Here is a 1,153,433-nt window from a genome sequence, read left to right as displayed (position 1 = left end):
GTTTTATTGTTCCTGTTAGTACATAACGCTAAACAAGACGTCGCATAAGACGTAACGGTAAACAAACCGTTGACACCAGACGTCGCTTGAAAGTCGTGATGAAAAACATTTTTTTGTGCTGACGCCAGCTACACACAGTAAAACAAAATTTCAAATATTTGCCAAAATACCACGGAAAATACGACTGACGATTCTCACGAGAGACACCTGTACATCATTGTCCATCGATCCAGGGAAAATAGCGAAACTAATATTAATTCAAAGGCTATGCACCGAAATCGATGAAATTTATTTGCGCTATGAAACTTTTGCCATGAAAGAAATAAAAATATTAAAAAATATTTTTGCAGATAAGTAATTGGTGGTAAAATCAGTACTCGGAATGTGAAGTACAGAATGTATGTGTGTGTGTGGTATAGCAAACTAAGGGCCATACAGAGAGTCATTAGCTCGAAGACCGATACAATACATAAAGTAACTACGATGGTTCCGCGGATATTGAGTATGAGCTGCATCGATGAGAACTGAGTGTCAGTATTTATTCAAAGCCACTGAACATGTGCGAGCTCAACAAGAGAACTATACTTTCTTATAATTTCTTTGTTATTTAAACGTTGCTTCACCAACATCAGACTGTGAGTGAGCACAGAAATTTGGTTTTTTGCTAGATCAATTTCAGGGCATCTACAGTAACTTTTGTGTGCAAATACGAATTAATTTCGACTTTACGCGAATTTTTCTGAGTTACCTATAGCTTACGTATCGTTCACTAGGAAATGGCCATATAAGCCGGAATCGGCTGACTTGTCACAGGTATAGTTTTTTGTCCAACAATTGTCGAGCCTGGTGGTCTAGTGGGAAAGTGCGCACGTGAAACCAGAAAGGTCGCAGGATCGAATCCTGGTCGGACCACAGAATGGTACAGTCTGATTGTAAAGTAGCCTTCACTTCGCAATGATATAAAGATCCGTCATGAATGACATGTGGTTCTGATTCCTGATTTGCAGGTCCCTTTTCCCCAGTAGGATTGCTGGGGTAGGCAGGGGACACACAAGTCGCCGAATTTGCATGCACCTGAAAGACTTGCACAAGGCGGTTAAGGCACATTAAATTATTATTGTTATTCTGCAATACTTCAAGTAGTTCTGAGCACTATGGGACTTAAAATCTGAAGTCATCAGTCCCCCGGTCCCCTAGACTTAGAACTACTTAAACCTAACTAACCTAAGGACATCACACACATCCATGCCCGAGGCAGGATTCGAACCTGCGTCCTTACCAACAGCGCGGTTCCGGACTGAAGCGCCTAGAACCGCTTGGCCACAGCGGCCGGCTGCAATACTTATATACATCCAAATGAATGAAAAATTACTTCGCTTCATAACTGCATTCTCAAAGATCATGTTAAAAAATGAATTAAATTGATTTACAATTGCGAATACGATTACACTTAACCTGAACAAAGGGTTAATGACAATGAAAATTTGTACTGGACCGGGATTCGAACCTGGAATTTCGACTCATCGAGAGTGGACGCCTTATTTATTTATTTATTTATTTATTTATTTATTTATTTGTTTATTGTTCCGTGGGACCACATTTAGGAGAGGTCTCCATGGTCATGGAACGAGTCAATACATGAAATTATAACACGATTATAGAAACAGATAAAATGAAATATCAGAAACATATTCAGGCGACAAGTCGTTAGTTTAAATAAAGAAAATCAAGAATGTAACACTGGAATTTGCTTAATTTTTTAGCTCTTCCAGGAGCTCCTCGACAGAATAGAAGGAGTGAGCCATGAGGAAACTCTTCAGTTTAGACTTAAAAGTGTTTGGGCTACTGCTAAGATTTTTGAGTTCTTGTGGTAGCTTATTGAAAATGGATGCAGCAGAATACTGCACTCCTTTCTGCACAAGAGTCAAGGAAGTGCATTCCACATGCAGATTTGATTTCTGCCTAGTATTAACTGAGTGAAAGCTGCTAACTCTTGGGAATAAGCTAATATTGCTAACAACAAACAACATTAAAGAAAATACATACTGTGAGGGCAATGTCAAAATTCCCAGACTATTGAATAGGGGTCGACAAGAGGTTTTCGAACTTACACCATACATAGCTCGAACAGCCCGTTTTTGAGCCAAAAATACCCTTTTTGAATCAGAAGAATTACCCCAAAAAATAATACCATATGACATAAGCGTATGAAAATATGCGAAGTATACTACTTTTCGTGTTGAAATGTCACTTATTTCAGATACTGTTCTAATGGTAAATAAAGCGGCATTCAGTTTCTGAACAAGATCCTGAACATGGGCTTTCCACAACAGCTTACTATCTATCCGTACGCCTAGGAACTTGAACTGTTCCGTCTCGCTTATAACATGCCCATTCTGTCTGATTAAAATGTCAGTTCTTGTTGAATTGTGGGTTAGAAACTGTAAAAACTGAGTCTTACTGTGATTTAGCATCAAATTATTTTCCACAAGCCACGAACTTATATCATGAACTACATTATTTGATAATGTTTCAATATTACACACAAGATCCTTCACTACCAAGGTGGTGTCATCAGCAAACAGAAATATTTTTGAATCACCTGTAATACTAGAAGGCATATCATTTACATAAATAAGAAACAGCAGTGGCCCCAGCACCGACCCTTGGGGAACGCCCCATTTAACAGTGCCCCATTGGGACTGAACATCATTACCACTCTCAATATTGCGGAGGATTACCTTCTGCTTTCTGTTCTTAAAGTAGGAGGCGAACCAATTGTAAGCTACTCCCCTTACTCCATAATGTTCCAACTTCTGCAGTAATATTTTGTGGTCCACACAGTCAAAAGCCTTCGTTAAATCAAAGAAAACACCTAACGTTCGCAACCTTTTATTTAATCCGTCCAAAACCTCACAGAGAAAAGAGACTATAGCATTTTCAGTTGTTAAGCCATTTCTAAAACCAAACTGTACATTTGACAGCAAATTATGTGAATTTAAATGCTGCAGTAACCCTGTATATACAACCCTCTCGATAACTTTAGCAAACACCGATGGCATAGAAATAGGTCTATAATTGTCAACATTATCCCTGTCTCCCTTTTTATAAAGTGGCTTCACTACCGAGTACTTTAATCGGTCAGGAATCCGACCACTCCTAAAGGAAAAGTTACAGATATGGCTAAGTATTGAGCTAACATACGTGGAACAATACTTCAGTATTCTGCTAGATACCCCGTCATATCCATGAGAGTTCTTGGTCTTTAGTGATTTAATTATTAACTCAATCTCCCTCTTGTCAGTATCATGGAGGAGCATTTCAGGTAACAGTCTCGGAACACTTTTTTCTAAGAGCGCTATATGATTCCCTGTTGGGACTAGGTTTCTATTTAGTTCACCTGCTATATTCAGAAAGTGATTATTAAGTACTGTACATATATGCGACTTATCTGTAACACGGACATCCCCACTACACGCTGATTCTATATTCTCGACCTGTCTCTGCAGACCAGCCACTTCCTTTACGACTGACCATATGGTTTTAATTTTATCCTGAGACTTAGCTATTCTATCTGCATACCACATACTTTTTGCCTTCCTAATAACTTTTTTAAGCACCTTACAATACTGTTTGTAATGGGCTGCTGCATTTAGATTTTGACTGTTTCTAACGTTTTGATATAATTGCCACTTTGTTCTACAAGATATTCTTATCCCTTTAGTCAGCCACCCAGGCTGCCTGTTTGTGCTAGTACCCTGTTTTGAACGTTCTAACGGAAAGCAACTTTCAAAGAGCACGAGAAAAGTCTTGAGGAAGGCATTATATTTATCGTCTACTGTATCAGCACTATAAACATCTTGCCACTCTTGTTCCTTGATAAGGTGTACAAAAGTCTGTACAGCAACTGGATCAGCTTTCCTAAAAAGTTGGTAACTATATTTAACATGTGTTGCAGCACAAAAATCTTTTAGACTTAAAATTTGTGCATCATGATCTGAAAGGCCATTCACCTTTTTGCTAACCGAATGCCCTTCTAATAATGACGAATGAACAAAAATATTGTCTATGGCTGTTTTACTGTTCCCTTGCACTCTCGTTGGAAAGAATACGGTTTGCATAAGATTAAATGAATTAAGGAGGTCTACCAGCATCCTTTTCCTTGCACAATCACTTATACAATTAATATTGAAGTCACCACATATAACTAACTTTTTGTATTTCCTATAAAGTGAACCAAGAACCTCCTCTAGTTTTAGCAAAAATGTTGTGAAATCGGAGTCTGGGGATCTATAAATAACAACAGTAAGAAGTCTAGCTCCACTAAATTTAACCACACCTGCACAACATTCAAACACCTTTTCAGTGCAGTACTTTGAAACATCAATTGACTCAAATGGGATACCGTTTTTCACATACATGGCTACTCCCCCACACCGCAAAGAGCTCCTCGAAAAGCTGCCAGCCAACCTGTATCCTGGTAAAGGAAGCCTCTGAATTATCTCCTTATTTAAGAAGTGTTCAGATATACCAATAATTTCAGAGTCAACATCTATAAGCAGTTCACTAACTTTATCTCTAATACCTTGTATATTTTGATGAAATATACTAATTCCCTCATTAATCGGATACCCAAGCTTTGCAGAAAGTGGTTTCTTTGTTAGAGAGACTTCCCTTAAGCAGGAATACCTATCAGCTGACTTCAATCTAAAAAAGGTACAGCTCTAACACACACAACTACCGGAATTTTCCCATGAGTGATCCCACCACCCCCACCTATGCTGTCACCTATAAGTTTTGCCAACCTCCCCTTCCCATACCTGTTGAGGTGCAGGCCATGTCTAGTGAAACTCATCCTACTGATAGACTCCACCGACACCACTGAGATGTGACTCATGCCTTCTGTCATCAGCGCACCCACAAGTCTCATGTTATTACGCCTGATGGCTGTATTAAGATGAGGCCGATCGTGACGCTGAAACAGTTCCACGAAATGCACATTCGTGTTGCCAGTCTGAGTGGCTATCTTTTCCAGGTCACCATCTATGTCATACTCCCCATCCCTATCAATACTATTACCAGCCCCACCCTCAATCACTACCTGATCCTCTTTAGTAAAATCCCTACATAACCCCCCTATGTTAAAAGTCACCTGAGCCAATCCTGCATTAGGCTTCACAATGCTGTTGACCTGGTACTCACTCCCCAAAACTTCCTGCAACTGCTGGCCTACACCTCTACCATGAGAACTACCTAACAGCAGAACCTTCTTCTTTCTCTTAGACTTTGCAACTGTCCTAGCCACCGTAACTGCTGAGGTCTGCTGCATACTTCCTACATCTGCAGCTACTAGAGATTCCTCTCCACTAGACTCTGACAGTTGGTCATATCTATATGTTGTTGTTGTTGTGGTCTTCAGTCCTGAGACTGGTTTGATGCAGCTCTCCATGCTACTCTATCCTGTGCAAGCTTTTTCATCTCCCAGTACCTACTGCAACCTACATCCTTCTGAATCTGCTTAGTGTATTCATCTCTTGGTCTCCCTCTACGATTTTTACCCTCCACGCTGCCCTCCAATACTAAATTGGTGATCCCTTGATGCCTCAGAACATGTCCTACCAACCGATCCCTTCTTCTGGTCAAGTTGTGCCACAAACTTCTCTTCTCCCCAATCCTATTCAATACTTCCTCATTAGTTATGTGATCTACCCATCTAATCTTCAGCATTCTTCTGTAGCACCACATATACAGATTGAACAACATCGGGGAGAGGCTACAACCCTGTCTTACTCCCTTCCCAACCACTGCTTCCCTTTCATGTCCCTCGACTCTTATAACTGCCATCTGGTTTCTGTACAAATTGTAAATAGCCTTTCGCTCCCTGTATTTTACCCCTGCCACCTTTAGAACACCTTTACCTTTAGAACATCTATAACAAACACCAATAGTAAAACTATCTGAAAATCCCCTTCTCCTAGCAGATCTATTGCCAACAGCCAGCTCCCATTCCCCAACCCCCTTCTCCCTCCTCATCCTATCTAACTCCTCCTGTGCGTTTTTCAACTGCACCTGAAGGGCACAGATCTTACGCTCCTGCTCCTCTATCAACTTACTCTTGCTACATAACCTGCAGTTCCAGGAGAGGATCTCACCAGAATGCCCACTGGCTTCCCCACTGCATTCCCCCCAGTGAAAATACTTCGAACAAGTCTCACACCGCAATCCACTACTCACGAACCTACGCCAAAGCCCACACTTCTCACTCATGGTAAAATTTTACAATTATTGAAACAAGAAAATAACTTTATCTAAGTTCCGCTACTACAATAAGAAGATGTTAAAAACTGACTACAATTATCACAAACTTGCTCTACAAGGGAAGTAACTACTATTATTGACAGTATTAATCAACAACAAATGAGAATATAACAAAATACTAACACAGAAAGAAAATCAAACGTCTAATGACAGTAACGAAACTGAAAGCAGTTCGCAAAAATTTCTTCTGAAGTTATTTCACCGGAAAACACCAAGAACACCGGTTGAAGACTACTAAAGTTCCTAAATAAACTACTATACACAAACAATTAATTAATACTTAGCTTTCGATGCGCCGCTACAGCTGCAACTGGTCAGCGCGGAATGTAAACACGGGTAAGAGGTTAAGTTGCTCGATACGAAACACTCACAAATATCAGGCCACAACACAACAAATGCAGAGGTGAATGAAGAAACCACTAATAAGTCACTTATATAGTAAATATTATCACAAAAACAGTTAAAATATATATCTGAAACCTAAAAATAGATGAAAACTTAGAGAGCGATCTCACACGCAGTCACGCGCTTATGACGTCACACCAAAGGCTACCCCACTCGCTTCCAGCACCGCTCCAAACTTCCTTGTATCACTGTGTGTCTGCGTACTGAACTTGCACAGTAAGTTTCTGAAACTACCGCACAAGGAGAGACTTTAGTATGAAATACTATGTACAGTGTCTTTGTAACACGATGTACTACGCAATGTCCTTCAAATATGCATACATCCATCCTGTGCAGGAATCACAGCAACACAACTATAGGTCCATACCTCACATCTCAGTCTTTTGTGGAATTTTAGAACGCGTTTCATGTTCGCATAATATTGAAGCTTCCCCTTGAATGTAAAGAGTGGTTCAAATGGTTCAAATGGCTCTGAGCACTATGCGACTTAACTTCTGAGGTCATGAGTCGCCTAGAACTTAGAACTAATTAAACCTAACTAATCTAAGGACATCACACACATCCATGCCCGAGGCAGGATTCGAACCTGCGACCGTAGCGGTCGCTCGGTTCCAGACTGTAGCGCCTCGAACCGCACGGCCACTCCGGCCGGCAATGTAAAGAATGACTGTGCTGGTAAACTTCCACGTTATTTGATACAGAAACATCTGAGTAAAACTGAACGTACTCAGACAGTTTTCTCTTTACTTATTCTGATGATTTCTAAACTGACACACAGTATTTTAGCGCAACGCAACCTGACTTTTAATAATCCCTATAAAAGAATAGCCCTAACTAACAATAACCTATACCCTTCATGAATCACTTAGCTCACAAAAATCTTCGTTACTCGAACTACTGCAATACAGCGAGCACCAATACTGGCAGCAAAATAAAAGATTCTAACTACTGATAGGCATATAGTTAGTAAATGAAAGAATTTGATAGAGAACAAACAATGTATTTACCTTAATAGTGTTCAGAAGTCATTATATAAATTCTTGACGTTTATTTTGACAAATTTCCTTTTTCAGACGGACACACATCCAGATCGTCCACTCATATTAACATTTCAAAACTCTGGCATCTCTCTCCCAACATCCACCACTGCTGGCGGCTCACCCCCAACTGCCCAACGCTACGCGTTGTCCACATCCAATTGCCCAACACTACACTAACGAATATTCAAACAATGAGTCCAGCCAGCCACAGACTGCACACAGCGCAGTGAGCGATTTTCATACAGAGCGCTGTATAGCGTCACCAACTTGAAAACGTAAACAGCCTACATACAATATGACCTTTCTGGAGACCGAAAATGTCCTCCGTAGGCATCAAGATGGAGTACGCGAACAATGGTCGTGCGGAAACCAGACTGTTCTGTTCGTCCACGAGACCCAAGAGGCAGAAGATACAGGCGTTGGTGCTGTGTTCCTTACCGTACGGAGGCGTTCAACAGACTGCTGCACTTTCATCACAATACGCGCGTATGGAATATTACATCAGCCTTGTGATCGCATTTAAGAATTCCTTGGAGACAGAACATAGCACTTCGGTTCTTGACACACAGAAATCATCTGTCTTAAAAATAGATCGGTGGATTTAAAATTTTAAGAATTTTATTGTTGTAGGGGTCCACAGCCTCAATTTTAAGAAAGAAATTGTGGTCCAAACAAGCTTTAATACATTTATTGTCCGTTGCATTACCTAATTTCGAGTATTAGTCGTTTTCAAACACTTGTCACAAGCTTTAAATTACGTCTGAGTAACTGGTCACTACACAATTATGTAAACGCACACGTCGCTTTCATGTGCCAGCACAGGCAATAAATACATAATCGCCTGTTTAGACCATGTTTTCTTTCTCAAAAGGATTTAAAATTGTTGGACACTAGACAACTCGGTCATGAACGCCCTTTCTCAGGATCCTGGTTCGATGTACAAGTAATTATTCTTGTTAAAACGGAAAGTGAAGGCCATATGCCTGCAGCCACAGTTTTAAAAATGTTCACAGGCTCTCTAGTATATTTATGCATGCCGTTATCATACTTTAATAGTACTAACAAAACAGTATGCAACTAGCCACTGTGAAACTTGTTATCGAAAAAAATTTTAATTCAAAACTGTGTGTCTTTTAAATTCCGATTACAATGTCGCCCATGTATTCTGAGAATAGCATTTGCTTCCCTGCTTTTGAATGTGAACATTAATCGTGGAAATTGCTTTCAATACATGCAGTGCCAATTACTCTAAACTGAATCTGGTTATCTGTAAATGAAATTGAGTACGAAGAATGGCTGTCAATAGTACTCAAAATGGCTTCCTCATCAAACGTTCACAACACATTGGCTAACTGTCGCATATTGAAACTGTGCCCTGTCAGGAAATGCGTCAACTGAATTATGTGAAAATTGGCAACGTGTAACTCAGCTCTGCTCAGTCTTGCTTACCTGTAAGAACGTGAAGTGCAGAACTGCATCATACCGCAATAAATCACAGCATGCCTAAGTCCATCAGTACGTTTTAAGCTGCTTTTGCCAAATGAGACCTTTAATATCTTTCCAAAAATGCAGCTAAGTGTCCAGGGAATAGTGCGAAGCGTGGCAGTGTAGTAATGTTACCATTTCCATTCGAACTTTGAGGATAAATTTAATCAAATATTGGCAAATAAACTAAAGGTATTTTTAAATCGAAATGATATTAAAATCCTTTTAATGTTACAGAAGGGAATTGTACTAACACGAGACTATGACCTTTCTTTGTACTATCATAAACAATGAACAATGAAAACTAATTCAGATAAACAGTGCTTAATTTACTCTTTAATTTCATTACAAAATACTTTCAACTGAAAGTGGAGGGTGACGAATAATCAGAATTCTAAACACATAATCGACAATTAGCCTTGGATACCAAAATGTAGATATTGTTGAATAAAACAGAATCTTTAAATCACAATAATTACACGTCTAGCGCTTACAGAAAATAAGAATTCTTTTTACTCTCTGAAGTTAGCTCAAAGTCTTTCTCTATGTTCAAGTACATCAGGGAGCGTATGAAATAAAATTCATACCCTGTTCAGTAGGTCTATCATCAAAGCTTCGGACTCACGAGCCGCACGACACTGTCTCGCGCAGCAGACGGACTCCATCTCTCGTCTACTCGGAATACAATCTCTGGTAGCCAAAGAGAAACATATCACTCTTGTGTTCAGTCATGCGAAGAATCTCAAAATGCCACAAATTTCAAACAAAAATGCAATCTCTCATGATATAAAAACCTCTCAAGCGGATGGCATTAACATAGATGGTTGATCGCAGAAATAACAGGATGAGGCAGTCACCCAAAGACACGATAAAACTATCGTCCAGCTATATTCGGTAGAAGTTGTGATGCCACACAAAATTCTGTTGCACACATACAACTCAGATCGCTATAAAATTGTAGCGAAATGCAAGAAAACATGCAGAAAATTGCTACTTGGTTCAGGGATGGCAGTTCTCCCTCGACATAAACATGTGCGCTGAGCTATTTGAAGTAAAATCACCACATGAAACTAATCGTAGGAAAGACAGATGCCACACTGAGACTTATTTGAAGAGTTCTCCAGTCTCGAAGGAGGTAGGTTAAAAAGTTCTCGTTCGACTGACACTGGAACATTACTTGTGACCTGAGGTCCTCGTTGAGAATTACTTTGAATTTATAGAGGAAACAGAGAAGAATGAAAGAAGAGCAGTGCGTTTCGTCATCGGCTCGTTTATTACTCGCGAAAGCGTCACGAAGATACTCGTACCACTCTAGTGGCAGACGCTACAAGAGAGACGTTGGGCATCACGGTATGGTCTGCTGTTGAAACTGCTTTAGCGTTAAAAATATATCGGCTCAACCACTTGTTTATAGTGTAAACCACTAAGATTGACGCGTTTCGGAAGTCAAGCTTCCATCATCAGAATAATAAAACGTAAAAGAACCTGTTAAAACTCGCTAAAATGGAGCATGCACAAGCCACAATAAAACTGATAATAAAATTAAAACATCGTGGCTACTTTCCTTGTTGCAGCCGTGTCTTCCAAGATGCATTTCTGCATAGTCGTCAAAATATTAAAAAAATTCTAAAATGCTGTCGCCTATGGTGTTCAAAATATAACCACATGGCTCTCTCCTCTATCGTCGTAAACCGCCCGTGCGTCTTCGTTGATACCACACACCACGTAGCCAAACACGTGTCGTAACCAATGGCACCCCATACCATCACGCCGGGTCATACGCCAGTATGGCGATGACAAATACACGCTTCCAATGTACGTTCACCGCGATGTCGCCAAACACGGATGCGACCATCATGATACTGTAAACAGAATCTGGATTCTTCCGAAAAAATGATGTTTTGCCATTCGTGCACACAGGTTCGTCGTCGAGTACACCATCGCAGGCGCTCCTGTCTGTGATGCAGCGTCAAGGGTAACCGCAGCCATGGTCTCCGAGCTGATAGTTCATGCTTCTGCTAACGTGGTCGAACTGTTCGTGCAGATGGTTGATGTCTTGCAAACGTCCCCATCTGTTGACTCAGGGATCGAGACGTGGCTGCACGATCCGTTACAGCAATGCGGATAAGATGCCTGTCATCTCGACTGCCAGTGATACGAGGCCGTTGGGATCCAGCACGGCGTTCCGTATTACCCTCCTGAACCCACCGATTCCATATTCTCCTAACAGTCATTGGATCTAGACCAACGCGAGCAGCAATGTCGCGATACGATAAATCGCGATAGGCAACAATTCGACATTTATCAAAGTCCGAAACGTGATGGTACGCATTTCTCCTCCTTACACGAGCCATCACAACAACGTTTCACCAGGCAACGCCAGTCAACTATTGTTTGTGTATGAGAAATCGGTTGGAAACTTTCCTCATGTCAGCACGTTGTATGTGTCGCCACCGGCGCCAACCTTGTGTAAATGCTCTGAAAAGCTAATCATTTGCATATCACAGCATGTTGTTCCTGTCGGTTAAATTTCGTGTCTGTAGTACGTTATCTTCGTGGTGTAGCAATTTTAACGGCTAGTAGTGAATAAACCTCTGAAGCGGATGGCATTAACATAGCTGGTTGACCGCGGCAATAACAGGATGATCCAGTCACCCAAAGACACGTTAAAACTGTCGTCCAACTAACTATGGCAGAAGTTCTGATGCCACACAAAATTCTGTTGCACACAGAAAACTCAGACGGCTATAAAATTGTAGCAAAGTGCAAGAAAACCTGCAGAGAATTGCTGCTTGGTTCAGGGATTGGCAGTTATCCCTTGACATAAGCAAATTAACTCCTGGGAGTATGTGCACTGAGCTATTTAAAGTAAAACGACCACATGAAACTAACCGTACGAAAGACAGATGCCAGACTGAGAGTCATTTGAAGAGTTCTCAGAGTGTAGTCCAGCCCCGGAGGTTCAAATGGTTCAAATGACTCTGAGCACTATGGGACTTAACATCTGAGGTCATCAGTCCCCTAGAACTTAGAACTTCTTAAACCTAAGTAACCTAAGGGCATCACACACATACATGCCCGAGGCAGGATTCGAACCTGCGACTGTAGCAATCACGCGGTTCCGGACTGAAGCGCCTAGAACCGCTCGGCCACAACGGCCCGCCGGAGGAGGTAGGTTAAAAAATTCTCGTTCGACTGACACTGGAATATTACTTATGTATTGAGATCCTTGTTCAGACACACTTTATAGAGGAAATAGAGAAGAATGATAGAAGAGCAGTGCATTTCGTCATCGGTTCGTTTACTACTCGCGAAAGCGTCACTAAGATGCTCGTACCACTTCAGTGGCAGACTCTACAAGAGAGGCTTTGGGCATCACGGTGTGGTCTGCTGTTGAAACTGCTTTACCGTGCTTTTTCAAAGAAAATTCAGTCAGCATATTGCTTCCTCCTAAGCATTAAACTTTCCAAAAGAAAGTGTCCCTTCTCTGTAGTACACAATCCACCTAAAGTTGGACACTTCTACAGCTTTGAATCTGCATTTTCAAGTCTTGAATCTTCGTTTGAAACCATAACTGCAGATGGAGATATGAACATCAATTTTCTAATATCATTGCTTAGGCTTCCGCGGCCAGAGTCAGTCGACATAAAGGTTTTCTGGATATGCTACAGCGTCGTACTGTATAAAACTACTACTGCTGGAGCAAAATCAACGTTTCGGCCGCGGTTGCAGCGGCCTTCTTCTGGGTCTAATGGTGCATTCTAGGTATGCAATTTTCTAAACAATAGTTCTTGTACAACAAAATTCACGTGCATATTTTCCTGCTCAAACCTAACATTGATGCCACCTGGGCCCACTCGCCTTACAGCTCACTCTCGTACGCTTATGGGTATTTTCGCAACCAAATCTCCAAACAGAGAAATTCCCACGGATCAGATCTCTGCACCTGCCTTGTCCTCTCACCATGGAATATTCATGACCTTCTAATTGCAGTGCCTAATAACAAACAGCAAAATGCGACTTTTAGAGATTTTAGGTGCATGGATATGTCGGAACTTACAGCTAACGCCGTGGCGGACAACGGCAGGAAATAACTTCGACATAACTAATGAAGTATCTAATTTAAACGAGAGCCTTAATAACTTATTCGATAAATACGCTCATCTAAAAACAGCAAGAGTAAAGAGAAAACCTGTACCGTGGCTCACAGACTACCTCAAACGCCTCATGACTGTCAGAGACGCAGCACACTGGACTTGCAAACGGCACCCGGCCTCTGATAACCGTCACACCTACAGGCAACTACACAACTGAGTTAGTCAATCTGTGAGGATTGCAAACACCAGGTGTGCCCACTCCTAACTGAGGACTTTCGCAGACCCGCCGTCCTGCGCAAAAATCTACGAGGTCTAAAAATAAGCAAATGTTAGTCTGCAGCTGAATTACTATTTCCTATTGACTCTTTCGCAACCCCGACAACTTTATTTGACGAAAGCATAACGGCACAAACCATCGACTCATTTAAATCCATCAAAAACGCAAGCAGTCTTATAAGTCGCTCACAAAAGACTTGTTGCCATGCAGTTCACAGAATCTGTTCCACCCTTAATCCTAAATGGTACAGAAATAACCTTTTCCTCTTCTGCAAAAAACTTGAGGCCAATTCTGGACCATTACTTAGACTGGTCTGAAAACGCAACTGCAGTCTGTTAGCAGGTGCCATCGTCACTTCATTCACTGCAGAAATACAAACAAGTACTTCCTTTTGAACTTATAAAAAAGCTCGTAGAGTCACTGGTACCCCACATACTTGACGGTGGTGATGGTATTCTTGAATGACTTTCGTACAAAGCTCATATAGGCTAGAACTGTCGATGAATGCCTGTGTGCGATACGTTTGTGACGTACGCTATTTCGACCATATCACTCCTGCCTACAAACAATTGTCACGGCTGGCTGCCCGCCGATAAGAGTAGAGACTATCATACTCTGTTCCATCGTCTTCTCAATCATTACAGCCCCTCTTATTCAGTTTCCACTCTTAACATTACTATCTGAACAGCACAACAGAAATACTCGTTCTCAACAAAGTGAAATCCTCTCTGTACCACTAGATAACACTCCTATGTTTTCGAAATCATTTCTTCCTAAAAAAGGCACAGAAATTAAATTCTTCTCACACTCCAAGAGACAGTTAATGGCCCACCTTCTATCGTAACAGCCATCTTTCCCATTACTATTCAATCCCTCCACCATGTTGGCAGAATTCTTTATTTAAACTCTGTTCTCTCCTAACAGCCACTGTCACTGTCCCTTCAGTCTTCTCCTCTTTCTTTATCCGTTCCTCTTCTATAATACTAAACATGTATTCAACGGCGTTAAAGCTTATCCATTACGGCCGTTTAAGAACCCGTGACTGTTTATTCAATGCAAATATTGGAAACTGCAACCAGTCACTTTTTTAAAATAGTTGTTTATTCCGTAAACCGGTATTTGAACCTTTTCAGCTTCATCTTCAGATGATACTCAGGAAGTTATAAGACTATTTCAAAGCGTAATGCTGAGCAGAAGCTGGTGACTGTATGGGTGGCTTTGTTAATAATATCCTTCTATTAGCTTCCATTGTGATTGACAATTGGTAACACATCACTCACTTCCCACAGAATATGAATTTATTTATCGATAGTTACGAAATACATATCCTGTAAAAAGTGACTGATGTGTTACCAACTGTCAGTCGCAACAGAAGCTGCTACATGAATATTAATTACAAAGCCGCCCATTCAGTGGCAAGACAGCACCCAGCATTATTCTTTGAAATAGTCATGTAATGTGCTGTGTACCATCTGAAGATGAAGCTGAAAAGGTTCGAAAACCGGTTTACGGATTACGAGTACACAGCTATTTCAAAAAAGTGACTGGTTGCAGTTTTCTGTATTTATAATCTATATCATTCCTAACGCCCTTTACTATTACAGTCATCATTATTATTACTATTGTCAGCTTTTACTTTCATTATTATTGTTGTCAATTATTTATATCATTATTAGTGTCGATTATTACTATTTTATTATTATTATTACTGTTATCATCGTTTTATTATTGTTATTATTATTATTATTATTATTATTATTATTACTATTATTACTGTGAATTTTTTATAATATCTCTGGTTTGTATTGCGCCCGATCAGATGAAAGAGAAGGCCTTAAGGCCCTAATATGACCAGGCTAAATAAGTTAAATGAGTAATAAATAAATGAAACAAGTAAATGTATCTCGCGAAAGGACCATTCCAGTAAGATCTGAGAGATGCGAGCTCACACAGAGGCTGTTCCTCCCACATCATCTGGAACAGGAAACAGGGGATGTGACACTGGTACTTAGGGAACATTCACCACACGCCTTAAGGTGACTTGCGGAGTACAGATATAGAAGCAGCAGAAAGTAGCTGTGAAATCCAATACGAAGAAATGCCAAATCAGCGTTGGTAACTGGGAGAGTAGTACCTCTACTCGCACAGCAAGCCGTCAATTTGTCCACCGAGGTTCACAGTGTACCGAACTATGTGAAAAGCACGAACCTGGTAAGCTGACAGCTGGGAAAAAACGAATGCGCTGTCAGCCTCATCAAGCGCACGTGTAGCCAGCCGTCAAGTGTCGTGACGCTGGACAGAAATGAAAGCCACAGTGACCTGGCGAGCTACGGGAGAAACGAATGAAGGTGAGACGTTGCCCAGGACTGTGAAGAAGTAAGACTAGAGTTTAACGGTCCATCAACGACGAGGTTATCAGAGACGTTCAAGTCGTTCAAGTTCGTAACTGCGTAAGAAGTAGCCCGTGTCTTTTCAAAAGGGACCATCGTGTCATTTGCCTTAAACGATTTAGGGAAACCACGGAATGGCCGGATGGCGATTTGAACAGTCTAACATACTCTTTTTACCAGGTTCTAGCTAAAAATGTTCGATTAACACACTCGTAGATTACGAGTTTATGCTAAATTCAATGAAATGCTTGCAGTGTGCACTTACCTTAGTCGTTTCGACGACTTTTCTCCACCAGTTCATTGTTAACTGGGTTGCATAATATTAATTGCTTCACTGCATAAATCCCAGGAGTCAGTGTGAAAAACTAATGATATTAAATATTTTACGCCAACACACAGTTTGCATTTTGTTTTAATGTTTATATTGCTCCATAACATTCGTACAGTGTACAGCTCAAAGAAATTGACTTCATATATCGTGTACTCGAACTAACTGAAAACAACTGCCACTCAGTTGCTGTTCCCGAGCTCTTAGACTCACTATTTCTTAACAACACAAGTTTTTGAAAGTATTCTGATTTCTGATATTGCTTTTTCAAATTTAGGATCGAAATTCTGCTTGAGAAGCATCACTAACAATAGTTGATACAAAATAATTAGTATCTCGTTAATTACAACAGGAATTTTGATGCTGACTTATTTTGGAGTACTTCACATAATGCGGAAATAGATTTTGAGGTTCAAATTTTACATAATAGTTTCGTTTTGACCAAATTATTGAAATAATAGTTTGTTTATGACAGAATTTTCTAGAGCTCGTAATAATTCTATTTTGAGTTTTTACAGAAACGTAATCTCTTGAAAGTGAACGTAACTTCCAGTGAATCAGTTAACCAGAAATGTACTCAAAATATTAATTTTCACGTTTTATGAAATAATCAAATTTTGACAATTAATTTACGATTTAATGACTTAAATGATTTTAACACTAACATTTCCACGTGCTTATTGTCTGATGACTTAACTGACTTTAACACTAACATTTCCACGTGGTTATTGTCTGATAGTTACACAAATAATATGCTTCTCTGTAATTTTCGTAAAACTGATGATTACAGTAAGATATTCTTCCGCTAGTTAAAGGTTCTTGTTAATTGTATTTAAATGAGCTGCAGTCGACCAAATGGGTGTGTTACATTTTATATATCTCGTGTAAAATGATATTTGACACAATCCAGAGCACCAAACGTTGTGTTTCAACATTTGATATACTGTGAAATGTGTATTGTATAATACGTGAAAGATGTACTTCATACAAGGTTCCCGACAGTATGTCCTGTCACCACCACCAGTCCTGGGGTTCCATTGTCTTATCCGTCCTCGCACGGGCCATGTTTCTCATCACGAACCACACAAAATGTGGTTTGCAACGTCGTCGGCACACTCTCACAAACGATCTGGTACATCGCAGAGAACGGGGTCTCTACATAATTTACTAGGGCGCCGCTCTACAGGGGCGGTTGTCGCCTTCGAGAATATCTAGCACGCAAACCACGAAGTCTGTTTACAAAAACACATGTCTGTAAATTTACTACGTCAGCTCTGTTAACGACACTCGAAGATGAACAGAGAAAAAGTCGAAAACGAGCGGATAAAATCGCAAATAAGTTTCAGAACGTGATGGATTTAACAAAAGTTTTTTTTAAAAATCTACTTTGCTCTTTCTTTGGGGATCATTAACTCCGGACTAACGCGTTTAACCTTCTCAAATACGCGGGAAAGCGCTTCGGCTCGCAGTGTTTATTATCGTAATCATTACTCTCAACATTATACCGACAGTGCTCCAGTCTCACTGCGTCTATTAAAACCCATACTTGCACCAACCAAGTAACTCCTGAATTGAGAACGCTATTATTTATACATAACATCGAATATCCTAGAAGATGTTCTTCTATTAAATTAATACGGAAGTGTAAAAATATTTTAGTAAACATGTAGGAGCATAAATAAAAATTTTCAGAAAGGAAGATGTGAACCATCAACCTTTCCCCGCTGAATCCGTGCCTCTATGCACTATACCACCGTTTTTTCTCGCACACGTAATAATTGTCTTCACCTGATGACTTTATAAGGCAAATATTCTCGTCATTTTGGATAATTCGTTTTCACTACATGAAAAACATCTTTAGATATTTCTTTTTAAATCTGCTAGAGCTACGTATTAGCCCCACGTTCCATTAGTCATATGCTGTCCACAAGAGTTTTACAATCTAGATCCGCGCCCAACAGCTGTGAAGCTCCATAAAATTCCTTTATCAGCCCCTGAGCTTCAAGTATTTTCTTTCACATTTCGATCCTTTTTTCCCACCGTTTACTACTCTTTTCCTCGGTCAACCGAAACGCGTGGCAGCATCTCCTGGGGTCTGTCCATACAGTCGCCAGGTGTTATGTAAGCCTCTATCATTGAAGATATGGTGTCATAAAAGCTGTAACTGCCAACATTCAATGTGATGGCAGTAAACCTTACCAGAAATAATACGTCTGTGGTAAATCTTTCACGCGGGTGCATCAAAACTGAATACTTCCGTAGCACGCAAGTCATAGTACGAAACTCACCAACTAAAATAAAAAAACCCATACCGCGAATATCTCAGTTCCTGTCATTTTATTATAACAAATCGTACCAGAAACCGCATTTTCTAAAAATCCCCAAAGAGCCACTGCTAAGAAATAGCATACACTACTGGCCATTAAAATTGCTACATCACGAAGAGGACGTGCTATAGACACGAAATTTAACCGACAGGAAGAAGATGCTGTGATATGCAAATTATTAGCTTTTCAGAGCATTCACACAAGGATGACGCCAGTGGCGACACCTACAACGTGCTGACATGAGGAAAGTTTCCAACCGATTTCTCATACACAAACAGCAGTTGACCGGCGTTGCCTGGTGAAACGTTGTTTTGATGCCTCGTGTAAGGAGGAGAAATGCGTACCATCACGTTTTCGACTTTGATAAAGGTCGGATTGTAGCCTATCGCGATTGCGGTTTATCGTATCGCGACATTGCTGCTCGCGTTGGTTGAGATCCAATGACTGTTAGCAGAATATGGAATCGGTGTCTTCAGGAAGGTAAAACAGAACGCCGTGCTGGATCCCAACGGCCTCATATCACTAGCAGTCGAGATGACCGGCATCTTATCCGCATGGCTGTAACGGATCGTGCAGCCACGTCTCGATCCCTGAGTCAAGAGATGGGGACGTTTGCTAGACAACGACCATCTGCACGAACAGTTCGACGACGTTTGCAGCAGCATGTACTATCAGCTCGGAGACCATGGCTGCGGTTGCCCTTGACGCTGCATCACAGACAGGAGCGCCTGCAATGGTGTACTCAACAACGAACCTGGGTGCCCGAATGGATGAATCCAGGTTCTGTTTATAGCATCATGATGGTAGCATCCATGTTTAGCGACATCATGGTGAACGCACATTGGAAACGTGTATTCGTCATCGCCATACTGGCGTATCACCCGGCGTGATGGTATGGGGTGCCATTGGTTACACGTTTCGGTCACCTCTTGTTCACATTGACGGCACTTTGAAGAGTGGACGTTACATTTCAGATGTGTTACGACCCGTGGCTCTACCCTTCAAAAAATGGCTCTGAGCACTATGGGACTTAACTGCTAAGGTCATCAGTCCCTTAGAACTTAGAACTACTTAAACCTAACTAACGTAAGGACATCACACACATCCATGCCCGAGGCAGGATTCGAACCTGCGACCGTAGCGGTCGCGCGGTTCCAGACTGTAGCGCCTACAACCGCTCGGCCATCTACCCTTCATTCGATCAATGTGAAACCCTACATTTCAGCAGGATAATGCACGACTGCATGTTGCAGGTCCTGTAGGGTCCTTTTTGGATACATAAAATGTTCGACTGCTGCCCTGGCCAGCACATTCTCCAGATCTCTCACCAGTTGAAAACGTCTGGTCAATGGTGGCCTAACAACTGTCTCGTCACAATACGCCAGTCACTACTCTTGATGTACTGTGGTATCGTGTTGAAGCTGCACGGGCAGCTGTACCTGTACACGCCATCCAAGCTCTGTTTGACTCAATGCCCAGGCGTATCAAGGCCGTTATTACGGCCAGAGGTGGTTGTTCTGGGTACTGATTTCTCAGGATCTATGCACCCAAATGGGGTGAAAATGTAATCACATGTCACTTCTAGTATAATATATCTGTCCAATGAATACCCGTTTATCACCTGCATTTCTTCTTGGTGTAGCAATTTTATGACCATTAGTGTAATTTGCTAGGGCGCCGCTCTCCAGGGGCGATTGTCGCCTACTAGAATATCTGGCGCGAAAATCACGAACTCTGTTTACAAAAAAATTTGCCTGTCATTCTGCTACGTTAGCTCTGTTAACGATAGTCGAAGACGAACAGAGAAAAAGTCGAAAACGAGCAGATAAAATAGCTAATACGTTTCTGAACGTGATGGATTTAACAAAAAAAATTTTAAAATCTACTTTGCTATTTCTTTGGGGATCATTAACTCCGGACTAACGCGTTTTACCTTCTCAAATACGCGAGAAAGCGCTTCAGCTCGATAGTGTTCATTACCGTAATCGTTACTCTCAACATTATACCGACACTGCTCCATTCTCACTGCGTCTATTAAAACCCGTACTTGCACCAACAAATAAAAAAATTTTCAGAAAAGGAGACGCGAACCATCAACCTTTCACCGCAGAATCCGTGCCTCTATGCACTATACCATTGTTTTTTCTGGTATGCGTAATAATTCTGTTCACCTGATGACTTTATAAGGCAAACATTCTCGTCATTTTGCATCATCCGTTTCCACTATAGGAAGAACATCTTTAGATATTTCTTTTTAAATCAGCTAGAGCGCCGTTTTAGCCCCACGTTCCATTAGTCACATGCTGAGCACCAAAGTTTTACGATCTAGATCCGCATCCAACAGCTGTGAAGCTTCATAAAATTTCTTTATCAGCCCCTGAGCTTCAAGTATTTACTTTCACATTTCGATCCTCTTTTCCCACCGTTTACTACTCTTTTCCCGGGTCAACCGAAACGAGTGGCAGCATCTCCTGAGGTCTGTCCATACAGTCGCCAGGTGTTATCTAAGTCTCTATCTTTGATGATATGGTGTCAGGAAAGCTGTAACTGCCAACATGCACTATGATGACAGTAAACCATACCAGAAATGATACGCCTGTGATAAATCTTTCACGCGAGTGCGTCGAAAATTAATAGTTCCGTAGCACCCAAGTTATAGTACGAAACGCACCAACTAAAACAAGCCTCTACCGCGAATATCACATTTCCTGTCATTTTATTATAACAAATCGTACCAAAAACAGCGGGTTTTCTAGAAATCCCCAAAGAGCCACTGCTAAGAAACAGCATACACTACTGGGCATTAAAATTGTTACACCACGAAGATGCCGGGCTACAGACGCGAAGTTTCCAACCGATTTCTCATACACAAACAGCAGTTGACCGGCGTTGCCTGGTGAAACGTCGTTGTCATGCCTCTTGTAAGGAGGAGAAATGCGTACCATCACGTTTCCGACTTTGATAAAGGTCGGATTGTAGCCTATCACGATTGCGGTTTATCGTATCGCGACATTGCTGCTCGCGTTGGTCGAGATCAATGACTGTTAGCAGAATATGGAATCGGTAGGTTCAGGAGGGTAATACGGAACGCCGTGCTGGATCCCAACGGCCTCGTATCACTAGCAGTCGAGATGACAGGCATCTTATCCGCATGGCTGTAACGGATCGTGCAGTCACGTCTCGATGCCTGAGTCAACAGATGGGGACGTTTGCAAGACAACATCCATCTGCACGAACAGTTCGACGACGTTTGCAGCAGCACAGACTATCAGCTCGGAGACCATGGCTGCGGTTGCCCTTGACGCTCCATCACAGACAGGAGCGCCTGCGATGGTGTACTCAACGACGAACCTGGGTGCACGAATGGCAAAACGTCATTTTTTCGGATGAATCCAGGTTCTGTTTATAGCATCATGATGGTAGCATTTGTGTTAAGCGACATCGCGGTGAACGCACATTGGAAACGTGTATTCGTCATCGCCATACTGGCGTATCACCCGGCGTGATGATATGGGGTGCCTTTGGTTACACGTCTCGGTCACCTCTTGTTCGCATTGACGGCACTTTGAACAGTGGATGTTACATTTCAGATGTGTTACGACCCGTGGCTCTACCCTTCATCCGATCCCTGCGAAACCCTACATTTCAGCAGGATAATCCACGACCGCATGTTGCAGGTCCTGTACGGGCCTTTATGGATACATAAAATGTTCGACTACTGCCCTGGCCAGCACATTTTGCAGATCTCTCACCAACCGGAAACGTCTGATCACTGGTCGCCGAGCAGCTGGCTCGTCACAATACGCCAGTCACTACTCTTGATGAACTGTTGTGTCGTGTTGAAGCTGCATGGGCAGCTGCACCTGTACACGCCATCCAAGCTCTGTTTGACTCAATGCCGAGGAGTATCAAGGCCGTTATTACGGCCGGAAGTGGTTGTTCTAGGTACTGATTTCTCCGGATCTATGCGCGTCGTGTAAGTGTAATCACATGTCAGTTCTAGTATAATATATTTGTCCAATGAATACCCGTTTATCATCTGCATTTCTCCTTGGTGTAGCGATTTTAATGGCCAGTAGTGTATATTCATAGCACGTAAGTTGTAGAAAGCATCAAATAACGGCCTTTACATAGTGACGCAAAAAAAACACCAATAATGAGTTTTGCGACATAAACGAAAGTTGGTAGGCGTGTGTATACATATGAAATATGATGTCTGTTGAAATTTCGGCGCCAGTCGCATAAGATTGGCGCTAGTAGCGCCGCTATAAGGTTGCAATTCAGGTTAGCTTTAAGTACACGCTGTAACGGTTGTCAGCGTTAGTTACCTTTGAGCTTCGACATGTTGGGTTGATGTTATTCAAGAATGCCTTTAAGGCGACGTAGGTCCATTGACAACAACTCACTGAGTTTGAACGAGGTCGTGTACTACGGCTACGAGAAGGTAGATGTTCCTTCTGCGATACTGGAAAGACTTGGCAGGAATGTAGCCACTGTACATGATGCTGGCAGTGGTGGTGACGAGAATGTACGGTCGCAAGAAGACCGGGCTGTGGACGGCCACATGTCACTACCGAGAGAGAAGAGCACCATGTGTAGTGTAAGGCTCTGGCACATCGCACTGCATCTGCAGCAGCAATTTGAGCAGCAGTTGGCACCACAATGGCACAACGAACTGTTACAAATCGATTGGTTCAATGACAACTCCGAGTCAGAAGCCCTGTAGCTTGCATTTCATTGACCCCAAACCACCGCCATTTGCGACTTCATTTGTCTCAAGTGAGAGCCCATTGGAGGGGAGGGTGGAGAACTGTTGTGTTTTCTGACGAAAGCTGGTGATGTTTATGTGTTGGTTAAAGAGGATCAGTTAAAGGCCTACAACCAACCTGCCTGCGTGCTAGACACACTGCACCTACACCTGGACTTACGGTCTGGGGTGCGATTTCATACGACAGCAGGAGCACTCTCGTGGTTACTCCACGCACCCCGATTGCAAATCTATATGTCACTATGGTGATTCAACACGTTGTGCTGCCATTCATGAACAGCATTCCACGGGGATACCGCTCGTCCACACACTGCTGTTACAACCCAGCATGCTCTTCAGAGTGTCGACATGCCGCCTTGGCTTGCTCGATCATCAGATGTGTCTCCAATCGAGCAGATATGACACGTCATCGGACACAACTCCAGCGTCACGCACAAACAGCGTTAACAGTCTCTGTGTTGACCAACCATTTGCAACAGGCGTGAAACTCCAGCCCACAAACTGACATCTTGCACCTACACAACACAAAGCATACACGTTTGTATGCCTGCAATTAACATTCTAGCGGTTACCCGGTTATTAATGTACCACCATTTCACATCTGCAGTGGCGCATCTCGCGCTTACGTTCACCTGTGATCTTGCAATATTAATCACTTAAACAAGTTTCCTAGACAGTTGTGTCCCCGAAATTTCATTACTCTACATTAATTATTTTTTCGTGTTGCGATTCTTTTCCGCCACTATATACACACATCAGAAAAAGTTTTGCATCACCCCAGTTCCCAGAACTCCTGAAGATAGATGTTGACTGTGGATATTGTATCACAGTCACAGACCCTTTACTGTTCAGAGATGTCACTATACCAGTCCAAAGATGTAAACAACCATGCATGAGCAGAGCTTATTAGACGGAGCGGGTCCGACAGCCGATCATTTCGCCATCCACCAGGAAGGAGGTACACGGCTCGTGTTGTCTGTAGTTCAACCATGCTTAGACGGTCAATAACGCGGTTCGATCGCGTCCGCATTGTTACTTTGTGCCATGAAGGGCTCTCAACAAGGGAATTATCCAGCCGTCTCGGAGTGAACCAAAGCGATGTTGTTCGGACATCTCGATGACATGGCTCGCTCAGGCCGCTCAAGGGCTGCTACTGCAGTGGATAACCACTACCTACGGATTATGGCTCGGAGGAACCCTAACAGCAACGACACCATGTTGAACAATGCTTTTCGTGCAGCCACAGGACGTCGTCTTACGACTCAAAGTTTGCGCAATAGGCTGCATGATGCGCAACTTCACTCCGCACGTCCATGGCGAGGTCCATCTTTGCAACCACACCATGCAGCGCGGTACAAATGGGCCCAACAACGTGCCGAATGGACCGCTCAAGATTGGCATCATGTTCTTTCACCGATGAGTGTCGCATATGCCTTCAACCAGAGAATCGTCGGAGACGTGTTTGGAGGCAATCCGGTCTGGCTGAACGTCTTAGACACACTGTCCAGCAAGTGCAGCAAGGTGGAGGTTCCCTGCTGTTTTGGGGTGGCATTATGTGGAGCCGACGTACGCCGCTGGTGGTCATGGAAGGAGCCGTAATGGCTGTACAATGCGTGATTACCATCCTCCGACCGATTGTGCAACCATATCGGCAGCATATTGGTGAGGCATTCGTCTTCATGGACGACAATTCACGTCCACATCGTGCACATCTTGTGAATGACTTCCTTCACGCCGTCCGCTGTGGCCTAGCGGTTCTAGGCGCTTCAGTCCGGAACCGCACTGCTGCAGCGGTCGCAGGTTCGAATCCTGCGTCATGCATGGATGTGTGTGATGTCCTTAGGTTAGTTAGGTTTAAGTAGTTCTAAGTCTAGGGGACTGATGACGTCAGATGTTAAGTCCCATAGTGCTTACAGCCATTTGAACCATTTTTGAACTTCCTTCACGATAACGACATTGCTCGACTAGATTGGCCAGCATGTCCTCCAGACATAAACCCTATCGAACATGCCTGGAATAGATTGATAAGGGCTGTTTATGGACGACGTGACCCACCAACCACTCTGAGGGATCTACGCCGAATCGCCGTTGACGAGTGGGTAAATCTATACCAACGGTGCCTTGATGAATAGTTTGTGGATAGTTTGCCATGACGAATATAGGCATGCATCAATGCAAGAGTACGTGCTACTGAGTATTAGAGGTAGCGGTGTGTACAGCAATTTGGACCACAACGTCTGAACATCTCGATGTATGGTGGTACAATATACAATGTGTGGTTTCATGAGCAATAAAAAGGGCGGAAATAATGTTTAAGTTGATCTCTATTCCAATTTTCTGTACCGGTTCCGGAACTCTCGGAACCGAGGTGATGCAAAAGTTTTTTTGATCTGTGTATATTATAACAGTATCAAGGATGATGCTGTTATATACAGACATATCGCAACGCTAGGAAATTGTAGCGAAATGCGGGACGACAAGCAGAGGACGCTACTCAGAGCCCGGATCGGCAGCTGTCCATAGACGTAAATAAATATATACGCGTGACTGGCGGAAAGACCCGTACTGTATGATTACACGATAGCAGAACAGCGACTGTAATCGGTCACATCTATTAATTGTCTGTATGTGTAATGATCGGTTTAAAATAAAACGACAACATAAAACTAATGGTAGGACAGGCAGATGCCAGACTGAAATTCCTTGGGAGAACTGTCACGGAAAGAGTAGTTAATTTTAAGAAGGAACTGCCTACGGAATAGAAAAAAAATTCAGTTAATAGCACGAACAGACGTAATTGATTCATAAAAACACACACACGCCTCAAAATGGAAGATCTCGGTATCTCGTAAACTATTGTGGTAAGCAACAGGATAAAATTCTTGGTAGTGCACTCAAAACGCAACCGTTCTGTCATCTCGACGATAGAAATGAAAGAAATGATGATTAGAGTTTACCGTCCCGTGGTTGACAAGTTCATGAATAAGCACAATCTCTAATAGGGGACGGTTAGGAACGAGATTTAAAATATCCTTTTTATGGAAACCACTCTGGTGTTTGCCTTCAGAGACTTAAGGAAACCATAGGGCACCTAAATCTGAAACGTCGTCTTCCCTCCAACGACTCCACTGTCTTATCACTGTGCCATGTTTTTAACCTGCACTTTTTAAACTATTTTCCTTTTGTACTTTTTAACAGCGTACATTCCAAGGGTTTTTATTTTTTTATAAAAAGGAACTACCGCTATCTTATCCCAAATGTTTCCAACTAACATAGCACACGCCACAAACTTAAATCTTCTTAGACAGAAAGAAACGAGACTGGCTATGTAATTCATCAGCAAATATTTTTAAACCGATGGGAGCTACTTCACTGCATAATTTCGATCTTTTAGTGAAACAGGAACTCGTGGCTCGCCTTTTGTGTGCAAGTCATTGTAGCACACTTCTCTTTATCTCCTTCACATTCCTCTTCTCCTTCACCTCAGACTATTCCCCCTTCACCTCCATCATCTAATTCATACTCTCCTCTTTTCTGTACTCGTCTCCTTGCGCCTTATCCTCCTCGCCGTTACTGCCTTTAACTTCTGATTCTGCAGTACTTTCTGCCTTCTTATCGCTTCCTGTTACTTTGTAGACAGCCAATTCAGAGTTATTTTCCTTTGAACTCACCTTTACCGGAGAGATTCTAAGTGTAGTACGTGTAATGCACTTCCAACAAACTCTGCGATGGTCGTGATGTCCGACTCAGCCGCAGTCCGGTACAGGGTAGATGAGACACGAAATCTCAGCACGTTCGATCGGACCTGACCACCGTGGCTGTATAGGTCGCCCGGTCTTCGAAGCAAACCAAGGACTCCCCGAGGCGCCTCAGCAACTGATGTTTACTGGTATGCACTGGAAGCAACAGGACAGAGACCGCATCCCAACTATGGCCCGACCTCGCTGCAGCCACCGGATGAATGACCTCACTCAGCACAGCGCGAAGAAGGCTTCGTCGAGGCGATGTGTATGCAAGGCAAGTAGACAAGGCAAGTAGCCACAGATGTCGTCGTCATCCGTCCGAGCGAGGTGTTGCAGTTGTAGACTCGTCCTCACACGGAGCGCGAAAGCGAACGTGGACGTGCTGCTGATCGAGTTTCGCGACGTCGCGGTGTGCAGTTTCAAGTTGTAGGGCATTCCCGAGGTGAAATGCAGAATCTTGACACATTAAATGTTTTCTTCGTGGAGAGGAACGTGGCAGTGAGATGCAAGATAGCTTTTTCTTTACAAACAGAGTTTAGGGGGATGCCATATCAAATTACGTCTTTTGCAGTTGAGGCCTTGACTTGGTGATTTCTATATTGAAACTTGCGTGCTATGGATATATGCTATTTCTAAGCAGTGGCACATTGGCGATCTCTCGAAAACAAGTCGTTTTTGGTACGATTTCTTATAGTAAAATGAGAGGAAATACCATGTTGGTAGTAGAGATTTTTTGTAGTTGGTGCTTTTCGTGCTATAACTAGCGTGCTATGAAAGTATGCCGTCATGAGACACCCACGTCAAAGATTTATCGTAAATGAGTCACTTTGGTACAGTTTACTACAATTATATTTCGTACTGACAGCTACAGCTTTCATAACACCATATCATCAAAGATACACTTACATAACACCTGACTACTGTGTGGCGAGACCCTAGGAGATGCTGTCACAGGTTTCGGTTGACCCAGGGAAAGGTAATAGATGGTAGAAAAAAAAGGATGAAAATATGGGAAAAAAATCTTGAAACTAAGGAACTTATCAAGAAGTTTCACATCAGCTTTGTTTGCGAAATCCAGAGGAGATTTTCGAGCGAGACTGAAACGTGTTCTAAATTTTTACAAAAGACCGACATCTGCCATAGAGGACTATAGATGTGTGGTAATAGTACTTATGGGCCGATTCATTATGGCTGGTTTACCAGCTTTCAAAAGAGACGTGTGTTGTGACTCGTCTCGGCGCACAAATCTGATTATATCTACAGGGTGTCACAGGAGGGATGGTCGGTGTTCAAGAATCCGACAGTAACGATCATTCGAAGCAAAAAAGTGTTGTAAACTTGAGCTCTAAATGTCATGCCACAGGAGCCATGAGCATTCTTTCATCTTCGAGACAGTGCAACAAACCTACCATACTAAGAGCTCTTTGTTTTCTATATTTTGGGAGGAGGTGCCATGGACTAAAACAAGAAAACATCGTCTATTAAACATGTGTTCTACAATGCATACCCTAAGATCTATGTGTACTTGATCAGTAGAAGACATGTGTTTCACAGTAACGAAGATGAACAAATGCTCTTAGCTCTTAAGGTATGGATTTATTGGCCTTTTTTCCTGTTTTGGTTCATAGTACCACCTCTAAAAATAAGGAAAGCAAAGAGCTTGCAGTAGAAGAGATTTTTTTGTTGCAGAGTATCGAAGATGAAGTGCTCACAGCCCTTGAGGTAAGGAATTTAGAGCCCATGTTTACAACATTTTTCTCCTTCGAATAATAGTTCCTGTTGTATCCCTGAATATAAACCATTTGTCCTGGGACACCCTGTACAAATAAAACTAAAACCATGGCTTCTTTAGGCATTCACCCAGTATGAACAAAAATAGTCCGCAATAATAAACGAATAAGAAAGGTAGCACATTTACAACATTTAGGACGTGATATGTCATATGAAGAAGATGTCTGTAGACAGAAAAGAACTAATACTTACCAGCTTATATGTAACACAATAAGGATAGTACTTAAGGCGTAAACAAGGGAAGAAACACAAGTAAAATTTTATAAACTCATGGCAGTCCCCGCTTTATTATACGTGGCGGAAAGTTGGACGCTGAGTAACCACGATTTATGACAACTAGTAGCATCAGAAATGAAATTTCCATAGTTTGTGAAAGTCTGCTCAAGGGAAGACAAAATAAGAAACGAAGTATTTTGATGTTGTTCACAAGCTGCAATATCTTCTAAGCTTTTCACGCTAATGAAGGCCATAAAAGCCAGGTCTTTTCCGAATGTACATCTGACCAAAAAGAGATTCTGGTAGCTGGAGTCCACAGTTTTTCTTAATCATGCATTTTGCGTTCTGCGCAAACATTTCATCCCCTATCAAATATTTCTTTATATCTAAACGAGAAGTAAAATACAAATTTTCATAAATTTAGCTTTAAAATTTTTTTAATGTAACGAAATGCTTTCTTAAAAATTTTCACCCCCTATTGCACTCTCTTAGGGATTGAATTTGCAGGAACACCAGTTGTCATAGATGTAGCCTTAAAAATCCTTTAGTAGGTCTTTAGGAATTACCTATTTTCAAAAACTGTTTCACCCACAGTTTTACCCCCTTATTGGTTGAATGTCCAAAAATGCTCAAACATGATTTTTTAATTTTCTGACTGAGAAACCAAGCATCAGTTTTCATAGTTCTAGCTCCAAAATTCCCTTAATAGCTACATGATTTTAAAAGGCCTGTCATCCCCTATTTCACCCACTTAGGAGTGGAATTTCGGACAATCCCTTTTTAAACGATGGCTACGGTGTAAGATACACCCCCTCCCCAAACTTCAAGTTTCCGTATTTTTTCATCAGTAACTGGGAAGCTAAACACTAATTTTCAAAGACTTCGTTTTAAAAATGCTTTCGCAATGAAATATTTTAGTAAAACTTTTCACCCCGTATGTCACCTTCTTAGGGGTTGAATTTCCAAAACAGTGACACCTGAATGCTTTATTTCTAACAGAGAAGTCAAATATAAATCTTCATAAGTTTGCTCAGTGAAATATTTCCATAAAAACTTCCATCCCCCTATTCATCCCCGTAGGGACTGAATTTCCAAAAACAGTAAACAGTTGAACACTTATTTTTATTTCCAGCTGAGAAGCCAAATTTAAATTTTCTTAGACTTAACTTTAAAAATGTTTTTATAATAAAATATTTTCATAAAAAAATCTCATCCCCTATTTAACCTCCCTTAGGGATTCGGTTTCCAAAGACACTGATACACTTTTTTTTAATTTAATTTAAAACCGAGAAGTCAAACACCAATGTTCATAGATGTAGCTTTAGAAATACTTGAGTTGTTCTATAATAATCATATATTTTCAATCAGTACTTGTTGAAAGGATGTCGAGAGCAGTACTAGTTCAGAGGATGTCGAGTGCAGTTGTTGTTCTGTTGGGCGAGAGAGTAGATGCTGATCGACTGGTGTAATATATAGATGGAAGATGTTGCAATAATCACAGTGTATTTTTCGTCAATATATGCTGAGGTAAAAAAACCGAGAAGTCAAACACCAATGTTCATAGATGTAGCTTTAGAAATACTTGAGTTGTTCTATAATAATCATATATTTTCAAAAAAAAAAAAGCTTTCACCCATTGTTTCACCACGTAGGTTAAATTTCCAGAAATGGTAAAACAAGTATTTCTTTATATCTGACGGAGAAACCAGTTACCAATTTTCGTAGGTCTGGCTTAAAAATTGCCTTAATAGCGACAATAAAATAATTTGCTCCTCTGTTTCACCCCCTTGGTGTCGGAATTTTGAAAAATTTTGAAAAATCCCCTCTTAAACGACGGCTACAGTATAATATCCACACCTTCTCCAAATTTCAAGGTTTTATCTTTGGCGGCTTGGGCTGGACGCTGCTGAGTCAGTCAGTCAGGGCATTTCCTTTTTCATACAGAGATGACCAAGAAAAAAACAATGGCATGACGATAAGGGTCCGTGACTACGCGTACGTAAAGTACAAGTTTTCAAACACAAAATCAACTACGCCATTGTAAATGACTATCATTGTAAATATTTACCACTATAACGGTTTAACAGTGCATAGTCCCGCAGCTTTCCTTCATAACAAGACTTGAAATTACGTCTTTATTTGTTCGTAGGCAAACCAGCTGAAAAATCAACCATTTATTGTACACCCACGTGTTTCGATGTAAATAAAATCTCCTCCAGGTCCACATACTCCCGTGAAATAGAAATGTTGTACTAGCTTCGCGAGCAGTTACATGAGTGTAAAGAAAAGTATTAAAATACAAATTTTGTACTTCTTGCGATGCAACGTTGTCTCGACTGCCCAGCATGCTTGCTCTAAATGCTTCATTGTTTGACAGAGGGCGATTACAACCAAGAAATGAAAGCATTAAATAACAGTATAAGTTCCGGGGTTTCCCAAGGAAGTGTTATACGCCCTCTATTGTTTCTGATCTATATTAACGGCATAGGAGACAATCTGAGTAGCCGTCTTAGATTGCTTGCAGATGATGCTGTCATTTACCGTCTTGTAAAGTCATCAGATGATCAAAACGAATTGCAAAATGATTTAGACAAGATATTTGTATGGGGCGAAAAGCGGCAATTGACTCTGAATAAAGAAAAGTGCGAAGTTATTCACATGAGGACTAAAATTCAAATGGTTCAAATAGCTCTGAGCACTATGGAACTTAACTTCTGAGGTCATCAGTCCCCTAGAACTTAGAACTACTTAAACCTAACTAACCTAAGGACATCACACACATCCATGGCCGAGGCAGGATTCGAACCTGCGACCGTAGCGGTCTCGCGGTTCCAGACTATAGCGCCAAGAACCGCTCGGCCACCCCGGCCGGCATGAGTACTAAAAGAAATCCGCTAAATTTCGATTACGCGATAAGTCACACAAATCTGAGGGCTGTAAATTCAACTAAATACTTAGGGATTACAATTACAAATAACCTGAATTGGAACGATCACAAAGATAATATTGTGGGCAAAGCAAACCAAAGACTGCGATTCATTGGCAGAACACTTAGAAGGTGCAACAGGTCTACCAAAGAGACTGCTTACACTACGCTTGTCCGCCCTATTCTGGAGTACTGCTGTGCGGTGTGGTATCCGCATCAGGTGGGGCTGACGGATGACATCGAAATAGTACAAAGAAGGGCAGCTCGTTTTGTATTATCGAGAAATAGGGGAATAGTGTCACAGACATGATACGTGAATTGGAGTGGCAATCAATAAAACAAAGGCTTTTTTCGTTGCGACGGGATCTTCTCATGAAATTTCAATCACCAGTTTTCTCCTCCGATTGCGAAAACATTCTGTTGGTACCCACCTACATAGGGAGAAATGGTCATCACGGAGAAAGCAGAGCTCGTACGGAAAAATTTAAGTGCTCGTTTTTCCCGCGTGCCGTTCGAGAGTGGAACGGTAGAGAGACAGCATGAAGGTGGTTCATTGAACCCTCCGACAGGCACTTCATTGTGAATAACAGAGTAATCACGTAGATATATATTTATTTCATTTATTTAGCTTATGGCAGTGCACATCATTTTATGCTTCTTACAAATGTTTAAACAAAGATATACATAAAACAACACAATAAAATAGGCTATATAAGAAGTACAAAAAATACAGATAATGGGCAATAAATTAAATGAAACAAGTTTACTGTTACCAGTCACCGTTTTATTTATTTCCACGACGCGTTTCAAAGGTTTAAACCTCCATCAAATATGTGTTTACAAATGTGACAGTATACATGTGATGTGTTACGACAGCGAATAGGAACCTGTGACCACTGGAGGCAGTGCCACAAGTTCCTCCAAAAATCGTAACACCACACACACGCAAATGTCATACTAAATAATGTAAATCCACCCAATGATGGAGGTTTAAACCTTTGAAACGCGTCGTGGAAATAAATAAAACGGTGACTGGTAACAGTAAACTTGTTTCATTTGATGTCAATAACAGTCACGGTAAAGCCTAACCTAAAATGTTCTACAGAAGCACAACACCAAGTGAAACAATCTGAAGTTCTTTCCCATGAAGTATTAATCAGTGTAGCCAAGGCACTGAAATGTAGTAACATTCCACGTTATCATTTTGGTAGTACATTAGGTACACCAAACAGTGGGACCATAATATCTCCATCGCTCAAGGTGGTGGACAGCTTGTCGTGTCAACACCACGTTCTTGTAAGGTACACCAACGTAGAATTAGTGCGAAAACCAAATATAGTGCTCCATCAGCATGAGGATAGACAGGACAAACGGATATTGTAGTAATTTCTGGTAATTAGGTCAGAAGGTGAAGGACATTAAGTCTTATGCCAGTCATCATTGATAATTACACTAGTCTATCAACTGATTTGAGTAATTCGTGGCACTCGTCGCCCAGTTACTGAACATTTCTGTACCATGTATGAAGTATTACAGAATAATGTTCATAAGTCATCTGTTTACAGAGAACATTGGCACTCATTGACCAGTTACAAACCATCAGAAGTCATAATTCAAAACAGGAGCTAATGAGTGTAGCATCAAGCTACTGGTATTCATATATATAGCATGAAAGTGACATAATATAAATTTAAAATATAAGAAACAGTGGCATTCATTGGCCAGCAAGTATTGAATATTACAAAACATTTTTCATCATTCAAGTGACATACAACATATTTAAAATAATTATTGGCACTCATTGGCCAGTTACAAAACATCAGAAATCATCAGTCAAAACAGGAGTAAATGAGTGTAGCATCAAGCTACTGGTATTCATATATATAGCATAAAAGTGACATAATACAAATTTAAAATATAAGAAACAGTGGCATTCGTTGGCCAGCAAGTATTGAATATTACAAAACAGTTTTCATCATTCAAGTGACATATGACATATTTAAAATAATTATTGGCACTCATTGGCCAGTTACAAATCATCAGAAGTCATCAGTCAAAACAGGAGCTAATGAGTGTAGAGCATGCATGCATTATTACAAAACATCATTCACTATTACTCAGAACTCATCATTCAAGTGACATATGACATATTTAAAAATGTAACACTCTGTAACTATTACTCAAAGTCTGTGATTAGAAAACATCATTCAGTATTACTCATAACTCTCTTAAATTGGTAGCATTATTTGGGACTGCTAATAATTTTTTTTGTGCTAGCAATGTATTGCGTTGGGATCGATAATTAATTGCTGGGGCATAACAATATTTGCATTTGACTTATTGCTGCAAATGAAAATGTGTAACATCATTCGTCATGAGTCAGCTGTAGCAAGGTTATGAAACAAATAGAGTATATGTGATCACATTCATGAATGACACAGTTTGAATGACCAACTGCCTATAGCACATTATTTTCATGAATAATTTCTCCTGCAAAAAATACAAAATGGATTATTAAGCTGAAAGAAGAAACTCATATTATGCTGAAAAGTAGTGAACTTCGAATTAACAGGTAATGAAATGTGTATTAAATATATATGTTCTCTAGCTGTCCTTTCCAAAACCTTCAGTCATCATACCATGCGACATAAGACATACTGTCAAAACGAACTGCAACAAATACTTAAATAACTACATAGCATAAATACATAAACTTCAACATTATCCTCATCTGCAAAGAAAAACTTCATTATCATTACTATCATCACCTGCAAAGAAAAACTTCCATATTAGCATATTCTTCATCACTATTCATCATCATTCATTATCATCTACAAAAAAGTCACTTCATTATTCATTATACAACTATTCATAGTACAAAGTTCCTTATTTCTAGCATATTTCATCACTAAAACTAAGATGTGTAGTTCTGTCTGACAGCCTGCATCAATCGCCTCGTATTCTGAAAGAAAAAATTAGTTAAGACTGCTATCATACGATGTGTATAGTATATTCTTGTTAATGTTTGTTAATTCTGATCCATTTACTCTTCGTGACGAGGTATTGCATCTTCCTTCGTTCATTCCGAAGGTGAAATTCCCGTAATTTACTTCTTTTACACATTATTTCTTTCTGAAAATGATAAACAATGATTAATGTCTTGCATTTAACCCACATACCCATTAAATAAAAACTGATTTCTAGTGACATAATTGAGCATACAGCATTGCATGACAGAAAACGTAATATGTCAATAACATAGACAGTGTACAGGTGCAAAAATGTACACAGAGTATCACAATGTATCTGTTCTCCTGTTACTACTTGGAATGTTCTGGCAACAAGCATGGCATCTATAAGTCTGGTAGTCTTCAAGCAGGGATTGTTTGGATGAATTTGTACAATAGGCCATCACTGCGGACAGTGTCGTAGGCAGCAGACAGATCTACGAAAACAGCTAATGTTTTTAATTTCCTTTGGTACCCAGCCTCTATGTACGTAATTGGTGACATAACCTTGTCTGTACAGCTGCGCGCAGGGCGGAACCACGCTTGCTTCACGGGAACTGACTCCAGAATTTTGGTAGCAATGCCGTTATAGAGAAGTCTTTCCAGGAATTTATAGACAGAGCTCAATAATTCGACTGGGCGGTAGCTGTTCGGTTCGTTACTCGGTTTCTCTGGCTTTTGCAAAACAACGATGTTTGATCGTTTCATTTGCTGAGTGACTATGCCGTGTGTTATAAAATCTGTAAAGAATTATGATAACCATCTTCCCGCATATTTTCTACAGTTCAGAAGAAATTCCGGCTGGACTCCATCAAGTCCAGGTGCTTTTCCAGATTTTACGTCTTTGAGAGCGCTCGTTATGTCTTCTGCCGAGAATGGACGGGAAAATTCCGTTTGGTCGTCGCAGAGAGATTTGAATGTTGTGAGCTCATGCGTAATCTGAGTGGTGTGAGCTCTATCTCGATGAGTTTTAGAGGTTGATACTATATGGGAGGCAATCATGTTTGGATGTATCGGTGTTTCTTTTTGGACGATCTTAATGCCGTCATTTCAATTCCTTAAAGAGAGACCATGCTTTTCTACTAGACGTTTTGAAGTCTAGCTCTTGAACGGTTTCCATCCATCGTTCTCGTCGAGCCACATCAGGATTGTGCAGTAGGTCATCAGCAATTTCCTGGTCGTTGCTTTTTTCCATCCTGGGATATATTGTTTACGGTACGCGCTCTAGGTATTGTCTTTTTTGAGGAGCTTATGACCGCTCCAACAAACCTCTTATAGCTCTTTAGCTTAGGAGGTATCCATCGAAGGCACTTATCCAGGTTGTTGGAAAAAATTTCCCAGTTTGCTTTCTGGAAATTCCACCGCAGGCGAGGAAAGGAAGTAACCAGGGACTCTATTAGAGCGGATGGATGTTGGCTGTGTGGGAAGTCTGGTAGAATAGTACGAGAGATTCTCAGCGGCATGTTTTCCTTGTCTGTGGTCACGACGCTTAGGTCCGGGTTATATCCTCGTCTCCATGCTGCCGAATAGAAGGAATCCGTATCCTTTGCGTCAAATAGGAGGTACGTATAGTTTTCATCCGCCGAGTTTGCAAGTGCCTACCAGTGTCATCGTTCTCTTTGTATTTCCTTTGGGTGTGATGACTGTTGTAGTCTCCTACATAGACAGGTGGGTGTTGCAGTAGTGGCAGGAGGTTTGTGTGTGTTACTTACGGTGTACCCTCCGATTTGAGAGCTGTTGTTGGTAGATGTTGAATGCAATTGAACATTTTCGATATTGGATCTCACATAAGTTGCCACACCATAAGCGTGGTGGTATGTGGTACCAACTAAGTCGTAACCGTATATTTTACCTCTTTTTCATAGTTGTTCCTCGTTCTCCGTGTGTGTTTCCTTAACGGCATCGACGTCAATATCGTTTAGAACCTTTTGCAGGATATCACTCTTTGCCCTGCTTATTCCTTCTATATTTAGCTGGCAAATCCTGAGGCAAGGTCCAAGTTTTCTTGTCAGCTGGCCATGAGAATGACCAATGGGTTTCGTCTGTACCATTTCGGTTAGGATGTGCTATTAAATAGCCAGGAGATCAATATGATTGTCTGGCTGCCAGTTAGCGCTTATTCATTTAGTTCACGTCTATAATTAGACGCTATCTAGAGTGCACGCGTAGTATTCTACTACGGGCGCGAACTAGCCTTACACCCCACAGTTTAAGTTGAAAATATATTTCACAATTAATAAGACATTATACACTCGTACAGATCTGGAAGACGCAGAGTAATCTTACAACAACGATAGAGTCAGACAAAGAGCGCCACAGAGAGAGAATGCCAAGTAGAGAGACCTTACCACAATCGCGCTTCTATATATATACTGAAGCGCCAAAGAAACTCGTATAGGCATATATATTCATATACAGAGATATGTGAACATACAGAATACGGCGCTGCGATCGGCAACGCCTATATAAGACAAAAAAGTGTCTGGCACAGTCGGTTACTGCGACTACAAAGGTAGGTTATCAAGATTTAAGTGAATTTGAACGAGGTGTTGTAGTCGGCGCACGAGCGGTGGGACACAGTATCTCCAAAGTAGCGATGAAGTGGAGCTTTTCCCGAGCGACCATTTCACTAGTTACCGTGAATATCAGGAATCCGTAAAACATCGAATCTCCAAAACTTCGCTGCGGCCGGAAAAGGATTCTGCGAGAACGGGACCAACGACGATCGAAGAGAATCATTATCGTGACAGAAGTGTAATCCTTCCGCAAACTGCTGCAGATTTCAATGCTGGCCATCAACAAGTATCAGCGTGCAAACCATTCAACGAAGCATCATCGATATGGGCTTTCGGAGCCGAAGGCCCACTCAAGTGCCTTCGATGACTGCACGACACAAGGCTTTACGCCTCGCCTGGGCCTATCAACACCGACAGTGGACTGTTGATGTCTGGAAACATGCTGCCTGGTCGGTAAGTCTCGCTTGAAATAGTATCGAGCGGATGGACGTATATGGGTATGGAGACAACCTCGTGAATCCATGGACCCTGCATTTCTGCAGGGGACTGTTCAAGCTGTTGAAAGCTCTGTAACGGCGTGGCGCGCGTGCGGGTGGATTGATATGGGACCACAGATACGTCTAGATGCGACTCTGACAGGTGACACGTACGTAAGCATCGACTCATATTCATTGCGCATTCCGACGGACTTGCTCAATTCCAGCAGGACAATGCGACACCCCACGCGTACGGAATTGCTACAGAGTGGCTCCAGGAACACTCTTCTGAATTTAAACACTTCCGCTGACCACCGAACTCCCCAGACATGAACATTATTGAGCATATCTGGGATGCCTTGCAACGTGCTGTACAGAAGAGATCTCCACCCCCTCGTGCTTTCATGGATTTATGGACGGCCCCGCGGGATTCATGGTGCCAGTTCTCTCCAGCACTATTTCAGACATTAGTCGAGTCCATGCCAATTCGTGTTGCGGCACTTCCGCGTGTTCGCGGGGCCCCTACACGATATTAGGCAGATGTACCAGTTTCTGTGGCTCTTATATATATATATGCTAAATCTTAAGAGTCACAAATATAAATACACTGCTTTGTAGCACATTATATCAAGTCTATTGTCAATGGTTTTCTTCAAAGTAACATTTCGTAGAATTAACACTCTTATAATCCATGTTCATTGATTTTCTCTTTCTCACTAGTTATTACAGTATACAGAGTTTCATTTATTTAAGTCACTCAGTTCATTAATTCGTAACAAATATAAAAATGTTTGCGACGCTATACTGGGAGTATTGTGTTGTAAGTAGAGAAACAGTAACAACAGAATGGCTGGGCCAAGAGAGTTCAGTGACTTCGTGCGTGGACGAGCCATTGGCTGTCACCTGAGTAACAAATGTATGAGGGACAATTCAATCCATCTAAAGTTGTCTAAGTCGACTGTCTGTAATGTGATGGAACAACCACAGATAAACCAGAACCTGGCAGAACTCATGTAATGACAGACAGGGACCGTCGAGTGTGGCGCAGGATGGCTGCAAAAAATCGCATGAAATAATTGGAAGCAGTCGGTCTTGATTTCCGAAGTACTACCAGTAGTCCAGTTGACACAATGACTGCGCGTAGGGATTTAAAAAGAAAGGGTTACATGTTCGAGCACCCCTCATAAGCCACACATTTCCGTAGTGAATGCTAAGCGACGTTTGAGGTGGTCTAAACAGCGACGCCACTCGCCAGTGGATGACTGGAAGCTACTGATAGAAACAATAGGGCCTTGAAGCGGATGCGGGCGGAAGGGTCAATATAACAGCACTACTGATAAAATTTCAGAGGAACACGTGTCTATTGGAAGTTTACCATGTGAACTGCATGCGATAAATATTCACAGTAGAGCAGCTATTTCAAATCCATCTATTACACCATGTAGTACCTTGAAGCGGCGTTTTGAAACGCCGATAAAAAACCTCTATCCTCCTGTGAAGCATGAATGGAGTTCAGATATGCATTTGGGAGAGATGTCGCACAGTGGTTCTGCCCCACTAGTTGCTTCGCATGGGCATGTTGTAACCTCCCCACAGAAATATTAATTAAAATGAACCAAGTGTAACCTACCCACGGAAATAATAATTAAATGAATTTTAAATATTGTAACCTCTGAACAAAATTTGTTCCCTTTTATTATCTACGTGCAGAAATGCATTCACATTTGATGTACTCACAAAATTCAATTCCTGAACCCCGAAATAATAAAAAAGGAAAATTCAGTAACCTGGTAAATTTTATGACGACAGCAGCGCTGCGCCACGGCCCTCTATTCCGAATTAAAAAAAAGCAAAAACTCTTACCTCAATAAAACTGCGAATATATCTGCACTTACCTAATTTTTTTTTTTTTTTTTTTTTTGGCACAGCTCCGTGCAATGCTGGCCTATGCTTTTCTGATTCGTGAAAGGAATGATCATGCATTGGATAAATTCTTTAAATTGAAATGAATGCTTTTTTAAAAAAAAAATACTTTACATTATAAAAATTATTATTGGGGCATTTTTAAAAAATTGGAATGACAATTCACATACATTGCTAGATATGCGCAAGGCTGCTTCTTTACCTTAAACAATAATACTCATCCTCCAGAGTCGCGACCAGAGCAGACTGCAGACAAGCGCAGACACGCGCAGACTCACGCAGACTACTGCCGACTCACGCAGACTACTCAAGACTACTGCCGACTAGCGACAAGCGAGACTCTCCTCTGCCTTGCCTATTGCAGGCAGCGCATACATCGCATACCTCTTACATAACCCTCCACTGGGGGGGAGGGGGGGGGGGGCAAAAATTTGGCAGCGATGGTGAGTCAATTGGACTTATCAGGGTGCCCCAGGGAGCTATAACACTAAGAAGAATCGCTTCTCGGCTTTTGGCAAGATCAATGTGTAGTCTTTATTAATGATAATAGAACATACAATCTCCAACAAATTTACAATCTTCCATATTAGAGGTACCACTTATTTTCGACCAAATATAAATTTTTTCGTCGGAATTAATCTTACGTCTAGACCTACAATTAAGAGACAATGAACCATAAGGCACTAAATAAGAACCTTCATTAATAACAATAATTTCTGACAAATGTACAGTACGAAATGACAAAACTTCACGAGATGTAAAGCTTTCCAATCCAGTCCTAGAAGCATCATGACAAACAACAACAGCGAATGTAATCCAACCATTACCAATACTACTTGATTCAGATGATTTGGAAATAGAAAAATTCAGTTTCAGACCTAAAAAGTATTTAGGACCTGACAATACAGATATACTGGCAATCTTCTTCAGATTGGTGACCTTCTTACTGGTACCAGGGGCTGGAACGGAACCATAAGTGCCAGTAATATTCAACTGTACATTTGTCAGAAATTATTGTTATTAATGAAGGTTCTTATTTAGTGCCTTATGGTTCATTGTCTCTTAATTGTAGGTCTTGCCATGAGCAACAAATTTTTCCTAATTAACTAAGTTTACAATCACAGAAAATATACATATATATAAGTACAGAACATGAAATAAAATATAGTGCAAATGCACTGAGTACAGAACATATCAAGTAATGACAAAATGTATACGTAATGAGTACAAAACATATTAATAAATGACATAAAGTGCACACGCACTGTAGTTCAGACATATCTGGAAATCACAAAATGTATACGCAATGAATACAAAACATATTAACAAATGACATAAAGTGCACACGCACTGTAGTTCAGAACATATCTGGAAATCACAAAATGTATGCGCAATGGATACAAATCATATTAACAAATGACTAAAGTGCAGACGCACTGTAGTTCAGAACATATCAGCAAATTACAAAATGTATACGCAATGAATACAAATCATTCGACATAAAAGTTTTCTGGGTTTGGTACCGCGTCATAATGTAAAAACTACTGCTGCTATAGAAAAGCCAACGTTTCGGCCACGATTGCAGCGGCCTTCTTCTGGGTCTTTTCTATGGCAGCAGTAGTTTTTACATTATGACGCGGTACCAAACCCAGAAAACTTTTATGTCGACTGACTCTGGCCGCGGAAGCCTACGCAATTATCATACAAATCATATTAACAAATGACATAAAGTGCACACGCACTGTAGTTCTTTACTATTTTACAAGAACTGGGATAGGAAAGGGAAGGATTGCATCATGGTTGTAGCACATTAGGTTGCGCGCAGCTGCACTGAAAGTCCATATCTTTCTACAGAAGCACAACACCAAGTGAAACAATCTGAAGTTCTTTTCCCTGAAGTATTAATCAGTGTAGCCAAGACACTGAAATATCGTAGTAACATTCCACGTTATCATTTTGGTAGTACATTAGGTACACCAAACAGTGGGACCATAATAGCATCTCCATCGCTCAAGGTGGTGGACAGCTTGTCGTGTCAACACCACGTTCTTGTAAGGTACACCAACGTAGAATTAGTGCGAAAACCAAATATAGTGCTCCATCAGCATGAGGATAGACAGGACAAACGGATATTGTAGTAATTTCTGGTAATTAGGTCAGAAGGTGAAGGACATTAAGTCTTATGCCAGTCATCATTGATAATTACACTAGTCTATCAACTGATTTGAGTAATTCGTGGCACTCGTCGCCCAGTTACTGAACATTTCTGTACCATGTATGAAGTATTACAGAATAATGTTCATAAGTCATCTGTTTACAGAGAACATTGGCACTCATTGACCAGTTACAAACCATCAGAAGTCATAATTCAAAACAGGAGCTAATGAGTGTAGCATCAAGCTACTGGTATTCATATATATAGCATGAAAGTGACATAATATAAATTTAAAATATAAGAAACAGTGGCATTCATTGGCCAGCAAGTATTGAATATTACAAAACATTTTTCATCATTCAAGTGACATACAACATATTTAAAATAATTATTGGCACTCATTGGCCAGTTACAAAACATCAGAAATCATCAGTCAAAACAGGAGTAAATGAGTGTAGCATCAAGCTACTGGTATTCATATATATAGCATAAAAGTGACATAATACAAGTTTAAAATATAAGAAACAGTGGCATTCGTTGGCCAGCAGGTATTGAATATTACAAAACATTTTTCATCATTCAAGTGACATATGACATATTTAAAAATAATTATTGGCACTCATTGGCCAGTAACAAAACATCAGAAATCATCAGTCAAAACAGGAGTAAATGAGTGTAGCATCAAGCTACTGGTATTCATATATATAGCATAAAAGTGACATAATACAAATTTAAAATATAAGAAACAGTGGCATTCGTTGGCCAGCAAGTATTGAATATTACAAAACAGTTTTCATCATTCAAGTGACATATGACATATTTAAAATAATTATTGGCACTCATTGGCCAGTTACAAATCAAAGAAGTCATCAGTCAAAACAGGAGCTAATGAGTGTAGAGCATGCACGCATTATTACAAAACATCATTCACTATTACTCAGAACTCATCATTCAAGTGACATATGACATATTTAAAAATGTAACACTCTGTAACTATTACTCAAAGTCTGTGATTAGAAAACATCATTCAGTATTACTCATAACTCTCTTAAATTGGTAGCATTATTTGGGACTGCTAATAATTTTTTTTGTGCTAGCAATGTATTGCGTTGGGATCGATAATTAATTGCTGGGGCATAACAATATTTGCATTTGACTTATTGCTGCAAATGAAAATGTGTAACATCATTCGTCATGAGTCAGCTGTAGCAAGGTTATGAAACAAATAGAGTATATGTGATCACATTCATGAATGACACAGTTTGAATGACCAACTGCCTATAGCACATTATTTTCATGAATAATTTCTCCTGCAAAAAATACAAAATGGATTATTAAGCTGAAAGAAGAAACTCATATTATGCTGAAAAGTAGTGAACTTCGAATTAACAGGTAATGAAATGTGTATTAAATATATATGTTCTCTAGCTGTCCTTTCCAAAACCTTCAGTCATCATACCATGCGACATAAGACATACTGTCAAAACGAACTGCAACAAATACTTAAATAACTACATAGCATAAATACATAAACTTCAACATTATCCTCATCTGCAAAGAAAAACTTCATTATCATTACTATCATCACCTGCAAAGAAAAACTTCCATATTAGCATATTCTTCATCACTATTCATCATCATTCATTATCATCTACAAAAAAGTCACTTCATTATTCATTATACAACTATTCATAGTACAAAGTTCCTTATTTCTAGCATATTTCATCACTAAAACTAAGATGTGTAGTTCTGTCTGACAGCCTGCATCAATCGCCTCGTATTCTGAAAGAAAAAATTAGTTAAGACTGCTATCATACGATGTGTATAGTATATTCTTGTTAATGTTTGTTAATTCTGATCCATTTACTCTTCGTGACGAGGTATTGCATCTTCCTTCGTTCATTCCGAAGGTGAAATTCCCGTAATTTACTTCTTTTACACATTATTTCTTTCTGAAAATGATAAACAATGATTAATGTCTTGCATTTAAATCATACACCCATTAAATAAAAACTGGTTTCTAGTGACATAATTGAGCATACAGCATAGCATGACAGAAAACGTAATATGTCAAAAACATATACAGTGTACAGGTGCAAAAATGTACACAGAGTATCACAATGTAGCAGCAAAAAAAACGTAAAATAGTCACGATGTTGAGATATCATAAGGCAAAATCTCAAAGTCAACTGGTGTTTGTGACATCTTAAATATTTCATAGTGCACACAAACAAAACAGGAAAACAATCATACATACATGAAAAATGGAAAATGTGCATGGTCTGCTATGTAACGACAAGAAAAGCGACCTGCTAACCTTACCTTGCCGGGCACTTGCCAAGAAAAAATATGACAATCATCAGTAAGTAATCACATAGATATAATTGCATAAGTGGTCACAAAATGTGTAAGTTCATCTGGAAAAATGTGCACGGTCTGAGGTGTAACGACAAGAAGAGCGACCTGCTAACCTGACCTTGCCGGGCACTTGTCAAGAAAAAATACGATAATCATCAGTAAGTGTTCATTTGAATGTAATTGCATAAATGGTAATAAAAAATCAGGAAATGGCATTACTGTGTGATAAATCATAAAGTATGTTCATTCAATAAAGGGTTTGATGTTGGAGATATGGTGATTGCCTTTGGTTTTTCTGGTTCTCATAGTTTCGACGTGTACTACATTGGGGTGAGGAATGCTGCGAATTCGATATGGACCTGCGTATAAAAGCTAAAATTTACTACATCTACTTTTTCCTCTATTAGGTAAATAATGTGTGCGTACTAATATCTTCTGTCCAATGTGAAAGTCACGGCGTGTACAAACCTGTTTTTGCTGTCTTCTCCGGCGCTCTGCGGCACGTTTGATGTTGTTCAGCGCAACGTCAATTATTTCATGGTGTCGTAGTCGACGAGATGTAGGAAATGTTACTAATTCTTTAATTTTGTTAGGTGGTTCAACATTTATCAGTATAACAGACGGAGATAGCATAGTACATTCATTTGGTATGGAATTAATTACATCCTGGAATGAGAGTATGTGTGTGTCCCAATCAATATGTTTTTTATGGCAGTATATTCTGCACAGTTTACCAATTTCTTTCATTAATCGTTCACAAGGGTTCGAAGAAGCATGGTACCTGGATATATAGATTGGAGAAATGTTTCTAGCTCGTAACATACGTGTCCATATAGCAGATCGAAACTGTGGTCCATTGTCGGAAATTACTTTCAATACATGCCCTACATGAAATAGAAAATGTTTTACAAATGCTTTCGAAGCAGTTTTAGCAGTAGCTTTGCGTAACGGAGTGAAGGTAACAAATTTTGAAGTGAGTTCAACAGCGACAAAGATGTAGCAAAAACCTCTATTAGTTCTGGGAATCGGACCAAAAATGTCTACAGCGGCCATGTGTCTCAATTTAACGGGTACAATGGGATGTAATGGAGGAATATGTGAAGTTGTATCTGACTTAGCTTTCTGGAAGATTTTACATGACGGTAAAACTCGTCGAATACGTTTCTCCATGTTGGTAAAATAACAGTTCTGTCTCAGTATAAGAAAACATTTTCTGGCTCCGTAATGTGCTTAACTTAAATGAGTATACCAGATTAATTTGTTAACAAGCTCGTCAGGAATGCATAATAACCAATTATTGCTGTCAGGGTGAGAGCGGCGAAACAGAATGTCATTGCGTACAGTGTAATGGTTTCTAATCGTAACATTATTCCTATCTTGCCAAAGGTGTTTAATCTCTTTCCATACGTTGTCTTTACTCTGCTCTTGTGCTATGTCTTGTAATGACGACGAAATGAAATTTTCAAATGCAACTTGTTGAATGTACATGACGCTGAAATTTGCTTTGCAGAAGTTGGTTGCGATGTCTTGCTGACTGTTGCTGAGAGAACGGGATAGTGCGTCTGCTACAATATTTTGTGTACCGGGAATGTGAACAATTGTAAAATTAAATTCCTGTAAATAAAGTTTCCATCTGCTTAATCTGTCGTGAGTAAATTTAGCGGAAAGTAATAACTGTATCGCTGTATGATCTGTGTAAACAGTGGTATGTCTTCCATAAAGAAAATACCGAAATCTCGTAAATGCCCATACAACACATAATGTTTCAAGTTCTGTAACAGAATAATTGCGTTCAGCGGGTGACAGAATGCGACTCGCAAAGGCTATGTTTTTAATTACTGTAGTGCCATCTTCTTCAATTTCCTGAAAAATGTATACGCCTAAATCGATGTTAGAACTGTCGGTTGCAATGGAAAAATTTCTAGTAAGATATGGATGTGATAAAAGTGGTGCATTCAACAAAGCTTGTTTCAGGTTCACAAATTCAGAATGTGCTTGCTTATCCCAGGACCAAATAGTGTTTTTACCTGTCAATTGACATAATCTAGGGGTGTCTAAAGCAGAGTAATGAGTAAATTTACGAAAAAAGTTAATTAAACCCAAAAAGCTGCGTAGTTGTTTCTTCGTCGTAGCAACAGTAATGTCACGTAAAGCTTGAAGTTTTTCCGTGTCAGGCGCAATGCCCTCTGCTGAAATTACATGTCCAAGAAATTTTATAGAAGTTTTGCCAAAGTGCGATTTACTGAAATTAACTGCAAGTCCTTGTGCACGAAAAGTTCGTAACAGTTGTTCAAGAATCAGATTGTGTTCAGACCAGTTAGCTTCTGCAATAAGGATGTCGTCTACATACGCTGTGATTCTGTATTTAAGTTCTGTCGGAAGTACTGTATTCAAACCGCGAATAAATGCTGCTGAAGAAATAGTTAAACCGAACGGTAATTTACAAAACTGATAACAGCCACCAAAACAGAGAAAAGCCGTGTACTTTCTGCAGTCCGGATGGAGTTGAATTTGCCAAAATCCCGATTTCAAATCTAATGTGGAATAAATAGCAGTACCATGAAATTCCTGTAGAAGTTCTTCTAGTGTCTGTGGGCGATCTGTTTCATTAATAATAATGTCATTGATGTGACGCGAATCAAGTACGAGGCGAAGTGAACCATCCTTTTTCTTAACAATATGGAGCGGGTTTATGTACGGACTAACTGCCGGTTCAATAATTCCTTGGTCAAGCAAAGCTTGCAATTCTTTCTTAACTTGTTCTCTGTGAATATACGGAATGGGATAATGTTTGGCTTTAAATGTGTCGTGCTGTTTAACTTGAAATTCATACATAAAACCGGACATAGTACCAGGAACGTTGTCAAAAACTGGAGCTTGCTGTAAAAGAATTTTGCGTAGTTGCGTGCGTTCGTCGTCTGTATTTGCACTGCTCTGTTTAACTTTATCAGAAATCATCTGTATAACGTCATAGTCGGCTTCGTCTGGAGTATTATAGTTGTGTACGTACGTATCTGTTAACAATGTGGAATGACAGTCTATGTTACGTGATGCGGAAAAGACCTCTGTACGATTAATTGTTTGTTCTTCTGCAGATAAAGAGTGCTGAAATTCTAAAGCCAGTTGTACATTTTCATCCTTTAACATTAAATAGGAGTTTTGAAAGTCAATAATTGCGTCGTGTTGTACCAGAAAATTCGTACCTAAAATAACGTCTGTCGTCAATAAGGAAACAATCCAAAAATTTGAGTGAAATGTATGACCTGCAATACAAAATGATAAATGTGTCTGTAATTTTACATCTACTCCTTTACTAGATACTGCTCCTTTTACTTTAGTTCTGCCTAATGGTAACGTAGGATAGGTATTCTCTTTATTACATTCGTTGAAAGTTTCCTCATTTATGACTGACATAGGAGATCCAGAATCGATTACTGCTGAAAATTTGGATGATCCAATTTTTACTTCGATGGCAGGGTGTGAAATGGTTTTTTGAATGACTGTTCTTTCCTGCAAAAGAGTGTCTCGGATGTCGTCAAAAGTAATAACATTTTCGTGAACAAGTTCTCTGTGTCAAAAGTATTGCTTGCGTTACTGGAAGATGCAACCTGTACTGTATCTAGTCAAACTCTATCTGACGTGCTTTTATTTTCGGTAGGATGCTGTGGCATTTCAACTATTTGTACTGTTCTGTTATTTCTTCCTGACGTATTACGTTCGGGATGATATCTACTGTCTGGTTCATTCATGATAATATGCTGTTGCGGATGATTTTGCTGCTGATAAGACCGACTGTTATTAAATGTACGCTGAAAATTGTGCTCATTACTTTTACGTCTGTCATGATAGTCATTTCTATACGGTGCATTGCGATAAGAATTGAAATAGTGTGTTTTCTGTACGTACTGATTCCCTTGTTGCTGTGCATTACTATTTGTTGGGGCTGACGCTATACGCGTAGGCGGCGAAACGTTAAAGTTTGGTTGACCTTGCAGACTGCATTGTTGGTTAGGTATGCTAACCGGCTGGCTTTCACGCTGTTGCGGTGAAAAACGTCTATTGTTGCCAAAATGTGGTTCCTGTTGCTGATAATCTTGACGATACTGATAATTAAAATTTTGTCTGTTATTAAAGTTCTGGTGGTTGTCGTTCCTGAAGCGTCTATTAGCTTTGCTATTGAAATTGCGTGGCTGATCGTAATTGCTGTATGTTTGTTGACCTTGGTTATTATATGAAAAACTTTTGTTTATAAAGGAATAATCCGATTGCTGCACTTCCAAAAGCTGTAACAGATTTCTGAATGCCGAAATATTTTCTTTCTGCTGACCCGTTAAAAATGACACTCTTAATGATAGTGGTAATTTAGAAATGCATAATTGAAAAAGTGCAGATTCACTGTATGGTTCACATAAGTACTGGTTTTGTTGGACCATGTGTTCAAAAAATTGTGTGACAGTGGAAAAATTTGGGTTCTCATAATTCGGTAAACTAATTAATTGATCCTTGATTCCGCGCTGTGTCGTCTTCGACCAATACGCTGACAGAAAAGAATTCTGAAATTCTTCTACCGAGTAGCATTGTCTCGCGATCGATCTCATACGAGTTGCCGGTTCGCCTTCCAAAAAACTGGAGAAATAAATTCAAGTTTATGTGTTACGGGCCAAGCCGGTGGAAAAGCAAAGCTAAATTGTTGTATCCAATCCAATGGGTGAATCTGTGTTCAGTCATTTTTAAATACTTTAAATTTTCTCACTGATAGAAAACGTTTATAATCAAAATTATCGTCTCTGTACGTCTGAACAGGTTCAGGATTGTATGAGAATCTATTTGTCTGTGATTGTTCGGAATCTAAGTCACGTACTCTTTATAAATTACCTAAACTATACTGGCTGTGTGAGTGTGACAAATGTTCGGAATGTGCCGTATGCTGTGACGTGTTATTGACTGAAACATTTTTCATCTCTGTCACTTCTTGCTGTAAAGTTGACAATTTTCTACGTAATGTATTATTGGACGAATCTATCTCTCCGATTGTCTGCTGTAAATTTTGGAATTCAGGTGTTTGATTAAACGAAATCGGTGAAGTATCGTCTGATTTGCTGTCATTATTACTTTCAATAACATCAATACGACTGGCCAATTCATCATATTTTTCAGTCAGTATTTTTACCTGATCATCGTTTTTAGTGTCACAAGCATTAATTTGTTTTTGTATTTTACGTTTGGTTTCGTTCAATTTTTTAACGTCTGCTTTGATGACGTCGGAATCTTGTATTAGTTCTAATTGTTCAAGTCTGTCGGTCACTGTCTGAAAGTCTACTGTGTGTGTATCTGTTTTTGATTTAAGATCGGAAATTTCATCACGCAATTCGGTGTTCAACTGTTTGATAGTATTAATTTCGTCTGATACTGTAGCAATATTGTTGTCTACGTATGTTTTTGCTTTCGTAAACAATTTACGCATATCTTCTTGTCTCTGTGCGGTAATTGTTTCCATGACTTGTCGTTTTACTTTATTTTGTTCCTGTATGAATTTATGGTAACGCGTTTCACTGTTTTGTAGGTGGTGATTAAAACGTTCGTCAATTTGACTGTTCTGTTGGTCAAATTTCGCGTCTACTTTTGCATCCAGTGTGCGCGAAAGTTCTGCTGACATTAATTTAAACTCGCCGCGTAACTGTGTTGCGTTTTCAGAACATTGTTTAGCGACTGCACTAATTTCATCTCTAAGTGATTCTGATGTAGCTGCTTGCGTATCCCTTAATTCTTGAGCAACAGATCTAATTTCTTCACTACTTTTCCTAGCACAAGCCTTAATTTCCTCACGCAATTGTTCTTTAGTATCATGACATTGCGCGGCATCGGCTGTAATCTGTTCACTAAGCTGTCTGGAATTGTTGTCTAGTTTTTCATTAATTTCATTAATTTGTTGTTTGAGATTTTCACTAAGTTGTTTGTGATTGTTGTCTTGTCTATCATTAGACTGTTTAAGACTTTCATGAATTTGTTTGTTCGATTCATTGAGTCGTTTGTAATTGTCGTCTTGTTTTTTATTAAGTTGTTTGTGATTTTCATCAAGTCGTAGCAATACTGCCATAATTTGATCCAAGCCAATATTACCTACTCTATTCTCTGTGCTGTTTGATGGCATACCTGCAATTATCACGTTTTGTGTAACCATTTGGTCATTCTGTGATTATCGAAAAGGTTTCCCAATCGGATGTGCACTGTTAGTCACTACCTCAGAATCAAATAAATCTGTCGTACTTTGAGTACACTGTTCATTTTCATTAGAAAAATTTTTCTGTTCACTATGCAAATTTTGCAAACTGGGTGTGTCGAACTGGGCAGTGTTCATTGTAATGAAACGTGCCGCGTCATCAATTGTCGTTAAATTGACAGACGACACAATTGAATTTATTTGCTCATCATTAGGATCAAATTCATTACTAGTGGTCGGTACGCGCTGATTGTCTACAATTAGGGGATTATCATCACTACACTGATTGTTGCAAGTATTATCGGTCAAGCTATTCGAGTCGGCTATTTCACTCATTGTACATTGCGATGTACTGTTAACAGTTTTTCGCGGCATTTTTCACTAATCAAAATTAAGCACAAATGCAACAAGGACAATGCAAAAATGCAACAAACGCAATTACAACAAAGAGCAACAAATTGCCGATGATCTGTGAAAAAAAAGTGACAAATTAGTAAATGCGTTGCGCCAGATGCAGACTACATTTAAGTAAATAAGAGCAGATATATGACTACTTATCAGAAGATTCACAAAGAAATACGATCCTCGCAGGGTCGCCAAGTGTAACCTCCCCACAGAAATATTAATTAAAATGAACCAATTGTAACCTCCCCACAGAAATAATAATTAAATGAATTTTAAATATTGTAACCTCTGAACAAAATTTGTTCCCTTTTATTATCTACGTGCAGAAATGCATTCACATTTGATGTACTCACAAAATTCAATTCCTAAACCCTGAAATAATAAAAAAGGAAAATTCAGTAACCTGGTAAATTTTATGACGACAGCAGCGCTGCGCCACGGCCCTGTATTCTGAATTTAAAAAAAGCAAAAATTCTTACTTCAATAAAACTGCGAATATATCTGCTCTTACCTAAATTTTTTTTGGCACAGCTCCGTGCAATGCTGGCCTATACTTTTCTGATGCGTGAAAGGAATGATCATGCACTGGATAAATTCTTTAAATTGAAATGAATGTTTTTTTTAAAATACTTTATATTATAAAAATTATTATTGGGGCATTTTTAAAAAATTGGAATGACAATTCACATACATTACTAGATATGCGCAAGGCTGCTTCTTTACCTTAAACAATAATACTCATCCTCCAGAGTCGTGACCAGAGCAGACTGCAGACAAGCGCAGACACGCGCAGACTCACGCAGACTACTGCCGACTCACGCAGACTACTCAAGACTACTGCCGACTAGCGACAAGCAACAACTAACTACAACCTGCTCTCTGGTCAGAGACTCTCCTCTGCCTTGCCTATTGGAGGTAGCGCATACATCGCATACCTCTTACAATGTTACAAGGTGAGATTATGTCAGTGTACTAGGCGACAATCCTTAACAAACGCTGCACACTGTGACCTCTGATGAATGACTTGTGTACTACGGTTATAATGCTTCCATTCTCACTCTGCATTGTCCAAGACTGGTTTAATGATCACGATGATGAAGTCGAACGCATCGTATGGACTCCTCAGTTCGATCATGTCAATATGACTGAATCTTTGTGGGTTGTTTTCCTTCAAGAACGATTTCTGAAGTAGCGACCTGTTTTCAGGAGGAGTGAGTATATACCACTCTAACTCCTGAATTATTTGAATTAGGTCCTCCCTCGTTCCTCGTCTCATACAAAATATAATTCCTGTCAAAGAAGAGTCAACACCTTCTGACTGATTTTGTCTCTCCTGCGTGACGACCTCTGCCTGGGGATTGTATGTTTGTGTTGGCTTCATCGTTTCATCATCATCATTCTTGACAGTGGTCAGCTTGGACTGTGTACCAAAATTGGGCTGTGTAAAAATTGTGAATTTGTACCAATCATCATCATCATCCTGCGTAACGGAAAACATTGCTCCGTATTAGATGATGGATACGAAGATACGCAAGTATCACTTTGTATGAGGAAGAATGAAAAACAAAACTGATATGGGATGATGAAAACTGATCCCACAATTAGAACATAATTCAGTAGCAATGATAGCTGGTACTAAACTTTTCCTCTGTTATTGTATAATGAAATTATACTGTTGATGACTGTAACCGAAGTGGGGACGATATAAAATGCAGGGTGCCAACGGCAAGAAAAGCTTTCCTGAAAAAGAAGTATTTGTCAACACCAAATATAAATTTAAATATTAGGTACTCTTTTGTGAAGATTTTTGTGTGGAGCATGACCTCGTTCAGAAGTGAAATGTGGACGATACCCCGTTCAGACAAGAAGACAATAGGTGCTTTTGAAATATGGTGCTACAGAGGAATGCTGAAAATTAGGTGAGTGGAATACAATGGAGGAGAAAAGAAATTCATGGCACAACTTGACTAAAAGGAGACATCGGTTGATTGGACACATCCAGAAGAATCAAGGAATCGTCAATTTGGTAATGCAAGGAAGCCGGGAAGGACAGGAAGGGACTATAAATTGTAGAGGCAGACCAAGATTTGAATATTTTAAGTAGGTTCATATGGATGTACCTTGCGGTAGACATGCAGAGTTGAAGAGGTTTGCACAAGATAGACTAGCACGGAGAGCTGCATCAAATCAGTAATTGTTTTCTCGAGCGCATACGGACACCTGCGGTTATGAGAAAGATACGCAGTGGATGTCAGACCTGCTTCCTTATATTAAGACTCTGCCTAAAGGCACCAGCGACGTGGGCACTCGGCCTTCCGCGACAGAAACGCCATCGTCTGACTAACGATGCGAGTCTCGTAGGCAGGTCACGGCTGCATTGCAGCAGCGCCCCTAGCGACGTTTCACCGAAACTGAGGCTTCTGTGACGTCATTGCTGACGTCAACCACGATTACGTCATCGTCTGGTGTTCTGGGAAAGACGTCGATCGCGCGCTGCGTGGGTGTCTGTCGCGCCATTACAGACCGGGTGCCGCTGCGATCGCCAAGACGGAGTGAAAGTGGGATGGGAAAATGAACGAAAAGGGAAAAAGAAGATGGCTAGCAGCAGTTTGTTGCGATCAATATGCAGCTTGCGCTGAGGTACTCCTACACCATGCTCCAACTCATAGATTTTGTGGTTTAGAAAGGGATCCGCGCTAGAGGCACTCAACGGATGCTTATTAATCACACACTACCTAATCTCTTAGTTAATATACAGTATTTAGTAAAGAATTAGTGTTGGGAAACAGGATTTACGTGTGCACCAACCTGAAATTAATAACTGCAGGGTGAGTTATGAAATACTGCTGACTTCCTTACACGCGTCTTCAAATTTTAGAACGTGTGATCAGTCAGACAAGAACTAATTTCTTAGCCATCACCAATTTGAATATTTAATCTCTCCTACGATAGGTATGGATGTAAAAAACCTAAGTAGTCCTCTGGCGTACGCCGATCTATCGATCTATTCGATTTCTCCTTTTTTTCAACAGCCGTATACAATATCATTTACCCATCCGTGTGCTGTCCTACTGGCTTTGACGTAATCGACATCTAGCTCCCCGCATATTTCGCGACAGCTTGGCTGTACACCATGCAGAACAACAATATTACGTCTGCACACTGGGTATTTACAGTTTCATTTGAAATTACTATATCTGTTATACTGTACAAAAACTTTTTTCCGATTGACGGCGCAAGTACTGCCATTATAACTGGGGCCATTTTTATTATATTTATTTATTTATGAGGTGGTCTATATTAGAGTTACACTCTGGACACTTATCCAGTTTCACTTTTTTAGTCACAGAATATCAATGAAGTGATTGTTGCCTTATGTTTAAGTATTCTGAATAATATGTTCGTGTGGTGGTTCAGAAGTTTAAGAAGTTGATTCTAGAAAAACGACTGACAAAAATGAAATTCTCTTTGGGAGAAGAACAGAAAGAACAGGCTTTACTCTAAAAATTTGCTTATTATGAGGTTTTGATGAAAAAAAGGAGTGGAAAAGGAGAGGAGTTGGAGATAAGTAAACTAAAATGCTATAGCTAATCATTGATCGTGATGTCATAACGATCAGAACAAGATGCGGGCAATCCATTCGTCTCTGCAGCTTCCTTGGCACTCTGAACTGGCCGCAGAACCCACAGTTTCACTCTGGGAGATTAATGCACATCTTGAGATGAATAAAATTTGTATCCAATCAGATGGGGACTTAATCGAGAGGTTTACATTTCAAACACTTTTGTACTAACTAGGAGAATATTTCATACTGAACTCAGTGGCGGCTCGTAAACACACATTCGCAGTTATCTCGTAAATATCTCCATTTCGGAGTCTTGTTTACCGAAACTTTTTGTTTCTATTATCGTGTAATTCGTAACGACAAGGTTGTTTCAAGGCATTAAAATACACTACTGGCCATTAAAATTGCAACACCAAACGGAAATGCAAATGATAAACGGGTATTAATTGGACAAATATAGTATACTAGAACTGACATGTGATTACATTTTCACGCAGTTTGGGTGCATACATCCTGAGAAATCAGTATCCTGAACAAAGACCTCAGGCCGTAATAACGGCCTTGATACGCTTGGGCATTCAGTGAAACAGAGCTTGGATGGTGTGTACAGGTACAGCTGCCCATGCAGCTTCAACAAGATACCACAGTTCATCAAGAGTAGTGATGGCGTATTGTGACGAGCCAGTTACTTGGCCACCATTGACCAGACGTTTTCAATTGGTGAGAGATCTGGACAATGTGCTGGCCAGGGCAACAGTCGAACATTTTCTGTATCCAGAAAGGCCCGTACAGGACCTCCAACATGCGGTCGTGCATTATCCTGGTGAAATGTAGGGTTTCGCAGGGATCGGATGAAGGGTAGAGCCACGGGTCGTAACACATCTGAAATGTAACATCCACTGTTCAAAGTGCCGTCAATGCGAACAAGAGGTGACCGAAACTTGTAACCAATGGCACCCCATACCACCACGTGGGGTAATACGCCAGTATGGCAATGACGAATACATGCTTCCAATGTGCGTTCACCACGATGTCGCCAAACACGGATGCGACCATCACGATGCTGTAAACAGAACCTGGATTCATTCGAAAAAATGACGTTTTGCCATTCGTGCACCCAGGTTCGTCGTTGAGTACACCATCGCAGGCGCTCCTGTCTGTGATGCAGCGTAACCGTAGCCATGGTCTCCGAGCTGATAGTCCATGCTGCTGCAAACGTCGTCGAACTGTTCGTGCAGATGGTTGTTGTCTTGCAAACGTCCCCATCTGCTGCCTCAGGGATCGAGACGTGGCTGCACGATCCGTTACAGCCATGCGGATAAGATGCCTGTCATCTCGACTGCCAGTGATACGAGGCCGTTGGGATCCAGCACGGCGTTCCGTATTACCCTCCTGAACCCACCGATTCCATATTCTGCTAACAGTCACTGGATCTCGACCAACGCGAGGAGCAATGTCGCGATACGATAAACCGCAATCGCGATAGGCTACAATCCGACCTTTATCAAAGTCGGAAACGTGATGATAAGCATTTCCCCTCCTTATACGATGCATCACAACAACGTTTCACCAGGCAACGCCGGTCAACTGCTGTTTGTGTATGAGAAATAGGTTGGAAGCTTTACTCATGTCAGCACATTGTAGATGTCGCCACCGGCGCCAACCTTGTGTGAATGCTCTGAAAAGCTAATCATATGCATATCACAGCATCTTCTTCCTGTCGGTTAAATTTCGCCTCTGTAGCACGTCCTCTTCGTGGTGTAGCAATTTTAATGGCCAGTAGTGTATATTTAACACACATACTTTCAACACATAGAGACGCAGCATAATTTTTGTTCTTTGATTTGTCAGACTGATTTAATAACTTTATTCCTTGTTATTTGTACGATGTATGCTCTTAGAAAAAATCTAAGTAACTTACGGAAATCAATGTTGTTCACATGTCAACGAGAACTCTATTGGTTAGGCCAAAGAGTTTATTATTTTAAAGGGTAAGATAATATTAATTTTTGGCTCACAGTCGGTCTATGTGGAAGAAGCAGTATGCATGAATACGGATGTATATATCACGTTGCTTGGAGGAAAACGTGTAGAATAATACGTTTCTAGTGGTATTTCTTGGGATGTCAGGAGAACAGTTGGCACTATGAACTGTTAAACATCACTTTGTCACTTAAATACTGAAGGGAAAAATGAGAAAATGTCAATGTGCCATTACACTCTCGATATCCACGGCAAATATCCACGTCAATTGACATCTTCTTGCAGAATGCAGTTTCTGGATGACTCTCTTTCGTACTTGTTCTGACTCTGAATAATTTGCAGACAGCGTAAGGAATTTAGTTTAGTTAATAATTTATTCAACAACCTGTTATCACAGAACAGCAGCAGTAATTGTTTGATAAGATAAAGTTGACATAAGTATTATTTTGGTTCTAAATTTGAACAAAGTAACTTCACGAAAAGCTTTTCTCATAACGTCTAAAAAGCCATTGCAGTAGTATAGTAAGTGTCGTTAGCTGCACCATATCATTCGTGTAAATACTGATGTTGTTTAGTGCATAATTGTCCGCAGTCGTACAGTAGCTGATCAATCGGCGCCGCTGACTGCCACGTGGAGGACCCGAGTTCGATTTCCGGCGCTGCCAGGGATTTTTCCTTGTTAGGAGGTTTGGTACGGGCTACACTCAGCGTTGTGAGACCGACTGAGTAGTTACTCGACAGAGTAGTAACGCTTCTGAGGTCAAAAAAGCCGGCAACGACCGGGAGAGCGGTGTGCTACTCATGTGCCTCTCCATACCGCATCTAATGACGCCATTATCACAGGACGACGTGGTAGTCGGTCGAATCCGATTGTCCCATCTAGGGCCAGGGCGCGGAAATTCACCTATACCTTTAGTGCATGATTAGTACTGTAATTTTTGTATATGAATGTGTAAGTGCTTATTTATTGATATTATGCCACAGTCGCTACACAGATTACATCATTCGCAGTACCTGCACCATTCTTCGCCGGCCGATGTGGCCGTGCGGTTCTAGGCGCTGCAGTCTGGAACCGCGAGACCGCTAACGGTCGCAGGTTCGAATCCTGTCTAGGGCATGGATGTGTGTGATGTCCTTAGGTTATTTCGGTTTAACTAGTTCTAAGTTCTAGGGGACTAATGACCTCAGAAGTTGAGTCCCATAGTGCTCAGAGCCATTTGAACCATTTTTTGCATCATTCTTCAAGTTATCGTCAATGTTTTCTTCTTAATTTCAAATCCTCATTTTCGTCCACGTAAAATTAAAATATTATTACTACGCGTGCTTGAAACTTCTGTTGTAATATGGTGTTGGAGTCGGTCATTTGTCTCCATGAAAAGGAGTAATTAAATAGTAAATCCCGACGGGAATGTTAAAACTATTGCCGGTGTAAGTTTTCGCTATTAATTGTGATACAGTCTGCACGCTATGCATTATTAGCAATACTAACATCGACGTTGTCTCGTCAGCACCCCACATCCTTATAACAACATTGCGTTTCATCCTTCACAGAATGCGTACTCTGCAAGAAACGAGTTTTCATGGTGGTGTATTTACAAACACCGTTCGCCGGCCGCTGTGACCGAGCGATTCTAGGCTCTTCAGTCCGGAACCGCGCTGCTGCTACGGTCGCAGGTTCGAATCCTGCCTCGGGCATGGATGTGTGTGATGTTCTTAGGTTAGTAAGGTTTAAGTAGTCTAGGGGACTGGTGACCTCAGATGTTAAGTCTCATAGTGTTTAGGGCCATCTGCAAACACCGTTCATGTTATGTCAGTATGGCCATGTAAAACGCGCTCTCTAGCGATGCAGTAGTACCATTGTTCACAAGGTAAATGTCAAAGGCCGATCTTTCTGATTCCAAGGCAGTATTGACAGGCTCTGCAGAAGGTGAGTTCCGACAGAGGCCAGAGGGGCCCACTTCATATTGCGTCTTCAGAAGCCGGAGAGCCTAAGCTGCCCCTAAGCCGCAGATAGCGAAAGGCCGGATAACTCGTCAGCCACTTTTTCGCTGAATGTCTACTACATGAAAATATTCTGCAACAGCGCGTAAAGATACGAGCGAACTAATTTTTCAATAACATTAATACACACACAAAATTACAGGCCAAAGAAAATCGCTTCTTCGTCATCCTTTTCACCTCTCAGATCACACGCTTTTCAGACTTATAGACTTTTAGCAGATACGTAATCAAACTGGTAGACATGCAAATTAGGGACACTGTTGCTCCTGGGGTATCGGCGAGGACCATTCGCAACCGTCTCCATGAAGCTGGGCTACGGTCCCGCACACCGTTAGGCCGTCTTCCTCTCACGCCCCAACACCGTGCAGCCCGCCTCCAGTGGTGTCGCGACAGGCGTGAATGGAGGGACGAATGGAGACGTGTCGTCTTCAGCGATGAGAGTCGCTTCTGCCTTGGTGCCAATGATGGTCGTATGCGTGTTTGGCGCCGTGCAGGTGAGCGCCACAATCAGGACTGCATACGACCGAGGCACACAGGGCCAACACCCGGCATCATGGTGTGGGGAGCGATCTCCTACACTGGCCGTACACCACTGGTGATCGTCGAGGGGACACTGAATAGTGCACGGTACATCCAAACCGTCATCGAACCCATCGTTCTACCATTCCTAGACCGGCAAGGGAACTTGCTGTTCCAACAGGACAATGCACGTCCGCATGTATCCCATGCCACCCAACGTGCTCTAGAAGGTGTAAGTCAACTACCCTGGCCAGCAAGATCTCCGGATCTGTCCCCCATTGAGCATGTTTGGGACTGGATGAAGCGTCGTCTCACGCGGTCTGCACGTCCAGCACGAACGCTGGTCCAACTGAGGCGCCAGGTGGAAATGGCATGGCAAGCCGTTCCACAGGACTACATCCAGCATCTCTACGATCGTCTCCATGGGAGAATAGCAGCCTGCATTGCTGCGAAAGGTGGATATACACTGTACTAGTGCCGACATTGTGCATGCTCTGTTGCCTGTGTCTATGTGCCTGTGGTTCTGTCAGTGTGATCATGTGATGTATCTGACCCCAGGAATGTGTCAATAAAGTTTCCCCTTCCTGGGACAATGAATTCACGGTGTTCTTATTTCAATTTCCAGGAGTGTATCTTCAGCATGCAATACATCGCCTACATCAAATACGTAAGAATCACCACCCAAAATTATGTTTAAATTTCCAAAACGGCATTCGACGATAAACCGTTACAGTAGGTATCACCTTTTCAATTGATATGTTGTAATACTGTAGTGCTTATGAGAAAGACATCCCAATAAATTAAATACGTGGCATAATACAAAGAACAATGGGTAGCAAAACAACGAAGTGGATAAGGCTAAAACTTTATAAAATAAAGGCTGCCGTTATAATAACATAGGGAAAAGAATGTGAACATTGACACAGTACGTCAAAAGAAGAATACAGTAGGCTTCAATGAAATTTTTAGAGAAAGCAGGAAGATGTACCCTCAGAGATCAAACTCACAAGAATGCTATAAGTGAATAAGTTAACAAATAATGCAACAATGAAAAAATAGAGCAAAAATACATAAAACTGTCACGATGTATCAACAAAATGAAGATGAAATATACAACAAATTATCAATCATATAGGAATAGGAAAGAAATAGGTTATCTGGGAAACATATGGATTCAGTAAAGATTAAACAGGCTATTAATCCACTCCCTGGAGTGGAGAATAAGAACCTGAAGAAGGTATAAATAAAACAAACGCAAGATTTGGAAACGTAGCTCTACTACGCACATAATTACAGACATTAATAGAGAAGTAACTGAAATCCGACAAACAAGTGGAGAGCTTCAAAGTCGGAAAAAAGTGCAGAAACACTGTTTTCTAGGCAGTGCAGACGCTTTATCTGCAAATTTATTCTTTAACACAACCACAACCTCAACGCAGATTCGGGTTGCTTACACAATTACAAATTCAATGGTAGTAGGCTCTGGGTTGCACACTTCTATATTAATAAGACGACGAATTTAATTCGCTTGCTTTTGCATTAACATTTTGCTCTGGAAGGAATCATACAGTGTACGAGGACCAGAAATAACAAAACTACAGAGAGACGCCCTCTCAATCTCAGTTGGTTGCAGTGCTTGGTAGCCTCGGTTTGTGGAAGTGTATTCCACACTTTAGTTCGTGACCAGCAGTCGCGCAGTAGTGGAAGTACCAGCCATTTTGCGATTCATATGTTTCTTTCCACTGCCTAAAAACCAACTATACACAGCTGCGGTCTGCCGTTGTGGCCGAGCGGTTCTAGGCGCTTCAGTCTGGAACCGCACGACCGCTACGGTCGCAGGTTTGAATCCTGCTTCGGGCATGGATGTTTGTGATGTTCTTAGGTTAGTTGGGTTTAAGTTGTTCTAACTTCTAGGGGACTGATGACCTTATATGTTAAGTCCCATAGTGCTCAGAGCCATTTGAACTATTTGAACACAGTTGCGCTCAGTTTTTACCAAATCATTCGTGGTAGAACGCTCATAATAAAGTTGACCGTGTTTAAGAAGTGATTATTTGGTTTGCACAGCAAGAGATGAGCCTCACGGTTTTATCAATGTTAAATTGGCGGTCTTTGTCGTGCTAGGCTATCCGTGTGCTTGCAACGTGTTTCCACTTACAGCTTTTTCTTCGTAACTGGAGGTCATCTTTGTTAAGCTGCATCAGAACTGTCTCCAGGGACTGGAATAGTTATCGTTACTTTTGTTCGTATATTATGTCTCTCCATGTGCTTGTGGCTTGCCGGATCGCCTGTGTAGCCCGAAATTGTGGACTGGCTACCTACCACGTATCTGTATCGAGACTGCCTCTCATTTCAGAGCGTTTATGAAAATATATCTACCTTTCTTTTAGCTGCCTGTTACTGGTCTGCAGTCTCTCCCTGTTCTCTTCATTAACCGGTTAATTTCAATCAGCAATTGAAATCACTGCAGCACGTCAAGAAGAATCCAACGCTTTCACGGTCCATAGAGCAACTGACCTTCAGGTGAGGTTCTTCTAATCTGATGGTAGGGAAGACGGTAACAGGCAAAACTCACTTATTTCTTTCATTTCGATATCTCCGAAGCCAAAAGAAACGAGCAAGCTGCAGTGCGATCCTGCGCTCTTCTCCGCATCTTCTACTGAAACACTTCTGTCTCAGTTCATTCTATCTGTTGCAGCGAGCCTGTTAGAGCTTTTTCCTTTCCATATAGTCTGTGTCTTATAGGTACTAGTGTTGCGTGTGGTGTTATATTTTCCCAGATTGGTTACCTCGCAGCTTGTTAAACCTTAGCAGTCGTTTCTTATCTCATATGTTGTTAGTTGCATTTCTCCTAATCCTCAGTAAAATTCTGCGCTACTTAGCGTACCCACACAACTCTTTCAAAGACGACGACATAATAATCATACCATATTTTCAACACAAATGGCATCTGAGCACTATGGGACTTTGAGATGATCAGTCCCCTAGAACTTAGAACTACTTAAACCTAACTAACCTAAGGACATTACACACATCCATGCTCGAGGCAGGATTCGAACCTGCGACCGGCTTCTTCAACACATTCTCGGAAAGTAGCATGGTCGCGCGTCTTCATGACCACCATCATATCACATAGTTTTGCTATTACCTTTAGTGTCATGATGAACCATTATGATCGTAGTGCCACTGCAATCTGAGAAATGACTTCCACCAGCCGCGAGCGGCGCTCCTGCCTGACTTGGTGTATTCAAAGGGCTTTCTCGCTGATGTGTGATTTTGGGAAGTATAGGGATTTGACAAAAATATAGAAATACCGCGAGAAACTCATGCTTCAAAGTAAATCCAACTCTAGCCGAGTTTGTAAGTTGCGCTGTTGTATTTGATCACGAACGGAATCTGTGCAATATCCTCAATACGTTGCAAATGTCAGTCAAGCTCTGGAAAGCGTTATGTGTAATTGTGAGCGCATTATGTCGGAAGTAAGTGATTTCAAACGTAGGTAAATTGTTGGTACTCGTTATTGTTGTTGTGGTCTTCAGTCCAGAGACTGGTTTGATGCAGCTCTCCATGCTTCTCTATCCTGTGCAAGCTTCTTCATCTCCCAATACCTACTGCAACCTACATCCTTCTGAATCTGTTTAGTGTATTCATCTCTTGGTCTCCCTCTACGACTTTTACCCTCCACGCTGCCCTGCAATACTAAATTGGTGATCCCTTGATGCCTGAGAGCATGTCCTACCAAGCGATCCCTTCTTCCAGTGAAGTTGTGCCACAAATTTCTCTTCTCCCCAGTTCTATTCAATACCTCCTCATTAGTTATGTGATCTACCCATCTGATCTTCAGCATTCTTCTATAGCACCACATTTCTAAAGCTTCTGCTCTCTTCTTGTCCAAACTACTTATCGTCCACGTTTCACTTCCATACATGGCTACACTCCATACATCCATGGTGCTCGTATGGTGAGTATTTTTGTAGCAAAGGTAGGCGAAGTGTTTGGTGCTTCAAGAGGCACCGTATCGAAGATTTCCACCGCATGCACGAAGACGGAAAAACATTATTCTTTAAGTCACAACGAGGACGAAAGAGTGTGTTGAGTGATCGTGATGGGTGGTTATTGAAGAGGATTGTGACGAAAGATAAGAGAAGTACGACTTCAAAAGTCACTGTGGAACTGGATGTCGCACTCACGAATACTGTCAGCGCCAAAACAATACGAAAGGAGCTATTTAATGCTGAGCGAGCTGGAATTCCAAAACCACACACCAGTGATGCAAATGACAGTAATAGGAAAACGAGGTGCTGAAGCCATAAAACCTAATGAATCTTGTTGCCCACTGTTTCCAACTTCTAGCCGAGTTTACGTCTTAAGAGTGAAACAGGTTGGGGGTTCGGTGATGATTTGGTCAGCCATATCGTGTTATTCCACGGGCTTGTGGTTACTCTGCAAGGTCGTATTGTTGTCAATGATATGTGACTATTAATATTCTGGTTGGTCAGGTCCGTCGCATGATATTATGTTTGTACCCCAATGGTTATACTGTGTTCCTAAGGGACAGTTCCCCGGTTTCCAATACTTTCACCAGGACTGGTTTTGTGAGCACGATGATCAATTGTCGCATTTATCCTGGCCATCACAGTCAGCAGATCTCAATATTACTGAGCCTTTCTGGTCTACTTTGGAGAGAAGGGTGTGTAATCGCTGTCCATCTCTATTTTCGTTACCTGAAATTGCCACGATTTTGCAGGAAAAGTGGTGTAAGATTCCCTTGAAATCAATAAAGGACGTGTATTTATCCATTCCAAGATGACTGGAGGCTTTTCTCAATTCCAACGGTTTCCTACACCCCATTAGTCACGGTAATGTGTTGTGCTTTTGATGTTTCCATATCTCCGTCCACCTCTCTAGCGATAAGACGTGTGTCAGTTATTACACCCTCACCGTTATTATTCAGCGTTCTGAACCTTAGTATTTCACGTGCTACGTTTTCGTTTCCGACATGCTAGTGGAAGAATTTTGCCTAAGTTTTCTTCATAACCTAACACGTAGTCGATCACAAGTTTTTGAAGTCGGGCGATGATTTTTGTACTTGTTTCCTCCTTCTTGATCTGTGGCACTCTATTCACATGGACTGAAGCTATATTTGTATTTTCATACAGTTAACCCTTGTACAACCACAAACCGTCGTCCTCTCTGGCGTGTGTTTTGAACAAGACATGTCTCTTGCGAGGCATGCTATTTGTGGCTTATTACCTGCGCCGCTTTTTATGGTTTTGGAGATGTCTCTGATGCGTCTTTTCTTGTTGCTTGCAAGATTCTCACACAAGTGGTGAAAAGTGAATTAACTCTTGATTCGTATTTTTATTTTACGGGTCGGAAAATACAAAGTGGCATCTAAGCTTTACCACCCGTATTCAGTTGAGATCATTTAGAAGGGACAAGAGCTGTAATACAAATTTGTTAAAAATTACTTAAATAAGAATAAACTTTATTTACGCTACTTTGATAATCAAGAAAATTGTCAAAAATGTTGGAGGATATTTGCATTCATAATTGTTTGTAGAAATCCTGAAAACAAGAAAAGATGCATCAGTAATACCTACAAAATCATGAAGAAACACTGTGATGGTAATAAGTCAGAAACAGCATGCATCACCAGAGACAGGTCTATAGGGTTCTAAGAACATGCCGCAGTGGATGAAAGTTGGTTGTTGTGCAAAGTTTAGCAGTAAGAAAATCCAAGGACGGACTCTGTGGATGTACGTGGAACGCCATAGACCAACAAAGAAGAAACAAGAACACAAAACGTAGTACCCTTTCAGACAACATGTGACTGGTAACGTTCAGGTTGTGAAGAAAATTTACGCAGAACTCTTCCATTAGCATGCTGGAAACGAAAACATGCCACCTGAAATACCGCGAGTCATAACGCTGAATAACCAACGTCTCTTTTCACGAAGTTCAACAAATACGAAAGTTGTACTTCAAACAGTTAACAATTGTTAAGTCTTCCTGGATTTTATTTCAAAAGTCAAAAGCATTCATATGACTTAACTTAGATCTAATTCTGTTATTCTTTTTGATCTTCCCGAAATTTACTCCGCCGGCCGGAGTGGCCGAGCGGTTCTGGGCGCTTCAGTCGAACCGCCGTTACGGTCGCAGGTTCGAATCCTGCCTCGGGCATGGATGTGTGCGATGTCCTTAGGTTAGTTAGATTTAAGTTGTTTTGAGTTCTAGGGGACTGATGACCTCAGATGTTAAGCCTTATAGTGCTGAGATCCATTTTGAATTTACTTAATTTCTTCTGTTAAACTATAGAATAGTAAACCGTGTCACTGCGTTACAATCTTTTTAGTGTGCGCTACATATCGCAATGTTAGACTGAAGTAATAATTTTATTCCTCTGGACATTACGAGAGCTATAGTAACCTATACATCATTTAACCGCAAGTGACATTGAAACGGGCAAGAAAATACCTGTATTGAAGGACCAGTGGTCTGCCGCTTGTTGACTAGTGGTCACAGGCTTGTGTGATTGATATAGGACTGCAACAGGGAAAGTTGAAACTCTGAGCTGGCAGACGCTCGAAGAAATGTGTCTAATACCTTGTGAGCAAATGTGTAGGAAACTAGAAAAATACGTTCTTAATGCACAGTCTACATAAGACCGTATCTGTACCTCACTGTCAAGAGGAGCACGTAGGTTCAATTGGCGGTACTGTCAGGATTTTTCCGTAGTTGGAGAAATAGAAAGGGATGCACTGAGCCTTGTCATGCCAATTGAGGAGCTACTTCAAAGCGAAGTAGTGGCTCGAAAGTTTAGAAAGTTAGTAATGGCTAAGAGAGAGGTGCGCTCACCCCATGTATCTCCATAGTGTATGCAAATGAGGCCGTTGCAGAAGACGGCACATCGGGCGGCCGACATCCACGGTTCTCAGTGGCAGAACGAGGAGTAAATAAAATATTCTCTTCGATCTTTACGACACGCTCCAACAGAGATCGTCCGGCTGGTATAAGGTTAACAACAGCACATAGGGGAGCATATAAACAAGTCGTTCTTCATGACGGGGCTGTGGACGGGTGGTGGTGTTCGAGATACTCGTAAGGCCAAACGCTCACTCGTGAGCCGCCAACTAGACTGACGAACCAAAACATTATGTCCACCGCCAGACTGAATCCCGCCTGGTGGCGTTACCGGCACGCGACACCGTAAGCAACGTGCAGTAGTAGAGTAGAAACAAATGTGGAATCATTCTAGCGACGATACGCGCCTCAAATGGGAAAATCCACCGATATGAGCAAGTTTGATGAAGGGTAGAATGCTATGGCCCGGCGCCTGGGAACGAATACCTTAGAAATCGTGAGGATGGTCAGCTTCCCGCGTGCTTCTCTCGTGAGTATCAATGTAAAGTGGTTGAAGTATGGTGAAATCACGGGTAGGCAACAAGGTGTTGTACGGCCACGTCTCAGGTGGCGGTCGGATGTTTGCCCACTCCGTAAAGCAGGATGGGGCGAATCTTTGCCAGATTTGACAACAGAGTGCAATGTTGGTGCAGGCACAAGTTTTTTGAAGTGCACCATTCCTCACACATCGCTGAACATGGAGCACTGCAGAAGATGACCCTACGTGGTTCCGTGTTAATCCAACGACAACGACAATTACAATTGCAGTTGGCATGGGATCACCGATACTGGATTGTGGATCAATGCAATCATGTTTCATGTTACACCAGATCGTCGGTTGTGCCCAGACACAACATCTCCTCAGATGAACAGCTGCTTGAAACATGCACTGTGACACAGATTCAGGCTGGTTGGAGGAGTATTATACTATACCTTCATGCCTGATGTCTCCGCCGACAGCGAAAGCATCTGTCAGATGACCAGAATCGTGCTACACTGGTTTGAGGATCATGGTAGTGAACTTATGTTCATGTGTTCGCTGTCAAATTCTCCTGATGCAGACCCTATGGAATACGTCTGGGACGCTATCGGGCACCAGCTCCTCACCTACAAGCCACTCGCCCATAATGTACAGGATTGCGTAACCCGTGCTTAGACACTTGGTGTCATACACACACTACAATGTACAACCGCTAAAGTGCCAAATGAATAAGCGTGAGAGGTAGCTCAGAAGTCTGTGTTTCCTGTGACCTAAGTCACCAGCAGACGCATCTCCTAGCATCAGAGAAGCAGAGAGTGACTGCTGTTGTGGACGAACCAGCTTCATCCCCACGTATCTTCCACCAATCGATCTGCTGCAACCAATAGGATTTCACCAAATTACAATACTTCGAGGGAGGGTATACGCGACCAGCACCATTGTGTTGCCAAGCAGCAAGATGCTGGAACATCATGATCCAGGCATCGATCCAGTAACAGGCTCCTGATGCCTCTGTCATCAAGGGGGTAAACCAGCACGTATACGTAATTACGCAGAGCGTTTTCCCTCTGATTACCAGCCAACGAGTTTAGTCGTAGACTTGTTTTCTATACCGCAATCACATTTCCACAACAAACTTCGGCCTCTTAGCTATCAGGCACATGCAGGAACACATATCAGCTAGAATTAACCCTCGCGCACAGTCTCAAAAAGTCGGGAAATCATCTGATGGAGATGAAAAAACTAAGAGGAGACTGTGCATCATCCAGGAGCGGAGCGTAGGTGGACGGGGATAATGACCCACACAAACATTTTACTAAAGGTATTTACATTTTTACGTATTTTAATTTATAAACTTATCAGATAACTTTCGTAAAATGCAATATCGTCTCGGAAATAGCCGAGTCGATTGATTGCCAACCTAAGTGATTGTAGAACACATTTCAGCTCATAAGAAAAGGCCCCAAAAGTTAAGCTTACCAGACCAACAGCCAATAACAAGTCCAGTGCGGTTCGTGAGTTGACAGGTTGATCCGCAAAACCAGAGGAAGTTGAGAGAAGGCAGGATAGAAAGGAAAAGATACTCCACTAAGAAAAAATCATAGGGAGAGTGATTGTCTTACTTAGGTGAAAAGGACAGGAAGATACTGGTTTTCACGATCCCACAGACATAGTCTGTCGATGTTTGTTCACAGTCCTGAATCTACGTGAAATACTGATTATGGTAAGTGCACACTTCGATAAATTATGAATTTCTGAAAGTCCAGCCGCGTGAGGTAGAAGAGCGATCTAGGGCGCCTTGCCACTGTTCGCGCGACTCCTCCCGTTGGAGGTTCGAGTCCTCCCTCGGGAATGGGTATGTGTGATGTCCTTAGCGTAAGTTAGTTTAAGTTAGGGTAAGTAGTGTGTAAGCCTAGGGAGCGATGACCTCAAAAGTTTGGTCCCATAGGAGCTTACCACAAATTAAAATTAAAAATCCTCAAAGTGTGTTGCTATTATAGTTCTTAAAACAATTGCGTGTCATACGTACGTCTCAAATTATAAAACTTTTTTTTTTCAGGCGACGTACATTATCTGGCCCTTGTGTAAAGTGGAATTGACGACTAGATGTCGCCAGAAGCGGACCTGTCAGTATGAAAGGGGGCGGGGAGCACTGTGTCGTCAGTAGAGAAGTAGTGACAGCAGAACATATCTGTCGGGAGAGTTCACTGACTCCGAATGCAGACTAGTCATTGGATGTCACCTGAGTAATAAATCCACCAGGGACATTTCAATCCTTCTAAAGCTGCAGACTGTTGGTGATGTGACTGTAAAGCGGAGACGCAAAGGAAGAACTACAGCTAAACGACTGTGCGCAAGGAGTTAAAAACATCTGGGTACGGTGGTCGTGTAGCTCCTCGTAAGCCACATCTTTCCGTAACCAGTGCTGAGCGACGCTTGAGGTGGCGTGAGGAGCGACGACAATGGACGCTGGACGAGTGCAGACGAGTGATCCGGAGTGAGGAACAACGCTATGTGCTGTGGCAGTCCGACGGAAAAGCCTGTATTTGGCAAATGCCTGGAGAACGGCACCTGCCATCAAGTGTACTACCAACAATGGAGTACAGAGGAGGTGGTGTTGCGGTATGGGGGTGTGTTTCATGGTTGTGGTTGGATTGTCGTCCCCTTATTGTGCTGAAGAGAACGCTAAATGCGGAAGGGCTTGAAAACGTTTTACAGCGTTGTTTACTGTGTACGGTAGAACAACCATTTGGTGACGATTATTGTCTGTATAAGGCATTCCGTTATAAAACAGCACCTGTGCGGCAATGGTTTGTGTGTAACAATATTCCTGAAATGGACTCACCTGCCCGGAGTCCCGACGAGGAACACATATGAGGTGAATTAGACTGTCCACTTCACTCTAACTGCAGCGTCCAACATCACTACCTTATCTGATTTTGCTCTTGAGAAAGAACGGACTGCAATTCCTGCACAGACATTCAGTCACCTCATTGAAGGTGTACCCACGAGAGGTCAATGCGTCATGAAGGCGAATGAAGAACACACTCCATATTAATTCCCTGTAGTAGATTTTCGGATATTTTTGATCAGACAGTGTATTTATCTGAATTGTAATTCTTTGGAAGTTAGGCTGATGAGACGTAGTAAGTGCTGATGTAAATAAATTGAAGGGCTCTGAGAGATATAGTCATAAGCCACAACTTTCACGAAATTGAGTTTTTCATGTTGCGGCATTCTTAACAATGTCTTCTTCACAATGTGTTGAAAAATTTCCATGTTACTGCAACAGATGGCAGCCTATGGCGGAGTGCAGTTATATGCTGTGCCATCTGGAGGTGGTTTCTGAAGATACATAGTCAGAAGCCACGGCAAAATGGCAGGTGGGTCAGGAACTTCTGAAGCGTCTTCGGGTCTTCAACGCATATTTGACACAGACAGTAGTGGAAGTGAAGAGCTTCACTCTTTGGAAGCTGACAGTGATGAATCTTGGCATCCATCGACCAACAGTTCCAGCTCAGATGATGTTTCAGTAAGTATATAAAACGGTTTATTTCTGGTGATTAATTTCCTGTGGCTTGTGAGTTTGTTTCTCTCAACACTGCCAACGCATTTGACAGCCATCCTGTGTGTTAATGATGAAACTTGATGGATACATTTCTATTATTGCTTACTGGTGCAATAATGTAGTTTCAAAGGCAAAAGATGTGTAAAAAATATTTTCTCATTAATATGATTTCAGCGAAATTTACTGTTTTGTGTGGCTTATGACTTATATCTCACGCAAATTCTTAGACCATTTTGCTCTTCATATTATACATTTAAATAAGTAGAATAATTGAAGAATCACCCAAAAAACCAAAGCCTTCACGGAAAAGAAAGCGAAATATTGATCACTGGAAGAAAAAGAAGGCAAAACGTCGTCGAAATGCTGGTCAGCAGTATAAGTCTTTAAAAACCCATAAGACTGTTCAGGCTGCTACTATAGGAAGTCCCTGTACTTGTTTAAATAAATGCTTCACAAAACTGCTTGGAGAGGAAGAAAACATTTTTCATTCACTTTGAGACATAGGAAACTTTAACGCCCAGAATACTTAGCTGATGAGCTGTATGAAAATGGAACCGAAAAAGCGGAGGTTTGTTTATTATTTAAATACAAATGGTTTAATATTTTGTATATTTATTTCATTTTGTTATATTTGTCATAATTTCTTTCAAATCTATCCAAAAAAAGACTTCCAAGAAAATATCATCCAGGGATGTTACATATTCTTATAATGTGAGGGTATGCAGTATAGAAGTCATCATCTGCAAGGAAGCTTTCCTAAGGGTTCATGGCTTACAGATACATGCACGAAGAGTGAGGAATTTGCAACATCAAATGGAGCAGGGATTTGCAGTGCCAAAAGAAGATGGAAGACATTTGTATGTTACTCTGTGCTATAAGGTAGGGATCTACTCAAACTTCTATTAGGAAGAGGATATACGCTCATCTGTTTTTTCTTTCAGGAAAACATGGAAACTACCCACATAAATTTCAAGACGAAGCTGTACAAAGTGTTAGAGAGAATTTCTCAACGCCATATCGAAATACAACAGTCATCACAGTAAGCAACAGAACCCCAATAAAGTGTATTTGGATTGTGGTCTCACAATTGCTTCCTTATTTCGAGGTAAATACTCAGAATACTGCAAGGAAAAGCAGGTTCTTGCAGTATCTGAAAGTAAATTCAGAGAAATTTTCGTATCTGAATTAAACGTGACACTTGTTCAAAATGTGATGGATTTCTAATTGCATTAAGTAACCCAGAATTATGTGCAGAAGAAGTCACAGAAAAGAAACAACAACATTAACTGCCTCTCAAAATGACTGACAGAGGACAAAATATGATTGAGTCTTTAACTGCTCTGGCTAAAGAAAATTCGAAAGAGCATCAAGTGATAGCAATAGGCATGCAGCAAACGTTCCCAACACCTAAACTAACAGTTGGTCCAGCATGATACAAGAGGAAAATATGGACATACAACTATGGTATCCACGACTGTGGATCAAGTAAGGGTTATATGTTTCTGTAGAGCGAGAAAGATGGAGGACGGGCTTCAGATGAGGTTGGGAGCTGCTTATTGAAGTACTTGGAGATAACTAATCCTCAGACAAAACATCTCCACATAATCACAGACAACTGCAAGAGTTCAGGTAAAGAATTGGACTATTATAGCTTTGGAAAGGTCCCTTGTTGCTAACAAAAGATTTGATTCTGTCCAGCATTACTTCCCTGTGGTAGATCACACCATGCTACCTTGCGATAGTGATTTTGGTTGCACTGAACGCTATGCAAGAAACAGACGTCCAATAGTGTACACTCCAGATGAATGGGCAGAAGTAATAAAATCTGCGAGTCGAAAACATTTAATTGTAACTAAAATGGAAAGAGAAGACTTCAGAAGTTTGGAAAGCCTGAAGACACTGATCTCAAAACGTACAGAATCCACGTCTGGAGATCCCCACCATTTCAGTGAAGCTACTCAATTTAAGTTTGAGTCTGAAGATCCCTTAAAGGTAAGTGTAAAGCACTCTTATTCAGACATAGGAACTTTCATGTCAATGGATATTCGTGTCAAAAAGAAAGGAAGGCTAGTTGAACCAAATCAAAATCAGCTGCCAATAAAGTACGGAAAGCCACTACCAATTAACCATAAAAAAATTGATGATGTACTGTCTCTTATGCCACACATACCTGCAGCAAATCAAGATTTCTTTCGGTCATGGACTGGAAATAACGTGTTCAATGATGAGGTAGAGGAACTTCCTTGATGTAACTGTATCAATGAAAAAGTAATTTATACATCTCAGATACCTGATATGTATATATTAATGTGTAAAAATTACATATTCTGCTTGCTGTGTAAGAGTAGTTAAAATAAATCCTTAGAAATTCATACTTTATGTTTTAAACAATTTTTTGGGAGATATAGTCATAAGCCACTGTGGACTACATCTTAATTAGAATAATTCTAAAATTAATATTTTATAGCATGCAGAGAGTTGACTATTTAACAACATGCTTCGCAAGTATTAAGCAAGTGTTTGCAGTGGAAATAAGGCTTCTATTTTGTATTAAACATTTTCAGGCCTCTGTGGCACTTTAAACTAGCTGTATCTCAAAACTATTTCGATGTGGCTTATGACTATATCTCTCCGACCCCTTCAATTATATAAAATATTTTAGTAGCATAATAATATGTTGTCACTAATTTTAAAATCTTAGGCATCTGTGTCCCGTTGAAAATAACAGTGATGTAGTTATGTTTGTTGGGTAGGGTCTTAATAAATTGAAAGTCCTCCCCTCTCCCAAGCACCGAACCCTAGATCAGTACCTGGCATTACCACAATAAAAAAGGTAACGGCAGACAACAACACATATGCTCGACGCGGCGATCTGTAAAAATCGGCTTCCTTGCGAAAGACGATTGAACAGAAATTCGGCGAAGCGATTGCTGAACCACCTATGGCGTAAAATTAAAACCGCTGTGGTCGAACACAGGGCTGGAAAAATCTCCATGCCCTGACTAGGGAGCGACACAGGCTGGCACATATCGCAACCTATAGTTCATCGAAGCTAAAAGATATCGCCGCATGAGAACAGAGAAGATTTTGTGAGAGAGCCAGATATAAAGTTAACGCTTCAGCGGATATCTCTGGCGCGAGTTCCACCTCCATCGGCCAGTTAAGGGACTCAGCGGATATACAGCAAGTAGAGAACGACGGAAGAAACTTTAGACATATAGCTGCAATGGGGCATTGAGCGACAGATGAAAATATATGCCGGACCGAGAATCGAACCCGGATTTCCCACTTATGTACAGAGCGGCAGAATAGGGGAGAGTGTTGTACGTAGAGGATAGTGTACCCAGGAACACAGAATGGCCGGCCGGAGTGGCCGAGCGGTTCTAGGCGCTACAGTCTGGAACCACGCGACCGCTACGGTCGCTGGTTCGAATCCTGCCTCGGGCATGGATGTGTGTGATGTCCTTAGGTTAGTTAGGTTCAAGTAGTTCTAAGTTCTAGGGGACTGATGACCTCAGATGTTAAGTTCCATAGTGGTCAGAGCCATTTTGAACACATAATGTTTATTGATTGATCGAGTGACTGATTTTTGAATCACATGAATCAATGCGTACTAGAGACCACCGTTAGCAGTGTTTTTCTCATATTTAAACCAGGAAGTAGGGCAGTCATCTACAGGCCAATGGAGGCAGCGTGGGCGGGGGTCGAAACCCGAAACCTGGCCACAATGCCTCCCCGTTCCCAACCCTGAACCATTCCCCTCCGGTTATTTTTTGGTGTGTAGAGCGGAAAGCAGGTTAAACAAAACGTCTTTATTCTTACAATGGTGCAGTTCTAGGGGCAAAGAAACCAACTAAACAGAAAAATTAAAGCATTAATACAACGCAAAGGCTGCCCTTCCAGCGGAACCAACATCTGACACTACATCCGTTGCTACCGTGGATCACATGTCCTTCTAACGTCCGTTAGAGCCAAGATCGTCTTCACGAAAAAAGGGTTCATATGGTTCTTCGCTTGTTCTCATGTGTTTCGTAAAATTAACATGCACATAAGGTTAACGTCCCACACCTGGCACATCCCAAGTGTGGGGAGGGTCCAAGAAGACAGTACCCAGATAATTAGCAAAGTATTGGCGGCAGCACGGGTGGCATTGCAGATGAGTGAATCGTTCCAATAGGAAGGTAGAAAAATCGAGAAATTGTTTGTCGCCATAACGGTAAAGCTATAATATGGTCAACCCTTGATCCATTTCACTTCATTTAGCTTAATATGTGGATAAACGTCATATATGGGATAAAAAGGGATGTAGGAGTCACTGCTGCAGTGGTCATTCGCTGAATGAGGGCCAACATCAGTCTTGTCAACCTCCGCGGCAGCCCCACATTGCAGACGGTGTTCACCTGTGTCAGGTAGACGGCACTAGGGCCATAACGGAGAATCGGTCATACATATGTAACGGAGTATCTGACGATCCATATACCGGGTGATTCATAAACCTGGTGGTTATAATTAAACTTTTCCTATTTAACACGTTATAACACGGAAACTAATTACCATACGAGTACCAAACTTGGTAGTATTAATGACAAGGACATGGGGAAGAGAAATAGTGCAGAATCAATTCAGTTAAAACACTTTTGATGTGTTGGTACGTTATATCATACCATTACATACCGGTACCGTTACTGCTACAAAAAGGGGCTCAATATGGCACCTATCAGCGTCCAGAAGAGCCTGAAAACGCAGGACTGCATTTTGCACAGTGGATCGAAGCATGTCCGTAGGTATGCTGGCTGCCTCTCTTGATATGCTGCACTTCAGACCAGCGCATGTGTGAATGTTCCTCTGGTAAATGTCCTTCACGTGGCCCTCAACCAGAAATCACAAGGAGTGAGATCAGGTGATCGTGCCAGCCAAGCATTTGGAAATGATCGGCTGATAATTCGGTCGTTTCCAGATGTGCTTCGGAGAAGCAGGTGGTCTTCAAGAGCGATGTGCGATGAGGCCTCAACCTACATGAAAACTGTTGAGTTCAAAGCGTCTCTCTCCTGTAGGGCGGGTATGACACGCTGGCGAAGCATATCGCAGTAACGCTGGCCAGTCACACTGCACGTCTTCGGTCCTTGAGCGCCAACCTGTTCAAAAAAGAATGAGCAATGAAGCCACACCAGACAGTGACACGTTCACCATGCAGAGGAATTTCATGCACAATGACTGGAGGAGAAGATCCCCACAGCAGCCAATTCTGTATGTTCACTTCACCTGTCAGAGAAAAACAAGCTTCGTCCGTCTATAGGATGGTCCAGGGCCAGACATCGTCAACTCCAATCCCTGCGAGAAAGTGAAGAGCGAAGTCAACACGTCGTTATTCCTCCTGTGGTGCAAGTTGCTGTACGATATGGATCTTTTACGGATACCATTTGAGACTGGTTCGAAACACCTTCCGTACAATGGCTCACAGGATATTCAACTGTCGTTACACAGCGTGCACACTGCCTGACGACTCGGAACTGTGGGCAGTGTTGTCTGCCATAGCAACAGCGATTTCATCAACCACCTGTGGTGCAACTGGTCGTCAGACTCTTCACAGAGCGAAGCCTAGTTCTCCAGTTGATTTGAACTTCTTCATCGTGCCCCGCACAGTAAGTGGAGAAAGAGGACTCTTCCGTAAACCTTTCAGCTGGCGATATTCTCGAAGTACAGCTGCAGCATTACTATTGTTTTGATAATAGAGCTTCACCAATAATGGCCTGCACCTTTTGACCAAGCTCATGTTGACACATCAACAAGTGCACTGCAGCTGGTCAGGTATGTGGGACTATGAGTCACGATGACTGATCACGGCACTTGGTAGCCATAGTTGGAACTGACGCTGTGACACATGGAAATCATGCACCCCATACTCTGGACATTAACGCTACAAAGTTAGCTACTCGTACGTTAATTAGTTTCTATGTCACAATGTGTTAAATAGGGTAAGTTTAATTATAACCACCCGGTATTTGCGGTTGACGACAAAATACCAGGCCGCTCTAGCATCGGAATCGAGAAGAGCGCCATGCACTAAACGCCAGACCACCAGCCAAATAATCGAGGGTAGACGGCTTTCAATCCTATTTCGGGCATGGCCTCGTATAATATGGCAATAAACATCACGGGCCCTCTGCAGCTGCTCACTCGGAAGATCAGTGTTGACATAACTTAAGTCCACAAAAAACGTCTTTAGGTGAGATAGTGTCAGCGACATATGCGCCACTGCTATTGGAGGTTCGTAAGGCGTGGGGGCCAATTCTTCAATCAGAGTTCTTGTGAAGCTGTGCTGGCTGTGGTTCCACCTCTTCATCATATAAATCAGCTGCTCTAACTAGCACAGTGACCATTCCAAGACTGCCCTTTGTGTTAGGGAGGGTGAGCATGTAGTAGTAGACTTTGAGAATCATTCCCACATTGGCAAAGTAACCAAAGACTACATGTAAACTGAATACTATCGTCTTCAGCATTGGGAGGACTGGGCAGATGGGTATCCTGGCTGTCAGATAAATGTCGAAATAAGCCACCCGCTGGACCATGTTCAGAGATCCAAGCAAGTTGCTATAGACATCCATAGGAGTCGAGTATAGGTAACGTCTGTCATCCATCGACTGTCACATGTAAAGATAACCCCCAAACGTTTCATCATATCCCAGAGTGGGTAGGGTCCAAGCTTCCTTCTAGGAAGCCATTGCTGATGACCATCGCTCCAGACTTCTCCAAATTCAAGTGGCTTCCGGCTGTGGCCCAAAATTAGGCATTCCTGTCGAGTGCTCTTTGGACTTCACCTGGCATATGTACTAAAAACACCAGATCGTTTGTTTATGCACATCAGACAAAGGGGGGCGGGGGGGGGGGGGGGGCAGGGGGTCTCTCAACGTAAGTCCCTGCAGCCGCCATTGTAATGTGTGTAGCAGTGGCTCCATGGAAACGGCATACATAACCACCGACAGGGGACAACCTTACCTCACAGATCAGGTGATAGGGATCTTGGCCACTATATGTCCATGGATTATAACCTGTGAAGTCGCGCCATACAGAAGGTGCATGATGGTGTGTATGAAAGACTGGAGACAGGTTAGCTGTCGCAGTACCTTCACAAGATAATTGTGGCATACCCTATCAAAAGTGTGGTAGAAGTCCACTGACACTAAGGCTATATATATAACATACCTCTGCCAGTGAGATGACATCGTGGCAATCACTAAGCGCCATCTCTACATTGCTGTTACCACCGAGACACTTCTGATCTGCAGAGACGACTTGGTGCAGGACACTCCAAATGTGGGCAGCCAGAATTCTCGTAAATATCTTTAAATCACTGTTGAGCAGTGTAAGAGTCCATTAATGGTCGCCTCCCATTCTGGCAGACAAAGGTAGGTGGCATCTGCACTACAGGTTTCAACAGTTCTTGATACATTGAAACCCCTTGGGGCATCATAATACCACGAACTTGTGATAAAACTCTGTCGGGAGACCATCTGGGCCTGGAGAGAATTTGGTCGCCCCTTTGCTAAGGGCATCGGCGACGTCCTCGGCCGTTTTGGATTCCGTGAGGGTAGCCACCGCGTTTTCATCGAGAGTCCAAGGTAGCAAGTGGAGGACTACACCCATCGCCGTAGCATCCTGGTCTTCCGTAGTGTAGACCCGCCGGTAACGATCGAAGAAGTCGTTGGTTGCATCCTTCTTGGCCATTAGGTGCTGGCCATATCCAGCATGGGGATCAATGCTCTGCAACATCTGGAATGTTCACGGAAAATGTGATGCATGGTCGGCAGTTCATCCCCAATCTGCTCTCGACTAAGCATGCGCACAAGTGTGCCCTCATGACGACGTCGTGTAAGCGTTGTGACCCTTGACAGCAATCGATGGACCTCAACCTGACGTCCTGGTGACAATGGCTGGGCGGATATCTCCCGCCGTAGCATAAAATAATATTCCATGTGGTGCCATTATCATACATAGCCAATCGATTGCAGTTCATCATCACACACTACAGTGCAGGTTTTACGCAATCGAGACACCACTAGATCGTTGAAGGAAACGTCATATGCCGCCTCTCACAGTTCGATCAGGGCTCCACAATCCTCTGCTGTTACTATGGATCAACGAGGAGCACTACATTCATCTTCCATAGGCTCTTGCTCTGCCACACTCTCCGTCGTTGGAGGAAGATCGTGCAGAGGAAGGTATCATGAACCCTAAGGACTGCCAGCCATATCTCAGCATCTTACATCGTTGCTGTGGGTCCATGGGAGACATAGATCAGGTCATGGTGCCGAATGCCCGGTAACGTATGTGTATCCATCTCTGTTACCATGGATATTCCATTTGGTGTCGATGAGACGAAGGTCTTGCACAAGGTGTTGCAGTTCCCTGCATGTGCTAAAGTGTGGTAATTGATCCTGTGGTAACATTACACAGTTAAAGTCAGTCCCTAGAACGATATGATCGTAGTATTTCTCGAATAAGGGCGCAACCTCCTCTGCATAAAATCTCAAAAGGTCTGTCCTCTTGTCCTTATCGGAGGCATACACATTCACAATCCTGACACCCTGATATGTGATAGCAAGTCCTCATGCTAACAGAAGAATTGTCACACCATCGATGACAATGCCTTCCATTACAAGAATGACAGTGGCAGTGCCATTATCCATGCATGGCGCCTTATAAACGTCATATCAGAAAATAGATGGGAACTAGTTGAGATGCACTTCCTGGAACAGTGCGACGTCGATATTTGTCGCCAGCAACAAGTCAAGAAACATCTGCAGCTTGATCTCAGAAATGATGGTACTGAGGTTGATGATGCCAATCCGTTAGACCTGGCATGCGGAGGTAGTATTTTTGGCACCTGTTGGAAGAGGTGGAGGTGGGAGACCTGAAGAAGGCCCTTCTGTTAACAACATGCCCCCTCCTATGTCCACTGGCATTTAACTGTCGTGATGTGAAGCAACTGCAACCACTTTAGCTATGGCAGCAGACGTCACGTCCTCGAGATTTTCAGCCCACACACCCCTCGAAATTAACAGAATGGCAGAAAGTTGCAGTGCAACCCTGATAGGTTCAGATACTAATCCATCCACTGTCCATCATCCAAAGGCAAATCTGCTGCTGATCGAATCCCATCAGGGGAATCAACAAGCATATCTTCCTGCAGGTGATGGTCGTCACCATCGAGATCTTCATCTTCATCGTCCTGCAGGTATCGGATGGAGCCAGCCGAGGTTTCTTCCATGACTTTGGAGCCTTTTGTTTTCCGACATGAGCATCAATATCCAACAATCACTGGGGTTTGTTGCCATCAAGGACAAAAGTGTCTGATCTTATCATTAAATGTGCAGTGGTCAACCTCTCCTGCGGGGTCATTCCCCCTTTTCATTGCAAAACAAATGCCAGAGTTTGCTCTGGCAGGGCAGAACGTGCATCTGTAGTTCCCTGCCGCCACATCAGAGGCTGCTCAGCGTCAGCTGAAGACGATGTTTCTGTGAACAGTTGATGATTAGAAGGAACAGATTGAAGGACCCCCACATATGTCAACTGGAGCACCGTTAGATCAGCCGGCCGCTGTCGCCGAGCGGTTCTAGGCGCTTCAGTCTGGAACCGCGCGACCGCTACGGTCGCAGGTTCGAATCCTGCCTTGGGAATTGATGTGTGTGATGTCCTTAGGTTAGTCAGGTTTAAGTAGTTCTAAGTTCTAGGCGACTGATGACCTCAGATGTTCAGCCCCATAGTGCTCAGAGCCATTTGAACCATTTTGAACCGTTAGATCAGGAAACATTTTCTCCTCCCCTACTGACAGTTTTATGATGTGATGGTGCATACATGTTGATCTCAGATGTTTTGCCTATATCCTGAACAGGTCTTTGGCTGGCCATCATACATTACGATAGTCCGGAATCTGCCGATGCTCAAACAGGATGGGACACATGTATGTGCACCTGGTGCACCCTGTTCAGAACTGGGTACAAGGTAAAGAGTGTCCATTTTTCCACTGTATGGCGTATCAAATTGCCACAGGGTCTGAATGCTGCAATCACTATCTCTGCTGGCACTTCAAATGGCAACTCTAACACATGGACTGTCCTCCGGCCTATACCTGAATGTTCTACTTTCACAGGGCCAATGTGTCCATCCGAAAGTCTGAATTGTAGGTCAGTCATTTTTTTAGAATCCTTTCACAAGCTGCGTCATACACCAGTTTCATGTAGACCACGCTGTTCAGGATAGAGAGCTGAATCCCTGTTAGTTCGTGATAATCGACGTGAACGTCGTCTCGTAAAAACTGTTCAACTTGCAGTGTTTTTGGTCGTGCTTACTCGGTCATAAAACTGAACTTCAATGTCGATTTTCATTGTGAATACATCATGGTGCGCCGAAGGAAGTAAGCTGCACAGAGACTGCTGTAAATCGCAACACCGTGCGTACTAACGCGGCAGGGACGTAAACAGGACATCCAAACCGCTGCCCTGCCGAAGGCAGACTGCATCCGACTCTCCGATCACGTACCCCGTCCGACCCAAATCCCCAGATGCCGCGCGCTACAGAGTAGCGCCTCTATCCATTAGTCTACTCGCTCACAACCTAAGTGTATTCCTGCAAGGGTTCGGACACGGTTTTGCAGTCACACTGAAACATCACTAAACTGTCTGGCGTATACAAACATTACAGGAATGATGTCTGTTCTTTCAGGTATGCAGGTGAGATAGAATACCAATTTCGCTGTCTTAATAGCAGGACCTGACCAACCACCATCAAAAGCAGCTGCCTTCGAATGTACCCAAACGATTGCAGCTCTGTTCATGCTACTGGTCATCGTCCAGGAGGATGGAACACTTGTGTGGAATGACACTCCTGTTGAGCGTGGGGCTCTTGCTGGAATAAGCGGCTTTCTGCATGTAGCATACAGGTAAACTAAGAATTTGTTCCCTGTCTAGCATACTGTAGTCAAGATAAATGTTACTAGGAATAAGTTTTCATATATCTTGGAAAGTTGAAAAAGTTGCTGCCAGTTCCTTTTTAATAATAATTTATCTTGCATTCACCAGTATCAGGCTGGTTTTTCCATCTTCAGTCGAGGTCTAGGTTATGTTCGAAGTTGACAGTTTAGTTATGAGTCGGAAAAACCAACGAATATGAAAACAAAACACCCGTTTGTGATGCCAGACTGATCTGTAGCTTAGTGTGAGATCTAAATTCTGACGAAACCTACAAGTGTGAACGCAAAAAACTACCTGAAGTGCATTGGGCTCTGCAGGAATGTCGTCACATTCCGTCTCCACACAAGTGTCACTCCTCACGACGTTCACGTATTCCTATCCAGAGATGGGAAACATATCGATCAATGGCGGGCAGAGACTCCTCTTCCAAAAGAGTTATCGATTTATCGATCTTTCACTCCATTTCCAGCTGTCTCCAAACTATCTGAGAGGCTATTGTTGAACATGTTGAAAGCACTGCTTCGTCAAGCGCAAGTGGAACCCAGTATCCACTTGGAGCAGGTGAGGTTGCAATGATAGTACTCCACTACTTCTGCGGAAGGTAGAGGAGACAATGTGCGCAACAGAATCTGCATCTACACCTACACTCCGGAAGCTACCTTACGGTGTGTGGCAGAGGGTAGTTCTGTAACCATTATCTTCCTCTCCCTACACCGCCCCTCTGCCCTCCTTTCCCTATTCCATTTGCGTTTGGCGCTTTAGAAGAATGACTGCCCGTTTAGCCTTAATTTCTCTGATTTTCTCGTGGTGCTCACTTCGTGCGATGTACGAGTACGTGGAAGAAAGTAATACGTTGCCCGAATCTTTCTGGAACGTACTCTCACAGTATTTCAGTAGTAAACCCCTCTGACATCCAACCTGGTGAGGATCCCAGACTGACGAGAAATAGTCAAGAACTGGTCAAATAAGTGTTTTGTAAACCACATGCTTCGTAGAGGGATTATATTTCCTTAAGATTGTTCCAATATATCTCAATCTGGCATCTTCTTTCCTGCAGTTTACTAGTCAAATGATTTAATTTTGCGAAACGAAGACCCTTGTAAATTACATATGAGTTTTTGTCAGAATTTTCACAGACAAATGAAGAGTGGGATATGTAAAAATGGGGAATAAAATTTAACAGCTCGAGATCTAGTTCTGATTCATTCAAAGTAGTCACGGTAATTAAGAAAAAATTAGCTAGCGATTTAAGGAAAAACTGAAATATTTCACGAACAGCTGCTGCTAGCTATGTAAATGAAGTGTCAAAGTTAATCTCTTCAAGGCTTTGCTATTTTGGGGATAAAGTGATATTTAAGTGTCAAAAAGGCTTCCTTCGAATCAAGTACTAAACTCAGGACATTTCGAGAATAGAAGACGCTAGGAAAGCAAAGAATGAAAAATCAAAATGAAAAATTAAAGAATTCTGTCAAGTGTTTTGTGAAACGATTTTTCTAAAAGTAAGAAATAAAACTCATTAGGGAACATTTGACGAACCTTTGAATGATGTTCAAAATCATCTAGAGCATATGAGGTGCAATAAAAATGTATCTCTATTTAATTTCTTACTTTAGACTCACAAAACTTTTGATCGATTTTTAAAAATATTTTATGTGGTCATTCCACTTCAGAGCGTTCCTGATGGTTTTTATTCAGTGTTCTATGGTAGTTATTGTTTCGAGTGATTTGTTGCTTGTTACCGTACAGTACGTCTCATTTATTTACGTTCAGTGTCAGCTGCCAGACCGTGCACCAGTCATCGATCCTCCAATTTACTACAGTCCGCTGGTGTTACTCCGCCCTTACAGATAACATGTACCATCGGCAAATAGTCTCATGGAGCTCCCGATGCGATTCACTGCCCATTGATGTATATAATGTACGTAGGCAGGTTGATGCGATGAACGAAAATTTGTACCAAGGACGGGATTCGAACCCTAGTCTCCTGCTCACGAGGCATATGCATTAACTACTTACCCCTCCCCAGCGCAGTGGCTTTGCATAACAGCACGAACGATCTGAGCACTCCTTCCTCCTCAGTCAATATTTCCATTCACTTGACCAGGACGGTGCAGTGGTCAGCTCATCTGCCTAGTGACCACGAGCCCCAGGTTCGAATCCTGACCATGGCACAAATTTTCATTCTTCGCTTCAGTCTGCATATATACATCGTAGACCCAGAAGAAGATTTTCACTCTGCAGCAGAGTGTGCGCTGATATGAAACTTCCTGGCAGATTAAAACTGTGTCCCGGACCGAGACTCGAAATCGGGACCTTTGCCTTTCGCGAGCAAGTGCTCTACCATCTGAGCTACCCAATCACGACTCATGCCCCCTCCACACAGCTTTACTTCCGCCAGTACCTCGTCTCCTACTTTCCAAACTTCACAGAAGCTCTCCTGCGAACCTTGCAGAACTAGCACTCTTGGAAGAAAGTATATTGCGGAGACATGGCTTAGCCACAGCCTGGGGGATGTTTTCAGAATGAGATTTTCACTCTGCAGCGGAGTGTGCGCTGATATGAAACTTCCTGGCAGATTAATCATTTCTTCCAGGAGTTCTGCAAGATTCGCAGAAGGGCTTCTGTGAAGTTTGGAAAGTAGGAGACGGAGTACTGGCGGAAGTAAAGCTGTGAGGACAGGGCGTGAGTCGTGCTTGGGTAGCTCAGATGGTAGAGCGCTTGCCAGCAAAGTTCCCGAGTTCGAGTCTCGGTCCGGCACACAGTTTTAATCTGCCAGGAAGTTTTACATCATAGATGTTTGAGACTTGAAAATGTCTCTGGAACCACATCATTTCATTTGATTTATACATATTATAAACAGTAGCAGGCTACACGCTTCTTATGCGTACTCCTGAGATTATCTGCAAGGAAGTTCTGAATCCCATCACAAATCTAATCCGATCCTCGGTTAGCTCGTATTCACTAAACGACAGTGCGTAACTGCCGGCCGCGGTGGTCTAGCGGTTCTAGACGCTTAGTCCGGAACCGCGCGACTGCTACGGTCGCAGGTTCGAATCCTGCCTCGGGCATGGATGTGTGTGATGTCCTTAGGTTAGTTAGGCTTAAGTAGTTCTAAGTTCTAGGGGACTGATGACCGCAGCTGTTAAGTCCCATAGTGCTCAGAGCCATCTGAACCATTTTTCAGTGCGTAACTGTATAAAATCACTTCCGGAAGTTAAGAAACACAGCATCAATCTTGGCGCCGATGTTTACGTCGCTCAGGATTTCATGGGTGAACAGAAGGATATGAATTTCGCAAGACCTCTGTTTGCGAAAGCCAGGTCGATTTTACGTTCTTCAAAAATATGAAAATATCTGACCATATAACATGTTCCATCATTCTACTTCAGATTGACGTCAGTGGTATAGCCGTATAATCATGTGGATATGTCCTAAGACCGTCCTTAAAACGGGAATTGGCTTCGCTTTTTTTGTCCTGAACGGTTATTCAAACGGTATTACGTAAATCCCCTTGCTTTCGAGAGAGTATGTGATGACGGCCTCCTCTTCAGACGTGTTGATCAGGGGGTCCCTGTGTTCCACTCCTGTCATACCTCCAAGGAGTCGCCTCAAATATGGGATCCTTATCAGAGCTGGTGTGTCTCAAGAGACACTGCTGGAGCAATCCTCAACAATCTTTTCACTGCCGACATTCATCCACAGACAACATGCAGCTGGCACTGTAAACACAGGACACTAAAAACTAAAATCCGTCGGAACAAACCATGAAGGCCAATCGGTCACCGACCGACCGCCACGTCATCCTCAACCTACTGGCGTCACTGGATGCGGATATGGAGGGGCATGTGGTCAGCACACGGCTCTCCCGACCATATGTCAGTTTACGAGACCGACACACACGACACAGTAGTTTTCGCATATAGCATGAATGCCTAGAACATTGACTGACGGCTCCCCTGCAGTCGAAAGCCAAGTCATCATTATCAGGTGTTGGCTCATTCTGCCTGTCCTACAATTCGACCACTATCATGCTAACCTAATACGACGACGGAGCAGATCAGTGCATTTCTTCTCAAGCGGTACCAGTACTTCCAGTAACTGCGTCGGAAGCCGCTGAGTTGCTTCGAGCGCGTCTACTCCCTCCTTAACCCTACATCAGTGTTGCTAGAACACGTCGTTCTTATCCTGTACGAGTAGCTGATCCCGTCGGACCTGGAGTACGCCTCGATAGCGTGATGTAAAGCAGTGGACTCACCCATCGAGCTAACATAGAGTGTCCAGAAGGTGGCACTGCGGACGGTACATTGCCTTCGAGGGGATTTTCTCAAGGCACAACTGCTGCAGTTCACAACAGCCAATTCCCCCCAACCTGAGGAAGTGTTTGCGAGAGAGCGTAAAAACCGCAGCCCCAGTACGTTACATGCAGGCGCTTCCACAGGGTTCAAAAATTACACGCTACATCTGGGAAATGAAATGGGAGGCGACGTCGGTATATGGAGCAATACAAAGTACTCACTTCCACGCATTTGACAATGGCTTGTAGACAACAGATGTGCATGTAGATGACGACTGCAGTTCTCTTGGCGTGAACGCTGAACGCTACAGTACCCCGTAATCAGTGGGGCATTTTCTGACACATGAGTGCAGAACAGTCGCCTTCAACTCTAAGCAGGGTGAATGATTGGAGCAGGGCCTAAGGTACCATTGTTCCTCTGCGCAGTATGTCAGATTTACTTATAAATTGTGAGATCTGGTAAACAACCAATTGTTCCTTATTATTTTTCACTCCTCCAACAGAGTCGAAAATAGTAAGAACTACAGTGTTCCGTTTTTAAATCGTACATTATCCACTAATACCTCCAAGTGTTTCCCTCCGAAACACATCATCGAATTTCCCAGCACGCATTTGTCTTGCACATTTAATACGACTTGGACTCTTAGTACTTCATACTGTTTTCATTTCTTAATCGGAATTTCATTTCCGTATTTTACAATCCGTTTTGACGGTGTTCTCACAGCGTTGCAACTGTCACAAAGAGGACTGTACTTCATTATCGCGTATCAACTGTTCTTTTTGCCGAAGAAATCAATCAAGTGTAATAATTTCCATAAAACTGACATTTTATGACTTAATGTCTCTGACACATGGCCTATCAATCGTTGAATATCGCGAGTGAGATCCAGATAAGATGTGATAACGTGGCTCTTGGACTGCCTAATGGCAGTCGTATCACTTTTCTGTTGCTCCGCCACTATTTCACAATATGAACAAAGACATTGTGAAGTAATTATCAGGTCGACGTTGATCACGTCACGAAACACTACGTATATCGAAATTATCCCGAAACATTGCGGTTTCACTTCTGTAACATTACGAAGTCTGCCCAGCGGAAACATTTGATTTTAGCAATTGTGAATGACATCCAACAGTGCATAGACGACCGTAGATATTTACCCAACAGGCGACAGATTTTAAAATTGTAATTTTTATGTAACTATTTCAGTGAATTTGTCGACGTATCGTACCGCAAAAACAAAATTTGGCAAGATGAACACAAAACTTACTATATCTCAAGCGTTTGATAGTTATCAAATGATTCAAATGGCTCTGAGCACTATGGGACTTAACTTCTAAGGTCATCAGTCGCCTAGAACTTAGAACTACTTAAACCTAACTAACTTAAGGACATCATACACATCCATTCCCGAGGCACGATTCGAACTTGCGACCGTAGCGGTCACGCGGTTCCAGACTTTAGCGCCTAGAACCGCTCGGCCACCCCAGCCGGCCGGATAGTTATCCATTCAATATATTTTTAGAAGATAGATTACTCTGATACCACATTCATTAGTATATGCAAAGTACATCTCCTTATATTCCTAACACAACTATGGATAGACCGCTACGGTCGCAGGTTCGAATCCTGCCTCGCGCATGGATGTGTGTGATGTCCTTAGGTTAGTTAGGTTTAACTAGTTCTAAGTTCTAGGGGACTAATGACCTCAGCAGTTGAGTCCCATAGTGCTCAGAGCCATTTGAACCAACTATGGATATCAAAATTGTTGACTTAATAATCTAAAATGACGTTCTGCTCACATGATTCAATCAAGGATATCGAACGAGTTAAGAAATGAAATTAGAAGTATTTACAACGGCCATTTCCATTCATAGATCATTAGTGTTGAGCTGAACTGAAAATTAAATATCTGCAATAGAAAAAAATGAGGACGACAGAGAAAATCCTACTGGGTATCAATAAAAATATAAAGCAAGAAAATGCCTTAGATTGAACCGCTTTAGGATGGAGACACAGAAAATAAAATTAAGGAAAACGCTCATACGACTCTGACGTCATTTAGAACATCTTATCAACAAAATCTCGCACCTGATAATGTTGATCAGTGTACTGCGTTATTTTCATGACTTCTGTTTTTTAATATTGACTACCATGATTAAAACCCTACAAGGAAGGATGGAACCTTGTCGATGCTAAATCTGTGGTTCAGTAGAACCGTAGGAGATCATTTCTAGAAGCGCGTGAGAATTCTGCCCCTCAAGATCACAAATTCCAGGTGAGGGCAAGTGATTACCCGCCCTGACCCTCCCCTCTCCCCCCTCCCCTTTTATGGGCTCTCTTGCATTAATGGAAACTGGCTGTGATTGTAAATAAAATATTGGAGCTGTATTTCTACAAAAACGATACATTGTTATAAATTTTGTTTGAATTAAGTCACAGATCTGTTTTAGGATGTTCACCGCATTATAAATAAAGAAAAAAATCTTTTAGGATTAATTACACTACAAAACTAGGCTGGTGAAGGCCACGCGTTTCAGCTCAGCTCCTCCCCCCCCCCCCCCTCCCACCTTCGCCAACTACTGTACCATGTCGCCCTGTCCAGCGCCGGCTGGTCAGTCAACACACTAAGCCACTATGGTGGGTCGATTTTCGCTTTGTTCCGTGAAACTAATCAGATTTATAGTTCAGGATGAGTGATACTGAATAGCAACGGTCTGTGCATAGCACAGGATAGTTTCATTATAGTCTTAACGAAGTTATCGCTGGAAGTTTCTACGAGGCGCAACAGATCACCCATTCGTCAGCAACGCCTTTTTCGTCACACAGGCAACATATTTCCATATTCCTTACTTTTTTGTGTTGGAAGACCCATACATTTTTTATCTGGTGCATGTCCTCTATGCATCTGTTAACCTTTAAGAATATCGAAAGAACTTTTTTGTATCACATTTGCAATGCCATTACCTTTTCCTACAGGGAAGGAAAATTTTTTGTAGTTTACCTCTAACGCAATTTTCACATAGCTTTGAATTTCGTTTTGCAAAATAGTCCATCGCATTCTAGAAAAGAATGACGAATAACATTTTTCGAAATTTTTATCAACACTTTTTCGAGCATTCAGACGAATTATGGATTTCACTTTTTCTTGTGTAATTTTTCGTCAATCCGCTCTGCTCTGTCCCTCAGACCGCAGTAACAACGCTGGTTACATTCGCCACCTGCACTCTACCAGGCGTGCCGGGTCCAGGTGGCGCACTTACCCTGTGTTCTGCACCGGAAAAGTACCAGCCGTTTTCTCTACCCTCGTTGTGAGGTGTGTGAATTCGAAAATTTGGGGATTGTGATGACAATGTTATTTACGGTATTTTAAATTGTCGGATGAATGTCAGTTAAGAAATAATAATTAGCAAACTCCTTCTCAGTGTTCGTCTTTGTATGTTTGTAGGAATATACGTCATCTTATTATTCAGTGTATTTTCCATGTTATCCAACGTACTGTATTAGTCATGTGAAATAAATGATAACACAACGAACTTTTCGATACGTTAGATAACCCTATTGTCAATCTTATCTTTATGCTCATTAATATCTACAGGATATGTTCGCAATGATAATCTCTACGTACTTGTTCCAAGAAAACACGTCGTTAGTTTACTCACCGTCACTTAAATATTTCCATTGAATACGGAGATATCATCCGAGAGTCGTATGTTTCAATATCTTTTATTCATTTCACAATCAAAGTTGTCAGAGTACTTCCTGCGTCATAAATTATACCTATACAATTACTTGTTCCGGAATTTTGGAATTACGAGTGAGGAAACTGCGTTAGGTAACCAATCGAGGATGTAAAGGCAATCGAAAAGCTTAGAACAGGCAAAATCAATGTTCACGCTTTTACTGATCAAGAAAGTTTTCTCCCCATACGTGAACGTGTTACGGGCACGGTAAACGTGTAACTCATATATTTACAATTATAGTGTTAGGATCATACAAACTCTGGTAACCGTGCACGTTAGCACGCCGCTCCCGAGATTCGGGGAGGCGTGCCGGCCCCGGATTGAAACCGGCCGGCGGATGTGGTTTTTAGGCGTTTTCCCACATCCGACAAGGTGAGCACCAGGCTGGTACCCAAGTCCCACTTCAATCACACGATTCAAAAAATGGTTCAAATGGCTCTGAGCACTATGGGACTTAGAACTACTTAAACCTAACTAACCTAAGGACATCACACACATCCATGCCCAAGGCAGGATTCGAACCTGCGACCGTAACAGTCCCGCGGTTCCGGACTGCAGCGCCTAGAACCGCACGGCCACCGCGGCCGGCAATCACACGATTCGCAAACATTTAGAAAACGTTCGCAGGCTTTCACATGGGGTAACACTAAGACAAGAGAGTTGGGTTACACAAACTCCGTTACTGGGGCGGGAGGAGGAGGGAGGGGGGGGGGGGGTGACCACAGGAGGAGCATCTGGCCAACCTCCATCCAGCACTAACGTTGTCAAATCCAAATTAGCATGCCAACCCTGTAAAGATAAGGGATAAAGACCAGAAAAAAGAAGATAGTCTTTGGATGTATAAATAAACTGCTAACTAGAGTGCCTCACGTGAGAAGTGATATACAGGCTGATTCAGTTGCCTCTGCTCACAAGTTTTTATGCAACCAAAAAATGGCTCTGAGCACTATGGGACTTAACTTCTGTGGTCATCAGTCCCCTAGAACTTAGAACTACTTAAACCTAACTAACCTAAGGACATCACACACAACCATGCCCGAGGCAGGATTCGAACCTGCGACCGTAGCAGTCGCGCGGTTCCGGACTGAGCGCCTTAACCGCGAGACCACCGCGGCCGGCATTTTATGCAACCCGTCACGGCTTCAAATACCACGTGCAAATTGTCATATTCTCTCGCTCACTATGCACAAACTATTAGTCATACAGAAAAAGTAGACAGTACGTTTTTGTAGGAAATTTAATGAGTTCATCGTTTCTACAAGGAGCAGTCTACCACTGTCAGCCATGGAACACGGTGAGAGAACAACGGTCCTCAAAAGATCTTTACTGAGAGGTATCTGAGACGAGTGTCACATCTTGTCAATGGCAGTCGGTTTCAAATTCGACAGGAACTGCTGCTGTCAGGAAGTGCAGGCCCATCTCAACCAGTATCCAAGCGAACACTGAGAAGAGCATTTCATGCAGTGGACGTTTGTAGTCGGATACCTCACAAAGGAAATTGCTCACAGCGCCACATAACGCTGCACCTCTTCAGTCGGCCAAACAACACAGAGGCTGATTAGAGGCTAGTGGCCAGTTTGCCTCTTACCAAATGACGCAAGGTGTCGAGTCCGCCGACGGCTCATTGTCGCTTTTTAGCCGCAGCTTCTGGAGGGTGTAGACCAGAGATTGTCTCTGATGTTTAGGGGATTTTTATGATTCCGTGCCTGAATCTGTAGAAACAGTACCCTTATAGGATAGCTTTGTTGTCCGTCTGTCTGTATGTTCGACTGTTACGTACCGAGGTCAATTTTACGTCACATATTGAGGTCTATGTTCTCTTGGCAGTGTGAAAATTATAAGGCTCTAAGTCAGTTCAATAGAAAATTACGGCCATTTATGTCACATGTGTCGAAAATCAGAAACTCTCTCATCAAAATCTACGGGTTACTTCCTATTGACCTAGGATCGCGAAATCAGGCAAGAAACAAGGTTTTACAACTCAAGAAATAGAAAAAATTTAACTCGTTAATTTGTAATTATATCACACAAAAAATATTTCCGTTGTCATTTCTTATCCGACGTCAAAACGGTCAGTAGTTCTTCATTCAGGCTGACTGGGTCGCAATGGTAAAAGTCAAACATCAGGCAAGGAATGACTTTATTGCTCATATGACGCGTTTCGGAATTTATTTATCATCAGATCATCGATAAATTCCGAAATGCTTGATGTGAGCGATAATCTCATTTCTTGTTTGACGTTTGACTCGTACTATTGCGACCCAAAATGGTACAAATGGTTCTGAGCAATATGGGACTTAACATCTGTGGTCATCAGTCCCCTAGAACTTAGAACTACTTAAACCTAACCAACCTAAGGACATCACACACATCCATGCCCGAGGCAGGATTCGAACCTGCGACCGTAGCAGTCACGCGGTTCCGGACTGCGCGCCTAGAACCGCTAGACCACCGCGGCCGGCTATTGCGATCCAATCAGCCTGCAGGCAGAACTACTGATTATTATCCAAGATGCTACTCCAGGCGGGTGTAAAATGAATGTGCGCAACGGAAAATATTGGACGTGAAAATGAAGATTTGACCCTATCTGACTATCCCCTAAAGCAGATCTTAGGATCTCTTAATGGTGATATTATCGCCTCCTTCTTGCTCTTTAACATATAAATCATAACATAAACATAAATGAATGATTAAGGGAACTAGTAACTACAAAATGATAATCGCTGTTTCTGCTTATACATTTATTGTGATTAAAACCCCTTTATATATTACAAATCTTTATATATCGATGTCCAATGGACATAAAGAGACACAAATGACTTTCGTAACTAATATTAGTGATCAATTTCCCAAATGTTCCCCTTTTTATGGCTCTGCGACCTAATATAAATAACGCGAAATGGCTGACATCATCCACGTACCAAACACTAGAAGACACTACCTTCAAAGATGATCTACAGTGGTGTGGAACCTCAGTGGAAATAAACTAACGTGATCACAGCTGTTTAGTTTTATAGCCCTAATAAGCCGAAGCAATTAGCAATATCAGCGAATGTACTGCGTCCTGTGCGTCGCAGTGCTGTTTCTCGTCCACGTCTGTAACGACGGAAGAGCTCCAGCCACAAAATATAAAAACAACTCATTCAAACACTAGGTCGGCAGAAGACTGTCCTCTGACTAGTATAATCTAACACTGTCTTCTCCTCTCCATGAAACGCGAACTCACAGCCACAAGGACAGAGTTCAGATAACGTCTCAACGTGAGTATAGGTAGAAGAAGTGCTCTTAATCACTGAACGCTGCATACTCAACAACGACTTCCTACCTGGAGGCAAAGTCCAGAATCGTATAAGTTCGTAACAGTACAGTGCCTAACCGTTCTAACTATAAAATCTCCTGAGAACAAAGACAGCAAGTCCATCTGTAGAAACCATGGTGATACTGAGTGACCGTCAGACACAGGCGTTCAAAACGGAAGACCTCTTTCTCTCCACCGCTGGCTTCCCAGTAAAACTCGGCTCACCTCCCTCGTAAAAGCATAAGGCGAATCATATTCTCGAAACCACGGAATATTCTCCCTCTCTACAGATTCTTCTGATCTCCGACCAAACATATTTTAGTATTTTGTTGTCCAGCATGGAACGTTTGAGAGGAAATATTTATCCTTGTTCATTAGGAATACATACAACGGTACGCTTCTCAGAGTAAAAATCCTCGGAAATAACCCAACCTGCGTGATTTCCGAGGTAACGCTTACTCGTTCCTCTCTGCTGCGTCCAAGATTTTCAGAGTTTCCAGAGTATTATCCGGTTATCCTTCCGGCCCCACTACAACACTGGCCGGCCGCTGCTGTATTGTGCTTCAGCGTTCAGGTGCCCCAACCGTCCGTCTTGCCTTCTTCCTGTGTTAAGCAGGACTAACACACCTGTGTAGGGTTTTCCACCCAGGGCTTGAGTTACGCCTGCCACTTCATTTCCACTGGCATTCCAACCTCTACTAGTATAGCCAGTCATTCAGTATGCCATTTTGATAATAAAGACACTCCATCACCTTTCATGCAATAAGCGTTGACAGATATTTACAACGTGTATGTGACAATGTCAACCTTCTTTAAATATTCATATATATGATGTAAAACCAGCGAAGTATGTAGATGAGTGCTTGTAAGGTGCAAAATTACAATTATAATAATGGTTCCTGCGCCCTGCAAAATTTGTCACATTTATATTTTTGAAATTAAGACATTCATGAAAATCTTGGAATTCCTAGGACAGATGTCATGCCAGTATCAATGTTGATAACAGTCAAAACTGGTCGAGATTCTCGATTTCTGGAATGGATGAACTGTCTATAGGCATAATCATGTTCGTATGGAACTCTTAGTACACGAGTCCTATTCACATCTGGCCAATTGTTCATGTTGAGTCTGCTGTGGATGCTCCCGTCCTCCAAAATGATAGCACGCATTTCTAAAGTGCTACATGCATATTTACACGCTTTGACTAACACTCAGGCCTCTATCCGACATTGACTGTACCGGTATATCAGCCCAACTTAAACCCACAGAAAATATCTGAGACTATGTGAAACAGCGAGTGAAACGTGGCAGTCGACATCGCCCCAAACTGGTTGATGAATTCATCAATTAATTGCTTCAGCCGGTTGTGGTATAAGTGAACAAACTTGTATACTCTCTTGCTGGCAGAAATGAGTCCATTATGGCGCCTAGAGGCAGTGTTACACGGTGTTAGTGCGATCTCTCCTTAGAGTGTTAAATATTTTGTCCTATCTGCCTATCAACAGTGAATTTACAGTGTGTTAGTGAGAATGTTCTTGATTTCTGGAAATAGGAAGGTTAACAAGAAGTTTAAGTTTCATCATGAATCCTGAACTACTTCTGCTGATACTAAATACGGTTACAAGACATTAAACTCCAAAAAAAAAAGAAAAAAAACTGAATGTTGTTAGTATTCACAGTTGTGACACCTGAAGTTGATGAACTTTTTTTTTTAATTGTACGACTGGCTTCGTTCAGAGACCATTTTCCAGTATCTGTTGTACAACGTTATGGATAGATGAAAGGTATCATGCAAATAAGAATAGTTGAAAATTGTAATAAAATATACGCAATGCATAGAGTCTGTTAATAACAATTGTCAAAATACAACATTTACAAATAATATTTTGTTAGGAAAAATAAGGTGCACTGGCGGCTACTGAGTAAGAGCACAAGATCACGTGAACACTCTAGCTTAAGACACCTTGTGGGATTATTGGTCATTTATCTTTGAATGCTGTGAAATATAACACAGGTACTGCAATCTGAAAGATACGGCACTTGAATCTACCACGCAACCGCGCCTGTACATGCTGTGAGGCTTCGTATCAGGGTCACGAGCCCATCTTCAGTTGTGCAGGTTTTAAAGAGCTTTTGCGCATGTGCAACTCGCGTGACGTAATTGCCTTATGGGCCAAGTATACACGGATTCGGTAAACAACATGCTCGTCCTCTGTTATGCCCATCCCACCTGGATCGCCACCCCTCCTGCCTTCTACAAATCCCTTCAAATCCTGGAACACAGTGCACGCCACCTCGCCTATCGCATATCGCATCTGCCTCCCCTCCCCCATAAGGATCCTCTACGACTTAATTCCATTCCCACACCTCCACCTTTTCCTCCAACGTATACAGATCCTTTACACCTCCCACAAACTTGATAACTTGATCCCCCTCACCCGCTTGTCTCTCCCATCCTTTCCCACCCTCGTCCGCTGCCGCACCTGTACTCCCACATCTCACCCGCTCTCCATCTCTCCACACTCCATATCCTTGGCAAAGGTGGCTTCTGCCAACTCCCCCTCCCTGATGATGCCTTCATCCCCTCCATCTACCCCTCCTACCAACTTTGATCCTCCCCTTCCTCCCTCTGTGTTTTTCCTCCAAGGCACCCTCTTTCCCTTCACTCCCTTCTCTCTACCTCCCTCCCTCCCCTCCCCCCCTCCCCAGGCTTCCACACACACCCCCTACTCTCTCCCCTCCCCCTCTCCCTCCTACCCTCACCTCTTCCCTCTGGCAGGCCCCCGGCTTTTTCGTGTGAACGGTGCATCTTTGTGAGCCGGAGATCGTCGCCAGTGCTCGTGTTTGTCTTCGCGCCAGTGCTTCAGTATCTCTCCGTTTGTGCTCCTCCGTTAACGTGCGTAAACTCTGTCTTCTCCGTTGTGTACAGTGATGAACGTTTTTTATCCAAACAGTGCGCTCGTGAACGGCTTCATTTATTTTACTATGTCTGTCTCCCGTTTTTATCCACCACGTTTGTTTGTTTTTCTGTCTTTCTGTTTGCTGTATGTGTTCTCTATGGCCGAGAGCGGCATAGACAGGCCGCTGCCAGCCTACTTTTATTGTAAAGGTTTCAAAATAACAATAAAGAAAAAAAACCCGCTCGGTTCACGATGAACACAGCTATCCCTTACCATTCAGCTAGAAGTTAATGTCTGTGCCACCAGGTGGCAGCGCACTGTGGCACACTTTTACTGACTTTCGCTTAGTATAAATTCCATTAGATGATAGCACACTCCTCAGATATGCTAATTCACTCACTATATACTGTACTGTAGTAAAATTAGATTATACGTCACTATATGTTAAAATCGTACTGACAGTAAACCTATTTTGTGGGTTTCTGTATTAGTTATATAGGGTGATTAACTTTAATTATAAACCTTCATAACGCCATAGAAATAACACTACTGGTCAGAATGACATCAGAGTGTAACGGAATATTGTCGGAGAATGGGGAAAACGAATGGCAGAAGAAAAAAATGTAAGAATTGATCAATAGATGGCGCTGTATGTGTCAGCATACGTAAATGAAAACATCTGTCATGCACTCTACCAATTGAAGTTCGTATAAACAAGCCGGGTACACGGCTTTTCGTCCTTTCGCGTCTGCGACGTTCCCCTTGCAGGATCGCGCTCTGCTTGTAAAGCTGTATTACAAAAATGATGACTGTGCACACGTCGCTCTACAGAAGTTCTGGGCACTCAAGGGTTTGAAAAAAGGCGTTTGTCCAATGACTGCCGTGGGTCTGGAGAAAATGATTCGAAAATTCAAAAAGACGGGTTATTTTGGTGTGCAACCTGGTAGAGGAAGGAAACCAATTGATTCGACGTCAGTGGAAGCAGTGGCCACAGCAATGTAGGAAGAGACGAGTGGTGGTGTGCAAACGTGTAGTGCACCGAGAATTGCCCGAATATTGGACATACCCATGAGCACGGTGCTTAAAATCCTACAAAACATCCTTCTTTGCTATCCGTTCAAAATTACCCATGCGCACGAGTTGCTTCCTGTTGACCTGCCAGCAAGAGAGACCTTTGCTTTAGAATTTCTTGCTCGCGTGGAAGTGGACAATGATTGGCTGTGGAGGATTTTGTGGACAGACGAAGCCCACTTCCATCTGACAGCATATGTCAATACACAGAATTGTCGAATATGAGCAAAGGTGGATACATGCAAATCAACCAGTAATACTTCATCCTGAACAGGTGACTGTGTGGTGCGGGTTTACGGCATCATTTATCATAGAGCCATATTTTTTGGAAGAGACAGGTGCTTCCGGTCCTGTTATCTGTACCGTCACTGGTAAGCGCTATGCCTATCTTTCACGCAGCCACGTCGTTCCAGCTATCCAACAGCGTGGAGTGTGGATGGGATCATTTTTATACAAGATGGCGCACCTCCGAACACAGCAAATCCAGTTAAGCAGCTGCTGAAGCGCCGTTTCGGAAATGTTAGAATTATCAACCGCCGTTTCCCAACAGCCTGGCCGTCCTGCTCACCTGATCTTAATCTGTATGACTTCCGGTTGTGGGGCTATCTGAAAGATGTTGTGTTCAATGTTCCGATTCCAAACTTAGCTGCATTCATGCACGCACTGCGCAGCACATTTTGAACGTGACCCCAGAAACACTTCGATCAGTTGTGGAATGCTGTTCCTCAATTTCAACTTGTTGCAGAAAACGATGGACAGCACACGGAAATTAATAATCCGATTTGATTCTGAATGATACTTTTGATGCGATTTTTGGCCTCAGGACAACTAACAACCGATGTGCTTGGTGATTTTTATGCGGTTTTTGGCCTTAGCATAATTAAAAACCGACGTGAGGGATGCTTTTTATGCGGTTTTTGGTCTAAGAACAATTAAAAACAGATTTTTTCCATCCGATGTGATATGACCTTGCTGTGGTGGATGGGCTTGCGTAACGAACAGTAGAGCACCTGTACGCCCATCCACACTGAGTAGTACAGTTTGTTTAACATCAAACGTACGCCTTAGGCATTGTTGTATGATTTATTTGTCATTTGTAGTCGACCACTATCAAATTATGATGCTTACAGCGCCACCTATTGCTACATTTAGTAACTATTTATTTTTCTTCTGCCATACGTTTTCCCCCTTCTCCGATAATATTCCGTTGCAATTTGACATCATTCTGACCAGTGGTGTTATTTCTATGGCGGTTTGAAAGTTTAACTTCATAATTAATCACCCTGTGCTATATTGTTATGAATTTTATCCCAAAGTAGTCCATATGAGTAGCTGAGAATCATAATCATCTAAAACACATCGCCATCGAGTGTGAGATTTTAGTATTTTTTCATGCTTCTGCAATCTGTTGATCTTATAGCGAGTCAGGTTTATCTGCGCTATAGGACCACACTGTACATATGAACACTCACGAAAACCTGTATCAGTGGTTTCTCTGACATTCACCTAAATGTGGGTTCGACGGTGGTGTGCTTTAGGCCCTTATGGATCTCAGCCCCTCACTTGTATTCTAGTCAAGTGATATGTTGGCAGACATTGCTACTTGAGTTTAATCATTTTCACAAACGGCACTTTGTGTCTGGAGTTGGTTGCGTACTGTGCGGGAATCGGCTTTCGTGTGCAGTGTAAACATGAACTATGTTGAATCTGTTGTAAATTCTAACAGAAAACTAAGTCTGTGAGTACGGGTCTCAGTCAGGCTTAGGTAGCTCAGTCGGTAGGGCACTCGCCCGCAAAAGGCAAAGGTCCCGAGTTCGAGTCTCGGTCCAGCAAACAGCTTTCATCTGCCAAAAAGTTTCATATCCGCGGACACTCTGTTGCAGAGTGAAAATCTCATTCTGTGAACAGGAAAGTAAATTACCAGCAAACGTTAGCCGCAAAGGAACTAGGGCCTCTGAGAAGAAATTCTCTGATTGAGAGAGTGACGAAATCAAATAAGCGTGACTAGAAGGGAACATTTAACAGGGAAGTGTGCAGCTAGCACGAGTTGTTGTGTGGGTGCAGTGTAGGAACATCTGCTTTTCAGCACAGAAGTAAGTTCGTGAAACAGAACATGTTGGGGTTCTTATGCATTTGTCCGAAAAAACGGAAAAGCACCAAAAATCCCACTTACACAAAAACGCGAAATGGAGAGTTGCGAAAGCTTACACATCATTTCGTTATGCCCTGAACTGTATTTAATTATATGCAAAACAACAAAATTCCACAAAAACAATTCTTTCTTTTGTCAGATAAGTTATGCATATTATTATTATTATTATTATTATTACTGTTGTTATTATTATTGGCAGTGGCTGTAGTTGTATAAACTTGTTGATAAGCGTAACTGTTATACAACAGATACTATTAATTTCTCAAATTTATCTGAATCTAAAAATTTGAAAACACCCAGAACATGTACTGACGTGACGCCACTGGTTACACGTATAGAGTGTACATTACACACCTACCGAAAGAATATATATTATGTCAGATAATTGCTGTTATTATCAGTATTATATTTGTAATACAATATCACAAAAATTTTCAGTTTTTTCTTTCAGTTCATGTTGTCCATTAAACTGAAACTTGGTTCTTTACAGTGGACAAACAGGCAGAAAAACATTTACGCGACATAAAGAACATTGTAACACTCATTAAAGCAACCCATCGACAGTTGCAGGAAGTTCGAGTTACGAGCGCAATTTTTATATCAAATTGATACACAAATTAATTAAATTGATCAATTAATCACCCCCGCCCCCGTCCACCCCCACCCCTGACCAGGAAATCCCCCACCCGCAGATGATGTCACGTGTTCTTCTCAGCTGCACGTGTGTCCCAGCCCCTCCCCCTCCCCTCCGCCACCAACCCTCTCCCCAAACCTACCCAACTGGTAGAAATTTTAAATTTTGGTGGGAATTTCGAATTTTACTGGGAATTTCGAATTTTGGCGCGAATTTCTTTGTCCCAGGGCTGTGCTGACATCCCAACCCACCCCCTGCCCAGGAATTGATGCGAAATTAAAAACGGCACTGCTGTCTCCAGGACTCGAACCATGGTGCACCTGGACAGAAAGCCCAATTGCACACCCCAACACAATTAAACCACCAGAGGTTCTTGGAATTGACGTGAAGTTAAAATTGGCGGTACCCTTTCTGGGACCTGAACCCCTGTCCTCCTGGACGAAAAGCATCATTGCACACCACTAACACAACTATACCACCAGAGGGGCTTGCAACAGACAGGAAATTAAAAAAAATGGCATGTCCTTTCTTGGACTTGAACCCTGATTATACTGGATGGACAGCCCAAGCGCATCCCCTCCCCCCCCCCCCCAATACATAGAAACAGTCCAGATGTGGGAGAGGAAGGTTAGGTCAGTGTACTTTATTTACTTTGGTCGGGAAACTGATGCAAAGATCGATCCTAATTATGTAATTAATCACAAAGATCGAACCTAATTACGCAACTATATGCATAGTGCTACATAAGGACAGCATAGAAGTGCAATACAACTCAAAAAGGCGACACGATACAACTGGTGTTATCCTGCTGGGAGAAAATATCGCAGTACCACTCGAAACTAGCGACAGACGGACTCAAGCTTTACCCTTCACCTACAAGCTGGAGCAAAAAGGCAGGGGTGTAAGGTACTACCTTTATTCTTTTTGGCAGAAACAATGTTCAACTCACGACATGCTGGTGTTGGACAGAGTGGTGTTTAAAAAGTACATTTCCTGAAGCATAAAGTGTCCATCATTGTTAGACGTCAGAGTTTGCTACAGATGCCTGCTCAAGAACCACATATGCGCCAGGCCATCGAAGCCAATACACTCCGCCACAAGTCATGGAGAAAAAGGTGTCACAGATCTAATTACACTTCGACACTGTCATGGAAAAACCAGCACTCTTAATGAACAGGTCATAATGCAGCACATTCACTGGGGAAAATCGTCGTCCCAAAAGACTGCAGAGGGGTAGGTAGTTGAATGGGCGTTCTCCTCGGTAGGTGTCCGCAAACTGCCGAAAATCGAGGCCCTATTCCTAGCTCCCTCCACCCCTCTCTCCATACACCTACAGGGGGACACAGGCTTCTTGAGATGGCCAGCTGCTCTGCGGAGCGTCTCGTAGTTTCTCTGCACCCTCCCTGCCCGCACTTTGCTGCCACCATCAATGGTCACTGGCGGCACTCGGCTTTCCACCATCTGGCCGCCATCTAGGGGCGATGCTCCTACGCTACACAAAAAGAGCAACTTGTTCGTCTAAAATATAACAACAGAGCATCCGCGGACTGCCCCCTAGGCAGAGAGCAGCTGTGTCCAGCAACCACTCACAGCAGACGCGCCCCAGATGTCGCCCTCTTTGCGCCACTCGGTATATGCGGCATGCCTTCAGGTGGCGGTGCTAGACAACACAAAAAGGAAGTTAAGTAGCATAAGCCCGCCCATCCAGAGAATGCTACAGATGGCCATTTCAAAAGTCAACTGCGTGAAAAACAGGAAGACCCTGCTTTCTAAGGCGAGCGCATCCTCACGCCGGCAGCCCTCAGAACCGTGATAAATGACTGCTATCCCGACCAAGAGAGACCCTTAGCCTGTTAGGGAATTCGTCCGCAGCTCCCCTTCATTCTGCGCTGGAGTATTTAACATCGACTCCTATAATAAAGCATCTACACTCCTGGAAATGGAAAAAAGAACACATTGACACCGGTGTGTCAGACCCACCATACTTGCTCCGGACACTGCGAGAGAGCTGTACAAGCAATGATCACACGCACGGCACAGCGGACACACCAGGAACCGCGGTGTTGGCCATCGAATGGCGCTAGCTGCGCAGCATTTGTGCACCGCCGCCGTTAGTGTCAGCCAGTTTGCCGTGGCATACGGAGCTCCTTCGCAGTCTTTAACACTGGTAGCATGCCGCGACAGCGTGGACGTGAACCGTATGTGCAGTTGACGGACTTTTAGCGAGGGCGTATAGTGGGCATGCGGGAGGCCGGGTGGACGTACCGCCGAATTGCTCAACACGTGGGGCGTGAGGTCTCCACAGTACATCGATGTTGTCGCCAGTGGTCGGCGGAAGGTGCACGTGCCCATCGACCTGGGACCGGACCGCAGCGACGCACGGATGCACGCCAAGACCGTAGGATCCTACGCAGTGCCGTAGGGGACCGCACCGCCACTTCCCAGCAAATGAGGGACACTGTTGCTCCTGGGGTATCGGCGAGGACCATTCGCAACCGTCTCCATGAAGCTGGGCTACGGTCCCGCACACCGTTAGGCCGTCTTCCGCTCACGCCCCAACATCGTGCAGCCCGCCTCCAGTGGTGTCGCGACAGGCGTGAATGGAGGGACGAATGGCGACGTGTCGTCTTCAGCGATGAGAGTCGCTTCTGCCTTGGCGCCAATGATGGTCGTATGCGTGTTTGGCGCCGTGCAGGTGAGCGCCACAATCAGGACTGCATACGACCGAGGCACACAGGGCCAACACCCGGCATCATGGTGTGGGGAGCGATCTCCTACACTGGCCGTACACCACTGGTGATCGTCGAGGGGACACTGAATAGTGCACGGTACATCCAAACCGTCATCGAACCCATCGTTCTACCATTCCTAGACCGGCAAGGAACTTGCTGTTCCAACAGGACAATGCACGTCCGCATGTATCCCGTGCCACCCAACGTGCTCTAGAAGGTGTAAGTCAACTACCCTGGCCAGCAAGATCTCCGGATCTGTCCCCCATTGAGCATGTTTGGGACTGGATGAAGCGTCGTCTCACGCGGTCTGCACGCCCAGCACGAACGCTGGTCCAACTGAGGCGCCAGGTGGAAATGGCATGGCAAGTCGTTCCACAGGACTACATCCAGCATCTCTACGATCGTCTCCATGGGAGAATAGCAGCCTGCATTGCTGCGAAAGGTGGATATACACTGTACTAGTGCCGACATTGTGCATGCTCTGTTGCCTGTGTCTATGTGCCTGTGGTTCTGTCAGTGTGATCATGTGATGTATCTGACCCCAGGAATGGGTCAATAAAGTTTCCCCTTCCTGGGACAATGAATTCACGGTGTTCTTATTTCAATTTCCAGGAGTGTATTATAAAAGAAAAACACATTCACGACATAATAAAGTTCCTCTTTCTACGAAGATAGGTGAAGTCCATTTTCTTGTAGTTTCATGAGCAAAATCGGTACAGTTTTTACCTTTGACTTCAGTCGCATCTCACTATTTTATGACGTCCCACGAAGTGCAGTGCCACCCATCACAAATGATCAGTGGAGACATCCCCACCCTGTATAAAATCAGGAAAAAAAAAAACTTCAACTATTTTGCTGCGAAAACTACCGATCACCAGTGAATGTCCTCGTTATTTCAAAACCGTCATCATAGTAAAGGAGAAGCGATAATTTAAACCGCAAAGAAAAAATTATATATATTGTGCGATTTCTTTCAGCCTGTTGAACAAATTACAGACCTCAGAGCGTCTCTTGCATTCAGTGTCTGCAAATGAACTGTCATGCACGGGAAATATCATTAGAGAATACAGTCTTTCATGCCATTGGTTCACATGTCGGAAGAAACACAATCATTTAACATTTGACAACAAGAAGCTATAATTAACACCATGTGATGTCTAGTTTCCTGGGGGTGTCAATGGACCAAACGTGTTAATGTCACTTCAGAATCTGACACAGGCGTCGAAGTCGTGGCGGAAAAATAACATAATGTATGGCAGTGTACAAAGTGTGTTATAGCAAAAAAAGCACTTTATCAAACAATGAAACAAGGACCCTCTCCTGCGACTGATAACATGTGGGAGAAGGTTCTCAAACAGTACAGGTGATGAAACTTTACACCAGTCTGTGCAAGCGACGTCAATCAATGGCCACCTGCTCCAATGGATAAATACCTGTATGTTTAATAGGGTCTGGAACCCGCCATGGTAGCCGAGTTGCACTAACGCGCTGCTTCCTGGACTCGGGTAGGCACGCCAGCCCCGGTTCGAATCCACCCGGTGGATTAACGATCAGGGCCGATGTGCCGCCCAGCCTGGATGTGGTTTTTAGGCGTTTTCCCACATCCCACTAGGTGATTATCGGGCTGGTCCCAATGTTCCGCTTCAGTTACATGGCTCGCAGACATCTGAAGACTTTCGCACTATTCCGTGTATTACACTCGACGCAGACAGTTGGGGTACACAAATTCCGTCCCGGGGGGTATGGGGTGGCGGCAGGAAGGGCATCCAGCCACCCCTTAACCATTAACATGCCAAATCCGATTAACGATGGCTGACCCTGCGTAACTGTGGGACAAGGCTCAAGCGATAGAATAGAATTTAATAGGGTCGCGAACATGCTCGATGCCGGCATGTAGACAGTATTCGTATTCGATATATCGGAAGAGAGAGATGCAGTAAAAATCTATCAGATAAAATTAATGGAACTTTTATAGTTCGTAATTTTTCTCCGCTGGATGGTACAGAATAACGATGATAGAATGTTTGGGTGATAGACGTGAATGGACCTCGAGGGACGCGGATCTGCTTCGGAGTGCAGTACTTGTATGATGTTGAGTCTTCCTAATTTCCCCGAAAAGAAACACCACCGTAACTGTTCGCACTGTCATTATGTTGCAGGCTTCGTTTGGCGCTGTGCTTACACACCGTACACGGCTAGTGGAGCTACGACAACATGATCCCACTTCCACTGAGTAGTCAAAACACGGTCCTATAACATTAACTCAGCTCACTCTGTTTCTACACATGTTGCAGAATGTTGTAGACATTACTCCCTCCGACTTCTGGGTAAAATTGATCTCGCTATCAACTGTGGTGTGTATTACAGTACATCGCTCCATATCAATGGCGTTTTTCCCATTCCGACCGTCCGCTGGGTACACTGTTGATTACCTCATAATGATTGACTGACACCACTCCATTGCGATGGAGGGAACTATGGGAGATCACTGGATATCTGCTTCTTGTCGCTGTGGAACATGGGATTAAATGTAGATGTCACCACCTTAATACAGGTGTTTGGAAGCGTTCCTCATTGCTGCAGACTCGTCCTATTTCCGTATGCTGCGATGCCCTCCAAATGTTTTCATTTTTTTTTTCATCAATAAGATAACAGTATCTGTTTTTATTTGTGCTACCTCACGTGTGTTGTAAATAGCACCTTTCCGGCGATGGTCAAAACCGGAACAGTAATCATGTACATGACTGCAATATGAACTAACAATGCTTTTCGAAACAGAGCACCGAGACATCGGCTACCCTATCAATGGGAAGATGAGATTAACTGTAGAGGTTAATAGCTGTTGGAAGCGCTTTACAATACCGCAAACTCTTCCAGTTTCCATATGTTGCGATGTCTTCCACATTTTTGCCAATGAGAAACGTCACATTTGTGTTTTATTTCTACCAGCCTGTGTTGTTGTAGCTGTATAGTTTATGCCATGCGGTGTTCAGTTTTCTGTGAGAGCCAGAGGATCGAAACGTGTAATGTCGGTTTAGCAGGGGCTTACATGGATCTCTAAGTCATGGTAGAAGAAACAGTGTATGGAGGTGTACAATGATTGGGTGTGTTACAACCGAAAAAGAACAATGTATTATACTGCTTATGAAGGAGCAATACAGGAACCCTCTCGTGTGATTGATAGTCTGTTGGATATGGTCATCCTACAATACAGGTGATGAAACTTTACACCGGTCTGTGGTAGCGACTACAGTCACAAACCACCTGCTCCAATGAACCATTACCTGCATATTTAATAGGATCGGCACATACGTTTTGGTGATAGACATGATTGGACCCTGAGAGACACATATCTCCTGTTTGTAGTTTGGCGATGTGTCACAGTGCAGTAGCAAAATCTTCGTCCTTCCTCCATGCCTTGTATGACGTGTAGTCTTTCTAATTTTCCCAACAAGAAACGCCACCATAACTGTTTGTACTATCTCTTCCACTACCTCATGTTGCAGGTGTGGGGCGGCGGTTAATTTGTAAAAAAAAATCTAATTGCTGTCTAAATGCTTGCAATACAAATGTTTGAATGTTGAATCAGTTTCAGGCTTTTAGAATGTTGTTAATGCTGTCTTTCGCCGTTCTCAACACTGGCTCTCTATTTACTTTTTAGCACCCAGAAAGTGATTTAACAAAACGTGAAGCCTGTAAATAGAGTTCCTAGTGCCCACTTCATCTGAGAATACCATTATAGCTGCAGCTTATAGCTCTGAGGAATTAGGAGATTGTCCGGGATTTCTAATCAAAAAACGATTTTCCAAAATAGTTGAGTATATTCTGAAATTCACTGATAAAAAACACAAGTATCCCTACAACCTAACTAACAGAGCAGTTCAGAGTCTAATGCGCTGATGCAACTATAAATGTCCGAATTAAATGTTAAAAAGAATGCTCGCCATAATTTGATGAAAATATTTCATCAAACGCCACGCTAAATATTTGGTAGAATGTCTGTCCCGCGACGGCACGTGAAAATACGACAATACGCAAACTGAAGCTAGTTAATGAAAATCATCCCAGAATTAACACTTCACTTGAAATGATTTCATGGTTCCGCGTATCTCTAGTAACTTAATACGGCACCCGAGGCTGTTTGTCGCAGTGGCCTTCCTTCTGCGCGCAACGTTCTTATATATAAAGCCGCGGTGCGGACGGCTAAGGGAACGCCTAATCAAATCGGCTCTCCCGACTAGCCGCTGGGCTAGTAACGCACCACTTCAAGTTACATAATAATTTATAGCTTCTTTTGCTGATGGCCGATGAAGCTCTTAATTTAAACGTGCATTCAGCACGCAGGTAAGTATTGATAATAAAATTTTGACGTGGCTAAGTTTAATATTTTAGGCGAGAGAATTAATTAAATTACACTGCACGCAGTAGATGAGCTCTGAACTGGCCCTTTTGAGATCCGCTATCGCTATAATTTTATAGGTATTCAAAAGAAACTTTTCACATCTTCATAGTCATAGCGGACCTCCAACCTATTTAAATCTAAACATCCTAGCCTTATTTATTAGCCTACTTAATCTATCTTGCTTCCTTCAGTTTTGAGATGAAAACCACAAAATCATGAATTTCCACTAAAATCTTAATTTGTGAAATCCAAAGTACTGTTTTTATTAAATCATTCTGAAAGATGAATCTAAATATAAATTTTGAAATCTCTAGCTCTTTTCTGTTGCGCCAATGATTTTTTCAGAAAAACGCCCAAATTTCGAAAATGGCTGAAGTTATCGAACTGATATTTAACACACATTAATTTAGTATTATTCCTGACATGCTAGAAAAGTTTTAGGTCATTTGCTTGATTTTATAAGGTATTGCGCAATATTTATGACATCAGAGCTAGTTACAGCAGACTGGCTGGCACACAATGGAAACTGATGTGAATTTACTACAGCGTGAGTAGGCTGCTTCCCTACATCACCCTCTACTTAAATTTTTAGTTTATGAATGTTAATGAATGAAAAAATTTAATTACAAAAAGGGAAGCAAGAGTACAGTTTAACTCCCTATGAAAAATCAAAATTGAAATATAAACCTGTAGAAACATTAAAGAAAACTGATTACCTACATTAATTATTTAAATTGTAGGCATGTTCACTGCCTTTTAAACAATGTCATTACTCAAAATTTTAAGCAAAGTCAATGAAATATTTTGGCATACATATTGCCTTTGACAAACAAACACATACAAATTGAAAAATTATGAAAATCTTAGATCCATTAAATACATTAAATACCTTTTTACATACACAAATTCAAAGAAAATAACATGATACATAAACAGATGATTATCTCTTAGCAGTCTTTTCTAAACCTGAAGGAAAATTTCACAAATAATTTTTACACACGTGGTTGTAGCCGCTTTGGCTGGCGTCCTACACTTCCATTCACAAGGGTAGAGGAGGGGAAGTTGCTATGGTGTGCGTCCTTCACATTCTCTCTAAATTACATGGGGGAAAGGGGAGGGGTCACTGTGAGTTGTGTCCAAGTCACTCCACGCTTTCACGCAGCTACCAGGCTGCCATTATCTGGTTTGTCCTGTAGAACAAACAAAAAGAGTGCCTCAGACACTGTTCACTTAATATCCATGGGTGGGTCACAATGAAATGGGGATATATACATTTTATCCTTCAATATTTTGCTGGAACAAAGTTAACAGAGCTTTTTCAGTATTACTCTCGCGGTTACTTAACTGTCATAAAATCGTTAAACAAATGGCTCAAAACGCCTTTAGTCATGTATTGGAGAAAATTTATGCTCCTAAGGCATACAATCATAAATCATATTTAATCTGAATTTATTATTTCTGGGCCGGAACACTGAACCAATGCTCGGTACATTCCTGATACATTTGTATTTTAAGCACTTAACTGACTCATCTTTGATTACCTTATTCTTAGAGATAGTATGAGGATGATTAGTGGTTGTTTTCTCAGCTTCTTTGTACATGTGAGTAACTTTTGGTAATAATACAGTTGTGAGTGTTCAAAACACACTACGTTTAGTTGACTACTAAATCCACTTATTGGTCCTCTGCTGTTGTCAGTTCCACATCTGCAATTAGGTACTTACTTACTTTAAAGTGTATTTATGCTGAGCTAAAATAATGTTTCACGTCTGTCAGTATGTTATTTATTTATTTTGCTAGTGTATGTACTTATTTAACACTCACTCTATTAATATTTAAAGCATAGGATAGCACATTTATTTCGTATTCATAGTGTATTGCAGCTGATTAGTTTGCTCACGTGGCAATCCATTTCCACTCAATCGGACGCTGAAACCTCAGGTAGTCTCTCTCAGACCTACCACTAAAGTGCATCAAGTAATTATGGACGAGCGTAATGCTAAATTCCTTAAACCTATAGGACACCATGAGCTGCTCTGTCTCATCTAACATAAGGGTACCTATGGTCGCATTCACGCCTCCAACTCATAACCTCAATACGTGTAGGTGTATCCTGTCACACACTACACTAAAATAATGGCCAGCTCCAAACTTATAAATACTTCAGGGACGTGTCCTTCACGTCTCAACCACAAACACTGCTCAATTCTATTACACTGCCTTTCCTTGCTACACCAGGTGAGTTTAATCTTACAACTTATCTGCATATTTTTCCTAACACTAAGCAATCTCTTTTACTATTTCTTAGTTAGCTCTAATGCATACACTAGGTTTCACTACCACTTCAGATCCTGCTTGTACATGAATTCATATATCTTTTTAAATTACTGTTGGTGGACCATTTCTAATAAAACAACACTTTGTACTTACTATATTATCAGGGTACTATACATAATTGTTACTCAAATACATTTGTATCTTAATTACGTCATACTTCTCTATTGTTTGTCACTATTAGGTTTGTCACATTAGGTATTTTTCTTCACTAATCGGTAGATAGAATGGTCACATAACTCTTGGCTTGATAGCCATGACAGAAAATTTTCATGTCTGGAAAGAAGAGGTCGAAATTTTTGTGGATAGGAAAGATGAAGACTGAGTGAGATCTGAAAGGGAAAGAAGATCTCACACAGCTGGGACTGCACAGCTGCCACACCGTGTAGAGGTTACAGAACAACCTCCTCTCTACAGCATTCATTAGCTTAATGCTGGCTTGATAGTCATAACGGAAAATTTTAGTATTTGGAAAGAAAAGGTCGAAAATTTTAGTGGATAGGAAAGAGGAAGAATGAGTGAGACCTGAAAGGGAAAGAAGATCTCACACAGCTGGGACTGCACAGCTGCCACACTGTGTAGAGGTTACAGAACAACCTCCTCCCTACAGCATTCATTCATAACCTTTGACCACGCCACGTCGATCTGAAAATACTTTATGATGCCTTTTTAGAACCTGTCTCAGTTCTTCCTTTTGCTTGTCTGAAATCTTACAGATTTCCTGCAATTTAGCTTTTATTTTGTCAAAAATAATTGCTTTTTCTTCTTCTTCTGTGTTTAGCTTACTGTTACTAAGATTAACACCTTCGTCCCAATACCTCCTATTTTTCAGAACTCGTATAGGCAGCTCCCAAGTTTCATGATCAGTTACTACATGTTTATCACTAAAAGGTACTATAATTACTCCGGTTATTGGCAAGACCATTTTTAACTGGCTTCTTTCAAAGTCAACAACACTCTGATATTTTGACAAGAAATCTATGCTTATTGAAACCTCAATACTGAGATTATTTACAATTAAACATGGATGATCAATTAAATTACCATTAATGTTAAAGGGCAGTAAAGCTTCTTGCTTTACTGTTTTTGAAACCTTGCCAGTAGCACCAATTATTCTTAGTCCTGATACCCTCATTACTGTAAGCTTGTTCTTACCAGGTAATGCGTCAAAGAAGGACTGAGATATTGCACTCACCTCACTTCCACTGTCTAAGAGACAACGTACATTGATACCCAACATATTCACTATTATTATAGGGTGGCTTATTCTAGGTTGTACAGGTGGTTCCTCAAATTCATCTAATAGTTCCTTTTGGATTTGTCTCCAACTAAAGTGATCAACATCTGTCTTCATTACATTTAGGTGACAGTGTGTAGGGGTTTCCTGAATTACATTTTCAGCTGCCTTTTCCAGTCGGTCTATTAATTTTAAATCGAAACACCGCACGACTTCATTACATTTAGTTTGCTGAACATAACCCAAATTACTGTAGTCTGGGCGATTCTGCGCCTCCAGACCGGGCATAACACTAGTTACAGCTAAACCACTTTCACCATTATCGTCGGTTTCCTTCTCCAGTGACAACTGGTCACAGCTACTGGGTTCATCGAGCCTCAACAGCTTACCCTCTACATTCTCACTTATCTCCTGTCCTAAATCTATTAGTACATTATCAACATCCTGCACAGGCACTTTAGATAAGAGCACATCATCCTCATCGTAAATATAAGCATGAATTTCTTCTGCTTCTTCACCTGACAATTCAATATTTTGTAGCTCCTCCCTATCGTTACACTACTGCGCCTTCTCTTTCTCTTCCCACTTAGAAAGCGTCTCTAACACGGTATCTATCAAATACTGTGAGTGATCTAATATTTCTACTGTATTCTTAGGTGCTACCGACTCTTCATCCACATGTTCAGTTTGAGTATTCTGATCTGTCTTACCAATTCCCGTAACTACTGGCTTAGGAAAAGTAACCGCCTGGTGAGCGCCAGTGTCCTCATAGACGGGAACTAGTTTTCCTGCCTCGGCCTACTACTGTTTCCTTTATTTTCATTATAGTTAACTGACATAGCATTGCTTCCCGCGCTGTTGTTTACATGCGTATTTCTGTTTGGAACAAAATTATTATCCCTTGGACGCCATTGTTGGTTCTGATAATTATTTCCCCAATTCCTACCTCTCTTAGGATGGCGAACACCTACTGTTCTGATGTTTACATTGCCATTTTGCTCGTTCCTAAAATTACTATTATTGTTATTGGCATTTCGGTTATTACGTGCTTGCTCCTCATTGGCAGCAACACGTTCTACACGTTCCAAATATTCAATGAAACGATCCAGATTGTCTCTAGGGGCAGATATAATTCTAGTTTGCCAATACCATGGCAGTTTGGCTTCAAGACCTAGTATAATCATTTCTGGTTTTAGTTTTTCCGCCAAATGTGACAAACGTGAGATCCATGACCTAGCAAACTCTTTAATTGATTCATTGCCTGCATTGAAGCGTTTTCCACTCCAAAATTCTCTCAACATTTCATTTTGCTTATTACTAGACCAATACTCATTAATGAAAGCTGTTTTAAACTCCGCTAATGTTTTACACTTCAACATAACATCAGCTGACCAACGCATAGCGTCACCTGCTAAATGGCTTCTAATAAATGAGATTTTCCCTCGTTCAGACCAAGTTGGTGGAATCACATCTTCAAAATCGTTCCAGAAATCTAGAGGGTGGATATTTTTATCTGGATCAAACCGCAAGAACTGCCGACACCCGATAAAAGCGGCGTTTGCAGCTACAACTTGTTGTATATTACCATTACCAGAAGTTACTGAAGCTACTTTACTCTCAATGTTAGCAATGTTGGTACTAATATTTTCTACTTTCATTTCAACATTATCTACTCTTTGCACAATATGAGTAGTATCACTTTTGATTGCATCTACGTCTGCTTGACATATGTTTACTTTTATATTAACATCTTTAAATCTATCTGAGCACAGTTCAGATTCCGCCTCGATCTTTTCTGTAAACTTGTGCTCCAGCTTCGCATCTTCCATTTGGAAGTCCTTGCGAACCTCAGCAACTTCGGATTTTACTGTTTTATACATTTCAGAAAGCTGTTGAGCAACCTTTTTCTTAATATCTTCATGATTGTAATCAATTTTATAATTCAAACTGTCTAGATCCTCTTTCAACTTATTGCAACCAGCCTTGAAGGTATCGTCCATTACCTCCAATAGTTTATTAAAATTAGTTTGGCTGGCCATAATCTCATACTTTAATTCAGCATTATTGGATTCTAATTTATTGTTCATTGCCTCAAACCGCATATTAAAATTTGTTTGACTGGCAGCTATTGCTTGTAATATAACATTTAGATCAACAGCCCCAGCATCTTTGGGTTGTTCACTAGCTGGCTTTTTATCACACTCAGGTGACAAAAAACTAGCTCCAATACCAGAATCATCAAAATTAAATGAAACTTCTGACTGATTAGTCATATCTAACTTCTCCTTCTTAAACTCTACCATTTCTGATGATTGTTTCATTTTTAATTCATCAGAGAAACTATCATCCAATAAATTTACAATTTCTACTTTCTGCTTTACTACAGGGGTCTCTATTGTTGAATCATTGCCCCTTCGCACACTACTGTCAGGAGACAATACTTCATATTTCACTTTAACATTACTACTTTCATGCATATTTACACTTGAACCATTGTCTGGATTTACAGTTCCCTCAACAGACATAGGTTCTGATTTAAGTTTAACCTCAGCTTCTTTTGGCGGTTCCATCGCCAACAGTCTTTTAGTGCAGGTTAGTAAAATTTTTAACAGCTTTTCACTTAACTTAGTTCCTTTTGCACGACGTATGGCGTTGCCGGCGCGGCGTACCAGGATTCCTGATGCGACGTGGCACGTCGAACTGCAGACGGCTCTCCGACGGCTGTTGTGTGTTTGCGTGGCCCGTAATTGCAGGCGCTGCGCTGGCTGCTCCAGCGGACGACTGCGGTGCGGCGAGACTGGCTTCTCGCGATGCCGGCAGCACCGCTAAACTCAGTGCCAGCTCCGTCAATCCAGATGCGTTGTTAATCCAATTGCGTCGTCCACATGCACACGTAACACTTTCACTGTTCTATTACTCAGCTGCGTGTCGCATTCCACTCGCTAATCCGAATAGTAAAAAAAAAATCACTTTCACTTAGTTGATTTCCCGGCCGATGCACCATATGTGGGGCGGCGGTTAATTTGTAAAAAAAAAATCTAATTGCTGTATAAATGCTTGCAATACAAATGTTTGAATGTTGAATCAGTTTCAGGCTTTTAGAACGTTGTTAATGCTGTCTTTCGCCGTTCTCAACACTGGCTCTCTATTTACTTTTTAGCACCCAGAAAGTGATTTAACAAAACGTGAAGCCTGTAAATAGAGTTCCTAGTGCCCACTTCATCTGAGAATACCATTATAGCTGCAGCTTATAGCTCTGAGGAATTAGGAGATTGTCCGGGATTTCTAATCAAAAAACGATTTTCCAAAATAGTTGAGTATATTCTGAAATTCACTGATAAAAAACACAAGTATCCCTACAACCTAACTAACAGAGCATTTCAGAGTCTAATGCGCTGATGCAACTATAAATGTCCGAATTAAATGTTAAAAAGAATGCTCGCCATAATTTGATGAAAATATTTCATCAAACGCCATGATAAATATTTGGTAGAATGTCTGTCCCGCGATGGCACGTGAAAATACGACAATACGCAAACTGAAGCTAGTTAATGAAAATCATCCCAGAATTAACACTTCACTTGAAATGATTTCATGGTTCCGCGTATCTCTAGTAACTTAATACGGCACCCGAGGCTGTTTGTCGCAGTGGCCTTCCTTCTGCGCGCAACGTTCTTATATATAAAGCCGCGGTGCGGACGGCTAAGGGAACGCCTAATCAAATCGGCTCTCCCGACTAGCCGCTGGGCTAGTAACGCACCACTTCAAGTTACATAATAATTTATAGCTTCTTTTGCTGATGGCCGATGAAGCTCTTAATTTAAACGTGCATTCAGCACGCAGGTAAGTATTGATAATAAAATTTTGACGTGGCTAAGTTTAATATTTTAGGCGAGAGAATTAATTAAATTACACTGCACGCAGTAGATGAGCTCTGAACTGGCCCTTTTGAGATCCGCTATCGCTATAATTTTATAGGTATTCAAAAGAAACTTTTCACATCTTCATAGTCATAGCGGACCTCCAACCTATTTAAATCTAAACATCCTAGCCTTATTTATTAGCCTACTTAATCTATCTTGCTTCCTTCAGTTTTGAGATGAAAACCACAAAATCATGAATTTCCACTAAAATCTTAATTTGTGAAATCCAAAGTACTGTTTTTATTAAATCATTCTGAAAGATGAATCTAAATATAAATTTTGAAGTCTCTAGCTCTTTTCTGTTGCGCCAATGATTTTTTCAGAAAAACGCCCAAATTTCGAAAATGGCTGAAGTTATCGAACTGATATTTAACACACATTAATTTAGTATTATTCCTGACATGCTAGAAAAGTTTTAGGTCATTTGCTTGATTTTATAAGGTATTGCGCAATATTTATGACGTCAGAGCTAGTTACAAGCAGACTGCCTGGCACACAATGGAAACTGATGTGAATTTACTACAGAGTGAGTAGGCTGCTTCCCTACACAGGGGAAAGCTTTTTTGGCGCTGGCCTTACACACTGTACACGGATGGTGGAGCTATGACATCATATTCCCATTTCCACCGAGTAGTCAACACGCGCTCCAGTCGCGTTAACTCAGCTCGTCCTGTTTCCCCACAGGATGCAGAAGCTCTTAGATATAGTGCTCTCCGACTCCCGTACAGGTCAGACTTAAACTGGGACGATCACATGGACTAAGCTGCAGGGAGGGCGGGGCAGAGACTTAAGAGCAGGTAGAAGATGGACAGGGACTGTCTAAAAAACAGCGATGGAGTTCTTGGTCTATGGGATTCTTAGCAGATAGCGAATATGATTCACCAGTGGTTGTAATAATTAAAAGACGTCTACAGGATCTAACGCAAATATATGGTTGAATGGATAGACTTGATTCCAAATTGTGGACAACATTTCTGCCTGAAAGCATAACACTATCAGCGACCCATGTGCTTCTGTAGACTCAAGACTGCTATTGACGCAGGGTGATGGTAACGTAAGCGTTACCATCGTGTTTTTAATAGCGCGGTCCTCAAGCGAAATGTATGCTGTGAGCTGTAGAATCACTCTGTGATCAACTTTAGACGTCATTTCTCAATAGTGTTCCTCAAAAAGAACTTTGCGTTCCCTCCATGGATTCCTAGTTGTCCTACTTGATGAATGTATTCTGACTCCTGAAAAAAAATTATTCCCCTCGCAAAGTGACTCTCATGATCAGTTTAATTAATTAGCTTATCAAATTGATATCAATGACGTGCCACCTGACGGGCGGGCAGAAGAGATGGCACAGGTGCCATGGAATGATAATTTCCAAGCGTTTCTTTTCTTTTTTTTTGTGTGATATCTTGTAAAGAAATTTCAAACTCCTGCCTCCACGTGGCGAGACAGGCTCTCACGATTTGTTTCGTAAACGCTAGTATGATACAGCATCGCATTGGTAAAAGGGGACCTGTCATAGTGTACAAAACAGCTAAGTTCTCTTGTGTTATAGCTTCTTGTTATCGAATGTTTATTTGCAGACACTGAATGCAAGAGACGCTCCCATGTGCAATTTGTTCAATAGGCTGAAAGAAATTGCTTAATATAGATAATTTTTTCTTTGGAGTTTAAATTATCGCTTTTACTTTACTATGATGACGGTTTTGAAATAACGAGGACACTCATTGGTGATCAGTAGTTTTCGCAGCAAAATAGCCGAAGTTTTTTTCCTGATTTTACACAGGGTGGGCATGTCTCCACTGATCATTTGTGATGGGTGGCACTGCACTTCGTTGGACGTCACAAAATAATGATATTCGACTGAAGTCAAACATAAAACTATACCGATTTTGCTCATAAAACTAAAAGTAAATGGACTTTGCCTATTTTCGTGGAAGGAGGACATTTATTATGTCGTGAATGTGTTTTTCTTTTTTAATAGATGCTTTATTGTTGTTGTGGTCTTCAGTCCTGAGACTGGTTTGAAGCAGCTCTCCAAGCTACTCTATCCTGTGCAAGCTGCTTCATCTCCCAGTATCTACTGCTGCCTACATCCTTCTGAACCTGCTTAGTGTATTCATCTCTTGGTCACCCTCTACGATTTTTACTCTCCACGCTGCCCTCCAATACTAAATTGGTGATCCCTTGATGCCTCAGAACATGTCCTACCAACCGATTTCTTCTTCTAGTCAAGTTGTGCCACAAACTCCTCTTCCCCCCAATTCTATTCAATACCTCCTCATTAGTTATGTGATCCACCCATCTAATCTTCAGCATTATTCTGTAGCACCACATTTCGGAAGCTTCTATTGTCTTCTTGTCCGAACTATTTATCGTCCATGTTTCGCTTCCATACATGGCTACACTCCATACAAATACTCTCAGAAACGACTTACCGACACTTAAATCTATACTCGATGTTAACAAATTTCTCTTCTTCAGAAACGCTTTCCTTGCCATTGCCAGTCTACATTTTACATCCTCTCTACTTCGACCATCATTTGGTTTATTATAGGAGTCGATTGATGTTACATACTCCAGCGCAGAATGACGGGCTGCTACGGGCGAATTCCCTAACAGGCTGCGGCTCTCCCTTGGTCGGTATAGCAGTCATTTACCATGGTTCTGAGGGCTGCCGGCGTGAGGATGCGCTCCCTTTAGGTGGCAGGGGCATCCTGTTCTTCACGCAGTTGACTTTCCTCCATCTGGAGCATTCTCTGGATGGGCGGGCTTATGCTACTTAATTTCCTTTTTGTGTTGTCTAGCACCGCCGCCTGAAGACATGCCGCATGTCCTGAGTGGCGCAAAGAGAGCGACATCTGGGGCGCATCTCCTGTGAGTGGTTGCCGGACACAGCCGCTCTCTGCCTAGGGGGCAGAGCGTGGGGGATCTGTTGCTATATTTTAGACAAACAAGTTGCACTTTTGTGTAGCATAGGAGCATCGCATCGCCCCTAGGTGGCGGCCAGATGGTGGAAAGCCGAGTGCGGCCAGCGACCATAAGCGATGGCAGTAAAGGGCGGGCAGGGAGAGTGCAGAGAAACTACGAGATTCTCGGCAGCGCAGTTGGCCATTTCAAGATACCTGTGTCGTCCCTGTAGGTGGATGGACGGAGGTAGTGGTGGAGGGATGGAGGGAGAGGGCTTCGATTTTCGGCTGTTTGTGGACGCCTACCGAGGAGAATGCACATTCAACTACATCTGTAGCCTTTTAGTATGACGATTTTCCCTGGTGCATGTGCTACATTACGAACTGTTCATTAATAGTGCTGGTTTTTTCAAGACAATTTAGAAGGTTAATTACACATGTGACGCGTCTTTTCGCATCAGTTGTGGCAGTGTGTATTGGCTTCAATAACCTGGGCTGTATGTGGTTTTTGTGCAGGCATCTGTAGCGAACTTTGACGTCAAACAATGATAGATACTTTATGCTTATAGGTAATGCACTTTTTAAACTCCTCTCTGTCCAGCACCAGCACGTCGTGAGTTGAAGATTGTTCCTGCCAAAAAGAATAAAGATAGTACCTTGTACCCCTGCCTTTTTCCTGCCAGCCTGTAGGCGAAGGGTAGAGTTTGAGTGTGTCTGTCGCTAGTCTCGAGTGGTACTACGAAATTTTTTCCCAGCAAGATAACAGCAGTTGTATCGTGTCGCCTATTTTTGAGTTGTTTTGCGCATCTATGCTGTCCTTGTGTAGTGCTGTGCATATAGTTGTGTAATTAGGCCCAATCTTTGTGATTATTTACGTAATTAGGATTGATCTTTGGGTCAATTTCCCTACAAAAACAAATAAAGTACACTAACCTAACCATCCTCTCCTGCATCTGGACAGTTTCCATGTGTTGGGGAGGGGTAGTCCTTGGGCTTTCCATCTAATAGAATCAAGGTTCAAGTCCAGGAAAGGGCATGCCATTTTTTAATTTCCTGTCAGTTCCAGGCGCCTCTGGTGGTATAGTTATGTAAGGGGGCGTGCAATTCGGCTTTTCAACCATGAGGACCATAGTTCAAGTCCCAGAAATGATACAGCCAATTTTAATTTCCCCATCAATTCCAAGCGCCTCTGGTGGTTTAATTGCGTAATTGCGTTGGGGGGGGGGGGGGGGGGGGGCGCAATTGGGCTTTCTGTCCAGGAGTACCATGGTTCTAGTCAGGGCACTGTCAATTTTAATTTCCCGTCAATTCCCGGGTAGGGGGTGGGGTGGGATGTCAGCACAGTCCTGGGACAAAGCAATTCCTGGCTAAATTCGAAATTCCCACCAAAATTAAAAATTTCCGCCAGTAGGGTATGTTGGGGGAGAGGGTGGTGGGGGAGGGGAGGGGGAGAGGCTGTGGCGCACGTGTAGCTGAGGAGAAGACGTGACGTCATCCGTGGACGGGGGTAGCCGTGATCGCGAGCGGGGGTGGGTTGGGGTGGGGGTGATTAATTGATGAATTTAATTAATTTGCATAGCAATTTGATATCAAAATTGCGCTCACAACCCCAGCTCCCTACTGCTATCGACATTTACTACACATTTAAGGAATGAAAAGCACGTAGAAGACAAAACTGAAAACAGTGCTACTATTCTTGCTCCACAAGCTATTAGAATGGGAACAAACCTCAACATTTGGGACCGTGTTAAGTACCCTCTGCCATGCACCTCACAGTGGTATGTATGTATGTATGTATGTATGTATGAATATGTAGATGCAGATATATTGTAACGGAATGAATTCGCGTTTCACAAGGGCAGCTTGTTGTTTGTGAATAGGAATGTATTTATTACGCAAGAGGAACGGAACTAACAAGAAGACATATATACGTATTTGGATATGGTGTCTGTTCTTTCGGACATGTCCGAAAGAACAGACACCATTGATGACCTGCAGCCGTGTAGAACGAAATTAGAATTATATACTAATACCTTCAGCTGCTGACGGGCGTTGATATATACCAACGGGGAGAGGTGAAAATGTGTGCCCCGACCGGGACTTGAACCCGGGATCACCTGCTGACATGGCAGACGCTCTATCTTCTGAGTCACCGAGGGCACAGAGGATAGTGCGACTGCCGGGACTATCTCGCGCACGCCTCCCGCGAGACCTACATTCGCAGTGTCCCTACCCAACACACTCATTACTCGTGCAAGACATTCTTACCAAGTCCCGTAAGAGATCGGGTAACATGTGTGCATCCGCACAGAAGTAGAAGGTCATGGCTGGTATTGCCAGAACTATACTTATATGGATATGGTGTCCCTGTTGATATACATCAACGCCCATCAGCAGCTGAAGGTATTAATATGTAATACTAATTTTGAACTAGAAGACAGGTACCAAACCACATTTCAGTTCGTCCCGCTCATCCAACATTCCTTCGTGCTCATTCGAAAAAACGAGAAACTGCCAAATAGTGATGGGTGTTACGTTCAATTCTGATATTATTCTGGTCTAGAGGTGTTATATTTTAGGCTAGTGAGTGTATATTTTCCTTGGCACTGCGAAGAGATACTTACGATTTCAATGAATGTGACTTACACGAGGCAGCGTCTTTGAGATGAGTGAAGAGAAAAGTAGCTGGCCGGCATACATTGTCTTCTAAGAACGTCTTCTTTTCTGCAGAAATCAGAATCTAAGTTCTCGTTTCCTGTAAGGGGTTTGTGTTGTTGGGGGAAGGAGACCAGACAGCGAGCTCATCGGTCTCATCGGAATAGGGAAGGATGGGGAAGGAAGTCGGCCGTGCCCTTTCAGAGGAACCATCACGGAATTTTCCTGGACTGATTTAAGGAAATCACGGAAAACCTAAATCAGGATGGCCGGACGCGGGATTGAACCGTCGTCCTCCCGAATGCGAGTCCAGTGTGCTAACCACTGCGCCACCTCGCTCGGTTTTCCCTTAAGATACAATGATGTTTCCTACTGGCTCTTGTTAGGTAATTCCAAACATTTTTCACGATTAACATCCAGAATTTGCATTGTGAACAGAAGTCATATCCTGGGAAACATCGAGAGATATGTTTAGCAGTCTACACTGAAAAGTTTTCTTTCTTCGGAGATATTGACAGCCCAATGTCGAGAGGAATGGGCGTTGCATTTAACCGTATCAGTTTACTGTAGCCGAATATAACAAGTGTGCTATCGTGTCTGAGTTTGTGTTGGTTGAAAGGAACGGGTCTAACAGTTTCAGGTTAGGAAATTCCATGACGAAGCGTTCTTACGTTTAATAACAAATTTAACAATATTAATACTCACATTTTACGCGTCACCAGATATTAATTAATAATCCGTCCATGGAACAGAAGGAGTTTTAGCAAACCGAAGTTTAATTTTAAAATTTGCTTTCTGTATGCCATATACTTTGTTTTATTTAGGAAGTTTGTACGGATTTTGGGGCAGTAAAATGGGTCGTATTTTGAGCCAAATACATCTTACGCAAAGTTTAACGGAGACCATTTTTTCATGGTATATTATTTTTGGATATAATTGTGGTAGCTGAACGGAATGGATAGAGTCTTGAAAAAAGGGCAATGAAATGAGGATGAATTAAATCAACGGTTCTGAGGAAATTAGATTAGCAAATGAGACATTAAAAGGAGAAGACGAGTTGTACTTTTTGAGCAGCAAAATAACAAATGATGGCCAAAGTAGACAGGAAGTAAATTGCAGACTGGGCAGTAGCAAGAGACACACTTCCGAAAAAGAGGAATTTGTAAGCATTTAATACAAATTTGACTGGAAGGACGTCCATTCTGAAAGTGTTTGTCTAGAGTATAGCTGAGTACGGAAGTGAAATCTGGCAGATAAGCATCTGACAAGAAGAAAATAGAAGCTTTTGCAAAGTGCTGCTACTGAATAATTTTGAAGATTAGATGGGCAGATCGAATAATAAATGAGGAGGTATTGAATGGAATAAGGATAAAAGAAATTCCTTTCATCCTATCGGTTGATAGGATATCCTGGGACATCAAGGAATAATCAGTATGATAATGAAGGGGATTGTGGGAACTAGAAATTGTAGATGGAGACCAAGGAAACGATACAGGAAGCAGGTTGAAATGGATGTATGTAGCAGCAGTTATATGGAGATGAAGAGGCGTCCACAGGATAGGCTATGGTGAAGGGCTACATTAAACAGGCCTTCGGGCTGTAGACCACAACAACAAAAACATAAGTATCGGTTATATACACTACTGGCCATTAAAACTGCTACACCACGAAGATGACGTGCTACAGACGCGAAATTTAACCGACAGGAAAAAGGTGCTGTGATACGCAAATGATTAGCATTTCAGAGCATTCACACAAGGCTGGCGCCGGTGGCGACACCTACAACGTGCTGACATGAGGAAAGTTTCCAACCGGTTTCTCATAAACAAACAGCAGTTGACCGGCGTAGCCTGGTGAAACGTTGTTGTGATGCCTCGTGTAAGGAGGAGAAATGCGTACCATCACGTTTCCGACTTTGATAAAGGTCGGATTGTAGCCTATCGCGATTGCGGTTTATCGTATCGCGACACTGCTGCTCGCGTTGGTCGAGATCCAATGACTGTTAGCACAATATGGAATCAGTGGGTTCAGGAGGGTAATACGGAACGCCGTGCTGGATCCCAACGGCCTCGTATCACTAGCAGACGAGATGACAGGCATCTTATTCGCATGGCTGTAACGGATCGTGCAGCCACGTCTCGATCCCTGAGTCAACAGATGGGGACGTTTGCAGACAACAACCATCTGCACGAACAGTTCGACGACGTTGGCAGCAGCATGCACTACCAGCTCGGAGATTATGGGTGTGGTTACCCTTGACGCTGCATCACAGACAAGAACGCCTGCGATGGTGTACTCAACGACGAACTTGGGTGCACGAATGGCAAAACGTCATTTTTTCGGATCAATACAGGTTCTGTTTACAGTACCATGATGGTCTCATCCGTGTTTGGCGACATCGCTGTGAACGCACATCTGAAGCGTGTACTCATCATCGCCATACTGGCGTATCACCTGGCGTGATGGTATGGGGTGCCATTGGTTACACGTCTCGGTCACCTCTTGTTCGCATTGACGGCACTTTGAACAGTGGACGTTACATTTCAGATGTGTTACGACACGTGGCTCTAACCTTCATTCGATCCCTATGGCCGGCCGGTGTGACCGAGCGATTCTAGGTGCTTCAGTCTGGAACCGCGCGACCGCTACGGTCGCAGGTTCGAATCCTGCCTCGGGCATGGATGTGTGTGATGTCCTTAGGTTAGGTAGGTCTAAGTAGTTCTAAGTTCTAGGGGACTGATGACCTCAGATGTTAAGTCCCATAGTGCTCAGAGCCATTTGAACCATTTGGTAAAAAGATTCTTCTACCTTCTCCGATTTAGGATTTCTTGTGGATGTGATAATCACTCCCAAAAAAGTGATGAAAACATAACGGACGGACAGATAATAATTGTCTGATAATAAAAAATTAAAATATTTCACTAGAGGGCACTCTTGAACCAAGGACCTTTGGTTCCACAGCTGCTCACGCTAACCACGCGGCCACGGGTCTCCTGCGCTTACAAACTCCTTAATGTTGCATATCTTGTGCATGGACTAATCAGTTTGTATATTTTGCTTATTTTTTCGTAGTTCCACACAACTTCTTCCTGTTTTCTTGATTGATCTGAAATCAGTTTTTCAAGGCCTATCCACTGTGCAACTTATAACTAAATCTGAGGGGGGTGCGATGGGGAGGTTCCCTTGTAAGTTATGAAACAAGGTCTCTGCGTCAGTATTTGAGCCGTTAACTGTAGGAGAGACGAGCTGTCTGGTAGTCGCAGCACAATGGAGAGGACACACGGCCAAATATTAGCGCACAGTGTCATAGCACACCGCAAGTGCACGCGGTCTCAGGTGTACAGTGGCTGCGATCACGGACTGTACTCTAATTTACACTTCGTGAGCTGTGAGATTAGCGGGTGACTGCAACATCCATCGCTACACCACGAACGATAAACGACGATTTTCTGGTACGAGCAAATTTGGTGCCCTGCGAACGACGGTTGTGGGCTGCAAGGTGGGTCAGACGGTCGCTACGTCAGTATGCGAAACGCAACAGGTTGCTGGCGTCACGAGAGTTATCGCCGCGACTGGCGGCGTGCTACTTACGCGAACGCCCGAACAATGAGGCCAACGTACGAGCCTAAAGAGATTAGTGTCGGAAAACTTTCACAAGGCCATATTTGAAACTGTGAATGGTAACCGTGCGGAAAAGTCTGTGCCACCTCTGTTTCAGAGGACTTATTGTAACGGAAAATGCTGATAGAACATTATTTTGTGATGCACACCCCATCTGCAGGCGTCAAAATCAAAGTGTACTGAAGCTACTGCACCCTTGTATTTCGTGAGTTACAGCTGAGGAAGAGAAACTTATTGCAGTGACAACCTACACGAGAGAATAGCTGTCTACATCAGGCACCCCTAAAAGAAGGCGCCACGATTGCAGGTGGAAACAGACTGAACAAGCGATTTGCCAAGAATAAAAGGCCAAAGTGGAGAAAAGAATTTGTTGTGTCTGACAAAAAATTTTACATAAGCTGCACATATTGCTGGGGGCGATCTGATCTTTAGTGTTAAATAAGAATTTTTTCAACCAAGATCGCATGTTGTACTTTTTAATTACTCTGTTTATGTATTTGACAAGCCAATGTGGTGCCTTTGTTTTATACATGGAATGTACTCTCGTTATTGTTGTACGAATCATGCACAGTAATATTGTCTCCACAAAGTATGTAAAATATTGTGATCTGGTTATTATGTGATGTTCACATTGTTTACTGGCTGTACAATTATGCAGAATGTCATAGTAATGTTCTTCTTGTGACATACTGTACAAGAGAGGATGACAGCTAGACTTGTCAAATCGGTCACTGATGAAAACAAAAATATTTCGACACGCGATGTTGTCTGTAGAAACTCTTACCACAAAAAGTTTTTTCATTAATCGAGAAAATGGCATACGGCATATAGACTTCGACATATATATGAGGATTTTTTTTTTTAAGTAGGCACACTTTTAATAAATTTCCGCGCAGCGCTGCCGTCAGTGATACGTGGATGTATGCTGAGTACTTGCTTTCTGTTTGCTACCCACAAAGGTCATAACGGAAGCAGTTGCACGTATTTATATTTTTTTTCTTATTTAAAACGCCCCACTAAAATGAAAATGCCGCCGAGTATGATACGCGCAGTGATTTGTTTTCTGTGTACAGATAACATGAGACAAGTCGAAAGCCATTGATGGATAAGTGAAGATTATGGGGAAAACGTTGTGAGCAATGAAATGGTAAGAGAATGGGTTTAAAGATGGTCGTACTAATGTTCGTGATGAAGCCGCCAAAGAACAGAAGACTTGGTGCAGAAAGTTGATTTAGAAGTTCGACAAAATAGACGCTTAATAATTTCGGTCTAATCGAATGACTTTTTTCGTGTTTCAAGGAGTGTTCTTTATTAAATTCTTGCAAAATGCTTAAACTACCGGATGTTGTGTTCACGATGGGTACCGGAAATCCAGACTAACGTGCACGAAACCTGTCGAGTAGCGTTTGTCCCGATTATCACTTGTTCCTGCACCTGAAGAAAATACTTTGTCTGTCAACGTCTCGACAACGACGACGATGTCGGGATGGCCGTTTAGCTAGGCAGAAGCCTTTTACGAGAGTGGAATTCAGAAGTTGGTTGTTCGCTATGATAATTGCCTTAATATTGGTGAAAGTTACGTGTAAAAGTACTGGGCTATTCAAAAAGAAGGAACAAAACTACAAAAGATAGAAACACAATTTCAACGTTCCTGAAAAGAGAAAGGTTGACATTTTTATGCATTCAATACGAGCAGACGACAAATATGCAAACGACGGCTCATTTCCTGCCACGCACGAAGCAGCTAGTCTTTCGTTATCGAATTCACAGATTCAACAATGCGATGTTGCAGACTTTCAAGGGTATCAGGCGTAGTGGGGATAAAACGCCGTCTTTTACGTAACCCCACAGATAAAAGTCACAAGGTGTGCTATCCGGAGACCTGGGAGGCCACCGGCGGTGAAGTTCGTCTTCTGCTCCTAATCTTCTAATCCAGTGTCCTGGACTGGTGTCAATCATCTAACATCGGATGTGCTAGAGAGCAACAAAAAATCAACTTTAAACTCCAACAAAAGTTTCTTGACACGAATTAACGTGCAGTCATCGTTTTGTTTTCTCTCATTACTGCACATGCATTGGGAATGTGTCCCTGTTGTTTTGTAGTGGAATAGAACAACAGTATGAAATCCAGTATGGTGGCAAATGCAGTCAAATCGTATCGCATTTGGTGTCAGTCGTACAGTATATAATAAGACATCAACGATTCAGGTGGAAGAGGGTGGAACTCGTTATAAAGGCACTCGAGTCCGAGCGGTGCCAGTGTATGCGTACGTGTCTTTGCTGCAAATACGAAGCAGACATCATTAGTAACACTGCGTGTTGTACACATGAACCACGATTGTAACAGTGCCACGTCGAATACAGTTATCATGTTATTAAACAGGAAAAATCGGTGCATACAAGGAAATGGCGCTCTCGTCAAATCGCCAAAACGCTGAACCACTCAAGTATAATGATTCCTAACTTCGTTAGACTGGGCGCACTATACGGACAGAACAGAATATATGGGCAAAATTATCTGAGGCATGTAAAGCCATATTTTTGCATAAAAAGGGCCACAAATCGTTATTCTCCTCAATTTGTTGCTGATTTACAATTGCCATTAACTGCCAGACGTGTGCGACAAATTTCGCCACACGACGAACATCTAGCATTCAAGAAAATAGTGCAGGAACCCGCTGTAACACCCAACCATAGAGAGGCTGGATTAGAATTTGTTGAAAAACATACAGACTTCAGAATGGGATAAAGCCGCGCGGGGTAGCCGAGGGGCCTAGGCGCCTTGCCGCGGTTCGCGCGGCTTCACCCGTCGGAGGTTCGAGTCCTCCCCTCGGGCATGTGTGTGTGTGTGTGTGTGTGTGTGTGTGTGTGTGTGTGTGTGTGCTTGTGTCTTGTCCTTAGCGTAAGTTAAAGTTAGATTAAGTAGTGTGTAAGCCTAGGGATCAATGACCTCAGTAGTTTGGCCCCATAGGAACCTACCACAAATTTCCAAAAATGGGATAAAAATATCTTCAGCGATAGAAGGAAGCTTGATTTGGATGGATCTGATGGCTTTCAATATTATCGGCATGATTTGAGTACAGAGCAGCAGGTAAGAGCGAGCAGAACTTTTGGTGGTGGAAGTGTTACAATCTGGGCAGCCTTCTGAGCTGTGGGCAAATCACGCATTGCTTGGATGAACGTTAGAATGAAATCTAACATGTACACTGAGTTGCTAGAGTCAAAATCGATAAGAATATATGAAGACCTAGGGGACGGAAGTCTAATGTTTCAACAAGATAATATATTTGTGCCTTTTTCTGCTAGAATCAAAACGTGTTTTCAAAATAATTATATCGATATCTTACCCGGGCCTCCATGAAGCCCTGATATGAACCCTGTGGAAAACCTGTTTGGAATACTTGCAAGGCGTATTTATCGCAGTGGAATGCAATTTGAGGCTGTACGTCGGTTGAGGGGAGCGAAAGGGTGACAATTCCACTGCAAGAACTACAAACTCTACCAAAATCAATACCAAAGAGAATTTTTGAGGTAATTAGTAAGAACGGAGGTTGTACGAAGTACTAATAATTCCATAACACAACAGGACAGTGAATGCCTTTATATCAGTTCCCGCCCTGGAAATTCAATCAATGTTGTTGCTGTTGTTACGAAAGAAATTATTTAATTCCGTCATGACTTTTTATGTCTTATAAGTATCTACTACTTCCATACCAAATTCGGTATATGTATGCTTAGACACTACTATTGCTTTTGTAGGAGCCCTGGCTTTATACTGATTTCCACCACTGTGCAAATAGGTGTGGCTATCTGTGAGTAAAATATCGCTTTATTTTCACAACCTACACCTCGAAACAATTTCAGGTTCATCTTGAAATCAGGTGCACACAATTTAACAGTCTAAGACCTAGAGAAATATCCTAGACACTGAAAGTTGCTTTATTATGTAAAACCTAGGAAAACTTTCAATATACTACTCTGTTTGGTACTCATTTGGTAAATTATGTCGAGTTTATTTACTTACTGCTACCATATGGGCCGTAATGGTAGGGTAGAACCTCACCGGTATCTGTCATTGTCTTTCGTAGATTTATCACAGTGTCTTGTCTTCAGTGTGGATACTGGAACCGGCGAGCTAGCTCACCTGGAGAAGTACGGAGACTCGGAATAGCTGTTAATATTATATCTAAAGAAAGAGACAGGACAAAGAGATAGGACAAAGAAAAGGAGAAAGGAAGAAAAAGAAAAAATTAGGCTTAATTTGTGTTCACCTTGTGTTCATCTTCTATATACAGTATGCTAGACAGAAATTGCCACGCTTTATGAGATATCATTACACGATTGTTTAAGATTTTGACTTATTCTTTGGAGTAACTAAAATAAACAGAAATCTATCAAACCTACTCTGGAAATAGTTAAGGTCTTTGAGAATGAATCATTGTATCCGGTCGTAGTCTATGCTCTGTCTATAGTGACTTGGTTATGGACAGAACCTATTTTCCCTCGTACCTCTCCTTTTTTTTCCTTTTAACAAGTATATTTAAATTCTTTTCATTGTTGCAGATGTGCACATTTCACTGCTTCCTGTTTATTTCGAAGGAGCATCATGTAGTCTTACAGAAGAGGCGTAGCTCGGCGCCGGCAGAGCCTCGGCTATCGCCAGATCTGGAGACGTGCTGCTCTTTTCGCGATAAGATAAGTTCTTGTTGGCACAGTACACGTACCGTTACTGTTACTCAACGTCAGAGGCCATCTTATCACAATCTGATACGCTAATGAGGACGACAAACAGCTACCAATATAAAACAGCGCGAGAAAGCTCTAAAAGTCCGCAGCTTTTCACTGTTCCTTCTGAATCCAATCTACTACCGTTTATAAGCGGACTGCTATTGATCTTAAGGTCTAGCTTAATTTTCAAAAGTCGTAACATTTTAGCAGAACTGCTTCTATTATTACTGTCAAGTGAAATCGAATAAACGTCTGAACAAGTGACAGTGTGCCTACAGAAAAATAGCGGTATCTACAGAAGTTCTTTGACGAAACATAATACGCTGACTTCTGTCCTTACGTGCATTCAACAGGGCCCCTGCGGAACACTGAATGATACAAGGCATCAGAAGCGATAACAGTTCGGATTTCAGAAATGCTGTTCCACTGAGACAATATACAATTTCAGTGTCCACATAATAGAGTCTTTAAATAGTAAAATGTCACAAGTAGGAATATTCTGTGACTTATTCAAAGCATTTAATTGTGTGAACCATGATATTATGTTAAAGAAATTGCAATTCTATGGTATAAATGGAACAGCATATGAGTGGTTTAAATCATATCTACAGAACAGGAGGCAAAAAGTCTCTTTATATGCTTCAAGTGTTTCAAAGGAGTTCGCCACTTCATCTAACTGGGGTGAAATTACATTAGGTGTTCCACAACGTTCGATCATTGGTCCCCTCCTGTTCTTGATGTATGTGAATTACCTCCCTTCTTATGTGAAACAAGATGCTGAACTGACACTGTTTGTTGATGATACAAGCATAATTATTAATCCAGTAAAAGAAAGTCCGATAGAAAATGATACAAATAAGGTCTTTGGAAAAGTTATTAATTGGTTTTCTGCGGATAGGCTTGCTCTGAACTATGAAAAAACACAGTACATCCAATTTTCTGCTGCAAAAAGTATAATTCCTTCAACAAACATAACACATCAAAAGAAGTCAGTAGCCAGGGTAGAACATACTAAGTTTTTGGGTGTACATATAGACGAGAATCTTAATTGGAAAATTCATATTTTGGATCTCCTAAAGTGACTAGGTTCAGCAACTTTTGCAATCAGAATAATTGCCAATTCTGAGGATGTAGAAATTAGTAAGCTAACATACTTTGCATACTTCCATTCTTTGATGTCATACGGAATAATATTCTGGTCAACTCAACACTCAGGCAAAAGGTATTCACTGCTCAAAAGAAAGTAGTTACAATAATGTGCGCGGTTCATAGTCACACATCCTGCAGGCATCTGTTTAAAAGGTTAGGAATTCTTACAACTGCTTCACAGTACATTTACTCAGTAATGAAATTTTTTTCAACAACATGGACTAGTTTAAAATCAACAGCGACATTCATGATTACAATACCAGAAAAGAGAAAGACCTACACTATCCTTTACTTAACCTATCTTTGGCACAGAAAGGGGTAAAATATGCTGCTATAAAACTTTTTGATAAATTACCAGATAAAATAAAATGCCTGACTGACAGCAGTAATAGTTTCAAAAACAAATTGAAATCATTACTCCTTGACAACTCCTTCTATACCATAGATCAATTCTTGAATATGAGTAAATAAATGTGGAGATATAATATATGCATTTTGTGCCATTTAAGGGAATGGGATAGATAATAGAAATATTTAGGTATAACACTATAATATAAACAAGAAAAAAAACTTTTTTCCTGTGCGCATTTCTTGTGCATTTGAGACGTTCCACATCATAACGGTTTTCCGTTCAAATGGTTCAAATGGCTCTGAGCACTATGGGACTTAACTTCTAAGGTCATCAGTCCCCTAGAACTTAGAACTACTTAAACCTAACTAACCTAAGGACATCACACATTCATGCCCGAGGCAGGATTCGAACCTGCGACCGTAGCGGCCGCGCGGTTCCAGACTGTAGCGCCTAGAACCGCACGGCCCGGTTTTCCGTGCTATTGATCAATGTAACACGTAGCTAACTAACTAACTAACAGGGAAAACGATAGAACAAAACTCGAAATACCAAGTTGTATCTTCCGAAATTACTACCGCAAAGAAGACCACAATGCAGTTTGTGCAATGGGTAGGAACATGGATGCGAAAATGACAAATATACAAATACAGTGTTAGCCTAAATAATTCATCAAGTTTGAAAGTTCTGTTTATTGACAAATATTGATGTATAAAGCCGGGTGATACATGAAAAGACAGATACACTCTTGGCTACGTGAACGCTAGATGGCAAGCCTGTGACGGCATTCCACAAGATGGCGACAATGCAGGAGATGACTTTACGTGATATATATAACTGCCTGGATACAGTATGTCGAAATTATGCTTGTTGCCACAACTGATTGATGACTTTTTGACTTTCATCTTTCAACAGGATGGGGCCCCAACCATACTGGAGCACAAGCGCCCGCGCCTTTCTCAACAGAGAACATCGCTGGTTCTCTGGGTGATGTTCCTCTGTTGCCCTAAGCGCTCATGTTGCTAGATCACAGGCCATAGGAGTTCTTTCTGCGTGGCTATGTTAAGGACAAAGTATATGTACTCATAATGCCAACAACGCCGAAAGAACTATAGCAATGCACAACCACTGCTGTGACAGACACTGACGGAAACGTGCTGGCAAGCGTATGGACGGAACTACTTGATTGCGATTTGGACTTGTGCTGGATGACCAAGGGCACACACATTGCACATTTACAGAGTGTACAAGAAACTTGGTGAGCGTGTGTACATTTTCATGTACAAACCATCTCCATACATCGTACACCTCTAAATAAACAGTGCTTTGAAACCTGATGAATCATTCAGGCTAACCCTATAAGTGAACATGGCATCAAAAAAGAGAGGTTAAACAGTTTGATAAAAGAAATAAAATCTACAGGACAAGATGGGGTGACTTCCAGTTTTTATATTTAATATATGGAGGAACTAGCCTCTCTTCTACGATCAGTTCACTATAGATTTTAAGAACACCACAAAGTATCATGTGACTGCAGATTGGTAAAGGTCGTTCCATTACACATTGACGTAAATACATAACAGCTATCGAATAATTATTGAACTTTGTGGAGATGTTCATTACGTGATGGGTATCAAATGGATAAACTTTCATTCCATTCGGAACTGGTATCGGTTATCAACATCAGTAGGGAAAAGTTGGGGAAGAGTTCGCCCTTAGTATTTAACCGCTCATATCTAGTAAATGAGATGGTTAAAAATAACTTTTGTAATAATACATTATTGCTGGTTTATTTAGGAAGAACATATATCAGTTACAGCTGCCTAACTATTAACAAAAACCTTAAATGTCAATACATGTAAGAGACTGCTCGTTCCAACTCTTAACCATATCGCCTGTTAAGAGTACGCGATATGTAGTCACAGAGTATGCACTAATATAAATCACAAGAAAATTCACCATGTCCTTCATAACCTGTGCATTCTTCATGCCACGACTAGGAGCAGTTATCAGACTTAATTCAGCCTTCCGTGATAGGTTCCTTGCAGACTTCACCACACCTTTAAAACATCAGACCCCACCTTAGATTTGCACCTGGCTGCTTCTGCAGTTGATGGCGCGGTTATGTCCAGATTAGCCCTAGAGATTCTGCCTTGTTCGGTACTGGTCTTTTGTCTCTTCTTGGTTTTGTTTGTTTTAGCTTGTTTTTCTAACAGTGTATCTAACCCGGATAAAATCTCGGATTTTTTTGCCATTTTCTTTTTTGTCCTAGACTGATCACATTTTGGCAGAGGATAAATCTTGGATGGGCCTTCAGCTGCCCATACATCAGAACTCTGAATTTCGTTTGTGTCACGTTCTTGGCTTTTTCGTGGTGGATTTACAGACAGATTATCTGTCACTAAGGAGTAGCATTTATTCTTGGTCCCTGTTGTACTACTTGCCTTGTTCAACTGTTGGAAATTCGGCTCCCTCAGTGACTTTTGATGGAGCAAAGTCTTCTGCTGTGAAGACATCCAGATTAAACCGGAATATTGCCGTTGACTCGACGGATCTCTCAGCTGTTTGGGTTGCGGCTACTCTGTAATATACAGCTCGAAATAAAGCACTCACATCTGTCTGCCTAATGGGCCTTCCTGGATTAGTAACCATGAACATAACAGCTTCCATTGCATATACTGATTTAAGATGACCTTAGAACCCCTTGTCCAGTGGTTGTAACTTGTTGGAATGGGGAGGTAGGGAAAGAACAGTTATGTTATTTTCTCTGCAAATCGTAATAGCTTCAGGCTAACAATGGGAGCCGTAGTCGTCTAAAATGAGGTGAACAGGATCATGAGTAGAGGGTTGCATGTGGTGAGCAAAGTGTTTCAACCACTTCACAAACAGTTCGGAGTTTATGAAACCAGAGTCAGAACTCAGGGCTTAAGTCCGTACTGGGGCTTCAAAGAAGAGGGAAAATCAAGGCTGTTGGGACATAGATTCCTGTTGGGCCGAATCAGCAGACTGCTGTTGCAGTTTCTCCTCTTTCACCTGACACTGCCTTGCAGACTCTTTTCTTGCCTTTCGGAAACAAGAGTTTACATATCTTGTGCAGTACTGTTATCAGTCCTGCCTCGTCCACGTGAAGACCCTGTTATGTTGAAACTTCGTCTCACAGTAGCACGACTTCAGATTATTAAAAAATCGATCTACTTGAGTTTCCTTGAAACCCAAATTCGCCTCAAACTGCACTGCTCAGCACTGCGAAAACATAAGGCCTGTATCTTGCTAAAGTCAATCAACCAATCCTTTCCTGCCAATTTTGTAGCTCAGTTGAATCTGAGATCAAGATAATTCCGTTCTGCAAAATCTAACGCCAGCCTCATCATTTGTCTTCCGGTCAGACCATAAAACAGGCAGAGTCCTGCAAGTTCTTTCTCTATGACTGGGCTGAAACAGGCAGAGTCCTGCAAGTTCTTTCTCCATGACTGGGCTGAACGTCTTTTTGAATTTGCCTAGTGATATGGAGGTATAGCCCTGTAAGGATAAATGAAACTTTCTTTGGACTTGGGTGCATTGGATTACGCCTAGAAACCAACAGAGTAATAGAACATTATGTGGGTATACAGTAACAATAACAATAAATGGTTCAAATGGCTCTGAGCACTATGCGACTTAACTTCTGAGGTCATCAGTCGCCTAGAACTTAGAACTACTTAAAACCAACTAACCTAAGGACATCACACACGTCCATGCCCGAGGCAGGATTCGAACCTGCGACCGTAGTGGTCGCTCGGTTCCAGACTGTAGCGCCTAGAACCGCACGGCCACTCCGGCCAGCCAATAATAATAATGAGGAAATACATACTGCATTTAGTCGCTTCCTGAGCGTACGTTCGTTTGTTCTCACAGACTTACCAACGTTTGCTTTATTTTTCCCGTTAGCAGTTCTATTTCTTGCCTCTTCAATTATAGACGTCGCAAAAATGGGCCTCCTTTTCTGGTTCGTACGTATTCAGAAAAAAAATTGTTTTAAATAAAAGAAACAACATTACATCAAAATACATATTATTTTCTACTTAATTTTATAAATAGGTAACAGACATATTTCGGTCACGGACACGCATTCACAAGAACAATTGTTTTGATGCAAGGAAAATTCATAGACAGCACGTTAGAAAAAAAGAGGGGGGGGGGGGGTTAAGAGTACGCGCGTAGGCTTTCCCGCCACCTGATTGCGTACTCTTAACCGATGCGCCACACTGTTGAAAAAAAATATCAGGGATGCAGTCACTGCTTGGTTCCGCAGTTTGTCGCGCCGTGGTTTGTTCCTCACAGAACGGTGGTCATAGGCTGTGTTCCAAAAATGAACAGCATTGAGACAGAAGTGATGACACTTTCTGCGGGACCTTACCATCATTTTACAGGACAATGCTCAAGCTGTTACAGATTTGTTTGACTGATGGGGCTGCTAGGTGCTATACCACCTACTGCACTCCCCTGACTTAAGCCCTCGTGAATTCAACTCGATTTCTAAATTGAAGGAAACACTTCACGGAATTATCTTCAGAACTGCTAGAAGTTGGTCGGGCAATAGACCGCGCCGCTCGAACTGTCAACACAACTGGCACTGCTAAGAGTATCCTACGACTTCCACATCGCTGGCAACGGGTTATACACAATGCTGGTGACTACTCTGAAGGTCAGTAAAACTTTGAAACACGTGTCTATTTTGTACGAGCTGTAAATAAATAGTTGCCACTATTAAACTTCCAACCCTCGTATTTCTGCCATACATCACCCAAATATTTTCCACGTGGACGTCCATCCACCAAGCACCGATATATATGCACATACTATTCCACTCAGACAGTATCACCGGAATCAGCAGTACCTCAAGACAGGACCAGGACCGCGTCTACAATCGTCTCCGAGAAAAGAAGAGTTGCACATTCTGCAAGTGATCGTAGTTATGATTCACTGGATTCTGGACTAAATGCAAATGAGCACTGAACTTTTGCCATCCACCATCTTCATACTACAGTTAAGTAATGAAAGTTTCTATTAATAATTATTGTAAACTGTTGCTAATTTTTGTTGCGATCTTTTTGCCGAGGCTACACTTTAATGACAGCGACTACTTTCGGTGGTAAGAGGTTTTCTTCCTGCCACAGCTATCAGTTTGACTCCAATTCACACTTCACGAACACAGTACTACCTTGTCCGACATACACCTCGTGTAATGTGTGAGTATAGAATTTTATGGTGTATACTGATGATTTTCAGTATATCGTGCAATGACCGGGAGAAGAATTCTGGCCGATGCAGAGAGGTACCAACAGTCTGTCGCCTACTGTACCTTCTGCGACGTGTAATGTGGAATGGAGAAAATGATACTGCAACACACTGTAATATGTATCCGCCACTAAGCACCGTATGATACCTTGCGGCATGCAGAGAGAGACATGGTGTAGATGTAGCGTAGATGTAGATGTAAATGAAACGGTAGAAAAATGGTTCAAATGGCTCTGAGCAATATGGGACTTAACAGCTGGGGTCATCAGTCCCCTAGAACTTAGAACTACTTAAACCTAACTAACCTAAGGACATCACACACATACATGCCTGAGGCAGGATTCGAACCTGCGACCGTAGCAATCGCGCGGTGCCCGACTGAAGCGCCTAGAACCGCTCGGCCACCGCGGCCGGCGAAACGGTAGACCTCGATTGAATTCTGTTCTGTTCTATCTTCTTCAATATACAGTGCGCAGCACAATTAAAGGATCTTTTTTCCGAAACCTCATAATTGTTTCCCATTGCGACGTAGAACTTCGAAATCTGGCTCACAGTTGCCTACAACCTTCCTTTGTAACGGTGCAAAAACGTGGAGCCCTGCGACGTCACTCCCGCGTTTGGCGGCGCTTCAAACAGCAAGGCACCGATACATGCGAAGAAAAGGCCAGGGCTCAGAAGTTCAAGCGAGGTGTAAGGCTGACTAATGATGCAACATTGGCACCAAATTTTGCCAAAAATTCTGCCCAAGGCCATTGCGGATTTTTCAGATGGTGGGGAGGTCGTCGTACCCCCGCTTAACTACATTTCATCACCGCCTTTGAACGTCCGCCCCCTGTAGCTGAGTGGTCAGCGCGACAGAATGTCAATTCTAAGGGCCCGGGTTCGATTCCCGGCTGGGTCGGAGGTTTTCTCCGCTCAGGGACTGGGTGTTATGTTGTCCTACTCATCATCATTTCACCCCAACGACGTGCAAGTCGCCGAAGTGGCGTCAAATCGAAAGACTTGCACCCGGCGAACGGCCTACCGGACGGGAGGTCCTAGTCACACGACTTGCATTGAAACCTCCGCGACGGATGTTAGACCTGTGACATCCACCGTTGAAATCGCGCGGTTCTCTTATAGGTGGCTGAGGAAAACATTTCACACAAACTGCCGCCGTGAATAGCATGAAGAGGCCTCAGGGGGTGGCACAAAGGGCGTCAATGAAACCACCCCTTCACCTGAGGCGTTGATTTCCCCACATTTCGCGCTCGAAAACTACAGAATGCAATATGACAAGCAAACACGACGGCGTTCTCGAGAATCTTTGACATTCTGGCAACCCGCCTACGCTTCAGTCCTTCTCTTAGGACACTGTGGGCCAGCAACCGCACTGCACGTGACCGCACGCCTTCGGAGTGCAGTGCCGCCGCAGTTTAAGCTCTGGTGTACGATGTGGAACCACTAGGGACCGCGCCAAACCAGCCAACGAAATTTTGAACAAGATCCGAGGAAGAACATGCTGCTTATGCTTTTGCAGCCCTTCTGTTTCGCGCCCTTATGTGGCGTGATCACGGGTATGCGTGACATTCACAAGAGTGTGAATAGAACAGCAAAGGGTCCCTCCAAGACGACCCAGTTCGCCAACATTCTCCGTACTACCAGCCCAAGCTTGTTGAGCATTTTAAGAATGTATCCCTGCAGAGAAAATCCGTCAGGGAGTCGTGGTCACCTACTAGTAGGAACGCAGGATCGGAGGAATGGCAAGGCGTCGTCTGCCTAAGGGCACACCGACTCTCGTCATAGTTTTTCTCTGTACAGGTACATTTTTAAAGCGCTCAGTAAGTGTGGTTGGTTGGCACTGAGGGTGTTGCCGAACTGAGGAGTCTTGGAGGGACCCTCTGCCGTTTTATTCACTCATGTGTCAATGTCGCAATCCTCTTTAATCACTTTACAGGCAAGGGCGAAACAGCAAGTCTAAAAAAGCATAAGAAGCATTTGCTGCTTCAGATCGCTATCAAGTTTTGTCTAATGGTTTTGAACGGTCCCTAGTGGTTCCACTCTGTGCACCAAAGCTTAAAATGCAGCCACACTCCACTACAAAGGCAGCCACACTAACATTCAGTGGGGCTGCTGCCCGTTGTTGTCCTTAGAAAAAGTTTGAAGCGTCTGTGGGTTGTCAGCAGTGTCAAAGATTGTCAAGAACATCGTTCTGCTGCTCAATGCGCTGCAAACTGTCGTTTTCGACTGCCAAATGTGTGAGAATCAACGTCTCAATGGAGGGGTGGTTTCGTTGATGCCTTTTTAAGCCACCCCCTGCGGCATCTTCGTGTCGATTTTGAGTGGCGTTAAGTGTGAAATGTTTTCCTCTGCCACCTATGATAAAACAGCGTGATTTCGACGGTGGACGCTACAGGTATAACCTCCATCGTGGAGGAGAGGAAAGAATTGGTGAAATGTGAGTAAGAGGTTGTGCGACGACCTTCCCGTCGTTTTACATGTCCACGGTGGAGGTTGGCAGAGTTGTGGTCAAATTTGTTGCCAGTGTGAAGTCATTAACGCACCTTACGCCTGATATGAGCTTCTGAGATCTGGCCTTCTATTGCACGAGTCGACACCCTGCCGTTTGAAGCGACACCGAGCCTGAAAGTGAGGTCGCAGCGTGCAACGCTTTTGCACCAAGGCAGAGGAAGGTTGTAGGCAACACTGAGCCTAATGTCAAACTTCTACTTCGCAATGGGAGACAATTACAGGGTTTCGAAAAAGTGATACTTCGTTTTGCACAGTGTATTTATTCGTATAAATCGAAATGCTCCACTGCAGTTTCTCTCTGTACGTTCGAATATTCGAGCTATTCTCAAGAACTACCGTAAAGATTTTGACATAGTTTTCTCTGACATACTGACTGATGAGTGAGGAAGGTTTAGGTATAAAATTTATTGTTTCTAATTATATATATTATATATATTACCTGTTCCATACTGAGCTCGCATTCTGAATGAAAATTCGTGGCAATGATGAGGACTACGAGCCGGTTAGCTAGAGAGGAGGCGGTATCTGGTGGGAAAAACAGTAAAATAGTAGCCGCCACAACTCCAGAATGGCAGGAGTCCTTCAAACCATCCATACGAGTACATGCTAGGGCACTCAATCGCTGCGCCAGACCGGCGAAAACTATCGCTATTGGAAGGCCGACACGAGCTACCGCCGACTTCCTAAACAATCTGGGATGCAGGACGTATCAAGTATTGAACTGATGAGAGGATCTGACAGAGCTGTAGTAGCGGTGCAGTCAGCCAACAACCGGCCATAGCTCGTGCCAAACCGGCGCTGAAGACTGGGCGGCGCGGCGTCTCGCAGCTCAGATCATTTCAACGAGTTGCCGCTCCCAACGCCATTTAAATATGAAAAAGGCAACACCCATCCCTCCTAAGAACTTTACTGGCATGTACCGCTTAAATAGTTTAAGCTATATGATGTTCGAGACTTGAAAAACGTCACTGGCACGATATGGTTTCATTAGATTAAAGCCCCTATGCTTGGTTTTCGGGCATGATCCCCAGTTTCTTTCGATGCTGAGGTGCTATTCCAATACAGCTGGAGAGCCTCTGCAATTCTGTTCGAGTTTAGAGCGAATACCAAGCAGGCTGAGGCGTGAATGGGAATTTGGACTGAGGGTAGTCCCTTCAGTTGTGCAAAGCCACTGTACCAGGGAGGCGTAATGGTCAGAGCATCTGCCTAGTGAGCAGGACACCTGGGTTCGAATCCCAACCTTGGAACAAACTGTCATTCTTCGTTTCAGTCTGCATATATACACCATAGATGTTTGAAACTTGACAAATGTCTCTGGAATCATACAGTTTCATTTGATTATATGAAAGTGATGATATTCAGTTACCTAACGTTCTTCTCTGAGTTTTAATCGCAACCCTACACTGTGGCCTATCAACAAAGTTACTGCTGTGCCAAACAGATCATCCGTCCATGGGTACTTAGTGCTTCCCGTGCAAAGCACGGGTGGACCAGAAGTTGGTGATAAAAGATGGCAATGCTGTCAGTGGACTCACCCATCAAATGATAAGATTCATGTGTAGCTGCGGTTTCGATTTCGGAAGAGCAGTTCTACTGAAACAGCTGTTTATACACACACTTGCGACATGTAGCTACCATTTCTAAATATTAAAACGTCAGTATTTATGACTTCCTATGCTTTATACTTAGGCATGTGAATGTATCAATCTAGGGTTAGTAATTTTGTTCCCCTTACCGCTGAATGCCTTCACACTGGCTGGAACGTGTCCTATCTTAAAAACAGATATTATGCGATTTTCTCACGTGGCCAGTCACACTACATGCCAAATGAACATCAAAGTACAGGTAAACAGACCTAATAATGTGGATACCTCAATACCAATGGACGCACTTCACCTTAGAAAACGTCGACATAATTATTTTCTGTAAATTGTCCTTACAGAGAAAAAATGAAGCAATAGGTATCTGTAACTGCAAACCATACTTAAATCGAAGCTATTGTTGCCGCGGTCACGATTTCTCCACAACGTGTGGGCTCGGTGCCATTCGCGAGGTGATTTGTTTCAGTGATACCCGGAAGTTTGCAGACTTTCCTGCTGTTGTTGTGTAACTCGTAACCGACTGCGACTGTAAAAGCCGTTTGCCGGAGTACATGTTTGAATTCTGACTTTCCTTTCTGTATTAGGTTTCCGTTTGTTTGTGACAGGAGTTTTTGTGTGCTTTAAGTGCATGGAACGAACAGTTGACAGTTCGTCAACGTACTGATATCTATTTTCAGTGTTATTCAGTTATTTATTTGACAACCATCAACATATAGAAAATTACACTTAGGTGTCAAGAGCCACGGGATACATCCTAATATCGTGTCGGACCTCGTTTTGCCCGACGTACAGCAGCAACCCGACGTGGCATGCACTCAACGAGTCTTGGAAGTTCCCTACCGAAATATTGAGCCATGCTGCCTCTATAGCCGTTCACAATTACGAAAGTGTTGCCGGTACAGGATTTTGTGCATGAACTGATCTCTCAATTAAGTCCCATAAATGTTCGACGGTAATCTTGTCGGGCCATTGGATGCCCAAAACATTCCCTCGAATTGTCCAGAATGTTCTTCAAACCAGCCGCGAACGATTGTTGTCTAGTGACATGGCGCATTGCCATCCATAAAAATTCCATCGTTGCTTGGGAATATGAAGTCCAACAATAACCATTTCCAGTCAACGATTGGTTCAGTTGGACCAGAGGACCCAGTCCATTCCATGTAAACTCAGCCCTCACCACTATGAAGCCACCAGCAGCTTGGACAGTGCCTTGTTGACAACTTGGGTCCATGGCTTTGTGGGGTCTTCGCCACACTCGAACCGTACCGTCAGCTGTTACTGAATGAAATGTGGACTCATCTGACGAGGCCACGGTTTCCCAGTAGTCTAGGGTGCAGCCGATATGGTCACGAGCCCAGCAAAGGCGCTTCAGGCGATGTCGGTGCAGTTAGCAAAGGCAATTCCTTCGGTCGTCTGCTACCAGAGTCCATTAACGCCAAATTTCGCATCACTGTCCTAACGTATACGTTCGTCAACGTTCCATGTTGATTTATGCGGTTATTTCACGCAGGGCTGCATGTCTGTCAGCACTGACAACTCTACGCAAAAACCACTGTTCTCAGTTGTTGAGTGAAGGTTGTCGGCCAATGCGTTCTCGTTGGTGAGAGGTAATGCCTGAGATTACCTTGACACTGTGGATCGAAGAATATTAAGCTGCCTAACGATTTCCGAAATACAACGTCCCATGCTCCTACCTCCAACTAGCATCCGCGTTCGAAATTTGTTAATTCCGGTTTTGCGGCCGTAATCACGTCGGAAACCTTTTCACATGAGTGACCTGAGTACAGATGACAGCTCCGCCTTTTTATACCTTGTGTACGTGATACTACCGCTATCTGCATGTTTGCATATCGCCATCCCATGACTTTTGCCACCTTAGTGTATAACTGTTAAGCAAAAGTAATAGCAATTACTAAATCACGACACGTTGACATAGCGTTATTATCGTCGTGAACATAATACTGTGGAAGTTTAGATATCAAAAATGTTCCATCACGTAAGATAAGAGTGACTAACGTTTAAAGATCGTCAATGCCAACACAGAAGGAGCTCTAGTTCTGTTGGGCGATGATGCGGAAGGAAATCTACTGCTTAGTGTATAACTGTTAAGCGCAAGTAATAGCAATTACTAAATCACGACACGTTGACATAGCGTTATTATTGTCGTGAACATAATACTGTGGAAGTTTAGATATCAAAAATGTTCCATCACGTAAGATAAGAGTGACTAACGTTTAAAGATCGTCAATGCCAACACAGAAGGAGCTCTAGTTCTGTTGGGCGATGATGCGGAAGGAAATCTACTGCGGCCTTTTTAAATGGTCCACAGTGGTGCTCCCCTGAAATTCTTTAGAAAAACTGCGGAAAACCTAGATTAGGGTAAAGTTATATGGATTAGAAGAACGTACCTTCCACCGTTTTGGGCGCTGCACCACCTCTCTCAATTTGATCTAAGGAATCGTAAGTCTTACTTGCAAAATTCTTCGCCACCGCGGGGTAATTCTGGCACCCGTAGTCGTTCGATACAAGTGATTTCAAGAATAGATCGTCCTTGAATCCACATTTACACTTGAGAGCTGTTCGTCGTTTCAATGCTCCTTTCGTGTAGTTCGACTAAAATACACAACTCAGAGCACGGAACTACTGACGTGGGTTCGTTTTATGGATTTTGTTCGACTCAGTACACGGCATACATAGATACGAAAAGAATGTAACTGAAATATAAATTCACCAATCACGTGTTGGTGGCGCAAGGCTAGAAGAAGAAGTACTATTAGCAATATTTTTTAATGATTGTCATACAAACGAAAAAGTTCGATGAAGTACAACTGCCAGCAACAGGCGTCCAGGGAAAAAGTTATTCCTTCAAACTTGTATTGACATTACGTAACGTCTTTGTTGCGGAACGACCGACGGTGCTGAAAAGAAGTTAGATCTGTGTTTACATTTTATCACCCTTGTGTATATGTAGCCCTCCTTCTCTACGTTTGCTTTCGAAAAATTGTCAGCTCAAAGAATTTGTCGTCCTGGCTTCTAAACTTGTGACAACGAAAATGTATGTACTACTTCTTTCTACAGCTCCACCAAGACGTTTTGTAACTTTTCAACTACGTACAAAACGTGCAACTACTTTTACGTATTCCCTTCTCGTTACATGATTCCACTCAAAATGGCAAGTGAAGTGAAAGTTGCGTTTCAACACTAAAACTATCATAAGAAAGCGTGAACATGCGTCAAAACGGCTTGAAATGGATACTTGGACAGATCAATTTATAAAGTACACTGCTCAAGAGAATCAGGAGAACATGACTTCGGGCGACTGACATACTTCATTGAGCAATAACTGACGACTGGGTACATCACCAAATTATGCTACATCTTTCACAAATTAAGTACACAACAAAACATTATTACGTTCTCGATTGTTTGCTTAAAAAGAATTGAAAATCCTACAGGTGTCGAAAACGAAATGGAAACAATCATTAATCCCGGGTGTTTTTCAATGGACTTTGACAGCTTCATGTAAGATGTATCCCCTATGTAAGCGTTTATCACGGCCTGACACCTACTTGGCATGCTCCGTATAAGCCTACGGAGGTCACTCTGTGATATCCATTCCCATTCTTCAATGAGAGATCATGAGAGTTCCTGAAAAGTGTGTGGCGGAAGAAGACAACCACGAACACGTCTTTTGACGCCCGCCACATGGAGCCTGGCATTAGAAGGAATTCTGGGCTACCACCGTATGCAGCAGCCACCACAGGGTCCGATAGGACAAGTTCGATGTAATGCCTGGGTTATGGCAACCATGGACAACGATAAGATCCGTATTGCTGTCAACTCTGAAGCCTTCCCACGCCATCACAGAACATTGAAAGGACGTGTCGACTTCATGGACATCATCTGACAGGTTCCGCTCACTACGGGTCTCTTTACACTAACATGGCCATCACATTGTGTCAAAGGCTATCTGGACTCGTCTGTGAATAACACGTTTCGCCAGTGACGAAGTTGTCAGTTGAGATGGGTATGGTAGAACTGAAGGTGAGCTGAAGATGATGGCGTGTCAAGTGGGGTACTCGAACATATCGTTTCTCGTAACATGTTCACTATAGGCTGATCTCACACAGCAGCTCCAGTGACCCTTCTGAGATCGTCTTGCAGTGCTTTGGCGGTAGCCGTGCGACGCTGCAGCGCAGAGATGACCAGATGTCGGTCTTCACGTGGGGATATAATATGTCGGCGACCTCGTCCAACACTCCTACTGTGCTGACCTGTCTCCCTGCACCGTGTCCATAAACTACGGACGACACGGAGACGCACTGGCATCTGCAGCGACACGACCGAAACTCCAGCATTTTTTGGGTCAAACAGATCACCCTCGCAACTTGCACTGCACTAAATGTCGCATTGCTTGTGCTTTGTTGAATATAACGTCCACAAATAAAAATGGTTCAAATGGCTCTGAGCACTATGGGACTCAACTTCCGAGGTCATTAGTCCCCTAGAACTTAGAACTAGTTAAACCTAACTAACCTAAGGACATCACACACATCCATGCCCGAGGCAGGATTCGAACCTGCGACCGTAGCGGTCTCGCGGTTCCAGACCGCAGCGCCTAGAACCGCACGGCCACTTCGGCCGGCCCACAAATAACTACGGCCATCTGTGAACCTCACTAGAAAAACATAGGGACGGCGGCACTCGCTTAATACTGAGGAGTCACCTGACACTGCAATATATAACACCGCCAATAGATGGTGAATGATTTTAATTGTTGCCTACATTGAAAGCGAAGATCTCAAGCAATGCAATAAGACAGCATTTACCGCCTGTAACAAAACAGATGTAGCATACTCGACGCTAACACATATGTTCCCCTAAGTCTTTCGAACAGTATATTAACTATCACATGGAAAAAAATCAAGTTTTGTAATTATTTTTCTCTTTGTGGTTACATATCTGCTGCCTCGCGCCACAGTACCGTAACACGCCGCCAGAGGATACAAAACGAAATGTCGCAGTCCACTGATAAAACGGAGAAGCATGCAGCAATACGTTGTATGCATTTGAATGAGAACAACGCTACGGTGAACCATGTTTAAATGCTGGATGCGTATGGTAACACTGGGCCATAACAAGACGCAGGGGTTAGGTGGCAGAGACGTTTCTAATGACGTCAGACAAGTCTGAATAAAGGAAGGACCAAATGGCTTACCATCTGTCTGTGAGGAACCGGAAATCACAAGAGAAGTCGGACCCTGTTAATACAACACCGATTTACCACAGTCAAGACGGTTGTAGAAAAGATGAAAATATGCCACGGATCCGTTTTCAATGTCTTGCACATAATCTAGAACATAATAAAGGTCGCCTCCCGCTGGGTGCAGCCCATTTCAAAAGCCCACCAAAGCGAGGGAGCTACGCAAATCTTTAATCTGTGTCAGACCAATCCAGATGACTTCCTTAGCCGTCTAACCCCATGGATGAGCGCTGGGTGCACGTGGGGTTGGAAGAAAGTAAAATACCGTGTGAAACGCATGGTTGAACATAAATGCACATTGGGCTGTAGTATTTGACCTCACGTCATCCGTGCAATGTCCTCAACACATTCAGAGTGTCAGTCGTGCTCAGTTCAGTGTTCTGTGTAATTGTGATTGTGCTATGTCAAGGCTAAGTGAATTCTAACGTGGGCAAATTATTGGCGCTCATATGGTGGACACTTCTGTAACCAACGGAGCCGAAGCATTTGATGTTCTAAAAGGTACCATATCGAAGATTTATACTGCATACTGGGAAAGCGAAAAAACAGCATCCGCTAAATCACAACGCAGACGAAACTGTGTCTCGTCACAATCGTTTTCCTCGGCGCCAGCAAGAAACAAACATTCTTCTCCATGAGAGTTCTTTTAACTAACGATAAAACTCGTGCAGTTGCCTTGACAACTACGTATTTGAAAAGTTGAATTTTTCTAATGGAACAAGAATACCTCAGGGAAAGTTGTCATCTTAGATGTTATGGACAAATCGCAGTGTCATCTCCTCTGGTGACGGAAAAAAATATAGACATGAAACTCTTTAGTGGTGGTGGAAATATGGAACTGAGTATTATACACAACAGACTTTAACAGAACAGCCCTTCTGTTTTACACGTACACCATGTAATCAAAAGTATCCGGACACCTGCCTGAAAATGACTTACAAGTTCGTGGCGCCTTCCATAGTTAATGCTGGAATTCAGTATGGTGTTGGCCCACCCTTAGCCTTGATGACAGTTTCCACTCTCGCGGGCATACACTCAATCAGGTGCTGAAGGGTTTCTTGGGGAACTGCAGCCAATTCATCACTTAGTGCTGCACTGAAGGAAGGTCGGTCAGTGACGGCTGGCACGAAGTCGGCGTTCCAAAACATCCCAAAGGTGCTCTGTAGGATTCAGGTCAGGACTCTGTGCAGGCCAGCCCATTACAGGGACGTTGTTGTGCATCACCCTCAGCCGGCCGGAGTGGCCGTGCGGTTCTAGGCGCTACAGTCTGGAGCCGAGCGATCGCTACGGTCGCAGGTTCGAAACCTGCCTCGGGCATGGATGTGTGTGATGTCTTTAGGTTAGTTAGGTTTAATTAGTTCTAAGTTCTAGGCGACTGATGACCTCAGAAGTTAAGTCGCATAGTGCTCAGAGCCATTTTTATCGCCCTCCATGGAAAACACGACCACACCATAACACCACCGCCTCCGAATTTTACTGTTGGCACTACACACGCTGGCAGATGACCTTTACCGGGCATTCGCCATACCCACACCCTGCCATCGGATCGCCACATTGTGTACCGTGATACGTCACTCCACACAACGTTTTTCCACTGTTCAATCATCCAATGTTTACGCTCCTTACACCAAGCGAGCCGTCGTTTGGCATTTACCGGCGTGATGTGTGGCTTATGAGCAGCCGATCGACCATAAAATCCAAGTTTTCTCACCTCCTGCTTCCCTTTCATACCCCTCGACTCTTATAACTGCCATCTGCTTTCTGTACAAATTGTAAATAACCCTTCGCTCCCTGTATTTTACCCCTGCCACCTTCAGAATTTGAAAGAGAGTATTCCAGTCAACATTGTCAAAAGCTTTCTCTAAGTCTACAAATGCTAGAAACGTAGGTTTGCCTTTCCTTAATCTTTCTTCTAAGATAAGTCGTAGGGTCAGTACTGCCTCACGTGTTCCAACATTTCTAAGGAATCCAAACAGATCTTCCCCGAGGTCGGATTCTATCAGTTTTTCCATTCGTCTGTAAAGAATTCGCGTTAGTACTTTGCAGTTGTGACTTATTAAACTGATAGTTCGGTAATTTTCACATCCGTCAACACCTGCTCTCTTTGGGATTGGAATTATTATATTCTTCTTGAAGTCTGAGAGTATTCGCCTGTCTCATACATCTTGCTCACCAGATGGTAGAGTTTTGTCAGGACTGGCTCTCCCAAGGCTGTCAGGTGTTCTAATGGAATGTTGTCTATTCCGGGGGCCTTGTTTCGACTCAAGTCTTTCAGTGCTCTGTCAAACTCTTCACGCAGTATCATATCTCCCATTTCATCTTCATCTCCATCCCCTTCCATTTCCATAATATTGTCCTCAAGTACATCGCCCATCTTTGCTTAGAACTGGGTTTCCACTGTTAAGTCGGGTGATGCTGAGGAAATTAGATTAGGAAATGAGACACTTAAAGTAGTAAAGGAGTTTTACTATTTGGGGAGAAAAATAACTGATGATGGTCGAAGTAGAGAGGATATAAAATGTTGACTGACAATGGCAAGGGAAGCGTTTCTGAAGAAGAGAAATTTGTTAACATCGAGTATAGATGTAAATGTCAGGAAGTCGTTTCTGAAAGTATTTGTATGGAGTGTAGCCATGTATGGAAGTGAAACGTGGACGATAAATAGTTTAGACAAGAAGAGAATAGAAACTTTCGAAATGTGGTGCTACAGAAGAATGCTGAAGATTAGATGGGTAGATCATATAACTAATGAGGAGGTATTGAATAGAAGAGGAGCTTGTGGCACAACTTGCTCGTACTGTCCTCAGTTGCCATCCATTTAGGGGCATAAAAATTCACCGAGGCAGTGATCCATCTGAATCGGAACTCCTATTTGCAGTTTAGTGGCTAATCAGAATAACTTGTAATGGGCTTGTCTCTAATGTAACCACATCACCTCGGAAAACGTCGATTATGCGAAACCCAACATGCGATATTTACACGCGACTTTCTTACAAGGGAAGCATCTCTGCTCCAACGGCTAAAACTCTAAGAGCATTTTATACTGAAGAGCCAAAGAAATTGGCACACCTGCCTAATATCGTGTAGAGCCCCCGGAAGCTCGCAGAAGTGCCGCAACACGACGTGGCATGGACACGACTAATGTATGAAGTAGTGCTGCAGGGAATTGACACCATGAATCCTGCAGGTCTGTCCAGAGATCAGTAAGTGTACGAGCGGGTGGAGATCTCTTCTGAAGAGCACGTTGCAAGGCATCCCAGATATGCTCAATAGTGGCCAGAGGAAGTGTTTAAACTCAGAAGAATGTTCCTGGAGCCACTCTGTAGCAATTCTGGACGTGTGGGGTGTTGCTCTGTCTTGCTGGAATTGCCGAAGTCGGTCAGAATGTACAATGGACATGAGTGGACACAGGTGATCAGACAGGATGCTTACGTACGTGTCACCTGTCAGAGTCATATCTAGACATATCAGAGGTCCAATTTCAGTCTAACTGCACATGTCCCACACCATATGGAGTCTCCACCAGCTTGAACGGTATCTTGCTGACATGCAGGGTCCATGGATTCATGAGTTCGTCTGCATACCCGTACACGTCCATCCACTCGATACAATTAGAAACGAGACTCGTCCGATCAGGCATCATGTTTCCAGTCGTCAACAGTCCCAGGCGAGGCGTAAAGCTTTGTGTCGTGCAGTCATTAGGGGTACACGAGTGGGTCTTCGGCTCGGAAAGCCCATATGGATGATGTTTCGTTGAATTGTTCTCAATCTGACACCTGTTGATGGCCCAGCACTGAAATCTGCAGCAATTTGCGGAAGAGTTGCACTTCTGTCACGTTGAACGATTCTCTTCAGTCGTCGTTGGTCCCGTTATTGTGTGTGTGAATTGCTAAGGTGCCTCTAATATGGTGCCTCTAACCGTGCGGCCCCTGTTCTTTCAGGATCTTTTTCCGGCCGCAACGATGTCGGAGATTTGATGTTTTCCCGGATTCCTGATATTTACGGTACAGTCGTGAAGTGGTCGTACGAGAAAATCGTACTTCATCGCTACCTCGGTCCGTCCCTGGTAGCTGAGTGGTCAGCGCGACAAAGTGTCATACCTAACGGCCCAGTTCGATTCCCGGCTGGGTCGAAGATTTTCTCCGCTCAGGGACTGGATGTTGTATTGTCCTTATCATCATCATTTCATCCCCATCGACACGCAAGTCGCCAAAATGGCGTCAACTGGAAAGACTTACACAAGGCGAACGGTAAACCCGACGGGAGGCCCTAGCCACACGGCATTTCCATTTCCATCGCTACCTCGGAGACGTTGTGTCCCATCGCTCGTGTGACGACTCCAACACTACGTTCAAACTCACTTGAATCTTGAGAACCTGCCATTGTAGCAGCAGTAACCGATCTAACAACTGCGCCAGACACTCGTTGTCTTATACAGGCGTTGCCGACGGCAGCGCTGTATTCTGCCTGTTCTCTGTATGTGAATACGTGTGCCTATACCAGTTTCTTTGGCGCTTCAGTGTATTACGACGGCATCAATTTCCATTTCGTGTGGCTGCGGAGCTATGCGCCGGCAAAACTTTCAAGGTTCTACTGATGTCTCTATGTGCAATGTGTCAGACCCACTGTGGTAGACTCTCGTTGTCGGCAAAGTGTAAATACCGTTCGTTAGTGACACTGGATAGATGGGCCACATTTCAGATCACTCGCCAATACACACATGGACGAGTAAAGTTGGTGAGCAATCATTCCTTTTAGAAGTATCTCTTCACTATGGAATTTAAAAAAAACATTAACACATGAAACTTTGCGCTAATATCGACGAACACAGATACAATTCTTTTGAAATAGGGAAATGTGTCTGTTCTAACACCCATAGAGGACCTTGAAACTTAACTCTTCCACTTCGGTGATGAATTAGGGAAGTACGTACAATACAGGACCTTTTATTTTGCAAAATATGATTCTGCCAGTACTGGATGTATTAACATAAAGTATCTGATCAAATGTATCCGGAAACTACCATGTGTTGCGGAACTGACCACTAGGTGTCATGAGAGGCGGACTCGCCAGTATAAAACGAATCAGGGATTATTGTACTATCAGTGGAGAAATGGTAACAGCAACATGGGTCTTTCATGAGAGCTCAGTGACTTTTAACGTGGAAATTTCTTATCTGAAAAAGAAATCCGTCAAGCAGCTCTTCTAAAGCTGCGCAGGTTGGCTGTCGGTGACGTGTTTCTGAAATGAAACGCGAATGAACGACCACAGCTAAATCAAAACCAGACAGACCTGATGTACTGAAGGGCAGCGACCGAGGAGCTTTGCGAAGGGTTATTGTGAAACATGGCATGCAATATTACTGTGCGCGGGCAGTTGAAATGGTCGAAAAACTCTTCATGAGCAACAGATTTCTGTAGCCAGTGCTAAGCGACGCTTGAGGTGGTGTGGAATCTACGCCACTGGGCAGTGGATGACTGGAAACGAGTCATTTCGAGTGCTGAGCGACGCTACACCCTGTGCCAATGCGATGAAACGGATTGGGTTTGGCAAATGTCTGCCATCAAGTGTGCGAACAGTGAACTACGGAGGACATAGTGTTGGGGTATGAGGGTGTTTTTCGCAGTCAGAATGAGGACCCAACACTATGCTTAAGAAACCGCTACATGTGGAAGGATACGAAAACATGCGAGAGCGTTTTGTACAGTGTACGGCAGAGTAACAGTTCAGAGACACTGATTATTTGTATCAGCATAACAATGCATCCTGTAACGAAACAGCATCTGTGAGGCAACGTTGTGTGGACAACATTCCGGTCCAGAGTCTCGACTTGAACTTGGGGAAGAATGGGCTGTCATTCCTCCACAGTGTGAGCTGGCTTTCGTCTCCGCTCATTAAATGAATACCGAGGCACTAAAATAATTATGTTGGGAGCAGCGCAAGTGAAGATGTTGAGCAACGGAATTTTCGAAAATGCAAACTAAGTATCGCGATATGAAAATCGTTCTATGCTATGTGCTTCATTGAAATTCTCAGAGGACTTCCTCTTCGAAGGACTGCAGGTTCAGACTGTACGATACGATCAAAAAAGATGTTGAAGATTATTTCCAAAGTCACGCAAAAGGGCTGGCCGCTGTGGCCAAGTGGTTCTAGGCACTTCAGTCCGGAACCGCGCTGCTGCTACGTTCGCAGGTTCGCATCCTGCCTCGGGTATGGATGTCTGTGATGCCCTTCGGTTAGTTAGGTTTAGGTACTTCTAAGTCTAGAGGACTGATGACCACAGATGTTACGTCCCATAGTGCTTAGAGCCACTTGAACCAAAACGCAAAAGGCGGATCGGTGCCACACTGAAGTGCTGCGTCTCTCCCACAAGAAAACTCAAAATGAAAGTAGCAGCACAATGATTATTAACGTAAATATGGGACTCGTAATAAAGTATTTAAAGATATTTTGAATGAACGTTAGCTCGATATATTATAAATAATTCAGGATTACAGACAACGATACTTGCATGACAAGATCAAAGGGATAATAGACGAAAGCGAACAGTCACGCATCTCCTACCTGCCCTCGAAGAAAAAAAATTGAAGTTCGTGTCCCCGTTTGTTTGTACAGCTAGTATAAGTATTGCCATAGGGACTCCTTGGTCTTTAATTTATACATCGGTTATAGGTTCCTTTACACAAGCATACACAAAATTTTATACACAAAATAAAATTGATAATAAGGAGGTCTTACGACAGACGTTCAGACACCACATTGAAAGTATACCAGCATAGTTGTAACAGTCATAAAGACTGAGGGTGGACACTACCCATACTAATGTCGACTGGCAGGGGTCCGCATGCTTCTGATCAATACAGTATGTACTGTTACAAGCGGAAGTTTAAGTATCTCATTTATGACTTTTGTGGCTCATAAATAACTGTTTCACCTTCCAAAATAAACATGTTGGGGAATCTCTTTTAATGATTTAACTAATTATTTTAGTTACTCCAAATCTCGTTATTGTGTTCTCAGTTGCTTGTGACTTAGTAATAAATTATTTTTCTGTTCTTCTAAAAAATACAAAGAAAAATTGTGCTTTAGGTAGCCCATATGGGGTACAGTTAGGTTAGTTTCGTAACGAAAACAAGGGTAGGCACCGCTTGATGCTAACGTTGGTAGTGAATGAGCGCCAGCGCTCCCGTTTGCTGCGGGCTCCCGCAGAATCTCTGCCACAAGGGTCGCCGTTCGATACACGTAGCTGTGTTTCAGCAGTCAGATCGCGCACTGAAAGGCTTACAGCCAGTGTGGACCTACTGTATTACAGGCGATATCTAAATGATTACTCTGTAACTCACAATTAAGTCCCTGGCACCACCTTTAAGCTACTTCTTTACTTTTCCAATCTCAAACAGTGCGATGGTAAAGTGACACTTAAATCTTTCCGTGCGGGCTCTGATTTCTCGTATTTTATTATGAAGATCATTTCTCCCTATATAGGTGGTCGCCAGCAAAATATTTTCACACTCTGAAGAGAAAGTTGGTGATTGAAATTGCCGCAGCGAAAAACGCCTTTATTTTAATGACTGCCATCCCAATTCATACGGTGGCATTCTCTCCCCCATTTCATTTCAGTACGGAAGGAGCTGCCCTTCCATGAACTTTTCCGAAGCCCTACGTCAGTCCTCTGTGATGCGGATCCCACACCGCTCAGCAATACTCCATAAGAGGGCGGACAGGTGTAGTGTAAGCAGTCTCTTTAGCAGACCTGTTACATTTTCTAAATGTTCCACCAATAAATCGCAGTCTTTGGTTTACACTCCCCACAACGTTATTTATGTGATTGTTCAAATTTAAGTTATTCGTAATTGTATTCCCTAAGTATTTAGTTGAGTTTGCAGGCTTTAGATTTGTGTATTTTTCGTGTAACTGTAAATTAGCGAGTTCTTTTTAGTGCTCATAAGGAGGACTTCACACTTTTCATGATTTAGAGTCGATTTCAATTTTTTACACCATACAGATATCTTGTCTAAATTATTTCGCAATTGGTTTTGATTATCTGGTGATTTTACGTGAAGGTAAATGGCAGCATCACCTGCAAACAATCTAAGAGGACTACTCAGATTATCTCAAATCATTTGTGTAGATCAGGAACAACAGAGGTCCTACAACAATTCCTTGAGGAACGCCAGATATTACTTCTATTTTTCTGACGACTTTCCGTCAGTTATTACGAACTGCTACCTTTGTGTCACAGAATCAAGAATCCAGACACACAACTGAGACAATGCTCCACAGGCACGAAATTCGATTAGAAGTCGCTTGTGAGGAACTGTGGCGAAATCTAAAACTGTGGAATCAATCTGACGTCCTCTGTTGACAGCACTCAGAGCGAGAATAAAGAACTAGTTGTGTTTAACAAGAACGATATTTTCTGAATTCGTGATGACTATTTATCAATAAATGTTCACTTTGAGGTGACTCATAATATCTGAGCACAATATATATTCCAATATGCAGTGCAAATCGAAATTAGTGATATTGGTCTGTAATTCAGCGGATTACTCCTGTTTCCTTTCTTGGATATTGGTGTGACTTGCACACAATTCCAGTCTTTGGCCACAGATTCTCAATGAGCGATCATTTGTAGATGTTTGCTAACTACGAAGGTATAGTACCAGCATATACTTGAGAGGAACCTGAGTGTTTTAAGCTGTTTCGCAACACCGAGGATTCTACTTCTAAGTTACTCGTGTTGGCAGTTGTTCTTCATTCGAATTCTAAAGTATTTACTTTGTCTTCTTTTGCGAAGGAATATCGAAACACCGTGTTTGGTAACACTGCTTTGGTGGCGCTATCATCAATAACATCACCAATGTTATCGCGCAGTGAAGGTATTGTTTGCATCTTGTCACTATAATGTACTTTACATTCGAAAACAATCTCTTTGGGTTTTCTGCCAGATTTCGAGGCAGAGTTTCGTTGTGGAAACTGTTAAAAGCATTTCGCATTAAAGTTCGCGCTAAATTTCGAGCTTCTGTAAAACGTCGCTAATCTTTGGTATTCTGGGTTCTTTTAAATTTGGCATGCTTTTTTCGGTGCTTCTGCAGTAGTGTTCTGACCTGTTTTGTGTTCCATCTGTTATTAATTTATTTGGTACGTATTTCTCAGTTAGCGTCGATACTACTTCTTCGATTTAAACTGGATCTGGTCTGCGCTTGTATTATATAGTCGGACTGAAAGGAGTAGAGACTGTCTCTTAGGAAGGCGCCAAGCGAATTTTTATCTGCTTTTTTGGAAATTTTTGGTAAGGTCTTATGGGACCAAACTGCTCAGGTCATCAATCCCTAAGCTTACACACTACTTAATGTAACTTAAACTAACTTATGCTAAGGGCAACACACACACACATCCCCGAGGGACGACTCGTAACTCCGACGGGGTAGCCGCGCGGACCGTGACAACGCGCCTTTGACCGCGCGGCTACCCCGCACGGCGTCTGCTTATTTTTTTTAATAGATGCATTTTGCGTTTATTTTTGTTGGGTTTGTCTGTTACAGTATTCAGTCTGGCTACGACAATCTTGTGGTCATTAATTTCTGTATCTGTCATGATGCTTCTTATTTATTTGTTACTACGAGTCCAAGTATGTTTACGTCGATACTTACACTTCGAGTGGGCTTATAACACTGTTATAGATATTACCTGTAATTCTCTTATTAAGTTCATTGTGTGTCTTTTTTTAATTTAATGTGACTTCTGTGTAACCATGCTCTTTGATCGAACGTCTATGTAAATGTTTTATTCTTTATTTATAATCATTTATGTAATTGCAATTAATCTGTGGATGTAATTTCAGGAATAATATACTGTAACACAATGGAAATGTTAAAACTTTACTTGTAATACGGATTCACGAATAGGGTTCAAAAATGGCTCTGAGCACCATGCGACTCAACTTCTGAGGTCATAAGTCGCCTAGAACTTAGAACTAATTAAACCTAACTAACCTAAGGACATCACACACATCCATGCCCGAGGCAGGTTTCGAACCTGCGACTGTAGCAATCGCGCGGTTCCGGACTGAAGCGCCTAGAACCGCTCGGCCACAGCGGCCAGCGACACATAGCCAGCACGTATTCATTAAACATTGTTCTTGTGAAATATAACTAGTTCTTTATTCGCACGAAATAATAAGTGCTGTCGACAGGGGATATCAAATTGATTCCATATTTCTAAATTATCAGAAGGTTTTTGAGACCGTTCCTCGCAAGCGACTTCTAATCAAGTTGGTGCTCCTGAATATCGCTTCAGTTGTGCAACATGATTCGTGATTTCCTATCATAAAGGTCACAGTATGTAGTAACCGCCGAAAAAATTTCGATTAAAACAGAAGTGATATCCGGCATCCCGCAAATCTCCCAAGGAAGTGTTCTAGGCCCTCGGCCGTTCCCGATATATATGAACGATTTAAGAGACAATCTTAGCAGCCATCTTAGATTGTTTGCAGATGATTCTGTCATTTATCGCCTAATAAAGTGATGAGAAGATCTAAATCAACCGCAAAATGACTTAGTCATGATATCTGTAAGGTGCGGAAAGTGATTGTTTCTATGTAACGAACACGAAAAGAAATCCGCTAAATTTTGGTTACAGGATAAATCACACAAATCTAAAGACTGTCAATTCAACTCAATAACTAGGAATTACAATGCCGAACAACTTAATCTGGAACCATCACATAGATAATGTTGGAGGGAAGGCAAATCAAAGGCTGCGTTTTATTGGCTAAATATTTAGAAAAGTGATAGATCTACTAAATAGACTGCCTGCACTACGACTGTGGATCCTCTGCTAGAGTCCTGCTGTGCAGTATGGGATCAAAAAAATGTGTGTGAATTCTTATGGGACTTAACTGCTAAGGTCATCAGTCCCTAAGCTTACACACTACTTAACCTAAATTAACCTAAGGACAAACACACACATCCATGCCCAAGGGAGGACTCGAACCTCCGCCGGGACCAGCCGCACAGTCCATGACTGCAGCGCCTTAGACCGCTCGGCTAATCCTGCGCGGCAGTATGGGATCCTTACACAGGCAGGATTGACAGGGAACATCGAAAAAGTCCGAAGCAGGGCAGCTCGTTTTGTATTATAGTGCAATAGGAGAGACAGTGTCAGGGATATGATAAGCGAGTTCAGGTGGCAATCATTAAAACAAAAGCGTTTTTCGTTGCAGCGAGATCTTTTGACGAAATTTCAATCACTAGCTTTCTCCTATGATTGCGAATACATTTTACTGTCGCCTATCTAAATAGAGAGAAATGATCATCGTAATAAGATAAGAGAAATCAGAGCTCGTACAGAATGTAGAACGAAAAACCAGTCCAAAGGTGCAAATTTTTACTTTTTATTCACTAGATGACTAGTTTCGGCCCCAGACCCATTTCCAAATCATCATAACATAGTCGAAAATGGCATTTCCGAAGATGTCAAAAATGTGCAGTGAACATTTACAGTGCATGCAGATAACGCCTTGGAAACTTTTACTGACGACTAGTGTGGCCTCTCTCCGCGATGGCAGCACTAATGGTCCACAGAAGGAACTATCAGACTGAAATAAAAGACAAGGTACTAGATTTGTAGACCAAAAGTCATTCTTTAAGCACTGACATTATAAAAAATTATTAGTCTCCATATAAGTGAGGTAACAATAATGCTACACGTTACATAAGACAACTCGAAAACAAAACATATTTTACTAAAAAAATAACGTAACAAGCTTCCTGTCAATCTCACTGACAGCAGCGGAGGTGTACATCAGAATTAGAGTGAGCACTTCCCAGCAGGCAGCAGTGCTAAATAAAAATGTAAATGTCGTGTGACTAGGGCCTCCCGTCGGGTAGACCGTTCGCCGTGTGCAAGTCTTTCGATTTGACGCCACTTCGGCGACTTGCGCGTCGATGGGGTTGAAATAATGATGATTAGGACAACACAGCACATAGTTCCTGAACAGAGAAAATCTCCGACCAGACCGGGAATCGAACCCGGGCCCTTAGGATTGACATTCTGTCGCGCTGGCCCTTTTTTTTTTACCTGGTCTCATTTTGTTCGTTGTATATGTTCAGGACGGACGTCTCATGAGACCCGTTCAGGTTGTTCGCTGATTCCTTGACTCAAGTTTTTTTTATTACAGAGTGTAGCTAACCCTCTGACCGACCACGCTGAGCTATCGTGCCGGCAACCACTCAGCTCCCGGGGGAGGACGGCAGCAGTGCTGTTCAGGGGAAAAAATCTATAAGTATTTTTGTTTGTTACTGAGCAAGAAAAATACCCTACTAAGATTCTCTTAACGTTAGTTGACGGTTTTGGAAGTTGCTGTTCGTTGCTTGAAACACGTTATTGAAATATACGGCTCAGAATCGCGGGCCGCACGAAAACTTGATTCGCGCCGATTAAGGCCCACGGGCCGCAGTTTGACGACGACTGTTCTGGGTGCCCGAGAGGTGTTCTTTCTTCTGCATCTTCATGATAAGTATTCTGTGGACAGACCCGTCTTCCAAGATGACATCACTCACACTGGCGGGGACCAACGTATGCGTTTCTTGTTTGACGAACATCCAATCGGTCCTCAACTGTCCCGCGAATCACCCGATGTTCATCGCATAGAAAATGATTGGGACTATTTGGAACAGCGGGTGAAACATAGTAATCAACACCCACGAAATTTGATAGTTGCGTGGGATCTAATCATCAATGACTGTCTTCGTTTGGATAAGGCGTCGAATTCAGACCATTACAAGGCTAGAGATGGTGTCGCACGGTGTCAGCGCGATCTCCCTTGGGGTTAATTATCTTTAATGCGGCGTGCGCATCAGGGTGGCAGTAGCGCCAGCGTGCGTATCAGGGTGGCAGTAGCGCCTAGTCGAGTTGCTCGGCTGGTGCGAGCCGGGGGACTGCGGGCCGCGAGTGCAAACAATGAGTGTGGTTGCGCCACGGCGCGGACGTCTCGGGGCGACCGAGGCTTGCGCAAGGCCGTGGCGCCGCGCCGCGCCGCGCCGCGCAGCATGGCTTATCAGGAGCCGGCCAGGGGAACTGCGGCCGCGCGGGCTGTCGAGTAATACCCCTCAGATATGACTCACTTGCGCCAGCATTTCTGGAACTCACTTTTCGTTATGTTGTTCAGCTCCTTCAGCGATTCTGTTTTCATCTCATCGATGGTAGCTAAACGACATCCTTTCCTGGTCTTTTCAGCCCTGTGAATAGAAAAAATCGCAGGCGGCCATGTTCCATGAATATGGTTGCTGATACAACATAGCGGTTTTGTTTGTTGCCAAAAAATAACGAACTATCATTCAGTTGTGAGCGGGAACATTAGCGTGATGCAATTTCTGTTAGTGGTTTCGCCAGTTTTCTTCGGATTGACTGACGTAAACGGAGCATAACTTCCAGGTAGTATTCTTAACTGACTGTACGATCTTCGGGCAGCAACTCGTGATGCACTATCCTGTTGTAATCGAAGAAAACAGTGAAAAGAACCTTCACATGTGATCGAACTCGTCGAAGTTTTTTCCGGTCCTGGCTCTTCAGGCAGTTCCCATTGGGACGATTGGTCCTTGCTTTCGAAGTCATGCCCGTATATAGATGTTTCGTCACCTAAACGTTTAGATATTCTGGTTTGTTGTGTTTTCATTCGGCAACTCTGACCAATGTCCGCAAGACATCGTTTTTGGTAAAAATTCGATACTTTCGGAACAAATTTTGTTACTACACGTTTCATGCCCAAAACATCCAAAACAATTGCCTGGCGTGAGTCTGAAGCCACAGTCAACATTTCGAATGCGGTGCTGCACTTTATTCCATTTTTCAAGCAAAATTGAATGCAAATTCTTTGATCCATCTTTTTCGAAAGTAAAAATTCGCCGAGCACCCGAAAACACGTATAACTTTTTCGACTGTGAACAATAAACTAAATATTCAAAACAGCTGAATGGAAACATACATCAGGAACATGTGTATTAATAAGATAAAAAATTTGAAAATCGGATGTATAAAGGTCGTGAAATTGAAAAATTCCAGTTACTTTTTGATCACATCTCTTATGTATTTGTTACTGAGTAAATAACATTCCACAATACTCGAAGTATCGTTTCATTATTGCCAGAAACTACAGCTGACACGACGCAGGAAAATCCCTGGAGGCTGCAGGCGAAAAACAGTAACCGTCTACAGAGCTGTGGCAAGACTGAGGCATAGCCCTAGAGGCGTTTGCCGACTCAACTATAGAGAGCCGTATTCTCTCTCTACCTGAAACGTTTCGTTAGTCGCGTGTTCCCTTCCCCGCAAGCTAGTTCCTCCAGTTTGTATCTCAGTGAAGTCGCAGTAACGGAAATATTTCGTTACCCACAGTCTACTGCTCTGCGCGCTTCGTGTCCACTCGTTAGTTTTCGTATTATTCTAATTTCTTATACTCAGCGCAACAAGTCTACAGTGACTCGTAGTACAGAACACATCTTTGCAGCCATAGTTTCTTTCCCCCTTGTAATTCGTGTCCAAACCTGGCAGCCGGCCTCTGTGACCGAGCCTTTCTAGGCGCTTCAGTCCGGAACCGCGCTGCTGCTACGGTTGCAGGTTCGAATCCTGTCTCGGGCATGGATGTGTGTGATGTCCTTAGGTTAGTTAGGTTTGAGTAGTTCTAAGTCTAGGAGACTGATGACCTCAGATGTTAAGTCCCATACTGCTCAGAGCCATTTGAACTAAACCGGGCAGAGTCGGCACTAGTAGGACAAAGTTGCTCAAAATTACCTTCCTATGGAAAATGTTTTTTTCTGATATCATATCAGACATAAGGAAATGAAATACAGGGTTTTTCAAATTAAATATACGGGTTTTAAGGCTTTGTAGCATTTATCACATATAGTTTACAATTATAAATAATACATTAAAGAAAGAGCAGCTGAAACAGTTTTTGTTCCAAGTGTTGAATGTGAGCACCATTCGTCATACAACGAGTCGATAGGCGAGTTCTTCCCAAGCCTTGATCTGTGTGTCTGGAGAGACTGAAGCAATAATGCTGTTTCTAAAGTCGGGTGGATCAGGTGGTAGAGGATACACATAAAGATGATCATTTATGAACCTCCAAAGACAAAAATCGCATGGCGTCAGATCGCGTGCGAACATAGAGGACATGCAAAACAAGCTGTCATCTGTCCCCTTGTGGCCAATCCAGCGGTCGGGTACAACGCTGTTTAACAAATCGCGTACTGAGTTACGCCAGCGAGATGGTGCACCATCTTCCTGTGAAATAAAGTTCTGTAGTTCAGCTTCTTCCAAGTGAGAAAAGAGCCATAATTCTAGCGCATCAAGAAAAGAAACACTAATTACAGTTGCTTCACCGAAAAAGAATGGCTCATAAACTTCACGCCGCTATATGGCACAAAAAAACATTCAGCTTAGGGGAGTCTCGTCGCAATTTTACCACCTCACTGGGATTTGCTGATCCCCAGATGTGCACATTATGTGTGTTCACATTTCCACTTAGTTGAAATGTCGACTCATCACTAAAAACGACACGAGCCAGAAAAATCTTCATCGTCATGGAGCAATATTTCGTCTGCACAGCTGGCACGTAAACCGTAATCTGCAGGCTTTAAAGCTTGTAACAGCTGCAAACGATAAGCACGTACTTGTAAGAGCCTCAACACAGACGTCACTGCAATGGCTAATTCACGCCTAGCCTGCCGAATTGATTTCTTGCGGTTACGCATGAAAGACACTCATACGTTCAACATGTTCTTCAGTCACCCTTGCTCTTCCCTTTGCGCACAGGTATACAGACAAAACTGACCGAGTTGCTCTTTCGTTTGATGTATTGGCTCTGAGCACTATGCGACTTAACTTCTGAGGTCATCAGTCGCCTAGAACTTAGAACTAATTAAACCTAACTAACCTAAGGACATCACACACATCCATGCCCGAGGCATGATTCGAACCTGCGACCGTAGCGGTCGCTCGGTTCCAGACTGTAGCGCCTAGAACCGGACGGCCACTCCGGCCGGCTGTTTGATGTATTATTTGTAACTGTAAGTTGACTGTCATAAATGTTACAAAGCCTTAAAACTCGTATATTCAATTTGAAACACTCTGTAAATCTGTATAAACTGTATACATTCCATAATAATAAAACAGTTGCATTATTATTTTGATTTCTTGTGGTTATGTGTGAAAGACCCTCACGCGTTCAACACGTTCTTCAGTCACCCTTGTTCTTCCCTTTGCGCACAGGTATACAGACAAAATTGTCCGAGATGCTCTTTCGTTTGATGTATTATTTGTAACTGTAAGTTGACTGTCACAAATGTTACAAAGCCTTAAAACTCGTATATTCATTTTGAAACACTCTGTATATCTGTATAAACTGCATGCATTCCATAAGAATAAAACAGTTGCATTATTATTCAAATTGTCCATTTGTAGCAGAAAAGTGAGCTTAAGTGAAAGTCTCCGAAACGACTACTTTGCTCTATAGGTTGGGAAAAGTGGCTAGAGACAGAGAAAAGGAGTAATACAACTCAAATGAAGTGGAATATGGTTTTGTAATGATTATCTTTGGATGTCTCTTCCCTGAACTCTGTCACACAATCCTTACCCGCCATCTTTTTATCTTCGTTCCATGTTAAGAACATGGTTAAAGAGTTCGTCCTCTTACTCTTGATTGAATACACACCTGAAGTTTCCATGAGTTTATTTGTCTTCAGTAGCATCACAGTTTTTTTAATAATTCTTCTTCTGAATGTAATTCTGGAGACACTGAATAATTTGGCTGCTGTAACAAACGGCATATGTTCTTTTCTTACAGCCTCCAATGCCTATCGCATAGCTTGGAAATTCCACTATTAATGTAATTTTCTTAAATAATTTGACAGGATGTTAAATATACCTGTAATAAGAGAACATAGCTTTTCACCAAGTTATTAGTGCACTAATGCCTCCTGTTATGTGTCCCATTATCAACTGCGTAGTCTTGAAGCATTGTAAATACGGTGCAAAATACATGGTCACTTGCCCACTTTGGCCCGTCAGGGGATTGGTCATTATTCCCGACTGGACTCCATTATGCTAAATGTTGTTTGAGTAGGAAATTACATAATGTGAGCAATTCATAAACACGTAGTTTCGAAGTTTTACCAGCTTTTTTTTATCAGCTTTGCAGCAGTTAACTTGCACGATACACTGAGGTGACACGAGTCATGGGATGCCTCCTAATATGGTGTAGAATCCCTTTTTACCTGGTGTAGTGCATCAGCTCGGCGTGCCCCCCTGCAGGAATAGTGAACCATCCTGCCCCTGTAGCCGTCCATAACTGAGAAAGTGTTGCCGGTGCAGGATTTTGTGCACGAACTGTCTTCTCGATTATGTCCCATATCGGGTGATATGGGACTGTCCTGAAAGCTCTTCAAAGGAATTGTGAACAATGTCGCCCAGTGACATGGCGCATTGTCATCCATAAAAACTGTATCGTTTTTTTCGTTTTTTGGGAACATGAAGTCCACGAATGGCTGCAAATGGTCTCCAAGTATCCGAACATAACCATTTCCAGTCAAAGCGCCAGTCCATTCCATGTAAACACAGCCCACACCATTATGGAGCCACCACCAGCTTGTTCTGTGCTATGTTGACAACTTGGGGCCATGGATTCGTGAGGTCTGCGCCACACTCGAACCCTACCATCAGCTCTTACCAACTGAAATCGGGACTCATGACCAGGCCACTGCGCCGGCCGCAGTGGTCTAGCGGTTCTAAGCGCTCAGTCCAGAACCGCGCGACTGCTACGGTCGCAGGTTCGAATCCTGCCTCGGGCATGGATGTGTGTGATGTCCTTAGGTTAGTTAGGTTTAAGTAGTTCTAAGTTCTAGGGGTCTGACGACCACAGATGGTTAAGTCCCATAGTGCTCAGAGCCATTTGAACCATTTGAACCAGGCCACTGTTTTCCAGTCGTCTAGGATCCAAGCGATTTGGTCACGAGACCAGGGAAGGCGCTGCCAGCGATGTACTGTTAGCAAAGGCACTCGCGTCAGTCGTCTGCTGTCGTAGTCCATTAACGCCATACTTGGCCGCATTGACCAAACGGATACGTTCATCGTATAAGTCCTACATTCATTTCTGCGGTTATTTTACGAGGTGTTATTTGTTAGCACTGACAACTCTACGCAAATGACGCTGCTCTGGGTCGTTAAGCGAAGGCCGTCGGCCACTGCGTTGTCCATGATGAGAGGTAATGCCTGAAATTTGGTACTTTCGGCTCACTCTTGATAATATGGATCTCGGAATACTGAATTCGCTAACGATTTCCAAACTGGAATGTCCCATGCGTCTAGTTCCAACTATCACTCCTCGTTTAGTATTTGTTAATTTCCGTCGTGTGGTTATAATCACGTAGGACACTTTTTCGCGTCAATCACGTGAGTACAAATGACAGTGCACTGCCGTTTTATACCTTGTGTAGCGATACTGTATATGTATCTGCATATGTGCACATCGCTATCGCACGTCTTTTGTCACCACAGTGCATATTACATATTTTTACTATAAAAGCAACTGAATCTGTAGCTTGTCTTACATCAGGGTAGAGAAAACACAAAATATTTCCCCGCAGAGGAGCGTGAGCATGTACCGCCACGAAACTCGCTGACAAAACCAAAGAAATCTTTTTGAATAGTTTTAAATGTTCGACATTAGGCTGCAGCAATCCCAAAGAGAATAAATCAAAGTGGCCACTTTAACCGACCTGGCCGTGAAGCACTCCTCATTCTGTTCAGTAATCCGCCAATTCCTTACCCCCATATACGTTAACCGCGTGCAGAACTTGGCGTTTGAGACTTGTGCGGGAACTGTGTGTCTCTAATGTCATTTGCTTCAACCTACCAACGGTTTTTTTATAAACTGTTCGTTGCAATTATAATATTAAATTGTGATCTGCAGTGAGTCCAGATATTAGTTCTATTCTACAACGACTCGTAGTATTCGTATAAGTTCACATTAACGGTAATTTCACACGCTTTATTCGTAATGGCATTTAGTAACTAAAGTAACACTCAACGAACCGTTTCTAACGAGTATGTGCCTCGACAATACCGAAAGCATACGATACAAAATTTAGACGTTACTTTTACAAGACTATACTCAAGTGACCATACCAGTCGCATTTCCTGTACAAGTGGTGTCCAAAACGGAAAAACAGGCGCTAGAGGATCCTAAACTGGTTATTTCGAGATACTGAACCACTAGCAGGAAATAATTATCTCTAGCGGTATAATGAACAGGTACTGAGCAGAGAAAATTTTGCAACATACATGATCAAAAAAAAGGGAAAATATATCGCACTGCATCTCTGTGCATTTGTAAATCTGTACACTGAGCAAGCAGAAAAGAAAACCGACGACAAAACTGAATCACAGTTAAAGTTCAGACACAAAAAATTTTAACGTTTAGGTTTTTACCAATAGCACTGTAATTGTTAGAGGCTGCAAAGGACCTGGAAGATAGCTATGGAAAGAACGTTGGTAGATGAACATCTAAATACGTAAAACAAGACTAATGAATGTAACTGAATTAAATTAGGAGGTATCGAGGGAATTAGATTAGGAAATGAGACAGTAAAAGTAATAAATGAGTTTTGTTATCTGGCCAAAAAAGTAACTGATGATGGTCGGAAAAGTAAAAAGCAGACTCGCAGTGGCAAGAAATGTGTTAACGGAAAAGAGAAATTTGTTAACAACGAATAAATGAAACCATTTTTAAAAATGTCTGCATGGGGTGTAGTCTTGTACGGATGTCTACATCTAAATTTACATCTACACTCTGTAAACCACCGTGAGGTGCATGGCAGAGCGTACGTCCCATTGAACCAGTTTTTAGTTTCTTCCTATTCCATTGAAGTATGGAGCGAGTGAAGAATGATTGTTCGAATACATATGTGCATGCAGTAATTAATCTAATCTTATTCTCACGGTCCCTATGTGAGCGATTCGCAGGAGATTGCAGTATACTCATAGACTCATCATTTATAGGTCTACCTTGAAGACTCTTCCAGTCCAGTTCCTTCCTCATCTCTGTGACACTCTCCCAAGGAGTAAACAAACTCATGATCATTCGAGCCGCCCTTCTCTTTATACGTTCAATATCCCCTGTTAGTCCTCTTTGGCACAGGTCCCACACACTTGAGCATCATTCTAGGATGGGTCGCATGAGTGATTTGTAAACAATCTCCTTTGTAGACTGATTGCATTTCCCTAGCATTCTACCAATAAACCAAAGATTGCTACCTGCTTTACCCACAACTGAGCCTATTTGATCAATCCATTATATATCCCTGCAGAGTGTTACACCTAGGTATTTGTATGAGTTGACCGGTTCCTACAGTGACTCATTGAATTTATAGTCATAGGATACCATGTTTTTTTTTCGTTTCGTGAAGTGCACAGTTTTACATTTCTGAAACATTTAAAGCAAGTTGCCAATTTTTGTACCATTTTGAAATCTTATCGAGATCTGATTGAATATTTATGCAGCTTCTTTCATATAGTATTTTATTACAGATAACTGCATCATCTGCAAAAAGCCTGATGTTACTATTAACATTGTCTGCAAGGTCATTGCCGACCACTGTGGTCGAGCGGTTCTAGGAGCTTCAGTCCGGAACCGCGCTGCTGCTACTATCGCAGGTTCGAATACTGCCTCAGGCATGGATGTGTGTGATGTCTTTAGGTTCGTTAGGTTTAAGTAGTTCTAAGTCTAGGGGACTGATGACCTCAGATGTTAAATCTCATAGTGCTTAGAGCCATTTGAACCATTTGCAAGGTCATTAATATACAACATGAACAGCAAGGGTCCCAACACACTTCCCTGGGGTATACCCGAAGTTACTTCTACATCTGACGATGACTCTCCATCCAAGAAAACATGCTGTGTCCTCCCTCCCAAAAACTCCTCAATGCAGCCAGAAATTTCACTCGATACCCCATATGATCGAACTTTTGACAATAAGCATAGATGTGGTACTGAGTCACATGCTTTCCGGAAATCAAGAAATACTGCACCTATCTTATAGCCTTGGCCCAAATCTTACAGAATGTCAAGTGAGAAAAGTGCAAATTAGGTTTCACATGATGGATGTCTTCGGAATTCAAGTTGGTTGGCATTGAGGAGGCCATTCTGTTCAATATACCTCAATACGTTTGTGCTCAGAATATGTTCTAACTTCCTACAACAACTTGATGTCAATTATGTTGGACTGTAGTATTCTGGATCACTTCTACTACCCTTCTTGTAGACAGGTGTGACCTGCGCTTTTCTCCCAAGAAAAGGGCACGGCATTTTGTTCAATGAATCTACGATAGATATAGTTAGAAGAAGAGCTAACTCAGCCGCAAATTCAGTATAGAATCTGACAGGGCCCTGGGGCTTTGTTCAATTTTAACTATTTCAGCCTTTACTCGGCACCACTTACACTAATACTACTCCATTCATCTTTTCAGTGGTACGGGGATTAAATTGGGGCAATTCTCCTGGGTTTCCTTTTGTAAATGAAGAGTTGGAAACGGAGTTAAGCATTTCAGTTTTTGCTTTGCTACCCTCAATTTCAGTTTGTCTCCGATTCGCGAGTGACTGGACACTAACTTTGGTGCCACTAACAGTCTTTACATATGATCAGAATTTCTTTGGATTCTGTGAAAGATCTTTTGACAATATTCTGCTACGATAGTCATTGGAGGCATCACGCATTGCTCTGTTGATGGCCAAACGAGTTTAATTCAGTATCTCTCTATCTATAGCCCTACGCTTTGTTTTACACCTATTATGCAGTAATCTCTTTAAAAGTTTTTTTTTTTTACAGTGACTGTATACCAAGGAGGTTCCCTCCCATTTTGGACCGTTCTACTAGTTACACATCTCTCCAGTGAGTGGTCAACTATTCTTTTAAACTTGAGCCATAGTTCCTCTACATGCTGAAAGTTTCAAGTTCCTCATGAGGTATGACAGTACTGACTTTTTATCTAGTATACTGAACGTAAATATCTTTCTGCTTGGTTTATCTGTCCTTTGTACTTTTGCAATCATTGTTGCCACAACCGCGTCATGGTCACTACAGTGTGTTAACTGTAAGACGGCAGAGTTGTGAGGGGAGTGCGGGGAGAGGAGGAGGCAAGCATTGGCTGGCGAGGGGAGAGGAGCCGTTGGGGGGAGGGGGGGGGGGGGCTGGCACTACAAATTGCGCCTCATACTTACACGAAGGTAAGGAGGTAGAATAGTCCCCCATTCGGATCTCCGGGCGGGGACAACTAAAGAGATACCAAAATCCAAAAGCATTAATGTAAGAAGGATAGCAACATGGAACATCAACTCACTTCTTAAATGTGGTAAACTGGAAAACTTGAAAATGGAAATGAAACGAATGGATACTGATATACTGGGAGTCTCAGAAATGAGATGGCCAAACGCTGGCGACTTTTGGTCAGGGGATTAGAGAATCATACAAACTGGAACAGCACAAGACAGTCCCGGGATTGCAGGAGTGGGAATTATCCTCAATAAAGAGATGGGGTTAAGAGTAAAAGGATTTGTTCAACATAGTGAGAGGATAATTTATGTCCGATTGGAAACTAAACCAAGAGACACAATCATAAACCAAGTATACATGCCAACTACGAGGCACGAGGATGATGAAATCGACATGATGTATGACCACCTTGAAGAAGTAATTGGCAGAATTAAAGGAGCTGAAAACCTTGTCATCATGGGAGATATGAATGCCTTTGTTGGGGAAGGTAAAGAAGAGGATGTGGCAGGGAATTTTGGATTAGGATTAAGAAATGAAAGAGGGGATAAACTTGTAGAATTCTGCCAAAGAAATAAACTTTGCATTACAAATACCTTCTTTAATCATCATCCAAGAAGAAGATATACTTGGAAAATGCCTGGTGACATTAACAGATACCAAATTGACTTCATATTAGTGAAGCAAAGATTTAAAAACCAAGTTAAGGACAGCAGATCATATCCAGGCTGTGATGTGGAAAGTGACCACATACTCGTTATGATGACGACTGAACTAAAATTCAAGAACATTAAAAGAAGAAGTACATGTAAATGGGATTTGACAAACCTGAAAAACGAAAATACACTGAAGTACTATCAACTAGAAACAGACAAGAAAACAAATACACATCCAAAGCAGCTGGGAAAAAATAAAAACTGGTATTTTAGAAGCAGCAGAAGAAGTAATAGGAAAAGAAAGGACAGAGAAAAGGAAGGAATGGATCACTAATGACCTACTAAATATGATGGAAGAAAGAAGGAAATTAAAAAATTCTGTGAAGAAGGAAGACCAAGAGAAATACAAGAGTCTGAAAAACAGAATCAACAGAGAGGCAAAACAAGCAAGAGAAAAATACCTTGATGATCTCTGTATTTCAGTTGAGGACAACATGAGCAAGGTAAATATCGACAAGGCCTATAAATGTGTGAGACATTGCTTTGGAGACAGAAGAAACAAGTGTAGGGCTGTGATGGATGAAAATGGCAATATGTTGGATGACGATGATGAAGTTACAAGAAGATGGAAACAATATATAGGAAAACTGTACAGCAGACCAGACCTGTCTGAAAACATCATGGAAGAAGAAACAGAAGTAGATGCACACAACATAGGTGAACCTATATTAAAGGTAGAGTTTGAACTAGCTCCGAAAAAATTGAAAAACAACAAATCGCCTGGTATAGACAATATCCCAGCCGAACTTCTGAAATCTGGAGGAGAAAAACTGAATCAGGAGTTGTATAATCTTATTTTCAACATGTACGAGCAGGGTAAAATTCCTACAGACTTTGAGAAAAACATTATGATCCCCATTCCAAAGAAGGCAAATGCTACAAGATGTAAAAATTATAGGACACTCAGTCTAGTTAATCACGCCTCAAAAATATTAACCTCAATTATCCTAAAACGCATAGAACAAAAAGTCGAAGCTACACTCTCCGAAGACCAGTTTGGATTCCGGAAAGATAGAGGAACCAGAGAAGCAATATTTGCTCTAAAACTAATAATAGAGAAACGACTAGATAAGAACCTGAAAACATACATAGCTTTCGTAGATGTAGAGAAAGCCTTTGATAATGTTAAATGGGATAAGATGTTTGAGGTACTCAAAAAAGTAGGAATAGACCATAAAGGTAGAAAAATGATATGGAACCTGTACAAAAACGAGACAGCAGTTATCCGTGGACGGACAAAATAAGAGGTGCAGATATGGAAAGGTGTCCGACAAGGTTGCGCACTATCGCCTGTTATCTTTAACGTATACATTGAAGAGGCGCTGAAAAAAGTAAGGGAAAATTCACAGACAGGTGTAGTAATTCATGGCCAACGAATAGATATGATAAGATATGCCGATGATATGGCTGTCCTGGCTGAAAGTGAAGAAGATCTTGTAGTCCTACTGAATAGAATGGATAAAGTTATGGGTGAAGAATATAATATGAGAATTAATAAAGCAAAAACAAAAGTAATGGCATGCGACAAAGAAGATCAAGTGAAAGTCCAAGTTCATGTAGGCAATGAACTGCTTGAACAAGTTGATAAATTTACTTATCTGGGCAGTAATATTACCAGGGATGGAAGGAGCAAGGCAGAAGTGAGAAGTAGAATCGCTCAAGCGAAGGCTGCTTTTAACAAGAAGAAAAACATATTAACATCTAAGAGCATCAGCCTGAAACCAGGAAAAGATTTTTGAAATCATGTGTGTGGAGTGTGGCATGCTATGGGTGTGAAACATGGACTCTCGAGACAGAGGAACAGCAGAAGCTAAATTCTTTTGAAATGTGGTGCCATAGACGCATGCTCAAAATAAAATGGATCGACAAGGTCACAAACGAAGTGGTTCTGGAAAGAGCAGGTGGGAAGAGACGCTTCTGGAGTTTCATTGTTGAAAGAAGTGTGCAATTTACAGGCCATCTATTAAGACATAAAGGACTCCTGAACACAATCATAGAGGGATATGTCGAGGGAAAAAGACCAAGAGGAAGACCACGACTGAGGTACATGGATCAAATCGTGAAAGATGTGGGATGTGACACCTATAAAGAAATGAAGAGAAAAGCTGAAAGACGCACAGAATGGAGACAAGCTGCCATTGTAGCTGTTGCAAACCAATCCTTGGATTGACCACTACAGAAGAAGCAGCAGCTTACACGAAAGCAGGCGAAAGGCTTGGAAGTAAAACTCGCTTTAAATGTTGTTCGTAAACGAAATTGAAATCGTCATGTACATTAAAATATATATATATATATATATATATATATATATATATATATATATATATATATATATATATATACTATGCGCTCACAAACCATTCATCCGATTGCGATAAAATTTTGGTGATTTGTTCTCCGTACGCACACGAAGGTTCCTAGCCGAAAAAAAAAGAAAAAAGACACATTCTTGAGGAGATATGACGTCATAAACAATGAGATGCCACCGCGGGAAAATACCCAGATTTATGCATCCACTATTTGAGAATGAGAGCACTTAGCGACTAGCAACAAACGTTACATACAATTTCAAACCTTTACGAAAACTTTTCTCGCTGACACCCCCCACAAAATAATGAAAGGAGAAAAGGTTGTCGCTTACTACAAAAGAACTTTTCTCAGCGAGACAATATTCCACTTCCAGCCTATTTTGTCGTGCAAAACTGGAGGCAGTGTTCGTAGGCTCGGCACAATTTTCGGCACTGAATAAAATTCGGCTATCGTGTCGCGAAAGACACGCTGGTTGAAATCATCGATCATTACTTCGATTTCTCCACTTCTTTTCCTAATTTAAAAGAGAGAGAAAGATTTATAAGAAAATGCCTTCTGCACTGCATGTATTTTTTTGAATTTGGAAATGTACTGTAATATGAACGTGTTGCGAAGTAATACAGTAACCAGTGGTGTTTCCATACAAAGCAATACGGTAGCAAGGAAAAAGGAAATATAAAGTAATTTGGACGAAATAGGGGCCTCTTTCAAAGTGATCGTGAACAAAATATCTGAAATGGAAACTCACCTTTTCTTGCCAGGCGTTTGTGGTGATACGCCAGGATGATTCTGGGAAAACTGTTTGAATCTTCCAATGCTACGCATGCTTTGTCCTGTGTATGTAGCAGCTCTCACTGAAGATTTGTAAATGGGGTGAAGCAATTTTTTCTGCTCCCTTTCCCTTTCGCAGCATTCAATCACACGCAATACAATTTTGCGAGCATCGCTACGTAATACTGGTTTCCTTCTAACCGTAGGCCTACCGGTAGGGGTTGTTGGCGACTCCCGAGTTGGACCAGCAACTGCCTCTTCACTCATTTTGCTAATGTTTAGCACAACTGCACAATAAAAACACGCAGAACAGTACAGCGCAAAACAATAACGAAGCAGACGACAATGGCTACCTTGTACAACACAGTCAGCTACGTAATGTTGGCAGCAGTCGAAAATGCGTGCCTACCGAAGCCTCCCGACGTTTACCGACTTCTACCGATTCAGGACTAGGGAGAGGTCTGCCATCTAAAAGTTTACACACCGTAGTAGCAGTTTCGATATGGACGTCCTAAAGGGGTCAGGTCTGTTCGTTGCCATTAGATCCAATATGTTTCCATCATAAAAGGGGCCCCTAACTATCTGTTCTAGAAAGATGGCATTTAGTACCATTTCACAGTTTGTCTTTTCACGCCCTCCACTAACGAAACTGTAATTTTCCCAGTTAACTGTTGAGTGGTCTCCACCAATGATTACAGTATGATTGGGGACTTACGTACAAGTGAATTGAGGTTTTCTCTAAAGGTTTGGATTACATCAGGAGACGAGACTGGTGGGCGATAGAAGGATCCAATTATCATTTTATGGCCATCTCTGATACTTAGTCTTGCCCAAACAGTCTCACATGCACCTTCAATTTCTATCTCAGTGGCCTTGTGTTTCTTCTCTTCTGCGACGAATTCACCACCTCCGTTCCCCATTCGCCTATCCTTTCGATATACACTTAAATTTTCCCCCAAAAATCTCACTGCTATCAGTTTCAGGTTTCAAGCATGGACGATAAACAGTTCACACAAGAAGAGAGTACAAGTGTTTGAATTGTAGTGCTACAACAGACTACCGAAGATTAACTTGGCAGATCGGATATCTAATCAGATTCAAGGAACTAAATCTAATTTGAGAAAAAAGAAATTTATGGTCTAACCTGATTAAAAGAATGAATCCATTCATGGGACACTTTCTGAGGTATTGAAGAATATTCAGTTTGATAGAGAAGGGAAGTGTGGGAGAGTGAAAATTGTAGATGAAGACCAAGACTTGACTGCAGAGAGCAGATTCGAAAGGACACTCATAAGTTGTAGTAGTCACGTAGAGATGAAGAGTCATGCAAAGGTCAGACTAGCGTAGAGAGCTGCGTTAAATAATTCTTCGGACTGAAAGCTGCAGCAACAACTTAACAATAATCTGATTGATTTAAGGCACTTTGAGCTGGCCAAACTTACCCATGAAATGCATATTTCGAATGATAGAGTGTGGGAAGTACTGGTGTAGTATGTGTATTTTTTTTTGTTGACATGATTAGAATCGCACTTCATTCAATGTTAATCCATTGTGTATTTTATATCCTTACAGAAAGTTTACAAGCAGGTAATGCGGGTACGACCTTAAATGACCAAAGCTGCTACGAAAACTGCCGCATTGGACACTTACTTATAATAGTCTATGGAAGTCAACAGTAGTTTTACAACTCTAATGAAGACCCACGGTGGTATTTTCAACTGTCGCAGTAGTGACGTCTGGGGTCATCAATGTCCACGTGGCCACGTTCGCCCTAGATAACCGGGTAAGACTGTCTGACTTTGGTGCTAAATTGTACAAGATGAAGTAATAACATCTCATTACCTGCCGCGCCATTTAAACTGAGCATATTACATTCTGGTCATTCGCGACTCAGTCACAGTTGTTGCAGAGAGTACCTCTTCTTGTCAGCGAGAAGATGTGGTTTCAACACAGCAGTGCACTATCGCATTTCGGTATCAGTCTCTGTGAACAACCAAACAACAGACAGATTCATCTTTGGATTGGAAAAGGAGGTCCTGGCGCACGGCCAGCACGATCGCCGGATCTCACTCATATTGATTTTGTCCCGTGAGGTTGCATGAAGAAGTCGGTATACGATACCCCAGTAAAAAGTAAAGAGGAGCTGGTACTTAGCATCCTAGCCGCCTGTCTCATTGTACAACAGACAGCGGGAATAACTGACAATATCAGAATTTTATCTACTGTTGTAACGAATGCATTGCAACTAGAGGTTATCACTTCGAGCAATTCCTATGAGTTTCAGTTGTGGCTAAAATGTGTATGTTGTCAATTTATATATGAAACCACAGCTGTGATACATATGATGAAAACTAAAGGTGGAGAGGGGAGGAAGGAAAGGGAAGGGAAGGAACTAATATCAGCTGCACCGGGACTTCATGCGGAATCAGCGGTGATGAGTGTTTGTTTATGTCAATAATGACCTTTACGATCTATAATTTTGACTCCAAATGTTTATCATACCTTACAAAATGACGACCGAACACATTATGACCACTTACTTAATAGCGTGTTGCTCCATCTTTGGAACGATACACAGGGTGTTCCGAAAATATTCGTTCAAATTAAAACAGAAGGTAGAGAACATCAAAAGAAATATAGTTCGATAAAGAACATAATATGGTCTCTGAAATCGCTTAGTAATACTAGGGAACATTTTGTTAGTGGTGCTGTCGTATGCTGTTGCGTCGGTGTCGCTGACTGGGTATGTCTATTGGTATTAAAAACTGCTTTGAGTACGGATGGTTGGCTCTGAAATCCTCTTGGAAATACGACTCATTCGCAAGGATGTACATGTATTTCCAGCACAATGGGGCGCCGGCCCATTTAAGCGTTGCCGTGAGGAATCATCTGAAAGCCACCTTCAGGAATCGATGGATCAGGCCGAGGTGGTCCTCTGGCCTGGTACCTAGCTCACCTGACCTCACGTGTCTGGATTTCTTCCTCTGGGGGGCATATCAAGTAGCTGGTGTATGCAACCGTAGTGGAAACAGAAGAAGACCTCGTCACTATGTAACACCATAGCTCTAATGCTCTACTGATTTATTTTGCCTTTTATTTTATGTAATGTTACATCGTTGAGCTTCTGTAAATGTGTTTGATTGGATTGATAACACAAAATTGTATACTCTTTTCTTTGTAAAAACTTTGATGTCATGATTTGATTCTACGCAATGTAGTGTATCTGTCATTTTAATTCTTTGTCCCAATTGGAGGGAGACAAAACTTACTGTATATATTTGGAATTTGTTTAAATAATTTTTTATAGAAATGTCAATATGTGCAAAGGTTCTGTTTTATTTAAAATGTTTGTTCTCTGTTACGTAAACTGCTGACCTTCACTTAGGATTCTTAGTTATGTTGTATGTAAAAGGTAGTGTGGTTCCCCTCAGGAACGAAACTGTGTAGCGCAAATTGTGGTTGGCCTAGGTAGAAAAGGTGGAACCAAGAGTCAGTCGGGGACGAGCTACCAAACGGTGAGTTGCTCATGTAAAGGCTGCATATTGTGCTGGTGCCGAGAGAGGCTTCCCGTGCCAATTTCCAATGCCTCGGATGGATGGATAAAGAACTGGAGCTATTCTGGAATTGATGTCTATCATCACCACCAAGATATGACAGTTTCCGGCAATTCTACCTGCAAATCCACCTGCTAACATGCAATCGCCACCACATCACTGTAACGGAACACTATAATAATTTACAGTGAAGGATCAGCTTATTGGATGTGTTAGTGTGCTCAAACATAAGGCAATTCATAACTGAATTTATGTACCTACCTTGATTTTTTTCCTTATCATAACACCTCTCAGGTTCCTCTCCGTTTGAACTAAAGTGATTACCGAGTGTCCTTACTGAAAGAACATTAAAGCCCAGTGTTTTGCTAATTAATGCCTCTTGAACATATTAAAAAGAAAGTTAAAGTTAATGTGGCAAGACAGTGAGTTAAAGTAAATGATGCTTGCTGAAAGTAATTTTCCTTTTAAAACTGCTTATTAATATGTTGTTGGCAACTTCAAAATTAAAAGTTCTTAAGACTGAGGCTTATAAAGTTTTGCTTTGTAAATGATCACATTGCTGCCTGTTGTAAATAGCAAAAGGTGAGTCAGTATCTTACAAATATGTTAATTTTGTGTCTCACTGTAGTAAATGTGGAAAACTGCAGTTGTGGAAAGTTATATACTCATGCTTGCTAAGCACTTGTTTCTTTTGGGTATTGAAAGTGTATTGATAGTGTAATAGGATCCACAGGTTATCCTTTATGCTCATGACAAATAACAATTAATAGAAAGATCACTAATTCATGAAAACAATAATTTCTTTATTCAATAAAACAACGAGAAGTAACATGTTAGTGAATTCCATTTAACTTTCATTCTAAATAGAAAAGTATTTAGCTGAGAGATGCTTAACCTGTGACCAGTTCATAATTTTGCAGTGAACTACATTTATAATTTTATGTCCGCTAGGAAAATGTTTGAACAATAATACTGAACCTATGTCCAATTAATGATTCTGCAGTGAATATTAATAGTAATGTTATAAAGACCAATCAGTTTGAATAAGCCCTGAAAGTAATAGTGCGTTTCGTTAGCTGTTATATTTTTGCAAATAGTTTGTGCTGCTCTAGCTGTTAGTTCCAACCTTAACGTTAACATATGCAAGTGTCAGACTTCATTCCACTCGCGTGTGGTAAAGTATAGGTTGTGTTTGTCCGTTAAAGTTACTAATAACTATTTTCTTGAACAAGTATGTTAATCATTCTATTGCCTAATTAGGCTGGCGACCGTTTTCTTTATCCTTTGAACAATGTGGATAGGTTAAATATTATTAAGTACTGTTTAAATATTTACGTATTTCTGACTTTCACTTCCGATAAGCTACCTCCGTTAGGTATATCACGGTCAACATAACAAAATTCCTCTCAGAGGTTAACACTGCTCTGTTGCTTTATACCATAATTACTTCAACAGAATAGTTCCATTTTACAAACTGCCTCCAGCTTTGAGGTTATGGTATAGCAGTAGCGGACGGTAGTGTTATACGTGGCTTTTCCGTGACAGGACGAGTTGTTCTGTTGGGGCATAGTACGTAAACCAAATTTTTTATTTCGTAGCACAAGCTACGTAAATGCAGTTGCAGTGTTATAACCAGAACTGCCGTCGCTGCTAGTAGCTTGTGGACTTGTCACGAATCTTGGCACGGACACGACAATCAATGGTCCGACGGTGTATTGCGTGCATACAGGTCAGCGGTCGTGCGTTCGAGCTATAATTAGCTAGCTAAACTACCTTCTGTGTAAATCGTCCCTAGCATTAGACACTGCCGTCAGCGACAATATGTACCATAACTACACACATTTCTTTTGGTGTTCTCTACCTCCTGTATTTATTTGAACGAACAGGTCTACAAAGGTATGTGGCACCAGATATCTACCCATAGATCATGCAGCTAACTAGCTAACCAACCCCGTCCGAACAGGCCTCAGAAGACCCAACGGTACTCATGACTGGAGCCACTACTTCTCAGGCAAGTAGCTTCTCAATTGGCCTCACAAGGGCTGAGTGCACCCCACTTGCCAACAGCGCTCGGCAGCCCCGGACGGTCACCCATCCAAGTGCTCGTCAAGCCCGCGCTTAACTTCGGTGATCTGACAGGAACCGGTGTCACCACTGTGGCAAAGCTGTTGGGACCCACAGGTAATGTAATTCCCGTACATTACGAGCCGGAGGTTTGCAGACGTAGAAATGGCGCCCGATAGCATCCGAGATGTGTTCCATCATGTTCTAATCAGGCGAATTTGGTGGCCAAGACATCAACGTGAGTTCACGGTCATGTTCTGAAAACAATGATTCAGAACTGGAATCATTCACGTTATGTGACAATTTAGCATCAGTGTTGCTTGAGGCTATACTGTATTGGCAGGGGCGTAATGAGGATGGGGCATTGCCTTGAGGCCCCCGAGAACAAAGGCCCCTGGCTCCCGAAAGAAGGAAATGAAAAAAAAAACAAGCAATAATCAAAATGGAAAAATTAGTAAAGATCCATTGGTGAAGTGAAGTACTTCGTTATTTTAAAATAACCAAAGTTGGTTTTGGAAACCCTTCAGAGGATCTCTTTAGAGAAATGCGAATCATTTACATCCTTTACCCAGGCTGAATGTCAATCTGCTTCATGACTCATACATTCATTAATTAGAACCATAGAACGAAAGAGATTAAACCTGAGGAAGGATTGTGGCCAAGGCTACGACGAAATGGAGGACTTCAAGAAGTATTTGGGAAATTCCGACTAGAAGTACACATTTGGCGTGAATGAAAAATATTCTGTAACACAGACATGGGCTACTAATTTTGAAAAAAGCTGTCCTAAACGTTAATGGTTGTAGATTAAATGCTTCTAAATCCCGGGCTATAAATACTCAGCAAATCACGCAGAATATGCATCAGTATACTTGGAGGAGTACAGACAATTTTAATTGTACTCGCAAAATTCGAAGCAAAAGCATCATAGATAGAACCAAAATGTAGGTATTTTCCCGTCGACGACGAGGAGATTTAGAACCGGAGAACAAGACAGAATTGGGGAAGGACAGGGAAGGAAAGTGGTCGTGCCCTTTCGCCTTAAGCGAATTAGGGAAATCACGGAAAACCTGAATCTGGCTGGTCGGATGGGAATTTGAAACGAATACAAGTACACTGTTTTAGCACTGCTTGCATTTTCAAGGAAAATTAAATTGTTTCAGCAACCTAAAACTATGTACAACACAGAAAAGTGAGGTATGGAAGTGTCAGGAAGAGTTTTAATGCTTCGTATGAACTGATTAAAGATATTACCAGAATTGTGGGCACTGTTAGTAAGGTTTTTTTATGTAAGCATCGTAACACTGATAAACCGAAACATTATGGCCACTGTCCGCCGCGACGTTGTATACCGCCTGGCGGCTCTGCGGGCACGTGACGCGGTAGCAAAAGCATGTAAGCGGAGCAGACACAGACGGGGGATCACCCTTGCGAACATATGGGCTGCAAACAGGGGAACCCATTGACATAAGCGACTTTGGCGAAGGATCAGATTATTATTACGCAGATCCTGTGAACGAGTATCTCGAAAATGGCGAAGCTAATCGAATGTGCACGTGCTACAGTCGTAAGCAGCTACGATAAAAGGTAAAAGGACAGTGAAACTACCACTAGGCGTCAAATCGTTGCAAGTCCACGACCCTTCACAGAACGTGGAACTCGGAGGCTTGTCTGCGCGGTAAAGTAGGATAGATGGTGATCTGTGGCGTCTCTGACGAAAGAACCCAATGCTGGTGCACGCCGTTCATCGTACGTTGTCGATCTTGGAGCTCCCCATCAGACCACCACTACTTCTTCACATGTTGACCCAACGACATCGCCAATTACGAATGCCGTGGCCACGGGACCATCGGGATTCGATCGTTGATAAAAGGAAACGTGTTGGTTTCTTGGGTGAATCACATTTTTGCTGCACTAGGTCGATGGTCGTCACCACAAATGTCGTCATCGAAGTGAACGACGGCTCGAAACGTGCAGCGCGCGACGGACGCAGGCTGGTGGGAGCAGTATTATGGTATGGCAGACATTCTCCTGCGCTCGCGTAGGACCTGTGGTAGTAATCGAAGACGCGCTGACAGCTGTGAACCACCTCCATCCCTTCATGCTTGATGTTATCCCCGACGGTGATGTCATCTTTCACCAGTATAATTGGCCGTAACTCGGGGCCAGAACCGTTCTACAGTGGTTTGAGGAGCATTATGGTGAACTCAGGTTGGTGTCTCGGCAAGCAAATTCGCCTGATGTAAATCCTATGGAACCCATCTCGGTCGCCTCGGGCTCCATCAACGCATACGCAATTCAGCGACCCGTATTTAAGCGAATTACGCGACCTATGCGTAGACATCTAATTTATTTATTTACACGTCACGTTCCGTAGGACCAAATTGAGGAGCAAATCTCCATGGTCATGGAACGTGTCAGTACATGAAATTACAGCATAAAAGTAATAACAGATAAAAATAAAATGTTTATCAACTCGAAAAAAGTCAAGCCATAAGTTTAAGTAAACGCAGTCAACAATACAACAAGAATCAGCTTAATTTTTCAAGGAACTCCTCGGCAAAGTAGGAGTGACCCATGAGGAAAGTCTTTAGTTTCGATATTAAAGCGCGTGGATCACTGCTAAGATTTTTGAATTCTAGTGGTAGCTTACTGAAAATGGATGCAGCAGTATATTGCACACCTTTCTGCACAAGAGTTAGGGAAGTTCGATCCAAATGCAGGTTTGATTTCTGCCGAGTATTAACCGAATGAAAGCTGCTTATTCTTGGGAATAAGCTAATATTGTTAACAAGAAATTATAGCAACGAATATATATATTGAGAGACCAATATGAAAGTACCCGGACTCGTGAACAGGGATCGAAAAGAAGTTCGTGAACTTATTGCCCGAACCGCCCGTTCTGTGCCAAAAATATCACTCTAGAATCGGAAGAGTTAGCCCAAAATATAATATCATACGACATAAGCGAATGAAAATAAGCAACGTAGACTAACTTTCATGTCGAACGATCACACACTTCAGGTAACGTTCGAATAGTAAAAATGACAGCATTAAGTCTTTGAACAAGATCCGGAATGTGCGCTTTCCACGCCGGTTTACTATCTATCTAAGCACCTAGAAATCTGAACTGTTCAGTTTCACTAATCATATGCCCATTCTGTGAAATTAAAACGTCATGTTTTGTTGAATTGTGTGTAAGAAACTGTAAAAACTGAGTCTTACTGCAATTTAGCGTTAGCTTATTTTCTACAATCCATGAACTTACGCCATGAGCTGCACCATTTGAAACCGAGCCAATGTTGCACACAACATCCTTTACTACCAAGCTAGTGTCATCAGCAAACAGAATTATTTTACAGTTACCTGTAATACGAGAGGGCACATCATTTATATAAATAAGGAACAAGAGTGGCCCCAACACTGATCCCTGGGGCACCCCCCACTTGATCGTACCCCACTCAGACCCCACATCACAGCCATTCTCAACATTGTGAATAATGACCTTTTGCTGTCTGTTACTAAAGTAAGAGGTGAACCAAGTGTGAGCTACTCCCCGTATTCCGTAATGATCCAACTTCTGGAGCAATATTTTGTGATCAACACAATCGCACTATAAAGATCCTGCCATTCTTGTTCTTTGACAAGGTTTAAAAAACTCTCTATTGCTGTTGGATTAACTTTCCTACATAGCTTGTAATTATATGTGACATTTGTTTGAGTACAAAAGCCTTTTAGTGTTAAAATTTGTGCATAATGGTCTGAAAAGCCATTCACCCTTTTACTAACAGAATGCCCATACTAGTAATGAAGAATGAATAAAAATATTGTCTATGACTGTACTACTGTTCCCCTGCACCCTAGTTGGAAAAAACGGAGTCTGCATCAGATCATATGAATTTAAGAGATCTACCGACATCCTTTTTCTTGCACCATAATAATGCCACATACCTCCACAAGTCTACCAAAAAACTGTCGGATCCCTGATGCGCAGAATTAGTGACGTATTTCGTTCCAAAGACGGACAAACAAGCTAGTAAGCAGGTGGTCAAAATGTTTTGGCTCATCACTGTGATTTAAGATGAACACTTTATTAGTGGATACGTTACCAAAAACTTTCCAAAACAAGTTTAATATTTTCAACTCTTATTTTTTACGAGCATTAGTCGACATATGGAACGGAATGTAGTCGAATTAAATCAGGTGGTGCTGAGGGAATTAGATTAGCAAATGAGTCACTTAAAGTAGTAGACGAGATTTGCTATTTGGAGAGCAAAATAACTGATGGCGGACGAAGCAGAGAGGATACAAAATGTAGACTGGCAATGGCAAGGAAAGCGTTTCTGAGGAAGAGAAATTTGTTAACATAGAGTATAGATTTAAGAGTCAGGAAGTCGTTTCTGTCAGTATTTGCATGGAGTGTAGCCATGCATGGAAGTAAAACATGAATGATAAATAGTTTCCACAAGAAGAGAATAGAAGCTTTCGAAATGTGGTGCTACAGAAGAATGCTGTAGATTAGAAGGGTAGATCACATAACTAATGAGGAGGTATTGAACAGAAGTGGGAAGAGGGGGGGGAAGGGAAATTTGTGGCACAACCTGACTAGAAGAAGTGATCGGTTGGTAGGTCATGTTCTGAGGCAGGTTGGTAGGTCATGTTCTGAGGCATCAAGGAATCACCAATTTAGTATTGGAGGGCAGCGTGTAGGGTAAAAATTGTCGAGGGAGACCAAGAGATGAATACGTTAAGCAGATACAGAAGGATGTAGGTTGCAATAGGTACTGTGATACGGAGAGGCTTGCAGAGGAGAGAGTAGCGTGGAGAGCTGCATCAAACCAGTCTCTGGACTGAAGACCACAACAACAGTCGACATATGCAGTTTTGTTAAACGTAGCAGATAATTTTCGATAAAACAACTCCTTGGCATAATGGCGTTCGAAAAATTGGTTAAAATTGTGTGCTCAAGCACTAGTGTGTGACCGATTGCAGGTGATAGTAACTCTTCGACACTGCCAGCGGCACTTCACTCGTGTGTGGAACACTTAATGTGAGAGGTGGCATGAGCCCCCTCTCATATTTCTATCTTATGATTTTCCTCTCTAATTGCATGCGGTGAAAAGTTGCTATTCCTTCACACGCGGACTTCCCACGCAGTGTCTCTCGTCACCCAGGTGGTCCAGTGACAGGCAGGCTCTGCCGATCTTGAAAGGGTAAGCCGACAGGTGTGAGGGAGTCGAGTGAATGCTTTCCAGACGCCGACATTGTCAAAAGACACGCCCGGAGGGGCCTGAAGTAGCGGCTGGGCTAGAGGTTCCGTTACTTCGCAGAAACTTAGCGAAAACACTTTCTGGCGGGCTACCAGCGAGGCGTGGGAATGACTTGTGTTCCCAAGCAGCCTTGGCGCGCAAATTCCCGCGTTTTCTGTCGTATAGTAACTGTGATTGGCTTGCTCAGGACATAGCTCCGTGACGTAGCAAAATCGGCGCAGAAATTGGCGCCAAGAATCTCCATTGGTGGAATGGTAGTGCTCCGGCAATAGAGTGGAATTTTCCGCCGGTTTTCGAGTTGCTGATTGGAATGGTTAACCATGGCCACTGTCGTGGGGGCTGGAATGTTCTGTGTTCGGTTTGTACGGGTGCTCTGGTGAGTAGTCGGCTCTTGCCTTTCGGTCGGAGTAGGTTACAAGACTGAGCCCTCGCCGCTCTGGACAGCCGGCCTTCCGTTGGCTGTCTAATATACTTTTATTTAATTGTAACTGTTTGACGAAGTTGCTGAAGTTTCGACTTCAGCGTAACTTTCCGAGTACAGTTGGCAATTGAGCGTTCTGTGTACAAGCGGCCTATGTTGTCTGTCTTGAGCAATTTTGGCTAAAGTTGACTGTATCGGAGTTACAGTGTGACTTTGCTTGATAAAATCAATCACTGTACTGTCAGTGATTGTGTGGCGAGCCTTCTTCGTCTCCCTCAGAGGCGCATTTGTATTGCTAGGAAGTCTTTAGTCTGGAACAACCAGACCAGGATAATTAGTTTCGGGCTATACTCGCGACATTATCATCACCACGACGGGACGTCGAAGCAACCAGCCATCGCCTCCGGTACGCCAGATCATGTTCTTGCAGTGAAGAAGACAGTTTGGTAATGTATGTCCGCAGCACTGGCAGATAGGGATTTTCCTAGGTGATAATCAGAGCTAAGCAGAGCGCGCCTGTTCGTCTTTCTCTAACTTTGTTCTGTCTTGGGTGTTCATCGTCTGAGTTCTCACTAATGTAGCAGCAATTAATGTTGGGTTAGCTGTGTGTCTCTCTTAAGATTTGAGTGGCAAGGAATTGGTTCCACATGCCACTTCGTCATAATCCTCACAATCTAGTTTAGGCACAACTTCACCTTCACAGCGTTTGTTTGAGTATCCAATTTGAGCCAATTTGATGTATTTTAAATGTTTCATGTGTTTTTGTTTATTATTTTGTGTTTAGTCTTAATAAATCATATTGTTATTTTGGACAGAACTTTCATTCTGTTAATCGGTAGAGCAACCCTATCATTTCTCACTACGTTAATGAAACCTTCCTTTATTTAACTTATTTATCAAATTAAACTATTGCAGATGCCAAACTCTTTTCTACTCCACTGGCAGGGTTGATTACAGTCAGTTCGAGTATTTTTTTTAATCCATGTGCAACAGCAAAAGTCGGAGTTAGAATAGGGGGGGCTTAGAGCATCATTTACATATGTAGATTCTAGAAGAATTTAGTGTTAAATACACTGCTAGCCCCGGCACCTCGCAAATGGGCTCATCGTCGACGGAGCTGGCGCACTTGTGTCAGACCAGGAGGCATACTGTGATGCAAGAGGTCACACGCACATGATGCTCACTACAGTGAAGTAGGTATCACCGACATGAAACACGCAGTTAAGCAGTAAGGACTGTAGCGTCAGTTCTATGGCGCACAGTGTGGCTGAATCACCAAAGGTGGTAGCGAGGTGAGTCAACTTATTAGCAGTTCGAATTCCAGAGACCTCTACCGATTCAGCGTACAGAACGCGAAGTCAAGAACATGTGGGGGCATTCTTCTGGATCTGAGGATACCAACTGCACTGGCACTGAGACAATTATCTAATGGTACGTAAGGAGAAACAACAATTTCGAATCGCATTTCATTCCACTAAGACAAATGGTTCAAATGGCTCTGAGCACTATGCGATTTAACTTCTGAGGTCATCAGTCGCCTAGAACTTAGAACTAATTAAACCTAACTAGCCTAAGGACACCACACACATCCATGCCCGAGGCAGGATTCGAACTTGCGACCGTAGCAGTCACTCGGTTCCAGACTGTAGCGCCTAGAACCGCACGGCCACTCCGGCCGGCCCACTAAGACACTTGTGATTTAAGAGGCAAATTAATTTTCTGACAACAATATAGTATAATGCAGGAAATCAGTCTGTAATGCGTCCATCTAAAAAATGATATTTCATATGATAAGCGCACAGAAAACATTTGTTCCCAGACAAAGTAATGATATGCTCAACTTGTCGAACATACGAGCGGATAGAGAAAGCACTTGGCACACAAGCCAATTTTAAAGGAGACTGTATCATTTGTACTATCCCAATTTTCCTGTAATAATAACATTTGTAAAGTTCATGTTCCCCCAACACAAACTGCCTCATAAAAACTGGGATCAATAGCCACGATGATTGCAAAAACAAATTATCCTCAATACGACGGCAGTGTCGGATATCTCCATATTTATTATTCATACAAGTCTGTGGGAGTTTATGTTATGCGTCCGCAGAAAGATGCAATCGATTGTACGCCTGTATTTTTGGCTACAAGGATTGTCAAAAATCAAATTACAGCCAATGGCTTACCTTTCGACTGCTGTCGTCCTTCCGTCCTCTTGGTACATTTTACGGTGGTTTTAAGATTTTGCTGAGTGGGGGCAGAAACATTCGTGTCGTTCACCATTCGATTCGTCTCATGCCGTTGCTAACCAACGGCAGATGTAGTTGGAGAGACTCCTGTATTGTTGAGAACTGTCTCACGCGAAGATTTCTTTTTCTATCCTAAGACGACATGGGGAAAATAATCATTTCACAGTTAAGGAGACAATCGAGCGAAAGTAGCAGGGGTGAAATTAGTTGGGGTGACCGGGGGATGAGGAGACCGAAGGAAAGAAAGGAAAGAAAGGGTAATTAAAACGTGAAATAAAAAGAGGAAAAATTAGGAAAGCTGATTAGTCAAGACAAGTCATGCGCTATGCTGCAGAACCTAAGATTCTTTTTGAAATCCTTGTAAGTCTAAGATAAGAAACTCATTTAACTCCTTCACCCATGTCAAGGATCAGTCTCGAACTTAAATTAATTGAATCTATAGAACGAAAGGGACAAGATGTGAACACGTTTCGGCCAAGGTTACGGTGGGATATCCATCGTGGTTGGCTTATATAAAGGGCGTGCTAAAAAATTATCAAGTCACAATTTGAATCTAGTTCTTACAGGAGTTGTAGGGGCCAGAGATTAATCAAAAAGTAGTTTTGTTTTTTGAATCAGGTGAGAACGTCTACAAATTTTTTGGTCTCAGCATGATAAAGTCATGAAGATAGATTTGTGGGTGAAGTTTTGGTGAGCTTCGTGATGGGGAGAGGTCATGCGTGGAGCAGGAAGAGTGGGCCGCTAATGACTGTAGTTACACTCCTGGATATGGGACATTTAAATACCGGTAATTTTAGTGGTTCATTAACATGAGCAGGCTCCACTGATGGACAGGGCACTGAGAGACTGCATTTCCTTTGCACGGGTCTTGTTCTCGAATGTGGCATTGCATGAATCGGTTCGCCTTCCCGAATGTGGTATTCCAGGAATCGGTTCACCCAGCGAATGTAATATTCCAGGCATCGGTTAACACTGAAGACGCTCGCATTGAGAACTTAGAAAATAAAAATGTCGAATTAAAACACCTTCAGCCATCTAAATTTACAGTAGTTGTTTTATTTGAGCAAACCAGTTTCAGCGCTACATTAAGCCGTCTTCAGGCCCCTTATCGACGTGTAAGAAGAATCCCACCTCTGGTCCAGTCACAATAGGGACCAGCATTTAGTTGCTGTTTATCAGTAGATTTCTTCTTAATACAGCATTGCCTTCGATCGTAACTTGCTGACTCGATTCGATATTTTATACTGAACAGCCAAGGTCCCGCAACCATCTGTATAAAGATGGAATTACAGAGATCTGAGAACTTGCAGGTTCTCAGATTGCCCATCACTGGTTGATGCCTAACATCAGTATCATGAAACATGACGGTAAGTTTGCATTTCGATCGTATCTTCAGTCTTTCTTCCTCGCCCCAAATATTTGCCGTCCCCGACTGAACGCGGTTTTACAAGCAGGAACAGTGTGTTCAGCCAGTTCAAAGCCGCCCATGGTCCACCGGCAATGCGATACAGCTGTCGTGTGCCGCGGGTCGTTGTAACGCCCTAACAGGTTGTCCTGCCTGGCGTGCCACGCTGCCAGTACAGCCAGAAGAATGTAGGTCAAGAACCAGGCGCGCCGCTGGGGCCATCGCGCTCTGGTTCACCGGATCGTCACCAGGCAGCGCCGCCACCGGCCAAGCCATTGACGTGGCCAGAGTGGGCGGGGCAGCCTACACATCGCGTTGTGCGCACTCGCCGCTGTCTCTCGGGACTGTCGCCGACTGGAAAGCATTACAGCAGTGAACTGCCGGCAGAAACTCACAACGTAGCAGGAACTAGTAGTCCCACATTGAATCTGCATGCACAAAAAAATCGCACTACATATACCAGCACTATAGAAATTTGACAATTGATGATGTACTATCTATCAGAAACACTATGACTATTCTCAGAAACTGCTCATGGACACACTGGTCAGCCTCAGTGTGTTACTTTTCAACGATTTATTACACTCGTGTGCCAACACTTCTGCTCCCTAATGACAGTCGTCACTAATAGTAAGAGTGAATTTAGGTTGAAGTATGAAAATCACAAAACACATTACTAAAAGTATAAGTACCTTTCACATAGGCAATGTCTCCTGTCTAGAGTTCAGAACAGAGTTTTATATTCTATAACATGTTGGCAGCAAACGTCACGTAGAAAACTGGAAAGCCCAGATATTCAAAAACAAAGTAAAGGCCACTCCCTTTTTAATGCACCAGAATATTTGAACTTGGGCATGCAGATTCAGTTAACACGATGTCCATACTAAGTAGGTTTCCACTTCCCCATTACATCGGCAATTGATAGTGTTCACTGAAATCAGAAAAGTTATATAAGTTTTTAGTATGAAGAAGTACATGAAAAACAGCAATGAAGAGGGTAACTGTTAATCTATATACACACACACACACACACACACACACACACACACACAAGGCAATCTATAAGTACATCCCATAATTATCAAAGCAGGTGGATTGGTACTAACTGAAGTTAATTGTTAGTAATGCTTCTGCATGCTAATGTATAAATTTACTCACTCAGCATTCCTAATGGCTCTTCTTCATGGTGGTATTTGTGGGTCATAATGACTGAATGACCTAATTAATTACAAACATCATTTGCTTCTTTAATGATGTTAGTACTTATGCCAGTAATCATTCATATATGGAAAAATGGGGTAAGTCCATTTAATTAGGAAGCGAGTTTATGGCACATTCTAATATATGAGAGTAATCATTCATATATGAAGAACCCATGGAAAAATGGGACGAGTTCTCTTAATTGGGAAATGAATTTATGGCACATTCTAATATGTAGTCATCAGTACTACAAGACAGTTAAAATGACTTTCAAATAATGTGGCAAGTCACTGAGATACAAGGGATTTCAATTTTGGTAGTAACGGAAAGAATGTTCTAAGCCAGTCTTTTCAAGGTAAGAATGTGGCAAGTCCAAGGTTTGCTTCTGCTGTTCACCTTACATCTGTTAGATCAATTGGGTTGTGACTGCAAACATGATCAATTGAATTTCTTACTCTCTGTTGTTTCTTTACATTAAAAGTGTTTAGTTTGAAGTGTGATAGTACTATGGTCCTCATAGGAATTTCAGAATGTGTGGATCATTAAGGGACAGTGAGAAACTGTCTGTTAATCAATCAGCTAAAAAGAGAAAAAGTTACATAGAATGAGTAATGTCTGTAGGGACCTTGGAGCAATGTTTCAAGAGTTAGTCACTGACTGAAAATGCTCAGTTTGAGTGTTTCAAACAAGTCAAACCCCACCTTGAGCAATATTCTAGGATGTCTCAAACAGATGTTTCTTATATAATCTCCTTTGTAGACTAATTGGATTTTCCTCGTATTCTACCAATCAACCATAGTATGTCACCACATTTACCTACAACTTTGACTATTCCAGACTGATGCACCCAGGTATTTGTATGAGTTGACTGATTGCAACTGTGTCTCACTGATATTATGGTCATAGGATATTATGATTGTTTCTTTTTTTTTTAAGTGCACAGTTTTACATTACTGAACATTTAAAGCAAATTATTAGTCTTAGTGCCACTATGAAATCGTATCAACATCTAACTGAATATCTGTGCAGTTTCTTTTAGACAGTACTTCATTATAGATAACTGCATCATCTATGAAAAGTCTTAGGTTACTATTATTATCCACAAGACCACTAATATACAACATGAACAGCAAAGGTCCCAACACACTTCCCTAGGACACCACCAAAGTTATTTCTAGATCTGTTGATGAATCTCCATTCAAGATAACTTGGCGTGTACTCTTTCCTAAAACATCTTCAACCTAGTTAAAAAATTCACATGATGCTTCATACAATCATACTTTGATAATAATGATAGGTGTGGTACAGAGTCAGGTGATTTTCAGAAATTGAGAAATATTGCACCTACCTGACTGCGTTAATCAATGACTTTCAGTAAATTATGTGAGAAGAGTCTGCATTGGGTTTCACGTGAATGATATTTTCAGATTTCACACTGGTTGGCATGGAGGAGTTCATTCTGTCTGAGGCACCTCATTACATTTGAACTCAGAATATCTTCTTAGGTTCTACAACTAATGGATGTCAAGGATAATGGACAGCAGTTTGCGAAACAGTTGTACAACACTTCTCGCAGATGAGTGTGACCCATGCTTTCTTCCAACTACTGTGCACAGTTTTGTGTCTGAGGCACTTATGGTAGATTCTAGTTGAAAGAGGGGCTAACTCATCTGCAAAATCAGTATAGAATCTGATAGGGATTCCACTGAGCTCTGAAACATAGTACAGTTTTAACTATTCCAGCATTTTTAATGCCACTGGCACTACAATATATTTCACGGATTTTTCAGAGGTATGAGAATTAAATTGTGGCAATACTACTGGATTTTCCTTTGTAAAGAAACAATGAAAAATGGAATGTAGACTTTCCCAGTGAATACTGCTGAAGAGCCCCTCTCAAGCTTTCATACAGGTGGAAGCTTGAGAAGATTTCATTATTTGAAAATGGTGTTAACCATTTCTGGTTTTTCTGCAGTATTCAGGCAAGTCAGTGGAACAGGGAAATAATTTTCTTTCGAGATTATGAAAATTAAAATGATAGTTTTCATGAAGTTGGATGTTGGGTTCATAGACTACGACAGAGTATGACTTTCTGCAAGGCATGCCTGCCATTCACTTACACCATAACATATTCTGACACTAAAATAAATGGTTGGAATTCTGTCAAAAGTGACATTAAGAAGTATCCTTTATTGAGGGTCACTAGTATCAGATGTTATATCCATTTTCAAACCAATGATCTTCATAAGTAATTAAAATACAGATATGAGGCTGCAATTTAAGGTATGAACTCGCAACGCCTATGTTTTGATTACTGAAAGATTGTACTCTTTTCCATACATACATTAAGTTCTCATATGAAGGCACAGAATCAAAAAGTGTAGAACACATCCTTAATTTCATTTCTGGTGGTCTGTGTTTTTTTAATTAGACACAAGAAATTTATTTCACTCAGGAACACATGTATTCTGTGCTGTATTCTTAAAATCAGCTATCCACATAATGAGAACAGTGCTCCATGATGTATACATGAGACACACAGTGAAACCTAAATATTACCTTCGCATACCATGTCAAAAGAGTACTTGTTAGTAGCCATCCTCCGGAAAGTCTATGCCTGCAGAAACTCATTAAATATAGTTGTAACATATACAGTATTGTAGAAAAGGTGTCCAATGACACTGTATAGCTTTCATATGGTGCTGTACTCTCTCTTCAGTGTACTCCTGTACTTTTCTGATGAAGCACTGAGGTCAGTGAAGAGAAATCAGTTGTCTTGTTGAGCTTATATCTAAGACAGATGTATTTCTGTGCTGCATTGTTATAAAGGCCCTTACAAGCTGAGAGTACGATGCCAAAAAGTTATTCTCTGGACTAATGAATGTAATGCAATATTTTCCACATGTCAATTTCAGCTGGTATGCTTTCACCTAGCATCATCACAGGAAGTTCACTCCACATGGAGAGCTTGCCAGCTCCTCTTCTTGTCCCAAAAGTATTATCTAAAACACAAACCTTGCCAAGTTTATCAGACAGTCCACTTATAACACTATTGTCTCCCTCACAGCATGATGAAATCTAGATGCAGATCATGCTACACTAACAGATACAGATTTTGTTCTACACTTGAGCTCTAGGAGGGATAAAATGTTTAGAGGGTTGACTAGTAAGGCTGGTTTTGTACACATGGGGTGGGTGGGTAGTTATTTCAAAGTGCGGATCATGCTCTTTTGTCAACTGTATAACTAATGAGTGCTAAATTGTACTACCCTTGTGCAAGAACATTTTGATGGTTCAGAGCAATACTACTGTAACTATACTTTGGGACAAAATGAAGTTACAATGCTACTGTGTTGTCCAAGCTAATGTCTTGTATGTGAAATAAAATTGTAAGTGCTCTGCTTACTGATACATCACACACAGAAGATGTCTGAACATCATAACTATATAAACTTTGCTTATTTTCAGTGTAATACCATTGCCACTGCCCTTACAATCCATTTGTACGCATATGTTCAGCAGCATGCATGGCCTTTTATTGTAAGTAATTTTACAATTTTGTTTCACTGAGCAAAAACAACAAGTTTGTGTACCATGGCAGAGTTATGGTATGTTTATATCACTGAGCCCTTTTGTCATTGTAATGTGCAGGAAAAATGGCTGACTGAAGCAGCAAATCACGTTTGAAACTTTTTATCTAATTTGTGTTTTGTTTATGGTCTAATATTACCCAGTCATTAGTGCAGTAAGTATGACTACTGTAGTAAATGTGCACCATTTCAGTGCAGTAATGTGTTCATTGTAAATTAGTATTGTACTAGTTCTATTATATGTTTATTATCTTATAAATAAAAAAAGGACGATCATTCCATTTGGAACCTGTGGAAGGTACATTAGCTTATTTGTTTCAACTGTAAATATTTGTCATGTATTATTGTTTTTCTGACATGTCCTACATCCTGAAGGACCTCCTCACTATGGATCAATTACAATGAAAGTAAATCTAATCTGATCTCTAATCTAGTAATAAAAGTTGAAGACAAAATCCACCCTCATACCAGCAGGAAGAAGTATTTGAAAGGCAATTCTATTTGCAACATATAGTCTTAAACTAAATGAATGTGCTACTTTGGAAGAAGAATGTGAAACACCTACAACCAATCAGTATGAAATAAAGTAAATTTCGTGACCTAAATAATTACGGCTTGCTGTGAGTCCTCTCCTCGGCAATGGTGTTTTACTGTCAGAGTGCTTATCACTTCACTCTAGATAAAAATTAAACTTAGTTTAGTTTGTAATCTTCAATACTTGAAACAAATTTTCTTTCTATTGTCTCTGATAACACTTGCTATTGTGCTGCATTAATAATGGTGTAATATTTTATTTCAGGAGAAAATGTGAGCTATCTTTTGATTTAATAGTGACAAATATTCATAGAGAGAAAAAATTGCTATGTAGCACTGGATGAATAACTCTATTTTCAGTTATCAGTACACAGAATTACTGTATTTCAGGTACACTTGTAACACAAACAGCGGTTTTTATATAAACCCAAATAATTTCAACATCTTTGTGCCATCATCAGTGAGTACTTTTACTCAATTCTGTAAAATGTGAAATTATGCCTGCAAACAATTTTTGTCTGTTGTTGTCATTACCTTAATTTTTCTACATTGTTAGGTTGTGAAGGCCCCTCTGTACAACACGGTATATTGGTAGCTTGTCATATGCAATTAAAAGATGTTGCTGTTAGTTCAGTTGGTAAATTAACAAATCATTTTAACTATAAATGACATTTGCTTGTCTTACATTTCAATAACTGATGGGAATGCAGATGAGAGCAAATATTTTGAAACTAATTGAAAGTAATACAAAAAAATATAGTTAAAAATTAGTTTCAGCCAAAAAATTACTTTATAGATAAAATGATTTGTTAATTCAACAACCAAATGCAAAGTAACATTATAAATTAGCACAGGGTCCTACATAACACTACTACATAGAAAAATTAATGACAACAACAGACAAAAACTGCTTTCAGGCTTAATTTCAGTAGAATGGTTATTAGAGACAAAAAATAGAAGATACAAATACACAGTACAGAAGAAGAAGAATGGGTAAATTATTGCAAGAAATTATGGTATGATGATACAGCATAAAAAACTGAAAGAGAAATAAAAGATGAGAAGGGATTCGATAAAACACAGTCTCACAAAATAACACCTGTTTTATCATCGCTTAGGAACTGGAAAGATATTAATGCCAAACTGCTAAAATATGGAGGACTGAAGCTACATCTACAACTGCTACAGCTCTTAAATGAATGTTGGAAGAGCAAGAGTATCCCCAAAGACTGTAAGACTGCTAGAGAGATAGCATTTTTTTAAAGGGAGATAAAAGCCTATTTATTTACTGGACTCTCCCTATAACATACACACTAAGATTTTAAACACAAGACTTAAAAACATAACAGAAGTAGTACTGCAAAAGAAACAAATAGGTTTTAGGAAAAAATGCTCTGTGAGAGATGCAGGTTTTATTTTACAGCAGTTAATATAAAAACAAAAAGAATATAATAATAAAATGAACTTTGCTTTTATCGATTTTTGACAACCTTGTGACAGTTTCAATGGACAGAAAGTTTGGAAGACAATGATGAATCACAGATAGCGACAATTTGATATAAAGATTGTATCAGAGCATGACTATCACTTTAGATCTGAATGGAAAAATAACTATGAGATACGAATTAACAAAGGAATATGGCAAGGCTGCTGTATCTCCATCTTTGTTCAACATTTATGTACATGAAATAATGTATAAATGGGAAACAGAATTTCACAAAGGTATATATCTACACAGGAGGACACTTTCAAATAACTTACTACAAGCTGAAAAAGCAATGATCCTAGTGGATGAAGTTGGGGGCCTTAAGAAAGGAATGTCCTTACTAAAACAAGTACGAGGTGCATTCAAGTTCTAAGGCCTCCGATTTTTTTTCTAATTAACTACTCACCCGAAATCGATGAAACTGGCGTTACTTCTCGACGTAATCGCCCTGCAGACGTACACATTTTTCACAACGCTGACGCCATGATTCCATGGCAGCAGCGAAGGCTTCTTTAGGAGTCTGTTTTGACCACTGGAAAATCGCTGAGGCAATAGCAGCACAGCTGGTGAATGTGCGGCCACGGAGAGTGTCTTTCATTGTTGGAAAGAGCCAAAAGTCACTAGGAGCCAGGTCGGGTGAGTAGGGAGCATGAGGAATCACTTCAAAGTTGTTATCACGAAGAAACTGTTGTGTAACGTTAGCTCGATGTGCGGGTGCGTTGTCTTGGTGAAACAGCACACGCGCAGCCCTTCCCGCACGTTTTTGTTGCAGTGCAGGAAGGAATTTGTTCTTCAAAACATTTTCGTAGGATGCACCTGTTACCATAGTGCTCTTTGGAACGCAATGGGTAAGGATTATGCCCTCGCTGTCCCAGAACATGGACACCATCATTTTTTCAGCACTGGCGGTTACCCGAAATTTTTTTGGTGGCGGTGAATCTGTGTGCTTCCATTGAGCTGACTGGCGCTTTGTTTCTGGATTGAAAAATGGCATCCACGTCTCATCCATTGTCACAACCGACAAAAAGAAAGTCCCATTCATGCTGTCGTTGCGCGTCAACATTGCTTGGCAACATGCCACACAGGCAGCCATGTGGTCGTCCGTCAGCATTCATGGCACCCACCTGGATGACACTTTTCGCATTTTCAGGTCATCATGCAGGATTGTGTGCACAGAACCCACAGAAATGCCAACTCTGGAGGCGATCTGTTCACCAGTCATTCGGCGATCCCCCAAAACAATCCTCTCCACTTTCTCGATCATGTCGTCAGACCGGCTTGTGCGAGTCCGAGGTTGTTTCGGTTTGTTGTCACACGATCTTCTGCCTTCATTAAACTGTCGCACCCACGAATGCACTTTAGACACATCCATAACTCCATCACCACATGTCTCCTTCAACTGTCGATGAATTTCAATTGGTTTCACACCATGCAAATTCAGAGGACGAATGATTGCACGCTGTTCAAGTAAGGAAAACGTTGCCATTTTAAGTATTTAAAACAGTTCTCATTCTCGCCGCTGGTGGTAAAATTCCATCTGCCGTACGGTGCTACCATCTCTGGGACGTATTGACAATGAACGCGGTCTCATTTTAAAACAATGCGCATGTTTCTATCTATTTCCAGTCCGGAGAAAAAAAATCGGAGGCCTTAGAACTCGAATGCACCTCGTAAGTCCAAAATTTGACATGGAGATCTCAACAGAAAAATTAAAGCAATGGCCTTCATGGACAAAGAACGCATTAGAAGCAAAACAGTGATAGACTATAAGATTTTAGAGCAAGTAAGCCACTTCCATTACCTAGGATGTGAGGTGACATGTGGCTACAGCAAAGATATAGAAAGTAAGTTTTGTAAATTCAGCTAGGTATATGCAACAATTGACAAAAATCTTGAAAGTAAAATTAGGAGAGCTACTCAAATTAAATTCTACAAAACTGTTGCAGTTCTCAAACTGTGAGAGCTGGGCGATTAGCAAAAAGCAAGAAACACGTATTCAGGCCCACGAAATGAAATTCCTCAGATGAATTAATGGTTGCACAACAGAAAACAGACAAAAAAAATCAAAATATTAGAGAATAATTACAAACATTTTAAGTCTAAAAGATAAAATTCTAGATTATAGAAGAAAATGGAATGAGAAGCTAGAAAGAATGGAGAGTGACAGACTTCCTTAAAGGCTAGAAATTACAGGTGCAAAGGAAGAAGAGATAAAGGATGACCCTGGGAAAGATGAGTACCATAATAAGCAACTTTGCCTAATACTTGAAGAGAAGAAGTGGAAGAAGGAAAAGAAGATAATAAAAATAATGATGATGATGATGATGAAATAACCTGGCAACTATCTGGCATCTTGTTAATTTTACCATCCAGCCAGACATCAGATAGTAGGTCAATATCTGCAGAATACCAGATTTTCAATAAGTTATGAAAGTTCCACAAAAACTGATTTCATTTAATTCACCTGTAAGATATACTAAGCACAAATCAAACCACAGTCCCTTCAAATCAAAATATCATTTATTGTTATTCATTTTAGCAAAATCACAGATAATTACTTGTACAGACTGTAGGCAAATTATGGTGAACGAACATCAATTTCTCTGCATTAAGAGGTAATAACCAATTTTGCTTGTCTTCATAATCACAGCCAGCTTTAGAGTACAGTTTTTCACCATATGCACTACTGTATGAGACTGAAAAATAAATTCCGGCAAAGTTTGTCAAATTTGGTCTGAGATTGTGATCAACTTGAGCTGTCTACAAATAACAATCAAGCTGGCTATTGTTATTTACATTTACCATCTCATTAAAGAAATCCCAAAACGTTTTGTGAGCTTTGTGAGTCACAGTTGATTCAGTTTTGTCTTCTCTACTTCTTTTAGCAGGCACTGGAGATGAACTATTACACAAGCTGTATGTGTGGATGGATATGTGTGTGTGTGCGAGTGTATACCTGTCCTTTTTTTCCCCTAAGGTAAGTCTTTCTGCTCCCGGGATTGGAATGACTCCAGATGATGTGACTGATGATGTGACTTACCGAACGAAAGTGCTGGCAGGTCGATAGACACACAAACAAACACAAACATACACACGAAATTCAAGCTTTCGCAACAAACTATTGCCTCATCATGAAAGACGGAAGAAGAGGGAAAGACGAAAGGATGTGGAATTTAATGGAGAGGGTAAGGAGTCATTCCAATCCTGGGAGCAGAAAGACTTACCTTACGGGGAAAAAAGGACAGGTATACACTCTCGCACACACACACATATCCATCCGCACATACACAGAAGAATGTAAAAGCACCTACTTTCATGAAAAGGCCCAAAACAATGTTACCCAGTGTAATAGCTCACTGTCCAGTACAATCATTTTTGCTGTTAAATAATGGCATTTCTTGGCTTTTGTATTGTTTACATCCCAAAACAATTTCCTTTCAAATGACTCTGGCACAATAAACTGATTTTCTATCCACCTTGAACATGACTGTAGCTTTAGCAACTGTTTGAAATTTATGAGTGAGTTTATCTGGATATATCATTCTTTAACAACTTTCCATAGCTGAAGTTCCTGTTAGACAAAAAACCATTTGGTTTAAGGTAGGTTATGTATTTTCAATTAAACTGCACAACAGAATTAAAGGATCACTTTTTCAAAACTCTGTAATTGCCACCAATTGTGATGCTTAAGTTTGAAATTTGGCTCAAAGGTGCAAACAACTTTCCTCTGTAATGATGCAAAAGCATGGCGCCCTGCAGTATCATCCTTGGGTTCAGTAATACTTCAGACAGCAACGTGCTGACGTATGTGAAAAAAATGACCGGAGCTCAGAACTCCATATGATGTGCAACATGGGTTAATAATGACTCATGGCAGCCAAATATCACCACAACTCTGCTCAGTGCGATCATGGGCGTGTCATACTATGGGACGGTCATCACATCCCCTCTCACCCACATTTCACCTCTTCTTTGGACGCCTCTGTGATGGAGGTCTGAACTACAATGCCCAGCATTGAAATCATACAATATTCTTATGAATCACCAAGGAAAACATTCCAGACATACTGCCACTCAGAATCAGCATGATAAGGCAGCAGGGGATGGCATAAAGGGTATCAATGAAACCACCCCTTTCCCTGGACATAGATTCCCACACATTTCACGGTAGAAAACAATAATTTGCAGTGTGATGAGGAAGACATTCTGTACAATCGCTGACATTTGTGACACATGTGGGCAGTTAGTTAGTTAGTTAGTTAGTTACATGTTCTGCGGATTACTTTGGATGAGACATCGTAATGGTGTTGTTCAAATGACTCTGAGCACTATGGGACTTAACATCTGAGGTCATCAGTCCCCTAGAACTTAGAACTACTTAAACCTACACACATCCATGCCCGAGGCAGGATTCAAACCTGCGACCATAGTGGTCGCGCAGTTCCAGACTGAAGCGCCTAGAACTGCTCAGCCACAGCGGCCGGCTAATTATGTGGAATGAGTCTCTTTACAGTCACATTGCACATTAATTTGTATATGTTACCAGCCAAACCCGATTTTAGGACAAACTAGTTTTGCTTAGGTCAAACTCGTTCATCCTGTTACTGATAGGATAAAACAGTTTAGCCTTGGTCGAATTGGTTTATCCTAGTTAGACTTTACATGCTTTAGGATAAACTGGTACGTCCTAGTCTGAACTAATTTCACCTAGTTTGTATCTTCTATAAGCTTTTCAAAGTAAACTGAATAAAGGAATAGAAATAAAATAGTCAATATGATTCATTAAAATTATGTATTAACTAATCAGTAATTTCACATCTGTCACTAGATCAACTTACATATATCCATTCACAGAACTCACCTTTTCTGCAATTTGCTTTTCTTTTTTTTTTTTCTTTTTTTGCAAGGTTTACTTTGGTGGCACTTAGAACTGCAGAGTACTTTATTTTTCTTAGAATTGCATTTGTTTGCTGTACAGTTTTTCATGCAACTGCATTTCACAAAGCCTTGCCCTGATTCAACAGAGTGTTTTGAGGCTGCAGTACTTAAAGATATTTCAATATCCTGGTTAATATCTCCCACATCTAAAAACTTCTGAATGCAGATGTCGAAATCAGTTCTAAAAAATAAAAAAGAAGTTAAAACAATTTTTTAAAATATTTTATTACAAAAAATTATGGAAAATTTTAATAAAATTATACCTGCAATAATGTTTTTTAAGTATGCCACATTTGGTGCCACCTTTGTAAAGGCCCTCACGTCTTTTTAAGTATTACTCCAATTATGTTTCGAAGGTCACCTCTGCCTTTATCTACATCTGGAATAGGTATGGTTACTTTGTCTCCAGTGTCACCTGGTGGATGGGATTTGTCTTTTAGCTTGTTTTTAATTTTCTGTCGCAATTTTTCTAGCATTTTGAATGTCATTTGTGTCAATTTTCACAATGTTATCATCATCACTGTCTTCATACTGTTCAGTATTGCTGTCATCTTCATCCTGAATCCCATTTACGATCTCTTGAGGCAACAAGGAAGTGGAAAGTTCTACTCTAGGTTCGATTCTGAATAATGCTTTGTAAGGTGATTAGTTAATGCCAGAGCGGTAAGCTCAATTTTTCATTAATTGGACATACCTTAATCCTTCCAACCACTTCATCAAATTGTTGTCCATTAACCAAGAACTTACCATATTTACAATGTCTTGTTTGGCACGTTCAACAAAACCCTGACTTTGGCTGTGCCTTGGTTTTCCACGCACAATTTTCACTTCTGACAAAAGCTTTGCGAGTTCACTTATAACATTATTGACAAATTCTCTGCCATTATCAGATTGAAGAATGTACGGCGCCCCTGCAGTTAGGAATATGTCATTCAAATGATAAGCCACTTCTTCAGCCCTCTTTGAAATTAACACATGAAGAAGAACAAATTTTGTGAGATGGTCTGGGTAAACTAGAATGAATTTTTAATTCCCATCTGGTTCTGTTTGGAAATCAATCAAATCGACTTGGCATCTGCTTATCATTTCCGGATGGAGAATTGGATTTGAAACTAGTCCTCTTTACTTTTTTGTCTTTTCTTGTTGACAAACAACACACATTGATGAATAGAGGCACATCATTTCCTTTGTGATAATGGCTTTTTTTTTTATGTCTCGGCTAACATCCTATCGTGACCACCATGACACACACATACATGAGCTGCATCAAAAACATCGTAAAGTTCATCAGCTGGAAGAAAGTATTTTATATGCCTTTCACACTTTGCAATGAGTTTTTTCACATCACCAATTTTCAAAACAGCAAACTGTTTCAGTCTTCTTTTTTATAATCATGTTCTTTTTTCCAAATTTTGCGCGTCTTCTACTTGTTTAACCAAATCTGCATATTTGTCTACTGATAACACATTAAAATGAGATGACTTTTTGTTTTCACTCTGCAAAATTTCCTCCAGAAACTTTTCTCTCTACAGCCTTTGCTTGGCTTGTCTACTACATGCTCATCCATGACGAAACATCTCATAATAATTATACTAGGATTATAATAAAATCTTTTAAATGCAACCAGCAACTTAAAATGCACACTTGTCAATGCAAACTACCGTTCAAAACAACGAACAGTGTGAGCGAAGAGCAGTGGAGAGGTGAGAGGGGTAAGCCAGAGATGATTCGGGGATTTCCTGTTCGTACAGGCAGCGACATGCATTCCGACTAGGCAAAATTAGTTCAGACTAGGGCATACCATTTTATCCCAAAGCATGTAAATTCTAACTAGGATAAACCAATTTGGCCAAGGCTCAACTGTTTTATCCTATCGGTAACAGGATGAACGAGTTTGAGCTAGGTGAAACTAGTTCATCCTAAAATCGGGTTTGGCCAGTAACATATACAGGGTGTTACAAAAAGGTACGGCCATACTTTCAGGAAACATTCCTCACACACAAAGAAAGAAAATATGTTATGTGAACATGTGTCCGGAAACGCTTACTTTCCATGTTAGAACTCATTTTATTACTTCTCTTCAAATCACATTAATCATGGAATGGAAACACAGAGCAACAGAACGTACCAGCGTGACTTCACTTTGTTACAGGAAATGTTCAAAATGTCCTTCGTTAGTGAGGATACATGCATCAACCCTCCGTCGCATGGAATCCCTGATGCGCTGATGCAGCCCTAGAGAATGGCGTTTTGTATCACAGCCATCCACAATGCGAGCACGAAGAGTCTCTACATTTGGTACCGGGGTTGCATAGACAAGAGCTTTCAAATGCCCCCATAAATGAAAGTCAAGAGGGATGAGGTCAGGAGAGCGTGGAGGCCATGGAATTGGTCCGCCTCTACCAATCCATCGGTCACCGAATCTGTTGTTGAGAAGCGTACGAACACTTCGACTGAAATGTGCAGGAGCTCCATCGTGCATGAACCACATGTTGTGTCATACTTGTAAAGGCACATGTTCTAGCAGCACAGGTAGAGTATCCTGTATGAAATCATGATAACGTGCTCCATTGAGCGTAGGTGGAAGAACATGGGGCCCAATCACCAACAATGCCTGCCCAAACGTTCACAGAAAATTTGTGTTGATGACGTGATTGCACAATTGTGTGCGGATTCTCGTCAGCCCACACATGTTGATTGTGAAAATTTACAATCTGATCACGTTGGAATGAAGCCTCATCCATAAAGAGAACATTTGCACTGAAATGAGGATTGACACATTGTTGGATGAACCATTCGCAGAAATGTACCCGTGGAGGCCAATCAGCTGCTGATAGTGCCTGCACACGCTGTACATGGTTTGGAAACAACTGGTTCTCCCGTTGCACTCTCCATACAGTGACGTGGTCAATGTTACCTTGTATAGCAGCAACTTCTCTGATGCTGACATTAGGGTTATCGTCCACTGTACGAAGAATTGTCTCATCCATTGCAGGTGTCCTCGTCGTTCTAGGTCTTCCCCAATCGCGAGTCATAGGCTGGAATGTTCCATGCTCCCTAAGACGCCGATCAATTGCTTCAAACGTCTTCCTGTCGGGACACCTTCGTTCTGGAAATCTGTCTCAATACAAACATACCACGCCACGGCTATTGCCCCGTGCTAATCCATACATTAAATGGGCATCTGCCAACTCCACATTTGTAAACATTGCACTAACTGCAAAACCACGTTCTTGATGAACTCTAACCTGTTGATGCTACGTACTGATGTGCTTGATGCTAGTACTGTAGAGCAATGAGTCACATGACAACACAAGCACCGAAGTCAACATTACATTCCTTTAATTGGGCCAACTGTTGGTGAATCGAGGAAGTACAGTACATACTGACGATACTAAAATGAGCTCTAACATGGAAATTAAGCATTTCCGGACACATGTCCACATAACATCTTTTCTTTATTTGTGTGTGAGGAATGTTTCCTGAAATTTTGGCCGTACCTTTTTGTAACACCCTGTATATGGTTACATTCTGAACATTTCTAAGGTTTTTTATTTTATTTTGAGGAAGAAATTCTTCTACAGAATAAAAACAGTTGGCATGGAGAAACTTTCACACTTTGTTTTCAAATTTTACTTAACTGTCTATCAGATATTTTATACCACCGGTTAAGTAATCAAAAATTTTTTTTGCAGCATTGTGCACCCTTTTTTGTTCATAAGACAAACTTAATGTTAAGTAATGAATGTTGTTTTTCCTTCTGGTATTGTAATTATGTACCTCTCTGCTCCTTTTGAACTGTAGTGAATTATTTACAACAAACTTCATGAGGGAATAAATATACTGTGAAGCAGTAGTTGAAATGCCAACTTCTTACACAGATGTCTGTCTACAAGATGACAGTGGGTGAAAACCACATACTATTCTTACAGCATATTTTTGTGCAATGGGGATGGACTTACTTTTTTAAAGATGAGTTACCCCAGAAAATATGCAAGATATGTTAACTTACCGATTTGTCTCCCCCCCCCCCCTCCCCCCCAGGAGTTGCAATGAATGTAAGTGCAAATGTGGCTGAACTAAGTTGTTTTAGGAGTTCCAAAATGTGTTTTTTTCCGATTTAAATTCTCATCAATATAGATCCCTAAGAATTTTGAAGTTTCCATTATATTCTCATTTTGGAGAATGATGTCAGCAGAGAAACAGGTCATTAGTTACTGACATCTCTCGTCACCTTTCTTAAAGAGGGGTTTAACAATGGAATATTTCAGTCTGTCTTGAGTTAGTGAAGCATTACATATTTCAGATAAGACTGAGATTATTAAACGCAGGAACAAATTTTTAGTTCTCTATAGGAAACACCATCAAAATCAAATGAGCTTTTATTTTTTAGAAACTGTATAATTTTCTTAATTTCAAAAGGAGAAGTTGGTAACACATTCTCATAACTGAATTTTATGAAAGTTACATTTTCAACTCACCGCTGTGCTTTGCTCTTGAACTGTTTGCCATTATGTTTACTACTACAGTTAAAAATGATTATTAAATGCATTTGCTACTTGTAACTCATCATTTATAGCCCTTCCATTCAGTTCAAGTGATCTTTTATTGTTCTGTGGCTGGTTGTCACTACGTTCCATATAGCCTTAAATCTGTTGTCAGAAGTACTAATTTCTTACATCATGTGAATGTTCCTCGATTTATTAATAACATTTCTTAATAATTTTAAGTAGTTTTTGTAGTGCGCAACTACTGCAGGTTCCTTACTACTTCTTGCCAAAAGATACATTTTCATTTTCCTTTCACAAGATACTTTAACGCCTCTAGTGGTCCATGATTTTTTACATGGCTGTGTGTGTCCTTTCTGATTAGCTTATGCGGAAAGCTATTTTCAAATAATGGTTGAAAATTTCCTTATTCCTAGCCAGAACCCAGTCCCACTTACTGTTCCTGCATTGTTGCTTGGCTCATGAAATCCCCCAAATTGCCTTACCATCAAATTACCCATCCCAGCTGCCACCCTTCCTTCCACAATAACCTCCATGTGTTCAGATTCTGCCAATCCTTAGCCCTCACCAACATAGTCCTGCAAAACTATATCAATCAAGCCCAAAGCTCCTTACAATACCTTCTCTCCATCTGTAGAATTCTCCTGCAATGCAATCCCAAAGTCCTGAAACTCGTAACACATACTAAAACTCTTACCCTTCAGGAACTAGAGCAACATGCACAATGCGACCTCAAAAAAACTCTCCACCCTGCTCACTTCCTACTCCCACCTTGAAGTACCACTGTCCATCACCTCTACAACAATCTCCAAACCTCCCCCAACACCTCACAGCTGACAAACCTTGTCTTGCACACCTACTACACTTACCCCACCCTCCAAAACCCCCTCCCACCAACACACAGAAACCAGGCCCTAAACAGACCTGAAACACAGTCATGAACCCTTCATCCAAAAGCCTTAGCCCCGCAGAAATATCAGTCCTTTCCAAAGGACTCACCTTTCACCCCTCTCCCAAATTCAATCACACATTACTTATTAAAGATCTTCTCTCCTTCTCCCAGTCCCTACAGTAGAAACACTTTTTCACTACCAACCCTACCAGTCAGACTCAACCAAAGTCCAATGTTACACCTGCATGACTCAGTTCAATCCTCTATCAAACCATGATACACCCAAATCACCCCGTTAATGTTCCAGAATTTCTTAACCTTGAACCTTGCCTCACCATTGTTATCCAATTTCCTCAACATGGGAACTAAACTTATACCCACAGAAAGAACCACAATCCACCACTTACAACCTGATCCCAACCTTATAATCCTACCTGCTGACAAAGGCTACACCACTGTTAGTCTGAACTGCAAGGATTACCTGATTGAATGACTGCCAGATGTCAGATACATCCACCTGCAAACCCTGCCACAGTGACCCTATTCCGGAAATCCAGCAGGATCTCCAGTCTCTCCTCAAATCCTTAGGCCCATCCCAGAACCTCTTCCCGAAGTCCATCTCTCTCCTCACCCCTACCACTCCTACCTTCTACATGCATCCTAAGGTCCATAAACCCAACCACCCAGGACATTTCATTGTGGCCAGTTACTGTGACCCACTGAGACAATCTCTGCTCTGGTAGACCAAGACCTTCAGCCTGAGGTGGATGCTCGGGTGAGATACACCAAACAACACCTTATAATCAGGAGTTCATTTATTCACCTCTTTACACAAGTAAGGCTTACAAAGAACTGGATGGCGGAACTACACAAACATAATGTTTTGCTTAGTTCAGGGATGATGCTCAGATCAATACTACTGGTGTCGACCTCATCGGCGCCACATAGCGCCTGGCGTGAGGCAAAGCTTGTGAACCGTGCCATTGGTGACGACAGAAATGTTGCCGGCGGCACGGGAGGCGGTTTGTTTACAATGTGAGGCCAGCGGGCCAGGCGAGGCGAGGTCGTGGTGTTCGGAGCCACTCGGCAGATCCGACGGGAGCCGAGGCGGTGAAGTGTCCCAGGAGTCAACATGACAAGATGGCCGCCGGCCCGAAGCAGTGGCACCGTGGTCGGGTGAGCTCGTGAAGCGTTAGTGAGTCCATTGTCCGAGGGCGTGGCCTGTGGCAGCACGGTAGCGGGCGAAGTGCTAGGGGCGAGTACACTGTTTGTATTGTCAGTGGCGGTCGCACAGCGGCGCGCAGGAGCCGAAGTTGCATAGTTTGAGGTGCTGTCCTCGAGGGGAGGGGTAGGAGCTGTCAGTACGGGAACACGTTATGCTCGTCGTGCATGCGCACTCGTGTCCAGCCGAGTATCAAATGCTGCCGTGTTAGGGGGGTGTGGTCCTGTGGAACTGTCAGTACACGTTATGGTAGACTTGACAGCACAGTTGTGACGGGTAGCGGGACGTAAGCACACGGAGGCTCGATTGCTGGGACTACAAGCAGACTCGGCACACTTACTGAGCTTGCTTTGTCCTTGCCGCAGTGTCTGTAATTCCTTTGCTGCATCGGATAGCTGGAGCTGAGTTTCGTGGAGCCGGAGGGAGAGCTCAAAGTTTTCCTTGTGTAGGCGAGTGACGTTTTCAAGCTCGACAAGGCACTTGTGCGTCGTTTCTTGTAACGTCGTCGACAGAGCCGAGCATGTACGGATGAGATGAGCCCGAACCGGGGGGTTTGCTCGACAGAGCACAGAAGGAGTGTGTTTTGGACGGGTGATGAAACACAGTGTTTCGCACTAGGTCCCGTGAAAGTTTGCGCTGTCGCAAGAAGTCAATGCCTAGTATAGGTTCCTCAATATTGCACACTAAAAAAGTCCAATCAAGTTTGCAGCTTGCGGAGAGTGAGACGACGTGGGAGGTTGAACCCAAGAATTGTAGTTTAGTAGAATTCACAGCTTGCAGTGAAGTATGATGAGGGCAGATGTTCGACACTAAGGACGTAGGCAGCAGCGAAACATCGGCGCCAGTATCCACTAGGAAAAAGTATCCAAACGAAATGTCTTTAAAATAAAGTCGTCCGTAATTATCCGATTGTTCCTGGACAGAATGGAGCACTGGGAGGTGCCTGTCATGTTGCGCGCACGAGGTGGCACCCGGACCTACCTGCGATGTGCATTTGGGAAGCAGCAGGATGGTCTGCAGTTTCGTGCCGCCTCACCTAACTGTGTGTGGAAGTAACAGTATGCTTGAACAGAGAGAGACAGCATTGGTCGTATATTTTTGTTTATTATCGCAAAATCGATTTTCTGTCACTGAGTGACCATCTTCAGTGCTGTATTATATAACTTAAATTAGTAAGCACTGGTGTCAATAAGCTTACGGCGATCACATATACAGCACTGAAGATGGTCACTCAGTGACAGAAAATCGATTTTGCGATAATAAACAAAAATATATGACCAACGCTGTCTCTCTTTTCAAGTATACCCATTATCTGGTCGTAGTGCACAGGACACTATGGAGTCGCCAATCAGTAACAGTATGGGTAGTGCGGCTGCATTTCCTGCAGAAAGTTTGTTGCCAGAGGCGGTGGCTGAGGTTCGGTGGTCGCAGCCGGTTCGGTTGCAGGAGGGGGCGTGACCGAGGGCGGAGCTGGTGACGTCCCAGCTGTTTGTATACTGCATCCCAGAGCGAGCGGAACAGTCGGTACAGTGCAGCCCTGGCCGCGGGACGAGAAGCCTGAACCTGAGACTTGCCAGGTAGGCAGTGGCTAGCGAAATAGAGCAGTGATGCATCATGTAGTTTGTCAGCAGTTCTAATTCGTTGCTCGACAGGTTCAGGAGACCTCTGAGCCAGAGCAAAGCAGATGTGGGGAGTTAGTTTATCTGTCCAGATGGTGAGGAGAGCTGTGTCAGAGAGTAGATCGTCACTGACCAGGACCTGTAGACATCTCCAAAGTTGTGAAGGTTTGTCATTGCCTAGTTGCTCGACGTGGAGCACTTGCCGGATTGCTGTCTCATTTGAGCGCGCAAGCCGACGTAGCACTGTCTTTTTGGCTTGAGTGTACCGGGTAGCTGAGTATGGGGCGTCGACCAGGTCAGCAATCAAGTCCTCCTGGTCATGCAGGTGGGTGATGAGGCACAGAAACCTGGTTGACTCATCGAGTTTGTAATGGTCGAACACTTCATCCACAATTTTGAACCAGGTTGTTGCCCTGTCGGGATTGAACGGCGGCAGCGTCGGTAAGTGTTGTAGAACGTTTGGAAGAACAGGGTGACTTGAATTCGTCGGGGCACTGCCTGAAACGAGCTGCTGTTGCTGCAGCATTCCAGGAGAGTGAGTCTCCAGGGTATGTGGTGACGACGGCCGGTTGGGTGGCAGCATGAAGGTGATGCGTTGTGGTTGAGCGCGATCCGTCGCGACGCGGAAGGCCGACGCGGGTGAGACACCGTAATGTGTCAATTGCGGTTGCGGAAGTTCGACATGTTACGAGTGTGTTCGGATTGACGTGTCACGGAAAACCGATGCGGATGAGGAACCGAGATGTGCTGAGAATGGGAGCAGAAGCTCGACTGGAGCCGGCACGGGGGTGACAGGTGAGAAAAACTTCAAAGTTTGAAAATGCGTGCCAGTCCGCAGAAAACTCGACATGTGATAGGAGTCGGAGCCACCTGTGTTGCAGGGAGGCTGCGGAAGTGCGGGCTGTCCTGAAGCATAGTGAGGAAAATGATGTCGAACGTTGAGTGGAATGTGTGAATGTTCACTGTTCATAGTCACTTCACTCAAAACGGTGTGCGGATAAGGTGACTGTCGTGGCACAAAACACTGTGGCATAGCAGTAGGACGGAGATGGAGGTCAGGCACAGATAACATGCCATTGTTCCTGTTGCAGACTGAGGTATTGAAGCAGGAAGGCATGTGCTGATGCTAAACCGAGGCAGGCGTGGGTGTGGTCGGATGCTGAGGAGGTTGACCTGTGAACAAAGCAGTTCCGGCCACGTGGCAGGAATCCGTGTGGTACTGCATGGATTGCAGCGTGGCAAACCATTGTCCTGGCGGTGGTAGGTTATCCAACGAAGCATTTGCAGAAATCGGCATTGATTCCGCACTGCATGGAGATCCGTAAGAGGTAACTGCACCATCGATGAGGGAGGGCACATGTGACGGGAACAAAGGCGTCTGATAACTGGAGTCATGCACACTCCTAACCTCACTTATTGTTGCAAGTACAAAAACATCCAGCAAAATCGGCGTAATCGACGAGTGAGAGGCATCGTGTTGCAGTCCTGGTGGGTGTACATCGCCCGCTACACGATGCATGTCAATCACAAAATCCTGCATTAGGCGTTGGGCCAAAGCCATTGTTCGAATGTTGTGTTGATGTAATTCACGTGAAAATAACTGACACGGAGGCCGCAGACACAGTAAAACAGTGAAAACGGAAAACATTACAACTCGGGGTCACCAGTGAGGTTGATGCTCGGGTGAGATACACCAAACAACGCCTTATAACCAGGAGTTCATTTATTCACCTCTTTACACAAGTAAGGCTTACAAAGAACTGGATGGCGGAACTACACAAGCCTATTATACGGAACCTACCCTCCTACATAAAAGATACCATCCATTTCCTCCACCAACTCTCCACAGTTCCTGTTCTTTTACCATTAGGTGCCCTGATTGTCACTATTGATACCACCTCCCTTTACACTAACATCCCTAATGCACATGGTCCTACTGCTATTGAACACTGCCTTTGCCAACAGCCGACGGATTGCTGGAACTCGCATGGCACCATACTATGCCAACCTATTCATGGACCATCTAGAGGAATCCTTCCTAAACATCCAAAATCAAAAACCCATCACCTGGTACAGATTCAGTGATGACATCTGCATCATCTGGATTGAGGGTGAGGACACCTTATCCACATTCCTACAGAACCTCGACACCTTCTCCCCCATTCACTTCACCTGGTCCTACTCAACCCATCAAGCCACCTTCCTCGATGTTGACCTCCACCTCAAAGATGGCTATATTAGTACCTCCATCCGTATCAAACCGAACAACCACCAGCAACACCTCCACTTCGACAGCTGTCACCCATTCCACACCAAGAAGTCCCTTCAATACAGCCCAGCTACCCGTGGCCGTCGCATCTGCAGTGATGAGCAGTCCCTCTCGAAATATACCGAGGGTCTCACTGAGGCCTTTACAGGTCTTGTACACAAACAAACGTCCCATGAATTATTTTTCCAGTCACCCACCACCTACAAAAGCCCCACCATCCGGCCACAGAGCAGCGTTCCCCTCATTAACTCAATACCACCCAGGACTAGAGCAACTGAATTACATTCTCTGCCAGTGTTTTGACTACCTCTTCTCGTGCCCTGAAATGAGAAATGTCCTACCCATTATTCCCCCCCCCCCCCCCCAATCCAACACACACATACAATGGTATTCTGCTGACCACTGAATCTACCCAACATCCTTGTCCATCCCTACACAACCCCTTCTGGCTCATATCCCTGTAATAGACCTAGATGCAAGACATTTCCCATATATCCTCCCACCACCACCTACCCCACTCCAGTCACAAACATGACCTATTAAATCAAAGGCAGGGCTACCTGTGAAAGCAGTAATGTGATCTACAAACTAAGTTGCAACCATTGTGCTGCATTCTACGTGGGCACGACAACCAAGCTGTCTGTCCGCATGAATGGTCACCGACAAACTGTGACCAAGAAACAACTGGATCACTGTGTAGATGAGCACGCCACACAACACGACATTCATGATTTTAATGACTGCTTCACAGCCTGTGCCATTTGGATCTTTCCCACCAACACTAGCTATTCTTAATTGCGCAGGTGAGAACTCTCCCTGCAATATATCCTATGTTACCGTAACCACCCTGGCCTCAATCTTTGTTAGTAATTTCCCATTCCATTCTAGTACTACACTGCCCTCATTCCACCAATGCACCTAGTCTTTTTACTTTTCTCTTTTTCCGCCATTACCTACTGCTCCCCCCCCCCCCCCCTCTCAATCCAACTTCCCAACTGCATCTAGCTGCCCTACCCTCTCTCCACCTCATCCCTGCTTGCTCTCTAGCAGCACTTTACTGTTCCCCACTCCTACTTTGCTATCCCCCCTCCCCTCCCCACTTCAGCCTCCTCCTTACCACCACCTGGTTGCCTCTCCCATCATACACTGAATTTATCATGGACTAGATCAAATTTTATGCTACCATTTGGTTCATTAAAAATTACATCCTGTGTCATTACCTGTAAACTATTCTTAAAAAAAAGCATTTGTCCTGGAGTCATTAATTATACAAACTGATTTCCACTGAGGAGTATCCATTTTGTAAAATGCTATGTTATTTATCCTAATTAACTGTGCATCATTATCAAAGAGGGTATTTGTTACCGGTTAAAGAGTTTTTTCTTGCTTTGAGCTTCGTCAAAGGAAACATTATCAATTAGGGTCTAATGTCTTTAGCCTCTTGTGTTTGAAAGATAATTACTGAGAGCATATTTTAAGATCCCTATCAGAATCCCTTAGGAAATCTACACTGAAGTCACTGCAGACTATTAACTGCTTGCAGCTGTCTGACAGATAGTGCAGTAAGGAATCTTAGTGGGGATCTATATACAGTTACAATTAAAAGTGAACTATTTTTCAGTATTAATTCACAGGCACACCCTTCTGTGAGCTGATCACTACAAAATCTGCTTGTCTCAACAAAGATGTAGCCAGAGGGGGGTTCTAGGTGGTCTGGACATTACACATGATCCAGTTGCCGTGCAGTGAAATTGAAAGATATTTTGATTTTCAATCATACAACAAAAAAGGGATACATACTACCAGTAGGAAACATCACCACTAATAGATTTAAATATCAATAACACTATCAGCTATGGCCCACTCCTTTGTTGGCCTTGTTTTGTTAATCAGTTCAGTTCTTACTTGCTGTAGAATTTAATCAAAGTACTACTATTCATTGCTTTTGTGTGGTTTGTAATTATGGGTAAGTCTATAACAAGAAAGAAAAGGAAAAGTGTTTTTGATTCATCTACTAGTGTTAAGGTAAGTTAAAATATGTATTTGCTACTATAATTGTCTAATTACCTCTCTTTAGCAGTTTAATGTTAGCGGTGGAGTTGTTACTTCGATACTGGTAGAAGTTTGGGGTTGGAATATTTCGCTATTTCACAAGGCAGCGGAGTGGTAAACATCATTACAGATAACATTACATTAAATTAAATGCATAAAAATACATTCAGATTTGCCTGTCACCCAAAAATTACACAAATAAGAGTGGTTGCATTTGAGAAGCACCCCCTTCAAATGCAGATTGTAATTTTACCACAAAATGATTTATCTTCTTAGCCAAATGAAATATGTCAAAATTCTCAACTGCAGGATCAAAGTATTTAGACTATGTTCCAGAATCAATCATGATCAAGATCACTTCCCACTGCATGGAGGCACCGTTTCAATTTTTAAACTGCACTTAATATGCTTTGAATCAATTCACTTAACAAAATATGTTTTGATTGAATCATGTTTTCACATACTATGACTTGAAACATTCTTTCAATTTTTTATTGATGTACACAACCCATGAATAATGTGTTGTTGACAAAAGATCAATGTGTCACAGTCTCATACAAGTTGTTCTTTCTCACGTGAACAGTGTCATCCACTGACCTCTATAGTTGGCGAACCAGTTTCAGCTGATGTCACATCAATGATAAGTGCCGAAACATAAAACTGTAAACTATCTACCCCTTTTCAGTTGTCCCCAAATCCAGACTCTTAGCATCATGAAATTCGGTTTATCAATGGAATTTCAACTGCGCATTTGTGCTAAAAGTTTTTTAGTTCCTCGTCATATAACTGAGCCTTAGATCACGTTCCACTTAGTTCTGCATGATATAAACTTTATTTTTTGCTTTCACCAGGTAGAATTCCAGGATTCTTCCACATTTGAATTTGCCTTCTTTGTGATTATAAAGTGGCTCAAAATTATTTTTATGTGGATCCCAACTGAAGTACTTAAAATGAAATACACCTCATCATGTACTAACTACAGACAGTAAAGCTCAATCAAAGTATAAAACCATGCATTTCTGCAATCTTTCCCACAATAATAACACGTCAATGCACTGTCATTACAAATTTCACAGAAAATTATCATTTGTAAAACACATCAAGTGTTATTACTTACTAAACTTCTTTTTCACATTACCTTTTAGTTTTCACAGGCCTAATTCTCATTCTACTTAATTTTGATCGTTCTCCCACAGGTAAATTTCCCCCCATGGTTACAAAACAGCACAGTCAAGAAATCAACACCACACTCTGAGGTATAAGAAGAAAATAAAATATCAGAAACAGCAAGCAAAAGGGCAGGCTAATAACGCAGGCTGTGGAATTTTCCCTGAACATAATACATTTTGACCTGTCGGCTGCGATGCACACAATACAGTTTGATCAGATTCATGTTTTTCAACACTAAATTACTATGGGAAGGAATATGAAATGATATGATCTAACTCAACAGTTTTAAAGACAATACCACAATCTTTTGAAAATGCATCAAACTGTATTCTGAACCCGACTGCATTTAACACATTTTGAAACGATGCTTCTCATTTCTTTAAAACAATTTTAAAAATTCTGTCATTAGCAGTCCAAATGGCAAAATATTGCCCTATCTGGTCGCCTGTGTGGAACTCAATTATGAAAACCAGGTCCGATACAGAATGATGTGGAGGGGTTTCTCAAGAGCGGAAAGGGTATTTTAAAAAAGCTCACTATACAGCTTGTTCGTTTCTTGATTTCTAAATCAAACAAATGAAAATCGAGGATGGAATGTAACAATATTATGAGAAGGAAAGTTGCTACTCACCATATAGTGAAGATGCTGAGTCGCAGATAGTCACAACAAAAGATTTTCACACTTAAAGCTTTTGGCCAATGGCCTTTGTAAGTGACACACACACACACACACACACACACACACACACGACTGGAGTCTCAGGCAACTGAAACAACACTGCGAGCAGCAGCACCAGTGCATGATGGGAGTGGCGACTGGGTGGGGGAAAGGAGGAGGCTGGGGTGGGGAGGGAGAGGGATAGTATGGTGGGAGCGGCAGACAGTCAAGTGCTTCAGGTTGGGCGGCGGACAGGGGAAGGTTGGGAAGTAGCAGAAAAGGAGAGAAATAGAGAGAGGAAAAAAAAGAGAGAAATAAATAAATATAAAATAAATTAAATAAATAAAAAAAGGCTGGAAGTGGTGGTGGAATGATGGCTGTGTAGTGCTCGAATGGGAGTAGGGAAGGGGCTGGATGGGTGAGGACAATGACTAAAGAAGGTTGAGGCCAGGAGGGTTACAGGAATGTAGGATGTATTGCAGGGGAAGTTTTTCAGTGAGCTGCTTCAATCCATTCGAGTGCAGTTCCTCCCCTCCCCCCCCTCCATCCCCCCATCTCACCCCCCACCCATTGCCCAACCTTCGGCGAATTGGCAAAAATCTTTTTACACTTTTGTAATACTATTATAATTGACGCCAGGAATTTCATGCACAATTAAATCTTAAAATATGCATGGAGTATCAAATGACCAAACACATACAATTAAAGGAAATCAATGCAATATCAGAATTCCAGCTTTTGAAATAACGTACAACAAACCATTTTTTCAAAATTCTCCAATGACCGGGGTAGCTCTGGACATTGGGTCACTGAGCCAGCACCTTATATTAGAAGACTGAACTGTGGTTTATTGTTTTTAGGAAAGAGGCAGTACGTTATATTAGAATGTTAATTCATTTGCCAATAGAGTGAAATATTTAATCATCATCTGGATATTTCCCAGACTATATATAACTGTAAAAATGAAAAACATACCCCTTCCCTTTGGCTCAATCGGTGTGTTCTTGGTCTCAATTTTTTGGAAATTGTGTACTCTTTTAATGTATGTAACAACTCCCCCTTTTCCAATGTTCGCTCTGCGTCAGTAAGCTGCAATAGAGTAATCTTTTATATGTAACTTATCTAACCCTGTAGTTATGTGGTGCTCAGACAGGCACAGAATGTCTATCTTTTCTGAGCACTCTAAATTTTCCAAATAGACAAAAAGCTTTTCTACTTTATTACTCAGACCTCTAATATTTTGATGAAATTAGCTAACCCTACTTTTCTATGCATCAGCAAGAATTTTTGGAGCTCTTCTATTATTTTAACTTCTCTCAAAACAGGGTGCCTGAATTCTGATTTTAGACCTAAAAAAGGTGGCCCTCTGACATAAGTAACCAGAGGGATCTTGCTATGTGTGATGGTGGCACCCCATATATTATCTGCAAGATGCTCAGGCAACCCACCTTTCGCTCTCCTACTCTGATGTAGGCCATGTCTAGTATATTTCCTATCTCCCAATCATAGCAATTGGCACTGCACTCATATGATATTTTGTTTCAGTCAGCTGCAGCCTGTTAAACTCAGTGTTCACACATGGCTCACACAGCAGTGTTTACCAAGGGCTGGTCATGGCGCTGCAGGGCCTCCACAAAACTCACATTTGTGTGTGCAGTTGTGACATTGACGCATGTGTAAGACCTGCCAGTTCGGCAGAACCCTTAGTGGCACTCACCCACCCTTATTGAGATTTTTAAAACTGTACCTGCACAGACAGAATTCATGACAACATCCAACAACCCATTCGACACACTCCAATTCTGGATGGCCTACTATCGGGTGCAAAAGCACCAATGTAGCAGTGAAAGGGCAGCAGTATAGTCTGCCTGCAAGAACCTTGTACTCTCATCGGAGGTCCTGCCTGCACAGATAAATTTTTAAAATTCTCATTACAGGTGGACGATTGCATTGACGGTTACACTGAACTATGGGGATCTTATAGGAGTCCTTTGCCATTTTACTTATGCATGCGTTCAATGTCTCCTCCTGCCATGATCACGCCAAAGGATTACACAAAACACAAGCACCAAAACAGCATAAGCACCTTTGGCATGTTCAGATTTCATCAAATGAATGGTTCCTTGTGGTTCCAATCTGTACAAGAGAGCAATAATTGCAGTTGTGCTGTGCTCCAAATGGGTGTCCAAAGCCCACCCAAAGTCTTTAGAGGAGGACTGAAGTACCACAGGGTGTCAACAGTGTCAAATTTTGTGAAGAACGTCTTCCTGTTGCTCATCGCACAGTGAACTATCATTTTCGACTGTGAAATGTGTAGGAATCAATGCCCCAGGGAAAGGGATTGTTTCACTGATGCCCTGCCACCCCCTACGGCCTTTTTGTGCAGATTGTGAGTGGCATTGTGTCTGGAAGACATTCTGCCCCCAGCTGCCGGAATTGACAGTCAGGTGTGCATGAGGTGTGCTTGCTTATGTGAATGAATGGTGCATGTTTCTCTTTTTCTGATGAAGGCTGTGGCCAAAAGCTTATACATAAGTGTGGGTAAGAGGGGCTGTGACAATCATCCAATCGTGTGACATGTCCACAGTGGCATTAGGCAGAAGTGTGGTGAAATTTGTGCCAATGTGCCATTCTTGTCACAAGTGTTGACAACTTGCTGTTAGAAGCATCATCGAGTCCAAGGGTTATATCACATGGCACCCTGTTTTTGCACCATTACGGAGGAAGGTTGCACACACCTTTGAACCAAATTTCAAATTTACGTGCCGCAATGTGTGGGAATTGCATGGTTTCAAAAAAGTGATCCTCTAATTCTATTGCACACTGCAGTTTATATGGTGTTTTATAACAATATTTCACAAAACGATTCGCACATCCCAAACATGTTTAATTAACCAAGTATTCAATATACTCAACGATATTAATGATCATACCTATGGTTAAACACTTTGTTGATCCATGTAACGAAACAGTTCAATGAAAAAGAACAAAAGACAAACTAAAGCTTTGCTACATACTAGCCTTTTTTTCTCCTCTTCCAAGAGAAATTAGAACTCGGCACAAGAAACAAACGGCATACTTATTCAAACTTATTTCTGTCACTGTTTACATAAAAATTTTCTCAAATTACTTTTTTATAATTTAGTTTTAAATTAAATAATTATTTCCAGTAACAGCCTCAACTTACAACAAGTGAATGTGATTGCAATTCACAACAGATAAAGTAGTCAAGTCAGTCAATCAATCAATCAACCAATCCAATCAATTGCCACTTGCTAGCTTCACTCATGAATGATGTTGGCCAAATTTATCCAATTCGATGAGATCGTCCACACCTGACCTATGCAGGCTTGCTCAGAACTGCACATTACGGCTGCTCTGTGGCAATGTTTGGCTGATTATAGGCCACCTGATACCTGGTTACCTAGCTTACAGGATGGCTGGACAGCCAGAATCCAGCCAAACAGCTATGTCTTTCATCTCTAACAACTATTACTTAAGGCTTGTTTACATTTTACACAACTGAATAAGTACCCAAGGACAATGGCATATATGTTCTGGAGCATGTTTAGGTTTATATTTAAAAAAATAAAAGAATAAAAAATAAAAGAAAAACAACAATTGTTTGTGTAACAGGCAGACCTGAAATCTTATGGTTTTGTCTGCAAACATATCTCCTGCAAAAGCTTCAAAACCAAATGATGAGTAATTAGTACACTGACTTGTATGAACTAAATCATTCTTTTTACTTTTCAATTTATTTTTATTTTTATAAGAAAATGATGGAAACACTCAGGGATTTCAGTTATTTTATTTACAAACTCACAACTGACAGTATTTTGTGATGAGCTATGACATGTGATAGATACATAATCCTTTGGCCATGATATAAACATATATTATCATTGTTGAGATGTCTCCTGTATTTGAAAGATGAACTAATGAAAGTATTTAAGTCACAGCCAAATGCCTCAGTGTTTTTCCAAAGCTAGAGTCAGCAGCTCGTTCATACTTGTAACTAGTGTTCTTGGATCTTCCATCAGACCTGCTGAGACCATTGCATTGGAAAACAGCTGTAAGAAAATGATTACATTTAAAATGATATCTTTACGAACAACAAACAATTAATAATTCATTTGCGCACTTTTTGAATGCTGCCAAAACCTCAGTTTTATTATTACAAACCCACATGTTAACAAATTGGCAATACGTGACAGAAAATAAGTTCACCTATAACGTTTCAAAACAAAAACTGGAGTAAGTGCAGTTATACTCTACTCTATGTATCATAATTAAACAACAAACAACCCATCCACACAAACCTGTACAGCCCTCCTCCTAGCGCACTGAATGCCTTGCCAAGGTCTTTTACTAACAAGCAGAAACTGGCTTGGTTCAAATGGCTCTGAGCACTATGCCTAGAACTTAGAACTAATTAAACCTAACTAACCTAAGGGCTCACACACAATCCCGAGGCAGGATTCGAACCTGCGACCATAGCAGTCGCTCGGCTCCAGACTGTAGCGCCTAGAACCGCACGGCCACTCCAGCCGGCAAGCAGAAACTACCAAGCATTTTCTATAAACATATCCTCTGTGACATATCCTCCAATTCTCTTAACCATTTCACTGCTTCAGACATGATTTTTGAATCCTGCGCTGAGGCGGCTTTTATTATGGCCATACTGCTCGACAAATGCTGGTATTTGTGCTGAGAGATGGTGTTCTGGCCAATATGAAATACTAATCTTCTGACTTTCCAAACACTATTACATGAAAAAATTTTATTTTTGCACATCTTACAGTGTGATATTTTTGCTTGATAATGTACTGAATTTCTTTTCATTATCCGCCATACTTACTGCACTATATCAAATTAAATAAGGCATTACATGAAATTCTGAAGATTGTGCAGAGGTAAAGATACATTACATAAACTTTGGGTAAAGCTGATTTTAGCTCATACACTGGAGTGAATGAAATATTAATAAGATATTGAAATTTTATTTAAATTGAAAGCGGAAGGTATCTCATTTCATTCTTGATAGCTGGATTTTATATCCAAAGGACAGTCACATAAAGTGCCCACTCATGCCCTTGCACATTGAAAATTATGCTGACACAATTGTCATATCTTAAACAATTCAATACATCAAAACAAGGCTTTTTTTAATGATAGCATGCAATAAGGCACATATGTTGTGAGATAAATACTCAAAACATTTTGATTCACGAAGATATGGAAGTAGCTCATCCACAGCAGTGAGAAGTTGGCAGCTCAGGATACATTCAGACATCTATAGCCCTTTAGGGAAGTGTACACACACCCACAGCAGTGAAAGGATTAATATGCTAACCACATCCCCTGACCCTAGGAGCAAGCGTCTGAAAATCCTCCTTACGTTTCACTGCCTACTCAGATAACTCAATCTATTCTTATACCACTGCTGGTTCCAACACTTTATTAAACGAGTCATTTCATGACCAAGAGTCATGTGGAAGATCAGTCCACCGAGCATTTCATATTCCAAATCAGACACTGATAAATCCCATCCTAACTGTAAGAGGGACTCCTAAAGCATTTCCACTGCAACTACTGCACAACATTTTAGGAGTGAATGGCTGTGGGAGACCACTGAGGTGAGATTGGGAGTAAGTATCTACTCAACAACTGCCAACTTGTGTGAAGAGCCACTGCCCAACTGTGACCACATGTAAGTTGCATCAACCACTGACAGAGCATGCCACTGAACACAACATATTCTTTTAGTTTATTGTCCAGCATGTGGAGCATGATGATGCAGGTTCAGGTGTCGTGCTGATCTGAATTAAAATGACTACACCGGTTTCACATTTACTTTTGTTTTAAATACCTGTTTAAATGACCTGAGTCAGTCCTGAAGGCCATTATCCAGTGGTTATGTGTAGGACATCCTGAGAGAATACAGAATGACCTGACAGAAATGTGCAAGAGAGGCACGCAATGATAAGAATATAAGTACAGTGCTTTAAAAACGAAATAAAGTACAGAATTATATGCTATTTAAAAGATTAAGACAGACACATCTACATCTACATCTACATCCATACTCCGCAAGCCACCCGACGGTGTGTGGCGGAGGGTACTTTGAGTACCTTTATCAGTTCTCCCTTCTATTCCAGTCTCATATTGTATGTGGAAAGAAAGATTGTCGGCATGCCTCTGTGTGGGCTCTAATCTCTCTGATTTTATCCTCATGTTCTCTTCGCAAGATATACGTAGGAGGGAGTAATATACTGCTTGACTCCTCGGTGAAGGTATGTTGTCAAACCCCTGTCAAAACTTCAACAAAAGCCCGTACCGAGCTACTGAGCGTCTCTCTTGCAGAGTCTTCCACTGGAGTCTACCTATCATCTCCGTAACGCTTTCGTAACGCTTTCGCGATTTGCTAAATGATCCTGTAACAAAGCGCACTGCTCTCCGTTGGATCTTCTCTATCTCTTCTATCAACCCTATCTAGTACAGATCCCACACCACTAAGCAGTATTCAAGCAGTGGGCAAACAAATGTACTGCAACCTACTTCCTTCGTTTTCGGATTGAATTTCCTTAGATTCTTCCAATGAATCCCAGTCTGGCATCTGCTTTACCGACGATTAATTTTATATGGTCATTCCATTTTAAATCACTCCTTATACCTACTCCCAGATAATTTATGGAATTAACTGCTTCCAGTTGCTGACCCGCTATATTGTAGCTAAATGATAAAGAATCTTTCTTTCTATGTATTCACAGCACATTACACTTATCTACATTGAGATTCAATTGCCATTCCCTGCAGCATGCGTCAATTTGTTGCAGATTCTCCTGCATTTCAGTACAATTTTCCATCGTTACAACCTCTCGATATACTACAGCATCATCCGCAAAAAGCCTCAGTGAATTCCCGATGTTATCCACAAGGTCATTTACATATATAGTGAATAGCACTGTCCCACGACACTCCCCTGCGGCACACCAGAAATGACTCTTACTTCAGAAGACTCCTCTCCATTGAGAATGACAAGCTGCATTCTGTTATCTAGGAACTCTTCAATCCAATCACACAATTGGTCTGATAGTCCATAGGCTCTTACTTTGTTCATCAAACGACTGTGGGGAACTGTATCAAACGCCTTACAGAGGTCAAGAAACACGGCATCTACCTCGGAACCCGTGTCTATGGCCCTCTGAGTCTCGTGGTCGAATAGTGCAAGCTGGGTTTCACATGATCGTCTTTTTTGAAACCCATGCTGATTCCTACAGAGTAGATTTCTAGTCTCCAGAAAAGTGATTATACCCAAACATAATATGTGTTCCAAAATTGTACAACTCTTCGACATTAGAGATATAGGTCTATAGTTCTGCACATCTGTTCGACGTCCCTTCTTGAAAACGGGATGACTTGCGCTCTTTTCCAATCCTTTGGAACGCTACACTCATCTAGAGACCTACGGTACACTGCTACAAGAAAGGAGGCTAGTTCCTTTGTGTACTCTGTGTAAAATCGAACTGGTATCCCATCAGGTCCAGCGGCCTTTCCTCTTATGAGCGATTTTAATTGTTTCTCTATTCCTCTGTCATCTATTTCGATATCTACGATTTTGTCATCTGTGCGACAATCTAGAGAAGGAACTACAGTGCAGTCTTCCTCTGTGAAACAGCTTTGGAAATAGACATTTAGTATTTCGGCCACATAAGGGGAAAGACGTGTGAATGGCCACTGTCCAACTGTGGCCACATCCTTATATCAATAATTTACTCAGAAGTACTGAATTACATCGCATTAAAACAAAAAGAATTACTCTTATCTTGCATTTAAGAACTGTTTCTTGTAAGTCCTATAACATCTAATATCCCATTATAGGCAATGTAAAAATCAGTGATAAAAACAAAATGCAGAAAATGCAATTGATATTATCCCAACCTAGTTTCTGTACGATAATAAATAGTTATTAAAAGTTACACTTTGACTATCATTAAATGCTTTTAGTGTAGTCTATTCATCAGTCTTGGTAGTCTCATTTTATTAACCAAAGTAGACATATAACTTACGTACTTGTTTAGTAACTAGTTCAGCCAGCTTTGGGTTTGAATCTCTAAGAAAAGCAAGCTTCTTAATGATGGGATGCCGAGGATTAATTTCTAACTGTGGCTGCAGCAGAGTGTAGCGAGCATCCTCAGGTAGTTGATGTGATTGGGTCCGAATGAAGTGGCGTGCAGCTGCCATCTCTTCAACTGTGACCACACAAGGGTGTGAGTCCAAACGCTGTGTCACACGGACATTATGCACTTTTCCTGCTAACACACTCTTCACCCATGGTAGCAATGCTTCAACTGATGTCCGAGACAGGCTATCAGATCCTGAAAGCAATATGACGTATAATGGCATAATATTTTATTAACTAATGATTAGAGACAAAAGTACTTTAATGCAGTATAATAAACATGCATCACATTAATTAGACCATCTTTACGAAAGACACATATGCTGAACAAATTAATTTGAGAATCTGTTGAGAAATCCAGATATATCTTATCTACAGTGATAGTAGCTTGCGAGATGATGGCCTGAAGTTAAACCACTTAATGCTGGTACAGAAAAGAGAGAAGAGTTTTCCACTCACAAAAAAACATCAACTACATGTTGCTTTGATAAGTGGGTCATCACTGTTTGGTGCTTGTGTTCACTCAAGTAAAGGTGGTTCAACTGTGTTTGCGTGAAAATGTGACACGACATGTCATCTGTACGATAGGTGATATGGAATGACAACTGAATGTCCCAGAGTGTAAATTAATGATAGTGGACTCATTTCATATGAATAAGGGCATTAAAAAAGTTTCAAACTTGATAACATCATGTCACACACAAGGGCCACATATTCACATAAAAACTAAAGCCTAAAATTATAGGCAAGTGGTGTTCACCAATAAACATTTTGAAAGTTCTGGCAGGTCATGGCTGCTATATCAACAAAAGTTTCAAAATAAAAAAACAACTTTTTGGAGTTTGGTGTGGTCATTTACAACATAAGTCTTTATGTAAGTTGTGCTACATAGTCATAGAAGGACTGGTTTTGGTTTGAAATGCCTGTTGCATGTCTTACCCACCGTAACAAATGGGCTCTCACACTCAACTGGAATCTTTTCAAAATGGCTGAGAAATTTGAGACAGACTCATAATTGCTTTTTCTCGCCATTCAACAAATATAGCAAGTGTCCACAAAGCTTCCTCACAGTTAATTCTTCATGTGATATGAACTCTTTCTTCTGATATATTCACTGTGTTTGCTTCTTCACACACCTTTAATAATGGGATACCCAATACCATTTACACCACTGTGTCAATGTTTCTATTTGTGGTTGCAGTTTTAGGATGGACTTTATGTGAATCATTTTCAAGATAAGTACAGCTAAATTTGACCTAGCAGTTGAAAATGGATCAGCCTTGTAAAACTTTTAATGCTTAAGTACTTCTGCAGACAACCTTGTAGGTAGAGCAACCACAGCTATGAATAGTCATCTTGGGTATTAAAAAACGCTTCAGCTGTATTTAGTCCTTTATTATTGGATCACTACCGGTCTTGTGGTACTAAAAGCCACATCTTCAGGTACTGGGTACAAATTTCTGAGCATTTCACGCTCCAATGTTTTGGTTATGAATTCACCTGAAGATGTGACTTTTACTGCCACAAAACCATTAGTGATCCAATAATAAAGGACTAAATACAGCTGAAGCAGTTTATTAATACTTAAGGTGCTAAAATACTTGCTTACTAGAATATTTCAACTCTCAAGTGCACGCTGCGGCAGCATGTCATAAGGTATTTAGCTATCATAAGGTTTGTGCACTGTCTTACAGAGTGATAACCAAATTACAGGGTCTATCCTTTGACTGTCAGTTCCAGTGTACTAACCATCAAAGTAAACAGATCTACAGAGCTTCCTCATCAGAGACATGATTCTTGTACATTCTGCAGATTAATGACTCCATAATGATCTCCTTAAACTCAAGAATCCCACGTTTGGGATTTGTCTCCTATTCATCATGACTTTTGAACAATCCTCAGCAATACTGCATGACACTTCACAAGTTTTTGTGCCTGCTTGACTTGCTGGACCCAACCCCAGCCATACTCTGATTCACCTTTGGCTGGCGAGCCCTCTACCAATGTGTGTCACCTGAAATGGTTACCCTCATGCAGCAACAACAAACATTGCTCAGAAAGTAAAGCACCACATTTTTTCTTCTTCAACAATTCTTTATTGAACATAATGAGAGTTACATGGTGGTTTACCTACACACCCTATTTATCCATATAATCTCTGTCCCCTTCTATGGTCTTCCTCCAGTGCGAAACAAGGGCATGTATGCCCTGCTGGTACTAATTCTTGTCCTGTGGCACAGACAGTGCTTCACTGTGCGTATCACCTCCTTCTCAATGACAGATGCCGCACCAACTGCCGAGTCGTAATGCATCTGTCCTCACAAATGACAACATCAGCTTGCTGCAACATGTCAAGTGTTCAAGTGTGCCAGCTGTGGATGGTCTCCCTGACCACTGCACATCGTGGAGCTCCACCGAACTGCCTTCTGATGCCATCACCCTCCATGCCCAGCGACTAACTGTACTTCTGTCAACAGCAGATGCTCCATAGACTTTGCACAGGTGCTTGTGAATACCCCCCACAGTTTCTTTCTCTGCAGTGAATAATTAAATGACGGCAAATTGCTTGTAATGTTCATCACCTATAGATGCCATTTTGAAACTATCCTGCAGCTACACTATCTGTCGGAAGTGACGGAAACTTGGTGCGCTCGCTCAGGAGACTTCAAATAATACATACGTAATGCTTCACATACGTAGCACTGTTTTTGGCTTAGAAAAAAGATGCAGTGCATTACTTTCTGGGCAACCCTCGTATTTTACCACTACCCACGCCAGCAGTGTTATGATTAGATTAGACTGTTTTTATTCCACAGACCCAAAAATGGGATGATTATCACGGGTGTAGAACAAGTCAGAAAGTATGATATAAAAAGCATGTAACTGGAACTGCTAATATTTACAGAATTAATACATTGTCACCACAAAACATAGTTATGCACTTTTAATAAATTTATCATACACAGAATACCTAATCTGGACTGTTGTGAACATGTGCAGTCAAAAACTGAAATCTAACAGACATTTTTACTTGAGCTGGTCTAACAGTCCCTGTTAAGATATTCATCTATAGAGTAGAAGGAGTTGCCTGTCAAAACAAAACTCAGTTCAAACAGTGCTATATCTGAAACCAAGTTTTTAATGGTTTCTGGCAATTTACTGAAAGTGTGTTCCTGAATACTGGACCCCTTTTTGAAGCAAGGTAAGGGATTTTAGGTCTTTATGTAGATTGTTTTTATTCCCAGTATTAACAATATTATGAAAAGGGCAGATTGCTACTCACCATATACTCATATACTGGAGATGCTGAGTTACAGACAGACAGACATACGGTCAAAAAAGTAAGCTTTTGGTCAAAAAGGCCTTCATCCAAATTTGACAATACACACATGCATTTGCGAGTGTGTGTGTGTGTGTGTGTGTGTGTGTGTGTGTGTGTGTGTGTTGTCTAATTCTGATGAAGACCTTTCTGGCCAAAAGCTTATTTCTTTGACAGTATTTTTGTTGTACTTATCTGCAACTCATCATCTCCCCTATATGGCGAGTAGCAATCTATCCATTTCATAATACTGTCATTATTTCTTCCTGGATTTTCCACTTTTATATTGTTAGTTGATGAAGATTTATGTGTGTAAATCAAACAACATTGTATAATAGAAATCAAGCGAATGAGGGAGCGCAGCTGTTAAAGCACTGGCCTCCTATTCAGGATGATGGGGTTCACTCTGTCTGCCCAATCCGGTTTGGGTTTTCCATTGTTTTCCTAGATCACCTCAGGCAAATGCTGGGATGGTCCCTTCATCAAGGTGATGGCTGACCATCTGTCCTATCCTAGTAGAGCATAATTACAATATGGGATGATCCTTGGATGAAATAAATAAAACTCTGAGATGCAGGATTAAGACCTTCATGTAGTTAAAAAAAACTATTACTGTGCTTTCACTATATTTAATCCTCCTGTACAAGTAGCAAATTAAATTAGTTATCATTTACCCATGTCACCATAAGTAAACGCTTCACTGTCTCATCAAAGTGAATTGCCTCACTGATCCAGTTTACTTCATTCAGTTACATATATTTGTAACAGTTTGCACATCCTATCAGCTGTAGTGCTGAAGCTAATGTGAGTGGTAAACATCTTCCTTTTTCATACATTACAACACTGCTTTGCCACTTTTGTCCATTGTAAAACATATCAAACAACCATCAGAACACAATGTCTGCTTGTTTTAAGTGATAACGTAGCTCTTAGAGCATATACTTCTCTATCTGATATCAATTACTATTGTGTCTTCATTAGAAAAGTCAAATTCAACATTAATTTCACATCTGTCACTTTCTGTGAGTGTTTGTTACATTCTGAACAACAAAATTACAATTTCCACTACATATTTGACCAACATGACCTAAGCACTTTCAGTGTTAATTTATTTATAATTCCTTTTAACAGCCATTGTCAGTTTATTGTCAAATGAAGAATTTGATCTGGTTTCTATCTCAAAAAGCCACCTTTATTCCACATTTTACCCAACATACGATAATAAATGTTCAAAAATGTCCAGTGATCTCCATAACACCTTTCTGCATTTTTCTGAATAGATGCTAGAAAGTGGATGGGGTCCACACAAACTATTAATGACTGGTCCCACAAACTACTGAATTACTGTCTTGGTTGTGATTTCTGTTTGGGCATGTTACTGCATGACTCCAGCCTTATATAAAGTACCTAGGAATTTCCTTGTAGGCATATTTGTCCGTGGAGACTATCTTTTCTTAGATACATGATTACAAAGATAACTGTAATAGTGAGTTATAGAATCTAAACTGAAATTCTCGGCTTTTCAAGAAGTACTGCTTCTGCTTATGTAAATCAGACTCTGTCACTATTGTGCAACAAAAGAATACAAAATTTAAATAACTTTTCTTCACGGTCTATTACATACTTCTAGAATGTTATTTAGAGGTTTACAAGTCATGATCAGGACATAAATTGGAGTCATAAGAAGTTTAAGTTGAGATTACATCTCAACTGGAGCATCATCTATGTTGGTTCCTTCTCTGAAGTGACTAAATCTACAATATTTGTAATCGGGTCAGTCTAACGATTTCAGCTTATCTTCACTAAAAAATGAATTTAGCACTTAGAGCAGAAAGTTTTGATGACAAGCTGCACCATACTTGGATGACAAGTTAGCATAATACATGTTTGTGTAGCTGAAAATAGACCAGTTACTGTTACTTAGTACCTCCTCAATGACAGAAAAACAGAGAGAGAGAGAGAGAGAGAGAGAGAGAGAGAGAGAGAGAGAGAGAGGAGTATTTCAACCATCTTATAATGCCATAGAATATAAAAAAGATACATGAAACCTTTTACTGTTCAGTTCAGAACATAAATTATGAAGCACGCGGATGCGTGCGCGCGCGCGCGCGCACACATACCCACACACACACAGACTCTAACTCCATGCTCTCAATTACCATGGTTTTTCATGTTTATCATCTCTACAATTGGGAACAAGAAAGACAATTAATTCACTTGAATCACAGAATTTTACATACCAAGATTTGAAAGATCATCAGGCTCCTTATCTTGACGCATCTCTTTTTCGACAGATGTTAAGTTGTGGCGGTCAAACTGTCTGAGTTGCATTAGAACCAGCTCATCATATGGTTCATAGCAAAATAGTACTTCTACATCCTTTTGTTTCAGTGCTTCAAAATATGGAGAGGTTTCTGCCAAAGCACGACTGAAGTTTGGAGAACAAAACAAAATGAGACCAAAGAAAGAAAATATATAAGTGTGAAGTTAACACACCTTGTATATAATTCACAATGTAACAAACAATATAATCATCTGTTTTTCACTAATCCCACAAAAAATAATATGTACAAAAATGACGACTCATTTAAAACTAAAACTAAATACTGAAATGTACTACACTGAAAAAGAAAATTTTGTAAATGAGATAATTAATAATTAGGTGGAAACACCTCACAATGAGGACTAAATAAATGTGAAAGACACAAAAGGGTGTAATATATGCATGTTAAATCATGAAATATGTGTGATTTCAGGGAAGAGTATAGGAAGTTTTGAGTTTAACACAGGAGGGAGACCAGACGACAGACCCTCACCAGCACTATTTAATTTAGCTTTAGAAAAGATAATTTGAGAATGGAGATAACAATGCCAGAAAGAAGGTGCAATAGGCATAAGCCTCAGTTACGTGGAGGAATTGCAATTCAGACTGCTTCACCTTTGCTGATGGCTAGTGGTCTGAAAAAGACTTTCAGGAAGAGACACAGCTGCAAAATCTACATGAAGTAGCCCAGAAAACAGGCCTGAGAATATCATTAAAAAACCACAATTAATGAAAGTGACAACAGAATTGCAAACAGGACATGGAATAATCAATGTAGGCAAATTCAAATATGTGGGGAGCAAGAAAAATGGAACTAGTTTACAACCTCATGCAACATATTTACAACGAAATACGTATAATCATCAAAACTAAACAGGACCTAGGAGATGGCAAAAATAGAGAGGAAAATATTACAAAAGATATTGGGCCCTAAAAAGAAAAGTGAAATTTAGAAGAAAAGGGGAAAAAACAGGGACTGTACACACAGATCAAAGTGTAGGGAAGCAGCCTACTCACGTCTTATAAAATTCTCATCAGTCTTTCCATTGTGTGCCAGCCTAGTCCGCTGTAACTAGCTCTGACGTCATAAATGTTGCGCAATACTTTAAAAATCAAGTAAATAACCTGAAACGTTTCTAGCATGTCAGGAGCAATAGTAAATCAACATGTGTTGAATGTCAGTTCAATAACTTTTAACCATTTTCGAAATTTGGACGTTTTTCTGTAAAACTCATTGACGCAACAGAAAAGAGCTAGAGACTTAAAAATTTATATTTAGATTCCTTTTTCATAATAATTTAATAGAAACAGTACTTTGGATTTCACAAATTAAAATAATAGGGGAAATTCATGATTTTCTGGTTTTTGTCTTAAAAATTAAGGAAGCAAGATAGATTAAGTAGGCGAATAAATAAGGCTAGGATGTCTAAATTTAAGTAGAATGGAGATCCGCTATAATCATAAAGATGTGAGAAGTTTCAACTGAATAACTATAAAACTATAGTGATAGCGTATCTCCAAAGTGCAAGTTCAGATCTCATCTACTGCGTGTAGTGTAATTAAATTAATTCTCTCGCCCAAAATATTTTACTTAGCCACGTAAGACTTTTATTATGATTACTTACCTGTGTGCTGAATGCACATTTAAATTGAGAGCTTCATCGGCCATCAGCAAAGGAAGCAATGATTTATTCAATAACTTAATGTGGTGCATTACTAGCCCAGTGGCTAGTCGGGAGAGCCGATTTGATCAGGCGTTCCCCTAGCCGTCCGCACCACGGCTTTATATATAAGAACGCTGCGCGAGGAAGCAAGGCCCCAGTTCTCTCCAGACACTGAATAGCACACCACCTGTGCCAGGAGTCGCGTCGCGTCGGTATCATTGCTATAAACAGCCTCGGATGCCGTAATAAGTTACTCGGGATACGTGTAACCATGAAATCGTTTTCGAGTGAAGTGTTAATTCTGGGATGACTTTAATGATCTATCTTCAGTTTGCGTATGTCGTATTTTCACGTGCCGCTGCGGGACAGACATTCTACCATTATTTAGCATGGCGTTTGATGAACATTATCATCAAATTATGGCGAGCATTCACTTATACATTTAATTTGAACAGTTATAGTTGTATTATCAGCACATTAGACTCTGAACTGCTCTGTTAGTCAGATTGTGTGGATTCTTTTTTTTTTTCATCTGCGACTTTCAGAATATAGCGAATGTTTTTACACGATCGTTTTAGATTATGAATCCCAGACAATCTCCTAATTCCTCAGAGCTATAAGCTGTAGCTATAAGTGTATTTCTCAGATGAAGTGGGCACTAGGAATTCTAATTACAGGCTTCACGTTTTGCTAATCACTTTCTGGTTGCCAATATTGTAGTTAGAGAGCCAGTGTTGAGAACGGCAAAAGACAGCATAAATAATAGGAACATTTATATAACAATTAATTCCACCCGCCGCCCCACAAATGGTGCATTGGCCAGGAAAAGCATCTTTTCTTTTCTACATTCCATCATTAATTAACAAGTATTAATTCCACCTGCCGCCCCACAAAAGAATTGTCAGATGTAATAGGGAAAAGTTGGTTGAAGTTGGCTGGACATAACCAGGTTGTCGAGAAGGCCACCACAGCACAGATAAAAGAAGTTACAGAAGACTTAAAGGAACTAGGCAGAACCACAGAAGACATGACGCTCAGGGACAAAGCTTCGTATGCAACATCTTGACATTGGAATATGATTTGCAACATGATTACATCTTACTGGTAAAAAGGGTAAGTTCTCACTGCTGCTGGCAGTATCCAAATCCCTTGATAAACAATTACATCATTAGTTTTAATGTTATGTTGCATTTACATCAAAATTCTCTCAACCAAACCTCATAAAGATTCCTTTTTGTGAGCGGAGATGAAACGTTGGTGTACAAGACACTGCAGAAAAGCTGGTAGCCCATTTGGTTGAAGCTGCAGCTATTATTCATAAAATGCTACATTGTTCTGGTGTATTATACAATCATTAGCACACATGTCAGTTGTGCAGTAATGTAAACAAATAACATTTTTCAGCAACATTTCTATAATAATATATATATATATGAAAGATGTGATTGAACACTGTCACTACCATCAAAACCTTAATGGCCTGCTCTTGGGAAAACAGTGCACCTGTGCCACTTTTGCCACACAAAAAAGTATTCTTTTTTTATCTCCTCTAAACACGCAAAAATTTTGTATACATTGTTTTTATTACCATGTATGCATATGAAAGCTTGCATTTTTTTCTAAATTACTCACATTTACTTAAACAATTACATGTATGAAGTATCAATATAACTAAAAGGACAGTTGCTACTCACCGTATAGCGGAGATACTGAGTCGCAGAGAGGCACAACAAAAAGACTGTCGAAACGTCGAAACAGCCAACAAGGCCTTTGTCAAAAATAGGTAACACACACACACACACACACACACACACACACACACACACACACACACACAAAGCACAGTCTCTGTGGTCGCGCACGCGTGTGTGTGTGTGTGTGTGTGTGTGTGTGTGTGTGTGTGTTTTTGACAAAGGCCTTGTTGGGCAAAACCTAACATTCTGAAGTCTTTTTGTTGTGTCTTTCTGCGATTCACACCTCCATTATATGGTGAGTTATATTGTCACATTCCATCCTCAATCTTCCATTCATTCATAAATGAAGTATGTTAGAAAATAAACAAGACTGATTATTTTGTATCTACTAATTTTATTATTTCTTCATATGAAGGTTGTCTACTTCAAAGTAGTTGCCTTTAGCAGTTACACAGTGATGGCTGTGTTTCCATTCTTCACACCTGTTCAGGAATGTTTCTGCAGGAATACCTTTCAATTTTTTGGTTATGCTCTTCTGGGTATTATTCAAAGTATCCAAATAACAGCCTTTCAATTGGTTTTTGAGCTTCGGGAATAAAAAGAAGGCATAGTGACTGAGATCCCATGAATAAGCGGTTCAGAAACAACATGATTGCTATTTCTTGGCAAAAATTCTTTGATGGAGATTGCCATGTACCTGGACATACTGTTGTGGTGCAGCATTTACCAAGTAAAGGGTGTGATTCAACCTAGCAGCCATGCAAAGCTGGAGGCTACAGTGCCCCCATGCAAAGGGGGAGGCTACAGTGCTGTTTGCTCATGCACAGGGTTGCCAGCATAGTTATTGTTCTAATATTCTCATTCTCAGTTAATAAATATCCAAATGTAACCAATGCATTATTTAAGACCTGCTTTTAAATCATTTGTATCATTTCATGGTGTCAGTTACCTGGGTGCAGCAAGATAGAATATGTCCCTCTGAGCAGGCTTAAGGCGACTGCAGTACTCGGGCAATGTCACCTTCTCACCAGCTGGCTTTGAAGATGATTCAAATCTCAGCAGTTTCGCAATCTCCTCCTGTAATAAAAATCACAGTATTTCTATAAAGGGTTTCAAAGCTGAATGTGAAGCTATGTGACAAATGAAAATTCGGACTGTGTTAGAAACAATAATTGCTGATATAAAAATAAGATTTACTCAACCAAATGCTATGATGGAAATGACTGGGCAGACCTGAGAGGAATCTAAATTAAAAGAAGAACTGAATAAGTAGTTGTTCAGTAAACTCTGCAGCAATATGTTGCACAAAGAAAACGAGAATAGGTTTTCTTCTTCATACTATTTGTACAAGTAGCATAAAGAAGGAATACGACACAACACCAATAATTGTATCAGGTTCTCTAGATACCCAAACTTCATGAGCATCTGTGCTCTGTAAGATATGAAACTTGCTGTAACATGTATGAAGAGCAAACATGCTCCTATCTATGGAACCAGATATAATTATTGGTGCCTTGTCTTATACACAAACGACTGGTACCTGGTGTCATTCATGGAACAAGTTGGTAGATGACATAACTGGAACATCAAAACTGGTTGCCTGGTAAAACAATATCAACATAAGAGTTGTTGGTACAGTATTATTACATTTTACTATTACTTAAGGATTCTTTCTAATTTTGGAGGAAATCTAATATTTGAAAATTCAAGTGTTTAATTAAATGGAGCTAGAAGGCATGAGATCTTCAAAGATGAGTGTTACTACAAGAAACAATAGCTGTATTTTGATTTCCTTTAAACTCTAAACGACTGATTCCAGAAAACAGAGGCATGTTGTCTTTTCCAGCTATACTGTACTTCTGTTCTAGATGCAACTGCTTAAATAAGGATGTGTCTTTTCTTTCATCACTTGTGCTTCAATATATTAGAATGAATACGAAATGTTTTATCAACTTACCAAACAGCAATTAAGATAAGCACACTAAAAAGAAAACACAAAAATTCCAGTTTCCAATCCATGGTTCCTTCATCTGGCCAAAGGGATAACAATGACGGGCAAAGTAAAACTAGTAAGGGTTGATTAAGTAAATGTTGGTGAAGGACAGTGTAGGGTATCATTAGATCAAAGGAGACAGAGCATTGGAAGAGCAGGAAGAAGAAGAAGAAGAAGAAGAAGAAGAAGAAGAAGAAGAGGAGGAGGAGGAGGAGGAGGAGGTGAAAAGGATAATCAACAATGAAATGCTATGAGATCAGACCTGAAAACCTGAAAGTTAAAAGTGATCATAATTCACAAGGCAGAGGTATGGAAAGGACAGTGATTAATGTAGCTTGAGGTGAAGTTAGTAACATGAACCAAACACACGTTTGAAAAGCTATAACGTATTGCAACTGGAAGGTAATATTCAAATTATAAATGTGGTGGAAGTTGGCATGTGGGTCACATTTCTCATCATAGCATTTGTCATGTCTTTGTGATAAGTGCGTCAAGCATGGCTAGTACACCCAGCCTCTCAATCTACATTCAGCCTCAATGAAGACAAAGGAAGCATAACTGTGGTTGGATGCCAGCCAGTATATGATGCCACTGTCTCACCTTTTGGTTTTAACAGTGATGATGTGAGATAATTAGTACTAGGAGTGTGCATAAAAATGCTGTAATAGTGACAGTCACAAAGGTATTCACAATATAGCAAAAAAATGATTTAAAAAGAAGCCCTAGATCTTTATACAATGTAGTAGAGGTTCTGAGAGATTTCAAAGGAAACGTAGAAGAAAGCTTATACAACAATTCTTCAGTGGGAAGGTTTGGACATAACATCAGGAATGATATGTTGGTAGAATTTTCCATGTAGAAGAACACTTTTGTCCTTAAAACTTTCTTCCAGATTTCTTTAAATATTTATATTGACCATTAACATGTTGTGAACGAACTACTAAAACAGAGCAATGAGTATGAAGACCAGTTTGTTTGGGATTAATAGATTTCAAGCATGTGTAATGTCCTCACAGAAAATACCCTCTACCACGCACCAATTAATCATTGTCAATCAAACCATCCACATTCATTCACTTTGGAAAAGTATCTGATCTGTTTTTCTCGTAACATATGCGGCGACAGCTCGACGATGCCAAAGTATTTTCTAGTGTGTTTATTCTTTGAAATAACAGAGATGCATATATGCATTCTCCATGGTTGTTAGAGGGGTAACGAGGACAGCTTCTGGAGTATCGGTTGAGGGATTGACGAGTTTCTGAGAGATACATATTCTGCTTTTCTTCTCGCTAAAGCGAGCCAATTAACATTTGTGCCGCTAGCGGTTTGTTTGAAGAGAAAGAGACTGTAAACGGAAAATAATTAAGACGTGGAATCACCAGAGATCTGGACATGTAATGGAGATGGATTTAATACACAATTTCCTTCATAAATAAGGTTTGTGACTTTTTGTTCTGGAGTGAATGAACGAATGAGTTTTTTCTGAATCATTTGATGATCACGTTGGCCCTGTAATTAGTGGGGAAGTTTCAGCTGTGTCGAAGAGAGCCTGCAATCACTGAGTCTGTGTTAAATCATCCAAAAAGGCTTCGTACACATCTGGAATTCGCAATCTTTCGTAAAAGGAACAAATTGTCCACACGATTGATTCTCCCAACTGAATGCAGTGTTTAACAGTAATAATAAAATGTTAAAATGGCCAATCCATGACAGGACACGTTTTTGGACATTTCTAAAATAATTTTGTTCTCTGTTTCATGTCAACTACGATGAGCTAACCTAACTGACGCTTGGAAAAGAGAGGAAAGACTCGCAGGTGATATAATTGGATCTACAAATAAAGGCGCAGAGAAAAGGCCAGATCTATATTTTTATTATTAAAGCTTGCTAGTATAGTTGAAGTATACGCTTTTCTGTTTAGTGTTATTTGATATTTGAACATTGATTAATTGTGTTCATGTTAGATGTGTTTTGACTGACCTGTCCCAGTTGCATTTATCTGTATATGCACATTAAGAAAGTAGACACAGAAGTACTCTTGTGTGAACGGAGTTACATACAGTGACAGTAGAAGGGAGTTATATATAGTGACAGTAGAACATTTATATGGTTTTAACTAGGGCAATGTTTAGGATGAGTCAAGCAGAGCAAAGCAGCACGCAAGAGCCTTCATCTGTTAGCACTGATAATAATGATGCAGTAAGAAGTGTTGTAGGACCGATGGCTACAGATAGCGCAATAGAACACCCTTTAGACACGGCTGGAGTTGTAACAGCAAGTACGCAGCAGGGATTAGATCCATTGGTAATTATCATGAAACAGATGCAGATGATAACCGAGAGCATGAATACTTTGAAAACCGACATTAACGCGAAATTAGCCTCAGTTACTGAAGGGCAAAATGATTTGAATACGAAATTAGCCTCAGTTACTGAAGGGCAGGAAAATCTGAAAACCGATATTAAAGCACAATTAGTGACAGTCACTCAAACACAAGAAGAAATGAAATTAGTCCAGACTGAGATTAAGCAGCAGTTACAAGACAGTTTTTCCGAATTAGAGCAGCGGATAGAGGTGAAGACCAAAGAACTCAAAGATCAGGCCGAAGAGACGGAACGAAAATTAACTGCACAAATAGAATTGGTGAAAGCACAATGTGAGGAATCTACTCACCGCGTACGTGTCGAAATGAAGGAGTATGTGGCTATTAAGATAGATACTGTACGAGAACAAGTGGAAATGGTTCCGCAATTAGTACAAAAGCAAGACGCCATGTAATTTGCAATTGCGCAACTTCCTGAATTGGCACGTACACAGGCTAACCTAAAAGAAAGCGTTGAACATCTGACAGAGCGTCAAGACATTATAGACCACCAAATTAACGTACTAACGGGTAAATTATCCGAAATCACATTAGAAAACAAAAGGCTAATGTGTGAAAACGTTGAGCAAAATGTTAAGGCACCATTCCAGAGTTTATCTGGCAAATAGGAAGAGAATTTGTTTGTGAAAGGACTCGAGGAGGTGCGACAGCAGTTAGGTGCTGATTTGGAGCATTGGAAACAAACGATAGAAGAGTCGATGCGCGCTTCACAACAAAGCTCAGAACAAATGAATACAGGGCAGCAGCAGAAGTTGCCAGCGACTATAGAGCCAGTTACTGCCCATTCGCACACAATACCGACTTGTGTAACTAATTTAAACATTAAATTGCCACAAGCTGGTTGTTCGCGTGAATTCTTATCTAATGGAGATTACGAAAGCCTTTGCCATGCCGAAGAAAAAATGATAAAGCATCGGCAATTCCAGATTTTTAACCCTGACAAAAGGGGGCTCCATCCAATTGTTTTTATTCGAAGTTTCAGAGGAGTGCTACCCAGAAATTGGTCGGAGTGGCAGAAGATCAGTTTTGTTACAGGATATATACAAGGTTCGGGGGTGATCTGGGCCTCGGACATGACTTCTGTTTGCCCGACATATGACGAGTTTGAGAAGGCGTTTTTACCAAAGTTCTGGTCAGAAGGGGTACAGGAATGCCTAAGGCAGGAGGTGCTCTACCCAGAGCCTTTCTCCTTTTCGAAAGGAAGCCTTAGAAGGTATTTCGAAAAATATATAAATAAAACGAGATACTGGGACAGATCTATGCCCTTGCCAGACATAATAAACATACTTAAGGCAAGACTACCAACTAGCATCCGGAATCAATTGATTTACGGCAATGACAAAGACTTGGAGTCGTTCCTCACGACGTTAGACCATATAGATATTATCGAAGAGAACAACCAGAAAGCCCGTAATAACAGATTCCAATATAGGGAGATAGAACCCCCGCCAAACGGTAGGCAAGGTGGAAGTATGTGTTATACCAATGGCGATCAATCGACACTTAGAAGGAATGAACAGAGATCATTAAATAATGGAGAAACCCCTCAAAATCTCAATAGTAATCCCGGCAATGGTCTTGCGAGGGGCTATTCAAGGAACAACAGGAATGGGAAAAGATACAATCCCGTGTGGGGGAACGAAAGAAATTTCAGACTCCAAGCCAGGAATAATAACAATAATAGAAAGTGGAATCAACCGGGAGGAATGAATTCAAATAGCCAACATCAGTGGGGACGGACATCTACGAATCAACTGGTACTTACCGAAGTGACGGATGATGTCAACCAGCAGACAAATCAAAATCCAACAAACTTGTAAGGACCCACTCATGCCCCGGAGGAGCGGTCAACAATTGGTTGAGGGGCAACAGGATATGTGTACCCATGCTAACGTATAATGATGGACGATTACTGGCAGATGAACTGACCGAGGACTTAGAACCACAAGATGAGGATAAGGAACAGGTGGCAGTAGCCGAAGTGCAAGTCATTACGGAGACCATACCTATAGTGGCGGTTTTAGACACAGCTGCAACCACAAATGTTATTTCGGAGGCACTATTCAACAGGATCAGAAATATAAGATGAGTACCAGTATTTCCAGTTCAAGATTGCAGAATAATAGGCGCCGTTGGGGCTCGATTGGCTAATGTAAAGGTGCAGTCACTACTTGGTGAGGAATTCGGAAATGTAGCAATATTAAGCACATTCCTTGTTGTGAAAAATTTGGTGGTAGATTGCATTATCGGAGTCGACAGCCTACGTCAATACGGATGCAGAATAGATTTTAAAACAGGAAAAATTTGGTTGAATGTTAATAAACAAGAAATTGAGTTGGAGTTGTTGGAAAAAAAAAAAAAAGCCTTATGGGAAAATATAATTGTGGGATCAGTGTGCAAGTAATCAGGATGGCCCAAAATTCGAAAGAGCACGTAATTAATGAGTTCCAAGTCAAAGAAGATTTCGGTCAATTAGTGTTTGAAAAGTTAAATGAATCTGACTGCATTATCGAAGATCAGAAGAAGCAGCTCAATGAATTATTATTAATGTATGAAAACATGTTTGATGAAAGGCCAGGAGTTATTAAGGGATACATATGCCATCTCTACGTTAAGCCGCACGAAACGTATTGTAGAACTTTCTATCCTGTTCTCTGGAGGTTAAAGACTCAAGTTCAAAAGGAAATAGATCGCATGTTGAAATGGGGTTTGATCGAACCCTCTACAAGCCCATACTGCTCTCCATTGTTAGTCGTGCCAAAAGCAAATGGGACTGTTAGACTGGTACTCGACGCCAGAGAAATAAATAAAATCATAATTCCAGTGAGAACACATCTGGAAAACATAGACGAACTTATACAACGGTTCCAGGATGTCCAATATTTGACGAACATTGATTTGCGGAGCACTTATTGGCAAGTCAAGCTGGATGAGTTCATCAAGGAAGTATACGGCTTTCATTTACTCTGGAAGAAGTTACCAGTTTACTGTAGTTCCTTTCGGACTCAACATTAGTGCCGGAATCTTTATAGCAGCTCTAGATTATGCACTAGGCCCAGAACTCAGAAGCAGGATAACAGTGTTTGTTGATGATTTGCTTATTGCATCGAAAACTTGGGAGGAGCATATTACCTTACTGAACCGAGTGTTGGATGTGTTCAAAATCATGGGAATAACTGCTAACCTACAGAAATCCCATTTTGCAGTAAACAGAATCAAGTTCCTGTGGCATATAATTGACGCAAAGGGAATTTTTACCAACCAAGGAGAAGCTAATTGCGATTAGTAAGTTTCCAACACCCAGGAATAGGAGGCAATTAAAAGGGTTTATGGGCCTGGCCTCATTTTTTAGAAGATTCATAACAAATCAGGTGATGAACGCAGCAGCTCTAAATGGTCTGCTGAAGAAGGATGTGCCCTGGCTCTGGACATTAGAGTGTCAAGAAGCATTCGAAGAGATAAAGAAGCAATTAGTAAATGCACCGCTTTTGTACCATCCGGGCATGCAAGAAGAATTTTACTTGTCAACAGATTCGTCGAATGTGGGTATTGGAGCGTGCCTTTTCCAAGTATGCAAGATAAATGGACAACTCACCTTCTGTCCTATTGCGTTTGCTAGTCGTGTTTTGTCCAACTGTGAACGAACTTACACGACGACAGAATTAGAGGCTCTTGCGGTCATCTGGGGATTTAAAAAATTTCATTATTACCTATATGGGTCAAAGACTATCGTATATTGCGATCATCAATCATTAATGTTTTTACAAACGTGTAAACTGTTACACCCCAGACTGGCTAGATGGACTCTCGCTCTGCAACAATACCAATTTAAGATCGTGCATGTCTCAGGACAGCAAAACATTATTGCTGACACTCTATCAAGGTCACCACAGAGTTTGACCAAAGAGATTGAAGTAAATAATAACTCAGAATACCCTGTATTGCTGCTGCAGGAAAATCCATATAAGACGTACTACGTCAATTTGTGTGTGCATATGGCTTAGTTACAGAAAAGAGATGCTCAATGGGGAAGTGTCATTCAAAGGTTACAACAACTAACTTCGGATCAGATGGCTTATCTGTTAGCATACCCGGGATCTAACAAAATTAAAGGGTTATTTTCCCATAACAACTTGAAAAAATTTAATGAAGATTAGAAGATTGGGAGGAATGGTGTTGCGAGTGACAGAGATGGACGCTCGTAAAAACATAACAATAAATTGTGTGTGTTTAGTGTTAGAAAACTTTAAACTGAAATAATTAATCTGTGACACAGATTGTAGAAATAGAGACTAACTATTACTATCGAGTGCTGCAAAGAAGATAGTGGAGATAGGCTTCCCCTGTGTTTGGGTAAACATGGAACTTTAGCATTGCTAATGTCGTCAAGATTTATAAAGGATCTGAATGACCTTCAAGAAGAAAGAAATGTTTCCCGAAAATGACACTGCATAATCAAAAGAGGTTCCCAGTGAATGTTCATATATAATTTCAAGTGCATGCTTAGATGTGTAAACGTGTGAAGTGATGCGTTTAGGCAGTGAATCATGAGTGACGGTTAAAGCCGCAAAGATAATTTCCCGCGCAAAACAATTGACGTCGGTGCGAGAGTTAGAATCGATATAGACGACACAGATATGCTTTGTAAGAGAATTCGCATCAAAGCAAGGGGAAACTGATTGATGTTGAGCTTCAAAAAAGTGTCATAATTAGACGTTAAGAGTTCTTGATTTATTGTTGAATGTCAAAAGAAACTAAGATTCATAGAATTAGTAGTTATTTAATGGGTCTTGTTCACTTTGGAATTGTGTTTGAAAATCCATTTCCATATATGTGCATGTATGAATGCCGGATGAATCAGAGAATAAATGAAAGAAGTGAATCCACATTCCTCACTACTAATAACTTTTACATTACAGCAATCAAGCGGAGAAATATATGTATTTAGGATAAAAATTTTATGAGTATAGATAAATGATATGACTTTTCAAGGAAATGATGGATTATGTCTTTGTATAAAATGAACCACACTTTCCATTATTCGATGATTTGAATCCAAAATCTACTGCAAGTTGCATGAATCCTTTAAATTACGAAGAATAAATCATTGACAGAAAATGTGTCAGAATTTTTGGACTTACAAGCACAAGTGGTGATGCGAAGTCCAAAAGAAAATTCAAACTAGAGTAAATATTATGTTGTTTTCGGCAACAGCATTAGTCAATGGATAAATGGAAACTTTAAGTCAATGGCTAAATTCCTTGCAGTACATCGTAAGAAAAATGGTGTATGAAGCCATAGGGATTTCGTTTTCAAAAAGGAGAATCTTGGACAGTGCAACCTAACCAGTTCTTTTACAGGAAGAGTTTCCCTTTCAGTCATTGCTAATTCTTTTGGAATGAATGTTGCATGTGAATCTGGTATCCCTGTCCCTTCTACTCTTCCCATTGTGGGCCGCGTAGAAGACCGACTACAAATGTGGACGTCGGGGACATGCAAGATCCGGGGGAGTTTCAGCACCACAAGATATTGTCCTGGGAACAAGATTGTAAAAAAAAAAAAAAAAACCTCGAGTTATTTATTGTACATTTTTTTTTGCTAGAGGCACAAATTACTCTTCTCCAAATCATTATATAAATCGATCCCTATCTTTCCTTTAGAGATCAATTTCAAAATTATTTTTTCTCTTCTGTAGGCTTTCCTATCTTCTATGTACCGTAGGCTGGGGGTCTAGGCTTAAGAGGTTTTCCAAGGTTTCCCTGCTTAAGAAAGTTCCCAAATGGGTAGACCCTGATAACAGTTTCATGAAAGATCATCTTCCTTGGTTGTACACAGTAAACATAACACCTTAATGCACGTAAAAGCAATACAGCCGCGGTACCTGTCTTTTCATTTCTTCTGTTATCAATGTTTCTTTTCTTCGTCTGTCTTAAACATAATTAATTTTTTTCAGTCGGAGGACTGACACTCATCACTTCCGGGTTACCCACACTAATAGATAGCTCGCGAAGTGTGTTCGGTAAACCAAAATTAGGCTCACAAACTTTGCTCGCTGCGAGGGGCATTGTAATGTCCCCACAGAAAATACCCTCTACCACGCACCAATTAATCATTGTCAATCAAACCATCCACAATTCATTCACTTTGGAAAAGTATCTGATCTGATTTTCTCGTAACATATGTGGCGACAGCTCGACGACGCCAAAGTATTTTCTAGTGCATTTATTCTTTGAAATAACAGAGATGCACATATGCATTCTCCATGGTTGTTAGAGGGGTAACGAGGACAGCTTCTGGAGTATCAGTTGAGGGATTGACGAGTTTCTGAGAGATACATATTCTGCTTTTCTTCTCGCTAAAGTGAGCCAATTAACATTTGTGCCGCTAGCGGTTTGTTTGAAGAGAAAGAGACTGTAAACGGAAAATAATTAAGACGTGGAATCACCAGAGATCTGGACATGTAATGGAGATGGATTTAATACACAATTTCCTTCATAAATAAGGTTTGTGACTTTTTTTGTTCTGGAGTGAATGAACGAATGAGTTTTTTCTGAATCATTTGATGATCACGTTGGCCCTGTAATCAGTGGGGAAGTTTCAGCTGTGTCGAAGAGAGCCTGCAATCACTGAATCTGTGTTAAATCGTCCAAAAAGGCTTCATACACATCTGGAATTCGCAATCTTTCATAAAAGGAACAAATTGTCCACACGATTGATTCTCCCTACTGAATGCAGTGTTTAACAGTAATAATAAAATGTTAAACATGTTTTTCACTAAGTTTACACAATATCCATATTAGCAGCCTTTTAGAAATTAGGCACTGATTCCGTGTATGCTAAAATACTGATTAACATATGCAAAACTTTCATTAAACTTCACTGCGATTGTCAGAAATTTGAAATTTTAAGAAAAGGAAGAGTAAGTCAAGGAACTTACACATCATGAAAACTGTTCTTAGCAGCCCTTGAGAAAGTCTTGAATCCGGAAACTATTAAAAAGAAGAAGGAATGTGTTTTAAGCAACCATTTATGAAATATCTCTATTCTTGCTGATCAAAGTGTACTGTGTTCCTCTTGTACATAAACTCAAACCATGAATGGAAAATCTTAATAGAGCAAATCTGAAAATAATCTTAAAACTTAATTACTATAAAACTAAAAGTACATCCAACAGAAGGAAAAGAAAATAGTAAAAATTAACAATGAAGTCAGAGAAACAGCTGATGAGCTTATGGGAACAGGATACGAATAGTGGTATACGGAATAAACTGTACCAACTAATATCTGTACATACATATACTTCGACAATTATCATACATGTGCACACAGTACTAAGTATAAGAACAGACTGAATTAACATGGTGGCTCAGATGAGCGACCTGAGTCCCAAAGATTAATGTTATCTATGGTCAATATGGCCTATCGACACCACACAGCCCCCCCCCTCCCCCCCCGCCCCCCACCCCCCCCCCCACAGTACGGAGTACATGTGAGTCTTGAGGGAAGACCATGTGGCCATCAACACTGTTGGTGGTCATACGAGATGGTAGACAGATGACCGGGACCTCCACCTCGACTGGGGCAGGGTACGGAGGTGGAGCGACAGGAGGCAGGTCCACCTTCAAGTCGTTAGCGACTGAGGACAGACGATGCGGTGGCCAGCCTGAGAACAGGCGGGTTGAACGGCGGATGGTGGGGTGTAGGTGAGGCAAGCCCGGATGCTAATCGAGCCGTCCGGTGAGATGAAGGCGCGAACTGTCATCGGGTCACACTCACGAGGAAGGGTGAGGCAATGCACAACACTGACGTTTAACTTGTCAGTGGGTGGTGGGGCCACTGTGTCTGTGAGTAGAATGAGAACTCAGCCATCAAGAGTGGCAACTGAAATGTCATCCACGTGGTGTGGGGGTACGTTGCAGAGCAGGGTGACTATGGGACAGGGTGTTTCTGTTGTCGATGAGATAGCAGCGAAACCCGCACATGGGGGTGGAGGGTGACGTGTCTGAGAAACCCACGAAGGCGACGAAGAGGCGTCGGGTGAAAAAGACCGTGTGGTGGCCCAAGGAGAAACATTGTCGGAGGTAGACTGGCGGGAGAGTTATTAGGAGAATCACACTAAGCCAGCAGAGGGATATTGGGATCCACGAATGCTGGTTTGAGTCAGTGTAACGAAACAATTTGCTGACTGTCTTTGACATGATTTCGAAAGTTGAATCGCCCCACCAGAGGACTTTAAAGGGGTCAAGATAAGGTGGTTGCAGAGGTTGTTGGACTGAATCGTCTCTCAGCATTACATGGGAGCAAGTGTTGAGACCAGTTGGCACATAAGTGTCCGGTGGGGAGTGGCTGATAGGTGGATGCAGGTGTGGGGGAGGTGGGAGTAACAGGTGTAAGGTACCGGTAGGAGAGTCCCACCACACCTCGTCCACAATGCTGGGGAATTTAGCTTTAGTAAACACAAGGGAGTTTGAGGGTCCATGAGCTTGAGATTCCTCATCGGAGGCTTGTAGGGCGGCCAGGTTGGATAAGCCAATGATGCATGAAACAGTATTGATCGGCAGAAAAAAATCTGCGGTGATGTTGTCCGTGCCTTTGATGTTGTGAATGTCAGTTGTGAATTGGGAGACTAGATCAAAGTGACAGAAACGCCGAGGGGTGGGTCCTCGGGGGAAGGGGGTGGGGGGTAGCAGAAAGCATCTGCTGCAAGTGGTTTGTGATCCGTGAGGATGAAGAACGAGCAACCCTCCGCGGCGGGACGGAAGTGTTTGATGGCATTGTAGACCGCAAGGAGTTCTCTACCGAAAGCGGAGTATTTCTTCTGAGCTGCTGATAGTTTTTTAGAGAAGAAATGAAGAGAGGAAACCGTGTCTGCCTTGCATTGCTGTAGCAATGCTCCCACTGCGATGTCACTGGCGTACATAGTGATGAACAACTCGGCTGAGAGGTCGAGGTCGGCGATGTCACAGAGGGAGCTAAAGAAGCCTTTAATGCAATGGAAGCCTCCAGCATAGGTGCAGTCCAGCGAACAGGTTTGAGTCCTGAAGTCTGTTTACCAGACAGTGAGTCTGTCAGCGGGGCCTGCACGGCGGCGGCAGAAGGCAGGTGACGACAGTAGTAATTTATTGTGCCCAGGAAACATCAAGAGTTCTTTGTAAGTAGCCGGGGGCGGCAGTGAAGTGATGGCACGAATGTGAGATTTGGGAGGCTGTATTCCATCGGTGGAGACAGTGTAACCCAAGAAAGTGATGGAAGGCTAACGCAACTGCAATTTTCCTTTGTTGACCTCAATGCCGTTGGAGTTCAAGGTCTGGAGGACCATGGATAAATGATTTTCATGTTCCTCAGCTGATTTGCTGAAAACGAGTATACTGTCGCAAAATGGAGTCAATGAAACGCTGCCACATTTGTGCCGTGGTTTTTAGGTCGAATGGCATGAAGTTGTATTGGAACAAACCAAGCAGTGTCATAATAGCTGTTTTAGGGACGTCAGCCGGCGCTATATGAATCTGGTGGTAGGCGCGTTTACAATCAATGACACTGAAGATTGTAGCGCCCAATAACACATGAGTGAAATCATTTATGTCAGGCACGCGGTAATTGTCCACAACAGTACCAGTGTTTAAACATCTGTAGTTGCCGCACATTCAGAAAGAACCATCATGTTTGAGGACAAGGTGGATCGGTGAAGACCAGTTGCTGTCTGACGGTTGCAGCATACCTGTTTCCAAAAGTTCGCTAATTTGCTGCCGGGCTGCGCGCAACTTAATAGGGTTGAGGCAACTAACCTTGTGCCTAATAGGAGGGCCGGCAGTGGTAACCATCTTGTGTGTCATTCCATCAGTGACGGAAGAAACTGAGAACTGCACACCAGACTGATCAATGTCCTGACACGAAGTTTTTGGATGGGTAGGGCGCGACAAGGCATAGACGTTTGTGCAAGTGGGAAAAGGGAGCACGAAAGTCACGTGTCTAGTACGTGAGCATGGTGTGCGCTTGTTTGGAGAGGGCGTCTGCACGTGCGGTGCGGAGCAGGTCGGAATGCGGGGCAACTGTCTGCTGTCACCCTTGCACTTGGTACCTGGCGCGGGCGAGTGCAGTGTTGGCATTGCATGTGGAACACCGATGGCTGCCGAGTCACGTGGCTGGTGCGCGAGAGAGGGGGAATGTTTATCAACATGCAGGGCAGCTGCCGAGTCGTGTTCTGACAGTAGGTTAGTGACGCAGGTCACAATGTTGCCCACGAGGACGGAGCACTTGTGTACCAACTCACATGTCACGAGAGAAACAGAACTGAAAAATAAGTGTGGGAGCACAGTATCTGAGTGTTAGTGGGATGATGTAGCACTGAGCCCTGAACTACGTTCGGAGAGAGTTTGTAATGGAACAAAAAATCCATACTGAGAATTGGTTCATCGATGTCAGCAATGTAGAAAGTCCATGGAAAACACAGAGAAGGAGATAGGTACACCGTAACTTTGACAGGGCTGAGGTTTGTAACATTGATGTGATGACAGCTCGTAGAAGTGACTTCGTCAGCGAAAAGTTGGGGGGAGCTAAAGATGTAGGTATGATGGACACGTCAGCACCAGTGTCAACTAGGAAAACAAGCCATGATGAAATGTCAAGTGGCTTCGGTGTCCCTTGGAAAACCAGCTGGTCTGTGGCAGGAGAGGCCGTACAGCAGGCTGGCACAGTTGGCGTGGATGTGTTACTGGCAAGAACATCCGTAGCAGCAGCAGGTTCCACTGACCTTGACGTGTCGTGAAAACACGGTCGGTACCGTGGGAACGAGCAGTTGCGCAATACGTGTAGGGGTCCCGGAAACTGGACCATAGGTTACAGGTACTGATTTGAATTTACCCACCTTGGAAATAATGCAGAAGGCCAACAGGGCAGACACAGACCGAGCTGTGGGACAGGCGACCGGCTGAGCTGTCTGAACCAGGGCATCCTGCGAGTGGGAGAGGGGGTTGGTAACTCGTGTGACAGAAGTGTAAGTTCTCTGCACGCATTGAAAACATGCCCCATGGGGTCAGACTATAAATTACCGGTGGAACTTGTGGAAGATCACTGCGGTGTGGTAAGACGCCCCTGGAAGGTGAAATGCCAAAAGATGTATTTAAACCCACGTGGTCGAAAAGTTGAGCAACAGGTCTTTGGAGTGAGCAAGGAGAATTCTGCACATGAAAATGTCCATCGTTAGTCTGCAAATGAGGAAAAACCGTAACAGGTCGCGATTGATAGTGGCCAGGTGCGTTTTGCACAAATGGCGGCATTGCACACGGCACGACAGTAACTGTTGTTGTGGCCCATTGAGAGTCAAAGTACATGTGCGAATGTAGATCGCTTTGAACATTATACGACCGATCGGTAGGTACACAGTTCTGAATATTATCCATTTCACATTTTGGCGAGCACAGTCTGGTGACATGAAATCCGAGTCCATTGTCTGAGTTAACGGTGTAGCACTCGACCATTGTAGAACAACAAAGTTTGAAGTTAACATGGTTGGAGAATGTGAATCACTATGGAGTAATGGAGAGCCGGCCATTGGCGAAGGATTGAAGGGGCCCAGCGGTCGTAGTTGGGCTTCCAAATCTTCGAACAAAGCGTTGGGTGAGGTGGCCATGGTGGCATGCGCATAACCTGTTTATTTACAACACCCAGCGCGGAAGTTGTGGAAGACATAGAAACTTCGGGGTCACCAATATGGGAACAGGATACAAATAGCAGCATATGGAATAAACTGTCCCCACTAATATCTGCACATACATATATTTCGACAATTACCATACATGTGCACACAGTACAAGGTATAAGAACAGATGGAATAAACATGGCGGCTTGGATGAGTGACCTGAGTCCCAAAGATTAAGGTTGTCTATGGTCAAAATGATGACCTATCGACGCCACAAGCTTTTGCAGTTATGGCAGTTGAAGATCACTGGGTGGCTGCAGCAGAAATAAGCATAAAGAGTGAAAAATGGCCAGGCATTATTTTGGTAAATTAAGTAGGGTTTTCAAAATGAGGTTTCCATGTTTCTGCAATGAAAAATTTACAACCAGTATGATTGCTAATATACTGATTAAAATATGCATAAGTTTTACTTATGGCAGCATGACATGAACCTTTAATCCAAAAACCGTTCAAAAACTGATAGCTATGAAGTGAAAGATGGAAAGGTGCATGTTAGGAACTACTAAGAGGTTAAGGAAATTGACTGGGTGCAAGATGAAATCATGATGTAATATTAATGAAGAGGAGGTGGATGAGACACATAGTTTAGTGAATGGATGCTAAGTTCTTTACTAGATTCCAATCATCATCATCATCATTATCATCATCAATGGCTTGATATGTACAACACACATCTGTCACCTGTGCCAAATTTATCACAGATCCACAATTTTCTTGCACAAAGTACTGAAGGAGTTTTGGGAAGGAATACTACTGAATTTCTATGCAGTAAATGATGTTGCATTGTTCATGAAAGCAGTGAAAATATTTCACTACGCATCAGGTTTATCTGCCAGAGATTACTGCTGGTTACAATTTTGACCATCATACTGAGCAGTTTTTGTGCTTAACAACATAAGAAACATTGATACTGGTGCCGAGGTTAAAAACAAGAGTAGATATTATTTGCTACTGAATGCAAGAAAGCACTATTTTTAAACATACCCATTTTGTATCCTCTACATGTTTTCAACAACTCACATTTCTTATGAATAAGCAGCACGACTAATCTTTTACTCGGATGAAACTCTCAAACTTTACTTTTCTTATTTTCTCAGTACATTTAAATAGGGATCCTTCCATTACTATAATTTATGGTTTAACATGTTCCATTACCATTTTGCTGTGACATGATCAGATTTAAATTACTGGTCTGTATGTACAAGTTTTCTAATGTTTCTAATCTCTCCTTATATTTTCTCTTCTAAGTAACAAAGATTAATTTGAAATAATGGAAAGTTTTCTTTTGAGAAGACAATGCAATATGTAGTAGCAAAAATTAAAATTTAAGGTGGAACAAATGCATATTGGTAGGTTACTCGTGCTAGCAACAAAGATGCAAACTGATGTGTGGGCCACTCAAAACAGGTTCATGGTTCCTTTATTTTCCACTTTTGTGAGAGGAAGAACCTGCTTATATGACTACTATAAAGAAAAGGTGTTTACATAAGAAGATGCAAAAACCACACACTCTGTCAAATGTACATCATAACATTTTGTTATGATGCAATATGTCTTTGTCACAGCTGCAGGTTAATATTTTACTGGACATATTTTTGTGTTAGTCTGCTTTGCAAATGAACAAAGTAATGCATATAGTGTAATTTACCAACAAATTTGCTTATAGAGTCACCATAATTTCTGTCTGACCCTGCCCATTCAGAAATTCCTCAAAATACAAACCTTTTGAAGCTGTTCCTCACTGCTGACAATACCTTCCTTCAGAAATAGACCATAGTCTTTGTAGAAGGCATCAAACTTTTCAACATCTTTTGTAGAACGGTCATGCAAAAATCGGAGGATACGATTTACCAGAACAGTACGTAGTTTCCTGCAAAATAAAACTGTGTGAAGCAGTCAGATACATAAAAGGATTATCAAGAAGACATGTACCTCCTGGGAGAAAAAATTCTGCACAAAATTTCTCAAATGTTTCATGGACTACTTCAAATCATTTCAATCTTGTAGTATCTAAAACAAGTCCAAATCACTTACAACAGAAAAAGTTGCATGCAGAAGAATACTTTCTAACCACTATTTTGGGAATAAATACTGTTAACACACAAGGCAGCTGAGAGAAAAAAATAAAATAAAACACAGATCACCCCCACAAATATCAGTCATTTGTTCTACACATATTTAATATGCTGCTTTACTATATTTCCTAAATTTTACTCTGTTGTTGACACATTCAGGTCAGGGTTAAAAGCAACATCCTGCACGTCAGGCTTGATGTTGTTAAGACCACTGGTTTGTCAGTTTTCATACAACTGTAAACCAGCTGGGTCAGACTGAAGATTGTTTTTCATTACCTGTCCATACCAGCAAAGGCGAGCATCCTTTACTTTATCCACAATTGGAACAATGGAAATTCTCTTTCAAATATTCTCATTTCTTAAAACTGGAAATTATCATTTCTTACTTGGTCATATCAAGTCAGTCCGCGAGTCCTTCAATGCATATTCAACTTGATCATATGATGATGACTTCACATACTTTTCCTCACTGGGCAGTATTCTGCACCAAAAATGGGTGCTGTGAATATTGTGGCAATGTAAATTTTTGTCTTGATATTTTGCAGAACATTTTAATCACAAAGGACTCAGGTAACTTGTCTGCATTTAATGCCAAGCTACATTTACTGTCATCCAGTTATCAGAAGTAGCATCACAGTCTGGCAGGTGTTTAAAATGTATGGTCTTTGGCTGCACTTGATAACCAATTACTGCAGTGCCACTGGTTTGGTGACCATGTTCCACATATTCAGCCTTCTTGATACTGAGGTCAACTCATTCTCAGCCAGTCTGTCCGTCCAAATCTGTACCTGATTTTTGAATACAGGGATGTTTCTTGTGTTAGGATTGTATGATCCATGTAAAGAAGTATCTAGGTGTGTGGTGTCTGTATGTCAACCATTGCTGTATGCATGTGAAGAAAGTGGTAATACGGCATAGCCCTGATGAACACCAACAACGATATCAGATGGTGGAAAAATTCCAAATGGGCCTGGGTCACACTAGTGGCTTTGTGATAAAGAGTCTGTACCCAACTCACAGAGGTCTCTGGGATTTCATGATAACAAACAGCTTGTCTAATGAGGTCATGCAGACTCAGTTGATTGCTTTTAATGTGTTTGGAAATTTCATGTGTATACACTTCTATTTCACCTTATGCTTTTGCATTAACAGGCATGTCGCATGGATTGCACTGATGGTGCTACCCTTAACGAAACCACACTGGCTAAGAGTGTTTCAATGTTTCTGAGCCCATTGTTCAAGGCTTGCTAAAATATTTTTTTAACAGCTTGGCAAGTTGAGCAGTTCAGAAACATCAATATCCAGAATTAATCTTTCACTCTGTACTGGAGTGTGCACTTTTTAGAAATTTACTGTCAGATTAAAACTGTGTACCACATTAGAACTCAAGCCTGAAACTTTGTCTTTCACATGCAGTGCTCTTGTTATTGTAGACTGACATCTTCCTATGCCAATCTCTTTATGGGTCAGCTGAATGGATCTTCCTTATCCACGCAACACCATAAACACCTTGTCTGATTCAGATTAACTGACTATGCCTTCACAATATGGGCCCCAGGACTGATCAGCTTCAGCTTGTTCTTCCAGAACCACAGCACTACTCCCAAATCCTCTTCACTTTGCCCTTCTTGACTGAACAAGCTATCTACCTCAATGCTGAGTCCCATGTCTCTGGTGTCTCCATAAAAACCCTTGTCCATATCAGAAACAGTACATTCATTTTGATAGACTGTGAGCACTCGACAACAATGTAAAGTGCGAGTTATCCAAATATTCTTATAACCTCACCAGAGGCTTTACAGTCCAGCTAGTGCAGAAATGGATTTCCCTCGTTGTTTCCTCTGAACATCAACAGTCCCATGGCCATTGTGATGGCCAGTAACACTCATATTATCCAACATAAAACAAGCATTTTAAAATTCAATCACATCCTTCACTAGTACTGTAAAGCCACATTTGAATGAAATTATGCCATACATCAATTTTGCTGTAATTACTGTGCAGCACTGTATATGGGTACAGCAAGTAACCAAATCTCTACTCTCGTGAATAGCAACAGAAAAACATTGGCTAACTATGAACCTGACCACGCATTCATTGAACATGATGTACATCACTCCATTTGATTAGATTCCCCTATCATCAATTCAACTGGTGGAAAATATCCATGCAGCATCTCCTCCGATACTGCAATACCTCTGTCCTAAATCTCACTAGTCCCCAACATTGGCCTCGACCTCACTCTTTCCTATCCCATCTCATCTATGCCCCCCCCCCTTCTCTCTCTCTCTCTCTCTCTCTCTCTCTCTCTCTCTCTCTCTCTCTCTCTCTCTCTCCCCACCCCTTCCTCCCTCCCCCTCACCCCATCCCCTCCAACTTCTCCAAGATCTTCTAATAACTCATACCCTTTGTACATCTTCCTCTTCCCAACTGCCATGATCCATTCACAATGTGTGTGTGTGTGTGTGTGTGTGTGTGTGTGTGTGTGTAAAGAATTTTTCTCAATCATGAGCTACAGCAGAGCATCAATTATCCGAAGTAATCGGGGGACATGGGTGTTCGGAAAACTGGTTTGTTCGGATAATCGAACTGTACATGTTTATTTGCCAAAAAATTGGAGAAAGTGGTTGCAGATTCACCTTCTTCTAACCTTTTAATAATCTCATACTTGTCCCTCATAGAAAGGACAACACATTTACATTTAAGCATTTTGTATTGTCAAGTTCACTTCTTCACGCAGCAGCACACAACTGGTCATAACAGTGAACAGAAGGTGACTGGCTGCACTGTGAGAAGCTCTTCTTGGGGGTGCGCAATCCTTCAAACTGCACAGAGCGGCACGCCTCAACTCTAAGCTGGCGCAGCTGTTGCTGTGAACAGCTCTGATACTGCAGCTACTTCTACTGCCAGTGCCAAGCAGACAGAAGTGTGCTGATTGTTGAAACACAGCGACTGGCGGCTTGGCCGGTCAGCAGCACCTTGTGAAGGCCCCTTTAAAAGCAATGTTCCGCCAGCGGTGGCCCAGTGCAGCAACTACTGTGGGAAACTTGGTTTGGGAGTGAGGGGGATGAGTAACAGGTGCGAGCGAGTACACAGTTCGGTTAAGCGGTCGTTCGGTTGACCGACGTTCGGATAATCGATGCTCTACTGTACTTTGAAAAAGAGAGTGTAAAGGGGAAAGAGCAGAGAGTGTGCGTGCACATAGCGTGAGAGATTTATCATCTGTATTACAGTGAGGGATTGGAAACATTCCCCTGTTGGCTTCTTTGGATTAACTCTGCTTTTCCTCAAAAATTCTACACTGAAGCCATTTGTAGAGAAACTGAATGTGCTACTGAGGTGGAAGTTTGAATAAAATTTTCGCTTTCTGAAACCTTTTACCTTCTTAGTTCACAAGATCCCAAAAGTTTTAAGACTGCAAGTTCAGATCTGTTATTGACATTAGCTTCAGAATGACACATTATTTTGAATGACCATAATAGTTTTACTTTAATACCAATTAACTGTGTTAATTTCTAATGGATAATGTACCAAAAAACAGCATGCAATGTGATATATACTTCTAAAGAACATTACTTCACAGATACATGCTTTTATAGAATTACTAATGTAATAACAGCTACATTCTTACCTTATTAGGGCACTATTCTGTAGAAGCTCTCGACTAAGATTTAGAGGAATGTCTTCAGAGTCAACAACACCTACAGATGGGAGTGGAAAATCAATATTAAACTTATTATTATTTTCACAACTTAAATGTCTACCTGTATTCTAAAATGAGTACTCTGTAATTCTAACAAATTACTTGAAAGCTGTAATGATAATGCAATGATACATGAAAGTGGAAAACTCCTGTGATTTATATTAACAGGTGTCCACAACATCAATAACTTAATAACTGACATGAAAGGGCAATACTTTCGGGCCTCACCCGAAAAGAATAAGGATTTTAAACTACTGTGTCTCTGTTTCGCTTTGATTTTCCACCCTCTGTTAATATTCAGCTGGATGCTGTGACAGAATTTACAATCAATATTTTGTGCATAATTCGAAAAGCAAAATGAAACCAAACAAGATGTGAATCAGCGATATCTGTATCCAAAAACTACTCAGATAAGAATGTGTACAAGCATTTATTTTTCATGACCTCAGGGCCCTGGCAAACATGAATGATACCTACCAAGCTAAAGAAAAATTATTTCATCACTTTACACTTTATCATCACATACAGAATTTATTATTTAGGTGTTTTACAAATGGTATTTGATCTCTTCACTCATGAAATTAAATTGGTACTGATGAGAATCATTGTTCTAGCTCTCAAATAGTCTTCAGCTGCCCAAGCAACATCCAAGACAATTGTTCTTTTGGCTACAGCATAGCTACTTGTACCTACTTGATGCATTCCTCTTATACGAGTCAGAAACTTCATTCTAAAACTTACCAAATGTAAGGCTGGCAAAAAACATCCAACCAAAGAAAGGATGACACCAACAGTACACAAATGATCTAACAACAAATTAGAAAGTGTTGACCACTATCTTACATTTCCATGACCATTATCATTCAGTCAATAAAAACAAGTGGGTACAAAAAACTGTCAACAGCAACAAAATCAAAGATATCCAAGAATCTACAGCTGTGATGCAATACTGTGTCAGCACATTCTCAATTTTGACTTTTTCCTGATATGATTTCCCTTTTGTCTTATATTTTGTCCCTTCCCTCTCGAATCATATTTTTCATACTACTTCTGTCTTTCTATGCCATTTTCACAGCTTAGTTTCTTTCTAATTGACCTCTCACACTACAGTGCATCTGTATCTACATCACACTCTGCAAGCCACTCAAGAGCGTGAATGGTGTGTAGGAAGAATGAATCACACTTAATAAAATATTCCGGGCTGTTATGTGTGGTCAAATGGATTTCACCTTACACCCAAACATTTCTTTCCCATCTGTGGAGGACATTTTCAAGGGGGATTGTAGCTACTTTGAATGTCCAATTCATCCCCTGGCTCAGTACTGACTACAGTAAAATTCTGGTTCCGTGCAGTCGGAACATGCTTTGCAGTCAGGAGACAACCACATTCATTTTGACAGGACTCAAGCACTGGCAGCCACAAGCGGATACCATGAAAGTTATACAGAGTGACCATAAAGATCATAAAACACTCCAGGAATTTCAGTAGGGAGGAAGAGGTCATGAAATTGATTGACATCTGGATTCTGGTGCTGAAGAAGATGTGTACCAGTCTTCCATCATGGGGTGATAGCAACACCACACGATGGCGCATTCAAGTCATATGACATCTTGGCACTGTGCAGAAGCACACAGAAATAGAATTTCGCTGTAGTCAGTAGCGAGCCACAATGTGAACTGGACATTCAAAGTAGCTATAATCACACTTGAAGATGTCCTCCGCAGATGGGGACGAAATGTTCGGTTTAAAAGTGAAATCCATTCAACCACAGCATAATAGCCCAGAACATTTTCTTAATTGTGACCTTTCTGACTGCAAAAGTTTACATTTTATGGAGGAATGATTGTCAGTAAGCAACCAAAGATATTGGGACACTAACACAAGTTAAGAAAAATACTAGCACCAAATGCAGTTTAAATGTTGTACTTTGCACTTATTATAGTTTTCCACATGCATCTATTCGGAAGTATGCAGCAAGATTTTGACTTAATTTCTTTACATCTTTTCCTCTTTAGAGGAGTTACATTCGTTAGTGGATACAGCTAGGGATTCTGGCCTTTGCAGGATCTAGAAAGAGTTAGCTGCTACCTGTCAATGGCTGGAATATGCACTGGTGGCAATGTTGGGTTCATGGGGACACTGCAAAATTATGATAGTAATGCAAGCGATATGATGGCTGCCATCAATCACAAATGTGGCACTGAGTTTGCAAGCTGCTCCTGTAACAGACCTAGTCCATAATGAATCCTGATCCAGACCAAGTTGTTACTTGATGGTGACTGCAAAGTCATGCCCAAATCTGAGGATTTTCATTGGGAAGGTTTCACTCAGCAAATGGTCAAATGGCTAGTACCATGCTTCTAACAAACAGGTTTGAGACATTGCTTTCCACTGATAATCAATTAGAACCTGTGGGCCTCATGTCTCCTGCTTAATCGGTTGTCTCTTCTCTGACAAAATCAAGGCAGTTACAAAGGGGAAAGAAAGTGTCGTTAAGTTGTAGGCAGTTCAATGTTTAGCACATGATGATTCCTCTATCAGGAAAAACACACGATGGAAACAAATTGAATGTGTATTTTATGTGTATCCACAGAGCAAGCGTCCACCAGGTGGAAAAGGCCATTCTGAGAGTAACTGAAAGTACGATTGAGAGCACATGTTGCAGTCAGTTGTAGATGTTTATATCAACTAAGTCTGCCACCTGAGATCTGAGACATTCTCTATTCTTCCTGCATCCTACTGAAAATGGTGAAAACAGATAGCTCATTTGAGGACCTCAGTGAAGCTGTCAGTTTGAAGCGATTGAGATTTGTTGGTTGGGATTAGTGAAGATTCTAAATCTGAAACTTTGTCGATTCTGTGATGAGATCAGACTCCTCAGCTTGTGGCACAGGGCGAAGATTTCTGAAGTTGTATAATGTCAAATGTACAGTAAATGCTGAGATGAGCAGTACAAAAACCAGCATTGGATAAACCAGTTACTATAACACATCATTTATAAAATGCAGAGAATGTGAATCTTGAGATGTTAGTTGCTAAAATTTTGGAGCATTCACAACCAAGTGCCAGAACCCACGACACTCCTATAAAGCAACTGGCCCCACATTTTACTAGGAGCTGAGAGTTGTTTACAATGTGGAACATCTATCAGAAATAATAGATGACATATTGTCATTTATATATCAAGAAGGTTAATTAGGTCCCTCCGGAGGAGGATTGGTGTATAACAACACGCACAATAACTCAGTCTAGCAAAATACAAAACAAATCTGCTGGCCAATAAATTCAGAAAACATTGTTTGCACAGTCATTCAACTATAGCCTAAACTCAATCATTTGGAAATACCCCAAACATATGGTAATGCTAACTTTAATTTGCCCAGTATCAGCTGGGAAAACTACACATACATTATTGGTAGCTAGGGCAAATATTCTTGTGAAGTAACACTGGAAACTTTGTCAGACAACTTCCTCAAATTGTCTGACAGCCCTCACAATACAGAAATTTTTTAGACTTTCTGGCTATGAAGAGATCCAGTGTTACCAATGAGAGAGGTGATACTGACCAAGTTACTATAAATGGATGATGGTCACTGAAAGCAATAAAGTGAACAGGATACCTAAGACAATATTTTTACTGTGTCAAACTAACAGACTATTGACATCATACCCCATAGTCAAGATAAGTATGTACCACTGAAAATATAAAAAAGGTGACAAAGATATATCTTGGTTTCACGTCACCATCCAGAGAATGCTGCAAAAACCAGACAGTGCTATACTCTTGCAACAAAAGAGACGGCAGGGGAAGTGACAGGGAAACTTACTGGCAATATTTGCATTCACAAGAACAGTTGTGCATGAAACCTACAATAATTTTAAGACACATTCTCGCAAAAGGTTCATAAATGATCCTAATAAGGTCTGATCACTTATAAAGTCAATAAATGGGTATAAAGCCATCCGTCTAGTCTTTCATGGAACACTCAGATGTTGAAACTGAAGATAGCAGACAGGGAGCTAAAATGCTGAATTAAGAATTTAAAAATGTATTCATGGATGAGGATATTGCTGTATGTATCTTGGCCTCAACAACACAATCAAAAATGATAGATATCGGAATAAAAACTACCAATACTGAAAAAATTAAGATTATTCAAAGTAAACAAGGCACTAGACCCTGAGAGACCTTATTCTCTCTCTCTCTCTCTCTCTCTCTCTCTCTCTCTCTCTCTCTTTCTCTCTCTCTGTTGTCTACAGAAAGGTGGTTGTTGTTGTTGTTGTTGTGGTCTTCAGTCCTGAGACTGGTTTGATGCAGCCCTCCATGCTACTCTATCCCGTGCAAGCCTCTTCATCTCCCAGTACCCACTGCAACCCACATCCCTCTGAATCTGCTTAGTGTATTCATCTCTTGGTCTCCCCCTACGATTTTTACCCTCCACGCTGCCCTCCAATACTAAATTGGTGATCCCTTGATGCCTCAGAACATGTCCTACCACCCGATCCCTTCTTCTGGTCAAGTTGTGCCACAAACTCCTCTTCTCCCCAATCGTATTCAGTACCTCCTCATTAGTTATGTGATCTACCCATCTAATCTTCAGCATTCTTCTGTAGCACCACATTTCGAAAGCTTCTATTCTCTTCTTGTCCAAACTATTTACCGTCCATGTTTCACTTCCATACATGGCTACACTCCATACAAATACTTTCAGAAATGACTTCCTCACACTTAAATCAATACTCGATGTTAACAAATTTCTCTTCTTCAGAAACGCTTTCCTTGCCATTGCCAGTCTACATTTTATATCCTCTCTACTTCGACCATCATCAGTTATTTTGCTCCCCAAATAGCAAAACTCCTTTACTACTTTAAGTGTCTCATTTCCTAATCTAATACCCTCAACATCACCCGACTTAATTCGACTACATTCCATTATTCTCGTTTTGCTTTTGTTGATGTTCATCTTATATCCTCCCTTCAAGACACCATCCATTCCGTTCAACTGCTCTTCCAAGTCCTTTGCTGTCTCTGACAGAATTACAATGTCATCGGCGAACCTCAAAGTTTTTATTTCTTCTCCATGGATTTTAATACCTACTCCGAATTTTTCTTTTGTTTCCTTTACTGCTTGCTCAATATACAGATTGAATAACATCAGGGAGAGGCTACAACCCTGTCTTACTCCCTTCCCTTTCATGTCCCTCGACTCTTATAACTGCCAACTGGTTTCTGTACAAATTGTAAATAGCCTTTCGCTCCCTGTATTTTATCCCTGCCACCTTTAGAATTTGAAAGAGAGTATTCCAGTCAACATTGTCAAAAGCTTTCTCTAAGTCTACAAATGCTAGAAACGTAGGTTTGCCTTTCCTTAATCTTTCTTCTAAGATAAGTCGTAAGGTCAGTATTGCCTCACGTGTTCCAGTATTTCTACAGAATCCAAACTGATCTTCCCCGAGGTCGGCTTCTACTAGTTTTTCCATTCGTCTGTAAAGAATTCGTGTTAGTATTTTGCAGCTGTGGCTTATTAAACTGATTGTTCGGTAATTCTCACATCTGTCAACACCTGCTTTCTTTGGGATTGGAATTATTATATTCTTCTTGAAGTCTGAGGGTATTTCGCCTGTTTCATACATCTTGCTCACCAGATGGTAGAGTTTTGTCAGGACTGGCTCTCCCAAGGCCGTCAGTAGTTCCAATGGAATGTTGTCTACTCCGGGGGCCTTGTTTCGACTCAGGTCTTTCAGTGCTCTGTCAAACTCTTCACGCAGTATCGTATCTCCCATTACATCTTCATCTACATCCTCTTCCATTTCCATAATATTGTCCTCAAGTACATTGCCCTTGTATAGACCCTCTATATACTCCTTCCACCTTTCTGCTTTCCCTTCTTTGCTTAGAACTGGGTTTCCATCTGAGCTCTTGATGTTCATACAAGTGGTTCTCTTATCTCCAAAGGTCTCTTTAATTTTCCTGTAGGCAGTATCTATCTTACCCCTAGTGAGATAAGCCTTTACATCCTTACATTTGTCCTCTAGCCATCGCTGCTTAGCCATTTTGCACTTCCTGTCGATCTCATTTTTGAGACGTTTGTATTCCTTTTTGCCTGCTTCATTTACTGCATTTTTATATTTTCTCCTTTCATCAATTAAATTCAATATTTCTTCTGTTACCCAAGGATTTCTACTAGCCCTCGTCTTTTTACCTACTTGATCCTCTGCTGCCTTCACTACTTCATCCCTCAAAGCTACCCGTTCTTCTTCTACTGTATTTATTTCCCCCATTCCTGTCAATTGTTCCCTTATGCTCTCCCTGAAACTCTGTACAACCTCTGGTTCTTTCAGTTTATCCAGGTCCCATCTCCTTAAATTCCCACCTTTTTGCAGTTTCTTCAGTTTTAATCTACAGGTCATAACCAATAGATTATGGTCAGAGTCCGCATCTGCCCCTGGAAATGTCTTACAATTTAAAACCTGGTTCCTAAATCTCTGTCTTACCATTATATAATCTATCTGATACCTTTTAGTATCTCCAGGGTTCTTCCATGTATACAACCTTCTATCATGATTCTTAAACCACGTGTTAGCTATGATTAAGTTGTGCTCTGTGCAAAATTCTACCAGGCGGCTTCCTCTTTCATTTCTTAGCCCCAATCCATATTCACCTACTACGTTTCCTTCTCTCCCTTTTCCTACACTCAAATTCCAGTCACCCATGACTATTAAATTTTCGTCTCCCTTCACTATCTGAATAATTTCTTTTATTTCATCATACATTTCTTCAATTTCTTCATCATCTGCAGAGCTAGTTGGCATATAAACTTGTACTACTGTAGTAGGTGTGGGCTTCGTATCTATCTTGGCCACAATAATGCGTTCACTAAGCTGTTTGTAGTAGCTTACCCGCGTTCCTATTTTCCTATTCATTATTAAACCTACTCCTGCATTACCCCTATTTGACTTTGTGTTTATAACCCAGTAGTCACCTGACCAGAAGTCTTGCTCCTCCTGCCACCGAACTTCACTGATTCCCACTATATCCAACTTTAACCTATCCATTTCCCTTTTCAAATTTTCTAACCTACCTGCCCGATTAAGGGACCTGACATTCCACGCTCCGATCCGTAGAACGCCAGTTTTCTTTCTCCTGATAACGACATCCTCTTGAGTAGTCCCCGCCCGGAGATCCGAATGGGGGACTATTTTACCTCCGGAATATTTTACCCAAGAGGACGCCATCATCATTTGATCATGCAGTAAAGCTGCATGCCCTCAGGAAAAATTACAGCCGTACTTTCCCCTTGCTTTCAGCCGTTCGCAGTACCAGCACAGCAAGGCCGTTTTGGTTATTGTTACAAGGCCAGATGAGTCAATCATCCAGACTGTTGCCCTTGCAACTACTGAAAAGGCTGCTGCCCCTCTTCAGGAACCACACGTTTGTCTGGCCTCTCGACAGATACCCCTCCGTTGTGGTTGTACCTACGGTACGGCTATCTGTATCGCTGAGGCACGCAAGCCTCCCCACCAACGGCAAGGTCCATGGTTCATGGGGGGGGGGGGGGGGGGGGGGGGGGGGTACAGAAAGGTGTCACAGTTGAATGATTGCTAAGCAAATGGAGAAAGACTTCCCACTTCATGTAATGAATAGAAATTTCCTTTAAATGTGTATAACTGCAAGCACATATATTTAGGGCTAATACTAGTAAGCAGTATGAAATATAACGATCACATAAAATCTGGAGTAGTGAAACTGAATGGAAGACATATTTTTTGGGAGGATTCTAGAAACATGCAGTGTGCCTATAAAGGGAGCTGCGTGCAAGACTCTTGTGTGAGTAGTTCTGGAGTGATGCTTCAGTATTTGGAGTTGGCAGGAAACAGGCAAATGCAGAAAACTGGCAATGTGATAGACCATACGGGAGTATATCAGATGTACTTTGCTAACTTTGCCCTTTATTGCTTGATGTTGCCATAGTCTGCCTCCATCAAGCTAGACTTTGTTTAGCATCATTCTGTTGGCAGAAACAGCTGAAAATCAATCATAGGTTGAATGTACATAAACACGTGCAAAAGCAGCTGAAAGAGTGAAATATTTCTGTCACTTAGATCACATCTAGTTAGATTTTTAATGTATGTAAAATGAGGCTTAATGATGGCAAAGATTATGTTCCCATGTCTCTTCAACTAAATGATTAACGATTACTCAATATTTTCAGTTTGTTGCCATATGTCAACAAATCTAAAATACTGAGTAAATCAAAATTAAAATTTCTATATTCAACCCATTACATGGTATTTTGTGTGACAGACACTAACCCTAATATTTTTTTCACTGAAACAGGCTTCCTCCTGAAGAAAAGAGAGAGAGAGAGAGAAAGAGAGAGAGAGAGAGAGAGAGAGAGAGAGAGAGAGAGAGAGAGAGAGAGAGAGTCAGGCAATAAAGGGTGAAAGGGGAATCTTGAAAGAAAGTCAACAATTGTCTCATTAAATCCTGTTGGATAAATTTAGAGAAAGATTGCGAGACAGTTCTGCTGACACCACCATATTCCTTGTAGAAGGATCATGAAAACATTCTTTGCTCAATAAATGATTGGAACAGGACAAAAAATTGTTAGTATTAGCAAAAATATTTCCTTCCCTTTGCACTAGGCAATGACTTGTGAGGTGTATGTGTAAATGTAGATGCACATACAGATTTCCACTAGGTCAGAGTTAGCATACTAAATGAAACTTTACCTTCTTTCCAACACCTGAACATCTTTATCTATTCCTCATTTACTATATTTTTGTTTCTTCTGATAAAAGGTCTATTTTTTAAAAAAAAGGAAAAAAAAGAAAAGAAAAAAACCAGAGATTTGATCACTTTCTAGATACAACCAAAAATTTGGTTGTAGCTGTGATTAAGGTTTTGTAATGTAACATCCCACCAACAATGAAAAACTTCATAATTTTATTCAATTTGGAAGAATCTCGGTAACAGTGCTACACAGAAGATGAAAGCTACCATTTATTTATAAAATATTTTAACCCAGTCTTTACTTCTAACATGGGATTATTTTTTGTACTTTCTTATAGACAGGTCCACAGCTCGTGGCCGTGGGGTAGTGTTCTCGCTTCCCACGCCTGGGTTCCCGGGTTCGATTCCCGGCGGGGTCAGGGATTTTCTCTGCCCCGTGATGACTGGGTGCTGTGTGATGTCCTTAGGTTAGTTAGGTTTAAGTAGTTCTAAGTTCTAGGGGACTGATGACCATAGATGTTAAGTCCCATAGTGCTCAGAGCCGTTTGGACCATTTTGAACCTTATAGACATTAATGGCAGCATGTCACACACATGAAGGTGGTTTATATTGCTGCCACAGGAACAGCATTCTGTGAGACTGCATTTTTCCTCAGTTTTAATTAGTAAAACTGTCTGCTTCTTAAGTTCCTAACCAGAAAATGAAAAGGAAGAGAATAAGCAAAAGAGTAATCTTACCTTTTACAAAACGTAGCCATTTTGGGAGTATGTTGTCAGCCTTACTTTTAATAAGCACCTTACGTGAGTATAGTGCCACTCCAACATCCATATCACGACTCATTTCAAATAATCCTGGAATCATAAATGTATACAATTAGAAACCACACACACACACACACACACACACACACACACACACACACACACACACACACACACACACGGCCACTGTCTCCAGATACTGGGGTGCGTGTGTTTCAGTTGTGGTTGTGTGTGTGTGTGTGTGTGTGTGTGTGTGTGTGTGTGTGTGTGTTTGTTTTCTACTTCAGAAAAATGACTTTTTTGTCCTATAACTTAAATTCTTAGTAGTCTTTCTCACTATGCCTGTCAGCAGGACATGTAACTATGAGGTGCATTCAAGTTCTAAGGCCTCCGATTTTTTTTCTCCTGACTGGAAAGAGATAGAAACATGCGCATTGTTTTAAAATGAGGCCGCGTTCATTGTCAATACGTCCCAGAGATGGCAGCACCGTACGGCAGATGGAATTTTACCACCACCGGCGAGGATGAGAACTGTTTTAAATACTTAAAATGGCGACGTTTTCCTTACTTGAACAGCGTGCAATCATTCGTTTTCTGAATTTGCGTGGTGTGAAACCAACTGAAATTCATCGACAGTTGAATGAGACATGTGGTGATGGAGTTATGGATGTGTCGAAAGTGCAGTCGTGGGTGCGACAGTTTAATGAAGGCAGAACATCATGTGACAACAAACCGAAACAATCTCGGGCTCACACAAGCCGGTCTGATGACATGATCGAGAAAGTGGAGAGAATTGTATTGGGGGATCACCGAACGACTGTTGAACAGATCGCCTCCAGAGTTGGCATTTCTGTGGGTTCTGTGCACACAATCCTGCATGACAACCTGAAAATGCGAAAAGTGTCATCCAGGTGGGTACCACGAATGCTGACGGACGACCACATGGCTGCCCGTGTGGCATGTTGTCGAGCAATGTTGACGCGCAATGACAGCATGAATGGGACTTTCTTTTTGTCGGTTGTGACAATGGATGAGACGTGGATGCCATTTTTCAATCCAGAAACAAAGCGCCAGTCAGCTCAATGGAAGCACACAGATTCACCGCCACCAAAAAAATTTCGGGTAACCGCCAGTGCTGAAAAAATGATGGTGTCCATGTTCTGGGACAGTGAGGGCATATTCCTTACCCATTGCGTTCCAAAGGGCACTACGGTAACAGGTGCATCCTATGAAAATGTTTTGAAGAACAAATTCCTTCCTGCACTGCAATAAAAACGTCCGGGAAGGGCTGCGTGTGTGCTGTTTCACCAAGACAACGCACCCGCACATTGAGCTAACGTTACGCAACAGTTTCTTCGTGATAACAACTTTGAAGTGATTCCTCATGCTCCCTACTCACCTGACCTGGCTCCTAGTGACTTTTGGCTTTTTCCAACAATGAAAGACACTCTCCGCAGCCGCACATTCACCAGTCGTGCTGCTATTGCCTCAGCGATTTTCCAGTGGCCAAAACAGACTCCTAAAGAAGCCTTCGCCGCTGCCATGGAATCATGGCATCAGCGTTGTGAAAAATGTGTACGTTTGCAGGGTGATTACGTCAAGAAGTAATGCCAGTTTCATCGATTTCGGATGAGTAGTTAATTAGAAAAAAAATCGGAGGCCTTAGAACTTGAATGCACCTCGTAGGTGAATGAATTGTTGATGGATTTTTTTTTCTTACTCAGAATAATTTTCACAATTATTTCTATCAGACAACAACTGTTTGTCAACAGGTATTTTTTTTAATTCAACCAAAGTCTGTACATACTGTAGTGGAACATGTTGCTATAATGCATAGCAACACATCCCACTTTCCTTTTACTAGACCGATGAAAAATGTTTGTGTGAAAAAATGTGACTTTAATTAGTAGTAGTATAAAGAGCATCTATTGTGCCCGGGTTTGGGGAATTTATGTGCAGACAGGGGAAAGAAAAATGCAGGCACAGTGCATAAAATGATGACGGTTGTGTAATTCAAATTGGCCGGTGATGGGTAACTTGCACTTTGCAGTCATGCTTTGGGGCTTCTGTGGACTCCACAGAAAACAGGAAGGAAAAACGAATCCTATTACACAGACTCTAGGCTATGCTATTCAAGTTAAGTACGAACTTATGGTTTTGGTCAAGCACTGAAGCATCATGCATGAACATGTTGTCTGAAATGCTTTGTTAATTATCAACTGTTGTGAGGTGAGAACTTATTTTAATACAGAAGAATTATGGAATCTCTGTTTTGTGATTTTGAAGTGAATTGTTTAAATGTAGAAGCTCTCTTATAGCCCTTGCCCCTCTACAATTGGAAAAGAAGTCAATAGTCAAATACGAGGCACTGCATAATAGGACCACAACATCAATAGTAAACAAGACAGTGCTCAGGAAATTCAGAAAAGAAGGTAACTGTCATTACAGACAATGAGTAAAGACTTGGCATCTCGCAATATACTGATCACATAAAACCAACCCACAACAAGGAAAACACCTCAACACTTCAGTGTACATGAGGACAAATGTGTAAGAAGGGATGGATAGGGGGAACTAATGACAGAAGTGGCAGAAAGTGAAGGATCTCCTAATATAAGCACGTATTTCCTCACTGGTTTGGCAACTTTGTTATTATAAAAGACTTATTGCGCATTCATCATCACACGCTTTAATATATTGATGGTCTATGAAACAATAATCAATGAAAAAGAGAGCAATCAACAAATTCCAATATATTTACAAAATTATAATAGTTTACATGTGATGTGTTATGATAGTGAAAGAAGCCTGTGACCACAGGAGACAGTGCCCCAAGTTACCCCAAAATCGTAATACAACACACACGCCATACTAACACTTGTAAATTCACCAGATGATGTAGGTTTATATTTCAGAAAACGCTATGTGTATAAATAAATCAGTGACTGGTAACAGTAAACTCTTTGTCCATTTGATTTCAACAACAGTCGCGGAAAAGTCTAACCTAAAATGTTAACGTTTAAAATTCCAATATGTTAGAAAATTGGTCTTATTCTGTAAGGTTAACAAAAGTATTAGTTTCTTAGCATATAATAAATATGAACAATGTTATGAGGAAAGACAACCTCTCACAATATACAAAAAGAAAGGTTTAGCAATGCACATGCACACTACCAAGATGATAATGATTATGCTCAGCTATTCCAGGTGCATTCTGAAGAGTTTCTCTGAAACGAGAGTAAAATGAGGCTGAAAGGTAGCAACAATAATTGACATTTGATATTGTGTACAATAATTAATTTATATTAATTTGTAAATTATTATTTATTTAAAAATTTGACTCACCACACACAAGAGAAGTATAACACTTCAGTATTTCATTCCACTGTAGTTTATTTTTCACCTGTAAAGTTCCCATCTTTGTTGTAAGATCTAATTTTCTGTCTGCTGCTAATATGTCAATTTCTAATCACATCGACAAAACAGTCTCTTATCCTTCTTTACTGTTGCAACACTAATTTCAGATCTTCATCCAGCATGCACAATCCCACTCCCACTTTGTTCTCCTTTCTGCCTGGCTACATCTATGTAAGGACCAGATCATAAAAATCATATTTTTGTACAAAGATGTAATTATTCTCCTTTTTCTTTTTCTCCTTCTTCAAGTCCCTTATGCTTTCAAGCATTGGGTTAACCTCACTCGATGTACAACAAGGAAAAATAACTGATAATCAATACTGAACTCCCACAATAGCTTTTCACTTACAAAGAAAGAACATACTGAACACAAAAGCTAGCAGTAGGATGATGTATCTCTCAGTTTACAGTTCTGATACAGCAGCTACTTGGTCCACAGGTGAGTACATTGCAGACTCCATTCCACCATGACGGGGTTTTGCCATTATGCATAGCTTCAAATACTGTGCCATCAAACTACTAAAATTAAATGATTAGTGCCACATATCAACTTGTACTGTTTTCTGTGTACCCACCTGGTTTTCCTTCTGGGAAGTAAATCAATGCACGGACTGACAGAGGAGCATCTGTCTTGTAATGGAGTGTGAACCTTGGACGATCATATGCATTTCCCACAAATCGGTAGAATTCATCATGCATCTGGGGTGTGATTTCTTTTGGGTCCATCAACCACAATGCCTAAAATAGCAACGTAATAATGTGCGGAATGATAGAAAAGTGTGATCAGAGGTAGATGTGAGTTTAAGTAATATTGCACAAAACTGAAAGCAAGATAGATAACACTCATAAACAATTTAAAAATACATGCAGTACATATAAGGAGAAACTGAAAATGTAACATTTTTCTTTCTATACAACCATGACCACCATCACTTTATATAAATTTCCCATAAAATTGTAAAACTCTCCTTCTAAAACTGCATGTACAGTGAACAGAGTTTTTTATTTTTCAATACTTTGTGTACTATTTTGTAAAAATCCTATTGTCATATACATAGAGAGTATTTTCTTCACACTGTTTTAAGTTCCATATTCACAAATACTGTCGTCACTCTCATAGTGTTCAACACCAACAAAAAGTACACAAATTATTTAACTTGTTCAGGGAATGGTTTATTTTCTGGCACATTCACACACAAGCCAGACGGGAGGTTGACTGAGGGGTGGAGAGATGTAATAAACTGAAGAGCCAAAAAAAATGGTACACCTGCCTAATATCGTGTAGAGCCCTCGCAAGCATGCAGAAGTGCCGCAACAAGATGTGGCATGGACTCAACTAATGTCTGAAGTAGTGCTGGAGGGAACAGACACCATGAATCCTGCAGGGCAGTCCATAAATCCATAACAGTATGAGGGGGTGGAGATCTCCGCTGAACAACACATCCGCAAGGCATCCCACATATGCTCAATAATGCTCATGTGTGGTCGTCAGTGGAAGTGTTTAAACTCAGAAAAGTGTTCCTGTAGCCACTCTGTAGCAATTCTGCACGTGTGGGGTGTCACATTGTCCTGCTGGAATTGCTCAAGTCTGTCAGAATGCACAATGGACATGAATGGATGCAGTTGATCAGATAGGATGCTTATGTACATATCACATGTCAGAGTTGTACCTAGACGCATCAGGGGTCCCATATCACTCCAATTGCACATACCCCACACAATTACAGAATCTCCACCAACTTGAGCAGTCCACTGCTGACATGCAGGGTCCATGGATTTATAAGGTTGTCTCCACTCAATACAATTTGAAACAAGACTCGTCTGACTAGCCAACATGCTTCCAGTCATCAATAGTTCAATTTCAGTATTGATGGGCCCAGACGAGGCATAAAGCTTTGTGTTGTGCAGTCATCAAGGATAAACGAGTGGTCCTTTGGCTCCATGACCCCGTATCGATGATGTTTCAATGAATGGTTCACACACTGACACTTGTTACTGGTTCAGCATAGAAATCTGCAGCAATTTGTGAAAGTGTTGCTCTTCTGTAAAGTTGAACAATTCTCTTCAGTCATCATTGGTCCCGTTCCTACAGGATCTTTTTTCCGCTGCAGCAATGTGTGAGATCTGATGTTTTACCGGGTTCCTGGTATTCACGATACACTCATGAAATTGTTGTACAGGAAAATCCCCACTTCATCGTACCTCGGAGATGCTGTATCCCATTGCTCATGGGCTGACTATAACACCACATTCAAACTCAATTAAATCTTGATAACTGGCCATTGTAGAGCAGTAATGAATCTAACGACTGTGCCAGACACTTGTTGTCTTATATAGGCTTTGCTGATTGCAGCACTGTATTCTGCCAGTTTATATAATCTCTGCATTTGAATATACATGCCTATACCAGTTTCTTGGGTGCTTCAGTGTATGTCTGTCACCGTTTATGTTTAATCCATTTAAATATTTGTATAGAATGGGAAAGGAAATTTGCTTTACCCTCTCAAATGAACCATTCTAGCATTTGCCTTAAGCCATTTACAGAAATCACAGAGAAACTAAATCCGGACAGCTGGAGGAGAATTGAACTACCCCCTCCCACATTCAAGTCCAGTGTTTACCACCGAGACCTCACCTGGGACTAGTCAATAAGAAAAAAGCTGTGTCATCCAAAGAAGAGCTGTGACTGCACATTAAATTTTGGGTATCACCATAACAGCCTTGGTGAAGTGGTTCACAGGACACAGGAAAACATTGTATCACTTTTGTGTCAAAGTTCATGTTGCTTCAAACACTGATGTCAAAACTACTTTTCTATCCCATTTTACTGTTGGTTATATCACTTCATTTATTGTTTAAAAACAGTCTGTGATTTTTCAATTTGCCTCCTTAAAATATAAGATAGTAGTCCGATATTTAACTTCCAACATACTTGTTTCTTTGCAATTTTGTTTCTTGCTCCAAGGAATAAGAATTAATACAAAGGAATTTTTGTACATATTAACTGTTAGAAACAAAGGAAACAGACTGAGAAGTGAGAAGAAGGAAAGCTTTTATGACGCCCAATTGCTGGACACAAATTTACCTTCGGAAGGCAAAATCCATTGTACTACCAAAAGACACATCCGATTGTAAACGAATACATTACCCAGCTTTCAAAACTAATAGCTTTCCCTTTGGGAGGAGCGAGGGATATGTTGGTGATACTTAAAAAGAAAGGGGGCAGATCATTCAGATCACAGGATGAGAGTCAACTGTAGTGTAGGCAATGGTAGGAGGAGGAGTCAATACAGACAGTAGGTCAGAGTTGGTACATTGGTAAGTACTATGCAATGGTCTGTCCAGAGATGATAGTGACAGAGGGAGAAATAATGACAGATTAAAGGTGAATGACATTTACCTTTCATACAAGAAACAAAGATTGATGGAATTGATGGCGTAGAAGATAACAAATAAATAGTGATGATTAAAGAAACTGCTTTAACCAAGCTGAGAGAAAAGTTTTGAGAAGTAAAACATATTTCTGGACCATCAATTAATGCTTTTTTTCTACTTACAAAGTAGAATGTTTAAGGTCTCAAATCTAAGATACTCTTAACTTTTTTATATTAGTGTTGAATTGCTGCAATACCAAAATTTCAGTAAAACAACCATTCTTGTATCATTATCGTAGTATGAGGCACTGCACTTCATTAGTATTTGTAACTGTATATTTACAGATTTCTGTGTTCTTAAAAAATCGTATGATAATTTAATGTTTTACTTTATTTCCCATTGAGTTTCATACAGTCAATAATATTTATTAATCATTCAGACTCAAACCACGTGACATAATTCCAATAACTGCATACTGCCATTACACACTGTTCCTAGTAGCAAACAAGCTGTTCATAAGACTATTTAGAACACGAGTGTTCATATACTACAGTGTGTGCATTTTCCCAGACTAAAACCAACCATCAGAGGCTCATACAATTCTTGGATAGACAAACAATCGAAAATCCAGGATTAAATGTAATAATATAGGGTGTATCAAAAAGAATCCCCTGACTTGGCATGTCTATATTTCTGAAAATAATAAACATAAACAATGAATTTTGTTTTTTGGTGAACGGAAAACTCAAAAAGTTTTTATTCTGACCTTTTCATTGGTGTTCAATATGCCCCCCCTTGAGATGCACGGCATATGTCAATGTGGTATTCAAATTGTTCCCACAATGCAGTGAGCATGTCTTGAGTTACAGCTTCCACAGCTGTTGTTATACAATGTCTTAGTTCAAAATTGTTGAGGCTTTCGTGCCCACTTGTTGACAAACTGCCTATTGGCTTCTGTCTCGGGTTCTTCGGCCGAATTTCATCTAATGATTTTTCTGACATTTTGCCAGCACGAGTGGCTGGCATTGTCAAAGCTTCACCCTCCATTGCTGGTGGTGAACTGGAGCCGAGCTCGCGGGCGCAGACTTTATGTACCTGGCGCGCCAACATCCGAGGGCTTCTCCGCGGTCATTTCCGGTGCGGTTCTCCTCTTGCTACCTGCGACGGTCGTTCGCGGGAAGTACGGGAAGCCAGGATCCGTTTACCTTAAGGCTTTCCTCTTTCTTGTTCAAACTGTTCGCGTGTTTTTGTATTTCTACAGCTTCTCTGAACAAGCGCGTGTGATAATGGTTCTCTACAGCCAGAACTTCCGTGTCAGCGAATTTTATTACATGGTCGGTCTCATTCAGTGCGTGTTCTGCCACGGCCGATTTCTCCACCTGCCCCAACCTGCAATGTCGCTTATGCTCATTGATCCTGGTGTTAATGGATCGTCCAGTCATTCCGACAAACTTTTCCGCATGTGCATGGTATGCAGTATATTCCCGACATTGCCAGTGGGTCTCTTTTCTCCTTCGCCGATCTAAGACACTCTTTGATCTTCCTTGTCTGTTTGAAAATTGTCTTTACGCCATGTTTGTGCAATATACGGCCGATTCTGTCCGTCACTCTGGGAATGTATGGCAGAAAAGCTGTACCCGACATTTCTTTTTCTGGTTCCTTACTTTGCCGAGTGTTTGGCTCAGTTACACTTTTAATATAATTTGTGGAGTACCCATTGCTCCTCAGGACAGTTTCCAGGTGTTGCATTTCTCGTTTGAAGTGTTGCGGCTCACATATTCGTCCTGCTCTCATTACGAGCGTACTAATCATGCCTCTTTTCTGGCTCGGGTGGTGGTTTGACAGTTTGTGCAGGTATCGGTCCGTGTGAGTCGGTTTTCGATACACGCTGTGTCCCAGGTTTTCGCCGTCCCTTGTGACCAGCACATCTAGAAATGGCAGTTTCTTGTCCTTTTCTACTTCCATGGTAAATGTTATGTTGGCATGGAGGCTGTTCAAGTGTCTTAGGAAGTCACCGAGCTGTTCTTCACCATGGCTCCACACCACGAAAGTATCATCGACGTACCTGTACCACACCTTAGGTTTGCAAGTCGCCGAGTCCAGTGCCTGTGCTTCGAATTGTTCCATGAAGAAGTTGGCCACCACTGGACTGAGAGGACTACCCATGGCGACGCCTTCCAGCTGTTCGTAGAAACCACCATTCCACGTGAAATAGCTTGCGGTGAGACATGCATGGAAGATCTTTCTGATGTCTAGCGGGAAAATGGAACTGAGGTGCTCCAGAGCGTCACTGAGTGGCACTTTCGTAAATAACGAAACAACATCAAAGCTGACCAGGATGTCGTTTGGTGCAAGTTTCAATTTCTTCAGCTTCTCAATGAAATGTCCTGAGTCCTTAATGTACGTGTCGGTCTTCCCCAGGTGTGGCTGGAGCAGAGAGGCCAAGTGTTTTGCCAGTTTATATGTCAGTGATCCAGGAGCGCTAATGATCGGTCTCAGTAGAACGTTGTTCTTATGGATCTTGGGTAATCCATACAGCCAAGGTGGTAGGGCTTCTGTGTTGCGCAGGTTTCTCTGTATGTCCACCGGCAGAGAAGACGCCTTGATTAATCAATTCGTATTCCGTGTGATACGTTGCATCGGATCTGCGCTTAGTTTTCGGTACGTCGTCGGATCTAATAGGTCTCGGATCTTTTGGTCATAATCTTCGGTCTTCATTACGACGGTCGCATTCCCCTTATCGGCAGGCAGTACCAATATACTCTTGTCGGCGCGGAGAAACCCTCGGACGTTGGCGCGCCAGGTACATATAGTCTGCGCCCGCGAGCTCGGCTCCAGTTCACCACCGGCAATGGAGGGTGAAGCTTTAACAACGCCAGCCACTCGTGCTGGTGAAACGTCAGAAAAATCATTAGATGAACATCAGCCGAAGAACCCGAGACAGAAGCCAATAGGCAGTTTGTCAACAAGTGGCCACGAAAGCCTCAACAATTTTGTATTACGCCTCTACGGGGAGGAGATTTGTAGATTGTACCGACGCCTTGACCAACGACGGAAGAAGAAAGTGCGACTGATGTCCTCTCTCGCCTATCTGTCACGTTGCCGAGATGAATGTGCTACAAGCGCCTATTCACCACCGCCCAAGCACATCGTATCTATGACAGAATGGAACGAGCTTTTCTTCATGAGCGAATACATACAACACGGAGAGAGTTGGCAAGAACGGATCAGGAACTTCTGGACATTTTCTATCAACTAAGTAGCAGAATGCATCGAGATGACTGGGACAAGATCGACAGCATCACTCACAGGAGCATGCAGAACGAACTCGAGCGCTGCACCGAGCGACAGAAGAAAAAGTTTGAAAGATGCCGGAAGCAGATCGACAAGGCGACTCCCGACATGTCACACACAGTGGTCAACCTCACTGAACGACAATTGACTGAAGAGGAAGTGCCTGTTCTTCAAAAAGGAGGGAATTTCGCTATCATCCCGAGAACCATACCTATGGAGGACATCATTGTCAACACTGAAGCAGCCATTTGTGCCCTTCCTTGTGAAAGGGCAGAGGAAATACGCACGGAAACAGCCAGGATACTGCGCCGAGCAAAACCACCAGCTTGCAACCTGAAGAAAGAAGAGGTACAAGCCATTGAGAATCTCAACGCCGACAAGAGTATATCGGTACTGCCTGCCGATAAGGGGAATGCGACCGTCGTAATGAAGACCGAAGATTATGACCAAAAGATCCGAGACCTATTAGATCCGATGACGTACCGAAAACTAAGCGCAGATCCGACGCAACGTATCACACGGAATACGAATCAATTAATCAAGGCGTCTTCTCTGCCGGCAGACATACAGAGAAACCTGCACAACACAGAAGCCCTACCACCTCGGCTGTATGGATTACCCAAGATCCATAAGAACAACGTTCCACTGAGACCGATCATTAGCGCTCCTGGATCACCGACATATAAACTGGCAAAACACTTGGCCTCTCTGCTCCAGCCACACATGGGGAAGACCGACACGTACATTAAGGACTCAGGACATTTCATTGAGAAGCTGAAGAAACTGAAACTTGCACCAAACGACATCCTGGTCAGCTTCGATATTGTTTCGTTATTTACGAAAGTGCCACTCAGTGACGCTCTGGAGCACCTCAGTTCCATTTTCCCGCTAGACATCAGAAAGCTCTTCCATGCATGTCTCACCACGAGCTATTTCACGTGGAATGGTGGTTTCTACGAACAGCTGGAAGGCGTCGCCATGGGTAGTCCTCTCAGTCCAGTGGTGGCCAACTTCTTCATGGAACAATTCGAAGCACAGGCACTGGACTCGGCAACTTGCAAGCAAGGTGTGGTACAGGTACGTCGATGATACTTTCGTGGTGTGGAGCCATGGTGAAGAACAGCTCGGTGACTTCCTAAGACACTTGAACAGCCTCCATGCCAACATAACATTTACCATGGAAGTAGAAAAGGACAAGAAACTGCCATTTCTAGATGTGCTGGTCACAAGGGACGGCGAAAACCTGGGACACAGCGTGTATCGAAAACCGACTCACACGGACCGATACCTGCACAAACTGTCAAACCACCACCCAAGCCAGAAAAGAGGCATGATTAGTACGCTCGTAACGAGAGCAGGACGAATATGTGAGCTGCAACACCTCAAACGAGATATGCAACACCTGGAAACTGTCCTGAGGAGCAATGGGTACTCCACAAATTATATTAAAAGTGTAACTGAGCCAAACACTCGGCGAAGTAAGGAACCAGAAAAAGAAATGTCGGGTATGGCCTTTCTGCCATACATTCCCAGAGTGACGGACAGAATCGGCCATATATTGCGCAAACATGGCGTAAAGACGATTTTCAAACTGACAAGGAAGATCAAAGAGTATCTTAGATCGGTGAAGGAGAAAAGAGACCCACTGGCAACGTCGGGAATATACTGCATACCATGCACATGCGGAAAAGTTTATGTCGGAATGACTGGATGATCCATTAACGCCAGGATCAAGGAGCATAAGCGACATTGCAGTTTGGGGCAGGTGGAGAAATCGGCCGTGGCAGAACACACACTGAATGAGACCGACCATGTAATAAAATTCGCCGACATGGAAGTTCTGGCTGTAGAGAACCACTATCACACGCGCTTGTTCAGAGAAGCTGTAGAAATACAAAAACACGCGAACAGTTTGAACAAGAAAGAGGAAGGCCCTAAGGTAAACGGATCTTGGCTTCCCGTACTGCAGCGAACGACCGTCGCAGGTAGCAAGAGGAGAACCGCACCGGAAATGACTGCGGAGAAGCTCTCGGACGTTGGCGCGCCAGGTACATATAGTCTACCCTTTCGAGCTCGGCTCCAGCTCACCACCGGCAATGGAGGGTGAAGCTTTGACAATGCCAGCCACTCGTGCTGGCGAAACGTCAGAAAAATCATTAGATGAACATCGGCCGAAGAACCCGAGACAGAAGCCAATAGGCAGTTTGTCAATGTCTTAGTTCATTCATTGTTGTTGGTAATGGAGGCATATAAAAGGAGTCTTTCATATATCTCCACGAACATAATCACATACAGTTAAGTCCAATGACCTTGGAGGCCAGTAATCTAAGGCTGAATCATTCACCCCAGTGCAACCGATCCATCATTCAGTAGTCCTTTGATTAAAAAATTCCCGTACTTCCACATGCCAGAGTGGCAGTGCCCCATCCTCTTTGTTAATGAAGTTGTTCGAATCAGTCTCCAACTGTAGGAAAAGAAAGTTCTCAAGCACGTCGAGATATGTGCTTCCTGTAACAGTGTTCTCAGCAAAGAAAAACGGTCCATGCACCTCTTCCCGTGCAACTGCACAAAACACATTAAATTTTGGAGAGTCCCTCTCATGTTGCAGAACTTCATGTGGTTGTTCTGTACTCTATATTCTCATGTTATGATGTTTCATCTTTCTGTTTAAATGGAATGTTGCCCTGTTACTAAACCCTAAGCATGGAAGAAAACTGTCCTCCTCCATCTTGCGAAGAACAAAACTACAGAACTCTTCACATTGCTATTCATCACCTTCACAAAGAGCTTGCAGTAGCTGAATTTTGTATGCTTTCATGTGTAAATGTCGACACTACACATGCCAGATGGACATCAGGGGGGGAGGGGGGGATGTGAGTTGTCAAGCTGCACAAACAACCTGTTTCTCAGAATTGTTCATGCCATCGTCTAATGCTCTGTGCTGTAGGAAGATCCACACCATACCTAGCATGAAAGTGACACTGAACAGTTATTACAGACCCGCACTGCACAAAACGCTTTCTGTTGTCCCAATACCATTTTTACTACCACTGAAGTGGGCGCTCGCTGCTGCTACCTTGCGGGAACCATGTAAAACTTGAGAGTTTGCTCCTTCCAACAGTACATTTTTTATGCATGTATCTCAAATAACATAATAGTTATAATTTTTTGTAATTGGATGATTCTTTTTGATATACCCTTTATTATGAAAAGGATAGTTGCTACTCGCCATACAGCAGAGATTCTGAGTTGCAGATAGGCACAGCAAAAAGCGCGCGCGCGCTCACACACACACACACACACAAACACACACACACACACACACACACACACACACATTCTTAGATACAGATTTCTCAACCAACACTATTGGCTATGAACTAACGCAGGAAGTGACTATTAAAATAGTAGAATGTGTGTGTGCACCACTCCTGACGGAGGTCCAGCGTGAGCTATAATCACTGTGTGCCAGCGAAACTTTGTAGTTATGCTAATGTGTTAATGTGGAACTGATTTACACTATAAAGATATTAGTTTGAATTTTTTCAACCATGTGCATATCTGGCACAATGAATGCAAGGGAGACACATAGAAATGTTTCCATTTATAATGAAATGAGAATGGGACACAGGCAGAAAAGGTCAAACAAGTGAGGAAGGTATACAGCTGTTTTTATTATTAATAGCTGCTTATGCAACTTATTCAGTATGGGCACCAGAGATGTCGATGAGATACCACATCTGTAAAACAACAGGAACATCTGTTGTTTGCATCAGTTCCCGTGGAATTTGAGCAACATGTTCCTGTGCAAGTTGGTCCCAATACTGTGCAGATGTTGTGGTACACCTGACAGGCCTTCTGGGTATATTCTCTTCAAAGAAGAATGGACCAAGAATAAAGGCACTTGTGAATCCACACCACACAGTCACATATGGTGAGAGCAATGGCTCCTCGTGCACGACATCTTCAGATCAGGTAGGACCAAACATGCCCTTGGCAAACGCATTCTTTTATTATATCCCCAGGACCCACTATCTATATAACAGTTTGCGGGCAGTATTATTACTAATACAATCAAGAATGTGACAATGTGTTACCAATTAGAATTTTTTGTTTCTTGTAGCAAATAAATAAATAAAAATAAATATCCCCAGAGCCAGCAGTCACAGGGATTCAGACCCGGTGATCTTGCAAGCCATGCATCAGGAAAACCTCTGAAGATAACACATTCATGAAATGTTGGATTAAGGCAATCTTTCACTGTGTGAGTGACATGAGGTCTTGCCCTACATTGCGTGAAAACATTTATTTCCACACAGTTGTATTCTTCCAAAGCAGGAATTACATGCTGTGCAAGTTGGTCCCAATACTGTGCAGATGTTGTGGTACACCTGACAGGCCTTCTGGGTATATTCTCTTCAAAGAAGAATGGACCAAGAATAAAGGCACTTGTGAATCCACACCACACAGTCACATATGGTGAGAGCAATGGCTCCTCGTGCACGACATGTGGTTTATCAGTATCTCAAATTCAATAGTTCTGCATATTCACTGCTCCCTGTAGTGTCAAATGTGCCTTGTCACTCCATAGAATATTGCTTGACCAAATGTCATCAACTTCATTCCATAAACTGAAGAGCAAATTCAGAACACTGCTATGGATCATGACTTTCAGTTGTTGCATAGTATGGATCTTGTGAGGGTGCCAGTGCAAAACAGACTTCAAAACTTTCCATACTGTTGGCTATGGAATGGACAGTTCTCATGATGCTACTAGAGCACAAGCACTACACAGAGCACAAACTGAATAATCAGTTACAGCATCAACAACCTCTCCTGGGATAGGATACATTCCAGGAGAAACACCAAGCTCACCCATGTTTTCAAATTTCATCATTGTCTTCGTTAAACCATTCAATGACAGCAGGCCTCTCTTCAGACCTTTCAGTCAGTGATATTTTCTGAATGCACCGCTGTAATTGCTGCTGTTCACATAAAATAGTTTCACTAACAGTGCACGGCCTCTCTTCTAGATAGCTATGCTGTTCATTCACATTGTGGCTTGTAAAATGACAAACGTAGATGCCACATCATCATACAAACAGCGTACAGTGCCAGATTTTCATCCGGTGATCAAAATTGGGCTTAATTTTTTCCTAGTGCAAATCTGTTCTGCATTAATGTATTAGCACATCTACCAAGTTTTGCCCTCATACAACAACTGCAGCCCACGCTGGACCTCCATGACTAGCTAAACTTTAATTAAAACCACGTGGTAGTACTAGGAGTATATAACCAGTGGTATTAGGTGCATATTGGTGGCTGAAACCAGAAGTGAATATAATACTACATCCTGATCAGAATGTATATCACAATGATAGGCTAGACACCAAATGGTGGAGGCACGGCTATAGCCATAAATAATACAATAATATCTAGTGAGGTTAATACTCATTATGAACATTTACTAATTAGGATGAATATAAGTGTTACAGGTGAGTCAAACATGGCAATTGGAACATTTCATATATGCCCAGCTTCAGGACCCTTACTAGTAAGAAGTTTCAGAAGTAACTTGGAAAAGATTGTTCACAAATTTCTTGATAGTATTATAGTACCGTAAGAGGGTACCTTGAAGACTGAAAACACTTAGTATAAATTACAAAAAGTATTGTACAAATATGCATTACATAGATATATTCTAAGAAAAGTTGTGAGAGATGGGAAAGATTTGAAACAGCCTTGTTACAAAATTGCTGTGGAAGCAAGGGGAATGTCACTTCATATTTAAAATCGGCCAAAGCCTTGCTGATACTTAAAAACTCAGGCAAGGCAAATGGAGTGTAAGGAAAGATATGCATCGAATGTTTGACAAATATGAATGTAGAATTCTATAAAATGGTTTGACAAAACATTATAAGCTGTTTTGGTCTTAAGTCAGTAAACAGGTGAAAGAAATTTAGCCAGTTACTCAATGACTATGATGGTACTGAAATGGAAGATGAAAGAGAAGAGCCCAAAATGCTAAATTCTGTTCACTGAAACTGTTTCACTTAGCGCAGTCATACTACGGTTCCTCCCTTCAACTGTTGCAAAATAAGAGATATCAAGATAAGTGACCACAGGATAGAAAATGAACCAAATGTAAAATGATTAAAAAACTAGTTGTTGCATCTTTACAATTCCACATCAATTATACAAAAGAACTTTGTCCAGGTTTAGCAGCAGTCTGTTATAGCTTGCTAGAGGAGCAAAGACTTTAAATGATTGGAAAAATTCACAGGTCATACCCATTTTTAAGAAGGGCTATTGAATAGATGCATACTGCTATAGGTCTACACTGCTGATGTCAAACTGTTGTAAGCTTTTGGAATATATTTTATGCTTGTGTATTATAATATTCTGCAGACTAAAAACCTCTTTTGTTGAACTAATATGTATTCAGCAAACAACAACCTCATGAAACCTAACTTATTCTGTTCATCCAAAAGGTCTCAAAGGAAGTACATACTGGTGCTCATGTTGGTGCTATGGTCCTAGACTTTCTGAATATGTTCTACAGTTCAACACTGTTACCTAGTTAGGGGAAGGAATGGGAAGAACAGGATGAACAAAAGGAATATCATGCAACTAAAAAGCTTGTCATTCTTCACCAAGAAAAATTTCATATGGAAGCTTCTCAATAGTCATTCCATCCACACATTATTCACAACTGGAACAGGAAGGGGGAAAGTGACAACACTATGTTAGGTATCCTCTGCCAGACATTGAAATGTGCAACATGCTGACTAAATGTCGATTTAGATGTATTTGAATAAGTTTATGGGTTACTCTACTTCAAAACAACAATATCAATAGTAGCGACAAAATTTTCCAGTTTTAAACTGTATAGCATACCACATATAAGGAAACCATAAGTTAAATATGTCAAGATTTAAATTTTACTGCAATGTAATATCATTGGTGTCCATAGATGGCACTAAATGCATATCTTGAAGCCTGTTGTTTTAAGTTCTGTGTTATCCACCATACAGTAAACTATGAATAAAGGTTTTCAGTAATTACATGTTGGGTCTGAAATTAAAACCACAACACAACAGGTTATGGACCCAGGTTATGCAAGCTTAAAGTCATAAGCTCGAAAGGACATAAACAAACCAGTTCACTCAGATGATGTATGTGGTGTATATGACTGCTGCACATGGAGTTTGACTGTAAGCTCTCTCATGCAATAATTACAACATAAGGACAACCCAGTAGAAGCACTATTCATCAAAAACGACGCTTAGGAATATGTATGTGGTGACTGGTGATGGTGAAAAGCTCAGTGCTACAGTAGCTACATACAAAGTATGACTAATGGCAGAGAGAAAAGCAAAAGCAGACTTGATTTTATTCACCAGTTCTGAAGCAAGTAAAGAACTGCCTTAGAACACATCAGGTATGGCTTAAATTAGACTCAATCTATGCATCCAAAGAACCTGCTTGCAGATCAGCACTGCTCAAATGCCTCACACTTCACAAATTCCAATCTAGGGATCAGTAATCGCACCTTATATAAGAGTGACAGTCCAAAAGTGTTCACGTGTGTGACAGAAAAGCATGATAAATTAATGCCTGCAGTCCAAAATGTTCACAAGTAACAACTAAAGGTGACGTATACATTGCAACTGAAGCTAGTGATGCCAACTCCTTTACACTGAAAAACATATTGTATGCCCTGAAACTCAGAACCAGTCTCATTTCAGTAGCAAAGTTGTGGACAATAACCACACAGTATCATTTGAGAAAACCAGTACAGCTACACGAGATACACCTGATGCACCATGTGTATTGAATGTAAAATGAAGTCCACTCTCTTCACCAAATGAAAGGGGGACTCAAACTTCTAGAGTTAACTCACACTGCCATCTGTAGGCTAATGAGATAAACATCTCTAGGTCATGCACAATTTTTTCTTATCTTTTTCAATGACCACAGCAGATGTCGTCACACCTATTTTCTTCAATATAAATGAGAAGTTGTAAACAAATTTGCTGAGTTCAGAAACCTAGCTGAACCGCAGATTGGTCATGAAATTAAAACCTTCCAGACAGAAAACAGTAAGGAGTAGTGCAATGAAAGAATGGACTTCATCCTCAGAGTGGTAAGAATAAAGTGATGGCTAGCAGTTCTATACACACTGCAGCAGAATGGTGTCTCCAAACACAAGAGCCAGTCATTGGCTGATGTGGTTCGTAGCAGGCTGCTTGAGTCAGAACAACCACCATCATTTTGGGTCAAAGCCATCAATACAGCTAACTACATTCAGAATTGTTGGTTAACTAAAGGACTATCTGTGTGAATTCTATATGAGAAAACCTGACCTATCTCGTATTCGTACATTTGCTCTAAAGATTGTCTTCTTGGATAACCTATGAAAGAATGAAAATTTTAATTCTAAAGGCAAACAACGTATTTTTGTAGACTATTCTGACTGACAGAAAACCTATCATGTATGGGTAATGAGAAATCACACGATTCACATGTCAAGAGATGTGCAATCCCTTGATCACAACAGTTTTGAACCCAAACAAACTTATGTGAACTTCTATGAAGATGAGTCAGACCACCACCAATAAGGAGGCATCAACATGAATTCTATGATTCTATAGGAGGAGATTTCAATGTTGATACAAACAGTGAGTTTTAGATTAGATTAGATTAGATTTACTTTCATTCCAATTGATCCGTAGTGAGGAGGTCCTCAAGGATGTAGAATATGTCAGAAAAACAATAATACATGACAAATATTTACAACTTAAACAACTAATGTACCTTCCACAGGCCACACGTGGAATGGTCGTAAACTTTTTTTTTAATGAACACTATATGAAAGGATCATTTTATAACACTCATTTACCAAGATTGCATTAATGCAATGAATTTAAAATTTAAAAAAAATATTTATAAGATAATAAACATATAACAGAACCATACACACACACACACACACACACACACACACACACACACACACACACACACAGAGAGAGAGAGAGAGAGAGAGAGAGAGAGAGAGAGAGAGAGTTGGTTCCAAAGTTATGAAAAATGTGTGTTCCTGAATAGTGCACACCTATTTCTACAAGAGTAAGTGACTTTAAACCCTTGTGAAGATTATTCTTATTTCTAATACTGGTTCCATGAACTGAGCTGTTGGTTTGAAAAGAGATATATTTTTAATGACAAATTTCACTAAGGAATAAATATACTGGGAAGCAGTAGTTAGTATTCCTAGTTCCCTAAAAAGGCCTCTGCAGGATGTTCTTGAGTTCACACCACATGTAACTCTTACTGCATGTTTTTGTGCCCAGAAAACTTTAGTTTGGCTTGATGAATTACCCCAAAAAATAATCCCATATGACTTTATGGAGTGAAAGTAAGCATAGTATGGCAGCTTTTTCGTTTTTATATCCCCTATGTCTGACAGAATTCGCATTGCAAATAGGGATTTCTTTAGACACTTCAGCAGTTCTGTGGTGTGCTCCTCCCAATTGAATTTATCATCAAGCTGTAATCTCAAGAATTTAACACTGTCCACTTCTTCCATCTGCTTGTCATTATATGTTAGGCATGTACTCGTGGGACACCCCATACAAGTTCTGAACTGCATGTAGTGTGCTTTTTCAAAATTTAGTGACAAAGAATTGGCTAGGAACCAGTGATTAATGTCTACAAAAATTTCATTAGTCAATCTCTCTAAGACTACACTTGATTTGCTATTTATTGCAATGTTTGTATTATCAGCAAACAAAACAAACTTGACGTTTGGTAATGTTATTGATGAAAGGTCATTGATATACACAAGGAAAAGTAAGGGGCCTATGATGGAACCCTGTGGAACCCCACATGTAATTAGTTCCCAGTTGGAAATACGTCTTGTCCTAATAACACCCTTTGTTTCCTGCCAAAGATATAAGATTTGAACCATTTTGCAGCATTTCCTGTTACACCATAATATTCTAATTTACTTAAAAGGATATTGTGATTTATGCAGCCAAATGGCTTTAACAGATCACAGAATATACCAGTTGCTTGCAATTTTTTGCCTAATGAATTAAGTACATTTTGACTGTATAAATGTAGATAGCCTTCTCAATATCAGAACCCTTTACAAATGCAAACTGTGACTTTGACAGTATGTCATTTGTGATAAACTGGTTATAAAGCAGATTGTACATTACCTTTTCTAAAATTTTTGAGAATGCTGGCTAAAGTGAAATTGGACAGAAATTTAATGCTATTTCTGTACCTCTCTTCTCAAACAGTGGCTTAACTTCAGCATATTTCAACCACTCAGTAAATATTCCACTGACAAACAACTCGTTACACAGATAGCATACTATGTTACTTAACTCAAAATCACATTCTTTAATGAACTTTGTTGATATTTCATCATACTCACTAGATGTTTTTGATTTTAAAGATTTTATGGTGGACATTACTTCTGCTGGGGTAGTGAGGGTCAAATTCATATTATGGAAGTTACTTGAAATGTCTGGTAGGAGCTATCCCATGGCAGCATATACAGAACCTGACAACCCCATATTTTCAGTAACAGTTATAAAATGTTTGTTCAAAAGTTCTGCAACACTATACACATATGTCACCAATGTATCATTTACTCTTAATGCTGTTTGCCCCTCTTGAGTCAGAGCCATCATCAGACAATGAATTAATCTATGCCTTTGACGGAGTTATTCCGCCTACACGCAACTGCATCAACATAATGACAAAATGGAAATGTAGCAGACCAAAGTTAGTGTGAAGCAGCAAAGGAATCAGTTCACCTGCCAACAGTCATGAAGGAGCTGGGTTTAGGGAACTCAATGTATCACCTTGTTCAGTGACAGCCAGTCAGGAGGAAAATTACCATATAACCCAGTTTTTCACTCAAAGACAAAGCCCATTCACATAAAATATCATTTCATACACTAAGCTCTACAAGAGTACCCACTGAGACTGGGATATCAGTGAACAGAAGATATGATGGCTGATGTACTGACAAAGTCTCTTGCTGCACCAAAGCACAAGAAATGTGTTGAGGGACTTGGACTTCAATCCTTTATCCACAAACTTAAGATTTGGTTCTTGATTTTACATATCATGCCTGTATTTTCAAACCACAACAGAACAAGATACAGTGGGAGGGAGGGGGGGGGGGGGAGGAGATAGAGAGAGGGAGAGAGGGAGAGGGAGAGGGAGAGGGAGAGGGAGAGGGAGAGGGAGAGGGAGAGGGAGAGGGAGAGGGGGAGAGAGGGAGAGGGGGAGAGAGGGAGAGAGGGAGGGGGAGAGAGAGAGAGAGAGAGAGAGAGAGAGAGAGTGTAACTTCTTCTCCTTCTTCTTCTTCTATTGCCTTCACAATTTCAAACATAAAACAATTCAGTCACGATACCAGGTACACATTCAGAGCAACATCTATTAAGTAACATGCAACTAAATCGTTTAGGAACAGTCAAAAAACACACTTACCTGAATTGTATTAGCTTTCTTTCCATTAACATAAATTGGGCTTCCAACAAAATTGCTGTATTTTTTAATTATATCTGAAATTTATACAAATAAAACATTTAAATATGTGAACAGTGTGTGAGTCCTTACTCTGCAGACACAATATTATATCAACTTACTGTTAACTGTGTCTTCATCACTGAACTCACGACATTCGGTTTTTAAATGGATAATTATCTTAGTTCCTTGCTGCACACCCTCTGCTTCTTGGATGTCATAAGTTCCTGATCTGCAAAATAGAAATGCGTATGATGACTGAAATAAAATACACCAAGCACATAGACAAACTGTCTACTAAGAATGTAGTCTCATTCTGTACTCATGGCATAGTTTGAAAAGTGTGAATGTAGATAAACAACTGTCTGCATCAGATAAAGAACTATGTGGTCAAATTTTTCTGCCCCCCCCCCTCCCAGTGCTTAGTCTATTACAGAGAGACACTCATCTTTATCTTAATTGCAGTCTTCACATTTGAGAAGCAAGCAATAACTACACAGTACCAACCAAACAACTAGTTAAAAGTCAATGGTATAAGGTAACTGACTAGGACAGACAAATAATTTACTAAGAGGGTTTGCACTAGCTGTAAAGAGGTAGTACTGAGCAGGGAGGAGACAAATTTAAAATGTATGAGGGCCTTTCATAAAGTAATCTTTGTTAGGCTGTGAATAATTTGAATAGTTAAACCAAATTTATTACAAAAATCTTAAAACTACACCTTTTTCATTCCTTCATTACATAATCACCTCTCAGGTTTAAGCACTGAAAATCTCTCTTAACAAGTTAACAAATTCCCTCTCCATAAAAGTCTGCATAATACGATTGGAGCCCATCTGTGACAGTATCTTGAAGCTCTTCATTGTTGGAGTCTATACGTTGGGAGCCCAGCCACTGTTTGATGTGCATGAAAAGGTGTACATCACTGAAGCAAAAGTTAAGAAATATCAGCATCAAGAACTTTTCAGCTTACTTTGAATAGCTACTGTAGGCATCTAATGCAGTGGGGCTTTCACACTGTGGCAGCTCTAAGCACACTGCCCTATTGGGTGTACATGTACAGCATATGTCTCTTTTCCTCAATGTTTCCCAGGCTACTTGAAAATGGAAGCTATTTTCCAAAAAGCTCTTGTACACAGAGAGAAAAAAAGCATGCTATGATCAATGAGTATGATGATGTCACTGGACTTTGACCTTCTCCAGAAAATATACACATTTCATTTAACAGAAAGCACAAAAATCAAAGCCATTAATTCATGGAATTGGAAACTTCCTGGTCTTAGTTGCTGTTTTCATGTCCCTCTAATCACAATTTATCCTTATGGTTGCTTATACTTTCACAAATTAAATAGTCTCTCATTCCAGCTGAGACAATAAAAACTTGAAAATGTTGTTGATGTGTTCTTTTGAGAATCTTATCACTTATTCACAGAAATAGCAAGTAACAGCGGTATCTTTAAATGTATTTTTTTAACCACTCTTTTTTGTTACCTTGCGCCCCCCCCCCCCCCTCTCCTCTCCCGCCCCCCCCCCCCCCCGACACAGAAAACGCTATACTAACTTACTTTTTTGCTGAGGAACAATTTTTATATTATAAAGAAACTTGGTAAACAACTTCTATTTTACTTTATTACACATATTCCGTTAAAATCAGACATACTGTCCAAGTATTCAAAAAAATTAGGTTCAGCATAGGGCTTCAAATTATTGCACTCACAAGCTGTCCCCCTAACTGCAACAAATAATGCTTTCTGAACCATTTCTTTTGCCCCCACGCCCCCCCCCCCCACCCCCTTCCTCTCTCACACACACAGGGCACAGGACACACAGATGAAAGTGATACAGTGTCACATAATTTTGTTCTTTGTAATAACTATTGTTTAGCATACTGTGAAGCGATGCACGCTGAAACATACCCATCAGATGTCCACCGCAAACCAGGAGAGCCAGGTTCACAGGAGCGTGTGTAGACTTCCACCTTCTCTGCTACCATGAAGCAGGAATAGAAACCCACACCAAACTGCCCTATGATGTTGGAGGCTTCACTGCCTTTCTCTTTCACTTGTTCCAGAAATGCCTTTAAAACAAGAAAACGGAGTTGAAAAACACACATCACCTTTAACATGACAACAGTCAGAAACAAATATTCTTTTGCACAGAAGATGTAACAATGAATTTTTTGTCAAGTAATACAATATAAGTACAAACATAAACATTACCACCTATCCACCCATTATTTTAAACATTTCTGTAAATGAAGAGAAAAATAGTGGAAAAAATGGTGGGCAAAATGGAAAGATCTTGTTGAATGCAATATTGTCAACTTATTCTGAACTTTGGAAGTTTTGCAAAATCACAAGAAAAATCTCATAAGCCACCAAACTGGTGACATTTATACGAGCAAACAACTCATCACTATGGTTTAGAAGGTATAACCTTTTAAGTAACTTCTCCAATTGCCACTGATGCTTCCTTTATGTGAATGTAACTTTTTTTTTCTTTGATCTCATAGTGTTTACACGTCTATTTCAGTTGGTTTTTGCCTTTCACTATCAGCCTACTACCTCAGATTTCATCTTGTTTTTACATACTTCATTCATTTCATCATGGCTATATCAGTACCTCTCTCTGTATCAAACCTACCAATCACCAGCAATACCTTCACTTCGACAGCTGCCACCCATTCCATACAAAGAAGTCTCTCCCATACAGCCTAGACACCTGAGGCCGTCGCATCTGCAGTGACGAGCAGTCCCTCTCGAAATATACAGAGGGTCTCACTGAGGCCTTTACAGACGATAATTACCCTCCCAACCTTGTACGAAAACAAATTTCCTCTGATTTATCTTTCTAGTCATCCATCACCTCCCAAAGCCCTACTGTTTGGCCACAGAGGAGAATTCCATCGTGACTTAGTACAATACAGGGCTGGAGCAACTGAATTACGTTCTACACCAGGGTTCTGACTATCACTCATTGTACCCTGAAATGAGGAATGTCCTACTCATTATCCTTCCCACTCCTCCCAGAGTGGTATTCCACTGCCCACCACACCTATACAATATCCTTGTACATCCCTACACAATACCACTCTCAACCACTTGCCTCATGGCTCATATCACTGAAGTGCCGCTGGAAAACATGATCGTCATGAAGGGGGGTACGTGGTCTGCAAACAGTGTATGATACTCCTTGGTCATCATAGCGCCTCGCACGAGCTCCACTGGACCAATGGATGCCCACGTGAATGTTCCCCAGATCATGATGGATCCGTTGCCAGCTTGTCTCCGTTCCGAAGTAAAGGTCTCAAGGAGCTGTTCCCCTGGAAGACGACAGATTCGTGCCCTCCCATCTGCATGGTGAAGAAGGTATCAGGATTCATCAGACCATGCAACGCTCTGCACCTGCGCCAAAGACCAGTGACATCGGTCACGTGTTCTAGTCAGTCGTAGTTGCCGAAGGCACGTGCATGGGCTGTCGGTGCGGAAGCTCATCGTTAGGAGTGTTCCGTGCACTGTGTGTCCAGGCACGCTTGCACTCTACCCAGCATTAAAGTCTGATGTTAGTTCTGTCACAGCTGGCAGCCTGTCCTGATTTATCAGTCTGCCTACCCTGTGACGTCCGACATCTTTGATGAGGGGTGGCCGCCCCACCCCATGACGTCTGAACATGGTTTCACACGTGTAGAAGACAGTCACCACAGAACTCCTCTAACACTTGACAAGTCGTGCAATTCCCTAATACTCGTGCCGAGCCTCCAGGCCATCATAATCTGCTGTCAGCCAAACTCAGATAGCTCACACGCCTTCCTCATTCTACATACGGACAGCACGCTCACTGATATTACATGCACCATGCCTGTATTTGACTTCTAGTTAATCTTCGCCAGGTGACGCTGCTATCGCCTGGAGGGATTTATATCGATAGCACGTCAGTGGTCATAATGTTCTGGCCGATCAGTGTATATAAGAATATGATTGTCAAAACTTCCTGGCAGATTAAAACTGTGTGCCGGACCGAGACTCGAACTCGGGACATATGCTTTCGCGGGCAAGTGCTCTACTGACTGAGCTACCCAAGCATGACTCACGCCCCGTCCTCACAGCTCTACTTCTGCCAGTACCTCTTCTCCTACCTTCCAAACTTTACAGAAGGTCTCCTGCGAACCTTGCAGAACTAGCACTCCTGAAAGAAAGGATATTGCGGAGACATGGCTTAGCCACAGCCTGGGGGATGTTTCCAGAATGAGATTTTCACTCTGCAGTGGAGTGTGCACTGATATGAAACTTCCTGGCAGATTAAAACTGTGTGCCGGATCGAGACTCGAACTCGGGACCTTTGCCTTTCGCGGGTAAGCTGTGAGGACGGGGCGTGAGTTGTGCTTGGGTAGCTCAGTCGGTAGAGCACTTGCCTGCGAAAGGCAAAGGTCTCGAGTTCGAGTCTCGGTCCAGCACACGGTTTTAATCTGCCAGGAAGTTTCATATTAGCGCACACTTCGCTGCAGAGTGAAAATCTCATTCTGAATATGATTGTCGTCTGGAATGTATGCAACCCACGATATTACTGCAGCAGAAGTTGCTGAATACAATGTCTTGACAATATTATTTGGTGCTTCTGAAAGCTAGCTTCATAATCATATTAAAAAACTGGAAGACAATCTCGTAGATCAAGTGATAAGCTTATACCGTGAGGTAATACCTATTCTGTTACTGATGGGTATTCGAATCCCCTCCTGCGACGTAATTTGATTGTCAGCTTTCCGGTTTCAAGTAGAAGATGATTAATAATTGTGGCATTTAGTAGGATAAATTTGTCAGGTAGTAATTTCCTGCTTGGTTGCTATTATTCGGTGTGGAATCCACTGCACTACGACACATCCTAGTTACTCTGAAGTGTATTTTGTCCAGTATGTGTAAACACATTGAGGTGCAGAACCAAACCAAATACTGCCGTAGTCAAATAGAGCCACTGGGACTAGTAACACTTTTCTCCTTGTATTCTGACGCTCAGTCAAAAAGGTGGCATTACAGCTTGCACGCAACACTGCATGGATTTTCAAATATCGATAAATGAGGAACATGTTGCGTTCGTAAAGAACTGTGGTAGTTTCGTTTGACATGGGTGCCACAAGAGATAAAGCCACCAAATAATCAATATATTACATCATAACAGCTGGAGTAAATTGAAAGTGATGTAAAACATCTCTCCTATTTTTTGTAAAAAGTGAATTTGAATCTATACTATTTACGAGTTTTTCAGTAATTTCCGTTATTTTGAAAGTTTATAGTTTGCCTTTTATGGCAACAGCCATGATTTAACTTTTGAATAAGAACGTATCCAACAGGCACTTAAAAAATAATAGAAATGCCTACTGATACTTACGCCGTCTTTGCGTGAATTTGTGGTGCTCTCGTATTCACATGAAAACTACATCGCATCTGTTGGCTTTACGTTGATGATTGCAAATGCAGTGTGAGTGAAGTGCAAGCTATTTGGCTGCATTTTTTTTATGATGAGCTGAGGCTTTTGCTTTGCTTCTAACTATGTGCAAAGATTGTGCAGGGTCTGAGGAATGCGTTTCTCGTGAGCACGGCACAACTAAGCGCCAGAAGGCCACAATAATTAGGCAACACCATTCTTTTTCAACTTTCTTAAAAAGTCTGAAGTGCGGCCAGCTCCCGAATTGGCCGGCCATTTCTCACTTTGGCGAGAGGTGTGACCACGGTCCGATTACTTAAAAGTAACACTGTGTATGCCACTTTGACAGGCCATTTCGTGCATTCGCTGGAAACCTCTGGCCCAAGTTCGATCTGATGATACAGCAATGTGCGGTCGGCAGCACTTCTTCCGCTTTCAGTGTAACGTGTGCCGTGCACATAGTAGCTGCTGCTTTTCGGATAAGGTCCCGCCTCTGAAACTGCGATTTGCTCTTTTATGACAAATCGACTTCGTTGCGAGTACTATGATAATTCCTGGTAGTTGTGTTTCCTATGTGACTTGTTCTTACTTAGACAAATCGGTTTCATTGTGAGTATTGTGGTGATTCCCGGAGTTTATATTATACACTGAGATAACGAAAGTCCTGGGAAGTGATATGTACGTATACACATAGAGGATGTATCGCGTATACAAGGTATAAAAGGCCATTGCATTATCGGAGCTGTCATTTGTACTCGGGAGATTCGTACGAAAAGGCGTCCGACTTGATTATGACCGCACGACGGGAATTAAGACTGAGCGCGGAATGGTAGTTGGCGCTAGACGCATGGGACATTCCATTTAGGAAATGGTTACTAAGTTCAATATTCCAAGATCCACAGTGGCAAGAGTGTGCTGAGAATACCAAATTTCAGTCATTACGCCTCACCATGGACAACGCGGTGGCCAACGGTCTTTACTTAACGACCCAGAGCAGCGCCGTTTGCTTAGAGCTGTCAGTGCAAACAGACAAGCAACAATGCGTGAAACAACCCTAGAAATCAACGTGGGGCGTACGACGAACGTATTAGCCAAGACAGTGCGTTGATGGGCTATGGCAGCGGACGACCGATGTGACTGTCTTTGCTAACAGCACGAAATCGCCCGCAGCGCCTTTCCTGGGATCGTGACCATATCAGTTGGACCCTAGGCCATTAGAAAACCGTGGCCACGTCAGATGGGTCCCGATTTCAGTTAGTGAGAGCTGATGGTGGGGTTTGAGTGTGGCGCAAACCCCACGAAGCCATGACCCTAGTCGTCAACAAGGCACTGCACGAGATCGTGGTGGCTCCATAATGGTGTGGGCTGTGTTTACATGGAATGGACCGAGTCCTCTGGTCCAACTGAACATATCATTGACCGTAAATGGTTATGTTCGCCTATATGGAGATCATTTGCAGCCATTTATGAACTTCATATTCTCAAACAATGATGTCATGTCACCGGGCCACAATTGTTCATGACTGGTTTGAAGACCATTCTGGACAATTCGAGCAATGATTGGGCAAACCAGATCGCCAGTTATAAATCCCAATTAACATTTATGGGACATAATCGAGACGTCAATTCATGTACAACGGCCAGCACCGACGACGGTTTCGCAGACGATATAGATACAGCTTGGCTCAATATTTCTGCAGGGGACTTCCAGCGTCGTCGTAATTCCATGTCAAGTCGAGCTGCTGCACTACACCGGGCGAAAGGAGGTCCGGCAGGATATTAGAGGTACCGCATGACTTTTGTCACATCAGTGTACTATACCATACAGTAGAGCCCCATTTATTCGACCTGAACAGGCCGTGGCCAATCCGGCTGAGCAGGAAAGTCGAATGATGCGGAAATTGACAAATACTACTTTTAAAACTGACAAAATACATTAATTTGATGATTTCTTACAGTTTTTTTCCGCCGACCTGTTCGATTTAAATGAAATGTCGGATTAGCGAAAGTCGGATGACCGGTCCTCTACTGCGTTTTTATGAGTGATATTGATATGCTTCCTGATGTTTTGCTATAAATGTAGTAAATCAGCAACCGAATATAATTATTTGGACTGTCCCATTTAATGATACGTCCATTTCAAAATTTCAATCGTATCATTTTCCCGTAGGCTGTCCCATGGCTACTTCACACGGGAGTAAACAGCAAGGCGAAGTTCGCATATATACAAATGCGGAACCAATACTTGATACGAAAAGCAAGCTTCGCACATTTTGAGTACTCTGCTGAAAGGAAAAGCAAATAATAGCGGAATCTTCACAAGAGATAGGTATTGCTCTGTTACAGAGGCTGTAAAACGAGCCAAGGCAAGGCAGAGAAAAGAGAATGCTGACTATCTTCGGCTAGGAAAATATGACGTTATTGACTCTGAGGAGAAAGAAAAACTTACTACGCCAGTAACAGGAGACAATAGCGTTATTTTGTACTACGTTAATGCAGAATAATAGTTCGGCGTACTGCATGACACTCACTTGAATATTGGACATGGACGTCGCAGATGGATGGAAAAACTACAAACTAAATACAAAAATGTCACCAAAGAAGTCATTATATTATATTTCCGCTTACGAAAGCGTTTTTAAGACTGACATACCAAGAAAGCATTAGTTTAAAAAACTCGGATATTTAAAGAATTTAACTCACGGAGCCAGGTAGATCTGATATACCTACACAGTAATCCTGACGGTGAGTGCAAGTTTATCCTCAATTACCAGGATCATTAACCCAGGTTGATATTAATGCGACCACTGAAAAGAAAAAGAGCGGAAGAAGTTGCTTACCAGCTGGTTGATACATTCACCACTACAGGTGGTCCAAGTGTGCTTCAGTCAGGTAACGGGAGAAAATTTTCGAACAAGTTATAAATGAACTAAAGAACATGTGGCCTGAACCGAACTGGTACACGGAAAACCTAGACACAGCCAAACCCAAGGGTATATCAGACGCGTCAACCAGGCTGTCCAGAAGATGAGAATGACACGGATGCAGACGAAGCAATCAACACGTTGGGCTGAGTGTCTCCGATTTATTCAAGTCATGAAAAACCATTCGCTTCATCCAGGCAGTCAGCAATCGCCATATGAGGACATGTTTGGTTCCAAAGGAAAAGTGGGTCTGTTTACCTCAGATCTGTATAGAGTGGTTATGGATAACATAGTGACAAATCAAGACCTTGAGAACGGTGAACAAGAATTAGATGATGATACAAATGCAGAAAAAATCCCCCCATAAAGAAGCTGCGGCCGTGGCGATGGAACTATCGGAACCTACAGATCAGTTGTCTTACCAATAAAATGCGAAAATATAGTGTGTGATGTGTCAAACAGAGTTTAGTGCGGCCCATTGTTGAGTATCCCGCGACAAATATGTCCGTGCAATATGTGGAATAAGTTCCGAAGCGGACGAAGAGTATGGAGAGAGAATTACTTGTAGACTATATCAAAATAAACACGAAACCAGGAAAAGGAGGTCAGGAGCTCACGTCAGTTTGCAAACACAAGGTGTAAAAATGTTTAAAAATTCGGATGCAAAACCCCCACCAGCAAAAGTTGAAGACAATGTTCACGTCCGTATACCAGATGTTGACAGGGGTCGTGGTGATCCCATGAGCGTTCTTGCAGTTGTCTTGAACGTCGAGGGTGTTTCCTCCAAGCTAAGAACAGAGAATGGTGTTCTAAAGAACTGTATTCAAGAAGTAAATTTTCAATTCTGTACGAGAAACTGCTCACGCTGGAATCCGTGTTTACAGAAGAAAAATCATTGACAACCATTTCTTCTTCACAAATCACTGACCGGCGGCCAAGGGTACACGCGATGCAACTTCACTACTAAATGAGCAACAAATAGCTGAAAATGAAGAAATAAACAGTTGTGCGATTCAAAATGTCATAAAAGTTTATCTCGTTGTAATAAGTCATGACTAACTGTGATAAAGTGATGGATTGTACAAGGCTAAAAATAATATAGGTTTCACTTATCGAATTGAAACAGTTGTGCAATTTAAAATATCGTAAAAATTCATATAGCAGTTTAAGTAATAACAGAGATTGATAAACTCAACAGCTTGTATAAAGATTGAAATTATACAGACTCTTCAAATTGGCTCATTTTTGTGTCTTCCGACTTTGGCCGATGGTTCCATGCCTTTCGCTAAACGACCGGCCAAATCCCGAAATAAGGAAAAGATCGGACACTGGCCGTTTCATGATTTGGCCGGCCACTTCCCGCTTTGGACGATTTCGCTCTCAGGTCTTAAAACACACACACACACACACACACACACACACAATCCTCCAGACGTAAACAAGACGGGAAATCCTCAACCACAAGAAACTTTAACGGCAATATTTTTACAGTGCAAAATAATAATATCATTAGTCGCTCTGCAAATATTAAAATAATAAATGGCCTATTCTACGGCAGTCTCCTGGATCAAACAGATAAAGAGATGTATGTGAGAAGAGATATAGAAAGGAAAAGAAAAATGAATTTATATTCGTAACTATGAAAATGCCCGCAAAGGCGCTATGTCCAAGGGAAAGTGAAGGATTTAAAGAATGAATTATCTATACTACCGCACTACTCGTCGTTTACCGTTGTTACAAAAAAGCTCGAAATTTTTTCACCGAATTACTTAAACAACACAAGTGCATACACTGGTTATTTGGTTTCTGACCAGTAACGAGACAACACGTGGTGTTCAAAATGACCACTGGCAGCGGCAATGCACTCTTCCTGTCTGGTATGGAACGACTGCTGCTGCACACGTGCTAGCATTTCATCGGAGCTGTCCGAGCACGCTGCAGTTGTACTTCGTTGCATATCACTGAGTGTGGTTGGTACGTCCTTGTACACAGCGCCTTTCAGATTTCCTCGCAGAAAAATGCATACAGGCGTCAAATTCGGGGAACGGGCCGGCCAAGGCACAGGTCCTCCACGTCCAACCCAGCGATTTGGAAACAATGCGTGAAGACAAGCTGTAGTACTTCGTACACTATGGGCTGGACAGCCATGTTGGTACCACAGGTTCCACCTAGTCTGCAGAGGAACATCTAGTAACCGTGGAAGATAGTCTGTTAGGAGGCTGCGATACTTGTGCGCGTTCAGTGTTCCGTCTATGAAAAACGGCCCCATGAGCTGATGGTTCACTATCCCATATCACACGTTTATACTCCATGGGCGCTGACGTTCCACCACACGAAGCCAACGGGGATTGTCAACAGACCAACAGTGCATGTTTTGGCGGGTTACATGGCCATGATCGGTAAATGTGGCTTCATCACTAAACAAGATACATGATACATCAGGAGTATCGTGTCTTAATGCCCGTGTACAGATCGTTTCGATGCAGCTCTTGATGGAGAGAGATGTGAGAGGAATGGAACCTATGTTAAATGCTTAGAACACTTGCCTGACTCATGCCACTTCCTCGAGAGACTGCGCGGGAGCTAACATGCGAATCAACTGTAGCATCAAGAACACTGATTTCCCCTCTTCTGTCGTCACTTGTTTCCTTCTGTTACGTTGTCTAGGTGTTACCCTACCGCTTTCACGTATCTCGTTGAATAGGTTGATAAGCGCTGAGATGGTTGACGACTACTGGGACATCTTGCCGCATACCCAGCACAAGTACGAACTGTATTCTTCCAACACTCTCCATACACCATGCGCTTGCTATCTTTTCTGCACAGGGAACCTATTTACTCTTTCACTTTTGAACTTCATCATATTTGTGAAAATACTTTTGTTCGTTGATATGTTCTACGTAATATGATTCAACGTAATCAATACAATGCTTATTCAGTTCTCAACATGTTTAGTCAATACTTTCATACTAATACCACAATTACTAACTGCGAAAGTTACTCACTCAGTCACAACTCTACTGCTCAATCGATTCCGATACTACTTAGTACGGAGATAAGTTGAACCATGAGGAAGACCATACGCTACTTTAGAAAGTTGTATCTTTTAATTATTATAACATTCTTAAATATGATATACGTTAGTTGCATGCAGAGAGGCTGGCGCAATGGTCGTTGAATCTTAGAGTCTATATATTATTTAAGAGCGCAGATCCTGTGTTTTGTGCTCATGTTTTATGATACTGAGTTCCTACGCCATCTGCCATACCTGGAGAGTTTTGGTGGAGATACAACAATAAAATCGGACAGTACGTCCGAGAACCATATCTGATTCTACTTGCTCACCATTAGAAACTGCTGATAAGTGGGCGAAAAGAGGGTAATAGACAATACTGTAGTTAAGTGGAAACGCTGTTAGCAGAATTCCCAACAAGTTATTGACCACCTTACTTCAACTTCTTACACCACACTCTAACAAACATTTGGACGGACATAGGCTAAATATTTTGTAATAAACGTACATATACATTGCATATGCATGCGTATATAATATGCAGAGTGGCTCACCTAAATCTGCCACATCAAATATCTCTGGAACAACAACAGATATTCAAAAACGGTTTTCACCAGCATGAACGTAAGGCACGGGCTAAGGAAACCAAATACTACGCGAAATTTTAAAACTTAAACAAATACTATTTTCAACACAAACTTGTGTATTTTTAAATGGACACCCCCTATTACTTCGTATGCAAACGATAGCATGAAAAATCACAAAAATAATGGCGTTGGTTGCACCGCAATACGTCAGATATGTCTCGAGAAATTGCGAAGCGAAGTTGATGCCTGAAATAAATGAAGAGCAGAGCTAGCCCACGTCCTGAGACTCAAGCGTGACCCTCACGCTGCCTGTGTCAGAGCCTCACACAATGTAAAGGTATGCACAATGCATAAAAATAAGCAAGTAACACGTCCAACGCAAAGTTATGGTTTTCAAATTGAAATGTATGTTTACTCTAGCGAAATGACAACTAGAGCTACAATTAGAGATGAAACACTTGAATTCACTTTGCTAAACACATTTACTAGTGCCCTGTCGCCCACAGAAACTGTACTGTTGTGCATTACATCCAGCGTACAAAATACACTCATCTTGACCAATGAAACTGTGTCACGTCGACATATGTTCGAAGTGCCCTCCGTTTGCAGCAGTACACGTTTGCAGACGGGTAACGAAATAGTATTGCAAAGATCGTAGAGTTTCTACAGATATTGGCGCACAGGCCGCAATAATACGATGTTGCATATCCTCTACTGTAGTTGGAGGTTCTTGATACACTCAGTCCCTCAATGTGCCGTAGAGAAAGACATCTAGTGGCGTCAGGTCGGGGGACCGTGCTAGCCATCGCACAGTACTTTCCCGCCCCATCCACCTACTTGGAAATGTCGCATCTAGAACGTCTCTGGAAACTTTTGAATTGTGTGCGAGACATCCATCATGTTGGAACGACATTGATAGACGAATTTCCAATCCTAGATCCTCCATGAGCAACGCTAGCGTGTGTTGAAGAAATTATGCATATCGCTGTCCATTCAATGTTCCACGGTAAAAACAGGGACCTACAATACAGTTAGTAATGATACCGCACCAAACATTGACACTCCACTGTCGTTGATGAGCAACTTGGCGAATCCAGTGGGGATGTTGCACGGACCAGTAGTGCATGTTCCGCAGATTCACATTACCATGTTTTGTACATGAAGCCTCGTCCGAAAACAACGAATTGCTTAGGAATACTGGATTACCTTGCAACTGCTGAAGTGCAAAACGACAGAATGAAATGCGGGATTCAATGTCATTCCCGTACAGTTCTTGATGCAGTGAGGTTTAAAAACGTGAAACCAAGTGTGTTATCACTAACTGTACTTCTAGTTGTCATTTCGCAACAATAAACATTATGTGCAGGACATCCATCATTCAGATACCGGATTATTTGACACATTATAAGAGGTGGACCGATTCAAGTAAGGTACAGCTCAATGGACTATGCCATCCCCTTTTAGGAGTGCCACCAATGAAATATGGGCCAATGATGTGTTGTCATACAATACCACACCATATATTAACACTCCACTGACGTACGTAAATCACATCACGATTACCGGCAGCGTGAGTTGCACGCTTGAGTCTCAGGACTTGCGCTAGCTGTGTGCTTCATTTATTTCAAGGGTCAGCTTCGCTTCGCAATTTCTCGGGGTGTAACTGAAGTATTGCGATGCAACCAACACCATTATTTTTGTGATTTTTCATGCTATTGATAGCATACGAAATAACAGGGGATGTCCATTTAAAAATACACAAGTTTGTGTTGAAAATAGTGCTTGTTTACGTTTTAAAATTTCGCATAGTATTTGGTTTCCTAAGCCCCATGCCGTACGTTCATGCTGGTGAAAACCGTTTTTGAGTATCTACTGTTGTTCCAGAGATATCTGAGGTGGCAGAGTTAGGTGAGACACTCTGTATATAGACGACACGTTGATAGCAAATACCTCGAAAAGTTTTTGACCGTCTTCTTCAAATTTTTACACGCTGCTCTAATAAATATATAGATCGACATGGGCTATTTTTTTAAACACGAAAGTACATGTGTTATGCTGTGCTGTAAAAATGTGTTGTTTCATTTTCTATTTCGCCGTCAGTATTAACTGCCATAGCAGGGCATTTGAACCACTAGACAAACTGTTTAGCAGATTTCTATTCTTTCTCCTTATATACAATTTTAAACAAAAAGTGTATATATAGTTGTGTGTCATTTTGTTTTTCCCTCCCAGTCAGTGTTATCAGAAAACAAGAAAGTTTTATTTATTGCTAATAGACTTACAGGTAGAATTATTACGGAACATGAATCGTCTGAAACTTTGTAATCCTACCCGTTTGCAGATTAAAATCAGAGTACTGTCACTGAAGTTACTATCCTCACAGATTCAGCAACAGGAGAGATCTCTCATAACCCGTATAATAACTAACCCCCAACCGACTGCCCAATTCATTTTAAGTTACTTCAATTCCCAATCAAGGTTTCGTTGGCAATAACAATAAGCAAGGTTCAAGGTCAGCGGGGGGCGGACGAGGGGAAGAGGAGATGGATAGAGAGGGAGGGGATGAGGTGGAGAGAGGAGGAGATGGACAGGGAAGGAAGGGAGAAGGCATTTTGGATGTATATGTAGTTCCCATATATATTTAACAATTGAGAAGCATTGCAAGGTTGGCTAATTGGGAAGCTAATTGGGATATACAACTTTCTCGCCAGATTTGATATCCGCAGTCTTTCATCACAAAGAAATTTGTGAGCGTTTGATTCCAATGTCGTTATGACAGTTTCAGATTATTATTTTGCAGACTTTCCAGAACGGTGTTTCATGGATGAATCTCCTGGCTGGAAAATTGGAGGAATCACACTGACGTAGAAGGAGACTTAATCTTTATCCGAACTGAATGAACACCCAATTCAATGAAGTGGCTTAGGTAAAAACACAATCAGCGATACAAATAACGTCTACTTGTAGAAAATGTTTTGCAAACCAGAATACAGCAATACAAATCAATTCATTTAGCATCGAGTCGATAGTTGCCCAAAGAACGGTTGTGATGCCATCCATCATGTGTACAGATTTATTTATTTATTTTAACTCGCAGATGTGTAACCACACTATCACCCACCGAATGTCGATCACTATGGGAAGCCTTTGTCACGAAATTATTACATTTAGTCAGTGAAATAGATAACGTAACGAAACCCGAAATTGTATCAGTCTGGTTGGTAAATGTAACTGATCACATTCCACTAAAATAACGTATTTTTATCATTTGGACACCGTAATATGCCATCTAAGAAATCAGTTTCATTATCGTTATTAGCGAATAAGCGATTAGGACTAAGGGAAGTACTGTACTTACAGGCTACCATCTGCCTTCCTTTGTGCCCACATTTCTTTCATTCCCCTCCTGTGGGTTTCCTTTCTCTCTTCAAATCATGTTGTTCCAGTCTTTCCTCTTAGTCGCCTTGCCATGTCTGAATTTTGGACATGAAGATTTCGCGGTTTTGCGTATCTTATCGTATAATTTATGCAATTTCACATCAGTTTTGATCTCTACAATCCATTTCATTGGGTCCAATTTGGCTTTACTCCACTTATCAAAGAATTCGACTAGTTGTTTTCTAAGTCAGTTTGGTTCAAATGGCTCTGAGCACTACGGGACTTAACTTCTGAGGTCATCAGTCCCCTAGAACTTAGAACTACTTAAACCTAACTAACCTAAGGACATCATACACATCCATGCCTGAGGCAGGATTCGAACCTGCGACCGTAGCGGTTGTGCGGTTCCTATGTCTGTCTGGGTTCATTCTTTTAATGTGTGCATGGAATCTTAACTTACGTTTTATAATGTCACTATGGATATTTGTGCATTGTTTTTATTAGTATTATTATTATTATTATTACTGAAGCCCGCACGTTACCGACAACCATGTTTTCCTGACAAGAAAAAAAATTAAAACTGAAAGATTTTATATTGACTATGCTACAAATATAGCACCATTCTTATCCATCATCTATCAGAGATCATTGGAACAGCGGAAAGTTCCACGGGACTGGAAGAAGGCTCAGGTCATAGCAATCTATAAAAAGGGTAGAAAATCGGATGCACATTATTACTGGCCAGTTTCACTGACATTGATTTGTTGTACAATCATAAAACATATTTTGTGTTCAGACCTTTCTACATTCTGAGAAGCTTATCTGCATAAACCAACATGGTTTTAGGAAACAGCGGTCATGCAAGACACAGCTGGTCCTCTTTGTGCATGATATACAACAGGCTCTAGATACCGGCTCCCAGGTTGATGCCATATTTTTCTACTTTCGAAAGGCGTTCGACTCAGTTCCGCACTGTCGCTTGCTACAAAAAGTGCGCGCTTAAAGTCTATCCGATGACATATGCGGTTGGATAGAAAGAGTTTTCTAACAGACAGGGAGCAGTTTGTCGTCCAGAATGGGGTCGCTTCAACAGAAACAAACGTAACTTCAGGTGTGCCCCAGGGCAGCGTAATAGGTCCACTGCTTTTTACGTTTTACACAAACGATCTGGTTGATGGTATTGACAGCGGCCTTAGACTGTTTGCCGATGATGCTGTGGTCTACAGGAAAGTAGTATCACACGAAATTTGTGACCAAATCAATGAAGATTTGCAGAAAATAAATGCGTGGTGTAATGACTGGCAGTTATCTCTCAATATTAGTAAGTGTAACCTACTAAGTATAACAAGGCGAAAATCCCCATTAATGTATGAGTACAAAATAAATGATCAGTCTTTGGAAGCGGTAACATCCGTCAAGTATCTGGGTGTGACTATTCGAAATGGTCTCAAATGGAATGATAAGATTACACAAGTAAGGCGGACTCTAGATTGCGGTTTGTTGGTAGAATCCTGAAGCGATGCAGTTCTTCAACAAAGGAAATAGCTTACAATACGTTAGTTCGACCAGTCTTAGAGTATTGTTCGTCGGTTTGGGACCCTTACCAGTTGGGTCTGATTCTAGAGATTGAGAAGGTCCAAAGAAGAGCGGCAAGATTCGTGACTGGTACATTTAGCCATCGCGAGAGCGTTACAAATCTCATAGAAAGTTTGAAGTGGGACACACTTGCAGGTAGACGACGCGCTAAACAGAAGGGGCTGCTCACTAAATTCCGAAATCCGATCTTCACCGAGGATGTAGAGCATATATTATTACCACCAACTTTCAAATCGCGCAATGATCACCATTCAAAGATAAGGGAAATAAGAGCTCGTACTGAGGCGTTCTGACAGTCGTTTTTCTCTCGCGCGATCCGCGAGTGGAACAGAGGGGCGGAAATATGATTTTGGCGCGAATTGTGCCCTCCGCCACACACCGCTGGGTGGCTAACGGAGTATATATGTAGATGTAGACGTAGACATCGGTAAAGTGCGACAGGTATCATGCTTTACACTTTTTGCCACTGACTTTTCTGCTGTAACTTCCATGTATTTATACCATTTCATTAACACAGATCTATCTGGAAACGATCATAATTGATCGAAATTGATAACCACATGAAAAAAAACCTTGTGCTGAAATACTGATACAAATTCCACAAATCAGAACAGATTACTCGCTTAAAAAAAGTTTATTGAAAGTTCAATGAATTACAAATATCAGCTGTGTACGGGACTTTGATAGAAATCAACGGGGAGAGTTGAAAATGTGTGCCCGACCGGGATTCGAACCCGGGATCTGCTTACTAGGCAGGCGCTCTAGCCCCTACACCACCGAGGACACAGGAATTAGCGCGGCTACGCGGACTTGCTCCCAGTAGATCCACATTCTCAACTTACTCCACACACTACGAAAGTAGTGCTCCTTGCCCATTAATCTCAACGCTCGTGGCATCCGCACAGAAATGATCCTTGGCTTGTGATCACCGTAATGTCGGACATTTCCGAAAGAACAGACACCATACACATACAGTTTATTGACTAACATGCTTCCGCTTGTGATTCAAAAATATCATTTTGCTGTAGTATCGAGTCGGTCGTATTGTCTTGAAAAATGTGATGCTGTTTTCCACTGTTTACTGTTCACAACTGTTTGTCGAAGATGGACCATCACTCGCTACAGGAACTTTCAAACATGAATGTAATGTGTTTTTATCTAGAAGACCAAACGAATGAACAGAGAAAAGTTTCGCAACATACATATTCCTAATATGGAAGAAATTTATCGTCGTGGGAAGAATCCACAGACAGCTGGTCAAAGTTTCACAACAAAGAACAGCCAGTCTGAGGAAGCCGTGTTGGATCTTGTGCGGGAGGATTTGCCAACAAGTGCTGACCGTAAACTGCACTGAGGAGAGCACTGATGGAATAGCTATTACAATCCTATCTCGAAGGACATGTGCAGGCAATGGTGCTACACGATGGGGTCATTACAAACCCAGACTTTAGGTCTGTTAATGGATTATTCTGCATGATACAGCAGTGCTTAACTTCCTGCAGATTGTTTTGTTCACGGAAAAGGCCTCTTTCAATTATGAGGGTGTTGTAAGTGCCGCAACATCATCTCAAATCAAATAGAAGGATCTTACTTTCTACCATCACTACTGAACGCTGCACGATACTTGCTATTCACTTGAAATGTGGTGCTGCAGTTGTTGGAGACTGTACCTCTTGTTAGTATCCAATTTCTGACATAAAGCCGTCGGCACACGGACCATGCTGTCGAACGTTAACGTTGAGCGTGCCAAGTTCAACGTGCTGCTGAACGCTTAGCAACGATGCGACTTGTGCTTACGGTACGTGGGCCCCAACGTGCTATACGCGATCGCAACACACTCCGCGGCAGTTGACGGATGTTTCTAGTTCGTTAATCACACTGTTTACTCAACGGACACGCGTAAAATTCCCACGTTAGCTGTATTAAAACGCACATTTCCTCCATCTTCCACGAAAAGCAAAATACCATGTCGAATCAATAAGGACACAGGCTTATAAAAGTTCCATTACAAACAGTGTGTGACAAATTTGGAATATTTCTCCGCATAAGATAAACGTTATTTCATCATTCCCACATTTTAGAAAAACCCCAAGGTCAGATTTACTTGATCACTGTTCCTACCCAGTAGCAGAATCTTTGCAACATGTGAATTACGAAGCGTAAAAGAAAAAGGAGCAAAATATCTTTATACAAGTAGCACAAGCTGTTCTGTAGATTAAGCCAATCAAACAAAGTCACCCCTCAAAAAAAGGTGAACTTATATTTACATAACGTCAGATACATTATATACTTATATTAAACTAATAATAATGTATCAGAACCTAATAAAAACGCGAATGTTAGGAAAAAAACTTGGAAGTTTCAAGACGGGAACTACTGCCCCCCCCCCCCCCCCCCCCCCAACAAACAACACAATACTGGACAGTGGGGCTACTCATTACGCTAAATCAACATCACACCCCTCGCGTCTAATCATTTTATGTTACCGCTTGCTGAAAACCTTAATCGTAGATATGTTACTACTTGAGATTTAATTATAACATATTGTACGAAGAACATTGCGTTTTGGGTGGATCTTCAGTGTGTCGCTGCCCTCAAATAGCCTACTCACATAGTACGGAAGTTACAATAATTCTTTTGCCAGGAGTATGATGTTTCTCATTATTTTATTGGAACGAATCACACAGTTAACAACGGGTTTTCCAGTGATTCTCAAGTTGCTGGTGCTCAGAAGCAGCATATATACATATAGGCTTGAAATGAATGCCAATATGGCGCCTCACAACTTTGTACTGAAGGGAGACAGCGTGCTTATGACGTAGGTGGCGTAGTGCCATCTCATTGGTCAACACTCAGACGCACGCTCAGAATATCTGACATGCCAGATATTGCTCTGCACGTTCGGAAAGACTCCCGAGCGTGCTATTCCACGCTATGACGTCAGAGACTCGGCACGCTCAACGCTCGGATGCGCGGTCCGTGTGCCGACGGCTTAAAAAATGGCTCTGAGCACTATGCGACTTAACTTCTGAGGTCATCAGTCGCCTAGAACTTAGAACTAATTAAAACTAACTAACCTAAGGACATCACACACATCCATGCCCGAGGCAGGATTCGAACCTGCGACCGTAGCGGTCGCCTGGTTCCAGACTGTAGCGCCTAGAACCGCACAGCCACTCCGGCCGGCCGACGGCTTAAGGGAGCAGCACCTTACTTTGGTGTTTTAGTGGTCACACGCCCCTGAAAAGACAGCCTCAACGCTGGTTCGGTATGGGCGGTCCTTTGCCATGGACAGCGTGATGGTCGGATCACATTTGCATAGATTTTTTTTCCTGAAATATTTGGATGTATTTAACCCCACTAGAAACTGAGCTGCATCTGTTTAGTGCGGTCCTACCTGCCTGTTCCACTGCACAACAGGGATTTTGCAGAGAGTGCGACAAAATTGTGTGTGTTACCTTAACACATGCACTGAACTGACGGTCATCATTTTGGATGGCTGCTACAAACTTAAAAAATCAAACACTATATCCAGTCACTGGTTCCTTATCTCAAAACATTCAGTCTACGATCTTCTACCATCTCAAGAATAGACGCCAAAGTTTTGGAACTCCCAGTATCGTTTCCCACTATTGTGCAGCACGTACCAACGAAACAAAAACAAAGTATCGTTGACATAAACGCCAACCCTGTACCACGTTTCACCTAGCCCTGCCAGGACTAAGGATTAGATAAAGTCAACTCAGATAAGACAAAACATTATGAGCAGTGCCCACCACAAGACTGACAATATACAAGGTGTCCAGGAGAACTGATCAATATTCAGGGATGTGACAGGAACGACCGTTCGAAGCAAGAAAGTCTAGCAACCATAACCTCTAAAATGCTAACCTCAAGAGCTATTAGCAACTGCTCATCTCCACATGTCTCTTCTACTTGTAGAAGTGCTCACAGCTCTAAGGTATACATTTTAGAGCCCATGTTTACTAGACAATTTTTCATGTTTTGGACCACACCAGTCGAGGATCAGTCTACGTTCCGAGCCGATAGTTGCTGGTACTAAGCGTCACCAGTAGCAGCAATCAGCTGGACAGAAGCAGTCTGACATTAAGTATCTGTCAATTCTTTTTGCTATTAACAAAGTCAGTTTTGCGTGAGAACACTAGATAACCTTGAACTACTGCTATGCACGACTTAGAGAAATATTGCATATGCAGACATACTGACCCATTTTGATAAATCAACAATGTTATGATACCTTATTTAATAAGTTCGTCTTTAACTGCCATTATTTTTATAGCCCCCTATCAGGTGGTGGAATTTAGAGACAATATGAGAGAGGTGGATGGTGGTCTGTATCCCATAATACGCACACTATGTAATCTGGACGACCATTGTGCCCTGGAGTGCCAGCAACATAGGTGAGGGGTGCACAAAAGATTGGCGTGTTCTGTGTAATATCACAGTGTCGCATCATCGGACCAATTTTCTTCGAGTCTACTGTGACAAGTGCAGTTTACATCGAAATGTTTCAGGAATTTGTGATCCAGTTGGATGATAAAGAACTTATCCTCGGCTGGTACCAACAGGATGCCGCCACGTGTCTCGAGTGACCATGGCTGATGTCGAATCATTTTTCCGCGGAAGAGTAATTTCGAAAGGACTGTGGACCCCAAGGCCATCTGATTTAACACCATCTGACCTTTTCCTCTGGGGTGCCCTAAAAGCAAGGTCTACAGGAACAAACCACATAACTAGGAAGATTTACCAGAGAACATCATCCGTGAAATCCAGGCAGTTATACCAGAGCTACTGGTAGCAACGTTCGAGAATCTGCAGCATTGTGTTCAACTGTGTTTACAAGTCTGGTCGGTCACTTCCAGCACCTTTTGTGATTCCACCTTTATTTCCCAATGAGCACGGTATTTGCTGATTTCTATGCAAAGCCTTCAAGTGTAATTTAAGAAAATGTTTGCTTATGGGGCCTGTTTCGAGTGGAACACCCTGCATTATGTGTGTCTTCATATCTATTTAGGTATTTGATTGTATTCAATTTTTTTAACAGTGATTGTGGGTGTACATGTGTGCAGAATTGACGACTGCGTCAGATGTAAAGAGAAAAGCAATCCGACGGATAATCTCATGTATAAAGCGGACCAGATTAAAAACGTTTTGCATTAAATCGTATCTGACAGGAGGGCGTGGTCCTTTGAGTTAAATTTTGATCAGCTAGAAGATTTTGTGGCAACGTTGTCCACTGACACATTAAATATCTGTGACCTAAAATCTAGCTATCAGCGCATTATATACAGCCTGGAGTAGAGAACACTGATTTCATTCATATACATAATTGTAGTCGAGGCTATTGTAAAGCACTTGAACGTTTTGGAAGTTCTACAAACTTTTGTAAAACTATCTTAAACAGTAGTAATAGAGATGGAGTCAGGCAGCAGCAGGAAGAGTACATGCTGGAAAAAGTTACGAGCGTTTCAACCTCAGCAATTTTTTCCTAGAATATGATGGACTACATCTGAAAAGTAAATTCTTGGCTACTTGTTGCGAAAAATATAAAAATTAACTTTTTCTTATTTAAATACAGGAAGTATCAACAAATGTGAACTGAGAAAGAAATTCATGGAACTTCTTCCAAGGGTTACACATGACTGCAATGAATACTTCATTTTGAAACTGTGCAGATCTATCAACATCAAAAATAAAATAATGACGGACATGAAATTATTTTGCCGGTGTGATGTAAAAAGAGTCGTTCATGAATTTGTGCTCTCGTGCAAACCTGCAGGGCGGAAGTTGTTGAGAAAATAGTGAGACCAATTTTGGTGACACCGACACATTATTACCGTATCGTGCCACCTGGGAACGCAATTTATTCGTGGCAGATACCGTCAACGACAAGGCGCGCGGACTCGTACAGCATTGGCCTCCAAACATTTTTCGATGGAGCGCCTTTAGAGCTGTGATAAGCGTGTGCAGGTAACAGCAGTCCGTTAAATATACAGAGCAAAAAGAAAGAAAGAAAAAAAACGTGAAGAAAGAACGTATCTCATGTATAAAGTGTGATTTTATAATCTATCCTATACAATACTCAGGCTGCTTCTCTTCGGTTCTGTCATGTTGAACAATAAAGCATAAAGATTTCACAGAACAAAGCTAAATTCGGCAACATGCAGATGGCGGACTGCGCTGCCTGGCCAGCTGGAGGGAAGTGGGCTGCGCGGCCTTGAGCCCCTGGTTTCGCGGCGGCGACTGCAGCCTCAGCGGCAGTAGCGCCTGGCACAGTTCTGCGCTGCTCCTGCATTGTTGGGACGCCGCGCCGGTGGACGGTGTGGGCCCCGCGCCCCCGCACGCCAATTAGCGGCGGCTGGCCGTGGCGGGATCAATACGCACCGCGTCATCTGGCCTGCCGCCGACGCCGACGCCGCTGTGGCCACCCACGCGTCGCCTCGCTGTCGCCCCGTGTCGATACAAGCACACCGTCAACGTGGCACTGTTTATAGCCCAACAAGTGTTCCCACAGCACCTTATCTGTACGACGCCTAGCCATCACACGCGAGTTCGCCAACTAATTCATCCCAGTGAAGGCGGCTACATTGCAACGGCAGCGCAAACTTGAAGCCATACGGCACAACTTTTACCTAAGATTTCATCACTCTTGTTGAGAGCCGGTTTCCAGAAGGTAAAATAGTCTCAAACTGCCACCTCCGCTTCAAGTATTTTCGCGCTAGTCGCAGGGTGTCCCTTTTAGTCTCGAATGATCTACAATGAACTGAGAAAGTCACACGATAGCGATATGCATATATACAGAAGATGGTACACCACGCGCAAAAGGTATAAAAAGACAGTGCGTTGGCGAAGCTGTCATTTGTACTACGGTGATGCATCCGAAAATGTTTCAGATGTGATTATCGTCGCACGACGGGAACTGACTGACATTGAACGCGGACTGGTAGTTGGAGCTAGACGCATGTGGCATTCGATTTCGGAAATCTTCAGGGAATTCAGTATTCAGAAATCTACAGTCTCAAGAGTGTGTCCAGAACATCAAATTTCAGGCAAGACCACTACCACGGACAACGCTCTGGCCGACGGCATTCACTTATTACTTAATGACCGACAGCAGCGGCATCGGCGTAAAGTTGCCAGTGCAAACACTTAAGCAACGTTGCGTGAAATAACCGCAAAAATCGATGAGGAACGTACGACGAACGTATCCGTTAGGACTGTGTAGCGGAATTTGTCGATAATGTACTATGGCAGCAGACGACCGACGCGAGTGCCTTTTCTAACAGCACAGCATCGCCTGCAGCCTCTCTCCTCGGATCGTGACAATTTCGGTTTGACCCTATACGACTGGAAAATCGTGCCCTGGTCAAAGGAGTCCCGATTCCAGATGGTAAGAGCTGATAGTAAGATTCGAGTTTGATGCAGACCCCACGAAACCATAGGCCGAGTTGTCAACAAGCCACTGTGCACACTGATGGTGCCTCCACAATGCTGCAGCTGTGTTTACATGGAATGGACTGGGTCCTCTGGTCCAACTCAACCGATCATTGACTGGATATGGTTACGTTCGGCTACTTGGAGACCACTTGTAACCATTCATGCATTTCATGACCCCAAACAACCAAGAAATTTTTATGGATGCCAATGCGCCATGTCACCGTGCCGCAATTGTTCGCGACTGGTTTGAAGAACATTCCAGACAATTCGAGAGAATGGTTCGGCCACTCAGATCGCCCGACCATGAGTGTACCTTGAATATCAAGAACCCGGTAAAACATCAAATCTCTGACATCGCTGCGGCCGGGAAAAGTTCCTGCAAGAACGGGACCAACGACGACCTAAGAGAATCGTTTAACGCGATAGAAGTGCAACCCTTTCGCAAATTGCTGCAGATTTCAATGCTGGGCCACCAACAAGTGTCAACGTGGGAACCATTCAATGAAACATCATCTATATGGGCTTTCGGAGCCGAAGGCCCACCCATATACGCTTGATGACTACACGACACAAAGCTTAAGCCTCGCCTGGGCCCGTCAACACTGTCATTAGATTGTTGATGACTGGAAACATGTTGCCTGGTCGGACGAGTCTCGTTTAAAATTGTATCGAGCTGGTGGACTAACTCATGAGTCCATGGACGCTGCATGTCAGCAGGGACTGTTCAAGCTAGTGGAGGCCCTGTAATGGTGTGGGGCGTTTGCAGTTGAAGTGATATGGGACCCTTGATACGTCTGGATACGACTCTTGACAGGCGACACGTACGTAAGCATCCTGTCTGATCACCTGCATCCATTCATGTCCATTATGCATTCCAACGGACTTGGGCAATTCCAGCAGGATAGTGCGTCCAGAATTGCTACAGGGTGGCTTCGAGAACTCTCTTCTAAGTTTAAACACTGCCGCTGGCCACCAAAATCCCCAGACATTAACATTATTGAGCATATCTGGGATGCCTTGCAACGTCCTATTCAGAAGAGATCTCCACCCCCTCGTACTCTTACGGATTTATGGACTGACCTGCAGGATTCATGATGTCAGTTCCTTTCAGCACTACTTCAGACATTAGGCGAGTACATGCCACGTCGTGTTGCGGCACTTCTGCGTTCTCCCGGGGGCCCTCCACGATATTAGGGAGAGACGTACCAGTTTCTTTGGCTCTTCAGTGTAATTTACTCATGTTTGGAGCTGCACAACATGCATTACGGGCGGGGGAGGGGAGGTCAGAAAGTTGTATCGCATCGAAGAACAAAATGACGTAACTAATTGTTTGTTTGGTTGCTGGTGAATGTTTACAGACCTGGTACATGCTGAAATTCCCGCTTCCAAGTACGGCGGCACGCCGACAGAGAGGCCAAAACAAAAGAAAATGTCGCAGACCATTTATAAAGTGGAACAACAGTCCATGCTGAGTTGTTAGGCTGTACAGCAATAATGTACCATCATATGGTACAGTAGGTAGGTGGCGTAAACGTTTCCAATCTAGACAAAAACGTCTGGAGGGAGAAGAACGAAGCGGCGAATCATCTCTCAGTGAAAAATCGGTAATCGCTTGAGAATTGGTGGTCCCGGTGCTCGAAAGCCTATGTATCACAATTGAGGCCACAGTGCAGAACGTGACAGTCAATCACTGATCAGTTTGCAACCTCTTCCACAAGATTTTGAAGATGACAGGTTGTCGCGCGCTCAGTTCCACGACTGCTCACACCCAGCTCGCCGAATCGAGGAAGCCGTGCAAGTGTTGCAGCTACGTCTGGCCAATCTGGATGACTCCTTTACTAGGCTACTCGCCATAGACGAGTGCCTCGTGTGTCACTGTGATCCCAAGTCAAATGACCAAAGCGAACAGCAAGAAAATGTGGATTTATCATCGGTGTAACACCATCGGGGACAGGAGTTTACTACCGAAATCTCCTGACGAGGTCACAGGAGGCACTCAAAATAAATTGCCTTGGAAAGCTTAAGGCGTGTTTTGGTTCCACGACGAATCTCCAAGTCATTTTCCACACGACACAGTCCCGCACGCATGCAGCACCTCTGGACAGTTAAATTTTGCCCCAACCCCTGTATTCTTCTGAGGTGGCACCCAGTTACTTCTTCCTCTTTTCTCCGTTAAAGAAACCATTCCATTGCATGCATTTCCAGAATGACGGCCAAGTCATTTTAGAGGCGGAATGTTTCCTGTCGCAGACTTTCACAACCAAGGATTCCGCCAAATTATCCAGAGTTGCGAAAACTGGAGCATGTGAGGGTGAAGTGAAGAAAAGGACTAACACGACCATAAGGTTTCATGATCGCAGGTTTACGTGATAATTAAAACTTTATTATTTCTCACCTTACTCTTGTTGGTTGTTTTTCTGTGCAACGAGTCGAAGTGTAAAAGGCTACACAGTTGTCTCAAACAATACACTCAAAATAAACTCAGATTACTACTTCCATCAAATGTAAGGGCAGACCCTTTATTGCATCTGATCGTAAAAGTAGGATCTTGTGTTTGTGTTCCAAGGAGAACATATAACAATGGTAGATGGTTATCGTTGGAGGTTTGATGTCTCTTTTTCCTTATTTTTTATGACATGCTATTACTTTTATGTTTAAGCACTTCTGCACTCACCAAGTTTTGGTTTCACTCAAAGATAAATTTCCTCTACAGCGTCTACATTTTGAAGTATTTGATTTTACTTTTTTTCTTTAGTTTCCGCTCATTTAACTGACGTGTAGAAAACAAATGATAAGAGAAATCAATTTGTTCATAAAAAACCCCTGTGATGAAAGACATTACTCGTCGAAGGACCAAGGAACATTTCTCTAATTGTGTGAATACGTCGAAAGTTCCAGAAACTGTGTGTTGTGAACGTAATGTCGTTGAAATAAAAGACATGTTCATGTCACCTTTCTTCATTGGGGTGGCGTGCTGAGCATATGTTAGTTAGGTGGCCTTGTAATACTTCTGGTTATATAATTATCTATTTCGCTAATCTTTGTCGTGTTCATTATTTAATGAGAACAACCATCCTGTCTTCTTATTATATACATAATCTGAATTGTATTTTTAATGTTTCACGGCAGCCAGATAGGAGAGGTTGGCGGTGGATTGTTCGAAGGTCAACGACCGACCACTGTCTCTGCTCATTCGTTTACTGCATCACTCAACCCTCCTGAGATATTTTATCCATCATTTCCCTTGATTTACGTAACGTTTTATTGTGAAAATTGTGTCAATCTGATGGTTCTAGACCCTATTGTAAAAGACTATAAATGATGATGGACTTCTACATGCGATGTGTATACCACTGTAGCAGATATTTAGTAAATTACGCCATACGGTACTGTCATGAAGCTAAATGTCCATCATTAATATAGGTTGCTTCCATGACGCGGAAATTCATTTATGTAAAAACGACTTATTTTATTATTTGCTAATCTGTGCCCTCTTTAGATGAACTCAGTTGAGCCATCTGACTGACATAGAGGAAACGCCCCAATTTGCAAATCGGTTCTGTATTTTATTTTTAGAAGGTGACAGCGTGAATCTCTGCAATGCCTTCTAGCACTCTCGTGATTCGGAATAGCCTTCTGACACCACATACTGTGAATCCGCTTTTTGTTTTCTTTTCTTTGTGCTTACGCTTTCATTTTTCTCCTTTTTTCTATGCCAGTTTCAATTTTAAAAAATTAAATACTTTTCGGGGATTTCAAAGCGATCAAACCACGAAGTAGCAAAACTGAATGGAATACTACCCGAAATAATATGAATATAATTACAACCGTACACGGTTGAAGCTGGGGTAGTAATTGGTGCCCCTCTGACCTGAATATAGAAAAAGATGCATGTATAGTTCGATTCTCAAAAAAATGGAAAGGTCCCACCCACAACGAGTCATTACAGCTACAGCATTGCTTAAAATGCTGAAGGGCAAGGATGAACGAAAATCGGCCATGTCCTTTTCATATTAGCCATTTGCCTTAAACGGTTCAGGAAAACATTAATCGCGATGGCCGAACTAGGAACTGAACTCTGGTGCTTCTACACGTGAGTCCAGTCTCTTTAAAAAAAGCGTGAACTACGATGTCAAAAACCTAGCTTAATTTTAATATGTAATTATAACAAAGTTATAAATTACCGGTCGTCGATGCTAAACGCCGTTCGCAAATAACTTGAAATTGCGATTTTGAGCAGATTTTGAAATTTAACAAAAACGGGCGAACACAATAAGCGAAAGCAGCTATAACTCTGCACTGAACGAAGAAGGATGGAACTGGAACGAGGGACCAACTGAAAAAGAATGAGACCGACGCGAGATCGCAGAACGCCGCAACTAGAAGTGATCAACTAAAAAAGTACGAGATCGACCGAAGGAGATGGACCTGAAGTGAGCGATGAACGACCGTTCCTTAGAAGTCGTTCTTCGGTTCTTTCGTTCAGTTTAGTGAGCCTTTTCCTTTGTATCAGTTTCTTTGTGTATCATTCAGATCTTGTAGCCGCTTACAATGACAGTGCACTGCCCTATGAATGTGTCCCCCTCAATTTGGGTGGGTAGGGGAGAAGGGGTGACACCTGGATCGGATACATGTGAATGTGCAAGTGTAATACGTCTGCCGTGTTGAAACCTGTACAGATTGAGAACCTGGGATACCAATGACATGATCTACGGTAACCTGGACTCAACAGTGGATAGGTCTGGCCGACTTTGATCCTGACGTAGATTCACACATTCACGGAACAGTTACTTCCGTGGCACCGACTGTCGTCATTGGTCGGCGGTTTGTTGTTGGATTTGTTCCTCTCTTGAAGGTCTGGTCCGTGTGACACACACACGCACACATACACACACACACACACACACACACACAGAGAGAGAGAGAGAGAGAGAGAGAGAGAGAGAGAGAGAGGGGAGAGAGAGAGAGAGAGAGAGAGAGAGAGAGAGAGAGAGAGAGAGAGAGCGCATTTCAGATCTAGCCAAGAGCGTCATTATCATCACGTATGAACACAGCGTCGATCTGTATTTAACTAGTTCAGTTACGGAAGCTTGAGGATGCCTTAGCTGGAGCGTAATATAAACTAAACTGATTTGCTTGGTCTAGAGTTTAGTTGCGCTTCGTAATGCCGGTTGACACTATGCCAGTAATGTAGTGGCTCTACTAAAACGTAAAAGTGGCGAGTGTGGGACCACACACTGCTTTGTTGGTGGTCAAGTGTCGACTTCCGTGAAGTAAGCAAAAATGGTTCAAATGGCTCTGAGCACTATGGGACTTAACATCTGTGGTCATCAGTCCCCTAGAACTTAGAACTACTTAAACCTAACCAACCTAAGAACATTACACACATCCATGCCCGAGGCAGGATTCGAACCTGCGACCGTAACAGGCGCGCGGTTCCGGACTGAGCGCCTAGAACCGCTAGACCACCGCGGCCGGCGTGAAGTAAGCACTGAGAGATGGTTCGGGGAGCGACGGAGAATCAAACAATGTATCTTGCAGCAAAGCTTATCCTGGAAGGGGTGAAAGACAAGATTAAAACGGCAAAAACGAAAAAATGAGTTCAAAAAATTACTAGCCTAGCAGATATACATGCAGCACGAACTGGGACGTTCAGTTCTGCATGCACCCCTGTTCAGCATAAGCGTCACGAATTAGATCGTTGTAGAGTCACTGCAAGGAGGCACGTTGCTGATCCAGAAGGAAAGAGAGAACGGAACGGAGAAGGAAACAGAACAAGTGGTGTTCACTCCACTCAAGTAGTTAAGTGAATCGACGCGGACGATGCTACACTGCTACGCATTAAAACTGCAACACACTTCAGCAGCAAGCAACAAGCGTAAAAACGTCAAACTGGTGTGTAGTGTACAACGTGCTTGAACGCACAAATTATCGGCATTTAAAGACAATCGCACAAATTAGGTAGGAGTGACGTCATCTACATTCTGTGCGTAAGGAAAGATTAAGCAGTGGGTGGGTGCTTCAGGAACCGCACTTCAAAGTTGCTTGTTTGTCGGAATTTGGCAGCGGCTGGATAGAGGCGTGTCGAGAGTGCGGTCTACTGTTCCGTGATAAAGATAATCGGGTTTGTCGGAACCGCACTAGTATCAAGTGAATAGAGAATCGACGGGTTCAGGAGATCCGCACTCCACCCCATGCAGGATCTCAACAGCCATACGTGACAGGTGCTCAAGGCGATACTTATTGACTTGGCTCAGCCGTGCATGATCGTACAGCCACGTCACGTACCTTCAGTCAGAAACAGGCTTGTCATGCGCAAGACAAGTATCCTTACGGACAGGTTGGAGCACCACAGAGTGACAGCAGCGCGACCATCGTTTGCAGCTTGCCTTGACGCGGCGGCAGAGAGAGGCGCGCCCACAGTAGTATGACCAGCGACATTGAATTCAGGACTAGTACGCCACGTCGTCTTTTCAGGCGAGCCCCAGTTCTGCGTGCAGCATTACTCGAGTATAGAGCTTCCGGAGAGAATGACCGTTGCCAAATTGAAGTCGTCATCGACACTACCTCCCGTGCCAGTATGGGGTAGCATTAAGCACAAAACTCAATTACCTCTAATTCCCTTAGCCGGTAGTTTGGACAGCAGGCGTTAGATTTCTGACGAGTTGAAGTCGGTGGCTGTGGCTTATCTTGGAGGTCTCTATGGTGTAATTTTTCGACAAGATTATGCAAGACCGTTTTGTGCCTGTGCAGTTCTCACCCACCTCGATACTTTTACGTGGTGTATTCCAAACTAAGGTCTGGTGACCAAAATTTAACTGACGGTACCCCTGAATGAAGTTTCGCGCTTGCAGCGCTATCTACTGATTGTTTAGGAAACTACTGCAGTATTGGTTTGACTCAGTAGTCGTTTGCCAGTCGGTGGGAGAAGAGCAGATTGGCCGAGACAATCGCAGATCGCTCGAGTTGTGAAGTGCGCGGTGTGATTAGATTTTTGCTGCCGAAAGGATCTTCAGCTGCTGAAATCCATCTAGTGTTTGGACTTGAAATAATGAGTGACAAACAAGTTCGAAACCGGTGTCGAGAATTTCAAAGTGGATGCACTCATGTTCATGGTGAACAGCGGAGTGGCAGGCCCAGTATTCGGACTTACGACATCGACAAGATAGAGATGATTTGTTTTCTCACACAGTAACGGGGGACGAGTATACCAACGCAGAATCAAAACAACAGTCAAGACAGTGGCGCCAGTTTAAGCAATCTCCGTTATCACATCGAAAAATGCTGGGAACCGTTTTTTGGGACGAGAAGGGCGTCCTTTTGACTGATTTCAGGGCTCGTGGGTCAACAATTACAGCTGACGTATACTGTGAAATGGTAACCAAACTGACACTTGCTATACAAAATCGACGCCACGCGAAACTGTCGTCTGTCATATTCCTCCTCCGCGACAGCGCACGGCCTCACTTCGCTGCCGAAACTAAGGAGAAGATTCAAGATTTTCGTTGGAAACCTTTGGTCCCACTCCGTGCAGTTCCGACCTTGCAAAAGCGAGTATTTCCTCTTCTTGCATTTGAAACAGTGGCCGGGTGGACAACGATTTCAAAATGACGATCAACTAAAGACTAGCGTTACCAGCTGGTCCAATTTCCAGGCAGCAGACTTCTATGCAGATGACTTAAAGAATTGGTGCAACGTTACAGAAAGGGTATAGAGGTGAACGGCGATTATGTGGAAAAGTAAAGAAGATATGCAGTAAAATACTACTGCCAATAAAAACCTTTACTCATGAGCGTATTTGATTTCTGACCAGTGTATCTTAGTTTTGGAAAACGCCTCATATGATACATGATTTCTGCCCTGCCCAGCACGATCTTCAGACCTCTCTCACAATAGAAGCAGCTGGTGCCGGGTTGCCAAGGGATCGACAGCGCACCACTTGCCAGCCACTACGATTGATAAACTCTGCCAGAGATTTGCAGAAGCATGGAATGATGTTTCTGCATCCATCATGCAAGCTCACAATCATCTCGACTCTATGCCCAGACGGATTAGAGCCACTGATGCTGCAACCGCGGCAGCTCTGTGAACTAAATTCCGCACCATGAATACCTCCAAATCGTTTACAAATTTTAATCATATATTCTTCCTACTACACTGTATACATACGGTAATTAAAATTTCGTTGTTTGCTATCCTTGCTGGTGTTGTAAGCAGTGTAACTGGCTGGTTACTTCTAGACTTACTGGATCATGCCCACTAAACGCTTTTACTAAACTACACGACTACACAATGTCGTCCACACACGTTCAGCCGCTAAACAGCTTGTCGCTCGACTTAATTACTGGGCAAAAGCGAGCCAGGTGCTCCCACAACGAGCCGGCGCGGCGCCCGCCGAACCCCCGCCACGGGCAGCCTACTGGAGCTGGAACTCGCACTGTGAGGCACTACCCTGCTGCGGAATCGACCATCGTCTCTCTACGGAAGGCAGCGACAGGATTACGCGCGTTCCACACTACGGGCTTCATTATTCCGCAGCTCATTTACGTTACTGAGAACGGACATGACCGCCTCAGGGGCTTTCAAGTGCTATTTTAAGCTTGCTCTCTTACTTCGTTATCGCAGCCTGTTCCCTAGACGAGGACGACGACTTGGGACGCCATGGTCAGGACAGGAACTTCTGCAACAGGACCATCTAACAAATTCATTACAAAATTAATTAAAAAGTGCGACTTGCAGAAGGTAAGTTCAATTTACACAGTTTCAGATCATTGGGAGAAGAATATTACCTTCTCTGTCAGAAAGTAGTGAGGGAGGGTAACGCCAGGATTCATTACGAAGTTAAGATTTCCTTCATTTGCAAGTCATTCTCCACTCCACATTCACTATCCAGATGAGATATCATTAAACAGTTTTTACTATTGTTATAACCAACCTAACACATTGCTATGAAGTTGTGCATGAACTGAACAGCTTCACTATCTTGCAGCATTATACAAGTTTATTAAAAGTAGAACATTGCTCCCTCGCAAGCAATATTTCTAAATTATATTGTTTAGTTTTCCATTTAGCATTTCTTACTCTTTCATACAGAGTATGGCTGTGTATCAATGTGAGTACGTAATAGCAGGTCAAATATTACCTACCTGTTGGAAGAAAAACAAGATTATGTCGCTAACCGGCAACAGAGGGTACACTGTGAGCCAAAGTGCTGTGCAGCGGTGTGGAGAAAGGTTATTCTCATCATTCGATTAATGTGTGAGTACAGTATAAAATAATCGGATTACAAAGTTATGCTGAGCGTCCGCGTCGGGAATTGACACGCGATCTAGTATTTCGGTGAAATGTGACATTATCACTCTGGAGGACATAGCAACCCGTTGTGAAATACTTGTAGAACACTAAAAAGTCTTTAGTTGCAAGTGTTTTTATTTTAATAGCAGTTGCGATTTATAGGATCTTGGTCAGACACTATTTCCATTCTAAACTATTATTTCCAACATAAGAAACTAATAGCCAAGACAAGGCACCGCCAAAAGATGTAAAGGTCACCGTCAGCATTCTGCATGTAACCCCGTCGGTCCAAAAAGTTTCGACACGTAGTCAATAAAAAAAAATTGATTTGAGATGGTGGTTTCAAAACCTCAAGTGTTTTACATAGTCTCCACCCACTTGAGTACAACGCACAGAACGTTCATAAAAGCAGGTGAAACTGTCAGAAATGTTCTTATTTGGAATGATGTTCAATCCACGCGTCACATTGGCTCGAACGTCGGTTACGTCGTCAAAGCGTCGATCCTTAATGTGAATTTTTATACTATGTCGTTTTGTGGTAGGTTCATATTCATAACACTAACTCTCGTCACCCCTGACGATTTTTTCCACAAAAAATTGTCCGCGTTTCACATTTCAATCGAGTCGCGGCAGGCGTCCACCGTCGTCGTTCTTGTTCTAGAGTCAAGGTGTGCGCGACAAACTTTGCATACATTTTTCTCTTCTGTAAAACATTCTGGAGAGTGTAAGGAACCCTTGATTTAGAATGATTCTCCACTGCGATCTGAGGGACAATAAGGCAGACACCCACGGTCGCACCCCGCCACTTAACACTGCCTGCTCACAACTGACTGGTCAAATGCACATCCCTCGATTCTAGTTGTTAGTTCAACCTGACGCTGTAGTTACTGCACTCATATCGATCATACGCCAGGGATAATATCAGTCTCGCAACATCCTGGGCGCACGGTGTACGCTGATGGTGGCCTCACACCACTGGTAGACTGTGTTTATTACACTTTTGTTACATCCTTACACCTATTAACGGTGCCTATCTTGCCTACAAGTTCTTTTTTATGTTTTATATATTACCTGAAGAGCACAAGACATATCTGACGATGATCAAAATGTTGGAAATCTGTATTAAAATAAAGGAAGAAATTTGCTACTGAAGACTGTTCAATATCCTACAAGTATCTAGCATTTCAGTGTGAAAAGTTTTAGTAGCACCTCGTCGTGCACAATCTATTATGCCTTCTTTAACTTGCCTGGATGTTGGACGATGAACAAATAAATAATGTTCATGATAGTAAAAATCATTGTTCACATACTGGTAGCTTCATGAACCACTCATTAATTTGATGAATGTGGAGATATTACTAAGTCAACAGGAGTAATTTTGTAACATGAAAAGAGATGCAAAAGATGGCCCAGAACGTCGAGCCGTGGCGTAGTGGATGGTTTAGTGGAATAAATGAAAGCAACTTAAGTTGCAACTTCAGTGGCTGCCTGTCTCTACTTCAGCCCTACATATAAATCTTGAGCAGAAACTCAGTAGTATGACCAAAAAAAATCTGCCGGCGTTGCTCCAAGAATATTTTGCTCTTTGCCAGTATTTGTGACACACTGGAAAGAATAAAGAGTGTTCCACGATTTGCAATGGCGCAACTCAGATATCAAGATTTAGGAGTTCTTGCTGCTCTTTAATTAAACTCTAATGATACAGCTGACACATTTGCAAACAAAAACGTATTCTGTAACGATCTACTGCCGGTATGTAATCAACTCTATTACAATGATGTATAGCACTGAACAGTTGCGAATTACGTGCAACAATATATGAGAAACTATGCACTGCTCAAACATGCTACGGTATGTAGTGTAAACACTATGATCTACATGCTTTTTTAATATCTTAATTGCTTGCTGCAGACGTACTGTTATAGTGAAATGTCATGCTACGAAATAGAACAGAGCTTCGTTTGTTGAAATTACTGCCTCACAGCCGACTTAGTGGCCTTAAAGAATGTCACAAATATACACAGTAGGCCCACTTTTGGTGGTTAAGTGAGAGAGCCCGGCGAGACTTATCCCATGGCCCGGACTGTCCACGAGGGTGTCCTTGGATCCCGTCACGAGAGAACCTCCCGGTATGTGGCTTGGGGATGAAGATGCGTCTGTCTGTACCCCCCGCAATAAATCCATAGACATTCCAGTCTATACTCGGCAGGTTACAGTCGCCTCCAACTAGTTTTGCATTATCTAGATATTTCCGCGCTATTGGCCGTAGACTTTATGTGAATGACTCTAGAAATTCACAGCGGAATCGGGTAGCCGGTAAAAACATCCGACAATTAACTTAGTTTCAACCTACACCTGTTATGCGCGACCAGATGACTTCACTTTCACACACAACTCCGACCTCAACAGTGACGGTATTTTTGTCAACTGCAATGAACACTCCCCCTCGTATGGCTCCAATCGGTTGGATTGAAGGAAGACATTGACACTTTACAGAGGCGGGCTGCTAGATTTGTTACGGTAGATTTGAACAACGGAGACTTTGGGAACTCAAATGGGAATCGCTAGAGGGAAGGCGACGTTCTTTTCGAGGAACACTATACAGAAAACTATAGAGAACCGGAATTTCAAGGTGATTGCACAATGGTTCTACTGCCACCAATGTACATTTCCCATAAGGACCACGGAGACAAGAGAAATTAGGGCTCGTACGGAGGTATATACAATGTCGTTTTTCCTCGACCTATCTGCGAGTGGAACAGGAAAAGAACTGAATAGTACAGGTACAAAGTACCCTCCGTTACGCACCATACCGTGGCTTGCGGATTATGTACGTACATTTAGGTAAATTCAACATGCAACATAGAATCGAGAAGTGCCAAGAAATTGAAAGCAAAATGTACAACGCGATTGTTCACTGTCCAAAAGGATTTGAATAAATTACAATACGAAAGCTATGGCAAATACTTTGGCAAAGGATTTCCAAACGCTATCACTTCTCTATACACAAAAAATTGTGTGTGTACACACAGACAGGGGTGACCTTTAAAGATAAATCTGTAACGCCTTCCGCGACAAATCCATCGTTGTCCAAATGAAATGCAATAACTCTGTAACGAGCCACTGGAGACAGTGGGCCCATTGTAGCAAAATACTCAGAAGAGATCCTTGAACAAACTCTGAAAGTTTGTGGAGTTCTGGTTCACTCTGTACATGCTCCACAAGCCATAGTACAGGGCACGGCGAAAGGTAGATCGTACCAGCATTCTCCAAGATTACGCGACAGGGTTTCGAGAGAACTACGTCGTCTTCCTCCCACGGATTCCTGTTTAAGCTTCCGGAACATTTCTGTTACACTTTCGTAAGGGTTATGCCGGCCTATTACTTGATAAGGACTCCACACACCGCAACTGTGCTCTTGCATTAGTCTCAAATCCTCAATTTCCTTTACTGCGAGGCTGGATGGTGAAAGTGTCTGATATTTCACTCCACTAGGATGTAATTGAGTTGTAATTGGGAAGTAGGTAATGCGAAAAACAATTTACGTATTTAAACGTGTGAATAAATTACGTTTTTCACGCTATGGGCATCGTGTATTACGCTGTAGGAATATTAAATATCTTTTCCTATTTAATATAAAATGGTTTTTGTAAATAATTATATGATGATCATGAAGTCCAATTCTCCGTAACAGAGCACAGGGGACGATGCAGGAGACCCTCACCGCCGTACTAGGCAAGGTCCTAGTGGAGGTGGTTTGCCATTGCCTTCCTCTGACGGTAACAGGGATGATTATATACAAAGCATTTTTGTTCAATAGATATTGTGGTACTTTAGTTGTGCTGGTGCTGTACATAGGATGTATGAAATGTATTCTCAGTTGCGAATTCGAACAACGATCAGCTGTATAAGGAAATGACGATAGTGAAAATCTGCGACGGACCAGGATTTAGGCGAGCGGTCGCTTTAACCGATGGCTACCCGTGCACAATTCACGGCCAGACCCAAACTTCTACAGGGTGTTACAAAAAGGTACGGCCAAACTTTCAGGAAACATTCCTCACACACAAAGAAAGAAAATATGTTATGTGGACATGTGTCCGGAAACGCTTGCTTTCCATGTTAGAACTCATTTTGTTACTTCTCTTCAAATCACATTAATCATGGAATGGAACAGAACGAACCAGCGTGACTTCAAACACTTTGTTACAGGAAATGTTCAAAATGTCCTCCGTTAGCGAGGATACATACCCTCCGTCGCATGGAATCCCTGATGCGCTGAGGCAGCCCTGGAGAATGGCGTATTGTATCACAGCCGTCCACAACACGAGCACGAAGAGTCTCTACATTTGGTACCGGGGTTGCGTAGACAAGAGCTTTCAAATGCCCCCATAAATGAAAGTCAAGAGGGTTGAGGTCAGGAGAGCGTCGAGGCCATGGAATTGGTCCGCCTCTACCAATCCATCAGTCCCCGAATCTGTTGTTGAGAAGCGTACGAACACTTCGACTGAAATGTGCAGGAGCTCCATCGTGCATGAACCACATGTTGTGTCGTACTTGTAAAGGCACATGTTCTAGCAGCACAGGTAGAGTATCCCGTATGAAATCATGGCAGTGAATCGAGGAAATACAGTACATACTGACGAAACTAAAATGAGCTCTAACATGGAAATTAAGCGTTTCCGGACACACGTCCACATAAAATCTTTTCTTTATTTGTGTGTGAGGAATGTTTCCTGAAAGTTTGGCCGTACTTTTTTGTAACACCCTGTATAGCTCGTCGTTCCTGCGTCACAGGCCGTACTCGTGCAAACATTATATTATTCCCGCCCAGTGAAGGGTATTTTTAATTGAAACTCGCTGCCTTGTATCAACAGCTAATACGATATTGCAGGCCCTGCGTTGCAACATCGTACATATGGTGGTTGTAGATGTATTATAAAGATATAAAACGTTGATTAAGTCTATAATAATTCGTAAGTCTCATGACAAATGATTTTAATTCCAATATGAAGCTGCATAATTCCGAGCAAAAATCAGTATAGTAGAATTGTTCTGAATCAATAAATGTCAGTTTTAATAGGAATTTCAATCTCTCGGTTTTTACTCTCCGGTTTTAATACTAACGTTTATGTGCTACATATGTATTTCTATTTGTATAAAGGGCAAGTAGTTGTGGAGAAACAGAAGAAATAATTAATTGAATTAAAATCGAAGCTGACAGTTATGCCAAAATTAGAAACTAATGGATTTTTAATCTTCCAGATAGATTGTCCTGAAAACTAATTATCTTTATTAAAACACGCATGTGACCTCATTTGAGCAGAACTTCACAAGAATTTTTTTTTTTTTTTTTACCTTCGAAAAATGAACAGTTTTTCCTAATGACTGCGAAAGGTAAAAAAATTAAGAGGTGGAGGAGGGGGATGCAAGCGCAAGGGGGAGAGAATTTTTCTGTTTCTTACAATCCTATCCCCTATGAGTATTTTCTCTAAGTTTCAAAACTTTATAAATTATTCCCACGCTAACCCTCATTTGCCTGTCGTAGGTGTTTCATCTAGTGTCTTCCAAAGGGAAGATAAGATCGTTGCTCAAATCCAACAGAATAATTAGCAACATACTGCATCTACCTTCCCAAAGCAATCACGAAGCATGCTCCACCATAGTCGTATGTACTGAACAACAGATGCAACACTAGCGAAAACCTTTGTCGGAATAGAGAAGCAATGGAACGATTTTAAGGGCCGAAAGTCTGATTTAAATTAGTTGGCACTTGATAGTAATGTGAAAAACATGTTGGTGCGACGATGATCACTCTCATACTTCTTGCCACATGCGCTTACGACCGCTCTGCTTAATGAAGGAAGGAAGATTACAGTTTAACGTCGCGTTCACATCGAGGGTATTATCGACGGAGCAAAACTGACAGTTGACGTGCGCTGGGCGCGGAAGCTTCGCGCTCCTAACTCAACCAACCACGCAAGGGGATTTTATACACTTTTCTACGCCAGCGCCTCAGTGTTGTCACAGTTCTGTAGACGATTATTGTTTTCGACTGCAGCCGTTTGAGCTTCACAGCTGAAAGCTGGCAACTGTGCTGCTAGCTGTCAAGGTACTTCTTACGCAAACTCGGCTACAGGAAATGTTCGTGTACAAAGCTACATTGACATCCGACCATTTTTTCTGAGTGCTTCACTTTTCTATGAAGTATTGTAATTTTAAATCAAATTACATTACGCCGTTAAGTACTTGTTCATGTGTGTAGAAGAATAACTCGACCGACATGTTGGACGTACCTAGCTATCGGTAGCACGAGTTTCCTGACAAAACGGTGGATGTTTCACGACAGCTGCGTGCAGTCCCTGGCTAGGAGCAGCAGCTAGCTAGCCAGGCCAGCCAGCTACCTGCAAGCCCCGCGCGGTGTGACGGACGCCTTTGTCCGGCCGCAGATTGAGTCATCTGTCTGCCGGAGTCTGGCCCCGCCGTGCAGATCTATAGCGACAATCAGCCGAGGGGAGAGGTATAGCCCCCGCCGCCGTCTCAACACCCGCGCCGAGGGGAGAAAAATTTCCCTACTCCTCGCTTTAGAAAACGTCTCGGACAATCGGAACACTTTGTTCCACTCTGTCTTTACACATAAGTCATCTCTTGATACCAAGGAACCACAGACGTACCAACCTTTTCACTGACACTGCTGGGAAAAGCAACATACTGTTCGTCGACCTTTCCTTCAGTCGAGTTTGCGTAGAAGTACCCTGACAGCTAGCAGCACTGTTGCCAGCTTAAACTGTGAAGCTCAAACGGCTGCATGCGAAAACAATGACCGTCTATAGAACTTTGACAACACTGAGGCGCTGGCATAGAGACGTTTAAAAAATCGCCTTATGTGATTGGTTGGCGTAGGAGCGTGAAGCTTCCACGCCCAGCGCACTGCGACTGCCAGGGATCAACTTAAGCCGTCTCGACTACAGGCATGGTAGTGATCTTGTTCCGATCTTTGAAACAACTAACCTAGCCTACAGTTTTACGTGGATTCCCAACAATGGTGCTACTCGACATTTTCACATTTTATGTATTTAACGAATGATGACGTGGGAAATACTAGATAACTATTTAAAACAGATATATACATTTCTATGCAGATACAATCTCAAGTTCGTAATGGGTTTATACCTCTTAAGTCAAGGTTTGCGATCTAGTCAGAAGTTTCTGCAGATAAATTGTGAAAGTTTTCTACTATCTCTTTGAATCTCCTGAAGGGACATTACACTGTTTGCAGTCTTCGTCAAAGTCATACTGGGGGGCAGGACTTCTACCCTCTTTGGCGCAGTAATGCTCCACATCTGTCCCAGTCGGTTCTGGTCTGATTCAGTAAGCACAAGTGTCGTCAGGGTAGATGACAACCTGCTGGTTGCTTCCACGGAGTTTTGATCAGTTGGTGATGCTTATTGGAAGATTGTTCATACCATTGATTGCCTCAGGCTTCTTGCATGTTGACGTTATTGTCCTGCAGAGTGATTGCTGCGTGCCACGATGCCTTTGTAGACCCAAATCGCTAGGGTTATCATAATATAATTTTTGAATGAACTGGTAATGCCTGCCCACATTCGTTCCCTTTAATGTGTGTCAGGGCGCTGATGACCTCGACGTTGAGCGCCCATAAGCCCCAACACACACACACACACACACACACACACACACACACACACACACACACAAAATACCGTTTTTTAATTATTTTTGTTTACATGATCAGCAATGACTTATCTCTTTAATGGTGATGGCATATTACTAAGGATTCAGTAGTCATTGTGTGTTTGTGGAGCGAATACACCTTGTGATGCGGCGGGGTCAGTGATTTTCTCTGCCTCGTGATGGCTGGGTGTTGTGTGATGTCCTTAGGTTAGTTAGGTTTAAGTAGTTCTAAGTTCTAGGGGACTGATGACCATAGATGTTAAGTCCCATAGTGCTCAGAGCCATTTGAACCATTTTTGAACACCTTGTGATGATGTGCACTCATTGACTGAGCTGTGTGTCAACTTTATTAGTGTAAGCACTGTTTAACAAAGTAGAACAGCAATATTCCGCGACTGAATATGGAAGGGCTAAAGCTGATAATCCGAGGACAGTTACAGTGGCACCCCAGGCGGATTCTGGAGTATTGTTATGAGTTTTGATTTTAGTTGCCACATTCTGTATATGGATTTTGTATGTCAAAGACCTGTCTAGGGTCACTCCAAGCTATTTTGGAGTGTTGGGATATTGGAGAGTCTTATCTCTTAAGTGTGATCTTAGTTTTGTAATTTGCTTGTTTATTCCGTAGCTGGAAAGTTGATACAACTATCTTTCGAGGAGAGAATTACGTTTGAAGAATTCAGCCATTATCTTCAGGTCTGATGTTTGGTTTTGATCTGAGCGATCCCAGCAATATCATCAGTGTAAATAAATTTCCTGAACTTTGTTTCTGGAAGGTCATACATAAATTAAAAAGGAATGGGACCATAACGGAACCTTGTGAGATACCATTATTTATTTTGTGAACTAAGCTTTTAGAGTTCTCTGAGAACACCTGGAAGTATCTACTGTTCAGCACGTTTCCAATTAGAGTGGTTAGTTTCCGACACGGAATGACACTGATGAATTTGAGCAAGCGTCTGTCATGCCACACGGTATCATCTTCTGCTTCTCAAAGCCGTTTTCGATATGAACTGCTATTAACAGAACCTTTTCCTCACCTCCTCTTCCCCGTCTTAGCTTGATCTATGGGTTTACGGTTGTTGATGGCTGAGCAGATTCTATTATGAATAAGTCTCCCCAGGAGCTTGCATTTGGCACTAAGGAGAGCAATGGGACGGGATCTTTGTTTGGCTTGAGTCAGCAATTATCTTAGTTTCCTTGAAGATCTGACTCGTAATATGTTTAAAAAGAATGTGTTCCTCCGTTTGACAGAAGCAGGATCATTGTGGAACAGAAACTCAGGGTGAATACCATCAATGCTTGCTGTCTTTGTAAGCTGCATGTTCTTCATAGCTTCTATGGTTTCTTCCAAATGAAATGGGATGGAAAACTCTGATGTTTGTGGAGCCGACTGTTTCTTATTATTGTCGGATGGTGGTGTTTGCTGTATCCAGCTTCCTCCTTAAGAACCAGGCCTTCTTCATGGAGTGAGTACGGCCCAAGGAGGCTACTGTTTCCTTCCATCTGATTGCTCACATTTGGTGATTGTAAAAGGTCGAACGTAGTTGAAGGGTCACCAGTGTCTTCAAATTCCTTGAGAAGCCTTTCGCTGTCTTAGTTCCTGCCTGGAACGTATTCTCTGTGGTAACCCCTTGGTATGCATAGTTTTGCTGCGTTTTCCAGTTCGCTAATCAATCTGTTGTCGTTTTTGAAGGTGAGTTTTATCCATCTCATCCATTTTCGTAAAATTCCTTACATCCCCAGAGTATACAGTGGCTTTTGAAGCCAGCAGCGACGATACTTTCCTGTTGTGTCGTGAGCAGAGGTGGTGAGCCGTGGATGGCTCATGTTATGCGTTTTATTAAACCTTGGTTGCTATTCTGTGTTTAGTCTCCCGCGGTTATCGCGATTATGCTGTTATGCTCTCTCTCCGCGAGTGGCAGCAGCGGTGTGTATCGATATTCGCACCTTGTACTATCTTTGGCCTGGCGCTTACGGTTTCCGGCTGTGCTGTGTGCGGGCAGTTGGTCGGTTGGCGTGGAGCAGCGAGGAATCTCCGCGGCGCGTAGTTTGGCCGGCGCAGATTGCGTCGTCTACGCGCGGTCGGAGTGTGTGGTGCTGTTCCCATTGCTACGACGTCCGTGGTTCACTGATCCTGGACACGAAAGTTGAGTTTTGACTTCATCTACCAGCAAGTCTCGACTGTTCACATGGTGTCGTTTGGATTTCGTTGACGGTTGTTGGGACATTCCAGCGAGCAACAACGTGAATTTTCAAGTTGTCAAATTTTGGCCACCCTCCGGTGGAGTTTAACTGTACTTGGTTATTTGAATTGAAGTGCACCAGCGGAATCTCCTGCCTCGTGACCGTTAACGTTCCGGTTACCTGCCTTGGCCGTTGGCGTAAATTCAGGCAGTGTATTTTCCTCATCGTGTTGTCGCTGTCCAGTACGGTGTGTAGTTTGACAGCTCAATGTATAATTGGTTGTGGGCGCCAATACTCTCTACGTTGTTCCACTGAACCCTCTGTTGTGAGCTGGTCGGGTGGAGCGGAAGTTATCTTGTCGGTGGGTCCGTTGACCGTCTGTCGGTTGGGTTGTCGTCGGATCGAGAATGGTTGAGTCGACTGCCTGTCTCACCTAAGTGAGCGTTAGTGTTTGAATTCCAGGCCGACCCGCGGAAACTTCTGAGCGCCGTTGGGTGTAATGCCTTTTCTTATTTGTTCTTGTTGTTTGTATGGCTTCTAGACGATTTTTAAATTAAGATCGTTTTGCCCTTAAAGTGTAAGATTGATTGAGCCTTCAGCCTAATTTAAAGAACTGTTTTAAGTAAGGCCTTTGGCCTTTTCAAAAATTTAATTTTGTTGAGTCTTAAGTGATGGGCCGATTTTGAATTAAAGTTGTTTTGCTCTTAAGGTGGGAGATCGTTTGAGCCTTCAGCCTAATTAAAAGAACTGATTTAAGATAAGGCCTTCTGCCTTTTAAATTTCTGATTTTGGTTTGAGCTTTAAGTTATTGGCTTTGAGCCGATTTTAAATTAAAGTGGTCTTTCCCTTAAGGCATGAGATTGTATGGCGTATTCAACCGGTTATTAAGTTCCAAAAATTAATGCTGTGTTTTTTTTGTTTTTTTTTTTAATTTTATTGGCTCTTGTAATGTTTGGTCAAATACATAAAGTTGTATGTTCAAGTCCTGTCCAGTGGGTTTAGCACGGCGTCTCAGGTGGAGAAGGCTAATTGCATCCTGGTGGTTTGTATAAATTGACTATCGTCGAGTTCCCCACTTCAAATGTAACTTTGAGAACGTTGTCATCTGAGGTTGAAGGCAACACTTCATAGCTGCTAAGGCTGTTTCTTAGATAAGTTGGCAGTCCGTATTCAGGACGGTTGTTAGCAGTTGCCACCTAAAAGCCTGGAATCTCCGCTGCTGTGAAATTGTACATCGTCTTCTACGCGGATTACTTTGAGTAAGACATCATTTTGGTGTTCTTTGTGTTCTGGATAAACGTCCACTCATTGCTCTACTTATGCCTTCTTTGGTGTCACCCGTAGAGCGAGGTGCCGAAACAAGGTAGGTATTTCGTAACGCAACCACAGGAGGACATAGTCGCTGCAAGCCGCATCGACGAATACACCGGCGTAACCACTTCCAGAAACGTTTCGGTAGGCCACCGAAACCGCTCCTCCACTTACAGCCGAGCACAGGACCGCTCAGCCTCAGTCCGCGATCATGGGCTCCTAGTAGGCCAGCAGTGCGATCAATGCTTTAGGGAGAACCCTACGTGAAACGTAACGTCAAATGTACTCTGGGTGAGAAACTTGTACTGAGTCTGTATCAAGTGATACGATAACGTTCTGAGCCACTTGTAAATAATTATACAGTTCCTATGGAAATCAATTGTACAAAGTTAACTAATTCTTATTATCTATGTTGTAATAAAGTTATTAACATTTTGCCTGTTATAAGTATCCATTCCGCATCCTCCTGGGGCAAACGACAGAATCTACCGTGGTACTGACGAGTGTATTTTCGTCTTGTGCAATCTCTTCTACGCTCAGCTGGTAAACTGATACTGAAGGTCCAATCTTATGAACTTAAGGATCCCAAGAAAGACGTCTTCGGGTATTTTTCCTCAGTAGCCACTGACCAAAAGGTCGTTTAAGACAGTTCGTTCTCATCTTAATAGTTGTAGTCGTGAGCAACAGTGGTTTTCACATTAACAAATACCGTCATAACGAAAGACTTGATAAGTGACACGAAAAAATCCTAATACCGGCATGGTGTCGAATACGCGATCTTGAGATCCGTGGTCTAGAGCACTTTATGAATGAGCTACCGAGAGGTATACGACGAACTCAATTAATATTATGTGCAAGAAGCGAGAAGACTTCTTTCTAGAGGACCACAGGTAAAGAGCGTTGCAATCGCAACGCTGTAACAACGCAGGTCAACATTACACTACTATTTGTAAAAAGTGTACCACTCAGAAGCGTCCGCAGCTCGTGGTCGTGCGGTAGCGTTCTTGCTTCCCGCGCCCGGGTTCCCGGGTTCGATTCCCGGCGGGGTCAGGGATTTTCTCTGCCTCGTGATGACTGGGTGTTGTGTGATGTCCTTAGGTTAGTTAGGTTTAAGTAGTTCTAAGTTGTAGGGGACTGATGGCCATATATGTTAAGTCCCATAGTGCTCCGAGCCATTTGAACCACTCAGAAGCAATGGTCTGCAACACGCCACGATAAGACGGTATGTAGAACAGCACAATCATAATAAGTGATTTAAATGGCACAGTGGTGGCGCGCACGTAGGCCCACTTTTGTGTGACCGGGCAGGTCAGTGTTACGCAACGCTCAGTCGATGCGGAGCCGTCATACGAAGTGGAAATTTGTAACCAAGTGCCACTATGACCCGCCGACGTCACAGGGTCGAATATCGGCGTGTGAGAGCGTTCGGATGGGACAGAATGATTGGTCTCCGGTACGCGATCTGTCGTTCCGTGATACTGCGGCTAGTACAGGGTACGTTGCTTCAACACTGAGGCGTGTATGGGACCAGTGGAAAGAAGAGGGCCGTACACAGCTCCGAAAGGGTACTGGGGGACACAATATGACCACAGCGCCATCTTGTCCACTTGGCCGTAACGGACGGTACAGCTTCGTTCGCAGTGTTGGTGCGACGCTGGAGCACTGCAACGGGTGTCGGACATGTCTGCGTCGACGGTTCGACGCAGTGTTCCGTGGCCTGGACTGGTGGCATGCATGCCATTGCGTCGGCTTCCATCGGCCAACCCATCACCAACGCTGCAGACTGCAAATGGCATGTGAACTGCGACACTGGTGGGCTGAGTCCCGCTTCAACTTGTCCTACAGTTACCGCCATGTAAGCGTTCGATGTCGTGGTGAACGCAATCGGGCAGACTATATTGCTGAGCGTCATAGCAGACAAACGCCAAGTGTGATGGCATTGGGAGTCATTGTCTGTAACACGCAATCTCGCCTCCTACGTCTTGAGGGCAATCTGAGTAACTACCGCGACATCAAAAATGTTTTACAGCCCGAGGCACTGCCCCTCCTGCAGGAAGTTCTACATGCCGTGTTTCAACAGGACAAGGCCTGGCTGCAAGTGGCGAGGAAAGTGCAAGCCGTCTTCGACTAATGACGGTTACCACTGCTCTCTCCTGGCCTACCCGTTCACCTGACATATCGCCAATCGGACATGTCTGGGGATACGGTCGGCCGGCAACTTGCTCGTTCAGGTCCTCCTGCAGCCACTCTTGACGCTCTGTGGACGCTCCTACAAACCGCGTGGCAGAATTTTCCCCAGCAGTGTATTCAGGCGCTTTTTGATTCCATGCCACGACGTCTAGCGTCTATGACTGCAACACATGTGCAGCTACTCCTTGGTGAATTTCCACAGTCATAGTGCATGTATAGGTCTGTAATGCTAATCATTTGTGTAGCGTCATGTCCCTGTTTATTGAAGATTAAGAACCGTGGTACTGCTCGGCACATTTCACATTAACAAGCACTGGCTAATTTTTAGGTACTAGGGATATAGTAACTGCTGTCGCCCCATATTCTATGGGAAGATGTATGTACGGAGAACACTTCAAACGTGACAGAACTGAAAACTGACAGACGAAAATCACAGGGCTGAACGGGGATCGAACGAGGCCCTTCAATCTCTAGTATGTTCTTTTACCGTTTAGCCATTGACCCTCTACTCCCACTATAAAAAAAGAAAAACCTACAAGCGCAGCAACGAAACTAACACGCCTGTTCGCGTAAATTTGCGAGTTGCTCGGTATTGGGAGATTTTAGTTACTGGTCGACGGTGTGTGTACTATCGGCCTTAAAATACACAATGACAGTGACCAAAGTATCCGGACACGCCCAAAAACATATGTTTTTCATTTTAGGTGCATTGTGCTGCCAACTACTACCAGGTACTCCATATCAAGGACCTCAGTAGTCATTAGACATAGTGAGAGAGAACAATGGGGCGCTCCGCGGAACTCACGGACTTCGAACGTGGTAAGGTAATGGGCATCACTTGTACCATACGTCTGTACGTTAGATTTCCACGCTCCTAAACATCCCTAAGTCCACTGTTTCCAATGTGATAGTGAAGTGGAAACGTGAAGGGACAGCACAAAAGCGTACAGGCCAACCTCGTCTGTTGACTTACAGAGACCGCCGACAATTGAAGAGGGTCGTAATGTGTAATAGGCAGACATCTATCAAGACCATCACACAGGAATTACAAACTGCATCAGAATCCAGAATGAGATTTTCACTCTGCAGCGGAGTGTGCGCTGATATGGAACTTCCTGGCAGATTAAAATTGTGCGCCGGACCGAGACTCGAACTCGGGACCTTTACCCTTCGCGGGCAAGTGCTCTACCGACTGAGTTACCCAAGCACGACCCATGACCCACCCCACAGCTTCAAGTCTGCCAGTACCTCGTCTCCTACTTTCCAAATTTCACAGAAGCTCTTCTGCGAACCTTGCAGAACTAGCACTCCCGGAAGAAGGGATATTGTCCAGACGTGGCTTACCCACAGCTAGTTCTGCAAGGTTCGCAGAAGAACGTTTGTGAAGTTTGGAAGGTAGGAAACGAGGTACTGGCAGAATTAACGCTGTGGGGACGGGTCGTGAGTCGTGCTTGCGTAGCTCATATGGGAGAGCACTTTCCCGCGAAAGGCAAAGGTCCCGAGTTCGAGTCTCGGTCTGTTGCACACCTTCTGCCAGAAAGTTTGCATCTGGATCCACAACAAGTACTATGACAGTTATGAGGGAGGTGAGAAAACTTGGTTTTCATGGTCGAACAACTGCTCATATGTCACACATCACGCCGGTAAATGCCAAACGACGCCTCGCTTAGTGTAAGGAGCGTGAACATTGGACAATTTAACAATGGAAAAACGTTGTGTGGAGTGACGAATCACGGTACACACTGTGGCGATCCGATGGTAGGGTGTAGGTATGGCGAATGTCCGGTGAACGTCATCTGCCAGCATGTGTAGTACCAACAGTAAAATTCGGAGGCGGTGGTGTTATGGTGTGGTCGTAGTTTTAATGGAGGGGCTTGCACCCCTTGTTGCTTTGCGTGGCACTTATCACAGCACAGGCCTACACCGATGTTTTAATCATCATCTTGCTTCCCACTGCTGAAGAGCAATTCGGAGATGCAGTCTCCATCTTCCAACACGATCGAGCACTTGCTCATAATGCACGGCCTGTGGCGGAGTGGTTACCCGGACAATAACATTCCTGTAATGGACTGGCCTGCACAGAGTCCTGACCTGAATTCTATACAACACTTTTGGGATGTTTTGGAACGCCGACTTCGTGCCAGACCTCACCGACGGACGTCGATAGCTCTCCTCAGTGCAGCACTCCGTGAGGAATGGGCTGCCATTCCCCAAGAAACCTTCTAGCACCTGACAACGTATGCCTGCGAGTGTAGAAGCTGTTATCAAGGCTAAGGGTGGGCCAACACCATACTGAATTCCAGCATTGCCGATGGAGTGCGCCACGAACTTGTAAGTCATTTCAGCCAGGTGTCTGGGTAGTTTTGATCACATAGTGTATCTTCTTCAATATTGAGTTGATTGAATGATCCTGAAATATTTTGCTGTGCTTCGAGTGGCACAAACAAGAATTGTACCGTACGCAACACTTGTTCGAAATATTTGTGCCTGTGACAAATGGAAGGGAAAACAGCTACATATCTCGATTGTCAACGGTATGGAGGGTGGTGAGAAACAACTTCGATTACGTCTTTTGTTTGTTGGTGTTAAATGCATAAATCAAAGTAATCGTGATCTGCGTTCAACCAGTGGGACTTTTAGGACTTTTACGCATCCTGATCTTGCGCCCTTTTCCACTTCTATACGAGCTGCAAATCCACATCCTACAACACATTAGTCACTCCGGGCACATCACGCTAATACCGTGTAAGACTGCCTCTGCCATAAATTCGTTGAGGATGAGAGTCCTCAATTTCTTTAGATATGTGCTATCCAGCTAAGCCTGCTTACTGAAGAGTACATCCCTTAGAGGTGCCGAATTGACAGGCTACATTTCCCCCCATTTTCGTCAAACCACGGACGTATACCTGTAGCCCTATCCAAACGGATGTTGCCATCTTGGAAGACGAGAATTTCCACAATGTAGGCTACATATCAAGACAATATAGAAGAAAAGTCAACACTTGGTCATAGAGAATGTTGAAATAAAGATCCTGGTTGATGTTCACTGTAACCTGAATGAGCCCAAAACATGGTACCAAAAACAACCGCAATACATCACTGAACAATCTCAGGCGTGAAATACAGCGTCCGTATACGAGGGCTATGCCGAAAGTTTTTAGCAGAATGTGTGAAAAAAAATTTATTTGCAAAAAAAAGTTTACAACTTTTCAAAATACTCTCCATTAGTATGTATACATTTTTCCATTCTCTGAAACCACTTAGAAAATGTGCCAGTCCAAGCTTCTTTTGGGATGTCACTCAGTGCACTCTCGTACGCTGCAATGGCCTCTTCATCTGGTGAAAACCGTTGCCCTAGAATTTTTTCCTTAGTCTTAGGGAACAGAAAGAAGTCACAGGGGGCCAGGTCAGGTGAATAGGGGGGATGGGGTTACGCTCGTACTCTTTCCTTCTCCAGAAAGTCCATCGTTCTGGCAGTCCTGTGCGCAGATGCATTGTCGTGATGCAGCAGAAGGTGCCCACTCTTGGACTTTGGATGCTGTGACTTCCATGTGGCGATGACTTTTGGAAGACAATCGTTCACGTACCATTCAACATTGACTGTACGACGTGTGTCCAAGGTCACATAGGTGAGATGCCCGATCTTTGTGAAAAAAGTTGCCACCACCTTTTTTCCAGAGCTCCGACTTCGTCGAACTTTTGTGGGTGATTCCTCCCCTGGAAAGCACCACACAGAAGACTGTCTCTTCGTTTCGGGGTCATAATGGTAGACCCACGTTTTATCACCTGTGACGATATTGTAGGTGTCTTGAGAGTTCTCTCCGTTGAATTTTTCGAACATGATACGACACTAGTCCACTCTCGCCTCCTTTTGGCTTTCTGTCAGGGAATGTGGCACCCAACGGGCACACCTCTTAGTAAGGCCTAAGTGACTATGAACGATGGTCTGTGCTGCTGTTGATCCAATATTTACGGTCCCTTCAATGTCGCAAAATGTAAGATATGGATCTTCTTTGATCATTTTCCTCACAGCATCAATGTTTTCAGGAGTCACAGCTGTTGTTGGCCGACCGGGACGAGGTTCATCTTCAATTGGCTGCCGACTCCTCGAAAACTCTAGAAACCAATTTCCAACTGTGGCCCTAGAAGGGGAAGCTTCACCAAAAACACGCAGCAAAGAAGAATGGCATTCTTCGCCACTTAAACCCTTTTTATAATCGTAAAAAGCCATGGCGCGAAAGTCGCGGCGCGACAACTCCATCCTGCGCCGTCTCTGACTCAGCACTGCCTGTGCTTTCTTACCGCACTGTGGGGGGATCACCGCTAGCTAGGGGCTGCGCGCGCACGTCCCAAGGTCGAAAAACATCCCTCTTTCGAATGAAAACAACCCCATTGTCCTCCGCCTTACGGTTTACGGGCTGCTAAAAACTTTCGGCATAGCCCTCGTACTGCCTCAATGTGTTATCGGTGCATTCGACACCTATCATCATTTGGGAAGAGGAAAAATCGCGGCTCATCGGCAACATTACCGCCTCGAGACTGCTATCATCCAGTTTCTGTGTTATATGGCACACTGAAGAGATGCAGCTAAATGCGCAGCTGTGAACAACGGTGTTTGGCGATGTGGTCTACTCTCAGTGTTATTGCAAGCATTTTCCTTCGCGACGTTCGGCAGGAAACTGGTCGAATTGAAGCAGCATTCACTGAGAGCAGCGATTTTTGTCGGTTTTAAAACCCACTGTTATTGTCAGTACGAGGTACTAGAATCTGACGTCTGTCGGTTAGGATCTTTTAAGACCGATGTTCTCACGCCGCGTTGGATATCTTTTCCTTGGAGGTACGTTGGAAAGTTCGCGTTGATAGGCTACACTAACAAATCGGGCAATTTCATTTAAATGTGTTCAGGGGTACGTCTAATCAGCGTAGCTCCTTTTTGTCATTATGTCACACCTCCATGTCAACCCACCGTATTCTGGAGATTTCATACACTAAGCTATCACATACACACGACACGTCACTTCAGTCTTACAACTTACGTCAGTGGTGGAGGGTCATATGATCTTCTGGTGCAAGTTCTACACCATCTGTAGCGCTACAGTTCGTATTGTGTGATCTTTTGGAGCGTTGACCTCTTTTTTGTTTTGCATATTCTGATCTCATTTTCTCATACCGACACAATATGCTGTAGCAGTAATCCCATGCCTTTAAGGGGAGCCGCTGAACTCACCTTGGATCCGGATCGCGCGATCGTTCCGAGGTTGGACACTAACTCTTCCTTCGTCATGCCAATGCCGGTGTCCTGCAACAAAAAACAAAATATTCATTGCTTTGGCGTACACATCGCGCTGTGTTCTGGTAATCTGGCGCAGTTAACAGCTTCTCAGCTGTCACATCTATATTTTTTGTAGGCTATAGGAACTGTGTCGCGTAATAACAAATGTACCACTTCACAGTCTGACCATCCTAGGCCCATAAAAGACGTATTGTTTACACTGGAAGATAGGAGTACAGTATTAGTTACAATTAATAAGAAAATAGGGCATTTCAACGTATTGTTTAATTATTGTAATTGTGGAATGCACAGTTAAATACATCTTTCGTGGCTCAAGGATCGTCAGACCGTGACCGAAATCGATCGTCAGAATAAAAATAAGTACACATGTGTATCGCATGATACAGTTCCGAACTGTTGGATCCATCTTTGTGTGCATAATTCAGCAACCAAACACATTTAAGTGGGAACAGTGTCTTCTGATTTCAATGTGAGTCTGACTGCGTGTCAGTGCCTTTAGCCACTGCATTTGGCACTTAAACCCAGTCTTCAATCCATTATCACGGTATTTCTTTCGCTTGACGACTTTGGTGGTCAAACATATTTAATTTAAGAAGAAATACGGTCCTCGCAAACAATAACCGTTGTCGAAGGACATGTAGGTATACAATAGCCGGAGGATGGCTGAAAAGGACATTTACTGACCGCTTGTGAGTGGCTCCGAGAATGTTTCTATATTACACGAGCGTTCATTGGTTCGCACTCTATTATCTACTACAGTGAACGACAGAGCATCAGCGTATAGAGGTGTTTAGCAGCTTTAAATCCGATAGTTTGAAATCGGTGTAGAAAGTCAGAAACAGTGACGGCTACGGAGCAAGTGGTACCAATTTGAGTTAGTGGCGAAGGTCAAATCTGTAACTCCCTAATCTCAATCAGGGTCACAAATTTCAGCGAAATGAACTTGCCATGATGTCCTATTATAAGAGAATAAGTGAAGGGAATAAGACTGACTCTAAATAAAGTAGACCGCAAGTCTTCGCTGCACGTGGGTACGTTGCAACAATTATAGTTATGCTTTTCGACAAACAAAAATCACAATCGACCCAAAGAGAGCAATATTTGATCTGATTGGACGAAAACGGCTCTGCCCAAAAAGCCGCCAAGACACAACCGCAAAGCTAAAACGGTGGATATGGTGGAACGTGAATTGGTTTACAAACAAAAAATTTGCCCACATCACTAGAGATGCAGTCACTGGCTGAAGAGAAGACTTCGCAGTCCAGTCGCTCAATCATTTGCCTGTCATAAACAATTTTATTTGATCTCACAGTTAAGCAGCACTTTTCTGCATACCATTCAATGAAAAGAACTTCAACTGCCAATCAAGCAAACCCGTAACACCACCCCTGGCACCGACAACATTTGCCTTCACAGGCATTACATCGTTTTCAAAGAATGTACCCTGCAGAATGTCTCTGTACAACAAGGGAAAATAATCGTACTTATAGTGAAGCAGAGAAGAGTCTCGTCATGGCCGGCCGCTGGTGGCCGAGCGGTTCTAGGCGCTTCAGTCTGGAGCCGCGCGAATGCTACGGTCGCAGGTTCGAATCCTGCCTCGGGCATGGATGTGTGTGATGTCCTTAGTTTAGTTAGGTTTAAGTAGTTCTAAGTTCTAGGGGACTGATGACCTCAGATGTTAAGTCCCATCGTGCTCAGAGCCATTTTTTTTAGTCTCGTCGTGTCGAATCCCATAGGTCAACTTTGGTAAGCCCCTGTATCAGCAAATGCGTTGAAATAATTATTAAAAACACGACTGGAATGTGGGTTAACCAAAATGCATCTCTCCAGATTACCTCCAGTAGACAAAATCGAGCTGTCGTATATCTTGATGGATGGCTGGTACACAAAAAGCCCAGCAATACGACCTCTCAAATCACAAGTGCCGATGACTATTCGCTAAGGTGTACAGAATCGTATTCTGCTGTTAGACCAAACGATATCAGTTACCTCGACCGCACGATGTTGGGACTAATGTACGACTCGCAACCTGCGTGCAGATACCTGGTTCCCAGACTAGAACAAGAAACAAACTTTCTCGGTTCGTTGGCCCATTCTTTGTAGGGGCGCACATCCCGTCACAATGCGCAAAACGTAATGATCGCTGTCGAGACCTCTATTAGATTACAGTGGGATCTTTTACGACACTGGCATCATACAGTATTAGCACTTCCAGAATTAAGAGAAATACACTACCGCTGCATTAGAACCTATGTAGGGACGTCTGCTCTTGGAAATATCTGTTGATATTCGATGCCACTTCCTGGCAGACAAAATTATGTTGCGGAAAATCCAAATTACGTAACTAGCCACTGTTTAGAAACTGACTGACCCACAGGAGATTCTTCAACGCGTTTATCGTCTCTTTCTTGAAGCAGAAGCAGTTCAGTTGAACAGTAAACGCGATTTAATAAAACCACATCCTAAATGACCCTGGTCACCGGACTAACCAACATTTCTAAATACATTTTCCATGTCTTTACACTTGAAACAAAATCTGCCTGCTCCCGAAAAGAGAAACGCTATTCATTAACGATATATTCACTGCAGACCTACAAATGCAGTAAACAGAAGCGATTAAGACATTCACATGTGGTTCCGAAAATAGCTGATCAACCTTAAATGGATAGTGTCTTCTTTTGTCCTAATGTCCAAGGAGAGCAGTCACACTCATTCCCTCGCTCCCTCCGTACTTCAGAACAAGCCAGTGCTCAAGGCGGAGGCCACGGCCAATCACGTAAACGGTGTCGTGAGCTTTGCGACCCGTGAGGTCTACGTTGTGTTTCCGCCTACAAATATTTTGGCCGGACAGAGAACGCTGCAACAGAGTAGGGAAAGGGGGGGGGGGGAGTTTTGCCCAACTGCGTTGTAGTTATTATGGTTTATTTCAACTTTTTCTTTCTACATTACTGCAGCAAATGATTAAACTTATTATTTTATAAATTTTAAATTCTCAAGCATTTTTTTTGTATGAAAGCCAGATATTTTAAACGTAATCTTAAACCCCAGAGACGCTAAATACTCTTCTAACGTCTTTTAACCTTTGGTCAACACCTATGTATCTTTTCCTTCTTTTTTTGAAGACGGAGACACGAATCTTATTTATTTTCTTCTTTTTTGAAGAGGGAGACGAGAATCTTATTTAATTTCAAATATAGCATTTAACGCTTTTTCCTTCTGTTTATTTATCAAGAAGTATACATTTTAGTTTCCTATGTGAACCTTCGAAGATATTCGTGATCCTGTGTCGCTAGCTAAAAACATTGCACATTTCAATTGGTATACTAGGATCTTCTATCCATTGATTGACCTTTTGTCCACTGGGCATTTCCTCTACCACCCACGCTTCATCAAAACTGTTTGCTGGAGGACGTGTCACCGTAGGCACACAAGCTGCAAAACAATGTTTTTTTTCTCGATCCATGCATTCCTCCCTTATCCCCAGCCGGCCGCGGTGGTCTAGCGGTTCTGGCGCTGCAGTCCGGAACCGCGGGACTGCTACGGTCGCAGGTTCGAATCCTGCCTCGGGCATGGGTGTGTGTGATGTCCTTAGTTTAGTTAGGTTTAAGTAGTTCTAAGTTCTAGGGGACTTATGACCTAAGATGTTGAGTCCCATAGTGCTCAGAGCCATTTGAACCATTTGAACCTTATCCCCAGTTCTTGTATTTTCTTTCCCAAACACTGGATGAAGTGAAAGTTGCTATCGCAAAGGGGCGTTTCGGGGAACACTGCTTTCACAACTTTAATTCTAGCCATTTAAGTGCCAAGCACTATAGTTTTTGGTGACCACCCAGGCATCGTGTTTTTCAATGCAGAAAAAGATCTGTCGTATGTATGTTGACTTTCGTCAGGTAAAAAGCAAATAAAACAGGAAATACCTTCGCCTCTTCTCCTGTGCTACCGATGTCAGCGTGTATGGTGTACAGTTGTTTGATTTGTTTCGAACAATTTCAAATGACCTGTCCGTAAGAACGGTTCCATTTTGACACGGAATTTTCTCAGTTTCTTCCCAGTCGAACACTAGGATTCTTCTGTCAGGAACAGACCAGAAGACAGTTCTCAAGAAACTGTTACCTGCAGTTAATTTCAATACGTCTTCCCTCAGTTGAATCTGCAAACCAATGCCAAGGTTCTGGGACGTCGCAATAACTTCCCGGTTTGCTTTACACAATTCAGTCTTGTAGTTCCCATAGTTTGAAATATTTGCGACGAAATCTAAACCTTTATCTTTCAAATCGTGAAATATCTCTTTAAAAATTTGGAAAATTGGCAGCATCTTTTTCTTGGGGAGTATTTTCTAGCAGTTACGAATTCGTTTCTTAATCAGCACCTCTGCATAGTCACGTTGGCAATAATGTTGCTCTTCAACTATGATTCTGCAACAACAATTTTTAGTCGGCCTCGGCACTTACTCCGTTCGGAATTCACACACAACCAGATCGTATACTCATCATATTTTCCGTGCACACGGTAGCGATGATCATCCTTGGGAATGAAAGGCTTCCCTTTCGTTGTTGTCATTATTTCAATTACTCCCACTGTATAGAATTCAAGTGCCTTAGGCCTATGAAACTATATGAACACGAAGGCTGTCGGCGAGAACACTGCCTGACTGACGGTGACAACAGTTTCGCTGCTGGTGAACGGCTGGCGTAAATCAGCAGTGGGGGAGAGCACCTAAAAAAGGGTAGGAAACACCGAGGACGAAAGACCAAGTAACCACGAAAACACTCCACATCGCTTGGACTAACCATCTCCTCGTATCTGTCTCGTTAACGACCGACTGTATAAACGTTGTTGACTGGAGATCAGTTTTGAACTCTCTATGTCGTACACACTAAACTTTGATCAAATTAACACAGTTGTGGGTCAGTCTAAATTATCACGAGGAATGCTTGCGAACACCACTAAATCACAGCTGGCTTCGTGTTGCAGAGAAGTAAAATAAGCGGAAGAAACTTCTAAATCTTAAAGAAACTTCTCCATAGTTGAAAAACGTCGAAAAAAGTCCGATATCCGTAAAGTAAATGAAAAGAAACAACATAATTCTCAAAGTTGAACACATGTAGCGATCGAGATTGCCGTCTGCTGTATTTGTGCTGAGTCTTCGTTTTTATAGCGGCTGTCAAATTTTTTACGCACCAGCTGCCAGAGGCGCTGTGTTTCAGCATCAACAATATACGTTTATTGTTTGACTACAGCACAACTTTCTTCGGTGACAATAGCGTATATAGTTCCACATTATTGTTCTAAAGAGTTGTATCTACTCAATGGAAAGCTTCTCTTAAGCTACCTTTCCTAACAAAATAGTCTCCTTCTGAGATGTGCTAAATTAAGATTTTTCCATGGTGTGCAAGAATTATATTTCAAGTGCCAGTCTAGCTGAATATTATGACACGAAAAATGAAGTTGTTCAGGCGGCCCATACCGAGCCTTTCCGAAACTGGTGACCCCGATATAATCGGCATGCGTAAACAGCACATAAAATGCTCGACATAACCAACATGCGTAAGCAGCACAAAAAAAGGCAAGGACTTCTATAAAACCAAGTTCGAAAAATGACAGGCGCATCGGCTGCGGCAATACCTTCAGTATCCACACGCAGTGTGGCTGCCGTCTTTCTAGCCACACAACCTCTTACTACGGTTTGAGCAAGTTGGGGTAAACTTTCATTAGACTAGAATATCTACAGATTCCACCAAGTTTGCCAAGGTGGTCAGCCACCTCGATCACTATTTCGCTGGAGACGTCGAGGACGTGATAATGTCGCCACCTGAGACCAACTTCCACGGGTAACTTAAGGCGGAACTTATTTGCAAAATCTCTGCCTGATAAGAAGAATGCGTACACCAATTTTTGACACAGGAAGACATCTGCGACAGAAAAGCATCGCAGTACCTGAGGCATTCGAGAACCAAAGTCGACACCTGGATCGTACCAGACAACCTGCTACGTATCTAGTGGACTAGCCGCCAACCCCCGCAAGTCAAAGCTATTACAGCTTCGCAGACCGAGATGCCTTTAGACGCAGTCGGAGGCCTGGGTGAAAAGGTACAAGACGCCATTGGTTACATGACCGAACTACGATTCTCTTGCAGCCAAGGTCGACTGTTAACAAAACAAATCAGCGAACTGTTATCCCGTCGCAACTCTAGCAACGACAGGAGTCGCTACCACAATAGGTCACGTAGCCATTCTTCAACAAACTCTTCGACACCTCGTGAAAACAACAGTTCATTTACAGGTATCAAAGAAGGTTTGGGGATCAGGCGCCCAAGTGCACTTCATCCTGCGCCTACCCAAACGCCAGCGGCAGTCGGGCTTAGCAACTATCCAGTCACTTCCTGACCTGTCACGAGGAACAGTACAAAATATCAGATGGAAAGCCAAGGTTTTAAATTTCGCATTTAAGAAACTTTTTACGCAAGAAAATCGTCAAACATACCATCGTTTGACCACTGTGCAGACCCCTGTATTGAGGACATAGCAATAAACATCCCTGCTGTACATAAACGAATGCAAACAAGTCACCAGGTTTGGATGGAATCCCAAACCAGTTTCGCAAAGAGTACAGTACACTTAGTGTCTTAGTGTAAAGAGTACACCCAGACTTAGCTAGCGTCTATGGAGAACATCTCGCCCGGTGCGAAGTCTCAAGCGACTGGAGAAAAACGCACGCGACTCCCGTATATGATGATGATGATGATGATGTCCCATACTCCGAGGAGCGTAGGGAACGATGCGGGAGACCCGCACCGCCAACCAGGAAAGGTCCTAGCGGAGGTGGTTTGCCATTGCCTTCCTCAGACCGTAATAGGGATGAATGATGATGAAGATGATGATGATAAAGACAACACAACAACACCCAGTCATCTCGATGCAGGGGAAATCCTTGACCCCGCCGGGAATCGAACCAGAGACCCCGTGCGCGTGAAGCGAGAACGCTACCGCAAGACCACGAGCTGCGGACTCCCGTATATGAGGAGGGTTAAAGAATGGACCAGCAAAATTACACACGAATATCCTTAAAGTCGACTTGTTGCAGAATTATTGTGTATATTCTCAGTTCGAATATATTAAATATGAGACGGAAAAACGTCCGTCCACGAATCAGCACTGTTTCAGAAAGCATCGACCCTGCGAAAATCATTTTGTCCTTTTCTCACATGATATCCTTCGAACTATGGACGAAGTGCAATAGGCAGATTCCATATTCCTAGAATTCGGAAAAGCATTTGACATGGTGCCCCACTGCAGACTTAACGAAGATACGAGCATACAGATTAGGTTCCCACATATGTTAGTGACTTCTTAATAGAATCTAGTGAGTTGTCCTCGATGGCGAGTGTTCGTCTTCTGAGACACAGGGATCTTTCAGAGTGTCCAGGCGAAATGTTACATTATTTGCTACATACATAAGTGATCTGTCAAACAGAGTGAGCAGCAATCTGCAGTTGTTTGCTGATGATGCTGTGGTGTACGTGAAGGTGTCGTCCTTGAGTGACTGTATGCAGATGAAAGATGACTGGTTGGTTGGTTTGTTTAGAGGCAGGAGAAGGGAACAAACTATGAGATCATCGGTCCCTTGGAAGATGACAAGAAAACAATAGAGACATGCAAGAAACATTTAGAAGAGAGTAAAACAAGAAAGCAGATTACAGTGGCTGGCCGACCACGAAAATAAAAAGGAAGAGCCAGCCACCCTGCAACACATTAAAACCTCCACCGTAAAAGCACTAGGGTGGAGGACACAGAGGGACAAAGGACATGCGCTAAAACTCAGATCAAATGATAAAACCCACCCTCACAGATGAAACGTAAAACCAAATCAGCCGATGAGGCGTTGTCTGCTAAAATCAATGATAACGAGTCTGGCAACCGAAGATGAAGTTGCAGGGCACCCAAAGAAGGACGGAGCAGAAGAATATGGGCCACTGTCAACCGGGCACCGCACCGACACTGAGATGGATCTTCATGGCGCAGGAGGTAACCATGGGTGGCCCAGGCACGGTCAATGCGGAGCCGGCAGAGAACCACAGAGTCCCTACGAGAGGCCCTCATCGAGGATTCCACACATTCGTGGTCCCCTTAATGGCTTGCAGTTTGTTGTGCGTACTGAGATTTTGCTATTCCATCTCCCAAATCTGAAAAACCATGCGGCGTAATAATGAACGCTGGTCAGTTGCGGGGATGTCATTTCCTAGGATTCCGACGTGACCAGGGGTCCAGATGAACACCACTGAACGACTGGACCGTTCCAGAGGGTAGATAGACTCCTGGAAGGGCACTACCAAAGGATGACGACGTTAGCACTCGTCGAATAGTTTTCAGGCTGCTCAAGGAGTCAGTACATAAAAGAAAAGACTCCCCAGGGCATCAAAAGAGATACTGAAGTGCACGAGAAATGGCCACCAGATCTGCAGTGAATACACTGCAGCCATTGGGAAAGGAATACTGTTCAATATGACCGCCGTGAACGTAGGCAAAGCCAACGCGACCATCAGCCATCGAGCCGTCGGTGTAAACCACTTCAGAGCCCCGTAACATGCCAAGAATCGAGATGAAGTGACAGCGGAGAGCCGCAGGGATAACGGAGTCCTTAGGACCACATGAAAGGTCCAGACGAAGCTACGGCCGAGGAGTACACCTTGGAGGTGTACGTGAACGGACCGCAAGTAGAGGTGGTAAAGGGAAGGACTCCAGTTCGGAGAGAAGGGACCGCACTCGAACCGCAATCGTTAGCCGGACCTGGGCCGCCGATGCGGGAGATGCAGTACCACGGGCGGGAAAAGGAGATGGTAATTCGGATGCTCAGGAGAGCTACGAACGTGTGCATCGTAACTGGCAAGCAGTTGAGCACGTCTGATCTGCAATGGAGGGACCCCAGCATTCACCAGTACAATGGTCACCGGACTCGTCCTAAAAGCTCCTGTCGCTAGTCGAACACCGCAGTGGTGTACAAACGAGTAAATGCAATGCTGAGGGCGCTGCCAAACCATAAAGCACACTCCCATAGTCAATTCAGGATTGGACAAGGGCTCTGTAGAGCCGCAGCAGCTTAGAGCGATCTGCACCCCAATTGGTGTTGCACAGGCAATGGAGGGCATTGAGGTGCTTCCAGCACTTCTGTTTAAGCTAAAGAAGATGAGGAAGCCAAGACAAACCAGTGTCGAAAACCAGTACTAAGAATCGATATGTTTCCACTACAGTGAGTGGATTGTCATTACAGTAACATTCTGGACTCGGATGAACGGTACGACGTCGACGGAAGTGCATGACACACGACTTTGCGACTGAAAACTGGAACCTGTAGGCTAGAGCCCATGACTGCACATTGTGGATGGCTCCCTGTAGGCGATGCTAGACCGTTAACCGTTAATGGCCACTAAAAATAGAGATACACTCAATACAAAGCCCTGTGGGACTCCATTCTCCTGGATATGGATGGAACCATGGAAGGCACCAACTTGGACACGTAACGTACAGAGCGACAGGAGTTTTGGATAAAAATAGGGAGCAAGCCCTGGAGACCCCACTCATACAATGTGGAAAGGATATGATGTCGCCAGGTCGTGTCTATTCTTTACGTAAGTCAAAAAAGACGGCAACCAGTTTTGGCGTCTAGAAAAGGCTGCTCAGATGGCAGACTCGAGGGACACAAGGTTATCAGTGGTAGAGTGACTGTGGTGGAAGCCACCCTGACATAGAGCCAGTAGGCCACGTGACTCCACGACCCAACCCTACTGCCAACATACCATATGTTCCAGCAACTTACAAAAAACGTTGGTGAGGCTGATGGGCCGATAGCTATCCACATCAAGCGGGTTTTCACCGGGTTTGAGCAACGGAATGATGGTGCTCTCCCGCCAGATACGGTTGAAGACGATTGGGAGATGTCGCCTGTAGTCAGGCGAGAGATATTTAATCATCTGGCTGTGGATCCCATCAGGCCCAGGAACTGTGTAGGGGCAATGTGCAAGGGCACTGAGGAGCTCCCACTCTGTAAATGGGGCGTTATAGGTGTGGTGTCACCGCCAGACACCACACTTGCTAGGTGGTAGTTTAAATCGGCCGCGGTCCATTTAGTACATGTCGGACCCGCGTGTCGCCACTGTGTGATCGCAGACCTAGCGCCACCACAAGGCAGGTCTCGTGATACGAACAAGCACTCGCCCCAGTTGTACGGACGACCTAGCTAGCGACTAGATGTACGAAGCCTTTCTCTCTCATTAGCCGAGAGACAGAATAGCCTTCAGCTAAGTTAATGGCTACGAACTAGCAAGGCGCCATTAGCCTTACAGTGATTGTAATTAAAGTCTCCTGTGTATCGTCAAGAGCGATGTACCACAATGATTGATTAAAGATAAGTATTAATCCAGCTACGTACTTTTCTTCATAGCATTAATTACGTAGCCTGTTCCAGTACTTCACGCCCGTCTGCGTTAGTCTAGCGTGCATTTTCAGCCATCTCGATCTACAAGGTGTTGGCCCAGCTGCCGACACATCAATAGGATTCACTGTCGCGTGTAGCGAATGAGAGGACGTTCCCTTCCAGCCACCGTTTGAGTGTGCGAAAGGCTGGGGGTAACTCTCCGACGCAGAGGCTCTGTAACACTACGCTACTGCGCACGATACTCTTTAAAGCCTGTACTATGGTAAGTTGACGGGCTTCACCTTAAGAGAAAGGATTTTTGTATAGATTTTGACCGCGTGTACCTGAATGGAGGCAAATCAGACTTTCACCCACTCAGTAACAACAATGATACGTCAAGCAAGTCTGAAGTGCAACTACACGTTAGGACGGACAAGAAACAACACAGCAGATGCTACCAAATTGTTAATAATACGGTCGCCAGCCTAATTAGGCATTAACTGAGTTTCTTCCCTGTACAAGTTGCTGTACTTTCATACAAAACAACACGTAATAACACTGCATAATATGGTAACTTTTAGAACCAGAAAATCTACTGAACTAATAATTTCACTTTCTGTACTAATATGGACGAGCCATAAATACACAACTATACACTATAATGTTTACTACAAACTTCGTACTGTCTATTGATCTGATTAAATTCGGGCATAGGTTACCCTAGCAATAGCACTTTCGAAACACACATACAATGTCAATTCTGAAAAGGGTAAAACACTGATAAATTTAGGTTTTATATTGACTTTAACTTTGCTGGTCAAATCAGTTCAGTTCACTTCAGAAGAGACCCTGAAACTGTTATGTTCACTGTATTGAAAATATTGATCAAAGGATTCATTAAGCACTCAAGATTTCCAATAGGTGAGTTACTACTCTTTTTAGCTTATTTCCTGCTCATTTAACTACCATTATTTTTGTCTCAAATTAATTAAACTTCATTACTAAACCAATTTCAACATTATCTTCCAACTTTGCCAGACCTATATATTCATTAACAACAAAGTTCTTTAAACATCATTCCAACATAGATAGGTCTGCACGTAAGTATTATTAACATAAACTTTAAATCTTCATTTCGGGACACTCGGATTGCACAACATGTGGAAAGGATCCTGTCTAGGTTAGTGATGATAATTAAATGATAGGACAGTTCTGGTAAAAGTTAAGTTGTTATTGAACAGTCAGGAACAAAAGTAACACTGGTCCACACGAATACAGTACTAAAAGTTTCAACCTGTTCGTGTCGATGCGGCGGTTGGCGGGCGGCGAGATGGCGAGGCGCAAAGCACACATACAATCACAGCTTTGGCTCTTGATGTATCGCCACTTTGCTTCTTCTTAGCGTCGCAATACTTTTCCATTTAGTGCCTATGGAATATAGCCATGCTGTATAGTCGTCGGAAACGGCACATCCGAGGCTCAATGAAATCACGTTTTCCAGGAGAGCCTCCTCGATCCAGAGCGTGTTTCTCAGACCGATGCCCAACTCCGACTACTACTGCTGAGCCCGTTATGCCGTGCCGCGCCCGTGTGCATTTTCCCGCGCTCGCCTGCCATTCACCTTTTACCGCTCCCCTACAGACAGGGTATTCACCAAAGGTTTTGCACTCCACATATCCTAATACATTACCTACGTATGGACCAGGCGCACAATTACAACTTTAACATCTTACAATAGTTTCAACATTTCTTACATTTCCATTTTGTTATAATATTGTTTGCAATTTGACATAAACATTAATATTCACATCGAAAATTGTTTACAGTTTCTTTAACATAATGACATGAAAAGAAAAAAGAAATGAAATCAGAACATCGCTTACACTAATTTGTCGAAAATCAGAAGAAAAAATGATTATATGTACAGTTATTGTTGTTACAGCTCGAGCAAAGTGCTCGCCAATCGCGTCTGAGTCGGTAGATAACATGTCATTTATGGTAACACCAGGAACACCTGTTGGGGTCTGGTGCCCTAAAAGACGCTTAATCTTTGCCCAGACTTGGGAAGGTGACGTATGGCAACTAATGGTCGAGACGTTTCTCTCACAACACTCCTGCTTCCGTCGTTTGATAAGTTGGCGAACGTGGGCATGGAGCCGTTTAAAGGCTATGAGGTGCTCCAGAGAAGGGTGCCGCTTATGCAGTTGTAGAGCTCGCCAACGCTCCTTAATTCCTTCAGCGACTTCCGGCGACCTCCAAAGGACTGACTCGTGCCTCGGGCAATCTATAGAGCGAGAGATCGCGGTTTCTGCTGCAGAAATAATTGTTGTAGTACCTGCTCAACCATCACATCGATGTTACCGTGTGAGGGAGATTCAACGGTGACAGCAGAGGTGAAAGTTCCCCAGTCCACCTTGTTTGAAGCCCATGTGAGCAGGCGTCCATGGGCCTGACGCTGGGGCAGTGATGGGAAGACGGGTAAGAGGTCACTACCACACAGGTCGTCATATGCTCTCCAGTGGATAGATGGGGGAAGTCCTGGGCCTCAAATTGATAAATCAATGGCCGAGTAACTACCATGAGACACAATGAAATGTGTGGCGGCCCCAGTATTTAAGAGGCACAAGTCGAACTGAGACAGTAAAGTTTCGACATCTCTGCCTCGGCCAGTAAGCACAGTGCCACCCCACAAGGGGTTATTGGCGTTAAAATCTCCAAAAGTAGGAACGGATTAGGAAGGTGATCAATCAGTGCAGCTAATATATTCAAGGGTACTGCACCATCTAGAGGAAGATATACATAGCAGACAGCTATTTCCTGCGTCGTCCTTATTCTGACAGCTACAGCTTCAAGAGGGGTTTGAAGGGGCACAGGTTCACTACAGACTGAGTTTAGGACATAAATGCAAACTCAACCGAACACTCGATTATTGTCGCTATAGTTCCAGTAATATCCCTTGTAACTGTGGAGGGAAGGGATCCGCATTGCTGGGAACCAAGTTTCCTCGAGGGCAATGCAGATAGCAGATGTCAAGCTTAACAGTTGCCGTAGCTCAGCCAGGAGGATGACCTCGTGACACTGGGAAGGCATAGAGCATTCAATGAGGTAGTTTACGCCTCAGAGTCACCTGCTGCCACCGATTTATTGCCTGAGCAGTCCATAACCATTGTGTCTGAGGATCTGACGAGATGTAGGTCCTCAGCAGACACCAAAATCTCCACCCCATCCTCAGACACAGAGCTTGTAGGTAGTGGTGGTGTGGGTGCCACCGCAATTTCCTTGGTCTCAGGGGTTTTCTTTTTGGATTTCTCTCGCTGCTCCTTGGGCTTCCCTGGCTAGAAGGACTTCACTGGCTCAGTCTCCAGGACTGAGAATGAGTGTGAAGCCCTACGACCAGCTGCTTTAGGGCTCTTCGGCCACTGGCGGGTGTCGTCTTTCCCACTACAAGAAAACTGGGAAGGGAGTGACCCAAGGGACCACTTCCTAGCGAGAAGCCAAAGAAGACTTATGCTTCTCCGGCTTAGAAGTGGGGACGGATTTCCCCGATGGTTGGGGGGTGTTGCTCCCACAGCAGTGGTGCAGGAGCAATAGGAAGGGAAACGCCCCCCACCATCAAGGGGGCAGATGTAGTCTTCCGGCTCTGAGAGGTGACTGGGGTTGGCAGCGCTGATGATGCCAGAACTGTTGTACCGGCAGCAGAAGGTGATGTCGTATGCACAGGATGCAGGCACTCAAATTTCCTCTTAGCCTCAGTATAGATCAGTCGGTCCAGGGTCTTGTACTCCATGATTTTCCTTTCTTTCTGGAGAATCTTGCAGTCTGGCGAGCAAGGCGAATGGTGCTCTCCACATTTGACAGAGATGGGAGGCGGGGCACATGGAGTGTTGGGATGTGATGGGTGTCTGCAATCTCGACATGTGACGTTGGAAGTACAGCAGGAAGACATATGGCTGAATTTCCAGCACTTAAAGCACCACATCAGGGGAGGGATATAGGGCTTTACATCACACCGGTAGACCATCACCTTGACCTTCTCGGGCAATGTATCACCCTCAAAGGCTAAGATGAAGGCATCGGTGGCAACCTGATTATCCCTCAGACCCCGGATGACATGTACACCTCGCCACTCTCAATTGGCGCGCAGCTCATCGTCAGACTGCAAAAGAAGGTCTCTGTGAAATATGATACCCTGGACCATATCTAAGCTCTTATGGGGCGTGATGGTTACAGAAACAATTCCCCAGCTTGTCACAAGCGAGTAACGCCCGTGACTGGGCAGTGGATTCTGTTTTGATCAAGACTTCCCCAGGTCTCATTTTGGACAAGCCCTCCACTTCCCCAAATTTGTCCTCTAGATTCTCAACAATAAACTGAGGCTTCATCATCATGAAAGATTCCCCATCAGCTCTCGAACATACAAGGTATTGGGGCGAATAAGATCCGCTGACATCCTTAGCCTGTAGTTCCTCTCATGGTGTGGCCAGGGAGGGAACGATTTGGGGTCGTACTTCTGTTGGGTGAATTGAGCTCGTGAACGCTTAGAAACTGCTGGTGTTTCACCACCACCAAGAAATGATGGACTTCGCTTCATTGCATGTCATCCGCCCTGATGCCACCCACTCTGACCAGGGGCCCTCCGCATGGACGCCACCCAGCCACAGCAAAGAACACCTGGCAGGATGGCCATTGCCGGGAGTTCCAATGCCCCAGGGGGATGGGCATCTACCCCTTGGCATACGTGGGGAGTTAACGTCGCAGGCATCGGCAGAGCGATCCCTGTATGGTCAGGGGGCTAGAACCAACCGGGTACATGACGGCCCCACCACAATGGACTGGCTACCGTGCTGGGTATCAGGTGCAAACAAGTCCATGTTCATCGTCGACGCAGAAAGCGACACTGCATGGTGCATTGTGGAAAACGCACCAAGGAAGGTGTCCTCGACCAGGAGATGGAGAATGGGCGGCACTGCAATACGACGACGAGAAAGTGGGCTAAAGATCTCAATGTACGATGGACACAATGCACCATGTAAGGCGCTCTTGCCCAATTGGACCGCTCTTCGGGAAAATTTTGAAGAATGGAGGTCAAACCCTACAGGGGACCATCACGTAAGGACCGAAACGTGTGAAACTTCTATTAGTCGCCTCTTACGACAGGCAGGAATACCTCAGGCCTATTCTAACCCCCGACCCGCAGGGGGAGTGTCCTTTGTGTTAGGCGGACGTGTCATGTGACAAGACGAATCACGCTACAGATAAAGGTCTATAGCTGTACTGTGCAAGGATGTAAAAGATGGGCGATGGTCATGCTTTGTAGGGCTTACAGAAAAAGCGTCGATTCTTTGGCAGCTGGTAAAAGTTTGTCTTTCTTCGTAACGGAAGCAATGCTTCTGATGGTTTTAAAGTAAGTTATGCAACTATTCAAAAGAAGATGTGTTATCGTAACGTCAAGCAGCTAATTCTAACATTTTTTTACGCTTGAATTTTGGTCTATTTCACCACTTTTTACAGATGCTCACGATGGACAAGGGCAACATGTGTTAACGTCATTTTTCGATGTACCCACTGTGCAGTAGTACAGTATCTTCTTCCACGTATGTGCACGGTAAATACTGCAGTTATAAATCGAAGCGAAACACACAAAATTAGTTCAACCACGTGCAACAGGGTAACTGTTTCCTCATTAAATAATTTATAGACAGGTCGATAATAGTTTTCGTTTCATAAACACTGGTTCTTTTTTATTTAAGACCTACGAATAACATTACTTGACGGTATTGTGGTAAAATGTATGTGTTTCTCCTACTGCGTTAACACGGTCGCCGGTTTACACACAAAGCAGTACGCAGAACACTCGTCCTGACAAGCTGGGACCTGCAAACTAGCTGGTCAGCACTTTCAGCAATCAGCGATTGAGTAGAAATGCATCTGTGTACGGACAGCAAAAATGCAAGCTGCCTATAGCGATATTACATCGAAAAAATATTCTAATACATATTCACAACAACCAAATATTTAATACAATTGCGTTACACAGTCTCATTATTTGTGGAGTGCTTACAGGAAGCCTCCAGAGCTTGACTCCTACACACAAACGCATTAATTACGCTAATTAAGAGTACTATTATCGGATCAGTTAATCAATTTTCCTTGAGAATCCACAAACAATGAAACCCCAAACAACCCTAAGTTAATGTTTACCACCATTTTGCTGAATATTCTATAAAGTAACATACACTGCAGCGCCAAAGTACTCTCCTCACTATTTTTTTTTCTTTACCTCCCACTAAAGTGAATGACGAAAATCCTTGTAATTGGAATAATACTAAAAAAAAGAATCTTTTATAACAAAGGACCACAACCTAATCCTCTCACTACAGAGCACAGACCTAGAATGGGGAGCACATTTGCTAAGAGCAGTGCAGCGCTACAGCTATTGGCTCAGATCAACAGCACATGCTTGACAAATAATTCAGATCGTTCGGATACTTTTCAGTACAGGTTACATTGCGACATACCGATCAGTTCTTGCACAAGAGCTGTTGGGCAAAGATCTTCAATTGCTAATCATTCACATGCATATTTCGCTAGAAGAATGGATGCAATACACTAGGCTGATACACACCCGAATAACGAGTTCTATTATTTGTGGCGTAGTCTACAAGGTTTACCAATTTTCAAATTCGGCGTCCTACCAGTTTTACGATCAGTTATACCAGTTTCCAGACTTGGTGTCCTCCCACACTGACCATTTATCAATTTCGAGATTTGGCGCCACTCGACTATGCTACGACATTATTTTGTACTGTCTACGTACCTCCCCGTGGTGTGCGTACGACGTAATTATGGTGTGATTGCAGTGAAGGTATGCTGTAAGTACGGGGTACACGTGGCGTATTTGTGGCATAATTGTGGGGCACTTGTGGCGTAATTGCGGCGTACGTGCCACAATACGCAATCGAAAATCCAATCTGTCAATTATACAATCAGCGCAGATCTGTTGTCCTACCAAATTGCCAATTTCCTAACTATTTCCAGATTTTATGTCCTACAAATCTATCAATCGTGCGGACAACACTAGTAATTTGCTACTGTTAACCTGACAAATTTTATATGTTTTTATTCTCTTTCGGCTGCTTCGTTAACTGTATTTTTATGGTAAGACATTTCCAGGAGCAGTAGTGGACTCTGAGCATCATTAGTTGAATATGGAAATTAACAGTTTAAACCTACTGAAGAAATTGGAAAACGGTACGAAATTAAGGAGATGAGCCCTTGATAAGGTTCTAGCTGAGAGTTTCAGAGGAATTCACTGGAAAAGCAAAATGGCTAAGCAGAAATGGCTAGAGGTCAAATGTAAGGATTTAGAAGAATATTTCACCAGGGGAAAGATAGATAAAGCCTACAGGAAAATTAAACAGACCTTTGAAGAATAGGAAGCAGCTGAATCAATATCAAGAACTCAGAAGGAAAACCAATATTAAGCAGTGGCGTGAAAGCTGAAAGGATTATTTAGCGGGCTGTTCAACGGAGATGGACTTGAAGGCAATATTACAGACAGGGAAGTGGTCGTAGATGAAGATAAGAATAATTTCACAAAGCTCTGAAAGATCTAAGTCGAAACAAGACCCCAGGATTAGACGACATGCCGTTAGAACTACAGACAGCCTTGGTATAGCCAGCGATGACAAAACTCTTCCATCTGGTGTGCAAACTGTATGAGACAGGCGAAACACACTCAACCGACAACGAGAATGTGGCAATTCTAATTCCAAAGACAGCAGTTGCTGTCAGATGTGAAAATTACCGAACTATAATTTTAATAAATCATGGTTGCAAAATACTACCGCAAGTTCTTTACAGAAAAATGGAAAAAACTGATACAAGCTAACCTCGGGGAAGGTAAGTTTGGATTCTCGAGAAATGTAGGAACACCCATACTGACCCTACAAGGTAGATTAAGGAAAGGGAAACCTACATTTACAGCATTTGCAGACTTAAAGAAAACTTATGAGAATGTTGACTGAAATATACTCATTGAATTTCTGAAGGGGTAAAATATAGGAACCGAAAGACAATTTATAGCTTGTACAGTACGGCAATTACAAGAGTCGCGGGGCAAGAAAGGGAAGCAGCGATTGAGAAGGGAGTGAGGCAAGGTTGTAGCCTGTCCCCGATGTTATTCAGTCTGGACATCGAACAAGTGGTAAAGAAAACCAAAGAAAAATTTGGAGTAGGAATTAAAATCAAGGGAGAAGCAACAAAAATTTTGAGGTCTGTCGATGGCGTTGTAAGTCTGTCAGAGACAGCAAAGGAACTGGAAGAACATTTGAACGGAGTGGACCGTGTCTTGAAAGGAGGATAATAGATTAACATCGTTGTTGTTGTGGTCTTCAGTCCTGAGACTGGTTTGATGCAGCTCTCCATGCTACTTTATCCTGTGCAAGCTTCTTCATCTCCCAGTAACTACTGCAACCTATATCCTTCTGAATCTGCTTAGTGTATTCATCTCTTCGTCTCGCTCTACGATTTTTACCCTCCACGCTCCCCTCCAATAGTAAATTGGTAATCCCTTGATGCCTCAGAACATGTCCTACCAACCGATCCCTCCTTCTAGTCAAGTTATGCCACGAACTCCTCTTATCCCCAATTCTATTCAATACCTCCTCATTAGTTATGTGACCTACCCATCCAATCTTAAGCATTCTTCTGTAACACCACATTTCGAAAGCTTCTATTCTCTTCTTGTCTAAACTATTTATCGTCCATGTTTCACTTTCATACATAGCTACACTCCATACAAATACTTTCAGAAACGACTTCCTGACACTTAAATCAGTACTCGATGTTAACAAATTTCTCTTCTTCAGAAACGCTTTCCTTGCCATCGCCAGTCTACATTTTATATCCTCTCTACTTCGAGCATCATCAGTTATTTTGCTCCCCAAATAACGAAAATCCTTTACTACTTTAAGTGTCTCATTTCCTAATCTAATACCCTCAGCATCACCCGACTTCATACGACTACATTCCATTATCCTCGTTTTGCTTTTGTTGATGTTCATCTTTCAAGGCACTATCCATTCCGTTCAACTGCTCTTCCAAGTCCTTTGCTGTCTCTGACAGAATTACAATGTCATCGGCGAACCTCAAAGTTTTTATTTCTTCTCCATGGATTTTAATTCCTACTCCGAATTTTTCTTTGTTTCCTTGACTGCTTGCTCAATATACAGATTGAATAACATCGGGGAGAGGCTACAACCCTGTCTCACTCCCTTCCCAACCACTGCTTCCGTTTCATGCTCCTCGACTCTCATAACTGCCATCTGGTTTCTGTACAAATTGTACATAGCCTTTCGCTCCCTGTATTTTACCCCTGCCACCTTTAGAATTTGAAAGAGAGTATTCCAGTCAACATTGTCAAAAGCTTTCTCTAAGTCTACAAATGCTAGAAACGTAGGTTTGTCTTTCCTTAATCTTTCTTCTAAGATAAGTCGTAGGGTTAGTATTGCCTCACGTGTTCAATTTCTACGAAATCCAAACTGGTCTTCCCCGAGGTCGGCTTTTACTAGTTTTTCCATTCGTCTGTAAAGAATTCGCGTTAGTATTTTGCAGCCGTGACTTATTAAACTGATAGTTCATCAAAAGCAAAACGAGCATAATAGAATATGGTCGAATTAAATGGCCGCGCTGTCTAAGGCGTCTTGTCACAGTCCGCGCGGCTCTCCCCGTCAGAGGTTCGACCCCTCCCTCGGGCGTGTGTGTGTGTGTGTGTGTGTGTGTGTGTGTGTGTGTGTGTGTGTGTGTGTGTAGTCGTCGTCGTCCATAGCGTAAGTTAGTTTAAATTAGGTAAAGTAGTGTGTCAGCTTAGGGACCGATGATCTCGGCAGTTTGGTCCCAAAAGCCCTTACCACAAATGTTCAAAAAAAAAATGTCGAATTAAATCAGGTAATGCTAAGGGAATCAGATTAGGAAACGATACAATTAAAGTAGAGATGATATTTGCTATTTGGGCAGCAAAATATAACTGATGGCCAAAGAAGAGAGGATATAAAATGCAGAATGGCAATGGCAAGTGAAGGAATTCTGAAAAAGAGAAATCTGTTAACATCGAACATAGATTTGAGTGTTAGGAAGCCTTTTCTGAAGGTATTTGCCTGTAGTGTAGTCATGTACGGAAATGAAACATGAACAATAAACAGCATAGATAAAAAGAGAAAAGAAGCTTTCGAAATGTGGTGCTACAGAAATATGCTGAAGATTAGATGGGTCGATCACGAAACTAATGAGGAAGTACTGAATAGAATTGGGGAGACAAGAAGTTTGTGGCACAACTTGACTAAAAGAAGGGATCAGTTGATTGGACACATTCTGTGACATCAAGGCATCACCAGTTTAGTACTGGTTAGAAGTGTGTGTAGGAGGGGGCAGGGTGGGGGGGGGGGGGGGGTACAAATCGTACAGGGAGACGAAGATATGAATACACTACGCAGATTCAGAAGGATGTAGGTTGCAGTAGTTATTCACAGATGAAGATGCTTGGAGAGGATAGAGTAGTATGAAGAGCTGTGTCAAACCAGTCTCCAGACTGAAGATCACAACAACATCATTTATTACACACACACACACACACACACACACACACACACACACACACACACACACAAACAAACAAACACACACACACAAACAAACACACACAGGGTGTACCAGAAATGTTGATACAAACTTCAAGGAGTTGTAGTGGGTGCCTTGAGGAACAAATCGAGAATAGAGACCCGTGTCCGGAAACGTCACCCAATAACGTTACAGAGTGTAGAAGTTACCGTTGATCACGATTTTTTGACTGTTACCACTGGTAGTGGAGAAGATGGAGCTAGCTGCTGCGTAGACAGACTTTGTCTCCCACAGATGTGATGCTCTGTTGCCTTGGTGGATGGTAGTTTCAGACCCGGATTTCCATCTACAGTTTATTTTTCTCCTGTGTTCCGAAAAACAATGGAGATTTTAGAGGATTCCAGGGGAAAATAAACTCCGGATGGAAACGTGTGTCCTGCATGGTGCAACTCTGGCCCTGTGAATGCAGGAGAAAGATAAAGGTTCAAATGGTTCAAATGGCTCTGAGCACTATGGGACTTAACATCTGAGGTCATCAGTCCCCTAGAACTTAGAACTACTTAAACCTAACATAAGGACATCACACACATCCATGCCCAAGGCAGGATTCCAACCTGCGACCGTAGCGGTCGCGCGGCTCCAGACTCTAGGGCCTAGAGCCGCTCGGCCACCTCGGCCGGCGAAAGATAAAGAAGTGTTTCCATAAATAATACATTAGGAATGGGACGTGGGCAAAAGAGATCCTACAAGTGAGAAACACATAATGTTCATTTTATTATTAACTGCCGACGTTCGATATGAGCACCGGAGATGTCAACACGTTGCTGTACAGTGCCAGATTTGCTCCTGGTGGCCAAAATCGGAACTAATTTTTTTCCAGCGTACATCAGTTCCCCACTATCGCTGCCATACGATAATTATAGCCCACACTGGACATTCGTGAGTAGTTGCACTTTAATTACAACCACCTGGTACCACAAGCAGCAAGCCGTAAGTTCATCAGTTAACTTTGTCGTGAAGTCGTCTCTCCCATAGTACTTGATAACGCTCTGTATATATACAAAAACAAGACATCTACAAAAAACGAAAATAGAAGTAAAAAATGTCGGTATAATCCTGGATAGCCACCTAAAATGGGCAGAATAGAGTGTTACAGCGTGTAGATAAGCTCTCTGCTGCTTAAATAGAACTTAGAAACAAAGGGGAAAAAACTAAATCTGATCAGTTATTTATCTGCCGAATCTTTTATTATTACGCCCAATGGTCTTGCCGCGTTGGTAACAGCGGTTCCCGCCCTATCACCGAAGTGAAGCTACGTTGGACTTGGCTAGTACATGGATGGACGATCATCTGGGGAAATTTGGATGCCGTTGGCTGACGGACATGGAAATCGCCGAAGTTGCGTTCAGTTGAAAGACTATATGACATTTCCTATATGACATTACGACAACTGTGATGAAATCCAGCACGAGAAATGTAGCGCGGTCAGCAGACGACTCGAGCTAGCCATGAGTTTTTGTGCAAGGTGTGTGTGACATTTGGTTGTTTGATCATCTTAGTCCTTATTAAAATCAGTTAAGGGGGTTGGGCGATGGCATGATACGTGTAATGACTCTGCCCGAGGGATGGCAGCAATATGCTTCTCATTGTTCCGTTGCAGCTCTTACAGTATAGAGGGGTTATGTGAGTACGCTTGACCCTTCCTCTTGCCCCAATAGTAACAAATCACAAGCGGAGATGTCAACTGATATTGGAGACTCCCTTTTGTGACAGTCCTTATCTCATAGAATATCTCACGAACTCCTGCACAGTTTACGTGTGTGGTTTCTCTATCCTGTCATCTATCTTTTCGGTTGACCTAGAAAGCAATTAAATCGTTTCCGAGCATATCCCTCAGCATTAGCACTTTCCCCGGTCCGGCCATCCTGTAACCGGCATCATACCAGAGACAGCAATACATGACCCGATACGGCCAACATCTTGCCTGTACCTACATTGAACAGCACCGCTCTCACCACCTCATTCTCAATTTCAGCCATAGCTCTATGGAACAAGCTGCACGATTAACTAGCGTCTGCTGCAATACTATGTACGCTGCATTCAGAAACAGACTGCAATGTTTTTTTTGTTATCATCAGCACAGCTTCCCTGTCGGGCTTATCCCAGCTGTCTTCCTCCTGTCCAACAGCGAACCGGTATCTCTGTCACAATATCAACATTCTTTCAGTTCTCTTGTTTCTATTTACTTTTTTCCGGCTCCATTGCTTTTTATTTCATTTCTCTTTCCCAGACCAATTAACGTACTCATCAGATTTGATTCTCCGGCCAACCCTATCTCTTGGCATATTATTACAAAGTTAAGAGAAAGATAAGTGTATTTAACACAGTGTCAACAGTATTAATAAATCTCTAACAATTATGTTAATATGCCACAATAATATAAAGCAGACGGCGGCAGACGTTGACCTTATTAGGTACGACTTATAGCCTGTTGCCTTCTGCTTGACGATTTTTCTGACAGTTCATAAGCATGAGTAGCTGGCAATGTTACACTCAATGATTCTCTGGAGCATATCGCTTCCCTTTTTCCGCATGATATCACCGAGCTCTTCCTGCATGTCTTACCCCGAGCTGCTACATGAAGGACAACGATTTGTACGAACAGTTGGAAGGCGCCACCATGGGTAGTCCACTTTGTCCTGTGTTAGCAGTTTCTTCATGGAGCATTTCAAAAGGCATGTGCTGGACTTGACACCTCGTAGTCATAAAGTGTGCTACGGGTACGTCGTCGAGATCTCCTTCGTGAGGAGCCACGGTGACGAACAGCTCGGTGACTCGTAAAGGTGTCTGAACAGCCTCAACGCCAACATAAAATATATTATGGAGATAGAAGGGGATCAACAACTACCATTTCTAGATGTGGTGGTTACGAGGAATGGTGACACAGCTTGAATCGAAAGCGACACACACGGACTGATGCCTGCGCACACTGCCATTCATTATACGAGCCAGAAAAAAGGGATGATTAATACTCTCGTAACGCGAACGACGGAAAGGTAGGTCGCAACATTTCGGACGCGAGATACAATGCCTGGAAAGCGTTCTAGGAGTAACGGATATTCCACCAGTTGCATAAGAAGTGTCACGAAATATAACACACTGTGAAACGAGATGCTATTTGAAGAATCATCGGGTGCGGCGTTTCGATCATACGTCCCCAGGCTGACGGTCAGAATCTGTCGCATACTGCGGAAACGCGGAGCACTTACATTTTAACAAACTGACCAAGAAGATCAAAAAGTGTCTCAGATCGACAAAGAGCAAAAGGAACTCACGAGCAGAGTTGATAATACGCCGCATACCCTGTACAGGTGGAAAAGGCTATGTAGGAATGACTGGACGATCCATCGACACCAGGATCCAATCATAAACGACAGTGCAGTCTGGGACAGGTAGAGAAGTTGGTGTGGCGGAGCACGCGCTGCGTGACAGACCACACAGTAAGACTGGCCAACACGGAAGTTCTCGCTGTGGAGGAGGGCTACCACGCCCACTTGTTCACAGAAGCCATAGAAAGCCAAAAACATGACAATAACTTCAGCAAGAAAGAGGAAAGACTCAATAAACGGATCCTGGATTCCCGTGCTTCAGGGAACGACCGCTGCGGGTTGAAAAGGAGTGCCACAGCAGTAACGACCAGACAAAAGCCCTCTGACGTTGTCCGTCAGGTGCATATAATCTCCTACCGTTGGTTCCATTCTAGTCCGCCACCAGCAATGGAGGGTGAATCCATGTTATGGCAAGCCACTCGTACTGCCGAAACGTCAGAAAAAGTGTCCAAAAAAGTCTGCTGAAGAACCCGAGACATAAGCCAACAGCCAATACTCTTATGTTAACAAGTGGTCAGGAAAACCCCAAAAATTTTGGAAGTACGCATACTGCGGTGGGACCAGCCGTCGACTTATCCAGGTGATGTCACGCAGTATCTGAAACAGACTTCTCCTAATGAAATGTAAGTCTGCATAAATGTTCTGTACGTCATAGTGCATGGAGGAGTGTACTTTCTACTATCGCCAGTAATTTCTTTCCTAATTCCAGTTGTAAGTTGAGCGAGGGAAAAAGAGTTACCTGTATGCCTCCGAATCTAATTTATCTTATATTTATGGTCATTACACGACAGGTACGTTGGTGTTATTAAAATCGTTTTGACGTCTGTTGTAACCGCTGTTTTCTGAACTTTCTCCATACAGTTTCGCGAAAAGATTTTCTTCTTCACTCTTACGATTCTCATCTCACCTCACAAAGCATTTCCCTAGCTTTCTCATACCGATCGCTTTTAAATGTAGCAACAGCCTCTGGATTGGTTCAGTGTCTCGTTAATCCAACATGGCATGGAATTCAAACACTCAGTATCAAGAATGGGTCGGATAAGGCTTCCACACGCGGTCTCCGTGATTAGGTGTGCTACAACTTCGATGAACTCTCCCAACGAATCGAAGTCGGCCCTTAGTGTGAAGTTATGCACAGTTCCATTTCACGTCCTATGATAGAGTTACTCCCATGCATTTAATCGGTGTGACTGAATCATGCTGCACACAATCAATATTACTCTGAAACATTGAAGGGAAGTAAACAGTGGCTGTATTTCACACAACTGTATTACTTCCTCTTTCCACCTCTTTCTAATTTCATCCGCGTAGCATGAGAAGCTCTGGCAACGACTACCTGAATACCTCTGTACATGTATCAGTTTCTTTAATTTTATCACAGCTTTGTGCGAACGATACATGCGTATCAGATGTTGTAAATTTCGGTTATGCGATGTATCACACAAACTGAAAGACTGTCGATTCATCTACATGCCTTCTAACTATAATTACGAACAACTTAAATTGAAACGATCACACAGATAATGTTGCGGGGAAGGCGAAACAAAGACTGCGTTTTATTGGCAGAAAACGTAGAAGACGCAACAGGTCTGCTAAAGAGACTGCCTACACTACGTTCTTCTATCCTCTTATCCTCTTCTAGAGCACTTTTGCGTGATTCGGAATCCTTACCACAAAGGATTGACAGAAGACGTCGATAAAGTTCAAAGAAGGGCAGCTCGTTTCGTATTATTGTGGAACAGGGGAGAGAGTGTCACGTATAAGTGAGTTGGGGTGCCAATGATTAAAACAAAGGCGTTTCTCGTTGCGGCGAGATCTGTTCACGGAACTTCAATTCCCAACTTTCTCCTCTGAATGGGAAATTCTTTTATTTATTCCGACCGACGTAATAAAATAAGACAAATCGGAGCTCGCCCGGATTTTCGAGCGCGTAACGGTAAAGAAACAGAAAAAGTTGTTCGGTGAATCCTCTGCCAGACACTTAAGCGAGAATTGCAGAGTAGTCATGTAGAACTTCACAAAATCGGAAACTGAAACCTTCAAACTAGCCCTTTCCTTGATCCACGTAGGTCGCCTCATTGAAGCCGCCCCCCCCCACCCCTTGATTCACCTGGACTTTGGGAAGCATTACTGCGTGTATCGCTCATGCTCACGGAGGGCACAGTTCATCTTGAGCCTTTTTCGATTTCCAAATAATCCGTCCTCATATGAACTCCTAATAGACAAGTAGTACTCAAAGCCGGCTAACAACAGCGTCGTCTCCAGCTTCTAGAGGGAGGATGTGAGTTACATCTTCAGAATCTCTCAGCGAATCTCTATCCGGAGCATGTCAAGCAACTGCAAGATTCTCGTGACTGTTCCGTTTTGCTTAACTTGCACACGTACTTAAACAGTGTCACTGTCCACTTAATTAAATGATATATGAGACTAGTCTTCTCGTTGGAGTTTAAAGTGCGTTGTCAGTGGGTGTAGCAGAACTAATCTCCAGCAAGCTCTCTTGAGGATGACACAGTTCCCTGGTGAGGGTGTCTCTATCAACGCCACCACTGACTGCAAACAATGATTAGTGTGCAGTCACTATTATCGATTACTTCAAAAACGTTCAAGTTGCGTTCACTTTCTAAATCTCGGTCTTACGAAAATCTTTATATTCGAACTAAGAATATGTTCAAGGGCTCTGCAACAACCTGATGTTAGGGATATTGATCTGTAATTTTGCGGGTCAGTTTTTTTTTTTTTTGCTTTTCTTATACACAGGAGTCATATGCGTTTCTTCCTCACTCTTCGGATTTTGCGCTGGGCAAGAGATTCGCGATAACTGCAAGTTAGGTACGGGGCCAGTGCTGTAGAGCACTTCTTGAAAAACAGAATTGGGATTCCATACGGATCTGGAGACTTATTTGTTTTCAACTCCTTCAGTTGCTTCTCTACATCAGGGGTTCTTATCACTAAGTCGTCCATACGGGACTCCGTTCGATGGTTAAACGACAGAAAGTCTGTCCGATTCTCCTGCGACAACGATTTCTTGAAGATGATTTTTAGAACTTCGGCTTTCGTTTTGCTATTTTCAACTGCCACCCTAGACTGGTCAGCAAGTTATTGGACTGAAGCCTTAGGAGCCACTTAGCGATTTTACTTAGGATAAGAATTTCCTCCGGTTCTCTACCAGATCTTTTGCTAAGATCGGACGGTGGTAGTAGTTGTGTGCCTCGTGCATAGATCTTTTCCAAGACACTAACTAATTTCTACTAACCTTTGCCTGTCGTCATCTGCGCGTCTTCTTTTGAACGGAGAGTTCAACAGCCTCTGCTTCCTCAGTATTTTCCTAAACTCGTTATTAAACCATGGTGGGTCTTTTTGTCCTTAATCCATTTACTAGGCACATAACTCTCCAGGCCACAATTTACATCCTGCTTAAACTTGGCCTACGTTTCCTCTACGTTCATCTTACTGGAAATAAGTGATGTCCATTCACTGTCTAGGTGAGATTCTAACAACTGCTTACCTGCTCTTTCTAGCAGAAACACTCTCCTAGCCTTCTTAACAGATTTATTAACTTTTGTAACCATAGTTGCTATAATGACATCATGATCACTAATCCCCACTTCTATACTACTGATGTCGAAAAGATCGGGCCTATTGTAGCGACAAGGTCTAAGATATTTCCACTGCGTGTGGGCTGCCAAGCTACGTGCTCGAAGACAGTTTTCAGAAAACCTGTTCAAAAGTACTTCGCATGACTATCTGTCTATACACCCTGCAATAAATCCATAGATATCCAGGTCTATACTCTGTAGATTAAGGTCGCCTCCAACCAGTAATGCATTATCTTGGTATTTATGCGCTACTGACCATAAACACTCTTTGAAAGACTCTAGAACTGTCACAGCAGAATCGGGTGCCCGGTTAAAAAAAACTTGGTTTCACCTACACCTGTTTCACGCGACCATATAACTTCATTGTCACACTCAACTTCGACCTCAATACAGAGGCAGTTATCCATCCCGATTATAATTTGAGCGCGAAAATTTTCCTGGAGGACAGTAAATTCGGGATCTTTGTTACGATTATTTCGGCAATTTACTGATAACATTCATACGGTCGACGTGTCTTCCTCTGAACGCAGTCTGACTTCCCTCACTACGTAACGACTGGGCAATGTTCATCAGAGTACCTCAAACTACAGCATCCACACACATACCCTATCCAACCCAGCAAGATTAACTGAAGAAGAAAACTATAAAAGCAGACAGAATCCTAGATATGCAACTTGATGCCCTCCTGATGTGTCAACAATGGCGCCATCAAGAATACTCCGTTCTGTCCGTTTTTGAGAGACTCGTAATGAGCACGCCATCTCTCGTAAACAGTCAGAATCAAAATATGCATCACTTTGGGATGGCAACAGAAAGTCTTTGCACGGTTCCACGCTGCCATGTTTCTCTCCGCCATACAGCGAACACTCTGGAAATGCGAACATAAACTCCGTTCGTCCATATTCTCAGTTACAATTTGATACACAGTAACATTTTCTGAAGGTTACAGCGCTTCACTGAGTATTTCCGACGCATATCTGTCACCTTCAAGGATTTCAATCACTTTCTTTTCATATTTTCACTCCACAGTGTGATTTGTTTCCGTATTTCGGTGCTTGTGGAGCGTTTCCGGTGCAATTCCTGCAATCACCAATTGGTGCATTCTACAGGTGTGGGAAATAAAAGGTTTACAGCTATGGCACTTACCTGGGGGGGAATGAAAACTGATCAAACGAAACCTTAGGGCCTTGTTTCGCAACTGAGCAAATACCACGGGTTTCCTCTCGCTATAAATACTTTTAATTTCAAGTAGAATGTGACACGGTTGTGGTAGACGCAAGTTTCGCTTCTGTGGAGTTACATGGCGTCATGAGGCTTACTTGTCAGAGAAAGTCTGTGAATGACATTCACAATGAGACTTCTAACACGACAGAGTAGAAATGTCCTACTTGTATCTTCTTCTTCTTCTTTACTGTCGATTTGGCCTGGGAGACCGAATGTGTTCTCCATATTTCTCCACCGATCATTTCTGTTCCTGGCTTTCGTAGGCAATTCTCCTTTTCTGAGGCCCATCGTCTCCATATCCCTGTCGATATCATCCTGCCACGTGTCCGTGGCGTTCCTCGGCCCCTTCTGCTTTCCACGGATTCTGATAACGGTACTTGCGGTAGTCTTTCCTCTTCCATCCTAATTTGGTATCCAACCCACATCAGTCTTCTATTCTTCATCCTTCGGACAACATCAGTTGTGAGCATGCATCTGCCAGGTACGGGGTTTTTAATATCCTCCATTCCCGTGACTGGTTGTTCCGTTTGGGCCAAATATTTTCCTTAATACCTTTCCCTCAAAGACTATCAGTTTTTGTTCATCTGTTTCCCTTATTGTAAACGTTTCAGAGCCATATAAAGCTACCAGGAGAATTACGCTTTGGTACAGTCTGATTTTAAAGCTTCTCGAAACTGTTCTACTGCACAGCACATCCACTTGTCTCTGAGATCCTTGTGTGTGTGACTTCCTAAGCGACCAAACTGCTGAGGTCATCGGTCCCTAGACTTACGCACTACTTAAACTATCTAATGGTAAGAACAACACACACATCCATGCCCGATGGAGGACTCGAACCTCCGGCGGGAGGGGCCGCGCAATCAGTGACATGGCGCCTCTAACCGCGCGGCCCTGCGATTCTTGCCTTAATCTCAATTTCCATTCTATTCCGCTCGCTATAAATGCTTCCTAAATATTTAAATATGTCTACTCTTTTAAAACTGAATTCATCAACTACCGACAGGTTTTGACATTAGGTAGCTTGCTCTCGGCCATGTACACAGCAAGCTGTCATAAGCTTTTTTGAAATCTACGGAAACCGTGTGAGTATCAAAGTTGTGTTCCTAAACCTTCTGCGTTACCTGTCGTAGTGTACAAAGGTACTCTATAGATGGTCTCTTCCTGCTGAAACCATACTGATAGTCCCCGTAACTCCTTCTGCAATCGGTGTCATTCTCTTAACTGGACAGTGCGAAAGAATTTAGTACCTTACATTAAAGAGTGCAGTCCCTCTGTAATTATCACATACGAGGGGGTGTTCTTTTTTTTAATATAGCGCCGATTATGGCCATTTTCCAGTCGTCATGCAAACTCCCATATTTCCAAACATTCTTTAACAGTTTTGTAATGATTTTAACCAACAGCGGTCCTTCCGTTTTCATTAGTTCTCCTAATATTTGATCGGCAAAGTGTTATTTTTTTTTTTACGTTTCTGATTATCTGTCGCATTGCATCGTCACTGCGTTTCTCTACTTTCTAGTCTGCTATGTATGCCAGCTAACTTGGAAGAGACTCAATGGGGTCCACAGAGTTCAGTAAGTATGTGAAGTACTCTGCTCATCATCTTTTTACTTCAGTGTCGTTCTTGAGTAGTTTGCCCTGTGTGTCTTTAACAAATATTTCTTTTTCCGTATATTTCTGCGTTACTTTCCTCACTTTTTGGTACATTTGCCTTGTCCTGTGATGGATACAGTCGTCTTCGGATTCTTCTATTAGCTCCTTGTAATATTTCCATTTCTCCTGCCTTGCTATAGCTGCCGTTTCCCGTTTCCCTGTTTATTCTGAGACACATGTCTTTTAACTCCTGATCGTATTTTCTAACCATCTCTTCCAAGACACCGTTCTCTTCTCAGTTTCTTGGTGGCACACTGGATTGAACCACAACTTATGTGACCTCTTCCTTTTCCCTAGAATTTCGGATTCTATCCTGTTACCTTAATTTGAGAACGCTATTGATTGATATCAGAGTCTCCTACCTTTTACTCACATTTACTCTTGTTTTCTGCTGGTGTTGACTCATGCTTTCTTTTAATTTCTGTCTCTTTTAATCTGTTTATATCATAATATAAAGCCTTCTTAGCTATTCTATACACCTTTTTAAATTTAATGTTCATTTTACTTATCAACAGGACGTGGGCAGCGTCACAATCTGGTCCTCTAAAGGTTCACGTATCTTTTATGCTGCTTGTACGCCGCTTCTGGATACATACATGGTCCACCTGATTTACTGCTTACCTGTCTGGTGCCACCGGTATCTAGTTGTGTATGTTTTTCATGTTGAAAACACACACTCAGGATACAGATATCACTGTTAATTACGAAGCAGATCAAATGGGTACCACTGTCACTGGCCTCTTGAGGCAGACTTGCATTACCCATCACAGGTTTATAGATATCTTCTTGATCCAATTTGGCGTTCTTGTAGCACTGTAGAAACAGTTTCTCGTTTCAGAGCTGGGCATTTCACTGCTGAACATAACCCCGCAAAGACGATCCACAACATCAACAGACCGGCAACAAATGATGCTATCTGTAAGCTGATTCTTGAGGAATACTCGCCAAAAAGATAGCCAAGATACTGGGCACATCCCAGGAGCGTGTGGGTTTCATTATCAACAGTATTGTGCACATGAAGAAGCTTTCACCGAAATGAGTGCTGAAATGTTCCAACAGTGAACAGAAGGCGGCACGAGTTAAGGTATCCAGAAGTGTTATGGCCACTTTGAAGATACAAAGGACGTTTTGGCTATATTTGTGGCTAAGGATGAAACCTTGTTCCACTTTTATAACGTTGAAATCAAATAATAGTCAAAAGAACAGCGACACTCATAACACGGTGAAACAAATACTTGCTATGTGTTTTCTAGAACAAAGGCAGTACTGTGTTGGTGAAGTACATACCCCAGGGCTGCAATATAGCCGCAGGATATCACGTCGCCTCCTTGACCAGATGCAAGAGGCTATTAGGACGAAACGCCACGGGAAATTACACAAAGAGATCCTTTTGTTGCAATACACCGCACCTTCGCACATATCCCAAGTTGTGGCTGCCAAATTGAAGGTCGTCAATCCCCCTATTCACCTGATTGGCACCTATGGACTACCACTTGCTTCCGAACCCGAAAAATCTTCCGAAGTGAAGCCATTATGACGATACTGAACATGACAAACATGTTGCTCAGAGCAGCTATGACCACCTATCACACGATTTCGTTTTTAATGGAGTGTAAAGGCGGCAGTCACGGCTGCAATAGTCTGAGAGGGAGGGGGGGGGGGACGGGGGGCGGATATGTTGAATAAATCTGTACTGTAGAAAAACTGGTTCCTGGTTCTATACTTTCTATAATAAGTTAGGAACTTTTCAGCTCCCCTCCTGCAATGTAAAAATATTTCAGCGGCTTAAATAATCACTTCTAAACACAACACAATCCGTGTCATTCGTACATCCTCCGGTTCTTTAGCAGAGCTTAAATGTTAATGTTGGTTGTTTACTACTACTACACGTTGTGGCTTTCCTTTTCACCGATTCACTCAAGACACAAAATTTTCTCCGTGCATATTATTCTACGGAAAACTAATTCCATGCACTTACACACAGATCATATGAGAATGAGAAGTACATATAATTTCTTAACTTATATGTCTTGCTGGAGTCGAACCGTCGTTAATGTTCGTCACATATCATCTTACTTTCCTTGGATGCCATTCTACAAGTACTTGTTTCTGTCGAGTATAACTATAAAACATTTTCTGATTCTACTGCTCCAAACACAATTTTATTGAGAAACCGAAGTGTGCAAATACAAATACTGGTTGAAAGTAACCAATCGATCCACTCTCAAAACCGGCTAGCTGAGAATCATTACAATCTACTCTAACTACGTGCATTGCTAATTTGGCACCAACAGAAAAGTGATCGAATTGAGCGACTAACGGTCGCCTCTTTTTCAAATTTACAAGTTTATGTTGTTTTACATTCCTTCTCACAAATATATTTTATTCAACTACAGCTTTGAAATTAAAATTCCCTCATGAACTTTTATATAACATTGATTTTACCTTCTGGGACTACATGGACGCACGCACGTGTCTAAGATTTATAGTTTTTATACGAAGATATATGAATAATTACAGTTTACATATTTGTTCCATAAAAACATGAAAATCAATAGTAGTTTATGTTAACATTTGCACAAATGTATGTTCATGCGAAACAATTTAGTAAATCTAACAAATCTTTGGCTTTCAGACACATTTCCACATAAATGAAAGTAGTTATAATAGCAAATATCTGCGAATTCTTTTATACCACACTGCTAAATTGGGGAATTACACCCCAACGCGTAACAGAGACTTCATGTGCGACAGTGCATCAATGACTCGAACAGAACATCCCAGACGAACAGAATCCGTTTGACGTTGCCGATCAGCTCGTGTCGGCAGCACTTTAGTCAACGACGGAAACAGTTGTTGCTCGTTCTCATTACAGATTCTCGGATGCATATTTGTTTCTAACTGCCTCTTACTGTTGGTATGCGGGCAACGGCTTTCAAAAAAATGGTTCAAATGGCTCTGAGCACCATGGGACCCAACATCTGTGGTCATCAGTCCCCTAGAACTTAGAACTACTTAAACCTAACTAACCTAAGGACGTCACACACATCCATGCCCGAGGCAGGATTCGAACCTGCGACCGTAGCAGTCGCGCGGTTCCGGACTGAGCGCCTTAACCGCTAGACCACCGCGGCCGGCAACGGCTTTCAATTGTTCATTTTTTACAAAAAGAAGATTGCTGCACTGAAAGATTTTTTAATTATCACCTGGAAAAAGTACAGTAGCATAATTACTTTTTTCTATACAGGTGCAAGTCTGCAGTACCGGGACGCACTGAAATCCTCTAACCACAGTACTGAGCCACGCCGTTGAAGGAACCAAAAGTCGTTATCTGTATCTGGAAGCGAACAATGCTGCAACAGTCCATGCTAATCAAATTAAACTATATGGTTGCAGAGATCTTTTCAAGTCTCAGACATTTATGATGTACCAAGGCCGGGATTTGAACGCGAGTCCCCTGCTCGCTAGGCAGATGTGCCAACCACTACGCCACCCTGGCACAGTGTCTTTGCTCAATTGTGCGGACTGCCTTAGCACGCCTTCCTCCACACTCCAAATTCCCATTCACGCCTCAGCCCAGCCACAGCGTCAATAAATGGGAATTTGGATTGATGAGGAAGGCGTGCTGGGGCAGTCCGCGCGTGCAAAGCCACTGAGCCACGGTGACGTGGTTAGTGCATCTGCCTAGCGAGCAGGGGATCCGAGTTTGAATGCTGCCCTTGGCACAAATTTTCATTCGCTGCCTCATCCAGCGTATATACATCAATCCCTGCTGAGTTGCTGGATGTGTACGACAACAATACTCCCTCACATAACCCAGAAGTTGGATGGCGCAGAGAATTCCAGTGTCGTGACACAAGTCTTGCATTACAAGGTTTTCCACTCCATGGCTTGGTGATACAGCAGCCAGTATGAAGAAGTCGTGAATTACTGAGAACTAAGTGGCAAGCCTCTCCCTGTAAGAATCCGTGAATTGGAAGGGAATTGGAGACCTAAGTGAAAATCAGACGTGGATCAGTTTTAACATGTTGGACAACAACGCGATAAAGCTCTCTGCCCGCTGGACTCTGCGACTGCTCACCTCCATTCTAACAGCACGCCGAAACGACGCAGCGGCGGAAATGTCGCAGCCGTGTCAGACCAGTCCAGATGGCATCTTTAATCGTCTAATCACAATGGACATTGTGATGTGCATATCACTACGGCCCGGAAACAGAGGAGCAAAGAAACTAATGGAAAGATGTGGATTCACAACGTATGACAAACAACAAGATCGGTCATCATCGCGCAGAATGACCCTAAGTGTCTTTTGGAACTGACGTTGTGGGATGCGAACATACAATGCTTGTATGAGGCAAACCGTCACACGAGCACACTACCGAAATCTCCTAAGCAAGTTACGGGAGTATGTCAAGACGAATCTAGAGGGAATCTGTTGTAGGGGCATTTTTTGCTCCACAATAACACCTCAGCTCTTTTGTACGTTACAAAGTCACACATGCTGCTGTTCTTGTTTGAGTTATCACGTACTGCCTCACATGTTTTCTCCTACGTGATTTGTTTCTCTGTGCTCTGGCGAAGAAGCCACTGCGTTGCCGGCATTGCCAGAATAATGACGAAGCTATTTTCGACGTGGAAAGTTTTTTGAACAGCCAAAATTCAAATCTGTAAAACCGAGGTTTTCACAAGTCACGGCGTTGGTGAAAAAGTGTCGTACTGGGCGGTAATATAGGAGAGGTGGCCAATAATCTCTTCAGTACAGATGCACACCAGGCTCGCACTCTTATGGCAATCGGCAAAATGGCGCGAGTAATGAGGATAATGGGCAATGGACTGTGAGGATAAGTTGAGAATTTGAGTCTGGCGGGAGTCAGTGTAGATGCAACGACCACTGTGTTCAGATGGCTCTGTGGCCAGAGTAGCAGGAGGCCCGGGTTCGAATCCCGGTCCGGCAAAAATTTCCGACTTTCCCGATTGATTTCAATCAATGCCCGCTCGCAGCCAACGTCTGTAATTCCTTTGTCTTAAAAGCTTATGATTACCACTCACAGAATTAGCAACGTAATATTTTTAACCTAATAGTTTCTTGAAAATAGTATAAGAAACCTGCATGGCAAAGGAAACTCGCTGATCCAAAAATGGTGTATTTATTATTGTAACGGAAACACTGAAATGTCATTCGTAAAACTAATTTGAGGAACGGATATAGGTTTGCTTCATTGAAAGAGTGTTATTTTGTTTAGAATGGCATGGCTCTATGTACACAAGAGAACCGATAATTATTCCGAGTACTAGTACGGCTGACTGCGCAGCACATTTAACAGCTCTCGTCTCTCTGGTCCCAGAGAACAGAGCCGCGGACCCTGCCAGCAGGTGGAGTGCGCACTGCTCGGGCACGCGCCCACGGCCCGCGCTGTACTGCTCGGCCTGGCTTGGCGCGGCTCTGCGCGGCTTGGCGCACGCTGATCGCCCGCTATTGATCCGCCGGCCGCTGTCACGCACTGGTGCAGTCCTCCGCCAGTACGCGCTTTAAAAACGACGGTGCAACCAGAGGTGCCCCCCCTCGGTCCGCCTGGCTTCTCTCTGCCACCTGCCTCCGCTGCTCCTCCCTGTGTTTTCATGTAACATACGAGTATATCACAAAACAATGCTCACGTACTGTAGCCGAATGAAAGCAGGTGGGTGCACTGAGAAGTCGATTCGAGAATGACACACTAAAACTAGCAGACGAGTTTTGCTACTTCCAACGGTGACACAAGTGCAGAGGACATAGCGAGTAAAGTAACGACAACACGGACAGCGTGTGAGAAAAAGGAAGAGACGACTAAAATAGACCAATATAATACGAAACTTCACCCCTCCCGCCCTATCCCTTCTACACTTTCACCTGCGTCATTTTTCGATACTAACAGTGAACCCACTGCATACAAATCTTGCCTTTTGGCACCCCTCCAACCCCCACAGCTTGGCGCCCCAGGAGCCGCTACTAATCGTTCTACATCGTGTATAGAAATCTTACAGTCATGTCACCTCTGGCGCCACTCTCAGCTCTGCGCCACAAGCGCCTGGATGTATCGCTTGGCTCTTAAATCGGCGTTCGTGGCTGATAAGCACGCTGGTTACTAGCTTGGGTAATAAATGATTGGCCTCCCACAGCAAATCAAGACTACTATGCGTCATATACACTTTAAAAAAGCCGAGCGAGGAGGCGCAGTGGTTAAGACTCTGGACTCGCATTCGGGAGGACGACGGTTCAAACCCGTGTCCGGCCACCCTGATTTAGGTTTCCCGTGATTTTCTTAAATCGCTTTAGGCAAATGCCGGGATGGTTCCTTTGAAATGGCACGGCCACCTTTCTTCCCCATCCTTCCCTAATCCTATGGGACCGATGACCTTGCTGTTTGGTCCCACGCCCCGAAAAAAAATAATAAAATAAAAAAACGACGCACCACGAAGGAATGATCCGAACGCAGCCGAAATCGGTAGGTGTGATCTACGTGAACAGATAAACAAATGACCACAATTCCGGAAAAATTGGACGTTTTATTCACGAGACATAGCTTCTGAAATGGAGCAAGTCAATAACGCGTTCGTCCTCCTCTGGACCTTATGCAAGTACTTATTTGGCTTGGCATTAATTGATATAGTTCTTGGATGTCCTTCTGAGGGTTATCGTGCCAAATTCTGTCCAACTGGCACGATGGATCGTCAAAATTCCGAGTTGGTTAGGGGGTCCTGCCCATAATGCTTCCTAAGTTCTCAACTGGGGACAGTCCGGCGATCTCGTTAGCCAGCACGAAAACAAGCAGTGGAAAGACTTTATCTTGCTGAAATGTAAGCCCAGAATAGTGTACCATAAAGGGCAACAAAACGGGGCGTAAAATATGTCGACGTACCGCTGATGATGTAAGAGTGCCCCGAATGACAACCGCAGGGCTTTTCCTATGAAAGGAAATAGCACCCCAGACCATCGCTCCTGTCTGGTTGGTGCCCCACCGCTGTCAGGGGGCGTCACCAGGTAAGTCTTCGGTCTGGAATCTAATTGACTGGAGTAGATGAGTTCCGCGTCGAAATGATCCCTAATGACCAGCGAAGACATGTGTGGAGACGCCTCGGACTGCGGTGGGATACCAACTTGACTGTTGCCGGCCATACGGCTCGACAACCACGAGTGATGGTTTGGGGTGCTGTTCCTTTACATAGTAGACCTCTCTGGCTGCCATCCGCGGCTCCCTTACAACATAGCGATACGTCGACAATATTCTACGCCCCGTTCTGTGGCCCTTCACGGTAATCCTACCTGGGCTTATGTTTCAGCAAGATTATGTCTGCCCCACACAGTGAGAGTTTCTACTGCCTCTTGTCTTCGTGTTTTCCAAATCCTACCTTGGCTAGCAAGGATCTCTCTACAAATGAGATCGTTTGGAGCATTGTGGGCAGTGCCCTCCAATCAGCTCGGGATTTTGACGATTTAACGTGTCAACTGGACAGATTTGGCACGATATCCACCAGGAGGACATACAACAACTCTATCAATCAATACGAAGCAGAATAACTTTTGCATAATGGCTCATTTTGAGAACCTCTGCTCTTGAATAATCATTCATTTTTTCTGAAATCTTAATTATATTTCCGTATATGTACGTCACATCACGGCTACTGATTTCCTTCCCATTCTATAATTCATTCGTGGTACGTGTTTTATTTTATATTTTTTTTATTTGACTTTATAAGGGTCGACAGAACAAATCGTTGGCGCAACGCCAATCTCAAATGCATCATGTCTGTTTCTACGTGAATCGCTGCAAGACGTAGGCAACAAGCCACCACAGTAATCGTGAAGCCAGTGGTCATCTAGAAGTGAAGCATGTTAAGAAGCTACGACACGACAGTACCGCGAGGAAGGACAGCAAGCTCTCTAGCACACGTCCCCGCATCTCTCGGAGACATCCGTGGCGCTATCGCGTCAGTCGAGAACAGCACGTCCGCCGGCAGTGTTAGAGCAGTTCCAGATGTCAATGACTCCGCCATCGAAACTTAGACTCCGGCACAACCGTCGATGCAGGCAGTGGTGGAAATCATATTTTACGACGAATGGACGGCTAAATGTAACGAATCACGATGATCCCATTAATGTTCAACGAATTTGTGACAACCGAAAACTGTACAGACATCAGATAGAAGATATGAACCAGGAACAATCTCGTCCGCAAACTGACAAACCACATGGGGAGCGTAGTACCGGGTCCTCTGCCCATCAACCTGTCCTCTGTGTTTCTTTGCTACACTGTATGACACTCCAGTAGAGAGGAACTCTGCAAATCCTAATTGTGCTTAGAGCCATCTGAAGCATTTTGGAAAGATTTTGTTGACTGGAGACCAACTGCAGTCAACAAAATCTTTCCAAAAATGTTCAAATGGCTCTAAGCACTATGAGACTTAAAATCTGAGGTCGTAAGCCTCCTAGACTACTTAAACCTAAATAACCTAAGAACATCACAAACGTCCATGCTCGAGGCAGGATTCGAAACTGTGACCATAGCAGCAGCGCGGTTCCAGACTGAAGCGCCTAGAACTGCTAGGCCACAGAGGCCGGCAAAATCTTTCCACTCGTGGGAGTAGCAACTCCAGATTTAATAAGACAGGTAGCAGCAGAGGCTGAAAAGAAGAACCAATAAACAGATCCACCGTGTCCATTGTTTGGAACTCACTCTTATCCATCATGCTTTAAATCAAGAGAAAGCTTCCTCCTGACAACAGCACCAGTTCCAACTTCCGCAGGAGCCCACCGAACTGTGCTGAAGAGAACGAAGTCCCTTGGAGGATTACTGGCAGAAACAGAGGAGCCACTATCACGCTGCCATCTCCAATAGGGAACTTGCAAGACCTTCGACAGATAGAGAACAGGGCTGATAAACTTGAAGAAGTGATGATGAACTTGGTGCAGTGGCGCGAGGCAGCACTCTGGTTTGCAGTAATCTGAACGAAACCATAGAAAACGAACGCTTTTTTTTGCAACGAATGACTGTCCCATTGCGTTCCGACTGCTGAACATTTGAACGCAAAAAGTGAGAAATTATCTCAATCATTAAAATTCATTTCTAGTTTTTTATATTATCTTTCAGTGTTTTTCTGGACTCTGATAAATAAATATAAGCGGAATAATATCTACATTTTAATGTAAAATAAAATCTTCCAATCGTTAAAGATACGGCGACAGAAAATGGGAGCAGATGAATCATATATAGTTTCTATAAAATCATACGGGAATAATAAAGCCGAAAGCCAAGAAAAATGCGTAAATCAAATTGCAGGTTATTGGCAGTGTTGTCAATGAAACAACGACGCTGATGACAGAAAGTGCAAAGTGACAGACACAGATGCTAACTTGTCTGCCGGAACGAAGATGAAAACTTGTTGGACGGAATCAACAGTGTAAGTCACTGACAGAACCGAGAACTTCAATGAATCCAGAATTCTCTTCTCGAGAACTAACAGGTATCGAATACACACCCGATAACAGAGAACTCTGCGCGTAAAGCCCAGATGCTAGGGGCAGTTTACGCTTTAGCTATGCTGTCAGCGGTGTTCGAAAGCCCCCGTTCTCGTACATAGCTCTGTCGAAGCGAGCCCATTAGCAATATAAAACTGGAATTCCTATTCCCAAAGTGGTATTCGAACGCTTGACTCCAGTTCTCAAGAACACGGGAAAATTCTCAGTTCTCGCGTTTCCCAAAGAGTTCGCGCAAGACAAGACATGGGTTAACAATAAAAAGAACAACGAGAGAGTGATGAAGAGTAAGGGCACCAGCTACATGGAGGAGGCACAGCAATACAGAATTCTCGAGAACTGTCCTATGTAGGGAGCAAGATTACATAGGCTGACCAAGCAAAGAAGGTATCTGAAGTAGATTAGCGCAGGCGATGAATGCATCGCCAAGAACAACACTGTAGCAGAGTCGAATACTGACACTGTGCCATGGCAGTGATAGTTTCATTTCCCTATCCACACCTACGAGAATTACCGGCAGTCACATTACCAAATAGTGTAAGTTAAGTGCAACAATAAATTATTGTGTACTAGGCTAGAAAATATGCAGTCGAAAATTTCCATTCATTGGTGAAGTCAGCATAGAAACCGGACCTTTGGGTTGATTTCTATGCAATCTTTAAAGTAGCAAAGCAGCACAATTCAAGGGCGAATACGGTAGCCATGTTTGCTCATGTGAGTTTATTTTGTAGAGAGTACGTTGGAAAGACGATTACTCTTAATTGGTGGCTCCCGTGAAGGCTGCTTGGATTCTGGTGGCTAGGCAGATATCGCTTTCATCGAAACATGATACTTGTGACAATTTAATATAGGACTTAGAGGTCCTCAACAATATATTCTGTTTCTATCATACGAATTTGGTATTTACTTGCCGGCCAAGTAACCTCTTCCCTTACTCCTTTAAAAGTACACCAATGTGTCACCAGAAGGGGCGCAATGTCGGAGGAACTCGTGCATGTGAGTCTATCAGTACAGACAGCTTTTTTATATAGGGATGTTGTTTGTGTGTCCTCAAACTACTTGACGAAACCGTTACAAACTTTGTACATAGGTGGGATGTTACAATACAGAAGTGAGGAAGAGTTGTCTGAAAATGCACATCTGGAGCATGAACTGCACAGAAGTGGAAGGTGAGTTTCAGGAAATGCGAAGAAGAGGGAACAGTAAGCATTTCCAATACGATGTTCAAAATTAAGACAGTGAAACACGAAATGAAAAGGAATAACACAGGATAGTTGAGGAGAGAAATCTATGGAAAACGTGTACCAGAGGATGGTCCAAGTTACACGGATGTGCGCTGCAGCATAAAGGAAGCTTGCCACTGGGAGCAGCAGTTGAAAACAAAAATTCTTGGGGTAGCAAAGACAAAAATATGATACGGAGATGATTGGAGCTGTTCTATCAAGTATTTATCAATACATCAGATCGTTAGCAAACGATACGAAAATTTAGAGAGCACCGTCTCAACTCGAAATAACTGTCAACTTACAAAAGAAACACACATATCGTGTAATATATTCGACACATCGAACTGGTACAGTTCAGTGTCAATGTTCGTAAGCCATTTGAGAAACTTTGCAATACATCTTCATAACTATTGGTATCTTTCGCTGCACAACACATGGAGCACATTGCAGGGACAAAAAGAGGATGGTTGAAAGGCAACTTTCCATCGGCATCTAGGTCATTAGAGACAGCTTTAGCTTAGTTTGGACGATGATGAAGGGTAGCGTAGTATTTGTCTGAAAAGAATTAGGGAAAGGCCCGCCGCTGTGGCCGAGCGGTTCTAAGCGCTTCAGTCCGGAACCGCGCTGCTGCTCCGGTTGCAGGTTCGAATCCGGCCTCGGGCATGGTGTGATGTCCTTGGGTTAGTTAGGTTTAAGTAGTTCCAAGTCTAGGGGACTGATGACCTCAGATTGAGTCCCATAGTGCTTGGTGCCATTTGATTTTTTGAACTAGGAAAACCACGAATAGATTAAATTAGGATTGCTGGACGTGGATATCTAAATCATTTCGAGCACTTCATTCAAGAAAAACAGATCGCTTAATTAACTTTCATAAGGCCTCACTTCTTACAAGTTGTCCGTGTTGCACTCTCACTGACGATGATCGGCAATAAATATCAGGCGAACATCGTAGCTTAACTCTGGCGAGCTCTTGTTTGAATCTATTTTATGTTTAATAGGGACTTTCTTGAACAGACAGACGGAATCGCCGTGAGAAACCCTCTTTCACCCTTAGTGGCCAATATTTTTATGTGGGAGTTTGAGGAGAGAGCCCGGAAATCAGCAGGCCTTAAACGAACTGTTTTTTGGAGGTATGTTGATACGTTTTTTTGTACTGTGACCCCACAGAAAGAAAAATTGAGTTTTTTCATCGTGTCAACTACACTCATAAAAACTTCCACTCTACCAGATGGGAACAGAATATAATGTTTCTGCCGTTCTTGGGTGTTCTAGGTAGACGGACGAATGATGGCTCTCACAGTAACTTAACTAACGACCCTCACGCGGATTTAAATTTGCAATCTTCGAGTTGTCGTCAGTCGTCTCCAACAATGAGTTTCCTTAAGACAGTTGCACAAAGGGCACACAATTCCCGATTGCGTGAGTTTGCCAAAGGATATCACTAATCTCACGGCTGTGTTCATAAAAAAAAAAAATAGATACTACGCCCAGCAGATCGAGTTGGCGTTATCAGTTAAAATAAAAAACCAGCACTACGACAAGGAGGATAATATGCCAGCAAAATCTACAGCTTTCCTCCCCTTTGTTGGCAAGAGCTCGTTCAAGATACGCAGGATCCTGCGGAATTAAAGTTAACGTAGTTGTCCGCCCACCCTATAAGAATGCACAGCGTTTTGCATCGATGAAGTATGATTTATTATTGCAGAAGGTTGGAGCATTTAAATTCCTTCCCAATCTGTTAGGTCGGTAAACCAGACCACACGCTCCGTGAAAGAACGTTGCGTAAAATGTCAACGATGCACTTGCCTTTGCTACTGCTGAACACCGGGCATACAATGGAATAAGATAAAATTACAATTTAGTTAGTGCTACTTCTTTTTGGGATTCCATTATAAAACAGTCCGTCGAGATACGCATGGCAGAAAATGTTATTAACTGGGTCTGCAGCTGTCAACTGGGTCGCACATCGAATCCCACTATTTTTAGGTCTTGTTCACAGCTAAGACGACAGCGAACGCGGAGGCGTACAATGTGCGGCGCCACATAGGACAGTCGAGTTTGGCGTTTGCGCCACTGAGAGAACTACGTGCTGGCAGTGTAACAGCTGTTGTAGCTACGATCACGATGCGTGGGAGAGAACAAGCAGGGCGCTATACTTCGATTAAAACAACTTTGTGATTGGTTGATGTCAGTGGTGGAGAGCTCAGCTTCTGGCTCGTACACTACACACCGCTCGCTCATGCGACAGACAGCTACGCCTGGCACGCCTCTAGTCCAGTGGTCGTCGAACTGCAGCTTGCGCGCCACATGCAGCACGAATCAAGTACTCGTGTGGGCCGCGGTTCTCAGCCGTATTTTATAATGTAACTAACAGGCGAATCCAAAAAAAAGTCGATCAACATCGAGCGCTTCTTAAGAGAGATATTTTTCTGCTCAGAAAAAATAAAATACAATACAGTAGTATGTTTATACGCGCTTAACTTTTAACTGGGGTTAGTGAATTCGGACATGAGTCACATAAAGTTACTCACCTCAGGGGCAGAGGTGTAAGTAGCGCGCTTACTGCGGTTTTAGAGAATCTTAGAAGGGTAATGTTTTATTGTTTGTCTTCCAGTACTGACGGTGCAGCGATGTGTGTCCTCATACCGATCACCTACTATGGTACAAACAGCATATGGTACTAACACGGATTCGTGAATGCAAATTATAGAGATGACCATCTTCAAATGCGGCACTTATTTGTAACAAGGTAAATGAAATTAAATGAAATTAAGATTGTTGCATACAGCACGACGAGTAGAAGAAAAATGACATTCACAACATTTAGTAAGCATTCCTGATCGTGTCCAATATTGTGTAAAGCATTTAAAAGTGCAATTACTTTTATTAATCAATTAATCATTCGCTCACACAAACAACACAGTAAAACTTCGTCAGGCAATTACAGTGTCACAGCTAGAGTCGTTGATGTTGACAGTAATCTGAAACAGAGAACAGCCGACAAGAAGTTTTTCGAATGGTGCTGACTTCTATCAGTACCTGGGAGCCAGCAGCAAACATATCGCGCGCCCTTACCACGGCTTGTTTACTGGGGAGGTTCATAACATACTAATTAATGTAGATAATAACAGATCACACTAATTTATGTAAGTTACCAATTAAGAATCAGATCGGTAGATATGCGGCTCGAGATGCCCCCCCCCCCCCCCCCCCACAGTGTCAGTATTGGCTCTTCAGCAAAAAGATTTGACCACTACTACTCCCACACGCAGAACAGGCAAAACAGCGAGAGGGCGGAATCCGAGAAAGAGCTGCGAAACGGAGCTGGAGAGCCTAATGTTGCAGGCTGCATACTTTACAAATCAAGGCGCCGCTGATACAACAGCGCTAACGAGCTTCCTTCGTTCCCGCTGTGGTTCCACGACTTTGACGAGCCTGAGAACTGTGGCACTGATGTCGCTTCATACTCGTCGACTAGCTCTCCCTTACTGAGGCATGCAGGAGTATAAGGTTAGTTGTGGCTTACTGAAAATTAATTGATGCGGTGTGGAAAATTGCAAATGTATTGTATTAGAAGAGAAGTGATGTCTGGAACACATTTCGTGCTATAGTCCGCACTTCAAACGAAGAACATACGGGCATATATTTTGTCCAATGTGAACAAAATGGTTACATTCTTGTTTACTCCACTTCCACTACGAGGAAACATATGTGCTGCATCTAAGGAAAACTCAGCGCAGAGCAATGTCCCTGTTCTATCCCTGCGACCAAAAATGGGGCTATTTCTGTATTCATTTGATGGCAACTTGCATTTATAGACTAACAGCGAGTTGTGTAGCTTATCATTCACATCACTAATTTTTTTGAACACTGTTGTAAGTTCATTTCAAAAGGTTCGTATGTAGTGGGAACGCCGCAATTTCGCGATTACATCTGCGAACTGGTGTATTCGCTCTCCTTTCTGAGCGATTCGACTCCACTCGTACCCGACAGCAGACCCACATGACCAGTGGGCGGCAGCGGCGGAGACTCAAGTCGAGTCTGCAAGCATACGGAGATGGCGACCTCGAAGATGACGTCAGAGGACTCGCTGGCGAGTTTAAAGCTTACTTCTGTTCTCTAGACCCTACCACTCGAATCACTGAAACGTCAATCACGAAAATATTTTAATTAAAGTATAATGCATTGTGCGACGCGGGCACCTGTTTCAGCCCTTGGCAGTTCACATAAAGTGTCTAGCAGGTGATCAGGTGAAATACCACGCGTGGTTGTAAACAAAGACTGCCTTCTTTCCAAAAACATCATGAAGTAACAAAGAGGTAGGTTCTACTGAACTGAATTTGGAAAAATGAGATTTACGGCACAGTTGGGCTAAAAGAAGGGATAAGTTTTATGAAGAATCCTGAGGTTTTAAGGATAAGTTGATTTCGTAATGGAGGAAACTATGGTATGGGTGGGGGGATGTGAGGAATAGCAAAAGGTGCAGAGCGAGACCACGGTTTGAATACAATTAATACGTCGAAAAGGATGTATGTAGCAGTAGTTACGTGAGGAACATGAGGCTCACAAGCGATAGACTATCGTGGAGAACTGCATCAAACAAGTCATCGAATTGAAGACCACAACACGGTAGCTAACTCATCGATAGAGTCTAAATACCGTTCTACTAGTAGCTAAGTTTAGTCTGCAGTATGTAAGACCCTTTGTTTCTAGATAGTGCACGGCAATAGTGGTCCCAATGCCAGCGAGATGTATGTGTGACGGATTGATTCGCGATGACATTTGGATAAATAAAGTACTACTGGTTTTGGGAACTACTAGAATCGTACTTTAAGCTGCGTTTTGCTGCTGTGCCTAGTATCTTCGTAAGAAGTGAGCGGCAGCGCCCGCCTCACCTGTATAGTGATGGTGCGCGCCTGCTTGTCGGTGGCGATGTGGATCTCCAGCGGTCCAGCGGCCGCCGCCTGCTCCGCGGCGCCCGCCGCCAGGCTGCGGTAGCGCAGCTTCTCCAGGGCGTCGCTCGCGTTCGACACCAGCTCGCGGATGAACACCTGCCGACAGCACAACACCAGTCATTACAGTTATTAAGCGCTGTCCCACTACCAAGCTGCTGCACACCGCTTGAGAGAGAGAGAGAGAGAGAGAGAGAGAGAGAGAGAGAGAGAGAGAGAGGAGAGAGGAGGGAGGGGGAGGGGGAGGGAGGGAGGGAGAGAGAGAGAGAGAGAGAGAGAGAGAGAGAGAGAGAGAGAGGGAGAGAGGGAGAGAGAGAGAGGAGAGAGAGAGAGAGAGAGAGAGAGAGAGAGAGAGAGAGAGAGAGAGAGAGACGGAGAGGGAGAGAGAATGTCCTCTGACAACTTTCATGTCATGTTTGTTTGCATGGCCATACAATAATCAATTATTATTCCTTTTGCGTCTTAATATTACTACAAATAATGAAAGAGCATTGTTCACTAACACGAAGCTACGTTAATAACTAAGGAAAAAGCAGTAGTTCTAGGATGTTACAAAAGAGGCAAAATACATTTTTCAATCAATAAATACCAAAATGTAGTGACTTATTAATTTGTATTTCCAAAATTACCACACATGATGTTTTATAAATAAGCGAAACGTTTCTCATAAGAAATACTCTTTAATTATTCGCAATAAGCTTCGGACGAAAAAAATCAATAACAACTGAATTTCAGAAATTGTATCTTTTTATTGAATCAGTATCTACTGGTCCACTGTTTTTCACAACAAACAACCCACAGCTAAACATGTAACAGGCACTTTTCAGTGCCTGGATTTTTTCATGGCCGCTTCTGGAATTACTTAAGTAACAGTAATTTCGTTTTTACTGTGTTTTGGTTACTTAGACACCAAAGAGAGGACTTGGAGCTGTGACTGTGCCAGGTGACATGGGTGAAACGACGAATCAACTGCCAGGTAAGAGCTGCAAAGTCTATTAAAGGTCCAAAGATTACAAGAAATCAAATTGTGGCAAGTGAGTATACCGGAGCTCTCCTAGCGAATTTATCCTGTGCTGAGACTCGGTTCTCACGAGTGAGCCTGTGAAAGTAACCACTTACATTTTAAACTTGTGTTCGCAGCTGTCGAGGTACACACTCGTTACAGACTACTCGTTACTAGCTACTTTCGTTACTAACAGTGTCTGACTACGGACTGCCGTTACTCATGTGCTGTAACTATATAAATAGACAAGCCACACGCCACATCTGATTACACGGTTCTAAAGGTGAAAGGGTCGTACTTAGTAGTTTTTATCTTAAAACTTGCGTGAAACCAAAAAATTTCTAGCCGTCGGCGCATTAAAAATCTATCGAAAATATGTCTTTCTCATACTATTTGTTAAAATAAATGACATAACATTAAACGTTCACCTATCGTATCTTATGAATTGCACTGAAGGTAGTGATCAATTTCACGAAGTAACAGACGTCTCGGTAGGTTGTACAATGGCTCAGTGCTGCATTTGGCACTTTTATACATAATTTACGAAGGTTACCGAGTAAGGCTGCAGTACGTAATGGGATAATTGGAGATGAAGCAGCTTGCACAGGATAGAGTAGCATGGAGAGCTGCATCAAACCAGTCTCAGGACTGAAGACGACGACGACGACGACGACGACGACAACCGAGTACGTTAAAAAAAATAGTAGGTACAAAGGCCACAAATCCAAAGGCCTGAGGCTCGATTACCAGTCGATTCATAAATGCTTTTTTGTCACTTCTCATTTCTTTCACTTCTACCTACACTCTATTAACATGAAAAATGCCAAAGTGCAATGTGTTTCGGAGTGTGTGTTAAACCGCCGCTCCGCAATCTAATACGTAAGTACAATTATTACTGTGTCTATTGATAAAGGACAGGAATATATGCTAAACTGTAGCACGAGCTTAGCTGATTAGGCTTCCAGTACCCTCCAATTACGCATGTTATTGGTTCTCATGTAAGTGTATAGAGGGATCATGTTTTCAAATCTGCGATGGAAAGCTAGCTCCAAAAATATACGAAAAGTGGTCACTACAATACTAAAATTGAAATTTAACGGAAGCGGTTTAGCAAGTATGAACTAATAAGCAACGCTGTTAAAGTAAGTAAAATTGGAAAGTTAACTTGTGCTGCTGCTAATTATCTGCAAGCGCTCTAGACCACTGGAATACCACATAAACCAAGTAACTGAGGTTCTTATAGGGGAAAGGCGGCTAGTATGGGACACTTCAATCAAAATTGGAAAAGCTTTTGTTATTGTTTTGTAATGAGGTACAACAGCACGAAACCTCGATTTCAACATTTGTTTTTGGGTGAATGGTGAAAGAAATATTTCTAATTAAAACAACACACAGCAAGAAAATATTTTCTACGGCTACCAATTCGGATGTTGAAGAGTCGGGCAGTATGGGCCGCACAACAAAATACATTTTTTTTTTTAAATAAAAAGAGACTTTTGTGGCTCACAAACAAATGTTATCTGTTTATATACGAAAAGTACAATATGATACAAAAATTAAAGTATAAACTTAAAACGTAACAGTAAGTTCTCTTATGGAAATGATATTTTGTTCCTTTCACACGATGCAACTTAGCTCAACACATTATTTTTCAATTTTACGGTAGTCACAATAGCAATACAATGAATCCTCAATGTATGCACCAAGTTCATGTGCCGAGACCTCACAATTTCACGCTGGATATACTTTTCTTCAAAAAATTCTCCACAGACAATGCTGTCTGTCTATCATTTGAAATGCCCGTTACCCGATCTTTTTTGGATGTTTGTCCAACTTCTCTTGTTTTTCTACTTTAGTCTTTTCCTGAGTTCTTCAGCAGCTTCTTTTTCGAGTCCCAATTTTTTTCCTATTAACATCTGTCTAATGGTTGTTGAAGTTAGTATTCCAATTTGCTCAGCATTCCTTTTCCGGCTTTTTATTTTCTTGACAGTGCAAGAGGAAAAAGTATAAATTTTCTTCAAAATGCTCGAAAAAGTTGGGTGACTATCTGGCATACATTTAGGTCTACACAAGCTCTAGGCCTAATGATTAGGAGAGGTGCTGAATCATTTGTGGTTGAAGATGAAGTGGCAGCTACAGTTGTAGTAGGTGGGGGACATTCTAAATCAGTTGTGTCGGATGAGGTTAAGCCTACTGAATTTCCAGAAGAGCTTTTTGGAGCAGGAGCATCAGCACTTCAGATGCTGGATTTTCTACGTTGGTATGGGCAATGTCTATACAGTATAATCAGTGAAAATCTGTGTATTGAAGGGAGTAGGTGCCTGTACCTTTTAAGCCGCGTTAGCCCTCTGCAGGCTACATTCGCTGACTTTGCAATGACGTACTTTACTGGTAGAGCACCCGGGTTAGGCCACATCAATAAAGTGCAAGCAAGGTTATATTGGTCTTTAAAACGGTTCATAAACTACTTATCAAGCCGGTGCAGTTTGTTAGATGCGATGGGGAAAGATCTCAGCATGAGGACATGGTGTGACGTCAAGCTTCTTGTTGAGTACCGTGACAATCGGGGAGGAGCAGAACGGGCTTGTGGTCAACTGACCTCGACAAAATGCATTAAGCTTGTGGACTGGTGTTTCCGTAACATAGTTATGGACGCTTCTCCATGAAAATTTGATTGAAAGCTTTGCCTGCTAATTTCTTTCCTCTGTCAAATCAATAAGACGCTTTCACATTTTCGACCAGATTTTGAAAAATCACATCTACATCGACTCGTATGCATTTAATGCCATGTTTTAGTATGTGTATTTGTGGCTAAGTGGAATACTGCCTGACTAACAGTCTACAAACTTCGGATTCAAACCTTGGTCGATTCTACCAATCCTCCCTTTTTTTCCTTCACCTCTGGTAGTCGTTTGTGTATGTAAAAAAACTGATGTGCGTCTTGTCAGATATGTCTGTACTAATACACCCAATTTATTGGCCGCACATTTTTATTTACAGATTGATTTTTTTAACTTCTGTTTAATGATCTTCACAGGGAAAAATACTGGTTGTGGAAAATGAAGGGCAAGGATTGTAAGTCTGACAATGGGTATCTTGCTAGTGTGTATCACGTAGATAATCTATTACGTGACTCCTGGGTCAAAAAATGGTTCAAATGGCTCTGAGCGCTATGGGACTTAACATCTGAGGTCATTAGTCCCCTAGAACTTTGAACTACTTAAACCTAACCAACCTAAGGACATCACGCACATCCATGCCCGAGGAAGGATTCGAACCTGCGACCGTAGCGGTCGCGCGGTTCCAGACTGTAGCGCCTAGAACCGCTCGGCCAGCCGGCTGGCACTCCTGGGTCAGTGCAGAAAATAAAACATATAGCCTATAGAGGCTAGTAACTTCAACGATATTATCACATCGGCAAAAATTGAAATGGCCTCAGAAAATATGAAATAAAACAAAAGAGGCTATGTGGTCGATTCTCGCTATTACCAGACAGTCCAAAAAGCTGTAATAAATGGCTAACATTTCACCTACAGCCAAATGGTAACAGAACAAATAAGTTCCGTTGCAATGTGACTGCCTACAATAAGCATACGTTTCACAATAATTCTCTTATGTCATGGATGATAATTACATGAACTTTTAACTTAGTAAAATGAATATTTTGATTCCTAACTATCTATGTTTTTGTTAAAACGTCACGTATTTTGTCCGGCTCAGCCGGCTTTTGGTTCAAGCACTTGTGTTTTATGCAGAGGTACTTTTTGCTTAACCGAAGTTCAGTACTAAGATGTCAGGTACTGTCTTTTCCATTAAAGTTTTATTCTTCTTATAAAGAAGTACGCATTTTCTAAGAAGGTGGTTAAAAAAAGTAAAAAAGAAGTAAGTTATCTTCGGGAAAATTCTTCGCTCAGTGTTCAACTATGTTAGCCTTACTATTGCCACTGTGCTATTAACTTCTTTGTCACACGTGTCAATTGTGTCTACGGATCCTAATACCGCTATGTGAGACAAAACACAAATTTTTGTTCACTCCCTCCTGTCCTTTTGGTAAAATATTTTTATCGTGTATCCTAAGGCTAAGTACTTCATGCCATTAGCTTCTAATACCACGTTTTTCTTAAGAATGTTTTAATGCTATTAGTTCTCTGTTATTTTGTCATTGTTTTGTAATTTATTTAATTTGTGGTAAGGTCTTATGGGAGAGAGAGACCAAACTGCTGAGGTCAACGGTCCCTAAGCCTACACACTACTTAATCTAACTTAAAACTAACTTACGCTATGGGCAACACACACACACCCATGCCTGAGGGAGGACTCTAACCCCCGACGGGGTGAGCCGCACGGACCGTGACAAGACGCCTAGACCGCGCTGCTAATCCGCGCGGGCATTGTTTTACGCATAGTCCCTTTTTTGTACTTTTGTACGGACTGACTGAAATAACTGTAATGCACATACAGACCTCTGTACCAATGATTATTTATTACAAATTTATCAAGTACTTAATATTTAATCGAGGCAGCATCTCCCACGCACTTGAGATACCTCTGCATTCTTATCCTAAATGTGCCTCTTCATTGCCATGTTTTGTGGGTATATTTTGTGACTCAGATTAACTGGTTTACATTACATTTTGATTTTTATATGAATAGTGCATTACGATTAATTCGTATTTTATCATTTATTACGAATGCTGTGCACATTAGGTGATTTTCAACTCGGACTTGCCGTCTGGCGGCAGCTCCTGTCAAAAATTTTTTGTAAAGACGTTTTATCCTACAAACTGTGCGTAATGTTGTATATATTTTGTGTTTTATATTTTCAGGTTTACAGTTTTTTTATTTTATTAGTTACAATTTGAACACAAGGTTGTTAAACTATTTCTGTGTCCAAAATACAGCGCCGCTGTCCTATAAATGCACACCGCCTGGCGGCAAGTGATACAATTGAGCTTTCTAACGCCGTTATGCTATCAGTTAAGTTTCGATACTGATGGGTGATGCGCATGACTTCATTTGAAGAACGAAATTTTTACACCAGACTGTGTATAAAATTCTTTATTGTACACACTACCAGTTTCAGGCGTTTCCCATTCCAAGGTGTGTCTGAAAACACAGCAACACACACTAGCAAAAACACGGCTAAACACATATAATGTAACTACACTGGACGTACCATTACACAAACATCATATGTGGCTACACTGTCGGTGGTCATTAATTTAAAAATTGCGTACCATGCATTATTGTGCACAACGCAGTCGTCATGCGTCCTCGTCTAAAATATAAATGTGCATGACAAAAAAAGTATTACCACGTTATTTTATTGTCACATCCAGCCAGAAGCACTAAGAAAACAAATCTTGCAACACTTACTACGAAACACACTGTGTACTCTGACTCAACGAACTGTCACATGTACAATATGCGTGGGGAATTTTGAATTGTCAATCAGAGAATACAAATACGAGGACCTTACAACTATCGATAGATTTCAGAAGTATTTCTGTCTCTTAGTAAGAACTGTGCGAAAAAGTATTATCTACATAAATCGGTGTCGCACATAAGCAGCGTTGCAGAATATTAGTTCATGTGTCGAGCTATATTTTATGGACTGAAAAATGGCTCTGAGCACTATGGGACTTAACATCTATGGTCATCAGACCCCTAGAACTTAGAACTACTTAAACCTAACTAACCTAAGGACATCACACAACACCCAGTCATCACGAGGCAGAGAAAATCCCTGACCCCGCCGGGAATCGAACCCGGGAACCCGGGCGGAGGAAGCGGGAACGCTACCGCACGACCACGAGCTGCGGACTTTTATGGACTGAACAAAAACTGTTTACATCGTGTATATCCAGCATAAATTGTTAATCGATGTAATACGTCGACTCTCAAATGTAATATCTTAGTACGTGAATTGGAAAATAAGTTAAAATATAATATGCAAATACGCTTCTCGGGTTTGCCGCCGGATCGTATTGCGTAAACCGCACAATATTTCATCGGTGCAACTGCTCGACATCTTCAGGTCGTAGTACTTACTGCTGTTACTGCTGCAAGACGCGACTGACGATAATGGCGAGACGGCGTCGAAATTTATCAGGCCCGGAGCAGGCAATACACGTGCGCGGGCTCGCAGTTGGAGCAAAGCGGCGCTCCTGCTGCCCCTTGCTGGATGGGAACCGCACAAAGGCCTTCAGTGCGCTCGCTGTGGGCAGGGACTGTGCACCCGGACTCTCCTGTGATTAAAAGCTGAATTACATCTCAGCAGTGTGTTGCATCGAGTCATGAATCGGAAGTTCTTGTTTTCCCTGTTTTGATTTAATGACTAACTGAAAACGTGCAACCACACGTGTTGATAAGGTTGTTTGCCTCCTTAACAACACAGTCCCAGAAGATGACACTGGGGACAAAATTTCCTCCTTTTTTATAAAAGATGCGACGCCCCATGTCCAGGTACGCGCGGAGGGCCCTTCTGCACTCCTAGCAGGGAGCAGCAGCAGCGCCGCTTTCCTCTTAACTGCGAGCTTCTTCCCGCACACAAGTACTGCCTGCTCCTGGCTTGACAAATTTCGATGCCGCCGCACTATTATCACTCGCGTCTTGCAATGACAGCAGCAAGTAACGCATCCTGAAGATGCCGAACAGCTGCAGCCATGAAATACTGTGGGATTTACACAATACAATCCGGCGGCAACCTCGAGAACTGTATTTGCAACAGGTCCGTCGGGAAACCCCGAAAAGTCATATGTTAAAATACGTCCACTTCTTTGAAAAGCACATCGCTCACAATTACAGCATGCGACAAATATGGAGAAAAATGTCGTTCTTGAAATTTCTTGAGAAAAAGAAAATGACAGATGACTCCATGTTGTGTATGAAGATTATGTTCTTCTTTTTAGTATGTTTCCTACTGTACTTTATGCAACACCTTTCGTAAAATTTATTATAAGTGATGTGCCTTGCATGCTTTCTTGGTAGATATTTCTGATGATGAGTATAGCTAGAAACGTGTCAATAACTTACTTCTGAACAGCAAAGTGAACAATTCTTTAGCACTCTATTCACGTAGCAGTTCCGCCGTGGAACGCACAGTTCAGCACTCGGCACGCAGACGGTGGCGTGTCGGCTCAGCAACCGCGACATCACGAGGCCGGGCACCCCAAGTGCGTTAAGGGCAATTCACACTGTCCGCAACACCGTCACGTCAACATGTATTCACTCTGTCCGTCACGTCACAGCACCTCATCTCAAGTCACGTCATATCAAGTCACGTGATCTCAATTCCTATGGCTGTCCTCAACTTCTTTTCGCGGGAATAGCGATCTTCGTAACATGATTTTCAACCTTATGCGCGAAGAGCACATACACAACGGATGGCTTAGATACGTCGATGCTGGAGTCCAAATCTGTGTGAAAATTGCACTTTTCGACTCAAAACGGTTTGCAGCTTGCAGGGATGGCGTGCAAATTAGAGAAGGAAGATGGAAGTGCTAAACAACGCAAAACAGGTTTGGGTTCGAAAAATGTCATTACGTGGTACAGAAGGGGAAATTCGCACACTATACAAGTATATCGAAGAAGAGGAGTCTGTATTTGATAAGTATTTTAGAACGTCGAAGCACCAGTTTTTCTTATTTGTTACGTCAAATTGCATCCAGAATTACGAAAGGGAACACAGTCTTACGAGCTGCCATCACATACCGTGAAAAATTGGTTTGCTTAACGTTAAGTTTAGTTGCCAGCCTAGCGAAAATCGTTGTGCAGTAGTCATATCTCCCTCAACACCATTCCCTTCAAGATTCATAGGCTTTCTTTACATCTTGTATTTGGCTCTTAATTGTTCACGTGCATTATTTGTGTTATATCCTAGCCAGTAATGCCACCCGAGCCCGCTGCCAAAAGGTTGGCAGCATCATTATAAGTCCGGACGCCGTCCGCATAAGCAGCGCCAGCGAGACAGGAAATCGCCGCAAGTCTGCGCGCGCCACCGCTGGCTTCTGGCTTCTTAAGCGCTGGAGTCGCGAGCGCTAGGACAGTTCTGTATTCGCCGCTCAGTTGTATACTCGCCACCGAATTGTGTACTTGCTAGTCAGTTGTGTGTTCATCGCAGCAGAGTTGTTGTTTGTCGTCAGCCGACGCTGACCTAGCCGCTCCGACTCGAACTAGACAGATCTCTGTAGACACGGAGTTCACTATTGTGTTTCTGTATCTTCGTCAATAAAGATAAGTACCGACTTTTATTTCATCAAAGTGTTTGGGTTGTCATCTTTCTGTTCACTGTTCCAGCGGACCGGTCGGCCCGCTATTAAAAGTGTGGCGGTGACTTCGTAAGCCGTTTCTACAGCGAATTGTTTGTCGCTACAAACGCCGCCACAAAAATTTGTACTGGGGTTAGCTAGTGAAACTACATAAATATTGACCAATGATGCTTGCAAAACTATTTCACAGACAATCAAGGGGGCTACTTAACAATACATAAGCCTGCTACAAACACACATTTAAACAAAGAACTCAAAGGCATTACTTGATGTACACTTTGAAACTGTTGCAGTGTGTAATGGTTCCAGTCCACTTCTTAACGAAACATTACAAATGCCTGACAACATGCAAACAAATTCCACTTATTAACCAATTTCATTCTACCCATAGTATTTTTTTCACCTGAAGTTCCAGCCATATTGTGATCCATTTCATTGTAAAATATTAAATATGGTACCAGTATGTATAAAAATCCGCTTTATAAATGTAGAAGATGGAAAGTAATTTAGTACGTTCATCATGTCATACAATTCTGACTGCTGCTTCACTGCTTCAATTAGTCTTTCGCCAATTATTGTAAAATTATAAAATTTAACAAAAGAAATAATGTAACAAAACAATTTATAATAATCACAAAATATAACGGACAGCGAACAAATGATATCAACCACGACGAAACGTAACATGGAGATCCGCGCACGGCCGTGTTGTTGTTGTTGTTGTGGTCTTCAGTCCTGAGACTGGTTTGATGCAGCTCTCCATGCTACTCTATCCTGCGCAAGCTTCTTCATCTCCCAGTACCTACTGCAACCTACATCCTTCTGAATCCGCTTAGTGTATTCATCTCTTGGTCTCCCTCTACGATTTTTACCCTCCACGGTGCCCTCCAATGCTAAATTTGTGATCCCTTGATGCCTCAAAACATGTCCTACCAACCGATCCCTTCTTCTAGTCAAGTTGTGCCACAAACTTCTCTTCGCCCCAACCCTACTCAATACCTCCTCATTAGTTACGTGATCTACCCACCTTATCATCGGCATTCTTCTGTAGCACCACATTTCGAAAGCTTCTATTCTCTTCTTGTCCAAACTAGTTATCGTCCATGTTTCACTTCCATACATGGCTACACTCCATACAAATACTTTCAGAAACGACTTCCTGACACTTAAATCTATACTCGATGTTAACAAATTTCTCTTCTTGAGAAACGCTTTCCTTGCCATTGCCAGTCTACATTTTATATCCTCTCTACTTCGACCATCATTAGTTATTTTACTCCCTAAATAGCAAAACTCCTTTACTACTTTAAGTGTCTCATTTCCTAATCTAATACCCTCAACATCACCCGACTTAATTCGACTACATTCCATTATCCTCGTTTTGCTTTTGTTGATGTTCATCTTATATCCTCCTTTCAAGACACTGTCCATTCCGTTCAACTGCTCTTCCAAGTCCTTTGCTGTCTCTGACAAAATTACAATGTCATCGGCGAACCTCAAAGTTTTTACTTCTTCTCCATGGACTTTAATACCTACTCCGAATTTTTCTTTTGTTTCCTTTACTGCTTGCTCAATATACAGATTGAATAACATCGGGGAGAGGCTACAACCCTGTCTCACTCCTTTCCCAACCACTGCTTCCCTTTCATGCCCCTCGACTCTTGTAACTGCCATCTGGTTTCTGTACAAATTGTAAATAGCCTTTCGCTCCCTGTATTTTACCCCTGCCACCTTCAGAATTTGAAAGAGAGTATTCCAGTTAACATTGTCAAAAGCTTTCTCTAAGTCTACAAATGCTAGAAACGTAGGTTTGCCTTTTCTTAATCTTTCTTCTAAGATAAGTCGTAAGGTTAGTATTGCCTCACGTGTTCCAACATTTCTACGGAATCCAAACTGATCTTCCTCGAGGTCCGCTTCTACCAGTTTTTCCATTCGTCTGTAAAGAATTCGCGTTAGTATTTTGCAGCTGTGACTTATTAAACTGATAGTTCGGTAATTTTCACATCTGTCAACACCTGCTTTCTTTGGGATTGGAATTATTATATTCTTCTTGAAGTCTGAGGGTATTTCGCCTGTCTCCTACATCGTGCTCACTAGATGGTAGAGTTTCGTCATGACTGGCTCTCCCGAGGCCATCAGTAGTTCTAATGGAATGTTGTCTACTCCCGGGGCCTTGTTTCGACTCAGGTCTTTCAGTGCTCTGTCAAACTCTTCACGCAGTATCTTATCTCCCATTTCGTCTTCATCTACATCCTCTTCCATTTCCATAATATTGTCCTCCAGTACATCGCCCTTGTATAAACCCTCTATATACTCCTTCCACCTTTCCGCCTTCCCTTCTTTGCTTAGAACTGGGTTGCCATCTGAGCTCTTGATATTCATAAAAGTGGTTCTCTTCTCTCCAAAGGTCTCTTTAATTTTCCTGTAGGCAGTATCTATCTTACACCTAGTGAGACAAGCCTCTACATCCTTACATTTGTCCTCTAGCCATCCCTGCTTAGCCATTTTGCACTTCCTGTCGATATCATTTTTGAGACATTTGTATTGCTTTTTTCCTACTTCATTTGCTGCATTTTTATATTTTCTCCTTTCATCAATTAAATTCAATATTTCTTCTGTTACCCAAGGATTTCTATTAGCCCTCGTCTTTTTACCTACTTGATCGTCTGCTGCCTTCACTACTTCATCCCTCAGAGCTACCCATTCTTCTTCTACTGTATTTCTTTCCCCCATTCCTGTCAATTGTTCCCTTATGCTCTCCCTGAAACTCTCTACAACCTCTCGTTCTTTCAGTTTATCCAGGTCCTATCTCCTTAAATTCCCACCTTCTTGCAGTTTCTTCAGTTTCAATCTGCAGTTCATAACCAATAGATTGTGGTCAGAATCCACATCTGCCCCAGGAAATGTCTTACAATTTAAAACCTGGTTCCTAAATCTCTGTCTTACCATTATATAATCTATCTGATACCTTTTAGTATCTCCAGGATTCTTCCAGGTATACAACCTTCTTTTATGATTCTTGAACCAAGTGTTAGCTATGATTAAGTTATGCTCTGTGCAAAATTCTACAAGACGCCTTCCTCTTTCATTCCTTCCCCCCAATCCATATTCACCTACTATGTTTCCTTCTCTCCCTTTTCCTACTCTCGAATTCCAGTCACCCATGACTATTAAATTTTCGTCTCCCTTCACTACCTGAATAATTTCTTTTATCTCGTCATACATTTCATCTATTTCTTCATCATCTGCAGAGCTAGTTGGCATTTAAACTCGTACTATTGTAGTAGGCGTGGGCTTCGTGTCTATCTTGGCCACAATAATGCGTTCACTATGCTGTTTGTAGTTGCTTACCCGCATTCCTATTTTCCTATTCATTATTAAACCTACTCCTGCATTACCCCTATTTGATTTTGTGTTTATAACCCTGTATTCACCTGACCAAAAGTCTTGTTCCTCCTGCCACCGAACTTCACTAATTCCCACTATATCTAACTTTAACCTATCCATTTCCCTTTTTAAATTTTCTAACCTACCTGCCCGATTAAGGGATCTGACATTCCACGCTCCGATCCGTAGAACACCAGTTTTCTTTCTCCTGATAACGACGTCCTCCTGAGTAGTCCCCGCCCGGAGATCCGAATGGGGAACTATTTTACCTCCGGAATATTTTACCCAAGAGGACGCCATCATCATTTAATCATACAGTAAAGCTGCATGTCCTCGGGAAAAATTACGGCTGTAGTTTCCCCTTGCTTTCAGCCGTTCGCAGTACCAGCACAGCAAGGCCGTTTTGGTTAATGTTACAAGGCCAGATCAGTCAATCATCCAGACTGTTGCCCCTGCAACTACTGAAAAGGCTGCTGCTCCTCTTCAGGAACCACATGTTTGTCTGGCCTCTCAACAGATACCCCTCCGTTGTGGTTGCACCTACGTACGGCCATCTGTATCGCTGAGGCACGCAAGCCTCCCCACCAACGGCAAGGTCCATGGTTCATGGGGGGCACGGCCGTGTATCTGGAGGAAATGCGCTTGGGAGTCAAGTGTTCGACGACGGACGGATGAAGTCAGCGGTCAGGCTTACTTCCAGTGAAACGACGGCGACGTGACGTGGCGGCCAGTGTGCATTCCGCCATTTGAAATGCAATGCAGAATTTTTTGACGGCACGTGAGCTGAAGTGATGCGAATGCCGGTGTGAAGTGGCCTTTAGCGGTTGACCGCATCCGCGCTCAATGCGAATCCACTAAGTTTGCGGGAGACGATGGCCAGTTCACCCATGATTCCTTCGTAGACAGTTCACAGGGATAACATCTACCAGCTCTGCTCAGAGTACATGAAGTCGTGCACAGGAATGTCGCGGCCTTCCGTCAAGACAGAGTGTCTGACACCATCACAGAAGTGGAGGCGGGCGGCAACCTGTATCTTGTAAATGCGTAAAGACATCAAAAATTTCGAAGGCTGTTTGAGATCGGAATCTTAGGAAAATATAGTAAAAATTTCGAGCATTTGCTGAGCATAGACTCCCTCGATTCCGCGGCTCGATTTTGGTACGAAAAAAAATGGTAAAAAAACACTTTTTAGGGTTTTCCAAGGAACCGCCCATAAACTAATGGTGCCTCCATAAGTCCCTTAAGGCCCACCGTAGAACACATCAAATGCATAAAAAACCAAAAGATTTGTTCCATTTGCTGAAGACGGAGCACGTGTGTAATATTCATTCTTTGAACCTGTACGGTAAGGTAGTGACATTAAGACGATCCTTCTGTTCGGCATACAAATGGTTCCTAGTCCAAGGGCTATCAAAACCACTTGACCCTCCCTTTCTAACATAAATAGAACCCGAGGTATGAGGCCCGGAAGAATCAGGTTTTTATGTGCGGCTTTTAGGAACACATTAGGTAACGCATACTGTCCCATGCGTACCGATATTATGTGCTAGGGGATCGATAAAGACAGGCAGGTCCAAAAAGACTTAATTAGCATTCAGGTGAACACAGAATACATATAAGATAAGAGACCGAGGAGAGGGAAAGTACGCGCAAAGTTGTGAAACCGTAGAGCTATGGGGAAGAGGGGAGGGCGCTCTATAGTTCGGAATGCCCGGTCTTGCACAAGTAAAGACAACTAGGCACGGAAAATGACATTTCTGAACGCATATCTTATGACTGTTGAAGTAAGAAGATAGACGGGACACCGACAAAAAGAGGAAAAACTGGAGATTTCTATAGAAACATGCAATCGATTACAGACAAGATATTTAAAAAAATGACTGACTGTTACGGACCAAACCAGAGTAGAATGACTCCGAAAACCTTTAATCATAATTTAATGACTACCACAAAACCGAAAGATATGCTCCGAAATAACGTTGGCAAATTCAGAGTGTACTGTGAAAAATCGAAGAAAGGCATAATGGACCACAAAAAGGGAACAGGAGTCACAGCGAAAGAAAAGAATCAAGAAGAAGAACATAACCGGGCATATCTACTACTTCTGGCGAACCAGAAATAGAGCAAAATTGTACAAGAATTTTACTCCAAATCTGAATTATCAAAATATCACAAACGCTGTGTATTATTGAATGCGTTTCCGATTTTCTGTCCAGATCCAAGGGCTTTCTCCAGATCACACATCCAAAGGGTCATTCATTTTATATTCGCACTGCTAGGTCGTTTCTAGGTAAAGAGGAAGGTAGTTCCGTGTTGAGATCATCAAAGCATGAGCTCTGCTGGATAAAGAAAAGATAGCAAATCAGCTGTAGCCTTATCGAAGGAACCGTTGTGACATTCACTGGGTAGCCAGTGACATCCTAAATCTGGATAGATTGCAAGCACAGCGTGTTAAGAAATCACTACGGCACTTCGTTCAATGTCTTGTGCAGGAATACACACACTGTATAACAGCAGCGGAGTCATATTTTTACGTCAGAAATATGATTACAAAATGGCGGTGGATCTAATGTCATATCTCTATAAGCTTGCAAATTGTTGTGCAACACGATAGTCCCGACCGATAACGATCATATGAATGTTTTTTTTTACATTAAAAATAGGAGATATATGGGCGCAACTACAGATTTCCATACGGTTGTGAATAGCATGTTTTACGAAATCATCAACAGCGTTGAAAGTCTAGCACGACAGCCGAGTTGCGACATACGCTGGATATCCAAGTCTTGTACCCTTCTAGTGGCGAACAACTACTGTCAGGACATTAGCATACCGCCACAGTTAAAGAAATCCAACAGCAGTGGCTACCCATGCCTAAGGACGAGATCGGTCTAAACTCGCGAAGCCCGGGGCTTACTGTTCAACATACTTCCATTAGATGGGGCTAATAATGCCAACCCTGTACAAATTGTCACACGAAGTCAGTTATGACTGACACAGCCGTCAGTCTTACTAGCTGTTGACTTCCACGAAGCTGTCAACTTCGCAGGACGCTACATGGGAAAAGCAGACCTTAATGTACCAAAAATTGCGATGAAGATGGTGCAGTAGTTGGTAGACAGAATCCCACTAGAGAAAGGAAAGGAAGATCAAGATTTAACGTCCCATCGACGAGGAGACCTTTAGACACGGGAAAGTTGCGCTGAGAAGGTGCGAGGTTCAATGAGTGTCTAGTAAGTACGTACACTATAAAATCAAAAGTGTCCGGACACCCCTATATGATGTGGAATTGACCACTAGAAGTCACGATCGGAGGACCCGCCAGTGTAAAAGAAGGCAGGGAGTATTGTGTTCGATAGTACAGAAGCAGTAACAGCAGATTCGGTCGGCCAAGATAGCTGTGACTTAGATCATTTCAACCCTCCTAAGCCGGCCGAAGTCGACTGTTGATGATGCAACTGTGAACCGGAAACGCGAAGCACAACCACAAAGCTAAACTACGAACAGCCAGAACTCATGTACTGAATGACAGGGACCACCGAGCATTGCGGAGGATGGCTGTAAATAATCGCATGAAATCAGCAGAAACAGTCGCTCGTGAGTTCCAAAGTGCTGCTTTTTCTTGACTTCGATCTGGGACTTCGTATCGTGGAATGCTTGAGGCATTTATTCATTTATTTGAGCTCCCCAAGCTGGTCTTACAAGATACGTCGCAGGGTGAGTACTCCCTCGCTTGGTCTTTCATTCTTCAGAACCTAGTCCTCCAGCAGGCCGACTTCTGCCAATCTCGTCATCTTTCCGCACACTGTTCGTATTAGTATATTGCAAAAATTACTTAGTAACTGATGCTTCGATAATACTAACATTCGTCAGCGCCTGTGTTTTGGCGTTGGGATTATCACGTTATTCTCGAAGCCTCAGGGTATTTCGCTTGTCGCATATATCCTACATGCTAGTTCTTTCATGATTATTTGTAGAAAATGAAGTGGAGTTTTATAACGCCGATTGTTGGGCAAATTTATCAGCTCTCACGGAGGACGATATCGTATAGGAAAAAAAGATGATAGGTCCTCCGGCCAGAGGAGGGCGATAGGTCCCGGAGGCGGTTCGCAGGTAGCGTGCCGTCTTGTTTGGTATAGCACATCAATTAATAATAACGCGCGCTGATGAGATCTGGCGCCGGGCGGCCGCATTAATTAATGCCAGCTATTAATTAGCGTTATCTGGCGGCGCGGGGCGGCGCCGCGCAGCCCACGCCGTTACACCAGCGACGCCAACGGCCGACACAGCCGTCCCGAACCTGCCGAGGGGTACCGCTCGCGCCGTCCGCGGAGACACTGGTCATCGTAAAACTCTTGATTCCCTGCAGCGATTAGACGAGGGGCGTTCCGTAAGGAATGCAGCACATCTTTTTTCTCGGCCAGTTTCGATTGAAAATATTTGTTGTGGGACATCGTGAAATATTACCACTTCAACGCCTAAAATTTCACGAAGCTCCGGTAGGTGGTGTCGCTGTAAGTAGCCCTCAAAATGGCGTCTGCAGCTGAGGTGCGTTCCAGGCAGAGAATTGTCACTGAGTTTCTTTTAGCGGAAAACCAGAGCATCGCAGATATCCACAGGCGCTTGCAGAATGTCTACGGAGACCTGGCAGTGAACAAAAGCGCGGTGAATCGTCGAGCAAAGTGTCTGTCACCATCGGAACAAGGTCGCGCAAACCTGTCCGATCTCCAGTGTGCCGGCCGGCCGCACACCGCTGTGATTCCTGCAATGCTGGAACTTGCGAACACACTCATCCGAGGCGACTGACTGATCACAATGAAACACCACGCTGCACAACTGGATGTTTCTGCTAGTAGTTCTGACACATTCGCCCACCAGTTGGGGTACTCAAATGTGTGTCCTCGGAGTCTTTCGCGATGGTATGCTTCAGTAAAATCTTCCCGAATTACACGGCTCGTCGTTTCGAATAAAACACTCGAGCTTTTGATAACTGTCTCCGCCATCGTCATCAACAGAGCGTCGAAGTGGGGCATGGGCGGAACGCAAACTGGGCAGCTCGTAGCGGTTCCTTCCCGTCGCGGGACTGAGCGGACCGGTGCCGCGTTTGAAATTGCTACTCCGCGTCCCTTGTAGCATCGACTCTACATATTTGCTATCGCTAAATGTCCAAAGCACTCCCCATACCTTACTAAGTGTGTATCCCTGATCTCTGTTAAAATTGTTGCTGTTTATTGTAATTTCGATCGATTCTTTTACAACAGAATCCGAGTGCTATGATGTTTGAGAAAAACTCTCGTTTTTCAAACACACTTCAACGGAGATGAACAAGGGACATCTTCGAGGGTGGCCTTGCCGCATTTGTCAGAAGTAGCTTCTCCACAACACCCAAGAGTAGTATGCACAAAGCACGTTTTATGCCCGTTTTCTGCTCGATCTTCAGCTACGGCCGACTTCTCAAGTTCCCTTTGTTTCATACGTTGAGAATACTCTTGGAAGGTGTGTGTCCGATGGGTTCCTTGCCTTCAGACATCTGTTTAGCTCAATGACGGATGCACTCTGCGGGAAGTAGAACATGGATGATGGGGAAATTATTGATGCAGCAAGACATTGGCTCCGACGTCAACCAAAACAGTGGTATCATGCGGGCAAACGGGGCCTCCCAGTAAGCTGGCGTAAGGCCGTCGCATTGAACGGAGATTATGTTGAAAAATAGGGTTTTGTAGCGAAAAGAGTGGGAAATAATATGGTGTAATGGAAACCTGAATAAAACCAACATGCTTTCAGAAAAAAATGTGGAGGGAGAGGGGGGAGGGAGGGAGAGGGAGGGAGGGAGGGAGAGAGAGAGGTTCAAATGGCTCTAAGCACTATGGGACTTAACATCTCAGGTCATCAGTCCCCTAGGCTTAGAACTACTTAAATCTAACTTAACCTAAAGACATCACACACATCCATGCCCCGAGGCAGGATTCAAATCTGCGAACCAGCGCGGTTCCGAACTAAAGCGCCTAGTACCGCTCGGCCACAGCGGCTGGCTACATTGTTCCAAATCAGAAAAATGTTCCAGTTTTCGATGTCTTCCCCATTACAGCTCTCGCAATGTGGATGCAGTACAAAAAGAAATGGCCTAGCAGACGAGACAAACAACGCATAATTCACTTCATGACAATCGTCGCAGGTTCGTATCCTGCCTCGGGCATGAGTGTGGGTAATGTACTTAGGTTAGTTAGGTTTAAGTAGTTATGAGCTCTAGGGGACTGACGACCTCAGAAGTTAAGTCCCATGTTGCTCAGAGCCATTTTGAACAATCGTCGTTCCATTGCAAATGCTCTACGTTGCGGGCAGCATAGCTTTATACATTTTTTGGTCTCACGATACGGTACGAGTTCATTGTCTTAAACTATTGTATCTTCCGTTTTTTCCAGATACACGCTGCAGTCCCGACTCAAGACAGGGTGAGTTCCGCAACAGCTCACACACTTCAACGGAGATGAACAAGGGAAATCTTCGGGGTTTGCCTTGCCACAAGTAACTTCTCCAGGACCCCCAAGAGCAGTATGCACAAAGCGCTGGCATTTGAAACAGCGCATTGGGTGGGAACATAAGGCCGCACGCTTAAACGAACGGAACCTGCCTTGACATGGTCAGAAAGCTCCACGCTGTTAAACGTCAGGAGAAAGGAGTCGGACTTTTACGAGATTCCCGTCCACCCTCTGCAAGTCACAACACCTCTGCTGTAATTCAAGGTAGTGTGCAGATCAGTTTCGATGGCATATTCCCAAAGGCACTGGACTTTCTATAGGTGCTTAACGTGTTGGAAACTGGATGTTTCCATCACAGTGTCCCAATACAATAGCTTAACTGATTTTGAACAGCCATGCATGACTTCTAAGTCATTTTGAATATAAAAAGGCAAAACTTTCTTGAAGCTGCCCTCCTTCCTTTTTTTCTTTTAAAAACACACACTGACTGGCAGCATATGTTCTGTTAATAGACCGTAAACTTTTAGACTTCGCTCTTGACTCAGGAGACTGGCTACACGAGCCCTCTCCGCTTGGAGGAGCTGGAGATAATTTCGAGGGTTCCATCTGGGTCCCACAAGCAGCTAGGGAAATATAAGTCCACCAACACAGAGCTTCGCGTTCCTAGGTAAGCCTTATATACCTGAGGTGCGGCAGGATAACCATAGGCTGGTCGTTAACGACTGTTCCATCTCAACAGCCATGCATCGATCATCGCACAGCACACCTTCAGACTGAGGGTTTTTTTACAGATGTTCCTACCATCCTCGCGATCCGGGCGATCAAGTCGAGATCCCCTTTTCCTGTGATACACAACGTTCCACTGACGCGCCGTACGGTGGTCGCTGAAGCATTCCCAGAGCTTACCAGTCCTCAGCTCAGGAACCCCAGGGTCGCCAAGCCTGGCAACAAGCTCTATATTAGAGCTCTTGGTAGTGGCCTCACTGTAGGTCTCCGACGAATGGTACACTCCAATCACGAACTCGCCTAACCACTGGGCTGTTATCGTGGCACAGCATGAATGTGAGTAGCGTGTGAAGACCAGTACAGTATCAGTCCGCCCATTGTTCTGCTAACGTAAACAATGACAGCACTTAAAGTGGCATCATTATATAAACAAACCAGTCACATTAGTGAGACCCTTATGTGAACAAAACGGTGGCGGATGATTTCATCTTCATGTACACAAACTATTCACTTGCCCTAGCGTCCTTATGTAAACAAAATGACGGCCAGATGCTATGATTCTTACACAAAGAAACCATGCATGTGAAATCTTAAGTTGTGATTACGCAAGTGTAGTTTATGACCTTAATGTAAAAAAAATTGTACCCTTTCAAATTCCCCCCGCTCCCTCAAGCCTCTACGTCAAATTGGGGACGTAAACTTCAAATGGCACGTTCGTCTATATGCAAAGGCATATGCTACGTGTCACTTTATAACCTTACGAGCGGCTTGTGCGAATTATTTTATACGATGTTGTCGCCAGCTTCTAGAGCTGGAGAATTGCTATGTACGGTTGGGCCAGGGACTTGCTATGTATTGTGGCGAAGGCATGGGGGAAACTAGGTGGCAAACGACCATCCGTTTATCGGCTGCGGGGACATTTCTGCGGGTACATTCCGGGTACTAGCTTGGCTGCAAGGCCCCGCTTGAGCGAGGAACGGAAGCCACCATGGGCTAACGACTGACATATTAGGCTGAAAATACCATACATTCACATAAACAGTTAAAATTACTTGCAAGTGTGCTACAGAAAATGGAAAGACACTTTCAAAATCGCTGGAAGCCCTAGACTACAACAAAATTGTCACCAAGTTATACGACTTCAATTTTCAGAATTATAATTGTTTAAACACTGACATACCAGCCAACTTTCAAAAAACAAAAATCGGGAGATTCACTTTCGAAAAAACTGCTTTCTATTATGTGTATCTGTGCGTCTTGCACCTGTCCGCTGTAGGTACTATCCGGGAACCTTTCCCTAAACAGGTGACTCGTATGGTCACCACAATTGATTCGCAAATTGTGTTCTAAAATAAATGATGTACATATGCACTCAGCATTTATCACTCCATTATTTCCACCTTTAACACCAGATTTAAGTTTTTGTTAATAACATACTTAACATTTTCTCGGTCCTGTTTTGTTTCTATATGTTTTGAAATATTGTTTCTTCCACTAAGTAATACGTAAATGTCACATCGGCAAAGAGTACAAAATGCAAATTACGAATCTTTCCTAGACTCAATAACGCACAGAAACAATTCTCAATATTGCTTCAAGAAAACAGCGTTATGTTTTTTTTTTTTTTGCCGGAATGAGAAAAAAAAAACACCGAATCAAAATATTGCGAATATGACGAATATAATACATGTGAAGTAACGACCTACACAGAAAGCCTTTCATCTTTCAACATGACATGATGACAGCCTCGGATATTTCATCAAGGGAACGTCACTTGCACACACATATCCAGGTTAGCCAACGTCTAATTCCTCTTCTAGAAACTTGGCAGTTTTATACATAATATGAAATACATTGCTTTTTTTTCCGAACACGCTTTTAAATTTATGTTTAATAGCTTCCACTTTTGGGCCTTTCAGTGAATTCATTTTTTTCTCAGTGTCATGCAATTCATTAACTGTCTCAGTTAACAAGCTGGTTGAAGTTTCTAATTTTTTGATCGAGTGAAACAAAAAACCCAAATTTCTATGTGTGTATGACAATTCATTTTTTTTAGTGCACTGTCGCTGAGTACGTTCTGCAGAATTTCAAGTGAAGAAGCATCATCCTTATTAAGTACGCCAAACATCGACTTAAAATTTTAAAAATTGTTTGCATAACACACTGCTGCTTCCAACCATGTCCCCAACAAGTCTAGGTGGAAGGGCAAAATCTAGATTTTTGGTTCTGAATAAAGTAATTCTTGTTGCCGTTTTCATAAACACCTTTTTATCACTTGTGATAAATTTGTCAACCTCAGGGTACAATGTTTGTATCTGCTCAAATACTCTGTATAAACCATTTACTATACACGTTACATGTATCAGATATGGTGGGGCTTACAGAAAGGCCCTCGGCTGCCCTCTTCGTGTATGAAGCCGCATCCCTGAGTAAAACTCTATCAAATTTCACCCCATTCAGCCAAAATATCTGCAGAGATTCACTGAATACGCGATAGATTGTTGCATGATTTGATGCTGATATTCCTTTCGATGTTAATAGAAAACACTGCGTATCATTTTCTAGCTCACCTACCGCAACATATCAAAAAAATGGTTCAAATTGCTCTGAGCACTATGGGACTCAACTGCTGTGGTCATAAGTCCCCTAGAACGTAGAACTACTTAAACCTAACTAACCTAAGGACATCGCACACATCCATGCCCGAGGCAGGATTCGAACCTGCGACCGTAGCGGTAGTGCGGTTCCAGACTGTAGCGCCTTTAACCGCTCGGCCACCCCGGCCGGCTACCGCAACATATCCCACTTTCTGCTAGAGTGGTGATTCATCTATGTTTACTCAATTTGTTTTATTTTCACATTCTGCTCTCATGATTCTTAGCATTTCTTCGCAACAGGTACGGACATACCATTATCTTAATGCCAATGCTCCTGGCGTTTCAAAATTTTCTATTTCGAAAGAATATTTCTGAGAGTTAGACTTCTCAATAAAGTGTTGCAGAAATCTGTGTAATACTGGAAACTTTTAAAAATTAAGGAATGTGACGAGCGAGCTGTTTCATCTACGAGATATTGTCTTGAGGATATCCGTGTAGTGGCCATTCCACACTGAGGTGACAGAAGTCGTGGGACAGCGATGTGCAGATGGCGCGGTAGTACCGCGTGCACAAGGTATAAAAGGGCAGTGCTTTGGCGGAGCTGACATTTGTGTTCAGCTGATTCGTGTGAAAATGTGTCGCACGAGATTATGACCGCACGACGGGAGTTAACAGACTTTGAATGGTAGTTGGAGCTAGACCCATGGGACGTTCCATTTCGGAAATATTTAGGAAATTCAATAGTCCGAGATTCATGGTGTCAAGAGCGTGTCGAGAATACCAAATTTCACGCATTACTTCTCACCACAAAAAACACAATGGCCGACGGCCTTCACGTAACGACCGAGTACTGCGGCTTTTGTGTAGAGTTGTCAGTGCTAACGGACAACGAACATCGCGTGAAATAACATTACAAATCAATATGGGACGTAACACGAACTTGTCCATTACCACAGTGCGGCAAAATTTGGTGTTAATGGGCTATGGCAGCAGACGACCGACGTAAGCGCCTTTGTTACTAATAGCAGGACAATGCCTGCAGTGCCCCTTCTGGGCTTCTCACCACATCGGTTGGCCCCTAAGATGAGTGGAAAACAGTGGCCTGGTCAGAAGAGTCCCAATTTCAGTTGGTAAGAGCTGATGGTAGGGTTCGAGTGTGGTGCAGACCCCATGAAGCCATGGACCCAAGTTGTGATGGAGGAGATTAGTCATACAATTAGTGTTTAACGTCCCGTCGACGATGAGGTCATTAGAGACGCAGGACAAGCTCGGTTTAGCGAAGGATGGAGAAGAAAGCGGCAGTGCCCTTTTGAAGGATCCATTCCGGCAATTCCCGTAAGCGATGTAAGAAAATCACGGTAAACCTGAATCAGGATGGCCGGATGTGCGTTTGAACCGTCGTCCTCCCGAATGCGACTCCAGTGTCCTAATCACTGTGCTACCCCGCTAGGTCGACCCAAGTTGTCAACAAGGCACTGTGCAAGCTAGTGGTAGCTCCACAATGGTGTGGACTGTGTTTACATAGAATAGGTTGGGTGCTCTGGTTACGTACGCCTGGGGAACACTTGCAGCCATACATGGACTTCACGTTCCGAAACAATGAAGGAATTTTTATGGCTGACAAAGCGCCTTGTCACCGGGCGACCACTGTTCATGATTAGTTTGAAAAACATTCTCGACAATGCGACCAAACGATTTGGTGATCCACATCGCCCTATATGAATCCCATCGAACAGTTGGGTCAGCTCGTGCACAAAATCCTGTAACACGTTCGCAATTATGCACGGCTATAGAGGCACCATGACTCAACATTTCTGCAGGGGATTTCCAACGACTTATTGAATCCATGCCATGTTGAGTTGCTGCACTACGCCGGGCAGGAGCTGGTCCGACACGGTATTAGGAGACATCCCACGGTTGCTGTCACAACAGTGTACGTTTACTACCTGCTAAGTGCTGCACGACTTGAGGTCGCTGGTCTGCATTTATTGATTTCCCACATTTGCGACAGACCACTTGTAAAGATGCCACTAAATTCAGCAACATATAGGTGCAAACAAGAGCGAGCTTTACTTTCAGAATTATCTCGCCAGTCACTTCTCATAAGATAGCATTCTGTATAAACGCTCAGCTTTCAGTTAAATGAGGGCAGTGACTAAAGACTGTTGCGTACATTCCATCAGCCATCCACATCATAAAGAAGAGATTTACCTTTCAGACAGCGAGGCTGCACATATAGTGGAGGTCACTCACTACACAATACATTTATGAATGAATTTCACTCAAAATGCGTTCTCATAATATGACAATGCAAGATATTTTGTTAAATTTCAAAATTATAACAAAGGAAAGTGACAGATTACCTCTTTTTAGCAAAATTATTTAAAACATCAATTTATAAATATATTACAAAACCATTCATTTCTATCTGAAACAGAATGTAGTATACAATTGAATTGCGCTGTTTCGGGAATTTGTTAAATACTGTTTTTATTTATAAGCAAAGAAATTTAATTACACAAAAATCTATTCTCTAATCATTATTTATTAGTTCTTTCTCAACGTGCTTTCTGTGACTGCTGATTCATCAAGTTTATAATTTGATTGACGAGCTATTCTGCATGCCAAGCGGCATTTGTGTCGTTTGGACTAAAAGGTAACAGTTTGCATCGAACTCCCACTGAACGAGTCACAGAGTTTTCTAGATTGCATGCGTGCCCAACTGGAGGATAACAATTAGATGTGCTTCAGTAATAGTACGCCACATCAAGTTTACAGTCACAAGTACTTCCCAGGTGCCGTCGCAACTTACAAGTTATTACCCAATTAGTCTATCGCTATAATTTATGTGACCCTTATCTTGATTACTATAAATTATATTACGCTATCGTAATTAATATAGTTTATGACCACCATCAAAACGTGGCTGTCTCTGTAATTACATCACTCTTACATTAATTCCTATGATTCATGATCAAAAAACGACTTCAGAGACTTTCACTCTACAGTGCATGAGTGAAAAATAGTAAAAAATGGTTCAAATGGCTCTGAGCACTATGGGACTTAACATCTATGGTCATCAGACCCCTAGAACTTAGAACTACTTAAACCTAACTAACCTAAGGACATCACACAACACCCAGTCATCACGAGGCAGAGAAAATCCCTGACCCCGCCGGGAATCGAACCCGGGAACCCGGGCGTGGGAAGCGAGAACGCTACCGCACGACCACGAGCTGCGGACTGAAAAATAGAAGGGCATTATCCTATCGCTTGAATTACTGTAATTTAATGACGTCATGGATAACCAATGGCATCTTAATAACTTTACGACAACCTTTCACTTTTTAATTTACACTTTTCGGCAATCTATTATAATTTTGAGACTATATGTTACAATTTTTCCTAACTTTCTACATCTACGTCAGCATCTACACAGATATTCCGCAAGCCACCGTGCGGTGGGTGGCGGAGTATACCCTGTACCACTAACTGTCATTTCCTTTCCTGTTCCACTCGCAAATAGAGCGAGGGAAAAAAGACTGTCTGGACGCCTCTGTGTGAACCCTAATTTCTCTCGTATCTTATCTTCGTGGTCCTTAAGCGCAATGTATGTTGGCGGCAGTAGAATCGTTCGGCAGACAGCTTCAAATGCCGATACTATAAATTTTCTCAGTAGTGTTTCTCGAAAAGAACGTCGTCTTCCCTAAAGGGATTCTCATTTGAGTTCCCGAAGCATCTCCGTTAAACACTTGTGTGTTGGTCGAACCTACCGGTAACAAATCTAGCAGCCCACCTATGAACTGCTTCGACGTCTTCCTTGAATCCGACCTGGTACGGATCCCAAACACTCGAGCAGTACTCAAGAATAGGTCACACTAGCGTCCTATAAGCGGTCTCCTTTACAAGCGAACCACTTTTTCCTAAGATTCTCCCAATAAACCGAAGTCGACCATTCGCCTTCCCCACCATAGTTCTTGAAGGCTCGTTCCATTTCATATCACTCAGTAACGTTATACACAGAGGTTTAAACGACTTGACTGAGTCAAGCAGGACGCTAATGATAGTGGATCCGTACACTACTGGTTTGATCTTCCTACTAATCCGCATTAACTTACATTTTTCCACATTTAGAACCAACTTGAAATTTTGTCTACGTCGCCTTTTATCTTCCTACAGTCACTCAACATCGATACCTTACAGTACACCACGGCATCATCAGCAAACAACTGCCCACCCTGTTCGCCAAATCATTTATGTATATGGAGAACAACAGCAGTCCTATCACACTTCCCTGGGGGCACTCCTGACGATATCCTTGTCTCTGATGAACTCTCGGCGTCGAGGACAACATACTGGGTTCTATAACTTAAGAAGTCTTCCAGTCACTCACATATCTGTGAACTTATTCCATATGTTCGTACATTCGTTAAAGCCTGCAATGGAGCACCGTGTCAAATGCTTTGCGGAAATCAACGAATCTGTCTGTGGCCTTTCATCCATAGTTCTCAGTATATCATGTGAAAAAAGGGCAAGCTGAGTTTCACACGAGCGATGCATTCTAAACCCATGCTGTTTCGTGCACACAAGCTTCTGAGACTCAAGAAAGTTTATTACATTCGAACTCAGAATATGTTCAAGGATTCTGCAGCAAACCGAAATTAGAGATTTTGGTCCGTAATTTTGTAGGTCCGTGCTATTACCCTTCTTATGTGCTGGAGTAATCTGCGCTTTTTTCCAGTCGCTTGGGACTTTGCCCTAGGAGAGAGAATCACGATAAGTGCAAGCTAGGTAAGGGGCCAGTGCCGTAGAGCACTCTTTGTAAAATCGAACTGGAATTCCATCCGGGCCTGGTGACTTCTTTGCTTTCAAATCTTAAAGTTGTTTCTCTATGACAGGTATGCTTATTACTGTGTCGTCCATATGGGAGTCAGTCTGACGGTCAAATGGCGGTATATTTTTGCCATTCTCCTGTGTGAACGATTTCTTGAATGAAATTCAAAACTTCAGCTTTCGTTTTGCTATCTTCAACTACCACACCAGACTGGTCAACAAGGGACTGAACAGAATTCTTAGACCCGCTTAGCGACTTTACATACGACCATAATTTTCTCGGGTTCTCTGCCAGATCTTTTGCTATGGTGTGACTGTGGCAGTAGTTGTATGCTTCGCGCATAGATCTTTTCACAGACGCTAGAATCTCTATTAACCTTCGTTTGTCGTCACTTATACGTTCCCTTTTGAACCCAGAGTGCAAATACCTCTACTTCCTCAGTATCCGACGATATTCGTTACTAAAACATGGTGGGTCTTTTCCATCGTTTATCCACTTACTAGGCACGTAACTCTCCAGACCAAGATTTCGATCTGCTTAAACTTTGTCCATAATTCCTGTGCTTCCATCTTACTGGAACTACGTGATGCCAGTTCACTGTCTAATGAGATGTTAGTAACTGCTTATCTGCTCTATCAAGCGGAAACACTTTCCTACCCGTCTTGACTGATTTATTAACTTTGTAATCATAGTTGCTATAATGACATCATGATCGCTAATCCTCGTTTCTATACTGACACTGTCGATAAAGTCCGGCGTATTTGTAGCTACAAGGTCCACTGCGTGTGGGCTGAGAGCTAGTGCTCCAGACAATTTTCAGAAAACGTATTCAAGAGTATTTCGCATAACTGACTGTAGCCCCGGCAATGATTCCACAGACATCCGAGCCTATATTCGGCAGGTTAAAGCCACCTCCAACCAGTATTGCGTGATATGAGTATTTACGCGCTATTGACTTACATTCATCAGAGTAGAATCGGGTGGCCGGAAAAAACCCAACAGTTAACTTGGTTTCACCTACACCTTATATATGCGACCAGATGATTTCACTGTCACACCTCAACTTTGACCTCAACAGAGACAATATTTTTGTCAACTGCAATGAAAACCCGCCCTGCTACGGCCTCTAATCTGTCTTTCCGATACACATTCCACGACTCGCTAAATATCTCATAGCTTTCCACTTCGGGTTTCGGCCAGCTCTCGGTCCCAAAAATAATTTGAACGCGGGAACTTTCTTGGAGGGCAGTAAATGAGGGACCTTTATTACGAATACTTCGACAGTTTACTGATAAAACTGTGACATTCGAAGTCTCAAACTACTGCGTAGTCTAAAAATAGACCGTCAGGTGCACTCCCAGGTACTCTGCTACCCGAGTAGCTGCTTCATTTGTGTAGTGCACTCCTGACCAATCTAGGAGAGTCCTACAAACCCCCACGCGTTAACGCAGATCTAGATATCTGCAGCCAAGGATGTGACAGAGTCGACGAAGCCTTTGGTTGCGACCCTCAACTCGGTTCCAAACCAAAGGACCCCGATCAGCTCTGGGAACGATGCAAACTGCGAGCTCTGCTTGCACCCCGCGCGATAAGTCTTCACCACCACCACCACCACCACCACCACCACCACCACCACCACCACTCACTGAACTGAGGATAGTCTCAGAACCCATCCAAAAGGTGTCGTTGGAGCCGACGTGAGAGACAACGTGCAGACGAGCCCTGCACACTCGATAGTCACAGGCAAGGCTGCCTTCACATCTCGGATGAGGCCCTCCGGTAGACATACCGAGCGCACATTGGCTTTCTTTCCAGCCCTGAACGCTATCTGCCTAAGGGGAGCCATTACGCGCCCAACATTGAAGCTCCCAATAAGTGGTAAACCCCTCTCCCCGTGTGCCTGCTCGGACCCTGCTGAAGGAGCGGCCACCTGCCCACTCACAGCGGGAATGGACGTAGCTAGACGACCAGTCTCCACATTGACCCTCCGCCCCGAGCGACGCGAACGCGTTGCCACCCACCACTCACCCTGCTATGAGGGCGGACCCACCGCATCGGGTGTACTAGGAGGTGCCTCGAAAGCAGAGCCTGTGGAGCAAGACAAGTGACACCTGAGGTGTCCCATGCGACGCGCCCATTTCTTCACCACCGCTACATCCCGAGGCAGCAGCCTGAGGGTGACTGACCGTAGCCAAAAGCAGATGCAGTTGTGCGCAATCTGCGGCCAGCTCCTCCTGCATCCGCACACAGCATGCATACATCCTAGCCACCCTAGGAAGACCAATTGAAGAAGTGAACTATAAAAGCAGACAATCCTAGATATGCGACTTGCTATCCTCCTGATGTGTCACCAATGGTCGCTGATGCGTTAATCACCTACGTAGTTGGCTGTTCAGTGACCAACTATTGCGTTACTAACTTTGGCTCTGATCAATATGCGATTTAACTTCTGAGGTCATCAGTCGCCTAGAACTTAGAACTAATTAAACCTAACTAACTTAAGGACATCACACACATCCATGCCCGAGGCAGGATTCGAACCTGAGACCGTAGCGGTCGCTCGGTTCTAGACTGTAGCGCCTAGAACCGCACGGCCACTCCGGCTGGCCTACTAACTTTCTCCCAATATTTCAAAGACAGACATAAATATTAGGCTTCAAATGTTTAGCAATTAACGTAATGTATTATTTAAACGAATCACTCTGATATCCCTCATTTACCACTTTTAACACTGTTAATCATAAAATCCATCCACTGCAAGTGAAAAACACAAAAAAACATCACTTATATCCAAAACTCAAAAAATTTCCCACGCTAGTGGAACCCTGAACACAGATTACAGTCATCTGTCGTAGGGTCTGAATGAGAGAGGTACACACTTTATTTGAAACAAGCAACGATGTAGAAGATTATTTCTGGTCATATGCTACGTCCGCACCTCGCTAACGCCGGCAATCTTCTACACTGCTCGCTGCCACTGCCCGCCACTGGAAAGCTATTACTGTGATTGAGGGGGGCAATGTGACTGCTGGTGCATGCACACAAAGCAACGCCAACTTAGCGCTTGGAGAACCAATAACATTTGTTGGTTTCGCCTCCTACCAGAGCCATCATTAGCCATGGCCACTGTGTGTGGAGCAGGAAGGAGCTGCACGTCTTAAACAGGCTCCAAGAATATTTTATACACCTCATCTCTTAGTCGTTTTGGATATTCCCTGAAACATCCCATCTCTGTAGCATGACATTTACATTAACTATGTTGGTTGTACTAGATACTAAAAAAACTCGCCTTTTTCTGACAGCATGTAAATCAAGGACATTGTGCGCAATACCATGTATACTATTGCCATATAACAATGTTTACCTTTATATTAACAAACTTACTTTAAAATGGAATTTCATGTAGTCATTCGATAGAGCGCTCCCAAATTAGTCCTAATCACTGAGTAGAAAAACAATATCAATTTTTGCATGTTCATTTACACACAGAAAACATCTCATTCTTTATGTTTGCTTGGAGTAGTTGTAATAATATCCAGCTTAATTTTTAGCTATAATTTATGCCTACATCTGAGTCCCTTAACTCTTTCTTCAAACAATAATTTCACAAACACATGTCCATGCCATTCGAGAGAGTGGGAAGAATGACTGTGGGTAAACCCCCATATTAAGTCTATTTTCCCGCTGTGGTCATTTCGCGCCAAATGTGTGAGTGGTAGGAAGTAACATAAAAACTATTTTATAATCAAACTCATTCCTTACCTTTAGTTCTGAAGACACTGTCTTTGTGAGCAGAGTGCAATTTTTTACTGGTGTATAAAACCATTGCAAGAAAGAAGACATTTATATTTTGCTTTGTAGACTAACACCTCAGATATCTAGAATAGCCAATACACCAGCAGCGACGAAGTTGCTCGCCCAAATGCAATGTGCGATACACACTGCACATACACTATAAAATCAAAAGTATCAGTCTACTCGCCGAAACACACATCACAGTTAGGTCTATTGCTGGAAAGTATGGAAGACGGAATTTGCTGTATATTTCGAAGACAATAGTTTTTTTAAAATTGTGATACTATAGTAGAAAGCAGACATATTTCTCCAGAGCAATCATCAAATAAGCCTTACGTCTGTACCCTCAATTCCACCATGGTTAGTATAGCATCCCCATGATATAGGATTCCGAATAGACTAGAACATGTCCCATCCCACATGGACACTATACAAGCGCGAAGTTGTCCCCTTTTAGTTACATAATAGCGTGCTGTGCGGCAACTGTTAATGTTCAGACTAGTACCGACTGCAACACCTTTGCCATACACATTCGACAATTCAGCAAACATTGAAATATACACAGTACTTTGACTAGTTTTATAATAATTAAATGTTGTTGCCTTACAGACAGCTGCACATGCTAGCACGCCACTTCCAGGATCCAGGTACATCTGCCAACCCCGGATAGAATACACCATCACTATGATTTTCAGTCAAATTACATGGACCTGTAACTTTCCTTCTTCATGGAAACATGCAGAGGTGGTTGCCATACCCGAACAGGACAAAGACATAAGGCAGGACTAAAGGCCGATTAGCCTTCTACCGGCAATCTCGAAGGTATTCGAGTGCCTATACTCCAAGAGGCTTATGCTTTACGTAAACGCCGAGGAGTTGATCCCGCCGGAACAGTTCGGCTTCAGGCGCGGACACGCCACTCAACAACAGCTGCTACGTCTAGTGGAATGTCGAGAGTACGCAGGGGCAGTGCTACTTGACGTCTCCAGGGCATTCGACTGCGTGTGGCACATGGGCCGCCACTACAAACTGTTTTATTGCGGGTACCGACGCCGAACGTCCGACTCATCGCGTCCTATCTCAGTGGACGAATGTTCAGTGTCCGTGCAGGAGACGGCAGTGCTGCAGGGGTCTGTTCTCGGCCTCCTGCTGTACTCCCTATACACCTCGGACACGCCGAAGGCGAACAGAGGTTTGCTAGCACTATACGCAGACGACACCGCGCTTTACACTAAAAGCACGATTGCAACTCTCACGTGCCGCTGCCTGCATATGGCATGTCACGCTCTACATATATGAGCCACAAAGTGGCACCTGAAATACAATGCTAACAAAAGTCCGGAAATCATCTTTACGAGGAAAACGATCAATTGACATAGCCGGTGCGGATCATCCCACGCACCCACACCACGAAGTACCTTGGACTGACCTTGGACAGGCACTTCACATGGGGGTCACAAATCAAGTAAATTATGGGAAAAGCGTACGGAAATTGAAAGCACTGTACCATATAATAAACTCCGAATCAATCCTACCCACGTGCCGTAGTATCGCGCTATTTATCGCCCTCATCAGACCGCCCTCATGTGATACGCGGCAGCAGTGTGGGACAAAGTGGCAGACTGCAACATTCGAAGGCTGCACAGTCTCCAGGGTAGGACACTGAGGATGATAATGAAGCTCGTGAGTGACTTCACTACTAGAAAACTCCATGACATGAATGCAGCCAATAAAGGAGAGAATAAAGCAGACTGCTCGACTATTCTACGACAAGTCGCTGCAGTCAAAAAACAGACTGGTCTCGAATCGCGGTAATAAACCGCACGGAAGAGGCATCACACGATGGTCTGACTCGCTGCGGCAGTAATCCAATGCCACAGAAAAGTATATAACAACAAACTACTCATCACACAATAGGACAGTCGCAAACATGGGGTACACTTTAAAACACCACACTAGGAAGCGCAGGAATAGTGCAAAGCACTTAACTTGCAAAACCAAGAGATAGCAAGGTGCTATCCAACCACGTAAAGAGTGAGTTGAATCCATCCAGCAGACTAACGATCAGGACCAGTGAGCAGGCGGGCCTGGATGTGGTGTTTAGGTGGTTTCCCACATCTGACTAGGTGAATACCCGGCTGTTACCTGAGTCCCACATGCCTCAGTTACACGATTCAGAAACATTTTCTAAATAGTCACACTGTCATATTCCATGTGGGAGAGAGCGTTGGTAATGGAGTAGCGACAGGAAGGACATCTTAATTTAACTATGCCAAATCCAACACAAACCATTCCGACCCCAGAATCAAGGCATAAGAAAAGGAACATAATGTGCACTGTGATCTACATCACGCATAGACACAATCTGATGAACAGTATCTAAAACCTATTAGTCGACTTTGCGTATTCTAGTCACAACAAAGACCGTATTTAAAATAGAAATTTGCGGTGACAAGGCTGGGGCATGTGTGCAGGATTTGCAATCGTTCACAGTTCAGCCTCACAGTTGTTCAGATGTGTGCATATGCAATCCCTGGACTGATTTCTCATCTCAACAGGAATCGTGAGTTCCATGGAAGACAAAAACGTAGATTTCGCAAAATTCTGTTGGGTAATTTTAGAGAGCCCATCTGTAACTACTCTACGTGCACGCACCAGTACTCCCATTGTCTCTCTGAACTACAACAACAGCTGACCGGTGACAGACGGTGGCCATGAGCAAGGTAGAAGTTCGCTGGCGTTGGGAAGGTGTGAACAAAGCAGACGAGGGAAGATAAACTCCCATAGTTCTGCTTGTTTTAAGGTTGCACAAGTGTGGGAAATTATTTAAACATAGGATATTAGTGATGTCTTTGTGTGTGATCTGCAGTGAATCGATTTTCTGGTTAACAATGTTTAAGTTGCAAACGAGGTCCATCAGTGCAGTTTTGATAAAATAATGCATTGTGGTAATTGTTAAACATTTGAAGTCTTGTCTTTATACGTTTCTTTGGAATACTGGGAGGAAATTAACAAGAATTGTAACAAATAGTCTCAATATCGTAACAGATTGCCCAAAACTGTAAATATAGAAATGGGAGGTCTTCATACATAGCAGAAAGTACCGCTGGACACCCATGACATCATTGAATTACAATAACTCAGGCGATAGAATAACGCTCTACCATTTTTCAATGATGCACTGCAGTGTCAAAGTGACTGATATTTCTTTGGGGTCATAAATGACAGTAATTAATATGAGAATGACGTAATTATAGAGGCACTCATATTTTGATAGTGATTATAAATTACATTGATACAAGTACAACAATATAACTTATAGTAATTAAGCTAACTGTGGCAAAAATTATGGCAATACGCTAATTGTGACATAAATTATGGCAATAAGCTAATTGCGTAATAAATTACGTGAAATACGCCACTATGCCTGACCATAGAGAACAGCGCCGCGTTTGAATTTCCACCGTTATTACATCACCCAACTGACGTAGATGAGTGGGGGTGAGGGGTGGGACTGGAGGGCCAAGGGAGAAGTTGCAATTTCAAGCAACATAGCGTGTTTACATTAGTGTCACAGATTATGCTTGATAATCGCAATTTAAGAGCACGTGCATAATTTGCTTACATAATGAATCTGGTCGCCATTTTGTGACATAAGGACGCCAGGCCAAGTGAGTGGGGTTTGTTTACCTTACGATCCAGCTATTCGCTGCCATTTTGTTTACATAACGGCCTCAGCCAAGTGATCACAACTAGGCAAAATCTAGTAACGTCATTGTTTACATTAGAGAAGAATAGCCCCATTTCAGTTCGCTTGCAGACGCGGAAGTGTTAAGACGTGCCACGCGGTCGCTCTTCCGTGTGACGCTTGTGTTTACCTACTATAGTTCTATTCTTTTATCTTGGCGGCTCGCGCATGCCCGCCCAGACGCGGGAGATTGCTGCGTTGCCAGTTGCACGCGCCAAGTGAAGCGGTGCCATAGTATAGTTCACAAGCTTAGGTTTAGGGTGGAGCGCGCAGTTTATGAAGTAAAGCTACCACGGCCGCATTAACCCTTCCGCTGCTACAGAGACGTGCTCCCCGCATTCCGCGCTGTGCGCGATTTTGTCATCACTGCACTGCTCGCCTGTGTTGACACATTGTGTTCCGACTGCTTTGACACACTTATCATTCGATTTCACAAAAACTATTTAGCCCAAAAATTTGATTTTTACACATCTTCTTGACTGATACCTTCCCCCCCCCCCCCCCCCCCCCATTAATGACTTAATTTTGTTTCATGTTCAACGCAGTTATTGTGCAGCATTAAATGTAGTAAACCATTGCACGACATTTTGGTGAGTTTGCAGAGGTAAAAGTCCACAGCGTATACTTTCCGTATGGTCGATTTTAGTTGCCACTAGAAATTTCAAAAAATTACAGTCAAACGAATAAAATTCATGAAGTAAGACACTTTGATATTGTTTTTAAATAAAGAAAATATTAAGCACCGAAAAAGATTTTAACTCTGAATCTTTTGCTTTGTAGCCAAACACCTTAACCGTTACACTAACACAGCTCGTCGTTCATTAGAGTTCCTGGAGTACTTTAAACAATGAAGCAAAATACCGACAAACACTGTTGGTATGACTATCAGCTATTCACGGTTCGTCGAAGTACAATAGGAAATAAACAATTACCACTGTTCTTTATTACGAAAAAGCGGTTAGTGAGAATGAATTTCCTTGCTATCGCCTGAATTAGGAGGCTTATTGCTTGTTTGATTTAATTAATTAATAGAATATGAAACAGTTGCCATAAAGAATCCTTTTTCCAAACTTTCTTTTATAGAAAGTCTGCTATCAAGACATTGCTTTTGTTCAATTTATTTATGACTGAGCGTTTTTAAAACTGAAGACACTCGTCCGTGCTCTGTACTGCAGTCGAACTCTGGCAACGTCGTTCTCTGTTCATTGGCTGACTGTGTTTTGTGACGTAAGATGCGCAGAACGAACCTAAACTCGGCCGCCGTCATAAATGGCGGGCACTTTAGTGCACGCGCGTAACAGCTTTCGTTTGGTACGGTTTTCTGTTAGGCACATTAACACCTGACATTACTATCGGTGACGGCAAGCCCCGCCATGTATGGTGGGGTGTATGGAGAAGGGGGTGGTGACTTCGACGCCCCTATGGGACAACATCAACAACAAACACCTACCCAGCGGCTACATCCAGATGCAGCACCCTTACCAGCTCCTCCAGGGACTACATTGGACAACACGACGGCTGTGATCAGCCACTCGTTAGCAGTTGTTCGGGGAGAATCTGGAATACAGCCAGCAGAAGAGCATATGGATTTATCGGAACAGGATTCCTCCACCTTCTCCGCTACGAGAAACATGCGACAAAGTGAGGTCAGTCTGGATTTAAGAAATTCCAAAACCTTCATAGCAAACACTCATCAACTCTTACCTGTAACTGACGTTTCAAATGTAGCTGACCCCCCGGTAGCAACTGCTTCTGGGCTCACTCCTAACCAACATGCTGCAACTAACACCCTTCCTGTGTGACCTGCACCTACTCCGAGGTCTCTCAACCTTTACAAACGTACAGATAGGGGACCATTCGTAGTTTACATGGAATGTTTGGACAAAAACTTAGGCCGCTTGCACCCTATGGCACTAGGGAAATTATTACATATTTCCTTGCCAGAAGTGAAGAATTCTATACTTAACATCTCTTCAGCAGGAAAAACAAAAGTTAAGGTGGAACTGAAAACCCCAGACAACACGCTCATTGCGGGGGACAACACGCATCCACGGAGCGTTCCTGCCCGGAATGCCATATACGGCGACGAGCTCAAGAATTAACTACGTCCAACAACATTGACTTCAGGGATGCGCTGTCTGTTGCTCGTATGCCAACCTATGCATCCGTCACCGGGGTTCAACAACATCACTTGCCGGCTCCGATCATTCCTGCTCCAACAAATTTGAGCTCTCCGGACTTTCAAAACCCACAACTCTTCCCGCCGCAAGCATGCAGAGTCAACAACGCGGAAGTGGGGACGCAACGCAGTGTGCAACTATGCCCCAGCAGACACACGTCGCATACCGGCCTCCCTGGCGGCAGGCGCAAGTAAACAACCAAAGTAACGTTCGTGAGTGGTCTCAAGACCGCAGCCTGTTATATCCCATGCAACATTCATTCACTCCTATCAGCCAAAATCCATACAAGCCTGCTGCTCACAGATTAGCAACCCCACAAGAGCCGAATCAACGACAGCCTCAAGGTCATGCTGAACTTATAGATAAGATAATAAATGTCATTGATAATTGTCATGCAAAACATGAGACAAAATAGTGCTATGAACAATTCCGATATCCGGCACCTCGTTACTGGCATATTTCAATCTCTCTCTCCCTAAATTATGGCGGCTTTAAAAGTATTGCAGTGGAATGCGAGATCGGCTAATCCTAAGAGAGAAAGCTTGCAACGAGAACTATTCGTAAGTCAGCCTGATATCGTTCTGTTATGTGAAACATGGTTCACATTCGAACGAACTGTTCGCTTTCAAAATTATTCTATAGTAAGGGAACACCGTCTCGATGGGTGGGGCGGCGTAGCTACACTGGTAAAAACTTCGCTGCCGCATCGACCACACCCGTTACACGTACCTGTCACCAACCTTGAATTAGTTGCTGTGTAGATACGAACTGCCCACAAAACCTTTACAGTTGTCTCGTTGTATAACGCTCCCCACCACAGTATCGTGGAAGATGACTGGAGACAATTAATAAGTCAGCTTCGTCCTCCCTTTATCGTAGCTGGAGACGTGAATGCCCACCATGTAGCGTGGGCGGAGACGCGACAGACAGGAACGGCAGGACCTTGATAAGCATTATCTAAGATAATAACCTAGTGATACTCAACGATGGCTCCCCTACTATGATAACTTCACCTCTCCATAGACCCTCCGCAGTTGATGTAACTCTTTGCACCCCCTGCTTTACTGAAATATCTAATTAGTGCGTTAAAAAGGATTCAATGGGATCCGATCATCTCCCAATAGAGTTTCACATTAACATCAACGTCGATACTACGCACATCTGTTACTCTAATAGTACGTGGAAAATCAACGAAGCCAATTGGGCCTCTTATAAGGAAACGGTTCGGCGGGCACTCGCAAATACGAGACGTGACTTACGGGACGAAGATCCATACTCAGTTTTACTCAATGCTATGAACGTCGCAGCTGGCATCAGCATCCCTAAGAAAAAAGAGTTTACAGTAATGAAGCACCGTTCTCCTCCTTGGTGGAATTCTGAATGCTCTTGGGAAGTTGCGAAGCGACGACTCGCCTTGAAAACCTATCGTCAGAATCCTTCATTGGACAACTTCTTGGCTGTACAAAAAGTGAATGCGCGAGTTAACAAATTCCTGAAGAAAACCAAGAAGAATAGTTGGAAACAATTTTGCCTGTCCCTAAATAATGAAACCAGTATGGCAAACATCTGGCATAAAATAAAAGCTTTTAGAACAAGAAGACTGTCTTCCTCCCCTCCTGCTACCACGGCCTGGTTAGAGGAATTCATAGATACAATCGCTCCTCCCACGGTGCCATTTTTAAACCGTCGGTTCCCTGCTGAAGAAGACCGTTATCATGTTCTCCTTCGTCCTTTCTCTAAAGAAGAACTCAACGAAGCTATTAAAGTATCGAGCGACAGTTGCCCTGGCATTGATCGTATACACTACTCTATGCTTGCACACTTGCTTATAGAAGCGAAAGACTTTCTCTTGAACATTTTTAATCAGTACTGGATGAAGAAAGACCTCATATCAACATGGAAGACGCAAGTCATAATTCCAATTCTCAAAAGTGGTAAAGATCCAAATGTCGGTACTAATTACAGACCTATTGCCTTGTCGTCGTGTGTTGCAAAAACACTGGAACGAATGGTAAAAAGGAGACCAGAATGGTGGCTTGAAAAAAGTAATTTGTTGCCTCGGAGTCAATACGGCTTCAGAAAAGGCAAAGGGACCATGCATAACCTGTTTTTGTTTAATATGGATACCAAGTCAGCCTTTCAAACGAAAGAGACAGTAGTGGCAGCTTTTCTTGACGTCAAGGGTGCATATGATCACGTACAAATACCGATACTCTTGCACAAGCTGGCAGGATTCGGAATTCCTTCACGGATGATCTACGGTATCAGTACCCTGATTACTCAAAGAACGATCAGCGTCCGTTTCAAAGGTACCATGATCGGATCTTTTTATGTCTCCCAGGGCTTGCCGCAAGGTGCAATTTTAAGTCCTCTCCTGTATACTCTATATACGCACGACCTAGAACGCATACTTACTCCCCCCACAAAAATCCTACAGTTTGCTGATGATATATGTGTTTATTCTACTGCTGCTTCATATCTTCAGGCCAAAACGGCATTAACCACAACCATCGCACACATCGATGAGTGGCTCTCTATCAATGGGCTGGAGATCTCGGTGAGAAATCAGCAGTCGTTCCCTTCTCCACGTTGACGACAGCTCGCACGGAAGATCACATTACCTGTGGCAAGTACACCTTCCAAATAAAATCTCACGTTCGATTTCTGGGGATGATTTTTGACTCTCGGTTAAGCTGGGCGCCTAACATCCGATGCACCGTTACCAAGTGTGAAGAAGGTTTAAATGTACTCAGATCACTCACTCGTGTCTGGTGGGGAGCGCGCCAGAGTGTTTTACTCACCATGTACCGAGTGATAATTCGATCTCGATTAGACTATGGCTGTCAATTCTACCACACTGCGTCAAAGATTCATCTCTCCAAATTAGATACTCTTCAATATAGAGCCATTCGTACCTGTCTTGGAGCCATGCGATCGACGCCCACCAACGCACTTTTAATAGAAGCAGGGGAGATGCCCTTGAGCATTAGGCGCCAAATGTTATCGGACAAATTCTACATTCAAGGCATGGCCATTATGGACAGTTCCGTCTATCAAAGTAGAGACTGCATTTATCGACTGTGGATTGCAGCCCACAGAAGGAATAAAGGGCCAGCCGTTTGTGCCAGCTTTGAGACTTGGTCACCTGTCATACGTTCTATACGGCGTTCAGCGCATCTACCTGTTTTTTTAATATGATCTTCAAACGCTCTGCTCCCAGATCCCAGTCTATTATTTAAGTACGACCTGGCTGGACAGTACTAATGTCAACGTTGGCTTCAATCGTCTCGTTCAAGCACAATGGCCGGGTTTTCTCTGTGTATATACCGATGGCTTCAAAATTCCGCAAGAAGAGTGTACAGGATGCACTTTTTTCTGCCCTCAGATCCAGATTCGCAAAAAGCTTCAAACTGCCTACGAGCACTTCTATTTTTACGGCGGAGACAGTGGCAGTTTTAGAAGCACTTAAGTTTGTCTCTAGCACTTCCTTCCCCAAGATATTGATAGTATCTGACTCGCAAAGCGTTCTTAAAAACATTCAGTACAGTCGATGGAACAAAACAACCAACAGTTATATCTTGGATGTGATATCTGAATATATTCGCAGCACACGCACGGGCCGGACGATCCATTTGTTGTGGGTACCTTCCCACTCTGGTATCCTCTACAATGATGAAGTTGATGCATTAGCCAAACAAGCGGCAACCTTAGGCACCGTCCTGGATCTTCACCTTCCTTATACAGACTACTTACGTGAAGTCAAGGATCACGCAAGACAACAATGGCAGGAAATGTGGAACGTTTCTCAACAGACAAAAGGCGGTTATTACGCAGTGCTCCAACCTCGGATTCCTTCACAGCCGTGGTTCATGAGGACACACCTAGACCGATCCACGATTTTTACCATCATAAGACTCCGCTTCAATCATGCCTCTTTCCCACAACATCTACATCGGATCAACGTTTACAGTTCACTAGCATGTGAGTGTGATCCTGAGTCGGAAGCTGATGTCAACCACATCTTATTTATGTGCCCCAAATTTGACGGTGAACGGTTGATCTTTCTGAAGACATTGCTGAGTATGGGCTACCATCTTCCTCAATCAGCTTCTTCTCTTTTGTGTACTAAAGAGGTTCGTCTATATAAAGTGATGTCAACTTCATCAAGAGTACTGGTTACAATCTGTAGGTTTTAATGGTGTACGTAAATTATAAATATGTCTTGCTGATGAAGATATTTCAGAATTGGTGTGAATTGTAAGCCAAGACACTTTTAATTATTTTCCAATTCAATTCAATTTTTAAAACATTATGTACAAAACTGTAACAGTTAAGCTTTTTATTCTTGTAAATATGCATTTCTGTATTTGTTTATTTAATTATGTGCACATTGTCACTATGTGTTGCCGATGGCTAAATTGAGTACACACTCAAAGGCCAAATAAACAAAAAGAAAAAAAAATAGGCCCATTTATCTCGCACCGGGCATCCCCCACTACTTTGTACCGTGGGCACAGCAATTTGGGGGAAGCTGCTGCCGCCAGTCAACAGCCGTGAGCATTTAGTTATTGGCCTTTTACTTTTCCCCGTATCTAAATTCTAAAATGAACCTTACGCTGCGCATTAATTGTATATGTAGCACACACTATATCTGCATAGAGTTTAACCCTCAAATGGTACGGTGATTGGAGACGAAATAGATGGTACGGTCGGGTCGAATCCGACCCGTTCACTCTTCGATGAGGTTTGTTCAAGTGGCTGAGCATTATGGGACTTAACATCTGTGGTCATCAGTCCCCTAGAACTTAGAACTACTTAAACCTAACTAACCTAAGGACATCACACACATCCATGCCCGAGGCAGGATTCGAACCTGCGACCGTAGCGATCACGCGGTTCCAGACTGAAGCGCCTAGAACGGCCGGCGATGAGGTTTGTATGCATATAGGTACACAGTAAGTATTATTATTGAAGAATATAGTTTACTGGTAGTATGCGACGTGACAAAAATGCTTTTTGTAGACATAACAACGGCCGTCAAATCCCGATCAAAGAACCTACACAAAATGAAACACAATTCCTGTCTTATTTGACGAAACACAACATAATATAAATTAAAAATGAATTTTTTCCAGAAATAGAAAGGCATATCATATATCTGTTTCTCAATATAATCATTAGTCTCACACCTAACACACAGTACTCTTTTACGGTCGCCACATACCCATGAATTGCATTTGACACGAGATTCATTTCCCTTTCTGTCTTTCGAAGGATCACACAAGTTACAGCTTCGTTTTGTCCGCAAATTCTGATTGTATGTAGTAGTGAATTGATCCTCTTCTTTTCCTAACACCTTGGCAATTGTCATACGAAGAGCTCTATAAATACGCGAGTTGAGTATTCTTTTTTCCATCAGGGGTGTGGTCAAACCCAACGCGAGATTTTTTAAGAACGTGGCCCGTAAACGTACTGGGAATGAATCTTGGTTCGTATTGCATTTGAATAATACGAAACTGTTCACATCTGCGATGTCTAACATTCCGAAGAAGTATCTCAATGGCCACCTTCGGGTTTTGCGTTTGGTAGTCTTGCCTTTGCAAAGTTTGTCCAACACGTCCACTCCACCTATTGTTAGGTTATACGAGGGCAGTTCAATAAGTAATGCAACACATTTTTTTTCTCGGCCAATTTTGGTTGAAAAAACCGGAAATTTCTTGTGGAATATTTTCAAACATTCCCGTTTCGTCTCGTATAGTTTCACTGACTTCCGACAGGTGGCAGCGCTGTACGGAGCTGTTAAAATGGCGTCTGTAACGGATGTGCGTTGCAAACAACGGGCAGTGATCGAGTTTCTTTTGGCGGAAAACCAGGGCATCTCAGATATTCATAGGCGCTTGCAGAATGTCTACGGTGATCTGGCAGTGGACAAAAGCACGGTGAGTCGTTGGGCAAAGCGTGTGTTCATCATCGCCGCAAGGTCAAGCAAGACTGTCTGATCTCCCGCGTGCGGGCCGGCCGTGCACAGCTGTGACTCCTGCAATGGCGGAGCGTGCGAACACACTCGTTCGAGATGATCGACGGATCACCATCAAACAACTCAGTGCTCAACTTGACATCTCTGTTGGTAGTGCTGTCACAATTGTTCACCAGTTGGGATATTCAAAGGTTTGTTCCCGCTGGGTTCCTCGATGTCTAACCGAACACCATAAAGAGCAAAGGAGAACCATCTGTGCGGAATTGCTTGCTCGTCATGTGGCTGAGGGCGACAATTTCTTGTCAAAGATTGTTACAGGCGATGAAACATGGGTTCATCACTTCGAACCTGAAACAAAACGGCGATCAATGGAGTGGCGCCACACCCACTCCCCTATCAAGAAAATGTTTAAAGCCATACCCTCAGCCGGTAAAGTCATGGTTACAGTCTTCTGGGACGCTGAAGGGGTTATTCTGTTCGATGTCCTTCCCCATGGTCAAACGATCAACTCTGAAGTGTATTGTGCTACTCTTCAGAAATTGAAGAAACGACTTCAGCGTGTTCGTAGGCACAAAAATCTGAACGAACTTCTCCTTCTTCATGACAACGCAAGACCTCACACAAGTCTTCGCACCCGAGAGGAGCTCACAAAACTTCAGTGGACTGTTCTTCCTCATGCACCCTACAGCCCCGATCTCGCACCGTCGGATTTCCATATGTTTGGCCCAATGAAGGACGCAATCCGTGGAAGGCACTACGCGGATGATGAAGAAGTTATTGATGCAGTACGACGTTGGCTCCGACATCGACCAGTGGAATGGTACCGTGCAGGCATACAGGCCCTCATTTCAAGGTGGCGTAAGGCCGTAGCATTGAATGGAGATAACGTTGAAAAATAGTGTTGTGTAGCTAAAAGATTGGGGAATAACCTGGTGTATTTCAATGCTGAATAAAACAATCCCTGTTTCAGAAAAAAATGTGTTGCATTACTTATTGAACTGCCCTCGTAGAATTCAGCAATCTCTGGCTCAGTTGATTCATCGCTATGGTGCATGGTTGACATTAGGATAACTTTTTTGTTCTTTGCAGGTGTGAAAGAAACCAACATTTTGTTGTCTTGATAGACGAACTTTACGGTTCCAGCTGGGGCCGGTGGTAACATGGATAGTGGTATCTCACGCTTAATTTTACGTGTTGTACCGACTAACTTAAGTTTTCGCTAAGACAGTTACTCTGCCAGCTCATATGAAGTGAACCAATTATCAGCTGTCACATTGCGATTGCTCCCTGTCGCTGAGTCCTTCAGTCTAAGAACATAATGAGTTGGTATGGATAAATTAAACTTGTTCTTTGTTTGCTCTTTTCCAATAGTCTTTTCCAATATAGGGGTTGCCTGAAATGAAATAAAACGTTCTGGCGTCACACAATGAAACTATTTTCAGACCGTACTTACCAGGTTTCGATGGTATAAACCAGGGCCGCACAAACACGGAAAATAGCACGCGCGCAAAGCGAGGTGCAGCGAGTGCCTGTACAGTGCATCGGTTCAACTCGGCATACTTCGCCTCAACTCGGCTAAAAGGGAAAATTGCCGAAAGTCAATTTAAACCGGAATGGGAACTCTCCTCCTTTTTTGTGCGTTGTGACGATAAATCTGCGGTACACTAATTACGTGTGTCAGAAAATCGTCTATTGAAAGGCACTACAGCAAATTGCATTCAGAAAAGTATAGTGATATAACAGGGGATGCCAGAGAGGAAGAATTACGGAAGTTGCAAACTCTTGCAGAAGAGAATTCTGTATCTACAAACGAGGTTTGTTGCAAGTACTATAGCATGTATATTTTGGTTAAAGGTCATGCGAAACGAAATAACATTTGTTTAGATTCCTTAGTTTTCGTTTTCGCATAAATTATTTCTAACGTATCTTTTTTCTCTACTTTACGGTGAAGAACATGAGGGGTGTTGCGAAAGGACTCTCAGAGCTAGTTACAAAGTTGCTCTACGTTTAGCAAGAGCTGGGAGGCCATTTATGCACGGGCCATTAATAAAAAACATTATGTTGGACGTAGTAGAGACAATGAATCCCACATTAACTCCCGCGTACAGCAGAATACCACTTTCCAGAATGGCAATACATCGGAGAATGCCGGCCGGTGTGGCCGTGCGGTTCTAGGCGCTTCAGTCTGGAACCGCGTGACCGCTACGGTCGCAGGTTCGAATCCTGCCTCGGGCATGGATGTGCGTGATGTCCTTAGGTTAGTTAGGTTTAAGTAGTTCTAGGGGACTGATGACCATAGATGTTAAGACCCATAGTGCTCAGAGCCATTTGAACCATCGGAGAATCAACGGCATTGGTGAGAATTTGCATGAACAACTAGCAGCCAAAATTGAAAACTTCCTAGTGTACTCCATCGCACTTGATGAGTCTACGGATATTAACGACAGGGCTCAGTTAGCAATATTTTTGCGTGGCGTGGACGACGACCTATATGTAACGGAAGAGCTCCTGGATATGATTTCGTCGAAGGACACTGTTACAGGGACGGATATTTTAGCAGCTGTTGAAATGGCAGCTGAAGGAATAGGACTCCCTTGGGAAAAGCCGTTTTTAAAGGGTTTATTGGCCTACTGCGGAAAAAACTTAACATACCGAATTTACCTTCCGTTCCGTTCATTGTTTTGCACACCAAGAGGCTCTCCGTGCAAAAGTTATCGGTCTTCAAGATGTGATGAAGGTAGTGGTGCGTATCGTGAACTACATTCGTTCTCATGGACTCACTCATCGTCAATTCAAAGAATTTTTGATTTCCTTTGAAGAGGAGTATCCAGATATTCCCTACCACGCTGAGGTGCGCTGGCTGAGCAAAGGGAAAGTGATTTCCCGAATTTTTCGACTACGCCACACTGTGGCTCAGTTTTTGGAGAGCAAAGGACGTCCGGAGCCACTTTCTCATGACCCTGAATGGGTAGCTGATTTACGATTTTTAGTAGACATTATGGCTCTCCTAAATGATTTAAGTCTGAAACTCCAAAAAGAAAACAATCTCATCAACGATATGATCAGCAAAATAAACGCTTTCCAGTATAAACTGAAGCTCCTCAAAAACAACCTTTCAGAGAAAAATACACAACACTTTCCTGAACTAGGTAAGCGAGATATAAATTGTACCTTTATTAAAATAACCTGATTTTTATAACCGCTCTAATCAAAACGGTACTAAGTTTTTGTTTGACAGCATCTGTGCAGGAAGGAGCCCGCTTTGAAAAATACGTCGAGGTGCTACAATCTCTTGACAATGTGTTTAACGACCGATTCCAGGTAATGTGCCGGTATATGACATACAGCTAAATAAAGGAGATTGCGTTACATATGCAAGTGTAACATTACATTAAAACCAATAATACACATTACATGTTTGTTAAAATCTATCGCATTTTAGTACTTCGAAACAACGGCTTACATTACTTTCATTTATTAACATTGGCTTTGTTATTGTTTCAGGAAATTACCTACCTGCAGCCAATTCTCGATGTTTTTGTGAAACCTTTTTCGATGGATATTGAAAGTGCGCCTTCAGATATACATTTCGAACTAACTGATTTGCAAAGCGATGTTCACCGAAAGGATGTGTTTTACAATACAAAAGGTTTGCTCCAATTCTACCAGAATTTGCCGAAGGAAGAATTTCCCAAGTTACACAGAGAAGCAGGGAAGATTATTTTTATGTTTGGTTCCACTTGTGTATGTGAAAGGTTTTTTTCTGTTTTGTCTTGTACAAAAACTAGATTGCGTGCGAATATTTCTAATTGTAATTTAAAAAATTCTCTCAGAATTGCTGTCAGCCAATCTCTTGTTCCAGATCTTAGTAGCATAATTGCAAATAAAATAAAGAGCACATAGGAAGATGCATTTATGTTGAAACCAAAATTAAAATTGTTACCATTACAGTTATTATATAAATCTCTTTTGTACCGGTACACCAAACTAAGCTCTCCACCTAGTGTACATTAGTATTTGGCAATGACGAAGACAACAGGGCAAGCATGCACCTTGTGCGGCCCTGGTATAAACATTCAGTGTGACGGCAGAAACTCAATAGTTTCATCTGCCGTCAAATACTCTGACGGGTTGTAATACTGCAAACAATACAAAAGTATCAAATGGTTCAAATGGCTCTGAGCACTATGAGACTTAACATCTGTGGTCATCAGTCCCCACAAAAAGTATCCCATATCTCCCGAAACGCAGCGAATTTATCTTTAGCCTTTCTTGACTCCCCACTACCCTTATCATCAAATCTCAAATTTTCTGGGAGGAATGTAAATCGTTTCTGCGACATAGCACAGCGAAAGATCGGTTGTCCTTACAACTCGGAAAATACGAGTATATCATCTTGGCTTATGCCAGATTCTTTCGAGACAATAAACAAGAGACCAATAAAAGCTTTTATCTCAGTTACGTCTGTACAAATGAAATGCTAGGGTCACTGTACTTCCGTTTTGTGTGTTCTATTTCGTTATTAGTATGACTAACAATTTTCCCTATCATTTCATCGGTGATAGTAAGTGAAAATAATGCTTTTGCATCTGCAATCCCTCGCGCCTTCCCTTTAAGTCCAGACAGGTGAGTAATCACATTTGAAGAAAGGGTTCGTGAATATTTTGGTGGTGGTGGTTAGTGTTTAACGTCCCGTCGACAACGAGGTCATTAGAGACGGAGCGCAAGCTCGGGTTAAGGAAGGATGGGGAAGGAAATCGGCCGTGCCCTTTCAAAGGAACCATCCCGGCATTTGCCTGAAACGATTTAGGGATATCACGGAAAACCGAAATCAGGATGGCCGGAGACGGGATTGAACCGTCGTCTTCCCGAATGCGAGTCCAGTGTGCTAACCACTGCGCCACCTCGCTCGGTGAATATTTTGAACGTACAGGCTTGTCGGTCCAGATTGTTCACTCGTCTCTACCTAACTCGAACTTTCTATCGTCTGTTCGCTCTTCTTCTCTCCTGTACTTCTTACCCACATGATCACAGTCGAAAAAAATATTCTTCTATATCACTGTTGAGAAGACTTCCATCGTCAGATTCTGAGACAGACTCTTCCAGATCAGTGTTACCGTCCTCTTGGGCTGAAGGACCTTCCTGCCGGCGTAACACAGCTAGAACTGCCTCAGGTGGGTGTAACTGTTGTTTCCAAGCCATGTTCGTATAACATCTGAGAAAAAGATGCACAGTAAAATTAGTAACGTTACTGGTACGGTCGGGTCAGATACGACCCGAAATACACGTAGCAAACCTAAGGTCATTTACGCGATAACTGGATTCAGTCCAATAGGCAGAGCACGACTGGCTTGTAGGGTTCCTGGCCGACTCGACTTCCTGCACTTGGCGGTTAGAGCAGTGTAGGGCTAAAATGGATTAGTGTTGCCTTCTGTGACAACTTGTTGGTGACAAGGGTAGCCGTCGACTAATAGCAGATTGCAACAACGGACAGACACGCCACTGGACTGCAAATTACTCGCCGATTAACGACCGAGAATAACATGCGATTAGCTGCTACAACCTCCTCGCTAGATGTAAGAAAACCAACCGACTGGCAGCGTACTTCTCAGGGGAAAGATATTAGTTGGGGCACAGGACCACGGCCACTGGAGCCTCGAATCGTCGGGAAAGCTCGCATGTATTGATGAGTAGCTTTACACGTTGGTACACGCTGGCGACAGGCAGTGAACACGTCGAGGATCACACGAGGCTACGCACCCAGTTTGCTAACAGGGCAGCCTCTATGGAGCTGCCTTCTGCGAGACATATGCCATTTCATCGCGACCTGATCAGTACAGTACGGTTTGAGAAACACTCCACGGACGTGCAGGTCATTTGGGCCCTCTAACTTATCTGGTATCAACACTAATGAGAACGTCTGACAAGCGAAGCACAGCCTACACCTTACGGATTACCCATTTTTCTCACTTTCGTATGACTGTAGAACATCCTTAGTGTCTAGTACGATACACTTCTCTAGCTTTTAAGAGAAATAGAAGTTCAAAGTTTTCCCAACTTGTTGAATACCGCACGAGAGTACCAACCAGCGTCAGCGCAGCCAGCCAAGGAGGCAGACTACACTGCTGCCTGTTCGGCGTTCTAGCTGCGTCATTTTTTCTAATCTTCCGACAAACACTAGTACCACTACACCGAACAAGAAGAAGACGAATTTGACGAATTTCTAGAGCCTCTACTAAACAAATCCAACCGCACTCCTATCAACAAACAAAACTCGACAAAACGCAAGAAAAAATTGGGAACAAACACAAGCTTATCAGAACTGCCCAAAACCAAATTCCTTCACAAAGGCGGAAAAAAACAATCTTGACGGCTTGAAGAGTGTAGACAAGTAGTAAAATCTCGACGCAAGGCATTCTAAACATGGAGCAGTGACAAATCAGAAAACGCACGTCACACGTTCCTGGCAACTACAAACACACATAAAAATTGACAAACGAAAAGAAAGCAAGACAACTGAAGACTTCCAAATAACACCACCACCACCACCACCACCACCACCACCACCACCACCACCACCACCAGAACTCTCATAAAACCAATAAAATAAACCTAAACGAAAGCCAGCCCCAAAATCTCTGCTTCGAGAAAGAAAATGGACAATTGGCACTGCAAATAAATATGCAAATACTTCGGAAAACTTCTAAATTTCCCCGAGCCCATAGAAGATCTCGATCAGAAATACCCCTAGAAACAAATCCCCGTTCACAAGCCCTATGAGCAAATATTAGAGGAATAAATCATATTTTGATGATGGAACAGTTGAAAAACTTCTGAAATCAAATGTCCCAAAAGACTTAAAAGAAAATACATTGATCGTGAAAAACATGTGGCGAAATGGGAAAATTCCGGATGACTGGAAAACTGCATTGATAAATCCTCTTCATGGAAGGGATGACAGGAGGAATGTTCGTAATTATAGATGACTTTCCCTTCTACTTGTCCCATACAAAATTCTGTCTCAGTGATTGTGGACCCAACAGAACAACAACAGTAACAATTTGAAAGAAAAACGGGCAAAAATTAAGCAGGTTTCAGAGCAAATAGATTTTGTCCACAACAAATTTTAGTACTGAAACGAATTCTTAGACATTAAAAAAGTTATAGTAAGAAGGCAGTTTTTACCTTTGTAGATTTTCAAAAAAAGCTTATGACTCAGTGTGTCGTAAGTCCCTCTTTCAAATTCTGAAACAAGGTCTGGATTTCAAAACCACTGCAATTATTAGTGAAACACTAAAAGGTACAAAACCTAACATAAAATTCAGGGGAAATTTTAGAAGCATTTTAAAATTAAGACAGGAATGAGACACGGTGATGGACTCTCTCCATTACTTTCCAACTATGCTTTAGAAAAGTAATCCAGAAATGGTGGAATGTAAAAACAGTGCTTAAAATTAACGAACCATTCAAATTATGAAAAATGAATATTAGATGGAGTACTAAGCTTTAGCAGACGACCTGGTGATTCTACGTCTGAACATTCGAACAGCACAAAAACAAATAGAAATCCTTAAATACAGTAGAAAGAACAGGGCTCGAAACAGTGTTCTAAAAAATTAAATGTATGTCTAGGAACAACCTGGTACCAAATATTGTAAAAATTAAACTAAAAAGGATTTGTCAGCTTAAATACGTAGGCGAAACCATTTCGGAAAGTGGCTTGGAGCTACGAATTTTGCTGTCACAAAATGAAAACAGCTTTCAGGTTTACAACGTACATCTAATGACCGAAAATGCAGCTGAAAATACGCCAAACTGAAGCAGTATAATAGGGTCATCAAACTACAGTGTCTCCATGGTGCCGAGACACTCATTTTATACAGAAAGAGAGACATTAGAAAAATAAAAACGTACAGACTAAGTGCAAATAAAGAAACTGAAAAGTGTATCAATATGTCTGCGGATATCAAAAAACGCAGGGTAAAATCCAATGGTCATATTAAAAGGATGGAACCAACCACATTAACTGGACAGTTTGTGAAGTTCTACGTAACTCGCGGTGTAGCAAAAACTGAAAAAATTAAATGGATCGGTGAAGTAAAAGAAGACCTGAAGGATGCCAGATAACCCAACTTGATAAACCAAGCAGGAAAATATTCACGCAGAAAATTCACGACTGGACAGAGTGCCTGGCAGAAAAACCCAAGACCGGAAGAAGTTTCCCGACGAGCGAAAAAGGGCCTGTTCTAAGGGATTGAAAATAACGATTATGGGCATGGAGGAAATCTAAAACAAAACGATGAAAATGTGGTCAAGTAGAGCTCAAATATGAATAATTTATTTATAGATACTTCCATGTGCGCGTCGCAGTTAAATCGCATCCGGTTATGTTTGCTTCGAACAGTGATCACTGTATTTGCGATATGCGCATGACTGCATCTATAATAAATGATCCTTTCATCACGATTCATTATCATACTTCTACTAGCTTAGCGCCCACTGCTTCACTAGCGTGAGCTCTATTACTTGCAGAGTATGTTTTTTGTTTTGTTTTTACTTAACCGAATTTTTATGTTGTTCACAAACTCCAACACCTTCTAAGATTTTCACACTAATCAAGGCCTTATAAACATGGTCTTTGGTCTTTCCGAATGTGCTTCGACCAAAACACTAGTCTGGTAGGTAGAACCCAAAGTTTTTGTTACTAATGCCTTTTGAGTTTTTGTGGATATATTTGCACGGCAATTTTCATTCTCTAACAAATATTTCTTCGTATATTACCGAGAGGTGAAATATCAATTTTCATAAATTTACCTTGAAATTTTTTTAATGTAACGAAATATTTTCTTAAAAATCTTCATCCCCTATTACACTCCCTTAAGGCTTAAATTTCGAGAAAAACTGAAAGACGTATTTTTTTTGTAATAGAGTCAAATACCAATATTCATAGGTGTAGCTATAAAAATATTTCAGTAGTTCTTTAATAATGTTGTATTTTCAAAAAAGCTTTCACCCTCATAGGGTCAAATTTCCAAAAATGCTGAAACACGTATTTCTTTATTTCTGGCGAGAAACCAAATACCAATTTTCGTAGGTCTACCTTCAAAATTGCCTTAAAAAGCAACATTAAAAAAAACCTTCATCCCTATTTCACCCCCTTGGGTTGGAATTTCGAAAAATCCTTCTTTAAATAACGACTATAGAATAAAATACAAACCCTCCCCTAATTTCAAGTTTCCATTCCCAGCGGTTTGGGCTCGGCGATGATGAGTGACTCAGTCACGGCATTGCCATTTATACAGAGAGATTATACCTCGCCACAACTGTACCACTATGATCATCATCATCATCATCATCATCATCATCAACAACAACAACAACAACAACAACAACAGAACAAAGTAAGACGCACCACGTGAATCGCTGCTGCGTCTTATTCTGCACCATTATTGTGACCCAGTTGTGCTTCAGAGCAGATCGCCGTTGCGGCCTTTACTATTAATAATAATAACAACAATAATAATAATAATACAAGTGTTTGGTGGAAGATTTAAAAAAATACGGGACACTATGAACGCCACACGGGCAGATTTCTAATCTGACGGTTTGCCAGCTGCGCCAGCACTCGACGCTGGTCGACGGCTGGAGCTCTCCTATGGAATTCAACAGGCTGGTAAACCTTTGAACTTTGATTTCTCGATAAGTAGGTGGTAAAACGGTGGGAGAGACGAGCAAAATCGGTGAACCGGTGAGTGTGCGCTTCCCTTGTCAAAATTCACAATGCCAAATGTGGACACCTTGGACTCAGCTCCAAAGTCCCTTGACTTACTGGCGTTGGTACAATGGATCAGGCTGGTCCCTTAAGTTCAACGTCTCGTACAATCCAAATCCAAGACGCGACACGCCTCCGCCATTATCAGGGCTATAGGTGGTGCTATAAACTACAAGGTACCTGTGTGTCTAATCTGCCTCCATTCTGTTGAGAAACAAAACAATACAAAAATTTGTCGGCGGAATCGACTCAGATTCGACCTGGAAGAAAACAAAGGCCACAAGAAGTCTCATCACAACGTATGCTATTTCGTAAATGTTATGAAAGATCGGACCAAACAGCGTTTCCACATTACTGGTACTGGAGAGAGAGAGAGAGAGAGAGAGAGAGAGAGAGAGAGAGAGAGAGGGAACACCACGCCTGAAAAATAGGAACATGTCACAGATTTCCTACTTGGCGTTGTGCCACAGAAATCAGAAATGGATTAGAAAGCATTCCAGTCAAGCTATTCCAATCACAGTATCCACGAGATTTTTCACTGTATCCAAGGACGTGGCAGTAATTCTCTCTCAACTATTCCCAATTGGGACTTATATTACACCAGTCTCAACTCGTTGGGTACAGGCAGAAGAGAACCAAGAGTTACAGAACGGTCCGTCCTGAACAGTACGACAGGAGTAACAGTCGTGCCTCTTGCTTCCAGACACAGGTACTATTATGCCGTTTAATTGTGTATTAGGGGTGATTTGCACCTCTTTTGCTTTGTCACTATTGTTCTACTTACGAACTACAATTCTGTCTGACGTGCGGCCGTGATTCATTGGTTTCTTGTTACAGCCCGAGCTCAACATCTACAATATTAGCGTCCGGATATTCATTGAGCACTAATAAACAATAGCTCCAATCAGATGTAGAGATATATAATTTATCCAACAATTTCTTACATTTAATCGTCACAATTTGTAGTGTCGATCACAACGAAAACCAATGGCTCTGTAAGAAGATTCCTGCACGACAGAAGCTATTATTCCTCAACACAACACTAATCATCGATAATACGCAGACTCTGTGACTGGAGGCGGAGGAGTAGTGTTTAAATCCACGTCGGCAACGAGGTCATTAAAGAGAAATCACAAGTTCGGTCTGTGGGAAAGATGGGGAAGACAACTTGCCATGCCTTTTTCAAAGAAACCATCTTGGCCTTTGGTTTAACCAGTTTAGCGACAAAAAGGAAAACATAAGTCTGGATGGCCGGACGGGAATTTGAAGCGCCGTCCACCCGAATGCGAGTGCAATGTGCTGATTACTGCACCAATTCTTCGTTACTTACGTTACTTATCGAAGATCATAGGAAGATTCTTTGGTTACATTTAGACAATCCACAACAAAAACATCCCAGTTACATTGTAGAAATACTGACTTGACACAGCTGCAAAGATGATGCAAATACGCTCCTTTCTCCTCGACAACGCGTTAGTGTGAACTCGTGCGTAATAATCTTCGATTCAGTTCTTAAACTGGCTGGCTGATCAACAGCTGCGCAGCACAAAATTGACACGACAGGAAGTCCTGGCAAATTTCACCATGACCGTATCATCTCATCGTACCCTGATACACTACACAGGCGTGCATGATAACATAAAGGGGGTTCAAGTGAGTCTGCAACTTCCGAGCGTTTAAAGCAAATCCAAAAAGACAAACTCCCAGTGATGACAGTGATTGCTTGGATCAGCGCCAAACACTGCCACTTCTCTTGCTACTATGGCTATCAAGAAGTGTTTTACGTCATTTTTATTCGGCACTTTACAAAAGCGTCTAGACGGCGTATGAAGTTACCAGTTAATTCTCTGAACTGAAACTTCTACCATGGGACAGCTGCCCCGTGCGTCTGCAATTCTCAAGCTTCTTCCGTTACTGTTTGCCTACTGTAATCTAAACGCTACCACTCGCCCCCCCCCCCCCCCCCCCTGCAATTTATCTCTGGTTTCGTATCTGGGAATGCTCCAGCTGGCTTCCAAAATCCTCAAGTTTAATAATGGTTAAGTCAAGAAGTCGTCAATACATGACAACCCGAGCTGGAAACATCGGTCACTGTCTCTGAACTTCACTGGCCATCCTGTAAAACTACCTTAACTAACATGATCACAAAAATTACTGCCGCCAGAGCCAAATTCCGTGTTATAGAACATCAGGATGACACGCATCAGTTCCGTGCTGCATAACGAAGACATGCACCCAGTCCTGTCGTCCGTAACTACCTCACCCCACCCCTATCCTACGTAAGTAATTCTGCTACTGTCGAAGGACCGTGCAACACTTTTTTCTGGGAAAATGAGCAGTATGGTCTCTAAAATAAATTAATAATAGCCTGAATGCCCCAATTTCCGTCACGAGATTTGGGAAGTTTACAAGGTTTGTAAGGCCGGCACTTGTAATCCTCAATATAAATGGTATCATCTGCGGAAATACTTGGTACATCTGCAAGGTATTGGAAGCAGTAGAGTCGTCTAATCTTTGTCCATACCAGTGATGGAGAGGCACATGATCCAAAGGTGGAAACTTATCATTCCTAGGACTCTTGCTTTCGTCGTTTTATGAGGCAGCACACGCGGGCACGGAGCCATTTAAACGCAATGAAGTGCTCCAGGTGAAGGATGCCGCTTAAGGCGTTGGACAGCCCGCCTATGATCTCTAATAACACGGGTTCGATTCCCGGCTGGGTCAGAGATTTTCTCCGTTCAGGGACTGGGTGTTGTGTTGTCCTTATCATCATAGTTTCATCCCCATCGACAGCAAGTCGCCGCAGTGGTGTCAACTCGAAAGCCTTGCACCAGGCGAACGGTCTACCCGACGGGAGGCCCTAGCCACACGGCATTTTTTACGCTGAACAGCCGGATCGATACTGCCTTACGATAGGGAGCTAAGGACAACGACTGACAAGGTTTCCCTTCTTGGTTTCAGAGGCAGGGGAACAACGAGAAGTCCCGATAGCCAGCAGCCAGTGGTTCCTTCAGCCACCGGCTGGAGTCTCGCTGTGGACCAACAGGAACCATGGAAGAAAGAGTCCCGATGGACCTCTTCCTGGCTAGGTAAGTTGGAGAAGCTGACGTGCCTCCAGCTGTGGAAGGAGACCAGTGTCCCTGGCAGGTGGCGAGCCAAAGTTCCTGAAGTAGGTGCAGTGGAAGCATCAGAAGGGCCCCCAACCCCTGGGGGCAGGTATTAGTGAGCGGCTCTGAGGGCTCATTCTTAAGAGGCGCGATAGAGGAAAGCACCGTCTACAGAGACGATGATGACACTCCAGCTGTAGCGTAGGATTGTGTCGTTTGTCTGGGATTAAGATGCTCCTACTTTTTCTGACCTCTCGAAATGCGAAACTGTCCACGGGCTTATACTCCTGAACTTTCTTCCCACGCTTAAAAATGGAGCAATCTGTTGAGCAGGAAGAGTCGAGCTCGCCGCAGTTTACACAGATGGAGCGAGGGGCACAGGGAACGTTCGCGTGCAACAGATGTCCACAATCCCTGCAGAGAGGGATAACAGTGAAAGGGGAAGACATATGCCTGAACTTCATACACCTGAAGCATCTCATAGGACAGGAACATAGGGTTTCACCTCACACCAGTAGACCATCAACTTGACCTTCTCAGCTAACGTATTAGCCTCGAAAGCCACGATGAAGGCCAAGGCAGCAACTCTGCTTTCCATTGGTCCCCTACAGACACGATGGATAAAACGCATACCCCATTGCTCTCAGTTGGCCCACAGCTAACCATGAGATTGCAGAAGAAGATCACGGTAAAAGATTACGCCCTGGACCTTACTGAGACTCTTGTGGGGAGTGAATGTCACGGGGATGGCACCCAACTTTTTCACAAGAGAGCAGCATCTTTGACTAGGGATGAGATGACATTTTAATGAGGAAGGAACCATTCTTCCGCTTTGAGATGTCTGCAAGTTCCCAGTATTTATCTTCAATGTTTTCCACAAAAAATAAAGGCTTTGTGGCCAAAAAGCTGTCCCTGTCGGTCCTGGTACAGAGCAGTTACTGGGGTGGGGGACTGGGGAGGGAGGGGGGGAGATTTTATCCCTTGTCGTCTAGTCCTACACTCCTTCCACGGCGTGGCAAGGAAGGGAATGTGTTGGGATCGTACTTTGTTGCACCATATGAGGCCTTTCCATTTGAAGAGACTGCTGGGGCCTTGTGACCGCCAGTGGGAGAAAGTCTGAGTCGCTTCATGTGCGAACTATCCGCTATGGTGCCACCTACTCCGACCGTGGGCTCTCCCCATGGGCGCCACCCAGCCTCCGCAATGGCTACCTGGCCAGTAATCCATTGCTGGGAGTCCCCATGCACCAGTTATGACGGACACATAGTCCATGGCATACATGTGGAGTGTGCAGTAGCCCAGGCACCAACAGTGTGATCCTACGTGGTCACGGGTGTACCATAGAGCATGTGCTTGGCGAACCCCCCCCCCCCCCCCCCCACACACACACACACAATGGGATGGCTACCGTCGTATTGTGGTTTGGGCGTACTACTAAAACAGGAAGGAAAGGTGCAAGGGTGGACAGGCATAGAGGCTGAGCATATAGCACATGGGCGACCTTCCCCGCGCGACACATACTTTCGTAAAGATGGCTGGTCAAACGGAATAATAGGGACCATATAACCGTTAATGGCAGGTGAAGATAGCGCCGAGAGCGAAACCAGAAGATACGACCAAAATCGTGAACCAAGTCCAGGCAGGGACTGCACCAAAAGGACCATCCAACAGAAAGTCAGAGGAGTTAAGAGATAGTCGAGGAGCAGGTTTGCAGTACAGAAACAGGAAGGCTGGGGCCCCATGGTAGCCAAGCATGTACTCACTAAAGAGTGGTGACTCCCCTAAGGTAACAAAACAATGTTCGAGCTTCATTTCTGAGACGAAACGTTAGGCAGTTGTGCACTGCGTGAGGCAACGCAAAAGAAAACGAACTGCACTCTCCCGATCAGTAGACTGACTACTGCTCAAGCATTTCCGCGCTTCCTTCTGGTAAAATACCAAATGTCAACGATTTTTCTCCCTTCCTACGTGATTACAACAGTTGGCCTTACTCGGGAGAAGTTTTCATAACTGATTCTAATTTTTCTGAAAAAAAAAAAAAATCACTAGAGGTAAAAGTCGAAGTGGCCATTTCTTCCATACATCTTTGTCCAGTCGCATCATCTCTTAGTGACTTCTTTGTTGACGAGCTGTCAAAGATTCACTATCTTGTAAATGTGATGATCCGCTTCACCGGCGGCATCACGATTGACCGTCGCATGTTTCTGGCAATCTATAGTCGCCCTCCCTTTTGCGAACCCTATGCAGACTGCAGTTTTCAGATTCCTCTGCCTTACTTTACTAGAACAGTTTACACCCTGGTAGCTACAGTGCAGGTGGACAGTTTTAATTTAAATAGCGATTATCTTTTGTTGCAGTTGAAGCATTTGTTTATGATAAGTAGGCTAGTTATGGCAGCATTCTGAGACAAATAAGAAGAAAACTGTAATCACGGTTACACTCAAGTGTTAGAACTGTGCGCGCGCAATATTCTTACAGCAATATCGAACCAAAGAAAATGTTGCTCACCCAAAACTAGGCTGTTCCAGAACTGGAATTTAGCTGTTTGATCTTAATATAAAAGAGAATCGATATACAGATTAAAGATTGACGCACTGACGTGGAATGTGTACATCGCCAGCGAGTATAAAGTAACCATCCATTACGTTACCAACTGATACTTTTGCTGCTTCCTGTAACAGCTACACCCCGACCCCAACCCACGACTCAAGAGGAAATACTGAAATTAACGCACAGCTTCCTTTGATACGAGTATTTGGGCTCACAAGGCAAGACGAATAGAGTTTGGATGATGCTTCGTCGAATAAAGAGCACGCGTTTCTGCGGTGATAGCTTGGGACAAAACTCGTTCCCCTACGTGGAGTCTACACTGTCTTAGTGACGTATCCACTGCGTCCGCAGACAAGACTACCTGCTATATGTTGCCTTCGTCGGGGTAACACTGCGAAAATGGAAGAGATAACATGAGAAGACTGCACGTCATGATCGCACTGCGAAAAAAAATTGGAAGATTGTCACTAACAGTTTACAATACGATTGTTGAAGCTTCCTAAGCGGATAGAATATTCCAAAATTTTACGGGCGTGTATGTGGGGCATAATTAATTTCTCTTCCGATATTTCCGGAAGAAATGTTTAAAAGATGGAAAAATATTTTCCGTTCTGGAAACTGAGCACGACAATGGCAGATACTTACTTCTGTCACCACTTGCAGACATTCACCAATGGATACAGAAATATGAAGGACATGTCACTCTATTTCAGACTAACTGTAAAATATTACACTATTTTTCAGGCGTGCATGTGGTACATGGTAAACTTCTCTTCGGATATTTCAGCTGAGAACAATGACAATGGCAAGAAAGTTCTGAACCGAAATATCCGGAAATGACTTTGTCATGTCCTACATGCACGATCTAGAAATAATGGGATATTTTACAGTTAATGTGAAATGCAGTTAGACGTTCTTCACATATCCATATCCATTGTTGAATTTCTGCAAATGGTCACAGAAGCAAGTACCGACTAGTCTCGTGCTTAATTTTCAGAACAAAAATATATGCCGTCTTCTTAACTTTCCTTCACAGATGAAAATCACTGGTGCCACAGCAGCATATTCGTTACAAGGAAGACTATTACTTCCTTGAGCCGGAGTCTTGGAACATTCTCCGCAAATATACATATCCAACGGTCAAGGCCTTGCAGACCAGGTGCTGCTTCCACAAACTGCCTCCATTCCTTTCTGTTTGGTGCTTGGTTCCTCCAGCTGTCTTCAGACCCCAGGGCTGGCAGGTCCTTCGCCAGGTCGTCCATTCAGCGCTGCCTTGGTCGTCCGATGGGGTCTCTGGAGTTTTGTTTCCCATCATGTGCTTTCTTCACCCGTTTTTCATTCTGTCACACGAGTTATATGACCTGCCCACTGGACTTCTTTTGTTCTTCAGCTTCTGAGCATTGTTCTTCCTCCTCCTCGTCCAGTCTCCTTTATTTAAGATCGGTTCATATGTCTTCCTCCAAATATGGAAAGCTTTTCCTTTTCTCGTTTAGTCACGCTCCATATTTCTGAACCGTACATAACCGCTGGGCGTATCACTGTCACATATTCTCACCTTTGTGCTCGCTGTACTGATTCTGAGCCGAGCGTCTCGCCGAGAGAACACATGCGTTTCATTCCCTCTGCTCTTCTTTCCTTGATGCCCATTTCTATGCTGATTTTGCTGGTAAACCACGATCTCAAGTAGTAGGAATCAATAATAATTCGCTAAGCAGGTTTTTCACGGTCTTCCGATGGCCATTAGGTGTGGGTTTACGACAGATACTACAAAATTAAAATTTTTATATGCGACGTTCAAGTAAGACATAGGTAGTAGACAGACAAAGAAAGTATTAATGTTTTCCCACTTTTTAAGGATTGGGGATGGGCATTATGATGACTGTTTGAAGAGCTCGTGGAAGTGTACACGCAGGTTACGTGCTTACATAATGATGGGGCATTCTAGCAGGCTAATGTAGACGCTTACAGAGCACCATTGCTAACTGCTTTAGCTACAAACCTCAAAACTGGACAATTACATATTCTATCGTTAACGAATTGCTGTAGACAGAACTTACGTTCGAAAACAGGGCTCTCACCATTGGCAGAAGTGACAATGAAGGAATCTGATGTGACGTCGAACCAGAACGTACAAGGATGATAACAAGTATTATGCAGCCGTTCTTCGCTGTACCCTAGTCTACACATTCCAGTAAGCTGAACTAACTTTAATGTGGCAAGGAAGGGTGCATTATTACGTTTCGACTGAAAATGGTGTATTACATGGGTCATTAAATGGAACGCAGTTGCCGTGGTACTTACCGACCGTACACACAGGAAAAACCACGAACTTCGGGTAAGAAGTTTCAGCTAATGTCAAAGATTTTGTAGTATGTCTTACGAAAAAATGACGACAAATGTTTATTATTACTACTACTACTAGTAGTAGTGGTAGTAGTAGTAATAGCAGCAGCAATACAGTGTCAAACACTTCACCTGACATTTCCTGTTGAAACAATGGCATCGATACGCGAACGTTAAGCCACCTGGTGGATAAGGTGCGACCATCTTTTTTTGGAGTGGTTGCGGGGAAAGCGGCTTCGTTACAAGATAATCTACCACCACCTCTATGCCTTGCGGCATTGGCGAACTCCAGAAACAACTTGTTTTTCCATAAGGGGAAATTTGCTTCGTACTTAAAAAAACTGGAATGGGGACTAAGTAAAGCATTTACATTTTAACTGTTTAGTTTAATTGAATCTATCGTCAAATTAACGCACAGTGTTTTTATAAAAGTAATTGTACGAATAACGATCAAAAAAATTTGTCTTCTCTACATGTTTCAGGTTAACAAGTTGAGAGCTCCAGAACAAATTTCCCCTTTGTCGTGGAGTGTGCGCTGATATGAAACTTCCTGGCAGATTAAAACAGTTCGTCGGACGGAGACTCGAACTCGGTACCTTTGCCTTTTAAGAGCTTTCCCGAGATCGAGTGTCCGTCCGGAGAACAGTTTTAATCTGACAGGAAGTTTAATATCAGCGCACATTCAACTGCTGAGTGAAAATTCATTCTAGAAACATCCCCCAGGCTGTAGCTAAGCCATATCTCCGCAATATCCTTTCTTCCTCGAGTGCTAGTCTCGCCAGTTCCTTTGTAGTTGGGGAGGCAGGAGACGAGGTACTGGGGGAAGTAACGCTGTGAGGACGGGTCGTGCTAGTCTTCACGAGTTTACTTGCACTTTTCTTAAATACATAAGCTCCGATTTCTATCTTTTCCATGGCAGAAGTCCTACTTTCATCTCGCGCAGCTCCACCGCAACCCCAGTACTGAATTGCTAACAATACCACCAGAAAAAAATTACTGCCGCCTACAGACAAGTACAGAGGTTCAAGTGGTAAAGACTGCAGTCCACGGACGCGACGGCTGACCGATCTCAATATGCGTGGGAACGTCTCATTTCAGCAGTATTCTAGCAGGTAGCCGGCTGCATAAGACGCGAAATTAAAAAAAGAGCGCCTCGCGAACACTGCGAATGGCCGCGTGAAGTTCAGGAACTTGCCAGTTCGGCACGACGCAGGGCGCCGGTGTGGCCTTGAAAAGAATACAATCGCTGCGAAGGACTCGCTAACACGAGCGTTGCAATTCAGGATCCACTTGGCCTGCAGTTGTACCTTTCCGACAGACCACCAGCCAATGCACCTGAAGAACAGGGATGCGTGTTGACTAAGCTGCTGCGGCGTGCGTGCGCGTGTGAGCAGGGGATCAATACGCTGCAAGGCCGGAGGTGGTGCCCCTTCGCGTCGTGTCGCACCCAACGTCCGCTGCCCACAGGGCAAACACGGCGCTTCCGGCTCGGAACCGAGCACACCGTTGCGACCACAGGACGCACACTGCCCCACTTGTAAGAACAGGCTACACGTCGCCTATTCTGATTACCTCTGTCTCTCAGAAGTATCTTTATTTACAACTTCCCCATACGGAAAGAAGGAGGTCAAAGGTCATGACACGGAATCCAACTCAGACCGTGTGGAATCAACATAACACTAAATGAAGGTGGTTGTTGGTTGATCGACGGGACTGCCTGCGAACTTCGACGAAATGGGTCCGTTTCCTGTGTAGACTGTTTCTATTCTTGTTTGTTTTCCCTTCCGTACAAAAAATATTATCTTCTGAGGAAACGTAAAAATGGAGCAGTGACGAAAATGTTACGTGATTATTGACCCTCAACCTCCCCCCCCCCTTCCAAAAAAAACCATCCTCTTCCAAATTGCTACAGTTTTTTGCTGATTGCTACAGGCAGTGAAAACATCATACTTTAATTAAAAATGAACATCAAAGTACACTTAACTACCAAAACACGTTAAAGGTAGCATATACATTGACTTCACAGTTTGCAGGAGCGTGTATGTGCAAAAGCTACTCTCGTTTCGAAAGGATACGGTAGAAAAACGCAAAACACATAGTTTGCACTTGAGAGTCAAACCCAGGTTAGCAACATTAGTTGACGATTTCGTTGATAATTTGGCCTTCATCATCCCGTTAAACCATGTCGTAATTCCCTTGCATTTCGGCAACCGGCGAATAAAAATTTATATTTCTTTTATTTCTCATGAATAATGATAGTGCTAACTTATCAAGCATACGTTTTGGTAACCACTACAGATCCCAGTTTGTACGAAATACATAGTGCGTCGTAATGTTTAACATCTGGTTTTCCTGAAAACGTGAGTTACTTTTGCGTGTCCTCCGACTCGTATGCTGAAGTTGGTCGAAATCAGAGGGAAGCAGGGGCAGGCTGGCTGGCCTATCTTCGTCAGGGCGACCGCCACACACAGCTTACCGGAGATCGTAGAACGGAAATTTCTCCGGTGTGTTTAAATCAAAACAACGTTGATTATCGGTGATATTTTATCATCATCGATGCCCTTTTACAGTGCTGCTGCCGTGACTTCAGTAGCCAAGTGAATGACGAAAAATGTTTCGTTGATCCACGAATGCTGGAATACGTAGAGACATAATGTAACAAAAAATGGATTTTCTATGTATCTGATTTACAAGCTCGTTGAAGACAATATACCTGGGGAGTTATTACTTGATATAAATTTCATTACGTTTTCTTGCAATGGCATTTATAAAAATCATTCGTACATCATTTCTGGACAGCGTCGCCATACGTTCTGTTCACAAGCTTGCGGATGCTTCCTAGAAAGAAATGGGAGGGCTTGAATTGTAACGACCTTCTGAATCTTTCCAAATGTCGTTCCAAACATCCATGGAACTTAAAAAAGGGCGAGGAAGAAAGTATGATTGGGATTAAGGTGGCGTCGAAGACGAGATAATTAAACGGAAAACAAGAACGGAATCCGCGCCCGCGCTTGGTTCAACGTCCGACAAATAGTATTCAGTATTGAGCTAATGCATTTTTACCGCTGAAAGAATGTTTTTTTTTATTTCAACTTTGTTTTTCACATTTCAGTAGTCCTTGTAATTAAAATTACTAAAACTGTCCTGGCTACTATGTTGTAGTCTTCTGGGATCTCTTAGAGATAACCCACGCCTCGTCCCCGTCTGTGGAAAGACATCTTCAGGGGGATCGTGGCTTCGATGTTGGTCCAGAGCACACGATGACTCGCACTGAGTCAATGGCCAGCCGCCACGGGCGCCATACCGACGTGGAACTCACGATCCCCCCTGAAGATATTCTCCACACACGCCGACGAAACGATGCGTTACCTACGAGATCCCAGAAGACCATGGCCTGATATCCCGGAAAATTTTAGTAATTTTAGCTTTTATGGCAGTCAAAGTTTGCATTTTGCAAAAGTCCTTGTAACAACCGTCTTTTTGAAATATATTCTCCATCGATTTACACCTTTTTCTTCCCTATACTTCTCGATGAAAATAGTTCGTGATGAAAATCTTGTGATGCAACTTCTTTCTTTGATTTTACTTGAAGAGTTACCCTGCACCACACTTCCTAAGGATGCTTTAATTTTATTTTCTCTGGATCTTGTTCCTTTTGAAGAGTCTCCATCATCGCATTACCATTGCCTCTAATTACCATATTCTTGTTATGCACCGATCAGCTATCAAAAACCGAAGTTTTATTGTGGCCTGAAAAAATTCCAGGCGTATAACAGACGCACATCGAAATTCTATTGATGAATAGCGACTGCAACTTGGGACTCGTAAATGAAATATTTCGGAAGAATGACGTCCATGTTTCACGGTTACATATTGCAGAGGTAGTCCTATTACCCTGACAAACTTGTCTTTTAAACATATATGGATTAAGAGCTCTTACACTTTATCCCCGATAAATCTGAGGTGGTACGTAATAGTTGAACTAAGGCTAAGGGAGACTTGCTCGTGTCTAAGAGCTTTTACTCAATGAGTAGTACATTAACATTCACTGCTAATGGCAGAACCCCTAGAGTTCGACACACTTCCTAATTACTGAGCAACTTGCTGCTCGTAGATCCGATATTAGTACTGGATTCACACGACTTAGGCGTGACAAGAAAATGTTATGCACAACCTTATGAGCGATAAAATACATTTACCCAAGGTTTAACTCGGTCTTTATTGTTTCTTTCGGCACGGAATTTCAGGAGCTCTTTCTTCGTTTCAATTTATATACTAATATGTACACAAACAGTACTTACGGTCGTTGCACGCTGGATGCCATTTCCAAATAACGTGAATCATTTTTCGTTGTAATGCAACGGGCGATATTCGCACTGGTCAACATAATGGAACCATCATCACAGAAAAGCCACGTGAAGGATACCCACCAAGAGCGTTTCGGCGTTACATCGACGGACGGTAGTCCTGCGCTACGGCCTGATCCAGTGTACGCCAGTTTTCCGTCACGATCTAGCGTAAACTTGCTTATGACGGAAGGTCTGTCGTGACCTGTGACTGCAGCCGTCAGTGTTAATGTGGGAGAAATCTCAGGGCGAAACTAGAAGCACGAACTAATACGGGTGAGTACACAGTAGAAACGCAGAGGCTCTTTCTGTGGGTCTTACCGAATATAATTCCATCCCAGAAACTGTCCGGCTGGCCCGCGTTAGCAGCCTCTGTAGACAGTGGAAACCATAGTTTAAGGTAAAACCTGAGACAGTTAAATCAGGCGCGCTGAAGCACGTGGTCGTTAGCTTCCGCTCGTGCGAAATCATAACCCAACAGTCTCGCTGGTTTGGAAACGCCGAGCAAAGACATTCAAAGCAGGGGGTATCCGTACACATATCATATCTGGAAATGAGCACTGTGGAGATTAAGAACCACCTACCTCCCAATGGGGCGAGAGTGGATTTAGAAACGGTAACACAGGTGATGGACAGAAAGACGGGGAGAGAATAAGATGTGCAGAGAGAGTGGGAGGGGATGGACAGAGGGAGGGGATGGAGAGATGGACAGAGGGAGGGGAGGAGGAGATGAATAGCGAGAGGGGGAGGAGGAGATGGGCAGAGAGATGAGGAGCTGGAGATTGACAGAGAACGGGGAGGAGATGGACAGACAGAAGGGTAGGAGGGGATCAATAGGGAGGAGGAAGTGAAAAAGGACGTGGTGTGGTGGGGCTGACATGTGAAACAGTCGAAAAAGTGTTTAAATGTACGTCTTTCTTCTCTACTCTAAGACTGGGATAAATAAAAAGCCGAGCAACCAGCGAGTTTGTGAATAAGAGAACACGATTTCGGATCGTACTTCACGGCGTCCACATTCCCGATAGTGACACTAACTTTATACCTACGGAATCGGCCACCCACGACCCAATAAGAGATCAGAGTTATTACCATATCCATATCTAATGTCTGTGACTATAGTCGTCGTAAATAGCGCGGTTGCTGAAGTGACGCAATGCTGTGCCCTTCATGATAACGCAAGTTAGCAAAGATACTTCGTACATTTTACGTGTAAGGGGCGCGAACAAGGACCTGAAGACGTGTAGTAGATGGCCAGAAATTACTTCAGGTACCGTTCAGAACAAGGGTTTGGACAAATTTCATGCACGATTAAAAAATCTAGAGATTCTCCACCTGTAACTGAAAATAATATCGAGCGTTTTGTATGCATTTTTCATTTCTCACTAGTGTACATACGATCAGGAGCCCTCACTAGTTCATAACAATGAATAGGGCCAGATGCCTGAAAATACTTGTACTTGGAAAATGATATGATGAGTAGCATCCTACAACAAGAACAGACTTTGAACATAACCCTTATTTCGGAAAAGGCAAGTTCATTGGGACTCTACTGCAAAGCATTGTTAGCAGACCTTGCAGTGTGGCAAGCTCACAGGGAAAGGCGCGAGCCCTCACCTCCTTGTCCGAATACAGCGACTTAGCGACGATATCCAGCAGCATGCGCGTTTCAGCCTGGAACTCATGTCGATCGCTGGAGCCTGCAACACAGCATAACACGGTTCCAAATCAGCAACGAGCCTGCCAGGATGGCCATGGTCCATAAAAAAACCGATTAAGGTACTCTTAAAGTATTTCTGACACACAAATGTGTAACTATAAGAGAAAGAAAAGCAGATTATTCTTTAAGACGACTTCGCTGCAATTAAGCAAAATCAGTTAACATAACACACATATCAGGAACGGCGCACCAAGCTTAAAGCAGGTGAGCATAAACAAGCAAGACGTAAATGAAGTGCATAATATAAATGAAAATCAAGCAGGTATGTCGATTTTCCGTCCACTCCTCGTGAAAAGATTCGGTGAGCATGTACGAAAAACAATGGCCGTTATTCCAAAGAGAGTGAAAATTTAATCTGCTCCAACAAGGGAAACTTAAATTCTACGAAGGACACAAAACCATACAGCATATGACAAGGCGTACATTCGTCCTGACATTATGACATTAGCTTGCAAAAGCAAAGGTTTCGCACTTGTGTTCAGTTTCGGCACATACACTACGCAACAAAAGCTTGGAATACTATGGTAAAATGTAGTCTACAATACTAGAAGTCTCACTGACCTAAGCACTTCATGCATTATCCCCAGTTAGAGCCCATATACTGGACAGTGTTCACTGATGGCAAGCTTGTGACTCTTTCCCAGTCATGTAAATATGTAGCTGTCGCAGCAGCACACCGCAAGCAGTCCAGCATCAACAACAGCCTCATTCAGTTTGCGTTCAGCACTGCATTACCATGCCACGCAGAGCCAGACAACACTTTGATAGTGGCCTAACATTCAGCAAGTCATACACAGCAAGATGTTGCCGATCGGTTATATGTCTCTCAAAATGGTGTGCCTAAGGCGTGGAGAAAGTACGGAGAGAAGGGAAATGTGAACGACTGACCTCGCAGTGGTCGTCCTCTTATGACAACACCAGGACTGTTTCCTACAACTGTTGACTCGCAGGCGCCCAACGTCAACTGCCTGAAATATTGTAAATCACTTCCAATGGCAGTAGGGATTCGTATCTCAGACCAAACAGTGCGTAGAAGATTGCATCAGGGTGGTCTTCGTTCCAGAAGATCAATCAGAAGTTTGCAATGAACCAACGGAACCGACACACTCGAAGGACCTGGGTTCTTGGTTCAAATGGCTCTGAGCACTATGGGACTCAACTTCTGAGGTCATCAGTCCCCTAGAACTTAGAACTACTTAAACCTAGCTAACCTAAGGACATCACACACATCCATGCCCGAGGCAGGATTCGAATCTGCGACCGTAGCGGTTGCGCGGTCCCAAACTGTAGCGCCTAGAACCGCTCGGCCACCCCGGACGGCACCTGGGTTCTTGGACTAATGTCATGTTTGCTGACGAGACCAGGATTGGTCTTCGACTGGGCACTAGGCGTTTAGGGTTTGGAGAAACGCTACACGACAGCAAGAACGCCGAAACGTTCAGGAAGTCTATCCTTTTGTACGTAGAAGTGTAATGTTCTGGGCGCAACAATGACAGGGGGCGGACGCCTCTAACTTCCATCTGCGGCAGTCTAACTGGTTCTCGACACATCCAAGACGTCCTGCAAGCGATTGTAAGCCCCTACAGATGCGAGGTCGGCGACAACGTCATCCTAGTCGATGACAATGCAAGACAGCACAGTACTCTAGCAGTGTTCGGTATCTTTTATGATGCAAAATGAATCGAATGCATTGACCGGCACAGTCTCCAGACATGAATGAAATTGATCATGCATGGGACCTGTTGAAGGTGGCCACTGCACACCGTCTGAATCCGCCCGACAATCTTCAGGACCTTACTGAAGCTGCCATTGAGGAGTGGGACCTCAAACCCAGAGATAAATTTGACGGTGTCATCAAAGTATTCCTCACACAGTGGAAGACCTCATCCGTGTGCGGGAAGGGCATACTCACTACTAAAGACTGATATCATCATCACGAGATAATGATTTTCACTGTTTTTGTTTTCTTGGGAGAGAGTCTGCTTTTTTCGTAATGATTTTTTGTAACTAACCAAAATCGTTCTTGTTTTCAGAAGGAATTATATTTATTTTGTTAGTAAAGTATTGTAAAAACCTTAATGGGTGTATTGTTATAAGCCACCGTAGTAAACTATGATATTCCAAATTTTTACTAAGGAGTTCAGCTTTAATCTACCAGGAAGTTTCAAATCGATGTGAACTCCGCTACTGAGTGAAAATTCATTCTGTATACTTTATTTCACAATATCTTAGATTTCTTTCCGTACAATAAGCGGATGAAGCCTCCAAAGAACGATTACTGGTAGCTATACTCCTGTGCGAGTTGTTATTTGCTTAACTTAAGTTGCACGGTCTCTACAGGGAGAGTGCATTGTTCTGCAAAAGCCCGTATTAAATTTTACAAAGATTAGGCAGAACATTATAACACCTACCTAAAGCTGGTATGTCCACCTTTGGTACAGATAACGACAGTGATGCATGGTGGCATGGAAGCAATGAGGCCTTGGTAGGTCGCTGGAGGGAGGTGGCACCATATTTGCACAAACGTCACCTAAATCCCGTAAATTCCGGGGGGGGGGGGGGGGGGGCGGGGTCGGGGGAGGCTATGAACTCTGACGCCATGTTCAATCACGTACCTTGTGTGTTCGATCGGGTTCAGATCTGGCGAGTTGTTAGGGGACCAGCACATCAACTGGAATTAGCCACTGCGTTCCTCGAACCACTCCATCACACTGGCCTTGTCATATGGCGTATTATCTTGTTTAAGAATGCCTTTGTCGTCGGGAAACATGATCGTCATGAAGGGGTGTACGTGGTCTGCAAACAGCGTACGATACTCCTTGGCCGTCATAGTGCCTGGCATGCGCTCCACTGAACCCATGGATGCCCACATGAATGTTCGCCAGAGCATAATGGAGTCACCGCCAGCTTGTCCCCATGCCACAGTACAGGTATCGTGGCGCTATTTCCCTGGAAGACTACGGATTCGCACCCTCCTATCGGCATGATGATTAAGCTATGGGGATTCATCAGACCATGCAACGCTCTGCCACTGCGCCAACGTCCAGTGCCGATGGTCTCGTGCCCATTTCAGTCGTAGCTGCCAATGTCGTGATGTTAACACTGGCACATGAATTGGTCGTCGCCTGCGGAGGCCCACCTTTGTATGTTCGGTGCACTGGGTGTTTACATAAACTTGTACTCTGCCCTGTATTAAAGTCTGATGTTGGTTCCTCCTCTACATCGATAATGGGGAGTGGTCGCCCTACCCCACGACGTGTCGATGTGGTTTCACCGTAGTTTTGCCACATTCACCACAGCGCTGCTAGAACACACAAGTCATGCTGTTTCTGAGTGCTGAGTCTCAGGGCCATCAAATCTACCCTCGGTCAAACAAAGATAGATCGCGCGCCATCCCCTTTACACATATGGACACCAAGCTCACTGAGACTATATGCACTATGCATGTGTCTCACTAGCAGTCATTCTTCACCAGGTAACGCTGCTATCGTCTGGACGGATTTATATAGATAGTAGGTCGGTAGGCGTAGCGTTTTGGTTGATCAGTGTATACCGCTTGCTACAATGCCTTTGCCGCATTGAAAGTGTATAAAAAACAGTAACGCCCTACTGATTTCGATTACAGAATAGTATAAATCAGAAAAGATTACGATTTAACATAGCCAGATGACTTTCATAAAGGCACGACGTAAAAACGTAAACACCACTCATGGATTAGTCTCTAGGTCTTTTCCGACTGGCCGACTGCTGCCAACAAGGTAGTACGAGGAGCGAAACGTGATCATGGGAAATGTGGACACAGCTGGATTTAATATTATTTTGTAGGGAAACACATCAAGGTTTTTTTTATCTTAAAACTAAAGATGTAGTATGTGGCTTCCGCTGGTTATCCTGCGCACACATCCCATCGAAAATTAATTTCTTCCCAAAATCGCTGTAGCATTGCACGTGTAATTTGCTCAGTGGTGTTGTAAATTCTTACTCTAAATTCAGATAAAGAAGCCGGCACAGGACGTACAAACACGATATCCTTGATGAATCCCCACCAAAAAAATCGGGTGGTGTGAAGTATGGGGAACGTGGGGGCCATGCAATTGGCGCATCAGGGCCAATCCATTGACCTGGAAAGCGGTCACTGAGAAAATCACGGACGCCAGCCAGGTAGTGCGGTGGTGCACTATCTTGCACAAATTGGTATCAAAAATTGTTGTAACATATCCAGGTACACTATCTTGCTGATGGTTCTCTCAGGGAAGAAAGGGGGCGTACACAATGCACAATAACCGTTCAGTTTAGGAGGATCTTTAGCGTAGCTACCAAGGAAATTACGCTGAACTGTTGTCGCCGACTTCGACTCTTCAAACCCAAACACACAGATAGCACACTTGCGTCCAGTGAAGGCAACCATCTTTAACGCAACTGCCGCTAGCGCGCCTTACGGTGTGATTCAGCAGTAGCAAACTACGCGAGACAAAACATGATGTATTTCCCAACAAATTGACACTACACTCTTCTCTGTAGGTACTACGAATTAATTTATATGAATTTTCAAAGTTGTAAAGTCCTCTTTGAAACACGCTTTGTCAGAGCCATAAAAATAGAGGACCATACATTAATAAACAAGAAGTGAACTTCTGTAATGAACTCTATCATTGAACTGAATAATTTGAAATTTTAGGAAAATCCATTACAAACAATTTACACAGAAACTATGTGCAAATATTTCTTCCATTTAGGTTGTTTTAGAAATCTCGGTTTCAATGAAGAAGATGGCCAGCAGCATGATACCCTGACTCCAGTAGTGATATGTTCAAAAGTCACTGCACGTGGCGTGTCAACGGTAGACCTAGGCGTCCAGTACGTGGTAGAGAGGGACCAGGGAGGTCTCCGGGTCTTATACTGATCTCCCTAAGCAACAAGTATAAGTTGCTGTCTTTCAATGAAACTGAACCAGTGGGACTCACTTCACCTGTTTTTGGTTCAAATGTTTCAAATGGCTCTGAGCACTATGGGACTTAACATCTATGGCCATCAGTCCCCTAGAACTTAGAACTACTTAAACCTAACTAACCTAAGGACAGCACACAACACCCAGCCATCAAGAGGCAGAGAAAATCCCTGACCCCGCCTGGAATCGAACCCGGGAACCCGGGCGTGGGAAGCGAGAACGCTACCGCACGACCACGAGATGCGGGCCACCTGTTTTTGGGAAACATACTTTGCCCACGTCAAGAAAAGGCAACGCTGGAAGGGCAGGGGTCTATTAACCGTCGGCAGTTCAAACGTATGACCAATAATGGTAACCCTTCGGGAAATGACAGGAGAGAGAGAGAGAGAGAGAGAGAGAGAGAGAGAAAGGACCACCAGGTGCACTCAATCTGTATGTCTGGGGGCCTCATTCAGCATGTCGAAGAGACTATTCCGGCAACCATTAAGGGCACAGAGTGAAATCAACAGCATATTATGGCACACGCTGGAACAAATAATGCCTGTCATCTGGTCTCTGCAGGCATACTTGGAGTATTCCAGCGATTGGCAGAGAAGGCCGATTTTGCGCATGGAATTTAACGAAGCTTAAAATTTGCAGAATTGATCGTAGCCCTTTGGTTCCGTGTCGAGTGGAATGACTGAATCAGAGTCTTCGAGGATTCTGTGACAAGCTAGGCTGCGCCTTTCTGGATCTGAGCCAAAGGGCTGCAAAGAGTTGCGATCTGTAGGGTCACCCTAAACGGGTCAGGTATGCACTACACATCAGAGGCTGCTACACAAGTAGCTGACTGGCGTGTGGTGTGCACACAAGGGTTTTTTAGATTTGGCAAATCGCCATCTAGTCCAGATAATGACAGCTGTAGGAGACGCAGAAATATAAGAGTAAGGTCCAAAAAAAATGTCCCCAACAAGCGATAGTAATAAAATCCTTGTAGTTAACTGTCAAACATTCGCAATGAATTACCAGAGTTTGAAGCGCTCCTTAAAAGCAGTGAAGCTCGCTTAATGCTAGATACAGAAAGCTGGTTCAAACTTGAAATTGATAGCTATGAGATTTTTGGAGAAAATTTACGTGTTTATCGAAAGGATAGGCTAATGGGAAATAGAGGTGGTGTATTTGTGGTAGCGGACAAGAACCTCATACCCACCAAGATAGAAACTGAAGCTGCATGCAAGACTGTTTGGGTAAGCCTCCGTATCAGCATGGGCTTAAAATTGGAGCTGGATCCCTCTATCGTCCACCAGAGTCTCCTCCCGATGTAACCGAAAATTTTAGCGAAAGCTTACGTTTGCTTGCGCGTAAGTTCACCAGTCACACTGTAATCATCAGTGGAGACTTTAATCATGCTACAATCAAGTTGGAAAATCATGGTTTCGTTAGTGGTGGGCGTGATAAGACATCTTTTGAAGCATTACTAAATGAATTCACTGGAAACAGGTAGTTCGGAACCCCACTCATGATGGAAATCTATTAGATATAATGGCAATAAACAAACCTGACCTCTTTGAGAATGTCGACATCGAAACTGGTATCAGAGACCACACCGCAACTGGGGCAGCAATGATTATCAAAGCACACAGGACAACTCAAATAGGTAGAAAGATACATATCTTCAGTAAACTGGGTAAAAAAGAAGTAGTGTCGTATCCCAATGAGAAACTGGAAACTTTCAGCACAGTACAAGAGTATGAGGAGAAACCATGGCTCAAGTTTAACAAAATAGCTGACCATGCACTGGACAGATATGTAACCAATAGAACAGTTTATAATAGGATGGACTCTCCATTGCATTAAATCACCGTAAAGAAACAGACTACTGCATAACAGGTATAAAACAAGACATGGGGCTATAACTAAATGTACCGGCCGAAGTGGCCGAGCGGTTCTAGGCACTACAGTCTGGAACCGCGCGACCGCTACGGTCGCAGGTTCGCATCCTGCCTCGGGCATGGATGTGTGTGACGTCCTTAGGCTAGTTAGGTTTACGTACTTCTAAGTTCTAGGGGACTGACGACCTCAGAAGTTAAGTCCCATAGTGCTCAGAGCCATTTGAACCATTTATAAAGAAATGTCTAAAGAAACCGATACTACTGCATAATAGATGTAAAACAAAGCATAGGGCTAAAGATAGAGAGATGCTGAATGAAACGCGTTTGGCTGTCAAGAGAGCAATGCGTGAAGCCCTCAATGACTACAGTACCACAATATAGTCAAATGACCTTTCACAAAACCCAACGAAATTCTGCAAGTATGTAAAGGCTGATGGTGGCATCAATCTTAGTATCCAGTCACTTGTGAATGAGACAGAAACTGAAATTGAGGGTAGCAAAGCGAAAGCTGAAATGCGTAAGACATTTTCAGATGTTCCTGTACAAAGAAAAACCCTGTAGATTTTCCCCAGTTTAATCTTCGTACCACTGAAAAAATGAGTGAAAGAAGTGTCAGTGTCAACGTTGTAGAGAAGAAGCTGAAATCGTTAAAATTGAACAAAGCTCCAGGGCCTGATGACACCCCTGTCAGAGTCTATAATGAATTTGCGGCTGAATTAGCTCCTCTTCTAACTATAGTCTATCGTAGATCCTTCGAACATAAAACCCTGTCCAGTAGTCGGAAGAACGCACAGGTTACACCAATTTACAAGGATGGTAGAAGTGATTCACAAAATTACTACCCAACGTCCTTGACATCGATTTGTTATAGAATCTAAAAACAGATTCTCAGTTCGAACATAATGAATTATGTCGAACAGAATGACCTCCTCCACGCCAACCAGCATGGATTCCGAAAACATCGGCCCCGCGAAACGAATCTTTGCTTTCGTCACATTCCATACTCTAAGCTATGCATCAAGGCAGTCAGGCAGATGCAGTATTTCTTAATTTTTGAAAAGCGTTTGACTCAGCGCCACATCTACGCTTACTGTCAAAAGTACAATCAAATGGTGTATCGAGAGTAATTTGTGACTGGATTGAGGACTTTTTTAATTTTTATTTTTAGGGATGACGCAGCATGTTATCTTGAATGGAGAGTCATCGTTAGATGTAAAAGTAACTTCGACTGTGCCACAAGAAAGAGTGTCGCGATTCTTTCTGTTTATGCTGTATATTAATGACTTTGCGGACAATATTAACAGCAATCTCAGACTTCTTGCAGATGACGCTGTTATCCATAATGAAGTACTGTATGAAATCTTCAAGATCTAACTGAATATTTATGCAGCTTCTTTCAAAGTGGTGCCTATATTGGCAACTTTCTTTCAGAGTTCAGAAATGTAATAGCGTGCACTTCACAAAACGAAAAAACGTAGTATCCCACGACCGTAATATCAATAAGTCATGGTTCGAATCGGTCAACTCTTACATATATCTGGGTGTGTACTTTGTAGGGATATGAAATGGAATGATACACTTAGGCTCAGTTGTGAGTAAATCTGATGGTAGAATTTGGCTTATTAGTAGAATACTGAAAAAATTCAAGCAGTCTACACAGCAAATTGCTTATAGATCACTGGGGCGACACATTCTGGAGTACTGCTGAAGTGTGTGGGAGCTGTATCAAATAAGATTGGCAGGGGATATAAAGTATGCAGTGAAGTATACAGAGAAGGGTAGCACTAAAGGTCACAGGTTTGTTAGACGCTTGGGAGAGTGTCAGAGGAAGAAACTGAACTGCAGACGCCTGAAGACACATGTATTTTATCCCGAGAAAGCTTGCTTACAAAGGCTTTAAAAGGCCATTGTACGAATATACGACAACGACCTACTTATCACGCACATACAGATTGTGACGACAAACACACACATTTAAACAATCATTTTTCCCGCGCTCAGTACGTGAACGGAACGGAAAAAAACACCTTAATAACTGATACAATGTGGCGTACCCTCTGCCATGCACTTCATAGTAGTTTGCAGAGTACAGACTCAGATATTGTGCAACTGCTCCTAATTGCATAGAGTCACCAACTGCTCTCGGCAAATCTTCAGCTTTACGTTTAGGACTCTTTGCTTTGGCAGTCTGAGTTTTTATGTTAAAACAACACTTGTTCACATACCGTATGTTGAATTATTGTTTTTTTTCCCCAAAGTTCGGATAATTTTTTTGCTTGCGGTAACTTGTTAAGTGTTGTGGGGCACACTCACTAGTCTTCTCTACTTTTATTTTCTGCTGTTTGAATATAAAGTGTCCTTTTGGCTTTCAGCCAATTTACGACTTTTTTTCGCATTAGGATGAAATTTGTCATCTGCGTTTTAGAAGTCTGCAGGCGCATTTGGTGAAGTTCTGGTAATGTGTGATAACTTTTGCGGTGCAACAGCCCATGTACTTTTGACGTTTTCGCATACGAACTTGTGTTCATCAGTTTCTATCAAACTGCACTTCATATACACCGGCGTATTTTGTAAGTTTTATTGCGCGCAACTTCAAATAATATAAATGTTACTGAAGAAAGAAGGAGAGGTGACACAAAAAAGTTAAATTTGTGAAGTAATAAATATCTCAGTTCGCTGAGATAAATTGCATCACTCATTGATGCAACAGCATAGCTTGAGAAGAGGCTGTCAGTCACATGACAAATACCGAGGTGTGTCCAGGAGTCCCACCGCGCAAAAAGTTTTAAAATTATAAGTCTGGTTTAGGCCTTTTAACGCTGTAATTCACACACTTTCCGACGGTAAATAAAAACGAATTTCCAGGAGTAAAAATTACTGTAAATGAAACAAACAGGTTAAGCAGAAAACACTACAAATCAGTTTCCTAAACATCAATTGTGCTTTAGAAACATTTCTGTAATTTTCATATAGTGCAAAATCAATACCCTTATACCTCAGATTGTTTATGAAAACGAAAGCACGAAAGCGCGGTGAAAAGTAATACCTCCGAATTTTTTTGTTTGAATAAACCAAACGTTACCACCATTCTACATCGTTGTTGTTCATGTCTTCATATTTACAGCCCTCTGCCGCTAGAGGGCTCCGAACTCTTAAAATGTAACACGACGACGTGTAACGTACGGTAGCTGTGTTAGTGGGTGAGAAATTGCGAACTGTAATTGGTGCCCGACCGAACATTCAGCTTCGGCTTCAGCCACCTTCTGCCAAACCTTCGGCTTCGGACAAAATATGCCGAAGTTCATGCCGAAGCCGAAGGTTTCTAGCAAGCGCCGAAACTGAGCTATTTCAACTGCGCATGCGGTATGGGCACCAGACAATGAAACTGCATCAGTCGCGAAGCATTCACATACTTGTCACGCACTTGAGTACACCGTGTTGCATCGATCGAGCGCCATCGACAGTAAATGTAGGTTCGTATGCGAATTAGATTATCTGGTTTCGTGTTTTATCATACGATTACGAAAATTTTTGTGTGACCGAGAAGAAGAGAAGAGTGAGATTGTATAAAGCACATAGAAAACCAAAAAACGTAAGTATTGTTTTTACAGTATTTATTAGTTATTTACTTCTCAATAGTCCTTAAAGCTTTATTTATTTTTTAATATCTGTTCTTAATGTCATGGTTTTAGAGACAAGTGTCACCATACCTTGTAAAGTTTTTTTGGTTCCCTGAGCTCCCTCAGTTGTTCTGGAGCTCGTCGGCAGAATCCGGATTGTTCCGTAGCTCTTGGCACTGCTGCCAACGAACTCAATTTGCAGTGTGCGGCGCTACAATGGGCAGACGTTCGGTGCGCAGTGGACACGTAGTGATTGCGATTGACTTTTTAATGATTATATCTGTTCTGAGTATTAAAATAATTATTTACATGGTTTTCAGTGCCTCAGAAGAATTTATCTTTTATCAGTTTTTTCATATTCATTTATATAAATATGAACCATATCTTACGGTTAAAGCTTTCACGAAACTTGGTATTAAAAAATAAGAACTTTCGTGCTTTTTACAGCACAGCAACCGAGGACTTCGAAGCGCAAATGGCAAGCGTGTTGGCACTACTGCGTGGACGCCAATCACTTGTTACGCAGCGGCCTTTGTTTTCGCTAGCCCTCACCGTGTATACCCCTCAGCTCAGGGAACTAGACAAACTTTACAAGTATATTCCTTAGGTTTATACGCGTGCGATATACCTCGAAGTTGGACATGTACATTTCGAATGTTTCAACTCGCATCATATTCGCCTGTTACCGACAACAATAGCAAAGAAGGAACAACATTTGAGAGACTAAGTGCATCTTCGTTTTGGAATTTTTTAAAAACAAATCTCAGAAAGTAGCCTCTTTAACCTTTACGAGGAAAAAACACATTAGTATTTATACTGTTCCGAATTCTCACAAGGTTAGATTATGCTAGTATTTTGTGCGACTTTATTTTCAATGAAACTAATCTCAAATAGGACTCTGCCTAATCTCTACCATAAAGTATACAGAGCAGTATCGTAAATGCTACGAGTTTTCGCGTGAGCGGCGCCCGTTTTTCACAATCGATATTCACATGTCTTCGAGATATATTGCACGCAAAGGGGCACGCACTTGCCCACAAGAACTTCACAATTACTCATTTTTACTTTCACTTCCTTAGTAGTCTTTCCGTTCAAGATCAAAGATACGAGGTAAGTCCACAAAGTAAGTTCCGTTTGGTTATATACAACAAACGTTTACAGATACAGAAAAAATATTTATTGTACAAAAATTTACAACCGTTACACTACTTTTCTACATAGCTTCCGAAATTCTGTTTGCCGATCTTGTAAAAGTGTCGCTAATCCAGCGGTTATGATTTTGAAGTTTTCCCGGCGTAATGAGTATTCCATGAGGTTTCGCGATTTCAGCCAGATGATATTGCCATTTTGCCACGGTATCTTGGCTGAGAACGATTCAGCTACCTTCAGATAAGTTTTGGAGATTGCTGGTGTGCGTCAGAGCTTTATACTCAAAAATTGAGGCGGTGGCGCATGCGCAGAGGTTACCACCACGTCACTACCGTCTCTCGAGTTCAGCGCACTCTGTCGAATACTGCTCCGTCTCAGGCGCGCAGACGCATGCATAACGTGATACAGCGCATGCGGACCTATATTTTCAGGCCTCTAAATGCCACCACCCTCCACAAATTATGGGTGCCCTTCGAAAATTGATATACCGGCTCCACGTTTTGTCTGAGAGAGGCAGTCTTGCAAATGAAATGGAACACCTACAGTCTGTGTTCAGACTACGGACTTTCCCGCGTCAAATTAGCACAGTTTTAATGAGCAATCACAAGATAGTGAGGAAAAGGAGCTGTTTTAAAGTCCACGTCGTTCCTCCGATATTTGGGCAACATATAGTCTAACTTAGGGAGAATACTAAAGAAACATTATGTTAAAGTAATCTTACAGCGACGTACAAAGATATATGCTTTTTTGGGCTCGGTAAAGGATGATCTGGATTTACGGAAGCCTGGACTCTACAGTATCAGTGTGTTATCCAACATTTTTATGAAACAATTCCCTCTACGATGACATCCAGTGACCCTATCGAAAAACAACAGACGTCAGCATACCTTTGGATGAAAATATAGATAGTGAAGAACAAACTGCATCAGTATCCAGACAATCTTTCTCTTGCTCACACGCAGTTAAGAAAATTCTACAATAAGATAAAAGTATTACTGCCTTTTGTACTGCCAAATCTGGACTACCATGGTGTAAGAGGGTAAGTCAATTACTATCCGCAGTTTAATTATATTTTTGTTTATTTTGGTAGTACTGTCATTTTACGTTAATGACGCATACTTTGTTTATTTGTTGTTATATCTTTGCAATTTTCATGCTGCTAGGTTAGTTTCGTTATCGCTGCCGTGCTGTTAATCATGGCTGCCCCGCTATTTGCACCGAGAAACGTTCAGTGGTCCGTTTTTTGTGGTCGGAAGTCGTATCAGGGGCCGAAATTCATCGATGACTTTCGGTACAGTACGGGAACAGTGTTTTGCCACAACAAAGTGTCTACGAATGGATTGAAAAAGTCCGAAATGGTCGCACAAGTGTTACGCACGATGAAGGAATCGGACGACCGTTTACCGCCACAAATGGAGAAACCATTGAGCGTGCACGTGAAATGATTCTCTTAGGTAGAACATTAACTAATGACGAAGTGGCACATCGTCTGAAAATTAGTCACGGTTCTGCCTACGAAATCATCCACAACGGACTTGCGTTTTGTGCAAGACGGGTCTCAAAACAACTCACACAGTTGCATAAACAAACACGCTTGGACATCTGCAAAAAAAACATTTGGATCGCTATGGTAACGAAGGGGACAACTTCTTGGACAGGATCATTATTGGTGAAGAAACATGGATCCATCATTACGAGCCGGAGAGTAAACGACAGAGTATGGAATGGAAACATCCAAATTTGCCGTACAAGAAAAAGTTCAAGACCCAACTGTACGCAGGAAAACTGATACTTACGGTTTTTGGGACCCACAAGGTCCTGTACTGGAACATTATAGAGAAAAGGGCACAACAATAAACAGTGAGATGCTTACCGTCAGGCTAAAGCCTGCAATTCGAAGCAAACGGCGAAATTGCTGTCAAAAGGTGTTGTCTTGTTGCACGACAATGCCTGTCCGCATAGTGTTGCCCGCACTGCTGAAACGCTCCAGAAACTCAAATTTGAAGTACTGGATCATCCCCCATATATTTGCGTCGGACGAAGCAGTGAAAGAAGTGGTGCATTCCTGGCACGCAGCTCAACCGAGAACCTTCTTTTATGAGGGCATCAGGAAGTTTGTACAACGACGGGCCAAGTGCGTTGAAAAAGGAGACTATGTCAAAAAAGATGTTCTTATAAGTTTCCTATTTGATTAGAATAAAATTTTGTAACTACTTTGAGGATAATAATTGACTTACCCTCGTAGTTCAACTTGGGATAAATAGCGAAATTACTACGCAATACGATCTAGCCGTGAATTCCTTCGTAATATACGTGTATAACGTTGGGTTGTTTGTTTATTAAGGGCATACCTATGCGCCGTTTGGAGTGGGTGCGACTGCATAGGGGGCCTGATTATTTTTACATACTCCGCTTTCTTTATCGGCTTCTTAGTTGATATCCTCAATATATTTCCTTCTATATAAAATACTTATCACCGTTCCATAACTGCTGTGCATAACCTTATAGTCCTGCATCTTGCTGTCCCTATGCGTAATGCAAAAAATTTCTCTCTCTCTCTCTCTCTCTCTCTCTCTCTCTGGGTGGAACTACCCACTAAAATGTGACTGACGCTAAACCACACAGGAGATTAAAGCTTTATCATCTGCACTGCTTCCCCCCTCTGCATGTAACAGCTATCTTCCTTTCCTTCAACAGTGAATCGCTATTGCTGTCACACTATGAACGCTATCACAGCTTTCATTGCTGCTATTTATTTCTACCGTTTTACTCTTCATATTCGGCCATCTTTAATGCATTTCCGGGTTCGGAAGTGGTATACACTAATGGCTCTATCGTCAACTACGCTCCTTTCCCAACAGATGCAGTATGTTCATTGCAGTATCAGTGTGCATCTCTAGAGCCCTCAGTCACGTTCTTTCTTGCACAAGCGAGATGTTATTGACTGACAGTGACTTCCTAAGTAGTCTTGATGCTCTCTAACAGTGCTACCCTTGACACCCATTTGGATGTGACTATCCAGGATCTCTTTTCTGACCTTCATCAAGCTGGATGTTGGTCGACTTTGCCTGAACCCCAGGCAAGTTGCTGACCAGTTGGCCAAGTTGGCTACCAGGATGCAGACTTTGGGGGTGACGATAGCGGAATCGGACCCAGGGTTAACTCTACACCGCCAGTTGTTGGAGGCTTAGAACAAGGATTGTTGTGTCGTGGTTTCTCCAAACAAACTGTGAGCAATAAATGGGACCACGACCATGTAGCAGTCTTCCCTTCGGGCTTCACACAGTCAATCTACCATTCTCTGTTGGCTTCATAGTGGGCACACTTGGCTGTCCCATGGTCACATCCTGTGACGTGAGGATCCACTCCTGTCGGTATGGTGTCCATGCGACAGTGTCCTACTGTATTACCCAATTTGGCCACCTTATGGCGACATCTTAAACTTGCTGACACGCTGCATTTGGTGCTGTTGGACGACACCAAAGTGGCTGATTGGGTTTCTGTTCCTCCCTGTAATTTAGGGCACATTGGCGTCATCAGCTGCTTGAGGGATTGGACGGTTTTTCCGCTACCTGTTCTGACCCAGGAGCCCCATGAGTGCCGTTTCACGGTGGTCCAGCCTGGCTACTGCCCTTCAGAGTTTTTTGGTTCTTCTTACATTTTTACATCTGTTGTTGATTTACTGTTTTGTCTTCGTCGTTGTTCTTTTTCCTGAAATTTTGTCAACTTGTCCGAGTTCAAGGATGCAGAGGGTGGTCTCCCATCAATAACACGACCTGGGGGCCTGCAGATGCTTTCTGTGTGGAGCAACTCATCCACCTTCACCCTCTTACCCTCTCTCACGTCTGCTTGCTACATTCTCTTGATTTTATTGATTCCCTGTTACAGTTAGGTTTATCAGGATTTGTCATCTGTGTCCTTCCTTCCTGAAGACTATTCCCAGCTTGACACATATTGGATGAAAGGATAGGTGATCTTGTAGTTTGGTCCCTTTAACCTCATAAACCGAAACAATCTTTCATATTCTAACTTTACGCAATCCTGAACTAATCAGTTTCTTCCCCAGATTTGTTTCCTTCTGTTCTGCTGCCGTGCTTTCCTGTTTGTGCGATTCTCTCCCTTGTAAAGAAAAGTAACACATTGTTAATAAGACTGGCATTAGTGTAATACTATTCAGCGTATTATATTATTATTATTTCTTTCTTTTCTCAGACGTTATGTCTGGTCAAAAATGGAAGGTGACGCGGACCTTGATCAAGCGTGACTTCCTTTTAACTGTACGGTATATGTTATACTGCATTTACGAACTTTCGGGTGATTGAACATGTATCAATAATTACGGATTTCTGTAGTTGTATATATAAGTTTGGATGTAGCTGTATTGCATTGATGTACTGGCGGATAGTGTGTGGTGTGACTCCTGTAGTTGATAGTATAATTGGTATAATGTCGACTTTATCCTGATGCCACATGTCCTTGACTTCCTCAGCCAGTTGGATGTATTTTTGAATTTCTTCTCCTGTTTTCTTTTGTATATTTGTTGTATTGGGTATGGATATTTCGATTAGTTGTGTTAATTTCATCTTTTTATTGGTGAGTATGATGTCAGGTTTGTTATGTGGTGTTGTTTTATCTGTTATAATGGTTCTGTTCCAGTATAATTTGTATTCATCGTTCTCCAGTACATTTTGTGGTGCATACTTGTATGTGGGAACGTGGTGTTTTATAAGTTTATGTTGTAAGGCAAGCTGTTGATGTATTATTTTTGCTACATTGTCATGTCTTTTGGGGTATTCTGTCTTTGCTAGTATTGTACATCCGCTTGTGATGTGATCTACTGTTTCTATTTGTTGTTTGCAAAGTCTGCATCTATCTGTTGTGGTATTGGGATCTTTAATAATATGCTTGCTGTAATATCTGGTGTTTGTTGTTTGATCCTGTATTGCAATCATGAATCCTTCCGTCTCACTGTATATATTGCCTTTTCTTAGCCATGTGTTGGATGCGTCTTGATCGATGTGTGGCTGTGTTAGATGATATGGGTGCTTGCCATGTAGTGTTTTCTTTTTCCAATTTACTTTCTTCGTATCTGTTGATGTTATGTGATCTAAAGGGTTGTAGAAGTGGTTATGAAATTGCAGTGGTGCAGCCGATGTATTTATATGAGTGATTGCTTTGTGTATTTTGCTAGTTTCTGCTCGATCTACAAAGAATTTTCTTAAATTGTCTACCTGTCCATAATGTAGGTTTTTTATGTAGATAAATCCCCTTCCTCCTTCCTTTCTGCTTAATGTGAATCTTTCTGTTGCTGAATGTATGTGATGTATTCTATATTTGTGGCATTGTGATCGTGTAAGTGTATTTAGTGCTTCTAGGTCTGTGTTACTCCACTTCACTACTCCAAATGAGTAGGTCAATATTGGTATAGCATAAGTATTTATAGCTTTTCTCTTGTTTCTTGCTGCCAATTCTGTTTTCAGTATTTTTGTTAGTCTTTGTCTATATTTTTCTTTTAGTTCTTCTTTAATATTTGTATTATCTATTCCTATTTTTTGTCTGTATCCTAGATATTTATAGGCATCTGTTTTTTCCATCGCTTCTATGCAGTCGCTGTGGTTATCCAATATGTAATCTTCTTGTTTAGTGTGTTTTCCCTTGACTATGCTATTTTTCTTACATTTGTCTGTTCCAAAAGTCATATTTATATCATTTATATCATTACCTTTAGTAATTGGTTGAGTTGTTGATTTGTTGCTGCCAGTAGTTTTAGATCATTCATATATAGCAGATGTGTGATTTTGTGTGGGTATGTTCCAGTAATATTGAATCCATAATTTGTATTATTTAGCATGTTGGATAATGGGTTCAGAGCAAGGCAGAACCAGAAAGGACTTAATGAGTCTCCTTGGTATATTCCACGCTTAATCTGTATTGGCTGTGATGTGATATTATTTGAATTTGTTTGGATATTAAGTGTGGTTTTCCAATTTTTCATTACTATGTTTAGGAACTGTATCAATTTAGGATCTACTTTGTATATTTCCGATATTTGTAGTAACCATGAGTGGGGTACACTATCAAAAGCTTTTTGGTAATCAATGTATGCATAGTGTAGCGACCTTTGTTTGGTTTTAGCTTGATATGTCACCTCTTCATCTATTATCACCTGCTCTTTACATCCTCGTGCTCCTTTGCAACAGCCTTTTTGTTCTTCATTTATAATTTTGTTCTGTGTTGTATGTGTCATTAATTTCTGTGTAATGAGTGAAGTTAATATTTTGTATATTGTTGGTAGGCATGTTATGGGGCGATATTTAGCTGGGTTTGCTGTGTCTGCTTGATCTTTAGGTTTCAGATAAGTTATTCCATGTGTAAGTGTATCAGGGAATGTGTATGGGTCTGCAATGTAACTGTTAAATAATTTAGTTAGATGTGAATGTGTTGAGGTGAATTTCTTTAGCCAGAAATTTGCTATTTTATCTTTTCCAGGGGCTTTCTAATTGTGAGTAGAATTAATTGCTTGGGTGACTTCATGGTGCAAAATTATCACTTCACTTCAGGCATTTGTGGTATCATCTTGTATGTATCTGTTTCTGCTTGTATCCACCGTACATGCCTGTTACATTGTACCGGGTTTGACCATATGTTGCTCCAGAAGTGTTCCATGTCTGTTATGTTTGGTGGATTGTCTATTTTAATGTGTGTGTTGTCTATTGTCTGGTAAAATTTCTTTTGGTTTGTGTTGAATGTTTGGTTTTGTTTCCTTCTATTTTCACTTTTTTTGTATCTTCTAAGCCGTTTGGCCAATGTTTGTAATTTCTGCTTCTTTTCATCTAATTGCTCTCTCACTTCTTGTTGTGAGATTTTACCTACCCTTTTTCGTTTTTTTTCTGACATTTCATTTCTTATAAATTGTGTTAGCTGTCCGATGTCTTTTCTCAATTTTTCTCTTCTGATCTGAAGCCTGTGTTGCCATGCTGGTTTTGTGGGTTTCATCTCTGTGTATTGGTTGGTTCTGATCTCTGCCTAGTGTGTATACTTAGTGTAGTGAGTGCTCCTATATAAACCAGTACTTGTAACTCTTCCATAGTTGTGTTTTCATTTATTTTGTTGTGTATGATTGTGTTGATAGTTTTTATTGTTGTTTCGACTTGTGGGTTATTTGGCGGTCCATGCAAGAATGGTCTAATGTCTGTATTTGTGTCTTTGTATTCTATATACGTCAGCTGAAATTTTTCTTCTATATCTAACATGTGTGTCACTTCGTGTTCTATTTGTGCTTGTTCTGGTGGCTGTCTTAAGGTTTCGTTTTCCTCTGACTGTGTAATTGATGCGTGTTGTTCATTGTTTGTTTGCTCTGGGATGTTTCAGTCCATTACTGTATTTTCTTCTTCTTCTGATTGCACATTATTTTGTTCCAGTATTTGTTGTACTTGTTGTTTGATGTTTTCTAATTCTGACTGGGGTATCCTGTTATTTTTTATTATTACGCGGATCTGATCAGCTAGTCGTTGTTCTGTTAAAAATTTTAATTCTGGGTATCTGGTAATAAATATTGTGTATACTTGTGATCTGTATCTAGTTGTGTTGGTTCCTAGGTTTATTGCTTGGTAATAACAGAACATGAGGTGTCGAATAACTTCATCTGACCATCTCATCCTCTGTCTTTGTTTTCCTTCTAGGGTGGTTGCAGGAAGCATATCCTGCAAAAAACGTCTGTTTGGATTTGAATCATTTTCCAGTTGGCTAGCAGTGTCGTTACCATTGTGGGCGGGCATAGGGTTCAAGCGTCGTCCCCGACCATGATGGTGCTTATCCGAGGCTTCTTTAGTTCTGTCCTGAACCAACTAATCACACTAAAAGGGGGGTTAGCCCTATTAGTGATTTGTTCTTTTCGTCGCCTTTTACGATTGGCAGAACATACCGGAGGCCTATTCTTTTCCCGGGCCTCCACGGGAATTATTATTATTATTATTATTATTATTATTATGTACATTGCACTTGGCAATTGTAAGCTTGTCTAGTGGTTAGATCTAAGAGAGGGCCCTAAGTGGTCCAAGTGACATAAATGCAAGTACGAACAAAATAATTGTTTTGAGAAAGTTAAGTAAATCAGAATATATAGCAATCCTTTACGAACACCATTACACAGTACATAACAAAATGGAAAACATTTCACTCCTAGATATTATATGGGCAAACTATGCAATTTCCAGAGCAAAAATTTTGCAAAAGAAAGATATGTACTGTCATACCGCATACTTTCGGCTCCTTATTTTGTCAGTACTAAGACGGAGAAATTCGAATCATATGTTCTAAATTCTTTCGTGTCAATGTTTTTACTGAACTTCTTGCCATCCGTCTAGAGTAGGGTGGGCAAGTAATTTTAGGTGAGGCCCGGATTCTTTTAAAAATTTTTATCGAGGACCCAAAAAAAAACTCGTCTTCCTTACTAATTTGTATTGTAATTTTCACACACAAAATTGTAGGGAATACAGGGGAAAGGCGCATAATTATATTCAAAAATCGGGATGAGAAATTACATTTGCAGGCTTGAGCCAGTTTTTTTCAAGTTAGATTCACGCGGGGAGGAGCTTATGCGAAGAGCATCTTAAAGGTGGGCGGCCGTTAGTCTTGAACGATACTTATTCTCCAGAAAATTCATTTTTGAAAATGAAGTTTTACAAACATATGTGGAGCCAAAATGGTTAATTTCTTTGCAATTTATGTATTTTGTGTACATGTTTACTCCAAAATTCTTCGGTTCAAAATGGCTCTGAGCACTATGGGACTTAACATCTGTGGTCAGCAGTCCCCTAGAACTTAGAACTACTTAAACCTAACTAACCTAAGGACATCACACACATCCATGCCCGAGGCAGGATTCGAACCTGCGACCGTAACAGTCGCGCGGCTCCGGACTGAGCGCCTAGAACCGCTAGACCACCGCGGCCGGATTCTTCGGCTTATGCAGTTTCAGGCGTTTGCAAGAAAATGTCTTTCTGCAAGTCTGTTATCTACATTTGGAGCAAAGGCTTTGGAAGGCGGAACGACTTCGCAGCCACATCAGTCCAATCTGAGGCTTGACTAACTTCTAAAGCCGATTTTAAGAATGGCGATAACTTTTCTATCTCTGCGAAGTCGAGGAAATCTTGCTGCAAATTCATTCCTAAGATCTTACATCAAATTTGATAATACTGCAGTATCTAAGAATTGTTGGAAAGTGAATAAATTCTTGACTTGCAGTGTTTTTCTCAAAGATATGCAACTTGCGACGGAAAGAAGACACTCTTTGTATCAGATCATATATTAATTTACCATTTTCTTGTAGCTCAGTGTTGAGTGTATTTAAATGTTTCAGAATGTCTTTCAGGAAAACAACATCTAGCATATTGCGTTCGTTTGCTAGAATTCCAGATGCGCCCTTGCTCTTGTGTATCCAAGTTGTCTAAGGGGAGAGTACTTCTTCCTTTATTTGCCGAAAACGTTCAGTCACTTGACATTTATCTAGCCAACAAACATTGTCGTGCTGCACTAAGTATGCGCCGAATCACAAATGGTTCAAATTGCTCTGAGCACTATGCGACTTAACTTCTGAGGTCATCAATCGCCTACAACTTAGAACTAATTAAATATAATTAACCTAAGGACATCACACACATCCATGCCCGAGGCAGGATTCGAACCTGCGACCGTAGAGGTCGCTCGCTTCCAGACTGTAGCGCCTAGAACCGCACGGCCACTCCGGCCGGCGCCGAATCACACTCAGATAGAAATTCTTTGAACTGCTCATGATGAAGAGCAGAACGAGATGTCATAAAATTAATGGACTCGGTCAAGCTGTCCATTACTCCTTTCAGAGTGGCACTACGATTTCCACAAAGGATTGCCTGCTGAATTACGCACTGATCCTTATCCTTAATTCTCTGTACCAGTCCCTTTTTTTGCCATTCATCGCTAGCGCCCCGTCAGTTGAAGGTAACACTATTTGATCATAATTGATGTTTGACTCGTCATGAAGTCATAAAAAAAAAAAAATGTTGAAATGTGTGTGAAATCTTATGGGACTTAACTGCAAAGGTCATCAGTCCCTAAGCTTACACACTACATAACCTAAATTATCCTAAGGACAAACACACACACACACACACACACACACACACATGCCCGAGGGAAGACTCGAACCTCCGCCGGGACAAGCCGCACAGTCCATGACTGCAGCGCCTCGGACCGCTCGGCTAATCCCGCGCGGCGAAGTCATCAAAAGTCCTGTATAAATCTTCTCCGGGAGTCTTGCTTGGGAACTGCAATATTGCTAGCACTTCTTCCGTAAATGCTTTATTTTCATTATCCAAAACTCGCACGAAAGTAGGCATTTTTTTCATCATCAACAATGTCACATGACTCATCAAGTGGTATAGTGTCTCCTCTGGAAGTTCAAGCTAGCTACTTTTATTGCCAGCGGCAAAAATTTCGGTTCTTCTTGTTTTGCTTCTTGCGACAATGGAGTACCTCGAATTATGACAACAACATCCTTCTTTTCTTCAAAAAGCGCCGCTGCCACTTCCAACATACATTTTTTTACCATCTCAGAGTCTGAAAATGGCTGCTGGTGTTCAGTAAGCGTCCAATGCATACGCAACGCTGTTTCGGCATATCTTTCGTGCAAGCTCATAGAGCAATTTAGTAAGGCGGTGCTTTCTTTGTAAGAAGCTTAATAGGCCTTATGCCTGGAGTTTTTCTTGACGAGCTTCACTAATCAGAGGTAAATTTTTGTGGAGGTGTTTCCTTGTGTCACCTTATATTGTACTTTTAACAAGAGGGACCGATTTGTTGCGTATGAGGCGAACTGGAACAGCTTCCAAGCCTGTCAGACAGCGTAAAATGATATTGCACAGTCCACTAACTAAAAAACTTTCCATGTTCGCTATCAACTTCACGCTTTCTAGGATCTGTATCCACGCAAGAAAATATTACAAGCCCCGACAATAACAATAGAAATTAAGAACAGCTCCTTACGAGATCGCAGCGACTACTGACGAAGTGACGGTAACATTTCTGTATTTCATTTTTAATCGTTCTTCATGAAAATACACCCGCCCGGCACAAAGTTGCTTTCGTATCAAAGTGTATAGGCCTGTTGCACAGCAAATGAGCCGCTGCTATGTCGCCGTCGCCGTGTACACTTACCAGGAAGACAAAAATGTTATTTCGCATCCAAGTTTCATTAAGTGGTGGCAAGATTTCTTTAATGTCACGTGAACGAAAATTATGATAAAATGAATGCCTGTTCCGATTAAAAGAAGCTTCATAGGTTGCTGTAGTCGGAGACAGATTTATAAAATTTCCTATTTCATTGAAGAAAATTCTTGTGTTGCCCTCCGGTGTACATAGTTTTTATGTGGATCAACGTAACGTGAAGGCCGGCCGGCCTGCTTGCTCCCTTCCGCCCCACACTCCAGCGCAGTCTGCTGCACTGCACAGGATAGCAACTATGTATATAATCTACCTACTAACCACTAAGAATTCATATCAGTCACGCAGTTACTTGTAAAATACTATAAAAATGATAAGAGCGGCACTCAAACGTCTTGCTATCTACAGACATATTTATAATTTACGTAATGTACTCGGGTAATTTATACTCTCAAAAAATTTATGGCAGGCCAATTTTTGAGCTTTCGCAGTCCGGACCTGGACCGCAGACCGCCAGTTGCCGACCGTGGGTCTAGGGAGAGTGGAGAATGTCTCTGGAATTCTGTTATAGATATTCCTGGTTTAAGGTAGCTTCTATGATTGCTGCCACACCTTATACCGATATTAATCGCGGCTGCGGCAAAATCCGTGCCCTGAGAAAAAACCGTGTGTATTGTGCTGCAAAGCTATTTCCGAAAACAAACTTCCCGTATGTGTAAGCTCGGAAGTAATGAACACAGGAAGAAATTGTATTGTTTTCATTTCACGAAAATCTTGTGTGTCATTGCACATACATAATCGCAAACGTCCTCGCCGCTCATGCCCAGGAATAAATGTAAGCGGCTCTGTTATAAGAGCCTGTGCCACGTTGACTGATAGATGTACGGTTACAATCTTACATGAAACAGGTGTTTAGGCCAGTTGTGTGCTTTGGTGAGCGTGTGGCATGAGTAGTACAAAAATATCCTGCCTAGAGAGTCGTACGGTATGGACCACAAGGCTGCGGTTATACTATAGCAGCGCGGCACGACCAGATCAGCGCTGACGCAACATACATTTCATTAATCGGCTATTTGTTTCACTATCGTTTGAAACGAGAGGCGATAATAAAATAGCTGAGAACCACATGAAAATCGGAAAACGTTTTCAAAACTGTCTCATTTTGACAGCTTCATTTCAAGGTCTGGTAAAGTTTCGTTCCTTCTGATAAATGACTTGCATAGAACGCTCGCTGTCTAGTGTATGTTGTTCATTGACACTCGGGGAGCCTCGTAGACCGATGACAGTGTTGTAAGACCCATGTATATTTCACAGTATCATCAGCAAACTGTGGTGAAGTTTTTATTCGCTTCCAAAATATGCTCCACATAGTGCTTATTGTTCCAGAAGGACATTAAATTAATCGTCGTGGTCGAGAAAAGTGTTTGTTGAAATATTCATTCCAGGGATCTAAAACCCATCGACTGTAAGACTCCATAAAATGCCTCATCTCCAGTGAACACCAAAAACAACACAACTTATGTCTTCGGTATTGGAGAGTCTGGCAATATATTAAGCCTCCCTTCTTGCAGCAAGCGAAATACACTATAATAATAAAATCCACCGGCATCTTCTTCCGTCCCATATCCCGCAGCATCGATTATAATAAATTTACCCACAGTATCTGTAACTGCTTGTAGTATGATTGAACGAAAATTTTTATAGCTGTAAAACATTATACCAGAATCTTCTGGGCATTTTAGACGAATGTGTTTTCTGTCAACATAGTGACTGTATTTGGAAAGTTCTGTATTTCCCAGCCATTGACCTTCTTGTGCGAACGTACACGCTATGCCCGAACTTGTACTGGACTTGGTAGATTAATCTGCCACGAGTAATGAGTATGATGGGCAAACATCTATTAGGCGCACTACGAATGTAGTGGCGTGGACATGTTGGAAATATGGGTCTCACGGGGAGCGTGCAAGGGATAAGTTCCTGCAGGCGCACTATCCTCTGTGCCCTCGGTGGCTCGGATGGATAGAGCGTCTGCCAAGTAACATCCCGGGTTCGAGTCCCGGTCGGGGCACACATTTTCAACATGTCCCCAATGAAGTATATCAACGTCGGTTTGCAGCTAGGGTGTCCATTTAATTATCATTTCTGTATTTTATGTAATAGTATTTATAACACTATTTAGAAAAAGGCACGTGCAGGTCAAGTGGCCTGAAACAACCCCACAACACTTTGGTAGTTGATACCAAAATTCTTACAACGGTTGTAAATCCTATTGTGAATCTTAGAACCATGTCTCGAAAACTTCTTGTGGTTTTAGGAATCTATAACAATTCTCGTTTCATCTATCAGTGGCCCGAAAAAATGACATTATTTCATTGGAAAAATCTGTAATTGGTTTAATATCGGTTAGATAGTGAAGTTTCGCCTATTAATCACGTCGAAAAATATTCTCCCCGTTGCGTACCATCATTTGCCAAAATCTTGTTTTGATATATTTAACTGTTTATGAGATACGAGGAATGTTATGAATATTTCATTCTGGCTTTTTCGCTGGGGTGCGAGTTCGGAAGAAGCGCTCGATCCATTTTCTCGAACTGGTGAAAGAAATATCTTTCTAAGTTTAAAGAATAATTCAGTATTTTAGCTACATTTAATACGCTGAAACATATGATCTAACATGCACCAAACGAAATTCATAGCGATCCCTGTTTTACAATGAAGACTTTTCGAAATTATTACAATAGTTTACTTAACCCCGAAATATCACAATATCTGTGACGACTAACGAAATATAGGTAAATTCATCATGAAACTGACGAGTACAGCTATGATATGCACGAGAGTCACGTTTCTTTACATTGCAGTTTTCTTGAAATCGTTTGAGAAAGGTTGCAGATGGGCCGGCTTACGCGTTTATTGTCGACGCAGTGAAGCGAGCCACAGGCTGACGCGCAGCTCCCTGGCCCCGCTACACAAGTGCGCGAAGCAGCGTGATTGTGACGAGTGGTAGCACTGCCTACCATAAATCCCAAAGAACAGATATTCGCCTATAACATTCACACTTTACGAACAGTGAGGCAGCCAGCTTTTGTTCCACATTGTTGGAGGGGACTCCCCGAGATCCCAAGTGATAATGAAGTTTAAAGTGACACTCTGTGCCGGCATTATTTTGGTAACTCAGTTTTCGGATTAGTAGTGAGCTGTGCTTGAGAAAGTGAGACCCCTACATCGGTGGCAAAATGACTTACTGTGAGGCCCAAATGTTCTGCGTATTCTGTCCGCCGACTCAGCGAGAGTGCACGAGGAAAAGGAAGGGGAGGCGAGGGGGAGGGCACCAAATGATAAACCGCCTGTGTGGAAAAATGTTCTCGAACCGGCCCAAGACTCGACGTATAATGCACACTAGGACATCAAGCAATTTCCAGGAGCTTCACAACGGTGTGCGGAAGAATTTAGACGTGTGACGGCGTCATTACTTGTGGTTGTAATACAGACATCGAAGCAATTGGATTCGCTTGCACTTATTGACGGATAAGAGGACTGTTTCTATCGCCAATTCGATGTCACGACCAGAAGATGGAAAGAAATGAACCTGCCGAAACAGCTGCTCTACTTCGACCAATCACGTCATCGAAATGTCTGACAAACGAGTAAATCCAGTACGAGAAAAATACACGTCTTATCAATCGTAAGATTTACTGATGGCATGCTTCGTCAGTATACGTGAGGGAAAATTATAAAATCGTTGATTGAAATCAAGAGTGCAATAAGCAGAGAATATGTATTGACAGTAAACCACAGAAAGATAAGAGTAATGAGCGGAGTCAGAAATGAGATTAACGAAAAACCTAACATCAGAATTAGAAACCACACAGTACACCAAGTAAGATAATTCTCCTACCTGAAAAGCAAAATAACGTGTTACGGTCGAACCACAGTGGATAGAAGAGGCAGATTAGCGTCGGCAAAGAGGGAATTCTTCGATAAAACAAGTGTAGTAATATTAAACAAACGCACCAATTTGAAAAAATTTCTGAGAATGTATGTCTGGACCTCGGCATTGCATGGAAGTGAATAATGGATTGCGGGAAACCGGAAAAAGAAGAGAATCTAAACGTCTGAGATCTGTTTTTACAGAAAGATGCTGAAAATGAAATAAACTGATTAGAAATGAGGTGCTTCTGCGCAGAAACTGCGAGGACGGAAGCCTCTGGAAAACACTAACTAGCAGAAAGGATAGGGCGAAAGGACATGTGGCAAGACATCAGGCAATAATTTCCGTGATAGTGGAGGGAGGCGTGAAGGACAAAATTGAGGGGAAAACTGTATGGTACATATGGCGCCGCAGACGACTTCTTCATGACACCACATTTCAAAGCTGACATCCGGTAACGATAGTTTCAGCCCGCCCCAAACAGTGGTCTTTCACATGTATATGAAATTAACTAAAGGCTTCGGTAGTTGTGTGACGACTTGGCTCGCAGGTTTTTCTACTCAGTTGTTCGATGGAGGCCTGTAGGCTGTTCTGAATCGGACAGGTGTGGGAAGCAACCAAACTGCTGACAAAGTGGGGACGGGGTGCTCCTGACGACAGTTGTTGCAATGGATGAAATTATGTGATTGTTTAGTAAAACGTACGTAAAAAAAGTCAGCAATTGCAGTGAGTAATGAGGATGAAGAATGAATACACGACGATAATGACAACGTTATTCACTTTTTTTTTTCAAGCGAAGTTGGCTCATCGAAGAGTACTCCTCTTGTGAGCTCAGCAGGCAGTTGCGGACGAGGTAGTGGCAGGTGATCCTACGCTCTATGCAGAACTCCCCTGCCAAAGGATAATCTGCCTTTATCCTATTTTTTTCTACACAGATTGAGGAAATTTTATAATTTATAACATAAATTTAATATAACATTACTTAAATGAGCTCTATAGATAAGAAATATCGTACACAATAAATTAAATGTATCATTGTACTAAATAAATTGCGTAACCTTCTAAGGTAATAGAAAGTAAAACTAAGTCTGTCTTATTGTTAACGACAGCCACTGTACATTTATTTTAGTGTGGTGTATAATAAAGGACAGATTTGTTCTTCATAAATTATTACTAGTGCATGGAAATGAAAGAAAAAAGGGCTATAATCAAATGTTGAAAACACATTCCTTTCCAAGTAATTTCCATTTCCTTGCTTTGAGAGAAGCAAAACATTGATTACGTCACTGAGGTCAAATTTACCAGCTGTATCGTATTCTACCGACAAGATAGCTGAAGTTGACAGTCTGCTTCTGCTTCATTTAATGTTCTGAGTCTGCGTATGAAGATTCTGCAGTCAGTGGAATTATCATAAATACCCTTAAAGCTATTTCGATCTTTGGATAAGCATTGCATAACCTATACTTTGAAGGAAGACAAAAAATACTTTAAAATATCCAAATGGGAAGCTGTGTCAATGCTCTTCATCAGCTGTTTCTAAGGGAATTTGAAAGCCGCTGCTTCGTTCACTAGCACAGCTGTACTGACATTTCTACTACATTCACCATCAAAATCTGCTGTGTATTTTTCAGAATGTGATGCAGAGCTGACAGAAAATTAAAGTGAGGTGAAATGTTATGTTATACATGAGATCTGTTTGCCGTTACACGGCGTTTTAAGTTTTACTAGCATTGGTTTTAGCCGATGTGTGACGGCTCTTGCCGTATATCCTACGGGTTGTTATCCGGCCTGGTTCATTCAGCAGACATGCTTTGTACGTTTTGACTAGTATCTTTCGCGTGTACTCAATTTTTTACTGCCCACGAATGTGGTCTGATTTCGAGCGCGGATAACTTCCCGAATGCTGGGACTCCGTATGGGCCATCTACATCATGTAAATATAACCATTTACTCTGTTTTCTTAACAGATAAATCTGAAGATTGTGTCTATGCTTTTGGAAACACGTCATCATCATCCTTGACTGTAATTGTAATTTTTGGCAATTTCAATGGTTATTAAGTGATGTTTCTTGAACCGTTGTGAATCAAGTGCACACAACCCATGTGACGCCTGTTCGCTAGTTGTCATTTCTTTGTGATACTACTTGGAAGAAATGACACAGTGAAAACAGCTTCCGTTCGCAGTCTCGGGCCGAAGGAAAGGCTTGCTCTCGCCGTCAGGCCAGGTACACATGGAGCAGGGGAACTCGTTAATCGCTCCTGGTTAATTCTTGAGCTGCCTTTTTTTTTTCATAGTCAGTTTTCGCAGCCCCTCCGGGTCTGCGCCCTTGGCGGGTGGCAGTCTCGTCATGGCCTAAGTAGGACCGTGCAACCGGTTAACGTAGTACAGAGAAAGTTTGTAGCATCGTGCCTCCAAGGGGCCCTTCAAGTAACTGTCACCCCTGGCCAGAAAGGCGCGCAACAGCGGCATGAGTGTGGTGCGGTTCTGTTTCCGTTCGTGGTTAGCGCGAGTGTCAAGCGAGGTGTTTGTCTTTATCGGCGAGCTTTCATTCAACAAACCGACGTATTTTACGCAATTGGATTAAAATGTGTGTTTTATGCCAGCCATTTTGATGACATTATTGGTCAAAACAGACGGTAATTTCGCATATTTAGTATCTCCTCCTACGACGCTGTTCTGCACGAAGTCCCACCAAGCACCTGACATCCACAATAGCTTCGAGTAAGAAGCTCTCTCTCTCTCTCTCTCTCTCTCTCTCTCACTCACTCACTCACTCACTCACTCTCTCTCTCTCTCTCTGATCCCTCACTCTCTCTCTGATCCCTCACTCTCTCTCTGATCCCTCACTCTCTCTCTCTCTCTCTGATCCCTCACTCTCTCTCTCTCTCTGATCCCTCACTCTCTCTCTCTCTCTGATCCCTCACTCTCTCTCTCTCTCTCTCTGATCCCTCACTCTCTCTCTCTCTCTCTCTCTCTCTCTCTCTCTCTCTCTCTCTCTGATCCCTCACTCTCTCTCTCTCTCTCTCTGATCCCTCACTCTCTCTCTCTCTCTCTCTGATCCCTCACTCTCTCTCTCTGATCCCTCACTCTCTCTCTCTGATCCCTCACTCTCTCTCTGATCCCTCAGACTTATAGCGATTTTGATTGGGAGAAAGTGTCTCAGACTTAGCTGACACTATTTGTGAACACTGTAATGTGATGGTTATATTCGAATCAGTTGTTTTCTTTCTACCATTGCTGTCGACATTGTTTGTAATGTGATGGTTCTAATCAGTTCAGTTCTTCTCTTTCGACCTGGAGTGTAATTTGAATGTGGCCAAGTGCTTGCACAGGGAAGTTTGTATTGTACTTTGCATATTCCGTTGCGGATTCACTGGCGGACGTGAGATGCGTAACTGGTTTATGATAAATTGCGATTGGGTTGCATTTAATTAACATGTAAGTAACGGACAGAAGAGAGAAATCAGTCGCGCTAAATCGACTGACTCCGTTGGAACACGTCCAAGTACCGAACACAGAACAAACATACGCACACAAAATTCCAGCTTTTTTACTAGGACAATTGTCAGCATTGTCAATATTGTCCTTGGAATAAATTAAAGTATTTTCGATTCTCCAGTCCTGATCTAGGTTTCCGACAGGTTCCCTGTCGTTGTCAGGCGAATGTCCGAACTGAAAGCCCCCCCCCCCCCCCCCGAAATACTCGCAACTGCCCCGGTCCCAGCCTACTGTGTTGATTGTCTAAAGAGAACAAGGTTGTACAACTGCCCAGGTAACTCTTGAGCAGGGAATGAAAATTTTGCATAGGTCAAGAGCAACAACGGTACACTCTTGTAAATTTCGTAACGCTCATCAAATATTGGCAGTCGTCAGATGTCTCACGCATCAGTGTTACGGACCGTATCCCACAAGCGCTATGGCTTGGGTCTCGCACTGGACCGCCGGCTACTCACTAAAGGTAGCGAGGCCCGGAGTGGCCAGAGGCAGCGGCGGCGGTGACAGGTGTTGCGGCCGCTGCGCTGCGGTGGGTTTACGGCCGGCCGGCTGCAGATTGCGCCGTATTGATCGCGCCGCGCCGCACCTTGACGAGCGCGGCTGGCGACGCGCCAGATCGGCCCCTTTGTCCACGGCGGAGCCACCGCGCCTCCGCGTCTTCTGCGCGTCACCTCTCTGGCAGGCCTTTTCTGCCTGCCGCTGTCACTTTTGAAGACATCTTTCTCCAAAGTGCTTCACGTTTCATTATGGAGATACCTGAAGTGAACGGTGAATGTACACTGCTGGGCAATTGAAATGTAAAGGCGGCGTGCAGCACAGGTCAGTGGCGTGAATTGTACTACATGCTTGGATACGTAGATAATTAGCGTTCCCGTGCAACCGCACTATATAACGAAAGGTGGTGCAGCGGCTTTCTCACTCACAAGATAAACATGAATATTGTTATGTGTGAGAAGATCGTGATACGCCACATGTGAGAAGTAAAATACAACATCTGCACGTGCGACAGCGATAGGATAGCGGCAGTTCATCATTGCTGCTTGCACTAGTCGAGGACTCAACTATCGTGCAAATACTGAATGTATTGGTTCAACAGGGCCTTACTGAAGGTCCTGTAGCATCCCAACGGCGCCGCGGGACTAACGCCGTTGAGAACAGACGTGTCCTTCGCTCGGCGGTGTACGGTCGCACGGCCATATCGTGTACCTTTAGTCCGGAAATGAAATTTTTTGTTCCGATACCGTGCCCACACGGACCGTGCGACGGGCTGTCAGCATGGCGACCACTGTTGCGGCTTTCCTGGACACGGCACCAGAGGGGGCCGCGTCGACAGAGACGCATCCAACGAGAATATCTGACGCCGTAGTGGCACCGCGTCACCTCAACAGCCGAGTCCCGGTACTGTGAACAGCATCAGAAGGACGTATCCGTGGATAAAGATTCCAAGGAAAACGACGGACGGCCGCTGGCAAAGGGTTAAAGCAGAATCTAGTCAAGTGTATGTCTTCCAGCGGCGGTTCATTTTAATACCGGTTTACTCTAATAACCAGCCGAGTTAGAGCCGTAGTAGCAATGACGGCAGAGTGTAAAAATTTCCTCACCCTGTATATCCTCAAATCACCTACAAATATGATCGTATTTGCCTCATTCAGCGTACACTAACATTACGTAAAATTTAGTTATTTGTCATCATTCTTCGTGACAAACCAGTTAGCTCTAGAACTAAAACATTTATTTATGCCACTGATGATCCGGCGATTGCTCCCCGAGGAAAAATCTTTGAGGAGGTGAAGATAAAGCTGACAAGAGCTCTCGAAGACCTGGTCAAGTTCTAAGACGACAACCATTTGAAGTCAAATCCTGGAAAGACACAAGTCTATGCGTTTCATCTAAGAACCAGGGAAGCTGAAAGAAAACCGAACGTCACGTGGAGAGGAGAACAACTGTTCCACTGCGATACTCCCAGGTACTTTCGAGTAAAGAGGTCTGTTCCTTTACTTTCAAAGCCCACTGCGAAGAAACAAAGCTCAAAGTATCCGCACGGATCATCATCATTAAGGGAACCAACTGGGCCGCTCAACAAAAAGTGCTTCGAACATTTGCCCTGGCGCTGTGTTTGCAGAATATTCTGCATCGGTCTGGCAAAACTCTATAACGGTGTGACAAAATGCCGTACACGTCGAACAGGTTGGCACAGCTCTGAACGAAAATAGACTAATTGTGACAGGCCGGCTACGACCAACTCTGTCACTATAATATGCCAAGTTACGGGTTTTTTTTCGGTTTTAGGGCGCAAAACCGCTACGGTCATTAGCGCCCGGTCCGTGACTTAGGAAGCAGTAAAAACCCGAAAATGGAAACCAGCAGCAATGGGAACGAAACTCAAAAAATTGGAGAAACTAAAAGCAGAAGGAAGGCCTAAACATCCACTACAGAAAGGGGTTGGTTGTCCCCAAAAAAGGCTTCAAATGACTGACGTCATTTCACTGGCACCAATAAACTCGAGAACGCGATCGGCCGAGCGCGTGTCATCTGCTAAAATTGACGGTCTATCAGGCGACAGCTGTAGGCGGGCGCGTAACGGGGTAAAATAGGGGCACTCAATTAAAAGGTGTCTTACCGTCCACAGCTGAGAGCAGTGGGGACAGAGTGGGGGAGGATCGCCGCTTAAAAGATGTCGATGGCTAAAAAGACAGTGCCCTATCCGGAGTCGAGTTAAAATTACCTCCTCCCAACGAAGCGTTCGGGAGGAAGAGGTCCAAGCACAAGGAAGAGCTTTCACGTCCCGCAATTTATTATGGGGAAGTGTCGACCAATGTGTGTGCCATAAAAGAACAACACGACGACATAAAACGCTCCGTAGATCGGCGAAGGGAATCGATTGAATAGCTGCCCGAAGAAGAGAGACTGCAGCCTTGGCCGCTATATCGGCCGCCTCATTTCCACAGATACCAACGTGTCCCGGGAGCCAGAGGAACGCCACCGAGACGCCCCCCAGGTGGAGCAAGCGCAGACAGTCCTGAATCCGGTGGACCAAAGGGTGGACAGGGTAAAGAGCTTGGAGACTGAGGAGAGAGAATCTGAACAGATAACATACTGTATCCGCTGATGGCGGCGGATGTAGTGGACAGCCTGGAGAACAGCGTAAAGCTCCGCAGTATAAACCGAACACTGGTCGGGAAGCCGAAATTGATTTGGGGTGTCGCCAACAATATAGGCACTCCCTACACCAAACGATGTTTTTGAGCCATCAGTGCAAATAAATGTGGCTTCCTTCATTTGTGCACATAGAGCAGAAAATGCCCGACGATAACCAAGTGAAGGGGTACCATCCTTGGGAAACTGACAAAGGTCACGGAGCAGGCAGATCCGGGGACGGAGCCAAGGCGCTGCTGTACCCCAAGTTGTCAAGAAGGTTTTAGGAAAGCGGAAGGAAAGAGAATGGAGCAGTTGACGGAAGCGGACTCCCGGTGGTAGTAGGGAGGAGGTTCAGCAGTCTCAGCATAAAGGCTTTCCACAGGGCTGGTGTAAAAAGCTCCAGACACTAAACGTAATCCACGGTGGTGGATAGAGTCGAGACGCCGAAGAATAGACGGCCGAGCAGAGGAGTAGACTATGCTTCCATAGTCCAATTTCGAGCGCACTAAGGCGCGATAGAGGCGGAGAAGGACCACTCGGTCCGCTCCCCAGGAGGTACCATTCAGGACACGGAGGGTGTTGAGGGATCGCAGACAGCGAGCCGAAAGATAGGAAACGTGGGAGAACCAGCACAGTTTTCTGTCAAACATAAGACCCAAGAATTTAGCGACGTCCGAAAACGGAAGGTTGACAGGTCCTAGATGTAAGGAGGGTGGAAGAAACTCCTTACGTCGCCAAAAATTAACACTTACTGGGAGAAAAACGGAACCGGTTTCGATGCTCCAAGAGTGGAGGCGATCGAGACATCCTTGAAGACGTCGTTCAAGAAGGCTGGTCCGTTGAGAGCTGTAGTAGATCGCAAAATCGTCCACAAAGAGGGACCCCGAGACATCAGGAAGGAGACAATCCATGATCGGATTTATGGCAATGGCAAACAGTACAACACTCAGCACGGAGCCCTAGGGTACCCCGTTTTCTTGGGAGAAAGTAAGGGAGAGAGTAGTGTTCACCCGCACTCTAAATGTGCGCTCTGCCATAAATTCGCGAAGAAAAAGGGGCAGCCGACCTCGAAAGCCTCAAGAGAACAGTGTGCGGAGGATGCCTGCCCTCCAACAAGTATCGTATGCTCTCTCCACATCAAAAAATATTGCTACTGTTTGGCGTTTGCGGAGAAAATTGTTTATGATATAAGTGGAGAAAGCAACAAGATGGTCAACTGCAGAACGATGCTTTCGGAATCCGCATTGGGCAGGTGTTAAAAGACTGCGGGACTCCAGCCACCAAGCTAAACAGCAATTCACCATACGCTCCAAAACCTTACATACACTACTCGTGAGAAAAATGGGGCGATAGCTAGAGGGGAGATGTTTGTCCTTTCCAGGTTTCGGAACAGGAACGACGATAGCTTCCCGCCATCGTCTGGGAAAAGTACTGTCGGTCCAAATTCGATTATAAAGGCGAAGGAGGTAACGCAGACTATGGGTTGATAAATGCAGCAACATTTGGACGTGGATACCATCCGGTCCTGGGGCGGAGGAGCGAGAAGAAGAGAGTGCATGTTGGAGTTCCCGCATGGAGAAAACAGTATTGTAGCTTTCGCGATTTTGAGAGGAGAAAGCAAGAGGTCGCACTTCCGTTGCACGTTTCTTCGGGAGAAACGCTGGCAGGTAATTTGAAGAGCTCGAAATCTCAGCAAAGTGCTGACCCAATGAGTTAGAAATTGCGACGGGGTCCACTAATGTATCATGCGCGACAGTGAGCCCACAGACCGGGGAGAAACTAGGCGCGCCTGATAACCGTCGAAGCCGACTCCAAACTTCCGAGGAGGGAGTGAAGGTGTTAAATGAGCTAATAAAGAATTTCCAGCTTGCCTTCTTGCTATCGCGGATGACGCGACGGCATCGCGCACGGAACTGCTTATAGCGGATACAGTTGGCCAAAGTAGGACGGTGGCGGAAAACGCGAAGAGCACGTCGCCGCTCACGTATTGCGTCACAGCACGCCTCGTTCCACCAAGGAACTGAGGGGGGGGGGGGGGGGGGGCGGAGCAATTCGGAGGTGCGTGGTATTGAACGTTCCGCAGCTGTAATAATAACGTCGGTAATATGTGTGACCTTATCGTCGACGCTGGGAAAGTGACGGTCATCGAATGTCGCTAGAGACGAAAAAAGTGTCCAATCGGCTTGGGCAAACTTCCAGCGTCGCGGGCGCATATATGGCAGTTGAGGCTGCAGTCTAAGGACACGTGGAAAGTGGTCACTCGAGTGTGTATCATCAAGGGCGAACCATTCGAAGCGCCGAGCTAGCGGAACAGTACCGACCGAAAGGTCCAAATGAGAGAAATTTGTCGTGGAGGCAGACAAAAATGTAGGGACCCCAGTGTTGAGGCAAACTAGATCCGCTTGGTGGAACACGTCTAGCAACAGTGAGCCACGTGGACAAGGATGTGGAGATCCCCAAAGCGGGTGGTGGGCATTGAAGTCCCCAACCAGCAAATAGGGGGGTGGAAGCTGACCAAGAAGATGAAGGAGATCAGCTCGTGCCATTGATGTGGACGATGGAATGTATACAGTACAAAGAGAAAAGGTATATCCAGAAAGGGAAAGACAGACAGCGACAGCTTGGAAGGAAGTGTTTAAGGGGATTGGGTGATAATGGAGAGTATCATGGAGAAGAATCATGAGTCCTCCATGGGCTGGAGTGCCTTCAACAGAGGGGAGATCAAATCGGAGTGCCTTCAACAGAGGGGAGATCAAATCGGACTGACTGAAAATGGGGGAGAACAAAGCGGTCATTGGGACGCAGCTTTGTTTCCTGAAGAAAGAAGATGACCGGCGAGTAGGATCGTAAGAGGATCGACATTTCATCCCGATTGGCTCGAATGCCGCGGATATTCCAGTGGATAATGGACATAGGGTGAACAGAAAATGGAGGAACGTGACCAAGGTTGCCGTCAACTCAAAGACTGATCAGAGCTTGCGACCGACAGCATGGAATGGCATTCAGCCGAAGGCAGAAGATCCTGATCCATAGGTTGTTCAGGAGCAGCTCCTGCCACCAGCGATCGGCCGGTTGATCGGCCGCCAGCAGTGCGCCTCGGCGACACAGAAGACGGCCGAGGGCGATTTCCGCCAGGTGGTGCTGTAGATGGGACACGCCTTGGCGGAGAAGGAGACGAACTGGGTTTCTTAGTAGCCTTCTTGGAAATATGATGTTTAGATGAAGGAGGGACCGATGGTTGTGAAGTTGGTGTACGTAAAAAATCTTCACGAGTATGCTCTTTTTTCGAAGCCTTGGTGTCCGACTTTTGGGCTCGAGATTTAGCAGAACCCGATGAAGAGTGAGCCATGGAGTGGGCAGGCGAGAGTGGTGAGGTTGAACGGGCGATCTTTGCGCTGGCCGATCTGACGACTGTGGCACTAAAGGTGAGGTCGCAAGTCTGCATGGCCGCCTCCTTTGTTGGCCGAGGAGAAGCAAGGACAGTGTTGTATTTTCCTGTCTGAGGCATGGTGGGCTGTCGACTGGCGAATAATTTTCGAGCAGCAAAGGTCGACACCTTTTCCTTCACTCTGATTTCCTGGATGAGCTTTTCGTCTTTAAAAACGGGGCAATCTCGAGAGGAAGCAGCGTGGTCACCCATACAGTTGATGCAGCGAGGGGATGGAGGTGGACAAGCACCCTCATGGGCATCCTTGCCACACGTAACACATCTGGCCGGATTGGAACAGGACTGGTTGGTGTGATTGAACCGCTGACACCGATAGCAACGCGTAGGGTTTGGGACGTAAGGGCAAACGGAAATTATCTCATACCCTGCTCTGATTTTCGATGGGAGTTGAACTTTGCCAACTGTCAAGAAGACAGTGCGGGTTGGAATGATGTTCGTGTCAACCCTTTTCATAACTCTATGAACAGCCGTTACGCCCTGGTCAGACAGGTAGTGCTGAATTTCTTCGTCAGACAATCCATCGAGGGAGCGTGCACAAATGACTCCACGCGAGGAATTTAAAGTGCGGTGCGCTTCAACCCGGACAGGGAAGGTGTGGAGCAGTGAAGTACGCAGCAATTATTGTGCCTGAAGGGCACTGACTGTTTCTAACAACAAGGTGCCATTCCGTAATCTGGAACAAGACTTTACAGGGCCTGCAACTGCGTCGACACCTTTCTGAATAATGAAAGGGTTGATCGTGGAGAAGTCGTGACCTTTGTCAGACCGAGAAACAACAAGGAACTGTGGCAACGATGGAAGAACTGTCTGTGGCTGAGACTCAGTGAACTTACGTCTGTGAGCAGACATAGTGGAAGGTGAGGAAACCATTGCGGAAGAATCCCCCATGATTACCGGCGTCTCCGATGGCGCGCTCCTCCCTTGTGGGGGCCCTCTCTGAGGGCACTCCCGTCTTAGGTGATTGTTCACACCTCAGGTCACACCTCCCGACAAACGGACGGAGGGACCAATCGGCACTTTCGGAAGGTATCAGCTCGGGTAATCACCCCTCCCTGGGCCTGGCCGTTACCAGGGGGTACGTACGTGTCCTACCTGTCTACCCGGGGCGGGGAATTACGCGTTACCCCGTCACCGGGTACGCACAAAAATGCGTGGGTCGGCCTTCAGACACGCACAGGGAGGAAGAAAGAGAAAGGGAAAAACAAAGAAAGGGAAAGGAAAGAAGAGAGGTCTCAAACGCCGCAGCGGAGAAAAGGGTAAAGAGAAGAGGTAAGGAAAAGAGAAGGACAAAGGAAGGATGAAGACATACAAGCAAAGAAGGCGAAGAATGCGTTACATTTACGAGCGTCCGTCTCCGGACATAGGCACAAACCATACTCCCAGAGCGGGAGGAAGGGAAGGAAAGAGCCAGAGGTGAGGGGAGGGGGGGGCGAAGATGGGGGATAGGGAAGAATGCGGAAAGGGAAGGCATGCAGCCTGGAAAGGAAGGAAGGCCACATTAGCTCGGAGTCCCGTGCTCGCTACGCACCTATCCACAAAAGAGTTGTGGACCCCCTGGGGGGAGTTATGGGTGTAACACCACCTAGTGTTCGCAGAAAAAGTGAAAAGGAGAAACAGGAATTTTATCCCCGGTGATTGTGTAGCTGGACACAAGCCTCAACGACCCAGATTCAGATCTAGAAAGAGCTTTATGCATAGAGCTACAGCAATCCCGTAATCTGCCGGAATTCACCAAGAGGGACTTTGCGAGATTCCTTGCCTGGTGTCACGATGCGAAGTCCACGTCAGGAAATGGTGCTTCAGCAGTGATGATGAAATTTGTCAATATGGTGATGTGCAGGATTATCATCATATGCTAGTCTGCAGAAACCTGCTGGACACATGTACTGCCAATGAGCTTGCCGCTGCTAACACAACAGCAGTCAAAACTGCCGAATACCTATCCTTCCACAGAATAAGAAGAGAATTATCTTGTTGCTCTTAAATATTTCCGTCTGTATTTTATCTTGTTGTACATATTAATTCTTGCATTTTATTGTTATTGATTTCTGTCCTTATTTCATTAAATTTTCTCTGTAATTGATACTTAGTATGTAATTAATCTATGTATGTATTAACACTCTTTGTAATAATTTCGTGGCCTGGGCACGTAAAATAAATAAGTTAATAAATCCTTGGTGTTGCAGTTTTATTGGCTAGCCGTGTAAAAACGTCTGTTTTTTCTCATGGGTTTCCTCGTATTTGATTCGCACATTAGATCAAGTGAATAATACTATCTCTTTTTGGGTCTAGTGAGCAGCACTAGCCATCGTTATAATTTTTGAAGTGTGTCGTCTCATGTTACATAGATGGCGTCTGGTATGATTTTGTTTGTATATTTCGCTTTTAGATGTCATTTGTATGTTTTGTTTACAGTATGTTGTTCAGTTCTTCATGGTAGTGACTTGATTGTGTTGTTCACTACACGATGTAGGCACTATATAGGCGGAATCGCCGAGGACATGGAAAACACTCATATGAAGAAGGGACAGGGTGACAGGACACCTGTTAAGACACCAGGGATTAACTTCCATGATACTAGAGGGAGCTGTGGGAGCTGTAGAGGAAGGCAGAAGTTTGGAATACGTGCAGCAAATAATTGAGGACGTAGGTTCCAAGTGTTACTCTGAGATGAACAGGTTGGCACAGGAGAATAATTCGTGGCGGGCCGTGGCAAACCAGTCAGAAGACTGATGACTCAAGAAAAGGCAGAGTGGAGATGCTGATTCATTAAGGGGAGGTTTGTGATCGTGTTCTATATTGGACACATGTAGCCCCAGTGAAGGTCGCGATACTAGAGTTCTGCTTTGATCAATGATATCAATGTCACCACTTGCTGATGAAAGAATATAGCACAGCAATTTTTATATGTACTGTTACACGTCAAATTACAGTAGGAACGGAACGGGAGAGTACTAAGTTCCAACAGACACGCGGAAGTATCAGCAGCCGCCAACCAGCAAGCGGAAATAATTCAACAACGTTACCTCGTCAGGGAAACAGCAGCCTCAACACTCTTCAGCGAGAATGCAAGTGAGCTCAGCAGAAAAGCTTTGGAAGAGTGCTCACCAAACTGCCTTCGTAGTTGTATGTAAGCGACACCAGGTACTGCGCAACATCGCCTGACGTGCGGTTTAACTAAGCAGTAAAGGCTCTGTAGCAAATCTGTTAAGCAAATGCAGTGGAACTAGTGACCGCTGATCATTCAAGAAGAGAAGAACTGATTCGGTCATTGCGAATAACGTCGTAGTCTCGAGCCTCAGCTCCATGACATAAATACTCCACCCCCCGCTAGCCTAGAGCACTCAAAACAGTGGGAACGATGGCGTTCATGTCGTTCGCACTCGATTCTCTGGTTATGGTATGGATACATCTTGTGTGTGAGATTCTTCACTTGGCTCTCTTGTGAAAAAATCAATGATCCATAGCGACAGATAATGGCGTTCAGCACCCAGTACTGAAGTCAGCGCAGCAGCCAGCACAGATGGGTAGTCCATGTGTCTACCAACACTTCCGTCACCTGTTGGAAAGGTCCTCTGTTTGAGCTCAGGCACAGAATTCAATTAGAGAACAACTCCCAGAGCGGTGGTAGAACACAGCTGATGTTCAGCAGTCAATAGTTAAGCGTAACAAACACGCATCGCCGCTTACAGTGGCACAGTCGACAACCTCAATGGTCTGCGAAGTCATGAAGAAAATAATATTTAGAAAGGAATTTTATTTTCAGAGCCAATAGCAATATTTCTTCAGCTGTCACCTGTACCATCGTTTAGGTCATCAACTCAGATATTGTGGCTTTTTGTCCGTATTGGAACTTAAGACTTCATTAATCTTCCGCATCTGACGCGGAGTACATGGCAAGTGCCTAATCCGACTTCCCAGAGACTTCACTCAGTCCAAGAGGAACCAAAATAAGCAAAAACGTGTCTCGGCCGTTTCTGAGAAAACGATGGTCAAAGTTTTCTACATCATGTGCCAGGTCACTTGTCTACTATGAGCTACATTCGTTCTCTTCGTATTATTGTACTTTTTCTGTCTCATACTTTTCACATTGACACAATATCAGTTATGAACAATAATCATACATTCCACCGTGCACACTTTGACAGTAACATAATCGCTAAACTTTGTTTAATTTTTGTGTAAATAGTAATCATTAGTATTCATAATATTTACTTGCGTCAACATTATTTACAAGTGTCTCATATCAAAGGTCAAATTACATCAACACCGCGCCTTATTTTCGTAATAATATTTTGAAGAAACTGCAACAAATAACGAAACTGTTTCTATTCTTATATCAAGTGGCCTGTCGATATGCTTGGTTTTCAACCCTTAAGCGACAATTTTTAAATCTTTCTCCACTCAAGTGAACAAAAATTTTAAGAGTACGAGATTGTGCGTTTCATGTCCCACAAAATTCGTATGATCGTCAGCTGTCTGCTCATACTATATCTTACAAGCTCCTTCACCGCTACATGCATAAGGCTGAAGGTTATTACGAGGGCTGCTGTAAACAACAATATTCGACCCATAGTTTCTATTAGCATTGGGGCAACCTGCGTTCTGAACCGCTCTGCATTGTTGCCAGATGTATCCAAGATGGTGGCGATGACGTCGTCCAAGAAGGTGGAGTGTAGACTTGGCAACAGCGTATTATGTCATCCAAGAGGGCGGGTTTTGGGGGAAGGTTGGATTATGGTGGGAAGAAAGTCAATTGGGCCACCTCGACTAATCTACCCCCTCCCCTCCCCCAGAAAAATGGCGGGAATTCAAACTTCAACAGCATAATGCATCACACCTCAACTATCCTAAGAAAATCGACGGAAGATAGGTCACTTGGGCCACCCCCACTAACCTTTGTCAACGGACTGCCACCTCATCTAGGAACTGGGGTCAAGTTTGAATTTTAGCAGTAAGATAGGTCAATTCCCATATCTCTACTAAGCTAAGAAAATGGCGTGAAAGAAAGGACACTTGGACTACCTCCACTACCAAATTCATGCAACCACCACCTCGTCCTAGGAACTGTTGGCAAGTTTGAATTTTGGCGGCAAAGAAAGGTCGTTTGGGGTTTCTCTAGCAACCTAAAAAAACTGCAGGAAACAAAGCTCACCTCCACTAACCTGAGTCACCCAACTGCCACCGCTTCCTAGGGATTGGTGGGAAAAGGACTCATCCTGCACTGGGCTGCTGGAGAGAGGAATGAGTGTATTTATTTTTAAACAATTTATATAGGGATGGAGTATATTTATCACAGTTATACAGAACACACACTCTGACATGACACATGTGCCTGCTAATTGTAAACTGCCAAAATAATGCATTGCACAGCCTACAGACAAGCAATACACTCATAAATAATGCAATAAATTTACGTCCAAAGAGCCAAATAACTCGTAAATTGTCAAAATAATAATCCATCTAAAAGACTCTGCAAACATGCTTGCTAATTGTCAACTGTCGAAATTGTGCACCAGTCTTTATATAACAGTTAGAGGCAGCACCACCATCCAGTGTGTTCACCACTAGGTTCGCACTCCAACTGACCTAGTACACAGTACCACCTCCAGAGGGCACTGTCGTCCATTCTGTGATGTAATCCAAGATGGCAGCCATGACTTTAGCTGATGACGCAAGTACCGTTATCCAAGATGGCAGCAAACAGTGTGCTCACCACGAGGTCTAGACCTAGTACACAGCACAACCACCAGAGAGCGCTGTCGTCAGATTCGTGACGTAGTCCAAGATGGTGGTGGGAGGGGGGGGGGGGGGAGGGGGAGAATGGCGAAGAAAGGACTCTGCCTGTGCTGGACATGAGTGTTTAGTTTCCATGCTGCCTCTCCACCATGAGATCTAGAGTCCAACTGATCTAGTACACAGTACTGCCCTGCCCACCAGAGGGTACTGTCATCCCTCCTGTGACATAATCCAAGATGGTGATCTGGAGGGGAGAATGGCGTGAAAATAACAGCCTGCGCTGGGCTGCTGCGGAAAGTACGGAAGGAGTGTACCCTATTTATTTTTGAACATTTTATTTACGGATGGAGTATATTTATCACACTGACGCAAAACACTCGCCCTGATGTGCTTGGGGTCACAATATACAGTCTGCAGACCTGTAAACTACTTCCAAATAACGCTCTCCAAACACGCAAACAACTCCTAATTTACCAAAATAATTTCACCACAGACATGCAAACTTCTCCTAAATAATTCAGTACACTGATGTGCAAACACAAAATCAACTTGTAAACTGTCCAAATAACGCATATCACAGCCTACAGATCTGCTTGCAAAATAATGCAAGAGACACACAATCAATGTGTGCAAGCACCGACCGCCACCCCCTGTCCACTAGACCAAACAGAATGCTACAGGCAGCCCCAGTGAAGTGACGTGCCCATCAGCTGTCAAACCATGCAGAGCTGCCTAGCTGCCTTCAAACATGAGGCAGCAACATCCCTTTCATACTTGATACCTGAGAAATTAGTCTCGCAATACATGTTCACCTAGGAAATCGTTGCTGACGAGACAGGGTGGGAGTGCAGATGCTCCATGGGCGCGCGACCCGTCACAGCTGCAGTCCGCTGCCGGACGCAGTTGAAAGTTGTTTCTGTTTTCGAATATACAGTCAGTGTTATATTGACGTCACAAAAATCTGAGGTTCGCTCACGCCGCCTTCACTGCACCATTGTTTGTCGAGATGGCGCAACCTGGTTTATCGCATCAGCCATTAAAGTTTTTGGCATCTGCATAGCATTCCACAGTAGACCTACCTCAAATATGGGAGTGTACTACTGACAGCCACTACATATAATACGACTGTAAGTGAGTGGATCCAACTGTGCAAATATTTCTCTAGAAGCAGATAGTCTATTGTGTTGTCATATAAACAGAGAATGCTAAACTTTGCGTTAAACTGCAGTATACGTAGTTGGAGTCGGACTGTCTGTGTGGCATGGTGGAGTACAGTGACACTGAAATGATGAATGAATACGACACATCCCATACTACTATCAACATCTGCCCGGGAAGGTATGCATCACTCAAGGCAACGTGGAAAATCGCATGTTTATTTGCGTCGTTCAAGTGTACTAACCTTACAGTCCCTGGCCAAATTATTAGACGCACTGCACATTTTAAGTATTATATTTAATGCGATTAATCGGAAAATTTATGACAGTTATTCAGGGCACTTATTACATTGTTAAATTCTGTATCTATTGTTGCTACGGGACATTGGATTGTTGACTTATTGCAGGTATCAATGTGCAGAGTACAGCGTACAGGAATGGACCTGTTCAGCGGCGTTCTCGCGTGTAACTGGTGTAATAGTTTGTTCGCTTTGATTATCGGTTTCGTAACATTGACATCACAACTAATTGTTTAACAGACAGGTATTACCAACTGTTACCTATTATTTACGATATGATATAACCTATGTACACTTATTCATAGTATATTAATTATGTTTCTTAATTTTCAAAGGTATGCTTCAGCGATGAAAACACGTTTGAAATTTCAACTAACAAATCTCAGTATGTGCCTCGTCGAACACGAGAAAAATTTCATCCCGACTGCATTATTCAGACCGTACAACACGCAACGAAGGTGATGATCTGGCCTGTCATCCGTGGCAAGGGTACAGGACGTCTTTACGTGGTTAAAGGCTTAATGAGACAAGACCAGCACGAGGGTGTCCTGCAAAACCGTTTAACACCACAGCTAACAGAATGGTTCCCGAATGGGGAACCATTTATTTTTATGCAGGATGGAGCTCCCTGTCACACAGTCAGGTCAGTTAAATCCTTTCTGAAGGAACAAATCCCTTCTGAAGGAACAAAATATCCCTCCGTTAGACTGGTCAGATAATAGCATCGACATGAACCCCATAAAAAAGGTATGGGAGCTAATTAAGAGGGAGGTGACAAAAGATGTCATCACAACAAAAACACAGCTCTTAGAGAAGATCATCTGTGTGTGGTATCATCATCCACAAATGCGGGACACGTACAGTCCTGCAACGGCAGCATGCCACGTCGTATAAAGGCTCTCATAGCTGCTAAAGGTGGCTCAATAAGATATTAAAACTAATGTTTTCACTTTCACAATATTTTAATTTTTGTTGTGGTTACTCACATAAAATATTTTCAACAAATACTACGTTTTGAGAAAGAGATTTTCACTCTGCAGCGGAGTGTGCGCTGATATGAAACTTCCTGGCAGATTAAAACTGTGTGCCGGATCGAGACTCGAACTCGGGACCTTTGCCTTTAGCGGGCAAGTGCTCTACCAAGCACGACTCACGCCCCGTCCTCACAGCTTTACTTCTGCCAGTACCTCGTCTCCTACTTTCCAAACTTTACAGAAGCTCTCCTGCGAACCTTCCAGAACTTCTTTCAGGAGTGCTAGTTCTGCAAGGTTCGCAGGAGAGCTTCTGTAAAGTTTGGAAAGTAGGAGACGAGGTACTGACAGAAGTAAAGTTGTGAGGACGGTGCGTGAGTCGTGCTTGGTAGAGCATTTCCCCGCGAAAGACAAAGGTCCCGAGTTCGAGTCTCGGTCCGGCACACAGTTTTAATCTGCCAGGAAGTTTCATATTACGTTTTATTTATTTGGTATATCACCTTAGTTATGAATCATTTTATCACAAATTATGTCGAGGGACATGAAAGGGAAGCAGTGGTTGGGAACGGAGTGAGACAGGGTTGTAGCCTCTTCCTGGTGTTATTCAATCTGTATATGGAGCAGGCAGTAAAGGAAACAAAAGAAAAACTTGGAGTAGGTATTAAAATCCGTGGAGAAGAAACAAAAACTTTGAGGTTCGTCGATGAGATTGTAATTCTGCCAGAGACAGCAAAGGACTTGGAAGAGCAGTTGAACGGAATGGACAGTGTCTTCAGAGGAGGATATAAGATGAACATCAATAAAAGCAAAACGAGGATAATGGAAAGTAGTCGAATTAAGTCGGGTGATGCTGAGGGAATTAGATTATGAAATGAGACACTTAAAGTAGTAAAGGAGTTTTGCTACTTGGGGAGTAAAATAACTGATCATAGTCGAAGTAGAGAGGATATAAAATGTAGACTGGCAATGGCAAGGAAAGCGTTTCTGAAGAAGAGAAATTTGTTAACATCGAGTATAGATTTAAGTGTCAGGAAGTTGTTTCTGAAAGTATTTGTATGGAGTGTAGCCATGTATGGAAGTGAAACATGGACGATAAATAGTTTGGACAAGAAGAGAATAGAAGCTTTCGAAATGTGGTGCTACAGAAGAATGCTGAAGATTAGATGGGTAGATCACATAACAAAGCAGGAGGTACTGAATAGAATTGGGGAGGAGTTTGTGGCACAACTTGACAAGAAGGGATCGGTTGGTAGGACATGTTCTGAGGCATCAAGGGATCACAAATTTAGTACTGGAGGGCAGCGTGGAGGGTAAATATAGTAGAGGGAGACCAAGAGATGAATATACTAAGCAGATTCAGAAGGATGTAGGCTGCAGTAGGTACTGGGAGATGAAGAAGCTTGCACAGGATAGAGTAGCATGGAGAGCTGCATTAGACCAGTATCACGACTGAAGACCACAACAACAACAACATGTATTAAGAAAACAAACTTCGTTAGACATACATCAAAATTTGCTTTAAAACTGTAGTGCGTGTAAGAAATTGGCCAGGGACTTTGTGTGGTCTAGAAAATATGTTGTGTATTGTAGTAAACAGACTGAGTTTGTGGCATCCACATGACTTTCCCTATTCAATGAGTTTGTAATCTAATTGCGGGAGCACAGTGTACATGTGAATGATTTAGAACAATGGTTAAATTCATGCATTCACAATACAATGCTCAACTCTCTTACCAACCATTCTATTAAATCTAAAGAAGCTGAATTTACAGACGGAATTTGTATATATATTACTGCCCCCATAGCTTTGAATGTGATACAGGCCAAATTTAATGCATACAAAAACAATTATTTCGGAAACATAGCAAAAAATGACTATTTGTAACTACTGTGATTCACAAGCTACATCAACATACAATAAAATAATATTTCCTACCAGATTGTTTTATTTCTCCATCCCATCCTGTCTGTCAAATGTGAGTTAATCAGTATATCAACATCATGAAGAGTCATCAAAGAGAACAGCCACTCCTCCCACAGACAGAATAAGAAAGAGAAACTTCAGAGCTGAATGTAAGTATTATTAACCCCTTCCTCTCATAATTAATTGATATTTGCAGTTTTCAGGAATTGCTGCTGTTTTGGGGTAATTTTGTCGTTTTTCTTCCACTCTGAAAGAATAAATCCCATGAAATTACACACAGATATCCCATGTTTAAACATTCCCACAAGATAATATTTACAGACATACATTTCAGCCACTTCCCCCACCATCCTCCCCCTAGGAGCTCAGTTGTGCTCAGAAGTTATGTAAACATAAATCTGAACTATGAACCCCGATAATAACATAGCTGTTATTATACACAATGTCCTGTGTTTAACAACTCTCACAGGGCCATATTTAAACAAATACATCTTTGCTGCATACTATGCGTCGGTTCATATAGCACACTCTTGTTATGTATAAACTGAACTGTAAAAACCAAACTACGCAGATATCCCACATTGAGACAATTCTTTACCAACCGCTTGTCTGTCCACAGGGATACGACAGGAACACATTATTATAAACAACGACCAAAAATGTGAAGGCTATCAGCCAGGCATTGTGTATAGTGTATTCCTATCATGGCCACTTTCAACCAGGAGCAGCACCTAAGTCTTTGCTTTCCAGCACATTGTCTTCCCACACACAATGGAACAGAGAGATAGACCTTCCTGTCCAGTTAACAACCAACCCATCCATTCACCTGCCTGATAAGGTTAGAACCTGCATGCCACCAGCCACGAGGCAGTGCATAGTAATTAGTGGGAACAGGTCTTATGTGACTTTTGTTTTTACACCAATGACAAATTACTTTATGGTGTATGGGTAATTGACAACAATTTCTATAACAAATACTTTATGAAGCTTAGGAACTAAACAAATACACATATGCGACTAACCTGCACTCCTGTGATGTTAAATGGGCGTTTGAAAGACCACAAATTTATACTAAACAGAGATCATATACTGTTTATAATAGATAAAATTGTATCTATGCCCCACACACGAAGATACTACCTACACACGGACTACAAGGAAAAAATAAAAATAAAGTCACTAACACATTCATGCCACCTTACAATACAGTACAAAATGTAGCATCTGCACTAGCTCCATTTGCGTGGAAAGTAATTCGCATGCATTGCTTCCACGTAAACAATGGTTCTCTCTTTTCTTCCAGTAGCAATTTACATTGTATCAAGTCTAATTTTGCACTGTGGGCATTTCAGGAGACATGTGCCACTGCCGTCAAGATGAGAGTGTATGCACCATGCCACTAGGTAGGTGTGTCTTATTCACTTGCTCATTAATATACATACATACATGCTATTATACTAACAGTCATTATACTTATAAATGTAGTACTGACATAATACAAAATGTGTCAACAAGTCATTTGTTTGCTACCATTTATATTTTGAACCTGACCAAATCACATCACTGTTTATACCTGGAAACGAATCAAGATTTCTAATGTCATACAAGTCTCCAAGTAAATAAAAGATGAAAGACAATAACATAACAAATAACACTGCAACAACTTTCTAAGTTGTTGTTACACTGTTTCCATCTGTTAGTTTATTCTAAAACACTCAATCACTATTCTAGAACAAGATGTACTCTTGTGTTCAACAATCTCATTAGGGCGCGTTTGGCATTGAGTGTGGCACTGTACAGCTCTTTCGGTCTTGATGACAACACAAGCTCAATGCACCTTTATTGCGCCTTGCTGTGAAGTATTTCCTTGCATACTGATCGGCCAGAACATTATGACCACCGACATACTACCAATGTAAACCTGTCCAGGCGATAGGAGCATCACTTGGCAAGGAATCGCTGCTAGTCAGGCACACGCACAGTGCATGCAGTATCATTGAATGTGCTGCCCATGTGTAGAATGGGGAATGCGCACACCCGAGTTTGACCAAGGACAGATTGTGAAGGCCTGGATGCTCAGCACAAGCATTTCAGAAACTGCAAAATTTGTTAGGTCTTTGAGGAATGTTGTGGTGACAGTCACTGACATGTGACGAAACAAAGGTGAAACAACAAGTGACGAAACCAAGTGAAACCACATCCAGACATCGTGGGGTGGGGCGGCCACCCTTCACTACAAATGTTGCATGTCGTAGGGTGGACAGACCGGTAAAACAGGACAGGTGGCAAACCTTGGCAGAATTAACATCAGACTTTAATGCTGGCCAGGGTACAAACGTGTCTGAACACTCCTAATGATGGACCTCCATAGCCGATGACCCAGGCATGTGCCAATGTTAACAGCACATCGGCAATTACGATTGAAATGGGCATGTGACTATCGAAACTGGATGTCGGCGCAGTGGCACAGCATTGCACGATCTTATGAATCTTGATACCTTCTTCATCGTGTTGATGGAAGGGCGCAAAACTGTCGTCTTCCATGGGTACAGCTCCTTGACACATGATTACCAAGGAGTATCATACACTGGTCGCAGACCACATACACCCCTTTATGACGCTCATGTTTCCCAATGGCAATGTCATTTTTAAGAAGAAAATGCTACATGTTGCAAGGCCATGAATGTGATGGAATGGTTCGAGGAACACAGTGGCGAGTTCCAATTAATGTGCTGACCCCCAAAACTCGCTGGTCTGACCCCGATCAAACACATCTGAGATGTGTATGAATATGGTGTCTGAGCTCGTCGCCCCCATCCCCGGAATTAACGGGCATTAGAGGACTTTTGTGTGCAGATGTGGTGCCAATTCCCTCCAGCGACTTACCAAGGCTTCACAGCTTCCATGCCATGACGCAGCGCCGCTGTTATCCGTGCCACAGAACTGACATATAAAAGGTAGGTGGTCATACTGTTCTGGTTGACCAGCGTATATTGCATCAAAAATATGGACAAATCTCGTGAACACCTCTAAAAGCCAACAACGTAGCTAATGTCACCCTTATGGTCTGCTTTCTTTGGGGAAACTACGGTAAATGAGTGCTGAACTGCAATTCGAAACACAGAAACGGTCTTTTAAATCGAACGCATTTAACACACACTTATCTATTAAAACTTCACCATAGGAATGGTAGAAAATAATGAATTTTGATTTACTGTGTTTATATAATAAAGTAGGACGAATACATGATTAAATCTGTATGTGGTTTGAGGGTATCCACGACGTGAAATTTAGTACACGAAGATGCCACTTCTGGCACCAACTGAGCTTAGACGACAGATGCAGATACAATATTCCATTTTGCTTCAGTTCTGTGGCAGGGTTCATAAATCCTAGTAGCTGACGAGTGGAAGTGTGACACTCTCAACAACCCTTGATCAGATGTTTTCAGTTATGTGATGTGTGGGAAGCATGTTGAGCACAGGAAAGGTCGAAAACCCTCCACATCAAAGTAGGTCAGGACAGCAGAGGACAAAAAACTTGCTAGCATGCCATTCACAGCTCAATAGTAACCGCTCCCCTCAGCCCCCCCAACCCTCACCTCAGTCGGGATAGTCGCACTGTAGACGCATTTTAGATCGTTTGTATGTGATGTCATGAAGAGACATGGAGACAGTGCATACAAGGACAGTACGGTACAATGCTGCTGGCGTGCCTCGACCATGAGGAAGAAGGTGATGCTATTAGGCAGTCTGTAGAAGTAGCTACAATGTCGCTAAATATTCACCATGAATAACCTTAATTTTTCTTGTCTCAGGTTCCAGCACTTTCAATCATTATTTGTGTGGTTGTGCAATATAAGGCTATGTTTAGCGCATCAGCACATTTCCTAGACACATACATCGATCTGATGATTTTTTTTTCTAGAATCAAATTACTTGATAACAGACACCACAAGCAGTTTCCTACATTTTCTACTGCTATTTCCATTGTGGGAGTATACTGGCTTACGTTTTTGGCACTGTTTGTTTAGAGATTGAGTTCACCACGTGTAAGTACTGCACAATCTACACAAACAAAAATGTAAATGTTCGTTTGTTAAAAATTGCACCAAACATTATTCACCAACTGCTTTGAAATTTCGACACAATGTTGAATTTGAATATGAGCGTGTTTTTACATTGCTACTAGACCACCATATGGTGTGTGTAAAGGGAATGTGTTGTTAGCAAAAGTTTATATAAAGACAGTAACTATTCTCTAAAGAACAGATACGACTGATGACCGCTTTCTCAAGAATAAATGATAATTAATTGAAATCTTCAGCTGCCGACAGGTGGTGTTGACATACCTTGATGCGAATGCGCACAGGTTGCCCGAACTCTTACGGGAATCGCCAAAGTGTGCGCGAATAATGACTGAATGGGTAAATATCTATTAGGTACATTACATATGTAGAATTGTGGATATTTGGGAATGTGGGTCCCACGGGAAGCGTGCAAGGGACAAGTCTCTGCAGTCGCGCTATTCATCTGTGTCCTCGGTGGTTCAGATGGATAGAGCGTCTGTCATGTAAGCAGGAGATCCCTGGTTCGAGTCCCGGTCGGGGCACACATTTTCAGCTGTCCCCATCGAGGTATGTCAACAACACCTGTCGGCAGCTGAGGGTTTCAATTAATCATAAAAACACGTTTGTTTGTTTAAAATCTTAAATATTCCAAAGATCTTCACTCGTTGCTATGAAATGGTGTTTTTTTTGTGTGTAAGTGTCTTACTGACGAAGGCTGTGGCCGAAAGCTTTATGAGTGTGTCTTAATTGTGCCTGTCTGCAACTTGACATTATTTCTTTACGGTAAGTAGCAATCTGTCTTTCCCTACATTGTTGGTATTCCTACCTGGAGTTTCGATTGTTTGATTTTGACCAATAGAAACTTTCAGTTTCCACTCCTAAAAAGAATTTAAAATGCTGCTGGATGCTACAAGGTACTTCTGCAGTACATGGAGCTTGTAATGTTGTCCACTGCAGTCAGTTGAGGAAGCACAAGTGCGGTTTAGGGAAGGGCTGGTTTATAGATCAGGACACACACACACACACACACACACACACACACACACACACACACACACACACTAAAAAAACTGTGGAACATTCGTAAATTTGCGCCAATTGCGTTGTGAAGCAAAAAGCGGTTGGCATCCCTGCACACACCTGTGTCTAATGTGTAACTGTCGAAAGTTTCATTGTTGTAGGTCTGTTAGTTATTGTTCAGTGCTGCATTGAATACAACATTGTGTTGCACACTATGCGGATTTTGAGATGGCAGAGTTACCGGAGCGATGTGTCTGCATTAACCCTAAGACGCTCAAGCGTTTTTATCCAACTTGGATACCTTGGGGGGGGGGGGGGGAGGGGGGTGTCCGGCGAGCCCACAGGTATTAAATAAGTTTACTGACAAAAAGTTATAACTTTCAAAATGGTTTATGTATTTTATCTAAGGCATCGGTTTATAAATGATGTTAATTGTTATAAATTTGGATTGAGTGAATAAAAAATTGACATATTACAATACAAAATACAGATGTGTTCATATACAATAGACTACTCTGAGTCCTCAACTTCAAGGCAAGAGACACACTATTATATTTATTTTTTGTTTGTTTAATTATTTAATAAAAATAATTTTGTCGAATTTTGTCTTAGTATATTTTTCTGAATGTGTGTTACACACATGCTTATGACACTGTCCACAATACTGTTTTGGTTTACTTAGATTGTTGTACTTCTGCTTCTACGTTTTAGCTTGTCTTACACAAATATGGAACTGACCTCTCCCTGCAGGAGGCAAACGTGCTTCTGTTGTCACTTCTTTGATTTTCTTTTGTAGGATAGTCTCCATTGATTGAATAATTTGGTTAGACAACCCTCTTGCATTGGCACTTCTTTCTTCTGCCTGAAATTCCACTAGTTCCATCCCAGCTTGCAGAAGATAAAGTTTCCGTTTGTTGTGTTTCTTTTCATTCCATCTTGGATGTTGCTGGATGAATATGGTGGTTGCATTGACAGCACAAATGTCGATGAGAGAGTAAAATACAAACAGAGGCCATCTCTTTGTTCCCCTCTTGCAGGTGTACATACGCGCCATTTGATCATGGTATCAATCCCACCCTTCAGTGGGATTATAATATGCATTTATCTCGGTTTTATTCTTCTCTCCTCCAACAGTGCTTTTATCTTGGTGCATTGTTGACAACATCAGTAATCTTTTACTTGGTTTCGTTTTTGCTGTGTAGGACACCAAAGTTACTGGAGACCTACGTGTTCGAAACTGCACTAACTCACTGCAAGTTTACAAGATAAATAACAGCTGACTGACATCAACAGTCACTTCCTCTGAAAGTAAACCGATTGTTGTGAATATCAAGAATACCAACCAACAAGAAACTAACTTGCATTGTTGTAGAGATGAGAAATACGAAATCCTACTAAGGGAAATTTTCTATAGCATGGAAGCCTAAGGGGGGGGGGGGCTTTGTTGGACCCATAATAAGTTTATTTATTTTTTCTTTCTTTCTTTCTATAAAATATATTGACACTAACGTTTCATAAAATAGCCAACAAACAATAACTCAAAGGGAATACGTAGTATGAAAGTTACTTGGGCAAAAGCATGGGACATAAAAAAATTGTGGGTTCAACGAACACCCCCCTTAGACGTCCTAGGGTTAAATTTTACATGGAACTCAAGAAAACACACACACGAAATGATGCAAAAACCCTGCGCTGATGAGTGCTTAAGTCATACTCTGTGTTATGAATGGATGTAAGTTAAAAGATAACCGCCATTCCGTCTGCCGACGACGCTCATGTCAGGAATCGACGAAATTGTGTGTGCCGACCAAAGACAGACAGTACGAGAGATTGCAGAAGAATGTAACATTTCAGTTGGATCATGTGATGAAATCCTGATACACCATCTTGGAATTCATAGTGTTGTCGCGAAATTCGTCTCTCGGCTCGTGGGTCTAGACTAGAAAAGGAGAGAGCTTTTGGTTCGCATGAACGAGAACGAGATATTCCTTAACAGAATCTTAACTTTCCAAAGTAGAAAACCCCGTTGAAAGGATGACGATTTACAACGACAAATGAGATAAAAGAAAATTCGAAGACAGCACTTCACGCAAGCCAGCAGGAGGCATACTAAGACTACTTCTGGAAGTGGAAATGGCGTTTGGAGCGGTGTATCAGTTGTGGACAGTATTTCGAAGGAGACCGTGCACAATTAGCAAAAGGTAAGCGTAGAAAAATTTTGTGGATGAAGTTCCGTAATTCTCATACTATAAACAATGAGGAGGGTAATCACATTATTTAACTAATTTTTTTCTATGTATGTATAGGAGCTGTATAGGAAAGTATGGTTTAGTTAACTTAAAAGTAAGAAGTTGCTATACAATCCCCAGATGGCCCATACTGTATCATAAATATTATGTTACCATTCACATTTTAACCAACTGTTACAGAAAGTGCTACATTAAGAAAAAGTTGTGAAACTGCTCTGCCGTTCTTGACTGATATGCAGTGACGTGTCAGCCAAGCTACATATAAAGACAATCACTACCAGTCAATGTATGTAGATAATCATCTGCCACAGTGATAAGAAACACTATATTAACCTCCCCCCCCCCCCAGCAGTGCACTATTGTTTAAGATAATGAAGTTCTGTGTGTGTGTGTGTGTGTGTGTGTGTGTGTGTGTGTGTGTGTCGTGCAGCTTCGTATCATATCAGGCACGTGGGCGGCTTGGTCAGCCATCAATTAGGGAGAAAGAGCTATCTCTAAGTTCTAATGCAAGTAGTCAGACACGGGGATGGGCAGCGAAAACGTGTGTGGAGCCCGTGGTTGACAGTGGCTGCGACAGCAGTACACTACACACAGAGCACGGCAGATGGCCTTTGCCGCTTTTGTCATTGTTTATAACAACAACAATAATAGTAGTAGTAATAATAATAATAATAATAATATGATCCTATTTATCCCTGTGAGCTGACAGGTGGAGGGAGAGGAATTTCTTTGAACATGTGATAACTACGTTGTTTTTTACAGTGTAACATACAAATCCAGTGTGTGTTGTATGAAACCGCAACACCACACAGTGTAACTGGTATGTAGCAAGAGTGTATTTGTTTAAATACTGTCCTGTGGGAGTTATTAAACATGGGGCATCTGTGTGTAATTTCACGGAATATTAATCTTACAGAGTGGGAGAAAATCAGCAAAACTGCAGCAAATTGCCAAAAACTGTAAATAGCAATTAATTACGAAGGGAAGGAGGTAATAATACTCGCATTCAACTATGAAGTTTCTTTTTATTATTGTCTCGGAGGGGAGTCACTGTTGTCTTTGATGACTCTTCATGATGTTGATCGACGATTAACTCAAATCTAATGGACAAGATGGGATGGGGAAATAAAACAATTTTTTGGAAATATTTTATTATATATTTATATGCATTGCGAACCAAAATAGTTACAAATACAGTCATTATTTTTTGCAATATCTCCCAAATAACTGCTTTTTGTAGGCATTAAATTTGGCTTGTATCACATTCATAGCTATTAGGGCAGTAATATGTCCAGGAATTCCATCTTTAAAATCTGTTTCTATTGATTTAATAGGGTAGGTTATAGGGGATTTGGCCAATGTTGCGCTGACACAAATAGATTACAAACTCATTGAATAGGGCAAAGTCATATGTCTGCCACTGACGCAGACTGTCTACTACAATACATAACGAACTTTCTATACCACATAAGTTCATGACACCTGAATGACGTAAATAAACAGACGATTCTCCATGTTGCAAAGTGGGGCCAAATCCCAAACAGCTGGCCAAAAGTCGGAAACGTTATAAATTTGACAGAAAGTCAGTACTTGGGGGTTTTGGGGGTTGCTGATTATGAATCCGAAGTCAAAATTCGAAATAAAACAAAATGGCGGATTTAACATTAATCACTTTTGGAGAGCACATAAATATATCCATATGTTGTATAATACAATAAAACATACAATTGCGTGATTCAAAGTTCACAGATCGTCATCTGAACAATAAGTTGATTAGCAATCAGTTGATTCAACTTCTGAATCGCTGGAGCTTACTGTACTTGCTGGTATACGTGGCGCTACTAACAATGAAACTGCTTCTGGGAGCAACGACTTCGAATTTTCGAGGCAATTCGCGCAAACTTGAAATAAATCGACCGGATATTAATATAAGCGTAAAAAATGTGTTCCATTGTTTTGGCTCGAGAACATTTTCTTGCAAAATCTTCACGAAACGTTTTTATGTATTTATTTGTAAACTCTTGGACATCTTCAGGCATCTGCCCTATCGGCAATACAGATGTGTTTATCACTTCTGCGCCATGAATCAATACCTTATGTACCGAAAAGTTGGCAAGTAGAACCATGTATATAACTGCACAAAGTAACGAGCTGTCTGTAAGGCATAATTTTGGAATTTTATAAAATCGATTTCATGGCCACTCGAAACTGTTCGCAATATTACGTGGAAACGCTTAATCAAGTCCTCATCTACCCCTGTTAATAGCAGCAGAAATGCTAGAGTTTTCGAAAAATCTTCGAGCGGTATTCCCATCATTCGAACTACCGAAAAAAAAAACCTTCTGTATATTGCTTTTTCGGATCGTTACTTGTGCCTTTTCCTTATAATTACGCGCTTGCAAGTTTTTAATTCCAAGGTTATATGCTACATGCAAACAGCATTCGAAAAACGGAATTCACGCATGGAAAGTTGACAATCCGAACTGTAGATGATCTTCAGAGATTTCCTTTCCTAAAACTGCGTCGATATTGTTAAATTCTTTTGAAGTCGCATTACATAAATACCGTAGTTGAGTAGACATATTGTGTGAGGGTAGCATTACAAACTTTACCGTCTATCATGGTGAAAGGAAGTTGTAAAGAAACTCTTTAATTGTTTTCCAGCTACTATATTTTCGAAAGGGACAAGATTTTTCTGTTGCTGTTCAATATATTCCATTTCCTCAAGAGTAGCTTCAGGATTCTCGTGAAAATATTGGATTCAAATTAGTCTGCAAGAACGAGATGACGGCCTTGAATTTTTCCATACAACTATCCTTGCGTTAGTATCTTTGGTCGTCTGATACAAGTTGCAGTGGAACGATTAAAGTAAAATAATAATAATAATAATAATAATAATAATAATAATATTAATATCTGACTTGCTTCCATCATCATTGGTGAACTTTTGTTTGTACGTACTTTGGCCAGAAGTGCCATCGCAGCCCCACTTACAAATTAAACTCAGGTTCCGAACATTTTTAGCAGACCAACTTTTGACAACATCCATTTGTGTTTATAATATCCTGTCAGCTGTGTGATTCAACAAAGCCTGCAATTTTACCTCAGCACTACATTCAATAATAGAAATATCTGACGTACGCGGATAACATTTGAGCAATTTGTACGGCGGAAATAAATCACATCTGTTCTCTTTTCTTCTATTACGAAACCCCTGATATTGCGATTTCGATAATTTTAGTTCTACCATGATCGAAGGAGCAGCATCGGCAGATCAAGTCTGTTCTCGAATCTTATCTATGGAATCCTTATACCTCTTGCCCTTGGATGGGCTCCCCAATCCAACATCACGGTCAATTTTTGCAGCATCTGATTTCCCAGATGATCGGAGGCTCATTTCAGTGGCACACGTTAATTCTTCCATACTATTTCTTGCCCGTAATTCTTCAGTCCTCCTCCGTCTTGTCCGGTCACTAGACCCTGAACATTCTGAAGAAGGTCGACCCAAATTATGGGATTTCTCCAAAGTTTGTTTAGTTTCTTCGAAAGAAACAAACACGCTCAACCATTCAGAATATTTTTGCAGAAATTTGCCTTCATTTCTCGATACCTACTGCCACTTTTTATTCAAGCTGTGCAACAACTTGCGGAGGACAGGTTTTACATTGTATGATAGAGCCAAGGGGTGTTGCAATATAGCAGACATGAAATTTTCGATCACTACCTACACTTCAGTCACTTTCTCACTCAAATGACCTTCCAATATCGAAAAAATTTCTCCTCTTGTCAGGCCACACGCTTCACCTTTATCAGCGACAGATTCTGAAATTGGAAAATATAATTTCTATATAGGTGGATAATTCCATATTTAACCTAGTTACTATTATTAATTCGAAAATATTTGAAAAGGAGAAGAGTATATTTACAAAAGTGAATTATGTATCATAGAACTTGAAATACAATGAAGACCGCACACAAATTCAAGAAAAAGAGGAAAATTCCGCTTCGTTGAAGTACGAAATTTGGCATACTATGTTTTACGTTGCAAAAATTCTGCAGTAGCCACCAGACAGATCGCGGGAGGCGCACATCGGCACGGCGCGTCACGGACGGTAGTTGCCGCAAGTAGAGTCCCGTCCACCAGAGGGCACGCGAGAATTCGGACGCGACCTCTGCCCGCATAACAGCAACAACTCCGGCAGCACGGGCCGTGCCCAGTCAGTCAACATCGGGCATGCCTAGGACACAGTCCCGGTCTACGCTAAGTGAAGTGCGACGTAAACGTGAACAGTGTTACTACACAATTGGCGACGAGTAGGGTCGTTCTTTCGCGTGTTGTCGTTGTTCCGGTTTCGCAGCTTCTCCACGGCATGGAGGATTTAGTGCGGGTTTTGGTTGAGCAGCAGACGGAGCTCATGGCCACCATGAAACAAGTGCTTCCGGCGTTGCTCTCCACGCAGTCTGCTCCAGCGCCATTCCCTCCTCCCTTTCCCCCATATGACGAGACGGCGGAGGATTGGGACGCTTATGAACATCGCCTTCGGCAGCATTTCCAGGCGTTTCATGTTGCCGATGCGGAGGTATGTCGTCCTCTCTTCTTGTCTTGGATATCTCCCTCGCTGTATCAAGTTTTGCGGCAGCTAGCGCCGTTGCAGGAACCCTCGTCCTTGTCTTTTGACGCATTGTGTTCATTGCTGTCTTCATATTATCGCCGCCGCACGCATATTGTGGCGGCTAGGGTCGAGTTCTATCAATGCAAGAAACAGCCTCTCAGTCTTACCGGGCGTGGGCCGCTACCCTGCACGGTCTTAGTCGCAAGGGTCATTTTGTCACGGAGCAGTCGCGAGAGTCGTATGCCCACGTTATGGTACGCGACGTCATTGTTCGTTCGGCAACGGGCCCTGCAGTTAGAAGACCCTTCCCTTCAGGAAGTCCTGTCCATTGCTCAATCGTATGAAGTCTCTCACGCCGCAGGTCAACAGCTGGAAGCGTGGTGCGACGTCGCGGCGGTTCAGGGCGGCGCGTCCGCGTCCACTGTGTCCGGGGTGGACGACGTGCGACCGGTACAATCCGGCCGTTACGGCCGCTCCCGCACGGTGCGTAAACAGAATTCTACATCTACATCTACATCTACATTGATACTCCGCAAGCCACCCAACGGTGTGTGGCGGAGGGCACTTTACGTGCCACTGTTGCCGGCCCCTGTTGCCGTCCTGTGCGTCGTGCTATATACATCACGATCGGTCAGAGTGCCCCCAGCGTTGGGCCGTTTGTCGCATATGTAATGAAAAAGGTCACATTACTAAAGTTTGCCGCTCAGCCCCAAAAGAATCGAAGGTAGCAGGTACAGAGGACATCGACGTTGACATTCAGGAAGTTTCATCGGGCCAGGCTCCCGACGCATCGGCACGCAAACTCTTTATCGAGGTGTCGGTTCGGTCGCGCCGGTTACAACTGCAAGTAGATACGGGCGCGGCAGTTTCGTTGTTGAATGCACAAACTTATTCCGACCTTGGATCGCCCCCATTGGCGCCAGTTTACCGGCGTCTACGCGGTTATGGTAAACAGTTCATTCCCCTACTGGGTCAATTCACTACCGACGTGACTTACAAATCCGTCACTCGGCCTATTACTTTTATAACCGGCTGACAGCCCTAGTGGTCGTTCTTCCCATTTCTTCTAGTGAGTGGGCTTCGCCCCTCGTTATTGTAAGGAAGCCCTCGGGAAAATTACGTCTTTGTGGCGATTTCAAGGCCACCATTAATTCCCAATTGGTGGTGGACACCTATCCTCTGCCTCGTGCTGATGAATTGTTCTCTGCCGTGGTGAGAGGCTAATATTTTTCGAAAATCGATCTTTCGGAGGCTTATCATCAGATACCACTTGTTGAGGACTTCAAACGTCTGGCGGTCGTCAACACCCCGTTTGGCCTTTACCAATACCAGCGGTTGGCCTTCGGAATATCCAGTGCCCCGGCGATATTCCAGCGTTATCTTGAGCACGTCATGTCGACAATCCCTCATTGTATTAATTACTTGGATGACACAATTCTCACGGGCCGCAGCACAAAGGAACACTTGCACAACCTTCGCACCCTCTTTCTCAAATTCAGGTCTGTGGGCTTCTTCCAACCGTCCATTCAGTATGTCGGCTACACAATCTCTCGGCACGGCATCCAGCCACTAGGAAGTTTGGTCCAAGGTATCGTCGACCTTCTTCAGCCCGCTTCGCTGAAAGAGTTACAAGCTTTTTTAGGCAAGATAGCCTATTACCACCGGTTCATTCCCAGGGCTTCCACCATAGCAAGGGTGTTCCTTTTGATTGGTCGCCTGCATGCGAGCGAGCGTTCACCTTGTTGAAGGGCCTCCTCACGTCAGCGCCTTGTTTGGATACTTTTGACCCCCATAAGCCGTTGGTCCTGGCTACAGATGCTTCGCAGTATGGGGTGGGGGCGGTCCTGGCCCATTGCAACGCAGACGGTTCCGAGCAACCACTGCCGTTTGCGTCTAAAACTCTTAGTCCCGCGCAGGCCAATTACTCCCAGGTGGAAAAACAGGCTTTGGCCATTGTCTATGCTGTTACCACGTTTCACCCTTTCTTGTATGGCACGAAGTTTCATTTAATCACTGACCATAAGCCGTTAATATCATTATTTGGCCCCGCCTCTCAGGTTCCGGATAGGGGCCCCCACAGACTACAGTGCTGGGCCTTGTTCCTCTCTAAGTACCATTATGACATTCATTTTCGCCCTACCGGACAGCATGCCAACGCCGACGCTCTTTCCCGTCTTCCGGTGGGCCCGGATCGTACGTTCGATCGAGAGGAGATTGTGTTTTCATTTGGATGTGGCGTCCCGCCAAGTGGTTGATGGCTTCCCGATCACTAGTTCTCGAGTCGCCAGGGAAACGGCAGCTGACCCGGTTCTCCGGCAAGTAGTTCGCCTCCGGCAAGTAGTTCGCCTCATTCAGCAGGGGTGGTCATCCCTCCCTCCAGGCCGGGCCTCGGACCCTCTTCGTAATTATTTTATTCTACGAGACCGCCTCTCGGTCTTGGAAGGAGTTCTCCTTCTGGCTACCGATGATACAGCTCCTCGCGTGGTTGTTCCTGCAAGTTTACGAAGGGAGGTCCTCACGTTATTACGTGCGGGGCACTGGGATGTTTCCCGTACTAAAACCTTGGCTCGCAGACATGTGTACTGGCCAGGTATTGACAGAGAAATTGAGCACTTGGTGGCCGCCTGTTCCCAGTGTGCGAGCCAACAGGCATCTCCCAGGGCAGCGTTCTCTTCATGGCCGCCGGACACCCAAGCATGGGAACGTGTTCACATCGATTTTGCGGGCCCGTTTCTCAATGGCTTTTGGCACATTGTCATTGATGCTTATTCCTGATTCCCATATGTGGTTCGCTGTTCCTCAACCACTTCAGAAGTTGCAATCCAGGCACTAGCCAAAATCTTTTCTGTGGAAGGTCTGCCAATCACCCTGGTCTCGGACAATGGACCGCAGTTTATTTCGCAGACCTTCCAGGATTTTTGTAGGCGCTTCGGTATTCGGCGCGTTTGCTCTCCCCCCTTCCATCCACAATCGAATGGGGAAGCCGAGCGCATGGTGCGCACATTTAAGACGCAGATGAAAAAGTATGTGCACGAATTTCCGGCGGAGGAAGCATTGACGTTTTTCCTGACTGCATACCGGACCACACCAATGGGAGAACGCAGCCCCGCAGAGCTCCTCCATGGGCGCCAACCTAGGACTCTGCTGCACCTCCTCCGGCCTGGTCCTCGCCAGTCTTCGCAACACGGAGTACCTGGCTTTCCACTGGGTATGTCGGTCTGGGCCCGTGGGTTTGGTCGCAATCCACGTTGGATACTGGCGGTGGTCCCGCGCCGAAATGGCCGCCGGCTCTATACCTTGCAGGCAGGGGACCGGGTGGTACGTCGTCACCACAATTAGCTACGTCCACGTTTGGGCACCCACCCTCCGACCTCTCGGACACCGGCTTCCCCATTGCCGGCACCCGTGTTGGTTTCTCAGGGGACGTTACTGCCTCTCCCCGCTGTGACTCGGCCGCACTGCGATGGTTCTCAGCCTGGGGCAGCCTCCAGTAGCTCCAGCACCAGCATCGCCATCGTTCGAGATGCCCCAGCGAGAGCCGGCCCCCCTCGCAGGCACGGATTCTCAGGAGGCTGGTTCGCCTGTGGTCGTCCCTTCCCCATCGTCCCCGCCACTGGGTCTTGCCCCTCCCGAGGTGGAACAGGATCCAGAGTTCGACGGTTTGTCGTCCGTTCTGTCCCGGGCTCCAGTGGTGGGACGACAGGGGCCCCTTCGTGTGGGTCACTTCCAGCCGTATTCGAAGGTTCCGGCTCGAGGGTTGGCAGATCCCCTCGACTCCGGCCTTCCAATGGATGTGGAGGTCATCGCTCCTGCCCGACGCTCCACCTTCCGACGCAGTGGATCACAGTGGCTTCACCCCCGAAGGAGGAGGAGTAGTGCAGTAGCCACCAGACAGATCGCAGGAGGCGCACATCGGCACGGCGCGTCACGGACGGTAGTTGCCGCAAGTAGAGTCCCGTCCACCAGAGGGCACGCGAGAATTCGGACGCGATCTCTGCCGGCGTAACAACAAGAACAAGAACAACAACAACAACAACAACTCAGGCAGCACGGGCCGTGCCCAGTCAGTTGACATCGGGCCTGCCTAGGACTCAGTCCCGGTCTATGCTAAGTGCTACGTAAACGTGAACAGTGTTACTACAAATTCATACCAATTACACAGCTGCAGCTAAATGCTGTAACTTTTAAATTATCTTCATTCAATAACAGTTCCATCTACAAAGTGCGATCGGGCAGATCGTTGAACTCTGCAGAACTTATACACTCCTCTCTTCGTGTTTAAAATTTTCCGTTGTAATTTTCCGTTCATTTGCGCACAAATGACTCATTCATTGTTATCGCATAGACTATTATTATTAATTTTATGTTACACAATGATTTTCTACCCAACCGAATCCACTACTAAAAATTACCAGAGCTTGAACTTTATTTTTCGAGTGAGACCACTTAGCTGAGGCTCAGCAAGTTGAGCAACTCTAATGGTTATTTCCCTTTGTCCCATACCTCAGGCAGACCTACTGCAGGATGCTGTGGATATGCCAGAAACTTTAATGGCTGACCCGATAAATCAGGTGATCCATCTGCGTGCTGCTGCTGCTCAACGAGCAATGGCAGGAAGACGTGTATGTCCTGCTCCAATGTATGTGTGTCAAAGGACCGTAGTGTTGTTAGAAAAAACATTTTTGTTAATTTCCCGCGATTTTTAGGAACACCATTGATCTTGACACATGTCACAGGAGATCTGGCAACCATGCAGCCTGCAGTCATATTGTTGTTGTTGTTGTTGCCTTCAGTCCTGAGACTGGTTTGATACAGCTCTCCATGCTGCTCTATCCTGTGCAAGCTTCTTCATCTCCCAGTACTTACTGCAACCTACATCCTTCTGAATCTGCTTAGTGTATTCATCTCTTCGTCTCCCTTTACAATTTTTACCCTCCACGCTGCCCTCCAATGCTAAATTTGTGATCCCTTGATGCCTCAGAACATGTCCTACCAACCGGTCCCTTCTTCTAGTCAAGTTGTGCCACAAACTCCTCTTCTCCCCAAGTCTATTCAATAGCTCCTCATTAGTTATGTGATCTACCCATCTAATCTTCAGCATACCTCTGTAGCACCACATTTCGAAAGCTTCTATTCTCTTCTTGTCCAAACTATTTATCGTCCATGTTTCACTTCCGTACATGGCTACACTCCACACAAATACTTTCAGAAACGACTTCCTGACAAATCTATACTCGATGTTAACAAATTTCTCTTCTTCAGAAATGCTTTCCTTGCCATTGCCAGTCTACATTTTATATCCTCTCTACTTCGACCATCATCAGTTATTTTGCTCCCCAAATAGCAAAACTCCTTTACTACTTTACGTGTCTCATTTCCTAATCTAATTCCCTCAGCATCACTCGACTTAATTCGACTACATTCCATTATCCTCGTTTTGCTTTTGTTGATGTCCATCTTATATCCTCCTTTCAAGACACTGTCCATTCCGTTCAACTGCTCTTCCAAGTCCTTTGCTGTCTCTGACAGAATTACAATGTCATCGGCGAACCTCAAAGTTTTTATTTCTTCTCCATGGATTTTAATTCCTACTCCGAATTTTTCTTTTGTTTCCTTCACTGCTTCCTCAGTATACAGATTGAATAACATCGGGGAGAGGCTACAACCCTGTCTTACTCCCTTCCCAACCACTGCTTCCCTTTCATGCTCCTCGACTCTCATAACTGCCATCTGGTTTCTGTACAAATTGTAAATAGCCTTTCGCTCCCTGTATTTTACCCTGCCACCTTTAGAATTTGAAAGAGAGTATTTCAGTCAACATTGTCAAAAGCTTTTTCTAAGTCCACAAATGCTAGAAATGTAGGTTTGCCTTTCCTTAATCTATTTTCTAAGATAAGTCGTAGGGTCAGTATTGCCTCACGTGTTTCAACATTTCTGCGGAATCCTACCTGATCTTCGCCGAGGTCGGCTTCTACCAGCTTTTCCATTCGTCTGTAAAGAGTTCGTGTTAGTGTTTTGCAGCTGTGACTTATTAAACTGATAGTTCGGTAATTTTCACATCTGTCAACACCTGCTTTCTTTGGGATTGGAATTATTATATTCTTCTTGAAGTCTGTGGGTATTTTGCCTGTCTCATACATCTTGCTCACCAGATGCTAGAGATTTGTCAGGACTGGCTCTCCCATGGCCGTCAGTAGTTCCAATGGAATGTTGTCTACTCCCGGGGCCTTGTTTCGACTCAGGTCTTTCAGTGCTCTGTCAAACTCTTCACGCAGTATCGTATCTCCCATTTCATCTTCATCTATTCCCTCTTCCATTTCCATAATATTGTCCTTGAGTACATCGCCCTTGTATAGACCCTCTACATACTCCTTACACCTTTCTGCTTTCCCTTCTTTGCTTAGAACTGGGTTTCCATCTGAGCTGTTGATAATCATACAAGTGTCTCTCTTTTCTCCAAAGGTCTCTTTAATTTTCCTGTAGGCAGTATGTATCTTACCCCTAGTGAGATAAACCTCTACATCCTTACATTTGTCCTCTAGCCATCCCTGCTTAGCCATTTTGCACTTCCTGTCGATCTCATTTTTGAGACGTTTGTATTCCCTTTTGCCTGCCTCATTTACTGCGTTTTTATATTTTCTCCTTTCATCAATTAAATTCAATATTTCTTCTGTTACCCAAGGATTTCTACCAGCCCTCGTCTTTTTACCTACTTGATCCTCTGCTGCCTTCACTACTTCATCCCTCAGAGCTACCTATTCTTCTTCTACTGTATTTCTTTCCCCCATTCCTGTCAATTGTTCCCTAATGCTCTCCCTGAGACTCTGTACAACCTCTGGTTTAGTCAGTTTATCCAGGTCCCATCTCCTTAAATTCCCACCTTTTTGCAGTTTCTTTAGTTTTAATCTACAGTTCATAACCAATAGATTGTGGTCAGTGTCCACATCTGCCCCTGAAAATGTCATACAATTTAAAACCTGGTTCCTAAATCTGTATTACCATTATACAGGGTGATTCAACAAGAATACCACAACTTTAAAAATGTGTATTTAATGAAAGAAACATAATATAACCTTCTGTTATACATCATTACAAAGAGTATTTAAAAAGGTTTTTTTTCACTCAAAAACAAGTTCAGAGATGTTCAATATGACCCCCTCCAGACAATCGAGCAATGTCAACCCGATACTCCAACTCGTTCCACACTCTCTGTAGCATATCAGGCGTAACAGTTTGGATAGCTGCTGTTATTTCTCGTTTCAAATCATCAATGGTGGCTGTGAGAGGCGGCCGAAACACCATATCCTTAACATACCCCCATAAGAAAAAATCGCAGGGGGTAAGATCAGGGCTTCTTGGAGGCCAGTAATGAAGTGCTCTGTCACGGGCTGCCTGGCGGCCGATCCATCGCCTCGGGCAGTTGACGTTCAGGTAGTTACGGACAGATAAGTGCCAATGTGGTGGCGCTCCATCCTGCTGAAATATGAATTGTTGTGCTTCTTGTTCGAGCTGAGGGAACAGCCAATTCTCTAACATCTCCAGATACTGTAGTCCAGTTACAGTAGCACCTTCAAAGAAAAAGGGACCAAAAACTTTATTTGCTGAAATTGCACAGAAAACGTTCACCTTAGGCGAGTCACGTTCATACTGAGTTGTTTCCCGCGGATTCTCAGTGCCCCATATACAGATATTGTGACGGTTGACTTTCCCGTTAGTGTGGAAAGTTGCTTCATCACTAAACACAATCTTTGAAACGAAAGATTCATCTGTTTCCATTTGAGCAAGGATAAAATCACAGAAATCGATTCTTTTAATCTTATCAGCTGCAGACAGTGCTTGAACCAATTTCAGACGTTAAGGTTTCATAACTAACCTTTTTCGTAGGACTCTCCATACAGCTGATTGTGGAATTTGCAGCTCTCTGCTAGCTCTGCGAGTCGATTTTCCTGGGCTGCGAACAAATGCTTGCTGGATGCGTGCTACATTTTCATCACTCGTTCTCGGCCGTCCAGAACTTTTCCCTTTGCACAAACACCCATTCTCTGTAAACTGTTTATACCAACGTTTAATACACCACCTATCAGGAGGTTTAACACCATACTTCGTTCGAAATGCACGCTGAACAACTGTCGTCGATTCACTTCTGCCGTACTCAATAACACAAAAAGCTTTCTGTTGAGCGGTCGCCATCTTAGCATCAACTGACGCTGACGCCAGGTCAACAGCGCCTCAAGCGAACAAATGTACAACTAAATGAAACTTTATAGCTCCCTTAATTCGCCGACAGATAGTGCTTAGCTCTGCCTTTTGTTGTTGCAGAGTTTTAAATTCCTAAAGTTGTGGTATTCTTTTTGAATCACCCTGTATAATCTATCTGATACCTTCTAGTATCTCCAGGATTCTTCCATATATACAACCTTCTTTAATGATTCTTGAACCAAGTGTCAGCTATAATTAAGTTATGCTCTGTACAAAATTCTACCAGACGGCTTCCTCTTTCATTTCCCTCCCCCAATCCATATTCACCCACTATGTTTCCTTCTCTCCCTTTTCCTACTCTCGAATTCCAGTCACGCATGACTATTAAATTTTCGTTTCCCTTCACTATCTGAATAATTTCTTTTATCTCATCATACATTTCATCAATTTCTTCATCATCTGCAGAGCTAGTTGGCATATAAACTTGTACTACTGTAGTAGGCATGGGCTTCGTGTCTATCTTGCCCGCTCTCCTATTTTTTTATTCATTATCAAACCTACTCCTGCATTACCCCTATTTGATTTTGTATTCATAACCCTGTATTCACCTGACCAGAAAGTCTTGTTGCTCCTGCCACCGAACTTCACTAATTCCCACTATATCTAACTTTAACCTATCCATTTCCCTTTTTAAATTTTCTAACCTACCTGCCCGATTAAGGGATCTGACATTCCACGCTCCGATCCGTAGAACACCAGTTTTCTTTCTCCTGATAACGACATCCTCTTGAGTAGTCCCCGCCCGGAGATCCGAATGGGGGACTATTTTACCTCCGGAATATTTTACCCAAGAGGACGCCCTCATCATTTAACCATACAGTAAAGCTGCATGCCCTCGGGAAAAATTACGGCTGTAGTTTCCCCTTGCTTTTAGCCGTTCGCAGTACCAGCACAGCAAGGCCGTTTTGGTTAGTGTTGCAAGGCCAGATCAGTCAATCATCCAGACTGTTGCCCCTGCAACTACTGAAAAGGTTGCTGCCCCTCTTCAGGAACCACACGTTTGTCTGGCCTCTCAACAGATACCCCTCCGCTATGATTGCACCTACGGTACGGCCATCTGTATCAATGAGGCACGCAAGCCTCCCCACCAACGGCAAGGTCCATGGTTCATGGTGGTAGGCAATCATATACTCAAGCAATATGAAACCAGTTTTTTTAACTTTTCTGATATTTTTATGTTACATAATTGCCCTAGAACTTGGGTGGTCGCCCTTTTTTTGTTATACCATTACCCTAGAGGTCAGAGCAGTGAACCTGACGTGTCACGAAGGGCAACCCAGGAAACACTGCACATAACTGCCCTAAAGGCATAGGCAGGGTACATGTCATACCACGACTTGAGATAAGATTATACGTGCAAGTACAGGTACTGATCCACTACTTCAATCCAATTAATTATTTCGCATTATTTATACTTGAAGGGTGACATCTGATCTCCCTGATTACATGATTTCGATACATAACATGAGGTGAAAGCCACAACAGTTTCTCACACTTTTGTCCTCCAGCCATTACTTTAGGAATTACACTTACAATCGCCTCGCCAAAGACCACCCAGAAGTGGTTTTTACAGTTCATAAGTTATTTTACCTCTAAGTACAGGTCAGGAATTTCTGTAAAGTGATTTTTGGACGCATTCGTACACGGCTAACACAGCAACATATGCGCTGGGCATCATACTAAGCAGTTTCTATTCTTACCACCAGCCTTCTCCCCAAATAAAACAAACTACATAAGAATACTAAATTATTTGTAAATCTATTTTTTAATTGTGCTCAACAGCTTCGACATGTTGCATGAATGATGTTTTGATTGGCCCAAAAAGTTGCTATATATACTACTCTATTCTGCCGCGACTAATTTCAACAGCGCATCATCTGTCAAACTGAGTAGCCCTAAGTGGTACAAATCAAGTGTTCGTGATTACAATGTACCTCAAACGCATAATTAAGTATGAGTTATTTTTTGAGACTTCTGAATATACTTGTATATTACCAAAAAATGCTGGGAGACAGGACGAAAAATTCAGTGAAGGATCGTGTTAGATGGCACACAGAAGGCAGTAACTTCTCTTTTCAGATGTTTAGAGAGGTATGAGGGATAAATTAGAAAAATCATTACAAAGTGACTCGCAATGTAATACGATAACCACCACGCATTAATAAAGTTCCTTAAAGAACAGAGTGTTCGTAAAATTAATGACTGAGCAAAAGGTTACTTAATTAGCACAGTAAAATACAATCATAGTTAAGGACTCGTCTGTGCAGATGAGGAAACACTTTGACTGCTGTGGCAAGGAGTTATTACACTTGACACTAACAAATTCTGAAAAAACATACGAAAGGTGAGAGTGATGTCAGTTGGGTAGCGATAAGTAAACGGTCTACAGAACAACGAAAACCCCTGTTGTTAAGGAGGGTTATCACAAATGAATTCATCTTTTACACGCTGTCCAAATCTGACAACAACAGCCAGAAATCGCAGCAAACTGGAGCATTTTTCCTGCGATGACTAATCCCAGATGATGACTTAAATGCAGAAAGTGATCAGCATATGCAGCTTACGTCAGGTCTAGAAGCACATTACGTAGAGCTGCCCGTTCCTTTCCCATCTGCATAAGAGGAGGCTTTGTTGACAGTAGGTTTAAGCAACAGAAAGGTCATAGGGAGCACAGTGTGAAATGAGCTGACTCCACGAAAAGTTTTTTTTTTTTTAAATTCGACATTTTTCCGTACGTGAGACAACAAAAATTTATTTACATTATTGATTCTTGGGGAAAGCAGAATGACAACGCACTTTTTTGTAGATGAAAGGCGAACACCGTAAAAATTATCCCAACCAAAGACGTCTACTTTGCCAACCCTGTGATGTTTATTTTTACAGGCAGGTTAAAATTTTCACGAGAAAGTTCAATATGTTGCAGACTTGCCAAAGACTGGTAGAGAAATTGCATCGAGAGAAGATTCTATAAAAATATGTTCTTCAGTTCTGTATTGAGTTAATGTACTTATTTTAACAGGAAATCAAAGTAAATCGAAGAAAGAACATTCTTTTTATATTCCAACGAACTTTTTTTCCTGTAACGCTTCTGGAAAACTCGTGAGCCTGCAAGGCAATAGCTTTCAAGAAAAATGCGTGATAGCCTATGGACCTGTGTTTTATTTGCTTCTGCGACAAATACTATCCGTAATTCTGTTCTAGTATAGCGCGCAAGAGGCAGCGAGTAAGACGGTTCCGTAACAAACAAAATATACATTTGAAGAATATTTGCTGTACTGACTGACTTGTCAATGGCTATTTTTTAATAATTTTGCATGGCATATACCATTTAATGAAATTCTGTACGATGAAATCGAAAAGAAGTACACAGGAGGGGTCCGAACCCGTAACACCAGCATGGTAAGCGTAAAATTTAGCCGCCGCGTTCCGCCCACTGGTTCGAAAGATAACTAAAGCTACAGATACAGAACTACACGTAAAACTTCAAAATCGATTTTCTTGGAGCCTAGTGGCCGTCGCATGGTAAGCCGCTAGCCAGTTACTCAGGACAGGTCCGTCTACAACACACCTTAGGCTCACCAAAATGGTTCAAATGGCTCTGAGCACTATGGGACTTAACATCTGAGGTCATCAGTCCCCTAGAACTTAGAACTACTTAAACCGAACTAACCTAAGGACGTCACCCACATCCATGCCCAAGGCAGGATTGGAACCTGCGACCGTAGTAGTCGTGCGGTTCCGGGTTGAAGCGCCTAGAACCGCTCGGCCACCGCGGCCGGCTAAGGCCATCAAAATCGGCCACTAACCGGTCTGATGGTCTCCGCGTTAGTTTCAACGTCATGCCCATGTTTGTCCCCCGTTATGACACGCTTCAGTAGTTCTGCGTCATTGTTGACTTCATTTAGCGACTCCTGATCAACTTCCATTCATCGCTGTTTTAGCTCAAAATTCAACACATTTGACAAATTTTTCTGTCACACGTTTCATACTCAGGACATCCGAAAACATTTCGTGGCATGAGCCAACTGATACGCCAACCTTATCAGGCATTTCTCTGATTGTGATTCGGCAATCGTTCACAATAATTTCTTTCGCTTTTTCCACGTTTTCGCTTGCTGAAGACGTTCGTCTTCAGCTTCCTCGTAGCCATCTCGGAAACCCTTATACCACTCGTAAAACCTCGTTTTACTCACAGCAGACTTATCGAAAGCAATATTCAACATTTCTAAAACTTTTTAACATTTTATTCCATTCTACAGTAAAATTTAATGCAAACTGTTGGTCGTTGAGTGGGCCAAACAGCGAGGTCATCGGACCCATCGCATTAACGAAGGATGGCGAAGGAGGCCGGCCGTGCCCTTTCAAAGAAACCATTCCGGAATTTGCCTGAAGCGATCTAGTGAAATCACGGAAAACCTAAATCAGGATGGCCGGAGGCGGGTTTGAACCGCCCGAATGCGAATCCAATGTGCTAAATGCAAATTGTCTGATTCATTTTTAAAACAAATCCGTAATCGCCAGTCGAAAGTAAACATATGTAATCTTTTGAGAACTGACGACAGGCTAAACATCCAAAACGACTACCAGCGTACAGACACGTTTCAGATATGTTTACCAACACAATAACGAAAAGTCGTGCGAATCGGACTAGTACTACTCGTGAAATTACTAAATTCCCGATACTTTCTGAACACGCCTCGTATGTGTACAGTACGGAAGCACAAGTGAAAATATGATTGGCATACACTTTATATCGAATATATAGATGATTCTGCGCGAGAAGCCACCGATACGTTTTCGGAGGTATAAGGCACCAATTTGTTCAAGTAATTCGCGTAAATTGCGTGTGCAGAGCGGTATCCCAGCGGAACGGACGGTAATCTCTAAGCGGAACCTCAAAGTCACGAGAGATCAGGAATCGTATAGAAGCATTCACTCGTTTTCCTCTCGCCAAAGTACCGTTACTTGACAGTTTGATGTGTTTTCACGCAAAGTGCAAGGACAAAGTGTTGAAAGACACCGACTGTGCTAGGAGGAGGAAAGAGACCCAAGACTATCGGTCGGAACACTTCACCGTTTCTGCTTAAATCCGAAAGTCTTTAGCTTGGAATGATACGATAATTTTACATGTTCCTTATACACAATGATTTTCGCTGTAGACAGCCCTTGTGTGATGGCAATTTGATTTCGATGTACACGAAAAGTTACGCCGACCAGGTTCTTGATCAAGCAGAGTGAGTTTCTCCATCTTTAATAACAACATGCTACTTGGCAGGTACTCTTCAATTCAATCATAAATACCGTGTGATATCACAATTTTGCTGAAATGGTAACATTTTGGAATTGTACTGAACACTGTCCAGAAGTCAGAGACATGGTATCTAACGCTTTCTGGGTCTTGTTGACGAACAGAGCGAGTTGAGTTCCACACAATTAGTGTCTATGGAATGCATGTCGTTATTCTGTCTACAGAAAGGGCATTAAGACATGTAATGAAATTGGACAGCAGACTGGCGCTACGCGATAGAGATGTTTAATTGTGGGTATGAACTTAATGACACTTGTACAATATTCTCAAAATGTCAGAGAAATGGGCCGACAGTGAAATGTTTTTCCTGGTTTTTGACAGCCGCACTTAATACGTGTCGGAACGCTCAATGTGAACTTGGTAACGATTTAACGCCATCGAACAGACCTTAGCTCTATATTTTAAAGTAAAAATTAGCAGAGACAAAATCGCTCAGTCGGCAGAAGTAGCGATAGGGACCTACAGTTACTTGCACCATTTCAGTGACAGTTCTTGACAAAATGGGAATGGCTTCTCACTAGGGTGTCAGTCAACCTTCTTTTGTACCCAATACAGTGTTCAGATTCCGTGTTACATGGACTGGAAAAGCCCTTGATAAGCTGAAAGGGTCTGAAATATGCAATTTTTGCTCTTGTAGACATTTTCCGTCTTTCTTGAGTGAAATATATTCAGATGACGACGCTTCTCAGTGAATCCAAGGCATGTACAAAGTGCAGTGACAGTGTAGAAAACGCAGTGTGAAGGTGCTGCGGATGATTTTAACGCCATCCAACAGTCCTTAACTCCATATGTTAAAAGCAAAGTCATCAGAACAGTACTGTACTGGCCTGCAGGATCCACAAAACTTCAGTCATCCCTCCCATATATGAGTTTGGTACAGCTTTTCACTGTAGGACATTCCCTGGAATTCACAGAACACAGCACGTGATACACGACTGAGAATATCCCACACCTCAACATGTAAGTAAATGACAAGCATACGTATCAAACGTTTCCGAGGGATTTCTTAATCATTTTTGACAAACACCGTCTACGAACAGTTTTCTAACTTGACAGAAGAAACGTGAAGGTCCTGTGCACACACAGTCGCTAAAAATTGCCCTAGATCCGTTGACAATGTATCCTTCAAATCTCTGTTAGTCTCGACGATGGTACTTCATCTCAACTACATGGACAGTCCACAGTTCTGTGACAGTTACACTTACAAAAAACCGTCTACTATCAATACAAACGATGAAACCAAGCTCCTTAGTGGAAACAGAGATAGGCAAAGCATGAGCATTTGACATACTAACTTAAACAACACACTGCGTTAACGTCGTGAAGAAGAACCGAACACCAGATCACTATAATCTCTCTCTCACACACACAATAACCGTCAAGCAAATGGCTAAAGAAACGTATGCTTGGAGCTCACAGAACCTGATCCCTTGGTATCACTGACTTAAGATCGCTCAGCTCCACCACATGCATCTTCGCTTGAAGGACTGTAACAACTAGAGGAGATCCAACTTCATTTTTAAATTTTGCCTCAGAAACAAAGAATTTTACTTTGAAATTGGTTTTCCAGCAGTTTGTATCTAACCTAAAGTAATCGTAGTCCATTTGTTTTCATTTGTAAGTCTGTAGCTTAGCAGAAGTAGTTTGAAATTCTTGTAGTTACAAGTGTTGCAAATAGATCTAGACATGGCAAAGAAGCCCTTGTGATTTGGACTGCGAATGTCCTACATCTCAAGATACAAAAACTACTGTCATGTGCATCACATGTTTCCACGGGATGTATAAATCATTTGCCGGCCGGTGTGGTCGAGCGGTTCTTGGCGCTTCAGTCTGGAACCGCGCGACCGCTACAGTCGCAGGTTCGAATCCTGCCTCGGGCATGGATGTGTCTGCTCGAATCCTGCCTCGGGCATGGATGTGTCTGATGTTCATGGGTTAGTTAGGTTTAAGTCGTTCTAAGTTCTAAGGGACTGATGACCTCAGATGTTCAGTCCCACAGTGCTCAGAGCCATTTGAACCATTTTTTATAAATCATTTCTGTTTGATTGTAGAAGTGCTTGTATAGGAAAATGTGCTGTAATAGTTCATACAGACGTGTATCGCTATGGCTCAGTTGGTAGACAGTACTAGCGATTGTAGTAGTAGTAGTAGTAGTAGTAGTAGTAGCTTTTGTTGTTGTTGTTGTACAGGGTGCCCCAAAGGACCGGAAATTTTTGAATCGAAATTAATGGGTGAGCACGATCACTTTACACATGCTCAGTTATCTCAATGTACACTGCAAAGCAAGCCGTTACTGAATGCCAGTCATTTTTATTTCTTGAATATCACATCTGATAGATGAGCTCCCCCTCGGCGCACACATTCCTGCAGCATGATAAGAACGATATGTATGGCCGACCTAAAACTTCAATAAGAATCCTAGCAATTTCCTCTCGCCTTCTTCCTTGAAAGTTCTTCGATGTTAGCATGTCGCGTCCGAAAACCGCACTCTTAAGGTGGTCGCACAAGGAAAAAATCACGCACTGTCATTGCAGACGATCATCGGGGCCATGTAATGTCACCGTGCTTTGAATGACACGCATATCAATCATCGCACAGTTCCCGTCGATATCCGTATCGTACGTGTCGTTGGTCCGTCATGTTGAAACCAACTCTTCGCAGGAAAAGGGGGCAGTTTATGCGCAACAAAACACTCCATCATGGCAACATACCAAGCAGATGTTACAGCAGTTGCGCACCCATCATCATCATCTTCAAAAGAGTAGGGGCTTATGACGTCACTCAATGACACGACATACCAGAGAGTAACCTCGCTGCTGTGCAACGGACGCTCGTGTAGATGAGGTGGATTTTGCTGGAACCAGTAGCAAAAATTATGTCTAATGATAAAGCCACTGAGGTGGAAGTGAGCTTCGTACGACATCCACAGGTTGCCAATGAAACTGTCGTCATCGCACAGTGTGCTAACAAGCGTTCAGCATATTGTTTGCGCGTTAGCAGATCGTTAGGCTGAAGTTGCTGAACGATCTTCAGCTTCCACGGATAAAACTTTAAATCCATTTTCAGTATTCGTTGAATACTCGAACGATGCAATTGTAAAGGAACTACATGGCGTCAAACAGAGCACTGTGAGCTTCTTAGGAAAGAAATTGTCGCAGCCTCGATATCGTCTTCTACACGTGCAGTTCGGGATCTCCCTGCAGATCGCTTCTTCATTTACCGCAAAGGCACGCTCCACATCGTTCCATTACTCCATGTTTACCGTTTACTAAAAGGCAAGGCAGTGTGAGCATCATTCTATATGTCATTCGGCGCTACCTAAATGCAGCTTTGCCACAACACGTTCCAAAATTTCCCATTCTTTTGAGTAACCCTGCAGTAGTAGTAGTAGTAGTAGTAGTAGTAGTAGAAGATTCACACAGTACATCCCATAGTCACTTCAGTACGGTGACAGCAGTAGATTCATACCATAGATTGCAATAGGTTCCCAACTAGATGTAGTAGCAGAGTCATAAACACGGATTCTCAGCCAGCTGTAACAAAGTGACACCACACACACACACACACATATTTGATGGTGACAGTATTATTCTTTAACTAACACTGATTTTTGCTAGAGGTACACCCTGGTGTGACGGGAATCTTAATACCGATGTAGATGAAATTTTAAACTCAATGATCCTTCCTATACCCTGAATGCGATATATTGTCCAGACTAGTACTGCATTTATAAATGACTCACACAATTCGTGCTTTGCGTTATACATAAGGCATCTAACATTTTCAGTGGATTTCTAAATGGTGACAGATGGAGAATCTGAAGATGTGAGCAATATGTGAACCTTGCTCGTAATCAACTGAGGGGTAATGCGACTTTTATTAGCAAGCATAAACGCTGTAGTAGGATTTCAAAATCATTTTCCGATGAATGCCTGTATTATTCCTCCAACAAAGGCGCTTGTCCAGGAGGTCTTTCTGCTGGTCACAATAGCGGATGTCAGAAGATGTGATGTGAAGCGACCATGGGTGTAGAGTTGGGGTAATTCTACAAGCCTGCTGGGTTGAAGGAAATTGAAATATATTCGACTGCAGTAAAACAGTTCCAACAATTGACTAATTCAGAGTTATACAACGGCATGAGGAGTTTGATTTTATGAAGGTTACTCTGCAGTATTTTGGATGAAGTTTGGATTTTGTGTTTTCAATATCAAGTGTGAACATATGGTAGGATATTGAAAATTTCGTGCACTGTGCAGTGGAGACTACGTAAAACCTCTTCCCACATTTCTATTTGTTTTTGCAATAATTGTAACAAAATCCTCTCCAAAACCATAAACAAAACGACTGACCTTAATATAGTTCGCAATGTGAGCACTCCAAGATAGTGATAGTGATCCTGAAAGAACTGGCGTAGGTTGCATGTTCTAAGTTTACAATTACAGATAGCAATCCAACACGACACAGCGATCTAAGACGGTGGATCTGGAGATAAGAGCATACACTGCAACGTCACTAGTCAAAAATAGTTCTTCCATTTTCCACCGCACTGCAGTCGTCTATCTCCACGACTCATCTTCCGTGTCCCGACTTAATAGCCGCCAAGCGGACCAGCCTCTTGTGCTCTCCACACTATCATGAAGGAGTGATCATCATTATGAAGTATCATCATGAGAGATGTACCACCTCCAGGTAGAAAAAAATGACTCATACAGTGGATTGTAAGCATTGAACTACTACTCTCTCTCAATGTTTATTATTCGTCAGGTGTGTATGTGTACGATTCTCTTTTATTACTCCTTTAGCACAGCAGTTCGATAACATATCCGATGCAGTGCTTGATACATCCGAGCAGCAACAGAAATTCAGTCAGCACACATACCAACTATATGATGCATCGTCTGATAAAAATCACATCCGGACACAGAATTGTTTCCATAATTTAAGTGCCAACTATATCCAACACAATCGACGATCATCAAAGTCATACACTGGAGCAGAAATCAATTCAGCATGCAGAATTATTTCCAGACTTCAGCTATCCACTATCATCGACGTCTGTACTACTCGTCGAGCTGCTACCGCGGTTTAATGTACAATACTGGCCATTAAAATTGCTACACCACGAAGATGACGTGCTACAGACGCGAAATCTAACCGACAGGAAGAAGATGCTGTGATATGCAAATGATTAGTTTTTCAGAGCATTCACACAAGGGTGGCGCCGGTGGCGACACCTACAACGTGCTGACATGAGGAAAGTTTCCAACCGATTTCTCATACACAAACAGCGGTTGACCGGCATTGCCTGGTGAAACGTTGTCATGATGCCTCGTGTAAGGAGAAGAAATGCGTACCATCACGTTTCTGACTTTGATAAAGATCGGATTGTAGCCTATCGCGATTGTGGTTTATCGTATCGCGACATTGCTGCTCGCGTTATTCGAGATCCAATGACTGTTAGAAGAATATGGAATCGGTGGGTTTAGGAGGGTAATACGTAACGCCGTGCTGGATCCCAACGGCCTCGTATCACTAGCAGTCGAGATGACAGGCATCTTATCCGCATGGCTGTAACGGATCGTGCAGCCACGTCTCGATCCCTGAGTCAAAAGATGGGGACGTTTGCTAGACAACGACCATCTGCACGAACAGTTCGACGACGTTTGCAGCAGCATGGACTATCAGCTCGGAGACCGTGGCTGTGGTTATCCTTGACGCTGCATCACAGACAGGAGCGCCTGCGATGGTGTACTCAATGACGAACCTGGGTGCACGAATGGAAAAACGTCATTTTTTTCGGGTGAATCCAGATTCTGTGTACAGCATCATGATGGTCGTATCCGTGTTTGGCGACATCGCGGTGAACGCACATTGGAAGCGTGTATTCGTCATCGCCATACTGTCGTATCACCCGGAGTGATGGTATGGGGTGCCATTGGTTACACGTCTCGGTCACCTCTTCTTCGCATTGACGGCGCTTTGAACACTGCGCGTTACATTTCAGATGTGTTACGATCCGTGGCTCTACCCTTCATTCGATCCCTGCGAGACCCTACATTTCAGCAGGATAATGCACGAACGCATGTTGCAGGTCCTGTACGGGTCTTTCTGGATACAGAAAATGTTCGACTGCTGCCCTGGCCAGCACATTCTCCAGATCTCTCGCCAATTGAAAACGTCTGGTCAATGGTGGCCGAGCAACTGGCTCGTCACAATACGCCAGTCACTACTCTTGATGAGCTGTGGTATCGTGTTGAAGCTGCATGGGCAGCTGTACATGTACACGCCATCCAACCTCTGACTCAATGCCCAGGCGTATCAAGGCCGTTTTTACGGCCAGAGGTGGTGGTTCTGGGTACTGATTTCTCAGGATCTATGCGCCCAAATTGCGTGAAAATGTAATCACATGTCGCTTCTAGTATAATATATTTGTCCAATGAATCCCCGTTTATCATCTGCATTTCTTTTTGGTGTAGCAATTTTAATGGCCAGTAGTGTAGCTATGAGAATGCTGTTATCTGCCCCAACGTACAAGTTGAATGCGACTGGCATTAAACTTGTAATTGTAGGTAGCTCCTCAGATTATGAGTGAAACATAATAGTAATTTTTGAAACTCGACGATTTAGTGAGATGAAAGTAGTGCTCTCAGACTATGAATGATACCAAGTAAGTCAGAATACAACACAAATAACTACAATGTACAATGCTCAAACACCTGTAGTTTTACTAGATTGTCATAAATACGTGTTTGTTAAATGTTCAAATGCCTGTAATTTTACTAGATTGTCATACAATACGTGTTGAGGACTATCCAAGAACAGTAAAAGACCACGAGGGTCTTCCACAAGTCATGGCACCTATGGGGCGTCTTTCGATAATGCGATGACATGAGAATTCCACGATGTGCAATGAACCTGTACGGCAGTATGTATCTCAATGCAAGCATGGAAAAGGGTTCCAGCAGAGGAGGTAACAGTAAAGGTTGAAATAAACACACATATTTGAACTCAAATATATTGCGTGCGAGTACAAATGGAACAAAAATGAATCAATATCAACTGCTGCGCTTCAAAATAGTCCCCTAGTGCATACACACAGCGCTGCCAATGATGGGGAAAGCGACGAATGCCACCAGCGTTGCCATCAATGTGTGCCACCTGTCGGCGAATTGCCGTGAGGACGTTCATCCTGTTTGCAAAACGACTCCCACGCAATGGGTTCTTCAGTTGTGGAGTGAGGTCGAAGTCACGTGGACTGAGGTCTGGTGAATAGGATGGGTGGGGGAGGATACATCTTGAAGCAGAGCCAACCCCACATAATGTTTCAGGAGCTGGTAACGAGCCATCTACGCATCTGTCGGTTGATTTCGTTAATGTTTGCTGTGGGCTTTTGAATGAATTTACCGCAATTAAGGTGATGTCACACGTTTGCATGATATACCATAGTTGCAATGACATGAAATGATCGTCGTACAAGAACGACATAGCACATAGTGCACTCACTGTCAGGAATCTACGTTCAGAAAGCTGTTGTGTTTTAGTTCAGTCACCCAGAAGGCAGTGTATCACTGTGTCACATGGTGCCCATATACCGATTTTTTGGGAATTTCTGGAATGTGCTTACAGAGCTTACACATCAGAACAGCACACAGGATGTCTCTGCTACGAATTACGATGCATGCTGTGCTTCATTATGCAGCATATACGATGCATATGTATCTTCACTACCTGATGTAACTAAGAAATTCGTAGCCGGCCGCTGTGGCCGAGCGGTTCTAGGCGCTTCAGTCCGGAACCGCGTGACTGCTACGGCCGCAGGTTCTAATCCTGCCTCGGCCATGGATGTGTGTGATGTCCTTAGGTTAGTTAGGTTTAAGTAGTACTAAGTTCTAGGGGACTGATGACCTCAGATGTTAAGTCCCAAAGTGCTCCGAGCCATTTGAACCATTTAAGAATTTCGTGCATGTTTATATTTGTGTATTATAATAGGTTAAACCAAATTTTAAAAAAACTGAAAATAAATGAGTATTTATCTCTCTAAACTGTATTTCATTTCATCAAAAACGTCAAACATGTTGGGTGGAATATACAGTTAATATTACTAAAGTATACATGATAACTCTGAGTCTTTACATATTTTGTAATCTAGACCACATTTTCCCAATATGTGTTCCGCAGAACATTGGTGTTCTACAGGAAGAGAATAAATGCTCCACCAAAAACCATCAATAATACGGCGATTTGTTTCAACATTTTTGGAAATACTAACGGTATTTTTTTAAATTATCCTACAATTTTTGTGTCATTAATTATTATTTAAAACTGAAGTACTCACAGAATAAACAAGTTTTTGTCATGTATTACAATTTTGCTAACATTCACAATAAACAAGCTGTTCCATAAAAACACCAGGGCTGTCAAAGTGTTCCATGAGGGGAAACATTTCCCTTTGGGCAGAGCATACAGAACTACCATAGCTCAAGTTTCAGCGCATTGCTCTCCATGCACAGGATACATACATATCTAGCAGAATAGTTCTTGATATGAGAGTCCACAACTGTATAGTCCAGTGATGGCTATATCGAAGAGAATTAACATATTTTTTTATCAGATGAAACTTAATAGTTCAACTGCTGCAATGTCAAAGTGAGAACAGTTCACACAGTTTCAGGTGTTGTCACTATGTTAGAAACTCCGCAGCTGGGATTGGACTTAGCAGTTCATTACTGGAAATGGAAATGAAGTCCCATGCTTCTTGACAGAGCGTAGGGGAACGATGCGGGAGACCCGCACCGCCGTACTAGGCAAGGTCCTAAAGCAGGTGGTTTGCCGTTGCCTTCCTCCGACCGTAATAGGGAAGAATGATGATGATGATGATGACGACAATAACAACACTCAGTCATCTCGGGGCAGGTGAAAATTCCTGGCCCCGCCGGGAATCGAACCCAGGACCCCGTGCTCGGGAAGCGAGAACGCTACCGCGAGACCACGAGTGGCGGACAGTTCATTACTAGAAGAGGCAAAGTGTGTGGAATGCGGTCGCTCAAAAAGTAGTGTCTACAGATGAGCCACGCGTGCTGTTTGAGGGAGGGAGGGAGGGAGGGAGGGAGGTCACTGCCCTCGCGAGTGCCACCCCGTTCCGCGCAGAACTCGGTATCCTGTGCGGGTACGACATCGCGAATTGCTAGTTAGTGTATTCTGCATCGACGAAACTTCCCTGTCGATTGATTCTTTGTGCATTAGGATGTGTCCTTTCAGGCGATCCCTTCTTTTACTGAAATTGTACCATAAAATTATTTTCTGCCTGATTCCATACAGCACCTCTCATCAATCATCCGCTCTATCCAACTAAGATTCGTCGTTCTTCAGTGGCACTACATTTCAAACGATTATACTCTCTTCTTGTCTGAACAGTTTATGGTCCATAGCATGTGTGTAAGTGAAACATAATGTAAATACACACACACACACACACACACACACACACACACACACACACAACCTTTCACATACATTATTAATCCCAAGCATAGTCACAACAGTTTAGAAATCGTAATTTTTGCATAAATGCTTTGCCTACATTAAGTTGTATATAGTTGCAGGTGACAAACTGTAAAGGAAAACAGAAACTATAAAGACGTAATACAGCAGGAAAACCACAGCATGTGGTAAGAAGATATGAACACACAATTTTATGTGCCTCTCAAAAACCTGTAATTACGATTTAGAAACTAACATTTGTATATATTTAAACAGTAAAGAACATAACAATAAAAAACACTGATAATGCTGAATTGCATTGAAACATGTCTGAGACAAAAACAAAATAGTGTTTACTAAAGGTGGACCCCACTCAAAAACATGTTATTGTTAAAGCAAATACAGAAAAAAGAGCTTCAACATCAAGATGTTTATCGTCCATGTTTCACTTCAGTAGAAGGCTACAGTGGAAACAAATACATTCAGGAAACACTTAGGGAAACTTAATTTTATATTCGCTGTTTAACATATTTATCTTCTTCAGAAATGCTTTTCTTTCTATTACCGGAGCGGATTCTCTGTGCTTCGGTTTACTTCCCAAACGTCAAAACTTTCCAACTATTTTTCGTGTGTCATTTCTTAATCTAATTCTCTCGGCAGCGCCTGATTTAATTCGTCCTACATTATATTACCATTGTTTTACTTTTTTTGGCATTCGTCTTATAATTTCTTTTCAAGACAGTGCCCATCAACGATAAACATGAACAATAAGCAAAAGTTCGTTGTTTCCTGTCCTTGCCGGTGTTGCAGCTTTAATCGCCAGTAATTTAAATTCAAAGGCGGAGAGGCAATACTGGTCGCAACGAACATCTGTACCGCTCACGGGGTAAGTACAGTAAGCGCCATAACCCGATCCCAGAAACTTTGCTCAGTGGAAGAGGAGCGAAAATAAACGAACATGTGTCTCTGCTTGTCTGTAGATACTCGACAGTAACTTTCAAAACGACGGTCAAAGTTTTTGATGTAATAAAGAAGCCTCTTAGCGCACGATATTCTCCGCCGATACGGTGGCACAGCGGTTAGCGAGCGACCTCTCACTTTTGCGTCCCGTATTCGAAGTCCGATTATTGTTTTTATTTTGTTTTTATTGTCATTTATCTACCCATGTCCGTACAATACTACAACACGAATGTTTCTTATCAAGTTGAGAGATACATGGGCATTGTATTAACTGTAAAATTACACCTGAATATCACAACAATAGTCACATTTATTATATACGTGTGTATAGTATATTGACGGGTTACAGTCTTTTTAAATCCTCATATTCTCATATTTCATTCTCGTATCAATTCTTAAATTAATTCTTATATTTTATTCATATGTTTACTCTCCAGAAAGATTTGGCGCATTCTCTTGGATGATATCGATCGCAGAAACATTCGAAACACAGATTTCTGAACACCACGAGCTTCACACGTATGCAGATTTGCCACAGCGACATTTCTTCGTACAACTCTCATTCTGGAAAGAAACGTCGTTAAGATTGGTGAAGGTTGGTTGGTTGGTTTTGGGGAAGGAGACCAAACAGCGAGGTCATCGGTCTCATCGGAGTAGGGAAGGGCGGGGAAGGAAGTCGGCCGTGCCCTTTGAAAGGAACCATCCCGGCATTTGCCTGGAGCGATTTAGGGAAATCACGGAAAACCTAAATCAGGATGGCCGGACGCGGGATTGAACCGTCGTCCTCCCGAATGCGAGTCCAGTGTCTGACCACTGCGCCACCTCGCTCGGTAAGATTTGTGAAGATCTCCCGTGTGTTGGCAATAATTTCGCGACAAATCACGCACAACGGATCACTTTTCCGTAAAACTGGCGTTTGCAGTTGATCATGAATCAAGATAGGCTACAGAAAAGTCTCTGAAACAATTTTATCATTCTTTTACCTTCCCTTAATTCATTCACCAGACACAATTGGTAGACGAATAAGGACAACGTTATTTCAATATGCATTGGAAAATATTCGTGTACCAAAGTCCTACGGACATCGGTAGATGAATGAAGAACAAAAATAATAAGTGTGTTTCGGACACGGGGCGTAAAAGTGTGGACCCGCGACGCTCTCCACTGTACCAGCGCTTCTGATAAACTATTTACTCGCTAAATGGCAAGCATCGTACCTAGTTTTCTCAAAAACGTGCAAGTATCTACGGGCAAGCCGAGACATGGGTTCGCTTATTTTGGCCCCTCTTCCACTGTGAGAAGATTTTGGAAAGTCGGGTTATGGCACTTGGCGTGTTCTCCTCGTCTGTGACAAGTCTCAAAGCAGCAACGGCCGGGGCTGGCCGCCTCGTTGTCGGTGTCTCCCGCGCACCCCGCGAGCAGATGCGACAGCTGCGCTGGGCCGTCTCCTCAACCCCCAATACAGCTTCAAACGGGTTCTGGCACGGCTCCGGCTGAAGGGGCGCCGCCCCCCCCCCCCCTCTCTCTCTCTCTCTCTCTCTCTCTCTCTCTCTCTCTCTCTCTCTCTGTGTGTGTGTGTGTGTGTGTGTGTGTGTGTGTGTGTGTGTGTGTGTGTGTGCAGCTCTTCAACTGCCTACGACTGCAAGTTCACTTCACCTGAGCCAAAATGTCACGGGTGAAGCACCTTTTCAAAATAACGTGCAAAGGATTAGTAGGTGGAGCAGTGACTAACAGACCATCCTCCATGCAAATATATCTAACGTACTACGCGTAAGTAGGAGGAGAGACCCATTTCAGTACTGGGATAAACCAAGGAAATCGGTATCAGACGTAAAAAATACCTAACACCAACGTTCTACGGCGACCTAAGTAGATGGACCACAGATACTTAGCTGTGGGAAAAGGCAGAACCCAGGCGGAGATTCATTGGAAACATCCTTAAAAAAAAAAAATCATAATTCATCCACAAATCAAGTGACTTGCAAAACATTTCCTCAATCAATTAGTGAGTACTGATCAACTTTCTGTGACGCTTATCGGATAGAATAAAAAGAAAAAAAATGGAGAAGAGCCAATGGACAGTGGCGCGTTTCGATACGAGATCATTCAGTAAGCGTCATGGAGGTTTTCAACAAGATACACGAGAGGCGTATTGTGTAATGAAGGGGTTAACTGGTCAAATTCTGAGAGTAGTTTCCACAAAGAGCCAGGTAACAAGTTACTTCCTCACGCAGATATGTCTTCACGAGACAATCGTGGAAATCAGAGCTCGAACGTAAGATGGATCACGGAAAACAGATCTGCAGAACTTCGCAGGACGAGGCACTGATCAACTTAATGTGACTCTTTTATCTCTAGAAATGCTTCGGAAATTCACTTATCCCTGGCGCTCCAGAGAAACTAGGGGCTTGTGGCACGTCTTTCCATGTTGGAGAAAACAAGGGCATACCCTCTCTACATTTAAGAAGGGGAGAAGGAACATTACTATGGGACGAACACACACATTCTAAAATATGTTATGGATTAATTTTGGTTAATGATTTGTAGAGTAGAAAGGATGGCTATATAATGTAACAAAATCAAACGAAGAAAGAGAACTTTACGTACATGGCGAGGCCATTAAAGACGAAGCACTAGTTCGGATTGTACAAGAACGAGGCAGGAATCTGCCGTCTTCACACCCAAGTAACTATTTGAGAACTGGGCTCAGGCAATTTAGAAAACCCATGAAAAATACAATCTTGATGGGTGAAGCGTATTTAAGTACCTGCTCCTTACCATACACCATATCTTTTCAAAAGATATTAGTGGACATTAATATGGATGGTGTCTAATCATTGTCTTTATGACGGCTTGAAATCTGCCGCAGACACAAGACATTACCTTTCTCTGCATGTATGAGGAGGAATGACGGCCCATTACTCCTGAAGAGCCGAACCGAGAGATAGTGATGTTGGACGCTGGGGTCTCGGGCGAAGCCGACGTCCCAAGCTCACCCAAAGGTGCTCCATTGCTCTCAGGTCGGGACTTCAGATAGGCCAGTCCCTACCTGGAATGCTGCTGTCCACGAACCACTGTCTCACAAACGCTGCTTTGTGACAGGGAGCACTGTCATGCTGATACAATCAACCATTGTCTCCAAACTATCAACAAGATATTGTAAAATCTTGTTTATATCATTCCGCATTTATTATTTTCTTAAGCGAAGTTAGTTCGGGAACCATACCCTAACCACAAATAGCACTCCACACCGTAACACCATCACCTCTGTACCTCACTGTTTGCATTACACATGATGGCAGGTAACGTCCTCCATACAGTCGCTAAATCCAAACCCTTCCTTTGGATTGCCACCGAGTAAAGTGTGATTCATTACACCAAACCACTCATTTCTAGTCATCCACTGCGCAAGGACGTCACTCTTCACATTGTCTCAAGCGCAGGTGACTAGAGACTGCTCGATCATTGTACCTCACTCTGTTTAGCTTCCTAGGCACAATCATTGCGCTAGCTGGGCTGCTGGAACGCTCGACTGATTCCTTCCGCTGATTTCAAACGATTTTTCACAACCACCCTACGCAATGCTCAACGGTCCCAGCCCACCGGTACATGAAGTCTGCGTGGTCTTGGTTTGGCTGTAATTGTTCCTTCACGTTTTCACTTCGTAACCACATCACCAATAGTCTACCTGCCCACCTTTAGAAAGGTTGGAATCTCCATGATGGATCTGTTACTCGGGTAACACCCAATGGCTCGTCACGTTCGAAGTCACTCAGCTCACCGGCCCATTCTACTGTTACTGCTTGGTTACTGACAACACAGTACTCCCTCCCTTTTTTATACCTGTGAGTCCATTCTCGTCACATTTAGCAGTCAATTACGCATTACATAGGGGTTTCCGGATACTTTTGAACAGATAGCGCATATTATTCGCAAGTACTTCATACACCACAATACGGCATGAACACACTAGTTGTCTGCACTATCCTTATTTTATTGCTTCGTTTGTGTTGTTCGCAGGAAAAACTGTCCACTACCCTGTTTCAATTCGATTTCCTCTAATTTTACCATTGTGGTTACACAGGATATATGTTGGCATGAGTTGGTGTTTCTTGATACGCATGGAAGGGACCGTTCTCGGAATTTTAAAGTGTAAGACTCTCCGTGATGCACAATAACTTTCTTGTACCTGTTCCAGTTTGTTGGCATTTAGGATACCTACATCTCTCCACTTACTTTATAAAATACGATCATATAAAGGAGAAAGATTCTGACCATACATCAATAAATCGCTGCTTATTCTAGATGATCACTGTGACAATTATAGCACTATCTGAGAAAAATATATTACCAGCAAACCGCACTTATTGCAGTAGTGCTATTTTTCTTTTCTGGTTTTTATTTTCTTTAAATAAGTTTAACTTCAAGTACTGTTCGCTATTTGTACAAATTGTTCCATGCTCTTTGTAGGTTTACTCCAATTTTGAATCATGTTTATTACCAATGGAGCTGTTTTCTTTGACGTTTCTATGGCTTCCTTGATGTTTCTTGGCTAAACTGCTTTTCACAGGACAACTGTTTCATGTGTGTTCGACTCCTCCCCTTTGTATTGCGTTTCACTGTCATTTCTGTGTAAAACTGTAGAAAGCTACTGAGTTATAGCTGACGAAAAACTCTACGGGCATGTATTTATAATTGTTTTATTTATGTCTAGTTTACAACTCATAGCAGAAACTTCACAAACTGTTGGAAACCGCTTAGGATCAACGACACTAACATTTATTTGCCAAATACAGAATTATATGTACGTCTTTATCTGCAGTCACCGATGTGAGCTGACAAGTGTGTACAGAATATTCCATCACCACAACTGTGGGCCACTGCGACTTCATAATGATACCACTTCTCAAAAATAACAAGAGAGTGAGATTACAGGAACCTATTCTGGCACCAGGGTTGTTCTAATCATTACCCTCAATGCACGATTTGAGAAGTTTAGTTGCTATGGGAACAATTTTTTTGCAAGATAAACATTTAGTTCCTTGTGATTTATTATTTTACTTAAAACAACTTCACATAAAGTTAGGCAGATAACACGTGCCATCAGTAATGAGGAGGTTACAGATGGACAGTTTTTATGCTGGAATGAGCAAATAAGTGGTTGTTAGCAACCTACTTAGACAATGAACGGACATCACTTAGTTCCAATATCAAGGATGTACAGGAATTATAGGCAAAATTAAAACTAACTGTAAATCATGCTCTGGGGTATCGTGTGCTGAGTAAATGGAATAAGGATGGAGAAGACCCACTGCGGTTCAGGAAATACTGAGCAAACAGCTTGTCGCACTATCAGTTCAAAATAGAATACTACGATGTCGACATGTAAAAGTTAGTACAAATTTGTGTAAACAGATCAATGCGACAAACATACAGCAGACCCCTCCATCATACATCAGTCGAATTTCTTGCCAAGAGTCCAAGATTATTCTTATCCCATATAAAATTACTAAGCAGGCCGAAGGCTTCTATTCAGTCACATGTTAACCAGTCGTGTGGCAACAGAAGTCAACAAAAGAGAATATGAAGTTTTAAATTTCACGTTTAAGCAATTGTTCGTGCAGGAGGATCATACAAACGCACCGTCGTTTGACTGTCATGAAGACTGCAGTATGGAAGACAGTAACAGACACCCTGGTGTAGAGAAAAAGAATGTTGTGATGTCCTGATGACATCACAATCCAGTTTTACAGACAGTATTCTGCAGTGCTGGCCCCTTGTCTATCTTGCATTTATCGCGAATCTCTCACATTCTGCACAGTCAAAAGCAACTGGAAAAAATAGCAGGGGCTCCTGTATATAAGAATAGAAAGAACAAACCGACAAATTACAGACCAATACCCTTAACATCGGTTTGAAGCAGATTTCTTGGACAGTTTGAATAAAAAACTCTCCTTAACATAGAAAAGGTTCTGTTCACAAATCAGCAAGGATTCATAAATCATCAGTATATACTGTGAACCATAGATGAAGAGCAACAGGCAGATTTCACACTCCTAGATGTCTGGAAATCTTCTGACACAGTGCCCCAAGGCAGACTGTTAGCTAAGGTCCAGGCATACGGAATAGGTTCCCAGATACGTGAGTGGCTCAAAGATTTCATAAGTAATAGGAACTTGTATATTGTCCTTGACGACAAGTATTCATCAGAGACAAGGGTACCATCAGGACTGCACCAGAGTAGTGTGACAGAACCACTCTCGTTCTCTATATATATAAACGATCTGATGGATAGGGTGAGCAGTAATATATGACTGTTCGCTGATGAAACGGTAGTGTACAGGAAAGTGTCTTTGTTGAGTGACTGTAGGAGGATAGAGGACAACATGCAGAATTTCTGTTTTTTGTGAAGAATAGCAACTTTCCCTACATGTAGAAAAATGTACATTAACTCAGATGACTAGGAGAAACAATTTTGTAACATTTGAAAACAGTAATTGAATACAGTATTAGTGGTATGCTTCTTGACATAGTCACATCAATTAACTATCTAGCCGTAATATTGCAAAGCAATATATAGTGAATGAATATGTAAGATGAGTAATTACGGAAGGAAAATGGTCGACTTTGGTTTAATGGAAAATTCTGAGAATGTATATTTCATCTATAAAAAAAGACTGTGTGTAAAACAGTAGTGAGACCCATTCTTGAGCACTGTTTCAGTGTTATTTCTGCTACATACATTTTGTATAATGATCACGAAGACAAGGTGCAAGAAATTAGGACCCGTACAAACGCATATAGACAGTTGCTTGTCCCTCGCTGCATTTGGAAGTGGAACAGGAAAACAAATGACTAGTAGTAGTACAAGGTACCCTCGGGCATGCACTGTGTGGTGGTCTGCAGAGTACATATGTAGACGTAGATTAGCCACTGTTATCATCTCACTTATTTATTTAGTTAACCTTACAAATTGCTATTTAAATTAGAGAGCTTCCTGTGTTTGCCTTCATAGTTTCTTCTTCCAACATCAAAATTCAGAAACTTGAAAGATTATTATTTCACCACAATACTTAATAAGAACCATTTTTTTTATGAAAACTGAGAGGCTTTAGAAATGTCATACAACAGCAATGTGTAGTCCATCAAGAAAGTAATGCAATAATTAAAATGGTAACATCTAACTGACATGGGATTGGATAACAGCTAACACGAATTTATCTTGTAAATCTGTACTTTCCTTTCAAAAGACCATTTTTCTACTGTGCTGGAGATTAATTTTGGCATACACTACAGGGAAGTGGACACTGCTGCAGGCCTGCACCTTGCTCGCCCCCCCCCCCCTCCCCCCCCCCAAAAAAGAGGGATTTAGTTGTATTTTTGTTGCTCATGATGGCTTCAATAGAATGAATGAAACACATCAAAGGCACACAAGTAATAATTACAGATCAACATTAACTGATTATCAATGCCGAGAGGAAAATGTCATAAATAACTCTGCCTATCAATAGTATAAAAAAGGATCCTCACCATAGTATGCAGAATTCCTCTTCAGCTGAATAATGAAACCTACAAGGCCATTTTTAAAGTATTAAGTAGCATCCAATACCAAAAACCACTTGAAAATGGCTCCGAAACCAGTTGTACAAGAAAATACGCTCAGTTGAGGTGGTACTTACATACTGTGTTTACATGGGCAGACACAGATGTCCCAGAACGAATAAGATAATTTGAGAAGGAATAAATGCTGATCACTACGGCACTTCTGAACAAAATATATTACAAACTACTTTATAACTGCTTTACCAACAATGCAACTATGGCTGCCCTTCCCTCCCACAAGGGCAGGTTATGATAATGGGGAGGCAGGGGAGGAATTGGAATCACCTATATGACGAAGCATGGAAGGCACACCAGCTGCATTTAGAGTATGTGTTGCTCACAGAACATTTTTCCTGGACAGGAAAAAATGCACTTTTTTAATGATGCCACCACCATTTGTCTGTAATAATTTTTATTTTATAGTTATACAATACAGATTTTGGCCTTATGTCATTATCAAGTGCAAAAACTTATTTATATGTCCAAAGATGTCAGACTGGTATGAAATACAAGTCCTGGTCAAAAAAGCATACCTGGTCATATAGTTCAGATCTGTCATTAGTAAATGTGCAAACATCTCTAAAACGCCTAAATAAGTTGCAGAATTTCATTTCTGGACCCTACAGCACAGATGTTATATGAAACTGCTAACCAACAGACAATCTGCCCTCAGTCAAACTCAGATAGATTGCACACCTACCCCATTCTACACACTGACAGTACACTCACTGATCTACATCTACATCTACATTTATACTCCGCAAGCCACCCAACGGTGTGTGGCGGAGGGCACTTTACGTGCCACTGTCATTACCTCGCTTTCCTGTTCCAGTCGCGTATGGTTCGCGGGAAGAACGACTGTCTGAAAGCCTCTGTGCGCGCTCTAATCTCTCTAATTTTACATTCGTGATCTCCTCGGGAGGTATAAGTAGGGGGAAGCAATATATTCGATACCTCATCCAGAAACGCACCCTCTCGAAACCTGGCGAGCAAGCTACACCGCGATGCAGAGCGCCTCTCTTGCAGTCTCCCACTTGAGTTTGTTAAACATCTCCGTAACGCTATCACGGTTACCAAATAACCCTGTGACGAAACGCGCCGCTCTTCTTTGGATCTTCTCTATCTCCTCCGTCAGCCCGATCTGGTACGGATCCCACACTGATGAGCAATACTCAAGTATAGGTCGAACGAGTGTTTTGTAAGCCACCTCCTTTGTTGATGGACTACATTTTCTAAGGACTCTCCCAATGAATCTCAACCTGGTACCCGCCTTAGCAACAATTACTTTTATATGATCATTCCACTTCAAATCGTTCCGCACGCATACTCCCAGATATTTTACAGAAGTAACTGCTACCAGTGTTTGTTCCGCTATCATATAATCATACAATAAAGGATCCTTCTTTCTATGTATTCGCAATACATTACATTTGTCTATGTTAAGGGTCAGTTGCCACTCCCTGCACCAAGTGCCTATCCGCTGCAGATCTTCCTGCTTTTCGCTACAATTTTCTAATGCTGCAATTTCTCTGTATACTACAGCATCATCCACGAAAAGCCGCATGGAACTTCCGACACTATCTACTAGGTCATTTATATATAATTATTGTGAAAAGCAATGGTCCCATAACACTCCCCTGTGGCATGCCAGAGGTTACTTTAACATCTGTAGACGTCTCTCCATTGATAACAACATGCTGTGTTCTGTTTGCTAAAAACTCTTCAATGCAGCCACACAGCTGGTCTGATATTCCGTAGGCTCTTACTTTGTTTATCAGGCAACAGTGCGGAACTGTATCGAACGCCTTCCGGAAGTCAAGAAAAATAGCATCTACCTGGGAGCCTATATCTAATATTTTCTGGGTCTCATGAACAAATAAAGCGAGTTGGGTCTCACACGATCGCTGTTTCCGGAATCCATGTTGATTCCTACATAGTAGATTCTGGGTTTCCAAAAATGACATGATACTCGAGCAAAGAACATGTTCTAAAATTCTACAACAGATCGACGTCAGAGATATAGGTCTATAGTTTTGCGCATCTACTCGACAACCCTTCTTGAAGACTGGGACTACCTGTGCTCTTTTCCACTCATTTGCAACCTTCCGTTCCTCTAGAGACTTGCGGTACACAGCTGTTAGAAGGGGGGCAAGTTCTTTCGCGTACTCTGTGTAGAATCGAATTGGTATCCCGTCAGGTCCAGTGGACTTTCCTCTGTTGAGTGATTCCAGTTGCTTTTCTATTCCTTGGACACTTATTTCGATGTCAGCCATTTTTTCGTTTGTGCGAGGATTTAGAGAAGGAACTGCAGTGCGGTCTTCCTCTGTGAAACAGCTTTGGAAAAAGGTGTTTAGTATTTCAGCTTTACGCGTGTCATCCTCTGTTTCAATGCCATCATCATCCCGGAGTGTCTGGATATGCTGTTTCGAGCCACTTACTGATTTAACATAAGACCAGAACTTCCTAGGATTTTCTGTCAAGTCGGTACATAGAATTTTACTTTCGAATTCACTGAACGCTTCACGCATAGCCCTCCTTACGCTAACTTTGACATCGTTTAGCTTCTGTTTGTCTGAGAGATTTTGCTGCGTTTAAACTTAGAGTGCAGCTCTCTTTGCTTTCGCAGTAGTTTCCTAACTACGCACCGTGCTTGTATCTGACGAACACTCATTTCTCGCCAAGTGATGCCACTATTGTCTGGACAGGTTAATATTGGTAGTAGGTTGGAAGTCATAATGTTCATTGAAGTATTATGTAAAAATTTAAAGTAAATCAGTCAAGAACATTACAGATTTTTGGTGATAACATAGCCCCTTTACACACACACAAACACACACACACACACACACACACACACACACACACACACACGTACATAAAAACATGCACATATTTGAATACAATGTTGTGTCAAAATTTCAAAACAAACATTTACATTTTTATTTATACTGATTTTCCACATTCACTATCGTTAAATGAAAAAATTCTAAAGCAAAAACTTTACATTTGAGAGCCCTACAAACGTAGGATAGCAAGTGAAATAAACATTGAAATTTTCATACAGATAATTACCAACAGTCTCTAGATATATTAAAAATAAAAATTTATCAGTGATGCAGCATTGGCACTGACCAACAGAAAATGCTACCTTTGTTAAGCATTCTTATTTAGGTAATTACAATGAAACTGTCCACTACAATGGACAAGACTGTGCTTGCGACACTCAACACTAACTACAAGCAGTCTATAGTCCTGTGACACTGTAACATTATTTCTGTCACGAGAAGTAATCTAGTTCTTAACAAATACAATATTGCAAATTCCTTTGTCTTTGAAACTCTACATACAGATAGCATATAGCTTTGATCTGAAAGTATCTTTCTTCTCAAAGGTTTTGAATTCGATAGAACTTCCCCATATTTTCTGCAGTAGGAACAAAAACAGAATTTTTACCTGGCCACAATACAATACATGCACTTCTTTAATCTCCACATTATATATAATCCTTTATCTACATGTAAATTTCTGTGCCATGCATGGTTCAGTGAGCTGTATACGATTATTAGCCACCTTTTCTCTGTTTATACTTGCTTCTAAAAAAAAAAAAAAAGCTGTAACACATGTTATATAGGACGGAAGTGGTAGAGTAGTAGAACCTCAACAGTATTCTGTGAGAAAACACAGTGTCTCCTCCTAAGATATCCAATTTCAGATTCAGAATTTCTGATATTCTTCTGTGAGGTGCTCCAAAAGTACAGTGCTAATCTTGTTATTGTACATAAAATGCTCTTTCTGTTTGTTGTTTGCAGTATTTAACAACATTTAAAGAGAATTCCTCAGAACATCAGAGAAAATGCTGTCAGGAGCATTTCCTTGTAATCACCCAGTACCAAAACTTTCCTGTGCATACAATGAATATCATGGTCCTATTACACTTTGCTGAGATACACTTGTATCACATTTGTTACTTTTACACATTTGCTGTCCAGTTCAATAAATTGTGCTGTAGAAGTAAAATATTCTTTGTTTCAGTCACTTAACAGTGAAGACAGCCCACAATAGATTCTTCATCAGTCAACAATTCTGCACAGCATCAAATACTTTTTGAAAATCTTCCTAGTTGGTAGAATATAACTGTTCGTCTGCAATTGCTTTTTCCAAGAGCTCCAATTTCAATGAGTGGTGTTTCATGAATACACATTAATTTTTTTGAGTGAAACTTCTTTTTCACGAAGAATGTAATGATGTTGAGTTCGCTCAAGGAGAATAGCAAGAGACTACGTATGATCATACATTAGAAACTAACATGGATTTCTACCAATGAACACTAACTATTTCTCAAAAGTTGATGCACATTTTATACCTCAATGAGATGTTAAAGTTAGCTTTGTATAGTGAAGTACCCCAAGACAGCTCTTCGCATTAAATATACATAGACAGACAAATAAATTTTATCCATCACATCACGTCAGTTATAAATTTTGTCATATGACACCACTGACTGTCATCTAAACCTACAGTGCATACTGCGAAGATCAACCAGCCAGTAGGTAGATCAGTACAGGATGACACACAGGAGATGGACGGTTTTGAACTGCGTAGCACTGAGGGCGCAGTGGTGAGAGGTGGTCGTGGTGGGGATAGTTCTGATCCACACAAGATGCCATTTCATTTACTCAGTCACTATGGAGCAGTGGGACTTGCAACGTCGAGTGTTTGTCTATGACAGTTTCATGAAAAGTGGTGAGTCTATTATTGTTACGCAGCGATTGTTTCGTGCGCGGTTTAACGGCTGTCGACATGGAGCTGTTCCGAGCCTTAACACAATCCTCAGATGGGTGGAAAACTTCAGATCAACTGGAAACATACTGGATAAGAAGCATCCTGGACCGAGACACAGAGTAACGACACCAGAAAATGTTGAAAAGGTAAGGCAAGTGGCAGTCAGAAGCCCAGGACGGTCAGCTAGACATCATGCTAGTGAGTTACGAATCAATCGTGAATCGGTTGGACAAATTTTGCATAAAGAATTAAAATTCCATCCCTACAAAATGCTCATTGTCCAACAACTTAAGGAAACTGATTTTGCCTTACGAGAAGAATTCACTTACAGAATGCACATGATTTTGGGATCGGATGAAAATGAAATTTTATTGATGAGCTATGAAGCTCATTTTCATTTAAACGGGACTGTGAATGAGCAAAACCTACGTTACTGGGCTCCAGAACATCCACACCTTATCCATTAGCGTCCTCTACACTCAGAAAAAGTAACAGTCTGGTGTGCTCTTAGCTCTGTTGGCATTATTGGACCTTATTTTTTTGAAGAGAACGGGGCCACAGTTACCGTTAATTCGGTTCATTACATTCATATGCTTGAAACATTCTTGAAACCAGAACTAAGAAGACGATGAAACCCTTTAAAACGCATTTGGTTCCAGCAGGATGGGGCAACATCGCACACTGCAAACACTTCAATGACAGTTCTTAGAAGCATGTTTCCTGGTCGGATTATCTCACGTTTTGGCAATGTTACTTGGCCTCCCAGGTCTCCCAACTTGTCAGTATGTGACTTTTTCTGTGGGGGTACCTTAAGAACTGTGTCTATAGCCACAAACCACGAAATTTGGACGAGTTGAAGAATGCTATCACTCAAGAAATTGCTGCCATCTCTGCAGAGATTTTAGTCCGTGTGATGGAGGATTTTGAGAAGAGACTTGAGTCCTGCATCGAAATGATGGACATCACCTTGACGACATTATCTTTCACAAATAACTTTGTTAACTAAAATGGCAAATAATGAGCTTTGATTTTGTGTAAATAAACTTGCATTAATTTTAAAGTTGGCTGAGTATTATTTAATAAAAAACCATCCGTCTCCCAAGTGTCACCCTTTATTTTAGGTCAATGAGGAAACAAACGCATTTATTGTGAGAAACAAAAATTTCGTCCTAGGTCACTCAATATATGTGGTAATGGAAAGTGCTGGTAGAATGTAAAAACATTAACCCATTACGGCCCACCATCCTCATTTGAGACACCACTTTTTATTGTTACAACAGCAAATTTTGTAATCCTACATTACTGAATGAGGCAGCAAAAATGGAAAAATATGATGGTGATGTACAAACTCAATTTATTGTGAAAAATTTCTTCAGTTCATGCACTGTGTCTGTTGACGTCAACTGGTTCACAGTGACACAGTGCACAGTCACACTTTATTTTATTACTCTTTTTTTATACGAATTAGTAAAATCCTTAACTATTTGTATGATTATAATATAGACTTGTACTTTCATTATGGATGTATAATCCTTTAAGTTTAATTTTTTTTTCTTTTCATAACAGCTATTTCTAAGCAGTGTCCTCAAATGAGGATGCTGGGATTTAGTGTTAGTAATTTATGCTCATGGAATAAATATACACTTGAACATAATTTATAAAACTTCAGGGTGCATTAAACGATAAAGCATGGGGGTAGGAAAAATACAGAAATGGTAATGTTCCTTAAGTTTTAGAAAGAAGAACAATACCTTATGTCAGAAGAAACTGATGTGGACATATTAGCACTGCCATCCAACAATGACTTAACCAATGAAACAGGAAATGATGATGAAGACACTGAAATACCTTGTATTGAGATACTGCAGGTGTTATCAAAATACAAGGACATGTGGACGAAAACAAAAATGATAAGAGTTTAGAATTTCAATTCAATGAATGGCTTAGAAAGAAAACAAAGATGTGTCCAATGACACACTGTCCTAATGCTACCAACCAACAAGTGAAAAGCAAATCAAAATTTAAGAGCATTGAAATAAAAATTCCTAATTAACATTTTCTGAATTGTCTGAGCATTTTTTTCACTGAAGATGTTAACAAGATTTGTGAGAAAACACTACATTATGAAACAGATCCTAAAGCAAAACACACAGTGCTGTTCTCAAACACAGTATGAGCTAGTTGACATTTGTGAGCAGCTGGAAATCACCCTGACTACTGTCAAATGATTGGCTGCTGCTGTGAACCAGTGTGCTGAAAGCCTTCCCGAGTGTCACGTATGTGGTATCAAACATACGCCGAGTACTGTCCTACCTTACGAATCCTGTCTCCTCGGCAGGAAGTATCGGATCTGTCTTTACTCAACCTCTTGACTGTGAGTGGCGTGTCAATGGTAAATCTAGGCATCCTGTACAGAGTAGACAGGGACCAGGGTGGACTCAAAGAATGTCATACTGATCCTTCTAACCAAAAGGTTCCAGGTGCTTTCTTTCACTAAAACTGAAACGAATGGCATTCACTTCAGTTGTTTTGGCAATACCTGTGTTGTCTCATGTCAAGAAGAGGCAAACTCAGAAGGATAGGGTCTCTTAATCATCGGCAATTCAAATGTACAGAGAATGGTACCTCTCAGAGAAATTGCAGCAAGTGGCAGGGAGGAACACCAAGTGCACTCAGTGTATATGCCTGGTGACCTCAATCAAGATGTAGAGGCTATTCTGCCAGACCCTGAGGGAACATGATGTGGCCAACTGCTCACTGTGGCCCATCTTAGAACAAACAATTCCTTTCATCTGGTCTCCGAGGTCACACTTGTTACGTTCCAGTGACTGGCAAAGAGGGTTGAAAATACCAGCCTTGCCCACAGAATTTCAACGAAGCTCACAATCAACGTACATGTCATCAGAACACATTGTGTTCTAAGTCAAGTGGAAAGCTTGAACAAGAGACTCCAAAAGTTTGTGACAAGCTACATACTAGACATGCGTCACAGGTTTCAAAGTTGCAGGGTTCAGATGCGCAGTATACATCAGAGCACTACCCAAGTAGCTGACTGTGTGTGTGGTACACACAAGGGTTTTTTAAAGTGTACACAGAACGGATAGAGAAATGGGTACTTGAGCTCACGTATTTGTCACAGTAGACAAGAAACTCAAATCCACTGAGGTAAAAATTGAAGCTGCATATTAGGCTGTTTGGGCAAGACTCAGTATCAGGGAAGGGTATAAAATGCAAAGTAGATCTTTCTATCATCCATCAGACTCACCTCTTAATGTAACTGAAAACTTTAAACAAAACCTCAATGAGCTTGTATGTTAAGTTCCCCAATAATAATGTCATTACTGGTGGAGACTTTAATCATCCAACAATTAATTAGGAAATTTACAGTTTTGTTAGTGATGAGTGTGACTAGACATCCTATGAAACATTACTAAATGTCTTAACTACCTAGAACAGATTGTTCAGAACCCCATTCATGATGGAAATAGACCTAATTGCTACAAATAGACCTAAACTCTTTGAAGACGTCCACACTAAAACTGGTATCAGTGACCATGATGCAGTTGTATTAACAATGATTACCAAAGTACAAAGGACAAGTAAAATGATGTTGTTGTTGTTATTGTTGTCTTCAGTCCAGAGACAGGTTTCATGCAGATCTCCATGTTACTCTATTCTGTGCAAGCTTCTTCATCACCAAGTAACTACTGCACCGTACATCCATCTGAATCTGCTTAGTGTGTTCATCTCTTGGTCTTCCTCTACGATTTTTACCCTCCACACTGCCCTCCAATACTAAACTGGTGATCCCTTGATGCCTAAGAACATGTCCTACCAACTGATCCCTTCTTCTAGTCAAGTTGTGCCACAAATTCCTCTTCTCCCCAGTTCTATTCAGTATCTCCTCATTAATTACGTGATCTACCCATTTAATTTGCAACATTCTTCTGTAGCACCACATTTCGAAAGCTTCTATTCTCTTCTTGTCTGAACTGTTTATCAAGCATGTTTCACATCCATACATGCCTAAACTCCATACAAACACTTTAAAAAAGACTACCTGACACTTAAATCTATATCCGATGTTAACAAATTTCTCTCCTTCAGAAACGCTTTTCTTTTCACTGACAGTCTGCATTTTATATCCTCTCTACTTCGACCATCATCAGTTATTTTGCTCCCCAAATAGCAAAACTCCTTTACTACTTTAAGTGTCTCATTTCCTAATCTAATTCCCTCAGCATCACTCGACTTAATTCGACTACATTACATTATCCTCGTTTTGCTTTTGTTGATGTTCATCTTATATCCTCCTTTCAAGACACTGTCCATTCCGTTCAACTGCTCTTCCAAGTCCTTTGCTGTGTCTGACAGAATTACAATGTCATCGGCGAACCTCAACGTTTTTATTTCTTCTCCATGGACTTTAATACCTACTCCAAATTTCTCTTTCGTTTCCTTTACTGCTTGCTCAGTATATAGACTGAATAACATCAGGGACAGGCTATAACCCTGTTCACTCCATTCCCAACCACTGCTTACTTTCCATGCCCCTCAACTCCTATAACTGCCATCTGGTTTCTGGCAAATTGTAAATAGCCTTTCGCTCCCTGAATTTGACCAATGCCACCTTCAGAAATTGAAAGAGAGTATTCCCGCCAACATTGTCAAAAGCTTTCTCTAAGTCTAAAAATGCTAGAAATGTAGGTTTGCCTTTCCTTAACCTATTTTCTAAGATAAGTCGTAGGGTCTGTATTGCCTTGCATGTTCCAACATTTCTACGGATTGCAAACTGGTCTTGACCAAGGTCGGCTTCTACCAGTTTTTCCATTCGTCTGTAAAGAATTCGTGTCAGTGTTCTGCAGCCGTGACTTATTAAACTGACAATTCAGTAATTTCCACACCTCTCAACACCTGCTTTCTTTGGGATTGGAATTATTATATTCTTCTTGAAGTCTGAGGGTATTTTGCCTGTCTCACACATCTTGCTCACCAGATGCTAGAGTTTTGTCAGGACTGGCTCTCCCAAGGCCGTCAGTAGTTCCAATGGACTGTTGTCTACTGCCGGGGCCTTGTTTCGACTTAGGTCTTTCAGTGCTCCGTCAAACTCTTCACGCAGTATCATGTCTCCCATTTCATCTTCACTTACGGCTTCTTCCATTTCCATAATATTGCCCTCAAGTAGATCACCCTTGTACAGACCCTCTATATACGCCTTCCATCTTTCTGCTTTCCCTTCTTTGCTCAGAACTGGTTTTCCATCTAAGCCCTTGATATTCATATAAGTGGTTCTATTTTCTCCAAAGCTCTCTCTAATTTTCCTGTAGACAGTATCTATCTTACCCCTGGTGATATATGCCTCTAAATCCTTGCATTTGTCCTCTAGCCATCCCTGCTTAACCATTTTGCACTTCCTGTCGATCTCATTTTTGAGACGTTTGTATTCATTTTTGCCTGCTTCATTTACTGTATTTTTATATTTTCTCCTTTCATCAATTAAATTCAATATCTCTTCTGTTCCCCAAGGATTTCAACTAGCCCTCGTCTTTTTATCTACTTGATCCTCTGCTGCCTTCACTATTTCACCTTTCAAAGCTACGCATTCTTCTTCTACTGTATTTCTTTCTCCTGTTCTTGTCAGTCATTCCCTAAAGCTCTCTCATCAAGATCCCATCTCTTTAAATTCCCACCTTTTTGCAGTTTCTACAGTTTTAATCTACAGAAACATGTAGAAAGATATATATGTTCATTAAACTAGATAATAAAAAATAAATTAAAAAAAACAAGTTTCATATTGCAATGAGGAACTTAAAACTTTCAGCAAAGGAAAGGAATGTGTAGAGGAACTATGACTGAATTTTAAAAGAGTAGTTGACCATGTATCGGATAGGCATATATGCAGTAGAACACTTCATACCGGGGGGAGAGTTCGCGGTGAGGGAGCTCCATGGTATATGGCAACTGTAAAGAAACTTCTAAAGAAACAGAGACTAAGAATAGGGCTATATTTACGCTTTTGCCTACCAATCTTAGTGGTACCAAAGTAAGTATCCAGTCACTCATGAATGAGAGACAAACTTAAACTGAAGGTAGCAAAGCTAAAGCAGAAGCACTTAACACCATTTTCAAACCTTCCTTTACAAAGAAAGACCAAGGAGAATTGCCCCACTCGTACCACTTAAAATATAGGTGAAATAAGTGTCAGTGCCAGTGGTGTAGAGAAACAGCTACAGCTGTTAAAACTGAACAAAGTTAAAGGGCTCAATGGAATCTCCCTCGGATTCTATATTGAATTTGTGGCTGAGTTAGCCCTTCTTCTAAATATAATTTTCATAGATCCCTCTAACAAAAGAGTGTGTCCAGTAGTTGGAAGAATGCAGAGATCACAACTGTTTCAAAGGAGGGTAGTAGAAGTGATTCACGTAACTACCATCCAATCCTTGGCATCAATCTTAGAACATATTCTCAGCTCAAACACAATGAGGTATCTCAAAACTGAATGACTTCCTCTATCTCAACCAGCATTGATTCCCAAAACATCGATCATGCGAAAATCAACTCACACTCTTCTGATTTGACATACTGAAAGCTTTGCATCAAGGCAGTCAGGTACATGCATTATTTCTTGATTTCTGAGAAACATTTGAGGATGCAGCATGTTACCTTGGTTGGAGAGTGATCCTCATATTTAGAAGTAACTTCGAGTGTTTCCCAGGTAATTGTACTGGGACTCTTGTTGTTCGCATGGTATATGGACCTTGTGGAAAACAGTAATAGTAACCTCAGACGTTTTGCTGATGATGCAATTATCTATGATCTTGATAAGATTTGAAAGTGGTGCTAAGATTCACAACTTGCTTTGAATGTTCAGAATGTAGTATCCTATGACAGTAACATCAGAGAGTCACAGATGGAATCAAACAACTCATACAAATACCTGCATGTAACACTTTGTAGGGACATGAAATGGAATGATCACACAAGCGCAGTCATGAGTAAACCAGGCAGTAAAATTTGGTTTACTGGTAGAACACAATGGAAATGCAATCAATCTACAAACGAGATTGTGTGATCAGTTCTGGAATATTACTCAAGTGTGTGGGACCTGTACCAAATAGGACATACACGAGATATTGAATAAAGAGAAACAAACTATCCCAAGAAGGTCTACTTACAAAGTTTCAAGAACCAGATTTCAATTATGACTCTAGGAATGTACTAGCACTATCATATGTATCATTCACACAGGGATTGTAAGACAAGATTAGATTAATTACAGTACACATGAGGCAATTAAACAATTATTTTTCCCTCACTCGATATATGAATGGAACAGAAAGAAACCCTAATAACTGGAACAATGAAATGTGTCCTCTGCTACACACTTCACTTTGTTTTGTGGAGTATATATGTAGATGTAGAAAGGACTTGATGATCATATTTCATGATGGAGAAATTTGATATACATCGCTGAAAGTTAAATGAATGACTGCCAAGTGTAAGACACACTGGAAAGGGACACATCATATGAAACAAGATAAAGAAGATTCCAAATGAAACACTGCACAGTCAAACAAGAAATAAAGGAAATGATAGTTGAAAAATAGATGGAACCAAAGAAAAGTTGCATTTTATCTAAATTCTAAAATTATTCACACTAGGTCACAGTGTCCTCAAATGGGGGTGGTCCTTTTTAGTTTAAGAAGAAACATCAAATAAATGTGATGAAATTATGTTACAATGGTTCAGAACAGATGCTTGACTAATTTATAGCACAAAATCAAAGTCTAAAATAATTTGCTATGTAATGGGTTAGGTAATAAAACACCAAATAGTAAAGATTACAAGTCATCGAAAGGTGCATACGCAGTATTCCAAACTGTGCCAGCTTTCAGGTGAATCCTTTTTCAAACTGTAAGCTAGGACAATGTTTCTGAAGGCAAATTCAAGCCAACAATTCTAGTTACTTTCTGCTAAAGGTTCCGCAATCGAGGGTACCTATAATCCCAGCTGTGTGCTCCTGGAGAGCAGCTGACATTACAGTGCATCAGGTTGATACTGACGTACAGTCCAACAGAATAGGGATGCTGCATTATTTCTTTTATGCTAATACAGTGTCAAAAAATTTGCATCCAACAAACTTAAAATGTTGAATTAATTCTGTAAAATTCATAGAATAACAACGAAATTTACTTTAAAAAATAACTGTCTCAGTAAATCGGTTCGGAGATCATGTCAGAGGAAAGCAACAGCATACAAGTGTGCCCATAAATGAGCAAAGGTGGGGCCACACAGCCCATGCCCCACCCCACTGGCTCTCAGGGAAAAGAAAAAAAATACACTGTGCCCAGGTGTTTTTCTTTCAAGAATATGATTTAAAAGTCTGTATTACACAGGTTTTTAACAGGGTCAGAACTGGAATTTTTTAATGATTATTTACAAGTCACTATTAGTCTTCCAAAATATTAACGATACTCCATTGCCCCAGGTCTAGCACCCCACCACCACCACCACCAATCATTGTATGGGTGCCTTTTCACATCGTACCATCTCCAATTTGATCATATCTAGTAAAACACTGTTGTGCACAGACCAATCCTCAGGTTGATGAAACTTAAGCCTTTATTTTAAAAAGAAAATGGGGGGGGGGGGGGGGGGGGGGGGGGAAGGAAAGGAAAAAGAAAAAAAAAGGAAGAGTGGGGTTTATGTCTCATTAACAATGGGTTCATCAGAGCTGGGGTACTAACTCAGACAGGAAGTGGGGAAGTAAAATGCCACGTTCTTTCCATATAAATCTATTGGGCATTTGCCTTAAGTCATTTAGGAAGACCATGGGCAACAGGAAATTGTAACCCGTCTTTACTGGATGGAAGGCTAGTATACTATTGGTAATAGTCACATCAGATTATAGGTCTATCACATGTGGTGTCTGCAGCAATGGCTAATGTTAGCAGTCGCACAATATAAAAATATAAAAATAAATAAAAAATCAGTAACTTGAGTTCTAGTACATACAGAAGAAACAATTACTTTTCCCAGTACTGTAACATCCTGAGAACTAAAATATTCATTACACATGGAGGTAGTTTATGCACAGAGCAAAAAAGTAACAAGAAAAGGTGAGGGCAGCAGGTCTGCTTAAGTGCAGCAACAGAAGATGAGTGATATTTTCCACATTGCCAACTTTTAAAAGTGTTGCTGGAGATAATGTTGAACAGAACCGTCACTACTGAAGCACAGGCAATTTGCTGTTTGAACAAGTGTAGTTTTCCACCGTCCAGAGTTACTAATGTCAATATAATCAGAGGAAGACTAACTCTCATTGGCAGCATTTAACTGATGGGGCAACAGCTGAAATCTGGCAACCTTTCAAGATGAAGGATAAAGCTCATATAAAACAATGTGGCACCTGTGTGAGAATGCACTCTCATCTTGAGTGCCGAGCAATTCCATCCCATTATTCCAAAGGGGCGGCCACATCAGTTGACTGTCACACGCCAACCTGCACTTTGCGAGCATTCTCATTGCTATCTCTTTACTACATAACACAGCACCACAGTCTTCGCACACTGTAAGTGCAGGGAAAGTTCTTCATACTCTGGCACATACCAGTATATGTGATGTAATTAAATTTTTGTCGTAAAAGGTCAACATGGAAGCAAAATTCGCATTAAAAAATTTTCTGGAGAGGCTTTCGGGAACCGCTAGCTACTCAAATCACACAACAGAGAGAATAAAAGAGTGAAGCCTAGTAAGCCTAAAAGCTGTGAGTACTATCAGGCTTCACTTGTTGAAAAAGATGTGGAAGAACAAGGAAAAAACTTTTTAGATAGTATTACCAAATATGTTTCAGGGGACTGACACATAATATACACATGACCCCAGTCTTTATTTCACTTTGTCAATACCACAATAAGAATGTTGTCCACTGCACTACATGTTCAGCCCTTTTGTTTTATTTTATTTTACACCTCTAGTTCCATAGGACCAAATTGAGGAGTAAATCTCCAAGGTCATGTAATGTGTCTGTAAATGCAATTAAAACATAAAAGTAACAACAGATAAAATAAAATGTTTACGAACAAAAACAATACGAGTCATAAATTTATGTAAATGCAATCAACAATATAACACAGGAATCTGCTTAATTTTTCAAGGAACTCCTCGAGAGGATAGAAAGAGTAACCCATGAGGAAACTCTTCAGTTCTGATTTGAAAGTGCATGGATTACTGCTAAAATTTTTGAATTCTTGTGATAGCTTACTGAAAATGGATGCAGCAGTATACTGCACACCTTTCTGCAAAGGAGTCAAGGAAGTGTGATCCAAATGCAGATTGGATTTCTGATTAGTATTAACTGAGTGTAAGCTGCTAAGTCTTGGGAATAAGCTGATATTGTTAATAAGAAAGGACAGTAAAGATTATATACATGAAGAAACCAATGTCAGGATAACCAAACAAATAAACACAAATTTCATGAAATTTCCTGTCTAGCAGCACACAGGCAGCCTTGTTCTGCTTTGGTTGAACCTTCATTTATGGAAATATTTCTTTTTAGATAATCTAGTAAGAATCTACCGAATGACGCCTAAATTTATGGAACTATTGGTCATACTAACATAACCTGGTAACGCCACTGTTTGCCGACTCGCTAGCTGCAGCTTACAAGCTATGAGAGATACACACTTACGCATACACTTACAATGTCTAACTGCATCTCTGCTAGTATACAGTGATCATTCACAGTCGAGTGCCCCCCCCCCCCCCCACTCCCTCCACTACTGTGCCATTTTTGGGCACAGTGTACCATAACATGATTCATGTGAATAGTTTGAAGAGCACAGTTTGGCATTCACTGTCTTAAATGGCTGCCCAGTTGAATTCTACACTGCACAGCACTGTGTTACAATATACTATACATACCATAAGCCTAGTGTATCTCATTACAACAATGTAATATCAGACAGCAGCGAGATGGTAGGCAAGAGAGGCCTCACAATATTAAGTATGTGCCCATAATTCAGCAAGAAATTACGCAGAGTAGTAAATTCTGCAAAATATTATTCCTACAAACAAGGTATGATATTAGATGCTCCTACCATGTAATAACTAACAAGACAGAAAATAATTTTAATAAGTAATAGCTCCAGAAAGTGTATTGTAAACGTCAGCAGATAAGACTCAACAGTTGACAGGATTATCACACACAGCACTAATACAAAAAAGTTAAGATTCTCAATGTTTTTGTTAGAAAATATATCTTGCCCCTTTCTTTTCATATTTTGTGCCTTGGGATCTAATCAAGGAGCTATTGTACATTTGAAACATGAAGGCTCTTTCGCATGAATTAAAATGTAACCAACTGCAGTGAAGTGCAACTGAACTCAGTAATATAAAGCCACTTACAACTAACTCATAAAAGTATTAAGACTATCCCAGGAAAACTTGCAACATTACTGTGTTATTCCAGCAGATGAACTGATAAAATGACAGGTCTTTATATATAACATGTAGATCTAGTCGAAAAGCAATTTCTCAAAAAACAAAAAAACTGACACAAGAGTACACTGTTTCAGCAATACTCAAGAAAGATGGACAAATGAACAATTCTGTACTTGAAAATCCCTAGAAAATTAAAACTGCATTTACGACTTGGTTTCACACACTGCTTTTTCCCTTTAAAAGTCAATTTTTATAGCTCCTGAGGCACGAAAGCATGCCTTACAACTTGACTCTAAGATTACAACTGCCACGACATTTAGTTTGATCTTGTAAACTACATTGGGAGTCCTCCACATTCCTTGTTGGGATAATAATCTTGGCAGAAAGGCAACCACACATTTCACGCAAGAAGATGATTTCAACGAGAAACAGTATGAAGTGGTTCTATAAAGCTTGCTGACGAACAACTACATCATTTCCTCAATCACCTCAATACTGTCCAAAACAGTGTCTAGTTTAATCTAACACTGATTATAAACTCCAATTTTCCCGCCTTGGTCAAATAATGAGATATAAGTGGGAAGAGGTAATATGGTGTCGAATTCTTCTTGGAATATATATTCTTAAAATTTCAGCAGTAAAACTCTCTACAAGATCGAATGTTCTATTGTACCACCTGCACTGGAGCGTGATGAGCATCTCCATAATTCCCTCATACATACTAAACAATGTGCTGAATTGCTTTGCATCTTCCTGATCTCTTCCACAAATCCAACTTGGAAAGTGTCCTGAACTGATAAACAATGCTCAAGAATTGGTTGAACAATTGTTTTGTTAGCCATTTTTTTGGTGGATGTATTACAGTTTCTTGAGATTCTTCCAATAAATCTCAACCTGGAATATGCCTTTCCTGTTACTAGTTTCCACTTTAGGTCACTATGGACCAGTTATGGATATTTTAGAGCTGTTACTGCTTCCAGTGACTTATCACTGACAGTATAGCCAAACCACTATGAGTCTTCTTGCATATTAATCAAGAGTAATCATGTTTATTTCTGTTGACAGTTAACTGTTACACCTTGCGCTGTTGATCTCTTACAGATCTTCCAGCTTTCCATTGTAATTTTTTTGCTACTGCTTTTTTTCCATGGGCAATAGCACTATCTACAGACAGCCTCATGAAGCTTTCAACATAATCAACCACATACATGAATACTGTGAACAAGAAGAGCCCTACAGCACCCCCTTGGGGTACTTCCAACATTATATTTACATCCAACGACTTTGTTCTGTTACAAATGACATGTTGAGTTCTGTCTCCTAGGGAGTCCTGAACCCAGTCACAAAGTTTGTCCAATAATTTTTAGGACCACATTTTTCTCACCAAGCGACAGTGTGGAACCATATCAAAAGCCTTTCGGTGGTCAAGGAACATGGAATCAACCTGGGTGTCACCTTTAAACTGCAAAAGATATTATACGGAAAAACTGAAAATAGGTACTAAACCATAGGCTACATGCAGGACTCCACAAGATCGATGTCTGTTTTCTTATATTCTCACTGTAGCAGATAGAACAGTGGATGTTCCAAAAATGCAATATGAAATCCTTTTATAAGTAAGTAAAAAATGTCAGCAGCATGTTACAGGACCAGGGTAAACAAATTTCAAGATTTCACACCCTTTCTATGTATCTCAAATGTATTGCATTCCATGCTCCTACAGAAAGGCATATTTTGAAGATGATGTTCCATAAACACGAAGTTCCAATACCAGAAATTAAATTAAATTAAAGAGAAAGAGAGAGAGAGAGAGAGAGAGAGAGAGAGAGAGAGAGAGAGAGAGAGAGAATAAAAAAAAAATTCTTTCACTGATGAGTACAGTGTAAGGGGTTGCGACCGTATCATGAATTTCAATTTAAAAAAAATTCTAGATGCAGTTAAAATTAATGGCTTCCATTTACTCAAGAGAGATTACTAAAATCGATAAACATGTCCAAAGCCTTAAATGTTAGCAAGAAGGCATAAAAACAGACGTTAGCAAGAAGTCACAACAACTACCAATTTGTGCAGGTATCAAATCTCTGTCGCGCCATACAAGCCCAACAAACAACACAAATTCTAAAGGGTCTCTCACACATTCAATGTTTATAGCGCAATAATGAGTACTGTGCAATAATACTGACCATCTCAGATCGGTTTTTACAGTTTGTGCAATATGTTGAAGAAGACAGCGAGCTTTAAAAATACTGACACTCATTCAATATATTAAATAATATACACGGTGAAGAAAAATGGGTGCACTCTGACTTCGCAGCACAATTCCTCAAATACCAGCAATACAAAAATGTCTTAGTATGAAGGCTTTCACGACCGGATGACATATCTTCTAGTAAACCTTCTGGGATGTAAGGTCATGGTCCATGAAACTCTTCAGCTCCTAACGTTTCGTCCAGAGCTGCGCTGGACATCTTCAGAGGGGTGTTTCTTCTCCGGTGAGTCTTGACTTTCTACGATATATAAGTCACTCTCAGACGTCCGACCCGTCAGTCGGCAAGACTCACCGGAGGAGAAACACCCCTCTGAAGATGTCCAGCGCAGCTCTGGACGAAACGTTAGGAGCTGAAGAGTTTCATGGACCACGACCTTACATCCCGGAAGGTTTACCACAAAAATGTCTCTTACAAAATTTCATCCTGCACATGTTTTAGGCAGTAAATTGATGTTAAAGACTGGCAATATGGCAAAACTGTAATCACATTTACTGTAACTACCTCTGTCAGAATATATGGGTCGTGTTATGCAGTTGACAGTATTTTGGGTTAGCACACAGGAGGTCAAGGGTTCAATTCTGGGTCAAGGCGTATTCATTTTTATTTCCAATTTCATTCTGCCATATAATACTGCAGTATACGTCATTTCTTAAGCCACTTGTATCCAACATTTACGAAGTACAATGTTTTGTAATAGAGTGATCAGACCAGTCAGAAATAGACAGTTGAATCAAATTACTTCGGACAAATCAGAAACAGATGAATCAAATGATCTGTCATAGAACAGAATAACTCCAAAAACAATATCAACTTTAAGATGCTGAAGGTTATTGCACAGTTAAATAACATCTACACTTGATGCAGTATGTCCACTCAGTTTTAATACATTAGCAACCAGTAACAGTAATAATTCACATATTAATGACAGCATGAGATTTACAAACGAATATGTAGTCCTCAGAGCAAACACTCCAAGCGGACCCCCCCCCCCCTCCCCCGCACGTCCAAACATTGTGCAACCTGCTGGATCATGTAGATCTGGACTCTTTGCAACATGGTTTGCTCCACAGATACTAGAGCAGCATGAACATATGCTACCAGTTCTTTCACATGTGTCAGCGGATTAGAATACATGTACTCCTTCAAGTGTCCTCATGAGAAGGCATCCACATAATTTAGGTCAGGTGAACGCAGGGGCCATACAACTGGACCTGCACGCCCAAGTCATATTCCTGGAAATGTTCTGTCTAAATACTGAAGCACTTTAATACCAATGTGTGGAAGGTCACCATCATGCTGGAATGTCTTCCAGTGCGTCAGGCAAATAGTTCCAGAGGAACGCACGAGACCTTTGTGCAGTCAACTGGTCAGGAACCAGTAGGGACCAAAACTCCTGTCTCCCAATACTCAGGCCCAGATGTCGATGCCAAAGTGAACACGATATCCACAGTCGCAGGTGAAGTGCATGTTAATATCACACCAATGGTGGGCATTTTGCATACTGAAAACACTCTCACAAGTGAATGCTGCTTGTACCGACCATATTACGGTGCCTATGAAGCCATTGCTGGCTGCCTCTTGTTGTTGTTGTTGTTGTTGTTGTTGTAACCATTCACAGAATTGCATCCGCAGATGGCAGTCTGCCGGATGCAGGTGTTGCTCTACGGAACAATTGATAGGGCTCTATTGCACATGCTTGTGCAGCACGTTAATGACTGTGCATTATGAGACATGCAGCTGCCTTGCTACGCTATGTGTACTTCACTGGGGCTCTTGCTGCATGACCTCCAGAATAGCTTCCTCAGTAGGTGGAGTACAGCGAGTCCGTGGACGACTTCTGCCATGCAATGGTGGAAGCAGAGTACCCTATATCCCAATGGCAAAGCTCCAGATGACAAAACACATTGTTATCTAGATGATGTCAACCAGGATACCTAGCAGCACATTCACGAGTGGCAACACCACTCCCATTATCAGGTGCACCAAGGACCAGAAGCATATCCATATATTCATCGTTTGTGTATGCCACACGAAGTCACACTGTTTTAGCATAACACAAGAAGAAAATACGGTATGTGTATGAATGTACATGGAGTCTGCCATGGGCGTATTACTTCACTAGCAACTAGTCCCTGTCTGGTGAGCAGTGCGTACAGTATAAACTAAGTCATTAGTCGCAGCGGGCTGTTCTGACTAATGCGCATTTTCTCTCTTCCAGCTTTTATTCTGCACAATTCAGTAATTGTTGAATTAATAATTGTTAAACGCTTGTTTTCTAACTACACTGTTTCCATAATGATAATGGATGTGGTGTTTCCATATTTCCATCGATTATAATACAATAATAATAATAATAATAATAATAATAATAATAATAATAATAATTAACCTTAACTAGTGGTACCATGGTGATATACATGCAAATGATAACAGAGTTTTCCAGCCCTACTGATGACATAACGCACTGTGGAAATGTAATGGACCTGAATGTGGCAATTATAATAGTTGGTACTAATCAATGGGACCACTGGGGGGCAGTACAAATGTTTTGTAGAAGACCCAGAGTAGTTGCCGTGATAATGTACCATGCAGACTATATTTTGCAAAAAAAGTGGTCTACCCAGAACAGAACTCTCGACCTCCTGCATGCTAACCCAAAATGCTTTCCCCTGCACCAACTGCACAGCACTACTTCTATACGCTGACAAAGGTAGTTACCACTATCTACATGTGATTACAATGTTTCCAGATTGCCAAACTTTAATAACCATTTACTGCCGGAAGTATGCACAGGACGAAATTTTGTGACAGACATTATTGAACTGCTAGTATGTAAGGAATCACAATGCAACGTCCGAGTGTCCTGTATAGTAGAGTGTAACGACGATATTGCGCAAAACTTATCAGTTCCTGCTGAAGCCACAGAAAATTAATTCATTCCAATTAAATTGCCATATAGAACTGAAAGAGACCAAGAAGTGTGCTGGACATCGTATATCCCAGCTCCTTGTAGTACTACGGAGAAACGGATTTCCTGATTTATCAGGAAACAGCAGATACCTCGTTGTCCGTAACAGCATAGGAAACTGTAGAGATCATGAGGTCTTCACAGTAAGCAGAAATGTTTATTTTGCATGTAGCAATTCTCAGAATTGATAAATAAGGTTAATTTAGCTGTCCAGTGAGTGTATATGTTTGTTTTTCTTGCATTTGTTGTCACAGTACATACGAAAGATAATGGCAGCTATCAATAAGAGTACCTGTTTTATAGATTTTGCAACAGATAGTTACAACAGAGATATATAGAAAAAGAATGTACGTACTCAATAAAGTATACAGTTCACTTGTTTAATTTGTAATGAGCAGCTGTGGTTTATGAACCTATGCTTCCATAAAGGAGCCCCTTTCCCACTGAAATCGTCACAGAAGGTTCTCAGATATACTTTGCCCGCTGTGCATAATTTCTGCTCATGTTCTGCAAGGCATATTTTCATATAATATACTGACACAATACTGCATTATTGTGCCAATAATACTGAGTATGTAGAGGTCAGCTAACAATCCACCTGTGCATCTATACAATGTCAATCTACAGGAATCGCACTGGTCTATTCACAGTGGTTGGTAAGCCTGAGGCAATGCTGGACACATTCATGAACAAAACTTTGTGGAATGTATAAAGACAAACCTAATGTTCTGGAACATTATCTTGACTATAACAATTCAACATATACTGTTTAAAATCGTGGCTGTGTGTGTGTGTGTGTGTGTGTGTGTGTGTGTGTGTGTGTGTGTGTGTGTTAGTGTTTTAAAATAAACAATTTTTCCAAACTTACAAACCATTAACACTCCACTCTGCAATTCTACTGAATGTAAACTACTGTAAATCAGTAATAACCCTTAACCTGAAACATCAGTTTCTCATATCCAGCACTAATTTTTAAAGTTCAAGTGTAGTAACACAAGCAAGCACTGCAGTTTCCCTTTCTCAGTACCTTCATCTTAATACTTGCCACATGTAAAGCAACATTCAACAATCATATTAGAACAAATAAGCCCTCGGTCACAAATATTAAGTCAAAATTGACCAGGTTTCGACACTACTATGAGCGTCGTCTTCAGAATTAGACTAACTGTTCTGAAACATATTAAGTATATAATACATTGCTCACTAAAGTACGAGCAGCCCTTAGCGGCTCGCCATCTTACTTACAACTATTCATGGCGCCGCCTTTTCGGCTTAGATCTTTTTTAGTATGTGACTTTTAAGTACTGCATCTTTTTCCAGTCAGTACAAACTTCAATTTTATTAATGCATCATATACTTAATATGTTTTAGAACAGTTAGTCTAATTCTGAAGATGACACTCATAGTAGTGTCGAAACCTGGTCAATTTTGGCTTAATATTTGTGACCAAGGGCTTATTTGTTCCAATATAATTCTGACACGGTCACTGAACCTAAGCAGTTATGTTCAAAAATTCAACAATCAATTCTTTATTTTATGGCATTTTATTATTGTTATTCACGTTTGGGCCCTACTGGACCACGCGAAGTACAATCACGGGGCATTCAGTTATTTTCTTTTAGACTTTCTCTCTGCCCAAATTGTTTTCATTCTCTCGGAATGAGCTCTTTTCCTTTCATCAGACCATGTGGTTCCAGTTTTCTTTGGTTTTTCAGCTTGACCAACTACCCAGTCATGAATTTTTTGCCTAAATAATTTTCTGTCTTGAATTTCATCTTGTTTTATATCTGCCTCTTTCATGTCCTCTTTTATAGCAGCAATCAATTTTATTGTCTCAAATTTAGCTTTACTTCGATTTTCGTAGAATTCCACTACTTGTTTAGTTAGTCTGGTAGCATCCATTCTTTTAATATGCCCATAAAATTTTAATCTGCGTTTCTTCATATCCGAATATATGCTGGTGTATTGTTGAATTTCACTATTTGCTCTTAGCCTGTATGTTCCTTCTTCAGTATATTTTGGACCTAGAATTTTTCTGATTACTTTTCTTTCTCTTTTTTGGATTTCTTGAATGTCCTTTTTTCTGTTTAAAATTAGCGTTTCAGCCCCATAAAGGCACTCTGGTTTTATGACCGTGTTGTAATGTCTCAATTTAGAGTACCTCGAGAGACATTTTTTGTTGTAGATGTCTTTTGTAAGTCTAAAAGCTGTCTCCATCTTTTGACAACGAATTTCATTTCCAATTTTTTTCTAGACCAGTCTCTGAGATTGTTTCACCTAAATATTTGAATTACGAAACTCTTTTGATTTTTCCATACTTAGTTTCCAAAAGTTTGGGTGCCAGTTTGTTGCTAGTCATATACTGTGTTTTTTCAAATGAGATTTGGAGACCTACTCTTTCTGCTGTTTCTTTAAGAATTTCTATTTGTTTCTGAGCAATTTGGATGTCCTGCGTTAGAATAACCAAGTCGTCTGCAAAGGCCAAACAGTCTATTCGAATATTTGTTCGTCCTAATTTCACTGGTTGGTCAATTTTGAACTCCAATTTTCGTTCGCGCCACTCTTGTATTACTTTTTCTAGAACGCAGTTAAATAGCAACGGAGAGAGTCCATCACCTTGCCTCACGCCTGTTTTTATTTCAAAGGATTCTGAAATTTCTCCTCTGAACTTTACTTTTGATTTTGTACCAGTTAGCGTGTCTCTGATAATTGCCGTGGTTTTAGGATCCAGGCCTTGTTCTTTCACAATTTGGAAAAGAGATTCACGATCCACTGAGTCATAGGCCTTTCTAAAATCTACAAAGGTACAAACTAGTTTTTTATTGTAAATTTTTTGATGTCTGAGAATTAGTTTGAGGACTAAAATCTGTTCTGGGCAAGATCTATTTGGCCTGAAACCTGCTTGATATTCGCCAATTTTCCATTCAAGTTGTTGTTGTGCTCGGTTCAGAAGACATTGAGAGAGGATTTTGTATGTGACTGGAAGAAGAGAAATTCCTCTGTAATTATTAACATCAGTTTTGTCTCCCTTCTTATGAAGTGGGTGAATCAAGGCGGTTTTCCATTCATCAGGAATTTTTTCAGTTTGCCAAATGTTTTGCATGACTGAAGTAATTTCTTTAACGGTTTTTGGACCAGCTGCCTTTAAAAGTTCTGCAACAATTCCATCTTCACCAGATGCTTTGTTGTTTTTCAACCTATGAATTTCTTTAATGATTTCCTCTTCATTTGGTGCAAGTGAAACTGGATTGCATTGTTGGGGAATTTTTGGTGGAAATCTTTCTGTGGGCTCGGGGCAATTTAGAAGATTCTTAAAATATTTAGAAAGTTCTTTGCAATTTTCTTGGTTGTTAAGAGCCATCTGTCCATTTTCCTTCTTGAAGCAAAGATTCTGGGGTTGGTACCCCTTTATTTTGGTTTTAAAAGTTTTATAAAAATTTCTGGTATTGTATTTCTGAAAATCTTCTTCAATTTCTAAGAGTTGACTATTCTCATATTGTCTTTTTGTTTGTCTAATTAGTTTTGAAGTGTCTTTTCTAGTTGTCAGGAATGTATCATATGTGTCTTCTGTCTTGTTGCTATTCCATGCTTTAAATGTCTCTTGTCTGGCTTTGATTGCATGATCACAGTTTTCATTCCACCAAGCATGTTTCTTGTGTTTTCGTAAAGGAATTTGATCTTGAGCTGTTTTGATAATCTTGTGTTTGAGTTGTTCCCAATTTTGTGCACTTGTTTTGTCAAATTCGTCTGCTAATAATGATGGTTGCATTTTATTATATGCATGAATCTATCTTACTGTTCAGTTATAGCGTGGAGTGACTTTCTATAGGGAGCAAGACTTCTGCAGCTGATACAAAATTTGTAGCTTGGATGCAACAGGAGTTAATGGTATAGGTGAAGAGAAAATGGGAATGACTACAACATTTTTCATGATTCTGATGCTGAGATTGATTTTATGGTAGTTGATGATGACTATGAAACAGAAAATGATACTAGTGAAGAAAATACTTTATTGGAAGAAGTGACTGATGTGATCTGTACCACAGATAATTCCTCACAGTAAACACAGCACTTTTATGGCCAAAATAATTTAATGTGGGAACACTGTCGGCCAGTTAGAGCAAGAAAAACACCTTAGCGTAACTTTTGAATGGAAGAACACCTGGACTGACAGCCAAAGACTGAATTTGGGGCAAAAGCCATCAAAATCTCAAATATGGCAGAATTTATTTTATGATGACATGTTAGCGTACCAAGTGATAGAGTGAAAAAAAAAGGAAGACATGTATGAACTGTTCTGGGTCCAAGAACGGGAAACAAGTGAACCAAATGTGGTCAACTAATTTACCTGAAACATAACAGAAAGATGTGCTTCTACTGTGTAAAAGTGCTGTGGTTTAATATCTTCAGTTAAAAATACTAGGAAAAGTGCAGATTGCTATTCACCATAAAGAGGACCCCTTTAGTTGCAGAAATGCACAACAAAAAGACTGATACATGACTGTCTGCAACTCAACGGATCATCTTTACTGGAAGTAGCAATCCATTCTGTTCATAGTATTGTTAATATTCCAGGCAGGAGTTTCCATTGTTTGAATATCTTCATTTTATTTGATTGTTTCCTTCATTTACATTTTCTGCAACTTTTCACAAATATCGTGACTGGTGTAACAATATTAACAACCATTTGAATATTAATACCAAATGACTGCACTTAAAATATTTCAAGTTTGTTTTAACTAATGTAAATAACAAAGCCTTTATGTGTGTTGAATAGTATTAAACTAACTTATGAGTTAATCGACAATTTACATAATTTTTGTCAACTAATATGGAATTATGTGATAAAAACATTATGAGGTCTACAAGACCAAACGTTCCTAAATACGCACATTTCTGAGTTGTTTCATGTTAAGGATTACTCCAAATGAGCACCAACATTCATATATAACTAAAAGTACTGTTGGTGAGTATAGCTAAAAACAAAATGAATGCCATGTGGTTAGGACTACCACTATATGCCTTCCAGTTTTTCTAATTCTGCATCCCACCCTATTTTCCACAATATCCTCTATATTTCTTTCCCCTGGTGTTCAATAAATACTCTCAAATTGGGATTTGGAAAGCAGTATAATTTTTACTTTTATCCCTGTAGTAATGTGCAGAATTACAAAGTGGAACAAAAATGGAAGAAATCACATTAGAAGCCTCACCTTGCAACTATACTTTCATCAAACATTCCAACACACTGTCAGCTGATGCGACATTTATTACTTCTTATATCCATGGTAAAATGTGGTATACAGTCGTTTATATGCAAAAACATGGTCAAATACAGTGGAAAGTAAATTAGTTGACATCAATTAAATGGCTGCAAAGTTATTTATCCTTTACTCTTTATCTGCAAAGTAGTGAAGCTCATGATTCTGCTCTGAACAATGACATTACCATTGGCACAGATTCTTGAAATATAATATGCAGTGACCGGCTTATCTGTAGTGCAGCCGAGGTCTAGTTTAGGCTGGATGTTGTTTGGTTGTAATGTGGCAAAGTCAATTAATATGTCATGATAATCTTCTCTACCTTACATATTGTGCATATTTATTTACATTTACAGTCCCATTGAAAACCCCTGTTATCCCAATGTAGACTGATATATTCATGTTTTTAACAATATGATTTGATTTACTGACACACACTGATATCAATTAGTGTGATTACAGACTCCTCCTCAAATCTTTGTTGTGGTGACAGAGTGACCTGTAGCATAGGCTCATGTCTAGGTTAGGGTGGAGGTGACAATTTAGTTGGGAGTATGCAAAGCTCCTGAAAGTGAACATCAAATAAAGATTGTGGTAACAGGTCGACCTGTAGCATAGCCTAATGTCCACATTTGTCCTGGATTTAATGCACTTTCATTATAAAAACTAAAACTGCAAGGATAATTGAGGAAGACCATGTGAAATTATGGACAAGTTCCGTCTGAGTATTTTGATGCACATTACATACATAATCTACGAAAAATGTGGATCCATGAAGTAACTTTTACCATTATATCAGTGGAGTACACATAAAAAATGTTCAACTCTAATATAATGAATATATCATTACTAACAAAAATTTGTGTCAAACTGGGGCTCAAAGATGGATTTTATGCTTTTTTCAAGCATTCAATACAGTTATTAGGCTGTCTGAGCACAACTCTAGGACTGACTCAAACTTCACTGTCACATATGCTTTCTAGTGGTACTTCCATCTCACATCATTTAACTAAAACTCAGTTGGTAAAGAAATATCTACCACCACCACAACCACCACCACCACTACTCTAGTGGCAAAATGTTAGGGGGTTAAAAGCACCACTTGGCACCACTGTTAAACATGAAGTGAACCAAATTGTGCATGACCTGTCACTGTTTTATCTAAACATTACAGTGGTCATTGTGTCCCTGGTAGGTGACGCCACTGTTTGCTGACAAATAATTGGTCAAAGCTGACAGGTTGCAATGTATTCTTAACCATTCCTTTCACTTCAGTTATTGGGCATAATTCTCACATAATAACAGGTATCTAGTTTCAGGCCTTGGTTTGTAAGAGTGCGCTATCATTCTCATTTTTTACCTACTTATAACATAACACCTATTCCTAAAAAGTGCTGCACAATACTGAAACAGCAAAAGAAGTGTACAGTGATATAAACAGATAATTATTATACACTTTTAGATGAGGATGGCAACACCTAACAACACCAAGCAGTTTTGCTAAGAACAAGTCTCACTTTTCTTGAAACATTATACAAATATCTAACACACAAATAGCAATCCAGAGAAGATATTTCTTTGGAAAAAATCATGCACTTCTGTATATTTTATATTCAGAAGTTCAACAGAATAACAGCAATCACACATAAAATAAATTCTACCTACATTATCCTTTACCTAAACTGACTGTGACACAAAAAGCATCAAATTACATAGCTGGACAAGCATTAAGACAGTGTCAAAGTTAATTTAATGCTGTTGTGAACAATAAGAAAAACTACAGAAAAAAATTTAACCACATTTGCTCGACTGTGTCTTCTTGCAACAAAGGAACTGCCAAATTTATTGCATAGTATGTAAGGTCTGCAGTGTCACAGAGCGCCCTATCCTTCCCAATTATGTTACTAGTGATGGCAGACTGATTCTGTACAGTAGCCCAAGGTATGGGTTAAGTTGGAATGGTAACAATCGGCTGTGAGTTGGCAAAGCCAAAAAATGTAAATTTGATGAGAAGAAACAGAGAGTGGGGAAGGGGGGGGGGGGCGAAGTGCACATGTGTGCAGTTATACAACTAATCAGTTCAGACAAATGCAGTTTTATGTACAAATAGACTGAAATTACTCCTGTGTAGCCAAATTTCAGTAGAGAAAATTAATTACTTCTGTAAAACAGCTAATGTTTTTTTAACATAGCAAGACAATTAGTATAAGAAATGAATACAAGAGAATGGATAACATTTAAAACCTCTAATATTTAAGTACTTCTCTGAGGAAACACCATGCTTATTTAAAGGTAAACATTGAAACTTTTACTTGGGAGGCTGAAAATTTATTATAAATGACCAACTTAAATCTGTCATGTGAGATGAACTGTAGAGCAACTTTTGCATCCCTAAAGCTGTTTTCTGATTGGGTTATGGAGCAGGCTTGCTGTAAAAGTGCACAAAGTAGGATGCACAGTCTTTCAACCATAATAAAATTCAATATTCTGATTTGTGTTAATGTCATAAAAAATATAAACGAAACTGGAAAGTGTTTGCAGAAGTGATGTTTGTTATTTTGTAATTCTGGCTATTCAAATGGCAAACATTCAGTACAATGTCACTTAAATATAAATGTACCTTTAGTGTCACAAGAAAATTTAGTTCCTTAGGTTAACATATATTTAGCTCCTTCAAGTGGAAAGCCATTACAGAAACACTGAAAAGAAAATCGAGTGAACTGGGTGTTTTTTTCCAATTGTGAAACAAATTACGACAATGACAATATCAGTTTAACTAAAAACATAGGCTTACCTGTTACTTTCTCGGTATCTTTGATGAACGTATGATAATCTGTTGAATCACCTGACGCAGTTTCAGTTTTTGTGCTGTATAACCTCAGCTGCGTCCTGGCACCTACACAGGACTCTAGCGCACGACCTAAAGAAAACAAGAAATCATTCAACACGATGTTACAAAGCAGAAATGTATTCCACGACGTGCAATGAGTGAATGAGTGAGAGAGAGAGAGAGAGAGAGGAGAGAGAGAGAGAGATTCATATCCAAACATTTCCACTGATCTTTTATTGCGTACATGTCTTTTAGTGAAATGACTGAAGCACAAACCACTGACCGATTGCGAAAATGGTAGGAAAGGCTGACACAGATAATTTCTCAAAACAGAGAAGGAATTTATGTACACGATTAAAAGTAAACATTGCTATACAAACGTCACTAAAAAACAATGTACTTTATTCTTTAATGTTGAAACTTGTGCAAAGACGTACACGATTATCTTACTTACTCAAATCAAAGAGTTGAAGAACTGTCAACAAAATGTCAGTAAATACTAAATAATAAACACAACTGCAATCCAAACATTCCACATTGTGTGAACCGGCAACACGATTTGCTTTAAACAGCAAGAAGTATTTTGGTATGAAAAGTAATAAGTTTGTAAACCTACCACATATTCTTCGTTTTAAAACACATGTCCTAGCCGCTTCATGGCGTAAAAAATGTACTTCGTTCTGCAAAATTAAATTTCCAAGTTTCACTACACGCTGTAGCCGTATGGAAGCAGCCATTTTGTACCACGTGACTAACAGTCGGCTGTTTAGTCAGCAGATGCCGCCAATGACGCGCGCCACTTGTGTGCAGCTACGACAAGAGAGCTGTTGAGTATCTCGTTTTAACCCACGCGCCGGTTAAGTACGAATATCCTCGTACGCATGTGGACCCCAAAGATAATTGTGCGGAACGCTGGCGTATATGTTATCGCGCAGCTCCGAGATAAAGGTTGTCGTACGTCACAGTATCAAGAAATGTCCGTGTGATGTATCATTCGTGTCAGTAATTGTAACAAATGTGAAAGGTGTCGCAAATATAGTCTAACATGGCATCACTGCTAGGATGCTGGAAGCTAAACCTGTTCCAGTAAGCAAACGTCGCTGACATGACGAAACGTGTGGGTCGCGTGGTGAGGTTATGCGGCAACAACCTGTTGTGTTGTGGTGGTGGATAAATAAGCAGTGTGAAACAGTGACAGTGCTGTGGCTGAGACAAGCGTTGTGACGGTGCTTGGTAACCAGGGTGAGCGTGTTCAAAAGTAGCGTAAACGCCGGATGGCAGTAGGCGTGATTGTGCTTTCTATTGTGAGGGTATGAAGTGACAAGCTGGCATACCCTTTAGGCCTGTGTGTCTGCGAGACAGGCGTCCTGGATCACGGCGTGGGCGGCTGCGTGGACACGGGGCTTGGTTCCCGGAAGCCCCCGGTGCCTGGCGTCCCGCCACCCCCAGGTATTCTAGGGGGTGGCGGAGGCGGCACAGGAGCAACAACTAACGTCATGGGTGAAGTGCCAACTCCAAAGAGGCAGGCTGTGTTTGACAGGTTAAGGAGACGCATAGAGAATTATCGCCGTAGACAAAACGACTGCGTGCCGCGATTCGATCAGTGTTTCAATGGTGTTGTTGAGCAGAATATGCAGGAGACACTTATACTGAAACAACGGTTTCTGGAAACCAAAACTAAACGAGCTGCAAAGAAGACCGAGAAGAAACAAGACATGGGCCTGCAGAACAGTTTGCACACGGTAAGTTGCAGTCATTGTTTCATTTTCTTGTCGCAGCCTTTCACAAACTCATTGCTATGAATAGTTTAACTATTTTGATTCCATAAATGATGATACTGTATTGCCTTAGGGCAGGAAGCACCTCAAATGAGTTTCGCGCCATGTTTTTTCTGTATTTGTTGTTGTACCGCGTATCCATAGCAACAGGTTTCTGTTGCTGGAATTTAGTAATCTTTGGGAAGCCATCGATATGACGCGAATGCTTATGCTCATTCATTTATGTTCTACATTAAGAGAAGTAGGTTTGGGTTTCATCCAAGAGTTCTTCTGTTGAAATTATTAGACAGCACCCCTCCCCACTTTTTTCTAAAAAAAGAAAAAATAGGCTGCTGATATTAAGTTCGTCAGTACGGAGATCTGTTGTTCATTATGATATATGTTTGGAACAGTTCGCTAGTATAATGTAATAAGCGTTTTTCATGAGACGCATCAACAGGTAAAATTCAGTGATTTGTAGAAGAGGCCAATGTCATTAAACTGCGTTGTGTGTTAAACGATGTTGCATAGGAAACTTGTTTGTGTGGTGTACATGTAGTGGCTTTTATCATCATGCTGCCTCTTTTGTTTTCGTCGTTAACAACGTATTCAAAAAGATGCAGTGCTGTACCTGTATCACCTATCTACCCGAGCAATTGAATTACGAAATGGTTATGTGCGAACGTATATTTGACATACTCATGGGCAAAATGAAGGAGATGTGAGAATTAGGTAATGGCTACAGAGGAAACATTTTAGGTGTGTGTTTTCTACGGCTCTCTTGGTGCCAGTTACAAAGCTTTTTTCACTATCATCCAGTGTGACTTTTCAGTGACTCTCCCAACAAGCTTGTTTCCTCGAGCTATCTGTATGTTGCCACAATGAAGTCCGTATCTGTGAACTGTTGAAAACTACTTTATCCGTAGAATCAGACAGAGACAAAACTCTCGAGTATAATATTATGGAATTGAACATAATTTTTACGAAATGATGACTTCTTTTACTTTGTTCACTTGTCATATAAAATCTGCAGCAAATAGTTTAGTTTGTAAGCGTCCTTCCTTGATCCATAGTTAAATTTCGTCAATGTGGCTTCCACGGCAAATGTCAGGTGCTTGTAAACATAAGTCATAACATGAGGCGAAATTGTAAGTTCCTTAGTTTTGAATGAATCTCCATTCGTCATTAGAGAATCTGTTCCAATGTATTTTCCTGTGCGAACTCCCCCAGAGAAAGTAGAAACAGAGCAGCAACAAGAAAGAGCGTTTCTCTCGAAGCATGATTTGCATGCCAGTGAACTGGCGGCGTCGTCAGCACTTCTGTGGGACAGTGCTTTGGTGTAGGCAGAATGTACACTGTTTAAGGCAACCCTCTGTTAGAAACTTTAGATGTGATGACGATGCATAATAATTTAATCGACGGCTCATCATAAAGACTACAGCTAATGTCGAGCCAGTCTATTGTTTTACTAGCTTCTCCGTGTGGACGTCATTCGGGTTTATTAATGAAGTTCCTGTTTTTGTTTGAATTGTTCTGTGACAAAGCATTAAATGCGAATCGATCACAAACATATCTGGACCTTATCAAGCAATCGATTGTGATACTCACTTCACGTAGCTCGGAAATATATTTAGGAAATCATAGCTGTTTGATTATTGGATCTGACGTTATCTGTTGCTGTCCTTTTTCGTGGTTTTTGTGGGACTCAAATGTCTTGTTTCACAGCATCATGAACCTTTTACAGAAACCCAGTCTCCCTGTCACTTTAAATATCTTCAGTCAGCTGTCTTTCCCGCATGGCATCTACGTTTTTTAACAAATGTGTTACCACGTAGCTACCTGTATTTATGCTACTTCAGCGAATAACCGGCCGTTCACGCCGTGGCTTATTAGGGAAAAGTACTTACGTTTCATAAATCAAGTGGGTAGATACATGTAAAAGAAACGATGAAACTGCCCCCCGAAGGACCAAATCCATCGTAAATATCGGCCGATTCCGCGAATTGTCGTATTGTCGCTGTAAAAGACGCACAAATTTTATTCGCATGTATGCGAAATGTCACCGAGCGGTTTTATTTCTTTGTTAGATCTTCCGCATGAAGTTAGATACCAGACAGTGTGAAGCTATGTAAAGATGCTTTGACACAAATTACCAATAGAAATCCATGAGGGTGCTGCACACTTACATTCATCTGCGACGAATACCCCTTCCAGGACAACAGTAGAGAGGAAACTTACTTCGAGCAGCATTAAAAACTTGTTTCCACTGGCTTTCTGAAATGCTTTGGAATATTGGGATAGAGCTCCATATTAAATTAGTATGTGACAAATTATGTTCATATGTTCCCATTTCGTGTGTAATTTCCTGCGTAGCTAAATACCCAGTAACCAAGCAACTGTACACACTTTGGTATATTTTCGTAATCCGCGAATGGTCCGTACGTTTTTCAGTTTGTATTTTTCCACTTACCTCCGTGTTATTTCAGGCCAATGTCTATGTACTACACATGTAGAGACCGTTTCAGAATTCTCATGTCATATAGTTTCATCTGTCTAAACCGGTGCTCCGACGTTTCGTCCGTTACCAGAGTTGTTCACGTATACTTCACAACTCTGTGATGTATGGCAGTGTTTTCGCTATCTTCCTCATGTATACCTTAATGCTCTGTGCGTCCACATTTTAACTTCCCATAACCACTTTCCAAGATGTTCAGTTAAGATCTATTCGTTATAGAAGTTTATCTACTGTAGGTACGAACAACAGCAGGGCGCCCAAAACCGAATTTAGCTGAGGAATTTTCCATTAACATGTATCCCTTATTCGTATCCCTAGTTAAGCAAACTGAAAACTTTCTTTAGGGCTGCCGATAATAGTTCTGGTGGTAGGAAATTGCTTAGTCTGACTCCTAGACATTGCCAAGAGCACTTGAAATGTATAAAAACACATTACCACACAAAGGATTTTATGTCCTCTCATAGAACCAGTTTGAAACTTACAAAATAGTCATGGAAAAAAGTATTCATACACTGTTGTTCATGTAGAACAGCTTCATTTGTCAAACCTAAAGACTGCAACCAGATATACGTATTAATCAGTGCATTAACAGTGTGAGATTTCTTTCCTAATCTGCACGTATAGAAGAATTAACTAAATTAGCCTTCTGCAAAAAGGAAACAAAAATTCTATACCAGCTAGCGTCACATAGTGGGAGAAAAGTATTCATACACTACCAGAAATGTAAACATAAAAACTACTAATGAACTACTAGCAGCAATTAACGCCTTCCGTGACAAGCTGCACCTGGTGCAGGTTGGTTCTGATACGCTGTGAATGTCGTGCAACGGCAACATGGGCCACAAAGGGAAGGAAGCAACTGTATATGATAGGCAAATAGTTATTTCCCAATATGACAAGGGAAAATAATTCTCAGAAACACCTGATATTATTGGAAGAAGCGACGCAATTGTGCAGCCCGACAAGATCACGTTTTAGAGAAATACTCCCATTAATAGCGAAACAAGAGGTTAACCACAGGAACTAACACAAAGACGTCGAAATATGTTAACAAGGATGGCCATAAAAGATCCTAGACTGACAGCTTCTGCGTTATCTGCCCATGTTAATGATTAGTTGAGGAAGGAAATGACACCAAGGGCCGTTCGCTATATTTTCAGTAAGTGCAGGTTACGGAGCTAGCGCATCTGGAAGAAAACCATACATCAACAAGAAGAACAAGAACTTTGAGACTTGAATTTGCTAGAGAGCATATAGGTAAGAACACAAGTTTCTAGGACAAGGTACTGTACACAGATGAAAGTATATTTAACATATTTGTAAATGATGGCATAATTTTGGTGTGAGACAACCAGATACTGCATTGGATCCCAAACACATTCAACCATCAGTAAAGTACGGTGGTGCAGGAATTATGGTATGGGGATGTATGGCTAGATCTGCTGATGGGCAACATGTTTTTATTTCAGTATTTAAATATCCTGAAGGAAAATCTACAAAAAGTGTTGATAGTGTGGGTTCAGCCACAGATTACTACATTCAACAAGACGATGACCCTAAGCTTACAGCGGCAATTAGTCATCTGTGGTTGATGTACCATACTCCCCACGCTATCAAGTTTCCAGTATAGTATGCTTGAAAGAATGCTCAAAAAACATGAAATATGAAGTAAGAGTGCCGAGAAATAATGTCTACAACAAGAATAGCAAAATATTGTCTCAGAGACTAAAAAAAGGTTTATTCTCTGCCAAAAGGTTAACAGAAGTGATTCATAGAAGAGGGATCTTTACAAAGTATTAGCATTTTCATTTTATTTATGTACGTTGTAATTTTCTTTGTATGTATAAATGCATTTTTCCCCACTGTGTGAAACCAGCTGACACAGCATTTTTATACATTTTTTGCAGAAGGCGAATTTCGTTAATCCTTTTTGTACGTACAGATTATGGAGGAAACTCCATAATGTTAGTTTCCCAAATAAAATCTCTGGTTGTGATCTTTAGTTCTAATAAATAAAGTTATTCTACGTGAGCAACGGTGTATAAATACTTTTTCCCATGACTATATATGTTTCAGATTCTGATGACACCTATGAGCAAAGCAATACACAGCCCGATGTGGACTGTTGTCAAAGATGGTGACTGTAACCTCAATATGAGATGAATGCTGTTCTGTTAGCACCTCCTAATGCTGAAGGGTCTGCATTGAGCGCCACACTTCCTTCCCTTGCGTGTTTCCAAATATGTTTTGTGAAACTGGAGTCGAAACACTGAGCCAGCTATTCCGTTCACTCAATTTGCTGTTCATGACTATAGTAGTCTACGAGACGTATCCAACGTGGCAGAGTGTTGTCTTGAAGGACGAAGTCCTCATCTCTTGCGCCAACAAGGCCTGAAAAACATGACATCTAGAAGTTGGGTATAATGTCCCATTGACGACGAAGTCGTTGGAGACAGAGTACAAGCATTTGCTTAAAGCGATTTCTCGAAACGATTGAGGATCTAAATCTCAACACCCGTGTGGTAACAGTCGTGCCGCCGAATGGGGGTTCGGTGTGTCAACCAGTGCGCCAGCTGTCTCGGTATCGCAGCTAGAGAACGCTGTGGTGCATTAGATACCTCGATGTTATCTTGGTCCGAGACGTTATCTACAAGAACTACTGCTCAAACATAAAGCATAAAGTGTGTTTTTTAGATGAAATTGGGTGAAAGGTGATTGAAATAACATAGGGATAAAACGATGCTAAACTTTCCACGCCGTGATACTCGACAGCTGAATACACTTGCCCAGTATTCACTGTATCCTGCACGTAAAAATGGCGGAAATGGCTCTCAATGGACACGCCCTGTTGTCACGAGCTGACAGCACGCGTTACCACTGGAGGAGCTGCAAAGCTTAACTGGCATGGTACCACATGTTATTCGACGAGAAACAGTAGCCAGTGGAGCCTTTAGTCGGTTATTACCCAGCACGCCTCTGACTCAGATCAAGGAATGGTTTCCTAAGAACACCTAATGCACCTTCAAAAATACAGCACCAAGCTATCAGAGTCAGTCTCCGAGAACTGGGGACTCAATCGTGAGGCCACGAAATGTCAGTTTCATGTCCCGTGGATCATTTGTACGATTAATAGTAATTATGTGGAGCGAGTCATTTTACATTCACATTAGGCTGGAGAAGAGGGAACCAGATGCCACAGTTGTTGCTATAAGAGGAGTGCAAATAGGTAGTCGGCAAAGGCAGTAATCTTAAGCTCCAGGATCTCCCCCCCCCCCCCCTCACTGTGTCATTATAATTATTATTATTTTACCAGTGAGATATGTACTCAAGGAATCGCCACACTATAGAACTATAACAGTGCACTCAAAAATACTTATTGCCCTTCAGGTAGAGCGCATAGCGCTGCGTCGACGTCAGTGCTGGTCTTTTCCGGCATCTTTCGTAAAGAGCATTTCTCTACTGCTTGAAGCGCTGGATTTTCCATTGCATCAGCTTCATCGGTTGATAACTGCAAAGCTCTTGGTTGAACACTCCATATTAAAAGGTCAACATCGGAGACATTATTGTACAATATTATTCGGGTAGATAGATACTGGATGAAGAAAGAACGGCGTTCCCTCTTGTCTCGGATAATCAACAGATTCAAAATGAGGAGGAAACATTAACTAATATACCGTGGTGTAAGCGTAATTTTAACCGTATCATTCACAGCTTCTGAAGTTATAGGTAACGCTCGACGATATAACAACTTATAGGATCATGTTAATGGAGTGTAAACAGTAGGCCTACATCGATTGTGATACCAAAATGAAAAATAATTTTCGCTATGCTGAAGTATACTTCCTAAAACGTAAATCAGCAGACTGTTATACTGTCGGACTGTAACAGTCCTACAAGTACTTCGATACCACCTCAAACAAGGTCCTTAGGAAACCTGGTGTATTAGATAATTGATAATGTGGAGTACTTGCAGGAAAGGAACGACGAAGTTATATGTGTAAAAGGCCACGCGGATTTCACGCCAGACAAGTTAACGAAAGAATCGGTTGCTGTCAGCTGTTAGAGGAGTACAATAAGATCCTGTTCTTAGATTTCGTAGTTCAGTTGAAAGAAAAGTTAAGAAAGAACTGGGAGCGTGAATGAAAAAGATCTAGTGCTGCAGAAGGGAATCGTTATAGTGAAGTACACCTTGCAATCAACAGATACATGAAGTAAACAGTATTCCGAACACATCTTCGTAAAAGTGACACACCTGAAATTCAGTCATGGATTGCAGATAGCTGCCTTAATGTGATTACGGAGAACAAGAGGACGTTAACCTGATTGTGCTCGCCTACCATAGACGGAGACACGCTGCGGACTAAGCACTTCATTAGCTGCTGAACTTGGGTGCAAGAGTCCCCACTGCATCACAATGTTTCTGCCTACAGCGTACGTCTGGGGGGGGGGGGGGGGGGTGTAGGGCTCTCACAGTGTCGTCAAGAGCGTCCTCAAACACAGCTCGTGGCTTGAACGGTGTCTGCTCCCACGAGCGAAATTCCTGCAATGATTCCCCATGCACACGTATTCAACAGCTTTTTTCAGAAAGTGTGGCTGTGTCGACACTGATATTTGGTCTAACTGAGAGCCCTAATCAGTTTGCCGCTAACTTTCCACCTACAGTTTTGAAATACGTCCTTATAACACACTAAACTATGATAGTACTTTAACTGAGCTCACTGCTTTCACGGTGACTAGTTGTTTAGTGTTTTTAAAATCGTGGCTCTTAAAACGACTGTCGAGCTCCATTGCCGCAGAGGGTGTGGAGGTGCGACTATCAAATCTTCAAACGTATGTAAATGCTTATAATGCGTGTGCGTATGTAGGAAAGTGTCTGGTTACGGAATCAACATTTTGTAGATATGCAGACAATACAAATACAGGCGTAGTTGTTTTGTGTATACGTGGGGTGGCTCTTTAATTGTGAAACCTGTGCCAGATAGGAATAAAATAAACACATTGCAGCTGCTGGTAGACGGGCTGAAGCCCTCGCCACCTGCTGCTGGCTAGCCAGTCAAATTCCGCACGCATGACTCACGGCTGTCCTGAGGACAATGCGCTTTGTGACGAGTCCCGCAGACAGCGCCTCCTCTCTCCTATCCTTAGCTCCAAACCGCCGCGACCGAAACTAGGCTGCTGCTTCTCACTGCTGACCAGTGACGTATGTTAGCTGCCCCTTACTCATCCTGAGAGAACACTCGTCTGCTCTAATCAGAGATGGACAATTTCTGCTTCGATCCTGCCTGCCCCTAATTCCGCCGCAGCCAGTGAAGAAACTTAACCTGTCAAAATGGAGACAAAAGCGTAGATGTATACTGAAGCACAGTGATTAAAGCAGGCCGTTCAGCCTTGCTGCACCTGACAGCGGGTTGCGCGATCAACCCAACGTGACAAGCCGGGTGTAATTTTGCATACGTAGGTAGTTACACTACAGCTCATTTATCACAACGGTAGGAGCAGCGAAATGAACAAACCAAACTTACAGGAGATTGAGACGAAATTAGGAATTGGGGAATGTATACCAATCTCGAGACAGAGCCGAAGTCCAGCAGGGAAAAATTTTCGTGTGTTTATGAAGCAGCTTCATGCAAATCGGTACGTATCTCGCAGTGCAAAGTGTATAAAAAGTTACTAAAGTCTCATTCGGAAACCTAGATTATGTATATATATTTGCAAATCTGACAATAGTTTCCTCGTTCAATTAATATTTTAAACGGTGACAAAGACTCAGTGGCTGATAGAGCTGTGGAAACGTGTGCTAAGGTCTTGAGGGCATTCTGCAGTATATAAGTTTTCGGAATGTAGAGCAAAAACTGTTTGAATAGGAAAAAAAATGGTTCAGTGGATTTTAAAAAAACTGCACTCTGGTCGTATGTAACGTAGTGCGAAGAAAACTTAATATGAAAGAGAATCATCTTCTTTCAGATATGTGCTTTTTAGATTAAAATAATATGAAAACCGAATTTCGTGTATGCTACAATGCATTTGGGGAATTTATAATGAATTATTTTCACCACTTAGAATGAATTCAGCGAATCCGCAATACACGCCCTGCGAAATGAAATTAGAATTGGTATAACTGGGGTCATATTTGGCTGAAACACCTAAGGTTACAGAAACTAGATTTCCATAACGTTACTTTAGTTGCCGTTGTCGTATAACGTGCGTCTTCAGGTTCTTAGGTGCAATGACCTTATGACCGTTCGAATTGAGAATAGCCAGTACTAGTCGAAAGACGGTGACGTTGCAGAGAAAACCGTTTATATCAAAATAAGTAAGCCAGCCCGAAATACTCCGATAAGGAAGAAACGGACAAATCAAATCCACCATTATGTGGCCTGTAATGACCCCCAGTGAATATATATTTCGTTGAGTCTCGTCTTGAGATAAAGATTTTTCATCAACTTCCGAACCCTACTGATAACATTACAATAAAATCGTACAGAATAAAGTGCTATGTAATGTAGCATTGCGGTAAGGCGGGCAGGCAGGAAAGCAAGACTCCTTTTAGCCTGCCCAATCTACTTAGAACGTGCGGCAGCGTCCTTGCCTGTCTGACAGGCAAGCATGGGCAGGTTGAAAGCGGAATGAGTACACCTCTAGCTCTGACCTGTGTACCCGGTCCATATACTTTTATTTCTCCGTAAATTATTTCTCATCTCTGGCATTAGTATTGTCTTCAGTACCTAGATTTTGCCACTCCTGCGGACTTTCATTATCCGGTTGCATGTGTGGCGGACGTCACTAATTCTGGATGAACTACGTCTTGATCGAGGGAGTGAGGACCTCAGTTTTAGTCCCGTAACTCCCAACCAATCAACCGGACCCAGTCTACTTTAAAAACAATTACCTATTACACCTACGTACAAACTAGGACAGAGCTGTGAAACGCACGGCAGAAGGTACTTAACATAGTACCGCACGTTTCCTTTCCAGTCACTGATGGAGAGCAGAGAGAATGAATGCTTGAATGTTACTGTGCGCGCTGTAGTTAGTCTCATCTCGTCTGCGCGGTCGCTGTGCCTGCAGTACCTATGAGGTTTTACTGTATGCCTAGGGCCGTCATTTAAAGTTGGTTCTGGAAGCTTTCTGAGTGAGCTTTCGCGAGATGATTGCTTTCTTTATGTGTGTGCCAAATCAGATTGTCAGCGTTTCCGTGACACTCTCACGTTCAGTATCCGCTGTTGGTCCCACTTGGTGTGGGCCCAGGGTTGCCAGGCGTTCAGCTGTAACCGGACATATCCGGCTTTTTACTGGTATGTCCTGCCAAACACACACACACACACACACACACACACACACACACAAGACGCACCACGAAGGAATTATCCGAATGGGACGGACGTCGGTAGATTTTGTGTGACGTACATGTACAAACGAATGATTACAATTTCAGAAAAATCAGATGATTTATTCAAGACAATGAGCTTCACAAATTGAGCCGGTCAGTATCGCTTTAGTCCACCCATGCCCCTTATGCAAGCAGGTGTTCGGCTTGCCCTGATTGGCAGAGTTGTTGGATGTCCTTCTGAGCGGTATCGTGCCAGATTCTGTCCCACTGGCACGTTAGGTCGTCAAAATCCCGAGATGGTTGGAGGGCCCAGCCCAGAATGCTCCAAACGTTCTCAGTTGGGAAGAGATACGGCGACCTTGCTGGCCAAGTTAAGATTTGGCAAGCACTAAGACCCTTGCCGTGTATGGACGGGCATTACCTTTCTTAAATGTAAGCCCAGGATGGCTTGCCATGAAGGGCAACAAAACGGGACGTAGAATATCGTTGACTACCGCTGTGCTGTTAGAGTGCCGCGGATGCAAACCAAAAGGGTCCTGCTACGAAGTGAAATGTCACCCCAGACAAGTTGTCGGGCCATATGGCTCGCGACATCCATGTTGGTATCCCATCGTTATCCGTGGCGTCTCCACACACGTCATCGGGGCTCATTTCATACCGGGCTCATTAGTGAAGACAATTCTACGCCAGTCAATGAGATTCCAGGCCGAATGTGCCTGACTCCCCAGCAAATGGGCATAGGGGTGTACAGAGGTGAATGGTAATCGGCACAAGAGGCGCCGTGAGCTCAGCGTCCTGTTGTTGGCCCTTGTGGTCACTGAAGCAGCACTTGCACGTCGGATCGACGATAACGATGAATCCGGTGCTCCGTGTGCCTGTCTGACGATTGCTCGGTCCTCACGTTCTGTCGTCGCTCTAGACTGACTGCTGCCTTCTTGATGCTGTGTTCGGCCATGGTCAACCATCATCGTTGAATAGTAGCGTCGCTTTTATTCAAATGTCGGGCGATTCCGCGATTCTTCCAACCGACTGCTTTGAGCCCAACTACACGTCCTTTCTCAAATGATGACATCTGCGTGTATAGATCACGTGCCTGTCTGCGAGGCATAGTTACTATCCAACTGAATATACAGAATGAAATTCACAAAGATATATGCCCTGGTATCGATATGTCCCCTGTTTAATATCTTTGCCAGCTGCGCGTTAAAATTGCGCTGCAACATCACACATCGGCCGCCATATTTTACAGTTTTGCGTTTTCCATCGATACCTGTATGAACATCAGTTTGCGACTTACTTGCATAACTCCTTCGTAGTGTGTCGTTTTTTTATGTTAGGGTGTATATATTAGTCCGGCCTCTCCGGGTTTTGTTAGGCTTCTTAGCAATGAATTAGAGAACGCGTATTTGAGGCCTGTGCGATAAGTATATAAGCGCGATAAGTATATATAAGGAGGAGTAAAAATGTCTGTCCTATGGTCGTCGGGCGCATTTTCCGTGGTGTTTTGACAGATATTAGCAATTCAGTTTTTGTAGGTGCAGCTGGAGTTGGCCAAATCAAATAATAATCATCACGTCTTTTATGCGTCGATTTGTTTCCCGTTACGAGCAAAATTATTTTTAAAGCAATATTTTACGTGTCCATTTGATTGAGCGGTCCTAAATTAGTCCAGTCCGGCTTTTATTTTTATCAATCTCTATTAATAGGAACAGTAAAACATGAAGAATGACAAGCACAGGACTCTAGCGGCGCAGTACCACCTAGACCCGCGCTGACTAATACCGCCACGCAGAAGCGCTGTTCTGGCGCTGGTGGAGTACCAGTTATTCTTCGTGTTTTACTGTCGCTGTAAATACATGTAGATAAAACATATGTCGCGCTACACTAATTTGCGACCACTCAATCTAATGGACGCGTGAAATTCCGCATTAAAAACCATTTTGTTCGTAAGGGAAAGAAAGCGACGCTTTTCTTCAGCAATGGGAGTCGCATGAAAGACTCGATGAGCAGTATTTGTTTGCGCTAACTCCAGCTACACACTGGAAAAACAAAATTACAGACATCTCCCGCAACACAAGAAAAAATGCAGCCGACGACTCGTAAGAGAGACACCATAAGGGGCAGTCAGAGAAAAAAGAGACAGGTGGATAAATGTAAATAAAATGTTCATTATTGCAGAATTAATCGTCGTAACTGTTAACAAATTTATCCCACTATGAGACAAGACGGTCAATATCTTCATGGAAGAATGTTTTTGCGGTTGCCTACGGAGCCGTGATTGTACCCAGGCGTGCACTTCTTCGCCCGAAGCAAATCTACGGCAGCGAACGTCGTTCTTCAGGACTCCTAAAATAAGGAAATCGCGTGTGGAGAGATCGGGCCCACGTGTTGCCAAGATTGTTTCGACTCCGTTGCAGAAGTTTCGCTGGGAAGCCCATACAGATCCTCCACACAGTTCCGACCTCTCGCCATGCGATTTCCTTGTTTTTTGAGCTCTGAAGAGAGACGTTCGTGGCCGTCAATTTGCTTCGTACGAAGAGGTGCACCGTTCGGTTCAACCATGGTTCGTAGGCAACCACAAACATCTTTTCGTGAAGGCGCTGTCGTATTGTCTCACAGTAGGATAATTGCATTTTGAAATAATGAAGTTTACGTACTTTTTTCCATTTGCCTCGTTTTCAACTGAGAGCTCCTTATAGATACGCCAACCAGTGCTAATCATATGTCTGAATGCTATATCTTTCTTCGTAAGCCGAACGAGCCTAACGCACAATGTCATAACCACTCAGAGTGCAGAGCGAGCGACGCAAAGTAGAATTTGCGGAACAGCGGAGTATGTGCTATCGTAATTGCCAAATTACAAGCCGCTGTACTGATTGCTTTTTAGTTTAAGCGCGGTTAAGGTTGATGTCCCAAAAAACTGGCTGCGAATACCCAGCTGACTATTTGTATTAAAATAAGTAGGCCGGCTTTTAGAGCGAAATGTGCGGCTAAATATTACGCCGCATCCGCCTTTTCTATTTTTGGACCGGGCAGCCCTATATCGGTCACACTTCACTCACTCCAAAAAATGCGCAAATTTTTTTTCAAAAATCCAGCTTTTGTTCTACATATTTACTATTCGAGGAGGTACATAGAAATATTCCTTCCACTTGCATAAAAGTGTATCGGGGATGACGCTGTTGGTTGCAGTACAACTAGTCGGGCAAGTAGATTACCTGGTGAAAGCGGCTTGCCATTACTGGGGATCTCCCGCGCAGTGGCATACCGAGCACTGCATGAACTCCTGACAGTGTGCAGCGTATTCACAATCTGATTTTGGCTGCAAATGCATTGATCATTTGCCTTGATATTTCCTCGTGCTCATTCTTGGAACGCCAACTCTTGAAATTCCAACTCCACCTCTTCGTGGTACACGACGTGTCTCTTGTCCCGTCTGCCGCTGTAGTTCGTTGAGTATCTCCGTAACCTTCTCGCGCTTACTAAACGATCCCTCTTTATTGGATCTACTTCTGTTCCTTTTATTAATCTAACATACTAAGATCCCCAGACCGATGAGCAATACTCAAGAATCGGTCTTACAAGAGTTTTGTATGCATCTCCTTTCGTGAATGAATTGCATTCCCCTAGTATTTTTCCAGTGAATCGCAGCCGGGCAGCTGCAGTTAATTTTCCTTTGTTGCAGTTTACGTCGCTCAGTACGGTTACTCATACATACTTTATGATTGTTTCTGTATCCACTGATTTGTCGTCAGTAGCGTAATTTAAAAATTAATAATTCCTTCTCTTATTTATGCGCACTGTGCTACCTTTGTTAACGTTCAGGATTAATTAACATTTCCTGCACCAATCGGGACATTTCGGTACAGTCTTCGGGTTGAATAAAATCTTCTCTGTTTACAAGCCGCGTCACTAGAAGCAATTGCAGCGTCTGGAACGTTCCAGAGAAGTCTGGAGTTAAAATGCGCGGAAGGCGAGTTGGACAGCTCCGCCCCGCCGTGGGACCGAGTGATGTCAGATGGCGCCACGTTTGAAACTGTCTCTCCCATTTCCCTGCAAGTGTCAACCCTCCGTCTTTGCTTTCACTCACTGTGACCTACTAAGTGTGTACGCCTGGTCCCCGATAAAAATGTTGCTGTCTATTCTAATTTCGACCACTTCTTTTATAACACAATCCCAGTATGATAAAGTTTGTGCCAAAACTCTCTTCTTTTCCGATTGCATTTTGTGCCCGTTTTCTAGGTAACGTCCAGCCACGTCCGATTTCTCAAGTTCCCTTTGTTTAAAACGTCGTGAGTGCTCTACACAACGCTCAGCAACAGTGTGAATAGTTTGACCTGTATAAAAGCTACCACAGTCACGAAGGACACCATACACGCCACGAACTCGAAAACCTACACTGGCTGTAACGGGGTGTAACGTATCTCTTATCGTGGAGGCGGGCCGGAACAGTGGTCTCAATCCATGTCTCTTCAGCACGCGTCCTATCTTGCTAGTCGTTGCTCCATAGTGTGAAGGAATGCAGCAAGCTTGGCCTCGTAACGCTATTCACAAGTTGTCTTTCGTCATTGGCACTTGACGATTGCAGAGACAGCTATCGGAAGCTCGAGTATTTCATTCGAAGGGATGCGGCTTGTAAACCTAGAAGATTTTATCGAAGCATGCCACCGCAAAAGATTTCGAGAACACAGGATCTTCTGGCGCTGCAACCTTCCCATAGACAACAGCATCGTGTGCGAACAACCTCAGATCGAAGTAATAGACGGAAAGTCATCGAGTAAAACAGAAGTAATATCCGGCGTTCCCCAAAGAAGTATTACAGGCCTTCTGTTATTCATGACCTATATTAACGACATAGGAGACAATCTGAGTAGCCGTCTTAGATTGTTTGCAGATAATGATGTCATTTACTGGCTTGTAAAGTGATCAGATGACCAAAACGAATTGCAAAATGATTTAGATACGATATCTGTATGGAGCGAAAAGTGGCAGCTGACACTGAATACAGAAAAGTGTGAAGTTATTCACATTAGTACTAAAAGAAATCCGCTAAATTTCGATTACGTCATAAGCCAGACAAATCTGAAGGCTGTAAATTCAACTAAATACTTAGAGATTACAGTTATAAATAACCTAAATTGGAACAATCACATAGATAATGTTGTGGGTAGAGCAAACCAAAGACTGCGATTCATTGACAGAACACTCAGAAGACGCAACAGGTCTACTAAAGAGACTGCTTACACTCTATTCTGGAATATTGCTGTGCGGTGTGGGATCCACATCAGGTGGGACTGACGGATGACATAGAGAAAGTACAAAAAATGGCGGCTCGTTTTGTATTACCGCGAAATAGGGGAGGTAGCGCTACGGACATGATACGTGAATTGGTGTGGGAATCATTAAAACAAAGGCGTTTTTCGTTGCGACGGGATCTTCTCATGAAATTTCAGTCACCAGTTTTCTCATCTGATTGCGAAAACATTATGTTGGCACTCATCTACATAGGGGGAAATTATCATCACGAAAAAGTAATAGAAATCTGGGCTCGCACAGAAAAATGTAAGTGCTCGTTTTCCCCGCGCGCCGTTCATTAGTGGAACGGTAGAGAGATAGCTTGAAGGTGGTTGATTGAACCCTCTGCCAGGCACTTGATGGTTAATAGCAGAGTAATCACGTAGATGTAGATGTTGTGTTACACCAGGCCGATGGATCCTGTTCGGCTACGCCGTTATCCAGGCGAACTGCTGCTGGAAACATCCACCGCGGCACCGACGCCGGCCACAGAGGACTTTCACCTGAGCGTCCACAGGACCAGTAGTAGTAATCGAAGCACTATGACATCTGTGGACTATGTGAACGTTACTTCCCACCACTTGCACCCTTCGTGCCTGATGTCTTTCCCACGGCGGTGGCATCTTCCAGCAGGATATCTGTCCGTGTCACCAGGTCACAATGACGCCCAAGATTGTTTGAGGAGCATGATAGTGGACTCACGGTGATGTCTTCGCCATCAGCTTCGCCTGATCTGAACCACATGGAACACATCTCGGACGCTGTCGGTCACTGGTTCCGCACGCACAAAGAACTGCCATATAATTTACAGAAACTGCGTGACTTGTACGTAAACATTAAGTGCCACATACGGTACCTCCAGAAACGCGATTCATCTTATCATATCCATGTCGCACAGAATCGCTACTGTACTGCGTTTCCTAGGTGGACCAACACGTTAAGCAAGTAACCGTAATCATTTTAGCTCATCATTGTATTATATATTCCAGTATGAATTTAGATTTTCGCTGTTGTTCTTATCCGGTTTTAGCCACCTGTTCCTAATACTGTCCAGGTTTTTTTACCGCTAGTTCTGGACTCCTACCATCGATGTTCCTTCTGTTCACTGGTTCATAGAAACATTTTCTCTTTCCGTTTTGCAAGGACGAAATGTCTCTTCAGAGTAACACGGCTGATCTTTCTCTGATTCCGACAGATAGTTCTACATTGGTCTTATAGAGGGATCCTCACACGCAATCGAAAATTCAAATCACGATACTAAAACTTTTTCTTAATGAAATAATTCTGATACTTGTGCCTAAAAGAAGCTTTGTATATGCTTCCTCGTAATTAATTTCTCTCTGAGGTGGCGGTAAGTTAAGCTGTGATCAGCGTAATCCACTTTTCTCCTTTGGAAGTTACACGGCAGTGCCGCAACTGGACGTCCAGAACGTGGTGACAAATGACCTTTCAGCTGAATCGCGTTTTATGGTTCATCAGCGTGAAACGTTTGAAAGCAAGCAGCCTGCATAAACGTCGCAAGGGTCCAGGCCGGAGGTGGGAGCGTTATGATGTAGGTAGTGCTTTTGTGGCATTGCCTGTGTGATTTAGTCATTCTGAAAGGCACACTGGATCAACACAAGTATGCATCTATTTCGAGGAGCATGTCCACCCCAACACGCAGTTTGTTTTTCCTCGGCGTGATCGCCTCTACCAAGTACCAGTAGGAAATTGCAATGTGTCATACAGTTCTTAGTGTACGTGCACTGAATTTCCCTACGTGCACCGAATTTCCCGGATTTAAATCCGACCCAGAATGTCCGAGACAACCTCCATCGGGCTTGACACGCCATGGCTCCCGTACGGAGAAACGTAATGCAGCCAGGAGTGGGCATGGCTCCACGGTTCCCTGTCAGTGCCTTCCAGAACCTCGCTGACCTCCTTCCTGCACGTCCACTATGCAAAAAGTGGTTATTCAGGGTTTCGACAGGTGTTCATGTTAAAGTGAGTGGACCTTGTATACAGGGTGTTACAAAAAGGTACGGCCAAACTTTCAGGAAACATTCCACACACACAAATAAAGAAAATATGTTACGTGGACATGTGTCCGGAAACGCTTAATTTCCATGTTAGAGCTCATTTTAGTTTCGTCAGTATGTACTGTACTTCCTCGATTCACCGCCAGTTGGCCCAATTGAAGAAAGGTAATGTTGACTTCGGTGCTTGTGTTCACATGCGACTCATTGCTCTACAGTACTAGCATCAAGCACATCAGTACGTAGCATCAACAGGTAAGTGTTCATCACGGACGTGGTTTTGCAGTCAGTGCAATGTTTACAAATGCGGAGTTGGCAGAGGCCCATTTGGTGTATGGATTAGCACGGGGCAATAGCCGTGGCGCGGTACGTTTGTATCGAGACAGATTTCCAGAACGAAGGTGTCCCGACAGGAAGACGTTCGAAGCAATTGATCGGCGTCTTAGGGAGCACGGAACATTCCAGCCTATGACTCGCGACTGGGGAAGACCTAGAACGACGAGGACACCTGCAATGGACGTGGCAATTCTTCGTGCAGTTGACGATAACCCTAGTGTCAGCGTCAGAGAAGTTGTTGCTGTACAAGGTAAAGTTGACCCATGATTTCATACGGGATACTCTACCTGTGCTGCTAGAACATGTGCATTTACAAGTACGACACAACATGTGGTTCATGCACGATGGAGCCCCTGCACATATCAGTCGAAGTGTTCGTACGCTTCTCAACAACAGATTCGGTGACCGATGGATTGGTAGAGGCGAACCAATCCCATGGCCTCCACGCTCTCCTGACCTCAACCGTCTTGTCTTTCATTTATGGGGGCATTTGAAAGTTCTTGTCTACGCAACCCCGGTACCAAATGTAGACTCTCTTCGTGCTCGTATTGTGGACGGCTGTGATACAATACGCCGTTCTCCAGGGCTGCATCAGCGCATCAGAGATTCCATGCGACGGAGGGTGGATGCATGTATCCTCGCTAACGGAGGACATTTTGAACATTTCCTGTAACAAAGTGTTTGAAGTCACGCTGGTACGTTCTGTTGTGTGTTTCCATTCCATGATTAATATGATTTGAAGAGAAGTAATAAAATGTGCTCTAACATGGAAAGTAAGCGTTTCCGGACACATGTCCACATAACATATTTTCTTTCTTTGTGTGTGAGGAATGTTTCCTAAAAGTTTGGGCGTACCTTTTTGTAACACCCTATATAGTTCAACTGGGGCGATGCAATATAAAACCATCATGACCAACTAGACACTTCGTGCACTGCATTCAGAATTCTATTAGTGGTATGAATATACGAAGTTCGTTCGGCCATCAGCCAGTGGCACAGCTACAAGTTTACACCGCTATCATGATTCAGTGACATGACATGATAAGAGTTGTGTATCGCCATAGGATGAAATGAATATACCGTAACAAATGAAAATGTGTGTGAGACGGGGATTCTGTTCCGGATTTTTCTGAAGCGCTCACCATAAACATTAGGCCGTGTAAACACTGTTCCAGCCTTATACCAAATTTCCATTGTCATTGATGTTTCCTTTCATTATTTACGAATGGTACGACCAGTGCTTCTCGCCTAGTGTGTATGGGAATATCACCACTGTAGCAGCACATCTTCGCTTACGCTGCAGCGTAACTAACGATGAACAGGAGATGCAGGTTCGCATCCCAGTCTGCCACAAATTTCCATTTTTCGCAACATATTCATTACATCTACTCCCCTTTATCGAACTCTACAGGGACTTGCATTTTTTTCTGAGAAAGACTAGTTGAGATTGGTTTTCGTCAAGAACGTCATTTTCATGTACAGTTTTTAACGTAGTCAACGCGTGCTGTAAAATTCAGTAAGATGAATACTGATTAGGGTAAGAGAAATCCAGTTCTAAAAATTCACATTATTCTGTTTGTGATACTCCCATCACATGTTATGTTTTTTCTGTCTGTATTGTCTAGGTAACTGCTCATTTGTGCGGATGAGTAGTGTATTTATTTTGGAAGAATGCTGTAGGTAACACTGGTCTACGGGATTTACTCTGCAAGTTGAAAACGTGGCCTTGTGCGGGAGCAGAGTTTCGCCCCAGGCCAGACTCCGGTACTCCGGAAATGCCAGGCGTGGCACGGACCGGTCGCTGCCACGCTTCAAAAGATCCTACCTGCTGTCATACTGTCCGTATTAACTGACAGAGTTAGCGATTTGGGATAAGGCGTTGTTAGTACTCAACGTCTCCTAATTGCAGTAGAGGGCATTTTCGTGTTTGAGTATCAGACGTGTACACGGTCTAGTGACATTAATGTGACTACCTGTCAAAAGCCTGAATAATCACCTTTTAAAGCTCGGAGCGGTGCGAAACGTGCAAGAAGAGTCAGTGAGGTTCTGGATGATGCCGACAGGCGAGGAACCATGCCGACTCAAGTGCCGTGGCGGGCTGCAGTAGGTTTCTCGGCTGAGGATCCGTGGGATGAAGAGCCCTATTGATGTGGTCCCATAGATTCTCGATCGGGTTTAAATCCGAGGAGTCTGGTGGCCAGGGGAGTGCGCTAAACTCATCCTGGTGCTCTTCGAAGCAATCATTTACATTCTGAGCTGTGTCACACGTTGCATTGTTCGGCCGAGAAAAAGCAGACTGCATATCTAGGGGTGGACGTGGCCCCCAAGGATAGATGCATGCTTGAGTTGATCCGTTGTGTCTTCCAAAATGACATCATCTAGATAAAGCCACGAAAACATTCCCCATACCGTAATTCACGCTCCTGCTGCCTGGTACCTTCTTTGCTTTCAGACGTTTGATGCCGTCCATGCCAACGGCCATCCGCCCAGTGGAGCATAAAACGTCATTCATCTGAGAACGCCACCTATCTCAGTGAACGTCCAGTAGCGGTACTGGCGTACAAATTACCGCCTTCATCGCCGATGAGCATCAGTCAGCCGGCCGATGTGGCCAAGCGGTTCTAGGCGCTTCAGTCCGGAACCGCGCTGTTGCTACGGTCGCAGGTTCGAATCCTGCCTCGGGCATGGATGTGTGTGATGTCCTTAGGTTAGTTAGGTTTAAGTAGTTCTAAGTTCTAGGGGACTGATGCCCTCAGATGTTTAGTCCCATAGTGCTTAGAGCCATTTGAACCATTTGAACAGCAGTCAGCATGGGTGCATGAACCAGGGGCCTGCTGCGGATACCCATAGGCAGCAGCGTTCGCTGAAAGGTGTTTGAGGAGACGCTGTTGGTAGCCCCTTTCACCTGGGTGGTCGCTCAACAGTTGTACGTCTGTACCCACGGACACATCTCCGCTGCTGCCGTTAACCCCTGTCATCTACGACCCGTGGTGCGCCACAGTTGCCTCGGCGCTGCTTTTGATCAGTGCCAGTGCTGCCCACGCTGGAAAAAAATAGTTCTAATTTTGGCCCCCAGGTACAAGTCTGGCGTTGTACAGCATCTGGTGGACGTCTCCAGTATACGTATTTAACAAATTGTCTAACCGGCAATTAATAATGAAGTCAACAGTATGCCTTTCTCGCTTGTTTGACTTTGTTGCTCTCGTTCCATTCCTAATCCGTTACATATGGAAATATTTCTACACGTCTTTCTTGCATTCACAGCTCCAGATTTGAACCTGCAGGCCAAAATCGATACTAAATTTTTCAAGTGTAGATGGGTTCCGCATTAATGTGTTAGAGTATATACCAAGTTTCGCTGCCATATGTTAATTAAGCCCACACTAGACCTCTGTGAGTAATTGCACTTACATTATTTCCACCCAGTGCTTCACACTCTCTCTCAGATGGTTTAGTGGGCCTGTCGAGGTACGGCAAGTGCCTGAGCGTTCGCCAAACCGCGGCCACATGCGTGCAGCTTTTAGAACACGCCTGTCGTCATCTTTGAAGATGGGAATGCCCACAGCCGGCCGCTCTGGCAGAGCGGTTCTAGGCGCTTCATTCCACAACCACGCAGCTGCTGCGGCCGCAGGTTCAAATCCTGCCTCGGGCATGGATGTGTGTGATGTCATTAGGTTAGGTAGGTTTAAGTAGTTCTAAGTCAAGGGGACTGATGACCTCAGACGTTAAGTCCCATAGTGCTCAGAGCCATTTGGAATGACCACAGAATACACTTCATGGAGAAGCAGGAGACTGTTGAAGTAAACATCGCGGTTCGTGTTCATGTCAACATCAATGAGTGGCCCTAAGTCATGGAACGTAAAACACCCCAGAGCATCACAGAAGCACGTCCTGAACTACATCCTCCACACATTGCGAGTTAAACGCCTCATGAGGTGACCGGGGCACTGCATGCCTTGCATCATTTGAAAAGGCAAACTCACGACTCATCGGAGCACACTACATGCCTGCATTCACCTGCAGAACAGTTGTGTGTTGTTTGGGCCATTGATAACGTGCAGTTTTATGGCTCAAATTGCTCTGACAGTGAGCACTATGGGACTTAACGTCTGAGGTCATCAGTCTCCTTGACTTAGAACTACTTAAACCTAACTAACCTAAGAACATCACACACATCCATGCCCGAGGCAGGATTCGAACCTGCGACCGTAGTGGTCACGCGGTTCCAGACTGAAGAGCCTAGAACCGCTCGGTCACAGCGGCCGGCCGTGCAGCTTTATGTGCCGCAGTGGACAGTGGCCTTTTCTATAGGTACGCGACTGCTAAGACCATTGCAAGCCGTTCCCTTAGCAATGTTCGCTCGAAAACTGACTGAGATGGGTCTCAGTTGAGTGCCTGCTATCAGCAACTCCAATCTGGTTCGGAACCGATCGACATCGACGAGGCGTGACACGCACCTCCGGCCTCTGTCGGTTTGGATCTTTTTAATACAACAGTACTTACGCCGTTTTACATAGCTGCGAGTGGTACACCATTCCCTGTAGACAACCTGGACAATCCGTGTTGAGAAACGAAAAAATGGAGGAGCTTCATTTACAGTGTGGACATATCCTACCACATACAATCACTCACGACATTCGAGCTCATTTTTGTTACACGCTCCGACATCAGCGCTACAAGTGGATAGAGAGGTGCACTTCTGAGTACGATATCGAATCAGTGCGAATAGTATTCTTTGCACTGATTCGTAACTTTTATTACAATAAATAACGTTTATAGTGCTAAAAATGGGCAATAATTACAAACTTACACCACATTTGTCTTTTGGTTACTGAAGAAAACTTCTCAAGTCAAGGTGGCTAAAAAAGCATTTCATTTGATGACCGGTTTCTAGAGAGCTGTGCCTGTTATAATCGGACTTTATGTTTTGAATCTTTGTAAAATATCAAAAAGGCAAGCGACTTCAAAGTAAAATGTCTCCCCTGTACAGGAATGTACGTAATGGATGTACGAGTACTGGTTGTAGACACGTAGTTGACGACATATGGAAGTTTTGGTGTGGTCGTGAGTCGTGATCGGATAGCCATATGGTAAGGTGGCCGCTCGCAATAATCGGAAGGTCCGGTTTCGGGTACCGGTCCGGCACAAATTTTCATTGTCGTCATTCCATTATACAGCTGATGGTTGTCCATATTCGCAACTACGAATAAATTCCATTTATTGTCGATGGAATGGGTTTAAATCCGGGGAGTTTGGTGGCCATGGAAATACGGTAAACTCGCCCTGGTGCTCTGTGAACCACACAAGTACATTGCGGTACGCGTGACACGTTGCATTATCCTGCTGGTAGATGCCGTCGTGCCGAGGAAAATCAAACTGCGTGTAGGGGTGGACATGTTCACAAGGATAGATGCATAATTGTGTTGATCCAGTGTGCCTTTCAGAATGACGAGATCACCCAGGGAAAGCCACGAAAACATTCCTCCGACCATAAAGCTCCCTCCTACTACCTGAACCTTCCCGGCGATTGTTTCAGAGCGTTTGCTTTCAGGTGTCTCACTCCGTACAGCGGACATCCAGTTGCGGTACTGGGGCGCAAATTCTATCCTCGCCGATGAACGGGAGTCATCATGGGTGCGTGAACCAGGTACCTGCAGCGGATGCCCCTACACAGCAACGTCTGTTGCATAGTCATTGAGCAGACACTGTTGGTAGCGCTTTGGTTCTTCTGGGGCTAAGTTGCTCAAGAGTTGCACGTCTATTCGCCAATACACATTCCGCAGCCGTCGTTCACCCCTGTTATCTATGGCCCGTGGTTTACCAAAGTCGCCTCGGTGCCGGTTTTGGATATCACCATTTTCCCATGCACGCTTATACTTTAACCACGGGCGGCACGCGAACATTTTACAAACCGAGCCGTTTTGGAAATGCCTCCGCTATTGGTCCGAAAGCCAATGATAATGCAGTGCGTGGCTGGCGACCCTTATTTACACTCATCTTACATGCGTAGCAGTGCAGAGAATCAAGCTGGGTCCTCCAGTAAACGATTCCGATTATATCCGCGTAGCAGCACGCCCGCAAGTCGCTAAGAGTACGTGGATTCTGGACGTGGTAGCGAGTGCGAGTTCTCACGACACAACAGAAGCTCCAAGACCCGCTAGAAAGAAGTGTCTCACCAGTAGGTCCTCCTATCAGAGGATGGATTGGTCATTTCAACCACAGGTGAACGCAAGAGCTTACCAACTGCAATACGGATATTCCTGTGGTGTTCAGCCAGTCTATGGTTTGAGAGTATACCATTATGGAGTCGGACGCCACATAATCGTTTTGCTCATACGTCATACGAAGACCGCAGTGGTATTCTTTCCCAGTCTTGGAGCCCTGTTTGGAATACACTGTGACACCGTGTCGCATCCTTTTCCGCATAGTAATCGCACTCCTGAATATTGAAAATGAGTCTGTGGTGTGTCCAGTTAACAAAAAAAACCATCAAAGTGACAGTCTGACATTGGAGAACATTATACCATTCACTTATACGGCGGTAACTTACATCACAAAACTTAAGAATTAGGCTTTCGTGCTGTGTTTATCATTCAGATACTATTTTCATGTTAATTCAGTGAATGCAAGTATTGTTAGGTGACCAGAAGACCTTTTGATAAACTTCTGATGTTATTAATTTCGTATTAGTATGTTATTTATTTATTTGTTGTATGGCGACGACAGCAAATATTAAGAAATACATATAGTTTAAAACTACATATTTAAGAATTTAGGTACAAAGCTAATTTGTTTAAATTCTGAAAATTGGTAATTCAATAATGCTAAAAGGAGAACATTCGAACTATAAAATTAGGACTATAATCAAAAGAGAGAAATGTAATCAGATTCAGCATCTAGTGAATGAAATCAACTGGTAGACGTGCTTGTGCCTTTTACCTCGGTAAATGGGGATATATGCAGAAACTAAATTAAAAAGTAAAGGTGCTGGCCATTGCACTACAGACACTACGATATTGTCTGCAGAGAGGAGGCCTGCTAATGTATGAAACCTGCAACTTACCAGTTTCAAGTTTGATTTTTTGTATGGAGTCCGAAGACCTTCCTTACGGTAATGCGGAACTTGTATACAGTAGTAGAAGTTCACGTTCTGAATTTTTAGTACATTTCCGATAAACAAGTCTTGATTCACTCTAGTCTCCTGTTTTCCTTATGTTCCCCTCAAATTTTTTACGTTAATCCCTCACTGCCTTTAAGCGCGAGCGCGCACGTGTGTGTGTGTGTGTGTGTGTGTGTGTGTGTGTGAGAGAGAGAGAGAGAGAGAGAGAGAGAGAGAGAGAGAGTTCCGTAGAGATCCGTCACAGTTAGCCTTACCGTGCTTTAGAGCAAGGAAGCTAAATTAGCAAGTGATTTTTTTTTTCTGTAAGGTTGTGATCTTTAAACCAAGGTACCGAACGCTCAAGAACTTTAATTCAGCTCTGCATCCATGTCCGCCAAAATAATGGCTTTGCGACCAAAAGCCTCAGCTTCTGAATTAAACACCGATATTCAGTATCGATTTCAGTCTGCCTGACCATATACAAGTGTCTGTAGGTATGTGTGATATAAACATTCAACAGCAGACGCAGTTACTGTACAAGAACTAAGACACAGGAAAGTTTCGTAGTAAACACTCGCAAAAGTTGAAATTCATGATTGTCAGTAGCCATATTGCCACAGGCAGCTTACAATCGATTAGTATGCTCCCATATATTCAACACTAATATACTGGTTGTATTGCACACATTTTAAAAAGACGTTGGTGACAAGAATTTCATAACAGAGTAAAATATAATAATTATGTTGTAGTAATAGTGACACGCCCTTAGCTGTTACGAAATCGCGAGAATGAGCTGTCACTGTTGCACCTCCGAGTTCAATTGATATTCTCTTGACTGCTATGGTTGAAGGGTAGGATCTTTGTACGTCGACGTATGGAACCTCTTTGGTTTATTACAAAATTCTCACAGCTATTCTATTAGCGGCAGTGAGGACAAAATGGACGACTGATACATAACGATATTTTACCACTTCCCACTGTACTTTTACAAAATGCTGACTTTACGTGACGTATCTTTTCAGGTAAATGTTTTTACAGTTTGTGACAATTACGAGTTTAAGTAAATTTTAAGTGTACTTCCATATTTTAACGCAGAAGTTATCACCAGTATCTTTAGAGACGTGTGGATTGCTTCCAATGATAGGTACCGAATTTACTGAAAATTGCGGGTTAAATGAACGTAAAGAAGCAGATTCGTACAGAATAGTAGGGGCACATGACGGTTGAAGTAATACTGGATATATGGCCTAAGATATGTATCATTATATTAGTTATCTTGCCAGTAATTTGAACCAGCCAGTGGCTCGTAGTGTATTGCTGACTAATGCGGTGTAAAAATGATTCGTATATTTTATTCAGCATTCTAGTATTAATCACCACTGTCTTTGATGTGTGCTACGCAGTTAGCCCGATAGTATTCAATATGTAGAAGTTTACTAATGGTTTGTAACCAAGCTGTAGCGATGGTACACGCTATTATTCAATATGTAGAAGTTTACTAATGGTTTTTAACCAACCTGTAGCGACGATACAGGGTGTTTTCAAAATTCTTGTTACAAGCTTGTAGTCATTGTACAGAGGACCCCGTAGACGAAGCTTTGGTAAGGAGCCGGAAACAAGGGGTGCACTTTGAGACGTCGGATGTAGGGTTGCCAGCTCCAAAACAAGAAAAGCTGGATTCGGCGTTATATTTAGCCGGACATTTTACCCTAAAACGTAAAGTACCTATTTTAAATAGAAAGAGTGTCAGAGTGCTTTCAATCGTTTATTAAAAATTAATTACATTCAGTTTTTTTTTTGCAAGATCATGTTTAAATGTGCTTAAATAAAAAGAAACTGTTAGTAAACAGCCTTGTAATTTGCAAGTTATTACGACGAAAACTAAGAGATATTCAATAACTTTGGTCATTTCAATTCGACTCACAAAGAAAACCAGTAATCTGTAATTAAGTATCGTTATCTCTCATTTGAACACACTTTATCAAGAACGTTATTTCCTTGGAAATCATTTTGTGGAGCTCCTAAAAGTGTAATTTTAATTTGCGTAACCATCTTTGTGACTGTGTAAATGCGCATTTTATTACGTTCGTTTTGTCTATTCAGCGCTTATGAAAGAGAACATCCTTTCGATGTTGGCTTCAAGAGCTGAAATAGTAAAGTAATGTTCTTCCAGTTTCAGTAATTCCGAATAAAATTCTTCATTGCGCCATGATTTGTGACAAACTGTCCACTTTTCAAGTGCCAGAAGCTTTTTAAAGGCAGAGTTGTCTTCCTTGCACGAATTTCGTTGTCATCCAACTTCAACATTTTTTGTGAAAAATATCTATAGTCCCCGCTGCTCGTTTCCGGGTTGGATTATCTGCTAATGTCATCCACTGCAAGGTCCTTAATTGGGTGCTAAATTCAAAATGCCCAGGATTTTAAGTTGTCTTTGGAATTTGTGTGCATATTATTCATGTTTGCTCTAAATTACCTAAAGTGTAGCGCAGTGGTTAGCACACTGGAGTGCATTCAGGAGGAGGACGGTTCAAACCTGCGTCCGACCCTACTGTTTTAGGTTTTCCGGTATTTCTCTAAATCGCTTAAGACAAATGCCGGGATGGTTCCTTCTCCATCCTTCCCTAATCCGAGCGTATGCCAATGGCCTCGATATCGACGGGATAACTTGCTCTAAATTCTTCCACTTCATTTTGATAGGTCTCTGATAATCGCCTGAAAATTCTGTGAACTCTGTTTGGACGTTTATGTCATTGTCTGGGAACAAGTCAGTTAAAGGTTCTCTATCTCATCAGTAAAAAGCCAGACTCGTACATATTTTGCTGGACAAGACCATAAAAAGCCGGACTGGCATCCCTAGTCTGACGCCCTTTCCATTCTGCCCTGCTCGTGGCTCAGGCCGCGGACGCGTGGCGGCGCTGCAGGCGCAGCAGGTGTGCGCAAAGTCGCGGACGTCGACGGCACAGCGGCGGCGACGGCGACGGAGGCGGCGGCGGTGGTCGCTGGAAGGGTAGGGAAGGGAAGGGGCAGGTGGCAGCTGGCGTGGCTTACTGGGGCGCGGCAACCGGCAACGCCGCCGGGGCCTTTGACCTTGAGCGCGCTGGGCCGCGGCCGCGATGGACCAGGCTGGGCCGGGCCGTGTCGCGTCGCGAGCCGGGCAATGCGGCACGCGAGGCGCAGGAGCGCCTGGACAGGGCGGCCCAGCTCTGCGACACGCTGCTACCTGCCGCCACCTGTACTGACTCAACCCTCAACTCCACTGACGTAATTTCGAAGACTGTTCGGAAATATTTGCTTCGTACAAGAAAACCTTGGTCTCCGGTGTCTCGTTGCAGAGTAATTGCATTTCTTACTCCCATCTACGTTTATTATCTGTATCACACTAAAATTTCTGCACAACACTGCAAAAGTCGACGACTTGCAACGTGTGTCTTGTTTGGAAACAAACTTGTTCCAGTCACTCACGGTTCTTGCTGTTGAAAACGGATCGTCCAGTGGCGAATCCTGAAAACCTTGGCAAGGCATGCAGTAAGACATGCGACATGAAACTTACCAGTTTTGTGTGTATGTGTGATAGCCCACTCCTCGTGGTTTTATCTGTAGTCAAAGTCCGCTGTGTGGTTCGTTCTGCAAAACTCCTCAGTAATGTCATCGAAAAATGAAATTTGAACTTCCATCTGCACCATCAGATCCTTTTCTGTGGACATGATGCGGAGTAAGAGCCTACGGAATATCAGACCAGCTGTGTGGCTGGATTGAAGAGTTTTTAGCAAACAGAACACAGGATGTTGTTCTCAATGGAGAGACGTCTACAGGCATTAAAGTAACCTCTGACGTGCCACAGGGGAGTGTTACGGGACCATTGCTTTTCACAATAATTATATATAAATGACCTAGTAGATAGTGTCGGAAGTTCCATGCGGCTTTTCGTGGATGATGCTGTAGTATACAGAGAAATTGCAGCATTAGAAAATTACAGCGAAATGCAGAAAGATCTGCAGTGGATAGGCACTTGGTGCAGGGAGTGGTAACTGACCCTTAACATAGACAAATGTAATGTATTGCGAATACATAGAAAGAAGGATCCTTTATTGTATGATTATATGATAGCGGAACAAACACTGGTAGCAGTTACTTCTGTAGAATATCTGGGAGTATGCGTGCGGAACGATTTGAAGTGGAATGATCATATAAAATTAATTGTTGGTAAGGCGGGTGCCAGGTTGAGAGTCCTTAGAAAATGTCGTCCATCAACAAAGGAGGTGGCTTACGAAACACTCGTTCGACCTATACTTGAGTATCGCTCATCAGTGTGGGATCCGTACCAGGTCGGGTTGACAGAGGAGATAGAGAAGGTCCAAAGAAGTGCGGCGCGTTTCATTACAGGGTTGTTTGGTAAGCGTGATAGCGTTACGGAGATGTTTAGCAAACTCAAGTGGCAGACTCTGCAAGAGAGGCGCTCTGCATCGCGATGTAGCTTGCTGTCCCGGTTTCGAGAGGGTGCGTTTCTGGATGAGGTCCCGAATATATTGCTTCCCCCTGCTTATACCTCCCGAGAAGATCACGAGTGTAAAATTAGAGATTCGAGCGTGCACGGAGGCTTTCCGGCAGTCGTTTTTCCCGCTAACCATACGCCACTGGAACAGGAAAGGGAAGTATTGACAGTGGCACGTAAAGTGCCCTCCGCCACACACCGTTGGGTGGCTTGCGGAGTATATATGTAGATGTAGATGCGGACTGGTTAGTTTTCCCTTTTCCTTTCCGAATCAAGGTCTTTATTCTTTACAGTGCGGACAATGCTTATGCAACTGATAACGATGAAGCCACTATGGTTAAAATAGTTCACAGAGTTCTGGAAGTCCAGTGCGAAATAAATTTTCAGATAGGAAACCTTGTATTTCCTTCAGAGACTGGCTTTAAGATGTGACGTAAACACTGCCTACTCTTCGGACTTAACCTAAAAATACGGTAAACCTTCCTATTTATTGTCTTTAATTTTTCAAATGCCTCAGCGGGAAACAACTCTTTAAAGCTTGAAAACTTCAAACATTTCGATAAACTTTAAGCCAGGCAGCGAGTCAAGTCCGACGTTTTACTGCATGATCAAGGTACATCCTCCTGTAACCATCCTTTGCGTATGTTCTTGTGTTCCGAGCGAAGTAACGCAGTGGTTAGCACACTGGACTCGCATTCGGGAGGACGACGTTTCAAACCCGCGTCCGGCCATCCTGATTTAGGATGTCCGCGATTTTCCCAAATAGCTTCAGGCAAATGCCGGGATGGTTCATTTGAAACGTCACGGCCGATTACCTTCCCAATCCTTCCCTAATCCGAGCTTGTGCTTCGTCTCTAATGGACTCGTTGTCGACGGGGCGTTAAACAGTAATCTCCTCCTCCTCCTATTTCCGTGCAGCTTTCCTATTTTGTCTCTTCCTTGGAATATCACGTATGCTTTCAGCCTTGAACGATATTTCCTCAAAAGCGTTCTCTCTCATAATTCACAGCTTTCAAGTCTTCCACTTCATCGCTGCAAAATGTAATTCTAAGGATTTTGACTGAACAATGTTAACTGTAACGTCTTTCAGTACAGTCAGTTCTTCAAACAGACACTAAAGGAAATTAAATTGAAAATCTCGTAACATAATGATAAATCAACGTGTTTAATTGATAGCAGTTGTGTCCCAATTTCGTGGATTTTCCAAAGTAATAATTGCCTCGTTGTTGGAGTCGCAGCTTTCCTATCCTCGAAATGATAATTCTATTTGCCCTAAAAAGCAGCTGGCTCCTTTCAGTTTCTCTAAATATTTCCTGGTTCTGTTTCACTGGTTCTTGTGATTTTAAAATCCTTGCACGTTTCTGTTCATCTAATTGTAAATCGATCCAAATTTTACCAAACGTACGCAGGGCTTTCACGCATAGATATGAAATTCTGATTTTTATACAGTGAAATTGCAGTTTATAGATTATCATGGTCCGAATAACCACAATATTTGCTATTCCAAGATTTGTCCTTTCAGGGAAACATACATGATCGGCAGAAAAGTTTAAACAGTGTTTCAGTGCTACATATCCAAACTGTTTTGTCGTAGTTATCAGGGTTAAGTGTTCGTATGAAATCTCTGGATTTGTTCTCTGTCGTTAAATTGCTGAGACTTGGAGTTGGTCGAACATTCTTAACAACTTTTCAGTGAATGGCCGTGAGTGGAAAGATGCATTGAAAAACTTCGCTATTACAATCACTCGTTTTACGAAACTGCTGGCTAAAATATCATTCAGACACATTAGATACGATGGATTCATCCGCTACAAAGCTCACTAATGCACGCTGTATTCAGGGTAGCAGAATAGAAAACTTAAATGCAGTCCTGTTCCGTGCATCTACCCATGACGTCACAAGCCGTCAAATGGAAGTCGAGACTACCACAGCGATTTGCTTATCGAGAACTGTTAACAAGGAAGCGCACATACAGGTGCACCTTATCTTGAACAGCGCAGGAAGTAGCTGCCGGATGAAAGCAAAGAAAATACGGATCGTGAAATAGATATTATATTATGATTTAATTATTACGAATGGACTTACAAAGAAAATGTGTGAATTAACGACTCGCATATTTAATAGAGCATACATTTAACGAATGGAGAATACGCACCTGATAACGGCCACTCTACTCTTCGCCATCAAGCTTCCATTCGGTATTGCTCCGTTCTGCCACAGGTTGTACCTTCATAGTGATACACAGCAATGTGGACAGATTTACTGGTGAAGAGTTGACCGACATGCACCCCGCGAATATATTCACTGAATGCAGTGGGAGAACGGGACATCGGCGCTACTCTGAGTTGTTCACGCACCGACAGTCATCTCCGATCGTTGAACTCCTTTGTATTTTATGATGTACATTTTGATGATTGCATATTACAGGCTTTTTTCGTTATTGTGAAGGTATTTTCTCGGCAACAAAGGTAATTGTGGAAGGAAACCGAATAAATAATAAATTATCATCTTATCTCTCTCTCTGTCTGTCTGTGTGTGTGTGTGTGTGTGTGTGTGTGTGTGTGTGTGTGTGTGCGCGCGCGCGCGTACACCTACAGAGCGCATGCGCTTCGCCTCTGCATGACATCCGCGAGAAACTCCGCTGAAAACTCACCACTCATATTAGACGATCCATTCTCTTTATGGCTGTCTTCATAAATTTAACGCGACAGATGTGTTCGCCAACCATCAGAAAGCAGGATACGGAATGTTGTTACTTTATTATACAGGGTGTCCCAAAATAATGTATACACTTTTTGAAACTGAATATCTCTTTAATGAAAGGAGACAGAAATACAGTACAATGTTTGTGGTGTACCTTAAGGTCCAACTAAAGTTGGTAAATATTCAAAATGGGCTCTTTCAGCCGCATTACACCTTCGGCAATGACTTGAAACAGAGTGACATGCCAACTGTATTGTTTCTAATGCAGTAGCATCACAGGTCTCCTCAATTTGCTCTCTAAGATCATTCAGTGTTTGTGGTCTTGGAGTGTAAATTATGTTCTTGAGAGTACCCCACAGGCAGAAGTCTAGAGGAGTTAAATCAGGGGATCAAGCTGGAAACCCCACACTCCCTCTTTGTTCTATCCATCTTGCAGGGAATGTCAACTGACAAATACGCTAACATTAGTGCGAAAGTGGTGTAGTGCACCACCCAGCCGAAAGCAATAATCTTCATTTTAAAAAAAGTCATTAAGACCAGGAGTTAACATCTGCAACATTTCTAAGTGAGAGTCACCTGTGACACTGTTTCCAAACTAGTACCGCCCAATTAACCTTCCAGAAGACAGACCACACTAGACTAATACTACTGGTAGATTAACATGTCTTTCCTCTGTTATGTATGGGTTCTCACTGGCCCAGTACACGCAGTTATGGTGGTTAATTCTTCCATTAAGTTTAAAGATAACTTCATCTGACCAAAGTATTAGTTCATGGAAATGCTGCTCTTCTTCACATCTGCTAACGAACCACTCACAAAATTCACTTCACCTATTGGGATCGTACTCATTAAGAGCATGGAACAGCCTTGGAATGTAAGGCTTCATTTTCTGAGCCCACTGAATTCTATGAACACTGCATTTGAAAGTCCCAATCTCACGAGAGCATTGCCTTGCAAATTTATTCAGGATTGTGAGTATGCCTGGATCACTGCATTAACCGTTTAATTGTCTGCTGAACATCTCTTTCTTCCGCAATGTCTCTTCTTCAGATCTTGTACTGCTCCTGTGATGTCAAACTTATCCCAGATTCTTGCAATTGCTACCCTTGGTGGTGATGGTGTTCCAATTTCAGCCCTCCAATATCATCATGCCTGACGCACATTCTCAGTTCTGCAGTAACAATTTAGTACGCATTTCCGTTGAGCCAATAATAACACCATGTTTACAATCCTGGAATAAAAGAAATTATTATGTTTTTCATTGCCTTCTGAATAATTACCCACAAAAACGGCATTTCTATCTCCTTTAATTAAAGAGATATTCAATTTCAAAAAGTGTATACATTATTTTGGTACACCTTGATTGCATAATGAGGCTTTCCAAGCTTGTTTCACTCATCTTCAAGCGTTTTGTGCCTCAATTTATAACTTACACAAGCTTTATCTGTTAAAGATAAAAAGGTACTTCCAAGATTATTTTGTTTTGTAGAGCCCAGTTTGCTATAACTGTTGGCAGATTTGCACATGCTACTCTATTATATTTCCTACCACTAGCAGCTGGAGGGGCCCCCAAAATTTGAGCATTAATTATATATATATATATATTTTTTTTTTTTTTAATTATGAATTTGGCCAGCTATGGACCGCATACAACTTAAGACTTATGGTGTTTCTTTTTCTTCCGTTCTTCCCAGTACTTCTTCATTTTCTCGCCAACTGCTCGTCTCTGCTCATCTGTCCACACTCTCTTGGGTCGAGGTTTTGGCGCATCTTCTTCATACTTTGCGTTTTCTATAAGTAGCCTAAAGTTATTCCTGTCACGTATTATTTCTTCTGTAGCACCGATTTTGTTGGCGTCTTTCTTTACTGCTTCTATCCATCCTACGGTGTTTTTCAGCTTACAAACGTAATTAAAAATTTTCTTTGTAATTCGTGTTTCTTCCATTCTTTTTAAATGTCCATAAAATTTTAGCCGTCTCTTCCTCATTGTGTCTGTGATCTTTTCTGTATTTTTGTATAGGTCTTCATTTCTCCTTTTAATTCACCTGTTTTCCTTGTTTTTCTCAGGACCTAGAATTTTTCTTAATATTTTTCTCTCTCTTTTTTCTAGTTCTCTTAATTCGCCTTTCTTATTCAATGTTAGGCACTCTGATCCATATGTTGCTTGTGTCCTAATAACTGAATTATAATGTTTAATCTTTGCTTGTATGGATATTGATTTCTTATTGTAGTAGTTTTGTGTTAATTTATATACAAATTCCAACTTTTTTATTCTTTCTTTATTTGTTGTGTTATCCAGTCCATTGGCTTGGATCCACTCCCCCAGGTATTTGAATCTATCAACTCTTTTAATTTTTCCATACTTTGTTTTCATAAACTTTTCTGTATTATGTTTGTGTTCTATATACTTGGTTTTTTCGTAGGATATTTTTAGCCCAGTCTTTTCAGCGATCTCGTGTAACATATCAAGCATAACTGTTGCGTCTGTTCGGTTTTCAGTTATCAATGCCATATCATCCGCAAAGGCTAAACATTTTACTTCAAATTTGTTCTTTCCTTGGCCCATGCTTATACCCTTTGTGCCTCTGTTTTTTAATGTGTTTTCCCATGTTTTTACTACTTTATCTAAAACCAAGTTAAAGAGAATTGGGGACAGTCCGTCACCTTGTCGAACTCCTGTTTTGATTTTGAATGGTATATATATATATATGTGTGTGTGTGTGAGAGAGAGAGAGAGAGAGAGAGAGAGAGAGAGAGAGAGAGAGAGATCACTTGCTTCAAATAAGTAAAGAAAGTTGTAGCTGAATGCTACTTTATCCAGAAATATGTGTCCGCAGCGATCCAGAGTTTTAACGTCTGTCAGCTGTACATAAAGCAAATGCAGGCTGAAATTCGTTGGAAGAATCCCATGGAAATGGAGCTCATCAACGAATCAAGTGATTTACACTCGATCGAACGGCTCTTAAGAAATGCTTGTCAGTGTCGGACTCTTACCAGGTTGGATAAATGGAGCAGATCCAAAAAAGAACTGTTCGTTTCGTCAATTGTATTCAGCAGGAGCGAAAGCGTTGCGGGTATGCACAGCAAACTCCAGTGGCAGATGCTAGAAGACATGTGTATCACGGGGAAGATTCTTGGTAAAGTTCCGTGAGCATGCGTGACAAGGTGAGTCAGGCAACACATTAGGTTCTCCCACAATCACACCGCGAAATGCCCACGGCATGAAAATCATAGAAGCATGGAGGTGATATTTGCGACTTACCGACGTTATAGGGCTACCATCACAAATCGTGAGATGCCGTATAAAGTATAGATATGGATATTGTAGATATCAGTGAGATGAGGCAGAATGGGAGTTGATATCTCGCTATCGTTTATCAACTGAGCGTTTGACATACTTCTTATTCCATAGCTTTTTTTAGCTAACTTGCATTTTTTGCACAAACTAGTAACGCACATAACTCTCTTAAGAATAATACGAATAAAGACTTCGTAACCCGCAGCTTTCGTGCTTATTAAGCGGCGTGCCCACAGTTACTTCTTGCTGCGAAATGCTGTTAGATTTTATGTGGTTAGCGTAAAAGGCTTCAGGTGAATGTCAGGATGGACTCCTCACGATCGATTTTACCTCCCATCCTCGACCAGTACGTGCTAGTGTCCATCTTTAATGACCTCAATGTCGACCAGACGTTAAACTGTGGTTTCTCTTCCTGCGGTGAAATACTGTTGGATATTGTGCACTCAAACTCTTGTGTGGCATCTATTTAGGTAATGCAGCGAAAATAATAGATGTTGCCTCGTCCTCGCAACGCTACATTGCAACTGTCAAGTCGCAGGGATAAGGGATAAGCTCTTTTCTCGTACGTTCCTGTGGCTACGGATTACATCATACGACCAGCAACCGGAAAAAAAATCTTAGATTTTACCGGAGATTAGTCTGCTACAAACAGGTGCGAACAGCGCTAGTCTAGTCTAATCTAATCACGTGAAGCGCCTTACTGAGTTTTACCGTATATTGTTATTAAATGGTTCAAATGGCTCTGAGCACTATGGGACGTAACTGCTGTGGTCATCAGTCCCCTAGAACTTAGAGCTACTTAAACCTAACCAACCTAAGGACATCACACACATCCATGCCCGAGGCAGGGTTCGAACCTGCGACCGTAGCGGTCGCGCGGTTCCAGACTGTAGCGCCTAGAACCGCTCGGCCACACCGCCCGGCGTATATTGTTGTTACATATTGTATTCAGTGAATCTTGAAGTCAGTATTATTTTCCTGCAGTTCGTGGTGTTACGAGTCACGTAATACAGAGGACTTGAAGGTTTGTAGTTCGGCTGTTACGATATGTAAATATTACAGCTAACGTTTAATCCACGCTGGGACGGGTCTCAGCGGAGAAGTCGACGCAGCTGTACGTTAAATGCGCCAATGAGGCAATGTGCTGCACCACAAACTTGCTTTAATGATCTAACGCGACTGTATTCGACAGTTTATGATATACTTTCCGCGAGAAGGAGACGCCAGTGCAGTAGAACAACATACGCGGAGAAATACATAGCGCTTTGTTCACTTTCGTGTTAAATTTGCAATGAAAAGAGTGTAAAGCCCCCTCTCTGGAGCAAGTAGGTGCAGCATAGTGTCTGAATGCGCCTCAGGAGGGCGACGCGCCCCTTGTGAACACCAGGAAATATGTAAGCTGCTTGCCAGACAGTCATGGGCCACTTGTTGATGCAGCGTCCCGCTGAATGCAGAACTTTCCTGCTTACTGCTCCGCTTTGTGCCCTTAAGAAACATCGCGAGCATCGCGCTGAATTCACAAAAGCCCGGAGACGACGGCTAACGTTTTGTTGGGCGTTACGGTTGCATATTGGCTAAATACCGTTAGCGTTTTAGATTTTATTTTCTTAATATGCAATAGGTATTAGCTTTTTAAGCGATACAATCTACACATTTGTTTTAAGGGGTGAACCTCCTTTGTCTTATCATGTAGTACAATATTATTATTATTATTATTATTATTTGACGAAGCACTTACGCAGCCCCAAGATCACTGAGAATCACCAGCAAAAGGTTTCTTCCTAATTGACATCGTAAACATACATTTATTGAATTGAAGGCGACTTTCTTCATAATCAGAGCCATCCACGATTTGCGAGAGGCCAGAGTAATGAAGCAAAATAGTGCTGTTAGTCTCAAGGAGAGGCATTAGCACGAACGACACAATTTTCATTTGTTTTTCTGTAGGTTTCCTATGTCACTTGGGCAACTAAAAGATACATTTCTTACGAAAAGTTGTTAAAACCACTCCAGTCGTATCGTTCAATCAAGTCATCACCATTATCTAACCAAATAAAGAGTAGCAACTGTTATTTATATTACACTGACTTTGAGAAACCAGATATTAGAACTCCTGGCTTCCTGAAGAGTGATTCTACTCAGTACTACACTACAAGAATGTGTCGCTGTGGAAAAGTTTTATTCTCGTGGGGGTTTTCAAACATGATACGCAACTTGCGTCAGCAGGTCGCCTTGGCCCTGAAGTTGCAATGTGTCAAGGCGCATCACGCCGTAATTACACATGGCCCCCGGCAGAAAGCGCGACCCATGCAGTAGCTGCTATGGCCGTTATGAACAAAACAGATCTCAGGTTTCACATTAATTACTTAAAAAAAAGAACTATCTGAGCGATAGATTAGACTCCCTGCCACGCTGGTCCCGAGCAGTACCACCGGAAGAACGTGGCTAAGCACCAAGGTGTTCACTTGGACCACGTTAAAGAGATTCGTGGTCTGCAGCGATCCTTAGTTTGAAGTGCGCAACAACTGTTGTTAACTTCTGTAGTTTTACATTTCCACCTACAAATGCCTTGCGTAAAAACACATCTGGTCAAAAGTTTTAATTATCACCTCGAAAAGACTCAAACTGCGGCCATGGACTTGGTGTTAGTTCTTACACACATTCACTCTTCAATGCGACATATTTTTTTCTAACGATGGATGACTTGGGGTACACCTGGATTGTGAACTACCTACCACGCAGTGACTTCATCTTGGGAAAGAGGGTGAAGTCACTCGGGGCCTTGTCAGGAGCATATGAGGGCCGTGGAAAAATCTGATAGCCAAGAGAAGCAGCATACGTGACTGCCCGGCCGGAGAGCAAAAACACTCCCTTTGGACAGCTTTCCACGACATTCGTCTTAACAGTCATCCGTAACTTCGTCAGGAGATTTCGGTAATATGCCACTAGTACCGTTTGCATCTTAGAGTATAATCTGTTAGCACAGGACCAGAAACACTCAGCATCGCCCTTACCCATTGTCTCTGGTGGGTGTTCAACTCTTTCGGCAGTGGCAGCCCCTTATTTCCACAGCTTGCTTTGCTCCTTGATCCCTGGGTCATAGTGACACAGCCGACATTCGTCCATGATTAGGGGGCTAGAGAAGTCGCCGGGACTGTCCTGACACAGCTGCAACAGTTCCGCTGCTGCCTCGTTTCGGCGAGCATTTCGAATGGGTGTGAGTAGTCGCGGACACAGCGGGCAGCGCCCCTTTATAATCTTCATAATGCCGTGCAAGAAACTGAAAACTAACCCCATGACTGATTTCACTTTTTCAACTGTCACATCGATTGTACTGCGCCGGTGGTCAATCAGCAGGGCTCAACTTCTCTTGCGATTGCCGGTTCGCCACAGAGAGATGGTCTGCCAGTTCGTCCTGCGGCATTCAGACTTGTCTGACCATACAAGAAGCCTCTACGCCATCTGCCCACACCGTCTCAAATGAATAGCACTGTTGTACACTTCCACCAACTTAACATGGATTGTTGTAGACTTGTCCACAGGGACTCAGGATTTGCTTTTCTTCTTTGTGAGGTGTTTTTTTTTTTCTTTTTTTTTTTTTTTTTTTTTTTTTTTTTTTTTTTTTTTATCCCCTTAGCCTTAACTGCTTAAGAGGGCCTCACATGGTCAATAATATCGTCAAACTGTCGTATTGACCGTCTGAGGGCGCGTATTGACGTATTGTCAATACTAGTTCTCAGCCGTTATCGAGAAAATCGACAGTTAAAAGAAACCGTTGCGGTGAAATACTCTCTACGATTAATAATTTTCTACAGCGTCGTGGCGCAACGGTAAGCGGTCGGGTTCGTAACTCGAAGGTCGTCGGATCGAATCTTGCGCCATGCAACTTTTATTTATATTAACGACGTTGTTACTGGAAACGTGACAGATAAGCTTTAAAAATGTTATCCACTGATACAATGAATGAGCGCTATAATCCGGCCTCTGTGACCGATCGGTTCTAGGCGCTTCAGCCCGTGTTGCTGCTACGGTCGCAAGTTCGAATCCTGCCTCGGACATGGATGTGTGTGATTTCCTTAGGTTAGTTAGGTTTAAGTAGTTATAAGGCTAGGGGACTGATAACTTTGAGATGTTAAGTCCCATAGTGCTTAGAGCCATTTGAACCATTTGAGCGCTGTAATCTTTATGGGTCTCATCTAAAATCCCGTAACTATATTACACGGAACCCTAAATCGTTTAAACGAACAGGAGTTTATATATATATAAAGAAACCCTTGTTCTGTCGTGAAGTCGTTACATTCGTTGTTATTACAAACAATAACTGGCTGATTAACGGAAGCATCGTAGTGACGAAATAACGTAGACATCGGTTCTAGTTCCCATCCAGTGACCCGATTTTGGTTTTCCGTGACTGTATTACGTCTCTGTAGATATAATACCATAAAGATGTCTTTAATAGACCGGAACGTAAAAGCTCCTAATCCATCGCATCACAGTAAATGAGTTTTAAATAGTATAGCAAACTTCATGCAGCATAGATATAAAATTTTCTTGGTATTGGAGGGACACCGTGTCTGAGTGAAATGCTAGCATTCGATTGTGGTCACCATTTATAAGTAATTATTTACGATAATAAAAGTTGCAATATAACAGTTAATTGCGTATTGTGGGCCATCGTGCGATCTGCAAAAAATAACAACTATGTACAAAGCGTACATACGCTGTTGTACGCTTAAATATATACAAACGAGTAAATATTTATAATACGTCAACTTTGTCACCATGTTTTTATGGCTCAACATTAAAACAATGACAAGGGGAGACGGGGATATGCATTCAAGTACGTTTCTAAGCATGTATGCAAGGTGTCCCAGAAATGTTTGACAAATTGTGAACGGCTGTAGGGAGGAGACTTGAGCTAGCTGCGGCGTAGACAGGCCTTTCCGCCTATGAATGCGGTGCTCTGTTGTCTTGGTGTCTATCGGTTTCGGACATAGGTTTCCATTTGCAGTTTATTTTTCTCATGTGTACCGGCAAACGTTGGAGATTTTAGAGCATTCCAGGAGGAAAATGGCAAACTTTAGAGATTTTAGAGTGTACCAGGAGAAAAATTAATTGTGGACGGAAACTCGTGTCCGAAACCATCATCCACTGAGGCAACAGAGCATCGCCTTCATAGAGACAAGGCCTATCTGCGCAGCTGCTAGCTCCATCTTCTTCATTGGTGATTATGACAATCAGTCGCGATCACTGAATAGCAAACAACATTGCGAGGCATTCTGCCTACTGTCTGTCAACGTACGAAGTCACGTTTGCTGCCGAAGGGGTGGCCTACTGTAAGGCCCGGCGCCTATAACTTCGACGCTCTATACCGTCACAGGATGGCGTTTTCGTACACGGGTTCCTATTCTTGATTTGTTCCTCAAGACATCTTCTGCTACCTCTCGAAGTTAGCTGCCCTGTTTCTGGGTCTTCCTGCATATTTCCTAGTATTTTAATGTTACTACTACTAAACTGACATGACATGGTGAATATCTTCCAAAGCTCGGTTTTTTAATGAAGCGTGACTCATGAGAAGCGTCTTCGATTTCCACTACTATTCGCATCACACCACTCGCGATTTTTCCTTAGCGGGGAAATGGTGGACGCTGAGACTAGTTAATATAACTCAGTAGCGACTTGAGAAAGAAATGGCTGCTCTGTTTCGGGGCTGCGGCTCGGCATGAACCTTCACCTCTTCAACAATGCGCCGCCATTTATCACGATTCAACGATAGAACTTTCCATCCCAAAAAGGTGACAAGCTTGCGCATTTCTATGTCTTACACCATTCCTCCCGTTCTTATGCTAATCTGCACCTCATTCGTTGTTATTTCACTAGCCTAACAATTGCCCAGGACTTCGCAGTTCGCTGAAGGCAGGGTACAGTTGCTGTCTGTCTATGCTACTGAAAGTTTACAAGCCGTCTGGCTTGCCTCTTTCCATTCATGTGCTAAATTCAGCTGCCTCTTGACACGCCTAGCGACAGGCATGACTCGTTTCATCATGCTAAAAGTCTCATGACGTTATTTAATGCCGGGAATATATTTTATAAGACAGCAGTGGTTGTCTGTCAGCGCTTGTTCTAGTCTTCTACAGGGTGTATACTACCCGGGACAACCGGGAGATCCGGGAAAAACCCGGGAATTTTTTCATCCGGGAGAAAACCGGGAAAAACCCGGTATATTTGTAGAATTCCGGGAATTTTTCATTGTTTGGGTTTTCAGTTAAATTTTTGTAATTTTGACTGGTAAGAGCCGATCTCTAACAAAGTATATTACTGTATCCCGCTACTGCAGAATAATTCTTCAACAATAAAACATAAAAGAGAGAAAAAAACGAAAATAACTTAAATTGTAAAGGAAATGCGCCATATACAACAACGACACAGTGCTCATGCAAGCGTCTGCCAATTGAAAATGTGTCAAAGGCTTTAGGAAGAACTTGCAGTGCTTCATAACAACAAATTGCCTCCAATGAGCGTGAAGTCGCAACTGTTTACATTCGATTTGTTTTAGCAGTTACGCGCGGGCTCATGCGCATGCGCAGTTGAGTCACGTTTGAGCAGTAGATTCTCCCGCTTCTGGCTACAGGAATGTGGCTGTTGGCTGTGCAAGCAGTCGCAGCAAGCAGCTAGATGCTACCGGAAAAAGGGGGCGCCAAATTCATATTCTTGAGGAAAGAAAACTTGTTTCACAAAGCGCCTAGCATCCAGCGCACGTTTGTCTATCGATTATTCATATGATTTTGAAACGCTTTCCTGTTGGTTTTTGAACATTTTTGAACACATTTTAAGTTGATTTCTGAATGAATCATAAGTTGGCTTGAATGCATGCATAGTGTACGTGATGTGTCTATCAGGAGAATCCTCGTCGCATCTGGAAATAAACTTTCCGCAGACAAAAGGGGGCGGGGCAATACGAGCTGAGGGAGTAAACGGATGAATGCCAATTGCTCTCTGATTATGTGGTTGATTGGGTTTACGAATCATCAGCATTGTTCTAATTACTAGAGAAATCCATAGATTCAGATTACCAGAATGGAAATAAACGATTTACAGGAATAACAGGTGAGAAAGATTACGTATTATCCTCTCGGTGTATCCAAGAAAATGAAATTTTGACAGAAAATTTTTGGCCAGATCGCTACACTATTAAAGACCAGTTGTACAGTCCCCGACTAGCAGACGCATAAGTTCTATTCTGGAAGTAACGTGGAAAACATGTTGTTCGAACATGTAATAACGTCCAACCGGAAAATAATCGCGGGTTAACTAAACCCTTGATTCTGACAGGGTTAGTGAAATTAATCGGCGAACAAATTTTGACAATGGCAGCAATAGCTACAGAATTGGTGATGACAAGATTGTTAGAACGAGGAAGGAGAAGAAACAGGGACATGACACGAATTATGGAAGAATAAGACGATTCCATATTTATATAAAAATTTCATAATACTACTTTTCGATGTCATGCTTGAAAAGCTGGTGCGTATGAATGATATGTGAAATTATTTCCTAAGATAAAGCTTTTTGCTTGTGGTAGGCCTAATAGGCATTTGATATTGGTACTTCCTGGATTATATTTTGTCGTGTTATAAAAATGGCCATTTGTGCCAAAACAGTTTCGTTTATTTGGTGTGTTACCAAATTGCTGCCATATTAGAAGGGCCTATTTTGTTTTATGTAGCAGCCAGTGACAAAATAGACGTAATCAGATCGAGAAACCACACCAGTCTTGGGTATTATTTGTATTAACGGCGTTTTCAGTATTAGATAACATTTCGATTTTTCATGTAGCAAAACGTTTGACGAACTTTGAAGAGGTAATAGATTCTTTCACAGAAAGGAAAGCACGCCATGTAAAGCTGTAGCAAGATTAAAACACTCCGTCTTCAGGGCACAAGTGGCCCATCGGGACCATCCCGACCGCCGTGTCATCCTCAGTTGAGAATGCGGATAGGAGGGGCGTGTGGTCAGCACACCGCTCTCCCGGTCGTTATGATGGTTTTCTTTGATCGGAGCCGCTACTATTCGGTCGAGTAGCTCCTCAGTTGGCATCTCGAGGCTGAGTGCACCCCGAAAAATGACAACAGCGCATGGCGGCTGATGTCACCCATCCAAGTGCCGGCCACGCCCGACAGCGCTTAACTTCGGCGACCTCACGGGAACCGGTGTATCCACTGCAGCAAGGCCGTTGCCTGTAGCAAGATTAGAGACAAAAAAAAAAAAAACGCTAGGAGCTAATGTTTGATGAAATTTGTAATTTCTTGCTTATCTCTTGTCAGTATTGGTTTTAAATATTCTATATTTAATTTTATGTCACACAAAACAGCATGTTATTAACTAATAGGTAATAAAGAGTTCAGATTTTCTGAAGAGTTCTTGTTCTCTCGATTACAAATAATCCCATCCGCTATTAATTCCGATATTTTTTTTAAGAGGGGCAGGTTGTCAAACCGGCCGACTGGGAACAGGAGAGGCACCACAGGACATTTCAATTTCCACTCGCCTGAATATAGTTTGGACGTGCGGTAGAAAAATGCTTTATGAAGAGGCGTGGCACTGCACTTTTGCGTACTTAAGACCAAATAATATGTCTTACATTTCCTCGAATACATATGCTTTATGTTTTAGACTCTTCAGAAAGATGTGCGCTACAAGATGAACATATTTTGAAAATTCGATTTTTTTAGTATTGACGCGGTTCGCAAATGTCTTAGATCCGGGGCTGATGCGCAGAGCAGTCTGAGTTATAGTGGGTAGTCTCCACATGCCCCGAGTTTACATTTAGTGATTTTGCTGTTTCCCCTTCGTTTACCCTCACGTCAAATGAAAACAAAACGGATATCTGTGTCCGGGAGATATCAAGTGAATTAAAACACATTCACCTAATTACGAAAGGCTAAAATATGTCATTAGTTACAGATTTTATTTTATTTCCACCTTTCTGGCAGTCAAGCATTAATCGCCTTACGGAACAATGAAGTTGTTTTTGTCTGTTTACTAAAGAAATATGACTTTAGTTAACCTTTTCCGCAGAGGCAGTCAATGTATTTGAAACGAAATGTTTAATTCCACAGTACTGGCTTAATTTCAACTGTTCGGTGCATTTGAAGTGCACGTTTTCATTTTCTAGCACAGATGGAATTATGTCATAATAAGGAACCAAACATGATATAATACAGTACTGGTGCTCCAAGAAAATTTACAACCCGAAAACCACACCGGAAAGCTTAATATCAGGTCGAGATCTACATCATTGGGAATCCGGACATACGAATGTGCACTTTAAATGTGCACATTTTAATAATGTTCACGAAACTCCGATGCTCTTGCAGTATCCTCTGATGTCTTGTTTCTTTTATGACATAATCTATGATCTTTCAATGTTTTACACGTACGTACATACGGCCTTCCTACGTCGTGATAGCTACCCAAGCTCGGTGTCGCCTGTTATCTGCGCTTTCTGGCAACTGCTGAAACGAACCTATTTCTAACTGGTCGCGGGAAAATATTGCGAATAGTGGTTTGAAAAGCGTTCCTTTCAAAGTAAATATTCTTTTACGTAAGTTGAACTATGTGCAAGAATGTTCCATGAATTTATTAAATCACAGAGCGTTTGACTCTCATTTAAAAATTAACTCTTTGATGACGCGCCATTTAGAAGAATTTCGAACCGTGAAAGTCAAACATTTACGTAATTATTAAAAATTTTACTGGCACATTTGTGTGATCTATCTTTAAGTGTAACACGCGCAAAAAAGATCAACAGTATATGCGAAAGCTTAGCTTCTCTTGCAGCTTGAGAACAATATTATATGCGAAAACTTCGCTTTTCTTGTAGCAACACTACGTATATTAATTTAAACTATTAACTTTCCCCGTTTTTGTGTTCGTGCTACTTAACAGTAATGTTGCTGTTGGCTGACTACATCACGTGTCCTATGCTCTGAATATCCGCTGTCATCGGCTGGCGAGATCACGTGACATGAGCTACGAACGGCCTACAAAAGCGCATCGAAATCTCGATTTCAATGATTCGGGAAGTAACATGCAGTGTTTGGTGGAATTCCAGTGTATACTTTCGTAATACGAAAATAAGTAGCGTACATGTTGCTGCACATCAAAGATGTTTCCAAAACGTGTCTTTCTCCCTGAGTTTCGTTTTTTAAAATGCCTGGATATTGTACGCCCGGGTATAAAACCGTAACCATTCAATGGATTGATAAGGGAGAAAACATATTTTTAACCGGGAAATCCGGGAAAAATCTGGGAATTTTTTTCCTTGCCCACGTATACACCCTGTTCTAAGAATGCGTGAGAACCGTCCAGTTCGCACAGAACTTTGAAAGTGACACGGGAGACCACACGGCATTCAGAGGCTTTGTTCCGGCTTACGCGTGTCAAGGAGCCACCTGAGCGGGCTCAGGGGACTCCCCTGTCAATCAAGCTAAGACGAGGTTCGCGGTATTCGGCACGCTTCGGATCTCTAGGAGACATAGGGCGGTAGTCACAAGTGCGGGCTGCCACCTAGTAATTTATGGTGAGAAATCGAAGTCTTGGAATGTCTGGGTCTAGGCGATGAGAGGAGAAGAAGCCTCACTGAGTTCCTGTCACGTTTGTTATCTGGAAATTTAGAAGTGTATAAACAACGCTCTGATTCTTCTGTCGCATACTGACGTCAGAAGGGAATTTCCAGAGCAAACTGGTGAGGAAGATGTGCTCTGAGGTGCCCGTGTCGGTAGACATTCTTTGGTTCGGATTTATTAAACGTGGCAGTTTTCACGCTATTGGCGGAAAGCAGTAACATTTTTCTTACTGACGGTTGTGGGCGGAACGACGAATACAGCAGAGTCGGGAGCAGGGATACGTGAAGATAGACACTCTTGGTTTGGATTTGGAAGGTGCAAGGTCACTGGTTTTAGATGTCGAGGATTCTGATATCAGACGGTGGATGGGACTTCACGGTGTCCGAGTCTCGACGAGCGAGATTCTGGTTCCTTGCACGCGACTTTTGCACGGCCGACTTACGCCGCAGCATATTGGTGAGTATGCTCAGCACCAGCGATAATTTGGCGTTAATGTATGTAAAGAGGACATATCGTTGCCACGGTAACGTTAATCCCGGTACCAGTCATAGTATCGTTTTTATTTCATATTCGCTCAATCACTGAAGTAATTAAAACAGTTGGTAGTTGCATTCGTATTAGTGTCGGAATGTGCAGCTAGGGTTGGTAGTGCACTCCCAATTGCTTCATACCTTTCTTGCAATCACTTTTTCTGATAGACATGTTAGTAAGTGTAAAACACCAATTTAATTTTATTTGTAATTCATTTGGAGTAACGTGTAATTTCTTCAATTTGTTATTATTATTTCTTTCTTGTCTCAGACGTTATGTCTGGTTAAAAATGGAAAGTGACGCGGACCTTGATCAAGCGTGACTTCCTTTTAACTGTACGGTATATGTTACATTGCATTTAGGAACTTTCGGGTAATTCAACAAGTGTCAATAATTACAGATTTCTGTAGTTGTATATATAAGTTTGGATGTAGCTGTATTGCATTGATGTACTGGTGGATATTGTGTGGTATGACTCCTGTAGTTGATAGTATAATTGGTATAATGTCAACTTTATCCTGATGCCACATGTCCTTGACTTCCTCAGCCAGTTGGATGTATGTTTCAATTTTTTCTCCTGTTTTCTTTTGTATATTTGTTGTATTGGGTATGGATATTTCGATTAGTTGTGTTAATTTCTTCTTTTTATTAGTGAGTATGATGTCAGGTTTGTTATGTGGTGTTGTTTTATCTGTTATAATGGTTCTGTTCCAGTATAATTTGTATTCATCGTTCTCCACTACATTTTGTGGTGCATAGTTGTATGTGGGAACACGTTGTTTTATAAGTTTATGTTGTAGGGCAAGCTGTTGATGTATTATTTTTGCTACATTGTCATGTCTTCTGGGGTATTCTGTATTTGCTAGTATTGTACATCCGCTTGTGATGTGATGTACTGTTTCTATTTGTTGTTTGCAAAGTCTGCATTTATCTGTTGTGGTATTGGGATCTTTAATAATATGCTTGCTGTAATATCTGGTGTTTATTGTTTGATCCTTTATTGCAATCATGAATCCTTCCGTCTCACTGTATATATTGCCTTTTCTTAGCCATGTGTTGGATGCGTCTTGATCGATATGTGGCTGTGTTAGATGATACGGGTGCTTGCCATGTAGTGTTTTCTTTTTCCAATTTACTTTCTTCGTATCTGTTGATGTTATGTGATCTAATTATTATTATTATTATTATTATTATTATTATTATCATCATCTGTCGACTGAGTAAAAATAGTCATTCCGTAGGATTTCATTGAAATTCCCCATCTAAGGATTCCGTGTTAGGGTCGTCTTTGAGATAGCGACTCCATTGGGTAATTAAAATTTTACATCGCGTCTTAAGTGGTGTGTGACAGAGTCTGGGCAGTGCCATCATTCCGGTGCGATTACATATCTACACACCGCGGGGTTTTGCACTGTCACACTCTGGAAAACCGACAATAGTCAAACCAATGAGCGAAGCGAAATTGATTTGCGTATGTAAATGGGCAGGTGACAACCGTTCGACTTTATAAGCTGGAAGTAAACTGGCCATCGGTTTAGCATCCCGTAGTGGTCTTCTGGAGACAGGAGAGAGACCCATAGAGGAGTAGCAACTGCGGCTGACAGCTGGTGGGGGTAGCGGCGGCAGCAGCCGCACGCGCCTGACAACTGGAAATGGATCCAGCGGGAGTGGGTGGGGGCTGCGTCGTTTGGGAATGTCAGGGATGCGGAGCGCGCAAAGCCGTGCCATGTTGTCTAACACGGCGCTGCCACCTGTTACGTAACAGCAGCCAGGCCTCCTGGAATGCTGCCGCTTCTGTACGCGACGTCTTACCGGGGCAGCAGGCACCGCGACACAGTCGTATCTGCTTCGGTATGAATACTTTTTATCACTGAGGCAACAGAAAAAAAACTGCGAGGAACAGAGCCATGTTGTACCACAATTCTTGTTACATCATTTTCTTTCCGAGCGGGTGATGCGCTGAATGACCTGGAAGACGACGAGCTCGTATGTGCTCCGACGAGTCAATTGGCCTAGCAGACGACACAAGCATCTGAAACTATAAAATCGGTGGAGAGAATGGCTGGCCTGTGATGTTTCCCGTGGGTTAGTGGAACGTACTCCCACAGCCAATACAGTTAAACACAGTCAGTCAGAGGCAATATTATGTGTGTTCAAGTCTCGATGGACCGCAAAGTTATAATCGGTAAGCCAACTTCATTTCAGCGCACAACGTGCTGTACGGTGAGAAACTTACGACGGCGAGGTATTTCAGGTACACAAGAAGGGCAGCGCGGATGTTGACAGGTTTGCTTGACTCACGGAAACGCTGAGGAGTCTGAACAGGCAGAGTGTTGAAGAGAGATATCAACTATCCGACGTGAATTTATAAACCAGTACTAAGCAAGGAACTCCCCTTACGTAGCGTAATGACATAATTAGACTACATAGCGCGCTCGCCGCCATTGATCTGCCGTCTTTCTATATGCCATTGAAATGGGAAGAAAGCTTTATGTGTGGTACAGTGGAAAGTATTCTTTGCCATACGCTTCATAGCAATTTCCAGAGTAGGGATATAGATGGTGCCGATTTTATGAATTGGGTTGTTTGGGGGAAGAGACCAAACAGCGAGGTCATCGGTCTCAGCGGATTAGGGAAGGATGGGGAAGGAAGTCGGCCGTGCCCTTTCAAAGGAACCATCCCAGCATTAGCCTGGAGTGATTTAGGGAAATCACGGAAAACCTAAATCATGATGGCCGGACGCTGGATTGAACCGTCGTCCTCCCGAATGCGAGTCCAGTGTGCTACCACTGCGCCACCTCGCTCGGTCCGATTTTATGATTCGATTTCGATATTAGAGAGTGCACTCCAGCCAATACCCGGATACAACTGATCGTAGAGAAGTGTGTTGGGAACCTTGCCGTTCAAATTGTATATTAACCCTAGATTACTAAACCCTCGTAAAATTTACGATTCAGTAGTGTATAAAGAAGGATATTTTGTACTTAATTAAGTATGTAACGCACCATTGGAGATCAAATAATCGTAATTACATAATGCATAACCAATAAATTATGACTTCCTTTGAATAAATTTGGAGTAGCACAGTTTAAGATGGTTTAGTACCAATGTAACATTTTCCCTCCTTTAGTGTTCTAGGTTAATCACCTGGCCGATAATATTAATAGTAACCTTGGACTTTTTTTTTGTAGAGGATGCTGTTATCTGTATTGAAGTACTATTTGAAAAAAGGTGCTCAGATATTCAGTCACGCTCCATAAGATACAAAGTGGTGTGAAGATTTCCAACTTGCCTGAAATATTCAGGAATTTGTACAATTCACAAAACGCGAAAACTTAGTATCATATTATTGCAATACTAGTCAGAGACAGTTGTAGTCAGTCTAATCTTGCAAATACCACTGAAGATATGAAACGGAACGGTAGTGGTAAATAAATCCATTAGCAGACTGGTACATTAGTAGGAGTCTGGAAAAATTCAGTCAGCCTGCAGAAGGAGATTGGTTACAAAACACACGAGGCCTATACTAAATAGCTCTTACAAAGAAGGGCAGCACGAATGGTCTCAGGTTCGCTTGGCCGACGCAAGAGTGTCATAGAAATGCTTACATGGCTGTATACTGGCAGATGCTTGATGATATATGTCAGCTATTCAGCGAAAGTCTATTTATAAAATTTGAAAAACCAGTTTTAAGTGAGGAATACAGGAATGTACTACAACCCCTTACGTATTGCATCCAAGATGACAGCTACTGTGGCGCGCGGGGAAGCTTCAGAGCAGGCCTGGCCCAGATTTGCGCTCCGAGAGAGGGCCCTCGCTCCGTGAGCCTGCCCAGTCTGCCCAACACTCCGGCTTCCCTCACCACTACGCTATCCCGAGAGTATGTGAATTGAGACTGTTACGTGCCGAAGGTTACACGCGCGGGAAAATTAGGTCGAAGTGTTTTTGCAACACAGTGCAACTACTAAGAGGCGAATATTGCAGGGTACTTTTATAAGCAGGAATTTATGGCATGGGTTTATTTTTGACTTTTTACTTTTCTGCTGAAACAATGGATTGTATTACTTAATTAAATAAGTACATTAGATAGTGCTAATACGTGATCAGAACTAAAAAGAATGTTTTACACAGGCATTTAACAATGAATTGTAATGTTTATAAATTGATACACACTTCAATCTTGGAGTATGTAATATAACTGGAACTATGGTTCGTGATAGTGAAACGCATGGATTTACGCAGATTAAAATCCGTTAAACCCAAACGTTGGCGTGGCTCTGTCAATTTCATAACACGAAAAAAGCATTTTTATACGTATGTTGAACGAAAAATTGAAATAACTGTAATAGCTTGTCTGTTCAGTTGAGGATACTGTTCTTGGGGTATCATTTTATAAAAGTCTTTTAAATTCTTGCAGTGGAATTCTTGAACTGGGTGCTGCACTGTATATCTATTAGTGAGAACGGTCTGACAAATAAATCTTTAATCCGTCTTTCGTCTGACAAATCTAAATTTTCTTCAGTCCTGTAAAGTCTTGCAATCTCTTTCAGAACTCATAATGATATGTTTCAATTACTAAAACGTAGTCAGTCGTATCTGGTCCACAAATTACTGCCCTGAGGCCTGGGAAATGTTACCTGTTATGGTCTTGAACCCTTTTTTTTCATAACTTTAATTTTTGTTTGATAGGATCAATCTCGTTTTCCAAACAATTCTCCTCTTGCATTGCGGCACTTAATGAAATCAGATAATTTTTTGTAACTACTTTTCTTACCTCTAACTCAGTTTCTTTCCTAATGACCCCCTTCATTTCACCCAGCATTCACTGTCGTTTGTCAGAAGACAAGTGCATCAGATTGTCTTTGTGGTTGGTGTTGTATTGACATTCCAATAAGAGTTCACCCAGCGCTCATAAGAATCTCTTTTTTTACAAGTGCGTAGACGTTACAGTTTTCCTCACACAGAACGTAAATCTAATTGGACGCAAGTAGTATTTTCAGCAAACGGGCTGGTATGTGAAGAGGCGACTGCGTTGCTCTAGCGACGTACGGCTGCAGCCTTCATTCTCCTCTTCCAACTCACCCTTCGCCTCCACTCGTCGCTGCGGCCGGAGCGCTCGCGCTTCACATGTGAATGCAATGGGAAGGAACCCTCATATTTGGTAGAATGAGAAGTGCCCTATCCCGCGGACATCAGTGGTTTACAGAGCATGGATGTAGATGTAGATGCTCCACAGAATTGCTCATGACATGCCACTTCGTTTGTTTTAAGTAATTAGGGAAGTGTTGAAACACTTGGTGCAGAACTTGCAGCCAATCCGAGGCATTGTGTCTCCAGTCAATGGAAAGTTTTGCGTTGTCTTACCTTTGCTTCCTTCGATAATATTTTTATGTTCATGGCTGATATTGACAAGGCTCACTTAGTAGAAATCGACATAAAATAAGTTTCGTGATTAAACTGTAATACCTTTTGATTGTGCTATGGCGCTTCCTATCTTTGATGTCATATCAGTGATGAAAAATCGTACAGTCTTCTATTAGGAATGAAAATCATAAATTTCTGTACTTTCGCATGGATTAATAAAGGTGCAGAATGCGAGCGTTAACCATTATTTACTATGATGTGGGCCACCGAAGCAGATGGCCCAATTCAGGATACACGTAATTTAACATTCAAGAGGAGCAGCATTCAAATCTGCGTCGGATCATCTTCATGCCTTCACAAAAGAAGACGAAGTAAATATTTCGAAAATTCGAATCAAGAACAACAGCTGCCAACGTGAGTAACGTAGAAGTAGAAATCCTCGGAGTAGTGAAGCGACTTAAATCACTTAATAAACGCAAGTCTTCTGGTCCAGACTGTGTACCAATTAGATTCCTTTCAGAGTATGCTGATGCAATGACTCCATACTTAACAATCATATACAACCGTTCGCTCGACGAAAGATCCGTACCCAAAGACTGGAAAGTTGCACAGGTCACACCAATATTCAAGAAAAGTAATAGGAGTAATCCACTTCATTACAAGCCCATATCATTAACGTCGATATGCAGCGGGATTTTGGAACATACATTGTGTTCCCACATTATGAATTACCTCGAAGAAAACTGTCTGTTGACACACTGTCAACATGGGTTTAGAAAACATCGTTGTTGTGAAACACAACTAGCTCTTTTTAGCATGAAATGTTGAGTCCTGTTGACAAGGGATTTCAGATCGATTCCATATTTCTGGATTTCCGGAAGGCTTTTGACACTGTACCACACAAGCGGCTTGTGGTGAAATTGCGTTCTTATGGAATATCATTTCAGTTATGTGACTGGATTTTGATTTCCTGTCAGAGAGGTCACAGTTCTTAGTATTTGACGGAAAGTCATCGAGTAAAACAGAAGTGATTCCTGGCATTCCCCAAGGTAGTGTTATAGGCCCTTTGCTGTTCCTTATCGATATTAACGATTTGGGAGACAATCTGAGCAGCCAGAAAATATATCTGAATAGTGGTAAAATTGGCAGTTGACCCTAAATAACGAAAAGTGTGAGGTTATCCACATGAGTGCTAAAAGGAATTCTTTAAACTTTCGTTACACTATAAATCAGTCAAATATAAAGGCCGTAAATTGAACTAAATACCATTACGAACAACTTAAATTGAATGAAATGAACACATAGGAAATGTAGTGGGGAAGACTAACCAAAGACTGCGTTCTATTGGCAGGACACTTAGAAAATGTAACAGATCTACTAAGGAGATTGCGTACCCTACGCTTGTCCGTCCTCTTTTAGAATACTGCTGCGCGGTGTGGGATCCTTACCAGATGGGACTGATGGAGTACATAGAAAAAGTTCAAAGAAGGGCAGCACGTTTTGTATTACCGCGAAATATGGGAGAGAATGTCACAGAAATGATGCAGGATTTGGGCTGGACATCATTAAAAGAAATGCGTTTTTCGTTGCGACGGAATCTTTTCATGACGTTGCAATCACCAACTTTCTCCTCGAATGCGAAAATATTTCGTTGACACCGATCCACATAGGGAGAAACGATCACAACGGTAAAATAAGGGAAATCAGAGCTCGTTGGGAAAGATATAGGTGTTCGTTCATTCCGCGCGTTATACGAGATTGGAATAATGGAACATTGTCTCGGTGGTTCGATGAACCCTCGGCCAGGCATTTAAATGTGATTTACAGAGTATCCATGTAGATGTAGATGTAAGTCTTCCGTACTTTCCCAACTCGGTTTATGTCTGTACTAGGTGTTTCGTTCAATTTAAGCGTGGTTGTTTCCCGACTCTTCATGGCCCACTGCGTTTTTACTCATTTGTTTACCTCGGTGTCGACAGGAAGTTCGTGTTAAGCCCTTGGTTTGGTTCACCGACGGACTCAAAACATTCGTTGTACGTTCACTGAGCGAAATGCCTGTTTAGCAGGGTGTCCATAACTGCTGTGCTCCGAATACACAAGTGTATTCCAAACAGCTAAGACAAGGATGTCCACAACGTCCCTAGGTGACGCATATCGGTATATTCTGCTGTCAGAGCTAGAAGACGGCACTGTTGGCATTCTGTGGTATGTTACGACAGTACACCCGTCGGCTCTCCAATAAGTTCTTATAGAATACGTTTTGTAACATAGCATTCTGTGAAGTATTATCTTATATGTGTATTGTCGCAGTTTGAGGCGCAATTCTCCAAAGAACTGACTTCTTGTACATTTACGCACAGTATCTGTGTCCTGCACGCCTTTAGATTCGTCGTGCTAGAAATCCAACAAGCATGATCGCTGTTGGGCATAATCTGTAATGATGAGGGCTACGAAAAGCACGTGGTTGAGTTTAGAAATTTCTATAGCGAAAATCATTCTAAGCCTCTACGACGGTTCAAACCCGTCAGGCCATGCTGAGTTAGGTATTCCGTGATTTTCCTAAATCGCTTCTGGCAAATGCTGGAATGGTTCCTTTGAAAGGGACGGTCGACTTCTTTCCTCATCGTTTCCTAATCATTCTGGTGGGACCGATGATCTCGCTATTTGGTCCCATCCCCCTAATCAACCAACCAGCTGAGCCTCTACTACGTCCCACTACTCTAGTTCATTTTTGTAGGAATGACCAAATGCTTTCCCGTGCACAACAGCCACTCATTATGTCCTGGTTCGTTCAGCTTTTAGAATGGTTCAAATGTCTATCAGCACTATGGGACTTAACATCTGAGGTCATCTGTCCCCTAAAACTTAGAACTACTTAAACCTAACTAACCTAAGGACATCACACACTTCCAAGCCCGAGGCAGGATTCGAACCTGCGACCGTAGCGGTCGCGCGGTTCCAGACTGAAGCGCCTAGAACCGCTCGGCTACACCGGCCGGCTCAGCTTTTAGACATGTCGCCCTTTAGTGATTGGGTTGCACTGCAAAAGGACCATTAGTCTCACGACGACACTACCATCTCCCCTTGCAGATACACGACAGAAAAGGAATACGTGTTTGGGCGCTGCAACATTCATAACGTCTGCTCCTTGTGGCTTTGTCGAAATACTGTAGCTTAATTCGTTTATAGTCGCAATTGTTTATCTCACAAGAGATCATACGTCGCACAAATACCGTTCTATACCGATAATATTTTCATAGTAATACAATTTCGACGAAACTAAATGTGCATTTGAAAAAAGCTTTTTTTAGCCAAGGTCGCACTAATTAATATCTATTATTATCGACCGGTTTCGACAGTTGAAATTGCTATTTTCTGATCTTCAAAAAACTTTTGATTGTAAATTATGTTCAATTACGAGTTATCACTCATGCCATGTCGTCATTATGGTGGAGAAAACACAGGACATTATACATACTTTTATGCATCTATTTATGGTTTTACTCTTGACAAACATTTGTGTAATGTGCTGTATAGTCTCCACCGTAATGACGACATGGCATGAGTGGTAGACCCATAAGGGAACACGATTTATAACCAAAAGTTTTTTGAAGATCAGAAAATTGCAATTTCAACTGTAGAATCCGGTCGTAAATGATAAATATTAATTATTGTGATCTTCGGTGTAAAAACTTTTTTCAAGTTAAATATAGATCGTTCCTTCCATTTTCCCAAGAGAGAAACTTCAGTTTTAAATGTGCATTTGAATTTTGACAATGCATTCAAATATTGCTATACTTTACTACCTGCAGTAGGAAGCTGAACATGCTATTACGTATACAAGTGGTCGCCAAACTGTTGCCTGTACAATGTATTCGTGCGGCCGTTAGCCTTTTGTTCTCTGCAATGTTTTGTAATTATAGGCATCTAATCACTAGCAGCCAAATTCAAAAACAGCATCACTGACGTTAACGTTAACTAAAGTAACTGTTCCGTAACAAAAGTACAGATGCAATAATGTTTTAAGATGCACCTAGTTTAAATTCACTTTGGTGACTTCCGCTTTCAGCAAAGTAAAGCTTCATGTTTATCTCAGGGGCAGAAAATGCTAAAATGTGTGTGAAATCTTATGGGACTTAACTGCTAGGGTCATCAGTCCCTAAGCTTACACACTACTTACCGTAAATTAGCCTAAGGACAAACACATACACTCATGCCCGAGAGAGGACTCGAACCTCCGCCGGGACCATCAGGGCCAGAGGTGTAACCAACGCCTTGAAGCAACGCAGCTATAGCGGGTTTAGAAGACGTGAGCCGCGTAACATGTTACTGTTTGTCTTCCTCCACTGTCACGTCACGGGCGTGCGCGAGTCGGACCAGTGAGCTACTATGGTCTAAATGTTGACACGGAAGTAACAAGGATTCGTGAATGCACGTTAAATAGGGTGTCCAGAAACTCTGGCTACATAGGGAATCCTAATAAAAATTCTATATTTCATAAATACCAATAAATATTAATAAAGGAATTCAGCGTGGGATTAAAAAAGAGCAAAGAATTAGGGTGAAGTGTCTGGCTTTCGCGGACAATCTTGCCGTTCTAACGAACAATAGAGAGGAAGCCAAACTTGCGTTGAAAAAACTACACGAAATCTCACAGAAAACTGGGCTACAAATCTCCTACGAGAAAACACAGTACATCGAAAACAAACCTGTAGATAATCTCCCCATTACTACTCAATACGGGAAGTGACACAAGCTACCCACTTCATATATCTGGGAGAGATAATCCAACCAACCATCAGGACTGAACTCAATAGCCAATAAAGATAGAATCTCCAGATTACAAAAAGCTTACTTGGAATCACTATATAATAAGAAATCTATTTCTGTCAACGCGAAACTAAGGGAAAGTGGCAAAAGTTGCCCACTTCAGATATATGGGAGAGATAATCCAACCATCAGGACCGAACTCATTAGCCAATAAAGATAGAATCTCCAGGTTACAAAAAGCATATAAGCTCACTAGGCATCACTATAATAAGAACTATATTTCTCTCAATGCGAAACTAAGACATTACAACACAGTAATCCTACCAGAAGCACTTTAGGCTGCAGAAACTACAGTGATTCATGGTCATACGAAGATAAGAGAGATTGAAAAGCAGGATAGAAAAATTCTGAGGAAAATATATGGACCAGTGTTTCGGGAAGGAATTTGGATGAAGAGGCCAAAAAAATGGCTCTGAGCACTGTGGGACTTAACTGCTGTGGTCATCGGTCCCCTAGAACTTAGAACTACTTAAACCTAACTAACCTAAGGACATCACACACATCCATGCCCGAGGCAATATTCGAACCTCCGACCGTAGCGGTCGCGCGGCTCCAGACTGTAGTGCCTAGAACCGCTCGGTCACTCCGGCCGTGAAGAGGCCAACTAGAGAGATTTACAAAGACATAGAAACAATAACAGACACCATTAGAAAGAGAAGAATGAAATTTTATGGAAATATCAGCAGGATGAATAAAAGCAGCCTCACAAGACAAATCTTTGAGATAGTAAACAAGAGCAAAAACAAGACAAAGTGGATTACTGAAGCAGAAGAAGACATTAAAGAACTGGGGATCACACTAGACAACATAAACAACAGAGAACAGTTTAGAAACATCATACAGAAACACACACTTAAACAAGAACTTATGGAGAACAGAACGGGAAAAAGATGGTCGGAAGAACGCAAGAGAGAACACGGTGAACGTATGAAGAGAATTTGGGAAGAACGAAGAAAGAAGAAGAAATCATGATTACTCGAGCTCAATCGCTCTCTCAAAAGGGAATAATCGAAAATAATAATAATAATAATAATAAATATTAATTGATTTCTGTTTGTGACCGGCCAGAGTGGCCGTGCGGTTCTAGGCGCTACAATCTGGAACCGAGCGACCGCTGCGGTCGCAGGTTCGAATCCTGCCTGGGGCATGGATGTGTGTGATGTCCTTAGGTTAGTTAGGTTTAATTAGTTCTAAGTTCTAGGCGACTGATGACCTCCGAAGTTAAGTCGCATAGTGCTCAGAGCCATTTGAACCATTTCTGTATTACCAGTCAATGTGTTAAATCGATAATACAGACCTATTCCACGTTGTTCACCTTAATCTTGCAAAGCGCATCAAATTATGCATTGAAAAGCACGGAGATCATGTTGAAAATAATACTTATAACTGTTAAAGTGACTAAAATGCGCTGTGTTATTATTTCTGACAATTCCCTATGTATCCAAACTTTATGGACACCCAGTAGAGACGATAATTTTCAAATGTGGTCCATATTTTTAACAAAGGATATGAGATTAAATTAAAGCCGTTATAATATAACGCAATAAGTAGAAGAAAAACAGCATTCTCGGCATTTAATAACCATCTGTAATCGTGTCTCATATTGAATAATACATTTGAGTACAGTTACTGTTGTTAATCAAGTTAATCGCCCTCTCACACAGACAACACTTCTTCAGGAAATTTCAGTGTGTCAGCTTTGGAATCGCTCAGGCCAGCAGCAATCGAAAACAGGAACAGTAGAAACGAAGTATTCCGAATATTGCCGGCTTTTAACGAACAATACTTGGCGGGGGAGCGGTCAACTTGAGCGCCCCCGTTATTTCTAGTCTGTTTGGGACATTGTAATGTAGGTAGCTTACCTGTTAATAATAAGATCTCTACATTTGCGACCCGAGAATTCGCACCACAATGTCAGTATTAGCTCCTGAGCAAAACTGTTTGGCGGTCACTGGCATGAACATATTAGATTGAAGTAAAAGATAAGGAAGATAGTAGGCGTATTTGAAAAGAAGGGGGCTTAGGTCTTTAAAAAAATGTATTCGTTTTGATTGCGTCTATTCATTTTTACTGGCGGTTTTAGTTTCCTAACAAACCTGTTTCAATTTTCCATGTAAAAGCTGTTCACTTCTAAGCACTTTTCATAACGCTGCGGTAGCATATTCAGTCCATCTGCATGAAAATAATACGCTTGGAAATTGAACTACTTGACAACAGTGGTCTTCGGTTCCACACCATCTTCAAGCTTAATATGGTAAAACAGGTCAGTCTTGTCGATAGCGCTTAAAAAAAAAAAAAAGAAAAAAAGCTCGTCCCCTTGACGTTCTTTGCTCCTTGTGTTGGTCGCGATATTCGAGCATTTACTAGACAAGTGTGTACATAGTGGTGCGTCGAGAACGAGAAATTTATACCAGCCAGAGCACCAATCCTCGATCAGATCACAGTTTTTTTATCTACATGTTGCAAACATTCATCGGTCGTGGTACTGAGCCAGCCATCCGCTTTTCGTCATGCGTATTTGTACGGCCACTTTTAACTTTCTGTCTCGTTACTAAATCCAGTAACAAGGCACAACTCCTGATGGATTAGAGCAGTTGCAGATCCTTTCGCTCAGAAAATTCGGATTACATCAGGTACTTTGCAAATGCCATGAGTATCTATTTTCGAATACATTTATTTTCCATTCGCAGTCAAACGACTACTTAATAAAATCAGTGTTTTCAAACTCTTCGTAAATAATTTATAGATGGCACTGCATTCATGCAATTTCGTAATTTTTTTCACTGTCTTCTGACAAACGTTTGGACGGACATAGGCAACATTGGCAAAAATCTTGAAAAGTTCTTGAACAATTTACTTAAGATTTTTACATAATACTTTAATAAACATTTGTATGGACATGTTTTAATGTACGTAGCTATATATGTACTAATATGTAAGGACAAGGCGTTGTTCGACGTTGTTACCAGAAATCTCGAAATGTTCGTGACCGATTCACTTCAAATTTTTACACGATACTTTACGAACCGTTCGAACAGATGGAGGCTACATATTTTTAAATTATGTACTGTACATAAATATATGTGTTATACATGAGAAAAAGACATTGTTAGGAAAAATCTCGAAAAATTCTTTATCTAATTACTTCAAATTTGGACGGTCCTAGACTGTATACAGTAGGCAAACGTTGTTGGCAAAAATCTCGAAAAGTTCTTGTTCGATTTGCTTAAAATTTTTGCACATTGCTCCAATAAACCTTCAGTTAGTCATAGGCTACAAAGTTTTTTAAACAACTCTGTACATGTTTTCTGTTAAAAATGGCACCGAGGGAAGAAGATGTTTCGTTATGCAGTTCTCTGCTGTGAAAACGTGTGGTTTATTTTTCTTTGTTGCTGTCAATATTAACTACGATATCAGGGCATTTAAACCATTAGACATATTATGTCTCCTATATATATTATTTCTCCTTGTATATAATTTTAAACAAAATTTGCACTCACAACAATGTGCTGTTTCGTTTTATTGCTCGTAGTCGGTTTCAAAAGAAAACAGGAGTGTTATATTAACAACTTACCGGCTTACGGTTACAGTATAACTATGGAATCTGAAACATCGGAAACTTTGTAATCCTACATAGACGCAGATTAAAACCATGTGAAATTTTGTAGTTGAAGCTACTATCCTCACAGATCCAGCAGCCGCAGATGTTTCTCTCGTACCCCGTATACCAATGATCCAACCGATTTACCGAGCGACTTCAATTTCTAATAAATGTTTCCTTTGTAACATCAAAAAACAAGGCTAAGATTAAGAGAGAGGGTGGGAGAAGAAGTGGACGGAGAGGGGACAGGAAATGAACATAAAGAGGGAAAAGGAGGAGATCGACAGAGGGAGGGGGGCGGAGGAGAACAACAGAGAGTGAGAGGAGAAGTTGATGGACAGATAAAGGGGGAAGAGGAGGAAACGAACAAAGAGGTGGACAGACAGAAGGGGAGAAACGGAGATGAGGACGGACATCCAATTCCCTTACGTATTTGGCAATTGCGATGCATTCCCGTGTTCGCTAGTACTTGAATATAAGGAAACTGTTCTTACTTTTACAGTGCCCCTCAAATTTCCGTGTACAAAGCATTTTTTAAACTACTGAATTCGCGGTTTAATAAGATCGTAACATAATTCACCAGTGGCTCAGTTTCGCTCTATTTCTGCACGACTTGGTACGAATACCGTTATTTATTAGTCGAACTACTCTTCGCTATGAAAATAAAATTTCGCATATTATTTATCCGTCAGTGAACATGCCCTTCGTGAAACAGAAACTCTTCTAAAACAGAACAATTATCGACAGATCTGCGTTCGTCTGCTCTTTTCTGTTATTATCAGCCTTTTCACGGCATTTGCAGTGTCTGCAAATGGTGAGCGAGCGTTCGCTGATAGCCGACCACGCATTCCTTTGGCCGTATACCCATCCTGGCGTAAAATATCGACAGGTGGTTAGCCTGGCAGGTTGTACGCCGGGCTTGATAATTCACAGCTTCCCGCAGAATAAGAAGTACGAGCATGTCCCGGAAAGGGCAGGACAGTCTCCGCTTGTCTCGTGCACTGGCTTCGTTATTACGTTCTTCACAGGGCCTTGGCTTCCAAATTACACGCACATATTGCGTGAGTAGGCTCGGTATCAATAGCAAGTGGTATGCCGCAGAAATATTATAGCTGTGTAAATGATGGTCATGTTGTTAGCTACTCAGGTTAATTTTTCGTCGTTTGCTACGTCATTAGAAACTGAGGACTGAAATAATTTATCGGTGATCGGAGAAGGGAATAACTACTGCCTTAGTGTCTGAACTATCGTGGGTTTTTTTTTTTTTTTTTTCGTGAAATGACTGAGCTTTCAATAGCCGAGTCAGGAACTTTGACACTCAAGTTGTGAGCTTCAGAATGCAATACTGCAAAAATTCACGGTAGTGAAATTTTTCTCGTTCTCGAAATTTGACAGTGCCTTTTCCTGTAGCGACATAATTTGTCTCGTAAATTGACAGTATTGATGTAGGATGCAAATTTGGTAACATTATTTGCTGTATAAGCTGACAGCATTGATGTAGGATATACATCCAGAACTAATGAAACACTTACACCCGTCCTTAGGACTACAGGACAGATCCGAGTGACTGTACGTTCAGTCACGTGTACCTTGTTGTTACAAGAGAATATCACGACAGATTTATCGCCCCATATCTTTAGATTAAATAAGTGTGGAGATGATAAAGGCAGCTGGACCTACTGGGTTACAGTGGTTATAGAGATTGTTAAAACGCATATGAACTCAAAAGTGTTTGCCTGAAGAACGGAGGAATTGAGTAATTATTCCACTGTTCAAGAAGGGACACAGAAAAGTATGGGTTAACTATGGAGGGATCACAATAGCATCACAAATAGCAAAAGTAATGGAGAATGAGGGATAGATTGGAAGGCCAGTTAGAAGAGGAGGGATATGGTTTTTGACAAGGTAGATCAACAGTGGACCCAATCTTGAGTGTGAGGCAGTTGATGCATAGACATTGGGAGTACAGGAAAGGTCTGTTGATGACATTTCCTGACGTACAAGAGGACCACGGCAATCGGATTTTTGTATTTTTTTAATATTTATGGTGCGTAAAGTTCAGAATTGATCCCAAAGAAGATCGATGCAACACTCAAAATTCTCGAGAAAATCGGCTCTGAAGTTTTCCGACCGTTTCTAAATGCTAAACTGAAGTGGTATTCTTTCGGCAAGCTTAGTGACTATGTGGTAGAGAGCTCACCCGATTCGCTGGGAGCTTGGGTTCTAATCCTGGAGGAATAAATTTTTAAACAAAGGAGCATGTCTCGTGAGCGTTTACGTTAAGTGTCAAATACAAAAAGATGAAATAAATTTAATTTATAATTTTCTAAAGTTATACATTATTGATCAACAATGTTTGATAAAAAGATCGGTAATTAAGAATTTTTGTTTGCGATGAAAACTGGTTTTTTGTATATAATAAGAAATAAGAAGACGGCATTTTTCATAAAAATGGAAGCTGTGTTAATTTAGCCTGTTTTTATGAACTTTATGTTGGAATAACGCAGGTAATTGAACTGAACAAAAAAAAGTAATGACCGAAATGAGATTTGATGAAGCGATTACGCTTCACGGAAATGTTCGTAGAACATGCACCTTTCTTTAAAAATTTCGTTCCGCCTGGAATCGAACTCACGCACCCGAAACAGCGAGCAAGCAGTCTACCACAACGCCACACTGCTCGTCGAAAAATATGTATATTAAACATCATTGGAACTCATCAAAGTCGATTTTCTCGAGAACTTTTGAGAGTTACATCGAATTGTTTTGGGAGATGTATAACTTCACGTAATATAAAAAATTACAAAAATCCGATTGCCGTGTGGTCCCGTTGTTAGTGAAGGCTTAGTGTCCCCAGAGAAAAGGTTTAGGTAACCTTGGAGAGAAAGGGAAACAAAACCAGCAACTGAAGTTCTTAAAGCAACTATGAAAAATTTTTCACCTGTGTCCAGATCCAAGTTGCGAGAATTGATCGGTTTAGGAATGTTATAACCTTTAGACAAGTATGTGTGGTGTCAGTATTATTATCTATAGTCGTGATGGATGAAATAGTGGAAGAGACGAAGAAGCTCGTAGAGGAAGAATGATGACGTCATTGCTGTTTACAATGATATTGTGGTGTGGGGAACTAACAGTAGGGATGTCCAAGAACAAATCAATATCTTAAATGAAAAAAATAAAAAATCCAGCAATACGGAATGCAATGCAGTGGGTAGAAAAGCAAGAATACGGTAGTAACCAGAGGAGACAGAGTAGGCAAGGGACAATTTAATATTAAAGGACAAGATATTGAAATTGTGGATAACTTTAAACGTCTAGGAAGTGTGGTAATGGAGATTTAGGATGGAGGCAGAAGTTAGCAAAGCGGTGCAACAGAACAATGCGTTTTAGCAATGTGTGAGAGGCTCTCTTCGTGTTGCTCAAACGTCTCTGATTTGAATGATGAAACACTGCACTATGTACGTATTTTTCTTATGTTTGGCGCTAGGCGATTCGAGAATTTGTCATTGGTGAGTGCAAATATTTACTTACGTGTTATGTGCGATCTTTGTATGTGTGTTTTTCCTCTGTTCCACTGTGCTGTGTCGTCTTTTTGATGTAAGAAGGTGCTGTGCGTCCTCCACAGTGTCGAAAAGCACACACCCTGTGTGAAATTTTACAAACGGTATGATTAATAATTTGCGTGTGTGTGGTTTTCTGCATAATGTAGGACGTACAGTGCCTTATTACGTGAAAAAGACGACTTTATTGGAAGGGAGGCAGAACAACGCAGAAAATAGATACTTGGGTAAATATTTGATCATGACAATGAGAAATTCTCGAAACGCGTCTTGTAAACATGAGAAAATACTTAATAGGAGCAGTGTTTCAGTGTTTAAGTAATTAATTACACAGGTGCAGGCTTTCCAAAAACATCATTTATAATGAATGAAATTGAGTCAAATATTTCTGCTTCCCATTTTTGAGCATCACTTCTTGGAGCAGCAGTGATCCAGGAAATTAACTGAAAAAGTTGTGAATTATTCCTGACACCACTTTCTTCGTTAATATCCTGTTTTTTTTTACTATTTTGATTATATGCATATCGTGTAAAATTTGATAAGATTGTCTCATTGATTTTGGTAACACAAATTTTGTTGCTAATTGACAATACATAGAAGGTAATTAGTACCAATGTTAATAGACTGATGACCTCAGAAGTTAAGTCCCGCAGTGCTCAGAGCCATTTGAACCATTTTTGAATCAATGTTAATAAACTACAATGCAGTAAATGCCCAAACATTACAAATGCTGGAAATTATCCGATTGCAAGAAAAACTGTTGCATATTTAGTTGCTAGGGAGTGGCTCCAGTGCGTCCTGTGGTTATGAATCTGTTATGCAACTTAATTCCACTAATGTATGTGTAATAGTCGAAGTTATTGTGTGCATGTCATTAACGGCAATGAGTAACGTTTGTGAGCCAACGTTATCCGCTCTTATCCTATCCTTTTATACAATAGAGTAAGTTATTCATTTTGTAAGTGAATCTAACAGCGGATAGTGAGATCCTTTTACTTTCAATACCCAAGGATTCATGTAATATATTATACAACACATTTCTGCAGAAAAATCCCTAAAGTGAATAAAATCACAGAAGGATGCATTAAATTTTCAAATGGATAAGATGTACCCTCTCTTCAGCTTGCAAGCAAGAACCTAGTATGTACTTATTTTCTTCAACGATACTGCGATACGGAACACAAAAATATTTGCGCATGCACAGGCTTATCTCTTTGGAGCGAGGTTATTAAACGCGTTGGAGTCACTAGAAGAAATTCCTCTGGTGGTCGAAACTAGTTGTAACCATCCAATGGCCGCCACTCGGAACAACTTTAGGCCAGTCAAAAACCGCTGGAACTGGGTGAAAATATCTCCTTGGACTCGTTCGCGTGACTCCAACAGCTGCAACCGTTACTCGAACGAGCCTATTATTTAACGTATAGGCATTTCAGCAAGTTAGAATTTGGAGCAGAATGTAGGCATTCTCATTGACCGTTTCCTTCTTATAGCGCTTCTGTGAGCCTCTGTCTGCTGGCAGGGCATTAAGAACTGTTTCTGAAACGGACGCTGAATACACCACCCGTCACTGGGGAAATACCTACCCTTAAAATCCACCTTGAAGGATCCAGTCACAGCCCATTCAGGTCTGGAGGAAAACCCGGCCCATCTGCTCCAGGCCGAAGCAAGCCCCGTTCATACAGAAACACGATTCTCTCGTAGACAACGGCTAAAGAAAGGGCACACAGGCACGGCCAAGGAATGATATGTTACATTGTGACCTGAGGTAGTGAGTTTAAAGAATAGCAATCTTTAAGTGTGTGTTTGTGATAGTATGGAGGAGTATCGTTGTGGATACTGTCAGTCAGTAATATATATCGAAAACTGTTCATGACATCTCCTCCAATGCGCCGAAGATTATTTTTTGTTAGTAAATTTGCTGTTTTAGTCTCTAACTTGATAACGATTACCTGATTCGTTTCGAACGGCAAACAGAAAACACGCGTTTAAGAACGTTCTTGTTAAACTTGAAGTGGTAATTTTGAGATTTTCTAGTAAATGTTCGTAATGGGCTACACTGGGCAGTGTAGGACGACAGAGTACAGGTTACGTCCGTGCATAGAAGTAACGAAGGGACCACGGAAAGTTGTGACTGTGAATAGTCAGTAAATAATAGAAGAGAAAATCGAATAGCGGGCAAGCAGAACGACTTTTATTTACACACAGAAACAGGTATTAGATACTACGAATATGTTCAGAAAAACTTATTTATCAGCACTTTTAATATAAATGGAAAGGTTCGTAGTATTTTTTGCAGTAGGTGGCTTGTTCCTTGGATGGTGTGTTTTATGAAAACTTTACTAGCAGCTGCATTGGCTGTGAATTCCAATCAATATGAGTAGTTTAAATGTATTCATCTTGTGTCGTAAATGGGTCAAGCTTTTAGCAACATACATTTATGCCTTTATCTTCATTCACAAATGTTTCACCACAGTTGCGGTATCTTCAGTGTTGTTTTTTTTTTAGTATAAGTGTAAAAGTTCTGTCAGTTTTGCTGTATTGTATCTTACGTTTAGATTTCATTTTGTTATTTCCTTGACTGCCTCCCCATCTCACCCACAGATCCGTGATGAATGCAGTATGCCATGAGCAACAAAGTTATATTCAGATAATTTGTATGAAGCAAAAAATTGGTGTGAAATTATAACATTGGGGAAAAAATCTTATTGGGAGACGAAAGCGTTAGTGTTTGTCAACATTGGCACTCAGTGTAGTTGTAGTGAAACAACTCTCAGCGTGTCTTGGAACATGTTTGAGTGACATGAAATATATTCGCAGATGCGAATATGGACGACAGTCGGCTGTATAATGTCGTGGTGACAGTGAAAATTTGTGCAGGTCCGACTCGAACCCGTATTTCCCTTTTATGACGAGCGGTCACCTTACCATCAGGCATCCGAGCACTATTCAGGTCCAGACCCAAACTTCCATATGTCGTCAGACATTTGGCTTTAACCTGCACTCGCGCATTCATTACGTGTATACCCCTACAAGGTAGGCATTTTAATTAAAGTTGCCTGCCCGGTGTCGACGGATAAATACGATATTTCACTGCCTATGCTGTTAAGAAGTACGATGCAATGTTCCTCATGGTACTTGTGAACAACTCAGGTACTGCATTATAGTATGTCTGGATGAAATCAAACCTGTTTTATTGCAAGGTGGAGCTTGTGAATCACATTTTCTATAACAACGGGCATAGAGTTTAAAATTCGGGGAAGACGTTATGCATCTTGATGTAAAACAGATTTGGACCGTCGTCTCGTTACAGAACATCAAGGGCTGCCTCGTGTCAAGTAATTTCAGTTTTCTGTCACCCGTGCCTGAAAGAGAGTGACATCTTCCCGCTAACTCGACATTTTAATCGCACCTCAAGATAGTGAACCTGTATACGCAACTACTTCCCCCGCTTCGTTACCGCCTATGTCTACAAATTACTAAGATTCTAATGAAGTGGAGCGCTGCATCTTTACGTAAAGCCCGGCTCGCCAAACGAAAACTGGTTTCCAGAACAGAATAATCAGGTAATTAATCGGATGTGCGATCGTTGATCTGTTCCTAGTGACCTTCAGTTCGTTGCCACCAACTGCTGGTGTGTCCCTGGTGCGTAGGAACTCGAAAGCGTGCCACAAATGCATTGTTCCTGTGACATGTGCGAGCCAATAAGGTTGATATTTTATTCAGAAATGTGTTGAAAGTAAAAAGGAAAAAGACATTAGAAACACTAGAGTCTTCTTCATCAACAGGGTCATTCCAAGTCAAATCAACCAATTTTACTACAAGATTTGACCCATGACCTCTCAGATTTATATGAATTTTTTTTCAGGTAATGTACCCACTAACACTAGTTTAAATATGAAATTTCAAATTTTTCTGACCTTTGGTTTTTGAGTTTCAAGAGTTTAAAACTCAAAAAAACCTCTGTTTCTGATCAATTGATGATTTTTTTAAATGCTGGAGCTCAAAAACTACACAACCTAGAGAGCTCAAACTTGCACCATTGTTTTCCTCTAAAAATTCCCTTCAGTTTGATATGTAACATGACTATGCTACCTAAATCTGAAAATTTTAAACTATTCCAAAAAAACATTTTTTGAAATGTCCAAAATACGTACCCTCGGATTTTTTAAATAAAAATTATATGTGTTGTCCAGTCTAACTGACCACATGCATGCAAAATTTCAAGATGGGAACTCAATGGGTTCTTGTATAAAATAATATTTTACTACCGCAATACACACTAGTGAGGTGAAAAGCAGACTATTTCTAGGCTATGAATACTAAGGTAGGCCTATGTGATTCTAACAGACTTAAATTATTATGTTAGCCTTTTTATGCAGCATTACCCTCTTATTTTTTGTTAAATCATTAAATGAAATAATGTTGTTTTAATTTAATTTTCATGATTATTTTAACTATGCATCAGATGGAAGTGAACACATTTTAATTGGTAATATACGTGCTACAAGTTAAAATTTTGAATAAAGCCACTCACCTTCATCCTTAGTTGTAAATGGCAGAGATTATCTTTTTTTTGGTTTTCCAGTGTTATTTGTAATCATTTACAACAAGTTCCCATAGCTGTTGCTGGATTCGCTGTTTGTAAAAGAGTATTTCATGGGACATCTAATATATCTCTTGGTTGTGGATAGTAGAAAGACTGGGCTGGACCCTTTGGGTGTAAAAAAAATTATTTGGTACATGTCTTTGTATTTTTCTTCAATGCATGCTACCCACCAAGAGTCATCATATGCTACTGTTACAAAACCAGCAGCAATATGTTCCATATGTGACGGTGTTATTTGGTTCCATGTTGTCACATATTCAAGAGACTCATCCAGACTAAAACAATAAGGCTTGACAGTATGGTTCAAATGGCTCTGAGCACTATGCGACTTAACTTCTGAGGTCATCAGTCGCCTAGAACTTAGAACTAATTAAACCTAACTAACCTACGGACATCACACACATCCATGCCCGAGGCAAGATTCGAACCTGCGACCGTAGCGGTCGCTCGGCTCCAGACTAGCGCCCAGAACCGGACGGCCACTCCGGCCGGCTCGCTTGACAGTAATTTGACACTCTGTGCACAGTTTATATGAGTGAAACTTTTGTGTTCCCACAATTGCTTTTGATTCACTAAACCGAGGAAGTATGTATTCTTTGGTCAGTTCATAGTCCTCTGTTGTGCAATATTCAAAGTCTATGTTTTTTATGTTTTCCATGGCAAATACATAAAGTGAATTGGGTGTTAAGATTTGTTGGTCATATGCCCTTTGTAAGCTGGCTTTAGCAGCTAGCCGCTTAACAGTTCTGTCAAGGCCATTGCATGCACTCTTGCCATGGGATGTTTCAAAGAACTCCCACTCTGCCTCAACTTCAAAATCAGTTTTACGCAAACACAAATTAAGGAAGTTTTTCTATTTTTATATTGTGCAGCGCTGCCATCAGAAAAGTAAGTAATCTTTTTAAGTGGAAAAGGCAAGGTTTGCTTTATGATTTCTAGCAGTTTTTTCTGGAATACATAGAAAGCAACTGTATTATGTTTCAGGCAATCTGATATGAAGACATACTGCAGATGTTTTAGTTTTCCGTCCCATTTATAGTATATGATGAAAGGATGCAGTGTAGCTTGGGTGGTAGTCTAGTGGAATGATATCTTGTACTACGAAAGAGTAGTTTTCTGCAAAATCACAGTTGACTACTACATGGCCTTCAGTTTAAATTGTCCTTGATTTCACTGTAGTATTCTTTCTGCTGACTAGCTATAAGTGAATGAGTTTTTACCTTCATTAGAGTGTCCAAAAACTCATCCATAAAGTCATCAGTACTTTTTACTACAGTTTCCGTCAAACACCTACCTACAGTTACCCAGTTTTTGTAGGTAACTTGATCAATCATAAAGTCAGTGAACTTTGCATTCAATAGATCTTTAAGTCTATAGACACCAGGACATTCTTTACAACTATCAATAAAACATTGTTGTGACGGTGGATTGCACATCATCTTGACTAGGCAGGAATGAAAGATTTCAAAGCAGTTTTATCTCCATCCAAAACAAAATTTTGCATCTTAGGACCATTCATCATTAGCTTAATGTTTTGATGTAAGGTCTTAAATTCGCAAAACTTGGAAAACCAAGTTTGTTTGCAGGGATCTTTTCCTTAAATAATTGGTGTATTTCTTGCAAATTTGCCAACACTAGCCTCTTTTGAACCTGGATCTTTCCATCTTTATTTCTTATTGTCACATTAATGACATGTTGTTAGGTTTTATCATGTTTAACTTGTAGGAAATGAAAATATAATACTTAATATTACTTCTAAATAAATTAAGTTTCTTCTGATGCTTTGTACAACATCTAGAATACAAACAAACAAAAAAAAAGATCGTGTGTTGCTTAAAGAAAAACACTACATAACTAAACATCTGCAACACAGATCTTTTCATTAAATGGTGACTTCAAACAAGACCAAAGAAAGAAATGCTTTTATAGACAATTGAATAGCACATTTCATATTGCCTATTATAATCCATGGTAGGACTGGCTGGTATACCAAAGGAGCATAAAATTGCACCCGTTACATCAAGGTGGCCATAAGTGGGGTATGGCCAAAACTAGAGCCATGACCCTACATGAAAATTTCACGTTTTTTATAATAAAAAGTGAATGTTGTATAAAATCGTAAGATTCTTAAGTTATTTTTTTTATATTTTATTCTCGCATGTAAAATATCATTTAATGAATTAACAAACAATAAGAGGGTAATGTTGCATAAAAAGGCTAACATAATAATTTAAGTTTGTTACATTTACATTGGCCTACCTTAGTATTCATATCCTAGAAATAGTATGTTTTTCACCTCATTAGTGTGTATTGTGGTAGTAAAATATTATTTTATACAAGAATCCATTGAGATCCCATCTTGACATTTTGCATGCATGTGGTCAGTTAGACTGGACAACACATACAATTTTTATAGAAAAATCCGAGGGTATGGATTTTGGAAATTTCAAAAAATGTTTTTTTTGGAATAGTTTAAAATTTTCAGATTTAGGTAGCATAGTCATGTTACATATCAAATTGAAGGGAATTTTTAGAGGAAAACAATGGTGCAAGTTTGAGCTCTCTAGGCAGTATAGTTTTTGAGCTACAGAATTTTAAAACAATTATCGATTGATCAAAAACAGGTTTTTTATTTTTAAACCCTTGAAACTCAAAAGCCAAAGTTCAGAAAAATTTCAAATTTCAAATTTAAACTAGTGTTTGTGGGTACATTACCTGAAAAAAATTCATCCAAATCTGAGATATCAAGGTTCAGACTGTTAGTTGATTTGATATGGAATGACCCAACAGAAGTACTGATTTCTATGGACTCCAGACAGCCTGATTAGTGAGCTATCGGCAGCGTTCCACAGAAAATTTTTGTGACAGGTGTAAAGTTTACACTACGGAAAAGGTACTAAGTTTTAAAGGCAATTTTGTACACTGCGTCAGCGGCCTTACCGCAGTGGTAACACCGGTTCCCGTCAGATCACTGAAGTTGATTCCTGTCGGGCTTGATTAGCACTTGGATGGGTGACCGTCTGGGTCTGCCGTGTGCTGTTGGCAAGCAGGGTGCATTCAGCCCTTGTGAGGCCAATTAAGGAGCTACTTGATGGACAAGTAGTAGCTCCCATCACAAGAACTACCAACGACTGGGAGAGCAGTGTACTGACCACGTGCCCCTCCATATCTGCATCCAATGACGCCTATCGGTGAGGATGACACGGCGTTCGGTCGGTGCCGTTGGACCTTCCGAGGCCTGGAGTTCTTTTGTTTCTTTTTTTTTTATACGGTCTACAAGTTTTCAGAACACGCCAGGCATTGCTGGAATTACAGCCCTAACTCAGCAAAGGTCTGCACTTCGAAACATTGATACCTGACCCCTAGAGAGAAGTTCTGTGGGCGTTTCGGGATTCGAACACGAGCCTTTTACATGCTAGGAACTGCTAGTTTTTACCTGTTTTCATATGTTGTGAAGCTTAACGAGACGTTCCGAATTTGTTGCACTACCATATACTGTATATTACGATAAAAACTTGATAGGAAGATGATTAATCGTAATAAACAAAGCCAATAGTTTTACTTCCAGCCGCCAACTTTATTATCTCTCGAATCATACTTTTGTAACAAGTTCGCTGTCAGTAAAATAGTTGGACGTATTTCCACAATAGTTGTCTTCTGAATTGTCAGGCATCTCCACTTATATTCTGTTTTAAACAGTCTCCCATGCCAGCTTTTCACTTCATGGTAAAAAAGAAGAAGTAAAATCCAACACATTTAATCTTGAACTGTTTTATTCCATAATGTTTGTTTTTTCAATGTCATCTTAGAGAAAGTAATAAGGGAATGTTGGCAACAAGAGAGGGTTGGAGTACAGATGTATGAGAATTTCAATTGTCGCGCATGATTTAGTACTACCAAGTGAATCAAACCCTGAGTCGAAATAAATGTATCAGAATATGGACTACTACGCACAGAAGGTTGGGTTCAAGGTGAATCAGTTCTGATTGGTTCAAATGGCTCGGAGCACTATGGGACTTAACATCTATGGTCATCAGTCACCTAGAACTTAGAACTACTTAAACCTAACTAACCTAAGGACATCACACAACACCCAGTCATCACGAGGCAGAGAAAATCCCTAACCCCGCCGGGAATCGAACCCGGGCGCGGGAAGCGAGAACGCTACCGCACGACCACGAGCTGCGGACGAATCAGTACTAAACGGAGTTAATGCAGTTGGGAAGAAGACAAGAGCAGGGACGATTTGGTGAGATAGATGGCACTAGGTTCAAGAAAGTTCACCATTTCATATGCTTGGGATCTTGGTTTATTAGTGACAACAGCAAGAAAACGGACATCAAGGAAAGAATAATAGTGGTAATGAAGTGCATGTATTCCTTCAGGGAGGCGCTCACCTCAAAATCAGTATCAGCGAACACTAAGATGACGATCTACAACACAGTGCTATACACAGCAGTCATGTACAGTTCATAAACGTTGAATATGACTAAACGAGAAAAGAAAAAGCTGTTAATATTCGGATGAAGAGTAATGAGGAAGATACGGGGACCAATCTTATAAATATACCCTTTTATTGTGTACTCTTCTTTTTCTTCCTCTCGGATGGGTCAACTAAGAACCACTTGCCGATTTCAGTTCCTTGCTCCGTGTTTTTCTTTTCTTCGAACATTCTGTCAGTCGTTCACTATCTTCTTCCTGTCTTCTGGACGCTTCAGACAAGTTTTATCACTGTTCTACCTTGCAATACTTCCATATTCAGTAGTTTTTCCCTGAACACTTCCATCAGTCGTTTCTTCAGTTTTTGTATTATGTATTTATAATTCAATTTTTAGCGCTTCAATCCATATTTCTGCTGACTTTTTATTCCCCAGATATTTGGAGATCTTTTTGGATAATCTATTGTTTTGCACTCGATGGAAATGTCCAAAAATACCAGTTTTATTTTTCTCCTTACGTCTTGTATGTTTTCTGTGTTTTGATAAATTTCATCATTCGTAATTTCCATCCTTCCATAGATTTTTCGTAGATCTAATACACTGAAGAGCCAAAGAAACTGGTACACCTGGCTAATATCGTGTAGGTCCACCGCGAGCACGCAGAAGGGCTGCAGCACGATGTGACGTGAACGCGACTAATGTCTGAAGTAGTGCTGGAGGGAACGAACACCATGAATCCTGCGGGGCTGTCCATAAATCCGTAAGAGTATAAGGGGGTGGAGATCTTTTCTGAACAGCACGTTACAAGACATCAGAGATACACTCAGCAATGTTAATGTTTTGCGATTTTGGTGGCTATCGGATGTTTAAACTCAGAGTCACTCTGTAGCAAATTCTGGACGTGTGGAGTATCGCATTGTCCTGCTGGAATTACCCAATTCCGTCGGAATGCACAGTGGACACGAATGGATGCAGATGATCAGACAGGATTCTGAAGTACGTGTCATCTGTCACTGTCGTATCTAGACATATCAAGGGTCCATATCACTCCAACTGCACACTCCCTACACCATCACAGAGCCTCCACCAGCTTGAATAGTACCCCGCTGACATGTAGGGTCCATGGATTCATGAGGTTATCTCCATACCCGTACACGTCCATCCGCTCGATGTAATTTGAAACGAGACTCGTCCGACCAGGCAACATGTTTCCAGTCATCAACAGTCCAATGTCGGTATTGACGGGCCCAATCGAGGCATCAAGCTTTGTGTCCTGCATTCATCAAGGGTACACGAGTGGGCCTTCGGCTCCGATAGCCCATATCGATGATGTTTCGTTGAATGGTTCGCACGCTGACACTTTTTGATGGGCCAACATTGAAATCTGCAACAATTTTGCAGAAGGGTTGCACTTTTGTCACGTTGAATGATTCTCTTCAGTCGTCGTTGGTCCCGTTCTTGCAGGACCTTTTTCCGGCCGCAGCGATGTAGGAGATTTGATGTTTTACCGGATACCTGATATTCAGGGTACACTCATGGAATGGTCCTACGAGAAAATCACTACTTCATTGCTACCTCGGAGGTGCTTTGTCCTATCGCTCGTGCGCCGACTATAACAGCACGTTCAAACTTACTGAAATCTTGATAAGCTGCCATTGTAACAGCAGTAACCGATCTATCTACTGCACCAGACATTTGTTGTCTTACGTAGGCATTACTGGCCGCAATGTCATATTCTGCCTGTTGACATATCTCTGTATTTGAATACGCATGCTCATACCGGTTTTTTAGCGCTTCAGTGTATTTTCCTAATAATTCTCCTTCTAGTATTTCTAATTTATCTAAATAACAGTTCAATGCTAGACATTCGCTTGCATATGGACATTATGATTTACTACTTCATTGTAATGGCTTATTTTTGCATTTTAGACAGGCATTTTTATGCCCTTCCCGTTTATGTATCCTTTCCCGTACAGCAGATTTTTCAAACTATTTTCTTGAATTATCTCCCCAAGATATTTCAGTTTTTAACCTTTTTTTGGTCACAATCTGTTTTCAGAAATTTCGAGCATTACAGCAGGTATCATATTTTCAAAAACTATAGCAAAGTTATCAGCAAATGGGAGACTGTTCAGTATTTTTGTATCCCCTTGTCAACCTTATTGGTGAAATTTGTTCATAGTTTCGCAACTTTTATTTCGAAATACAACTCAGTATTTGCGAGTTTGAAGGCTGAATGTTTTGCTTCAGATATAGATCAACAAGGTAGTACAGTAAATATAATATAGTAAAAGTAGATACGGATCCGCCGGCTTGGTCACGGCTACAAATTCAAGAGGTCGGATTTAATCCCCGGTCGATCTTAGGACTTTTTTCTATGACGAAACGAAATTTCAGCGTTGGTAGTGCTTTGGTTAGGTTAGTGTTTTTTAACGTCCCGTCGACAACGAGGTCATTAGAGACTGAGCACAAGCTCGGGTTGGGGAAGGATGGGGAAGGAAATCGGCCGTGCCCTTTCAAAGGAACCATCCCGGCATTCGCCTGAAACTATTTAGGGAAATCACGGAAAACATAAATCAGGATGGCTGGAGACGGGTTTGAACCGTCGTCCTCCCGAATGCGAGTCCAGTGTGCTAACCACTGCGCCACCTCGCTCGGTAAGTGCCTTGGTATGTGAAAATTGTCACCTATCGCCGTGACTGGGATTCCACATTAAAATATAGATCCAACTGTGGCTGAGTGATTCCATTCTTTAGTTGGAAGAAGGCGAGCGCATATTGCCCCGTGTAGGACATGGGGACCAGCGTGCGTTCCTACGTTTATCTTCATTACTAATCTACTTTCTTTCTTACTCAATTCAACGGTAGCAATATCATTCAGTCCTCATTCAGTCTTTGAATCTGTAGATTATGAATGGTGAAAAACAGAGGCAGGATCTAGGCTCGAGGGTGACGAGTTGAATCTGTTGTAAAAGCATTAATCACGAAAGTCATAGTTGGATTCCTGTCCATCATTGTAGCCCGATGTTTAGGTTTAACGTCCCTTGCTTTCCATGTTAATAACATTGCTAATTAACTGTCTCCAGTTCGCGTCAGCGAGCATCTCTGCACTGAAAGTTGTCTTTCATGTTCGGTAATGATCATTTCTGTTCAAAAGAATGTACTTTCCAAACTTAGTAATCGTCTTCTACTAAAAACGCTGCTCTCTGTCGTTTTGTCCACAATCGCGCTATATACCTTTGTTCACACGCCGGTTGTTCTCTGGCAACAGCTACCACGTCTTAGTCGGAACTGCCGTGTCTGCTGCCGTGCGCTGATTCTTAGAATTGGGATCGATGTCTTGTTGAGACCCACCACTTCATCTTTTCTGGTGACATATTCCTGGTGCTTCCGAACTACTACGTGTTTCACGCATAGGCGGTACAGATGCAAGCACTGGGAAGACGACACAAGCGTTTAGTTATAGCCGTTCCATCGATGTCCACCGTAAATCCTACAGAGTCCCCAGGTTCCTGCATGCAGTCTTCAAGAATGGCTAAGGATGATGCTGGATGATACTGAAAAGGTCCACAATTAACGTTAGTAAGCCGTGTGTTCCTATCACACAAATGGTATCATTCCCGGTTTCGACTTCTTACCAAGTCATCATCAGCTGCTGCGTTTGAAAAGTGCAATAGTAAAATACGCAGAAAGTAAATTACATAATCAAATTAACCTTTCTACACTAACCACTAGGAGCTGAATACGTTGTACAGCAACTTGTCAAAGTACAATGCTGGTCATTAAAACTACAAAACCATCAGGACGGCATGCAAGAAACGTCACATTGGCTGAAGTCTACTACATGATTGGATATGCAGATGATTAGAATTTCCGCGCAGTCACACAAAATTGCCTTAGTTACGTTCTACATATAAGGAAAGATTACACAGTTCACTTCTCATTCTAAAATCACATTTTAATGTCGTTTGTTTGTGAGAACATGTGTCGGAATTCAAAAGTGGTAGAATAGTGGCCTGTCGAGCCGGCAGTTTATCTTTGCGCGCTTGCATTGGACGGAATGCCACGACTGCCATGCGAGTATGGAATCGATATGTTAAGGAGGCCTGTATTGAATGCCATATTGGGTGTCGGCGGCTTCGTGAGACTAGCACTCGAGAGGACAGACATATTGTTTGCTCGGCCATGCAAAATTGAGCAGCCACGTCACGCATCATGAATTTGCAGAAAGAGACGTATTCAGACGGACAGTACAATGTGAAGGACCAAATATTGTTAGCACGGCGATCATTGTCATAGCTTCTCTTGAAGCGACAACAGAGAGAGACAGATGGGCAGGGCTACATCCGAGGACAACATAAGGTTACAGGAGTGAACCACTTCGTCTTTTTCAGATGAGTCCCAGGATCACGATGGACAGCACTTGGCGTGATGGTGTGAAGTACCTTTGCGCACTAACACGACCACGTCTGGTTTTGTATAGTCGGTTCTTTGGACAAGAGGAATTATTTTTTACGTGTTGAGGCCCCTTTGACCTTATCTTTCAACAATGTAACGAAAGAGTGCATGCTGCATGTGTTGTCTGGAAGAAGTGGAGCCCCTCCACGCCCGCAGTAGCATAGTGACCAACACAAAAAATTCTGCTGTCGCCTCTGTGTAATGTTTTGTATTCGAATCGAGGAATCACAGGGTGCGGATTTGTGATGATGTCCGTACGTCACCCACAATATGGTCCGATCTAGGAGATAGCAGACAGAAAGCGATTGAAGAGTAGCGGTTTCAAGGGGAGAGGGAAGAAAGTGCCACTGCAAATGCCGGGAGGGCGGGAGGGACCCTTTGCGATAGTCTGGGCTGGTGTTGGGGCTACTGACATTTCATTTGTGGGTGTTATGAAATGTTGGTAGACGGGTGTTACCATTGTAGCTGGTCTCTGATGGTATCTTCTAGGCCAGCTGCCGTGAGCGTACCTGTAACATACAAATTCGTCATCTGACGGGTCAATGTGATCATGGAATCGGCTGCTCTTTGTGTGAGGTCATTGGGCGTTTGTTTCTGTCTTGTGTGTTCGACTTTCCTGTTAGTGCCGACTAGTTAGCTGTACCAATACAACTGGCGTTGCCCGTCAGGTTTGCTGTGATCAGAGGTTCGCCGATATTGCGTTGTTTGTTTGCTCAATTTGAGCCTATCATTTCCCTAAGGAAAATTGTTTTTTGGCGGTTATGCTTTCACCTGTAGCTGTGATCGCAGTTCCCCAGATTCAGGACGAAAGTGTTGTTCGAGAGTCTCCAGTTCTTCTACAGTCCTGTGGCTAGTTCTTTGAATACCTGCACGAGGCGTGCTGTCCTCACCTACCCCGACACATGGATTGTTCGACTGTTGCCCTGGGCAGCAACTTCTCCAGATCTCTCACGCAATGAAAACATTCTGTTCGTGGAGTGCCGAGAGACAGGCACACTGTAGCTAACCTAGACATGAACTCCGCTTTCGAGTTGAAGCAGCATGGGGCAAAGTTCCCACAACTCTCATCCAAGCTTGGTATTTCTCTATGCCCAGCCATGTTAGAGGCATTGTTCGTGTAAAAGTTGGCAGCATTGTGTACTAAATTTTGCTCTGTGTATACCCGCAAATCAACTACAAATTTAATGTATGAATGTCGATTGTAGCGACAAATGAAAATGTGTATCAAGGCCGGGATTCGAACAAGGGTCTCCAACACACCAGGCAGATGCGCTAACCACTACACCACCCTGGCACAGTGGTTTTGCACAACAGCACGGACTACTACCCTACTACGCCTCCCTCGTCAATCCGGATTCCCATTCACGCCTCAGCCCACTTTGTTCGATGGGGAGGTGCTGTTGCAGTACAGTTGGAGAGCCTACGAGTTCGAGTTTAGAGGGAACACCAAGTGGACCGAGACGTGAATGGAAATTTGGAGTAAGGACGGAGGTGTGGTACGGCAGCAGTCCATGGTGTTGTGCCAGTCAGTGTGCCAGGGTAGTAGTGGTTAACGCATCTGCCTAATGAGCAGGAGACCAGGCTTCCGACTACGGCATTGATACTAATTTTCATTCGTCGCTTCAGTCTGCATACATACATGGTAGATGTTTGAGACCTGGAAAGGTCTCTGGAACCAAATTTGTGATTTACTACTCCTGCTATATTGTATACACTTAATATACGCCTGGTATCGCAATGTCAATGGCCGGCAATGTACATCCGAACAGGCCAAGAGAGGCCCCCACAATGTAAATGTATCTTCCCGCGCCCCATACGTGAATGGGACGAGAAAAACCCTAATAACTGATACATTGGATGTACCCTCTGCCATGCACCTCATGGAAGTTTGCAGAGTATAGCTGTAGATGTAGATATTGGCGTTCAGAGTGGTTGAACTGTAGGCCACTGTTAAGTAAGTAGTAGTGTCGAGCTGGTAACTTCCAAATCGCTACTACAGTGTTAAAATATTCACGGTGGAAACCTGCTATTGAGTTGTACCCTTACTAGTAACTTTACTAGTTTTCCTTTGAGAATAATATTCTACTTCTTGGACAAAGAGGTATCTCGCAAGAGGCCGTATCAAAGCAATTTTCTTATGAAACGTTGGTACCTTACTAATGTAAGGGTTTTCAAAATCAATAAACACAATAGTTAATTTAGTTATTTTTCTACAGCGCTTTCAGAGAGTAAATTGCGATGCCCGCATCTCGTGGTCGTGCGGTAGCGTTCTCGCTTCCCACGCCCGGGTTCCCGGGTTCGATTCCCGGCGGGGTCAGGGATTTTCTCTGCCTCGTGATGGCTGGGTGTTGTGTGATGTCCTTAGGTTAGTTAGGTTTAAGTAGTTCTAAGTTCTAGGGGACTGATGACCATAGATGTTAAGTCCCATAGTGCTCAGAGCCGTTTGAACCATTTAAATTGCGATGAGTGTGAGTTGGAAACTACGAGAATGGCGCGTCTCGAATCCCATTGGCTTGTGAGGACGCTTGCATAGCGATTGCGCCGGAAGTAGTCTACGCTTTCTTCTAGGTTACAGCTGCGCTGTGCGACTGTGTGCGAATTTTTCCGGCACGCTCGCATTTCTGCGCGGCAGCCGCGGGTCTGCAAAGCGTCAACAAGCCGCGCCGAGGAGCCAGGTGCTGGGAACGGCAATTAAGGCAATTAATTAACGCCCGCCCTCGGCGGCCACTTCTAATTGCGCCCCTAATTGGCACTGCAGCCTTTCTTCCGGCCGACCGGCGTTCCCAATTGTTGCGCTTCTCGACCAGGGCTCTTGTTTTGATTCTGTCCAGCATTCAGCAAGGCCCCAGCAGAGGCGCCCTCGTCGCGTGACCACGCGGCAGGCGCAGAACGACAGTTTCCCTGTATGTTGTTTCTTGTCGAATGGTTTGTTGTGTGATAAATGCGTTTACTCAACGAGTTCCCGAGAGTTGTCCCCAGCGTTCTGTGATTGAAGCGCCATTGCAGCGATTACAAGCGACATGCACTTCGAGGCTGAATTCGGTCCTTCGTGGGTTCGGAATAAAAGTTAAAGGTGACGTGCATACTAATAATACATTAACGGTTCAAGGTATGGAAATCATGTATTCGGCAGATGTCGTTTTGTAGTCTGGTGTGTTGCTGCGTGTTTCATGCTCTTTACCGTTTTTCTGTGATATTGCTATTGATGAAGTGGAATGGGCTTAAATTTTTCTTAGGCAGTGTATCAACTTCAAGGATAAAGCAGTAATCCACTCCCTTGATCCGAAGCAGCCTGCAATAGACAGCACTGACGAGAACGTAATGATACAAGAAGCTAAAAATCAGGAAATGTGTACGATATCGTCACACATTGCCGTCGCCGATATTTAGCTTGTATATAGAAGAGGGATGTAAAGAACTATATCGATGAGCGAGTGGTTTACCACGGACAGATCTGCATGTTACGGTTCCTTGATGACGTATTTAGGTGTTTGATATTTTCTTTTAGTTTGCTATTTATATACAAGAACAGACAAAATATTGCACATGAATTGGCATGAATTTAGCACAAAATAATTTAAAATAAATTCAAAGGTGTTGATAATAACTAAGCATTATGTGTTTAAGGGAAGAAAACTACAGAGAATATCTGTATAAGAAGAAAAAGAATAAAGAATAAATTTTGTGTGTGTGTGTGTGTGTGTGTGTGTGTGTGTGTGTGTCTGTGTGTGTAAAAGAAAACAGAGTCTACATACGACCATTTGGCCATCTGGTGCACAGTTATATGTTCATCCAGAATCCAGAAGGCAAACTCTACTGGCCTGCTACAATATACAGCGTTGCTACATCACAAATTTTGTAATTTATAATTCTGGACTACACTGCTATACAACATTACACTACACTACTGTACTTGGTATGACAACCAAGTTGGATTTCTCATTTGTCTGGATAGTTAGCCCCGGCGCACTGAGGTACGGCTCAGGATTCACAGGGGCTGCACTACTGTGCCACTCAAGGTGTGGATATGGGGAGGAGTCTGTCAGGGTCTTAGAAAATCCTTCCTGTACCTCTCCGAGGCTCATCTCCTCACTGCTTTCGGAAGGTTGTAATAGGTGGATGTTCTGCCGTGGCGCGTCTCGTTGTCACGATGTACGGCCTCTCAGCCATGTGGACTTGCAGTTCATAAGCTGATATTTTAGAACTCAGCAAGTTCAGCTTATACCACAGTTCCTCATCCCTCGTTATATTATAGACTGTTCTATTACCGGAAGCGTTCCTGTCCTGATCTGTAACATCTGGCATAGTGGCACAATCCCAGACTGCTCCACATTCAGAAGTGTCTGTGGCGCACTGTCGTATTTTTAGTAAGTAGCTCGGATATGGACCATGTCTCAGAAGGTAGAGTATAGATCCCTTGGTCGGAAGGAAGTATATCATTATTGGTCTTTCTTTTGTGTCAGGAAGAAAATGGTAGGTTCTCCCTCGTGGCATGCGAGTAGAAGTATGTGGTGTTACACGTCGCCTGCCCACCGCTTCGGCTAATAAATGGAACCTAGTGAAGGTGGTACCATATCGCGCCGCCTTGGAAGCATTTGACTCCATACAACTTGCAAGTGTGAATCAAGCAGTCACTTTGAACACTGATTAATCAGAGCTATTCATGTGGATGTAGGTAACAGGAAGGACAGTACCACAAGCATGACAATTGGAAGAGCCTAACTTCACTCCTGAATTGCGATATATTCTGCATTCAAGATTTACAAAGTGACAGAAAACGAATATTAAGAACTGAATTCGGAAGGAAGGAGTGCATTAGTTTTCAGTATCAAGTCCACTTGTTATCAAGCATCAGTTCAGATAAAATTTACGGAAATGTAGTTACTGAAGTCCGTTTAAGGTTGAGACGAGCGAGAGAAAGAATTGCTAGCAATGAAGAGCAACAGTGGAGCTTGACCTCGTGTTACCTAGTCTTTAGGCCGTAGCATCTCGCCGTGTTGTGCCGACGGCGGCTACCGGTTATCCACGAGGTCCTGTATGATAAACACGGATTCCACGCGTTGAATGCTCAACGACAACGACGTAAGTGAGGTTGAGTGACCCTGCTGGAGTCCAGCAAGAAAGCGCCGACTTTTGGGATGGGCACTATTTTGTTTTGCCATCCTAAACGACCGCACCTGTCTTACCAGCAACTTCTGAGGAACTCGCCAGATCTGTTAGGTTGCCATCAGTTGCCTGGTCCTAATCGCCAACTACCTTCCGGGAAGGTGTCCCCAGTCCGGGCGTCCTTCAAGCTAAGGAGCTTCTTTAACGGTCACCACTATCTTGCTGAATACCAATAATTATAGTTTAACCTGATCAAAAATTAGTCCAGTACAGAGGAACTAATGTTACGTAATTTCTGTCTATCGTCTCGGGGACACACGGAAAATTTTATTGTAATTTATGGCGTAATGTAGTATCACAAGTAGTCAACAAAAGTGAGCGGGGACTGCGTCGGGTGCTTAATGATGAGCGAGTGGTAGATAATGGCTATAATATGCACATCAACAAAAAGTTTTTTTGAAGATGATCGATGACTGTTAGTTAAGACATTTGATGGTTTTACAAAAAATGCTGTAGTGATTTGAGACAATTCAATGTTTGCAGTCTGTAGCTGGGTGTCTGATGTGTATATGCATATTAGTATCATTCGACATTCACTATGAAACATGTCCCAGAGTTTTAGTTGTTACCATGATGATACGCGACGGTAGTACGCTTTATCACACAACGGCTTTACAAGCATTTCATAGGTCCTGCCATGTTTCTGATTGTTGCCATTTGATGGTTTTACAAAAAATGCTGTAGTGATTTGAGACAATTCAATGTTTGCAGTCTGTAGCTGGGTGTCTGATGTGTATATGCATATTAGTATCATTCGACATTCACTATGAAACATGTCCCAGAGTTTTAGTTGTTACCATGATGATACGCGACGGTAGTACGCTTTATCACACAACGGCTTTACAAGCATTTCATAAGTCCTGCCATGTTTCTGATTGTTGCATAATGTACGCCAGGGAGACGTCTCCAGCTTCAGCACCAGCAGTTTGAGATATCTCTCCTCCTGTGTCCTCTTATTCATCAGTTTGTCCGCCCCGGTAGCTGAGTGGTCAGCGTGACAGACTGTCAATCCTAAGGGCCCGGGTTCGATTCCCGGCTGGGTCGGAGATTTTCTCCGCTCAGGGACTGGGTGTTGTGTTGTCCTAATAATCATCATCATTTCATCCCCATCGACGCGCAGGTCGCCGAAGTGGCGTCAAATCGAAAGACCTGCACCAGGCGAACGGTCTACCCGACGGGAGGCCCTAGCCACACGACATTTCCATTTATTCATCAGTTTCATCGTAACTTTTCCTGTGAGCTTATGATTACCTGTTTTCTGCTGAAGTTGCTCGTCATAAATAGTTACTCGTCTGACAGTGTTGCCAGCAACAACGGTTTTCTGCGAAGAACCTCAGTTCAGTTTTTATCTAATTTCAGGTTTCTGCTTGACGTCTAGAATAACGTGTTTCCCTTTGAAGCCATGATAATGATCCATAAGGAAAGCCACAATTTCAAAGTGCACAGGAATGTTGAACATCGTATTAACTAAAAACATTGTAGCATTGTATTAACTAACAACATTGTTGCAGACGAAATTTCATTATTGTAGGCGTCATTTCAGGTTCAACGACTAGAAGCTAGAAGTGCGCCGGATTACTGAGAGGCCGGACTACTGAGGGCCGTATTAGCGAGAGTTCAGTGTACAATAAAACCAATCTTTTAATTTTCCATATTTTTTGAGTCCAAAATTTTACATCTGGTAACCAAGTGACGTTATCGAAATCATGCAGTAACCTGTTACAGTTCACGTAATATATCAAATAGATATTATTGTGGTATCTTAGTAATTAATGCCGTTGACGTGGCTTACCGAAGTGAATATTAGGATCAAAAACCTACATCCACATTACGGCATTAGGATAGATAACACACTTCAAAAATCTTTGCTGTGATATCACTTATCAGTATGATGGGGACATCAGAGATAAAGTTCTGAAGTTTCTTATAGTGTTCGGTACAACATTCTGAACGGTACAGAAAGAAGAAAGAAGGTGGAACTTAATACAGATTCGTAACACGTCACGGAGACAAGGCAAAACACACACACACACACACACACACACACACACACACACACACACACTCACTCAGAGAGAGAGAGAGAGAGAGAGAGAGAGAGAGAGAGAGAGAGAGGTGTGGGGGGGGGGGGGGCGTAGGTTCATTCAGCATGAATGAAATTCATACGTTCAGTAACAAGTGGTTCTCTACGAAACAAAGTTCCCAGACAACCACGAAATAAATATTAATACCAAAACAGATGTGTCACAGATATAATGAACTTGTTTGAATACCTTGAGGCGTACTTCGAGAATTACTACTTGTTTTACTTAGCGTTAATGCCGTTGTGGACAGGGTCTGCATTACTCAGGATTTGGCAATTTTATGCGACTTTGCCTCCAAATGCTCTCCCTATCGCCGCAATCGTCAGTTACTTAAAGGCGAGGAATCGTGTACGCCACCTGTCTGTAAATTGTGTAAACTTTGGCATCTGTGTGCTCGTATTTTAACTGTTTTTTATCGTATTTTGTGAGGTGGAAGTAGGGGATAACCCAGAATTTGCTTAAACGCCTAGGGTTGGGAAAAATCGACCGCTCGTAACTTGTCACGATATTGTTGTTCGGCATAACTGGTATTTTTCGGTAGGTGTTTTGTCTCAGTGAGAAGAGAGGTTTTTTATCTTTGACTAAAACCTAAGTAAAAAAAATAAATTAGCCCTAGCAGCAGTGCTAAAATATTTTGTTATTACAGAAAATGAGAGATGTGATCGGTGCTGTTTTAATAACCATGTCCACAGAAACGTGCAAGGGTCAAATGATACAAGAATTAGTGCAGCATTGCTGAGGCAATGGTGTCCCAGCTGCCGTGCGTCGTGGCTTAAGGCACGCGTGTATGTGCGGTGTGCAAGACTTGCCCCCACCTGGTCTATACCAGGACATCCGTTATATTGCAGAATGATTCGAACCCTAGTCTCGAAATATTTTTACGAAGTTACTTAGCAATGAAGTACAATGCTTCATTAGCTTTAAAAGATAAACTATTTCTCTGCCATTTCTGTGAAACAATGAAAGGGGATGGAACTTATGGTAACAGTAATAAATTAAAAACTTAGGAACAATTCATTCATAATACAGAGTAAAAATAGAAAGTAGCTATCTACTGTCTGTGCTGTGTACTTGTAGCCCTTGGACCGTAATGCCCAAATAGTGGTACGACACCAATTACAACATGATTTTTGACCAGTTTCAAAAAATTAAGATCAGTAGGAGAATATCGGTGATTTTTTTGCAGTATTCAGTCATTTATCACTTTTCGAGAAAAATGGCGAATCTAATATTTTAATTCTATGTATCCTGACACAGAGAGAGTCGACATTTTTCATTCTTTGTTCGGTTTCTACAATTATTATAGGAAATAACCGATTTTCTGTTTTTTATTCCATTTATTTCAGAAACCACTTATTTCCAGCTGTTTTAACGGTCAGGTTAAACTGGCATGGAAAAGAACCGATATAACCGAAAACCGGTTGTTTCAGCGATAACCGCCGTCCCTAACTTAGGCTAGGCGGTGCACCAGCCATGGTCGTCAATCCGGTGCGCGGCTTCTATGCTATTCTGGCTAACCTTCCTGTCTCACAATCTAGCGCTTTACGTTGTACAAGTCGGCCATGCTTGATTCGAGAAATATTTCGAGGAAAAAAGTTTAATGTAGACGCTAATAGATAGCGTAACTGATGGGATTTGAAAGTGTATGGCGCTGTAATTTTCCCTCACAGTATCTCCTCAGCTTATCCGTATAGACTAGCTGAACCGATGTGTGATGTTCTTGTGTACTGGTTCGGGGAATGACAACGCATTAAGTGGCCAGCACTGGTCACTGAATCGAGGTGGTGCGCTTTCGAAAGAATGAAAGCAGGTTAAAGCTGTATTTACGTTTTAAGGTGGTTCAGTGCAAATCTTCCGCTACTCATGGATATATAAAAAAAAAATAGTTTGACAAGAGTTACAGTCAGATCCCGCCGTTTGACTGAGTCGTCGTGAATGCGTCTGTCAACGTTGAATCCGCGGTTACGATTTGCTAGCACCTTACGGAGTGGATTACAGCATTTACAATGGACTGAACCAACAAGTGTCGGCCTGCCCATTTTACACAGTAGTCAGAGTTCCTATGTGCTGTTTTACTTTTATGTGGTTTATGTACTGGCGTATTGTGCACTTGATTATTAAATACAATTTATTGAAGTACATAGACATGAAGCATTTAATGACCACAGATCATAATTACATATCGTGATTAAAAAAAGCTAAAGCTGTCACCAGTCTGAAGATTGGTGTGAACACCGCAGTGAGTTACTGGACATATACGAATATCTGACTTAATTAATCTACTTGTGTTTGGGCGTCTGTCGTCCTAGCCTGTGCAGGTGACTCGGGACGTTTCCGTAATGGTCAGACATGTACTCTAACCTTTCGTTATCCGGCCCTCAGCAACAGGAACTTTCCAGCCCTTCCTCCTGTAAAACGTCAGTAAGATGCCCTCATGAGATGCTTGAGTGTTCTTTCAAAGTTCCTCCCCGCTTTCCGTTGACATAATGCACAGACCCCATCCATGGCCTGAGAAACAGCTCGCGCCGGGATAGACTTGTGTGATTTTGCTAGGTAATTGTGTTTCTCAATGTAGCTTGCTGCAAGATTTTTATTTCGTATACGTATAGAATCCATCAGCGATATGATTGATAAGAGATTTTATTTTCTCTCATTCTCCTTACCAGTACATTTTATGTCCACTGTGTATTCGTAATCTGCAGCTATAAGTAGGTAATTTGCACGATAATTATTTGGTATTTAACAGTGTTACTTGAATGGCGGTTTTCCGCAGCGGCTATATAAATAGTGTGTCTTAATATCTTAAAAAGGATGCATGTTTTACTTGTTGCGAAGAAGTATATATATTAACCCAGACGAATTTCGCTTTTTTGTACCACTTCAAAACGCATGCTGAAACAAGAAACGTTTGTCTTCTTTCCATTTATAACGTTTTTGTTAAACCAAAAAAATTGTATACTTTTCAGCTCACTCACAGGTGAAACTTCCTACATTAAACCGAAACACGTCTGGGTTAAAATATTTACTACATTGTGGCCTGCTTGTTTATTTTAAAGTTACGTGTTAGTATTACATGTCACGCAGGCCATATGACGCACACAATATCGATATAATTGGCAATAATTTTCGTGGGTGCATGTTTGTCCTCTATATTTTGTAAAAATTTTCCACGTCGTTTCCTGTGAAATTCCATTTTTCGGTACGAACGTGCCTCACACTTTATTTCGCAGTTCCTACGCACGGGCCACACATCGCCGCAAACAGCCGGCGCGCACAGCCCTGAGGTTCCACACCAGCGACAAGAGTTTGGCGTAAAAAAGGTTTTCTGTCAGGTATGCCGTTATTTTTGATATGTTTTCCTCTGACATTGTTGTGTAATGTTACATTAATAAGGAAGGTTTCATTGACCTCCTCCTCACTAGACACGAAACTGTAACTCACTCACTAGGTATGTAAATTGGCCAGTAGGGTCAATTGTTGCTTAGTTACATGCCACATACTGTCTTGTGTTGACGACCCTTAGCCCATTCATACGTCGTGTAATGTGAGTTGACGGACAAGGCTTGAAATGAAACTGGCCGTAGCTCTTGTCACAGGAAATGTCCCAACATTTTCCAGAACTATTTTACAAAATCAACCTGAAACATTTATCGGGGAGGTCCGACCGGGATTTGAACCCTGCTCTTCTCGAGCTCTAGGCCAGTGTAACTGCGTGACATCGCTCGGTGAAAATAGATATATAGAAGGAAGTGAACAATATAACGTGGACACCCGGGCCATTTTGTTGCAGATATCGAAACGAGCTTTCCGGTAAATGATAGTATGCAGAGGGGCATATAATTCACTGTATTGGTAACACTTACATATTTTTTATCGACCGAGATATTGGAGCAACGATGGGAATATTTACTTTCTTAAACGACATCCAAAACCTCAGTGATAAAACAGTGACTTTCCACCTGCTTTGGCATATGTTTTTTGAAAATTATTTTTGCGCAAATTTCGCTGTAAATCTGATCAAATGTTGTACCAACCTCCAACATCTTAGAAGATAAAAAACACACACACACACACACACACACACACACACACACACACAGAGAGAGAGAGAGAGAGAGAGAGAGAGAGAGAGAGAGAGAGAGACTAGAACACATGGTGCTATTCAACCAGTGTTGTTATATACTTGACATATTGTCTGAAAATAATTCCCGTGGGGTAAGGCACCCCTTGGAGTGCAGGTAGGGGCTGGAAGGATATGACATACGTAAATAACTGACTTAGGCTCGCTGTGGTAAGTTTCAACTAAACTTCTTATACATACGAGTTAATACTTGCAACAACAGCAGCAACAGCAAAAACAAAATACTGCGGTGGTAGGACACTTCTTCCACCTCCCCGTAGGTATGGGGTTTGATTTGAATGGTCTGGCATGAAAATCATTGATTTTAGTGTCCAATCTATAGTTTTGTGTATAGCTAGGCTAACTGCTAAAAGTCTCGTTGATTTTAGTGTCAAATCCATAGTTTTGTGGGTAGCTAGTCTAACTGGTGAAATTCTCGATAACTCGTTAAGTTCAAATATAGTCGAACAGAATTCTGTAGAATGTTCTGGATTTTTTAGAACACACAACTGTGAACTGTATTTTTAGTTTTAAGAACACGTAAATCAAATTATTTGTATGTAATTATACAGATAGATCAGGTTCCTTTTCCTGTGAAGTAAAAGACTGAACTATATAAGTAATGGGGCAACACTGGATAGTCAGGTAGTATTTAATTAAATGTCGTTTTTACCCTGTAGACTGGTCACGGGCTTGTAAGGCGGCTGTAATTTGGCTTCTTTGTTGTCGTAAATAGTTTTCATGCAGTGTGAGTGCCAGTACTTGAGCCCATAATATACGCTTCAGTCTCCTCTGTTTCTCGACACCTTCCCCACGTTGAATCAGATTTCTGTCGGGTGTGGTCATGCAGGCAAACTGACAAAAGCTGAAATGACCAAACTAAATGAGTCATGAAGCAAAAATACTTCGCTATGCCATTGCCATTGAAATGTCGAAAAAACTCTTCCGTAGTAAATTGATTCAGGAAAAGGTATGCGTATTCGTTATTACGAAATTACACAGTAGACTCAGAAATTATTAGAAATCACAAGCATGTCATTTGGGCGAAGTAAATAAGAAACCTAGGTTTAGTCGTACCTGTACCAAAGACGTTGTTCCAATAGAAACATTGTTGCATGCTATAAGCTACTATAAATTCCGAAAACAAATTTTATGTGGAGCTGCATAACGGGTGGGGGAGGGGAGGGGGGGGGGGGCAACCTGTGAAGCGTCGTAATTTTAGGTGTGGTTAGTGAAAATTTGTAAGTGAGAGGCTAGGGTTATGTCCAATACGGTACAGATCCATGCAGGCCACGATCTTTGAAAGTAAATCTGATAAGAATTTTTCATAACTTACCTACGTCGTTCCAGGTGAACCGCTGCAAATTTCCGAAAGAAAGATGAGAATCTGTGTGGATTGGCAAACGTGAAGTTGACCACTGAGAGAAGAACCAATCGAAGTGGTGCAGTCTGGGGAAGCAGGACCCAGTTTTAGCTTTTCTCTGATTTCCCTATAATTCTCAAGACGAATGCCGGGTCGGTTCTTTCGAAAAGGACGCACGGCAGGTTTCGTTCGTCATCTTTGTCGTATCCGAGTTTGTGCTCCGTCTCTAATGGCCTCATCATAGACGGGACGGTAATCCCAAATATATATTTGCGGAGTTTCGCGGCATGGAGTACAACACCATTCTTTACACCTCTGGTGATGTGACACTTAAGTCAGTGAGCTGCCGAATTCTGCAGGGTTTCCCTAATTACCGGAAGAGCCGTAGTCCACAAACAAGAGGTCCATTCACGACCGGAGAAACCACTCCCTTGTTCGCGACGTGTCGTTCAAGTTAAGGTATTCAGTGTGTCGTCTTCCTATACTAACTAATCCGTGCTTGTCTAGTCCTTACGGCTGTTAGAAGATGCTGGCTCTAACTTCGCACAACACGTGGTTTTAATTCAATCATGCATCAGTACCAAATTTAACAGACGTGGCGCCTAAATTACAATGTCCCCCCTTCCTGGAGAGTTTACACTGTCCAGCACTCCAAGCCTGTGCAAAGATCAAGGCTGTCCGTCTACGTTAAACTAGTAACATATTTTTTTTTGTAGGCCACAGTATAGTTTCCGCTTGTCTTTTTTAGTATTGCAGGCGCTTTACAATGTGAGGTGTTGCAGAGACTAAAACTATTGTACCCAATAGATTCGAATTTTGTTACCAGTTTTTACGGACGTTATGTACTGATTTTGCACGAATGGGTTAGCTTTAAACATTATTAAAAGAGATAGCTCATCCGGTTTTATACCACCAAAAACACATTGACAATGATGAATATAGTGTACAGTTAACAGAACGGAATGTTCTGATTTTGGGCTTAACTACTGATGTATATGTGGACTCCGTAATACATTTAGGTCCACCTACTTTTACTATAATAATAATAATAATAATAATAATAATAGCCTGCTTGTACCCAAAAGACACTCATGACTGATAATCAGAAAGCATTTCCATTCTTTGATATCCTGCTGGATAATATTTTGTGGTAGCTTATCTGTCAAAAAACGCTGTAGCCTCAAGCAAAATAAGTTGGAACTGCAGATAGTGTTCACAGACGTAAATCTTGTAAGCAACATTCAAATATTTGAGATGATTAACTGCCTCCTACAGTACTTATCATGCTCGGTAACCGATTATAACCTATCATACTGGGCAACGAATTCCGTATGCAAATTACCATTGGTTTCTTGTTAATATAGCATTACCCAAACATGTTTTGGCTCCTTAACGCCATCTTTTTTCAGTATTTTTATTTACATTGTAGCCTGAAAACTGAAAGCAATCAGTATCAGTTGAGATAATTCTGAATCTCCTACAATAAATGCAGGAAAATATATCACAGTTGAAATTGCCTCTTATATTAAATGGCACAGCAGCGAAAATTATGATTAATTTCAGTCCATGAGGAATATTTGTCGTTTCCATAACTCTGATTTTGATGTTTCACATAGTAGATCTCAATCTTTGTTATGCTTGTGTCTTAAAGCAGTGCTTCCGATATTTTATGTTACTTTCCGTACTCGAGAATGGGTGTTGTGTGTAGAAATGTACAGTATGCAGTCAATGCACACTTTCAGCGTTAGTACTCGTATTTTACTAAAATGTTTCTTTCCTCTCCGATTCTGCGTAGAACCTCCTCATTTCTTATTTTATAAATCCACCAAATGTTCAACATGTTTCTTTAGCAAACCATCTGAAACGCGTCGATTCTCTTCTGTTCCGGTTTCCCCCCATTCCGTGATTCACTACCATACAATGCTGTGCTACAAACGTACAGTCCCAAAAATTTCTTCCCCAATATTAAGGCTCATGTTTGGTACTAGTCGAGTTGTTTTGTCCAGGAATTTCCTCTGCCTGTGCTAATCTGCTTTTTATTGCCTTGCGTCGATCGTCATACCTTATTTTGCCTCTGAGGCAGCAGAATTCCTTCACTTCATCCATTTCGTGGTCCACAGTTTTGACATTAAGTTTATCGATTGTGTCGTTTCTGCTACTCCTCATGACTTTCGTCCTTCTTGGTTTTACTCGTAGTCTGTATTCTGTACCTAGTAGACTGTTCATTTAATTCAGTATTTCCCGTAATTCTACTTCGTTTTCGTTGAGGATAGCAGTATCATCTGCTAATCTTATCATTGATATTCTTTCATTCTCGATCTCAATCCTTTCCGGAACGTATCCTTTATCTCCGCCATTGCTAATGAAGTTCTTAGAGTAAACAGTAAGGAAGAAAGATTGCAACCCTGTCTTACACCCTTTCTAAGTACGTCGTTCTTATATTATATTCTTGGTTCTTATGTTACGTAGCTTACTCCCATATTTCTCGGAATTTAGAACATCTTACTTTGGCGAACATGTTTCTCCCGTGAATATGTGTCGATTCTTCTTAAGTCTTGCTTTCATTATCAAGCGCAACGTCAGAATTGCTCTCTCGGGCCTTTACCGTTATTAAATCCAACATGGCCGTCACATAAGAGATCCTTAGTTTTCTTTTCCATTCTTCTGTCGTTATTATTGTCATTAGCTTACATGCATGAGCTGTTAAGTTAAATGTACGATAATTCTCGCATTTATCAGCACTTGCTATCTTCGGAATTGTATGGACGATATTTTTTCAAGCTAATTGTACGATAATTCTCGCAGATATCAGCGGTTGCTATCTTCAGAATTGTATGACGATATTTTTTCGGAAGTCTGATGGTATGTTTCCAGTCTCGTAGATTTGGCATGAGCTTGAATAGTCGTTCCACCGAGCGAGGTGGTGCAGTGATCAGCACATTGGACCGGAATTCGGGAGAATGACTATTCAAATCCGGATTTAGTTTTTTCGTGATTTCCCTAAATCGCTTCAAGCAAATGCCGGAATTGTTGCTTCGAAAGGGCACGGCTGATTTCCTTGCGCATCCTTCAGCATTCTGAACATGTACTGCGTATCTAACGACACGTTATCGCCGGGACGTTAAACATTAATCTTCCTTCTTTTTTGAATGGTCATTTGGTTGCCACTTCACGACGCAGTGAATTTAGAAATCCCGAAGGAACGTTACCTACGCCTTCCGCCTTATTTGGTCTAAGGTCATCGACAGCTCTGTTGAACTCTTGACTGTAGTGTTTATTGTATCACCTGTCTCTTCCACATCGACTCCCACTTATTCTTCTATCACGTCGCCAGACAATTACTCTCTATCGAACAGACCTTCTGTGCACGTTTTCCACCTATGTACTCCCTCCTCTCGGTTGATTGTGGAATTGCTCCTGCACCCTTAATGCTGTCAGTTTTGTTTTTAATTTCACTGAAGGTTGTTTTGACTCTTCTGTACGCTGAATCATTCTTTTCGGTTACAGTTTCTTTTTCGATGTCACGACATACGGTTCTTTTAATTTGCAGAGCAGAGCAAAACTACATGAAGCGGTAGGTTAATTTCCTTCAGCAAGTGTTGTAGGTGAAAATTGTCTTCCACTGCCGATGTGTCGTATAGACTGTTGATGGTTTTTAGAAAGTGTTAGTGGTTTGCTGTGTTTTACTGATGAAATGTCTAATATTAACATCTTCAGTACGGAAGAAAATATTGCTTGCACGTCCCTCTACTGAATTTAGAAGTGGCCCAGAAATGATGGAAACACACAGCTCCAAAATACATGGAAAACCTGCCAAAAGAAATGAAAATAGTGTACAACAGACTGGTAGTGTGTTTGTAAATGTTTGAAGTTTTTCATCTTGACAGTTTCGTTGCGTTGTGGAATTCTTGGATGGAAAGCTACGTTACGTTAGTGCCTGTGTGACCTTATATTTTATATGTTTAAATAAATATTTGTAACCGTTGTTCAATGAAACTCTCCATACCGTGGGATCATGGTCAGTACGTTGTGACGCACATGAATTAAGAGTAATTGTTCCTGTGTTCCGCACGTACCGTTCTGCTTCTACCGAAGTACGTACTGTGCTTTTAAGTAACCAATCATTGCTTTCACTTTGTTATATTGATAACTACCTACGGGCGAACAGATATTGTACAGAAAAACGCAGATATTTAGGGTTGCCTGGAAAGCTGTCCTTTTCCTTGATGTTTGCAGATCTTCAGAAAACCGATTTTCTTCCAGTAACGGTTGTTCTGTCCATCTTTCTTAAAGCTGTGCATAAACGCAATATTTCTTCAAAGCAGTTCTGCCGTGGCTCCACTTTCTTTATTCGTTTTGGGCCAACTAAGGACCACGTCAGAGTAATTATTTATTTCTCTTTTCCTTCATCTGCTTCCAAAATTATTCCATTTCTCAACATGAGCTCTTTTCCTTTCATCTGACCATCTCATTTCGAGTCTGAATTTGACTCTGTTGAGTAAGGGTTGTTTTTCTTTTTTTTTTTCAGTCAGCATTTCTACAAGTCCTTTGCTTCCCAACCATTTTCGTTGTATTCCTGTTTTGGAAGAATATGTTGATCATCTTTATTTATTTGTCTTCCTTACTTCTCCTAGATGCCCATGGAATGTAACACGTCTTTTCTTGATCTCATCTGTTATTTTAGGGCAGAATGAGTATAACTGCTTTTCTGGTCTCAAAACAAAACTGTCATCTTTGTTCTTGATTAGACCTAATATTTTTCGTAAGATTCTTATTTCTGTCTTTTGCAAATCTTGTAATGCTATTTTACATCCCGAAAAAGTAGTGTTTCTGATCCATACAGGTCTTCCTCTTTTACAAATATATTATAGTGCGTTAATTTCACATCATTATAGAAACGTTTTTTATCGTACAGATTTCGTACTTCATTATTCCATTTTTGATTTTAATTGCTTCATTGTCACTTTTTTACATTTATGTTTTCACTTAGATATTTAGTGTTGTTTGTTTTCTTGATGTTGCCATGCGTACTTTTTTAAAATTGTTGGTGAGGTGCTTTCATTGGTCATGTATTTTGTCTTTTCAAATGATACTTGTAGTCCTTTGTTCTCAGATGTCTCTTTCTTTTCCTTCTGTAAGGTTCTGTCTATTATCACAAGATGGTCTCTTACAATTTTTTCCAGCAAATAATTAAATGACATTAGTGAGTGACTTGTCTTCTTCTCTGCCTCGTGATACAATTTTGAAGGGAATAGGAGTTGCTTCAAGAAATTTAACTTTAGATACTGTTTTATAAGAGTTTGTTTAATTATTTCCAGAGTTTTCCTTCTGCCGCAAATTTCGTCAAGATTTTTATTATAAGACGTGGGTTTGATACCATTAATCGCCCATACGGCGTCTCTCTAGAGTGAAGATGTGCTTGACAGTCCGTCACTGTGACCGTAGCCGGTAATCTCAAGTCGGGATAATGATTGCTTACTCTGGCTTTGTCGGTGTGGAGATAACTCTGTGTGTTTAACAAATTTGACTGTGAAGAATAGACGCCGTTAGACTATCTGCCTTTTGAGGACGTGCTTTGTTCTACTGTGCCCTGGACCAAATTCCCTCTGTGTCTTACGGAGTGCGGTAGCGTTCTCGCTTCCCACGCCCGGGTTCCCGGGTTCGATTCCCGGCGGGGTCAGGGATTTTCTCTGCCTCGTGATGGCTGGGTGTTGTGTGATGTCCTTAGGTTAGTTAGGTTTAAGTAGTTCTAAGTTCTAGGGGACTGATGACCATAGATGTTAAGTCCCATAGTGCTCAGAGCCATTTGAACCATCTTACGGAGTGAGGGGTGGTGCTGTGGATGTTGACGCGTCCGTCGTTTGGGACGTTAATTTCCACAGCCTCCTTTGTGTTGCTGACAACGAGTAGTCTGTGTACCTGTAGCGAATTTAGCCCTTAGGCTTGATTTCATTATCATTGTGGTCCATAAACGCTAGCCGTTCGTCACCGCTATTCACATCGCACGAGAACACTACAATGAACAAAGTAGGGGGAACTCGCCCTATTGTAGTACACCCGGAAAGATTATACTGAAACTTTAGAAAAAAAGGCTTCTATTCTTGGCACATCGTCTGTCTTAACATTTTTTTATCTGTCGTTTACCGAGTAGGCAACCATCCCACTATACACAGGTCTACCCTATTCTAAAAGGTTCGACATGGTTCATGAGAGATCCATATTTGCAAAACTATTTGCACCTCCCTCATCTGAGTTTCCGTTTTGGAAGAATACATTAAAGGCTATGGATGAAGTGAAGAGGCACAATAAAGCTGGACTTCAGTTATTACAACTTGATGTATGCGCTGTATGAAATAATGACCAATAATTTATATCCAAATTACTTTATTCAATGTCTTTGGAAACAATTTACTTTTAAAGTCAAGATAATTAATTAATTCATTGATAAGCGCCTCCATATAAGTATAATACAATGCAGAAGTCACAAACAAGCAGACAACTGCATCATGTACATTGATGAGCTAAAAGTTTATGGCTAGTGCCCACGGCGAGAACCTTGTGGTGGAGTTGCGGGCACGTGACGCTGTATGGAAAGTGTGTAAGCGGAGAAGTGATGAATGGGGGATCATTCGAGCGACGATACGAGCTGCAAATGGGGAAATCCACTCACTTGGGCGACTTCGATAAACGCCAGATTGTTATGTCTCGGCGCCAGAAAGTGAGATCTCCGAAACGGTAAAGGGGGTCGGCTGTTCGCGCGCTGACGTCGTGAGCACCTATACAAAGTGGATGAATAACATAAAACCATGGGGGTCTAACAAGGTGTTGATCATCCATGCCTCACCCCAGAAAGTGGAGATCTGAAACTCGACCGCTCTGTAAAACAGGATAGGCGGTGATGTGTGCGGATCTGACGACAGAGTACAATGCTGGCGCAGGCACAAATGTTTCGGAGTACGCAGATCAGCGAAAACCTTTGAACACTGGGCTCTGCAGCAGACGACCCCTTTGTGTACACGTTGACCCAACGATACGGTCAATTACGATAGCAATGGACACGGTATCATCAAGATTGGACCACGGGTCATTGGAAATCTGTCGCCTGGTTTGTTGTTGCACCGGGTCTATGATCGTATTCGAATACGCCTTTAGGCATGTGAACGGCTGCAAGAAAGGTGCATCACACCGTGAACGCAGGCCGGTAGAAGAAGTATTATGGTTTGAGGGACATTCACGTGGCACCCCAAGAGACATGTGGTAGTAATCGACGGTAACGTAACAGCAGTGGACTAAAAGAACACTCTTGAGAACCACTTGTATTCCTTCATGCTCGATGTTTTTACCGACGGCGATGCCATCTTCAAGCAAGTTAACCTGTCAGTATCAAAAGGCCGGAACCACCCTAAGTGGTTTGAGTAACATGGTGGCGAACTCACGGTGGTGCTATAGTCATAAAATTTGTCTGATCTGAACCCGATGGAGTACATCGGAGACGGTAGGACGACAGCTCCACGCCCACAAACCATCGACCCATAACTAACAGGAATTGCGTGACATGTACGTAAATATCTGGAGGCACATACCTACGAAAACCTTCCGAGGACTTGTTGAATCTGTGTCACTCAGAATCGCTGCTGTATTTCTTTTCGAAGGTGGATCACGCTATTAAGCAGGTGGACATAATGTTTTGTCTCTTCAGTACAAACACCGTAGCGCACAATCCAAATAGGACTCGAAATAAAAGTTCTCAGTACTGTGGTTAAATTTTCGTGATATGTGCTTCTTTGCGACTTACGTATGCTTTTACACAGATTTGAAGACTCCCATTCCCGAAAAAAATTACTTCTGAAATAAATTGTGATCGAACAAAGCGAATAAAATTGTTTTAACATCGTATGGATCTCTGGTGACTGTGGACACCAATGTTGCAACTGGTAATATTAATATGCTTGTTATGACTGTAAAGGGCATTGATTTTTCAGTTTAGCCCGTTATTTATTTAACATTGTGAATATAAACGTCGTAATTAATGGAAATGGTAGTACATTAAGTAAGAGACCAGTGTTTAAGCAGAATACTCAGGCGGTGTTTCTGGTCGCTGATTAAGTAATTGTCGGGCTACAAAACTAGAAGTTCATTCTTCAAATCCCATTAGGTCGGAGCCGTTGAAATGCTATTCTCACGTAAAAACGCCAAGCTGTGCAGTGTTTGGGAGTCACTATTGCCCGTTTGTGAATGATACCTGGCATTGTGTTTGTCACATACCCAACGAGGCTTTTTCGGAAAACTGCTAGGCTGGAAGACGCTTTCTGATGATATTCGGATGTCTCAGTTGCAAGGCAATGGGTATTTTGTATTTTATTTGAGGTTACGGGTATCTTGAATTATAACAGCTACGTCGGTGTGATATACACTAACATATTGAGTTTCGCAGCAACGAAGTTTGACAAAATAGTGCTTTTTATTCTACCCATTTCTTAAAGAGGGCCCGTAATATTTCCAACCCTATCTTCCAAGATGAGAATGTTTGCGCCCACTTTGGTAAATTTGTAACTGATCCTGAACAGACGTCAAACTGTGTACATTCTCCATTGATGCGCAAAATCCTTTAACTTCGTTGGAGACCTTTGAGGTTGCTTGGAATAACGCCCTGATCGCCCTAGTTTTCTGGGACGGTATCGAAGCTTTTTGGTTTGTGGTTTTGTGATGCGATGTACATGCAGAATATTCGGAACTCAGTGTATCTCGGACAGCATCACAGGTAGTGTTTCACCTTGCAAGAAGGGAAAGGAAGGAAGATTAGACTTTCAAGTCCCATCGGTGACGAAGTCATAAAAGACGGCACCGAATGATGGGGGAATAAATCGGAGGTGTCAGTTACATTACAATCAATATTCACGAAGGATTTTCATTCTCATCGTAAGGGTTCAAATGGTTTAAAATGGCTCTGAGCACTATGCGACTTAACTTCTGAGGTCAATAATCGCCTAGAACTTAAAACTAATTAAACCTAACTAACCTAAGGACATCACACACATCCATGCCCGAAACAGGATTCGAACCTGCGACCGTAGCGGTCGCTCGGTTCCAGACTGTAGCGCCTAGAACCGCTCGGCCACACCGGCCGGCTCATCGTAAGGGGATACAATAGTTGAGATGTATGTTTTTGCTTACTGCTGTCAGTCGTCTACCTTACATTTTATTTTGCTTTGTGTTTGTTGTTATTCGGAATATGGTACTGAGGCTTACATAATAAACCACAACAAAACTTTCCAGAATGGATTTTCACTGTGCAGCGGAGTATGCAGTTACCTTGAAACTTCCTGTCACATAAAACTATGTACTGGACCGGGAATCGAATCTGGGACGTTTGCTTTTTGCGGGCAAGTACCCTACTAGCTTCCCTTCTACCTTCTAAAATCACTCTGGAAGATGGAGTATTACGGAGAACTGGTGTAACTGCAGCCTGAGGGACTGTTTCTAGATTGAATCTTCAGTCTGCAGCGGAATGTGCGCCAGTTTTCCGCAGTATCCTTTCTTCCAGGTATGCTAGTCAGCCAAGTGTGTTGCGGAAATTCTGAGAAGTGTGGAAGGCAGCAGAAGAGCAACTAGCAGAAATTGAAGTCCCGGCCTGGAACACATTTTAATACGCTGGGATGTTTCATTTCATAGCAATGCAACTTACAAGTAGTTCCAGTAACTTGAATATTGGTTCAAATGGCTCTGAGCACTATGGGACTCAACTTCTGAGGTCATTAGTCCCCTAGAACTAAGAACTAGTTAAACCTACCTAACCTAAGGACATCACACACATCCATGCCCGAGGCAGGATTCGAACCTGCGACCGTAGCGGTCTCGCGGTTCCAGACTGCAGCGCCTAGAACCGCACGGCCACTTCGGCCGGCTAACTTGAATACTGCAGGGTGTTTCATATTCACACACTGTACCAACTGCGTTCAAAAATCCTACCACCCAGAGGATATGTGTCCAGACGACGATATGCTTCGACTGGAGATACAGATTGGTAGTACTCTTAAGTCAAAGCAAATTAATAACTGTACAAAGAGGTAGGTAACATGTCAAGGAGTGTGCAGTTTACTGAAACATGTTGTAAGTTATTTCATTACTGTCTATTGTACAATATTCAGTACGATATGTTGAATTAGACTTTATGCATAAGTACGTTTATAGTAAAATAAAACGTAGGGCAGATGACTGCAAAAAACACATGCAGCCAAGTGACGATGATGGTGAAAACCCTCATTCATAACTTGTCGTGGTTGTTGATAAGAACATAACTAACGCGGTACAGTGAACTGTTGTGATTTGTCTTACATGATAAGGAGTTGTAGATTTTCACGAGACAATCCTCCGGGTACATGAGGGAGGAACTAAGGCTATGCGTGGCCAGCTGTGGGCAGGAGGCGAGCGGACGGAGTCGGGTGGCTTGCCTCCTCTTCTGGTCGCTTCCCTTCCGGCTTGCCGGCATTGTGGGCGATTCGCACAGCCTTTGTGAGGCCGGGGCACCCCCGTCTTGACCCGCATCCGCCCTAGGCGCCGCATCGTGCTGGCCGCCAACATGTGAAGCTTCTGCGGACACGCACTACACCAGCAACGTGTCAATTCCTTACAAGTACCGTCACAGAGCAGCAGTTGACTTCCCTACCTAAAAAAAGACAGCTAATAACGATTGAAAAAGTAAGCATGTACCATTGACGTCGATCTTAGTCGTTTCCATTGCAGTTAACATATATTTTCACGTCAACATCAGTCTACGACGACCACAACAACTTCAAACATAAATCGGTGGAAAGACCTGACATTATTTGATTGCAAGATTGCTGAGACAGTCACTGGAAACAGTCGCATGCTTTAAATATTTAGCAATGAGCGTCAAATGTGAAAAGACCGCGTAAAATTAATCGCAGAGAAGACAGACGGACTGGCGGCAAGACAGTTCTCGCATGCAAATGGTCATAAAGTTGCTGTTAGAATGCTGCGATAGATTGTTCGAACACGTTGCACCTTTTGTTGCGATTCAGCAATGGTCCTTACATGCCCTGGACAACGAATAAGTTGAAGTCCCATAAGTGTTGAATTGGCGAGAGATCTCGAGATGCTGCTGGCCAGGGCAGTTGTGGTCACCACGGGAAGCATGTCGGTGGGCGTGCATCGCTCTGCTGAAGAAGCGCGTCGTCGCAGTAGCAAGAGGATAACAACAGTGCAATGTAGCGGGAAATGTTTGCTTTACCTTGCAGAAACACAAAATGCGACTGCGAATTTTAGCTGGTGGTGTCACACACCATGAGACCTGGGATAGGTTTTGTGCGTCATGGGCGAATGTGCTCTGGAATAGGCATTTCACCAAGTACACGCCGTGCATGGTTACGCCAGTCATTTGCGTACAGACATAACCTACCCTAATCTCTGAAGACCACAGATAGCCTTCCACTCACCACTCGGCTCACTCACGACACCAGATTAACTATGCTTATCGGTGTCCCGCTGTCTATGGTCGCCGGCCAGAGGCATACGTGATGCAAATCCTGCTGCAAGCAGACGGTTCCGAATGGTCCCTCATGCCGCTGCAGATGCAACATGATCTCGGATTTCGTTCGTCAGACGTGGGACGTATGCATACAGCCCTGTAAACAAGGTTGTTGTAATTGTGGAAGACGGGATTGTCCACGTCATACTCATTATTAGCCTGTAGAAAAAAGGGAAATACACGGTCACCGAGACTGGTGAGAGAAACATCCTGGAATCATGTTCGCGGTAACCTGCTGAGTGGACCGAAGTCTTGGCTCGAAAAACGCTCCCATAACGTCACAAAATCACCTTCGCCATGAACTACAAAACTACGATTCACATGTACACACACACACACACACACACACACACACACACACACACACACACACAAGCCCACTGTTGGAATGAAATTTTCACTCTACGGCGGAGTGTGCGCTGATGTGAAACTTCCTGGCAGATTAAAACTGTGTGCCGGACCGAGAGTCGAACTCTGGACCTTTCCCTTTCGCGGGCAAGTGCTTTACCAATTGAGCTACCGAAGCACGACCCACGCCCCGTCCTCACAGCTTTAATCTTCAATTCCGCCAGTACCTCACTCCTACCTTCCAAACTTCACAGAAGCTCTCCTGCAAACCCTGGTAGAGCACTTGCCCGCGAAAGGCAACGGTCCCGAGTTCGAGTCTCGGTCCGGGCACACAGTTTTAATCTGCCAGGAAGTTTCAAGCCCACTGCTGGTTTAATGCTTCAGTGGGCTGTCGGTGCACTCTAAGCCTTGGCATGATTTTAAAAGAAGCAAAATCACGAAATGTCAGACCGCTGCACATGCCGCTAGTCAAGTTTCTGTGTTGTTTTGCCAGTGTGAGAAATGCTCTTTTGCGGAGTACCCGACTTCATATTGAACTGCCTTCAGTTCCTATCGCCCCGAGACTGGTTCGTATAGACCTACTATATTCACCGACCGTCAGTGGCGGAGGGTCACACGAGGGCGTGACACTAGTTCCATACCATCTACGGCGCTCCAAAGCGAGCGATTTGCTCGTTTAAGGGGCAGACAAGTATTTTTATGGCGAGCTTATTTAGTTCTTTTCTCCATTACTGCCAGAGAAACGTACCACGGTTATGATACGGAAATACACAGTAGAGAGTTGATACCTGGAACGGCCACACGCCCTTTCACGTGCGACACCCCCCGACGCGCAGCGATGAGCGGCAAGTGGAGGCCGGTGGCTGGGTGGTGTGGGTGCAGCGCAGCGGCCACGCCACGCGACCGTGTGCCGGCGCGGCGCTTTTTGCCGCCCCGTCCCGCGCTGCTCCGCTCGGCTCAGCTGCGACGCCGGCGCCGCGCCTGCTCCAATCCTGCAGCCAGCTGCGGCGCGGCGCCTCGTGGGACTGCTGGCTCCGCTTTTTATTATGCTGTCTGCTCCCAGCTGTCACGCCCATTTAACATACTCCGTACTCCCGGCAAGAAGTAGCTCTCCATCCATCTCCAGAGTGATGACCCTAGTTTAAACTCGAGTACGGCGCACACCCAGCACTTAACGACACTGAATGTTCTCCGTGCAGTAAAACTATCAGAGCTCACACGAGCTCGTAAACACAACAATCATCACACCGACGATCAATTTCGACTCCGCAGTGCTTAATGGTGAAGTGTTCCTGTACTGCACATGATTTCGCGAACGAAGTGCCTGCGGCCGTAGTTGAAACCTCCGACACCGACCGCGGGTACGACATAACACAGACGATTTCGTTTCGCGGTTATGCTTTATTATTTTTTTCCTTTCAGGCGCCTTTTGTTGTCGATTAAGCGCCCAGGGGGCAAATACATTCCCCCAGGAAAAAACTGAAGCACCCAGAGGGAGAGGAGAAAACGAAAAGAAACTTCAAAGGTTGCGAGAGTATGTGATGTTACTGCAGTGGATTCAAAATAGAGCCATAGTTACAAAGAACGTGGCAGTATGAAGCCACTTCTCAGTATGGTGTTGTACCCTCTCTGGCCTGGATGCATGGCCCTTCTATCCACTCCTCGGGCAAGCTGGTCCACAACTGTTGTAATCTGTCCTTCGTATACTGGATACTGTCACTGGGATGCAGTTGACGTCCAAGGTGGTCCCATATCTATTCTATCCAGGACAAATCTGGGGCTCTGCTGGTCACGGGAATACCTCACCATCACGCAGACAGTTGACGGAGATACCTGTCATGTGTCGACGAGTATTGTCCTGTGCAAAAATGGCACTACGTTACTTTCGCGTGAGACGTAATACGTGAGGACGCAAGTCTGTGGCGTACCGCTGTGTCGTCAGAGCTACATTGGTCAGTACGAGCCGTGACCTGAAGTCGTACCTGACGGCTCACCACATCATGACACCGGGAGCAATACAGCTGTTATCTCTCCAAAACATTGGAGAAATGCGGTCTCTACCCAAGTCGACGTCTTCCTCGACGACGATGGTCATTCAGGATAGTGCAAAACCGTAATTCATTATGGGACACAATGCAACGCCATTCATCAGCAGTCCATGCTTCGTGGTCAGGGAGCGCTCCAAACGCAGCTCTTTGTGTTGGGGTGTTAACAGCGGCCAAAGCACGGGACGGCGTTTCACTAGTCCAGCTGCTGCCTGTCTTCGATCAATGGTGCGGGATGACAGAATGTTACAAGATGTCCGTTACTTGTTACAAGATTGCAAGCGTTGATGTGAAGAGGTTACGATGTGCTTAATGCAAAACACGGCAATCCTACATTGCTCTGGTCAGAACGGAACGTTGATGGTGAGTATGCCTCCCCTCATGTTCCCATGCAGTCCAGCATTGGGCCACTGTCACATCTAAATGCTCCACAAATCTAGAATTCGCACAACTCGATCAGCTGTTTAAACGAAGACCCACTATGAGTCCCCTTGTAAACTCCGTCAGATGCAGATAACGCTGTCTCAAACGAGTAAGCGGCATCTCTGCATCTTTCACAGTGATCCTTCAAGATCTGACGCTGTTCACGCCTGTTACATAACTTACCAGTCCTGGTAACAACATTAATGCATTCTGATAGACGTTTTGCCTGTCACAGAGAATTCCGAGTCAGTATTTACATTGTGTGGGTGTGTATGAAGCTTCACTCGTATTCGACCATGTGTTCTGGCCGATTAACTTTTTTTGTTACACGGTGTATATCTCTGCTGTCAACTCATTTTCATTTTTCACCGAAGGCAGAAGTAAAAGAAAAAATGATATTCGTTTCTTGTTGGGGTAGTAGTCGTTGCGGACGCACGCAATGTATCTCCTAAAATTAGATGTTCTATTTGTTTAAGAATTTTATTAGAAGACAGAAGCGTGCTCCAAGCGAGATGCAGTTCCCTCTGACTCTGCCAGTTTTCCAGCTGAGGTGAAAGAATTTTTAGATTTAAAAAAAAAACTGTTGACTGGAATACTTTTTTTGCAATTATGAGACTATCAAGAATAAAACGAAGAGGACGGGTATTTGTTTACAACTTGTACAGAAACCAGCCCGCACGTACAAGAATAAAAGGGAGGCAATAGTTCCGAAATGAGTGAACAAGACTGTAAGCAATTCCTAGTGTTATTCAGTGTGTACGTAAAGAAATTAGTGAAAGAAACTACGGAGAAATTTGGAAAGGGAATTAAAGTTCACGAAGAAGAACTTAAAGATTTGAGGTATGCAGGCAGCAACGTAACTCTGTCATAGGCGGCAGTGTAATTCTGTCATAGGCGGCAAAGAACTCGCCGGTGGAACGAATTTGGTAGTATCTGGAAAAGATGTATTAATATGGCCGTGAACAAAGTTAAAACAAGGGTAATCGAGCGTGGTGAAATTAAATCGTATGATGCTAAGGGTATCACATTAGAAAATCAGACATTAAAAGTAGAAATCAGTTTTTCTATCTGGGCAGCCAAATAACCGACGACTGCAGAAGTAAGATGTGAAGTATAGACTGGAAATAACAAAGTAAAGCTTTCCCGAAACAGAGAACTTTGTCAAGATCAAATATTACACCATATATGTTGCTGCGTATGAAATTTAGCTAACATGTTGAATTTATGTTGACTTGGGAGGAGGTCTTTATATGCCTCCGATCTCGAGAAAATGGATCCTATGTAGCGCGCTCACTTCCGATCTTACGCCCGCGAGGATGAAATACTCGCAACATCTTTCATATCTCCTAAACCGCTCGAGACATCGAAACGAAAGTTTGGCGAATGATAGCACACAAAGAGGAGAGTATTTTGCCAATTCGTAAACACACGGAACTTTATTATTTATGGCGATGTATCAGTACTTATACTTCCCGTTTTGTTTTTTTCACACCAGTGACTGATATTTTTTAGAGTTACCGACAGCTAGCGAAACAAGAGTTTCCTAGTATGAAAGTAAACATGAAATTTCTTCTCTTATATTACTGCAAACCGACACTATGAGGTTTCACGCAAGCTCTTGAGCTCTGTGATTGCCAATTACTTGTTTAATGAGGCACTCTGTTTCAGAATTGTGTCGCAATAGCTAAGATAAGTACGTGCAAATTACACCGTGTTTTGGCAAAGGAAGAACAATTAAACCTGCCAACAAGAGGGATGTCGCCGTTACTCGTAAATGTTGCTGCTTCTTCGAATGAGAAAAGGTTAACAACTCACACAAAAATAAATTGTCCATTCTGTTGGAGTTTTGGTTGAATCCTCGTAACCCATCGACTGGAATGGAAACTTACCAAAGGATTATATTCCTTCTCTTGATCTGAACAGTGTTAAAATAATGATGAGCGTTCCTTCAGGCGGAATGATGGGCACATGCCAGATGCTGGTTACTTACGGCTTGCTAAACTGCCAATGTGTGATCGCGAATAAAATAGTTGTTACTGAGAAAAATAAACAATTGATCTGTCGCACAACGCAATGGTCAGTGTATTGTCAGCAGCGGAGGATAATGCGTGCGCCGGCCACGTGGCCGAGCGGTTCTAGGCGCTTCAGTCTGGAACTGCTTGACCGCTACGGTCGCAGGTTCGAATCCTGCCTCGGGCATGGATGTGTATGATGTCCTTAGGTTAGTTAGGTTTAAGTAGCTCGAAGTCTAGGGGCTGAGTGGCCGAGCGGTTCTAGGCGCTACAGTCTGGAACAGCGCGAGCGCTACGTTCGCAGGTTCGAATCCTACCTCGGGCATGGATGTGTGTGATGTCCTTAGGTTAGTTAGGTTTAAATAGTTCTAAGTTCTAGGGGACTGATGACCTCAGATGTTCAGTCCCATAGTGCTCAGAGCCATTTGAACCATTTGAATACACAAGCTAGCCATGTGTGCCTTGTAAACTGGAGTTCGAAAAACATTGTCATGAAAGTTGATCTGCCTTTGTCAGTAGTACATTTCAACAAATTAAATATATCTAATCACCACACTCTTTTAGGATATTCCTGCTTTCGTAATAATACCGACCATTTTTTTCATTTGTGTAGCCTGTTGTATAATTAGTTTATTAATGCTGATAATGTGCATGCAACAATTGAAATTCTTTTTCTCATCACGGCGAGGCAATTAAAACATTGCCGGCCGAAGTGGCCGTGCGGTTAAGGGCGCTGCAGTCTGGAACCGCAAGACCGCTACGGTCGCAGGTTCGAATCCTGCCTCGGGCATGGTTGTTTGTGATGTCCTTAGGTTAGTTAGGTTTAACTAGTTCTAAGCTGTAGGGGACTAATGACCTCAGCAGTTGAGTCCCATAGTGCTCAGAGCCATTTTTTTTTTAATTAAAACATTGTTATTTGTGACTGCTTTTCGACTGTTTCTAGTTTACAGTGGAAATTTCATGTGAACATGTACATAGTATAATGTCTCTTATTACATTCATATGTAAGTAACGATAGTGAAACTTATGTACGGTACTTCATATCTGTGGAAATTACACCTTTTCGACTTTTTGCAACAGATCGTAGAGATACGTCTGCATAACAGGCAGCAAGTAGGTAACCTTGTTTTACTTTCCTGCCTTGCTTCTAAATCACGTGATTTTATAATATTCCTTACTTCCTTATTCGCTACCCTCACGATGAATCGTCTGTCTCTTCTTACGATCTGAAAACATTGCGGAGGCAGAAGATATAATCCCAGTGACTCATGGCTCACCAGTTACTGAACTGTGCATTGTTCTTTACAAAAGAACTGTACAGATATTTGTAACTGAAAACTATTACGTACTAACGAAAATAGATGGAGCCCTTAAACGGTGAAAAACGAAACACTGCTCAGTGATAATAAAATTCAATATACCATAAGGCTGTATTTCTCGGACGGGCAATACTTCCATTGCCCATATGCGCCATGCCGAAGGGAGCACATGGCAGGCTGCCCGCCTCACCCCTCCCACAGTGCTCGCGTGGCGCGCGTCGCGAGAAACTGTACCGCAACCACAACGCCCGGCGCAGGCGCGTGTCGCGTCCCAGTCGCGTCGCGTCGCGTCCGAATTTGCACGGTCCCATTTAAACCTGTGAAGTTACAAAAACGCGCGCTGCACTGCGTCGCGCCACACGCACTATACGCGTCTCAATTTGCTCCTAACCTTAGGCTTACGGGAAGTAGACTCACGTTGGAAGTCATAAGCGCGAGATAGAGAAGGCAATTAGGGTTTCCTACGTTTCGAGCTCTCAAACTACGCGAATAATGTTTCTGAAAAGAAGTCTGTGGAGACATACGCCTTATGCTGTTTGCTGCGTTCAATATGTAATGCAGCACTGTTTTTGGCGGGTTTCGATTGAAAAAAATGCGAAATTTGTTGTGAGGCATCATGGAATGTTCCCGCTTCAAGCCCTATAGTTTCATGAAGTTCCGATAGGTCGCGGCGCTATGCGTAGCCTTCAAAATGGCGTCTGTAACGGAGGTGCGTTACAAGCAGAGAGCTATCATTGAATTTTCTTTAACGGAAAACCAGAGCATCACATATATTCATAGGCGCTTGCAGAATGTCTACGGAGACCTGGCAGTGAACAAAAGCGTGTGAGTCAGGCGAGGCCGCTGTTATCATTGCAACAAGGTCGTAGAAACGTGTCTGATTTCTTGCATGCCGGCCTGTCGTATACAGCTGTGACTTCTGCAATGTTGGAGCGTGTGGACACTCTCATTCGAGGTGATCGACGGATCACAGTCAAACACCTCTCTGCTCAACTCGACGTCTCTGTTGGTAATGCTGATACACTCGTCCGCCAGATGGGGTACTCAAATGTGTGTGCCCGGATCTCGCACCTTCCTTTTGGCCCAATGAAGGATGCACTCCGCGGGAAGCAGTATGTGGATGATCTGGAGGTTACTGATGCGGCAAGACTTTGGTTTCCATGTGGACCAGAAGAGTGGTACCATGCGGGCATATAGGCCCTCCCAGTAAGATTCCTTAAGACCGTCGCATTGAACGAATTTTATGTTGAAAAATTGGATTCTATAGGCAAAAGAGTGGGGAAGAATATGGTGTATTGGAATCCTGAATAAAACGAGCCTGCTTTGACAAGAAAAATGTTGCATTACGTATTGAACACCCCTCGTAATAATATTGTCTCAGTTGAAGCATTTTTTAGTTGTTGCGGCTGGATAAAAAATTATATCTGGTACTGCATTTTTCATTTCCTTTCGTGTGACAATATTCTAGAATATTTCTCTGTTTTCGACGGTGTGGAGACTGAAACAAACCTACTATTTTTCGTTTTTGTTTAGCGTAGTTACGGCTGAAGTAATTCTGTCGTGGACGCCGAAGTGCTTTGTTTATCGCAGTGCCCTATCATGCGTGATCCTAGTGGAGGTAGTATGCCCTTGCCGTTCTCCAATCGTTGCCCTAATTTCCCAACCTGCTTTAGGGGGAGATGTGCAGTTTAACTAGATCTCCGAACGAAGGTGCATGTTTCAAATTAACAAATCGTTGTCAGAGACGAAAAATGTGATGATAGGAAAAATCCTCGAAGTAGCTGAAGATTGAATCATGGACGTTTTGGATTTGTAGTTTGACACTTAGCCACCTAGTCAATTAATTCTTGATCGACATAACTAATAATTCGAGACACTGCGTTAGTGTACCTCCGTCACGTAACGCAGATATGGCAACAACGAAGTCTTATTCACAAGGAGATCTTTTGAAATCAATACCCAGTTTTAAATTTTTGCTGAAACGAGTGTGTGCATGGATGTTTCATGGAGGAGACGGTTGACATCTTGCCAGACCAGTCGGCCGTAAAATCGCGGTTTTAAGGTTTAACATGTGCACTTGAACACGAGTGTGTTTCCGTTATGTGTCAGGAGTATCGGATCCTCTGCAGTAATTGCACGCCCTTCTCTCTTGCTCAGACTCGCAATTTCCTAGCGGCCCGCCGCTGTTTTCGACATTTTTTCCCGGCTCCCTCTGCGACTGTGCATCCGCTCCGTCTGGCGGCCTCTCCCCCGACAGCTCGTAAAGCCCGGGGCCAATAAGGGTCAGTCGTAAGGCAGGCGCGCCTTGTTACCGCCGGCCGGCTCAAAATTTTAATTTATAGCCCGCCGTAAAGCGCGCGTCGCTTGCTGCAGCCGTGGTCCGCAGCGCGCGGTGCGCACTCGTTCGCAGTGACACACAGTAGCGGGCTTCGTCTCGGAAAATACATCATCTGGCCGCGCCACTCTGGCTTCCGTTGCTCCGTCTGCCAAAGTTGAAATGCGGCCGACAGACCCATCTCATCCAAGATAGAGTTGTTCAGTCATCGGCACTTTGGAGGGATGTGGTTGTGCTTCCATAAAACAGGATTAACGAGGTCCGTTTGCTAGCACATCATAGCAACGTTGAAACGTTCCTTTTGCCCGTGCCTCGGAACTCCTTCCGTGGCGTCGCGCGAAATCACACTCGCGACCGCTGCCTGAATCCAAGCACTCTTGGCGATGTGCAGCGTGCGACACGGAATACGCCCCATACGGGCACCGCGGATTTAGTTGGCAACCTTTATTGGCGGACGCGGACTAATTATCTATACGGTTACACTATCGAATCAGTCTAAATAAAGATATCCAGTAGAGAGCAGAGACTGAGCGACAACGACTCCAATGTTGAGCGTTTGCATGCTTTAGAAATCTATGTGGGCAGGAAGTCCCATGCACCATTGTAATCCCTGTTTAGTATCAAATGTTAATGTGCCGGTCGGTAGCTATGTCACTTTTTATCAGTTGTTGGAATTCATGTCTACTTGTTTTCTCAGTCGCAGTCGAGTTTTAATTTGTACCCACGGCAGATGTGAGCGGTCATAGTTACATTATTGAGTTGCGCTTAGTGACAAGTGTGTGGGTGCGCGAACGACAACTCTAGGAAAGACCATTAGACAAATTACAGAAGCATTCCAGGGAAGATTTAATAAGGCTCTACTGCGAAAGGCAACACTTCTGCATTGGGAAAGATTTCCTTTGGCGTTTGGCAGTGTTAAAGACAGTCCGTGGAGTGGAAGGAAGGAGACGCGAGAAGAAATGTGGACCGGAATCCCCGCTTCGATTGAACAATCTCCTATGAAGACGACATGTAAATGTGCTTCGGAACTCTGTATCCGAGGAGAACAATTCGAGATCACATGAAAAAAGGTCGAACGACGTGCGTAATCGAGTTGCGGGCCAGAATGAGCGCGTTGTAGCGTGTCATGCTTCGTTAATTCAGTTACTAAATGCAGTGAACCGTGCCAAGGTTATGTTTTCAGATAAATGTGCCATTTATCGCAGCTCACGTGCTTGAAATATTGTCATTTGGGCCAAGGGAATCCTCATTACACAGTCAAGCCAGAAAGAAACGTGCGTCACGTAATGACATGGCCAGCGGTGGCGTCACATCTACTTGGACCGTACTTTTTGAAGAGACTGTGAAACTCGCAAATTATTTGCACGTGAGCAGCAGAGCTTGAGGAAAGAGGCGTTTCAGAACAAGACGGAGCGCCTCCTCACTACGCTCTCGCTTTGCACGAGTTCCCAAATGAATACTTCCAAGGAGGGTGGACAGGTCTTGGTTCATCAGCAGTACCAGTTCCCTTGAAATGGCCACCAAGAAGTCCTGATCTCACCACGCCTGCAACTCTTCATGAGGAGTTATTGAGGCGCATGTATCTGAACGTCGTGATGCTACAAAAGAAGAACTGCGCAGTGCTGTTGACGTTGCATTCCGCACTCTAATACTGGAAATGCTCAAAAGTATGTCCAGAAGAGCATGGAGGCGCATAGAAATGTGTACAGCACGATGGGGAACGTACCGATATGTAGGACACGTAATATATAAGTAAGTACTTGTGCTAAAATAAAACAAATCAAATCACTTAGCATTCGATAGTAGTGGGTACGAGGGCTTTTGGCACCGCTGTTAGATCGATACTAACTGTCTTTCTTCCTTCCCGCTGTAGTTCGTTTAGTACGACGAGTCCGAGAACGGTGGCGCTAGACGGCTTCACCGCGTCCTACTCTTCGACTTGTTTTCTTTAACCATCGAACACCAAAGGGGGAAAATGTTGCGTTGTTACTAAACCATCATAATTGTTACTACATAATTTTTCAAAGGACTTCATGATTTATAGTTTAATCACTAGTTAATTACAATTATAAGATCTCCAGTGATGTGCCGTATGCTAAATACACCCTATACTGACGATACCAGACTGGTGGGAACTGCGAATTGGTATGAACTGCAATCTTAAATTTTACGAGGGTGTTGTAATCTAGCGTTAACAAAGCGTGCATTAGAGTAAAATCGTGACAGCACAGAGTTTGAGTGAACGATACTGCTGTTGTAATGTAACACTGACAGGGCGAAAATCGCGAGATCTCGGATTAAAGTGTCCCCCATCAAAGCTGCGTTTCGTGAGACTGTGAGCGGCGGAAGATGGGCTCCATAAAAGAAAAAGTGTTGTCTGGAAAAAGTTCTATTTTACAATCCAGATTTCAGACGGGAAACATACGAAGTTCGTTCAGTGCAATTAAAATGGTTGCATTTTTGCTTAATATAGCTAGAACGGTTTTCAACAATTTGAAGAATGTTCACTGCTAATCAGTCGGTCAAAGTATTGGTAAATATTAATCGTCGTTCCAACAGTTGTGTACGTAGCGGCAACGCCGCGAGTCCTCGGTTATTTTTGCGAAATCCTTCACTGGCTGTCCTTTCTACGCTGGCCCAGCTCTCTTGTACCCGGCAACAGACTACAGCGACGAATTTTCAGTTAAATAGCCAGCGGCGCAGCTGGTGGGCCGAGTCTCCGTGCGTACGGAAACGGCGAGTACGAAGATGACGTCATAGAACCCCACTGCGGGGCCTACGAGAAAGACAGGCCGCGGCGCCTACGTCACGAAGGTAGGCCGAGCTCGCTCGCTCAACTCAGCAGAAAAACTGTGTTTCTACACCTGTTAACTCGTAACGGTGTATATATGTATAAAAGAGAATTGCGTCTTCTACTGGAATCCATATTTATGGAATCTTACTGTTATTAGTCCTACAAGTGCATATGCCTACTAATAATTTGTTATGGCTGTACTGGGGTACGATAAAATCAAAATCGTGTCAAAATTATTATAAGTTGCAGAAGGCACCACATCTTGTATGAAATGAGGACTGTTGCGCAGAAGAGACTAACCATTAATGTCGAGAATTGATCTTAAATTTTGTTGTACGACTAGCAATCAGTAAGACTTCATAATACCAGATTCCAGAAGAAGATGCAATTCTAGTTAGCATGTACACACCCAGTTACGAGCTAACAAGTTTAGAAACGCATTTTGTTTGCTGAGTTAAGCGAGCGAGAGAGCTCAGGCCTATCTTCGTTCCGCACGCGCCGCGGCCTGTCTTTCTCATGGGCCTCGACCCCACTGACTGGTTTAAAGAGTGTAATATTCGCGCAAACAAAGTTGAAACTTGGCGCGGTGGCTGAGGGGAGTAACTGTAAATGGGAAATGCCTTTACGGTCGTTGCCCTCAGCTTTGGCGCCGAGTGTCAACTTTGTTTGCGCATATAGTATACAGACCTCATTTCTGATGTCTAATCTCCAGGCTTGTTTATACCCGCGAGGCCGGATTAAGTTTCTCACTATTCCAGCATCACTATTCAGGGATCAGCAGCAATCCAACTACCTTCAGGGAGATTCCGGGATCTGGCCACTGGACTGAAACATGTACACCATTAACAGTTCATATACCGCCTCCAACTTTCCACTAGCAGCTTTCGCGAGTAATCACTACAACGAAAGTACAGTTTAAAGTCAGAAGGAAAAGAGCCACTTAAAAAGTAACTCTGAAATTTTCGTTGAAACAAATGAAATTAATTTCGTGTAAAGTAACCCTAGCGTCCATCATATTTATCCAACACCACCTCCGGCTAGCTAATGGCTCCGCACGCTGTTCTGAGGTTTCTCATTTTACCGAATAAGTCCACGCTCAGTGTTCCTCTGCACTTATCGTGGAAAACAGGAAAATGCCTAAACAGAATTTCACGCCCGCGCCCAGGAACGCACTTGGGATACTCACAGTCTTTCGTGTTACGCTACGTAACTTCGCTGATAACGAAGGATCAGCTATTCCTGACTTCACAGATACACAAAAGACAACACTGCTTCCGTCCCAGATGCTATAACACTTTTATACCTCACGAAGGATGCCGGCCGACCTCTCGATTTCACGAGCTCCAAAAACGCTACACGAAATGATTTAACAATGCGACCTTCCGGAGCAGAATGTAGGCATTTCCTTTGTCCATTTCTAACATCCGTCAATAGTGTTTCTGTAAGGTGCTGCTTCCTAGCAGGACTTCCAGAAATTTCTGTCCTGGGTGTTGGAAATACCAATCGTCACGGGGAGATTACCCGCCCTTAAGATCAGCGTAGTCACTTCTGACACAACCCATTTAGGAAGATTAGGGAAAGACGTGCAAGTCACCTCCAAGCTGGGAAAACTTCCTTGCCTCAAATACTTGATCTGGAAGACACAACAGCTGCCTGACAAGCACACAGGCGCGGCCTGTTACAATAAGTTTATTTTTATCGAGACGTCGTTCAGCACAGTTGTGGCATCCTCAGTGACGATTTATTTAATTTCTCTAAGAATATTAGTGACAGAAAAATTTATGTATTTTAAACATATAAAAGCTTTACTATTGCTACAGTTTACACTATGTTTATTTCTAATAGTATCGTATCCATTAAAGGATATCTTCAAAACACCATGAGATGCACTTGAAATGTTTGTAGAACCGGTATTCGGGTGTATAATCCATCGTCAGTGGCATCTGATACAGCGGAAGAAACAAATGTATGTACATCGACTTCTACATATACATGATAACTGTATATATAATAGCAGAAATATAAGTCTACTTACATGATCTCTCTCTGTAGCAATGATGCGTCAGTCAGTTAATACGGTAGGATATCAGATGTCGCCCTTTCACATATTACACAGGTAGTCGGGTAAGTTATTTTTGTCAGATCTTAGGTAGTGACAATTCTTGATCATGTCTGACTTCACTGACATATAGAGTAAACATGGAACAGACGTGATCAAGAATTGTCACTATCAAAGATCTGACAGCAGTAAGATTCACGACAACCGTGTAGTACGTAATAGAACGGATTTCGTATCATTGCTGCAGAGATACGTAAAGTAGGCTTGTATTTCTGTTATTGTATACGTACACAGTCGTCATTTTGTAGAAATGTACATATAGTTGTTCGTTGCTGCGTATCAGATGCCACTGACGACGGGTTAAACACTCGAATACCAGTTTAGCAGATAAACATTTCAAGTACAGCTCATGGTGTTTTGAAGACGTCCTTCAATAAATATCTTAAAACATTCAAGATTTGTAGTATCATGTCTTTCTTTAGATTACGTTTAATTTTTATGTGACAGTCTACACGTTTGAGACACAGATCTGTTGTTAATGCACGAAGTCACGGACGTGAGCATTTAATATGTCTATTGGAAAATTATGCCAAATACTGCGTCAGCGGAAAAAACGTATGTTGGGGAAAGAGACGATAACATCTCATTTTTACATTTCTGCTGTGTACTGGATCTCTTCGAAACCTTGTGGGGGTAATTGTTTCAGGCTTCTCGATTAGTCTTATTAAATCTTTTATAATCTTGGCATTATGTGTTTGCCAGTAAGTTGCACGTTTTTAACTTATTGCAAAAAATGATTTAGCGTAATGTATCAGATGTCTGTTGCGTTGTTTACCGGATTTAGATAGTCCCAATAAGTCGCTTCCCAATTTGTCGCCTTTCGTGATACTGCATTGCGGATGCTATCAGTATTCCGTATCAGTGGATCTCGACTGCGGAGGTCAAATCTGGACCCACGCCCTCGTGTCTCTCTGGCTTTCCAGGTCAGCTCAGATGGACTGAGCTCTATTGACGTCGGGCCAAGCAAATAACCTCAGTACACGGAATGTGTGAAGCCCCACGATGGTCTTTAGATTATGTTCGCTATTGAATACTGGCTTCCTTACTTTGCTGTAGTATTGGTTTGGAATCGGACTCGTGAGTTTGACGGCATTGACGGATAGCTTCACTCCCAAGGTACGAAGTTGCTAACCAGGTGTGTAAGTGAAATGTGTTCTGTTATACGTCCACTGTCACTACTACACGTAACGCCATAGAATATTATATGTTGTCTCGTTCCACTCGAAACAAACGTGACTCAACAATTATTAATGTTCGCGTCTACTTTCCGCACCCCGGTGTATTGCGCACATTGCGCTCGCCTGCGATTCACCCTGCGAACAACTGGGGTCATCATTGTACTAGGGCCTGGTAGAGATAACTGAGAACAAAGTTCGATACTTAGGAACTGCACCATTACAATCCCCGTCGATCTATTTGACACAGCTTGGGAGCCGTGGAATGCTGAAGTTTCTAGCTGTACTCAAACGTTCCCAATGCTTTTCTGCAGAATGGCGAATTACTGCAAATTATCTGACATTGAAAGAGAGTATCAGACGGTATCAGGGAAGTACACCTCTTCTACATCTACATCTATACTCCGCGAGCCACCTTACGGTGTGTGGCGGAGGGTACTTATTGTACCACTATCTGATCCCCCCTTCCCTGTTCCATTCACGAATTGTGCGTGGGAAGAACGACTGCTTGTAAGTCTCCGTATTTGCTCTAATTTCTCGGATCTTTTCGTTGTGATCATTACGCGAGATATATGTGGGCGGTAGTAATATGTTGCCCATCTCTTCCCGGAATGTGCTCTCTCGTAATTTCGATAATAAACCTCTCCGTATTGTGTAACGCCTTTCTTGAAGTGTCCGCCACTGGAGCTTGTTCAGCATCTCCGTAACGCTCTCTCGCTGACTAAATGTCCCCATGACGAATCGCGCTGCTTTTCGCTGGATCATGTCTATCTCTTCTATTAATCCAACCTGGTAAGGGTCCCATACTGATGAGCAATACTCAAGAATCGGACGAACAAGCGTTTTGTAAGCTACTTCTTTCGTCGATGAGTCACATTTTCTTAGAATTCTTCCTATGAATCTCAACCTGGCGCCTGCTTTTCCCACTATTTGTTTTATGTGATCATTCCACTTCAGATCGCTCCGGATAGTAACTCCTAAGTATTTTACGGTCGTTACCGCTTCCAATGATTTACCACCTATGGCATAATCGTACTGGAATGGATTTCTGCCCCCATGTATGCGCATTATATTACATTTATCTACGTTTAGGGAAAGCTGCCAGCTGTCGCACCATGCATTAATCCTCTGCAGGTCTTCCTGGAGTACGTACGAGTCTTCTGATGTTGCTACTTTCTTGTAGACAACCGTGTCATCTGCAAATAGCCTCACGGAGCTACCGATGTTGTCAACTAAGTCATTTATGTATATTGTAAACAATAAAGGTCCTATCACGCTTCCTTGCGGTACTCCCGAAATTACCTCTACATCTGCAAATTTTGAACCGTTAAGAATGACATGTTGTGTTCTTTCTTCTAGGAAATCCTGAATCCAATCACAAACCTGGTCCGATATTCCGTAAGCTCGTATTTTTTTCACTAAACGTAAGTGCGGAACCGTATCAAATGCCTTCCTGAAGTCCAGGAATACGGCATCAATCTGCTCGCCAGTGTCTACAGCACTGTGAATTTCTTGGGCAAATAGGGCGAGCTGAGTTTCACATGATCTCTGTTTGCGGAATCCATGTTGGTTATGATGAAGGAGATTTGTATTATCTAAGAACGTCATAATACGAGAACACAAAACATGTTCCATTATTCTACAACAGATTGACGTAAGCGAAATAGGCCTATAATTATTCGCATCTGATTTATGACCCTTCTTGAAAATGGGAACGACCTGCGCTTTCTTCCAGTCGCTAGGTACTTTACGTTCTTCCAGCGATCTACGATAAATTGCTGATAGAAAGGGGGCAAGTTCTTTAGCATAATCACTGTAGAATCTTAAGGGTATCTCGTCTGGTCCGGATGCTTTTCCGCTACTAAGTGATAGCAGTTGTTTTTCAATTCCGATATCGTTTATTTCAATATTTTCCATTTTGGCGTCCGTGCGACGGCTGAAGTCAGGGACCGTGTTACGATTTTCCGCAGTGAAACAGTTTCGGAACACTGAATTCAGTATTTCTGCCTTTCTTCGGTCGTCCTCTGTTTCGGTGCCATCGTGGTCAACGAGTGACTGAATAGGGGATTCAGATCCGCTTACCGATTTTACATATGACCAAAACTTTTTAGGGTTCTTGTTTAGATTGTTTGCCAATGTTTTATGTTCGAATTCGTTGAATGCTTCTCTCATTGCTCTCTTTACGCTCTTTTTCGCTTCGTTCAGCTTTTCCTTATCAGCTATGATTCGACTACTCTTAAACCTATGATGAAGCTTTCTTTGTTTCCGTAGTACCTTTCGTACATGACTGTTATACCACGGTGGATCTTTCCCCTCGCTTTGGACCTTAGTCGGTACGAACTTATCTAAGGCGTACTGGACGATGTTTCTGAATTTTTTCCATTTTTGTTCCACATCCTCTTCCTCAGAAATGAACGTTTGATGGTGGTCACTCAGATATTCTGCGATTTGTGCCTTATCACTCTTGTTAAGCAAATATATTTTCCTTCCTTTCTTGGCATTTCTTATTACACTTGTAGTCATTGATGCAACCACTGACTTATGATCACTGATACCCTCTTCTACATTCACGGAGTCGAAAAGTTCCGGTCTATTTGTTGCTATGATGTCTAAAACGTTAGCTTCACGAGTTGGTTCTCTAACTATCTGCTCGAAGTAATTCTCGGACAAGGCAGTCAGGATAATGTCACAAGAGTCTCTGTCCCTGGCTCCAGTTCTGATTGTGTGACTATCCCATTCTATACCTGGTAGATTGAAGTCTCCCCCTATTACAATAGTATGATCACGAAACTTCTTCACGACGTTCTGCAGGTTCTCTCTGAGGCGCTCAACTACTACGGTTGCTGATGCAGGTGGTCTATAGAAGCATCCGACTATCATATCTGACCCACCTTTGATACTTAACTTAACCCAGATTATTTCACATTCGCATTCGCTAATAACTTCACTGGATATTATTGAATTCTTTACTGCTATAAATACTCCTCCACCATTGGCGTTTATCCTATCCTTGCGGTATATATTCCATTCTGTGTCTAGGATTTCGTTACTGTTCACTTCCGGTTTTAACCAACTTTCCGTTCCTAATACTATATGCGCACTATTTCCTTCAATAAGAGATACTAATTCAGGAACCTTGCCCTGGATACTCCTGCAGTTTACCAATATTACGTTAACTTTTCCTGTTTTTGGTCTCTGAGGACGGACGTTCTTTATCAACGATGATAATGTCCTCTCTGGTAAGCCGTCAGTTATTTTATCGTTTCGCCCAAGGGGGGGTCCCTCTAACCTAAAAAACCCCCGTGTGCACGCCACACGTACTCTGCTACCCTAGTAGCTGCTTCCGGTGTGTAGTGCACGCCTGACCTGTCTAGGGGGGCCCTACAGTTCTCCACCCAATAACGGAGGTCGATGAATTTGCAACCATTATAGTCGCAGAGTCGTCTGAGCCTCTGGTTTAGACCCTCCGCATCGCGGTTCAAACCCCATGCGACCATCCTGATTTAGTCTTTCCATGGTTTCTATAAGTCGCATAACCCGAATGCTGAGACAGATCCTTACAGAATGCATACGGCCGATTTCCTTCCTCAATCAGAGCTTGTTTTCGATCAGTAATGACCTCTTCGTTGACGGACGCTATACACTAACCTCTCCCTTTTCACCTCTTCGCACATGTTTTCCCATATTATCACACACGCACAGATACTGCAGCAGCATGAGCAGTAGCAACTGAAATATCGTGATAACAGAAGCAGGTTCGATCGCGTTCGAGCTCAGTCACGTCCTAATATAGCTCCCAGTGGCGTCGCAGCAGCTTCTTTTCACGTTTCACGTCATTTGACGGCTTTGCGGTGGCCAAACTATGTACAACAGACCTATACTGTCACACAACCGATATTGCTCTCCAGTCTGATAAATTATTGACGGTTACCTGCATCCGTTGCGGATGTCGCAGAGACACGCTTGTGTGGTAGTTATAAGTCGGCTGCAGTTTATCGAATCGTGATGGTGGAGATCATTTTTACCGCCAACATTTGGCCGATAAATGGTTGGCGTTAGAGTTCATGATCGTCAAATTTCGCATTAATGTCCCGGTTTAAATTGCAGTGTTTCACGTAGTGCGTGTATGTGGCAGACATGATGTGATTACGACAGGATAACTCCTCGCGCACTCATCACGGTCTTCTGCTGGCAACGTGTTGTATGCTTAAGACACAGAGCTCACACTTCGCGAAAGGAAGTTGCCATGTGGCTAAGGCTCTCTTCGGGGTCTCCCATCCCACAGTGCCGTACATCTACACACTTAAGAGTGGAAATGATAAAATAGTCTAAGTTCCACTTTTTCACAAATTGCGTTTTCAGTGCTATTGTGCCATAGAATATTATATGTTGTCTCATTCCACGCGAAACAAACGTGACTCAACAATTATTAATGTTCGCGTCTACGTTCCGCACCCCGGTGTATTGCGCACATTGCGCTCGCCTGCGACTCACCCTGCAAACAACCGGGCGCCATCATTGTACTAGGGCGTGGTAGAGATAACTAAGAGCAAAGTTCGATACGTAGGAACTGCACCATTATAATCCCCGTCGACCTACTTGACACAGCTTGGGAGCCGTGGGATGCTTAAGTTTCTAACTGTACTCAAACGTCACATATCCGAAGACTTGCTCCACGTTGCAAACCATGGAGGAAATCTTTCAAACATGAATTAGGAGATGGTGCATGGTCTTCGTATCAAGTTGTGCTTCCCTATGGAGTTGCAAGATGTAAAATATAAGTGGTTTTTAGAATGAGATTTTCACTCTGCAGCGGAGTGTGCGCTGATATGAAGTGACTGTGTGACTCTTGTACTGCCTTATTCTCATGGTTCATAAGTGCGTTACACAATGCTTGCAGCATATTGGCAGCCTGGTCTACGAATACAGGTTCTCGAAACGTATCCATCAGCGTTTCGCGAGAACAGCATCTTGCTTCAGATGGTTCAAATGGCTCTAAGCACAATTGGACTTAACGTCTGAGGCCATCAGTCCCCTAGACTTAGAACTACTTAAACCTAACTAACCTAAGGACATCACACATATCCATGCCCGAGGCAAGATTCAAACCTGCGACGGTAGCAGCAGCGCGGTTCCGGACTGAAGTGCCTAGAACCGCTCGGCCACAGCGGCCGGCTCATCTTTCTTCCAACAACTCCCATACACGTAAGCGTAGCTTCCCCGACCATTTCTGTTACACTTTCGTGTGCGCTGTACTGACCTGTTACGATTGCAGTAACACGTCTCTGAATTTTTTCGAAGTCAGATGTAATGCCTACTTGGTAAGTATTCCAAACGTTCGAATGATTATCTAGAATTTTCCAAGTATTTTCGCCTATGCGATTTCCTTCACACATGCAGAGCCCTTTCGCAGAACCTACACAATTCTAGCTCTTTCATTTGCCTTCCCTAATATATACGTGCTCAAAGCGTTCACCAGTAATCTCGGGGTGATCAGACACTGTCGGACTGGTTCAAATGGCTCTGAGCACTATGGGACTTAACATCTATGGTCATCAGTCCCCTAGAACGTAGAACTACTTAAACCTAACTAACCTAAGGACATCACACAACACCCAGTCATCACGAGGCAGAGAAAATCCCTGACCCCGCCGGGAATCGTACCCGGGAACCCGGGCGCGGGAAGCGAGAACGCTACCGCACGACCACGAGCTGCGGACACTGTCGGACTCGTTGACGTTGTTCCAGCCTTTGTTACGTGTTTGACGTGCGGAAGGGAGGTGACGTTCATTATGTCAAGTGGAAATTTGATTCAAGTCTTTCTCCATTTCTTTACAATCGTCCAACAACAATACTTTCCCGTAGGCAACAGCATCATTAGCGAACGACGTTATAGTGCTGCTGATCCTATCTGATAAATCGTTTATGTATATTGAAAACATAAGGTGCCCTATTACGTTTCTTTGGAGTACGCCCGATGTTAACTAATTTTCTGTTGAACATTTACCATCTAGTATCAGCTAATAGGTTCTGTTAGTCAAATACACGCTCCAGTCATGTCACTATGACTTCTTGTCAGAAGTCTGAATAACCCAACCACGACATAAACAGCCAGATGGAGGTGATCCCAAAGATTCACGATTGGGTTTAAATCGGGAGAGTTTGGTGGCCAGTGGAGTACGGTAAACTCATCCTGGTGCTCTTCGATCCACACACGTACACTGCGAGCTGTGTGATATGTTGCATTGTCCAGACAGTTGCTGCCATCGTGCCGAGGGAAAACAACGTGAATGTAGCGGTGGACGTAGTCTCCAAGGATAGATGCATATACGTGTTGTTCCATTGTTCCTTCCAGAATGTTGAGATCACCCAGGGAACGCCCTCCTACGTCCTGGACCCTTCCGACGATTATTCCAGGGTGTTTGCTTTGGGATGTTTCACGCTGTACACGTGAACGGCCGTCTGTCCTATGGATCATGAAGCGTAATTCATCTGACAAACCCACCTGTCGCCTCTTAGTAGACGTTGAGTTGCGCTGTTGGCGTTCACGAACCATGTGCCTTGCTGCGGAAGGCCATACGCAGCAACGTTCGTTGAACGATCTTGACGAGAGACCGTTGGTAGCCCCTTGGTTCATCTGGTCGGTCAGTCGCTGAACAGTTGCATGTCTGTCGCCCGTACACGTCTCCGCAGCCGCCGTCCACGCTGTCATCTATGGCCCATGGTGCACGACAGTTGCCTATATGCGCCGTTTTAGATAGCGTCATTTTGCCATGCACGGCGTAGTTTAACGACGGCGGCACGTAACAGTTCGTGAACTTAGCCGTTTCGGAAATGCTTCCACCCTTGGTCCAAAGCCAGTGATCATGCTCTTTTGCACTTCAGAAAAATCGTTCCGTTTCCGCATTACGATAGTCGACTGCACTGTTCCCCGTGTCGCCGAACACTATGTTTCTTCCACTGCTAGTGTGCCACTACTCTTTGTGAGTAGTTATTGAACGTTGATGTCGAACATTGGTGGTGGGCCCGTTAATGTGCCTTGTTCGTGTATTCCTCGAGCCAGTCACATTGGATACGGTCATATCGTGGTTAGTAGTGGACAAGCAGTGTGAAACGCATTTCAGTAATTTAGGAAGACTGAATCTACCTGTTCAGCTGCGTCTGTTGCTAACAAGGAGCTGTGTAGATGGGACAGAATTTGAGATACTGTTGTGTCGCACTGTATCCGGACGGGGCAGCGCACACCAGGAGCATGTGTCGGCGCAGAGGGCGCATTCCGCCAGCGTGCGGCGGGCAGCGAGAGGGCGGGTCCGCCGGCGGCGCCACCTGCCCCCGGCCCAGGCGAGGCGTGGTGTGGCGTGCCTGCCGTGGAGGGGGGAGCGCCGCACGCGCGCGGCACGCCGCCGTAGCCGTGGCAACGCAGCGCAGCGGGGCAGCACGCGAGCCGCGCCGGCAGCAGGCAGTGACTCAGCCGCGCCGCTCCTGCACATCAGCAGGCGCCTCCTCCTCACGTCCACTTGCTAGTTAGACGCATCCGTGGTGCCCTTCGATGCTTCCTAACGTCATCTACCCGCCTCCCTTGAGGCGTCGTCTCGGTATGTTCTTATGGTACGATTACCCTACACACATCAAAAAAAGTTTTGCATCACCACGGTTCCGAGAGTTCCGGAACCTGGACAGAAAATTGTAATAGAGATCAACATAAATATCATTTCCGCCCTTTTTATTGCTCATGATAACCACACATTGCATGTTGTACCACCACACAGCGAGACCTTCAGAGCTCCAGATTGCTGTACACACCGGTACCTCTAATACCCAGTAGCACGTCCTCTTGCATTGATGTATGCCTGTATTCGTCGTGGCATACTATACGCAAGTTCATCAAGGCACTGTTGGTCCAGATTGTCCCACTTCACAACGGCGATTCGGCGTACATCCCTCAGAGTGGTTGGTGGGTCACGTCGTCCATAAACAGCCCTTATCAATATATCCCAGGTATGTTCGATAGGGTTCATGTCAGGGGAACATGCTGGTCACTCTAATCGCTCAATGTCGCTATCCTGATTCACAATATATGCACGATGGGGACGCGAATTGTTGTCCATGAAGACAAATGCCTCGCCAATATGCTGCCGATATGGTTGCACTGTCGGTCGGAGGATGGAATTGGCGTATCTTACAGCGGTTACGGAGCCTTCCATGACCATCAGCGGCGTACGTCGGCCCCACACAATGCTACTCCAAAACAGCAGGGAATCTCCACCTTGCTGCACTCGTTGGACAGTGTGTCTTAAGGCGGTCAGCTTGACCGGGTTGCCTCCAAACACGTCTCCGACGATTGTCTGGTTGAAGGCACATGCGACATTCATCGGTGAAGAGAACGCTATACTAATCCTGAGCGGTCCATTCGGCATATTGTTGGGCCCATCTGTACCGCGCTGCATGGTGTCGTGGTTGCAAAGATGGACTTCGCCATGGACGTCGGGAGTGAAATTGCGTATCATGCCGCCTATTGTGTACAGTTTGAGTCGTAACACGACGTTCTGTGGCTGCACGAAAAGCATTATTCAACATGGTGGCGTTGCTGTCAGGGTTCCTCCGAGCCATAATCCGTAGACAGGGGTCATCCACTGCAGTAGTAGCCTTGGGCCGGCCTGAGCGAGGCATGTCATCGACAGTTCCTGTATCTGTGTATCTCCTCCATGTCCGAACAACATCGCTTTCGTTCATTTCGAGACGCCCTGACACTTCCCTTGTTGAGAGCTCTTCCTGGCACAAAGTAACAATGCGCACGAGATCGAACGGCGGCATTGACCATCTAGGCATGGTTGAACTACAGACAACACGAGCCGTGTACCTCCTTCCTTGTGGAATGACTGGAACTGATCGGCTGTCAGACCCCGTCCGTCTAATTGGCGCTGCTCATGCATGGTTGTTTACATCTTTGGGCAGGTTTAGTGACATCTCTGAACAAGCAAAGGGACTGTGTCTGTGATACAATATCCGCAGTCAACGTTATGCAGAACTTTTTTTGATGTGTGTATGTATAAATAGTTTCTAACCTTTACGAAACGTTTTCTCACTGACAATCCCCACAAAATGTTGAATGCAAATTATTTATCGCATACTACATTGTGAAACTGCCTCATCAAGGATGACATTTCAGTTTATTACTTCTTTACTACTAACTGCATTCGCAAGACATTTCGCGGATAGTATCCAAATATGCAGCTGGATGTACCTATAAAATTATATCATTGTACGACATATAGTTCAGAAGATACGAGGTCATAAACAATGGGCAGAGAGAGTGGGAGGAGGAAAGAGCCAGAGATATGGGGGAGGAGGAGAGGGGCGAAGAGAGGGAGGAGCAAGAATGGACTAATAGAAGATTCGAATAAATACGTACCAAAACACCGCCGGGCACTCAGCTAATATCTGACAGGTTTTTGTGTTCCGTTGACAAATTGGTCATCCAGGACGGAACACAATCTCTGATAGGATAAGGATGGGGAAATTGCAAGTGTCCTTTTCATTGGAATGGAACTGTGGGAAACCAGAATGTTGATGATGACATGACAGGGATCTGGACGCACTCATGCTGAATGCGAATCCACTGATGTTCTGTAACTGGAAACAAGTCGTGCCAGCTGCAAGTAGGCATTATATTTGTTTAGCTGCTGGTTCTTTTGTTACTACTTCCTAACATAACCATGCAGCCGGAATCACGTCGGAATATTATCTGCTGACGTTCTACGGGGTGGCGCAAAGACGACCCGTATTACCGACGCACGCGGCGCTTCAGAAGAGAGGTGGTCGATATATCCCCACGGCTTGTAAGCAATCCAGTTGTAAGGATCAAGGCACGTTGGAACGTAGAGCTGCTTCTTGTTGCTGTGCACCGTCTCTTTCGTCGACACCGTTTTGAGGAAGCACACTGGTAGGACGCTGTACTCCTGTTCGGGAAGGCGGCTTTTCAAATCGCAGTACAGAAGGTTTTCTGTGATTTCTCTAAATCAATCAAGGCAATTTCGGGATAGTAACTTTAAATGAACACAAGACAGTGTTCTTGCACAATGAAGGCTTCCATTCCATCTCTTCGTCGAAGTGACTTTAAACCGATATCTTTCTTCTTTCCTTCCTTTCCTCCTTCCTTTGGTCGACAGTTTAATGTTGCGCCACATGAGGCGATTCCTAGTCGTAAAGACTATATCTGTTGGGCTCATTTATTTCGCCCCGTGGATCTGTCGTGGAGAGTAAGTCAATTGGTTATTCACGTGCAGTTCGGAATCCTGAAAGCTCTGAGTACCTGGACAACGATGATTCTTGATGTAGGAAAAAAAATCGTTTGAGGATATTAAACAATATCCTTTTTAGTTTATGGTAAGTGGCCAGGAGGTGTCAGCGACATTCTCGTCCAAGTAACAAGCGAGTTATCAACAGTCTAGAATTATCGCAGTCACTCCGCAACGAGATATCCATGCATTGCGGGGATAAATAGAAGCCGTAAACTACCGGGACGATATGACTGCACACCTGAGTTACCACAGCACGTTATGACGTTGTGCACGTTGGGCGGAAAATTTGGGATACGTTCCCGATATACGCAGCAGAAACGTCGTAAATGGAGACTTGTCTTTTGTTCACTTGGAGTTGCGAGTGTAGTCGTGGTCGTTTCATATTGCCCTTATTTCATCCTTCAGGGCTGTTTTAATGAACTAATCGACTGTTTTAATTTTGTTTTACTTGGTGTTATGAAACTTCATAGAAGCATTGATTATGTTTTTCTAGAGCTAAGTTTAGAGACCAATTTACGTGCACCATGTAGAGACAGTTTTTGAACCAGAAAACCTCAAGAGGCCGTAAATCTAATTAGGATATGCGCCAGTCGCAGTGGCTATACTACGCATTCTTCTTCACACGGGCGTCTTAAGTCTGCCCCGCGAGAGTCAATGCGACTTTTATTATGTGTCGACCTCGGTCTCTGTAGCGGCAGGACTTGTTGCAGAACAGTACGCGAGACGCCATGAGCGGCCAATCTGTACAGCTGCGAAGGCTGACGTGGACTGCGTCCTTGGACGGAAATGAGATGACTCGCAGCTTGCAACATAGGCTTTGTCCGTTTGCACTGCATCCGCTCGCTGATCTCCGCGCGCTCATTTTGTCGCTGAATTGACGCGAAGATTTTCTGTAAATAACGACACTACTTTCGCCATATGAGCACTGATATTGTTTTGGTAATATGGTTGGGAGTTCCACTTTAATAACGATGACAGCAGAAATGTAGCCACGCAAGTAAACAAATATTACACGGAAGTGCTCTAGTTTTGCTTATAACATACAACAGAGGTCTCGTGTTGAGGCGTTTCTGGCAGTATTCCACCAAAAGAGTTGCCCCTATAAGCACAATAAGATGATGAAGAAGGGGAGGAAGCATAACCTTGTATCATATGTTGTTGTGGTCGTCAGTCCGAAGACTGGTTTGATTTGATGCAGCTCTTCGTGTTACTCTTTCCTGTGCAAGCTTCTTCATCTCCGAATAACTATTGCAACAGGCATCCTTCTGAATGTGCTTACTGTATTCATCTCTTGGTCTTCCTCCACGATTTTTACCCCCCACACATCCCTCCAGTACTACATTGGTTATTTCTTGATGTCTCGGAACGTTTCCCATTCTTCTGATCAAGTTTCACCACAAATTTCTGTCTCCCCAGTTCTACTCAGTATTTCCTTATTAGTTATGTTATCTACCTATCTAAGCTTTAGCATTCTTTTCTAGCACCAAATTTAAAAAGCTTCCATTCTTTTCTTGTCCAAACTGTTTATCGATCGTATTTCACTTCAATACATGGCTACACACCAGACAAATACCTTCAGAAAAGAATTCCTACCACTACTCAGATTTCATTTATCTGCCTCTTAATCGAAATGGAAGTACGTATAGTGAAAATGAGACTATCAGAAACGTGCGGTAACTGTTTCGCTTAGTTGCTTTGGTGTTATTGTACAGTGATCGTCGCGGCACGGGCGGTGCGCTTTGCCGTTAGGATTAGCATAGCGCACTTGCTGCTGTGGCCGGATCTCATCCAGATCCGTGTGACTGTAGCGGGTACTGTTAGTTTCCCAAGGCTCTCGGCATAACATCAGCGAGCCGAGCCGGAGTGAGTATAATTGGCCGAGTAGTGCTCAGTCATCCCCCCACAAGTGCTATAGTGTCTCGTACACGTGCTGGGATAACACCACACACACACACACACACACACACACACACACACACACACACACACACACACACACACGGTTGTGTGTTTAAGGAACCCACAATCAATCTAAACTAACTTTTACCAGGTGCCCGTAAATCAACGAGGCTTAGAGCTTTCAATTTAATTTATTTTTCCTTACACGAATGGGGCTGTCAGGTCCTCTCGTACATTCCACCAGTGATTCTTAGTAACTCAACATTACAATTTGTACGGTACATGAACAATATATAACAATATTAACGCCAATATGAACAGTAACAAATATGTGGAAGTTAAGTAATGACAGTCTTATTAACATTGTATTAAAGAAATTCCTGATGGTGTTCTTGTCGAACGTAAGTAAAGACATACAAAAGAAACAGTGGTGCTACAGTTCAGAAGGAATCAGTATGGAGAAGATGATGTCCGGTCAGAGGGAGAGCGAGAAATATTAGGGTAAGATTAGCAGATGGAATGGAAGGGAGGAAACAAATCTGTTGAAAATAGCAAGTGGTTTACAATGTGAGAGGGATACTGGTTCCATGTCGGACAGAAGGAAAAGAGGTGGCATATGTCGAGAGCAAAATTGCGCCGATAATAACAGATAAAGCTTTAATCTCATCTTCGACGCAGAACTCTGTGGGTCAGTTGTAATTTGTAGGTTACAGGGTAACTTAGTGCACAGAGCAGATGGAGAAAGATTTAGTATTATGCGAGAGTACACGCAAGGTGCTGGACTTATCCGATCTGATAATGCAGTTGTGGAATTAAGAAACCGATGAAGTAAAAGGAGCGTGTGGAAATCATGCCGCCTTTCCAATGGCACACAGCCTAACTGAGTACGGGAAGGGAAGGACTGATGTGATCAAACAACCGTGTATGTTGCACACGTATCGTAACCGTGCATTCATAACTAGTGCTACACCTCTGAAGTTTTCAGGGTATATGCAGTTAACCAGCAGAATTTAGAGTGAGCATCACTCACTATATAGAGTGATTTCGTTTATGAAAGAGTTTCATGTGGTATGATGATACATTCGGCGCCTCCATATTTCCCATTATTAAATTACTATGAAGACTAACAAAAACGAATGCTGACGTGCAGACCCATATCCATATAACGTATTTTCTTGCTCTGTGTGCGAGGTTTGTGTCCTGAAAGTTTGGCATTGTCGTATATACACCGCCTGTCAAGAAAAGTGGACGACGCAGAAGACGTGTTCGGATGTCAGTGTAACGTAGTACACATCTACACATCATCGGCAAGTATGTAACAGATTATAGTGCCAATGTCTGTGACAGGTAGAACGCCAACCAGATTGTACTAGTAGTGTTGATCGTGTTCAGTGTTGTTACCAGACCTGGTAGGGTATATAACGGGTGAGCTGTTGAGTGATAACTGAAGGCCGCAAGATGACGCGTACACGCGTGAGGCAGCATTATCAATCCCTGGCAGAGTTTAAAAACGGCCTCGTTATGGGTCTCCATTTAGCCCAGTGATGGACTACATGCGAGGAAGGATATTGGTCGTCAAGAGGATAACAGTATTGTGCACCAAGCACATCGCAACCCCTTCACAACTGCGCCTACCCTTGGAGAACATCCTGTGTCATCCTGCGCCATTGGTCGGAGACCGGCAGCAACAGGACTACGGAAATACCGCCCCATGCATAGGTTGCCGTTACCACAACAATAGAAGCGGCTGCGTCTGTAGTCGGGCCGTGACTGGGAAGCATGGTCTGCTGTTGACTGGCGTCGCATTGTGTTAAACAGTGGAGCGTGGTTATGAAGTACCCCGGATAACCATCGCCAGCGAGTATGGCGGACACCTTGGGAAAGATCCCATTCTTCCTACGTTTTGGAGAAGCACAGAGGTGTTATTCCTGGTGTGAGGAGTCGTCACATATGACTTCAGTGCATGGGGGATAGTGATTGAGGGAACCCAGACGGCGCAGCAATACGTCACAGACATCGTGCGTCCTTATGTCTTACCTCTCACATGACGATATCGTGTGCCAATTCTCAACACAATGCTCTTCCGCAAATGACACGTTTCTGTATTAAGTGTCTACATGATGTTGAGCTACTCCCGTGGCTAGAGAAGATCCGCAGATCTCTTTCCGATAGAACACGTGTGGAACCAGCTCGATCTCCAACCCGTCGTAATGTCATTGTCGAGGATATGAACGACCAAGTACAACAGTTCAGAGGCAGCTTGCTTGAGGAGAGGATGCAAGGGCCGTATGACACCCTTCCCAACCGAATCTGTGCATGCATTCTGCTCAGAGGGCCTGCAACGTCGTATTTATAAGTGGGTTCATACTGAGAAGTTCATTGTAAATTTGACTCACGTTTGTAGTCAATGAGACAACATTATTTATTTATTTATGCATTTATTTTACCTGGCAAGATTAGGGCCTTCAGGCCCTCTCTTACACCTAACCAGGCATACTCAGATTCAACAAATTTCAGTTTCTACAAAACATTAAGGACATATAACATGTTATACAGTATTAATGTTAAAGAAAAAAATAGAGATTATAAAAGTAGTACAATGATAATTATAACAATCAAAAAATAATTATAACAATAAAGAATAATAATAATAATAATGACTATGTATATGTAAGTAAACATATTTTTCTTTTATGATTGTCAGTCCTATTGCTAGTTGGGAATTTTCTCGTTATATTCTTGCAGCTTGTGAGTTATTCTCATCAAGCAGAGACATAAGACGATAGAATGGGGTAAAAGAGATATAGAAGAGGTAGATCGGTTAGAGGAAGAGAAATAGAATGGTAAAATTCGAAGCTATGATGGAGAGGAGAAAGAAAAAGATAAGAGGAGCACAACAATGGTGGCTATACCGTCCCTAATATGTAAGTCTTGAGTTCCCTCTTGAATGTTGAGTGGTTCTGGATAAGACGCAGATCACAGGGGAGCGCGTTCCATAGTCGTATGGCTGAGATGGAGAATGACACGGAGAAAGATTTTGTGTTATGTAAAGGTACAGCCAATATGCTAGACGTATCCGATCTGGTATTGCGGTTGTGGAATGATGATAGGTGTTTAATGTGAGAAGATAAGTATTGGGGGCACCAGTGGCTAAGAAATCGATGAAGTAAGCACATCGTGTGGAGATCGCGCGCCGTATGTGGGCGTATCCAACCTAGCTGGGAGTATGAAGGACTGATATGATCATACAACCGTATATTGCATACGTATCTAACGCAAGCATTCATCACTAGCTCGAGGCATCTCGAATTTTCACTATTAGTGCCGTGTTGAACTACATCACAGTAGTAAAGATTAGGCAAGACTAGTGTTTGGACTAATTTTTGTTTAACATGGGTTGGAAATATTTTTCTAAATTTTTAGGATCCTACGCCCGCTCCTATTTCCACCCCGCTTACCGATATCTTCCCATTTTATGTTTAATGCTAATTCAGTTGTCAACTGAAAACAAAGTCTATAAAGGAGACCGTGACCCTGTTTGAAAATGTGTTCGCAAATGTCCGGCTTGAGCGCACATTACAACACAATTCACGACGACTGGTTTCGACTTGCTGCCACCACAAAAAAAAAAAATGTTCAAATGTGTGTGATTAATAAGGGACCAAACTGCTGAGGTCATCGGTCCCTAGACTTATACACTAATTAAACTAACTTACGCTAAGGACAATACACACACACACACACACACACACAACACACACACACCCATGCCCGAGGGAGGACTCGAACCTCCGGCGGGAGGGGCCGCGCAGTCCGTGACATGGCGCCTCAAATCGCGCGCTGCCACCACCAGTTCATTGGGAGTATTCTGACACATAATTAATACACGTAGGTAATTCAGCTCCTTCTCATCCTCCTCCATCCTACTTTTTCCTCCCTTTTCGCTTTTTCTTTTTGCCTCACATGGAGCAAGATGGCGCACTGATGAGACACTGAGCTCATATTCGAGAGCACAGTAGCTCAAATTCCCGCACGAGCATCCAGATTTAAGTTTTTCATTTCTCTAAGTCACTAAAGCAAATGGCAGGATGGTTCCTTTGAAAGACCACAGCCGATATCCTTTCCCGAACCGAGCTTGTGCTTCCTCTCTAATGACCTAATCAACCAAAGGGACGTTAAACGCTGATCTTGTTCCTCCCACTCCTCTTTTTCTTTCTTTTTTTTTCCCAAAATGTTCCCCCTTGGAAATGACGTCTGGGGGAATGCGCCCCGGTTGCTGAAAGTTACTTACGCCACGGGCCGAGATAAGGTAATTCCGTCTAGATTGTGTGTTGACTTGTTGGTTTTGTGTCGCTTTCTTCGAACCCTGCAGCTAAGTGGAGTTAGTGAAAGTTGCGCTAGCCGGGAAAGGCCGAGTAATGCTTGAGGCGGGGCGTGTCAAGACGCACGCGCGGACACCTGTTGCTCCCTCAGTGAATCGCGCATGTGCGACAGAGCAGGTGCGCTGGCCGCCGCACCGTTTGGCACAGTTTTCCGCGATCAGGCGCTGCAGCCCCGGCTCAACTCACAGTGCCACCTACGCACATCGCCGTCTCTTCGAGTACTACCAATTGCTTTGTTTGTGTTACGCCCCTCTCCCATCCTATACGAGTAGTTTTCTTCTAAGGACTCTTTGGATACCTGAGGGAGAAAAATAGCGTAGAGTCATTAGAGGAACACTAGGATCATTCACAAATTAAAATCACGAAGAAATTTACAGTAAAATGCACAAAAACCAGCTTCAAAATGGCGTCTGTAGAGAAAGTGGGTTCCAAGCAGACATCCGTCATTGAGTTTCCTTTGGCGGGAAACAAGAGCATAACAGATATTCATAGGCGTTTGCAGAACGTCTGCGGTGACCTGGCAGTGAACAAAAGCACGGTGAATCCTTGGGCGAGGAGTCTGTCACTATCGCAACAAGGTCGCACAAACCTGTCCGATCTCCCGCGTGTCGGCCGGCCACACGCAGCTGTGACTCTTGCAATGTTGTAACGTGTGGACACTCTCATTGGAGGTGATCGACGGACCACAAACACACCTCGCTGCTCAACTGGAGGCCTCTGTCGGTAGCACTGAGACAGTCGTCCACCAGATGGGATACTCAAAGGTGTATGCCCGCTGTGTTCCACACCACCTAACACAAGAGCAAGAAAGGACCATATTTGCGGAATTCCTTGAGCGTTACGATGTTGATTGTGGCAATTTTTTGTCGAACATCGTCACAGGCAATGAAATGTCTCTTCCTCGTGTTTGATGTTCTCCCTCATAGTGCAACGATCAACTGTGAAGTGTATAGTGCTACCCTCAGAAAACTGAAAAAACGACTTCAGCGTTCCTCGCCGCAAAAATGCAAACGAACTTCTCCTTCCCCATGACAACTCAAGGCCTGATTCAAGTCTGCTTACAAAACTTCATTTGATTGCCCTTTCTCATCCACCTTATCATTGAACTGTCTTTCCTCATCCATCCTATAGCCAGGATCTCGCACCTTCCGACTTTCATCAGTTTGGCCCCATGAAGGATGCAGTACGTGGATGATGGGGAGGTTATTGATGCGGCAAGACTCTGGCGCCGACGTCGACTAGTAGAGTGGTACCGTGCGGGTGTACAGGCCCTTCCAGTAAGGTGTCGTAAGGTCGTCGCATTGAACGGAGATTATGGTGAAAAATAGAGTTTAGTAGTCAAAAGGATGGGGAATATTGTCTGTATTGTATAAAACCAACCTACTTTCAGAAAAAATGTGGTGCGTTACTTATTGAACGACCCATGTGTTTGACACAAAACTGAAAGCCACAATGCCCTGCTTTACAAGCACCGAAGAAGACTTCCAGCACAATACTTTTGCGGAGCTATAACAGAGCAAGAACTGAATAACGGATTGAACAGCGACGCTAGACATTAGGACGCGTGACGATGCTCCAAAGTGGTGGGACATAGCAATGTACTGAGTAGGCTGTGCCTTCTTAGTTGCAGATGATATGCCGTAACGTAAATCAAGATAAGAACAGTCGTAACGTATTGACTAACAGTCACTGTGTGCCCTAATATAAGGTGATTAATTAAAAGATTGTCCACAGAGGATGATGCAGCACTATTGAAACATTTTTCGGATATTAGAAAAATGTAAATAATGGTGAGTTTATCCATATCGATGAAGTTGAGTTAATGGATTCACTGCTGGAAAATTTTAATTATATAGAAATTTGTTTCTTTGTAACAGTTACTTTCATTACTGTTCTCTTTTAGCACGACGAATCGCAGTATATACGAGTATGTTACGCGTTTGTCGTGGCGAAAATGTATTTCGAACATTCAACCGTAAATCAACTAAGGCACATCTCTGTTGTATGCCTGTATAAATCACACTCGCTCGTCGCATACAACACGGCTTGACTCGGCCATGAGTGATGTATGCGATGGACGTGGATTTGTACAGCTTTCCAACAGAGGTAACTTTTAAGCGGATTTACGGTTCAGCACGACCAGCTACTTCTATATTTCAACAGTGAGTTTAAGTTGCGTGTAGCTATGGGAGTTCGTTTAGAGTTTTGTGTAAGGTCAGCAGTGGGATGTTTACTAATCATCTTTTCTGTTTACTGTGCTTCTTACTGTGAGCGGTCGTTCTACTGTTGGTTTGGTGCCTAGCTTTTCGAAAAAGCATTCCTTTGATAGGTAGAACCAACGCTCAGGCCCTTCACGCAATTTGACGTCACTTGGTCACCGACTTGATTTAATTCGTCCAATGTGCATGTCCTTTATGTTTCCACCTGCAGAGGTACTCTCTCTCAGTTTTAAGTACTCTATTTTAAGTATGTCGCGACAGTGGAAAATATGTCCGAGACCGAACGTGGAGCACGAATTTTCAGAATTTCACGAACTATTGGCTTAACCATTGGGTTATCTGGTCAAGTCTCCAGGCCTTAAGTAAACTAATTCCATCACTGGCGTTTCTATATTCATTAGGTTTCAGGTTCGGTGTTTCTGAATGGTCTACACTGACATCACTTCATGTCACTGTATGGTTTTATTGGTTCAAATGGTTCAAATGGCTCTGAGTACTATGCGACTTAACTTCTGAGGTCATCAGTCGCCTAGAACTTAGAACTAATTAAACCTAACTAACCTAAGGACATCACACACATCCATGCCCGAGGCAGGATTCGAACCTGCGACCGTAGCGGCCGCTCGGCTCCAGACTGTAGCGCCCAGAACCGCACGGCCACTCCGACCGGCTATGGTTTTATTGATTTCATTCCCATCAAACAAATCATTTCAGGCAATCTCTGTTTTGTTGGTGTGTTAGAATTATGTAAGATGGTAGCCGAAATAATAGCCTTAGCAGACGATGATTGTTGTTATGTCTGTCAAACAAGAGCGTCCGCAGAAATTTATTCAGGAGGGCGTAAAATTAAAAAAATTGACACTTTCTTATGTAAGTGATTCTATGAGCTTGAAAAAGCGTCGTACCCCAGCAACTAAATTTGACGGAAGTGCAAGAAATACATCTTTGTCAAAGAAATTTGACGAATATTTGATCATATTTATTTGTCAAAGGAATAAGATAGTGTAATAGTGGCCTAATACATTACATTCATGTCTTCTGTTCGTTGATGCTGACTGACGTAACAAAAGATGAACCAAATGTGTTTCGAAAATTTCGTTTTTTAGCTTGTTTGGGTGAAGTTTAACCCAAGAACAGCATACAACGAGATAAATGTGGGAAAGCTTCCAATTCAATGCCTAAATTGGTCGGCATAACACACTCTTTAAGAGAGTAGGCCTGAACCAAGACGGTCCTCATCTCCGCATCTCGGCTCTTTATTAAGATGGCATGCCAATGGACTACAAAACTTGCAGCTGTGTAACTGCATGTTACACCACATACAATTCAGAAGTTGGGCAACTCCCAAAGATTTAATCTTTTCGACCTTGAATTTTCACACTTTTCTCCCTCTCTTCTAGGGCATAAAATGGTATGTCTTCTTTTCGATGATTCATTTGGTTCCAGGTATGAGGTGCATGATGGCACCCATAGTATACGATGGCTGTGTCCTTCAGAGTCTACGACAGCCGCTCTGCCATGCATGTAGTCTCACTTTCCTAGACGGGTCTTCTTTGTCCACAGAAAAATGGTAGACTGCTGTTGTGATTAAGTTACGAAGGGTGGAACAGTAAATGAGACCATGTTTACTTTGTGAAATATGTTGAATGGTCTCTTTCTACTACTTTATGTACGAGGAATCGACAGGTGTAAAACTGGGGACGCGCTTTCAGCAATTTCTGTAAAGATTCACTTCGGAAAAACAGAGCCAAAACCACCGTCCCAACAAGAAAGCGGTTTAGTCCACCGTGAACAGTCTTACAACCGAACAAAGCGAAATTTTATAGCGCTTGCTAAAGCGACAGTGCTTCGAATTGCATCCTATGATACGAAAAGATCTAGTCTGATAACAGTCGTTTCCAGAAATCGGGTCGGCCGTTGTGGCCGTGCGGTTCTAGGCGCTTCAGTCTGGAACCGCGCGACCGCTACGGTCGCAGGTTCGAATCCTGTGTCGGGCATGGATGTGTGTGATGTCCTTAAGTTAGTTAGGTTTAAGTAGTTCTAAGTTCTAGGGGACTGGTGACCTCCGATGTTAAGTCCCATAGTGCTCAGAGCCAGCCAGAAATCGGTGAAAATTCTGTAATTAACTGTGTCTGTACCGCTGACTCCAGGTGGGGGCGAGTTACTCTCCTACACACACACACACACACACACACACACACACACTTTTGTGGACGCCTACGACGCAGGACGGGAAGGCAGGGGGGTTTGAGCCTCGGCCCTAAGCATAGGAATGTTTCATCTAAGTTGTGTGAAGATTGTACATCCAAGGGTCGTATTACTTGCGTATTTCACTGCACGTTCCATCCCGGATAGAATATTGGCTTTAATGTGGAGTGGGAGAGAAGCGCGCGACCTCAGTATGCACGCAGCATCCGGCGCGGCCCTCGTCACGGTTGCAAGGGAAGCCGCGATAAGCGAGCAAAGCAGGAAGGCCTGGGCGCGGGGGAGGGGGCAAGCCGCTGCCAGCAGCTGTCGCGGCCGGCGCGGGCGCATGCGCACAACGGGGATGCGCGCGCGCCGCAGGCCGCCAACCGTGCGGCCCAAATACCCGGACAGCCGGCAGCCGGCACTGAAACCCAAGACTGGCGCCGGATGTCGGGCGGGCGCCCGGCGCGGCTCGGCTCGGCTCGGCTCGGCTCAGCTCAGCCGCTGGCCGGAACGGCGCGCGCCTGCGGACGGACACCGCGTAAACAACACTCCCGATTAGCCCTGCCACTTGCCGCCAGATTAACTCGCAGCCAGGGCTGGAAAGAGCAAGCTGTCTCTACATTACGTGTACAAATGCGAAAGTCAAGAAGAGCTACACTATGAAAACATAGCAAAACTTGCGTAATGCTAAACATAAATTGTAAAACGATAAAACAGTGAAACGCTCCTTTTGTCCGTACCCCGGAGCGCCGCGAGAAGCCACACTGGAGGCCCCGGCCTGAATCCATGCACTCACTGCGATGTGAGCCGCGCGAAACAGATTACACATTCTTTTATTTTTTTACGCTGTTGTACTTTTTTTTTGACAGTATGCCTGATTTCTTATTCCGACCTTGGTGGGATACCTTCGCCGTTGCGTCTGGTAGTGTGCGTAGGGATTACCGAAAGGCCATCCCAATAAAAAATGTCACTGAACTGGGATATGGACACCAGAGTCGTGCACAGCGGCCAAGCCCACGGGCTGCACTGTTCCGATTCGTCCAGAACGGTCTGGGCAGAAGCGAGGCGTGTTGGCACGGACGGGCCGGGCAACACTGCGCCCAATCGCCTGTACGATACCGGCTGATGGTGGCACTGACAGCTGGTGCGGGCAGCGGTATATGAACGGCGAGTAAGGGCAGAGCTTTGTTCAGCGCGGCGTAGTATGTAGAACAGTTTGTATTGTCAGCAAATTTTCCACGTCTTCTTGTCATAGAAAATGATTACAGAATATATGGGTACACTTTGTCTCATGCCAAACACGGCTTGTCAAACCGCACGCGGAGTGGCCGAGCGGTTCTAGGCGCTACAGTCTGGAACCGCGCGACCGCTACGGTCGCAGGTTCGAATCCTGCCTCGGGCATGGCTGTGCGTGATGTCCTTAGGTTAGTTCGGTTGAAGTAGTTCTACGTTCTAGGGGACTGACGACCTCAGAAGTTAAGTCCCATAGTGCTCAGAGCCATTTGAGCCAAACCGCACGCGTGGCGTGTGTGCTCGGCTCGGCCAGCCTCGGCTTTGCTCGATCCTTCTCGAAGCACACAGAACAGAGCGACATTTGATTTTGTATTGCGATGTGGTAGTTCTTGGTCGGCACACTGTCTTCAAGTTCGTCAGAATCATGGTGTCAGCGGTTTACCCTTCCCTGTTTGTTTGTGTTATGAAGGACGTTCACAGGTTCAGTGACTGCTTGCACGAAAAGAGGCAGACTAGCGATCTATCGTCACAAGCCTTTAAAACCGAAAGTTAATGAAAGACTAGAGGGATGAAAATTCTCAGTGTCTGTGACGTAGTCACATAATTGATAGATGATGGAAATTTGCTGTGAAACGACATTATAGTACCAAGCAGAAAGAATGTAAAGTTTTTTTCGACAGTGAAAGAACAAAAAATAACGATGATCGAGAGACCGATTCATTATTCTCTACGTCAAGAAGCCCTTTGTGCTGAATTTTTGCATGGATCAGATGAAGGAATAAGTGGTACAGGTAATAAAATTTCTGAAGTCTCACGCATTTATTTTTCCTTTGTTAGCTGGGACAGTTTTCAGTGGAACTGAACAAAGAGTGTGTAGATTTATATATTATTGCAAACTACATTGGTTAAGTCAAGGAGCATGCCTGGAACGATTGTTTGATTTAAAACGCACTTTGATGAATTTATGAAGGAAAAAGGAGTGCACAAACGAAAAGTAAACATCCGGAATGGATTGTAGATATCGCGTCTTTAGTGGACTTGACTGCACAAATGCACATTACCCACAGTAAGGCATTGCAAGTTGAGAAACAACTTATTTCTGACTTGATGGGGATGCATTTAAAAAGACGATTGCATATGACGAGGGATGCAGCCAATCTATACCAGATAAAAATTATATTTTGTCTTTTTGTCATCTGTGTTATTGAGAAAGGTGAAATATGATGCCAAATCGTACCCAGTGCTTCTGTATTGCCATTTAAAGGCGGTTTGTTCGCTGTTTCCCCCTCCTTACGCTCGGAGAGCGCAGCCAGGCTGAGTGCTGTGACACTCGCGCCAGAACACAGGCGTGAGCAGAATTCTTGGGCTCCCCTGCTTTCTCAGATCGGCCGGTCGAATGTGGGAGCGACCTTCGTCGAACCATGAAACTCCATGGAACAGTTTACATACCTTTAAGAATAGAGGGAGCATTTAGTATAGTTCTCAATGGCACTTCCACAAGCACAGCAGGACTCAAACTAGCGCTGATTTGTGAAGTGATCGGATATATTAAAACGCCTCTATATATTTTTTTCATTAGGTAAAAAGCGTTATGTTGAGCCATATAGACACCCCAAAGAGAGAATTAAACCAAGACTGTAAAATGGAGGAAAACGTGACTTCTTATCGGAAAACGGACGAACATTTTCCTACAGTTAAGAACATCGCTGGAAAATTATTGTGTATAAAAGCATCCAGCTCTGCTTGTGGAAGAAATTTTAGTTCCACAGTTTTCACTCTGAATGCAAGATGGTCGTTGTTACCCCCGGTCAATGTTCATGCTCTTCGTTTTATTGATAGTGTCTATACCGTCCTAGACAAATGAGTGAAAAAGTTTGCTAAAACTGTTTTGGCAGATAAGGTTACGTATTCCGTTGTTTGTACTTGGGAAAAAGTATTCGTTTTAGGCACTTGGTGCTATGTATGTTCGATTTATCAAAATTTTATTTCAAATTTATTGACGCGTATAAAACTAAGTTTATTTCGAAATTATCATTGAGTGGTTGGTGCGGTAGTGACAGTTTTAGTTATGCTCGGATCATCCTAGTTTAGAGCTGGTATTTTGGAGTGTACCTGAACGAGAGCAGCTGGGGGCAGGACGCGCATGCCGCCTGGCAGACGAACGGCGTGGCGTGCGTCGTGTGTACAGCCGCGGTGGCGCGGGACGGGATGCCGACTTCCCGCTGCCCGTGACGGGCCCGCCCGCTGCTGTGGAGTGCGGAGAGGGGCTGCCCAGCCGCGGGCTGGCGGCAGCTGAGGCTGCTACTCTGAATGTGCGCCGCCTCACAACAGGTTCCTAGCACCTTCCGCTGGAAACACCCACACAACGAAACAGAAATATGCTTCGACGTCAGTAAGAGAAAAATTCACACAAAAACATTGCTCAGGGCTTTTCACGGAAAAAGTTATAATTTATTAGTATCTATTAAATAATAACTCCATCTCACTCAGTAGTACAGCACCGTCCAGCGAGCTACTGCGTCCGCTACTTGATATGAGGGCTCTGCCTTGCGGGGCATGGACGCTCACTTGAAGGCAATACTCGCTTAGAAAACTGGCAAGTGCCTAACCAGAACTCCACGCTGACTCACGGGAACTTTCGCTTCTTGTAGACTTTCCGTACTGGAAAAATAGCTGGGTTGATTACTCGGGATCATCAACTACTGACTTCTGAAACACAGTTTAAACCACTAGCTCCGTCCGAAAGGCCAGGTAACACCACCTACATATCCGCGAAGGCTGTCGGCCGACTCCTCAATGTAGCGAGCTCCAGACCGCTCCACGAAATTGTGTATTTGTTTTCAGCCAGCCAGACCCAGTAACCACATGCAGGCTATCTCATTGGCCCCGCTGCTCCCTGTTGCCAAAGTTTTTCCAAACGTTGATTTGCCAATAGCTGCTGGGGAAGACCTGTCATCCTGGGAAAATGACTCGCCCTTGAGCCAGCCTTTTAGGTCTCCTCCAGAACCCATTTAGGAGGGTTAGGAAAAGACCAAACCGTCACCTCAAGAAGAGAGAAACTTTCGTCCCCTGTATACCAACTATGGCTTAGACAATAGCTACAGGAAAAGCACGCGGGGTCAGTCAGGAAATAATTTTATAACCCTAATAACATTAACATTGATTTCTACGTATCTGAGGCAGACATTTGCACACTCATTATACCGTGGTAGCTGTTTCCACGCTTTAAAGCCATGTACTCGTAACACGACCCCGATTATGCTCCTCGTTTTTGCCCACGTGGAGCTTCCGGACCGTCACTAATGGTCTCGTCAACGAGGTAGCATCTGGAATCTTCACAACACCACAGATATCTCGTGCAACAGCTTTATCGACTATCTCCCCCCGATACTACAGTGGAAAGAACAATGATGTACGAAACACTTTTTAGGGTTTGTTTGCCTATAGTTGCGATAGCGCGAATTCCGATACGGTCATAGGCGTGTAATGTGACACAGCTGTTGGTTTTCTTAGTAGGCTGCCTGCTTCTACCATGGACAGAGATTGTCTTGAAACATTGTGACAGAGAGACGAAAATACGGCTATATATGCCGCCTAACAGTTTCATCCCTCGCCCCCTCCCTCCTTCCCCTCTCTTCCCACATCTTCCATCCCGCCTTCCACCGCCCTCTCTCTCTCTCTCTCTCTCTCTCTCTCTCTCTCTTTCTTTCTCTCTCCCTACCTCCCCCTCTCTCTCGCTGCTAGGTCACCCTTACCCCTCTGGCAGCAATCGCGAGTTCTATCGCTGACGGATCGTTGGCAGAACTCCTCGCTGAGGACCTTGACAGCATTCAAGGCGCTGGTATGGTCTGACGGCCACACGACTGTCGAAACACGTTACGAGGACAGCTGTTTTTCCCCTTGGCTTCGACGCTCTGTAGTGTAGTTGAATAACATTTCCAATGCCCAGTCTGGTCTTCAAGAGCCATCTACAATCTTTCTAAGTTTGTCGATATCGTTTTGTTAGCGTGTGTATTCTCCGTTTTTTTTTTTACAGAGATTTTATACTGCGTATTGTCTGCAGGTCTGAATTAGGAGATAAATAATTTGAGTAAATATCTGAATTAATTACATCTAGAACATCGTTGAAGGTCACATGTCGTAAAATAAGTAAAAGTAGTTATTTCTCCCGTCAAAGGACTTAAGACGAGCCCATTCGTGACGATTACGACATTAATTAATGTTCATTCCATACAAAAACTTCTGTTTTGTGAAATGCAGTATTTTAGTATACTGTTGTGTATGAGTAAAGAAGAAGTGTGATCCCCTAATAAATGAATGCCTCCTGCCTATCACTGGCCACGACCTTCTCAAGTTCTGCGATCTATTGCTTAGGCCAAGGCTGCTCTGCAGCAAGAAGTTTTCTCCGTGACTTATCTTTTTTATATTCTGTAGCAGACTTAATTAAACAAAAAATGAGACCGTGTTACGTGATACAGTTTCACACTGCATAACAAGTATCACTTCTTGGGATAGTTACTAAATTATTCTTATGTCCGATGATTAATTTTCTTGTTATGATTAATTTCAGTTTCATTAACTTCATAGTTAATTCAAATGGTTCAAATGGCTCTGAGCACTATGCGACTTAACTTCTTAGATCATCAGTCGCCTAGAACTTAGAACTAATTAAACCTAACTAACCTAAGGACATCACACACATCCATGCCCGAGGCAGGATTCGAACCTGCGACCGTAGCAGTCGCTCGGCTCCAGACTGTAGCGCCTAGAACCGCACGGCCACTCCGGCCGGCTCATAGTTAATGTTCCCAGTATAACGAATGTAGTTTCATTTCTTCATAATTGATTCTCGAATCGCAAATAAGAGTGACATTCATTAACGCTCGTAGAGTAAAACTGAGGAAGCGTAATATCAAAAAGTTAATAAACAAGGAAACGGACACACTGGTACTATTTCTTCTGCGTGAACAGGGAGTCGCAATTTTTACTCTTCGATTTGTATGCATTGTCTGAAGACGAGCTCTCATTGGTCTAAATGCATATTGATTTAAATAAGGAAAACAAAACAAAATTTGTGAATGCTAGCTGTCGCAGAAATCATGATAGACTTAAAAACACAATCATACAAGAAGTCAGACACGAGAGTTTTATCGGTTCACCTTTTCTTTGCTGAAATGTTTTCGTATTTCAGCACGTTACAAGCAGAGCGTGCTTAATGTCACATGCTATTATCACTCGTGATGCGCAAATAGAAGTCGAAACTAATGAGCAAGTTCCTCATTGAGCCTTTGCCGCCACTCTGACTGGTGTCTCAGGATTTCCGTGCAGACAATTTATCTAGTTTGCTGGAATGTAGATGCGGCGCGTTAATCTTTTGTTGTACGTAGGTATCCAAAACAAAAACTGCCGGCAGTTGATGAATTGGCACAACTGGCCCAGTCAGTACTAAGGATGTAAAGGGGGTGACTTATCGCAGTTGATATCGAAGCACAGCAGCACTGTCTAAACTTATTTCATTTACTTGTATGACAAAGTTACTTTGGTTATAAGTTAGTTATGTCATAACGGGTACAAGAAATATTGGAAATGTGTGCATTGAAGAAGAAAAGAAAGTACCTCCCATTAACAGGCATCAGAAATTACATTAAGAGTTGAACCTTGACACCAAGAGTTGAAATGGGAGATCTCGATGACCAGACATTTCGAAATTCAACTTGGCAGATTCTTTTGATTTAGGGTGCGATGTTGCTCATTTTTATTCCATTTCCATTGTTTTTTTTCTAACATACCTGTTTCTTAGCGCGGTTGCAGACGAAGGTCGTGAAATGACAATTTTTTGGTGGCCTTGTTGCTGCATTCTTCAGTTTCAGAGGTTTATGAACATTTTAAAAGCAACTTTCTTTTCGTTTTCAATGGACGCATTTCCATTATGTCTTGTACCCATTATGACGTAAATAACTTGTGGTCAATCTAGCTTTCTCATACCAACAAAAGAAATAACAAGGCCGTAGCTGCACCTCATTTTGTTGAACGGATATTTTCTCCAGTTGAATCACACTTCTCTTAGGCCTCATTAGCGACTGATAAATGCCTACCTTACACACTGAGTAACTCTACAGTACATGAAAGACTGAACTTAAACGCTATACGAACTCTTGCCGTTGTCTGAAAGCCGTTTGTAAGGTGTTCCTGGTTTCCGCATTACGAGTGCTCTTCTCTGTTACAGAAAGTTCTTAGAATATTTTATAGATCCTCTCACGATGGACATACCTAGAGAGGCTTGTAAAGAGATATGGTTGTTATCGGGATACAGCAACTTTCCTCGATCGCCCAGGGTATGCGGTTAGCAACGTTATTTCTGTTAGTTGGGGTGTTTTCGTGTTGGAAATGTAAACTCTGTTTCGCATAACCTTCATTTTAAAGGCATCTCAGCCAGAGTCGGAGTGGAAATTCGGTCGGAAGTTCCCACCCCTCGATGCTCCGTTACGGCTCTTGCTGTACCCGGCAGCGGTGCTGCGCCTCTGTACGCCGCGCCCCCGCGGCTGTCGGCCGCTCCGCACAGCATGGCGCCGGTTCGGTTCCTTAACCCCTGCGCGGCCAGGCGTGCAGACCGCGTCTGCGGCGCTGCGCGCATCCTCGCGTCGCGCTGCTGACGTCACGTCCGGTCCGCCGCAGGTGGAGTAACAGGACCTGCCGCCGCCGCCTGCAGCAAGCAACAAGTGCCCGCTGCCGTTCTTCTCTCTCTCTCTCTCTCTCTCTCTCTCTCACACACACACACACACACACACACACACACACACACACACGCACACACACGGATAAAACAAATGTTCTTGGGTATGCGTCATCGATTTTGCGTCCAAAAGTTTAGCGATTAACCACTCGAAGTTCATAAGAGTACAGTTCGGGCGGGTCCCCCCGTCGGAGGTTCGAGTCCTCCCTCGGGCATGGGTGTGTGTGTTGTCCCACCGTAAGTTACTTTAAGTTAGTATAGTAGTGTATAAGCCTAGGGACTGATGACCTCAGCGGTTTGGTTCCATAGGAACTTACCACATGCCAGAGTACTACACGATAATGCTTTTCTACGTTATGTTTGACAGTGAATTAATTTCTTTGACCTAATTAATAGAACGTTTCACGTAATTGTTGCTCCACCAGTACCCTCCGCAACCGTACTCTCCGAAGCGTGCTTTTCACGGGAGCTTATTGACGAATGTTTCCCCACACGACTTTACACCATTTTGTCAGATTTTCCTGTGCGATCTAATCTTTGTCGTCAACCTCGAGCAGTCCTCTGTGACTTGAACGCTCTAATTCATTGCAAACTTCTATCCTAGCAAAGCCTTTATTTTCGATTAGGATATTCTCTGTAGCGAATCTTTTGTCTGTAGGGCCGGCCACTGTGGCGGAGCGGTTATGGCGCTTGACTCCGGAACCGCGCTGCTGCTATGGTCGCAGGTTCGAATCCTGCCCCAGGCATGGATGTGTGTGATGTCCTTAGGTTAGTTAGGTTTAAGTAGTTCTAAGTTCTAGGGGACTGATGACCTCAGATGTTTAAGTCCCATAGTGCTTACAGACTTTTTTTTCTGTAAGTTTGTTCGGCTTTCTTTGTATTACATGGTGCTGCACCGTAAATGAAATTCGTACTTGTAAGTTCGTGTAGCTAGTAACGCCCATCTTTGACAACCAGTCTTGAACTGTAAACAGTCGCAAACCCGGCTGTGTGCACAGACCATGGGACGGTGTATTGCTTCTGTAAGTAACGTCACCAACGTGTATGCGGCAGAGCGGTGTTCGTTGTGAAGCATACTTTACAAAGGCATTCCTCATTTAACACCTTGTACCGCGACAAATATTCTTTTATCCCTTAATACTGTGTTTAGGCTTTACTGTCTACGACGTAATTTTGACATGAAGATTCAGCGCACCCTGTATGGAAGCTGTCGAAAAAATGTGTTTTGGAACGTACCATTCTAACGGCTATGCGCTTTAAATGGTCTAATCGCCGTGCTGTTGATACATTTGTCGTGTGGGACACTACTTCTGAGTCTCTACTAAGGATGTTGAGCTGTCCTAAGCCAACTTAGCTGACTGGTTTTGACACTGAAGTCACTATTTACAAGGCTTTTGACTTCTAACGTAAGCACAGGTTTACACAATATATCGCCCACAAACGCCTTAGATGTGATCTCTCACCCTCACAAAAATGTTCACCCTATAGGTTATAGCGTCCCAGGCGATATATTCTCATTGTTTTCCATCTCGTGGATCTCCTCTTTTCCTCTTGTCCTAAAGTGGGACGCGGGACGGATCAAGTAATTGAATTCAACTGTCTTCACGATGCGTTCCTAGTGATGTTGATCATTTAATTTGACTGATAACCTTCTTCACTATAATTAAACTTCAGAGAGTACTATATGCCAGTGTCTTTAACTCATCCATCTGATCAGTAACTTAATTAAACCTTGGACATTTTCATGCTGCCAACTACTATTTCAGAAAACGTCCCTATCATCCGATGGCGAATCATTTCAGAGACATGGTCTCGCGAGTGACCATTACGACCATTTATTGATATACATAGCTCGTCCATGGCTCTGCCTATCGACTGCTCCTGCCTGCTGCGCCAAACACAGAACGCTACAAACAAATTATTTAATTCAAAGATGCAGTTCCATTTATTTCCACAAATCGCTAATTCTATTGCCTGCGAGGTTCTCATATCCACACATCGACGTTCGGACAAGCTTCGAGGGCAGCTACCCTACTAGCTGCAACGAGAGGCAGTATTCTCGTACCTGGATGTTTTACTGAGACGGAAAAATGATGGCACATTGCGATATAGTACATACAGAAAACCACCCTCACTGATTTATATTTAGAGAGCCAACTGTCAGCAACCATAACTCCCTGAGAAAGAGTCATCTCCGATGAAGAGAGCTTACCAGCAGAACTCAGACACTTGAAGATTAAAAAAAAAAAAAATACTGTGGCAACCAACAGATAAAACATTCTTGTAACAAAAGAGGAGTAGGGGACGCAGAAAGCGATCTCGGAGACATGTTAGGCGCACAACGTGTGGAAGAGCGTTGACGAGTCTTAGTACAGCATAATATCAGGTGTGTTATTTGTGCGCTTCTCAAGATCCCGACTTTATGAGGAGCCGTGGAAGACAATTAGTCTTCTGTTTCTCTTGCCAACGTGCCAATATCATGCATTGGCAGGACGGGACGCATAATTGAAAATAGTTGTCGTGAACATTTTATAAACGGTACACACAAGTTCGCTAATCCACCAGTTCAGCATCCAATTGTTGCCACTTCTTTGCACGATATGCCCGTTCTCTATTCTCAAGACGTGGCTCTTGGGGATAGGAAGCCACGTCAGACCAGGACGTCATTTCCGCTGCTATCGAGTACTTCGCAGGCTTCAGCGGTGATTACTTTCTGCAGGGCATTGCGAATCGAGAACTTTGCTGACATAAATCTGTAGGGCTGAAAAGAGACTACGATGAAAAATAAGCAATCCTGGTATTCAGATACATCAATGTGCCGCTTTGCTTAAATTTGCGCTGATACTGAGCGCTGTCTATCAGATAGTCATCTGAACTGTAATTTTAATATAAATGTTTATCTCTCTTTAGAAAACATCGACATTTTTTATGTAATCTGTCCGAGCCAAATCTGCCCGGCCCAATTGCGGTTCCTGTACTGGACTGCAGCACACGCGGTCTAATGCGTTGACGGTTAGAAGAAAAAGGCAGAAACAAGTATTTACATTTTATTGTCCGATTCATGACGTATAAAAAAAGACGCGTTATGATGTTAATCGACGCTGCATAACATTACAAGTAACCACATATATACGAGAGAAAATATCCCCAAGAAAGAACTGAACACGACTATTCCGCCTGTCATGGGTACGACACGCTTAAAGGCGAAGTCTTGAAACTCGAGCGTGCTACCTAACTCCGGATCTGCCCATTTGAAGTGTGATCGATGTCCTGCGATCGAGGAACGGCGCAGTAAGGCAAAGCACCTACATCCACCGCGACATCCATGTACACACTCTGCAAACCCCTGCGAAGTGCATAGCAGACGGTACTTAACATTGTACCACGTCATAGGAGTTCTTCCAATAGCGTGCGGAGCGCGGAGAGAATTATCTCTTAAATGTTTCTGTGCGCGTTGTAATTTAGTCATATTTTGTCTTCGCGTTCTGTACTGGAGAAGAAGTATATATCTAGATTCTTTTCTTAATATTTGTTCTACAAATTTCGTAAATAAGCTAACTTGGACGATTTCAAGCGTCTGCCAATTCAGCTTTTTCAGCATTTCCAAGACGGGCGCCCTGTGTCAAACAAACCTTTGTTGTCCAGTACTCCTGTTAGCCCTATGTGGTGCGGATACCACAGACTTGAGCAGTATTGTAAAATGGGGCGCACAAGTCATTTTCAAGCAGTTTCATTGAAGGGTGCTGCTTCATCTCAGTCTCGTACCAATGAACCGATTTTTACTACCCGGTTTACCTACGACTGACGCTATGTGATGGGTGCATTTCATATCTTTACAGATAAGTGCACCAAGATATTTGTATTAATTGACTTATTCCGATTATGACTAATTGATATTGTAGTAATAGGGAACCTGTCCTCTGCCTTCTGTGAAGTGCACAGCTTTACAATTTTTCTTACAAATGAACCTAAGGTTTCCTTGATTTCCCTGTACCGTCAAAAGCAAACACCGGGATGATTCTGTTGGAGGGCCATGGCTACCTTCCTGCCCCAGTTTGAGCTTGTACGTCATCTGTAACGATCTCGCCGTCGGCAACGGGTCGCTAAGCCCTAATCTTTCTTTCTTTCACGAACTCAGTTTTCTCTGTCAGTGTCTTGTTAGGTGCTTGAAGAGTGGTGGTGGGGGGAGGGAGACAGCACGACTAGCCGGCGATCTAAAGGGTCCAAACCTGAACCTTTACATTTGTAATTTAAGAGCTGTTCGGCAGTTACACAATTTTAGTGTATCATAGCAAGAACTAAATTTGCCCGTCGCGTTAATAATGTTAATGCAGGCACTCGAGCTCGTCGAAATACGAAGCAGAATAATGGGCATGTTGGTTCTTATACACTACACCGTGGGCTAGAGAGGGAACAGCGATTGCCAGGAAGCAGGTGAGACTAAGCACTGGCCTTTTGAGTTAGGAGCGGAGACCGTTACGCCGCCCCACTCCACCCCACCGCGCCGACCTCAACCCCTGCTACCTGCTGACTCCCTCCCTCTCGTGCACTGGCCGGCTCGACATTCGTAGTCACTAGAAAATTCTACCTATCGACTCTTTTTCTATTGCAAGGAAAGCTACACCTACTCGGAAAAAAAAACCGGAAGTTGCAATCAGACCTGAAGATACAGCAATTATTTCTTTGTGCGCCACATGCATACCAAAACGTTCTTCTCTTTTTGACTTCTTCTCTCTTATACTGAAGCCGCATTGTTGGTGTGAGTGAAAGTTGTGGAATGCGCCGCTGGCGACAGCGGATGCCGTAGGAATATTTGGACAGGAGCCGGTGAGAACAAGCGTCGAGGGATCGGCCATTAGGGAGTCGGTTTCCCCTCAGGCAAATTAGCGCGCCCGGAACACGGCCACAAAAAAGCTCTGGCCTCCATGCCTCCAAGTCCCGCTGGCAGCCGACGAAAGGTGATCTGGAGGCACTGGCGTCCAGCTTTAGTCGTACACACCAACGGTTACTGACAGAAGCACCGTCATACGGACGTAGCGTGCTATCTTGGAAAGTCCTCGGCGGAAGGAAGTTTAGGCGTGCCCCTGGGAAGTGTGTTGAGACCCTTGTTGTTCGTATTGTACGTAAAATTGTAAATTTGTGGTAAGATCTTATGGGACCAAACTGCTTAGGTCATCGGTCCCTAAACTTACACACTACTTAAACTAACTTACGGTATGGACAACACAGACACCCATGCCCGACGGAGGACTCGAACCTACGATGGAGGGAGCTGCGCGGACCGTATTGTAAGTGAAAGAGCTGCCAGACAACTTTAATAGTGACCTCAGACACTTGTAGAAAATGTAGTAATCCATAATAAAGTACCTGCCATCAGACAAATCATCACAAATATTCAATTAGTTCGTGATAAGTCTGCAAGGTTGTGCAAAGATTGGCAACTTGCTTTAAATGTAAAGTAGTATCCAACGAAAACAATATGAGTCAGTGTCAGTCGGAATCAATCAACTAATTCAAATATCTCGATGTGACAACTTTTATGCATACGAAATCGAATGCCTACTAGGCTTGGTGCTAGGTAATGAATTTGGCAGACTTTGGTTCATCGGCAAGATAACGCTAAAATGCAATCAGTCTAAGAATACTGTTTCCAAAACTCTCGTTTGCCCCATTCATGAATTAATTTCGCCCTTGGAGAAGATGTTTAACGTGCTGGAATATCGATCCTAGAGTTTCCAAGTCGTTTCTCGTTGTCTTTACGCACATAATAGCTACCAGAGACAGTACACAGGAGCCAAGCCCAGGTATTGGTAGAAGCAGCAGCACCTATACGAAAGTTCGTTTCTACGGCGATATCCAAGGAATCTGTACCACAGAACTGATTGGTTGGTTGAGACGCTGTAATTTTAAACGATTTCAATGAATCAATGTGGAGGCGACTACTTCCCATCGCGTACTGTCGAACGTTGAGGGCATGTCCCCATTTTCGGACGTTCAGCATCTTCTGGAGACGAAAGCTGTGGCATAGCGCGATTCGTCAGTCCAAATCACTCGTTTCCAGTTACTCTCCAGCGGCGTAGCTCTTTGCACCATCCCAAGCGCTGCTTAACATTTTGATTACAGAACATGGCTTAAGAGCAGCTGCTCGGCCATTCTGTCCTACTCTTTTTAACTCCCCACGCACAATCATAGTGCTAGCCGCACTGTTGGCAGCGTTTTTGAACTCAAGAGTCATTCTTTCCGCTGATTTCATGAGAATTTTTAGTAGTCACCGTGTGCGACTCTCGATAGTCTCTGTCCGTCATTACATGAGGTCTGGCTGCTCTTGGTTTAGCTGTGGTTCTTCCTTCGCGTTTCCACTTCACAATCACAGCACCGTTGTAGTAGGGGTGAAACGCCCCTGATCCTGTGCTTCATCGAATCTAATCTTGCGCTTCTTTGCTACAGCGCAGCGGCATCGCTCACGGAATACCCATAGTTGTAGAAGGGAGAGGTTGGCGCACGGAGATCTTCTGGCGCGAAGGAGTGTGACTCGCGCCAGAGCCATCACGCAAGTAGGATGCGTATGTATCCGAGAGAAGCGAGCGTGGTCGAAAATAATAATTTGGAAGCACAGGATTGATTTCATATGGTGGTAACTGGTATACAATTGAAAGGCAACCGTACTCCAAGAAATCGGCAATGGTAAACTCTTATAAGCTCCTGATAGATGAGTGACTGTAATTGTACTGTGAGTGCGATCCGAGTAAGTAGGTACGTGGTACTTGAAATTAAAGCGAAATAAATTGTACAAATGTGTTCACATATTGCAGCCTCTTCGTTACTGTTAGAATATTTTGGAAGAGACAGAGTTGTAGAACAGGGTGACAGAATAGATAAGACATGTGTCGTAGACACACGATCAGAACTTCACTCCGACGCCTAGTTTTCCAACCAGCCAGACTAAGCAGCAATCAAGTATAAATCAACAAATAATACGAAGCAATAGCTACACATATTTTCAATGGAAATATGTCATTAACTACCGTAGCCCAAATTTAATGACTAGATTTAAATGAAATTTTGAGGATCCGAAGGAAATCTTACGGGCAAAACTTTTTTGTTGTAGATGATTCGACTAGTTTTTACTACACGTAGCAGAGAACTGAAAATGCAATGTAAAAAAAGGTGGAGTATCGTTTGCTGACTGTCCGAATATCCATATCGAATGAATTTCTTCTTGCAGGCGTCAAGCCTTAAAGTTACGTTCTACTCTCGGCGAAACCAGCAACGAAGCTAGCCCTGGCAATGTCTCAGTATTAAAACTATGACATATCCTTGTCTGCTCGTCCCCATGTCGTAGCATTATAATGAAAACTCAGTAAACCTTTCCTTTATCGCATTTGATGCCACACCGAGGTTGGAGTTAATGTCTCTATTGCATTCCTTTTTTGTAGCCTTGTTACAGAAAAGAAAATTTTGGAACGTTTATCAATGAGAGACAACAAGTTTGACGTGCTGTTTATAAGCGGACAGTATTACGCTCTTGCTCCGCCTCCTCCCCCCACTCCACCCTCATCGCTTTGCAGACACCAGGCGCAGTCAGCTGCTTTGATGTGATCGTTGCATTCTTGGCCGCCGCACGTTCGTGGCGCTGCAACGCAGGCTGCTGCTTCCGTCACTGCTGACAACAGCGGAACTCAAAAGTCCCTAGATCCCGTACTGGCATAGTAAGCAGTGCGCAAAACTACTCCAAATGAAGAAACGGCGGAAACCGACCTCCACCGAAAACTAATGAGCGGGTCGATTAATTCATCCAAAATAATGTTCGAGGAGATATTTTAATAAAACCTTGTTTAACTCTCACCTGAGTCGCGAGTTCCCGATAAAATTTATTGTTCTAAGCAATCCTTATACACAATTTTATTTTCATTTTCATGCGCTGATGACTGCATTTTTGTAGTAATAGCAAAGCACAACTAGTCTGATACATCTATACTTCGTTGTGTCGACATGAAAACAGTCCGTAGGATAATTTGTGTTGAAAAGCCATTTATAACTAAAACTACAAGCGTAGATTGTCCTGCTGACGGAGCGATATAAATGTGCGAGACACTGATTGCAGTTGTTGACATTGATTGCAGTTGTTACCATTTTCTGCAGATCCTGAGTAAACGTTGAAGCTAATTACTTAGTCACGAAATTTCAGTTTTTGTTCCAGCGAGACAACATCAGTTGAATAACGAAATAACGGTTTGGAAAGAAAATTTCTAACGTCTTTGCTCCTATGCCTACCAGAAGAGCTATTGCTGAAAACTTCCTAGTATCTGTTTTGGAGCGTTTGCAAGGGGGTGTATCCAGATTTGCCTTTACGATGAAGGTGCAGAACTATAGGGAATTAAAAGGCCAGGCGCTAACATAACTCAGGTGTCTTTGGGGGAGGCAGGAGGTCGTCAACGACCAAATTATTACGATAAAAACGGTTTTTGACTTTTCTCTTTCTTATTTGTGTTTTAGGGCTGACACAATGACCTATTTTCAAACTGTGGTGTCGGACGCACCTAGAGACTCACTAGTCAAATTTGCATTGTTAAAACAGAAAGTCAATAAGCTTCAGTAGAACACCAACACAGTCATAGGCGCTCGAGATATGACTCCACGTTAAAATTTTGCTTCGCGAACAGCAATAAAGCAACTTAATCTATTCTTATTGTAAGGCATGCATGGAAAAATCGAATACTTCCCGGTTCACTGTGGCGCCGCAACGAACATGTTTGGAGACATTGTTGTTCGGTACACAGAAAAGATGTGTTGAAAGTAGCCGGACGATACATCGCCTTACAAGGGAAACTCCTCTTCACATCTCTCTCAGATTTAGTGGTGAGATGGTCCAGTGGACAGTCAGTCAAAAACTAAACGTAGATCAAGCATGGAAACAGGAAGGAGGTGTACTGAACTGTAAAAAAAAAGAAGCAAAATAGAAATGGTGAACTGTCCGAGCTCAAGATGTGAATATCAATAGCAACGGCGTGTTGGTTATGTGGCCATGGTGTTAAACTGATACGTGTTCAAATCTCCCTCGTGCTTCACTATTTTTCTCAGAAATTATGAACTGTCTGTGCAGTCATTTACGTGTCTGTTCGCTGCATTAAAATTTGTATCAGTGTCGTGGTGGAACAGCGTGATGTGAGGAAGGGAGCTGGAGACGTACGTACCTCCTATTTGTTTTGCACAAGTAGCACGTGTTATGACTCTTGCGTTCCGTTCAAAAAATGGCTCTAAGCACTATGGGACTTAACATCTGAGGTCATCAGTCCCCTAGACTTAGAAACTACTTAAACCTAACTAACCTAAGGACATCACACACATCCATGCCCAAGGCAGGATTCGAACCTGCGACCTTAGCAGCCGCGTGGTTCCGGACTGAAGCGTCTAGAACCGCTCGGCCACCACGGCCGGCCTTGCGTTCCGTATTCGAAGTTTTGATTCTTGAATTCCATTATTTTTAGATAGTTGACACCTGTTTGTGTTATTTTCATTTCTGTGAGAGATCTATGCGGCATCTCGCCTGCTCTCACTAATCATCACATTTACTAGCGACGGTAATACATTCTTACCACATGACTCACATTCTCTAACCAATGTATAGTATGACAAATTGACAGGACTACAGAAGCAAAACAGACCCGTCAGTTACCGCACGGAAACTTCATAATTTTGTGAAAGAAGTGATGCATGAGGAAGATGCGATCACGGATCTTCCGCTTCGCAGCCCAGCACCGTGACCACACAGCCACGACGCTGTGATTCTGTTAATTCACTAGATGTTGTACACCTTGAGCTTGCTTCTTTTTTGTTCACAGTTCAGTACACCTTCTCCCTGTCATGCTTGATCTGTGTTCTGTTTTTGACGGGCTATCCACTGGACCATTTTACCACTAAACATGAGGAGGGTGCGATGGGGAGTTTCCCTTGCTAGAAGACTGGAATAACGTCGGAGAGCTGGCCTTTAATCCGAGAACGCATAGCTTTTTATAATGCTGAGTGGATGGTGGGGGGGAGTGTACTGAATGATACTGAAGTTATGAAGATACCAGGAAAAATACGGGAAGGAAAACGCCATCTGTACCTGTACTGAACAGGTCGAAGGACTTGAAGTTAAGGGTCCAAGAACGTGAAAGAGACATAGAAACTGAGAAAAGGAGTGAGGCAGTGATGTTACCTTATCCCCCTTATTATTTATTCTCTATCTTGAGCAAGCAGTGAAAGAAGCGAACGACAAGTTTGGGGAGGGAATTAAAGTTCACGGACAAGACATAAAAGTTTAAGGGATTGTGGGTGACATTGTAATTTGTCAGGGACGAAGAAAGAAGACTTGAAAAACCAATCAAATGAAATGAGTACTGGCATTAAGAGGTTATAAGGTGAACATCAACATAGGTAAAAGAATGAGAATGGGATGTAGCGAAATTAAATCAGACGATTCTAATGGAATTAGAGAAAAGTGTGAGAAAGAGAAATATGTTAACATCGAATACAAATTTAAGTTTCCGGAAATACTTTCTGAAAGTATTTTCTGAAGTCTAGCCGTATGGAAATGAGACGTGGACGATGAAAAACATCGACAAGTATGGAATAGAAGTTTTTGCAATGTAATGCTTCAGAAGAACGCTGAAAGTTAGATTGAGAAATGATGAAAGGGTACGAAATCTAACGGGAGAGAAAATCAGTTACTGGCTCAAGGAGAGTAAAAGAGGCTACGGGTTGATAATTTGACAATTAAGTGGAGAGAGAAAGACAGACAGAGTGTGTGAGGGGGGGGGGGGGGGACTTGTACAGAAGTGCTTATAGAACCTGATCAGTCGTAGGATTGGTGGCTACAACAGGAACAATGACAACTATGTAGAGCAGTGGAGAAGTTCTTTGTTTGTTTTCTTCATTTCACAACTAATTGGTGAAGTAGTGCATGTGCTATTGGAGATGTAGGAGAACTGATGGAAGTGCGGCGAGTACAGAGCGGATGGCGAAGGGAAAGGCAGAAAGGCGCACGACGAGCAGAAATGGGTCAGCCAGCCAGTCAGCTAGCCCGGCAGCCAAAGGGCACGCGGCGTGGCGTGGCGAGTCAGTCTGCTGACGGCCAGCCCAGCCCAGCCCAGGCCGGCGCCCGCCCACGCCTCCTGCTGCTCCCCACATCACTGCCATCACACATTCGACAGCGTGCCCGTCCTTCCTAGGTACGCGGAACACGAACAGTAAGACTCCCTGGCATGTAGCCGACGGTAGACCCCAGGTGTCCACAACAAGCCGCTCAGTTCCAGCGAATTTCGCGGTGGTGTTTCGTGAGCTCGGAGCTGACGATTAATTGTGTCCCAGATTGTGTTCGACATGGCGAGTATGTGACCCAGGTTACCATTTGCAACTCATTACGAGCTTCTCAAAACACTGTTGCACGGTTTCGGTTATGTGATGCCCACTGTTGGAATTATAAAGAATTGTGCAGGTGGTTCGATGAACCATCTGCCAGGCACTTACATGTGATTTGCAGAGTATCCATGTAGATGTAGAAGTATTGTTTTGACTAGTTTTAAGGTGTCATTCCCACTCTTACTGAGGCGAAGTTCCACGAACGATTATCAGGTTCGAATTTTAATTGGTCAGGACTTTTATTTGCTTTTTGATTATGATCCACTAGATGGTCGGGCCCAGAGAAGACGATCTTGGCTGCTAGCCAGCGTTCTACCGCGTTTCACCGAGCGTCAAGTAGGGGTGCTCGCTTTGAATGTTGAAGCTGATGCTCTGGATTTGCCCAGTCGTGTAAAGTAGGTCGTAAGCGGAATTCACAGTTCATGCTGAACTTTCGGTCGAAACTTTTGAGAGGTTAGAGGCTGACTTTGGGTACTATGACTAGACCTCGGACTTCTAGGTTCTAAAAATCTTAAATTAGCTACCTAAAATAGGTTATATCACAAATATAGGTTATAAAAATCAGAAAATAGGTGATCAAAATCTGACATTTTATTGTCTAGAAAGATAAATAGATTGACAACTATCCACATTATATTATTCTCCGTGTCCATAATTACAGTCACAGTAAATAACTAACACTTTCTCCAGATTTTCCGTTGAGAAACTCCATCTCTTGCATGTTAATAGCATCTTATGTGCCGAGAATAAGCGTTCCACGTCAGCAAATGTCACCGGAGCGTATTTAAATGATGGTATTAGGTGCAATGGGACCGCACACTCATGTTGATTTACCTGATAAGATGTCAGCCACTGTGCAGAGGGTGGTCAGTCCTGGGTTTTTTTGTAGCCTGTCTTTAGTTTCTCACTACCTTTGATACCATTAGAAAGAACATGGGACCAAGTTGATTTTTTCCTGTCATCTATCAATCGCAGTTGCGTGTAGACTAGTTTCCTGATCACTCTAGAGCTTTAATAATACGGGTCAAAAATGCACAAAGAGGTTTTATGTATGCAATGTCGTTGAAAATTGTTAGGTCCTATAGAAAATCTTCAGCTTAAGTAATGCTCATTGTCTCCTCCCGCAATTTAAGAACAGTGTTCTTAATGTCTTCCTAATGCTCGCTAAAATATTCCATGGCCTCTAGCCTCGTTCCACAGCATGTAAGTCGGCCGGAGTGGCCGAGCGGCTCTAGGCGCTACAGTCTGGAACCGCGCGATCTGTACGGTCGCAGGTTCGAATCCTGCCTCGGGCGTGGATGTGTGTGATGTCCTTAGGTTAGTTAGGTTTAAGTAGTTCTAAGTTCTAGGGGACTGATGACCTCAGAAGTTAAGTCCCATAGTGCTCAGAGCCATTTGAACCATTCTGAACAGCAAGTAAGTATGGGTTCTGGTGGAAGTGGTACGTTGGTAAGTTCCTCTCGAAATAACTTGCTTCTTGTAGGTGCTTCTTTTTGATGCTGAAACTAACGTATTTACACTGGAAATTTGAGACGTATCGTCTCGGCTATTCGATTCATGGCATGGGCAAGACGTGTGATACGGAGCAAGGCTGGGTAAAATACTTTCAACAATTTAACAGGAGCAATCATGTACACGGCTGCATCAGTGTAGATTACAAGTACTTTATTTTCATCTAGACTGTTGGGGAAAAGTAATTTGAGGGCTTTATTAACGAAGTGGTCAATTGTTTCTTGGTTAGTTTCTCTTAGCTCCTTGCTGCAGATCAGATGAGGTACAGAGCGAATGTAAGGATCTAACTTTCCAATAATCAAATTAGCCACATATCGACCTTGTCTGTCAGTTGTCTGATCGACAGAGATCCACATGTACGAATCGCCCCTGCTCAATGTATTGTCATATAAAGTATCTAAATAGTTCTTTCTTGGTGTGCATTATAATGGGATGCTGCGGTGACAGTATTTCTCAAGAAAACTTTTGGACTGGCTACTTTATACTGCACTGAACGGTATGTTTTCTGCAACAATGGCTCGACCCAGGTCACTATGAAATTCGTTCTTGTTTGTTGCATTTAGTTTAGTTACAAACGTATGTTAGAAGTTTGAGTTATTTTTTAAATTTGCCTAGCTTTTAATCACTGCAACATGCTGACTTAAATGCGAATGTTCAGAATGTACCTAAAAACAAAAAGAAATGAGAAATACTTTGTGGAAGTATTTACGTACGAGCTCTGCTTAGCAAAACCTACATTAAGGGTTTAGAAACGATATTTTTGCATTCGCATGTGTCTAATCCAAGGAAAAACAGTGGCATCATTGTTTCCTTTTTTGAGTGGGCATAGCAGATAAAAGGTTAACGTTTTACTTACGTCTTTGTTGCACACACTGCAGTGAATAACTCTTTCTTCTGTAGATACAGCATGAAATTCTTGTAACCACTGACGAATCAGAGATGAGTTAGAGCTGGCTACTTTCGGCATGCTTGACTTTCAACAAATACACTCGCTGTGAGATATTTCACCACATCCAAGCAGCACGCTGACTGATGGAATGAAGACAGTGCAGGTGTTTTAAACGGGCTGTTCCGACAGCACAGGAAGGCTCCTCCGTGCCCTGCCGGCCCGTTTGACGCTTCACACCGAGCGACAACGCTCTGCGGAGCAGGGCGGGCTGGAACAGCCTGGCTTATGCTGTCGTCGTCCGAGTTATGATTGGGGTTCACGCAGGCAAACAGACCATTTATCATTCAATTACTGGTTTATAAGTAGCCGGGAAGACGAGAAGAGTAGTTTTAGTCATACGAATTTTGTTTGGCGTCATTCTAACGTGAAGTTAGATATTTTGTCGACAAAATATATGCTTAATTCCTAGCTGGGAAGATCACGAGAGAATGTTAGTCATGGAAAATTTTATTTAATTGCAAATCGACGTTAGTGATATAGGCCTGTAATTCAACGGATTACTCCCACTTCCCTTTTGGATCTTTCTGTGAGCGAGTGGTTGTATATAATTGCTAAATATGCAGCTATTGTATCAGCATACTCTGAAAGGAACCTGACTGGTATCCAAACTGGACCGGAGGCCTTGGCTTTATTAAGTGATTTAAGCTGCTTTGTTACACAGATGATATCTACTTCTGTGTTTCTCATCGTCGCTTGTTATCAAATGGCTCTGAGCACTATGCGACTTAACTTCTGAGGTCATCAGTCGCCTAGAACTTAGAACTAATTAAACCTAACTAACCTAAGGACACCACACATCCATGCCCGAGGCAGGATTCGAACCTGCGACCGTAGCGGTCGCTCGGTTCCAGACTGTAGCGCCTAGAACCGCACGGCCACTCCGGCCGGCCGTTGTTATCGCGCAGTGAAGGTAATGACTGCGTCTTGCCATTGGTGTGCTATATGTGTGACCAGAATCTCTTTGAGTTTTCTGCGAGATTTCGAGACAGAATTTCGTTATGGAAATTATTAAAAGCATCTTGCAGTGAAGTACGCGCTATATTTCGAACGTCTGTAAAACTTTGCCATTCTTGGGGATTTTGCTTTCTTTTAAATTTGGCTTGCTTTTTTCGCTGCTTCTGCAACAGCGATCTGACCCGTTTTGTGTAGCATGGGGGATCAGTACCAACACTTATTAATTTATGTGGTAGGTCTATATATCTCTCAATTGCTGTCGATGCTCTCTCTTTCAGATCATTCCACAATTTTTCTACGCTTACATGATCAGATCGGAAGGAGTGAAGACTGTCTCTTAAAACGGCCTTAAGAGCATTTTTATCAGCTTTTTTAAATATATATACTTTGCTTTTCTTTTTGATGGTTGTGGGTGTTACGGTATTCAGCCTAGCAGCAACTGCCTTGTGGTCGCTAATCCCTGTATTCGTCACGCTACTCACTTCTGTCCAAGATTATTTGTTGCTAAGAGATCAAGTATGCCTTCGCAACCATTTACGCTTTGATTGGGCTCATGAACTAATTCTTCAAAATAACTTTCTGAGAAAGCATTCAGTCCTTGCGGTACTCCTCTAACTGGCTTTATATCTGTCGTTAATGCTCCGTTACGAGCGATGTGTTGAGTTCTGACTGGAAGAAAGTCTTGAATCCAGTCCTATAGTCTGTAAGCTCGTACTTTTTTTCATCAAACTCAGAACGTGACTGTGGCAAATGCCTTCCCAAGTCGAAGTACACGGGAACAAACAGCAAGGGAGATCTCATGCAGAAACGCCGCGAGCTGCGTTTCGGAAGATCGCTGTTTGCGGAATCCACGTTGATTTTTACAGAGCAGATTTTCGTTCTCGAAACACGCCATTATGTGTGAGTATAAAACGCGTTCCATTATTCTATAACAGATTGACGTCAGCGATGTAGGCCTATAATTGTGGTCATCTGTCCTAAGACCCTTCTTAAACACGGGAATGACGTCAACTTTTTTGCAGTTGCCACTTATCTTTCATTGCTCCAACGACCGACGACAAACTCCTGAATCAGATGTGGAAATCCCCTACATCTGTCCCCAAATTATTACAGTACACCTTAAAATATTCATTTCAACAAGTTTAATTTCGTTTTGTAGAGGTTACTTGTTAACAATGCCGTTTATGCTTAAACCTTGGCTTTAATAAGTGCCTTGATTCGCCTTGGCATACCCTCTGTTAACGTGTGACACTGTTTTTTTTTTTATATCGTCACCATGAAACGCGATTTGTATAAGCTTTTGAAGCAAATCAGTTTTGGTGGATGTCTTTTTTGCCCAGAGATTATTCAAGTATGGGCTGTTTCCAGGTCAGTCATGAACTTTCATATTGTTCTCTCTTAAAAATTCCATTACTGTTTTTAATTCGTGGCATGGAGCTCCATCTCTCATAAACATACATTCATTTTCACCTAACCAGTCTCGTATTTGAGGCAATAGTCGATTTCTTAATACTTTAGTGTACTGTTCATTGTCTAATTATTTCGTCTACAACATGTATCCGCCCGCAGTCATATCAAGAAAACACAGGTCAGACCATCACTGTAGCCGGATGCTTCACTATCAGCTTTAGATAACGTGGCTGGGATTCTTCTCCTTCTCTTCTTCTGATATGTAGGCTAGTCTTCTTCTCAGCATATCGACTCGTCGCTGAAAAAACCCAAATCAAACTAAACGAATTGGGGAAAAAATACAGTATATTTATAGAATTAAATACAGTAAATTATGTAGATACAAAAATTTCATACTTTTGATAGCAGTTCTTCGTTTGGTAAATGAAGTTATAAATAAAAAGTAGAAGCTAAAATTTTTAATGATGTTGTTGTTGTGGTCTTCAGTCCAGAGACTGGTTTGATGCAGCTCTCCATGCTACTCTATCCTGTACGAGCTTCTTGATCTCCCAGTACCTACTGCAACCTACATCCTTCTAAATCTGCTTAGTGTATTCATCTCTTCGTCTCCCTCTACGATTTTTACCCTCCACGCTGCCCTCCAGTACTAAATTGGTGATCCCTTGATGCCTCAGAACATGTCCTACCAGCCGATCCCTTCTTCTAGTCAAGTTGTGCCACAAATTTCTTTTCTCCCCAATTCTATTCAATACCTCCTCATTAGTTATTTGATCTACCCATCTAATCTTCAGCATTCTTCTGTAGCACCACATTTTGAAAGCTTCTGTTGTCTTCTTGTCTAAACTATTTATCGCCCACGTTTCACTTCCATACGTGGCTTAATTAAACAATTATAATAAGGTTTCCATGCGTTAATTATCTTTTTCCAGTCATCATTTGACAAATTTTGGAGCGTCTTGGCCAACTACAACAGCTTCACACCCATAGCATGTGCGATCTTCATTTTTCTAAGAGGCCATCTTCCTTTCATTCCACGTCTAAACAGTACCCTTCTCACAGTATTGATAAATAAATCAAGTTTCGTATGTTTCATGGGGTCCGTTTTTTCTTTCGCGTACAGTTCACCACGCATTGATGGTACTTTGTTTTATCCTTATCTTCACATTTTTAAATTCTTTTCTTATTTCTTATTTGCATGTCGCCCTTTACTTGCAACACTTCTTTGTTATTGTCACAGTTAACTGTTGTAATTATTCATTTCGTAATAAAACTCTTTAATACGACTTGCTTGAATTGCTGTCCAGCGATCCGAGAAGCAAGCCAATGGCATTGCCGCAGTTGTGACACCGGTTCGCGTCAGATCCCCGAAGTTCAGCGCTGTCGGGCTGGGCTAGCACGTGGATGGGTGACCATCCGGTCTGCCAAGCGCTGTTGGCAAGCTGGGTGCACTCAGCCCTTGTGAGACAAACTGAGGAGCTACTTGATTGAGAAGTAGCGGCTCCGGTCTCGCAAACTTGACATACGGCCGGGAGAGCGGTGTGCTGACCACATGCTCCTCCGTACCCGCATCGAGTGACGCCTTTGGGCTGAGGATGACAGAGCGGCCAGTCGGTACTGTTGGGCCTTCCTAGGCCTGTTTGGACGGAGTTTAGTTTTAGTTTTTAGATCCGAGAACCAGGTTGCCTAGATACCTCATCATTGACAATTAGGCAGGATAGAACACCAAGCATACTCATTCATCTTATGTAGCCTACTCGCAAAAACAGTGTAAACTGCGCAGAAGCAAGACCTAGTTACGGTGCACTGCAACTTGTAACTATTCACGATGATTGTGAAGCAATTGCGAAAGTAGTTAAAATGACACCAAAACCATAAGTAGGTCCTGAGTGACGCTCTTTGCCTGAAGGATACCGGCTTTACCCGTCGACTCCATTTGCATTCGTTTCTTCGTCTTCCTCCAAGAACGACTATGGCTTGGCAAATGCGTAATCATCGGCTGGTGACAAGTGGCATCTTTTTGTGCTCATGTCGGAAATTGCAGTCAGAACTTCTCCTCCATTTTTTGTCTCCTCATTTTCTGTTGTCATTACTAGAGGACAACTGGCCTTCATTAACATCGGTTTAACCTCGTGCAACAGTTAGGAGGTTGGTTTTGGTGTCGGTAGGAGGCGTGATCTTTTTGTGACACACAAAACTGTAAAAGTCTGTGATTAGGAAGAAATGTTGTGCTTTGAGAGTGACGTTCATAACGAATAGGGCGAGAGGTGAGACAATTATCAGAGAGTCAGGAGTACTATAATGCAGTTTCTTCAGTAGCTCGAAAACTGAACACCATGAATATTGTGTTAGTTCTCTTTCTCTGTTGTGACACCCTTCACGATGGAACTTTCAACAATGTAAGGTTTCTATTTTTTTCCCTCAAGCGAGAGTACACCACAGAAGGCGCTGGAGTGTGATTTTCGACTATTGTTACATGATACGGGACTCATTAATAACCGATGGTAGGGAAAAAGGCTTTTTCTTATAACGACGTTGGACGTTTCTTACAGGTTTCGTTGATATTATTCGCCAATGTGGTCGTTGTTTCCTGTCAGCCTTTTTTCAATTTGGCCTTTCTTTTGCCTTCAAGTGGGAACTGTGCGGTATATTACCGACAGTTGGGTTGGCATACTGGTCTGGCTGAACGCGAGTTCTAGACCGTTTCCCTCACTGGCTTCAGCTAATAAAGCGCTGCTCTCCAATCTTCGCCTCAGAAAGTACGTCATACAAGCAATTGAAATAAAATGACACAGGACAAAGTGCACGTGATTAACACACATATAGAGTACTCGACTTCGCTCACTTGTGTTACTGAGGAGTGGAAATGTGAAACTCCCTAACTGCCAAATCTCACATTTGCACAAGAATCAAGAAACAATGTATATTTTTTGTAGCTAAATTATTGGTATCAAGAAAATTGAGTCGGTATTCTGATACAACTGAATTATGCTGCTCATCTAATCGCCGCAAAATATTGTGAGACAAATTAGAAAATAATTTATTAAGAACATTCTAAATGCCATACCAGGGTACTGACTGGTTCTGAGTGCGTACAAGAAAGTTTTTATTTCAAGTACCATTAATACTGAGGCACTACGTTGTATTTGTGGTAATATGAATTCGCAACTACAAATTTGGAAATTTGTGGTAAGGTCTTATGGGACAAAACTGCTGAGTTCATCGGTCCGTAGGCCTACGCACTACTTAATATAACTTTAACTTACGCTAAGAACAACACACACACACACACACACACACACACACACACACACACACACACACACACACCCATGCCCGAGGGAGGACTCGAACCTCCAACGGCGGGAGCCGATACACAAATACAGCAGTAATGTTTTAAGTAGCAGAACTGTAGTCTAAGAAAATTAAATTCAAGGAAGGTGAAATAAAGTTGAAAAGAATAAAATAGCTTTTTTCTGTGGGATTTTTTTGTGCGACTGTTCTCCCCTATAGCTTGGAATCTTAGCCTATTTTATATTTATCTTTCTGGAGTTTATAATTATGTGGTCGTTGCAGAGGGCAGAGGGCCTGCGGGAAGCAGTGGATTGGCTGATAGTATTGTACGTTTTCCTGTCTGTGATCGGTTTCGAAATCTTCGCTGAAATCAGTTACGGTGATTCGTAACATTTAGCGTTGAAGTTCGAATAATGACGATTTTAAAGTGGATCTTAGCAAAGCTGACAATCAACCGTCATTAAGACTGCAGCAATTCCGCTGATAAACTTTTCTTTGTCACCCGCGTTGCATATCGCTAATGATGATACTGCACTCTACAAGAATTGTATTAAATACATTTTCTTAAAAGTTGGTCCGTGGCACTAACGTCTGCAAAAACTTTGTCAAAGAACTTTAACACCAGTTGGTGGTTTTAGGCCGCGGACACGAGCGAGACACCTGCGACGTCACGGCGTCTCGGAAGACGAGACGTACGTACTATTCGAGATAGTCAAGAAAGACTGTAGGAACCGAAGCGCACACCGTCGTGCGGCAGACAGACGCCGCGCCCTCGCCACAGTGGTGTGGCGTCGCGGCGCCCCCTGCTAAACGCCGCTATTGACTGGGCGCCGGGGAGACTGCACAGGTCAGCCATCTGGCCGATTTAGCGCGGCCGTTGGCTGGGAGGGGGGTCTGCCGCTGTTCACTTGGGCTGGGGCGTCACGGAATGGATACGTACCGGGTGTCCCTCCTAAGAGTCGTCGGCCGCATTTTCTCTGCTGTCTCGGCAGCGACGGCACAAGTTAGTCACTGCTGGCATGCTAGTTGTTCTTCGTGTTTCACTGTCCCTATTAATACACAACGATAAAACAAATATACAATAGATTAATTTGAGTCTGCTCTATATAGAATGAGCACGAAAAATTTCACTATTTTACTTGTAGCCGGATTCAAACCGAAGCTTTTCGTCGACACTGGTCGTCGGATGAAAGGCTACATGAGCAGTATTTGGTTCCGCTGACTACAGCTACGAACGACAAAAACGAAATTGCAAATATCTGCCGGAACCCGTTATCGGCACGTCTGTTCCAAAAAGACGCACTCGAAAATGTGATTTTTCAGGGGTCATATCGCGGGTTCTATTGGTCGTAAAGACAAGGGGTCAAGTGTTTTGATTAGCCCTTGGCCTAGCGATCATTTGTATATCTATCGGATGAACGGGCATGCTGCAGCTATCCTGCAGTACACATTCAAAATTTAAACATTAAACAATTCCTCCAGCCGAGGCAAATGGAACAAATCGATTAGTTGTTATGCGTTAGGAGTGGTTTAGGATGGACCGTAGGCGGCTAGTAAAAATATCGTTTGTTTATGGTTCCTGAGAAAACCCCCAGTTAACCATGAATATCATTATTCGTTATGGAGATTCAGTAGCTCAAAGTTACCGTAATTACACAAAAAATCGGGTTTACACGTTTTGCACCGTGGGCCGCAATTATTTAAATGTCTAACCGCTCAGCTATTCAGATACACCCTAGAAACTGTGATTTTTGGGCACAAATGTTTGAATTTTGGGGATGAGTACTTCTGTAATTTTCATTCATGACAAATCGTCGAAATTTTTGCCATATATTTTCAGGGAACCATGAACCTTTTTTCGATATCATTATCCTTTACCGAGATCCAGAGGTTCAAAATTACTGTACTTATGCATTTAATATCCGGTCCGAGACGTAAACGTAGTTTCAACTGACGTACTGCACGCATGGGAAGGGTTACCACAAGGATTCTAAGATCACCAAATCATGTTTCTATTCAACATTTCTTCACTAATAAAATTCCATGACGTGTTGTCTCTCTATATTGTGGGTACTTCACTCCTGTACAAATATGCCGTAAGTGATACTGCAGTGACATAAAAGAACCAGAAAGGCCCCTAAATGCGTGAAAACAAAATGATTTGCAAAAATTATGTGAAACTGGAAACACTGCAAATTCAGTAAAATGTTTCTAATAAGATTTTACTGTTTTGAGATACAAATCACAGGCCAGGCGTTTTCAATGAAATGCGACCGATGAGCAGATATCCAGAAAAAATTTAAAGCAAACTATTTTGTATTAACCGTATCTTATGCGCACTTATTTGTTTATATGTGTCAAAGTAAAAGAGAGGTGAATGGTGATACCAACAGTGAAAGCAAAAGACAGAGAAGACTGTGGAAATGTAAAATGCAAGTGAGCAGGGACATTACATAGCCTGAGGGTGGGGGGATTTGGATCCTCCCAGACTGGCGAACTTTGACACGTAGATATAGTGGAGGGCGCACTTGGGACCGAAATTTTAAATACATGGGTACAGGAGAGAAAATAAGTTTGACTCCTCAGACTTTTTTTAGCTGGCGAGGTACGTTGCAGGCAGTGGCAATGGGAAAGAAAGACAAAAGGAGACAGTGTGAGTGAACGAGGAAATAGTGGCAGTGGGATATACTGTAAATCAGTAGGAGAGAAAGGAGGCAATCGGAGAAGGGAGATACAAAGACAGTGGTGGTGAGAGGGTGGTGCTGAGTATGAAGACTTAACTGCTAAGAGAGACTGGGTAGAAGGATTTAAAATGTAGTGTGTTAAGAGAGCGAATATGTTCACATGCCAAAATTTTTGGCGATGGAGGTGAAATGAGGACTGAGGCAGCTGATTCCCAACCATACTGTGAGGAGAGGAACATCACTCTCCTTTTTTGTGCTACGATAGTTCCGTGCTAAGCGACTATCTCGGAATCACCACTCCGTTGCAGGTTGTCTATCTAACGGCCTGCAGAGGCACGAATAATTTGATTTTCAGTATTTCGTGTGATTATTGACCGGGAATTGGTCAACGGCTTTGTCGCAGTAGTAACACCGGTTCCCGTCAGATCACCGAAGTTAAGCGCTGTCGCACTGTGCTAGCACTGGAAAGGGTGGCTATCCGGTCTGCCGGGCGCTGTTGGTGGCAAGCGGGGTGCACTCAGCCCTTGTGAGGCAAACCGAGGGGCTACTTGATTGAGAAGTAGCGGCTGTGGTCACGTAAACTGACATACGGCCGGGAGAGCGGTGTGCTGACCACACCTCCCACCATATCCGCATCCAGTGACGCCTGTGGGCTGAGGATGACACGGCGGCCGGTAGGTACCGTTGGGCCTTCCAAGGCCTGTTTGGACGGAGTTAATTTATTTATCGAATTTAAAAATTTAAAATGCGGCCTTGATCTACTTATTAAGAGTTACAATCTTACGTTTAAAGCTTAACGTAATAAGAGAAGTATTGCAGTTACATATACATGTTGGGCCTTAAGCAACATAACTGACGACACGCATATACCTGGACTTCATACATCGAGTATTTTAAAATGAGAGCGGTTAGCGACTTCCAACAAAGTGTCTAGCGTGACACTGTCCACAAAATGATGGGAAGCAAAAAAGTTTATCGATTACTACATTTTTCTTGTTCGTTTGGTGAAACTTCAGCATCAGCCAAGACGTTTTAATTTTCTTACTTCTTTACTACTAATTCTATGCAACACACTTTGCAGAAAACATTTGGTTATATCACTGAATGGTTCAAATGGCTCTGAGCACTATGGGACTTAACATCTATGGTCATCAGTCCCCTAGAACTTAGAACTACTTAAACCTAACTAACCTAAGGACATTACAGAACACCCAGTCATCACGAGGCAGAGAAAATCCCAGACCCCGCCCCATATCACTGAATGTATCTGCAAAATTATATCATTGTATGACACACAGATCAAGAGAAACTATGTCACTAACACTCAAATGAGTGAAAAAAATGGTTTTGCTTAAAAACCACCACCGAATTACGAACATTGCATTTATGCAGTGTACTGTCTTGGAAGCACTTTTAGACATTCTCTCGTTTACATGTGTGACTGGGTGATGTGCAATGTCCAGTCACGGAATAGTCGGTGCGATAGTCCTTGATGGCACGGTGACTACCAAACGGAACGCGAAGATTTTTAAAGATGATTTCATCCTCGTTATCCAAAGTGACCCTGATTTCGACAAAATGTGGTTTATGTAAGACGGAGCTCGACCTCATCGAAGCGGGAGAGTGTTTGATAATGTCCTGGAGGAGCACGCTGGGAACCGCATTCTGTCTCTGGTTACCTAGAGGCCACTGGCATGGGACTCGATTGGTCGCCATATTCTCTCGAACTGAACACATGGACTCCTTTTTGTGGGGCTGTATTAAAGACAAGGTGTACGGCAATAACCCCAAAATCATTGCTGAGCTGAAAACAGCCGTTTAGGAAGTCATCGACAGCATCGCTTTCCGATACTTCAGCAGTTCATGCAGAATTTCGCTATTCGCCTGCGCCAGGTCATTGCCCATGATGGCAGGCAAATCGAACATGTCATAACCTAAATCCAAATATGTGTGGTGACGTTTACATGTTGAATGAAGTATGTGTACACCGTAGTTTGTAACTAATTTACATTTCTTTCATATAATTCAATAATAGTCATCCTTAAATATATCTGCTGTGTATGTGTGTTCCTACTTAGAATGAAAAACAGGAATTACAATGCAACGCACGCCGCGCACAGCTAGCACCAAAAACCAATTTCCATAAGAATAGTAATGCTGCAGCTCAGTAGCTCCTTGTAGTGGTCAGATAAAAAAGAAAAACAAAACTTAAAACGCACCCGCCGAACAGTCCAATGATTTTACGAGTACACCGCGTGCGTGGTTGACGCTTACGGTGCTCATAACAGGTTGGCCGTAGTCACACAGTTTGTCAGGTGTGCATTATTGTATTCGTTTTGATTGTAGGGAAGGAGGCGTCGGTTGCCTGCCGTGCTCGGTGCACGGCCGTGGAGTAGGCTCTCGCCCCGCGCGGCTGTGAAGTCGCGAGGCCACGGGGAGGGGACAGCCGGCTGTGCCTCTGGCCTATTGATTAGCGCGCCTCTGCGGCCGGCGCGGCGCGGCGCGTGCGGCGGTGCCGGCGGCCGCGTCCTCCACCCCCACCTTCTGCTTCCTTTAAACCACCCCCGTCAAATGTAAGGGCCCGCGACAATCAGTTGTCTACAGAAATTATAGTATCGCAGTGCACTGACGTCATTATAACTTAGGCGAAAATATTTTTATCGCAGTCATCAATTTGAAGACACGTGTGATGCAGCTCTGCTCGCTAGGCTATCCTGGGCAAGCCTCGTCATCTCCGCATTACTTCTGCAGTCTACATCCATTTCAACCTGCTTGTTGTTGTTGTTGTGGTCTTCAGTCCTGAGACTGGTTTGATGCAGCTCTCCATGCTACTCTATCCTGTGCAAGCTTTTTCATCTCCCAGTACCTACTGCAACCTACATCCTTCTGAATCTGCTTAGTGTATTCATCTCTTGGTCTCCCTCTACGATTTTTACCCTCCACGCTGCCCTCCAATACTAAATTGGTGATCCCTTGATGCCTCAGAACATGTCCTACCAACCGATCCCTTCTTCTGGTCAAGTTGTGCCACAAACTTCTCTTCTCCCCAATCCTATTCAATACTTCCTCATTACTTATGTGATCTACCCATCTAATCTTCAGCATTCTTCTGTAGCACCACATTTCGAAAGCTTCTATTCTCTTCTTGTCCAAACTATTTATCGTCCATGTTTCACTTCCATACATGGCTACACTCCATACGAATACTTTCAGAAATGACTTCCTGACACTTAAATCTATACTGGATGTTAACAAATTTCTCTTCTTCAGAAACGCTTTCCTTGCCATTGCCAGCCTACATTTTATATCCTCTCTACTTCGACCATCATCAGTTATTTTGCTCCCCAAATAGCAAAACTCCTTTACTACTTTAAGTGCCTCATTTCCTAATCTAATTCCCTCAGCATCACCCGACTTAATTAGACTACATTCCATTATCCTTGTTTTGCTTTTGTTGATGTTCATCTTATATCCCCCTTTCAAGACACTGTCCATTCCATTCAACTGCTCTTCCAAGTCCTTTGCTGTCTCTGACAGAATTACAATGTCATCGGTGAACCTCAAAGTTTTTATTTCTTCTCCATGAATTTTAATACCTACTCCGAATTTTTCTTTTGTTTCCTTTACTGCTTGCTCAATATACAGATTGAACAACATCGGGGAGAGGCTACAACCCTGTCTTACTCCCTTCTGAACCACTGCTTCCCTTTCATGTCCCTCGACTCTTATAACTGCCATCTGGTTTCTGTACAAATTGTAAATAGCCTTTCGCTCCCTGTATTTTACCCCTGCCACCTTTAGAATTTGGAAGAGAGTATTCCAGGCAACATTGTCAAAAGCTTTCTCTAAGTCTACAAATGCTAGAAACGTAGGTTTGCCTTTCCTTAATCTTTCTTCTAAGATAAGTCGTAAGGTCAGTATTGCCTCACGTGTTCCAGTGTTTCTACGGAATCCAAACTGATCTTCCCCGAGGTTGGCTTCTACTAGTTTTTCCATTCGTCTGTAAAGAATTCGTGTTAGTATTTTGCAGCTGTGACTTATTAAGCTGATAGTTCGGTAATTTTCACATCTGTCAACACCTGCTTTCTTTGGGATTGGAATTATTATATTCTTCTTGAAGTCTGTGGGTATTTCGCCTGTTTCATACATCTTGCTCACCAGATGGTAGAGTTTTGTCAGGACTGGCTCTCCCACGGCCGTCAGTAGTTCCAATGGAATATTGTCTACTCCGGGGGCCTTGTTTCGATTCAGGTCCTTCAGTGCTCTGTCAAACTCTTCACGCAGTATCATATCTCCCATTTCATCTTCATCTACATCCTCTTCCATTTCCATAATATTGTCCTCAAGTACATCGCCCTTGTATAGACCCTCTATATACTCCTTCCACCTTTCTGCTTTCCCTTCTTTGCTTAGAACTGGGTTTCCATCTGAGCTCTTGATATTCATACAAGTCGTTCTCTTATCTCCAAAGGTCTCTTTAATTTTCCTGTAGGCGGTATCTATCTTACCCCTAGTGAGATAAGCCTCTACATCCTTACATTTGTCCTCTAGCCATCCCTGCTTAGCCATTTTGCACTTCCTGTCGATCTCATTTTTGAGACGTTTGTATTCCTTTTTTCCTGTTTCACTTACTGCATTTTTATATTTTCTCCTTTCATCAATTAAATTCAATATTTCTTCTGTTACCCAAGGATTTCTACTAGCCCTCGTCTTTTTACCTACTTGATCCTCTGCTGCCTTCACTACTTCATCCCTCAAAGCTACCCATTCTTCTTCTACTGTATTTATTTCCCCCATTCCTGTCAATTGCTCCCTTATGCTCTCCCTGAATCTCTGTACAACCTCTGGTTCTTTTAGTTTATCCAGGTCCCATCTCCTTAAATTCCCACCTTTTTGCAGTTTCTTCAGTTTTAATCTACAGGTCATAACCAATAGATTGTGGTCAGAGTCCACATCTGCCCCTGGAAATGTCTTACAATTTAAAACCTGGTTCCTAAATCTCTGTCTTACCATTATATAATCTATCTGATACCTTTTAGTATCGCCAGGGTTCTTCCATGTATACAACCTTCTTTCATGATTCTTAAACCAAGTGTTAGTTATGATTATGTTGTGCTCTGTGCAAAATTCGACCAGGCGGCTTCCTCTTTCATTTCTGTCCCCCAATCCATATTCACCTACTATGTTTCCTTCTCTCCCTTTTCCTACACTCGAATTCCAGTCACCCATGACTATTAAATTTTCGTCTCCCTTCACAATCTGAATAATTTCTTTTATTTCATCATACATTTCTTCAATTTCTTCGTCATCTGCAGAGCTAGTTGGCATATAAACTTGTACTACTGTAGTAGGCGTGGGCTTCGTATCTATCTTGGCCACAATAATGCGTTCACTATGCTGTTTGTAGTAGCTTACCCGCATTCCTATTTTCCTATTCATTATTAAACCTACTCCTGCATTACCCCTATTTGATTTTGTGTTTATAACCCTGTAGTCACCTGACCAGAAGTCTTGTTCCTCCTGCCACCGAACTTCACTAATTCCCACTATATCTAACTTCAACCTATCCATTTCCCTTTTTAAATTTTCTAACCTACCTGCCCGATTAAGGGATCTGACATTCCACGCTCCGATCCGTAGAATGCCAGTTTTCTTTCTCCTGATAACGACATCCTCTTGAGTAGTCCCCGCCCGGAGATCCGAATGGGGGACTATTTTACCTCCGGAATATTTTACCCAAGAGGACGCCATCATCATGTAATCATACAGTAAAGCTGCATGCCCTCGGGAAGAATTACGGCTGCAGTTTCCCCTTGCTTTCAGCCGTTCGCAGTACCAGCACAGCAAGGCCGTTTTGGTTAATGTTACAAGGCCAGATCAGTCAATCATCCAGACTGTTGCCCTTGCAACTACTGAAAAGGCTGCTGCCCCTCTTCAGGAACCACACGTTTGTCTGGCCTCTCAACAGATACCCGTCCGTTGTGGTTGCACCTACGGTACGGCTATCTGTATCGCTGAGGCACGCAAGCCTCCCCACCAACGGCAAGGTCCATGGTTCATGGGGGGGTCAACCTGCTTACTGTGTTCAAATCTTGATCTCTCTCCGCAATATCTACCTTCCAGACTTCCCTCCAGTAGTAAATTGACGATTCCTTGATGCGTGAGGATGCTCCCTATCCCTCGTTTTAGTCAACTGGTAAGACAGCGCAGTTTTCTCCCTGATTCGAGTCAGAACTTCATTACTTGTCCGATATACCCAGCTAAATGTCAGCATTTTCCTGTATCGCCATATTTCAAAATCTTCTCCCCTTTCTTGTCTTCATTCTTTGTCGTCCTATTTTCAGTTCAACGTATAACTACACTACGAACGAATACTTGCAGAAGAGACTTCCTAACATTTAAACATAAATTAGATCATAGTATACTTCTTTTGCACACTCTTTTTGAGGCAACCTTTTCTTGTTATTGACAGTCTATCTCATATCTTTCTTACTTCAACTGTTGTCAATTATATTGTTGTACAAATAGCAAAACCCCATTAACACTTTAGTGTCTGATTTGGTAATATAAATCACTGAGAAAAACCTGTCTTAATTTGACTACCCTTCGTTGCCCTTATTTTAATTTTGTCGGGTCCGCAGCTCGTGGTCGTGCGGTAGCGTTCTCGCTTCCCACGCCCGGGTTCGATTCCCGGCGGGGTCAGGGATTTTCTCTGCCTCGTGATGACTAGGTGTTGTGTGATGTCCTTAGGTTAGTTAGGTTTTAGTAGTTCTAAGTTCTAGGGAACTGATGACCATAGATGTTAAGTCCCATAGTGCTCAGAGCCATTTGAACCATTTTTTGAATTTTGTCGGGGGTGATCTTGTAACATCTTCTCAAGACACTATAAGATCCATACCACTCATCTTCCAGGTTCTTTGCGTTCTCTGGCAGCATTACTGCGTCAATTGCAAACCTTTAAGTGTTCGTACTTTTGCCCAAAACCCAAACTGATGTTACTTCACTGTTGCGTGTACCAGTCGTTCCAGCCTACTGTATGCAATTCTTGTTAATTTTTTTTTTTTACTACGTTTACTTACTTAACTGTTTTGGGACATATAATACCTGTATTTTCTTCCATGTATACTCTTAGTTACAAAAGTGACAACACTACAACAGACAAACGCGATTATAACTAACACGAAATTAACTGCGAGGTACAACCTGTAAATTACAATTCAGTGCAGTATTGCATGTTTTGCACTCTGAACAGCAGTGTCAGACGAACGATGTTACTCTGACATCCACAATATTTCATACATCATTTAGAATATCGAAATCTGTATTTCGGCAAGGCATGGTACGCACTCGCAGGAAACATTTTTCTCTACATCGTCAAAACTTCAAATCTCTTGTCTTCCGACCAAGCAAACAAGGTTTTTGGACAGATTTACTCCTTTTTTAACGGCATTTCACGCCACGTCAGATGCGATGAACGGGGTTGTACGTTGCATTTCAGTGGTTAGAATGTAAACTTCGTCAAAAGGCCAGTCGAGTTAGATGCTAGGGTGCATGTGCTTTGGAAATGCACATTCTGACAGCGGTTACACGATGTTTTCAAAGGAATTGAGATGAAACTATGATGTGTAGAAAAAGATACGGCACCTCATTTCTCAGATCTTAGTATTCTCAACCTTTCGCTGCTAACATTAGTAGAGCATACAGCATATTGTAAAATTACATAAAACAGTACACCACTCCTTTAAAAAAACGCGAAGTTATATTGGCAGGCAATTAAAAGCCAGCAGTCACTGTTCTATAAAGGTTATTTTTTTCATTTAAGACATAACTTTTGTGAGGGATATATGTACTTATTTAGATGGTCAAAAAATGGCTCTGAGCACTATGGGACTCAACATCTTAGGTCATAAGTCCCCTAGAACTTATAACTACTTAAACCTAACTAACCTAAGGACATCACACACACCCATGCCCGAGGCAGGATTCGAACCTGCGACCGTAGCAGTCCCGCGGTTCCGGACTGCAGCGCCAGAACCGCACGGCCACCGCGGCCGGCTTAGATGGTCACATTTACATATTAAGTACTATATTATTTCATCGTTCAGGCCATAATTTGAATTGATTTATTTAGTTAGAGATAAGTAGTTTGTGATTCATTAGCTAAAATCGTTGATAGCTGACTGGAGACGTTAATGCTGAATGTTACGGCATTGGAAGGACCATTGCTGTTGTGAGGTATCCCGCTACGACCGTTGTGAATCGTCTCTTATTGCGTGATAGGGAGCTGTTTCGAATACTTCAGACATAAAATGTGGAGCACCGTGTGTGGTAATTGTTGGGAGCAGCGTGCTGGAACGTAAAGTGAGTGCCAGCGCTACTTGATTGAGTGCTGCCGGCGCTGGAGAGGCGATCTCGCCGTTGACAAAAACGTCGTGACAGGTGTAGGTGAGGCGCTGCGCTGCGCATGCGCGGCCGGGCAGCGGTTTACCGTGAAAAGCGGGCGGCCTTGCCAACGGCAGACGCAGGTGCACTGCGCCCGGGGGCAGGCAGGGCGGGCAGCGGGGCTCGGCTCGGCTCTGCCCTGCCATGCCGTGCCCGCCTTCTGTGGCTGTTACAACAGGCAACCATGGCCGTAATTTTTTCTCATTTATTTTGTATCGGTCTACCCGGAAACACCCTTAGCTCGTAACGACGAAACACATTTCAAACAACTAAGTAAACTGGATTGCAAATGTTCTGAAGCTCTTAGATAAACTCATTATGAATATTCTGTATTTGTCTTTACATCACAGATCAAAAATTATTTTCCTTTCCACTTCACCTTTTGCGCATTTGAAACCTTTTTTGCGTCCGTTCTTCGTCGCCTCCGTAGCGTTGCCCCAAGTCCTACCCGCGGCGAGTCACGCACCTTTATTGGTAGCGTGCAGCGCGCGAGATATTACGCGACGGACTGCTCTCCAGATGTAATAGGAAGCATTTGCTGGTGGTGCAGACTACTATCTGCACTACTACATTGTCCAATCAATTTAATTAATGGTCGCATTAACTTCTCCCTACTGCAAAGCCAACAAATAAAAGCCCTGTAGCAATCCAGACACTTTCAGAAAGATTCCGAAATCCGACCGCTGGAATGGAATGGAACTTCGTACACCAACTGATATCTAACAACTTAACTGAAAATCTCCACACCAACAAAACAGCTCTACACCGTCCCCCCAAAACGTTCCGAGGCTCATTTTCTTCCTGGCGTTCAAACGATGCCAGCGCAGTAACTGCAGTGGCAGTTTGAACTAACAAATGTCAAGAACAGATACGCATTCGATCAGTCAGCAGGGAGCAGGCATTGTTAAATAGAGGACGTGCAGCCGTAGTGTGTCAGCGTTGCTGTCACAAATCGAAATTGAACAAAAAACGGAAAATCTATGAAGTTAAGTGTTCAGGACGTTCTCCCGAATGTTTTGAAGAAGAGAGAAGCGTGTGCAAAATTTGTCCCACACACTTCGACTCTCGAACAAAATAACTACGCTTTAACGGCTGCCGCGAATCGATTGAAATGCAAAACCTAGGCAATACTTTCCTAGAAAGAAATAATCACAGATGACGAGACTTGGTGTTATTGATAAGAACCTGCGACAAAGTGCAGAAATTCACATGATAGGGCAACACACTGACGACATACACTGTGGCAACGTGATGTGCGAGTTGATCAACATCCCAAGTAGCTTTTCTGACAGTTACATTTTAGAGAGGGGGGGGGGGGCGGCTTTCACTGAAACACACACCGTCCAACTAGCCTGTTGGCTCCGCAGCGTATCAGTGGGACGGGTACGTATCCTTGGTTGACGGCACATCGGTAAACAGGTGACACAGCAGAACTCTATCGTAATTTTAAAACGAATTTCAGTTTCCCATAACAGTTCCTCTGACACGATTGTTCACAGATACTATTCGCTCGAATTTGCAACTCATTTAATATCCATAATAATTAGCGGTTGCCTTTGCAGTATTGGTTAAGTGTTAGCAATGGAAATAAAACTGAATTACTTTTCTTTGTGATTTCTTCGTATATACTTGCTAATAGCATTTGTCTTCATACAGGTTCCAGAGTTTCACAGTAATATGGCAGATATGAAATACGAAGAATATCGTATGCAATTGAAATCATCTGGTTCTCCTGAACACTTACATACGTGTTGTTTATTAGTCAATTTTTTGGATATTCATTCGAATGATGTCGGCATTTCGTGAGAGATTGTGGGAACATTTGAGCAAACAGGAAATAACTCGGACGAATCATGATTGCTGTGTTAATTAAATTGCAGAACAAAAATAGAGCATCTTCCGAGCCCAAAGTAAAATATGGAGTAATAGCTTCTAGTGAGATAGAAAAGGCTATGATTTTTTTAGTTGAAAAAAGAGGGAGAAAACTCTTATACATAAGCACTGCCTGAAGCCGGTTTCGTTTCGTAAAATCTGAACATGAATTGTACAAGTAGAAGAAAGATTTGCACAAAGTACGAAATATATGCCAAAACGAAACTCGCTAAGTGTAATAAAAGCTATTCGAAAGATTTAGAACCGCTCTTGAGAGTCAGGGCACCGGTACTGAATTCCATCTACAAGACAGGACACACTGAACTGCTAGTGAGATGAATGGTATTGATTTCCAGGCATAGACGATCTGATCAAACATATTCAGGTAATTATACGGAAAAAGAAGACGCAAAATTACAAAGTTTACCTCAAGTAAACATGCAGGTGAGATGTCATTAAAAGGTAACACTATAGAGCAATTCGTATCTGACGTGCAGACGAAACTTCTTGTTATTCCCTAAAATGCTGCCTGTAAAGCCAGTCGGTGCGGTTTCGTGCAACAAATGGTTCAAATGGTTCTGAGCACTATGGGACTTAACATCTGAGGTCGTCAGTCCCCTAGAACTTAGAACTACTTAAACCTAACTAACTAAGGACATCACACACATCCATGCCCGAGGCAGGATTCGAACCTGCGAGCGTAGCAGCAGCGCGGTTCCGGACTGAAGCACCTAGAACCGCTCGGCCACAACAGCCGGCGCCAAAGGCAAGCCGTCTGGGCTCAACAGTTTGAGTCTTATGTGATGAATGAGGGATGGATGGATGAATGAATCGATGTATAGATTTATAGAAGGAAGGAAGATTTGGCGTCTTAACAGACAGTGTACAAGGCACAAATTCGGATTGAGGAAAGACAGGGGAGGAAATCGCTGTGTCATTTTTCTTAAGCGTCGCAGAGTAAACATGGTAACAGCAAATCTGGATGCCTTGAGAATATTTGAACTGTCGTCGTTTCGAATGCGAGATCAGTGTCTTATAACTTAGTACGTAGAAGTGAGTGAGTGAGTGTGTGTGTGTGTGTGTGTGTGTGTGTGTGTGTGTGTGTGTGTGTGGCCGCGCGCGCGTGATATTTTTCTTCACGAGTTGCTCGTCAGAAGCACGCACGCACGCACGCACGCACGCACACACACACACACACACACACACACACACACACACACACACACACACTTCTGGCTACCAAGTTGCCTTCTGCCGTGGTACTGTATACGCTGGTGCGAGTGCCAGCTAGTAGGACTAATAATTGGCAGAAGTGTGGCGGGAGCTGAGTTCGCGACGCCGCCGCTGCGGCGCCAGAGTGCGTCGTGACGTCACAGCGCTGGCCTTTACGTAACTGTGGCGGGCCGGCCTTGGTGGGTGAGCAGAGACTGGGCGGCTGGAGCCGCGTGGCTCACGCTGCGGCCGCTCTGCCGGCAGCTCTGGCTCAGGTGCAACGGTGCGTTGGCCGTGCAGGTCCCGCGTGCTCAAGTGGGAGGGCCAAGACTGTCGTGCTCAGGCCGAAAATAGAGCAACGTAATTCTGCAAACGGCACGAGATCAAATGAGAGTTCTGAGGAATCTGAATTTATACAACACGGCCTCCTCAATTAACGTTTTTAGACGAAATCAGGTTGTGCATTTTTTCATGGTTTTCAATCCGAAGCTTAGTTTGATGCCGTTCTCCATCCTACTGCATCTGTTACAATTAGAAAAAAAATCTGCTTGTCTACTGTATCTTATAGCTGTTAACTGAAATTTCTATCGTCAGTATTTTCCTCCATTTCCAAATTGAGTATTCCCTGATAATTCAGGAGGCGCTTTACGAACCAATCCCTTTTTTAAAACCATATCGTGCCACCGACCTCATTTCTCCTCGGTATGATTCAATACCTCCTCACTACCTATTCGATCTCCTCATCTAATCTTCAACAGCCTTCTACAAGGCCACGTTACAAAACCATCTTGTCTCTTTTCTGTGCTGCTTACGGTTGATGTTTCACTTCCATACAGATACTTTCATAATAGTTTTCATGCTATTTGCGAGGCTGCATTTTGTATCCATTCTGATTCTACCACCATCAGTTACGTTGCTGCTCCTAATGCCACACATTCTAATAGAGCTTCCTTAGATGCACCTGATTGAATTCAAGTAAGCTCCGTTAACAACGTAATTTTCACTCTGTAACCTTAATATTATCCATTCCGTTCAACCCATCTTCCAATTTCTTTGTCGCTGTGCCGGAATTATATTGTCATTGGCAAGCCTTCTAGTTAATATTTTTTTCTCCTTGGACTTTAATTCCCTTTCCCAATTTCTTGTTAGCTTCCTTTACTGTTTGCGTAATGTTCGTATTGAAAAAAACACGGCAGATATCACAACTCTGTCGCACTCGTTCTTAACTAGTACCTCTCGTTCTGTGTCGTGCGACTCTAATAAGTGCCGTCTGTTACTTGTAGAAATTGTAGGAAAGCTTCCGCGAATTGTGTTTTATTCCTGATAACTTCAGGATTTGAAACTTCACGCTTGAACTTTCGTAATCAAAGTGGGAAGAACGTACAACAACACATCAACTTGTGTTTCGGAAAATATTACTCTGTAACTACGCGTATTACCGTGTACTGTTCAAAGCAAATGTTTATTTTTCCCGCAAATAGTACCTGGCACGGAATCCCTGGAGAGAAGGCGACGATCTTCTCGAGGAACACCATTGAGAAAATTTAGAGAACCGGCATTTCAAGCTGACTGCAGAATGATTCTATTACCACCGGCAAATATTTCTTGCAAGGACCATGAACATAAGATAGGAGACGTATACGACGTTTTTCCGACGCTCTATTTCCGAATGGAACAGGAAAGGAAATGACTGGTAGTGGTGCGGGTACCCTCCACCACGCACCGTGCGTTCGCTTGTGGAGTGTGTATGTAGATGTAGAGTTGCAAGTAATAAGACACTGAATACTGATAAAAGATGTGCGAATAATTCCGTAATGACCCACGAACAGTACTGTTTGTTTCCTTACGTAAAGATCTACTGTTAAGTAACGGCAATGGAAAAAAAGCGAGTACTGGAAGCCGCATATCGGTAACCGAAATGGACCAAGTACGTGTCTGTGATTGTAGCTGTTTACACGACATGATTTCTCATGGCAGGCTAGCGACCGCCACTGTGTGCATTATACGGTGTGAAAGACCTCCTGCTGTGTTTTGTTCGGACAGCATACAGGAAGTATGAAGCACGCTGCTGATACCGTGTTCAAGAATAGGAAAAAAATAGAATACATAGAATCTGCCAACTACATGCTGCACAGCAACAGATAATATTTTTCACATGCTTTTATTGTGAAGTAGCATATGACGTATGGAAGTGAGGTACACTACAGCGAAAAAGAGGTCTGTTTGGAAGTATGTAACGTATCAGTTTCAGACCACGCCGCTTGGTTCGTCTCTGTGGCCGTTGTGTACGCCAGGGAAAGAGGTTTCCTCCTGTCTCGAGGTAATGGGCCGGTCTTCTCCTAACCCTCGTAAATGGGTACTAGTCTGGACATACGTACGAGGCCGATTCCGGGTCGAGTGATTAGCCCACGATGGCCTCTGCAGAAAAACTTGTGTAAGTCCTGACAGGAAGTAGCGCTTTAAGCGGGAGCAGTGACCTAACAGCTAAATATTTTCTTTCACTTGTTTGGAGCCGGCAACCCACTTGGGCCGATCCAATGTTTTCGTTGTGCTTTTCAGAAGTGGGGGAGAAGGTGATACTTTGTGATCAATCTTACTATTTCTAGCAGTACGGAAAAGTAAGCAATTATGAAAGTCTGCTTCCGTTTCCGAGTGTAAATTTCGGGTTGAACCATTGCGGTGTCACCGTTTAGCGAGGGTGCACACGCTCAACAGGCAGAGACCTTAAACTAGTTGGTGGAGCTGAGTCGTTAGATGGTCGGTGGTGTTTAGTAAACGAAAATCTTGGTGATGTTTCCATTGAAGTCAAAAAGTGATATTCGCTACCGCTGAAATTTTAATGCTGTGTTTTGTGTCACTCTTTCCTTGTTGTCTTCGAACTATATTCCTGTTTGTTGTTATGGCGATTATCGGCGGCAGTTGGTTGACACTAGTTGTAGGCGGTTTAAAAATGGCTAAAATGGTTCTGAGCACAATGGGACTTAACAGCTTTGGTCATCAATCCCCAGAACTTAGAACTACTTGAACCTAACTAACCTAAGGACAGCACACAACTCTCAGTCATCACGAGGCAGAGAAAATCCCTGACCCCGCCGGGAATCGAACCCGGGCGTGGGAAGCGAGAACGCTACCGCACGACCACGAGCTGCGTACTGTTGTAGGCGGTGTGTGGCCTGTTAGCCGTGTACAGTTGCGAGCCTAGAGGTCGCAGCTCGTGATATTTCCTAAGAGTAGTCAGATAACTACAGGGCTTTCAGTTAATGGCTTTACAGTTGAGTGAATTTCTCGCTCCCGCACTGTTTCACCTGTTCCGTGAATTAAAGCGAGGCTAACGACCCTTATTTAGACTTCCTTTACGTGTTATTTAGACTTTCTTTACGTGTGTAACAATGCTGAAATTTATTCTATGTCCACCAGTAAATGTTTCGAATTAATCAATGAAAGCCGCGTGGTCCAGGGCGCCTTGCACGGTTCGCGCGGCTCCCCCCGTTGGAGGTTCGAGTCCCCCACCGGGCATGGGTGTGTGTGTTGTCCTTAGCGTAAGTTAGTTTAAGCTAGATTAAGTAGTGTGTAAGCCTACGGACCGATGATCTCAGCAGTTTGGTCCCATAGGAACTTATCATAAATTTCCAAATAAATTAAAAGTTCTAGTTTGCTTTTGTTCTACAGTATTTATTGTGTTAACCAGTTTTCGGCTTACATGGCCATCATCAGTCATCAGTCATTAACTGACTATTGTCGACAAAGAAGTTACAGAGTTCGCAAACGACATTGGAAAAGAAGTTACACATGTAGATTGAACCACAAACGCACAGTAAATGACATCTTTGACAGTATGGTGGTAATGCAATGTAAACGGTAAAGAGTTGAACAGTAAATAACTATAAAGGGAGCAAACAGGAAAAAACTTTGACATAAAACTGAAAAAGCATGACTACGCAACAGTTTATATTAATAAACGAAACCAATAGAATCAAATCAGTAAGACATCTACTAGGTGGTTGTAATGAAACTTTCGCTAATTAAGAGGGCCCTAATGAAAAACGAGTGATCGTAGGGCATTGAAATTTTGTAGAAACATTTATAAAGACACGCGGGAGAGAGAAAACGAATAAACCATGGAAAGAAACACGTTTTAATTTCCACATGAGAGTTTACGTTTCTCGATTACATCTTCTCGAATGTCTGCGTCACGTAGGAAAAGTTGGTGAGTAATGTGTAGTTTGCACGGATGCTATTTCACAACTGCACATAGCATTTTTCGAGCGGTGGACCGTGGAATGTTCAGCTGTCGTAACACAGCTTGTGCATTGCTTGAAGGTCGCACATTGTGTACATCATTCTAAGCATAGCAGCAGTAACTTCTTCAAAAATTTGTGGCAGCCAGGAGCAGTTTCTCAAATCGCCAGTTATCCAAACTTCCGAATAATGTTCTTCAACTCCTGTGCGTAAAGAACACCTCTCCGTATTCCTTTAAAGCGTCAGTACTCCCTAAGAGCAGCGGCACCATTGCTGTTGTTTTGGTAGAACAGCTATAGGAATAAAGCCCTGCTCACCTTGATCAGACACGTGTTGACTGCCTGCAGCTGTAATGCACACTAATTCTTCTGTTTCACACCTGTGTCGCCGTACCAGTAGCGGCGCCTAACGGCAGGTCATGACACTAACACTACTAACAAGTAGATCCTGCAGCGCATTATTCCTCTAAAGTTTTGTACCATACGGTAATTATTTTCCCGCCTACAATGGGGTAAGTAGTGGAAGTTTAATTGTAACGATCTCGTAATGTATCTGACACGTCGTACATCGCGAAGAGTGCGTGAGTTCTGACCGTGCCTGTGAGTATGATTTCGAGCGACGCCAGGGAATGTTTGAGGCACAGATGAAAAGAACGTTTCAGTTTTACGTAAGTAGATGGAGTGCTTCCGAATGACGTATTCCCTAGTGACAGTATGATGCATGACAGAGTGACGTGGAGCTCAGCAAACTCTTGTCCGGTGCGGCGGTAGCTAGAGTAGATACGCGGTGGTGTGGGCGCTTGCAGCGGTGATCCGCCCTGCGATACGGGCCGGCGCGCCGCATTCCCACACTTTCGCCCGGCCGCGGCACTGTGCCGTGAAAGTTCTCGCGGCGTGTCGCCGCCACCAGCGCTGCAGTGGAACTCTTTCCAGGCGCTTAACGGCGCTGATTACCACACGCCCCTCGAGCCGGTACGTACCTGCAGAACTCCTGTTCTCGCTCCAAGTTGGCCGACAGCGCAAAGAATAATTTCTCTCAACACATCGACCTCCTACGAGCAGACCACTGGATAATTGCCATTAAGAGGCTTGCTTTTCAGAGAGAAAGCAGTTAGTTCTCAGAGCTCAGTGTGTTCTATGGAAGAAACTTGTTGAAATCACACACGGAACGAAAGAGTTCTTACACACAAGCAGAATTTGAGGAAACAAAAAGAGCCACAGCGTTGCCTAAATATTTGAGGAGTATTTCCAGACGCTGAGTCCATTTGCAAAATACGAGGGTTATTCCAAAAGTAAGGTCCGATCGGCCGCGAAATGGAAACGACTATGAAAATCCGATAAAGTTTTGCACAGATGTGTTGGGTAGTGTCTCTAGTATAACCCCAGTTAGCATCACGTCGCTCTTCTCATTTCTGAGCTCGCAGTGAGTGCGTAAAGATGTCTAGAAAATAGTGTCTGCCGCCAAGTACGAGGGCCTGGTGAGAAATTTCGCCTGAAGCTATGCAGCCAACATTACATAACTGTCGTGCTGTTTCGTCTTCACGACAATTCTCAGCCGCATTCTGCAGGGGCAATGAAGATGCTCCTGCATCGTTTTCAAATTTAAAATGTGAGCTTACCCACAATACAGTCCGCAATTGTCTCCCCCTGAGTTTCATCTCTGGTCACATGAACCGCTGTCTTTGAAGACAACATTTTGACACAGACAACGAGGTGTAGGCCAGCGTGGAGAATTGGCGGAAAGCACTGGCGGCTGCCTTCTATGATGAGGCTATTGAAAAGTTGGTACAACGCTATGACAAAAGTCTAAGTCAGAACGGCGACTACGTAGAGAAGTAGCTGAAAGGTGTAGCTAATTGTTACAAGTAAAACATTTCTGATGTTCACTGTGGTTTCAATTTGGCAATCAATCGGACCTTACTTTTGGAATAACCCTCGTAACTTGCCGGAATACCTAGCTGTCGTTACACGCTGCTGATAATTATTGAGGAAGTAACATTTGCGGTCATCATCAACGAGCTCGGTCATTACTCAAATGAGTTGATGACTGGTAATTTGTGGCTGGTGTGACAACTTGTAATACCGGCCGCACAGGAATTAGCGAGGAAATTGGCCGTGCACATGTCACATTCTACCGTGTTTACTATCTACGCGGAAGAGGACCTCAAACATTCGCGTAACGTCAGGTAATATTCTAAAGAACACTAAGAGGGTGAATTCTACGAAATTTGGATAGCCTAACAGAATATGAGTCAGGACTGTGCGTTTCGACAGTCCTTACTCTAAAAATTCCCACTTAGTAGACTGTGAAGGAACACCATAGTACCTCGGACATGCAATTCGTGTAACTGCAGTAAATTGAAACAAATTTGTAGCCATACTACGGTGTACCATCAATCATTCTTACGCGATCTAATGTCGAGGGGAAGGAGGAGAAGGGAATGAGCATAACCGGTATACGAATTACTCTCTGAATGGCAGATTTTGGCCTTACGGATTTACGAAACATTTGACAGTAATGTTTAAAATCTGCAGACAGGTCATATGAAGAAAATATTATGATAGTGGCTGAGAAAATATCACGCACTTTCTGCCTGAAATATTTCTGCTACGAGCTCTTACATGCATCGTTATGCTAAACATAAGCTTTCAATACTCTCTTTCACAAATGCTGTTCTCTCAGTTCTCGAAAACAATAGTTTTTTTGCCATGGCCAACTGACTTTCTCGTGCATGCGACTAAATCAGGCAAGTAATCAAAGTTGTGTTCCGGTCTTCATGTTAACAGGATCGGTGGAAAGCTTTTGTGTGCTGTTCTGTCGTGGCGACGTCGGTTTTTGAAAACAATGGAAACTGGTCCATTGGTTTACGGGATGGTGATTGCAAAAAGAAACCGCTCTGTTACTGACACTGGCTGCTTATTAACCGGTGGTCCCCAAGACGGATAGACTCCGCAACCAGTGGGACAGTCATTCCTACCCAGATTCCTGCGTCATGCCGTTCGTGAACTGACTGCTTACGCATACCGATGGACCTGCCGCGGGCTCTTATTTAAACTGTTCACAGTGGCGCGGGAGACTGATCAGCCTGTTACCCTGCAGTCGGCCTTTGTTTTGTGTCTATCACGAAGATATGCAAATATTTTAATATGTTATTCTACGAGTAAAACTAAAGAAAAAAGTTCATACAAACACAGGTCCGCAAATGTTTAGTTACGGAGTTACGGCTAATAAAAGATATTGCCTGAAATTTAGCAACTTCGCTGATATGAAGCCAACGCAAAACTGTACGAGGTTAAAGTAAAGCACGATTTCCATTTATGTTGTTGTTATTGGTCTGGTGAGTCTAATAAAACATGTCCCAGATGTGTATTTGCTGTAGTTTTCCAGAACATCCCCCTAGAAGCAAAGATTATTATACAAGTAATGTTTATGTCATTGTTGTCAACCGTTAGTGAGTTGTTTCAGTCGTTTCCTAACTTTGAAACGACTTAGTTTCTGTATTGTTCATTCAAGAACATAATAACAACAGTGTATTTAAGTGAAACCACGTAGTAACTGTTGTAGTTTGTTAATTATTTATAAAATAGGGATGCCTTTCGCCGGCCGGAGTGGCCGAGCGGTTCTAGGCGCTTCAGTCTGGAACCGCGCGACCGCTACGTCGCAGGTTCGAATCCTGCCTCGGGCATGGGTGTGTGTGATGTCCTTATAAGTAGTTCTAAGTCTATGGGACTGATAACCTCAGATGTTAAGTCCCATAGTGCTCAGAGCCATTTGAACCATTTTTTTGGATGACTTTCAAATTTACGACAGAGGAATACGCCGATATGGTGTTTATTTACGGCAACAGTGATAGTAATGCTACGGCTGCAGTTGACGAATATCGCGTACGTTATCGAACTCGGAAGATTCCGAATGCAGGAACCATTGGCGGAGTATTTCGAATGCTACGGGAGACAGGTTCTCGACCTGGAGTTCATAATCAGTACGAGCGCTCGATACGTGAAGATGATGATGAGGACATTGTGGATGCTGTTCAACGTAGCCCGGGTACCAGTACACGACGTATCTCTCAACGATTAGGCATTTCACAATCTAAGCTATGGCGTACATTGAAGTGCAGTAATCTACATCCTTCCCATAAACAAAAAGTGCATCATTTACATCCGGAAGTCCTGCCCTTCGGTTGGAGTTGTGGAACTGGTTAAATACTAATCGGCAGTTACACAAATTCATTTTATTTACTGATAAATTTGCGGTCTGGTATAATCAACACTCACTTTATTGGAACATTCATTTTCCCAGGACGTCTAACTGGCGAGATGTATACTTACCGTTCCTTCAAGAAGAAATGTCCCGCTTGCTCGAAGATGTTCCACTTGCTGCGCGATTGTAAATGTATTTTCAACGTGACGGCGCGCCCCCACATTTCACCAACGCCGTTACTACGCATTTAAATGAACATTTTCCCCAGTAATGGATTGGTCATGGTGCTACACGTCTGTGGCTACCCAGATCGCCCGATTTAACACCAGTGGATTTTTGTGTAGGAAATGAATGAAAGACATAGTTTATGAGGACAAAGTCAATACACGTGAGGCATTAATTGCTCGCATTACGAATACAAATCTAGACTTGACGCCAGCAGCACCTTAAACCTTAAAAAAAAGTTGCTAAGAAAAGGGCAGGAATTAGGCATAAAGTACGCCTCGTCCCGGTGGATTTCCAGTTTGTGTCGTGATAGGTGAGATCCAGCAGACAACTGCGAGCGGAAAGTGTTTCGGGCCCGATTGCCCCACAGTGGGCACTCGAGCTGATTTAAGCGGCCGGCAGAAAGGTCAGTGTACCGCGGTTAGCGGCGTTCCCGGCAAAGCGGCGCTCGGCGGCTGGCGATTGTGTGGGCGCGCTGGTCGCGCGGCGTCGCCGCCGCCGCCGCCGCCGCACTCCACTCTGGGCGCGTCTATTCTGGGCCGCCGGCTGACCCCTCACATTTCACGACACGCCACGCCATGCCACGGGAACGGCCACGCCGGCCGCGGGCCGCGGTGAAAACCGGAAAAGGCGGCAACCGCCGACACAGCGCCCGCGATGCGACTGGCCGCTCAGGGGGAGCCACGCCTGCTGCCTGCCCGCTCTTCATCTCCACTCCACTCCTCTCCGTCAGCTGCGACTGCCGCCTGTACTGTGATGGTTGGTCGCAGGAAAGACGACTAGCACACTCACACGACTACATAACGTAAATCAATGAGCGACCAGGCGTTTTAGACTGGTGTCAACGACTGTGCAGGCAGAAAATCCAGAGCGTTACGTAAACAGTACTTGCAGCAACGAGAGTGAAACGAACATAGGCGACGAATGACTCTGCAAACACTACAGGCGACAGCGGCACGTGGAAAGATGGGCCGACGTCTAAAGTACTAACATAGGCATTGCTAGTTGTCACCGTAGGTGAGTCCTATATCCGTAGACAGGGAACGCTACTGACCACTTCATTAAACAAAACACAGCGTTCTCATACATATAAGGGGCAGTCAAGTGACATGGAGGCAGATGAAAAAACTAAGAAGACAGTTTATTATTTCAAAAGTAATCGCCATAACTCTTAATACATTTATCCCACCGTGAGCCAACGTGGTCTATACTTTCATAGAAAATTGTTTACGGTTTCCTATGGAATCGTTCACCTCTTCGTCCCAAGGTTTTTTCGACTACGCTGCCAAAGTTTCGCTGCGAAGCCCTTACACATCCTCCATACAGTCCCGATCTCTCCCCTTGCGATTTCCATGTTTTTGGAGTCCTGAAGAAAGACATTCGTCGCAGTCGATTTGTTTGGGACATAGAGATGCGCGTTTTGGCGCAATTACGGTTACGTAGGCAACCGCAAACGTTTTTTTTCCATAAGCCATAGACCGTGTTGTCTTACAGTGGGATAAGTGTTTTAACATCTGTGGCGATTACTTTTAAAGAAATGAACAGTTTACTTACTTTTATACATGTTTGGTTTTCATCTGGTTCTCCCATATACATACACATATTGTAGAGGTTTAAAGAGTCTAGGTTGGTAAAACTGTAAATAAGATCATAATTAGACGTGACTAGCGATAGTGACGTGTGTATCACGAAAACAAGTGTACATTAGGCAGTAAGATTATATTGTAAGACAATAGAAGACAGCACACGCTGCTGTGTAGAATAGATGAAAAATAGAATGTAAACTGGATATAGCATACCCCATATAAGGACGAGAGGCTGGAAGTATTGCTGAGGTCCTCGCCTCGGATGGCGAGTAGTAGTGGTAGCAGATTGGTCGATGTCTGCCCAAGAGCGAGAAGCTACACGTCTCCCCCAGGTACTCCCGTGTGGACAGTGGCATTCCATGAGGGGCGTTAAAACTAATCCAACATCATTTTTTCCTGACAGCATATTGGCTTTATTCAGGCTTCCAATACGCCGTATTATTCCCCACGGTTTGGCTACAAAGCCCTATTTTTTCAACACAATCTCCGTCCAATGTGACGGCCTTGCGCCACCTTACTGACATGGCCTGTATGCCTGAATGATACCGCTCTCCTAATCAACGTCGGAGCCAACGTTTTGCGTCCCAAGGAGGGCATCTCCCATTGAGTCAAACCTATGGAAGGCGAAAGGAGCGAGATTCGAGCTGTATGGTGTATGAGGAAGATCAGTCCAGTGAAGGTTTGTATCTTCTTGGGTGCACAAAGGTGTGAGGCCTTGCGTTGTCGTCGAGAAGGAACAGTTCTTTGCATTTTTGTGTCGACGAACACACTGAAGTCGTTTCGCCAATTTCCTGAGGGTAGCTCAATACGCTTGCGACTTAATCCTTGCAGGACGTCAAACGGAATAACCCCAGAGTCCCAGAAGGGTGTCGCCATAACTTTACCGGCTGAGGATGCTTCTTCAGAGGATAGGTGATGTGGCGCCACTCCATGGATTGCCGTTTCGTATCCGGTTCGAAGTGATGAACCCATATTTCATCGCTTGTGACGATATTCGACAAAAAAGTGTCACGATCAGCCTCGTAACGCGCAAGCAATTCCGCACGGGTGTTCCTTCGTTGCTCGTCCTGTTATGCAGCGAGGGGCCTAGCGGGCACACAGCTTTGAGTACCCCAACTGGTGAACGAGTGTGTCAGCACTGCCAACAGAGGAGAGACGTTCAGCTGTACAGCGAGGTGTTTCATTGAAATCCGTCGATCATCTCGGATGACAGTTTTCACACATTCCAAAATTGCGAGAGACACAGCAGTGTGTGGCTGCCCTGCATCTGGGAGATCGGACAGGTTTACACGACTCACCGTGCTTTTGTTCACTACCAGGCCTCCGTAGACATTCTGCAAGCGCCTATGAAAATCTGCGATGCTCTGGTTTTCTGCCGAAAGAAATATAAATGGCAGCGCTCTGCTTGGAGCGCACCTCCGTTTCAGATGCCATTTTGAAGGCTACTAAAGGCGCCGCCATCTCTCAGAACTTGATAAAACTATAGGGGCTGAAACGGGAATATTCCACGATGTACCACAACGAAAGCCACTTTTTTCGACCGTAATTGGCCGAGAAAAAAAGTATTGATTCACTTATTGAACGCCCTTCTTATAAATTTAAACTATTTTCAATCATTCTACTTTCCTATCTTTTTTATACTTATTGCTAATTTTTAAACAATATGTTTCCTAATTAGTCTTACGTTTCCAAGTATTTAAAGCCTGAGCGTATATTACAGTACAGAGAAACCAAATAACCTTCATTTCATGTACATATTAAAATTGTGAAAATACGACATGATAAGCAGGATGATAATGTTTGGTTTGTGGGGCGCTCAACCGCGCGGTTATCAGCGCCCGAACAAATTCCCAACCTTTGCTCAGTCCAGTCTCGCCACTTTCATGAATGATGATAAAGTGATGATGGCAACACAAACATCCAGAAACCCTGACCCAGCCGGGAATCGAACCCGGGACCCCGTGCTCGGGAAGCGAGAACGCGACCGCGAGACCGCGAGCTGCGGGCGTGATCAGCAGAAGGCAGCAAATAAAAGTAAGTAAATCATCCTCTGTGAACGCGCTCCTTCTGGACAACTCTGACGCTGAGAGCGCCTGCCAGTCGATGCCGCATTCGTGGTTCCCTGTTTGTTGCTGTGCTGTACATCTACACCTGCAGACGTACTGTGCAAATCCTTGTGAAGTGTATTGCAGGGGGTACTTAGCATTGTGCCACATGTTTTGGGTTCTTTCCGTTATTATTGCGAATGGAGAGAGGGCGAACGAGTGCTTAAATGCGTTTGTTAGTACAGTAATTAGTCTAATCATAACTTCACGGCCCGTAGGGGAGTGATACATGGAAGATGTAGTGTATTCAAGGAGCCCTCACTTAATGGTGATTTTTGGAACTTTTTTAGCAGGCTTTCAAAATGGTTCAAATGGCTCTAAGCACTATGGGATTTAACATCTGAGGTCATCAGTCCCCTAGAAGGCTTTCGCGAGATAGTTTACGTCTGTCTAAAGCCATCTGCCAGTTCAGGTTCTCCAGTGTGACGCTCTCCCGTGGCTTTAGGTAACCTGTAACTATATCATCTACCCTTCTTTTTATAAGTTCAGTGTCTCTTGTTAGTCATATTTCGTATGGGTTCCGTATACCTGAGCAGTATTCTAAGATGGGATGCACAAGCGTTTCGTAAGCAGCCTCTTTTGTCGACCGACCGTAGTCTACCAATTAACCCAAGTCCAACGACTGAACCTATGTGATCATACCATTTCGGTATGCCTTCATATTGTTACATCCAGGTATTTGTATGAGTTGGTTGATTCCTCTTTGCAACTCATTGATATTGTGGTCATATGACTCTTATACGTTTTTTGAAGTGCACAGTTTTACATTTGTGAACATTTAAAGCAAGCCATTAAACTTTGCGTCAGTCCTGTGGAACTCTCCAACCCACTTCTGTCTCTCAGCGGACCATCGTTTCCGACACCTAGCTCTCACATCGTTTTCTTATCAACTCTGTTGTCCCTTCCGCTGGAATAAACTGGAGCAATGTATAGGCTGGTAACCAGGTTGACAAGTTCGGTCTTGCCAAAGGCTCTCGTATTTAATGTCATGCTCGCACCTTTTTCACGCGCTTCCAACTCCCCTTCTCGCCCATTTCGATTAGCAGAGCAAAGACATTTATCTGGTAAGAGGCACTCGTACCAGTTGCGTTTTTGTTCTCACGTCTTTCCATTAATATTACACATCTGTAGTTTCCATCTGATTTCTAACGGTAGATATAGCCGTTCTTATCTAGAATTTTATTCCAGCTGTTTAAGCTGCACGCTTCTTCACCGCATTCAGAGTACAATTGTCACAACATACAACAGCATAACCACCGTCATCCCTTGACATAGTTTTAATTGTGTGTCATTTCTTGTTTCGTTTCTAAGTTTTCTGTTTGCAATGCCACACAGCATTTCAACTATTTTTAATATATTTATCAGGTCTTCATCTGGATTGTAGGAAATCAAGCATCCTAAGTGTTATAACCAGGAATAACACAATAAATGTATCACCGTTCTACGGTTTACTGACACAACACTGATACAAATAATTCTGTTATCAACCGCCAAGGTGCAGCTGTACACTTTATGGAACATTATATGAATTGATGGTGGTTATACCAATGTTCAAGAAGCGCAACTGAAATGCAGAATTCTGGTGAAATAACCAGTCCGCTGTCTTACTAAACCTAGTGAACGTTGAAGTCCAATTTCCAGTATAGCATTCGGATTCGAAGTCTAGAGCGCAGCCAAATCAACATCGAATAGCAGGTCCACCGAAGTGTAGCACTCCAGAGTTGTGGAGTAGAACATAGCATGAGAGAACACGTTTCAAGGCGTCAATAGCGGCGTTAAATAAGGCTCAATAGTTAATGGAGCCGGCGGCTGGGGTCGCTGTATATTCTGGGCGACCAATCGCTGTGGTTTGAAGCGCGCGCGACGGCGGCCTGCTATGTTAGTAGCGGGCCGCACACGGAGAAGTGCGGCCAGCGATGCATTTCTCGGCCGGGCCTAATGGAGCGCGCTCCTGCTCGGTGCGGAGCTTTAATAGGGGTGGATACCGCAGTAGGTAGTTAAGTTTGCTGAGGTGTTCGGTTGTGGTGTTTCAGTTACAATCATTGAACAAACAGGGTGCTCTTCCTTGAATGCCATTAGTTTCCATTTGTTACAGGAATTCACTAGCTCGTAATTCGAAACTGAGTTCAAGAGTTGTTATGTGGCCAATCAAATCGTGCGTGAGTCTAGTTGGCTGGAAGAATGATCTGATGATTAGGAAATAAATTTTTGAAGTGCGAAAATCCTCAGCCCTGATAAATTCCATTCAGCCGATCACTCGTTCGCGCAACTCCATTACTGATGTGTTCAGTTCCGTTGTATGATCCCAGCTATACCACCACTAGCTATTTGGTGCAACTATCGTATCGCTTTCACACCTTGCATTAAGGCTTCAATAACATTCAAACACAATGACGCGGGCTGATTATTTTATTGTACTTCAATTCTTAAAACTGCTTGCAACAGACCAGAGGAGATATTTGCGGAACGAATATTCGCTGATCGATCGTGACGTAGAGTGCTAAACACACTGGGCTCCCTTTCAGCACGAATATGTTCCAAATGCACGTCCCACCGTCGTGATTTCGATTTTCCTTGCATTCCCTGAATCACTTGAGGAAAATGTCGGGGTAGTTCCTCTGCAGAAATTACCAGTAGACATCGCTACCGTACTCTGAAATGTTGTGCAATAGTTGACTTTACATGTCAGTAACACATTCATTTCAACGAGCAAGATGTACTAGAGTGCAAAGAGTACTTTGTGTCGTGGCAACACTGTGTAGATTGAAATGTGGAAGCACGTCACGTTTATGGCTCGCGATTTCTTGACACCCTAGCTGGCCTGCAGTATCTCGTATAGTTCTGACAGCGTATAGAGTCGGGCGAAGCAGACACAGTTGGATGCCGTAATGCGGTGCTGGATCAGTGGCTGGGAACACACGAGCGGACCCTTTGCGCCGGCCACGTTATTACTATTATTTTTTATTATTGTTAATAAATCATTATTACTACGGAAAGCCCAAAGATCCCGTCTTGATATTCCGAGACTCTGAATTGACCAGCCAAGTCCTTATTCTCAGTACACACACTCAGACTTAAATTTGACTTTAAGTACGACAGTTTTTTTGAGACTTTGGCATGATTCCAAGTTCAAATTATTTCCATTTCATAGTTTTTGTTGTTTTAATCGTTTAACTGCAGTTTAATATCCTCGCATGCTTTAATTGTTTCAAGTGTGGTGAAGGACTGAAATGATAAACACATTGCAGAACTTACTGTATTTTACTGCCAGACATTGTGTTTGTGTAAACCATGAACGGTACGCGTAGACAAAAAAGAAAAAAGAAGCATGCGAACAGATGGTTATAATACACCAAAATGATTTTCCGTCTGTGTAACAGCGTGAAAAAACAAGTAAAATGCAAAAATATGACACTTATTTTGCATGACAGTTTAAAGAGATTGCAGCATCTGTAAGAAGAGAAAAAAGGGAAGGCTGAAACAGCAAATAATTGTGATGTGGGCTGGGAGCTGAATGTGGCACCTAGATACGCGGCTGTGAACAGCGGAAGGAGCTGCTCGACACAGCGCGTGCAAGATCAACCAAGAGCTGGAGCGCTGCACCATGAAACTCGGTTCCCACGTGTTTCGCCATACTGGGATGCGTCTCGTCAGCTTGCAGAGACAGGCTGACACGAAACCACCGAGTGGCTCAGCGAGTGTAGTGTCTTACCCCATCCAACAATTGTGAGGCAGGAATGGTAGGATAGGAGACTAAGATTCAACGTCCCGCTGACGACGAGTTCATTGGAGAACAATCTTGGATCTGGGAAGGAAACTGGTCGTGCACGTGTGTTAATCAGCTTAGAGAATCCACGGTAAAGCTACATCAGGATGGCAGAACGGGGATTTGAACCCCAATAGTTCCAAAGTGAGTCCAGTGTCATACTATTGCGACATCTCGCTCGATAACTACTTCAAGACAGTCCAGTCTACCCTGGAGAACGCAGTGAAAATTAAAAGTTTGTGTTGCACGCGATTAGGTATGTAACGTTTTTTGCTTCACCCTATTTACCTTCCCAGTGCCATTCAGTACCACTACTTTCGGTACTCGATCTGCGTATCTAATCTTTACCGTTCTTCTCTAGTACCACATTTCGCCGTAAATACGAGACATCATCTCCAGGCGGACGATACAGTGTCTGGCGAAAGGCGTGTGACATCGAGGTTACAGATGCCTGGCACGCGCCGTGTTCCAGTTCGTGGGCGACGTCTCACTTGCTGCTGTTGAGCGCCTCCTTCCCCTGGAATCTTCTCCGGAGCCATTAAAGGGAAGGGCCACATTCAGCTCCCGACCCTCGTCACAGTCGCGGTGGTAGCCTTCTAATTTGCTCTTTCGTATTCTCACTTTTCGTTCCCTTCAGACGGCTTAATCTGAAAATAGATCTCATATTTTGAGATGTTACTTGCTATTACGCATGGTCCACTGAAATAAAAGAATTTCGAAATGTTACAACCGTCTGTTCGTATGCATCGTTTTTCCATTCCCGTTCGAGTATTTTTCCCTTTCCATTCTTCTCCCATCCGAGCTTTTCCTTCGTTTTTAATGATCTAGTCATCGACAGGAAGTTAAATCTTCCTCTCATTATTTCTACTACCGCGTCGTTGCAAATTTCAATGTTAAGCGAGTTGTTGTTCACCTTTTTTTATTTCTCTATGTTTATCCGTAATCGATATTCCCGCCAGCGACATGTCATGGATTGCGCCCCCCCCCCCCCCCCCCCCCCTCCGGAGATAGAGTCCTCCCTTGGGCATGGGTGTGTGTGTTGTTCTTAGCATAAGTTAGTTTAAGTTAGTCTAAATAGTGTGTAACACTAGGGACTGATGACCTCAGCAGTTTGGTCCCTTAGGGATTCACACACATTTGAACTTTTTTTCCGATATTCCGTACTAACAAAGCTTTCTGTCCATTTCATTCAACAGGTGATCTAAGTCTTCCGCGCGTCTGGCCAAGACGAACATGTTTTTTGCAAATCTTAATATTTGTACCTGTTCCTCTTGCTCTTTGTTCCTCTTCTTCGACGTACAAGTTGAACGGCAGTCGAGATACACTACGTGATTAAAAGTATCCGGATACCCACAGACACATACGTTTTTCATATTAGGTTCATTGTTCTGCCACCTGCTGCCAGGTACTCCATATCAGCGACCTCAGTAGTCATTAGACATCGTGAGAGAGCAGAATGGGGCGCTCCGCAGAACTCACGGACTTCGAACGTGGTCAGGTGATTGGATGTCACATGTGTCATACGTCTGTACGCGAGATTTCCACACTCCTAAACATCTCTAGATCCACTGTTTCCGATGTGATAGTGATGTGGAAACGTGAAGCGACACGTACAGCACAAAAGCGTACAGGCCGATCTCGTATGTTGACTGACAGAGACCGCCGACAGTTGAAGAGGGTCGTAACGTGTAATAGGCAGACATCTGTCCCGACCATCAAACAGGAATTCCACACTGCATCAGGATCCACTGCAAGTACTATGACAGTCAGGCGGGAGGTGAGAAAACTTGGATTTCATGGTAGAGCGGCTGCTCATAAGCCACACATCACACCGGTTAACGCCAAATGACGCCTCACTTGGTGTAAGGAGCGTAAACATTGGACGATTGAACAGTGGAAAAACGTTTTGTGGAGTGACGAATCACGTTACACAATGTGGCTATCCGATGGCAGGGTGTGGGTATGGCGAAATCCCGGTGAACGTCATCTACTAGCGTGTGTAGTACCAACAGTAAAATTCGGAGGCGGTGGTGTTATGGTGTGGTCGTTTTTTCCATGGAGGGGACTTGCGGCCCCTTGTTGTTTTGTGTGGGACTATCACAGCACAGGCCTACATTGATGTTTTAAGCACCTTGCTTCCCACTGTTGATGACCAATTCGGAGATGACCAATTCGGAGATGACGATTACATCTTTCAACACGATCGAGCACCTGTTCATAATACACGGCCTGTGGCGGAGTGGTTACACGACAATAATATCTATGTAATGGACTAGCCTGCACAGAGTCCTGACGTGAATCCTACAGAACACCTTTGGGATGTTTTGGAACGCTGACATCGTGCCAGGCCTCAGCGACCGACATCGATTCCTCTCCTCAGTGTAGCACTCCGTGAAGAATGGGCTGCCATTCCCCAAGAAACGTTCCAGCACCTGATGGAACGTATGCTTGCGAGAGTGGAAGCTGTCATCAAGGTTAAGGGTGGGTCAACACCATACTGAATTCCAGCATCACCGATGGAGGGCGCCTCGAACTTGTAAGTCATTTTCAGCCAGGTATCCGGATACATTTGATCGCCCCGCCTTTGGTCCCTTTTAACACGAACTCTTATCCCACAGAGTTTTCAGTTAGGGATAGGACTCATTTTCTACACTATGAAAAGTATACACAATTATCGCGAGAAACTCGTCATGTACAGAACAGCTGTAAATTGAAACACTAAGGGACTATATAGTTATGTTCAGTTACTTTGTGCCTTTCCGTTTTTTCTCCTTGTGTACCATAGACGATCCCTCCCGTCATGAACTCTCGTATGAGGTACGTCTCTATCCAGTGCTTAGTCTACTATTTTTCAAAATTTGAGTCGCAGTTGCTGTACATACGACTGCCCAGAGCTGTATTTCGAGTTGACACTGTTGCCTCTTATGTAGTTTACTGAACATGTTAAACTTTCTACATGTTTTGCTCGCAGTTGTACTTGGTACTAATTGTTGCCACAACTGCCTCATGGTAATTGATACCAGCTTCAGTGTGGACGTCCCCAGAAAGGTCAGGTTTTTCTGTTCACATTAGGATGTCAGTGTAACTTCGTGCACGTACATACCTTTACGGGTATGTAAATTATTATGCTTTGAATTCTCTGTGATAGGTAGAACGACCATTGCTAATGTTAGTGTTGTTCATGTTTAGTGTTGTTACTAGGCCTGGTAGGTTATGTAAAAGGCGTGAACAATGTCAGATGTTGAGTGATCACAGTGAAGGACGCGGAGATACCACGTAGTCGTCTGAGACAGCGTTATTAGCTGCCGAGAGAGTTTGCAAGGGGCCTCATTGCGGATTTCCACTTGGCTGGCTGCTTCAATTGTGCAGCATCCAGATTTATGGGGCATTCGCATGTGGCCGTGTCCCAGTGTTGGACTGCATGGGGAGCGTGAGGGAAGGCATACTCGTCGTCAAGGTTCCAGTGGACCACGTCTGACCACCACAAGGGTGGATGATTGTCTTGTGCACCAAGTACATCGTAACGTATTCATATCTGCACCTGCTATCCGAGAACAAGTAATACATTCGCAGCAACATTCTGTGTCATGCCGCACCGTTGGTCGGAGCCCAGCAGCAGCCGGACACAAGTGATTGACTCCCTGCCACATTCCATGTAATCCAGCACCGTTGATAAGGGACTAGCGTCAACCGGACAAGGGAAATACCGCCCCATGCTTAGGCTGCCGTTAACACCACAACAAAAATGGCTCTGTTTGAAGTTTTGTCCTCAGTAGGAAACATGGAGTATTGATGAATGGCGTCGCATTCTGTTCAGCGATAAATCGCGGTTCTGCACTAGCGCGGATGTCAATCGTCAGCGAGCTTGACGGCTGTCAGCTACAACTGTTGTGGGTCAACTTGCGTCATGGCAAGATACAACGGCTTTATGATGATGACGTTTGGTTTGTGGGGCGCTCCACTGCTCGGCCATCAGCGCTTGTACAAAGTCCGAATTTTTACAAACTCCAACGTTTCACACAATCCATTCGAGCCACTGTGACGAATGATGATGATGATGATGATTGTGGTTGTGGTGTTGGTGGTGGTGAAATGATGACAACAGAAACAGCCAGTCCTCGGGCACAGAAAATCGACAACCCGGCCGGGTATCGAACCCGGGACCCCGTGATCCAGAGGCACGCTAGCCACTAGACCACGAGCTGCGGACAATGGCTTCATGGCGCCCTTCCCAATCGAGTCAGTGCATGCATCCAGGTCAGAGGGGCCCTACGACATAGCGATCAGTCGACTCATGTTCTTTAGAAATTTGACTCATTTTGTAATCAGTGAAATAAGGTCACATTCCTTCTCAACCCGTAAAGCTTCATTTCGTTTCATCTTCTCCTTCTCGGTGCTAAACTACACTGAGGGAAAGAAATCGCAACACCAAAAAATAATTTATGTAGAATAATGAAAGATCCAGAATACGTTTGTCTATGTAACATATTTAAGCGATTAACTTTGCAATGTCACGGGTTAGTGTAAGTGCATTGTGTTGTAGAGGTGCTGGATGTAATTTTGTGGAATGGAGTTGCATGCGTGTTTCATTTGCCCAGTCAGAACATGGACGGTTGAGACTGGTTGTGGATGACGCTGGGTTTGTTATCCGATGATGTTCCGTATGTGCCCTATTGGAGACAGAATGGAGGATCGAGAAAGCCAAGGCAACATGTCGATACTCTGTAGAGCATGATGGGTTATTCTGTTGCGAACATCCCCTGGAAAGATATTAATGAATGGCAGCGCAACAGGCCGAATTACCAGACTGGCGGACAGATTTGCACTGAGGGTGCTCGGGGTAACCACGAGAGTGCTGCTGCTGTCATACAAAATCGCACCCGAGGCCCTAACTCAGGGTGTAGGTCCCGTGTGTCTAGTACGCAGACAGGCGGGTTGTGGGCTCTCACCTGGCTACTTCTAAGCGACACGCAGCCGTCACTGGCACCGAGGCATAACCAGATTCCATTACAAAACACAAAGACCTTCAGCCTGCCCTCCATTAAACCCTCGCCTGCCAGCACTGAAGTCTGGAGGTCAGTGGAATGCACATTACAACCGATTTAGAACAGTTCGTTGCGTCACTGTGGCGCCAACTGCTGCTGAATGCAGTAGGATGTGCCAGACCCATGCGCCGAAGACGATGATCTTCCCTCTCGGTAGTGCCGAGTGGCCGTCCGGAGCCCAGTCTTGCAACCGTACATTCCCGTGACCATCGCAGCCAGCAATGATGTACTGTGGCTACATTCCTGCCAATTCTGTCTGTAATATCGAAGAAGGAAAGTCCAGCTCCTCGTAGCTCTATTACACGACCTCGTTCAAACTCAGCGAGGTGCTGATAATGGCGTCTTTGTCGCCTTTTGACTAACGTCAACTCATCACGTCGAATCTCAAAGGTAACTAATGCTCACGACAGTTACAGCGCGTATTTAAAGCAAAGCTGATTTGCATCCTCATAGCGCCACTCTCATGCGTCTGGTGCGAATTTTGAAACGAGATCATCTTTCAGATGTAGAAACCCACCTACCAACTTCCGTTTATGCCTCACAGCTCCTTCTTGGTGCTGCAGTTTGTTTCTGTTAGTGTATTTTTGTCAGGCAGTGTCTTTTTGTCACGAGTGAGCTTCCAAACTACGTAACCGGCGCAAGCCTCTGAAACTTACTGAGGTCAACGGGTAAGGAGCAGTCGCGATATTGCCACACTGGTTGCGGAGGCTGGTAAGCGGTAGCGGCCCGAGAGCTGGCGGTGTCAGCGACAGCTGCGGCGGCATTTAAAGAGCAGTTGTGCTAGGGCTGGGCAGATGCGTGTCGTGGCGTGGCGTGGCCGGCGGCACGTGGCGCGCGGCGCGACGCGACGCGACGCCCGTGTGACGTGATCGATATGCTGTTTGTGCAGCGCGGTGACGTCAGCCGATCCAGCGGCGCGGGCGCGGGCGCGGGCGCCAGAGCGCAGCCGAGCCGGTGTCTGGAGGAGCACTGGCCGCGACCGCCGGCCGGCCGCCGCCGCCTCGCCTCGCCTCGGCTGCCGCGCTCGCTTGGCGCCGGCCGGCGGCTTTCCCACACCGTAGCCTGACTGCCTTAGGGGAACACTCTCACCCGCTTGTAAATAAAATTCTTTCTGGATTTTCTCGAACTTTTATCCTCCTCAAGTGATTAAACGCACTCGTACACGAGCTTTCAAACGGGTGCTCTTCGGCCTTTGTCAGGTGATGACAGTGTACGAGGTGTACTCGTCTGAGAGGCCGTGGATATATAACCACCTGATTTGGCTGGAAGATCGAGAAAGATTTTGTTATTTTTCGTCGCCACGAGACAATATATTCGTACAAAATTTTTTCATTTATCTTTCCAGCATAAGGTCACGCATAATGTCATTACTGTTTAAAACTTCTTAGAAAGTCGTCATCAAATTTAGTGAAAAAAGAGACATCGAAATACGAAAAAAAACGTTGTTTCAGATACTTCCGGTCCGTCTTCACACCTACTAAAATTGCACATTTTTTTATATGGGTTTCATTTTATTCATTTAATACATAGTATGTGCATCTTCGTCTGATTTCCGCTTACATCAGGAAGCGTCGTCTGCATGCACATTTTCTAAGTAACATTGGCACTGAGCTTTTGGGCGAATTTCAGTTGGACATGCATCACTACGCACTTTGTGACGTAAAACACGACAAAAATATCGCACCACTAACGTGCATAACGTAAATAAACATTCAAAAGGACCATGATGCACACCACATCATTGTGGTGGTCAAACCAATCAAACCAGCCTGTGGCTGATGACTGCTCTACCCGAGTTGACAGTGCAATTAGGTACCTCTGTCGCTGTCTGCGTTGTCGATTTCTTTAGCGTTCAATAACAATGGCTTTAAAACTTGTGAAATACTGAAACTATCATCCACATAGAAAGCCTCTTAAATCGATGGTCAAAGATCTATAGTACGTATGTTTTCATTATGCGCAGTAATATCTGGAACCCAGGCGCGACGTCACAGTCGTCTGAGTCATCAGCTGCCGAAAGATGTGTTCCCTAAGATACTGGCTATATAGATAATTATTATAACAGTACGTTTCGAAACCACACTCCCTGAATACACCACAGCGTTGTGTTTTCAGTAGTGTTTAGCGATGAGACTTATGATCTTTTTTCCGTTTACTTTACGAAATGCTATTTCTATTTTTTTCGGCCGTGGATTTGTTTCTTGAAGTTTCTTCCGTTCTTACAACAAGAAACCTTCAATAATAAATACTGCGTGTTCACGACTTGCGATTAATATCTATGGTCGATACCCGATAAACGTGTTGGTGGATGATTTGGCGGTGTTGTCAGCCATGTCTTGTGCTAATTCAACCACCACTGAATGTCGTTCAGTTAGCCAAATTATACGGCATAAAGAATTCATTTCAGTTTCTAAACTAATATAAAATTTGATATCCACTGAGCGACTTTCATACATTGGGCCCTTAGGGCGGCAGGGAACTCCACAGGTGTTACCGAACGAGATGGCGCATTGGTTAAGGAACGGGACAGCCGCTGGAAGTAGCGGGATGATAACTTTTGCAGCGCAATTCACAGCTGGACTTCCCGTGCTTCCCCTAAATCGGTAAAGGTAAACGTCCACAGGTTTGTTCTGGAAGTACACGCGTGACAACTACTTCAATTCCAGTCCCATCCGAGAGTGCATACCGTCTCTAATAACATCGTTGCTGACAGGATGTTGAACCTCAATCTTGCTTCACATTTTCGCAACTTTCTTCAATAAAGTAATTCTAGGACAGCGGATATAATTTATTTGTAATAATGTCCAACAAATGCGCCCAGTGGTTTTAAAACTGATCTTCGCCGGAAGATATGCATTGTTTCGGGAGAACCTCCGTTGCATTTGGAAAGAACAGACTGGTGCCAGTGGTAAGTTGACGCTTCATTTCTACCCGACCATCATGTTCGGATAGCTCAGTTAATAAACCGTTGTCTGCGAAAAGCTGTTGTCTGGACTCGAATACCCACGTGGCACACAGTTACAATTTATCGCGTATAATCATCTTTTTTTTAGTATCAGTTGTACTTATCTCCTCTTTTTTTCAGGACCCTTGCAACTGAAAGAAGTCACCGACCTGCAGCAGATATAAGGACTAGAGTGTTATCCGAGACACATTATGGGACTATGACAATTTATAGCGTGAAAAAAGTGCGATCGAACTTCGGGAAACTTTCCTGACACACTGAAGAAGGAAACGTAATACGGATATGGGTCCGGGAATCCTTTGTTCCCATCTTACGAGGGAACTGTCCAACTCGATATACAGGAAGAATACACCGAAAGAAACACGGCATCAAAATTTTGGCTGCTAACACACACTGGAAATATTTCTAAAACTGTTGAAAATTGCAAAATTCGTAACTCGTCGTGTGGCTGGAGAGGAGGTCACCCCTACCGTAGTTGTAGCAGACAGAGCATGCGCAACACAGCAGAAAACATCCTCTGCTAACTACCCATCGGTAAACAGATAACATGGCGCAACTTGAACGTAATTTGTAAAGTGAATTTGTTTCCGTTGATAGTTCCTCCGATACAGTTGTTCACAGTTACTGTTCTCTCGAATTTACAACTCATTTAATATTCGTAATAATTATCAGTTGCCTTTGCGGTATCGGTAAGTATTAACAGCGGAGATAAAACTTAATTAATTTTATTTTTGTTTTCTTCGTATATACTTGCATCTGTCTTTGTACATGTTCAGAGTTTCACAGTAATGTTGCATCCAATTAATGTACCCGATCTTGCAAAAATGAAGTGTGAAGGATATGGTATGCAGTCGAAATCACATACTTCTCCTGAAGACCTATCTATGTGTTATTTACTAGTTAATTTCTTGGACATTCATTCGAATGATGTCGACATTTTGTTAGACACATGAAACTACTCTGACGGTTCCGTGAATTGTGATTCGAACGATGAGTGTTGTGCTAATTCAAGTCCAGAGCAAAAATAGAGTACCTTCCTAGCCCAATGAAAACATGTTCCGTAACAGCTTTTAGCGATAAAAGAAACGAAGGAGAAAATTTGAACGTGAATTGTATGAATGGAGGAAAGATTTACAAGAAGTTCGAAATATATGCCAAATAAAACTTGCAAATGTGTGAAACAAAAACTATTCGAAAGATTTAGAACTGCTCGTGAGAGTGAATGCACCGATACTGGAGGAGATCTAGATTATGCCCATACGAATTGCAAGTAAAATAAACATATGCAGCAAATCATACGGAAAAGAAAACCGCAATATTACGAATTTTACTTCAAGTAAACGTGTATAGAAGGCGACATTAATGGACAATACTATAGAGAAATTCGTAGTTGACTTGCTCCAGTTATCTCCTGAAGTGCTTTTTATAATGCCAATCGAACTGCGTGCAAACCGGATTTCATCGTTTCGATCGAAAAAAAGACAGTTTCACTTGTGCAGTCGATGAATGCTACGTCATATTCGTATAAAGACTGTATCAGTGGATTACCGTTTTCGCAACTTTATATCTATCTTCATGAACATCACAGCAAATTTGGACTAAAAATTAAAAACCAGATTTTTTTTGCAAAAATGTAACAGTATTTTGCAAAAATGTAACAGAATTAAGAAAAATGAGAAAGAATAATTTTCAGTGCTACATTCAAAATGCCTTTGTACCATTTACAGACAATAATTCATAGCTTTTGTTAGACTGTTGGCCTAGACATAACGACACCTCTGTCTTTAGGAGGACGACGAAACGACTTAATGTAATCTGGTTTCCACCCGGAACTAATTGTATGATTCAGCCTCTCGATAAAGAAAATAATTGTTTTCGTTATCCAATATTATGCTTCACATGTTTGTAATGACTGCAGCAAATAAACGAGAGACTGTTGCATCGTTAGTAAAATATACGTTTTCATAAATTGCCATAAGAACTGTGCTACAGGTATTGTTACAGAATATTTCCTGTCGACAAATTAAGGTCCCAGTTGATGTATAAGGTCCCAGTTGATGTAAGTCGTCTGTAATGTAACATCATAGACTGCCATGATTTTCTTTCCTGTGCTAGTCACTTGCGTAATAACTACATCTGCAACAGTTTAGCTGTCGATATGACCTGCAAGTTATTCAAAAAATTGATCATTTGAGACATTTTTGGTGTGGGCAAGTGGTTGAAATTCGTGTGTGTTCTTCGTGCGGCAAAAATTACTAACTTTAACATTAAAAAAAAAAAAATTGTAGCTAAAATTTTGATAGTGCATTCCTTCGGCGTATTCTTCCTGTGTGAAGAAATTCAGGGTAGGAGTCGACATGTCGGATTGAACCATTCCCATGTTAGATTTCATTTTTTTTTACAACTCTTCATAATACAGTATTCAAATGTGTGTGAAATCGTATGGAACTTAACTGCTAAGGTCATCAGTCCCTAAGCTTTCACACCAGTTAACCTAAATTATCCTAAGGACAAACACACACACACCCATGCCCGAGGGAAGACTCGAACCTCCGCCGGGACCAGCCGCACAGTCCATGACTGCAGCGCCTGAGACCGCTCGGCTAATCCCGCGCGGCTCACAATACAGTAGTCACTAGAAACATCCCGGTAGGGAGGCGTACGACACGAAACACTCTTTCTTACGTAGAATGTTCAAAATGCCCTATTTCTTACGCCTGATGGAGTTTATTGTTGTAGGAAGAGGTAGACTAGTTCCGTGGTCTAACATATGTTCTCAGGACGTAAATCCATGAGGTTTTAATTTGTGTTGGTATTTGAAAACTCTTGTGTATCGAATCTCGGTACAAGATGCAGTATGTCTTTGCGTACGTATTGTGGAAGGCTCAGAAGTCAAACGCAGTACTCTTGTCGCGTCCGAGAATGAATTGGACGACGGGTTGATACATACTGAGCTTCCAAAAGTGATGGGATACCCCCTGATTTCGTGTGGGACTTCCTTTTGCCCGGCATAGTGCAGCAATTCCACGTGGCACAGACTCAACAAGTCGTTGGAAGTCCCTACAGACATATTGAGCCATGCTGCCTCTAAAGGCGTCCTCAATTGCGATGTGTTTCCGGTGCGGGATGATGTGCGCGAACTGACCTCTCGACTGTTTCCCATAAACGTTCGGTGTGATTCTTGTCGCGCGGTCTGGGTGGACAAATCATCCGCTCGAATTGTCGAGAATGTTCTTCAAACCAGTCGCGGACAGTTGTGGCCCGGTGACATGATATCGTTGTTTGGGAATATGAATGGCTTCATATGATCTCAAAGTAGCAGAACAATCAGTGATCGGTTGAGTTGGACCAGAGAACCCAGTCCGTTCCACGTAAACACAGCCCACACCATTATGGCGCCACCACCAGCTTGCACAGTGTCTTATTGATAACTTGGATCCACGGTTTCATGGGGTTCGCGTCACACTCAAAGCCTACCATCAGCTCTTACCAACTGAAATCAGCACTCATCTGATCAAGTCACAGCTTTCCAGTCGTCAAGGCTCCAACCGATATGGTCACGATCGCAGGAGGGGCGTTGCAGGCGATGTAGTGCTGTTAGCAAAGGCACTCGCGACGGTCGTCAGCTACTACAGCCCATTAACGCCAGATTTCACCGTAGTGTCCTAACCAATACGTTCGTCGTACATCCCTCATTGATTTCTGCGGTGATTTCACTCAGTGTTGCTTGTCTGTTAGCACTGAGAACTGTACTCAAACGCCACGGCTCTCTGTCGTTAAGTGAAGGCCTTCGGCCACTGAGTTGTGCGTGGTGAGAGGTAATGCGTGAAATTTGGTATGCACGGCACACTCGTGACACTGTGGATCTCGGAGTATTGAATTCGCCAACGATTTCTGAAATAGAATATCCCATGCGTCTAGCTCCAACAACCATTCCGCATTCAAAGTCCCATCGTGCTGCCACAATCACATCTTAAACCTTTTTATGTGAATCACTTGTTACAAAAGACAGCTTCGCTGTAGCACTCCCGTTTTATACTTCGTGTACACGATACTACCATTTGTTTATGTGCATATCGCTATACGTTGACTTTGTCACCTCAGTATATGTTGTAACGATACAAGTATCATTACCACCTTATATAAACTGTTTCATTTCAATAATATAGAATTTTTCCGTAACTGGTTATTGTAAGTATCAGCCGTGCACAGATAGATAGCAATATATAGAAGGCAGTGAGGTGTTACAGCAAGCGCAGTATGCTTCTGCCATCTAGCGGTAGCAGCGATAAAATGAGCTCACCTAGCAGCTAGATAGATAAATGAGCACTCATAAATCGTAGATATATTTTTGAACTTTACTTTTTAAATAGTGAATTGTGTACCTTGACTTTAGTTTTAATACACAAGGAACTTCAACGCGAGAGGGTTTTGGCGGCAAAAGTTCCTCTTTTTTTACTCGCTAGAACGTTCTCTAAGTAGAAGTGGAAGGCAGTCTCGAGAGACGTGTGAAATGATGAACACTTAAATTACGTTGTGGTGTTAAATTTAGCATAATTGTTATAAAAGCCTCGGATGGACGAGATAAAGTTGCTATTATTGATTCTGCAGTGTTTTAACCAGCTGTTACCCAAGGAAGAATAAGTGGCTGTATATATTTTATGGGCCAGTTTGAAGTTGTTGTATGCCGGCTTATGGCATGCATTCCGTTGCAGCAAGATCTTTTGTGCTGGCCAGGTATGACGATACTTCGACATCTGAGCCACAATGAAAATCTACAAGTTCATCATACTGTAGCAATTCTCGTTAGAGGTTAAAAGCAGTGCTCACCATCTTTGAAAAGACTTAAGTATGTTTTTTATACTAGGGCGGTGTGGTGTAAAAGTCATCACCTTCTTTCTCTCTTTGTGATGTTATTTGAGCTGGTTATAAATATAACATGTTCTAACTTTCCATTCCTGGCATCAATGAGTGAAAGATCACAGTGTTGCCAAAGAATTTTACCAGCTATTTAGCTATAAATATTACTACAAATTGGAAGCAGTTTTGCAGAAGAATACACCAAAAGGTACTGCGTAATTTTTCTTAACTAGAAAAACACTGTGGTGGCATTTCAATGTGTTAGTGCTAACTGTGTGTTCCCTAAAATTAATGTACTTTGAAGGGTTGTAGAAAACTAGTTCGACAATCGTCGTTCAATAAATAATGCCTAAATTTTTTTTATTTATTTGCATTTACATCCGTTAATATAGATACATATAGATAAACGTCCTCATAGGTAGTTCAGATTTTATGTTTATTCTGTATCTGTGCGAAGTTACAAACAATTCCTACTGATAGTAGATCACTAGTGAAATATCGAAGTGGTGTCTACGCAAAGCATTAACTACAAGCAACGTGCTGTAATTGATTTCTTGGATACGGAGAAAGAAAGCTCGGTGAATATGGTAATGTTCGGCCATCTCCACCTACACCGCTTGGCCGATGCTGACACCAGCTGTCATATCTGGCCTTTTCTTTCGCCATCTTCTTATTCTCGCCCTGTGTTCCCGTGTCCATGTACCTGTAATCACCGTACTTTATACTATTCTACGACCGCAAGTTGGCTACATAAGAAACAGTTGTCTACTTTTCAGTTGTACGAAGTGTGGCGAAGGGAAGAATGAAGTTGGGAGAGAAGTTGCATATTCATTACTGCAGGTCTAACTTTCAGACTTGCAATGTGTAGCTCTTTGGTTTCAATTCGTTTACGTGCTTCGTACTTCCAGACTTGACCGTACGAGACTTGCTAACGCTAACAACGTTGGTCGTATAGCCTCTTCCTCTGTTTATTGACCTTTTGTTTTTAAACTTACCTGCTAAATGCCCTTTAACATGCTGCAATCCAATATTATCTACATTATACAGTTCTCTCTGGATTGGTACTGCAAAATTAACAATTATTTTTCTATTTCTAAATTGTACTAAGGAACTTTTCCACGTGTGTGTTTACTCTAATCGTCTTACCCGTTTCTCATGTGTCTTTCTTGATGTTTGGAAATAATTTTTTCGCACGAGTATTCCTCGTTTATCTGCGTAATCGCTCGAGCTGTAATTTCGCAACTATTCGATTTCACAAAAACGAGCCATTGGTCATTGTAGGCAGCTATTAACGATATACGTAACCTTCAGACCTTTAGAAAACCTGGTGCTCCATTCCACATCACATGTACTATTGCGTTTGTCACGAGAAAATGTGTTGTCAGTAGTATTTGCTACGTAATCGGAACGGCAGCAAACAGGTAGTTGGCTGTGTGATGCCCAGACTGAGGACCCCTGCAGACCAGGCTACCCGCGTCTCAAATGGCGCATCCGCTGCACTCCGCGATGATTAAGGGGACTGCTGTCGAGTACTATCTTTTATCGTCACGCTTTCTACGTAAGACTTTATTTACGCTCCCGTTTCATTGAAAAAATGAAGTGATGTTAGCAGCTAACATTAGCGTCGGAAGCCGCCTCTATAGGAATCAAAATGGTTTTCGCAAATGGCGATCGTCCTAAACTCAGGAGATAACGGTGACCAGGTGAATCCCGTGTTCCTTGAACTCCAAAAGAAGTTTGATACGGATTTGCATTGCTGAATAGTGAACAAAAAACGAGCTTATTTACAATGTGATCAAGTTTGTGACGGAATTCGGAACTTTCTAGCAGATGAAATCCGCGTCTGCTACCGAGTTCTCCAATGCACGCCCGTACGTTTGAGCTCAACTCGTAGGTAAGCCGGTTCGGATCCTGGTGGCGGAAGAAATTTCCACTGTCAGTATTTGGTCGACAAGGGGGTTGGTGTATCTGATCACCAGTTTTTGCACCAGTATCGTAGGTTAAATCTACATCCTTTCGCATTGTCTCATGAAGTGAGGGCATGTTGATGGTGATCCATCCACCGGATGAGGGCGTTAAGCTCGACGTCCCCGTATTGCTATTCCCAAGGAATAGGCTATGTGCCGGCATCGGATTTCACCCTCTCCCTTCCTTTCATTCATAACACCATCGCTAGACTGTGCAAGCACTCATCAGTCATCCCGACGACACAGATACACACTTGACGATTCATAACAGGTGGCAGGAAGGCAATGGCAAACCACCTGCACCAGAACCTTGGCCGGCCGTGGTGGCCGTGCGGTTCTAGGCGCTGCAGTCCGGAACCGCGGGACTGCTACGGTCGCAGATTCGAATCCTGCCTCGGGTATGGATGTGTGTGATGTCCTTAGGTTAGTTAGGTTTAAGTAGTTCTAGGTTCTAGGGGACTGATGACCTAAGATGTTAAGTCCCATAGTGCTCAGAGCCATTTGAGCCAGAACCTTGCCTAGGACGGCGGTGCACGATTCCGGCACCTGCTCCCTTGCGCTCATTTCCCATGGGACTATTTACTTTACTAGAAATTTCAGGTGTAATCAAAGTCGTATAAGACGCCATCTGCCGTTCACGAAATATGTAAATAATTTGATGGATAATATGGGAGGCTGTGTCGGGTTGTTCGCGTAAGATGCCGTTGTATACAGCAAAGTCGCAACGACATGAACTTGTGAAGAAATTCGTACGGGAGTATGAACCATTCGTGCAGGGACTGCATTTGGAATCTCAGCCTAAATAATTGTAAAGTATTGCGATTAAATAGCTGGAAAGAAGCAACAATCTTGAGGTTATTGAGGAAGTTACTCGTAAATTCACGCGTGAAAGAAGATACTTACAAAACCTTCGTTCGAACCATTCTTGTGCATTGAGCCTCACTGTGGAATGCTTAACAGATTGGATTAATATAAGAATTAGCGAAGATTTAAATGAGACGAGCACCTTTCGCCGTAGATTCGCTTAGTAAAAACGAGAGCATTTTTCAGATTCACAACAAACTCCAGTGGCAGATGCTACAAGAGAGACGATGTGTGTCACGAAGAGATTTATTGTTAAAATTATATCTAAGAAGAATCAAGCAGCACAAAAGTTACCCTCCCATTAACCTCAAGAGCAGACCATAATGATGAGTCAGAGAAACTTAAGCTGATAAGGAGATTTACCGGCAGTTTTCCCGTGCACCATTCGCGAATGGACCAGGAAAGAATACAAATAATAATGGTGATGCAAGGCAAAAAACAAACATCTGTAGAAGAACTGCAGGGCGTTGAAGGAATAGAGAGACCGAATAGGTAGATTTTTGGGTGTGCAAATCATCAATTCATTCTCAACACTCAGTTCCTGTGCATAACAGTGAAGTAGTACGCATGTTGCTTTTGTTGTTTGCCAAGGCTTGAAAAAAGAAATAAAAAGTAAGTCCATAATTTTAGAACCAATTATAAGAATTGTATGTTCGTAGTTTTTCATTTATTTTTCATGACCGCAAGTATTAATGGTGATTACGTCTTTCTACTGGATTGAGAAATTCTTTACTGGAGTCGTTGAAAAATGAATGGGACTGGCCGTGCGTAACGAGCAAAGTTACTGTAACCGAATGCAATAGAACCATTTACAGTGTAATGGAGATGGGAATACTACTCATGGTATTGTCATTGTAGGGGTGGAAATGGTTGAATACTAGATACTAGCAACGTGAAGTCTTCTGCCATTTCACAATTAGGGAAACAAGTGATAACTAATATCGTAGCCATAGCTAGACTGCTTGAAATACTTGGCCGGCGATGTCAGGCTAGAATCACATGACAGGTGTCTCTAAAATGTGAGGAATACACTGCAGTCACAGATCCTAAAGTTGTCATTTTCCGTCACTGAAAACAAGATGATAAGCTATAGTTTAGAAATCTTTCCCAAGGGGAAAGAGTAAAAGAAGCTAGAAGACACTATGTGAGTTGGAGCTGCGAGGCAGTGTAACGATCAACGGAACTGAGGCGACAGTTAGATAGTGCGACGAACGAAAAGTGGAGAAATAGAACCAACTACCGTAGACGGTGAATGCATTAAAATACTGGCCAGGCGAATATAGGGAAGAAACTGAAGGACTTACACTAATGAGCCAAAACATTGTGACCACTGCCAGTGGCGAAACTGAATGCAGCGAGGTGGCGTTGCAGACGCTCCGCGCGGTAAGGAATGTACTATGTTCAGTAATTAATGCAAAAAATTTTTTTCTGAAAGCAGCTTTTGCTTTATTCAAGATTCCAGTGCACCATGTTATTCCTATATTTCAACATAATCTCCGTTCAATGTGGAGGCCTTACACCACCTTATTGGGAGGTCCTGTATGCCCGCATGGCAACACGTATTGCTTCCCGCGGAGTGTATCCTTCACTGGACCAAGTAGATGGAAGTCGGAAGGTGCCACATGCAGGCCGTAGGGTGGATGAGGAAGAACAGTCGAATGAAGTTTCGTGAGCTCCTCTGGGGTGTGCGGGGCATTTTTATGGCGACGAACACATTGAAGTCGTTTCTTCAGTTTCCTAACAGGTAGCACAATACACTTCAGAGAAGGTAGTTGCAGTGCGAGGAAGGGAGGACATCAAACAGAATAATTCCAGGGGACCACTGCCATGACTTCACCGACTGAGGGTGCGGCATTGAACTTTTCCTTCGGAGAATAGGTAGTGTAGCGCCACTCCATGGATTACCGTTTCGCTTCCGGTTCGAAGTGATGAACCCAAGTTTTATCGCCAGTGACGATTGTCGACAAAAAATTGTCGCGACCAGCCTCGTAACGCGCAAGTATTTTTGTTCAGATGGTCCTTCGTTGCTCTTCGTGGTCTTCTGTTAGGCGGAGAGGAACCCCGTGGAGACACACCTTTGAGTGGAAGTGTGTGTCAGCACTATCAGCAGAGACGTCCAGTTGAGCAGCGAGGTGTGTGATGATGATCCATCGATCATCTCGAATTGGTGTTTCCGCACGTTCCAACACTGCAGGAGTCACAGCTGTGTGCTGCCGGCTGGCACGCGGGATTTCGGACAGGTTTGCGCGACCTTGTTGCGAAGATGACAGACGTCTCGCCGAACGAACCTCCGTGCCTTTGTTCGCTGCCTGGTCTCCATAGACATTCTGCAAGCCTCTATCAATATCTACGATGCTCTTGTTGTCCACCAAAAGAAACTCAGTGACGGCTCTCTGCTTGGGAGGCACCTCCGTTACAGACGCTATTTTGATGGCTACCTATAGCTCCGCCACCTGTCGGAATTCATAAAACTATAGAGACTAAAGCATGAATATTGCACGATGTCCCACAACAAAGTCCCCATTTTTAGACCGAAATTGGACGAGAAAAGAATGTGTTTGATTATTTATTGAACCCCCTCTTATATAAGCGGAACAGAGACTAATGGGGAAGCAACTTCGCGACAATACAGGTCGTAAATGGGCAGCTCCACAGACACACGCGCATTGCAAAGGGCAGATTGTTATGGTCCGATGAATGGGAAATAGCTTTTCAGAAACGGCGAAGCTCGACGGCTACTCGCGTGCTACGATCGTGAAAATGTAAGACGGTGAAATCACGAGTGGGCAGGAGGTGTTGGACGTCTACGCCGCACCACACAACATGAAGGTAGGGAACGTTCCCGGTTTGTGAAGCAGGTTAGGCGGCCATCTGTGGCAGATCTGGCGATTGAGCATATTGCTGTTTCAGGTGCAAGTATTTCTAAGCACATTGTTGAACATGGGGTTCCGTAGCAGACTACCTCTTCTTGTTCCTCTGTTGATCCAACGACATTGGTGATTACAGTTGCAGTGTGCACAGATTCATCGAGATCGGGTTGTAGATGGATGAAAACGGGTCGCCTGGTCGTGCCGGATACACCACCATCCAGACGAATGGCTTCTCGAAACATGCCGCGGACACAGGCTAGTGAGTGCCGTATTATACTGCGGGAGACATTCACCAGGGTTCTGTGGGATCCGTGTTAGTAACTGAAAGCACCGTAACAGCTGTGGACTGTACGAACATTATTGCCCGCTAATGCCATCCCTTGATGCTTATGTTTACCCCAGTGGCGATGGCATCTTCCAGCAGGGTAACTGTTCTTATCACAAGACCAGAATCTTGAGACTCTGGTTTGATGAGCATGAAGTGAAATGATTATTACATCTTCATCACTCAGTTCGCTTGATCTGAACCCGATGGAACACGCGTACAACGTTGTGCAGCGCTAACTACGAGCTAACGAGCCACCTGCCCTAATTTAGGGGAATCACATGACCCGTGCGTAGATGTCTGGTGCGAGATACCTCCGGAAACCTATCAAGGACTTGTCACATCCATGCCACGTAGAATCGCTGCTTAACTGCGTTTGAAAGATGGAGCAGAACACTTAAGCAGGTGGTCATAATGTGTTGGCTCATGACTGTATTTATCTATTGTTGTTAAAATATTGGCAGGTCGTGGTGACACATGAAGCTAATGAGGAACAGTGCAGGTTTCAACAAAAACTGTAGTGACTGGATGTTAGGGAGAAAGTTGGCTTTATTGTATAGGCACTTGCTAGTGAAGCCAGCGAAGCGTCCACTACGCTGTACGTCTTATCACTAGCTGCTGTTGCATTCGTCTGAATTAAACTATCTTCGCTTTCGGTTCAGTGGTGGAAAATTATCAAATGGGCTATCTTTATTTTAGTATAGGGACGCTGAGTGTATTAACTGAAGCTCAGATTATTCACGGTGCTGATTTTGTGGTATGTGCCGCAAAGCAGATACTGGGAATGCCAGGACTGTTTCACAAAGAAGCGAGTTGATTGTGTGGATAGAGTTGTTGTTGATACTGTGTCCAAGAGTTCGCCCCAAAACCGAAAAAGCAGTGAGTGAAAGCTGGGTGGATGTTCATTTTGTCTGCAGAAAAGCTTACGGCTAGTGTTTCGTGGGCTTTGAAGCAAAAAAAGGGCATGCACTTGCTTTGTCAACGGAAAGCCTGTTAGATGTGAAGAACGTTTTGTAGGAGCATTCGCCGGCCGGAGTGGCCGAGCGGTTCTAGGCGCTACAGTCTGGAACCGCACGACCGCTACGGTCGCAGGTTCGAATCCTGCCTTGGGCATGGATGTGTGTGATGTCCTTAGGTTAGTTAGGTTTAAGTAGTTCTAAGTTCTAGGGGACTGATGACCTCAGCATAGTACTCAGAGCCATTTGAACTATTTTTAGGAGCATTCACCCTGTCCAGCTGTTTCGACACTTCGCCTCTGTTTATTTTCCCGGGGACTGGGTGTTGTGTAATCCTCATCTCATCATCATTACTATCATTAGACTGTGTAAAAAATTGGGACTTTGTATGGGCGCTGATCGCGCAGTTGAGCGCCCCACCAACCAATCATCATCATCATCAACAACAACATCAACATAGAAATTTAAGGTTAGAGAAGGTTTGATTGTAGTGACAAGGCTACGGCAGACGTGGATGGGATACTTGGGAGACTATCCACAATCGCAATTTGGGAGTATTATCTAGGAGAAACGTAGTGTAGGGTGCACTGACATAAAACTGGACTAGGTCACATGTAAGCGGGTTTTCGCTGCTATTGGCGAACTCTGCACTTGTCGTGACAACGAGGCGGCGTCGATGCGCAGCTGAGAGCGATAATCGCCGTCCGTGGTGTGGCCAGATTGCGGCCGAGCTGCGGGGGCGGCAGTGGGGGCGGCCTCGGCGGCCTCAAGTGGCCGCGCGCTGCTATCGACCTGCCGCCCCCGCCGCCGCCATGACACCCACCCGCGCCGCACGCCTGCCTCAAAGCGACGCCGGGCCCACACCCACGCCGCACTGTCGGAATGTCGCCGGCCGCGGAACCTCTAGGGGTGGAGTCGCCTCCCGCGTTATTCAGCCGCAGTCGTACCAGTTCTCGGAGACCATCACTCCAGTACCACAGCCAATGTCCCCAACAAACTTCAGCAACCAACGAAACTTTGATAAAAAAAAACATTGCGGTTCTTATAGATAAAAATTGTTCGGTAAACGTTCAAATAGTACCACTCCTGCAGTTTTGTAGGTCTTTCATAAAACCGTAAATCAAGCAGTCGATGAAAGATAGGTACTGCTTATTTCCAACAGTCTTTTATTTTGGGATTGTTTTTTGCCAATGTACTTCGCAAGTCCTGTTTCAAGGCCATTCGGTTCCCTGCTTGCGGTCTGATCACTACTTTACAAGGAAATATAGTTTCAGACCTGCAGGTTGTTGTGATTCCTTATACTTGGGACCTTTTCGGTAGTAAAACACACTCAACCTGTCTTTCTATTAAATGTGCCAGTTTTGATGTACCAGAACCTGTTTACGCAATACTGTCTTCGCCAACTCGAGAGAGAGAACTTTTCCCCGAATGCAATGTCCGAAGATGTTCTTTCATTGATTAAAACCGTTTATACAACCAAGGCATTTACTTTTTTTTCCATATTCCAAATCATAAAATCACCACGACTGGATGGACAGTATCAGAAACAAACAGAAGAGTAAATGTGGCCTGTCATTTTTTTAAACAAAATATGGAGTTCAGAACGAAGGTACTAGAATTTATGATGTTAAATCTTTACGGTCACCAGTTCTAATAATAATAATAACATTTAATCACTTTTTGATCACTTTGTACACGTCACTGACTAAATGGTATACAGTCCACAGAATGTAGATAATGTAATATGGAAACATTTTATCGTATTAATTGTGTACCAAACAATGAAAATCTAATATTTAATTCCTATCTCGTATATGAATACATTTACATAAACACGCATACACACACAGCTTCACACATGTAATTTCATTTGCACAGTTATTGTTGCTCTTCTCCAAGCCCACTTCAACATCTTACAGGATGTTCGACTGCCTTGGTTCCTTCACAACTCTGTTGTGTTTGTGTTATCAATTTCTTCCTCAGCAATTTCTTCCTGATTTTTTTTCCTTCATTTCAGCATGTGATTTTTAAAAGCGTGGTCATTTGCCCTCTTACCAGTTTCAGTGAATGGATGTTCAAAACTATCAGTACTACTCTGTATGCGATAACGTATATTAACGTCCACCTCACACGCTTCATTTGTTTTCCCATGCAGCATGCCTTTGCAAATGTTATGTCCAGCAACAGGGGCAAGACACCAAATACATTGGAGGAAGCCGTCGCCATTGCCACCACCACCACCACCACCACCACCACCACCACCACCACCACCAAACTAGACAGAAACTGATATAATATGGCAGTGAGACAAGGATTTCAAGTGAGGCGACCATCAAAAAAAGTGGAAAATTATCGACTAATGATTGAGATACGGAGGACGGGAATTTACGAGAGATAGTAAAGCAAACTTAGGGATCAGGGAACATTCAGCAATGGAAGATGTGATTATGACGCCAATGAAAACGAAATGGATGTGAGTGGGACATTCATTCCTTCCAATGAATGGTAGACGCACCAAGGAAGTCTCTACTGGGTTTCAAAGCAGAAGGAAAAGACACAGGAAAAGTCGAAAGGAGGCTGGTAGTTGACATTCTGTTGGCGTGGATGCTTATAGCTGAAGACCATAATGATGAAAAATATTGATAAGAGCTGATCCCAACAGTAGACGTAAAATGGGCCGTGATGAACGAATTAGTGTTAAGATTCTAACAAAATAGGGCAACTGATTTTTTTTTAAATACGGTAATTTACTTTTGTGACTAACTGTAATCGAACATTATTTTTGATCTCCAGAAAGTGTCCTTTTATTTCGTTGGTGGTAATTACCACCAAGTTATGGGCTACTACTCTACCGATTCCACTGCAATACAACCTGCAAGAGGAGGAACTGATTAGGCAGTATGGCGCTCCAACACAAATGAATTCCGACCATATATGTCGTACTGTACAAATATACAATGAAGCGCCAAAGACACTGGTATAGGCATGCATGTTCAAATACAGACATATGTAAACAAACCGAATACGGCGCTGCGGTCGGCAACGCCTATATAAGACTACAAGTGTCTGGCGCAGTTGATAGATCGGTTACTGCTACTACAATGGCATGTTATCAAGAGTTAAGAGAGTTTGAACATGGTACATAATCGGCGCACGAGCTGGAGGAAACAGCATCTTTGAGGTAGCGATAAAGTGAGGATTTTCCGTACGACCATTTCACGAGTGTACCGTGAATATCAAATGGTTCAAATGGCTCTGAGCACTATGGGACTCAACTTCTGAGGTCATTAGTCCCCTAGAACTTAGAACTACTTAAACCTAACTAACCGAAGGACATCACACACATCCATGCCCGAGGCAGGATTCGATCCTGCGTCCGTAGCGGTCTCACGGTTCCAGACTGTAGCGCCTAGAACCGCACGGCCACTCTGGCCGGCGTGAATATCAGGAATACGGTAAAATATCAAATCTTCGTCATCGCTGTAACCGGAAAAAGATCGTGCAAGAAAGGGACCAATGAAGACTGAAGCGAATCGTTCAACGCTACAGAAGTCCAACCCTTCCTCAAATTACTGCATATGTCAATGCTGGACCATCAACAAGTGTTAGCGTGCGAACCATTCAACGAAACGTCATCGATATGGGCTTTTGGAGCCGAAGGCCCATTCGTGTGCCCTTGATGACAGCGCGACACAAAGCTTTACGGTTCGCCTGGACCCGTCAACGCTGACATTGGACTGTTGATGGCTGGAAACATGTTGCCTGGTCGGACGACTCTCGTTTCAAATTGTATCGAGCGGATGGACGTGTACAGGTATGGAGACAACCTCATGAATTCAAGGACCCTGCATGTCAGCAGGGACTGTTCAAGCTGATGGAGGCTCCTTAATGGTGTGGAGCGTGCACAGTTGGAGCGATATGGGACCTCTGGTACGTCTAGATACGGCTCTGGCAGGTTACACTTACGTAATCATCCTGTCTAATCACCTGCATCCATTCATGTCCATTGTGCATTCCAACAGGACAATGCTATAGCCCACAGGTCCAGAATTGCTACATGTTGGCTCCAGGAACACTCTTCTTAGTTTAAACACTTCCGCTGGCCACCAAACTCCCCAGACATGTATATTATTGAGCATATCTGATGACAACGTTCTGTTCAGAAGAGATCTCCACCCCCTCGCACTGTTACAGATTTATGGACAGCTCAGGATACATGGTGTCAGTTCCCTCCAGCACTACTTCAGACATAAGTCGAGTGCATGCCACGTCGTGTTGCGTCACTTCTGCGTGTTCCCGGGGGCCCTACACGATATTAGGCAGGTGTACCAGTTCCTTTGGCTCTTCAGTCTATATGCCGAAGTTATTAGATTAAGAGACGATCAAGTACTCGGTGGAAAGGAAGATACTATTCAACACTATATAGTTTACGGTCCTCACAGGAGACGCCGTCGTTTCCACAACGAAACTTCCGTTATGCAGATTGGGACACGCTCCAAACGCTCCTTATTTGAAACTTTATGTCGAACATAGAGGTGAATTCGGAACCATGCCTGCTTTCCAATTTTCCACGAAGCCATATGCAAACCTTGCTGAACTAGCGCTCCAGGGAGTTAGCGAGACGTATACGAAATGCAAAATTCTTGGATCGACTCGCAATGAAACACAAATTATTAAGCTAAATTTTAAAATATAACATTAACACCAGATATGAAATGGAAATCTAATTCCACAAAACAACTGTACAAAGAGTATTTTCAAAGAAAAAAAGCCTTTGAACTTTGGGGAGAAAATATAGAAGTAGGGCCAGTGCATCCATACCCCAAGTTGTAACAGATGCTATGAAGCGCAGCAGTTACAACCTAATGAATGAGACACAGCTGCATCAGTAAGGTGTTGTCTTTACGGCATGGTGATGACGATGACCACCAACGGTTTCGTATACTTTTCCATTACTGGCACTTGTTAACCGTGTCGCATTGTACAGTAACAAAATCCTCAAATTCTGTTTTGCCCGATGCCGAAACAGGGAATCGACTGGGAAGCTGAAAATAATCGTAGAAGATACACATTTTGGCCACTTTTTGTCGTAGAAATACCTCGACAACGTTAAGGACCCAGAATACAGTTCACAATCTCGTTGGTAGTATATTGGACTCCCAACGCCAGCTAGTTGCCGAATTCTCGGTGCTACGGCCGCACCGAGATGACACGTAACTCGTTCGTCCGAGAACGTACCTAGAATCTTTCTTGGCCCCAAAAATGCGAAATACTTTACTGTATTTGCTGTAAGGAGAGTTTTATGAAAGGTGTTAGAACTTGTGAAGAAATGTCCACTCAAATTAATGTGACCACTTGTCAAAAGCCTGAGTAAACCACCTTTTGCAGTGCGGACGCTGAGAGACATGCAGGAAGAGTGTCAGTGGTATTCTGGAAGGTACCGGCAGAGATGTGGAGCCATGCCGACTTCAGTGCTGTGGCCAGCTGCGCTAGTTTCTCGGTCTACATCTAGATCTACATCTACATCTATACTCCACAAGCCACCTGACGGTGTGTGGCGGAGGATACCTTGAGTACCTCTATCGGTTCTCCCTTCTATTCCAGTCTAGGTATTGTTCTTGGAAAGAAAGATTGTCGGTATGCCTCTGTGTGGGCTCTAATCTCTCTGATTTTATCCTCATCGTCTCTTCGCGAGATATACGTAGGAGGGAGCAATATACTGCTTGTCTCCTCGGTGAAGGTATGTTCTCGAAACTTCAACAAAAGCCCGTACCGAGCTACTGAGCGTCTCTCCTGCAGAGTCTTCCACTGGAGTTTATCATCTCCGTAACGCTTTCGCGATTACTAAATGATCCTGTAACGAAGCGCGCTGCTCTCCGTTGGATCTTCTCTATCTCTTCTATAAACTCTATCTGGTACGGATCCCACACCGGTGAGCAGTATTCAAGTAGCGGAGAAAACAAGTGTACCGTAACCTACATCCTTTGTTTCCGATTGCATTTCCTTAGGATTCTTCCAATGAATCTCAGTCTGGCATCTGCTTTACCGACGAATAATTTTACATGGTCATTCCATTTTAAATCACTCCTAATGCTTACTCCCAGATAATTTATGGAATTAACTGCTTCCAGTTGCTGACATGCTATATTGTAGCTAAATGATAAGGGATCTAGCTTTCGATGTATTCGCAGCACATTACACTTGTCTACATTGAGATTCAATTGCCATTCCCTGCACCATCCGTCAATTCGTTGCAGATCCTCCTGCATTTCAGTACAATTATCCATTGTTACAACCTCTCGATATACTACACCATCATCCGTAAAAAGCCTCAGTGAACTTCCGATGTTATCCTCAAGGTCATTTATATATATTGTGAATAGCATCGGCCCTACGACACTCCCCTGCTGCACACCTGAAATCACTCTTACTTCGGAAGACTTCTCTCCACTGAGAATGACATGCTGCGTTGTGTTATCTAGGAACTCTTCAATCCAATCACACAATTGGTCTGATAGTCCATATGCTCTTACTTTGTTCATTAAACGGCTGTGGGGAACTGTATCAAACGCCTTGCGGAAGTCAAGAAACATGGCATTTACCTGGGAACCCGTGTCTATGGCCCTCTGAGTCTCATGGACGAATAGCCCAAGCTGGGTTTCACATGATCGTCTTTTTCGAAACCCATGCTGATTCCTACAGAGTAGATTTCTAGTCTCTAGAAAAGTCATTATACTCGAACATAATACGCGTTCCAAAATTCTACAACTGATCCACAGCACGAACAGCTCGCTGGAGGTGGTCCCATAGATTCTCAATCGGGTTTAAATCAAGCGTGTTTGGAGGTCAATGGAGTACGGAAAACTCATCGTGATGTTCATCGATCCATGCACATACGCTGCGTGCTGTGTGACACGTTGCATTGTCCTGCTGGTAGGTGCCGTTGTGCCAAGGAAAAACAAATTGCATGTGGGGATGGGCATGGTCCCCAAGGATAGGTGCCTACTTGTGTTGATTCATTGTGTCTTCGAGAATGACGAAATCACTCAGAGAATGCCACGTAAACATTACCCAAACCACAACGCTCCCTTTTCCGGCCTGGACCCTTCCGACAATTGTTGCAGGGTGTTTGCTTTCAGACGCATCACGCCGTACACGCCAATGGCCGTCTGTCATCTACATAGGCGACCCATCGCCACTCAGTGGACGTCCAGTTGTATTGACGTGCAGATTCCAGCTTTCGTCGTCAGTGAACAGCAGGCGGTGTGGGTGAATGAAGCAGACGCCTGATGCGGAGGCCCATACGCTGCAGAGGTCCGTACTCAGCAACGTCCGCTGAACGGTCGTTGAGGAGACACTTTTGGTAGCCCCTTGATTCATCCGGGCTGCCTATTGGCCCGTATACATCTCCGCAGCTGTCTTTCGCCCATGTCATCTATGGCCCGTGGTGCACCAGTTGCCTCGGCGCCGGTTCTGTATAGCGCCATTTTGCCACGCACGGTATATTTTAACCACGACGGCACGCGAACGGTTTGCAAACGTAGCCGTTTCGGAAATGCTTCCACCCTTGGTCCGAAAGCCAACGATCATGCCCTTTTGAACTTCAGATAAATCAAATGGTTCAAATGGCTCTCAGCACTATGGGACTTAACTTCTGAGGTCATCAGTCCCCTAGAACTTAGAACCTAACTAACCTAAGGACATCACAAACATCCATGCCCGAGGCAGGATTCGAATCTGCGACCGTATCGGTCGCGCGGTTCCAGACTGTAGCGCCTAGAACCGCTCGGCCACCCCGGCCGGCCGAACGTCAGATAAATCGCTCCGTTTTCGTACTGCGGCAATGACTGCACTGCCTTGCCTGCCCCCGACTCCTTTGTATACCCTCCACTGCTAGTACTGCCACCAGCCGACCGTGAGTGGTTATTGTACGTTAGGTCGAACGTAGGCTGTGGTCACATTAATGTGGCTGGACTTTGTGTATCAGCCATCACATCTCAACCTTGTTTTTCTTCCTGACCCGAAATTCAGAGAATCGAAACAAGTCAGCAGTAGCTAATACTATGATGTTTTTGCTCATTTCGCCAGCGTTTCATTGATATGGCTGTTTACAGCAACGAAGAAGAGTGAACATCATTTGTTGCTAACAAATCTACTGTAATAAGACGACTTTAGTAACGCTTCAGAAACATTCTGTTCTGCGTGGCACACAGTGCATCAAAATGTTAGACCACAAGGGTGTGTCATAGCGTAACGCTTTACCACCCTTCTTACATATCAGACCTTCAACTTTTCTGGATCGTTTAAAGGTGGATTCGCAAGATCACGATACCTTGTATCTCCACACGGAAATGGAGACAAATAAGTGGGACTTCCATGTAAAAGATGAGTTTTTACTATTTAATATTTTTCGCTACATCTGTCAGATTGTGTAACACGCCTAACGTACAAAAAAGTATCATTCTTCACAACATTTTTTTTAAAATATGTGCAAAGTATTGCATTTTAGTGGTAAATTAATGTTTTTTCAAACTGTGGCGACACGTAGGTCTCATAGGACCATTGGCATTACACTCCAGTCGTTTGTGCACCTGAGGCTCATGTATCATCACCTGATTTATTCCGTTTTGGCATGTTTGCCTTCACCCCTGTGTGGGTGTACTAAAGAAATGGAAGCCGATTCTTGATATAATAGATGAGAATAGCTACGCTACTTTCTGATCTAGCGAAGTGTTGCAGTTCGTGAGGACGATGCTTCAAATCCATATCTGGCAATCCAGATGTTGGTTTTCCATTGTTTCCCTAAATCATTTACGGCAAATGTCGGGGTGGTTCATTTTTAAATCATCCAGGTGATGTCATTCCCTAGCCTTACATTATCCGAAATTTTACTAAGTCCCTAACGACCTCTGTTGACTGGATGTTAAACCTTAAACTTCCTTTCTTGCTACTCCTGGGATCAGTAAAATGGTATCGAAAAGTTGCAAATGATCAACCTGTAAGAATTTCTACAGTCTGGAGTGCTTCTTCAAGGTGGTGTTGGAACGAAGAGACAGATTACAATAATTTTCAGGTTCCGTACCGCTATCGGTAAGAACAGATCGCTAATAGGGTCACCTTGTTGCCTGTCTGTCCGTCTGTTAAGAACCCTTTTTCTCGGAAACAGTCAGACGTATCAAGTTGAAATTTATCTCACTTCCCATTGGGATAGAGTCATGTAATTTGACAAGAAGCAAGGTTTCACACTATAGTTAAAGAAAAAATCCGAAAGCAGTCAATTTATAATTATTTCACACGAAAAAATATTTCTTTTCTCATTTGCTGTCCGATCACTCATATGACGCGTTTCGGTGGTAGTCTGCTAATGTTTGTTTCACATACAACTTGAAACGCCATATCTACATGCAGTACTCGCTCCTGGATGTATGATGGATAAATTCCGAAACGCGTCGCGTGAGCAGTAGAGTCATTCCTTGCCTGATGTTTGACTTTTACCATTGCGACCCAATTCAGCCTAAATGAAGAACTATTGATTATTTTAATAATGATCGCCTGCCTCCCGCATGTTATTCACATTTCTGTTACTCAAATTAAAACAGTCCCGAAAATCTTGTATTCACTGGGACCGATATCTTGCAGGTATCAGTGCCAAAGTAGACAAAAATGGTACAGATTCTCGATTCCCGTATGGATGAACTGTCTACATACATAATTAATTTGGCACGGAACCCTCAGTGCGCGAGTCGTACTCGCACCTGACAAATTTTTTTCTCTCAAACTGAATTTAATTTTTGTACTGAATATGTTTCGAGACAAAGAGGAAAATATTCTGCTTCGTTATGAGCGTGAATGATAGCAAGTTGCTATAGATCAAACGGTGCCACATTTTGTGTACAATCCAATAAGCTAAGCATAGTCACAAGCGCTTACATTATTTTAACACAGTTACAAATGACAAATGCGATTTCATTACGACGCCATTCAGTGTGGATTCGCACGGTGTGGTTGCTATTAAGCCCACTGAGCCCGGTTTGATGTCACTTGGCACTCACGTTGTTAATAAAGGTTTTTTTAATCAGTTTTTCGTATTATGTAGTTTTGGCGCCAGCATTGAAACTTATATAAGGAGTGCATTGCAGCTGTTGACGTGTTACTTACTTTTGTTTCAGGTGAGTTGACGCTGTGCAATGCCGCGCCGTATTGTAAGTTGGGACCTGTTTGTGACGCACTGCTAGACTATTTTTAAGTGTCCTCGTCAGGAGTGACTGGACGTGCTGTTCTTTGCGAGGACTCATCTCTCACGCGTAATGCTACTGCGATTTAACTCACTCAACAGGTGTCACTGAGCAGATGAGGAGAGAGTACCGTTGAGCAGACGAGAGGACTGGAATGACGCGCCATTCCAACGATGACTGGCCATATCCAGGAAATTAGCCGAAGCCAGACAAACGAGGGGAAACCCGAGTGCGGTGGCAGCGCACTGTCGATGAGCAGCACGCGCCTCCGTGGTAGACGGTGCACGGCGTGCCTTGGCTGCTCACGTTTCTCGAACACGTCGGCTCTGGTCTGTTCCCTGCCTCATTCGTCTTCGCTGGCGGAGACTGTTTTCTAGCGGGGCAATAGATACCAGCATATAACGTACCAGTACTGACTTTTCCACTCGACGTGACATACTTACGTTAAAGAATGGACTCTTCTTAACTCTTTCCTCGCGCTGCTACGTTTTTATTCTGTTTACGTGCAATTCATATTTATCGTACTAAGGGAAAGTCCAACGTCAGATACTTCCCATATCGCTTAGTAGCGTCCATTCTTTTATGAACTAATCCGTTTACAAGAACAAATTGTGAAGTAGCTGATTACACTGCCTGCCTACGAATTTTATGGCAGCTACAGGACAACGTAAAAGATGCAAAAAATGGACTGAAAAATGTTCACGTAGGTAGTACAAAAAAAGTGGTAGAAGATGTTAACAGCTTCCGTTACCTTGAGGAAAGCATAATAGGCAGGTTACAGACCAACAAGACCATTACAGACAGGTACCAAACGCTGCACAAATTACAATATTTTGCATAGATGACCTATGGAAAGGAAAACCTGTCCAGGAACGCTAAACTGAGACATTATACGTCGACAATCAGAAACACCATATTATACGCAACGGAGACAACCACCTTGGGCAAGAAAGCCTGCTTCCGGCTGGAAGAGGAGGAGGAAAGAAATATGTTGAGAGACATGTGTGGCACGAATAAACAAGTCAGGCAGGATACATAGATCAAGACAGTAGCTGTATGAGAATGCTGAACCGATTTGGAGCGTGATACAGAGATTTACCGAGCACGTTATTATGTTGATCAAAAAGATACGGAATGCGTCTTGCTGAACATGGAATAAATGAATGAAAGATGTCAGGGACGACTCCAAAACAATTGGAATAACTGAAAAAAATTCATACCCACCATTGCAGGATAGGTCCAGCTATAGGAGTATATAGGATGTTTCAAAATTTCGCCCACAAACTTCAAAGAGACGTAGAATGTGTCTTTTGGAATTGCATGAGGGTAGGAAACCGTGTCCGGAATCGTCGTCCAATATCGCCACAGAGTGTCGAAGTTATAGGCGCCGGCGCCTGTGTTTATATAGGGTGATTCCATGACGGTGATAGAAACTTTCAGGGATGATAGAGAAGGATAAAAATATAAATTTGAGTTACGGGACCCTGAAGAGATGAATACACTAAGCAGATCCAAAAAGATGTAGGGTGCAGTAGGTACTGGGAGATGAAGAAGCTTGCACAGGATAGAGTAGCATGGAGAGCTGCATCAAACCAGTCTCAGGACTGAAGACCACAACAACAACAACGGGAACCTGGTCCGGAATCGAACAAGTCGAAAGTTATAAATGAAAATCGTTCTCAAACCTCTGACCGTGGAATACTTCTGCCGGTATTGTCGTTGCTAAGGTTGTAGGGTAGGCAACTTTCAGAGATGGGAGTGTGGATTATAGTAAGCAAAAAAGTCAAGTAAACTTTGGTTCTAGAATGCATACCTGAGAAGCTATGAGCAATTTTTCACCTTCGCTACTTTGAATCACATTTCTTCTATTGAAAAATGCTCACAGCTCTTAATGTGTGCATTTTAGAGTCCACGTTTACAAGACATTTGTTCTTGTTTTACTCCATACTACTACCTCTGAAAGTTGCTTGCCCTACAATCTTAGTAACAACAATACCGGTACATGTATTCCACTATCAGAGGTGACAGAACGATTTTGTATTATAACTTTCAACTCGTTAGTTTCCGGACCAGGGTCCTTTACCTCAGCTTGACACATATACCCTTCTGCATCATCCATGAAAGTTTGTATCATCATCACGGAATCACGCTGTACATACATGCATGTACAGCCGCCGGCGCCTATAATTTCGACGCTCTGTTGCATTGTTGGGTGACATTTCCGGACACGAGTTTCTATCCTCATTTTGTTTCTCAAGACACCTTCTACATCCCCTCGAAGTTTGTCGGTGTAATTTTGAAACATCCTGTATATGAAGAAAACCAGGAGGAGCGAGAGAACGAAGAGGTATTGGGAAGAAATAAGACGTACTGGACAAGTCACCCCTGATCCTAAAGGGGCGAAACGAACAAAATAAAATAAATAATTTTATATAATATTCTAGGTCAGCAGGAAGTATATTAAATTTGCGCCGCAAGGAAATAGTTCTGACAGAATTTATTTTATCACGAAATACGTATCTCCTTGCAATACAAGAAATCACTTTAGTGACATATTCTAAAAGAATACATTGGTCACTAGCTATTTTAAAAAATGCGTATGTAGTATTTTTGGCGCCACGGCAACAGATCTGTGCGAAACAAATTCAGCGATACAACTCTTTTATATGTCTGACAAGAAATTACAGAGTCAAAATACAATTCACCTATGGATATTTGTGCTGTTACTGAATACCACCCGAAGCTTTACGCCACTCTCGACGGGAGCTAGACAGGGCTTGCACGATGTTTAAGCAATTCTCGACGGATATTCGCGTCGTCGAGACAAGACGAAGTTCACTAGGTACAAATTAAACTGATAGATTTTCGGCAGTATGTCATTGTATTTGATACTGTGAATATTTAAACCTTGGTAAAATCTGATACTCAACCATAACTTTGTGTCTCATAGAGGCGGCGCTAGTTTTCGTAGGAGTGGAGTAATATTTTCTGCAGCGCGCCATTCAGGCGGCCGATACTACTGCAAAAAATAATATTCATTGTAGTTTTACGTCGTGATTTCCTGTCAACCCAAGAAACACTGATTTTGCTTCATACAGGTCTGCTATTTTGACGCAGAAAATATATTACTTTCCGTTTTAAGAAATTAAGTTAAGGTCTGTATCTTGGTGTTTAATTAAGTTCCAAATACTTGTTGCTCTTTGTTTATGAGCCCATGGACACTAATCGTCTAAGAGGTTAGAAGTACGTTTTGCAAGTCAAAAGTTATTTGAGGTGAAAGAGGTACGCGCCTCACACTGTATGTTAAATTTAGAGACAGGGCTTGATGCTGACGCTCCAATTTATGTATATGGCCATAATAAGCCGTGCAGTAGAAGCTGTTGACGTTATTGCTTGTTTTGGGCTACTGTCTGTTCCGAGTGGCCGACGGTAAGAAACGGGCGTGCTGGTTCGCTAATCGTGTATTTTTAATCATTTTACGTATCTAGAGACAAAATATCATTCCTCTACGGACAGAGCACTTATTAGAGCACACACGTGGTGCATTTAATATTCATATTAGTTTGTTAGGAGTATTTTTTAATTGGCATCGATTGAAGTTGTAGTGAATTGTGAACTATTGCCCGTTAACAGTTCAGCATTTCTCAGTTAACTATTGCCGGGCTGTACCTGTATCAGCTTTACAAACACGGAAGTAAGGTTCCTGCCACCTTTCCTGCAATAGCAATCAGAGTAATAAGTTGGCCGAATCTGCCAACATATTAATGATGGAAACAGTAAAAATCATCTCCCAGCTGCCACTGGTTCACTGTTAGCGGAACGCTGAATTCAGCTGTGGACCGCCAACACTGAAGCAAAATGTGGGCACTGAAACAGTCTCTCAGAAACTCTGTCCAGCTAATTAGGCAAAAATTGGGTCTCTGGAAAAACACGGTGGTCTTGATATCTCTCGGTGGGTGTTCTTTGGATGTTTTATGTAGGTGACTTGCCAAATGATAAGGAACGTCACTGTAAACTCCTCAGTTTACATAACGATTACCTGAGTTAACGAAAAGTGATCAAAAAGTTAGTATAAATTTGAACACTGAATAAATCACGGAATAATGTAGATAGAGAGGTATAAATTGACACACATGCTTGGAATGACATGGGGTTTCATTAGAACAAAAAAAAAAAAAAATACAAAAGTTAAAAAATGTCCAACAGATGGCGCTTCATCTGATCAGAATAGCAATAATTAGTGTAACAAAGTAAAGATGATGTTCTTTACAGGAAATGCTCAATATGTCCACCATCATTCCTCAACAATAACTGTAGTCGAGGAATAATGTTGTGAACAGCACTGTAAAGCATGTCCGGAGCTATGGTGAGGCATTGGCGTCGGATGTTGTCTTTCAGCATCCCTAGACATGTCGGTCGATCACGATACACTTGCGACTTCAGGTAACCCCAAAGCCAGTAATCGCAAGGACTGAGGTCTGGGGACCTGGGAGGCCAAGCATGACGAAAGTGGCGGCTGAGCACACGATCATTACCAAACGACGCGCGCAAGAGATCTTTCACGCGTCTAGCAATATGGGGTGAAGCGCCATCCTGCATAAACATTGTACGTCCCAGCAGGTGTTTATCAGCCAGGCTGGGGATGATGCGATTCTGTAACATATCGGCGTACCTCTCACCCGTCACGGTAGCAGTTACTGACGTTTTGCTGTCCAGCGCCATCTGTCGGACATTTTGTGAACTTTGTTGTTTTTTGGTTCTAATAAAACCCCATGTCATTCCAAGCATGTGTGTCAATTTTTACCTCTCTATCTACATTATTCTGTGGCTTATTAAGTTTTCAAATTCATACTGACATTTTGATCACCCGGTATAATGCTGTATTGAAAAAAATCAAGAATAGACTTTTACTTAACAGCACATGACAGAGGGTCAATGTTGGCGATCAATATGATGAACAATAGTCACATCAAGACACGGTCTGAATGAGTGAGTGAGTGTGTGTGTGTGTGTGTGTGTGTGTGTGTGTGTGTGTGTGTGTGTGTGTGTGTGTGTCCTGTCACTTTCTTTCAGTTCAATCGCGTTTCTCTTCCACCTTGCCGCAATGTCTGCTCGTGTGATCCATCTGGTTACCTTTAGTAAAGCGATAAATGTACCATTCAGTTTTCTAAAATTAGTTCTTAGTTTCTTGTAGGAAAGTAGTATCTGTATTTAATCACTGAATTTAGGTTGTATGCTGTAATGTGGAAACGATAATTGGCTCAGTCCCGTGTTTCCGATACGGTACGCAGTCGGGAGGCGGGGTTGGGTTGGACAGAACAGTAGTGCACGACGGGACTCAGCGGCGTGCTACTGTCATCGTGCGGAGTGCCTCAAGTGTATTATTATCATTATTATTGTTGTTATTGGTGTCGTCATTGTTAGGTGTGCCACTAGTTAGGTGGTTAAGTTCCGTTGGTTTTGACAAGAAATATATGTTGTACTTCTATTTATCACATATTAGATGAAATTAAACTAAAGGAGGCCATATGTTACAATACCTTCAATTTATATTAAGGAAAATGTGTTAATGATGTTATTGAGAGAAGTATTCTACTATGGAGAAATTCACAGAATTGTTTTCTGACTTGTCGTCCAACAATTTGTATTCGTATTTTGTATAATTTGTAAAGATTTCAAGTTTTCAGTGTAAACAGATTTGATAACATTTGTCCATTTTGTGTAATATGTGAAGGTCCATCTCTTTTCATACCTTGTGTTATGCATTGATATCTTCTCTATAGCGTTTTGAATGTCTCGCATTGCGGCCTATACCGGTACATGTCTTCCACTATCACAGGTAGCACAACGATTTCGCTTTATAACTTTCAACTCGTTAGTTTCCGGACCAGGGTCCTTTACCTCAGCTCTCATGGGGAATGGTAAATATGCAGGGATGTGACAGTAAAGATCATTCGAAGCAAGTTAAGTCCCTAAGTATGGGGTCTAAAATGTGTATCTTAAAGAGTTAAAAATGACGAACAGTAATGGCAGTTGACAGTGAGTAACGCCTGGCTGTGTGGGCAGCCCGCATAGCGATTGCGCTCTGCGTGCAGTCGGGCGCGTGGCAAGAAGGCGCTAGCGGATGCGGACGTCGGCGTGATAGAGACCGGAGCAGTACAGTTAGTATGAAAAATAGAAGCGATAGCGTCTAAAGGAAGATAGTTCCGTTATCTCGACCCACATCCCTAAAAAATACGTTTGTCATGCGTTCACCAATAGAGTAAGTTTACTGCCAGTATACCCCCTTTTTTTCTGGAAGCTTCATCCAACATTCGATAACGTTCACGGGCCCGCGTTCGATTCCCAGCGGGGTTGGAGACTTTCTCTACTCGTGGACTGGGTGTTCTCCTAATCATCTTTTCACCAGTGTGGCGTCACTTGAAATGAGACTAGCAACTCAGCGGCCGAACTTCGTCGGATGGGGCCTCCCGGCCAACAATGCCACACAATCATTTCATTTGGTTCTAACGTGCTACTTTATGTGTCTCTCTTTCGTCCACGTTTGTTAGCTCGTTTCGTCTCTGATGTAGTTCCCTCCATAAAATTTTTTGCTGCTGTCAGTCACAATTTTTATTTATCCATCTTGCCCAAGATACCTTTCGGATTATACTTCTGCCGCTGAAGCGGTTTTATCTCATGATTACTACTTACGTGTACTGCTCATATCCGCAGGCATCAGTTGGAAGGTTGTTTTTTTTGCACACCGTAATATGTCTCAGAGCAGACAAGTTTGCAAGTTTGCTGCTACACGTATACCCCAACGTCCAATGTGTAACCTATACAAGTGTTAGATGACCCAAGATAAGGAACTGATAGTGTGAAATGAATATTTACTTTTCGACTGACATAAACCTCTTATACTTCGTAGCAACAACCTAACCCCATACCAAATGTTCAAACTGAGGAAGACCAGTCTCAGTTTACGCTGTATTTATGTCTGGACTAATGAAAAATCGTACCCCTCGTGCGTCTCAGATCACCAGGAACTACTCAACTTGTGTACTGTAATTACATATGGTCAAATAGAAGTACTTATTTTCTGCCACTTTATTTCAGTGGCGAACGATGCTTGACGTCGACTCGAAATGAGCCTCCACAGTTACTGTATCGTGTGCCTGTAATTACAAGCGTGATTCAGCACGACAGTGTATCACCTCACTTAGGTATTAATGTCTGTGAGCACCTGAGTAGCATACCTCCCCGTCGTTGGAGAGGAAGAGGTTGTGTCCCATGCCAATGGAATCGCAAGATCTAACTCCTGCTGAGTTTCTCCTAATGATGTTACATCAGGTCGTTGGAGCAGGAATTGTCATTATAAATTGAATAGGAACTATTTGGTAGACTCGTAATTGGTTTCCCAATGTATAACAGACATTAGAAACAGTGAGCGAAAGTTGTAAAGGTCTGGAATACCTTTTACCTTGTTGTTGTTGTTGTTCTGTCGTTGTCGCTGCTGCTGCTGCTGCTGCTGCTGCTGTGTTTAGTTCGAAGTCATTTGATGCAGTTCTCCTCGCTTGTCGATTCTGTGCACGTATCTTCATCTCTGCATAACTACCGCCATCTACATTGTACAGGAAGCTGGAAGTCAAGGGGCGGGACGATTGATTGAGCGTTAGGGGACCTTACTTTTCATATACATTTCTTTAAAAAAAAATTCAAAAATTAATAAAATTCAACACGCAGTGGTGTCTGAAATCAGTTATTGAAAAAAGTTACCTATAATTTTAGGAAGCAACAGTAAACACATGATTATTAAGCAATAGACTTGCAGCCCTCAGGTTGCTCAACATACGCAAATTTTAATTAAGAAAATATTAAATAGAAACTGCTATTTCATGAAAGATCGCCAGGTGGCAGGAAGAAAATTTACACAGTCCTCACTGAAATGACCTGGCGTCTTTTGTGTAGTCATAGTAACAATACAACACGCGACAGAGGAACGGCTTCCCTATGCTACAGTCACCCACTCTGTATTTCCGTTCAGTGTTACCATTAGCGGCTCTAGATAAAGGATAGAAAAGCACTTAATTATGGTGCATTAAGATGAGTTCTTCAAGAGAAACAGTATCATATATGTAAACAGTATACTGCAACTATTAATGAAATAAAGCAGCGTGTGTTCCCTTCTGCGGAGTCAAATACTTCCATACGACGTCAGTCTTGGCTCGTGCTTCTCCCGCGAATAATTACACTCTCATAGACAACTGCTTTAGTGCTTGCGGAACAACAGCAGTAAAATGCCACCTGCAATGAGTTAATATCATTCAGGGACAATGTTGAAAGAGGGTCAGTGCCACAGTAATCCACAACGTCACTTCGTTGGAAGCACGATAAGCACTGTAAGTGGTTCAGTATGACACCGCGACAAAATCCACTCTCCGGTGTCAGAAACATTTAGCATCCTCGGCGGCATTGCCTGTCTCCGTGGACAGAATCACGGCTTGGGAATATAATCTGTAATGACATGTTCCAGCCCAGTTACTGCCAAACATGAAGAATCCGTGTTCATCCAAGGTGCCACGATAACTGAACTCGAGGCGCACTGTCTCAACCCCCTCCGCGTCTCGCTGTACGCCTCGCGCGCGCCAGCGAGGCTCCTGCCAGCGAATAGTCGCGTCCTGTGCCGGCGTCAGACACGAACCCGATGCCCGCCGGCTGTGAAGTCGCGAGCCGCAAGCGGCAGCAGTCCCGGCACGGCACAGCAACCACTTGAAACTGCTTATTGTATTCAAGTCTTGATCTCCCTCTCTTACCAAGCGCATGTCCTTCCAATAAAAAACTGACGATTGCTTGATACCTCAGCCGGCCTTAGTGGCCTAACGGTTCTAGGCGTTTCAGTCCGGAACCACGCTGCTGCTACGGTCGCAGTTTCGAATCCTGCCTCGGACATGGATGTGTGTGCTGTACTTAGGTTAGTTAGGCTTAAGTAGTTCTAAGTCTAGGGGACTGATGACCTCAGATGTTAAGTCCCATAGTGCTCAGAGCCATTTGAACCATTTGATACCTCAGGATATGTCCCATCAATCGATACCTCCTTTTACTCATGTTGTACAATAAATTTATTTTTTTCCAGTTCGATTCGGTACATCCTTATTACTTATTAGATCTACTCACCTAATCCTCAGCATTCTGTTAGAGCTGTTTTTTCAAAAGCTTCTATAATCTTGTCGTATGAAATTCGTTCCGCCCACGTTTCACTTCCGTGCAAGACTACGCTGCAGACAAATATCATAGGAAGAGACTATCTAATATTTAAATTTATATTTGATTTTCACAAATTCCTCGTTTCTCAGCAATGCTTTTCTTGCTGCTTTTTCTCAGTTTGCATTTTATTTTATATCCCCACTACTCCGGCCACCAACGCTTATATTGTGACAGCTGAACTCACCTAAGACATTTCGTGTCTCATTTCCTCAATATAGGTTGCTGTCCATTATCCTTATTTTGCTTGTGATGGTGTTAATTCTATAATCTGTTTTCGAAACAGTGCCCATTCCCTTCAGCAGCTTTGCCAAGCTCTACGCAGTCTCTGACAGAATTACAATGTCATCGGCAAACCTTAAACTTTTGTTTCTTCTTCATGGTACTTTACACTACTTTTCGAGTTTTTGCTTGATTTCCATTACTGCTTTCTCATTGTACAGGCTGAATAAAATTGGGAATTCGCTGCGACCGTGTGTCACTGCCTTCGAACTATTGCTTCCCTTCCATGCCCTGCGACATTTATAACTGCCGTCGGGTTTCTGTACAACTTGGTAGACAAACTACCGCTCACATATTTCATTCGACATTATCAAAAGCCTTTTCTAAATATAAAAATGCTATAAATATACCAGATGGAACAGTTTTGTCGTGGGTTGGTTCTCCTGAAGCTCTTCATAATATCGAGGGAATGTTGTCTGCCCCAGATACCTTGTTTCAGTTTGAGTGTCTCAGTACACTGTGGAACTGTTCTCGCAGTATCTAATTTCCTGTCTGATATTAATGTATTTCCTCTCCTCTTCTGCAACAGTGTCTTCAATTTGTTTTCCTCTATATGCCTGTCACTTGGGTCTTAATACCGATACCACCCATACTGTTACAATAACTAAATCAAGTTTCAACAGTCTTCCAAATATATATCGCACCTTGAAGTGTTTGCTATCTCTGCCTGTGACTGTGAAGTAGCGTTCGGTGCTCGGTATTGTCTTGCAAGTTTGAATACGTAGGCTTCTGCATGCCTCGTCTGAAGCTGTGTCTGAAATGGCCTTGAAAACTAGTTCATGAAATTTAAGTAATGTTTCAAAAGTGACTGGTTGCAAATATCAGTCGTTATATTTAATTGATCTATATCAGTGGTTCCCAGCCTTTCTTAAACCATTACCCCTGAGTGCAATCAGACGTTAGCTAGTTAAACTATACAGCACTATAGTAGCCCTTATGTACTTACAGCTGCGTCGTGCTGTCAATTAATTCATTTATCTGTTACGAAGCGAGTAATGGAAGAAGCTAGTGAGAAGCAATTTCTGGACTACTGCAGGCATTATCTACAACTTGCAGAAAACTTTTCCTTGAGATATTTAGCATTTGTTACGTATATGTCTCATTTCTATCATCGGCGATGAACGGGACAATGCACAACATATGGGTGTAGTGAGTGGACTATGTGAGAAAACCGTGATCTCCACCGCATTAATGCTACTAATCGAGAAAAAGTAATTATTCGTAACTTATATAATCAGTATTAGAGTCTTACAAAATTGTGATGATAGTAATCATCTTCTGAAAACAATCTAGTTTTGTGACTGAAACAGAATCGGATCGTTTAGACGCTGCCCCTCAGAAAATTTCATTTTATCCCTCTGGGGTTAATTACCGCAGGTTGGGAACCGCTGCTCTGTATGGTACCTTGTTTCCTGCAGTTAACATAAGTACGGTAGAAAATGGAAACGAGGCTATAGGTAAGATCCAGGACTCATATTCGAGAGGACGATGGGTCAAATCCCCGTCAGCCTGTCCAGATTTAGGTTTACATGACTTCACTAAATCAGTTACAACGAATGCCTGGATGGTCCCTTTGAAAGGGACGGCTTCGTTTCTCCACAATTTTTCTTAATACGAGCACGTGCTTCATCACTAACGACTTCATCATCAACGGGACGTTACCCTTATTTTCCTTCCGTGACGCTGGGCATCGAAGGGACGTCAAGCTAATAATCGCTCTGGTCTTTAAATGTAAATGCTCGTTTAAACGACGCTACTATTCTGTATCTAGATTGCAGCGATGACGTCCTCAGTTTTGGAACTGTCGTGTGGTAAGCGATGCCAGAAAGTCTTTCCACTCGGCGTGATTCCGCTTAGGCTGATCGGTGAGGTCGCAGCAGTTGGCTGCCCTGGCCGGCGCTGCGGGACGTTTTAATTATCGGCCGATTGACGCGTCTGCGCATGCGCTGGAGGGGTCAGAGGGTGGGGGGCAGGCGGCTAGGCAGCCAGCTACCTGACGGGCGACGCAAATCCTGAGCCCACCCAGCGACAAAGAGAGCGACAGCGGCGTTAGATTTATGGCTCCTTCAGTGTCGCAAGCGCTAAAGAGCCGCCGTGTATTGCATTCGTGAGTCACTTGGCGCAAGCGGCAACTACAGCCACGAGATCCGAGTGGAGAGGCAGCTGAAACTATTTAGCCAAACGGAGATTTTATTCCGGCTCCAAAGAACTCTTTATCTTGATGTTTGAACCAATTTTCCACAAACGTTTTCACGTCCTCATTGTCCTGGAACCTGTTCCCACGTAATGCTTCCTTCAGTGCACCGAACAGATGGAAATCACTAGGTGCTAAATCAGGACTGTAAGGGAGATGAGGTAGTACTTCCCGATGGTTTCACGGGTTGGTTGAGCAATATGAGCACGCGAGTTGCCTTGCTGGAGAATCACAGCTCTCGTCTGAGATCCACGATGTCCCTCTCTCATGGCTGGCTTCACCTTGTTCAAAAGCAAATCCGAGTAGTATTGGGTGTTCTTCGAGATAATCACAAAAACCTGGACCTTCAGCATCCCAAAACACCGTCAACATAAATTTTTCTGCTGATACTTGGGTTTTGAATTTTTTCTTGACAGGTGAGTGGATGTGCTTCCACTCCATGCTTTGTCTTTTTTATTCTGGCTCATAATAGTGAACCCAAGTTTCATCACAAGTTTAAATTTTGCTGAGGAAGTGCTCACCTTCTCTTTCATAACGTTCCATTAGCTCTGTGCACACTCTCAACCTAGTTTCGTTGTGTAGCCGCGTCAGCTCCTTCGGGACCCATCTTGCACATGTTTTGTTGTACTTCAGCTTGTTACAGATAATGTTATGGACTGTACCAGTACTAACTTGAACCTTATCAACTATCATTTCCATAGACACACGGCTGTCGGCACGAATAATGTCATCAATTTGACTTTCTAGTGAGGGAGTTGAAACTGTAACTGGTCGGCCAGAACGTTGTTCGCCAGTCACTGAGTCCTGACCCATTTGTAAAAATTTGCACGATTCATACAACCTTCACCGTAAAGTTTAGACACTCTACAATATATATTCACTGGTTTCTCGCCTTCAGAAAGTAAAAAACGAATAACAGAACGTTATTCAACTAATGGGGACGCTTCGAGTGGAGTCGCCATCTTGAAATGTATTTTTGGGATTATAAACAAAACAATGTTGATACATCAGCTGATCAGGGCTCATCCCAGTGATGCCAACCTAGGTTCGGTGTGGGGTGGCAGAGGGGTGAGTGGACTGCTGTAGACGTCGTGGGATTGTAGACCACTGCGGCTGCGGCGGGGACGGAGCCTCTCCGTCGTTTCTAGGTCCCCGGTTAGCATACAATACAATACAAGTAGCAGAATTCTTTAACTTCATCTGTTTCGTGACCATCAATCCTGATGTTAAGTTTCTCGCTGTTGTCATTTCTAGTACTTCTCATTGCCTTCGTCTTTCTTCGATTTACTCTCACTCCAGACTCTGTACTCATTAGACTGTTCATTCCGTTCAGCAGATCATGTAATTCTTCTTCACTTTCACTCAAGATAGCTATGTCATCAGCGAATCGTATTATTGATATCTTTTCACCTTGAATTTTAATTCCACTCCTGAACCTTTCTTTTATTTCCATCATTGCTTCCTCGATGTACAGATTTGAACAGCAGGGGCGAAAGGCTACATCCTTGCCTTACAGCCTTTTTAATACGAGCACTTCGTTCCTGGTCGTCCTCTCATATTATTCCCTGTTGGCTGTTGTACATATTGTATATGACCCGTCTCTCCCTATGGCTTATACCTACTTTTTTCAGAATTTCGAACAAATTGCGCAATTTTACATTGTCGAACGCTTTTTCCAGGTCGACAAATCCTGTGAACGTGTCTTGATTTTTCTTTAGTCTTGCTTCCATTATTAACCGCAACGCCAGAATTGCCTCTCTCGTGCCTTTACATCTCCTAAAACCAAACTGACTGATCGTCATCCAGCGCATCCACAGTTTTCGTTTCCATTCTTCTTTGTATTATTCTCCTAAGGAACTTGGATGCATGAGCCGTTAAGTTGATTGTGCGATAGTTCTCGCACTTGTCAGCTCTTGCCGTCTTCGGAATTGTGTGGATGATGCTTTTCCGAAAGTCAGATGGTTTGTCGTCAGACTCATACATTCTACCCACCAACGAGAATAGTCGTTTTGTTGCCACTTCCCCCAATGATTTTAGAAATTCTGATGGAATGTTATCTATCCCTTCTGCCTTATTTGATCTTAAGTCCTCCAAAGCTATTTTAAATTCTGATTCTAATACTGGATCCCCTATCTTTTCCTTATCGACTCTCATCACCCTTCCTTTTAATGTCATCGAAGCATGCTGAGTCTGTCTTTCCGACAATCATTTTTTTTCTATGCCTTCACTTTTTTCCTGCAGCCATTTGGTCTTAGCTTCCCTGCACTTCCTATTTATTTCATTCCTTGGCGGCTTGTATTTATGTATTCCTGAGTTTCCGGGACATTTTTGTACTTCCTCCTTTCATCGACCAATTGAAGTATTTCTTCTGTTACCCATGGTTTCTTCGCAGTTACCTTCTTTGCACCTTGTTTTCCTTCCCAACTTCTGTGATGGCCCTTTTGAGAGATGTCCATTCCTCTTCAACTGTACTGCTTACTGAGCTATTCCTTATTGCTGTATCTATAGCCTTAGAGAACTTCAAGCGTCTCTCGTCATTCCTTACTACTTCCGTATCCCACTTCTTTACGTATGATTCTTCCTGACTAATATCTTAAACTTCAGCCTACTCTTCATCACTAAATTGTGATCTGAGTCTATATCTGCTTCTGAGTACACCTTCCAATCCAGTATCTGATTTCGGAATCTGTCTGACCTTGATTTTATCTAACTGAAATCTTCCCTTACCACCCGGTCTTTTCCAAGTATACCTCCTCCTCTTGTGATTCTTGAAGACTATTCACTGTCACCAAGCGAGGTGGCGCAGTGGTTAGCACACTGGACTCGCATTCGGGAGGACGACGGTTCAATCCCGTCTCCAGCCATCCTGATTTAGGTTTTCCTTGATTTTCCTAAATCGTTTCAGGCAAATGCCGGGATGGTTCCTTTGAAAGGGCACGGCCGATTTCCTTCCCAATCCTTCCCTAACCCGAGCTTGCGCTGCGTCTCTAATGACCTCGTTGTCGACGGGACGTTAAACACTAACCACCACCACCACCACCACCACCACCACCACCACCACCACCACTATTCACTGTTACTAGCTGAAACTTATTACAGAACTCAATTAGTCTTTCTCCTCTCCCATTCCTTGTCCCAAGCCCATATTCTCCTGTAACCTTTTCTTCTACTCCTTCCTCTACAACTACATTCTAGTCCCCCATGACTATTATATTTTTATCCCTCTTTACATACTGTATTATCCTTTCAATATCCTCGTACACTTTCCGTATCTCTTCCTCTTCAGCTTCCGACATCGGCATGTATACCTGAACTATCGTTGTCGGTGTTGGCTTACTGTCGATTTTAATAAGAACAACCCTGACACTGAACTGTTCACAGTAACACACTTTCTGTCCTACCTTCCTATTCATAACGATTCCTACTCCCGTTATACCATTTTCTGCTGCTGTTGATGTTACCCTCTACTCATCTGACCAGCAGTCCCTGCCTTCTTTCCACTTCACTTCACTGACCCCTACTATATCTAGACTGAGCTTTTGTTTCAAATTTTCTAGTTTCCCTACCACGTTCAAGCTTCTGACATTCCACGCCCCAACTCGTAGAACGTTATCCTTTCGTTGATTATTCAATGATTTTCTCATGGTAACGTCCCCCTTGGCAGTCCCCTCCCGGAGATCCGAATGGGGGACTATTCCGGAATCTTTTGCCAGTGGAGAGATCATCATGACACTTCTTCAATTACAGGGCACATGTCCTGTGGATACACGTTACGTGTCTTTAATGCAGTGGTTTCCATTGCATTCTGCATCCTCATACTGTTGATCATTGCTGATTCTTCCGTCTTTAGGGGCAGTTTCCCACCCCTAGGACAAGAGAGTGCCCTGAACCTCTATCCGCTCCTCCGCCTCTTTGACAAGGCCGTTGGCAGAATAAGGACCGAATACTTTTTGATTATGAATCAAAGACGCTACCTAGACCACGGGTATATTTCATTTTATGAATGTGCAAATCAGTTTCTACATTGAAAGTAGTACATGAAAAAGAAGTTACGGAGCAGTGGGGGGTTTAATTTTGAATGTAGAACATACGGCAAATAAAAACTGTACCTGCTCCAAGATACAAGTACTGTAAGTACAGGCCTAAGACTAATTAAGAGTCTAATATATCTATGAAATAGATGAAACTACCTCTTTATACTATATATAATAAACGATATATGCTATTGAAGCATCGAAATAACTGACGGCGGCAGAGGTGATACCGATATAAAATGTAGACTGTCAATAACAAGGAAAAGTTTTCATGAAAAAGTGAAATGAGTTTGCATCGAATATGGAATATTTCATAAAAGTATTTGTCTGGAGAGCAGCCTTATATGGAAGTAAAACTTGGAGGATATACAGTACAGACAATGATGTATAGTAGTTTTTGAAGTGCTGTATTTACGAATGGATGCTGAAGATTAGATGCGTAAATTGGGTAACTGATGAAGAGTTATTGAATCGAATCTTCGTGAAAAGAAATTTATCGCACGTCCAGACTATAAAAAAAGAAAAGGTTGGCAGGACAAATCCTGGGGACATCAAGGAATAATTAAATTGGTAGTTGAGATCAAAGCTTGAATACAGCAATGAGGTTGAAATGGACGTTGGTTGCAGCAGCTAATGCGCGTATGAATATACTTTGACAAGATCGACAACACGGAGATCTGCATCAAACCACTCTCCGAACTGAATACCAAGGCTGTAGCAATCACGGCGACAGCAAGCACGTTAAAGGAAACAATGTTTGTAGATCGAGATTCAATGGCCTGCTAATTTAAAAAATAATCACAGATAAATGTAGATACCGGTATTCATACGTTAAAGTTAAGGTTTTCTAAGGAATATGTGAACCAGAAGATGACCTCAGTTACCGGTGCGTCCGAATTCTTGTCCGACATCAGTTTGGAATTGGGAATAATATGTGGCGAGATACCATGAAGAAAGTTAGCCTATCTGCGTGGTTACCTGAAGAAACACAGTGCGAGGGGAAACAGGAAGACCGATAGAACGGTTAGCTAGCTGGCTGTGACCCGCGGGGTCCGACGTTGCGTGACAGGATGAGCGCTATGCAGGCGCTGAAAACATCCTGTCGTGTGCGTTGCGTTGTGCCACTTCGACTTATGTAATATCCCCCTTCAGAGACTGCTTCTTCACCGCCTCTCTAGCACGTCTATTCGTTCATTCTTATATTTCACTCCTCTCTTTCTCCCTCCCTCCCTCCCCCCCCTCCCTCCCTCCCTCCCTCCCTCTCTCTCTCTCTCTCTCTCTCTCTCTCTCTCTCTCTCTCTCTCTCTCTCTCTCTCCCTCTCTCCCCCCCCCCCCCATATGACAGCATTGGTTACTCCTCAGTTACTCGATTTTTTTTTTCCCGGTTAACAACTTCGTCCCCAGATCTAACATTACATCGTTGGCATGCCTGTGTATTCTCACATAAGGAGACGCCATACTCGGCGTCCCATAGATTTCGACCAGCTTTAATGTTCACGTGGATGTTGCTCGTTCGTCCTCGAAACGATCCAGCTCGGAGGTTATTACGCAGGATCCATTTGACATTCACTAGAATCAATAAAACACTAAAAAAATGAACCATTTTTACTTCACATTTGAGGGCAACATCTTAATAATGTTTAGGGCATTGGTGACTGCTGTCCGATGCTGCATGTACTCAGAAAGTGCCATAATGGAAGTGTACGAACGCCGACGGCGACGGCTGTAGGTTAATTCTCTGTACAGCCTTTTTATTTTTCTATCTTCTTATTGACTTAGTGAGTTGAACTAACTTTAGTTCCTATGCTTTCATTGTTGTTTCATTTTTCTGCCAATATTCCTTCATCTTCTCCCTATGTTGCCTTTTAGTTTCTCCATTCCGTGTTGTTCCATTCTTTTGTTGGTAGCTTTCTAAATGGAGAGTTCATAAAGTGTTTCCGTGTAATTTTCCTGGTTCTTCGAGGCTTCTTCTTTTCAGGACTTGTCCCATTTCTTCGATCCAGATATGGTTAACATCTTTTTCCAAAAGTTCGGGGATATCTGCTTTTAGAGTATCCTCCCTCATGTGGTACATACGTCCAAGAGAGCTCTTGTCTGTGCCATTATACTCGAAATTTTATGTATATTTTCTCAGATCTCTTCAGCATTTCTCATTTCTAAATATTATTTGTTACAACCGGTGTTTTGTTATTAGGGAGTTTTTATATTTTTAGCGTTTGTCCTTACAAAATTATGTATCCTATGACAAAACTTTCGAAAGTGATTTCCTTTATAGGCACACTTGAATACAAACTTCCCTTAGTGAAACTGTGTTACTGAATTTGGTCGGTATTTGTGGTAAATGTGGCTCACTGAACTCTGCAGTGTCCTCTTCTTCCATCGCACAAATCATTTCCAGCAATGAGAGAGAGAGAGAGAGAGAGAGAGAGAGAGAGAGAGAACTGTCAGCTTACGAACCGGGTCTGTGTGTGTAAAAGACGCTTATCTATGGATTCCAACTGCTTTTCTGACGTAGATGTCTTACACGGAAACCAGTGAGACGCGGAGCCCGCCTTGGCAAGATAATGGCGCGCGGTGTCCGCGGCTGCGCCTGCCTGCCGGGCTGACTGTGTGCAGCAGGTAATTAGCCGCGGGCCCTGGTAATTAACGTTAAAAGACGACCCCGGGCAGGCAGCGCGGGTAATGAACGGCCGCCGGCACGGCCCAGGAACAACAGGAAAGTTGCGCCGGCGCGGCGCGGCACATCACGTCACCCATCACCGGCAGCTGTCTGGGGTGCCCTGGTCCTGCAGGTACAACACGGCCCGCGGGACCTGAAGAAGGCGACTGTGTCTGTATTCCAAATATCGTCTACGGGAATGGAATCTGCAACTCTGCTATACACCTGAGAGCGAAAAACCTGGGGGATCAGAAATCAATAATACGTACACCTAAAACCTCCACGAAGCAACGCGTCCGCATGGGGAGATAGCTCCGGCTAGGTAGGGCACATTCTTACAGGCGCAGGGCCACTACAGCCTGACGGTTTTACTTCGTTATAATCTTTTGTAACACAAACACGATTTTCTGAAATTCATTCACCAATGAAGACAGAGCATATTCCAGAATTCAGATCAAGAATAGCTGTCAACATGAGTAACTTAGAAACAGATACCCTCGGTATAGGGAAACACCTTAATAAAGGCAAGGCTTTCAGTTCATACTCTTAGGTATGATGATGCAATAGCTCCGTACTTAGCAGTCATACACAACGGCTCGCTCGACGAAAGATCCATCCGTAAAATCTGGAAAGTTGCGTAGGTCACCCAAATACACAGCAAAGGAAAGAGAAGTAATCCGTTGAATTACAGACACACATCGCTGATTTCGATTTGCAGTAGGATTTTGGAACACATACTGTGTTCGGACTGGCCGGCCGGTGTGGCCGTGCGGTTCTAGGTGCTTCAGTCTGGAACCGCGTGACAGCTACGGTCGCAGGTTCGAATCCTGTATCGGGCATGGATGTGTGTGATGTCTTTAGGTTAGTTAGGTTTAAGTAGTTCTAAGTTCTAGGGGACTGATGACCTCAGAAGTTAAGTCCCATAGTGCTCAGAGCCATTTGAACCACTTTTGTGTTCGGACTTGACGAAGTACGTCGAAGAAAAAGATCTGTTGACACGAGGTCAGCACGGATTCAGAAAATATCTTTCTTGTGAAGCAACTGGCTGTTATTCATTCAAAGTAATGACTGCCGCTAGCAGAGTATTTCAAGTTGATTCCGTATCTCTAGATTTATAGAAGGCTTTTAAGACCGTTTCTCACAAGAGGCTTCTAATCAGATTACATGTCTCCGGAGCATTGTCGCAGTTCTGCGATTGGATTCGTGTTTTTCTGCCATAAAGGTGACAATTCATAGTAAATGAAGGAAAACAGTCGAGTAAAACAGAAGTGATATCTGGCGTTCTCCAAGAAAGTATTATAGTCCCTCTGCTATTACTATTCTGTATAAAAGTTTTAGGAGACAGTCTGAGCAGTGCAGTTGATGCAGTCGTCTACCGTCTTGTAAAGTCGGCAGAAGATCAAAACGAATTGCAGAATGATTTAGACAAGATGGTGAAAAAGGACACTGTCTACACTTGTCCGTCCTCTGCTGGATTATTGCTGCGCAATATCAGATGCTTAGTAGACGGGATTGACGGAGGACATCGGAAAAGTTCAAAGAAGGGCGGTTCGTTTTATATTATTCGCGAAAAACGGAAGAGAGTGTCACGAATATGATACACGATTTGGAATGGCTATCATTGTAAGGCAGAGGTTTCTCGTTGCGGCCAGAACTTTTCACAACGTGTAAGTCAGCAACTCTCTCTTCCGAATGTGAAAATATTTTATTATCGCCAAGCTACGAAGGGATAAATAAAATAAGAGAAATCGGAGCTCGCACGGCATGATTTTAAGTGCTCATTTTTCCCACGTGCTACTCGAGTATGGAAGGATAGTGGAATAGTGGTTCGACGAACCCTCTGCGAAGCATTTGAGTGTGAATTGTGAAGTAGTCGTGTAGACGTAGATGCAGGCGTAGATGACAGAAAGTGTTTTACACAGGGCGTAAGCGCTGAGCAGGAACCAAGCAGGGGAGCCAGACGTCGGACGCTATCAAGTGTCGCTTCGGTTTTAGCCGAACTAGCTAGGTTAGGAACAGCACTAGCTGCAAGTCCGAGGAAATCGTTGCACCATTTAGCTGCTGAACACTGGTGTGTCAGCAGCTTCTGCTCACAGAGTGTGCGCATATTCAAAGTGGAACCTTACAAACTTATGGTACTGCATCGACTGACCAATTCAGGTTGTGTGGATCATTAAATGCTCTTTCCTGGGACAAAGGTCTTTCTTGATTATAGGAATTAGCCTCGTAAGACTTACATAGATGCGTTGGTGAAGCGACCTAATGCAACGTTCTATGTGATATCACTGTAAGTACTGTTATTAATTACTAGTTCTCTGCAAGGACGTCACCATTTATTGTTCACATACGTATGAGAAGTGGTCTCGTGGATAAAGATCAGCCCAGTAATTCGTATCGCACTGCTTGTGCACGACGCCCCTGTTTTCACATCAAGCTCAGGTTCGTTATGTAACTGAACTCCAACGTCGATTATTATTCTGCGAGTTCACGAATGCCGATAAATGGTGCCATGTTTTTTCAGAAAATGGAGCTTTTCAGGATCAACTTGTCCATCGTCGACACACCGCAAGAGCCAGTTGCAGTATCTCCGTCGAGGAACAGCATCTGAATTAATCAGTCGGTGCATTATCGTTTCTCTCTAAGGTTTCAGTCTGAATTTGCTCAGAACTCTGTGAGCAAACGCTAGTGACATCTCACTGTGAGTGTATAATCGCTTTAGTAAGCTTTTAATCTTGGTTGTAGTGAATACAGAAGTCAAAAGAGAGAAAGGGCGATTATGATGATGAGATGAACGACAAAAATCGGTGAAGCCTGTGTTGTAGGCCTGTTTAACACGACGATGCGTGACCGTGGAAAGATCATTAATAGTTTTGTGCTTCAGAATTAACTTTGCAATAAATGACGCTCATAAATCGTCATCGGGCTTCTTCGTATGCAATTGAGTGAAGATAGTTTCGTTTTCTGAAACGTACTTTGAGCATTTCAGACTGCGACAACGGCGGCTGAGTCTTGTATCATCGTACTAAGGTGACCAGCAACGAATATTTGCTGGAAAACATTAACAAGCATCAGATAAGGACAAATAGTAAATTAAATAATACAACTGAATAAAGTAAATATTTGTATTATTGTAAGTCAGCTGATTTAAAACACCATCATAAGACAACACCTTTTTATTCCATCCATTCTTTAAGACGTCTACAATGGAAAATAGTGCAAGAGAGCATTGAACAATAGAATTTGTCCTATAAACAAATTCGATGCGAAAAAAAGTCATAGGAGGTGTACCTCTGAGATCTGGCAGCTGTGATGATTGCAGTAGATTGTGGGATTACAAGTGGTAAATGACAACGATTTTTTGGAAGTTCTTTACAAGGGCAGTCGTAACTACTCACTTTTTTTTGTTTAATTACCTATACATTGACTTTAAACAACATAAACTGGCACATTAAGATAAGAGATTTTTTTTCCATGCCTATTTCGCAGCTGTGGCAGCGCGTTTCTCCTTTAAAATCATTAACAGTGTAGCAGCATATGTCGCCCTATTTTTGGTGGCGCCTTTCCAGTTGTGGTGTGTGGTCCCCGTCGGCCTCTGCCCAACGACTAGCCTGGCGTCACATCCCACGTCGCTACCCCAGGCAGATGCACCTTACTCGTCGCCACCTGTTGCTCTTAGTCACCGGTGCCTGAAAATGCTTTGCCAACACATTATAACTAATCATCTGAAGCCAGTTCGAGCTAACGGCGTGGCTCCAGCCCGTTAAGAAAAGTAAAAATTCTTCAGTTCCGTCTCAGGGCGCCTGGAGCTACTCTTCCATGCACAAGAAGACAAATTTTCGGTCCAGCCAGAAAGCCATGGAGAAAGCGGTTGGTTTGCCACGCACGCTACTGCGCTTGTCGGCCACGCTGAGCGGCCGCCATCTCGGCGGATTGTACTCCGAGGCAAACCCGCCGGCACAGCCAGTGTTTTAGAGTGGGACGTCGGGCCTACGCTCAGAAATGTCCTCACACCATGCAGAATGTAACGTAGCGTGGGTAGTTAAAACAGCCCTTATATTTCGTATACGGTGTAAGACGTGGGAATGCATTTTTTGCCATAAATTCGGAACTTTGCTTCTACATTTCATAAACAATGTGTTCATGTTCATCTTTCTTTCTTTTTCCGAGAGACCGATGTCGTATTTTTAATGCCGCCGTGGTGTTCGTATGACAGTGTAGGTTTCCATGACATTTAACGGGTTAATCTGTAATGCAGGATGTTTGCTACTCTGAGTGTTCTCAATTGCAGGGCTAGAAAAGCTGCAGACTTTTCTTGACATTTGGGGTGGTCTGCAAGTATTAGGAAGTGATTTATAGTCACCAGAGGAACAGGCCTGAAGACAGCACATCACAGGGGAAGGTTGTTAGTAAAAGGAGTAGAATCACGCCAAAAAGATTTGTGTCTTCATACGATTCCACTTCAGTGCACAATCTGTGATATCCTCCTATTCCCCCTGTCCCTGTTACACGCTCCGGTTGCATTAATGTGACCACCGCCTATGTTCGACTCATCTTGCAATAACCACTCATAGATGGCAGGTGGCAGCGCTAGCACTGAGGGGTGTATAAAGCCTGTCGGGAGGACGCGAGAAACAGTGCAGTCGTTTTCATTATGGCGAAACGGAGCGATCTATCTGACGTCCAAAAGGGCTCGATCATTTGGTTTTGGGCCAAGGGTGGAAGCATTTCCGAAACGGCTAAATCTGTAATCTGTTCGCTTGCCGTCGCGGTTAAAGTATAGTGTGCATGGCAAATAGGCGCTATACAAAACTGGTGTCGATGCAGCAGTTGTGCACCACGGGCCATTGATGACAGCGGCGAACAACGGCTGAGGAGATGTGTACCGGCGATAGACGTGCAACTGTCGAGCAACTGATTGTCCAGATGAACCAAGGAGCTACCAACAGTGCCTCCTCAACAACCATTCAGCGAACGTTGATGCGTATGGGTCTCCAAAGTAGACGCCTGCTTCGCTGACTGCTGTTCATCGGCGATGAAGACTGAAATTTGCGCGCCGGTACCGCAACTGGACGTCGACTGAGTGGCGGCAAGTGGGCTTTGCAGATGGATCACGCTTTGTGCTCCATCGGACAGATAGCCATTGGCGTGTACGGCCCTGCAACAATCGTCGCTGGTTTCCAGGCCGGAGGAGGGAGCTTTATGGTCTGGGCAATGTTTTCGTGGGATTCCCTGGGTGATCTCGTTATTCTGGAAGGCACAATGGATCAACACAAGTATATATCTGTCTTTCAGGAACCATGTCCGCCCCTACATGTAGTTTGTTTTTTCCTCGGCTGGACGGCATATACCAGCACAGCTCGCAGAAAAAATTTTGGAAATTTGTGGTAAGTTCCTATGGGACCAAACTGCTGAAGTCATCGCTCCCTAGGCCTACAAACTACTTAATCTAACTTAAACTAACTTACGCTAAGGACAACACACAGACCCGTGCCCGAGGGAGGACTCGAACCTCCGACGGGGGTGAGCTCGCAGAGTATGTGTGTGGTTCGAAGACCCCCACGATAAGTTTACCGTACTGCCCTAGCCACCAGCCTCTCTGGATTTAAAACCGTTCGCGCCATGGATCCCCAACTGTAAAACGTAGCGCAGCTGGACATGGCACTGGAGTCGGCATGGCTCTTCATCCCTATCGGAATGTTCCAGAACCTCACTGACACTCTTCCTCCAAGTCTCGCAGCGGTCCGGGATGCGAAAGATGGTTATTCAGGCCGTTGACCGGTGGTCACATTAATGTGGTTGGACAGTGTGACGTCGTGCAGCTAGCATGGTCTTGATGCAGTTGAGCAGTAGTAGTATGAAGAAGTATTGCTCCTCGATCGAGCTGCTGATTTTTGTGCGAAATTTGTGTGCGATTAGACGTTAGGAAATTGTCTTCCGCCGAGATAACCGCCCAACGCCTGCAATGTGATTCCTAGGGTGTTTCTCGGCCGCTTTCGCAGTGTGACGTGTGAGACACAGCATCAGCAGCCGATTCCAGTGACTTGACGGTAGCGGAAGACGACGTCTGAGGGCTGCAGGGCGAACGCTAGTGGGGAGAGTTGAACTGCTACGTTTTACGAAGATGCGCGCCGCACCTGTCTGCTAAGGACAGTGAGCTTCGAGTGAAAGTAGCTTCTCCTTGTACAATGGCTGGGTACGGAAATAGGAATCTCGTAGAAATCCTTTGGAGGCATAGAATACGCTAATATCTGTCGAGGACGAAAATCATGTCAGTGCAATACAGATACCGCATTCGCAAGAGCATTATTTCTTAAATTGTATGTGAAGTACTTGGACGCTGTCTAGAATACAGGGAAGCTACATCGGAAAGTACAGTTCGCCTTGTTTATATTTTTGGAGTTGGTCAAGATTTTGATAAGTCACAGTTGCCATAAATGTGATTCTTCCTTTACCCGTTCGGTACTTAATTTTGTAAACAAACTTTGTACTACTGCACAGAACAGTCATTACTCAGTGGTTGCGCCAATATGAACACTGTTGTGCATACGTACGATTTTAATCGGGGCCAAAAGTAACTTTAAATACCTAAGGACACTCCGTAGCTAATGCGAAACATTATCATCATTATCTTGAAATAAAAAGTATCTTTACGTTACTGTCTATTCTGTAGTAATATGAACCTCTGCAAGTCCTCACTATAAATAACAATGTTTTTCGAATCCGTACGTGGGTTCAAACGATGTTGTGTTATTTTTTATAAGTAAGCGATCGTAAGAAATTGCTGAATGCTAGAATGAGACTCCTATCGCTTGACGTAAGAAAATTATACCACTTTGCAAAGTATTTATTTATTAAACTGAACTCTAAGCCCATTATTTCGTCATGACGCTAACTATTCGCGGGATTGAGGACGTATGTAGTCCAACGAACGAGAGCAGAATGACAGCAGATCCACCTAGCGGCAGATGCTGAAGCTCATAGGCGATAGTGGCTGAAGTGAGATCGTGTAAGGAAGTTAAACAGCTTTTAACTTTCGTAACTTACGCGTAAGTTGGCACGACAGTGTGCAAATAGGGTGTTCCGACGGCTGAGTTTACTTAACCGGTTTGTTGTAAGAATTCATGCCTGCCAAAACGCGGCTTTAAGGGTACGTCCTTCAGCGTGGCATCCTCCACTACACGGCTGAACGTAACGACTCTTGGCGGGTCGCCGCGTTCTTTCAGGCCAATAGTGTCTGCGGGACGCGGGACTCGTTCCCCTTTCCCGGCCTGCTATCGCTGTTTGGCCGGTCCTCGAGCCGCGCCATACCGCCCTTCCGGCCGGCCCCAGGGACGCCCTCTCCGGGCTCCGTGTTTGTTCTTACACACCAAGAGCGGGCCGACCCACAACACACACCCCACACTCTGTTTCCGGCTGTGCGTCCGTTGTCTTTTGTATCGCAACAGTCCCTTGAGACACTTTGCACGAGATAAAATGTTACACACGTGCAACACTTCTGTTTCACCCTCGCGTTTTCTGCCCCTGTTGAGCTCACATTCGAAGACAACGCCAACCGAAGAAACGTAGGAACTGGTATTAAGGCTATTTTGCTTAGAAAGCGACGATGAGATATGGCGGTAGGATGAGAGAAAGTAATTTACACACATCAAAAAAAGTTTTGCATCATCCCGGTTCCCAGAACTCCTGAAGATAGACGTTGACTGTGGATATTGTATCACAGACAGTGTCCCTTTTACAGTTCAGAGATGTTATTAACCCGCTCAAAGATGTAAACAACCGTGCATGAGCAGCGCCTATTAGACGGGAGGTGTCCGACAGCCGATCAGTTCCAGTCATTCCACCAGGAAGGCGGTACACGGCTCTTGTTGTCTGTTGTTGAACCATGCCTAGACGGTCAATACCGCGGTTCGATCGCGTCCTCATTATTACTTTGTGCCAGGAAAGGCTCTCAAGAAGGGAAGTGTCCAGGTGTGTCGGTGTGAACCAAAGCGGTGTTGTTCGGACATGGAGGAGATACAGGGAGACAGGAACAGTCGATGACATGCCTCGCTCAATGGATGACTGCTACCTACGGATTATGGATCGGAGGAACCATGGCAGCAACGCCACCATGTTAAACAACGTTTTTAATGCAGCCACAGGACGTCGTGTTACGACTCAAACTGTGCGCAATAGACTGCATGATGCGCAATTTCACTCCCGACATCCATGGCGAGGTCCATCTTTATAACCACAACACCATGCAGCGCGTTACAGAAGGGCCCAACAACATACCGAATGGACCGCTCAGGATTGGCATCACGCTCTCTTAACCGATGAGTGTCGCATATGCCTTCGACCAGACAATCGTCGGAGACGTGTTTGGAGGAAACCCTGTCAGGCTGAACGCCTTAGACACACTGTTCAGCGAGTGCAGCAGTAGAGGTTTTTTGCTGTTTTGGGGTGGCATTATGTGGGGCCGACGTACGCCGCTGGTGGTCATGAAAGGCGCCGTAACGGCTGTACGATAGGCGAATGCCATCTTCCGATCGATAGTGCAACCATATTGGCAGCATATTGGCGAGGCATTCGTCTTCATGGACAATAAATCGCGTCCATCGTGCACATCTTGTGTATGATTTCCTTCGGGATGAACACATCACTCGACTAGAGTGGCCAGCATGTTCTCCAGACATGAGCCCTATCGATCATGCCTGGGATAGAAGAAGTCTTTTTTTTATTTGTGTATTTTACGCATTGATCAAATCTGGTATTTTCTCGGTTTATGATGCAGTCAGGTAAGGTCTGTTCTGGAAAAAAATTCCAATGTGTAGCTATGTTCCTCTTACGCTACTATTAGGTAAGTTTCGTTCTGGAAAAAAAACAATTCCAATGTGTAGCTATATTCCTCTAAGAATAGCTAACACGGGTCAAGAGGTATGAATCGCAATTGCGTTTTTATTCAGTATTACTCCTTGCGCGTTAACTCTCAAGAAGGAAGGAAGTCGTCGGAATGCTTCTAGGCTCAGATCGAAAGTGGAATGGTAATATGAGAAAAGATCAAACCTTTAACAAAGGCTCGCGGCGCTGCGTCGCATTCTGTCAGTCCTGTTGTCAGTCCTGTTGTCTGTTCTGTACGTCTCAGATGTCACGAAAGTATACAGAAATTACTGAATCATTCCTCAAAAGGCTCAAAAAATGGTTTCCTTATAAAGTTCGCTGTGTGTCTCTGGATTAAAATTTAGTGTGATTTCTGTAACCCATTGGAAGTGGTTGCAACTACTGACATTTCTGCTCTCCGTGTCTTCCTGGTGAGTTTTAATCTTTAATGACACGCCATAAAAGTCGATAGAAACGTGATGCATTGTTGTCTTGTTGTGTGTTAGCTATAAATTTGTTCCAGTGTACTGATACTTCCAAAAAAGGCCTTATTCTGAATGTGCAACTATTGTACACTGTGACGCGTAAGAAAGAACAATTCGCCGAGGTAGGGGTTCCTGCTCAAAACAATGATAACAAAATGAGATATACACATAAAATGCGGTCATCGTCGATCTAACTCTTAGTACGAAATTGCGTCAACTAAACGCATTTCAAAATGGGCTTCCATTGTGATTGATGTTCACCATACTTTGAACACAACAGAATTTTCATACTCTGAGGGAAAGTAGTAGAAGATACAGCCAGTTAGCTACTAAAATACGGGAAGGATGTTTGAACAGTGGAAGAAAAACCGTGAAAGATGGCGTATTCATTTGGACACATTCGCGAGGACGGCGGTTGAAACGCCTGATGGGTCACCCAGATTTCGATTTTCAGTGGTTTACTTAAGCTACTAGGCCGCGTGGTCTCGAGCGCCCTGCCAAGGTCCGCGCTGCTGCCTCCACCCCCCCCCCCCCGACCCCCCACTCCCTCAACCCCCCAACCCCCTTCCCTTCACTCCCTCAACCCTCCAACCCCCTTCCCCCCACTCCCTCAACCCCCCAACCCCCTTCCCCCATCCCCGTCGAAGGTTCGAGTCGTCCCCTGGGCATGTGTGTGTGTGTGTGTGTGTGTGTGTGTGTGTGTGTGTGTTTTGTCCTTAGCGTAAGTTAGATTAAGTAGTGTGTAAGCCTAGGGACCGATGACCTCACCAGTTTGGTCCCATAGGAACTTACCACTGCCACAACCACCACCTAAGCTAGAAAGGCGAGCGCTGGGTTGGTTCGTTAGAAAACCGCATATTTTTTCCTCATGCCTGTCCTACTCGAGAGTGATTCCTAATGACTTCATCGTCGACGGGACTTCAAACCCTAATCTTGCTTCCTCTCGTTAGTGTTTTTTTCGGTCCTTTGCCATACCGCCCCTTTCGGCATCATTACGATGTGTGTTACTCGAACCGTGTCACTTATTACACGTCTGTCACCAGCGCTTAATACTGTACTGGGACACCTTGCGTCTTGTTAACATTGTGTCTCCCAACGCGTAAGGGGAAATAAATAACAACAAATACACACAGGTACTTTAGCTGTTCGACATCGCCACAGATCACGAGCGGACTGACTTGTGGAAGGCTGATAGGTCATTCCGGTGAATAGCAGTGTGCAGCGCCGTTGGTCTGTGGTGCTGCGAGTTGCGAGTACTGGTTGTCGGACACGCCTCCAGATAACGCATGAGCTGGCTCCGACTGGTCGCCCCAGCCCACAACTCCGCGGGCTGCTTCAGTACTCGACACGGCCAACCTTCGGCTTTTCCAGTAATCTCCTTATTTGAGTTACTTGCCATCTAGTGTAACATCTCAGTGCGGCCCGCGACTGTCGGATACGGCTGGTCACTATTGTGAGCGGCAGCGCCGATTTTCCGGTTCGTGGGGGACGGGGTTTGCTCTTCAGCCTGGGGCCATTGGTCCGATTTTCGTGCTAAGTGGCAGTGGCCTGGCCGGACCTGGCGGTTTTCAAAGTCGAGTGTTTTCCACAGAATGGCTGTTGCTTCCCTCTGAGAACGAATTCCTGAAAGTGTCAGCCGGCAGTCATCCTAGCGTGCACAAGCCTGTTGAACCGTATGGCACCGAGGTGGTGTTGCGATGTGTATTTCGGAAGTTGGTAGTTAGTGATCAGAAAATTTGTTCTGTCTGTGCGGAAAATTTAAGAAGTGTTCAGAAGTCAGTTCCCGGGACCGGGCATGCCAGTTTTCAGGGCGAGTGTTGCTGTTTGTATAGTGAGCATATACGCACCCTACAGGAAGAGGCCTTGAAGAGCGTGGAACAATTGGTTAGCTGAAAGTGTTATCTGACGAACGAAGCGGTCTTAGCGAGGCAAGATAATAAATTCCGTTTTGCTCCAGTGGAAATTTGAAGTGCGGAATTATTATGTATGTCCTTACCCTCTTTGACTTAAGACAGTGATCCTCGGTTGTTCACAGAGGAGATGGTAGAAACCGATTGGTGACGGTGTACTGACTGACTAGTGTGCACGTTGGCCACTCCAGTTGTCGGATTTGGAAGTTTTATGAAAGTTGTTTCATTGCCAAAGAGCATTAATTAGTAGTATAGAAGAAGTGACCGTTTTTACGCAGTTTCGCGTATCAAAGCGCAGTTGGCGACCCTTATTTAGCTTGGCAGTACATACGATTCAGTGCATAGAGATTATCCGGGTGCGCCATCAAATTTGTCGGAGGAGGTCAACGGAGATACACGCCTTTGATTTGTCCAGCGCATCGCACGGCGCGAAGAGTTCGTGGGTTCTTGCGTGTAGGATTTTATCAGACGCTACAGTAGATTCGGGAAGCATAGTTTCACTAGATACCTCGTCGTCTAGGTTTCATGCCTATGCAGTGATTGTAGCGGACGAGTCAGGAGCTTTTCCCACAGTTGTGCATCATTGTATCAGACTAGTGGGTTCTCTTATTGTAACTACTTTATGCCGTGTGTTCTCCTGAACTCGACGATCGTGACAATGTTGCATATAAGAATATATAATGCTTTACATCATATGAAGTACCGCTTTAAGTTTTGACTTTTTAATAGATCAATACTCTTTTATTTCGTTATTTATTTAGTAGTCTTTGTGTTTCTTTGTGTTAAGTACCTAATCAGTTCTTGCTGCTCTTCTTGCAGTTAGTCCTTTCTTAGATTTGTGTAGATGGAACTATTTTCTGTAGCATGGAAACATTTAATCGTGGGAGTGCTGACGGTGGCTCTCGTATGTCTGAGCAGATTGATTAGAAAAGGAACACGCCTGCTGCAATTTACGCCCACCTTATAGATTTCGCCTCACGTTGTAGTACGTTCGTTGCATTCTACTCGCGCTGGAATACCCGTTGTATTTAGTTATGTAGTACAAGACCTGAAAATAACTGCGTGACTAACTCATCCCCTATCCCTGTTCCTCTTGCGAATGCCTCTTTGCAAGAATAGGTGTAGGTAAGCCTCGGTATTAGCTCTTACTTATAGAATGTTGTTTTCATGGTCATTTCGTGAGATGTATGTGGGATGAAATAATACGTTGTCCAAGTCTTCTTGGAAAGTGCTCTCTCGAAATTTTGCCAGTAAACCTCTCCGTGATGCATAACGCCTCTGTTCTAGACTTTGCCACTGGATGCCACTGGAGTTCGTCGAGCATCTCGGTAATACTCTCGCGCTTACTAAACTGTCCTGTGGCGAAACTCACCGCTCTTCGTTGGAGCTTCTCCGCTAGAAGTCTTCTATTACGCAGCTTCCTCAAATTATTACAAGGAAGTGCAGGAACTTTGTCAAAATTTCCACTGGATTTGAAAAGTAGCAGCTCTTTTTAAATGTGGATATATAACCAAAATGGAGCCTATAATTTGCAGAAAGAATGCGGCAATATATGATTACAAGATTAGTGATGCACATCTTGAGCACATCACATCGTATAAGCATTTACGGACTAACACGGAGGAGTGTAACGACCACGTAAAATCAGTGCAGTGTTAGGAGGGGCGAATGGCAGACTTAGATTTGTTGATAGGGCTGTAGGAAGTGTAGTGGATTTGTGAAGGAAATCACATGCGAAACACTAGTGGGATCATTTCTGGAGTACTGTTCCAGCGTTTGGAGTCGTCATCAAATACGCATGTCAGCAGACATTGAACGAAGGCTCTGTTAAGGTCGTAAAAGGTCGGTATGGTTCATAGAAAGAACCTGTATAAATTGAGAGAGACCGTGTTCCAGCAAGTCTGTCCGACCGTGCTGCTGCCCCCATCGTATATGTCTCTAAGGGCTCGTGAGAATAAGGCAAGAGGAAGTACGCCCATACTCAGGCATATAAACAGCCAATTTTCTTTCGCTCAACATGCAAATGGAACAGAACAGTAAATCACTAATACTTGTACGCCGTACCCTCCGCCATGCCATTTTGCAGTGGTCAGGAGTATGTATGTATGTATATATAGATGTATACAAGGTAACGACAAAGTGTAGGGACGGCGTACCCGAGTCCAGCCTCGTATTAGACATTGGCAGGTACAGGTATCTGTGTGAACTAAGAAATTACCTCTGTTATTGACGGTGTGTGGCATGGAAAACTAATACTGTGTATTCTCTTAACACAGCGATTGTCTAACTCAAATCTGGAATCGGCTTATTGCATAACGATGAAATCTTACCCGGAACTGACACACAGAAATAATCTCAGCCGGATGCGCATGTCCATAGCTTTTGGTGCACAAAAACTGGGGTAAAAAGTGATGGTCATAATAGAGCAGTTCACTAATTATGCTTTTGTGGTAATCAGAACCATAAAAAGAAATGATGCTTGTCACTCAGAGAAAATAAATTGTCAGTCCACAAGGCTAGTGATTCTCCCCACCCGTTATGTCCTGTTACAATTATAAAAAGTTATTTAGGAATAAGGGCATAAAGGCCAGACAGAACGCACGCAAAGAAATCACTGCAGTGTGATAAGGAAGTTCAGATAGTGCTGCCCTTCATGAAAACAGTCCGGCGTCTTATACTGGCAATAGAAAAAGCGCTGTATACGTATCTGTATATCTCTGCAGCAGAAGCGCACAATTCAAGAGCTTCTTCTATAAATGTCAAATGTATAATTATATCTCCGACTCAGTAGTCAATATTTGAAGGTAGAGAATAGAAACTAAAGCGTTAATTGTGCTGTAAAGTAGAGATAGTATTTCGGTAAGTTCTCTTAATGAGCCCCACAGCCGTAATAGCGCGGCACGCTCGATGTTAATCAGCGGCAGACGTCGGCTGACCTGGCGAGGCAGGGGCAGGCGGCCCTGGTGCCCGCGCGCAGCCACTTCCTCCGGCGCCTGCACGTGCGAGCGCGCTGGCCGGAAGCTACCGTTCCTGCGACCCGGTAACACTACTCACACTGCCATCTGTTCGTCTGTTTCAAGCTTCTGTATTACCGACAGTAACGCAAATCGCCAAAAGGCCCACCTGTAACCTGCACGGGGCGGATCCAGGATGGACTCGGGGGAGGGGGGGGGGGGGGGAGGGGGAAGGGGGAGGTGGGATAGAGGTGTTATAAAATTTTTCAGTTATCTGAAAATGGTTTATATTATTACGTAATTGAACTGTTAATGGTTCTTTTCAGTACCAATAACCAGACTTAGGTCTCGAAAAAAACTAAAAAAGTACACCATTTTTAGTAACAAAATTTTTCTTCTTTTCTATTTACTTTGACGATGGAAGCCCTAACATAAAGCGCTGCTTGGACTTCCCAGGTACGGAAACAAACCATATTCCTTAGTGTGAAAAAGCTCTGCGAAATTCCTGAACACGTTACATCCTCCCCAGCTACTTTGTCCCGGCGATATATACTGTAGCGAGCCGTTACATCAGTTTATTACTGCCGTTGAAAATCGTTGCAGCAACCATCTCGCCCTATCCCCGAGTCGCTTTACCTGCTCATAACGAGTCCGCATTTTATTCTTGCACCTGAGAAAAATCCCTCTCATGAGAGTGACGTAAAAGCACCACCGAGCATAATCGAATCTATTTCCCAGCGGCCAGTACCGGGTACTTCATTCTAGCCCAGACCCAGTTAGCCAAACAGTTTTTTCGTGTCAGTCTGCTCTCTGACTCATCTCGGCTTAAATAGCTTGTCAACTCGGGGTTGAGGGTTTAAATAAACCGAACAGGCGGAATTCGCAATCCTAGTTATGAAGGCACTGGCTTTTTCAGTTCTGGCCCTGTGTTGCTGTGTGGCAGCGACGCTGGGAGGGGGGTGGGCGCGATTGACACTTTCCTCTCCCCCGTAAATCCGCCTATAATAGTAGAGTTGCCCGCACACCAGTTTATTCACGCCTGACGACTGTTTTTGTTCTTAATAAATACCGCTGATAGACTGATTTTATGGCACGTGCCAGAGACATTTGCTGATAAGATTGGTAAGATACATGTATTTCTTCAGTTACATGGCCGTGGTATTGAGGCAAAACGCATTGACGACGTTCTAAATAAGATTTTGGTCCACCTCCAGAAAGCAATACAGCAGTTGTTCCGCTTGGCATTGATTCGACAAATCTTGGTAGGTTTTCATGTATACAGTGTGGCACCAGATTATACACACTGCTTACGCAGTTCCCGTAAATTACGGGCCGGTGGTTTGTGGGGATGGAGTTGGCGCCCGATGACATCCCAGATGTGTTATATCGGGTTCAGATCAGGTAGATTTGTTGTCCAAACCATCAGTGTTAATTCACCAATATGAATCTCAGACCACTGCTGCATGCTCGTGGCGCGTATAGTTACGAGTATACTGCTGGGAGATGCCTTCGCTATCGGGGAAGAGATCAAGTATGAAGGGACGCAATAATATTCACGTAGTAAACAACAGTGTGGAGTCTTCGACGACTACCACAGGTTCCAGGGGCGCCCAAGTGAATGTCACTCGTAGCATAATACTATACCCGCCGGGCCTGCTGTTACCTATTTACCCCAGTCACATACGATTCCATTCCCGAATGGATCAGGGAAGGGGGGATCAATTAGTGGTATCAGAAATACCCTCCACGACACACCATCAGTTGGCTTGCGGACTATTGATGTAGATATAGAATGAAATTTGTGTACAGTTCATTTGGGCTTCTGTTTTCATGCCACTCTCGTCTCACTCCCACCCCATCCGTAAGTGTGTCACCCCTTATCTTTACCAAATGTTTTTTTTAAATTTTATTTTATTCTTTTTTTTAGTACCTATATTAACGAAGTTTGTTTCAAATTGTTCGAGCCATTCCAGAGGTATGCTGGAGCATGCAGACTCGCATCCTTCAGTTTTGTTGTATAAAGCTAACTCTGTTACTGAAGGAAAATATCTCCGCTTTTGAAGAAAAGTGAAAGATTTCGAATTATATTATTAAGTGTTGTAAAGGAGAGCGGTCGAAACACATTAAATTCAGTGTAAGTGCAACAGCACGCACGTACGTACACACACACACAAACACACACACACACACACACACACACACCGCGGATCAGCATTCCTGACGCCGCGTGTCAGAGCCCCGCGCCTGCGCTGATAAGATATCAGGCCGAGTCTCGCCGCGTCGCGTCCGCTGCGGATACCGAGAAGTCACTTTCCGCGACCTGTCGCGTCGTTTCGTGACTAACGCTGACGCAGCTGCTTTATCTGCGCTGTGCTCAGAGCGACACCCTGGCCGTAGGTGTGCGGATTGCTTACAATGAGAGTCGCTTTGAGAGTCATCATCCTAAAACAAACCGCAGATACCAACACCGTATCACTAGCTAACGCGTACGGTGTCTTCTTTTGAGATCTCAGGAGCTCATTGATGATGGGTCCCATATGAGCGTATTCAGAAGCAGCAAACTGTTCCGTAACGTTGGGAAACATGTAATGAATATATTATTTTGCGGGCGTGCATCCGGCACAGTATTATTTCCTCTGCATTTATGCACTATCCCAGATGCATGCCCGAAAGGCGATGATATGTTTTGCTCTTCAGGAAAACTTTAAGAAGCGCTGGTAATGAATAAGTTGCACTAATCGAAAAGAGAGAATGAAATTTGCGTCAGCCCCTGATGCGTACCCAGTCAGTTATACAGCGCATCTAAAGCGACTTCTTGCTGGCAGCAGTAAATCGGAGTTCGAATCCCCATTCCGCCATAAATTTTCAACTACTGCGAGATACTGTGCTGGCTCAACAAACCTTACGGGTTTTCACTGACAATGGATCTTAATTTCACTCGTATCTATCGACTCTTTTCATTACAGTGGGTGTGATTTGTTTCGAAAAAAACGTTTTTATCAACCACAGAATGTTAACAGTTGCTTTTTTTCAGTGTCATTCGCTCCTTTCTATCCGCCACATGTAGGCATAATTTTGGATGTTTGAAATGTCGTGCACCTTTATGAACAAGTCTTATATTTACATCAATATTTCATTGCAATTTTGCTTCGTGTAATTTCACCGTCTGTTGCACCTGTCATTTGGTAATACACTTCTCCTGTTTCATCTCTCTTCTTGGACATCTTGTACAGTTTTGGTAAATATGTTATCATCGACACGCCTACAATAAGGCAAACCTTACTCTATAGCAGGGGTTCCCAAACTTTCCTCTGAAAATCCCGGTACTTTGACGGAACACCTTGTTTAATCGGTAGGTTAATAAAATTCTAAAAAATTTAAAATACTTTAACTTTATTTTTTTGATGATTATTTCAAGTTTAAATCATAACTAATAACACATAAAGTAGTTTTTGATGCTGCTAAGGAACAGTCATACAATATTTTTTAAAGGACAACAACGTCATTTGACTGTTTTATTGTTTATTTAAGTACAACCCAGGGTTCGGCTTTTTATGCCATTTTCAGTATTTGCTAAAAGCAAAAATTGCATACAGGAAGAACACGTAAAATTTCAAAGGATGAAAATGTTTAAACAGTGAATGTAAATTGGTGTATAATTACGAAATATGCACTTAAATTTTATGTCTTTAACATATATTGCAGGACATTTAACACGTCATTAAGTTCGAAGTTGACCATAAACTAAGAAAAATATTAGCTCCCCACAAAATGCCAGGTGTAAAATCACCGTCTTTTAAGAGAGCAGTAAACAATCGTCGGAACACGTGTTATTTACTAAAAATAGGTTTACGTTGGTAAATAAAACATGAGGACATGTCCTTAAAACGTAATGGTAGTAAAATCAAAGAGTTCGAGTAATAGAACAACTAAATACTGAAATGAGAAAGTGTCATACATATGTGACTATTAATGTTAAATATCTTCAGACTATATATAATTATCTTTGGGGTGTCACTGTACACCATTATCTTTGCAGTAAATATTTATACATCACATCGTCAACAACTGTAAGTGAACCTACTTTTAAGTTGGATGAGGAACTAAAGTCTAAAAGGAACAAAATGAAATAAAATTCAGATTGTGAATCATATACAAGAAAACAGTAAGGAGTTAAAAACGCGGGGGGGGGGGGGGGGGTAAATGGGTGCTCTCTGAAGAGTGATGGGAGAGATACAGGAGTACATATTGTTAAGCCAAGTCTTAAATTAAGACGTTAAGAGTGTAATTAAGAGAGTGAGAAAGCTGAAATTACGGGGGGGGGGGGGGGGACAAGACAAGAGACAGTGATGTGTAACTACAAACAAAGCATTGGCGAATGGTGGTGGGGGGGGGGGGGGGGTAGGCGGCTGGGTGGGGAAGGATAGTGCTCCATTACATTAGGTTGGTGTAGTAACGCTGGCAGGGCGGAGAACAGATGATGAGTGAATGGGAGAGAGACTGTTGTTCACTGATCTGTTACAAGATTGTGATTTTACATCTGGAATTTTGCGGGGAGCCAATATTTTTCTTGTTTTATGGCGAACTTTGAGCTTGACATGTTAAATGTCCTACAACGTATATTAAAGACATGAGATGTAAGTACATATTTCGTAATTATACACCAATTTATATATAAGACATTTTACATCATTTGAAATTTTACGTGGTCTTACTGCATAAAATTTTTGCTTTTGGCGAATACTTGAAATTGGTATACAAGGCCGAAAACTGGGTTGTATGTAAATAAATAATAAAACAATCAAATGCAGGTGTTTTCATTAAAAAAAAACACAGAAATCAAATGGTTCAAATGGCTCTGAGCACTATGGGACTTAACTTCTGAGGTCATCAGTCCCCTAGAACTTAGAACTAATTAAACCTAAGTAACCTAAGGACACCACACAAATCCATACCCGAGGCAGAATTCGAACCTGCTACCATAGCTGTCGCGCGGTTCCAGACTGTAGCACCTAGAACCGCTCGCCCCCCCCCCCGCCCCCCCCCCCCCCGGCCGAATCACAGAAATCGTAATAAAATTAAAAATTATATTATCGTCAAAGTCTCGAAAAAAGAACAGCCATGTTATTAATAGTTTTTCGCGGAACACAGTTTGGCAAACGCTGCTATGCAGCAATGAAGTTCTGTTTCACACTTGCGTGGTAGGTATCTTATGAATCAGCGAAGTATATTCAGCCAGGCTCTTCATCCTTATAGTTTTCTGCGTAAATCGTTCTAAGTTGTCACTTGTTTACAGGTATTCCAGCGTTTTGTAACTTTATTTCACTTTTTTGAATCGTGAACATATTTCCAGCGATTTTCGGAGTACATACTATCTGCCAGCACGTTAAAAAATGTCGTATGTGCGGTCACCAAAAACATCGTCTAATGGAATCATAATAACGCATCATGGTAACTAACTGTAAATGTATGAACAAAATTACTTATTGTGTAAGGAGCTGAACTGGTGAATTCCACTGTTTTCGTATTTAATGTTGCATACTATGAAAATACACAGTTTCGTGGCATCGCCACATTGAAGATGTCAAGTGATACGCCGACGTAGAAATTTATTCCCTGTTGTAATGGTGCTGTCAACATAATCTCCATTAGAGTAACAGCGAGAGTTGTGGATGCTTTGCTCATGGGAGGGTGTGTTTTTCAGGCGGTATTGCAGATGCACGACCTAAAGCTGTTGGACGTTGACTGTGAGACGGGAGTTTTCTGAAGGCGTGAACAGTGGAGGAAGCTGCCTAGCTTTGAAACAAAGAGCCTGTCGGAAGAGGACAACGGGTGCTTATATTCAAAACGTCTAGGCAGTTAGTGGCAGCAGTTACTGTTTAGGTAGTTCATATCGTAGGTTTCGCCAGTGACACGAATCTCTCTGCTAAGTACGTGGGGCAAACTTCTGTATTTGTATCAGCACAGTGTAAATGATGTACCTTCTTCTAGAGCACTGACTGCCAAACTGTCGATCGCGAGCTACCAGTAGTTTAGTAGTGTGTCTTCAGTGGCTCGCGCGCGATTGGCTGCACTGTATCGCAGCTTATTGCGGACTTCAGAGGTATTACTTCTGTTTGTTCAGAAACGGTTAGTGCACGTAAAAACCGAAAGGTTTATTTTCGTTCAGAGTGGTAGGAAGAATATTTCTTCACAGAGGTTAAGAGTAAAAGTGTATGTTTATTACGCAATGCAAGAGAGGTGGTGAGAGAGAAAGGAAACACAGCGTTACTGTAGGACTATTCATCCAGAGGCTGAAGAGTTTTAGTCTTAGAAAAGAAAGAGGTAGCAAAAAAAAATAGTTGCTCAAGAATCCATACATCATAAAACAAATATGAATGAAACTGCAAATTAAGCACTATACCGTGAGACAGGGTCGTCACTTGAAAGAACAAGTCGTATGAGGACGGTCAGATGATTAAAGATGTTCTTAGAGTCTAGTGGGCATAGTTCGAAAATTTTAAAAATAAAGCCGAGATAATTTCTACCAAAAAACTATGCAACTTCCTGCTAATGCAGTGATGAGACGATATGAGATTATGAGTTCTCGTTTTACAACTTAAAAATGTTTTTAATAGCTGCTGTTAGTTATCACTTCGAGTAGACGAATCTGCAGATGACGCCCGTACTGATTAGTTCGCCGGTATTGTAAATATTGTTTTTGATGATGTCAAAAGTGAACAAGAACTTGTAAAAGTCATTCCTCTTAAGAACGAACACGTGTTTTCACAAATAAATGAATGTATTACCTCGAACCAAATTGCTGTGTGTAAAATGGTGTGTAGACACAATATGGCTGGAGATACGAAAGGACTCATAGCATTGTGTACCAATATGAAAGCTGTGCGCAGTTCGTTCCGTGTCACTGTATCATTCACCAGCAAGCCTCGTGTAGAAAGTTTCCGAAAATCAATTAAATTGTGATGCTTATGATGAAAATTGAAAAAAAAAGGTAAGGACCCAGCCTCTAGAGCGGCGTTTGTTCAAAACACACAGAAGAAATCGATTGTGAGTCTGGAGACATACTACTTCATAATGATGTGTGAAAGTTGAATAACGAACGTGTTCTGTATCGTTTCAATATGTGGTTTTTTTTCTGGTGAACTCAGTATCCCATCCTGGTTGGATATTTCGTGTTTCTGGCAGACAAAACAGATAAACTTAATGAACTAAAGTACAAACTTCAAGTCAAGGACAAGTAATTGGGAGATACGATTCCTGATGTTCAAGCATTTTCAGTAAAACTTGAGTGGCAGGAAAAAATCTTAGCTAAGTTAATGTCAGACACTTCCCATGTTTGAAAGATAAGCTGGAAAAATCAGTTATCATCACATCTATGGAATGGCGAAGATGATGAAATTATTTTTGTTTTAAGGTATCGGAAATGTTTTCAGGATTTCACAAAATCGAGTATCAGCCGCAATATGTCGCGTCATCTTTCTTGAAAGTCGACAAAGGATTTTCGACTTGTCATCCACGACTCCGCATTAGAAATTGAGCTCTTAGTGCTTCAAAGTGACTTGTCGTTGAAGTCTGTGCTCTTTATTTCTAAAAGTGTGTGGGCGCTTGTGTCCAAAGAAAGGCATTCTGTTCAAAAAATGGCTCTGAGCACTATGGGACTTAACATCTGAGGTCATCAGTCCCCTAGAACTTACAAATACTTAAACCTAACTAACCTAAGGACATCACACACATCCATCCCCGAGGCAGGATTCGAACCTGCGACCGTAGCGGTCGCGTGGTTCCAGACTGAAGTGCCTAGAACCGCTCGGCCACAACGAGTCTGTGTTTTGTTACGAGTGAAAGTAGTATTCAGCTCTACATACTTGTGCTAGATTTCTTTTCTGCTACCACGAATGTAAAAAAAAAAAAAAAAAAAAAAATAATGCAGGAATTGACTCACAGACGAACAGTGGACAGTTGCATCCGAATGGTGGTGACTAGCTGCACCCTTGACAAAGCAGATAGCGGCCGAAAGTGAGGGCTGTTATTCTCATTGAAACTTAACAATACGTTTTTTCCTCATTTCCTGAATATTTATATTTGTGTGCTGTGATGTAGGAAAATAAACTATAAAAAGTTATTTGAAATGACTTCACAACTTCTTGTTTGAACCAAGAATCCGCCATAGTTCCCTACAGTGTTTCTTGCATCTATACTCCGGAAGCCACCTTAGCGTGTATGGCGGAGGGTACTTCGTGTACCAGTGCCACTGCCCCCTCTAAATTGTACAAAAATAAGAAAATGACTGCTTTATACAGTACATAGCCCCTCAAGTTTCAGAAATCCCACCTCCGAGGAATTTTGCCTGAATATAAAACGGATTCCAGCCGTAATAGCTCACCGTGTATTTCCAAATGTGGAAAGTAGCTCCAATGCTCCAGGAATATGTCAATCACTGATCTAGAGATATAACTTTGTAAGAACGTCTGATTCTTCTCTTCTTGCGTCTTCAATTGAACTTCTTTTTCTTATCTTTGTGGTAGGAGAATATTCTTATATTCGTTACTGAAAATTCATTCATGAAATTGTGAATAGATTCATAAGGTAATTAATGTCCAAAACTGTGTACACGAACTGTTGGCGTGATATTGGTGAATAAATCCATATCAGTGATTTTCTGATTTTTATGTTAATATAATTAAAATTTTGATAGACAGTATCCCTCTGCAGATTAAAACTGTGTGCCGGACCGAGACTCGAAATCGAGACCTTTGCCTTTCCCGGGCAAGTTGGTAGAGCACTTGCCCGCGAAAGGCAAAGGTCCCGAGTTCGAGTCTCGGTCCGGCACACAGTTTTAATCTGCCAGGAAGTTTCATATCAGCGCACACTCCGCTGCAGAGTGAAAATCTCGTTCTAGTATCCCTCTGCGTTAAACGGTTGTGAACGTAAAACAAATGTAGAAGTCTTAGTCTGTGGGGCGTTTTTCTTCCTCTCCACATAGTCGACATCGAGAGGCATGAAGTCTCACCATTCTGAAATCGAAATGGTTAGTTAACAATGTTACAATTTTACGGTCCGTTATGTGTCAGTCACATGGATTCTATTAGGATTTTCTGCAAGTTAATGCAAAAACCTTTATCAAGGGCAGAGGATCACGCGATGCCGAGCGGCCAGCATGTCATCCTCTGGCACATAGCGTCATTTGGATCCGGTATGGAGGAGCAGAGGTCAGCACACCGCTCTCCCAGCCGTTGTCAGCTTTCTATGCACTGGAGCCGCTGCTTTTCATTGAAGTAGTTTCCCAGTTTGCAACATGAGACTTAGCGCACCCCTTTCCAGTCCTCATACCAAATGTAAGTTTTGTCAGTTCGGGGAACGAAACCCTGCTCCTTTGCATGACAGTCAGACACGCTGACCGCTTCGTTACGTAGGCAGATTATGTGCTGATGTACGTCAGGAATAATTCTGTTAACTGCCTAGTTGACAGACACCAAGAGAGAAGGCCCAGCGGTTGTCACTATTCTCGCATTCCGGCAAACAGAGTTCAGATCACGGTCCCGCCTTCTAAATTTTGATTTTCGGTAGCTTTTATAACTCGATCGAAGGAAATAGGTGGATGTATCCCTCGTAAAAGCTCGCACCTTACTCCTAATGACCACGTGTTGTTCTTACATTATCTGATTAGACGGTTAGTGGTCAGAATGAAGTCGTCGAAAAAAAGCATTTGTGCTCTACATTTAGTGATGATCCCGCAGCCGTAATGGAGGTTGGTAACGTACTTTTGTGTTCTGACAGTCGGCCTGAAGGCTTTCCGACGAGTGCAGGAGATGTGCTGGCGAACAGTACCAGACTTTTAAGCAATGCATTGTATTACGCTGCAAACTTGTCGTCTTTGGGAGCGTGTGACTTACTAATGGTGATCCGACCATCAGATGAGGTTCGCGGTTGCCTCGGTGCTGTTCGAGAAGATAGGGCTATGCCGCGGCAACAGGCTAATGGCTCGGAGCACTATGCGACTTAACTTCTGAGGTCATCAGTCGCCTAGAACTTAGAACTAATTAAACCTAACTAACCTAAGGACATCACACACATCCATGCCCGAGGCAGGATTCGAACCTGCGACCGTAGCGGTCGGTCGGTTCCAGACTGTAGTCCCTAGAACCGCACGGCCACTCTGGTCGACCGCGGCAACAGGTTTCACGTATCCTCGCCTTTTGTGGTCATTAACACAAGAATTCAGTACGGTCTTGATGCAGTAATTACAGTCACTTTTCCTGAAAATCTTACACTGAGCACATTTGACACGAAATGCGCGCTAGTAATGTAATTTAGAAAGTCTTGTAGAAACTCCTCAGCCAAAGTTAATAATATTGACCACGTCGCCGAGTGGACGTTGAACCCTAGTCTCGCTCCCTGCGTGGTTTCCTAGTTAAATTACTTACACGATGGGGCGCCCGCGCTCTGGAAGAGTGAGGCCGCAGTCTGGCGTTTTAAAAGCTTGTGGGTGTCGGACCGTCGGGGGCGGAGCGCGCCGCGACACCCCCACCGAGAGGCGAGGCGAGCCGAGGCGACAACGCCCACCGCGCCGCTGATGGGCGTGGCCCCTGGGAGGAATGCAATTCCCCTTATGAGCTTATTACATTACGCACCGGCCCCGCCGCTAGCTGGCGTCACCGCGCCAGCCGCCACTGCCGCCCTTCTGATCGAACCGAAGCGTAAAACGTACCAGTGCCCAGATAAGGCGCAAGGTGCCGTCGCCAGTACGAGGCTGTGCTCAGCTCCGACTGTGCGCTCACGTTGTGGCGATACATCATATTTCATTCAGTCTCATTCCATACTGCTCCACTTATTTTCATCCATTAGGCATCGTCTTCCTGGAATCTATGCGAAACTTGCGTCAGAGGAAACGGGTAGCTGTTTGGCCGGGTGTCCAGCCATCTTATATATCGGATATCAGGCGGCCGGATATTCGGCCGAACATGGGCACGAGCATGTCGAAACGTCTTAAGTTTGCGCGAACTCGCCAACGTCAGGCGCGGACAGCCCAGCGGATTCCCGTAAACACTACCAACGTCGCTCATGAGTGAAGCGACCCAATGTCATTGACTGATGGACATGACTATTTGATTTGTTGCGAGTTTGAATCACTATCTGTTATGTTCATCAAACAAGCTTGGCGTCCAACAAAGGAGGCAAGGAAAGGACGTCCTACCACCGAGGGTTTGCTCTGACTGAGGTGACTTGCTAAACACAGCAGCAAGTAATCAACTCCGTCACGGGGCAAACAAAATACGAACAGAAATTTAAAATAACACGCATTACGATGCATTTATAATTTATTAACAAAAATATTCACAATACTGAAGTTCGTACATGAGGCTTGGAAAAGTTGTTAGCAGTTCTGTCACGTGTATGACTTTGAACATACTCTAATTTCTGATTCTAATGATCGGTAACTCGCTCTCCTGGTGGTGACAGTGTATACTTAAGTCCTGGCACTGTGTGCCTGTACACGCAGACTCCGACGCTGGGCGGATAGTACAATAGCAACTCTGGAGACACTGACTGATGAGTGGAGCTGTGCATCCGCTTAAATCAGTGGCTGTTCGTTTGCAAACTATTTGCCTGACAGACGAAATCAGGATTAAGTCGGTGTTATTTTCGCCCTCTATAGTGTCGTATCAATACTGAACGTATGGATTGGATTATTTGAATAGCATGTGGCGGAAGCATAGTCTGTGCTGTGCGCCCTCTAACGTCTGTGACCAGAACTATGTGGCGCCACACTGGAGACTGGCATTACTATGTTACACATGATGTGTGAGACTCTATACCTATCTACCGGTAAATACGGCACTTACACATGTTATTCGATGTTACTACTGAACACAATTCGTCAGTTGCGAGATAAATTAAGAAAAAAGTTATTGTTAAAAGTGTGCCGTTAAATTAAAGGTGTTCTGAAATTCACACCAGGGAAGTGTGTGTTGGTGACATTGATTAAACTCTTCAGAATTCTAGATCCAGAAACATAACATTCGTTTAAAATTCAGCCCTTTTCTCAGAACTTATCCAAAGAGAAAAATATAACACTGTTACACCAAATTACATCAATAACACCATACACAGAAAAGGAAGCGACAGAGTCCCTTCATTTTCACCATGCTTAAATATTTTTGGACCAGATGTTTGACGCAGACTACTAACTGGTCTCCTATATAAATATATACTTCAGAGAGTCCCCTGCAAATTCATACCGGTTCCGAAACTTAATTACGAGGTCACATTTCCATAATAAATTTTAGTACAGCAACTAACGTAATTTATGATCGCATGGGATGGTGCTGCTTCTAAAATTATAGAGCAGTGTCTCCAGATGAATAAGTGTCCAGCGTTCCCTGAACCCCACTGCTCGTCAATCTGCTGGTAGCCCTTCTACTTCGCTCGTAATACCGAACCATCGGTATTGCGGCCTTTCCTGTCCCAAAGATCCAGGCAGAGAGCTAGTACTTGTCGGTACAAGAGGGCTCACCAGCAACAGACTCATACACCACTCGCCACCTGACCGCGCGTTCGGCCCCTTCTACCCCAATACCTTATAGTACAACCAGTGTTCCGATCGACGATACAGATTATTTCAGCAGTTCCACCAACCAAATTTGTGCAAGCCCAGTATACATGAGCCATTTGACCTTTTAACCGTTCTGAAAAATGTGTATTCACTGCGACAATCTTCTATTAGAACTTCGATTTGCAGCATACACACATTGTAACTTACATCTGCTCTCTTGTTCTATTTAGCGAGACTTACATGTACAGACACTACACGAGCGTAATTACCCGAAACCCAATGACAACAAACAAGTAGTCATAAAATCTTGCCCTGTCACATGAATTCTTCAGAGCACACGTCTGTTATTTTCGAATGAATTTTACGAACGCCAACCCAAGGCAGCGTGACAATCCCATCCCATAAAGGACGCGATAAGCCGGCGAACACTTCTCAAGCGTGACAATAACGGCGAACTAGAATTGTCGTGCTAGGATACAGACCTTTACTGCACCTTCAAATCGGCCCAGCGTACTTGTTCAGAACACAAGTTCACTTCACATCACAAATTTTCATTACACGTTCACTACCATTAAAGTGCGCACGCAAAATGCCCGTCGCTTCTTCGTAGGAACCAGTGGATAAATAATTCCTCAAGTAGTCCCAAACACAACGAACCCTGCAGGCCTTGTCCACCGTTGCTGCTCAGCACTCGTGTCCTTTGCTGTCGTCATTATATGGTCTCTCCAACTGCCCTTGGCGCCTGCCGCCTCAGTCCCTCTCGCAATCAACTCTGAACGCTAATCGATCCATACTCACTATGTATTAGCAAACTCGAGCCAACCAGCACAAAGGGAAGATCTCCTTTTTGAGACCATTTTGAAATAAACAGCGTCAATAATAAGTCTGCCTTTTATTTGTCGTGCCATGTTCAAATGTGTGTGAAATCTTATGGGACTTAACTGCTAAGGTCATCAGTCCCTAAGCTTACACACTACTTAACCTAAATTATCCTAACACACACACACACACACACCCATGCCCGAGGCAGGATTCGAACCTCCGCCGGGATCAGCCGCATAGTCCATGACTGCAGCGCCTTTGACGCTCGGCTAATCCCGCGCGGCTGTCGTGCCATGTTAGGATTTCTCGTGGTGTCTTTTATACTTTTGTTTTCGATTTTTTTAATTACGCTGTCCATAGATATGATCATTAACGTCTTTAAGTTCGGGCCTATTTCTCGGTTTCGTTAAACCTGTTTGGTATGCACAGAAGTTTTCCTGAAACGTAGTTAAAAAAACGGTTTAAACTACTAGACAATACTGAACCTACCTCAAACTCAATGAAATATATTTTTGTCTAACAGGTACTTCAGCTATGGAAAATCGTTTGAGAAGGAAACATCCAGATAAATGACAGTAAGTTAATAAAGTTACAGCCAGTGCCGTGCCTACATCGTCTTTAGTCGTCCTCGGTACATGTTCGTCTTCGACATCGACAGAAAAGCAATTGACTATGTCAAGTAACTTTTGGTTTATGAACCTATGTGTATAACAGCAGTTTGTATAACTGAATTACACAGTTCATTGGTTGTCTCCTGAACTCCAACTGGAACACTGAGTTCTTGCTATAAAAAATTTTCTAGTTGCTCAAACAGGAGAAAAAATATAGCGAGGGAACTTAATACTATCTCGTATCGCTGGAACATTGACCAAAGCAAAACACATTTGCTCAATCGTGACTGATGCTAACATGGTGAAAGGTGTTCGAGTGGCTAAGTATGATTTTGCTAGATGTTTCATCCATTCGTGTCAGAGAGTTGTGACTGAGTCATTGAAGGTCCAGCCTGTAGTAGCAGGAATGATCGATGCTGATGTCCTGTAAAGGATTTCACTTATTCTAGCTAAGCTGAAGAAAAATTGTTGGCGTTTCAAAAGCAGCTAAATTTACCGGAATATCAGTTGGCAGAATCCCACCTTTTATACGGTGGAGCACTTGTTGGAACAAAAATGGGCTGTCTTGCTGTATGTGGCTAGTCACGATGCGCTTCTATTTTGTCTCATCAGTGGTATGAAGCTTTTGAAGCTCCGAGAAGAAATAACAAAAATAAGCCCTGGTCTCTTTCGCATATCCGAAGTATTGCTACATGTTGCCGCTTTGAACAAGTATGTAGACAAGGGTGAGACAGCACAAAGAACTCCTTGACTTACCACACATAAGAGCCTCGTTGAAATTTAAATTAGAAAGTCATTTCAGCTCATTAAATGAAGATCCAAATTAGTTGACTGCAACCTTTTTAGACCCATGATTCAAGACAGACGGTTTAATGTTGTTGAAGCTGAAACAACTCGACTGAATATCATATTTGGAATTTTGCGAAAAATCTCCCACAGCAGGAGTTCATCTCCGGTGCCTGCTATAAAAGAAGTAGAGGGAACGAAACTTAACCTACTGTGACACGCGAATCTCACGACGCGCACTGGGGTTGCTTTAACGAGGTGGCAAATGAAAATAATTGTATACTCTGTGATGGTCACGTAATAAATTCGAATGTCAGTGATATGGACTGTTACTTGAAGACACTTCCAGTCGCTCACAATCGCGACCCTTATACTTGGTAACCGAATTTAACAAAGTTTGCGAGAATTTGTCTTTCAGCGTATTGTCACACTGTGTATACGGAAAGGCTTTACTCTGAAGCTGGCCATGTTTATGAAAACTAGCAAAATGGTTTATTACCTCTTAATGCAGAGAAAGTTTTGTTCATTCAACATAATTTGCCCCTAATTCAGTGCGAGTACTAATTTATTTTTTGTTAAGGTGAATAATAAACTGTGTTTACATTTGAAGAAATTGTAGTTTTACATGTGTTTAAAGTATCTTACATATGAATTAAATAAAATCTACTTTAGAAATGCCGCGCGGTCTAAGGGGTCTTGCCACGGTCCTCGCGATCTAAGGGGTCTTGCCACGGTCCTCGCGATCTAAGGGGTCTTGCCACGGTCGGCGCGGCTCCCCTCGTCGGAGATTCGAGTCCCCCTCCGGCATGTGTGTGTGTGTGTGTGTGTGTGTGTGTGTGTATGTGTGTGTGTGTGTGTGTGTGTGTGTTGTCCTTAGCGTAAGTTAGTTTAAGTCAGAGTAAGTAGCGTGTAAGCTTAGGGACCGATGACCTCAGCAGTTTGGTCCCTAAGACCTTACCACAAATTTTCAAAACTTTAGAAATTTTCATAATTTATTGAAAGCGTGGTATCCGCCGGTTATTGACCCATTATCGGTATCAGGCCGGTTAGTAAAATTAGACAGGATATTGGGTAGTTGTCGGATATCCACTTCACATCTTGTTCAAACACAAAACAGAAAAAAGTGTTCCTTGCACTCCCATTCTTTGCAAATGATGCCATTACCTGGTAATTCTATCCGATAAAAATCGCTGTAATATCCAGTTAGATACCGACAAAATATCAGCCTGATGCGAAGACTGAAACCTACCCATTAACATAATGTACAAAAGTAAAAGCTTGGACTAGTGGATTGATAAGACGCAATCCTACCGTAGAATTATTTGGAAATAACGGCCTAAAAGATCATTTGTGAGTATCGTGATTCGCAGGCTGCCATCCCTTGCTAGGATACTGGGAAACAGCAGTCTGCTTTCATAAGAGAGTGTTTACAAAACACTTACAGCACCATATTTTACGTACAAAACACAGTACTATACTTGAGAACCGTTCACATGCATGGGATCCGTATCAGTTCAGAATAACAACGAACATTGTGTGTATACCAGGAGGAGGTTCAAATGATGATAGCCTGGTTCGACTGGCGATATTGTGTAAAAGAAACCTCGAAAAAATGAACCGGCAGACATTGGGAGAAAGTCGTTGTACTTCTCTCCAGAACCTGCTTAGAAAACTTCCAGGAAACGTCTTTCAAAACAGAGACTAGAAATATTTTTCACCCCCAGCATGCATACAGGGTAGTCAGAAAAAGTATGAAGAGCTTGTAAGGCTGGTGCAGGGAATGTCGTGCTAAAAAATAACTGTGAAGAAAAAAATTCGATAAGTTGCTCCATTTCCGAGTTATTTAATATTGAAGTTAGCCAATCAGGTCGTCGCGCTCGCGGCCTGTCAGAGACAGTGTCGCTAAACTTGTTCTTCGTTTGGTTTCCTCAAACCGAACAAACGTAGCTTTTGCTCACCTAGCTTAAATTTATCACTTCCGAAAAAGGCACATTTTAACTGGTAATAAGCATTTAAACAAGTGGTACTAACTCACGAACCGCAGATGGCTGTGCATTATCGCATTTTAGCACTTGCAGATGCTTGAATCTGCACGCGCAATGACCTGATTGGATAACTTCAATGCTAAATAACTCGGAAACGGCGCAACGTATCGAATTTTTTCCTTAACAGTTACTTCTCAGCCCATCCTCCCTTGCAACACCCTTGCAAACTTTTCGGACAGTTTTTTACCACCATGTAAATCGTAGAGATTACGCAGATGAAGGAAGACAAATCACAGTTCTTACAAGGCGTGCAAGCAGTCAGTCGACGCTCATTCCATGTGTCAATGCCTACTGCATTACTGTTGGAGAGGAAGAGGGCGGTTCAGACTTTCGTCGGTCCATCCATATGCAGGTTTCCGTATTGGAGAGTAATCTAGAGATCGAGAAGTAACATCAGGCGTGTCGCAGGGAAGTGTGCTGAAACCCTTGTTGATCATATTGTACATTAATGAACTTGCGGACAATATTAAGAGTAACATCAGACTTTTCGCAGACGATGCAGTTATTTACAGTGAAGTTCTGTCCGAAATGTAGTGGACAGTAATTTGCGGAGTGTAGGCGTAGATGTAGACTTGTCTTCTGTGTGCAGTAACCTCGGCATTTACGAGGCGCTAAACTCTGATTTTCCTTCCTTCCTTTGGCGAATGCAGTTGAATGAAACCCAAGATGTGCGATCAAAGATACCTGCTGTCTCGCATCTTACAGTGATTCTCACAGTGTAGATGTAGAGTCATGTCGGGTTTTAACATCACGTAGATCCGAGGTCATTGGGCTGAGCTCGGGTTTAGGGATGGATAGAAAATCAGCCGTGCCATTTGAAAGCAACCATCTCGGCATTCGTCTGAAGGGGTTCAGGAAAATCTCGGAAAACATAAATCTGGATGGCTGGGCGAAAATCCGTACCCCCCTCCGTCCCTCCGGTGTATAACCGGTGCGCCGACTCGCTCAGTCATATCCGCTGCGATATTGTAGCTGACGGGCAACGTCCTGTCAGCGGGTGCCTTGTGATGTACGCACGGAGAGCCACGGCTGCGGCGCTGGTGAGTTCGTCCCCGCACGTCCCTCACACGAGTCCCGCCGCGTTAGCTGCCGCGGCACTTCCTGCGCCGAGTCCTAACTGCGAGGATTGTAAGACTGGGCTCTGGAGGTCAGGACGCGCCGTCACCGTCGCCTCGCTTTGTTCTCACGGGGACAGCCTTCTGGAAAGAAACCCTGAGTTAAATGTCGGCCTATTTGAGTGTCGGTTCACCGAGGTCAACAGATTCCAGCGGCGCGCTCGCTTAAAAATACGCCTTCCGCTACTGGCGGTTGAGGTGACCCCACTTCCGCCCGCTCAGGTGCGCGTTGACCTTTCTCAGTTCGTCCCTAACTTGGCTTAAAGTTTTTTTTAGTGTGTTTATCGCTGCGCGTCGGAGGAGGCAGTAGCCTACCTACCTTTTCACTCCGGATGGCGTCTGAGTTGATAAGATAAACGAGGTCGGTGAAGAGAAGCAGTAATACGGTCTAGCAGCAGCCGAGAAAAAGGATTAGTCTGCTGGCTATTAGTAGAACTGCTCCTCCGACGTCGGTATGTTTTCCGATGTAGTATGAATTGGAGTGATCTTTCTGGAACACCATTTAAATGCTTTAGTAGGGGGAGGCAGCACGTCTCATTCGCAACAATTCGAACAGAGTACCTTAGAAAACTCATATCCAGACTACAATTGGAATTTATTATAGATGAGAAACAAATATAACAGGTAAGATGTGTACCAGATAGAATATGCCATGTGACACATTCCCCTGAAGGCAACACTTGCATTGTACGTAGGTAAAATATAGAACTTACAAGCCTTCCAAGCCGGCCGGGGTGGCCGGCTTACAAGCCTTCCAAGCCGGCCGGGGTGGCCGAGCGGTTCTAGACGCTACAGTCCCATAGTGCTCAGAGCCATTTGAACCAAGCCTTCCACGAAAATTTCCTTCGCTAAAATTTTCACGATGAGAGGTCGTGATCGATGCTTGAAAATCTTCACTGACGTTTCCTCCTCATCTGCGTGTGACTTCTTCAGAAGTGAACCACAGGGAACTACGGAGTAAGGAGGAGGAGGAGATTAATGTTAAACGTCCCGTCGGCAACGAGGTCATTAGAGACGGAGCACAAGGTCGGATTAGATAAGGATGGGGAAGGAAATCGGCTGTGCCCTTTCGAAGGGACCATCCTGGCATTTGCCTTAAGCGATTTAGGGAAACCACGGAAAACATAAATGAGGATGGCCGGACGCGAGTTTGAACCGTCGTCGTACCGAATGCGTGTCAAGTATGCTAACCACTGCGCTACCGTGCTCTGTGGGGAGAAAGCCCACGGGGCCTCCAATTTATCGGGGCATTATTAGCGGTGTAGACGGCACCATGGTTACGGCCACATTTATGTTGGAGCCGCGGTAAGAAGTACTAACACCTGATATTCTTGTATAGAGACGTAATAGCAACAGAAGTAATTTTGATGGGCAAAGGGACCTGTCAGAAAAGAATCTTCTGCATGCACGTATCATCTGAAAAAAGTTGTGGTATACCATATAGTTCCGGAGCCCCATTTGCGTTGTACACAGTTGCCAGATTCACATCCCTCAAGATGTGGGTGAGATGCTAAAACGTAAAGAAATGACATTATTAAAAAGCTTAAGAGCTCCTTGTGATTATCAAAAATGTCTTTATGAGTTGGGCGTTTAATTACAACAGTTGTATACTTTCAGAAATATTTTTTTGTTTTAAGGCAGGATTTTCATAGATCATTTCCAAGTCATAGTAAAACAATAAACGCAATCGCAGACACACGGCACTTGAAACCGAACGGGCTATTTCTAAAAGTCCCGAAGTAACTGTCAGTGTCGTTAAGTGAAAATAAAAATTACACGAATTATTAAGCGTTTGGAAGGGTGATCTCTCCAGTTCATGTTGTAAGTCCTCTGCCAAGTCTTCCACGTCTGGGAACCCGAACAACGACAATATTACAAGGCTCTTCAGCGACATTTTCTGAGTATCTCAACATAAGGGACCTTTCGTCGCTGGTGGCTCATTTAGGAGTAAAATTACAGGGTTATTTTGCTGAATGGGGACAAACTGCAGGAAACGAATCGTAAGAAGTCATCTGCACATGTGGCCGAAACTGCATGGTGTCTGTGCCACAAGGTAATTTATTAATTCATGCTGTCTGTACATTACAGTGTAGTGCACGAGAGGCTGTGAGAGACTACCGTTCCCCTACGGGCTTCTAAGCATGCGCGAACAGGGCACAACAGCGACTGACGCACACGTTCAAATAGCTTGACAGGCAGAGTGAGTGCATTGTTCCGGTGTCCACACGTCCGGGATGCGCTCCTCATACACGACTTTCAAGTTCCCCCACAGGTAGAAATCTAAAGGGTTGATGAGGTCCGTCGAGCAGGCTGGTCCTGCGACTGGACAGCCTCGTCCGATAGCTGTTGTCGAGATGATGGCTCCGCACGAAAATGCGGAAGTGAGCTGGAGCCACTGTCACGTGGTGATGCACTGCCCTTCGTACCATCAAAGACACGTGTTTCAGCACGGCGTATGGTCTCCTGCAGGAAGTGTAGATTGTGGAGAGATGGTTGGTCCCACGACGCGATCGCCAATAATACTCGCCCACAAATCGAAGCCGAACCATTTTGATGCTTCGCTACCATCATACTATGGGGATTCACCATAGCCCACAAGTGCGCATTGTGAAGGTTAACGATTGTGCCCTCGTAAAGATAGCCTCTTCTGTGGATAGGACGTGTGACAGAAAACCCACCACCGTTGTGGCCTGTGCGACAGACCGGCGAGAAAACCGTCACGTGGAGGCAAGTCTATAGGTCATAAGACCTGCACGCGTTGTTAAGTGGCACGGATAGTGCCATTTGTCGTGGGTAATATCTCACACGGGCGTCTGGTTCGTGCCATACCGGCAGGTTACCTGAACGGTGCTAATACCGTGATTATATTCTACAGTGTTGAACACCTGTTCGTCCAGTGCCTTTATAAGTACCGGGTGTACCCGCCCTTCATGAGTACCTATTCCCATTGACGAGATCGTCTTGCGCAAACGGTTGCTGTCGGCTGAGTACTTTCCCGTGATGCTGCCCACCCGTTGTCATTAGCCTATCAGGATATAAAGACATTGTTGGCCTCATCCTTATTCGTATACTTGGCCACGTCTCTCAGCGATACAACACACAACACACCTCCATATTAGAGTGAGTTTGCAACAACACTGAAGCGGATGATATCCCGTCGTACCGATGTGTGAGCGTCCCGCCGTCATGGACAACATTACTGCTATTTTGAGTGTGGAGCTAAACTGCTAGTAGAGATAGAACATTCCCACTTGGCTGGAGTGTTCTCGTGTGCACGTTAAGCCTTTGACTACCAATAGAACGTACGTGTCCTACGCAAGGTTATCAAATAACAAATTGGAATTTGTTGCATGTTATTGCTAGCTATCCGTGTTCCACTGGTAAAGCCAAGCCTACTAATGGTTAGCAGAATTTTCATAACTACAGACTGGACCCGTAGATTGTGCTGTCCTCAAGTTTAATTTTTATTCCGCGTCACCGTATTGTCGCATCAAATTAGTTTGAACCTGCAGATAGGGAACACAGTTACCAGATTCGCAAATCGGGCTGCCTTCGCGCCTTCCCCCATGAATTGATGCTTGCCGCATTACAAACGAAGCCCATATTGAGCACCTGTAGTGTGAGTGACGAATTTGGGGAGATGTTCTGTCCATTCCTGTGTCTGTTTCTTCCTGTCTGTGATGCAGCGTCAAGGGTAACCGCAGCCATGGTCTCCGAGCTGATAGTCCATGCTGCTGCAAACGTCGTCGAACTGTTCCTGCAGATGGTTGTTGTCTTGCAAACGTCCCCATCTGTTGACTCAGGGATCGAGACGTGGCTGCACGATCCGTTACAGCCATGCAGGTAAGATGCCTGTCATCTCGACTACCAGTGATACGAAGCCGTTGGTTTGTAGTTTTTGCGCAGTTGTCTTCTGAAACCCTGGGGGCACTTATCACTCATCCTCCCCCCCCCCCCCCACCAATCCTCTTGGAAAACGAAACGGCGGAAATATTCTTTTCATATTGTTACTTCTGGCTAAGACAATAACCATACAATAATGTGTTTGAAATAAAATTGGTAGTCAAAGAATGAAATCATTTAATTATACATAGTTAAATATCTTTTATCTCCGCCTTCAAATGGGTATGCCTCCCTTGGAACGCATTTCGGGCCATACGTCCGTCTATATGACATTTCTTGCACATTGCCTCTGAGGAGTTTGCCCTCATTTAGCAAAATGACCCTGTATAGTTGTGATTTATTCAATTTGTTATACCAATTACCTTAGTCTTTGTGAAAATACGATCACAACGGTGAAAAAGCCTGTAATATGCAGTTACCGAAACGTACAAATCAAAACACAGAGGAAACGTACAGAAAACAAAACACAGCATTGTTGTGGCGCTCTTCCATTGTATTCACTGAACCCGTACACGCGAGGGTACGTATTGGCCACCTCTCCACCAGTAAACCTACCCACGCTACCGTGTTATAATGAGCAGTCAAGTAAAAACGAAACAGATAAAAAAAGCAAGTGGACTGTTTAATATTTCAAATATAATCGCCATAACTTTTAATACATTTATCCCACTTTGAGACAAGACGATCACAACCTTCATGGAAAAATACTTGCGGTTGCATACCAAACCAATTTTGTAGCTAGGCGTTCACCTCTTCGTCCAAGAGAAATCTACGGCCACGAATGTCTTTCTTGAGGGCTCCAAAAATATGGAAATCGCATGGGGGAGAATGGAACTGTATGGAAGGTTTGCAGGAGCTTCCGAACGTAACCCCTGCAGCACTGTCCAAACAACCTTGACGACATTTGTCCACGTGGACACTTCCAAAAAACTGAAGCACGCAGTGAAGTCCAAAGGTCCAAGAACGTTGAGGGACTGCATCATTCTGTTGCAGGATAATGCTCTCCCACATGTGCCCACATGCTGCAAAAGTTTCCCTCGGAAGCCCTGACACATCCTCCGTGTTGTTGTTGTTGTGGTCTTCAGTCCTGAGACTGGTTTGATGCAGCTCTCCATGCTACTCTATCCTGTGCAAGCTTTTTCATCTCCCAGTACCTACTGCAACCTACATCCTTCTGAATCTGCTTAGTGTATTCATCTCTTGGTCTCACTCTACGATTTTTACCCTCCACGCTGCCCTCCAATACTAAATTGGTGATCCCTTGATGCCTCAGAACATGTCCTACCAACCGATCCCTTCTTCTGGTCAAGTTGTGCCACAAACTTCTCTTCTCCCCAATCCTATTCAATACTTCCTCATTAGTTATGTGATCTACCCATCTAATCTTCAGCATTCTTCTGTAGCACCACATTTCGAAAGCTTCTATTCTCTTCTTGTCCAAACTATTTATCGTCCATGTTTCACTTCCATACATGGCTACACTCCATACGAATACTTTCAGAAATGACTTCCTGACACTTAAATCAATACTGGATGTTAACAAATTTCTCTTCTTCAGAAACGCTTTCCTTGCCATTGCCAGCCTACATTTTATATCCTCTCTACTTCGACCATCATCAGTTATTTTGCTCCCCAAATAGCAAAACTCCTTTAATACTTTAAGTGCCTCATTTCCTAATCTAATTCCATCAGCATCACCCGACTTAATTAGACTACATTCCATTATCGTTGTTTTGCTTTTGTTGATGTTCATCTTATATCCTCCTTTCAAGACACTGTCCATTCCGTTCAACTGCTCTTCCAAGTCCTTTGCTGTCTCTGACAGAATTACAATGTCATCGGCGAACCTCAAAGTTTTTATTTCTTCTCCATGAATTTTAATACCTACTCCGAATTTTTCTTTTGTTTCCTTTACTGCTTGCTCAATATACAGATTGAACAACATCGGGGAGAGGCTACAACCCTGTCTTACTCCCTTCCCAACCACTGCTTCCCTTTCATGTCCCTCGACTCTTATAACTGCCATCTGCTTTCTGTACAAATTGTAAATAGCTTTTCGCTCCCTGTATTTTACCCCTGCCACCTTTAGAATTTGAAAGAGAGTATTCCAGTCAACATTGTCAAAAGCTTTCTCTAAGTCTACAAATGCTAGAAACGTAGGTTTGCCTTTCCTTAATCTTTCTTCTAAGATAAGTCGTAAGGTCAGTATTGCCTCACGTGTTCCAGTGTTTCTACGGAATCCAAACTGATCTTCCCCGAGGTTGGCTTCTACTAGTTTTTCCATTCGTCTGTAAAGAATTCGTGTTAGTATTTTGCAGCTGTGACTTATTAAGCTGATAGTCCGGTAATTTTCACATCTGTCAACACCTGCTTTCTTTGGGATTGGAATTATTATATTCTTCTTGAAGTCTGAGGGTATTTCGCCTGTTTCATACATCTTGCTCACCAGATGGTAGAGTTTTGTCAGGACTGGCTCTCCCACGGCCGTCAGTAGTTCCAATGGAATATTGTCTACTCCGGGGGTCTTGTTTCGACTCAGGTCTTTCAGTGCTCTGTCAAACTCTTCACGCAGTATCATATCTCCCATTTCATCTTCATCTACATCCTCTTCCATTTCCATAATATTGTCCTCAAGTACATCGCCCTTGTATAGACCCTCTATATACTCCTTCCACCTTTCTGCTTTCCCTTCTTTGCTTAGAACTGGGTTTCCATCTGAGCTCTTGATATTCATACAAGTCGTTCTCTTATCTCCAAAGGTCTCTTTAATTTTCCTGTAGGCGGTATCTATCTTACCCCTAGTGAGATAGGCCTCTACATTCTTACATTTGTCCTCTAGCCATCCCTGCTTAGCCATTTTGCACTTCCTGACGATCTCATTTTTGAGACGTTTGTATTCCTTTTTGCCTGTTTCACTTACTGCATTTTTATATTTTCTCCTTTCATCAATTAAATTCAATATTTCTTCTGTTACCCAAGGATTTCTACTAGCCCTCGTCTTTTTACCTACTTGATCCTCTGCTGCCTTCACTACTTCATCCCTCAAAGCTACCCATTCTTCTTCTACTGTATTTATTTCCCCCATTCCTGTCAATTGCTCCCTTATGCTCTCCCTGAATCTCTGTACAACCTCTGGTTCTTTTAGTTTATCCAGGTCCCATCTCCTTAAATTCCCACCTTTTTGCAGTTTCTTCAGTTTTAATCTACAGGTCATAACCAATAGATTGTGGTCAGAGTCCACATCTGCCCCTGGAAATGTCTTACAATTTAAAACCTGGTTCCTAAATCTCTGTCTTACCATTATATAATCTATCTGATACCTTTTAGTATCTCCAGGGTTCTTCCATGTATACAACCTTCTTTCATGATTCTTAAACCAAGTGTTAGTTATGATTATGTTGTGCTCTGTGCAAAATTCGACCAGGCGGCTTCCTCTTTCATTTCTGTCCCCCAATCCATATTCACCTACTATGTTTCCTTCTCTCCCTTTTTCTACACTTGAATTCCAGTCACCCATGACTATTAAATTTTCGTCTCCCTTCACAATCTGAATAATTTCTTTTATTTCATCATACATTTCTTCAATTTCTTCGTCATCTGCAGAGCTAGTTGGCATATAAACTTGTACTACTGTAGTAGGCGTGGGCTTCGTATCTATCTTGGCCACAATAATGCGTTCACTATGCTGTTTGTAGTAGCTTACCCGCATTCCTATTTTCCTATTCATTATTAAACCTACTCCTGCATTACCCCTATTTGATTTTGTGTTTATAACCCTGTAGTCACCTGACCAGAAGTCTTGTTCCTCCTGCCACCGAACTTCACTAATTCCCACTATATCTAACTTCAACCTATCCATTTCCCTTTTTAAATTTTCTAACCTACCTGCCCGATTAAGGGATCTGACATTCCACGCTCCGATCCGTAGAACGCCAGTTTTCTTTCTCCTGATAACGACGTCCTCTTGAGTAGTCCCCGCCCGGAGATCCGAATGGGGGACTATTTTACCTCCGGAATATTTTACCCAAGAGGACGCTATCATCATGTAATCATACAGTAAAGCTGCATGCCCTCGGGAAAAATTACGGCTGTAGTTTCCCCTTGCTTTCAGCCGTTCGCAGTACCAGCACAGCAAGGCCGTTTTGGTTATTGTTACAAGGCCAGATCAGTCAATCATCCAGACTGTTGCCCTTGCAACTACTGAAAAGGCTGCTGCCCCTCTTCAGGAACCACACGTTTGTCTGGCCTCTCAACAGATACCCCTCCGTTGTGGTTGCACCTACGGTACGGCTATCTGTATCGCTGAGGCACGCAAGCCTCCCCACCAACGGCAAGGTCCATGGTTCATGGGGGGTGGACATCCTCCGTACAGCCCCGATCTCTCCCCATGCGATTTCTATATTTTTTGGAACTCTGAAGAAAAACATTGTGGTCGTCGTTGTTCCGCGGGCAACCGCAAACATTTTTCCAGGAAGGCACTCACCGACTTGTCTCACAGTATTAACAGTTTTGGCGATTACTTTCGAGACAATAAAGTTTACTTACTTTTTTCCGTCTGTCTTGTTTTCAGTTGACTGCCTCTTATACATCTAACACTAAAAAGAAAACGAGGCAAAACCGTGCATTACTGAAAAGAAGCACGAGGGCGAAGTGTAAATAGGGTGTTTCTGTTGCCAACACCCGGTACCGTGAGTATATTGGCAACTTTGTTTCAAAAGAAGACACAGCGCATACCGTCGACATCTGCGCCTTTGTGCAATAAAAATACTAAGATAAATGGGATGAGAAAGCAAATGAAATGCAATTCTGCTGTAGTAGGCCAGTGGAGACCAGGGGCCCATTAAACCGTAATGCTTAGAAAATAAGGCTGAAAAACATCAGAAATTTTGTCGCTGGAGCTCGGATTCACTGTGTATGTTGGTTATTGCTGAGCCGCGCGCCAAACGGCCAACGTTGCCCGCATTCCCGCTCTGTCTGCGTTGGCTTGATGTGCATTCTGTCATTGTCTTTGTAATATGTCTGTCCCTGTGCTCTGGTTATATCTATACCTTCGAAGCTCAGGCAACTTGTTAAACTCGGTAAATAATACATGAAACGGTTTCATTACCAAAGTGAGTGAAACACTGAATGAACTTCGAGCTACTTTGGAGAGTGTTCTCTACGATTTAAAATAACGCCTCATTCGTGAAGATGTGACTATTAGTTCACTAGCCATACCAATTTTTCTGGAAAATGGCTGCGAAGAGAACATGTCACTTGCCGGCAATTTTGACTGTGGTATGATGGCGTACGAAGTCAAATTTTTCTACTTTTATCTTCAAATTGGTCTATGGGCTACGTATGTATTACATGTTCTGTTTTAGGTACACACTTTTTTTATAATTTACATATAAATTTTCTCACACCTCCTCCTCTTTCTGTGCGTGTACCGCCGCCCTCCCTCCCTCTTTTCCCAGTACAACACGAAAAAGATCCTCCATCTGAAAAAACTACATCCTCAGCTTGTGCTTGGCATGTGTTGGTGGTAGCAACAGCCACGAATCCGTTACGAGCTTGATGTTTTGTTTCTCTTCCGCAGTCCTTTCTCTCTTTCTTTCTATCACAGTTTACAACTGCCTTTTCGTATCATGTGCATGTTCCGTAGTTATTTCTGATTCCATACCTGTGCAGTGCGAGGTGAAAATGTATTCAGGATCTTGTGAGCCTTCGTCTTCTCGTCTATTTTCAGTTACTTCGCTTCTTGCTAGGGAAAATAGCTAGTTGCGGGGGCGTGCTTGAAAGTAGTGCCTCTGAATATTTTTATGTGAAAACTCTTAAAGTCTTTTAAATAAAATAAACGGTGTTAATATTCTGCCTATTTATTCTTCATGTGTACATATTTATTTCTCAACATAGTCACCGTAGTGACGAACACGTTTCCCCCAACGACAAACCAATTTGTTAATACTGTCACTGTAGAGCGTTTGACTTCTTTGACGGAGCCACAACCTCACCTCTGCTTGTACTGCTTCATCACTGTCAAAGCGAAGCCCTCAAAGGCGTTCTTTAAGCTTTGGAAACGTACTAAAATCGCTTGGGGTCAAGTGGGGACTGTATGGAGAATGATCGATGACAATGAACCCATGGCGTCGGATTGTTGCAGATATCGCGGCGCTGTTGTGCGTTCTGGCGTTGTCATGCTAAAGAAGAGGATGCTCCAGGCGTGGACGAACTCTTCTAATTCGAAATTCGATTACAGAACGCTGATTTTCACGCACCGACAGTTACATTACACGCTGCCATGTTATACGGTACTACTCGGGGCCCTCTTGCGGCAGAGGCCTGCAAATATGTGTATGTGAAGAATAATGATGTAGAATGTTAATAACGTTTGTTTTAGCTTCAAGAGCTTACACACACAAAATTCGAAGGCATTACTTTTCAGTACACCCTCGTATATTGACAGTTGTCTTCAAATTGGTGCGCAGTACTCAACTATAGTTTTCTGTGACGTCTCTCACATTTACCCCACGCAGTATCATTGCTACCAAAAGTGATAGTACTCCGTGCACACTTCAAAAGCGTAGTTTTGGAAAGCAGCTGAAGAACGTGTCTATCGCCACGTCGGTTCGTTTGTAGCTCCGAGCGGTTGCAGCAAAGCACGCTGCCCGCAGATCGTGGCCGTCTTGCCGTGGTGCATACAGTGCCCCTGCCGCCTCCCAACAATCCGTTCCTATAATATTTTGGTCACTGTGTGGAAGAGAGACCTGGTCGATCTCACTTTTACGATTCACACTGTGTTGTCTGTGTAGTATAATATCGCGGTTTATCGTGAGGTCTAAACTGAACACAATATTCCGACGCCAGAAATATTTGGAGTAGGGGAAAGGAAGAAAGAATAGGGTTTAACGTCTCGTCAGCGACGAGGTTATTAGAAATGAAGCACAAGTTCGAATTGGAACATGATATGGAAGTAAATCGGCTGTGCCCTTTCAAAGGAATCGACCCGGTAACAATTTACAGCAACTACGGAAACCATAGGTCTGGATGGCGGGGCGGGGATTTGAACATCCGTCCTCCCGAAAACGAAACCAGTGTTGTACCACTGCGCCAAGTCGCTCGATCTGAAAATTTTGGGCTATGAAGTGTTGACGTTATACTTCTATCTTCTACAAAAGTAGGAATGCTACGTTTTTAAATTACTGTAGCTGTTGCGGGTATTCGGTTAAGGCGTGAACGGTTTTCAAAATATCCTCTTAACAAATTAAAACTGTGTACCATATCAGGATTGGAACTTGGTCTTTGACTTTTGCACTCTGCGCTCGGCGACAAGTTTTAATCTGTCACATACAATCATTGCACCAAATTTTCCGCGCAGAGTAAATAAATCAATCCTCGTTACAAGATATTAATTATAGTATGCTGAAAAAAAAGTTTTCAACTAAGAAAATGTGCGGCGCTGTGGACTGTTGCGGCGGGTGCTGATTGAGGGAAATATAGGAATACACAAATCACGAATTCTGCTCGGAATCAGTTGAAATTTGACTGGTATGATTGCGCGCTACCGTAATTTGTGATTTAATTAAACGCTCATCTGGGAGAGGATTTCGCATCGTATAATCCGTTTTCCTTAGTACAGTATTTGTGAATGAAATTACCATTTACACAGATCAAACAAATGATTTTATTCTGACGACTTCAGTGAAGTTTGTTTGGATAGTCGTTACCGAGACTTATATACGTGACAGTTACTAATTAAATGCTTTTGTTATACTAGCACAAATGTCATTTTTAGCACTCGTTGGTTCATTGAATAAGTGCCAGACTATCAATCTAAAGGTCCAGGGTTCAATCTCCAGTTAATCCTAGGACTTTTTCCCTGTGCTTAACGTTTCCTTCGCGTCTGGTCAGGAGTCTAGTTAACCTGCAGGTCCCCCTGTAACTGGCTGGCTTTGTACCGTGAGTTTTTTCCTTCGATTGGATCCACTTCCTCTTGATTGGGTATACGATCTACCCCTGTAATCTTCCCTCACTTAACGTGTTTCATCATGAAATATGATATGACGTGTGGTGAAATGGTCTGTCGACTATTAGGAATTATATTTGTATGGCAGCGCCTTTTAATTTATCATCCTACAACTGATCAGTTTTTAGTGTTGGACATCACACAACACTTGAAAATGGAGTTGTAGGTGCGCTTTCGTGGTTCAGTGGGTAGGTGCTAGGATAGTAATACAAAGGTTTGGGTTTGATCCCAGTAGGATCTAATCGCTTCTTTCACCTTCTGGCACTGTTCTGTTAATGTGAAAAATGACTAGTTGCACTAGGTTCAGTATTCATGATAAACTGTTTACCTTTCTGTAACTGGTTAGGTGACTGAGTCAAAGGTCGGAGGAAGGCAGTGCATACCTCCTCCAATATGATTATGGCTAGTCAAGGAGAATGTTCTTCATACCAAACTTCCGGGTTGATGACAGCTTTGTTTTCGTTAGGTAGCAAAGCTGCTGTGTTACAGTAAAAGATGTGCATCTAAACAGGAATTTTACATACGAGGATGGTGTGAAAAGTCTTCTAAAAGAGCTAGAAAAATGTGCGTTTAGTCGACATAGCCTCATTCAACGGATATTCAGTTGGCCCAGCGTTCCTCCAGCCTTTTCGTCCCATCGAAAAAATAGGGTCTGTCAATCTCTGCAAAATGTTCGCTGACTGCCAATATGGCTTCCTCATTTGATGAAAATTTCTTCCCAGCAAACCAAAAGTTCAAGTTAGAAAACAGGAAGAAGTCACTTGGGGTTAAGTCTGGTGGATCGAGTGGATAAAGTTCTAGACCTCCCTCGGATACGCGCGCGCGCGCGCTTGTGTGTGTGTGTGTGTGTGTGTGTGTGTGTGTGTGTGTGTGTGTGTGTGGTCTTTAGTGTAAGTTAGATTAAGTAGTGTGTAGGCCTAGGGACCGATGACCTCAGCAGTTTGGTCCCACAGGAACTTACGACAAATTTCCAAATTTCGAGTGGATGAGGAAACAATTCAAAGTCCAGTTCATGCACTTTCGCCATTGTTATCACTGTCGTGTGAGGTGGTGCACTACCTTGGTGAAAGGAACTTCTTTTGCGTACCAACCTTGCTCTTTTCAATTGGTTCAAATGGCTCTGAACTCTATGGGACTTAACACCTGAGGTCATCAGTTCCCTAGAACGTAGAACTACTTAAACTTAACTAACTGAAGGACATCACACACATCCATGCCCAAGGCAGGATTCGAACCTGCGAACGTAGCGGTCGCGCGGTTCCAGACTGAAGCGCCTAGAACCGCTCGGGTATAGCGGCCGGCCTTGTCTTTTCACAGCCAACGTAAGTTCCAAACGATCCAGCAATGAAGTGTGATAGAGTTCACTTACGGTTCTCAATGAAGTGTGATAGAGTTCACTTACGGTTCTATCTTTCATCAAGTAATCTGTGCGGATTATTCCTTGGGGTTTCCAATAAACAATGGCCGTTACCTTACCAGCTGACAAAATGGTCTTCGCGTTCCTCAGTGTGGTTTCAACAGCCTTTGTCCATTGTTCTGACTGCCATTCTGAATCCTGTTTAATGATGGATCCGTGTTTCAGCAATAGTCCCCAATCGGCGCAAAAAAATTTTCTGGTTGTCACTAAACATCCCTCGGCATTGTGTTGAAATGTTGTGCCGGATGCGCTTTTGGTCGACTGTGAGAAATCACGGCACCCACCTCGCACACAGCTTCTTTAGGGCCAATTCTGCGTGCAGGATATTACGCATTCGCACAGCTGGGATGCCTACAGTTCCAGCAATGCCACTTACTTTTATTCGGCGGTCTTGCATTACCATAGTATGGATTTTGTTAATGGTTACCTTTGTGATGATCTCAATTGGTTGGCCTAGCGTACGTAATCTTCGGTGCTTGTCTGTCCGCGTTTAAATTCCAGAATGAAATTTTCACTCTACAGCGGAAAGTGCACTGATATGAAAGTTTCCGGCAAATTAAAACTGTGTGCCGTACCGAGACTCGAACTCGGGACCTTTGCCTTTCGCGGGCTGGAGCACTTACCCGTAAAAGACTAAGATCCCGAGTTCGAGTCTCGGTCCGGTACAGAGACAGGAAGAGTCATATCAGCACACGCTCCTCTGCAGGGCTAAATTTTCATTCTGGAAACATCCTCCAGGTTGTAGCTAAGTCATGTCTCCATAATATCTTTTCTTCCGGGAGTGCTAGTCGTGCAAGGTTCGGAGGACAGCTTCTATCGAGTTTGGAAGGTAGGTGATTAGGTACTGGCGGGTCGTGAGTTGTGCTTGGGTAGCTCAGTCTGTAGAGCAGTTGCCCGCGAAAGGGAAAGGTCCCGAGTTCGAGACTGGATCCAGCGCACTGCCGGGAAGTTTCCAGTTTAAATTCATTAATACAAAAGTAAGTAGTCCTCAGTGATTGTTGCAGAGTCCGCATGAAATTCATCCAGTTCTGTTTTCATTTGTGCGGCAGTGCTACGCTTCAAATGAGAATGTTTAATAACAGCACGAAACTCGGTTTTCTTCATTTTCAATCACAGTCGGCACACTGTCCAGTTCAGACCAATGTCGTCAATGAACTGTGCGCTGAACATTGTTTGAAATTCTGTATACGATCCTTGGAATAATCGAGCTTACCAGCCTCGAATGCATCAAAAATGTTACATTTTTTCATGGAAATTTACCAGACTTATCAAACCACCATCATGTTGTGTTTACATCGGCGGATGAGGTTACGGCGGAACGAAGAAAATTTGGTTACTAGGCAGGTGGTTCTGGGTTGTTTAGAGCTACAGCAATCGCGTGAAGGCTGTAACGAATGCAGGCAGTGAGAGGCGGGGAAGACGCGTGCGGGTTGTCGCGGCCGGCACATTTTTACGGGGGCGGAGGGCGCAGCGGCAGCCGGCAGGTGGCCGTTGTTCGGATCAATGATCGGCTGTGCGCGGGGCGGTGCGGCGCGCTGCGGCCGTATTGCGATAACGGCGGCCAAGCTGCCTGCCCGCCGTCTGTCCGGCGCGAGGCGGCAACGCCGTCCTGCGCCCCTCCCCCTCCCCCTCCCCCTCCAGCGCCGCCAGCCGCCCCCCTCCAGCGCCGCCGCCGCGTCGCGCCGCCTCTGCCGCCGCCGCCGGCTCCTCCGCCGCCGGCAGTGCCATGCCAGCCCGCGCCCTGTCATGATGGTACGTAGCCGCCAAGCCGCCAGCTGCGCTCGCACGTGCCGCCACTGGCCGGCACCCTCTGCGCACACCGACGGATTCTTGCCGCGCTCCTGTCTTCCGCGCCGTCTCACACACCACATCTACACCAAAGTGCTTTCGACGATCTACGAGAGCCGCGCCCGATCTTTTTCTCCTCCGTTTCGAACGATTGTGTGCGAATCTGTGTGTCTGCTTACGAGTGTTCTATCTCGGTATTGTGAAGTTCTTGAAATTTCGTCGTTTTTCCACTACGGTAACGAAATGTGTTCGGTTAAGGATCCGTGTCACCTTTCTCAACAATGTCGTCATGTGAGGTGTGCACACACACACGTAATCCGTACTCTTCCGACTTAACGAACGTGTTGAAAGGAATGTCTGCTACACAAAGTTCGAAGTGTAAGGGACCAGTTACATGTTGTAAAATTCTGCGAACAGATTCTTTTCTCACGTCACGATCATTGTGGAAACACACTTACTGTGCTACTTTTGTAAGGCAAAAAAAAAAATTACTGTTGTGCTAGAGGAAGGAAAAGGAGATTGCATTGTACCCGCCTCTTCGATATCCTAGTCGTTAGTGAATAACTGTTGCATGGTAATCTTGAGTAGTTCCTCAAATGCATGTAGAGACGAGAGAACTGTGTAGTCGAGCTGATGCAGTGTGGAGAGCGGGTGCAGCAGAGAGGCGGAGTGCGAGAGACGCGTCGGTTTGTTTACAAGAGGCGCGCTGCCGCCGCGGCACGCGCCGACTGACGCCAGCAAACAGCTGGCCGGGCGAGGGCGAGGGCGAGCCGCCGTCCCGCGGCTGCTGGCCGCTGTTCCTTATCGTGCAGAACAATATCTCTGTGTGTGAGGGCCGTTTGTCAGCCGTAGTTTCTGACCAAGTTTCCTCCCTCTTACAGTTTCTGTACGATATGCGGATTCTGTAGTGTTGCACTCGGAGCGGAACGGTGTAAATTATGCTAAATCCTCGTTAGTGGGTGACATACGCATCGGATAGTTCTAGGAAGTATCTCTAGCTGTTGATATGCCAATAAATAAATTGAGTTGTTTCGTACCTTCTTCGTTCGGTGTGTTGCATGTGCCGAAGTTTAGTTTGCCCGACAAGCATCTAGGCAAAGTACTGCTCTTAGTTACCTACACTTCGTATCGAAGTTTGTCACAAAGCACTTGAAATACCAATTCCTCTGAATATATATGTGTCGGAATTTCCTCGTATATGTCAGTAGAAAGCAAGAACACTACAGAGCATTGCATTTCTACAACGGGCGGAATAAAATTCGTCAAACGTAGCTTCCCGGCAACGAGTGCAACGTCAGCACCGGCACGCAACGTGTCACAGCACCACTATTGCTTCGATATGTTTGCGTTGGCATTTCGGAAACTCTGTTCTGGTTTCTTTTTCAGGCATTTATTTATATTTAACTTTCAAAACTCCATCGCCGTAAACACTGTTTCTTCGTCCGCAGTAACTTTATAACGGCCTGAGATAAAAGATGTTATTGGCAGGATTGAAGCGAGTCCAGAATCGTGTGTCGATAGCTCAGCCGCCAACAACATTCCCTGGATTATGTAAGGGGTCACGGTTCGAATCCAGGTCCGGCACTGCTGTTTTAACCTTGCGCCACGTTTCATAACAGCGCATGCTGAAACGGCAGAATGAAAGATCCATTCTGGGTTTTTTTATAGCGCTACCACCTTTTTATCGCGATATTGCGGCAAGATTCCGTTCCATGCTAAATTGCCCGTTCGAGAACAGTTTGCCGTTGACTGAAATTCCTTTGCCATACGACTTGAGAGATGTGAGGCCTACAGTACAGTGCCACTCTAAAACGATAAACACTGGACAAAGAGGTGTCGCTGTGTCTGTGAACTGGCTTCGAAGAACAGCATGCGTCAAATCACTATCCGGCCATCCTAAATTTTCCTCCAGTGGTTCCACTAATTTACTTCCGGTGAATACCGAAACAGTTCGTTGAAAATCGCATCGGCTGATTCCGTGCCCGCTACTGTCTAAGCTAGCTTTCCGTCATAGACGACACCAGTGTCGACAGAAGCTCAGTTTGAAGCTTTAATTTTAATCAGATCGAAGAGTTTCTTTGAGCGATTGATTTACATAAGGCAGCTTAGAAATCACTGTACATTTCAGCAAAGTACTTACGTACTAACATGGGGCGGCTAGCTTTAACTTCGGAATCGTTATGTCAGTAGCTGATGTTTTCATTTGCCTCACAGCAGACTTCTTTTCCAAGAGGTGGGGTACTTAGCTGTCCAGATGTTTCATTTTGCCATCACTTTAGTACCTCGACATTCACCCAGTCTCTGTGCTATCGCCACACACAGGCAGACGTAACGTAAAATTTAGCGATTCCATGCTTCACAAATTCCAGAAAAAACGTTTTCTCATGTCCTCTTGAGAATTTCAGCAGCGAAGGTTATTTGGATTAGCCTTTTAGATAGCAGTAGGTATTTGGCATTTGTGTGTACTTCGTTACTTATCAGTGTTTTGCGCTGCGTAATGTTGCCGTGCTGTTATATCTGGTTCGAACAAGTGTTTACATCCGCGCGTCGTGTTGTTTGGTTTGTGTGTAGACCGGTACCCGGTGCTGACTGGCGTTGTGCTGCCGATATACGATCAGTGTTCGCTTCTTACGTCGTAATTAGGCGTCGGCTTGTATCGTGTTCGGCTGCTGTTGGCAGTATTAGCACGTTTCTCGATCGAGCAGCTACGACTTCGCTATGCCGATATCTCGATCCTTCCGCTGTTTATTAATGGAAGAAAACTAACATATTTCTGTGCTGACTCCTTATGTCAGTCATTCAGACGTTGCACGTTGCCATTTCAGCCTTCGTACCTGAGTTATTTATATTCGCAGCCGCTATCCTTGTTTCGTCATTGTCAAGTGACACAGACATCAGCGCCCTCACTAACTGCTACCTGCAGGTAACACCAAGTCACTTGCTTTGATATTCCCCGACTGAGCGCAGTAATGCGATCTTAGTTTTAAATGCAATTTGAAAATTTATTTGTTGTAGTCATTTGTTCCTTCAGCTGTGTTTCACTCTCTTACGCCAGCCATCACGCTGTGCATTTAGGCCGTTCTAACTGATCGTCATACGTCTCGAAGCATGCGGGAAATTGAAACAGGTCGGGAGCATAAAAGTGCACACAACAAACGTCGCAGGAAAAGTGTTTTCTGTGTCCTACAAAACCGTCAAAGTGTCACAATGCTGTGCGCTTCGCCATCAATTGTTTGATAGAGAAAAGTTTTGGTGGCGGATCGGGAATCAAACCCAGATACTTTCACGGCAACGCTCTGTCAACTCAACCCGTTGCAACCTCACAGTTTCAGCCGAAACATCGGAAGAGGAGCTGATGATGACACGACTGCATGTCCTTGGAACTGCCTGAACAAACGCTGTTATCTTGATAAGAAGGTGCAGTCTCGACGTTTATTTCGGAGCTCTCTTATGTGCTAAGTTACCAGTGCAGCGGCTTTCGGTTCGATCTCGGAATGGTCGTAGAACTGCCGTCCCTACTCTTCACGGGATGACGCTTTTCTGGGGTTGCAGGGAGCCATACGGTCCGCAGTAAAACCACGCCCAGCAAGCACGGTGGGGTCACACCAGCCTTCAGGTTGATGTCAGATTTACAATATTTGCTTTGAGACACTGTCCAACGACCTTTTTAGTGGGTCGTAAAATTTACCATCTTATTAGTCACGCGGCAAAAAATGGTTGATATCTGTACTGGTACATTTTATGACTCACTTGACTGTTTCGCATACAGCTTCACCCACAGGCACAACTTTGCTTTTGCCTCCTCTAGTATACTGTTCGTCTTTTTCTGTGTGACTGTTCATCCTGTGAAGCAGAGTGATTCTTTTTTACATTTTTAGTCATGATTGTCAATATTTTTATGTTGCACAATACCATTAACTATCGAAGTGCTTTTATTGACGAATTAGTCTTGTATAATTCATCTTTGACGCAAATTTCTTGTATAGTGGTCATCTAAAATATGTAGTAAGACGCAGGGGATGTGTGCAGAAGGTCAATACCACCACTTTTTTTATCAAAGTAGTTTGAAGTAAGTAGGCACAAAGTGAAAAGAAAGACAGTGCACGTCAGCAGAGATCACTTAGCCCACGATGATGCAGGTGTTGATCGTTGACTAATCGATCGCTACTACTAGCATCGTCACCAACTAGGATGATTTCAGAGCTCGCTTTCCAGGCGAAGCAATCACACCTTCACTGAGAGCTCGCTCAGACAAAACAATTTTGGTGACAATGCGGTTTCCCGTAAGTCTGCCTGTCATGTGAGCGTTCTATTGTCGTACGTTTCTCTCCAAACGCAAGTGTAACAACTTACTTTCTTTTCAACATTTGTTGTCATTTTACTCATCTGCGATGTGGTTTGTAAAGCTATTTTTTCATCCAGTTTTCTTGGTTACCAGGTCCTCTCTGTGGCGAGAGTGTTTCATTATTTGTTGAAACTACTTGCTTTACGCCTGATGTGAACTGGGCATCACAAAGGTGTGCGGCGGTCTATACGCCGTGCACTTCGCTTGGTGCCTCATAAAACTGCGTCGCAGTACTACGTGCCCTAGCTGTAGCGTACGAAAATTGGTACGTAACATACAAAAATAGCCAAGACAAACGTTATAGGAGTGTACGCCCAGGCAATTTCAGAATGAACACAGATCGTAATAATTTTTCCAACACGAAAAGGAAAAAAATTCTGTCGATATGTTTTTAGTGGCGCCTTGTCTAATTGTGTTCCATTTTACAAAATGATTGTCCCGACCTGCTCACGAGTCTGGATGAGTTCTTTCTGTGCCTGTGCGCTGCTCTGTGGAGTAGGCTGTAGTTGTAGAAGTAACTTCATGTGTGACCCAGGAAAGTATGCCCAGGCCTTTGCTGTTCATGTTATATATTATTAACCTAGCAGGAAATGTTGTTAGTAGCGTCACAAATTTTTGAGATAATGCGTTTAACTATTATGAATTACTATCTGAGAAACGCTGCACAAATATACTCAGATCTTGAGAAAGATTTCTGACTGGAGCAAAAATTGGCAACTTGCTTCAAGTGTAAAATGGTGCACTTGCGAAACGAGGAAACATAGTATTGTATGACTGCAACATGAGTGGATCACTACTGGAATCGGTGAATTCGTGCAAATACCTGCGGGTAATAATTTGTGGGAACGTGAAGTGGAATGATCGTATAGGGTCAACCGTAGGTAAAACGGGTTGCAAACTTCGGTTGATTGGTAGATATTGAAAAAATGCAATCAGTCTTACGACGGATGTTGCTTACATAGCTCTCATGCTACCTATATTTGAATATTGCTCAAAATTGTGTGGGATTCATACGGAATAGGACTGCTACGGCGATTAGGAAGAAGAGTAGTTTGATTTGAGACTGGTCTGTTGTACCCAGGGAAGAATTTCAGACGTTAGATGCAAACTATCCTATGAAAGCCTGCAAGAACTAGTATTAAGTGACGAATATAAGAGTATACTACAGCGCTCTTACAGTGCTCCTTTAGCGACGGCGAAAACAAGATAAGGGTAATTTCAGCAAGTGCAGAGGCTTTTAAACATTGCTTCCTGCGCTCCATACGTGAACGGAATGGGAAGAAGCCCACATAACCGGCCTGTGCGATGCACTCCATGCTGGTGACCAGAGTAAGGATGTAGATGTAGGCCGTTGTTACTTTTTGACGTGGCCACGGCGAATACGTCAACTGTAAGGATTACTCCAGACGTGCGAGAACTGACGGTACGGGTCGTCGTTGCACCTCTGGACGCGGAGTGACTACCTCGCAACGTGTTCCGGCCGGCTCTTAAACGAGCCGCGGCGGCGGCCTTTAAAGAGGACGACTCGGGACGAAGATACCGCCGCCCTCCTGCACAACGCCGCAGCCAAACTTTTAAGATTCTGCTCATTTCTCACCACTATCCGGACACCTGTTGCATTTCTGCGTGGAGGCCAGCACACGCGCTCTTGCTTTCGTGTAGGTCACCTGAGAACGAGCCAGGAAACCCAATCAGCAGCTACTGTGTATAGTCGCGGGTTTAATCCTGCGCCGGTTAACACAGAGCCATTCTTAGATGTGCCAGGCCTACACCCCCGAAACAAGTTCTGCAAAGCAAATCATTTGTAGCAGTGAAAATAAAATATTCGTGATACATACATAGAAAGAGTATGTGATACATCTGCATCTAGACGATTACTCTACAATTCACACTTAATTGTTTGGCAGAGAGTTCACAGAAATGCTTTCAGATTACAGGATGTACCAGAAAAGTTGCGACAAGCGTCAAAGGGTTGTAGAAGGTGTCTTGGGGAACAAATTGAGGACAAGAACGCGTGCATCTAAGTTGCAGGTGCCAGCGTCTGCCAGTAAGCCACCCGTTGGGCAGCAAACGTGACTTTTTACGCTGAAGGACGCCACGCAATGTTGTTTCTTATTCAGTGATCGCGACTGATTATCACAATCGCCAGCAGAGAAGATGGAACTAGCTACTGCGTAGAAAAGCCTTGTCTCCTACGAGCGCAATGCTCTGATGCCTCACTAGATGACAGTTTCAGACGCTGGTTTCCATCCGCAGTTTATTTTTCTCCAGGAATCCTCTAAAATCCGCAGTGTTTTTCGGTATACAGGAGAAACATAAATTGCAGATGGAAACCCGTGTCCGAAACCGTCATCCACCACGGCCACAGAGCATCGCATTCATAGAAAACCTGGCTTTTGTAGGCAGCAGCAAGCTTCATCTTTCTGTTGGCGATCGTGACAATAACTCGCGATCACTAAATAAGAAACAACATCGCGTGGCGTTCCGCCTGAGGTCCGTCAGCGTGCAAACTCATATTGCTCTCGGAGCACACGCCGAGGGAAGTGTCGCAGTGGTTAGCGGACTGGACTCGCATGCGGGAAGATGCCGGTTCAAATCCACGTCCGAACATCCGGATTTAAATGTTCCGTCATATCCTAAATCGCTCCAAGCAAATGTCGGGATGGTTCTTTTGGAGGGGTACGGACGATCCTTTCCCGACCCTTGAAATTATCCTAGCTTATGCTTCTCTCTGATGACCTCGATGTCGACGGGACGTTAAAGCGTACTCTTCCTTCCTTCCGGAACTACACTGCTTGCTCAACTATCACTGGTAGTCTGTCTGGCGAAAACAACTGCTTCTCGTCTGGTCCTCCACAGTGGGAGAGAGGCCGTAGAAACTAGCATCTGCATCAACAACGCTCGTCCATTGATTTTTCTTATGTTTTTGCGAAAAGTTTTGTTGTGAGCATTGGAAAGTAGTGTATCATTGTCTTCCTTTTCTCACGTACATGACTCTAAAACGTACATAGTGCACTTAAAAATGCTTTAGTGTCTCGACAGTAAGGTAAGTCTTAAACGGCCAGCAAAAAATAGCGCGCCGGACCCTCCAGGACGCATTGCTCTAATGCCGTGTAACACCGCCTGTAGCCTTGATAAGGGCTTCAATTCGGCGAATATGAGAGTCCACAAGTTTCATCAGGCCACTCATGGAGGATTAGAGTCCGTAGAAGTACCAAATTTCGGTGATGTTGATTGTTAATTGGCCAGCTGTTCCAATTAGTCACAGACTTTTCTATGGGATTAAGACAGGATGATTTAGCGGCCCAGTCAAGGTCAGGTGGGTGCCTAACTATTCGTCAAACCAGAAAAGTCCAGGCGTATGAACACGGCATTTGTCGTCTTGGAAGACGGAAGTGTCCACAGTATAAACATAAGAAAGATGTCGGAGAAAGGACAACATTTGGTATCTGAGAATATTGAAATAAACATCCTGATTGATGTTCACGCTAAACTGAATAATGTGCGCAAGTCATGGTACGAAACAAACTGCTGAGACATACAGCCACTTCAGACCTGAACTGTACCCTCCACATACTTCGGGTTAAACGCTTCGCTGGGTCTCTGTTTGAAAAGTAGTAGCGGTGTTCATACACACCGCGCCTACGACACTGAGGCCTAGAGAGGCGGTCCACGCACTGTTTGGGCCTGGCTGGTCCAAGGAGGCGAGGCGAGGCCGCGCTGCCGCTCGCTCGCCCGGCCGGCCGACTGCCTTATCAGTGTTTTCCAAGGCAGTAAACAGACTGCGCCGGGCGCCACGCGGCCGCTCTGGCTGTGGCTGTGGCAATGTCAGCCTCCAGCCACTTCTACCCGCTGAAGCGAGCAGCCGCTGCCTCTCGTTCATGTTGCTTTCCCTTCTGTGAAACCTTTTTACAACATTTTATTCCAGTTGTGCACCTCGCAGCAAGCAAGTGTTAATCTGCGGTTCTTGCTTGTATCCACACGGCCTTCCTTATCTCCGTTACAAGTCTTACGTAGCGCCACTCGAACCGGAGGTATCCGATTCTAATCCTGTAGGTGCCACACATTATTATCACTCCTGTTTGCCCGCAACAAGAAGAGTTGTGGTGACGAACAGTTTCTAATAACCGTATTTCGGAGTCGCACCAATGTCCATGTGTTTAATTTCAAACCTCCGTATGGTCTGCTGGACTGAGGTCATGTGGGTCTGTTGATCCCCCCCCCCTCTGCCCTCCCTCCTCCCCCTCCCCTCCCCCTCCACCTTCTTCCCTCCCTCTCCCGCTCTCCCATCCTCCCTCCCTCTCCCTCTTCCCCACCCACCCCCTGTACAAACACATCTACTGACCAGTTGCTGCACTCTACAAGTAATCTTCACAGTCATCACCACTTAATTATCGAGAGGTACGCAACGCTAAAGGAAATGCCACTGTGCGTGGAGAAACATATATGTGAACGATATTACTGAACAGTTTTAGACGTCCCCCACACGTGAATATCAGAGAAATCTTCCTTTTTTTCTTTCAGTCCATTCGAGCGCGGGATTATGGGAAATGTTCTTTTTCCTTTTTGTCGATAGTAACTTTTCCTTTCGTGTGTAACGAGGAGTATCTACATTACAATTACCGAATTTATATGATTATCTACGATCGGAGATTATTAAGAGTTTCACACGAGTTTACGCTGCCTCATCGACCAAAGCGGAGTTTCCGGCTTACTCGCGAAATATTAAATTTTAGTGTGTCATTTCTGTATCAAGTACTCCAGACACTAATGGAACCAGAACGGGCATTACTGAACAGTTTTAGAGGTCTGCCACACGTGAATATCAGAGAAGGCAGGCTCTCATAATTCCGATTTCTTGGCGCAAAATTGGGCGTGGGATGAGTGGCGTCGAGGGTTACCATTGACATTACCTGTCCGAAGCTCCAGCGCTTTGCTAAAAAGGAGAAAATTGATTGCTTCATTTTGATAGTGTTCGACATATAAAATTTGAAAATTGTTCAGTGATGCCCTTGAAACGAAGACAGCGTGTTATTATCAACGAAACCAGCACTACCTTCGTCTTTAGATTACGATACACTGCATCGTGAATTGCATGTTAAATCAATTTCTCTATATTTAAGAAATATTAACTACCACTGTTTTGCTATAAGGCACCTTTGTTTTGACAATATGACTTGTTTTACTGCTGAACACGAAGGTTGAACACCACAGTGCCTTACTAGGCCTGCTCCTATTCAAGGCGATATGTCCTTGCCTTTCTCTGAGCTTTGAGCTTATCTAGACCTTTATATGAGGACCAACGTTTTAACGTGATACTGAACCACCGTGTGACTTGGAATTTTACACACACACACACACACACACACACACACACACACACACACACATATATATATATATATATATATATATATATATATATATACGCCAGAGATCAAAGATTGAAAATACCCAGGGACCGCTGAGGACTGAATACCGTACGCTAGGATGCATAGTTTGACATGTACCCGCACAGTCGCCGAGACACATTACAGTACGACACCTCATCATACGTCAAGAAAATTACTTATCCCGATACTGAAGCAGCAGTGTTAATCCCAGAACCTTGAAATTTGGGAAGTACGAGACAGTTATTACGGAACTGCAGTTATGAAGGTAGATCCAGTGACGGCTTGGATAGCTCTATCGATAATGTACCTCTGCGACACAAAGTCTGAACCTTCTAGGAAGTTTCAGTATTTGTGTGCTTTAGTTTCCACTGTCAAGCTGCCAACAGTTTGTTCTGGTGAATGTAGGCGACAGCAGACGGTCGCTGCTCTTAATAGTTTGTCTGCTGCTTTTTCTGGGGATGTGGCGCTGCCCCGACGAAAGACTTGAACTGATAAGCTATTCCAGTTTATCGCTACAGAAGAAATTAGTTGTTACACTGCTCGTTATCGATACGTGTCAGCTGTTTTGGTTTGTTTTGTATTTTTGGTTTGCCCTGCATTTGCTTAATTAGGCACATGTGGCCTCGCGCTACGTTGATGATCGACAGTAGAGAGTTCGCGTTACTCGCGGCGTTGCCCCGCTGCGTAGCGTAGACAGGCGACCGAACTATTTCCTCGCGATCGCGAGTGCGCCGCCCACAGAAACGCAACAGGTCGCCAAGCTGACGAGCTACACTGTGGCTCTGGCTGCGCACACGGTAGCCAGACTACTGCAGGTTTCTCTTACTCGCACGGTAGTCTGCACGCACTGCTTAAGGCACGGCGCTATATTTCGTTTAAAATAGCTTTTGATCGGCATTCGTACTAGCGTTTCCCTCCCTCCCAGGTCCCCCAGCACTTCAACTTTTCGACTACAGACGTATTTTATTCGAGGTGTAGTCTCATGTGTAACTTCACTACGACCTGACGAGTCAGTTCATATTATCACACTCGCAACAAGAGTTCGTACGCTTTGCGGTCAGGACTCTTGTATGTGTGGCCAGATTGCTGTCGTGAATCCGGAAATGTATCCGACTCGCGGTGGGTAGATAACAGTGCACGACATCTGTTTCGTGAATCGTGTAGACCAGTTGTTCACAATCTTTCTCGTTTCCCAGCGACATTAATAAATCAAAATTTTTCTACGGCGCCATAAGTGAAAACATTAGTCTGTCTAACGCAGTTGATGCCGTCGTGTCAGATTGAAATAAAGTACTAAATCAAAGATTGATCAAGATTTTAGAAGTTGGACACAGCTACCTATCTTTCATCTTCTGCATTGATTTCCGCACGAAAAGAACTTGACCACGACACATTCTGTGTAACGGAACGCGAACGCTAGCGAAAGGATTTTCAATCGTCCTCGTTGTATCCGTTACTGCTGGAACACGTGTCTGGTCCTGCAGCGCAGCCGCGTCACACGGTTTAGGAGCGACTGGTAGGTATACAACGCTGCGTGCTGGGAAACAGCAGCAGCATTCTCTTGCCCAGATGTGTGGACCCGCTGGCAGCGCAGATCGTTAGGCCGGCGGGCGGCTGCGTGTGATGCGGGTCTGAGTCACCGCCGCCCCTGCCCGCTCATTATGGCGCGATCGATAACAACACTCTTCATCTGCGTGCGCGACTTGTAATTGTGTAGCGGAATCTTCATCGTCGTCACTGTCACCACCACCACCACTATCCATTTTACGTTCCATTGCTCGATAAGGGCAACCCGTAGGTTTCAAACATGCGTCGAAGTCTTCAACCTACACCCATCCATCCTGCTCGTGAACATTTTTAATACCTCTCTATAAGCCTCTCTTTATGCAGATGGTTGCGGGACCTCGGCTGTCCAATATAAAATCTCGGCTCGATACAATCTCAGCTGTCTAAACTTCCGGTTGTTATTTTATTTGAGCAACCAGTTTCAGCACTAGGTTACTCCATCTTCAGGCCCCCATACCGATGTGTAGGAAGAATCCTAACTCTGGTCTAGTCAAAATAGGGGTGATTAGTATCCATAGGTTTCTCCTTAACATGTGATCAACGATATGTTAAGAAGAAGTCTACGGATACCAGTCGCTGAACGCTGGCCTCACTCTGACTAGACCAGAGATGGAATTCTTCCCACTCGTTGGTCAGTGGGCCTGCAGATGGAGTAAGTTAGCGCTGAAACTGGTTGCTCAAATAAAATAACAGCTGGAAGTTTAGATAACTGAGGATGTTTTTATTCAACACTTTTTTTTTCTAATATGCCCTACCTACTTTCTGTTACCTTGTCGTCTGTGTGTTTGTCTGTCTTAGTACAGCATATAGTTTTCATCGTCTTTCTATCATTGTTTTTTTTTACTACATTTCTTGCACACCACTTCATTTTCATTATGTTCATAATCACGTCTTCCAGTCAAGACTGTTTCCTATATTGTTGCTTTGTCTTCATGCACTTCGTAATAATTCCCGATATTCATTTCTCGCTAAGTAACTCATGGTTTATGACTGGTTTTCTCGCTAAAAGCCTACATCTCACAGACCGAACATACTGATTTTAAGCTTTCCCTTTCACACACTTCGGAAACTTATTTTTGGAAACCATATGTATGCCATCCTTGCTCTCCTGTTTGTTTCGTATGCTGCCATTGCTGCCATCCAGTCATAACTCAGCAAATGGTGCAACGACTTCATTGTTACTTTGTAAAATTTTCTATCTGACGCGTATATTGTATCTTATTTTTGTCTTCGTGTAATTTCCTATTCAGTCGTACGTTGAAACGTACTGTGTTAATCCTTAAATGAAATTCCCGCCATTTGAATGCATAAACACCTTGTTCTGTAGTACAATCATGATTTCGGCGTTTGGTCATTTTCAGGTGCCACACACAAATGCCCGTTTTGCTGGTATTGTAGAAGATTTAATCTTCAACGGAATATGAGCCCAGCAAAACGGGCATTTGGGTGTGGTACCTGAAAATGGCCAAAGACCGAAATCATAGTTGTACAGTAGAACAAATAGTTTATACAGTCAAGTGGCGGAACTTCCATGTAAACATTATTGAATGACTGTGGCCCGAACTGCGGATGGTTTTCCATTTCACTAGAGCCAAACACTACAATGTCAAAACCACAACAACATTTGCCAACTTAATAACCGACAAACGACCGCTACGGTCGCAGGTTCGAATCCTGCCTCGGGCATGGATGTGTGTGATGTCCTTAGGTTAGTTAGGTTTAAGTAGTTCTAAGTTCTAGGGGACTGATGACCTTAGAAGTTAAGTCCCATAGCGCTGAGAGCCATTTTAACCGACAAACTTCCTTTTCGACGTGCTGACAGTAGTTTCCGTGATACGGAGTGTCTTTCCCTGACATCCACTCTCCCTCAACCTCCCATTCAGTTTTGAATTAATCGCTATCCCGATGATCATACTCTTCTGAAACAGCTGCATCTGAATGCGATGTATCAATTGAGAAACCAGCGGGGCAGATACATATCTGGCCATACATTGCATTGTTGAGGTAGACGCACAAGGTCACAGCTAGTCGAAAGTAGCGAACCAAATGTATGGAAGGAAATGAAGAAACACAGTATAATATATTTGGTGCTATGCTGAAACCATTTGGGCTCGTGTGTATCCGATACAGCAGCCTTGTGCTTGCCGTATGTGAGAACGACCTTAATACGCAACGAGCGAGAGGTACGGAGCCCGCGGAACGCGGATGTTGGGTGTGTTGCATAAGGTACAGGCGCTTCCTTCTGCGGTCTGCCGACGAGGCACGCCGTATTCACTCGCATGTGTGCGGATACATTTTATGGTCCGCTAATAACGCGCAGTGCGTTTAAGATATATTTTTATGCCTAAAACATTGATGATATTGTTACAAACTTGTCAGATAGCTTTCGGAAGTATTCCGTTGCTCCATTTCCAGCCGTTGTCTTCACCATTTATTTCACGATTACAGGACATATGTAACTATAACCGCAAATTACACTTGTGTATACAGTAAGGTCAACAATTTTTCCCGGTCTTTACAGTATCGTCATACACTTTCTGCAGCTGCCTGTATATTTCTCCTGGTTTCAACTTTGGAGCATTCAAAATCGAACATCGTGTCTCGCCTCTGAGTCTGCGAGACTTACGAAACACAGTTCACTTTAAACAGTCATAGACCGCACAACGACAGGTTGTTGCGACCGGCACTCACGCATCACTCACGCCAACATGTGTAGAAAATCATTCGACCTACGATGGAAGCCCCAAACTACCAGCGGAGCAGGAGTGGGCAACACGTCGCTACTTCCTGTATTACTCTCGTATTAACGTTCAGCCGAGAATCCAGTTAAAATGTATCGAATCTTTGGGAGACGTCAGCACCCGGCGTTACTTGAGCTCCCTTTCCCATCACGGATAATTTTTACCCCTCTTTACGTATATCGTTTGGAAACAAACTTCTGCGTGTGTGGAGAACACCTTGTTCGTTAATGTTCCTTATCTGTCCTTCCGTAACGGAACTAAATTATGCATAAAAATGGGTACCGGCAGTGGCACAGAGAATTTTAATTGTGGAACCTAGTTTATCAGCTAGTAGTAACTGGAAACTATTGGTCATCTCTCAGTGCTGGCATACTTTCGGGTTCTTTCTCTTCGCTGTAGGCGTTATCTTGTAACCGCCCGCATTTAGAGAGAGCTGCCATTCATTACACAAAGTGTAAATTTTGTCCAAATCGTTTCACATTTCATAACGATCGTCCAATGACGTTACTTTCCCGTAGACAGCAACATTGTCAGCGAACAATCCTTGTAGTGCTGTTGGTACTATGTGATACGTCGTTTACGTATATTGAGGACATTGCAGAGCCTATTGCGCTTTCTTGGGGCACACCCGGTGCTATATTCGTCTCTGTAGGACATTCACCGTGCAGTAAACTTACTGGCTTCTGTTAGTCAAGTGAGTCAGTGTCATGTATTTAGACCAGACTGTGAAACATGTCACCACGAGAAGGTAATCTATTTTAAGCGAAGGCTTCGTTTCAGTGATATCAAACAGATTTAGCAAATCTATTAATTTTGTCTTTTCTGTTCGCATTCTGAATCAGCAGTAGATTCAAGTGATTCTTGTTATAAGACGTAGGATTTTATCTAAAACAGAACTAAGTATTAACAACGCTTGGTGCCAGTCGGTCTGTGACCATCGTACGTTGGCTGGGGCGAGGCAGCACACACAGGGTTGGGATAAGTAATATTATTGACTTGATACATATGAACCGTGTATTTGTAAAAAATTTTATGGGGCCTTGCCGCTATGGGTGTTGATTTTAGCCTTTGACTATGCCTGTTTAGGCAAGCTGTTTTATATTTGTTCTGAAGAAGGCGTGGTTACCCCCGCTGAAACCTAGGTAAACACCAGGTAGTTTGTGCAATCGAGGAGGATTTTTCATAATTATTTCGATACTTCCGATTGCTGACGCGCTGCAATGCTGAAAGTTCATAGTATTTTTAATAGGAAACCGTGTCCATCATCCAACGATGCTACAATTTTGCCCATCCCTGTACTTCACCTCCAACGATAAACTAATGATTCCTTTATGTCTCAGAATATGTTTTACTGGGTGTTCGAGAGTTCTCGTTACAAGCTTCCAGAGCTTGTAGTGGTGAGTGAGTACATAATATTTTGAACAGCAAAGCACGTCTGGAAACGTCTTTCAAGGACGCTACAGACATCAAAGTTATTGGCGCCAGCACCTGTAAAATATATACATATATATGGTGATTCCGTGATGATGTTACAACTTTCAAGAATGATGGAGAAGGATAATCGTGTCAGTTTGAGGTAAGGATCCATCTACCGAAAACGAACGAGTCGAAAGTTATAAGCGGAAACCGTTGTGATACCTCTAACAGTGAAATACATGTGCCAGTACTGTTGTTGCTGAGATTGTAGAGTATGCTACTTTCAGAGGTGGTAGTATAGACCAAAACAAGGAAAAATGTCAATTAAACATGGACTCTAAAATGCATAGCCGAGGAGCTACGGTATGAGCACTTGTTCATCTTCGCTCTGTTGAACAAGTATTCATAGCTCGTAAGCCAAGCATTTTGAAGCCGAATTTAGCAGACATTTTTTCTTGTCGTGGTCCATAATAATACCTCTGAAAGTTGCCTACGCTACAATCTTAGCAACAACAGTACTGGTACACGTATTCCGCTGTCAGATCAGAACGGTTTTCGCTTACAATTTTCGAACTGGGACCCTTACCTCAAACTGATACATCTATTCTTCTCCATCATCCTAGAGAGTTTGTAACATCACGGAATCACCCTATACATACATTTACAGGCGTCGGCGCCTATAACTTTGACACTGTGTAGCGTCGTTGGATGACGTTTCACATTCAAAATATTATGTACTCGCTCAAACGTACAAGCTCTAGAAGTTTGTAATGAGAATTTCCGAACACCCTGTAGAACACTTTCTGAGACGTGAAGGACTCATCAGTTTATTACTGGAGGTGAAGTGTGGGGGCAGACCGAGACCAGGAGACGAGTATAGGTGTCAGGTTCAGATGGATGTAAGTAGTTACTTGAAGATGAAAAGGCTCGCACAGGATCGAGTAGCGGGAAGAGTTGCATCAAACCATTATTCGGGCTACAGGCAGAAACAACTCTTAAGATTATGCAGTTCCTAAAACTCATTTCAAGTACGTTCTGTTCTAAACTTAAAAGCAGTTTTTTTTAATTTTAAGGCTCCTTCTTTCAACAAGAAGTCACCCATAGATATTCTTTACTGATAAGAACGCACAATTCCTCGTGCCCGGCTATATTTACATATTTCAAAACATCAGTATATGAGTAAACAAATTTCTCGTCTTTATAAAAAAGCGTATATAACATGAGAGACGACAGGTTTATGTCAATCTGATACTTGAGCATGAATCCTCTCCATATCTTACATACGCGTTACTTAATATAGTAACGGATGTGTAAATATTGTGAGGTAAATTAATCCAGTAACGCTCCAGACGGAAGAAAATTTTGTAGTTTCCTTCCTAAGGAAACCGTACTCTCTTCTTATAAAAATTAAGATAGCCTTCATCGTGCTGACTAAATAAAAACATCTGATTTACAGAAGCCATTCGTACTGAATAACTTACGGTTGGAAAACTAATATTTGAGGGGACTAGCAGAATGTTTTGTGGCTGTGAAATTCGGGATTCGACTGCGGTCTTGTGCAAGTCTTGTGGCATGCAGGCGCAGTGAGCGTAGCAGCGCTCAGATGGGGACCGCGGTGCGCCGGCGACAGCGACAGCGCGACTCCCTCCCCCTCAGCTCCCCTCCCCCTCCCCGTGGCCCACACCCTCTCCCTCCCCCCACTGGCCGTCCTGCTCCTCCCTCCTGCGACAGCTCCAAGGACGCCGATCGAAGATCCGACATGTGAGCCGGCCTGTCGGCGCTGACTGCGATCAGCGTTGCCGCTGCGACACCTCGCCTCGGCTCGGCTCGCCTCAGAAACACGCTTCCCACCCGGCTCTCCTCTCTCTCTCTTCCAGTTACTTCCTTCCCCCGTGTTGTTATTTCACGACGTTCTGGAACGATGGACAGGTTCGAAAAACCGAATGGAATCGAATACGCGTCTGAGTCCTTCCAAAACGGCGCAGGTGCTGGGGACACAGTACGGAACAGGCTGTTCTCGGATGTGCATCTAGCGTCTCTGAAATCAAATTGTGAATAAAACACCTTCACATTTCACAACTTCGGGATTTTTATCACAACTTGTTTCCAAAATATTTTGTCCACTTCTGCTGTCATAACTTCTCTTGAAAGGTAATGGAATACTTCTCAGCAGAACGTGTGTATTACCCAATATACTTCCTTATGTACATTATTCAGTGCTGTGTTAACTTTTTCTATAACAAATGAACAAGTGAAACTCATTAACTGAATTACTCTACTAAGTGGTAACTGGAAACGAACGGAAGCGAATTTAACCCCGTCAGTCACAAAGTGTTTCGAGACTAGATTAATAAAAAGTAGAGAAAAGATGGTGGTTCTAATGCTTAGGGCCCTCCCCCCCCCCCCCCTCTCCGACTTGAATATAAAGCGCAAAACGATCGTACAATCTAATGAATCTGCCAGAAAAGTCCTTCTTTGGCATGTTGTTCAGCTGGTGTGTTAAATTCGCACCTTCTTCCACCTTGGCGAACCACCGGAGACCCATCCTGCACTTTGTCGTTTGGTGGCAGGTTCTTTTTGATAACACCAAGTCTCTTCGCACATTATGATGTTTTCCAGAAAAGAAATGTCCGCGTTTTTCATTCTTGAGACTGTCTTGAGCACTTGATTTAGATGTTTTCATTTCGTTGATTCATTGCGATGTGAGACACAACGACGTTCACACACTGCGGTTGCACATCCACTGCTTAACACTGCCTGCTCACAGCTGACTGGTCGAATGCGCTTCTGCTGTTTACAGATGTTAGATCAAGCTGCCACGGTGGTTGTTGTGTTGACGTCGCTTATGGGCCAGGAATAAAATCAGTCTCGAAACGTTTTGGACGGACGGTGTACATCTGAGAACGACAACAAGTAGCTGTTGTTGTGGTCTCGAGTGCTGGAGCCAAGAGTCAGTCCGCATCGTGAAACAGAAGTCCTTGTTCTCGGTTGTTTTACGTGGATTCAGTTCCGTCCCTTACTACGGCGTGTTGCCGACCAAAATCGTACGTGTCGATTTTCAACAATTACGTTAATGCATCTAGTAAACATAGTAAACAGTGACGGCGTTGTCGAAGCCCCTATACGCCAACGTGTATTGAAGGCAACGTGTCTTATAGGTACGTAAGTAAAAGCTGTCATCAACCTGAAAGTTGTTGTAAGTATCGTAGTGTTCTGCTAGGCACGGTCCTATTGGAGGTCAAAGAAGTGATAATCGACTAAGAAAAATCCGGACTGCTGGATACCGATCTGTACATCTTTGCACCCTTAACCTGGTACTTAAACGCTAAGCTACCTAGGGACACATTTTATAAGTAGCCCACTAAAAATTATTATATCAGTGTCACCATTTCAAGAAAAGCTCCTCGCTGTGCGTTGCAGGCCTAAAAATTTTTGTCAGCTGATGAAGGAATCGACCATGTTCTGTAACGGTCTACGCTGTGGATTGCTTTCGGGCAAAAGATACTCATTTCCCTGCAGTAGTTCTGTGAAAAGCATAAAGATCTGGGAGTAGATGGCCAGAGGTAGAGTACAGTCGCCACTCCTCGTATGTCTGCCGTGGTTTCGCCAAGTACCATGGTTAAGTTGAAATTACCTAAGTGTTCCATGGGCTCTTTCAAACGTACACTGTGTGACGTAAAGTCTGTTGTATGAATGTTGTATGTGATGGGGCTTTTGACTTCTAGCCTGCCACTAACATAAACGTATGCTTAAACGAGTATAGCAAAACAGATACTCAGTGTGCGCAGTGCTGTTGTTAGGGAAGGAGTGACAGCAGACGATCACAGAAGCAAAGAGATCTCACCGATTACAATCGCGAATTTTAATCATGTCAGTTTCCAACCATTCAATGTCTAAGTATCAGCATTGCACAGTGGCAGGTGCAGTACACTGTGAGCGGTGGCTATCTTTCCTTGTCGAATGGAACTGTGTAGGACGATCTGCCAATACGAGTCTGTAGCTGCCCTGTGTCCTCATTTTGTTCTTGTGGCTATTATGCAAAACATACGGAGGAACCAGAACTCTTCCAGAAATTATACTTCTGTAGATTCAACTTAGGGCTTTTCGAGAGTCTTAATTGTGACTTAACATAGATTAGTCGATGCTTCTTAAACTAGCGTGTAGGTTTTGGATAATGTAAAATGAGAACGCTCGCCTTTCTACACGTGGAACCCCCTCTAGCGGTTGTAGTTAAGCTTCAACAGCATTATTGTGGAAACCCGACCAAATCACCTTTCTTACTGTTTGTGGACGCAGTCGGCGATTGTTAGTCTAATCGTCTAAACTGTGCTGGTAAGTTCCTATGGAACCCCGCAGTCTTACACACTACTCAATCTAACTTTACTTACCCTAAGGACAATACAAACACCCATGCTCGAGGGAGGACTCGAACCTCCGACGGAGGGAGCCGCGCGGACCGTGGCAAGGAGCCTTAGACCGCGCGGCTAAACGTCTAAGAGTTGTTTACAATATTCTACCTGACTCGGAGGTAAAACGATGTGAATTCTGAACGGAACGCCTAAGTTTTATTCTCCGTATAATTTTTCGGCTTATATATTCTGTCCCAAACCTTTATGGTGAACGTTGTAAAGATGGTACACGATTCTAAATTCTGTACCTTGATAGAAAGAACTAATGGTAGGAAATTATTTTAGGCGTAAACAGCTTACATAGAAACTTAACAATGAAGTAGTGGTAGTAGTAGTAGTAGTAGTAGTAGTAGTAGTTGTTGTTGTTGTTGTTGTTGTTGCTGTTTTTGTTGTTGTCATTGGTCAGAGTACTGATTTGATACAGCTCTCTTGTGCAAGTCTCTTCCTTTCTAAATAACTTCTACAATTATTTCAACGTCCGTACTGTAGTCATGCCTTGGTCTGCTTTACAATTTTTATTGCGGACTGTTCCAGCGTTTAACCATCCCTCGATACCTCAGGATTTATCCTATTAACTAATCCCTTCTTTAGCCAAGTTGTGACACAAATTTCTTTTCTTATCAGTTCGAGTCTGTACCTCTTCGTAATTACTCGGACTGCTCATCTAACCTTCAGCGTTCTTCTGTTGCACCACATTTCAAGAACTTCTTGTCTGTGCTGTCTGTTGAAGCGTAAAGTTACACTTTATAAGGCTCCACTCCAAATAAATATTTTTCAGGAAACGCTTTCTTAATATTGCCATCTACATTTTATTTTCTCTTTGCTTAAGACATCGGCAATGATTTTGCTGTTCAGTGAGCTAAATCGTCTACTTCCAGCGTCCCATTTTGTAATCTGATCTAATCCGACTGCATTTCGTTCCCCTTCTTTTACTTACGTTGATGTTCATTTTATAACCTCTTTCTGAAACACTAACTATTTCGTTCACGTGATCTCCTTTGTCATTCCGGATGCCTCCTTGGTATTCTTTCCTGCGCCTCATTCACGTCCTTTGACTTTTAGTCCATCTACTGTCTCTTTCATAGATAATTTTATTCGCCTGTGTACATTTCGAAACAAAGTTTCATACCAGCTCTTCACATGGCTATGTAAGATCTTTCATTATGATGTGAATGCGACAGAGCGCCTGTTTGTGAATTGTACCGCATTCTGTTACAAATGACATCGCAATGAAGTATTACTTTTGTTTTTTACTCTATTGTATTTTCGTGCGCAATTTTGAAAGATGTCACTGCAGATTTCAAATTACATCTTGCACCTTTTATACTTAGGGACGTGGCACCGCAGTAGTAAGCCATTGGACTCGTTTTTGGGAGTTAGTCGGTGGAAATCCTCACCCGACGATCCAGCAAACGAGGTTTACATTTTCCGTGATTTTCCTAATCATTGAAGATGAACGGTGGTATACTTCCTTTGACAGGACAGGGTCGGTGTCCTTCCCTAGAGCAAGGTCCGTCTCTAATAATACCTATTGTCGTTTATGGGATGCTAAACCCAAATTTTCGTTCTCAGCCTGTAGCAATGACGTAAGCTCGTAGAAACTATTCAACAGTCTGAAAGCAAGATGGGATTGTGTATCTGAGGCGTGCCTGGAAGAACTGGAAGGTCTGTAAAAGCCAAAATATAGGTTTGAGTCCGTGTACGGCAGACAGTTGTAATCACCTGCATTTTGACAGTGGCAGAAATTCAAAATGGACTAGACTGTCGGCAGATAAGAGGAAACGCTTGATGGGTGAGGAGGAGAGATGGACAGCGGCAGTGCAGGCAGGGGCGTATTGAGACTGTGCAGCAGGGCAACACTCGCGCTGGCGCTACCGCTGTGGCAGCCGCGGCGCACGGCGGACGTGGGCGCGTTGCGTCACTGCACCTGTTGCGTCGCCTCCCGCCCAGCCGCGCTCGCATCTCCCTGCGTCAACGTCAACGTGGACATTGCCTCTGCAGAACCGATCCGCTCGCGTGTAAATACGTGCAGTGACCAGTGACGTCAGTGAATGTTAATGACGTTCATCCTTCATCGAAGTGCTCATTTTGAAAGCCGCCCATCTCTCTCATATATAAACATTCACTGTTGTGTTTTAACCTCTAAAGCTAAGCTTTCAACCATCTCTGACAGCTGACATACACCGTGAGGATCTGAGCCTCTTTTTAACCAAAGCTGGCAGGCTGTGAAATTAAGATTACCGTCAGAAAGCTTATTGTTTAAACTTAATGCTCTTTGCTGCAATATCGGGTGTGAAGCCGGTACCACATGAAAATGGCGCCATATTGGAAATCATTCATAGTTTTTTCGGCTGTCCCGCGACTCTTTGAACTGTCCTTTCTCGACATTTTAAAACAAAAGGATTTAATTGGTGTTCCGACACCAAATTCAACACACATGTATTTCAACAGTTCTCCTTTATATATCCTGTGCAGTGCATCATTGTATCCATGGAGACTGACACCTCCTTTGCGTCTGATCTCATTTTGTACGGACAACAAATGGAGTCCACACAGAACTGTGCAGTACCCACCCAGATACGGGTGACCGTTAGCGGGATTCGGAAAGATACGCCGGTCCCGGATCGGTTCCGTCCGGCAGATTAACGACGAGGGCCGATGTGCCGACCGTCTTGGATGTTGGTTTTATGCGGTCCCACATGCGAGTAGATGGTTCAAATGGTTCTGAGCACTATGGGACTTAACATCTGAGGTCATCAGTCCCCTAGAACTTAGAACTACTTAAACCTAACTAACCTAAGGACATCACACACAACCATGCCCGAGGCAGGATTCGAACCTGTGACCCATACCGGCGCGAGTAGATGAATACTGGTCTGGTACGCACGTCCAGCGTCAGTTAAATGATTCACAATTGTTTAGAAAAAGTTCCCACGCTTTCTATAAGGTAAAATTAACGCTGACGTATAAGTTACAGAAGTTAAGTCCTTGGGGGAGGGGGTGGGGGATGGTTCACGGGATGGGCATCCGGCCGCCCTCTGCCACTAACATTTCCAAGTGCAATAAATAACGTGCCAACCCGATGAATACTTGTCATAAGACCGGGAAAAAGGACGAGAAGAAGAAGACAGTAACAGTACATATCAGTGTTAACTTCTTGACTGACACTAGCGTAATTTAGTGTATACCACACTAAATTTAAATGTAATGATTGTTGCCGCTATTAGTTCTGGAGTATAGAATACTACACAGTTATTATAGAGAGGGGGAGGTAAGGAGGGAGGTCCGTACGAGCCAGAGATCAGAATAATCTCCTCAGTCCAGAGCGTAGATTTTATGACTGAAAAGTTGATGTTGGTGGTTAATCTATTGTTCTTGGACAAAATAACACAGAAATACTAACTTTAAAAAATATCTGACTCCATATATATAGCAGTTTCTTAATGGACGTTTCCATCAGTTTCCTCATTCGTTCACGGGTCATCCAGTCAACTACTTGTTTGCATGTCATTCACTGTACGAATAAAACAGTTTGCTGTGACAACCACTTGTTTGTTTTACCACTTCGCGTTTTGAAGGCTCACACATAGCCGGTGTTGGTGAAGAATGCAGACGTCTTTTCACAGCAAAGAAGCAGAAATTGTTGTATTTTAAACTCAAAAGTGTCGTTTCTAAGTGAACAATTTTCATCATTAGCAAAAGACGCAACATAACCTACACTATCTTTGCTCTGCAACAATTCACCAACACCTGCTATGCAAATAAACAATTCTCTGCCTGCAGATGATAAAGTGCACCATCGAAACGTGTAGTGGTAGAATAATCATGAGATGACGCAGGAAACTGTTTTATTTGTATTTGTCAGCAGTCGCAGCCTTCATAATGTCGTCCTGTATGGAAGAAATATTCATTCTTCATTGTGCTTCTGATGTGTCTGTCTCTGTCACTTTCGAACACTTGACTGAGATGTTTCAGTGTTTGGCAAATAAGCCTCGTATTTGGGAGGCTGGCGCTTCAGGGCATCTTCCAATTTTTCTGGAAACTGCTTATGACAAACAACACTTTCGCTTCTTCAGGGGGAGTGGGGGTGGGGGAGGAGGAGGAGGAGACAGGTTATTCGCCCCGTTTCGTCCACCACCGAAATAAAAATCTAAATTGCCACTCCACCTATAGTGACCTCGTCGTCGACGGAACGCTAAACCAGAATTTCCTAGCTTGTTGCTTGTCTGGTAGTGTCTCACGACCTCTGTTTTTAAAGTTCATTTCCTTCTTGACCGGCCATTTTCTCCGTTAGCTATCGTATTATAAAATTTTTATTATTTTTTGCATGATTTCTTTAATGACGGTAATTAAATTGGCTACCGCGACACAGTTCCGAGTAATGGTTGGACGCCACAGAATTGACATGTTCGTCGGGCGCGCATTTGCGAGGGTTTTGGCGCTAAGCGGCGGCGCGTAGTGGCGGGTGCAGCCGAGTAGTGCTGCTCGGGCGCTGAGGACTTAATTATACGGTGGAGAGCAGAGCAGAACAGAGCGGTGAGGAGAGGCAAAGAGAGGAGAGGAGCGGAGGGTTTGTCGCTCGGCAGCGGCGGGCGCGCAGATAACAGCGGCGCGGGCCGCCGTGTTGCCGCGTGCCACGCCACGGCACAGCAAGGCACACGGGAGCCGCCCGCCAGTGCTCAGCTCCCTGCTGCCGTCGCTACTGCCCTCACTCTTCCGTCTTTCAACCAGACTCCTTGGAAGGGTCTGGGAATGCGCAGTGCATCCATCAACGAAATGGGATAGAAATTGCAGATGCGACCGATTCTAGAGCACAGTTCTAACGTGTGCGGCCTCATCAAGTGGCCGTGAAAACAGGCAACAAACGAATTCAGATACGCGCTGCGAGTATCAACCGATCTTCCAACAGAATTTTTCTAAAAATTTTACGAGTATTATTAAGGACGGATTAAACTAATTGTAATAGCGTGTGCTGTTTTTAATCAAATAAGCACTTCATACAGCGCTGCTAAATTTTGAGTAGTGCCTTTAGTTTTTAGTTGCGATTTTCTTGTAGGTAGCACAGTTAGAACAATGCCAACAAAATGGTTCAAATGGGTCTGAGCACTATGCGACTTAACATCTGAGGTCATCAGTCCCCTAGAACTTAGAACTATTTAAACCTAACTAACCTAAGGCCATCACACACATCCATGCCCGAGGCAGGATTCGAACCTGCGACTGTAGCGGTCGCGCGGTTCCAGACTGTAGCGCCTAGAACCGCTCGGCCACTCCGGCCGGCTGCCAACAAAAAATCCGCCGTTAGCATACAAGTATACACGATGTCGTAAATAAATACGAGGCACTATAAAAAGCCTGCCCCTAGCCTTTCCCGTAAGTGGTATTATCTTTTTCTTCTGATTGTAGATTCAAAAAATTGCACTAACAGGTCGCGGGGCTAAAATCCCATTGGTGCCACAACCGCCCTACTCAAAAGCGAAAAATAAAACGATGTCCTTCAACGTCAAAAACACGCATCAGTGATGCACAGGTTATGCATTAAGTATAGCAGCGTAGCTAAGTTTTTCGGAGTATTGGCGTCAACCTAAAATTCTAAGTATTCTCTGCTCGATAACCGTTCAGATTTTTGTTTTTAGAGAGACTTAAAATAACATTGACGACTCATGCTGGAAAAATTTAATGTTGGACTTCGGTGTGAAGTCTTCTCTCCCTCTCTCTAAGCGGTAACTCGACAGGTACTCTCATGTGTCCTAATTGCATATTGCTTAAACTGATCAGCCACAAACTGCCAAACAATTGCGTCAATGTCAGAGACTTTCGTCAATGTGTGTGTTTGATACTTGATAAATAAAGAAGTAGTAGACGTGAGATTATCGACAAACGTGACATAAAAACGGGGTACCACGTAATAGATGAAGTGAAAGAATTCCACTACTTTTGAAACAGAATAACGCAAGAAACAAGCATCGTATATGAATCTGACTAAAGCAGGCAAGGAAACAGTTCCTCGCTGAAAGAGATCTACGGGTGTCAAACCTAAACCATAATTTGAGAAAGAAGTTTTCAAGAAGGTGCAGATGGAGCACAGCATTGAAGGGAAGTGAGCCATGAACTGTGGGCAAACCAGAAAAGGGGACAGTCGAAGCGTTTGAGAAGGGGTAGCATAGAAGGATGCTGAAAACTAAATGGGCTAATAAGAAATGAGGTTATTCGTAGGACTGGCTGGAAAGGAATCTGTGGATAGTGTATGATAAGCTACTTACGTAGAAAACACTAACTGGAGGAACGGGAAGGAGGATAAGTAAATTCTGGGACATTCGTCTATAATTTCCATAGTACTAGAAGGAGCTGCAGAGGGTACAGACTGGAGGGTCTAACAACCCTGCCACAACAAAGGTCAGCATTTAATAACGATTGTGGTGTTGCTCACGCTGCTAAATACTGCATTTTCGGGCAACAACAGTCATATTATGTGGCAAGTGCCATTAGAGCACAGTTAATAATCATTTCATGTAATAATCAAAAAAACTAGGCACTCATCTTTTTATGTTTCCCACGCTGGTCTCGTATTATCATGGCTCAGTCGTTGAAAATCTAGGTGGTTATGATTCCAAGCTCGGATGCAAAGAGGCGTAGGTTTTATTCTGCTGTATTCAAAAGTTATGTAGATGCGCTTCACAAACCATCCTTGAAGATTACACTTTTGCTGGACAATGGTGATGTAAAAAAATAATCAGCACTCCGAAATTAAGTTACACTTCCTTTTAATTGCTTTTATTGCAATATCACGTGACACACTAACATCACTTCACAATACAAAACATACTTGAAAACATCTTCCTCACAGTCACTGTCAAAGTTCACATTTTATAAGCGGACTACAATACGCGTCTTTACAACATGACGTCCAAGACTTGACTTTTTTAAGGTCCGACTCTCTAACAACTTAATAACTAACTAACTATCGCTTACGCGCCCAAAAATCAGAGTTACAGAGCTACAAGTACGTCAAAGATCATAGTGACAAAAGAAAGAATACACATAAGAATAATATCATTGCAATATAAACATATCGATGTATCAAAAGTGAAATCAAATCTGAATTTTGTCTCAGAAATATGTTAAGTAGTTAACATAAATACAGTAGAATATTACTGGTATCGAGAGATTCAGGTGAGGTACCATAATGGTTACGTAATTCAAGTACCATTACAAGGGGGGAGACCGGAATGTGCTGATCCGATGTTAAAGAGACGGGCACAAGGGAGGAAGTAGCAAGACAGAAGACCGATGGAACAAAGAGAAGACTATCAATGGCAGCTTTCCAAATACAACTCTCGGTAGACGTCTCGACTTACTCCAGTAGACGAAAGTATTCTTGTTCGAGTAACTTAACCCATGTAAGTCAGTGTTCCTCCACCACACCGCAGTCAGTTCGGCTTGAACTCAGACGGAAAGAAGGACACGATGTTCTGTGTGTTCAAAAACTACACGGTTCCCGTGCGATCCTTAATGAGTAGCGAACATGGAATCTGATAAACTTTACGTCGGACGCGCGAATAGGTGATCTTTTTACATTCGTTCAATGACGGTGTAAGTAGTCGCGAGGGTCTTACGTGCTTACAACATTTTTTACTCAAGACGGATTACGCTTAAGGAACGGTACCACACCTCACTAGCAGTCGGTATTTGTAGAAATGAGGTACAAACTTAGTAACGCGGTGAAACAACGTTATTATAGAATCACATTCACTCCAGTTCTGTTTCAAACTGTCGTGAATCTATGCGGCGGCGCTGGATATGGTTTTCAAGCAGATCTCCAAGTCACACTCCATTTCGCTCATTTATTAACAAATTAATATTAACTGTACAGATATCTGCAGGGAAGTTCTCCGAACGTTTGCACACACAGATAGGTGATAAATTGTTAAATGTTACTTCTGTCAAGGTAAAAAGATTTATTTGTCTGCATCTCTTCCCAATGTGAGTTAACAGATAATTTCATGTGTGCGTGCGTGCGTAAGACGTATTGAAGTCTTGAATCTGACAGTAAGTAGTGTCCGAATGATTCGGCTGAGAGAGACACACACACCTGCTCACGAGCAGCAAGCAGCAGGATCCAAGAAAAGGAAGATTACGACCTTTCTTGTCAACGTCCGGGTCATTAAGTGTGGAATACTACCGCGGTTCGTACTTCGATAGGAATATGGGACGGAACTGGCTTTGGTTTTGGTCAAAGAAAAATTTTTGACTCCACCTGAAGCTGTACAGAGAGGCGCCTTCTTAAATGGCTGGCCGGGTATTTAAAACCGACACCTCCCGATTGCGAGTTGTCTTCGCCGTGCTTGGAAACCGACCCCGCATTCGCTTTAAGATGGCGTTGATGGTTTATGTTCTCATTGACTGTGGGCTTGTTTGAAATTTCGGTGCAATAGACACATTACCTACATTACAGTGATAGTTTTGTTGTAATATTTCTAACGGTCGACAAAATAATTGGATCCATTATTACACCCAAGTACTACCAACATACACGGATTGAGATAGAAACAGATTGTGCTCGTTATGCTCCGGATTCAGAATGAAATTAACGTGAATAATTCCAGTTTCCCTACTAACTTGGGGATGTTACTAGGTGGCAGTGATTATAATACTATTCACTTCTCCGGAGTCTCTTGTGTGTTGAGAAAAAAATGGTTACCATTGTTAGCCCTACATAAAAAATAGCAGTGTTCGGAACACACATTTCCGGTCTCCCTCATTCTTCGCTAATATTGTTGGTAAAGTCGTGGTACAGTTTGCCATCTTTCGTTATTCGCCTTATTTAGGTTGCTTGAGTCGACTCCTAAGTAATCACAGTCTGCCACGTCTCTTCTGAAAAAGAAAAGTAGCCCTATAAGAACTCCGTGGAGAGGAACTCGGTATGTACATCCCTAATTACTCTCGAAACCTGTTCACACCACAAATATTTACGTCGAGGTTGTAACGTAGCTCGTTACGTCAGTGAAGTTACACATTTTACCGTTCTGAAAAATACGCAATTGCTTATATCTTGAAATAACGGCAATTCAGCCTTTACTTCTTATTAAATCCCCCTCCAGAACAGGCCACGGTCTTTGGATTATGCTAATCATTACGTTTCTTTCCTAGTCGTTTCTCTTTTTTTCGTGATTTTATCGTAAGTTTTGTTTGTGATTTACAGTTTTTATCAGTAAGTAGTCTCATGCATAGCTATTAACTTTTACGTTACGTAATGTGACACGTTGCGTCTAAAGTAAGAGGTCGTGATGGTATTAAGCGAGGAAGTTAAATGACCGTAAAATAAAAAAGAAAAATAAAAACATATCTGCAGTGTTCATTACATTCAAAAAACATTTTTATAGTGCCAGAACCCACTAACTGAGCTTCAGCACTACAATCTTAATATACTACCAAAGACGAAATAGCTGCGCTTGAGCGAGCCCTCATTTTGGGCCCAACAGGAAAATAATAACGTAGGGGCAGCCTCAGGTAGTGGACGCGTGCCCTTCATAGGACGTGGATCGCTCACAATGTGGAGCTCCGGGTGTCGCCAAATGGGCTGCAGCTGAGGGAGCCGGGCAGACACCAGGCACCTGTTTGCAGCGCTGACGTTCGTTGGCGCCAGACGTTTACGGCGCTCCCGCCATGTTTATGGTCGCTACACAATGCAACCATCAACATCGCGAGATAAGGCCGGCTGTAAAAACCTCCCAATTATTTGTCCACATAGGGGTTCGCTTTGGGGATGCACCATCATTCCTCTGCGCGCGGCCGTCGTTAATCCGCTATAATGTTAAAATAATATCTTCACATGTAACAGGCAACACCCGTAGTGATTCTCGGCGTAACTCCAACATATTGTTTTTGGGCATGTCAATTGTCTCTACTGATGGTTCAGACTTCTTACAAGGGAACCTCCCCATCGCACCACCCTCAGATTGAGTTATAAGTGGGCACAGTGGATAGGCCTTGAAAAACTGAACACAGATCAATCGAGAAAACAGGAAGAAGTTGTGTGGAACTATGAAAAAATAAGCAAAATATAGAAACTGAGTAGTCCATGCACACGATAGGCAACAACAAGGATGATGTGACCTGAGGAGCAGCGTGGTTAGCGTGAGCACCTGTGGAACGAGAGGTCCTCGGTTCAACTCTACCCTCGAGTGAAAAGTTTAATTTTTTGTTTTCAGACAATTATCAAAGTTCAGGCACTCACACATCAATTTCGCTCTCCAAAATTCCAGGACATGTTCAGATTTGCTTGGACATATACAGGATTTGACGTTCTACACAAGGAAAAATTTGAAAACGTTAAAAACATATGTTTTGACAGAGCACAGGGAAAACTGTACGACAGTGAAACTGTTTTATTCATTTGTTGCAGTTTGTGTGACAAACTCTTACGTTTTCATCACTTTTTTGGGAGTGATTATCACATCCACAAGAAAACCTAAATCGGGCAAGGTAGAAGAATCTTTTTACCCATTCGCCAAGTGTGCAAGTTAGGTGGGTCGACAACATATTCCCGTCATGTGACGCACATGCCGTCACCAGTGTCGCATAGAATATATCAGACGTGTTTTCCTGTGGAGGAATCGGTTGACCTGTGACCTTGCGATCAAATGTTTTCGGTTCCTATTGGAGAGGCTCGTCCTTTCGTCTACTAATCGCACGGTTTTGCGGTGCGGTCGCAAAACACAGACACTAAACTTATTACAGTGAACAGAAACGTCAATGAACGAACGGACAGATCATAACTTTGCGAAAATAGAGAAATCAAAATTTTCACTCGAGGGAAGACTTGAACCTCGGACCTCTCGTTCCGCAGCTGCTCACGCTGACCACGGGACCACGGAGCTCCTGAGCTGAGCGTATCCTTGATGTTACCTATCTTGCGCGTGGACTACTCAGTTTGTATATTTTGCTTTTTTTTCATAGTTCCACACAACTTCTTCCTGTTTTCTCGATTGATCTGTGTTCAGTTTTTCAAGGCCTATCTACTGTGCCAACTTATAACTAAATCTGTGGGGGGTGCGATGGGGAGGTTCCCTTGTTAGTGTCATTGTATCTTTGCGACACACGTTGTGGAGAACTTTCCCCTTTGGATAGAATAGAATATCTTAAAAGCCCAGAATGTGCCAAATTTGTATATTTGTTGCAATTCTGAAGGAAACTACTTGCTGTATCGTGACTGTGGCGCAAGCAGTGTGGTGTCAGAGGACTTTAAAAGAGCATAAACTAACCTATAACTAGCACTGCCGAGCGGTAAAGCACCAAACATTCTATTATGTCGTGCATAATATGAATTTTAGCCAGTAAACCGTGACTCTAATTTGTTTATTTACGTGAATACTGCGTAGCTGGCAAGTACCAGGTAGCGTTGTAGCGCATTTTTTTTCTTCTATATCTACGTCAGCCTTCGTTACCGAGCGCTCTGTGTTGTACACTTAGCTCACTGCTGATTCGAGCTTCTTGACAGCACTATCCGCAAATTGATAGCGATCCTGCTGGTTGTAAATTGTGGCATCATTTGTTGAACCTGCACTGATGATCCAAAACATATGACCACCCTTGGAACGCAGTCTAGCAGCGATTCTGCTTGGAATGGATTCGACAAGTGGTTGGTAGCTGTCCAGAGGTGCGTGGCACCCAGTGTCTATGCACAGGTCACGCAATCGCCGTAAATTATGGGTCGGTGATTTGTGGGCGCGAAGCTGGCGCTTGATCACGTGCATGTGTTCGTCCACGTGTTCAGATCAGGCAAATTTCATAGGCAAGACATCAACATCAATTACTATCAGGCTGCTCAAACCACTAAAGCACGATTCTGGCCTTGTAACATGGACAGGTATCGTCGTGGAAGGTGGTATCACCATCGGGGAAGACATCAAGCATGAAGGGATGTAGGTGGTTCCCTAAAAGTATGGTACCTTCGATTACTACCACAGGCACCATGCAAGGCCAGGTGAATGATCTCCGTAGCTAATACTGCCTTCACCGATCCGCATCCGTAGCCCGGGCGTGTTTCGAGCAGCATTTCGCCTGCATAATGGCCCGACTATGAGTCCGTCTCTCTCTCTCTCTCTCTCTCTCTCTCTCTCTCTCTCTCTCTGTGTGTGTGTGTGTGTGTGTGTGTGTGTGTGTAAAAGTAGTAAAAAGTAGTGGCAACACTTTAGTTACATAAAGGACGTGCAGAAAATGACATGCGCGCTGTCCGTAGCTGATAGCGGAGTGTCAGCTAAAATGCATTGTTGCCACTAATTTTTATCCAACCTGTATATCATTCCTGTGCCGCACCTATGTGCTTTACCTGTAGTTATGCTCTACAGACAGTATCGGGTCGTGGGAGAAGAAGGCCTTCTTCAGCCTGGAGCTGGTGGGCTGTTCTTTTACTGATCCTCCTAAATGGACAGTGGTCTGGGAATAAGTGACCGGTTGAAGGTCGGGTGATTTCCCCAGGACGCCCTTTGTTTCCAGCACCCGATGCAGAGAGACTTGGAAAATCCTGGAAGGAAGCAACGCTACAAGCGGGAACAGGAAATGACCAATTACAGTGTCTGCGTTCTGCCCCTTATTATGATTGGCTGGGATGCCTAAATGTTTAGCAGTAGCGTTCAAAATGGTTCAAATGGCTCTGAGCACTATGCGACTTAACTTCTGAGGTCATCAGTCCCCTAGAACTTAGAACGAGTTAAACCTAACTAACCTAAGGACATCACACATATCCATGCCCGAGGCAGGATTCGAACCTGCGACCGTAGCGGTCGTGCGGTTCCAGACTGTAGCGCCTAGAACCGCTCGGCCAACCCGGCCAGTGGCAATAGCGTGAAGCGGTTTGGAGCTTGTGAAATCTGGTAGTCGACCGGTAGCCGTCCTGGGCTCTCTGAAGTAGAGCTGCTTTTTCGACAGTGTTCACAGACTTAGTAATCCGCGAAGCATCTCTTTCAGCACGGACAGGTGAGAGAAATAGTAAGAGCGTTTACAGTGCGTGGGTGTGGAGCGATGTGCGGTTTTGCCGTGTTGGTAGGGATGTGTTGCCGGTTAGCAAGGGTGAACGCCCTCATTAGGCAGACCCTTCAAACTAAGTTGCGAAGACGACAACCTAGCTGGGCGGCGAATGCTTTATTGGACGAAATAGTTTTGCTTAGGCTTTCATTGAAGCACATGAACTATATCTTTTTTGTGGAAAAGTGAGTGTGGTGTTTTTGAGTCACATTTTCCCTAATGACTAGGAACTTTGTTCTCGTTTTGTTGTTGGCGATATAATCGGGGAGAGTTGTTAAAATTCGAGTCGATTTATGAAGTGTTGACGGTGTGCACATTACGGTCTGTTGGCTGGATTCTATACTCTTTCTGCTATTAGCTGGGTTGCTACAGCGCTGTAATGATTGGAGTAGTGAGAAGTTTGCAACACACTCTTCGCGGATCAAATCGTGGCTGGCGACCCTTATTTGATTTTTACGCGTATAACAGTGCAGATAATTAAATTAATCCGCGCTCGCCAATAAACGTTTCTTATTAAATCTGCTGAACAGTACTCCGCGTAATCTCTCTCGCGCGCCGCACAGCGCCAAGAATGCGTGGATTCAGGCCACGGCCAAGAGTGTGATTTCCGAAGCTCCGAAGCACGGACGTAAGGAACGTTTCTTGGTGTTCTGTAGGAATGGCAAAGAGAAGATTAGACTAATAGTAGATGCCTATGTGCATTCATTCGTCTACGGCTCTATACGGAACCGGAAAGGAACCTTAAATACACTTTCATTATCATCTCATCATCACTATTGTTGACAATCTTTTGGCATACATTTCGCCATTTGCTTTATCCATGTGTATTGCTCCTTCGCGTTCTCTACTGTCGTGTACCCACTGTCCGTTCGGCCTACGTCCCGGACTTTTCTTACCTCTTGGAATCCAGAAGTTCTTTAGTCCATTTACCATCGATTCGGGCATCTACATGTCCCCCTTACGTGTCCCACTCCCGACTCCATTTAATTTCCTAATTTGGCGATGACTACCACTACCTCTCTAGTCTGTTTCCTGAAACATTTGTACGCTTCTCCGCCTGTCCTAATACTTAGCATCAGGCTGAGTGCGGTACAATGCAAGTGGATAGAACCACCTCCGTCGCGCAATGTAGAAGAAAACTCAAGGTTGGGTAGTCGTTACGATAAACTGCGATGCCGGCAGAGAGGCAAAGTTAGGTGACTGCAGCCCTGAGTATCCTCCATAAACTGTGTGGGGGAGTTGTTTAGTGGTGGCACGCGTTGACGACCGCAGGACGCTATCCGCAACCATCTGCATGCGGCCGACTCGTGCGCGCGGCGTGGCGTGGCGTGGCGTGCTCGCCGCGGATTTATCGGCTGCGCATGCGCGGCGCGGCAGGGTCCCGTTGTCGTGGTAACGGTGCAGCCATCTGCCGGACAATGCCCGCCCAGCGGCGTGCCAACGCCGCCCCCTAAGGACGCGCGGGCTGACGTCCCAAGGGGGGACGTTGTTCTGCAGCATAGCCGCTCCACTGGACAGCTCCCGCTCCAATGCTGTTTGTGTTCAGGGTGTAACCAGTAAAGCACAGATATTTTTGTACGTGGTGTCTCAACAGTCTTCCCACTTACACGTCACAAGCTTCACGAGCTGATTGATGTCTTCTGCATCGTCGTACTGCCCCACTGAGTAGACTACGCCTATCGCTATGGACTAACCGTTTCGTTTCCTCTCTCAAACACTTGACCTGCTGGCCAGAGGAAATCAGCGCTAATGATTTGCCCATGCACATGTACGTGAAGCTACTAACCAACTTAAAAACATACTGCTCCTAATACATGTAATTATTAGTTCGCAAATGTAGTAAATACTGTTGTAATGTTGTTCTGTACACCGTCCTCAGTCACCAGTGGAAATGTCTGCAGTTATACTCGTTAAACCCTGTATATTTTTCTTAAAGATTATTGTTAATTATGTGGCGTGTTTCACTAAATATAAATAATTGTTACTAAGTATGTGAGTTATTCAGTATTTATGAACTCTTGTAAAGCCATCCAATCATTGTATCCGTTGACGAAGCACCCTAATCGTGACGACAAACCTATTTTCCGTTTGCAACAGCCATCTCATTTCTCATTCAGGATGCCCTATGTAACATGATCCCTTCAGATGTTTCATAAGCAGCAAGAAAGTAAGGAAGGAAGATTAAGGTCGACGACGAGGTCATTAGAGACGGAGCACAAGCTAGGACTGATAAAGGATTGGAAAGGAAATCGGCAGTATCCATTTCACGTGAACCGCCTCCAGATTCGCTCGAAGCTGTTTACGTAAACTGCGGAGAACCTTAATCGGGATGATCAGAAAGGGATTTAAACTGTCTTCCTCCCGAATGCGGGCGCAATGTCTTGCCGCTCGCTGCACGAACGATGTACATTCTCATCTTCTTGTACAGGAGTGTGTGACGAAAACGACTGCGAATTTACTTCCGACTGTAAACGTTCATGATATATCGTGTCCATTGTTACGGAGAGCGTGTCGATAAAACTCGAATGTACTCACTGGCGTAAGCAGGGTAACTGGTGCGGAAGGCAATCTTCGGCATAGCCTCCACCCCCAGTCCGACAGCTATCGATTTTTTGTTCAATCTTCATCACTGCGTAGCCCATATACTCCTTAATAAAGAATAACTTGATCTTACAACTGATAAAAAAGTCGCACATTTCAGTAAATATTTTTTGAATGATAGAAATTCGAAGCATAGATAACACAGCGCCCAAAGTCACATCGCTTGTAATAATAAGGCGTTTCTGTTTTCATGGTTCTTTTGACGATTATTGACACAAACACTAAATATACTCTTGATACGTTTGTTGCGTTGGGCCATTTGGCGTTACCAGAGCGGTCCCATCTGTAGTAACCGAAAACAAGACGCTGACGTATCTGTACCACGGAGAGTCAGGCTTTATTGAGCTGTTACAAAAATAATTGTCTCGATCTCTTTGTGATCTCCTGTGAGACATGTTCGCCCTCTTCGCATTTTGGTCGCCTCCCATTATTTCCCATCTTTTTCTGTTTCTCCTACTACTACTTCCTCCCGCTGCTAAATCGCCCTGCCTCATCCTCTTTTATTTTACCTCTCCTCATTTCTTTACAGCCGTACGAGAAACGCACACCCACCAAAAAGCCCCAAGGAAACGCGCCCCACCTGTCACACCCTAGTCCTGCCACTGGCTGTACCAGAACTAGCCACTTTCTTAACAACGCATCCAGGGCTGCAACGGAACTGTTTGTATTCGTATACACTGGAACCTTCTCTCATAGGACCAGGTGGGACCGTAGCTGATCCAGAACAGCAACGAGCCACATAATATCGAAATTCAGGAAACTTGGTCTAGAGTCAACTTTCCAAAGAAAATAAGACTTTCGATTTCATTTCGAAATTTTCCGTAGGTGCTGTATTCCCCGAAAAGCTAAGCTCCAACCATCCCTGATAGCTGACATAGTCCGTGAGGATCTGAGCCTCTTTTTAACCAAAGCTTCTTGTTTAAACTTAATGCTTTTTGCTGAAATATCGGGTGTGAAACCGGAACATTGCACTGAACCACATGAAAATGGTGCCATATAGGAATTCATTCATAGTTTTTTCGGCTGTCCCGCGACTCTCTAAACTGCCCTCTCTCGACATTTTAAAACAAAAGGATTTAATTGGTGTTCCGACACAAAATTCAACACCCTTATTTTTCAACAGTTCTCCTTTATATATCCTGTGCAGTGCATCATTGTATCCATGGAGACTACCACCTCCTTTGCGTTTGATCTCATTTTACACTGGCAACAAATGGAGACCATACAGTACTATGCAGTACCTACCCATATACGGGTGCCCGTTAGCGGTATTCGGAGAGATACGCCAGCCCCGGATCGGTTCCGCCCTCCAGATTAACGACGAGGGCCGATGTACCGACCGGCTTGGATGTTGGTTTCAGGCGGTTTACCACATCCGAGTAGATGAATACTGGTCTGGTACCCTCGTCCCGCCTCAATTACATGATTCACAACTGTTTAGAAAAAATTCCCACGCTTTCCATGAGATAATATTAGACGCGGAGGTATAAGTTATGGGAGTTAGGCCCTTGGAGGAAGGGGTGGGTGATGGTCCACGGGATGGGCATCCTGCCACCCTCTAGCACTAACATTGCCAAATGCAGTAAATAACGTGCCAACCCGATGAAGTATCGCCATAAGCCAGGCAAAAAGGACAAGAAGAAGGAGACAGTAACAGTACATCTGAGTGTTAACTTCTTGACGGACATTGTAGTGGAATGGTGTACATCAGACTAAATTTAAATATAATGATTGTTGTCGCTATTAGTTCTGGAGTATGAAATACTACACAGTTATTGTAGAGAGGGAGAGGTAGGGAGGGAGGTCCGTATGAACCAGAGATCGGAATAATCTCCTCAGTCCAGAGCGTAACATTTTATGACTGTAAAGTTTATGTTGGTGGCCAGTCTGTTGTTCTTGGACGAATTAAGACTAAAATACTAAATTTAAAGAAGGTGTCGTTCACCAAAAATTTTATAGCTGAAATCTGTGCATTACTAGGAAAACTCAAGATAAAAAAACCTAAAAATTATGAAAAAAAAGGCAATGGAATATGAAAGTATAGGTCGTTGGCCGAATGTAATCCCATTGCTACATCGAAAAAAAATTATCAGTGAATAGTTATAAAATTAGCGATTATTTATTCGCTAGTGTTGGGTACAGCATTACAGTGTGTTCGAAACACATTCTGGTCCAAAGTTACTAAAGATAAACAGAAATTACTTTTATTTCTCGAAGAGGTTCAGACATTGCGATAAACAGCTTTTGAAACCAGATGCTGCAACCTTCTATGAACATGTCAAAACGAAAACACGTGTTGTATCGAAAACACATGAGGCACAGCGAGTTAAGTTTATTTTCTGAGCAGGGAAAAAATCTTGAGTTGGTCCATAGGATCGCAACGTTGTTTCCATAAGTTAAATAAATAAAACAGATACGCATAACAGGTACTTTAGTCATCAAGAATATATTCTCCTTCACCATTTACAATACTCCGCCAACACTGGGGTATCTTTTCGATTCCGCGACAGTAGAAATCACGTGGTTTGGAGCAGAAGAACTCGTCGAGCCATGTTCGGAGCGCATTTTCATAGGAAAAGGAAGTTCCTTGATGGTTTTTCGACAGAGAGCGGAAAAGCTGAAAATCTGAAGGCCAAGATCAGGTAAAGAAGGTCCTGTATATTATTTTTTTTTTCCAGTCTACAAGAATACGGACAGGTGTTATTGTGGAATAGCATCAGTTCACGTAGTCTTCGTGGTCGTTGTTCTTGGATTTCGTTTGCAAGACGTCTCAGTTGACAATAAATGTCAGCAGCGACGGCTACAGCTCGGGGAAGCAATTCGTAGTAACCACACTGTCGCTGTTCTCCCAGTTGTTAATATTGTCTTTTTGTGGATGCACGGAGGTCTTTATATGAGGAATTTCTGCTTTGTTTGGGTTCATCTATTCCTTTCTTTTCCTTCTACTCGGTAGTGAGAGCACGGGACAGGAGTGGTCGGTGTTGTTCACGAGCCAGTTGGTGACGAGCAAGCAGACACACCCGGTATTTTTGTGATTTTGGCTTACCCATGCGGTACCCAAACTTATGGTTTTTGAACATTCCCCACTGCATACAAATGTCGTACCTAGTACACTGACATGGATTATTGTGGTTAATGCGTTGAAACTGTCTTCATCAAATCCCGAAGGTCTTCCTCAACGTGGAGAGTCATTAATGTCGAAGCGATCTTCTTTAAAACGAGAAAACCATTTTCTTGCCGTGCTCTGTCCAGTGACATCGTCCTCATACGCGGCGCAAATGTTTCTGGCTGCCTCTGCTGCCGTCACCCCTTTATTGAACTCAGACAGAAGATTGTGTGGGAAATGTTCCGATTTTTTCTCTTGGTACTCCATTTTCTAGCGTCCACAGCTCCACCCATTATCTCCAAGTGACAATATGTAAACTCGACTCGCACCAGTGAACTACAAATAAAATGTAAAAGTCGTTAAATAAACCCATAGCAACCGTAATACCAACAAGCAAAACAGAAATGCTGCGAACTAATGCACCAATCTAATAATGTGTGCATGTAGCGTATATGTTACGTAATGACTCAAGAGGATAATGAGGGCCGGGTAGAAATAGTTCCGTTGTATCTGAAATTTGGAGGAAATCCGACCAGATTGGAAAATGTCAATATTGTCGGTCCTAGCTTGATAGCGAATGGGGCAAACGCCTAATAGTGAGTGAGGGAGGTGCGGCGGCGCCGCTGACTCACCAGCCGGCGGGCCGACGCCTGCCGCAGCCGCTGGCCGCCGGCCGCCGGCACCACTTGAGCCGCGCCCTGACTCATCCCGATCACCAGAAGAGCTGCGCGGCGGCCGCCCCGTCTTCTGCGAACGCAGCAGCCGCCCCGGCGCAGCGACGTGGGCGCAGAAGCGCTCCGTGCTTCAGCACTCACTGTACCTACACACGCAGGGTGTCCCAACTCGACGGTACCAACAACAGATACGTTTCATTAACCAACTAGGTGGCGCATACTAGGTGATCACTACGCCTGCTTAATAGAAGATAAGCAAAAATTACTCTATCCGAACATCGTTTCAACAAAGTTGATTCGAGGCGCATAGTATTGTGACGTGATCTTCGCATTGAACCAGTAAACAGCATGTAGCGCTTCAGTTCCTGTTTGACTGTTACAGCTCATAAGATGAAGCGCTACACTGGGAAGAACTGCGAGGAAAGCAACCCATTAAGCTTCTCCTTTTAGGGCTTCGTGAAAATCTAACTATATTCTGCCCTCGCGGCTCAGAGGTGGGATTACCTCCTAGAATTTTTGAAGAGTCCGCCTACGTACGGAATACACCACCTGTTTTCCATCGAACACTGGACACCCTCCTACGGCGAAAACGCATCTGCGATAATGTTGCTCATTTTCAACATTTATCGTTTACTCATATGAAGAATACGGGACTGAAACACATTTAACATTGTTTGACTCTCAGTCACAGCCAATGAGCTCCTGAATACTCCGCACCCATTCGGTCTGCATTTCTGACCACAAATATGCAGGGTGTAACAAAAAAGTATGGCCAATTTTCAAGCAACATTCCTCACACATAGAGGAAGAAAAAATGTTATACTGACATGGACGCGGAAACGCTTTATTTCAGCGTTAGAGTTTAGCTTCTGGAACTCTTCAACACATTATTCATCTAATTTCAAACAAAGGCTCATCCGTGAACCACAGATTTCCACTGAGGTCAGAGTTGATACTTTGCTGAATGAACCATTCGCAGAAGGGTTCCCGTGCAGGAAAATCGGCTGCTAATAGTGCGCACACTTAACATGGTGTGGATATAGTATGTCCTGATATATAGCACTGTACAGACACTCATGTGGTCAATATTACTTGCTGCAGACCGAGCGAGGTGGCGCAGTGGTTAGCACACTGGACTCGCATTCGGGAGGACGACGGTTCAATCCCGTCTCCGGCCATCCTGATTTAGGTTTTCCGTGATTTCCCTAAATCGTTTCAGGCGAATGCCGAGATGGTTCCTTTGAAAGGGCACGGCCGATTTCCTTCCCAATCCTTCCCTAACCCGCGTTTGCGCTCCGTCTCTAATGACCTCGTTGTCGACGGGACGTTAAACACTAACCACCACCACCACTTGCTGCAGCGAACTGCTTAACGCTAACACTAGCGTTCCCATCAATGATGCGAAAAAGTTCCTCTTCCATTTCAGATGCCCTCGTCTTTCTGCGGCTCCCCCAGTTGCGAGTAAGTAGGCTTGAACGTCCCATGCTGTGAGACGACCAAACGTCGTCCTGTCGGGGCACACTCGTTGTGGAAATCTCTCCCGATACACGCGCGGAACAGCTCGCTCACTATCATCCGATAATCCGTACAACAAATGGGCGTACACTTCCATTACTCTGTACCGGAAACAGAGTCCCTCATAAACACTAGACTGTTGACGCTTCATGCTGGTTGACAAATGAATTTACTCGCATGTCATCACAAGCAATGGAGTGACACACATTTCAGCATTACCTTCGTTCAGTTCGAACAACAAAACATTGGCGGTGAATCTAAGAATTACAATTTTCTGTACATTTTAACCGAACGTAGTCAGGAGGGTATTTTGAAAATTTCATGTAAGAAATGTTTCGTGTATTGCTGGTACGTACTGTTTCTGTGTGTTTCCCACGGTTAACGTGATTATAAGATAATTAGAAGAGGAACGTTTCCGGAGCCATGTCCATATAACACGTTTTATTCCTCTATACGTGATGAATGTTTCCTGAATGTATAGCCATACCTTTTTATTACACCCTCTACTGTTGTATGTCAGTCTGAGCGTTTAATTTTTATGCACCATGGATACTTCTCAAACCACTGTACCGTTTGTTTCGGAGAATACTTCGTACTGATGGCAGCAATTATTCCGTATTCGATTCTCCTGTTAGAAAAGGAAAATTCACCGTCCGTACGCCTAAATAGGCCGTCTTATTTCTGTCTTGTCTTACTAAGACGATCCCGTACGTGAGATGTGCGATAGCGGTAGTGGAATTGTTGCACTGTCGCCATCGAATACCGGTTACCTAAATTTATCCAATAGGGTTTCGCGAGGACTATGGCTTCTTTCTTCCAAGGATTCCTATTCGAATTCGCCGTGCATTTATACTACATTTTTGTACCGGCTACATCCAACTTTTAAAATCTTAGCAGAGCGACTATAAATTTGTTCGCTGTCCATTGTCAAGCCAACTAAACAACTCAGAAATCTGCAGTAAAACCCTAAAATTGGTGGCAATCCGCCGGCCGGGGTGGCCGAGCGGTTCTAGGCGCTTCAGTCTGGAACCGCGCGACCGCTACGGTCGCAGGTTCGAATCCTGCCTCGGGCATCGATGTGTGTGATGTCCTTAGGTTAGGTTTAAGTAGTTCTAAGTTCTAGGGGACTGATGACCTCAGAAGTTAAGTCCCATAGTGCTCAGAGCCATTTGAACATTTCTGGTGACACTGCGTCGTCTATACGATTTCCTTTATAAATACATTCCGTTGCCCCAGAACTCTCGTAAAAAAATCTGCGTCTTCTATTCGCCTTCCCTGACACCGGTGTATGTGCTCGTCCCATTTTTTGTTGCTTCTGAGTATTACCTCCAAACACACTGTTAATTCTTACTTGAGGGTGAGAGTAACTTTCTCATGGTGTGTCGCTGCGAAGTAACATAGCTCAATGAATCTTATACCATACATAGAAAGAACTGATGCAGTATAGCAAGGAAAGCAACTGAGAGAAATACGCAATGAGGCGAACAGAAATACATTTTTATTCAAAGACAATAATTACACCGAAGACACTGCGATGTATGATGATCTTCTGGACATTACAAAAGGAGGCTCTTGGTTCTTAATAGGTTGTGTGATCACGACGAACGGCATTGCATGTTCTGTAGCGAGCTTCCATGCTGGCCACAAAGTCGGTAAGGAGTTCTTGGTTTGGAGTTCAACATGCCTGGTTGACAGCTGCTGGGTGGTCGTTGATGCATGTGGGCCGGTCCATGTGGCCGAGCGGTTCTAGGCGCTTCAGTCTGGAACCGTGCGACCGCAACGGCCGCAGATTCGAATCCTGCCTCGGGCATGGATGTGTGTGATGTCCTTCGGTTAGTTAGATTTAAGTAGTTCTAAGTTCTAGGGGACTGATGACCTCAGATGTTAAGTCGCATAGTGCTCAGAGCCATTTGAACCATTTGATTCATGTGGACCTGCTGCAATATGTCTCCCTAACGCGTCCCATAAGTACTCGGTGGAATTTAAGTCGGAGAAGAGGCAGGCCAATGCATTCGACGAATATCCTCTCGTTCCAAGAATTTCTTCACCTGCGCTGTTCGATGCGGTTGCACATTGTCATCTATAAAAATGAAGTGAGGAAGGAATGCACCACTGAAAAAACGCACGTGGGGAAGAAGTAAGGTGTCACAATAATGTGCACCAGTGAGTGTGCAACATAATGCCTACCCACACCATATCACTTGGACCAGCAAAACGATCATGTTGTATTATGTTCCAGGGTGCACGGTGAGAAGTGTAAACCCATACATTCTGCGACTCACCAATTCCGACGAATGCTCAACACTATCCGGAGCCAGTAGATAGTAATTCCTGTGAAAGAGTGAGGCTTATATGCTACAGATTTCGAAAAATTCAAGGTCAAATCTCATGCAACAACATTCGATTTGGACTAGGTGTGACAGTCAGAAACACGAAATAAGAGTTTTGTAATACGACAGGTTCGTAACTGTATTATTTCCCAGAAATCGAAAAAGTAATGCTTCCGATCCAATGCATGTATACATGAAGAAAAAAACCTTTTGATAACTGGGTCTGCAGGGATATGGTATGACGCCTGCGTTCAGATGATAGAGAACTTCATTGAACGTGGGTCCGAATTACACTGTTTCGAACATTTTTTAGTGTCCGCTAAGAGAATGAAAGCTGTCGCAAAATGTATGTGTGTGTTTATCTCGAAAACACACAGATACATTTTGCGACAGAGAGAAGGGAGGACACAGAGAGGGACCAGCAATAAATGCATGATATTTAAGATCGCTCTTTCATTCTCACACTCCATAAAAAAGGATAATAGACTATGTTCTGTGGGTAAATACACAACATTATACAGCCTGCGATGAAGATCAAATGCCTGTCGTCAGAGTTCGTTGACGGTTCGCTGGTCTTTTTCTTCATTTTCATTGTAAACTTTATCGAATTTAAAATAACAATACATAAATTTCACAACAGATAATTCCTTTACTAAAGTTCAAAAAAATTACTAGGCAGTAGCTATTTTAATCCACTGGAACGGTGATCTCAAGGCAGGATTTATACTATTTGGCCCCCGCCTCAGTTAGCAACGGCGTTTTTCTTCAAAGGGTGGAAATTTTTTTTTCAATTTCGTATTTATAATAAAATTCCTTCGTTTCATAAAATTTGACCTCCATTTTTTCGATTACGGAAGCGCATAACGTAAACCTTTTCACAGGCGCTACCTTTGAGTGGTCCCGTGCCGAAGATAGTTGAAATCAGGGAGTCTCCACATGAGAGTAATGAATTGGGGACAGTTAGAGAAATAAGTAACAGAAAAGGGAGTACCGAAACTTTATTCAGAATTTTGTAGAATGTCCGCTATGCGTACGCTGTTCGCCAGTTGTAGTGCGCCGCACGCGGCTGGCGCGCCAGCTGTGAGCGCGGCGCTGCGGTGCGGCACCTGCGCGGGCCCCGCGCCTACTGCAGCCGCCGCCAGTGGCAGGAATACTGGCGCGGGCTGGCGGCGCGCCAGGCGCTGTTGCCAAGCGCGCGCACCTTGACCCGCTTGCCGCCCATAGCGCACGCCGGCAGCGGCAGACCGGGCCGCGGTCGATTCCTGCCCGCGCCCGCCGGCCGCACCACCCCTGCCTGCATTTCGGGAATTCTCCGCCACTTTCCCTCTCACCCGCGCGCGCCTGTGGCCGAGCGAATCTCCCTCCGTACTCCGCCGGTACGTGCCGCCGCAGCCGCGACAAATCGCTTACCTGTCTCCGGCTTTGACGCGCCGCAGTAGAACGTTCGGTGTAGTAAACAAAACTCTGTGTTGCAGGATTAACAGTTCCACTCTGCAATGGAGTGTCGGCTGTTTTGACGCTTAGAGGTCAGCAGCAGAGTTTCAAAACGGCGCTGAGTCAAGGATTCATTCTGGGAGCAATCTCCTAGGCTGTGGCTGAGCGGTTTCTGCGCAGTATCCTTTCTTGTGGGACTGCTAGTTCCGCAGGGCTACGTTGTAGAGTTTGTGTGAAATTTGGAGATCGGGAAGAAGGTACCGGCAGAAATGAAATCGCGAAGATGGTTCGTGAGTCGTTCTCGGAAATATCACCCACGAAGAGTATTTGCTGTGAAAGCTAAGGTTCCGTGTTCGAGTGCCGATCCGGTACACACAGAGTTATGAAGCTACCGTAGGCTTTCGTCGAGTATCACAAGTAAGCGTAGAAAACGCCAGTTGTCCTAATAGCGTTGGTCAGTTAAGGTCGTACCCACATTACGTGCACGTAAGGTGTGTTGCATACTTGTGGGGCGTTACCTCACAGCCATCGCTTTCTTTACGTATGCGATCACCATCTTAGGCCTACTAGATTCCCGTAAAAACTGGAAACGATGAACTATCTAAAAAATGAGTGAGGAAATACAATGTACCGGGTAACCTATGGAACATTATGTTCTACATAGTTATCGTCCTGTCTTACTTAAAACTAAAGAGCATTTATAACAAAATTGAAAGTCAATGTTTAATTCAGATTTTATTCGAAAATAGTTTATTTGTAACGTGAAACAAAGGGATGTTGTAATAAAAATAAAAAACAATATAGGTACACTATATAGCGCTATTCCTCAACAAAAAGGTAAAATAAAAATACGCAAAACAAAAATATATTAAACATCGCTTCAGTACTTCGTCCAACTTACACAAGACATGTTTGATATTCATAAACGACTTTCGGATTTATCAATAATAACAGCAAATTCTTGCCTTTGATCACGATACAGAACATTCTATTGAGTACAAAATAAGAACAATAATTTTATATTTCAGTTTATGTGTTTGTAAACTGTACTAGAATCAGAAGCATCGGTAATTGCTCTGGTTGCAAAAAAACGCAAAAGTTTTAGTGATCAATTAATTTTGATTACTTATAAAAGGTTGGTTCAAATGGCTCTGAGCACTATGGGACTCAACATCTTAGGTCATAAGTCCCCTAGAACTTAGAACTACTAGAATCAGAAGCATCGGTAATTGCTCTGGTTGCAAAAAAACGCAAAAGTTTACGTGATCAACTAATTTTGATTACTTATAAAAGGTTGGTTCAAATGGCTCTGAGCACTATGGGACTCAACATCTTAGGTCATAAGTCCCCTAGAACTTAGAACTACTTAAACCTAACTAACCTAAGGACATCACACACACCCATGCCCGAGGCAGGATTCGAACCTGCGACCGTAGCAGCCTCGCGGTTCCGGACTGCAGCGCCAGAACCGCACGGCCACCGCGGCCGGCTTTATAAAAGGCAACGTATGTTCTGTAAGGATATAAAATTCAAAATGGACAAACACTGATTGATGTGCGGATCTAATTATGTGCAGAGAGAGAGAGAGAGAGAGAGAGAGAAGTGGTCGGCTGGCGCACTGAAAGACATGGACTTGCATTCCGGAGCACAGTGGCTGAAATCCCCGACCAAACAACAGATTTAGGCTTTGCTAAATCGTTGAAGGCAATGCAACTGATTCCCTTCTGCACTATTCCCCAATGAGTTTCTAATAATCTCGTTGTCGATTGGACGTTAAAACCTAACCTTCCTTTCTCTCTTTAGTAGCATCTTAGCCTGATTGCTGTTTCCATCAAACAGTTAATTCTCCGAAATCTCACGCTGATGAAGCAAGATCCCCCGAAGCAGTGACCACATTAAATGCCGTTGGACGCATCACAATAAACCAGCATTTCAACCCCGTAATATGTGAAATTGTCACGTCAACAGTATCTGGACGGCTAATGACGCCAGGGTCGTCTCTGCAGAAGAACGTTGTTCGTAGTTCTCCAGTAATAATATTATACACCGGGATAGTGTGTATATGTTGTCTATTGCGGAAGAAGACCTTTTGGCCGAAAGCTTACACGTTTAGTATGCTTTTTGTTGCACCTGTCTGCGCTTCGGCATTTCTTCCTTTTCATAATATTGTCATTATTCCATCGTGGATTTTCCATTGTTTGGATTTAAGTGACCTATCTCAAAAGTTTGGGTTTAGCGCAGTGCGTTCTGCTTCTTGGGCCATGTGCAACAGATGGGATGAGGGAGCTGGCAGCCCCTCGTCCCCAAACACACGCTCTGTGTGTCAAAGTGCCTGAAAAGGGATACGGCAAAGGTAACTTTCCTCAGCTCCCCTTACGACCCCCCCACCACTGAAGTCCAGAGCTAAGATTTCCAACCGAGAGACTATTTGGGTACCATCATCCACTCGACATCTCGAAGATGCTAATGAGTGGATCGAGATGGTCCGTATTATGACGTATCTTGTGAACGCCTATCTAACGGCTTCCAAGAGCAACAAAAATTAAATAATTAGTGTTTGAAATTACTGTTGATCAAATTCAGAAATTTAAAATGTTGTTATAATCTAGTCATTAAGAGGTAAAATGTTACATTAAAGGTTACACGCGTTAAAGGTTTTGTCAAGTTGGGGGGGGGGGGGGGGGGCGGGGCGGCGAGGTTAGTGTAACACTAGGGTTTCTGATGATGAAATACCCGATGCGCAACTAAACCATCCTAATGTATAACGATAAACCGTTTCAGTTAGAACCTCCGTTCCGTTCTGATAATAGTGGGGACGACCCGCCGCTCCCTTCTTCCCCTACACCTGAAACGGCAATTTCTCGCGACACGACACCAAACCGCGCTCCGGCTGCAGCTTTCTCCGAAGCAGTGCGCCGAAACTGAGCAATCGCTGCGACTGCAGGCCTGCAGGATGTGCCTCGGCTCGCTTCGTTTCGACATTGTTCGTCCCCGAAGCCGCTCGGCAGCGCAACCGCGCTAGAAAGCCAGCCTAGCCTACTGAGCCGAGGACCGCCGCCTGCCAGGCAGTCCGCCTCTAGCTGGCGGTGAACACGGCGGTGGCGACCGGGCGTCTGACGCCCCGCCCGCTCCCTCACGTTTACGGTAAAGAGCTCATTTGAGCGGCGGCTTCTGTGCCTCTTGCCACACATCCACAGCCGCAGTACTGGGAAACAAATGTTGTCAAGACTGTAAATCAGTGTTCGTCAAACTGCGGCCCCGATCAAGTATTCTCGCGGCCGGCCGTTGTCAGATGTATTCCATAATACCACGCATCCAGCAACAAACAGTCGAATCCAAAAACGTCAACTTAAGATTGTGGTTTCCCTACAGGGGAACAAACAAAACCATAGGGTGGTCAAATAAAAATGGCGCGGAGAACAGTGTTCCCCGTTACAAAGAAACACAGCAGAGGTAAGGAAGTACAGTACTACCCTGACTATATCACGGTACTACTGCCACTTTTAGGCCTTGTTCAGCAAGGTGCTGAAGGCGGGTCGTCAAAGCTGCACTGCTGGAGTTGCCGCAGTCTCATTCGAAATGTTCTGCTGACCGATGAACTCAGCAGTTTGGTCCCTTACGAATTCCCACACATTTGAAATGTTCTACTGCAGTTCTTGAAGATTATGAGAGTTGTTGCGATACATCTTCGACTTGATGGCTCCCTAAAAATGGTTCAAATGGCTCTGAGCACTATGGGACTTAACTTCTGAGGTCATCAGTCCCCTAGAACTTAGAACTACTTAAACCTAACTAACCTAAGGCCATCACACACACCCATGCCCGAGGCAGGATTCGAACCTGCGACCGTAGCGGTCGCGCGGTTCCAGACTGTAGCGCCCTGAACCAACCGGTTTTTGGTAGACCGCCGGTCCCGGCATGTGTTGGGGTATACTTTCTTACGATTTTTACGCATGTTGACGGGCTCGATTTATCTTACTTTTACTCTTCTCCTTTAGTCTGAGTGCATATGAGAAGGAGTGAGATGGAGTGATTGATTTGATTGATTGGTCATTTGAGTGTATGACTGCACAAGAATTTTAGAGGTTTATTCATATTCGCCGGCCGCGGTGGTCTCGCGGTTCTAGGCGCTCAGTCCGGAACCGCGCGACTGCTACGGTCGCAGGTTCGAATCCTGCCTCGGGCGTGGATGTGTGTGATGTCCTTAGGTTAGTTAGGTTTAAGTAGTTCTAAGTTCTAGGGGACTGATGACCTAAGATGTTAAGTCCCATAGTGCTCAGAGCCATTTGAACCATTTTATTCATATTCGTTTGTTTTAATGAGTGTGAGGGCGCTCATAACCCCCACCATTGAGCATCCATAATCTCCAAACACACACACTCGCCGCCTTCACTTTGGTTCGAGGCACATGCTGTTTCTAAAACTGGGGAGGGGGTGGGGTGGGGGCTGCAGCTGTTCGGTCAGTACGCAAAGGAACGAAAGACATTACTTCACTAAAACCGGGGGGGGGGATGTCGGCAGCTGTTCGTTCAGTACGCAAAGAAACGAAATAGATGGTTTCACTTTGTCTTACGGACGTCGAAATTTTGCTTGATTTGGAGCAAGATTTTGTTGACCATGACAACCAGGATGACGATATCGACAATTCAGATCTGACTTTGTCTTCAAAATGAGTATTTCTCGTTTTGATTTCGTAAATCGTTTGTTAAACGTTGGGTTCCTTTGTGATATTTCTTCATTTTCGGAACCTTGTTATAGGCAAATAGGAAAGATTGCTAGTAAAGACGTATATACCAGTGCAGCGTGCCCAAAATAGCCATGTGCAAGAATCCCTGTTTGAAAACGTGTCGCCGCGTGGTCTGAGGTTCCTTGCCACGGTTCGCGCGGCTCCCCACGTTGGAGGCCAGAGTCCTCCCTCGGTCATGGCTGTGTGTGTTGTCCTTAGTGTTAGTTTAAATTAGATTAAGTAGTGTGTAAGCTTAGGGACCGACAACCTCTAAATTTCAAAACGTATCACACACAAACTGACACTATATGATCCAGAATAAACTTTCGTAGAAGGCTACTATCACAGTTAAATATTGGCATGTGTTCTTAGTAAAAAAAAGTCGAAAAACAATAAAAATGGCCATCATTCTAAGAAACTGCACGGTTTACGTGGCCAGCAGTTAGAGGGTTAATCAGTTTCTGATGGGCTCACAATGACAACACAACACTTCCTCAGGCAGTTACAGTGTCACATGTTTTTCTGTTAATAATTATGTCTTGAGAAGTATGTGAAGGGAAGTTGTGTATCGCCCGATTCTACTTGGAATGTACGATCTAGCAGTTTTAATAGCAAACTTTCGTGACGTGCAACGCCGCCCACCTTTGTAGCGCCTCTCACTAGACTTAAATGAGAATTTCCGTAACGCCATCCTGCTTACTAACTGAAGCCGTGATGAAACGCGCTGCTTATTTTTAGTGACTATTCGCTCCCTGAATCCTACCTGTTCAGGGCCCCGGACGAGGAGCGGCGGATGGATATCGTTTAAAAGGGGATTTTTTTAAGGTACCTCCTTCCTCGAAGATTCATGTAATAAGTATCAGTTTGGTTTCTGTCTTTCCTTGTTTTATTAATTTTGTGGTCGTTCAACTTTGAGCCTCTCCGTACGTTTACTTCCGAATATTTAGTGGAAGTGACGGTTTCTAGTAATTGTTTGACAATGGCGTAATCAAAGAGTAACGAATCTTTTAGTCTGTTTATGCGCAGTATTATAAATTTGTCAATCTTGATGGTAAACTGCCGAACGCTGCACAAAGGTTTAGTCCTCTGCCGCTACGCTTTTTTACTGTTGCAACCATCTTCCTGTAGAGGGTGTCCCTTGTAAGAGCTCTCAGGCACATTTTCTCTGGTATTTCGGCAGATACTTGGAGTTTCGTTTTTGCATTGTGCACCTGGAGTCAGCCCAAACAAATACTGCTCATCTCGTCTTTCACACAGCGGAAAGCGTCGGTTCGTTTTCCGTTACTAGCAAAATGATTTTTAAAGCGCATTTTACCTGCTCATACGATAGAGCGCTAGAGTAACACACACCAAGGTAGATCGTGAGTTGGTGGTTGAAAGATATATAAACTGTAAATTACCTTACAGTTGAGCACCAACGAACGAATAATCACACTAGACGTTTAAATATTGTTAGAGGTCATCGCTCAGATCACTACAGAAGCGTTAACTTTGTGCTGTAGCTCCCAAACGTGCTCACCCGAAGTTTGCCTAGAAAGCCTTACAGCCCATCATGTGGACAGGAAAGTGCCGTCACATCTGCGGCGGACAAACATAGTGCAGTGGCCGATGACGTCACGGGAGTCCGCGGCTAACGCAAGAGCCGGCGCTCTCTCGTCGGAAGAGCAGCTCCTATAAAAACGGTCTCGGCTGACGCTGACGTTGACGCGGCCGGCACGGCATAGTACTTGGAAGCGTGCCAGCGTGACGCGGCGTGCTGCATGCTTCTGCTGCGTCCGGCCGCGTGTGCAGTGTGGCCCTGCTCGCAGCGGCACAGACGTGGACGAAACCTGCATTTCGGCTGACGTTCTTTGTGTGCTTCGTGTCTTACCGACTCATGTTAATGGTGAGGTGTCGTTTTAGTTAAAGCTGTGTATGAAAAGTAATATTTCCTAAAAATGAAATCGTTGGTGGTAGTTAGGGATGGAGCACTAGCTTTACTGGATAAAAATGGACCAGCGATTATTTTTGTGGTCACTTGTCTCTCTTTCATCCGAGAGAGTCGGCGATAAGAACTTGGATGTAAAAATAGGTCAGCATTTAAGTAATGCATCCAACTTCCCTCGTCTTACTGTAGCAAACAGTCTTGCGCAAAATATTCTAAAGAGGGCACGCTTAGCTCTTGCTGGTGACAACGTAAGTGATCAGTTGATATTCCAGCCACACTATCTGAGCTTTGTAGGAAACGCCCCTGCAGTTGTGAAATTGAGTTGAATGCAGAAAACCTGGAGAACGGGCATTTTTCTCAACGTGTAAGTGCTTGCATCATAGCATATTTGGAAATTATGTTAAAGATTCGACCGACGACTGCACATTTTGGAACCGGCAACCCAATAAAAACGAGCTGTTGGAAGGAAGGAAGATTTGAGATAAGTAAATGTAAATATCGATAGCGTTGTTAGCGGGAATATCCCGCGGAGTGGACTTGGCCGCCTTTTGGAAAGGGCTTCTTCCTCCGCGCGCAATGGCCTCTTGCGGATGTGTGAGAGGTGTGTCGTATGCTTATTTGTAGATTGTATGTGAGTGTAATGCGCGCGTGGATAGTGTAGTGTAATGTTGCCTAGTATGATTATGATGAGAGAAGGGAGTCCGGCTTAACGTTCCCATCCGACAGGCAGTAGCTATTAGTGTGGCGTGCCCTCACTTCATGAGATACTGCGAAGGACTTCGGAATTTAATCTGGGACACTGGCGCAGAGAATGGTGATCAAAAACCTCACGTCATCATCTCTCGTCCCTTTGCCGGTCAGATGCTAACAGTGAAAATTTCATTCACCTGCAGGCTTACTTTCGCGTCAACTGCCACCGCTCAGTCCTCTTTTAGTGACCTCGGATATGGGTCATTGTTCCGTCTAAACGAAAGTTTATTCATCAGAATTCGTTTTTGAAGTGAACAACTGAAAATATTGAAGAATCATGTATGTACTATTATTGTAAACATTTTTCATCCCCTTTCACAACTCCAACCACACTACATGGACAAACAAGTCACCTACATTGAACAGTTACTCTCAGGCCACGACATGCTTTGTGACTAGGCTAGTGGTCACACAGTGATATGAAACTATTTTACTCTGATAAATTTCTTCTCAAATATTTGGGATCTTGTGACTCTTGAGGCTTTCCCAGTGGATATGCTCAGTATATTGCTCGCGTGTCAGTCGGCGGATCACTTTTTTTGTGTCTCGTAATATTTTCTCGAGGAAGCTGCGCAACCTGGTTAGTAACAAATAGCCGCCATCTGGCTATGTCGAACAGTTGCCTCGAGGAAATATTGTGCGGGTGATATTCCGCGATAGACCTAAGGGTCGTATATCTCAGATCTTATTTTTCACCTACAGTGATACATATGATCCTTGATGTATGTTTTCGACGGGCTGAGAAAATCAAATAAAAGAAACTTTAGACGACAAATTTCGTCAGTTTTCTTAAATGTACTGTTTTTATAACATGACCAGCTTCATTTCCAAACACAGCTTGACCAGAGTTTCAGGGAGAATTTCGTTTCAATGGCCAATCGATTTCAGGGTAAGCCAAAATCCGGAACTTGGAGGTACGCTTGGAAATCAGCATTGGCAGACAATAAAAACCGCTATTTTAAGTCAATTGACGGAATTCGTCACGCAACATTTCACGCCACATGTTCTTGTAATACTCTGTAAGTTTGTTTACTGCGTCCTCGGCGGAGTAACTTTTGCCACACACGTTGAATTAGAGTGTCATCGCGTGGCTGTACCAACTTTCTCGAGTTTTTTAACATTGTTGGATTTAACTGGTGGATTTAAGTGGCGTCTCGATGCCCCATTGATCGATGTGCCGCACTGGAAAGACACTGGATTTATATTCCGGAGTACAGCGGTTCAAATTCCCGTTTAGACATCTATATTTAGGTTCTTCGTGGTTTATCTAAATCGCTTAAGGCAAAACAATAGGCTTTTTTCATTTTTCTGTAATTCGTCTCTAAGGACTTCGTCAAATTCTAATCTTAATTCCTTCTTTTCTTCTTTCGTCAGCGATGTTGAAGTTAGTTAACTTTGGCAGGACGGCAGCACGAGACGAAAGGACCTTATTTGCACATTGGTTGTGCAGACCCTGCAGCGTCCACAGGCCGTGCATGTCGAGGTATGGCCGAGAGATGAGACGGTTTGCACAACGCGACGGTCTGCGAGCTGCTGACGTGCGCAGACCGATAAACACATTCCAGTAGGATGGTTCAAATGGCTCTGAGCACTATGGGACTTAACATCTGCGGTCATTAGTCCCCTAGAACTTAGAACTACTTAAACCTAACTAACCTAAGGACATCACACACATCCATGCCCGAGGCAGGATTCGAACCTGCGACCGTAGCAGTCGCGCGGTTCCGGACTGAGCGCCTAGAACCGCTAGACCACCGCGCCCGGCCATTCCAGTAGGAGTAGCTTCTCTGCGAAGAGCGGCCATGTCGAACACTTTGTGAGCTTCAGAATGTATACAGTGGTCGGTAGTGCTCAGAAATCTTGGGAATGTATTCAGCATGTTTCATCCGTATCAGATTATGAGATACTCGTCTTAAAGAGGAAAAATGTTCAAATGTGTGTGAATTCTTAAGGGATCAAACTGCTTAAACAGGAAGAGACATCCAAGAAATTCAAAACAGAGAACTTTAAGCAATAAGGAAAACTTTAAGCTTAAACAACATTAAAGAAGGAGAATACAGAATAAGAGCAAATAACGAAATTGTGGCGTCCATCAGTATTTGTTTGGCAGTGAAATAAAAACGGCAGGATAAAATTCTACGGTCATATGAAAAGAATGGAACCGACTTGATTAGCTAGAGAAGTTGTGGAATTGTATTCAATTCGCAGTAATGCTAAAACTGAGATAAGAAAATGGATTGCAGTAGTAAAAGAAGACGTGAAGCAGAGATACCGACACATCGAATAGGCGATAGAAAAGTTTTTAGGCAGAAAATTCACAATTGCTTGATCTGAGGATAGGAGAAGAATCTTTTCTGAGAGAGTGAAATTAATGTGGGCACAAATAAAAGGTTAAAAGAGAATTCTGAAATTCCCTTTATTATACATCTTGTGGCACCATAGCGTCCAAACGTGATAAGTAATAGTAAAAATATACGTATGTGGTCCGGCCTGTGTGGCCGTGCGGTTCTAGGCGCTTCAGTCTGGAACCGCGTGACCGCTACGGTCGCAGGTTCGAATCCTGCCTTGGGCATGTGATGTCCTTAGGTTAGTTAGGTTTAAGTAGTTCTAAATTCTAGGGGACTGATGACCTCAGAAGTTAAGTCCCATAGTGCTCAGAACCATTTGAACCATTTTTTACACGTATGTGGGATAAAACGTCCACCCATACGAAATGGAAATTTTCACGACCGAAAAAAAGATGAACATACCGTTACGTATAGGGAATGTTAGTCAGGCAACGTCTCAGGAGTTCCAGGCAGATTTATGACGTGATGGCTTTGATGAATTGCTTCAAAAATGACGCACAGCAGTCCTGTGCGTAGTGTAAGTTTCTTCGTAGATTTGACATGCGGCGTGTTGTCTGGATTGGCTACACGACTCAGACATTGTGGATGATAGCGCCGTTTCTACTCTGCCTTTGCCACGTACTAAACAATTGTTTATTCAATTAACTCTACCTGTTTTAGCGAAATCGTTGGACCAATTCCCATTCGACGTAGTTTAACTTTCTCATAGATCGCCTGCATGGTCTTATAGTTAGCGTCAGTGTCCTGGGATTGTACATGAACACCAGTGTTCCGGTGGTCTGAAGTCAGGAGCGTGGTTCATTCAGCCTTAGTTTGCATAGAAAATAATGTTTGCGTAAGAGAGGGAACGAGCAAGAGCAAGGTGGCGCAATAGTAAGACAATGATTTCGCACAGTTGTGTAGATGAAATATTGCGGGGCTTGCACAACGGTATCTGGGAGCAAGCCTGAGAAGTATATTTGCAACAGATCCTCCAGAAAAGCGTAAAAAGTCTCTGCTGTTATCTACTGAAAGGAACCTCCGTTGTATTAAAGCGTCTTCGACTCTCGCCATTCCGGTCCTGTGGTCCTGATTCTGTTAATAGATCTCCCTGTCTTCCATCCTTCCCCGACGCCCCGTGCTAGCTTCAACCCTGGGTGTCGTCCAAGCCCGCAGCCCAATTTAGGGCCCCTGTTGTTTTGGGTGTGGTGATGATTTCGCAAGGGTTTTGAAACATCTTTCTAGCCCGCCGCGACCATTCTGCGGATTTCTGGTAGCGCTGTTCGTCAGTATACTAGTATATAACCTGTTTGCTCGACTGGGTCGTAGGCCGCCTGTCACGATAGGGCTGGCGGGGTTACGTGCTGTGGCTACTTGTTTTACACCTAAGCTAACGAAGGGAGACGACTGTGGATTATGGTGCTTCGCCTTGGTGGCCAGCGCAGACGGTGACACGGTTTAGTTTTCACAGGCTGGTCAGGCGCGCGGCTTCCTGTTGTGTCTGCACAGGCAAATACGGGTCTCCAAGGTGAGGCGATGCGATGCGATGCGGCGCACAGCAGAGCGCACTCTGCCGCCAGGCTGCCTCACCTGTTGCTCTGGACTCGTCCTGCGCGCCCACCACCAGGCACTTGCCTCTTCTCTGGCAGTCTAACAATTGCCAGACAACAATGAGAATTGCTGGCAGGTACTAAAATCTCGCCACTCTCCCCTCCAGGTGCCAGCAACGTGCTCGCGGGCAGCTCGTAACCCATTCGGGTCTCAAGTGAATACGTGCCACAGCAACAAAAAATCTCCGTGCTGAGGACAGTGGAAACATCGGTACCACTGCTGTGCATAGTGCCGATCTGTATAGAGCCTGAGATACAAAGGTCGCCAGTCGCCATGCGGTGTTTTGCGAGGATCGCTCTTTGACTATCACGTCGTTGGAGCCCGCTATAAAGGATCCAGTGACAAAATTTCGGTGGTTGTTATGGGATATTCGTTGAGAATTTTAATTTCTTATCCCATTTATCCTTATATCTGTATTATAATGTGGGCGGTAAGCGATATATGTCTTGTGTGGAAACAAGACTGTTCCACTCATTCGCGGTGCGCCTTGTTTACACGACCCAACCTTCGCCTTCAGGCTTGCATTAAATACTGCTCGGTTCTGTCTTGTGTTTGTTTTCCGGCAGTGTCAGTTGTATGTTAAGAGTGGTGCTCAGTAACGTGGATAGATATACTGATGAAGAGCTGGCCAATATGGGTGCACTGAATAGTTAGGAGCTAGTTAGGTACTTATTTGCATGTTCCATGGATCATTGGAACGATTCTTTTATCGGAGTTATGTGGAACGAGTCAGTTTACAGGATATGTGTAAATTATTGGTGTTAACATTAATGAGCACTTTATTTTAGTCCTACACATCAAACTACATTTAAAAACATGAGTGGTGTTTTTGTATTTTGCTAACGGTTTTGAAGTAGGCATTCATCAGTGGAATGACGTGGAATAGCTGTCAGCAACAGGAATCGCACATCATAGTACTCTTTGATTCGAGTTTTACGTTTTGGTGATCGCACATTACAAACTTTTCCGCTGTTGTGTAGGTATTTTCACAGAAATAAAGCTCATGTGGGTAGCAAGCAAATAAATGTCTTTTACATTGTTATTCTTTAACGAGCTAAAGGACACCATAGGTCTCCTAGACCAGGAGTAGTAAATCTTTTTTATCCGTTTTCCACTTTCGTATCTCCGTTGCTAGTAAAATTTTCTATGCGCCCATCAGTTCCACAGTAATGGTGATTTATAGAATAGATAAGTTACTTTACTTTACAGAATTTATAAAACAGAGTTAAAGCAAATTACAAAATAGAACAGTTATTATTTATTGAACCTTTTATGCAATTTTTAATAACCTAATGAAAATATTTGTAAAACACCTGCTGCTTACCGCCCACCCACCATGGTAGCTGGAACACCTACTAGTGGGTGGTAGGGACCAAGTTGACTACCACTATCCTAGACCAAAAAACTTGGAAAAATCCTTGAGGACGTCAGAAATTTAGTCGGGGATCTTCGCGTTCCTCTGTCTGCGCGAACAATGCAAAAAAATAAAATATCTCGTGAATATCTGGATTTCCGTGCTTTTCTGTCCTTACTGCGTTAGTGTCTCTACTTACCTGTAGGTCACAGTTCCGCACACAGTAATATGGAATCATGTCTACAATGGAGACAGTGAAAGATAGTAGGAATTACATCGTGAGGGACATCGAAAATAGTATTGAGGAAGTGGAAGTAAGCGAGTGACGAGCATCATATGCAGATCTATGGACTTCATTATTGTTGATTTACGACACGGTTGCAGAATACTTGAGAATAGAAACCAGCAGCTGAGTTGTTAACTCGAAATGCATGAGATCAAAAAATACTTTCTACGATATTCGTTGTTATAAACAATTTCTTTAGAACACCCTATAAAAATATAATTGCTGATAGATCAGTTCTAATGCAGACGCTCAATTTTATTCTTGAGTTTAATTTGTTGTATTCAACTGTCGTCGGTTCAGTTTGAAGCGACATTTTACTCTGGGAAAGCCAAGCTATCGCTGGAGCTTTTTGACGCCGTAATTTGTATGCGCATGTGCCGCTTGTCTTGTAATTAAACCGTTGGACCTGTAATGACTTAAAAAGATTATGACTGCTAATCTGGTTAACCAACAAGATGGCTGCAAATGCTCTCGTACGTAAGCCCAGCCTTCTGAGAAGGAGCATCGAGCAACATCGCGCCCCCTGCTTAACGCTGCCTGCCAAGTGTCGGGACCGCCGTCAGACGCTGTGGTGCGTTCGCCAGTCAGCGGCTCCCCAAGACCGACCCGGGTTCAGCGATATAAGCAAGCCGTGCGGCATCGACCTCTCGTTGCAGCAAAACGCTGCCACTTCGGGCAAGTTGCCGATTCTTTGTTTCCTGCGAATCACCTGCTAGAGTCAGACACACCTCGTGGCATCACTCGATTGTAACAAATTGGGATCAGATGATCACCAGGCCAAGAGTGATGCAACCACACAGGTGCAGTGTACTTGTCAGCTACGTCTGTACGAACATTGACCAAGTTCTCCACGTAGTCAGGAAGTAAATGAAGAGCAACGAGAAAGTACCGCATGTGATTCTTCCTTAAAACTCCCCTAAACATCCACCTGTGTTAATAGTGAATTGTAACTACTATAGGCGCTCACATAGGAGATGACTTACTGTACGGGGTAACGCAACATGCAACAGTCTTGTGACTGTAAGGAAAGGACTAAAATATTGAAGTTGCAGTCGACTTATCAGCTACGTCTATACGAACGTTGACCAAGTTCTCAACGTAATCAGGAAGTAAATCAAGAGCAACGCACATTATTCCCCCTCGAGGCTCGCCTAAACAGCCCACCATTGTTCACAGTGAATTTCAGCTCATTTTCTAGATGACATGCTGTATGAGGAAAAGTGACGTGTAAGGAAAATGAGTAAAAATTGAAAAACGTCGGCAAGCAAATGCACAAAACACATTTTAAAATGAACTTTGACTATGTTCTACACTATATGTCTTACGTTTTTAGAATATAGCAGGATAGTCATCGAAACTATTTGCGGGATAAAAACGGAAGATTTTGCATCGAAACAGCCCCATCAATCCCACATCACTGTTCTCATTGTTCTCCCACCGCTGATGGCAAGTGTATCTTGTCACTTGCAGAAAGTCATTTGTTTTTAGGCGAAAAATTCGTAATGTCCCTGCCATTTGGTGAGACCGAAAGCTGAAGCGTAAAAACCATGGGACGGGGATTGGTTTTCGGGGATAGGTTTTATTTTTATAGTCATGTAATTTTTTAAACAATACCACTCTTTTTCATATTTATTTTCCTGAAATCTTTCTTCTTATGGAGGCAACATGGTGACTTTTGTGTGACTTGTAAATGTGGTATACGGATTTGAGATTCGAAACTACAACGATAGCTCTAAATAGTTGTTGGGGCTGAGGACGCAGATAAACGTAATTTAATCTCCAAAGTCCTTTAGTGATAGTCACACAAAAACGTGAAACTGTCTTTGCTACCTTCCATTACATGTAAGCTCAGTGTGAGCTGTGGCTAAGTAGCCACATGAGAACGTGAGAGGAGAAACACATGCGCTTCATGTTTAAATACAAACTGACATTTTTGGGTTCATAAACATTTTATTTTTATCTGTTATTACTTTTATTTTGTCATTTCATGTACTGACACGTTCCATGACCTTTCAGATTTGCTCCTCAATTTGTTCCTACGGTACTAGACGTGTAAAATAAAAAAAAAAAATGGCTCTGAGCACAATGGGACTTAACTTCTAAGGTCATCAGTCCCCTAGAACTTAGAACTACTTAAACCTAACTAACCTAAGGACATCACACACATCCATGCCCGAGGCAGGATTCGAACCTGCGACCGTAGCGGTCGCGGGGTTCCAGACTGTAGCGCCTAGAACCGCTCGGCCAACTCGGCCGGCCTGTAAAATAAAAAAATAAAATAAAATAATCAGTTTCCTCCAGAATGCGAATCCACAGTGCCGCTTGGCTCAGTGAAGTAGGAATATCCACCACAAGAGTACAGGATTGTACTACGTCGATGATTTTCGACGGGTGGTGGAGTCTGACTTCTCAAACAGAAAGCCTGTTCCTCAGTGTAAAATAGGACATACAGTCGCCATAGCTGGCCAGTGGGAGCAGCTTTCTCTTTTCAAGACACATTCCGAGAAGGATGAGTAGTGCCTGACTGCAGTTGACAACTGCGCACGAGCCTTGCAGGGCGCTGGCGAGCTTTGCGTGGGCGTCACCTTGCGTAACTCTGCCGTGCTGTGCTGTGTGGCGGCGTAGCGTCGCGCTGCACGAGGCGAGCCGAACCGGCCCGAAGCGAACCGATGAGCCTATTAATAGCGACGGCGAGCGTCCTACGGCCGCTGCAGCTGCGGGCAAAACACCGCACCCGCTGACGGCGCGAACGCACAGCACAGCACGGCGCGGCGAGCGCGTATCTCACGCCCAGGCGTACCCCGCTCTAGACAAGTACAAAATACACAACCATCTCTCCCACCTCCCTCGCAGGTCGCCGAAGTGGCGTCAAATCGAAAGACCTGCACCAGGCGAACGGTCTACCGTACGGGAAGCGTAGCCACACGACATTTCCATTTCCATAACAGGCATAAGACCTTTTTTCTCCTACAGATGCTACAGAAAACCGCAATGTCTGTAACCGATGCAAACTGGAACGATGGCGCTTGACTAGGTAGCCCGAATATTATTGGTTGAATAAATTTATGTCGCCAGTTTTCGTCCGGCAAAGAGAGAAAAAATGATGGAATACAATTCCTGGTTATCAGACTTCTCCTTAATATTCGATTAAATTCCAAACCTCTCGGCAGTGTACCATGGAGTGAGGGCATGTGCTGCTGTTGATTGAGATTCGTCCTTGAAATGTGAAGACGTTAGGCTCTGCGGGCTTGGTTGTTGCTGTTCGGTACGACAAAAAAAATAGTCTATGAGCTAGCACTGAGCTTCAGCCGCTCTTCGCTCATCATCATGCAAGAGAAAACTCGACACTAAACTATAGATACAATCATATCAGTCACAAACATTCAGTAGATATATGCATAACACATTGACAAGGTGCCATTGTACGCCAAGGGAGAAAAATCTTCCAAGTTTGACAGCTGATTCTACCCTTCATGGTATCTCGGGTAAACAAAAGCAGTTGGTATGTCACGTTGACACCTGATTTACTTTGTTACTGCGCAACGTGTGGCAGGACAAAGAAAATATACTATCACTAAAATGAACGGCATCTGTATTCTATTGTGAAAAACTTCCGCCTTGTCCGGTAATGGTAGTGTGGGCCATAGCCACTGGGGAGGTGAAGTGCTTCCTGACTTTGGGTACACGCCATTATTTATTATTATATATTTAAAATATGCCTAATTACAGTAATTGTAATTAGCCTTTTCCGCGTTGCTCGCCTGTTTATACGTCTGACACATCAGTCGAATGCACCTCCCCCCTCCCCCTCTCTGCCTCTCACCCTTTCTCCCTCTGTCTGTCCACCTCATCCTCCCACATGTGCCTTTCCATCTTCTCATCCCCACTCTCTCTGTCTACTAATCCTCCCCCTTCCTTTTCCCATTTCCTCCACCCCCTCTTTCTGAAGATATCCTCCCCCCATTCTCTTTTCCTCTCTGCCTGCCCACATGACCACTACACCTGCCTCATGCATCTCCCCCTCCTCGCCGTTTTCTGTCCATTTCCTCCTCCCCTTTGCTCTGTTCATCCCCACCTCTATCTGTCTCAACCTGTCCCGAGCCATGGTCATCAGCACATGTAGGTCCTGCAGTACAGTTAAATAACTCAGGCCAATACCACTCCCACAACAAGCCTGTCATTCAGGGCAGCCTACATGTTGGGGGGAGGACAACCGTTTCTTGCCCTCACATGTACGCTGTGCATGTACATGGCAGCCTATGTGCCAGGAGACTGAAAAAGAACTGTTTTTTCGCCGTATCTTCACTTATATTGGAGCTAGGAGGTTATCAGCTCCACAGTGTCGATTCTCGTGAAGTTTGCTTTTTCTGTGGAATTGGTTGGAATCGATCCAGGAATTTGGTAGAAGATCCTGGACTTGTAGATATACACTCTTATATGTGTATGTATATATAATGCCGGCCGCGGTGGCCATGCGGTTCTAGGCGCTCAGTCCGGAACCGCGCGACTGCTACGGTCGCAGATTCGAATCCTGCCTCGGGCATGGGTGTGTGTGGTGTCCTTAGGTTAGTTAGGTTTAAGTAGTTCTAAGTTCTAGGAGACTGATGACCTCAGATGTTAAGTTCCCTAGTGCTCAGAGCCAGCCATTATATATATAATGTATATTTTCTATTGCAGTGCCTCTTCATAGCTCTATAGACGGCTTTAGGCGGAAATAATAGCCGTTTGCACTTCACAGGTGAAAGCCGTTAGAAGTGCTGCCAGGTATTAGGAATTTCCTTAAGTTAGCTTACCTGTAGGAGTGTCTTAGTAGTAAAGAATTAATGTATAAAAATTTCGTTCATGATGTGGCATTTTTTCACGTATTCCAGTGTTTATGACTTCGTATCTTCTGAAATGTGATAGGTAGGTGGGTGTTACCTGCACAGCGATTATTGACTGACAGTACGAGATATGTGTACCAAGTCTGATTGAAATCGGTCGAGTTGTTTAGGAGATGTGGAACATACTGTTCAGTCATATAGATATAGTTAGATCCATTTTTATGATATGTATGGACATAACATATAGTAGATGTTTAGGTTTCATTTTTATTCAAGATACATAAGGAACAATTACAATTATAACGAATTGTAATAGTATGAATGAAAATTATTCAGTAAACTACATTCATATTGGTAAACCTCTGTGTGATCCATATTCGTTTAAGATGGTGATTCGCAATACTGCAGATACATACAGTAATGGCCTTATAAGTATTACAGACAAAACAACTTTTTTTTTTTTTTTTTAACTTGAAGTAATATTCTAGATAAGGTCATTACATTGTAAAATTGTGAAATTAGTTCGTGTATAGCTTTACTAAAACTGGTTTTCGGTGGACCAGCTGCATCCATTTTCTGTAATACGCATTTTTAATGCGTCTCTCGCAATATTAAGTGTGCGGAAAACCCACTGAAGGTGATCAGCTGTTCGGTAATCCTCGTTGCATATACAAACAGCACTTTTGGCTGGCCTGAACTGACGGTAGTAACACGTAAATTTTCCTTCTTCTAATGTTAGTTGACTGTGATAACTGTATGGAAAGACGGTGTAGATTACTCCGAAAAAATCTGTGGAGGGGCCGTTTGTAGTTCCAGCCCATTGTTCCCCAATTTTCTTTCGAAGGGCATCTCAATTTTCTTTTGGTCACAGACGGAGGAATTCTGTCGCGTTTGTTCGAGCTGCTTGTCCGGCGAGCTCGTGTACCAGCTCATTTCCAGGAGTTGGTACACGGGCTTTTGTCCATTCGGAGTTAGTATGCCATTTTCGCTGACGCAGTTCCACGATTTTGTTTGTGACCGTATTCAGTTTTAGTGTTTGCCCGACATCGAGGCGTGGCTTTGTTTAACGTGGCTGTGTCCGGGTCCCGACAGACGGCGGCAGGACGGGGCAGTGCCGGGCTGGGCCGGGGCGTCGCTTCCGCGCCGGCGGCGCATTCCGTTCGACTAGAGGCGTAACGCGATCGGCCGCCGCGGCAGCCTTGGCGAGCACGCACCCGGCCTCCGCTGGCGCGTGTTCCAGTGGGCCGCCGCGCGGAATACAGGCCGCGACGACACCGAGAGCGAGCTACGGAAGAGAGGAGCGGGGGAATAAGCACAGCTCTGAATAACTGAAAAACTCTATTGGACTCGTGATGCCAACTGAGGAGCTCCTTCAATCAGAAGTAGCGGCTCCAGGGCCTGAAAAGTCGACAACTGCAAGGAGAGCGGTGTGCTCATCCCGTGCCCTTCCGTACTAACTGAGCAAGGCACGGCGGCACGTCGACATCGCGTGTTCTTCGAGGTCTGATCGCGATCGCGGAACTTAGTTTGTTTCATTTCTTACTTCCATTTGTGTTTCTATCTGTAACGCATTGAAAATATGTAGACAACAGTACAAAAATCGATGGTATGCGCAGTGTGACTTGTGTGCATGTGAAGACCCTTGTTCACGGGACTCCAGCGGATATCACATCGTGATCACGGTGGTCGACATTGTGAACAATACCTGAAAGGGAACAATTCTGCGTTTGTTACGTACTAACACTGACAGCTGAGGCAGTAAACCAAATAAGTAATCATTACATTATTAATGTAAACTAGTCACTGGATACCACGGCTTCCTTAAACTAAAAAAAACTGAGGCGATATCCATGAACAAACTACGATTTTTATCCGGTGGTGGTCTTTTCAGCCTGCGTAGTGAAAGTTACGGAGAAATTATAGTTTGTATGAGATTTGTTCACGTTGCAGGCAGGTGACGTTCTGATACATGCGAATACTTTCTACGTTTGAGAGTTGTATATATTGCAGGCAGGTAACGTTCAGATACTTGCGAATACTTTCTACAGTCACATTTCAGTAGTTTTTTAGTTTCGTTATTAGCACTAGAAAAAGAGGACAAGTGAGAGAAGACTCGTACTCTGAGGATTCCGTGCAAACTTCATCAGGTATGTAGATAGATACCTCATTGTAGTTTTCGGTGAGTGGCGTCGCGAGTATCAAAATATGTGAGATAAATGGCTGTATCTTTTGATTGCACTGACTTGGAAGCCTAAATTTTTTACACCGCCAAGGGACCATAGACGTTAGTATTTAACACAGATTTCAACTGACTCACAGCGATACGGATAATGAAGTCATCCTATAAGGGTTTTAACTGATTGAGGTACGGAATCCTAAAAAAAGGCGAATTAAAGGGATAACGCTACTGGAAGCTTTGAAGACACAAAACTACTAGAAGATTTTAGAGCCCAGAGCTATCTGGCATTATAAGACGCATAGACAACAACACTTACGGCGAACTAATGTTAAGATTTTTCGAGGAGTGACTGTGGATGCACTTGGATGTAGATAACGTCCACGAGACGTTTTGGGTTTCTTAAATTTTATACTGAACTGATACGCTTGCCTGTGTGGTAAGACAGGACGCAAGTTTGCTCTGCGAGGATCATAATTTTTCTTTTTCTTAGGGGGTCAGAGACGGGGGATACTTCGCTGTGTATGTCCTTGACTAACTGTCTCTTAAATAACTAATCGTATTAATCGTGTTTAACAGACGCCTCAGGTGGTATATGCAACCAAGGTGTCGTGCCTGAAACGTATTGTTAATAGGTTATCAGTGGCGCTATTAAAGTCCCAGGCTGTCATTTCTCTTCCGGGTTGAAACAGTAAACAAAGGAACAAAATAGAGTTGCACGCAACATACGTTGTGGTCTCTTCAGCAGCTGAGTTGTTGCATTGCGACAAAGAGAAATTAAAAGTTGATAAGCCCCATAGGGACCGTGTACAGTGAACTGGGGTGCGCCGAGGACACGTGTCGAGACAGTAATGGCTACCTGCATGCCGTGTCAGCAGGCACGACGCGCTTGCGACAGAGCCGCCGCCGTCTCCTCTTTACGGCTTCGAGGAACGCCGCTTTACGGCGGGTTGTTCACATTTCGTCACAGCGGCCTCGCACCCGTATGTGGGACTGCGCGCCTCTCAGGTGAGATAACTTCTTGTCCGGCCGGATTTCTCAAATAGGCCGACGGACGCAATTGCCTCTCTCAATTCTGAGTCCCATTTCTGTGGCTGCCGCCGTTTCACGAGTGCTGCGGTGACTCCCACGCTCTGCTAATGCTCTCCGCTAATTCTGTCCTACTTGCACACGTAGCGGTTTACTGTGGAGGGCTTCAGAAGTAGACAGTATATAAAATATAGACTTGCAGTAGCAAGAAAGGCTGTTGTGAAAGAAGAGATTTTTACATATAAATTTCGGTTTTAGGAAGGTCTCAAAGTGTTTCGAAAGTAACGTTGTACATCGTGGAGGATAGCTGCTACTCAGAAAAAGAAAACAGAAGTTTTCGGAATGTTGTCGTAGAGAAGAATGCTGAAGAGAACGTGGATAGTTCGGATAATTAATGAAGAGGTACTCAATCGAAATGGGGAGAGCCGGCCAGAGTGGCCGAGCGGTTCTAGGCGCTACCGTCTGGAACCGGCGACGGCTACGGTCGCAGGTTCGAATCCTGCCCCGGGCATGGATGTGTGTGATGTCCTTAGGTTAGTTAGGTTTAAGTAGTTCTAAGTTCTAGGGGAATGATGACCTCAGAAGTTAAGTCCCATAGTGCTCAGAGCCATTCGAACCATTTGAAATGGGGAGAATAGAGCCAGACTGGAAGAAGAGATAGATAGAGTGATAGGACCTATCGTGAGACATCAAGGAGCTGTGATTTTGGTAGTGGAGAAGAGATGCCGGAAAGGGGAGGAGTATTGTTGCGGGAGAGGAAGGCTTGATACGAGACGCAGACTGATGTGTGTGTGATTTTTAGCGTTATGAAGAACTCAACACCTGTCTGTAATTTGCAGCAAACAGTTCTGCGCACTGGGCAGCGACAGACACAACAGGGAGGACATGTACGTTGGAGTAGGATAGAAAATCCTATTTTTCGTGCTTCATTGATTTGTGGTTGTTTTTTTTTAGATATTGCGCATTGTGTGACCAACACATCGACTCGTTCCACGATGAAGTAAGGTTTGTGATGGTCCCCAGTGACCAGAGGATGCGTAACTTGTACGGTGGTGACGGCAAACGTGTAGCGAAGGGCAGCCGGACGCTGACGACGCAGCGAGTGACCGCGCCGCGGAGCGCCGCTGCGAGTTGGCTCGCCCGGGTGCTCGGGGTGTGGTGTCCGGCCAGAGCGGAGCGCCTGGCCGCGTCTCTTGGCGTCGCGTGGCTTGGCGCTGCCGCGGCCTTGGGCCACCGTGTAATTACTCGGCCGCCGGGCCGCGCCGCGCCGCGCCCGTTTCGCAACACGCGATGCGGTCCCGTCCCTCGCGCCACGCACACGCGCTGCGCTCTCTCCACGTCGCTACCTCAGCTGTTACCTGCAGTACCTCAGCACCATACAGAACTAGACATGTGACGTCAATATGTCGCGTTTGTTTTGGTCGTAACTTCCACACTTGCACTATTGCGGCCGTGGATTGTTCATATTGTAATACTGGCCGCCCAATGCGACTCTCGGCGCGGGCCGCAGCGATCTTGGGCGCTTATACCACAGAGCGTCGTTTCGTGCTCTGATCCTGCATCCGTTGTCGACTTCAATGAAACTTCGCCGGCTACGTCACTGCGACGTCATTTTGTGACCGTGACCGACGTCGTGGGTATGACGTGTTTTGTGAAGCTCTCTCAGCTAGTTCGATTCTCAAAGCATTACCCACTATTTGGAAACATCCAAATTCTGCTTCTATATTATCATCACAGAAGATTTCTTTTAAAAAGGATGCAACAGACGTGAGTCCTTCATATTAATTATTGTTATGTGTGGTGATGCATAGAATCGTTATCTTGGCTGTGTGCACACGACATTCTGGTACGGCGGGAGGACCAACCAGCATGTGAAACTTGCATAAAGCTGAGGGATGATCTCTGTCGTCTGCAGGACCTGCCCGCTATCTTCTCATTATATAAAAGGAAATGTCCCACTGACTTATCATCTTCCAACCCAAACAACTAACGATAGAAATTTGAGACTTGGGAAGGGTGTTGATCTTATACTGTAGGCGTCATTTAAGAAGGAATTATCTGGAATTTCACCATTAAGTGTGTGAAATGGGGGATGATATTTTTCTTTTAAAAAAAAGTACGTCGCTATTAAGGCACCTGTGTGAAAATTTTGTTGGAAATAAATAGTCATTAAATAATCACTAAAGCATTTTTAAACTTACGTATATGCAAATTGGTATTTCACTTCTTTGGTTATGATTTTTTTTTTTTTTTTTTTTTTTTTTAAATGCGTGTTTCATTGCTTTTGGAAGTCCAGCCGCGTGAGGGAGTGAAATAGAGGACGAATAGTTTTGGGGAATTGTTTCATTATGATAACATTTTCGAAGCTAAATCTAAGATCATTTTTATTTCGCTTGTCTTATTAGAAATTTAAAAAATACGTGTTTTTCTGTTCACGGACATACAACCCCTTAGAGGGTGAAGTATGTCATGAAAATTTTTAAGAAAATATTTCGTTATATTAAAAAAATTTTAAAGGCGAATCTGCGAAAGTTGCTATTTTATCTTGTCGGTTACATATCAATAAATATTTGGTATGGGGTGAAAGATTCTATGGAAATTGCACCAAAAGAACACAAAAGGCATGATTAACAAAAATCTTGAACTCCAGCTACCACAATCGCTTTTTGGTCTGGAGTACATTTGGAAAAGGCCATGCTCCTATGGCCTTAGCGTGAAAAGCTTAGAAGGTGTTGAAATTTTGTGAACAACATAAAAATTTGATTACAAATAAAAAAAAATCGTGCAGACCATACAGACCACGCGAGTGTTGCAGGGGGCCGCTAAGCTAATTTTAAATAAGTGTGGTACTAATTTTGACGTAGTGTCCCTTCTCTTGCGTTCTTCATAGAATACTGCGAGGGAGATATTAAATATCCTACTGAGTGGCTTCGTTACGTTACTACTGTAAACTCATAGATTTTCAAAGTTTTGGGCCTCTTGTGTAATAGCGGATTTTATCGACAGTTATTCCACATTTTTTAATCTGTCTCTCATGTACTTTTTTTATGAGCTTATTACGTCGGCATTGTATTTTTCGTGCTGTGTTCGTTCCATGTTCGTGTTTGCTTCCAGATATTCCTATAGTTCTAATCGATTTTAACCATACTCGTCAGAAGGTTATCAAACAGTAACAACTGATTCAGAAGTGTAGAGCCCTACAAATATAATCGACGTTACCAGTACCATCCGCGGCTGCTGCAGCTCTGCCGTCGTACGTCTACGGAGGCCTCAGCATGTGCGCCTGTCCGCAGCAGCAGAAGTTCCTGAAGCGGACGGCGGAGGAGCTGGAGGCGGGCGGCGGCGCGGGCGACGGCGGCGGCTTCGGCGAGCCGGCCGCCAAGGTGCAGTGCACGGCGGGGGCGGGCGCGGGCGCCGGCCCGGGGGCGGCGGCGCAGGGCGCGGGCGCCGGCGCCGGCGCGGGGGCGCACTCGCCGGCCGCGGGGGGCGGGGCCGGGGGCGGCGGCGCCGGCGGGGGCGGCGGCGCGCCCGCTGCCGAGCCGCTCACCAAGTTCTCCGTCGAGATCGTGCAGCAGCTCGAGTTTAGCGCCGGCCCGGGCACCGGCACCGGCAACATCTCCACCAACGTCACCGTCAAGGCGGCCGCCGCCACAGTCAAGAGCACCGGCTCGGGGGCGCCTGGGGGCGGCGGTGGTGGCGGAGTCGCCGGCGGCGGGGGCGGGGGCGCGGCCCCGGGGGCGGACCCTGCGGGTGCCGCCACGACCGCGACGCCGTCGCCCAAGCCAGCGGCGCAGCCGCCTCCCGACCTCGGTGCGCTCGTGGAGTGCAAACAGGTAAGCCTCTCTCTCTTTCTGCAGCATGCATCTTAAAGGCTCCCTGTCGGTAGCATCGAGACAAGAGGTGTTCACTTCGTCACCTCTCTTGACTGCTTAGTAGAGGTAGATGCTACTGGGTAACGAAGACAGCACTGTACATTTCTTCTCTAGTAAATATGTTTGTTGAAATAATGATATGTGGGAAGTCCCGTTTTTCATAAAAACGTGGTTCTTCTTTACATTTTTCTTATGGGGCAGCCGCAACTGCATAAGTCCATTTCGTAAAATGGAGAAACCACACAACAGATGACATCTTGGATATTCGGGAATACAGCCGGATGTTCGCGTCGTTTTCGCACCTGAGACTGGACTCGATCGACCCAAGGACCGGTGTCAGGTAGCACCTGAAGAAGACAGCGAGGCACGCTGTTGAAATATCGTGCGAAAACGACGCGAACATCCGGCTGGATTCCCGAATATCCAAGATGTCAACAGATCGCCGGGAAAGCATGAAGAATTGCACACAACAGATGCTTAATCCGCCATCCTTTATTGTGTACAAGACCGGTATCGGAACACTTATTAAAGTTCCATCATCAGATGTAAACTATAATAACGAAAATATTGTGCTACACTTTTCCAGTTTTAAGAGTTCAGCAATCACATGTCTGATGGGTCGTTCGCGGCCTCGGTACTCACGGTTAGTATTTACTATTGCAGAGTTTCACTGTTTGAGTTCCCTGTTGTGGAGCACGGAGGAACGGTTTTTATGAAATTAATGTAAGTAATTCCAAGCAGTATGTGGTTTCTCTCTCCCTCCCCCCACCTTTTACATGTTTTAACACTCTGGTGGCTTTTGGCGTCCGATCGTAATGTCGGTTTGTCCGGATTTTTTAGGTTCCTTTTGTTATTTTGACATAGAAGTTTTGGTTCCATGACCACTTTGGGGTGAGCGTGATCACAGGTGGTTACATGATTTTGTTTGTAAGTAACATCCTGTTATCTCGTTTAATTACTGTAATTCATTTTAGAAATTTTAGCCGCGTAGTTCCATTTGTGGCATTCCAGATCTGAGGTTCCCCTCCAATTGTCGTGTACACCATATGATGGAACTTTAAGTGATCAGAAACCGGTCGTGAACACGATAAAAGATCGTGGATCAATTATCTGTCGTGCGGTTTCTTCATTCTACAAAGAAATATTTGTTTGTTACGAGACGATTTTCGGTTCATAGGCCATGATCAAGTAACTACCGACTGTTCACAAACACACTAACATGCAAGAGACCAAAAGTTGAAAAATAAAGATACTGTCGACTCTGAGACTTTTTCGTCACGACATTAAGGAGGAAACGGCAAATCGAGTACGGATCATTTCCCGTGTAAAGTCGTGATCAAAGAAATTGTACAATGGCTACATAGTATGTTTAGTTTTATCGTTACGGTTTCTTGCATGCTTGCTTTTCACCCTCGAATATGAAATTTTCTACCAAGAAGTGACGGAGCATTGCGTTAACATTCTTCCCTACGTCTTTACGTAGTAACGTTTCGGCACTTTCATCCCGTTGTCAGCAGGGTTTAACTTCGTGGAGCAGTCTTCTGTTGTTTTTATATTAATCGCAGTCTTCATATGTACATACATCCCATGAAAGCATAGTAACGGACACTGCCGTGCTATGTTACGGTTTTTAGTCCAGAGACTGGTTTTATGCTGTTCCCCACTCTTGTCCATCTTGTGCAGGTCTCTTCATACCTGCATAAATACAGGGTGATTCAAAAAGAACACCACAACTTTAAAAATGTGTATTTAATGAAAGAAACATAATATAACCTTCTGTTATACATCATTACAAAGAGTATTTAAAAAGGTTTTCTTTCACTCAAAAACAAGTTCAGAGATGTTCAATATGGCCCCCTCCAGACACACGAGCAATATCAACCCGATACTCCAACTCGTTCCACACTCTCTGTAGCATATCAGGCGTAACAGTTTGGATAGCTGCTGTTATTTCTCGTTTCAAATCATCAATGGTGGCTGGGAGAGGTGGCCGAAACACCATATCCTTAACATACCCCCATAAGAAAAAATCGCAGGGGGTAAGATCAGGGCTTCTTGGAGGCCAGTGACGAAGTGCTCTGTCACGGGCTGCCTGGCGGCCGATCCATCGCCTCGGGTAATTGACGTTCTCTGTAAACTGTTTATACCAACGTTTAATACACCACCTATGAGGAGGTTTAACACCATACAACTGTCGTCGATTCACTTCTGCCGTACTCAATAACACAAAAAGCTTTCTGTTGAGCGGTCAACAGCGCCTCAAGCGAACAAATGTACAACTAAATGAAACTTTATAGCTCCCTTAATTCGCCGACAGATAGTGCTTAGCTCTGCCTTTTGTCGTTGCAGAGTTTTAAATTCCTAAAGTTGTGGTATTCTTTTTGAATCACCCTGTATTACGATCCACATAAATGCCAATCTGCTTATTATATTCAGGTTTTCGTCTTGTTACACAATTTTTATTCCCCCCATTCTTTCCTGCGCTACCAAGTTAACCGTGCCTCGACGTCTATTCTTTCTTTTCATCAATTTGTTCCGTAAAATTGTTTTCTCCCCAATTTGATTCTGTACATCATAAGTTACACAGTGTACGTCATCTACATATTCCCTTTCTACTAACATCAAGACAACATTTTCTGTTTAGCCCCACACAATGTATTGGGCAGTTCAGCCCATCGCAAAGCGCAGCAACAGTTTTTTCTTCCACCACCCCGGACCATGCTCTTAGTGACGGATATGCACGTGCGTTTTGTTTTCAGGAGCAGATGGACAGTGAGTTCGTGGACTTGGAGCAATGCGCCGCCGCGCTGGAGAAGGACGCCAACGGCGGCGTCACCTTCCCCGGCCTGTCCGACCTCATCGGCGACGACACCAGCGACGAGATCATCACCTCCGATGCCTTCAACGACCTCATCTCCGAGATTTCCGACTTCCACTCGGAGTTTATGAAGGAGTTCGATTTCGACGACCGAGGCGGTAGCGGAGGCGGTGCAGGCGGCGGTGGGGGTGGCGGCGGTGCCGGTGGTGGTGATGCGGGGGCGGGTCGCGAGGACGACAAGACGGGCGTGCTGACGGCGCCGCAGGCTCAGCAGCAGGTGAGTCCTCAGCAACGTGTGTTGCGCTCCACCTTCTGTCCGTCTGTCTTGTGTCTTGATAATGACAAGGGGTTTGTGCGTATTTCTGCTGTTGCTCACATCCATTCCAAAAATACCAACCGAGGTTGTGCTCTGGAACCCCATTCGAGAGGAGAGGCGTTCTTATGCTTTCCAACCATGCACGGATTTCCAAATCCTATGGGGATAATGTAGGACAATTTCAATAGTACTACGACTGATCACTTCCCCATCCTTTTCAAGCTGAAATATTCGAGAACTCGTCGTCCATGAGGGAATCGAATGCTTAGTAACGTACCTTACTTCGTCATTTCCATTTATCTTCTCCCATGCTTCTTTCTCCACCCGCCTATTACATAATTTTACCTCTAGTAATTCCTTAACTAAATCATCTGGCCATAAGTATCTGGAGATCCCATTGTAATACGGATATGACCACTAGGTTTCACGAGAGGCGAACCCACCAGTATAGAAGGAGGTGGGGGGAGCATTGTGAGGAGACAAGCAGTAACAGCAGAATAGAACGGTCAGCACGGCTCAGTCGCTTCGAACGTGTCAGGGGACATTTCAGCCTTTCTGAATCCGCGCAAGTCGGTTACAGGACCTCATATGCTGACGAACAGGAACCGTCGAGTAATGCGAAAGGTAGTTTCAAAAAAGCGCATAAAATCAACGAAAGAAATGATTCGTGTGTTCTGGAGTGATACCAGCTGTCCAGCTAACATAACGACTGTCCGTAGGAAGCAAAAAAGGGTGGGACACAGTGGTCGAGCTGCTCCACATAAGCCATAGACCCCTGTAGTCAGTTCTAGGCGATGGGTATAAAAAGCGTCGCCACTGGTTAGTGGACGACTGGAAACCAATGATCTGGAGTGATGATTCACGCTGCACTTTGTCACAATCCGGTAGAAGGGTTTGGGTTTGACGAATGCTTGCAGAACGCTACCTACCATCGTTCATAGTGCCAACAATGAAGTAGTGTTACGGTGTGGGGGTGCCTTTGTGGTTAGGATGTGGTTTCCTTATTGCGCTTAAGAAAATGTTAAATATGGAAGGATATGAACACATTTTAGAGCATTCTGTACTGCGCACAGAAGGGGAACAGTTCGGAGACGCTGATTTTTTGTATCAGAATGACAGTACACCCTGTCATGAAGCAGAATCCGTGCGACAATGATTTTTGGACAATAACAGCTCTGAAACGGACTGGCCTGCCCCGAGTCCCGATGAACACAGTGGACCAACTTTGAGCTGAGTTAGAACGTCGATTTCGCTGCAATCACCGGCGTCCGTCAATATCTACTCTGGTTTCAGCCTCGAGGAAGAATTAACAGACACCTCACTGAGTGTCTTCAGCAGAGGTCGAGACGCCATTAACGTTCACTAATATGTGTCCCTATACTTTTAATCAGATAGTGTGTACTTTCGCCGTGACACGTACACCGGATTTATTCATTTGCCCTATAGACCTCGATTGAATTTCGGGAGTTTCTACATACAAATTCGAAATTCGCATACAAATTGGAAATTCGTCCAATTTATTCTTCATACACTGTAATTATTTCTATTTTTATTATTGAATTTATGAGGCACTTGCGCACGATTACTGCAATTTGACTTAAATTCGCGGAACCGTGATGCAACATTGTGTACATTCACTGAAACAGAATTAAGAACTCATTTCACTAAATTAGTTAAATAATGTTGGTAGTAATGAAACGTGAAACACTTACTGACTCTTAATATAAGAAGTAGGCCTCCACATCCTCTCTGATTACTGAACGAGGAAGATAATTGTCTCACCAGAACCTTGTATGAGGCACAGCGTACATATAAAAAGATGACGGCTTTCTTTCGTAGCACTTAATGGGACCAGCTGACGAACAAAGTGATCTGTAATGAAGGGCCTCACCATTGAACTGTCGTGACCTCGCCACTACGCAAATACGCCAGTGTGCGCAAGTGACGTTCGCGGTACTCAGCAGCGCTCAGCTATGGGATCGGTGCAGTTATGTATCTGTGTGTGCTTTTTGTAGTGTGCGAATTACTATAAGTTCGTGACAGAGAATACTTGTGGTACTGTCTGTTAGAGTCCCTTTTTTCACTACATTCGCCGACGGGTTTCAGCAATAATTACTGCTTTAACATCTCTGAGAATGCTGTTAATAATCTAATTTTATCTTCTAGGTCAATACGGGAGCAACACGTGAGCTGTGGAAGAGCTCCATACACTAGACCACGAAACCCGGGTCTCGTTATTGACTATCTGGGTTTCTTGGAGTGTCTACCTGTGGAGATTTTCGAGCATACAAGCCGTTGGTCATTCGCGCTATTCTTCTTTGTATACGTTTTCTCCGTTGAACCGTCCAGATATGGATAATCCAAACACGTAAGCAATAGTCACGAATAGCTCTGAAAAGTTGTTTGTCCGCTATAGTAAAAAAAAAAAAAATAGCTCTGAGCACTATGCGACTTAACTTCTGAGGTCATCAGTCGCCTAGAACTTAGAACTAATTAAACCTAACTAACCTAAGAACATCACACACATCCAAGCCCGAGGCAGGATTCGAACCTGCGACCGTAGCGGTCGCTCGGCTCCAGACTGTAGCGCCCAGAACCGGACGGCCACTCCGACCGGCCGCTATAGTCAGTGTAATTGCAAAATATAAGGACGAGCTGAAAGATCCTCCTATCGGAGCACAAAAAAAGCGAGTAAACTCTTCTCTAAAACTCTCTGTCAAAAAAGTGGGGGCCAGCTGCCTGAATCTTCATTCCGCCTTTCTCACCAGAAATTTTTGCATGCGAACATATTCGTGCTATTTTAACGCAGAACATTCTAAATCCCTTTACTCTGTCTCTCTTTGTAGTTAAGCCTTCACACTCAGCATCTCCCTCTCACGGCCACTGCATATTATCTCTCTCCCATTGTCTCCTTTTTCTTCCATTGACGTTTTCTCTTGGTTTTGTCTCTCACTGTCATTACCTTCATCCTTTTCTCTCGCTCTTCCTTACCACTGTCTCCTTCTCTGCCACTTTCATTGTCTCTCTCGTCCACTGCCATTGTCTTTGCCCCCATTCTTTTTCACTCTCTTTCTTTCTCGCGTACAGTCTGCTGTCTTTCTCTTCAACGGTCATTGTCGCCTCTCCGCACGTGTCCTGGGGATGGTTTGCTCGGGCTTTTGACCCCTAGACCGAGAAACTTTTTAACACGTGGGTATAATCGGCGGGCGAAAGTGGGAAAATTTCTTCGTGTTAAAGTTCGCAAGCCTGGAGGGAGCTGGGGGGGGGGGGGGGGGGGGGAGGTGTCTAGACTCTCAAAGCGTATGTGTGGTCTCCACGCATACGTATTTTTCATTTTCACTGATTTCCTCTCTCTTTTTCTCCCACTGCTACTATCTCCCTCCATTTTTTTTCTCTTGCGCTGCCTCTGTATCTTAATGCTCATCACTGTCTCCTATCTCTCTGGCTCCCACTGCTATTGTCTTCATCCATCTCTTTTTCTCTTTCACTGTCACTTTCTCTTTCTCTCTCTCTCTCTCTCTCTCTCTCGCCATCGCTCTCCTCTCACTCTGTCTTCTACTGGCGATGTCTGCTCTGCCTTACATTGTCACTGTCTCTCTGCTACTCCCTATCAGCACAAAATAGAGCGAATATCTTAGCATGCCAAAATTTTGCTGGGGAAGATGGAATGATGATTTAGACAGGTGGTTCCCATGTTTTTGTCAGATTCTTATAAAGACGAGTATATTCGCCTTTTCGTGCTCCGATAGGAGCATTTTTCAGCTGGTTCCCTTCTTTTCCATGTTACAGCAGGGTGACCTGCTTTATAAAACGAATGCTGTAGGTCGGTAATGTTTTGACAGTTTATTTATAAACTTCGACACATTTACATACTTTGACACATCTAAACAACAAATGAGTAGGAATAATATGCACAAAATAGTCTCCCATCCAACGCAGATTAACTTAACAAAAAAAAAGAATACACAACATGCACATCTACGGTGTACTAAAAAATGCTGTGTTTACTTCGCAAGTACAAAGAATTTCGTATGACAACATAAATTCTGTAGGTGCTTCCGGCGCCAGGTGGCACCTTCGAATAATTTTCAGGTCAGTACAGCCTGTACAGGTGCGAAGTGCCCATTATATAGAGACAGTGCATCATAAAGTTTTATAGGTGAAAAAATGGCGATTACAAATATAGTTTGGTGATTTCAGAACCCTTGCGAATATCCCAGAACCATTGTCATGTGCTTACTACGTTAAAACTACAATTACGACTCAGACCGGATAGCACACCGAGCGAGGTGCCGCAGTGGTTAGCACACTGGACTCGCATTCGGGAGACGACGATTCAAACTCGCGTCCGGCTATCCTGATTTAAGTTTCCCATGATTTCCCTAAATCACTTCAGGCAAAGGTCGGGATGGTTCAGTTGAAATGGCTGGCCGACTTCCTTCCCCATCATCCCCTAATCCGATAGGATCGATGGCCTCGCTCTTTGGTCCGCTCCCCGTATCAACCAACCAACCGGATAGTAGGCGCCTATTTTACGTGCAGAAGTACGATCAATTTGAAGCTCTTGATCTCAGTAATGGATAATGGTATTGAAAAATGTTTCAAGGTTCCCGAAGGACATCATCGTGAGAACATGTGGTAAAAATTTCGAGGAGTTGCCACGAATAGAAATTATAGAAGTTGTCATACCAACTTTTGGTACCCAGCGATCATGGTTTTCCGGGTTTTCTCAGGAACCGCCCATTAATACGTAGTGCTTTTATAAGTTATCTAAGGCCCATCGTCGATCACACCGAATGCAAACGAATTCCGGTTCACTCTATTTGCCTGTGCTGGATTAAGTGCGTAACGTTTAAATTTTGGCCGTCTACTGTATGATAGCTACAGTATACCCGTTCTTCCGACAGGTATTCAAACGATCGCTAGGCCAAGGTCCATCTAAAACATTTGTTCCCTTTTTTTGAGTCAACAGACTTCTGTGTAATTTGATGGGGCCCGCCACGAATTCCTCTCCTGTGTCAACCTCCTCTTCTCAGAGTAGCACTTGCAACCTTTGTCCTCAGTTATCAGTTGTACTCCAATCTCTATCTTGCTTTACAGTTTTTGCCCTTTACAGCTCCCTCTAGTAGCACTGAGGTCATTCTCTGATGTCTTAACAGATTTCCCATCATCCTGTCCCTTCTCCTTGTCAGTGTTCTCGATATATTCACCGAGCGAGGTGGCGCAGTGGTTGGCATACTGGAGTCGCTTTCGGGAGAACGACGGTTCAAACCCGCGTCCGGCCATCCTGATTTAGATTTTCCGTGATTTCCCTAAGTCGCTGCAGGCAAATTCCGGGATGGTTCCTTCCTAATCCAACTGGACCGATGACCTCGCTGTTTGGTTCCCTCCCTCAATCAACCAAACAATCCACATGTTCCTTTCCTCTCAGATTCTGCGCAAAACCGCCTCATTTATTACCCTATCAGTCCACCTTATCTCGGTGCTTAATAGAACGCGAGATATGACTGACATAAGGAATCGTATTTTGCTCGCGGCTTTTTGGTATATACTGGCACCGTGCACTGTCACGCCCAGGCCAATTTACGTGATGCACGAGGCCCTGCCATCCTCACCTACAGGGTGTGTGGCTGGATTGACAATTCCATCTTCAAATCGAATATTTCTTCGAATTCTTACCGTGTTTAAAGTCGCCGAAACTCCCATGATTGGAACAACTGCGAAAATTGTTTTACCGATACATTCAGATACCTTGTTACGCTTATCGCCACTTGATCGGATTTGAAGGTCGGATTACAGGCGGGGTTGGGTGCTTGTTGCGCCGACTGCTGTACTAGCACATTTCTCTCAAGGGCCAGTAGCTTGCTTTTCCGTGATGTCCAACCAGTGAGGCGGAGTGTTGCGAAGCAGTTGGAATACTTCGGAACGATGTGACCCGACCCGTAGTTGAGACCGACTATCAAAATAATTATGTGAAAGAAAAAGGTTTGTGAATCTTTTCGGGGAATAGGCCGTGGGTTCAGATTTTCGGACGACCAGAAGCTAACAGATTCACCTTTCAATTGTGGAAGAAATTGCCGCAATTGTTCGCAAAGGGAGGGAATGCAACTTGCAGTTCAGCAGGCCGAGCAGCTCTTCCTTCTCCTTTTTCCGACGTTTGTCGAGACAGAATCACAGCGCAACACCGCTCAGCACTGAAGAAACGCTCATCTGAGTCACACACGATAAGATACACGCTTGACACTATTTCGACAGGTCGGAGAAAATAAGTGGCGAGCCATCTCCACTGTGACCTTGCCTAGAACCGCCGTGCGAAATTCCTGCAGTATTCTCGACGCTAATCGGGAGGCATGGACTTTACCGAAAAAATTGCACCTCCCCCACCCCACCCACCCTTCCCCCCCTCACGCAAACACACACACACAGACTCGTGCGTGTTGCTGTAGTGTTTAACTTACTTTGTTTTTCTTTCTACTCCCTCTCCCTAGCCATTCCATCACCCTATCAGCGCTGAAAATGTTAATATTAAAAAAACCGGGTACTCCTTGTTATTTTAGCGTCCCCGGCTTTTCGGCGTTGTTTAGCCTTGGTTCTCAAAGCAATTGGAGTAAGTGATAAGCTGTAACTGATTTCTTTTCATTGTGGTGGCTGACTGAGAACCGCCAGTCGTTTTGAGTCCCATAGTGAGCAGCTTGCCGCTGCGTGGTATTAAAGTGCTTGCGTTGCCTTTGCAGGCGTCGCGCCAGCGTGTGGCGTCAGCTTCCGACAAGGCAGTGCTGATGAGTTAAGTGCCGCGTCCTTGGTGCGCGCCGCGTTATAAACCTCGCGACTCATTATACTCCCTGAATGAATGAAGCAGCCCATCCCCTCTGAGGAAACCGGCTGGTGCCTTGCAGAATCGTCAGCTTCCACCACGTGCCTTGTCTTTCCAAAAAAAAGAAAAAAAAAAAAAATACATTTTTATAAATGGATATTAATCCATACATATTAGAAAAGTGGATGTACTTATCTGTCTATGTATGTGTGTATGTTCCACATGTCGTCTAAACCACTGGACCAAAATAAAAAAAACTTGTTACACGTATTATATAGTCAGGAAACAATCGCTACAGTATACGAACCACCTACCTATCACAGAAGTGGGGGTGGGGGTGAAAAAGCAGTGTAGCTCATGACACGCAAGTACTTTATTAATCCAGTATTTGAGAATGAGAGCACGTAGTGACTTGCAACAAACCTTACTCATAATTTCAAATCTTCACGAAACTTTTCCTCTCTGACAGCCCTCACAGAATGATGAAAAGAAAAAACTGTATCTCTTACTATACTTTCCCTGTTCATGCAGTAAAACTGCCACGTGAAGCATAACGTTACTTCGTTACTACTAACCGTATCCGAGATATATTTGGCGGACAATATTTATATACACCCCTGAATGGACCAGCAAAACTGTGTCTTTGTAGGACACACAATGTAGGAGATCCGACGTCATAAAAATTGAGCTGCGTGAGCAATGAGATCGCAGGGCGAAATTCACTAAATGTACAGGTGAAATATGTGTAAAAATATGTGTGAAATATGTTAAATACATTGATGGAAAAAAAATTGCAACACCAAGGAGGAGACGTGCGACGTAAAGCGAAGTTGAAAGGCGTTTTTCTACATGTGAAAGATGTTGTCTATTCAAATTTCGCGCTAGTTGCACGAGTGTGGCGCTATTAGCACCACTATGAGGGAGCAAATCAGGTTTGCTTTAAATACACGCTGTAACAGTCGTGGGCGTTACGTACAGTTGGGATTGGAATTGGTGAGTTGATTTTAGTCAAGAATGCCTATAAGGCGACAAAGACGCCATTATCGACACCTCACCTATTTTGAGTGAGATCCTGTAATAACGCTACGAGGTGTACTTTATGCGCTATTGCAGAAATAATTGGCAGAAATGTAGCCACTGTACATGATTGCTGACAGAGGTGGCCACGAGAATGTACGGTCGCAAGATGACCGGCCTCCGGACAGACACGTGTCACTATCGAGAGGGAAGACTGTCGTGTTCGGCGTATGGCTCTGGTGCGTCGTACCACATCTCCAGCATCAATTTGAGCACCATTTGGCACCACAGTGACGCAACAAACTGTTACAAATCGTTTACTTCAAGGTCAGCTCCGAGCCAGACGTCCCGTAGCGTGCATTCCACTGGCCCCAAACTACGACCGTTTACGGCTTCAGTGGTGTCAAGCGAGAGTTCATCACAGGGCAGGGCGGAGGTCTGTCGTGCTTTCTGATGAAAGCTGGCTCTGCCTCAGTGTTGGTTAGTAGGTCAGTTGGCACCTGTCTGCGTGCTAGACACACTGGACCTAACCTGGACTTACGGTCTGGTGTGCGATTTCGAATGGCAGCAGGAGCACTCTCGTGATTAACCCACGCACCCTGACTGCAAATTTGTACGTCAGTCTGGTGATTTGACGTGCCGTGCTGCTATTCATGAACAGCATTCCAGGGGTTTCTCTGGAGCAGGATAGCGCGCGCTCACATACTGTTGCTGTAACCCAGCATGATCTACAGAATCTTGACATGCAGCCTGGGCCTGCTCGATCACGAGATCTGTCTCCAATCGAGCACATCATCCGACGGCAACTGCTGTGCCTTTCACTAACAGCATTAACCGTCCCTGTATTAACCGACCAGGCGCAACAGGCATGAAACTCCATCCTACAAACTGATGTCCGGCATCTGTTCAACACACTGCATGGACATTTGCACGCGTGCGTTCAACATTCTGGTGGTTACGCCGGTTATTAATGTACGTGAATTGCACATTTGCAATGGCTTTTCTCGCGCATTCATCAACGTGTGCTCTTTTGATGTTAATCACTTCAATGTGTTAGCTAGATAAATGTATTCTCGAATTTTTCATGTCTCTACATAATTATTTTTTAGTGTTGGTATTTTTTCCGTCATTGTATATGTGAAAATATTTGACATGTGCATACGCAGGACCGGACTAATAGAAGATTGGAATGAATATACGCATATCCGCCCAGTATCAGGCATTCAGTTAATCTTCGGTATACTCGATGTCGTTTTCTCCGCATAATGTTATCCTATTTACCGGACTACTTCTCAGTTAAGGCTACAAGGGCCACCTCTCGTAAACAATCCCCAAAACAAGCGCTGTCCTGCTAATGAAGTCTGTATTTTAAACAAAACACAGCTTGAATGCCTTAATTATGTCTTGTATCACTTCATAAGCTGTCGGTAGCCGTCCTGCGGTTCTGCATACCATTCATGGACACTGCCGCACGTGCAGAATCTCTTAAGCCGGCTTTGTACAATACGTCGGTGCTGTCTTTGAAGCAGCAGTGTACAACGAAGCCCATGTAGCGTAACCAGCAGACAGGCGTCTATAGTTCATAGTAGAGGGAGGCTATTCTAGGCCCCATATACCCCACTTATAGACGGATATTCGACTCTTTTTTTCAAATTCGTCCTGGCCTTCTTTGTTGATAGGTCTGTGGTATCTGAATAAAGTATTTTCTTAGTTAGTAGTCGTGATGACTGGGTGTTGTGTGCTGTCCTTATGTTAGTTAGGTTTAAGCAATTCTAAGTTCTAGGGGACTAATGACCATAGATGTTAAGTCCCATAGTGCTCAGAGCCATTTGAACCATTTTTTTTAGTTAGTAGACCGGCCGCAACAGTTTTCTGTCACAATGCGTTTTCGACTGTCCTGCTAGAGTTGTCATTGAATTGGAAAGCCCATTTCAGCACAAAAGGATAAATATAAGTGTTTTGAAGTGAGAGAGTACGTACGTGTGCCGCTGCCGTGTGCTGGGCGGGTGTGGCGTGATAATCGTATGCGTTTGACAACGTTCCGATCGTCAGTCACAGTCGCGCGTGTGTTTGCCGAACATGAAACGCTGTGCTTCTGATTATCGTCAGGTCTTCAGGACTAGACTCAGAAGTGGCTGAACCTGTGCAGCCATCGGGATATTCACGGTCCACGCTGTTAAAGAACTATTGTAGCTACTCGAATTTGAGTAACACACGGTAGGACGTCAGGATTACTTCGTTCGCCCACACACCACCAGTAGCGGTGCAAATGATTAAGAGCTGCATGTAGAACAGCCGCTTTAGTGCATTAGCATTGTCTGAGTTTCGTGTTTTTACAAGATCTTGCAGGGTGTAGGAATGTGGACAGCGACAGATGTTGAATGATCACTCCGAAGAACACGGTCGTGCCACGTACTCGCCTGAGGCAGCGTTCTCAGCACCTGATAGAGCTTTAAAGCGCTCACATTGCTTTCGATTTGGCCAGGGGGACGAATTTTGGAGTATGCAGATTGTGGGTGATTCAGGTGTGACAGTGGCCCGATGTTGGACTGCATGGGAACGTGAGGACAGTCATAGATGTCGTCAAGGTTTCCATCGACCACGTATTAAAACGACAGAAATGGATTGCCCTATTGTGCAGCACTGTTCACATCCTGTGCCTGCCATCCGAGAACAAAATAATGGACTCCCTGCACATTCTGCGTCGTCGTGCATCATTTCCAGGAGAGTGATAAGTACCGGACTAGGGAAAAATTACCATCCCATGCATAGGCTGCCATTAATACCATAAACAAACGGTTGCGTTTGCAGTGGTGCCTTGAAGTGGTAGTGTGGAATGCTGAAAAATGCGTGGCATTGTGTTCAGCGATGGATCACGGTTCTACACTGACACGGATGTCCATCGTCTGCGAGTATGGCGGCGACCTGGGGAGAAGTCCCATTCTTCCAATGTTTCGTTGAAGCTCAGCGGTGTTACTACTGTCGTCATGATGTGGGTATCATGGTCACGGCTGGTAGCGACTGAGGGAACTCGGGGGCAGTACAAGGGGACGTCACCGACACCTTGCGTCCTCGTGTCTTGTCTCTCGTTTCTTGTCTCTCGTTTGACAGTATTGTGGTGCGATTTTTCAACAGTCAGTGGTCGTCCACAAGACCCGTGTCTGCATTAACTATCTGCGTCATCTTGACGTATTCCCGTGGCCAGCAAGATTGCCAGATCCGTAACCGATAGAACACGTATGAGACCAACTCGGACGTCAACTTCTTCCCAGTACCACGAGGTTTTAATTTATTACTTCTTTAGTACTAACTGTGTTCGAAACACCTTTTCAGACAATCTTCACGTGTACCATTGAACGTACATGCAAAATTCTGTCATTGTACAATTCGTAGTTCAGGGGATACGATGCAAAGAGACAGCATTGACAAAACTCTACCTTCTGCTGAGCGAGATCAGACTTCAAGAAGAATATAATAATTCCAATCCCAAAGAAAGCAGGTGTCGACAGGTGTAAAAATTACCAAACTATCAGTTTGCCACGGCTGCAAAATACTGACATGAATTCTTTACAGACGACCTCGGGGAAAATCAGTTTGACTTCTGTAGAAATGTTGGAACACGCGAGGCAACACTGACGACTTATCTTAGAAGGTAGATTAAGGAAAGGCAAACCTACGTTTCTAGCATTTGTAGACTTAGAGAAATCTTTTGACAATGTTAACTGGAATACTCGCTTTCAAATTCTGAAGTTGGCAGGGGTCAAATACAGGGAGCGAAGGGCTATTTACAATTTGTACAGAAACCAGATTGTAGTTGTGAGAGTCGAGGAGCATGAAAGGGAAGCAGAGGTTGGAAAGGGAGTGAGACAGGGTTGTAGCGTATCCCCGATGTTATTGAATCTGTACATTGAGCAAGCAGTAAAGGAAACAACAGAAAAATTCGGAGTAGCAATTAAAATCCATGGAGACGAAATAAAAACTTTGAGGTTCGCCGATGACATTGTAATTCTATCAGAGACAGCAAAGGACCTGGAAGAGCGATTGAACGGAATGAACGGTGTCCTGAAAGGAGGATATAAGTTGAATATTAACAAAAGCAAAACGAGGATAATGGAATGTAGTCGAATTAAGTGGAGTGATGCTGAGGGAATTAGATTAGGAAATGAGACGCTTAAAGTAGTAAATGAGTTTTGCTATTTGGGGAACAAAATAACTGATGATGGTCGAAGTAGGGAGGATGTAAAATGTAGACTAGTAGTTCAAAGAAGAGCGTTTCTGAAGAAGAGAAATTTGTTGACATGGAATATAGATTTAAGAGTCAGGAAGTCCTTTCTGAAAGTATTTGCATGGAGTGTAGCCACGTATGAAAGTGAAACGTGGACGATAAATAGTTTAGACAAGAAGACAATAGAAGCTTTTGAAATGTGGTGCTACAGAAGAATGCTGAAGATTAAATGGGTAGATCACATAACTAATGAGGAGGTACTGAATAGAATTGGGGAGAAGAGATATTTGTGGCACACCTTGATTAGAAGACGGGATCAGTTGGTAGGACATGCTCTGAGACATCGAGGGGTCACCAATTTAGTATTGGAGGGCAACGTGCAGGGTAAAAATCATAGAGGGAGACCAAGAGATGAATACACTTAGCAGATTCAGAAGGGTGTAGACTGCAGTAGGTACTGGGAGATGATGAGGCTTGCACAGGATAGAGTAGCATGGAGAGCTGCATCAAACCAGTCTCAGGACTGAAGACAACAACAAAAACAAACATTGAGGCGAGTGAGAAACATGGTTTTGCTTCAAAGGGAGCGCAAATTACGCAGATTGTACTCATCCAGTGTTTGATAATGAGAGCACCTTTCGTGTTTCAACAAACGTGAAGACAATTTCAAAACGTTTTCTAGACTTTTTGTCGTGGTTTGTGTTTACTGTTCACTGCATGTTGTCGCGGCAGGTGTCGGGGCGGTTGGCGCCGTACACGCTGGACTTCAGCAAGGCGGAGCTGAGCCCGGCGGCGCAGACGCTGAAGCAGATGGCGGAGCAGCACCAGCACAAGGCGCAGCTGGGCTTCGGCCGGCCCGCGCCCGGCGCCGCGCCGCCGCCGCCGCCGCCGCCGCCGCCGCAGCGCTCGCCCTACGACTTCCCCTTCGGATCGCCGGCCGGGTGAGCCACGCTGCACTCACTTTCCTAGTAGTTCGGGGAAGTGGTACCAGGGAGCCTGCAAGTTAGGCCACTGCACCCGATAGGGGTTTCACTCCCGGTCTGACACAAATTACGGAAATACCGAACCCACCGATACCACCCGTGTCATCGTCTAGGTGGACGAAAATAAATCATCAAAGTCCAATAAGTGTAACATGCGCACTGTAAACATATTTATAGTCTATTTTACCGTGTTAAGCATACTGAAATTTGAGTTTTTCAGCAGACGCGTTTTTCCATTTTTCCAGAGCATCTGAATGGCTATTCTGGAAATTTCACATACATAATTTGGTTCGTACATTTTGGTATTTCTAAATTCAAAACAGTTTTCCCGTATAAATTTTGCGTCGATTTACTTAGTGTTTTTGCCCCTTGTTTAAATGTTCTGAAGTTCACTTCTTTTTCTTTCGTTGATAGAGGAGGTTGATGTCGAAAAACAAAGAAAGAAGAGTGGACAGCAGAAGATGTGCTTTGTAAAGAAAAGCGAAATGTTTGTGGTGAAAAACACTGATAAAATTCAGTAAAGTTAAGAAGGGAAAAATAATAATCATTGATATAATTACTGTAACTCTCAAGACCACATTCGTTGGCTTCTCCAACTCTCAACCGAACTGTCACCTTGCAACCTAACCGAGCCCTCGAGTTACGCTACAGAACTGTCTGTCACCAAAGCAGATAATGTCAGTGTTTCGTTCGTTTCTGAAGTCACACGGCGCTCTGTCGTTACGTCACTGGTCAACCCGAAGTTCGGTGGCGGTGGGTTCAGTTCACCTAAAATGTGTCGTCAGTCACTAAATGTGTATTACATGGAGCAGAGTTTTGACATTTACGTACCGATGAGTCAGTTCAGTCTACAAAGGCTTACCGTAAGGTACGATTGCAGTGCGGCGGCAGTGTCGACAGAATGCGCGCGGCCGTAGTCGTCTTTGTGCGCAGTGACACTCGTTCATTGTAAATGAATGCAAGTCCGTGGTGGCGCGACAGCGGAGACACCGAAGCGGTGCTGTGCCGAGCAGTCGAATCGCGGTAGCTTTGGCGTCTCCGCTGTCACGCCGCCACAGACGCGCGACTGGGAATCGTTGCCGTATGTTACATTAAATGACAGCCGTTGGAAAGGGGCACGCCTACCGTCACGTAATTTGGGTCTCCACACTCGCCGCACTTCAGTGTCACGTTTAGAGCTAGCTCCAATTCTAGGCGTGTACGCATGAGGCCAATGAAAGCCGACGAACGATAGCCAATGGATTCGGCACTCGGCCTCTCACCTTACCAAACGGAGGGGTTGGGCCGAGATATTCGGCGAGATGGAATCGTAGTTGGCTCTGAGAACTTGCCGAGACTATTCTCATTTTGTTATTGCTACAAACTAGCTTTTTAACTACGATTTCACTGACCGATATTGTGAGGAAAGTCGTCGCATGTGCCGTATTTATTTTACTGCAAGAAGGTAATCATCAGTAAAAGAAGAAGAACAAGAAGAAGAAATGACGCTGGCGTACTGGCGTACGACCTCTCCTTTAAAGCGTAGGGAGCAGTGTGGTGGGACAAAATTGAAACGCTATCCTATAACAGTCATGAATGATGATGTGGTACTCACAGCAAGGAGCGTGAGCTACAGAGTGGTGTTGCAACTGTCGTCATAGGAAAGGTGGACAGGAGCAGAAATGATTAGTGAACAAGTTAACACAGCAAGGAGAAGATTTACTTAACTTGTATTCCTCCAAGCGTACGAAGGCTGATTATAAACAATGCAGCAAGAGATAGTGCAGCTTATACAACAGCTACAAGGACGAGGCTCACTGTACCGAGCACGAACGATGACGACATAGCGAAGGAGGTGTGAGTGGCTCCTGCCGCCGTCCTGTGTCGCGGCGGCAGAGGGCGCTTGTAGTCCAGAGCTGCTGGGCGTCTGGGTTCAGCGGCTCCGCCGACGTTCCGCGCAGTCACTACTGGCGTCGTACGGAACTTGCAATTCCGTTGCCATTTTCGCGACACATGTGGGACAGCATTGATACACGATACCGGAAGAACAATAACGAAATATGAGCAACGTCGGCAAGTTATCAGAGCGAGCTGGGTTCCGACACGGCCGAACCCTCGGTCCCGAGCCGTTGGGTGGTGTGGATGAGAAGCTGGACGCCATAGCATTGGCTGTCAACGTTCGACCGAATTCACTCTTGTCGTTCGTTGACCTTAAGCGTACCTCGCCTAATTAAGTGGTCTGTTGTCGTTGGTTGGCCTGAGGTGTACTCGCCTTTTGTACGTCGCGATTGTGTGGAATGTGAGGAACGAGCAGCGCGCTTGTCGACAGCGACTACGGGCCGGCCGGCGCTGGCGGCGCGCAGGTGAAACAGGAGCTGTTCGCGGGCGGGCAGCAGGCGCCGCCGGGGGTGGGCCGGCAGCCGCCCCCGCAGCAGCAACAGCAGCAGGGACAGCAGCAGCAGCAGCAACAGCAGGGGCAGCAGCAGCCGCCGCAGCAGCAGCAGCAGCAGGCGCCGGCGCCGCAGCAGCTGTCGCCGGGCGGCGGCTACCCGGGGCCGAAGCTGGGCGCGGCGGGCCCGGGCCCGCAGTACTCGCCGCAGTACGGCGCCGTGCCGGCCGGCGCGCAGTACCGCCCCCAGCCGCAGCCGCACCCGCCCCCGCAGCCGCCGCAGCCCGCGCCCGGCGTGCCCAGCGCGCGCCAGCCCGCCGCGCCCGGACTCTCGCTCAGCCAGGCGCAGCAGCTGTCGCTCCAGCAGCACCACATACAGGTAGGCGGGCACGTTGGCTAACTTAAGAAGAAACGCATCACTGCCTATATTCAACCCTTTTGCTGCTACACACGTACTCTTTGTATTCCTTGCCGAGCCTGCTTTTGTTATTGCTGTAGTGATCATCAAATGCTGGTGCCTTTGCTGCTAGACGGCATACCGGCCGATATCAGATGCTAAACATCCGATTTTTCGAAAACTATTAAGTGAAAAAATTTCATTCTTGCACATCTTAAAGTCTTCACTTGATAAAGAACTGAAATCATTTCCTTATCCGTCATACGTACAGCGCTGCATGAAGTTAACTAAAGTATTGCACGAGCTTTTAGACTTTTGCAGAGGTAAAGACTCATTGCGTAAACTTCGCATGTGATTGATTTTAGCACATGCATTGCAGTAAATCAGATGTAGAAAACCTAAGAAATTGTATTTAAAAATCGGAGCAGAAGCATATCTCATTTCGTTCTCGAGTTATTGGGTTGTGTATCTGAAGGACGAGCGCGCGACGCGTCCATTGACGTCCTTGCGCATCGCGAGTCATGCGATCATAACAGTCATATGTCATAAACGATTCAAGGGATCGAAACAACGTCTTTTTGCAAATGACAACACGCAGTGAGGCACATATGTTGCATGACAAATACGCGAGACTTTTCTGTTCACTGAGATGCAGCAATGAGAGGTCGACAATTGAGGACGCCTTCAGATGGCCATATCGTTCTAGTAAACCCAAGCGGCGTGCGTATACGCCTGGGCACCGCTATGGAATAGCATAGGACGTACGCACATGCCTGCAGCTGCGAATGTGTGATCGATCGGTATTCGAGGAAGACTGGAGCAATTCTGCCACCACCACTTTATATTTCCCGTTGACATCACAATAACAAGAGAGATTGCGCTACGTGCAGATGCATGTACACGAACGTTTTACCCCCGCACAATAAGCTACTAGAATAGGACACGAAAACGCTTAAGATTGCAAGAAATTACGCATCTGCGGTGAGGACAGCGGGGTCACAGACTGAATAGCGTGTTAGTGAGTTGATTCTGCTGGGAAACAATTGTTAAGAAAAACATTCGACGCGTGGCGCCGTTTCCGAGTTAATTAGCGTTGAAGTTAGACAATCCTGCAGCTGCGTGCAAATTTAAGCGGCACGCTAGCGACGGTGTCACCGAACGTGTTACTCGTTTGCTTTCCTAAAACCTAGCAGGAGAGCGATACAAAAATTGGACGTGCGATGGTAGTAAGCATCGAACCCAAGTCACATGCTGAGCGGTCTCGTGCGACGCTTTGAGGAAAACTGTCAGGAATTGTATACTATGTGATCAAAAGCATCCGTACACTCCCCAAAACATACGTTTTTCATATTAGGTGCATTGTTCTGCCACCTACTGCCAGGTACTCCATATAAGCGACCTCAGAAGTCAGTAGACATCATGAGAGAGCACAATGGGCGCTCAGCGGAACTGAAGCACATCGAACGTGGCCAGGTGATTGGGTTTCGCTTGTCTCAAACGTCTGTACGTCAGATTTCCACACACCTAAACATCCCTAGGTCCACTGTTTCCGATGTGATTGTGTCATCGTCTCTATGTGAGATTTCCACACTCCTAAACATCCCTAGGTCAACTGTTTCTGATGTGATAGTGAAAAGGAAACGTCAAGGGACACGTACAGCACAAAAGCGTACAGGCCGACCTCGTCTGTTGACTGACAGAGACCGCCGACAGCTGAAGATGATCGTAATGTGTAATAAGCAGACATCTATCCAGACCATCACACAGAAATTCCAAACTGCATCAGAATCCACTGCAAGTACTATGACAATTAGGCGGGAGGTGAGAAAGCTTGGATTTTATGGTCGAGCCGACTGTTCGTAAGCCACACATCACGCCGGTAAATGTTAAACGACGCCTCGCTTGGTGTAAGGTGCGTTAACATTGGACGATTGAACAGTGAAAAAACGTTGTGTGGAGTGACGACTCATGGTACACAATGTGGCGATGCGATGGCAGGGTGTGGATATGGCGAATGCCCCGTGAACGTCTCTGTCAGCGTTTGTAGTGCCAACAGTAAAATTCGGAGGCGGTGGCGTTATGGTGTGGTGTTTTTTTTTTTCATGGAGAGACTTGCACCTCTTGTTGTTTTGGGTGCCTCTATCACAGCACTGGTCTACATTGATGTTTTAAGCACCTTCTTGCGTCCCAGTGTTGAAGAGCAAATTGGGAATGGCGATTGCGTCTTTCAACACGATTGAACACCTGTTCATAATGCACGGCCTGTGGCGGAGTGGTTACATGACAATAACATCCCTGTAATGGACTAGCCTGCACAGAGTCCTGACCTGAATCCTGTTGTTGTTGTGGTCTTCAGTCCTGAGACTGGTTTGATGCAGCTCTCCATGCTACTCTATCCTGTGCAAGCTTCTTCATCTCCCAGTACCTACTGCAACCTACATCCTTCTGAATCTGCTTAGTGTATTCATCTCTTGGTCTCCCCCTATGATTTTTACCCTCCACGCTGCCCTCCAATACTAAATAGATGATCCCTTGATGCCTCAGAACATGTCCTACCAACCGATCCCTTCTTCTGGTCAAGTTGTGCCACAAACTTCTCTTCTCCTCAATCCTATTCAATACTTCATCATTAGTTATGTGATCTACCCATCTAATCTTCAGCATTCTTCTGTAGCACCACATTTCAAAAGCTTCTATTCTCTTCTTGTCCAAACTATTTACCGTCCATGTTTCACTTCCATACATGGCTACACTCCATACAAATACTTTCAGAAATAACTTCCTGACACTTAAATCTATACTCGATGTTAACAAATTTCTCTTCTTCAGAAACGCTTTCCTTGCCATTGCCAGTCTACATTTTATATCCTCTCTACTTCGTCCATCATCAGTTATTTTGCTCCCCAAATAGCGAAACTCCTTTACTACTTTAAGTGTCTCATTTCCTAATCTAATACCCTCAGCATCACCCAACTTAACTCGACTACATTCCATTATCCTCGTTTTGCTTTTGTTGATGTTCATCTTATATCTTCCCTTCAAGACACCATCCATTCCGTTCAACTGCTCTTCCAAGTCCTCTGCTGTCTCTGACAGAATTACAATGTCATCGGCGAACCTCAAAGTTTTTATTTCTTCTCCATGGATTTTAATACCTACTCCTAATTTTTCTTTTGTTTCCTTTACTGCTTGCTCAATATACAGATTGAATAACATCGGGGAGAGACTACAACCCTGTCTTACTCCCTTCCCAACCACTGCTTCCCTTTCATGTCCCTCAACTCTTATAACTGCCATCTGGTTTCTGTACAAATTGTAAATAGCCTTTCGCACCCTGTATTTTACCCCTGCCACCTTTAGAATTTGAAAGAGAGCATTCCAGTCAACATTGTCAAAAGCTTTCTCTAAGTCTACAAATGCTATAAACGTAGGTTTGCCTTTCCTTAATCTTTCTTCTAAGATAAGTCGTAAGGTCAGTATTGCCTCGCGTGTTCCAGTGTTTCTACGGAATCCAAACTGATCTTCCCCGAGGTCGGCTTCTACTAGTTTTTCCATTCGTCTGTAAAGAATTCGTGTTAGTACTTTGCAGCTGTGGCTTATTAAACTGATGGTTCGGTAATTTTCACATCTGTCAACACCTGCTTTCTTTGGGATTGGAATTATTATATTCTTCTTGAAGTCTGAGGGTATTTCGCCTGTTTCGTACATCTTGCTCACCAGATGGTAGAGTTTTGTCAGGACTGGCTCTCCCAAGGCCGTCAGTAGTTCCAATGGAATTTTGTCTACTCCGGGGGCCTTGTTTCGACTCAGGTCCTTCAGTGCTCTGTCAAACTCTTCACGCAGTATCGTATCTCCCATTTCATCTTCATCTACATCCTCTTCCATTTCCATAATATTGTCCTCAAGTGCATCGCCCTTGTATAGACCCTCTATATATCCTAATAGAATACCTTTGGGGTGTTTTGGAACGCCGACTTCGTGCCAGGTCTGCCGGACCGACATCGATACCTCTCCTCAGTGTAGCACTCGGTGAAGAATGGGCTGCTATTCTCCAAGAAAACTTCCAGCACCTGATTGAACGTATGGCTGCGAGAGTGGAAGCTGTCATCAAGGCTAAGGGTGGGCCAACACGATACTGAATCCCAGCCTTATCGATGGACCGTGCCACGGGCTTGTAAGTATTTTCAGCTAAGTGTCCGGATACTTTTGATCGCGTAGTGTATCTGGCAGGCTGTTTGAATTCGCGCGCGCAACGTTCTTTTTGGGTAACTTGTAAATTTACTCGGAAAGGGCACAAAGTATCAAATTTTTTCTTTAATAATTATTTATCACCATAACCTACCCTGCAACACACTTACGACCTTCTCACACTGTTTTTGAGCACAGTGTATATAGATGTATTGTTGCAGTGGTAACGTATTAGCCTTTTCATCAATACCAATACGCAAAAACATTTAGAGTGTGAATAAGCCAATATTCTTTAAGTTCGCCAATAGAGTGATATGAGAGCCAGTTCTTTCCTTAAAAACCACCACAGAAATTGTGTTGCAGTGACATCTACTAACTTGATCGGAGACCAATAACTGTTACGGTTTGGGGCATTATAGTCATATAATAGGATGGCTCTGAGCACTTGGGACTCAACTGCTGTGGTCATCAGTCCCCTAGAACTTAGAACTACTTAAACCTAACTAACCTAAGGACATCACATACACCCATGCCCGAGGCAGGATTCGAACCTGCGACCGTAGCAACAGCGCGGCTCCGGACTGGAGCGTCTAGAACCGCACGGCCACCGCGGCCGGCCATATAATAGGAGCACAGACTGCAAGAAAAGACTATTTTCAGACGTTGTAGTAACTCAAAAATGTTCATGTTTTCCTTTACAGTGGAAAAAACCTTACAGTGTCCTTATCAGCAGAGTACCACTATACGACTGTCTAATGATGGACATTTGGCCATCTTTCACAATCAGTGCGACACAGTCTGCATCTCACCTCGAGTCAAAGTTCTACACACGCAAAGTCCACCTGCTCTTAGGAAGACAGCCGTTTGTGAGGTGATGGGCAGTGAGTGAGTTGAGCGTTCAGCATCTCTCTGTAATCCTCCGTAACAGTCTATTGGATCCGTAACTACGTTAATGCAGCTCTACACGATGAAGGTGCTTTTCATTCGTAATCAATTGTTTGCAACGTATGTGAATGAAAATAGATTACAAAAAGTAAATCTTGAGTTACTACACTCGACAAAAATTTTGCTGCATATAGCTCATATGCCTTTTTATCAGTAGCGGTGTGGCAAGACGTAGAATACTTTGTAAGGTTAATTTCTGTTGCAGAAGCATTACCTTTTTCCATCGATGGAGAAACGGTACTTCTAGAATTGAGCTATTGTCGAGATGACGCTGTCTCTTAGTCTCCAAAGAAGCCCTGTTCGGAATCTGACCTTCGGCCACATGGAAACCAGTTTTGTCCCTCTGGCTGCTCTGGAACTACTCTGCGCAACGGAATTAAAGGTTCAATTTTTTGAAACCCCATAATTGTCTCCCATTGTGACGCAGAACTGTGAAGTTTCGCCCACAGGTATCTACGACATTCTCCTGTAAAGATGCAAAAGACTGGTGCTTGCGAGTTACGTTCGGTATCGGCGACGCTTAAAACGGCAAGGCGTCGACACGTGCGAGAAAAAGACCAGAGCACATACGTTCATGAAAGGTTAATGACATCACATCAGCACCAAATTTAACCACAATTCTGCCCATCGCCATCGGGGACGTGTCACAATCCATCTTTCCCATATTCCCCACCCCCCCCCCCCTCTCGTTTGATGCCACTGCGATGGAAGTCAGAACTGCGACGCCCATTTTTAAATGATGCGGTTTTCTTATAAGTGGTAAAAGAAAACATTTCAAAGATACCGCCGCTGAGAATCAACGCGAAGAGACCTCGGGAGGTGGCATAAAGGGCGCCATTGAATCACCCTCTCCCTTTGGGAGTTGATTTCCACTCATTTCGGCTCGAAAACGACAGTTTCCAGTGCGATGAGCAACAGCACGACTTTATTGAAAATCTTCGATGCCGTTGACAGCCCCAGGACTTTTCAATCCTTCTCTACATACAATGAATGTGATCTCATCCTTGCAGAGTGTAACATGGTCAAAATTTATGTGTGGTATTCAGAGTGGAAAGACTAGCGACGAAACTTCAACGTAACGCGAATAAGGAAAGTGTGTTAGTGCTTTTTCATCCCTCCTTTGTCTCTCTGTCTTGTGGATTGTGCACGGGGAGATGTGACATTAAGGAGGACATGAATGAAATGCCAGAGGGTTGCTTTAAGACGGCTCCCGCCCCTCCCCCCCCCCCCCCCCCCACCCGGCTCGGCAAAACCCTTGGTGCCCTTAGAGCACCATTATTGTGGGTACTTCGAAATTGTCCCTACAGTGATACTGATTCAACGATCCCTACCCACAGGCGGGACAGGCAACCCGCTCTACTCTTCCGCCTGCTGCCGCATGCAAAATCAGAGGGGTGTCGAAAGGGTTGCCTATCTCATCGGCGGAGAGGGATCGGTAAATGCCTGTTTATGTAGAGAGACATTTTTAAAATGAACAACAAAGGTGTGCAGGTGGCACCGATGGTGTTGTCAAACTGCGGGACCTTAGAGGAATCCATTGCCGTCTTATTCACATGCGTTTCAATGTCGCTCCCCGCCCCCCCCCCTTCCCCTTCCGTGCAGATGCTACTGGAGGGCACGACAAGGAGGATTGAAAAAGCAAAATTTCCTTTTTTGTTTTGGATCACTTCAAATTTCGTGGAACAAGCTCCTAGTGGTCCCACCCTGTATACCAAAGCAAGACTTGCAGTCACGCTACACTACATACAACCAGGCCCTGTGATTTCACCTTTTTAGACAGAATGGAATATCATTCACAAACATCCAGCCTGACACCCAGCAGGTCTATAGAGAACAGTTGGAATTTTAAAAGAAAAACTTGAAACAAAGTTGCTTAACGTCAACGGTACTCATTGTACTCATGTTCAGAATGTGTTTTTGTACGACAGTGTATCAATAAATACTACTTCTACTACTAGTAATAATAATAATAAGCATATTACGCATATCTCGACAGCTTATTTCCAAAGTGTGACCAGAGAATAGCTTTTGGGGCAGCCGCCTTCCAGTGAGTGACATGTTATTCCTTACTTCAGTTACACTTAAGCAGTGCAGCACAAAACTACGTCTCAGTTTTAATTATGTTTCTGGTTCGTTTTAGATTAGATTAACTTTGACATCCAAGTCAAAGTAATTTCAGTTTCAAGCTCCGAATGGTCGAACCGGCAGAGAAATATAGCGCGTCAATCGCGTGCGGGCGTTATTGCTCGGCGACGGGGAGGGTATTACGACCGCCGTGTGGCTGGCTGGTGTGCGGAGAGTTTTAATATTGGCCGAACGACGCTTTGGGGCGAAAGCAATACCTGCCCAGGCTCTGGGCAAACACCCAAATCTCCCCCACCCCCTTCTCCCATAGCCTAATCGACGACGAGCCGATCGAACTGGTGGTGGAACTTCCGAAAATGCCGATGCCCTTGGCGGCGCGAAGTGAACGCGCCTTTCATGTCAAGTATAAGTTCACTTACTGCGTGAGCATTTCTCAACATCCGTTGCTAATGTAGAGCTGACATTCCTCGAGCCTGGTTCTCACAATCCCAGCAATTTAGTCCAGTGGCGAGTGATTTAGTGCGACTATTACGAGAAGAAAAAAAGGATAAGTGGAAGATTCGCGCTCTGATAGTTCTGTGCAAATTTAATTATTTGTATAGATCGTTCATCTGCAAGTTTTGATGAGTGAATTTGCGAGTATCACAGTATGTGACATTAATGCCCGTATAATTCCATTGCATTATTGCATTGACTTAGGAGCTTAAATTATTTATACAGGCAAGGGACTGTAGACATTAATATTTGACATAAATTTCAACTTGATATCTTCACCCTTTCCAGAGAAAAAAGTTTCTTAACATATGAAGAGACTGACGGACAACAAAGTGACGCTGTTAGGGTTCCGTTTTTACTGACTGAGGTGCGGAACCCTAAAAACGGTGGTGGTGTTGAGCAGGTATTCACTAATGTGGATTCTACAGTGAAATATGAGTGAAGAAAGGAATATTAGGATTTAGCGTACCATCGGCGACATCGTCATTAGAGAGGGAGCACAAGTTCGGATTAGGATGGATGGAGGAGAAAATCGGCCGCAACCCTTCAGTGGAACTACCCGGCGTTTGCCTTAAAAGTTTTGTGGACACCACTGATAACCAGGGAGCTGTTCTCCCGAATGCTAGTCCAGGATCTTCACAGCTTGGTGCAGGAGCGAGTCGAGTAACAAATCTTTCAGCAGTTCTTATCCTCCAAGAGGTGGGTGCAGAGAGGCGGGGATTTTTGTGTTGTCTGGAGAGACGCAGTAGCAGCAGAATGGGTCGGTCAGCAGAGCTCAGTGACCTCAAACGTGGACTAGTCATTGTGAATCACCTGAATAACAAAGCCATCGGGGTCATTACAGCCCTTCTGAAGCTGCCCAAGTCGACTGTTGTTGATTTGGTAGTATATTGGAAACGCGCAGTCCTCGTGTTCTGACGGACAGGGGCCGTCGAGCACTGCCGAGGGCGGTTCTAAAAAAATGGCACCAACTCAGGGGAAGAAATCACTTGTGAGTTCCAAAGTGCGCCGAGCAGTCCAGCTAGTACAGTGACTGTGACTAGAGAGTTGAAAACAATGGGGCACTTCGTTCGAGCAGTACCTCATGAGCCACACATTTCAATAGTCATTGTTAAGCGACGCCTGAGACGGTGTAGTGCGATAGTGAAGTATGGAGTTGTTACGGTATGGGGACGCTTTTCGTGGTTGGGGTAAAGCTGTCATCAGTCCAAAGATTGAAACTTCCTGGCAGATTAAAACTGTGTGCCCGACCGAGACTCGAACTCGGGACCTTTGCCTTTCACGGGCAAGTGCTCTACCATCTGAGCTACCGAAGCACGACTCACGCCCGGTCCTCACAGCTTTACTTCTGCCAGTATCTCGTCTCCTACCTTCCAAACTTTACAGAAGCTCTTCTGCGTGCTTCGGTAGCTCAGATGGTAGAGCACTTGCCCGCGAAAGGCAAAGGTCGCGAGTTCGAGTCTCGGTCGGGCACACAGTTTTAATGTGCCAGGAAGTTTCATATCAGCGCACACTCCGCTGCAGAGTGAAAATCTCATTCTGGAGTCAAAAGATTGTTTGGAACGTCATACTGCAGTAATAGGTATGGCCCTGCTGGAGGTGGTAAGCTTTACCTTGTTCCTATCTTTGAACTCATTCACTCAGCCATTAACCGGACGACCTGCAGTTTAACGTGTACTACGATCAGCGTTGCAGCTCGGCATTTTTGACCTCAACAAACATTGCCGGAGATGAAATGAAAAGGCCGGCCGCGGTGGTCTAGCGGTTCTAGGCGCTCAGTCCGGAGCCGCGCGACTGCTACGGTCGCAGGTTCGAATCCTGCCTCGGACATGGATGTGTGTGATGTCCTTAGGTTAGTTAGGTTTAAGTAGTTCTAAGTTCTAGGGGACTGATGACCACAGATGTTAAGTCTCATAGTGCTCAGAGCCATTTGAACCATTTGAAATGAAAAGTGTCACGGAAAAAGTGCTAGATCTGACCGGGAATCGAACCCCAGACCTTTGTATCCGTAAACTGGCTCTTTACCACTGGGCCTCCGAGAACTAATTATTAGTAATGAAGTGCAGTACAGAAGTAAGAGCAAGAGATAGTTATGTGTAAATCAGTATGCCATGAATACACACATATTTTCATACGATAAAGCTGCTTGTAACGAACACATTCACATTTTTGTCCTGTTCCGCAGATTTGACCACAGTTGCAACGCAAGGATTTTTCGCAGTACGAAATCAGTGTGATCTGTGGCCTTTACCTATTGAAATTAAAACTGCAGTTATAAAACTACGCCCTTTACGCGACACGCTGAATGGGGCGGTGACCTTGTTGAACCATTCGCGTTGATCAACTGCTCCAGCATGCATCCTTGTACATTGTACCTTTAATTCTGTTGTATTCATTGAGAAAGCTTTTCCTCAAAATGAGTTAATGGACAATATATTTCTTAGCTGAAGAATTATCGTCATCGTCTTCCAGGGTCATTAAAATATTTTTTGACAAAGACTAAACATTAATTTTATCTATTTTTGTCGCGGTGTCGGCGTTAGTGCTCGGCTCAGTAGCATCTGCTGTTAACTGTCAACAATTCCGTCATTATTTGACATTGTCGAATCGGAAGACAAGTAATCTTTTATGTTAAAATGTATGGATAAAAAATCCTAATTCAAGATCGCTAAACCTCTTGTATTGATTGCTAGTTTCCGATCATTGACGAGCCATTTTCAAATCAGTAATTACTTAATACATTATTTGTCGTCCAACAAGCATTTCACATCGTTACAATGTGTTGAGCTGAATCACTCTTGTTGTAACGTACACAGTAAAGTAGGTCGCCATATTTAAATAATTTAGAACGTTAGCTAGTCATGTCTCTAGTTCTCATATTGCCACACTAGTGTTTAAATCCAAAGAGACTGGTTGTGGCAACTGTCATACAGTCGATGTATGGGTGTCAATATGGCGTATCGCTCACAACGCTAGCTACAGGAACAAGGAAGTAGCTGTCAGACTGCTCATCCTGCAAAGTGAACTCAGTACTGCACTTTATCAGGGTACGTGTAAGCGGAACGGCACAGCTACTGCTACGGAAGCCACACTGTGCTTGCGCCAACTGACATCATCTCCCCTCTCCACGCTCAACTGTCAGTTTGTTATTCTGATTCAGATGTAATGACACACGAAGTATTTATTGCAGTACATAGAGTTGAGAGAACTGGAAAGGGCGTTTCCCGTGCGTAGCGCTCAACCGTTTCACATTTTGGTAGGAGAGTGTTCCTATTTAGCACAGTTGGCAGCGCTCAAACTAAGTTGCGGAGTCAAGAAACTAGGTGGGCGGTTGGTGTTTTAGTGAACGGGAAGGACTGGGCGAGTTCTGATTGAAGCCAGTGAGTTGGTACTATCGGCGGGAGCCGTAAGCAGCAAGTTTGCGCCAGTGTAGGAACTATTAGAGATGTACAGTTGCAGACCAGTGGTCGCATCTTGACGTTTTCTGACAGTAGCTAGACTGCCACAGGGGGAGTAATTAACAATATCACATTAGTGATAGGTGTAACCCTGCCTCACGGATCAAAGTGGGGCCTGCGACCATTATTTATTTGTCTCGCGCGCCGCACATCGCCAAGGATGGGAGTGTGACTTGGCGCGACGCCACGGAAGTTGCGAGGCACGGACGAAAGGGACGTTTCAAACCTTCGAGCCTTGGCCTCCGGTACAACCTCCGTTGGAGAAAGTAACGGAGGTTGTACATCATGTACCACAGGAAAATTCGCGAAAATAATACCGATCGTAATCACTGCAAATAATGAATTTTATAAGACCTCAGGCGATTCTGTTGGAGCAATTGCCAGTGTCGATCGCCGAACGATAAAAACTCGAATGATAAATGCAAACCTATTGATAATAATTAAAATACACTCAGCTTTGGGTAGGGTAGTGAAAGTCAGTAAATTAGATGAATTTGTGGTAATTGAAACGATTATAACCCAACACAGTTTTTAAAGTTATTGCAGCAGATATTGCTACACACATTTCTGGCAACAATCTACACAGACGGTTTAAATATGACTAAAACTGTACTAAATCGGCGGACGCTGTCGCTACGGTATAAATAACACACAGCAATCAGCATATTTCACAGTATTATTTAAATGAATGGTATAATAATTAAAAGTTATAAATCTTTCACAGTTGTAACACAGGGTGCGTTACTACAGTATATGGCGACAAGTTTTATGTAAGCAGAATTTAAGTAGCAATACTTTTTTAGATCGAAAATTAATGGAATGCGTTCTGTAGACAATGAACACTAAAAAAATTAATTTAGATTTTAATTACAGAGTAGCTTTTCCTTCTAACATTCTGCCTGTTTCTTAGACAGAATATTAACAAATTTACACAGATAAAAGTTTCGTAGAAACTTGGTAAGTATTTTTCAGTTAAATTCAAGTTGGTACAATGTACTGGAAAGTAGTTTTACACAGGATAATGATAATTTGAAGTTGAGCGGCTTATTATTCAAAACAGTTACAGTTTCTCAAAAGTGATACATTGAAATTAGAGAAGTTGGCGTTATTCCGACCTGTGTGTCAGGTTCTGTATTAAAGTTGGGGGATCAAACTGTGCCCCTGACGTACGCCACTGACCAGCTCCACTACAGTGGCAGTGGTGAGCTGCGACCTGCAGGCGCCGCGGCGGTGCTCCGGCGAGCGGCGAGCGGTCCCGTATGGCCCGGACTGCGCTGCCCGTTATCTGCGTTCCGCGCCGCCGCGCCCAGCCGCGCAAGACACGGAAGCTTATCTCGCGGGCCCACTGCGCTGCCCCGTTATTCTGCTGCGTCGTCGTCGTCCGTCCACACTCCTGCCTACCTCTGCAAAGTGTCGGGGGTCCATCCCCCGCCGGCCACATCATCTCATTGTCCGTCGTACAACGTCTTTCCTCTCTCCATTCGTTCCTAGACCCTGTGCCTCAGGAAACTTTAAGGGGCTCGAATAACATTTTTGCGTGTTAGGCCGCGTCATTGTGAACCACCAAAACAACTACAAGATCAACTTTTCAACAGTGGTTGGTTCCGAGGAAATGTACCCTTCATTTTAGAGACGTCGCAACATACGACGTCTATCGAGGCCCACGAAGGATTACTTACGTAATTCTTCTCGCTGCAGGCGTTTCGACGTGAATCCGATGACGTATATGTTTGCGAAATCAGGAGACCGATTAGTAGTCGCGTATCGGAGCATGAACACTACGTACGACTGCGGCAACACAGCAGATCGGCAGTAGCCGAACATCACCTGCACTGTGCCAGAGTTCACGAGAGACCCGAGTGCTCGGCCGCCGTGTATGCAGCAGCGGGAAATAAGTGAGTTCTGTAACAATTAAACGGGCTGGCTACCAGCGATCGAAGACCAACGGACAAGTGTGTTCGCCTCTCTGGAACTCGATAAAAATCCGGGCTCACCAGCGTAAACATGCAGTCACAACAGAACTGCTGTGGAGCAAGGATGTCGTGCCGCAGGGAAACGCTGCCGATTCGTTGTTACCCGCCAGTCACTGCTAGAACAACAAAGCTACCTTTCCAAGAAAACGCCACTCCACAGTCACCTCGACTGTGGACTAATCGATGACATCCCAGAATGTGCACTATCCCGAGAATCCAGAAGCCCAGTCTTTCTGAAGAGGAGCGTTGCAAAGACGTTCAAATTCTCTATTCGAAAGTTGCTTCACTGTTTAATAATGACGCGAGCTGACACCCGAAAAGATTTTATTGAAACCGACATTGGTGGTTGTGCCACACCCACTTAACCCTTAAAGATCTTTAATGAATGCTCTCTCCTTGAGTTCCGCTGGTGATCTTCAGTGAGATCACCCGTCTTTGTAGTTCATTTCTTTGCATTAGGACAGAATATCGTCCCTAACTTCCTCACGGTGATCATGAAGTAGGGAACTATTTATACTGGCTGCCATTCGATCCCAATCCGTACCGTTCATCCTCTCACGACGGCGAGGTGCAAGCTGGGTACATCATTTACTCGGAAATAGTGGCATTTTCTGTTTTCTTTTTCATAAAACGTGGAAACTCCAGGTATATACAATATGCTGGTGACGTCATACTTGGTGCCACGGTCAGAGAAAAGCTACAGCAACATGCTGAATATTTTAGTAATACTCCAGCAGTATAATCTGCACATAAAAGCCCTTAAGACCGAGGACTTGGAGGAAACCGTACAAAACCCTCGTTCTCGCGAACCATAATCATTGCAGCCTTGGGTAAAGTCCCAGTAGTTTTGTGGACAGAAAGATTCCATTCCTAATTCAAATATAACTGTACTTCACAGTGCATGGCACAGTGTAGTGACCAATGCTAGAAACCACGGATCAGTTCCTCCATGTCATGGGAATTCGGATGCAATGTCGGCTACCAGGAGTGGCAGGCCGCTTAAAAAACAGTCATCAGACAGCAGGCCACCGACTAATTACGTGAGGCTGCTTTCGTTGGTATCGCCACGTACAGACAGTAGACAGGGCGCAGTCATGAAGTCTGCACATCACCTCAATGTGGATGGATAGAGATCGCGAGGAAGGCCAGAGAAGCAGTGGGCAGATTCACGCAATGAAGATACGCTTATTATAGACAGACGTCCAGGGCGCGCGTTTTCACAAAGGGTATCCTGTGACCCGGGGGAGAACGGAAAAACCTTGGATGGAAAACTGAAAAAAAAGGAAACCTTTAAAAATGAAGTAACTGCCTTAATTTAGGAATAAGGTAGAAAGACATATATGTGGTCTGTTTTACGCTTTACTCATGAAAGGTGAATTCTGCCGAAACAAAAATGGGAAATTTAGAAGCTACTAAGCCATATACAGGTACGAGTATACTGAGCAGTAACACAAACATCCAAGAAGCAGGTTCTAAAAGAAAGAACTTGAATAAGCACAGAAAAGAAAAACTACATTAGCTAAACGCATGATTCAGCGTAATAGCTTCATAAAGAACGTCTTCTGTACAAAACCTCTGTAAATGAAAATTTCTAGGTGTGTAGAGAACAGCAGAGTGACACAGCTTGGCGAATGACAGAGAAGGCGTTATCTTAAGTGGATGATGTTATTAATGATGGGTATCTTACATAATCATCTCCACATCGTTCTAGCCTACCTGATTTTATACGTAATTTGAGAAGTACAGTAGTTCCGTGTCTGACAACATGAATAACGTGCTGCGACAGTCGTAACAAATCGATAATTAAGAATGAAAGAAGGCGGACAATCAACATACTGTTGTGGAAAATTCATTGCCATTTGAGTAGAAGAGTGAGAAACGTAACAAATGAAACACTTTTTAATTAAACAACAGCAGAGGTGGGATCATGACAGCGCCCTCTAGAAAAAAGCAGCACCCACAAGCCTCTTCCTGGGGCGACGCTGAGGCGTTGGCACATCGCCGCCTGACGCTGACCGAGCAAGCTAGGAATCACGCATAGCGCCGAGTTTGGCGGCGTGTTAAGTCCTCAAAATGAAATGAGAACCTAGTGTGTTAAGATATCTCACAGAAAATGTCTCCGGTTGCAAGTAAGTAAATTGTCCATGCGGTTTCAAGGAAGAGGGGCCAAACTTAAGTGCTCTGTCGACGTGGAGAGACGGACATGCAAAGGAATAGCCGCCGCCCGGAGTGGCTGAGCGATTATAGGCGCTACAGTCTGGGACCGCGCGACCGCTACGGTCGCAGGTTCGAATCCTGCCTCGGGCATGGATGTTTGTGATGTCCTTAGGTTAGTTAGGTTTAAGTAGTTCTAAGTTCTAGGGGACTGATGACCACAGCAGTTAAGTCCCATAGTGCTCAGAGCCATTTGAACCATTTGAAAGGAATAGCCTACAACTTCAGCTATGGATTGTTCGAAGAAACAATCTGCAAGATTGAAGAGGGGTTTGGGGACTTCAACGCTAAAATAGCTTTCATGGAAAATGGACGGTTCTTTGCGGTCTGACGTTAACATAATCAACTAGATACAGTGTGTTTTTGAGATAACGGCGAGTGCGTGGTGTCTGAGATACAAACAGCATTATGAAGCATTACTTTGCTCTACCATCTCACCCCCCAGCCTCCCTCCTCGGTAGATTCGTACGCCACACTCTGCGTTCCAGTTGCCGCGTTGCGCCCGCATCCACTGCTGTTTCTCCGGCAGCCTGAGCGCAGCAGTTCGCACGCAGGCGAAACTCGCGTGATTCCTCACTTGCTCGGTCAGCGTGAGGCAGCGGTGTGCCAACGCCGCAGCGTCGCCCCGAGGAACAGGCTAGTGGGTGCTTCTTTCTCCTAGAAGATGCTGTCATGGTTCGATCTCGGCTGTCCCTTAATCAACAAGTATTCAGTTTATTACCTTATCCACGATTGGCCACTTTCGGTCTTAGACGCCATTATTCTCCACTGTTATAGGTACCAATTACATGTCATATATTACGACGTGTTGTTGGTACCTGTAACAGTGGAAAATAATAGCCTTTAAGACCAAAAGTGGCCAAGTGTGCGAAATGTAATAAACTGAATACTTGTTAACAGCCCAGGTGGAACCGTGACTGTGTTCTTTATAAATTCACGGCTGTGGTGCCCTACTTGAAGAAAATTATCTTCTTCTTCTCATTTCCCTTGGCTTCTTCCAGCATTTGTGCAGGTGATGAAAAAATTACCCTCATTATTCAAGACCTATCCACATCGGTACAAATATTTTTCCCTAAGGGGCTCCGGTAAGCCCTCCATATGGATCGTGGTCCCCTGTAAGTGAACTCGCAGCAAGGGTCGGACTGTACGTACCACTGTGAATAGGGTGGAGCTGTAGTTTGCGAAGGGCTATGGTTGCAGTGGCTAGTGTTGTCATCATATTCATGTAGTACCTGTCTTGATTTGGACACTGGAATTGGGACAAGCACGACCTAAGATGGGTGTTTGTTCATTTTCTGTACTGGGAAAGGGTTCCTTCTAGTTTTGCAAGGGACCACAAGAGGAGAAAAATCTGTTCTAAACGGCTGGAGTGATTTAGAAACCAATGCGATTGTATTCATAGTGCCTGACGGGTTTCAGTGTAAAGTTTTGAGGAAACCACTGTTCCAGTTGTTGTTGTTGTTGTTGTTGTTGTTGTTGCAGTTGTAGTAGCCTCAATCACGAAAACTGCACTTGACAGTGGCCGTTCCCTTTGGTTCGCGACGTCTTCGCGATAAATCTATATCACAATATAGAAACCCAATATGTTAAACAAGCGCGCGACGTAGCTCGGCAAACGATTACAGCACCTAAGCACAGGCAGTGTGTGTCCTTCCTTGCTGAGGGCAACGGTGTGTCCCTTCTCGCTCATACCCACACCCGGCACAATTCACTGCCACCTCTGTAAAGCAATTTCCCGTTTAAGTGCCTCTGGAAACAATATCAATGTTATTAACAAAGTGGTTGATGTTGAGGCGTACAGAGTAAGACACGACAGCAGCAAGAAGGAAATTCACTATCTGATCAAATGTATCCGGACACGTATTAGTGGACATTAATATGGACTGCGTCCTTCCTTCGCCTTTATGTCGGCTTGAAATCGGCTGGTGACCAAGGTGATCCTGGACGCTGGGGTCTGAAGCGCAGTCGAAGCTCTCACTAATCCCAAACGTGTCCCATTGCGTTAAGGTTGGGACTGTACACAGATCAGTCCATTTCAGGAATGTTACTGTCCAAAACTATTGCGTCACGATGCTACTTTATGACAGGGTGCGTGGTCACGCTGTCACAGTCAGTCATCGTCTTCGAGCTATTCCTCTAGTGTACGCAGTACACAGTGCTGCAAAATGTGCTCATATCGTCCCGCATTTAGCGTTTTCTTAAGCGCAGTGAGGGGCTCTCACTATAGTCACGAAAAACGCCGGCACACACTTATCGCCACCTCCTCCGCGTTTCACAGTCTAACACCACCTCGAATGCACTTCACTGTTGGCATTAACCTGATGGCAGGTAAAGTTCTCCAGCCATTCGCCAAAACCAAAGCATTCCATCGGGTTGCCACAGGGTATAGAGAGACTCATCATTCCAAATCACTCATTTGTAGTCCAGCTGTGACCAGTGGCGTCTCACTTTATACCTCCCGAAGCGTCTCTTAGAACTAAGTACAGAAACGTGTAGCTTACGAGGAGCTGGTCGACCATTGTAGCCCATTATTTTTAACTCCATACGTATTGTGCCCTACCCCCATGAACCATGGACCTTGCCGTTGGTGGGGAGGCTTGCGTGCCTCAGCGATACAGATAGCCGTACCGTAGGTGCAGCCACAACGGAGGGGTATCTGTTGAGAGGCCAGACAAACGTGTGGTTCCTGAAGAGGGGCAGCAGCCTTTTCAGTAGTTGCAGGGGCAACAGTCTGGATGATTGACTGATCTGGCCTTGTAACACTAACCAAAACGGCCTTGCTGTGCTGGTACTGCGAACGGCTGAAAGCAAGGGGAAACTACAGCCGTAATTTTTCCCGAGGGCATGCAGCTTTACTGTATGGTTAAATGATGATGGCGTCCTGTTGGGTAAAACATTCCGGAGGTAACATAGTCCCCCATTCGGATCTCCGGGCGGGGACTACTCGAGAGGATGTCGTTATCAGGAGAAAGAAAACTGGCGTTCTACGGATCGGAGCGTGGAATGTCAGATCCCTTAATCGGGCAGGTAGGTTAGAAAATTTAAAAAGGGAAATGGATAGGTTAAAGTTAGATATAGTGGGAATTAGTGAAGTTCGGTGGCAGGAGGAACAAGGTCAGATGACTACAGGGTTATAAACACAAAATCAAATAAGGGTAATGCAGGAGTAGGTTTAATAATGAATAGGAAAATAGGAATGCGGGTAAGCTATTACAAACAGCATAGTGAACGCATTATTGTGGCCAAGATAGATACGAAGCCCACGCCTATTAGAGTAGTACAAGTTTATATGCCAACTAGCTCTGCAGATGATGAAGAAATTGAAGAAATGTATGATGAAATAAAAGAAATTATTCAGATAGTGAAGGGAGATGAAAATTTAATAGTCATGGGTGACTGGAATTCGTCAGTAGGAAAAGGGAGAGAAGGAAACGTAGTAGGTGAATATGGATTGGGGGTAAGAAACGAAAGAGGAAGCCGCCTGGTAGAATTTTGCACAGAGCACAACCTAATCATAGCTAACACTTGGTTCAAGAATCATAAAAGAAGATTGTATACATGGAAGTAGCCTGGAGATACTGACAGGTTTCAGATAGATTATATAATGGTAAGACAGAGATTTAGGAACCAGGTTTTAAATTGTAAGACATTTCCAGGGGCAGATGTGGACTCTGACCACAATCTATTGGTTATGAACTGTAGATTAAAACTGAAGAAACTGCAAAAAGGCGGGAATTTAAGGAGATGGGACCTGGATATGCTGAAAGAACCAGAGATTTTAGAGAGTTTCGAGGAGAGCATAAGGGAACAATTGACAGGAATGGGGGAAAGAAATACAGTAGAAGAAGAATGGGTAGCTTTGAGAGATGAAGTGGTGAAGGCAGCAGAGGAGCAAGTAGGTAAAAAGACGAGGGCTAGTAGAAATCCTTGGGTAACAGAAGAAATATTGAATTTAATTGATGAAAGGAGAAAATATAAAAATGCATTAAAAGAAGCAGGCAAAAAGGAATACAAACGTCTCAAAAATGAGATCGACAGGAAGCGCAAAACGGCTAAGCAGGGATGGCTAGAGGACAAATGTAAGGATGTAGAGGTTTATCTCACTAGGGGTAAGATAGATACTGCCTACAGGAAAATTAAGGAGACCTTTGGAGAAAAGAGAGCCACTTGTATGAATATCAAGAGTTCAGATGGAAACCCAGTTCTAAGCAAAGAAGGGAAAGCAGAAAGGTGGAAGGAGTATATAGAGGGTCTATACAAGGGCGATGTTCTTGAGGACAATATTATGGAAATGGAAGAGGATGTAGATGAAGATGAAATGGGAGATATGTTATTGCGTGAAGAGTTTGACAGAGCACTGAAAGACCTGAGTCGCAAAAAAGCTCCGGGAGTAGACAACATTCCATTAGAACTACTGACAGCCTTGGGAGAGCCACTCCTGACAAAACTCTACCATCTGGTGAGCAAGATGTATGAGACAGGCGAAATACCCTCAGACTTCAAGAAGAATATAATAATTCCAATCCCAAAGAAAGCAGGTGTTGACAGATGTGAAAATTACCGAACTATCAGTTTAATAAGTCACAGCTGCAAAATACTAACACGAATTCTTTGCAGGTGGATGGAAAAACTAGTAGAAGCCGACCTTGGGGAAGATCAGTTTGGATTTCGTAGAAATATTGGAACACGTGAGGCAATACCGACTCACTTACCTTAGAAGCTAGATTAAGGAAAGACAAACCTACATTTCTAGCATTTGTAGACTTAGAGAAAGCTTTTGACAATGTTGACTGGAATACTCTCTTTCAAATTCTGAAGGTGGCAGGGGTAAAATACAGGGAGCGAAAGGCTATTTACAATTTGTACAGAAACTAGATGGCAGTTATAAGAGTCGAGGGGCATCAAAGGGAAGCAGTGGTTGGGAAGGGAGTGAGACAAGGTTGTAGCCTCTCCCCGATGTTGTTCAATCTGTATATTGAGCAAGCAGTAAAGGAAACAAAAGAAAAATTCGGAACAGGTATTAAAATCCATGGAGAAGAAATAAAAACTTTGAGGTTTGCCGATGACATTGTAATTCTATCAGAGACAGCAAAGGACTTGGAAGAGCAGTTGAATGGAATGGATAGTGTCTTGAAAGGAGGATATAAGATGAACATCAACAAAAGCAAAACAAGGATAATGGAATGTAGTCGAATTAAGTCGGGTGATGCTGAGGGTATTAGATTAGGAAATGAGACGCTTAAAGTAGTAAAGGAGTTTTGCTACTTGGGGAGCAAAATAACTGATGATGGTCGAAGTAGAGAGGATATACAATGTAGACTGGCAATGGCAAGGAAAGCGTTTCTGAAGAAGAGAAATTTGTTAACATCGAGTATAGATTTAAGTGTCAGGAAGTCGTTTCTGAGAGTATTTGTATGGAGTGTATGGAAGTGAAACATGGACGATAAATAGTTTGGACAAGAAGAGAATAGAAGCTTTCGAAATATGGTGGTATAGAAGAATGCTGAAAGTTAGATGCGTAGATCACATAACTAATGAGGAAGTATTGAATAGGATTGGAGAGAAGAGAAGGTTGTGGCACAATTTGACCAGAAGAAGGGATCGGTTGGTAGGACATGTTCTGAGGCATCAAGGGATCACCAATTTAGTATTGGAGGGCAGCGTGGATGGTAAAAATCGTAGAGGGAGACCAAGAGATGAATACACTAAACAGATACAGAATGATGTAGGTTGCAGTAGGTACTGGGAGATGAAGATGCTTGCACAGGATAGAGTAGCATGGAGAGCTGCATCAAACCAGTCTCAGGACTGAAGACCACAACAACAACAACGTGTTGTGTTAGCTGGACGCGTGGTTTCCCTTTGGAACTCACAAGTGATCCCTTCCGTTGATGTGATGCGACTTTTACAACTACTTTCCACAATACTCGAGTGTTCCTGTACGTCAGTACATGAGGTCTGCCTGGTCTTGCTTTATCTACGATTGGCCTGCGCATCTCCATTTCTCGATGACGTCACCACCAATAGTCGACCTGGGTAGCTTTAGAAGTGTTGCAATGTTTCTGATTTGCCTTTTATTGAGGTAACATCCAATGACTAGTCCACACTTGAAGTCACTGTGCTGTCGACCGACGCATTCTGCAACACAATACTCCCCGCATCCCTTTGTACTGGCATGTCTGTCTCTCGTGCATGTTAATACGTCATTATATACGCAAATCGTGATACTTTTGATCATAAGTGTACACACGTTAAAGGAGACCTCTTAAAAATGTTTGGTTTAATTCAACTGACACTTTCTGGGACAAAAATTAGGACTGAAGTTTAGAGGAAAGTCGCACGAGTGGCTGAGGCGCCCATTGCAACCGCGAATGGCGACACGAGCGGCTGTTGTCGCTGGCGCGGCAGACGTAGCGGCAACGAGGCTGGTGGCGGGGTTGCGACAGTGCGGGGCGCGGCGCGCTTGCCCAAGCCGGCGGCGGGCCACGGTCCGCTGGCCGCGGAGCGCTGCCGCTCGCCGGCCCCGACACCGAGCAGCGCCCTCACAGCGCGCCACCGAGCACCACCGCGGAAAGCCGTGAAAGAGGAAGGAAGGTCAGGGTTTAACGTCCCATCGACAACGAGGTCATTAGAGACTGAGCGCAAGCACGCATTAGGGAAGGATGGGGAAGCAGATCGGCAGCGCGGTTTCAAAGGAAAGGTCCCGGCATTTATCTTAGGCGATTCAGGGAAATCACAGAAAACCGAAATCTGGATGGGTGGACGGGTATTTGAACCGTCGCCCTACATCCCGGTGAGTTAACCATTTCGGCTGGCCGTATGGGGTGCTTACGAGGGACCAGACGCCAGCGGTAGTTGAGCGGTTCCGAGCTCTGCAGCTGATTATGCTGTTTTGGATCTTCCTGACTGGTTAAAACTTGTGACATACCGGGACTCGGACCCAGAATTTTACCATTCGAGGGCAATGCTCTTACTACAAGATATGAAGGAGAGCGTGTCTTATAGAACAGCACGTGCGAGGACGGTTCGTGAGTCATCGTTAGCTCGGTCCAGTAAGAGAATTGGCGCAAAAAGCAAGGTGTCGGATTCTCCCCTGTTAGTTTTAGAATCGGCACTATTTCCTCGTTGCCTCTTGTATCATCTACGCACTACTGTTACACGACTACACGGAATTGCGGGAGCGCGGGAATGAATCACTCAAAGTGCAGCGGGAAGAGGAGCTGAGCGGCTGGAGAGAGATTCGTCCCTCTTGCGGATATATGGGAACTGTGACGTAGACCTATGTGCATGTGGAGTGTGGGTGAGTGTAATCGCTGGGTGTATGCTGTTATGTTTGCCTTATATGACTATGATGATGATGATGGAAGGGATAGGGTAAAACTCGTTGCCGGCACATACACTACTCCTCTCGAATAGAAAACTAAGCGGGCTAGGCGCTTCAGTCTGGAACCGCGCGACCGCTACAGTCGCAGGTTCGAATCCTGCCTCGGGCATGGATGTGTGTGATGTCCTTAGGTTAGTTAGGTTTAAGTAGTTCTAAGTTCTAGGGGACTGATGACCTAAGATGTTAAGTCCGATAGTGCTCACAGCCATTTGAACCATTTTTGAAAAAAATGATCGTGTGGCATTGTTGACCGGGAGGCCTTATCCGGGGAAGTTCGGCCCCCGGTTGCAGTCGACACAACATTGGCCGACTTGCGCGTCGGTGATGATGATGATGATGTCGACCCAACACCCAGACCACGAGTGGAGAAAATTTCCAACGCGGCCAGGAACCGAACCGCTGCACGTCGGGGAATCACGTCACTACCCAGCTACGCAGGCGGACAGTTGTTCTTCCCAAATCATCACATCATCTGCATATACTATGCTTTTCATATCATCTTCTGTTGACCCTTGGCGAACTTTCCGTATGATGTTTGTTGTCCATGTTTGTATTAAAAAGCAATGGTGAGAGCACACTTCCTAGACCAGGGCTTAACAACTGGCCGGTTTTGAACGCGAGTACTCGCGTCTGCTCAGGCACGTGCTCGCGAGCAGGTGCATGGTCGCGGAGTAGGGAGGGAGGGGAAATGCGCGCGCACGTTTGAATGTGATCTCGCGTTCTTAGCAGATTTAACTAGCCATCTGAATGCTTCGAACATTTTACTACAAGGTAAAGATCTGCTAATTACTCATTTCATAGATCGAATACGAGCTTTTACAATGAAATTCACACTTTGGGTGAGTCAGCTGGAAACAGGAAACCTAGCTCATTTTCCTAAATTATCATCCATGCAAGATGTTCACAAAGACTGTGAACGTTATTCACATAGTTTAGTTGATCAGCGCTTTCAAGATCTGACAGCACTAGACGGTGATTTTGATCTGTTCTCTCCATATTCAGCGAATATTTAAGAGATTCGTCCTGAGCTGCAGCAAGAAATTATTGAACTGTAGTGTGACAGAGAATACAGAGACAAAGGCAAATGCCGGGATGGTTCCTATGAAAGGGCACGGCCGATTTCCTTCCCCATCCTTCCCTAACCCGAGCTTGCGCTCCGTCCCTAATGACCTCGTTGTCGACGGGACGTTAAACAACACTAACTTAACCCTAACCTACAGAGACAAATTTCAGAACAAGGAAAACATTTTGGAATTCTACAGACACTTCCCTCAGGATAGATTTCCTCGTTTTCACAAACTGGCGGCTACAATAATATCAATGTTCGGTTCCACGTATGTTTGTGAACAACTGTTCTCTGCAATGAAATGTAACAAGACGCGCCTGAGAAACGCACTGTCTGATCGAAATTTAAACTGCACGCTGCGCCTAAAATGCACAAGAACAGTTACTCCGAACATAGACGCAATTGTAAAGGGCAAAAAGTACAAGATAACCGAGGATCCCACACTTCAGTGACACCTTTTATTGTGTAACAGTTTACAAATTAATGCGAATGTAGAGGCATACACTAAGCTAATAAAATTATGTGGCATGTGTACATTCTCCTTTATTTGCTTCATTTGTCGCAGTAATAATTCGTGAGTGATATCCCTGCAGGTGGCCGCGGATTTACATTGACTGGCGGCAGCTGTTGTGTGTCCCACGTGACTTTCCCCACTCTCCGCTCTGGTCCGGTAGTGGGGGTAGCGTGCTCGCGCTGCTCCGTGCTCGCGCCTTGCTGCTCACAGCTTGCTCCGCGAGCACGTATGTTGTGAAGCCCTGTCCTAGATGAACCCCTCTGTCCGTTATAAACCATTCTGAATTTTTATCGTCTTTTATAAGCAGTCTTGCATATGCGGATGACTTAGTTGTGATGGCAGATTCGATTGAAAGTTTGCAGAGTAATATTTCAGAGCTAGATCAGAAATGTAAGGACTATGGTATGAAGATTAGCATCTCCAAAACGAAAGTAATGTCAGTGGGAAAGAAATATAAACGGATTGAGTGCCAAATAGGAGGAACAAAGTTAGAACAGGTGGACGGTTTCAAGTACTTAGGATGCATATTCTCACAGGATGGCAACATAGTGAAAGAACTGGAAGCGAGGTGTAGCAAGGCTAATGCAGTGATCGCTCAGCTACGATCTACTCTCTTCTGCAAGAAGGAAGTCAGTAACAAGACTAAGTTATCTGTGCACCGTTCAATTTTTCGACCAACTTTGTTGTATGGGAGCGAAAGCTGGGTGGATTCAGGTTACCTTATCAATAAGGTTGAGGTTACGGATATGAAAGTAGCTAGGATGATTGCAGGTACTAGTAGATGGGAACAATGGCAGGAGAGTGTCCACAATGAGGAAATCAAAGAAAAACTGGGAATGAACTCTATAGATGTAGCAGTCAGGGCGAACAGGCTTAGATGGTGGGGTCATGTTACACGCATGGGAGAAGCAAGGTTACCCAAGAGACTCATGGGTTCAGCAGTAGAGGGTAGGAGGAGTCGGGGCAGACCAAGGCGAAGGTGCCTGGATTCGGTTAAGAATGATTTTGAAGTAATAGGTTTAACATCAGAAGAGGCACCAATGTTAGCACTGAGTAGGGGACCATGGAGGAATTTTATAAGGGGGGCTATGCTCCAGACTGAACGCTGAAAGGCATAATCAGTCTTAAATGATGATGATGATGATGATTTTATAACACAGTTCAAATTTCCGGTATTTGTCCTGCATTTCGCCAACGGCGCCTTTAAACAAAGTAGCGTAACTCATTGACCACAGCAACAGGAGGTCCCCTCCCTAGATTGTTTTCTCCGCGACAGTGGCAGTGGCAGTGGTGATGGTGTGTGTGTGTGTGTGTGTGTGTGTGTGTGTGTGTGTGTGAAGTAGCGACTCGCAGCTGTTCGCCTAGCTGGAGGTGACAGTATAGCTTGCAAGGTCCGAGCAGATGCCTGCGCGTATGAGGGCGGCATAGCGTCGCGTCGCGTCGCATTGCATTGCACAGGCCGTGCCCTGCTGCGCTACGCCGGTGTAACGAAACCGTTGTGACCGCCACCAGGGAAATTCAAATAGCGGTCATCTTACAGTGTGTGGCGGAGGGTACCTAGTGTACCAATGTCATTTCCTGCTTTTACTGTCCAGTTGCTAATGGTTCGCGGGAAGCCCGCACGTGAGCTCGAATTTCTCTAATCTTATCTTCTTGGTCTTTCACGACATATATTACAGGAAACAACATATTTGTTGACTCTTTTAGAAACGTACGCTCTCGAACCTTCAACAGCAAAGCACACCGTAATGCAATACGTCCCTCTTGTAGCGTCTGCCATTGGAGTTTCCTGAGCATTTTTGTGAAGCTTTCACGCTTGCTAAATGAATCTGCAACGAAACGTGCTGTTCTTCTTTGGATCTTCTCTATTAATCTGACCCAGTGCGTGTCCCAGACAGACGAGCAACATTCAACTGCAGGTCGAACGAGGGTTTTGTAAGCTATCTCCTTTTTCTGAGGATTCGTCTGATGAATGTCAGTCTGACCTTTACGTACGACTGGTTTTGTGGTCGTTACATTTTAAGTCGCTGTACACCCGACTCCTAGATATTTTATAGATGTGGCTCCTTCCAGTGATTTTTCTCCAGTAGACTGTCGTACAGTAAAGGGTCTTTCTTCGTGTTTACATGTAATACGTTACGGTTCTGTGTGTTGAGGGTCAATTGCCACTCCTTGTACCAAGCACCGATCGTCTGCGGGTCTCCCTGCATTTCGGTCTAAATTTGCAGAGTCGCAAATTCTCTGCATACAGAAGCACCATCCGCAAAAAGCCTCATCAAACTTGCTACGTTATCTACTAGTTTATATATACAAAATGATTATCCTATAACATTCCCTGTAATACGCCCGAAGTTTTTTATTGGCTTTCGGCCCGAGTCCATCGAGCCATCTCAGTAGTGTAATGTGAATGATGACGATACGAACGTAAGGACAGAGAGGAGAAAATCTCCGACATGGCCTGGAATCGAACCCGGAGCCCTTCACTTAGCAATCCGACGCGCTCACCGTGCAGCTACCGAGGCGGACAAACACCCGAAGTTACTTTTCCGTCTAAAGACTTCTCTTTGTTCAGAACGGCATACTGTGTTCTATTTGGTAGAAACTCTTCAGTCCAATCACACAGCTAATTTGATATTCCGTACGCTCGTATTTCGTTAGGTAGGCGGCAATGCGGAACTCTTATCGAACGCCTGTAGGAAGTCGAGGAACAGAGTATCTCCTTGGGCGTCGTTATCTTCTGTTTTCTGGGTCTCATTGACGAAGAGAACGACCTAAGTTCCACACGATCGTACTTTTCGGGTCTCATAGTTTTGGGAACTTATATCGATTCCTATAGAGGAGATTTTAACTCTCCAGCAATGTCATGATATGCGAGCAAAAAACATTTTTCAAATTTCTACAACAGACGGACACAGGTTCGTATAATACGTAGGAAAGGTTTAGAATTACTCGGTGACATCAGATGGAAATCCTTCGAAGAGAGGCAGCCCTATTCTCTCTCAACCCTGTTGGGTGAATTTATGGAAGCGTTCGCCAAACGCTGTGCTGCGGTTTGCGGTTTATAGATTTGGATGCGGATGTCGAGAGAGGTGCTCTCTAGTATAGCGACATTTAATTCATCTCTTCAATCAATATAGCGTATTTTCCTCTCCGTTTATCGAAATCTTTTCTCGCTGGACCTTGCCATTCGCAGAAGACAGTAACCCTTTCGGTGGAATCTACACTTCCCCACACAGATATCTGCCGTAGGGATTATCATGGTTTCTATAAACAACGATATTGTGGAAATCAACTTCCTCTGTTCGTCCGCAAGATCGTAAAGGCAGGCCCCAAAGTTCACGCCATGTTCCTTGATTTCCGGAAGGCGTCAGATAGTCCTGCAGTGTCGCGTAATGTACAAAATATAAGCGCACGGAATATCACACCATCTTTGCGATGAAATCCAAGTTCCTGGTAAATGGAACACATTCGGAGCGTCGGAGCGAAAGCTATAGAGGTAAAAGTTGCTTTAGGCGTACCTGAAATGAGTGCTTAGGACTACTGTTGTCTATATTATATATAGTTGTCCTATTAGGTAAGTTCGAATGTTCCATGAAGTTGTTTGCGGGAGATGAGTTATATATGGAAAGGTTTCAAAGCTAGAAAACTACAGAAAAATGCCGGAAGAGCTACAGATTTGGTGCATGATTGCCAGTTAACCCTCAACATAAACAAACGTAATGTTTTGCGCACAGGTATTCAAAAAGAGTCGTTATCGTTTGGTTACATGATTGTCGAACAATCGCTGGAAGTAGTCACCTACATTAAATACCGGGAACTATGCGTACAGATTCAGCGGAAGACTCTCCAGTAAGTGTAGTCCAGCTGCGAACGAGATGAGTTAGAAGCTCGTCGTTCTACAGATACTTGAATACCACTCCTCATTGTGGGACTCTCACGATGTAGGATTGACGGAGGAAACAGAGAAGGTCCAAAGAACAGTAGAGCAGTTCGTCATTGGTCCGCTTTCATATAAAATTGCAAGAATTAACATTCCTAGGAGAGTCCATTAACATATTCAGTACACATATCTAGTGAAAAGATCAGTTGGCAGTTAAAATTGGATAGGCTCGGACTCAATCAGAAGCCCACCCAGCATTTACGATTCTAGCATGAAAGAGGCGAAGTGACAGTGTTACACGGAGCGCACTTCACCACACGCCGTAAGGAGAATAGTAGCAGTCGTAAAAGCCATAGTTACGTGGCTCGAGACGACGGCTACAGCAACCACTGCAGCCTATCAGCCGCTTCAAACTTCGTACAGACGTGCTTCAGAGTCGACGTGATGATACGACCTCATAAAGTAAGTTACCCATGCCGTCCCACACTAACGCCATTCCGCAACAAGTGTTGCGCGTCATCAGAAGGGAGAACGTGTTCCTGGTGTCCCGCTGATATAGTTGTGCTGAGGCACGAGTAACAGTGTGCGAGTGAGATTGGTTCAAATGGCTCTGAGCACTATGGGACTTAACTTCTGAGGTCATCAGTCCCCTAGAACTTAGAACTACTTAAACCTAACTAACCTAAGGACATCACACACATCCATGCCCGAGGCAGGATTCGAACCTGCGACCGTAGCGGTCGCGCGGTTCCAGACTGTAGCGCCTAGAACCGCTCGGCCACCCCGGCCGGCTGCGAGTGAGATGCCACGGCAACTAGAAACGTAATCCAAAGTTAGAGACACACCGGACTGTTCGGCTCTTGTTGGTAAAACGTCTAAATTGCGCACGGAATGACCATGAAATCCCGGCGGTGTACTGACCAACCGCAATTCGCATCAAGCCGTGGTGAGATAATGCCTACAGTTTAAACAAGGATGCACAGAGACATATGTGATGCTGATCTACCGTACAGTCCAGATTTTGCACCATGCGATTTCAAGCTTTCAGGTGAGCTGAAGGGAAATCTGAGGAGAAAGGTGAGAAAGTTCATACAGCAGTTGTCGAATGGCTCCGTGACCAAGGAGCGGATTTCTGTCGTCGAGGAACTGATCGATTGATGGAACGTTGCAAGTGTTGTTTACACACACTCGATGACTATGTTGAAAAATAGTGTCACGCGTTTGTGTCACTTTGAAATGTAGTGCAGCGTTCAATAAAAGTTTTGTAGCTTGTTGGATGAAAGAGGTTTTATTTTATTTTCCATACAGCACTGTAACTCAGGTGCGGCACTTATTTCTGCTAGACTCGACGTGACGTTCCCCCCTCTTATGTATGTAGTATTGCAGACAGACATAAGTATGATCGACACTTACCGTCTTCCTCCAACCAAGATTGTCTTTACAGCTCAAAACGAAAATCGAGGAGAGCAGGGAAGGGTCTGGAGTCCGAAAGGAAAGCGTTCGCGTAGCTTATTTACCCCCATATTCTCTGAATCATCCGGTGTGTTAGAGCGACGAAGACATTATTATGCTCGAATACGTGTTACACTGCTGTAGCTCGACGGGTTATTTTTATTTATTTTTTTGGTACTGTAAACAAAGAACATGTTAAACCACATATATTCAACCTTTTTCGGTGACACTAAGTAGTTACATACGTAACATCAACAGCAAACATGATAGGAGTCATTAGCCATGCCGCGAAAACGTAATTACTAAGTTTGAATGAAGTGAGGAACATACAGGGTTCTACATTCTGAGGAGATCCACTGGAGCCTCCCCCCCCCCCCCCCCCCCCCGCCACCACACCCCATAGCTCGTGGGAACCGTCCAAAATTAATTAGAGCCCACACGAAGACACTGAAGCGCTCATTACTTCCGCGCACCTTTTTTTCCATCATCGTTTTGTCTCTTTTTAGCAAGGGATTTGTACATGAGGAGAAAGCAGAATTTTGAATGTATCGTTTATTCTTTTTTATTTTGGTTTTAAGGGGGTAATGTATAATCCTGCAATTGACCTTACAAGTGGAGGAAACCCCCCTGTAAAAGCTCATTTGGGGTTATGTCACGGGTAGTACGTTTGTTTATTATTTACCAAGTTTATCAAGTTTATCATTTTTGCCTTTCTTCCAAAAGGTGATTGGCGGCTAGTACTGTTTGGAGTACTACTCCGTTGCATTTTCCGTCATTTTCTTTATGGGTTGAGCTGTTGCGTGTGCGTGCGTGCGTGCCTGTGTGTGTGTGTGTGTGTGTGTGTGTGTGTGTGGAGGGTGGGGTGGGGGGGGGTGGGGAGGGATAAGTGTATGAAAGCTTGCAAAATTGAAAGTAATGATTTTATGCTCTAACAGCCAGAAATTCTTGCGTCTATAAAAAGATGAATGCGTGACACTTCCAAATACTTCCACTGTAATATCTTATCGAAGGATATTGCCGAGAAAATTCCGTACAGTCACTGTTCGACTAGTCTGATGTGCCAATAGAAGACAGCAAGAGGAAAGCTTAATTTTTATTTCGGGTTTAATAAGTCATTTGCGCAGGAGGATCCTACTGGTATACCATTGTTTGACCGTTGCACGGATTCCCGTATGGAGGACGTAGGACGCCGGCTGCTGTGACCGAGCGGTTCTAGGCGCTTCAGTCGGGAACCGCGCTTCTGCTACGGTCGCAGGTTCGAATCCTGTCTCGGGCAATGATGTGTGTGATGTCCGTAGGTTAAATTAGGTGTAAGTAGTTCTAAGTCTAGGGACTGATGACCCCAGATGTTAAGTCCCATAGTGCTTAGAGGCATTTGGAGGACGTAGGAAGAGACATCGTTGGCGTTGAGAAGCATCTGAAAGGCTTGTAAACAGTATTGTTATGTCGCCAGGTCCGGACGGGATCCTAGTTCGGTTTTACACCGAGTACTCTACGGCATTGGCCCCGTACCTAGCTTCCATTTGTTGCGAATCTCTCGCCCAGGGCAAAGTCCCAAGCGAATGAAAAAAAAAGCTCAGGTGACTGCTATATACAATAAGGGTTGAAGAACGACCCGCAAAATTACAGAGCCATGTCCTTGACATCTGTGTGTTGTATGATTCTTGAACAAACTCTAATTTCGAATATAATGAATTTCCTTGAGACGGGACGGAGTTAGGAACCATCGCTCGAGCGTAACTCGGCTTGCTCTATTCTCGCGCGATATCCTGCGAAACATGGATGAAGCGCAAGAGGCAGACTCCATCCGTATTCCTACATTTCCGAAAAGCGTTTGACGCGGAGCCTCACGGCAGGCTATTAAGAAGTTTCGAGCTTGCGCAATAGGTACCCGGATATGTGACTGCCACGAGCATTTCTTAGGTAACAGAACTCAGTACGTTGTCCTCGATGACGACTGTCCATCTTAGAGAACGGTATCGTGAAGAGTGCCGCAAGGAAGTATGATAGGGCCGCTCTTATTCTCTATAATTACATACAAATGATATGACTGGTAGTGCGAGGGACAACCTGCGACTGTTTCGCTGGTGACGCTGTGGTGTGGGCTAAACTACCGTCGTTGGATGACTGTAGCAGCAAACAGGATGACTTACACAGAATTTTTATTTGGTGTATTGAGTGGCAGCGTCCCCTAAATGTAAAAGATAGTAAGTTAATGCAGATGACTAGGAAAATACAAATCTGCAATGTTCTAATAAGGTATTAGTATTGTCCTGCTTGACAAAGTTACGTGTTGCAAAGCGATATGAAATGGAACGAGCACGTAACATGGTAGTGGGAATGCTGACTTGTCGACCTCGGTTTATTGAGAGAGTTTCAGGAACGCGTGGTTCATCTGCAAAGGAGACCGCATTATAACATATGTGCGACCTGTTATTGAGTACTGGTTGAGTGTTTCGATCCACACGAGGTCGGATTAGAGGAAGACGTGGAAGCTATGCAGAGGCGTGTTGTTAGATTCGGTACAGGTAGTTTCGACCAACAAGAGGGGATGATTCGTGGGCACAAATGGGAATGCCCGGAATGAAGACTCCGTCCTTTTGCCGAAACACTATTGAGAAAATTAAGCGAACAAGTATTTGCAGCTAACTGCAAAACGATTCTACTGCCGCCGTCGTACATTTCGCTTAAGAACCACGAAGACAAGATAAGATAAATTAGGAGGCAAATGGATACTCATTTTTTCCCTCGCTCCATTTGCGAGTGGAATAGGAAAGGAAATGACTAGTAATGGTGCAAGGTACCCTGCGCCATAACCCATACGGTGGGTTGTGGATTATAAATGTAGATGCCGATGTAGATATAGATACAGGTCCGTCGTCAGTGTGTTCGTACGGAATTAGTTCACTCCGATTTAACCAGCAAGTTCGATGAATCGGTATTTTAAAGGTTTTATATTGGGTGTTTTGTATGTGGCGTTGTTTGGTACATGTGCTGGATCTTGGAACAATTCTTAGGATTCCTCTTTCTGTGCTGAATACCCATCTTGTTTGGTTTTGGTTAGCCATACAGATAGGCCCTGCATATTCGAGTATTGGTCTGTGAAGATCTTGTATGTGTGAACTAACGTTTTGTTCGAAACGCCGCTGAAGCGACGTTTAATCAGCTTTAAAGTTCCAAGTTGGCGTCTTACTTTTGCTACGTTTTTGTCTATAGCAATGTTCCGTGAGAATGTAGTAGCCATAGTAAATGCGAAGTATTTAGCTTTCGTTTTGATATTATTTCTTGGTCCGTGACTGTGACGTTACGTCTTACGGCGTTCGGTTTTTATTTCTTGTACAGTTTTTGTGGTTGAAGATAATAAGCTGAATTTGTTGGTGCTCAGGTTTTATGAGCTACAGGCTGAGTCATTTATCTAGTTCGGTGATATACTGAACGTTCATTGGTCGTCCTTTGGTGGCGCCCAATATACGGTGTCATCTGCATATAACGCTAGCCTTCCTTCCATTGAGTCGGATAGGGTATATCGGTAGTGTTTACGTATATGATATACGTGAATGGATTGGAAAGAGTGCCCGATGTTTTGTACAGTGGGAACCAGCTCGCACGACAGCGGTTTTCCAGAGTGCGTACGTAGAGACAGTGGTAGGTGGGCGACGTGCGCGGCCGGCTGCAAGCGCGAGATGCGCGCCGGTCGCAGCACAGCACAGCACAGCACAGCACGGCATTCCGCCGCCCGGTGTCAGCGCACGCACTGCGCGTGCGTGCTTGCGTGCGTGCGTGGTGCGGCGGCGTTGTGCAAGCGGAGAGCAGGGCCGGCGCTGTTGCCACACTGCGCCGCTGCTCTGCTGTGCTGTGCTGTGCTGTGCTGTGCTGTGCTGAGCCCACCGTGTCGCGTGGCGTGCCGCGACGCGACGCACTCGCCGTATCGACGCCGACGCCGACGCCGCCCCCGCCCCCGCCGAAGGACGGCGGCCGCCCAGCGCCCCTTGGCGCCGCTGCCACGTTCATTCTCGTCTGTCTGCTCCGTAAGCCGTCCACACACGGGACGAGCTGGTTAACGTGATTTGCTCTCTCAGCGCTGTCGAGCCGCCGCTGTCGGCTTCATTTGGCCCGAGAACCACACAGTTGCTGCGCGGAAATGGACATATGTAAAATAGCTGCGTTCACTTTGTTAGCGTTTGTCGACAGAGGAGAAAATCGCGAAGAAGATTACTGATAGAGGAACACTACAGAATGCTCTACAACGATCTGAGATACATACTAATAGAAGTTATACGTTAACTCAATTGAATTTTCATTCCAGTTTCGATTTTAAACTGAATATGATTAACGTACAGTGTCTAAGGTCAGTTAATGCATGCACAGTATCCGTACTCTCGACGTTGCATTGGCTACCAACACTCTGAAATAAGCATTGACTACCAACACACTGAAATAATGTACTTCATCACATAGCTTTCAAGATCGAGATTCGTTTCGTAATTTCATTCGAAAGAAGTGGGGATTCCAGAAATAGGTGTACCCTTACATATTTTGCAGGAAACTTCATAACAGCAAAAATCAAATGTGTATCTCGTGTTAACTTTGAGACATAGACTGGCAGTCACGTTAAAGATTTCTGGCCACTGGGGAAACATTCCAGTCGTTCACCTTGCAAAACGATTCCAGCAAATACATTTTTTGTAATAAATAACATCGACTGGAGAGATAATACTTGTGTCAAATTAAGAAGAAATACCAAGAATCTTTAAGGGAAAAAAAGGTGAAAAATATTTGAAAGGATGTAGACACGAAAGTGCTACCTTTTCTTCACAGTTCTTTAGCCCACGTCGCTACCAGCTACGCTACAGGTTCTATATAGCAACTGGGCCTCCTTATATGTTGCTATTGAATATGCAAATTGTACCAGAAAGACGCGATTTTGATAGATCATGATTGTGCCGTGGCATTGAAACGGTACACTATCGTAGTACACAAAAAACATCAAGTACAGGAAGCCTTTACCTATCGATGTGTAGTCTCCTGTAATTTTATTATAACAAATCGTAGCTAAAACGGCGCGTTTTCGAGATGTCCTTGGTTTGCCGATGCTTTGAAACCGCTCGTATTCATACGACGTACTCTATGAGAAAGAAAATCCACCAAATACGGTGTTTAACGCCATACAATACGGCGGGTCCACTGTTCCACATGTAGTGTAAAACGGTCTCTCGTCTCGTTAGCCACATTCCTCTCCACGTGACAAAAATTTACCGTGGCAGATTCTTTGTTTCTTGCTGCGCATTATAGTGGAACGTGGAATTCCACGCTGTGACGTCACTACCTCTTCGCCCACGTGCGTTTTCATGTCCCATGAGAGGACGGTCTCGTAAGCACTAGCTCTTCAGGCTCACGAGATCACAGGAATTTGCGAACAGAACGTTGCTTTCAGAGCTATAATGCAGTACACAAATTAAACCCAATAATAGAGAAGAAGCTGTAAATATGGACACCCTCACTTGTTTTTGACGGAAAGGTACTTTCCCTAGGAAAAGTTCTAAATTTTTTGCGTTCAGTCCTTCATCAACAACTGTAGCAGGTTTGCTAAATGATAGGTAGCAAAACGTTATTAATATAAGTTACTTCTATTTCAAAACAATTATTCATAAAAAGTTTGCAAACTAGCGCTAAGAATGGGGTGCAAATATTGGCCATCCCCAAAAAAGAAAAACAATATTTTGACATGTATTAATAAAACTGCATAAAATAATACAGAACGATAGAGTAGTTAATGAACACCAAATCAAAAATTATTTATGGAAACCGTAATCTTAGATGGGTCTTTCAGTCCGGGCGCAATATAAAGTGTGTTCGGAGATTCCCGTTACAAAGTTACAGGAATTGTAAAGGGGAATGAGTGCATAACATTTTGAATAGGAACCTATGTCTGGAAACTTATCTTTCCCGTTCTACGACGGTTTCAGTTCAGATGTTTAACTCATCCACTTCTGCTTGAGGAACTGAATTAGGCGTGACGCAATACAGTTATTAGGTAACAATTCAAAAGGAAACAACGAAACATCCGATTGTCACTTAAGCACATTCGTTTATATAAAGACTTAAGTATTGCATTCTGTAAGTACAGTATACGGGGTTCTTTTTTGTTTTGGAACAATGTAAATTCGTAATGTTGAAGTGTTAATACAAACGAATGTGTTTAAGTGTAAATGGATGTTTCATTATGTTTCCTTTCGATTTGTGACCTAATGATTGTACTGCTTCACGCCTAAATCAATTAGTCAAACAGAAGTGGTTGAGTTAAACATCTGCACTGAAACCGTTGTAGAACGGAAACTGTACGATTCCGGGCATGGGTTCCTCACTGCCTTCTGCAAGTCCTATACGGTTGTAACGGGAATCTCCGAACACCCTGTATTTGTGCGCACATTTGGCATGTAACTACACATTTAACCCACACTTCTCCGCCATTGTGTTGATAGGTTCTTTCATCATAAAACGTACAAGTTGCAGCTAGTAACTAGCGGCTGAATAAAAAAAAAGTTGAGACCATCTTAAGATTGTAGTCTTCATGCTCAGTAACAAGTAAACAAAAAGTCTTACGAGAGAGTAATATTTCAAGATGGGCTTAATTTTAATTGACTTTGGTTAATACCGTCTTCAGTGAGAAAAGTCGGTCGCTTACCTCACGGGCAGAAAGGTAAATAGCGCTGCCACTGCAGGGTTAGAAGATGTGACAGGGGGAATGGTTTTTTGTTTGTCTTCCACTGGCATGCGCGAACGCACCAATCAGCTGCTACGATATAAATTTTGACACGGAACAACACGGATCCGATTTATAGAGACAATCATTCTTCAAATGCAATACGTATTTGTAGCAAGCAATATGAAGTTAAATTAAGGCTGTCGTAACACAACGCAGTAAGTAGTAGAAGAAGAAGAAGAAGAAGAAATTCAAAACTTTTAGTCAAGATTTGTGGTCGTGTATGTTGTTGCATAGTGCATTTAAATATAGTATAATTACTGATATTAATCAGTTAATCGTTACCTCACACAGAAAACATACCAACTCTTTGTCAGGCAACAGTTTCACAACTTTGGGCTCGCTGAGGATGACAGCAACTGAAACGGAGAAGATTGCACACGAAGGTTTCCGAATGGTGCCGACTTGAAACGATCAGTACTGTAGGGCCGAAGGCCAACTCCTCGCTCCCTAACTATAACTAATCTACTGCAGGCTCATAACATAGCCTACTAATTTTGTGAATTACCAGATAATAAGATCGGTACATACGCAGCCCAAGATGCCGGTCCACAGTGCAGTATTGGCTGTTGAGCAAAAGCAGTTGACGAGCACTGGACGAAAGTGACTGTATGCTGTACCTCAGTTGGTTGGTACATTACGGTTAACGATTTCCCCAGTGTAACGTTAACGTACAATCGTCCCTGTTACTAAGACGCCACCCGGGGCAGCCGGGGGACCCTCTGGTGCGGGAATCAGAAGGCAGCCTCGAGCAGCAGGTCGTAACGCTTACACCCATTGTTCAGCTCGCCATTACTGAGTGCGGCGGCAGCTCGTAAAAAGAGCGCCGCTTTGTCCACTGGATTCCGGTGCCACGTGCCGCCGCCTCCTTGTTCCTGCCGCCTGTTACCCGCGACACACTCTTGAGGCGCGTACCAGCTTGGAGGAATGCGCTCCGTAAGTCGCCATTGGGCTTTCTTCCTCTAACCAAAAGTCGACCTTCTTGTGGCTAGGATGTTACTACGTCTTTCACGCAAAAATACAGTTCCTAAAACGACTGCTGCCTCGTTCTAAGGTTTATTACGTACTTTCTCTTTTGCGCGCCTCCAGTTGGATCCTGAAATTGGTTTTGTACTGTATGCATAGACTTATTCCTTCCCCTTACCAAATGTTGTTCACTTTCATGTGAATTAATTTATTTTTTGAATTTATCTTATCCATTCTGGGCGCCGAACAGTATGACTGAGGTTAATACACTGGCTGATTTGCTTGGAAAGACCACCAGATTTTGTTTGGATCATTCTATAGATACTGCATAAATTCAGCTATTTTCGTCAGCAGCACGATCTCAGCGACTAGCTGTACCTAGTACAAAATATGAACATCCTTTAAATACGTATCATCTAAAGGTGAGCCTGCAGTGTACAGTCTGGAACCGCGCGACTGCTACGGTCGCAGGTTCGAATCCTGCCTCGGGCATGGATGTGTGTGATGTCCTTAGGTTAGTTAGGTTTAAGTAGTTCTAAGTTCTAGGGGACTGATGACCACAGATGTTAAGTCCCATAGTGCTCAGAGCCATTTGAACCAGCCTATATCACTGTAGAAAACATGACTCTGCTGTAGCAGAGAATGTTTTTCAGTGGGGAGACCATGAAAACCAGTGTTTTAGCCGAAAAACGTAATATCGTACGCGCCTGTATAGAGAAGCAACAAAAACTTATGAACACCTAATAGTATTGATTGACTGTTCCGTCGCGCCTTGATAGAATGTTTTATACATTACGAACGAAACACACACAACACTGGTGTAATCTTCTACAATATTCTTTAAATAAAATATGGATGCCGACTTTGCACATCGAAGGGAATTCTGACAAATGGTTACTTATCGTCGAGAACGGTGTCACATGTCAGAGGCAATTTCATGCATGCTGCGTCAAGTGGCGAATTATGGTGTCCTCTTTACAACTTATAATTCCCAAACAAACTGTGTGTCTGCTTGAGTTTTTTCGCAGTTGCCAGTGTCTGTCTCATCTCTGAAAATATGCGTCGCATACTAGAACGAAGCTTTAGTGAATAATTTTTTGCATCGACCGCGGTTCATCAGCCCGGAAGTTTTGACACATTTTGTATTTACTGTTGTCTAATGCTCGTCGCGGTGGATTTCTTCCAGAGGCGAGGGGTTTCGCTTCACTTCAGTCAGCGTCCCGTCTCGTCCGTTTGAGGAGAAAAGGCGGGAGCTTCAGATAAATGGATGGAGCTGGGCGCCTTGTTTTTCAGGCAGAAGTTTTCTGCACATCTCTCTACAAACCTCAGAAATTTTCAGCATTATGTGTGGTTCACACGGAATAGAAACGAAGAGCTAGAAGAAAAAGGTTTGAAATCTATTGCAATCTCTTGATCGCACGGGGATGCGATGCCCAAATAGAAGGAAGTTCTGCAGCGGTCAACTGGACCCATTTTCAGAACGGCGATGACTGATGGTCCTCGTCCAGCCATCCAGATTCTAGGATAAATCCTTTGAAAATGACACGTCATCTTTCCTCTCCCACGCACGAGCATGTGCTCCCTATCTTACGAACTCGTTGTCGACGGGTGTTAACCCCCTAGTCTTCATTCTTTTGATTGTCCAGTTTCACGATAGAGAGTTCTGTCTAAAAAATTTCTTTTGTCTTTAAGCCGATTTTTGTCTAAGAGAATGAAACTGCTGGAATGGATTCGTAACGCCTACTTAACTAGCACGAATATAGTTACTTTTCGCATGGAGAGTATGAAAAACTTACTCCAATGATAGGTACAAAAACAAATTCAGTAGAAAGGAAACGGATAGTTCGTTGTCTGAAAGGAAATACGATGAGATTTGAAAAAGAAAGTTGCACATTATTATAGCAGGCCAAGAACTTCTACCAGTCATACACTCTCTCGCTTCTTGGTCACGGAGCCATTAGTGAACAGCTGCGTGAACGTCCTGATCATTGAAAACTGTGCAACTGCTGCGAATCAGTTCCTCGACTGCCTGGACAGTGTTGTCTGTGATCGATGTCGATCGGTTTCCTCCCCATCGGCATCACGCTCATCTGTTCGGCCTTGGTCAGATTGTCGCCACACTTTCACTTCTGCTGGATGCGACTTCGGCCCATATACCTACAGAACTTCACGGTGAATGTGTTTGCCATTTACACATTTGGCGACAACAAACGTATTGCGCCGCGTACTTCAACTTTGGAATACGTTTCCAATTGCTACGCCGTTTCACTCCCACAAAATGTTGCACTTGTTATCCTTACCGCAGCAGAACTGTCTCTGCAGGAAACCCAGAACATGTAATAGTCTCTTCTGTCAATGCGCCAATTTGTGAAATAGTCTGCTCGTGCGACAAGTTTTAGCTTATTTTTTATAATCACTTATTTATTAAAACAATTTAACTGTCATTAGAACCGAAGTAACCCGTAAAAACTGTAATTTATGCTCATCAAAAATATAAACCATGTTTTGGGCTTCGTCTTCTAAAAGCAATAGTGTTCTCAGAGAATATGAGTATTCTTTCTGTGAGAACTGTGAAGGTTGCTGGAACATAGTGTGTTCGTTGTAATGAATAAGTAGTGACAACTTAAATACTATTGGTACTATAACGAAATTTCTTGGAGATAATGCACCGTGACTCAAAAGATTAATAATTTCCGTAATTCCAGTAACAGAAAAACGAGCGGGACTTGATTGCAGATTTCTTGTTAACCCTAAGAAAACCTCTTAGTGGTATATTTTGAGTTGGTGGTGCCCCCATAGCTCGTATGTATTTGAAAAATATCATACTACATCCTTGAGATGTAACCAGCATCAGGTTCATAAAAGCTGCTGGGTCGCCTCTGTGTAGCATCAATCTGCTCACAGCGCTAACGCCTATTACAGTTTTAACACGAATGAGAACATTTCCTAGCAAATTTTTTATAGATTGACGACGTAATTTGTATTACGATATGATAACAGTGTATTACTCAAGTTTTTATCACCTGATGATAACGATTTTATATTTCACCTAACATGATGCTCTGAATACTTTTATCAACCTGATGATGGCCAGGCAACTGAAAATGGCTGTATGAAACAAAACAAAAAAATTATCAGCAGCTCAAGGCGGTAATACGAAACTTTTCAAATCTCTCTTCGTGTGGTTTGAAACAAGACGTGGAAACATCAGTGACAGCGCAAACTTGAGTTAGTCTTGCGTGATAGTCTTTGGTTGAAGCGACCGCCTGTGCTTGAGTGTTGTCTTTACACTTACATTATCATTGCAGATACAACGCATCTCAGCGGTTTGCAGCGACATCATTTTATGCCACTGCATCTTCATTGCTTTCATCCACTCGACCCATTAATTTCATTGCCTTTCGTCGAAAGACCGCCTCCCCCGTTTCCCCGTATCAGCCTCCGAACTGCTCGTCGCTTTCTACAAAAGTACCAGAGGTAACCGGATGGCGCGCACTAGCGGGTAACTCCTGACACAGTCGCCAATTAGCCGGATCCGCGGACCAGCCGCACTGCTGAGGGGCCGAGTGGCGCCGTCGTGTGGAGGAGGGCCCGTGCCCCGGCACGGAACCAGCGCCGCGACGGCGCGCCCGCGCCACGCGCCACGCGCCTGGCCCGATCAATGGCAGAGGACGGAGGACGCCGCGAGCCTTCACCAGTTGCGCGGAGCAACAAGTGTCAGCAGGGCTGGCCGCCGCGCCGCAGACGAGAGGCCTGCACCGCGAGCACAGGTTTCCGGTACTCAGTGCTCAGCTGGCTGCGTTCGAGACCGCCCACTCAGATCTGGTACACTGCACTCGCATTGGAAATAAACACAGCTGTAGCCCACGGCAAGGTTGCGGCCTCCCCCCAATTCTTTTGAAACAGTGACAGTTTGGAATCAGAAACTGAATGAACGTAACATTTCGTCAAAAAAATATATGGGAAGAGCTAACAAAAATATTGGAATAAACCCCCTCGCATTTACGTATGATTTTCTTATACTCTCTGAAAATGTGACATCTGCTGTAATACAAATTAATCTGTTGGAAGAAATAGCCAGTAGCACCGGATTAAGAATTTCTGCAGAGAAAACCAAAGTTTTAACAACATTAAAAATGTTCTGAAATTTCTGGAAACATATACTGGACAAATAAAGTGGAAAAGTTTCAATATCTTTGGGAGCGAATCCAAGAAAATGATTTGTTGCTAGAGAGCAAAAGGTACATGAAATGGGAAGACCACACGGTATAATTAAAGGCCTTCACAATAAAAAATGCCCGTCTAAAACTGCGAAAACAGGGCATTACAATAGAGCAGTGAAGCCAGAATGTTTACTTGCATGCCAATGTCCAACATTAAACTAACTTCTAGATAAACTAGAAATGGGAATCATTAGGAAAATATTACGTCCACGAAAAACTACAGAAGTTTGGAAATTACAAAGTATGATGAAATTTACGGGAACGTAGAAAACATTTAAGAAGTAATGAGAAAAAAGTGTAATATTTTTTGGGTATTTTTATCGAATTAACCAGAATCAGCATGAAATATCTGTGGAATAAGAAATCAACAAGTAGTTGGAGCCATGATTAAAAAAAAGGATTTAGAAAAAAATAACACAAAGTCTGAAGAAACAACTGATATGGTAGAGAAGTGTGTGCAGGAGAAGATTGACTGTGAAAGAATTCAAATGTACGAGAGTGAAATAAAAAAAAGGTGTGAAATGGTCAGAAGGTAGGAAGAAAGAATATCAATACTACAGTGCTTTACGTCTGCATCTCCGTCTGACTCCGCAAGCCACCTTGCGCTGTGTGGCGGAGGGTGCTTTATGTACCACTCTCACTTTCCCCCCGCTCCTGTTCCAGGCGCGCGTAGTTAGGGGGAAGAACGACTGCCGCTAAGCCTCCGTGTCGCTCGAACCTCTCTAATCTTCGTGGTCTTTTCGCGAGAGACACGTAGGTGGAGGCAGTATATTTGTTGACTCCTCTAGGAACGTACACTCTCGGAATTTTAACGATAAACCACACGGTGAAGTAGAACGCCTCATTTGTAGCGTCTGCCACTGCAGTCACTTGATCATCTCTGTGTCGCTTTCGTGCTTACTAAATAAACCTGTAACGAAACGCGCCGCTCTTCTGTGGATGTTCTCTATTTCCTCTATCACTCCGACGTGGTACGGATCCCATACTGACAAAAAATATTCAAGTATTAGTCGAACGAGAATTTTGTAAGCTACTTCCTTTATTGATTGGACTACATTTCCTGAGGATTATTCCAATGAATCTCAGTCTAGCATCTGCCTTATTCGCTGTTAATTTACGTTGTTCCATTTCAAATTGCTTCTTATGCATACTTCTAGGTATTTTATGGAAGTAACAGCTTCCAGCGATTGTTGTGCAACTGCCTAATCATGCAGTAAAGGATCTTTCTGTCTGTCTGTTCGCAATATTGTGTTTGCTTAAGCTGAGGGTCAGCGCCAGGCCACGATCCTCTGCAGATCTTCCTGCACTTCTTTACAGTTTTCTACTATGAAGGACGCGGCTAGCGGTCGTACTGTGCAAAGTAGACCATAAAGGCACAATAATACTGAGATCTGGTGACTATGGTGCCCAGGGGAGATGCAACAATTCGTCCTCGTGTTCACGAAACCAGTCCTGAAGGTGCGAGCTGTGCGAACAGGGGCCGGTAGTCTTGGAGCGCAGCATCAACATTGGGGAACAAACACTGTATGTTGGGATGGACCTGATGAGCTAAAGTGGTCAGATAATCCTTGGAAGTAATATGACCTTGCAGAGTAACCGTGGGGCCCATGGAATAGCACGATGTGGCTGCCCAAATCATCGTCAAACAACCGCCATGTTTCAATCTTGAGACGTAAAGTGCAACAAGTGTCAACCGGCCAAATGACATTTTCCCATTGCTGAGTAGTCCAGGTTTTATGATTTCGGTTCCACGTTTTCCAGTATGGGGTTTTTAGAATCCCAGCTCGCCCTGCAATTGCTTGCTTATGATGCTCCCATTTTTTGGTGCTGACAGGGTTCACGAGTGCGACATTCGGTTCAGCAGTGACATTTGCACCTGTCGTCCTCTTATTGTCTTCACAATGCTATTCAATGGTCGTCCGTCACGATCACTCAACACACACATTCGTCCGCGTTGTGACTTAAACAGTGATATTTTACCGCTTTCCCTTTATGCGGTATAAATCTTCAGTGCGGTGCTCTTAGAACAGCAAACACTTCGGCTCGCATGGTTATGGAAGCATCCATCATACGGGCGCTAACAATTTCGAATTGACTTAGCTCCGATATGATGCACTCACGAGTACACAGAACACTGTTCTGACCAAGACTGACACTTACGACCTATTGAGGACATAGCACCGGTGTCGGTGGTTCAGTACAACAGCGCAACCTGCAGGCTTGATTAGCATCTGGATCATGTTCAGGTGCTCATTTCTCGCGGTGTTTGTCCAACCATTGTATTATTTGGGCCGCCCTGTCTCTAGACGCAGTAATGTTACGACTGTCACAGCTGCACGATCATTGTCACCAGGGTGGTCTCTTCTCATACATGTAGATTTCCTTAAACGCCTTCGTTTCGGCCGTTCGTTTCAACGTATCATAGACTTTTCGTAAAAGCGAACGTGTGTGTGTTGCCCGTAAAATACGGGGAAGAAGAACCGTCGAAAAGTTGGTCTGTCGTACGTAATCCTCGAACGCACTTCGGGTTATCATTTAAAACATGTTTATTTTATTCGAATCCGTATATCTTTTAAAGTAAAAGAGAAAATTTTATCGCTCTTGCTGGATTCCCGAAATGTAATGTGATAGTTTCTAATGTAATGATGCCTGTAGTCAAATCACTCTCAAAATTATTCGGTGCTGTTTTACAGCATGCGCAGTTCAAAAATTCTGTTTATATTTGTATAATTACTCACAGTATATACAATTTTTGAAACGTGTGGTGTAAGCGCCAACATTAACCGAAATTAGTTGAGTGCGGAGTCTCTCTGAACTTGTAAAACTAAGTTTTAAGTGAATCTCTATCAGAACGAACGCATCACCGAAGCTTTCCTATCACGAATATTCGTACCTGTTGAGGGGAGATGTTGTGGCGAACTTTAAATTGGAAGAAATTCCTGCCCATTGCTTTTTTCTTTAATCTGCAGCACGAATACCAGAATTGTTGGAAATGTTTCAGCGTCCTATTAATGCTAGGACTGAGACGGAGTGTTGGGCTGTTTCCATGTAGAAGCTTGCTGCTCGAACCGAGAACTGAGATATTTTGTAGGACGCCTTCCATCCTCAGGACATGATCAGGCATTGAAGGCCGTGTATGGCTATGTAATGCTTGAGGAAGAATCATTAAGTGTGAACAGTCACCAGGGGCCCGTAGTTGTATGGAAGTCGAGCCTTCTCATTGTTGCAGATCTATTTGAATCATGATCCTTTTTTCATTCACTCTTGGATAAATATCTGTATATGGATCCAAGTGTGCCTTGCCTGATTCCTGATGTTGTTCAACCACATTCCACCAGACTGCGGCCTTACCCCTCTCTTTGGCTGAGCGTATGCGCAGCTTGTATTCTTCAGGGTGGCGATTCAAACCCTCGTCCGCCCGTACAAATTTAGGTTTTCTGTGGTTTCCCTGAATCGTTTTATATCCAGTGCTTCGTGATTGCTTCTAAAGGGCAAAGCTGATTTTCTTCCCCATGATTTCCCTCTACGAGTTTATGCTGGCCTCGAATGATCTCGTATTTGTCGGGACGGTAAACGTTAACCTTCCCTTCTTCCAAGCCTATTTCGATTCCGGGACTTTTCTCCGTCCCTGGTGAGTGAGGTGGTCCATTGTTGAAGATACTGTTCCCTTCTGAAGAAATACGCGTGTTCAAATCGTCGTCCGACCATCCCGATTTACTTTTCTTGTGCTTTCCGTAAATTGATTAATACGAATGTCGGACAATTCTGTGAAATACGGTAAAAGTAGATTTCGTTCCGCATTGTTGTCCAAAACAAATTGGTTGTCTCGTCTGAAGGCTTCGACGTAGATAAAACAACAAACTTACTTTTTGTACGTTTTATTTGTTGTTGTGAGATTTCTTATTACTCCCAAACTCATCTTTCCACCGCGCGTTGGGGAAATCTTATACCTTTCGGATGTTTTCGCAGGTACTCCGTGTATGCAGTAGAACAAAGCTGGCAATTTAATGTAAATTTGCGCATTCATAAGGCTACATATACTCATTCCGCAAAGAAGCGTGAGATTCGCAAGACTCATTTGAGACCGCGCTTGTTCCTGGGAGACGATTAAGCGATGTAGCTCTTTGCCTCCTATCAGCACGTAATTGTCCTGCGTGGCAGAGGTCATCGGACCTGTAATACCTGTCGGTAGAACAATAGATGCCGGCTTCGGTACACAGAGAGCGCGACCCGGACGGCCACAATTGCTTTGAAGTCAAATATTGACTAAAGCGCACTGCTGGAGCGTGTGTGTTAGCGTATAAAAACACGCATCTCTCGCCACGCTTCTGGCCAACGTGCCAGTGTGAACGCACCGGTAATTGAGACAGCCGTGAATCCGCACTAGGTGTATTTTTGAAGGTGGAGTAATGTAACTGTGTGTGTGTGTGTGTGTGTTTGTGTGTGTGTGTGTGTGTGTGTGAGAGAGAGAGAGAGAGAGAGAGAGAGATTGAATTGAGATTGAAAGTAGTTACGTATAAATTATTGTACGTACGATACGAATTAAAAAAAGTAACGATAACTTAAGATTAATGTGAAAGACAAGCATCTAAATGGTCATCATGCTGCTGTATTTTTCACCTTGAATGTGTACTATAATTGTAAACGAACACGTTCCGCGTCACAGAGACTGCAGCTGTCCCCCAAAGAACTTTGTAATAGACAATTCACGTTTGTGAATCAGTACCGGAATAATAGTAAAAGGGAAGATATATCCCAGTGAGAAGCCGAATTATACGGGGGGAAAATCTGCAGTTTGCCACATTAGTGACTTTTCTGTGCATGTCATTGCGAATATTGTACCCAAAAGAATCAAAAACTGGTGGTAGTTATCGAGCGAAAATCCATAAAAGTTTCACCTTGCAAAGAGGCGACAAAACTCGTGGGACGCCTCCCAGTGTCATGTCGGACATCCTCCTGGCCGGCGTAGTGCACTGAACAAGTCGCTGGAAGTCCCAGGAGAAGTATTGAGCCAAGTTGCCTCTGTAGCCGTCTATAAGGCAGGATTTTGTGCACGAACTCGCCTCTCGATTAGGTGACATAGATGTTAGATGGGATTCATGTTGGGCGATCTAGGTAGCCAAATGATTCGCTTGAATTGTCCAGAATGTTCTTCAAACCAGTCGCGAACAGTTGTGGCCCCGTGACGTGTTGTTTTGTCATCCATAAAAATGTCATTCTGTGAATGGCTGCAAATGGTCTCCAAGTAGCCGAACATACCCATCTCCAGGGAATGATCGGTTCAGTTGGAGCGGAGGACCCAGTCCATTCCATGTAAAGGCAGCCCACACAGTTATGTAGGCACCACCAACTTGCACAGTGACTTTTTGACGATTTAGGTCGACGACATTGTGGGGTCTGCGCCACACTCGAACCCTACCATCAGCTCTTACCAACTGAACTCGGGACTCATCTGACCAGGCCACGGTTTTCCAGTCATCTGGGGTCCAACCGATATGGTCACGAGCCGCGGGAGAGGCGCTGCAGGCGACATCGTGCTGTTAGCAGAGCCACTAACGTCGGTCGTCTGCTGCCTAAGTGCATTAACATCCAGTTTCGCCGCACTGTCCACACAGATACGTTCGTCTTACGTCCCATATTGATTTCCGCGGTTGTGTCATGCATTGCTGCTTGTCTGTTAGCACTGACAATTCTACGCAAACACCGCTCCTCTCTCTCGTTAAGTGAAGGCCGTCGGCCACTGCGTTGCCCATGGTGAGAGGTACTGCCTGAAATTTGGTGCTGTAGGCACACTCTCGACACTGATAATTTCTGAATATTGATCTCCCTAAAGGTATTCGCAATGGAATGTCCTAAGGGTCTATCTCCAACTTCCATTCGCATTCGAAGTCTGTTACTTCCCGTCGTACGGCCATAATTGCGTCGGAACTCTTTTCACATGAATGACCTACGTACAAATGACAGCTGCACCAATGCACTAGCCTTTTGCACGTTGTGTATGCGAGGTATCGCTGTCCCATGAATTTTGTCACCTCAGTGCACCATATTCCGTATCACGTCTTTTTAGAAATAATGTTTTATTTGCTCAAAGGCATGCATTATAAATTAAGTGATGTTTACCATTATCATCTCGTTGCAACCCGTCATTAAGTGCTTGGCTTTTTAGCTTCAACAACTCACTATGTCTGTAGACTAATGAAGTGTGTTGCAAACAGTGCATCGAAATTGAGAAGGTTAATTAATTCTCTCTAAAATGAAGGCTCGAAGCTGACCGTTTGGGGACACAGAATTCGCTAGAGACTGAACGGGGGCTCAGTTTCGTAACAGGATGGTGCGCAGTAAATGAGTCGTGAAATAATTTAGCAGTACAAAAATTACGGTGGCCGGCTGCGGGTTTGAGACATGTCTCCTCAACAGTACGTCCAATGCTTTAGCTACAATACCTTGCTGTGTTCAGATGGCTTTAGAGTTAAAGTACATTATAGCTCTTCCAACTCATATAGCGTAATTTAAACGCATTTCGGTCAGAATCAAACTATTAGCTACCGGGCGATGTCAAATCCGCGTCCGGCCGACCAAAATGAGGTTTTCCGTGATTCCCCTGAATCATTTAGTAGAGCGCCGGGGTGGTTGCTGTGAAAGGAAACGACCGATTCCTGTTAGTTTCCTTTCTTGCATCCGACCTTGTACCCAATCTTTAATGTTCTCGTCGTCTATGGGATTTTGAGTGCTAATCTTCCCTCGCTTCTGCTATCGAAACCGTTGCGAAGAACGAAGCGGCCGCCGAAGATGAGGACAAATGAAGTCAGTAGCTCGGTGGTTTGTGAGGCGCTGTGGACGGGAGAGAGACGCCGCGGCACGGCAGCTGCGCCGTGATAAGGCCGCGTGGCGCGTGGGCGAGCGGCCGGCCGCTCATTAGCCCGTGCTCTGCGTCCGCCCGCCCGACGCCCTGATAAGCGCAGCACGGCCCAGCGCAGCGCAGGCGGCTTACCGCGGCACTCGCTCGCTCTCTTAACTCCACTCTGGTTTGCGTTCGGTCGCAGCTCGCAAGCTTCCGTTACGTATTTCTTTAGAGGTTCGAGGACCATTAAATGGGATGCAAACAAGACTGCACTCAAGGATACTGTGTAGGTTCCACTTAAAGTTCGCTTAGCTTTATCATTTATTCTAGAGAAGCTGTACTGTCATCTGGTATCTGTTCTTTCGAGAACAGTTACTATCTTCGTATATATAGTTAAAGGCTACCCAGCCATTGACCTTCGTCTGTGCGAATGCTCACAGCTTGCCCGAACTCTTACGGGAATCGACACCTTAGTGTGCACGAGTAATAAGGGGATGGGCAAATATCTATTAGGTAGATCACGTATGTAGACTGTGGACAGTTGGGAATGTCACGGGAAGCGTGCAAGGGATAAGTCCCTGCAGTCGCGCTATTCTTCTGTGTCCTGGGTGGCTCAGATGGATAGAGCGTATGCCATGTAAGCAGGAGATCCCGCGTTCGAGTCCCGGTCAGGGCACACATTTTCAGCAGTTCCCCCATCGAGGTATATCAACTACACATGTCGGCAACTGAGGGTTTCAATTAATTTATCATTTATCCTGTTTACAGTCATCAACAGTCCAATGTCGTTGTTGACGGGCCCAGGCGAGGCGTAAGAGCCTTCGGCTCCGAAAGCCCGTATCGTTGATGTTTCGTTGAATGGTTCGCACGCTGACACTTGTTGATGGCCCAGCACTGAAATCTGCAGTATTTTGCGGAAGGGTTCCGCTTCTGTCACGTTGAACGATTCTCTTCATTCGTCAATGGTCTCCTTCTTACAGGATCTGTTTCCGGCAGCAGCGATGTCGGAGATTTGATGTTTTACCGGATTCTTGATATTCATAGTACACTCGTGAAATAGCCGTACGGAAAAATCCCCACTTCATCACTACCTCGGAGATGCTGTGTCCCATAGCTCGTGCGCCGACTATAACACCCTGTTCAAACTCACTTAAATCTTGATAACCTGTCATTGTAGCAGCAGTAACGGATCTGACAACTGTGCCAGACACTTGTTGTCTTATATGGGTGTTGCCGACCGCAGCGCCGTATTCTGCCTGTTTACGTAAGTCTGTGTTTGAATACGCATGCCTATACCAGTTTCATTGGCGCTTCAGTGTATTTTTGTCTCAGTTCTCTTACAACGTGACTGGCAATGATAGGCACGTCAACGAACTATTTTAAGCAAGACATCTGCGAAACAGACCGATAAATTTGAGCGCCTTAACCGTGAATAAGGAACTTCTGGACCCAGAGGCGTTCACCGGACTGTCATCAACTATTCCGACAAGCAGCTTGACGGAGCCACCATCTCAGTTCTCAGTAAAGGGCTGAAGCTCATGCCAGCTCCACAAAAGCTACCAGTGGCCGAGATTATCGGTGGAGTAAAACAAGCGGTTCGGCATCTTCCTAAGGAAGCGGCAGATGAGGTAAGGCTTGCTACTAGTCTGACTTTAGCGACAGCCAAGCGCCCTATGTCCATATTAGCAGAGCGGAAAAATAAGGACTGAGATTGTTGGAGAAGAATGAGGAGATAGTTGTCTTACCAGCTGCCAAAGGGAATGTTACCATTATCCTCAATACTACGGATTATCAGAAGAAAGTGCGTTTATCATGGTACATCCTAAATTCTCAAACGGGATGCCACATCGGCACATTGCAGGACGACAGGGGACTTACTTAAAAATTCTTTCCTCTCTGACGGACTTGTGAAGAATTTTAAGGCCAAGAGTACCGAGGCTGTATGGTCTGCACTCCCTTATTTATTCCACTGAGTCAGCTCATAGCCTCGCAGGGGTAGTAATCCGTGCAGTTTTCGTATAATTCCTTTCAGACACACCACCAATAGTCAAACAACCAATATACGCAAGCTACTTTTGGAGCGCTTCTTAAACTATTTCATCTAGACGTCGAAGAATCCATCTGGCAGCTACAATGGCGACGATCTCGAGAGCTAGCTAGCGTTTCAAAGAAGCCGCCACCTACACTCTGGCGTTATCGCTTCGCCGTTTCGTAACAGGTAGCGAAGGCCGGCGCGAGGCCTGGCTGGTCGTTACTCTCCGAATTGCGCCTGCGGGACCGCGCCGGCCATTCAGCTGAACGAAGGCTTGCGTTGCTTCTGCCTGCCTTAGACCAGGTGCAGTACATCATTCAGACTAGTAGACGGACAGCCGATGAGCACTGACACTGTTGTACGACGGTCTGCGTACTCACCTAGGCGAATTCCGCTTGACATGTCTAGCGCAACCTACCTGTTACGTTTGCGAATCTATATCAGCACCCTAGATAGATTCAAAATTACGAAAGATTTCTTAAGTAACACCTACAGGTTTTTCAAGTCTGTGATGTTATTTTGTTGTAGAGCTTCAAGAAATAAAAATAAACATGGACTACTGGCCTACTTTTGTAGTTAGGAATAGGCGTCCGCACAGACTTCCACGAATCCCACTTGTTGCACTGAGAATACCGGTGACTTAGCGAAAAGTATGAATTTCAGACAGAGAAATTTTCGAGGGTAGATCGTCCAGAGAATTTATCCAATAGTCCAAGTCCAAATCTCTGGAATTCTTCACCACCATACTTCATCAAATGTCGAGTGCAGAACGACTGGATCACACCCAATTATATTGCTGTCTGTTGTAAATAATATGGTTGTAAGAGCTGTGAAGTTTTCATTATTCTAAGACCATATTTTCTGTAACCGCTTCTGCATGGAGGCAGATCATCTGTACGGCTTCACCGTGAGCCAAGACTACCGAAGCTTGAGTTTGAAATTTGCTCTCACACTCTGCGTATTACACACGTGCGTTCTCTGAATAAGTCCGTCGTAACTCGCCCTACCACTTAGTTGCCTCATCTGAAGAAATATTTTCTGGTGGAAGTACTGAGTTGTTAAAAATATTTTGCTGGATCCCGTTGGCAAATGTAAGAGATTTCGGCTTATTACCTTGTTAAATTTCCTTCAATGCATGTGCAAAATGGTTCAAATGGCTCTGAGCACTATGGGACTTGACTCCTTTGGACACCAGTCCCATAGAACTTAGAACTACTTAAACCTGACTAACCTAAGGACATCACACACATCCATGCCCGAAGCAGGGTTCGAACCTGCGACCGAAGGGGTCGCGCGGTTCCAGACTGTAAATGCATGTGCATGTAAACTTAATATTTTGTATTTTCATGAACAGTTGACTTAGAAATCCGTAGCTGCAATTGTTCACAGTCACAACCCGTATTTATTTGCTAAACATAAGAGAGAATTGGAAACTGGCGAGTGTTCTCGATGTGGACTTAAAATTTGGATGGTACGGTTTGATGATAACACAGCAGTATTTGCAGAAAGTGGACAGGAAACTAGTTAGGTGCTTAAAGAAATGCAAGTGTGCTAGATCATAGCTACAATACACACATAAACAAAAAGAAAACTGAGGTAACGGCCTGTTTAACAAGTGAACGTGCTGGATGACTAAATGCTAAACTGGGACAAGATACTCTTTATGAGGTGAACGAATTTTCCTACGTAAGAAGTAGAATGAATAAATAAATAAAGAATATTAAAAAAGAAAGAAACAGAAGCAAGGATTACAAAAGACGAAAGGACTCTATAACAGCTACCAGCATCGGAAAGCAAAACCTCAACACCAGAAAAACATTCATGAAAAGCAATGTTTGGAATCCAGATGTGTATGAGTGCGAAAATGAACAATCAGGAAGACAGAAATGAAACCATATGTGAAGTCTTCACGGGTTGTCAGCCGAGTAGCGTCGTCGTCGTCGCCGTAGACGTCCTCGACGTCGTCTCGGCTGACAACCCGTGAAGACTTCAGATGTGAAATCCGCCGAGAAAGCCTGCACTCAGAAATGAAACCGTTGGGAGGCTCTTAAGTGTAGTGTTTCAGGAGTAGGCCTAGATATACGTGCGGACTTACAGGTTTCACATATTATAACAGGCCAAATACTTTTAGTGTATGCTGCAGTATACTGCAGAGTTACAAAGATAAGTGACACTATTTTCTAGACAGTCACCAAGTTTGTGTAAACAACGGCTCGACGTCCTGCGAATCATTCAAATCATCGACGATGGAAATCCGCACCTTGGTCGCGGAGGGTTTCAAGAACCGCCGTGTGAACGTTCTCGACTTCGAAAAACCTCTCTACCCAGATGTTGTTTCAGCTTGCTGATTGTCTGGACACAGTCGTCTTTGGTCCACGTCGATGGCTTTCCTTCACGATCAGCATCACCTACGCCTGTGTCGGTTGGTCACCGCAACATTTTATTTGGTCCTCATACCATTGGAATTTTACGGGGAGTGTGCGTAATTGAGATGTTTTGCGCACAGAAATCGTACTGTGCTGGCTACTACTTGGGTAAGTTTCCAGCTGGCGTGCCATTTCACTTCCACTCTGTGATGCATCTGTTATCCGTACCGCAGCATTACTATGACTGCAAGAAACCCGGAACATGATCTTTCTTCTGACAATGCGCCACTCTTGTTGTGGAATGTCGCACCGCGTAACGACATGTAAGACTTACTGTCTGAAGTCCCAAGGTGCATAAGGAAAACCGTCCTGTTGTGGGGTGCAGCAGTTAACGTTGACTCGAGGAGGAGAGCTGACAGTGACAGGAATGGAGACCTACGTCAAACCAACCAGGCGCTGATCAACAAAACAACAGTTGTCTCTTCGCGTCCCGTATTGATGTGTGTCGACTCGATACATTCACACTCAGGGTGTAGAGCACTATCTAGCTTCACACTTCCTGTGAAAAAAATTGCTTGTTTAGTGACTTGCGAAGATGAAGACTTGTGCAACACTCAGCCATTTGTATAACACTTTTGCGCCCTACACTCGACCACACATTCAGCATTCTTTCCTCTGCCTGCGCTATCTGTGAGTGAAACAATTAGCACCGCTGCTAGTCTCACGTGCACTTTTTGATCAAAAGTATCCGTACACCCATTATTGAACATTAGTATGGGGTGTTGCATGTATGTTGCATGTTAGTGTGTGGGTTGCAGTAAGTACTGGGAGATGAAGAAGCTTGCACAGGATAGGGTAGCATGGAGAGCTGAATCAAACCAGTCTCAAGACTGAAGACCACAACAACAACATGGGGTGTGAGCACCCTTCGCCTTTATAACTGTTTCAACACTGCTGGGGAGATTTTCAGTGAGTTGTCGGTCTGAATTCTGCCCATTTTTCGTCAAGGTCCGCAACCAGAGAAGGTAGTGGTGTTAGACGCTGCGGTCGGGAGTGAAGTCGACGTTCTGACTCATCCCAAAAGTGTTCCATTAGGTTCAGGTCGTGACTCTGTGCAGGCCAGTCCATTCCAGGAATGTTGTCCACAAAGCACTACCTCACAGATGGTGCTTCACGACATAGTGAATTGTCATGCTGATACAGTCACTCACCGTGTCCGAAGTGTTCCTCTTTTGTACGCAGTACACAGTGGTATAAAAGGAGTTCTCTTCTTCCGCATTTAGCGTCGTATTAAGCGCAATAACCACAAAAAAAACACACCCACACGGTAATATCACCTCCGTACTTCACTTTTGGCACTATCCATGATTGCAGGTAGCGTTCTCCAGGCATTCGGCAAACCCAAAGCTTCCAACCGAACTAACACAGCATCTAGCGTGATTCGTCACTCCAAATAACTCGTTTCCCGTGGCGTCGCTCTTTACACCAGCTCAAACGTCGCTTAGCACTGACTTCAGAAATGTGTGTCGTGTGAAGAGTTGCTCGACCATTGTGCCCCGACTCTCTTTAACTCCCTACGTAGAGTCATTGTGCAAGCCGGACTGCTGGCAGCACTTGGTACTCACAAGTGATTCCTTCCGATGGTCTCTTGCGACTTTTTACAACCACCCTGCGCAATGCCCGACGGTCCCTGTCCGTCAGTACACGAGGTCTACGTGGTCTTGATTAATCTGTGGTTGTTCCTTCGCGTCTGCACTTCACAGTCACATCACCGACAGTCGACTTGCGGAGCTTTTGAAGGGCTGTGATGTCCCTGATGGCCTTGTTACTTATGTGACATCCAATGAATACGCCACCTTCGAAGGCTGTGACCCATTTTACTGTTATTTTTTCTGTGCTGACAACGCTTTACTGTTACGGCTTTTATACTGGCGGCTCCGCCTCTTGTGACGTATGGTTGTCAATTCCACATAACATAGGGGTGTGCGATACTCTTGGTCAGCTAATGTAGCTTCTGAACAAAACTCACAAATGTCTTCACAGAATCGGAGCGCTGGGCTAAGAGACGCCCGTAATTGAACGATATACAGTACGTTGGCCATAGAGAAACTTCATGTGTAAGGTCGTTAACAAATTTCTTTCGAGTACTTCGAAAAAGAGTAAGTGACGATCTGTTAAGCTTGAAAAGGAATGGCGACCACTAGTTTTTGTTGGACCTCAGAATCCAGTATTATGCATTGTGTCAGAAGCAGCTATTCCATGGAGCCAGGAGGTCCAGAAGGTAAATGCTTAAACTGAGTATAGAAGCATTACGTTGGACTCTCCATCTACATATTGCAGCACATGTTTTCGACACATCCTATAAATCGCGACACCAATGCCATTAGATTTCCTCTCTCACGGTTGTCAAAATCGAGCACATTCTCTATCCGTAATGATGTCGCTTCCGAGTAATGTCATATACAGGAGAAATTTCGTCACTTGGATGTATCATTGGTCGTATTCATATACCTGTGTAGGCTATCAGAGAGTGGCCACACAGAAATTTGAATACGAGCCATGTTTCTTCTCTGTTAGGGACTGGAATGAAGTGTACCCACGCGGCAAGCGAGCACAAACATGGAAGGTCTGCTTTACCGAACAGCGATGACGGCCGTGGCCTTGACCTTTGTACCGATCTGACGGGATGTGGTTGGCAGCTGTTCCCATGCCCGAATGTGTCATCCCAGTTAGTACGGGATCATCGTTTGTAACAAAAACGCTCGTCTCGTCTCGTTGCAGTTTACGTCACAGGCATTTATTTAACGTGGTGAAGACCAATCGTGTCTTTGAGTCCCGGCAAGTTAATGCACATTTCTCTTGGAAATCCACCTAGTTACTGCTTGCACACCTTCAGTCTTCAATGAGTGGTCACGGACGAACTTGAAACCAATATTAAATGAAAAATCAAACTTTCACATTTTCAACAACGTCATAGGTCATTCACTAGAACTGCAATTGATCCTCATCTAGAAACTGCATGTGGAACCTTACTTATAGCTATTGATGGCTTTACTCATAGATTTCCATAATTCGTGTCGTTTGTTTGACGAACAGCGGTAGAGACTTTAACCAAGTCATTCTCTAAATGATTCTGTACTTGGAGCTGAAAAGAATGTAGGTGTTTCATTTTTGGTGCGCCTAGAGAGAGGTATGCTGTAACGAGAACTATCCAGTTTCACGTGTGCCGTGCGGAAACCCATCGTGTGGAGAGGACGTGATGCCTCTGGCCGTGACGCAGCTCGCAGACGGCGCGCTAAGGCGGCTGCTATCGGGGCCGCTCACACTTCGTTACGTCACCACGTGTTGACGTGTGTGGGGCCCAGATAAGACGGCGCCGGAGAGTTGGCTTCGCTCGCCAGAGTATCTCACCACGCGCAGAGGACCAAATCAGGCCGTGGCAGCGTCTGGAGTCTGAAGAAGGTGTACGTCGACCAGCATAGGACACGTGGCGAGAAAGAATGCCTGCCAGACCCGTCCAAAAGCACCGTACTATTAACAGAGGTTGTTTCGTCGTACGTATAGTTATTGTAGCCTGAAAATGATTAAAATCTCTCATTCTACTCAAGTGTCGTGGATATTTATGAAACAAGGGAGGTAAAATAATACTACTACAAAAATCCAGCTGTTAATTGAATTTCACAGAATGTCTTAAGTAAAATTTTAGTAGAAAAATAGATAAAATAGCAAGAGTTAATGACTAACAGTAATCGGGCACCCAGGGAACAAGATGTGCTCGTAAATGAGAGAAACATTCAAGCACCTGAGACTGTGGATTGCATCAAATAGTGCTTAGAAAGATGCCTTCATCACAAGAAATGGCATAGTACTGACTAGAGATATTCGTAATAACCATCCGTGTGGTAGCAGGAAAAGTCTGAACAAGAAATTAGCAGCTTAGGAAAGAAAGATGTCAAGGAAGAACTTCTGTCCAGGAAGAGACACTGGTGTGCTTAGAAGAGCGGATAACAACGAACTGTACTCAAACAACGAATTTTACTCACATGTGGAAAAATGTTACACATACCACCCGAGAAACGAGGGTTGATTTTTGTGGGCATGTTACAGTAAAACGAATGAGTCCGAACGGACTGACCAAGCGGATTTTTACATACTTTCAATGCCAAAAAGGAAAAGAAACAAAAAAGGGTGGACCTGATGCGCTGAGATTGAGCGTGATCTTGCAGATGTGAGACTCACACACGAATACTTCAGGGCTCTGGCGCAAGAAACTTGGAAGAGACCAAGATTTCCAAGAAAATCAGAGCTGAAAACTAACAAGACGGGGACGGAAAATGAAAAGGAGCTCATTGAAAAAGAATTAGAGCACTAGGTAAAAATTAAAACTGGAATATAGACACGGTTGAAATGACGCAGTGCACAGCTGGTCGAAACGAATGCAGAAGAAGAAGACATCAACGGTAGTTAATATCGTTAATACCTTATTATACGTTCGTCCTGTGTACAGTCAGTGGTACTAGCCGAATGGCCGACTGTGGGGGTCATTAAATCTCTCTAAAGAGACTTTCAACATGCCTCAGTAGGTAAGGTCTTACACAGTTGTAACCGTGCACTCGGAAAAATATGTCTACGATGATGATAGGAGGAATTATCCTCACCAGATTATTTCCAGTATTGGGAGCATAGATGGTGGCGTACAGTTCCATATCACCGTACACGGCACCAGTATCCAGGGTCAAAATCCAAAGCTAAACCAAGTTTATGTCGGCACTGCGTGTTGTTATTTGATATGCTTAGTCTATTTGATGAGATCCTCTCACTTTCTTCGATCGTGTAATCATCGATGATAGTACAGAGTCGCACACTGCACAGGTGTCCATTACGGTCATTAACGTGATAAGGACACTCCATGGCACGTCAGCGTAGCTGTATAGTGAGGCCGTGACAAGTAGTATCCACTAGCCTTCGCAGTCCGTGTTAGGGTATTGTCCCTTTAATTATACGACGCTCTATTATCCAGAACGTCAGCCCAAAGGCGCAGAAGTCAGCGGTGAGGCGTTCGTACGACTGTTTCACGTTTGTTTTTAGTGGCCAGGTCTGGAACATACGCAGCTTGCCACGCTGGACTTGGTGGGGTTAACAGAGGAGCGCTAGGTGAAAGTTCTGTTGTGAGGCGTATCGGACACTGTCAGAACCGAAGAGTGATTTTCTCAGTATCTGGGCCTGGTCTATGAGATACCCTGCTGACGATTGGCGTTTCCCCTCAAATACGCCAGGTGCTTCCTGCACGTTAAGTATAAGCAACTCGGGCAGGCCGGCCGGTGTGGCCGTGCGGTTAAAGGCGCTTCAGTCTGGAACCGCGTGACCGCTACGGTCGCAGGTTCGAATCCTGCCTCGGGCATGGATGTGTGTGATGTCCTTAGGTTGGTTAGGTTTAATTAGTTCTAAGTTCTAGGCGACTGATGACCTCAGAAGTTAAGTCGCGTAGTGCTCAGAGCCATTTGAACCATTTTGAACCAACTCGGGCAACTGACGGCAGTTTTGCATTGTACAGTGTTCTTCATACCTAGCGAGATAATTCATTCTAGAGGGTGTGCCTAATGTCTCACTACTGAGATGTGCAGAGTTAATAAAAAGGTACGTAAGTTATATGAAAGTAGGCGTGCCCCCTTGCCCTCCCTCCCTCCCACCCACCCCCATTTACCCGAAACACACACACAGACCCTACTGCCACATGGCGAGAGCAGTTTTCGAATGACGTTGTCATCTACGTTAACACTAGCGGAACTGCGCACAAGCTTGGAGCGCGCGCTGCAGGTAGGACAGACGCGTGGTTCGCCGGAATGGCAAACAGCTGAGGCTGCCTCGCAACCCGATCCGCCGCGCAAGGTCTCCGTGCGGTCTCGCTGGCTGCTCCAGCGAAGAATGTCCCATTCGTGTCCGCCCGAGCGCCCGTGCCTCGCCTCACGGTGTCACGTTGTTTTCGACGTGCTGCAGTCGGTTAGGATAATACGCCGTAAGCAGTAAGCTCGTGACTCCTGCCGCTACCGGTATCTTAGATTACAGTTGACGAGTCTTGCTGCCAAACATCGTTTCTGCGCTAGGAAGTAGTTATGAATATTATGATCTGCTCACGAAAAAGTTTTTTTAAAAATTGTGTTTCCGATTTTATGCTTGCTTTTCTGTATTACCTAGTTACGTGTAACGGTCATAAAGGCTGCAGTCGCATTCAGGAGACAACTCGGGAAATTCTGATCACGTCTTTTGTTTTAAGTGAATGCGGGCCAGTATCACAAGGCAATTAATGTAATGTTCTGATTGCTCTCTCTCGGCCGCGCGGAGTTGCCGCGCGATTAGAGGCGTCATGTCGCAGATTGCGCGACCCCTCCCGCCGGTGGTTCGACCCCTCCTTTGTGTGTTGTTCTTAGCATAAGTTGGTTTAAGTAGTGTGTAAGACTAGGGACCGATGACCTCAGCAGTTTGGTCCCTTAGGAATTCACACACATTTGAACATTTTTGATCTCTCTCTCTCTCTCTCTCTTTCCCTTTAATGTTTTTCCGTAGGAAAGGCAACAACAGAAAATCGTCATAGAAACGAGTACAGAAAATTGATAAAGACTATGAGCATAACGGTATGTATCACGTAGATATCATTTATGCACTCTCTGATCAAAAGAATCCGGACAACTATTGCTGGACATCAACATGGGGTATTCCATCATTTGCCTTATGACGGCTTGAACTTTGCTGGGGACACTTTGAATGAGGTGGTTGCATGTCTGTGGAGAAATAGCGGTACATATTCCCTCGAGAGCCAAAAAAGTTAGTGATCGTGGACGCTGCGGTGTGGACCGTCGTCGACTTTGTAGCTAATCCCAAACGTGTTTCACTGCGTTCAGGTCGGGACTCTGGGCTGCCCAGTCCATTCCAGGTGTGTTATTGTCCACAAACCATTGCCTCACCGATGCTGCTATTTGACAGAGTGCTCCGTCGTGCCGACCATCAACTGCAGACTTTCTCTACTGTCCGCAGCACACAGTGCTGTAAAGTGTGTTCACATTCTTCTGCATTTTACATTGTCTTAGGAGAAATAAGACGATCACACCTTAACCACGAAATGCACCCCATATGACAACACCACCTCCGTACTTCGCTGTTGGCACTACAAACAGTGACAAGAAACATTCTACAGGCTTTCGTCAAAATCCAAAACCTTCCATCGGATTGCCACAGTCTACCGTACCAAATCACTCGTTTGCAGCCATCCACGGTCCAATGGCGTCGCTCATTAGACCACCTCAAGCGTCAGCGTGGCTTTTGAGGAGTTGCTCGACCATTGTACTCACTCTTTTTAAGCCTTTACGGACACGTGTCAGCTGGATTGCTGGTACCTGTCTGGAAATCACGAGTGATTTCTCCGCCGACTTCGTGCTGCTTTCTACAACCACCCTCCGCAGTGCTTGACGGTCCTTGCCCCTCAGTACATGCGGTCTGCCTGGTCTTGGTTTATATGTGGTTGTTCCTTCGCATTTCCACTTCACTATCACATCACCAACAGTCGACCTGGGCGACTTTACAAGTTTTGTAATGCCCTTGATAGATTTATTATCCACGTGGCATCGGATACTAGTCCACTTTCGAAATATCGATATCTCCTCAGCGAGCTGGTCTGCTGTTACTGCTTCTCTAACGGCAACAAAATACTGTCTGCCTCCTTTTATATCTGCGTGACCGCCTCTCGGGGCATCTAGTGGTTTATTCAGCATCGCATAGGGGTCAAGGTGATTTTGATCAGATAGTCTAATAAGCTCTCAGACGTGTGCTAGGTCCGTTGGTACTGTCGTGCAAGAGAAGAAAAGTTAAATGTCCCATCGACAATAAGGTAATTAGACGCAACACTAACACATTTGGATAAGCATTGCAAGATTTCCGTCATGACCTTATTCAAGGGGATCATTCTGGAATTTGTCTCAAGAAAACGTAGAAAACAGCGGAAAACCTAAGTCGTACTGGATGGAAGGGAATTCGAACGCTACTTCTGTCCAATACAAGTTAATCTTGTTGGCTACTCTGCCATATCGAGCGCTCAGGAAGAGACGGAGGGTAGATGCGACGATGGACGGAGCTTGACATCACGTCGACGTTTAAATGATGAGAGGCGCGGAAGATAGGAAAGCAGTTTAGCTTTACATCGTCAGCTATTAGCAGTAAGCCTGGCTGTCTCTGGAAACGATCGCATCGTAGAAAATGCTCTGCCTGTAAGGAGAGGGTAGCGAGTGTATAGGAGGATACAGAGGGAGTGGACTTTGTGGATGCGCCTGTTGCTGTCTGAAGCTGTGCGGCGGGCCAGTGAACCGCGAAACGGCAGCAGCAGCAACAGCAGCAGCAGCCGTGGCCTTGGCGGCGCCTTATCGCTATCGCGTGTTTAGCTGGCGGCGCCCCGCGGACGTGCCGCACGTAGGCAGTAGTCGGCAGGCGGGCGGCCTGGGTGTCCGTCTGTGGCTGACTGCTACTCCGCTGTACATCTCGCCACTAGCCGGACTGGGGAGAGCACAAACAGCGAATGCTCGTAAAATACCAGAGCTGCGACTCCCGAGTACGAGCTGTAGTGGTTTCTAAAGTCGGCGTCACACGGGACGTGGCAGCTAACGTTGACGAGGATGCGGACGGGAAATCTGCCACGGGGCACAACGCCATCGACGCAAGGGACGAGCTGGTTAACGTGATTTTGCGCTCTCAGCGCTCTCCAGCGCAAGTTGATTTTATTTGGCCTGCAAACCACACAGTTTGTTTATGAAAAGGGCACGCGGAAAATTCCTACTCTGTTAAGACCAAGGCCGGCCGCTGTGACCGAGCGGTTCAAGGCGCTTCAGCCTGGAACCACGCGACCGCTACGGTCGCAGGTTCGAATTCTGCCTCGGGCATGGATGTGTGATATCCTTAAGTTAGTTAGGTTTAAGTAGTTCTAAGTTCTAGGGAACTGATGACCTCAGAAGTTAAGTCCCATAGTGCTCAGAGCCATTTGAACCATTTTTTGAGCTCTGTTAACCCTCTGTCCTTTGCGTGCTTGCGTGATATAGCTCAGATCTTATCTCCATCCAGTGTATCCTTCTAGCCCGTCACTCTCACAGGTTTGGAGGCATCACCTGCTCCGTCGTACGTACTACCTGATCGTGTTGTTAACGTCCTTCCAGTCCAACTTGTGCGCAGACGGTTAAAACGTTCATTTCCTCCCACGTCAGTATACTAGTCATGTTGTTCCGTCTGTAGTGTACACAAACAAAAACTTCAGTATCCGCGAACATGTAATAAGACAAAAAGAAAAAATACTTATCCAGTCAATATTCACAGAATCGAAAAAAATCATTCCTGTCTGAGAAATTTACGTAACATCAAATATTACAGGAATTATTTCTATTAATTTAATAAGAAACTGAATTCAGCGGAAGGCGAACTCTCTATCCACTGTTTCGTAATGTGGCGCCCCTGCCAACTACACTACCCTGGAGTTCTCTAAAGAAAGAATTTGTATTGTATTTTAGGTCTTGGGAAGACTTTGTTTGCCGATGTGCTATTAATTGACATTTAATTATAACAAATCTTACCAACAATGACACGTATTTGATGAAACTCCAATGTGACATTGCTGTAAAACGGCCTACTTTCGTAACACGCGAGTTATAACACGAAAATAACTGAATAGTAATATTCTTCAACCATGCATGTGACGTTTCCCGTTACTTTATTACAACAAATCGTACGAGTACGACTCGTTCTCGAGAGATTCAACGTGCTGGTGCTTAGGAACAGCATATATTCATAAGGTGTAGATTATTATGCAAAACCCATCAAATACGGACGTCAACTGAACGCGAGAAATACAGTATGACGTCTCGCAAATTCTGCTTGTGACGTAGAGAACGTTCTTCGTTCTCCTTAATTCTACCTTACGTGGCTCGTTGCTGAAATACCGTAGAACTTCTTTTGTGTGTCACGTGACGGAATGACTCCTCAGTGTGAAGCAGCAGCAAGTGACATCACAAAACTCGTAGAGCGCCACGTCAGTATCAGCTAACTCGCCCCATGTGGCGACGGCTTAAATGGCAGAAACATACATGAAGTTTTCCAAGACACAGAACAATTGAAAGCCTGTGCAAATGTGTCAGACAGTTTCTCTTCACGCTCGACGGAAAACAAATTAGGTAGCGAAGCACCATGTGCTGGAAGCAGAGCCGGTAAAATTTTCACATTTACACGCGAATCATCACTGAGGGCTGATGGTAGGGTCGATCTAGTGGACTGAAACACGTTATGTACCGGACTAACAGAGAAGAAAAGGAATCTAGACAACACCCCTATTTATTAACATACAGAATTAGTGTCGTCAAGAATTGAGATAAGCTAATGACTGCCTCCAGACTGGTCTTTACTTTAATGCCACATACACGGCACTATAAAGTAATTGTAGTTTGATTTTTGTAGTTAGATAATTAGGACACTGATTCTAGAAATAATAGTGTGGTGCCCTAGGTATCAGACCCGGCCACCACCTCGCCCTACATTTTAAGGGCGGTATATACCAAAGTAAAAGTTATGAAGTTAATCAACGTAGAAACCACACTAACAGTATCAGATTTCCGACATGAGTCGGTATTTCTGGTTCATGTAGCGTCTCTGTCTTCCTTTCGACACAAACTGCACAACTTTGCAGTCCATCGCCCCAAAAAGGTAGGTGGTGATACGGGGAATCGGATGTTGCCCTGACAGTTACTCTAACCGATCACTTGCAGACGCGGACGCATGCCAGTTGCCTCCACGTCGAACATTTAAAAAGGAACAGAGCGCCCCTCGGTGTGAAACGTGTGTGGAGGACACCCCGGGACGGGGTGCCGCGGCGTGAATAATTCCCCGCGATCAGGTGAGGAGCGGCCGCTGCCATCCGTCATGGCGTGACGCGTCCAGATGCGACGGCGATAGCAGTCGGCGGGCGCCGCTGCTGACCTTAGCAGCCAGTTTCCATAGCTTCATATTCATGTCGGCCGCGCCCATCTGCATACGGCCCGCCAGCGCTGCGCTCCCAGTGGAAAACACCCGCAGCCCGCCACCGCGCCGCGCTGCGCTTTCATGCCCTGTGGCCTTCACCAACCATGCCGCACCACACCACACCACACCACATTACATTCCTAACCATGGTGACGTTCGTGTGCGTTAGATGGCTCGTCCGAGGTTACGTATGTAGTCAGACAGCGTCCAGGACAGTCACTGTGCGACAGCCTAATACGCCCTGTAGAATCACCGCGATCTGAGCACACGTGGCAGTTTAGCAAGCTGGAAGTGACTCAGTAGAGCGCAGATGGCGAATGTCTGTAGCTGTTCTGTCAATGAGTCTGTTTAAGTTCACGTGGCTGATTCATGCAGCTTAACGCCATAGTCGAGTGTTTACTCATATGTCAACTCCTGCAACTGTCTTTCAAAGGCCGGCCGGAGTGGCCGTGCGGTTCTAGGCGCTACAGTCTGGAGTCGCGTGACCGCTACGGTCGCAGGTTCGAATCCTGCCTCGGGCATGGATGTTGTGATGTTCCTAGGTTAGTTAGGTTTAAGTAGTTCTAAGTTCTAGGGGACTGATGACCACAGCAGTTAAGTCCCATAGTGCTCAGAGCCATTTGAACCATTTTTCGTCTTTCAAAATTGATATATTGCCAGTTGGAATAATGGATCTGCGTAAATGTTTGTATTATAATTTACTACGTCATGATCGCTTGGACATATAAAAAATATTCACACTACCGGTTTACGCAAGTAGTTCTTATCTTCAGATGTGCTTGATCCCCTAAAAAGCTTCGTACAGATATGCTGTGTAAACAAAGATAGTTAGGCACTTGGAATAACACGAAATCATTCAACGCATTTCAATGAAAGTGCATCATATCATCATATGATAAAAAGAGTCTATCATGTGGCGATTTGATGTACATTAGTTGAAATATAATAAACGACGTCATGATGTTCAGAGTGGCTAATTATATCTGTTTATATATCTGTACGAAGCTTTTTAGTAGATTAAGCACATACGAACGCGGTAACTACTTGCCGAATCCGGTAATGTGAATAGTTTTTAAGTGCTTATGACGTAGTAAATTATTATCCTCCAACTGTTTTAACGTTATTCTACCGAATGATCTTATACTTGCCAGGGAAGCTCATTATCACCCATTTGTCATCCACTGCTGAAAGTGGCCCTTCAGGAACTGTGGACCGCGCCACACAAAGCTCCATAGACTCACGACAGTTACTCGCAGTAATATCGCTAACTGTTTTCACTAACGAGGCAAGCGAAATGTTGACCCACTTCGCCATTCCAGAAACACTGGCCTTAAAGCCGGTGATTGCTGTCCTTTTTCCAACGCGAATGAATCTCTGCTCTTAGTATTGACGAAAAATACCTATGAAAGACAATATGTTCACACATTGCACCCCTACATCCTCTCACATGCGCTTTGTAGACGCTGCATCTAGGTGGTTGGATGTAATAACGTGACACCAGAGGATATGCAGTTAGCTGGGCGGAATGATCACCGTGTGACATCTCTACTTGCACTAAATGCATCTGCGCTTCAACTTTTTACCTGCTGAAATAATAAAGCATCTATTTAGTTTTTATTTATTTAATGGAGCGCCATAAGTAAATCTGACCTTAACACATCTGTGTTTTACTAGTTAAGTTCTATTGTGGATCCCATACCCTTCTCTTCCGTTTTCACTAGCCAGTTACTTGAGGTGGGCTCCGAACCACGGTTGTATACATCATTTTTCACTTAGTGCGGCACTTTTATAAATGGCGTTCGGTAGCTCGTACTTCTCCTCGTCCAGAACCTATTGAATGGCACTAATATCGGCAAAGGTGTTAAAAGAAAAAAAATCAGTCCCTAGAATTTGTACACGATGAAAAATCATCCTGTATTCATGTTGTGTGTTATCATAGGTTTATAGCTCGTGTCTATCCTGTGCATTCATTTAAGAAAAGGCAGGAAAATAAAAATCGGGATGGAATCAGTAGTTCGTACAAATGACCAATGACGTTCTTCGCAAAGGTGACATCGGGCCCACACGGGGCGAACGTGTTAATACCCTAGCTGTCCACGTCGTTCTTTCAGGCTGGCACGCTGCCTTTGTTGATACTCGTAGAAGCCTGGTTTCATCAAATTTGTGCCTCCTCCTTCTGAAGCTTCGTTTACGCCACAGTGACTAGAAGCGAACATTTGACTAGTGTCCGCTACCATTCCCTTTTCCTTTGAACAAGCAGTCACACTGGAGGGAAAGGAAGCGAAGATAAGAGAACGAGCATCGAAGCATTAAACACCGCGACGGCTGCGTTATCGGTTTTTATTGGCACTAAAATCATTGGCACATATGTTTCATGCGATATAACGTCACTTCCAGATACTATGTTCAAATGGTTCAAATGGCTCTGAGCACTATGGGACTTAACATCTATGGTCATCAGTCCCCTAGAACTTAGAACTACTTAAACCCAACTAACCCTTAGGACAACACACAACACCCAGTCATCACGAGGCAGAGAAAATCCCTGACTCCGCCGGGAATCGAACCCGGGAACCCGGGCGTGGGAAGCGAGAACGCTACCGCACGACCACGAGCTGCGGACCAGTCACTATGTGTGGCAATTACGGTATTGATAATGAAGCAAGCAGAACGTATTGGACGCTGTCAGAACCGGAGAGTAATTTTCTTAGTATCTGGGCCTGGTCTATGATACGCCTCGCTGACGATTAGCGTTTTCCCTCAAAATACGCCAGGTGCGTGTCTGGACTTTTACGCAAAAGTGCAACTGATGCAAGTATTGCACTTACCATTGAATTGCAGCTCTGCCATTTCTTACCTTCGTTCCAAAATCTTAAATGTTTGTCGGTGGAATATTTTCGCTGGCGTCCCACTGCAGCTGAGGGGAAAATTGCAAAGCAGGCCAGAATTTACCGACAGTCAAAATCAACCGAACATACTTACCAACTGAAGATACTTCTCTGCTCTTAAATACTTATTTCGGAATTTCACCCATCGAACTTCCGTCCTATTTATTCCATTCATTTCTGAAGGAAGAAAGTGATGAATTTAACTTCTTCCCCATTTACCATGTTAGAACTAGGAGTGCATCGGGAATATTTTTGTATTGCGCTGAGTGCTGTGATTTCTTGAATTTTTTTCGTTAGCGGCTTCACATTGTCTTCTGACTACTTCAATCAAAGAACTCAGACTTAATTACAGGGTAGTTCACGTGGGAGCAATAACAGACTGCGAAGGCGAATGCTTCCTCTGCTGTTACTACTGTGGCGAACGGCGAAACAGAGAGCGCACGAGCTTTAACTCGACGATCAACTTAACACGAGCGAACACTTAAAAATGCGGATTGAAGACGACCGAATGCTCACGAGCGCTCGGCAGTCGTTTACAGCCGAGAGAATGTTCGCTCCGGTGTATACCGCGTAGTGTTGGTAATAGGAGAAGAAGGCGGTACAGGTAAGAAGCGCACAGCGAGTCCAGCGTTAGCAACAGGAATGGGCCAAAAGGTTGGGAGGGAGAGGGGGAGTGAGGCATCTGAAACGCTAATCGAGGCGACCGCCACCAAGGATACAGTAGGCGGCTGGCCACGTGCGCCAAGGTGGGCACGGGACGGCGAGCACTGAACAGCCGCGGTTCGCTGTGCTTACTAGTGGACGAGTGTTATCACGGGAGAACGCCGGCAGGTACTGGGTCACGTCGCAGCCGCAGATAACGGAGTTGACGTCTGTCATCGATGCTTTCCGTAGAGTTTGATTTCGTGCCCGCGGAATATTTCACTTAGCATTCAGGGACAGTTTGTCTACGATAGCTACATGCGGCTGGCCCCGGGCCAGCAACTATAGGCTGGTCCCCAGATCATATTCCGGTCAAACTGCAGAAACTAATGGGTGCAACACAAAACTGTTTGAAGTTTCCTGGCAGATTAAAACTGTGTGCCATAGTGGAACTCGAACCCGGAAACTTGCATTTGACAGATAATGCATTTGCTGACTGAGCTGTCCAGACACGGCAAGGTTCTGAGTTCGACTCCCGGTCCCCTACGTACTTTGTACGCCAGGAAGTTTCTAAACGGAGCACACTCCTTGGTAGAGGGAGTCACCCATTTTGGGAGCAATCCCGTAGGCTTTTGCTAAGCTAATTCTCCGAAATACCCGAGTTTCTGTGTGAAGTTTGGAACTTAGGAGAGTGATACTTTCTCATATTAATTATTACATTATAGCTCCTCCTCTATACACAAGATAATCGAAGAAGTGAAGCTGTGCGGGTCGTCAGGGCCTGGATAGCTAAGCGGGAAGAACATTTCCCGGGAAAGGCATGGTTCTGGCTTCGGCTTGTAGAACTATACACAGTTTTAATGTGACAGGTAGTTTCAAATCAACTCACACTCAGCCGCAGAATGAAATGTTGATTCGACAATCACTGCAGTTCCTGACAAAGAAAATGAAGCACCCAGAAGGGAGAAGGGAACGAGATGAAACTTCACGGGTTGAAAGGCTATGCGGTAGTATATCAGCATCACGCACACAGTTCTCAGAGACATTGTCCTGGTAACAAATGCCACCACGTTACTGTAGCATGAGAGGCAACACATACGGAGACAAGGTACCCGTGACGGACCGTTCTGCCGTCAGACTTCCCTCAGTCACTACCGGCCGCGCCTGAAGTCATACCCAGTGGCCAGGAATAACACCGCCGTGCCTCTCCAAAACGTTGGAATAGTTGTACCTCTCCTTAGGTCACCGCCATATCATCGACGGTGGTCATCCGCCTAGTGCAGAAATGGGCTTCATCGCTGAACACAGTGCAACGTTATTCATCAGCAGTCCTTGCTCCCCAGTCGCGGAAGCACTCGAAACGCAGCCTCTGTGTTGTGTTGATGGCAGCCTGCGCACGAGACGACCGTTCAGTAGTCTGGCTGCTGCTAGTCTCCGACCAACGGTGCGGGACGTCACAGAATGTGCAGGGAGTCCGTTACTGTTTCTCGGATGGCAGGTAAAAAATGTGAAGGGGTTACGATGTGGTAGGCGCACAGCACAGCTATCTTCCCGTGTGATGGTCAGACGTGGTAGACTAGAACTTTGACAGCGAGTATGCATGGCTTCACATTCCCGCGCGGTCCAACGTCGGGCCACAAGTCTGGATATTGCACAGTTCGATCAGCCGATCCATGGAGACCCACACTAAGGCTCCAGTCATAACGTGTCTGGTGCAGGTGACGCTTCCTCACACGAGTAGGCGGCATCTCCGTGTCCTTGGTAGTGATCACTCAACTGTTCACACCCTATATATACCGTTCCAGGCTCGCGAACCACACTAAGCATGAAAAACAGTAATACAGTGGGTGGCCGTTCTTCATGTCACGGAGAATTTCAGCTTTAATCATCTACGTACACACCAGTGGTATGGTTATTCAAAGGAGTGAAATTAATAAGTGACCCACTCTCCCCGCCCCCCCCCCCCCCCCCCCCCACACACACACACTTTTCGAACCAAGCAATAGATGTGGAAAAGCGGTGCTTCTTTGCAAGACCCCTGCCTTAAGAAAGCTCGTGAAAGTAATGGAACTTCGTAGGATCTATAGTGATAGGAAGACAAAGATGCGGTGATTTTTGGGTGACAGGCTCCTCTTTTCACAGTCTGTTTGGTCTTGTCAGTTTATATGTTTCAGAAAATAACTTTCACTGGCGTGTCTAGTTTGGTAAATTTCATCAGATCGTAACAACGAATACCTTAATAAAGGATATCCACACAGCAAATTTCAATTCTCACGCGCGGAAGTTAACGCATGTTTCGTATTCTTGTGTGGCTCTTCAGCAATCGACCGCTCCGAGTTTCGTGCAAGAGAACTGGTCTCTGGGACAGAAAAGCACTCAGTACTTGAGATTATCCCACGAGCGCGAAACCTCGGTTGGGTGTGTTCAGCGTGCAACAGACGAAGATTTTCCAAGTGTCTCTCTGAGCTGACGAGCGAGCGGCCTCATACGCCGCGCTGGCCAATTCTCTCTTCACTGCACGTGTTCTCAGACAACTCTGGCCGAGCGCGTTATGAGTACGCGGTAATCTAAAGAAATAGTGGATAGCTGGTCCAGCCCATTAAATCGACTGTAGCTCAGTTTGCGGCCAAGCTTTAGTGGCTGCCGCGTGCTGTTCCGTTGCCAGTGAAGCCGTTGCTCGAAGGGGCAGACCAGTTACTGCTGTAGCGGAGAGTTCCCGACTGCGGCAAATCGCACGCAAGAAGCACTTAAAGTGGCTCTACGAGTAATCACACGTTGCACTGTACGTACGTCAGAGACTAGCCGAACCTCGAAAAGAGAGAAAATTACAGAAGATTTGCCAGAACCACGTTTACTTGGCAGTATGAAATGCATCTTTCGCTTTGTAGCCTCTAATTTTACACAACAGAAACATTTCTCCAACTTTCTTGTCTCTTGAACACGGTCATCACTGTGCAGTCAACAACAACGTATTCATCTTCAACACGATTCGTGTCGTGTGTTCTCAGGCCATCGTTGTTGCGCTTTATTTTCTGTAACCACTTCGAAATTCACGCGTACGTGCGCACGTAGAACACGTGCCGTTCTACTGTGTATGTTGTACAGGGTGACACAGAAAAACTGGAACATTTCCACAATCCAATAAAACTAGGAGTGACGAAGGAAAGAAATTGCATTCATAGTAATTGAAACCTTACAACTTTGCCATTTACGAAACATTGATGGCATTTACCATATTAAAAAAAATTACAGCTTTTATATGGCGTCCTCCTGTACGAATACATTCGTGAAATCTGCTGTTGAGATTCCTCATTGACCGCTGCAACATCTCAGCTGGGATACTGTGAATTGCATCCCGAATTCTCTGTTTTAACTCATCCAGGGTTCTTGGTCGAGTCGTGTAGACTTTGCTCTTGAGGCAGCCACACAAGAAAAAATCACAAACGGATAAATCTGGCGATCTATGGGGCCAGGGAATGTTACCGAATCGTGAGATCACACGGTTGCCAAGCAATTCTCGCGCATTTGCCATTGATTGCCATGCAGTGTGTGATGTTGCTCCGTCCTGTTGAAACCAGGCTTCTTGAACGTTTGGAAAGTTGTTCAATGCAGGTATAACGAAAGTTCGTAACATCTCCACGTAACGATTGGCATTGACAGTTATTGTGTTTCCCCGTTCATTTGCGAAAAATTTCGGTCCGATAATGCCATATGATGAAACACCACACCATACTGTCACTTTACTCTCGTGTAAAGGGCGCTCATGAACGTCATTAGGTTTTGTGTTTGCCCAGTAACGGTAGTTACGTTCATTCACATAACCTGTGAGATGAAAATGTGCCTCATCTGACGTCCACAACTTGTTTAGAAATTCATCGTCATTGTTTGTGAGGTGTTGGCAGAAGAGCCAACACCGTGTTGCTAGAGGAGGCCGAAATCCACGCGTTTAAGCTCACGCAAACTGGCGTGAGGTCTGGAACAGTTAAGGGAATTAATATAGCCAATAAGGTACGTTGCTGCTGGAATACTTAACTTTAATCCATAATTGGTGTACATCGCTCTTATTGATACATTAATAACAATCTCAATATAAACTGGTAATGGCGCCTTGCTAGGTCGTAGCAAATGACGTAGCTGAAGGCTATGTTAACTATCGTCTCGGCAAATGAGAGCGTATTTGTCAATGTAGCATCGCTAGCAAAGTCGGTTGTACAACTGGGGCGAGTGCTAGGACGTCTCTCTAGACCTGCCGTGCGGCGCTCGGTCTGCAATCACTGACAGTGGCGATACGCGGGTCCGACGTATACTAACGGACCGCGGCCGATTTAAAGGCTACCACCTAGCAAGTGTGGTGTCTGGCGGTGACACCACAGTTTGTTTTTGTTATCATTTGTTGACCGAATCCTAATCGTAACCGGTAACCGTCGTCCTTAAATTGTTGCACCCTCTATAGTTTGTACCGATGAAATTTTAAATCAAGATTAAGAATTCTGCTAACACTCTCCCGGGACATTCCAACCACTGCTGCTTGCTTACGAATTGAACGCCGTGGGCCCCGTAAGACAGACTCGCGTACAACATCAATGTTCGCTGGAGAACGCACACTTCTTGGTCGTCCTGTTGGTTTCTTCTTGAGGGCAGATCCAGTCTCTTCAAAGTTATTAATCCAACATTTTATCGCGTGTTTCGACGGAACGGCATCATGACGTCCTAAATTATAAAAACGTGAAACTCCCTCTGCGCCGCTACCAAAGTATCATTGTTTTTATAAAACATTTTTATGGCTAACGCACACCGTTGTCCGTTCCACTGATCCAAGATTACTGAAATGGCGGACTGTTTACACGTTAACTGTCACGAACCCGCAGTGCTGCCACCTACCCAAGGCTGCCACTACTCATTTCAAATATTCCCGTTATTCTGTGTCACCCTGTACATACGAAATAGAAATGCGTATTTTTTTCTAAATCGTATTCTTTGCTGTTTCTGTACGTCATGCCAGAGTGGAGTTTCTTAGCTTCTTATCTGTTCTTCATATCATCAACAAACTGTATATGATATAAAACTTACTGGCAGATCTGAGCTACCGAAGCACGACTCACGCCCGGTACTCACAGCTTTACTTCTGCCAGTACCTCGTCTCCTACCTTCCTGCAGGAGAGCTTCTGTAAAGTTTGGAAGGTAGGAGACGAGGTACTGGCAGAAGTAAAGCTGTGAGTACCGGGCGTGAGTCGTGCTTCGGTAGCTCAGATGGTAGAGCACTCGCCCGCGAAAGGCAAAGGTCCCGAGTTCGAGTCTCGGTCGGGCACACAGTTTTAATCTGCCAGGAAGTTTCATATCAGCGCACACTCCGCTGCAGAGTGAAAATCTCATTCTGTATATGATATAGTCTAAACACTAAAATTCGGTTTTATTAGGAATTGAAATTCATGGGAACTGGCACTGACATCTACATTTAATTTCGGCGCTGGTGTGAGGGATAAATGTGCACTCATATTAATAAGCACAGCTGCTTTTCCTGTATCTGCCATTCCAGCTTGGCAGCACTGACTCAAAATAAAACCTTTCTCTAATTGCTCCTGTTTTCTTCTGTCGTGCAGGGCTCGGAATAAACAGTATGCAGTGGAAACTGTCATGGTTTATTATTGGAAGAACAAAAAAATTTAAATGCAGAGAAATTAAACCAGTTAGGTGGCTTCGTAGTTATGACGCTGTGTCGTATTAACGACCAGTGGGTTTCGAGTCTCCCCCGCGGTTTCTGGGTTTAAGCCTCTTCGGAGACAAGCAAAATCACTTCTGGTGAATGCCGGAAGGATTCTGTAGAAACAAAACTACTGCATTGTTCCTTCATCCGTGTCCAGTAGACCCAGTTTTTAGTCTCTAAGCATCTCGGACTCGACGGGACGTTAACAGTAATCTTTATCATTTCTTCGTTAGTTAAAAGTAGTTGTAGTAAAAGTAAATGATTTCCTCTGCCATGCGGTGATTGGAACAAATCTGCAGCCATTCCGTTATTCTTTTTGTATCTTCTGCGGATTTTCTCGAGGAGGTATATACCGTGTGTACTCGTAGTTCTGTGAAACTAATAGCAAACGACCCAGTTGTATGTATGTTGATCATGTGATTAGAAAATTATTACGCGATGCAGGACGAATCATTAATTAACAGCGCCTGGTACGAAGACTGTCAAGCTAAATAAGTATAATATACTGCGCGTAATTAGTCGATATGGTTTGGCTACGCTATCTGGTTGAATCAGTCACAATGTCACGTATCCTCGTGCATCTCACAGGAGTGATCCAAAGTCGAATGACCACATTAATGTAACTGCGGCAAGGGCATATGCCGGAATGAGATGTATGGAAGAAGCCTAAAGAAGTCTAATGTACGAAGGAGGCCAGAGTGTCACAGCGCAATAAATGGGAGTAAAATACCCTACAGGAAAATTACAGGATCGGATTGACGGAGAACCGCTTCAACCTCCTCAAATCAAGAGTCTGCATGAACTGTCTGCGTGATGTTGGGGTACTCCCGTCGTCAACAACATCCCCAAACCTGCCCCCTGTAGGAAATGAGAGCGAGAGCTGTGGACGTCAGCTCCACCCCAGTGGCAGTAACGAAGATATCAAGAACCAGGTACAACAGAAGTTGTGCCTGGGCGACTCAGTCAAGTGTGTTGCCCGGAGAATGTAAGGCTGCGGGTTCGAGTCCCGGTCCGGAGTCCAGTGGCTATGTGATAGAATATTTACTAGGACTGATTCAAAAGCAAGAACTTATGAGGTAACCAGGAGTGAAACATGGAAGAACCAATTAGCAGTTGAGACCCTTACGGTTTCTTAAGTCGCAAGCACTACAAGGTGAGCATGAAGTTTTCCCCTGATTAGAAAGACTATAATTCTAAGGAAATTTGTCAGACAAAGCTGTGAAGTTACTTGCAAATGGTAGCGTAACTCATAAATTTGTTTTTATACATTTCGGCATGCGTCCCGTTTGTAGTCAGTAGAATGTGTAGGCGATGCTAAATTTTACCCCACGTCTTTGCCAACATCTCTTACGTCACCGCCCGTACAGCACCTCATATTCGTGGCTTAAGAGTTTTCTCATCAGAAACTGCTGAACCAAAGATTTTATCCATAATATGTCCCCAGAAAAAAAAGTCAGGAGGCTGGTGGCCACGATGTCGGGCTGCCTCTTCTTATCCATTTGTCCAGAAAGGTTTCATCCAAGGACTGGGAAACAAGAAATCCTGAGTGCGGTGGCCCATCATTTTGTACAAGCACTACCCGGGATTGAAAGAAAGAAAGAAAGAAAGAGAGAGAGAGAGAGAGAGAGAGAGAAGAAACCAGATACCGTCAGAAAACATGTGAAAGCCTATCCTTAAAGTACTTAGAGTTAAGCTACTATTTGCAAGAAACCGCATAGCTGTATCTATCATAGTTCCTTGGAAATGAGATTCTATAATCAGGCAAAGATTTTCTGCTCACCCTGTACATCCTTTAGTAGACCTTACTTTATCTGGCGAAGACCGGAGCTCGTGGTCTAGTGATTAGCGTCGCTGCCTCTAGATCGTTGTGTCGCAGGTTTTGGTTCCTGGCCGTATCGGAAACTTTCTTCGCTCAGGAACTAATAATTTCACCTTGTTGTGTAGGACTTCGTACTCGACGGTAAGGAGACGTGGGCTACATGGTGATGTGGCAACTGTCTCTTAGGAAAGCTGGACAGAAGAAGAAATGATTAGGGAACAAGGTACCAAAGCAAATAGAAGATTTACGTAACTCGAATTCCTCCAAGTGTACGAAGACTCGTTGCAGATAATGCAGCAAGGATTAGAGTAAAGCTCTCAGAGTCAGCGAGGATGAGGTTCTCTGAACTAAAGCACGAACGACGGAGTCGGAACCGCGACTAGGCGGCGTGTGCGTATCGCACGTAGCGAAGAGGCTGCGAGCGCGAGTGGGGCGGTGTGGATGCCGCCGGCCGCAGACCATCGGGTTCGCCGGATCCCGCACCACCGATCGGCGTCTGACGGAAACTTGTAATTCCATTGCCAACTCGACGCGCAGTGTGTGGTGTCGATACGGGATACCATACATTTCGTCTTCGTCGACGCGCAAATGGCTGAAGTGACGTCAAATAGAAAGGCCTGATCTAAGCGCCAAACTGCCCCTGATGTGAATCTACCGGACAATAACGTCAACCGTCATTTCTTTTCATTTTCTGTGTTGCGAAGAGTTATAGAAGTGTTTGGGTAGCAGTCTCCAAAACGTAGCCCGTTTAGCAAAAAGCGTACGGCGACGGGGGAAACAGTCTCGGCGGCTCTTTTTTTTTCAGCGAGAGGAGCGGAGGCGGCGGCCGGCGTTTTGTTAACAGCGTGTAGTCGGATAGTGATCGGTGGCAGTGGGAATGAGGAACTGGCTGGCGCTAGCCGAGATGCAGGCCGGCGAGATGGGCGATAAGCGTAAGCCGGGACTGGGGCCGCGGCCGGGGCGGCGCGCAGCCCATCACACCTGCGACACGTGCGCCGCGAACAATGGGCGGCAGGAAGTCGCCGGCGCGGGGCATCTGCAATTCATGAGCGACGCCGCGCCTCGCAGCGCCGAATCTGCCTGCGACGACGACGCTCCAGCCCCGCGACCGCGATAACATCGCCAGAGCTGTGTGTGTTCCCCTCCCCTTCACTGGCCTCAGCGCCGAAAACAGCCTCGCACGATAAGGGAGCTCGCAAATTATTTAACGAGGCTACATCTTCACCAGCTCTAACGGTAAATACGCGCGCCCTAATCATTATCGCCAAGATGAGGTATGCCGTTTGCTCAGCGATCCCAGTGTGATTGGCCAATAGAGATCTGCCCGGACGGTAGTCCAGAATTATAAGATTTTAAATTCGGTCAAAATTTATACTAAACAGCAAAAATCAGACTTTTGTTTCCCCTGGAGGCCGTTAGATAGGAAATATGCAAAAGGGACCGTGAACCGGGGAAGGGGGTTAGTCGCATAGAGCTAGCGTCACGTTTTGATTTCCTGTGCTGTGAGCCACATCCTAGCCTCCATCGCTGGGAACGGAGGGCTGTCAGCGATGTTCTTAAGCAGAGAGCACAACAAGTAAAACGGTTGTTCGTCTCGTTTTGGGAGATTCCGTCGCGCCTCGCAAAGTCCCGCTCGCGGTCGCGGCCAGGGTCCGCGCACTCCTAGCAGGAGCGCCACACTACTTGCACGACCTGCTGCACCGCCGATTCACAAACACACGTGTACAGCAGCCCCACATCAGCTACCGACAAAAATAGTTGCGTGAGGGGCGATCGTAAAGTTTCCGTTCGAAGGCAGTACGCTCCAGAATGGATATGTCAGTCAGGCAGAGTCGCCGTGAGCATTCAGGCAATCATCCCAGCGACGTAACAGGCTGAAGGTAGCCGATTAGTAGGTCACGGTGTCCTGCTGCGTGAAGAAGTCCGTAACTGCGGGCTGCACCTCCTCGTCCGACAGAATCGTCGACCCTTCAAAACTTTTCTTAAGAGACCGAAAGCGTGATAGTGGCATGGAGAGGTCAGGACTATAGGGCTGTCTCCCACTTCAGTTCGTCTGACTTCTGTGCTACGACGTTTGCGATGTGGAGACCTGCTTTGCCGTGAAGCAGCAGCACCCCTCGTCGATTTTCACAACGGTGGTTTCCGACAGACACTGCCCCGTACACATTCATCATCCGTCGGTGGATGTCTACTGGTGTTTGTCCTTCGGCTGCCAAGGAAAGAATAACAGCACGTAGGGCTGTTTGGACCCATTTTGTAATAACGTCACCATAGTTCACCTTCCCGAATTTACTGCATGCAAGTCAGAAAGAGAGGAACGTCACACTAATCCCTTGCCTACAAGTCGGTGCTTGTATAACAGCATCGGGCAAGTGCAACGTTGTATATGCTACGTTCATACACGCTTCAGCATCGCTCTCAAACGGACACTTTTTAATCCCCCCTTATAATAACGGTAGCGAGCCTGTGTTCGATCCTCGAGACAAGGTTAAAATTGTGACTGTTTCGAAAACAATGATAAACGCCCCGTAGTGATAGACCAGCGTTTAGAAACATTCCGAGACCCGACTGCTGGACTAGAAAACGCAAACCACTTCAACTGCCTTCTAATGAAGACTTGCAAGTTCCGATGATAAACTGTACAAACACAAAAACAGTATAACTGTTAAAAGTCAAAGGATCTAAAGTCGAAGTGAAATACAACGCTGTGTAACAAATGTCATTTACTAGCTTTAATTAACAAAAAACTGGTTCAAATGGCTCTGAGCACTATGGGACTTAGGCCGCGCGGTTCTGGCGCTGCAGTCTGGAACCGCGAGACCGCTACGGTCGCAGGTTCGAATCCTGCCTCGGGCATGGATGTGTGTGATGTCCTTAGGTTAGTTAGGTTTAACTAGTTCTAAGTTAGGGGACTACTGACCTCAGCAGTTGAGTCCCATAGCGCTCAGAGCCATTTGAACCACTATGGGACTTAACTTCTGAGGTCATCAGTCCCCTAGAACGTAGAACTACGTAAGCCTAACTAACCTAAGCACATCACACATATCCATGCCCGAGTCAGGATTCGAACCTGCGACCGTAGCGGTCGCACGGCTTTAATTAACCATCGCCTATTCAATTTCTTCTGTCAAACACCCCTTCCAGATAGCTAATAGTTCCATTGTTTTCTAGGAAATCTATTCTGTCCAATCACATGTGCACGCACTAACTCGCGACACTCTGTGGAGAATCGGAAATGATAATCAGAATTCCTTCCCCGGTCACGGGAACGCACTTGAGGATCCTTTTAAATTTTCCGTGCTGCGAGAGTAACTTCATCAATTACTGAAGTTCGGCAGACTCCACGGTTTTAGCAGTTCCAAGCAACTCCAGAAATTGTTTAGCCATTTAGGCTTTATACTGAGAACAGTGTCATTGGTGATTTCTTTCCCCGCTCGTAACATTTCTCTGGAAACTGCTGCCTCTTCTCAGGACTGCACACTACGTATGTTGTGTGGTGTGCGATCCGCATCAGATGGGACTGACGGACGACATCGAAAAAGTACAAGGAAGGGCAGCTCGTTTTGTATTATCGCGAAGTAGGGGAGATAGTGCCACAGATGTGATACGTAAATTGGACTGGCAATCATTAAAACAAAGGCGTTTTTCGTTGCAACGGGATCTTCGCATGAAATTTCAATCGCCAGTCTTCTCCTCCGATTGCGAAAACATTCTGTTGGCACCCACCTACATGGGGAGAAATGATCATCACGATAAAATAAGAGAAATCAGGGCTCGCACAGAAGAATTTAAGTGCTCGTTTTCCCGCCGTTCGAGAGTGGAACTCTGCCAGGCACTTTGTTGTGAATAGCAGAGTAATCACGTAGATGTAGATGGTACTCGGAGAATACATAAAGTTAACGAAATTTCTGTAACCCTTAAACGCGCCTAGTAATCTCTGCCCACAGTATTATTTACGTACTTTGCTCCCTCTCTGTGGCACGGTTTACATGGATTGGGGAAACTCCGCCAGACTTGGCTCCGTCGTCGCTATCAGCCTCTGTCCTGTTCCCGATGCGCCGCTGTGTCTTGGTTCAGACTCAGAAGAACGTGAAAGCTTTGTCCCATTTAAAATCCGGACCTGATAACTGTTCCTCCAAACCCTCGTCTCAACAAGCTCGGTAGTGATTTTTTTTATAGGAAAAAAGATCACTTGCGCGGAATTCCGGTGGGAGCGAGGGTGTGTGTTTGCTGAGGCCTCTGTCCTGTCCTGTATCTGTATCTGTGTCGGTTTAGGTACTGCGAGGCGTTTTTCCGTCTAGGGGCGCCACACGTCAGCAGATCCTGGTTGATCAGAGTGTGTGACGTATCGGAATTCTTCTTCTTCACTTGATTGTTATGGTCCTCATCTTCCCATTTTTTTCCATTTTGGCTTTAAATTTTTACTCTCGCTCTATCAATTCTCTGTGGATGTTCATACCATGCTAATTCAGCAAATGGCGAGTAATGAACTGTTGTAAAAATTTTAAACTTCTTCCGCTCCAAAAAGTCGCCTTGTGGCGGAATTAAGAAATGAAAGAAACACCATCAGGTAAGAGTCTCTGATTATAAAATTGTTTCTCACCACGCGAGCCCAAGTCCACGCTTCTGTCTTTTGGCAACTGTGGCGGCACACACGAGAAGTTTAAAATTCCCTTCGCAAAGCTGCGCTCGGTATTGGCTGCCCCTCCCTCGACCTGCCATGGCAGCCGGGTTGCAGACATCGGCTGCCAATTTGCGGGCTTTCCCCTCGGCCTCTCACTCATGTCACTGAACTGCTATTGCATTAGCACCGAGCCCCCATTATTGTCTCGTAGGCGTTCATTTCGCCGGTCGCAGCAAATATTTGCACATAATGCTCGGTGATTATCCTCTTACATAGGGAATTGCGTGATAGCTGACGACAAAGATTCGTTAGGTGCTTCACCCACCTCTGGTCGCAGCTTCGTTGCGTGGACGAACTTGCCTGTACTGACAATACATTCTACGGTTTATAGGAAAAAGTACAATGATAACGGTTAAGTTCGAGAAATAATTGTTAAGAGATGAGGCTACTTTGTAGATCCAGTTTTCATGACAGACTGTTTTGGAAACATGGTACGCTGATATCACCAGTTCCCACTCTTTCCATTACCCTAGCAAATGAAGAACCTTTTCGATATATTAGGCGTAACTTGTACGATGTAAATTGCCTGTTATTATTACTACTGCTACTGCTACTACTACTACTACTACTACTACTACTACTAGCTTAGCACCCACAGCCTCACTCGCTCGCATAGTCTGTGTGATCTGCACAGATATTTTTTTGTTTTTCTTTAATGAAATTATTTATGATGCTCCTTCTGAACTTTTCACGCTAACTAATACCATAGAAGCATGATCTTTCCCGAATGTACTTCTGACCAAAAGGTGATTCTGGTAGCTAATGTCCAAAATGTTTGCTAATCATGCCTTGTGTGTTCTTGTGGTAATATTTCCATAAAAACTTTAAACCATAAAACATATTTCTTTATATATAACCGATTTACCATTACTATCAAATTTTTTTTGTATAACGTAACATTTTCTTAAAAATTTCCACTTCCTAAGGGGTTGAATTTCCAAAAGCAGTGTAACACTTTTTTTTTAATTTCTAACACAGAAGGCAAATACAGATTTCCGTACATTTAGCTTTGAAAATGTTTTCATAGTGAAATAATTTCATACAACTTTTCATCCCCTATTTCCTTGAGGGGGGGGGGGGTTCCAGCAATATTGAAACTAATATTTTTTTTATTTCTGGCAGAGAAGTCAAATATCAGTTTTCATATATGTAGCTTTAAAATGCTTTAGTTGTTGTTTGATAATGAATTATTTCCAAAAAATCTTTTACCCACTATTTTACCCTCTTAATGGTTGAGCGGACTGGCGTCCTCGGGGTGTTATAAGGGACCACTGTTTACTGTGTATAGAAATGTAGGAACATGCGAGGGAATACTGACAATACGACTTACATCGGTAGACGGATTAAAGACGGTTGAAGTTCCATTTATAGCATTTAGAAAAATCTTTTGACAATATTCACTGAAATTCACTCGTTGTTATTATGAACGTAGTAGGGACGAAAACAGAGAGCGAAAGGTTGTTGACGACATGTACAGGGACCAGACAGCAATTGCAAGAATCAAAGGACATTGAACGAAAACAGTAGTTGAGAAGGGGTTGAGACAGGATTGTAGCCTTTCCCCGATGTCATTAAATCTATGCATTGAGCAACCGAAAGGGAAAGAAAGGCGACGTTAGGAAGAGAAATTAGAGTTCAGGGAGAAGAAATAAAACCTTTAACGGTTGCCAGTGATATTGTATCAGACGCTACAAAGGATTTGGAAGATTAGTTGAACGGAGTTGATAGTGTCTTGAAAAGAGGTTATAGGACAAACAAAAAACAAAACAAAAAAAGTAAAACAATGGTAATGCAGTGTAACGGATTATCTGGCGATACTAAGGGAATTACGTTAAGAAACACTAAAAACTGTAGATGAATTTTGCTATTTATGCAGCAAAATAACTGACGATGGACAAAAATATAGAGGATAGCAGACTGATAATAGCAAGTATAGAAATTGTGTAACAGAGGCACTTGTTAACAGCGAATATAAATTTTGAAGAGCGAGGAACTCTCTTCTGTACGTTTGTAACTGATGGGTAGAGAAACATGGACGATAAGCAACGCTGAAAAAGAGGAGAAAAGCAGCTTTAGAAATGTGGTGTCGCAGAATAGTGATGTAGATTAGATGGGTGGATCGAGTAACTGATGAAGAGATTGTGAATCTAATCGGGGAGAAAAGAGCTTTGTGGCGTAACGCTACTAAAAGATGGGATAAAATAGTAGGCGGCATTAAGGAGTAATTAATTCCGCGGTGAAAGGAAATGCGGGTGATACGAATTATTTAATGAAGTCAGGGCCTTGGCTGAAGCAAGCTCAAGGCGATGTAGGTTGCAGTATTGTGCAGAAGCGGTGAAACACGAACAGGAAAGAATACGGTGGAGAGCAGCATCACAGAATTACTTTCCGACTACGACAGCAACATCGTTAGACAGTACTGGAATCGACGTGAGATAACGGTTATATAAAGTCCACATTCGCCGCATTGTAACAGATAGCGGGGGGTGTAGCAGGAAACGTTAGGGAAGCTCAACCCCGCCTGTAATGGCATCTTTTACTGTGACGCTGGCAGCCTTTAGGACTAGACTGATGGCGGTACGCGTGTGACGGGAACAGTCTGTCCCGCAGTGGAGATGCGAGCGCCGCGCGACGCAGTGTCTGACTGCCCATTTGCCACTCTCTCCGAGCACGACGTGCAGCTACTATACAGTAAGTGCCAGCTAGCCGGCCAGCGAGCGGTGGCGGCCGCTTCCGAGTGGGCGCGCCTAGCCCAGCTCTGAGAGCAGCGGTCGCTTCCGCCCCAGTGCCAGTGGCAACTTGTTGCGTCTGCCGGCGTTCCTTGTGTCGCTGCCGATCGTTAGCGGCCGAGCGTTTCGTGCCGGAGAGCTAACTTCGGGCAAAGCTATAACTTCTCTGGCTTCCTTGCACCGTGTCGTTTGTCACAGCCTCCGAGACACTAACCGAGGAAAGAAAAAGCTATCGCCGAAATTTAAAAGCACGGCCTCCATCATTTTGGAATCAGCTAAATTGTATAAATGTCTCACTGAAAGGGAAATAAATATAATCAATCATTAAACCACTGACCAGTTAACCCACCTGTTGGGAACGAATCACGCTACAGAGAATAATACACTATTGAAATCGAAAGTGAATGTGGTGCGTTTCAGTGCGCGGTTTATGGCGACATTCGGGAACAACGAACATTTATGTTTTGGTAGAGTGGCATTTACAGTCGCTTTAAATCTGCAGTCTCCTTTCGGTCGCTTCCGCTGTCGGTTGACTGATGTCGGCAATGTGAAACGTTTGCAGCACAACCCCTTTCATTTCCCGAGCGGTTCTAGGCGCTACAGTCTGGAACCGCGCGACCGCTACGGTGATGTCCTTAGGTTAGTTAGGTTTAAGTAGTTCTAAGTTCTAGGGGACTGATGACCTCAGAAGTTAAGTCCCATAGTGCTCAGAGCCATTCGAACACATTCATTTCACTTAAAAAAAAAAAAAATCAAAATACGACCCCCAAACGTCCAAACGGTAACACACATATCGACTTCCTTCTTCATACTAAAGTCGCAGCCTTACACTGTCACTCAACACTATTCATTGCTACAGTAAGGCACTTCAGTACATTCTGTATATTTTGGTATACCGTGTAAACTCTGCCGTTAGTGACTTTAAGTTCGTGCCTGGTGGTCGAGTAGTATAGCGCGTCGCTGGAAACCGAGAAGTCGCGGGATCGAGTGCTGCTCTAACCACGAAAATTTTCAGTCTGCCTTCAATGTAACCTTCACCTCCGATTCCACATTAAGCTGTAGGCCCCCTTTGCCCCGTTGGATAAATGGGATAGGCCCGAGACACGCAAGTTCCCGAAGTGGCGTCCGATTGAAAGACCTGCACTCGGCCAACGAGCCACATCCCATTATTATTGGCAACCTTAATCGTGATTCGCCTGCTTCTTGGAACTATCCATCGTTTGCGATGTGTGAAGATAGTGTCCGAACGGAGTTATGGAGAAAACCATCCATCACCCTTACCTGTGTAATGTACCAGCAAACTGTGAGACGAACCCATCAGTGGGAGCCAAATTAGGTCTGTACGTGCGATTTTAAAGCAATTTCACTTTAAACTTCCCAAGCCTTCTCGAAATTTCGTACCGAGCGAGGTAACGCAGAATGAAATCCCTTTCGGCCATTCTCATTTAGGTTTCCGTAAATGAGTTACGGAAAGTGACAGGTTTCTTTCTGTTAAAATGGTGCCGCTGATCTGCTTACACAGTGTGTGTGTGTGTGTGTGTGTGTGTGTGTGTGTGTGTGTGTGTGTGTGTGTGTTTTGCTGACTTACTCGGTTGCGAAAGGCGAGTGTGGCAATCGTGTTCCACGCACTTTTCAGGTACTGAGCGTATGGTCTGATCAGTCTAGGCTTTGCCGCAATGGCATGGTATTCTGTAGACTCTAGCCCTCCGCAAATCGAGATCATCCTTTGCCGAGCCTAGAAGAGCACACGGCTTGTACGCGGCCGGAAGATAACTTTAACATTATGTTTCCTCCGGATTCTGCCTAATTTCTACGAAATATTGCCAAAATATGGGAGGAACGCCCTGGACTTGAACAGCTCTTCCTCCTCTTGTCCTTGTGAGTTGTCGCGTTACTTTGTCCTTAAAGTTGTGCTGATCTCAAGTGGAATATATCCATTATCTTTGAACGTAGATACTATGTGTTCCAGGTCCTTAGCAAGGCAGTCTCCATCAGACATAAAGTTTTTAGTGCACTGAAGTGACAAAAGTAACTGGACAGCGGTATTCACATATAGATGGCTGTAGTATCGCGTACGCAAGGCATAAGAGGGTATTGCATTGACGGAGCTGTCGTTTGTACTCAGTTGGTTCATATGAGGTTTCCGATGTGATTATAGACTGGCAATGATTATAGACTGGTGGTGATTGTGGACTGGTAGTTGGCGCATGGGATATTCCATTTCGGAAACTGTTAGGAATTTCAATATTTCGCGATCCACAGAGTCAAGAGTGTGCCGAGGATAACACATTTCAGGCATTACCTCTCACCGTGGACAACGCAGTGGCCGACGGCCTTCACGTAGCAACCGACAGCAGCGGCGATTGCGTAGATTTGTCAGTGCTGACAGAGAAGCAACACTGCGTGAAACAGGCGCAGAAATCAATGTGGGACGTACGACGAACGTATCTATTAGGACAATGCGGCGGCATTTGGTGTTAATTGTTTACGGCAGCAAACGACCGATGCGAAAGCCCCTGCTAGGAGCACGACATCGCCTGCAGCGCCTCTCCTGGGCTCGTCACCATATCGGTTAGATCCCAGACGACTGGAAAACCTTTCTATGGTCAGATGAGTCCCGATTTGAAGAACATTCTGGAAAATTCGATCAAATAATTTGGCTACCCAGATCACCCGACATGAATCCCATAGAAGATTCATGGTACGTAATCTAGAGGTGAGTGCGTGCACAAAATCCTGTAGCGGCAGCACTTCCGCAGTTATGGAGGCAGCAGGGCTCAGTATTTCTGCAGGGGACTTGCAACGACTTGCTGAGTCTTTGTCACGTTGAGTTGCTGGATTAAACTGGGCAAAAAGGCGTCCGATACGATATTAGGAGCTATCCCGTGACTTCCGTCACCTAAGTGTATAAACTTATCGTCGTTGACCAGGAATCTGCAAAGTAAAACGCTGACCTGATGTCGGCTGAATCGCTGTCAGCCGAAATTTCACGGTAAGATGTGGACACGTCTGTTTCTAATCGCTTGTAGAGTCTCTAATAGCCGGACGCGGTGGCCGTGCGGTTCTAGGCGCTGCAGTCCGGAACCGCGGGACTGCTGCGATCGCAGGTTCGAATCCTGCCTCGGGCATGGATGTGTGTGATGTCCTTAGGTTAGTTAGGTTTAAGTAGTTCTAAGTTCTAGGGGACTGATGACCTAAGATGTTAAGTCCCATAGTGCTCAGAGCCTTTTGAACCATTCTTTGAGTCTCTAATCTGGGGGTGTCCAGTGATGAAGGTGACATTAAGGGCCGCCGATAACAGTACCCCGCGGCTGTCCGTGTAGTTCAGGTCCAGGTATTGAGAGTGACAGCGCTGGAGGCTGGGACAGCGGCGACGTGTGTGTGAGACAACTCGCGCCGCCGCGCCGGTGACCTCGGCGAGCGAGCTGCGAGCTCCGAGCTGCGCGGGCACAAGCCCCTCCCCTGCCGCCTGTCCTTGCTGCCGCCTCTGTCACAGCGCGACGCGGCGTGTCGTCCGGGGACAGAGCCACAGGCAGGACCTTTCATATTTGCTAGGGCCTACAACTCACTCGACATGGTTTTCTGTCGGCACCCTAGCAACGAGTTCTGTTCTAATAACAATTTATGTAGTTGTTGTTGTTGTTGTTGTTGTGGTCTTCAGTCCTGAGACTGGTTTGATGCAGCTCTCCATGCTACTCTATCCTGTGCAAGCTTTTTCATCTCCCAGTACCTACGGCAACCTACATCCTTCTGAATCTGCTTAGTGTATTCATCTCTTGGTCTCCCTCTACGATTTTTACCCTCCACGCTGCCCTCCAATACTAAATTGGTGATCCCTTGATGCCTCAGAACATGTCCTACCAACCGATCCCTTCTTCTGGTCAAGTTGTGCCACAAACTTCTCTTCTCCCCAATCCTATTCAATACTTCCTCATTAGTTATATGATCTACCCATCTAATCTTCAGCATTCTTCTGTAGCACCACATTTCGAAAGCTTCTATTCTCTTCTTGTCCAAACTATTTATCGTCCATGTTTCACTTCCATACATGGCTACACTCCATACGAATACTTTCAGAAATGACTTCCTGACACTTAAATCAATACTGGATGTTAACAAATTTCTCTTCTTCAGAAACGCTTTCCTTGCCATTGCCAGCCTACATTTTATATCCTCTCTACTTCGACCATCATCAGTTATTTTGCTCCCCAAATAGCAAAACTCCTTTACTACTTTAAGTGCCTCATTTCCTAATCTAATTCCATCAGCATCACCCGACTTAATTAGACTACATTCCATTATCGTTGTTTTGCTTTTGTTGATGTTCATCTTATATCCTCCTTTCAAGACACTGACCATTCCATTCAACTGCTCTTCCAAGTCCTTTGCTGTCTCTGACAGAATTACAATGTCATCGGCGAACCTCAAAGTTTTTATTTCTTCTCCATGAATTTTAATACCTACTCCTAATTTTTCTTTTGTTTCCTTTACTGCTTGCTCAATATACAGATTGAACAACATCGGGGAGAGGCTACAACCCTGTCTTACGCCCTTCCCAACCACTGCTTCCCTTTCATGTCCCTCGACTCTTATAACTGCCATCTGGTTTCTGTACAAATTGTAAATAGCCTTTCGCTCCCTGTATTTTACCCCTGCCACCTTTAGAATTTGAAATAGAGTATTCCAGTCAACATTGTCAAAAGCTTTCTCTAAGTCTACAAATGCTAGAAACGTAGGTTTGCCTTTCCTTAATCTTTCTTCTAAGATAAGTCGTAAGGTCAGTATTGCCTCACGTGTTCCAGTGTTTCTACGGAATCCAAACTGATCTTCCCCGAGGTCGGCTTCTACTAGTTTTTCCATTCGTCTGTAAAGAATTCTTGTTAGTATTTTGCAGCTGTGACTTATTAAGCTGATAGTCCGGTAATTTTCACATCTGTCAACACCTGCTTTCTTTGGGATTGGAATTATTATATTCTTCTTGAAGTCTGAGGGTATTTCGCCTGTTTCATACATTTTGCTCACCAGATGGTAGAGTTTTGTCAGGACTGGCTCTCCCACGGCCGTCAGTAGTTCCAATGGAATATTGTCTACTCCGGGGGCCTTGTTTCGACTCAGGTCTTTCAGTGCTCTGTCAAACTCTTCACGCAGTATCATATCTCCCATTTCATCTTCATCTACATCCTCTTCCATTTCCATAATATTGTCCTCAAGTACATCGCCCTTGTATAGACCCTCTATATACTCCTTCCACCTTTCTGCTTTCCCTTCTTTGCTTAGAACTGGGTTTCCATCTGAGCTCTTGATATTCATACAAGTCGTTCTCTTATCTCCAAAGGTCTCTTTAATTTTCCTGTAGGCGGTATCTATCTTACCCCTAGTGAGATAGGCCTCCACATCCTTACATTTGTCCTCTAGCCATCCCTGCTTAGCCATTTTGCACTTCCTGTCGTCTCATTTTTGAGACGTTTGTATTCCTTTTTGCCTGTTTCACTTACTGCATTTTTATATTTTCTCCTTTCATCAATTAAATTCAATATTTCTTCTGTTACCCAAGGATTTCTACTAGCCCTCGTCTTTTTACCTACTTGATCCTCTGCTGCCTTCACTACTTCATCCCTCAAAGCTACCCATTCTTCTTCTACTGTATTTATTTCCCCCATTCCTGTCAATTGCTCCCTTATGCTCTCCCTGAATCTCTGTACAACCTCTGGTTCTTTTAGTTTATCCAGGTCCCATCTCCTTAAATTCCCACCTTTTTGCAGTTTCTTCAGTTTTAATCTACAGGTCATAACCAATAGATTGTGGTCAGAGTCCACATCTGACCCTGGAAATGTCTTACAATTTAAAACCTGGTTCCTAAATCTCTGTCTTACCATTATATAATCTATCTGATACCTTTTAGTATCTCCAGGGTTCTTCCATGTATACAACCTTCTTTCATGATTCTTAAACCAGGTGTTAGTTATGATTATGTTGTGCTCTGTGCAAAATTCTACAAGGCGGCTTCCTCTTTCATTTCTGTCCCCCAATCCATATTCACCTACTATGTTTCCTTCTCTCCCTTTTCCTACACTCGAATTCCAGTCACCCATGACTATTAAATTTTCGTCTCCCTTCACAATCTGAATAATTTCTTTTATTTCATCATACATTTCTTCAATTTCTTCGTCATCTGCAGAGCTAGTTGGCATATAAACTTGTACTACTGTAGTAGGTGTGGGCTTCGTATGTATCTTGGCCACAATAATGCGTTCACTATGCTGTTTGTAGTAGCTTACCCGCATTCCTATTTTCCTATTCATTATTAAACCTACTCCTGCATTACCCCTATTTGATTTTGTGTTTATAACCCTGTAGTCACCTGACCTTGTTCCTCCTGCCACCGAACTTCACTAATTCCCACTATATCTAACTTCAACCTATCCATTTCCCTTTTTAAATTTTCTAACCTACCTGCCCGATTAAGGGATCTGACATTCCACGCTCCGATCCGTAGAAGCCAGTTTTCTTTCTCCTGATAGCGACATCCTCTTGAGTAGTCCCCGCCCGGAGATCCGAATGGGGGACTGTTTTACCTCCGGAATATTTTACCCAAGAGGACGGCATCATCATGTAATCATACAGTAAAGCTGCATGCCCTCGGGAAAAGTTACGGCTGTAGTTTCCCCTTGCTTTCAGCCGTTCGCAGTGCCAGCACAGCAAGGCCGTTTTGGTTAATGTTACAAGGCCAGATCAGTCAATCATCCAGACTGTTGCCCCTGCGACTACTGAAAAGGCTGCTGCCCCTCTTCAGGAACCACACGTTTGTCTGGCCTCTCAACAGATACCCCTCCGTTGTGGTTGCACCTACAGTACGGCTATCTGTATCGCTGAGGCACGCAAGCCTCCCCACCAACGGCAAGGTCCATGGTTCATGGGGGGGAATTTATGTAGACCGTTGTAAAATTAAAGTAGGGATTACGCTGCAACTTTTTGCGCCCATGTCATCTGCCAAGTAGCAGTTCGAAAAAAAAAGTTTCACAGATATTTAGTCATATGTTGATAAGATTTCAAAATCACTCGGAGTGTGACAAAATCGTCATAAGTGTAAAACTGTACACTTGACGATTGTCAAGAAACTAGGAAAATGCAGTTAGTCTACAAAGTAGGCTGCTTACGGAATAATCGTGTGAGCCGTCGTAGAATATTGCTCAAGTGTGAGTGTGTGGCCTAGACCAGACAGGAATAAGGGGAGATATTCAGCGTGCGTAAAGAAAGACAGTGGACACATGTTCGCGTGACCCATGGGCGAGCGACAGGCGACAGTAGTACAGTAGTTTCTGGAGGAACGCTCGACATGTAGCTGTGTACACGCGGTGGTCAGAAACAATCTGATAAAGCTTGTAAGGGTGTTGCAGGGTAGACTGTGATGAGAAATAATTGTTAAGAAAAAAATGTCGATATGTTGCGCCGTTTCCGAGTTAGTTAGTATTGAAGTTAGACAATCCGGCCGCTGGGCCCGCGCATTCAGCCGGACCGCTAGATACAGTTAGTGTCAGTTGTTCTCGTAACGTAGATGATAGCACACTAACTGCTCAGCGTTTGTTAGGAATTCGATCCTTACTACCGTCCCATGTCCAATTCGTGTCGCGCTCTTGTTCGATTTTAGGAAACCAAACGAAGAATACATGTGGCGACACCGTCTCTAGCGGTCCACTTCAATTTACGCGCGCAACGGCCTGACTGGCTAACTTCAGTACTAATTATCTCGGAAACGCCGCAACGTACCGAATTTCTTTCTTAACAATTATTTCTCAGCACACCCTACACTGCAATACCCGAACGAGCTTTTCAGACTGTTTGTGGCCACTCTGTATACACTAACAAGCCGAGACACTGTGATCACAGTCCACCGCGAGATTGACTGCCGACTGGTGACGTCGCGGGCATTTGAGCGTTAAGGGAAGTATACAGGCGGAGCAGAGATGAATGGGGAAGCATCTAGCAACGATACGGGCCGTAAGTAGAGAACTCCACGGACACAAATCGACGTCGGCAAGGGTGCAGATTATTATGGCTCCGCGGCTGGGAACCGGCATCTCGGGAACGACGAAGCTAGTGGGCTTTTCGCGTAATACTGAAGGGAGCATATGTGCGTAATGGTTGAACGACGGTGAAACGACGAGTCGGCGAAAAGGTGTTGCACGTCGGCACTTCATGTCAGAACGTGGAGGCAGCAGGCTTGCCCGCCCTGTACAGCAGGATTAGGGGAGCGATCCGTAGCAGATGTGACGACAGCAGAAAGTGGGGGCAGGCACAAGTGTTTCGGAGCGCGTTGTTGAATGTGCGCTGTGCAGCAGATGACGTCGTTAATTACGATTGCAGTGAGCACGGGATCATCGAAATTCGATCGTGGATCGATGGAAACGTGTCAGTGGGCCGAATGAATCACGTTTCTTGTTACACCAGATTGACGGTCGTGTCCGAATATGCCGTCATCCAGGAAGTCGAAACATGCGACTCGAAACATGCAGGGCGACACGAACGCGGGACCACTTTGGTATGGGGGACGCTCAGCTGGACTCTCGCGAGACTTGTGTAGTAGTCGACAGCACCGTGGCAGCCGTGGACTGCGCGAACTTCACTGTGAACCACCTCCTCTTTTCATATTGATGTCTTTCTGACATCGAAGGCCACTTCCAGCAGGGTAACAACTGTGTATGTCACAAAGCCCGAAGAGTGCGACATTGGTTTAAGGAGCACAATAGGTGGTGTCTTGGGCACAAAATTCTCCTACTCTAGTGGCAGACCTGAGACGCTATCGGGTGCAAACCTCCAGATCGTGACTCGTGCGTAGACATATGGTTCCACATACCTCCGCAAACCTGCCAAAGACTTTTCTGATCCGCGCCACACAATCGCTGCTGTACTGCGTTCGAAATGTGGACCATCACGCTGTTAACCAGGTGGCCGCAATGTTTTGGTTCACGCGAACTTACGCAATTGTTTACTCTCTCCTTTCGCACACGAAGCAAATTAGGCATAAGCAGATGAGAGGGAACCAGCTATTGCGTGCTGCACGGTCGAGAGCGCTGGCCGAGCAGTAAAAGGCATCCGAGAGCCCCCAGGCCGAGCGCTTAACGTGCTTCGTACTTACGAAATTCCGCGCATAACACGCAACTGCGAATTTTCTTGTGTAGCAGCATTTGTTCACCTCTGCCCATACTCCTGCCCGTTGTTACGGTTGTCGCTTCGGTAAGAAACGCGCTATACGCATTGTGCAGTGTAGTCCGAGACCTTTCACGAATAGTGCTGTTGTATGTGGAAGAAATTCTGTGTGGCAAAAGTGGCAATAATAGTTAAATCTCGAGAAAATATCGACTCGACGTCAAGACTGCAAACTGACTCTTAATCTAGAGGAATGCTAAGCTGTGTACTACACAAAAAGAAAAATCTTGGTACCTTTGACTAGGGGATTATTGAGTAATGATTAATACCACACAGATATTTGGGAGTAAGAACGTGTAGAGATACGAAGTGGAACGACCACGTAAGCTCACTTTTCGGCGAAGCAAAAGAGACTGCGTGCAGAGCATTTGTGCGACTGTACTCCAGCACCATCGAAGTGTAAGAGGGTCATGTTAGGTCGGATCAACAGGAGACATCGAGAATTATACAAAGTGAGGGCGGCGTGAGTCACCATAGGCTTGTCTCAGTGGCAGCGGACTGCAACAGAGATGTTGAAAAAATCTCAACTATCAGACACATACTGTGTTTCCCACGGGAACGTGCTGGGAAAACTTAGAGAATCATCTTTCAGGCCAGAAATTACTAATACTCTTCCGTACACAATGGTTGTAACCGATACTTAATATCTTAGATACTGGCTCGGGGACGGGGTTGACGTCCAAGATAGAACCATACATTTTCTATAGGGGATTTTCCTGGCCACGAGAGTATCTCAACAATACCGTTTATAAAGACACTTGACATGTGTGCACGACCACTGTCCTGTTCTAAAATGGCACGAGGATACTTCGCATGAGAGGCAACACGTGAGGAGGCGGAGATTTCCGTGATGTGCCTTTGTGCCGTCAGAGTTCCGTAAGTAACCACCAGCCGTGACCTAAAGACATACCTGATGGCTGTCCACATCATGACGTCAGGAGTAATACCGGTTGCCTCTCCAAAACATTGGTAGAACGTCTTACAGGTCTTCGCCATACACGTCAGCTATGGTTATCCCGGGTAGTGCAGAACCGCGACTCATCGCTGAACACAATCGGATGCCATGCTTTCCAGTGACGGCACAGCTCCAAACGGAGCCGTCTGTACAGTGGCGTTAAAGGCAGCTTACGCATAGGACGGGTATTCCACAGTCCGGCTGCTACCAGTCTCCGGTTCGGGGCGACGCAGAATGTTGCAGGGAGCCCGTTATTGGTTCTCCGACGGCAGGCGCACACGTGGAGGTGTTACGATGTGCTTGCTGCACAATACGGCGATCTTCCTTTGTAGTAGTTAGACGTGTTCGACCCCAACTCTGGCGACGAGCATGCCTGCCCTTGCATCCACGTGCACTCCAACATCGGGCCACTGTCACATTCGAATGCCCCCACAAATGTGGATATATTGCAGCATTCCATCAACCGGCCAGATGAGGCCCCTTTAAAACTCTTGTCAGGTGCCAAGAACTCTGTCTCTCACGAATGCGCGGCTTCTCCGCGTCCTTCACAGTGGCCAGACCTAGTAACTACACTAAAGCACTCTGTCTGCATCTACATCTACATGCATACTCTGCAAATCATATTTAAGTACCTGGCAGAGGTTTCATCGAACCACCTTCACAATTCTCTATTATTCCAATCTCGTATAGCGCGCGGCAAAAATGAACACCTATACTTTTCCGTACAAGCTCTGATTTCCCTTATTTTATCTTTGTGATCGTTCCTCCCTTTGTAAGTCGGTGTCAAAAAAATATTTTCCCACTCGGAGGAGAAAGTTGGTGATTGGAATTTCGTGAGAAGGCTCCGTCGCAACGAAAAACGCCTTTCTTTTAATGATGCCCATCCCAAATCCTGTATCATTTCTGTGATACTCTCTCCCACATTTCGCGATAATACAAAACGTGCTGCCTTTCTTAGAACTTTTTCGATGTACTCAGTCAGTCCTATCTGGTAAGGATCCCACACCGCGCAACAGTATTCAAAAAGAGGACGGACAAGCTTAGTGTAGGCAGTCTCCTTAGCAGGTCTGTTACATTTTCTAAGTGTCCTGCCAGTGAAACGCAGTCTTTGGTTAGCCTTCCCCACAACATTTTCTATGTGTTCCTTCCAGTTTAAATTGTTCGTAATTGTGATACCTAGGTATGTAGTTGAATTTACAGCTTTTAGATTAGACTGATTTATCGTGTAACCGAAGTTTAACGCGTTCCTTTTAGCACCCATGTGGATGACCTTACACTTTTCGTTGTTTTAAGGTCAACTGCCACTTTTCGCACCATTCAGATATTTCTTTTAAATCGTTTTGCAGTTTGTTTTGATCTTCTGATGACTTTATTAGTCGATAAACGACAGCGTCATCTGCAAACAACCGAAGACGGCTGCTCAAATTGTCTCCCAAATTATTTATGTAAATAATGAACAGCTAAGAGCCTATAACAGTACCTTGAGGAACGCCGGATATTACTTCTGTTTTACTCGATGACTTTCCGTCAATTACTACGAACTATGACCTCTCTGACAGGAAATCACAAATCCAGTCTGGTGGTCATTTACATATCCGCCGATTGTATGTACGTGTACGAAGTTACATTGTCCTTCGACTATGTCTTCTGGGTGCTTCAGGTTTTGTCAGCCAGTGTAGATGTAGGTCTACGGATCGACATTGTTAGTCCACAAACCATTTTACTTTGAGTGGCGCGTATTTCTGCTGCCAGTGATTTCCCGCTGATTTCTGTAACTGCTCAGATACCTGATTCTTTTGTGGAGAAGTAAAATGAAGAAGAATGTTGAATCGATTATTCTGGTTAGCGACGGGAATACGACCGGAAGTAACCTTCAACTGCGGAAATCTGTTACTTTCAACGCCATTGGTCGTGGGCAGCTCTAGTAATTCGGAAGAGGGATGTCACATCGGAGTCTGCACAGATGAGTGTCTGGTTAGTAGAACTACGTCCGTAACTAGCATTCAGCCCACATGTCTCTCCTGGGTACAGTGCTCTATCCAAGATCCACGCGGTCAGTAGTTCCGCCTCGTTGCGCAAAATTCTCTAGAGCAGGGATTCCCAGACTTATTGCCTACCACTTTACATTTTTTAAAATTTCAGCATACCGCCATAGCTTGTTCACTTTATGACGAACCCTTGGGAAGGAGAGTGTTGGGTAGGGGGGGGGGGGGGAGGGGAGATTGCGAAAAGACGACTGCTATAGGGGGGGTGAGGAATCTTACGGGGATGAGGAATCTTACGGGGATGAATTATTTTTGCCATCTTGCTCAGTGCTGACAACACACAATACCGTTTTTGCGTCATGCCAATCAACAATTCTGCATGGTACAAAAGTGGTAATGCAATAAGGTTGCATAGAAGCACTTTTTTACGTGGTCGTTCATGTTCATATGTGGTCCTGATTTATAGCAAATAAGATGAAAGTAAATTAAGCCGTTCCTGATACAAATAATCAGTGGGTAAGAGAAAAATGACCAGCTTACCTTCCTCTGTCTTGCGCACAATCTAAAACAAACTTTCTGCCGTAAATCCATTTTCCTTAACATTACACAAATGCTACTTCTATCAACTAGTTTTCTCACTATCATTTTATTTTTTAAAAAAGTAACGTAAGACAATAATTTTACTTGTTCATATGTATTTTATTTACTTGTACGTGTACCACCTAAAATGTCCTTGCGTACCAATAATGGTACGGGTACCACTGTCTGGGAATCCCTGCTCCAGAGACCCTCCGGTTCAGCTTGCCGAACGCTGCGACATCCGCGAGAAAGCAAATAGCGGCAAATAACTGAGCGACAACCTACTAGTTGGTTCTCGAATAGTTCTCTCAGCGTGCAGCGGTTCATACGATTAAATTGAAGAGTTATTAAAGAGTTAACTTTTTTGTCGTTAATCCTTATTTCAGGCAAGAAATATCTACAGTAATAATAGTATTCTTTGAGAATGAAGTCGACGATAGCTTTGTGCGTGTGCACTCATAGTTGTAATGCAAGGCATCCGTAAACGTCGGCACGCTTCCTGATATCGCAGTCTAGACGGCAGCGGTTCCGACAAAACATTTGTGCAATCCTTCAGCGTGCTGTTTGACTGTGCACATAAGATGCTGATGTCATCGTAGTTGACTGAAGCGAAGCGCTCGGCGAACAACGCGCTGAAACGCGGACGACATAACATTCCGAGCGCGTTATCAAGTAAACATGGGCGCCAGTAAGGCGTCGGATTGGCTGAGTCGGCGTATGTGATTCAGAAGATACTCTGTAAGTTTTCCTGCTTCTCCTCCTAACTACCGTTCGGTAAATAGTGATGTCACGTGCGCTATGGTGGGCAATTACAAAATGTAATTCAACTTTTCTATGTTTGAGATGTTGCGAAACACTAGACATTAGTCTCCGACGGAAAGTCCGATTGCTAGACTGCACGTCCCGAAAATCATCAGACGCTACGTAATAAACTTATGGAGGGTATTATTTACAGTAAACACTCCCTCCCCCCCTTCTTTCTAATCGGAATTAGCACTCGTAAAAAGTTCAAGAGTTAGATGTTTGTTGAAATGTTTATCTGTTATCGCATTCTTCCGTCGTGTTGTGGCGATCGTAAAATAAACGGCGAAGTGCACTTGAAAGCCTCCAGAACGACAATGTGCTTCATAAAGTGTAAACAGGGTTCGATTCTATGATTCCGGATACACCTTGCTAGAAAATTGGACAGAAATAAACAACGTATTAAAACAGTGGTTCTGCAAGAGATTACCCTTATATCTAGTTTATAATAGGGAGAGAAAGAGAAGACGTACCATTAATGGCAAGCTGTGTCAGTCTTACGTCCCCGCCGGCCGAAGTGGCCGTGCGGTTCTAGGCGCTACAGTCTGGAGCCGAGCGACCGCTACGGTCGCAGGTTCGAATCCTGCCTCGGGCGTGGATGTGTGTGATGTCCTTAGGTTAGTTAGATGTAATTAGTTCTAAGTTCTAGGCGACTGATGACCTCAGAAGTTAAGTCGCATACTGCTCAGAGCCATTGGAACCAACCATCTTACGTCCCCGAAACTGGTAAGATACGTCAAGAAACGTCTTCATGGAGAAAATCTTTTCTGTCTTAGGATAAAACATCAGATGTCATCAGACATTCATTTTGCAATTCAAGTTTCCTCGTCCTCTTTGGCTCCTCATGAGTAAAACGATCAAGTGTCAGGAAAGCTATGGAGGAATCGCAGCAAAGCCAAAAGAGATGTGTTTTGTCGCTTAAATAAATCAGAGCTCGAATACCATTAGCTAGTCGAGGTGATGAGAAATCTCCAAAGTAAATTTTTTTCGATTTACAGGAGTTGTAAATATGTTTTCGCAGCGAGACCAACGCTACGGCCAGCAGCAGCGAGAATGCTATCTTGGGACAGAGAATATCGACCGTGGGCTATCGACCAAGTCGTGGCGGGGGTCCATTCGTTATCTACTAGGCTGGCAACGTCCGAGGCGCAAATTACGAGGACGGCCGCCGCGCGTGCCATCTGTCGGCGTCGCATGGAACCCGCGGCTATGTGTCGCAAGGCGGGCGGCGGAACGCTGCACCGCGCGGCGCGCGCGTTGCCAGCAGAATCGCGGACGGCGCCCGTCTCCTGAACCCACATTATTCGCTCACTTCGGGCTTCAGGTTATTCGCTGTATCTGAAACCAGTTTTAAATATGTTCTTCCCAAAGTGGCGCCCAGGGCGGACCACGTCTTGCTTGCTACGATAATTATATTCCATTTTCATTAATTACTGAACGTTTCAAACAAAACAACAAACCCAAAATGTAGTCTTTACAGTTCCGTTCGTTGTATCACTTGTCTCAACGAGAATGTGTTCACTTAGTAGCTGAGAACATGAAATACTGTCTCTTTACCAGAGGAGGGAAGTGTTGCGAGAAACTTCCGCCCAATACAGTCCAGTCAGAATCTCCTCACTATTTTCTTTCATACATCCTCGTCGCTGGATACTATCCTAATTAGGAACTGTTCAATGCCCAGGCAGGATTCGAATCGGCAATATACCGAGCTACTTGTTTGCTACAGGTTCGGAAAAGTCAACGTGATGGATCGTAGATAATAGGATAGCTCCTAGCTCGTAAACATCAGTTTCTCTAACGAACTGCTTCGAAAGTACAGACCACCATAACCTGAAATCTATGGACGACATACTTGCAGTGGTCATCTGTTCGTAAATAAGACGTTTGGAATGAAAGGCGAGTAACAGGAACTTTGTTGCTCGCCGAGACGAAAGTAGTAGCTTCGTCACGTGTCGTTCAGCCTAGTTCTCGTTTTGCCGAACACGCCTTGTGACACAAGAGCCTCTATCGTATTTCGCCGGTGTGTGTGTGTGTGTGTGTGTGTGTGTGTGTGTGTGTGTGTGTGTGTGTGTGTTACGACACTGGGACTCGCGTTTTCCAGCAAGTGCACATGATTCAGGTTTCTACGCCGCGAGCCCCGTTATCAGGTTGCCGCGGACAATGCGAATCGGGTTTCCAGCCAGACTTTCGTTTCTCCGCCGCCGCGAAGCGAGCACTTGTACATATTAAGTATCACGAGCGAAGAAGCCCTTGGACTCGTATTTTGCGCCAGTGAGACGCCCGCCCCCCCTCTCCCTCGTCATTGCGGAATGGGGACAGATGCGGGCAAATGTGGGTGCCAACTGTATTGCGCCGCACCAGGTGCTGCGGAGAAATGTACGATTCGCTGGGTTGGTAGTCCCGAGGTCGCTAATGGACACAGTAATTTGCCGATAGTTCCATCATATGCCTTCCAGTGACGGACATGTACAGACTGAAGAGCAGGTGTGTGGCCGCCTGTTCGTAAGTCTGGGCCACGTGGTGTCGCCACCATTCCAACTGCAGCCATTTCGATTCCAGCTTTCTGCCGCTTTGGTGAAGCATTACGATTTTGCCTTCTTTTTATACATCTTATTTCGTAACATTCTCTGAATAGCCTGGGACTTCGGTGGGTGACGATTTATGTACGCTTGCTTTATGAAGTATGTAAATTTTGTCCTGTCTCATGAGGTAAAACCCAGTTCCACAATCGACATATAATGAACTGTTGCGAAACTTAACAAGGAAGATGGGGCATAATTCATATGTTAGAAACAATTCCAAGTTAATATAAATGTTGAGTTAAGGATAAGTATTAGCTGAGTGCATAAGGTCGTAGCATTTTCGTCTTGCCTGTTGATATTCCGGTTGCTTTGGGTTTATTTAGCAATTGTCGTTTTTTATTTGTAGTTCACTGGTACTATTTGAGTTTACATTTTGTCATTTAGAGATAGTGAGTGCAGCTGTGGCTACACAATGGACTTCCAAGTGGAGAAATCCAAACATTTCCGATACATTCATCTGTTTGAGTTCATTAGAGCGGTAATAGCAGTAGAGGCGGCCAGAAACATTTGCGCGGTGTATGGGGATAATGTTATTGGACAGAGCACGGCGAGAAAATGGTTTTCTCGTTTTAAGGAGGATCGGTTTGTCATTAGTGACTCTACTATCCATGTTCAGGAAGACCTTCGGGGTGTCACGAGAATCGTTTAAACGCATTATCCACAATGATCCAAGTCAGTGTACTCGAGAACTGGTAAATGTGATTAACTGTCATCATTCCGTCATTGTGCCACATTTACGTGCCATGGTGAAGGTTAAAAAAATCGTGTGCACGGGCACCGCATGCTCTAAGCCAAAATCGCAAAAAACAGCGGGTTACCATATTTACATCTCTGCTTGCTCGTCATCAGTTGCCTCGTGAACAGCACCGACTGTTTCTATCCTGCATCGTCACCAAAGATAGTGTTATCCATCTGGTGGAACAGCGACGCTGTAGTGTACTAGGAATTGCTTGCCCGAGATATGACCATCACTGCTGGCATTTATTGTCAACAACTCAGATGTTGCAGACGCAATCGAATAGCACCGACCAGGAAGTCTGCGTGAAGTGATGCTGCTCGGTGATAACGCCTGTCCGCATTCTGCTAAACTGACAAAAACACCATATTGTACAGCAGTTGGGTTTGGAAGTCATTCCGCACCCATCTTATTCACCTGAACTCGCGCCCACAAGATTTTCACCTTTTCCGCTCTCTGCTGAACAACCTTCAAGGAACTCCTTTTCCGAAAGAAAATGCGCTCTCAACATGGCTCGACGAGTTCTTCGCCTCAAAACCACTTGATTTGTACTGTCGCGGAATTAGAAAGTTATCCCAGCACTGGTAGACTGTTGTAAATAGTGATGACTAAAGTCTATTTTGTGTGTATCTGTTCTAAACTTACGGAAGAATGCTGTGAACTTTACACCAACATAATAACTTTATTTTAAGATCGAAAGCAAATAACGAAAATATAGCGTGGAAAATTGTGTTAAAGAACGCTTTCCCTGTTGCAAGTTGCGGTATACAAGGGAGAGTTGCCAAGTCAGGTGCTTCGCGAGCACCGACCGACGAGACAAAAGCACTTGTGCTCTGTTGTAGCAGCGGGGGGAGGTGAGGGAGGCACACACGGCACTGGCAGGAGGCGAACGTGTTGTGGCAGCGCTTAGCGAGGCTGGAGTCGTGTTGTTTCGTGAACGGGGCGCGCGTCAGCCAGCGTACCAATATGAAAACGAATAATAATAATAGTAATAATGCCAATTTTGTGTACAGATAGAAAGAATAGTTTTATTGCGCTCCTTATTTTGCACTAATTTACAACAGTCTTTGTTTATCTTTGGCATCGCTTTGAAGCCACTAATTTTCCGATGTTTGGAACAATCGTTTTGGCAGTTGCATTTAGAAGTATAGCTTCCAACGCAGCGTCAGACAAACGTGACCTTGTTTTTGTTTGTTAATGTTAATAATTGAAAACATTTGTTAACAAACGAATGTTGTTCCGAACGTAGCAGCACATTTCAGGGCAAGGGCATGCATCCTCGGTAATTCTTGTTGATAAAAAAACTTTATAAAAAAGGTAATAGTGGTCTGTCAACATTGAATTGCAATATAGTTTTAACAGCTTAACTTCCAAACTTGATGGGGCTTCCTGTCGGGGCACCGAAAAATGCATCATAAAAACTTAAAGTGCAGTTTTTTCTTGTTTTATTTGTTCAGACCTATCTTCAAACTCTTTATGCATTGTCTGTAACGCTTTTGTCTACTCACTGATGTGTTCATAAGTACCTAAATTCAAAGATTTCAGAGAGGGAAAATTGTCCAAATTTCCTCCTTGAAGCTGACTTTTAAAAAGCAAAAGCTGCAATTTGAAACTTTTAATACGGTCACACGTAGTATTGGTTAATTTATTTTTACCTTGCAACGAGATACTTGAATCGTGCAAATCCCTCATTGTGTCTTTCATGACGGTGAGGTCAGCGGTCCATTGCTGGTCATCAAAGTCTGACTGTGGAGTACCTTCCAAATCAGTGAATAGAGCTTTTTCTTGTCTCAATCGAAAAAGATTGAGAGTAGTTTTGAGCAACTTGACCATCGTGTGACACAATAAAAAGGAATGTCTTGTGAACTGATCCAAGATCCTCCTCTAGATTATTCAAGCCTTGCTTTCTACAAAAATTCACTATTTTTGCTACTTTATCCATGATGGACCTAAACTTGTGGAAAACTTTCGCACATAGGTGTTCCTGATGTAAAAGGCAGTACGTTACCAAAACCGGGGGAAGTCCAGCATCGCGCACTTTTTCGTCCATACGCCCTACAAAACCACCCCTTCCGCCAACATTACAGGGGCCCCATCAGTTGCAATGCTGTACTGGTGCTCTTGTAACAACTGCATATCACTCAAAACCTCCTCCACATCCAGGAAAATATCTTCCCCGGTTGTGGTACTTATCAAAGAAATAAAATCAACAGTTCCTCGGCAACAGTGAAATCTTTTTCGACACCCCTGACGAATACTACAAGTTGAGCCATGTTGCCATTCTCATCGAGGGCAGTCGAGTACTCCACGGAGTTATAACATTTATTGCGCAATTGCTCCTTTGAAATGTTCAGATGTATGTGAAATCTTGTGGGACTTAACTGCTAAGGTCATCAGTCCCTAAGCTTACACACTACTTAACCTAAATTATCCTAAGGACAAACACACACACCCATGCCCGAGGGAGAACTCGAACCTCCGCCGGGCCAGCGGCACAGTCCAAGCTGCTCCTTTAATTCCGCACCAGTTTTTTTAGACTTTTCGAGAAATTGTATGTTCAGACAAGATTAACGCCTCAAATTGGGCCACTACAGACGGGGATATTACCTTCGAACACACTACAAAACACTCTTTTACAAGTTGCTCCATTCGTAAAAAGGTCTTCCACATCTTGCAGTTCTCAGTGCAACAATGTAGCTTGTTGGAACTGCGCTTTCCGATGTGCAGTTCAGTTCAGATGTCTGCGGGACAATAGCAATAATTAACTTTAAAATTGAACCACACAAAACAGTCTCATCATTTAGTTTGACAACAATATCTAAAGAGGCATAGCGCAACTTTCTATAAATATGAGTACAATTACAGAAAGGTATATTTTTGTTTTACTTTTAGAATGAACAGTGTAAACAAGGCTTACCTCTTCCAACTTTGATAATTCTGATTTTAATCTAGTAATCAGTTCGCCTCTGTCCGATCCAACAATCCCCTCGCGTTATGAGGCATGTTTATTTTCGTAGGACGGCGCACTGTCGATGCTATGATATTTACGGTAGTGTGGCATATTAAGCACAGTGCTTTCCCATCAGACTTCACAAACAAATACGAATCTTCCCACTGAGCATTAAAAACTGGCACACCTAAATCCGAACCTTTCCTGCCCACGCTGAACGGTCGCAAGACAGATTAACAGTCTCCCATTTGATAAGATTCCGAACGAATACTTCAGTGCACCGAAGACGACGCGAGAGCGTGCGCCGCCTGTGCAGCCACTACACGGGAGGAAAGAGTGCAGGGAGCGCGGCAGCGGGGCGCGCAAGCGCTGCAGATGGTGTCGCCTGCCCTACCAACATCGAAGTCATTAGGGAAAGAGAGAACTAAATGAAGTGGCGCAGGAATACGAACGCTGCCTTTTAGAAGGAACTACCATAAATCGTTAACTCCGCTGGCGGGCACATCGGTTCCGACCGGCCGCCCTGTCATCCACTACCAGTGGCGTTGGGGTCAGCACGCCGCTCTCCCCAGTTTTCGTGACCCCGAACCCAGCGCTGCTACTCGGCCGAGTAGCTCCTCAGTTAGCATCACGAGACTGAGTGCACCCACCAAGGAAATTTCCCTCCCATTACGGGGAATCGAACCCGTATTCTCCGCATAGCAGTCAGCCGCGCGAACACCGAGCTGCGGATGCAGAAGGAATCACCGTGGTATCCTTCATCATGATGGCTGGGCAGGGATTGGTTCGCGCCCCTGCAGAATAGAAGTCCAGTGCATGACCACTGCCCACTGCGCCACCTCGCCTGTGTGTCACGTGCAGCTTCTACGCGAATAGTGTACCATCAGGAATGAATACTACTTGGCGTCATATACGAGTTGCTATGGAAACAGCCATTGTCTGAGGACAGACGACTAGTCTGTCGTGGACGTCAGGACGGGTGACGGTTAGTGTCAGACGGATTTAAGTGTTGAGACCAAAGGGATGCGTTTTGCTTAATATGGCTTTCATTTGTGCACGGCTTTGGGCTAGCAAAAGCCCGGTTTGCATTGCACCTGAACTGTAAGTTCTCCATTAACTGGCGTGGCCATTTCTCGAATCCGATATCGAGCCATGGGTAGCAAGGCAGTGTGACACTCGTGTCAGTCTCCTGTGTAGTACAACTTCACTCATTTGATTCTTACTTGCCCATGACAAATCTCACGGCATCCCTCTGTTTCTGACACATGTTTTCGTGGTGCACCACAGAGCAGTCATTGATCAGTTGACGTAGCGACGAGTTTATTATCGCTATACCGGGTTGCGGGGTAAGACTCGCGGCAGGGCCTCGTATGCTCAGGATCGCGCGAGTTGCGGTACCCTCAGACTGAGCCGTCTGTTTGTCGGCCAAGAGCCCGTGTGACTCCGGTATGAGATTTTTGTTCCGAAGAAAGGCAGCTGAACTCGCAAAGCGTATCTGGACAAGAGGGTGGCAAGTTCCGAGGACCCCATCTTTTCCAAGGGGAGACCGATTTGTGGAGTTGGGCGTCTATTTACTCCTCATTACATAGTTTCAGTAACAGCATGTTCCCAGTTATAGCCGTGCATAGTGTGACCAAATTCGCGGCGAGTGATCTTTATCAAGAAACGTCTTCAGTAAAGGTAGCAAATGTCATGAGGTACACTGTCTACATTCGTCGTAGAATGAACGGTCAGCGTGCATGACAGCCGCGCACCGAGACTGTGGCTCTACCCATACTGCTTCTCAGGAGACTTTTACTTGTGAGGAGGCTTGCGAAGGCAGTGAGGAGCTGTTTAGAGGACAAGTGGCGGTCCTGCTTTCGTAAACTGACATTAATGCCTGGCTGAGAGGTCTCGCAGACACGTGCTCCCCAACACTGTCGTGTACAGGAGGCGAAACACTTGTTACCACGCGTCCCCCCGAGTCTGTGCACGGATTTAGTTTAATTCGTTCACTCATCGTGTTCCACAGACTCCATCATGAGAAACGCCTCTTTGGGCGAGTTGTGTAGCTGCAAACCGTCATACACATTTGGTGCACCTAAGCTGTCGTTTGAGAGTAAATCCGAAACGAAGGTAGCGCGTTATCTCAGGTGGAATGCAAGCGCCGCAGCCGCCCAGATAAAGAGAGAGCTGTGCTCTGACTTCACGTAGAGACCGGCGAGGGGGCGGAATTCCAGGCCGCTTCCCCTTCCAGACTACTACCTGCTCCTGCTGTGTGGACGCGGCTCCGTAATTTTCCTGAGGCAGCCGCCTCCCTGGTCTCCCGTTAAGAGCTTTCTTAGGTCGTGTTTTTTATGAAAGCTCACCTTTTAGCAGTGTCTACACTCTACAGGGTCCGTGTTGTTATAGGTCATCTGGAGGCAAGCGAATCTGTTCCTAGGACAGCTCGCCACTCTGCATTGTCCCAGTTACGGTGCAGAAGGTAATTCCATGCACGGAACCTTTTTTGGAAAAGGAAATTCCTATGATGTACTATGTCTGTCTGCTACTGTGAATGTCTCGAACTGGTCGTTGAAACGGTTAACTTAGCGCCCGCGTTTTCTGCGACATTCCGATCGAAGAAAAGTTCTACTCGAATTTAACTCGGACTTCCTCATCGATTTTGCTCCGCGGCGAAAACGCAGTATTAGATGCTACAGTTGTTTTTGTTGCATTCAGCCGGAGGCGAATCGTTGCTGGTGCAGATATTTATGGCCCGTAGTTGACTGTTCAGTAGCAGCAATTTGAAACTATTTTTTCTAGGCTTAGGTACAGGAGGGAAAGAGGAGCGAGTGTCACCGGCCGAATCTGAGTACTCTGCCAGGTACGGGGATCTGGGTAGCGTGGGCCGCCACAGCCCACAGCTGCGAGAAACCACGGCAATCAGGACGTAACTGATCTCATCCCCATTTCTGCCCCCTTCCACCCCCACCCCCCCCTCTCGCCTACCTCCTCCCACTGCACACACACGCTATGCTTGTCACATTCAAAGATGTGTTTATTCATTATTAGGAAATTGTAGCCAGTTGTTGGCCTGAACATAGTTAATTCTTTCACCTCTTCTGTTCACGTGTGGGTGTCTACATTCTCGTACTGTAAACAATATGTAACAAAAGTTGTCATTGTTTCATTAACCTGTTTATTCATGCGATGTAATTTCTACACAATGTGAAGTTCAAAGAGTTGAGACTGGTTCTAGACATCTCCCTAAAGTAGTAACAGTGTGATACTACGTGTTCCATGCTGAGGTCTGTCTGTCACCGGTTTTGTAACCGTAGGACGACACCTTTTGTTAACCTGTTCTCAACAGAACCCGCTTAGTAGGGACTAAATAAAACGTGCGACGGCTGTGGAATTACCTTTTGAACCCAAACGGTCTTCTCAGTATTTCGAATCCTTAACATTTACAAAAAATGCTCTGGACGTTATTTTGCAGGCAACCTCCGTTGTGTAGAGCGGTTCACTATTAACAGTTCTCGTAACAGGTATCTTCTGGTTGTTATTATTTCTTCCTTAAAGTACGGCATGACGAAGACTTCGACAGATAAATAAAAATAAATAAAACAGTTTTCTCAGTCACTGGCTTGTGTATCGAACCACTACGTGTTTCTACGGTTCATACTATCATCTTCAGCTGGAGGAATGCGTCGTTACATTTTTCGATTATTTTCAAATGGAGAGTTACGTGTTACATTGTGGGTTCAGAGCACAGGCCCTTGTACATCGCAACAGGTTACTTTTCGTCTTTCGCTATTGATAAACCCGCGATTCTCTATCAGAATATGATAGTATGAACCATCTAAACGCACAGTGGAATAGTAAACAAATGAACGACGCAGAAAACTTTATTTATATTTGGTTTCTGCTTCTCACGTCTCAAAAGCAGCAGTCTAAAAGTTGTGGACAGAGACAAGCTTAAATACGTGTTTCATAGCGCTACGGACCTACATTTTCGTGGAGACGGCCTAACATACGTGCAATTATGTTCTCAGAGGAGAGAGCTGTACGTGTTCTTTTAACCAAAAGTAGCTGTTCTGGCCATGCTTGTATTATAGTGTTCCAAAAAACATTCGGGAGACGTTACAAGGCATTTGCGAAAGTTCACTTTGCCCTCTACATAAGAAATTTGACATCCCTGTCTCTTCGCCCTGGACTCGTTTCTCTCGATATATGTACGTGACCCGAGTACTTCCTTCTCTACAGTTTCGTGGAGGGAGAAAAAAACCACGCGAATAAAAAATTAACCGTAAACGAAGTCAAATACTATTTGTTCCCACCACAGTGTAGGACGACTGTGAACTGACGTTTTGTTGTGGAGCAGGTTTGCTAACCACTTAATGTCTGGCGTATTTCACGCAAGTTCATTTACGTGTATGTGAACCGGCGCTTCTCCTGCGTGGAACTGTGCCCGCCGTCCCCCACTTCCTCTCGCAGAGTGAAACAGACAGTCGAGTGGACGCCAGCGGCGCTCAGCGGCGCGCCGCGGAAGCTCTGCCAGCGGGAGGCAGAAAGGGGCGCAACAGGTGGCGCCAGCTCCAATTAGCACGGCGCCGGCTCGTCGCGCCGCGACCCCGTCCCACCCCCCACCCCGCAGCCCGTCTAATCCGAATGACTCCTCCCTCCATAACAGTGGCACCAGGGCGCGATTCAGCACTAAGTGAAGTCTCATCACTTACAATTAACGTAAACAAGTAGCGCCGTAACCCGAAGTAATTCGAGCACCAGGTAAACTTTGCAGCAGTACATAAAAGCTTCGTTTATTTTTTTTAGTGCTGTGAAGGGATGTTAGAAGATTGTTTCATGTACCATATGGTCCCGGACTGTTAACGAGAGGGTGCTTTCTGATTCAGTTTGATCTGAGTTAGATGGAAAGCGGAACTTGCGACCTAAGGAACGTGGAGTGAAAAGTGATGGGTGGCAGAGAAAGCAGGTTAACTCCAGCGCAGGCGGCTGGAATTGTCTGTGACTCGTGCAATCAGAGATAATGCGGAAAAAATAGCTTGCCTTTTACGAGCTAGCGCCACTATAGCGTGCGTTCTGTGTCTTGAGAAGATACCCAATATAGATGACGAAGGGAGTGTGAAGATTCCAATTTAACAAGGAAGCTCGAGTTAGAGTAATACGTAAATGGCCTATACTTGGACTGATAATACAAGCTACAATAAATGGATGCACATAAGCAGGCCGAAATACTGTCGCAGGTTTGCTTTCGCGCCAGACACATGTTGGCTATAGACTTTATCCTGTTCCCTGACGTTTCCGACGAAAGAAACATGTAAACGCGACTTTCTTTGTCTGAAGTGGCGTGTTACCTTCTACACTGGTAGTGGGTCAGTAGTTATCGTAGTTGTGCAGTTAGTTGTGTATTTGCTCTGCAGAGAAGGCGCTAAGGAGTTTCTGAAGTTATTTAATTTCTTTTTGTCGACTTGTTGTTATTCTTGAGTCAATAAATCGGCACTTGGTGGATCTTAAGAGAGACTAGCCTTTTTGGAAGACGGTCAGATAATTATTGACACGATAGTATTTATATCCGAATTTTTTCTTTTAAAGTAAAGTAGTTAGTGTTGAATCGTATGATAATGTAAATCAATGCCTTCGCGTTTGCAAATAGAAGTTTCTTCTCTCACCAAGAATGAAGTGGAAGTCATGTTACTTATTTTATTCGATATAGGCTTACGTTCTGAACAAAACGCGACAAAGGAGCGAACGACCTTGCGATCTAGACTACCGCACCTCTCACGATACTAGGATGTGACTGACCCGTGTTGGCCTGTCATAAATCAAATCATTGACGTGCCGGTCTGTCAAATCATTTTCGCGTATACATATTTCATTATCTCAAATCTTCTCTAGAAAGAAAGATACGTGTGGATATTCAGGATTGATTTCAGACTGATGAACGGCTTAATATAAATTCGAATGTTCCTTCGTTTACCATCAAACAGTGAATGTCTGCCGTATCGAGATTTGCGCCTATCTGTGTCCACCTGCGGCGGGTATGTGTTTCCCAGGCCCAGCGCCTTCTGCAGTTCTCGGGCAATGACTGCCCGGGCTTCCAGACCCCGAGGGCAGTCGTGGAGGCGCATCTGCGCCCACCTGACCTACCCATCTCAAGTCTGTCACATCGGACCTGCTCTAACGCTCATGCAGGGTATGGAAGTTCTTCTTCGATGTCGATTCACATTAGAAGTTATGGGACAGAGGCAGCGTCAAACATTTCACAGTGAATTTCAAAGGGGGACATGACGTGACAGCCAACGGAACGTGACAGTGACGTGACGGTGACGTCGCCTACTAACATCGGAAGTTAACCTGAACTCACTGCGCTCACTGGTGTTACAGTAGTGGGTTTTGTACTTTTGGGTCTTGTGGAACTTTATTTTATTGGTTGCTTTCTTTCCGCGATATTGTAAAGTTTGCACGAGGACTTGATATTTTCACCACGAATGTCCAAGTACAGGAAACTAAATAGCAGAAAACGAAAAATGATTTAGCTTCTGCAACAGCGTAGCGAACAAAAAGCTTAAATAACGACGGCAAAAAATAAAAATAATTTAAATGAAAATTGTTTCATAACGAAAAAGTCAGCTCTGTTGAGGGAGACGTTATTTAGCAATTAGAAAGAAAACAAAGCGCAAAGAATAAAGAGGCTCTATTGACCAAAAATGAATCAGTTTTTTCGAGAAAATCAGTTACGAATTTTGCGTCGGCAATTTATAAACTCTTATATCACTGGCACGGTAGTTCGCTAAAGTTGATATTATATCGCGTCTTTTTGTAACGCAGACGGATTGTGCTCGTCTCATATTCACCGTTCAGTACAGGGCTGAGGGACGAAGCATCTTGTGAGGACACCCCGCCGTTTCATTCTGGTGTTTTATCATAGTCCTTTGACGTGCAGATCGAAGGACGTCATTTCCATCAAGTGCAACGTCGTGGCTGCGTATTTGGGAGTCTACGAACCGTGTACACTGTCGAATCAGTTCGACTTACTTATTAACACGCATGACTGACTGCCTGGTGCAAGCTTCCCCACTGACTCCACCTGGGCGGCCCGCGCGTCAGCTGACTGTCGCTGTCCCGTTATAGTGGTGTGAGGAGTGCGTGTAGAGTTTAGTGAAGGGAGAGAGTGGAAGACGTACCGCCGGACAGCAGTCTGTTCTGGGACAGCCGGCACGCACCAGCAGTGGCGGCCGAGTGCACTCGCTGCACGACGCTGCACAGGGGAGGGCTCCGACTGAGTGCAGGGCGTTGGCGCACTTCACGCGTCCCTCTTGTCGACCAAATACTGGCGGTACGTGTTTTGTTATTTACTTCCAGCCTTTAAAAAGGTTCGCTCATATCCGCGTGCCAACGCACAAACTTTGCGTTAGCAACATCGGCTACAGAGAACGATTTCCACTACGACAATAACTTAGGAGCCGCCAAAGGGAAGCATTTAAAGGTGATTAATGAGGAAGCGGTGGCACCATAATACTGCAACAATATAGAATGGTTCTTTCTCTCACTGTTGATGAGACAATTCCGATATTACCCTGGATTGATTCATACTAACAACAGAAGCAAATCTGGTTACATCTCGGGGAAATTTGGTATTGTGTATGTTTCAGTGCTGTAAACTGTCGCATTACCGCGGTGAAACTTGCAGAAGGTGACTCCCAGGACGACTATTGGATGCCGGAAACAATATCGGTCAGAAAGACCGGTAGCAAGCCGCCTGTGGTGTCGCGCACAAACTTATTCGTGCCGTGGGCAGGGCGCGGTGTGTGCGTGGTGTCTCTTCGCGCTGTTGAGGTGCCTGTCTTAGATCGTGGACCCTTCCCTTACGCGCTACTATCAGTTCTCGCTAAGGCACAAGCAGTCAGTGCTGTAATGTTCTTATCTTTACACACACAGTAATCGCACGTGCATGTAGTTATTCACCATCACTTTGAAGGAAGTCAGAACATGCAATGTGTACTGATTAGAAGCATATGCACCCAAAGCCAATATCGTTTTTAAAATTCAGCTAGCGGTGTTTTTTATGTTACCTGGAAATTTTTTTTAAAAACGTTAAAACACGAATGTAGAAAGTATTCGACGTAACTGAACGTTACCTCCCAGACAGCAAAATAATACAAATCTGAAACAATTTAAACTCTGTCATTACGTACATTGTAGAAAGAGGGTGCGTCCTATACATCATTATTAGTATGTCTGATGAATAATAAATTCCGTTCTTTTTCATAATTTTGAGTTTTATTTTGTAAGAGATTGTGCTTCGCGATTTCTTCAACCGCCCTCTGATTACCTGCACTTCCCCTTTCCCATATAAATTACTTAAAGGAAAATGCCAGAATGGTTCCTTTGATAAAGGTGCGGCCATTACCGTCCCCGGTATAAGTTTGCGCTCCGTGGCTAATGCTTTCGTCATCGACGGAACGTTTAAGCCCTAATCTCTCTTATTTTGTTCGCTGCGCTACTCACTAGTTATGCCGATTTGATACACACCCCGCCGTGGAGTATCTACAGCAAACATCCATTCACAGCGTATTGCTTTGCGAAGATTACAGCACGGTGAGTAGCTTCCTCGAGGACGGCGCCACAGTGAAGCGAGCTGAGCCGAGCTGTTTAGTTGTGCGAGCAGGCGCGGCGCGGCGAGGCGAGGCGAGGCCGGAAGCTGTCGCGGTGCAGCGGGCCGGCTGACCCGGCACACCGGAAGTGGCCGGCGGTCACGTGACCGGCCCCGTATTGACGTCGGCGGCGGGCGCGCTGCCCTCTGCCTGTGCCTCTGCCTCTGCCGCTGACGCCTGCCCACCCGCCGGCCGGCGCGGCGGTCCCTCGGGCGACTGCCGGGACGTGAGGCAGTAAAAACCCGGTCAGAGGCGACTTCCGCGGAAAATCTATCGCAGAGCAGTCACAGTAGCAAGTATTTCGGTGCGTAATGTACCAACACAGTGTGCTCAGTTAGGTAGTGACATATTGACAGTGTTTCAAGTAACATTGACGACCTTTATCACAAAATGTTCAATCACTCAACTGAATGGTTAGTCACTAGATGAAGATGCTGACTTGCCTCGTGCAAATGTACTGAAAAAAATCCAAGCATCACTTATCAAACAAAACTCAAACAAATTACGTGGTTCCATAGTATCCGCTCGCTTCAGTATAACGCAGAGGGAATGATGTCTGTGCGTGTACGTTGGCATACAATGATCCGTTCTATCATACAGTGCGAAGCATGTGTGCGATGCGTTTCACATACCGCACAGACCAAACGTACGTACGTGTTCTACTCATGTAGGTATGACAGCGTACACGATTGTGTAAAAAAAAAAAATCTCGAAGGATCAGAAGTTTCGGGAATTTCATTCAGGTCCATCATGATTCCTAAGTTCTTTGTTAAACAACATAAAATTGTGGCCGTCGACATGTCCAAAATGTGAAACCATTTGCGTATCTTACGAAATTGAATCAGTATCTCTTAAAAACAGAAACATATCCGAACATTATGTTGTTATAATATAAAAACTCTTACAAGTGGTGTGAGCAAAGGTCGTTTAACCGTGGATTTACACAATAGCGGTTTTCTACATTGTTCAAAAATTAACTGTCTCTCTGGTTTTCACACATTTATTTACCATATGTTAAGTTATTCCGATACAGTACGTTTTCAGTTACACGCTACGAAAGACGGAAAGCGAATGCTACGAAAGAAGAGAAGCGAGTGAAATTAGAGCGATTTATTTTGTTGCCTTAGAAAATTGTACGACCGCATGTGATGTGATTCCTGGCCTGTTCAATTCTAAAAACATTTGTAGTAAGAGGAACTGCTCAACGCTAGCAAAGAGGAGAAATAGTAAAGAAACGTTAGAGTTTAACATCCCTTCGATAACCTGGCCATTACTGACAAAGAGTTAAATCGGAAAAGGCGATAATGGGGCAAGAAGCCGGCCTTACGTTTCTTGAAAGAGCTTATTGTCTTATAAGAAAACTATAGAAAATTTGAAACAACATTAACGACCGAGGTATTGTACTTAATTAGTAAGTGTATCTACTGCGCAGCGAGGGCAACAACAAAATTTCCCGGATACTTAACGAGTAGTAGCTACAAAAAAATGCTTCAAATGGCTTTAAGCACCATGGGACTTAATAGCTGAGGTCATCAGTCCCCTAGACTTAGAAGTAACTAACTAGACTAACTAACCTAAGGACATCACACACATCCATGCCCGAGGCAGGATTCGAAACTGCGACCGTAGCAGACGCGTGGTTGCGGACTGAAACGCCTAGAACCGCTCGACCATATCGGCCGGCAGCTACAAAAGAAGCGATAGTTATGCAGTATGGGTAGTGTCCGTAAGTTCTTCGTCAATGAAGATATTGAATCGAGTATGATTTTTCAAAATGGAACTGTTAAGTTTCCTTTTGCAACATACTGTGAATTTTTTTATTGAAATATGCTCTACGAGTATATGTCCATGACAAACTGTTAACAGTTTTACTGACATATACGGATTTTCTCTCCTATGGGTCTTACGGCGCACATTTTCCCTCGCGTTTGGGGAGATATTTGCAGTTTCGATTTGCAGCTTGTAGCTGGAGTCAGGTCAAACAAATCCTGCTCATCACGTCTCTCATACGACGCCCACCATTGGCAGAAAGCGTCGCTTTATTTCCCATTACAAACAAAACTATCCTCAATGCGGAATTTTAGATGCCCATGCGACCGAGTGGTCCCAAATTAGTCTAATGCGATATTCCTGTTATCGATGCGTACTAACAGGACCAGTAAAGCACGAGGAATAACCAACCAGTACTGACTCGAGCAGCGGCTGAGTAGCGGTTCCGCGCCGTGGTGGCAGTCAGCGCGCGTAAGAGCGCTGCTGCACTACTGATTTCTTTTCGTGCTTTACTGGTCCGGTTAGTACGCATCGATAACGGGAATATCGCATAGACTAATTTGGGACTACTCGGTCGCATGGGCATCTAAAATTCCACATTGGTGATCGTTTTGTTTGTAACGGCAAACAAAGTGAAGCTTTCCATCGACGCTGGGCGTCGCGTGAGAGATCTGTTGAGCAGAATGTGTCTGGACTGGCTCCAGCTAAACGTTACAAAAAAGAAAAAATTGCAAATATCTGTCAAGTCAAAAACTAGAGAAAATGCGCGTGACGACTCTTAGGAGAGACGCCCTGTATATATCGATCTTTTTTTAAATAAATTGTTTCGACTTCATGTGTTTTGAAAATCATTTGGTTGAAGAACGGGATGTTTGTTCTACTGACAACCTACCCTCCGCCCATATGGGGCGAGGGGGGATGAAACAATAATAAAAAAAAAACTAGCAGTGTCCACTTTTCGTGCATATGTTTCCATCTTCACTTGTGGAGAATTTCCCCATGTGCTGCAAACAAAACGACTTGGGTACTTAAAATACACTATTGGCCCGAATGTAACCGGATCCGTGATTTTGAAGGAGGAAAAAGAGAAAAATTTGGTGGAGAAAAATTTGTCACTTTACCGATTTAAGAGCATGTTGACAATATGGTCACTCGCAATCACATTTTTTATACTGTCATGTAGGTAAATTACTCAGAAATACCAGCCTTCTAATCAGTGATAACTTCACTGCAAATATCATCACTGTCACATGGGAGCCATCAGAAATTTATTCTGCGGGAAGTGGGGGGGGGGGGGGCTAAAAGTTTCAACTTTTAATGTAAATGAGTTCGTAAGTTGAGAAACTTGTGGTACAAGAACTAAATTTTATAGGTGACACAAAAAACCTTTTTATATCCCAGAGAATTGGTGGCTAAACACTCATTAAATAAATAAAAATCCCCCACTCCAGATTCTTCTCGAGAGAAATAAGTGCCCCCTTTTGCAGCCTCCCCTCCCACTCTGCTTGTGGATGCCTATTAGTTATTAATATTTTCGTGATTCGTTTCCCAAGAGTAAGCTGTCCTCGTTACCATCCAGGGCGTCTGACATGCACTACTACTTAAACTCTTTGCTGACAGAATCTGCACATGCTCTACGCCATGAGGAGGGAATCTGGTTAGCACGTTAAGTTGACTGACGAATTTTTAACCTTCTCAGATTGAATGATTGCACGATTCCCTTCTAAAGGACAATCGGAATAACGTTTTCGGGGACGATCTTTAAATAGCTTATTTAGGACGACATCAAGCACTCGCCTTTCTAAAGTTACTTCGTCAGCTACAACTGCTACGTCTTTCTTCAATACGGCAACTGTTTTCTCTACTTCAGGTGTGAGGTTTTCGTAAGGCATCCAACATTAGCATACAGCTCTTAACTAAGCAGTGCACCATGGCTGCTATCCCAAACAGTAACTTGCCGGTCCATCAGTAATTTTATTTCTATGGGCAACGACTCCCAGATCCCGTAGACAAATATTCCTTGGGCAAACGTTTACGATTCTGTACATTGCATTTGGAGTAGGGGGGAGGGGGGAACACTTCTCACAGTAATTTAGTGTTTTTCGCTTCGAGGTTTTTTTAATGCTATACTTTGTAGTCCAGTGGCGTATTGGTGGTCATGTCACAAAAGGCAAGCGTACCGCTGCCGTACTTGAATTACGTGCCTATGGAAGTTCACAAGTTTCTCGGTAAAATGTGTCCGTTCTTGTGAAGTACTTGGTCGGATAGACACACACATTCTATGCATACACCTGCGGCACCAACTGATCCTTCCACGGAATTCTGTCTGTGGTGTGTTTAAGGTCTTCGTATCTTTCCAAGGCCGGTAACTGTATTATTTGTCGAGAGATGCTTTACCCACAAAGTGAAGACATTTTTATTTTTATTCGTTTATTTAACCTGATCTGGTTAGGGCCATCAGGCATTCTCTTACATCGGCCCAGGGTTTCACACATACTGTATCTATTGTATAATAGTTACATAAGAAATAACAATATGATAACTAGTATTAAAACGATTTGTGTGTCTGAAGTGGCAGTGTGAGTAAATTATACTATGAACTAAAAAAAGTTAACACTGCCATTACTTGTACTACTGCAGCTGCTGCCACTAACAGTGATAATAGTAGTAGTAATAATAATAATAATAATAATAATAATAATAATAGTGATGTTAATAACAATAAAGATAGTGGCATGTAAAGATGGGTTTATAGGTTTACAAAAAAGATGTTTTATGACACAGACGATTCTGGGAAAAGCAAATTAAAGGAGATTGCTTCCGCTAAAAATACTGGGAAATGAAGAACATCAGGTTGGAAAGAGGGATGTACAACGCAAAACGAATAACTACGAGTCTGAAATTGACATCATAACTGCGCCGAATTAAGAAGTTTGTTCATGATTTTCTTTCAACTTTGCAAGTCATTGGTGGAGACTAAATTTTACTCTTTAGTTAGAGGAAAACTGTCCTGTCTTGTGTAAAATAATGGGACTCTGAACACGATGAGAGTAATTAATGAAATGAAACGTCAACAATCGAAGACAGTACATTTTTACATCATATACACGATTAAGTTTCAGACAGTAACCATACTGTCGCCCCATTTCGAATTAAGGAAGGAGCACAGTATTTGAAGTTTGTGTGGCACGGAAATTTGCCGGTGTTTATAGGTTCGTGCGTCTCCACATTTACATATACAGGGTGTTTCCGTAAAAGATGTAGCAAGACATAGAGAATGCTCCACTGAACAACTTTAGATAGGGAACCTGGGGTCAGAGAAGCCAGCTTAAGGAGATATGGAAGTAAAATTGTCTACCGCTTTGTCTAGCATTAACGCTTTCCAGCTTATTTAAAACTAACATGCGTACAAGTTTACACGTACTGTGCTGTTTATTTACATGCACATTCTTTATTTCCTGCAAAGAAACCTGATTACCATGAAGTAATGATGCAGGTTTTATTTACTTTACTTGCCCATAAGGTTGCTCCGTTGTATCGTATTTGCGTTGTCCTATGACAGAACGTGCTATGAATCAACGTCAGACGCATTCATTACTCGGCGCTGTACCGAGACGTACGGTACAATACGATGGAGCAGTACCGGTGGAGTACTTCCTAGTCGCTGGATTGGAAGGAGAGGTCCTATTCCATGCGAGGTCACCTGACCTGAATCCCGTTGATTGTTTCCTATGGGGACATCTAAAGTCACTTGTTTATGAGACGCCAGTGGATACGGAGACAGACTTAATTGCCAGAATTGTACCTCCCTGTGATGTGATTAGTTACACACCAGGGATATTTGCCACGCTGCCGATGTCATGCTTGCCGTGACCTTGATGGCCGTCAGTTTCAGCACATTTTGTAAGATGCGGTACAAATGGTAAATTCATTGTGTCAATGATGGTATTTGCAGTTAATTAACGTAAATGAAAAGTATACAGTAATATGATTTTATTGCCTTTATCTCCTTAAAAAGTTGGCTTCTTCGACCCGATTCTCCACCTCAAATTGTTCAGTGGGGCGTCCTTTATGTCCTGTTAAATTTTTGCTCGCTCTTACGGAAACATCCTGTATATTGTACAAGCCACCATACGATGCATTACGTAGGGTACGTTTATCACTGCTAGGCATTCCCTTTTCTGTTCCACTCGCGAATGACGCCAGAGAAAAACAGCTCTCCATAATGTGTCTATCCGTAAGTAAAGTAGTGATCGATCCGAATACTGTTTTGAACGCCACAGGCCTTTACAAGGGACGATGTTGTTGGAGGTAGAGCTGTTGATAAAATATCGATATCGTTTTACAAAAAAATTTCTATATGTAACGGCGATATTTTTTCCACCGATATATCGATATTGAAATGGTAATACCGAGTACGGATTTTTTTTATATTATATTTTTTTCGCAATTTTAGATAAATATTTGAAATTATTCTTTTGAAATTGTGGTAGAACATAATTTCACTTTCACTGTGTGGAGTCTCCTAATTTTTTAACGCATCTAGTGTGCTATTACTTCACATCGGCATACTTCAAAAACAGTTGCTGAAATTGATGAACAAAACTCTAAATGACAAGAACGGTGTTTGCGGTGGGCGGACACGTGTGAGGGACATGCTGACGCAATCGGCGCTCGGCGTTACCAACAGAAACCGCAACGTTTAACTTCGCCAAGCAATTTTGACACTACGACTGCTAGTTCTCTGGCGTTTGCAGGAATGAAAAAAACAGGAAGTCGACATGAAATATTCCAGACAGATCCGATATGTGACGAAACTGAACGACGGGCCCATCGACACCTTTTATTGTGCGACTTACATGCTGTTACCGTGGTTAACAAAATGGTTATCGCCAACCACGAACGTGCATCGTTTTCCTTTCAGTTCTTGCTCTAAGGGAGATAAACAGGCTGCTAGCTTGTTGATGTACGGAATACCTAATAATAAATCAATACTTAAATATACAGTTCTAAAACTGGCAGTATATGTACAATGTGCAGCCGATATATTTTTGGTCGGCTCGTCGATATTTATCCCGGTGGTATATCGATAATATTTTCGATATATCAAGGGTCGATAACGCTATTTTTTAAAATATCTATATATTTGATTCCTGATATTTTTAAAAATATCAACAGTCCTAGTTGGAGGTGTTTGCCATTGCCGTCGTCCGACCACTGAACTGACTTACCCAGCCAGCTACAGGGGGACCACATATTTTGTGTATATACAGCACAAGAACAGTGCTATCACATATATCTAGGCCACACCTGACAATCACTTGTCTCCAGTGAAAACTCGCCTTCGAGAACAAAGTAGTGGATTATATTAGTTCGCATAGTATCTGTGAACCTATTTCGTATGCTCAGAGCTTCACCAACAACCTGCAGTCTGGCACCCTAATTTTTCCTGAGGAAAAGTGTGTTTATAGGAAGATACCAGATGGCGTAGACAAAATTTCCAGTCGATATGATGGATGGCAACTAGCTCGAAATGTAGAAAAATGTAAGTGAATGCAGCCAAATAGAAGAAACAATCCAGTGAATTTCGCATAGAGCATTAGTAGCGTGCTGCTGGACACTATCACGTCGACTAAATATCTAGGCGTAACTATGCAGAGCGATATGAAATGGAGCGGGCATGTGAGGACTGTATACTGAGGTGTCAAAAGGCATGGAATTACTATATACACGTATACAGATGGCGGTAGTATCGGGTACAGAAGTAACAAAGGACAGTGCATTGGCGGAGCTGTCATTTGTACCCAGGTGAGTCACTTGAAAAGGTTTCGGACGTGAATATGGCCGAATGGCGTGAAATAAACAGATTTTGAACGCGGAATGATAGTTGGAGTTAGATGCATGGGACATTCCATTTCGGCAATCGTTAGGCAATTCAATATTCCGAGATAAAGTGTCAAGAGTGTGCCGAGAGTACAAAATTTCAGGCATTCCTCTCACGACGGTCAACACAGTGGCCGATGCCCCTCAGTTAACGACCGAGAGCAGCGGTGTTTGGGTAGAGCTGTCAGTGCTAACGACAAGCAACACAGTGTGAAATAACCACAGAAATTAAAGTGGGTCGTAGTTATCGATTAGGAATTAGGGCAATACGGCGAAGCTTGGCGTTAATGGGTTACGGCAGCAGACGACCGACGCTAGTGCCTTCCTAACGGCACATCACCTGCAGCGTCTATCCTGGGCTCGTGACCGTATCGGCTGAACAGTGCACGACTGGAAAACCGGGGCCTATTCAGACGAGTCCCGTTTCAGTTGGTAACAGCTGATGGTAGGTTCGACTGTGGCGCAGACCCCACGAAGACATGGACCGAAGTTGTAAAGAGGGCAGTGTGCAAGATGTTGGTGGCCCCATAATGGTGTGGGTTGTGTTTACATGGGATGAACTGGGTACTCCAATTCATGGACTTCATTTTCGCGAACAGCAGTGGAGTTTTTATGGATGATAATGCGCCATGTCACCAGGTCACAACTGTTCGCGATTGGTTTGAAGAACATTCTGGACAGTTCGAGTGAATGGTTTGGCCACCCAGATCATCCGACGTGAATCGCATCAAACATTAATCGGACGTAACCGAGAGGTGAATTCGTGCACAACGTCCTGCACCGGCAACACTTTCGCAATTACACCGGCAACACTTCCGCTATTACGGACGGCTATAGAGGCAGGATGGGTCAATATTTCTGGAGGGGACTTCCAACGACTTGTTGAGTCCATAAGACGTGAAGCTGTTGCACTATGCTGGAAAAAAATAATCCTATACGATATGAGGTATCCCATGACTTTGGTCGTCTCAGTCGAATAGTCGACCTGGGTAAGTTGGTATAATTTCAGCAAAGTGTGGTTCATCTGGAAGGGCACCGCATATAGAACACTAATCAAGTTCATTCGTGAGTATTGCTCGAGTGTCTGGGATCCGCACAGGTCAGATTAGAGGAGGACATCTAAGCAAATCAGAGGAAGACTGCTAGATTTGTTACCAGCGGGTTCGAACAACACCCAGGTATAACGGCGATGCTTCCGGAACTGAAACAGGATACACTGGAGGAAAGGCGACGTTCTTTTCGACGAATACTATCGACAAAAGCTGACTGCAGAACTATTCTGCTGTCACCAAATACATTTCACATACGGACCTCGAAAATAAGATAAGAGAAATTAGGGCTCGTACCGAGGCTTATAGACCGCAGTTTTTGCCTCGCTGTATTTGCAAGTGGAATACCTAAGGTAATGAGTAGTGGTTGTACTAGGTACCCTCCGCCGTGCACCGTAAAGTGGCTTGCAGTGTGTGTGTGTGTGTGTGTGTGTGTGTGTGTGTGTGTGTGTGTGTGTGTGTGTGTGTGTACATGTAGAGTACGGTAGTTGTAGAGAAGCAAAGTGCGCGTTTAGCAGCGAGCGCGTCCCTCGCTGCCGGCAGGTGACGGCGGGCCAGCAGCTGCAGCTGTCGGACCTGAAGGGCTACCTGGGCGAGTACGCGGCGTCAGCGTCGCAGTCGCAGACCATCAACTTCACGCAGCAGAGCCTGCAGCAGCGCGCGGCCGCCTCGCGGGCGCCACTGCGGCCCGGGCCGCCGCAGGGCGCGCGCCCGCCGCCGCCCGAGTACAAGGCCGTGCCGCCCGCGCTGGCCCAGCAGCAGCCGCCGCAGCAGCAGCAGCGCTTCGCCATGCGCCGCCCGCCGCACCAGCCCATGCCGCCGTCCGGTGAGTCCCGCTGCTGTGCGACTCCCCGTACTACTGCAGTCTACATCCACTCGAACCTGCTTACTCTATTCGAGCCTTCAGTCTTTACCCCCCCTCCCACACACACACACACACAGGTCTCCACTATCAAAATGACGATTGCTTTTACTCGAGTTGTGCCTCAAATTTATTTTATTGCCCACTTCTGTTTACTACCTCCTCATTAGTTACTCGATTTACCAATCTAGTCTTAATCATTCTTTTGTAGTACCACATTTCAAAAGCTCATATTCTTTTCCCATCTGGACCACTTGTCATCCACATTTCACTTCCATCCGATGCTACATTCTGTACAAATACCTCGAAAAAGTACTTGCAGACGTTTAAGTGTATATTTGACGTTAACAAATTTCTCTTTTTGAGAAACACTTTTCTTGGCATTGCCAGAGTGCACCTTGTCTTCTCTACCTCAGGCATCGTCAGTTACTTTGCCGTCCAAATAGCTAAACTCATCTACAACTTTTACTGTCTCATTTCCTAATCTGATTCCCTCACAACATCTGATTTAATTCGAGTACATTCCATTACATTGTTGATATTCACCTTATAATCTCTTTCCAACTCACTGTCCCTTCCATTCAACTGCTCTTTCAAGTTCTTTCCTGACTCTTACAGAATTACAATGCCATCAACGAACCTTAAAAATTTTATATCTCTTCCATTAACTTTAAATCCCTTTCCAATTTTCTCCTTCGTTTCCTTTACTTCTTGCTCACCACGAAGATTGAATAACACCAGAGATAGGTTACAACCCTATCTCTACCCCTCCTCAATTACTGCTTCCCTTTCGTGTCCTTCAACACTTATAATTGCAGCCTCATTTCTGTACCAATTCCAAATAAACGATGGCCCGCCATTTCTTACCCCTACTACCTTTGGAATTTCAGAGTGTGCTTTCCAGCTTTCTTTAAATCTACAAATACTGTAAATGTAGCTTCACCTTCCTTAATCCCGTATTCTTAGATAAGTCGTAGGGTTACTATTGCCTCGTGTGTTCCTACATTTTTCCAGAATGCAGACTGGTTGTCTCTAGATTCAGCTTTTACTAGTTTTCCATTCTTATGTAAATAATTCTTGTCAGTGTTTTGCAACTGTGACTTATTAAACTTTGCTATATTAAAAATACTGAAACATGCCTCTCTAGCCAAAGTCGCAGACATGGACTTGTGCTGTGGCACTGTACTCACAGGTGCCACTATTTTTAAAGTCTGGACACAGTTGTCTGACCTTTCCTAAATACATTATTGTAGGCCCATAGACTAACCACAGATGTCCATCCTGGTGGTGGGATGAACTGCATCACTAGTATTTGGCCAGCAAGAGAGCGAAACGTGTGTTTTACAGTTCCCAATCACTGGGTTTTGAACTAATCTTTCGATTTAAATTCCGAACCCTCCACAGTTTCTCGTGGAGCGAAGGCGTATGGTATGTATGATCTGTTTCGTCAATTGAGGACACTAAACTCGGTAGTTCCCTCAGTGGATAGATGAACAGCCTGTGGCAGCACCAGAGTTCACTCTTTCCCTTTTGTCATTGTAATACAACACAAACACAGCACTATACTACACGTATATACAGTACAGTCACTTACACTCAATGTGTATACGTACTATACAGTGTTCACTCATATTGCGTTGGAAATTTGCCAATATGCAGAAAGAAGAAAACCTTTCTAGTCAGGCTGCTGGAAATTCCACTTTCAGTCTTCCTACAGACTATGCCAGACAACTTTACTAATATTAAAACTATACATGGAATCTTACTGCTACTGCAAAGCGGTTTTTACATGGCCTACAGATGGACTCGATGTAATGTGACAGATATTCAGGTGGTAACCCACCTTTACCAAACCCTCTCAACATGCACTGATGTGCTGTTTTCCATGTTTGTTCTCAGTTGTGATATTACACTTGCAGTCTAGATACGTAAATTTTCTCGTCAGTGATATTCCGTGGGAGGAAATTGTACACTATGACATTCAAGAACCTTGGAGTGTGCAAAAGGTGTCATATGTAGCCAAAAGGTGCTCAATTGTCGAATTGATTGTGTTGATTTAGGGACCACCAAATATTTGAACTGCCCCAGATAGTGATTTCTTGTTGGAAAACAAGCTCCTCTTCCTGCTCCTATGTTTCAAGTTGACACCTTATGTTTCCAGATGTCAGGGTATGTGAGTCCTGTTACAGTTGGGGAAAAAACCACTCACTTTACACATAGTGCAAAACACATTACTTTTGAGCTGTCTCATTCAGTCTCTATGACAGCTCATGCCTTTTCAGAATTCTATATCTAGAAATTGTTGCTTCTTGAGCTGTAACTGCAATCTTCATTCAGCAATAGTCATTAACACACACTTGGCGTACTGACTGCAGTTTGAATGGAATCTACTGCAATCCAGTCTGCGGAAACCTCCTCACAGGTTTTGTTGACAAATGCAACTTTTAGCTCATCGTATCCAGTGATTTCTGTTGCATCTGTTGGGAACTTCCCTATCCCCTCTTGGCATACCTTCACTTGGGCTTCACCTCCTTTCGTGTCCTTTCGTTTACATCCTCTATTGCAAAACCGTTAATTTCACCTTTCCAATGGGGTTACAGCAGGAGCACAACATCTAAGTTGCTATAAATTTGTCTGTCAGACCACTAAATTTCTCTCTCCATGCATATTTGAAAGCACACAATCTGCACTTTTGTGAACTAGATAACTTTTGCGGGTGTAACACCTTACCTATTAAATCACAGCTTTTTTGACACTGCATTTATGTGTAACAGCCCATTATTAAAAAGGAGCAAGAATAGTAATCACTTGCAGATGCTGCACCTATCACCAATAAATTTCTTGCACAAAGGTCAGTTTAAACTAGGAACAACAAACTATTAGAAGAGGAACTAAAAGCAGTTCTGAGCTATGCTGAGGATGCAATAACTACATGATGTTTCTACCAATGCTGTCTCCCTGGAGACAACAATTCAGTCTGCATGACAACAAGAAAAACAACTACTATTTATATATTTTCTTCTAGGCGGCGTATTCAATCAGATATTAATATTACAAAGGTTCCTTTGTGAGAAGATGCTTATACCTTATATATGTATTGGTCAAAATGTAGCTGGTTGGAGTTTTTCTGTAATCTGCTGATTGGATTGTATTGTATTGTGAACTTAAAGGTATGGCTGCTTCTACTGTATTTAACTGTACACTGTATGAAATGGGACATCATAGGAATTACCTGGCATATGATGAAAGAAATGTGACCAAATGGAGAGCTGGCTTTGGAACATTTACGATAAATCAGTTATAGGGTTACCAAGACATTAAAAAGAAATCTGAGATACAATACCAAGAATAGTTTTGAAAATAAATAGACGTCACATGCTTCTGGATATCCAGGGACTGAACTGAAAAGCAGCTCAGCTACAAGAAACCCCAAATTCCTCTAATGGGTCATATTAAGAGTCAAATCCCCTACAAAACTTGTATCTCTCCACTTTGGCTAGATCGAGAACAGTAATATCAAACTTTCATACAGTATCATCACAAATGGTCAGTGTAAACCACATAACAGTTAATAGTTAACAATTAAGCAGATGGGTAGACCTGTACAACACAGTGAATTTGTTAAACAATATTCTCTCATGCTCCCCCCCCCCCTCTGCCCCCCAACCATATATAAGAGTTATGCTTCAAGTAATCTAAGGAGATACAATGCATGTATCACGAATGTAAGAAAGAGGTGGGTATAGTCCTCCTTGAAAAATATCACACCATATTCCATGAAGAACATTGTGAAGCTGCAGAAAATCTTTCTGACAGTTGACAGATCAAAATTTGAACATACCTTCATTTAGTCAGCGTTACAGGAATGTACTGATGTGTCACATTATACAGTGAAGGCATATGTCTGAGACTGAAGAGAATAAGCAGAAATATTAGACACTATTAAACGAATTAAGAAAGCAATTCTCAGTTTACTCAGAGCTTGTTAGTGGTATCCTATAAGGAATGTTATCAGGAGGAGAAAGTGTTAAACTTGCTGGCATTGCACAGGTATGTACCAAACTTACACGCCAATTAATGAACTGACACAGTGAAGAGGCAAATACAAACCATGTTGCTGAGCTGCACGCAATAATACGTGACTAACAACACTCTCTCTGCTTCATCTCAGGTCCGATGATGCGACCACAGATGGTGGGAGGTGGCTACCTGCAGCAGCAGCAGGCCATGGCAGGCCTCGGTGTCGGTGTCGGGGTGGGGGTGGGAGTGGGTCTGGGTGTGGGGCCGCACCGCTACGGTGGCCCGCAGGCCCAGGGGGCGCCACCACCACAGCAGCAGCGCCAGCAGCGGCCGCCCAACGTCAGCGTTGGGCCCGACACGGGGCTCGGGGCCCGCCAGGACTGGAGGCACCTCCTTGTCTCACAGCAGCAGAGCGCTGTCTTCAGGAATGGAGCCGGCTCGGCTGCTGCTTTCCAGCAGCAGCAGCAACAGCACTTGCACCAGGGTATGTTTGACTTCTACATTTGCCTAATTATGACTGTTAATCATTTCTTGTGTGTGTGCATTACTGATTGTAACCTTAGTGATCTGTTTCGAACCTCTTCAGTCTCATTAAAATCCATCAATCTGATCTTCTTCCAGTAATTTGTAAGTTATACAGACAGCTAATAAACGATATAACACAAAACAACTGACTTTTCTTTCTTCAATTCATTCATATTTATTATTACGAAACAGTTCAGATAGTCACCTTGTTATTATTATGATCTAGATTTCACAACAGCGATTAATAAGTTACATATTCTACAAGTGATTTGACAAAATTTTCATGCAGAACTGACATAGAAGTTGGACTGTCTGACATACATCTTCACTTTTTGAATACCAGCCATTGATGCATATTTATAGATCCATATATTACAGAAATTACAAAAACAGTAAAATATTTAGCTATTATATTTTGGATTTTTAACACAAGAGACTAGGAAAAAAGGAAAGGTATGGAGATACAATAGGAATGAAATAAATTATTTATCCAAAATCTGTACAGTTATAAATGGCAAAATGCTAGGTACTGTTTTATCTGAGGGAAGTTTTAATGTAAAAAGGTATTCCCAAAGAGTACGAAGAATTACATATATAGTGATGTTTTCTCATTGGTATAATAACAAAGTAACAGGTGATTTCAGTAAATGTATACAATTTTAGAAACAGAAAAATCAGTACTGTAAAATTGTAAACTAGATTTTGGTAAGAATTGCACTAAAAATTGGAACATTCTGGAAAATGAACATTATAAGTATGACTAAATTTGAAAAATCCAGTATTTGGAGAAAGTATAATGTTTGCTTGAAAGAGGACACTGAATGGTTCCAAATAAGCTATGTCAATCTTAAAACAAAAATTTTTTAGCAGGGTAGAATTCTGACCTGCACCTAGTTTACTGATATCATAAATTATGAATATATCCTTAAATAAAATAATATGAACCAAAAAAATATGAACTAAATACCGGCTGATCAAAAAGTCAGTATAAATTTGAAAACCAGATAAATCACAGAATAATGTAGATAGAGAGGTACAAATTGACACACATGCTTGGAATGACATGGGGTTTTATTAGAACCAAAAAAATACAAAGTTCAAAAAATGTCCAACAGATGGCGCTTCATGTGATCAGAATAGCAATAATTAGCATAACAAAGTAAGACAAAGCAAAGATGATGTTCTTTACAGAAAATGCTCAATATTTCCACCATCATTCCTCAACAATAGTTGCAGTCGAGGAATAATGTTGTGAACAGCACTGTAAAGCATGTCCAGAGTTATGGTGAGGCATTGGCGTCGGATGTTGTCTTTCAGCATCCCTAGAGATGTTGGTCGATCACGATACACTTGCGACTTCAGGTAACCCCAGAGCCAATAATCGCACGGACTGAGGTCTGGGGACATGGGAGGCCAAGCATGATGAAAGTGGTGGCTGAGCACACGATCATCACCAAATGACGTGCGCAAGAGAGCAAGAGATCTTCTTTCACGCGTCTAGCAATACTCCCCCCCCCCCCCCCCCCCCCCCCAATAAAACCCCATGTCATTCCAAGCATGTGTGACAGGTTTTACCTCTCTATCTACATCATTCTGTGGTTTATTAAGTTTTCAAATTTATACTGACTTTTTGATCACCCGGATATTAGTGCCACCAGTAGTCAGTAAGTTATATTGTGAGTAATAAAGTTCAGCATGATACAATTTGAATAAGAATTAGTTATTTCAGGTAATTATGGTGTATGCTCTGCTAACAAATCAGAAAATGGGAAAAATAATATTGGCATCAGGAGTGATACAAGAACAAGTAGAAAAACCACAGCTTGCTCTATTGCACAGTCATAGTTGTCTTATAAAATAAGCAGTTTTGGTCACTTTTCTAAACTTCTAGAAAATTTCCCCTCTCTGCAGACTAGATGTCCATAAAGCAAAATTTACCCTTAAGAAGTTATTAGCTTTTACTTGTCTTATGGCTGAAATTAAATATCACACCTTATTAGTTGCCGAAGTACATACATACATACTAAACTAAGACTATAAAATGATTAATTTTTGGGATTGCATCTCTCTTTCTCCATGCTCACTGCCTCATTTCTCATTGCTGTTTAGCTCAGTTAGGTTAGATGTTTCTGCCAGGTCTTACAGCTCCCATCCATATCTCCTTGCCTTTGTGAGTCCACTCAAGGCTGATCTTGACAATATTTTAGCATCACTGGGAAATAAAAATTGGAGCTTTTCATTTAATTGTTTTTTCAGTGTTATAGTGAAAGCTAATTGGATCTGTCATGTCACCACTCATTTTAAGTAAGTTTACTTGCTTGCTATACACAACAATGATTTTGCTTATGGGCCCCATTTCATGGTAAAAATTAATAGTGCAAGTCAATTTTTGTTAATAATTTGTTGAAAGAATTAAAATTTTACGTGACAGGTGTAGCTTTCATTTCTGAGATTTGCCACTTCCTGTTACTTTGCACTGAATGCCACAACATTTAGACTAAAACTTCCCCACTTACTAAAACAAGTTGACTTGCATAATGTTCGATCATAATTCTCAAATAACTGATGTGTCACTAACTGGATGTGTAATTTATTTTCGTTATAATTCTGCAGGGTCCTTCAGTATGGCTCAGATGCAGCAGCAGCAGCAGCAGCAGCAGCTCGTAGCATCTAGGAACCAGGGCATGCCGACGTTGCAGCAGATGATGTCGCAACAGCAGCAGATGGGCATGCCCCCAGGACCAGGCCCTGGTCAGGTGAGTGCTACATTTATGGTACCATACAGTGCTGGCATTGCTTACTTGTCTTTTTGTCAGATAAGACACCCTGGAGTTTCCAGTACCATATTAATATCTCCTCCTCCCACACTTTAATATGCCAGTTGTTGGCTCTACTTACACTTTCATCCTATGGGAAATGAATTTGTTACAATTATGGCATCTGTCCGCTGTGATTTCTATTTCTGTGCCAATCTTTGCATATCTGAGTAGCACTTGCTCCCTTTATCGTCAATTATCTGAAATATTTCTTCCTCAAATTAACAATATTATGAAAAGGAAAGTTGCTACTCACCATATAGCGGAGATGCTGATTGGCAAATAGGCACAACAAAAAGTGCAAATAGGCACAACAAAAAGACTCGCACAATTAAAGCTTTCAGTCTTGAGGCCTTCGTCAACAATAGACCACACACACACACACACACACACACACACACACACACACACACACACACACAGGTGGACACTGAAGTTCTGCAAGTTAGACAGAGGTCAGGCGAGAGAATGGGAGGGGGGTGGGTGGAAGCAGCGGAAAAGGAGAGAGAGAAATAAAAGAACTGGGAGTGATGGCACTATGACGGCTGTGTAGTGCTGGAATGGGAACAGGGAAGGGGCTGGATGGGTGAGGACAAAGAGTAACTTAGGTTGAAGCCAGGAGGGTTACGGGAACTGCAGGGAAGCACAGGTGGGAACTTTCCCTGCAGTATGTCCTATGTTTCTGTAACCCTCCTGACCTCAACCATAGTTAGTCATTGTCCTCACCCATTCAGCCCCTTCCCTGTTCCTATTCCAGCACTACACAGCCGTCATTCCATCACCACACCCAGTCTTTTTTATTGCTCTGCTTTTCTGCTACTTCCTCCCCCCCCCCCCTACCCACCTCTCCCCTGCTCACAGTCTAACCTGCAGCACTTCCCTGTCTGCCAACCCCACCATACTATCCCTCCCCCTTCCCTCCCCAGCCTCATCCTTACCCCCACTCAGTCACCACTCTCATCACGCGATGGTGCTGCTGCTCCCAATGCAGTTTCAGTTGCCAGTTGCGTGAGACTGCAGTTTTGTGTGTGTGTGTGTGTGTGTGTGTGTGTGTGTGTGTGTGTGTGTGTGTGTGTGTGTGTGTGAGAGAGAGAGAGAGAGAGAGAGAGAGATCTATTGTTGACAAAGGCGTTAACGGCTGAAAGCTTTAATTGTGAGAGCCTTCTTGTTGCACCTATCTACAACTCAGCATCTCTGCTCTATGGTGAGTAGCAACTTTCCTTTTCATAATATTGTAACATTCCATCCTGGATTTTCCATTGTTTGGCTTCCTCAAATTAAGTTCTTTATTTGATACTAGTATCAGAAGTGCTTTCTTGGTGACCAGCAAAATTGGCTGGAAGGGTTACAGTTTATTGTTACTCTTTAAGATAAGGCATTAATTGTATGTAGGCTAACAACTGAACATGATGCCACTCTTGAACCAATGTAAATAAAAGCTGAGTGTTATTTGCATTCTGTTTCAGATGTCAATGAACCTGCAGATGTCACAGTCACTATCTGCGAGTGGAGTGCCCCCTCACCATACTTCCCCTCACCTCCCCCCGTACGTCAGCAGCCCAGTGCTACAGCAGCACCCCACCACCACCCCAGTGAGCTCTGCTTCAAACTCACAGCCCCCACCAGACTTCAGTCTCGAGTTCCTCGAACAGTTGCCGTCAGGAGATTCGAGTCAGTTTTCAGCCGCAGAACTTCTTAATTCCCTCGATGCAGGGTCGTCGTTTAATTTTCAAGATATATTATAGGAATGGTTTTAGGTGCTCTGTGCACCGTAATGCGGCAGCATTTTCTAGAGTGTGACTGTGTTGAGTTCTGAGTCCAGGTCCTTCACTTGGTGGACAATCTTAGTGAATCACAGACATACAGCAGTTACCAAATAAATAAGATGCAGTAAGGGTGATCATTAGAAAATAGTTAAAGTGACCTGTCAGACGGAGGATTTAGAAGAGGAGTGGTACTGAGCGGTTAGGATATCGAGAGCTGAACATGACATTAACATTCCAGTATTTGTTCTGTCAAGAGAGTCTAGTTTGGTTTGACTGTTGTACGAGTACTCATCTCGTAAAGTGTAGAATGTAACGAGGGACACATTTAGGAAATACATTGGACAATCGGTGAATTCACTTTTAGTTATGGCTGTGTGTATCTGTAAGAAACAACAGTGTGGTATAGTGGAACACTGATATTTGTGATCTAGACCTGCAAGTCTGTTGTGAGCAGAAATTCAACATTGTGTCCTATTACAGTGCACGTACACTAGCTATCAAATATTGTAATTTTATTTATGTGATTCAAATGAACATTTCTCATATGAGCAGCTGGGGCAAACACAGATAACTGTAACCTCAAATATACAGATACAAACACAACATCCTGAGCTTAAAACCCTGGCTAAACCTCAGATATAAACTTAAGAAACAGTGTTGCTGTTTTTCTGTTTTTATGCTGATTGCACAATGTTGCCCACTTATACATACTTGTGTTCTCTTGCCAGTGCTTTCCATTGTTTTTGTTGTAGTTAAATTCATTTATATTGTATCAAACAACTCAAATAATTTTTTACCCAGTTTAAATTGCCATGAAATATTTAATGTTTATTGAACAGCAATGCTTTCACGAAACACTGCAACCATGATGTGGTAAATCATTAAATATTTAAGAGATATTTTCAGTGTGTAATTATATCTTTAAAATATGTTAATTCCTGTCTCAGTTGCTTCATTTGCAATAATTTTTTGTTCATGGTGTTTAATATGCACAAGCTGCATCAGGATGTAAAGTGTTTATCAGACAACTTGTGGCAGATGCAAGGAAGTATTCATGTGATGCAGTGCAGCTACCTCAGGCTTGTGAATGCTGTTGAAGTGGAGTTGGGACCACCTCCAACCACCGAAGCTCTCATTCTAGTATGGGATCAACCTTCAATCATAATCTTTACTAACAGATCAATTAAAACTTCATTAAATGTTGACAGACAAAAAGGAATCAGTATTTTTGTTAACAATTTTTGCTGTTTATTTTAAGGGCTTGCAAGTAGAAGTTTATAAGACATTGATAGGGATATAAAGAACATATTATATATACTTATAATATCGTAATGTATATAATTTAAAATGATCCAGAGAAAAAAAATTGTTGATATTATAATAATTGTTGTTCTTTTTGAAGTTAGTGATACAGAATGAACATAACTGTATGGGAATGGAATCATTCCTGACAAGTTTCAAGCTGAGCCTGAAGTAGAGTAGGTACTGGTTGAGGTACAGTCAAGCCACAACACCAGTAGTTTGCCATGTAATAGGCTCACACCAAGAGAATGGGTTCAGTATTAGGTAATATGCTTCTGAAAAGGTGTCAGGTTTCTTACAGCGAGTTATTTTCAATGTAAGTGATGAGGGAGGCTGTGAATGAAACAGTTACTTTTAGGTGGCTCCCTCTTCCCCATAAGGTCATTAGGATCTTCGTAATTTTGAGACTGCAATCTAGAGGATTTCTGTAGCTTTTTTAGGTGTAACTTTGAGGCAATAGAAAATTATTATGTGTGTTTGCCATGACACTGTTTATCAGTTTTGTTCAATGTTTTAGTATTGGGCATATATTGCATTGTTATTGTTTTTTGAGGAAAAGTAAATAGAGGAACAAACGTTTTAAAATTACAATGAGGTCAATAAAGAGAAGCCTTTCTAAAGTTAGTGGTTAGAATTTCCAGTGCTATGGAAAGTTAATAGTTCATTTTAACATTAACTTTGCTAGAAATTATCTTATTCAGACTTTTTTTGTTTCTATGTCTGGTAATAACATTAGTATCTTATATGCAATGCAAATTTTCATATGAAGTAGAGATTTAAACCTGGAGGTTTCAGTAATAAGGGACTTAGTTTCCAAATTTTTTTTAGGTTTGATAAGCATCTTGGATGTAAACAATATTCCATTATTCCATCATCTGAAGACAACTAACAATAAAATTTTGAAGGCATTTGAAATGGACAGGAGAGACACCGATTCATTAAAGAAGAGGGGGAAGAAACATTTTAATTTGTATAATTCTCCTGATGATTTCTTCTCCATTTATTCTTGAAGTTTTCCAGGTACATTTATAATGTGTTGTATTTTAAATTCTCAGTATCTTTTAAGAAACAGCCAGTGTAGTCCAATTCTGCTTAATCAGAATGCATTTGTGTCAGTTCATTTGATGTCCTGCCCTTTTTCAGTTACTAGATTACAGTTTCTAAGTGCACAGTCATTCCAGTGTGGATGTAGTTGTGGTCATAGTTGTTTCATTTACAGAGGATTATTGTAACTGGGTGTCGCCATTACACATTATTAGCCATATATTACTAAGTTCAAATATTTTCAGAATGATTTTGACAGCAAAAGTATGGTTATTATTCCAGCTGAAGTTGACAAATGTTTTGGTTTGACTGTACATCAACCACATTTCTGGTATATTGATACTCAATATGTTGCTACAGGAAAACACCAAATCTTTTTAACATTTTGATGAGACAAAGAGGAGAAAAAGTGTTCTATGAGGAAACACAGTTTTCACATCTCAGACTTTATATATGAATGTACAGTTTTATGCAGTGTTGTACTAAGGTGATATCTGCGTGTGAATGTGTGCAGCTGTGCCCTGTAGAAAATTGTATCAATCTGTCAAAAGGGCACCCGCTTCTCTTGCCAAATGTGTCAAGTACTGTATGTATACTTTTATGATTATTTCAAATGTCTACAAGATAGTGTTTTGTATTTGTTCTGTATTAAGTTTCCATGCAAAATTATACAAACGTTATATTATTATATAATATATATACAAGTTTATCTAAATTGATTATTTTATATTTTTTATTTCATTCTGATCCTAAGAAGTTCTTTCTCATTCCAGTGCACAGTTCAGTATGATCACAGTTAAAAAGTAGTGTCAGATGAGGTTGTTACCATGCTCAAATATACATAAATAAATATGGGAATTGTGTGTGGTGGTTACTACAACAATTAACTATCCAAGTATGGTATATACATCTTGTTTCCAGCACCACATATACCTGCATTATTCTTGCCCTCTTTTTTTAAAAGCAAAATAAATTCTGAGATGAGTAACGTCTTGTGTTCATGATAAACAAGTGGCATTGGAAGTCAGACTGCCATCCATTTGTGATTGTCTTACAGATGAACATGATTGGGCAGGTTTGCATTTTTCATTATTTAGTTATTGCATCACCATTAATAATTAACAACAGTAAGAAATATGACACATACACAGAAACATGGAATTTGTGAATGGTTACTGTATTATACAGACTATAAGATGCTATGGACCCTAAGACTCCTTAATTTTTAAGCAACTTTTTAACAAAATGACATTTTTACCATTTTATTACTAGGCTGCAAAGCCAGACTAAAAAAATTCTTAGTTTATAAAACCACACTGACCCTTAAAATCCTTGAAAATCGTCATTTGCACTTTCATCATCTTCTCCTTCCTCCTCGTCATCACCATTGTCCTCTTCATATATAAGATGGTCTTCACTGCCATCGAGAGTGTTATTTATGCTGCACTTCTTGAAAGATTTAACAATAATGTCTTCTCCCACTCTAGACCACAACTGTTTTATCCACTGACACACTTGTTTGATTGTAGGTCACTTAAAGCTCCCTTCAATGTGAATCAGTGTGAATTCATGTTGGGTTTCATCCATCATCAATTTGTTCCATTCCTCTCTCATATACACTTTACATGGTTTATTTATTGAGACATCGAGAGGTTGTACTTGTGAAGTAAGTCCTCCCAGATAAACAGCAACCTTTGTATTTCCCGGTCTCAATTTCCCTTTCACATAACTTTTCAAATGACTCCTAACATAAGAAGAGAACTCTTCTTCAATAAAGCACATTTCTTTCTCTCCTTCACTCTGTTGATCCATAATTTCATACAAGCCTTATCCCCCAACTCCTTGTCATGTATGTGCACAACAACACCTGGTGGTATTTTAGATGGTTTTGGCATTGCTTTGTGCTTGAAAATGATCATTGGATTAAGTTTAGTACCATCAGCACAACATGAAAGGACAACAGCGTGGTGCATTTTCTGAGATATTTTGGTTTTGGTTCGCAAGCTAAGTCAGTGACGCTTCATAAACCTGTAGCACCAGCCAACTCCACCCTTAAAGTCTGTTAAGTCTCACTGCAGCACTAACTTATGAGCATGTATTTGAATCAATTTTGTATTAATTCCAATGCCATTTTGTCGGTGTCCTTGAATCCATTTCAATACACCATCTTCTAGTTTTGGCCAAATTGCATTCAGTCCTCTATTTGCACAATTAGTCTTCTCACTTTTTTGCAGTTCTTCTTTACTAGCCTGCCAATTGTGAATGGTTTTTTTCAATTGGTGGAGGGCCAAAATGCTGCTCAGCTGCACTGTTTCCATGCTCTACAGCATATGCTATTACTTTCAGTTTATAGCCTGCATCATTTGAATGCCTTTTATTTTTTTCCATTGCAAAACTAGCTATTAACAAAAATATTTTACTATTACCTATAACACAACTCACTTTAAATTCAAGTTTACTGGCATTGTAAACCACAATGACACATCACAGGCTAGACAATGTTCTGGGTTTGAGATGGTGGGGCAGGAGGGAGACAGTGTTAGCAGACTTGTGGATCCCTGCAACTCATGTTCGTCACATTGGTGCACTGCTGCTGCCTGTTGAATCCAGTATTGTCAGATAAAGGTTTCCTGTGGCATCAAATATATGGCCATTTTTGAGGCTGGCAGAAATTTTAAATCAAACACTGGACATTTATATATTAATTTCAAGTATCAAACAAAACTGAATTTTGGAGGTAATTTTTTGAAGAAAAACGTGCATCTTATAGTCCATAAAATAAGGTACCTGGTCACACTGGTGAAGCAGGGAGGGCTTAGGAGAGGAAGGTAGATTAGGGTGTAACATGCAATTGACTATGAAGTTATTAGAGACTGAGTAAGAACAGGGGAAAATTGTTGGGCAAGGTGGGGTAGGGATGAATTGGTAGGCAAGATAGAGAGAGGCAGCTGGTTCTCAACAACTAACCATTAAAACTGCAAATGCATTTCAAGTTTTCATAATTCTCAAAATTTTATATTATACAGGGTGTTACAAAAGGTACAGCCAAACTTTCAGGAAACATTCCTCACACACAAATAAAGAAAAGATGTTATGTGGACACGTGTCCGGAAACGCTTAATTTCCATGTTAGAGCTCATTTTAGTTTCGTCAGTATGTACTGTATTTCCTCGATTCACTGCCATGATTTCATACGGGATACTCTACCTGTGCTGCTAGAACATGTGCCTTTACAAGTACGACACAACATGTGGTTCATGCACGAAGGAGCTCCTGCACATTTCAGTCGAAGTGTTCGTACGCTTCTCAACAACAGATTCGGTGACTGATGGATTGGTAGAGGCGGACCAATTCCATGGCCTCCATGCTCTCCTGACCTCATCCCTCTTGACTTTCATTTATGGGGGCATTTGAAAGCTCTTGTCTACACAATCCCGGTACCAAATGTAGAGACTCTTCGTGCTCGTATTGTGGACGGCTGTGATACAATACGCCATTCTCCAGGGCTGCATCAGCGCATCAGGGATTCCATGCGACGGAGGGTGGATGCTTGTATCCTCGCTAACGGAGGACATTTTGAACATTTCCTGTAACAAAGTCTTTGAAGTCACGCTGGTACGTTCTGTTGCTGTGTGTTTCCATTCCATGATTAATGTGATTTGAAGAGAAGTAATAAAATGTGCACTAACATGGAAAGTAAGCGTTTCCGGACACATGTCCACATAACATATTTTCTTTCTTTGTGTGTGAGGAATGTTTCCTGAAAGTTTGGGTGTACCTTTTTGTAACACCCTGTATATAAGATAAAGCTGATTTCAATCTGTCACAGTCTTACATCCATCTCAGCATATTTCATATATCAATACAAAATTATGTGGTTACTGGCACTAAAAATTACTACAAGGGCCATAAACAAAATCTTTTATTACAAATGATGACCACACCTAGAAAAATACTGCCTCATGATTGATTAACTGTATGTGCATCAAGAATTCCATTGTAAGACTCTTTCCTCATCAGTTCACCAGTATTATATTTTTAGATTTGAGGATGAAATGTACATACCATGAATGAAAGCACATAAAATAAGATAACTGGTTAAATATTTTATTTTATTCTACACATTGATTTCCTTTCCACATTTCTAATTACTGATATGCATCTAAACCCTAACAGTGGACACAACATGGATGGCTCGTTCCTATGCCAACCTTTTCATGGGTCGCTTGGAGGGGGCTTTCCTAGGATCCATTTGTCTTCAACCACTGGTTGGTTTGATGACATTTTACCATATGGATCATGGTGAGACTGGCCTGTTAAAATTCCTGAAATCTCTGAATACCTTATCCCAATTAAATTTCACATGGTCCTATTCTGAATCCCATGCCACACACTTCTGTCCACATAAATCCTACCAACAAACATCATTACTTCGGTGATTCTTCAAGCTTTCCTGGCGAATATGTTGTAATTAGTCTTCGCAGGTTTAGCCGCCGGATCGTCAGCAAATTCCACGATATTTCCTTGGAGCAACTGTCCGACATCTTCATGTGGTTCAACCTAGCTGGTGGCTAGGTACGACTGACAGTATCCGCATGTTGATGCCGTTTTTAGAACAGGCACCCAAAGAATGCGCAAGTGCGAAACTCACACATGCGCAATGATTTGCAGATAGGTGGTGCTATATTCAAACTCCCTCTGCCGAAAATTGCAGAGCGGCTCTCCTGTGTGTGCGCTGTACACTGAATTTGCAAACAGTGCAACCAGACATACTCACCAACGGCCGTACTAGACCAATGTTATGACGGGTCTGTTATCGAAGAATCTTGATTTTCGCGTCATGATTTAATAGGAGCCAATGCAGGGTTCCAGGCTCAGTTGAAATCCAGCATCCTGTCAGTGAGATTATCGGCTGTACAGATATGTATTGCTTTCTTAATGATGCAATCCCAGAAAGATGATGCCAGGAATAAACTGCTGTCTTTTCATAAATCATGCAATGTTCCGTATTCAGACAGTGTTCCGCAATTGCTGATTTTTCCTGTTGACGATGTTGTGTATGATGCTGATGTTCATTACAGCATTCTTGTACTGTGTGGCATATCTGGCCTATATATGCTTACCCACACTGTCAAGGAATCTTGGAGAGACGACATTTCCTCAGGCCAAGGTTATCCTTAACTGAACCCAACAGGTTTCTCAGTTTTGCAGGTGGTTGAAAAACACACTTAATTCCATATCTTCTGAGGACTCTTCCGATTCTTGATGACATGGCACCGAACTAAGACAATTCTGGCCCAGGGAGTTCAATCGTGGAGCATAATCAAGATACAAAGACACCCACCACTTTGAACTTTTTGCCGTATTTTGGTGCCGTGTCATCAAGAATCCAAAGAGTCCTCGGAAGATATGGAATTAAGTGTGTTTTTCAACCATCTGCAAAACTGAGAAACCTGTTGGGTTCGGTTAAGGATGACCTTGGCCTGAGGAAACGTGGTGTGGACAAGATTCCTTGTCAATGTGGGGCAGTGTATATAGGCCAGGCATGCTGCACAGTACAAGAATGCTGTGATGAACATCAGCGTCCTACACACCTTTGTCAACCAGAAAAGTCAGCAATTGCAGAACACTGTCTGAATACAAGACATCATATGATTCATGGAACAACGGAAGTCTTATCCTTGGCGTCATCTTTCTGGGATTACATCATTAAGGATTCAATACATATCCGTACAGCTAATAATCTCATCAAAAGGGATGCAGGATTTCAACTGAGCACAGCCTGGAATCCTGCGTTGGCTGCTATTAAATCATGACGCGAAAATCAAGATTCTTTGATAACAGACCCATCAAACATTGGTCTAGTATGGCCATTGGTGAGTAATATGTGGCTGTAGTGTTTGCAAATGCAGCGTACAGCACACGCACAGGAGAGCTGCTCTGTGAGGGAGTTTGAATATGACACCATCTATCTGCAAATCATTGCACGATTTCTGCACCTGCGCATTCTTCGTGCGCGACGACATGTGGATACTGTCAGTCGTATCTAGCCACCAGCAAGATTGAACCACCTGAAGATGTCAGACATTTGCTCCGAGGAAATCTTGTGGAATTTGCACAAAATGATCTGGCGCAAACCAGTGAAGAATATTTACAACATTACTTACAATCTGACAGTTGCCATTCTTTCCATGTCAAGTGTTCCCTCCCATACAGCCTTAGCAATCGACTCAAATGTATTTGTTTGTACCCAGACTCTTTACAGCAATACACCACCATTCTCACCTTAGCATGCACTGCACACAATTACCCAACCAGCCTTGTTCAAAAGCAGATTTCACGAGCCATCACACCCAATCCTGGTACTGCTGATTCCTCCAAAAAACAAGTTTGGAGCACACCACTGGTGACACAGTATTATCCTGGTCTGGAATGTATTAATCAGCTACTTCAACAGTGCCATGACTTCCTAAAATCCATTCTGTCTGAAATGTTGCCCACCACACCTAGAACAGCATTTTACCATCCTCCCAATCTCTGTAATATTCTTGTCTGACCCTATGCTCCTTCTGCACCTATCTCCCTACCCTATGGCTCCTATGCCTGTGACCATGCCCACTGCAAGACTTCCCATATGCACCCTCCCTCCTATCACCACCTGTAGCAGCCCTGTAGCTGGAAAATTATACACTATTAAAGGGAGAGACACTGGTAAAACGATAAGTCATATACCAGCTGTTATGTAAACACTGTTTGACATTTTACATTGGCATGACTACCACCAAATTATCAGTTAGGATAATTGGGCATAGGAAGAGGGTGTATACTGGCAACATGCAATACCCTGTTGCACAATTTTCTCTACACTCTGACAATTGTGACCTCGGTGTCTGTTTTGCCATGTGGATTCTTCCCCCTGACACCAGTTTCTCAGAATTCTGCAGGTGGGAACTAGCACTACATGTTTTTGATCTCACCACCCATCTGGCCTTAATATACATTAATTTCTTCCATCTCAGCATTTCTTCATAGTGACTACTCTTTTCTTCACTCTGTTTTAGTTTTGTATACCTTTCATTGTCTTACTCGTTCATTTTTCACTGCCCCTCTCCCACCACTGTTACGTATATGCTCATAGCTTTTCACTCTTATTAACTCATGCATGATGTTTAAGCAGTAATCTCTGTCTTGCATATTACCCTGTCCTCCACCTTTGGGCTCTTGGTTTTCAAATCTTGTCTGATGCAGTCCCCAACAATCAGTCTTTCCTTCTCATCCCATGCAGCAAGTCTCCCCTGACCCATGGTTGTGGGCGACTTTCCCGAAATTGACCCCTTTTCTAGACCTCTCCATTCCTTTTCCTTCATCCTCTCGCGTCCGTCGTAATTTAATGTATATATTATTATTGTTATTATTATTTTTTGATTGTTGCCGACTTACGTGGTGGGCCTTAATAAAAATGATATTTAAGTTGAACAATGTAATAAACTCGGCTAGTCAGTTCACTTTAAAGCAAGAAATCTTTAGTTATTAATTAAAATTGCGGCCCACACACGCGCGAGAGTATTTTTCTTACCTCCGTTGACCATTGTATTGTAGTCAGAGTCCTGGCTCTGGGTCTCGGCTGTTGTTGTTGTGGTCTTCAGTCCTGAGACTGGTTTGATGCAGCTCTCCATGCTACTCTATCCTGTGCAAGCTTTTTCATCTCCCAGTACCTACTGCAACCTACATCCTTCTGAATCTGCTTAGTGTATTCATCTCTTGGTCTCCCTCTACGATTTTTACCCTCCACGCTGCCCTCCAATACTAAATTGGTGATCCCTTGATGCCTCAGAACATGTCCTACCAACCGATCCCTTCTTCTGGTCAAGTTGTGCCACAAACTTCTCTTCTCCCCAATCCTATTTACTTCCTCATTAGTTATGTGATCTACCCATCTAATCTTCAGCATGCTACTGAAAATAAGAATCTTAAAGCTAAGTATTTCTGCAACTTCGTGCGGCTGTGGAGAAAAATTAATATTATGCTAATAGCGGGCGAGTTTTCCGCTTCCGCTAATTTTTCATAAGTTAATATCGCCACGTAATGGCGTCGTTGGCTGCATCGGCCGCTGCGATTGTTGAGCTGTAAATTACTTGAATGCAGGTTAATTCAAGGAAGGCGGACATGAAATCGGGATCACCTCTTACAAATTAAAAGTGCACAATAATATTAAATCGTTATATTATATGTTTAACTCATACAAATATGCTTACATTTGTCAGCACACGCAAGATGTCCCTCTAGACACATTCAAGACAAAAGAAGAAGTGAAGTCGACTAAAAAATTAACAAAAGAGCGTATCTTGTCGTCTCTTTAGATCATTCTGTCATAAATTATTTCTTTGCAATCTAAACCTACACAGAGAAATTATTATTTTACGGCTACATGATAAAAAATTTGGCACTGGGGACGCTATATTGCCCCCCGAAATGTTTGTGTCATAAAAAATGTTCGTGTTTTTTGACACAAATATTTCCACTTTCATGTCCACAGTGTCCACACGCAGATTTTTCTTTCACAGTTTACATATGTCACATCGTATGTTGTAATTACAGAGGTGCGTTGCACACAAAGTGTAATACAGATGAAGTTCAAGGTATACAACCACGAGTTAGTCCGGAATATTTGAAGTCCCAGGGGTGTCAACTGTACGCTCCCCATTTGGCGCGGCCGTAGGGAAACCTGGGGAAAACCTCGGCGGAGCGACAGACTAACTGCTTTGGTCACTTTCACTTAATTGTTTCTGGAATGTCATTGGAGTACAGGATGTGCATACAAATATTTTTGTTGCACTATGCAAAAAATGAGGTCATTAAAACAATTGATTGCGGTGTCGTTGATGATCTACGCCGCGACGTTTAGCTTGCGACGGCGTCGGTTGGTGTGTTCGGTGCTCGGCGTTCGCGGCGGCTGCGGAGAGGTCAACGCCCGCTCGACGCCAGCGTATGTCTTGCCGTCGCGGAACATCAGAATCAGCTGATCGGCTGCACGGTTGGCGATGCGCTTCTGTCTCGGCCGGGCGTGGCGGAGTGGGATGATATCCGCCCCCCGCTCTTGTTGGCAGGAGTCAGCTCTGCTACGCATCTCCGACGTAGTACATGAAACACACACACAACCAACGTAATATTTGTTTCCCGCTGCAGATGGTTACGCTAGTGGGAAAGGAGCATTTATTAGTGCGGCAGTTGTTGTTAAGTTTTCGCCAGTTTCCGAGTGTCAAGCTAGCACCGTCTTGCAGAAAACATGACATGGACCTTCTCCCGTGAATGCAGTTTTGATGCAATACTGTTTCCATTACACGTCAGTTTTTGTCTTGATAAAATTATTTATGTCTTCGCCGCACTCGCAGGCACTGGTGAGTGTCCCAATACGAGCTTAGCACAGACATTCGCCGTTTCTGCGGTCGCTGTTTTGCAACAGTCCACGCATCGCATTCCAATCTCGCATTATTGTGCTCACTGAAACTACAGTCTGTCCCAAAAATATTGACTGTGGGTTCACTTCACGTTAACAGTTCACATTTATAGTAAATTCACAGTTTTTCGTGCGTAATATTGGCGTTTGGCGTCCTCACCGCTGTTGAACGTTCAATACTAGCACTTCACTGTCCATATCACAGTTTCACCTTCACAGTTTTTCACACTGCTTAAAGTAACTGTTTCGATTAGTTCACAAACACTAATGTATTTCATTCAGTCTGAACTGGATTTTGGCTAGTGCTGGATTTTACCAGTCTCTCGCACTAATTATCTCTTTTTATTTTCCACTTAGAGTCGTACTTGCCTTCAGATTTTTTGACTATACAATTGTATTTCCGTCTCATCTGAGGTAAGTCCCCATGTCATGTCTGCCCACTCATTGCGTACTTGCCCTCCAGAGCCAGGCTCGACTTTACAAAAGCTTGCCTCTCGCATTATTGTACACATTTTATAATCTAGGCCTAGCGTGCAAGTTCCTAGATTAATGTTAGATTTGTGACTTTTGTTTCCACTACAAATTCGTGCAAATCTCTGCCTTAGCAGATGGCAATATATTTTAACACTGCTAAGCGGTAGTCGCGTTTACTGATTTGCTTTGTACCTTGTCCACAACACATGAGGTACCTTGGGTGATGTACACCCTGCACTCACATTATTAAGTAAATTATGCTTGAGCATATTTCAAGATCGGTATAGACATAAATACATGGAACAACATATACATTATAATATTAAATTTTCATAAGTTTCATTACTACTACAGTTCAAAAACATTCATGACACACTAATGAAAAATTCTTTCATCATTACATGTTATTGATTTTTTTTTAAATATTTTTAAAGCATTTTTCAACATGAAATTTTTAACATATTCTTAAACCTACGTTCATTTTTTTTTCTTCAAAATGCAATTGCTTAAACATACTATTATTCCTTAACATCTACAAAATTGAATCGCACTAATCTTGTGTGCCTCATTGTCTTTAAATATTACACTAAAATCGGAACATTTACACACAGAAAAAATACACTATAAACTTAACCTACTACACACAAATGTAAACGTTGCTCTACTGAGCGAACTTCTTTAAGTCTTTGTAAGTATTTTTTCTTATTTCCTTGGTAACTGCCTCCTTATTTGACCACGGAATGGTGTAGTTTGCGTGACAGAAAGTATCGTGAGGTACCACTTCGATGTTATAGGTGTAGCCCTCGATAACACCGGGTTTTTCCGAAAGCACATTCTCATAATCTGTAAGTAGCTGAGTCAATTCGTTTTGTTGTGCTTCAGTCAAATGTTCTGACTCCCTAACTTTCATGGCTATCAGTTTCCTTTTTTCCTCTTTGTCTTCAGTAATAAAATCTTTAAAATATACTTGTCTTGTACGAAAGTCAGAATATAAATTCATTACCTGTATTCCTTCGAATCTCGTTTGAAAGCTCCGGCAATATTTACCGTGCACTTCCCGTGTCCTCAACAATGGCAAAACTACACGTGTACCCTCATTCATAAGGCTTACTTCCCCGCACAAGAGGTCGATTTTTGCGTCCCTCTAGCGTAAAAATTCCATCCCCAGGATGCAAGCAACACCTAATCCCCTAACTACTAGGAACGAGCTTTTCATTGCTTCATTTCCTACCGTAAACTCGACTTGCACCTGGTGCTTTATGATATGAGATTGTGCACCTATTGCACCTGTTACACGACAATTCTTCACTGGCAATACTGGTATTCTATTATTTTGCCTCAAGTACTTGTAAAAATTTGCACTCATGACATTGGTTGACGCACCGGTATCGACTATTATCTGTATTGGTGCTCCATACATATCTGCTTGCAATATAGCCTGCACAACACTTTTGTCGGTTCGGTTACATTTCTGCGGTATGTCTACAAGTTCCTTTTCTATTTTTGTTCCCTCATTGTATCTCAGCATACAAAGTTTATGGCTGTCATCCGTGAATGTGCCCTCACTACACCATCCTGCAGCCAACAACGGAGAGCGTATTGTGGCTGTCTTTAGTTTAACGGATGAGCCTTAGTGGGTTGACAGTTGTCTGTCACTTCCACTAACCTCACATTGTGGTTCTGGTTGTTGTTGTTGCTACTGTTGGTTTGGCCGCCCTGCCTCGCCGATGGCGTATTTTGATATTGTGTATGGCTCTGGTTTTGCGGTGGTCGGTTGTAATTCTGTGACGGACCTGGGTTGACGTTCCATTGTGGCGCTGTGTTTTGTTGCCACTGTGGTGTCGGTTCATTACAACCACGCCACTGGTTTCGGTTGTTCCGCCATTGCGGATTGTCGTTACCATTATATCCATTACTCATGCGTCCATCATGATGTCTCTTTCGATTTTGACGATTATAACCGTTGCCGTTATAACCATTGCCATTATTTGTGCCTCGATTCTGTTGCCGGTGCTCTTGCCTATTCCCGTTATCATTTGGTACTAACTTACTACCATTACTGTGGCTGCTATTGTAATCGGCTTTGTGTTGATTATAGCCTGCATGGTTCCACTTGTTTTCGGTTTTCATATCTTCGATCAATAGGTCAACAGAATCCACTATTTCCATGAATTGTTCTATATCGTATTCCGGCACATTGATGAAATATCTTTTAATTTCACTGGGCAACTTCATTTTTATTAATCTGATTATGTCACGATCGGACATTGGCTCGTCCCAGTACCTGGTTTTGTTTATATACTTTTCGAAATATTTGCGTAACGTTCCCATCTTAGGATTGTACATTTCTGGACTGTACAACTCCTTTCGTAGTCTTTCTTGGACGCTATCGGACCAGAATTTTTGCAAGAATGCACCTTCAAACTGTTGCATCGTTAGACATTTTTCGGACACGTCGGTGGCCCACAGTGCCGCGTCACCTTGAATAAAGGAGACCACGAACTGTATTCTTTGTCTTTCCGTCCATGTCCTGGGAAACACATTCCTGAAGCTCTTAATAAATACAACAGGGTGGACATTTCGTTTTTCGCTATTGAAGGGTTGGAATGCCCTGTGTTTTATTACATTGTCCTCTTTTTTGCACGTCTGATTGCTACATTCTGGGACATTCATCACTTCGTGATGTGCGCTGCACGGTATCGCGTGTTGTTCGTGCTCATAATTCGCATTAGGTTGCGGTTGCGCACTCGCACCCTGCCTACCGTCAGCGTTATTATAGTAATCAGTGCGCAGAGTCTGATTCATGATCTGTCCGCCACTGTTTCCATTGCTTTCCAACGCAGACAGTCTCCGCGCGACCTCCTGTTGCCAATTTGGCAACTCCGCTGTCACACGGGATTTGATCTGTGTTAATTCGGCATGTAGTGCGGCAGCGCTGGCGTCAATATTTACACTCGCGGCCGCAGTCGCTTGTTCTACAGCTGTTTTTACGTCGCTTTCAATCTTTGCAGATATCTCGCGATCCTTTACTTCTAGCCATTCATTTAATTCTTTTTCTACTTTTTGAGCTTGCACTTCCAAATATGCGTCAATACTTTTCCGTGCATCTATCTCCACATTATCTACGCGGTTGGTTAAAGTCTGGACATTATCTTCAAGCCTAGCCTGCGATATCTGTAATTTTTGCATTTCGCCGGCTAAGCTTTGCGCAAGATCGGGTATTTCTTTGCACGCATCCCGCATCTCGGCTAGTTCGCTTTGGATACTGTCGAGTTTTGCTTCACTGCGCTGCTCTTGCTCAATGAGCTTTTGCGTTAATTTTTTCTCCTGCTCATGCAGCATCTGAGCCAGTTTTTCGTCTCTTTGTTTTTCCCTCTGTTCTGACATTCTTTCCTTTTCCCTTTCTTTCAGTTCTCTTTGTTGCTCTTGCTCATGGAGCATCTGAGCCAGTTTCTGATCTCTTTCCCTATCTCTTTCTTCTAACCTGCGCAGAAATTCTGCAAATGGGTCTGCAATCGGTGAGCATACTGGTGCCCCGCTTAATCTAGCACTCGATTGGCCCCCCTGCCCAGGCAGTGGAGTTGTTACTCTATTCCCATTCTGCTGTGGAGCGTCATTCACCGTCCACAGATCCTCGCCCCCCGCTCCGGAAATTATGTTATCCGAGGCGGTGGCTTGGGATTCGTTTACGTATTGCAAATGATCCTCACTTTCCATATTAACAGAATTTTGTTCTTCTGGTACGGATGCTTTAGGTTGTCCTATCTTACCCATACTAAATTCACTTTAAGCCACTGACAAATCATTAACACTGATACACACACGATTAATTATCCCCTCCAAAAAATAAACACATAAATACACAAAACACCGAAGGTATCTCATGTGCACATGGGTTCGATATTCCGCACAGAGCTACACAGGATGCTTGGACAATAGGCCTTACCTTACTTATTTTTCTTTCTCGCAATCCTTTTTCTTTTCTACACTTTTTCCTCTCCAGATCTCCTCAGGGTGTGGTTTTGTTGTTGTACATGTAAAAGAATTCATACAAGCATTAATATTTTACAACAATTAGACACATACATAATTACATTCATTACAATAGAATCATATTAATCGGGCCCCACGTTGGGCGCCAATCTCGCGTCCGTCGGCCGTCGTAATTTAATGTATATATTATTATTGTTATTATTATTTTTCGATTGTTGCCGACTTACGTGGTGGGCCTTAATAAAAATGATATTTAAGTTGAACAATGTAATAAACTCGGCTAGTCAGTTCACTTTAAAGCAAGAAATCTTTAGTTATTAATTAAAATTGCGGCCCACACGCGTGCGAGAGTATTTTTCTTACCTCCGTTAACCATTGTATTGTAGTCAGAGTCCTGGCTCTGGGTCTCGGCTATGGTACTGAAAATAAGAATCTTAAAGCTAAGTATTTCTGCAACTTCGTGCGGCTGTGGAGAAAAATTAATATTATGCTAATAGCTGGTGAGTTTTCCGCTTCCGCTAATTTTTCGTAAGTTAATATCGCCACGTAATGGCGTCGTTGGCTGCATCGGCCGCTGCGATTGTTGAGCTGTAAATTACTTGAATGCAGGTTAATTCAAGGAAGGCGGACATGAAATCGGGATCACCTCTTACAAATTAAAAGTGCACAATAATATTAAATCGTTATATTATATGTTTAACTCATACAAATATGCTTACATTTGTCAGCACACGCAAGATGTCCCTCTAGACACATTCAAGACAAAAGAAGAAGTGAAGTCGACTAAAAAATTAACAAAAGAGCGTATCTTGTCGTCTCTTTAGATCATTCTGTCATAAATTATTTCTTTGCAATCTAAACCTACACAGAGAAATTATTATTTTACGGCTACATGATAAAAAATTTGGCACTGGGGACGCTATAATCCCTCTTCCTTACCCTTCAACCCTTCTGCCTGAAGAAGGAGCCATATTCTGTGAAAACTTGCCTGATTACAACCCTCCCTTATACGTGTGTTCTGCTGCCACTTGGTGAGTAGATTTTTTCATCTATCCAGTTAAATTAATTAACATATTTGGTATCAAGTAACACACAACTTTTCCCTCAAACTGAAACAGACACTACCTATCTACCCAATGCTTACCAGCACTGTAGTAGGTATAAATTACATTTTCTCCAGGACTTAGTGTTTGAAAAAATGAACAGTACAGGTAGTCCCATTTATCTTGAGCACCTCAAATAACATTTTGCACAGAAGTGAAATAAATAAGTACCATGACAATGCTGTTTAGCTACCTTGAGGAAGCCAAGCAGGATAATTGCCTCTCTTGTAATTTCATTTGTTATGAAGATATGAACAGCAGTAGGCCTTGCATCTTTCTTAAATAGCACCCCACACTTTTTATTCAGTAATCCATCTCCTCTCCTCACAACCTGTTCAACTTAATAAGAAACAGACATCGAGATCTTTACTACCATATTGTAATACTGTAATCAGTTGTGGGCACAAAAAGGAAAAGAAAATTCTAAGATCCTCATAGTGCTGACCATGGACAGCGTACACTGACCCACATGTTGGATGAAAGAATCCATTTCTGCTTCCAATGTTGCTCACTGATGTGAATTACAAGAAAAGCAAGCACGATACATTCATCCACGTTCTCTGGAGTTGTTGGAATATTGTGACAGACGACATCTTTTATGCTTCCACAAAGAAAAATATTCAGAGTGGCCAAGTTAAGAGACCCAGTACACCAATCCACTGTTCCGAAAACCAATCCATATGTTTGCATACTTTCATTTCAGAATGCAACGGCACACAAGGAGTCAGTGTGCTTGACATCCACTGTATTCATACCATTTAGACATTCTGTTTCTTATCCAGACGACAAGGAAGAATTTGTGTTGGTAGGTTGGCATGTGCTCCACTGTTTAGGTCCCATTGATGAAATAAGGGTCAATGATTGCAGTACCAAGAATTCCATGCCAGACATTAACTCTCCATTGATGCTGATTTTTTCCATCTGGGTAAGCCCCAATAGGTTTTTGCTGGACTGATAATGAATGTTCTTCATATTTGCCTGTACTTTGTTGGAGAAGGAATATTCATTGGTAAAAAGAACATTGGACAAGTAGTTCTTGTTAGTGAGGATTTTCTGCTATGATCACTGACAGAACGATATACAATTCTGGAAATCATCTCCATACAATTCTTAGTGTGAGTGTAAATGATAGTGGTGCAACAGGTCGCATGTTACAAAGTGAAGGGCACTGGTTTTAGGAATGCCAACTACTGTTCAAGCTGTCATGTGCTCATATTGGTCTCATTGTGATAGAAACAAGAACAGTAACTTCAGCAACTTTGTGTGAGTTCTACTATGGTCGTGTTGCTTTGGGTTGAAACTTCCCATTCCCTTGAGCATCACAACGAGATGAGAAAACAACCCTCTTCAAGGTGGGTTCTTTTCAGGATATTGCCAGGTCTCTAGATGGAAAATTATGACTTTTGGCACTCACCTAATCCTTCAAAACTTTCCAGACAGACTCAAACTGATGTTGCTCTGCAGTCATTTTTCTTTTATGACGGGAGACTTCCTCGGCTGATTGTCTCCCAGTTGCCAGCCAGGATTTCACACGTGCCATTTGGTCAAATTCAGGAAGAGGTGATTTAGTTAAATTGATGAACATCAAATCCAACACATGATCCACATAAAGCATTTTTCATAAAGGGATTACAATTTCATTCATGGAACTAAATGAGAGTTCATGCTCAGCTGTTGATATAGCAGTAGTGTCTGAAGGACAAAGCAGTGGCAGCAGATCACACGGCTTCCATTCGACGTCCCTATATTCCTTGCACTCCTTAAAAGCTCTTATATTTTCGTGTTATCTGAGATTCTAAGTTGTTTGCAGAGATGAACTATGCTATCTCCTCCATACATTATATCTAGCTTCTCGGGCCATTCAGATGGACTTAACACTGTTAGATGACAGTTTTACAAATATTTGATTCATTCCACTGTTCGAGGATTGAGCAGTTAACAAACGTTATTTTAAATTGCAGCGAGACCCCTGTAAAACTATCCTGCATGAATGATTTGTATTTTATTGGATTTTGATCTGAGACTTTGGTGTATGTTGCCTATAAAAGTTGACTGTTTCAAAAAATCGCCTTAAGTTTAGATAAGGATTAGCGAGTTTCCACTGTGCGATTTGTTTGTCGCAAGAATGAAACGTGTCAGGAATATGAGCACATGCACGTGAGATCAAACAGTACCGGCAACTTGAGACACGAACCAGCTCTATTTAATGTGCAATGCAATAGTCGCAGATGAACGGATCATACACACTGGCATGGGACTGTGCGCACTAATGATGCTGTTTCTCAGTTGCTCTTACATTGTGTTGCAGACAGATATGTTCTGTGTACCAGCAGCTTGTCTGATAGCAAGAGTTGCACTGCAGATGACACTGTAAGCTGTGTTGTCGATTCAGAAAGGCTAATTGTAGAAGTAGGAAATTAAAAGAATACATGATTACAAATTGAAACACACAATGGAGAGAAGTGTGCTGCAGCATTGTTCGGAATTGGACTGAATTATCTGGACAAGAAAAGAATATAACAAAGGTATTCCATAGTTCACTAATTTTATTCATTCATTTATAGACTCCGTAGTTCAGTAATTTTATTCATTCATGTAGATATCATCATTACTGCAATTTAAAATTTGTCATACTGCCAAGGTACTGATTGTTGCCGAGTCACGAAGCAGTTTAGAAAATAATCCCTTATCTGCATACCATACATATCAGCTCTTGTTCTTATAGGCTCACAGTGTCGCAGAAGGCATTTGTACGATCATCCTCTAGTCATAGACCATCATCTCTTCTTATGAAATTATGTAGAATATAACGTGCTTTTATGATTATGTCTGAAAAACTGACATCCACATCGATAGGCCGTTGAAATATTCTCCATTTTTAGTCAAAATCCCAAAAGCACAATCCACCATTCTATGAGCACTACAGTCTTTAATTATAAACACTCTGTTTCATTGTCGGGTTTCTCTTAGAATGGGGCCACAGAATTTACCTAGATAGTGCAAATGCTCTCTTTTCTCTAAAATTAAAAGTTCTTCTCCCTCGCTGTGAGTTAATTTTTGAGGATATGTGTTTAACCGATTAGCTTTCAACTTTTGATAGAAGTTGGATTTCTTGAATACATTAGAATCACCACTGGTGACGTATGAGCCCACTTCTATCACAGTGAAAGAGTATTATGTGTCGAAAAAAATTCTTGTAATTATAAAACTTTAGTCTCATGTTTCAGTCCACAGCATCAATACTATTTGGAAAGCCAGTTCTGTCAAAAAAGTATCAGTTCAGTCATCCCGAGTTTTTTCCACAGCTGCTTGCATCTATCCTTAAGAATTTCTCTGGTTGTAGTGGCTCCTTGTAGATATTCGAAGTGTTAAGAGCAAAGCCATTTCCAGTTGCAAGGTATCGGGAAGAAACAACCCAGTAGAATTAGTACCAGCATTAATATTTACTCATAGCAGTATTAGGCTACATACTTACAACAAAACATACACAGTGTTAATTTCATTCATGAAAAGTAAAGAAATTCAAAAGAAGTGGAAGAATCTAAAGGGCTGTTTTGCAAGAGAACTGGCATCACAGAAAAAGACACAGCCTGGTGAGGTTGCAAGAATATGGAGAAAATACCTATACTTTGATGCAATGCTATTTCCGTTCCCTCAAATGGAAGACAGACTGACCACTAGCAACATTGAAACTCTGACAAATAGCAGAAGAAACAGGGAAGGATGTTTGTCGACCCCCCCTTCACCCCCCCCCCCCCCCCCCCCCCGAGCTGTCTTCACAAAACAACAATGATACAGCACTACAAAAAGAGAAGCCAAGAAAGTTACTTCATATGTGAAATCTATCTTAAATATATAAAAAGAGAAACAAAATGATGAAATTAACGAGAACAAAAAATTTGACTTTAATGCTTACCCCCATGCTCGCGAAGTTAAACAAAGAACAAAACATTATGCAAAAGTAGAAATACTAAACCTGATGAGGAATGCTGGACATTATCAGCTTCCACTAACTTCTCCGCAGCATACGGGCAGCTGTCATAACCGCAGACATACACTGCTAGACTGACAGTACCGTATACAGTATCATTGATATAACTGAAGCCAGCACTTTAGCATAGGAAAATGGCGGCGAGCACAAACTACGTCCAAACAGCTGTTTATTTACTGACAAAACATTCGTAAGAAGTGGGGATACACTGATATAACTATGTTACCATTAGAGTTCTGACAAAATGGTTAATACATACGTCATGTTTGGTTGTAATTTCTCGTACAGTAGATAGAAGATACAAGGAAAGAAACATGTCACAATGCACAAATAACTAGAAACGCATTACATATTTTTGCTTTTGTGTTGTATGTAATCCCAAATAATTACATCACAATTTGTCTTAGCTGAAATACCGGCAGTGATTAAATGCTTTATGTACTTTTTGGGGGTTTCATAGATCTAACATTAACACATGTAGCTAAATGATGTGTTTTAACTAGTTTTGATTAACTTTGGCTCTTCTTTGAATAGTATGCTCATTATGAAAGTGCTCCTACAAGTAGAACATGCAATTTGTCATTGATAACAAGTGTCTTTATTCATCTGAGTGTTTTTACGGAAACTGTTGTCTCCTTTAAATGATAATATATGTAACCTGATATTTTTCCCAAAACATGATTCTACAATGTGTGTTAACGTCAACTAGTACCCAAATATTTGGTCAACTGCAGAACTTGATTAGACCACCTCATAAAGGCTGCAACGTCATTTTTTTTTTTTTTAGAAAATGGTAAAACTTGCTGACACAGTCATCTTACCTCACCAAACGTCAGACTTCAGTAAAAGATGCATCTTTGCCAGTCTAGTATCCGCCTCGATAGCTGAGTGGACAGCGCGACGGAATACCATGCTAAGGCACACGGGTTCGATTCCTGGGTGGGTCGGAGATTATCTCCTCTCAGGAACTGGGTGTTGTGTTGTCTTCATCTTCATCATCTCATCTCCATCGGCATGCAAGTCGCCGAAGTGGCATCAACTAAAAAGACTTGCACCAGGGGACCTGTCTAACCGAGCCACATGACGTTTCATTGCCAGTTTAGTAATGTATGTCTGTGGTCATAACACCACAACTCCAACCTCCACGAACTGTGTTCCTGTGACCCTCTGCTGACAACCACAACAAAACTTCTATGAACAACTTGGTTTTGCAGTTTTCATGGAAAGCAAGTTCAGCAATTTCGACTTACAGTAGTGGTTTTCTTTCTGTATCTAATCAATAATGTAAAAGGGCAGTAAAAACTGTTGAATTAAATTATGAGTGCTGATAAGTGCTGCTCAGGTGGTGCAGATTTCCTGCAGTTCAAATACTGTTACTGGGTGCATCCAACTGTAAGCCAAAGACTGGTGAAAGACGAGTTATACAAATTACATGAAGAGTTACAAAATTTAAATTCTTTCAGTACTATCAAATCAATAAAAATAGTTTTGACATACTGCTTCAAGCAATAGGACCGAGTATAAGAAAACAGGACATGGAATGGTAGTCTTCAAAATGGGCGCAGTGAGCCATTTGATGCCAGTGGCGGGTCCATGGTATTCAGTTTCACTTCACACTGAAAAGACAGCAGCTCTATTGTTTGTAACCACTGCCCACTATTTATCATTAGCCGGGGTTGCCATATGTCCGGGTTTCCTCGGATCTGAATTACTTTTGTGGGCTTTCGGGGACATCTAAGAGAAAAGGATGTTATACAACTGTCTGTGGTAAACCCAGACCTATTTTGTGTCTGGAGAAATACGGTTGATTGAAAGTGAACAAATTTTAATAAATCTTGGCTAAACATAGATTATTACAACGTTGTACAATTTGTGATTGCAGTTGCTATCAATTTCCCATTCCTGCAAATCTGGTATTGTCAATATACAGTGTAGAACATGACAATTTGTATTTATTTTGAATGCAATGTACCACTTGAGACCTTACAATTGTATATATTAGTGTATAAATTATGAACTGATTAGAAAAAAATATGAAGTAGTAAAATTTATGATAGTGTAGGAGATATCAATGTAACATACCACCCCCTCCCCCCCTTTTGGTGTTCTAGGGTCACAATTCACCAAATAAAGCCGGGCACATACGTCATTTCCTTCATTTCATATTTAAAAAACCAGCGGTAAGAATGCGTAGATACTCTCCTATAGACATCTTCCCTACATCTTTATTGAGAAGAATGAGGACCACAGGAGTATTGGGGCAGAGAGAGTTTTACCCCACAGGGTGTCCCAAAAGTTCTGTCCTGATGACGTCATTCACAATGGTGGCGTGTAGACATGGCAACAGTGCATGAAATCACCCAAGATGGCGGCTGAGACATCATTCAAGATGGCTGATTTTGGCAGGAAGTTTGAATTTTAGCAGGAAGGTAGGTCAATTGGGCTACCTCCACTAACATAAGCGCCTCCCCCAGAAAATGGCGGAAGTTCACTTTCTATCAGGATAATGCAACACGCCTCTACTAATGTAAGAAAAATGGCGGGAAAGAAAGGGCAGATGCCCTTCCTCCACTAACCCAAATCATCCGACTGCCACCTCTTCCTGGGGATTGGTGCAAAAGTTTGAATTTTGTCAGTAAAGAAAGGTCACTTGGGCTATCTCTACTAACCTAAGAAAATCGCGGGAAAGAAAGGACAGTTGGGCTATTTCCACTAACCTAAGTCACCCGACAGCCACCTCTTCCCAGGGATTGGTGGGAAAAGGATTTGCTCAGTGCTGAACATAAGTCTTTACTATTTTGCATGCACCAGCCTTTATTTAAACAATTAGAGGCAGTAACACCATCCAGTGTGTTTGCCGTGAGGTCCAGACTCCAACTGACCTAGTACACAGTACCACCGCCAGAGGGCGCTCTCATTCGTGACATAATCCAAGATGGCATCATGATGTCAGCTGATGACGCAAGTACTGTTATCCAAGATGGCGGGAAACAGTGTTTTGGCCACGAGGTCGGGGTCTAGTGCACAGTACCACCTCCAGAGAATGCTTTTGTCAGTTCCGTGACATAACCCAAGATGGTGGAGGAAAATGCCGGGAAACAGTATGGTCGCCATGAGGTCTGGACCTAGTACACAGTACTGTCACCAGAGGACATTGTCATCCATTCTGTGACAAAACCCAAGATGACTGTCTGGAGTGGAAAATGACTCAGCCTGCACAAGGATCCTGGAGAGTGGACGCAAACTACTCCTAAATTACAGAAATAATTTCAGTACAGACATGCAAACTCCTCCTAAATAATGCAGTACTCTGATGTACAGACACGAAATCAACTCAAACTGTCCAAATAACGTATAGCACAGCCTACAGACCTGCTCGCAAAATAATGCAACAGACATGCAAACAACATCCGCATGCACTGCCCACCACCCCCTGTTCATAGGACCACACAAGAGGCTACCGCACATGCACCCAGAAGACAGGATGCACCGGAACCCCACACGAAGTAACTCACAGCTGCTGGTTTGGGTCGCACAACCATGAGACGGCAACTTCCCTTTCATACTTGGTACCTGAGGAATTCCTCGCGAAATACGTGTTCACCTAGGCACCATTGCTGACACGACCGGATGGGAGTGAAGACCTATTTGCAGAGCGCAGAAGCTCCAAGGGCGCGAGCCATCACTGGACACAAACCAGCACGAGCCGTCACCCTCATGCCACTACAGACAGCATGCAAAAGTTATTTGAGTGTTATATTGATGTCGCATGTCTGCCTAAATAACCGCCAAGTCATGCTCTGGGCCACGCTCATGTGTTTTCCCCGCTGCTGGTGTGATCTCTCTCTCTAACTTTGGTCCAGCTAAAACCTATTTGTAGAACGACTCACCCTTGCAAACGCCATAGAAAACTGTTCCACCGCTCGCGATTCCTAACAGAACATGCCAGACGCATATAGCCATGCTTAACTGTCAAGCGTAATTGACACAGTGCCGCGAAATGCGCTCGCGTAGCTACAAACCACCACAAATGCATCTAACAAGGTTCTCAGTCTTATACTGATATCACATGGCTATGTACAAATAAGAAACAAGTCGAACTCTCAGAAATTGTATAGTGTCCCAGAAATAGTTAACGCTCGCATTTGTAAGAGCTTTCGTGATGTCTCGGCTTGTATACAAGGAAATTCTTGCCCTAACAGGACCTGTTTACGAAAATAGCACAGAATAACATTGAATGAATTCTTCCTCGCAGTCCTAATGTGGCACTCCGTCCATCATGTGTTATCCTTCCTGATTTCAACACACGCAAACGCTCTCACCGCTATATCCCAGCACACAGGACGTCTTGTGAAATGAATGGAGCAATATGATTAGCTCTTATCAAATTTACCCTCTGAATTACTGATGCTGCTCGTGTGGAAGCACTGTCCACCTTTTTTTTTCTTTCTGCGGACTAGACTTTTAGTGGTTATTTTACACATATCGCAATATTGCACCGGCAATTAAACCTTACAAACTACCCTACATATCGTCAAACTACTCCTACTCAATTACACTGCTCTCTCACTGAGGACAGGAGCTTGAATATTAGAACGTGAAACCAATCTCTGACCCATCAATATATCCCCGTGTACTGTATCGATCTTGTAAACATGCAATTCATATCCTGTGCCATACATTGTCAGCCCATTTATATAATTCGTACATATACCGCAAAGACAGACAGCACCATGCATATGCTCGCAGCACTAGATATTTACCACGAGGTCGGGCGGGCATCCACCAACAATGCCTGACCAGAGCGCCCTCAGTGGATCGAAGTCACTCTCAGAACTGTTCTACAAATTTGGCCACGTTTTCCCTCTTGGCACAAATGTGTAACTGTTTCTGGTCTGGACCTGCTTGCTTGCTCGCTTTTCTACACCCATCTCCAGACTCTGGGAGTACAAGAACATAACTAATTTCGAATGGCTTGCTAGAATATCATACCATTTTCGCAGTACTTCTTGATATCAAGCACACAGCAGTATCCTACTGATCACTCACGCAACATAATTCCGAAGATATAAACTCGAAATTATTTCTAAAACTTTAGCTAGGTGGGGTGTACTGTAAACCACTGACTAACTACAAACTTGTCACGTCTGCGAAGACATTTAGGTGGAAACTAGAAAAAAATAGAGAAAACTGATATTTCCACTTGCAAATAGCAATGTCGGTGATGTAACAGATTCCAAATCATCCATATAATTTACAAGGTCAGCTAAGGTGTCTCTCATGTGTAGAGAACCGGCAAACGTTTCTTCCAGATGCTAGAAGCACACACCACATGCAGAAGGCTCCCAGGACACAGTCCCCCCTCTGGTGGACCAAACTTAGAACACAGAATATGTTTTCGTACGTAGCGGCTGATTGGTCCACCTGTGAGCCCTGTCCCAGATGCGACGTGTGGCGGATCCGCCTCCAAATTTCAGTCCGGATAAATATTTAGTGCACAGCAGATCCACACTTGTCTGCTATCTTGGATTTGGTATATTGTGGATCCGCATCCCAACATGGCTCCAGATATAATGCACAGCGGATCCACACTCAGGTCTGGGAGCCATCCGCGACACGTGTATATACACGGACAAACAGAAAACAGAGCAAACGCTCTCCAAATGTGGAGGTGACTGGACACAATCAAGTACAGTGCTATACTACACCTTCCGATCAGTGCATTTGGGCTAGGTGTTGGTGCTGTGATACATTTACAAGCAATTTTCGAACACAGAACGAGAGGTTATGTCATGATCGCATGGATGGATGTGACACAAAATCGATCGAATTGCGAAAAATGACGAGGGAATAAGTATAAATTGACCAAATATACACCGAAATGCATGGAAATTGTGGAAGTATTTGCGTACCTTCAGGTTCACATAGAACAATTTGCACACGGTAACAAGTATGTGGCAGCAAGAGGAATCCGAGAAAACGTCGACATGGAAGCGAAGGGAATCAGGGTAGCAGTCAATTTTTCTCTGTTGAGGCTACATTATACTGTATTTCCATTCAGGTACCAGTGATACACGTGAGTTGACTACTGTATTTGATGCTTTTCAGGAAGACAGAGAACCATCCCCCTCTAAACTTACATGCATGTGCATTAAAGGATAACAGAGTGGACGGGGTGATCAATTGAAATGGAGCTGTAACGAGGTACGGTTTAATGACTGACTGATGATTCATTCTAGAGAGGAAGAAGTTGCTGCAGGTCAACTTTTCCACTGTTCTGTCAGGATGCATCAGTCACGTGACATAGCCTGTGTTCTACTCGTATACAGCCACGTGTTCATTATGTGGTTTAAAGCCCTGTCTACTAGCGATTATTAATGGTAAACCTGTCAGTCATCGGAGGACTTCCATCTCAATGTGATGAAACGTGACACATTCTTCTAAACGAACTATGATTTACGCGATGTACTCCATCCCCCTATTGCATCTTGAGTGTAAAATCAAGACTTCAATATGTGCTTGCGAGGCACTCCAATCCCCGTGTATACATTTACCTGACAGATGTGGTGTTTACGGAGTTAGTGGAGGAATGACTTGTAATTGTCACATGTCGGACACTGCTGCTATGCTTTTACCTATTTCCTTGTAAGAGGTGTTCCTCGTTACTAATGATCATTTTATACAGGGCTGAGGCAGGCATAGTTTATCGTAGAGAAACCTGGAAGAAGGATGTATGTCCTGCACTTGAAATATATTTCGTACATTGGAATATTAACAGCACTACATTCCATATGACTGATAGGTTGGTAACCAAGCGATCTAATATTATAGCCCGTTTTAAGTGCAGAATGTTGTAGGCTTAAGAGTGCATGTGTTTATGTTCTCTCTTACCTACACTCTGGGATAATAATTTAAAATTGATAGCTTGGTTGATTTACGTAAAAATGCGTTGAACTCCATCCGCCTGGAGCTCCATCACGCATAAGAATCATCCGTTTCTTATTCTTCTGAACTGTCATCTATTACATCATGATACTTTTAAATCTGTTACTATACATCGATAAGGAGTGCTAACCTCCTCGACATGGACGCATCTCGAGAAATCTTGTGTTGGTTGAGGACTCGGTAAGCTCCATTCATTCACGAGACGTGGAATGTAGTGGTCTACTTCTGGTCGGTTGCAGATTAAATCGGTAAGGGTGCTGCAGACTGGGTTGGTCAATGACAGTGTGAGAGGGGTCTTTCAGTCTCTAATCTTACCCTAAGACTGCAAGAATGCTCTGTGACTCCGATCAGCATAGAGATTGATCGCAAATTGAGCACTATGCTCAAGGTGATAGAAATATGTATAGCACTGTCTGATATGTTTTGATGATGTATGTGTTCGGGAATTAACAATGAATGGATGTACTGCATAGTCATCTATCCACATTCGCAATGATACTCGCAAAGTGGAGCAGGGGTGGTTTAGCTATGATACTGAAACTGGGAAACACGTTGTCACATCATTGGTCGCTGTTGAAATTAGTGTAAAATTGCTAAAATTATTCACAATATCAACTGTGACACTTATTATTTTAGTACATCAGCGGTGTGTTTTCCATCCCATCCGTCCAATGGCACACTGTTGGTTACGACATAATTATTGACTGACAGCCCTTGTTTGAGTTGGAGGAAGCGTTTTGTGGAGGGGTGACAGCTTCTGGGGAAGTCTAGCACCAAAACAGGATCGCATACCTGACTGCAATATGGAATCAGTCGAAACGGAATGCAGAGCCATCAGCTATTCGGTTAATGTGACAGATGATTTGAAATGTAGTTTGGAAACCCACGCCAGCACCGTAAAACTCTCCCAATTTCCCTATGTTGTAAATGACTTTTATTTAAAATCATCCAGTGTGCGTGGTGTGTAATGGTAACAGCAGTAAGAATATGATTTACATAGTGCTACATCTAGAGGTAGCCCAATTGACCTATCTTCCCTTCAAAAATCAAACTTCCCAGTACTTTGGGTTGATGTTCTTGTTGTCTGCGAAAGGCAGTGGGTCAGAACATCTTAATGTCAGTTTAGAAACTGACACAGACCTCAAAGTCGTTGCAGAAAAACAAAATGTTTGGCAGTGTACAAAGCGTGTTAGAGCAGAAAAAAAATGTTTTAAACAACGTGACAGGGCCACAGGGGGCGTCTCTTGTGACTTACAATATAGTCCGCAGGATACGATCGTTCTCCTAGAGTGCCGACCGCTGTAGCCGAGCGGCTAGACGCTCCAGTCATGTGCTCCATGCCTGCATGCATGCGGTATTTGTTTTCGATAAGTGGGAGGAGGGAGATGCGGTAAAAATCTTATCTAGTTATCTATCGGATGAAGTTAGCTGAGCTTTTATAGTTCGTAATTTTTCTCTGATGGATGGTACAGAATAACAAAGATAGCATGTTGGGGAGATAGATGTGAATGGAAGTGGATCTGTAGTACTTGTATGTAGTTTGGAGAAGCACCACAATGCAGCAGCAAAATCCACGCCCTTCCCCCAGGTCCCCTACTGTCTTTTATACTACCTCGTGTTACAGAAGCAGGCTTCATTTCCATCGAATGGTCAAAACACAGTGCTGTCACGGTAACTCAGTTTTGCCTGTTTCTACACGGCTTGCAGGAGGTGGTAGATATAGTTTACTCTGACCCCTACTCAGTTCCGACTTACATTGGAACGATCACGTGCACAAAACTGTTTGGATGGTAGCGTAGAGTCTGAGGGGGCAGTTGCAGGATGCATGTGGGCTACCTAAAACAAGGCGGGAATTTTACTGTAGCAGACACGTTCGAGAAAGGTGACTCGTTTAGAGATATGAGAGGGCCAGAAATACGATTAACTAGAGATCTGGAAAGCTGGGGTACATTTCTTACGACCTCAATCATCACAATATCTACTACCGTTTGTGATCCTTCTGAATCAACCATTGCCTATAGACCAGAGGATATATCACCGACCCTCTGACATTGCATTGAGACATAATGCGTTACAAATACTGGGGAAATATCTAGCGACGGCGGCATGAGGGGGTTGCAAATACCGGTTTCATACCATGCTGCTTAGCGGAATCACTTTCAAAATTTCAGCGATTTTATCACGAGGTTGCACCATCTGCGACGTGTTGGCCTGATATTATACACTCCTGCAATCACCGTCTTGGTATTTGTCCAGAAAAAACATATTCATTTGGAGGTAATGCCACAGCTCACTTTAAAATCCGGTATAGCTTTTAACACAGATGCTCGTGAGCACATGTAGAACCAAGACCGCTTGTGGCAGTAACATACTGTAGTTGTTGGGATCAGGTTTTTTAACATCTGGTAGTTTGTAAGACGATTAAATCTCTCTTTCTACGACATGGTGGTAGCACTCGCAAGAAAAACTTATGAGACATGTCCACCCATCACTGATTTTCAGTCAGTATTATTTCGCATCGCCAGCGATCGGTTATTGATGAAGTATTATACTTAGTAGCAGGGGGTGCATGTTAGGTTCACCTTGAGCATCAGGCTCATCAAGTATATGTTCGTGTTCCGACATGTGCATAAGGGAATGACTATGTCCATTCATAAGGAAGGCATAGATTTGATGTCAAGTACTGTGATAGCAAAGGGGAGAGTATGTCAGGTCATAAATACAGTACTGACATTTCTATTTCCAGAGCCACAGCCGTCAACAGAATCTATTTCCGATACTTCGCTCATTGTCGAATGTCACTCAACTGAGACCGCAATCGTAACATTCAGTTGTAAGTACAGGGACAAAATATATATATATATGACCGAGTTCTTAGGATGAAAATTGATTCTACCTGTGCGTGCTTGGCTTGCAGCTTCAGTGACCTGGGCGTGGGTGATTCAAATTTCCCGTTAACGGTAGGAGCTGTCAGAATGGAGAGGCCTGTTGGAGTATAGCAAAGTAGATGAATTAACTGTGTTGTCCTCTAGATGAATAGCGAACTAATACTTAGCTTTCGTGATCGTGTGGAAATTTGAGAAGATTGAATATGCAGGTGCACTATTTCCTCCCATGTAAATTGTTCGGTTGACTGCTTCTGCACATTTTACACCTTTATTTAGTTCAGAGAAGATCGATTGTGGTGTGTGCATCTAGCATGTGGAAGACTCGTTTGACGGTTCTCTACACATGAGAAACACCTTAGTTGACCTTGTAAATTATATGGATGATTTGGTATCTGCTACATCACAGACATTGGTATTCGTGAGTGGGTATATCAGTTATATCTATTTTGTTTTTCGAGTTTCTGCGTAAATGTCTTTGCAGACATGACAAGTTTCTAGTTAAAATGGCTCTGAACACTATGGGACACAACTGCTGACGTCATTAGTCCCCTAGAACTTATAACTAGTTAAACCTAACTAACCTAAGGACATCACAAACATCCATGCCCAAGGCAGGATTCGAACCTGCGACCGTAGTGGTCTTGTGGTTCCAGACTGCAGCGCCTTTAACCGCACAGCCACTTCAGCTGGCAGTTTCTAGTTAGTCAGTGGTTTACAGTACACCCCATCTAGCTAAAGTTTTGGGTTTGTAGAGAAATAATCCAGTCTATTTCTGCAGAATTATGTTGGGCGAGTGATCCGTAGGATACTGCTGCGTGCTTGATATCAAGAAGTACTGCGAAAATGGTATGATATTCTAGCAAGCCATGCGAAATTAGTTATGTTCTTGTAATCCCAGAGTCTGGATATGGGTGTAGAAAAGCGAGCAAGCAAGCAAGTCCAGACCAGAAACAGTAATGCATTTGTGCCAAGAGGGGAAACAAGGCCAAATTTGTAGAACAGTTCTGAGAGTGACTTCGATCCACTAAGGGCGCTCTGGTCAGGCATTGTTGGTGGATGTCCGCCCAACCTTGTGGTAAATATCCAGTGCTGCGAGCATATGCATGGTGCTGTCTGTCTTTGCAGTATATGTACGAATTATATAAATGGCCTGACAATGTATGGCATAGGATACGAATTGCACGTTTACAAGATCGAAACAGTACACGGTGATATATTGATGGCTCAGAGATCGGTTTCATGTTCTAATATTCAAGCTCCTGTCCTCAGTGGGAGAGCGGTGTAACTGAGTATGAGTCTTCCTGTATTTGACGATATGTAGGGTAGTTTGTAAGGTTTAATTGCCGGTGCAATATGGCAATCCGTGTTAAATAACCACTGAAAGTCTAGTCTGCAGAAAGAAAAAAAAAAGGTGGACAGTGCTTCCACAACAGCGGCATCAGTAATTCAGAGGGTAAATTCGATAAGAGCTAATCATACTGCTCCATTCATTTCACAAGACGTCCTGTGTGCTGGGATATAGCGGTGAGAACGTTTGCGTCTGTTGAGATCAGGAAGGATAACACATGCTGGAATATAGGAGTCTCTACATAGTGGTGAGAACATTTGCGTATGTTGAAAGTAGTAAGGGTAACAAGTGATGGACGGGGTGCCACATTAAGACTGAGAGGAAGAATGCATCAGACATTATTCTGTGCTATTTTCGTAAACAGCTTCTGTTAGGGCAAGAATTTCCTTGCATATAGAAGTTGAGACATCACAAAAGCTCTTACAAAACGCTATGGTCGCAGGTTCGAATCCTGCCTCGGGCATGGATATGTGTGATGTCCGTAGGTTAGTTAGGTTTAATTAGTTCTAAGTTCTAGGCGACTGATGACCTCAGAAGTTAGGTCGCATAGTGCTCAGAGCCATTTGAACCTCTTACAAAAGCGAGTATTAACTATTTATGGGACACTATACAATTTCCGAGAGTTCGACTTGTTGCTTATTTGTACACAGCCATTTGATATCATTATAAGATTGAGAACCTTGTTAGATGCGCCTGCAGTGGTTTGTAGCTACACGAGTGCCTTTTGCGGTGCTGTGTCAAATATGCTTGGCAGTTAAGCACACTAGACGCATCTGCATGTTCCGTTAGGAATCACGAGCAGTGGAACAGTTTTCTATAGCGTTTGCAAGGGTGAATCTTTCTGCAAATAGGTCTTCGCTGGACCGTAGGTAGAGAGAGAGAGATCACACCAGAAGCAGCGAAAACACGTGCGCGCAGCCCAGAGGATGAGTTGGCGCTTATTTAGATAGACATGTGATGTCAGTATAACACTCCAATAACTTACACATGCCGTCGGCAGCAGCGTGAGGGTGATGGCACGGGCTGGCTTGCGTCTGGCAGTGGCTCGCGCCCTTGGAGTGCCTGTGCTCTGCAAATAGGTCTTCACTCCTGTCCGGTCAAGTGAGCAATGGTGCCTAGGTGAACACATATTTCGAGAGGAATTTCTCAGGTACCAAGTATGAAAGGGAAGTCGCTACCTCATGCTTGCGGGGCTCAAATGGGCACCTGTGAGTCACTTCGTGGGGGGGGTTCAGTGCATCCTGACTTCTGGGTGCATGTGCAATAGCCTCCTTTGTTGTGGCGGGCGGGCGGAGTATGCTGATAGTGTTTGCGTGTCTGTTGCATTATTTTGCGAGCAGGTCTTTAGTCTGTGCTATGAATTATTTAGACAAATGGTTCAAATGGCTCTGAGCACTATGGGACTTAACTGCTGAGGTCATCAGTCCCCTAGAACTTAGAACTACTTAAACCTAACTAACCTAAGGAAATCACACACATCCATGCCCGAGGCAGGATTCGAACCTGCGACCGTAGCAGTCGCGCGGTCCCGGACTGAGCGCCTAGAACTGCTAGACCACTGCGGCGGCCCCAAGTGTGTCAGAGCATGTGTTTCATATCAGAATGATAAATATACTATCTCAAATCCATCCATAAATAAAATGTTCCAAAATAAATAAAGTGCACTCCTTCCTCTCTGCAGCAGCCTTGGACAGGCTGAGTCATTTTCTGCTCCAGTCATCTTGGGTTATGTTACGGAACAGACGACAACGCCCTCTGGTGACAGTATTGTGTACTGAGATCAGACCTTGTGGTAACTGCACTGTTACCTACCATTTTCCCCTACCATCTTGGGTTACATCACAGAACTGACGAAAGTGCTCTCTGGTGGTACTGTGTACTAGACCCTGACCTCGTGGCGCACACACTGTTTCCCGCCATCTTGGATGATGGTACTTGCGTCATCAGCTGATGTGATGATGTCATCTTGAATTATTTCACGAATGAGTGTACTAGGTCAGTTGGACCCGGACCTTATGGCGAACACACTGGATGGTGTTACTGCCTCTAATTGCTTAAATAAAGAATGGTGCATGCTAAATACACTCCTGGAAATGGAAAAAAGAACACATTGACACCGGTGTGTCAGACCCACCATACTTGCTCCGGACACTGCGAGAGGGCTGTACAAGCAATGATCACACGCACGGCACAGCGGACACACCAGGAACCGCGGTGTTGGCCGTCGAATGGCGCTAGCTGCGCAGCATTTGTGCACCGCCGCCGTCAGTGTCAGCCAGTTTGCCGTGGCATACAGAGCTCCATCGCAGTCTTTAACACTGGTAGCATGCCGCGACAGCGTGGACGTGAACCGTATGTGCAGTTGACGGACTTTGAGCGAGGGCGTATAGTGGGCATGCGGGAGGCCGGGTGGACGTACCGCAGAATTGCTCAACACGTGGGGCGTGAGGTCTCCAGAGTACATCGATGTTGTCGCCAGTGGTCGGCGGAAGGTGCACGTGCCCGTCGACCTGGTACCGGACCGCAGCGACGCACGGATGCACGCCAAGACCGTAGGATCCTACGCAGTGCCGTAGGGGACCACACCGCCACTTCCTAGCAAATTAGGGACACTGTTGCTCTTGGGGTATCGGCGAGGACCATTCGCAACCGTCTCCATGAAGCTGGGCTACGGTCCCGCACACCGTTAGGCCGTCTTCCGCTCACGCCCCAACATCGTGCAGCCCGCCTCCAGTGGTGTCGCGACAGGCGTGAATGGAGGGATGAATGGAGACGTGTCGTCTTCAGCGATGAGAGTCGCTTCTGCCTTGGTGCCAATGATGGTTGTATGCATGTTTGGCGCCGTGCAGGTGAGAGCCACAATCAGGACTGCATACGACCGAGGCACACAGGGCCAACACCCGGCATCATGGTGTGGGGAGCGATCTCCTACACTGGCCATACACCACTGGTGATCGTCGAGGGGACACTGAATAGTGCACGGTACATCCAAACCGTCATCGAACCCATCGTTCTACCATTCCTAGACCGGCAAGGGAATTTGCTGTTCCAACAGGACAATGCACGTCCGCATGTATCCCGTGCCACCCAACGTGCTCTAGAAGGTGTAAGTCAACTACCCTGGCCAGCAAGATCTCCGGATCTGTCCCCCATTGAGCATGTTTGGGACTGGATGAAGCGTCGTCTCACGCGGTCTGCACGTCCAGCACGAACGCTGGTCCAACTGAGGCGCCAGGTGGAAATGGCATGGCAAGCCATTCCACAGGACTACATCCAGCATCTCTACGATCGTCTCCATGGGAGAATAGCAGCCTGCATTGCTGCGAAAGGTGGATATACACTGTACTAGTGCCGACATTGTGCATGCTCTGTTGCCTGTGTCTATGTGCCTGTGGTTCTGTCAGTGTGATCATGTGATGTATCTGACCCCAGGAATGTGTCAATAAAGTTTCCCCTTCCTGGGACAATGAATTCACGGTGTTCTTATTTCAATTTCCAGGAGTGTAATAAAGACTTATGTCCAGCACAGGCTGAGTCCTTTTCCCACCAAACCCTAGGAGGTGGCAGTCAGATGACTTGGGTTAGTGGAGGTAACCAATCTGCCCTTACTTTCCTTCCATTTTTCTTATGTTAGTAGCAGTGTGTTGCATTATCCTGATGGAATTTGAACTTCCCGCCATTTTCTGGGGGTTAGGTTAGTGGAGGTAGCTCAATTGACCTATCTTCCCGCCAAAATTCAAATTTCCCGCTAAAATCAGCTATTTTGAATTACGTCATGGCCGCTATATTGGGTGACATCATGCACTGTTGCCAAGTCTACACACTGCCATCTTGGATGACGTCATCATGTAGGAACTTGTGGGATATCCTGTGGTTGACGTCATGACAGCCATCTTGGATGTCATCGTGATGGAAAACTCTTTGTCCCAATACTCCCGCACTGCCAGACAGTTGTGCGCTGACAAGCCAATTCTGCAAATGCACGTTTCACACTACATGTATGTGATGCAAAAATAATGTTTCGATACTGCAGTAAACCGACTTACGTTAGTTTGTATCATTTAGCGTATTTTACGGACTATAAGGCGCATCTTAATTAAACAAAAAAATTATATTTGTACTATTTTTTAATTGTTAGATTGCAAAGCCAGATTAAAAAGTTCATAGTTATAAAAGCGAACTGACCAAATTCTCTAAAAATCGTCATCTGAACTTCCATCTTATTTTCCTTCTTCTTCATCGTCATCGTTCTCCCCATATATAAAATGATCTTCACTGCCATCGAGAGCGTTACTATATTACGTTCATCATAAGAATAAACCTGATGTAAATATTACGCCATGTATTCTTCCGCATTTGCTTGAATCTCATTGGATTTCGTTTCATGTGGAGCGTAAGTCAAGCTGTGTCCAGCACTGTCACGCACGATCGTAAGGATAAGTGTTATGCTGGGTTACACGCACATAAACAGAGGCATAATACGGGACAACAGCTTTTCGGCGCATTAAACTCGGACACCGCTGGCCAGCCAGCTGATTCCAACGAACCTCCAATGATGTGAGCAATTGCAGTTCAAACGTAAAACGAGACTAGCTAAGAAACAATATAGCTTCGAATGTCATTTAATTTTCAAAGAGAATGATATAATATTGGGCAAAACTCCAGCAGTGCCGCGCGCTTTTTAGGTGACCAGATGGAAAGCATAAAATTCTCTCGCTCTAACCTAAAGTAATATTCTGATTACAAACAAGAGTGATGAAAATTCATGACTTAAACACAGGGTAGTTTTTCTGAGCGAGCTATGTGTGATGCAAATGCATACTACAGGGATTTCACCGTATTGTTGAATACTGAAGGCACTGAAGGTATTATTTTCTGTCAGTCGGCTGGTATTCTCTTAGCTCCTTCCTTATCCGAATCCGAGAAATACATTTCAGCTCTATAACTGTCACCTGCTATGTTGATAACGAGTCGACCAACGACAGAATCCACGAAGCCCCCTAGGCGCAGCATTTTCACCTCTTCTTTCGTGACAAGTGTTGCCAACACGTAATTGTTTTTTCCGTCAAACCGTAACCCAAAAATCCGTCAAAACAAAATATCTCCATATTTTCTTGCGAAAAAACTAAAAAAAAAATAAAACTCATTTTAAAACGTTACACTCATTACTTTGCCGGCCTTTGTGGCCGAACGGTTCTAGGCGCTTCAGTCCAGAACCGCGCTGCTGCTACGCTCGCAGGTTCGAATCTTGCCTCGGGTATGGATGTGTGTGATGTCCTTAGGTTAGTTAGGTTTTAGTAGTTTTAAGTCTAGGGCACTGATGAGCTCAGATGTTAAGTCACATAGTGCTCAGAGCCATTTTTTAACTCATTACTTTGTTTGCGCATCGAGCAAACATTTAAAAATCCGTCAAAATGAGATGTCTCCGTATCTGCTTGCAAATAAAAAGACGAAATTAAAATTTAGTTTAAACATCATACTCATACCTAGTTTACGAGACGGAAAGACATTTAAATATCCGCCTAACTCTGCCAAAATATAAATTATTATATAACTACATCACATTTTAATGGAATAGTAACAAGCAAATTTAAACACGCTCCATTAAATTTCGGACGTGCAGTTGCACACATTCAGCTTCTACCTCTAGTATTTCGGCTATATAACGTCCAGTCGTCTTCAGAATGAACCGACAGAAAGATGGCTGGACACTGTACAGCTGAAATATTAGAAGAAGAAGCCGAAATTATGCGCAGCACGCCCAAAATTTAATGGAGCAGTCATTGCGCCACGAAAACGTGAAGATGCACAAATTTAAAGGTATTTACTCACCTATGCTGATTAAAATAATAACAGTTCATCCATCTCGTCCTCTGCCTCTTCTTCTATTGACGTGCTGGGTTGTAGGTCTCCTCGGTATTCTGGTGAGACGTAATTACGACAGCACTTGTTCACACTCCTAAGACCAGCCCGCACAGCGAGAATTGCGTTTACTATATTGGTTTTAAATCTATTCCTGAGGGAGGTTTTCACATTGTTGAGCATCCGAAATGCTCTTTCGACCTCAGCATTTTGCAAAAACATCTTTGCAAAACCTGAGAGTTCCTGAAATGGATTTTGGAAACTATCGTCTTTATATGATGCGATCTCTTGCCGAAGTTCTACTGTATTGTCGACATTTTTCCATTTAACAGTAGTTATTTTTGACCACTGAAAGTCAATTTTTGTTATTTCTGTGTCAGGTAATTGAAATTCCTGAGCTAGTGGGATTATACTTTCTTTTGGCACCCTCAAACACTGTCCTGGAGCAATTAGGCATACTTTTTGCAAACCCTTGACATTATTTGGCAGTCACCTCCGGAGCTGCTCTGCTAAGAAAGCAGAAAACTTTCGCATCTACTGCGAAAAACGTTTTAGCTTTCTACGTTAATTTGTTGTTCTTTCGTCATATTTACGAATGAAACCTCTACTTCATTGCTAAGATAAATATTAGGCGATTTGTATTTTCCAACGTCTACCGTTAGCAAATCCAGCTTACAACATGGGATAACAATCCGCCTCGGAACACCTACAATAAGAAGAATTAAGTCTTGCAGTAGCTTTGAACGGTCCTGCTGTACTTGACTGGAATGATTTATTGACCTTTTGACATTCTTCTAGAGTTGGTCTAAGAAACAGAAGATAAAGCTTATTGATGCCCTCAGAGTACATAATATGTAACAGTTCAGCTGTGTAGCCCTTATTCCGATGTGTGGATATTTCAAGATGTGTCTGTAGTTCTAGCCACTGACTTAAAATGCGACTAACAACAACTTCGATCGATAGCCACCTCGTGTCTGATTGGTGTATAATTTTAAGGGGTTCGGCTGCATCATTTATTGCTTTAAACAACTTGCTATACACGGTTAGTCGAGAAGAAGATTTAGAATACCAAGAATAAGTTACAAAAATTAAAAACTGAAGATTCCTTGCTAACTGAACAGAATGGCAAACACAGGAGATCACTACAAGAATAGGGACTTCACATTTCAGTTTCTGGTAAACCCTATTGTTAATACCCACCAATACTGAGGCATTATCCGTACCATTTCCTCTCATTTGTTCAATGTCTCGACCATAATCAGAAAGTAATGACTTTACTGCAGTAATAATACACTCAGCATTCCCCTGTTCTAGTTCAACAATTCCTAAAAAGGTGGAAATATCTCTGTTTTGTTGTTTTGAAAAATATACAGTGCAGACAGCCAACAACTGGGTGACAGAAATGTCTGTAGATTCATAAATTCCCGTTACAAACGTCTAGGACTTGTAGAGGGTAGCGAGTACAGAACATTTTGAATAGGAACCCATGTCCGGAATCGTATTGTTTCCGTTCTACGACAGTTTGAATTCATATGTGTACCTCGTCAACGTCTGCTTAGGGCAACAGGAACGTCTCAGAGTTCCCTGTCCTGGTATGCAACAGGGTAGACACGATGACGTGTACTACATCAAACGATCCCCAGATGTCACTTACTGTCTGCTTTGCTGTGAGACCGCGTCAATACCTATGCATCACCGATAGAGGAAACATGGTGCAGTACACGTTTGCGGAATACACAGACATGCTCCTTGAGTATGGCGAAGCTGGAGGTAACGGAAGTGTTGTGGGTTGGCAGGAGAGCCAACAACGGGTTACTAGAGGAAGCCGAAAGGCACGCGTTTTAGCTCACGCAGGCTGGCGTGAGGTCTGGAACAGGACAAGGAAATTTGACTTTAGAAAAAACGGACGTAGCTGGTGGAATACTTAACTTTAATCCATAAATGGTGAACGTCGCACTTGACGGTACATGATTCAGTATCAATAGTAACTGGTAATGGCGCCTTGCTAGGTCGTAGCAGATGACGTAGCTGAAGGCTATGCTAACTATCGTCTCGGCAAATGAGAGCGTATTTTGTCAGTGAACCATCGCTAGCAAAGTCGGTTGTACAACTGGGGCGGGTGCTAGGAAGTCTCTCTAGGCCTGCTGTGTGGCGGCGCTCGGTCTGCAATCACTGATAGTGGCGACACTCGGGTCCGACGTATACTAACGGACCGCGGCCGATTTAAAGGCTACCACATAGCAAGTGTGGTGTCTGGCGGTGACACCACAGGAAGAGCTGCTAGTCGGCTGTATCACGAACGTTTTCCACATAGTCACACTCCATCGCACAAACTGTTGGCCCAAGTTACACAACGGCTACGAGAAACGGGTACCTTCACCGCGAGGAGGCAGGACTGTGGTGCTCCACGGCGACGCCGCACTCCCGAATTTGAAGAAGGTGTACTGCGTCGCATTAGAGGTAGTCCGTCAACGAGTTCGCGAACAATTGCGCGTGCAATGGCTGTTAGTCACAGTACCGTCTTGGACTTCCTGCACGAGCAACAATTACATCCGTACCACTTACAACAGGTACACGCTGTGGATCCAGCAGACTTTCCACAACGCGTCGCCTTCTGCATATGGTTCCTGCACCGTTGCATCGACACGCCCCTGTTTCCACGTCGAGTTCTGTTCACAGATGAATGTAGGTTCATAAGGGATCGTCTTCTGAATGCTCGAAATAGCCATGTCTGGGCGGACGAAAACCCTCACGCCACGCATGTTCAGGGATTTCAAGATAGGTTTGGAATTAACGTGTGGGCAGATATTCTGGATGGTCATGTGAGTGGACCATACCTCCTTCCATCCAAGCTCACGGGTCCCGCATACTTAGTCTTCCTACGACACGTAATGGACCCGTTATTGGAAGCTGTGCCATTGAATGTGGTTTGAGCATGATGGAGCACCACCTAACTTTTCACTGGCTGTCCGGAGACATCTCAACAGACGGTATGGTGAAAGACGTATAGGCCGTGGTGGCCCAACCGCGTGGCCGCCACGATCGCCGGATTTAACTCCTATGGACTACTTCTTGTGGGGTCGTATGAAGAGCCTAATTTATGAGATACCTGTAGAGACAGGGGAAGATCTGCTGGCACGGGTTCTGTCGGCCGCACAAGACGTTGAAGAGCCACCAGGTGGGATGGAGAGAGTGTACCAGAACACGCTTCGGAGGTACAATGTGTGTAACAACGTTGGTGGTCGCCACATCGAGCCGCTGTTGTAATGCATCGGTACGTTGGGGATGGTGCCATAGATGCTGGTTTCTTGTTGTTGTCGACTAATGTAAACCATAAGGTGTAAGTTGTAATGCAAATGTGTAAGTAATAACGGAACGAGTCAGTATTCTTTTCAAATGGATTGCAACAATTGTACTGGGTCACGCCTAAGTACATTCCTCACGTGGGTGTGGATGAGATAATCATCTGCATTGAAACTGTCGTAGAACGGAAACGATACATTTCTGGACATGGGTTCCTATTCAAAATGTTATGTACTCACTACCCTCTACATGTTGTAGAAGTTTGTAACGGGAATTTCCGACCACTGTGTATAAGAAATGTATGTCTATTACCTACATTGTTCTGTAGTTCTGATTTAAAGTGCTGGAAGAGAATGTTCGTGATCAAAACACTGCTCTTCGTACGGTGTAGCCGTAAAAGAGATGCATAGTCAGCACTTTGAAAGATGATCAACCCACCTAATGGCACAGTGATTAACTACAAACAATGTAAGAGCAGCTGCATGTTCGTACGTATTTTTTATAGATTAAAGTAGCAATGTTGACTGTCGTGAAGATGAAAAAAGTTCGGCTGCTTTTAAAAGTTTCTTACTTTTTCCATGCAGAAGTAAATCTGACAAACGCACATTCAAGTTGCATTGGCAATATTTACACCGTGCACTACTAGGTTCCCCTGGCGCCTCTAAGAACCAAATCCTTTATCACTTCACCACTGTTTTCTAAAATGTCGTACATATCGCTTGACATTCTTTTCAGACATGTTCAGTCAGTCGCAAATACAAACGAAAAGTGCACTAGACACTAGTTGTTAAACACACAATAGCTCACTACAATACTGTAGTCTGTAACCTGGTACGCAGCCCCCAGTTACGATCGCTGGCAGTCGGCAGCAGCCGGGAGAATACGTGCCCCTGGTGATTTGCAGATGTTCGTTGCCAAAAGCGCAGCGTCCCGTTACCCAGTGTTATCTGCACTGTCGTCTCCTCTGCCGGCCGCGGTGGCCTTGCGGTTCTAGGCGCTCAGTCCGGAACCGCGTGACTGCTGCGGTCGCAGGTTCGAATCCTGCCTCGGGCATGGCTGTGTGTGATGTCCTTAGGATAGTTAGATTTAAGTAGTTCTAAGCTCTGGGGGACTGATGACCACAGATGTTAAGTCCCATAGTGCTCAGAGCCATTTTTTCTGTCGTCTCCTCTGTTGCTGAGCTCAGCTGTCTGTTTTCTGTTGCGCTACATTCGTTGTGATTTTTACGAAAATGAGTGACGATGCGCTTGCTGGCTCATCACGGGCGCTATCTTCTACTCCATTTCTGAAAAGAAAACCTGTTATCAGGAGCTCATGGAAGCTCAGAACACAGGTTTCTGTTGCCTCCCCTCTGCCCGCAAACCCAGATGCCAAGTTACAATTCGCGAGAAGTGCCGTACACTAACATGTTGCGTTCACTATCCAGCATTCGCGGCATTAACACATACAGCAAGGCACATTTTTGTTACTGTGCTGCAGATGCCAGGGGCACGTATCGGATATTTAAAGACAGTTCGAATCCTGGTGGTGGATGGTACTTTCGCTGCGAGTATTTGGCCCGCCAGGGGAGGAGAGATGGCAGTTTAAACTTCCTGATCGCCAGTTTTTGCGCCGATGTCCTGCATTAAATTCAAAACCTCTTCACAATCTCTCATGAAGACAGGGCATATGACACAGTTGCTGGTGATTCATCCATCGGATGGGGACGTTAACCTCGGCGACCCCATGATGCTCTTCGGGAGAATTACGCTATGTGCCAGCACCGAGTTTCAACCTCTCCCTCCTCATCCATAAAAACACAAACACGACACCACGCAACATCAATATCTCCTATGAACAAAAACGCGCTCGACACTTCGTCGGACATGGGCAATGGCAAACGACCTCCTCTCGGACCCTTCCCATGATAGCGTTTCAGGATTCCTGCTTCTGCTCCGTATGGTGGTTCGCGAGTATGGGACGCTCACTTACTGTTGTATCTTTGCTTACAACAGAACTTAGAGCCATTTGCCACCGCATTATGTTTGCTTTGCTGAGTTTGCCAGTCATTAGAGGTGTTTGATACTGTTAGCTAAAAAATAGTCATGTACATTGCTCAATAGGAAGGAAATCTAAAGGAGGTAATTTCAGTTCAGTTTTCGGTTATATCCTACAAGTATTTAATTTGAATGAGCAAATCAGAAATACAGCCCGTTTTTGTAACACACTGAGTGAAACCTGAAGAGTTTTAGTGAAATACATCCATGGCAGTGTCTTGCACGTGCACAAAGATTTGCATTCGTATTAATTTTATAAAAGCATTTTTTTAAAAAATTAAATGAAACCAGAAAAATCCGTCAAAAAAGGCACAGTTATAATAATATCCGTCAAAAAATCCGTCAACCGTCAAATTTGACGGGAAATCCGTCAAGCCGGCAACGCTGTTCGTGACGTGCGTGCGTACGTGCGTTAGTTCCAGTACGTCTGGCAGCTTAACAGTCGTTATTTCTCGGGCCAAGTCCCTTAAGTTGGCCCCAGATCAGTTTTGTTGGGTTCATATTGCAATCGTACAGCGGCAAACGTAAAAATGCAGCAGTCGTATGGTGAGCTGGATACTGTGAAAACAATTGTTTCTCATGTTTCTACGGCACTTACCAGTCTGGTTCGTGTGAGACTACATCTGTGGTATAAAACAGTGGACATAGTCCAAATAAAGAGTATTTAGTTTTTCATTTTTGCCCTAAAAAATTAAACTGTTACGTTTTCTTAATTTAAGCAACATTTATCAGCAATCTTCCAAAAAATATTGTTAGTTAAGAATTTATATTTGAAATGAAAACAGGAATTTCGCGTGAAATACGTTACTAGAAACAACAAGACGCGCATTATTCGTAAGAAATGATGATAACGAGATTTAGGTACTTTAAATTGAGCAAACAAGCTGACTAAGGTGAGACTTGAACCAGTAATCCATGAATTCCACTTGGTTAGTAATCTGCTCGGCTCTCCCCGTCGGAGGTTCGAGTCCTCCTTTGGGGAGTAAGTTAGGTCAAGTAGTGTGTAAGCCTAGGGACTGATGACTTCAGTAGTTTGGTCCCATAAAAATTACCACAAATTTCCAATAATCTGCGACACTACCAATTCAGCTATACATCCATGTGTACATGATTTTCAACTGTATCAAATACAGTCCATCGGAAAACTTCAAAGCCGTTTTTTTCTGTAAATTTATGAAAAACATTAAGAAAGACCCATTTCTCGGCACCTTTTGACCGTTTTCCACTACGGAACAAGAAGCATTCTCAGCCATTTTCATACTGTGTATAACAGCGCGACAATCACAGCACAATACTACAGAGACTGTGACTGTACACGATTTTTGAAATAAAACCTACACAGCTAAAGCCTGATTAAGAAAAACGTTGATGCCTGTCAATATATTAGACTATCTTAGTTTCATTTAACAGAACATATCAAAATTCACATAACATACCAAATTTATAAGTAGGACCTACTTCCAACAACGTAACAACACCATTGTACATGTGTTACGGCTTCTGACCAATCATTGCGTTTGTTTGCTTACATCAGGTTTATGCTTACTAGGAACAGAGTATAATGCCACACTTCTTGAAAGATTTAACAATAATGTGCTCTCTCACTCTAGACCATGACTGTTTTTCCCACTGACACACTTCTTTCATTGTAGGTCGTTTTAAAGCTCCCTTCGGCCTGAATTCATGTTGGTTTCATCCATCATCCATTTGTTCCATTCCTCTCTCTCAAGTACACTTCAAATGGTTTATTTATCGAGACATCAAGAGGTTGCAATTGTGAAGTAACACAAGCTTGTCCCTGTCTCAGTTTCTCTTTCAGAGAATTCTTCAGATGACTACCAAACTGATCTAGCACAAGATGAGAACTCTTCTTCAATAAAGCACCTTACCTTCTCTCCCACACTCTGTTAATCCATAATTTCATACCAGCCTCGTCCATACAACCCTTTTCATGCACGTAAAGAACAACACCTGGTGTCATTTCAGAAGGTTTCGGCATTGTTTGCTTGAAAATGATCATTGGTTTAAGTTTAGTACCATCAGCACAACACGAAAGGACACCCAAACTTTTGACACCTTGCGGATTTCCTGGTTATTTTTCTTTGAATGTTGTTAAATGTAATATAGATGCAGTAATCTGAAATATATGGCACTTTAAATTTACCCTTTAAACTCGGTTAAACTTGCGATCAGGAGCGCGAGCTCACGGTCAGTTGTGCACGTTTTAAGGCGCTTCTGCACAAGCGCGATTGGCCTGACTTAATTGCCTTATGGGTCAAATACATGTGGATCAGAGAATCAATGTGCACAGGTTGTGATGTGTACAGCTAGGCGTTACGACTCAACTAGAAGTCTATGTCAATGCCACTAGATTGTAGCACACTCCATTCGCTTGGCATCTCGCGTAAATCCCATTAGGTGGTAGTCTACCGTATCTTCCTTCGTCGTCGGCGTTGTCGTTGTTGCCGTGAGGCAGCAAGAGGAAAGGCGCGACGATCTTAGAGCATGAGATATAATAACCTTAAGCCATTGACAACACACAACGGTCACGGTAGCATCTGATTCCAGGATAGCTGCAGTAGTTAGAATCTACGAACTACCCCTATTGACCAGGTCCCCAAAACTAAACTCGTAACGAGATCCCTTCGAAGCAAATTGTCATAACGATCGTCTATAAAGGCTTCGTACAATGAGAAGAAATGTTACAGTTTATGGAATAATAACAGATACGACCAAACTGTCTTGTTTCTTCTGTTTTATTTAACATAACTTTGTTCACAGTTTTATTTCGCATTCACCACTCATTCACCGAAACCCTTTTGTAGGGAAGCAGCATACTCACGCCTTATAACATTCACATCAGTCTTTCCATTGTGTGCCAGCCTAGTCTGCTGTAACTAGCTCTGACGTCATAAATATTGCGCAATACTTTAAAATCAAGTAAATAACCTGAAACGTTTCTAGCATGTCAGGAGTAATACTAAATCAGTATGTGTTGAATATCAGTTCAATAACTTTAACCATTTTCGAAATTTGGATGTTTTTCTGTAAAAATCATTGGCACAACAGAAAAGAGCTAGAAACTTAAAAATTTATATTTAGATTCCTTTTGCATAATAATTTAGTAGAAACAGTATTCTGGATCTTACAAATTAAAATTTTAGTTGAAATTCATGATTTTCTCGTTTTTGTCTTAGAAATTAAGGAAGGAAGATAGATTAAGTAGGCGAATAAATATAGCTAGGATGTTTAAATTTAAGTAGAAGGGAGATCTGCTATAATCATAAAAATGTGAGAAGTTTCAACAGAATAACTATAAAACTATAGCTATAGCGTATCTCCAAAGAGCAAGTTCAGAGCTCGTCTACTGCGTGTAGTGTAATTAAATTAATTCTCTCGCCCAAAATATTTGACTTAGCCACGTCAGACTTTTATTATGATTACTTACTTGTGTGCTGATTGCACAATTAAATTGAAAGCTTCAGCCGGCCAGAGTGGCCTTGCGGTTCTAGGCGCTACAGTCTGGATCCGAGTGACCGCTACGGTCGCAGGTTTGAATCCTGCCTCGGGCATGGATGTGTGTGATGTCCTTAGGTTGGTTAGGTTTAATTAGTTCTACGTTCTAGGGGACTGATGACCTCAGAAGTTAAGTCGCATAGTGCTCAGAGCCATTTTTTTTTTTTGGAAGCTTCATCCGCCATCAGCAAAGGAAGCAATGATTTATTTGATAACTTAAAGTGGTGCATTACTAGCCCAGCGGCTAGTCGGGAGAGCAGATTTGATCAGGCGTTCCCTTAGCGGTCCGCACCGCGGCTTTATATGGAAGAACGCTACGCGAGAAAAAAGAAGGCCCCAGTTCTCTCCAGAAGCTGATTAGTGCACCACCTGTGCCGGGAGTCGCGTCGCGTAGCGTCGGTATCATTGCTATAAACAGCCTCGGCTGCCGTAATGAGTTACTCGGGATACGCGTAACCATGAAATCGTTTTCGAGTGAAGTGTTAATTCTGGGATGACTTTAATGATCTATCTTCAGTTTACGTATGTCGTATTTTCACGTGCCGCCGCAGGACAGACATTCTACCATTATTTAACTTGGCGTTTGATGAACATTATCATCAAATTATGGCGAGCATTCACTTAAACATTTAATTTGAACAGTTATAGTGGCATCAGCGCATTAGACTCTGAACTACTCTGGTAGTTGGATTGTGTGGATTCTTTTTGGTTTGTGACTTTCAGAATATAGTGAACATTTTAGAGAGAATGGTTTTTGATTATGAATCCCAGACAATCTCCTAATTCCTCAGAGCTATAAGCTGTAGCGATAAATGTATTTCTCAGATGAAGTGGGCACTAGGAATTCTAATTACAGGCTTCACGTTTTGCTAATCACTTTCTGGTTGCCAATATTGTAGTTAGAGAGCCAGTGTTGAGAACGGCAAATAGCATAAATACAAAACATTTATTCTATCATCCCACCCGCCGCCCACCCTTTTTGCTAATCGGCCGGGAAACAAACTGAGTAAAAGTGAAAGTGATTTTTAAATATTCGGATTCGGAAGTGAAATGCGACACGCAACTGAGCAATGGAACAGTGATAGACAGTGTTACGTGTGCATGTGGACGATGCAATTGGATTAACAACGCATCTGGATTGACGAAGCCGGCGCTGAGTCTAGCTGAACTGCTGGCATCGCGAGAAGTCAGTCTCGCCGCACCGCAGTCATCCGTAGGGGCGACTGGAGCCGCGTCTGCTGTTGCGCAGTTGTCGAGGTGCCGTCTGCAGTTCAACGCGCCGCGTCACATCAGTAATCCTGGTACGCCGCGCCAGCAACGCCATACGTCGTGCAGAAGGAACTAAGTTAAGTGAAAAGCTGTTAAAAACTTTTACTAACCTGCACTAAAAGACTGTCGGCGATGGAACCGCAAAAAGAAACAGAGGTTAAACCTAAATCAGGACCTATGTCTGTTGAAGGAACTGTAAATCCAGACAACGGTTCAAATGTAAATATGCATGAAAACAGTAATGTTAAAGTGAAATCCGAACTAGTGTCTCCTGACAGTAGTGTGAAAAAGGGCAACGATTCAATAGTAGTGACCCCTGTAGTAAAGCAGAAATCAGAAAGTGTTAAGTTATTGGATGATAGTTTCTCTGATGAATTAAAGATGAAACAGTCATCAGAGATGGTGGAGTTTAAAAAGGAGAAGTTAGATATGACTGATCAATAAGAAGTTTCATTTAGTTTTGATGATTCTGGTGTTGGAGCTAGTTTTTCGTCACCTGAGTGTGATAAAAAGCCAGCTAGTGAGCAACCCAAAGATACTGGGACTATTGATTTAAATGTAATTTACAAGCAATAGCTGCAAGTAATGCAAAATTGTCAGCCAGTAATGCTAGAATGACAGCTGAGTTAAAATCTGATATAATTGAGGTAAATAACAGGATTGTGGCCAGCCAAACCAATTTTAATAAACGGTTTGAGGCAATGGACAATAAATTAGAATCCAATAAAGCTGAATTAGAAACTTCCTTCAAGACTGGCTGCAATAAGTTGAAAGAGGATCTGGACAGTTTAAATTATAAAATTGATTACAACCATTAGGATATTAAGAAAAAGGTTGCTCAACAGTTATCTGAGATGTATAAAACACTAAACTCCGAAGTTGCTGAGGTTCGCAAAGACTTCCAAAGGGAAGATGTGAAGCTGGAGCACAAGTTAACAGAAAAGATCTAGGCGGAATCTGAGCTGTGCTCAGATAGGCTTAAAGATGCTAATATAAAAGTAAACATATGTCAAGCAGAAGTAGACGCAATCAAAACTGGTACTACTCATATTGTGCAGAGAGTAGATAATGTTGAAATGAGAGTAGAAAATATTAGTACTAACATTGCTAACATTGAGAGTAAAGTAGCTTCAGTAACTTCTGGTAATGGTAGTATGCAACAAGTTGTAGCTGCAAACGCTGCTTTTATCGGGTGTCGGCAGTTCTTGCGGTTCGATCCAGATAAAAATATCCACCCGCTAGATTTCTGGAACGATTTTGAAGATGTGATTCCACCAACTTGGTCTGAACGAGAGAAAATCTCATTTATTAGAAGCCATTTAGCGGGTGACGCCATGCGTTGGTCAGCTGATGTTATGTTGAAGTGTAAAACATTAGCGGAATTTAAAACAGCTTTCATTAATGAGTATTGGTCTAGCAATAAGCAAAATGAAGTGTTGAGAGAATTTTGGAGTGGAAAACGCTTCAATGCAGGCAAGGAATCTATTAAAGAGTTTGCCAGGTCATGGATCTCACGTTTGTCACATTTGGCCGAAAAGCTAAAACCTGAAATGATAATACTAGGTCTTGAAGCCAAACTGCCAAGGTATTGGCAAACTAGAATTATATCTGCCCATAGACACAATCTAGATCATTTCATTGAATATTTGGAATGTGTAGAGCGTGTGGCTGCCAATGAGGAGCAAGCACGTAATAACAGAAATGGTAATAACACTAGTAGTAATTTTAAGAACGAGCAGAATGGCAATGTAAACATCAGAACAGTAGGTGTTCGCCATCCTAAGAAAGGTAGGAATTGGAGAAATAATTACCAGAACCAACAATGGCATCCAAATGATAGTAATTTTGTTCCTAACAAAAATGTGCAAGTAAACAACAGTGTTGAAAGCAATGCTGTGCCAGTTAACTATAATGCAAATAAAGGTAACAGTAGTAGGCAGAGGCTGGAAAACTAGTTCCCGTCTATGAGGATACTGGCGCTCACCAGGCGGTTGCTTTTTCTAAGCCAGTAATTACAGTAATTAGTATGACAGATCAGAATACTCAAACTGAGGATTCGGATGATGGGTCGGTAGCATCCAATGATACTGCAGAATTATTAAACCCCTCACAGTATTTGATAGATACCGTGTTAGAGACGCTTTCTAAGTGGGAAGAGAAAGAGGAGGCGCAGCAGTGTAACGGTAGGGAAGAGCTACAAAATACTGAATTGTCAGGTGAAGAAGCAGAAGAAATTCATGCTTATATTTACGATGAGGATGATGTGCTCTTATCTAAAGTGCCTGTGCAGGATGTTGATACTGTACTAATAGATTTAGGACAGGAGGTAAGTGAGAATGTAGAGGATAGCCTGTTGCAGGTCGATGAACCCAGTAGCTGTGACCAGTTGTCACTGGAGAAGGAACCCGACGATAATAGTGAAAGTGGTTTAGCTGTAACTAGTGTTATGCCCGGTCTGGAGGCGAAGAATCGCTCAGACTACAGTAATTTGGGTCATGTTCAGCAAACTAAATGTAATGAAGTCGTGCGGTGTTTCGATTTGACATTAATAGACCGACTGGAAAAGGCAGCTGAAAATGTAGTTCAGGAAACCCCTACACACTTTGACCTAAATGTAATGAAGACAGATGTCGATCACTTTTGTTGGAGACAAATCCGAAAAGGAACTATTGGATGAGTTTGAGGAACCACCTGTACAACCTAGAATAAACCACCCTATAATAATAGTGAATATGTTGGGTATCAATGTACGTTGTCTCTTAGACAGTGGAAGTGAGGTGAGTGCGATATCTCAGTCCTTCTCTGATGCATTACCTGGTAAAGACAAGCTTACAGTAATGAGGGTATCAGGACTAAGAATAATTGGTGCTACTGGCAAGGTGTCAAAAACGGCAAAGCAGGAAGCTTTACTGCCCTTTGATATTAATGGTAATTTAATTGACCATCCATGCTTAATTGTAAACAGTCTCAGTATTGAGGTTTTAATTGGCACAAATTTCTTGTCGAAATATCAGAGTGTTGTTGACTTTGAAAGAAGCCTGTTAAAATTGATCTTGCCGATAACCGGAGTAATTACGGTACCTTTTATTGATAAACATGTAGTAACTAATGATGAAACTTGGGAGCTACCTATACGAGTTCCGAAAAATAGGAGATATTGGGACGAAGGTGTTAATCTTAGAAAAGTAAGCTAAACACAGAAGAAGAAGCAATTATTTTGGACAAAATAGAAGCTAAATTGCAGGAAATCGATAAAATTTCAGCTAATCAGAAGGAAGAACTGAGACAGGTTTTAAAAAGGCATCATAAGGTATTTTCAAATCGAACTGGCGTGGTCAAAGGTTATGAATGTCAATTAAAGGTGAAACCTGGCCAAGTGTTTTTCAGGAAGCCATACCAAATACATGTAGCTAGGAAGGAGGCGGTTCGAAAGGAGATACAGAGAATGCTAGAGTGGGGTGTGATTGAAAAAGCGGTCAGTGAGTACAATAATCCTCTTGTTGTTGTACCAAAAAGAGACGGGAGTGTCAGATTGGTCTTGGACGCTCGTTGGTTGAATGAAATAGTGGTTAGGGAAAGTGATAGACCGCAGAACATGGACGAGTTATTGCAGAAATTCCGGGGAGTAAAATTCTTAACCTCTATGGACATCACGTGTGGATATTGGAATTCGCCACTGGCGGAAAGTTCAAGGAAGTACACAGCTTTCTTGTACGAAGGAGTTTGTTACCAATACCGTGTGGTACCTTTCGGACTTAATATCTCTGTTTGTGCCTTCGTGCATGTGATGTGCCATGTTTTAGGACCAGCCTTAAGTACACTGCTGGCCACCGTAAATGCAACACCCTGAAGGAAGCATCCGAATCAAGTGAAATTTACACCATGGGTTTGCAGCGATGATATATGCAACTGATTAGAATTTCAGCGCCTGTGGCGCCACCTCATAGCGCCATTTAAGGCTTGGCGATTTCGACGAGTGTACGTTCGGCACGTGTGTTTACCTTGTGGTTGTTTCACAAGATGATCAGTTATGCCTCGTAGACAACAGCGAACATCTTTTGATCAAGTATCCGAGTTCGACAGAGGAAGGATAGTGGCTTACCGAGATTGTGGATTATCATACAGAGAAATCGCTAGTCATGTTGGACGAAACCAAACAACTGTAATGCGGATATGTGACCGTTGGATGCAGGAGGGTACAAAGGACCGACGTGATCGATCGCATTCACCTCGGTGCACCACTGCAAGTGCTGATAGGCAAATTGTGTGCATGGCCGTGACGGATCGCTCAGTGACATCCCGCATAGCACAGCACATTGCGTCTGTAACGCATCATCCAGTGTCTGCGCGTACCATTCGACGCCGTTTACAGCAGAGTGGTCTGTCCGTAAGACGTCCATTGCTTCGTCTACCATTGACGCAGAACCACAGATGTGTCCGTCGTCAATGGTGTGATGACAGACGGATGTGGACGGCAGAATGGAATGACGTTGTCTTTACTGACGAGGCACGCTTCTGTCTGCAACACCACGATGGTCGAATTCAAGTGTGGAGACACCGTGGAGAGAGGATGCTGGACAGCTGCATTATGCACCGCCACACTGGTCTTGCACCGGGTATTATGGTATGGGGTGGTATTGGATATTACTCTTGCACGCCTCTAGTACGCATTGCCGTTACTTTAAATAGCCGGCACTACATATCCGAGGTGCTGGAGCCAGTTGTCCTTCCTTACCTTCAGGGCGCGGTCACAGCCATATTTCAACAGGATAATGCGCGACCCCACGTGGCACGCATTGTCCAAAGGTTCTTCGTCAATAACCAGATTGAATTGCTTCCCTGGCCGGCTCGCTCTCCGGATCTTTCGCCGATAGAAAACATGTGGTCCATGGTTGCTCAACGAGTGACCCAGATTACATCCCCAGCTGCCACACCAGATGATCTTCGGCAACGTGTGGAAGCTGCTTGGGCTGCTGTACCCCAGGAACACATCCAACGTCTCTTTGACTCAATGCCGAGACATGTGGCAGCGGTGATCTCCAACAATGGCGGCTACTCTGGCTACTGATTCTGGCAGGAACCACATGTCACAGACGTCTGTAAACGTAATCATTTGATACTTGGTCAACATGTTATCTACAAAATAAATCTTGTTGTGCTACCTCTTGTCTTTCTTGGTGTTGCATTTACGGTGGCCAGCAGTGTAATAAAATAACAGTCTACGTAGATGATCTGTTAATAGCAACTCCTAACTGGGAAGAACACAGTTTTATTAGAGGAAGTATTAGAGGCTATTGAGAGAGGTGGCGTGAAACTAAAGATTGAAAAGACAGAGTGCGTTAAAGAGGAAATAGGTTTCTTGGGATATGTGATAAGTGGAAAAGGTATTATACCTGACCCAGGCAAGCTAGCAGTCATTGAAAAATTTGAGGCTCCCAGAAACAAGAAGCAGTTGAGATCGATGTTCGGTCTTTTCGGCTTCTATAGGCATTTTGTTAGTGATCAGGCTTTTAATGCACCCTGTCTTCACCTCCTGCTGAAAAAGAATACCCCTTGGGATTGGACAGCAGAATGCCAACAGGCGTTCGAGGTGCTTAAACAATCTTTAATTAATAGTCCTATTTTACATCATCCTGATTTTGAAAAACCATTCTGTATGTCTGTTGATGCTAGTGGCTATGGTATAGCTGTGGAGATATTCCAAGTAGAAATAGAGAACGAACAAGAAGTGCACAAGACTATAGCTTTCGCAAGTCGATCTTTACAGGCAGCAGAGAGAAATTATGGCATCTCAGAACTGGAAGCATTGGCAATTGTATTTGGGGTACAGAAATTTGAGCAGTATCTATTAGGTCACAAGATAATTGTTTACAGTGACCATAAGGCGTTGACCTTTTTAAAGACCTGTAAGTTGAGGAATGCTCGTTTGGTAAGATGGTCATTGTATCTCCAGCAGTTTGACCTTGAGGTTAGATATATTCAAGGGAAAGACAATCTGGTAGCTGATGGGTTATCTAGAAGCGCGGAGCTATGTGATGACGCGGGAATTATAGCAACTGACCTAAGAGAAGTACGAATGTTTACGTTGCACGAAGTAAAGGAAGAAAGTGCATTAAAGAGGGTGATTAAGAACGTGAGACGTGAGCAGAATGCAGATGACCAGCTGAAATTAGTGAAGAGCTATTTAGGAAATGCGAACTATCCTAAGGTTTCGCAATACTATTGTCTGCATAAAGGTATTCTGTTTAGAAGGAAAAATGTACGAGTTTCAGAGTGGAAGCTGTGCTTTCCCTCTTAACATGTAGACTTACTAATCGACTATGTACACCTGAGGTATGGGCACTACGGTGCAAAGAAGTACATTGCCAAATTAAAAGAGAAGGTTGTGTTTGACAACATGTACCGTCGTGTTGCCAAGCGTCTAGCATCTTGTGTAGTGTGCCAGAAAGTCCGTGCTGCTAACACCAGAACACAAGGGGATATGCATCCAGTAGAGCCAACTGAAACCCTAGAATTACTGGCTTGTGATTTGTTTGGCCCTCTTCCTGCTTCGAGGGGTGGGTGCACCCATGTTTTTGTTGTTGTGGATGGATTTAGTAAATATGTTAAGCTGTACCCAATTAAAAGAGCAAATGCAAAAACGTTGGTAGAAAAGTTGGAAAAAGATTTCTTCGTGAACGTTGGCGTTCCGAAGAATTTGCTGTCAGACAATGGGCCTCAATTTACTTCTGATAGATTTAAAGAATGTCTGGATAAGGCCGGAGTGAAACATCTGAAAATATCTGCGTATTTCCCCCAAGGAAATATGAGTGAACGTATTATGAGATAACTGAATAGGCTTTGCAGGCCTTATTGTGCTCGGAAACACTGAAGTTGGGCAGAGTACATGAAGTATTTTGAGAATGTAATTAACAACTTAAGGCATGATGCAACTGGTTTTGCGCCTTGCGAATTGATGTTTGGCCAAGAACCACACAATGTGATTGCAGATATGGTAGAATTCCCTATTCTAACGCAAATATCCACAGACGAAAAGAAGTTAAGGGCTAGGGCAAATATAAGGAAAAGAACATTAGAAAGAAAGAAGCGTCATGACGCAAAAGCTGTACCCACCAGTTTTGAAATAGGTCAGTTAGTCCTTGTCAAAACCAAGGAAAAATCAAAGAAAATAAATGCAGAAACAAAGCAATTCATGTTCGTATACCAAGGACCTTTCAGGATCATAGGAAAACCACATGCCAATGCATATAGGCTAGAGTACCCTAAGAGTAAAAAGCTATTCGGTCTCCGGAACGTGATCGACCTAAAGAAGTTCATGGGTAGTGAATGAATTCTGTAGGGAGGAGGTTGTTCTGTAACCTCTACACAGTGTGGCAGCTGTGCAGTCCCAGCTGTGTGAGATCTTCTTTCCCATTTCAGATTTCACTCTCTCTTCATCTTTTCTATCCACCTAAAATTTCGACCTCTTCTTTCCAACACATTAAATTTTCCGTTACGGTTATCAAGCCAATAATAAACTAATGAATTCTGTAGGGAGGAGGTTGTTCTGTAACCTCTACACAGTGTGGCAGCTGTGCAGTCTCAGCTGTGTGAGATCTTCTTTCCTATTTCAGATTTCACTCTATCTTCATCTTTCCTATCCACCAAAGTTTCGACTCCTCCTTTGCAATACAAAAATTTTCCGTCATGGCTATCAAGCCATGAGTTCTGTAACCATTCTATCCACCGATTAGTGAAGAAAATACCTAATGTGACAAACCTAACAGTGACACAAACAACAGGGAAGTATGATGTAATTAAGATACAAAGGTATTTGAGTAACAAGTATGTACAGAATCCTGGTAATATTATTAGTACAAAGTTGTTGTTTTATTGGAAATGGTCCACCAACAGTAATTTAAAAGGATTACAAATTCGTGTACAAGCAGGATCTGAAGTGGCAGTGAAACCTATTGTATACTGTAGAGCTAACTAATTAATAGCAAAAGAGATTGCTTAGTGTTATGACAAATATGCAGATAAGTTGTAAGAATGAACTCACCTTGTGTAGCAAGGAATGGCAGTGTAATAGAATTGAACAGTGTTTGTGGTTGAGACGTGAAGGACACGTCCTTGAAATATTTATAAGATTGGAGCTGGCCGTTATTTGGTGTAGTGTGTGACAGGACACACCTACACGTATTTAGGTTATGAGTTGGAGGCGTGAATGCGACCATAGGTACCCTTATGTTAGATGAGACAGAGCAGCTCATGGTGTCCTATAGGTTTAAGGAATTTAGCATTACGCTCAGCCATAATTACTTAATGCACTTTAGTGGTAGGTCGAGAGAGACCACCTGTGGTTTCAGCATCCAATCAAGTGGAAATGGATTGCAACGTGAGCAAACTGATCAGCTGCAATACACTATAGATATGAAATAAATGTGCTATCCTACGCTTTAAATTTTAATGGAGTGGGTATTACTTAAGTTCGTACACTAGCAAAGTAAGTAAGTACATAATTGCAGATGTGGAACTGACACAGCAACAGAAGACCTATAAGTGGATTTAGTAGTCAAGTAAACGTAGTGTGTTTTGAACACTCAGAACTGTACTATTACCACAAGTTACCACATGCACAAAGAAGCTGAGAAGACAACTACTAATCAAATATACTCATACTATCTCTAAGAATAAGGTAATCGAAGATGAGTCAGCTAAGTAAATAAAATACAAATGTATCAAGAATGTACCGAGCATTGGTTCAGTGTTCTGGCCCAGAAATAATAAACTGAGATTAAATAGGATTCATGATTGTATGCCTTGAGCATAAATTTTCTCTAGTACGTGACTAACGGCGTTTTGAGCCATTTGTTTACCGATTTTATGACAGTTAAGTAACCGCGAGAGTAAAATTGAAAAAGCTCTGTTAACTTTGTTCCAGCAACATATTGAAAGATAAAATGTATATATATCCCCATTTCATTGTGACCCACCCTTAGATACTAAGTGAACAGAGTCTGAGGAGCTCTTTTTGTTTGTTCTACAGGACAAACCAGATAATGGCAGCCTGGTAGCTGCGTGAAAGCGTGGAGTGACTTGGACACAACTCAGTGACCCCTCCCCTTTTCCCATGTAATTTAGAGTGAACGTGAAGGATGCACACCATAGCAACTTCCCCCCCTCTACCCTTGTGAATGGAAGTGTAGAACGCTAGCCAAAGTGGCTACAACCACGTGTGTAAAAATGAAATTGTCATGATTTGTGAAATTTTCTTTCAGGTTTAGAAAAGACTGCTAAGATATAATTATCTGTTTATGTATCATGAATAACTCTGTTATTTTCTTTGAATTTGTGTATGTAAAAATATTTACAGACAATTTAATGGATTTAAGATTTTCATAATTTCACATATTTTTATGTGTTTGTCTCTCTAAGGCAATATGTATGCCAAAGTGTTTCATTGATTTTGCTTAAATTTTGAGTGCTAATGTTGCTTAAGAGGCAGTGAACATCCTGGCAATTTAAATAATTGAAGTAGGTAATAAGTTTTCTTTTAATATTTCTATATGTTTACATTTCAGTTTTAATTTTTCATAGGGAGTTAAGCTGTACTCTTGCTTCCCTTTTTGTAATTAATTTTTTTTCATTTACATTCAAAAAAATTAAGTAGAGGGTGATGTAGGGAAGCAGCATACTCACGCCTTATAAAATTCACATCAGTCTTTCCATTGTGTGCCAGCCTAGTCCGCTGTAACTAGCTCTGACGTCATAAATCTTGCGCAATACTTTAAAATCAAGTAAATAACCTGAAACGTTTCTAGCATGTCAGGAGTAATACTAAATCAGTATGTGTTGAATATCAGTTCATTAACTTTAACCATTTTCGAAATTTGGATGTTTTTCTGTAAAAATCATTGGCACAACAGAAAAGAGCTAGAAACTTAAAAATTTATATTTAGATTCCTTTTGCATAATAATTTAGTAGAAACAGTATTCTGGATCTCACAAATTAAAATTTTAGTTGAAATTCATGATTTTCTCGATTTTGTCTTAGAAATTAAGGAAGGAAGATAGATTAAGTAGGCGAATAAATAAAGCTAGGATGTTTAAATTTAATTAGAAGGGAGATCCGCTATAATCATAAAAATGTGAGAAGTTTCAACAGAATAACTATAAAACCATAGCTATAGCGTATCTCCAAAGAGCAAGTTCAGAGCTCATCTACTGTGTGTAGTGAAATTAAATTAATTCTCTCGCCCAAAATATTTGACTTAGCCACGTCAGACTTTTATTATGATTACTTACTTGTGTGCTGATTGCACAATTAAATTGAAAGCTTCATCCGCCATCAGCAAAGGAAGCAATGATTTATTTGATAACTTAAAGTGGTGCATTACTAGCCCAGCGGCTAGTCGGGAGAGCAGATTTGATCAGGCGTTCCCTTAGCGGTCCGCACCGCGGCTTTATATGGAAGAACGCTACGCGAGAAAAAAGAAGGCCCCAGTTCTCTCCAGAAGCTGATTAGTGCACCACCTGTGCCGGGAGTCGCGTCGCGTAGCGTCGGTATCATTGCTGTAAACAGCCTCGGCTGCCGTAATGAGTTACTCGGGATACGCGTAACCATGAAATCGTTTTCGAGTGAAGTGTTAATTCTGGGATGACTTTAATGATCTATCTTCAGTTTACGTATGTCGTATTTTCAAGTGCCGCCGCAGGACAGACATTCTACCATTATTTAGCGTGGCGTTTGATGAACATTATCATCAAATTATGGAGAGCATTCACTTAAACATTTAATTTGAACAGTTATAGTGGCATCAGCGCATTAGACTCTGAACTACTCTGGTAGTTGGATTGTGTGGATTCTTTTTGGTTTGTGACTTTCAGAATATAGTGAACATTTTAGAGAGAATGGTTTTTGATTAAGAATCCCAGACAATCTCCTAATTCCTCAGAGCTATAAGCCGTAGCGATAAATGTATTTCTCAGATGAAGTGGGCATAGGAATTCTAATTACAGGCTTCACGTTTTGCTAATCACTTTCTGGTTGCCAATATTGTAGTTAGAGAGCCAGTGTTGAGAATGGCAAACAGCATAAATACAAAACATTTATTCTATTATTCCACCCGCTGGCCCACACTTTGATGAACAGTTTTGTTTGCTTGTCACCAACAGTCAATGATAATGATACAGTTTTTCTCCTTTTCATAAATTAATGCCCGCTCTCCGCAATATAATTAAAAAAAAAACGGTCTCACTACCGCGTCCCTCGTGAGATGCGTATAGATTTATCCCGGAATTGACCGCCCTGTAGGTGTACTCAATTTAATGACCACACTTCTCTATCCGCGATTTCGTGTAACTAAATGTCCATTTGTTAGTCTGATTGTATACCGTAGTTATTTAAAATTCGCCCCTATACTTTTTCACTACACACAATTAGCACTTCTTTACTTGTTTATTTCTAAGAGTAAACGAAAAAAAATAACTCCGTATCATCGGCTTCGTCGATATAAAGCAAAACACCTTAATATACCCAATTTTACCTCTTCTTATAGGATCGGCTACGTTACTCATTAATTTACTACATATTATTTCCAATAACACTAAACAGGTATCGCCGTTATATTTTAATTGTATTCAAAAGCATGTAATTATTATTATGAGCGATCAAATCGTAACAAATCGCGTGGCGTGCGTTTTTAACGATAGCTTTACACTCGCCCAGCCTTTATTCAGGCAATATTATATATAAATATACAGACAGGACCGAAAGATCGATCTCTCTACCGTAACCAATAGAGGCAAATACGCTATTCAAGTTCCGTTACATCTATCTTGACTCGTATTGTTATAGCAGCACACCCATTAGATATGCTGATTCATTCGACATACAGTAAATTTAAATCGGACATCAGTATACGGTATAGTTATACTTCAGAAACATCTATTTTGTGGGCTTCTGAAAGAGTTATAGTATATTAAGTTTTGGATTTTATCACACAGTAATCCTTTTGTATTCGTAACAGGAGATTGCACCTGTTTTGTTGCTTTCATTTGCCTGCAGCCAGGTGACTATGTTAGTATACATCATGGCGTCACTACCTGAATTGAATCATTTCCATAAATAGCAGTTTGTGTTGTAGCTGGTTGGGTACTGTGTTGGTGACAATACGGACAGGAAACAGTGAATCGACTTTCGTGTGCAGTGTGACGATGAACTCTGTTGCATTGATTTTAAAAGCTAACAGAAAACTAAATTCCCTCCCTCCCCCCTCCTCCCCCGCGCCAGACCAGATTTGTTGGCTGAGAATGTTATAGAATCAAATAAGCGTGGCTACAAGCGAACATTTGACAAAGAAGTGTACAATAAGCGTAAGTGTTCGTGTGAGTAGAGCGTAAGACAGGCGTTGTATTATTTCCCATGTCTGATTTTCAGCCCAGAAATTAAACACACATGAAGGGGTCCTGTACATTTGTCTGAAAAAATAAAACACGCACGAAAATTCCCACTTACACAACAACGCGAACATTGAACTCTCAGTGCTTGGAAAAGTGAACATCAGTACTCAGCTTGACGGCGTATTCAGAGTCTGTCAGGAAACATAACGAACAAGTGGACAGGAATAGATATATCCTCTCCAGGATAACATATTGCATAAAACTTTGCGAGGCGTTAGAGTTAGCTTTACGTGGTCACGATGAAAGGGAAGATTCAGAAAACCCAGGAGTGTTTCGTGGGCTTATAAATTTAGTAAGTGCTATTGACGGCTCAATGAAGAACACTTTGCAACTGGGTCTGAAGGTACATCCAAAACAGTTCAAAATGAGCTTCTGGATTGTATGCTAAGTGTATCCAGAGAAATAATGACGCAATAACTTTAAGTGAGTGTTATTTGGCTATAATGGCGGACGAAACAACAGATGTGTCTGCCATACAACAACTGGTGATTGTATAAAGGTACGAACTTCATGACTCGGTTGTGGAGACGTTTTGGGGTTTCATTAACCCTGACGCACACGATGCCGTGACATTATTTAGGGCGATAAATTATGACTCGAAAAAGCATGTAGATGGAAAGAAGGAAAAGGTGATCGCACAATACTATGCTGAAGCTGCTGTTGTGAGTGGAGGCATTAACGGTGTTCAGGCAAGTATTACGCACGTAATTCCTACGGCTTATACGTTCACTGCTATGCTCTCATCAATTTAATCTGGTCCTGCAAAAAGCTGCATCTATAAACAAATCTGTTAGAATAATTTTTCTAATCTCTCCGTCATGCCAGCTTTTCTCCGGTCGTCACATAGAACACGTGTGCTAGGCAGTGTCGTGCAGACTAGACTACCACGGTTAGCACCTACAAGGTGGGTGTTTAACATTCGGACAGCCAACACAGTTAAAGAGGGCAAGGAAAGTCGGGCGGATTGTTTAGAAGAAATTACCTTCTCTGATCGCGCACATGACAAAACCAGACGAAAAACTTACGGCCTCCTCTCCAATTTGAAAGATCCCGAGTTCTTATATTGGCTACAATTTTTTTCGTAGGATCATGCCACATGTAAACATACTCTCTAGGAAGCTACAACATTGGAAACTTGAAGCTATGACCGCTAGACAATATTTATTGGAGTTTAAAGATTTAATTGCAGGACTAAGAAATACTACCATTGAAGAAATTTCGTCATCTTGTGAAGAACAAATTCAGAAGAAAAGAAAATCAGAAATAAAGTAGAAGATGCGAAGGAAGTTTGTGACGCCATAATAATGAACGCAAGATTTTCGTTGGCGAATAACTTCGTGGCATCAAACTTCTTAGACGTGAGCTCATTTACTCTATTTTCAACAAATTTTCCTGGGAAAGAACTTGACATTACTGTTGAAATGTACCCACGGTCACCGAAGGCGCAACTGAGAACAGAGCTATAAGTACTCTACAACAGAAAGTCTTTCAACGCGCAGGTGGCGCCGTTGCAATGCTGCAGCTTCTACTAGACAACGACTAGGATCCAGACACATTTCATTTCAGCAGTTATGTGAACTGATGAGGATAATTATAACAGCTGCTCTTACAATAGTTGAAGCTGAACGTTGTTTCTCAATAATGAAAAGGATAAAAACCTTTCTTCGAAACACAGTGACAGAGAACAGGCTTTAGGCATTGGCAATGCTTGTAATTGAGAAAAAAATTTGTGAATCATACTAAAGACTTCAGTCATGGATTGATCGAGACATTTGCGCGATTGGAAAACAGACGCATTGATTTTATTTATAAATAGGCAACGTCAGTCATGTTGCTGTATAGTTTAATGTGTACCTAGAGTGCAGCATACGTGTATTAACTTTTGTGCGGACTATACGGAGGGATAGGACACTTCATAATAAGAGATTATGCCATTTTCCTGCTTCAGAAACTGAGACTTGGTAATAAAACTTCAGCAATATTAATATGTAGCTGAGGAGTTGGAAAGTAATGAAAGCTTATACATTATTTTGTTCTTGCTCTAAACTCTACTTAATTATGTACAAAACAACAAAATTTCACAGAAGCGAGTCTTTCTCTCGTCAGACAAGTTATGCGTATTATTATTATTATTATTATTATTGACAGTGTCTGCAGTTGTATTTGTTCATAATAATAATTGTTATACACCAGATGCTATTTCATACATTCAGGTTGATATGATTCTAAAAATTCAAAATGTACACTCACGAACCGTGTTCCTCGGCACATCAAATGCCAGAGGAGTTTCGTCCATATTTGGCTTAGTTCCACACTGGTTTTCTTTCGGTGAATAATAAAGCGATGGAAAGAATATTTTCTCTTCATACTCTTGTGGCATTTTCTGAGGTACAGTATTTTGGTTTTGGTTCGCAAGCTAGGTTCATCACGCCGCTTCATAAACCTACAGCACCAACCAACTCCACCAAGACCGTTAAGTTCCACTGCAGCACTAGCTTACGAGCGTGTAAATATTTGAATCATTTTTGTATTAATTCCAATGGTATTTTTGGCGGGGTCCTTGAATCAAATGGTTCAAATGGCTCTGAGCAATATGGGACTCAACTTCTGAGGTCATCAGTCCCCTAGAACTACTTAAACCTAACTAACCTAAGGACATCATACACATCCATGCCCGAGGCAGGATTCGAACCTGCGATCATAGCGGTCGCGCGGTTCCAGACCGTAGCGCCTAGAACCGCTAGGCCACTCCGGCCGCCGTCCTTGAATCCATTACAATATGTTACTGTCTAGTTTTGGCCATTTTGCATTCTAATCCTCTATTTGCACATTTAGTCTTCATTTTTTTTATTTCTTCATAATCGAGAATGGTTTTTTCTTGATGGAGTGCCGAAATGCTACTCGGCTGCTCTGTTTCTATGTTCTTCTGCATATGCTGTTAGTTTAAATTGATGGTGCGCATCGTATGAATACCTTTTTTTTCCCCCATTACGAAACTCGCTGCTAACGAAATTCGTACTGTTACCGATAACGCAAATCACTTTCAGTTCAAGTCCACTGGCACCGTAGGTTGCAATGGCACATCATAGGCTAGACAGTGTTCTGGGTTTTTGATGGCGGGGCTGGAGGAGGACAGTGATAACTTGGAAATACCCACAACTCATGTTCGTCGCATCGGTGCGCTGCTGCTGTCAGTTGAATTTATTGTTGCCAGATAGGTGTAGGTTTCCCGCACCATCAAATGTGTGGCCAGTTTAAAGACTGTCGAGAATGTTAAATCAAACACTGGACTTCTTATATTAATTTCGAATATAAGACACAGTTGAATTTTGGAAGCAATTTGAAGAAAAAAGTGCGTTCTCTAGTCCGTAAAATATGGTATATTGGCTAAAAATTATCTCGTCATGATTGTATTTGTGTACCCGTGCTAGAATAACGCCGGTGTCGTCCGCAATGAAAGAAAAACGAGAAGGCACCTCCCCTCTGACGTCTCGCTCCCCGCGGGACACTGTGGCCATCATCGTTAGACAGCGTGCTTCCAGGAAAGTAATCTCGATTTGACCCAAATGTTTGGTGTTTTCGACGTCTTGTTCGCGGTAGGCAGTTACAGTGATGGGAAGGCTATGTAAAGACAAGAGTTTTCTGTGCGTGTCTTGACGATGGAGAAGTGAGCGTGGCGGCTTATCGGTACAGCATATGCAACGAGCCCCGCGCTGTCAGGGACTCGCAGCCACTTTGGCCAATTCTCGAGCAGAACGATCGTTATTAGTTTTGGATTGAAAATAGTTATACTATGATAACATTGTGAGTGCATCCCAATGCAGTATTTTTAAAGCACTGGAAATAATAGATCATGGATATAAATGTGCGTATTTTTTGCGAACGTTTGTGGAATACATTCGTTATAATTCTACTAAGCAATTCAGATTTTACGTCTTACAAAATGTCACACGTGTCTTCACACATTCTGTTCCACTCTGGCCTGTTGTGTGTTATTTCCATATATTAAAGAACTTGTGCTACAGAGAGAGACTGTTTGCTTTACATTATTACCAAACCACCCATAAAAATCTTTTTTTAAATATACGCTCGCATCAAACGATGTAGGTTACTAAAACAAAGAGTAGGAAAACCTGAACGCTCTCAACGCAAGGCAGTCATTCGTTTGAATCATCAGCTATTAGTTTGATTCAGTAAAGGGTGCTCCAAAATTCACGAAAGTAGTAGTTTCGATGGAAAACACAGGTTTATCATTAAAAATTGTATTTTTTATTGATTTATAAAACATACAGTACAGGGTTACGTACCGAATAGACATTGGGTAAATGGCTCCCAGCAGCGAGCACCATTAACTGTTACTGTCTTACCTGCTGCGTATTCGATGAAGAATGGTCCAATGATGCCTCCAGCCCAAAATCCGCACTAACGTGTGACACGTTAGGGGTGCATCGGTTTCAACAATAACTCGAGGGTTTTCTGAATCACAAATGCGACAATTTTGTTGATAAAGTCATCAGGATGAAAGTGAGCGCCATTGATGAAGGTGAATTTGTTCGAAAAATCTGCATCCACTTGTTGTTTCACACTTCACTCAAAAAGCTCGATTCGCTGTGTATGCTCAGTACACTTGAGTTTCGAGTGAACCGACCCTGGTATGCAAGAAGACGCAAATATTTCTTGAGAAAAGCTGTAGCTAATCGAAATTCCAATTCTTTACTCTGGTTCCGGATTGATATCTCTCGACTCTAACAATCAGTAGCACCCTCACGAACTATTTCGATGTTTCATGTTGAACGGTCTGTTGAAGTACTGCCTGAGTGTTTAAGGTCATTAACTGATCCATTCACCCTATTTTTTTTAAATTTCTCGCTTACCATGAAGCTGAATCACTGTTCCGACCATATTTTATACAAAAATTGCGAACTGTAGATGCACAACCTTCATTATTTTTAAAATATTGCTCAACAATGAAAACGCGTCGTTCTTTCGTGTATGGCTCAATTTTTAATTACCCTGAACTGTCAGCTTTTCTTTTTGTTGGCAAGACTTTACCGCACAAATGGAAAAAAAATACAAATCTTGCTTGAATTTTGGGCCACCCTTTATTTGTGATTCGTCGATCCCTCTATTTTTGCATATGGCTCCATTTGCTAATTTTGAATTCGGGCACAGTATGCCTTTACAGTGTGTTTGCCTATCATGTTTCAAAAATATTTATAAATTTTCCATGTATACTTTATGTTTAATCCACTCAGATATGTATAGCGTCCCCAGTGCCAAATTTTTACCATGTAGCCGTAAAATAATAATTTCTCTGTGTAGGTTTAGATTGCAAAGAAATAATTTATGACAGAATGATCTAAAGAGGTGACAAGATACAGTCTTTTGTTAATTTTTTAGTCGTCTGGACTTCTTCTTTTGTCTTGAATGTGTCTAGAGGGACATCTTGCGTGTGCTGACAAATGTAATCATATTTGTATGAGTTAAACATATAATATAACGATTTAATATTATTGTGCACTTTTAATTTGTAAGAGGTGATCCCGATTTCATGTCCGCCTTCCTTGAATTAACCTGCATTCAAGTAATTTACAGCTCAACAATCGCAGCGGCCGATGCAGCCAACGACGCCATTACGTGGCGATATTAACTTACGAAAAATTAGCGGAAGCGGAAAACTCGCCAGCTATTAGCATAATATTAATTTTTCTCCACAGCCGCACGAAGTTGCAGAAATACTTAGCTTTAAGATTCTTATTTTCAGTACCATAGCCGAGACCCAGAGCCAGGACTCTGACTACAATACAATGGTTAACGGAGGTAAGAAAAATACTCTCGCACGTGTGTGGGCCGCAATTTTAATTAATAACTAAAGATTTCTTGCTTTAAAGTGAACTGACTAGCCGAGGAAAGTAATATGAAAAGTTTATTACATTGTTCAACTTAAATATAATTTTTATTAAGGCCCACCACGTAAGTCGGCAACAATCAAAAAATAATAATAACATATATATTAAATTACGACGGCCGACGGACGCGAGATTTGGCGCCCAACGTGGGGCCCGATTAATATGATTCTATTGTATTGAATGTAATTATGTATGTGTCTAATTGTTGTAAAATATTAATGCTTGTATGAATTTTTTTACATGTGCAACAACAAAACCACACCCTGAGGAGATCTGTAGAGGAAAAAGTGTAGAAAAGAAAAAGGATTGCGAGAAAGAAAAATAAGTAAGGTAAGGCCTATTGTGCAAGCATCCTGTGTAGCTCTGTGCGGAATATCGAACCCATGTGCACATGAGATACCTTCGGTGTTTTGTGTATTTATGTGTTTATTTTTGGAGGGGATAATTATTCGTTTTGTGTATTTATATGTTTATTTTTGGAGGGGGTAATTATTCGTGTGTCTATCAGTGTTAAAGATTCGTCAGTGCCTTAAAGTGAATTTAGTATGGGTAAGATAGGACAACCTAAAGCATCCGTACCAGAAGAACAAAATTCTGTTAATATGGAAAGTGAGGATCATTTGCAATACGTAAACGAATCCCAAGCTACCGCCTCGGATAACATAATTTCCGGAGCGGGGGGCGAGGATCTGTGGTCGGTGAATGACGCTCCACAGCAGGATGGGAATAGAGTAACAACTCCACTGCCTGGGCAGGGGGGCCAATCGAGTGCTAGATTAAGCGGGGCACCAGTATGCTCACCGATTGCAGACCCATTTGCAGAATTTCTGCGCAGGTTAGAAGAAAGAGATAGGGAAAAAGAAAGAATGTTAGAACAGAGGGAAAAACAAAGAGACGAAAAACTGGCTCAGATGCTGCATGAGCAGGAGAAAAAATTAACGCAAAAGCTCATTGAGCAAGAGCAGCGCAGTGAAGCAAAACTAGACAGCATCCAAAGCGAACTTGCTGAGATGCGGGACGCGTGCAAAGAAATACCCGATCTTGTTCAAAGCTTAGCCGGCGAAATGCAAAAATTACAGATGTCGCAGGCTAGGCTTGAAGATAATGTCCAGACTTTAACCAACCGCGTGGATAATGTGGAGATAGATGCACGGAAAAGTATTGACGCATATTTGGAAGTGCAAGCTCAAAAAGTAGAAAAAGAATTAAATGAATGGCTAGAAGTAAAGGATCGCGAGATATCTGCAAGGTTGAAAGCGATGTAAAAACAGCTGTAGAACAAGCGACTGCGGCCGCGAGTGTAAATATTGACGCTAGAGCTGCCGCACTACATGCCGAATTAGCACAGATCAAGTCCCGTGTGACAGCGGAGTTGCCAAATTGGCAACAGGAGGTCGCGCGAAGACTGTCTGCGTTGGAAAGCAATGTAAACAGTGGCGGACAGATCATGAATCCGACTCCGCGCACTGATTACTATAATAACGCTGACGGTAGGCAGGGTACGAGTGCGCAACCGCAACCTAATGCGAATTATGAGCACGAACAACATGCGATACCGTGCAGCGCACATCACGAAGTGATGAATGTCCCAGAATGTAGCAATCAGACGTGCAAAAAAGAGGACAATGTAATAAAACACAGGGCATTCCAACCCTTCAATAGCGAAAAACGAAATGTCCACCCTGTTGTATTTATTAAGAGCTTCAGGAATGTGTTTCCCAGGACATGGACGGAAAGACAAAGAATACAGTTCGTGGTCTCCTTTATTCAAGGTGACGCGGCACTGTGGGCCACCGACGTGTCCGAAAAATGTCTAACGATGCAACAGTTTGAAGGTGCATTCTTGCAAAAATTCTGGTCCGATAGCGTCCAAGAAAGACTACGAAAGGAGTTGTACAGTCCATAAATGTACAATCCTAAGATGGGAACGTTACGCAAATATTTCGAAAAGTATATAAACAAAACCAGGTACTGGGACGAGCCAATGTCCGATCGTGACATAATCAGATTAATAAAAATGAAGTTGCCCAGTGAAATTAAAAGATATTTCATCAATGTGCCGGAATACGATATAGAACAATTCATGGAAATAGTGGATTCTGTTGACTTATTGATCGAAGATATGAAAACCGAAAACATGTGGAACCATGCAGGCTGTAATCAACAAAAAGCCGATTACAATAGCAGCCACAGTAACGGTAGTAACTTAGTACCAAATGGTAACGGGATTAGGCAAGAGCACCGGCAACAGAATCGAAGCACAAACAATGGCAATGGTTATAACGGCAACGGTTATAATCGTCAAAATCGAAAGAGACATCATGATGGACGTATGAGTAATGGATATAATGGTAACGGCAATCCGCAATGGCGGAACAACCGAAACCAGTGGCGTGGTTGTAATGAACCGACACCACAGTGGCAACAAAACACAGCGCCACAATGGAACGCCAACCCAGGTCCGTCACAGAACATGTCAGGAAGTTACAACCGACCACCGCAAAACCAGATACACAATATCAAAATACACCATCGGGGAGGCAGGGCGGCCAACCCAACAGTAGCAACAACAACAACCAGAACCACAATGTGAGGTTAGTGGAAGTGACAGACAACTGTCAACCCACTAAGGCTCATCCGTTAAACTAAAGACAGCCACAATACGCTCTCCGTTGTTGGCTGCAGGATGGTGTAGTGAGGGCACATTCACGGATGACAGCCATAAACTTTGTATGCTGAGATACAATGAGGGAACAAAAATAGAAAAGGAACTTGTAGACATACCGCAGAAATGTAACCGAACCGACAAAAGTGTTGTGCAGGCTATATTGCAAGCAGATATGTATGGAGCACCAATACAGATAATAGTCGATACCGGTGCGTCAACCAATGTCATGAGTGCAAATTTTTACAAGTACTTGAGTCAAAATAATAGAATACCAGTATTGCCAGTGAAGAATTGTCGTGTAACAGGTGCAATAGGTGCACAATCTCATATCATAAAGCACCAGGTGCAAGTCGAGTTTACGGTAGGAAATGAAGCAATGAAAAGCTCGTTCCTAGTAGTTAAGGGATTAGGTGTTGCTTGCATCCTGGGGATGGAATTTTTACGCCAGAGGGACGCAAAAATCGACCTCTTGTGCGGGGAAGTAAGCCTTATGAATGAGGGTACACGTGCAGTTTTGCCGTTGTTGAGGACACGGGAAGTGCACGGTAAATATTGCCGGAGCTTTCAGTCGAGATTCGAAGGAATACAGGTAATGAATTTATATTCTGACTTTCGTACAAGACAAGTATATTTTAAAGATTTTATTACTGAAGACAAAGAGGAAAAAAGGAAACTTATAGCCATGAAAGTTAGGGAGTCAGAACATTTGACTGAAGCACAACAAAACGAATTGACTCAGCTGCTTACAGATTATGAGAATGTGTTTTCGGAAAAACCCGGTGTTATCGAGGGCTACACCTATAACATCGAAGTGGTACCTCACGATACTTTCTGTCACGCAAACTACACCATCCCGTGGACAAAGAAGGAGGCAATTACGAAGGAAACAAGAAAAATAATTACAAAGACTTAAAGAAGTTTGCTGAGTAGAGCAACGTTTACATTTGTGTGTAGCAGGTTAAGTTTATAGTGTATTTTTTTCTGTGTGTAAATGTTAAGATTTTAGTGTAACATTTAAAGACACCAATGAGGCACACAAGATTAATGCGATTCAATTTTGTAGATGTTAAGGAATAATAGTATTTTTAAGCAATTGCATTTTGAAGAAAAAAAATGAACATAGGTTTAAGAATATGTTAAAAATTTCATGTTGAAAAATGCTTTAAAAAATATTTAAAAAATAATTCAGTAGCATGTAATGATGAAAGAATTTTTCATTAGAGTGTCATGAATATTTTTGAACTGTAGTAGTAATGAAACTTATGAAAATTTAATATTGTAATGTATATGTTGTTCCATGTATTTATGTCTATACAGGTCTTGAAAGATGCTCAAGCATAATTTACTTAACAATATGAGTGCAGGGTGTACATCACCCAAGGTACCTCATGTGTTGTGGACAAGGTACAAAGCAAATCAGTAAACGCGACTACCGCTAAGCACTGTTAAAATATATTGCCATCTGCTAAGGCAGAGATTTGCACGAATTTGTAATGTAAACAAAAGTCACAAATCTAACATTAATCTAGGAACTTGCACGCTAGGCCTAGATTATAAAATGTGTACAATAATGTGAGAGGCAAAGTTTTGTAAAGTCGAGCCTGGCTCTGGAGGGCAAGTACGCAATGAGTGGGCAGACATGACATGGGGACTTACCTCAGATGAGACGGAAATACAATTGTATAGTCAAAAAAATCTGAAGGCAAGTACGACTCTAAGTGGAAAATGAAAAGATATAATTAGTGCGAGAGACTGATAAAATCCAGCACGAGCCAAAATCCAGTTCAGACTGAATGAAATACATTAGTGTTTGTGAACTAATCGAAACAGTGAAACACGTATGTAACGTAGCAGCGATGGCGAGGCATTGCAGAGCCTCTGACCAGAGAGTATGCGCTTGACCGCGCGAGTGTTGCGAGCTGTACTCTGTCAGTAGCTCTGTTCAGTTGCGTGCAGTACGCTAGTAGTCGTCATGCAGAGCGGTCGGTCAGTAGTAGCAGCCCAGTGCGATTGTGTGATGTAGGCTGTCGGCATTCTGGTCAAGAGGCTAATTGAGGTATATTGTTAATTAAGGTAATCATCAGATAATGTAAAGTTTATTTATTGCAATTAATTTCCAACAAGTGCCCCAATAATAATTTTGATTTCAAAAGCAATTTTACAAAAAAAATTTATTTTAATTGCACTTCCCATTTCATTCCATTTCCGTTAAAGAGAAATTTCAGTTAAATCACGAAAAAAAAAGGAATATTATTATTTGCAATGCAGTTCCTCCAAGCCGTGCGCAAGAATAAGAGCAGAAATTTGACTAGCAGTTACAATGAGGTAAGACTTTAATTCTGATTGTTTTATACAGGGCCAAAGACCGATATTTCGGTTTAATTGAATTTCATTAGCACTGAATTGTTTTTCATTATTTTTGTGGGAGCTTATACCAGAGTCAGATTGCGAATTTCACATTTTTGTTGCCTTTGTCAGTACATTTCATTGCAGGGAGGTTATTCTTGGCTCCTATTCATTTATTATTTCTGTCTTTAAATTTTGGTGGAGAGGTTACACTTGGCGCAATGTCCATTAGCATTTCTTAAATAATATTGTCATTACTTTTAAATTTTTTTGTGGGGAGGTTACACTTGGCGACACCCAGTCCAGGATCGTATTTCGTTGAGAATCTTTTGAAAAACAGTCAGATATCTGCTCTTATTTGCTTAGATATAATTAGGATTTGGCGCAACGCTTTTACTAATCTTGTGACTCTCTTTCTACAGGTCAACGGCAATTCGTTGCTCTATTGTATTTGTGTGTTGCTTTTGCATTTGTGCTTATTGTTTTGTGAATAATTGTGACTACTGTTAAAATGCCGCAAAAGACTGTGAATAGTGTATCGCGAGGTATTACGAGCGAAATTACCGGCTCAAACGACTTTACCGATAGGACATGTGACATGCAGTGTAATGATGACAATCCTGCGTTCACTAACAATCAGTGCATTACAACCACTAGTGATGACTTTTATATTAATGACGAACAAACGAACTCGATTGTGTCTTGTGTTGATTTGACGACAATTGATGATGCGGGACGCACTATTGTAATGAGCGCTGCCCAGCTTAACACAACTGGTTTACTAAATTCACGTGAGGAACAGACAAATTTGTCTAATGAAAATGGACAGTGTTCTGAAAGTACGACGGATCCATTTAATTCAGAAATAATGACCGACAGTGTACATTCGACTGACAAACCTTTTTGTAAATCTCAAAATAACCAAATGGTTACAGAAAGCGAAACAATTCCAGATCCACCATTAAACAGCACAGATAACGGAGTAGATAATTTTGGCCGGGATCACATTATAGCAATTTTACGACTAATGACTGAAAGACTGGAAAACGGTTTCAAACGAAGTGAATTAATTAATGAAAGGTATAAACAATCGAATGAAGAACAAGACAACATTAATAAAAAAATCAAACAACTTAGTGAACGGAATAAACAGCTTAATGAACAGATTGAAGCCATTGCCGCGCATTATTATGATAATAGAGGACAATTACGTGTGGATACTAAGACTTGTGCTAATAACAGTAATGAAAAAGTTGGCACTGTTGCACAAGAATTAAATAGCACACGTGTAGACACAACAGAATCACATAAAGACGGGATTATTGCAGTCACCGAACAATGTTCAGCAAACGAAACACAGATACACGAAATTAATGCAATCACTGAACAATGCCCTAAAAACGCAGTACAGATTCGCGACGAAGTTAATTTAGAGTCAGTGGAAGTTTCACACACTCCGAATACGGAAGTCAATAATAAAAGTGAACGACAGAACAACCAAAATGTCGAAAGTTTTCAAGTAACAGAATTAAAAACTATTTCAGTCACCAATACGTCACAGAATCCGCCACGTTGTGAGCATTTGTCAGAGTCACGCAGCGTGTATAATGTGAACAATTTACAGAGACTACGCGAATTAAAATCTGAAAAGCTACGCGACTTAAAATCTGAAAAGTTACGTAACTTGAAGTACGAAATGACACAGACAAACAGATTCACACACAAACCCGAACGTGTTTTTAAATTCAATGACGAGTACGTAGATTACGAGCAATTTTTATCCGCAAGAAAATGTAAAGAATTTAATAATGACAGAACACAGGTACACGCTTTGAGCGATATACGACAATTTGTTCTTGTACTTTCACCGCTATTGCCTGTAATGCAGAAGCTAGCTTTGAAACAGATGCGACAATTTATTTTTGTATTTACAACAGCATTGCCTATAATGAAGAAACTAGAATTAGCATGCAGACAGCAACTTATTTCTGAATTTGTACCGCCATTGCCTATAACACAAAAGCTAAAAATTATTTGCAGTGCGTAATTGACCTCAGGGGATTCATTACGCTTTAATGAATATGTGCCGTAGCGAGCATAGGGCCCCGAGCTGTAGTAGTGCTGTTTCATCTTTAGTTTTCTGCACTGCTGCCTTTTCTTCTACTATCCTTTATATCTATCAAAATAGCTCTTTAACTATTGCTCTACCTAGAATTAAGAAAAATGACAAAGAAAACCCGATGTGACAAATTTTTACCGAATGTGACAACATTCTTTAGGCACTCCAAAACCAGCGTAATTTTAATTACAGATAAAATCGTAATCATCAGTATGTGTAAAAGTATTAGTAACAGGAACCACATTTTTGTAACAATAGATGTTTTTTCACCACAATAGCATGAAAGTCAGCCGCTTAGCATACGTAACCAACAATGCAGTCTACAAGGTCAACCAAACTTTAATGTTTCGCCGCGTGCACGTATAGTCCCAGCCCCAACAAATAGTAACGCATGGCAGCAAAGAAATAACTACGTACAGACAACACGCTATTTCAACTCGTATCGCAATGCGCCGTATAGAAATTACTATCATGACAGACGTAAAAATAACGAGCACAATTTTCAGCGTACATTTAATAACAGTCGATCTTATGAGCAGCAACAACATCAGCAACAACAACTAATCATGAATGAAACAGACAATAGGTGTCATCTATAGCGTAACACGTCAGTAAGAAATAACAGAACAGTGCATATAGTGGATATGCCACAACATTCTCCCGTAAATAATAACACGTACGATAGATTTTAACCAGATACAGCACAGATTGCATATTACAGTAACGTAAGCAATAATTTTGACACGCAGAATCTTCTTCACGAAAATGTTATTAATTTTGACGCCATCCGACACACGTTTGCATTAAGGACAGAATTACGACGTATGTAGACGATATTCTTATTGCAGAAGCTAACTGGTCTGAACACAATCTGATTCTTGAACAACTGTTACAAACTTTCCATGCACAAGGACTTACAGTTAACCTCAGTAAATCGCATTTTGGCAAAACTTCTATAAAATTTCTTGGACACGTAATTTCAGCAGAAGGCATTGCACCTGATCCGGAAAAACTTCAGGCTCTACGTGACATTAGTGTTCCTACGACGAAGAAACAACTACGCAGTTTTTTGGGCTTAATTAACTTTTTTCGTAAATTTATTCATCACTCCGCTTTAGACACGCCTAGACTATGCCAATTAACAGGTAAAAACAGTATTTGGTCTTGGGATAAGCAAGCACATTCTGAGTTCATGAACCTGAAGCATGCTTTGTTGAATGCTCCACTGTTATCGCACCCAGATCTTAGTAGAAATTTTTCCATTGCCACCGACAGTTCCAATACCGCTTTAGGCGTACACATTTTCCAGGAAATTGAAGAAGATGGCTCTACAGTAATTAAAAACATCGCATTTGCAAGTCGCATTTTGTCACCTGCTGAACGAAATTACTCCGTTACAGAATTGGAAACATTGTGTGTTGTATGGGCTTTTACGAGATTTAGGCATTTTCTTTATGGCAGACATACCACCGTTTACACAGACCACAGAGCGATACAATTTTTGCTTTCAGCTAAATTTACTCACGACAGGTTAAGTAGATGGAAACTTTATTTACAGGAATTTAATTTTACAATAGTTCACATTCCCGGCACGCAAAATGTTATAGCAGACGCACTATCGCGTTCTCTCAGCAACAATCAGCAAGACATAGCAACCAACGTCTGCAAAACAAATTTCAGTGTCATGTACATTCAGCAAGTTGCATTTGAAAACTTTATTTCATCGTCATTACAGGACATAGCAAAGGAGCAAAATAAAGACAATGTGTGGAAAGAAATTAAACACCTTTGGCAAGATAGGAAAAATGTTACGATTAGGAACCACTACACTGTACGCAATGACATTCTGTTTCGCCGCTCTCATCCTGACAGCAACAATTGGTTATTATGCATTCCTGACGAACTGGTCAACAAATTAATCTGGTATACTCATTTAAGTTACGCACATTACGGAGCAAGAAAATGTTTTCTTATACTGAGACAGAACTGTTATTTTACCAACATGGAGAAACGTATTCGACGAGTTTTAGCGTCTTGTAAAATTTGCCAGAAAGCTAAATCAGACACCACTTCACATATTCCTCCTTTATATCCCATTATACCTGTTAAATTAAGACATATGGCCGCTGTAGATATTTTTGGTCCGATTCCGAGAACTAACAGAGGTTTTTGCTACATCTTTGTCGCTGTTGAGCTCACTTCAAAATTTGTTACTTTCACTC

General features: G+C 43.1%; 3 protein-coding genes and 1 pseudogene across 3 annotated transcripts; 3 read left to right on the top strand and 1 right to left on the bottom strand.

Moving 5' to 3' along the window:
- Positions 1-214,949: 214,949 nt before the first annotated feature.
- Positions 214,950-567,848, bottom strand: LOC124804640 (heat shock protein 75 kDa, mitochondrial). The gene is made up of 16 exons (XM_047264860.1): positions 567,694-567,848; positions 567,042-567,167; positions 446,975-447,057; positions 380,190-380,345; positions 333,602-333,673; positions 283,240-283,400; positions 281,446-281,555; positions 281,288-281,361; positions 263,683-263,845; positions 259,667-259,780; positions 250,123-250,192; positions 246,139-246,286; positions 229,292-229,419; positions 224,902-225,089; positions 219,234-219,538; positions 214,950-215,230 (listed from the first exon to the last, which is right to left on the bottom strand). Exons 1-16 carry the CDS (start codon positions 567,812-567,814, stop codon positions 215,129-215,131), a joined length of 2,121 nt encoding a protein of 706 aa, XP_047120816.1. The 5' UTR covers positions 567,815-567,848; the 3' UTR covers positions 214,950-215,128.
- A 40-nt stretch (positions 567,849-567,888) lies between these two features.
- LOC124709032 (neurogenic protein mastermind-like) lies at positions 567,889-933,357 on the top strand. Its single transcript, XM_047240679.1, has 5 exons — positions 567,889-568,819; positions 656,414-656,515; positions 928,205-928,294; positions 928,424-928,744; positions 931,543-933,357. Exons 1-5 carry the CDS (start codon positions 568,574-568,576, stop codon positions 932,089-932,091), a joined length of 1,308 nt encoding a protein of 435 aa, XP_047096635.1. The 5' UTR covers positions 567,889-568,573; the 3' UTR covers positions 932,092-933,357.
- On the top strand, positions 639,964-640,082 carry LOC124709378 (annotated as a pseudogene).
- Positions 933,358-1,067,994: 134,637 nt separating the features above from the next.
- On the top strand, positions 1,067,995-1,080,255 carry LOC124709031 (neurogenic protein mastermind-like). The gene is made up of 4 exons (XM_047240677.1): positions 1,067,995-1,068,031; positions 1,072,239-1,072,571; positions 1,075,226-1,075,368; positions 1,076,895-1,080,255. Exons 1-4 carry the CDS (start codon positions 1,067,995-1,067,997, stop codon positions 1,077,171-1,077,173), a joined length of 792 nt encoding a protein of 263 aa, XP_047096633.1. The 3' UTR covers positions 1,077,174-1,080,255.
- Positions 1,080,256-1,153,433: the final 73,178 nt, after the last annotated feature.

The sequence above is a fragment of the Schistocerca piceifrons genome, chromosome 7 (genome assembly GCF_021461385.2).
Source record: "Schistocerca piceifrons isolate TAMUIC-IGC-003096 chromosome 7, iqSchPice1.1, whole genome shotgun sequence".
NCBI classification, from domain to species: domain Eukaryota; kingdom Metazoa; phylum Arthropoda; class Insecta; order Orthoptera; family Acrididae; genus Schistocerca; species Schistocerca piceifrons.
The sequence above is the reverse complement of the archived record's forward strand: the minus strand, read 5'-3'. Positions and strand labels throughout refer to the sequence as shown.

Excerpts from the sequence above, each read along its gene's own strand:
- LOC124709031 (XM_047240677.1), top strand. The coding sequence starts at position 1,067,995 with ATGCGCCGCCCGCCGCACCAGCCCATGCCGCCGTCCG. Across the intron at positions 1,068,032-1,072,238 it reads CCAGCCCATGCCGCCGTCCG|GTCCGATGATGCGACCACAG; the intron begins GTGAGTCCCGCT and ends GCTTCATCTCAG. Across the intron at positions 1,075,369-1,076,894 it reads CAGGACCAGGCCCTGGTCAG|ATGTCAATGAACCTGCAGAT; the intron begins GTGAGTGCTACA and ends ATTCTGTTTCAG.
- LOC124804640 (XM_047264860.1), bottom strand. The coding sequence starts at position 567,814 with ATGGCTGCTTCCATACGGCTACAGCGTGTAGTGAAACTTGGAAATTTA. Across the intron at positions 259,781-263,682 it reads CTTCCCAGAAGGAAAACCAG|GATTATTTGAAATGAGTCGT; the intron begins GTGGGTACACAG and ends TTATGATTCCAG. Across the intron at positions 225,090-229,291 it reads TTCTATCTTGCTGCACCCAG|TCGTGCTTTGGCAGAAACCT; the intron begins GTAACTGACACC and ends TCCAAACTTCAG.
- LOC124709032 (XM_047240679.1), top strand. The coding sequence starts at position 568,574 with ATGGGTGAAGTGCCAACTCCAAAGAGGCAGGCTGTGTTTGACAGGTTA. Across the intron at positions 928,295-928,423 it reads TCGGCGAGCCGGCCGCCAAG|GGGGGCGGCGGCGCGCCCGC; the intron begins GTGCAGTGCACG and ends GGCGGCGCCGGC. Across the intron at positions 928,745-931,542 it reads CGCTCGTGGAGTGCAAACAG|GAGCAGATGGACAGTGAGTT; the intron begins GTAAGCCTCTCT and ends TTTTGTTTTCAG.